This window comes from Mauremys reevesii, linkage group 6 (genome assembly GCF_016161935.1).
Source record: "Mauremys reevesii isolate NIE-2019 linkage group 6, ASM1616193v1, whole genome shotgun sequence".
Classification (NCBI taxonomy): domain Eukaryota; kingdom Metazoa; phylum Chordata; order Testudines; family Geoemydidae; genus Mauremys; species Mauremys reevesii.
Genome location: NC_052628.1, coordinates 44003680 through 45123660, shown reverse-complemented (window position 1 = coordinate 45123660; position 1119981 = coordinate 44003680). Strand labels below are relative to the sequence as shown.

The 1119981-nt window shown below is 42.5% G+C and overlaps 9 protein-coding genes and 5 long non-coding RNA genes across 35 annotated transcripts; 8 read left to right on the top strand and 6 right to left on the bottom strand.

Moving 5' to 3' along the window:
• The first annotated feature begins 13602 nt into the window (after positions 1-13602).
• MED18 (mediator complex subunit 18) lies at positions 13603-16712 on the top strand. Its single transcript, XM_039543023.1, has 3 exons — positions 13603-13829; positions 15003-15088; positions 16016-16712. The coding sequence occupies exons 2-3, from the start codon at positions 15016-15018 to the stop codon at positions 16567-16569; spliced, it is 627 nt and encodes a 208-aa protein (XP_039398957.1). The 5' UTR covers positions 13603-13829; positions 15003-15015; the 3' UTR covers positions 16570-16712.
• Positions 16713-20411: 3699 nt separating this feature from the next.
• Positions 20412-173805, bottom strand: CERT1 (ceramide transporter 1). 3 transcript variants are annotated; one of them, XM_039543018.1, is made up of 18 exons: positions 173673-173805; positions 168609-168743; positions 139299-139415; positions 85648-85755; positions 81038-81176; positions 78981-79064; positions 71335-71492; positions 65442-65534; positions 62365-62451; positions 44010-44102; positions 43312-43389; positions 35120-35215; positions 30141-30273; positions 29953-30023; positions 28311-28439; positions 27700-27829; positions 24872-25008; positions 20412-23433 (listed from the first exon to the last, which is right to left on the bottom strand). In XM_039543018.1, exons 1-17 carry the CDS (start codon positions 173766-173768, stop codon positions 24881-24883), a joined length of 1875 nt encoding a protein of 624 aa, XP_039398952.1. In that variant the 5' UTR covers positions 173769-173805; the 3' UTR covers positions 20412-23433; positions 24872-24880. The 3 variants fall into 3 exon arrangements, with proteins under 3 accessions (XP_039398952.1, XP_039398951.1, XP_039398953.1); XM_039543017.1 differs by having other exon boundaries at positions 20412-23390; XM_039543019.1 differs by lacking the exon at positions 43312-43389 and having other exon boundaries at positions 20412-23390.
• A 380-nt stretch (positions 173806-174185) lies between these two features.
• POLK (DNA polymerase kappa) lies at positions 174186-287921 on the top strand. Of its 11 annotated transcripts, XM_039543014.1 has the most exons (27): positions 174469-174632; positions 192539-192714; positions 195024-195143; positions 207196-207348; positions 210051-210182; positions 212927-213080; positions 216817-217068; positions 220517-220641; positions 220864-221030; positions 224153-224185; positions 229490-229586; positions 230937-231108; positions 232700-233653; positions 255301-255404; positions 257071-257169; positions 265737-265835; positions 265930-266034; positions 267097-267195; positions 268614-268712; positions 270358-270456; positions 271710-271808; positions 275005-275100; positions 279002-279100; positions 281664-281759; positions 285298-285496; positions 286138-286269; positions 286564-287921. In XM_039543014.1, the coding sequence occupies exons 2-27, from the start codon at positions 192577-192579 to the stop codon at positions 286620-286622; spliced, it is 3981 nt and encodes a 1326-aa protein (XP_039398948.1). In that variant the 5' UTR covers positions 174469-174632; positions 192539-192576; the 3' UTR covers positions 286623-287921. The 11 variants fall into 11 exon arrangements, with proteins under 11 accessions (XP_039398939.1, XP_039398937.1, XP_039398948.1 ...); XM_039543006.1 differs by lacking the exons at positions 174469-174632; positions 255301-255404; positions 257071-257169; ... (10 more) ...; positions 286138-286269; positions 286564-287921 and adding exons at positions 189703-189720; positions 191696-191744; positions 234516-234567; positions 234731-236244; XM_039543008.1 differs by lacking the exons at positions 174469-174632; positions 255301-255404; positions 257071-257169; ... (10 more) ...; positions 286138-286269; positions 286564-287921 and adding exons at positions 189784-189870; positions 191696-191744; positions 234516-234567; positions 234731-236244.
• Positions 287922-288475: 554 nt separating this feature from the next.
• POC5 (POC5 centriolar protein) lies at positions 288476-328190 on the bottom strand. Of its 4 annotated transcripts, XM_039545603.1 has the most exons (13): positions 327917-327982; positions 325249-325371; positions 323851-323935; positions 316530-316680; positions 305060-305256; positions 303937-304113; positions 299659-299763; positions 298142-298321; positions 296622-296784; positions 293148-293272; positions 292091-292204; positions 290924-291100; positions 288476-288937 (listed from the first exon to the last, which is right to left on the bottom strand). In XM_039545603.1, the coding sequence occupies exons 3-13, from the start codon at positions 323932-323934 to the stop codon at positions 288788-288790; spliced, it is 1623 nt and encodes a 540-aa protein (XP_039401537.1). In that variant the 5' UTR covers position 323935; positions 325249-325371; positions 327917-327982; the 3' UTR covers positions 288476-288787. The 4 variants fall into 4 exon arrangements, with proteins under 4 accessions (XP_039401537.1, XP_039401534.1, XP_039401536.1 ...); XM_039545600.1 differs by lacking the exon at positions 325249-325371 and having other exon boundaries at positions 323851-323951; positions 327917-328183; XM_039545602.1 differs by lacking the exon at positions 325249-325371 and having other exon boundaries at positions 327917-328050.
• Positions 328191-346126: 17936 nt separating this feature from the next.
• LOC120408064 lies at positions 346127-362160 on the top strand. Its single transcript, XR_005600398.1, has 3 exons — positions 346127-346427; positions 358243-358303; positions 360454-362160. It is a non-coding gene; the product is annotated as an uncharacterized LOC120408064 (long non-coding RNA).
• A 114249-nt stretch (positions 362161-476409) lies between these two features.
• On the bottom strand, positions 476410-481534 carry LOC120408063. Its single transcript, XR_005600397.1, has 3 exons — positions 481522-481534; positions 480832-480887; positions 476410-476715 (listed from the first exon to the last, which is right to left on the bottom strand). It is a non-coding gene; the product is annotated as an uncharacterized LOC120408063 (long non-coding RNA).
• A 780-nt stretch (positions 481535-482314) lies between these two features.
• On the top strand, positions 482315-777569 carry SV2C (synaptic vesicle glycoprotein 2C). The gene is made up of 17 exons (XM_039544576.1): positions 482315-482472; positions 483445-483691; positions 484805-484974; positions 590194-590245; positions 620682-621381; positions 690424-690604; positions 708401-708552; positions 739926-740059; positions 740210-740299; positions 748424-748534; positions 749483-749571; positions 751158-751322; positions 754560-754693; positions 757079-757282; positions 758108-758267; positions 767101-767272; positions 775214-777569. The coding sequence occupies exons 5-17, from the start codon at positions 620802-620804 to the stop codon at positions 775322-775324; spliced, it is 2283 nt and encodes a 760-aa protein (XP_039400510.1). The 5' UTR covers positions 482315-482472; positions 483445-483691; positions 484805-484974; positions 590194-590245; positions 620682-620801; the 3' UTR covers positions 775325-777569.
• LOC120408065 lies at positions 759424-841374 on the bottom strand. 2 transcript variants are annotated; one of them, XR_005600399.1, is made up of 6 exons: positions 841153-841374; positions 828793-828843; positions 826826-826882; positions 823822-823908; positions 760653-760769; positions 759424-759520 (listed from the first exon to the last, which is right to left on the bottom strand). It is a non-coding gene; the product is annotated as an uncharacterized LOC120408065 (long non-coding RNA). The 2 variants fall into 2 exon arrangements; XR_005600400.1 differs by lacking the exons at positions 759424-759520; positions 760653-760769 and adding an exon at positions 814560-814655.
• On the top strand, positions 786581-797835 carry LOC120408067. The gene is made up of 3 exons (XR_005600402.1): positions 786581-786669; positions 795654-795919; positions 796731-797835. It is a non-coding gene; the product is annotated as an uncharacterized LOC120408067 (long non-coding RNA).
• On the top strand, positions 804689-1030237 carry IQGAP2 (IQ motif containing GTPase activating protein 2). Of its 3 annotated transcripts, XM_039544573.1 has the most exons (38): positions 804689-804971; positions 868947-869046; positions 925127-925283; positions 929395-929472; positions 930678-930754; positions 937625-937692; positions 938069-938182; positions 949240-949418; positions 950099-950186; positions 950784-950947; positions 951501-951588; positions 956298-956461; positions 957413-957573; positions 960796-960920; positions 963449-963612; positions 972400-972490; positions 979266-979430; positions 981453-981595; positions 982959-983129; positions 984967-985050; positions 985837-985908; positions 986168-986237; positions 986633-986841; positions 987901-988050; positions 989237-989400; positions 991100-991324; positions 994237-994377; positions 994730-994814; positions 997093-997325; positions 999023-999155; positions 1001807-1001909; positions 1004099-1004240; positions 1016891-1016978; positions 1018812-1019024; positions 1024911-1025071; positions 1026096-1026239; positions 1029100-1029208; positions 1029570-1030237. In XM_039544573.1, the coding sequence occupies exons 1-38, from the start codon at positions 804935-804937 to the stop codon at positions 1029681-1029683; spliced, it is 4974 nt and encodes a 1657-aa protein (XP_039400507.1). In that variant the 5' UTR covers positions 804689-804934; the 3' UTR covers positions 1029684-1030237. The 3 variants fall into 3 exon arrangements, with proteins under 3 accessions (XP_039400507.1, XP_039400508.1, XP_039400509.1); XM_039544574.1 differs by lacking the exons at positions 950784-950947; positions 951501-951588 and having other exon boundaries at positions 804692-804971; positions 1029570-1029710; XM_039544575.1 differs by lacking the exons at positions 804689-804971; positions 868947-869046; positions 925127-925283; ... (9 more) ...; positions 957413-957573; positions 960796-960920 and adding an exon at positions 962535-962581 and having other exon boundaries at positions 1029570-1029710.
• On the bottom strand, positions 965159-972428 carry F2RL2 (coagulation factor II thrombin receptor like 2). Of its 3 annotated transcripts, XM_039544581.1 has the most exons (3): positions 972359-972428; positions 970819-970922; positions 965159-967138 (listed from the first exon to the last, which is right to left on the bottom strand). In XM_039544581.1, the coding sequence occupies exon 3, from the start codon at positions 967071-967073 to the stop codon at positions 966048-966050; it is 1026 nt and encodes a 341-aa protein (XP_039400515.1). In that variant the 5' UTR covers positions 967074-967138; positions 970819-970922; positions 972359-972428; the 3' UTR covers positions 965159-966047. The 3 variants fall into 3 exon arrangements, with proteins under 3 accessions (XP_039400515.1, XP_039400516.1, XP_039400514.1); XM_039544582.1 differs by lacking the exons at positions 970819-970922; positions 972359-972428 and adding an exon at positions 970110-970185; XM_039544580.1 differs by lacking the exons at positions 970819-970922; positions 972359-972428 and adding an exon at positions 969184-969446.
• Positions 991322-1048614, bottom strand: LOC120408066. The gene is made up of 3 exons (XR_005600401.1): positions 1048545-1048614; positions 1009503-1009598; positions 991322-991481 (listed from the first exon to the last, which is right to left on the bottom strand). It is a non-coding gene; the product is annotated as an uncharacterized LOC120408066 (long non-coding RNA).
• Positions 1041174-1059701, top strand: F2R (coagulation factor II thrombin receptor). Of its 2 annotated transcripts, XM_039544577.1 has the most exons (3): positions 1041174-1041640; positions 1043082-1043120; positions 1056256-1059701. In XM_039544577.1, exons 1-3 carry the CDS (start codon positions 1041559-1041561, stop codon positions 1057473-1057475), a joined length of 1341 nt encoding a protein of 446 aa, XP_039400511.1. In that variant the 5' UTR covers positions 1041174-1041558; the 3' UTR covers positions 1057476-1059701. The 2 variants fall into 2 exon arrangements, with proteins under 2 accessions (XP_039400511.1, XP_039400512.1); XM_039544578.1 differs by lacking the exon at positions 1043082-1043120 and having other exon boundaries at positions 1041183-1041640.
• A 49383-nt stretch (positions 1059702-1109084) lies between these two features.
• F2RL1 (F2R like trypsin receptor 1) lies at positions 1109085-1114501 on the top strand. Its single transcript, XM_039545920.1, has 2 exons — positions 1109085-1109275; positions 1112878-1114501. Exons 1-2 carry the CDS (start codon positions 1109215-1109217, stop codon positions 1113975-1113977), a joined length of 1161 nt encoding a protein of 386 aa, XP_039401854.1. The 5' UTR covers positions 1109085-1109214; the 3' UTR covers positions 1113978-1114501.
• Positions 1114502-1119981: the final 5480 nt, after the last annotated feature.

Sequence of the window (1119981 nt, the reverse complement as noted above, 5' to 3'; positions counted from 1 at the left end):
AGGAGCCAAAAATCCTACTATCACAAAGAAATCTATCGTCCACACCTTTCCATTTAGAAGCTAAAGTACTGATCAGAGCCTCTCCTCCCCTTGTGTTTCAGGTTCTAGTCCATAATATACTTTCCATGTCTGGCCCCTCCCAATATCCAGCATTAGTCCACTAATTCCCTACAACCGGATACTCTTTCAGCTTCCTCTCTACATCTCATGCTCTAGACCAGGGGTCTCAAACATGCAGCCCGTGGAGTTATTAGCTGCAGCCCGGCAAGCTCCCCGCATGCCCCTCCGCTCCGAGTTATTTCCTGTGGTCGCCAAGTTCCCCTCCCCCGCCGCCCCTTCTCCCCCCCAGCACGCCGCCTCCCCGCTCCTCTGCCTACCTCAAGGCACTTCCTTTCCATGGTGGGGAGGGGGAGAGCAGAGAGCTGTGCACTCAGGGGAGGGGGCAGAGATGGGGCGGGGATTTGGGGAAGGGGTTGGAATAGGGGTGGGGGGGCCTTATGGAAGGGGTGGATTGGGGGTGGGGCCGGGGGCAAAGGGAGGCGGGTTGCAGTAATGCGGCCCTCGGGCCAATGCACTAGTCCTCATGTGGCCCTTGTGGTCATTTGAGTTTGAGATCCCTGCTCTAGACCAGGGGTAGAGATCAACTTTATATATGGCACAAATAATTATTGATTCTCTATGAAGCCCCTTTTATTGTACGCAAAACACAGCAGTGGAACCTCTTACCACAAATGCAAAGTTTGGGGACTGAGGTGGGTCCAAGACGGAAGATACATGCTTACAACAAACCACCCTCAGAAACAAAAAACACCCTGAAACCAACATAGAGCACTTGTAATTGGATGGCTGAGGTCAGGCTCTTAGAGCTGCAGCTGTCTAACGGCTACAGTAGGGTAACAGATATATTTTTAAAAACATGTTGGCTAACGTTAAATCTCAGCATAGATGGAGTAAATTGTATTTGAACATGTTAGCTGATTGAGGTGAACCCTAGGCTGGCTTTCCTCCTCAACCCTGAGCATCGGGGGCTGATTCACTTTCCTCCTCCGGAGTGGCTCTGCCACCCTACCACACACACAGACTTGGTCCAGGGCTATACTTAGACTTTGCCAGTGTGGAGGCAGAGTATACAGGCAAAACTGCTCTTTTGCAGGTGTAGCCTTTTCCAGCCATCTTGAGCAAAATAAGCTACCCAGCAAGAGCTCAGTTTTGCTGAAATAACTGCATCAAAAGCAGGGGCTTTTGGTGGCTCAGCTATGTCAGTCATAAATCACAGCTATGGCAGCAAAAGTCTGTGGTGTAGACCTGGCCTTGGCTATAGTAGTTCTGTGCCCTCCTGCAGGACCCTCCAGTATAGGAGTTGTTCAGGCATCACAGTGGAGTGTTATTGGTCAGTCAGTTCCCAGAGAGGACCAGGCTTTAGAAATTCTGGCAGATAGATCTGCAGATTTGACATTACATCCGCCTGTCAATTTCATAGACAAACCACAATACCAGATACATGCCCTGATATTTGCATGGGTGATGTTGCAGGTGATATTCTAGATGTCCTACCACTCAAGGGTGTGGGGGGAAAACATTAGATGACAGTGGTCCATCCCCATTTCATAGGGGTACAATATTATACAATGGAAGGGCAAATTTAAATGGTGGTTCCAGGAATAAGCCTCCAGCTCAGGCTTTTACAACTGCAATTCTGTCTTGCTGAACAAATATAGGACCTTAAAAAGAATAAGAGACAGGATAGTTGAAAATATAAAGGATGCCAAGTTGTCAGAACAGTGTCTGTTCGCCTTAGATCTCTCACTAATGAAAATAAAGGATTGCAAGAAACCATAAAGAAGCAGTAATGTGATACATGTTATCAACAAAGGGGCAAGCACATCAGATAACACTGACACTGTGAGGATGATGAAACATTTGAGAGGCCCAAGGTCTATGAAAACAGTGCACAACTAGATACGGAGACCAAAACAACCTGTAGAAGAGGGAAGAACAGAAAATCTGTGGAAGATGTAAAAGCCTGAGCTGAAAAATCTGTCCAGCAAAAAAAAAAAAAGGGGGGGGGGGGGAGGAAGGGAGGAGAGAGAAGCTACAAAAATTGCCATTTTGAAATAGCATGCAAGCCATCAAAAACAATCCAGGATGGCGTACGCTCATTAAATTGTACTGAATCCATACGCCTAAGAGAGAGAGATCCTCAAGCCTCATAAAATGAAATATGCCATCAGCTTTTCAACCAAATAATATTCTCTGTGTAACAAAGTGGAGCTGGAAACCAGACTTCCCTCTTCCCTTCTTCTGTCTTCCAATAAAAAGGACTAGGCAGCATGCCCACTCTCTTCCACCATCCTCTTCTGTGTCCACTTGCCATTCCATGTTCAGGCTCATGGACCAAACTACAAATCTATTATAAGGGCCTGGTGTATACAGAGATTTTGTACTGATTTAACTACGTTGATTAGGGGCTGGTTTGTTTTTTTCAGCCAAAATAGTTACACTACTCCAATCCCTACTGTGGATGCAGTTATACAGGCATAAAAAGTGCTTTATAGCAATTCTTGTGCAGAAAGGGGACTAAGCTGTATCAGTAGAAATACATCTGTACTAGTACCAGTGCATCCGCTCTAGGGGGGAAACCTCTTTGGCCTCGTCTACACTGGGGGGGGGGGGGAGGAGGAAATCGATCTAAGATATGCAACTTCAGCTACGAGAATAGCGTAGCTGAAGTTGACGTATCTTAGATTGCCTTAGATTGCCTTACTTCGCGTCCTCGTGGCACGGGATCGATGGCCACTGCTCCCCCGTCGACTCCGCTTCCGCCTCTTGCCCTGGTGGAGTTCTGGAGTCAATGGGGAGTGTGTTTGGGGATCGATGTATCGCGTCTAGACGAGACGCGCTACATTGATCCCCGATAGATTGATCATTACTCGCCGATCCGGCGGGTAGTGTAGACATACCGTTTAAAAATAGTTAAAATAATATTTTTTTAAAAATAATAATTAAAGCTGTATAACCCTTAAACTGCTCCAATGATAAGGAAGCAGGGTGGGCCTACTAGAAACATAAAGAGGTATTACTGTTATGGGAGTTTCAGACTATACAGAGTCATCACGCTTCTCCCAAACTAGCTTCTGCAGAAGCTATTTTGTGTTCTATTGAGAATGTCATGTGTAAGCTCCTGCCCTAACCTGGTCTGAAGGCTAAGCTTTCCCAGGTAGCCCAAAGACAAGAAGGCTCAAGCTGCTTGCAATGGGCCCCTTGGTGCAGACATCTGCTTTGGTGAGAGATGAACTGGGGTCAAGTAGCCTGTTTCTCCCCTTCTCTCCTTGGCAGAGACCCGTGGCACCATCACTCCCTGGCACTGAAGACGGCGGGACCGGCCTGGCACTGATCCCATTCACCAGCGCAGAAGCATCACCGGAAGCAAGGGAGGAGTGGCTCCCCCACTTCAGGACCCACCCCAACGGAGCCGGCCAACGAGGCACGTCCCAGGGAAGAACCCCAGCACCAAAACTTTTGGAGCCTGCACCGCTGACTTCAGCCCCACAAGGGGGACTGTTGAGTCTGGTACAGTTGGACTCCCCGGGTTTGGTGGTGGAGGAGGTAGAACTGCCTTCCACCCCGGACAACTGTGAGGCCGCCAGGGACCTCATTGCGATGATGACACCAAGGTCCCCAGCCCTTTGCATTAAGCCTCTGATACCGCCATGGGCGGCACTGTCCCAGGGAAAGCCAGCGATGATCCGCCCTTCGACTCAGCCTGTGGAGGGGAAGTACTGCTCGGAGTCCCAGCACCACTTGGAGTCCTGGTGCAAGTCCCACCCACGGTGCCGGTTGCACTCATAGTGCCGGTTTGACTCGCGGCATTGATCCAGATCCTGCCAGCGCTCCCACTCACAGCGCAGATCACCTTCACGCAGTAAGTCCCAATCTCAGCACCCCTGGTATTGGCACCGATCCGGCTCTCTGCGCAGACCACGCTCATGGGACCACTCCAGATCACAGCACCGCTTCCCAGCCTCGCAGCACCGCTCCCCAGCTCAGCTATGCTTGGCACCGCCATGGCCATCATGGTACTGGGCACCATCTTCAGACTCGGAGACAGGGTCCAAATATTAGCAGCGATCCTGGCAAAAGTTGGCACGGGACATACCTATCGTCGGTGCAGGGCCATAGCCTACGCAGTGGCATGGGCCAGTCCAGTGGCCATTTTGGACCCATAGGGGTACCACCAGGCCCAGAGTTCCAAGTCCAAGGCCTCACACTCAGTGGATCTGAGCCTAGGGTGCCTGAGGCAGTGGCCAGTCTCCCCACTCCTAGGGGTGCAGAGGAGTCGGCGGTTGCACCATCTCCTCCGGTACCCACCCCAGGTCCTGAGTCAGACCCTGGAGTGGCTGGCATGGAACTAGAGGTGGAGGAGGAGATCCCCGAGGACCAAGAGGGTCCAGAGGACCCAGTTCTCCCACTAGCGTCCTTGTCAACTTGCCCAGACAAGGTGGTGATGGGCACCTCCATCTCAGGGCTGCCACTTATAGGTAGCCATGTCCACCAGGAACCCCTGCGCAGGGTGGCACGGAATATGAACCTGCAGGCTGAGGAAGTGGTAGAATCGGAGGACCTATAGTGCACATTCTGGCACCAGAAGGGCCATCCAGGGACACTCTACCCCTCATCAAAACTATACAAGACAATGCAAAGACCATTTGGCAGACCCCAGCATCCATCCCTTCCACCGCTAAGGGTGTGGAGAGGAAGTACTTTGTACCCTTCAAGGAGTTTGACTACCTGTTCACACACCCACAGCCTTGCTTGTTGGTAGTGTCAGCAGTAAATGAGAGGGAGAGGTAGGGTCAGCAAGCTCCAGCGCCTAAATCTAAGGACACCAAGTGCCTGGATTTATTCGGAGCTCAACCAGCAGGCAATCCTGAGCAGGTACAGTTTTAACTCCTGAAACTCTATGCAGAAGTTTAGGAAGCTTGTATCAGCAGAGTCCAGGGAGGAGTTTGGGGCAATTGTTGAGGAGGGCAAGGCTGTGGCATGGACCTCTTAACAGGCCTCACTGGACGCTGCGGACTCGGCAGTGCGCCCCTTGTCCTCAGGGATAGCTATGCGGTGTAGTTCATGCTACAAGCCTTGGGGCTCCCGCCTGAGGTTCAGGAAACTATGTAAGACCTACCCTTTGACGGGGTGGGCCTGTTTGCTGAACAGACTGACTCCAGACTGCATAGCCTCAAAGACTCCAGGGCAACAATTAAATCTTTGGGTATGCACAGCCCGGCAACCCAACGAAAGCCCTTTAAGCCCCAACTGCCGCAAACAGTGTTCATATCCTCCTCGGCCAAGGCAGGATTTTTACAGGCGCAGGGGTAGGAATGGCAGGCATAAGCCTTCTCATCCCCTGTCCGCACAGGGCCAGGGCCAGGGCCCGACTAAGCTTCATCGGGCTCAAAACAGACATTTTGAAGGTGCGCCTGAGGACGGAGCACCTGTCTCAACGCTGGATCCTTCCCCGTGTTTTTTGAACTGCCTATCCCACTTCTTCCAACGTGAAATCAGTCCTACTGTATGGAGCTGAAACCTGGAGGACAACCAAAACAACCACCAGGAAGATCCAGACCTTCATTAATAGCTGCCTCAGAAGGATTCTCCAGATCCGCTGGCCAGACACCATCAGTAACATCCACCTCTTGGAGAGGACCCGTCAACTCCCAGCAGAGGAAGAAATTAGAAGGAGAAGGTGGGGCTGGATAGGACATACACTACGCAAGCAGCCAACCAACATCACCAGACAGGCACTGCGGTGGAACCCCCAAGGCAAGCGGAAAAGAGGCCGCCCAAGAAATACCTGGCGACGCGACCTTCAGGTTGATAGCAAAAAAATGGGCTATACCTGGAACCTGCTAGAGCGAATGGCCCAGGATAGAAGACTCTGGAGATCTGTGGTTGGCGGCCCATACCCCGGTTGGGGTGACGGGCATGAATGAATGATCCCACTTCTACTGTGCGTGGTCCCTAATAACGTTGGACCACTGGGTTCTTCGCACGGTGGAAGTGGGATATTCTCTCCAATTCTGCTCCTGCACGCCCTCCCACCCCACTTCCCTCTTCAGGGACTCTTTTCATGAGCAACTCCTTATCCAGGAGGTGCAGGTGCTCCTCGACATAGAAGCAGTGGAGGAGGTTCCTCAGGAGATATGGGGCAAGGGATTCTATTCCCGCTACTTCTTAATCCCCAAAGCCAGGGGTGGGTCTCAGACCGATTTTAGACCTGTGAGGACTCAACAAGTTCATGGTAAAGTTGAAGTTCCACATGGTTTCCCTCAATACAATTATCCCTTCTCTGGATCCAGGAGATTGGTTCGCCGTCCTCAACATGAAAGATGTGTACTTTCACATAGCGATTCGCCCTGCTTTTTAAGGTTCATGATTGAGCAAAAACATTATTAGTTCACGGTCCTTCCCTTCAGCCTGTCGACAGCCCCACCAAGTGCATGTCGGTGGTAGCAGCCTTCCTCCGAAGGAGGCAGGTGCAGGTATACCCTTACCTCGATGATTGGCTACTCAGGGGGCACACCAGAGAACAGGTGGAGTCACAGGTCTGTCTGGCCACATCCACGTTCAAGAGACTGTATCTCCTCCTCAACGTGAATGAGTACACCTTGTCTCTGACCCAGAGGATAGACTTTATTGGGGGTGGTGTTGGACTCAGTCCAGGCAAGAGCAAGCCTGCCGGAGTCCCAATTCCAAGCCATGGCAAGCATCATTCAATGCATGAGAGAGTACCTGACCACTACAGCAAGGAATTTCCTCAGTCTCCTCAGTTACATGGTGGCCTACACGTACGTGGTCCGACATGTCAGGCTGAGACTCAGGCCTTTACAGACGTGGCTCACTTCGACATACCGGCTGGCGTGCCATAGCCTGGGACTAGGGGTCTTGGTGCTACAGCAGGTGCTAGAGTCACTCCAGTGTTGGCTCGATGCTTGAATAGTCTGCGGAGTCCCCTTCAGCATCCCTCAGCTGTCCTTGCCTCTAGCTACGGATGCGTCAGCTCTAGTTTGGGGCGCACATCTAGGAGATCTCCAAACGCAGGGCTGGTCACAGGACGAGCTCTCTCTATATCAATATCAAGGAGCTCAGAGCGGTGCGACTCGCATGTCAGACCTTTCAGTCTTGTCTGAAAGGCCAGCACATGGCAGTCATGATGGACAACACCACTGCAGTTTTACATCAACAAGCAGGGTGGTACCCGGTCCTCGCTCTGTCAGGAGGCTCTCACGCTCTGGGAATTCTGTATAGCCCACTCCATTCACCTGGAAGCATCATATCTGCCAGGAGTCCAGAACATACTGGTGGACCACCTCAGCAGGTCCTTCCACAGCCACGAGTGGTCCATCCGGCTGGACGTCATTCACTTCATCTTCCAGAGGTGGGGGTCGACCTGTCCGCCACTCAGAGCAACAGGAAGTGCCCAGTGTTTTGCTCCTTCCAGGAAAGCAGCCCAGGCTCAATCGCAGACATGTTCCTGCTTCCCTGGGGAGGCCGTCTGCTCTACACCTTTCCCCCATTCCCTCTAATGCACAAGGTCTTACTCAAGGTCCACAGAGACGGGGCAGAGATAATTCTGGTGGCACCAGTGTGAGCTCTACAACACTGGTACACCACGCTTCTGGATCTGTCGGTTGACACTCTGATCACGTTGCCGTTCCTCCCCAACTTGATCACTCAGGATCATGATCATCTTCATCACCCAGACCTCCAGTCCCTCCACCTCATGGCCTGGAAGCTTCATGGCTGAACCCTGTGCTCAGAGCAGATAAGGGAGCTCTTACTCAGCAGCAGAAAGCCCTTCATGAGGGCCACATATCTAGTGAAGTGGAAGAGATTCACTTGCTGGGGTGACCAGTGTCACACGCCCCCACTTCAGGCGCCATTACCCTTTATTCTGGAGTACCTTCTGCATCTGAAACAGCAAGGCCTGGCAGTGTCATCCATAAAGGTACACCTAGCAGCTATCTTGGCTTTCCACTCCGGAGTCTCTGGACGTTCCATCTTCACCAACCCCATGGTTGGACGGTCTGAACCGGCTACATCCCCAGATCAGACAGCCTGTTGCTGTATGGGACCTTAATTTGGTCCTCTCTACCTATCGTGGAAGGTAGCCTTCCTAATTGCCATCACATCAGCAAGAACAAGGAAAAGGTGCAGCTCAGACCTCACGCAGCCTTTCTGCTAAGGTGATATCACATTTCCTTACCAGCCAAGACATTTTCCTACCTGTTTTTTATCCAAAGCCTCATACCAGTAGCCGTGAGCAGAGGCTGCACTCTTTGGATGTTCGGTGAGCGTTGGCCTTCTATATCGAATGCACCAAGCCATTCAGGAAATCGAACCAGTTGTTCATAGCGATGGTTGACTGCATGAAAGGACTACCAGTCTCATCTGAAAGAATATCTTCCTGGATCATGTCCTGCATACGCACATGCTACGAGCTGGCCAAGACACCAGCCCTGTCACTTACGACACACTCCACAAAGGCACAGGCCTCATCGGCGGCATTCCTGGCCAAGGTCCTGATACAAGAGATCTGCAGGGCAGCAAGTGGTCCTTGGTGCATATGTTCACCTCTCATTATGCCATTGTGTAGCATGCCAGAGATAATGCAGCTTTCAGCAGAGCGGTGCTCCAATCTGCGATTCCACAACTCCGACCCCACTGCCTAGGTAAGGCTTGGGAGTCACCTAATTGGAATCGATATGAGAAATCACTTGAAGAAAAACAGTTACTCACCTTCTTGTAACTGTTGTTCTTCAAGATGTGTTGTTCATATCCACTGCCACGCTTGCACGGCTCCACTAATTTGGTGGGTGGCACTTCATTCTCTCCTTTGCGGCCACCCAGGCGCGCACCTTAGAGGGAACTATCTGCAGACCACCTGAATGGAGTGCTCCATGGACCACAGTTTGAGAACCTCTGGTACAGAACATTTACATTAGTGGGAAATTAATTAATTACTGGGAATGCTCAAGCAACTTTCCTACCCAAATCAGGAAGATGAAGAATCATCACTCTAAAAATTGGGTTGTTTCTTTTTAGAAAAAAATTCTTTAATAACTATTTAAGCTAACAACTTCCTCCAGGTTATTTAGTTTAAAAAGAATATCTTAAGAACAGTTTATATAAAGAATAGGAGTGTTTGGACTTTTTGAAATCAGAATGTCATTTCCTGTTCATTTATGCCAATAAAAACGGAGTATCTCTAAAGATGGGCTGAATAAAAAAAAAAGTTAAAACTAACTTAAAAAGTTATCTGATGTTTTCCTGCCAGAAGAAGAATAAAGGCAATTAAAGAAATGTTACATATTCATTAAGCATACTGCTTATTCAGGAACTGAAGGTGAGACTTAAGTCAATCCTGAAGGCATGAAGCCAAAGGAAGAGTGATTGCACGAACTCTGAATTTAAATAAGCCTGAAAGAGGTCTGTTATCCTATAATTTCATGGAAATAAGGAGTGTATACAAATCTTTCAAGTAAACATTCCTTCCCCTCCCCACACACACCCTGCTATCCTGCTTAAACAGCAAGCACTCCACAACTCATCCTATCAATCTCTACAAGCAAGCAGCTACAAAAAATAGGGACAACTCAAGAAACAAAACCAATCTAAGGAAAACTTCCCCAAGACTTCGACATGGATTGGTGAGACAAAGTTAACAGAGACACCGCCAAGGGATTAGATTTAAGAATCTTGTAATAATTTTTGAAATACGGAAATGATGTTGTAACTTAATATTTGAACAGTTCTCCTGTTAATCATGAAATGGTTAGACCACGTATTCGTGGAGAAGAGACGGGGCTAAACAGTGGGATTTAATTGGAGTTAACATTCCTAATATTTGTAATTGGCCTGTCTTAAAACAGATCCTTAAATGGCTTATTTTAAGTAACTGATTTAAATATTTTCTTCAGTTTCATAGGATTTAGTTACAATTGATTACTTTGCCCAATTATAAACTAGTTATTACGAACAACCAACAGGATCCACCTTTCCTTAAATAAAGTTATATTGCCCCTTAATTATCTAAGAATATAAGATTGGTTTCACAACCATTTTTGGAAATAAGCCCTGAGTCTCAACTTGCCAAAAGAAGAGTCCCCCATCAAAGGCAGGCCCACTCTCAGAGGGACATACAGAAGCAATTATAACCATTTTTCACTTCTGTTATCTTCCTGTACTGTAACTGTGGTTCTTCGAAATGTGGGCGCAGACATGTATTCTGCTCAGGTGTGCGTGTGCCTAGTGCACTGAAGCTGGAGAACTTTGCTTAGCAGTACCCACTGGGGCAGCACTCGTACCATCTAGCTCTCGTACCCCTTCCCATAGCCCCAACTCCCCTCAGTTTCTTCACACTGGAATCTAAGACTGGGGACCCCGATGCAGGATGTGGAGAGTCTAAGAAGAAAGTAGCTGACAATGTTGCTGATTTAAATATTCCAAAGCCTCTCAAGTTGAGACCTGAAATAAACATTTGCATTTAACACCTAAGAAGCAAGCCAAATATTTTCAAGCTCCTGAAGAGCAGCTGCAAAAAACAAAATGTTATTTGTCCGGTCGTCCTTGGAGTGGCCAAACTGAAGAAATGAAAGGTGATATTCACCAACATATGCACAACTGATAATTAACTGTTAATCATTCATATGCTTATTAAAAATATCAGGCAGTAAAAACTGAGACTGAACTATTTCAAAATAGATATGAAATGCTGCAAAGGCTACTTGAAGTGAGTGAGACATGTAATAACTGGAATACAAGGAAATTGCAATGGCTTATAAAATTGCAAAAATTTAAAGGAAAGAGTGTGTGGAATTGCTGTGGAAATGAAGAAGATATGGTGTCTTCCCCCCTCTCCTATTTAAGAACATAAGAACGGCCATACTGGGTCAGACTGTAGCCCGTATCCTGTCTTCCGACAGTGGCCAATTCCAGGTGCCCCAGAGGGAATGAACAGACAGGTAATCACGAAGTGATCCATCCCCTGTTGCCCATTCCCATCTTCTGGCAAACAGAGGCTAGGGACACCATCCATGTCCATCCTGGCTAATAGCCATTGATGGACCTATCCTCCATGTTTTCAGTGAAGGATCTCTCATTTCTGTGCATATTGTGTTACGTCTCTTATTAAGTTCCTGTACTGCCTGATAAGCTGTGCTGATCTGAAAATCATGCTGAGTCTCACTCATTTCAGTGCATTGTTTTCCCCATTTTGCAATAATCCAAAAGCATAAAATAAAACCTTCTTGATAACAGTGGAAACCTTTCACATTAGCTACATAGCACATATACATTATTTTTATCTTATGTGCTGCACAAATGTGTAATATTGTAAACTTGCCTCCTTCATTAGATCCTTCAAAACAAGCATTGAGATAACTTCTGGCGTCATCTGGCTGCAAACCTCTGTAGTAATAAATGAAATAAAGTGCAACTGAAGTCACATTCCCCTTTGCATGGTCTGAGCTGATGACCAGCTGTTCTAAGAGTATCTAGGGAAAGTAATGCCAGCCAACATGAAATTGTTGGAGTGCTTTGGTATGTTAATAGCATCTCCGCCAATGGTAATATGTATGTTGAGTCCAAAAGGCATTTAGTACACAAAAAATAAGATTTTATGTTTACATGATGTTGGTCTCTTGACAACTGATGCTATGGCATCCATGTGTAAAGTCACATACCCTCATGCTCTGAAGAGTCAACCCTAGGTACAACTGAGTGTACATGTGCAGAGTGAAAGGTGAAACAGTAGTGTACTGCAAACAGCAATGGATTGTTTAACATATTATTTCTGAGGCATCTTGTTTTCCTGGATGATGCAATCCTGGTAGAGGTTTCCATCAGCTCTTCTTCTAAGGTTACCTTCGCTTAGGGTGACCTTAGACTTGTTTTATCATCAACAAAGAATCCTGTGGCACCTTATAGACTAACAGACGTTTTGCAGCATGAGCTTTCGTGGGTGAATACCCACTTCTTCGGATGCAACTCGTATTCACCCACGAAAGCTCATGCTGCAAAACGTCTGTTAGTCTATAAGGTGCCACAGGATTCTTTGTTGCTTTTACAGATCCAGACTAACACGGCTACCCCTCTGATACTTGTTTTATCATGTACAGTGAGTCAAATTCACCGCCGTATTCAAGCACCATATATACTATGGAAGTGGTGTGGGTGTGTGACGTGTGGCAGAGTATTACTCAAGAATGAAACATCAGGGGCCAGGGAGTGACATGTCCCAACTCCTTCAAAACAGTCTGATGGGGACATGTCACTTGGGGTGACTTGAGACTTGTTTTGTCATGTACAGTCAGTCAAAACCCAGCTCCTTATTCAAGTACTAGCTACAATATGGAAGTGACATCTGGCACCATACTATGCAAGATGAAATCTTTGGGTCATGTAGTGAAGAGTCTGAAGGTTCCAGGAATATGTCACTCAGGGTGACCGGAGACTTCTTTTGCCATTTAGTTAATCAAAGCCCAGTTCCTTATTCAAGCACCATATGCACTATAAAAGTGGTATGGGGGTGACATGTGGTAGCATATTGTACAAGAACAAAGCTTCAGGTCGGGAAGTGACTTCTCTCAACTCCTTTAGATGAGGTTGATGGTCAAGGGAACCTGCCACTTAGGATGACCAGAGAAACATTTTGTCACATACAGTAAAAACCCAGTTCCTTATTCAAGCCCTATGTACAATATAGAAGTGGTGTGGAAGCATGACATGTGGCAGCATGCTGAGCTGGGTCAGGGAGTGGCATATCCCAGCCCCTTCAGAAGAGTCTGAGGGCAGTGGGGAGGTGTCAGTTGGGGTGACCCAAGACACATTTTGTCACGTACAACCAGTGAAATCCCAGCGCCTTAATCAAGCCCCATGTACAAAAGGGAAATGGGGTGAGGGAGTGCCATGGCAGCACACTGCACAAAATGACACTTTGGGTGCAATTTCTACCAGCTCCTTTGAAACAGTATCATGGGGACGTGTCACAGACTCACCTGGGGCTCAGGTGATCCAAGCCTTGTTTGGGCACATAGTCAGCTAAACCCCAGTTTATTTGATGCTCTAATTAATAACTAATTACTTATTTACATGTTTCTCACAATAGTTTTGATAAAAAGCAACAAAGTCCCGTGGCACCTTAAAAACTAACAAATGTATTGGAGCATAAGCTTTCGTGGGTGAATACCCACTTCGTCAGACGCAATTAGTTTTGATGCCATTTCTAAAAATTTAACCTTACCGAAAACTTAATTTTCGCCTTTGAATAAAGAACTGGAGGCCACCAATAAGGAGCTGAGAATAAGGAACCAACTTCAGCCTCTTCCTGTGTGCCCCTGGCTGGGCAAGAGCTGGGGGGTGGAGGGAAGAGAATGTCTGCCCCCGGCTCGCCGGGCGGGGGGAGGAGCTGAGAAGCGCGTGCTCCGGGCTCGCCGGGCGGGGGGGGGAGGGGCGCGTGCTCCGGGCTCGCCGGGCGGGGGGAGGAGCTGAGAAGCGCGTGCTCCGGGCTCGCCGGGCGGGGGGGGCGGGGCGCCAAGGCCACGCGCACACCTTTCTCCGTACCCAACAACGCGCAGACGACGCCCTCGCCGGCCTCGGCGCGCGCAGGAAACCCCGCCCCGCTCCCTCAGCCCGCTTGCTGCCTGGAGAGGGGGTGGTGCGACGCATGCGCGCTCGGGCGAGGGAGCTGGTCGGCGGAAGTGGGGCTGTGCTGGGCCCGAGCTTTGGAACAGCCCGTAAAGCCGGGACCCCCGTCCCGCCCCGCCGCCCTACAGGTGAAGGGCGGAGCGTTCGCCCTGCTCATGGGGCTCCTGGACCGGCTCCCCCGCCCCGATCCTCGTGCCCTGCCCGGGGCCGGCTGCTGCCCTCCCCGCTCCTTTGCTCTCTTCCCCGGGGTGGCTCCTCTGCCCGCCTCCCCGCGGCAGGGTCCCCCAACCCCGCCATCCATCCATCCATTCATCCATCCTCCCCCCCCCCGCGGCAGGGTCCCCCCCAACCCCGCCATCCATCCTCCCCTCGCCCCCCCCGCGGCAGGGTCCCCCCCAACCCCGCCATCCATCCTCCCCTCTCCCCCCCGCGGCAGGGTCCCCCCAACCCCGCCAACCATCCTCCCCTCTCCCGCGGCAGGGTCTCCCCAACCCCGCCATCCATCCTCCTCTCCCCCGCGGCAGGGTCCCCCCAACCCCGCCATCCATCCTCCCCTCTCCCCCGCGGCAGGGTCCCCCACCCCCGCCATCCATCCTCCCCTCCCCCGCGGCAGCGTCCCCCAACCCCGCCATCCATCCTCCCCTCTCCTCCCCGCGGCAGGGTCCCCCAACCCCGCCATCCATCCTCCCTCTCCCCCTGCGGCAGGGTCCCCCAACCCCGCCATCCATCCTCCCCCTCTCCCCGCGGCAGGGTCCCCCAACCCCGCCATCCATCCTCCCCTCCCCGCGGCAGGGTCCCCAACCCCGCCATCCATCCATCCATCCTTCCCCAACCCCGCCATCCATCCTCCCCTCTCCCCTTGGCAGGGTCCCCCAACCTCGCCATCCATCCTCCCCTCTCCCCGGCGCAGGGTCCCCCAACCCCGCCATCCATCCCCGCAGCAGGGTCCCCAACCCCGCCATCCATCCATCCTCCCCTCCCCACGGCAGGGTCCCCAACCCCGCCATCCATTCATCCTCCCTCCCCGCGGCAGGGTCCCCAACCCCACCAACCATTCTCCCCCCCCCCCCGCGGCGCACCTGCACCCGGCGCCTCCGAGGTGGTTGTAGCCAAGCCGCACCCGGTTGCCCTACTCGCTCTGCAAGTTGTACCCATGGGGCGCCCCTCATTGGGACGTCGGTTCCCGTACAAGGAAGGGCAGGTGTCTGTCCCCCCCCACCCACACACACTCTGGGGGGGGGTCTCCCTGCGCCTCAATACCTGCTGTAGTCATGGACCTGATTTCTTTGTGCTTCATCTAGGGAAATCAAAACCATGGAGGCCCCACCTGTTACCATGATGCCTGTCACTGGTGGCACCATTAACATGATGGAGTATTTACTCCAAGGTAAGGCTGGTGAGAAGATGGGTTTGATTTCACGTCATAGTGGCATGCTGTCAGGTTCTTCTGAAAACGCGCAGCTTGCCTGTCCCGAAGTCATTCCTGTTTTTAACGTTGTGAGATGAAGGGGAGAGGGGGAATAGGAAAGAGAAGAAAAGACTTTACCTCAATCAGATCCTAAACTAGGGAGGTCAGACTTCTCTTGTGAAAGACATTGACCTTTAGGGCTAAAACTCTCCAGAAACAGGCCATCTGTCTCTGACAGTGCACTGACTCCCTGCCTCCAAAAGGAACTCATGTGAACACCCGCTCCTTCACACCGTTTCAAAACTCCTTTTTGGTGCAGAATATTTGGTTACTTAATATTTGTTTTGGGCTTTGCGGTTTCCCTTGAACTTTTTGGTTCTGCTGCAAATCTCTCTGAAAGCTTTTGTGACCTTCTCCTGTGTAATTATTAACGTTATTGGTATCTCTGGGCTGCTGTTGTAGCTACAGTCTGGAGTATAGACACTGGAAAACAGCACTAATGTACCTGCAACTCCCAGTTGTTGTGTAGGGAGAGTGGTCCAGAAATTAGGACTAGTAATTAGGTTTTTTTCTTGACTGCCATTGACTGACTGATCTTGGGCAAAGTCATTCAACTGTTATACTCCTCAGTTTCCCTTTCTATAAAAAATAAAATGGGGAATAATACTTTTGTAAATACTTTGATTCCTAGCTGAAGAGCACTGGGTATGGTGGTTCCTGCAGCTTTTGCATCCTCTGCTACTTTTTGAAAAATGAGTTTGGATGACCATTTGTTTTTTTTTGTTGTTTTTTTTTAAATGGTGAAATGATTGGGGTATCCCATGCACTGGTGGATGAAACCATGCAGTCGTAAGGGCAATAGTAGACTACTCATTGGTGAAATAATGAACTTGTTCTCCTCCCCAGGAAGTGTTTTGGATCAAAGCCTGGAGAGCCTCCTTCACCGGTTGCGTGGTCTGTGTGACAATATGGAACCTGAGACATTTCTGGACCATGAGATGGTGTTCCTCCTGAAAGGTCAGCAAGCCAGTCCCTTTGTCCTGAGGGCACGGTGCTCCATGGACAAAACTGGCGCACCTTGGCACTTGCGCTATTTGGGACAGCCAGAAATGGGAGACAAAAACCGCCATGCTCTGGTGCGCAACTGTGTTGACATTGCTACCTCAGAGAACCTTACTGACTTTCTGATGGAGATGGGCTTCCGGATGGACCATGAGTTTGTTGCCAAGGGCCATGTGTTCCGCAAGGGCATCATGAAGATTGTAGTGTACAAGATCTTCCGCATCCTGGTTCCAGGAAACACTGATAGCATTGAGCCCTTGTCTCTCTCCTACCTCGTGGAGCTGAGTGTTGTAGCTCCGGCAGGACAAGACATAGTTTCTGATGACATGCGAAACTTTGCTGAGCAGCTAAAGCCCTTAGTTCACCTGGAGAAAATTGACCCCAAAAGGCTCATGTGAGTGAAAAGGACTTAGCAAGTATGTCTAGTGCCTCTTTCTCAGTGGTCCTGGTGACCAGCATGTAGACCCACTACTTCCAAAATGACTCTTGCAAGAACTGAGGAGATTAAAAGGTTTTGTTCTGGTTTTTTGGGGATAGTGCAGAGGTTGTCTCTGGTGTGTTTTGTCACTGCTGTAATTGACAATTGGATCACTTTTTCCCCACTTAATGTTCCTCTTTATACAGATCTACCATCAGGGTTGTCATTTTTGAAATGTACTAATTTGGAATTTTCTTATTAAGAATCCTTTTAAACAGCATGGATAGAAACATTTCTTAATGTCCTTTTACTTCATATTAGTGTTTCTACTTCCATATTAATATTAATAAGGGTCTTACTCGTAAAGAGTGAACAGACCTGAGATCCAAAGTATTAAACATGCTTAGGTTCAGTCCTCTTTCTCACTGCACATCTCTGGCTGCTGCCTCTTCAGTTGCAGCATGGCTACTTCTATTTTAATAGCCTCATCTTGCAAAGACTGTAAAAGAGCATGTTCATGAGCTTCATCCCTCAAGTGATGTCCTAATGTTACTGCATGAGACAGGAAATACAACTAACTGTCTGCACAGTGTTGTCAAAGAGGAGCACATCTTTTCCTGCACTATTTTTTTTCCCCCCCAATCAGCACTCTTAGTTTTGTATCTGCTAGTGTTACAAGTAACGCCTAAGATGAGAATGAGTTTTTCAAGTAAAGGTATACCCCTTTAAAAAGTATAGATTTTAAAAGCCAATTTCCTTAGCTATGTCACGACCTGAGGTTTTCAAAACTGAGAACTCTCAAAACATAACTTACTTTTAATAGTGTTTGTTCTATGTACATCACTGTGCTCCAGGGATGAAAATAATCTGGTCAATTTCTCTTGTTTCTAGTCAATTTCTGTTTCTGCCTCTTACATATTTGTAAAATGCTAGTAACAGCTTGTAGATAATATTTAAAACAATGTTTTCAGTGGAATTTAAATAATTCTGTACATCTAAGGTTTTTCAGAAAGTCAGTTTTAGGAAAACCAAAATTTTTGGCCCCAAATTTACCTCAAAGTATTGCCAGTTGCAGTTTTTTTTTTTTTTAAAGTCATACACCCTGGTGCCTGACCCCTCTGACTGTGTTAAATGATAGTGAAACAACACCTGGGGTTTGTGTACTCTTTACTACTAGAGCAATTGTTGCCTCCAGTTTTCTGCTGTGGTAAAATTGGGGGCATTAAAAGACTTATGACCAGTAGGTGCCCAACACTCTTAATTGAGTATCTTGGTGGTTTTAATAGGTGATCTGAGCTGTTCAATTAAATAATTCCTTATTCTATGCCTCTGAGGTCTATAGTCAAACAATACAATAATTGTCAGTACAAATATGTAATTTCAGAAAGGTCTTAACCACCCTCTCCCAGGGCTAATATTTATGATAAAGTACAGTAAATCACTTACAATTGTCATTAATGCTAGTAAAGATATAGGTTACATGTAAATGTTTCCTAACATTCTACAAACCTGCACAGAGTAATTATTTCACTATTAACCTGCAACCACCCTTGCCCTAGAACTCCGTTGTAGTGGAATGGTGTACAGCAGGGGTTCTCAAACTGTGCTGGTGGAAGAATAACAGGACACTGCTCGGTGCACCAGGGTGTGGATAACGAGGCAGTGCCTGGCCTGATCCTCCAAGCTTTGAGTGTAGAAATCCAATCATAGGGAAACCAAGAACTCTGTGCCAGATGGAATTTCAGGATTTAAGCAGTGTTGCCTGCCTGCCCACACCCTGCTTTGCTGAAGGTATCCTGTTTTCTTTTCTAAATCACACACAGGCAAATAGATCTGGGCAGTGAAACTAGTGACCCATAAAACTAGTACAAAAATGAACAAGCAAAAGGCATCTTATTCCATTATCAGAACATATTTGTTTAGGAATTAGTTACCAGCTCCCTTGTGACTGGCATGACATCCATTCTGCACCAGCCAAGACTTGTCTGTTGAATACTTAGTTACAAAAGAAAACTACTACCCACTCCACTAGGCAGTGTTAGCAAATGAGCATAAGGGGGCTTATTTTCATAAGTCAGAATGTTGCTGGAGGCATCATCTGTTTTATGGCAATTGGATGTGTAATTAATTTGTGCTGTTAAAATGTTGCCTCCACCTCCAGTGCTGCCCTGCACACCATGTTGTCACCATGTCTCAAAGAGGAAGTTCAACATACAATGTATGTAGCGAACTAAGGAGTAAAGGAACCTGTCAGGATACCAACCGTAAAACAGAAGTTTATTGGGGGGGGGGGGGGGAGAGGAGAGGAGAGCAACTTTGTAAAGTAACAGCTTACATAACACCACCTCCCACATCCTTGACTAGCCATTTTCCCAGCTTTTAGGGCTTCAGAACGACCTAGCAGTGTTCTTTCTTTGAGCCAGTGCTCTCAGATGGGTGTGGCTAGAACAGAGGTGGGCAAACTACAGCCCGCAGGCCCCTCCTGCCCAGCCCCTCAGCTCCTGGGCCAGGAGGTTAGCCCCGGGCTCCTCCCCTGCTGTTCCCCCTCCCCCACAGCCTCAGCTTGCTCCGCCACCAGCGCAATGCTCTGGGCCGGGGGGCTGCGAGCTTCTGGGGCAGCGCAGCTGCAGAGCCTGGTCTGATCTGGTGCTCTGTGCTGCGCAGTAGCAACAGCATGGCTGGCTCCAGCCAGGCAGCACGGCTGTAGAACCGCCAGCCATCAGTGCTCCAGGCAGCGCGGTACAGGGGCAGGGAGTTGGATAGAGGGCAGGAGAGTTCCAGGGGTGATGGTCGGGGGAAGGGGTGTGGATAGGGGTCAGGGCAGTCAGAGGGCAGGGAACAGAGGGGTTGAATGGGGGCAGGAGTCCTGGGGTGGGCACTCAGGAAGGAGGAGGGGTTGGATGGGGTGGTGGGGAGCAGGCAGGGGTTCTGGGGGCAATCAGGGGATAGGGAGAAGGGGTGGTTGGATGGGGCTGTCAGGAATGAGAGGTGGTGTTGGATGGGGGGGCAGTCAGGGGTCCGGGGGGGGGGAATCAAGGGGGTTGGATGGAGCAGGAGTCCCAGGGCAGGGAGTGGATAGGGGGCAGTGGCTGGGCCATGACCCCCTCCCCTAACTGGCCCCCCATACAATTTCCGAAACTCAATGCGGCCCTCAGGCCAAAAAGTTTGCCCGCCCATGGGCTAGAAGGTGCAATTGATGGGAAAAACAGTTAAACAATCACAGAAATCCAAACAAAATGGTAACCAACAAGCAAAGTGCTTTATGTAAAACAGTTGAACAGATCTTGGGTCTCATTCTTGGGATTGAGAGAGTTGCACTTGGCATAGGACCAAGGAGAGGGCAAAGAAAGGTAGGTTTAAGCCTGTAGTCCCCAAACTGCGGGGCATGCTCCGCTAGGGGGACACAGAGGAACATTTAGGGGGGGATGGCTGGGCCAGGATCATCTTGGCACAACTATAATATAAATAGAACTCTCTAGTTAAATACAAATTCAAAATAAGTTATTTAAAAATGTCAGATTTAAGTATTTTAAAATTCTTCCCCCACTGAGAGTTTAAGTTATCAGTAAAGAGAAAAAGTAAACCAATATCCTTTAACATGCCTCAGAGGAAGATTTATTTTACAAATCAATCCAATTTATCTTTGGATGTTTCCACTAGGTGGCCACAGTAAATGAAAAATAGCTACTGTCCTACAACAAGCTAATTTCTTAGACCCAGGAATGAGAAATATGCAAAGGTTTGGTTGTTTTATTAAAATGCTATGTATGACATTTTACTTCTTCAAAGCACTAAATGTTAAAAATAACTACAAACCAGAACTATTTTTCATAATATTTTAATACTTTTCACTTTTAAATACTGGTTTTAAATTTGTGATTGTAACATGGAAGAGCCAACTTTTAATTTTTAAAACTTATCAGTATTATAAAGCTATCACAGAACAAACAGCCACACTCTACACACTCAAGGTACTCAAAAGTATGATTCATGTTTTGAGTCTGTGGATGAACAGTGGCAATTCAAATACAGCTTAATCTGTAAAACTGACAAGAATTCTGGTGAAAGATTTTTACTGGACAATTTGATTAGTTTAAAGAAAATCAACAACTTCAGATAAACCAGCACATCCCAATTAGGTAAAAGGTGATTTCCTCTCAAAAAGTGCAACGGCATTTTTTCCTAGAGAAACTTATGAGAAATTATTCAGATTCAGAAAACTGTTGAACCACCTCTTTTCCTGATCCCCTCATCACCAATAAAAACTGTATCTAGTCATGGAGAAGATCTAATTTGGTGACAGATCCAGGTTCCCAAGATAACAGAAGTTAAGGGACACTAACACATTTGAAGGTGAAGATTGCTGCATTCTCTGAATAGGCTGAATTAAGAAGAACTGATTTAACTTACAAAAATGACAATCTAGAGTCAGAGGCTAGTGCTCATCAACAGTACCACACACATATGGTTAAGGTGACATTAACTGGCAGAAAAAAGGCCAAGTGTTGGAGGAGGAAGGAGAGAGACAACATAAATGCAAAAAAGGTTTGGAGATCTCTTCTGGAAGAAAGGGCATAATGGATATGCAACATACATTTACACAGCATGAGAAGAAGCCTAAGCTTTTATTTGAAGGGTCAGTACTTATGACTCTTGAACCCGCAACTCTTTTCATATTCAGTAAGGAGCTTCTTTTACTTCTGATTGGGCAGGGCTGGCTGTAGTGAAAGACCAGTGCTTTATCTAAGAGTAAAATGTATTCTTTACAAATAGTATCTTTAGTGTAATTTTATTTACAGAATAAATTGCAAAAGTACATCACATTTAGTGCAAATGCAACTAATGATATTAAGATTTATGTACTGCTTTGTAAACTTTCCATACCTTTGTAAAATAAAGCTATCCAATTAAATTAAGAAACAGTTACTTGCCTGTGTTCGATGATAGTTACCAGAAATGGCAAATAAGGAGTTAAACATTTGTATTTTGGGCATAAGACTTTTTGTAAAGTTCCCATTAGTGGCTATGGTCAAGGAATCATTTTTTAGTTGATTGCAAAAAGATGAAACATTTGAGGTATAAGAATTTTTTTTTAACATCGTTATATAAAATGCTTACTGGTGATGTAGTAAACATGTACAATTTTAATCTTATTTGCCTTACTAGCATTACCATATAGGCACTTTTCTACATATTCAAATCATGAACAGAATTATTCTGTAATAAGGCATATTCCATGCACACCATTTAGAGAGAGGCAAATAAAAGAGGAGAAAAGTTTTATAGAGCATGAAATCTACATGTATATGTGTAACCATATGTTATGTGTTTGTACCTCTTTATACAGAATAAAGACTAACAGACACAAGGAGTAATTCACTTACAACATTGTGCAGATATCAGACATTTATCAGCCAACTCTTCATTAAATTACTCTTTTGTAGTTATATCCAGGCACCTGCAACACTATATTAAATAAGACTTTCAGCTTTCTTTTGAAAAAAATATATCTGAATCTTATGTTTGACATATACAAGTTAGTGAAGTGCCCAAGAAATGCCTCTGAATAATCTCCACCTAAAAGGCTGCCAGGCGAGATATCTGCTCAAGTGAGTACTACTCTCTGCCCCCACAGTCCACTCCTCATGGCTATTTCCAGAGATCAAAGGCAGGCAGATATTTGCATTCAAGTTCTCACAGCAACTAAGGGGAACTTTTCATTTAGAATCTGTGGATTCTTATAGCTCTGTTAAGTTTCTGATCAAGTAGTAAATATTAACGCAACTCACATTTTCTACACATATCTCATAGTGTGGCTTTAATGAAGAGGAGTACAAAAATGTGCAGGACCAGGAAATAATGTACTCGCTTTTACTTGCAGACTGGGAATGTTGTTCTATGTAGTCCAATTTGCTTTAATAAATATTACAGGGTACCTTCTTGCACTTTCACAAAATCCACATGTAACATAGCATGGACAGACTACTGTTGTAGTTTTCAGGCACAATCTCGCCCTCTCATATAGAATCTACCTAGAAATTTCTGAATCATGTTCAATAAATTCTGTAGCACATATTACATAACTAAAAAATACAATAGAAATATAAAGATATCTGGGAAAAAAATAAAGCTTTTCACAGTCTTCCTCCATCAGAGCCAAAGGTCTTCACAGGAGTAAGATAACAGAAAAGGCAAAGTCATGTGGATATTGACAGCCCTCAATTAAGAGACATTTTACATAACAAGATGATTCAGCAGCAATGAACTATGATTATACAAAGCAAAACAAAACCCCTGCCCAAAGGTCACCTAGACTTTACTGCAAACCTGAAAAAATACCACCCACAGGTTTTTGTGCATATAAAGCACATACAGTATGCTATATGTGCATTTGTCTTTTGTGCTTTTTAGACATGCACAAAAACAGAAAACCGTATGTGTGTCTTGAAGGGCCACAGTAAACAAAAGCTTTGCAAATTGTTTAAAATTGAAGCAGTAACCCAAGTTGGTGATTCAAAGTTGTATTTTTTTCTCCTCTAAAGCAAGCAAATAAAAATATATCCATATACATGTATCAATACATGTATTTATAATTACACACTGATTCAGCAAGGAGAGCTAGCAGAAGACAGCTAGTGTTAGATGTTCAGCCTCACGGTGCTGCAGTATTTCTTCACTTCAGAACACAAAGCCTAGGACTTGGGCCACAAAAAGACTGTAGATCCTACGTTCCAGCTTGGAGCCTTCAATTTGGTTTATTTCTCCAACATGGAATGTTCACACACAGTCTTGTTTCAATCACTGTAGAAGCATGGAAAGGACATAGCATAATACATTTAGAACTCTAGTAAGAAAATGAGAAATAGTTATGAAACATTCCAAAAGCACAATTTAGAAACAATGTCTTGCCTCCAAATTTTGCTTGTTTGATCATGACAAACACTTGAGTTTTTAATGATTCACATTTTCAGACAGGCCTTCTGTAACTAAATGCAACTGAAGTAAGTTTTGAGCTAGAAACTATAGGGACAAACTACCACTACCAAAGAGGATCAAATGACCCAGACTTCCAGAATTTTGTACACTGAATGAAACCTACTCAACACAGGCAACCATGAGAGATTGGGACAGCAAATAGGCAAAAACCCTCTGTCAACCCTCCATAATATCAGAACTGCCAAATTCTGCATAAACTGCTGGCACCGGATTGTTTTGACATGATTTACACATAATGAAGAATACTGAAGCGTACTGTATAATCTAAATCAAATACCATAAGAGTACATACTAAGATCTTCCAGTCAATGAAGGCCCAAGTCTGCTAGTAATATTGCCAGGGCTACCCTGAGAATGACTGAAACTGGGTTAGCACATAGTTTTGTTTTTGCTGATGTTTAACACATGCCATTTTTTAATAAATAAACTATATCTATGACTGAATTATGTCCATAGAGACACCATCCCTATACGGATACATATATGTTATAAAAAAGACAGTAAAAACCCAAAACTATACCCACCAGAACCCTTGAGTAGTAACAACAATTCAGATTGCATTGGAACCATTATAATACATCCTAAAACATGGCTATCCTGCCAACTAGGCAACGTAAAAACGAGATTGTTCAGTCAAATCCTGTGATGGACATATATCAACTATTATGTTATCTCAAAGTTCCTGCTTTAACTATTAGGTGGCCAACACCCCAAAAAACACCCGGATAAACTCCTACAGTTTGAATGACTACATTCTGTTTTTACAAAAATTTAACATAATTTTTACTACTCATTACACTGCATTATCTTATTCTAAAAGACCAAATACTAAACAGTTTGATTTTGGCAACTATTTGAGGAAAGGCCAGTGCTTGATCCTTTCTACCTGCATTTCTAGTTTGCTAAAAATATAAAATATACATTTTTATAATATGTCAAACTGTTCAGTCCAATATATCCTACGCTAAACCAAGATTTTCACTTAACTCAGAAAATCACCTATAATGCAAAAATACATTTTTAAAATGTACACAAAGACTTTATATTTTTTGTAGGAACTCAACTAATTGTATTAACCTTATTATTTCTTTATGCATGTAGAAAATACATTGGTTTATTAACAACTTCGCTTTAGCTTGTAGATCAAAATATAGATTACACTCACAATAGCTGTGATAATTACAGTAATAAACATCTCTCTAGATTGTCTAGCTTTTTTGTTTGGATTTTAATATGTAGAGCAATGTATACAGAAGCCAAAACTCAACAAGAAGTTGAGCAAGTACCTGTCAATACTAGAAGAAAATAGGCTTTCCTGCTGTTTTGTCTTGCACGTATGATGTAAAACGCTTCAGGAATTTGGGATACTCTCGTTTTGCCACTGCTCGTAACACGGAGGCTGGTGCCCATCCCCCAGGATTCACTAAAAATAAAGAAAGAACTAGATAAAAGCTATACTCTATAACACACATACGGCTGGACTAGTAAATGCTTAACACTAATTTGTAGACAAAACAAATTACTGGTTTAACATTGACTATCCATCCCTTTGCATCCAGAGTCAACATTTCTTGATAACTACTAGTTCAACAGCTATGAGCATCAGAAAATCTGTACTATAACTCAAACATTCAACATTTGTAATTTAATATTGATTGAAAGAATTATTTCAGTTTACTGGTTATACAGAACCACAATGTGTCACTTAATAGCACTCTTGCTTCTGAACTAGGTCAGGCTCAAATTCCAGATCAGGATTTGGGATCACACCTAACACTGAGACTGTAGATGCAGTATATAATTGACACTGTTTACAGCTTATCAGGAATGCAGTACAATATTAGGGCTGTTGCTTCATTAAGTGACACGCAGAGGGGAAAATACAACTCCTCAGCTTTGACCAATTTTGCTTCTTTTTGGAGGGTGATGAAGGCATGAAACGTTTTTTTGTCTTGTTTTTTAAATTATATACAATTCTGCTTGTTTTTTATGTGAGAAAATCATGTCCTGTCTAGCCTGGAAGGATGTAGTGCTGATCCTGCAATAGGATCCACATGGGCTGACCACTGAATCCATGCAGGGCTCAATGAAGTCAATGGGACTATGCATAGATGCAGGGGTCCACCTGCATGAATCTTCTTATAGGATCAGGTCGTACAGCAATAGGAGTCTACAAAGTGAAAGCTGAGCAACTGGGAATTTTAGTCAGATTGTTTAGCGTTTGCTTTTAACAACACTAATATCACTTCTTCTAAACTTTTCATATTAAAACTCAACATTCCCTCACCCTCCTGTTAGGATGAATGCTAACAAAACACATCCTCAGACATTCATGAGGTCCTCTAGCAAAGCTGAGAAAAAACAATTAGCATTCCTGATATTTTTAAGGTAAAACAAAATGGGGAAAAGTATCTTTCAGACCCTCTTTGTACGTCATAAAGCAGCAGAAAAGGGCATGAGCCCAGATTTTAAGACAATTTGCAGTCCATTTTTAATCGTATCATCCCTTAGGAGAAGCTGTTAAAACAGTTTCTTTTTCCCATCTTTGGTAGATGTCCAAATGGAAGACTATAATCTCAAGGCATTTTTCAGAAAGAACAGGAGATAACTCCAGTGTCCTTGTCAACATTTTCCGTTTCAGAAATGTATTATACAAAAGGCTATTTGATTTATTGCTGAGCACTCAATGGCTGTTGTATTTGCCTGCACAACCACTGCACTCTCAATGTTTTACTGATGACTTTATGAATACTTTATAATAAACAGAGTCCAAATAGATCTCTTTGGTCCTATGTACTTCTTTTCTGGAGCCATACAACTTGTCAGTGTCTGCCACTTTCTGCACAACTGTGCTTCAGAAACTAAGCTCTCGTTACAAAAAAGTTTCTAGCCCTTGTGGTTGCAAAAACCTTCCAAACATGAAACAATGCAGCCCCAAATATCCCCTACCCAGCTGTCAAAATCTCCAGCTTCCCCCAACATCTTCCAATAAAGAAGTTACAGTATTTTAAATACAATATCCCACAGCACAATGACAAATAAATATGTAGGGTCAGCACAAAATTAAGTTCAGCATCACACTAACACAAGGAATACTGATTTAATTATTTTCATATTTCATTAGATTTATAAATGGAGGTAGTTATTGATGCTTCAAACTTGAAGTTTCTACAATACTGAAGTTTCTGCTGCAAAATTCAGATCAAATTTGCCACAAAATACTTGGGTGGGAGGGGTGTCTTCATTTATGAAACCCAATTATAAAGAATTTAATACTAGATTTACCTTTTCTTATTATTAGTACTGTAATATATTTAATATTCAGATGTGCAGGTAACTATTGAGTCTTCACTATGCTATTAAATAGTGGGGGTAAGAATGTTGAAAACATGAAAGATATATATGCTAGTTAGAAATGTTCTGCACGTCCATAAAAGTGGCAGACTGTTACACGGTTCCCATATTACTCTTTTCAAGCAGGCCTCTGAATGTGTGTATTTGTATAGGGATTTTAGTTTACTGATGATGTTAATCTTATATCTGGCTGTTGAGGATTTTGGTCAGCATGGGCATAAGTGGTCACTCTCAATTTCTACTGAAATCTATAGCCTAGCTGCTTGGGAATGTTTACCAGCTAAACACAATATATTTCCACTGTTTTAGCTAATTACTTTGAAAGAAAGAAGATTTTACACCTTTATTACCAGCAGCTTCTCCTCAGCCTAGCCAATAGGTTGTTTACGGAAATAACAGACTTGATATCAAAAGATTAATAAACGTACACTGCTAAAGAAAGTATGATGTATGCCAATCAACCCAAATAGGGCAGCTGAAACGGCTTTTTGCCAACATTCGCTTTTTCTTTTTCTATATTTACGATTGTGTGATGCAACACATTTGACGTTTCTACTGTTCTCCCAACCAATCACACAGTGACTGTTGGAATTTATTGGTGACTGTGGCACCTGTATTACATCTTTTTGATTTAGACTAACAGCTGGTTCATAGATGTTGATCTAAAAATAAGTTTAGCAGAAAACACTGAACTTTATTTTTGCCAGCAATCACAACCCCTAGATGTAAAAAAATGCTGTATTGAAAAATGTGTACGTACCATTAGCTACATATGTAATCTTGCATAGGATATTGTCTCTGCTTATTTCCTTGTTCCCTTCGGGTGGGCTCACCAACGTCTGACAGATCATAGCAATGTTTATTTTGGCACGAACACATCGATTGTTCAGCTGCCAAGAAATTAAACATTTAATAAGCATTAAGCAAAGTTTATTTCCTCTATCAGCATTTCTAACATCTGAAAGTCAAAATATTAATTATTTACATTACAGTAATGCTTGGGAGCTGCAATCAAGATTTGTGCTAGGCACTGCACAAACAAGTAATAAAGATGACAGTCTCTGCCACCAAGAGCTTACAGTCTAGGTGTCAGACAGGATATGACGTTTGGATGAAACAGAAAAAATGTAGTAAGGGTGAATGGGAAGGGAAATAATAAAAAAACAGAGTTGAACTGAAAAGCACAGCTCTCCACTTGTCTAACCAATACTAGAAAGTGATGATTTGCAGGCATCACGGCAAAGGTGGATTTTTAAGGAAGCATTTAGAAGAGAATAAGGTGACAGCTTTATGAATTGTGATGCATTTAAGATTTTGGATTAAAAAAACTTCTGAAAGCACAGTTTGATAATATTCAGAGGAATTACTTACAGGGGCACTATCATGTTCCACAGAGAAGTTACAGACAATCCAAGTTTCAGGATCATTTTCACTGAACGCCGGTATCTTTCTAATAGCAGACAGATATAGCACATCCCGCTGAGAAGCTGGCCACACTCTCTACAGGGAGAGAGTAGTTGATCGTTAAAAAAAAAAGTTAAAATATTTACTGCCCAGATATCAGCCTAAAGTCATCAATTATAAATCTGGCAAATTATATGGCCATAGCCCTATTATTGTAGAGAAATTCAAGTTTGACAAAATCAAGTGGAAAGTTTCTTCAAGCTAGGTAACAGTTGATAATTCATTTCTTTTTTCAAAATATTTGAAATGGGATATAAGCTATTTCCAGCATTCTTATGTTTGGTTCCAGTGCTAAATTTATTCTGCTCATGTCCATCTCTGTTGGTCTGATTTTAAAAAATGGATAACGTTTTTTCGGGTTCTATGAAAAGAGATGATGTGCCAGCTCACACAACAGGTGAGTTACCCTATAACAATAAAAAGTATAGGCAGCTGCTTCAGGGTTTTCCAACATCAGATCTAGGTTTTGTATGGTTTGGTGTCTGAGTCACCAAACCGAACTCCATGGTATATGTATACATAAACTTGTCCACCATTAGTAGGACTCCATAGTTTTTAAATGTTACTTACTGTTCATCGCAAGAACCATTGACTCAGTAATGTATTATGTAGGAACTGTAAGAAGAGTATGACAAACTATGCCACTTTCCAAGAAAAAAAAAGTTTTAGAAGCAGAAAAACAACAACAAGATAGAACGTGGCATTACAGAAGTCACTTTCCTGATATTTTGTAGAAATACTGGCAATCAACCTCTTTAGAGGGCTTCATAATACCATACAGCTAGACTTGCAACACAACCCCATAAATAGTATATTATTCTCTCATGGCAGCTTTCAGGCAAAGTGTATTATTGGTAAAGTTGGATCCAAGAAAAAGAATTGTTCTGGATCTCAGCCATCTTAAAGTTTGTTCAGGATTTTGATTCAGACTCATCTCCAGTAATCAGAAGCTATTAATGTTAAAATGTTCAGACCAGACTCTGTGGGTAGCGTGTAGTACGAACAAGCATCCTGACAAATGTTTGCATAGGAACTAGTTAAACAAGATTTCAAAGTGAATATTGTACTTGTAACACATCAGTTCAGAACGTAACCTCGTCAGTTCTCTCAAACTGTGTGAGGTCAGCTATGGTCAGGACTACCTCAAATAAAAAAAGTGTTACAAGAAGTGGTCTTAATGACTCAGGACTCTTCCTTGGGGTCAGTAGCATCCAGTGCTCTAACATGGCATTAGGAGACACACTAATGATGGAGGTGCTATTATTTTAAAGAGATGTAAAAGAAGGCTTGGACCCTAAAGTCTTCATGACATACATGCAAGTCTAAGAGTGATAATTCTGCCATCTTTGTTAAATTCCAAATTGAGGAAACTGCAATTGGGTACAGAATTCTTCACTTCCTGTCCTAAACTTTTGTATAGTGCTGTTAAACAGCTGCAATGTTTCACGATAGAGGTGACTATATTTAGTGACTGGTATAGCAGTTTATATATAAGTGCTTTGGGATCCTTCTGGATATCAGGTGCTATATAAATGTAAGATATTATTACCTTGTGTGTCTGGTAAATGATGATTGCGTTATCTGCTAAAGTTTCCACAACATGGAAATTTTCAATGGTTGCTAAAAATAAAAGAACAAGATCAGTGTACAAGCACAAACATACATAAATTAGGTAAAGGTTTTAAACAACATTCAAACCAACAGCCATGACTTTAAAAAAAAAAAGTGATTTCTTACTTTCCCAATCATTACGAACATCAACATTCCAGAAGTACTGGCAGACCTCGTGTCCCGTAACGCCTTTGACTGCATGTGTGGCTTTCAAAGGATCTAGGACTATCCCATTTTCTTCTACCTCTCTTCTGTACACCTTTGGGCAAATACAAAATAGCACAAAAGAAATGCACAGTGGAAAAAGCCAAAACTGCTTTGAATTTTTGTTGTGCTTCATCTTGAGAATCTAATTTGACAATCCATTTAACATAAAGTTACATCAAACAGCAGTAACAATGACTGAACAATCCTAGGCAAAGTGGATTTTTTTTAAACCATGCAATTTGAACGGTTTAATATTTTATACAAAGGCTATGTTTAGGAAGGAAATATTTCAGTCATTAAAATAGATAATCAAAGAATTTTAGTATGGATACACAAATTCGACTTCTTAAGGTCGAATCCACAAATTCGACTTAAGTAGATTGGAAATAGTCCTGTAGTGTAGACAAGCCCAAAGAAGCTAAACATTAATATCATCCAGTACTTAAATGGGTAAGAGAAAAATTCTGCAAGATTGCTTTTTCATGCTAATGTGCTGGATGCAGTACTAAGATTAAAAGAAATAGTTAAAGGCTTCCCTAACAGCAGAGGGAAATCCATAGTTACTGCAGATCTGACTACAACTTGGTGAATTGAAGGGAGTAAGAGAGGGAGAGAAAGGGACAAGAAAAATGTTATTTCAAAATATATCATGAAATACTCAGGTGACCTGCAGAAAAAGAAAGCCAGAGTGAGCCCTGTCTTATACTACACTCAGTGTTACCTGAGGACCTGACAAGGATGTCCCCACTAACCAGGTTTTCTAGGATATTCACCAGAGAGATGTTTTTCTTTAATCTTTAAAAGTTGATAGTATAGGATTTGAATTACTGTAGTATCTATGTGCTCCAATCTGGATCACACTGGGCTAGACACTATACAGGAAGTGCCATGAAGTCATCTGGCTGATTCCAGGTTTCCAGAATTTTGTGGAAGTCATTGATACAGGAATATTTCGCTGTATTACTGAGCCAGTCCATTATAATTTTTTGTACATGGTATGTTTTTCTAACCTTTAATTATTAGAACAAGTATTTCATCTAATAAGAGGCACCTTCAGAGCTAAAGAAATATTGCCCTCCAATTTTGTGGTATTTGTGACCTTTCAGAATGGAGCATTCTAGGATATCAGCTGACTTGAACTTTTGAGGACTTTGAGCACTTAAACAGAAATTTGTCCATTCAAATCCTGTTATTGATATCCGCTCCACCATAGTATCTGAGCACCAACCAAGTACCTAAAGATAAAGTATCCCTTTTGTAACAGGTAGGAGTAAATTATTGATGAAAATTAAAGTTTTCGATGTTTTTCCCCCAGAAAAGACAGGGGCCAATGGGTGAGTGAAGTCAAAAATAAATTTTACATTTATTTAAATGTGTTGAGGTTAGTGGCCATTTTTACCTCTGGCAGAAAGTTCAAAGCCTTGGCTCCATTCCTGTGAGAGTTCTATTTCTTATGCTCAAGAGTTTCCCCCTAATGAAGAACACTTTCACTCTTCAAGTGGAATAAGATCCCAATGAAAGGTCATGGATATGTATGGGGAAATGACCTCCAGAAGTCAAGGCCAATTTCATGGACTTTAAGTATCAAGACAGTGACCTTAAACTAGATTCTGTTTTCAATAAGAAGCTAACAAGCCCAATGGTGTTTTGCTCACAGCAACTTGTGTTGCTTAGAACAGGTGCTGCATTTTGTACTAGTTTAGAGTTTTTTTCGGGGAATCTGGCTTCATTCATAGTAAGAGAGACATTAATTAAGCCTGGAGGTCATGAATCTATGGATCACATAGCCAGGTCTGGTGACTCACAGGATAGGGTGAAATCTTCTGGTCATCTACAGATGAAAATGGGTGTGTCCCCCCACCCCCCACCAGGGCTATCTGCATATCCGCTACCAGTGAGGAGTCCAAGAGGACCTGAAGGCTGCAAACTGCCTTAATCTGAGAGCAAGTGCCCTAGACAAGAAGGAAACGTCAGAGGAAAGCCTCCTTCTGGAAACTAACATTTAATAAGCAACGGTGAATGTCCCAACCCTGAGCATGGTTACAGGAGGGCATTTAGTACACATTAATAGAGTTAACTCAATTTTCATTTCCTTTTTGAGGTTCACCATTAAAAACAGTTGTTTTCAAACAGTAAAAGCTGATGCAGTGACAAGACATAGAATAGCATGCCATTCAGTTTACACATTTTAGCCAGCTCTGAATTGACTGTACATTTTGTGCAAATACTCATTAAAATCCTTAGCTTTTTATAGAGCTTTGAGGACAAATGTTTAAAGCTCAGCACATGAAACAAACATTTGGTTTATCTGGTTGTATGTGCATACCCTTTTCAAACTATTTTTTTTGTTAATGGCACACAGTGTGAAGGCCTATGATAAAGTATTCTTTATTTAACTAACATTCTGATACATATACTTGAACAGCAATAATTATATTTCCTAAAGCTTTAGAAAGGAAAAAAAGTTGCAATTTTGGAGTTATGAAATGGGAATGTCATATATGTCTATTTTTCACTATACAATTACACCTCTATCCCGATATAACGCTGTCCTCGGGACCCAAAAAATCTTACTTGCGTTATAGGTGAAACTGCGTTATACCAAACTTGCTTTGAGCCACCGGAGTGCGCAGGCCCCCCCGGAGCGCTGCTTTACCACATTATGTCCGAATTCACATTCTATCGGGCTGCGTTATATCGGGGTAGCAGTGTACCACAAAAAAAGCAGGAATTATGTTTATTAAAATAAATCCAGCGTTTGTATATTCCTAAACTGTTTGAAAAACAATGCCAATTGACTATCTACTGGTAGTCTAACAGGGAGTTCAGGTTTCTCACTTTGAGCCATAAAGAGGTCAAACGTATGACTGAGACAGAACTGATTAGCCTTAATGAGGAACAAGTACCCTCTCAAACGATCTTATTCAGTTGGTGTAGAAATATTATTAACAGGACTGTTGCATGTAAGACACTGGAGGTAAATGTCTGACTCTACTCAGGACTGGTGAGGCTCCAGCTGGAGTACTGTGTCCAGATCTGGGCACAGCACTTTAAGGACAAACTGGAAAAAGTCCAGAGGAGAGCAACAAAAATGATAAAGGTTTTAGAAAACCTGACCTATGAGGAAAGGTTAAAAAACTGGGCATGCTTAGTTTTGAGGAAAGGAGGAGGGGACAGGACTGGATAACAGTCTTCCAGGATGTTAAGGGCTATTATAAAGAAGACACTGATTAATTGTTCCCCATGTCCACTGAAGATAGGACAAGAAGTAATGGGCTTAATCTGCAGCAAGGGAGATTTAGGTTAGATATTAGGAAAAACTTTCTAACTTTAAGGGTAGTTAACCTTTGGAATAGGCTTCCAAGGGAGGTTGTGGAATCCCCATCATTGAAAGCTTTTAAAAACAAGTTGGACACACACCTGTCAAGGATGGTCTAGGTTTACTTGGTCCTGCCCCAGCGCAGGGGCTCGACTCAATGACTTCTCGAGCTCCCTACCAGCTCTAAATTTCTCTGATTCTATGACACCAGAGGTAAATATATCCAGATCCCTACATCTAGAAGAGGGGCTTGTACACGTGAACATTTTGTAGCAAGCTGGGGTGTGAACTAGCACTAGCCTGCTGCAGACTAACTGTCCATGTGGACCCTATGTACATGGGTCTTAGGAAGGAGAGGAGGCCAAAGCCACCCCACACGTTCATCCAGTGATAAATTGCATTCACAAGCTGTTTCCAAATGGTCCTGCTCTAAGAGGGAGCTACTTCCTTGTCTTCTTCCTCCTGATAGCATTTCAGGCATCACTGTACATCATTTTGATGGATCCAGATGGGCCAGATCTGAGGATCTCTGGACTGTCAGATCTATTGCAGATGAAAAATTACCTCTCCATCCACACAGAGGCTAACTGAGAAATTCCTGAGGTGTCCCACAATAAGGCACCAGGACTTCCAGTTTTCCCAGCAATGGGGGTTTGGGAACATGCCTGAAGGTGGCAGACCACAGGGTGGAACAAACAGAGCCACAGGTCTCTGCATTCTTTTTCTATCTTCCTCCTGGGAAAGATGAAGGTCTGGATCCAAGACAGAATGCACTGGGGATAACTGGATCCAGAGGGAAGTATGGAGATCCAGTTCTTTGTGGGGACCTTATAGGGATCCTAGGAGAAGGAAGCATAATGTATTCTGGCCTCTTTTTCCTAACAAGAGAAGGCAAAAATGATTTTGAAACTGGGGCCATCCGAAATGTTCACATCCTTCCAGGCATGTGCTTGGAAGGAACTGAGCTCCCTATGTAGAATTGCCTTCAGAACGTCAGTGCTGCTGAGGAGAGGGGTGTGTGACAGAGCTCTAGCTGACACTGCTAGAAAAAGGTTCTACTGCAAGGCACCATGAAGCATAAGTATGTATATGCAAAGCAATTTGAAGAAAAATAATTTGTTAATGCCCTTTGAGATAGTTCCATTTCAATGAGGACTAGATTAAAAAGCAATAACAAAACTGTTAATGCGTGTCAGCACAGTCCACACAGTTTGTCCATGACAGGCTAGTGTGGGGTAGATTCTCACTCCAGCTAGCCCAAGCCAGTCTAATATGGGACCTTCAAGACGAGAGGGTGATAAAGGAAAGTGACCTCCCTCTGCAAAGGAACGAAATGTCTGGTATAAAGTTATAAAGAATACTGTGTGTACTTAAAGATATAAAATGGTTATCCTTGTATATCTCATCGATAGTACCTTACTCCATTAGTCATGTTTTAAATCAATGTGACTACGTGTGGAGTAAAGGTATCAGAATATGGGTCTGTATCAGTATGAACATGATAGAGACAGATTTCAGTGTAACATTTTATATAAATTCAAAAATGTTATAAAATATTGTGCAACACAATTTTATTTACCTTCATTTCACCTTCTTCTACTACCAACTGCCAATTGGCATCTCCTCCTACATCCTGCAAAGAGTAAGTCATGTGATTCTGCACCATCTCTTCCACCTTTAGAGAAAAAAAATGCAACATTTATAAAGGTTCCTGCTACCTCCTTGCTTGCACATTCAGGGCACTGTACAATTATATCAGAAGCCACTATAAAATACTAGCAATAGATTAGTACATGAGCTGGACATAGACAATGGAACACAAAACCAGTGAAGGTTAAATTAGTAGAGGCCTTGCAGCATTCAGAACCAAAAGCAAAAGTCATCCCTAATAAAATGAATTCTTCGCACAAGCACTTCCCACCCATCTCCATCTCTCTCTCCCACCTGCAACAGTTGAATAATTGTACTAACTATTCAAATTTTTACTTCTACCTATGGGGAAGGAAGAGAGATTACCTCTATTACAATATTTAAGAAGTGCTCTAATCCTACAGAGATAGTGGCCATTATAAGTACCTAGATAAACAGAATCACACTGAAGTGCAGGACTTTTTTTTGATCATTTACACTTAATGAAGAACAGCATTTAGGAACCTGAGCAATAAAGAAAACAGCTCAAAGCCACTAGTTTTCCACTCTAAAAGTTAATCCATATTGTAAGCATTCAGATGTCCCAAAAGCTTTATGGGCTGCAGTGAAGGAAAACCAAGTATGAGTGAGATGTTGAACATCTACTATTCTGCATTTGCACAAGCTGCTATGGTCTTTTGATTGCATTCTGGGGTGATGATTGATTTAAAGGGATACTGTCAAGTAGTTTAATCGCCAATGGGTTTGCATTCCATAAAATTAAAAGATGAATTAATGAAGTTTTTGCATCATCTTTTAAAAATATTTTAAACTTTAAAAATCACTGTTTGCTGTATGTGAATTACTGTAGTCTTTAGAAAAATGTATTTGATAGACATCAATCTATTCTTTAAACTACACAAATACTACCATATTTGTACTCCATCTGTCTGAATGAAAGGCATCCTTTAGGTATACAGCTGTGGGGTATGAACAGGGTTTAAAGGGTCCCTAAGTTTTCTATACACATTTATAGTGTCTGCCCTGGAATGTAGGTGCCAAATCCTTTCAGATCACATTTCCAAACCTGCTGTTTTTCAATTGAAATTATAATCTGCGATAATTATGGAGGAAAGAAGGAATATTTCAAGTTACTTCACAGATATGTTTTATAACATGGCAGACAAGTTTGCTTCAGTTTGTGTGTAACTTAACAACAAGTGAATACTCAAAATAGATGTTTCAACACCTGCAGATTACTGTGTAATTTGCGATGTCTGCCTGAATCCTACAGAGGTAGTGACTAAAGGATGTTTATTTAAAAATATATATCTTGAATAAAAATTAAACAAGGTATTACATTGTATACTGCTTAAAATACCAGACATACAATAATGAATAAAATTAGCAACACTGAGGCACAAATACCTTGTGTATGATGTAGAAAGATATTTCTTTATACACAAACATATGCCACTTTATCAAATGAAGTATATTGTAACAAGTTTAAGTGGAGGAACGAGCAAAGGAATATATATTAATGTGTTTTTCTAATTTGCTTGAGATGGAAACAAATATTGTGTTTATATTTCTATTTTAAAATAATGAAGCCTTTTTTGTACTATGTACTTTCTGGGCTGTACATTCAAGATTAGGAAAGGAGGTAATTCTACCCTGAATCACACTTTAAAAGTTAATCCCCTCAAACAAATAATGAAACACTAAATGCAATGAAGACTATATTTCATGGAAGTTCAGTGCTGGTTTATAGATGTTCTGTGGAAGCAAAATAAGTGATATGGGAAGGATGAGAGACCAGTCCAAAGTTTTTGTTAAAACTGACAAAGAAAAGTTTGTCTTCCTTTCACTTTATAATTCAGGCAGGAAGGCCACCCTCTCTTAGACCGGGGCAACATGTTTCCTAGACATGATTCCTCCCGCTCTCTTCTTTCCAGGACACCGTTTACAACCTTCAAGTGGGCAGATTTTCTAAGTAAAGGATCTCTAAAACATCTGGACACAAAGAGACTGCTAGGTGATTGATAATTAGTGAAAATAATTGATGAAATCCTTCTAGAGTAATGGAAACCTTACTGGCTTAAAGAAAATAATTAAGCTAGGCCAAATTAGATTTTTTTAAAAATAATTTTGATGGATAACATTGATGTTATTTTTAGCATTTTTATTTTTTTTTATCCATTTAACTTTTCACAGTTGTGGGAAATTGGGGGGCTAGTGTCAAACTATTATTTAATGACAGTAGATGTTGAGATTCAAAAACTTAAAACTTTATAACTCTTAAAACACACTGTATATTTTGACATGTGATATTGACAAAATAAATATCCTTAACTAGTAATCAAACTAATATCAAACTAATAAGTTGTCAAGCAGAATTTTTCTTACTTTCCCTATCTGTAAATTTCAATCAATGGAAATATTTATCGTTCTGTGTGTGCATGGTGAAACTGACATTTACCAATATTAGCAATAAAAATCTAATCCTTCCAAGGTTAAACAATCTACAAATTTCAAATACTCTATCAAATCCAATCAAAATTTAGAGCATGGAGCACAATTAAAATTATCTAAGATCAGCAAAGGTCCCCTGAAAGGGAGCCATAAAACTAACATACTCAGAAAGCATTCTTTTATCTACTTCTTCAATAGCATATATTAACTAGCATATATATGGATTGTGTCTCATCCATAACCCCAGTGATTTCTGAGGGCAGGGCCTTTGGTTAATTCTCTGAGAATTCTGAATATCCCTTCAAGATTTAAATCTAGTCTTGGGTGCAAATACCAGACCACTGTTTGAACTGTTTATTTTGGTTTTTCTGTTCTTAACTATCAAAGCAGCCTTTCTAGTAATCATCACTTCTGCACGCAATGTCTGACCTGGGCGCATTATTGCTAGAATCTCAGTACTGTACCTTCCTCAGTAAAAGGAATCAACTCAAATCAGGCTTCGCTCCCAGAAGTAACACAGCATTCCACAGAACTCAGAAAACAGAGGTCTAGTAGTGCCAACTGGCTCAAGGTTCACTGTTCTTTACAAGCTACTCCTGTCTTAGCCCTGACAAACTCACTACACCTAATACAATATTTTCATGATATTTATTTGTGAAGGGTAGCATGTGAGGTCTGTACTGAAAGCACATAACTTATCTAGATTCATAATCATTGAGATTTTTGTACAGATAATATTTAAGGAAAAATTTAACAGATTGGCTAAGTGAGGTAGGCTTTAAACTAAGTTCAATGGGTGCAGAAGACAAAAGTCCACAGGTAAGTCCAGAACATGGAGACCTGGGTGAAGGGTTGGAATCTGAGGGGGAAATTGGCAATTAAAGCAGGGGCAAAGGAGAGAAGAGGAAATATAGATGGGAAATCTAACAAACATCTTAGATTTCTGCATACTAATGCAAGGAGGACAGAGAATAGTCTAGAAGAACTAGAAGCAACAGTAAATAATCACAATTACAATATAATTGGCATCACAGAGACCTGGTGGGATGATTCACGTGACTGGAATATTGCTACAGAAGGGTATAGCTTGCTCAGGAAGGACAGGAAGGGGGGAAAACGGAGGAAGTGTTGTTTTGTATATCAACACTTTCACTGAGGTAGAGATAGAAGTGGGAGGCAGACCTATTGAAAGTCTCCAAGTAAGGATAAAAAGGGTAAAAAATAAGGATGATGTCACCGTAGGGGTCTATTATAGACTACCTAACCAGGAAGAAGGGGTGGATGAAGCTTTTCTTAAATAACTAACAAAATCATTCAAAGTACAGGACTTGGTGGTGATGGGGGACTTCGACTACCCAGACATCCATTGGGAAATGCTTATAGCACAAGACAGATTATCCAACAAGTTTCTGGAGGCAACTTTTTATTATAGCAAGTGGAGAAAGTAACTAGGGGAGAGGCTGTTCTAGATTTTTTTATTATTATTATTATTTGATTCTGACAAATAGGAAAGAAATGCTTGTGAATTTGAAGGTGGAAGGCAGTTTGAGAGAAAGTAATCATGCAAAGATACAGTTCATGATTCTAAGGAATGATAGGAGGGAGAACAGCAGAATGAAGAAAATGGACTTCAGCAAACTCAGAATTGATAAGTAAGATTGTGTGGGGGAAAAAGTGAAAAGAAAAGAAAAGAAGTTCGAGAGTTGGCTTTTTTTGAGAGAGACATTATTAAGGGCACAAGAGCAAAACTATTCCAGTGCATAGGAAAGATAGGAAGTATGGAAACGGATCACCCTGGCTTAAAAAACAATTACTAACTTTTTGTAACTGTTGTTCTTCGAGATGTGTTTCTCATGTCCATTCCAAAGTAGGTGTGTGCTCACCCCAAGCACCATCGCCAGAAAGTTTTTCCCTCAGTGGTATCTGTTGGCTCAGCTCCAATGACCCCTGGTATCACACGCTAATAGTGCCAGCATAAAGAGTCCTGCCACCCCGCTGACCCCTCAGTTCCTTCTTGCTAGCTAACTCCGACAGAGGGACAGGCAAGGGGGGTGGTAATGGTTTGGAATGGACATGAGCAACATATCGCGAAGAATAGTTATGAAAGGTTAACAACCATTTTTTCTTCGAGTGCTTGCTCATGTCCATTCCAAAGTAGGTGACCCCTAAGCAGTTGTGCAGGTGGACGGTTCGGAGTTCTTTGGCATGCTGACTGTAATACCACTTGGCTGAAACCCACATCTCTAGTCTGTTGGGTGATGCCATAGCAAGACGCAAAAGTGTGAACTGATGACTACATTGCCGCTATACAGATGTCCTGGATAGGAACTTGAGCTACAAATGCTGCCAAAGATGTTTGAGCCCTGGTAGAATGCACCATCAGGGCAGGAGAGGGGACTTTTGCGTAGCATGTGCGGATACATGAAGTGATCCACAATGAAATTCTCTGTGCCGAGACTGGAAGGCTTTTCATTCTGTCTGCAATGGCTCCAAAAAGCTGAGTATATTTTTTTAAATGATCTAGTCCTTTCTATGCAGAATGCTAGTGCATGCCTCACATCCAGCGAGTGGTGTGCAGTTTCAGATAGAAGACCAGTAGGAAGACATCCTGGTTACTATGGAATTGGAAGGAAGGCTGGATGTAGCCCCAATTGAATCTTGTCCTTGAAGAAGACCATGTAAGGTGGTTCCGAAGTAAGGGCTTGGATCTCCAAGACTCTTCTGGCAGAAGTAATGGCCTCCTGGAAGGCCACCGTCCAGGACAAGTAGAGCAGAGTACGTTGCCAGCAGTTCAAATGGAGGCCTTGTTAGTCTTGCCAACACCAAGTTGAGGTCCCAGAGAGGGAGTGGCTACTGTACCTTTGGGTATAATCTCTCCAGGCCCTTAAGAAACAGACTACAGATGAAGTTTGAGAAAACAGAATGGCCGTTCACCGATGGCTGAAAGGCCGAGATTGCAGCTAGATGGATCCTAATAGATGACATGGTTAGGCTTTGTTGTTTCAAGTGGTATAAGTAATTTAAAATGAACGGAAGTGTTGACTGTGTAGGTGATGGGCAGATTGAGAATCTTTTCCACTTTGCCAGGTAAGTGGCTCTAGCAGACAGTTTTCTGTTCCGTAAAAGCACCTTGTGACCAGTCCCAGAGCATGCTACATCTGCAGGGTTCAGCCATGGAGCTTCCAGGCCACGAGATGAAGAGACCCAAGGTTTGGATGATGTAGACAGCTGTGGTCTTGGGAGATCAGGTCTGGAAACGGAGACAGGCAGATTGGCATTTTCACCGAGAGTTCTAGAAGGGTGATGAACCAGTGCTTATATGGCCAGGCTGAGGCTATCAGGATGAGACCTTGTCCCTTCTAACTCTTAGGAAGACCTTGTGTATGAGCGAGATGGGAGGGAATGCATAGAAGAGATGATCCATTCAAGGGAGGAGAAAGGTGTCAGAGCAACCCCAGGCTGTGACCCAGGAAGGAGCAAAACTGAAGACACTTCCTGTTGTCCTTCACTGCCAATAGATCTATCCGGGGAGCCCCCCACTTCTAGAAGACGCCTTTCATGACATCTGGAATGGATGGACCACTCCTGGTGGTTGGAGAAGGATCTGCTGAGGTGATCCACTAGCTTGTACTGTGACTGCTAGAGATAGGAGGCTTTGAGGTGGATTGAGTGGGCTATGCAGAATTCCCACAAGTGAAGAACTTCCTGGCACAGGTGAAAGGAACGCGCTGCTACACCTTGCCTGTTTATATAAAATATCGCTCTCGTGTTGTCTGTAAGAACTGACATGCACTTGGCCTCCATGTGGGGTTGGAATGCACTGCAGACTAGGAAAACCACCCTCAACTCCCTGATATTGATGTGTAGCAAGAACTCTTCTGGAGACCAAAGACTGAGTTCTGAGAGACCCGAAGTGAGTTCCTCAGTCTATTGCCGAAGCGTCTGTGATGACAGACATTGATGGTGGGGTCTTGAGAATGGGACTCCTACACCAACCACCAAAGAAGGGAAATGATCACAGATGGGGGAAGTGTGACAACTATGCCCACGTGGTGTTGCCCCGGTGCGTATACTGACACCAGCCAGGCCTGAAGAAGTAGGAATAGGGAGCCTGGAAATGAGTGAGAAATCTGATGCCTGATGGTGATCTCTCTTCACTGAATATCCAGATTGGTCATTCCAATCTGTCTATTAATTAGATGAACAAGTTTAGTTTAATGAAAACTATTACAATGCTCTAGAGACACATTTATTCAAGGAAAGTTTATTACATACACACATATAATATGCTGTTTTTCAGTTTTGGAAGTATTTTCACTGGCTTGCACATTCTGAAGAAGAGCCAAGTTGTCTTCCTGATGATCAACAGGTTTGGTTCTGCGTCTAGTCATGGAGAGCAGAGGGAAAACCCAGTTGTAGGAATGGCAAGTTTGGGAATTCAGTAAGTTCTTCACTATTTTAATCTTTCAAAATTCTTAAGCTTCTGGACACTAGTAATTTTCTTCCAAAATTTACAGCCTCCTATTCCTCTAGACACTCATCAAAATGGGTCCACAGCCGATCCTTCAATCTTTGCTGTTTAAAAATATCTGGGCCTTAGCCCTTATATTGTTAAGGTATTTAGGCATTGACTGTTAAAGGGATTTTGGTTCTGAAGTGCCTAAACCCCTTTTGGAAATGAAACTTGGGCTTCTAAATCAATTAGGCTTTTCAATGCTGAGCACAGCAATTCCTAAATACGGTTAAAAATTTGGCCTGGAGGCTCTTGGTAGGGTTTATTAAAACAGGTGTATTGAGCAATTGTACAGTGGCCATGGTTAAAAGCTGTAGACTAGCCTATCTGACAGAGCAATTTGTCACCTTTTTATGAAGTCCTACAGTCCCCCTTCTGGTTGCTTAATTGTCAGAAAGGTATGTTATCATCATCTTGGGATTGCTTTTTCCATTGCTTCTTTGAATAGCTTGTCCGTTGAACACTTCCAGGAGGCCATTAAAATGTTTGGCTTGCTTATGCAGATCTACAAGTATATTTAGCTTTGGTATTACGTGCCTTGTTGAATTTGCCACAAATAGGTATAATAGAATATTTTTTTTTTAAAAAAGTTTCCAAACTCAAACTGTGCATGCCCAATAAAGTCTAGAATAAGCTTTTAGTGCTGAATTACAAACAGAAAGTCTCAGAGGTGCAAACAGTGCTGTTGGAATGTAGAGAGATTTAGTTTCTTAATGGTAATTGTAACAGATATATGAACTAAAATATGTGAAAAAGACTGGGAAATTAAACACTTTTTAGAATAAATGATTTACATTCATTTTAAAGTCAAATTTATCTCCATCCCACACAGACCAGGTGTTATTTCACTTTTATTATTTTAAGTTATTACATCAGAAATGTGGGATCTTGAAGTTGCACACATTTTTATTTTTTCTGCAGACATTAATCCTCCTTATTTTCCAGATTCAGGACCTTGCAAGAGTGATATGAATGAAAGCAGAATGTAAAAAGACAATCTTTCAGTAACAGGAATAGAGAATTCGTTGGTATGTGTTTATCTGAACTCATCTAAAAACAAGCACAAGTGATTTATGGAACAACGAGAACCCAGGTTAAAGAGAAGATGAAATACAGCAAAAAGACATACAAAGCCACTCTATATATTCTTACGATACCTGGGTGCTGAATCTGTGAACATCATCAGAGGCACTGACTAGATCAATGGAAGACATGGAGGAAGAGCGACTATAGGGCTACCAGAGACAGACAAGAAAAAATCAAGTAATCAGAACAAAGGCACAACAGAGCTTTCAGTACCAACTTCCAAGCACAAGATAATGAAGAAAAGGAAAACAAAAGCACCATAAGCAGCAAGCACAGCAGCAAAAGCTAATTTCATGCAACTATTATATATTATACTCCAACATGGCCCGGGGGGGGGGGGGGGAAGGGAAGTATTTTTTCCAGTAACATTGAAAAAGGTCAAAATCAACCATGATTAAAAAAACAAAACAAAAACAACAACAAAAACCTAGCTTTTTTTCTTTTAACTAGTTTAATGATTTTATATTTAAGAAAAAGCATATTTAAGAATATTAAGTTTCTGGCATGATTTTTTCTTAATCTCATAAAATATGACAAGCTTGCTACATATCAGGAATATTCTAAAGTAGACACTCAAAATAAAAGATTTTTTTCAAGGAAAAAGTCTTCTCCAATCCTGGATATGTCAATTCTAATGAGTGATGTGTTCAAAGTTACTAGAAACATCTACAAATTAGATCTCACCAATCTGTATGACTAATGTATCAGAATAGAAATAGTGATTTTATTTATAAAGTACTCTCTGAAAAGATCCTGGGAAACATCTCACCTTTTGGACGAATCTGTGAGTCCCCACAGCAGAGTATCCCTCACCAGAAGGTAATGATGTTGGCCAGTGTGATCTGACCTTTTCACTCTGAGACTAAGAGAAACAGGTTAAAAGTATTAGTACATAACAGCTGTTTGGTGGAGTATTTAGTAGGTGGCGGTACAACTAACAGAACCTATATAAGAGGAACAAGTAAATGGTCTCCACTGTTTCACAGGTCACAAATGGTAACAGACACTTCAGGTGGCAACAACAATTAGATTTAAGAAATATTTATCGTGTATTGGATATACTTATTTGTGTAGATTATTCACATAAGTACAGTAAAGGTGAGTTTTATATAGGATTTTTTAATTACTTGTGTCTATTAAGAATTGCTTTAAAGATGATAGGGGAGACAAATTGACCCATGTTATTAACACTATTTATGCTGTCATGTTCTGTGGATAATGGACTTCTGTTTCCACTGTGCCCAAATTTCTCAAATTAATTTAGTTTTAAAAATAAAAAAAATTAAAAAGAACAAAATGTTATATAAAAGGAAGTGTTGCTCACCCTATGCACTAACTGTAGTTCTTCGAGATGTGTCCCAGTATGTGTGCTGCATTTCATTTCATGCACCTCTCAAGCCTTCAATAGGAGATTTCTAGCTAGTAGTGTCTATTCGACTCACACATGCACCCTATCTCCTCGTGGCAGACACTGAGGCTATATAAAGGTGTGTGGACAGATTGCCCTCAGGTCCTTTTCTATTCAGTCATCCCCTAGGGAACAACTGAAGCAGAGGGGAATGGGAGCGGATAGTGAAGCACCCATAGGGACAGACATTTCCTCCTCCTCTGAGTAGTGTGCCTGTGGGTAACTCCACTTCAGGTGACTTCTGAGCACTATTCCTAGGAGGAGGAAAGAGTTTCAGAACAGGATCCAGAACTGAAGACTGTACTGTGGAGCCAAGTGTCACATCAGATCTGACGTCATGAAGCAGGGTCTACAACTTTAAAAACATATGGTCTGAAATCCAAGTAGTGGCTCTGTGTATCTCAGATAATGGAACGTTCTTCAGAAATGTAGCAAACGTTGCCCGCAATCTGGTTGAATGTGTTCTAACCCCTGAGGGGGCTGAGCACCTGCAGACTCACAACAGGTAGAGTTACAGCCCGATATCCATTTCAAAAGTCTGAGCAGAAATAGGAGCCCCCTCAGATCTATCTGCGAAGGATGCAGAGAGTCTAGGCACTCTCCTAAACTGCTTAGTCCTATCCAGGTAGAAGACAAAAGCCTTTCTAATGTCCAGAATATGAAAACAAGATACTTGCTGAGAACTACGAGGTTTCAGAAAATATACTGGTAGATGGATAGATTGGTTAAGATGAAAATCTGATTGAAACCTTTGGTAGGAACTTAGGATGCAGATCTAAAAAGACTATTAAAAAAAAAAGTAAAGGAGGTAATCGGCCATGAAGGCTCCAATCTCCCTGACCTTACGGGCCGACGTGATGCAACTAAGGCGGCCATCTTCATAGATAAATGAAGTAGGGAGCAGGTTGCCATTGGTACAAATGGATGTCTTGTGAAATGGTTGAGAAACGGTGTGGAGTGTCTAATGTGGGGGAAGAAATTATTCAGACCCTTAATAAATCTGGATTATATCCAGGAAGCAAAAATGGAAAGTCCCTGGACAGGAAGATGAAAGGCTGATATGGCGGGCAGGTGTGTCTTGATCAAAATGATCGATAAGATGGGTGTCTTCAGATCCAGCAGGTAATCTAGGATGAGGGAAACATGAATGGATTCCAGCCAGGGGTATTAACAACTGTCCCAACAGATGAATCGCTTCCATATTTGCAGGTAAGTAGTGCGGAATGCTGTTTTTCTACTGTTTAACAGCACCTGGTGTACTTCCGTAGAGCTGGAAACCTGTATTTGTGAGAACCATCCAGGCAACATGCCCTGGAACTACTAGACTGGGGGGAAGCATGTGACCAGCATCCTGAGGCAGGAGATGTGGAATGTTTGGGAGCTCGACTGATGGTTGGACACAAGCAGTTAAGGGTACCAAGCTTGTCTCGGCCAGGTAGGATGACTATGGCCTTGTCCTGCCTGATCTTGTTCAATACCCTTAGAATTATGGCCATGGGGGAAAGGCACAGAACAGGCTCTTCCTCTACAGGAGACGGAAGGCATCCTCCAGGGAGTGGTGACCCAGACCTGTCTTGAACAGAAAAGAGGACACTTCCTGTTCTTGGAGGAGGGGAAAAGATTGATCTCTGGCAGTCTCATCTCTAGAATAAGCCATAGAGAAAAGACGGTTACTCACCTTTGTAACTGTTGTTCTTCAAGATGTGTTGCTCATATCCATTCCAATTAGGTGTGTGCGCGCCGCATGCATGCTCGTCGGAAGATTTTTACCCTAGCAACACTTGGTGGGTCGGCTGGGCGGCCCCTGGAGTGGCGCCGGATATATACTCCTGCCGACCCAACCGCCCCTCAGTTCCTTCTTGCCGGTTACTCCGACAGTGAGGAAGGAGGGCGGGTTTGGAATGGATATGAGCAACACATCTTGAAGAACAACAGTTACAAAGGTGAGTAACCGTCTTTTCTTCTTCTTCGAGTGCTTGCTCATATCGATTCCAATTAGGTGACTCCCAAGCCTTACCTAGGCGGTGGGGTCGGAGTGAGATGTTGCAGAATGCAAGACTGCTGAGCCAAATGCTGCATCATCTCTGGACTGTTGAACCAGTGCGTAATGCGAGGCAAAGGTGTGAACCGATGACCAAGTAGCTGCTCGACATATATCCTGGATGGGAACATGGGCCAGGAAGGTGGCAGATGAAGCCTGAGCCCGAGTAGAATGGGCGGTGAGTTGGCTAGCCGGAACATGAGCCAAATCATAGCATGTACGGATGCAGGACGTCACCCAAGATGAAATTCATTGGGATGAGACTGGTAGGCCTTTCATCCGATCTGCCACAGCTACAAAAAGCTGAGGTGACCTTCGGAAGGGTTTTGTTCTCTTGATATAGAAGGCGAGAGCCCTGCGAACGTCTAGGGTGTGCAGCTGTTGTTCCCGTCACAATGTGTGCAGCTTCGGGAAAAAGACTGGGAGGAAGATGTCTTGATTGACATGAAAGGCAGACACCACCTTAGGGAGGAAGGAGGGGTGTGGTCGCAGCTGTACCTTATCCTTATGGAATACCGTATACGGGGGATTAGCTGTCAAGGCCCGAAGCTCAGATACTCGTCGCGCCGAAGTAATAGCAACGAGGAAGGCTGTTTTCCAGGAAAGGTACAGTAGCGAGCAGGTGGCCAGCGGTTCGAAAGGGGCACCCATAAGCCTGGCTAAGACCAGGTTAAGATCCCAGGTAGGAGTCGGTCGTCTGATTTGAGGATACAAACGTTCTAAGCCCTTGAGAAACCTTGAGACTATGGGGCGAGAGAAGATCGATTGGCCATTTTCCCCTGGGTGGAAGGCGGAGATGGCTGCCAGATGGACCTTTATAGATGAGACCGCTAGGCTCTGTTCTTTCAGGGACCAGAGGCAGTCCAGAATAGCAGGAACAGGCACCTGCGTGGGCACTAAGTTACGCTGGGTGCACCAGCAGGAGAAACGCTTCCACTTGGCCAGATATGTCATCCTAGTGGAAGGCTTCGTACTGGCCAAGAGCATCTGCTGCACCGAGGCAGAACAACGCAACTCAGATTGGCTCAACCATGCAGCAGCCACGCTGTCAGATGAATAGACTGCAGGTCCGGATGGTGAAGCCTGCCGAAGTTCTGTGTTATCAGATCGGGCCACAGTGGCAGAGGAATCGGGTCTGCCACTGCAAGGTCCAACAACATGGTGTGCCAGTGCTGCCTCGGCCACGCTGGAGCAATCAGGATCATGCGGGCGCTGTCCCTGCGGAGCTTGAGAAGGACTCTGTGGACGAGCAGGAACGGTGGGAAGACATAGAATAGGTGCCTCTTCCATGGAATCAGGAATGCATCCGAGAGGGAGCCCGGGGAGCGTCCCTGGAATGAGCAGAACACCTGGCATTTCCTGTTCTCTCGGGAGGCAAAGATGTCGACGTGGGGAAACCCCCACTTCCAGAAAACTGAATGGATGACGTCCGGGCGGATCAGCCACTCGTGAGACAGGAAGGATCTGCTGAGGTGATCCGCCAGAGTGTTCTGGACTCCAGGGAGAAAGGACACTACCAAGTCGATCGAGTGGGCTATACAAAAGTCCCAGAGGCGAACAGCTTCTCGACAAAGGCGGGAGGAGCGTGCTCTGCCCTGCTTGTTTATGTAAAACATGGCCGTTGTGTTGTCCGTAAATACTGATACACAACGGCCTTGGAGATGGTCTCGAAACACTTGGCATGCTAGACTGACCGCCCTCAGCTCCCGCACCCAGAGATGATGCGTCCGTGGTTAGAGCCATCGAGGGTTGCGGTGGGTGGAATGGCATCCCCGTGCAAACTATAGTGGGGTTCAACCACCAGGTTAGGGAGTCCAGGACCTCCTGGGGAAGGGTGAGTACGGAGCCCAGGCTGTCTCTGCGCGGCCTGTATATTGAAGCTAGCCAAATTTGAATGGGGCGGAGGTGTAGCCTCCCGTGCTTGGTTACGAAGGTGCAGGAGGCCATGTGCCCTACCAGGCTGAGGCAGTTGCATACCGACGCTGTCGGGAAGGTTTGGAGACCTCGAATAATGGAAGCCATCACTTGAAAACGCGACTGTGGGAGGCAGGCTCTGGCCAGACTGGAGTCCAGAGTCACTCCGATGAAGTCTAGTCTCTGTGTGGGTGTTAAGAGTAGACTTCTCTGCATTGATCATGAGGCCGAGGCTCCCGAAGAGGTCTTTGACTATGCGCAGGTGCTGCGACACTTGCAACTGGGAAGTCCCTTGAATGAGCCAATCATCGAGGTACGGGTACACATGTACCCGACGACGGCGGAGGGAGGCGGCGACTACGGCCATGCATTTCGTGAACACACATGGAGCTGTAGAAAGGCCAAACGGGAGTGCAGTAAACTGAAAGTGTTGAAGGCCAACCACAAAACGGAGATACCGTCTGTGCGGTGGGTAAATTGCGACGTGGAAATATGCGTCCTTCATATCGAGGGCGGCATACCAGTCTCCCGGATCCAGGGAGGGAATAATGGTCCCCAGGGTTACCATGCGGAACTTCAGCTTTATCATGAACTTGTTGAGTTCTCGCAGGTCTAAGATTGGTCGCAGACTTCCCTTTGCCTTGGGGATTAGGAAGTAACAGGAGTAAACCCCTTGCCCCTCATGTATTTTGGTACCTCCTCTATGGCTCGTAGAGCTAGGAGCGACTGGACCTCTTGCAAGAGGAATTGCTCGTGAGAGGGGTCCCTGAAGAGGGACGGGAGGGGAGGGTGGGAAGGTGGGGTTGAAACAAACTGGAGGTGGTATCCCAATTCCACTGTGCGCAGGACCCAGCGGTCGGAAGTGAGCTGGGACCAGGCAGGGAGGAAATGAGAAAGACGGTTGAGAAACGGAGGAAAAGGATCCGGGAAAGTAACTGGTGGGTTGCCCTCGGGTGTCCCATCAAAAGTTTTGCTTGGGCCCTGCTGGTGGTTTAGGGGGCGCCTGATTTTGGCCTCCTTGAGGGCCAGACTGCCTTCGATGATTGCCTTCTGCTAAAGTCCTGACGTGGTCTAGACGGGGCGTAAGGCCGGTGTGGCTGTGGCCGGAAGGTCCTGCGTTGGGTCACTGGTGTGTGCATACCCAACGAGCGCATTATAACACGATTATCTTTTAGACTTTGCAGTCTGGGGTCAGTCTTATCTGAAAACAGGCCTTGGCCTTTGAAGGGCAAATCCTGAATGGTTTGCTGCAATTCAGGGGGAAGGCCTGATACTTGTAGCCAGGAGATGCGCCTCATCGTCACTCCTGACACCAAGGTTCTGGTTGCTGAGTCCGCTGCATCCAGAGAAGCCTGGAGGGAGGTTCTCACCATCTTTTTACCCTCCTCGAGGAGAGCAGTAAACTCCTGGCGGGACTCCTGCAGAAGAAGCTCTGTGAACTTCCCCACGGAGACCCACGTGTTAAAGTTATACCGACTTAGGAGGGCTTGTTGGTTTGCCACCCTAAGTTGGAGGCCCACGGCAGAATATATTTTACGGCCTAGGAGGTCCATGCGCCTAGCCTCCTTTGACTTAGGAGCCGGGGCGTGTTGGCCATGACGTTCCCGTTCATTCACCGATTGGACCACTAAAGAGCAAGGAGGTGGATGAACGTAGAGGTATTCGTACCCCTTTGAGGGGACCATATATTTCCTCTCACCCACCCTTGCTGTAGGTGGAATTGAGGCTGGGGACTGCCAGATGGTATCCGATTGGATTGTATGGTGCGGATAAATGGCAGGGCCACTCTAGTGGGTGCATCAGCTGAGAGGATATCCACAACAGGGTCCTCTACTTCAGGGACCTCCTCCACTTGTAGGTTCATATTCAGAGCCACTCGTCGCAGGAGGTCCTGATGGGCTCTGAGATCAATCGGTGGAGGGCCTGAGGAGGATGTTCCCGCCACTGCCTCATCAGGTGAGGAGGAAGAGGAGAGGCCCGTGACCAAGGGGTCCTGTGGGGGTTCCTGTACTTACGGAACGTCCTCTGTGTCAGGTGGAGTCTGGGCGTCCGCAGTTGGGATTGGAGCCTCATCCGTGTCCGTAGGTGGAGGATGGCTTAGCGTCGCCTCTGGTGCCCGGTGTTCTGACGGGACCGACCGTGGAGCCACTGGTGGAGCTCCTTGGGATTGGTGGTATGCCCACGGTGTCCAGAAGGACCAGTGATGAGGTCCTTGGCTGGGGATGTCAGAGTCACGTTCCTGCTGGCAGGATGCACTACCAGCCTGAGAGGACACCAATGTGTGTCTGGAAGGCCACGGCGGTGCCGAGAGATCCTGGGGGGGGCGCCACAGATCTGGATGTGTGCTCCTGGGTCAGCAGCGGAGAGCGGTACCGTGAGCCATAACAGTACCGCGAGCAAGACCGGGACCTTCTACCATAGCAGTGCCGGGAGGTCGACCGGTATCTCGAGTCCCCTTGTCTAGAGCGACTGCGGGAAACACGGTGCCGAGGGTCGGATTGGTACCGGGAGTACCTGGTCGGTGACCGAGATGTCAACCAATGCCGCGAGTGCGACTGGTACCGCGATGGAGAGCGGTACTGGGACTGTGAGCGGCGCCAGGAGCAGTATGATCAAGAGCGTCTGCGAGATCGTGATCTTGAACGACAACTCTCTGTTGGGGCAACGGAAGGTGGCCTTACCAGGGCCGGTTTCCTGACAGATTGAATAACCCGCACCGGCGGTGCCGGGGGTTGAGGCCGTGATGACTCCATCATGGCAATGAGCTCCTGTGCCGTGGAGAAGGTCTCCGGTGTAGAAGGCAGGGCAAGCTCAACCACAGCATGAGCCGGGGAGCTGTCAGGCACTGGACTCAATGGCCCTTGTGGGACCGGAATAGACGGTGCTGAGCTCAGTGGAGTCGCAACTGGCGGTGCCACGACTGACGGTGCCGTGGCAGAGGACAGTGCTGGGCGAGCCGTCTTCGAAGAGCACTCCTTCTGTTGAGCTGCAGCAGTTGGAGCGCTATGTTGCTTCCTGGGTCTCGGGGACAGGGAGCGGTGCCGAGCAGATGTCGGTGCCGGTAAAGGTCGGTGCTGGGGCTCCTTCTCGGTACTGGAGTGGTCCAGGGCCGAAGGGGCGCTCCTTACCGAAGCAGTCTGTTGGGCACTCGGTACCGACGCTGCAGGACTAAGTGCCGACTCCATGAGGAGCTGCTTCAATCTAAAGTCCCGCTCCTTCTTCGTCCTTGGTTTAAAGGACTTGCAAATGCGGCACTTATCTGTAAGGTGGGATTCCCCTAGGCACTTGAGGCAGGAGTCGTGGGGATCCCCTATTGGCATCGGCTCTTGGCATGCCGAGCACGGTTTGAACCCCGGTGCCTTGGGCATGGGCCCATACCGGGGTGGGGGAAAGAGGCTAATCCCCGATCCCCCCTTTTAACTATATACACTAACTATAAATACAACAACTAATACTAACTATAACTACCAAACTCGAACTATGACACAATTAGCAGTATAGAACTACGAGTAGCTAGGGATGTGGAGATCAGCAAAGCCGCGCTCCACAGTTCCAACGACCGTCACGGGCGGTAAGAAGGAACTGAGGGGCGGTTGGGTCGGCAGGGGTATTTATCCGGCGCCATGGCGTCGCCACTCCAGGGGGCGCCCAGCCGACCCACCGAGTGTTGCTAGGGTAAAAATCTTCCGACAAGCGTGCACACAGCGCACGCATACCTAATTGGAATCGATATGAGCAAGCACTCGAAGAAGAACCTGAGTGTCCAGCTACCACTCATAGTTGTGGGAAAAGTATCTGCTGAGAGCATTGGCTGTGGTGTTCTGGATGCCTGAGAGGTGCACCACTGAAATATGGATATGGTGGGCTATGCACCAGTTCCAGTATATATAGCTATATAATTATAGCTTCAGTGCACAAAGAGGATATTGTTCCTTCCTGCTTGTTGATGTAAAACCATGAAGGACATACTGTCCATCATGACCCTGATCGCTCTGCCCCTGATGAGGGGCAAGAAATGGAAACAAGAATTCCTGACTGCTCTGAGCTTCAACAAGTGGATATCAAAACTGATTTCATGGGCTGTCCATCTGCCCTGAACTGAGAGGGTGTTGATGTGGGCAATTATAGTTGCTAGAGTCACCATCCTCAACTTTTGAGGCTTCACGAATTTGTTTAACTGTTCTAACTGTCTCAGATCTAAGAGGGCCTCCAACCTATATCCTCCAGTGGCACTAGAAAGTATTTTGAGTAGAACTCCCTGACCCTGGTAAAGGGAAGGGATTGGTTCTATTGCTCCTAGTTGGAGGAGAGAGTCCAACTCTTGCCTTAGAAGCAGCTCAGGAGAGGGGTCCCTGAAGAGGAAAGGAGAACGGGGGTGGAAGAGAGAGAGAGACAAACTGGATGGTATAGCCTGGTGTTATGACCTCCAAGACCCACTGATCCATGGTGATCTGCTCCCAAGCTGAGTGGAAATGGACATGGTCCCCAAAGGGAGGGAGGTGGGCTAAAGGGTGCAATTGTAAATCCGAGGGACGGGGGCGCGAAGGAGGAGGGGAGAATTTCACTTCTTGACCAGTCCATCAAAACTGACACGTGGGTGGTTGTGGAGGGCCGCTGAATAGCCCTCTTGCCCTGCGACCTCTCTCTTTCTGGGGAGTTCCACGGGTCTATGGTATCCTAAGAACTGAGCAGGGCATGACCTCTGGACAGCCTGACCTACTAAAAAGCTTCTTGCTTGTTGATGTGTAAATGCCTAAGAAAGGTAGGGTAGCCATGGAGTCCTTCAAAATGTGCAGGGAGTCATTCGTGGTCTTGGAGAAAAGCCTATGACCAGTAGGGAGGTCACCTAATAAACCCAAATAAATCCGTTTTACCCTGTATAAACCCACAAGAGAGCTATGGAGGCAGAGAAAACTGCCCACAAGAGGGCTATGGAGGCCCAGAGGGAGGCCCAGAAACATGAACTGGCTGTAATGGAGTCGAAGAGACAAAACCCTCCACCTGCTGGCTCCACTTTCCCAAAAATCCGTAAATGGGAGTGACTGTGTCCACAGGATGAAGAATCCCCTAGCTACCACCTGATCTGGAACAAGAGCTGTACCAGGGGAAAGAATTGTGCCCAGGCCTGGAAGGTGTCCAGTCTGAGGAAAAAACTTACTGAAGCATCTCTGAGAGTGAGATTATCTGTATTCAGTTTGATTAGACATAGATTTGCGCGTTTTATTTTATTTTGCTTTGTGACTTACTTTGTTCTGTCTGTTACTACTTGGAACCACTTACATCCTACTTTCTGTATTTAATAAAATCACTTTTTACTTATTAATTAACTCAGAGTATGTATTAATACCTGGGAGAGAAAACAACTGGGTACATCTCTCTATCAGTGTTATAGAGGGCGAACAATTTATGAGTTTACCCTGTATAAGCTTTATACACGGTAAAATGGATTTATTTGTGTTTAGACCCCACTGGGAGTTGGGCATCTGAGTGTTAAAGACAGGAACACTTCTGTTAGCTGCTTTCAGGTAAACCTGCAGCTTTGGGGCAAGTAATTCAGACCCTGGGTCTGTGTTGGAGCAGACGGGAGTGTCTGGCTCAGCAAGACAGGGTACTGGGGCCCTGAGCTGGCAGGGACGGCAGAGGTAGAAGTAGTCTTGGCACATCGGGTGGCAGCTCCCATGGGGGGTTCTGTGATTCAACCCCTCACACTCATCTAAAACTAACTATACTAAATACTGACCTACAACTATAAATTAACTGAGAAAAAGAGAAGTCCAAGTATGCTCTAGGCTGACACACTAGAGTTCTGTCTCAGGCAGAGGTGGGAGAGAAGGAACTGCAGGCAGGTTGCCCACATACCCCTAGATAGCCTCGGTGTGTGCTACAAGGAGGCATAGGGTGCGTGTGTGGGCTGAATGGACACTGCTAGCTAGAAATCATCCAATCTTTACGTGCGCCTGAAGTGGAGCATCAAAAGGGACACTATTCGAAGAATTAGTAAGTTACTACTTAGACTGCAGACTCTTTGGAGTAGGAAAAAATGGTTACCTACCTTTTGTAACTGTTGTTCTTCGAGATCATAAAATCATAGAAGATTAGGGTTGGAAGAGACCTCAGGAGGTCATCTAGCCTAACCCCCATTGCAAAGCAGGACCAACCCCAACTAAATCATCCCAGCCAGGGCTTTGTCAAGCTGGGCCTTAAAAACCTCTAAGGATGGAGATTCCACCACCCCGCTACATAACCCATTCCAGTGATTCACCACCCTCCTAGTGAAATAAGTTTTCCTAATATACAACCTAGACCTCTCCATGGCAATTTGAGACCATTGGTCCTTGTTCTGTCATCTGCCACCGCTGAGAACAGCCTAGCTCCATCCTCTTTGGAATCCCTCTTCAAGTAGTTGAATACTGCTATCAAATCCCCCCAACTCTCTTCTCTTCTGCAGACTAAATAAGACCAGTTCCCTCAGCCTCTCTTCATAAGTCATGTGCCCCAACCCCCTGATCATTTTCGTTGCCCTCCGCTGGACTCTCTCCAATTTGTCCACATACTTTCTGTAGTGGGGGGGGGGGGGGGTTTCCAAACACTCAGTACTCCAGATGTAGCTTCATCAGTGCCAAATAGAGGGGAATAATCACTTCCCTCAATTTACTGGCAATACTCCTAGTAATGCAGCCCAATATGCCATTAGCCTTTTTGGCAACAAGGGCACACTATTAACTTATATCCAGCTTCTCGTCCACTGTAATCCCCAGTTCCTTTTCTGGAAAACTGCTGCTTAGCCAGTTGGTCCCCAGCCTGTAGCTGTGCATAGGATTCTTCCATCCTAAGTGCAGGACTCTGCACTTGTCATTATGTAGGGATATTAAAGAAGGTACTAACAGTGATTCCCCCAAGTGACAGTGACCCCCCAGTTTCACCAAGTACAAAAATCTTTTAGTTCTTCTGTTAAAACTTGTAAGCTCCTGTCTGCAGAAAACATTGATTGTATCTGTCCTGTGAAAGATACTCTATTACTATGTAAAACTTACAACCAAGTTAATTGACTCTGTTCTTGAAGTGGACACTATGTTACCACCCCTGCTGTGAGCCTTAAGCTGTTAATTGACTCTGCCTAAGATATGAAATGTATGTTGATGAATGCTTAAAGTACGTGAATGGTTAGGGAGGTGCCAGGCTAGAAAGGATCCATCGGCCGAAGAATGCGTCAAGTGGACCACCAGACAACCCCCGGAAGGGTAAACTGGGATCCACCCCAAACACCTGGAAGGAATGTGCCACTTTAGACAGTGTGGAGCCACCAGGAATGTGCCGTCTGCTGATTGAGCCAGCAACAGCAGGATGAAACGGTTCCCATAGACTAACATAGGAATTAATTCCTATAAGAATAAACTCCAAAAACTGAGGACTTTGAGTCTATGGTTCTGCTGCCTGACTCCAGGAGCATCAGGTGCATCTGACACAGACTCGGCTCCATCCTCATGACCAAGATACCTGGCCAGTAACTTGGCATGAGCAACGTCTACGCTGGTAACTATAACACCTATACAGAACCTGAATGAATGATTGTGTGAATGAAATTTATATATGTGTCCTTCAAAATGTGTGTGTGTAAGGAATAAGTAGTGATAGAAATAAGTAGTAAAACAACGTTGTTGGCTTTTATCTTTTGCTTTACTATTATATTTACAATAAATGTGGCATCTTTGCCTTATCCCTCTTAATAAGATCCTGCTGGTTTTTATTATATTGGTATAACACTTGTTGAACCTCAGATTTTTTTGTCTAGAAAAAACGGTTACCTACCTTTCGTAACAAGCAGGTGTCTTGTTACGAAAGGTAGGCGTCTGTTGTTCTTCAAGATGTGTTGGTTCATGTCCATGCCATTCTAGGTGTGCACGCGCCCATGTGCGCGGCCGGAGATTTTTGCTTTAGCAGTACCTATAGTGCCGGCTGTAGCTCATGCCGCAGTATATCAGGTGCCGCCAGCCCACGCCCTCTTAGTTCCTTCTTTCTGACAACTCCGAAAGAGGGGCAGGAGGAAGGGTAATGGAATGGACATGAGTAACATCGCAAAGAACAGTTACAAAAAGTAGGTAGCAGTTTTTAGTTCTCTGAGTGCTTGCTCATGTCGATTCCATTCTAGATGACTCGCACGCAGTATCAGTGGATGTGGCTCGGAGTTCACCGTTATGCAGTCTGTAGTACAGCTCTGCCAAAGCCAGTGTCGTCTTGCATCTGCTGAGTCAGTGCATAGTGTGATGTGAATGTATGGACGGACAACCAGGTAATGGCCTGACAGATTTCTTGGATCAGCACCTGTGCCAGGAAGGCCGATGAAAATGCCTGCACTCTAGTGGAATGAGCCATCAGAGTCACTGGCAGGGGCACTTTCCCCAGCCCGTAGCAGTAGTGGATGCATGCCGTGATCCAAGATGAAATTCTCTGGGCTGACACAGGGCAGCCCTTCATCCTGTCTGTGACAGCAAACAAAAAACTGCGTTGACTTACAGAACGGCCACATTCTATTGATGTAGAGGGTCAACATCCGTCTGATGTCCAGCATATGCAACCTGCACTCCTCATCTGATGCAAGGCTTCGGACAGAGGACTGGTAAGTAAATATCCTGGCCCGTGTGGAACTGGGAAACAACCTTGGGCAGAAAAGCCGGATGTAGGCACAGCTTGTAGAAGACCATATAGGGCAGCTCCGACTCGAGCACCCTGATCTCGGACACTCGCTGTGCTGATGTTATAGCAACCAAAAAGGATATCTTCTAGGAAAGGAGCGGGAAGCTAGGGGTTCAAAAGGAGGGCCAATAAGCTTCGACAGCATCAAATTCAGGTCCCACGGGGAGACCAGGTCTTGGACGCATGGGTAAAGGCACTCTAGACCTCTAAAGAACCACACTGTCATGGTATGGGCGAATGACCTGCCCTGAAGCGGAGGGTGGATTGCAGAAATGGCCACCAGGTGCATCTTGACCAAAGACAGAGACAAGCCCTGGAGCTTTAGATGCAGCAAGTAGTCCAGGATGTCTTGCAACGAGGCCTCCTCAGAATGAATGCACTTGTCTAAGGCCCAACATGCGAAGCGCTTCCACTTGGCCATATAGGTAGCCCTGGTGGAAGGCTTCCTGCTGCCCAGCAGGACCTGTTGGACCACCACGGAGCACTCTGGTTCGTCCGTGCACAGCCATGGAGCAGCCACATCGTCAGGTGCAGCGACGCCAGGTTCAGTTGCAGCAGATTGCCATGGTTCTGGGATAGATCCAGACAGAGAGGTAACTGCAGTGGGTGGGCCACCGAAAGACTCAGCAGCATGCTAAACGAGTGCTGGCGAGGCCACACCAGAGCAATGAGAATGAGCACTTCCTGTTCTGCCTGGACGCAAACACGTCTATCTGGGGAGTCCCCCACCATTGGAAGATCAGATTGACCACCTCCGGATGGAGGGACCACTCATGGCGAGAGGAGAGGGCCTTGCTGAGGTGATCTGTCAGGATGTTCCTGGTTCTAGGTGACTGTGTGGCCATCAGGTGGATGGCATTCTGCATGCAAAGGTCCCAGAGGCTGAGCGCTTCCTGACACACGGCCAATGACCTGATGTAATGTTGATGTAATACATCACAGCCATGTTGTCCATGAGGACCTGTACATCCTTGCCTTCTAGGTGGGGCAAAAATGCCTGACAGGCCAGGTGCACTGCCCTGACGCTGATATGAAGAGCTAAGTTGTGCTGCATCCAGTGACCTTGGGTGCTGCGCTCACCCAGGTGGGCTCCCCAGACCAGGTCTGATGCATCCGAGACCAGGGTGATCGACCGTCATGGGGACACAAACTGAACTCCCCGCAGCACTGACTTGGGGTCTAGCCAATAGTTCAAGGATGAGAGGACGCGGTCCAGCACTGTGACCACTTGGTCCCAGGGGTGCCTGCTGGGAACGTAGACCATTGTTAGCCATGGTCACAGATGAAGCCGGGTGTGCCTGACCACGTACGTGCACACTGCCATGTGGCCCATCAGCCGCAGGCAAATGTGGGCCATGGTGATCTAATGTCTCCTCATGTGGACAATGAGATCCACCATGGCCTGAAAGTGTGCTTTTGGAATGAAGGCCCTGTTTCGTGTGGAAACGAGAACCACTCCTATAAACTATGTGCTGGACTGGCGTTAATGTGGACTTTTCTGTGTTTATTAACAGGCCCAGGTCGTTGCAGGTGGAGTGTACCAGATTGAAGCTTCTCTGCACCTGATCCAGAGACCCGCTCTTGATGAGCCAGTCATCAAGATACAGAAAGATCTGGACCACACCCCAACATCTGAGGTAAGCCGCTACTGGTGCAATGCATTTTGTGAACACCCTAAGGGCTGAGGACAGGCCAAAGGCCAGTGCTGTGAACTGGAAGTGGTGCCCAGTCACTGTGAAAGGCAGGAACCATCTGTGTCATGGGAATATGGAGACATGGAAGTAAGTGTCCTTTAAGCTGAGAGCAGCATACCAGTTCTCTGGATCCAGAGAGGGAAAATGGAGGCCAGGAAGACCATGCGGAACTTCAACTTCTTGAGAGACTTGTTGAGGCCATGCAGTTCCAGGATCAGTCTGAGGCCCTCCCTTGGCCTTCAGGATTAGGAAGTATCGGGAGTAGAATCCTCTTCCTTCCATGTCCCTTGGAACCACTTCCACAGCCCCCAACTGCAGGAGCTTGTCCACCTCCTGAACCAGAGTTTCTCATGAGAGGGGTCCCTGAAGAGGGATGAGGAAGCAGGGGGGAGGGGAGGTGGGGGATCCACAAACTGCAGGGTATAATCCCAAGCTACTATGTCTAGGACCGAGGTAACCCACAACCAGGCCAAGTGGTAGGGAGAAAGGTGGTTGAGGAAAGGATGGGCAGGATCTGGCTGGCTGACTGGGGTATCGCTCTCGAGTGCACGCTCAAAACAATCACTTTTGTCGTTTCCCCCCCCCGTGTGCTTAGTAGGTCTAGGCTGGCGAGCAAGAGGAGGAAGGGTGGCAAGGGCTAAACCTGGTAACCTTTTTCTTTGTAGATTCCTGCCAGGCTTGCCAAGGCCTCAATGGTGGTGGAGGCCAGAATGGCTTTCTGGCAGACTGCGGGGTATGCATGCCCAGTGAGTGAAGGGTAGCCTTCACGTCCTTCAACCTGTGTAGTCTGGCATCTGTTTTTTTTTTTGATCAGAGAAGAGCCCAACTTCATCAAAGAGGAGGTCCTGAATTGAGCATCTCCTGGGAAAAGTTTGCGTTTGGAGCCAGAGGCTGCGTTGCATAACCACTGCCGATGTGACCACCCTCACTGCTGAGTCCGCCACGTCCCATGCCATTTACAGGGAGCATCTGGCTGCCGCAGTCCCTTCCTTTACCGGGATACCAAACTCCTGAGCCTGACCCTGAGGAAGAGAGTCCTGGAACTTCTGGAGGCTGTCCAAGAGATGAAAATTGTATCGGCCTATCAGGGCCTGATGGTTTGCCACCCAGAATTGTAAGCTGGCTGTTGAATAATTTTTTTAAACAAATAAATCAAGTTTCTTGGCTTCTTTGTTCTTGGGGGTAGAAGCGGTGGGGACCTGCTTGTCCTTCTTGTTGGCTGCCGACACCACCTGCGAGCCTGGGGGAGGATGGGTATACAAGTACTCAAAACTTTTGGCTGGCACAAAGTACTTTTTCTCGGCCCATCTCAAGGTGGGTGGGATGGAGAATGGGGATTTCCAAAGAGGACACCATCGTGTACAGGTAGGGCAATCCGGGTTGGCGTGGAACCCGAAGGACATTGAAAAGTGTCCCCTCCAGCTCCAAGTTCTTGGCCACCCGCCTGAGAAGGGCTTGGTGTTTTTTAAAGGGCTCAGCAGCCACTGGAGAGGGAGGTTTGGAGGTGGGCACTGGATCCTCCACCCTGACCTCAGAGCCAGCTTCCAGTACTGGGCCTGGTGCCGGTGAGGCCATCGAACTTTGCTCTGGCACGGCCACTGATACGTGCTGCGAAGGGGGCATCATCATCACCGGAATGCTCCATGCTCCTCAGTATAGCCTTCTGTTGGCCACTGGCCTTGCTGCCACTGCGGTGCTGTGGATGGCAGAGCAGTTTCTAGTGTCCAAACCCATTGCAGAGACCAGGGCGATGGGCTGAGCTGGGCCTCCGCGCAAGAGGAACCCTCCCTGGTCACCAGGGAGGAGCTGACGACACCTGCATTTGCTTGCTGGTCATGGCTACTGGTGAGCGTTGACCAGGTGTAAGTGATGGGTGGCTATTCCAGGGAGGACGGTCTTGGTGCCGGGAAAATCTTCATTGGGGGGAACGGGTGTCAGGGAGACTGGTAACATGAGGGGGTGTGGTCCCATGGTGCCAGCGACCAAGACAGACGTCTAGATGAGGATCAGTGAGGGGGCGAACAGAGTTCATCATAATATGCGGAGCGCTGACCCCGCATTGGGAAATAATGTCTCGACGACCAGAGAGAGAGTTTGGGCAATTGGCGGCGTGGCTGCGACCTGCCACAGGATTGCTTGTCCGGCAACCTACGGTGCTCTCCCGCCCCCGGAAGGGTCTTAACGGCTGGCTTGCCCTCTGTGGGAGCCTTAGCCTGGTCCTGTGGCACCTGAGATGTCATAGGAGCAGGTGAAGAACTGTGCCCTCTCTGTGCCTGGCGTGACGATGGTGCAGGCAGGGGGGGTGGGTTCTGTACCGCTCACTAGAGTCAGTGACAGACCTTTAAGAGGGCTAAGAGCCCCAGCCACAGAGGCATGCTCGCGTTGCTCTGGAGAAGGCTGGTACACAGGCCTGGTCCTTCTGCCGGATGATCCTGGGGCCTTCTTGCTCAGCGCTGGTGAGTGCTTCTTTGCCGCCTTCTTCAGCGCAGGCCCACTGACACGGAAGCCCAAGTACTTGGTGCAGCCTGCATAGAGGGCTCAGAAGTCAGGGGGAGAGGGGACTCCATCAGGAGGACCCTGAGGCAAATGTCCCTCTCCTTCCGAGTGCGAGGCTGAAAGTTCTTACAACGCTCCTTGATGTGCGATTCCCCCAAGCACTTAAGGCAACTGTCGTGGGGGTCACTCACAGGCATAGGCCTGTCACAGACCGAGCAGGGCTTAAACCCAGGAGGTAGGGCATGCCCCGTTTTAGGCAAAGTCCCCACTGGGACCTCAACTATAAGCTAACTATGCTCTTAACAACCCCTTAACACTAACTACAATCAAACAAAGGCCCAAAGTCCAATGGAAGAAATCGCTAGCTCTTGACAAGCAAGAGAGGCACTCTGACTGACCACTACAAACAGTAAGAAGGAACTCAGAGGGCACTGGTCAGCAGCACCTGATATACCACAGCATGAACGTGGCACTCTAGAGAGCACTACAGCCAGCCCTACAGGTACTGCTAAGGCAAAAATCTCTGACAGCCACACACGTAGGTGCACACACACCTAGAATGGAATCGACATGAGCAAGCACTTGAACTCTCTTTTTGTTCTGTTTGTACAATGCCCAACACAATGGGGTCCTTGTCCATAACAAGGACTCCCAGGTGCTATAAATACATAAATATTTTACTATACAAATTCTAACGGTCAGACTTCTGTGCACATACCTGTGAGCAAATTCCTACCAAAGTTAACATGAGTTCTGTGAATGTATCCCAGGAGAGAATTTGGACCATAAAAGACAGACAAAGATCCTAGATTGAAGTATGGTATTTTTTAAAGGTAGGAACATAATTGCCTCTTAAAACATTTTGTACTATCAATACCTGTTCTTCTATTTTATCTTGTCTGTCAAGAGCAGCTTCAACAGCATCAAAAAATTCCTCTTCATTAATCAGACTATTAGGACCCTCCTAAACCAAAACATAGAAAAACAAACAGTTAAAGAAAATGGAGCAAACGTGAATGCTACACTTCAGAAAACGGAGTTTAATTTAAAAAATGAAAGTTAGCCAATTTGATAAATTACATTTCTTTATCAGAGTAAAAAAGTCCTAATTCATTTGCAGATGAAACACGTAACAAATATAAAGTTATAAACCTATTACACAAAAGCCATTTTTCATAACAGAGAGTCTTTTCACCATTAGTTGAGTTTAACAAAATTAAGAGTAAAATTCAAAATAAAGCACTACTTGGTAAAATAAGATAATACTCCACTCAATGCATTTAAAGACCTATAATTTAAGAGTTGTAACACAAGTCAACAAAAGCCAGAAAATTCACACTTGAAAAACAAATCAGGTGAAATTTGGCCTAAAATTTAGGTTTTACATACCACACACACACACTTTATTATCTGAGAACTCTTTTACAAAGTTTGTGACAAAAATGTTTCCATAAATTCTTTTGCAAAGCCCAGCATAAAATGTAATTTAAATTATCATTTCATTACTGGGACTGAAATATTAAGCTGTGTTGTCAGCCTTTCGTGCCTGAAATACAACTAAAATATGTTCATTGTCCATGCAGAGAAAAATACAAAAAGTAAAGAACAGCATGATAAAGCTTAAGTTTGATCTTAAAGTTCCTCTAAGCTTGATCACTTAAAGGTAAAAAAGGTAATAATTGGAGATATACCAATCTCCTAGAACTGGAAAGGACCTTGAAAGGTCATTGAGTCCAGCCCCCTGCCTTCACTAGCAGGACCAATTTTTGCCCCAGATCCCTAAGTGGCCCCCCTCAAGGATTATTGAACTCACAACCCTGGGTTTAGCAGGCCAATGCTCAAACCACTGAGCTATTCCTCCCCCCACTTAAAGTGTTGTTACAAATAAATGTACATATTTAAAAAAAAAACAACATGATCGTAACACTGGCCTTTTAAGACTAGTCTGTTCTTCCTTAATTCACCCCATTATAAACACATACAATATGATGTGTAAAATCTTGGACCCCTGCTATAGGTAGACTCTTGAAAGAACAGATGGCCTATCAACTCTAAAAGTTCTTTTATTAGTTTGTCAGTTTTAACATTACACAATAAAAAGCAGTTTTATTTTTTTAAAGGCAGTTCACGAAGACTCCAACTTTACTTTGTTTTTGCATGAATCCATGTAATGGACTCTGTGGTTTAACATATGAATTTTTATTTTACAGACTTACTATAGAGAAACCATTCCCCTCTAAAATATGGATTATTATGATGTTGAAGCTAATTCTGTTATAATCATAGTTTTCAAGGCATCTCCAGCTAATTTAGTATCAGGAACATCTTGATATTGTGTGTGCTACTTCTCATCCCAGTGAAGAGTCTTTGTGGGCAGTCTGATTTTTTTTTTTTAAATCTATTTGTACACAATCATTTTTCTAAAATGGCCTGGGTCAGAAATTCAAAATTCATTTTTGTTTGTAAGTCTTGCTAAGAAGTGACAGCCACTATTTTTGGAAGTGGTTAGAAGTGTAAAGAAATAAAGAGGTATTTAAAAAAAATATATAAAGAGCACTGTTTATAAATATAAATATTTAGAAACAACCTCACCTTTTAACTCCAGCTGCTGGGCTGAGATGGGGGGAGGGGAGCAAAGAGATTGGGGACACAGTGATAATGGCCCAGGAGATGATGGATTGGGGGACACATAGGAGAGGATCATGGAATCATGCTAACCAGTCTCAAAATGAGGGAGTTCTGGGACAGGACAAGGTACTAATCGGAGGGTCAGAAGACATCAGGAGCAGAGTGGAAATAAATTCAAAACTGTGAACTGAACACAAACACAAAATCATGCCTGCTGAACATGCAGATGGCCTGTTGCTGCTTTTTGCTCTCCAGCTTTTCCTTCAAGGGGAATTAACTGGATTATCTTCCTGCCCTATTCAACGGAGTAGGATGGCTCCATCCACCCACCCTTTCTTCCTTTTTCTATGGATTGGCCACTTGCAGCCTGACTTTTCTCTCTGACAAACTTAGACCAAAATGTATACAGAATGCTTGCCAGCCACCCTGATACTTCAAAGGAGTTGAAGGAAACTAGCAAAGGATTTTTGGACATGCATACAGTCATTAAGAGGTGGGCCATTTGGAGATCAACCATCCATCTTGAAGAAAGAAACTCATTGAATTTAAGCAAAAAGTTACCAGTTTACAAAATCAGAAGACTGTTTCATATAGTAATGCTGTAAACACAAAAGCCCTTTGAGCGCCATTATTTGGTGTCACTGGATAGTAAAAGCCACCATGGCTCACAAATACAGAAACAACAATATTTGAGACAAAGTTCAACCAATGTTGTGCTGGAATCTGCTGCAGCTTGTTAAGTTAAAAGTAATTTCCCTTTCCTGTGATTCAGTCAGCTGACATGGCTGGAGATATTTGGCAAACTGCTGTTTAGAAGAACTCAAGAAAACTAATTCTAATTGGATGAAACTATGGTATATTATTCTGCGCAACTTAATAGTTGTCCAATATGAACAGGAAAAACTGATTATGGGAGGGTGGGGTGAGAGTGTCAAACTAACTATACACAAAGTGCTTTGAAATGTATGAAGCAAACTTACAAAAACTCAAAAATCTTATCTTAGGTGTTGCTCGTAACAAGTAGAATCTTTCAGACAGAAAAATGTTTGACAGTCTCACTAAGTATACTCAGATACATCTTATTATCTCCTTTCCCTCATTTGCTACAAATGTCTGGATTGAAACCCTTCCTACAAGTTTCCCTGTTGCAGAGTATGTATTTAATAAATATTGACAAAAGCAGATATCAATTACAAGGAAAATCACCTGGTTTAATGTTTTGATACTTGCACAAAAAATCACTTGAGTGAAGGATACAAGTTAAGTCAGGAAAGGATTTAATCTGTGAAAATACTAAGCAAGAAAAGAAATAAGCTTAATTCATACCTCATAGTCTGGCCCTCCAAAATGGCACTTTTTCTTAAGTTCCGTCATGGCATTTTTGTATGCTTCTTCTATTCGTCTCCTTTTCTCAATTTCCTGTAAGAACATAATCAGATTTTGAAGCTATTAAACAGACTCAAACGTTATGAGAAAGTATGACAAAAAGATGGATAACCACATTAAAAAAAATGTTGTGGGGTTCTTCCTCACCATGTTTTAATTTCACTTTTTTGCACATTTGTGGCAGTGTGGACATTTATTAACATTATGTATATATAGATGTATATACACTATGGCTATGGCTACACTAAAGAGCTTACAAGTGCAGACGCTGTAAGCCAACAGGAGAGAGCTCTCGTGTCAACTTAATTACTCCGGTCCTTGCAAGAAGTGGTAGTTATGTCCGCGGGAGATATAGCGCTGTCCACACCAGCACTTAGGTTGGTGTAATTTACGTTGCACAGCGGGGTGGCTTACTCACACATCTGAGCGACATAACTTAAACCAACATAAGCTGTAGTGTGTACCTAGCCTATGTTTGTGGTTCATTATTCTAGCCTTTAAAATGATGGTGTACAAAAAGTTTGTACATTCCACCATCTTTGTATTGAAAATGGTCCTGCCCTAGAGAGAACTGAAAGTATCTTCTGATGGCTGTATCAAAAATATGGAAATAAACATCCTTGAGATTGAGAGAGGTCTCTCTCTCTCTGATTATATATATATATATATAAATAAATCTCAATATATCTCAATATATCTCAATATCAAAGAAGTGATGATGGATTCAGGAGTCAACATTTTGAACCGAAACTTCCAGATGTACATCCGATCTTGGATCTAAGAAAATTAAACAGGTACAACTCCATTCGTCTTTGGGGCTAGTAAATAATGAGAGACAAAGCCAAGATTTGAGATTTACTAAGACCTCCTCTATTGCTTCCTTTAGTAAAAGAGAGTGAATTTCTGTTCTAAATAGCTTCTCAAGAGAGGGAACCAAGAAAAGGAGGGGCATCCTCAAACTAAATGGTATAACGTTTTTTATTATGTTCAAAACCCATCTGTGGTCATGTTTTGCAACATATTAAAATGAGACAGATGGTCCCCAAAAGGGGAGGGAGGATCCAAGATTGGTTTGCATCTCTCAATCTTGATGTCAAACTTGAGGTCTAGCATCATGCAGCAAAGTGGAAGAAGAATTCTCTGGTCTCACCCTGATTTGGAGGATCACTTTCAACATATTGTGGTTGAGAAGCAGTAGAATGCTGCTGTAGATACTGAAATTTTCAGAGTATAATTTGAAGACAACAAAGAAAGGTGGATAGTATTGTCTGATATCTAAAGGCAGGTGCAAGATTTCTCATTTTAAAGGATTGCAAAAGACCCCAAATCCTAACCATTGATCTCATCTTTCATTTTCTCTAACACTTTGTCCATTTTAGAACTGAAGAGACCATTTCCCACAAACAGGGCTGCCCAGAAGATTCAGGGGGCCTGGGGTCTTTGGCAGCAGGGGGCCCCTGCTTCGGCAGTAATTCGGCGGTGGGGGGTCCTTCCGCTCTGGGACCCGCCGAAGTGCCCTGAAGACCCGCGGCAGGGCCTCCCCTCCACCGAATTACTGCTGAAGCGGGACCTGCCGCCGAAGTGCCGGGTCTTTGGCAGTAATTTGGCGGCGGGGGGTCCTTCCGCCCCGGAGTGGAAGGACCCCACACCGGCGAAGACCTGGAGCAGAAAAAGCTCCGGGGGCCTCAACCCCGTGAGAGTTTTCTGGGGCCCCCGGAGTGAGTGAAGGACCCTGCTCCAGGGCCCCTGAAAAACTCTCGTGGGGGCCCCACAGAGGTCCGGGGCAAATTGCCCCACTTGCCCCCTGCCCCCGCCGGCCCTGCTCACAAATGGAAGAGCCTCAATTTTTGATTTTGTTTCAAAGGGAAGAAAGGAAGAACATAACCATGTGTGTCTGCAAAGAGTTATGGCAGTAGCTGCTGATCTTGAAACCGAGACTTCAAAGAATTCCATCAGAGTGTACTTCGCCACATTCTGTCCTTTGACAGGGGTACTGACTAATTTTTGATGCACTTCAGGAATATTCTTTTTTAAAAAGTGCAATTATGTCCAAATGATGAAATTGGTACCTAGCCATGATAGCCTGATAGATAATGATCCTTATGATCAGAGAAGTGGAAGAAAAGAGTTTTCTTCCTAAAGAATCTAGTCTTTTCCCTTCTCTGTCATTAAAAGTACAATGTAAATATCCTTTGTTCTGGCTGCAACAATGCAGAGTGTTTTTTGTTTGTTTGTTTTTTTCAAAGATAGTGGTTGAGAGGATAATAGATTATTCCATACTGATATCCCTGGTTGCCAGAGACCTTCCAAGATGGGGCAAGAATATACCTTGTTAGAAGATGTAGTACCAAGGATATCGGAGACAGGATGGGGAGCTTCCTCTACTGCCACAGATGGTATGTTTAAAATATTAACCATTCTATTGACTAGTTCCTGAAATTGACTAGCATCTTCAGAAAGAGATGAAGCTGAAAGGACACCAACATTTTCATCAAGAGAGGAGTCCCCAGCTAACTCCTGTTCATGATGCTGAATGTTCATTTGACCAGGTGAATCTCCCTCCTCCTCTCCTATTTATAGTGTATCAGGAACAACAGTGAGTGACTTATCTTTCACTTAAGGATCCCACTGTCTAGGATCCAATTTTTTCATATCTGTAGAGGCACCACCACCCTGACATGAAAATTAAGATGTAGATCTTAAAAAGGATTGATAGGGAAACTCTGGAGTCAGCCAGCATAACCATGGCATCCTGCCAACTGTTCTAGTCTGGTATCATGTCATAATCAGGATGATAAGGACGTTTGTGATCGTCTACCTCAGAAAAATGTTTCTTAGAAAGTAAAGGTAATGACTCAGTTTCTGGATAGACAGACTGATCCAGCTCTTCTGAATGCAGAACCCATCCTGGACTGACAGAGAAATTACAGGAGATACAACTGAAGGAAGGATCTGCTACAAAGACAAAGGAAACAATTTATTCTCAGACCACCCAACAGGGGTCCTGGGTGATGGTAAAATGTCTGCAGATCCATGTGATAAAATGTCTCCTTTCTGTCACTTATCTGGTGGAAGGAGCTGAGCAGAGTTCTTGTACAATTCCCCAAAATTGGTGAGGAATTGAAAGGATCCAAGGGACATGGTTCTGAATGAACTTGTGCAGTAACAATAGAGGGAACTGGAAATGATGAGATACTCTGATCCAACTGTCTTCCTGGACCCATTGCACGGGAACAGTCTCATGATATAGAGTCCTTAATGTTTGGATCCCTAAGTCCATAATCTGAAGGATCCAATGACTCACCTGAATGGTAAATCTTCAGAGGCACCAAAAGGTGTTTAATCTTGGCCTTCTTTTTCTTCAGAACCAAGGGTCCCAGATCCATAGGAGCCTCAAGCATAGTTTCATACAAAAAAGAAACCTGTTTCAGTCATAAACTGTACCTTCTTGGAACTGGGTCCAAAGAGTTAGCTAATGAGAGCTCAGTCATCTTAGAACCAGAGCTCAGTGCAGAGGAGGACAGTTTCAGCACTGTTGTCTTTCTGGAATTGGAAGTGCCCTGTTCCAATTCAGGCCTCTAGTCTTTTTTTCCCCAGAAGCTTAAGAAATTTCTGATCCATAAGATAAGATTTGACAGATAATGCTTCTTGTAGTAAGAGGGCTTGGAATCTATTCTGCCTCTCTTTTCTGGCATGTGGGGTAAAGGTACCACATAAGGAGAATGGTCCTCTCTTAAACACTTCAAACTCTGAGTGTAGGCATCCAATGCAGGAAAGACCATGGGGTGTGATGTGCATCTCGAGAGTCTGTGTGTCTGTCTTCAGATCTGCCATCAATGCCCATGTTGACACTAACTATACTAACAATTAACACTAATTGTATATACAAAAGGAACAAGGCTCTTATCTAAAACTCTATGGATCGAGGAAATCCAAAGAAGGTTCATGTCCATTTGAGTCAGCTGCTGTAAAGAACAGAGGCAGCAACCGCTGCTGCACCCCCTTTTATAGCCCTGCCCCCAGAACATGCTCAAATGCTGGAGGAGGGGCAAAAGGGGTAGCATGAGTGATCTAACATTGTTACAGGCACTGATAACGGTAGGTTCCACCATGCAGCTGTAGCAGTCTACCCATATCCCCAGGAATGAACATGCAGAAAACGCTTGAAGAATTAAGGCATCAACACGACGGTTTAGCATGGTGCAGACAAAAGATTAGATGCTGGCGACTATGTAGATATTTCCTTGCTTACTCCTTTTTCTTTTCCTTATATAATTCAATTTTAATAAAATGAAATTCAGCTTTTGTAGTCTATATATTAAACTTAGAGGCTAAATCAAACCAAATTAATTAAAAGCTATTTTCCGTTCACTCATAGGTTAATTACATTTTCATTGCTTTCAGTATGAAACATTTCAAATTCATGTAAGGCAGAGGGATGGGGAGACTGAAGTTAATTACAGGATTGTAAGGATTACAGGACATTTAACTAATCAGAGGTCCTAATCAAGCTAATAAACTACAAGTTGACAGTGCTTTTTACCAGCAGCAACAGCAAAATTATCTTCACAAAAGTTATATCAGTGTTAATATATGCACACAAGTTGGACATTATATCCATGCTAAACAACATCCAGTTTCTTTTACAAAATGTCATTTGTAAAGCTATGTTATATAAAAAACACCTTATTTTTTAAAATCCATATTCTACACTAAGCTTGGACTGGCCTAAGAAGAAATTTCCCAGAAGATCCCAGGACTCAGACTACTCCAACTATGGTCCAAGCAGTGGCAGATAATGTATCAAAATCCCAGTGGATTTGAAGATCTGAGTTGTGGCTGGCAGTGGGCTGGGGCTTAGATCTGCTGCGTGGGAAGAGTGGAGTGAGGAGATCAGAATTAAGGTCTGGACATGGTCTGCCTCCTTTATGGGGTCCTCTTGTATATGAAATATGAATTTAATATGTCAGCATGCTATACAAACTGAGGTAAGACCTGAGATACCACATGATGCACAGTATGGTTACATACTAAATTCAAACAAGAGGTGGCAAATGACTAGAGGACTGCACATAAGGCAGGTCAATCACAGTGAAGGCTGGGCCCTGGGAAACAACGCATTAAATGGTAGCAACAGACACACTTCCAGCAACCTCATCTAAAAGGAGAAGAGATTATCCCTGTCTCTTCTAGACTTTGGTGGTATTCATGGTCATTGAACAGATTCATCATGAACCACTACTGCCATTAGTGTATATCTCCAGGGAGGGTGGTGCTGTTTTCTCTCTTTAAAGTTGCTTCCCTAATTACTGTAAGATTTGATTCATTAGCATTTAGAAATTAATATACCTGTTGAAAACAAAGTAATCACACCATATATTTAGATAGTATTTTAAAATAGTAAAAGAGCACCCCACAAAATGCCACCATCCTTTATCACTACAATTAACACAGTACTACAGGATTTGTAGAGAACTTTATAAAGAAAAGCAACTGATCTTTCTTTTAGGAAGTTGCACAAAATATGCCTATTGTTATGGAGACCTGCTAGCTCATCTCTACATTTAAAAACAATTAAATTCAGGAACAGTCTGTGGAACAAAGTGTGGGTAGAAGACTAGCACAGGATGTATGACATGCTATACGATCTGCACAACAAGGATGAACCTTTGGCATTTGCCTAGTTTCATCTAGTTAATTTACATCCTTAATGTTTCTATTTAACTTCATGGAATAGGAACGCAGGTTAACATCCTCATCACAACTGAAGTTTAAGGTTAAATGAAAGCAATTTGATCTACTGTAGTAGCAAAATAAAAGAGAAATCTCTTACCTTATCCAATCTTTTTTGCCAGCTCTCCTCACGTTTTACCATGAGTTCAATACAATGAGAAAGTGTAGCTAGGATTCCAGCAGTAGTTGCCTTGAAAGTTATAGCTTCCCCTTTAAAGTCTATGCCATTAATTCCTTTGGGTGTTACATGTGGAAATACTAAAACAAACAGATAAGATTCATTCACTCTCATACCCACCTTAGTGACTCAAATGAATACTATACCACATAAGCCTTAGATTACAGCCAGATGTCTAAAGAGGTTTTTAAGCTAATCAGTGTGAAGTTCATTTAAAAAAAATAAAAATAAAGGAGACCAATAATTCCCAGCTATCCATAGGAGCAGGAAAGAGGCTCAAAGGCAGGAATGCATTCCTTCAGCTTCATCTTACTGTAGTGTATTTTCCCAAGTCTACTTGCTATGCTATATTACTCAGCAAATCATGTGGGTGTAGGGAGGGGTAATACTTTTTAACAATAGCACTTTGACAGCTTGAAGTGGGGTCTAATTAAAACAGAACAACCTTAAAATTTAACCAATAATATATTGAAAAAAGCAACAATTTTAAAATGCAATCATACCCAAAATGGAATATTAAAGTGGCTTTAAATAGATGATTGAGTTTTTTAAAAATAGTAATAATAAAGTAAAATATATGATCTTGCAAAGGTAACCATTATAGCAAATGTGTTGAATTCTCCTTAAGTACAGTGGGTTCTGTAGTTTCAAATACTTCATGCTGCCAGCCAAGCCATCTGTTGCTAAGACTATTTAAACAAATCACTTAAAAATGTGACAGAAAAAAAAAGTACTTAACACATCAAGCTCATACAAAGGGTGACAAAATAGTGCATTAAATACAGCACATGTAATGCCACAAAATACTAGAAAGCACAAGCAACTCCCCTTTTAAAACTAATACAGTTAGATGAAAAAGTAACTCATAATTGAACAAGCTAAAGACCTACTGTCCAGCAACAACATTCATCTTCTGGTCTTTGTCAGTTTGTCACAATATTATTTACTTTGCATCCAAGTTAGATTTTATGAATTTTTTAAATAGAAGAATGTTTGTATAAACCTATGTAACACGTATTTGCCTGACAGACTGAGCTAATGCTTTAAACTGGGTAAGCTGTTCAAGTAAAAAATACAAATTATCACTGTTCTCTAATCATGTAATCACTGTTCTCTAATGGTAAAAAACTGCAAACACAGTCAGGGGGAATGGACGGACAGTGTCACGTGGTCTCAATGAGTGGTCTAATGCTCGAGAGACACTTAGGACTCCCTCCTTTAACAACATGAAAAAGCTTTTTGAAGGGAGGGTTAAAGATTATATATAGCTTCAAGTCCTCCAATCATTAAGTATAAATCAAAGGCTTCAAATACCCTAATCTACACAAATTGTGATGTGAAAATAAATTTTATTCTCATACAGATGATAAAACATACTCCATGTTGAATAATATAGAGAATTATCATTTAATTTGTAGGAGATACAGGGGAAAAGAAAGTTGTGGAAGGAGAAAATATTGTTCCACAGGGACAGTGAAGCTTTGTCTACAAGATGGGGTAATGCCCACTATGGGGCTGTGATTTCTAAAGCCCACAAAAGTACTGTGCATTAATTGACTTGTGTAGACCCTGTGGGTGCATACTAAATGTCCCCTAGTGCGCTTTAACATAATAGTACTATGTTAAAACACACTAAATGTTCCCTAGTAGTGCTGTTACATTAAAGTGCACTAGGGAACATTTTGTGCACACCAGCAGGGTCTACATGGACAAATTAATGCACAGCACTTTTACGCACTTTAGAAATCAAAACAGCCTAGGGCACTTTATCATATGGTGTAGATAAGCTCTGAGCAAAAGCCAGAACCTCCCTCATTCTCTCCCGCCACCTATGGAGAATACTGGTGAAAGAACGAAAAGGAGGTCAAGACTGGAAGAGCAGTGTGAGCAAGCAAGGGAATGGTGCAGTGGGTTCACTGAGAGCAATGAAAATCAATAGCAATTTAGAATTGAATTCAGAGATCGATAGGAAGTATTGAAAAAGAGGGATTAAGGGAGGAAGCCGTACTGCCTTGTTTTCTAGAAAAATTGAGTCTGACTATTATGGACTTCCTGATTTTTAGGCCATATCAACAATATAAAATCATAATAGGAATGCAACAAATTCTGCAAAGACCCAAAATCATGATAATCTACTACTTCTCCTGCTCTTTATGTTCAGTTCTGAACAGTGGTGGTAAGAGATTGGGTCTATTTTCAATTAGCACTTGCAGTCTTCCTGATGAAAACTATCCCAACTGCTTGTCTCTGCCAAAGATGCCTGATTAGGTCAGGAAGGGAAAATGCTTGTAGTAATGTCAGATGGAGGGTAGAGGCCTCATTAGGCTCTTAGATATTCACTTGCTCAAAAATGATTTTTCCACTTCATATTTTAATACTGTCCCTAAAACCAAATGAAGGTACTAGTCCACAATGAGGACAACATCCATATTAATTTTCAAATCTTCAGCTGTTTTTATTGGAGCCCCATTAAAAATTGTGATTAGAGAAATCATGGTTAAGGCACAGGACTGAGACTCGGGAACTCTGGGTTATTGTCGTAGTTCTGCCACAGATCCTTGTGTGACCTTAGACAAGTCACTTAATCTTTCTGTGCCACAGTTCCCAATCTGTTAAAAGGGGATAATACTTCCTCTTTCCCACCCTTTGCCTGTCTAATTAAATAAGCTCTTCAGAGCAGGGATAGTTTCTTATGAGTCTGTGCAGCACCTAGCATAAAAGGGCCCTAATCTCTGTTAAGGCCTCTAGGTGTTAATACAATACACTAATAAAGCCCTCATTTTTGTTTTTAAATACACAATGGGAAAAGTACTTTCCCACTTGCCCATAAGAGGCAGATGAATAATTTTCACTCAGACTACCCCATCTTTGGGCAGTGTCCAAGCATGGAAAATTTCAGTCACACAAGGTGACCATTTTGGAAAGTTACAAGCATACAAAAGCAAAGGGTTATAGCAGTAACTGCTTTGTGACCTAAACTACAGCCAATATATCAGGTACCAATAATATACTGCATGTAATTTCATAGATTCATACATTCCAAGGCCAGAAGGGACCATTGCGATCATCCAGTCTGAGCTCCTGTATAACAATCAACAGAACTTTCCCCAAAATAATTTCTAGACCATATCTTTTAGAAAAACACTCAATCTTGATTTAAAAAATGCTAGTGATGGATAAGCCACTAAGACTGTTGGTAAATTGTTTTGAAGGCTAATTACAGCACTTAAAAACATGCCTTATTTCCAGTCCGAATTTGTCTAGCTTCGACTTCCAGCTATTGGATCATGTTATACCTTTCTCAGTTAGATGACAGAGCCCACTATTAAATATCTGTTCCCCATGTAGTTACAGATTATAATCAAGTCACCCCTTAACCTTCTCTTTGTTAAGCTAACTAGATTGAGTTCTGAGTTTACCAAGAGCCATGTTTTCTAATTTTTTAATCATTCTCATGGCTCTTCTTAGAATCCTCTCCAATTTATCAACATCCTTTTGAACTGTGGATGCCAGAACTGGACACACTATTCCAGCAGTGGTCACACCAGTGCTAAATAAAGAGGTAAAAACCTCTCCACTCCTATTCAAGATTCCTGTTTATGTACCCATGGATCACATTAGCTCATTTGGCCAGAATGTCACACTGGGAGCTCACATTCAGCTGATTATCCACCTCCGCCCCCCCCAAATCTTTTCCAGAATCACAGCTTCCTAGGATACCTATTTATGGTTTACATTCTTTGTTCCTAGATGCAGACATTTACATTTAGCCATACTAAAACACATATTGTTAAGCTTGTGCCCAGCTTAACAAGCAATCCAGATTGCTCTTTATCATTGATCTGTCCTCTTCATTATTTATTACTCCCTCAATTTTTGTGCCATCTGCAAACTTCATCAGTGATGATTCCCTGCCCCCCCCGCCCAGGTCTTCGATAAAAATGTTAAACAACATTAGGCCAAGAACCAATCCCTGTGGGACCCCACTAGAAATACAACGGGTCAGTGACTCCCCATTTACAATTATACTTTGAGACCTATCAATTACAACTGTTCTTAAAGAAGAGTTAAAATTGGCTATTTTGGTAAACTTTTATAAAGGAACATGATTTAACATGAATTTCAAGTGATATCAACATAAAAAACAAGAAATGCAGAAAGAATCATTTCTACATTTTTCAGTCCCAGTATGACCAGATGCACACATTAAAACACAAACAAAATGTGGGGTGGATTTCATAATAGGCTGTCCCATACATCACAATCTAGTTTATATAGCAAATATCTCCCTGAAATGCAGATACAAAGAAACAGAAACACTAATTAAGGTGCAACTCCTACATCATCCCACAACATTATACAATTTGACAACGCCACATCATCCTTTTAAAATGTATAATGCAGTTACATTAGTTAGAGTTTGTATCTCCCTGAGTTTAGTTTTAATAGCTAACATTACAGCTTACACTTTCATGTAAGAAACATCAGCTTGCAAGCAACGGCACCATATCAGAAAAATTCTGGGGTGGCAAAGTTGCATCAACATATAGAACATTATATGTTATATTATATCCTGCAAAGTTGGGGAGGAGGGGAGGGGAAAAAAAAGGAAGACAATGGAGCATACAGACCTATGAAAAGTCAGGGGGGACAAAACATGGCAAAGTGGGCAACTGCCCCACTTGTCCCATTGCAAATGACTCCTCTGCATTCAAGTGGCACTGGAGAAGGCTTTTTCCAATATTGTGGGATCCACTCTAAATCTCTCTCTTTGGTCTCAACAGCAAGGTTTTTCTCTATTTGATGAGAGGGATAGGGACAGTAGGCTTGGTCTATTTACACTTAAAAGTTTTGCCAGCATAACTATGTCAGTTTTGAATGTGTGGGGGGACAACCATACCCTTAACCAACACAGCTATGTCGGTAAAAGCCCTAGCATAGATGCAGATTATTCTATTCGGGGAACTATTTTAAACTATACTGGCAAAAGAACTCTTGCTAGTATAAGCTGTGTCTTTACTGGGGATGTAGGTGTTAGCATAATTCTGCCGGAATATCGATACTAGCAAACACGTAAGTGCAGACAGGGCCTAAAAATGCAGTTGATGAATGTTAATTCCATGATGATAGTTTCTACTGATAGAAGTGAGATGGAAAGAAAACTACTTTCTTTAGTAAAACAGAATAGTTAAATCCTAGCACACCTCCTTGATTAGATTATTGTTTTCAATCAATCGACCTTTTAATAAATAGCTATTGTGTTCAGTAACAATTGTTTCAGATAATTAAAAATGCATTTGCCACCATACAAGAGCTTCCAAGCACACCTTCATACAGCTTTATAGCAGTCGTTCTCAAATGTTTGTACTGGTGACCCTTTTCACATAGCGAGCCTCTGAGTGTGACCCCCCATATAAATATAGAAAAAAGTATTTTTAATTTAACACCATTATAGATGCTGGAGGCAAAGCGGGGGTTGTGGTGGAGGCTGACAGCTCATGACCCCCCAGGTCCTGACCCCCAGTTTGAGAACCCCTGCTTTAGAGTAACAAAACATTAACATAAAGGTCATCTACGATCAAAATTCTACCTTGATTTTTTTTCTTTCCACCCAAATATAAGCAAACAGAACCTGAAGCTAAAACATTTTACATCTCAGATAAAAATTATTCAAGCATTTTGTTATGAAATAGTGAAAAACTTCTACACTGTGGAAGGCTTAAGCATGCATATATATATTCCTCCTCCATTTCCTCTTACAGAGCGTATCCATTGTTTCCCCCAGTTTAGAGTTACACCACAACTACACTAGGATTTATTAAAAAGCATAACATTCATTTGCTTGCCAGATTAGTAGTGCAATCTACTCAGTAGAGGAAGCACTTTATATTGCTTTATCTTGCTCGATGACTCCTATGGCTGATAAATTTGTGTTGACAGGTTCCTTCTTCCATTTTTCCCCAAAAGAGGTTCCACCTAGCCCACTAAAAAGAACATTTGTAATTAAACAGATCTTGATAACAGAGACTGTAAAAAAGCAGAAACATGGGAATATCAAAATTTTCTGATACCTCCCAGGCAAATAAATTATTTGGGTCAAATTAATCTTTTCTAGTATAATGTTGCAAAGGTGTATATATAAAAACTATTTTGATAAATGAAATTTTCTGGAGACTCCACCATGTTCAATGGGAGCCTCTAAACAGCCTTCATATTTTCTTTCCCTGCTTTACTTCAAACAGTCTTAAGATTCATTGTTGCAACCACCAATCTATTAGCCAAGGAGTACTACATGGAACCCCTTGAGAATCAATCAATGCCAACTCAGTTGGTCTGAGGTAGCAGCTGGACAATGTTAAAAAAAGACGCCCACAAATGAAGGGGCTGAGTACATTGCAATTTCAGACCAGTGAGCAAAAGAAAAGCACTGGAAATTACAGACATAAATTTTTGGCATTTACTTGCATAAGTAGCAGAAGCAGGGCAGACTTTTGAAAGTTTCTAGAACAGCAAGACTCAAATGCTTATTCAAATTTCCTGCACGTATACAGTAGGTGCTGTGATCATAAAAATAGAAAGTAGAAGAAATCTGACTCAGAATTTATCAACTTTAATTTAGGGTATTATAGGAAGATTCATTAAGTGGTTAAGAATTATTACACCACAGGAAATCCAGAAGATAAGACTGATACTTTAACTGGCCTCATTGTGTCTCCCATCAGCAAGCCCCTTACAGAACGGTGATTTAGGGAAACAGCATCACTATTAGACCAGGTCTATGACAACAGCGCTTTACTGGTATGCTCTACCAGCAAATCGCTCCTAGTATGAATGCATCTTATATGGAATAGCTTATTCCAGTGTCTCCCCCACTCCCTCCCTCCTCCTAAGTGAAATAAGCTATACTGGCAAAAGCACAGTTTTGCCCATAAGCTGCATCCACATTAGGGGTTTTGCAGGCACAGCTATTTCAGTCATAAATCACACCTGATCATACTCCAGCCAACATCATATTGCCAGCAAGAGTTTGCAGTGCAGACCTGCAGTTAGGCACAACAGGAAATTTGAAGCTGTCAGACTCACAACATTAACATTTATGTGCAGCCTTTAGTATTCAATATTCCAGAGTGAGAATCACAAAAGCAGCTGGTGAATGTTAGCAGAATACTGACATGTGACTCAGAGAGCCTTGACCCTGTAATTGACTAGTGAAGTTACAGATTTAAAATGGTTTCATCAGTGTGTATGAACAGTTACCATTCCTATGCACATCATTAAGCTGTTCATTTGCAAAGCAAGCAGAAAGTTATAACTATCTATAACAGTGGTTCTCAACCTATTTACCACCGTGGGCTACATCAACACAATATATATACTACCCATATGGTCCTGAGGATGTCACATCATCTGCAGCTGTGTGTTGACTAGGCTGCAAGTGGCCCACATTGAGAACCACTGTTCTAGATTTATATACCAGGCTTGTCACTATACTTTCTATAAGATCGGAATAATTGGAATAACCTATATCTAGAGGAAACTTGAGTTAATGCAAATTTAGACGTACTTACATTTTTCCTTACTGCCATTACTATTATGCAAGAAATCCCCATCAGAACGCATTGTAGGAAAATCATCTTCATCATCTTCAACCACTAAATTTGAGAGAGAGATTATTTGCATCTAGCTAAGATACACAATGACAGAAAAGGGTTCTTTTCAAATTCTTATTGAGCAGGAAAGTATTACCGTAGCATTTGGATGGTTGATCAGTATTTCCTTATTAATAAATACTTCTAAAGTTACTTTAATTTTGCATAGGAAACTTTTAGACTCTGTTGTCTGGGGCCATAATTTGCTCAACAGTGATAGAAATGTAAGTTGGAGTCCAGTGTAAAATACTGAATTGTTTTCCTTCTCTCTCTATTCTTATGAGTCTCAGAGTTATGAGCACCAGAATCATGAACTGACCAGTCAACCACACACCTCATTTGGAATCTGATGTACACAATCAGGCAGCAGACACACCAAAAAGAAACCAAAAAAACCCCCTAAACAAATAAAAAATCCCAAATACTATACAGTATAGTACTGAGTTAAACATAAATTACTAAAACAATAAAGGGTAAGTTTTTAAAAAAAGATTTGGCAAGGCAACTGTTTCTGTGCTTATTTCATTTAAATTAAGATATTAAAAGCAACATTTTTCTTCTGCATAGTAAAGTCTCAAAGCTGTATTAAGTCAAATGTTCACTTCTAAACTTCTTTTAAAAGAACAACCATAACATTTTGTTCTGAGTTACAAACAGCCTTCATTCCCCAAGTATTTGTAACCTTGAGTTTCTACTATACTAAATAAGCAACAAGGTACTGTTCCAAGGTAGATCTTGCTGGGGCCTCCATCAGCAGAAAGTCTGCTAAACGTGGGGTTGCACACACACACACACCCACACACACACACCCTTGTCCCACTCTGCTAGGAACTGAAGACAGTCAGCACAGCCATAAAACTAGTGGGCGTTTCAGAAGAGGGCACTCCCAGCACAATCAAGGATGCTCTGAAACCCCAATTAAGCAGAGCACTTAAGCACGTGCTTAAATGCTTTACTTATTTGGGATAGCAGAGCACCCTTAATTGTGCTCTAAGTGCCCTCTGCGAGTGTTTTGCTGAACTGGAGCCTGAGTCAATAGATTTCAGAAGTCTCTACCATGGGAGCAACTTTGGACCATGCCCTCTCCATGGAGCTAAAAGCTGTCCTCATCTGACAGAGCCTCACCACACAAACATTATCACATTTTATTTAATATGGCAAACAGTTTGTCTTCTGACAAAAAAACCTAATATTAAAGCAAGATTGAAACTCAAAATATATATTGGAATTTCAATATCGCTGAAATGTTATCATTTTTCAGTAGAATTTCTGCCATCAGAAGGCTCATACTTCAAATTTAAACTAAAATTACACAAACACACTTTCTGAAAATTTAATGAGAAAGCCCTACCATACTTTGTGAACTTTCAGAATGCTGAAGTGAGAAGAAAGGTAGTTTTCTTTTGAGTGATTTGTTAACTTCTTGGCCTTTATGGGTTTAAGACAAATTGTCTTAGTTAAACTAACCAAATACTGCCTAAGTATGGCAGCTCAGATATGAGAAATAATCCATTATTCCAAGCATCATTTCAATTTGTCACAATAAAGGATGCAATATCAAATATAAGCTTGACTGCCATCTTTTGTGGATTTAAGCTAATCTTTTTAAAGTGAACTACCAACAGTTCAATGCTACAGACTCAGATGATATCTTAACACTTCAGTGACGTTGAAAGCTACCAGCTCAAGATATGTTTAAAAGCTTTGGGGTTATGGGCAGTGAGGTCAAAATCCACCTTTTGAAAAGGACATTACAATATGCACCCAACATGGTTAACAATGCTCTCATCATATAATTCCGTCTGGCTGACTACACACTATGGTGAATAATACATTAAAATACCTAGATAGTGCAGACAGAATCAAACACTGTTTTAATTGTTATGGATGCCACTATTTTGAAACTGGATTCCACAACATGGTAGATTTCTGTAGTGAGGACAATACTGTAAGTAAATTTTATTTAGTGTATTTACCTTTATCCCTCTGAAGTTCATCCTTGGAGACTGCATCTGCACAGGCATCAAAATATTTCTGTAAAGTATCAACCTGTCTACAGAGGATATCTCTGAAGGTTTCCATTTCAGCAAGCTTCTCACGCAAGCTATGACCTTTCTGGAAATACAGAAGAAAAGCCTCAAGTAACACTACAGTTTATAGTGGAAAATATAGTCATAAATATTAAAAATAAAAATAGCATATGAGTTATATTTCAAGCACTCACTGCTACCTATAAACACTTCAGATAACATTCCATAAATGTTAAAGTAATTACAGCATTTTATAGCAACTAGTTATTGTGTCATAGGTGTTAGACCCAATGCACTTACAGTAGAATCTCAGAGTTATGAACTGACCAGTCAACCACAGCTCTCATTTGGTATGCAATCAGGCAGCAGCAGAGACGGGAAAAAAAAAAGAGCCAATACGGTACAGTACTGTTAAATGTAAACTACTAAAAAAAATAAAAGGGAAAGCAGCATTTTTCTTCTGCATAGTAAAGTTTCCAAGCTGTATTAAGTTAATGGTCAGTTGTAAACTTTTGAAAGAACCACCATAATGTTTTGTTCAGAGCCACAAACATTTCAGAGTTATGAACAACCTCCATTCCCACGGTGTTCAAAACTCTGAGGTTCTACTGTATTAGTTTACGCAGTCCATTTCCTTGTCTGTGGATATTCCCTATAGTATATTTTCTAATGTTTTGTTCACTCTACCTTGCACAGTCCCAAATGAAGAGACTATTGCCTCCTATACCTTGGGTAAACAGGTTCCTACTTTCAAATGCTGGACATTTTTATAGCTCTGAGATATAGAAATCCAGAAAATGAACAGTACTAAAAGATATTGCACTGTTTCAAGAGAATTAAAATGTTAGTTGAATTATAATATGCAATTGCCTTTTAGAGTTAGTGTTCCCGGAATTCCACAATAAAGGCTGTTATGTGCATGAAATATAGACACTAGGCCAGTAGTTCTCAACCAGGTGTCTAGGACCCCCCAGATGGGCCGTGGAGTTTTTATAGCATGTGGGGAGAACCTCAAAAAGAAAAAAAGATTGAGAATCCCTTCACTAGACAGTTGAGGTTTCCTGGCTCCCACTCCAGTGCACTTTCCTCTAAGCTCTAAGGCATCTTGTGGGACAATCTCTGGAAACAATGGAGGTGCCCTTCAGTGACAACGTCACTGCTAAATATGATGGGTTACTCTTGGCAAGCTTTAATAATGTTTAAACAGGTAAAATGTTAGTTACACCAGCAAACTTTCCATGTATAACTGATATTGGAGTAATTGGTACATGTGAAGCAAAGTCTGGAGTACTTCAGATTTCTCACAGAAGGGTTCCAAAAGAGGTGAGACAAGAACAAGTTTCAATGAGTGGTTATTTTGGAATTCTTATTTTCTCTGTATTAACCATTTTTCATCAAGCCATCATGAACTCAAATGATCTTCAAAGTTTATATCTGTGTTCTGTTTATTGCCACTTAGAAGACTTTAACAAAATAAGTGTTTAAGTCATCTGTTAAACTGAAATCTCAGCTGCTACCAGCTCCACCGCAACTTAAATAAATACTTGATCAAAAACACTGATAGTTTCAGCATAAGAGCTCTTCACTCTATACTAGGGCTGTCAAACAATTAAAAATAAATCACAATAAATCACAGTTTTAATTGCACTGTTAAACAATAAGAATGCCATTTATTTAAATATTTGTGGATATTTTCTACATTTTCAAATATATTGATTTCAATTACAACACAGAATACAAAGTATACAGTGCTCATTTTGCAAATATGTATAATAAAAATATACTGTAAAAAGATAAAAAGTATTTTTCAATTCACATAATGCAAGTACTGTAGTGCAATCTGTTTATCGTGAAAGTGCAACTTACAAATGTAGAATTAGGTTTTTTTACATAACTGCACTCAATAAAACAATGCAATACTTTAGAGCCCACAAGTCCACTCGTTCCTATTTCTTGTTCAGCCCTGCGCTAAGACAAACAAGTTTGTTTGCATTTACAGGCGATAACGCTGCCCGCTTCTTATTTACGTCACCTGAAAGTGAGAACAGGTGTTCACATGGTACTGTTGTAGCCAGGATTGCGAAGTGTTTATGTGCCAAGTATGCTAAACATTCATATGCCTCATAATGCTTAGACCACTATTCCAGAGGACATGCTTCCATGCTGATGATACTAGTTACAAAAACATGTTTTAATTAAATTTGTTACTGAATTCCTTGGGGCAGAATTGTATGTCTCCTGCTCCAAGGTTTTACTCACATTCTGCCATATATTTCATGTTATGGCAGTCTCTGATAATGACCCAGCATGTGTTGTTCGATTTAACACTTTCATTGCAGATTTGATAAAATGAAAAGAAGGCACCAATATCAGATTTCTAAAGGTAGCTATAGCACTTGACCCAAGGTTTAAGAATCTGAAGTGTATTCCAAAATCTGAGAGGAATGAGGTGTGGAACATGCTGTCAGAAGTCTTAAGAGCAACACTCTGATGTGGAAACTACAGAAACCGAACCCCAAAAAAGAAAATCAACCTTCTGCTGGTGGCATCTGACTCAGATGAACATGCATCAGTTCGCACTGCTTTGGATCATTATCAGGCAGAACCCATCAACAGCATAGAAGCATAAAATCATAGAATCTCAGGGTTGGAAGGGACCTCAGGAGGTCATCTAGTCCAACCCCCTGCTCAAAGCAGGACCAAACCCAACTAAATCATCCCAGCCTGGGCTTTGTCAAGTCTGACCTTAAAAACCTCTAAGGAAGGAGATTCCACTACCTCCCTAGGTAACCCATTCCAGTTCTTCACCACCCTACTAGTGAAAAAGTTTTTCCTAATGTCCAACCTAAACCTCCCACTCTGCAACTTGAGACCATTACTCCTTCTTCTGTCATCTTCTACCACTGAGAACAGTCTAGATCCATCCTCTTTGGAACCCCCTTTCAGGTAGTTGAAAGCAGCTATCAAATCCCCCCTCATTCTTCTCTTCTGCACACTAAACAATCCCAGTTCCCTCAGCCTCTCCTCATAAGTCATGTGCTCCAGCCCCCTAATCATTTTGGTTGCCCTCCGCTGGACTCTCTCCAATTTATCCACATCCTTCTTGTAGTGTGGGGCCCAAAACTGGACACAGTACTCCAAATGAGGCCTCACCAGTGCTGAGTAGAGGGGAATGATCACATCCCTCGATCTGCTGGAAATGCCCCTACTTATACAACCCAAAATGCCATTAGCCTTCTTGGCAACAAGAGCACACTGTTGACTCATATTCAGCTTTTCGTCCACCGTAACCCCTAGGTCCTTTTCTGCAGAACTGCTGCCCAGCCATTCGGTCCCTAGTCTGTAACAGTGCATGGGATTCTTCCGTCCTAAGTGCAGGACTCTGCACTTGTCCTTGTTGAACCTCATCATATTTCTTTTGGCCCAATCCTCTAATTTGTCTAGGTCCCTCTGTATCCTATCCCTACCCTCCAGCGTATCAACCACTCCTCCCAGTTTAGTGTCATCTGCAAACTTACTAAGGGTGCAGTCCACACCATCCTCCAGATCGTTAATGAGATGCCCTCTGGAATGGTGGTCGAAGCATTAAAGGGCATACAAGCAAATGTAAATGCAAACAAACATACTTGTTTGTCTTAGCGATTAGCTGAACAAGAAGTAGGACTGTGTAGACTTGGGGGCTCTAAAATTTTACATTGTTTTATTGTTGAGTGCAGTTATGTAAAAAAACCTAATTCTACATGTGTAAGTTGCACTTTCACAATAAAGAGATTGCACTAAAGTACTGTAAGAGGTGAAATGAAAATACTATCTTTTATTTTTTACAGTGCAAATATTTGTAATAAAAATAATATAAACTGAGCACTGTTCACTTTGTGCTGTGAAATCAAAAAATATTTGAAAATGTAGAAAAACATCCAAAAAATAAATTATAGATTTCAATTGGTATTCTGTTATTGTTTAACAGCGTGATTAAAAAAGGGTGTTCACCATTAATTTTTTTAATTAACTCAAGTAATTAACTCAAAACAAATGAACTGCAATTAATTGACAGCCCTACTTTATACGGATTAATTTCTAACCCTTTTCTTTCTGTGATGCTCTTCTCATGTGTTGTGTCCTCATCAAAAACTATTGTCCAGCAAGGCTAAAATGGTAAACATTTATAATAGTAATATGCCTCTTTTCTTCATTTCTTTCTGATTCATTTAAGCCAAATTTGTTCCTATCAAGGGAACTGCATTCCCCTTCAATTAGAGTCCTGCTGTTCAGTGTCATGCCAGAAGAGACAAGTAAAGTGTTCCTGCAGGTTTTGACTGCTTCCTATTGGAGAAAAATACCTGTTTAAAACACTTACTGTATCATCCCTCTATTACCACATACAGTATTGAACTAAGCAACACTTACCTTCAAAATGATAAGTAATCAAAAGTATCTTCATTGATGTTTCATTTTATATTGCTAAAGATAAACAGAGTTAGTCATTCACATGTAAGTTCCTTTCCAAAGTGTCTCCTCCGTTCACAAATCATGTGTATAACATGTCACTCACTAACCTTGAACGATGAGGTGGATGTAGCAGAATATCCACTTGCTCCAGACACCAGAGACACCATGGAGCCATGGCGCCGTAAACTTGACTCTGATCCATAGCCAGATTCAGTCTAAAAAACAAGTGTAATAAGCCTTTTAATAATGAAGAAACCATGACAGCAAATCAATGATATTTCCTCTAAAACTGGCCAAATAATTACTTACTGGGAAGTAGCATGGGATTAGTGACTCAAGCTATTTTTGAAATTGAAGCATTGCATAAGGCATGCAACTAGGATAACTGTTAAGGAAGGAATTTTTTGATGTTCTAGTTTGACACCACTGTTTACCCAACATCACGTTACACACTGATTGAGGAAAATTTACAGCTCACTCATGTTACATTATTCCCCAAAAGTGCTCAGTATTTCTGGATACATAAAATATTTGTAAAAATTTGGAGGGGCTTCACAAATTCAGTAAGAGCAATGTACGAAATACAACCCTGCTGTTCAATATCTGAACTGTGGTAAGCCAAATATAATTTTGTCATCAGGAAAAAAGATTCACAGTTTTTTGGACATTTAAATTGTAACACAAGCAATTTACATAATATTCCACAAGGAAACTACAGTAACCTATGATTATTTACAGGCGCTAACACACAGCTTCATACTGTGAAGAGGAAAGCAGCCTCAGAGTCAACCCTTCCAACAGTTTGAATACTGCCACTTCATTCTTGTGAAGGTATTATTTATCCCTGTAATTCTGGAGGAGTCAGTGGAAAAAAAGTAAAAGGTTTGTCTGCAGATTTTTGTTAGTGCCCAAAAATCTCACTCAGGTTCAAGACCCCATTGTGCTAGGTGCTATACACTACCCACACACCTGGGAAGATACAACTCCTGCACTGAAGAATTACAATCTTATTTACGAGATGAGATACATGATAAATAGGAAGAAAAAGGGAGGGAGGAAAAGGGTAATAGTAACAAGTTCACATGATTACATATCTTTAAATTCAAGCCCGGTCTACACTACACGTTTATACCGAATTTAGCAGCGTTAAACCAATTTAACCCTGCACCCGTCCACACAACGAAGCCCTTTATATTGATATAAAGGGCTCTTAAAACCGATTTCTGTACTCCTCCCCGACGAGGGGAGTAGCACTGAAATCGGTATTGCCATGTCGGATTAGGGTTAGTGTGGCCGCAATTAGACGGTATTGGCCTCTGGGCGGTATCCCACAGTGCACCATTGTGACCGCTCTGGAAAGCAATCTGAACTTGGATGCACTGGCCAGGTAGACAGGAAAAGCCCCGCGAACTTTTGAATTTCATTTCCTGCTTGCCCAGCGTGGAGCGCTGATCAGCACGGGTGGCCATGCAGTCCCAAATCCAAAGAGCTCCAGCATGGACCTTACGGGAGATACTGTATCTGATCGCTGTATGGGGAGACAAATCTGTTCTATCAGAGCTCCGTTCCAGAAGACGAAATGCCAAAGCATTTGAAAAAATCTCCAGGCTATGATAGACAGAGGCCACAGCAGGGACTCAACACAGTGCTGTGTGACAAGCGTAACGGAAAGCCAAAGAATCAAATGGACGCTCATGGAGGGAGGGAGGGAGGGAAGGAGAGGGGACTGAGGACTCGAGCTATCCCACAGTTCCTGCAGTCTCCGAAAAGCATTTGCATTCTTGGCTGAGCTCCCAATGCCTGAAGGGTCAAAAACATTGTCGCCAGTGGTTCAGGGAATATGTCGTCAATTTACCCCCCTCCCCACCTCAAAGAAAAGGGGAAAAAATCATTTCTCGCCTCTTTTCAATGTCACGGTATGTCTACTGGATGCTGCTGGTAGACGGGGTGCTGCAGTGCTAAATAGCAGCATCCTCTCCCCTCCCCTCCCCGGTGGCAGACGGTACGGTACAAAATGACTGATAGCCGTCCTCGTCATCATCCTGTGAGTGCTCCTGGCTGGCCTTGTTGAGGTCGGCCGGGGGCGCCTGGGCAAAAATGGGAATGACTCCCGGTCATTCCCTTCTTTAAGCTTTGTGTCCTGGAGATTCAGTCCTGGCAGATGGTGCAATAGGGCTGGTAATCGTCCTCATCATAGCAGCTGGAGGCTGTGCTTCTCTCCCCCCTCACCCTTTAATGAGTAATGGAGATGTCCTGCCTGGAATATCATAGCAGCTGGAGGATGCCTCCCCCTCATTTTATCTCACTAAAAAGTCAGTGTTTCTTATTCCTGCATTCTTTATTACTTCATCACACAAATGGGGGGAATAACTGCCATGGTAGCCCAGGAGGGGTGTGGGAGGAGGGAAGCAACGGGTGGGGTTGTTGCAGGGGCACCCCTAGAATGGCATGCAGCTCATCATTTCTGCGGGATATCTGAGGCTCTGACCCGGAGCGGCTGTGCTCTCTGGTTCTCTAGTAGACTTGCCCCATATTCTAGGCAGGACTGACTATTTTTAGACAAAACAAAGAAGGGAATAACCTGGGAAGTCATTCCCATTTTCGTCCATGCGTCCCCGTCCGACCTCAGCTAAGCCAGCCAGGAGCACCCAGGACAGCAGCAGACGGTACAATATGACTGGTAACCGTCATTGCCAATTTCCAAAGCTGCAGACAGTGCAATAGGGCTGGTAACTGTCTCTGCTACCTTGCAAAGGCAAATGAATGCTGCTGTGTAGCACTGCAGTACCGCGTCTGTCAGCAGCATCCAGTACACATATGGTGACAGTGAAAAAAGGCTAAACAGGCTCCATGGTTACCATGCTATGGCGTCTGCCAGGGCAATCCAGAGAAAAGGGGCGCGAAATGAAGAATTGAGTGACGACATTTACCCAGAATCACCCGCGACACTGTTTTTGCTCCATCATGCATTGTGATCTCAACCCAGAATTCCAATGGGCGGGGGAGACTGCGGGAACTATGGGATAGCTACCCACAATGCAATGCTCTGGAAATCGACGCACACCACCGAATTAATGTGCTTAGTGTGGCCGCGTGCACTCTACTTTATACAATCTGTTTTAAAAAACCGGTTTATGTAAAAATCGGAATAATCCCGTAGTGTAGACATACCCTCAGATGCACCAGGTCATGTAAAAGGCTAAAGTGATTTGTCTTGACCTATCATTATTTCACTGATTTCTCATACGTGTAACTGCAGAAGCAGGTCTTGAAAAGGGAACTGACGTTAGACAATAGGCCTTAAGTACTAGTTCAAGGGCAATGTTCCATACATAAGGAGTGGCATGAGAGTAAACAGTGAGATGGTTGCGTGAAGCAGACAAATAGGTGGTCGAAGACGATGTCTAATGTGACAAGAGAACCTCGAAACAAGTAGATAGAGACAGCATTGAAAAGGGCTTTGGAGATGAAGGCAAGAAGCTTGAATTTGAGGTGATGGAAAATGAACAGACTCTAGAAATGTTGGTGGAAATATCTGCCATCTTGCAGTTTTCTTATAATTATATACTGTATACCACTGTATGGTATGAAATCAGAGAAGAAAAATGTTATTTCAGTTGAGAGATCCCCTCCTCCCGCCTCATAGACTTTAAAGTCAGAAGGGACCATTGTGATCATCTAGTCTGACCTCCTGCACATTGCAGGCCACAGAACTTCACCCACCCATTCCTGCAATAGACCCTTAATCTCTGACTGAGTTACTGAAGACTTCAAATCATGGTTTAAAGACGTCAAGTTATAGAGAATTCACCATTTACACTAGTTTAAACCTGACAATGACCCGTGACTCATGATGCAGAGGAAGATGAAAAAAAACCTCTGGGTCTCTGCCAATCTGACCCGGGGAAAAAATCCTTCCTCACTCCAAATATGGAGATCAGTTAGACCCTGAGCATGTCAAGTAAGACCCACCAGCCAGACACCTGGGAAAGAATTCTCTGTAGTAACTTAGTGCTCTCCCCATCCAGTGGCCTGTCTCTAGCCATTGGGGATTTTAGCTACTGCCATTCCCCGCTCTGAGCCACATACCATTGTAGACAGTCCCGTCATACTACCCACTCCATAAATTTATCAAGCTCAGTCTTGAAACCAGTTAGGTTCTCTCCCACTTCCACTGCTCCCCTTGGAAGGCTGTTCCAGAACTTCCCTCCTCTGATGGTTAGAAAATCTCATCTAATTTCAAGCCTAAACTTGTTGATGGACAGTTTATATTCATTTGTTCTTATGCCCACATTGGGGCTAACTCCTCTCTCTCCCTGGTATTTATCCCTCTGGTGTATTTTAGAAAGTAATCATATCTCCCCTCAGCCTTCTTTTGGTTAGGCTAAACAAGCCAAACTCTTTGAGTCTCCACTCATAAGGCAGATTTTTCCATTCTTCGGATCATTCTAGTAGCTCTTCCCTGCACCTATTCCAATTTGAATTCATCTTTCTTAAACATGGGAGACCAGAATTGCACACAGTATTCCAGACGAGGTCTCACCAGTACCCTGTACAACGGCACTAACACTTCCCTGTGTCTACTGGAAATACTCAGCTGATGCATCCTAGGACTGCATTAGCCTTTTACACAGCTGTATCACATTGAGGGCTCATAGTCAACTTGTGATCAACCAATACACAAAGGTCTGTGTCCTTCGCTGTCACTTCCAACTGATAAGTCCCCAGATTATAGCAAAAATTCTTGTTGTTACCAGGCTTCTTGCACTGATGCACACACATTTTGTTTCTGCTTGGCTTCATCCAGATTTCTCAGTCATTTTACCCCCAGTATCACCTTTCTGACGGTTATTTTCAGTGGCATTAGCAGTATCTTTCGTTTTGTTGTCCATCTCTCTACTCTCTGTTGTTCCTTTCTCAATTGCTGTATCCTTTTACCTGATTTTCCTTCCACTCAATATTATAATCAGGTGTGAAAATTACATGAGCCTCTCCCAACATTCTCCCCAAAATTCCTAGTTTAAAGCTTTTAATCAGCTTCCACCCCAGAAACCTATTATCCTCACTACTCAGGTGCAACTCATACAAACAGACCTCTGTCCACGAATGCCTCCTAGTGGTCAGACATCCCATTACTTGAGCCATCTGTTGAGCATCATAATCTTGTCTTGCCTTCATTCTCCTCCTCTAGGGACAGGTAGGATCCCACTGAATATGAACTGGCCCTCCATTTCTTTAAGCATTTTCCCCAGCCTGGCATAGTGTTCTTTGATGCCTCCCATTAAGAATCTAGCAGTATAATTTGTTCCCACATGAAGGACAAACTGTATTCTTTCCTGCTCCCATTAGGATCTATGTCAGTCTCAGGTTCACATCCCATAGCTCAGCTCACAGGGGACCACACACCCTTCTGTTCTGTGGATCAACACTGGTGAAGAGGCCTGTCTGTTCTTCTTAGTAGGGAATACACACTTATCTAGACCTGCCTCTTCCTGATATGGGTGCAATTCTCTGGCCTTCCCATTTCTGTCTGCAGTTGTCTTTTCTTCTGTTCTCCCTTGCAATCTGTGAGTCACCCTCTATCCTCCCGGGGCTCCAAACTCTGGCTATCCTCATTGTCTCTTTCCCACTTCTTGTGGGACTTGCCACTCTTCTCTTCTTCCTTGCTCTTCCATCTTGGAACAAGGGAGAGGAAAAGCCACATGTCTCCATGGGCCACTTTCTTCATCCAGAAGTCTACCCTCACAGCACTGCTGTCCAGCATGCACCTGCAAGTCTACAGTTTTTCCTTCAGCTGCCTCTTTCCTTTCCTCCATCACTCGATCGAATCCCCTTCTAAAACTTAACCATTGTTTCTAGCTGCATCTCCAAACATTGGATCTTCTCTTCCATCAGATCTATCAGCCAGCACTTCATAGAAATGAAGCACCTTTCAGGTACCCTCTCCGGAATAATATACCTCCCACTATTTCCACATCCAGTCATCTTCATTCCCTTTTCCATTCTTTGCATCTCTGTAGCAGTCATAGCCTCCCCTTCTAAACCCCTGTCAAAAAGAAGAACACACACATGCACACCCTCCCTCAAACAGTTCTTACAACTCCATCCTCACCCCACCCATATTCATCTCTGTTTGATGGCTTCTGTGCTAGTGCTGCTGGTTGGCTATCTTTATAAACCTGCTGCCTAAGGAAGCCCCACCCCATAATCAAGGTTCAGATGTGATCAAAGGCTCTTTCAGTCACAATGCACTGCCCCCTACCAGACTCTGCTTGCTGATTTGATTTCTGTTTCCAGCCACACACACACACACACGAACTCACTCACTGCCCCTAAGGAACAAGGGCTTGCCCCCTTCTCTTCCAACAGATCTCCACTCAAACTCCCTTGTTTGCTGGCTCCTGTGCCGCTGCTCCTCATAGGGTAGGAGCATCTTCATGAAATGTTGCTTTTAAAATTTCACCTAAAATGCTGTAAACCTAAACAACATAGCATTGGTTCTATTGCAGACCAGCTTCACTGCCCAGGCAAATTACATATAAAGTAAATTAAATATTATATTTATTTATCTTCATCTCTAGAATTAGACAATTACTAACAAAAAGTTTTTTAAATGATTTTAACATGGGTCATTTTGAAAATGGTCACTCATTTTGTTTCTTTTTATCTGGCAGTAAATTCTGTAAGGATCTGATTTCAAAACTGAGCTATCTTTAAATGCTACTAGTAAACAAGGTGCCAAAAACACACATCCACTTTGAACTACTGAAATTTAGTTTAAAAAGGGACAGCTGGTTTCAAATTTTGTTTTAGAATCCAATGACACACACAGGCATATTTTGTCTATGCAAAAATTGGATCCAAACTGTTTACAGATGAATGAAGCACAAGTGTAAGGAGAGTTTCAGCTTTGCTTCCTAAGTCCATGTTTTTGAAGATTCAACCAAGGTTACTAAATATTTGAGTATTGTTTTGTTGCTTAATCTAATATATGTTTAAAGATGGTAACATCACTGAATAATAAACACAATTCAATTAAAGTAACTCATTAAGTCTTAATTTGCTTTGATAGAAAGCAAAACATTTTGACAGGGAATTTAGTGCCATATTTCTGACTTTCCCTTATTCTTTTCTGTTCAAGTTACCATTATGTTTTAGAGCCAGTTTAATTAAATCTGCAGAATAAAAGCTCACGATGAAAAAACTCCTTTATCCACAAACACAAAAATATTTTAATTTAGGAGGAAATGCAAAAAAGATACCTTTATAGCAGTGTACAATGTCAAATCAATCAGCTGTGCTTGTACTGTACCGGATAGCTCCATTACAACAGTTTTCCAGACTTCAAAATGGTGTACAAGCAAGTGACCTAGTAACTCATAAATCTAACGAAAAGCTGCTACATAAAAAGCAAGTATCTAATTTTACCTATATTTACAACCAATAAGGAGAAAGCTCAGCAGACTAAGCTGCACACAACTAAAAATATGAATCACGGAAGTGTGTACATTTACAGATGGCATTGACATAATTATCTTGCATTAGAATTATGTTTTAGTAACTATTGTAGGGAAAAAATAAAATTAGGGCAAGGAAACTTGGCTAAAAGGAGAAAGGTAAAAACCAAGTATTGCTTTTTAACTGGTGCACATGCAATTGTGCAGCAAGTTACAAGTACACACAAGAAACTAGAACAGAACAAAAAATAATGAAAGCATGCATCATGCAAAGCCCCACCATTCCACTACTGCAACATCTAAACAAGCGCAGATCACTGCTGCACTTATGTCTTGCCAAGCAGATCATTGTTAGCTATTCACTGAAGATGATACTCAATTATATTGAGGTGAAGAATGTCAATACAAGCCAGATAATTCTTAATTTCCCAGGATGAAAACTGAACAAGCAGCAGCAGTCCGCATGATGGATAAGTTAACAGTCACAGCTCAAAAATGAACAAATTGCATGGAAGTTGTATCATCAATCAATATGCAGCATTAAACACTAATGTCAAATTAAAATGCTGAAAATCCAGACACAATTTCATTAGAGTTCCATGTATATACAGTAGCCTCACAGTTGCACTCAAAATTGACATTGTTAGTATACTGCGACATCATCTCCAGTTTTCTATATCTCTGCATGGAATCCATTATCCCTTTCAGAATGCTTTTTCATAACGATAGATGCGAAATGAGAATAAGCACATCATCAAAAACCTCATGTGATTCTTCTTTGCTTGTCTAGGATTGGTGACAGCAGCAAAACAGACCAGGAAAGCAGCTTTCAGTAGTACAGCAGTAAATGTATTCAGACAATCATATTGCAGACCTTCATCACAGCACATAATGATTTGTCAGTTAAGCATCTCCTAAAGTGGGTCAATAATACTCCAGAGTAAAGCATACACTTATGGGTAACGCCTCTACTTAAATAAAGCATGTTCTTTCTTTCCTGGGTTTCCTCAATTGCTTTTGATGGTGTCTTGGCAGACTTGTTTAACTATATCATGTGTTTCAATACTTGCTTGTCCACCAAAGGAGATAATTTATAATGTAGCCTAATAAAAATATCTATAATTTTACATAACAAAACAACAAGCAGGAGGCAACTCCTCACCTCTGAATATAGCCCCAGGAGTTGTCAAAACAGAAATTGAGGAGGATACTGTGATCCTAGAATGTTTTTTATGTAAAATACTACTGTTGTTGACTTCAGACTAAAAAACGAAGTATTAAAATACGATCAAGAAAAAACAGCAAAAAGGCAAAAAAGAAAATCTGGGGTGAAGGGAGATGTGGTAAAGAATGAACAAAAAGAAAAAGCAAAGAAAATAGTAAAATGGGGAAGAGCAAACAAAAAATAATAATAAAAGGGAAATAGATGGAAGGAAGGTAGGAAAGACTGTTGGTGGAGGTGAGTAGGAAGAGGTGTGTGTGTGTGTGAATTCCTGTGGTCCAGTGCTTTTTCTGAAACACTGAAAAGGATTCCAGGTATGCTTGCAAACAAAGGGGAGAGAAAAGGTCAAATCTTTTAAATACAGGAGATCCAAAGACCTGATGCCAGATGTTACAGTTGAGAGAAGTGTGCGCCCAGAGATGGAGAAGCAACTGAGCAATTTAGAAAAACCCAAAGGAAAAAAAAAAAACAGGAAAGAAAGAAAGGACAGAAAACAATCAGGTGCAAAATAAGAAATGGGAATAGCCATTTACTGGGGGGAAGTTGTGAGGGACCTGGTAGCCCCAAAATGAGTGGACAGTATGCACAGAGGAAAGACTAGATTGATGGAATGGGACAATCAATAAAGGGATGGGACAGTGGATAAGTGTAATGGAGACCAAGAGAAGAATAGTGCATGCTTTAAGGATATCAACAGACAGTGTCAAGTTACAGAACCAGTGGGGGTTGTTTTTTATTTTAATAACATTATTTTAAATTATTTGGAACCATAAGGTTATGGAATAGCTAACCTATGCAAATGTGTTTTACCATTAACTTTAAGCTCCCTCCCAATCTTTATTACATTTACTTGCTTTGCACTGAATACAAAGTTATTAGTTTCCTCACAGACTTTTCTGATGCTCTCATCACAATATCCAAGTGTTTTAAAAAGTTAATGAATCTTCACACCACCAATGTGAGGTAGGGAGATATCCCTGTTTTCCAGATGGGGGAACAGAGAGACAGAGATTAAGGCCATAAATATCAACATATCCAGTAATTTTGTGTTTCTAACTTGATACACCTAGGGTACAATTTTCCAGTATACCTAGCATTTTTATACCACTTTAAATGTTCAAAGCATGACTCCAATATATCGTGGTTTCACCTATAACACGGTAAGATTTTTTGGCTCCAGAGGACAGTGTTATATCGAGATAGAGGTGTATAACGAAATCTGAAAAAAAACCCAACAACGGTTACCTACCTTTAGTAACTGTTGTCCTTTGAGATGTGTTGCTCATGTGCATTCCATTCTAGGTATGCATGCGCCCACATGCACCAGTGTCAAAAATTTGTGTGTTAGTGGTATCCGTAAGGCCAGCTGTGGCACCCTCCAGAGTGCTGCACTCATGTGCCGGTATATGAGGCACTGCTAGCCCTACACCCTCAGTTCCTTCTTGCTGGCAGTTCCAACAGAGGGGTAGGAGGGTGGGTAATGGAATGGATATGAGCAACACATCTCCAAGAACTATTATGAAAGGTAGGTAACTTCTTCTTTGAGTACTTGCTCATGTTGATTCCATTCTAGGTGACTCACAAGTGAAGCATCCTTGGAGGTGGGGTTTGGAGGTCATAGTCGTGTGGCTTGCAATACTGTTCTACTGAAACCAGCATCGTCCTGTGCTTGCTGGGTGATCACGTAATGGGACAGAAACATATGGATGGACAACCAGGTAGTGGTGCTGCAGATCCCCTGAATCGGCATGTGGGCCAGGAAGGCAGCTGACAAGGCAGTTACGATCACCGGTGGTGGCATTTTTGCCTGTTCATAGCAAAACCAGATATAGGCAGTGATCCACAACAAAATTCTCTGAACAGACACAGAAAGGGCTTTCATTCTGTCCGCCACCGCGATGAAGAGGTGGTTGGCTTATGGCTTGGTCCTTTCGATATAAAAGGCTAGCGCTCTCCTGACATGCAGACAGAGTAGTATGCGTTCCTCATCTGACTTATGAGGCTCTGGGGAAAAAAAAGTAAATGTCCTGGTTAGTATGAAACTGCAAAATTAACTTGGGGCAGGAATGCTGGGTGTAGCCGCAGCTGAACCTTGTACCTTGAACACTGAGGAGGGCGGCTCCGAGGGCAGCGCTCTAATCTCAGAGACCTCATGGGCTGAAGTTATCGCCACCAGAAATGAGACCTTCCATGACAGCAGGAGGAGGGAACAAGCAGCCAATGGCTCAGAGGACCCGTGAGCTTGACAGTACAAGGTTCAGGTCCCAAGGAGGGACGGGGTCACGGAGTTGAGAATAGAGCCACTCCAGACCTTTTAAAAACCAGACCGTCATGTCATGAACAAAGACTGACCTGCCCTGGAACAGAGGGTGGAAGGCTAAAATAGCGGCCAAGTGGACCTTGATGGACAAAAGAGGCCCTGGAGCTTGAGATGCAGACGTAAGTCCAGGATCAACTGTAGTGAGGCCTGTTCAGGACAAAGACCTTGGTCCAAGGCCCAACGTGTGAACTGTTTCCATTTGGCCAGGTAGGTCACTCTGGTGGAGGGCTTCCTGCTGCCCAACAAGACCTGTTAAACACTGGCCAAGCACTCCTGCTCCTCCACATTCAAGCATGCAGCAGCCAAGCCGTTGGGTGCAGAGCAGCCAGATTCGGGTGCAGTAGCCGGACGTGTTTCTGGGAAAGCAGGCCCAGCCAGAGCAGCAGCTGTAGCAGAGCCGCTACTGAGAGGTCCAGCAGTGTGCTGAACCACTGTTAGCGAGTCCAACCCAGAGATATCAGGATTACCCTCGCCTTGTCCTGCTTGATCTTCCTGAGGACTCTGTGGATTAATAATGCTAGTGGGAAGGTGTAGAGCAGAGACCACGGGAGCAAGAAGGCATTGGACACGGAGCCTCTGTTGATCCTGCGAATCGAGCAGAATACATGGCACTTCCTATTCTGTCTGGACGTGAATAAGTCCACCTGGGGAGTTGCCCACCTCTGGAAGATCATACTGACCACTTCTAGATGCAGTGACCACCTGTGGTTAGACGAGAAAGTCCTACTGAGGTGATCTGCTAACATGTCACTGGCCCTCAAAAGATGTGCAGCCATGAGATGAATGGCATGCCGCACACAAAGTCCCACAACCGGAGAACTTCTCAGCAAAGGGCTGACAACTGGGCTTCATCTTGCTTGTTGATATAAAACATAGTGGTAGTATTGTCCGTCAGGACCTGGACCACCTGGCCCCTCAGGTGAGGCAAGAAAGCTCTGAGGTCTCTGACATTTATGTGGAGAGATTGATCGTCTTGTGATCAATGACCTTGCATACTGAGATCGTTGAGGTGGGCTCCGCAACCCAGGTCCAAGACATCGGAGACTAGGGTTACAGATGGGGCCGGGACCGGTAAGGGAACTCCCTCCAACACAGAGTTGGGATCCAACCACCATTCCAGGGACGGCTGTTTGTGATCCAGCACTCTGACTACGCAGTCCAGATCGCGCCTGGTGCCATACACTTGTAAACACTCTCAGGGCAAACGAGAGGCTGAAAGATAGTGCCGTGAACTGGAAATGGCATTGGCCCACCACAAAACAGAGGAACCACCTCTGGAAAATGGAAATATGAAAGTAGGCGTCCTTCAAATTGAGGGCAGCGTACCCATCTCCTGGATTCAAAGAGGGGATAATGGAGACTAGAGAGGCCATGTGAACCTTCATCTTATAGAGATTTTTTTTTTTGAAGTGTCACATGTCCAGAATGGGTCTGAAGCCCCCTTTTGCTTTTGGGATTAGGAAATATTGGGAGTAGAACCCTTTCCCCTTCATGTCTCGAGGGACCTCCTTTACTGCCCCCAGCCGCAGGGGATTTCCACCTCCTGAAGGAGTAGTTGACGATCCGCACCTTGTTAGCGGGGACCGCAACCGCAGTGCTGGTGACCTGGGATGTGTGGCCGGGGACCGTGGTTGAGGAGCCAGGGATATGGCCTCAGAGTTGGGGACCGACCCCTTTGCTCCAGAGACTGACGACGCTCCACCGCCCTCTGAGGTGGGCCCACAGCTGGCTTGCCCTTTGTTTGGGGAGCCTTAGCCAAATCAGACATCGCATGTGGCATAGGTGGTGCTGGAAGGACCAGAAAGTTCCTAGCCGCCTGGAAGGCCTTGGGCATCGAAGGCACTAAAGTGACGGGGTCCCCTACCGCTGCCAGGAGTCGGAGGTGGATCCCTGGGCAGGCTGAAGGGTCCAGTCAGGGAGATACCCCCACGGTTCTCAGGGGTGGGCAGGCAGCCTGAACAGGGTCCTTTGCCAGACACCCTCTTTTCCCGCTGTATTTGGAGCCAGGGAGGGGCTGTGCTGCTTCTTTTGGTGCTTCTTGGACACCAGCGGGGGGAAAGCTGTGCTGGGAGGAACTCGGTGCTGGCAGGGCACTCTGCACCAATGCCAATGTACTAGGCATTGACTCTGAGCAGGAAGACTGACACTGGGCGAAGTGTGTGCCTCAGTGAAGAGAACTTTAAGTGTCCTGCTCTTTTTGGGTCTTTGGCTTAAAGTTCTTGCAGATTCTGCACTTCTCTTTCGCATACAACTCCCCCAAACACTTTAGGCAACTGCTGTGGGGGCCACTAACCAGCATAGGCTTACTGCATGCGGAGTACCATTTGAAGTCTGGAACCAGGGCATGCCCCATCACGGGACAAAGTCCCTGCTGGAACTCTAAACAAAACACTTAATGACTAACTATCTGACACCTATGTACAAAAGAAACAGTCCAATAGGCTGCAAGAACCATTATCACACTTGCAAAGAAAGAGGAAGGTGCTCTGACCAATCATCAAGGGCGGTAAGAAGGAACTGAGAGGGCATAGGGCCGGCTGTGCCTCATATACCAGTGAATGAGCGCAGCACTCCAGAGGGTGCCACAGCCAGCTCCTACGGATACCACTAAGGCAAAATATTCTGACAACGGTGCACATGAGCAAGCACACACCTAGAATGGAATCAACGTGAGCAAGCACTCGAACATGGGAACAGTGTAAAATAAATGGAATTTGAAATACAAAATGAATACCTCAAAAGACATTGCAGTATCATCCATTAAGCAAACAGACTACAAACTTTTAATTTATCGAAGCAGCTGCAGACTTTCCAGTTTTCTGCATTAATGCTGAGAAAACCAGCAAGTGTCACAGATTTGGGGAGTTCAATTTGCACTGTGTATACTAAACCCTGGTCTACACTACGAGTTTAGGTCGAATTTAGCAGCTTTACATCGATTTAATCCTGCACCCGTCCACACGACGAAGCCGTTTCTCTCTACTCAAAGCGCTCTTAACATTGATTTCTGTACTCCTCCCCCGACGAGGGGATTAGCGCTGAAATCAACCTTGCCGGGTCGAATATGGGGTAGTGTGGTTGCAATTCGACAATACTGGCCTCCGGGAGCTATCCCAGAGTGCTCCATTGTGACTGCTCTGGACAGCACTCTCAACTCAGATGCACCGGCCAGGTAGACAGGGAAAGGCCCGCGAACTTTTGAATCTCATTTCCTGTTTGGCCAGTGTGGCAATCGGCAGGTGAGTGCAGACCTCATCAGCAGAGGTGACCATGATGGAGTCCCAGAATCGCAAAAGAGCTCCAGCATGGACTGAACGGGAGGTACGGGATCTGATCGCTGTATGAGGAGAGGAATCCGTGTTATCAGAACTCCGTTCCAAAAGATAAAATGCCCAAATATTTGAAAAAAATCTCCAAAGGCATGAAGGACAGAGGCTATAACAGAGACCCGCAGCAGTGGTGAGGGAGGGTCGACCGACAACATGGCTTACAGGGTTGGCTTACAGGGAATTAAAATCAACAAAGGGGGTGGGTTTGCATCAAGGAGAAACACACACAACTGTCACACAGAATGGCCCCCTCAAGGATTGAACTCAAAGCCCTGGGTTTAGCAGGCCAATGCTCAAAACAATGAGCTATCACTCCCCCCACTATTCCAGGCAGGACCGAATCTCCATTAAACTTTTCAAGGTACCCCTGACAGACCTCACTGAAATGATTGTCAGCTGTTGATTTCACAGAGGGAGTGGGGGAGCAAATGAATACAAATGAATACAAAACAACTCTGATCTCTTTCTTGTTTTGATCCACTCCATCTCTCTTATACATCTTAGGCTGGCAGCAGACGGTGCAATATGATGGCTAGCCATCGTCGTCTCCTGGCTGCTCACCAGAAGACGGTGCAGTACGACTGCAGGCAGGACTGAATCTCCAGGAGACAAAACTTAAAAAGAGAATGACTTGGAGTCACTCCCATTTATGTCCAGGCACCCTGACAGACGTCACCAAGGTCTGCCAGGAGCACCCAGGCCTGCCCAGGAGCCCCTGACCGACCTCATCGAGGTCGGCTAAAAGAGCACCCAGGAGACAATGACGATGGCTACTAATCGTAATGCACCATCTGCTGCCAAAAGGCAATGAGCTGCTGCTATGTAGCAATGCAGTACCAGGTCTGCCGGCACCCAGGAGACGTACGATGACGGTGAGCTGAGCGGGCTCCATGCTTGCTGTGGTATGGCGTCTGCATGGGTAACCCAGGAAAAAAGGCTGAAAAGGATTGCCTGCCGTTGCTTTCATGGAGGGAGGGAGGACCTGACGACATGTACCCAGAACCACCCGCGACAATGTTTTTGACCCATCAGGCACTGGGATCTCAGCCCAGAATTCCAATGGGCGGCGGAGACTGCGGGAACTGTGGGATAGCTACCACAGTGCAACACTCCGGAAGTCGACTCTAGTCTCGGTACTGTGGACGCACTCCACCAAGTTAATGGTCTTAATAGTCTTAAGTAGGGACACACAATCGACTGTATAAAATGGATTTCTTAAAAACTGACGTATAAATTTGACCTAATTTCGTAGTGTAGACATACCGGAAGCTTTGCTTATGGTTAAGGACAGTAAATGGGAAAAGCTACTTCTGACTAACAAGAATATATTCTGCACATTGAACATAAACGTTAATGTTAACATTAACTGTTTTGACTGTGGTCTTTGGATAACTTGTGGGTCCATGGATAGGGTCGGAAAGCTTTTTTTTTTTTGCAGTTGATAAGCCATATTAAAAACTGAACATACATTAAATATCTGACACACATGGCCAGAAACAGTTAAGCAGCTCGCAGGCTAAATGACCCAGATTCAACCATTAGAGAGAATTAGAAAAGTATATAAATGGTAATTAGGACCATTCTGTGTTAGGTAGGATAGAACTTTGCAATTCAAACCTGTAGTGTGAGAGAATTAGAGGTGATACTAATTGTATGTGTTTGTTTATATCTTGTTAGATGTTTGCCAGGTAAACAAACAGTTCCTGTCCATTACTATAGCTATTGATTCAGAAATCAAAAGGAAATCTTAACATTTAGAGGGCACATGAGTGAAATAATATCGTATATATGTCTTTTTAGAGTCTGTGGTAAACTGAATATGAACTGCTTAATGGATAAATTACCTTATGTTAATCCATGCAGTTAATTACTGGTGATGTTTGGGAAACAGAAGGTTACATCAAAGGCCTATTGTTCAGTCAAGGATCCTATGCTGCCCAGGAACTCCATAAAAAAAAAACAACCTCTTGGGACCCGATCCTTTTTCTCTCAAATATACTTATGCTTTATCTGGGGAAGCACTGAGGTGCAAGATTGGGATCTCCAATTTAATTTGGATTACTCTGGTATGGAACATTGGACTGAATCTATGGATTAATTCTAAGAACTCTTTGCAACTCTAAAGCTCACCATCTCTCTGATATCAGAACTATACTCATGTCTGTATGCATAATCATTTAACCAATATCATTTTTTCTTTTAAAATAAATCTTAGTTTAGTTAATAAGAATTGGCTGCAAGCATGTATTTGGGTAAGCTCTGAAATATTCATTAACCTGGGAGGTAATGCGCCTGGTCCTTTGGGATTAGAAGAACTTTCATATTTGACTTGGAGGTGTGGGAGGGAGCCCAAGGCTGGGTTGCTATAAGGGAACTGTGTTTTTGGCTTCTGTGCAACCAGTAAGGTATTATTGAAGCTGTTTTCTGCTGGCTTGGTAAATCTAAGTATTGAAATATCTACCAGCTTTGGGGATTGTCTGCCCCATTCTTTGCAGTTGCCCTAATTGAGTAACCTCAGTGTCCTGTTCCCCCCCGCCCACAGGGACCGTGGTCACAATATCAAAAGCAGTTGGTTACATGGAAATGTGCTGTAGGTATGATATGCAATTACAAATAGCATTGAAGGCTATTTGTGATCATCAAGAATAGGCATGGAAGTCCCAAAGACAGTCTTAAAATGTGTCAGCTGAACCTGTTTTAAAGGACAGTTTCTATGAAGTGTCCACTAGATGGCATCAAAACATTTAGTGTGTCAGACAGGGTGTATAGTATAAAAACAAGCTAGATATTAGCCAGTCCTATCCATATCAAGTCAGCAATACAGAGAAAGACTTGAAGTGGAACACAGTTCCTTAAAACACTAGCTGGAAATGGAACGCTGAAACTAACAGATCGGGGAGTAAGTTATAAAATACATTTTTAGATATTCAGCTACTGCTACATTTCCACTTCAAGTCTTTCGCTGTGTTGCTCCCTTGATATGGATAGTCCCGGCTAATATTCAACTTGTTCTTATACTTCAGAAGAAGTACAACATTTCATCTTGACACACTGAACATTTTGATGCCATCTAGTGGACACCTCTTAGAAATGGTCTTCTAAAATGAGTTCACTAATTGACACATTTGAATGTATGCAAGATAGTTGTAGCCGTGTTGGTCCCAGGATATTAGAGACAAAATGGATGAGGTAATATCTTTTATTGGACCAACTTCTGCTGGTGAGAGAGAGAAGCTTTCGAGAGAGAGAGAGTTCTTCTGCAGCTCTCACCATCAGAAGTTGGTCCAATAAAAGATATATTACCTCACTCACCTTGTCTCTGACACATTTTAAGACTGTCTACAGGTCCTCCATGCCTATTCTTGATTATCCCAACAGCCTTCAGCCCTTTTTGTAATTGCCTATAATCCCTGTAGCACTTTCCCATGTAATCAACTGCTGTTATTTATTTTTTTTAAGCTTTTAATGTGGTTTAGCAGCCAGAAACCAACCAACAAACAAAAAGCACCTTTCGACCAGCCAGCTAGCCACAGACTAACACTCAGAACAATTGCTCTGAAATATTAATGTTTATGTGAAGTGGATGGTAATGAATCCCCACAAACTGTTTCATCACTATTTTAAATATGGATTTTTTGTAAGTATTCACCCTAATAGTTGTCTGGGCAAAGATGACAAAAAGTAAAAAAGCAAATATGCAATAATCAAGTGTTACGATAGGCAGTCTTAAATTAGATGGATTTTACAAGCAGTAACACTCTCTCAATAGGAGAGGTCACACTTAACAAAGTGGCTCTTTCCTCTACAAATGGGCAGACCTAGGAGGTTTGCGTGTTTAGCCTTTGAACTAAGAAACCTGGTTCTTCAGCTCATGTAGGAGAAACATGCTTTCAGATCCAGAAGTACTGGAAGATAATTAGATGTCATTTCTGTTTAAAAACTGTTAAGGATACCTCAGTGAAGCACCCTCCCCCACCACCACGCAATATAAAGCATCGTGGAACAAAGGGACTGGTATATCCTTAAGTCTTAGGGCTGGTCTACACTAAAAAAAAAATAGAATATATACTTCAGCCTTCAGAAACGTGGAGCTGATGGCAAGTATCTTATATTATATCGATAACCCACCCGCTCGAGCCGGATCGGATGGTCGCGTGGAGGAGTTCGAAATCGAGAAGCGCGTAGGATCGATATATATATCGAGATGAGATGATATCGCGATATAATGAAAAAATCGCTACTTACGATATACGGCGGTAGTGTAGACGTAGCTTGAGTAAGAGAAACGAATAGGCAGAAAAAGCAATTGAAATATCAACACATTTGAAGAGCTAAAAAGAGACAAATAAGAGCATTTAAATGATCTTAAATTAAAGCTAGTAGCTGAGAACTTAAACTGGATGGTAACAGACTGTGAATCCCAGTGACAATTGCACCTGGTGAAATTCTTAACAAAAGAGCTTGCAACTGTTTCCATTGCTTCACAGACAACAGATATTCTAAGCTTCAGAGTGATGTTTGAGTTTATTGTGTCCACTAGTGGTGCTGATTTGTGTGTGGGTTGAGTTGTGCTGAGAGAGTTGTGTGGATTTGTGCAGATGGCGAATGAGCCTTCTGTGCTGCAGTGAAGGGCTGTGTGTTTGGTATCATTATGTATGGCGGTTGCGTCATCCTTTGGGGGAAAACAGGCAGTATTTGGGTGTTTGTGATGCGAACTGGATGTTGATTTGTGTGAGTGGCAACTGAGGGTGTGTGCTGCAGTGAGGGGCTAAGTTTCAGGTTGTGTGTGTTGGTTGTGTTCTACGTGGGTTGTTTTGTGCTGGAAGAGATGTCTGTATGGCAAATGAGGTGTGTGCACTGTGGTAAGGGACAGTGTTCGAGGTTAATATGGATGCTAGTTCTGTGGGTGTGAGACCCTACACCCCATATGCTTCATAGAGATACGATATGAATATGGCATAACTAAGCTATGTTTTATGCAAAATGGGTCATGTGAGATGATATTGGAAAGTTTATCCTATTTGTATGCATGTATCATTTCTGTATCTGAAGTTAGGAATATGGATTATATATCTATTACAAAAATGCTTGCACCTGGGGAACGCTCCAAGATGCCCCGAAGAAGGAGCAAAGCGTAAATGATGGAAGTCTTATTACTAAGGAATTAGCAGATTTACCTGAAGATAAGGAATGGAAATAGGAGGGAAGTGATGGAGAATCACCCAGTTTTCCTGGCAGTGTAAAGGAGAGTGATGACGAAGAAAAATCTGGTTTTGCACAGTAAGGAGAGAAAAGATAAAGAATCAGCCTTGCATGAAGACAGAAACAGCAGTGAGAAAAATTGCACACCACAAATCGATACATCAGATCCTGCTTTATGGCCAGCGATCCTAAACTCTGCCAATATTGATCGCACAATTTTGAACGGGCCAGGCAAATAAATCAATCAATCAAGGATAGGACGTTTCCAGTAAATGAGCAGAAGCGACGCACTGCAAAAGAGTGCCCAAGAATGGTGAGAAACTGAATTGGCATTGGCTAGTTTAATCAAAATCAACTGACAAAGTGTTCTGTTTTTGTTGCAAAATATTTACAAGAATGCCAAATTGTTGCTTTTGCTTTCTGGGTACAATTACTGTCATAACTTAGCTGATGCTCTGAAGCAACATGAAAAGTCACCCGACAATTTTATGGCCAACTCTAAATGGATGGAGGTCGAGTCCAGGCTCAAGCTGAATAAATGCAGAGACACAGAAAACCAGCACATTATTGCTGGGTTTCTGCATTATTGGAGGAGTGTGCTCAAGAGTCTGTCATAAACATACAGCTAAGGGTAGCATAAAATCCGTCCTTACCCTGTAAAGGGTTAAGAAGCTCAAATAACCTGGTTGGCACCTGACCAAAAGAACCAATAAGGGGAGAAGATACTTTCAAATCTGTGGGGGAAGGTTTTTGTTTTGTGTTCCTTTGTGTTCTCTCCAGATCAGTGAGGAACCAGGGCAGGGAAAATACATCTCCCTAAGCCATATCTGAACTAAGCATCTAATATTACAGAAATAGTAAGTAATAGCAAGGAAATGCGTTAGATTATCTTTTGTTTTAGCTTGTGAATTTCCCCCGTGCTAAGAAGGAGGTTTATCCCTATTTTTGTAAATTTAAAGCAGTGGTCCACAATGCGGTGCCCGCGGGGGCATCTTAATGCACCCATGTCCTGGCCCCCGGGAGAGCACCCGCCAAAATGCCGCCGAATTTCAGCGGCATTTCGGTGGGGACGCCTCTCGATGATGCCGCTTGCCGCCAACAAGTGGCGTCATCGAGAGGTGCCGCTGCCGAAATGCCGCCGAAATTTGGTGGCATTTCAGCGGGTGCTCCACCGCCGCAGTGGTCCTTCGTCTGGTGACCGCCAGATGAAAAGGTTGGGGATCACTGATTTAAAGTTTTTCCTAGAGGGGAAATCCTCTGTATTTTGAGTAAATTACCTTCCATCCTGATTTTACAAAAGGTACTTTTACCTTTCTTTATAATAAAGTTCTGTTTTTTAAGAATCTGACCGGGGTTTTTCTAGTGTCCTAAAAACCCAAGGGTCTGGACTGTGCTCACCTTAGTTACTCTCAAGCCTTCCCAGGAAAGGGGATGAAGGGACTTAGGAGGATATTTTGGGGAAACAGGAACTCCAAGTGGTCCTTTTCCTGAATCTGTGTCTAACTCACTTGGTGATGGCAGCATACCATCCAAGGGCAAAGAAGAATTTGTGCCTTGGGGAAGTTTTTATCCTAAGCTGGTAGAAATAAGCTTACGGGGTCTTTCATACAGGACCCCACATCTGTACCCTAGAGTTTAGAGTGGGGAGGGAATCCTGACAAGGTCTGATCTCAATTACCCTTCTCCTTGCAAACAATAATTTGGCTTTTTGGGGCTCGTCAGATAAGTTGTTCACTGAACATAACAGCAATTTCCTTGGTTTGGTAAGAGCTCCTTAGGAAACATGACAACGTCATGCATGAGCACCTGCATCAAGAGTAGTTTGTAAAGAAGCTATGTGTCATGGTGCACCCCATAAGGCTTTATGGAAATATGCTTATGAATGTATATATGACAACTGGAATATTTTATGTTACATATGCCATGTAACATCTCTGTACAAGTTATGACCTACTGAATCTATTCCTATTTGTATGCATGTATCATTTTTGTATTTGATGTTATGAATATTGGCTGTGTACTTGCTTGATTTTAATTAGTCTAGTAGAGCATTTGGTCAGCTTCTTGAGAAAGTAATGTGTAAATTAAGTGCCCAGTCAAGAACCACTTAAGCCAACAATGAACTTGAAGATGCCAATCCACATCTGAGTTTCCCAGGAATGTGGCTTGGCTGGTAAGAAACTCCGTCATGCATGGACATGTGACTTGCCCATGTGACTCCAAAACTCCATTTTGTAGCTGGATTCTACACGGGGGGAGGGAGGGATGTCCACCCACAAGAGAAAGTCTATTTAAACCCCTGGGAGACCCCTCCATTTTGTCTTCAGCTGGCTCAAAAGATAGTCTCTCCACCCACAACAATACCGGAAAGAAACTGGAACAAAGGACAGTAACTACAGGGGGTGTGAGTGATTGCTGGTCCCAGACTAGAAGGAGACTAGTCTGTAAGAGGAAGCTTACTGGAACACCTCTGAGGATGAGGTTTTATCTGTATTCAGTTTTCTTACTGTATTAAGCACAGTTTTATTTTTATTTTGCTTGGTAATTCACTTTGTTCTGTCCATTACTACTTGGAACCACTTAAATCCTACTTTCTGTATTTAATAAAATCACTTTTTACTTATTATTAACGCAGAGTATGTATTAATACCTCGGGGGGGAGGGGGCAAACATCTATCAGCGCTATAGAGGGCAAACAATTTATGAGTTTACTCTGTATAAGCTTGATACTGGGTAAAACGGATTTATTTGGGGTTTGGACCCTATTGGGAGTTGGGCATCCGAGTGTGAAAGACAGGAATACTTCTTAAGCTGCTTTCAGTTAAGCCTGCATTTTGTGATTCAGACCTGGGTCTGTGTTTGTGGCCGGCAAGCAGGTCTGGCACAACCAGTCAGAGCTCTGGAGTCTGAAGCTGGCAGGGAAAGCAGGGGCAGAAGTCGTCTTGGCACATCAGTTGGCAGCCCCAAGGGGGTTTCTGTGATCCAACCCATCACACTATCAACCATTACTACTGCAAAACAATTCAAAACTAATTGATCGACCTTATGGCAAGGAAGGCGCTTGATAACATATTGATGTGGCTCGGCAAAGCCAAGTACTATGCAGTAATAATAGATTGCACTCCCAACAATAGTTACAGTGAAAAAATATCCTTCACGGTAAGATTTGTTGACGACGAGGATGGCTGCATCCAAGTAAAGGAACATTATCTATTTCTGGTCTATAGGTGAGACTCTACTGGCAAAAGCCTAACAGAACTGTTTAAGAATGTTTTGAACGAGAATAAAATATAACTTCAGTACTGCAAAGACAATGACAACGGCGCAAACATGAATGGAGGAAACAGTGGCATTTAAGCAAGGATCTTTTTGCTGAATCCAAGAGCTTTCTTCATGCCTTGTGGCTGCCTTTCCCTCAACCTGGTTGTGTCAGATCCAGCATAATCTTCTTTAGATTCAGTATCTCTTCAAAGTACTAGAAAGGACATACATCCTGTTTTCAAGACATAACTATCAAGTAGAAGATCCTCATGGACAATGAGCCACATTGACAGTGTAAGGCTCGTGAAGTACCAAGTGACTGAGGTTTACAATGCCCTGATTGAACTAGTGCAGTCAAGTAAAGCTGAGGCCAGAATCTGACACAAGGCGCAAAGCCTAGCAAACCAGATCACTGACTTCAAATTTCTGGTCTCAATTGTCGTTTGGCAAGAAATCTTGTTCCAAGTAAATGTTGTAAGCGAGGCATTACAAACTCAGTCAATGGACATCGCGACCGCTACTACTTTGATGAGAAGTTGCCTTGATTTCATTGTAGCCTACAGAGACAACAGATTTGAAGATTCCATCCTGTTGCCAAAGAAATGACGGAAAACTTAGGAATTGAGCCCGTCTTCAAGGAAACTCATATTGATCAGAAGAAGGCAATTTGGTTACCAGGGCAGAAATATGGTGATGGGAAGCTCAGAAATAAAATTCAGGAGGGAGGCTTTTTGCTCACTTGTTGACACTGCTCGAGTGTCCATCGAAGAAAATTTTGGATAGTTGAAGCACCATGAAAAGACCTGGGTTTTTTTTGGTATGACCTTAGTAAGCTGTCAGTGGAGAGGAAAACACTCTTGAATGATTTACGGACCTCTATGTTGAATTGGACAACATCCGTCACATTTTGCCACATGGGGTGCACTCTCCACTCCAAGTTCTTCAATTCATTCATGATGCAGAGCTGAAGGACATTTTTCCTAATGTGTGGATAGCTTTGAGGATTCTGCTCATGCTGTCATTCACAGTCATAGCTTTTCAAAAAGCTCATCAAAACATATCTTCAGTCGACGAAGGCCAATGAGAGACCGACATCGTTTTCTATTTTATCACTTGAAAATGCCTTTGGCCAGTGTTTGGATCTCTCTGACACTGTGCTTCAGGTCACAACGGCAAAGGTGAGAAGAGTGACCTTTGGAACTAAAGGACTGGAGTTAACATTCAAGATTATCACCTACTGTAACACTATTTAATACTGGTCCCCCCCAATGTTAGTGCGCAGTTCAATTTCTTGATGTTAGTACATTTCAGTTATTCTTAAAACTAAAAAGTTTCTATATGCTTAGAGAAAAATAATTTTGTTTTATTTGCTTATCTATGGCATGAATAAATACAGATTTACACATCCTAGCGTGCAAATTTATAGTTCTATATGACGGGGATACTTCATGCATGCACATCGTGCATCAAAGTCATGAAATGGGCTACAAATGCAATAAAAGATAAGGTATTCAAAAGTTTAACAAACAGAGGGTGGGGGTGCTGCAGACGCTCCTCGTCTGTGACGCCATTTGATCTAGGGCTAGCCTTGCCATGTCCCACCAGGGACACTCACCATTGTACAGAAAACATGGCACCCAGCCAGGGGCACTGGAACGGGAGAAGCCAAGGCCCTCCCATCTTTTGAAAGTGGACAGGCCTGGCCTGTCCACTTTTCGCCATGTGCCCGCCCCGTCTCTCCCCTCCCCCGGAAGCTCTGCCCCTTGGCCAGGCTGGAAACTGGAGCCTGGAGATCCGCAGACCCTCCACCTGCCCGGGGTGGAGGGTATCCAAGAACAGCCCCTGGCCTATGTCCCTGCCCTCTGAATCCCCCACCCAGGGAAGATGGAGGATCCCTGGCTCCCCATAATTGCCTGGGAGGCTCTTATCATGGCTGGGCTGCGGCTCTGAAGTTCCACACCCCAGCCACAGCTGGGTCGGGGTAAGAGCCGTGTGGGCAGCTGTGTGGAGCCACAGACCCTCCGCCTGCCCTGGGCCGGGGGGCGGGGGCAGGGGAGGGTGTCTGGAGAGAGGGAACATCAGACTGGGGATTGCTCTCGGCGGGGCCTGGGCCGGAAGAGGAGGGACAGGGTGAGCCATGGAGGGGGCATGAGCCCCTCCCACCCACACTTTTGGGAAGGCTCCGCTGCCCCTGCACCTAGCAGGGGAAGACAACTGGCACTAGGACCCAGGAGGTGGCGTCCAGCTGCAGAGTCTGCTAACCAGAGCTGACAAACTACTCCCAGTGGCATCCCCAGCCGTGCTTCCCATCCTGTGGTGATTTACCTCTCCACTGCCTACTCCAGGCACCAGAAACGAGGCACCCACACTACTGAGGAGGGGCACGATTGCTCTTGCAGCTTTCTTTTGCTTCCCCATCATTTTCTGCGGGGAAGTAAATAAATCTGGGGGGAGAAGGGGGACACATGGATTTTTGCGTGCATGCAGTGGCACAGAATTCCCCCAGGAGTAGAACTTCTCAGGCAGACAGTACACTCAGTTAATTGAGGGAAGAAATATCTATTTGTTAAGTGTTCAGTGTACTTTTAAGAAAACACAAGCAGCGAACACTTCCTGCCAACTCACGGAGCAGCAACGGAAAAGGGAGGGAGTTGGATCTAAACACTTCTGAGACGGATGACTGCCATGATATTATGGCTGCGAAGGGGTCTGGGAATAATTTAAGATACACATTGAAAAGGTGAAGGAGAGAGAACTCTAGTAGTTTTTGTTCAGAGTTTAAATATTTATAAACTTAAAAAACAATGGTGGTATGGTGAAACTACTTTAGCTTACTACTTGTTCCACATTTTAAAATGTGCCAAATCTCGCATCTCTTAATCGGAATTAACTAAAGCTAAACAAAAACCCCTTCTTTCCTCTTTAACATGGCCTTCATTTTTAATCACAATAGATATTTTACTCTTTTTAAATTCTTACTTTGCTCAAGCCTCCCCCCATGCACTTTTACATGTTTAACTTTTTAGACTTCCCTGGTCTAAGCATTAATTTTTATTTTAGATCATGAAATTAGGAAATACGGCATTTCTTGTTAGTCACTGCAAACACCTCAGTTTCATCTACATTCTTGCACAATTTTCCAGGATTTTACTATTAAGTAGTATATTTAATCAAATTTATTTTTACATGTAATTTTTTTTAATGACAATTTCGTTTCAGGAGGGAGTTCGACTGTTTGCCAGAAGCTGAGAATGGGTGACAGGAGACAGGTCAATTGACTATTACCTGCTCTGTTCATTCACTCTGGGGCACCTGGCATTGGCCACTGTCAGAAGACAGGATACTGGGCTAGATGGACATTTGGTCTGACCCAGTATGGCCATTCTTATGTTCTTAACTTTGGGCATAATCCCAAATTCCTTGCGCACACACAAGTCTCACTGAAGTCAGGATTCAAGATGGGACCCAGTCAAACACCAAATTCAAGCTACATCTCTACCCCAATATAACACGAATTCGAATACAACACAGAAAAGCAGTGCTTGGGGGAGGCGGGGCAGGGGCTGCGCCCTCCAGCGGATCAAAGCAAGTTCGATATAACGCGGTAAGATTTTTTGGCTCCCGAGGATAGTGTTATATTGGGGTAGAGGTGTATTTAGCTAGACCCTACTCCAGCTCAGTGGTAATGTATGTTAAAGAATATTAACATATAAAGATGGTAAAAAAATTCTGAAGACTTTTTCCTATCATGGAGTAGTTGTAATTAAATGGCCAAACAATCCCGAAGGATGGCAGAGACAAAAATGGTGTGCAATTTATATAAGCAGACCTGTGCTCCTAGGATATCCTCCACTGCCCTGCTGACCAGTCCACTCAGCCCACTGACAACCAGACTGTTAAGTGATGAATTTTGTGGAGCTGTTCCCCTCCATAGGTGAGGGACGAAAGCTCTTGCCTATTCCATTTTACTATGGTAACAACAATTTCCTTAGAAGATTCTGAGATGGGTAGTGTTGTGAAAATTGAGCCTACAAATAAATGTATCCTAATTGCAAGCTCTACTGTGAAAAGTGAACGCAAGTTCATAAAGTATCACAATAACCTATAGAAAATATTGATGAAAAAAGGTGTAAGAGGGAGACAGACTGAATTAATCCAAATAAAAAGGCCTACTGATATAATTCAAGGATTGTGTTAAGATTGTGTCTGGTAAACAAGAAAAGTGTGGGACTGGAAATCAATGAACCAAAACTGGTGTATCAAAAAAGAAGCCTAATCAGTGGACAAAATAAGATTATTCTGACCATCACTCCCTTTTGGGTGGGGAGAAGGGAATCCCAAGAAATGCCTTTGAGAGGAAAAGCAGGCTACCACAACAATGGCTGGCTGAAAGAAGAGGAAGGAAGAACTTCACTAAGATGGCTGCCACCCTCAGTGTCTCCTGGGATCCTAGACCTTCTTCATGCTAATCCTGAGAGATGTCCTGACCAGACTGGGCCAGAGAGGGAGCCAGATGACACTGCCACCTCCAGATAAATCCCAAACATCACCTACGATGAGAGAGATATCCCCAAACTCTCTCCAGTGCATCCTTTCCCACCTTATTTCTTCTCTTCTTTTGCCTTCTAATAAGCATTTGGCTTAGCCATCCAAGACTGTATATTTTTAACACTGCTGTAAGCCTGTGACCAGAAAGGCAGCTAAATGCAATGCCCTAAATAGCCTGATGCTGGTACAAGTTTGCCAGGTCTTGGAGTGGCTGGTAAGACGTACACTGTGCCTGTGTTCTTCCACCAGCAAAGTTGCAAGTTAGAGTCAACACCAGAGACAGAAAATGAAGTGTCTATCTTCACTGTTCTTCCCCTTTTGTCTGTATGCGCCTTGTTTTTCTTGTAGGAAATGGGATCGAATTTTAACAGCAACAGTGACAGATCCAGCCCATCTCCACTCACTTCTCTTTTCCTTCAGAAGTACAGTCTTTACCCTCCTTAATGCCATTTAAAAGACTATCAGACAAGGGAAGGGGGTTCTTTTTAAAATCTTTCTTCAGCTAAAGGGAACAAGGGATGTTAAAATGAATGCCTTACTCAATAACTTTACATTTCAAATACTTCAACTATTTTTCCTTCTTTCTCTGTATCTTTAATAAAAGGCTAACAGGCTTTTTAACAGTGTGCTTGCCATGATACTTAAGCAGATTGAGATCTCTGTATATCAAACCCTGAACTCTATTTAAGGTTGGTCAGAGGCAAGGTCATGTTAATTTAACTTTAGACCCTTTATTCCATATACATTAAAACAACAGCACGTCAAGTGTTCAGCCATCCAACTAGCTAGGCGAGGAGGACTCTCCTAAATGGGTCTTGTTAAAAGATCTGCCTTTCTTGTGTAAACCCTCACCCAGCTATTCAGAATTAAATGAGCTCTCTCAGCTGTCACATCAGAGGAACTTACTATTATTGGGGAAGAAAAAATGGATGACTTAATCGAAACTCACTCCTCTACTAATACCCCTGGCACCAAGTTCATGATTCACACCCATATGACTAAGCTCTATTGTTAAAGGCTAATCTTTGATCTTTGTTCCCTTAAGTCAGCTCAGCAGTGGGTTTCTGTTCTTGTAAATCCTCCCTGCACACTGAAGGAAAATACCAATTCCAGAAACCTTCTGAAAACTAAAGCAGATGGGGCTTTTAAGCTTGCAGCTGGCTGGCTTACTATTTCTATTTGCTCTCTGCTGCAGAGCCCCTAGTTGAGTGGGTTGGTGTAATTTTTCAGCTTTTCTAAATGCAGATCTGCTTGACAGGAGTCCACTTTTTGCAGTTTAACCTCTCACTACTTTCATGCTGCAGCTTCACAACTGCTGCTTCTTTCAATATTGATATCCTTAATGTAGCAAGGAGAACCCTCTTGTCATCCTGGATCGGAGAGGATTTCTCCAATAAATTGAAGCATAACATATCTGTTCAGGGAACTACGTCAAGCTTTGGAAGACCTTACAAAGAGACGTGTCAGAGTCATAGACTTTAAGGTCAGAAGGGACCATTATGATCATCAAGTCTCACCCACCCACTCTTGTAATAAACCCCTAACCTATATCTGAGCTACTGAAGTCCTCAAATCATGGTTTAAAGACTTCAAGGTGCAGAGAATCCTCCAGCAAGTGACGCGTGTCCCACGCTGCGGAGGAAGGTGAAAAACCCCTAGGGCCTTTGCCAATCTGCCCTGAAGGAAAATTCCTTCCCTACTCCAAATATGGCAATCAGCTAAACCCTGAGCATGTGGGCTAGACTCACCAGCCAGATGCCCAGAAAAGAATTCTCTGTAGTAATTCAGATCCCACCCATCTAACATCTCATCACAGGCCATTGGACATATTTACCGCTAATAGTCAAAGATCAATTAATTGCCAAAATTAGGCTATCCCATCATACCATCCCCTCCATAAACTTATCAAGCTGAGTCTTGAAGCCAGATATGTCTTTTGCCCCCACTGCTCCCATTGGAAGGCTGTTCCAGAACTTCACTCCTCTGATGAGGAGAAACCTTCATCTAATTTCAAGTCTAAACTTCCTGATGGCCAGTTTATATCCATTTGTTCTTGTGTCCACATTGGTACTGAACTTAAATAACTCCTCTCCCTCCCTGGTATTTGTCCCTCTGATATATTTATAAAGAGCAATCATATCTCACCTCAGCCTTCTTTTGGTTAGACTACACAAACCACGCTCTTTGAGGTTTTCCATTCCTCGGATCATCCTAGTGGCCCTTCTCTGTACCTGTTCCAGTTTGAATTCATCCTTCTTAAACATGGGAGACCAGAACTGCACATGGTATTCCAGATGAAGTCTCACCAGTGCCTTGTATAACGGTACTAACACCTCCTTATCTCTACTGGAAATACCTCACCGGTTTAGGTATTTACCATACCATCCCAAGACCGCATTAGCTTTTTCACAGCCATATCACATTGGTGGCTCATAGTCATCCTGTGATCAATACTCCGAGGTCCTTCTCCTCCTCTGTTACTTCCAACTGATGCATCCCTAGCTTATAACAAAAATTCTTGTTATTAATCCCTAAACACATGACCTTGCACTTTTCACTATTAAATTTCATCCTATTACTATTACTCCAATTTACAAGGTCATCCAGATCTTCCTGTATGATACCCTGCATCAGTGGTCCCCAACATTTTTTGGCTGGCGGGCGCCAGCCAAAGGATCACTGTGGCAGTGAAGCACCTGCCGAAATTGCCATTGACAAGCGATGTCATCAAGAGGCGTCCCCGCTGAAATTCGGGAGCGACGCCTCTCGATGATGTCGCTTGTCGGCGACAAGCGTCGTCATCAAGAGGCGTCCCCGCCAAAATGCCACTGCGGCATTTCGGCGGGTGCTCTCCCGGGGGCCAGGACGTGGGCGCATTAAGATGCCTCCGTGGGCACCCCTGCCCTGTATGATATCCTGGTCCTTCTCTGTATTTCCCTCCCTACTCAGGTGAAGTCCATCCCGAGAACACAGCCTCTGTCCATGAATGCCTCTCAGTGGCCATATATCCCAAAGCCCTCCTTATAGTACCACTGCCTGAGCCATATGTTGATCATCATAATCTTCACAACTTTGTTGCCCTTCTCTAGGAACAGGCAGAATCCCACTGAACATCACCTGAGCCTCGATTTCCTTAAGTGCCTTCCCCAACCTAACATAGTCTCCCTTGATATAGTCCAACGAGAATCTAGCCGTATAATTTGTTCCCACATTATGGACAATCAGCAGATTCTTTCCCGCTCCCGTTAGGATCCTCTTCAGCCTCAGGTCCACATCCCGTATCTTAGCACACGGCAGACAGCACACCCTTCTGTTCTCTAGATCAGCTCTGGTTACAGGCCTGTCTATTCTTCTCAGTAAGGAGTCTCCAATCATGTAGACCTGCCTTTTCCTGGTGACGGTGCGATTCTCCGGTCCATCCCCTGTTCCCTCTGCCTGCAAGTCCTCTTGATTCCTATTCTCCCTTGCAATCCTCTGCAATCCATCCTGTATCCTCCTCGGGCTCATATTTGGTGGTGTTATTTCCATTAACTCTTCATCTCTTCTCATAGGACTAGCTGTTCTTTTCTTTTGTCCTTCCACCTTCAGTGACCACTTGCTGTGCCCCTTCTTCATTTTCCAACTCCACAAACCTATTCCTGAGCTCTATTTCTCCTTCACTAGCCTGCCTTCTCCTCTGCCTGGTTCTCTTAGTCACATGCTTCCACTGTCCACTTTCCTCACCCAGCAGTCTCCCCTCCATGTTCTTTGGTCCTGCTTCCATCTGTAAGTTTGAGCTTTTCCCTTCAGCCTCATGTCTTTGCTCCATCATCTGCTTGAACCCCCTTCTAAACTCAACCAGAGTGCCCACCTGCATCTCCAATCCTCAGATCTTTTCTTCCATCATCTCTATAAGGTGGCACTTCATGCAGACAAAACTCTTCAGGTACCCCCTCCAGGATCATGTACATACCGCAGCTTCCACATCCAGCCATCTTCAATGTGTCTTCCACTGCTTGGGTCACTACCACGGCTGCCTCTGTATCTGTCATAGCCTTCCCACCTAAGTCTTGTTAGTCCAGGAAACCCAAACCAAACCACCACCCACAGCAAAACAAACCAGCAACGAGCACCACAACACTGCCAGAACATCACACACTCCCTTCACTAGTTTGTCTGTTCCTCTGCCTGGTTCTCCTAGTCTTCCCCAACAAACTCCCCTTGCAAACTCCCACTCAAACTCCCCTGTTTACAAAGGTATTTGTTTATTTCCCATTAATTTGTGCAACTTCATGGGTCTGAGAAGTTTTAATCAGGTTTTAGAACTCAGCACTGAGAATACTTAAAGGATGCAGGCTCTTGTCTTCTTAGCATCAGTAGATACTGTGTAATTTAGTACAGCGAGTTTGTGGCTCTCTCAATGGTTCATCAGTTTCTTGTCCATCAAGCATACTCCAAAATGTTTAAGTAGTATCTATCACGCCATGCAGTAATAGTCTCATTGAGTAATTTTCAAAACGTCTCTTTTATATGGTATCCCTTAGGAATCTGTTTTGCAGACTTGTGTTGTGGCCTATAATTTTAGGGTCTTTAAAAATTCTGCCACATGTATTAAAAGCCTTGTTTAACCATAGGGGGAAGAAGGCATCTATACGTTAAACTGACCTTTCAATCATCATCTGTACTTTCAGTAATTTTACATAACTGATTCAAAGGAATGGTGCACAATGAGTTTGAACAGTTAATTAGGGAGTGTCAAAGCTCCCGGTGAGATTACAGAATTGTTATAGCAACAGACCAAAATGATTTTAAAATGAAAAAGAAAGCATGTATGTATATGGACCACTAGTTACTTATTTTAGCTGGTTAATTTTGATAGGATGGGTGCATCATCATCATGACTGTCATCACCCTATGCTTGTGTCGAGTACCAGGTAAGAAGCCACAACAAGAATTCTAAGCAACCTCTGGGATACAAGCTTTAAGATTACTGCTATCCATCCCCTCTAGTGTCATTTTATTCCTATTCTATTTTCTCCATCTATCCTTTTTTAGTCTTCTAATTAATTTTAACTTAGACCATCTTTGGCATTTACTACACTTCATGACACCATAATCAGCAGGATATCTGAAAACAGTATAAAAAGCATGGCTCTAGCATGAAGGAGGACTAGTGATGGGAAGAGACCAAAGAATGGTAGCCAAATGACACTTGACTAGTCAAGTGCCATCTCTTGGTCACTCACCAGTCACTCACAGGAACTACTTCACTGGGCCTCATGCACTTTAAGTTTCAGGAATCTGAAAAAAGTCCGGGCACTGCCCCAGGTTTGGGGTCCGTAGACAAAAGCTCAGGATGCAGATCCTCTGTGTAGAACCTCATCCTGAAAGCTGAGACCTCACAGTCCAACTGTTTAGTCTGTTACCAATGATGACCCCTCAGACTCCCACACAGCTTCAACGCACCTTCTGCAGAACTCCAGCTGTGTGTGTTTTTCCTAGGTTCACAGATTAACTCTCCAAGGGCACATGATAAATGTAACTGACAGACTTTTCACATGATTCTAAGCCACCACTGCTCTCTTCAATGGCATGAGAAATGCACAAACTTATACAAAAATAAACCATACATGCATTTCCATGCTTCAGTATCCTCACCACTCCAGAACATTAAGGCTGGGATCAGACCCCCCTGGGGCCATTCAAGGTCCTTCTGCTGCAGCCCATGGCTTGTCTTCTCAATCATGAAGCTTCTCTCTCCAGGTCAGCTTCCTGTCTCTGAGCTTTGTTGGTCACACAGCTAAAATGCACCCCTAGCTACAAATGCATGCTGTTCACTTCCCTTTTGGCCCAAAGCTTCCTCCAAATCCCTCAGATTTATATATTCCACTACTTGTTTCCTCTGGCCTACCACTGGTAGTTTTCCACTCTCCAAACCCCAGCCTCCAACAGAGAAGCTGGAGGAAGTGGCTTCCCCCAAATTTAGCCAACCTTCTTATCATATCACTTGATCAAAGTGCAGTCATTAAGGTTAACTAATCTGGGAGAGATATGCTTACAGGTTTGTCAGCAATGGTGGATATACAGAGGCATTCCATGATACAACAATTTCTATATGAACAACTTCACAATATGAACCAGCATTCATAAGTAAGGCTATGATTTTGTCATGGATATTTTTAGTAAAATTCATGGACAGGTCACAGGCAATGAACAAAAATTCACAAAAGCCATGACCTGTCCGACTTTTACTAAAAACATCCCCGACAAAATGGGGAGGGACGAGAGCCCAGCACCCTGCCCCACTGCATGCAGTGGCAGGGAGCTGCGGCCCCTCACCCCCGCCAGCGGAGGCGGCTGGGGAACTCTGGAGCCACAGGGGGGCTGAAACTCGGGTGTATCCCCCGCGGGCAGCAGCAGCTGGGGAGCTTTGGGATATTCCCCCACTGCGTGTGGGATTGGGAGCTGCAGGGGATACCCCGCCACCCTGCAGGGCTGAGAGCTGCGAAGGGCCGACTGGGAGCTGTGGGGGATCCCGCGCTGCCCGTGGGGGCTGGGGAGCTCCAGGGAATCCCCCATCACCCTACAGGGCTTGGAGCTGGGGGGAATCCCCCGTTGGCGTGCATGGCTGGGAGCTGGGGGCGAGCTGGGAGAGGTCTCCCTCTACCGCGGCGGCTGAACTACTGCAGGGCCCCAATGTCACGAAGGTCGCAGAAAGTCACAGAATCCGTGACTTTCGCAGCCTCCATGACATACTTGTAGCCTTATTCATAAATTGTACAGACAGATTTCCCCCAATCACCACAAGATGTCATCCTAGATCAGGGAAAAAGCCAAGGTTCATAGGCTGAAGTTCACCAATTTGTTAGTCATCTATGCACCATAACTCGCCTGGAGCGCACAAGTGAAACCACAATCAATGAAACAAGTTTTCACTTTTCTATCCTCCTCCCACCTGGTATGCATTTGTCATGTCTGTCTTAAAAGCAGAATTGGTTAAGCCAAAAACAATAAACTTATTCTTTCCCCCCTGAAGCCAACTTCTGGTACCAGTCAGAAGCTTTTTAACTAACATCCCCTCTGAGGTACTATACTGAATATAGAAATAAGAGGAACTTTTCCAAAATTGATAACCATTTCACTTTTGAATTCCAAGCGTTTTTAATATTCCCTTTTTTGTAGATGCATAATTTGAAATGATTACTATAGTGTGATTGCTGCAATAAAAGCAGATCAGAATTTTTACACAAAACCCTGAACCACAAAGTTAGTTGTTCTAGTTTCAAAACTAGGGATTCTAATAACATCCTTAAACCCCATATACCTTCATCACTACAGACTAGCCTATACATTTCCATCCCTTACAAAGAAGTAATAACTGGATTTCTATACCTTGACAAATTTTACTCTTACCTGAGCATCCTATTGCAACAGCCTCTCAAATCAGTTAATGGTACTTTTGGCAATGGATGTTCCATAGCTTTATGAACAGAACAGAGTCAAGCACTAATTATAATTCAAGAGTTGCTGCTGAGTGATATTCCAACTCTTGAGATTTTGTTCAATAATTTACCTTCAAGTATGGATATCATATTATCCTTAGATTTAACCAATGGAGTACATCTTTGGTCCTTAGTAAAACATTACCATCACTACTAGTAGTGATCACCACTAAGCCAACGATCATTTTCCAAAACAGATTTTGGAGCCATTAGTACTTGTGTGTTTTCAAGGCTAGATCACTGCTATTCTTTATTCTCAGAAGCTACTGCTTGTAGGATGCAGCTAACTCTAAATGCAGCCTCTCATCTTTACAGGCACATTAGCATATTACTCCTGTTTTAAGACTTTAGCTACTCCCTGGCAGCTCATATACGATGCAAGTTTTTGCTTCCATTCAAGAGCCTTAATATATGTTGCAGTTTGAGGCCAGCGTTCATAACAAATTATTAATGTCAGAAGGAGTTGAGGCATATTGCAACTCCACCACCGTAACAGCCTAATGCAACTAGAGATGCTCCATCTAGTTCTTCAAGGCAAGGCTAAAGAGATGTTTCCTGTAGCTTACAACTATATGAGTGCTCAACTTCATTAGTTAATTGTACAATTTTGAATGACTAAACCCAAATTAAAAGAATTCTATGAAAATAAAAATGAGGTCTTGTGTAGACATATTGAAGGATGGAAAGTTTACAGTAGCCTTCATGTTAATAAGGTTCTCTTGTTCTGTTCTGAAGTAGCTCTCAGGGAAATCTTATAAGGCAGTGAATACAGAACTTGGAACAAATTATTTCAAGTGTCTAGTTGAAGAGGAAGATAGTGATTGTGATTAATTAGTTAAATTAGTTGTCAACTCAAGATAGTAGAAGTTTAGCAAGGTTTTCTAGGAAATCTGCCAAACATATGATTATAAACTGGAGCCTAAGTATAGATCTACTTCTTTTAGAAATGCATCAATTTTTTTTTAGTATCAATAAGTTATAAAGGTTAATAATTTCACAGTATGGTCTTTTTAGGTGTTATTTTATAAACTACAGAAACTAGATAACTGTACATATGTTTTGCTGACTGCTTTCTATTCATAATAAAAGCACAAATATAGTTGCTATACAGAATTTATTCTGAAGCATATATTATGCTTAAATAGTGTCAGAAGACAAACAGTATCTTGGATAGTTTGGGTTCACTGAGATTGGTATTCCAAAAGCCAAAAAACTCAAGTCTTGCTAGTGCAGTTTGAGACATCAATTCTGAATGTTCGCCTCAATCACAGGGCTGACACACAAATAAGGCTACGATTTTGTCACGGAGGTCACAGAATCCGTGATTTCCAAAGATCTCTGACTTCAGCCTCAGTGGCTGGCAGCTGCAATGTCCCACTGCCTCCTGCAGCACCAGCGAGCTGTGAGGTTTGCCCGTCGCTTGAGGCAGTGGGCCCCCAAGCTCCGAGCTGCCATGGGCAGTGGGGGTACCTGGCAGTTCCCTGCCAGCCGCAGCAGCCACAGAGGGATCCCTGGCAGCTCCCAGGCCATCAGGGGGAGGGGAAGGGACCCTGGAGCTCTAAGCCCCCATGGGTGGTGGGGGCCCTGGAGCTGGGAAGCGGGAATGGTCATGTAAGTGAATGGCCCATGGGACATAGCAGGGCATAAAGAACCACAGAAATGACCAGGCCCACTCTGCAGCGGGCTGTGTGCCATTTTGATTTTACCACACTGGTGCAGAAGCAGATCCTTTATGATCATGAAAATAAACAGAAAACTTGAGTTGAGACCTGCTGAAAGGAGGCACTATCCTGGACACCAAAGCCTAGCAACCATGTAGGAGATTGAGCTTCTTGGTGACAGTGTAGCAATGAACAGCAGTTCATTTTTTCCAGATTGGGAGGCTCCAGAGACGAACAGTATCACACACATCTAGCTTAATAAACTATACTCAGAACTTTTCCATTAGAGAAAATTTGTTATAAGTATAATATGGAAGCCTAGAATGTTAATCAATAGGATTGATTTCAATAGCAATGGTTTGCATTCAATTGCCAACATCAAGACATTAACAGTACAACTGATTGTTCACTATTAATGACTTTTTACATCAGTGCCCAAATATAAACAAACCCAGAAAGTAACAAACTGCTGCACCAATTAAAATGTGTGCAAGACACTGTGAATCAGCATTATAATCAAAATAATTCCCAATGGACTGACAAAATTAAGTAATATATCAACAGTAATGGAGTCAAATCATGTTTGCCAAAAAAAACTATTATACATTTCTATTAGCCAGAAGTCTTAGTCAGAAGTCTACACACGAATGCCTGAAGAAATTAAGGTGTTTTAGAACACACACAAGCACTAATATTTAATTAAAATATCAATTCCCTTGAAGGGAATATAGATCAAGTTAATCAGGATTATGTAATCATTTGAGAAGGATTTCCTCTAAAATACAAGCACCCTTCTTAGACGTAATTTTTAAGAGTGCAAGAGAAAAGACTGCCACAGAATAAAAACAAAAAAACCTTAAGCATAGCTAAGTTAATTTGTGTCAGAAGTTAGACTAGAGATACAAACCTATTTCAATCTCCTTTACCTAATAGGCGAAAACTGTTCTTTTGAACCAAATATTTCTACAATCTTACTAAATTCCATTATGTTTCCTTGCCCATGTTGAAATCAAAGTTCTTATTTTACCCTTATCTATGTGAATAAATTGTAACTAAACTTTGTTAATATTACTTAAATGTTTCAGCTTTATCCATGTAACAGAGATGGTTTGCTTACGAGTTTTGAAACTACTTTTGGATAAGGGCTTTGTCATGCCATTGTTCTATAGCCAGTCTTTGGTAACTATAGGGAAAAAAAAGTGTTTCACTTGGTCAAGAAGTTATTCTTCAAATAATTACTTTTAATGTTGATAGGCTACGTTTAGTGTTGTGTAAAGAGTACGAATGTATTTAAGCATTCCTTCAACATTATTTTGTTTTTAAAATACTGTTTGCTCAGTTTGTAAAGAAAGGTTTTACTGATCATTCATCAATAATGTATGCTTTGGTATCTCTCAAAAACCAAACCCCCAGGGTACTGTGATAGATAGATTGGATAGATTAGATGGGATAGATAGATCTCTCTCTCTCACACACACACACACACACACAATGGACACAAGCTCATCAAGAGAGAGTCCTACAGACTGGTGAATTCCGAAAGAATCATGCCTAAGAGTCCTGAATAACTTTTTTCCACCTTTTTTGTAAATTAGGTTATAGAATAGCTTTGCCAGATCTCTAGAAACAATACCAAGTACTATAATTTAATGTTTACCATTTAATTTGTGTTTTCTTATAACCAACTTGCTATTAAAAGCACAATTTATTCAAGTAAACCATGCAAGAAAACCAAAAGTGACTGCTACAGATAGTTTTAGGACAAAACACTGTCTGATACTGCGAACATTATCTCCATCTTGCTGGAGGCAGGTAAAACTGACACAATAACCTGAAAGCAAGACTTCTTTTGAACCATGGATTACCAGATAAAATTGTGTATCAATTGGAAGGCATGAAGGGTGAAACAATCTAAAAGTAACAGGTAGTATCACAAGGTATCTTCTATAATCTTTATCCACAGATCATTTTTAAATATTTTACAAAGGACTGTAAATAAAGTAAAATAAATTATTCCATGTAACAGAGCAATTTATTTATAAAGGTATAAACTAAAAAGATTTACAAACATCAGTCAACATTAGGGCTGTCAAGCAACAAACAAATTAATCATGATTAATCACGTGAATAAAAAATTAATCATGATTAATCACACTGTTAAACAATAAAAATACCATTTAAATGTTGGATGTTTTCTACATTTTAAAATATATTTCAATTATAACAGAATACAAAGTGTACAGTACTCTATATTTATTTTTTGATTAAATATTTGCACTGTACAAAAAGAAATAGTATTTTTCAATTCACCTAATACAAGTAATGTAGTGCAATCTCTATCATGAAAGTTGAACTTACAAATGTAGAATTGTGTACAAAAAATAACTGCATTCAAAAATCAAAACAAACTATGTAAAACTTTAGAACCTACAAGTCCAATCAATCTTATTTCTTTTTCAACCAATCGCTCAAATGAACAAGTTTGTTTACATTTGCAGGAGATAATGCTGCCCGTTTCTTGTTCACAATGTCACCTGAAAGTGAGAACAGGTGTTGTAGACGGTGTCGCAAGATACTTACATGCCAGATGCGCTAAAGATTCATATGTCCCTTCATGCTTCAACTACCATTCTAGAGGACATGTGCCCATGCTGATGAGGGGTTCTGCTCGATAACAATCGAGAGCAGTGCAGAGCGACATGTTCATTTTCATCATCTGACTCAGATGACACCACCAGAAGGTTGATTTTCTTTTTTGGTGGTTCAAGTTCTGTAGTTTCCACATCAGAGTCGCTCTTTTAAGACTTCTGAAAACATGCTCCACACCTCATCCTTCTCAGATTTTGGAAGGCACTTCAGATTCTTAAATGTTGGGTCAAGTGTTATAGCTATCTTTAGAAATCTCACATTGATACCTTCTTCACTTTTTTGCTGCAGATTTGATAAAACGTATTCTTAAAATGAACATGTGCTGAGTCATCATCCAAGACTACTATAACATGAAATATATGGCAGAACGTGGGTAAAATAGAGCTGGAGACATAGAATTCTCCCCCAAGGAGTTCAGTCACAAATTTAATTAAAGCATTATTATTTTTTTAACAAGCGTCATCAGCATGGAAGCATGTCCTCTGGAATGGTAGCTGAAGAATGAAGGGGCATACGAATGTTTAGTATATCTGGCATATAAATACCTTGCAATGCCGTCTACAAAAGTCCCATGCCAACACCTGTTCCTCACTTTCTGGCGACACTGTAAATAAGAAGTGGGCAGCATTATCTTCTGTAAATATATACAAACTTGTTTGTCTTAGCAACTGGCTGAACAAGAAGTAGGACTGAGTAGACTTCTAGGCTCTAAAGTTTTGCATTGTTTTGTTTTTGAGTGCAGTTATCTAACAAAAAAAATCTACATTTGTAAATTGCACTTTCACAATAAAGAGATTGCACTACAGTACTTGTATGAGGTGAATTAAAAATACTGTTTCTTTTGTTTATCATTTGTACAGTGTAAGTATTTGTAATAAAAAGTAATATTAAGTCAACACTGTATACTTTGTATTGTGTTGTAATTGAAATCAATATATTTGAAAATGTAGAAAAATATCCAAAAATATTTAATACATTTCTATTGGTATTCTATTGTTTAACAATGTGATTAAAACTGCAATTAATTGTGATATTAATTTTTTGAGTTAATCGTGTAAGTTAACTGTGATTAACTGACAGCCCTAGTCAACATGAAAGTTCTTTATGAGAAACCTCCCAAGTGGCAAGTTAGTTGGGTATTCTAAAGTCACAAAAGATTAAATACTTCAACAAGTACAGTATAACAGAACAGTACTGCTCAAAAATTGCATATAGAATACTTTTAAAACCAAAACACACAGAGGATGAGGTCTGAGGATATTCTCAAAGGCTGTAAATCAAGCTGGCAATAAAATTTCCCACTTCTCTAAGTAGGGCAACGACAGACATGCTTCTCCCTCTAGAGCAGTGATTTTCAACCTGTGGTCTGCGGAACCTGGGGGGTCCACAGACTATATTTAAGACTTCCAAAGGGGTCCGCACTTCTACTGGAAATTTTTTAGGGGTCTGCAAATGAAAAAAGGTTGAAAACTACTGCTCTACATCCTACACCCCAGTTCATTTTGGGGATTAGAGAAAGGTAGAACACCTGAATTTAATTATTTTCAAACACAATAAAGTAATGTTGCCTCTAAAGTCTTTTATACTGTTTGCACAAAAGAAGCTGAATAAGTCAGGGGCTCCCAGAAATAAAGAAAATCACACTGGCAACTTGAATTTTTAAAAATTGGTCAATTTAAAAAAAGTGTTCAAATAGAGCTCCCATTAAACAGTGCTCCCAGGATTTATTTATTTTTTTTTAAAGAATGTATTAGGGGTTTTCTGCTCCTTTGTCAATGATTTTTAAGGTCTTCCTGGTAGGGTAGAAGGCAGGCCTAGGAGAAAACCAAACAGGCCCTCTTTTCTTTTTGCACATGCCTGCCACTACCTCTTCCATTTCAACACTGCTGTTTTTGTTAATGCAAATGCCCTTTTGCAGGGCCTTGGGTTTATGTGAGCTCCTCCAGATCACTGCATGAGTGGGGCAAAGTACAGCTGACCTTCAACAGAATAGCGAAACTGATTATATACAGCATGCTGTCAAATGGATAAACTAAAAACGTATAAAGATAAGAGAAAAAACACTTATCTTCCAGCTAAAGTAATCTTAGTGGTTGCCTAACAATTGTAGATAGCTTTTCAGATGGAAATGTGATTTCTAACTTGACAGTGTCCCTTTAGCAATGACATTTTCTTAAATAAAAAGTTGTTTAATCCTTAATCAGATTCAACAGTCCACATTGTCTGAAGCCTACTCCATTTGATCACATTTTACTGTTACTCTGCTCTTTCGATATCACAAAAGCAGAGAAGATAAAAAGGAAGAAAATAGACCTACCTGTGTACAACCCTGTATCAATGCTGTAAGTAAGGACTTGTCTACACTTTGCATAGATATACACACCATTATAGATATTCCTGTGCTGGAAGGGGAATAAGTTGTACTAGAACAAGACATCTTTATATCAGTATAATTACATCTACACTAGGGGTTGTACCAGTATAACGTTTCAGTAAAAAAATCCACCCCTTTAACCAAAACAGTTATACCAGTGTAAAAAACAAACAAAAAACAATAGTGTACAACAGGCCTAAGACACAATCATAGCTTAACAATGCTTTACAATCTGATTCCAGAAAAAAAACAAAAAAACCTAGCAGTGACAGAATCAAGAATATTTCTGGAGTCTGAGAATTCTCAAATAGTAATTATCCATAGTACCTTGCTACTTTGAAGATTTTATGGTAAAGAGCTGCTATCAGTATAGGGTAGTGTATTTCTAGACTTAATGGTGTTTAACAAGCAAACTTACTATAGGGTTGAACCAATGTACTGGGATCCTAAGGTAGTGGGGAGTCATTTCAAAATTAAGTCAGTTTAACTCTTCTTGGAAACATGAGCATCAATGTTCACCAAAAGGATAAAGCTTTAAGATGTTTAAATGTACATATTTGTACTAGGATGTATAACAAGCCTTTAGATTTCACTTTTAAAGATATTTGATCATTTCTTTATTCACTAGCCTGCCAAAACCCAAGTTTGAGGGTTCTCTACTCTACAAGTATTGTACCATAAACAACAGTAAACACCAAGGTAAAATAAATGTGTAAGGGTCTTACAGGATTTACATTTTGGCAGATATTTACATTTCCAAAACAAGTTAACTGAATTTCTATAAGAAGTCTCCATATGTGTATATTCTATTCTACAATTGATGTTGACAGGATTAAAGTTTCTTTAAAAATTACCTTTACCTTTATTCCCCCATCAATTCTGTTTCTGGTTCCCAAAAATATATTTCCCCACTCAGCTTGAAAACTACCACAATAGAGCTTTAATGTCAATTTACTCAATCTTATCTTTTCCATTCAATGCTGCCACTGAGTGGTTCATTTTTTTAAATAAAACTATGATCAAAATAGTCTCTTCATAATGATAGACCTTGAAGGAAGCCACCAGATACCGCTCACTATCATTAAAGTGAGGTATGGCGGCTACCATATGAGGAGAGATTAAGAAGACTGGGACTTCTCATCTTGGAAAAGAGATAAATAAGGGGGGATATGACACAGGTCTATGAAATCATGACTGTGGAGAAAGTAAATAAGGAAGCGTTATTTACTTCTTCTCATAACACAAGAACTAGGGGTCACCAAATGAAATGAATAAGCAGCAGGTTTAAAACGAACAAAAGGAAGTATTTTTTCATACAATGCAGAGTCAACCTTTGGAACTCCTTCACAGAAGATGTTGTGAAGGTCAAGACCATAACAGGATTCAAAAAAGAACTCCATAAATTCATGGAGGATAGGCCCAACAATGGCTATTAGCCAGGATGTGTAGGGATGGGAATGGGAGACAGGGAATGGATCACTTGATGATTACCTATTCTGTTCATTCCCTCTGGGGCACCTGGCATTGGCCACTGTCCAAAGACAGGATACTGGGCTAGATGGACCATTGGTCTGATCCAATATGGCCATTCTTATGTTCTTATTGTGAATTCTTGGGCCTACAAACTTAATCTAATTGTAAGCTCAGCTGTAAAAAGTATGTGAAAGTTCATAAGATGTCAAAATAACCTATAACAACAAATGTTGACAGGGAAAAGTACAAAATGGAGACAAAGACCAAATTAGTCCAGTCACTAAGGCCTACTGATATAACTCAAGGACTGTGTTAAGATCATGGTTAGTAAACAAGAAAACATGGGTCCAGAAATTAAACTAAAACTGATGTGTTGCATATTAGGCCTAACTGGTGAACAAAATAATGATGAGACAGGCTATTCATCACTCCCTTTTTGGGTCCTTAAAGAAAGAGACTTTGAAGGTGGTGGTGGTGGTGGGAAAATATGGAGAAAGAACAGACTCAGGCAACTGGCACAATCTTCACCATCATAGCTGCCACCCCCACCATCTTCTGAATCCCAGGCCTTCATCGTCCTAATCCTGAGAGATGTCCTGATCACACCGAACCAGAGAGAGGGACCGAGACAACATCGCCAAATCTATCAGCTCTAGCTGAGATAAGATAGGATCTGATGTCAACAATCACCGCTCCAGCTCATCTCAACTAACTTCTCTTTTCCCCAAAAGAACAGTTACCACCATCTTTAATACCACTTAAGACTATTAAACCAAAATCTCTCCAGCTAAAGAGAAAGGGAACAAAGAATGTTGTCAAATTGAAAGACTTATTTAATACTTCACACTTCAAATACTTCAACTGTTTTTCCTTCTTTTCTTTATCTTTAATGGTGTTTGTGCCATGGTACCAAGCTGGCTAAGGTCTCTGTGTACCAAACCCCAAACCTTGTTTAACACCATTTAATGTTGATCAGTGACCAGGTTGTTAACATCTCTGGCACATTTAATCCATCTAAATTAATATAGCAAGGGTCACATCTTCCATGCCAATCATAAATGGAATATAAATCATATTTCATGGTGCAGTATCTTTAGGTGACTGTCCTGAACTGTAAAAATCCAGTGAATCCTCTCTCTTCCACATACCTAATATGTACACATGGATTATCAGGTACAGGAGTAATCCAGTTTGACACACTGTTGCCTCCAGAATTTGGAGGAACTTTAAAAAGTTCAATAAAACTTAAGATGATTTTCTTGATTGCAAAACCTTGAAAAGCAAGGATCAACCAGAGTCTCCCTTCTCAGATTTGCAGAGATTTAGGCGGTGCGCAAGTACTTTACAAGCTGCATCTGGGAAGCTTTTGATTTGGCCAAGGCTCAGGACCCTCGGAATGCATACAAAGGCCAAGAAAATGACAAATACATGGAGTAGCAAACTCTAATCTAGTTCTAATGCATGAACCTGAAACAGTTTAAATTTCTCCTCTGCTACTAGCTACCTATCCATGTTGCTAGGCCATAGTCTTTTCTAAGTATGCTCATACTCAAAATGAAATTTAAAGTTCAGCTTAAATCAACAGTGTTTTCTGTTCAGAGTACAATGGAATGCAGTTGCAAAACTCGTACAGCCTTGGCTTTCATACTTTGAAGATAAACACCCTCCTTGTGACATGCTACCGTAAGTCTTACAAATATAGTTTTGTTAACAAGGAACTTCAGCAACCTACTTGGAGCTACCTACCCACTTAGTAACCAAAGAATTTCACACTTAAAAAGAAACAGTAAATAGTCCATAAAATGCTGGATTAACTAATCCAAGGGAATTTTTAAACTAGAAGACAAAATATCCACTTCGAAATAGTTACAGTAAACAAGGTAAACAACGTAATTTTTCCCAACTTTAATTATAGTATTATGGGACCAGGGTAGCCAATTAATTTAAAACAGTGTAATCTGGAAGACCAATTTTGACCTGCTACCCACAAGCTTTTAAAAGCCCTTTCTACCTGAAATTTTACACTTGTGACATTTCAATCAGGGAGATTTATTTGCAAAGTTTCAGGTTAACTAGGCAAGCCACATAACATGTACAATTTGGGGGGAAAATGTAGCCTTTCACTTTCTGAAAGTCTAACCTTTTTCCCTTCCTCCTCTCAAAAAAGGTTTGGATTAAAAGCTTCAACAAGAATTACAATACAAGATAATATTTTTCAAGGATGGGTAGCAGGGGCGGCTCTAGCAATTTCGCCGCCCCAAGCACGGCGGCACGCCGCGGGGAGCACTCTGGTGGTCCCGCAGCTCCGGCGGACCCTCCGCAGGCACGCCTGCGGGAGGTCCACCGGAGCCGCCTGCCGCCCTCCCAGCGACAGGCAGAGTGCCCCCCGTGGCATGCCGCCCCAAGCACACACTTGGCGCGCTGGGGTCTGGAGCCGGCCCTGATGGGTAGAAAGTATCAATATTACTCCATGAAAAATCCTTCAAGCTGTTATCTTTGATTATCCTAAGTTTAATGAAGGAAACTGAGGAATTTGCTGCCTCTACAGACACCATCTCTTCAGACCTTGTAAATTTGCTGTTACAATAGTAAAATTTACTGCCTTTAAGATACAGATTTGTAACTGTGTTGGAGAGTTCTACTTAGAGAAACCAGTGAAAATAAATTTTAAATACCACATTTGGATAAAAGGAAATGCGATCTCAAAGTACACTCTTAGCTGGGTCAGATGAATATATGGGTTCTCTCAGTGAGGATCACTAAAGATAATGAAAAAAATTCATTTGGGCTTTTTCTGCTTCCTTTATGGTGCATAAAAAGAAGGCCTGTGAAAGCCTCCCCACCTATTTATGTTTAAGCACAGCTATCAGAAACATAAAGCCGAGTTTTGTACAAGGATTCGTCAGGTTGCCAGAAAAGTAGATTGGGAGTTTTAAGCCCTTAACTGAAAGAGGTGTTAGTTAACCAAGGGAGTGTTTTAGATACTCCTAAAAACAAAGAACAGGCTTAGAATGGCCTGACAGTCACTCACCACTTCCAGAAAGCTACAAAATTTCATAATTAAGGTTGTTTGAGCATTCTTAAATCAGCCCAGCTGAGTGTAGGTATTATGATACAATCTAATTACATGGTCACATACTATTTTTCCCCAAGACACATGCCTCATTCACTGCACAGGGTAGATGATGTTCACTGAATAGGCAGCTTTTTAATATATTAACCTGAGGCCTTAGTTACTGCAAACAATCCAAACCCTGCATTAAATACTGAATTGGTTCTCATGGGATTTTCTAGGAAATTCTGTCATGTGGAGCCATGCTGACTCCCACATGGGTTATCAGCAGCACTGGAACCAAAAGATCCACAGTACTTACCTCTGCCACTTGAGCAAAAAGAATTACAAATAGCAGCAAAGGAACAGTGAGATTTAGAAATCCTAGATCAATATTATATTCTGGAGGGAAGTGTGAGCTTCTGGTTACACAACTGCCCCGGTTCCCCTTAACCTGATCCTTTCTGTCCATGAGACTGACCTCCTTTTGTTCTTGTTTCCACCTTCATTATATATTTCACACCACCACTTCCAACCTGTTTTAGCCCCCCAATCATCTCCTATGCCCTCCTTAACTTTCTCAGTCTCCCTTTTGCTGCTCACCCATGTAAGTCCAGTCAAGTTCCTTCTCCATGATGTGTGAGCACCAGCAGGAAGAGCACTGAGAACACAGGTCACAGTCTACCTGCTCTGCTCCTGTGCCAGTGCCATTGCAGCTAGGAGGTACAATTGCAGGAAGAGTTCTGCTTGGCTCCTACAGATCCTGCAGTCCCAGGATGGACCCCAGTACAATGTTTGGAATAATGTGACCAAACTAACAAAGCTCTACTAAATATTTGCAAATGGCAATTTTCAGATACTTATAATAGCCAAATTTGGGTGGATTTCCTCTCTCCCTATATGGCTAAGAACCAGGGACAGCTCTCAGGAGTTTGAAGTCAATCTGCACAGCGTAGTTATAAGCCAGGCTTGACTTACAGATGCCACCACTGGCTTCATATGGATGCTCTATTCAGTATTTTGTTTGTCTACGCGCGCGCGCACACAAAAATTGGAAAAAACCCAACTCCACTCTGGGTCCCTCCACCAACTGCTGCACTGGAATGCCTATTTTAAGCCAATCTGACAATACACGTGAATTTTAAAAAGGTTTGAAGACTGGAACATGAACAGAATTCCTAACTACAATAGGTGTTCCATAAGTTCCATAAGATAAACTGCCTGAAGTGCTTGTTTTGCAGAACTGAAACTACGATATTCAGTGGGAGGATTAGAAGCCTTCAAGGAAATTAATGCATGGGGATAAAGGGTTGCCAGGACCACTGTACTGTCCCTCTCCCACTCCAAATTCAAGTGACAGCAAGAGACAAGAGTTATAAGACTAGCTGGTGGTTTCATCATCGGTGAGGCAGATAGTCAGTATCTACAGTTTTTCTAAATCCAGTATGTAACAGCTATTGACAAAACAGCAATGCGTTATACAGCTACGAAAGCGCAGTTACTGCTTACTACGTAATAAGCCTGTTGTTACACTATCATGTAATAACAAGTACAAAATATGTTCTATTAAGGCCAAAAAAGTATTGCTGAATTAAGTGCACATATCTGTAATATGGAAAATAACACATTTTCTTCAATGAAACAGTTCCATCCCTGAAGTTTTATCTATATAAGCCAATCTTGACAACAAACAGTGAAAGTTGGTATGGTATTGTTACACTCTAAAATCTAAAACATTTCACAAGAACTAGAATAAGAGAATTTATAAATTGAAACTTGCAAGGAGCATGTGGAAGTACCTGGTAAATAATAAATTTTCAGACTTCTCTTGCTATCTAAATAGCAGATGTATTAACACACTTATTAAGATACTGCACGAATAGATATCTGGAAGTACATGCGTCTCTTGACTTATTTTTAAAGTCTTAAATTAGCTTATAATAAGATCTATGCACTAGGCCATTGTCCTACAAGATTATTTGTCTTATTTTAAAAAGTAAATGTTAAATACTACATGCTTTACTGTGTCTACTAAAACTGCTATCAGGAAAAAAATATTGTGTAAGAACAAAATTATGTTTTACAAAAATATTGATTTCTTGTCAAACTTGTGCCCCATTCCCTTGAAAGATTTTACAAAGCCATGACATGGTAAAGGAGCTTGTCTTGGTCTCTGATGTAATCAATGGATAATCATTAGTTCAACTCTCCTTCCAAATACATAGGTGCTATGGGGAAAGACTATATTTAAGTTAACTATTTGGGAGACAGAGGAGAGAATTGCTTTTGGAAGATAGGGCTCCATACCCAGAGTCACAGGTTTAGGCTGAACCCAAAGTTTTGAAATTCACACCCTCACCTCCATTTCTTTTTCAGCTCATCTTTTCCTCTGCTTTCTGTTATAAACTTTCAAAGACATCATGCTTTTTTCCAGCTAATACATGCTTTTGGTGTTGAACTAGATGAGCAGTTCTCAAATTGTGGGTCAGAACCCACAAGTGGGTCATGGGGTCGCCAGGGCTGCCATTGGACTTGCTGGGGCCCGGGGCTGAACCCGAAGCCCCATCACCAGTGTTGAAAGCCTGAGCCCACTGCCTGGGGCCAAAGCCGAAGTCCGAGGGCTTCAGGCCTGGGCTGCGGGGCTCAGATTAGTCTCCCCGCCCCCAATCTGCAGGGCTCAGGTTACAGACACTCCCCACACATCTGGGGCTGAAGCCCTTGGACTTCTCCCTCCCCCCACACCTGGGGCAGTGGGACTCAGGCTTTGGTCCCCAGCCTGGGGCGGCGGGGCTTGGGTGGGCTCAGGCTTCAGTCCTCCACTTCTGGGCATGTGTAGTAATTTGTCAGAAAGGGGTCATGATGCAATCAAGTTTGAGAGTCCCTGAACTAGATGGTCATGGTCTACTACCCTAAAAAGGAAGATTATCTGGAAATGCGAACATTTAGCTGAAAACTAAGGGCAGAAATTACACAGGATCTGACCATATAAACCATAATCTAGTTCAAAAGTTACATATGGTACTGGTTCAGAATGTAAGAGTATGGAAGCAGGTAGTATATCTGGCATGCTTATTTTTCTGTTGAAAATCAGAATACCTAAAAGGTATTTTAGAGGTGTGCTTATATTGAAGACATGGAAAGAAACAAAGATGTAGGGTGTTCTTAAAGTACACATATTCCTTTATGTGATAAAAGGGTTTATTCTGGCATTTTAAAATGCTAAAGTAAGAGAGACGAGACATGATTCTAAAGTCATATCTGCTTACTTTTCTGAAGAGATTAATTTCTTAACAAAATTGTCATTACTGTAGAGACAGTACACTCGGGGAATGTGAGCTGATTCTACTCTGCCTCTCACAACAGCACTGTTAACTAAGGTCCAAAGGCAGACCTTTAACAATGGTGTGGAAACAAGAAAGCCAGACTTTCAGATCCCAAGATGAGTTTGCAACAATGACACACACAACTTGCAAATCAAGTCTGATGTCAAAGTCACAGAGGAAATGTGGAACACTCCACTGTCAACTTTATCATCTTTCAGAGTGTAACTGCAGTTTAAATCAAAAGTAGGGGCAAAGACATTTAGAAAAAGAAATGTACAATGGAGCTGTCCTAATTTTAGAACACCATCTTCAATTCCTAAAGTTCACAGCTGCCTTAACGAATCTGATTAGTCTGCAGCTCTAGAAAGAGCAAGACTCATGAAACAATAAGAGGATCCCCTCAATAAGATATGAATATATCTTTGTGCTTACTAACTCTGATATTGTCCTTCAAAGGTAACCTGCAAATAAAAAATTGGAACTGTTCCATTTTTGCTCCTCTATGATAGCGATGTTCAGGTATCATGGTCATGAATGTGGTATATATACGCCACAGAAAGCCTAAAAGGGTTCCTCCCCCACCCGCCTCCCCCCGGACGCAAAAAAGCTTGTTTTTGAAGTTAATATGGAAACTAGGCTTCAGTTTTTGTTGGTGGTTTCCTGGGAGGACCAGAATATACGCATGGGAGCTCTCTGGCTGCTGTTGCTGCAGAGTTTGGCAGGTGCCTGAATTAACAGGATTTAAAGTTTTTGACTATGACTAAAAATCATTACCATACACTCAGTGTGGGATGTAAACGTTGGACAAAGAACTAAAGCTTAAAACCAATCAAGGGTCTTCAGACAGCAGTCATTAATTATGAGCAAGTTAGAGACATTCAACACAGGTTTGAGCATGCCAGGTATAAATCAGTTGTATGTACCTGATCCATGCTAAATGGGTGTGGTTATTGCGGAGACATTTAAGGCACATTTAGAGCAGCTGTATAAATGCTACCTGGCTTTTAGGTTTAATAAAGGAATTTCTGGTTGAATTAGTGTCATAGTTATGCCCTTTATTTTATTATTATTAATAATTCCAACACCATAATATAAGAATAAATAAAAATAAAATTTTCAGGTAGAGAAAGAAGGTACTAACCCCACTTCTTTCCCCTCACATTGCAGGTTACTTTAAATGACATCATACTCTAAGTCAGAGTTATTGGTAAATATAGTGGTCTCTTGAAATATCTTCACATCTTGAGAAACCAAGTGTGTCACCAACTTGTTTAATGTCCATTATTTTAAGAGAAGAGGCCTGCCAAGGACAGAGAATTAACCAGGTATGCTATACAGAAGCACAGTGCAAGCCTGGTCTTGGTCAGAGTATTTGGTTTCTTGTATTACATATTCAATGTTTTTAGTAAACAATTTGTTGCTTTATTATAGTAATTGATTTGCTCTGATAACTGTTGTATTGACATGAGTTTGGTTTTTGTATTTTAAAATAGTTGTTACTTTTCCTGAACATACACATAGTTGTATGGAATGAGAAAGGTCAAAGGAAGACAATCAAAAGCAATAAGCGTAAAGGACTTTCCCTCTCCTCACGCCCTAAAAAAAAAAATCTAGGCTTAAAAATTTGGGTTATACAGAAAGTGGATCACCGAAAACAACTTCAGATTCAGAACAATGTGGTCTGATAGCGTAACACTAACAACCAACAAAGTAATAAAAAACTGAACTATTGTCTGTGGGTTCAGCTATATACATAGATAGTTTCTACTCCCCACTTGTGGCTGACACACCCTTCCTTCAATTGGTACACTTTCCATCAGAATTTACACTTTGCCATCTTCCAATATCAAAGTACTAAGCAGAAATCTACCTCTATATTAAAAGTACAAAAAAATCCATCCAGTGGACTTCAATTTAGAGGAGAAGCTAGAAGTTCAATTATCTGGTTTTGCAGCACTAAGAAACTCATCCACAGATTGAATACCCATTAAACCAGAGGTAATGCTAAGGACATTGGAGTAAGCACTAAAGAAAGTCACTGCATTATGCCATTAGAGGCCAAAACTGTTTTTCTTGTACCTAAAGCAAACACTGACAGCCAATTTCTTATGTGGAAAATTATTTATAGGCAAACTTTCACTGACAACTCTTCAAATTTGGAGGTTCAAAATGATAAACTAATACAACTATGACACTTGCATATACTGAAATAGAGTGGACATGATTTCCTTGCTCCCACTAACAACTCAAGACATCTTCAAGGAAAAACGTTTAAGAGCAGTTAAACTTATTTCTATGCTTAATCTTTCCCAGAGTCTGGCTGGGGAAAACTGGTGTGCAGAATTTTCTGCTCAATTCAACTTTTGTTTTTAAACTTTGCAGTTCACCTTCAACTTTATGTTATAAACCACATTTCATCAGAATTTAATGTATGATTATCTACAGAAAACTGACAAACACCAATTCATTTGTTCAGATCTGATCAAAAGTAGCTTACCACACTGAGTTTATAAGAATTTAACATTATATACAATAAATCTCTGGTGCTTCCTAGATCAGAACTAAAATTTCAGTATCTCCTTTTCCCTCTCAACTTTGAGGATGACAGGGGAAGAGAAACTAGCAAACTACCCAGTTTGAGAGGCTCCTAGATTCTAGTCACTAAAGAGTCTCCAAGGACTTAATCCTTCAGTGCAACTCCTTCCCTTAAACTGGCCTTTTCCAGGAGATTCTACACAATTCTCAGGAATAGTAGTGAAGATCCTGGAGCTCTAACGCCTAAGCCTTCATATGGAAAGGTGACAATTCTTTCACTTTACCAACTCCTCTTCCCACAGTCAAGGGTAATCTTGTCTATTACGGTGTGTCTATCAAGGTGTTCCAGCCCTCCAATAGAATTTCAAATGTAATCTCCTACAGCCCATGAAGCTGGTGGACAAAATGCTCTTCAGAACGCCATTTCTGTTCCAGAATGCAAATGGCAGGAAATCACTCATTTAGCAGAACAAAACTTGCAAAGGAGTTAGGAAATGTTGCCACAGGAAACCCTGCTGGCCTGGAATCAAAGGATTGGGAGAGTATTGAAGAGGGAACTCCTGTATTACTCATATCACGGTATTGTCAGAGGCCCCAGTTTGCTAGGTATTATACCAAACAAGAGACAGTCCCAGCTGTGAAGAGCTAACAATCTAAAAAGACAAAGGGGATGGTGAATGGGACAATACAAGCAAGGTCAAGGTGTAAGCACATCTTGTTAGTTCCATCTTTTCCCTCATCCATTCCTGAAGAGGACCAACATATAATGGGGTAATAGAGAAGGGATTTGGTCAAAATATGTTCAACTCCAGATATATTTTCAAAAAGAATCATCTACACCTAACACCTTGCTCGATCTATCCATTATTAGTTGAGAGCTCTCCTTAGGTATTGCAGAAGAAGCAATGCAAAGTGGACTGCCAAACTGACATGGTTTCAAGTTGTACATCACTTCCTCTCACCACCTCTAGAACAGACTGCACAAAAGGAATTCTGGTTTGGGACTAATGCTATACACTCAAAAATGTGCCGGCTACACCTTAAAGTGAAGACATAAAAGGCACAATACAGGTAAAAGATATTCAGAAACTTATCTACTAGTAGAAAAGTATTTTTAATCAAGTCAGTATATTTGCTAAGAGCACATTCTATGCAACCAAATGCAATTTAACACACAAGATTTCAGAATGGAAATGCATATGTGCTGTTAACTATACCTGATAAAAGGAGAAACTTAAGAGTCTCAGATAAGGAAAGTATATCCCGGTGAAAACACTGCTGGAAGTTCATAAAGATAAACACTTAGGTTTACCTATTTGGTTTTTTTTTTATTACCATAGCATCTGAGGACACCAGAGATTGGGGCCCTATTGTGTTAGACACTGCACAAATAAAGAGACAAAAAACTTCAGAACAGGGATTGTCTCTCACTCCATGGCTGTACAGAATAAAGTTTTCAACAGTGCCTAAGTGCTGACTTAAGTGATTTGGGTGACATCGAGGTCAGAGGGAGAACAGAATGCAGTAGTCATAAGTGTGAGATGAGAGACTGAACAACAGCCTTAACAGACAGAAAAGGCTGAATCTTTGAAATGTATGGATGTACCTATGGTAAAATCAGGTATTGGCTAAAAGATACTAAAGAAAAGAACGTTTTTAGTTTTTGCTTTATTTTTGCTCTGTTATTTTTGAAGTATGCTTCTAAAATCTCTAGTTGCCCTTTTAAATAAATTATATTCAAGAACATATATTTTTAAATCATGTGTACCTTTATAAGTATTTTAATGACTGCAGATCCAGATGTATGACTCTCCATAAGCACATATAGAAATCAATTTTGAAAACAAACAAAAAAAAATCAGAAGCCATACCTTGTGTTGTTCTATCGCATCTATCCATTGTTGTCTATGATCAGGATCCTGAGCTCGTAGGTACCAAACACTATCATTTACGCTAATGTCAAATCTGCATTCATCAAAATCATGAGGCTGTAGAGGGAAACAAAAAGGGGGATATGATAAGCACAGCTAGAATTAAGCATAATAAAGATTAGCTATATCTCAAGCATAGAATGCTGAGAGTCTAGCTATAAGGTACTGTAGACCACACTATTTGCTTTTTTAACTACAGAGTTAATTAAATTCCTATTACAGTATTAAATCCATTTTGTTTGTTGGGCCTAAATACGAATTAGATAAAATTTAAGTTTAAAAAAAATGTTAAACCAACAAGTTACACCTTACACCAACCCAGAAAACTGCCAGCAGAAGTTTACAGTGTGACATATTGTATATAGTTAAGAGCTGATGAAACAGTATAGCAACTGCCACAAGATCCATTTAAAAACACTGAAGGATTCTTGGGATTCTACCCAAGCATAGACCAAACACTCCTTCCCCCATCCAAATAAAACAAACAAACCTTATAGCAGACTAAAAAAGCAAAACTAATAAATACCTCAAGCTAAGTTTTAACTTCAGAAAAAAGAGGCAGACACTCCACGAAGTCCACTATGGCTACTACTACTGACTTTAGATACTGTTCAGGTACTTTAGTAATGGGCAGTAGTATAAAATCATAAGCTAGATCATCAACAAACATTTGTGTTCATGTAGAATGATACAAATGCAATGCTAGTTGACAGACAAAAGAATGGTTGACAGATCACAAACAAAGACCCTTCAAAATTCCTAGATAATCACATTTAATCAAAAGGCTAACAGAAAATTTAAAAGAAAACAAAATAATGGGACATTACAGTATACAGATACTCTGAACACCAGTGACAAAAAGTTATTCAAAAACTTGCCTTAAAATGTTACATACAAAAACCATGATCATCCTCCGTCACCATACTATTAAAAGTTGACTGTTATGGGGTAACAGGTACTATATCTTAGTGCAAGGACTAGCTCCCAACCTCTAATATGGAACCCAAATATGTAACTAGTCTCTGAAATTACATACATTCAACTTTCACATATGAAATGAAAACTGGCCACACACACTGGGTGACTATCTTGTTTACAAGTGCACAGAGACTTTGCATGCAGTTTGCCTACAGAATTTCAGAGGCTGATTTGAAATGTGGCCTGTCGTGTGTCTTCAAATATCTAAACCAAGGGTCGGCAACCTTTCAGAAGTGGTGTGCAGAGTCTTCATTTATACACTCTAATTTAAGGCTTCGCGTGCCAGTAATACATTAACTTTTTTTTTTAGAAGGTCTCTCTATAATTCTATATTATATAATCAAACTAATATTATATGTAGAGTAAACAAGGTTTTCAAAATGTTTCAGAAGCTTTATTTAAAATTAAATTAAAATGCAGATCTTATCAGTTTAGTGTGATCCTTTGCCCTTGCTTTTCCTTGCTGAGTTTTCCAATGTCTGGTGGGATGTATTTGGATACTTTAAGCTGCACACAGGCTTCTGAGTGATCAGTTGTTAACCGGCTGGCAGGAGGTCAGCGGCTGGAACCCGAGATCGGCAGCTGAGGTGAATGGAGCTGGCAGGGCAGAGCAGGGCCAGAGGCCTGGACCCTGTCTGGCAGGGGGCCTCTGATGGAACTCCAACTGGAAGCAAGGTGAGTGGGGCTGCGGTGGGGACCCTGGCTGACAAGGGGCCAGTAGCCAGAACCCCAGAGCAGCAACTGAGTGGCTCAGCCCGCCAGTGCTCTAGGGTTCTGGACGCCGGCTCCTGCCAGCCAGGGTCTCAACCCGCTGCCAGCCTGGGGTTCCTTCATCCAGGCCAGCAGCAGGCACTGAGTGGGGCCGGTGGTGGGACCTCAACTGGCAGGAGCCGATGGCGGAAACCCCAGAGTGGCGGCGGGCTGAGTGGCCCAGCCCGCTGCCGCATGCCATCAAAAATTGGCTCATGTGCCACCTTTGGCACACGTGCCGTAGATTGCCAACCCCTGATCTAAACATTACTATGCATTCATGATGCATGGTAGCAAATACTTTGGGACAGTGGTTCTCAACTGGGGGCCCAGGGCCCCCTGGGGGGCTGTGAGGCTTCAGGCAGTCCACCAAGCAGGGCCAGCATTACACTAGCTGGGGCCCAGGGCAGAAAGCTGAAACCCTACCGTATGGGTGGAAGCCCAAGGCCCTGATCCTGCCACCTGGGGCTGAAGCTGAGGCTTGAGCAATGTAGCTTTGCAGGGCCCCAAGCAATTGTCCTGCTTGCTACCCCATAACACCAGCCCTGGCTTTTATATGCAGAAAACCAGTTATTGTGGCACGGGTGGGCTATGGAGTTTTTATAGCATATTGGGGGCATCAGAAAGAAAGGTTGAGAACCCCTGCTTTGGGCTATGCCACATGAACTATTTTAGAACAATACACAAAAATCTCAATATTACATCATTCTCTCATTTAATGGAGACTTCATAGGTAAGGTTGACATCTAGGTAATTTACTTAACCTCCCATCTCCCAAATGTAACTTAATATGTAGACAGAATTGAAATAAAAGAATGGGTGATCATTTTAGGTTAAAGTGTTGTTGATTTTTTAAACCACAACATTTCAGAAATCAGGAATACTTAGAAATAACAATACTAAAAAATAATAGTTTAAAGATGTCTTAAGTGCCTCATTTTCAGTCCTTCTACCTTTCAAACAGAATATTAGAAGTCACCAAATCACATGTGCCGACATCTGCAATCACTCATGGGGTAGAATAGCTCTGATTAAAATTGATTTTAACATAAAACATTAACAGTATGTTTATTTCTGGTGCAGCAGGGAATTAGTGATTAGGAACTTGGCTGCCTCTGTCTGACAGTACCATGGTTAGATATACTGGTAACAAGCTCTGTAAAAAGGGAACAGCAGCAAGAGACAGATGAAGGAGCTGAACAAAGGAGTGCAGTTAGACTGTGGAGGGCGACAGGAAAAGAGGCTTAGTTGGTAAATTACTTGCCTCTCTCCACAAACAAAACAAACTGCCAATACTGTTTCCCTAGCTAGCCAACTCAAGATTCCTGCCTCCCTCTGAAGAATAGTATAGGATCAAGTAAGTATAGGCTATCATAATACATATGCACAAGGGAACTGAATTAAGATTGCACAGGGAACCTTAATTCTGACATTTCCTAACTGGAGTGCTTTGCTTCACAAAGTTTAATACTATTTTAACAGTTCTTTTTATAGGCAATATTTATATACTAAAAACAGCAGTTTATCTAGTGAATTGGGCATAGGGCTGAGAATCAGGCACTCGTGATTTCAACCCCTGGCTGTGCCAGCAATTAACTGTATAGCTTTGGGCAAATGATAGCTTTTATGTTCCCTATTCAAAATGAGAAAGACAGCTTACCTCTCACAGGGCTGTTAAGATACAAGTGCTTTGAAAATATGAAATACTGTCATAATATTTATATAAAAGCACAGAGCCATGACATTCCATTAATGCCAAGTCAGGAGATGCCATTCTGAAGGGTTGTGGGTAATATATTCAAGGCCGATAGAAATCCATTCTCTCTCAGATACCACAGCATGTGATCCAGGAATGCCTCCCTCTTCAGGTGCAGAAATAGGAAGGAGGTGGTAAATGAAGGCTGTGCCTCATCCAGTGGTTAGAGACTGAAACAAGAGGGTGAACTCTCACCACACCAGCCAAGGAGGCGGAAGTTGTTAGGACACATGGCTTAAACCCTTCCTCTTTCTAGTTTGGGTAACATAAGTGCAACTGTACTGTCTCCCCTCACATCTTTAACCTCTGGCCTCATCCTCTTTTTACCTGCCTTAGATTCTATGACATAGAACTCATGGTTCCAAGGATATCAGTGATGTGTATATAATGTTTCATTTAGTATTTCCTTCACAGTGTGAGGACTAGCCTAAGACACTGTATGTATGAGAAGACAACATGCTTTTCAGAGTTCTCGATTCTTTCTCTACTCTATCAGTTTAAGAAGGAAAACAAAGTTTCAAGAAGATAAACACAAACAAAAAAACACTATTAGGTTACTTAACATAACTAAGCAACAATATTACCATGAAATGGCAAATGCTTTTTTGGCCATGAGCCTGAGAACCTGTGTTCAGTCCAGAAGCGACTGCACACACAACTAATCAATTGACTGGTACTAGTAACAAACTATTTAATACCCAGCCATTATGACTTTCTATACAGAGTTAATAAAGAGGAAATAAACCATGGAACTGGTTTCATACTGCTTTACTTTCCAATCAATATGGAGAAAAAAATATTAAAGTTGCAGTCTCTCTTCATAAGCCATAGGAAAATTATTTTGCTAAAGCAGCCACAACCTGCCCCCCAAAACATAAAAAACAAAACATTTTTTCCATGAGATCTTTAACAGGCCAAATGGGCAAAAAGAAAATGGCAGTTCTAGACAGGGGGATGGTACTGCAATGTTCCCAATTCCTTTTTGGAATCCCTAAAGGGGGAAAGTTAAGGTTGCATGGCTGTATTGGGTGCAAAGTGTCATCTTAATTATTTCCTGTTTTTCTAACGTTTATCTTCTTCTAGTGCTAGCTTTCTTTGAAGGGATATGTGAAAAGGACCTTAATATGACAAAAAAAATTCCCTAATGTTACAAGGGAACTAAGAAATATTCATTCTGGAGGGCTTCGAGAGCCTGCAGTCTTCCACATTGATGAAGCTTTTGAATGTAAACTTTCCTTAAAAAAGGGGGGGGGGGGACCTGAGGGTAAGTGAAGGGGAAATCAGTGTGACATCTGCTGAGGGAGCAGGCTTCCTAGGTGCTCATCATAGCTCTCAGCTATCAGCTCTACCTCTCCTCCTTCTGGGTCCCTCTCTGCCCTTGGTAGGTTTTGAAAGGCCAGAAGAGGAAGGGATCATTTAGCCAAGGAGTAGGGAGTGAGTAGGAGTCACTATCCACCATCAAGACCTAGAGCAGAAGAAGTGGAACTCTGGCTCCCCTTTCAACTTACTTCACCAGTAACCTCAGAAAATGCATAGCTGCACATGCAGGCGTCCAGAGAGCATTAAGGCAGATAGGAGAGCAGCTGTGGCTGGAGTTGGCCAGGGTGGAGAAAGAAGAGACTGTTCACATGAATGTTTTGGCTATGGATCTTATATAGACTGCAAAACAGTTTTTAAAAGTGTAACATGTCAGAGCCACCCTCTCAAGAGAGGGCCCAATTACCGCTGACAATCTAAAAATACATTATATGAAGCACAATGTTAGAATTATTATTATTTGTCCAGGGTATTTCACAGCACTAATTTAACCATAAATTCCTTTATTAAACCCAAGAGTTAATGGTATTTGCTCTAAACATGCCTAAAAAATAAGCAATTTACTGCACCCAAACAGTAATAAAATATTTATAATTGTTTGATCAAGATACTTATAAAATGGGCTAAACCCCAAAGTGCTAGACCCATACTGCTCAGCTCCAACTTGGTCAGGCAGGTATTAGCAATGGACCCTTTAAGAGTTAACTTTTTATACCCCTTTACAGGTCCATTGCAAACCAGTTTGGTGTTCGAAAGTTGACTGTGGTAAAGTGTTATTGGAGCTTTCTGAGGCAATCAGGCTTGTAGTTTATCCCCATGGTGGTGGGCATGAAAGAAAGATTCCTGAAGTAATTGCTGGCTTGAGAGAATGAGGCTTCCAAACTATGCTGGGGCCGCTGATGGAACTTGTGCCCACAGTTTGCCCTCCTGAAGGAGAACAAGTACATAAACCACGAAAAGGTACTAAATATCCAGGCCCACATGGGGGTGATTCATGAATGTCAACATGGACTGCACTTGGTTTTTTTGCTGATTGGGAGTCTACATTCATGGACAAGCTCGGCTACTATTTCCACCAAATGATATTGTCATAAATGGAGTTATTGACCCCACTGGTATTCTGGGGGACCCTGCATACTCACTTTTACCTTGGCAAATGAAACCAGACCCTAATTTAACAGGACCCAGCAAAAGACAGTTTAATTACTCTCAGCACATGACGAATGGCTACTGAATGTGCTTTTGGCAGGCTGAAATCCCACTGGAGATGTCTAGAGATCCATCATCAATGCTGTCCACATTACTGTGGCTTGCTGTGCTCCTCACAATTTTTGTGAAGCCATTTCCCCCTGAATAGACCTATGACTGCTAGGGGCTGCTGAATAAGTACACTCAGCCAGAAAGTGCACCTATCACAGATAGAGCTGGATGCACCCAGGCAAGTCAGGGATGCTTTGTGCTCCCACCTTATAGACTTACATTGTCCAGTGGAAGAGGGTGAAATAGTACTATTATGAATGTGTTTGTGAGAGGGTCTCATCGATTGTGGTGGGTTTCAGTACTATGCCATATACTTATGAATGACATGGCCACTTCTGAATGGGGGGAGGTAGTCACAGTATGGACTGATGTAAGGAAAAGACTGAAGTATGTATTGCTATAGACAACTGTATTGCAGGATAGTCTTTGCATACAAATTCATAATTGTTCCTGATCGTGTGTTTACCTTTATTTTAAATATACATTGTATGATGTGAAGCAGTGATAGCAATAAACTTTCTTGATGAAATAAAAAAAATATATAAACAATGCATTAGAAAAGTACAACATTCATCAATTCCCAGACAGGCCAGCTGCCATCATCACATCAAAACACCAGTAAAAGAATGTTACAGAAAAAACAAAGTGCATGAACCAGTGCAAATAGTGAAACCATGTACAGGACAGAAACTTCCTACCATGGGCATGTCCTCTGGCCATCTGTTCGCCTTTCCCTTCTCTCCCAATTTGCCATGCACTTGGCCGTGTGGGAGGGGGTTGGAGGCATACACAGTGGAGGGAGTTAATATGGAGGGCTGCATGGGGCAAGGCTGTCCTGCCCAACCACTCATGGAGCCCGACTGCCTGTGCCACCCAGTCCTGGAGTCTTCTAAGCTGCTTTTGGACTGCAGCACTGTATAGCAGGCAAAGGACTCAGGCTATGATGTGGGTGATGCAGCAGTAGCCTCTACTCCTGCAATCATTAGTGATATCAGCCACAGAAAGTTTTCTGCTGAGCTCTGTCCTATTCCCTTATCCTGTTCCAGGAACTGCAGTGCAAATGCATGCTTCCGCACTGAAACCCTGGCCTCAATCTGTGCAGCCAGCCTGAGCCTTTCCTTTAGCCACAAGTCCCTCTGTTTTTGGTACAGGACCTGTTGGTCTTGTCCAAAACCTCAACCCTAAGTTCATCAGGGAAAGACTTCCTCCTCGAATGGTCCATGAAGGTACACTGGCCCAGGTTTCTGATGCACTGTGTACAAAAGATGGAGGTACTGCAGCCAGTAGAGGTCAAGGGGCCTGGAACAGAACAAGACATGGAGTGTTACTCTCTCAAATAGCTCAGTGCAAGAGCACAGAAAAATTCCTTTTGGAATTTCAAGGACAAAGTCACAGGCGCCAACTTTTTGTGCTCTGCTCAGCACCCACCTTTTTTCCCCGCGGGTGCTCCAGCCCCGGAGCACCCACGGAATCGCCTATGGACAAAGTGATACTTCTCCAAACTGTACTTCTACATATTGTGAGAAGGATGCTTCAGACCACAGAATGTCACTGGACACAGCTTGATTAATTGCAGCAGAAGTAGTGCACACACAATGGTGAGTTAAAAATGCAAAGCTGTTTGTTTGGTTTTAGAAAATTGCAGAATTACTTGAGTTGGGGGTATGTGTGCCATCAGTGGCTGTGCTACAAATCTTTTTTTTAATCATTTCAGGCCTTCCATATTTTCAAGGACATAACAGCTCTTGTGGTGCCCAGCTGGCAATGGGAGATGTTATTCCAAGCTGTGGGTAGGAAACTGCAGTTTATGCAACCAAGGTATTCAAACTGTGATTGAATGGCACATCTGAATGGAGTGGGCTGGTCAGCTACAAAGATGGCCCTGGAAAATACACCCTTCCCCAGAATATGACTGACTGGAGTTCCTGCTTTAGGAAAAGTTTGCAGCTATCAGCACCTGGGAATAGGTCAGAATTCATGAGGGAATCAACAGGATGCTACATTAACTTCCACATGACTTACTCTGTTATGGATGCACACACACACACACACACACACACACCTCTCCACAGCCTCTCTGCTCTCCTTTTCCCCTGGCATATTTCTGGGTAAAATTTCAAACCCAGTAGTATTTAGGACTAGATTTGTAAATAAAAAAAAATTTCCACATCCCTCACCCCCAAATAGTTCACTGTTTCCAGACAACTCAATAGACTGCAAAGTACCATACTTAAAGGCATAGCATTGCAAGTTTTTTATTTTTTAAGGAACAGGAATAATGGTCCTAGCAAAAAAATCTGTCTTTCCAGTAAAAACACACTTTAAAGCAGGGGTAGGCAACCTATGGCACAGGTGCTGATGGCGGCACGCAAGCTGATTTTCAGTGGCACTCACACTTCCTGGGTCCTGGCCACTGGTCCTGGGGGCTCTGCATTTTATTTCATTTTAAATGAAGCTTCTTAAACATTTAAAAAACCTTATTTACTTTACATACGACAATAGTTTAGTTATATATATTATAGACTTTTAGAAAGAGACCTTCTAAGAACCTTAAAATGTATTACTGGCATGTGAAACCTTAAATTAGAGTGAATAAATGAAGACTCAGCACACCATTTCTGAAAGTTGCCGACCCCTGCTTTAAAGGTTTTCACCATTTGTATTTCCTGTTTGCAAATTTTAACTCCACAGAGTGGTGGGAGGGAGGAGGGTGCCAAGATGCTGGCATACAATTTGCTATTAGTATAGACTAACAGATGTTTTGCAGCAGCTTTAGCTTTGTGAATACCCACTTCTCTTCTCGGCAAAAGGTGCCACAGGATTCTTTGCTGCTTCTACAGAACCAGACTAACACGGCTACCCCTCTGAAATTTGCTATTAGTGGGTACACACTGCTAGCTGACAATTTTCAGAACTTTTGCATCAATTCATAGAGCAGAAATCCCTCGCATCAGTGTATTAATAAACATTAAAATGGAGCCAGAAACTTACCAGGCTCGGGCAGCTTCTGTCCATCTGCATCTGCTGCAGACTCTGTGGTGGATTGTTCCTCAGGGGGCATCAAACAGCTACTCCAAGTATGGACCCAAAATGTGCTGCTGCTCCTGCTCTAGAACTAGTTTCAGCAACAGAGTAACTTCATTGTCCTCACTTGACATGATGGTGATCTGCCCGAGGTGCGGTACTAATCCCTGGTTTTCCAGTATTCACTCTTGAGACACTTCATCTGCTCTCTGCATTGGTCACCAGCCTGGTAAATTGCAAAGCTGCCAGCTTCTTTGCTATTATGCGTGGTCATTCCTGGTTCTCTTACTAAAGTCCACTGTTTTGCTGGCTTTGCACCAAGGATTTACCAAAAATCTGGCTGTGTTTCCATGACCATGAAGCAGTAGTCTTTGCAAAAGGCTTCTTCTGTTCAGTCTCTATTGTAAACACAGAATGGTGCATTTGCAGCGCAGTGGTCAGAAGATAATGGAAGGTTTAATGCTGACTCACCGAGTTGCTACTGCACACCGGGGAGGGGGGGGGGGGTTGCTTCCATTTTCACTGGAGTTGGAAATTGTTGGGAGAGAAAGGACAAAGGAAGTTGGTCCATGGGACTGTGATATACTTTTGGCAGAGTCCCAGGACCTGAGTCAGGAATGGGGAGAGGAGAAGATGGGGCTGCATCTACACTGCAAAGCAATATGGCTTGAACCCTGGGTCACAGCTTTACTCTGGCCTCCATATCCGCAGGGTCCTGGGAGGCTAGATCTGAACCAGAGTTGGAGAGATGTGTGTAGATGGAAGGGGGTGACTGGGTTCCAGTCCAAGTCTAAACCCAGGCATACATTGCAGTGTAGGCATACCCTAGGATACTGTTTCTCAAATGCGGCCACTCCGGGGTTTCTATGCAGCCACAGCAGTTTCCTGGGCAGTGGGGGGGAAAGCATCAGCCCCCTCTTCCTCCCTGTTGCTCCTGCATGCACCACCTCTCTGAAGACACAGGTGGGACACACAATGCTTAAGGAGCAAAGTGAGGTGGCAAGGAGGGGAAGAGAAGGCGAACAGCAGGTGGAAGGAGTAAGGAGGCGAGTGGCGAGCCAGCACAGGGTGAGGCGGGCAGGGGGGGCTGACTGCACGTGGGAGAGTGAGGAGGTAAGCGGGGAGTGGTGGTGGGGAGAAGGCAAGCAGCGAGACATGTAGTGGCAGGGGCCCTGGCAGAGGAATAAGGAGGCAAGCGTTGAGCAGGCAGCAGGGTGAGAGTGGCTGCGAGTGAGGAGATGAGCGGTGAGCCACCAGTGAGCTGGAGTTCTTGCAGCAGGCAGGGAGGGTGTCGGTGGCAGGGGAGTGAGGAGGCAAGCAGCAGGTGGAGCATGAAGAGGAACACAGAAAGCAAACGCCAGGCAGGGGGGTGAGGAGGTGAGCGATGGGTGCATGGGCAGCAGGTGGAGCCCCCCTTTGGGAAGGCTAGCCCCTTTCTGACTGTATTCCCTGGAGCCACAAGTCCCATCCCCCACATCCCCCCCACACACACCCCTGCCCAGAGGAGCCCCAGGCTGGCTGGAGCCCAGAGCGCTCTTCCCCTCGTCCAGAGGAGCTTCAGGCTGGTCAAAGCCCCATGCTCACCCCCTTTCCCCCACATCTGCCCAGAGGAGCCCCGGGCCAGCCGCAGCCGTGCCTCCTCTCCCCTCCCCAGACCCAAGCCAGCCAGATGTTTTTCATTATTATTTGGACTTCTATTATGTCAAAGCATTTTTAAATTTACTTCAGAATTGTTATACAGACAACCACTTTTAGCAAAAAAGCGAAAGAAACAGTAACGACAAGAACATGCAAAGTACCTTATTTGTGTTTCTATTCTGTTAGGTCCAGTAAAGAATAGAGATAACTGTGCATGATTTTTATTACTGAGTCTGCAAAAAAACCCCAAAACCTTACATAAATAAATTACAATGATTTGGATGTATACATGTGCATATTACTTTATTAACTTTAGAAAAAATAAATAATTTTAGGAAAAAGTGGCATTGCAGCCACCAGCAAAAGTTGGTGGTCGCACTCTGAGGCCACTAAAAACTGTTGTGAGAATCCCTGTCCTAGGAGACTTGTGGAGTGAGTAAATGGATTTCTCAAAGACAAAGGACAAGTGACACCTCTAGTCAGGTGTCAAAGCTGACTGGCAATCACCTGTCCAATGGCCTTCTTTGGCATTAAAGCGAGGCAGGAACAGATCAATCTGCATTTTAGCAAACATGGAACCTCTTACCACAAGACTCCACATATCCTTCCTCAGAGCAGGAAGGAACTTTATCTAGGGCTAACTCTCAAGAAAATGCAGCGCAAAAACACCCCATCATCTCCTGCTCTTTCACTTAAGACAACAAAGGAACCGTCCCTTTCACTTTGCAGGAGATTCTGACCTGAGAATTTGGTCAGCCATGTTGCTGGGAACCTGTGGTAAGGATTTTACCTTGAACCAAGTCTAGCTTGTTAAGTTTTTGCTACTACTAATCTTTATTTTTTCCTGTAACCATTTCTGACTAATACCATATACTTGTACTCACTTAAAACATCTCTTTGTAATTAAATAATTTTTTAAAAATTTAAAATAATCCAGTGTTGTGTTTAAACTGAACTGCCTGGTAACTAGTCCTCAATAGGTAAATTCCATATGGATACTATGTTCCCCATTTTGTTTCTGTATGCAAACACCAAAAGAATTGAAATTCAAAAAAGTAGTCTTTTTGGCGGGTTGGGAGGCACATGAACCTCTTGATCAAAAGAGCATATATCTTCACACAAACGCTATCCTGAGCCTCTCCACCGAGTGCTGAACTGGCATCCCAATTTAACAATGCATGTGAATTTTAGAAAGCACTGAAAAATAGAATTTGAATAGAATTCCTGCTGCAATTTTAATTCTCTAATTACAATAGGTGTTTCATAAACCATACCCTGCTTGTTGTACTTATTTTGCAGTACTTAAACTAAGGGACTGAGTGGGAGGATTAGAAGCCTGCAGGGAAATTAACACATGGGGGATAAAGTGTTGCCTGGACCACTGTACTGTCCCTCTCTCACTCCAAACTCAAGTGACAGCAGCTATGAGACTAGCTGGTGGTGTAACTAGGAACGAGGCAGGAAGTCTGTGTGTACAGTTTTCCAGCATATAACAGATATTGATAAAAAAGCAATGCATTATTCAGCTATGAAGGCACAATTACAGCTTGACACTTTTACACTATAATACAATAGCAAGTTTAAATAATGTCCTATTAACGCCAGAAAAGCATTGTTGAATTAAGTGTACACAATATGATCCATGATGGGGGGGTGAAGAGAAACCACGTTTTCTTCAATGAAAAGGTTCCATCCCTGCAGTTTTATCTATATAGGCAGTCTTGACAAGAGTGAAAGTTAGTATAATATAAATATTTCACAAGAACTAGAATTAGAGAACTTAATATATTTGAATTGACAAGGAGAGTGTGGGTGGAACTGGTGGAAGCCTTGCTATGGAGTTTTATTGTAACTGACTGTATAAAACTATTTAACTGCTGATTGTCATCTTTTTTCAATTTCTAAATCAAATATATATAACACTATAGAATATTTAAATAAAGTGTCCCCAAGCTAGAACCTTTTCATAAAATACTCAATTTTCATACTTTTCATCTCACTGTCTCAAAAGCCCAAGTATTAACATTCTTATTCCGACACAGCATGAATAGGTATCTGGAAGTTGTGAGTGTATGTATCTATCTATCTCCATGGACTCATTTACCAAAGCCTTCCACTAGCTTATAGTAAGAGATCTATGCACTAGACCGTTATTCATCTTATTTTAAAAAAAAAATGTTCAATACTACATGATTTAGTGCATCTAATAAAACATCAGGAAAAATATTGTGAAAGAACAAAATTATGTTTTACAAAAACGTTGATTTCTTGTCAAACTCGTGCCCTTCTCCTTTAAAAGATTTTACAAAGTCATGACATGGTAAAGAAGCTTATCTTGGTCTCTTGATGTAATCAATGGGTAACTATTAGTTCTTTTTCCACTCCCAATACACAGGTGCCATAGGGAAAGACTATATCTAAGTTAACTACTTGGGAGACAGAGGAAAAAATTGCTTTTGGAAGATAGGACTCCACACCCAGAGTCGCAGGTCTAGACTGAACCCAAAGTTTAGAAATTCACACCCGCTCTTCCATTTCCTTTTCAGCTCATATTTTCTTCTGCGTTCTGCTATAAACATTCCTCAAGGACATCATGCTTGAACTTCCAGCTTATTCATGTTTTTGGTGTTGAACTAAATGGTCAAAATCCAGATATCTGGAAATGTGAACATTTAGCTGAAAACTATGGACAGAAATTACACAGGATCTGACAACATAAACTGTAATTCACTTCAAAGTCACGTTCTGAATCAGTACCACATGCAAGAGTATAGAAGCAGGTAGTATATCTGGCATGCTTATTTGCCTGTTGCAAACCAGAATACCTAAAGGTATTTTAGAGGTGTGCTTATATCCAAGACATGGAAAGAAACAAAGATGTAGGGTGTTCTTAAAGTACACATTTCTTTATGTGGTACAAGGGTTTATTCTGGCATTTAAAAATGCTAAAGTGCAGTAAGAGAGACTAGATATGATTCTAAAGTCATATCTGCTTACTTTTCTGAAGAGATTAATTTCTTTAAATTGTCATCACTGTAGAGACAGTACACTCGGAGAACATGAACTGATTCTACTCCGCCTCACACAACAGCACTGTTAACTAAGGTCCAAAGGCAGACCTTTAACAATGATGTGGAAGCAAGAAAGCCAGTTAGACTTTCAGATCCCAAGTTGAGTTTGCAATGACGACACACAACTTGCAAGTTGAGTTTGATTTCAAAGTCACTGAGAGAAATGTGGAACACTCCACTGTCAACTTTGTCATCTTCCAGGGCATAACTACAGCTTAAAATCAAAAGTGGGGGCAAGGGGACATTTAAAAAAAGAAATGTACAATGGAGCTGTCCTAATGTTAGACCACCATCTTCAATTCCTAAAGTTCACAGCTGCCTTAATGAATTTGATTAATCTGCAGCTCTAGAAAGAGCAAGACTCATGAAACAATAGGAGGATCCACTCAATAAGATATGAATACATCTTTGTGCTTACTAACTTTCATATTGTCCTCCAGTAATAATCTGGCAAAGACAAATCTGGAATTGTGCCCTTTTTGCTCCTCTATGATGGAAGTGTTCAGATAGCATGGTCATGAATATAGTATATACACACCCCACAGAATGTTTGAAAGGGTTCCACTTCTCTCCTCCCATACAAAAAAAAAAAAGCTACTTTTTAAAGTTAATATGGAGACTGGGCTTCCGCTTTTGCTTGAGATATCCCGGGATGACCAGAATACACATATGGGGTCTCTTTGGCAGTTGCCTGAATTAACAAGGTATTAAACTTTCAGACAATGACTACAAATCATTTCCATTCTTAATTACTCAGTGTGGACAGGTGGGGGAAGATTGGTTTTAAGCTAACTAACCCTAAACAATTTCTTCTGCCCTTTTAAAGGAGAGCCAACAGACAAACCAAGTTCCCCAACAAGGGATATACAAAAATGGGGAGGGGTCACAATCCTACACTTTCCTCTGTCTGTTTAGCAGCACTATGGTTTGTTCCATTTCAGGACGCCTAGTCCAGGAATATATTTTACATCTCCAAAGATCATCTCTCTGTTCCTGCTTGAAGGAGACTGGAAAGAATCACTGTTTTTCATAACAGTTTAAAACTTCCCACACACACACTCTCCTTTTCAGATCCCAGCAGTAAAAGCAAGCATTTGTCCTTTCACTGAGAAGGTTAATTCTTTCCTCAGGTCTCCAAGGATGTGGTGTACACGTCCTACACAGATCCCCCAGGAGTCTGGATGAAGGTACACTTGACAGAACATAAACGCCCCACCTCTATCCAGGAAAGAGTCTGCACAGGAGTGGTGTTTGCCCAGCTGATGAGGCACTCGCAAGGAAAATGTCTAAATAGAAGTGGGTGATGCAGGGGCACATATCCACCACATGCAACCATTAGAACAGTATCTGGTCAATGACAAGGTAAAGGAGAACCTGAAGAGGTAACAGAGGGAGTATCACAAACCTACTTGGTAGCTAGACATTACCTCCGATGACAACTTCTCCATGAAAAAAATGAAAAAGGACCGGGCTCTCCATCCCTTTCCACGCTTGGGACAGGACGGCTGTTAGACCCACCAGTGCACCAGGAGGCAAAATAAATGTTTTTAGTAAGGTCTGGACTCCACAGGATGGGTTAGCTTAAGGAACATCCTTAAACTGGGTAACCACACCGCCACAAGCATTTGAAGAATTAACCTGGGGTAGAGTATTCTTCCACACAAAATACATTGGTGGGATGGGAGCACAAGACAATATAGAGAAATTAACATCCAGGCAGCCCAAACACTGACAGCACCTATTCTTTTGGTGGTGATTCAGCAAGACTCACTATGTGTTCAAACTGATTTTTCTCAGCAAGATTCACTGAGGGTTTAAACTGATTTTTCCTGCGTACATAACCCAACCCACATACTCAGTTTCTTTTTTTCCCAGGGTACACTTAGTTGGATTGGCCATGAGTTCTGCTCAGTGAGACTCAGAGGCCAAAATATGGAATTCACAATCAAATGAAGACAACCATATAATATAAATAAGTTGCTCTGTATTGCAGGTGGTCACAGAACAGTGTTCAACAATCCTTGGAACATCACAGGGGCCCCATGGAAGGGTCAGGAAGTGAAGTAATCAAAAACGGGGTTAAACACATTTTTTTCTCCTAGATCCAGGAGAAGATTCTAGCAATCTCTTTTCATCAACTGCAGGGTCTGGAGGTATTTGAATTTTCTTAGATTATCCATCAGCTAATTGACTGGGGCATAGATTAAGCATCAAATTTGTACTCATTGTTCACTTTCCAGAAGATGATACGAAAATCTGATAAACCAGTCTGGTCTGAGGAGAAATGCTATCAAGATGCCCCCATTCAACTGAGAGGGTTCCCCCACCTTCTGCCAGAGCATTTGCCTGTTTTGATGTTATGTTTAGGGCAGCTGATCATGCTTGAGGGGGAAAAAATTCTAGGGATCATCTGGGATGGGAAGCAAAATAGGTTTTCTTGAGGAACTGTGGAATGCATCTCTAGCTGCAATTTCTAGATCTATTTCTATTAAGCAGAAGTAAGGTGACTCCACATTTGAACTTGCCCTTTCTGAGTGGCATGAGCCACAAACGAACTGCACATTACCTGTTCCTTGGCAGACAGTAAACTCTAGATTCCTCAGGTAGGAAATTTCACTTCTCATGGGCTATCTTGCCAACAACTTCAAAAGGCCATTTACTACTAAGAAATATACCCAGTCTGTAGAGTTATAGTGTTGCTCTCATGCTCTTTGATTTCATGTTTATTCTTGTTGGTGCTGAGTTTTCAGAAGACCTTCCAGAGCAAGCCTCCTTACAAGGGATAAACAGTCCCTAATTTTGAGAACAACTGACATTCTTCATTTTGTGTCTTTTTTGCCTATATTATTTTTACTGGTCCCAAGATTGCCAGGGACTGCCAACATAATAGCAGCTTGAATGGAAATAAACCTGTGGAAGACAGAGGAACTTCTTAAACTGCAAACAGAAGTTAATGGAGCAGTATGTTCCACCTATGACTGTCTGTACCTATCAACGAGGAGCACGCTCTTGATGTTTAGTTATGTACTCCAAAAGATCAGCAGTCTTTGGGTGATTTACAGATTTCCAAAAGGACTAAATTTTAGGAGAGTGCATGCTTCCTGACTCAACCAGGCCCTAACATTAGTCCCTTGATCTATTAAAAAATCATTTGGGACCTAAATGACTGAAACTTAACCAGCTCAATAGGTACCACTTTAGCTGATGTCAACCTCACAGGGAAAAAAAAAATCAAGGTATTATGAGGCATATTCTGTAACAACCTAAGTGTATTGTTAGCCTGCAATGCTTTTATCTAGCAGTCCTATTCTCTCAAAGGATCCACCTAAAACTAATAAGATTACAAACAGGACCTCTTTGGATTCCTATTCAGACTGTCAATTGGCATTCAGGATGGAACGTGCAACAATGATTAGCTTCTTGGTATATGACAGGCCAAAAGAATCTGGGGAAGCACCAAACTGAAGGTTTTTTGTTTTTGTTTTTTTGTTTTTAATGCCAACGTGCACAGCAAAGAATAACGTGCACTAGATGGAGCAACTCCTCAAGATACATGAAGGAACAACAGCCATTTCCTTAACAGTCCAGTCTGAGGTTCCTTCTAAAGCAAATATATCACTTTGCAGTGCAAAATAAGGGTACTGTGATACTTAGTTTGCATTCACTATCTCCCTTATATGGCGGACAGCTGTGTATACCCCCAGCTAAGGGAGTCATCTCTTGGCTTCTTCAAGAAGCTGGGAGAGCTACTGAATGGGTCTAATTCAACACTGATAAGGGAACCTAAAAGGTGAAAAACAACTGTGGAAAATAAGATTAATAATAAATGCTTAAATTGTACAAAAGGAACTAATGGGCTCCCAATGATGGTATAGGTCTATTACTAGATAGACTACTGTTAACTAGATTAACTGCTGTTAATGCAGAAAAGGCAGCAGATTTCTTCAATCAATATTTGTTCTATATTTGGAAAAAAGCTGGAGGATGTTTTTATATCAGAATAAAATATTTTCTATTCCAGCAGTAACTAGTGAGGCCTTAAATCAGTAGGTTCCCCATATAATTTGCATTCCAGAATTTTAAAAGAACAGTCATGGAACACTTTGGATCTTTTCTTTTTTTAATCTTGGAAAATGAGGGAAGTTTCTGAGTACTATAACAAAGAATATTGTGCCAATATTTTAAAAAGGTAAACTGGATGACCGAAGTAGTTATAGGGCACACAGACTAACATCAAACTGAACCATGTTTTAGAATAGCTGACATAAAACATGAAAATACAGGTCCTGCCAATGATTTTTGCTGATTAAGGTAATATTACATTAACAGTTTAGACTCCTGTAACATTTTTGCCTTTGTACTGTCTGACATTTTGATTAAACAGTTAGCACTCTACAAAAAATCAATATGGCCTACATTATATGGGTTAAAAACAGAATCTCTATCTTCAATAAGTAGGACTTTTTCTAAGTGTTGCAGAGATCAATTCTCTACCTAGCATTAATATTTTTATCAATCTGGAAGAAAATATAAAATCACTGTCATCTATAATCTTTATCAGCAAAGACTGTTGGAATGATAAATAATGAAGACATTTCACTTATAGAGCACAATCTGGATTGCCTGGGTGCAATCAAACAAGGGTTTTAATACCAAAGTGGATTAAAATTGACGACTTAATTTTTTTTCATTTAAAATCAGATTTAAAAGAAAAATGTATTTAAAATTAAATTTGAAATTATGACAACCTGTGAAGGCCTAAATTTAATATAATCTATTACAATTTATAATTTAAATAAATGTGTTGCAGTAAGCCTTCCTCAGATTTTCATGAGTTTAAGTGCGCTGCTATTTTCATTGTATCAGAATAAGAGGGATCACCTAACTTCCGACCTTAACTCAAGCTTTACAGATATATTACAATGCCAGGTTCTGCATTATCTACATAATTTTCAGTCCTTACAATAGAGTGAATGCTGGTATTTACCTTTTTTCAGGTAAAAGTACTTCCTTTGTTAAGAAAAGCTTCCGTCCCTTAATTAATTTTAGTTTCAGTTTAGCTAGCAGGTGCAAAGAGAATATTTTTATTTGGATTAGTTAATTTAAAGTTGAAAAACCAACTGGGAATTGAAAAAAAGGGGAAAACTTGCTTTCCTCTTCCAAATGAGGAATAAAAAACAGGTGAGGATGTGATTACTAGTTCTAAAAACCTGAAGGGCCTGGGACCAGATTTGCAAAGCTATCTGGGCGTCTAAAAATGTAGATAGGTTCCTAGTGGGCAGGGGTGAAAGTAGCACAGTTGACTTACCAGTATGGAGGCCCAGCTCTAGGCCCACAGAAGGGGCGGGGGCGGAGGATCAGCCTCCCCCAGCCAACCCACCTGTGCTGCCTGGCCCATGCCACCTGGGGCTCCGGCACTGATTTAAAAGGGCCCAGGGCTCTGGCCGCTGCAGTGGTGGCTGGGAGCCGGGGGCCCCTTTTAAATCACCGGGTACCAGGGAGCTGCCCATTTTACACCCCCACCCCTGTTGGCAGCCCTGCCAGTAGGGTCCCTACCAGCAGGGCCGCCGACGGGTGGGGAGGCAAAAGGGGCAGTGACATTACTTCTTACTGGTACTCTGTACTGGCCCACTTTCACCCCTGCTATTGGGATTTTCAGAAGCACCTAAGAAGGTTACACAGCTAACTCCCATTGATTTTAATGGGCAGTAGTATTGCCGAAAAGGATCTGGGTGTTATAGTCGATCTGGATCACAAACTGAATATGAGAAAACAATTTGATGCAGCTGCAAAAAAGGAAATATTCTGGGATATATTAACTAGAGTGTCATATTTAAGAAAGAAGGTAATTGTCCTGCTCTACTTGGCATGGGTGAGGCCTCAGCTGGAGTACTGTGTCCAATTTCAGGTGCCACATCAAGAAAGATGTCAACAAACTTGAAGAGTCCAGAGGAGAGCAATAAAAACAATAAAAGGTTTAGAAAGCCTGACCTATGAGGAAAGGTCAAAAAAACTGGGCATATCCACCCTGACAAAAAGATGACGGGGGGGGGGAACCCAGTGACAGTCTTCAAACATATTAAGGGCTATTATAAAGAGGACAGTAATTAATTGTTCACCATATCCACTGAAGGCAGAACAAGAAGTAATGGGTTTCGGCTGCAGCAAGTGAGATTTAAGTTAGATATTAGGAAAAGCTTTCTAATTTGAAGGATAGAACCCTATTTCAGTGCTTAACTAAGGGAGATAGTGAAATTCCTGTCATTGGAGTCTTTTAAGAACAGGTTACACAAACCTACCTGTTAGGTATAACTTTATCCTGCCTCAATGCAGGGGACTGGACTAGGTGACCTCTCAAGGTCCAGTCCTACGTTTCTATGATTCTGTACTTCCTTTGCTTAATAAATCAATTAGTTTTAAGATCAAAACAACATGTTCTAATTAATTTTTTTTCCTCTTGTGTATCCAACACATTTAAGGTAGTTTTATTTAACTAAAAATATTTAAATGCTGGTTTTGTATATTTAACTGAAATCTCATTTCCATCCCGATGCAGCTTCCCATAAATCACGTTACAAAAAACTCTGAGAAATATATCATGCACCATTTCCTAAATGGACTATAAAAATTAAGAATCTGAATACATGCGTGTTAAGATATATAATTATTTAAATTACTTGAGTATCCCCCTAGTTGACTAAGTGTACCAAATTTAGTGTAAAGGTTATATTAGGTTGTCAATCAACATGTTAATGATTATAAAACCAATGAGAATGAACCTTTCTTTAGGAGAACAACTAAAGTAAAATCAAGAGTTTAAATCAAATTTTCCCACTTGCCAATCTAAAATCACTTGGATTTAAATCAATCCACCCTGTTTAATATTGCCAACGGAAAGTACTGCTAGCAGCAAAGAATGGAAGACAGAATTATATCCTAGAAAGCAGCAATTCTAAAGAGGTCTCAGGGGTCTCCGTTAGAAAACTGAACATGAGCTCCTATTGGGACGCTGTTACTCTGGCCTGGTCTACACTAGAATTTGAACCCTAAGCAGCATAGTTAAGACGACCTAAGTCCCAGTGCAGACAATGCTAGGTTGACAGAAGAATTTTTCTGTCAACCTAGCTACCACCTCTCAGGGAGGTCAGTTACCTCTGATGATAGGAGAATCCTTCCTGTTGGCACAGGTCATGTCTACACTGAAGTGCTAGAACAGCACAACTACAGTGACATATCTGTGCCACTGTAGTATTTTAAATGTAGACATACCCTAAACAGGCTAATGCAGTTCTTGGATGTGTAGATGAGGAATATTGACTAATAGCACAAAAGTGATTACTACTACTATTATTTGTATTGCCATACCACCAAGGAGCCCTAGCCCTGGACAAGATCCCCACTGCGCTAGGTACTAAACAAACAAAATGACCGTCCCTACCCCAGAACTTACAATCTAAGTATAAAACAAGAGAAAAAGATGGATACAAACAAAATCACTGGAGGAGTACAAGAAAACAATAAGAATATTGGTCAATACACCAACTGCCCAACCGTTGTCGAGTTTTTTGTAGCCATCGTGTCAAAGCAGACTTTTAAAGAGGATGAGGTAGCTTTGCAGATGTTTATGGGAGTTTCTCACAAGTGAGAGGGGCAGTACTGGAGAAAGCACAAAGGTGTTTGCCTGGAAATTTAACAAGTGGTGATGGAAACAAGTATTCTCCATACCTCCTGAACATGCCTTAAAGTTGGTTGATTTGAGAGAGCTGCATTTTAACAATGAAGCTGCAATATTTAAATTACATATTTTACTAGTCAAGATTTTCTTGTAATACGTCCCCAGCCACAAGAGTACAGAATCTCTTGTCCTGCTGATGCTGGGGAAAGTGATTTCTGCCAAGTTAGTGTAATGTTCGTTTGTTGGCACCAGGCTCAAACCTGGAACCTCTGGAGCTTAATGCAGGAGTCTCTATTACATAAGCTAAAAGAGACATCTCTCTTAGCCTGTCTTATTGGGGACCTCAACGTGCATGGTTGCAACACACACACTTCGGAAAAACTTTCTGTATTTGTAATAGTTTTATTAAGACAGTAAAGTTATCAACTCTCCAACCCAGTAAGGTAGGAAGAGAGAAAACAGAATGAACTGAGCATCCATTTACTCGCAGCAACTCTTGCAGAACAACCTGAAGTATTAGTTATCTTCCCCCACACAATCATCACCATCACCAGGGGTCATTATCCAAACATCTCCCAAGGCGTGCAAGGCTGGGATACAGCTTTTATATTGTGTTACACTGACACCACTATACCCAATGCATATTCAATACGAATTTCAGCCCCTTTTCCCTGTTTCCTACTAACCTTAGGATACCCTTCTCCCATAGGCTATTAATCTTTTACATATACACATCCATTAGTTACCATGGCAGTCTCATGATCTGTTGATGTCCCTAATTTAAAACATCCTAAATTCGTATAGACTAGAATCTTGGGGTTACCTGTCAGCAGTTTGGTCATTACAGCATTCTATCTTGTGATATCTTATGGGCAGTACTGAAGGATAGCTCAGTGGTTTGAGGATTGGCCTGCTAAACCCAGGGTTGAGAGTTCAATCCTTAAGGGGGTCATTTAGGGATCTGGGTTTAAAAATCTGTCTGGGGATTGGTCCTGCTTTGAGCAGGGGGTTGGACTAGATGACCTCCTGAGGTCCCTTCCAACCCTGAGATTCTATGAAATTCTATTCTATTCTATGTTTACTTTGGATTCACTACTTATGCTAGGGCTTTTGGGCCTTATGCCTTTATTAGTTTAGCTAAGCTATTGTTTTGTAGGCCTTGTGAACTATAGGGCCTTAACTTATACCTATGCATACACCTATAGGCTACAAATTTAATACAGTAACACCAATTTTGTAAACTGCTCCCCAGATTTTACCAACCAAGTGCCTAATTTCTTTAGTAGACATAAGACATTTATAACTTAATGGGAAAATTTCACATGGAGTTTAGCTTGCAAAATGACTTGAAAGTTTCTGCAAAAAAATTAACTTCCTTGCAAGTATTTTTGTATTGTTTGCTATTAAATATACCTGTATATTTTAGATTGTTAGCTTCTTGGGCACAACTATTTGTTTTGGACACCCCAGAGCAAACTGTCAGCACTTCAACAACAGTTAATAGTTTGTCCTTCCCAGTCCAGCTTCTGCCGCATCTTACAAGTAATAATTTCTAGTATTTAGCAAACCATAATTTTTTATGAAAATGAATGCGAATTCACAGATTCAGCAGAATGAAGGAGTACAAGTGTGTGTGAGGAGCAAGCCTTGTTTAATCACAAACAGCTGTAATAGTTATGCAATGATCAGGATGTTAAGTGTATATTTGAGGCTGATAGAGCATGGGTGAAGAGTGTTCCATAACAAAAATCCTTTGGCCTACAGCAACCAGGAGGAGGACGTATATTTCTGATGTGTAACATATCTGGCCTGTACGTCATGTGTTCTGACAAAGATTGCTGTTACCAAAAATATTCTGATTCTGAACATTCAGTCAAATTTAATATTCAAATCTTTCAATAAAAAGCTAATGTGAAAATAAAAAGCAACACTGATAGCATAAATTTCTTGCGTAGTGGTCCAGGAGTGGGACTCCTAAGTGCTATGATAATACATATATTTATTGTATGTAAGTAGTGGTCATAAACAATTTTAGCCCATTTTGTACTAAACTATATCCCTCACTTTAGAAGAAGTTTTAACACATGGATGAACTCAAAACAACGCAATATTGAGAGAAATGGCTTTTTTCTTGAAGGATACTAACTGCAGTCAGTCCAGAATATATATATATTTTTTACACTATACAATTTATCATTAATTCCATGTCTGAATGTAGAGTAACTGTTTATTACAGTAATGTGTTTGTAATTAAAAACATTCTAAAAAAGAATGATTCTGTAAATACTTGTGGATTGGGACAACTTGTCCAACATAATCTGGATCAGTGTCAGTTTTTTTCACTCCTTACTTAGGAATTAGTTTAATTACTACTATTGAAAGGAATCCCTCTCCATATCAATGCTAACCCGAGAAAGCAGATGCAATTTTTGCTTTCCAAGCACACCATCCAAAAATGTAGTTAACTAATTAAAAGACCATAATCAATTTAAAATTCAGTTCTCCAAACATCTACCTACCGTAGCTATTAGTAACACTTACGCACAGTAATTCAAAGATGAAAACAAAATTTCTCATTTTCAGATTTTGTGCATAACAGCACTTTGCCCGTTTCCCTGTTGCTGTGTGAAAGACTCAAATAGGAAAGAGAAACATTTTTAAAATAGGAAAATGTGATTGTTAAACAAAAATTGTCCGGGGCAGGAGCTCATGTAGAAAGCTCCACTTGCGCCAGTAACTCAGCCCATCCTATCCCCAGATCTCCCTTGCTCCACACTCTCATCCCTTCCCTTACTTTTCTCCTTAACCTCTCATTCTCCTTTGTCTCTTTCCCCTGATAATACAAGCATGTTTTATTGTCTCATCTTCAGAACCTACCCCGACCCTCACTTGCCTCTCCAACTACTGTCCCATCTTCCTCTTATCTCTAAGGTCACTGTCTACAGTCACTTCTCCAATTCTACCCTACACCCACTCGAATCCGGAAATATCCATTTGGTTATTTAAGATATGCCTTAAAACCCAGACATCCTCATCACCTTCTACTTCAAATAAGCCTCAGAATCTAGTTAGTGATTTCACAGCCCATATATTCTCCATTTCTAAATTAGTTCAGGGCTTCTTTTTAGTAAAGAGGAGGCTAAATAAATGCTCTGCCAAACCAGGAAAAAATGAATTGTTTACTTAAATGCTAAATATTTGGTAAACAGGCTTTTTATATATATAAAAGTTTATTTTTACAAATTAAGGAGTTGGAAAGGAGTTACTATTCTTTAGTGTAAATAGTATTTTTTTGTATACAAATCCACTGCTTTGGTATCTGAGCACACGGCATTGCTCTATTCAAGATTTTTCTATAAAACGCACCACTGTAGTAACTAATTGCTAAATGATGGTTGCATTTAATTTAACTGGCTGACTGCACAAACTTAATCAAATCTACCAGTGGACAATCATAAGTGTATATTTATCTTTTAACTGGAATTTCTTTATTAGTAATATTGCTCGTTCAGGGTGTACAGGTTGGAGAAAATTAGCCCCCAGATTCACTTAATGGGCTACCTGGAAAGTTTATCCTTATGCATCCTTTAAATGCACTTATAAAATTGCTTAATTTCATCCTGGATAAATTCAAGAGACCATTTTGAATTTCCCATTGTATACATTTTAAAATAAAATACAAGAGACAACTTTAAGGAGATTAGAACTACTGATAAAGTCAAGTTTCCCTTTAAAGTTTCAAACTTCAATTAATCCAAGTCCTGAAATTGTATTTTATAAACAAGAGTGCTTAAAAAGAAAATGCAAGGCAATCTAATTGTTGTTCTGAGCATATTTTTTGTTTAACAGTAATTTTGACACCCCAAGTTCTTATATTCACTAGTAAGAAAGTAGAAATCATTCAAGAGTTAAATTATATTTTCAAGTTGTAAAACATGGAGACTGTGAAAGGAATTTATTTCTCACAGGAAACTCATCTGTATGTGTTCAAATTGACAAATGTAGGATATCCTTTCTTACTATTTAAAAAGACAGTCTATTTAAAGAAGAATTTCACTGTGTCTTCCTATATTTCCTTTTAGCTTTCACCATTAGTTCCCAACAAACAGTAGCAACCAAGATCATACTGTAAATAATCCAGAAATAAATCTGGTCATGAAAAGGAAATCAGAAATGTAAGCTTGCTGAAAAATGTGAGTATTTACCAAGTCTGTAGAAAAAGTTGCTTTTGATAAGCATTAACAAGCTAGACTTTAATGAAGAGGACATTGTCACCTATTCCAATCTCTTGATATCCTTTGCAATATGAAATTATGCTGATTACTCATGTCCCAAGTGCCCTCACTACAAGTGTCTAAATCTAAAACATCTCTCTTTACAATACAGAAATATGACAACGAAATGTTATGAAAATCTCAAGAATGGTCCTTGGTACTTATTCATTAACTTCAGTGTACATTTCACAATTTTCGTATTGTTTGGTCACAATAATCTCAGTGTAAATATAAGCAAAAATTAAGAAAAATCTATACAACTGCATGAAAATTTACAAGTCTTGTTTGGTCTTCCAAATGGAAAATAAAAACAGTTTTGCTACAGTAGAATATAGGGATCATTGGTGATTAAAACAGCATGATTAATAAAGAAGCCCATTTGCAGTGAAGTTATAGATTTGGAGCAATGATACGGGGGGGCAGGTCTTCCATGCATCAGTTACTTCTTGTAATAAAGTTTAGTAGTATATGGCCATTAGAGTTTAAGATTCACTGAGGATTTCTCAAACATGACATTTTTCCAAATGTTTAGTCAAAGCTCCATGCTGAAGGGCTGTTCTGACCATGTACACATCTTATAAAATGGGCATATTTTAACTCTGAAGGTTTTCAAAGTATTTTACAAGCTATATTATATGAAAATAACTGCAATTTTAGTAGTAATGCAATCCTTGCTATTAGAGCTAGGACTATAGTAATAACATACAGATCCTGCTGAGCCATATGACCATTGAGAGCTGGTACTGTGGAAATCTAACAGCAATTTGTCCTTCTTTTGCACATCAGCAGTGATGGCACGAAGCACAAAAACAAGAGAGGCCAACTGCAGAACAGAAGTCGCCTGGTCAGTGTTCGAAGCAATAATGAGACACGATATCTAATCTGTAACCTACAGTTTTTTTTTGTTTTTTTTAATTAGACCTCAGCAGGGAGAGGGGGGTCAGCAGCTAGACAGGACAGCTCAGTCTCCCCAGTCAGCAAGCAATGCTGGTTTGAGGAGGGCTGTTTCCCCACTACAAAGAGAACTAATACCAGCTAAAGCGCTAGTAAGCTCTATTCTATATACTAGCATTGCTAGCATCTAGAAGAGATCAGAAGAGGGGATTTGGGGGAAGAAGGGGCTCCCTTAAAACCATGTTATCAGGTCTCATGGCTGGTATTGTGGCTCTGTAAGCAACATGCACAACATTATTGTTGTCCTAATACTGAAAGCTACAATGGAAGTACTGCCATAATTCTGGATAGTTACTTTCTATCCTTAAAAGCTTACTGAGCAACGAAATGCAGTCATTCTGAACCAGAAACACCAAATAATCCTTTATAAGAAAGTAGTAAAACAAATAAGTCTCCAGTTGAAACTGCAGGCAAGTTCTGAATATGCACGATTACCTAAATGTGAATTTAACCATCACATACGAGAACTTGTACCTTTTATTTCAAAAAAGCACCATGGAAGTTGTCCTTTAACAACAAATGTTTTACGTCTCATACCAAAGATATAACCTATTAGTATAGTGCCATCTAGCATCATGCTGAGGCAGTTCTTTCAATATCAATTCCAAGGAACAATTGCCACACACTCCACTTCCTGCATTGTTGTTTGCCATTAAGGACTTGTACACAACTATTAACTTTGCCTGACTTATGAGATCTGTCAAGATCATGACACACTAAAGATAGGCTAAATTTAAAGCCTAGAGATCTGTACAAGTAGATATTCCTAATAAAGATTCTGACTGCGTCAATTCAGTATCATCACCAAACACTCATTGATAGTGAGAAGTCAAGACTTCCACTTTCCATTGATGCAATCATAGACCAGACACAGTACAGAACAATTTTTGCTGATACAAAAAGTCTCCTGCTCTTCTTCAGCTAATATTTATCTTATCAGTTACTAATGTTTTTATATAGAATTTGAGTATAAATACATAAGCCAACTAGCTCTTTTGTGTCCATTAAAAGGAAATATGAAGGCCAACAAAGATTTCCTTGCAGGTAGCTATTTATAGCTGATGCACATTTTAGATTTCTTAATTTGATCGACATTCAGTTGCATTTTCTACCCTTATTGTCTTAAGAAGCTCGTGATTGAAACAATTATAAATGTAAGTTATTGTCACCCACGTGCAACCTCAGTCTACTTTTTATGTAACAAGAATCCCTTAAGAATCCAAACATTATTGTGCTCATCCAGTTCTAAAAAGCCTAAACATACTCTGATTACATTCTTTGCATTATTTTATATTGATGAAACAAAAATTAGCCACACTAAATTATAATCAGTGTCATATTTTGCTCAAGATCCATGTCATCGATGCTTAATCCACATAAGTGGGAACTCTTAAAATATTACTCAGTATCCAAAATGAGAACCTACCAGCCCACTGCTTGGCCACTTGCATTTTAGATTATGGATGTTCATAACTGCCAAACATCCAAATAGCAAAGTCTTACTTTCTCAATCTATCTTTCAAAATTAGTACTTTCTATAGTTAATCCAATCAAATACATTTAAACTGCAGCTTTTGTGACAGGAATATTTATAAGTAGTAAAATTCTCACCTCACCCCCACTTTACAACTGTAAAAACCAAACAAACATTCTGTTTTTTGGGCTTGCAGAAAGATTAAAAACACTGCTGCTTTTGTCCAATTATATACTACAAAACACTATCTGGTATTTTCCATATCACATAACACACTCAAAGGATGACAAATATTTAACTGAACCCATCTAACATTACACTGCAAAGTTGCTTCACATTTTGTAGCTCTCTATAGTATTAAACCACATGAAATCATACAATAATATTCCTAAAGCTAAAAGAACCCACAAGGTTTCCGGGCTTGCTGGAGCTGCTTCACTTTTTTGAATTCTATTCTATTAGATTCTAATAACCCATCACTGTAGTATCCGAGTTCCTTCCAAGAGTGCAATTAAGCAATGTGACTAACATTCATCATACGTTTTCTCATCCTCTCGACAGGGGAGAAGTGTGCACAGTGAAGTGTTTTGGATTCTTTAATATTTCTACATTTACATGAATGGACATGGGCATGCGCACGCACACACACACAGAGCTATGTTTATGTTAGAGAAGGCAAGGTCACAGAAACATCTTGCACCTGGAGCAGAAGGTGATTAGGTTTGTGATGGGCCCTACTCCCCATGGGAGTTCATTCCACAGGCTTGAGTCAACTCCCAAGAAAACTGTCTAGTGCACAGACGATCTTTACTTTTATTGTAGAATATTCTGTTGTGTCAGAGGAGTGAAGAAGTCAATCATGATCTCCATCCTAGATTGCATATTTATTCTTTATTATCTTACATATGTTCCCTATTTGGTTGCAAACATATTGCTTTTAAACCACTGACAAAAGATGACATACCACCAAAAAATTCATTTTCCTTGGCCATTTACACCAAGCATTTTGTCCATAAATGTAATCTATCTATAATGCTCTAGTGAAACATGAAAGACATCAACTTTGAGATAGTGCTTACCGTAATAACAGCCTTGCTCAGACAAATCGAGCCCCTGCAGCCATACTCCGTTTCATCTTCAGATTTGTAGTAACTTAGAGTGTTGTTTTTCAAAACTACCCATCGGTCCTGCCACCCATGAATGTAGTTGGTCCACTGTAGAGAACAAAGAAATAAACCTCAAAAAGCTGAGCAAGGTCTGAAAATAGTAAAAATACTGATGAGAAGACACCTTCTATTAAATTTCATGACCATTTAAAAACTACAAAAAGTTTTCCGAAGTTCTCTCCAAATGATGGATTTGCTATCCCCTTGATCGGAACTCTCATCATTTTCATCAATCATTTGTGTTGCACAGTACCTTAAGACAATTTTGCTTCATTAACAATAAGTCTAACATTATGTCTTGTCTGTAGAAGCGGTAGCTCATCCAACTAAAACAGAATGTTCATTACAATTAAGTGCACTGATGCAGAAAGAAGTTTAGTGAAAAATTAGAAACATGAATTTGTAAAACAGTTAGGTTTTATCTTTTTTAGGCTTAGAAGTTAATCTTTTGGGTTTAATGTTGCTAAACTTTCCATTTAAGTAGAACAAAAGGTGAGCTTTCATAAGAACTGTTTCCATAAGATAAAGATACTGTTTAAAAAAAAAAGTCTCATTCTCTAGATCATATAATGATTCATTTATACATTTATTCCCCCTTCACAGCAAATTAAATACAGTTCTGTAGATTAAAAATCACCATTTTTACACCAGTAACTTAACATTTGCCAAAGTCTCAAAGTCACTTTTGGGTACTAACAGCGTACACCCTGACTCATCAGCTGCAGATTACCAAGATACTTAATATCCTCCTCTTAACCAGATTTGTCCAATGATGCCACAACTGTTTACGACATTGCATTCACATATTTACATGACAATGGAATTCTGTATTTAATATATTAATGACAATCTATCATAATTGGTCATACTTCCAAACAAAAAAAACCTAACAAATTCACTGAATGAAGATTTGATCCTCAATGTATCTTGTATGTCTGATATCTATCATCATGTCTGGACTGTAATATCTGGGTAAGTCTTACATGGTAACAACCTGTAAGACCCATGTCTGTTACATACAGCATTGGGCACACACTTTGGCAAACAAGTTCTCTCTAAATTATTCGGCTCAAAAGCAATAACCAGTTAGAAGAGGATATACTATTTAGTGAGCAATAATGGGAAAGTGAGTACAAAAATGATCATAAACTTTGGCAAAATTGTTCTTAAATGTTCACTAGATCATGACAGTGGTTCTAAAATGAAAATTCTCACTGAAACAAGATGAGAAAACAATGAAAAATATTTTATGTTTCTGTCATTATAACAAAGGCAGGAGAATGGGAAAAGGGAAGAGACTCTTTCCTCCACTAACACAGCTTTGAACAGCTTTTGTTAATCAGAATCATGTGCTTATGACATTGGTCTGTTGCTAGGAAAAATGTCCCAAATTCATCCATTATGTCTTCAACGTAGTATTGGACAGAAGAAAAGATCTCTGGTAAAGAAAATTCTAACTGTTTAAACAAGTGAATTTATTTATATGTGACACAAACTAAAAAGTCTGATATATCTTAAAATTGTTCTTAGTTTGTATCCACCTTTAAGTGATAAACAATACACACATTGTAAAAAGTGCTTTTCAAATGATTAAAATTTCTAATCAGTAGGACAACACATGGGGAAATTTAGGCATTCAATACATTTAAAAATCAAAAAGCTTAAAATTTAGCTTTTTTTCCCCTTACTTGTGGAATAATGAGGGCTTATCTAGACTGAGAAAAGACCTCAAAATAGCTATTCTGCACTAGCTCCTCACGTGGACACTCTTCTTCCACGCTAAAAGTGCTTTTGTGCTGCTGAGATATAGAGCGCTGAGAGTTAAACCCGCCTTCATAGAGCACAGTAGGGAAAACGCTGTAGTCTGTCCACATTGAGAGCTTCAAGCGCACTGGCATGGCCACATTTGTGGCACTTGCAGCAGCATTGGGAGCAGCGCATTATGGGCAGCTATCCCAGAATGCAAGTGATTGCAAAGTGCTTTTCAAATGGGGTGGGATAGAGTGTGACAGGGAGTGTGCTGTGTGTATGTGGGGGGAGAGAGAGTGGGTTTTTGAGGTGCTGAGAGTGTGTGACTATAACAGTGTTTAAAAGAGAACTGGATAAATCCATGGAGGTTAAGTCCATTAATGGCTATTAGCCACGATGGGTAAGGAATGGTGTCCCTAGCCTCTGTCTGTCAGAGGTTGGGGATGGATGGTTTGATCATTACCTGTTAGGTTCACTCCCTCTGGGGCACCTGGCATTGGCCACTGTTGGTAGACAGGATATTGGGCTAGATGAACCATTGGTCTGATCCAGTACGGCCGTTCTTATGTCAGCATTCTGTTTTGTAAGTTCAGACCGCCCTCCCCACCTCCCCCAACCTCTCTCTCATTCACTCAAAGCAAACAGTAAATGTTTGCTTCTTCTTGGCAGCCAGCTTCTCCTAACTCCGGAGCTCTGAAAGGGCATTTCTGCATTCCTGCAGCCAATTTCACAACAATGACAAGAGTTGCCACTTGACTTAAGGGGATTATGGGATGTTTCCGGGGGCTGATCACAGCGCAGTAACGCAACACCTCGTTCACACTGGGACTGAGGCGCTCCAGTGGGGGCGCAGCAAATGTTATTCCACTCACCAAGGTGGAGTACCAGCAGCGCTGTAGCTGTGGAATCAGAGCACTCTACATGCCTTGCCAGTGTGGATGGGGAATAAGCTAGGGCACCCGGGGCTGCTTTATTGAGCTATAACTCACAAGTGTAGCCAAGGCTCTAGCTATTTTGCACTAACTTCCTATAAACTTCCTCTATAGACAAGTCATAAGCTCCGGCTTTTCCCTCCTGCAAAAATGATGAAATCCTGAGCACCTAAGACACTGCAGGGAAATACAACCTTTTACTGCTAGTTTGGAGTCTTGTTTTGTTTTTTAAAGGCTTTTTTTATATTTAATTTCTATATACCAACTAAACATGTTATTATGCAATAATTTCAGTTAAACTCATTTTCCTCTCAGGTATTACAGAAGACATTAATTAAACTAGCAAAGAAATTAAAGTTAGCCAGTCACTCATACAATACCTTCCAGCAGGTTCACTGCAACAGGTTTTATCATATTTCATAATTCAGAATATTTCTCATTATGTGTTTTCACTTGGAGGTTTACAAGAAAGGCAGTAGCTGTAATATAAGCATAAGCACTACAAACAACTCTCTAAAAAAAGGAACACAGTGCATATATAATAATACACAGATGTTTGGAAAACACCTTGGGACTTAGCATACAGGATAACCAACCATTAAGACCTAGAATGCAATTTTTAGACTCCATTTCATTTTCCAATATTAAAATGGGTGGCATACTACAAACAAATACCAGATTTTTACTTAATGATCTGGATTGCCTAATAAGGAGGTAACATTGCAGAAATCTCGGGCAATAAGCCACATTTCCGAACCAAATCATCATGTAAAAAACCCACTGTACCTCCTGTCCCCTCCCCAGCATCAGACATGAGATCCTACATACCAGTGTGCCAAGGCCAGCCTCCTCTCCTCAACATTGCTCCCCTCTTTGAGCTCAGAAACATTTTTCAATTGGAAAGAGTTCATAAACAGAGCCCTACTCACTCAAACACAGTACCATAGGTTTTTAAGTATATAGGGGAGGTTCACAGGTCATGGGATACTGAGATCATGCATTCAGTTCTGGCTTAAACCCCTCCTTACAGTGTAGAGTGACAGAGAGATGCAAAAACAACATTTTAATTCTCTGGACATTTGGATATATATTGAGAAGTTACTTTCTGCTACTGAAATTGGTCATTCAGAATATTTAGTCTTTAAAATACTCCTTAAAACTGAATTCCCTAACCTCATCTCACACATGTCATAAGCTGTTTTATTAAATTTACAGTAATAAAAAGGCAGGACTAGGATTAATCCTCTCCACCCAACCCCATCATAAACATAAGCAACATAATTTTTTTGTTTTTAAAAAAGCAAGCATCCATGCAATTTTCCCTTCTTCTCCACCCCTCCACCCAGATCTCCTGGTACCAGGGTATTTAATTGCACTGTTTTGATGCTGGGACTAAAGGCCATGCCACTCCTCTTTGACGTATCCCTATTGATTAGAAGTGATTTGTATGTGCACATCACATGCTGCTACTTCCTGCAAAAAAGTCTTGGCAAGAAAACAAACAAGCTTTTCCTTTGCAACCCCAAGAACTCTTCCTCTTCCCCACACAGGCTCAGTGTGAAGTCCAACACCAGTCACCACAGGTATCATTACAATCTAGCCCGCAACGCACACTACCTAGGAGAGGATTGCCAGGCTCCAGTCAAAAACCTGATGAATGGAGATGCCCTCGCTGCCAGCACTCACATTCTGCGGGAGAATTATTCTAGTTACAGACCCTGCGGTCCCAAAATTTACACTTGGAATCAAGGGGTGCGGATCGAGAAAGAAGGGAAAAGGGGACGCTCATTCATGACGAGGATGCCTCCTCATTTAGGAAGGGAAGGAGGCGAGACTCCCACATCCGTTTGGAAGATGGATTTTAAGAGTCTCCACAGCCTCTCCGCGAGGAAGGGCTCCCCGCCCCGCCTGGTTTACAGGAAGGAGAGCACTGAAAGCGGCGCTCAGCTTCTTCCCGAGAGAAGGGGGGGAGCTGGGAGTAGTGCGGGGGTTCCCCTCGCAGCAGGGCGGGCTGGAGGGGACGGCCTCGCGGTGTGTGCGGGCCGTTACAGCCCCTCCCGCGGGCTGGGGGTGGATGTTTTGCTGCGTGTGACTCACTGCCAGGCTCCCCTCGGTCAGGCGGCCGCTGCCCCAGCCAAGCCAGAGCCCTGTCTCCGCGGGGGAAAGGGGGTGCGAGGCTGCCCCTCAGAGGGGTAACCCCGGCGAGACAGGGGATCCTAGCCCGAGTCTGCCGGGCAGAGCGGGGGTGCGCACGGTCCCCACCCTCCCGGGTGGCGCGGCGGAAGGGGCTGCTCACCTTGCTGAGGACCCCGCAGAGCTCAACAGGCGGCCCGGACTCGGTCTCGGGATCCTCCTCGGAGCCGGAGGAATTCCAGCTCTGGTTGTCCGACATGGAGACACCGCCCGCAGCCACCACCGAGCAGGGAAACAGCGAGCGGCCCCCGCCCACAGCAGCCTCTTCCTGCCTTGGGATCGGGAGCGACGGCCGGGGGGGCACTACCTGGGCGACACCTCTCGGCTCCCGGGGGGGCGCCAGCCGCGCCTGCCCTCTCTGCAGCTGCCGGGGCCGCGGCTCCGTGACTCGACTCTCCACCTCTGCCCTCGCTGCAGAGCCGCGGCCCCGACCCACAGCGAGAGCCACAGTGCAACGGACGAGTGACTATCTCCGCTCAGAGCGCCACCGCAGCTGCTGCCGCCATCTTACTCTAGGCAGGAGCTTGCTCTGCTGCCACTATTTACCAACTCCCCCCAGCCCCACTTTGGAGGGGCGCATTGCTTGCTGGGAATTGTAGTCTGGAGGGAGGGGCCCGGAGTCTGATGGCGCGATGCATTATGGGAATGCCCTCATGGTGCACTGCATCCTGGGAGTTGTAGTCTAGGGCGGGAGAAGACCTCCGATCTTGATTTAAAAGTTAAGGACAGCCATTTTGGTTCGGTTGCGTGTTTTCTCATTACGGCCTCCCCTCTTCCCTCCCCCAGTTCTCTAGCTGACGCCTGCTCAGGTGCGTAGCTGCAGCTTCACTTCGGCTGTCAGTTGGGGCTGGCCTCCCTCCCCTCCCCCCAGGCGTGGTCCTTCGGGGAACAGGCTCTGTTTCCTCCAGTTACAAACGTTTCCCTTAACCAATATGGAGGCGGGGGGAGGGAGGCACTGAGAACACAGGAAGCGGGGGGGCAGCGGGCAAGTTAGGTGCCGCCGGCTCTGAGCTGAGAGACAGAGCAGGGGAAGCTCGGAAGTGATGCTTCTTCCCATCCACAGGTAAAAGCAGCGTCCTCCCGTCCTGGGCACGCTGGGCTCTGCCCACTTTTCGTGGGGTCGGTACAGAAAGGGCTGGGACTCACGCGGGTCACTGAGGAGCTGGGACAGAAAGAGGGAAACCAGCAGCAGCCAAATCACCCTCTGCCCAGTTCCCGCCTCTGCTCCAGACTGAGAGAGAGAGAGAGAGACTTGGGGGCGGGGGGGGGGGAGGGAATAGGCCATTCACAGCACTGTCCCCTGCCCTACTCAAAAGAAATGTGTTAACCTCTGAGCGGCGGTTTTGAAAGAAATCCTTTCTGCACCTGTGTGTGACTCTGACAGTCTGCTCTTCTGGCATGACAGGGCATGTCTGCACTGCACACTAGAGCTATGTCTACACTAGCACTTTTGTCCATATAACTTATGTCACTGGGGCGGGTGAGACAACACACCCCTGAGTGACAAGTACACTGACAGAAGCACTGGTGTGAGCAGAGCTCTGTGGACAGGAGATGCTCTCCTGCCAACATAGTTATCATCACTCATAGAGTGGTTTAATTATGTCAACAGGAGAGCTCTCTCCCATCAGCATAGAGCAGTTATATGGGAGATCTTATAGCAGTGCAGCTGCATCAGTACAGCTGTGCCTCTGTAAACTCTCTAGTGTAGACATGGCCTTAGCCTAGGCTCTGGCTCTGATTTGAGCCCAACCCATGCCCCCCTTCCATCCACACACACATCAGTCAGATTCAAGTCAGCAAGCACTCAGGACCTAGGTCCTAGGATCCTTTTGGGGTGGGGAGTAGGTCAGAACCCAAGTCCTGCTGTGAGACTGGTCCAAGTCCTATTATTTTGCAGTATGGATGAAGGTCAAGGTGCGGCCCCTAGTCAGAAGGTCTGCATAGTGCAGTATGGTCCTGTGAAAGCTGGTTCCAGGAATTGTAAACCAAGTTGTACGATACAGTGTGGAAGCTCAGGGAACACCAAGTCCAAAAGTCCAGGTCCAACAAACCCATTTTTAGTATGTAGTGTAGAGATACCTTCAAGGTTTAATTACATATAGTGCAGTGGGCCCCAAACTTTTTATGTCATGCCCCCCTTTACCTATAATGTAATCTGTCCATGCCCCACAGGAGCTGTGGCTGGGGCTGCATCCAGGAACCAGGCCGCAGTCAAGGGCCGGAGCAGGGGCTGGGGCTGCAGCTGGGAGCTGCCACATGGGGCCAGGGCTGGGCGGTGTTTGGGGCTGTAGCTGCGGGTGGGCAGGAGCAGAGCTGGGGGTAGACAGGGCTTGGTCGTGCTCCCTTCCCACCCCCTGTGGGGACTGGCCCGGGCCCCACTGTGCCCTGCCCCAAACGTTCCTCTGTGCTCCCACAGTTTGGGGATCACTGATATAGTGGTTTAGTTTAATTTTGATTATCTTGCTACAAGAAGAGGAGGCAAATTGTATGTTGGTGGAACATTATTACAAACTTGGCACTCAAAAAAGAAAGTCATGCTTTATATTTGTGTAATCAATGTAGTAAATTTTAGCTACATAATATTGTACAGTTCAGAGAACAAAATGACAAATATTTGTGATTTTTTTGTTGTTGTTTTTCAAAATCACTTATGAATGAGTAGTGTAATGGCAGGCCTACACTACAAATTTACATTGACACAGCTGCACCCCGGTAGCAGGTGTGGTGAAGACGCTCTAAGATGATAGAAGAGAGCTCTTCCATCAGCTTAATAACTCCACCTCCGTGAGAGGCGGTAGCTATGTCTGCACGAGTAACTCTCCCATTGATGTAGTGTTGCCTACACGGGTGGGTGGGTGTTAAGGTCAGTATAACTGCTTTGCTTAAGCGTGAGGATTTTTCACACCCCAAAGTGAGGTAGTTATACTGATATAAGTTTATAGTGTAGACCTGGCTTAAATATAAACAAGAAAAGGGTTAACAAAACATACTTGTGTATATTTACAAGGTGAACAATACCAGTAGGGAAAAATTGCCAAAATAGTGACTTACAACTTTACTGTTTTACAAGTGGATGTAGGAAATTGTCAGTGTATTTAAGGCTTATGTATAATCAGTTTTCTATTTCATCAGTGTGTACAATAATCTGTGTTAAAGATCAAATTTTGAATAAGGCAATCCATTTCACTTTTCAGACATGTAAGTTGCTGATGTTCATGAGTCATTGAAATGCTATTGTAAAACTGCATTTCCTCTAAACTGGGGAACTTATGACATAGCTTGTGACTTTGTAACAAAGGCTGTATTTAAAATGTGGCCTCCTAGCATTGGTTATATAGTTCACGGTGTGCATTTTGCTCATTTGAGACCATGAGAACTAATGCCCACTCATAATAAGTAGTGTAAGGGCAGGCCTACACTACAAATTTACATTGGCGCAGCTGCGCCGCTGTAGTACATGTGGTGAAGACGCTCTAGGACGATAGAAGAGAGCTCTCCCATCAGCTTAGTAACTCCACCTCCATGAGAGGCGGTAGCTATGTTGGCAGGAGAAGCTCTCCCATTGATGTAGTACTGCCTACACAGGAGGGTTGGTGGGTGGGTGGTATAACTGCTTCGCTCAGGCGTGAGGATTGTTCACACGCTGGAGTGACGTAGTTATACCGATACAAGTTTATAGTGCAGACCTGGCCTAAATATAAAGAAGAAAAGAGTTAACAAAACATATACTATAAACAGAAACTGAGTACCAAAATAGAAATACTTCCAGGTTGCCAAAACTGCCAGAAAAACATATCCTCATTCAAGCAAGTTTTACATCTAACGTAAATTTGTGCATTTAATGAATCATACTGGCAAACATTTTAACACCTTACAGGCAGGGACCCAAATAAACAACGTTTAAAAAAGAGTTAAGATTGAAAGTGTTTGATTTGAGTCCAGCTTTTTTTTACATTGGCTTTTTTTTTTCTTTTTTAAAGTCCACCTTCAAAAACACCCCAATGGTACAATGTCTGGCCTTTCCACAGCCATATAACCCTTCATCCTTTCAGACTAAAAAATTGTAAACATTTAAAGCTTTTATTCACACTTTTACCTGTAACTCACGCCCTTGATGATTAGCCTGGTCCTCTGCATTCTTCTTTGTGCCTTTTCCTGATTCTTTGTAACTGTCTCCATGCTCTACTCTAGTCCCTATCACATCTCTTTAATGTCTCATGTTCTGCTATCTCCAGGTCCTGTGCCCCTATGTGTCTCCCAGTGCTTTACGCTCCTTTCCAGACACTCCCATACCTTTCTTTTCTTCCATGCATCTTTTTATTTTTCTTGGTACCCTTATCCTCTTTTCCATGCTCCATCTTAGTCCCCTGTGCAGCCTTGTTCATGCCACCCTCAGTGCGCTACACTCTCTCATGACCTTTCTGGTCCCCAGCACTCACTTTCCATGTCTGTCTTCCCTTTGTCCCCCACCTCTGTTCCATGCCTCTTCTGTGCTCCTCCTCCAGAACCCCCATTTTCAGACCAGGGTCCATGTGACCTCTTGGTTCCCTACCCCAATCCCTGTTCCTTCTGGTCTCCGAGATAGAAGTTGTGGGGAGTTTAAAAACTAATGGGAAACTAGCATCAATCATGGAGTAGCTACTATTGCTCCATATTTATGATGTACTGGATAAAATACAAGAAAATTAAATACAAAAATAGCTTTTTATAGTTCTATTAAATAAAGCATGACATTTGTAATAGATAATCATTAGAGCCCTGCAAATCTGCAGATATCTGCTTTATATCCACAGATCATTTCTGCAGATCATGGATCAGATGCAGATACAAATTTTGTATCCACACAGGACTCTAGTGATCATGATTTATCTTTAAAAAGAGTCAGCTTTAAATGTATGAATGTATGAATGATTGGTTCACTCACTTTTTCTCCAGTGCTTCTGTCTTTTCCTTATTTTCCGATACTGTCCCCAGTTTCCCTATATGACTCTTGAACTTCTTTTTCCAAATCCTGCATAAACACAGGTTGACCTGGAGCCTTCAGGATCCTGTGTTCTTTCAGAGAGATCAACTTATAATTGTTCTGACATAACTTATAATTGTTCTGACATTTAAAACCATTTTAAAAGGCTGTCCTTTAAGCAGTTTTGTTTAAAAAGCTTTTAATATTTTTGAAAATGTGATTTCTTTCCAGAAAAGAGAACACAATTTAGGAATGTTTTAAAGTGAAAAATGAAATATTTTAGAAGTTCTGTTGCTGAAAGAATATACAGAATATAAATGTACGCTTTTCTGTACGAACGAGATTGAAAGTGGCTGTACACCTTTTGGCATGCCCTTTGCTAGTGAATTTTGATCATGGCAATTTTTAAAGTAACCTTTTCTGGCTATATTACAAATTGTTCAACATTTGTTTTCTGTGGTTCAGCTATATTAAATAATATTGATAAGCATATCTGTATACTGCAAACCAAGACAAGTGGATTTCATTTGAAGAAGTATTGTAATGCTATATAAAAATTGAGACAGAAGGAGAAACTGCAGATAACAAAACAATTCTTTGTCCTCAAAGTAAATTTGGAAATCTTCAAGCCAAACCAATTTTTCTAGCCAAAGTTATAAAGGAGCTAAAAACTGAGCTTATAATGGGACCTGATTACAGCCTTATCTTGGGAGTATTGATATGTATGTGGACAGCACTTAGTGGAGTTCAAATAATTTAATTATAGATGATAGCATAATCATTGACATTTTTTCTTTATTTTTGTTTGTTTTCAAATACTAAGTTTCAGAAGAGACATGATTTCAGACATCTCTGAGGGGGCCTGATTATCAGAAAATACTGAGCCAACTGCTCTTTTAATCAGGTCTCATTAAGATGTTTCAACTTCAGCACCCAAAATCACTAGTCTTGTCTGAAAATCTTGGCCCAGTTTTATATTCATATATTCAGCTGTATCAGCACATCACATCCTTAACAATTTACAATTTTGCAATACAAAATTGGGATAAAATATTTAAATTTCTTCTTTAGATTTTTCATTACTACCTCTCTAAAACACAGGCTACAAACATGTAACAATCTCAGCTCTTCATCTGAATGAGTCAACAGCAAACCGAGGATGTTAAGTTTGTGTACGCATACAAGCTACTGTCTGTCACTATCCATCAGTTCTTCCTGCCAGTTCTATTCTTGTAAATCAACAGGAGATTGAAACTGACAAGAATCCTGTTTTCCAGGTTCTTCAGAAACCAGAGCTGTTGTAAATTTCAAACCCCTGTGGATCAAAAGAATGGAGCTTGTGACCCTGTGACCTGCATATTGGCATGTGTCTTTGTTTGTTTGTGGTTTAACACAGCTAATAGATGTTCCCCTTATAATGATTAAACTATTTTTAGAGGGCTTAAAGAGGAGGTTACATTTGAGCCTGTCAACCAGTGTTTTTGTACAGGAATCCTCAATAGCAAAGGGAGAGATACATTAGGCACATAGGCATAAATCAGAGAGAAATCTGGACTACAATGTTATTATTTTAGGTTAAAACAGTGGTCTCCAATCTTTTTATGCACAAGATCACTTTTTGAATTTAAGTGCAACCCAGGAGCTACCTCGCCCCTTCCCAGAAGCCCTACCCCACTCACTCCATCCCTCGCTCTCCCCCACCCTCACTCACTTTCACCGGACTGGGGCAGGAGATTGGGGTTTGGGAGGGGGTGCAGGCTCTGGGCTGGGGCCAAGAGTTTTGGGGTGTGGGAGGAGGCTTCAGGCTGAGCCTGGGGCAGGGGGTTGGGCTGAAGGAGGTGGTGAGGGATGCAAGCTCTGGGAGGAAGTTTGGGTGCAGGAGGGGGCTTTGGGATGGGACAGAGTGTTGAGGTGCAGGAGGGGGGTGTGGGCTCTGGGAGAGATTTGGAGTGCAGAAGGGGGCTCCAGGATGGGCAGAGTGTTGGGGCGTAGGAGGGGGTATGGGGTGCTGGCTCCAGGAGGGAGGTCAGGGCTGGGGCAAGGGTTCGAGGTGCAGGAGGGGTTCGGGGTGCTGGCTCTGGGAGGGGGCTCAGTGGGGGCAGGGGCTTGAAGTGCAGAAGGGGATTTGGGGTACAGGAAGGGGCATGGAGTGCTGGCTTCAGGAGGGGGCTCAGGGCTGTGGGTTGGGGTGCGGGCTCCCGCCGGGCAGCACTTACCTTGGTCGGCTCCTAGTCGGCAGTGTAGTGGAACTAAGGCAGGCTCCCTGCCTGCCCTAGCCCCACGCCACTCCCGGAAGGGGCCAATGCGCCCCTATAGCCCCTGCGGGGGCACACGGCACGTGGCTCCATGCGCTGTCCTTCTCTGCAGGCACCACCCCCCACCTCCTATTGGCCACAGTTTCCTGTTTCCAGCCAGTGGGAGTTGCAGGGGCGGTGCTTGCATGCGGGCGCAAGTGCAGAGACCCCTGCCCCTTCCCCCCCTGCCAGGGCCGCGCAGGGGCATGGGGCAGGCTGGGAGCCTGCCTTAGCAGCAGCCCCACTAAACTTTTAGTGACCACTGGGTTAAAATATGTATACATCCAAATAAAGGATAAATCAAATACGGTAGTTTGAATTCAACAAAATGCTGGACTTGGCAGAATAACTTTCCAATACGTAAATTCTTAATAAATATTTTAATAGTATTGAACTTCTCTAACTCTAACAGAAACAGATGGACATATCTCTTCTGTTGCTGCCCTAGAGATTCAGCAGGTAATCAAAACTATGCATTTGGGGAACCCACATGGGTCTATTGGCTTATCTTTTGTATTTTATGTACATTTATCAAGATCAGCTTATTCCTGTACTAGGATGGTTGTAATTTAATTATGTAATGGTGGGAAGTGTACCTACATGGCCGCCAAATCCCTCCTGTTCAGCAATAGGAATAAAGCCAATAAATGGATCACATAGTTAAGATCTTAATTCATTAATAATAATACTTAGCTTTTGTGTACTGCTTGTCATCTGTGGATCCCAAAGTGCTTTACAAAAGAGATGGGTCTTAAAGTAGAACTCATAGGCCCCAACCAAAATAAGGGACCCATTGTTCTAGGGCTCTGATCATACAAGACATGGTCCTTGCCTCAGATAGTTTGTAATCTAAGTAAAGTGACATATGAAGGATGGTGGCTGAGAATTACCCTTAAACAATCTCCTTAGACCTTTGCCTGTTCTCCATCCATACTTCATTTTTATTATATCCTGCAGAAAGTAAGGAAGCAGGTGCATGAGGTGTGTGGGACTCACTCGTGGAGGATTGTACCTAGTACTTAACCTTACTTTTGCCCAAGAATATGCTCTCCTCACGTATGTGATGGAGCTTAATTTTATACCCTTTTCTGAACTTGGTTCAAGTATGTTTAACACCAAAGCTCTGATCTCTATTCTCCGGTCCAGGATGTATGTGCCACATAGTTTCTTTACTTTTATAAAACACACTCTAAGCAAATGGACTAGTAGGAACCTACCTATCAGAGATCCAAAATAATATCTGTTAATGTTTTAGCATATTGTATTTTTAGTAGTGAAAAGTTGTTCAATGTGGTAAGATTGAATTACATCTCCACCACACACAAAAAACCAAAAAGTTGGGCTTTTGACAGCTTGCAGTCTGATCGATCTGTTAAGTTAAAGGAGAAGCTATGATTATCAATTACTTCCTTTCAGAACGTTATGTTGAGGCACTTAGCTTATTTGCCTGCTATCCTTGTTATTTGCCTTGGCTCTTGAGTCCTTTGCCTGCCCCAGGAGTGTAGCAAAGTGGGGAGGAGGCACAGTAAAGTTGTCATGACAAATATATTTATTGGGATAATTCACTGCTTTCTGAATCCCAAAAGAACACTGAATTATCCCCACACCCTTATGGTTGAGCATTGTAATCGGTGTGGTGTTTAATTCTTTTCTGATGTTTGATTGAGCTAAGCATGAATGCAGTTTTAGTGTTTAACTAAAAATGAATTATTTTATTGTGGGATTTTTTTTTAAAAGGTAAATATTCTTGTCTGATTTTTAATCTCTGGTACTGGTAGCTGGGGATTTCTTTAGGATAATGTTTCACCTGCCTATTCATGTAAAGGCCTTAATGTTATGTACGTTCTTCATCTGAGAAATTCCAGTATATTTCTGAACTCATGCCTGTTAATTATAGGTGGAGCTGACATTGCCTAATACTTTCCATTAGAAGACTCTCTTCAGTTGCTTGTAAATTTGCAAAACTTTAACCATTTGGGCTGAAATTTCCTATTCCAGGTGTCAATCTGAGTCTGAACTCCCACCCCCACCACACCCCCATAAATTTCAGTTAAAATGGTTCATCTATTGCCATGAAGGATGTGAAAGAAAAATATGTTATTTTCCCAATGTTGAAAAATTCTTACAAGTGTTTTACTAAAAGGTCTAGTGCCTCCAAGCTTTGGAGCAGAGACTTGAAATTCAGCAGGGGCATTGTCCTGGGCCAGGAGGTGCCTTTTGCTGTCCTTGTGAAAATCCATACAATTAGCAGAATTATAAGACACTGAAAATCACCATTTGGGTATGCTCAATAGAATTTAAAGTAAAATTCTCCAAACAGGTTCCATTCAGTGCACACGATGGATGTTGCTCAAGAAGTGAAGCAGGACTGAATAGCAAACTAAGCTTTTTTTAATAAGATGCTTCAAGTTGGGTACGCAAAATCAGTGAACAGTTTTGACAATTTAATCTCTGTGCCTTAATTCCCCAACTGTAAAATGCAGATGATAATAGAGATGAACAGAAATTCACTAAATCAGATATTACTATGAGCACCATAAAAAAGCCCACAAAGAGACTGATAGCTCAGTATTCAATATAGAGTTGGGATTGTGTGCAGTAAATAAGGCATGACATCACACATTCACTGATGATGATAAAAATAAATATTGAATAGCTACACATTCATTGAGCTTCATCCACCCTGTGGAAAAAAAATAGCGTGTGATCAAGGAATTAAAGACTGTATCTAATGCATTTGCCGAAGGGGAGGTGGGTGAATTAAGGCTGCGTGAGCAACTTCAGTGCTGCATTTTCTAACTTTTGAGTGCTTGACTTTGCAAACTTAATACTCCTAACACAGTTTTTGTATGTAATATATTAATATTGATAAACTAATTGTGAGGTTGGGCACATTTTCACACTTCTGGCTGCAGTCCTAGCCCTATTGAAGTCAAATGGGAGTTTTGCCATTGACTTTAAGGGGAGGGGAGCGCAATATTACACTCCAGGTGTCTGTGATAAATATGTAGGAAAAAACTGAAAAGATTCTGCTATTGAAGGATTCTGTGTAATCAGGTACCTAAGAAAACCATAATGTGACAAATTACTGTGTGAATTGTACCAGATTTTTAAAATAACTATTCTGTAAATTATCAGAGGGGTAGCCTTGTTAGTCTGGATCTGTAAAAGCAGCAAAGAGTCCTGTGGCACCTTATAGACTAACAGACATTTTGGAGCATGAGCTTTCGTGGGTGAATACCCACTTCGTCAGATGCATGTAGTGGAAATTTCCAAGGGCAGATATATATATGCAAGCAAGAAGCAGGCTAGAGATAACGAGGTTAGTAAGCCTGAGTTAAGTGGTCCTCTAGCAACTTAATTTGCAGCCAATCCATAGATGTGATTATTGCCAAATGTATCCCAGAAGTTTATAATCTGCTAAGGAATCAACAATTCTTTTAAACACAAATGTAAGAGATTTTTCCACCATATAGAGCCCTTTGGATTTTAACAGTACTTCACAGTAGGCTATTTATAATGTTCATTTTTTATTTAAAAAAAAAAATTGGGTAGCTATGTAGTACACTCTGTCACTAGGGAAAGGAGAGCTCAATTCCTGGTTTTAGCCTCTTGATCCCTGGGCTGCATGACTGTAAAACACTTAGATCCCAATTGTAAGTGGTATCTTGTATTGATCAATAGCCGTCCCTGATTAGGTGCTGCATTGATGGGAAGCCAGGGTAAATTTCCATCTTTTATTCTGTTTCTCTTTGATAATCTCATTTGTACTATTAACTTCAGAGTTCCCTATCCCTTTTGTATCTCTTGTTCTGTACGCACAATGATCCCTTGCAGTCAAAATTGAATGAAATTAAATCCTTTTCCTTCTGACTTAGTTAATTGTGGTGTGTCTCTTGTCCCTTTGGTGTATCTGTAGAATTCTTTTTTAACATTAATAAGAGTTGCACTCATTGCTGCATGTTGGCTTTTTTTCACTAGGATCAAAGGTAATATTAGTTTTACATTGATATGCCCTCTGTGGATTAAATCCTGCAGTAATAGGGGAATGTGTACAATTATCCAGTCTTTTTTTTCATTCCCAGCATTTGTGTGTTGAGTTAACTCTTATACTTTTGCCTTGTTCTCATTTGAAAATAAACATATTCTACAAAAGGTAAAACCAGAGGTAAAAGAATAGTTAAATCTATTTTTACTTGTGAAGATCTCAGAAGCTTACTCTATGGACATGCAGTAATGATGCCAAGTGTCAAGTTTTAATTATATGTTTTTGTTGTCATTTAATAGTCTTATTGGAATTGTGAAGAAATCATGAAATGGGGCTCCTGACTTTAGTCCTTCTAAAACTGAGCAGGTTTTTCTTTTTTCCAAGAAAGAATGACTGCAAAAATCCTATTTGCTATTTCCACCATTACGTGTTTGTTTGTTTTTTGTTTAGGTTTTTGTTTGTTTATTTGGTACATAGATGAGTCCTTGTTCACAATATGCAATTTCAGGACAGTTTTTGGGGTGGGTTTTTTGTACGTACGAATTAACAGTAGGGTTTTTTGGGTAGTTTTTTCAACTCACTCCAAATTTTTTCTTTTGGTCTCAAGTCCGATTACTGTGATGGTTAAAATGCAACACATTTGCTTTTCTTGACAGAAGTGTATGCAAAATATGATGTGTGCTTTGAGTCATCTTGTTTGGAAATAGATTCTCTCCAAAGCTTTCTCCCTACTTGGATTAATTTCGAGTCCTAATATTCCTTCATAACTGTCCATTACACGATGAGTGAAACGCAACTTGCCAACAAACTTCAATACAGCCCTGCACCATGACACAGTCTCCATCAAGCTTACTAGTTTTGGCAGTATTATTTTAGGGTTTCTTTTTCCTGTTTATACAGTAGAATCTCAGAGTTAAGAACACCTTGGAAATGGAGGTTTGTTGATAACTCTGAAATATTCGTAACTGAACAAAACATTATGGTTGTTCTTTCAAAAGTTTACAACTGACCACTGACTTAATATAGCTTTGAAACTTTATTATGCAAAAGAAAAATGTTACTTTCCCTTTATTTTTTTAGTAGGGCTGTCAAGCGATTACAAAATTAATCACGATTAATTGCACTGCTAAACATTAATAGAATACCATTTATTTAAATATTTTTGGATGTTTTCTACATTTTCAAATATATTGATTTCAGTTACAACACAGAATACAAAGTGTACAGTGCTCACTTTATATTTTTTTATTACAAGTATTTGCACTGTAAAAAAACAAAAGAAAGTATTTTTCAATTCACCTAATACAAGTACTGTAGTACAATCGCTTTATCGTGAAAGTTGAACTTACAAATGTTCAATAGAATTAGGTACAAAAAAACTGCATTCTGAAATAAAACTGTAAAATTTTAGAGGCTGCAGGTCCACTCAGCCCTACTTCTTGTTCAGCCAATCACTCAAACAGGTTTGTTTAAATTTGGAGGAGATAATGCTGCCCGCTTCTTGTTTACAATGTCACCTGAAAGTGAGAACAGGTGTTTGCATGCACTGTTGTAGCTGGCATTGCAAGGTATTTATTTGCTAGATGCACTAAAGATTCATATGTTCCTCTGATGATGGGTTGTGCTTGATGATAAGCCAAAGCAGTACAGACCGATGCATGTTCATTTTCATTATCTGAGTCAGATGCCACCAGCAGAAAGTTGTTTTTCTATTTTGGTGATTCGGGTTTACCTGTAGTTTCCGCATCAGAGTGTTGCTCTTTTAAGACTTCTGTTTAGCATATCTGGCATGTAAATACCTTGCAATGCCAGCTACAGAAGTGCCAAGCAAATGCCTGTTCTCACTTTCTGGTGACATTGTAAATAAGAAGAGGGCAGCATTATCTCCTGTAAATGTAAACAAACTAAGGTGACCAGATAGCAAGTGTGAAAAATCATGACACAGGGTGGGGGGTAATAGATGCCTATATAAGACAAAGCCCCAAATGCCAGGACTATAAAATCGGAACATCAGGTCACCCTACTCCCAAATAATTGGAGTAATAGGTTGGTGCTCAAGTGCAGGCTGACTGTCTTCATGGGTTTCTCTGATCCCACACTCTACACAGTAGGACACTAAGAAGAGATAGGTTTCAGAGTAGCAGCCGTGTTAGTCTGTATCCGCAAAAAGAACAGGAGTACTTGTGGCACCTTAAAGACTAACAAATTTCGACCCCCGAGCATGCTAAAATAAATTTGTTAGTCCCAAGTACTCCTGTTCTTTTTAAGAAGAGATATTTAGCATCCCTTGCATCGAATGCTATAAGGGAAACAGTGCAAACAGGTTTCTTGCGGTGGCAGCACCCCCGAAATACATTGTTCTGTGTAGCCATCTACTCTGCCGCCTGTTCTGAGTAGAATATGTTCATTTATGTTTCTTCAAACCATAAAACTTTGCACCCTTTTTCAAGTTGTCATAAACTTTAATCTCACTGTGCTTTAAAGTCAGACAAGGATTTTTATAGTTAATTTTCATAGGTCCATTTAAACCTTTACTCCTTATCAGTTTCTGCATTGATATCAGCAACATTTTGTTCCTTCAACTTTGTTTTTGCAATGTCATATGTTCTCCCCCTCCTGTGTTTCTTTTGATGTTTAAATTTGTTCTTTTCACTCTGTTTACACTGGTAGATCTCCCACTACTTTGATTTGACAATGCTGTGCCTGTTGGTTTATTATTGCTTCCACAGTTATTTGAGTGCATTGTCTTTTTGTCTTTGAGTGCATTGAGCTGATGGCTTTTTTTCCTAAGGACATGCCTTTCTGTAAACAAAATGGTCTTCGGTTTCTGTTTGTCCCACTAGACAGCTGAAAGGCATTTTACCTATGACTCACCTTTTCTGTTTTGTGGGTCTGTAAATCCTGTGGAGAACTAAATTCATGTCTCCAATAAATAATTTTTCTGAATTCTAATTAAGCTGTTGATTTATATTTATGTACTTTATTATTTAAATACATCTCTACCCCGATATAACGCGACCCGATATAATGCGGGTTCGTATACAACGTGGTAAAGCTCTGACAGCGTGTTAAGGGTGCCTGGCGAGGCCGGGGCTGAGGGGATCAATAAGGGGCAGAGGGTCTCGGGGGCGGTCAGGGGATCCCCCCCAGGGTCTGTGGGGCAGGAGCTGTGGGAGGGCACTTTTGGGGGCCCTGCAGTCCCAGAATGGCCTGGGGGATTAGCGGGGTGCCGGGAGCAGCCCTCTCTGCTTCCTTCGCCCCGGCCCCAGCCATGTCACTCGGGGGAAGGGGCTTGGGGGAAGGGATCCCCCCGCACTCACCAGCAGCAGCAGAAGCAAAACAGCCCGGCCCCCAGCCTGCTCCACTCCGCCAGCTCCCAGCCACAGTGCTCTGCTTCCCACCTCAGGTGAGTACAGGGGATGTCCTTTCCCCAACCTCCCCGCACCCACCTGTGGCGGGAAGCGGAGTGCCGCGGCTGGGAGGTGGCAGAGTGGAACGGGCTGGGGCTGAGCTGCTCCGCTTCCCGCCGCCGGTGAGTGCAGGGAGGTTGGGGAAAGAACGGCCCCCCCCCGCACTCACTGGTGGCAGGAAGCAGAGCATGGAAGAAGCCACAAAGACTGGAGTGGGCAAAGGAAGGAGTTAAAGAGAGAGAGAAATTATCTAAAATATAGGCCTGATGAGGCATCTCCTGTGGGGAAAAGTCATTACATCTATTGGTATTTATAATGTCTATTATCTGTGTGGCTTCTAAATTGCTTTTCTTTCCCACACATTCTCACAACCAGGCATTGCCAGTACCAGTATGACTACTGTTGGACTGACTGAAATGCAAGTGATAGTTAACCTTCCACAGACTTTAGTGTGATCATTGAAACGTGAGGAACACTGTTTTTGGCTTGAGCTGGGAAGACCAGCTACTCTGTTGCAGTTGCAGGGCCAGTGGTTCCCAACAGTGTGATTGATTGCACCAACGGGTGGAGAGAGTATGAAAATGTGCTTCAAAGTCATTCAGCACTACTGAGCTGGTCTCAGGTCTGCCTGGTACTCCCCACTCCCAGCTGGCCTTAGAGCACCCAAGGTGTTCCTGTGACGTCTGCTTTGTCTCAGTAACTCCTGTTCTGTGCTCTGACAGGCTAGAGCCAAAATACACACAGATTGTTACTCAGCTGGTCTTGGCTCTTCTGAAAAAATGTCACAAATAATAAACCAAATGCACTGAATATAATTAAAACTTAAGATTTTTTTAAACAGATAGAACTTTTATATTTAAAAAATATAACTTGCTCTACTACAGAAATGCAGTTGTTCTGTTCCAAGGGGAAAAAATCAGCAAAAATGAACACCACCATCATTATAGAAAATAAGGGAAAAAATGCATGTGCTTAAAAATTTGATAAATCCATTTACTCACAATGAATAAAGAAGCACCTTGATTAGGGTTACTCATAAATTTTTGCAGAAACTTTCAGCTTTCATTTCTAATACAATTGGAAACATAACCTTCTAAATGCAAACAGAATGCTATACTGCCAAGAGCTCAAGAATCCTAAGAATGAGTTAAAAACCACAAGATAAAAAATTAATTAATTAGTGATGCTTTTGGGTCAGTCTTCTCAGTATTTAACATAGAGAAGGAATCCTTCTGCTCCATGAACCGAATGTGATCATTTCAGGTGGAAAATTCAACCATAAATGCCTAAACACAAATGTGGGCTGCCTCCAGATCTTTGGCAGGGGATCTTGCTTCTTCTTTCTTAACCCCTCAGCTGGAGAAGCAACAGTTTTTAAATATGCATCTTACTTGAAAAGTTCCAGCATAGTTTTGTTTCCATTGTTGTGCAATAGAGTTACTGTGGTAACTGGGTCTGGGTGTGCAGCACATCCAGAGACATCTCTTGAAAGGGTGTGGCTCCTATCAGATTTATTGAGCTCATGCTGAGCTGTCATTCAGAGAACTCTGCTTTCTTGTGCTAACCCACTGAAAAGGAGATTTTATCATGTGACAGTTGCTGGGGCAGCATTTCATTTACATTTTATTGAAGAATGACTTGAGGTCTGGAAAACCTGGAGAGTGAGAGATTTAAGAGGCTCAATCAACTTACTGTATCCAAGTAAAGGTTATGGGTGACTTGTTTATGATCTGCAAATACCTACATGGATAAGAAACATTATAGTAGCGGGCTGTTTAATACTAGCAGAAATAAACATAATGAGATCCAATGGTTAGATGCTGAAGCTGTACGAATTCAGACAAGAAAAAAATATTTATTTTTAACAATGAGGTTAATGAACAAATAGAACAACTTTCCTAGGGACATGGTAGATTCTCCATCACTTCAAGTCTTTATATCAAGACTGTATGTCTTTCTAAAAGATATGCTCTAGCTCAAACAGAAGTTATGGTTTGATGTAGAAATTACTAGTTTAGGTTCTGTGGCCTGTGTCATGCAGGAAGTCAGGCTGCTAGATGATCATAATTGTCCCTTCTGGCCTTAAAATCAATTAATTTACATTTAAAAATAAATTTAACATGATGATGGGTAGTGCCAGTTTGATTTTTATTTTTACAATGAGTCTGGAATGATAGCCTGTCACAAGAAAAGCCACTGTACTGCTGTAAGTCTAATGCAGTACGCTTTGCACATAGGAATGTTCTTTACTTTAAATTGGTAGTGTAATTTTTTTTTTTTTTTTGTAAACAAAAACCTGCCTCTTGGAAAGGACTATTGTGATTGTTTAGTCAGACCTCCTGTAGCAAACAGGCCATGGGGCTTTAGGGTTGCCAGGCGTCTGGATTTCAACCACTAAAAGTCCGGCTGGTGGCGCAGCTGGGCTAAGGCTGGCTCTGTGTGGTTCCCAGAAGTGGCTTGCATGTCCGGCTCCTAGCGCAGGGGCAGCCACAGGGGCTCTGCATGCTGCTCCCACCCTGAGCGCTGGCTTCGCAGCTCCCATTGGCCAGAAACCGTGGCCAATGGGAGCTGCACGGGTGGCACTTGAAGGTGCGGGCAGTGCGCAGAGTCCTCTGGCCCTCTGCCTAGGAGCTGCCGGAAGTAAGCGCCACCTGGATAGAGCCTGCATCCCAAACCTCCTCCCACACCCTGCCCCAGCCCTGAGCCCCCTCCAGCACCGCAACTCCTTGCACCACCCCAAGGCCCAAACTCCCAGTTGGAGCCCTCACCCCTTCTCGCACCCTGACCTTCTGTCCCAGCCTGGAGACCCTCCCACGCCTTGAACCCCTCTTTTCTGGTCCCACCCCAGAGCCAGCATCCCCAGTCGGAGCCCTCAACCCTTCCTGCACACCAACCCTCTGCCCCAACTCCGTGAAAGTGAGTGAGGGTGGGGGAGAGTAAGCAATGGAGGGAGGGGGGATGGAGTGAGCAGGAGCGGGGCCTCCGGGAAGAGGGCGGGGCAAGGGCATTTGGTTTTGTGCATTCAGAAAGTTGGCAACCGTATGGGGCTTCCCTGAATTAATTCCTGTTCGAGTGACAACAAATCTTTTAGAGAAATAACCAAATTTGGTTTAAAAATTGCTAGTGTTGAATAGTCCACCACAAACCTTAGGAAGTTGTTCCAATAGTTAATTACCCCCACTGTCAAGAATTGTTCACCTTATTTCTAGTCTGAATTTGACTTGCTTCAACTTCCAGCCATTCCATCTTGTTGTTATACCTTTGTCTGCTAGATTGAAGAACCCATTCCCGTATAGGTTCTTAAACACTGTGATCAAGTCTCCCCTTAACCTTCTCTTTGTTAAGCTAGACTGAGCTCCTTTAATCTATCACTGTAAGGTGTTTTCCAATCCTTTCATCATTTATCATGGCTCTTCTCTGAACTCCCTCTCCATTTTATCGACATCCTTTTTGAACTCTGGATACTAGAACTGTACGCAGTATTGTAGTGGCGGTCACACCCTGGCCAAATACAGAGGTAAAATAACCTCTCTACTTCTACTTGAAATTCCCCTGTTTATGCATTCAAGAGTTGCATTGGTCCTTTTGGCTACAGTATTGTTCAGGAAACTCATATTTGTCCACTGTGACCCCCAAGTCTTTTTCAGAATCACAGCTTCCCAGAATCGAGTCCTCCATTCTGCAAGAATGTCCTATGTTCTTTGTTCCTTGATGTGTAACTTGACATTTGGCCATATTAAAATGCTTATCATTTGCTTGAGCCCAAGTTACCAAGCGAACAGATATAAAGCTAGTTGGAAATTTTTCAAAGAAACAGTTTTTTTGGTTGGAAAATGCCAGTTTGTTGGAACCAAAACTTTTTATGGGAATGTATCAGTTTAGACAAAACTTTTGTTGTGAAGGTTTCTCAAATCCAGGATGGAATTTTTGGTCAGAACAAGAGAGAGAGGAATCACCCAGAATAGCTAATAGCCCAGTGGTTAGAGCACTCACCTGGGGTGTGGAAGACCCAGGCTCATGTTCCTGTCTCTCTCTGATTTTCTTTTGCCCCAAAGTAGAATGAGGAAAATTACTGAATCTTGAACATTTTCACAGGATGATACATCATTTTCCATGCAGCTCTACTTCAGACACTAATACAGTTGAGGTTTTTTCTTTGTTTGGTGACTGTGTGTAGTTGAGCTACTTTTGAAGAATTACATATTAAACCTCAGTATTTGGTGTGTCTAATAAAATTGAAAGTGATTATGGAATTGTATTATTCATCAACTGGAGTTTTGAAAGAAGTATGTAACTTATATTCTCTTTTAGGTTATTAAAGTTTGAAAAAACACTCACTGCGTTGCGCTATGGACAGCACAAAGAAAATTGTTAACACGTCTGATGATGATGGATTTCTGCTTAGAATGGGCCTCAATGATAACAAGGCTGGAATGCAAGGACTGGATAAAGAGAAAATCAATAAAATCATAATGGAGGCCACCAAGGTTCGTTTGTGTAACCCTTTTCACTAGTGCTTTGGTTTTTACTTTTTTATTTCTTAGTTTTGCATGCATAAATGGGGGCAGCCTCCTCTGTTCTGTATGTGAGTGATACAGGAAAGATTGCTTTTCATCACCCTCACCACAACCAATGCAGTACGCTTTGCTGGAAAAGTTAATATGGTTTCCGGTTGTATAAACTTGTTCAGTAGAACTCCTTAGGGCTGACTTTTTAGGGTGTGTTCGAAGGAGAAGCAGCCAATGGTGCAGTCCCCGTTAGCACCTCTCCTTTGGAGCTTGGGAGGAGGCCCCAAATCTATGAGATTTTCAGAGTCCTCCTATCAGACAATCTAGAGATAACTGAGCAAGGGTAACCTCTCAGAGTTCCCCCCCCCCTTCCACAATAGTCTGTTACAAGAGGGATCAATCTGGACCTAGATTATTTGTTAAACAATTATGGTAAAATAATGAATGCTGTACTGTTGCTTTATGGAAAAGCTAATACTTTAGGGAGAACTTTGAAAAATATAGCATTAAAAACAATTCTGCTAGACTGCTTTTGTATTGTCCATTTTTTCACTGTGCTAAGGATATTTGCATGAAACAAAGGGTTTAGTTTTTCATATATTTCACCTGATCTTACTGTTCAGCACTTCCTCAAACTGTAATCCTTTGTAAGAGACATCCCATTTGGTATTTTTTTAAATAATTCCTTCAAAACTGCTACTGCTGCTGCCATTATATTGAGAGAGAGATGGAGCCAAATGAATGATAGATTTTGAAAACTGTAAAATGAGGAGAACAAGTCTCATGCCCTTTTAAAATCTGCATTTATTGGGGAAAAAATAAACTGTACAGTATCAAGTGTATTATAGCTGTAGATTCTTGTATGGAACTCTCCCAAATCTCTCTTTCCTTTCAGCTGCTCCAAAAAACAAACAAAAAAGCCCTTGTAAGGAACACAATCTTATTATTGCATCACTACTGTATAAGGGAACCCAAATTTCGTAGTTGCTTGCCAGCAATTACCAACATCTTAAAAACCTGAAAAAAATGTACTACTAGCACCAAAGAGAAAAAGTATGGGACTTTCCTTCCAATAGACACAATCACTAATGTTTGCTTATAGAGGGAAGAGAAGATTACATGCATACCTGATACTGAAGGAAAGTTCATCCTAATATCTATTAGTTAGAGATTGGTTGAAACCTTGATGCATGAGGTTTTAATCTCTTCCAATACTTTTTTTTTTTTTTTTAGCATTAACTGTTATAAAAGTGGATCACATAAATATCCAATCCCTTTCTGAATCTTCTTAAATTCTTGGCCTCAATGGCATCCTGTGGTAATAAGTGCTGTACTCTTAACTACACATTCTGTGAAAAAATATTTAATATGTTTTGAATCTGCCCCCTTTTATTTTCATTGATTATCACCTTGTTCCTGTGTTATGAGACAGGGAGAACCGAAGTTCCTGATCTACCTTCTCTATATCATTTATTATTTTCCATACCTTCATCATATCCCCTCTTATTCATTTTCTTTCCAAGATAAGTAATCTCAATCTTTTCCATCTCTCTTCATATGGAGATTTTGCATACCCCTGAACATTTCCATCATCCTCTTTTAAACTCTTTCTAATTCTGCAATATCCTTCTGAAATTGGGTGACAGGTACTGCACATAGTATTCCAGATGAGGTTGTACCATTGACTTACATAATGGCATTAGTTTTCTCCAGATGAGTTCATATGGACCAATGCTGCACATAAAAAGTAAAAATGCCTGAGGCCAATTTTCAATTTTTGCATTCAGTATCTTTCAAGATATAACAGAAAATAGCCTAGAGAGTACAAGTAACTTATTTCTTTTGAGTTATTTTGACATCTCTCTGATCTAGCTAATGTTTTTAGAATTGCATCATCACACATCAGGACATGTCCCTGCCTTTCTGGAGCCTAGCCGGTTTCCTCAGAATTATATTAAATTCTGAATAGTGGAGGGAAGGAAGAACATGAACTTCATGTAATCTGAAGTTGTCTTTTGTGTGTATACCTCAATTATGTGAATATCCAAAATATATATAATATGCGAAAGAAATCCTTAAAATATACAGAACCCAACATATCGTAAAGCTGTATCTGCTTCTCTGATAGGATTGGAAACAACGGTCTATTTTATTTCAGTGCTGTATTTTTCCATTTAAATGAGTTGTTAGCAGACAAATTGCATCATCTTTTACTGTTCAGTTATTGTAAGATTATAAGGAAAACAATGAACTTTCAAATGTATCTTAACTATTTATTTTTCTGATAGGGTTCTAGATTTTATGAAAATGAGCTTAAGAAAGATCAACAAGTTAACCAACGAATTGAAAAAATGATGCAGCTAAAAGATAAAATTACCAGCCAACAGCTTCTGAAAGCACAACTACAGGTACTAACGAATTTGGGAAGTTTTTTGAGTGGAGGGAGAATAACAGTTTTTAGGAGTATATTATTGATGCCAGTCCTAAAATTTCAAAGTGTTGCACAAGTTGTTAGTTGCCTGGTTCCATTTGATGTTAGCAACAATTATGCAGCTAAAGCCTGCATAATATTTTGATGGTGTAAATTTATATTCAGCTAACAGAAGAACATTTAAATAGATAATAAGACTCTTCATTTGAAGTATTTCTTGTATGAACAAAATGGAATTAAAACAAGAACTCCTTTCCCCCAACGCTGAAAACACCTAATCAACTAATAAATAAAATCCATTGCTCATGATGCACTCCTGTGAAACTCATTAATGGGATGTTAGATGGGGTGGGATCTGAGTTACTACAGAGAATTCTTTCCTGGGTGCTGGCTGGTGAGTCTTGCCCACATGCTCAGGGTTTAACTGATCGCCATATTTTGTGTCGGGAAGGAATTTTCCTCCAGGGCAGATTGGCAGAGGCCCTGGAGGTTTTTTGCTTTCCTGTGCAGTGTGGGGCACAGGTCACTTGCTGGAGAATTCTCTGCACCTTGAGGTCTTTAAACCACCATTTGAGAACTTCAGTAACTCAAGTATAGGTTAGGGATTTGTTGCAGGAGTGGGTGGGTGAGATTCTGTGGCCTGCATTGTGCAAGAGGTCGGACTAGATGATCATAATGGTCCTTTCTGACCTTAAAGTCTATGAGATTAATTTTCTTTACAAATACCAGAGCAGTCTTTGGTTTAAACATTTTGAAAAGACTTTTAAAAAGTCTTGGCTTATGCACGTGTTATGTTAGATGGTTTATAGTGATAGGGAAAAATGTCACTAGGATTATCCTATTACTTCAGCTTGTGATTTATCTATCTTTGCGTGCTAACTACTATGTCATTGAAGTCTTCAACTTTTTATAAACAAAAAATCTGGCCAAAGGTGCATATTGCCTACAATAGAAAAATCAGTTTCCTTTATTATTAGGGCCTTAGTTATGAACATCCATGTACAGTGGAAGGAAATAAAGGGTCTGAGAAAACTATGGATCTAAGAAATGGAGCTGTGTATGAAAATGTTTCTGTGGTCCAAAAGAAGCACTTTTGCGTAGGTATTCAGATACTGCCGTGATGGACAATGTTATCAGAAACTAGATAGTATTGCATACAAAAATCACATTAAAAGAACATTAAAGTTGCTATGTCAAGCACCTTAATTTGTCTCTGTTTACATACAGTGTGATTCAATCTTTAATGACATGATCGCATACTATATTTTTCAATGTGACCCCTGCCTCAGTCTGTGCACAGGATAGATAGTGTTCATTGAGCAGCTGTTCAATATTTTGTTTTATCTTCATTGTTCAATATGTAGTCCCAAGACTTGTTTACCATATGTTAGTCTAATTCTGATCTGGATACAGAATTATTAATTTCCTCATATTTTTTTCTGTGATGCTCATCACTATAGTATGTGAGTACTTGACAAACATTGATGAATTTATTTTCACAACACCCATCGGGTCAGGTCATATTATTATGCCTATTTTACATGTGGGAAATGAAGGCACGGAGAGATTAAGGTTAAAAGAGTCCACTAATTTTGGGTTCCCAATTTGACCACCGAGTGCCTAGGACTTGATTTTTCAGAATACTTAGAATTATATCATACTGTATATGTTTAACACACAACTCCCAGTGATTTCATTTGCAGATGTGAGTGCTCAACACTTCTGCAGACCAGACCACAGGGTATCAAGTTGGGTACCCAGAAAATGAGGAACACGCAATCAGTGACCACCCATGATAAGCTTTTTTTTTTTTTTTTTGGGTGGGGGAGGGGGTAATTGACTTGCCTAGCATCACATAGGAACTCTCTGAAAGAGGCAGTAATAGAATCCAGTTCTCCAAGGCAACATTCAACTGTATTACCTATGAAACCATGCTTTCTTTTATTTTCAGATATTACCTCCTTATGCTCTGTAATCAGATGCTCTAGTCCAGCTGTTCTCAAACTGTGGGTTGGGACCCCAAAGTGGGTTGCGACCCTGTTTTAATGGATTCGCCAGGGCTGGCATTAGACTTTCTGGGGCCTGGGGCTGAAGCCAAGGTCCAAGCCCCACTGCCCAGGGTGTAAGCTGAAGCCAGAAGGATTCAGCCCTGTGCAGCAGGGCTCAGGCTTCTGCTTTAGCCCTGGATGGCAGGGCTTAGGTTACAGCCCCCCTGCCCAGCGCTGAAGCCCTCAAGCTTTGCCTCCCTCCCCTACAGGGCGATGGGGGTCAGGCTTCAGCCCCGCTGTCCAGGGTGGTGGGGCTCAGAATTCAGTCTCCTTTCCTGGGGTCATGCAGTCATTTTTGTTGTCAGAAGTGGGTTGTGGTGGAATGAAGTGTGAGAAATCCTGCTCTAGTATTCACCTCAGCTTGGTAAGGGGGGAGACAACTTGTGCAGAGTTACAGAAGTATGAAAAGCTCTATGCTTCTGTGTAACACTGTACATTTTTATCTTCAGATCAAGTCTTATCAGTTTGTAGGATGGTAGAGGGCGGGAAACTGGGCTCTTTTAGGGTGCTCACTAACATGACATTTCTTTTCAGGTTGGCAGTCAGTACTGATATTGTAATATACAAGATTTCTAAAAAGCTATTCCTTTTGCTAGACAGTATCCCAGTGATGCTGGACATGGCAGCAACATAAATCCTTAACGTCAACAACATAATAACCCCTTTTCTAGTGTTTTGTTGATATAACAGAACCTGCACATGCTGTGAGACTCTGTGTGTCAGAAATGAAAAATAAAGGTGTTTTAGTTTTCTTTATTTTAGACAGCCTCCTCTGCAGCCGGGTAGGGGCAAAGGAGCACTTATAATCACAAATGTCCCAAAGTCATCTCTAACATTTTCAGTGTTCTTGGGCAGTAAGTAACCCCTTCAAAACTTACCATTAGCATTTTAAAATATTTTATTTGGCTTTATAAATAAAATAAAATTGTAAATGCCAAAGGTGGAGTTTCATATGCACTAAATGTCATTGGTTTATTAGTCAGGCCAAGTTTTTCTATACAATACTGAATGCAGTAAGTTCCCACTTCTGATAAATTGGTCATGCCTGATTGAGACTCATCTACTACACAACCCAGAAATGTCTGAAGTTCTCCAATAATCCATAATGTGAAGGATCAAAGCTATATTTTTATATTCATTTATTCAATACTATGATTAATTTCAAACTTTCAGAAGTATCCAGCTTCTGAATTGTATAAACTATTGCCAACAGCCATTGTTGCCATTTTTATGGATGTTGGTTTCTAGCTCAGTTTTTAACTCTGAATGACATTGCTGTCCCCTTGTAACAGAGTATTACTAGTCACTCCTACTTTCTCTCCATTCTGTCAGATAGTTTTACAAACATAAACAGGCACAAAACTAAGTTTTTTAATTCTTATTTCATATATACTACTTAAGAAAGTTAGTTTTTTGGTATCTATATCACATCTTTGGTCAAGAACAAATCACAATAACTTCTTCAATCCATTTGTCTAAAAATAAATACAAAAATTTACAAATTTTAAAAGTCTAATGGCCCAAATTTTCAGCTCTTTTCCCCTATAAAATATATAGAAACTCCCCTAAGTCTTCCATAGCAGAATTTTCTTTCAAAAAAGAATGCTACATAATTTTTCAACTTGTGCACCTGGTTTACCTCTGAGAAATTCGTCTTTAACTGTCTTCAGATTTAGTAGGGAAATATGGTTATAGACAAACATGATTCTCAGAAGTAAGTCTACAAAGCTTTTGTTTTACTGTGTTTCCTTTAATGAGCTGCTGTTGCTATTTTAAATAATCATCGTTTTAATTCGTGACTAGCTTAAAAGGGTTTCCATCTCTGTTTTTATATGTGCATAAGATACTAGTGAATCATTAGATATGACATTATGCTAGTAATTCAGGTGGGGGGGGAAACAAAAGTTTTGTATTAAGACAGTATCTGGAAATGCAGATTAAATTGTGTGACTTGGGGTGTAGGAGGCAACATAAATTCAAGTAATTAAAGGTCATTTGAGTTTGAGAATAACCTACCTATAGTTTGTAGAATATGAGATCATCAGAATTAACAAAGAAGAAAAAAATTCATTAGAATGAAGAGAAATGCCTTTTGATAATTTTACATGGATTTTAGACCTTGCTTAATTGATATTCCAATGAAAATAACTAAGTCTGCTCTTGGAGCTTTTAAAAGTAATGACTTGTTTTTCTCCTATATATTGTATCATGCTGTTTTCATTATTTTTTCAAATATTTCTTCTGTTGTATTTGAACTCCTCACCTTCTACCTTTCCCACTGGTGCCTTACATTTTATACAAACCAGTTTGTCCAGCCCAACTCACTGAACTAGGATATCTGCTATGCATTGCTATGTGGAAGAGCTAATTTGATTCCACATCGTGGTCTTTCAGTCTTCAAACAAATTGGCTGGGAGCAAACCAGAAGGAAGGGGGAAAATCTCATATTACTCAGTAGTAGTCTTTTTAGCAAATAAGTTGCAGCATGAGAGCTCAACTAGGTGAGAGGGGACAGACTTTTAGTTTTTTTCAAAAAGTAGTTCTGTAAACAATAAATACAACTTGTATATTTGTGGAATATTATATGTACTTGCATTTATATGTATAAATATAACAGACTTTTTCCACTTTCATTTTTTTGCCATCTGTTACTTACCTCTTTTCCCCCACAGAACAGGTTAGGGCAAAAACAAGCTTTCTTCATTGAGTGCTTGCTCATATTGATTCCAATTAGGTATGCGCGTGCCACATGCACAGTCGTCGGAAAGTTTTCCCCTAGCAGCACCCATCAGGTCGGCTGTCGAGCCCCCTGGAGTGGCGCCTCTATGGCGCTCAATATATGACCCTACTGACCCGGCCCCTCCTCAGTTCCTTCTTACCACCAGTGATGGTTGTTGGAACTGTGGTGATTTGCTTAGCAAGTTCTCCTAGCTTTCAGTTTGTTGTAGTTTTAGTGTTAGTAGTTTTAGCTGTTGGTTGTATGTCACCACGGCACCAGTCGAGGTCTCAGCACCACCAGTCATCACTCCCGATCCCGGCATCGATCCCGATCTGGGCACTGCTCCCCATCCTCACGGCACCACTCACCAGCCAAGCTCTGCTCGGCACTGCCATGGGCATCGAGATCCTGGTCCTTGTCTTCGGGCTTGGAGACGGAGTCAAGATACTCATGCTGGAGCTGGCACCCGTCGGCACATAGATGTCCCAATATGGGCACAATGCCATGGCCGGTGCAATGGCAGGGGCCAGCACAGTGGCCCTTTTGGACCCCCTGGGTGTATCAGCAGGCCCAGGATACTTTGTCCAAGGGCTCCCGGTCAGTGCTATCCAAGCCCAGATTGCCAGTGGCTTCGGACAGCCGCCCTGCCCCCAGGGGTGCTGAGGGGACTCCGGCCTCAGTGCTTCCCCTGGAGCTGACTCCCGCTCCTTCAATGGACCCAGTGATAGTTGACCTCGAACAGGAGGCTGGGCAGGATGTCCTGATGGACTAAGAGGTCCAGGATGACCCTGTTCCCCCGCTTGCGTCCTCGTCGTCCTTTCCAGATGAGGCGGTGGCGGAGACTTCTACTTCAGGGCCGCCAACCATAGACAGTCGTGCCCACTAGGACGTGCTGCACAGGGTGGCGTGCAGTATGAGCCTAGAGGCCGAGGAGGTGGCGAAACAAGAGAAACCCTATGGTGGACATACTGGCCCTTGAAGGTCCATCTAGAGTAGCCCTGCCACTTATCAAGGCCATCCAGGTCAACTTGAAGATCTTGTGGCAGACCCCGGCCTCCATTCCCCCAACAGCCAAGGGTGTAGAAAGGAGATACTTCATCCCCTCTAAGTGGTACGGTTATTTGTATACCCACCCATAGCCCTGCTCCCTGGTGGTGTTGACGGTGAATGAACGCGAGAGGCCGGGGCAGCAAGATCTCACTCCAAAGTCCAAGGACTCTAAAAGACTCAACCTTTTTGTCAGGAAGGTCTATTCCATAGGGGGCTTACAGCTCAGGATTGCTAATCAGCAGGCAATCCTGAGCAGATATAGCTTCAACTCCTGGAACTCCATGCTGGAACTTAGGGAATTTTTGCCCTTGGAGTTCAGGGGGGAGTTTGGGGCTATTGTTGAGGAGGGCAAAGCAGGAGAACAGACCTCTTTGCAGGCCTCCCTTGACACTGCGGACTTTGCAACCTGCACCCTTTCCTCAGGGATAGCCATGAGGAGGAGTTCATGGCTACAGGCATCTGGCTTACCCCTGGAAGTGCAGCAAACTCTGCAGGACCTGCTGTTCAACGGGGCAGGCCTGTTCGCGGAGCAAACAGACTCCAGGCTGCACAGCCTAAAAGACTCCTGGGCTGCGATGAAGTAGTTGTGTTTGCGTTGGGTTGCCGGTATGTGCATACCCTGCAGGCTGCAACAATGCCCTTATCCTCCTCAGCCAATGCAGGATTTCTCTAGAAGGAGGGGCAGAAATGGCAGGCGCAAGCTTTCGATCCTCTGCCCGGGCAGGGCCACGGCCCAACAAAGCCATCATCGGGCTCAAAGCAGGCCTTTTGAAGGTGTGCCCGAGGACGGTCCACCCGCCACGATGCCAGATCCTTCCCCTTGTTTCTTGAATCATCTGTCCCACTTCTACTGTGCTTGGTCCCAAATAACATCGGACTGCTGGGTTTTTCGCACGGTAGAAGTGGGATATTCTCTCCAATTCTGCTCCTCCCCTCCCTCTTACCCCCCCTTCCCCATCTCTCTTCAGGGACCCTTCTCACAAGCAACTCCTTATCCAGGAGGTACAGGCACTCCTCGCTGCAGGGGCAGTGGAGGAGGTTCCTCAGGAGCTAAGGGGCAAGGGATTCTGTTCTCAATATTTCCTAATCCCCAAAGCCAAAGGGGGTCTCAGACCCATTCTAGACCTGCGGGCCTCAACAGATTCATGGTGAAGCTGAAGTTCTCCATGGTCTCCCTGAACTCCATAGTTCCTTCTCTGGATCCGGGAGATTAGTATGACGCCCTCAATCTCAAGGATGTGTATTTTCATATATCCATACATCCTGCTCACAGATGATACCTCAGGTTTGTGGTCAATCACAACCACTTCCAGTTTAAGTTTATCCCCTTCAGCCTGTCCACAGCCCCTCAGGTGTTCACCAAGTGCATGTTGGTCGTTGCCGCCTTCCTTTGGTGAAGACAGGTGCAGGTGTATCCATACCTCAACGACTGGCTGCTCCAGGGGCACTCCAGGGACCAGGTAGAAGTGCAGATATGCATTATGAGGTCCACGTTCAACAGGTTGGGCCACCTTCTCAACGAGAGCAAGTCGACCCTGATATCCTGATAGATTTTATCGGGGCAATACTGGACTCGGGTCGTACCAGAGCATTCCTGCCAGAGGCCCATTTTCTAACGATCTCGGACTTCATACAAGGACTCAAATGGTACCCTACCACCACAGCAAGGACCTGCTTGAGACTACTTGGTCACATGGCATCTTGTATGTACGTGGTACAGCATGCCAGGATGTGTCTCAGATCTCTCCAGATTTGGCCCAAGTCAACGTTCCGTCCGGGATGTGACAGTCTGGACTCGGTAGTGACTCTTCCGGGTCACGTCCTCCAGTTCCTGGGCTGGTGGCTCAACCAACCAGATGTGTGCAAAGGAGTCCCCTTCCACAGACCTCAGCCCTCCCTGTCCCTGGTAATGGATGCGTCAGCACTGGGGTGGGGAGCACACTTGGGGGACCTTCAGACTCAGGGCCTCTGGTCTCAAGACGAGCTCTCACTCCACATCAACATCAAGGAGTTGAGAGCGGTTCGGCTAGCATGCCAAACCTTCCAGGCCCACTTGATGTGTCAGTGTGTGTGAGTCTTGACAGACAACACAACTCCAGCTGTCGGAATTCTGCATAGCCCACTCTATCCACTTGGAGGCGACATATATCTCAAGATTACAGAATGAGCTGGTGGACTACCTCAGCAGATTGTTGCGCAACCACAAATGGTCCATCTGGCCGGATGTCATTCTCACCATCTTCCAGAGGTGGGGAACTCCCCATATCAATCTCTTTGTCACTTGGAGCAACAGGAAGTGCCCACGGTTCTGCTCCTTCTGGAACCACAGCCAGGGCTCCCTTGTGGACACCTTCCTCCTCCATAGTCGGATCATCTCATGTATGTGTTCCCACTGCTTCTTCTCGTGCACAAGGTCCTACTCAAAGTCCACAGGGATAAGGCGGCAGTCATCCTGGTGGTTCCAACGTGGCCATGACAACACTGGTACACCACGCTCCCGGACCTCTCGGAAGACATCCTGATAACGCTGCCGCTGATCCCGGACCTGATTAGCCAAGACCACGGTCGCCTTTGTCACCCAGACCTCCAGTCTCTCCACCTCACGGCCTGGAAGTTTCATGGCTAACCCCCATGGAGCTCCTGTGCTAGGAGATGGTCAGGGAAATTCTGCTCGGTAGCAGGAAACCCTCCAGTAGAGCCACCTATTGGGCAAAATGGAAGCGGTTTGCGAACTGGTGCTCCCAGGGCCATTCTCCACTGTTGCAGGCCCCCATTCCTGTCCTCCTGGACCTGCTGAAGCTCAAGCAGCAAAGTTTGGCTGCTTTGTCCATCAAGGTGCACCTGGCAGCCATCTCTGCATTCCACTCAGGAACAGCCGGGCGCTCCGTCTTCGCCAACCCCATGGTAGGCTGCTTCCTCAAGGGCCTGGAGCACCTGTATCCAATCCCTGCATGGGACCTCAACTAATGGAGGCCCCCGTTTGAACCGTTGGCAACTTGCTCACTTCTGTATCTCTCATGGAAGGTTGTTTTTATGGTTGCCATTACTTCAGCAAGGAGGGTCTCGGATCTCAAGGCCCTCACCTCTGACCCTCCATATGCTGTTTCCTTTAAGGATAAGGTGCAGCTCAGGCCTCATCCGGCTTCCCATCCCAAGGTGGTGTCCCAGTTTCACTCTAACCAGGACATTTTCCTGCCTGTGTTTTACTCTAAACCCCATGCGAACAGCCAAAAGCAATGCCTACACTCTCTGGACATTCGATAGGCACTCGCCTTTTATATAGACCGCACAAGGCCGTTCCGGAAGTCGAACCAATTATTCATGGTGGTAGAACAGGAGTGAGCAAACTACGGCCTGCGGGCTGGACCCGGCCCCTCAGGGCTTTGGATCTGGCCCGAGGGATTGCCACCCCCTCTGGCGCCATGGGCCCCACTCCGCTCCAGGAAGTGGCTAGCACCACGTCCCTGCAGCCTCTGGGGGGCGGGGGGGGAAGTATGAGTCAGAAGGCTCCACACACTGCTCTTGCCTGTGGGTACCTCCCCCGAAGCTCCCATTGGCCGGGAATGGGGAACCGAGGCCAATGGGAGCTTTCTGGGAGGTACCCACAGGCAAGGGCAGCGCACTCAGCACTCTGCCCCCCAATTACCGAGAGGCGGCAGGGACGTGGTGCCAGCCGCTTCCCGGAGCGGCGCGGGGCCGGGACAGGTCAGGCAGGCAGGGAGCCTGTTCTGGCCCTGGTGTGCACTGCTGCCACCCTGGAGCCGCTCCAGGTAAGTGGTGCTGGGCTGGAGATCTCACCCCTCCTGCACCCCACACCCCAGCTCCCTGCCCTGAGCCCCCTAGCTGCACCCCAACCCCTGCCTGCACCCCACCTGCACCCCAACTCCCTGCCCTGAGCCCCCTAGCTGCACCCCAACCCCTGCCTGCACCCCACCTGCATCCAAACCCCTGCCCTGAGCCCCCTCACGCACTCCGCACCCCTCCCTGCACCACTGCCCTGAGCCCCCTCCCACACTGTGCACCCCCTCCTGCACCTCAACCCCCTTCCCTGAGCCCCCTTGTATACCCCATGCCCCTCCTCTGCCCTAACCCCTTGCCCTGAGCCTCTTCCTGCACCCTGCACTCCCTCCCACACCCCACGCTCCCTCCCACACCCCAACCCCCTGCCCCAGCCCTACATTCATGGCCCTGAATGCAATTTCCCCACCCAGATTTGGCCCTCAGGCCAAAAAGTTTGCCCACCTCTGTGGTAGAATCATAGAAGATTAGGGTTGGAAGAGACCTCGAGATCATCTAGTCCAACCTCCTGCTCAAAGCAGAACCAACACCAACTAAATCATCCTAGCCAAGGCTTTGTCAAGCCAGGCCTTAAAAACCTCTAAGGATGGAGATTCCACCATCCGTAGGTAACCTAATCCACTGCTTCACCACCCTCCCAGTGAAATAGTTTTACCTAATATCCAACCTAGACCTCCCCCACTGCAACTTGAGACCATTACTTTTTGTTCTGTCATCTGCCACCACTGAGAACAGCCTAGCTCCATCCTCTATGAAACCCCCCTTCTGGTAGTTGAAGGCTGCTATCAAATCCCCCCTCACTCTTCTCTTCTGCAGACTAAATAAGGCCAGTTCCTTCACCCTCTCCTCGTAAGTCATGTGTCCCAGCCCCCTAATTGTTTTCTTTGCCCTCCACTGGATTCTTTCCAATTTGTCCACATCCCTTCTGTAGTGGAGGGGACCAAAACTGGACGCAATACTCCAGGTGTGGCCTCACCAGTGTCGAATAGAGGGGAATAATCACTTCCCTCAATCTGCTTGCAGTGCTCCTAGTAATACAGCCCAATATACCGTTGGCCTTCTTGGCAACAAGGGCACACTGCTGATTCATATCCATCTTCTCGTTCACTGTAATCCCCAGGTTCTTTTCTGCAGAACTGCCGTTTAGCCAGTCGGTCCCCAGCCTGTAGCGGTGTATGGGATTCTTCCTTCCTAAGTGTAGGACTCTGCACTTGTTCTTGTTGAACCTCATTAGATTTCTTTTGGCCCAATCCTCCAATTTGTCTAGGTCACTCTGGACCCTATCCCTACCCTCCAGCATATCTACCTCTCCCCTCAGTTTAGTGTCATCTGCGAACTTGCTGAGGGTGCAATTAATGCCATCATCCAGATAATTAATAAAGATGTTGAACAAAACCGTCCTGTAGCAGAAAGGTCTCCTGGTCTTGTTGCAGAGGATCTCATCGTGAATTACCTCCCGCATCTGCATCGGCACCTGCTACGAATTGGCCAGCGTTCCAGCCCCGGCTCTCACGGCCCATTTCACAAGGGAGCAGGCCTCATCAACAGTGTTCCTGGCCCAAGTGCCAATCCAAGAAATCTCTAGGGCCGCAACATGGTCATCGGTGCACACATTTGCCATTCACTACGCTATAACCCAGCATGCTAGAGACGATGCAGCCTTCGGCAGAGCAGTGCTCCAGTCTGTCATTCCATAACTCTCACCCCACCTCCGAGGTAGGGCTTGGAGTCACCTAACTGGAATCGATATGAGCAAGCACTCGAAGAAGAAAAAAACGTTACTCACTTTCTCGCAACTATTGTTCTTCAAGAGGTGTTGCTCATATACATTCCAGACCCACTCGCCTTCCCCTCTGTCGGCGTAACTGTCAAGAAGGAACTGCAGAGGCAATGGGTCAGCAGGGTCATATATTGAGTGCCATAGAGGTGCCACTCCAGGGGGCTCCACAGTCGACCCAATGGGTGCTGCTAAGGGAAATCTTTCCAACGACTGTGCACATGGCATGCGCACACCTAACTGGAATGGATATGAGCAACACATCTCAAAGAACAGCAGTTACGAGAAGCAGCGAAGAGTCCTGTGGCACTTTATAGACTAACAGACGTATTGGAGCATGAGCTTTCGTGGGTGAATACATCCGACCAAGTGGGTATTCACCCACGAAAGCTCATGCTCCAATACGTCTGTTAGTCTATAAGGTGCCACGGGACTCTTTGCTGCTTTTACAGATCCAGATTAACACGGCTACCCCTCTGATACTTGATAAGTTACGAGAAGGTGAGTAAACATTTTTTCTCCTCTTAATATGTGACAAGGGTTTTCTTTTATGATTGTTTGGCCTGTGGCACCTTGGCCAATTTAATAAATTATTGTAATTTCTGTGTTTGTGTACATTTTATACACTTTTGTACAGGCTGACAAACTTGCGCTGGAGCTAGAGCAGAGCCGTGATCTCAGCTGTACTATTGTACACATTGACATGGATGCCTTTTATGCAGCAGTAGAAATGAGAGACAATCCAGAGCTGAAGGAAAAACCCATAGCAGTGGGATCGATGAGTATGCTGGTACGGTCAAATGTCAAGTTGATACAAAGACCAAATTACATAAAGATTCAGTTACAGGAACATTAGAAATGCATACAATAATAACACAGATGGCGAAAATATTTATTGTCTTACTGTGTAAATTTGGATTTCACATTTCAAAGAACCAGGTAGTTTGCAAAATTTTAAGTTATGAAGAGGTAACAGAAAGGCGAAAGTTGTCTATTAAGCATATAACTCTTGGTCTGGTCATTCAATTAAAGGTGGAGAATTGTGTGTTGGGCCTGTAGTATCTTTGTGCTGTATCTTTATTTTGATATTTAGAGCCACCCTAGGCTTGATTGTAGAGCTCTGTGGGGCACACTTTGGTTGGCAAAATTAGAAGGCCTCATGCCAATCTAATATTTAGCTCCTACATGAAATCAAATATATTAATTTGTTATTGATTAAAATATGAAAAGATATACTAATTGTGAGAGATCCTTAGCACTTAAACTACTTAGATTCAAATTATTTTAAATACATAAAATGAGACCTGCATTTTGAAGTCTTTTTTTCCTCGACTGTTCATTATTAGCTAGGGTTGCCAACTTTCTAATGGTAGAAAACCAAACACCCTTGTCACGCCCCTTCTCTGAGGCCCCATCCCCGCTCGCTTCATCCAACCTCCCTCTCTCGCTCACTCTCCCCCACCCTTGCTCATTAGCTCATTTTCACCAGGCTGAAGCAGGGGAGTTGGGGTGCAGGAGGTGGTGAGGGCTCTGGGGTGGGGCTGAGGATGAGGGGTTTGGGGTGGAGGAGGGGATATGGGCTGTGGGCCGGAAATGAGGGGTTCAGGTGCAGGAGAGGGCTCCAGGCTGGGGCAGTAAGGGGTGCGGGCTTCCAGAGGGAGTTTGGGTGCGGGAGGGGGCTAAGGGCTGGGGCAAGGGGGTTGAGGTGCGGGAGGTGGTGTGGGCTCCGGGAGAGAGTTTCGGTGCAGGAGGGGGCTCAGGGATGGGGCAGGGGATTGGGGTGCAGGCTCCGGGCAGTGTTTACTTCCGGCAACTGCTGGGAAGCAGCTGGCATGTCCCTCTGGCTCCTAGGCACAGGGATGGCCAGGGATCTCAGCGTGCTCCCCCTGTCTGCAGGCGCCACCCCTGCAGCTCCCATTTGCTGTGGTTCCTGGCCAGTGGGAGCTGGAGAGTCAGTGCTTGGGGTGAGGACAGTGCACAGAGCCCCCATGGCCAGCCCTAAGCCTAGGAGCAGGATGGACATGTTGCCACTTCAGGGAGGTGCTCGGAGACAGGTAGGGAGCATGCCAGCCCCAAGCCAACTGGACTTTTAACGGCCCAGTCAGCAGTGGTGACCGGAGCCACCAAGGTCCCTTTTTGACTGGGCATTCCGGTTGGAAACAGGACACCTGGCAACCCCATTATTAGCAGATTACCATCAATTTAGGCGTGAAATGAAAATTACATTAAAGCATCCAAGAAAGCCTTTAGAATATATTTATATACCGGTGGATGTATTTTGTCTGATTCTAAAAATGATGCTGATGTGGATTATGATTAGTTTGATTGGCACATATTGGGCCAAGATTTGTGCTGGTTTACATCAAATTCAGTCAATGGAGTTGCATGGGGAATAAATCAACCTAGAATTTGATCCATTGTATATAGTATGCTATAGAAGCGAAAAAGGTGTAGAATTATCATTACGTTAGAGATATTATCCATTTTAACAGATTTTTTGGTGGCATTTTTATTTTTTCTGCTCTAATAGAGTTGAGGGTGCTCAGCACCTTGCAAGATTAAGCCTACAGGCTCTGAATAGAGCAGAAGTGGTAGTAACTTAACCTTTCTTTAGTTTGTTTATTTCTTCCTCTGAAACTAGTCCTGGGAAATAATTCAGTCTCCAGATATGTTTCTCCCACATAGCCTCACAATATGTCATGTCTCAGTCTGTTTCACATATTTCAGTGAGCCCTAGTGCTCCTCAGACTAAAGGTGTGGGCATTCAGTTAATAAAAAATCAAGCATACTGGAATTTTGTCTTTTAACTTTTAAAAATTAATATTGTCTTGGATGACCAGATATACAAGCATGTCTTTAATTTCAATTTTTTTTGTTATTAATATTGGAATTAGCCTCCAAAGCAAGAAAGAGGAGTATAGTTTAAACGGCATGTGAAAGGTACTGAATTGCCAGGAGACTGATATCCTTTAGCCCTGCAGCGAGAATGGCATAGACAACAGCCATACAAGCTTCCACAAGCTGTTCAGCCAATGTGACTTGCCCCTCTTCTAGAGAGACCACCTTTTGGGGGGCAAATGGGAACAATGTCTATGACCTACTCAATACTGTGCCCTTTGCTAACGTTTCTAACAAATGCCGGTTAGTGCCTCTCTAAGCAGATCTGCAAAAACTGAAAACACTTCAGTTAAATAAGTTTATCAATTAACAAATTGACTTAATTTGAACTTGCAAACTAGAGATGAAAACTGTCCAGTTACCAGTCCCTAAAATCATGTAATTCTCATAATGCAAATAAATTACAAGCTATGGAACATAACATACTGAATCTAGAATGGAACTGGTTACTGCAGTTTGATAGATGCTCTGTGACAAGAGCATTGTTTCTATGTCTTTTTACTTCAGTCTTTAAAATTGCTGCATGTATTAAAACTCACAAGTATGCTGTAGGACATGGCTATTTAACTCTATATCTATTTTTTCCCTGTTAAGTCCACTTCAAATTATCATGCTAGGAGATTTGGGGTACGTGCAGCCATGCCTGGATTTATTGCTAAGAAACTATGCCCACATCTTACTATAGTGCCATTAAACTTCAAAAAGTATGAAGAAGTGAGTAAAGAGGTAAGTAATAAACGAGAACATCTCTCAAACCAATAGCAGTGCATACTTTTGTTTTAGATTTTAAGACAATAATAAATCAAAACTTGTATATACATTTAAAAAAGATAATTTAAAGATTAAATTTTCAAGACATGGCTTTGAATGTAAATTAAATACAGCATTTAAATTAACATTCTGTGGCAGTAGGGACAAATTCATCCCTAATCTGGTTCCATATAGAGTTAAGATAATCGAGGTTTTCAAAATTATGTAATGAACAGATGATGATGTTATATTGGTAAATTCAAAACCATAGCACATAATCTAATAATTAGGAGACTAGGAGTAAATAGGGAGAGCAAAGAGAATTTCTTCATACCATAATAACCATATGGAATACTAATTACCTGGGAGAGCTATTGAATCAAAGAGCATTAATGAGCTCAAAAGACATCTACATTTGTTTCCAGAGAATGAATGGACTGAGGAGTAAAGTGGAAAAAAATTAAGGAGGGAGGAAAGGTGATTGCTGTTTCTTGTCCCTAGAAAAGTATGGTACATTCCTTTCCATTAAGGGGAAAAAAAGCTATGCATGTAATTAATACATTATGATGAATAACTGTATATATGTAAATACTTTGTGTTCTCTTAAGATTTAAATACATTGGTTTAGATTATAATCTTAAAGCTTCACATGAGAGAGTTGCAAAAGATCAGTTTGAATTAACATCCATTATCCATAGTAATATTTAGAATACATATAACTTTGTATGAAGAAAGATGAAATATATTCTGTAGCTGTTGAGGCAAATCAATTGTTGGTGTAAATCCATTAATTTCAGCTGAGTTACAACAGGGATGAATTTTACCCAAGGTCTACAAAAAATAGTGGTGGTTTTTTTTTCACTTTACAAGATTACTGGTAAACTAAACATGTTAATTCCATTTGACGTTCTTCAGTTCCATTTTATGAACAGAATGTATATTATATAAATATGTGGTTTTGAGAACAAATCAGACTTGTTTATGATGTAATCAGGACCTCAGGATATGGATGTAGTCTTGTATTACAGTTTGTCTTGTGGATAAGAGTAAAATAGTTGAAGATTTGTATATGTTTTTATGTTCCTTTTATTATTGGTTCTTCAGATATTATTTCCATTAAGGGAGCATTTGATAAAATGAGGCCAGACTTTCCCATATACAAATTGTTGCACCTTCCATTGATTCCAAAGAGTAGGAGGAAGGAGGCAGCGTTGTTCCCATTTTACAGATGAAGAACTGAAGTACATCAAGATTAATTAGCTTGCCCATGGTCTCAGTGGCAGAGCCAGGAACTTAATCTAGATCTCCTGAGTCCCAGTCCAGAGCCTGAAATCTGGTGTGGAAGGATCACTCTAGTGGTAATAGGATGGGTCAGTCTCCAGACCCATTTAGGGGCTGATGTTGTATCCACTGAAGTCAATGGCAAATCTTCCATTGACTTCAGTGGTGCAGGATTAGATCCTTAGGCCTTGGCCCCTTCCTGAAAATTTCCATTTCCTCTCATTTATTGTGGTTGATCTCATTATATTTATACCATTTTTACTCAGACCTGGATTGAAAATAGCAAACTGATTTCACATTAGCAATCAAAACTTGCTGGGAAGGCTAAGTTTGAGTCACTTTCAAGAAGAGGAAGAACCCATGACTGTCCTTGAAGATTTAAATCACAAAATGTTACTAAAAGTTCTCAAGTATTTTATAGTGAAAATTAAGCATTTAAAACTACAAAAATAGGTGTCAGAATTTTATTTTGAGCATTTACTCTAAGATTTGCATATCATAAGACCTTCAAAAGAATATTTAAACAAGAGATGACCACTGTGAGTGGTTTGGGGAGATGAAGATCTGATAGACATAAATGGGTTTTAAGGTCCATTAATATCCATTAGGTAAATGTCTTTAATACAAAGAAATGTCACTATAAGTTTGAAAAAGTAGTACTTTTACACACCACTTGTGTAAGAAGCGGCTTATTTTACATGTTAGTGTGGTCAGAGCAATGAATTATAACTTCTTAGGTGTAAGAAACCACACAACTTTTCTGTATTTTATCAAAAGAATTGCAGTATGTAAATTAACTAAAATGAGCTGTATGATTATTGGTAGGGCTATAATGAGCACTAAGCATTGCCCATTGTCTTCATCAGCTACACTAAAATATTCTCAAGCTGTCAGCTACATTAATTTATTTTTCCTATGGTTAAAGCTTTCTTCTATTAGGCAACCAGTTTTCCGTACATTAAATTAAATGTATTATATCCTTCAGATATCAATGCAAATCACAGCACAGCATGAAAAACTGAATCAGACCACATACACATCCCAAGTGTCTAATAAACTTACAAGCCTCTTGAACTTTTTTCACATGGTTACCACAGTGTCATGGGATCCTAATGATGTGAGAGTGTATAGCCACTTAAACATATATCTCACAACTACCTCTGCAGTAAAATGCACATTGCTCAGAGAGCCTGATCTTTGTTTTGGTGTGTAATACTGACTTATTGCTGCTTTTAAATGAGAAACAGAAGTTTTATAAATTTGCCATATCAATACATTATTTATTTAATAAATACTTAGAGTAATGGTACTGATTGTCTGATCAGAATGGATGTGCAAAGTATGTGTGTTATTGCAAAAGTATTAACTTCATTTTAATACACACCAACATGTTTTGCTATTGCAGCACAACTTTAAACTTTCTTTACATGTTTATCAAGGTTAGAGAAATACTGGCTGAATATGATCCTAGTTTTATGCCCATTGGCCTAGATGAAGCCTACTTGAACATAACAGAGTACTTAGAGGAAAGACAGAACTGGCCTGAAGATAAAAGAAGTTACTTCATCAAAAGAGAAAACACTGCAAAAAATGGTAACCAAATTACTAAATATTATAGCTATTACCATAGTAAATTGGAAATTATTATATATGAAAATAATGATGTATGGCTCCGTAATCAGTTCTGAAATGTAAACAAATCTCTTCCCTATTAGAGAGGATCTTGACTCTTTGAATAGGTATTTTATAGCATACTGCAATCAGCACCATGGTATGTAAGCCCTAACTTTACTTTAGAAGTGTCAGAAATCATGTTACAAGGCAATGCACCTGAGCTCCATTAAAGTGCATTACAAGAATAAAAATACATAAGAAATGAACTCTTCAAAAATAAAGAATGATTAAAACATGATTACATCAGTTCTTGCTATTGGAATGTGGAAAGGCAGAAATTTCCGCAGCGGGATCCACCATTGGGGATATTAAAAAGTTTTGTAGGCAAAGTCTTGTGCCAGTTATTGACTTTATGCACAAACAGCATCATTTTAATCTCTCACATTTGAAAACTACCAAGAAGGCCATTGAGGAGATAAACAAGAATACACCTTTCAATTCTACTAAAAAACACTGGCCCATCCTCTATCAGAACAGAGATGTAACAAAATAAGCATTATAAACATGTCGCATATTGGCAAGTATGCAGTTAGGCATGTGTATCTTCAAAATAACACAGTTTGTGCTTAAATGAACAGGCTTTTTTTTTTTTTTTTTTTTTTTTTTACTACTACTTGCAAACCCTCAGGACATGTAATTCTCATTGAAGTCAATGGTGGCTCTGTATGTTGAAGGCTTGTAGAGTCAGACCCCGAGAATCATAAAAATGTAGGACTGGAAGGGACCCCAGGAAGTCATTTAGTCCAGTCTCCTGCACTGAGGCAGGACTAAGCATTATCTAAACCATCCTGACAAGGTATTTGTCTAACCTGTTCTTAAGAACCTCCAATGACAGAGACTCCACAACCTTCCTAGGTAATTTGTTCCAGTGCTTAACTACCCTTACAGTTAGTTTTTTCTATGTCTAATCTAAATCTCGATTGCTGCAATTTAACCCCATTACTTCTTGTCCTGTCCTCAGTGGATAACAGTTTATCACCGGAAAGAGGTGGGGCAGGGGCTTGGGGGAAGGGGTAGAATGTGGATAGGGAGGCGGTGGAGTGGGGGGGGCTGGGGCCAGGTCACTTGCTGCTGCCAGTGCCAGGCCCCCCGCTAGTCCCCCCAGGCCACCTTGGGCCCTGCATCCCACTGAAGTGCAGGGCTGCACAAAGTGCAGGGCCCGGGGTGGTTGCCCCAGTCCATCCTATGGACAGGATGGCTCTGCTTGGACCTGTTCTGGGCACCACCAAAAATTATACAAACCTGGCGCCCATGTTTGTAACACCTCACAGCTTGGTATCATCTGCAAACTTTGTAGGTATACTCTCTGTGCCATTATCCAAATCATTTATGAAGATACTGAATAGAACTGGACCCAGTGCAGGAGCCCACTCTATGCTTTGCCAGCTTGATTGTGAACCATTGATAACTACTCTCTGAGTACGTTTTTCCAGCCAGTATAAGATGAACTTATAGCAGGTTTGTCTGGGCTTTATTTCTTTAGTTTCTTTATGAGAAGGTCATGTGAGGTGGTATCAGAAGCCTTAATAGAGTCAATATATATGACTTTTACTGCTGCCCCCCTATCTATAAGGCTTGTCACCTTGTCAAAGAAGGATATTAGATTGGTTTGACATGATTTGTTTTTGACAAATTCATGTTGACTGTTACTTATTACCTTATTTTCTTCTAGATGCTTACGAATTGATTGATTATTTGCTCCATTATCTTTCCAGGTGTCAAAGTTAAGCTGACTGATGTATAATTCCCTGGGTTGTCTTTATTCCTCTTTTTATAGATACGTACTATATTTGCCATTTTCCAGTCCTCTGGTATCTCTCCCTGGGGCCGCCCAGAGGGCGGGGCAAGTGGGGCAATTTGCCCTGGGCCCCGCAGGGGCGGCAGTCCGGGTCTTTGGCGGCATTTCAGCGGCAAGGGGCCCTTCAGTGCTGCCGAAGACACAGAGCAACTAAAGGGCCCCCCACCGCCGAAATGCCACCAAAGACCCAGACCACCGCCAGGTGAGTACAAGTGCCGCAGCTCACCCGCTTTGCCCGAGGCCCCCTCTGGGCAGCCCTGTCTCTCCCATCCTCCATGAGTTTTCAGAGATAATCGCTTATGTCTCAGAGATCCCTTCAGATAATTTCTTAAGTAGTCAACTATGTATTTCATCAGGCTCTGCGGACTTGAAGACATTGAACTCGTCTAAGTAATTTGTTCTTTGTTGATTTTAGCCTCAGATCCTACCCCATTTACTCTGATTTTCACTATGGTAGCCATCCAAACATGTTCCCCAATCCTCAGGGGCCAAATGCATCTGGGATTGCCATTTTGCTCCTGCCATGGGCCATAATAAGCATAAAAAGTATCTTTCTCTCTCTCTCTCCCTCAAGGACACAGAGGGCCTGAATATTCCCCAAGATATTATGTAATTTACACATGATCTCACAAACACATCTACTCCCATTTGTTCTTTCCATTTATTTTCTCATTACAGTTTTCTTTTCAACAAATCTCTTAGCTGTTGTAAATATGTGCAAACCTTGGTAATATTTTCCATATTATCTAAGTACTATAATCTTTTTCAGTTTGTTACCTTCCCTGCTTTGATACGTTTGCAAGCTGCACTGCAGAGCCCCACACTGGACTTCACCTGGTTGGGTATACCTAGAAGATATTGGATAGAGCTGGTCAGAAATTTTCAGTAGAATGTTTTTCCATTAGAAAATGCAGATTCATCAAAAGTAGGGTGACCAGATGTCCCGATTTTATAGGGACAGTCCCGATTTTTGGGTCTTTTTCTTATATAGGCTCCTATTACCCCCCACCCATGTCCCGATTTTTCACATTTGCTGTCTGGTCACCCTAATCAAAAGCTACGTGTTCTGCATAAATATGTGTTTTCTGATGAATCTTTCAGTGGCAACCCCTCAGCAGCTCAGGTAACCAAGGCTTCCAGACTCCAGGTTCCTCAGCAGCCCATATGGCAAGGAGTTTGGGAACCTGGGCTCACAATCTCCCTGGCTTTCCTGCAACCTGCCTGGCACTAGGAATGGGGGCTCCCTGGTAGCTCAGCAGGTGAGCTGCCCCTAAGGCTGGGAAGCTCTGGCTGCTGGGAGCCTGGGAGCCTGAATTCTGCTGCAGCCTACCAGGTGAGCTGCAAAGGAACCAGAGAACTTGGGATTCTCAGTATCCTGCTTGGGGGGGGCCACCTGGCAGGCTGCAGCAGAGCCAGAGCTTCTAGGCACTCTTGTTTCACAAACACCAGAATATTCCCACAGAGAGAATAATGTTTCTGAAAGAAAATATTGCAAAATTTCACTTCCACAAAAAAATTATAATGTTTTAACTTTTTATCTCAATTTGGGACAAAAACATTTCCAAAATTTCAATTTTTTCCCCCGCCAAAGTGAAATTCAGTTTCCTGGCCAAATCTAATCCTGGGCCAAGCTCAAATCGCATATACAATGAGTTGGCTATGACCTTTCTTTTTTTTAAAATGTACCAGTAATTGAAATTATTTCAGCTACATAACAACTTGAACTTTGCAAACAGAAAAAAATGAAATAGCTAAATCAGCTTTTTTCAGGAGCTGTGCAGGGGAATCAATTCACAAAATATATGTTGCTTATTAAGAAGGATGAGTTACACATATGTGTACCCTTTTGTAATGTAGGTAAACAAGATGTAACTGCATCTGATGAACTAAAGTTGAATGAAGATGCACACTCATCCTCACCAATATTGTTTGAAGATAATACTTCTCTAACAGAGGAACAGCCTGTTGCTACTTCCCACCTGTACACCGAAGAAGAGAGAGATCAAGAACTGTTGCTAAATTCAGTGGTCTTTGGAACTTCAGCTGAAGAAGTTGTGAAGGAAATTCGCTTTCGGATTGAGCAAAAAACTGGATTGACTGCCAGTGCAGGTACACACATGTACATAAATAATAATATTTTGCATATTTGTAGTGCCTTCCACGCAGTGATTGCAAAGTGCATTGCAAGCATTAAAAAATTAGCCTTGCATCAACTCTTTGATGTAAGGAAGTAGACCCCATTTACAGATGTGTAAACTGAAGCACCAAGATTGTGACTTGCTCAAGGCCACATCACACAAGAAATCTCAGAGTCAAGAATAGAACCCAGTCTTGTACTTTATTTAACCACAAGAAATTTTTTTTCTTTAATTGCTATTGCTGGCATTGTATACGTTTGGTTAATGAGAGCAGTCATATCATCCTTTTTCTTCCTGGTTTCCTTTTCAATCATAACTCCTCCACTAATGTGGAAAAGTGACCCAGTTGGTTCAGGCATTCGTCTTACACCTCTGGACAGCTGCATTTAAATCTTAACTTGCACTACTGATTTTGTAAGCCTTTGATCAAAGATAGATTTAACATTGGAATGCTATAGTTGCTATTAGTTAGGATAAAGGCACATTAGCAGAGCTGTGTGGAGAAACATGTTCAACACTTGCCCATCCTGTGCCTTGCTTGAGCTAGTTTTTAATCACTTTCTTAAGCACTAAATACACTGACATGTTAAAAATACAATAAACTGTTTACTAGACAGGTTAGTATTTACTTTTCAAGGCAGTGGCAGTTTTAGATCTATGCAGCTTGTACTTGCCCAACTGATCTTCCAACTGGAACTCGATTTATGATATCCTGTCTGAATTGCCCCTGTTAGGCTGCATCAGAGATCAAATCCCCGAACTGCATTCAGTCCATTAGTTCAGATAGTTGCTCTTCAGGACTCTTAGGGCTAGTCTGTAGCGCTGGTGCACTGTCTACACTGGTGCTTTACAGCGCTGAAACTTGCTGTGCTCAGAGGGGCATTTTTTCACACCCCTGAGCAAGAAAGTTGCAGTGCTGTAAATTGTCAGTGTAGACAGGCCCTCAATGACTTGCTGATCTGTGTAAAGGAGTTATCAGGGCCTGCGGAGCTTGAAGCACAGGGGTGGAGTGGAGGGGCGCAGGCAGGCAGGAAGTAGTCAGGGGAAATGTCATGTGAAAACACGGGTAGAGGAGAAAGTAATAGGATGGGACAAAGCTGGATGACACCCAACATGTTACTTCATATAGGGCCCTGCAAAACTCAGAAGCAGTACCACTTGACTGTCCAAAAAAAATTTAGTTTCATTTCTCTAAAATTCCATCCTCTTCTGGATGACTCACTGTTTAGAAAAGGGGAGTGGACCTCTTAAGAATGCCGGGGATTTGATGAACGAAAATGAAAAGTGATTACTGTTTAATAATCTGACAATCTAGAAGGCTAATTGGACAATATTAGTAAGCAGCGATATTCAGAATGGTTCCTAGCATCACCAGGAATAAATTATAATCACTGTAAACAGCAGTCAGTCTTTAAATCATTGAGGCTATAGAGAAGAATCAATCTATTTGTCACCTGCTATTCACCTCTTAGTACCAACAGGGTTCATCTGTAAAAACTCAGTTATTTTGTGTGATGATTTGGGGCTCTGTCAGTATAATTTATGATTTCTAGTTGATATTATGAAGTTGTATTATGAAAAACTACTGTATTGTGAGTGCCTTTGAGTATGTGGAGCCACCATTACTGATAGGTCCTGTAGAATTCCCCATTGTCCCTGCTAAAGTTTAACAACGGTACTTTAACCACTCCAAAGTTATGCTAAAGCAGCTGCATCCTTAGAAAAATCAGTGTTATCTCTGGACAGTGTGGGGGGGGTGGGGGAAGGTAGGAGCAATGGAAAGTTACTCAAAAGACAAAACAAAGGAAGTTGGAGATAGGGGGACTTAAATAGCAAGACACACAAGGAACAGAGGAAGAGCGAGACAGGAAAAGGAAGTGTGGGACAGGTGAAAGTAAGATATCACAAGCTGGGGAAGGGACTCTATGACAGAGAGAAATCACCCAGCATGTAACAGCCTGCATGAGGCCTGGCCTGCCTGCCTGCTTTTCTGGACACAGATGGTTCCTAAGGGATCACAAGGGAATTGTGAGCTGGGAAGTGATGTTGCGGTTAAATGTTTGTTGTTCTGTAGGATCTATGCTCTTCTGTGCTTTACATGACTAAGTAAAAGAGCATTAAGATAATAGACTCTATGCAGAGTGTGTGAGCATATGTCATATGCTTTACAATTATTGTGAGCTCCAGAGAGCTCTAAACTGTAACCAGAAGCTTCATGCCTTTGGGGTGTAGTTTTGAGGGTGAGTATGTTAAGTAACTGGGGTACCTTGGGGATCAGTGCTGGCCCTGGGATCTAAGGTGCAAGTGGGCTGAGAAGCTCTATAACTGAGATAATGTGCCAGAGAGACCAAGGGAAGAAACAGGGCTGCAGCCTGCTGAAACTCTGGAAGCTTAAAACATCCAGGGAGCCAGAGGCTTGGGTTCCCCTCACACCAGTCCAGTGGATGGCTGGAAGGGAGTGCCCAGCTGGATCTATGGCACTCTATTTACTAAAATGAGCAAAATAGACACACACAAATCAATAAAAATGATAAATCACTCTTAATTCTCAAGAACAGATAGATATTCCATCTATCCTAGATACTTACATGATACCCATTACCATAGTACTTGAACACCTCACAGTTTTTAATGTAATTATTTTCACAACATCCCTGTGAGGTAGGGGAGCATTATTATCCCTTTTTTACAGATGGGAGAACTAAGGCACACAGAAGCTAAATAATTTGCCCAGGGTACCACAGGAGGTCGGTGGTGCAGCAGGGACTTGAGCCCAGGTCTCTCAAGTTCTAGATTAGTACCCTAACCCCACTGGACTATCTTTCCTCATCCTTGGTAAAGCTCTACTACAATGTTTAGGTTATTAAATGTGTCTCAACTATTTGCCATATCTCTGAACCATAATTGATTGAGATACCTCATTCATATTTAGACTAAACATAACTTCTCTTCCACACCAAGCTTTCTCTGTTACTGTAAATTACTGTCATACTAATGTGTAATCATGTACCAAGTTGCAGAAAACTTTGCGTTTAAAGAAACGTATCCCCTCATCACTTAATTATATATGTTGCATTTATAAATAGTCCCTTTCAGCCTGCATATCTCAGAGTATTTTATACATCTAACCTGATGTACAAACTATACACAAGTGCTTTAGCCACTATTGCATAGCTAAAATGAAACATAGCAGTTCTCATGTCCCTATTCTTTCAAAAAGTGCCAGAGGACTGTAATGACCAAAATGGGTGAGAATCTCTGTTTTATATCAGTCTTCTCCTTTCTGTTCTCGTTTGGTCTTTGCCACGCATAGGATGACTAATTTTACACCTTTAAATCTAGGAAGATTGAAATGGAAGATTGAGTCTTGTGGTTAAAAAGTCTGTTGTGTTTCTTCCTTTGTTTTGTTTGTTTCTAAGGAATTGCTCCAAATATGATGTTAGCAAAAATGTGCAGTGATCAGAATAAGCCTAATGGACAGTACAGAATCTCCCCTGATAGGCAATCTGTAATGGACTTCATCAAAGATTTGCCCATTAGAAAGGTGAGAATATTATCAAATTTACTATACATTCATGTCCTCCTTATATGAATGCTAGTGTTCTAAAACAAATAATTTACTTAAAGATAATTTCATTTCTTCAGTGCCAACCTAGTTCAAAAATTGTGTTTGAGTTGAATTATACAAAATGTTAAACATTAAGCATTTATCGAAAGATTTCAAAAATTCCAACTTCATTGAGACACATTTATTCTTGTTCTTCAGGTGCCTGGTATAGGAAAAGTAACAGAGAAAATGTTAAAAGCTCTTGGAATTCTGACTTGCACTGAACTTTACCAGCAGAGGGCACTGCTTTCTCTTCTTTTTTCAGAAACATCTTGGCATAATTTCTTAGATGTCTCACTTGGTTTGGGTTCAACGGATTTGGAAAAGTATGTCTTGGTATATGTTTTACTGTGTGTACTTTACATTTTGTTAAATATTTCCCCAAGTGTGTTACACATCTTACACATTGTGAATGTTATAAGCTAGATTTGCTGGGTTTGACATTAAAAATATCTGTCAGGTAAGTTTGGATAGTATCATATATAAAAATTGTGGCTGTTAGTAATATCTTACACATAACACCTGCTTTATTGCTGTACCAAATGTTAATTTACAAAGCAACCACTTTTTAAAAAGTGTAGGATTTGTTAATGTATGGCCCTTTGGAGTACACAGAATAGGTAGAGAGCTTATAGAACCAAAATCCCTGTCTGGTTTATGAATCTAAATGGTCTGCCAAACAGAGCTCTGGCCATACATGCACACTAAGAAATGAATAGCGCCTAGTTTGAGACAGCTATACGGCAAGCACGTGTTGTTTAGAACAGGGGTTCTCAACCTTTTTCTTTCTGAGGCCCCCCCCCACAACTTGCTATAAAAGCTCCACAACCCATCTGTAGCACAACAACTGATTTTCTGCATATAAAAGCCAGGGTCAGCATTAGAGAGTAGGAAGCAGGCCAATTGCCTGGGGCCTTATGCCATAGGGGCCCCTGTGAAGCTAAGCTGCTCAGGCTTTAGCTTCATCCCCCGGTGGTGGGGCTCAAGGCCTCCAGATTCAGCCCCATGCAGTGGGGATTCAGCTTTCTGACCTGGGCCCCAGCAAATCTAATGCTGGCCCTGCTTGGTGGACCCCCTGAAACCTGCTCACAGCCTCCCCGCCCTCCGGGGGCCCCAAACCACTGGTTTAGAATAACCTTATCAATACTAAAATAGATTACGAGATATGTCATATGTATAACTAACCTAAACAGGGTTTATTTTATTATAGTTATTTAGCCTTATCATAGAAGTTCACAAGTATTTCTTCCATGTAGTTAATACACCTTTGCTATTCGTAATTATTCCTATATGATCTTAAAACAAACACACAGTGTCAAATCTTCAGTTGGTGCAAATTATCACAGCTCCATTGACTTCAATTGACTACATCAGTTGAGGATCTGTCCCTAGTTTCCATGTCTCCTACTGTGTTTAGATATAATTTTTTAAAATTGATAATATGATTGACTTTGAATTTGTTGGGGGTAGAACCCAACATTCGTGTTTCATTCTTCATATCTAATCTAATCCATGGTCTTTTTGAAGCTCCTGTCATCGTCGTATCTAAATGCTGCCCTAATGGAGAAAAAAGAGGGGCCAATATCTGCTCAAAAACTTATCACCCTCCCACACGCCTGCCTTGAATGCAAATACACATCCTCCCGTCACTCTAAAACCACAACTGAACATTTTGCCATGCTGCTCATGTTTAGTAACCCTACTTACAGATTCTGAAACCCTTTCTATTTAATCCTGTCATGCTGTTGCTTTTGGGTAACATTTTCAAAAGCACCTGAGGGTATGTCTACACTGAAAGTGTGGGGTTGGGGGGCGGGGAGGGGAGGTAAGCCTGTGACAGCGAGTCTCAGGCTCACGGCGCTCATGCTACCAGGTTAAAAATAGCAGTGTAGAAATTCCCTCCTGGGCTTGAGCCCAGACTCTGAAACCGTCCTCTCTTGCTGGGTTTCAAAGTCCAGGCTCCAGACCAAACAGGAACATCTGCATTGCTATTTTTGGCTTGTAGTGCAAGCCCCACTAGCCTGAGTCAGTTGACTTGGGCTCTGAGACTCATTGCTGTGGGTGGTTTTTTTGTTTTTTGTTTTTTTTTGCAGTGTAGATGTACCCAAAGAGAATTTGGAGCCTAAGAACATTTTCAAAAGTGCTTTGGCACTTAGGCTAAATCTCACTGAAAGTCACTGGGACTTAGGCTCCAAAGGCTCTTAAGCACTTTTGAAAATATTACCTCTTGTTCTTACCATCGCTTCTCTGGTATTAGCAGAATGAGAAATCCTTCCTTTAAGACTGCAAAATAATTTCATAAATAGTCAAAAGAAAAACAGCTGTTTAACAGCACACATTTTGAAAAAGAGTTTGGGGACCCTTTAGGTTTGAAAAGCACAGTATAAATGTAAGCTATCATTTATTTAAAAAAATAAATAAAAATAAAAAAGTCTTCACACCACAAAAGCTTAGATCAATATATATCACCACAAATCTTTGTATTTTTTTCTGAAGTACATAGTAAATTTTTATCTTTAAAGGTGACTTGTGAAAGATAACATGGCTTGTCCAGTTTTTCTGTATGATGGATAAATAAAGCCTGAAAGTTTTTGTTTTTAATTACAAAAATAATCAGCTTGGTTTTATTTACGTTAGAAATCAAAGTCCTGTCTGGTCTTGAGTACTTCATAGTGACTGTGAAAACTTAAAGCAAAACTTATAAGAACCAAGAACAAAAACATTAAGTCATCAGAAAGGCAAGATATTTTTTGTCAGACTGTTTTAAAGCTTTGTTTTTTCTTTGATCTTGTTAATACCTATTTTAACTTCAGTGATGAACATTTTGGAGAAAGCAAGTCTTTGTTAAAGTTTCAACCCTTGCTCCTTCAAAAGATGTTTGAGTACACGGTAAATATCCCCGAGACTTCCCAAATGATCGTCCCTAATTTTTTTGGAGAACAAACTTGATATTCCTGATCCAGGCAAAAACAAGCCAAAAATTTTTTTTAAAAAAGCCTAGAGAGGATTTTCCTCTTTTAAAAAAATAAAAATAAGACTAGTATAATCATGATTTTAGTAGAAGCATGTTGCGAGAGATAGTGAGCCAAGAAAGTGAAAGAATTGTATGTAATATATTAATTTGTTTTTAAAGTCTCAACGCCCTTCTGGTCATTAATGGGTATGGCTGACTCATAGTGCAAATGGTTAATTGTATTAACAGCCATTACTGATGTACAGTTTCTTACTTCATCTGTAATATACACAATTTTAAGAGGAAGAAAAACCTCCATATCCTTGCAATGTTGATTTATGCAAGGTTCTTGGAAATGTTAACATTCAAATCCCATAAAAAAGATTACAATTATCTACTGAAATCTTCTCGGTTAACTATGAAGGGCTTATTAAAAAAATTAAAATTCTCTGTGAAAATGACTGTAGTTCATAAAAACATTTTTCTTTTTTAAAGGTACGGAGAAAGAAAAAGTATGAGCACTGAAAGGTATGTATGGTAATGTTAGTATCTAAAAAACGATACTATTAATCACTAAATTAATAAAACCAATCAATGTAAAATAATGTAGTTGAGTCATCACATTTATTTGACTTGTTTCCTGATCTACTGATTGTGTATTATTTATATTGATTACTTACTAATTCCCCATTAACATTCTGAGGCTTGATAGGTTCTTGTCCCAAAGTCAGGCCCAGTAGTATTAGAATTACTGTTCAGTTGAAAACCCCATTGTGCACAGTTGCAACACGCACACTTAGGAAAAGCCTTTTGAATTTGAAATAGTTTTATTAACACAATTTTGTAAAGTCACAAACACTCCAACCCAGCAAGGTAGATAAAGATAATACAACCACATACTCACAACGTCCCTTACAAAAGGACCCAAAATATTAGTTGTCATTCTCACCATCACCATCATTACCAGTAGTCATCATCCTGGCATCTCCCAAAAGTTGCATCTTCCAAGGCACACCGACTGAGATACAATTTTATAATGTGTTACACTGACTCCACTATGCCTAACGCATATTCAGTAGGGATTACTCCCCTTTTTCTTATTTGTATTTCCTCACCCTATTAATGTTGGGGGGTGCCCTTCTTCCATATGTTACTAGTCTGTTTACCTCAAGCTTATTAGCATATATGTCAGTTAGTTACCATGGCACTTCTGTGGTCAGACATCTGCTGATGTTCCTAATTTAAAATATCCCAAGCTGGTATAAACTAGCATCTTGTGGTTATCTGTCAGCAGTTCAGTCATTACAGCATTCTTTCTTGTGATATCTTATGATCTAGGGTTACTCCTGGTTAGCTGCTTATGCTAAGGCTTTTGGACCTTGTGTCTTGTTTAGCTAAGCTATTAGACCTTGTAGGCTCATGTAACGATGCTGGTTCTGGCGTGACCCAACTGAGAGTGCCAATCCAGGACAAATTGCTTAAAGCAGGGCATTTATAGCCCAAGGCTCAAGTTTCTATGCACACCATGGTAAACCAAACCAGCCAAACAGAGAGGACTTAGATTTTACCCCACTGGCTAGCCACAAGTGACACAAGCAATTCCTTTAGACACTCCAGTTTCCCAGTGTCACCACCAGTGCCACTCATTATGGGGACAAATGGTTATGAAAACCAACAACCCACTAAAAGAAAAAGGTTCTCTCGATATCAAAGGACCAAGCCCCAGACCCAGGTCAATATAAAGTTAGATCTTACCCACAAATCATGCTGTTGCCAATCCTTTAGAATCTAAAATCTAGAGGTTTATTCATAAAAGGAAAAAGATATAGATGAGAGCTAGAATTGGTTAAATGGAATCAATTACATACAGTAATGGAAAAGTTCTTGTTTTAGGCTTGTAGCTGTGATGAAATAAACTGCAGGTTTAAATCAAGTCTCTGGAGTACATCCACAGCTGGGATGGGTCATTCAGTCCTTTTTTCAAAGCTTCACTTTGTAGCAAAGTCCCTCCAGAGGTCAGAAGCAGGATTGAAGACAAAATGGAGGAAATGCAGCAGTCTTTTATAGTCTCTTCTCATGTGGCCTTTCTTTCTTTGTTCCAAAGACAAGCATTTGTGCACATGGCAAGAAAAAACCTTAGAGTTCTGTCCATAGGCATGTTCCTGCATACCTTGCTGAGTCACAAGGTGTATCTGCCTTCTTTCAATGGGTCAGTTGTATAGCCGATGGTCCTTAATGGGCCATCAAGCAGGCTAGGCAGTGCTGACACCAAATTGTCTGGGGTGTCACCCAGAAGCATAGCACAAGTTTGAAATACAGACAGTATAGAGTCAATACTTATAACTTTAAATGCAAAAATGATACATGCATACAGATAGCATAATAATAACCAGCAAACCATAACCTTGTCTTAGACACCTTATTTGACTCCCTTTATGCAAGATTTGGTGCCACTACAGGACCTTGGTTGCAACAATGATCTATATAGTCCCAGTTCATGTCAGTAATGTCACAGCTCATTACTTATTACTTAACTTATACCAAGACCTTATCTAGAAAATACCTATACCTATAGGGTACATAGACTAACCACTAGTGGCTAAGACATCAGATAGTACAATCCTATGAGTGTAAGTTGATATTTTATGTATATTAGGACAGCTAGTTTTATGTTTAGTAACTTCACTACATAAGAGTCAAGCTTCCTGTCCTTGCCTTCAGGGTCCTGCATAAGTTTTCTCCTACCAGTTTTCTACCGGATTGCTTTAAATGAGAAGAAAGCATCAGGTTTCTTTTCTTAAACCCTCATCTAGGGACAGGGGCGGCTCTAGCCATTTCACCGCCCCAAGCACGGCAGCATGCCGCGGGGGGCGCTCTGCCGGTCACCAGTCCCGCGGCTCCGGTGGACCTCCCGCAGACGTGCCTGCGGAGGGTCCGCTGGTCCCGCGGCTCCTGCGGGAGGTCCACCAGACCTTGGCGTGCTGGGGTCTGGAGCCGCCCCTGCCTAGGGAGAAAGTGTGGGGCTTCTGACATTACCTAAGAAGTAATGGGGAGAGAGTTATGTAAACATCAGTGTAAGTAGCTCTATGTATTTATAGATATGGAGATATATACGGATTGGTCTTGTGCACCAGTGGATCATCTATCTTATTTACTTTTCTGCTGAATTGTTCTGACTATACTCTAAAGGAATGTTTATCTTTTGCCCCATAAAATGTATACCATCAGCAGTAACTTGTTTTTCTCTTGATGCTGATATAACTTCTCCAGATGTACGTTATAGGTTTGGTGAACTCCAACAGCAGTTCACAAAGTATCTGTGTATAGTGACAAAAATTCTAAAAGTGTCTTAGGCCTGGGATTCACTAGGGTATTGTGCACCAGTGTAGATATGCTGTTATAGACACCGCCCGGGACAATAAATTGTGCAGCTTCCCCAGGTATCTCCTGAGTCCCAGACCAGTGACTTGTTCTCTTCTCTTCTCCTTAAATTCTGCTAGTCTCCAAGCAAATCAATTTGACTTTTCCACCCCGATATAATCCCATATCTGAAATCTCAGCCATGTGTTCACAACCTTTGACACCTTTCTTAAACCTTCCCTTTTCATGCCCCCAATTTACCTTCTGCTCAGGATCTCACTGATTTTTTTCAAAGAGAAAACTGAGACAATCTGACATGACCTCATCTTTTCCTTCTTCCATTATGTCCTCTTCCCCAGTTATCCACACCAAGATTTTCTGTCTGTTTTTCTCCATCAGTTCCCCTGCCTGCCCTAGAAACCTTTCACCCCTTGTGCGTCCAACCTGTGCACTGAATGAGGCGGGTCCTGCAGAAAAAATTTGTGATCATGTAATTAAAGACTGTATCACAATACATACACACAAGGTGGAAAGCTTAAGCTTGCACCAGCTACTGTAAATGTGGCATTTCCTAACTCTCATGTGCTTAATTTTACAACGTAAAGTTCTTTAAACATAGTTTGGGGTTTTTTTGTGTGTGTCTTCCTGGGGTTCATTTTTTTTAAAGGAAAATAACTAAAAAAATCTATTTTGTACAACTGATACAAACACCCTGTTGTGCAACAACAGCCGTGGTTGAATACTGAAACTCCTACACAGTTTGAGGTACAGGATTAACCATGTTAGCTATCAGCAGGAGAAGATGGTTATCCCACAGGGAGGATGGGCTACTGGCAGCCACATGCTGGATCTGTGTAGTTGTGGAGAGCCTGGCCCAGACTCGGGAGGTGTGGGGAGACTCTTTTCTGTGTGGAAAGAGTGAGGAATGGGCTAAAGTGGCCATGTGCTGTCTGGGGCAGGGTGAGACAGGCAACGTAGTTCAACTCACATGACCCCCTCTTTCTCTCTGAGAGAGAGGAGTTTAGCTCCTGCTCTATGGTGCTCCCAAAGTTGGGGGAGGGATGGGCTACTGGGAGCATGTGCTTGATTGGATTAGGGAAGAGAGTGGTGCGGGGCCCAGCATTCTCCCTGCCCATCCCCCTCATTGCTACAGCTCTAGCAGCAACTTGTTGTTCCCAGTGCAGTGTGTGGTGCCGCTGCTGCTTTAGCAGCATTGTAGGCCCAACTTTAGAATGTTCATGTTCAGTTATTATTTTGGCAGCATGCCATCATTTTTCTGAGGAATGTAAGTTACAACAGGGAAATGGCAATTTTAACAATTTATATATCAGCCAAACATGAACACAAATTGGACAAGAAAGAGGCACATCTCTAGCGCAAGGGCTTTCTCACTGCCAAATAGCAAAAGCCTATTGCAAACAGTGGAGGTGTGAGAGTTTCTCAATGGAAAGAATCTTTTACAACTGAAAGCATTAGACAGCCATGAGTGTCATGATCAATTCCCTCTATAATCACAAAACCAGCCTTCCTTTCACATTATCACTGAGGTAAGGTAAGGTTTCCCTTTCCCTGGAAAGGTGTAGCAAAGACAGAATTAATTAAATTTTTGGCAGAAAGCTAGTTTTTCCTTCTCTGGTTCTAGCCATAATTACCATAACATTTGTTTCTTAGCACCCGTGTTACAGTATTTACATCTGATACTTGGCTCTTGGATTAATTTCCTAATCCTCTCTTCCTTCCAGTGTTACATAACACTATGCAGAGAAGCTTATATACAAATGTTTTGGCTGGCTCTATGATTTCAGTTGGTATTAGCATTCTCTCTTGTAAATATTTAAGCATTTATCAACCTAAATCTCATGTGTTTTCAAACACTGCATGAGAAGTGTGACTACAACACCCCATTTCTTTGTTTGGTGGGATTTGCAAATCTCTTTTGTGCAGTTATTGAATGTGCATATATCAGGGATCGTCAACCTTTGACACGCGGCCTGCCAGAGTAAGCACCCTGGTGGGCCGGGACAGTTTGCTTACCTGCTGCGTCTGCAGGTTCGGTCGATCGTGGCTCCCACTGGCTGCGGTTCACCACTCCAGGCCAATGGGGGCTGCGGGAAGGCATGGCCAGCACATCCCTCAGCCCACGCCATTTCCCACAGCCCCCATTGGCCTGGGACGGCAAACCGGGGCCACTGGGAGCCACAATCGGCCAAACCTGCAGACGCAGCAGATAAACAAACCGTCCCGGCCCACCAGGGTGCTTACCCTGGCGGGCCGCATGCCAAAGGTTGCCGATCCCTGGCATATATGTTTCTGTTTAATATAAATATACATCCTGACTTCAAAAAAAACAACCCTCAAATCCACACAAAATTTTTCTTGTTAAACTGTTCATGAAAAATTTTAAATCTTAAGGATGCATCATTCCAAAATACATATTGGGGGAAAAAATGACTAATCTTTATGTTCATTTAGGACATTCAGTGAAATTAACACAGCAGAAGAACAATACAGCTTATGTCAAGAACTTTGCAGAGATCTTGCTCAGGATCTGCAGAAAGAAGGACTTAAGGTATTTAAATCATTCTTTTCTTAGTTAAAAAAAATCAACCCCTTTTCACTCTCAGGTCCCAAATCCGCAGTGCCCTCTGTTAGCAGTAATGCTTTCTGCATTATCATGCCCTACCTTCTGGCTTCAAAGGATTCTGTTATTTTGTTCATTGATGATTAGAATAATTTAGACCGAAATTGCATTTAGCTTCAGGGGGCTATCTTGTGAGCTCCTTTAAGAAATGAAACCAATTCACCAAGTTATTTTGCATATCGTACATGTTGTTCTAAAAGCTATGTTAATTAACAGAAGGAGTAGTAGAGCTGCATTAAAAATGGATTGCCTGGAGCCTTACTGTGGCCAAGCATGTAAACTGTAAAGCACTGAAAGGATGTATTCCTCCTTGTCTTATTATTAGTAAATATACAGATCCTATAGCTTTACTGAGCACAATATACTGTATACACTGAATTTTTACTTATTTTTTGGGAGGAACTCCTCACATTATTCAACAGGGATCTTTATTGGTAAAGCAAAGAGTAGTATTCAAAGATTCCTAAAGGTACCAATCAGTCCTCTTCAGGCACAGAAGGTTGTTGTGACACAAGGATATGGGATGACAGCATGGAGAAAAAGCCTCTGTATTGACAAATAACAAAGGGTAAACTTGTCTAAAGCGTTGAAGTGACTTGGCCTATATCCCATTGTTTGCAGTGCTCCTAAGTCTTTAAGTGCTTTTGAAAGAGTTACCCAAACTCTTTGAGTTGGAAGAGAGATATGGTAACTACTTTGAGCTTATCACTTTACAAACACATTTTCAAGTGATTGGGATTTATGGTGCACTTATTGAATTGCATGTACACACTTGCCTGTACAAATATTAGGGCAGATTTTCTGCCCTGTTCTGCTCCCTTTGCACCACTCAAGTGATATAAAGGGAGCAGAGACATTGGAGATCCTTAACTGGGCATTCCCGAAGCACACAAGAGTTCCTAGTAGATGTAGACTGGACATAGCTGGCATCTGCCCCGCAATTCCCAGTCCAGGAGATACATGGGAGGTGGGTAGAGACTGGGAAAGTGGCCAAAGTACATTAGCAATATGCATCTTACAGATACAGATAGCCAGATGGTGCAGGTTAGAGCAGCCCCCAGCTACTCCGCTCTGGCAGCAGGCTATAGGCAGGCAGAAAATCGTATGATAACAGGCTCCATTACAGGCCACCTTCCATGCTGTGTCCAGCAGTGAATCTAGCCCCCTGCTTTAAAGTCATTGTTTAGACACTGAAGTAGAGTTCAGCTAGGTGAAAAAATACTTCACTGTAAAAATTCTTCCATACCATGTATGTTAAGTGTTTTATTTTTTTTCTAGGGTAAAACCGTTACCCTGAAACTGAAGAATGTGAATTTTGAAGTAAAAACAAGAGCTTCCACAGTGCTCGCTGCTGTTTCTACTGAAGAAGAAATATTTGCTGTTGCTAAAGATATGCTAAGGACAGAAATTGATGGTGTTTCCCCTCACCCTTTGCGGCTAAGGCTTATGGGTAAAATATTTATAACTTTTTTGTTTTCCTTTTTAGGGCAAGATCCCCAAGTCCCTCAGATCAGGCATGCTGCACTCCTGGGAATGGGTGGCATAGTTGGATTTACTCTCCCCCCAGTAATCTTGAGAGCTGCTGGGGACAAAGCCCCTGGTGCAAATTAGAGCAGGTTCAGTGTTGCTCTAACTTGTCCTGGTGGATCGTGGCTCCCAGGGAGTTGCTCCACTGGCTGAGATTGCCGCCTCCTCCCCAACCCTTGCCTGCCCTGGAACACCCTTATGCCAATGTTGGGGTGCCATCTTGTGACATGGGAATCCTCAGCTTTGCCTCGTTAAAGCAGCTTTAAGTCTCCTTTGCACGGCAGCAGGGAAGAGTTGAGTAGATGGCTCTATCATTTTTGTCTGAGGAATGACCTAAATGATAGTGTTATAACTTGATAGTGCTATATTTTGTCTGAAGTTAAGGTTTCTTGCTGAAATGAATAGTATTTTTTATTCTAAGTGTAAATAGTTCACTATTCCTTTTAAAAAAGTAATATCCCAGTTTTAAGAAAAAGTTCAAAGAATAAATATTTTATGGAAAATGTCATGCCAGAAACTCCAGCCAATAGGAACAGAAGCAGACAAATGAGGGTAAAATAGGGCCCAATTGGGGCCATGCTGCTCCCCAGCTAGACCCAAATTTTTGAAGGGGACACTCCACACTCATTCGGAGACAACTGGGATCCATGCGGTGCCACCCGTTCTCTCCTCCCACACTACGTGGTCTTTGGGAAGAATTGTAGAGAGGAGCTAGCAAGAGACTTCAGCCTCTAGGAGCAGAAGCAGCCGAAGCAGGGACCTCTGAACATTCAGAGACCTGTCTACAGTTTTGACTGGACTTGCTCTGCCCTTTGTTGATCGGTCTGCTCTTTGCTCCAGCGCATCCTCTCAGTCGCAGTCTCTTCACCTCAGCTTCACTTCTCCCCTGCCCCCCTCAACCTCCTTCCCTTCCCATTTAGCTGATCCCCCTCCAAACTAAATTCATTCCCCCCAACCCCACCAAAAGCTGTGGAACTAACATGACATCTTCTGTCATCACATTGATCACTCTGCTTCTGTGTTAAGCCTCTTCACTGTGTCTGTCTTGTCTATTTAGATTGTAAACTTTTGGAGGCAGGGACTGTCTACTACTGTTTGTACAGTCCCTAGTGCAATAGGGCCTCGTTCTCGGTTGGCCTTTAAGGCACTGCTGCAATAAACATGATTATTAATTACTGGCATCCAGAAATGAACAACTTTAGAATTTAACTTTCCACATGACTACGTGACGTTTATGGCATCACATGATGTTGCCATGTGGTGTTTTTAAGGGCACTGAAATTCCCAGTAAAATCGAAGTAGCTGGCAAATCTTCAGGACTGGTAGTAAAATTGTGATTGCTTTGTGATCAGCTGCTAACACACATTCATAATACAGTTTCTATTATAAGATACCTATTTATATTGAGTGGCTTTGTTTCTCAAAACTTTTTAATGCCCATTAATGTTCATTAAGTTTTAGTTTTATTTATCAGTTACAATTACATTTTTATCTGTCTCGTTTGTCATGTTCAGGTATACGAGTATCAGGGTTTCTAAATGAAGAAGAAAAGAAATACCAACAGAGGACCATTATCAATTTCTTAAAGCCAGGAAAACAAGCAAATGCTTCTCTGCTTCAGCCAGGGAAATTCAGCCATGAACATTTTACAAAAGCGTCAGAAACATCTCACCGAGAGAGTTTTTTTGATAAAAAGCGAGCTGCAAGGCAACAAAGCAACCAGGAACTTCTTATAAACAAACCTGCAAACAAGCAGAACTCGCATGATATAAAGTCATCAGTAAATCCTGTGGACGAAACAAATGACACCATCGGCTCAGCAAATTTGAATGAGTGTCATAGCCTCACTTGCCCTGTTTGCTTTGAGGAGCAAAGAGACAGCGATTTAGAGGCACTTAACAGACATATTGACAAGTGCCTCAATGGGACATTGGTAAAGGATAATGCAGAAATATCAACGAGTGAGAATTCATGGGAGAATGCACATCATTTTTCTCCAGATAGTAAAAAGAAAACATTTGAAATGTGTCAAAAAAATAAAATGAACAAATCAGTGGATACAGCACAGTCAACACAAGTATCTGATAACTCTACTAGCAGTAGCACAGAAGCATTCCCTAAAGTAGTAGCTAATACTAGCAAGGAAAGAGAGCATAGTCTGCTTAGTGAAACTGCTAGCAACATGTACTTAGGACAGAATTTTTCTTCCAAAATCATTTCATTGGGAAATGCAGAACACTTTGAAAAGTCTGAATGTACACAAGAAACTCAGCCTTCCTACTCCTCTGGAGCCACCAGAGACAATGTTCTGGTTTGTCCAGTTTGTAACTTGGAACAAAAAACAACTGACCTTTCATTATTCAACAGGCATGTGGATGTTTGCTTAAATAAAGGCATTATCCAGGAGCTGACAGAGCAAATAGTTTGTCCAGTTAAGAGTCAAATTATGGAAAATTCAAAATCAGTTGGTGAGTATTTAAGTTAAGAATGTCACCTTTTTAAATTGCCCCATCCAATATAAAATAGGGTTTTAAGGAATGTGGTGTACATTTTAAGGTTCTGAGTCTGGTATAGCTACTGAATTTTAAGACCACCTGTCTAAAGGGGTTGGCTATTTCCATTTGTATGACATGAACCAGTTTGGTGTATAAGTTTGCCACTAATTGGCTTGCTTTAGTACTTTGTCTTTTTGATTATGGAGAGTTAACTTTGGAATTGGGTTGATAAATAGGACAGGATTAGAGACCTATGACTAGTATTTAAGAAACTGTTCAAAGTGCTTCCGTTCTGATCCAACATGAGAGAGTTTCCAAGCATATTTATAAAGCTACAATAGCAGCATTATACTATATGTGACTGTTTTTACAAAGATGATTTCCTAAAATACTGCTGTAGATCTTCCTAGCTATGCAGACAAGTTGTGGTATAGAAGAAATGCTGCATATTAGTGAAGATTTTTTAATAGTTTTATTCCCAGAAAGACAAACAGTGTAAAACAAACATGAATTTCAGTAGGCCATCTTGGAAATCAACAGCATTACATTTCCGTTACAGAAATCTGTGATCACATTCAAATTTATTCCTTAATTTGTTATTGGGCGAAAGGGCTTTTTTGTTTTTACTTATTTTGAATATAATTGACAGTACTAAGGAAATGATCAAATATTATCTGCTTGGTAAGAGATTCAATCCAACTGCTTCAGAAAATAATAGGAAGGAAATTCTTCATCTAGAACTTTTCTCCTAAAATTTCTGCTAATCATGCAGCTCCCTGTTGTGCTCATTGTGTGTTTAAATAATTCATTTTGGATGTTCACAATTGTTCTTTAGGAAGCATGGGCAGAGGACCTCAATATATGAATCCCACATCAGGAACAAAAAGGTATGATAGATCTCCTCAAGTGTGTATGTACTTGTATTTGAAAGTCAAGCTAGCAAACTATTCAGTGTTGTAAAAGTTACTTTAGGTGGTTTAATATTTGTTTGGTTTTGGCGGGTTTTTTTGTTTGTTTGTTGGTTCCTAATGTGTTCTTTTTTTATTTTAGGCCTGGACTAATGACACCACAGTCAACATCAAAGAAAGCCAAACCGAGCAATTCCAAACAAACGATTGAAACATTTTTAAAATGATGGTGTAACACTTTATCGTATATGAAGAATTTCATAATCAATGTTTTATTATTCAGATTCGTTTGGTGCAGGTGAAGGATTGGACTCTGATACTTGTCACTTTGGACCCCCTGTAAACCTCCATTGGAGGAATACAACATTTGAGACAAAAAAAATAAGTGATCTAGCAGGGACTAGAGCACTGAATTAATTTTCCATTCAAATCATTTTTTCATAATAGTTTTTGTCTAAATTATATCTGTGGAAAAAAGAGCATGCTAAGAGCAGGCTTTGTTTTATCTTGACATAGTGTAAACTCAGGGTATGGAAGTCACCAGCAATTCAACTTAGGTTGCTAGTGACCGACAGTTAATATGTGATGACTGTTTGTTAGCCAGTGGTGTGAAATGGATTGGATTGAATTCAGTTTCTAGTGGCCAGATATCCACAGCACAAAACAATTGGTACTTATTTATATCCACGTTGATATTCTCCGTAGGATTGGGCCCCAAATCCAACTCTCATTAAAGTCAGTGGAAAGCCTGCCACTGACTTCTGTAGGAACTGATGGGCCAGATTTGTAGGGCTCAGTCCTGAACAGTGCTTGGCATGCTTGTGGTATGTTGAGTGACCTCAACACTCACTGACTACAAACACTTTGCAAGATCAACCCCTTAAATGAGCATGGGAGTGTGAGATCCCCCCAGAATAGGTATGGGATATACAGACTGTGCCTCACTGGTTCTATGGAGATAGAAGGAGCTTCAGATTCCTATGCAGTTGTTAAACCAGCACCTTTCAAAAGCACTAAATTCACTTTAAGAAAAGTTAAGGATAAACTAGCACAACGGTAGTGTGACTGATGTGCAAATGTGCATGACATTGAAATAATAGTCCTGAATATATTGAGAGGAAATAACCCTCCTTCCTTTGCTCACATATTTTTTCTCTTTGAAGAGACGTAGTTTATGAAAAATTCTTTTTGTAGTTTGTTATAAACCATGTTTTTATGAATATATGTATGGGGGAAAAGCTGTAAAGTACACTTATTTATTTAAAATACTCTATTTACATTCTTTACTTCCCAAAAATTAAATTGTTTAACTATTTAGTGTCAGTTTATAATCAAATATGCCTATAATGTAATATTTTTTCAAGCATGTCATTTTTGTAATAATGAGAAAATTCTTAATTTATTTTTTTAAAAAGTCATTAAAATATGAAGTAAAATGGCATCTCAAAAGAAAATATCCACACCAAATAATGCATTGGTGAACATTAGCTATGTGAGGACTTTTTTCGTTTTAAAAAAAATACAGCTACTCTGGTTTTATGAATCTGACTGTGTCTCAATTTACATCTGGTTAAATACAATGTAATAAACCTTTATCTAGATTGCTTGATTACTTCTTTATCTTGTGCTAACATGGGGCCTAAGTCAATAAAAAGTATAGAAGCCAAGTGTATTTTGTTTTTCTGAGAATAGCTTATAGAAATAAGTTTTACATATGCAGAATGTTGTTAAAGGAGAAGGAAACAACCACAATTATTTGAACAGATGAAATAAGTTTGTTTTGGCACTGGCAGTTATTTAATCATCCATACAAAAGTGTCATTACAGTGGACATAGAAGCATTTTGTAAGCATTATTTCTATAGAAAGAATAAAATACTAGTGCAAAATTAGTGTTTCCTTCACACCTGAAAACTTGGTGAGTTATTCTTTGGTACAAGTATAAAATGTAACTGCCTTTAGAAAAGAGATTATATATTTAAAGGAGAAACTTGGCTTGATTGTTTAATGCTTTTCATACTCATAATATATTGCTGAATATATAGTCTGAAATAGAACATATTTTCCATTTTATTTTAATTAGGTTCATGTAGTATAATAGAGCAATAAGCAATGTGACAAACATCTGTCATGTTTGTTTTCTTGTCCTTTCCCCAGAAAAAGAAATATGTGCAGGAGAGTATTTTTGTTTAGTATTTTTAATTTATACACACACAATTTGCTATGTGTTTGCTAGAGAAGGCGCAGTCACTTTTTTTTTAAAATGGAAGTCATTTGCAAGATTGTAGCATCTTACAGATGCACATCTTTTTTAAAAATTCAGTGTGGTGACACTGTGAAGAAGAGATAAATTTCATTTTTCCACTTCTAATCTCTCTCTTTTATAAATAATACACACAGATTTCTATGTATAGCTAAGTATTGAACTAATTGGTTTTAAATTAAATATTCCTGGTATACAGGTAGTGACTGAAGATCTTGACCTGAAATTTGCTCTTGTTAACATCCAGGAAGCCCTTTTTAGACAAGTTAGCTTTCATGGGTCTAAGCGATGGTAGAGATCATAGAAATGTAGGGCTGGAAGGGACAGTGAGAGGTCATCAAGTCCAGCCTCTGTGCTAAGGTAAGACCAAGTATACCCCTTCCCTGACAGATGTTTGTCCAACCTGTTCTTAAAAACCTCCAATGATGGGGATTCCACATCCTCCCTTGGAAGCCAGAGCATAGCTACACTGATATCTAACCCTTCCTACAGATTGAGCCCATTACTTCTTGTCCTTCCCTCAGTGAACATGGAGAACTAATGATCACCATCCTCTTTATAACAGCCCTTAGCATATTTGAAGACTATTGTCAGGTCTTCCCTTAGTCTTCCTTTCTCAGGACTAAACCTGCCTCGTTTTTGTTTTTTTTACCCTTTCCTCATAGGTCAAGTTTTCTAAACCTTTTATCATTTTTGTTGCTCTCTGGACTTTCTGTAGTATCACCACATCTTTCTTAAAGTGTGGCTCCCAGAACTGAACACAGAACTACACCTGAGGCCTCACCACTGCCGAGTAGAGTGGGACAGTTAACGCTCCTGCTAATATACTCCAGAATATTAGCCCTTTTTGGAACCGTATTGTTGACTCATATTCAATCTGTGATCCACTATACCCCCCAGATCCTTTTCAGCAGTGCTACTGCCTAGCCAGTTATTCCCCATTTTGCAGTTGGGGATATGATTTTATTTTCTTCTTAAGTGAAGTAATTTGCACTTGTCTTTATCCAATTTCATCTTGTTGATTTCAGCTCAGTTCTCTAATTTGTCAAGATCATTTTGAATTCTAATCTCATCCTCCACAGTGCTTGCAGTTCCTCCCAGCTTGGTGTCATCCACAAATTTTATCAGTATAAACCACTCAATTTTCCAAGTCATTGACAAAAATATTGCCAGACCCAGAAATGACCTCTGAGAGACCCCACTAGATACACCATCACAGTTTAACAGTGAACCATTGGTAACTACTCTGAGTACAGTCTTTCAACCAGTTGTGTACCCACCTTATAGTAATTTCATCTGTACCACATTGTTCCCTTGTGTTGATACCACCAAATATCCATGTAAGAGGAAAGGCTTGGAGAGGGTTAATCTTGGTGTAGAATTGAAATCTTGAATGCTTCTCAATTCTCAATATGCCTTACTTTTAGTTCTGTGTCTCTTTCACTCAGCTTTTGTACAATATGAGTTTCTTTCTTTTAATTTAAAATGATAAAAAGAACATTTCTTCTTCTTGAATTTCCTTTTCTTTTAGTTGCAAGTGACTGAGTGAAGGGTGAATATTTCATGGCCCTAGCCGTGAAAGGCATGAAGAGTTTATACTTTGCACTGCTACTTCTGAAGAAGAGAAACATATACTTAGTATGGCTAGCACAAACATAAGGGGAGGTCCTCTGAAGCACAAAGCAGGTTTCAATTATCATGTAAATTAACAGAGCCAAATAATGCAGTTGAGTGTAATAGCATTATAACAGCATTGAGTCAATTTAACACATATCTATCTACAGTAAGTCTGTCATTTGCTTTTTACTTCTAAGTTCTGAAGTGTCATCCTAATCTTACCTACAGAATAGCTCACCATCATTTGATAATACTATGACTAACTTTGTGTAGTTTCTTTTAATTGTCCAGAGTCCATTACACTAGAATCCCTTTTATCCGACCCTCCATTATCTGACTCTCTGTATTAACCGAACAACCAGCGCACACAGATCCAGAAGCAGGTGATCTCTCCTGTGACCACTAGATGGCACTACAGCTTTGCACTTTCCCATTCTTCAGTTTATCCAATTTTGACTATCCGATCTGGCCCAGATCCCAATTCGATCCAATAAACAGGGTTTTGCTGTAGTTGGATTCCTGAATATGCTAGGGGTCCATTCAGTCACCTTCCTTCTGCACCCACCCACATACCTGATCAGATTGGAGATTTGGAAAGCATTTGATTCTTCCAAAATTGAGATGATAGGGTTTATTCCAACCACTGTTTTGCTTTTCCCCCAAGTTCCAAAAGCCACTCAAATTTGATGGTAGCTCCAAAGGTGTGGACAGCAGAGGATGAGTGTGGGCAGCAGTTCCACTCCTGAACTACTGGCAGACTCATACATTGAAATTATTGCTGTATTTACAAATCAACTGAAATCCTTCTGTCTTCTATCCCAAAGGAGGCAAATGTAGGGGATGTCTGTCAAGAGTCATGCTGCCGGGAGAGAGGTCTGGGGAGCAGCCCAGAGGGGGCTCAATACAGATGCCCTGGGGCTGGGAACAGATTTCCTCTTGCATGCTTGTGTTCTGAGGGATCTTGCAGCCATGCCCCCATTTCACATCGTTCTTCTTCGAGTGATTGCTCCAATGCATTCCAGTTAGGTGTGCGCGCTGCGCGTGCACGGCTTCTCCGGAACTTTTTCCCCTAGCAACTCCGGCGGGCCGGCTGGGCGCCCCCTGGAGTGGCGCCGCTATGGCGCTAAATATATACCCCAGCCGGCCCGTCCGCTCCTCAGTTCCTTCTTACCGCCCGTGATGGCCGGTCGGAACTGTGGAGTGCTCTCTGCCCTCCACCACCCTAGCCTTTACTCTTCGTTTTTTGTATATATATAGTTAGTTGTATAGTTAGTGTTCACAGTTGTTATAGTTATCTTAGTGTAGTTGTTCTAGGTAGTAGACGGTTAAGGGGGGTTTCCCCCCCCTTTTCCTTCCCCGGTGCGGGCTCATGCCCAGGGCACCGGGCTTCAAGCCCTGCGCTGTGTGCCAAAGACCTATGCCCGTTGGCGATCCACACGACGCTTGCCTCCGTTGCCTCGGAGAAGGACATCGCACCGACAAGTGCGTTATCTGTTCTGCTTTTAAGCCGCGGACACGCAAAGAACGGGACCACAGGCTTAAGCAGATCCTTATGGAAGCGTCGCTCCAACCGGCGGCACCAGCGACGCCGGCACCGAGAACCTCCTCGGTGCAGAGCGCACCAGCGGCACCGGCCCGCCCTGGTACCGAGGTCCCGCAGGCCCCGCCCCCGGCGCCGAAGACCCGGCACCGCTCGCTCTCGCCGGCAAGGAAGCGCAAACTCGCTAAAGCCGTAGCTAAGTCCCGTGCTGAGGACTCAGCTAAAGTGCTCGTGCCGCCTGCGCCCCCAGTGGTGACTGCGCGCAAGGCAGACACTGTGCCGTTGACTCCGCAAGGTCCGTCGAGTCCGGCACCGCCGCGCTCCCCGGTGCCGTCCGGAGTTGAGCCAAGGCTGCCGACGACGCCGGAGACGTACTCTGCCGCGCGAGAGCTGATTCAGCTCGTAGAGGCACCGAGCCTCCGGCCCCCGGCACCGCCGGTGCGGGCTGTTCCGTCGGCTGGAAAACCGGCGATGATGGTCCGACCACCATCTGCGGACCACCGGCACGGTCGGCGCTCTCGGTCCCGCTCACGCTCCAGGACCCGTCGCCGCTCACCGTCCAGCCGATCGAGATCTCGGCACCGCTCTCCATCGCGGTACCGCTCGCCATCTCGCCGCCGGTCGCAGTCCCGGTACCGATCGTCATCTCGGTACCGGTCGCACTCCCGGCACCGGTCAAGGTCCCGATCACCGTCGCGTCGGCACAGCCGGAGGTCCCCGTCCCGGCACCGTTCCCGACACCGGAACTCCCGCAGCCGCTCCCGGCACCGCAGGTCCGGCTCCCGGTCGAGCTCCCGGCGCCGGTCGAGCTCCCGGCACCGCGGGGACCGATGGTCGAGGTCACCCTCTCGGTACCGGACGGACGGACATCGGGCCTCCAGACCATCTGGTAGTATCCCGCAAGCCTCGGTTTCGGGCTCCGCCCCGCCCTGGCCGTCTCGTCCGGCATCTGTCGCCTCTGGCGCGGACGGCACCGGCTCATTGCCGCCAACCCCACACGACCACCCTCAAGGGGCTCAGCAGTGGGGATTCTGGGTGCCCTGGGGTCACCACGAAGCGCAAGGCATTCCGCTCCCCCCACGAGACGTCGCCGCGGAGCGCAGGGTTCCCGAAACGTCGATCAGTCGCCCTCCGGGGTCACCTCCCCGCGAGCCCTCGATGCCGCGGGACCACCAGGCCCCAGTCCAGCCTGACCTGACCGAGGCGCCTCTAACGGCCCCTCCCATGGAGGCCATCGGACAGACCATGTCCTCATCATCGTCCCCGGACGAAGCGGTGGCTGGGACTTCTGCTAAAGACCCGCCCCCCATTGACCTCAAGGCCCACCAGGAATTACTCCGTCGGGTAGCGACGGCCATGGGCCTTCCGGTGGCAGAGGTCCAAGAGGATGAGGACCCCATTACTAATGTGGTCGGTTCGGACACTCCTGTGCGCGTGGCATTGCCTTTTGTGAAGACCATACAAAAGAACGCGGCCACGCTCTGGCAAACACCCGCGTCCATCCCTCCCACAGCGCGGGGGGTAGAACGGAAGTACTCAGCCCCCCCCACGGGCTATGAGTACTTATACTCGCACCCAACCCCGGACTCGCTTGTCGTGCAGTCTGTGAACGGCCGTGAACGGAACGGTCAACCGGCCCCGGCGCCCAAATCTAAGGACGCTCGGAGGATGGACCTGCTAGGCCGTAAGGTCTATGCCGCTGGCGGCCTGCAGATGCGTATAGCCAACCAAATGGTCCTCCTGGCCAGGTATGTTTTTGACATCATGGCATCCCTGGCAAAATACACCGAACTCCTGCCGACGACTGCCCGCCAGGAGTTCTCGGCGATGCTCGAGGAAGGGAAGACGTCCTCACGTTCGTCCATTACGGCGGCCCTCGACGCGGCGGACTCGGGGGCGCGGACAATAGCGACAGGGGTGACGATGCGTCGCATCTCATGGCTGCAATCCTCTACGCTCCCACAGGAGGTGCAGTACACGCTGCAGGACCTGCCGTTTGACACGAAAGGGCTATTCTCCGAAAAGACCGATTCGCGGATACAGACCTTAAAGGATGGGCGTATTGCCATACGAACCCTTGGCATGCACACGCCGGCTCCGCAACGCAGGTCTTTCCGGCAGCAGCCCCCTCGGTCCTTCCCGCAGCAGCGTTACCGTCCGTATACGTCCAGACGTCAGGGCCAGAATCACCGGCGGCCTTCGGGTAACCGTCGGAACCAGTCCCAGGCCTCTTCCAAGGGCCCTCAGGGGTCCAAGCAGGCCTTTTGATGGGACGCCCGAGGACGGCCCATCACTCTCCACCTCGGATCCTCCCCGTTTGTTTTCCAACCGCCTCTCCTATTTTCTTCCTGCGTGGTCCCGAATAACATCGGACAGCTGGGTTCTTCAGACTGTCCAGTCGGGATACCGTCTACAATTTGTTTCGCCCCCTCCTTCCCACCCACCCTCCCTGTCCCTCTTCAGGGACCCATCTCACGAGCAAGTCCTCCTACAAGAGGTCCGGACTCTACTGAGCGTGGGTGCCATAGAGGTAGTGCCTCCAGACAGGCGGGGCAGGGGATTCTATTCCCGTTATTTCCTCATCCCCAAGGCGAAAGGCGGGCTACGTCCTATCCTGGACCTTCGCGAGCTGAACAAATACCTGCTCAAGCCCAAGTTTCGCATGGTCACCTTGGGGACCATCATTCCCTCTCTGGATCCGGGAGATTGGTTTGCCGCCCTCGACATGAAGGACGCTTACTTCCATGTCGCAATTTACCCCCCTCACCGGCGTTTCCTTCGGTTTGTCATCAACAAAGACCACTACCAGTTCGCCGTGTTACCTTTCGGACTTGCCACGGCACCGAGGGTGTTTACAAAGTGCATGGCGGTGGTAGCAGCAGCCCTCCGCAGGCGTCGGATCCACGTCTACCCCTATCTAGACGACTGGTTGATTCGTGGGCAGTCGCAGGGGCTAGTACAGCGACAGGTGGCGGAAATCCTGTCCCTCTTTCAACACCTCGGGCTGCTTGTCAATGCCGAGAAGTCTACCTTGCTCCCAGCACAGCGGGTGGAGTTCATCGGCGCGGTTCTCGACTCCTCGGTGGGCCGCGCCTGCTTGCCGCGGTCTCGGCACCTGACAATGGTCTCCCTCATCCGGGAGCTTGTCGACTTTCCGACCACGACGGTGCGGTCATGCCTCCGCCTCCTGGGTCACATGGCATCGTGTACATATGTCACCGCGTACGCGCGACTCCACCTCCGTCCGTTCCAGTCGTGGCTGGCGTCGGTGTACCGCCCGCACCGCGACCACATCGACATGGTGGTCACGGTCACGAGACCGACCCTCGAGTCCCTCCGCTGGTGGCTCGACCCGGAGATCGTCTGCGCCGGAGTGCCGTTCCATCTTCCTCGTCCGTCCGCGACGCTGACCACGGACGCCTCGGCACTCGGTTGGGGGGCCCACCTGGGAGGCCTTCACACTCAAGGCCTCTGGTCGCCCCAGGAGCTCGCTCTCCACATCAATGTCCGCGAGCTCCGAGCGATCCGCTTTGCATGTCACGCCTTTCGGACCAACCTGCAAGGCCGCTGGGTGACAGTATTCACGGACAACACAACAGCACTAGCCTACGTGAACAAGCAGGGCGGAGCTCGCTCGTCCCCCCTCTGCAAGGAGGCGATCCTCCTCTGGGACTTCTGCGTGACCCACTCCATTCACCTGGAAGCGTCCTTTCTTCCGGGAGTGCAGAACACGCTAGCCGACCGCCTCAGCAGGTCGTTTCTCTCCCACGAGTGGTCCCTCCGTCCCGACGTTGCACACACGATTTTCCAGAGGTGGGGGTTTCCCCGGGTCGACCTCTTCGCCTCCAAGGCGAACAGGAAGTGTCTCCAGTTCTGCTCGTTCCGAGGACACTCGCCGGGATCTCTGTCCGACGCCTTCCTCTATCCGTGGCAGACTCACCTCCTCTATGCCTTCCCTCCGTTTCCACTAGTGCACAGAGTGCTACAGAAGCTTCGGGGGGATCGAGCCACCATGATACTCGTGGCTCCGGCCTGGCCGCGGCAGCATTGGTACACCCTGCTGCTCGAGCTCTCCGTTCGGGAGCCCATCACCCTCCCATTGTGGCCGGACCTCATCACACAGGACTTCGGCAGACTCCACCATCCCAATCTGCAATCTCTCCATCTTACAGCCTGGTTCCTGCGTGGTTGACCCACGCAGAGAGGGGCTGTTCGGCAGCCGTACAACAGGTCCTGCTTGAAAGTAGAAAGCCTTCCACCCGTACTGCATACATGGCAAAATGGAAGAGGTTCGCGCTCTGGTGTGACCAGCAGGGGCTCAACCCATTCGTGGTGCCCATCACTACCATCCTGGACTACCTATGGTACCTTAAGGAGCAGGGTCTGGCGGTTTCCTCTTTGAGAGTCCACCTCGCCGCGGTGTCCGCCTTTCGTCCGTCGGTGGAGGGTCGGACCATCTTTGCCAATCCGATGGTCTCCCGCTTCCTGAAGGGCCTCGACCGCTTATACCCGCCGGTGCGTCGCCCCGCCCCGACCTGGGACTTGAACCTCGTCCTGGCCAGACTCACGGGTCCTCCATTCGAGCCTATGGCCACGTGTTCTCTCCTCTACCTCTCCTATAAGACGGCCTTCCTGGTTGCCATAACATCGGCAAGGAGAGTCTCGGAGCTACGAGCGTTGACGGTGGGCCCTCCCTACACCGTCTTCCACGCGGATAAGGTGCAGCTTCGTCCTCACCCGGCCTTCCTACCAAAGGTGGTCTCGGCCTTCCACCTTAATCAGGACATCTTCCTCCCGGTCTTCTTCCGAAGCCCCACGCCGCCCGGGAGCAACAGCTCCACACCCTCGACGTCCGTAGGGCGCTGGCGTTTTACATCGACCGGACAAGGCCTTTTCGGCGTTCCACCCAGCTCTTCATCGCAGTCGCTGATCGCATGAAAGGCGAGCCAGTCTCTACCCAACGCATTGCCTCCTGGGTGACCCAATGCATCCGGTCATGCTACGAGCTAGCTCACGTGACTCCATGCCGACTCACCGCTCACTCCACGAGAGCGCAGGCCTCGTCTGCCGCCTTCCTGAGCCATGTCCCCATCCAGGACATCTGCAGAGCGGCTACCTGGTCTTCGGTCCACACCTTCGCCTCCCACTACGCGTTGGTGCAGCAATCTAGAGACGACGCAGCCTTCGGCTCTGCGGTTCTACACTCCGCCACGTCTCACTCCGACCCCACCGCCTAAGGTAAGGCTTGGGATTCACCTAACTGGAATGCATTGGAGCAATCACTCGAAGAAGAAAAGACGGTTACTCACCTGTAGTAACTGGTGTTCTTCGAGATGTGTTGCTCCAATCCATTCCAGACCCGCCCTCCTTCCCCACTGTCGGAGTAGCCGGCAAGAAGGAACTGAGGAGCGGACGGGCCGGCTGGGGTATATATTTAGCGCCATAGCGGCGCCACTCCAGGGGGCGCCCAGCCGGCCCGCCGGAGTTGCTAGGGGAAAAAGTTCCGGAGAAGCCGTGCACGCGCGGCGCGCACACCTAACTGGAATGGATTGGAGCAACACATCTCGAAGAACACCAGTTACTACAGGTGAGTAACCGTCTTTTATTTATATTACTGCAGCACCAGTTGGGATCAGGCTCCTTTGTGCTAAACTCTGTTTAAGCACCTTTGTTGAGATTTGCCCTGCTCCAAGGAGCTTGTACTCTGATTAAAGACAAGACACAACAAATGGGTATAAGAAATCATAGGAGACGGGGTGAGGAGGAAGAGAAGGATACCAATAACCAGGATAACAAGGCCCTGTCGTTACACAGGCTAATAGTGTGTGCATGATTTGATGGTTCTGAATCATGTACGCTTAAATGTTTTTATTTCCCTATCAAAATCTAATAATCTGTGCTCCTGCAACATTTGCTCCCGTCCCCTAATCCTTGTGAAAAGTGACCCAAGGTTCACTTAGCTTTCTATTATTTGTTTGTGTTTGTTCCTTTTCCTTTTTAATAGCCTATCCTCAACCACCACTCTGCCTAATATTACTAGCTTGGCCACAATTTTTTAAATATAAACTAATGCCTTCAACTCTCATAGATAGACCCTGGTGCTTCTGAGAGAGAAGGGGCTTCTGGGGCTATGAGATGCAAAGTCCTGGCTCTAGTCTAGGGGCATAGTATGAGGGAGATTTATAGCTATCCCTTTGCCTTGGTACTGTTGGGAGCTACTCACTCAGTCTTCTGGAAGATGCTGAAGCCTTCTGAAATGGTCACCAGCCTGGTGAATTCCATGGTGAGTTCACCTCATTTGGTGCTCTGGTTCATCTTCAAAGTTCGAGCACTTATGACATGGCTGTAATGGAAGCATTAATTCAGATGACAGAGAGGTGCTGTAGGTACTGATTAGAACCTTGGACTAGTAGCCAGCACTCCTGGATTCTATACTCAGCTCTATCCCTGGTTCTTTATGAAGCTGCAAATCCCTACCCTCAGTGGTGCCAATTTCACAAGGTAAACCTTATTGTTTAAGTAGTTACTCTTCTTTGGGTTTTACTCTGGAAAAGGAATAAGACCTATATTAAATTACCAGTGCCAGGTACAATACAAAGATAAGTCTCCTACTCAAAAGAAATTATTCTGGAACACCTGACTCATAGGAATTTTAAGCAACTGAAAGTAGAATCTCTGTGATTCAGCTGTGACATGGTAAGTCATGCATTCTCATCTTTAGATGTTTACTTTCACACTGATTCATTTTTTTTATTATCTCTGACGTGTAGGTCGATGCTGTTGCCTCTTATAATTAGGCCTAGGTTTATCATATTTAAAGATTATGTATGCACTTCAGCATGATTGTATTGAAAAGATTTAAGCCAGCTGACTGAAAAAAAATGTAAAATAGTGCATTGCATAGTGATTAGAACATGAGACTAGTAGCCAAGACTTCTGGATTCTATACTCCACTCTACTTAATTTGTAAACCACTGTGAGAGTCAGATGAAACATGCTATGTAAATTCATGTTAATATTTTTTAAATAAAAAGACAATTAATCTTTTGAAATGTTAGCACTTAATTCAATAGCCAGAGGCAAAAATATTTAATCTTAAGTGCCTTCAACCACACAAGATAGATTAATTATATTTTTGCACAGCTTGAGGTAGTTTTTCCAATACCAAGTTAACAATATTAATATTACAGAATGCTATATTCATGTTTTTAGAAGGTCACATTAAAAGAAAATTTCTATATTCTTGTCACGAAGTATGGGGGAGACAAGGCCCTGCACCCCCAGCTTCCTGCGATTCACCAGGATTCTCAGCCAGCCAGTAAAACAGAAGGTTTATTTAGACGACTGGAACAGTCCAAGACAGGTCTTGCAGGTACAGACAACAGGTCCCCCCTCAGTTAGGTCCATCTTGGGGGGGCAGGGAGGCCAGAGACCTGTTGGGAGGCCAGAGGCCCATCTGGGCTCCCCTCCATTTTCCCCACCAGCTCCAAACTGAAACTCCCTCCAGCCATCTCACTCACCCTCTCCCTGGCCTTTGTGCAGTTTCCTGGGCAAAGGTGCTACCTGGCTCCAACCCCCCTCCTGAGTTCTCATGTTACGTGCTCAGGTATCCTCCCTCAAGGCACGTCTACCATCCCTACTGCAGACAGTCCCAGCCAAACTCCCCTGCAACCTTCTCAGGTCAATACTCCCCACTCAGGGCAGGTCTACACTAGAGGGGGGGATCGATCTAAGATACGCAACTTCAGCTACGTGAATAGCATAGCTGAAGTCGAAGTACCTTAGATCGAATTACTTACCATCCTCACGGCGCGGGATCGATGTCCGCGGCTCCCCATGTCGACTCCACTACCGCCGTTCACGTTGGTGGAGTTCCGGAGTCGACAGGAGCGCGTTCGGGAATCGATATATCGCGTCTAGATGAGATGCAATATATCGATCCCCGAGAAATCGATTGCTACCCGCCGATCTGGCCGGTAGTGAAGACGTACCCTCAGTATTCAAAGAACACATTAAGAACAGTCCCACTTTGTCACAATTCTATAACAAAAGGGTATTCACCTCTAGAATAATATATGAAGAATGACTAAAGTAGATCAAAGTAGGAGTGGGGAGTAGACCTAGTTTGGTGGTACTGCCATGTCTTGACTTTGTAGAAGCACAGCAGTTTGCATGTGCAAAGCCGGTATTTTCACACACAGTTATTACTTATTTGTACTGTAGCACTTAAGGTATGTCTTCAGTGCAATAAAATGTTTGTGGCTGGCCCAGATCAGCTTACTCAGATGGTGGGATTGTAAAATTGCAGTGTGTTCCTGCTCAGGCTGGAGCCCAGGTGGAATGGCTACACTGCAATTTTACTGCCTTGTGAGCCTGAGTCAACCAACATGGGCCAGCTGTGGGTGTTTTATTGCAGTGTAGGCATACCCTCAGGATCCATTATATTAGACATTGAATGTACATTATTGATTTATTTGTATTCTTGTAGCTGTGTGTAAAAGTCTGTGCTGGCTCCAGTTTGCAATCTAAATGTATGAAAAGAGACTAATATGGGGAGGTGACACCATCATACTTTGCACAGTGAGCAGCAATTAGATGGACGCTGTTGCCTGGGCAATAGCCAGTGTTTGGTTATTTACTGCTTCTACTTGCCTTATTGAAGGTGATTTAAATATTTTCCTTTTGTCAAGGAGGCAGTAAGGCTGGTGCGTGAGAGGTGGGCGATAGGAGTTGTGCTTTGATGGTGCCTGGCACGGTCTGGGCAGCTCGCTAGTACTATTGTGTGCCCCACAGCCTGGGCTGGGAGGGCAGGGTGGCCCTTTCTTTCTGGCTGCCTCTGGGTTATAGCCCTCATCGTAACAACCTACAACCCTAACCAACCGGTTTTTCTATGCACTTAAAACAAGTCAAAGTCAAATGCTTCTCCTGCGCACACAGGGCGCTGCTGCCAGCGGGCACCTCCCTCCTCGCACCTTGCTGAGTAGCTCGCCCCAGAGCCCTGCCTGGAGGGCAAAGGAGAGGACGTGGGGCCGCACTATGAAGGCGCTGAGCGAGTTCCTGGGCGCGCTGAGCCCCAGACAGGATGGAACGCAGCCGGCGGCGGAGGCACCCGCAGCCGACGACGAGACGCGTGAGTGAGCGCGTGGCTGGGGCTCGGCGCTGCGCGGGATCGCGCCGCGGGCAAACCACAGAAGGGCAACGTGGCCCGGCTGCTGCGGGGCGGGCGTGAGGCGGGAGAGCTGAGAAAGAGCAGCCCCGCTGCAGGGGGAGGAAGGACCTGCTTTTAGACAGCTAGACTAGGCAGAGGCTGTCCCTCGGCTCTGCACCGGGCCGTTTGCTTCTCTCGGGGACATGTTTTACAGTCCCCGTCAGATCCGTTGCAGGAGGTGTTTTGCTGAGCCTGGACTGAGAGAAACCGGAGCAAGCTGACCGAAGTTCCCTCCCTGATCCGCTTTAGACGCGGGCTCACGCTGCACAGTTAAGATCCAGACTTTCCCAAGGGCCTGGGGCGTTTGGCTCTGCAGTTCTGGGTTGGCCCACTGTGGAAATTGGAGGGGAGCTACAAAGTTTGGCTACAAGTCTGAATTCCCTCCCCTCCCAACATTTTTGGGGGGATTATTATTAATTTGTGTTATAGGTATAGTAGCATCTAATCAGGAGACTCTGAGTGTATGACACACACCTTGTCCCAGAGAGCTTACCTTCTGAACTAGAGGAGGAGCAGACAAAGGGTGTGGGAACAAGATACAACATGCAAGTGAAGTGGTCAGGTTATTAGGTCCATTCTTTTGTTTTCCTTTTTGCCCCAAAGCAAGGAACATACCAAGGGTGGCAGAGAAGGAAGTAATCAAACTATGTACAATTTTATGTACATTAAAAATAAGGCACACTGAGTATCTATCAGAGCCCCTCGGGTCTTTACAAGTCTGGTATAATGAGAATCAGGGGCGCTGGTTTTGACCCATCTACAATCCAAGTCCCTGGACCTGCAAACACTTGTGCACACGCTTAACTTGAAACATAAGAAATCCCACTGATTTCAGTGAGACTGCTCACATGCTTGAAGCACATATATACATTTTGCAGAATCAGGGCCCAAATCAACTATGAAAGGGTGAATGTCTGGCCTCATTGCAGTCAATGGTAAAACTTTTGCTGTCTCCAGGGGTGTAATATCCTACTTCCTGTCTGCAGACCATACAGAGAGCGCTTTTGAGGTTAGGTGGGAAAGGGTGCTATAGAAAAAGGTATAGTTGATAAGTCAAGTAATATCACTATAAGCTGGCAGAAATTTGTCAAGTGAATCATTTTTTAATAGGAAAATGGCCCTTTTTTAGACATTGGAAATGTTCTTAATTTTAAAATGTCTTTTTCATTTTTTCTCTCCTTTCCTGAAGTTCAATGCCAAGTAGGAAAAAAGTGGAGAGGGTTTGGAGGAAAAGACAAAAATCTCTCATTACCCTGCAGAAAATACAGTATGTTTTGCAGGCTGAACAGAGTTTAGCTGGTTGAATAGTGGAGGAAGAGGGTTCCAAGAAGCTATGCTTTTTCATTTACTCAATTTTTTGGTGAAATTTTTCATTTTTGAATTTTAATTTTTTCAGGTTTTATCTTTGTGGATAACATGGCAGGAAACTAAAAGTGAGACAAGCATGGAAAGATTCATTATTCAAACTCTAAACCAGGGTAGTCAATATGTGGACCCTGGGCCAAATCCGGACCGCCAGATACTTCTGAACAGACCCTGAAATCTTTATTTAATTATTATCATTTTTGTTGGTTTCTTCTTCTTATTTTCTCTAGAGTCTGGACCTTGATTAAGATATTTGGACCTTGACACAAAATAACTGACTACCCCTGCTCTAAACCATTCCAAGAGAGAATGCTGAGGCAATGCGGACCTCACGCTTAGCGAGGGATGTGTTTTGGTGGCTCCTGCAGTGGAAGAGGGTAAAAGGACAAGATGGGCTGGGTCCTGGGAGATTTCCAGCTCCAACAGAACTTCACAATAGGCTGCAGTCTCCTGTGATTTTGCCAATGATTTGGAGCCAGGAGATTTGGACTTAATAAAACCCAAGTGCTCAGAGCCACATCCCGTTTGCTGGTTTCCAGTAGTCCACCCACCCTTCCTCCGCTACCTATGTCGTTGTGGGCTATGCTGGTTGCCACTTTGGGGCCAGGAAGGAATTTTTCCCCGTACCACCAGACTGAGTGAAGCTGGTTGGGTTTTTTGTTTTTGTTTGCCTTCCTCCCAGTGAAACCTAGGGGTTGGATGTTGGACAGCCAGAAGGCTGGAATTCTCCCCCTCCCAAAGGTCACAGCTTGGACCTGCATGGGAGTCATTTAATTGTTCCAACTTTTGGCAGGTGCTCAGTGTAGGAACTGGCTGATTTAGTCTCCAGATCCAGGTAACGCTGTAGGCATCCCAAGGGCATCTTCTTATGAGATGGGGGCATTGTGTCTAACCCACTAGGAGCAAATGCAAACCAGGGGCTGGGGCATTACCTTGGTGGGCCGCCCTGCCAACGCACTTGGCAGCGATGCTGGCTGGGGGTTGAGCTCCCTTATTGCCTCTTCCCCCAAAAGTGGGAGGGAGCTAGCAGGCAAGTGGAGCTCACAGAGACCCTCCTTGTGTGATGATTGGCTCCCCCTGCAGTGGAAGCCTCCACAAACTGACAAATGATCAAAGGGGAGTGAGTGACTACTCTGGGCTGTCCCCTGATGAGAACCTTGGATGTAATTTGACAAAGATGTGGCCTGGTTAAAAACCCATACCACATGTCCTTGCCTTCTTCCACACAGTGAGCATACCAAAGGACCTCTCTTTCAACTCTTGATTTCAATAGAATTATTCCTTGTTTGCAGCAATGTAGGTAAAGGAGAATCATGTCCATTAGTGCTGAAATAATGATTGAATGTAGCAATGGAAGAAGTATAGGGATTTGTAGGCTTGGCCTTCCAAACAAGATTTTTTTTCTTGTTTCTGTGCAGGTTATTGCTTCCTGTACTGTTTCTCTCATCAGTCTTACTCCTCTTTATCCCAGGCACAGTGTGAACAGAGTGGAATGTTTTTTTACATTAAGATCTCTTGAAAATTCATTAATGTGACACTGAGAAATTCAGACTTCAGGACTCCAGGTGAGAGGGAGAATTAGACTGTCTACACTACAGGTTATGTTGATATAATGTATATCACTCAGAGGTGTGAATAAACCAGCCCCCTGAGCGATATAAGTTATACCGACATAAGCAGTCATGTGCACAGCGCATCATCGGCAGGAGGGCTTCTCCTGCTGACATAGCTTCTGCCGTTCACCGAGGTGGTTTTATTATGCTGACGTGACAGTGTCTTCACCAGATGCACTGCAGCGGCACAGCTGCATCAGTACAGCTGTACTGCTGCAGCACTGTATGTGTAGACATGCACTTAGCATGGAGGGGAACTCCACATTACAGTAATATCACTGCTTTGGTGAAGCATGGCTGGATAACTTCTTAGGCTGAAATGCACTTTTGTTTGCATCTTGCTGATTTTCATGGTCTTTGTCCCCATCTGTTAGATAATATTTCTTTGCCTCGTAGGGATATTGTGTGGAAAAATATATTCATTGTGTGGTACTTCGATACTGCTGTGACATTGCCATAGAAAAGCCTATAATAAATACATTGCTTTGGAACTGTCCTGCTGAATGTCTGTTTTGTCCACTGTGGCTGTGGATTATTCCCAGAAAGATAATTCTGGGATAAAAGATAAGATACAGTTAAGTGGGTGCTGCTTTCCTTGAAGGTAGCCTGAAATCATTCTACCTCAAGCTGTGATCTCACTAGACTTCAAGCTAAGCAAGAATGCAGTGGGTCAGGGCTTGGATAGAAGATCTCTAGGAAACGAGTAGTTGCTGCAGAAAGTGGTGCTGGTGGTTCAGTAGATAGCACTGTCCTCTCTGTGACAGTAACAAACTGGTTCCCTGTTAGATATCTGGTCTCTATGATATTTAGTCTAACAGCTGAAGGTTAGTTATCGATATCTATTGCGCTAGGAAAGAGGTGTGCTGACAGAGAAGTGTATAGGGCCATGTCCACACTAGCACTTCTGTCAGCAAAACTTTTGTCACTCAAGGGGGTGAAATAAATATCCCCTGAGCGACAAAAGTTTTGCTGCCATAACTGCTTGTGTGCACAGTGCTATGTTGGTGAGAGATGCGTTCAAACTGACATAGCTACCGCTGCTCGTTGACCTGGTTTTATTATGTTGACAGGAGAGCTCTCTCCTGTCGGCATAACACGGTTACATGGGAGACCTTACAGTGGCACAGCTCTATCGGTACAGTTGTGCCACTGTAAGCTTGTGAGTGTAGACATGGCCTTAGACTTCTATTTTAGCTAGACTGATGTTTAATGCTCACTCTTTGAAATCTCTTTTCTGAGTTTATTAAATATTAATAGTTTTGTCACAGCCAACCAAGTGGGTGCCTAGTGGTTTTGTTAATACTGTATCCAAAAACCCCTGCTTCCCGAGGTTTCTTTGCTGCTAGAGGTTCTCTCTTTTGGGGTGAGGCATAAAACCAAGGTCTTAAGCTCCAGTAAATCTCATGAATTTTCCAAGAATCGGAATACTGTATTCTCTCAGGTGTCCCAGTCAAATTCCAATGTAGGTAATCACCTTCTTTCTACTTAAACTCCTCTGTCAGTTTTACTTGGATGTATGCATGCATCAGTTCCTGCCCCACAGTGTTATGGAGATTGGTGGTGTATTCTGTTAAATAGCTGTGTATGCAGTGCTGTTGTAGCTGTGTCAGTCTCAGGGTATTAGAGAGACAAGATGAGTGAGGTAATATTTTTATTGAACCAACTTCTGCTGGTGAGAGAGACAAGCATTTGAGCTTACAAAAGCGTGTCTCTCTCTCACCAACAGAAGTTGGTGCAATAAAAGATATTACCTCATGCACCTTGTCTCTCAAACAATTGCTGTGTTTCACTCCCAAGGTGGCTATATTTAAAAGAATGAGTGAAATAGTTCCCATAATTTTGTAATTTTGGTTGTTAAATTTGTAAAGCACCTTGGGACCCATTTGGGTGATGGGAACTATATAAATGATGGGAAGTGTAACTAATGATATTTTTGTGCTGTGAAAATTATATTTCTATTTGTTCTTAAAGAATTGGAACTAGAGAGATCAACCAGATGCCTGGGGTGGGGGAGGGGAATGTAATGTTGTAACAATAATTCCATGATAAAAAGCAAATAATTCACATAGAATATTGAAACAAGATGTGCATATCACAACAGGAGGTAAGGGGAGTAGAATCATAGAAGATTAGGGTTGGAAGAGACCTCTTGAGGGTCATCTAGTCCAACACCCTGCTCAAAGCCGGACCAACCCCAACTAAATCATCGCAGCCAGGGCTTTGTCAAACTGGGCCTTAAAAACGTCTAAGGATGGAGATTCTACCATCTCCCTAGGTAGTCCATTCCAGTGCTTCGCCACCCTCCTAGTGAAATAGTTTTTCCTAATATCTAAACTAGATTTCCCCCACTGCAACTTGAGACTATTGCTTCTTGTTCTGTCATCTGCCACCACTGAGAACAGCCTAGCTCCATCGTGTTTGGAACCCCCCTTCAGGTAGTTGAAGGTTGCTATCAAATCCCACCTCACTCTTCTTTTCTGCTGACTAAATAGGCCCAGTTCCCTCAGCCTCTCCTCATAAGTCATGTGCCCCAGCCCTCTAATCATTTTTGTTGCCCTCTGCTGGACTGTCTGTAGTGGGGGGCCCAAAACTGGACACAATACCCCAGATATGGCCTCACCAGTGCTGAATAGAGGGGAATAATCACTTCCCTCCATCTGCTGGCAATGCTCCTACTAAAGCAGCCCAATATGCCATTAGACTTCTTGGCAACAAAGGCACACAGCTGTTTCATATCCAGCTTCTCATCCACTGTAATCCCCAGGTCCTTTTCTGCAGAACTGTTGCTTAGCCAGACAGTCCCCAGCCTGTAGCAATACATGGGATCCCCATCCTAAGAGCAGGGCTCTGCACTTGTCCTTGTTGAACCTCATCAGATTTCTTTTGGCCCAGTCCTCCAATTTGTCTAGGTCACTCTAGACTCTATCCTTACCCTCCACTTATCTACCTCTCCCCCCATCTTAGTGTCATCTGCAAACTTGCTGAGGGTGCAATCCATCCCATCATCCAAATCATTAATGAAGATGTTGAACAAAGTAGAGTTGTCATTTAAGTTTTTTATGGCTATTTCTTAAATACCATAAACTACTTTGTCACATTTTCTACAGTGTTACCACATGAGAGAGAATTTCAGCATGCTGCTAAAATGAACAATTTGGAAACCATGGAGAAGTTACTTAGGAAGAATGTTAACATTAATGCTGTAAATACAGTGAGTATAAAATACTGTATGACATTTTAATTACCAGAAATATGCCTTGTGTATGGTCACTAAGTGAAATCTCAAAAGTACTAGTGTATTTGACTGCAAGAGGAGGAGGATAAAGATACCCTTGTAGAAAATTCTCTGAACAAAGGTGTCCAGCTGAGTGCCCAAATCTTGTGAAGTGAAGAGTGCCCTCCACTTGCACTTAACAAGAGTGCAGGGTGATCAGTAATTCACAGGTCTAGTGGTCAGTGTATAAGAGTTGGACCAGGAACTTCTGAGTTATAATCTTGATACTCTGTGACCTTGGGCAATTAGTTTAATCTCTGCCTCAATATCCCCATCTGTAAAATGGGTATACTTAACCTCACAGGCATTTTTGGTTCTTGTGAAATGCTTTGCAGATTAAAATGCACATAAAGAATTGTGTTGTTCAATGTGTGCTGAAACATGATTGCACTTGTATTCTGTGGCTACAAGGTGAGGTCAGAATTCAGACCTGGTGCAAGCAGATAGAACTCCATTGGCATCAAGAAGAGTTGTAGCCTTTTGGTGTAGATCTAAATTTGGACTAGAAAATTCTACACAAAGTGTTGCAGCATTTCATGGAGAAGAATGTTAGTCCAGGGCATCCTGCAGTAACAAAGAGTGTCCCCCTGTAGTGCCTGTCCATGGCAGTTCACTCCCCTTGGGCAGCCCATCAAGGGGGTTGGTACAAATGGTCACCAGCCTGCATCAAACTTTTAGGTGTAAACTGTCTAACTTAGTGCGTCCTAATACTTAATCATAAGTTCTGAAAAAAATGTGCCTCCTTTTCCACATCGTTGGTTTGAAACTGGGGAAGTAAGAGTACCTGCAGCTGGATTCCTGAGTCCTCCTTCAGAAAAGAAAGAGAAAAGGGATCTTTTTAAAATTACATTCTTTTGAATAAGAATATTGTTTCCATCAATACATACTGATATTAATGGTACTCCAGGCATGAAATTTTTGACAGCCCTGAGTAAGTGCAGACCAAGCCTATTTCATATGGTTAGACCCATTGAACTCCTTCAGATTATTTGCATGTGTAAAGTTATTTATTGAGGGTTGAAGGATGGAAACCTTTGTTTGCATAAACAGCAGACCAAACTGAAATGGTGACTAATACCAAGTAAGAGGAGCATTCGAGTCATGCTTTACAGAGATAAAATCAAAAACAAATATGTAGCAACCAGGATATCACCAAGAAACAAATCGAATTATGTAAATTTTAGGCCTGATCTACAGCTATTGCATAGCACTCATAGTATAGATATCACCTAAATCTTTGCTTTTAAAAGCAAACAGTAAAATAGAAATTGTGAAAATGAATGTTTTCTGCACAGCATATCTCCTCTCTCTAAGCAATGTGTGTTTACTTAAGCCCTGTTTATGACACATTAGTGAGTTTCAGGGAAGGGATTAGAATGGCACATAAATACCTAATGTACTCTGGTTCTACTAGTTTTCATTAAACACAATATTTAATTTAGATACAAGGGAATAGAAATACAGATAATGGCAAATTTTGGCTAGAGAGTGTGCAAATGAATGTGTTGGGGAGCTTTGATCAAAGGATTCAGAAATCCTGATTATTTATGTAATAAAAATAACTATGTTACGTACCTATTCACCAAAGCTTGTTTTATTTCAGCTGCAGCGCACAGCTCTCCATTTTGCTGTTGCAGGAAATCATATATCTACTGTGGATTTTCTTCTCCATCACAAAGCGAGAGTGGATGTTGCAGATAAGGTAAGCAAACCACTACTGTCAGATCAAAAACATGGTCTGAAACCTTGGCTGCTACAGTTGCAACAGTACAGCACAGGAGGGGTATCTGTGTGTGTGTGTAAAAGTGATTTAACACCATCAGTGCAGTTCCCCAATCCTGGGGTAGGTGTGTTACACAAGGATCCAAACTGGTAATTAGAGCAGCTGTTAGACTGCTCTAATTCACGCCACCAATAGCCCCAATGGGCTGACAAAGCAACCAGGGATCACTGGAGAACAGATAACCACTGGCCATGGCCCCTTCCCTCCAGCACACACCCCTACTCTGGCAGCTGAGAGGGGAGTAGTATAGTAGCCACTATGCTGTCTCTATGCCATCAAAGGACTCCCTGCACTGGGGTGGGTGGCTAGACTGTCAGTTTTAGAGCCACTTTGGCCGGCAGTATGAGGCAGAGTGGCTGCAGCACAGTGGGAGGTCCGGCCCATATATTAATGAAGCAAAACTCCTTATGTGTTACTAAGAATGAACAGATTTCAAATGGAAAGAGTTTTTAACATGCAATTCACTTTTCACCAGATATCTGTTTGTTTACTTTTTGTACTTCATTCTGCTTGGCTATGGTGAAAATAGATTAGCCATTTTTAATTTTGTTTCGGTTTGTTTCACTGTCTTCCCATATACTAACACAGTGCTGCAATGTTTGACTTACAAACACTGAAGGGAAATGTATACACCCAAACAGCTGGGTTACAAGTTATGACTTGTAATTCATGACAATATTTCTATGAATAATTGGATGTTGTAATTTTTAAAAAATGAAACCTACATTTTAAGCCCCTGTCTCTGTCCTGTCTTCTAGAATTTCTCATTCCTGTTTAAGGGCCCAACAGAGTGGTTTTGGAGTTCTTAAAACGTTATATTAGAGATGTTTTTGTGAAAATTCTAGAAATATTTATACCCTTTTCATGCAAGACTTCTCCTGTTTTATACTTTTTTTTTCTAAACTAAAACTAAACCATCTCTAAGAGTGCAAATCTTGATTACGGGCGAGAGTAGCAGAGTGGCTGGGCCATTAAGAGGAACGGGGATCAGAAACCCTGTTCCTGTCCCGATGCTCCCAGTTGGGCCACTTAAGAGGGTGGGGCAGCATCTAGGATACTCTAAGAGGTCTGGTGAGATCCAGTGCATCAGAGCGGACAGGATAAGTCAGGAGACAGAGCAGGAGATGAGAGCTACCAGAGAAAGAAGGTTCTCCCTGGGAGAGGATGAAGGCAGGAGATCCGCAAGGGGATTGCTGGCTGGTGTTCCCAAGCCAGAGAGCCCAGGCTGGAGAGCGCTAAAGGTAGGAGAAACAGCAGAGTGACATCCTGCTTGCTCTAAGACAGAGGGCTGGAGCCAAGGGCCAAAGAGGGCTGAAGGAAGGGAGAGAAGTAGAGGAAATGACCCACTGATATCTCCTTACTGGAGAGCTGGGGCCCAGAGAAACAATGAGAGGCCCCCAGTACAGAGGCTGTGGAAGTTCCCACTGAGAAGAGTGGGGTTGTACCCCAGAAGGAGGGTTGGGGTGGCTGTGTCGATAGAGGGACAGAGGAGGACTAACAGAGAGTCTGGGTGAGGCAGAGGGCACTGGAAAGTGCTACGTGTTATGTGAATGGCCAAGAGGATATATGATTTTTAACGCCTACTTGCACTGGGGTGATATAGACTATTCTTGGAGACTTTTGTATTATGTTTGGTTAATAAATTATGTTATGGACTTGAGTGTGTGCTTCTTTGGAATTACTGAGAACCCAAAGGGAAAATGAAGCAAGGGGCTACTTGCAAGGCTGCCCTGAGGCCACAATGAGGCACCTGGGAGGAGGCTACTCATTACAGCTGGTTATGAGCTGGGGTGGGGGGGATAGCTCAGTGGTTTGAGCATTGGCCTGCTAATCCCAGGGTTGTGAGTTCAGTCCTTGAGGGGGCCACTTAGGGATCTGGGGCAAAATCAGTACTTGCTCCCACTAGTGAAGGCAGGGGGCTGGACTTGATGACCTTTCAAGGTCCCTTCCAGTTCTAGGAGATTGGTATATCTCCAATTATTACCTTTTAGGAGGAAAAATAATTATCTGTGAAATATGTGAGTGCTTCTTTGTGTGACCCATCTTCTCTTCCACAACATGTGATATTCATAGGCTTCAAAAAAATGCCATAGCAGGATATGTTCCAGAAGTTAGGAATTCTAGAACACTTTAAAGGCAGTGAAGTGTCCCAGAGGGAGAAAGGAGGCTGCCTGGCATATGAGCTATCATGTTACATCACACAAATCCTGGCTCTGTGTTGCAAATGGGAATCCAGATTGAGGTTGCGAGGGGAAGAATGGAGTGATTAGTTTGATCAGGAAAAAGTGCCAAGACGTCACTCTTAACTTTTCACTAGCCCCATTTCACCTGGGGTTTTTGTTACTGTTGGAGACATTGGCAATACAACTTCTTTTTGTTCTGCAGAGCGTTCTGCTCCATTGAAGTCTATGGGAGTTTTGGCCTTGATTTCAACTGAGGCAGGATTGGGTTTCTAGAGTCCTAGATTAAAAATGTATGTGCAGTCTACACAGTGGATTTGTCACAACTATCCTCATAGCTTTAGTCACTAGTGGCATTTAAGAGCAGCTATATTTAATTAAAGTGATATATAAAGAACACTAGCAACACTTGGAAGTGAACAAAAAACCAGCACAATCTTTGGTGCTTCCCATCGCTAATATCGCACTGTGCTCCAGCTATGGCTTCATAAGAACATAAGAAAGGCCGTACCAGGTCAGACCAAAGGTCCATCTAGCCCAGTATCTGTCTACCGACAGTGGCCAATGCCAGGTGTCCCTGAGGTAGTGAACCTAACAGGCAATGATCAAGTGATCTCTCTCCTGCCATCCATCTCCATCCTCTGACGAACAGAGGCTAGGGACACCATTCTTACCCATCCTGGCTAATAGCCATTTATGGACTTAGCCACCATGAATTTATCCAGTCCCCTTTTAAACATTGTTATAGTCCTAGCCTTCACAACCTCCTCAGGTAAGGAGTTCCACAAGTTGACTGTGTGCTGCGTGAAGAAGAACTTCCTTTTATTTGTTTTAAACCTGCTGCCTATTAATTTCATTTGGTGACCCCTAGTTCTTGTATTATGGGAATAAGTAAATAACTTTTTCTTATCCACTTTCTCAACATCACTCATGATTTTATATACCTCAATCATGTCCCCCCTTAGTCTTCTCTTTTCCAAACTGAAGAGTCCTAGCCTCTTTAATCTTTCCTCATATGGGACCCTCTCTAAACCCCTAATCATTTTAGTTGCTCTTTTCTGAACCTTTTCTAGTGCTAGAATATCTTTTTTGAGGTGAGGAGACCACATCTGTACACAGTATTCGAGATGTGGGCGTACCATGGATTTATATAAGGGCAATAATATATTCTCAGTCTTATTCTCTATCCCCTTTTTAATGATTCCTAACATCCTGTTTGCTTTTTTGGCCGCCTCTGCACACTGCGTGGACATCTTCAGAGAACTATCCACGATAACTCCAAGATCTTTTTCCTGACTCGTTGTAGCTAAATTAGCCCCCATCATGTTGTATGTATAGTTGGGGTTATTTTTTCCAATGTGCATTACTTTACATTTATTCACATTAAATTTCATTTGCCATTTTGTTGCCCAATCACTTAGTTTTGTGAGATCTTTTTGAAGTTCTTCACAATCTGCTTTGGTCTTAACTATCTTGAGCAGTTTAGTATCATCTGCAAACTTTGCCACCTCACTGTTTACCCCTTTCTCCAGATCATTTATGAATAAATTGAATAGGATTGGTCCTAGGACTGACCCTTGGGGAACACCACTAGTTACCCCTCTCCATTCTGAGAATTTACCATTAATTCCTACCCTTTGTTCCCTGTCCTTTAACCAGTTCTCAATCCATGAAAGGACCTTTCCTTTTATCCCATGACAGCTTAATTTACGTAAGAGCCTTTGGTGAGGTCTTTAAAGAGTAGCCCCATGTGCAGTGTTATACAATATTCCAATGCAGGTCAAAAGGCACAAATAACTGTTACAAGATCCACATTCAAGAGAACTGGTGTAAGATGTTGATGGAAAAAGTCACTTGGGCCACCAAGACCACCTGGGACTCCAAGGCAAATGAGGCTTCAGAAGGACCACTAAATTGTGTACCTCTTTGACAAAGGCTTGGATAAACACCACCTCAGTCAAGGAGGCAGACGCTATCCCTGCCGTGCCCTTCAGATGCTTTCCTCCAATCAACCAATATCGCTTCCGTCCTGCCTGGTTTGAGTTTTGGCCATTTCGCTCTACTCCAAACCCCCTACCTTGGCCTGGTACTGGAAAAATAAAGATAATGTACTCTTTGGGCTCAGTGAGAGAGAGACCTGGTGCTCAGTGTCATCTGCATACTGATATCTGCGCCTTCCAAACTGTCTACCCCCTCTCCCCAGTTGGCATATGTACAGTACAGAAGAGGTGAGACAGAATAGAATCCTGCAGCGCCCCATGTGAACGAGACTCTAGCATGGAGGAGCAATTAACCTAGAGCATCTGCAGGGATCTTTTTGAAAGGTAGAGATAAAATCACCTGAGCAATATTGTCCACTGCTGCCAGGGTCTGCAACTGAGTTAACTTCTGTATATCCCATAGACTTCGACTTCTATTACAGCTCAGAGATTTCCTTATTGTGAATCACTTGCAAGCAGGGATGAGAAACTGAACAGAGTTGCCATTTAGAAACTTACCATCAGGAAAGACAATTAAGTCTTATCATTCTGAACCCAAAACGTTCATAGCGAATTAGCCATGTGATTGTACCTTTTTTGTCTGACAAGTTGAAACCCATGTGTATGATTAATATGAAAAGTTCTAAAATGACTACAGCTATAATATAATAACCTTAACAGATCAATTTTATAAGTGGTGGACAGCTGGCTTTGGACAATAGTCCTCCATACCAATGACTAAGGGTCTGCCTACACTGCAATTATGAGGTGTTATTGCAGCACATGTAGATTTGCTTAAGTCAGTTTTGAACTAGATAGATCACAGCTAGCTTGAGTAACAATTGCAGAGTATCTGCAGTGGCACAGACTAGCCGCTTAAGGGTGTACCCTGGGTCTTGGGCAGGATTGTACGTGGGAGGCTAGACCGTGCCACCACCCTTGCTGCTGCAGCTGTACTCGAGCTAGGTATGATCTAGGGTATTAGGGTTATGTGGATAATGCTGGACCCAGGATATACATTTGCAGGACCCAACTAGATACATTCTCCCAGTTTGACAGTGAGCCATTAATAAATACTCATTGAGAATAGTCTTTCAACCAGTTGTGCACCTTCCTTATAGTAATTTCAACTGAACCACATTTCCCTAGTTTGTTTATGAGAATGTCATGTGGGACTGTGTCAAAAGCCTTAGTAAATCAGATATACCACATCTACAACTCTGTCTGCCATTCACTAGGCCAAACCTGACAAAGAAGGAAATTAGGTTGGTTTGGCATGATTTGTCCTTCCTTAATCCTTATAATCCTATAATCCTCTAGGTGTTTACAGGCTGATTGTTTAATAATTGGTTCCAATATCTTCCCAGGTGTTGGAGTTAGGCTGACTGGTCTATATTTTCCCAGATCCTCTTTGTTCCCCTTTTTAAAGATAGGTGCTATGTTTGTTCTTCTCCAGTCTTCTGGGACCTCACATGTCACATATGAGTTCTTGGAGATAATCCCTAATATATATAATTGTAATGTAGATTAATTCCAAGTGTTTATCTTCTATATTTCTATAACTTGTATCTAAACTGTATTAAGCTATCGTCAGTGGTAAACTGTTTTCCAATATCTCTCTCCGAGCTTTGTTTTAAGTATATTTAAGCAATAAAATAATTTAAAAAATTTTATGGGATCATTAACATTTTTGGGTGCATCATAAGGCTGTGGACTTACAAAGGTGTATGCTAGTGGCCTCATTAAACATGCCCCTCAGCGTCTTGTTCTGATTATAATTAGGCTTGGAAGGATTAGTTTTTAATTAATTTAATTAGTAAATGTTGGTAATCCCCTAGTTCTCCCTCCACCAAAAACCCCATGGAAATATTTTCCCCATCGTTATTAATTGAACTTTACAGATAGAAATTTAAAATCCATACAATGTAATGCACTTGCAGATAACTCATGCACTCTTTGGCAGTCAGTTGTAGCTTGCAATTAATAAGAAATTCTATGCGATATCAAATGTTCTGACTTTGTTTCTGAATCTGGTATGAATTTCATCTTCATTCCCAAGTAAATAACATTCCAAATAAATAACAGTAAGGTCCAAGGTGTTCTTAAAAATCATTGTTTGTGTAAAATTTAAGTTGAAAAAAAAATTAAAACCTTGGAAATAAACATAATATTGTTCTTCATTTTTCAGCTTACCTGTTAAAAATTATATATTTAAAAGCATTTTTCCTTTTTATTCTACTTACTCGTCCACTATGGAAATAATGTCTAATACTATGTCGGTGGAGATGACACAGTGTGTTCTGGCCTTATTCCTGGAATTACAACATCTAGAAAGTATTATTGCAGGTGTGGGGAATAATGCCACAGGCAGTTTAACATTTCTGACATTACACCAGCCACCTCTAAAGTACAGCTGTGTTCAGAGAGGTAGATTCCAGCAATGATTAAAGGCACACTTTAATGACCCCATCTTGCAAATGTTTAATCACATGTTTAACTCTGAGCATGTAGCTAATCCTGCTGAAGTCAAGCACATGCACACAGGTTGCAAGGATGGGGACTTTTATGATTAAAGTGACTATTTTTTTTAAAGCAGGAATGGTGTCTCTAGCCTCTGTTTGCCAGAAGCTGGGAATGGGCAGTAGGGGATGGATCACTTGATGATTCCCTGTTCTGTTCATTCCTTCTGGGGCACCTGGCATTGGCCACTGTCGGAAGACAGGATACTGGGCTAGATGGACCTTTGGTCTGACACCGTATGGCCATTCTTAGTTCTTATGTAAGCCTGTATCCTAACTGAGCTCCTTGTGAATAGTATGGTGGGAAATTGTGGGGTTTGTAAAACTCCTTTTTAAAAAAAATTAAGCTTTTTTCTGCTCCCATGTTTGCTTAGAAAGGTCTTTGTGAGTCACAATCCCAGCCGTCTACTCCCTTTCTTTACGTGTGCACAGTGGGTGATGCTTGTTCCACATTCACTTTCAGCTCTGTTGCTGCTGTTCGTTGTTTAATATTTATATAACAGTAGCACCCCTAGGCCACAGTCTCAATCAAAGACCTATTATGCTGAATGCTGTACTAACACATATGACATAGTCCCTGCATCCTGTTGTAGACTCTGGGGAAGATGGTGTACCATCAACAATACAGTGAAACTAACTGTGCACAAATATACAAAGTTGACAAGCTGGGAAAAAATAGAGTAAAATAATTACTTTTCTCTAACTTCTACACTAGCCTTTTTAAGTATCGACTGTAACAAAGGCAGGTCCAACATTTTTAGTCAGAAATGTGATTTTCAATTTGGCAGTGATCCTTCATACAACATGATTATATCTCTATGGCAGGGGAAGCATAAGCATAATAGCAAATCACTACACACATCTGTTCAAAGTTCTGAGTCCAGAGATCTCCACAGCAGACCCCTTGATTCTGATGGTTTTTTCCCTATGCAGTCCCGGAGATATGTCCCTGTGTCATATTCACCTGTACTGCTGAAACAGGCTTGTTTAATCTCTTAGTTCTTTGGCTGTATGGCTCCGGAGGACTTTAACAATCCTCTTGTGTAGCCTGCTTGTCTCTATTCTCACTGACTTCAGAGAACTAGGATCACAGATTGAGGAACAAGTAGCCTGGTTTGCTTTGCAGAGGGGAGATGGAGTGGGATTGTGACAGGGAACAAGGGGTAGGACTGAACAGAGAAAGGTTGGTGGCAGGACATAGCCATTAGGTGATTGCCTTATTGTTTCTCCATACTCCCCCCGTCTGTTTGTATCCATCGATTGTGTCTTGTCTTATACTTAGATTACCAACTTTTTGTGGCAGGGGCTGTCTTTTTGTTGTGTGTTTGTCCAGAACCTAGAACAATGGGGTCCTGGTCTATGACTGAGGCTCCGGTATAAATAATAATAATGCTAATAAAGGAAGAGAGATCGGGGACTCAAGGAGGACAAAAGACAGAATACCTATGAGAATGGTGCCAGGAAAGAGAGATTAGAAGCTCCTGATATGTATTCCTTTGGTGGGAGTGAGGGAGAAGGGGGAGGCACAAAGAGAGAGCGAGAGCCCAAAAAGGTTTATCAGAGATGAAGAAATGCAGGACAAAGGAATGAAAATTAAAAGAGGTAACTTTTATTCACTTGTAAAAATTATGGCTATATTATCCACAGTTAGTCCTTCAGTGTCTGGGAATAGTGTTAACAGGGGTGCCCTAGAGCCTGTGTCACAGAGTCAGCTCAGCACATTAATCATATAAGATCATATAGTGCAGTTTGAATGGTAGTCTGGGGTATTTTAATGGTAATTTCTGCCTTTTTAATTTTATTTGAAGCACGGGTTGATGGCGATTCATCTTGCAGCTTGGTCTGGAAACCTAGACATAATGCGAATGTTAGTTAAAGCAGGTGCTGACCAAAAGGCTACGGACCAGGTTTGTTGATGACAAATTTTAACCAACACTAAACATATTCATCTTGAGAAGAAGTGTAATATAATCTTACAGAACTGGCTTGTGTTTTCCTTAGAAGAGAATGAATGTCCTGCACTTTGCAGCTCTGAACAATAACGTTGACATAGTGGATTATCTTCTCCAGGAACTTCAGCTGAAGGACCTAAACAAGCCAGATGAGGTACAGTATGTGTCTAGTTACCTACAAAATATAGGGGCTTGTTTCCTTCACATTGTGAGGTGAAGTACAATATGACTTGCATCACACAGAGACTCCTTGGATTTTCTGGCGTTTCAGGGACAGACCTGAGCTTTTTCCGATTAGCCCTTTGCCTTCCTTTGTCAGGATCCCACACTGACGGCTTACCTAGCCAAGTGGTGTATTTTTATCTTTGCACATGGGAATGTAGTCATATAGGATCTGATCATATTGGGTGCTGAGCTCCTATATCTTCCTTTGAAACCAGTGGGCCATGATAATCTGATTGTGCAAGGTTCTAAGCACCCTCTGTTTGCACTGAGGTATCTTTGGGCAGGTTATTCCATAATTGTCGGTTGTGGAGTTTCATGCATCTCTCTCTGAAGCATCTAGCTATCCCATTGGTGGCTGGCTAGATGGCCTGATCTGGAAAGGCAATTCCCACAGTATTGTTTCAGGAGAGTTTCCTAGGACACAGTTGTAAATACTATGGCGGGTTAAGATGAATAAAAATGCTCTAATTCCCTCCCCACCTTCCCCACCCCTCTTGATTTCAGTGGTATCTAGAGCTGGCTTTGTTTTCAAAATTCTGGTCACATACAGCATATAACAAAAATAATACTTTTTTGGACTTTTAAAGTGCCTCTTTCTGAGGAGCTCAAAAATGATTTACAAACATTAGTGAAATAATCTTTCCAACCAATATTTGCATCTCGGGAAGATATAATGGCTAAATATTAAATATTTGAAGAACAGCTTCTGTTTCTAGTGTTGTTGTTTCAGGATTTCTGGTCAGTTTACAATTTTTTTTAAACTATTTAATCCAGATTTTACACTGAAGACATTTTACTTCTTTTTTCCCCTTCATGGGTGGATCTAGACTCCAGTTTTTTGTTTACTTGTGCATATGACATGTAAATATTTATTCACAATATATGTGCACCTACGTATGACATGGCTCTTCTAATAATTGGTGAAATTTCTGCAACAGGGTGACTTTTTATTTTTAGTAACAAAACCTTTCCAATGACTGTTTCCTATTAGAAAGGTAAAAGGGCATTTCTTCTGGCAGCTGAAAAAGGCCATGTTGAAATGATCAACAGTCTGATTTCTCTCAAGCTGTTCACCTCTGAAAAAGACAAGGTAAGCCTCCCCTTTCCAGACAAATCCAGATAAAGGGTGCTGAAGAGTCATAACTGACCCCAGTGTAATTACTTGTGTAACTGAAGGTCATACACAGTGTTCAGATACCATGGTACTGGATGTGGTATACAGAATGTAGACAGACAAGCACAGCCATTTTCAGTAATCCAGAGAGAATAGTGGAGCTGTCAGTGATTATTGCCAGTAAGGTTTTGTATGCGTATTAATAGGAGACGTGATGCAATCTGAAGTTAAGCTTTCTAATGCTTGGAGAGGAAGGATGGTCTAGTGCATAGCCTAGGACTCGGGAAACTTGGGTTCAGTTCCCTGCTCTGCTGCAGACTTCCTGTGTGACCTTGGGCACGTCCCAAAGGGCCAGATTTTCAAGACATTTTAGTACCTAATGATGCAGAGAGGTGTCTAGGAGCATAACTCCCATTGATGTAACTTCTGGAAACCTCACTGGTTGACTGCATTTTTTAGGTGCCCAAGCAACTTTAAATATCTGGCTCTTAGTCACCTTGTGCCTCAGTTGCCCATCTGTAAAATGTAAAAATCTGTAAAATCTGTAAAAACAACACTCCCCTACCTCAGATACTATGGAAGTGGGGGCTCTATGAATACTTTGGATAGATAAGCATCCATTAGCTTACATTCCAAACAGAAAATACCATAATGGTGGGGGAGGAGAAGGCTGTATATAATATGCAAGCTGGGCAAGCAAGGTGATGGGTGGCCAATGCCATGTTAGTTCTGTGAGCTGCTTTTAGTTGTTTTCCTTTTTTAAATTTTATATAGTAGGGATGGTGTCGGCAGGGGGAAGATGGCTACACTGACTTCAATGGAGCTATGCCTAATTTCACAAGATCAGGTTTTGGCCCTTAATCTTTACATTGTTTTTCAAGGGACCGTGGGCTAGGCCCAGTCCCCTTCCATGGAGAAACCTATGGAAAAAACTCACTGGAAGTTCCAAGATTTACTTCATGGATTTTCTTCTGAATTGTTCATGCAGGGACTGTGGTTTTGTACCCTTGCAGAATAGGTAGGAATTTCAGGCCTTTACATCAGTGGAAGTCCTGAGAACTGGAGGGAAATTGAAGAGATATTGAGACATCCATTAAATCCTCAGAGCTCCTTTCCCCCTTGTTAGCATGGCTTCCTCTGTGTACACATGGAAGGACTTCCTTAGAATTAGGGCTACGTCAGAACATTCTATAAAGCTGCTGCTTTTCTGTCTGTCGCATGAGGAGGTGGATTCACTAGGTTTGCATCCCTTCTGTGCATGCTGGAGGAAGAGACCATAGGACCTTGTATTAAAGTACTTGTCCACAGTCCATAGGTGGTTGTTTTTATTAATTGCAGCATGTTCTACTTAATTTTGGGCTTTACAGTATGTTTCTGGCTGTTTTCATTTACAGGAGGGAAACACAGCAGTGCATCTAGCTGCTAAAAATGGTCACTGTGAGGTGCTGGAAGTTCTGTTAAATCAATGGGAAGAAATAAATGAACTCAATCAGGTAAGGACACAGAAGCTGCTGAGGGAGATCAAGAATGAAGGTGGAAGGTGTGCAAGACAAAGCGAAAACAAAGTATTAAAAAAAAATACCCAGAATCTACAAATATCTGTAAAAGTAATCTCATTTCTGTGGTGGTCAAGCTAATTAGCACAAACCTTGAATTCACGGAGTTCCCTTTAGACCTAGAGCTCCATTGTTGAAGAGGTATGACTAGTAAGCAATAGTCTTTCTCAAGGTCACTGATTGGAATCCAACTCACGTCAGTAGTGTCTGAAAGATGTTATCTGTTGGCCAATCTGTGGTGCATCTGAAATGAATTGGTTGGATCAGTCCAATTCCTAATGGAATGTGCATCACAAAAATCTTTCTAACAGCTTGAACTCCATGTTGTAGTCTCAGAGGTCATAGACTAAACAGACCCAGAGACTTCACTCCTAGAAGTGGTCTCTTCTGATGTGGAATACCACCTCCCCAAACCACAGTAGGTAGGTTGATGGAAGCTTTCTTCTAGCAGCAGAGCTACACTTGGGGTTAGGTCAACATAGCTAAGTTGGCCGGAAAGGGGTGGGGTAGGGGGAAGGGGTTCACACTCCTGACCAACATATCTATGTCAACCTAACTTTGAAGCGTAGTGTGAGGGAGTGCTGCTGCCTGGGTTTTATTTACCTGTTCTCTTCTATGGATGGATAGAGAACTTCCGCTTCCACAGTTGTCAGGGTGGTGCCTTTCACAAACACTAAATTTACTAAAACAACAACAACAAAATCACCCAGAGTTCAAGTGCAGCAGAGTTAGAAATTTTTAATACTGCGTAATGTTTTACTCTAGGAGTCAGTCATTGCAAGCTGTTGTAACTCTGTATTAGCGTGGGGTGTTTTTTTAACACAAGAACTCATTAAAAATGTTAAATAGTAGCTTGTTTGTGTTAGAAATGTTTGTTGTTAATCACCATTGCATCTGAATGCTAATATTGAAAAATTCAGATTACAGTAAAAGCTGTGTTATCCGGCATTTTACCAACTGGAAAGCTCTATAAACCAATATTTCTGATCTTCAATAGGGTTTGGTTGGCACAGGGCCAGCAGGCTCTCTACCTGGCTCCGTATGGCTCCCCGGAAGTGGCGACATGTCCCTGCTGCTCCTAGGTGGAGGAACGGCCAAGGAGGCTCTGTGCGCTGCCTCCACCCCGCGCTGCTCCAAGCCCTGGCTCCACAGCTCCCATTGCCAAGGAACCACGGCCAATGGGAGCTGTGGAGGTGGCGCCTGCGGGCGGAGGCAGTGTGGAGAGCTGCCTGGCCACGCCTCCGCCTAAGAGCATTAGGGACATGTCGTCGCTTGTGGGGAACCACCTCAGGTAAGCGCTGTCCGGATCCGGCACCCTGCACTGCCTCCCACACCCCAATCCCCTGCACCCAAACTCCCTCCCTCTTTGTTAACTAGAAGTTTTGACTTACTGGCACCACCCCAGCATGCTGGATAACAATATTGACATTTGTGACCAAATCTTATTTTCCCTCTACACTGTATCAGTCTGTCTAAGCTTGCATACTGTCTGTACCAAATATCATGGTGTAATAAGTCAGCTTCACAATTGCACAGTTTGAATTTGAACAAAACATTTTTCTCTTCCATTGTGTTGGGCCAGAATGGAGAAACACCATTTTATTTGGCTGTTGAAGGAGGTCATGAAAAATGTGCGGAGCTATTACTGGAAGCAGGAAGTGACATCAACATTTCAAATAAAGTATGAACTTAATATTCCCTCTGGCATATTATCGGGACATCATAGACTCTACAAAGATCCACATCCTGTCTGTTCTCTATGTATTGAAGGCAAATGTGACTTACATTGTTTAATAAGTAAAAAGCGACAAAGAGTCCTGTGGCACATTATAGACTAACAGTCTGACGAAGTGGGTATTCACCCACGAAAGCTTATGCTCCAATACGTCTGTTAGCCTATAAGGTGCCACAGGACTCTTTACAGATCCAGACTAACACAGCTACCTCTCTGATTGTTTAATAAGGGCATTACTCAAAAATATGGAGAACTTTAATATTTTTAAAACTGTATGGAAAAAGAAAAGGAAAAATAGATTTATTTTACATAGTATTGTGTTGGAGCTTTTTTATTTAATGTATGTGCAATAATACAACATACGGCTTGGAAATGTGGCAAAGAGAAATAATTGAAAAATCTGCATTTTTGGCAGGATATATAACTAAGCTAATAATAAGCCTGTTTTCCACGTTTGATTCCTGGACTTAGGTCCAAGTTTGATTTGTTTTATGGCTCACATGCTGTAGGAATTTGAGGTGAACCTTTTGGTCCCTAGCAAATTGAGAACAGAAGCATGTGCTGATAACAAGCAGGACAGTGACTGTTGCTCATATTAAAATATGAAAGAATTTCTGATATGTTTTGACTTGGAAACCATTAATAATTACAGTGTTTGATAATTCATCAGCAGGGTGAAGTCTCGTCTGCAGCAGAAATGACTAGTTTTGATCCTCAGTAAAATTAATCTTTGCTGCCTTTAGCAGAAGTATTAAAGGAAAGTTTTTCAGTGATTTTCAAAGTGTGTAAATGTGAATGTAATTACTTGTTAAAGGTCATACCAAGCTACAGGATTGGGAGATAAATTGAAATCCTAATATTCAGTGGCATAGGGTGGCTGATAAAACTGATTTTTCTCTTTTTTTATGGTAGATTAAAAAGGAGTAGTAAATTATTAGCATTGCTGGATACGTATTTTGCCAACTACCTGTGTTGTAGTCTAGTAATGATTTATAGTACCTTTGACAGTCATAAAAATGTTGTGTGAATTTATATCCTACTTCATCATTTAACTAAAGGGACTAGTTTTGACAGTAACACAAATTTAAACTGAAGCTTCATCTGTTTCAATAGATGTTTTAAGAACAGTTTTTCTAAATTCTCTGAATTCTTTCCAGTGGTAAAAAGTCTTTTTCCCTTTCCCAATGTGTCTCTTTCAGCACAATAGTAATGCTTTGCACATTTCAACACAGAATGGGCATACATCCTTGGTCACGTTTCTTATCAGTAAAAATTTCGATCTGGTTCCTAAACCTGAGGTGAGTCTATTACAGTTACTGTTTTAGTGTTACTTCCATTGTTGTCAAGCGTGTTTTATGTTTCTTGACTGCCTTTTCTGAGATTTGTGGTTGTTTACCTATTACTGTTAGTCATAGAGTTTAAGGCCAGAAGGGACCTTCAGATCACCTAGCCCAGGGGTGAGCAAACTATGGCCTGGGGGCCACATCCGGCCCTTCAGATGTTTTAATCTAGCCCTAAAGCTCCCGCCCGGGGAGCAGGGTCTGGGCTTGCCCATCTCCGTGTCATGGCTCCCCACAGCTCCCGGAAGCAGCGACATGTCTCCTCTGGCTCCTATGCATAGGGCAGTCAGGGGGCTCCGCACACTGCCCCTGCCCCAAGTGCCACCCCCACAGCTCCCATTGGCCAGAAACCATGGCCAATGGGAGCTGCAGGGGCGGCACCTGAAGATGGGGCAGTGTACAGAGCCCCTGGGTGCCTCTATGCATAGGAGCTGGAAGGGGGGACATGCTGCTGCTTCTGGGAGCTGATTGAGGTAAGTGCCACCTGGAGCCTGCACCCCTGACCCCTTCCTGTGCCCCAACCCCCTGCCCTAGCCCTGATCCCCCTCCTGCCCTCTGAGCCCCTCGGTCCCAGCCCAGAGCACCCTCCTACACCCCCAATCCCTCATTTCCAGCCCCACCCCAGAGCCTGCGCCCCCAGCTGGAGCCCTCACACACACACCCCATACCCCAACCCTCTGCCCCTGTCCAGAGCCCCTTCCCTCACCCTGAACTCCTAATTTCTGGCCCCACCCCCAGAGCCCTCACCCTCTCCACACCCCAACCCCCAATTTCATGAGCATTCATGGCCCATACAATTTCCATACCCAGATGTGGCCCGTGGGCCAAAAAGTTTGTCCACCCCTGACCTAGCCTGACCTCCTGTGTATCACAGGCCAACAGGAGTTGGTCCAATAAAAAATATTCTCTCATCCACCTTGTCTCTCTAATATCCTGGGACTGACCTGGTTACAGCTATGCTGCCTACTGACCATTTGCTGTTTGTTTGTTTGTTTGTTTATCACTGTGGAGGAGGTGAAATTATATAAATAATATTAAAGTCTTTGAAACAGTTTATTTTATTAGTTTAAAAACCAGTCAACCATAGTAGCTCTGCTTATTTACACTGCCTTTCTACGGCTGCAGTAACTTATCAAATGTTAATATCAGTGGTTTTTTCTTTGAAATGTTTTCAGTAAAAAGCTGGGTAAGAGCTTTATTTTTCTACAGCCTGGAAGAAATGGGTATTGTTTATAATGAGATTAATGAACTGGAACTGGTGCTGATTTTTCTAAAAGATATTTAACAAGAAACCTTCCTGGTTTACAGTTTCAACATACAAACGGATGTGATCAGTCTCATGGTTCCATGGTGACTAGAGTTGGGCAAATGCCTCATAATTTTTTCCACTAATAATCACTTGAATAATAAAACTGAACTCACTTCCAGCTGTGTTCACTTTCCACAGATATTGTAGCAAACAAGTTTACTGGCAAGCGTGCTCAGCAAAGCAGCAATATTTAAGTGAATGTTAGAGAATATTCTTGGAAAGTGGATTTTGAATGTGTATTCTTGAGTATTTCCCCAGAAACCTGATTCACTGCTAAGCACAGTTCATTCAGTTTAATTGAATGGGTGCAACCTCAAGTCATGTTGCTAGAGCAAACAGAGATAATGCCATGTGACCTATGTATTCAAGCAAAATATACCAGCACTTCTTTGATATGAAATACTTATTATGAACTGCTTACAGACAATCCAAGGCTAAGAATTATTCATAGACATTATGCAGTGAATAATTACATTTTTCTCTATTCTGTTTGTTCTTTGTAAGCTGCTTTTGGGTCATTTGTAAGTGGGAAGGGGCTAGGAACTGAGCCCTGTGACTAGATCTACCCCAGAACCCTGCACCTCTGTGGTGGCCTGCATCCTGGTGGGGACCAGGGCCCAAATGTGTCAGATACCTTCTCTAACACAGTATAGTCACTCAGCTCTAAGTGCAGATGATTTTGAATAGCTGCTTAATTTCTTTCCTGGCAACCCTAAAAGGACTTTTCAGTATTACAAGGGTGAGAAGGTATCCCTAAATCACAGCTTAATTAAATGTGGGGAAAACAATAATTATTTAGAAAAAAAGTTGTTTGGTCTTTTTTCAATATATAACAGGGAATACGTAATCCCTGAGGCAGAAGTCAAGTAGTTCTCTTTTGCATGGGCCCTTCCCATGTACAGTACCACTTTGTGTAAAGTAGTGGTTCTTAACCTTTCCAGACTACTCTACCCCTTTCAGGAGTCCGATTTCTCTTGCATACCCCAAGTTTCACCTCACTTAAAAACTACTTGCTTTGCAAAATCAGACTTAAAAATACAAGTGTCACAGCACGCTGTTACTGAAAAATTGCTTCCTTTCTCATTTTTACCATATAATTATGAAATAAATCAATTGGAATATAAATATTGTACTTACATTTCAGTGTATTGTATACAGAGCAATATAAACCAGTCATTGTATGAAATTTTAGTTTGTACTGACTTAGCTAGTGCTTTTTATGCAGCCTGTTGTAAAACTAGGCAAATATGTAGATGAACGCATTAGACTTGCTGGGGCCCAGGGCAGAAAGCCGAAGTCCCACGGCCTGGGGCTGAAGCCAAAGCCTGAGCAACTTAGCTTCACAGTGTCCCCTGTGGCGTGGGGCCCCAGGCAATTGCTATCCCCTAACGCTGGCCCTGGCTTTTATATACAGAAAAACAGTTGTTGTGGCAGAGACGGGATGTAGAATTTCTATAGTATGTTGAGGGGGCCTTGGAAAGAAAAAGTTTGAGAACCCCTGCCCTGGTAGACCTCTGTGTACCCCCAGGGGTACATGTACCCTTGGTTGAGAACCACTGGTGTAAAGCAATTGGCTGCCAAGGAGATATGGTTTGACTGAAAAAGTAATTCACAAATATAGGTTTATTAGCAACTAAAAGCTCCTTAGTGAATCTGACTTTCTTCTAGGGCTGAGAGAGCAGATAGATCTTCAAAATGCAGGTACAATCAGGGGAAAATGTTACAGGATCATGGCATGCATTTCAAATCAGAGCAGAAGGTTTTAATGGGACTCTCCTGTATTATCTGAATGCTGTTGTCAATGAAATTGTACTAGTCTTACAGTTCATTTGTTTCTCTCTACAGCAGAATTCCCCTCTCCATTTGGCTGTCCTCAATAATCACCTTCCTATAGTAATTAGCCTCTTGGATGCTAATCATGATATAAACGCCTTGAATCAGGTAAGCAAACTGAATCAGAGACCGAAAGAAGAGATTGTATTTTCTTCACTTTAAATACAAGTGTGTGTTTATCTTACATATCTCTTTAAGAGGTCAAAGTACAAAAAGGGGGAAGAAAAGGCAGTTGCCTCCGACTTATTCATGAGTGTATGATTCATTCCACACATTCTGCTGGTATTGTTTTAGAGTTGGATAGCAATGGGATACATATTCAGAAAATGCTTTCATTAATTTCTATTTGAATATTATATTTTATATTTAATACATTGCTAAAGCATATCGCTCTTCTTGAGCCTAAAGACAAACCCGCTGCAGTATGTCAGTTAACTGGAAGAACATTTTATTTCCTCAAGAAAAAACTCTAAATCCGCCCCCCCTTTTTTCCTTTCAAAGTGATCTTCTAAGGTGTATGTTAAATGAGGCAGAGGCTTGTAGGATCCCAGCCTCAGTCAAGCTCCAGTTAACTCACACAGTTGAAAACTTGATGTGATGCATAAAGTTTTGATCTGCACAGAAGCCCTTCTCTTGGTTAATGGGAACCTTGTGGAGACCCAGTCAGATAGTTCCAGATTAGGTGTTTATTTGTGCTGGACAAAAAAAAACAACAAAAAAAGCAATGAAGGAATTCCATCAAAACAACTACATCAAGAGAAAATTAAAATTGCCCAATTAGACATTCAAGAGTCAGAAAATACCAGACTTAAGATTGCTCTGCCTCCTTGTGCATATGTTGTTTTCTGAAGAAGAACTGGGTTTTGTGAGATCTGCTGCTTTTTCTCTGTTGTATCTCTTGGATTGTATTTGTAATATTGTTACAAGTCACCTGGAACCTGAGAGAGGCAGCATTTTGCATATTTTTAAATTTAAACATTAAAAATAATATACAGTTTAACTACAGTAACTCCTCACTTAACATCCTCCCGCAGCCAGCGGCCGGAGAGAAGCGGCGCTTTCCCCTTCAAAGCTGGCCGGAGAGAAGTGGCGCTTTGAAGGGGAAAGTGCCGCTTCTCTCCGGCCGCGGCTGCCCCTGCTCCTCCTGAGTCCTCCAGCCCGTGCTCACAGGGCCGCGTTCTGAAAGGGGCTTTAGAGCTGCAGACCAGGGCCCCAGGGCCCCCTTAGCCCAGGGCTCTGCAGACCCTAAAGCCCATGCGTTCCGGGTGGCCCTGCCTGCCGATGGGGGCGGGGGGAGGGAAGCTCCCAGAATCGTGGCTCCCAGAATCACAGCCATGGGAGTGGTACCGTGCAGCACAGAGCCACCTGCACACCCCCTGCACCAAACAGGAGCTGCCCCAGGTAAGTGCTCTGCACCTCCTGCCTGCCCCAGCCCTGAGCCTCCTCCCCCCCACACACGAGTGCCCTCCTGCACCCTAACTCCCTCCCAGACCCCTGCACCCCCAGCCCTGAGCCCCAGGAGGAGAATGGAGAAAAAAAGAATGAAAAACAAGGGTGGGGGGAGATAAAAGAGAATGCTCCCCCCATGGGGGCCCCCAAAAATGAAGCTGAGCACAGGGCCCCACTAACTCTAAATCCGCCACTGGTGGGAGGGGGAGAAGCTCCCCCTCCCTCCCAGAAAGTGGTAAGTGCTGCCAAACAGCTGTTTGGCGGCAGGGAGGTGCTGGGAGGAAGGGGGAGGAGCAGGGACGCGGCATGCTCCAGGGAGGAGGTAGAGTGGGGGTAGGAAGAAGTGGGCCTGGAGTGGAGTGGGGACGGGAAGAGGCAGGTAGTTCTCCAGGAGCATCCCTGGCAAAGTCAGCACCTGTTCTTCTGGGGGGTGGGAGGGAAGCTGCTGCTGCGCAAGGTGCTTCCTAGCGTCCTTGCCTGCCTCGTTGTCTGCAGCAGACTGTGCCTGTGTGGGATAAGCCAGGGACACCTCCCCACCTCAGTACAGTATAGCACTGTACAGTATATAATGCCTTTTGTCTGCCCCCAAAAAATTTCCTTGGAACCTAACACCCCACATTTACATTAAATCTTATGGGAAAATTGGATTCGTTTAACATCGTTTCACTAAAGTTGCATTTTTTCAGGAACATAACTACAATGTTAAGTGAGGAGTTACTGTACATAATCCATGCTATTTCTCAAGTAATACAAGAGATAAACACTTCTGCAAACTTTTCTGGCCCATCTTATATATAAATTACTTTTATTGTCTCTGGCACACTCAGATAAATACATGCTAGTAAGAGAAACTATACTTGTATTTTTAAGATTGTAGAAAAAGTTGTGACATTTTATGAAGAAGAGTAAGTGATCATGAAAACAAAGACTGTATCATGGTGCATAAGCACAAGAAGGCAGAGTGAAGGTTGCATATGGAAACGTAACTCCAGCATTTCCTGATTCATGAGCATTTAGCCATGCAATCTTAACAATCTTTTATGCTAGATTTATAATGGATATATAAAGACATAAAAATCACTCTAAACAGACCTATAGACTTCATAAATTAGACAGGAGCATAGAATCAAAAAATATTCAACTTACAAGGACCCTGTGGACAACATGAGATGTTTCAATCCAAAGGTCGGTATCAGAATATATTGATTCTTATATGGCACTCCCATAAATAACATACCTCATCTGCAGTGAAGTGGCACTCATAGAAGTGTTAAATACTTTCCTATACTTCCAAATAACAAAGAAAAGCAAAGAATTACTTTTCAGTCTGATATAAGCAAGGGGCAAATGGTTCCTCATGAAAAGAAAGTGGGAAATTCAGTTTGATTGTTAGTGGAGTGATTACTAGAACTGAATTCCAGTGTATATTAAGTGTATAAAATTTTGTTTGGAATGTAATGCTCCGGAAAGGCCACGTAATTAGGCTTTATGTGGGTGAAGTGAAGAGCATTGGGGGGTTGTGGGGAACGACAACAAGATTCCCATCTTCAGGTTCAGGAATGAAGCTGAAGTGTAGCACCCATGGGGCCACTGCTCCAGCCTGTATGCCTTTGTTCACAGTTTGAAGGCCACTAGACCTGCATGATTACAGATTCTGTGGCTCCTCCTCTGGCTTTCCTCCAACACCAATTTCAATGCCAGGGCTGGTTGGGAGACTTCTCTCCATAGAGTGTATGCTAATTTACTTAGGGAGACAGTGGATTCTCCATCCCTTTAAATCAAGACTGGATGCCATTCTAAAATATATGCTCTAGCTCAAACAGAAGTTATGGGCTCAATACAAGAATCACTTGGTGAAATTCTGTGTCCTGTGTTATACAGGAGGTCAGACTGGATGACCATAACCGTCCCTTCTGGCCTTAAAATCAATGAATATATGAGAATTCCACCAAGACTGTCCCACTGCTTTCCCTCCGCATAGCTTCACTACACGGTTTAAGTAGTGTGCAGGGCCTTGAACAAAGTTTCCTCACAGGGTGAATTTCACCCATATTTACTGTTTGATGGTACTTAACTTATGCAAGCTGGATTCTCATTCTGTCTAAACAGTCAGTAAACAAAATATAAAGTCCTGCTAATCTGCTTTTAATTCTCTCTCTCAGAAAATGTACCCTCCATCAAGCTGGTCAATTAAACAGGCAAAGAAAGGGTAACATGGGTAGTAATCATGATCTATAGCTGGGCTTGCTGTTACTTTGAAACAAACATTTCTCATGGGAGAAATTTTAGGCTTTTCTCCTTTGCCAGTTCTCATGTATGTAAACACAAGTCATGTATGCAAAAATTTCTGCATATGTGACATGCATTGCTTTAGAGACTCAGTCACTCTCTTGTTTGTTTGAAAGAAAATTGACAGTTTGATCATTCAGCTGTTACATGCCTTCATTCTGTTCAGGGTTTTCCAGTGAAGTGCATGTTCTCATCTTTGGATTTTAATCACGTGTGTTTTATTTCTAAAGGGACACTGGTTTATTTCACTGTTTTGTATTAATCTCTGCAGAAGCAACAAACCTCTCTCCACCTGGCAGCTGATCTTGGCAATGTGGAACTAGTGGAACTGCTGCTAAAGGCAGGCTGTGATCTCAAGATTGCCGACAAGGTATACAGTACTGCATTATTCACTTTGCAATGCAGTTATGTGATCATTTTGATGCCCCTCTCGCTGAAGATATGGAGGTCACTGTTTCCAAACATTCTTCCTAAAACGAGCATGACTAGAATGTAGCTGTTATGAAGAGAGTTTCCCTTTAATACTGTCATGGGGCTACAACTCACAGAGATCTGAATGTTTCAGTGAATAGCTAGTTGTGAGGCCAAATGTGATGAAATCCAATGTACTTCAAAACTAAATCCACTGAGAAACATGCAGCAAAGGCCTACTCTGTTATGGGGTTTGTGTTACAGACCTTGCTATCAAAGAGCACTGATGGAAAAAACATAACACTAACAGGACAGAGTAAGAGTTTGCAGATGCGATAGCTACATGTCTGGAGACAGGTTCACTGCCAGTAGAGGCATGTGCTTCTCTAATTAATTTCAGTGGAGTTGTGCCTGTTTACACTGCGCTGGTGCCCCAAGCCATGTCTTCATTAGAGACTGCTTTGGAAAAACAGAGCCATAATTTGTAAGTGTTTTCTTGCCCTGTTATTAATTTGGTGATTGAGCTGGATACACTGACGGCTCTAGGGCCCTGAAGCGTCTGGCAAGCAAATGTAGCTCTTTAGTAGCTTTTTTAAAAATTAAGAATAAACCGAATTGTTGACAATACAAGTTATTTCCTTATGCAAAGCTGCCCTGACTGAGTTTGAAACTGATGTAGATTGGCAGAAAAATAAAAAGCCAATACTGATTCTACGAAAGCCACTTGTTCCCCATGTGAGCAACGACCCATGACTCAGAGGGAGGATTACGTGGCTGATGTGTTCTGTGAGGCTGCGGTAAGATACTGGTATGAGATGTAGTCTTCATGCTCGATCAGCCTGTGGTCTGTCTACCCTGAGCCAAGAATTGTGGTTCCCATATCAGGCTTAAACCAAGATTAAACCCTGTTTGGGTAACACAATCCCTGGCCCATTGCAGACAAGCCCTTCGCCACCTGAGAGATCACAGTGCTTTAAACGTCTAGGTGAGAAGACGAACAATGAAAATAAATATTTTGTGCCTTATCCTTCTGGGCCAGGTTACACCCAGACTAGAAGTGCTTCTTGGCTATGAGCTGCAGAGTAGCGTAGAAGGAGCATCACAAATGCTCTCCCCAGCTGCCTTACTGTTAGTTCTTGGGCTAGAAGCTTCCCTGTCTGTGGGCTGGACAGGTTAAGTGGTTGGGGACATTGGCAGCTATGGGGGCTTGGGGACTGGATTGGTTTGGAACGGGGTGAGTGGGTCATGGGTACTCTCATCCCTATGTTAGGGAAAAGGCAGCCTGCTTGGATTGACAGTGTGTTGTTGCCAGGCCCCTTTTCCCTCCCGCATCTTGAGTCTTCAGTTTTTCCGGCTAGAAAGGAGGTGATGGGATGGCCTTAGATGCGTGTTGTTGCTTCTTAGTGCACAGAGGATGCTCCGTTCAAACCTGTTTCTTTCTCCAGAGTCTACCTTGGTTATTGGACTCTTCAGTGGCCAGGAAAGAACCCCTCATTTGTCAGAATGTCATGTAACAGGTGTCCTAATGGCATTAACATATATTAGAGAAGGCAGGATTGCTCTCCTGTGAATGGGGAGTGACCAGGCAGATGTGAGTTCCAGGAAGTTCTTAAGGCCCTTTGTCTTTTCTCTTATGTAGAATGTTCTCTATCTGATGAGGATTTTGTGAAATGTAAATTCCTGGGCTCCCAAATGGGCTAATTATAATGATCTTGAATGGAGCTGGGAGCTAGTATTCAGAAGGTATATATTAGCGAACTTTATAATAGCTGGAGTGTAAAAGTGCTTTGTAATTTAATTTCTGAGCCCTCTAATTAGAGGCTGATTTCTTTCAGTCCTAATGTGAAAGATCACCTCCTACACCTTAACAGGTAGAAAACATCTAGAATACTTATATGTAGGGCAGCTGAGCTAAGTGCAAATCCAATGCCATAAAAGGATTACAGAGATAAACCAGTAAAGTCACAGAAGCATTTACATGGGCTTTGAACTGTTAGTAGCAGAAATGTATTCAGATAGATTAAACAGTGCTCTGTGGCTGGAATGAAAGCAGTGGTTCTTATGCGTTTTGGTGGCTGTACCAGACATTGAGCACCACCTCCTAGTCAGGTATGTATGCTTCAACCTGCCAAGAAGTTGCTCCACCCTGTCATCAAACAGCCCATGTCCTTTACAGGCTAGAGTACACAATAGAGAATGAGAGGTGAGCGGCAGCAATATACCAGAGTCTGGGACATAAGCTTGTTCTTATGCTAGGGGCTTCTCATCCCTACCTTAGCACCACAAATATCTGAAATGCTCTACTGGTCCATTTGCAGGCGTCTGGAATGAACTGAACTAAAGGGCTCCAGTTCACCCAGAGCAGCGAGGAGATTTACTTACTGTTACTCTGGAGACATAAAATTATATTGAAACATTTCCTTTGCAAATGCAGATGTCGGGGCTTAGTAAACAGACTCTAGATTCCTGTTATTCTGCCCGTCACCTGGACACATGCTGTAACTCACTGTCTCTGTTTTCAGCAAGGAAAAACTGCGCTGGCTGTCGCATCCAGGAGCAACCATGCCCTCATTGTTGATATGATTATTAAAGCAGAAAGGCATTACACCTTGAAACAGGTACAAAACAGCTCTGTCTTTCTAAAGGGGATGGTAGCTGAAGAAGCAAATTCTAACCAGATTTAAAGCCTCTTCTGCCTCAGATGGTTCCCTTCTTGCCCATCACCAAGTGTCACCCACTGTTTAAAAATTCAGAAGAGTGAGTGCAGGATTGGAGAGTGCAGATTTCTAGTCCAGGTTTTGCCCCTGACATGAGGCCTTGGGCACATCCCGTCCCTTCTCTGCCACATGGAAAAAATTGCAGAGGTGACAACATTAACCAAACTTCAAATTGTGGCCACGAAGTCCCAGGAGCCAGGATGTTCCAGATCCAGGCTGCTTCTCTGAAAATCAAGCCCCATCTATTTAAAAAAAACCAACCAGCCAAAAGCATTAACTAGTGCAGGCCTGCACAACTCATAAAGCGGCGAGGGCTTTATTACTCCAAAGAAAACAGCTGAGGGCCGAACCCACCGGCCCTGCCAACCCCCCCCCCCAGTGCTGCCACGCCCCCCTGAAATACTCTCCCCCCAGCACCACCCATCCTGCGGAAACAAACCCTCCTTCCCCAGCGCTGCCCCACTGAAACAGCGGTATTGAACCTTGGTAATATGTTATGGCGGGCCCCTAAGGTAGTATAATTAAGGTAAAAGAAAAATGTCTTTTTGCTAGAAGTAGAATAAGATCTTCCCCCAACTTTGTAATCAATTGCCCTGTTGAATGAATGAGGTGTGGATGAGGAAGGCATGGAAGGCAGCACCTCCAGACAGCTGGAACCCTTGGAGAGGGGATGGGAGCCAGACCAGATCAGTAGAACAGGTCAGCCACTGACTCCTCAGCCCCCGCCACTGCCCACCCACTCGCCTCCTCAGCCCCCCAACCCCCTGGCTTGCCTACTCAGTCCCCACCACTGCCCGCCCGCCGCCACTGTCTGCCCACTCGCCTCCTCAGCCCCCCACTGCCCTGCTCGCCTCCTCACCCCCCGCCACTGCCCGCCCGCCCGCCTCTTCAGCCCCCCTCCCTCACCCACCGCTTGCCTACTCACCCCCCACGGGCCGCACAATGAGCCCACCTACTCATCCCCCGCGGGCCACACAGTGAGCCCACACGGGCCGCATGTTGTGCAGGCCTGAACTGTCTACATTGGAAACTTCAAAGCGCTGCTGCGGGAATGCTCCCACGGCAGCGCTGTGAAGTGGTCATGCGTAAACTCCTGGTAATCCACCTCCACAAGGGGATTAGCTCCGAGCTGGGAGCCTGGCTCCCAGCGCTCGCAGCCTGTCTACACTAGCGCTTTAAAGCGCTCAGGCTTGCTGCACTCAGGGGGGTGATTTTTCACACCCCTGAGCCAGCAAGTTAGAACGCTATAAAAAGTAAGTGTAGACAGGCTCTAAGCTTCAGTTCAGTTAATGTGCCTCTCACTGCATTCTCACCTGACCTGCCTCCCTTTCTTGGCATCCAGCGAAACATTTTCCCTTGCTGAGAGGCCCCACCCTCAGATAAGTATCAGGAAGTGGATTTATATCACTACTTCCAATACACACACCTAATCAGACAATGGAACCACCTGCCTTTTGACAATGTTTGCTGGTTCTTACTAGTTCCTTGGAAATATAAATAGACTGAGAAAGAAATTCAGTTGCCTGCCTCCTTGTTACACTTCAGGGTGTAACTCTGCAATTTTTTCTCTGCTTTACTTCTGCCTATCATTGCTAAGCTATTACACAAATAAATTACTTGTCATTCCTTCATACTTCCTGATAATTAATGCTGCAGGGAACTAGTGCAGGTAAAGTAGAGTTCTTGGGGATAACAAGTCCCCGGACTACACAGCTTGTGTGTGTCTGATTGGGTTTGATTCAGCTGGAATCGTTGTCAGTTACACTATTATTCCTTTCAGCTTAAAAGGGAATTGGAGGTCAAGCTATTCATTCCTGGAGAAAATATGACAACTGAGATAGCACTAAAGAATACTCCTTTTGATACATTTACTTAACTGTCTGAGGAAAAGGAAAGATGTTTAAGCAGGTGTTTTTGTGAAACAGTTGAACAGATGTTAGGAAATAAAACCATAGTGCTTCTACCACATTATCTGTAGCCAAGTATCTCAGTACAGATGGGCAAGGGCGTTGGAGTAGCAAAAATATTACTAGTATGGAACATAAGCTGCTAGGAACTAAACAAGTGGTGGTGTTACAATATTTTAACGGTCAGAGGGGTAGCCGTGATAGTCTGGATCTGTAAAAAGCAACACAGAGGCCTGTGGCACCTTATAGACTAACAGAAGTATTGGAGCATGAGCTTTCGTGGGTGAATACCCACTTCGTCAGACACAGGTCTGCACCTGCGTCTGACGAAGTGGGTATTCACCCATGAAAGCTCATGCTCCAATACTTCTGTTTGTCTATAAGGTGCCACAGGACTCTGTCAATATTTTAACTATTTTTTTAATCATTATTTTAGAGTAACACTTTTATTAAATTAAAATGTCCTACAACCCTAAGCCATACTTTAGATGCTTTAGACAGCTATATCTTATAGACTCATAGACTTTAAGGTCAGATCATGATCATCTCGTCTGACCTCCTGCACAATGCAGGCCACAGAATCTCACCCATCCACTTCTCTCCTGGCACACTGTTCTGGGGTTTAAAATATTCATCCCACTCCATTATGAGCAGAGTTAAGCACATACTTTAGTCCCATTGAATTCACAGGCTTAGATGCTTTGCTGAACTGAGGCCTTACTGGATGTCTGCAATAGAGGTTCAGTTCTGGCCCTTTGATGTCAATGACAAAACTTCCTTGTTTTCCACCCACCCTTCCAAGATTTCCCACTGGTGCTGCTCCATTAGGAAGGGCTCCAAGGGTCCAGTGTGTTCTGTTTCTAACCATGTAATCTAACTCTGAGAGACAGTCTATACATTGCTATGGTTAACTTGCCAGCAGCCAGCGCATTGTCTACGCTAGTGCCCTCACTAAGGAAGTTGAGCCAGTGGTAGCAATGGTGGGAAACTTGACAAAAAAGCCTAATATAGACAGACCATAAAACATGGCTTAAACTTGTTTTTTCTGTCCACAGAGGCAAGAGAAAACATCTTATATGGCTTAGTCACAATTATGTTTAAGAATTATCATTTTTGTAGCAGACAGGGCCCACCTACAAAAGCATATTAATAGTAAATCTATAGCAAGATTACTGGTGAAAGCAGCATTTAATTTTACAAGTATGTTAATATATTACATTTTAACTCATATAACAACAGGCCTTAGGTCCTGTCCACACTACAGTTAATTTTGCTCAGCCGTGTTTTGAGATTAGTAGCAGTTGCCCTAAACAGTGAGGAAAAGGGATTTACTCCCCCCAGAGCTCTGCTAGCCAAACTACTCTTTAGTTTGTCTATACTAAGAAAATTACCTGTTGCTAACAATGGATGTCAAAGTACACAGCTGAACGTGGTTTAACTGCCAGGGTAGCCAAGTACAAATGTTCACTATTGTTTCTGAATCTGCAGTTAAAATTTGTGCAGCTTATTTAACATCTTTGTTTTCTTTCTAGGAACATCTAGAAAACCATGTTGATGCACCAGATTTTATTCTATCCTTCAAACAGGATCACAGTGCACAGACTAAGCAAATCCGTTCCTGCCTCTGGAATTTGGCTTACAATCAGTTAAAACCCCAAGAATGGAAAAAGCTGGCCCTGTTCTGGAAGTTTACAGAGGAGCAAATTAAAGCGATTGAAGAACAGTGGACAGGTAATGAAATGCACTGATCAGGTACACTAGTATAGAAATAGCTTAGGTGAAGACATGGCTGCTGGGAGTTATAGTCAACTCTGATCTAGTTTTTGACATGGGTTCACAGCTACACATGATTTCCTTGGTCAAATGGGGACATTTCACTCAAATCAAATTCACGATATTTTATCTGATTTTTTTAAAATTAACTAATTGTGAATTAAATAAATTTCATGTTAACACATTCTGAGAGACCTCACTCATGCACCTGCTTCAGAATCCTCAGGGAATGTTGGCAATATCTCCATTTTTTTTGGAAAGAACCACATAGTGTTGACAGTTCACAATTTTGGCAGCACCTACTGCATTCTTTGCTAGTACACGATGGTGTATTTCCATACATTAAAACAAGTTAAAGGAATACATTTATTTTAAGAACCATTAACCTTGATTTTTTCCATTTGCTTTAGAGTGAAAACTAGTCTTTCACCTTTGGAAGTCTTAGTTTCCATCTTGCTTATAGGTCAGAAAGGAAATGAGTGCATGAGTAGAGTTGGAGGAATGCCATACAACCTGGGAGCTTTTACAAAAGCAGCTGGGACATCAGGATATTTTACTCCAAGCATATGACACAGACATATATGTTGTATATTGCATAGGGAAAAAAAGCTATAAGGAACATGGACACCGAATGTTGCTCATCTGGTTACATGGTATATTGCTGGCTCACCAGAATCCAGTCAAACATATATATGAAGATTTGGTGCATGTAGGATTTCAACAAGTAGCTGGTAAGCTATTGTTTAATATGTAAGACAAAGCTATGTGCGGGAGATGCTCCATAAGTGCAGTCCTGTAAAAGAACAAGGCTTTTTATTAGATATGTAGTTATGGGGATTTTTGGCTTGACTAGGCAGAAGAAACCATTAAAATTACTTTGGGATTTGGAGGTGGGGGGATGGACAGACTTGTTTTACAACACACCCAGTTCCAATTGTAGTGGCATGCCTGACATGGGCAAAACTGTCTATCTAGGAAGGAGCAATGCCTGTCTAATAAGAGCATTTTTCCATCTTGCTTTACAGAGAAAATCAGAGCTGAAAGGAGCACTGAGATGGATTCGAGGAAATGTGCAGTTTCATGAACTTTAACAGAAGCTGTCATAGGCTGTAGACTATGTTCCAGATGGAAAGTCATTTGTAAATACTCTTTCCAGAAAAGATCTTACAATAGAACCTCAGAGTTACAAACACCTTGGGAATGGAGGTTGTTTGTAACTCTGAAATGTTTGCAATTCTGAACAAAACATTATGGTTGGTCTTTCAAAAGTTAACAATTAAACATGGACTTAATACAGCTTTGAAACTTTACTGTGCAGAAGAAAGATACTGCTTTCCCTTTATTTTTAGTAGCTTACACATTTAACAGTACTGTACTTTTTTTTTTTTTTCCCTTCCTCCTCTGTTCCTGCCTGATTGTCTACTTCCGGTTCCAAATGAGGTGTGTGGTTGAGTGGTCAGTTCATAACTGTGAGGTTCTACTGTATTTGCAAAATGTAGCTCACCACCTATGAAGCTTTTCAAAGCTTCATTTACAGGTTATTAGTGCTACAACACAAACTTCTATACCTGAGTTATTAATTTGGCTAGTTCCATACTCTGCCTTTTTCTGACATTTCACCTTTGAAAGAAATTACACTGCCATAAAAAAAATCAGTTAAAATTAACGTTCATGTAATTGTAGTGGTCATTCTCAGTAATTTGTGACTATCCTGCCAAATGAGAGAACATGCTACAATGTTTTTGTATGTGTCTTACACTAATACAATAATTCCATATTGGAACTGCACTTAAACCAGTTTGTGCTTGATACTGTATGTAGTTCCTGTCAGCTAGAAAGCAAATCACTTGTATTTCATAAGTGAGGATTATGTGGATAAGTAATCAACACCTTCTCCAGAAATAGGCCAGCATCCAGCCTAATTTGAGATTTAGCTCATTTTAAAGTAAATTGCAAAGAGAGAACACTTTCCTGTTTTGACTGGCTTTGTCTTGTTTAATGACATGATTTGGGTGGATGTTTATTCTTAAACTTTTTTTTGATTATACAGGAAAAAAATACAAGATACAATGTCAATATAACATGGGCAGGTGCCTCAGGTTAGGAATAAACTTAACCAACTAAAGGACACGTAACATTATATAGTGATTACTCACTCTTGCTGTAAATCGAAAACAGCTAGTGGATGCAACTGTACTGTTCCTTTTTCTAAAAAACCAAGCTTTGTTACTTGGGAATGAATATTTTACTGTAATACTTGATGGTAGCTTCTCTCTGTAATGAGAGCACTGAACATTTGTCGTGAGTGCCATTTGGCTATTTTAACAAACAACTTACATTTGGTTCTGCAGAAGATGCTTGACTTGTCCATTTAAAGTATCTGTTCATCTGGTAATTTTTTCATATATTAAATTCTAATAACAAAATTGAAACATTCTTTTCTAGTTGCACTCACCTGGAAAAAAAAAATCTCCAACAAGCCTGACTGTAGCTTTGGTAAAGGTGGCGATAAAACAAATTCTGAATTAACAGCATTCTGCAGTCTTGGGCATTGCACCTGTGCAAGAGAGTAGGACCAGGTTCCCTTTCACTAATATGTTAAATGAATAGTGACTGTGTTGTAACATGAGCTTAAACAATCAGTTGGTTTGGTCTTAAAAATGGGAAGAATCCTAATACTGATTATGGAAACAGCTAGGAGGCTGCTATGTTGAATATTTTTTTTCCTTGTAAGATCTTGGATCTATGTTTGCTAAAGTTACCTTCATACGCTTTCCCTAGCATTAATCCGTCCACCTAATTTCATATGTTACGGTACTACAAAGAATCGTAAGTCTTTCATTATATGACTGAATCCGATTCAGTTTAAAAAAAACAAAACAAAAAACTTTCATCTACTTGTAATTAACATTTTATATAAAAGACCCTGGACAAACATCTATTTTAATCCTTTATTAAAAACCGTATTCAACAGCTTCCTTAAATAAAGTATACATGTAATAAAATAGGTTCTCTCAAATAGCCATTGCTTGCACTTACAGAGAACTACATTGGAAAGTCAAATTGCTATTCCCCCACACCCGCCTCTCAACATTTGAGTAGGTCTACAATTTGATTTTTAAAAGGTAAAAACATGATGTATCCTTGAGCCTTGCTACATCAGTCTGGAAACATTGGGAAGAGCTTTACTCTGCAACTTGGTAAAACTCTTCACCTGGAAGGAAAAATTCAAGCATTTCAAAATATTCCTTAGTCCACAACTTTTATTGACTGAATGTTAGTATGGGACTGGCTATGAGGTGTTCGTCCACTATGTCCAGTAGGCCTCACACTGGTGGCACTAGAAGCATGGTGCACAGTTCGAGGGTATTTAGCAGCAGTGGCTTGGGATATAGTTTGCTGAAAAATAAAACAAGATACATCTATGAACATTTAAAAAAATACTCCTAGAAACTGAATTCCTTATTAAGTTAGCTGGAATGCAGTGAACCTGAACCTAAAACCGAGAAGAAACAACCAGTGATGGATAGAGAGTAATATGAGTCACTGACCTCACTTTCTCTTAGCTCTTGGCCATTCATCACCATCTGTGCTTTAACTCTTTTCAAAATAAAAAAGTTCTTATTTGTGTAGATGGGAGCTTTTAATAAACAGTGCTGACAATAGTGCTAAGCTTCTGTAATTAGCTTAGAAAAAGATCAGCCTGTTTAATTCAAGACCCTTGGTTAAGTTATTCTGTTGTGGTTCCATTTAGTTACAGCAACATTCCTTTAAAGTTAGGATAGTTTCTGAATAAATCAAGATGGCTTCCTCCTACAGAAATACTGAGATGTCAGTTACCCTTAGATAAAAACACAATTACATTTCCATCACAGGAGTTTCCTTACAAGGCTTAAGGCTGTTTTGCTACCAGGCAGATGGCCTCCCTGTTGCAGTAACTATGGTCATTCTCTTTTTAATCACATTAACGACTCTCCAGCCAGAATCTTTCCATTGCCAAAGATTAATTCAATCAGAAAAGCACTTCACTACAGCTGATGCTGCATTATGTATTTATTGCCAAATGTACATGACAAGTGCTAAGGTATATGGTACATCCCCTGGTTCAGAGGGTTTCAAGGGGGGCTAGTTGTTTCCTTTTCTAGTTTGAGACTGACCAGAGGGGGCACATGCCTTCCAGATTTACTCTCTTCCCCTGCCCCTTTTAAAATTCCTTTTCCAAGCTCCAGCCAGCTCATATTTAACACATCTACAAAAATTAGTCTAACAGTTCAAGTGTCTGTCTAGTCATACACTCTGCATCCAGTCCTCACCTTCAGAAAACTAAAGCTAACAGCACACCTCTGGAGCCCCAGGGCATAGACCACCACTGCTTACGAACTTGTATCTTTCCCAGAAGCCCATGGAAAAGAGGTCTTGCCACATGCTAGAAGGTTAAATCCAGGCTCTGGTGGGCCAAAGGAGCTGGAAAACCAATGCAGAGTTGAGGAAGTGTTTTGTTGGCAACCCCAGCTGCTTATATCAAGGAAGCTCAAGTACATCACCCCAGGAGGCAGGTGATCTTTCATGTAACCAGACCCAAACCACTTAGGACTTCACAGGTTAAAGCTAACATCTTCAGCCAGATTTCTCCTTCATACACATCCAAGTGATCAAAGGCTCTTGCTCTGATGGCGGTCAGCCTATTACACTGTACAAATGACCTTTTTTATGCTAATAAAGCCACTGCTCAAAACCCTCTTTCCTTGGTGTATATTGGCTATTCAATATCCTATTACTATAGTCACACAATATACTGCATAGGAAAGGGATGTGCGCGTGGTGGGGAAGGGGGTAGTAAGAATCAAGTACAGCAAAAAGCGGGAGTGCTTTGTTGCCATCCACACAGTTGTTTGGTTAGGGGCATGACATTAAAAAAAGTGATACATGCTTTAAGCTTGTCAGTCCATCCTGTCACTACTGCTTTTGGCCCAGCCACATTTCTCACTCATTAAATCATGTTCATACACAAGTTCTAGCTCCGCAATGACTGAGGAAGCATTGCTTCCAAAAAGCTATTTAACCTCAGTTGTGCAGAGGGCACCAACAGCAGTAGATGTACAGCAAACCAACAAAAGCTTCAAAACCTATCAGAACTATTACTGCAATCGGAAGGGGCAAATGGGGGTAGAGTTTGAGTGGGATTATTCATTTCCAGCCCTCATCATTTTGACATGAATCTTTGTTGCTAGAACACACACCCAACGGAAAAAAAACTATTGCTTATTTACTCTAATAGCGCTCACACGCTATTGAAAGCTGAGACCCCTCCCTGATGAGCTTTTAAACTACTAGCAGACATGGTGTAACAAGGCAAGTTATTAAACTAATATCAGTTGGACTTACTTGAGTGACTGGATGATGCTTTTCTATAATGACTGAACTCATGGGTGGTGAGACTCCCATTACAGCTAAACTACTACAAATTCTGTTCTTTTGTCCCAAATCAGATCGGCCTGTGATTCGAGCAGTGATTGTTCTTCCTGCCTTCTGCTGAGCAGATGTCACTACTCTTGCCACAGGCTACAAATAAACAAGACACATTAGTAGAGATGCCTACACACAGTATGTACAATGCAACCAGGCAACTGTTTTGGTTTATTAGCTACATGTATGAATAGAACGTATGGGTACTGTAGGTAAACTAGAGTCCATAATGGTATAGAACAGATTCCATACAGTGGGCACAATTAAAAATTGGGTATTTATTACCAGCTGTTACATTTACCATGGTATTTCCCATTCTAAATAAAGGCAATACTACATTTACCATGATAATAGTAAGTACTGTGATGTGGTTAATGAATATTGTGCTGAAGCATAGCAAACCTCAATCATGAAAGGGCCCTCTGTCAGCTATTTTGACAAATCTAGCAGTGTGGAACAATTGTAGCTTTGCTTTCTGGCTGCAAGCTAGTGACAGCTGTAGGCACCCACATCAGCCCAGCAGGGTCCTTGAATCAATAATATGCCAGGCACCAAAAAGGTTACACATAATGAAACTGAGGCACTGCAATTTTTCAATCTTCCATCCTTCCCCAGAGAAGTACTGACAGCAAACTGCCAGATAGGTATGAGCTTAGCAACAAAAAAGATGGAGGAGGAAGAGAAACAAAAAAGAGTAGGTTAGATGCAAGAGCAGAGGAGGGAACGGGGAACAGATTTCAACTAGTAAGCTAAAAGCGAAGCAGATTTGTTTAAAAAACCCAACCCAACCTTTCAGCTGTTGAAATGTTAATTGCTCACGATGTGCTGTATATAATTTCGCACAAACTTCTCCTCTCTCATCATCCCCATTTTTAACTTCATTTAATATACAACAAATAATCCATTTAAAATGAACTGATGCATTTTCAAGTTTCTCTCCAGGCCTTTACTTAAACTCTTGAACAAACGCCTCTACTTCATACTTTTGTATGTTATCCCAAATTCTCACAGTAAGAAAGGATCCCAGACAGATTTTAATACCTACAGTGACTTCAAATATTAAATCAATTAATTCTAGTTTGTTACCAGTTTTTGAGCTGATGTAATGCCAGATCCTACAGCTGCACTAGCGACTATTACTGGAGAATTTGATTCTAATCTGGTCTGAGAAGTACTTGCGTGGCCCAGATGGGATGAAAACTGTAAATAAATCAAAGGGTTTTATAGAGGAATGAGAACTGTAGTTTGGATCATACTTAACTCTTTACTGAAAATGCAGTTTTATTATTTAATTAGTCTGACACTTCAACTGGCTGCTGAATTTTATTCTTTAAAGATTCTATACTCAAAGCTAAATAGAGTCACAGTCAACTTAAAAACCATCACGTTGTCAGAAAGTTGGGTACCTATAGAGATCTGAGTAATATCCAAGGAAAAAAATGTTGACATTTTTTCAGTCTGGCTATTTTGTGTGTAGTCAATTTCACTGTTTCCCCTGCTTGGGTGGGTCTTTAATAAAATGGAAAAATTTAACTGTAAACATCACAAATTCTCAGTGGGATCTAAGGGCAGATGTAGTACCTGAAACTATTTTTAACTCAGGTTTTGAAAGTGACTAGATTCCAAGTTGGCACTGTCCCTTGTAAATAATACATTTCTGAAAACTGGCCTTTAAGTTAAGGTAAAATTTTATTTTCTCAAACTAAATCAAGTTCAGATTTTTTTTTCAAACAAGTCTCAGCAACTGTTTTCCACAAAGGTACCTTAGAAAGCAGATTCTGCTTAAGATTGTGACCTTCTTTGTCTTAAGTAATTAGCTTGCAAATTTTCTACTTACAAAATTAGAACTTTCTGAAAAAACAACATAGCAACCATAACCCAACAACCATGTGCATATAGTGTTTTATACTATAGTACATGCTGTTATATCTAAGTATTTATGTCTCCAAAGTAACCAAGTTCTGACATTAAAAAGAAACTATTTGTAAATTATCCAAGTGCAAAAACATTAGTGAAAGTTCTCTCAATGCATGAGTTATTCAGTTTGTTCAATGAAACAAACAAAAAAAAAACCTGATGCCTAAATAGCTTAATGAATGAACTTCTTCTAATTTTTCAATCCTATTCCTGCTATAATACTTACAATTTCCTCTTGTGGAACCGTGGCTGCTGTTGGAGGTGGTGGTGAGGGAGGATCAAACTGGGAGGGAGGGAGCCTTCCAGTGGCATTAGTTCCAGGATCTTCTCTCCTATTTACTGGATCTATTACTAGAAACACAGATTAAAGCAATCACCACAGAACCTGGTAAACCCAATGAACACTAGAAAGCCTTAAGGAGAGAAGATGAGTCACAGTAAAACCTTTCTGTTCCTTTGGGATTTGTGTATAATCTTATTAAAAGGATCAGTCTATTACATACGGTTTTATTTAGCTCTCCTGTACTTGAATCCCTCCCTCAGAAGCTTGCAAATACCATAGGCCAGATCCTCTGTTACATCCCAACCTCTTGGTGCTGGTCAGGTGATGCAAATAGGTAGGATTCTGGACATAACTTGCCAATGGAGAATTCCCTAGGCAGAGGGGCTCCAATATTAGGTATCCCATCCCAACCTTGGTGTAGGGAGCATGGCAACGAAAGAAGGTGGCATGTTGGAGCCCTGCTGCACTGGTGTAAGATCACTTAGGGACACTGCATCAGTAGGGTAAGTAACTAACTCACATGAGAACTGGCCTGCCACAGATTCAGGGAGCCATAACCAGCTCCCAACACTGCACAAAGCAGAGGTCAGGGAGAACCGAGTCCTGTACCTTTTCCAAACAGGTTTGGTTCTTTTTTTTCAGAACACACAGTTTCTTTAATACAGCAAGCAGGAATATGTTTTTTTTATTTATTGACTTCCTTGCCCTCTCTAAAAGCAGATTCACAAAGCTGAAATCCCTCTATTGGTAGTGCTACGATAGAGATTTTGATCATTCCATAGACTACAGTGCCCCCATGTGGCAGATAAATTTCCATCACTCCAAGTTTTAGAACAACCTAACATTACTACTTATGTATTCATTTAATATTTGCTTTTATGATGCATTAGTTTAATATATTTTTCTAGGAAAAACAAGTAAATAAGCAGGACATTTCCATTAATACAATAATCACTACTCATGTCAAAAGAAGGAATGAAAATATACAAGGATTACTTTTTGCTTTTAGTTTACGATATGAAAGGGCCAGTGTATGACCATAGGACGAGTCTATACTAGTTACAAAAATAATCTAAGTGTTTTTTGTAATGACATGCATGAGTTCAGATGCTTTGGTTTCTTTTTCTTCAAATATAGAGAGAAAGTATAAAACTTGGATTATCAGATTTATCTCCATCAGACCTGAGTGCCATACATCCATGGCAAGGGGAAGGGGAGGAGTTTGAATTAAACATTTTAAAAGTCATTTCCGCACTGATACTTGTCTTCGGATGGGAGTGGTGCATAAATAACTGATCACTGATTTTTGGCTTACAGTCTTTGAAGCTTTCAAATTCATAGATTATAAGGCCAGAAGGGACACTTATCATCTAGTCTGCCCTCCTAAAAGAGTATGGTCATCCCTAATGCTATTCTGCCACTCCCTGCTTCACTATAGAACTTCTGCCTAGAACCTTCTCCAGCCCTTTCCTGCCTGGCCTCCTGCTATAGCTTTAGAGAAATTCTCTCTCTTTCTATCTCACAGGTAAATACCCTCTCACTAATGACTGGAAGACCCAATGAACTACAAAATTGTGTAAAACAAGAAGTAAACAAATGTTAATGCATCACAGAAGTTTAGTTTTGTCATTTGTGACAATTAATTTGGTTTTAATCATGAGAATAGTAAATAAAGAATACATTCAAGTGTAAGAGCATGAAGCATTAATGCTGGGAAGTGAGAGCAAGTAATTTTTTTCTTTCTTTTTGGGGAATTGTGGATTAGAGATGCCCTACTATTATCTCAGATATTTAAAATAATGTGAAGTAGTTTAAGTCTCCAAATTCTAAACCTAGGGCTTGTCTACACAACTGTCACTGACTGGTCCTTGTAGATTCTGCTGGTGCACGCCAAAGGTTCCCCACTGCGCTTTAACTTAGTACTAAAAAAACAATTTAAAAAATGCTGCTATGTTAAAACAAACACTAAGACCCTGCTGGTGTGCACTAAAAGTTCATTAATGCATTTTAATGTAGTAGCATTTTTTTTAGTACTACATTAAAGCCCACTAAGGAACTTTTAGTGTGCACCAGCAGTGTCTACACAGACCAATTAGTGCACAACACATCAGTGCACTTTAAAAATTCTTCCCCTTTCCCTCCCCCCCCCAATAGTGCACATTGCTGTACCATGTAGGCAAGCCCTTATTTTAGCAGGGAATGTTCTCTAGCTTCACATATTTAGGTTTTTTGGTTTTTTTAAGTAAATGCACTACTCTGTTGCTAACTAATTAATACACACAGTTTGAGTATGAATAGCCCCAACATTTTCTTGGTTCTGTTGCTGCAGAAGCAGCAATCCAAGTTGGGATCCCAAGTTAAACTCTATTACAAGAATTCTGTTTACAGCTGTGAAGGTAATGAAGACAGTCAGTGGTGGAAAGGCGATGCTCCAATAGGTAAAAAAAATTGCTTGCTGAATAGAAGGAGAAGAGAAGTGTTATAGTCAAGTAAGTTTTCAAGAGATAGTCCCTTTCTACTGTTCTGGAACAAAGCTAAAAGTTGAAGTACCCAGCATGGCCCTTAAACTTTTATTTTCAAGTTCCACAACTGCAAAAAAACAACTTTGTTAAAATATAACCCAGCTAAGAAGATTTAAAAAAATACTTAAATGTCTGTGGTTCCAATTAGTACTCATTCGGAGTAATCAGTTACTTAAACTGTGCTTTAATAAATCTAACAAGAGTATAGACTATTTTTGTACCAATACAGAGCATTCATGTTGACCACCCGCTACACGGTAATCTCTGATTAGTTCCCTGAGATTCTGAAAACCTAGTATAGTGGGTATTACTATGCACTACATACACCTCAGATCAGGTGGTATATGAGGCAGAAATCATATTCTACCACCCTGCTCTTTGCTTTTTTCGTCTTTTCCTAATTTGTTGCATCACATCTCTATTTAGAACTGTTTGGTGCATTGACTAGGTCTTTGCTAATTTCTACAAAGGGACCTAGCACACTTTTGGATGCTCAAAAATAAAAATTAATAATTATTAGCTTCTATAAGTGACACTACATGTCTAAGACTTTAGCAGCCTGAAGCACAAATGAGTAAGATTAGAAGGAAGGGGAAAAAGAGCTGGCTGGAGAGCATATATCCCCCACACGATCACTACAGACTTGCTGTCTTTTCAAAGCCTGCAATATTTTGCTGAAGAATCAGCCAGCCACAGGGGTATTTGTTACTTACACAGCTTATTTACATATTCAGTGCATTTTTTAAGCATGTAACAAAGCTGATCCCATGATAAGCCTGGTGTTGTCATACTCCTATTTAAATACCCAAATTAAAAATAAAGAGTAAACTAATCTGAATGGCACTGCGAACAAGGCCATGCAGTGATATATTTTTACTTTACTTTTAATACTAACCATGGTCTGTCCTATTTTCTTTGCCCTGAAACATGGTCATTGCTTCTAGATTCAGTGCACACACGCCACGCATAAAGGCTTTTTTCATGGTGCCTTCATACTGTTCCCTTTCACTATGCAGTCTCAGGATATCAGCTTTTGCCTCTTCCAGAGCAACATTTAACTACAATAAAGAGATAAAAACCAAAGAATTATTTTTATACACCTGTGAATACACAAAACCACCATATTATTCGTTCAGCTTTAAAAAGCCACTTTACTAATTTCTCAGTGTAGTATTTTCCCTCCATGTCTTCGTTGTTTTAGAAATAAGATTAAATATAGATCTTTCAAACACCATTCTTTGGATACCTCAGACTAGAGTGTGTACATGGCAAGGATGGAAACCACAGGTGCTACCATACCCAAACAGACTAACAGTCTGTGCAGTCCAGTATTCTGTCCCAACCATGATTAAAACCAGGAACTTCCAGGTCAAATCCTTGTAATGCATTTAACTGTGTTATACAATATTGTGGTGTGGCGGGGGAAAAACACAGCAAACACTTCTTCCTGACCCCACCTAGAGATGAGCCTAACTGTATCTTAGAATTTTATCTTTGCTCCTGTAATGTAACTCCAGCTGTTATTCTTATTAGCATGAAAGGCCATACTTCTATGAACTTCCTTAACTGCATCCACAAATACATCTATCATTTTTACAACCATTTGCAAAACACGAGGTCTGTGGTGGTTAAGGACAGATTAAGTTACACATGCACAAAGCAAGGGATTCTGATATTTTTCCTTAAGTTACATTTTCAAAATTAACTGTGTTTTCGGGCAGGATTTTCAAAAGCATCCAAGTGTCTTAGGAGCACAAGTCCTCTTTCACTGTGATTTTTAATTCCTTTAAATTGTAACAATCTTGAAAAGTAATATCACAGTGATCTGATGTGTGATGGCTACCTTAGCTTAAATTTTCACACATCTTCATTAGGATGAAGTTGAGAGTTGTAGGGAAAATATTTTTTATCAACTTAACAGAAAAGCAGTTATTATACAAAGATTTCTGTTTATACAAATATGATAGATGTGCTCATTCACAATCATAATCTTGCATTTCTATAGGACCTTCCATGAGAGGATCCAAAAGACTTTACAAACATTAATGAATTAAGACTTACAAATACCACTGTTAAGTGGGTATGTGTCATCCCCTTTTTGTGGGCAGACAAAAGGAGCCAACAGATAAGTTAAGTGACTCATCTAATTTCAAACATAGGTTCTGATTTTCCTCTCTGGCATAAGTGCTGAGTAACTTCACTTATATTGGTATACAGCTAGCTTAAGTGACAGGTGACTCAGGCCTAGAAAGTTGGAATCTATAGCAGAGCTACCTACATAACCCAGATCTCCTGATTCCCAGTCCTGCAATTGGGAAAGGTTTCCTGGCACTCTGAAGAAAAGCAATGCATTTATTTAAAAGTTTGTTTAGTAAGAGACACTTTAAAAAAAAAAAAAAGACAGCAAACCCTTACCTCTGCAATTTTAGCTTCATAATCCTTGGAAAGCTGAACACAGACTTCCTCAGCCCTTAACTGACAGGCTTTTGCTACTTTCTCTTTCCATCTTGCTTCACTAAGAGAGCGCCAGGCTGCCCAAACCCTCTTCATCAAAGCTATCTGGAACTGTCTGTCTGCCAGTCTATTTGCATATGCCTTAAATAGTAAAATATTACCAAATTATATGTTTCCTATTTCTTTAATGAGCACTATCATTATTAAAGAGAATATAGTCAATTGTTTTGTAACATTACATGGATTATAGCATACAGATTATATGAAATATTGTAGCTTATACTTTCTCTTTAAATATACTTTAGCTGACACCACCACACATACTGCTGCCACTTTAGAAGTGCAAGGTATTTGTATGGAGTTATTGTAGGAACCGCACAGCATCTGCAGGCACAATGGTAGCTAGAGAGTCACAAGTACCAGATATTTTTAAAATTATATATATATATATATATATATATATATACACACACACACACACACACACACACACACACACACACACTGAATGCTTAAAAGATTTGTACCTTTTTTTTAAAAAAAAGGTAATTATATTTTCAAGTACCCAACACTCAAAATATTTTCTAAAATGGTAACAGTAGATCCACTTATCCAGTCCATCAGTGAGATTAAAACAAAAGGAACAAGCTGAAGAAGGGCTGAGTAGCCAAAAGATGTCCACACCAGCCTCACAGCTACCAGCAAACTCTAGGTGGGAAGAGAGGAGAGAGAAAATGCTCCTCCCTTCCAGCAGCCAGAGGGGTTTTGTGTGATGAGGAGCTTCAGACTTCTCAGACACCATTCAAAACCTTAATGAAAAATGGAGCCCAGTAAGTCCTTACTGACAGCTTGGGGTGAGAGGGGTTTGGGAATTGACCCTGGACAGTGGGGCCCTTCATCTTTCACATCAGTAATTGGCTAGTAGGTTTAGTTAGCTGACTATCAGACCTTCCAAGATCTGTGAGAGAGCGGCTGACAGATGTTTTAGGGCTGAGGAAGAAGTGTGGAGACACAAAATATAGGGGAGGGGAGGACAACAACACAGACCTTAATTGCAAAACCAGCACCAAAATCAAATGGTGATAAGTAATGTATTTTTCACATTTCACATAAAAGCAATGGCTTCTGTGACAGGATTTTAGACTGAACACTTTTATTCATGCTGCTGCAGGCACTGGGAAGATAACATCCTTACTAACATAGGTGGTAATTGACACTGATCAGCTATCAGCATATCCTTCTAATTAGTGATAAAAAGGGCATAATTTTGATTCACTTGCCCTACCATAATTATTTCTCTAAGTACAGTGTAATATTCTCTTTTGAACTGAGGCTCTTGAACTTATTCAATATTTTGTCACATACATCAAAATAGAAAAGTTGTCATTTCTTCTGATTGTAACAAGAGCTGCAGTAACTCTAACCCTTTTCAGTTCAGAGGCTTACCTACTATCACATCTTCTGTTTTCCACACATACCTCTTGTCTGGCCTCCACGTGCTGAATCCGCCACCGTGTAAATTTTTTCATTAGCTCTATCCTCTCCTTTTGCTTGTCTATCGCATGGGACAAGTTAGTGATTACCTGCCAAAATATTTATTAAACAGACAGTTTAGATAGATATTTTTATGCTCTTTGGGGAATGAATGGAAGTTTGCTACCTGGACAGGGCCACCCGGGAGGGGGGAGGGGGGGAAGTGGGGCAATTTGCTCCAGGCCCCGCAGGACGGTCCGGGTCTTCAGTGGCATTTTGACGGGGGGTGGCCCTTCAGTGCTGGCAAAGACGTGAAGTGACTGAAGGGCCCCCCCACCGCCAAAATGCCCTGCGAGCCCTGGCCCGGCGGCAGTCTGGGTCTTTGGCAGCGGGGGGCCCTTCAGTTGCTCCGCGTCTTTGGCAGCATTTCAGCTGCGGGGGCCCTTCAGTGCTGCCAAAGACATGGAGCGACTGAAGAGCCCCCCGCCGCCAAAGACCCGGACTGCCGCCGGGTGAGTACAAGCTCTGCAGCTCCCCCGCTTTGCCCCAGGCCCCTTGAATCCTCTGGGCGGCCCTGTACCTGGATGAGTTATTTATCATTTAAAAAAATACTTCTAACAAGCTTTCTACTGTGTCTTTTCCTTAAAAGAAGAACAATAATTTAAAGTTCAAATCAGGACTAAAATTAACTCGACTTCATCTTTCAATGACATTGCTACACTCAAGGAAGGTTTTACACTGTGTAACTTATCAGAATTAAACTGCAGATGTAGTAGAAAATAAACTTATGTCATGAATGCTGCACTGTGGCATCACTGAATTAAGAGGAAGCAAAGACTTGGAAGAATACACAAACTTTTAATTACTCACAAAAACACAACTCAGCAAATCAGAAACAATGATGATTTGTATTATTGAAAGTTTGACAGAGATAATATACTTGCCTACCTCACAGAAGAATTATGGAAATTAGTATTAGAAAAGATATACTAAAAGTGTAAATATATGTAGTAACTCAGTGGTTCCCAAATTTTTACTTAGGTGACACACCAACTGCATTTGATCTTTTTTTGTTTTGCAATCCACCCAGGGTCCAAATTCAGGGCCAAACCTCATTAGTGCTGCAACCACATGCACCAGGTCGTAACGCTCAGAGTGGGGAGCCAGAGCAAGTCCCACAGGATAGGAGCGTCTACTGTGGGGTGAGAGTGCAATGTGGGATTGCTTTCCACGGCACCAGACCGCGTGACCCATCTTGGAACTGTTTAATAATTGGGCTGATAAATTTACCCTAATTGTGAGCTTAATTATGAGGAGATATGAAAGTTCATAAGAGGTTACAATAACCTACAACAACAAATGTTTATTGAAAGCACCCTGACCTACTTTCTATCATGATTATAATAAACAGGTGCAATAGAACCAGACAAACTCCCCCACACCCCAAGTTAGTCCAAATAGAAAGCCCAAGTTGATATGATTCATGGACTATGCTGAAATCATGCTTGGTTAAAAACAAAAGATGTGGAACTGGAAAGTAATAAACCAAAATTGGGATGTCAAATATTAGGCCTAAGTGGCGGACAAAATAATGAGGGAATGGGCTATTCCATCCCTCACTATCTTTTTGGATCCTTAAAGGAAAGAGTTGGAGGAAAAAGGAAGAACAGATAGATAGAGGCTACATAAGCAAGCTTCACCATCATGGCTGCTACCCCGCACCATCTCCTCAGACCATGAGTCTTCATCATCCTAGTCTTGAGGGATGTCCCAACCAGAACAAGCCAGAGAGAGAGAGAGAGAGAGAGAGAGATCCAAATGACCTCGCCACCTCTGCCAGCTCCAGCTTAATCCCAACCACCACCTGAGATGAAATGGGAACAGACTTTAACAACAGCAACAGCTCCAGCCCATCTCAACTAACTTCTTCTCTTTTCCCCAAAAGGACCACTGATACCATCTTTGATACCATTTAAGAGACAGTCAAACAAAGGGGGTTTTCCTTCTAAAACTCTCTCCAGCTAAAGGGAAAGGGAACAACAACTGTTAATTGGAAGCCTCATTTAATACTTCACATTTCAAAAGCTTTAATTGTTTTTCCTTCTTTTCTGTATCTGTAATAAAGATTAAAAGGTACTAAGCAGGTAAAGGTCTCTATATACCAAAACCCAGACCTTGTTTAACACTATTTAATGCTGGACAGTAACTGTTATGTTAACACCTTTGGCCCATTTATTTCATCTAAATAATACAGCAGGACCCACCACTTGGGAAACACTGTGCTATTAAAAATTTGCTACATAAGTACCACTTTGGAGGAGAGGATTAGAATTCAAAATGACCTTGATAAGTTGGAAACTTGTTGGAAACCAACAAGATGAAATTCAGTAAAGACATACAAAGTACTACACTTAGGAAGGAAAAATAAAATGCACAATTACAAAATGGGGATAACTGGTTAGGCAGAAAAAGATTTGAGGTGTTAGTGGATCATAAATTAAATATGAGCCAAAAATGTGATGCAGTTGCAAAAAATAAAAATAAAAATAAAATAAAATAAAAAAAAGCCGTCCCAGTGATACATCTTTGTAAGATTTCTAAGACTAGAGCAAAAACCTAAATTATGAACAATTTTTATTTATGAAATTGGTAGGTGATTACTACTTGAAGTCTAAGACTCTGTCAATCTTGTTAGGGGAAAGGTTAAAGCAGTGAACAATTTAGGTCAATTTCTAAAAAGGCCTATGGACCAATATTTTAGAATTCATTCCACCAAATCATGCACTGAAGTGAGGAAGCAGAAGAAAACTCATCTACAGCTAAATCAAAATATGTCATTGTCATTAAACAATTAGCTCCATAAAGGATAGTGATAGACGTGATTTGGTGAGGAAGAGTTTGTCTTGTAGGGGATAGAGGTGTTAATATTGTAAATGCATCACCAGCAATTATAATACATTCATATTAGTGCTATACAAGTATAATTTTTGCACTGAATTACTCCATCTGGAACTAAATATATCAAAATGGAATACACTGGAAACATTGTGGGCCTGACTGCAAGCAAGTGAAATTCCATTGGCAAATATGGGATTTGTATGCAGTTGCAGCAACTGAATGTGCATGGTCTGCGTAACTGGACTCTGTGTATGTCCAGTGAATAGGGGGAGTGTACTTTTACTCTATGTAATGTCTTTCAATGGGTGTTTGTGAATATAGCTTGGACAGTATTTTCAAAATAAACTGTTAAAATTCAAAATTTAGCTGAAGTGTTCTCAAGTGAAGGTTTTAAATGCTATTATGTAGAAGAGGGGATTAAAGTGGCTTATGATTGCAAGGTTCCCATGATTCCTACTCTTTTATACCTATTTGTGTAATACTAGTTGAATTCAAGACAATTGGTGTAGGTGCTGCATGGAAAATATTACTCTAAGAGCACAGAACCATAGTGCTCATTTTATATCACATTATGCTAAAATAAAAAAACCTCTCTCTAAATATGTAAGAGTTTTCTTCCCATTTGAAAGATTATATGGAAACCCATCCAATCAATACAAAAAATTAATTAAAGCCTTTAAACCAACTTTGTTGTAAGAGATGAGGTAAGTGGAAGTGATCTGTAATTACTAATCCAAAACAGTGTGAATTTCATGAAAGAAAAACCATAAATTAGGGACAAAACAGTAAAATTTCCCTATTAGTATTGGAAAATGCACAGCAATTATGTGGTTTACTAATAATGTAGTTCAGGGGTCAGCAACCTCTAGCACGCGGCTCGCCAGGGTAAGCATCCTGGCGGGCTGGGCCGGTTTGTTTATTTGCTGCGTCGGCAGGTTCAGTGGACCGCGGCTCCCATTGGTTGCGGTTTGCTGTCCCAGGCCAATGGGGGCAGTGGGAAGCGGCGTGAGCCGAGGGATGTGCTGGCCGCGGCTTCCTGCCTCCCGCATTAGCCTGGGACCGCGAACCGCGGCCAGTGGGAGCCACGATTGGCCAAACTTGCCGACGCGGCAGATAAACAAACTGGGCCGGCCTGCCAGGGTGCTTACCCTGGCAAGCCGCGTGCCAGAGGTTGCCGACCCCTGATGTAGTTTGATTCTACAATTGCTAAAGTTCATCCTGAGTGGCTTGAAATACTCTGATGCTTCTTTTCTGACTAAGCAAGTAAGTTAGTTTAGAGTGTATATATTACATTACCTGTTGCGAAAGTACAATTAAGAGAGAAAAAGATTCAATCTCAGAGTTCTAAAAATAGAAGACAAAACAGAATAAGAAAAAACTGTTACCTCATCCTTTCTGCCAATGGAGATTTCATAAGTATGTAGCAGCTCTCTCAGGTTCTCCATCTGATTGTTCAGCTGTCTCACATGTGCAGCATGTTTCTCCTTCTCTTGTCTCATTTCCAGCTTGTGATGTTCAATAAAAGTCATTTTCCATTTTCTGAGTTCAGTCAGAACATTTGTCTGAAAAAGGTAGCACTAATGAAACTAGGAAAATTATCCTCTCCAAGTCTTTTAATCCTAGAATGTATGGCAGCTAATCAGACATCAAAATTTACACTGAACCTTGCATGTACAACTTTGTCCAGTTACCAGACACACTGAGACATCTAATTATGATAACTTAAATGTATTTAATTATTAGACTAAAAGCATGTAAGAGAGGAGGAGGAGAATCAAACCATGATCAATCATTTTGGTGCTACAACCAGTGACACTTGGAAAAGTACCTGTACCATTTTAATCTAGCCAGTGGAGCCAACAAGAGAGAGGAGAGGAGCAAAGCCTGGGGGTTGGGTAACTGAGCACTACCAAGAGGAAGCCACTCCTACAGGGCATCCAGCTCCACTCTGAACCAAAGTCAAAGGAGTCCAGCAGAGCCCACTGATGTTACAAATTCCACTGAAAATGAGCCGCTCCTGAGAAATCCAAAAGAACACGAATGTGCAGATGTTCAAAATATGACCCATTCTACTGTGACTGGAGTCTCATTCTGGTGTCAAGTGGGTGGAGCTTGCTTGCAGGTGGGAGCTGGAAGAATACAACTATTGCTCCACCAATTCCCATCTGATCTGTTTTTGATAGGCAGTTTTGATCCTGCCTGTGCACATCCACAGAGCTTGAAATTTAAGGAGCTTTCTGGGATCACAGATACAGACACACTTATAGCTGCCACTCCATGAACAGAACTGATTCTTGGAGTATTTAGTGTTCACTAGTCAAAGGCAAGTAGATTATTAGTCCATCTCTGTGCCAGTCCAGTAGGTTTTCAACTGTTTAGCTATCAAGCAACATAAGTTACATCAATTTCCCAATGTAGTTAGATTATATTTTCTCCTGTACTTCTACCAATGCCACAATAGTAATCTGCTCAATATAAGGATATTACATTTAGCACAAAATTTAATACCTTAAGACTTCCACTCCAGAGATCAAGTATGCTTTCTATCTGGGTCACTTTTTCATCTGAAACACTTAACTCAGTCACTATAGTCTCATCGATCTCTCTTGGACCAGATGAGGACCCTTGTGAAGAAGTCTCTCCCGAACGAACAGGGCAAAGTCCTTCCATGTCTGCCTGCGAAGGTCCCTTTACTGGTGTTAAAACTAAAAATAAAATAAAAAGGTTAAAAGTTGAATCTTTGAAGGGCATAGCTGTTGTATATTCAGGAGGCAAGTCAGAAGTTGGGTATACAAAAGGCCTATGTCGCCAGAAGTCTTCCTTCTCTATGCACGTAAACCCTATTCAAAAGTATGCCTCTAAGGGTATTTCCACACTGCATCTGGGAGCATGCTTCCCAGCACAGGCAGATAGACATACTAACTCTGCTCAGACCAGCGCCGAAAATAGCAGCGTAGCAGGGGGCAGCTTTGGTCAAGCCCCCCCGAGTATACACTCTTGCTCGGACATCCTAGGTACATGCTCAGGCACCAAGCTACCTCCTTGCTACACTGCTATTTTTAGCATGCTAGGTCCACTCAAGCTGGGAAGCACACTCCCAGCTGCAGTGTAGACATATCCTAAGGGATGAACATCTGTAAAATAGCAACTGGCTGATAAGTTTTACTCTCAGAAAGAATGAACTATGCTTCCCAAGTCAAAGTATTGTTCCCTTTATAACCAGAAAATTTCAAGGTCATTTGTGCCAAAACACAGCACTGTTTATGGACCAAGTGAATTTTCTAGTGTTGAGAAACTAGCTTTACAAGGAAGCAGAAAGTGTCCCTCTACTTGAGAGACTTCTTTCAGGAAATCATGTCAAGTGGAGTCCATTTAAACATTACCCCCTCACCATTTTCTGAATTGTTTCCCCAGGTTTCATAATACAGCAGAACCCCGTTTATGCAATCCAATTGGGACTGGGGCCAGATTGGATAATATACAATCGGGATAAACCAGAGAATGGCAAAGTGTAATGCTGCAGTGCCATCTAGCACCATAGGAGAGACACCACCACCCCACCCCACCCCGCCTTCTGGACCTGTGTGCACTGGTTTTCCATGTGGAGCCAGATAATGGAGGGTCAGATAAATGGGGTTCTACTGTATCTACATTAGACTGTAAGCGCCTCAGGGTGGGGAGCATTGTATGTTTGCAATGTACAGTGTACCTTTATTTATACATTCAGGTATGTATATGGCCCTCCTCACCCCGGTATCAACATAAACAGCATTTCATAAATAAATGAAACATTACACTGGATTCTCTGTGCCTCAATTCCCCAGCTGTAAATGGAAGAAGTAATGCTACCTTTCCGACACCCTTTGACTTGATCGCCTATTATGATTTTTAACTCTTTGGGGCAGGCAGTATCTTACTATGTGTTTCTACTGTGCCTTAACACAATAGGTCCTAACTGAGAGTTGGGGCTACAGGTGCCACTGCAATACAGATAAATACATGCCAAGAAACTATTGGAGACAGACTGAAGATGAAGCAGGACTGGACTTTACTTAATTCAGGAAAGGCAAATATGCTTATACACAAAGAACAACTAAAATATGCAACAAGTTCCCCAAGTTGACAATATGAAGATGAACAATATTTTTAAGAGCAATTGGAAAGCATATCCATTGGAAAATTTCTGCTGTTCGTGTTATATTTAGAACTGTGATAGGGGAGATCCTCACACTAGCCCTGCAAGAACAGAATAGGGCCAGGTGGGCCCAATCAGCTAATTGACTGCAAAGAGGGGAGCTTTAGACTGGAGGCAGTTAGAGAAAGGCTCACCTGTGCAGGAACAGGGAAGGCCTATAAAGACAGGTAGCAGGCTACAGACTGGGCTGCTAAGGAAATCAGGCAGCAGTCGCTCCCTGGGGAGGGGAGGAGGGAAGAGATGGGGAACCAGAGTGTAGGAATCAGTCCAGGGAAAGGAGCAGTGAGGGCAAAAAGAGGAAACCCAGAATCACTGAGCTGAGGGTCCCTGGATTGGAACCCGGAGAAGAGGGCAGGCCTGGGTTTCCCTACTGGACACTGCATAGCATAGACCTGAGGCAGTGAATGGGAAAACCGCCTAGGACTGCTGATGGACTGTACCCTGGAAAGGGGAATGCTGAGGGACCTAGCTGGAGGGCTAAGTCACAGAGGAGACACTGAGGATCCTGGAGCAAAAGAGGAGCTGCAGACCAGAGGGTGTCTACCTCAAGTGCTAATCCCCAGAGTGACCAAGGGGAGGCATCAGTGTAGCAATGGTGGAGCACCCCCTGACAAGAACAAATTCTAATTTTTAAAAAGGTATTAAAAAGCAGCCCTGGATAGAACGTCTCTTTTCTTGTACACAGGGAAAGGAGAAGTCTCACACAGGTGTGTTTTATTTTAGTATTCAACCTTTCTGAGAATGTGTATGTGTGTGTAGATAAAATTGCAAGATAATGTTGATTTTTGAAACTTAACATATAAAGGACGTCATGTAATTTAAAGGTTGAGATGTTATAATTACAATCTGGCTGGGCAATATCATTTGGATTCAAAATATTTAGTGTACTGGAAGAGTTTTTGCTAACTCTGAAAGTCAGCATGGACAAGTAAAAGGTAACGTACACTGAACAGAAATATTTCATGGGGAGGAGAACACACAGTGACTATTATCAGTGCAATGATCCATTTAAGTTGCATCTGCAGTGGGGGTGGGGAATGCAAATAAGACAGCCAGGCTCTATTAAGGGAATAGAAAAAAGAATTACAGCAGAACCTCAGACTTAGGAACACCAGAGTTACAAACTAACCAGACAACCACATACCTCATTTGGAACCAGAAGTATGCAATCAGGCAGCAACAGAGACAGAAAAAAAACCCAAAAAACAAGTACAATACTGTTAAATGTAAACTACTAAAAAAAGGAAGGGAAAGCAACATTTTAATTCTGCACAGTAAAGTTTCAAAGCTGTATTAAGTAAATATTCAGTTGTAAACTTCTGAAGAACAACCATAACGTTTTGTTCAGAGTTATGAACATTTCAGAGTTACAAACAACTTCCATTCCCAAGGTGTTTGTGTGACAAAGTGGGAATGTTCTTGATGTGTTCTTTGAATGTTGAGTGGGGAGTGTTGACCTGGGAAGGTTGCAGGGGAGTTTTGAGGGGACTGTCTACATTGGGGAAGGGAGGATACCTGAGCATGTAACATGAGAACCAAGGACGGGGGTTGGAGGCCAGGTAACACCTCTGCTGGGGAAACTGGACAAAGGACACAAAGGCTGGGGGAGACAGCTGGAGGGAGTTTCAGTTTGGAGCTGACTGGGAACTGGAGAGGAGCGCCCCGACAGGGCTTGGGCTTCCCAAGGGGGCTGTGGCCTCCCTGGGGCCCCCAGATGGACCTAACTAAAGGGGGTCCTGTTGTCTGTACCGGCAAGACCTGTTTTGGACTGTGTTCCTGTTGTCTAAATAAACCCTCTGTTTTACTGGCTGGCTGAGAGTCACGGTGAATCGCAGGAATGGAGCCACCTGCACACTTACCCCTCAAACAAGGCAGTGTTCTGTATGATATGCAAGAGCTGCAATTCCAACTGCCCTCAAGTTCAAAATCTAGTGGGGAAAAAAACTCTCCAAAAATGAGGTGAGGTTGGGTAAACAAGAATACCAAGAACTCCAGCCATTTAATATTATATACAGCATAGGTGTACACTTCCCCCCTTTGCAGGCAGTTAAAAAAAGTTAGTAAAATTCTCAAGACAGGGTTTTATGTCATAACACAGCAATAGATAAAGACCAAATGGGAGCAGAGCAGCGCAAGAATTTTTGTTGAAGATCCCCCTTGCTATTTGCTCACCTTTAGTCTTCTGAAACGCCACTGGTGCTCAGAATGATAAGCTCTCTAGGGTAAACCAGGCACAGGCATTTTCAGAACTGGGTTAAGATGACACTGGAGTAAAACCCTCTGACTGGGCTACACACCACTAGCATTCCTAGCACTGGTAGTTTCACTGGTGCTAAATCAACAGTGGGAGAACATCTGAAAATACCTAACATATAGACAAAGGCTACGAACAAGTAGGATAATTTCCAAAAGAGTTTGGCCCTATTCAAGGTATTGAAATATGTCTTAAGTCTCTTAGCTTATGATAAAGAAAAACTGATAGAGAACTAAAAAATTAATAGTAGCTTAGGTACAAGTGATCATAACTTGATCATATTTATAATATGCAAGCAGAATAAAGCCCAGACCAGTAATATACCGGTATATATACACACTTGTTCATAAAGCTGAAAACAATTATGAGCCAAATCCTCTGAAGAATTTAAATTTGAAAAAATGTGAGTAAGTGGGAATCACTTAACACTCTATTAGATGCATGCCCTCTCACCCCCGCCTCCCCAAATAAATCACAAACCACAATCAAGGGAGAAGGCTGTAGTCATTTAAAAAAAAAAAACAACCTGGTTCAGAGGGGAAGTGAAGGCAGCTGTAAAATAAATATATATAAAAATACATGAAAGAAAGAGGAAGCTGATAGTGATGAATATAAATCAGAAGTTAGGAACTGTAGAAAATTAAAAAAGGAAGCCTAGCAGATAAAGACAAAAGAAGTTTTTGAAATATATTAGGAACAAAAAGAACCCCCAACAATGGTATTGGTCCATTACTATATGGAAATGGTAGAATCATAATAATAATGCAGAAAAGTCAGAAGGGTTTAATAAAAAATTGTCATACATTTTTTGGGGGGAAAACAGATGATATATTCTCACCATATGGTGATGATGATACTCTTCCCATTCCACTAGTATATCTGCAGGATGGTAAACAGATGCTAGTAGAGTTAGACATTTTAAAGTCAGCCAGTCTGGATAACTTGCATTCAAGAGTTTTTAGAGAGCTGGCTGAGGAGCTCAGACTGTTAATTTGATTTTCAGTAAGCCTTGGAGCACTGGGGAAGTTCCAGAAGACTGGAAGAAAGCTAATGTTGTGCGAATTTTTTTAAAAGGTTAAAAGGATGACCCAGGTAATTATAGGTCTGTCAGTCCGACATCGATTCTGGACAAGATAATGGAGCAGCTGATACCAGACTCGATTAATACAGAACTAAAGGAGGGTAATGTAATTAATGCAAATTGTCACAGGTTCATGGAAAACTGATCCTGTCAAACTAACTTGATTTTTTTTTGGGATGGGATGACCAGTTTGGCTGATAGAAATAATAGTTTTCATATAATATATTTAGACTTCTGTAAGGCATTTGACTTGGTACTGCATGACATTTTGATTTAAAAAAACTAGAATATATAATGAATGTGTGGGCACCTTTAATGGATTAAACCTGGCTAACTGATTTGTCTCAACGTAACTGTAAATGGGGAACCATCTTTGAGCAGGTCTATTTCCAATGGGGTCCAGCAGAGATCTGTTCTTGGTCCTACCCTATTTAACAATTTTATCAAATGATGTGGAGGAAAACAAAAATCACTGATAAAGTTTACAGATGACACAAAAATTGGGGGAGTGGTAAATAATGAACAGGACAGGTCCCTGACTCAGAGCAATCTGGATTGCCTGGTAAACTGAACACAAGCAAACTATGTTTTATAACATGGTGAAATGTAAATCTGTACATCTAGGAACAAAGAACGTAGGCCATACTTACAGGATGGACGACTCTATTTTGGGAAGCAGTGACCCTGAAAAAGATTTGGAGTGATGGAGGATAAAGCAGCTGAACATGAACGCTCACTGTGATGCTGTGGCCAGAAGGGCTGATGCGATCCTTGGATGTATAAACAGGGGAATTTTGAGTAGGAATGAGGTTATTTTTACCTCTATATTTGGCACTGGTGTAACTGCTGCTGGAATATTGTTTCTAGTTCCGGTGTCAAAAATTCAAGAAGAATGTTGAAAAACTGGAGAGGATTCAGAAAAGACCCATGAGAATGATTAAAGAATTAGAAAACATGTCTTACAGTGATAAGCTAAATAGATTGAGCTCGTTGAGTCTAACAAAGAGATGGTTAAGGAGTGACGATTAGCCTATAAGTACCTCCCGGGAACAAATATTTAATAATGAGTTCTTCAAGCTAGCTGAGAAATTTATAACACAATCAATGGCTAGAAGCTGAACCTACACAAATTCAGACAGGAAATAAGGCATACATTTTTGATGGTGTGAGTAATTGACTTGGAACAATTTACCAAAGGTCGTGGTGGATTCTCTATCACTGAATTTTTAAATCAAAATTGGATGTTTTTCCAAGAGACGTTCTAGAAATTTTTTTAGGAAAGTTCTATGGCCTGTGTTATACGGGGTCAGACTACATGATCCTAATGGTTCCTTCTGGCCTTGGAATCTATATAGTCTTGCTTCTCCACATAAACTGCATGGGAATAGAAAGATTGTCAGGTTAATAAATCATAAGGCTTTCCAGGGGAAGGATATAATGTCAGCTTATGCTTGTGGGTTTTTGTTTTTTTTTTTTTTTAAAAAGACCTATGAAAGGAGGATCAACAAGCACCAAAAATAAGTGAAATTTATCAGTTGAATAATCACAAACTTTAGAGATGGTATAAGGAATAGTCCCCAGCAGACTCTAATAGTGGAAAGTTGAGTCTAGTAATAGTTATGCTTGAGTCTGCTGAGGTGCAGGAATTCCATACCCAAGCGTAAAGATAAATCACCCCCTTAAGGAATCATTTAACTGTAGAATGTACAGAAACTGAAGATCTTTTAATTGGGTGGGGGTGATGGGTGAACTGCTACTCACCAAATGAGCCTATATCATTGCAACAGATAAACCATACATCTTTAGAGGTATTAAATGATCTAGGATAAACTGAATGGAGCATAGCTGAAAGGCTACATTTTGCATACAGAAAAATGTTTCCATTTTAAGTTCAGAACAAATTACTATCAAATTATGAACTCAAAGTTTTTTAAATGACAAAAAAAAAATGTTAGTTCACTACAAATGAGGACTGAAGAGAAGTAAAGGTGAATCTTTTTTCTCTAAAGAACCTAAAGTTTCTTTAGTTCCCTTTTCAATTTGTCAGTTTTAATTGCCATGAAAGAAAACATTGTTTATCTGGAAATATTTAGTCTAAAGTCAGTTTTTCCTTTCTTACCTGACAATTTAGTAGCTCAGGTTCTATGTTTAGACAACAAGAATACCCACTCAAACTAAAGCAGAGCTTTCAATTCAATTCTACACTGTTAAGCACAGATACAGAGTTGATGAGTACAGTATAAAAAAAACTTTAAAAAGTCAGGTCATAAATCGTGACAAGAGAAACACAGAATCCTGAGCGCTGACCTTGGATGTAAGATTATATTTAACTTATGAACATTTTTAGAAGGATCGCTTGCAAGGAGAAAACATCTCTCAGTTTCTTATTTGGTTATTAAGCTTGTCCTTCACAAGGTTTTGGCTGTTTTATACTAGAAATACCAGTGTAACCAGTGTTTTGCATGACTGAAAATAAATGCGTATTTGTGGTGTATACAGTAGTTTTAAAGATTCTCAGTATTCTTTTCAGACAGACAGCCTGTTGAGCTTCCTATAATACACTCTGCAAGAAAGTAGGAGAAATCATCAAACAAACTGCTGCTGTCTATGGGCCCCGATTCTGTTACCTTTACTTATACCAAGTATTATCATACTCCATAAATAATCCTGTTAAGAGCAAGGTACTGAACTTGAATAGGATGTCTGCATCGAGCACTACATTTGTTCAATTCTGAAGAAAATCATATGATGAACCAGAAAACTGTATCCATGGAGACTGATTTCAATGTAGTTGGAATTGAAATCTCTAGTCAACACCAGCAGTATTTTTTGGACTGGGATTTGCGATGTAATATTGTTCCAGACTGGTACAAAATTGTGACTTTTCCCATTTACCTTCACAGGCTCAGCAACTCGGGGGTTTCCAGCAACTTGTTCTAGAACTGTTCTAGAATTCTAGAGTTTTACAATTGTGTTTGAATCCTATTGACCCACATCATCATGTTAATACCACCTGGCACTTTCTTAGTGCTTTTTATCCATAAATATCAAAATGCTTTCCAATGGGGATGAGTCTCATTATCCCCATTTTACAGAAGGAGAAACTGAAAGATACATAAAACTAACCAATTGTAATTAATGTTTCCCCCACCATCTGCATTCTTTGTGCTGGGAGATTTGAAGCCCCGAGGAAAATTCTTCTGAATTCAAATAATTTGTACCATAGTGGATTGTATTCCCAGATGTATCTGCTCTCACTTCAGGAGTTGGAGGACAACGTGGAACTCTATGACTAAGGATACAAATTGGTCACAGAGGTCATGTATTCTGTGACTTTAACAGATCTGTGACTTCTTTGGCTCCAGTTGTCAGCATTGGGCATGTTACTGCTTATTACACAGCACTGACACACTTCCCATACAGGACACACAGGCTATGTCTACACTACTGCAGTAAGTCGACCTATGCTACACAACTCCAGCTACATGAATAACATAGCTGGAGTCGACATACCTTAGGTCGAATTACCAAGGGGGGTCAACTGAAGAGCAATCTGCTGACAATTTGGCGGGTCTTCACTAGACCCGCTAAATCGACCACTGGTGGATCGATCTCAGAGCGTCGATCCCGGCTGTAGTGTAGATGTAGCCACAAACATTCTCATCAACTCTTCTCATCCCAGAGAGGTCATTTCATGTTCACGCACATAAGCTTCATAAGCACAGAATTACAGAGACTGCATTTGAACCTTTCCATGACAGCATTAATTTTTCTCAAATATGAGTTTTCAAATTCCTTGTGTGTCTGCATTTCAGTATCACTTGCCACTCTTGTGCTCTTATCAGGGTAAAAAGCTGCCGTCTACCCCTTCCCACAGAGGTTCTTATGTTCAGAGAATCCACTGTGGTTGTGCTGCACTGGGGAGAAGTTTTGGAGATAATGGCTCAGCTCAGAAGATGACTCAGCTCCTCTTATAAATGAACAAGCATTTCTTTAAGTGGTATTTGTGTATTTGGAAGGGAGGGGGAGAGTAGGAGCAAGGATGTTGCTGGCCAGAGTGCATGAATGTGGCTTTCACTACACAGATTAACTGGCCAAACCTCTGTGGAAGGAGAAGTACAAGGGACACAGCTGCTACTGCTGCCCTGAAAACACTGACTTATGGCTTGAAACATCCAAAAAACTGTTAAACTGTTAATACTTGAAAATTAAAAAAAAAAACAAAAAAGCCATTTTAAAAATTAAACCAGTCAAACATTGTGTACACCCAGCAGATTCCTATTGATAAAAAATGCATCTTACTAAATGCTCTCCATGTTGGAGCATCTTTTCACATTAGACAAGACTCAATGCTTTGCTTTATCTTATGATGCTTATCATTCTTCCTCAAACTGCTCTCACAACAGCTCTCTAACATGAAAAGCTATGTTCTTAGGAAAAGTTAGCACTGTATGTTATTAATAAGATGAAAGGGAAATTATCCAAGGTACTTTGAAGTAACACAGAACACTGGTTTCTTAGGTTTAAAGTTGTCAGTTCAAAGACATCAGTGGAAGGGTATTACCAAGTGGCAATACTTGGTCATTGGCATCAGAGAAAATCATATATTCTCATGGATGTAAGTAAAAAGGAGACTATTTTATTTTGCCGCCATTTGCTAGTATCTTCATTTCTTAAGAGAAGAACATAGTGTCTCATAGTATGTGTGATGTTGCAGTCTATATGATTTTATAAAAATATGATAATGAGTGAATATAATGTAACTGGAATATGCTTCATGCAAAAGGTTTCTTGTAAGGTATTATTACAAAGCTTATTGTCTACTGAGTGTGGTCATCTATTTGTATAAAGGTATCACTCTTGTATCTGAAACTAGAAATATGAAATATAACAGAGGGCCTATTGTAATTATGCAAAGTGTGGGCCATTAATGGTGGTTTGAAATCTTAATGGCTCCCATCAACCAGGACAATTGACTGGATGGCCCTGTTTGCAGGCAAGCCTTCCTGTGCGTCAGGCTGGGAGGAATGAAGGCTTGGGGTTTTACAGTGACATGTGATCATGTCACATGAACTGGAATCCATCTTTAACCTGGTGCTTTTCCAGTGGGGGGGGGGGGGGGTGGAAACCCAGAGGGACAAAGTATTCCCACCTTATGCAAAAGATATATAAATGGGTGGAACAGAACAGAGAAAGGGCCATCATGAAGAATCCTCTAGCTACCACCTGAGCTGGAACAAGAGCTGTACCAGGGGAAAGAATTGTGCCCAGGCCTGGAAGGTGTCCAGTCTGAGGAAAAAACTTACTGAAGCATCTCTGAGGGTGAGATTATCTGTATTCAGTTTGATTAGACATAGATTTGAGTGTTTTATTTTGCTTGGTGACTTACTTTGTTTTGTCTGTTACTACTTGGAACCACTTAAATCCTACTTTCTGTATTTAATAAAACCACTTTTTACTTATTAATTAACTCAGAGTATGTATTAATACCTGCGGGAGCAAATAACTGTGCATATCTCTCTATCAGTGTTATAGAGGGTGAACAATTTATGAGTTTATCCTGTATAAGCTTTATACACGGTAAAACGGATTTATTTAGGTTTAGACCCCATTGGGAGTTGGGCATCTGAGTGTTAAAGACAGGAACACTTCTGTTAGCTGCTTTCAGGTAAACCTCCAGCTTTGGGGCAAGTAATTCAGACCCTGGGTCTTTGTTGGAGCAGATGGGAATGTCTAGCTCAGCAAGACAGGGTGCTGGAGTCCTGAGCTGGCAGGAAAGGCAGGGTAGAAGTAGTCTTGTACTTAATGTGGACCACGTCTTAATAGAGTGCGCTTTGTGGACCACCTCCCCTCCCATTCCATATTGCAAAATAGCCCTATGGAAACTATGGCAATCACTTACAGGAAAATGAAAACTGTTTATGTATTTTTAGTTCTTTGTTGTGATTTAGCAACTAGAAATTAAGAGAACCACCAGCACCATGTAACCAGCCAGCTTTCCACAAACCATCAAGAGTGCTCCACAGACAGTGGTTTTGGGATCCCCTGTTAGTAGAACTCCCTCCTTAGCTTATTTTCTATTACACAAGGTAGATTTAAGCTAAAGTAAGATATAAAGCTGACAGTTTCTTTAAAAATGTAAAAATTCCCTACAAAACTTAAGACTAGACAAACAATGCTACAAGGCTTTAACTACATCACAACATTTATGTTTTGAACTCCAGAATAGCAGATATTTAAAAGAACCCTTTATCACAAAGTTTTTTTCTTAAAGTAACCAAGTTTGCATATTGTATCAGCTAGTAAAGTTCAAATTATGCAGATACTATCACCAGTATCACCAGATACTCAGATAATAGTATCTATTTATGTTATGAAAATTCTCTTTATACTCAAACATATAAACACATTTCCCCCCACACCACCACCACCACTCCCCACACACTACCTGGAGTCTTAGGGGGATTGATGACTTCATCCATTAAACTCGAAAATCTGTCATGTGCTGTCAGTTCTGCAGCAGGCTCAGACTGCCTCAGGACACACGGTTCAAACTTTGGAGTCACTACGGCATAACGAAGCAGCTCTTCATATTCATCCTGTCACAACAGGATGATAAATAATTATACAGCTACTGTCATCGTTTTTAAATGCAAACACAGGAAGAAAGGAATGAAAATGGATATGTTAGCTTTTAAATGAGAGTTTTGTATCACATGGCAGAATAATAATTTTACTTATGTTTTCATGGCTCAGCCGTTTCCCTTCAATTTAATAGGGAGAGTTAATGATTTAGCTCCCTTTTATTTCCTATTTTAGAAAGCCCATACTATATTCTAGTTAATGCATTATAACGACCACACAGTACACATTCTAAATAATTCTTTGCTAGCTGAACTAAAATTACAGATCTTATAGGAAGCACTCTAAATTCCTTTAAAAAGCAGCATAAGAGTTGGACAAATATTTCTTCAAATCACTTGCGGTAAGTTATCAGATGGCCTACTACTGCTTTTTGCACATCATTCTTATTGTATATGAAGAAATATAGTTTTATTCCTTTCACAGAGATGCCAATGAGGAGTAAACCAGGTTTCAATGTTTGTACAATTAATATATTTGGGAGAAATTACAAATATGAGATTTGGTTGTTTAATGTTTAATGTCTTCCCGTCTAAATTTGATTTGACTATTCTCACCTACTTTAAAATATTTAACTTTTGTTGCATGTTACATTTATACCTTATTAGAATAACAAAGACCAATCTAGCTTCTCACCACCATCATAAAATCCAGAACTTGGATTGTATAATTTTCAATGTGTGTTATTGTAGCATACTGGAAATGGGTTGTATCACTTTACATAGTATGCAAGCACCTCTAGTGAAACTGTGTTCAGAAATCTGCTATGTATTATAAGCAACCCTGCGACACCACTATAGTTGAGGTTGCATCACAACTCCTATTTAAAGGTTGAGCTTTCTAAGTCCTCTAACAATGAAATGCTAAATTGGATTCCCTTGAAATTTGCTGTGACCAGAGTACAGTGAGATGTCAAGGAAATGAAAGCCCAACCAACAGCTCAAAGCTGTTAGTGAACTAACATAATCACTATTTACTCCTATTATTCCTTCTATTTTCAAGGCACTACACAATACAAATGATAAATCAAGTTTCATAGCAACCCTGCATGGTGAGTTGGGCAAGGATTAATTATTTGAGCAAGGTTAATGCATCTGCTCAAAATCAGACAGCAAGAAGGTAGCAAGACACACAGATGCAACATAGATGTTTTTATTTCGAGTCACATGGTTTGGTCACACTCTTCTTCTCACTGTAATGCTGCTTAATATGTACATCCCGAGCACTCAAAATATTCATACCAAACCCAAGGGAAAAGTAGAGTATGTAGACAGTCCTCTGAAGTTCTCATTTCTCTCAGTAGGACCCCATTAATTACTTGCAAGAACACATATGACGGTATATCCAATCCGATTCAACATGTAATATCACAGAAGTATTGCTCATGTATCTAAAACAGTCACCAAATTTATGGCATGGAACTTTGCCATAGAAAGTTACAGGGCAATGCTGACAGAAAGGAAGTTTGTATTTTTTTTTTTATTGAATCAAGCAAAGAGCAAACCATGAGATTTAATGTGGACTATGAACATTTTAAGTGATTAACAAAAAGGCGATGCCTCTATCCTATTAAAAAAATCAAAACAAAAAAATCCAACCCTGTCACTGAAGTGCAGAGGTGGCCAACAAATGTGAAGTATAAAAAAAACCCAAATGGTTTAATGTTCACATAGATACAAAACGTTAATCCCTCCCTCCCCCCATGCTCTAAATATCACTCCAAAGCTATTTCAGTGCTGCACATCAACTACAAAATCCCACTGGAGCATAAAATTGGCTTCTAGAGGTAAAGTGCTGGAAACTGGAGGTCAGACAGGTTGGGATTATTTAGCCTAGTTTTGCAATATTATATCTGAGAACACAATAGGCCCATTATTCTATGAGATGGGGAAAACCTATAACAGAAAACTCAGCAATAGCTAAATATTAAATGATTTTTTTTTCAGCTTTTACCAAAAAGGTTAGCGTGATCGGATGACAAACGTAGTGAACATCAGTGTAAATGGGTAGGATCTAAGACTAAAATAGGGAAAGAATGAGTTAATAATTACTTAGATAAGCTAGATGTTTTCAAGTCAGCAAGGCCTGATGGAATACATCCTAGAATACTTAAGAAACTGGCTGAAGAGATCTGAGCCATTAGCAATTATCTTTGAGAACTCGTGGAGGATGGGAGAGATACCAGAGGACTGAAAAAGGGCAAATATAGTACCTATCTATTAAATAAAGTGGCATATAAACAACCCAGGGAATTATCAACCCATCATCTTACCTTTGGTACCCAGAAAGAAATTTGAGCAAATAATTAAACAATCAACTTGTAAGCACCTAGACATAAGGTGATAAGTAACAATTAGCACGGATTCATCAAGAACAAATCAAGTCAAACCAATCTAATAGCCTTATTTCACAGGGTAAGAAGCCCTGTGGATGGAGGGAAGCAGTAGATGTGATATATCTCAACTTTAGTGAGGCTTTGATACTGTTTCACATGATCTTCTCACAAGCAAACTAGGGAACTATAGCCTAGATGAACCTACTATAAGGTGGGTGCATAACTGGATGGAAAACCAAACTCAAAATAGTTATCAGTGCTTCACTGTCAAGCTGGAAGGGCATATCAAGCGGGGCCCTGCAGGGATCTGTCCAGGGCCTGGTTCTATTAAATATCTGCACGTAGAGAGTACACTTATAAAGTTTGCAGAAAAAAAACAAGCTGGGAGGGAGTACAAGCACTTTGGAGGGCAGGATTAGAATTCAAAATGATCTTTACAAACTGGAGAAGTGGTCTGAAATAAATAAGATGAAATTCAATACAGACAAATGCAAAGTACTACACTCAGGAAGGAATAATCAATTGCATAAATACAAAATGGGAAATGACTGCATAGGAAGGAGTACTGTAGAAAAGGATCTGGAGATTATAGTGTGTCACAAACTAAATATGAGTCAACAATGTAATACTGTTGCAAAAAAAAGCAAACATCATTATTGGGATGTATTAGCAGGAGTGTTGTAAGTAAGACAAAAATTAATTCTTCCATTCTACTCAGCACTGATAAGGCCTCAACTGGACTAGTGTGTCTAGTTTTGGGCACTACACTTCAGGAAAGATTTGGACAAATTGTAGAAAATCCAGAGGAGAGCAACAAAAATGATTATAGGTCTAGAAAACATGACCTACAAGGAAAGCTAGAAAAAAATAGGTTTGTGTAATCTGGAGAAGAGAAGACAGAGGAAGTACATGGTAACAGTCTTCAAGTATGTAAAAAGCTGTTATAAAGAGAAGAGTGATAAACTATTCTCGTTATCCATTGAAGACAGAACAATAAGTAGTGGCTTTAAATTTCAGCAAGGGATATTTAGGTCAGATATTAGGAAAATCTTCCTGTCAGGGTACTTAATCACTGGAACAAATTACTTACAGAGACTGTGGATCTCCATCATTGGAGATTTTTAAGAGCAGGTTAGACAAACACCTGTCAGGGATGGTCTAGATAATACTTAGTTCTGCCTCAGTGCAGAGGACTGAACTAGATGACCTATCCAGATCCCTACCAGTCCTGTTTCTAGGATTCTATGATTTCAAGATTAAAAAAATAATCAGACTAATAGTTCTAAGAAAAGCAGCATCAGTCTATAGATGTTAAGTATCTCTGTAAAATCTGACCCATAGTGACTATGTCATACTAGACTAGACTTTGAACCAACCATAAGGATGATTATTATCTGCACGCTGACCTTAGGACCTGCCTGATATTCAGTAACAATTTAATACAGACACAGTCCTGTCTATTTTCAGAACTTGTTATATGGCAATGCCTTTGTCTTATCCTCTGACTTAAGTGTTGGAAATATGGATGAATTGTCCTTGCTGATAGGCTTTCTGATGGTGGATTCAACAAGAGGCATAGCCATATATATACACTATACTTGAGGAAGAAGCACATGCCTTGCAAAGATGAATCACTTCTAAACCTATAGTTCAAACGGACAAATGTATAGATGCCCGACAGGTAGAAACCAAATCAGCTCAACCTGAGAAAAGGGCTTCAACATTGTACACTTGTTCCACTGAGTGACTGAAAGCTAGGATGCCTCTCTACCAACTGGCAAAACTTTCTTTTGTTGCCAAAATTAGCCTATTTTGGCTACATTCCTATAAGAGGAAATATCTGTTCAAACGCCATAAAACAATTGTGGTTTACAGTGGCTTTAAGAAGCAAGAGCTACATTAAGGACCAAGCTTATATTGTAGTGCGATTTCTGATCAGGGAAGGAGGTGCCACTAGGTTGCGTTTACTAATGTTTAAAACTTAAACAGCACCTTTCACCTTTAAAGTGCTTTACAAACATCTTCAGTAGCACACTGTATCAACTGTAAAGCCAGGGGAGCTCTCTAACTTACCTGTTTTAAGGTTTCAGAACAATACAGACTCAGCCAAGCAGGAATTTAAGTCTACAAATATTTGAAAATGTTAACGCTGGAGATGGAGCAATACACAGATATATAACTAGAAATAATGGGATTACATTAAGAAGAAGAAAATTTCCTTTATCAGGCTCAACTCCCCTGTATTGAGATGTAGCTGACTGTGGAATAGATTCTCAAGGGATGTGATAGAAGGTTCATTGTTTGGGACAATTAAAGACAAGTTCGGATATACGGTTTCTGGAACTTAAGGTTTCTGACAGAACACTTGTATTGTAAAATCCGTGTGTGAACAAACTGAAGGAAAGGTTAGAGGGGATGAAACCATGTGCCAACTACAATAGACATAAAATACGGTAGTTCTGGTTTTGGGTGGGTACTGAAATCTCCCAAAAGCCAGTCATTTTCAACCTCCTTTTCTATTCTGAGAGGGTGGACATGCTTCCTCCCAGATACCACATCAATGAGCAGTCACAAAAAAAGGTGGGGGGAGGAAGAATAGCAACACCTGAATGGGCTGACATTTTTAGACCACAGACCTCTGGAGTGAAATACCGACCCAACAGACATTAACAGCAGTTCTGCTAGACTTCAATGTGCCACAATTTCACCCCTGGTTAGCAGTGATGCATGCTCATGCTATCCTGTCCCACAGAAGGTACAGCAGAAAAAGGAGAGAGATTGTAATTTATTTTGTGGTTGAAGGTACATGTTTTGAATATATCTCTATACTAAATAAAGGAGAAAGTTGAATCTTTGTTAGTATTGGACTCAAGTTATAGTCGCTGAAAATATGGAAAGATTAAGAATACAAAAAAACCCAACCCATTCAAAACAGACAAGTTCTTTAATGAAACTAATTCTTGTGGATGAAAAAGACTGGAGATACTGCAAATCCAGGTGAGAGCTCAAAACCATTCTCTTCTAAGCTTTCCAAATAATGTTGATCCATCCTCAACTATGGGTATAACCTATGATGATTTGAGATTTTTTGCACAGCTTATTAGTTTTGTGAGATTTTTAACTCTCTCTATATCTTTAACTAGCTGCAAACTACATATTGAATGTAGCAGCTTCTCTGCACATTTGCCTCCATGTTGGCCTACAATTCAAAAGGTAGGTGGCAAATGGCTAACAAAATAGGGCCACTGACTCAAGTACTTGACCACTCAAATGTAATTGCTCTACCAAAAGACAGGCTCTCAACCTGGAGAACTAGTTTGTCAAGGGAGAGATCCTCCTAGCAACAAGATCAACAGTTAGCACTGGCCAGGAGGTCACATGACAGAGTGGCTAGAAGGTTATAAAAAGACAGGAGCTGATCCCGTAACTCTTCAATCATTTTTCACCAGCTCAGGCTGAAAAGATTTGCATGTAGGAGCCTAGTAAGGTATGGAGAACCCTGCCTTCCTGAACACAGATGGACCCCAAAGACTTCCAAGGGAAGGATGAGCTAGTGAGCAGCATTGTGTTTAGGATGTTAGTAGTTTTCTAAATGGTATGTGCTCTTGTGCATTATTTGTTAACCACAGTGCAATGGTGTTAGAATCTCGAGCAAAGTGTCTGTTACATGCCACACCTGCCATTTGGTCTGTTGAAGAAGGAAACTGGAAGGCTCAATGATTCGGGCAGAGTTCTGGAAGAGGGTATACTGAGTTACTAAGGTATCGTATGGGTCAGTGCTGGTCCTTGGGGCCTCAGGCAAGTAGGCAGCAGGGCTCCATTTCCATGAAGGAGTAGCAGAAAGTGCACAGGAAGTGTGTCAGAGAGACTAACGGAGGAAATAGTGTTCCAGTTGCCTCAGACCTAGGAAAGCATATAGCTGAAATAATAAAAACTACCATCCAAAAGACATGCCAGAGGCAAGGCTAGTCACGAGCTGAGCTATGTGGGCAGAGAGGCTTCACTGGGGGAAGAATGCAAATGCAGAAGACTGGCTATTTTGGGGGGCATGGGAGCTGGGCAGACACAGATAAATATCAAAGAAGGATAAGGCAGCAGAAAGGGAAGGACAGCCAGAGAAGTACTTGCAGCATGACACTGGAAAATAAAGCAAAGAGAGAACTTTCTGGGTAGAGTGCTGGCTGGAAAAAGAGGCTTGGAATACTGAGCAAAGAAACTGCCTTCTGTTTGATTCCTATTGTGTTCAAGGAAACGGGACTATGTACATTCTTTGTAAATAAACAGGATTGCACCAAAGAAACTACTAGCATCGTTTTTTCCTCCTAACGGAAACAACATTCAAGATCTTGAATATCATTTAGCCACTAGAGTCAAAAGGCAGAATGATGCTTTCTATCCTTAATAGCAGTTTTATTGTTTTAATTTGGTAATTCACGCCTGTAAGAACAGCTGTAAGAAAGCAGGACTTTTCTACTTTGGGGATTAATGTTTTGTCTCTTAAGCTTAAGTAGACACATGCTCCATATATTAAATTTTTTGTGTGCAGTTACATCAAGTTTGAATCTTTACTAAGCACAAATTAGCAATGTGGTTATTTGCTTATTAAAAACTCAAATTTTGCTTGTATTCTCTATTTTGCTTCCTTCCATTAACATTTTTATTTCTCTATTGTATGCCTAAAATAAATAAAAATTAAAAAAGATGAAAAGTTATCCACAGCATTTCTTCACAGTTACACTTTGTCAAATAAAATGCCATAAAAGAGGTTCAAATGCAGTTGCTTCTGTCCTACCTGAAGATCTGAAGAGACAGAACTGCCTCGATCTGAGTCTTTTGGCAAAACTGGACTTGAGCTTTTCTCCTCATCTGATGACATTCTGCACAAAGACAATTCTATAAAATAGCAGAAGCTGGACTTCATTTTCTATTTACAACAAATGATTGTGGCCCTTCCCTAAACAAGGGAGTTTGGTAGGATAGACTCTATGTAGGGACCCGGTACGTGGAGCAGTCAAAGGACTTGAGGACTAACGGGAAGAAAGGTGCTGACGTCCCTGCTGAAAGGCAGTAGATTTTGTGGGGCACAGAAGAAAACTGATTAATTTTAGGGTATGCAAAAGAGAATGGGTGAACAAACAAATGATTACTGAGTCAAGTATGTGAGCTAGGACGACTGATTAGAGAGTATATGACAGGGTGCTGTGGTTATCTGGTGTGCAGGCGAGGAACAGGTAGCTGTGTCTGAGCAAGAGAGAACAGGAAAGTTTTGTCTACACAGTACATTCATGCAAATTGTTTTATAGGCAGGGGAAAGGGTTGTGTATAAAAAGACCTACACAGACAACAGGAAAAACTGGCTGTCTACACAAGTGAAAAGGTACGAAAAGAAAACTGAAAAAATATTTTCTAATTTTTAAATAGATATTTTCTGACAGAAGAATAATTTTTAATTTGCTAGTATTCCTTTAAATTTTATCATTAAATTAGCAGAAAGTAACCACCTTTAAATATCTATATATCCATTGCTGTTTTCAAAATGACGAGCAATAGGTAAAAGCAGCAAAGAGTCTTGCATCTGACGAAGTGGGTGTTCACCCACGAAAGCTCATGCTCCAATACGTGTTAGTCTATAAGGTGCCACAGGACTCTTTGCTGCTTTTACAGATCCAGACTAACACGGCTACCCCTCTGATACTTAAAAAATAGGTAGTGTCTTATTCTCCTCGTTGTGTAGTAATGTGGATGGAAGTTATGTTTGCACTTTAAAGAGTGGGGAGACACCATTACTGAGGCTAATTGATCATCCAGTATCACTTAAACAGTTTTGGGGTTTATTTGGGGGGTGTGTGTGTGGGGGGTGTGTGTCTGTCTGTGAGGGGGGAGGAAACAAAAAACAAAACAAAAAAAACCCCAGAAGAGGCTCTTCTTGCACTACATAAACTTTTTGCCTCTAGTATATTTGTTTTTTACTTTAAATACTTGCAGAATTTAAGAAAATTAACTTTACTAATTTTCTGGTGTGCAGAAGAAAACTTTGTAGGCATGTATGCAAAGATTTCACCAGACTGAACTTTTACACAGCCAAATATAAATCGTCACTTGATGTAAATGTTGTCAGGGCTTTACACATTGCAGAGAGCAATGCTACAATAGTTTGCTTTATAAAATGGATTTAAAAATGGGAGCACACCTTAATTAATAATTCCAGGCCCCAATCCTGCAACTGACTGTAGAAGGGCACACCCTTGCACTCACATAGAGCTCCACTAAATTCAGTGATGCGCAGGCATGCTGTCAGGGCCCAAACTCATATCTGTGGAGGATAGCACACACAGACATCAGAACAAGTTAGCTACAATAGCCTCCAAGATCAATACAGTCATGTAAAAAGATAAAGAAAAGCTTTAAGCTACTTTCCCCACTATGATTTTGAATTTGTTTTAACTCATTTAAAATCTGCTAGAGAGACTGGAAGCCCTAGGATGCTTAATCCCTTGCTGAAATTCACAACTTTTGGTTTCTTAGTGCTCAGGGTGACTGTTGTAGATACTTCAAAGACAGGAGATGCAGCATGTCCTGCCTTTGAATTATCCATGACTGGGGGAATGGAAAGTTACTCTCAGAACAGAGAAATTGACATTTTAAAAATGCTTCAAAGGCAATTTAAAGGCTGTGATTGTTTCTGGTCCAAACTCAAAGAGACAGGACTGCTGAGTCTCCAATTAATGCTAGTGCCCAATGTGCCACAAGCTATATAATAACTGTTATAGAATATCAGGGTTGGAAGGAGATCATCTAGTCCAACCTGCTGCTCAAAGCAGGACAAATCCCCATTTTTTTTAAAACCCCTAATTCCCTAAATGGCCCCCTCAAGTATTGAGCTCACAACCCTGGGTTCAGCAGGCCAATGCTCAAGCCACTGAGCTATCCCCACACACACACACACACACACACACAGAGAGTGAAATTTAAAGTATTTGCTAAAACACTTAATATTTCTTCACTGTGCATTTGTTGTACAACTAAAACAATTGCAAGATTTGTCGGTTTCAGGTTTGAGTCATTTATTTGAAAGAAAAAAATCCAGTATGTCTTAAATTTTGGAATTCTCTCAGTTTATATCCAGAAAAATAGATGTCACAAAAGAAACCCACACTAAAACAAAACAGGAACACCTGCTTACTGCACTGAGATCACTATTTTCAGAAATCAAGGTCCAATTAGGGCAGGGAGTAACTGATTTATTTTGATTTCAGTGGGCAAAGGACTTGACTTTAAGAGACGATCTGAGATCAGTTCAATGTTTACTTTTCTTTGGTAAGCGTAGTATGTTGCAAATAACCTGGTATTGACAACTCTTAGCAGGGGCATCTTTCTGTAGGTTAGAAAAGAAAATCTGTTCCCTCTCTAACGGCCCTGGCTGCCTGGGGTTCCAGGGTTCACCTCATCTTCCCCCCACCCCCCTTACCTCACCTGAGTTTGCAAACACAGGTGATATCTATACTATTAAGTTTTGTATTTGGATTTTCCAAGTAATGGTCACTCTACAGCTTCCACCATTAGTACCACCAGCAGAGTTGCTCCAATGGTGGGTGAACAACTGCTACAAAGGGCACTAGTGAGAGCAAGGTCAGACTGAACAATAATACTGCTGAGATGTGCAGATTGGGAGGAGCAGTTGAGTCTTCAAAAGTCTCTGGGGAATAGGGAAGACCAGGGCCGGCTCCAGACCCCAGCGCGCCAAGCGTGCGCTTGCGGCGGCGTCCCAGCGGGAGGGCGGCAGGCGGCTCCGGTGGACCTCCTGCAGACGTGCCTGCGGGAGGTCCACCGGAGCCACGGGACCAGCGGACCCTCCACAGGCACGTCTGCGGGAGGTCCACCGCGGCCTCGGGACCGGCAACCGCTAGAGCGCCCCCCGCGGCGTGCCACCCTGCTTGGGGCGGCGGAAATCCTAGAGCCGCCCCTGGGGAAGATAGGAACATACAACTGAGAAAACAGGTTACTGACTCCCACGGGGAAGGGGATTATTACTGTATTGAAATATGCGGTGGAAGGTCACATCTTCTGTGAGGGCTGTGGATAACTTCACAAGTAGTCATGTTAAGGGCACTGCTAATAATTGCAAGTGCTACCCACAAAGCTAACTGTATAAGGTCATAGATAATAATGTGGGAGATTTGACATAACTGAAGGAGTGATAGGAGTGTGGACTCCAGGGGGAGACTCATCGATGCACAGGTGTGCAGGGGGGAGAGTCAGGATTTCAGTGAAAATCTCCAAGTCACAAATGGACATAGAAGTTCAGATAAAATTACAAATATGCTAATGGTATTCATGTATAACCACACATGGGGCTGGGTTCAGTGGGGGTTGTGAATAATGGGCGGGTGGGGAAGTTCAGCAAGGACTGTAGATATTGGAGCAGAGGGCTCACAAAGGTTATGAGGCAGGATGGTTAGTGGGGGCTGCAATTATGGGGGACGGAAGGGGATCAGTAGGAGCTATGGGTTAGTGGGGACCAGGTTGCGGGGGGAGGCAGAGGGGCACTGGCAGCTGTGGTTATGGGGCAGGGAGACACAGGGCCAGGGGCTATGGGTCGGGGAGGCAGAGGAGCAGTTGGGGGAGGGGCGAGGTAGAAGGAGCCGTGGCTATGGGGCGGGAGGCCGAAAGGACGGGAGAGGCCGTGGCTATGGGGCGGGCTGGGCATTAGGGGCCGTGGCTAGGAGGGGAATGCTGGGGGGTGGGGGCTGCGGGCTCACAGAACTATGGAAACTCTCCACTGTATGAGGCGCACCCTCCCCCAGGGAGGCTGGCAGGGACTCGGTCTCCCCCGCAGGACCCCCGCGAGCTCCCCCTACCTGCACAGCCCCCTGCCTCCGGGCTCAGCCTCCCCCGGTGCGGCCCCCGCTGACTCGGGAGCTTGACAGTTTCAAACTGCCGTCGGTAAAAGCCAAAGCCCCTGAGATTGGTTCTGAGTACTTTTGTAAAGCATCCTCTCATTGGACAGCCGTTTCGTGGCGCAGCCAATCACTATGTGCACAATTAACGCGGGGCGGGGCTCGGAGGTAACTGCCTCCCCTATCGGCGAGCAGCCGCTGCCGGGGTGCCTCAGGTCTGGGAGTGGAGCGCTCTGCCCGGCTCTGATGGGCATCGTGTGCCCGTAGGACTGCTTCCGCCCGCTGATTGGCCAGCGATGCTGCCCGGGCCGGGAAGGCGGGTAGTGAACGGGCAGTTGGCGTGAGGGTGTCACGTGAGCAGGGCCGGTTTTCTGTTGCCGTCAGTGGGTTCAGGCACGTATTGTGCGTGGCTGACGCTAGGGCCCGGCCTAACGGCCCCGGCTGCCTGGGGTGTTCCTGCCAATGGCGGAAATCCGTGCTAAAGCCACCAGGCACATCAGGGCTGCCCGCCTGGTGCTCTGGCCTGACCCAGCAAAACACATACAGGTCACCCCACTGTCCACTGGTTGTTTTAAACCCTCAGAACGGACAGCTGGGGAGGAGAGACTGGTGCCCCTCTGGCTCTTACTGGCAGTGTCGCTCAGCATGTTGGGCAAAAGCTACGTCTTTGGCATTTGGAGCAAAATCACTCCGTTGCATGTGACCATTGGGTAGCCAATAGCAATAAGTCCTGGGCTATAATTAATGGAAAGTCAAACTTCGATTTTAAGGCTGTACTTGCATCTAGTAGGGAATATAGAGAGGCCCTTTGCCCATTAGTCTCTTTGTTGATCCTGATACCATTTAAATCATGCTTTTTGTAGAACAGGTGGTGGGGTGTAAAACCGCTTCACACTAAATTATAGCCTCCAGTTATGCTGGTGACAGATACACCATCTGGTGTACAACAGACACATGTTCAACAGCTCTGATAACTTATGAAATAGACATGACATTTAGCCTGATACTAGCCTGGTGACAGAAGAAACATAGCATCTAAATGTATAAACTTAGAGCAAATGTACACAAAAATATAATATACTGTATTTTATTTTAGATTTTTATAAATATATCTTAAAACCTTTCTGTTTCTGTTACTTCTAGATGCTTTTAACACCCACTAAAATACACTTAATCAAAATAAAAGCAGCCAAACCACCACAAAACATCATCCCAAGCAATAGTCAAGCCCCATCCCGGGGTGAAAGTAATTTAAAGGATTTACCAATACTCTGGAATCCTTAGGAGGGGGCGGGGCCTCTACCAGAAAGGCTGGGGCCTTTAAATACCCAGGTGCTTTAAATCAGGATTTAAAGGGCTGGGGCTGTGTTAGCAGCAGCGGCAGCCGGGGGCTCGGGTGGTGATTTAAAGGGCCCGGGGCTCCGGTTGCCACTACCACCCTGGGCCCTTTAAAACATCCCCGGAGCCCTGCTGCCGGAGCCCTGGGGTAGCGGCGATGGTGCTCCGGCAGCAAGTTAAAGGGCCCGGGGCTGTAGCGGTGGCCGAGTCCCTGGCCCTTTAAATAGCCACCGGAGCCCTGCCGCCACTACCCCAGGGCTCTGGCAGGCTCTAGGGATGATTTTAAAGTGCCTGGGGCGGTAGCAGCTACCGGAGCCCTGGACCCTTTAAATCATCCCCGGAGCCCTGGGGAGGAGGCGGTGGGGCTCCGGCAACTATTTTAAGGGCTGGTGCGGTAGCTGCTGTAAGAGTGAGGGGTGCAGGCTCTAGGAGGGAGTTTGGGTGCAGGAGGGGGGTATGGTCTGGGGCAGAGTGTTGGGGTGGAGGAGGGGGTATGGCGTGCTGGCTCCAGGAGGGGACTTGGGGCTGGAGTGCAGGAAGAGGCCTGGGGTGCTGGCTCTGGGAAGGGGCTCAGGGTGGGACTTGGGGTGCAGGAGGGAGTATGGGGTTCTGGCTCCAGGAGGGGCCTCAGGGATGAGGATTGGGGTGCACCCTCCCACTGGGCAGCACTTACCTCCAGCAGCTTCTGGTCAGTGGCAGGCACAGAGAGGCTAAGGCAGGCTCCCTGCCTACCCCAGCCCCACACCACTCCTGGAAGGAGCCAATGTGCACCTGTGGTCCCTGGAGGAAGTCAGGGGGCAAGTGGCTCCCTGCACTGCCCCTCTCTGCAAGCACCGCCTCTGCAGCTCTCCTGGCCAGTGGGAGCAGGAGCAGCACACAGAGGGAGACCCCTGCCCCTGGGGCTGTGCTGGCCGCTTCCAGGAGTGGTGTGGGGCTAGGGTAGGCAGGAAGTCTGCCCTAGCTGCACCCACACTCCACTGCTGTAGATTACGATCAACTGAGAGAGCCTCTAGGATGGACCAGTCGATCGCAATCGACTGGCTGGTGACCACTGGTTTAGATTCAACTAGATCACCTTTGTGATCCTAACTTTATGGTTCTATGATTCAACTTTTTTTCTTATTGAAACTGGCTCTAGTGATTCCTCTGACCTCTGCTCACTGGCTACTGTTCCTCACTTGTGGACTTCAGCCCAGCTGTGATCTCTAGGCCAGACCACTTATGCCCTGGTCCCTTATAATGGCTTCATTTCTACCTCATCGTACCACTAATATGGGGTAAAATATACTTCTAGTTCTACCCAATTGGCAAATTTCTGTGAAAGAAATGTTGCAATGCCATATGGGCATTTAAAAGACTGCTCCAGCACGCATTCCACTTGAGCGGAATGCATCAATTAAAGGATTGATTAGTGTTTCCACATAAGAGGTACATGTACATTGTGAACTTCTAAAAAGAAAATATCTTTCAAACGTTATCTGATATTCCTAAAAAGTAACCAAGATGTGAAGTTACATTATATAGGGGCAAATACTGCCTGTACTGCATGGGAACAGTTGTGGGCAAAGGAAATAAAAGGCTTTTCACCATCCACTCTCTCAACAGTGCCTTCACTGCACAGTAGGATACCTGTTTAGTATTTGAATGTTAAGAGGGGGTCAAGCTATCTTGCCTCAGGCCAGACTACCTATGGGGCACACTCTTCTGACTAGAAACATGGTTAAGCTCCCAAACAGCTATTGTATATGCAGTGTTGTGCAGCACAAGCTAGTTTAGGGTGCACATTGCTCCTTCTTTAATAAAACAACAGTGTATGCCCCACAGAACAGTTTGTAAACATATGGTCCATAATAAATAAATAATAAATTGTAATATGATTCTCACCAGTCAGAACAATATTTGGCCTTTAAGAAAATATGAGTGTGTCAATTTTTCAACCTGATACTGCCTTTGGTTGAGGAGATCCAAGCATTTGAAAATTGGGGGGGGGGTTCACAATGATTACTCCAACCAATCTTTATTGTGCAAACCTTTACCAGCACTTTGTAATTAGGTGGATAAAAGGCAAAGGAGATCAAAGGGTATGAAGCTGATTACTACAATGAAAAGGATAATTGTAGATGCCTAGAGAGTGGGGAAATGACAATAATTATTCTCCTCCCACACTTTGGGTTTTGTCGACTGATGAAATCTATTGAAACTTTTTGATTCCTACTATGCATCAAAAATACTAATCATCTTCACTGTTTGCTTCTATTGCAGTGCAGTATGTACAGATATTTTCACTGAGGGAAGATAATTATTGTAGGCCTTTCCAGCTACTTATACTCATTTGCTTTTCTAGTCAAACGAATCACAGTAGTGGTTTGAAGCCAGAAAAAGTATTCTCTGTACAGACTGAACCATGTAGGAAAAGTTAACAAGTCTAAATACTATAGCTCTTGTTTTTTTCCTCTGTGTTTTTGTTTGTGTTTTTTGCACAAATTTAATTTTAATATCACCTACAAAAAAACCCCCTTGTTCTTCAAAACACTTATCGAAGGATTCAAAAGATAAAGTGAACTTAGTCTCATCTGCATGAAATTTTCGTGCTTGTCAACCTTGGCCTGAACTATGTTACACACACTAGTTCTTATAATACTCAATAAGTTTCCCGTGAATTTGGGAACTAATATGTGAGTCCTCCATGGTGCAAGAGAGGCTGCTTTGTAATTTATGAATACTGTATTTGACCTGGTTATTGGAATGTTTACTGTATGACAATACAGGCTAAATACTGGGATGTTTACATATGAATGTTTTGGTTTAAAAGCAGGATGTTGGAAAAATAATCAGGAAGCAGAACAATGGCTTGAGATAGCTGACTACTAACTCTTAGAGACAATACAATAGCCACTGACTTTGGTGTTTTACCTTTGACCCCCTGATGAGTTCACTGGATTAGACTGTCAAGGTGGGGTCCAAGGAGAACAAGAGAAGAAAGGTCCCGACTAGATTTAAAGTGACATACTTCTGCAAGCCAAGGGAGAGACAGTGATATAGACTGATACCCTGACCCCAGAGGTTAGGGGGTGTCTGGGAAAGTAAGGGCCCATTGGGGGTGCTACTAAAGGATGACAGGACTCTAGGTAAGAGATGTGTGTAGACCTTTCGCTGATTTAAAATCCTTTTTCTCTTGTGTTATAGTTTTATCTTAACAGTAGGAATAAAGCATACTTGGGTTTAAGACAGCTGTCTGGTCACTTGGTTCATCACTAGTCAGACTCCCACAGGGGAGAATTGCAGGGTCCGAACCCAATCAGACTTGTTAGGTAAGCATGGTAGATACACAGGGTACTATAGACCAGGACTTGATCTAAAAGGAGAAGAATCACATGATTCCACCCCAGGAGAGGTAAGGGGACAAGGCCTGAGGGGGTGAACTCAGAGACCAGAAGGGAAAGGGAGGTGCATTTAACCCTGTAACTATGATACCCTCCTGTAGTGAATTAACAAACATTGATTGCTATGGTCGTAAACAAAGTCTCTGTATCCTAGGGAAAAAGTGCTTTATACCTCAGGAGTTGTGACTTTAAAATTGTTTTATGAAGCGCTCACCATAAGTATACCCCCAATAGAAAAGTTTAATTACTCATAGCTGAGCCTGCAGCCTTCTTTATGCTTCAGGAACATCAATGACCAGGGTGCTTCTAACAGTGCCCTGTCACAGCCCTCCTGTGCTTATTTCACCCAAGGTCTTCTCTTGCCTCCAGAAGAGTTCTTCTTTTCTGCCTGTGCCCTACTGTCTTTACAGGGTGGGATTCTACTGGGGGATCCCATTCCCTTTGGAGCTAGCCTCCATGGAACACTGGTGAAGGTCTCCCCCCTTCCACTCACAAAAGGTACAATTAGAGGGTGAAGGTTTTCCCCACAGTTCCATCTCTTCCCACTGATCATACCAATCACATCCCAACCATCTTTCCTCTAGTTTACTTGGCTCCAGGCTCACATCAACCCCCATGAATTGTCCCCCTCGAGCTAGAATCTTGGGATCCCTCTCTTCCTGACTTATCTTGCCCCTAGTTGGGGACTAGTAGGGTAGGTTTGTGAACCATGGCTTCTTTGTCAGAACCCTTCCCTCTCCTGTGTTTTCGGTATCCCGTGCCTGTCCAGAGCTTGTACCTCCTGGGAGTTGGTGAAGCCTCTGCCCTCCTTATCTAGGTGTCCCTGATCTAGCACTCCCTGGTTCACTGCCCCCTTCTCACGTTTTCCTTCTCAAGTCTTCCAATGTATTGCATCTTTCTGAGCTTGTTACTGTATGTCTAGGGTTATCACACACTAGACCTAGAGGACTCACTGGAGAGTCTACGCTTGTGAGCTTTTTACATGGATCCACCAGTTGGGTTCTCTTCCTCCACAGTCTACACATTTTACATAAGGGGAATGGGGTCCAGTCAGTTCCTAGGATTACTGAGTAAGGCAATGACTTCACTGTCCCTACTTGCTGCCATCTAAACTTCCCAGTGGATAATTGCCACTGGATAAGTGCTCTTCTCCTCCCCTCCCGAGCCCGCATACAATAAATAGTTATTGTCACCCCCTCCTGTCACCACTGTGACTTAACCAGGGTGCTCTATACAAAGGAACATGGTGCTGCCGAATCCACAACACTGTGTCATTCTTCAGCCTGCTGTGACAGGAATCCTCCTTATCCCAGGTTCCCCTTTTACTAGGGTGACCAGATGAGAGAGAAAATATTGGGAGACATGGGAGGGTGGGCACAAGAGTGCTGGTGGTGGAGCAGTGAGAGGTGGGGGAGGAGGGAAGAAAAAAGAAAAGAAAAAAAGCTGTGTGGTGCCGGCAGAGCAGCGGGGGGAGGAGAAGAGCCAAGTGCTGCCGGCTGAACAAAATATCGGGACAAATTGCGTCCTGACTAAAGATCAGTCGGGAGGCGGGACAAAGACCTAAATATCGAGACATCTTGTCACCCTATCTTTTACACCTGTCCACCCATAGAATTCTACCATCCTGCAATCCATGAAAGTAAAGTTTCTCTTTATGTGCCCTCTGCCCTGCACTAGTAACAAACTACTGCACAGGCAGCTGGGGCCCCTTGTTTGCCCCTTGCATTGCCTTCCTGAGCTTCCCTACATGAGTTTCTTAAACCTTATTTCCCCCCCATCCTTGGTCACAGCAGGACAGAGCTCTTTCCATGGAAAGTCCATCTCCACATACACCTCTGTTAATTTTACTGCTGCCTCTAATGAGTCTGGCTGGTGCCTCTGAACCCTGACCCTTGTAGTCTCAGGGAGGCCCTCTGTAAACTGTTCCAGAATAATGGGGAGTCCATTAGAGCCCCAATGTCTTGTCTATCTGGACACAACCACTGAGGGGTCCAATCTAACAATTTCTGTGCAAAGGCCCTGGGATGTATCCTGCCATTTCAACTGGCTGCCCTGAATTTTTGGCAGGATTTTTCTGATAGGGTATCAATTTTTGGCCTGGTGTTCGCTCAGGGCCATATAGGCCGCCTGAGCCTCACCAGCCAGATAAGGGGCTAGCTGAAGTGCCCACACACCCTTTTCCCATCTGGCGCTAGTAACCAGCCATTAAAAGGTTAGTAAAAAGGCATCAGTCATCCGTCAGGGATATTTTGCATTTCCCCAGGTTTACTGTTCAATTATTCCTTCCTTGCAAAGTAACACAGTGTAGTGCAGGTTTACAGCAAGGGAAGGTGTCACTCCTCAGCCCTCTGAGCTCCCTCTTACTTCCTGTTCCTTCCACTTGTACCCTCCCAAATAAAATTTTAACCCAGTGATTACCATGCAGGTGCTTGGTTCCCCCACTGCAGAAAGCATATAATTGTTCATTGCTGAGCCTGAAGCTTTCTTCATGCTGCAGCAACTTCAGTGACTAGAGTGCTACAAATAGTGCCATGTCACACAATCCCAATTCACTGACATATTCCTCCTGCAGGAAATAGTCTTCAGTGTAGTCAAAACATCATCCATCAAGAATTTTGCTAAACAACCACTTGAGTATTTCTGGGGTAAAGATACTTTATAGTTTTTTTTAAACTATAAAGAACAGATGATCAATTAAATCACTTCTGATATGAGATCAAAAAGATAACATTTCCCAAGACCTCAGTGGTAATATGCATATGTGCAACATATTTATGGCGACATTTTCCTTCAGGAGTTATAGAATTCTACTATAACGATATAGTACTGGATGACTATAAAATGCACAATATCAACATCTTTCAGAAAAGACTGCAGTTTCTTCTGAAATCTGTTATTCAAATCCAGAAATTTTTATTTTGTAATTCTTGTTTGCAGTAGTATGCAATATTTAAAGAAAGGCAGAAAAGTCTTACTTGCTGGACTCCACAAAGAACTGCTGGCAACAATTAAACTGTTTTTGTGAACATAAGTAAAGAGCTTTTAAACTTCAATTATATTAACTTTGTTCACCAATAAAAAACCCTTTAGAAATAACAATAGCTTCCATCATTATTGTCTGCTTTAATTATATTCATACTACTTATATTATTGCTTTTAAGAGTTTCTTTGTGCAAAGGAATACTAGGTAGAACCTTTGAATAGAATTATAAGTATAGAACTGTTTGGAAACTGATGTGTAAGAAAAATGGAAATGATTAATTTAAAACAAACAGTCTTTCATCCTTCCTTTAACAGTATCCCATTTATATGAGCAATTGTGTGACACTCAATGTTTGTGGCAGGATCGTAGTGTTAGTGATTGACAACTGTAGAGCTGTATGTTTTTCCTTTCAGTTTGAGTGCTGTAATTCCCTTGCCTGCCACCCTAACTTTTCCCCTTGTCAAATCCTCTAGCTGTGGGGATTAAACACAGGACTAGATCACAAGTTGGAGTACAGTCTTTTCCACCAGAACTAACTTGAGTCCACTGCATGAGTCAGCAGGCTGGTCACATTGCTGAGATTTTTCTTTTTCTGAGAGATTTGCCTTTGCAATTATGCAGGCTTTGCTCACATAGAAGTGAAAGTTGTTTTTTTTTTGTTTACACCACATCTACACCAGGTGGCAACACAACATGCTGCTCGGTCATGAAGCTGCATTTGAAAATAAATTCTTCCAGTACACAGGAGTTACTCGAATTTACACAGCATAGGAGGAGAGACAGTTTTAGTCTGGGTTTTATTGATGGTAGTGGCAAAAGACATTTCTTGCTGAAGTCTGCACTAGGGTCAGACAGGCAAAGAGTGCTCTGTCTTCTCAATTTCCTGGAATAAGTAATTGGGGTCAAATCCTGGTAATGTTAGCAAACCGAAGGTACAACAATTTTGCTCTATACAGAAAAATGTTGCAGAGTTCAGGGATGAAACCCCCAGACCCAACTAACCATGGTATTATTACAGATGGGTCATGGCCTCCTAATAGATGTATATGCAGGAGGAACAGTTCTTGTGGTCTACTGCTCCCATCCCTCATGGGTTTTGGCCTAGTGGAAATACACTGTGTATGGATTGACCACCATAACCCTTGACCCATCTGCAGTACTCTTTACAGTGAGAAGCTGATGACCACAGAGCAAAACTATGTAGGATAAGCAGGGGCATTCCACACACCTCTGTGAATACATTCTTTGCTGCCCGTCCTTTCCCCCACATGTACCTCTCTGGCTTCTTTGTGCTTCATAAAAGGGCTGCAGTGGCTTAAAAGGGCCCCAAAAGCTTTGTATCTAGACAGGGAATGATTTCCCCAGCTCAGGCACTGTGGTATACAGCTGTAAGACTACTTTTCCAGGATACCTTCACAATGGGAGTGGGTTTGAGGTTGCAGTACACCCAAGACTACTGAATCTGACCCATGCCCTTCCTGGCTTGTGAAAGAGTCATGAACAACTAGTGCCACTCCTAACCAAAATAGCCAACATCTCATTCAGAGAGGGATGTTTCCCTTCCCCCTCCAACCATGCAAAAGACTGACCAACACTGAAGAAACCCACCCTGGATACTTCAGTCCAAGCCAATCACTGCCTAGCTCATAGAAAAGCTAAGAAAGAGGCCAACAACAAGATCATCTAACTGAAGATACATTCTAGACACAACACAATCTGAATTCAGGCCAGGACATGGAATTTTTCCAATTCCACTTTAATGGCACTGATGGATTATCTTCTCATGTCAGTGGATAAAGGACAGATGTCTGTTCTTACCCTGTGTGACGGAGCGATTCTGGCGGGACCCAACTGAGAGTGCCAAATCAGGACCAATTGCTCAAACAGGGCAGTCACAGCCCTAGGCTGGGGTTTTTCCAGCTCTAAGGCAAACCAAACCAGCCAGACAAAAGGACTTTGGTCTCACCCCACTGGCTAACCACAAGTCACACAAGCAATTTCCTTAGACACTCCAGTCTCCCAGTATCACCACCAGTGCACTCGTCCTGGGGATAAATGGTTATGAAAACCAACACCCCAATAAAAGAAAAAGGTTCTCTCAATCCCAAAGGACCAAGCCCCAGACCCAGGTCAATATACACATCAAATCTTACCCACAAATCACGCTGTTGCCAATCCTTTAGAATCTAAAATCTAAAGGTTTATTTACAAAGGGAAAAAGGTAGAGATGAGAGGTAGAATTGGTTAAATGGAATCAATTACATACAGTAATGGCAAAGTTCTTAGTTCAGACTTGCAGCAGTGCTGGAGTAAACTGCAGGTTTAGATTAAGTCTCTGGAACATCCCCCGCTGGGATGGGTCCTCAGTCCCTGGTGTAGAGCTTCAGTTTGTGGCAAAGTCCCTCCAGAGGTCAGAAGCAGGATTGAAGACCAGATGGAGATGAGGCATTAGCCTTATATAGACTTTTCCAGGTGTAAGAATCCCTTTGTCCTCACGGTGGAAACTTACAGCAAAAATATGGAGTCTGGAGTCACATGGGCCAGTCCCTGCATACTTTGCTGAGTCACAAGGCGTGTCTGCCTTCTCTCCATGGGTCAGTTGTGCAGCTGATGGCCCTTTAATGGGCCATCAAGCCAGCTATACCGGGCTAACATCAGCTTTGTCTGGGACACTTCCCAGAGGCAGAGCATAATACAGAATATAGACATTACAGAGCCAATACTTATAACTTCAACTACAAAATGATACACAGACATACAGACCGCATAATCATAACCAGCAACCCAGAACCTGGTCTTAGACACCTTATATGACCCCCTTTACTTAGGATTTGGTGCCACTACAGGACCTTGGTTGCAACCCATGTTCTATATGGTCCCCATTTATATCAATAACGTCACACCCCGCCAGACCTCTCTGCAGCATTCAGCACTGTTGACCATGAGATTCTGCTGTTTTGCCTGAAAAAGGTGGCAGGAGTCCAGGGCAATGCAATAAAATGGCTGAGTCCTTCCTAGATTGACATTCCCAATATGTAGTGATGGGAAACTGAACCTCCACCTCTATACCTCTCACTTGTAAAGTCCCATAAGGATCAGTTCCTCTCTGGTCCTTTTCAACATCTACATGCAACCACTAGGGGAACTGGTCAGACAACACAGACTCAAGTGCCAACAATATGCAGACAATACACAGTTCTACCTATCCTTCATCACATATGACCACACCATATATGACCCCACTACTACCACCAAGGTGGCCCAGTGTTTGGATGAAGAACAGCTATCTGAAGCTGAACCCAAGCAAGACAGAGCCGATGCTTGTGGGCAGAGGGAAGTATTTTGAAGAGCTTGCAGCCACAATATCTCCCCATTGGTTGAAGATACAAACCCACAATTGGTCAGTTCAGGCCCTTGTGGGCCTGTCTAACCCTATGATTCTATAATTCCCTGCTGACACTGAGCTCTTATACAGCAGCATCTACAAGTAACTCTTTCTACTATCTCCAGTTAACTAGGAAACTCTGTCCCTTGCTGGTGGATGAAGACCTGGTCTCAGTTACAATTGCCTTTGTCACCTCTTCGCTGGATTACATCAATGAAATATACTTGGGCATGAAGTCTTCAGCAGTTAGACAACTCCAACTAGTGCAGAATCCTGAGGAGATGTGCTGCAGCAATGCAGGCTACCGGGAACATATCAAACCTGTCCTCCACTCTCTACACTGGCTTCCCATAGAATCATAGAACTGGGAGAGACCTCAAGAGATCATCTAGTCCAGTCCCCTCTAATCAAGTTCTAGATCTCAGTCCTTATCTTCAAAGTGCTCACTGGCCTGGGCCCAGGAGCCTTTAAAGACCTTTTAAAACTCTAGGACAAAGACCATGGTCAACAACTCTGCTCCTCTGGCAAAATGGAACTCTCAACAATAAAAGTAAATCTCATCTGTGCAGGAGACAGAATTTTCTCTAGAGACAGTCCAAGACTGTAGAACTAAGGACGATCATAAATCTCACCACTTTCTGGTCCAAGTGCAAGGTGCACTTTTCTCTATAAGACTAATAACCAGATTTCTGATTGTGAATACAAGAGTTGCTAGAATTTATATAAAAATGACCTGGAGGCAAATCAAAAGCAACCATTGATTTTGTATCCCTCTGTTTTGGGGTGACAAGATAGGTGAGGTAATCTCTCTTACTGGGCCAATTGTTGTTGGTGAGAGGCAAGCTTTCAAGCTTACACAGAGCTCTTCTTCAGCTCATTCTGTTTTGGCAGGTGAAGCTGGAGCCATTTTGAGCTTAACTTCTCTTGACTTCAACTGGAGTTAGGGGTCCTCAGAGCTTCTGGTAATCAAGCCCAATCTTTCTCAGTCTGGGGGCCCCAAATCAACAGCCACTTGTGAAAACATTGATATGAATGGACCAAATTTATTTCTGGACTAAGCTGGCACAATTCCAATTATATTAAATGGGGACTGTGTCTGCTTATGCCAGGCTGAGCTGGATCCAATGTGTTATGGACCCAACAGAAAAGCACAGAGAATTGTAAAGCTGAGAGGGAAGATCTTTTATTAAAAAAAGGTGAATAACTTGTACTGTGCTGTACATACAATGGACATAAAAATGGCATTGTAGGTGGTTAAATAGAAAGCTTTTGAACTATTCGAAAAGTCAAAGAAAAACAATTTAACTGGTATATGAGCCAAATTTAGGAAGGACATTATTATGAGACATAGCTAAAAAGAGGAATAATATATGTAATCTGATGACTGGGGGGAGAAGAGTTTTTATTAAAATAAAATAGAATAAAGTGATTATAGGAAATTGTTACAGACCTACAAGACAGGAGAGGAAGGAGGAAGATAAAGGTGTGTTTATGTAGATAAGATGTACAGAGCACAACAACATTGATTATGGCAGAATTTCAATTGTCTTGACATTGATTGGAATAAAGTAAATAGAATCAGTAATAATGGAGTGGGAGGCATGTTTGTATTGGGTTGTTTTAGACAATTTGTGGATTAACCAACACACTCGGAAGCTACTGTTATGAGAATTCCTAGGAAAAGAACTGGCGTTGATTATTTCTTGATTAAGCTACTAGTTGAAGAGTCTTGGCAAAGTTGTCTTCTCTCAGGATGTGACACTAGCCAATTAGCAACACAATTTGAAAACAGCTATTATCAGCACATGTATTTTGATTTTTTAAATATACATCAGCTCAATCTCTTGTTATGACACTTAAGAACTGGCCTTACTGTAGTAATGCAATCATATTTTAAAAGGTAGTAGAGCAGTTAGAATGTATCAGTCCTACAGACATATTGAGAAGACCATGATCAAAATAGTAAAATATTGGAGGGACATGTCCCCTTCAACTCTGCAGGAGTTACCTGTATTCCTTATTCATACAAATATTTCACTCTCTGGTCCAGTTTCTTCACCATGTTCAGCTTCTAGCAAGCACTAAATACAGTTATACCAAACACAAAAACATTTACTTGCCGTCATTCATTTTTTAGCAGTTTCCCTTTCATTAATCGGAGCGCATCCTCAGTCAATGGCACCAACACCAGCACTGCAACACCTTACATTTAGTTCTCTGCTTCCATTTTTCAGGACCCTGAACAATTTCATAACTACTAGTATGTTTCACACCAGATTTATTTAACACAGAAGAGACCAGCTATACATTTATGCTTGCTTATTTTTATGTGCTGGGTTGGAGTAGCAGGAGCAGCCATACTGCTAACTGCCACAGCAACAATGACCCAATATGGCCCAGGAAAAGGAGGAGTAAGGAAAAGTGCATCTGTTTGCTAGGATAGTGGCAAAGGAAAGAGGCAGGGAGGAGAACTGTAAGCATTTCATGTGCTTTTACTTTGAATGGACTCTTAAAAGCTGTGAAAATAAATGTAGTGAATATTTCTAATTCTAAAGTAAGTGTCTGCTAAGATGCAAGAAGGAAATAAAATATGAAAGCTAGCATTCAGTTGAAGGTGAACTATTTTCTATTAACTATAAAGAGTACAATTTTAAACTCCTATGACAGTCTTAAATTCTCCTCTCTCAGCACATATTCACAAAAGCCCAATGCAACATTAACGTGTGAGAATTCCCTTTGAAGCATGCATAAACATATCATCCATCTGGAGATAGGCATGAATGTGCTCCCCAGCTCCCTTTACCTCTTACATAATTAATGATCATTCGCAATTAAGTCAAAACAAATATTTTTTCCCCAGGCAAAGTTATAAAAACATTTCTTTTAGACTATGAATGCAGAGCCTTGTTCAAATGTAAGGATTTCCCCTAGGGGTGTTTGTAATGAAATAAAAGTCCCAGAAAGTTAAATGTAGATATATTTCCCCCCCATGTCACAATCCTACCTGATCCAAGAGGTAGCATTTCTCAGTTCTGTCTTGATCATGATTTCCTGGCAAGAATAAATTGATAAAATACAGTTTAAAGGGATGAGTTCTTTTGATATCCCTTCCAGAGCCTGCTGTTATGGAATTCCAGTGCTAAGGGGTCTTCACAGTCATTCGTAGAAAAGCTTCCGCCCTAGAACTATGCACAGTTTTTCCTCCATAAAGGGAGCTCCTTTCACTTGTAGAAACAGCTTCCTTAGTAAGTATTATCAGTTCTCAGTAGCAGCTGTAATTACAATCGCTTCCTAAATGGCATTTTGTTTTTGGACTGCAGGACTGTGGCCCTCACTCTCTGGAACCTTTTCTTCTCTCACCCCTCACTGATTATAGAGCTTTAACATCTAGTCTTAAGAAAACCTGATAATTACAGGACTATTTGTGGCTAAACTCTCTCATGTTTCTATTCTGTTTTCAGTTCAAGCCTCTAAATTAACTAGCAACTAGATTTTCTCTGTGGCCTTTTATTTACTGCCTAGATTACTTATTGATAGTCTATTCACTGAAAGATGCAACTGTGTACTAACGACATCTCCAGTGTGCTAGCAGAAAATGCAGAGTGAAATCATCCATTTTTAATAAGTATGGAGCTTGTGTTTGCAATGAAGTTACACAAGCAATTAAAGTTCTACATTTTAAAAAACAATTTGAGATTTTAGACAGATCATTACGCTTTAAAAATGTGTGACTTTATTCAAAATAAAAAAAAGTCTACCTCTTCAAAAACATTAGCAAATGGATAAAGGTGTTTGAAAAAACAAGAACTTGATATTGAACAATATCGTGCAAGTATATTGTGAATTGTGCAAGTACACCTCTACCTTGATATAACACTGTCCTCGGGAGCCAAAAAAAAAATCTTACTGTGTTATAGGTGAAACCGCACTATATCAAACTTGCTTTAATCCAGAGTGCACAGCCCCGCCCCCCCAGAGCGCTGCTTTACCACGTTATATCCAAATTCGTCTTATATCGGGTAGCGTTATATTGAGGTAGAAGTATTGGGCAAAACCGGGAATTATTTTTTGAGAGAACAAAAAAAAAAGTGTAATTCTGTGACACCACCTTGTGACGGATGTACTGTTAGACCTGCAATAGAGGTTTTCCTACGGAATGGGGAGTAGGCAGATACCGGACACAGTATTGATATATAATACTATACCAGAGTCCAAAGGTCAGACTGGTCCCGATGGCCACTCGAGATTTCTTCCAATCATAAAATAAGATGCGGGGAGCTGGCAAAAACCACATCTATATCCACATGGGGCTCTAAATCAATAAACAATTCCAATTTGCAAAACTCATAGGCAACCATTTATAGTCCATTCTGTCACGTCATTGGTTCTTTGCCTTTGTTTACTAAGCTTTCTACCCACACAGTTCCAAAGAAACAATCCTAGGCGGGCTGCCATAATTCAAGGCGTGCCATTCCCCCCCCCACCCCCAATTCTTACACAATTTTATATCAGTCCAGCTGGTGTTGTTTCCTTTTCTGCTAATTTTCCATATTTTCCCTAAAACATAGAATTGTTTTTGCACAAATAGTTCTTAATCTTAAGTTCTTGCTTCGGTTGCCAACGTGCAACACATATTCATGTCAAGCACATGTCATTCATAGGCCTCAATAACCTATAACATTACATGAATATATGAATCACACACACACACCCCTACCTATTTCCCCAACAGTACCAGGTCTTCCTGGTTCCTGCTGGAGGTATTGCTGCCCCAAGAAGCGGAGAGGTGAGAGGAAAAGAGTAGCAAAGGTGGTCCTCCAGACCAGCGTACAGAAGCCTCACTGGAACACCCATCTTGGAAGCTAAAGAGATCTTTCTTTTCCTCTTGTTTTATGGCACAGCAGCCTCAGCTGTTACCCTGAAAAATGGATGTTTGGGTGCCCCAAAATGACCTGCCTGTTGCTTCCTTAATCTGTCCTTACTGAGATATAAGTTTCCGGGGTTGTTAAGGAAAACAATAAAGGACACAGATATAGCCTTCTGAAAGTAATTGACATAGGCAGTATTCTTTTTATACTAAAACAAAGAATCTTTTTATTAAGATAACTAATGATCCCTAGTACAGTATATTCTAGAAATCCTAAGTAAGGCACAAAATCCCTTACACAAATCTCTTATTGCACGTTTAAAGAGCATTCAAGCTACAATAGCATATATGCTAAATGGTTCTAAGTGGAGTGCTTTGTTACAACTGGCCAGTTTGCAACAAACCCCTGACAGCAGTTCTTAAAAGTGCATGCCACCCCACCCCCTTGCTGTAGGCAGCCCTCCCCGTGCCCTCCTGCCCCAGCTCCCTCCGCCTAAATGCCGGCAGTGACCGGGGTGGTCGAAGATCCGGCTGCCACGGTCGCTGCCAAAGAAAATGGCGCCCCCCAAATCCTAGCGCCCTAGGCAACCGCCTAGGTCACTAAATGGTTGCACTGGTCCTGGGTTCTTCTTAGCATATATGCAATGTGATCACGATTCATCACTGAATTTGGTCTGCTGGTTGGATCATTAGCTTCCCCGGCCCAGGAACTGATGGGGAGTGTGACATGAACACTGATCCATGTCCCCCCCATGAGTGCACTGTGACTAGTCAGCTAGCTAACCTCTCTCTTACCCTGTACTGCACATGCTCAGTAGCTATTAACTTTTCACATACTCACTGTTATTGTTTACCTCAGAGTGATTCTGCTGACTCCTACACACACAGCTGGCCTTTTGCCAAGTCACCATCTTGGGAATTCTGGGTTTTCTACCAATTGACTAAACTTTTCAGAACTGAGCATGCTTAAGATCAGCAGCTCCCATCTTAGGATGGATTAGTTCCTCCTTGTTCAGAAAAGAGATCTGGCAGACAAAAATGGAGGCTGGAAAATTTCTTCAGTAACAGCACGTGAAGCTGTGACTGCCATTTACAGCAGTTTTCACATTAGTAAAAATCTATATCTTCTCACTCAGTCAAATATCCTTAAAAGAGCGAAGAAATGCTTTTTAAATGCTACCTCACTTTCCCAGAACTCTCACCTGTCCTTTCAGACTCTTCTTTCACTTTGAGGCATCTCAGTTCTTCATAGAGAATCTTTCCATCTGTGTAATTCTCCCTGCATTGCTATAGCAAATATTCAACTGTTTCTTGGAGTTTACATGTGTTGCACAATCCACTTTTGTGCTTGTTTAGTAAATATAAATTAAAATTCAGGCCATAATGACTGGTTATCACTAACTATAGTTACTTCACTTTTTCTATCATTGCAATTAAAGATACCTTTATCCTCAGGTTTAGGAGATATTTAAAAAAAAAGGGGGGGATCCTCTCTGGAGAAAGGAACTTGAGGGATAGCCAGAGTTTGTTTTCTGCCTGCATTTTGCATAGCAGGGTTTTCAGGGAAGAGAGATGACCTAAAAACCTTAACTCTGAGATAAAGGTGAAGATGAAGGGACAATATAGGAAGAGGCCCAGGGAAGAAGCAGCAACTAACCACATTGAGAAGTGTGGTTTTAATAGGGTTCTTGCATTGGAAGCTAGAATATTGGGTAACCCTAGGTTTGTTTACCAGCCACAGATAAACTTACATAAATCCTGTAGCTGAGTGGGCTGCACCCATGTATCCTCTTGTGGCCAAAGTGCCTCTACCCTACCTTTTATTCTCCCTGTTCCAGGCTCTTTTACAAGGACTCTACACACTTGCTTGTCCAATTACCACCCTTATAGGGACATAAGTTTACTCAGACAATAATATAAAAGCAAAATTCAGAGTCCCAAAATCTGTCCTAAGGCATGGCTCTTACTTCAAGAGCCAGGGTGAGCAAAAAGTTTCTTTCATCAAGTCATTTTCCCTATTTATGAGTTCTTACTGGGTGACTTACCTCAGGGTTCAGCTTGCATCTATCATGCTCACAGCTGACTTTCCAGAGTCAGCATCCTCAAACAACTGCTTCAGCTTTCTTATAAGGAACCAGCTGCTTGCAGTTCCCTTCCTACACCAGGTGTCTCTGGTTAGGTCATTTAGCAAGCTTGCTCCAGGCATCAAGTCTCCTACAGGCAGTTCTTTCACTCCTTTTGTGCTCTCACAAACCCCAAAAGCTTACCTGGGAGCTTGAACAAAGGGCTGAATTAAAAGGACCCAGAACTGAGGCTGAAGACCCTTGGGAGGGCAGATAAAGAATCTAGTAAATAAACAGTCTAATACCCCAGAAGGGGTTCATTTGGACTTTGTGAGTTGGCCGGAGGCCCAAGCCACTGAAGACCCACCAAAGTTGGCCAGAAACCTACAGAAGGCACTACATGCAAGAAAAAGACTGTCATACCGTACCTTGCCACTCAGAGACGTGTCAGAGGTGAGTACCTGATTACATGCCTGTAATCATTATAAACCTCTCAATATCTGATTTCTCCAGTCTTTGTCACACTGTACATAACAGTTAATGTCAAAAGGCTAAAGATTAGTATTGCTGATTGTAGTAGGAAACCTAGCTTAAAGCATCCTCAGACTGATGAGTTATTGAGTCAAATAGTATTCCTCTGTGTTGAAATAAAGAAATTAGTGACATTAACAGACTTAAGAGGAAGGTCAGCACAGGTCTTCTCAGGGGAAAGCGTGTATCTGTGATGTATAGTGTTTGGGAATAGAGGAGAAAAAGTATGACAGATGGAATAGAGAGCCCTGGAAATCCCTGAAAAAATAAGTAGTTTGGATAGAGATACAGGTAGATGCAGAGAGGAGAGAAGGAAAATGCCCATTGCTCAGAATTTACTGTTATAGCCACTGGGTAATGATTTTGGGTATAGAACTGCTCTGTGCTGTCCAATTGTAGTTGGGGGAAGAGGTCATGGGGAGGTTTCGTCTTTTGCTCGGCAGCCCATGTTCATGCCTGCAAGGCACAACACAGTAGAACCTCAGAGTTATGACCACGTTGGGAATGGAGGTTGTTCATAACTCTGAACAAAATTTTATGGTTGTTCTTTAAAAAGTTTACCACTGAACATTGACTTAATACTAGAGCTTTGAAACATTACATATGCAGAAGAAATATGTGACTTTCCCTTTATTTTTTTAGTAGCTTACGTTTAACACATACCATACTGTATTTGCTTTGCTTTTTTTTTTTTTTTTTTTTTTTTTGGTCTCTGATGCTGCCTGATTGCCTACTTCTGGTTCCAAATGAGGTGAGTGGTTGACTGGTCAGTTCATAACTCTGGTGTTTATAACTCTGAGGTTCTACAGTATTCCAAACTTACTACTCAAGAGCATTACATTGGGAGATCAGCCACCACCACAGCTGGTACCCTCTGGCCTAAAGAAGGCATAGTTTGTTAGTTAGGGGTCATGGTGAGAACTGTTCTGCTTTGTGTGTGGTATTGTCAGTTGTATACATGAGAAGGGATTACATGCTGCTTCAAGTTATGTAAATTGCACCCAACTATATGTTTTCTTATCCATACTGGCTGTAGTCGGGCATCATATCCTCTGCTGTTAGAATGGTTGAGTGCCCACCACGCAGCTAGTTCTGCTATACTCTGCCCACTACTATGGAGAGTAGCGGCCTACAACAGATAGTACACTGTTATGCCTCATGTAATAGTAAGGTAAGTTTTTAGAGATGCTTTATTAGAATTCTCAGAAATCTATTTATTTCTGGTGAGACTCTTGTAGCCTGTGACATGGTTAGTATGGCGGCATCATTATTTAAAATAGAGCCTAAGGATACAACAAAATATTAAAGAGCACTTAGTTTCACATCAGCTAAAACTTGGTAACTGTTAAGGGATCCAGATGTGAACGTGTCTAAAAATAGCAGCTTGATTAAAGACAGCAAACATGATTTCAGGAAAGAAAGATCATGGTTCATTAATGCTGACTTTTGGGACTTCCTTGGCATATTGCTATTCTGTAAGGGCAGACAAGAAAAATGCAAAAGACATTATGGACAATAATTTAGTAAACAGCAAGAGAATTTTCTGTGTGAAGCAAGTAAGGTGCGGCGTTGTGGAGGTCTAACAGGAGCAGATTCTATGGAGACAGAAAGTGTCAACTGATTAAAGAGCTGGACACAATAGTGTTTTTATCTGAAAAGAGGTCATTGTGAGGTATAGCAGGAATCAGTTTTGTATCATTATCTTTTTATTCTAACTATGTCATTTAGGCCTTCAAGACCTGTTATTGTTTCTATTTATGTGTATGGGTTTATAAGATTTTCATAAACTTTATTTTTCAGATACATTTGGGCACTTTAAAGCCACAAGCCTGCCATAAAACTTTGAGCCTTCTCACTCATTCTAACATTGAAAGCAGTTTCATTTAAAAAGTGGAACTGTGTGAACAGTAAACAAAGATCATAATCTGTATTGAACTCCTTGATTATTTTTTTGATTAAATAAGATAAGATCTAGAGGACTGTAATAATTTTCTGTGCATAGTCAATGTGTTTTCCCACCACAACACGGGTCCTAAACACCTAACAGTCATTTTCATTTACTTGGTACATAATATTTGTTGTCAAAGACTGCCTATTTACTGAGTTTTGTTTGCAAACGTGGAAGCATAAAGCTGTGTTTTTGGTAAAAGAAAAGTATTTTTGGCCCGATTGATTTAAAATATTGTTATAATTGTTTATCCAAGATACCTAGACAATTAAGTAAACAATATACTGTAAATTGAAGTCTGATTATGTTTCAATATAGATAATATATGTAGTGACTAATTTAAAAAAAAATCACACAGATTTTATATTTTAAGGGATGTGGGCGGGAGGTCAGGGGTGCAGGCTCTGGGTAGTGCTTACCTCAAGCAGCTCCCAGAAGCAGTGGCATGTCCTCTCTCCAGCTCCTATGTCCTTGGTTCCCGGCCAATGGGAGCTGCAGAGCTGGCGCTTGTGGCGGGGGCAGCATGTGGAGGCCCCTGGCTGCCCCTATGCCTAGGAGCTGGAGCGGGGATGTGCTGCTGCTTCTGGGAGCCTTGCAGAGCCACAGCAGGCAGGGAGCCTGCCATAGCCCCACTGCACTGCCAACTGGACTTTTAACAGTCCGGTCAGCAGTGCTGACTGGAGCCACCAGGGTCCCTTTTTGACCGGGCATTCCGGTCGAAAACTGGACACCTGGCAACTCTATTCCTCCTCTTACAATACATTCCTGAAGAAAGGGAGATGTGTCCTGTTCCTTCGGTAAGTCTGATCTTCAGGAGTGACTATTTCATCTGCCCTAGGAGCCACTGCACAGGTAACTATTGCCTTTTCTTCCCAACAATTTCCATCATATGCATACACAACATCCTGAGGCTGCAAAGGGTCTAGTTCTCGTGACCCTCAGTCATAGTGCATTTTTTGTTTTTCTTATCAGCTTTCTTCAACCCTTTTACATCACGGTCATTGTTAACATAATTTCCTACAAAATTAGGCAGTCTCATTTTAGTTTTCTGTTAAATAGAATTTCTGTAGGAGACAACCCACGTCTCAAAGGTGCTACCATATAGTTAAGCAATGCCAAGAAAGGATCTGAATTAGATGCTTTCACTTTTTAATAGCCTCTTTATTATTTGTATACCCTTCTATACTAGACCATTTGGCTGTGAGTATGTAGGACTCTCTGTAGTATTCTTAAACTCACAGTCTCTTGCAAATTTCTTGAGTTCATATCCTGCAAGCTGTAAAATGTTGTCTGACATTACCCCTACAGGAATACCATGTCTAGCAAATATTGATTTAATGCATGTTAATACATGCTTTGCTGTGGTGTGTCCAGTAAAGCAATCTGTGGAAAGTGTGAGTAATAATTTAAAATCAAAACAATCTTTGTCAGCAGAATAGAATATATGAACACCAACTTTATTCCAAGCTTTTAAAGCATAGGCTCTTTCCCAGGTGTAGACTGTAAATTTTAACATTTCTTAACTGCTTTTTCTATATTCTCATTCATTTGATGCCAATACAACACATCTCTGACCCTTCTGCATTTTTCAGTTCCTAAGTGTCTTTCATAAATTCTAATAAGCATGTCAGGCTGTAACACTTTGGGAACAAATTAATTGGTTGCCTCTAAACAAAATACCATCAGTCATTGAAAGTTCTTCTTTGAAGTGAAAATATGGACTAAGTGTATGGTGTCCAGGCCAACCTACTGTTATAACTTTGATCAATCTTTGCAAGGTTTCATCCTGTGCTGTGACTTCTGCAAACACAGTCCACATTTTGTCAGAGACTGGGTAGTTGTTTTTTTAAAAAAGGTTCACATGCACTATATCAGATTCTGAATAATTTTCTGCTACAGTATTGCCAAAAGCTCTAGACAGAGTGTCCGCTACCACTAAACCCCTTCCTGGTTTATATTCTATTTCCATATCATAAAACTGCAACTGAAAAAACAGTCTCTGTATTCTGGGAGGAGTGTCAGCCAGTCCCTTCTTTGCAACAGATATTAAAGGCATATGGTCTGTTTTAGCAATGACCCATAGATGAACACATGAAATTTCTTTCAACTGCACACCAAAGCTAAAGCCTTCTTCTCAATTTGTGCATATTGACATACAGTTTTAGTGAGGGCCCCAGAAGCATATGCCACTCGTCTCCAGTGTTCTTCATACTTTTGTAGTAACGTTGCCCTTATGCCTGCTTTTGAGACATTTGTGGACACCTTAATCTGTCCCTTGCAATCATAAAATCTAAGGACCCGAGCCTTCTTAATTAGCTGTTTCAAGTTTTCAAATTCCTTGTCTAGACTGGCATCCTATCTCTATTGATTATTTTTGTGCAAGAGCGCTCTAAGGTTGCTGGTCTTAGCAGCCAAATTAGGTACAAACTTTCCCACAGAGTTAACCATCCCTAAAAATTGTTACACTCCTTTGTCTACTGGGGATGGCATATTTGTAATTGCCTGAACTCTGTTAGGATATATTTGAACTTCCTATGCCAGTACTCTTCTCCAAGGTATGTGATATCTCAGACCTGAAATTTACATTTTGGCTTGTTTAATTTTAATCTTACTGCCCTAACCCTTTCCAGTGGTCGCTGTAACCTGTCGTCATATTCTTTTATTGTTCTTCCCCATATTAAAATGTCATCAATGTATACCTTAGCACCTTCTATACCTTCAAATATTTGTTGCACAGTCCTCTGAAATCCCTCTGGTGCAGATCTTAACCCGGATGGCAGTCTACAAAAGCAGTATTTTCCATATGTTGTATTAAAAAGTACATAAACATATGCTACTCTCATCTAAGGGGATTTGTCAAAATCCTACTCATATGCAGCCAATGTGGAAAAATATCTAGCACCAGCTATTTTTCCAAAAATGTGTTCCCCAGTGGGTATGGGAATGTGTGGTTTTTTTTTTTTTTTTTTTTTTTACATATCTGTTAAGTTCTTTAGGGTCTAAGCAAAACCTTAGGGTTCCAGCTTTCTTTTCCACAATTACTAATGAATGTACCCATTCTGTAGACTTCTCTATTTTCTTGATTATTTTTAGTGCCCCTGATTTTCTTAGGGTTAGAGGAACATTTCTAGGGGAATATGTGGTGGGGCAATTAGGCTCTATCAATTCAATTTGGTATTCCATTGGTAGTTCTCCTATGTCCTTAAAGACATCTTGAAACTGCTTCTCAATGCCTGATCTCCTTGCCCCTCTAATGAGTATAGTCTCTGTGCTATACCTAGAACTTGAAATGTTTTCATGCCCAGCATAAGCACATTTTTTTCCTGCCACAATTACAATTTTTGTTATTTCAATCTTATTTCTAACTTAACTCTAGTTTACATGTGCCCAGAGTAGGAATGAAGTCTTCACCGTAAGCGTTTAACTATACCTGTTTATTATACCAATTTTTTTCTTTTAACCCTTTCACATATATTCCGATACCACGTTTGCTTGAGCACCAGTGTCTAGTTTAAAACTCACAAAAGATCAATTCATTGCCAGGAAAATATCCAATCATTTGGTGTAGGTGCTTCAAAGATCCTAAAAAAAACCTCTTTGTCTGTACTGCTAGCTCTGTTGTCCTCCTGGTACCCAGTGTGTTTCTTTTTGTGCACCTGCTGTTCCTGCTTGCACACTCTTGCAAAATATTTACAATTTTTGCACTTTGTCCAAAGGTGGGACATTGCTGAGGTCTGTGTTTGCTTCTACACCTTGTGCCATTCTTTATGTTGTCCTCAACAAACTCCTTTCTTGAAAACTCACTTTTTGCAGGCTTGTTGTACATTTCTGCTGTGCACTGCTCTTGGGTTTCCTTTTACATTGAGGATTTGTGATTCTGTCAATCAAGACAGTGTCTTGATTTCCCTCCAAAAGAATCAGTCTGCTCTGGGTAACCCCTGCTACTCTGCATATTCTTTCTGCCTTGTCTGAGTTCAAATCTGCATTGTCCGAAGTCCTTTTCTAATCTTTGGATCTTGAAAGCCCATCACTATTTGAGCTCCGATTATGGACAGCGGAGAGATAAAATAATTAAATATTTGGCTCAACAGTTTGAAATCCAACATATATTCTTGAAACGACTCTCCTTCTCTCTGAGTTCTCCTAATTTATATCTTTCAAAAGTTTCATTTGTTTTGGGTGTGCAGTAGTCTTCAAACTCCTTCATAACTTTCTCATAACATGCTTTCTCTGCCTGACTTTCCTGCATACTATTATAAACAGCTAGCACTATCTGCTCTGGAATATTTAAAAAAACAGCTACCTTCTGCTTATCATCTTTTTCAGTGAAGCCACTCACATGTACAGGCTGAATCTCTCTTGAAATCTTTTCCAGTTATGTGCTGCATTGCTAGATAATTTCAACTCTAGCGGAGCTCTCAGCTGCTCCATTTTCTTTACCCATTTTGTCCTGTGTACTCTTCTCCAATTACTCTTATCTGTCCACTTCTGGTACCATGCCGTGTTTATGGGTTCTGCATAAAGAGACTCAGTCAGGATTTTAGGAAGCTCAGAATATATTGTTTATTATAGATTAAGCTCAGCAATTTAGAAGGTACTGTTACTGCTTACATGGCTGTGTCAGAACTGCTTACAGGTCCACCTAATGTATCTATTCAGCTAAGCTGGCTACAGCCCTTAAAGGAACATGTCCTCACAGTTACTCCAGGTTTTGCTGCTAGAATATATCCCGCATCCCAAATATATATATATATATATATAAACCAGAATATAAATCCTAGAATCCTGTTCTGCTCATGTGTTGTACCCAGCCTTCACCACACCATGAGGACAGAGATCAGCGGTGCACCTCTTGCTATCATATTCTCGAAGAGACCATTTTAGGATTAGCGGCTGGGTAGTGCTCTGTGTAGAGCATCTTCACCAGGGGAACTTGCTCCCCCTTGTAGTTCACCATAACCTGAGCTTTGTGGTTTTCAGAGTGTGATCCAAGGGACCACTTACATTTATCAGACATTTTGCTAACTAAGTAATTTTATGTTGGCAAGTGGATGCAGCAATTTAGCTTGGTTATCTGATCATGTTAGCAGCTTTAATGTTTGCTTAATTTTTAATTACTGTAAGGTGCCATGATGCTAAAGCACCTAAAATGACTAAATAAATAAGCAAGCCAAAGGGAGAAAGAACAGAACAAAACACACACCGCTGCAGACATTATAAATGAACCACGTCTGATAAGGTGCTATGTGGTTCCTAAGAGGTGCTAGGCTCTCTCAGTTCCAATTTACTTCAACAGGAAAATTTTCACTGCTGTCCCAATGGAAAACAGAAGTGCACTGGACTATGTATGGTCATCTAGACAGTGGTGATAGTTTTTTGGTTGGCTTTCAGATAAAATGGCAAAGAGGGTGGCGTAAGAGGAATATTTAGGATTAAATAAGGCTCAGGACCTCTCAGGATCAGGCCTAATATTTATGGATATGCCAGACAAAAAGCAGGTTGATATCCAAATGTTTCTGTTCAAAAGACCTATGCTTCTGGTAATGAATTTCTTTTGGAATCTCAAATAAAAAAAAGCAGTTTTCATTCACAGTTAATGAGAAAACCATAAGAAGTGTTCTGTTCAATAAGGAGAATGAAAAACTACTTTTAGATACTGCAGCACCTTTTCCTTTGTGGACTGGAGTGAAACTATTTAAACACCATATAGCAATGCTATGCAACAGTTTAGAACAAGGGGATCAAAAGAGCAGGCCTGATCCTCAACTGGTATAAATGGGTGCAGTTCCACTGATTTCTACACAGCTATGCTGATTTACACTTGCAGAGGATCTAGCTCACAGTCTCCATATCTAACGGAAGCTATTGAAAGAACATAGGTAGGTTGAATGTCATTAACTACATTGGGTTAATGAGGCTAGCGACCCTACTCTCGTGAAAGTGGTTGACTACAGTTGGTTGGGTTCTGTAAGCTATGGTACCTCCATATCTTGTGCCTACTACTAACCTCAGTACTAATTCAGAAAGGAATGCCACTTAAAGCATCAATGACATTTCTTGCAGCACCTGCTTACTTCATGATTTACAGTCTCTATTGAGTAACTCATTCTTTCATATCTATGTACAGATCTCACCCGGCTCATATAGATGCAACGTTTGGCACTGTCCTTCCTACTTCAAACCCTACAGAGCACTCTGCATGACCAGGTTTTCAATTGGCCAGGGAGGTGATGTGGGGGTGCACATCTCTACCTCCAGAACTCAGAAAAACCAGGCTGATTACCTATTCCACCATGCTTTTTCCACATATGGGAATCTTCCTGGAAGTTGGGGATAGCTACAGGGGGTCCCTGAGATCATGTAGAGATGCAGACCATCTATGTATAGATCCCTGTATGTCCAGGGGATGCCTCAAGATCTGCACAGATCTCAAGAGGACCCAGTGGAGCCAAACCTGCTGGATGATCTAGTGGGTAGCACATAAGACTGGAAATCATAAGAGCTGGGTTCTAATCTTGCTTAGACAACTTGCCTAGACAAACCTCATCAGCCAAAACAATCATAAACTTAAGTTTGTAAGTATAGCCTGGCCTATAACAAGGGCCACTGTTATTCAAAGGCCAGAAGGGAGCTCTTCTCTGAACTGTCTCCAATTTATCAACATCTGTCCTGAACTGTTTGACACCAGAACTATACACTGTATTCCAGCAGCAGTCACACCAGTGCCACAGAGGTAACATAACTGTTAACTCTACTCAAGATTTATGCATCCAAAGATCACATGAGCCCTTTTGGCCACAGAGTTGTATTGGGAACTCTTGTTCAGCTGATTACCTACCACAACCTCCAAATCTTTTTCAGAGTCACTACTTCCTAGGATAGAGTTCCCAATCCTGTAAGTATGGCCTATATTCTTTGTTCCTGGATGTATATATTTTCATTTAGCTATATTAGAACACATAGTTTACTTGTGCCCAGCTTATCAAGCAATCCAGATCTCTCTGAATCAGTGACATGTCCTCTTCATTATTGACCAGTCCCCCAATATGTGTCATCTGCAAACTTTGTCAGTAGGGCTGTTGATTAATCAGTTAACTCATATGATCAACTCAAAAAAAGTAATCAGAATTAAAAAAATTAATTGAGATTAATCACCGTTTTAATCATACTGTTAAACAATAGACTACCAACTGAAATTTATTAAGTATTTTTGGATGTATTTCTACATTTTCAAATATATTGATCAATTACAACACAGAATACAAAGTGTACAGTGCTCACTTTATATTACTTTTTATTACAAATATTTGCATTGTAAAAATGATAAAAGAAATCGTATTTTTCAATTCACCTCATACAAGTACTGTAGTGCAATCTCTTTATCATGAAAGTGCAACTTACAAATGTCGATTTTTTTTTTTGTTACATAACTGCACCCAAAACAATGCAAAACTTTAGAGCCTACAAGTTGACTGAATCCTACTTCTTGGTCAGCCTATTGCTAAGAGAAACAAGTTTGTTTATTTTTAGGGAGCTAATGCTGCCTGCTTCTTATTTACTATGTCACCTGAAAGTGAGAAAAGGCATTCACATGGCACTTTTGTAGCTGGCATTGCAAGGTATTTATGTGCCAGACATGCTAAACATTCATATGCGTCTTCATGCTTTAACTACCATTCCAGAGGACATGCTTCCATGCTGATGATGCTTATTTAAAAAAAATGTGTTGGAGGAGAATTGTATGTCTCCTGCTCCATGGTTTTACCCACATTCTGCCATATATTTTGTGTTATGGTAGTCTAGGATGATGACCCAGCATATGTTGTTTGATTTAAGAACACTTTCACTTCAGATTTGACAAAACACGAAAAAGGTTCCAATATCAGATTTCTAAAGATAGCTACGTATCAGAGGTATAGCCGTGTTAGTCTGGATCTGTAAAAGCAGCAAAGAGTCTTGTGGCACCTTATAGACTAACAGACATTTTGGAGCATGAGCTTTCGTGGGTGAATACCCACTTCATCAGATGCATGTCATTGTCATGTATTAGGTGAATTGAAAAATACTATTTCTTTTGTTTTTTGCAGTGCAAATATTTGTAATAAAAATAAATTAAAACAAGCTCTGTACACTTTGTATTCTGTGTTGTAATTGAAATCAGTATATTTGAAAATGTAGAAAATATCCAAAAATATTTAAATAAAAGATATTCTATTGTTTAACAGCGTGATTAATCATGCGATTAATCACAATTTTTTAAATTGTTTGACAGCCCTATTTATCAGTAATTATTTTATATCCTCTTCCAGGTAATTGATAAAAATGGAAACCCACATGGTTGATGATGATTCCACTTTTACAACTATATTTTGAGATCTGTTAGCCATCTTTTAAAATTAACTTAATATGTATCCCATGTTGATTTTATATTCTAGTTTTTTATCTAAATGTCATACAGTACCAAGTGAAACGCCTTACAGAAGTGTAAATCAACCTCATTACCCTGTATCAACCAAACTTGTGATTTCATCAAAACAAAGATATCTGCTTAGTTTGGCAAGATCTATTTTCCATAAGTCCATGTTGATTGGCATTAATTTTATTACCCTTCTTTAACATTTTATTAATAGAGTCCCATATTAGAAACTCCATTATCTTGTTCAGAATTGATGTAAGCCTGACAGGCCTATAATTACCTGGATCATCCCATTTACCCTTTTAAAATATTGGCACCACATTAGTTTTCTTTGACTCTTCCCATGTGTTCCAAAACGTATTGAAAAATCAACATTAATTGTCCAACATGCTTCTCAGCAGCTCTTTTAAAACTCTTGGATGCAAGTTATCCAAACCTGCTGATTTAAAAATGTCTCACTTTAGTAGCTGCTTTTTAACAGCCTCCTGAGATACTAGTGGAATGGAAAGAGTGCGTTCATATGATATCGCTACATCATCTGTTTTTCCCAAATACAGAATGAAAACATTCTTTGAACACTTCTTGCTTTTCTGCATTGTTATTGATAATTCTACCATTTCTATCTAATAATCAATGAATACCATTGTTAGGATTTTTTTTTCCTACTATATTTTAAAAGCTCCTTATTGTCCTTAATTCTGCTGGCCATAGATTTCTCCTTCTGTCCCTTTGCTTCCCTCATCCTAACTTCTGATTTATATTTATTACATAGTCTTTCCCTTTCTTGCACACACCTGTGTTCACTTCACCTCTAAACCATGTTACTATTTAAACTTTCTTCCTCAGTTGTGGCTTTTGGGGGTTTCTAGTAAACTGTTCTTAAACAATTCCTAGTTATCATTCACATTTTTCTGATTAAGTTCTTCCTTCAAGCTGAATTGGCTCATAATTGTTTTCAGCTTTGTGAAATTGACCCTTTGAGAACACCAAATATATATCTGTCTCTGGTCTGGACTTGATTTGATTACATTTATTGTGTGCAAACTGAATAATGACCACTTGTACCTAAACTACCATTATTTTTAAGCCTCTATGATCAGTCCTCTTTATCTGTCAAGATGAAGTCTAACAGAATTTCCATGTGCTGGATGCTACCCTTTCAGTTAGGAAATTGTCATCTATAACATTTAGAATTTCCAAGGATGTTTTAGTACTGGCAGCATGAGACCTCCAGCATATCACTCAAATTGAAGTTCATGCAGCTTCCCCGCCCCCTTATAAATAAGTGCATAAGGGTCAACCTGTTCCCTAGTGTCATTTGATGATCTGTAGTAAACACCAGGTAATCACCCATCTTGCATTTTATCTCTTAGGTCACTGATCCGTAAGCATTCAAGATCATTTTCTTCCAAGATATCAGTGACTCTGTAACAGGTAATACCACTTTTTGACAGAGTGCCACTTTCCCTCCTTTTTTCCTTCTTGATCCTTTCTAATAGATTATAACTGATTTTAACATTCCAATTGTGCAAATCATCCCCTCGTGTTTCAGTAATACCCACTAAATGCAATTGCACATTTATGAACATAATTCAAATGCCTCTTGTTTGTGACCCATGCTCCTACCATTTGGTGTATAGGCGATTAAAGAATTTCTCCTTATAACCTTTGGGTCCTTAATTTTGTTCTCAGCATCTCTATTTTGTGGTAAACGAGTGCTCATACCTTTAACATAAGAACATAAGAATGGCCGTACCGGGTCAGACCAAAGGTACATCTAGCCCTGTATCCTGTCTACCAACAGTGGCCACTGCCAGGTGCCCCAGAGGGAGTGAACCTAAGAACATAAGAATGGCCGTACCGGGTCAGACCAAAGGTACATCTAGCCCTGTATCCTGTCTACCAACAGTGGCCACTGCCAGGTGCCCCAGAGGGAGTGAACCTAACAGGCAATGATCAAGTGATCACTCTCCTGACATCCGTCTCCATCCTCTGACAAACAGAGGCTAGGGACACCATTCCTTACCCATCCTGGCTAATAGCCATTTATGGACTTAACCACCATGAATTTATCCAGTTCTCTTTTAAACGCTGTTATAGTCCCGGATTGCGAGTCATCTTGTTACCCCTGCCTCCAGTGTACACATTAACAATTTTATATGAACTATGGGCTTCATGCTTCTTTACCAGGGAAAACCAACTGGAGAAAAGTATGCATGAAACTCCAGGAAGGGATCCTTGGAGATTTCTTCAATAGCATTCTTTCAAGGAATGAGTTATGGTGATTCATACAGTGTGGAAGACCTGGAAACATTAGGGCTTCATCCTGTGGGGTGTCAGGTGGTTATGTGGGGAGCTGACCCTTCCGTAATGAACTTTTTTTTTCTCTCTCATACTCACACACAGGATCCCTTAGCTCTCATAGCTTTGTCCCCCAAGAATTCCCTCAACAGTTGAGGGACAGAGGGGAGTTAATACTGGTTACAACTAACTATTGCCTGTACTCAAGAGGGAGGGCTGTGCCGTGCAGAGTGGCTGTCTCCTGGCCTCCCCCGTTACTGCTAGGGCACTACTATTATCTTCTGTATGTATGCGAAACCCTGTCAGCACAGAGTTTATACAGAGGGTTCTCTGGTCTGTCTCTGGAAATGCTGCAAAACCACTGCCTTTCCTATTACTTTACAGAGTTGCTAGATGAGAGGTCATCTAGACCCGTAATCTGGCCACACTTTTCATTGTTGTTGAAAGACAAATTATCCACTGCTTCAGCAGATGAGAAAGTTAGGCAGTGCTTTCTACAGGAAAATGTGGGTGGAAATATGCTTTGTTTTCAATTTTATTTTTTTAATTTGTAAATGGTATATAATATGGCAGCATCAATCTTGTTGATGCCTATGCAGAAATAATTCTATCTGGCACACTTTTGTGGAAGTGTTGGGGATAATTCTCTACTGATGTGTTCTGAATTGAAGGATTTCCTGTTGTAATGTCTATTGTCATCCCATTTCATACGACAATGTTACTTAGTTTTCTGCTTTATCCTTTGTTTTGCCTTTTTTAATTTTTTTAAAACAGAAAAATGTAGGGTAGGACCTTCCTGCTGCTTCTGTGAATTTGTAGGTAAACTCCTATCCATGTGAGTCTGTTTTTATTTTTGAGGTATATTTGTGCCAATAATCATTGTAACTAATAGACTGTACATCTTGCAGGATTGAGAATCAATGAAATATAATTAAACAGGTTCACGGAAGAAGTTGCTGCTGCAGCTCATGTTTGCTGCTCTGTTCCTGGATTCGGCTGGCTCACCCATTCATAAGGCAGCATATCCTGTCAATGAGTTGCAAGATGTGCCATTTAAGTAAAACTAATTGTATTAGTGCATATGGTTTTATTGCCAAGTTAGCATACTGGAAATTAGAGTAAACTATAATACATAATTTTAAATCTTATTAAACTCTTAATGCTGGAGTACAGGAAGAGAGAGGAAAGATTGAGAATTGGATTGGAAGTTTTACATAGCCACTGTCCAGCTTGGTTCAGGTTTCTGCCTAATTGGTTATTCCTCTCTATCTGTCCTTTGCAAGTTCAACAGGACACCAGTACACTAGTTTACATGAAGAAAGAGATCTTCTGCCTTGATCCTGAGAGATATTGATTTCCTGCGAGGTTCTGCATTTTGTTGTGACCCACTGAATCACCTTTAATTTGACTCAGGTGGGAGTTGAAACTTCCCAGCGCTGTGCAGGATTGGACATTTTATTACCAAAAAGACCAGGGAAGTAATTTTGTTTTAAAACCATGAATGCTGGATAATGGAGCAATATTTCTGTTTTTTCTGTGCCTATGGATTTTTGAAAAGCCATGTGATGTGTTCACTTATGAATGCAGAAAAGTTAGTGAGGGAAATCTCTTTGATTATGCTTTAAGATTTGATACGGTAGAAGTAGAACTGCAGTTGATGGACTGGCAACTCAGCACTGGAACTTGCGATATCTTCCTGGAAAAATAACCTCTCTAAAGTTGTGCTTTAGCATATTATGAAAATCAGTTGATAGAAAGTTCAGTTTCTTGTTATAATCAAAACCCCTTTATTTAATACTTTCTATTGAAATGGAGTAAGGATATCTGCTCTGTTCAGTGACTAAAGGTATCCATTGATCTTTCTACTCAGCAGGAAGTTGTAATCTTGACTGATGATACAGTTAGGCAGCCAGTTCTTAAAGTCACAGTACTAAAGTCTTATTGATTATACAGAACACTGCTTTTTAAAATAGAACTTCTATGTATTTACAGAGACCTAGTATTCAAACATGTTTTAAATACATTCATGTCTTCCTAGTTTTCTCATGGTGTTTTTCAAAATAGCATCACCTGAATTGAAGCTGTGTATAAAGGCCGCCCTCGGGCAGGGCTTTGGAGTGGAGCCCGGAGCTGGAGCGCAGAGCAGCTCCGGAGCAGTGGAGCTGCAGGTTTTTGCCTGGAGCTGGAGCGGAGCTGGAGCACAGCTCTAAAGCCCTGCCCTCAGGGGCTGGAGCTTCATTGTGCACTTAGACTCTGTTCATTCACATATTGGAAAGCCTGTCCCAGTGCCGGAGAGCTTACCGTCTCATTAGATCCTCTTTGAAATCAGGTGAATTTTTAGCTGGTGTTCTCCCACATCCTTCTGTAGTTATCATGGACCCTTTCCTTCCATGTTACCCATAGTCAGACAGGGTTAAATGGGTAATCTTCTTAGTGGGTGAAATTCACTCCCGTAGAAGTCACCATTAGGCCTACGCACCACTTAAGCACCACTTAAAATAAATCTTAAATGGAACCTGAGAGGCACATAGGCCTTGTGCTGGCCCTTTGCACAGGTGTGTATTTCACCCAGTATGAAGAGATTGTTTTACCTATACTAGGGATGCAATCCTGGGCCCATTAATGTCAATGGAACCTTTGCTGTCGACCTCAATAGAGCCAGGATTTCATCCCATGTGTCTCAGATACAAAAGTGAATGTACTGCCTGCCTCTTAAGATCTGCATTTTGCTTGACTTTTTTTTAATCATTTTTCTAAATTTGAGGATCAATGAATGGTATATTTCTTAAGATTTCAGGATGTGTATTATCACCAGTTTGTTAATAACCAACTTTAAAGCAGTTTCACCTGTGAACTAAAGTTTTTCAATATCTTAGAGGTATTTAATGCTTTTCCTGTTTGAATTCTTTGGATAGATGGCAGCAGTCTTGATCTTGTTGACTTAAGTCTTCCTCCATTCAATTTCCTGTAGAGTGTGTGATGGTGTCTTTCTGTGCGCAAACTATATTTAATTTGCAAAATAAACAAAGCCTTGAACATTAAAAGGTGGATCACTGTCTGATTTAACTATTGGATGAATTGTTTACACTGTGAATAAACAATCTCATAAAGATGAGGATGACACCACTGCTATTGCAGGAAATCTGGAATACTTGTCCATTATTACAAATGGGTAAAGACTACTCTGCAGTGTTTCATAAAATCTATGGTCATTTTGAGCTGTGGCCAGTACGTCCCTCAGTCCGTGTCACTTCCAGCAGCTCCCATTGGCCTGGAGCAGCAAACCCTGGCCACTGGGAGCCGTGATTGGCCGAACCTGCGGACATGGCAGGTAAACAAACTGGTCCGGCCCACTAAGGGCTTTCCCTGCACAAGCAGCAGAACAAGTTTGGGAACCACTGGTCTAGGCTCTCATTTGTGAGTTAACCACAGGGTATAATGTACAATATTTCTGTTTTCTCTATTTATCTGGATGGCTTTCTAAAGCAAGTGTAATAGTTCAAACAGAAGTGATGGGTTTGATACAGGAAATATTGGGGTAAGTTCTATAGCGTGCATTATGCAGGAGGTCTGAGTAGATGATTGTAATGCTCCATTCTGGCCCTAAAATCTATTAATTTCTTTGTCCATTTGGGGAAAAGACCTCTCCTCTTAACAGGTATTTAGTCTTCACTAAACATCAGTGTTTTGAGTGTGCTATAGTCAGTATTTATTATTGTCCTCCTTTTTAATAGGATCTTCTACAAATGGCAACTCTTTAATATTTCTCAACATAGTAAATTCTTTTAAATGACCCACTGACTTCCTTTTGAGGGTCCAAGTCTCTTCTCTGTCACAGACTTCTGGTGTGATCCATAACAAGCACATTGTCTTTCTGTGCCTGAGTTTCCCCACTTGTAAAACAAGGAAAATAATACTTCCCTACCTCACAGAGGTTTTGAGAGGATAAGTACATTAAAGGTGGTGAGATGCTCACATGCTACAGAAATGAGCCTTATACGTAAGGCTACCTTGATGTCACAGAAGTCACGGAATCCATGACTTCCAGAGATCCCCGTGACATTTTCTGCTTCAGCCCCTGGAGCCGTGGGACTGGAGCTAGCAGCCAGTGGGGCCCTGGCTGAGTTCCAGCAATGGGTGACAGCCTCCTCAGGGTCCTCCTGCAGGTTCCAGTGACCGGTGACAGCCTTGTGCGCATGTGGGTGGGGAGGAGACCCAGCAGCTCCCAGCCATCATGGTGGCAGGAGAAACCATGGACCTGCAGCAGCAAAAGTCAGATAGGTCACAGCTTCTGTGAATTTTTGTTTATCGCCCATGACCTGTCCATGACTTTTACTAAAAATAATCATGACAAAATCTTACTTATAAGTACCTAAGATAGGAGACATGATCTGCTTAATTTTGTCTCTATAATCACCTTTAAATGTTGGTCCACACTCTGTTCTCTGTTGTACCAGTGTAAATTCCGAATAATTCCACTGAAGTCAAGGGAGTTATTCCAGGTTTGTACGAATGTAACTGAACAAAATCTCACCCCTAGTATTCTAGATGGGAACTTTGCAACAACATAATTAAGGTATTTCTTTGCTGGTGGAAGTTTTAAATGTGGTGCACAGCAAATGTCTAGATAAATAATCTCCAGGATATTGTTTTGGCAGGCTTGTGTGCTAGCTACATCTTTCTAGTCTTGATGGCTGTTTTAGCTCTAGTTTTCCAAAAAGTAAAACCAAAGATTCACTGGTCTGTAACTATTTGACAAGGAGATTCATAAAGGTAAAAAAAGAGAAAATGTTTGTGTCCCCCAAACTATAACTAGGGTTCATTTCTGCTCTGCCTCAGTTAATCTGTGTACCAGCAGAGTTAACAGTGTGATGGTTTGTAAATGTCATACTAGTTACATGATTTTTTTTGTTTAATTTTGGGGTGGGGGATTGTGAGGAAGGGGGATATTTGTTTCAGGAGTCTTCTGTTTCTGTGTAAGTAACTAGTTAATATCTAGGGTGCCAGTAGATGGCACTTAAGAATAAGTAGCATAGTTCCTGGGATCTGTAGGACCAATACTGCACCATAAATAGCTTCCTCTGGCTGCTCTTTACCTGAAGCTCTTTATTAACTTCCCCTCAACATTATTCTGAGGATAAGGAAGAAGAAGTAGTGAAGGAAGGGAAGAGGGCAGAAGGAGTGAGGCTGAACTGAAGTGATTGTGGAAGATGGAGCCAGTCAGCCGGGGAAGGAAAGACCAGTGTAAAAACTTGGGAGGGGGGAAACAAACAAACACCACCTAGTCTCCCAAAAAATCCAAGTTTCCTGCTGCCCTGTTGCTGTCTGCTCCTGCTGGCTGGCTCTGCCTAGGAGTTTCTCCTTCCTCTGGCCAAGGTAGCGGTAGCACTACCTGGCACCTGGTGCCCTTGGAGGTATGGGAGGTTCTGGCCCTGGGTAGTGCTGGGGATGGGGAAGTGTAAGTTAGGTGGAGGCTCATCACTTCCATGTGCCCCCCCCCTCCCAATGCAACTGCTTCTGTGTCTGCTCCAGCCAACTGTGTTCCTGCCTCAGGGCTAGCTCCTCCTGGTCTTTCTCCCTTCCCCAAACCTACATGTTTGGGGGATGATTGGTGCTGCATGGGGCCTGGTGTGCTCAGATCAGAGGGGCTGGATAGGGGGAGTGTCTTATGCAGAGTTCTGGGGCGGGGTAGCAAGTTCTAACCTCTCTCGTAACCACCCCCTTTCTGCCCTTAGTCCTGCTGCAAGATGGGGCCTCATGCACCCAGAAGGGAGGACTGGTGAGGGAAAGTTGGAAGAAAAAAGTAGTAGGGTAAAACCAGAGTTTCTGAAGACTCCGAGTTTGCTGTTCTGGCATGATCCTTTCTGTCTTTCCCCTCTCCCCATGTGAAAATGACTTTGAGGTTAGTGATCTGGGGCAGGAGGAAGCCTCTGAATAACTTAGTCTCTTGACAGATTCTGGAGCTCCTGTTTCAGGTGAAGCATAGCAGCCGAATAAGAAAGGAAAGCCCAGCAGTCATCCTTGAAGAAACAGAGTGGATCAAGAAACTGGGAAACAAAAAGGAGCTGTAGCAGCTGATTGCTGAGGAATCTATCTGTTCTTTACAATCAATTTCATCTCCCTTTAGTGGTAAGAAAATGATGAAATAGAATTGGCAAAAGCAGCCTTGTGCTCTTTCTTCTGCCTCGCAGAGCAGAACTCAAACCTTTTCTAGGGAAGCCCTTCTGGAACAGAGGCTATCCCAGCCCGGGGAGGTGAAATGTTGGCATTTACCATGTGTAACAAACTGAAAAAACAAATAAAAATGTTCTTGATTGAAAATGTGCAGCTGCAATGGTCCAGAGTTACTGTCCCCAGGGAACATGTCCCTCTATAGAAGCATTAGTAAGTACTGCATTAACTTTAATGCTTTTTAAAAGATGCAGTTGGCCGTGAGATGATGCAGTGTAGGACATCTCAAGGATTTTTTGTTATGTGCAATGATTTAGGAGATTGAACTTCTTCCTAGTAGTGAAAGAACAGATTTTTAATGCTGACCTTATTGAGATTAATTATCCTTTCACTATGGATTGCTAAAATTTGATCCACATAAACCCTTTATTGTGACAAAAATATAGGAAAACAAGAGGACATAATGCAAAAATGGGAGTATATAAGAGTAGAGCTTAATAGAAATGCATGAAAGAAGTTGGGAAAATAGTCACTGAAATAAGAAGCATCAGTATATGCAAGAGGACTAGATTTAGAAAAACAAGCCAGAAAATAGATACTGGAGGTTTAGAGGGGGTAAGAGCCTGATACATGAATGTAATAATTATATTATTGCTTTGTAATATCCAAGATAATGTTTTCTTTTCTAATCTGAAAGAACTGTCTGATAAAATTTTAATAAAGGACTATTATATTTTTTAAAAAAATATCTAGCTGAAGTGAGACGGAAGAAGAGAGGTCAGGGATGGGAATTTTCTGACTGAACATTACTGCTACAAAATCTGTGCTTAAAGGGCCAGAGCTGGGCTCTGAGCAGTGCTTTGTGCTGGAGAAGAACTGGGAGAGGAGCATGTCAGCAGAAGGAATTCTGGCTGAGTCAGCCAAAATTCTTCTTGGGGCCCCAGAGGAGCATGTGCTGGAGTGACAGGCTTGCTAACCTTCCAAAAGGTGTAGTGTGCACTCAGGTCTTTGTCAGGTGGACTCTGCAGACCACTCTGAAGAGTATGGGTCCATGGCCATGCTTCCTTTTGGGAACCTGCAATCCACAGCCCAGTCATGCCTGGCTGTTGTGCATGGTTTGAGGATTTTAGTAACTCAGCTAGAGGTTAGGAGTCTATTACAGAAGTGGGTGGGAGACGTTCTGTAGCCTGCAATGTGCAGGTCAGAGTGCATAATCATGATGGTCCCTTCTGACCTTAAAGTCCATGAGTCTAAAGAGTCTAAGGTCCTTGTGACCTCTCCCAAGTGATGCACTCCCATGCAGAGCCAAAGTGTTGGCCGGGGAATGGATTTCTTGATATCTCTCACTATTTTATTTTGATAATGCACCTAACAAAATCAAATTATGATTGATTTAAAGGGCATTTATTTTATTACAAGCATGATCATGCGTATGCATGTATATCTTATTAGGCATACAATATGCAATGCAATTAGGTGATGGGCAATGATTAGGCAGTGTACTCTCTTTGCTCCAAATTGTAACTGTCATTATTTCTGAGGCTGCAGTTCTGTTTCTTCAGTCTGATTCATTCTGAGTCATACAGAACACATCCTCATTGAAATGGGGGGCACAGCACAGAGGGCTGTCGTGCTTGTTCTGCACCATTAGGTAATTGTTTGAGTCTTTCTGCTGGAGATGTGTGTTGTGCAGGCAGTACAAAAAGACTAGAAGAGTGTGGGCGTCTGGTGGGAGGATTCAGACTTAGAGGGGGGGAACTACTCAGTCATATTCTACTGCAAAAACTTTGACTTGAGCTCGATTCTGACAAACTCACCAGTATTTCTAGTGTCACAGTTTGTGAATAATAATTCAAGATGTGAAAACTGTTGTTGGTACACAGAACAGACCTGCCACAATTCAGTGAAAAAGTTGAGTGTTATCTGTAGAGACTTGGGGCCTGATTCTGATCTCTCATCACTTTTTATGCCAGTGTAACCCTATTGACATTAGTGAAATTGCTCCTGAATACCACTGGTGTGAGAGAAATCGCAATTGAGTTAACCCATAAAAAAAACACCAAAATGACTAGAACCCATCTACCCTTTCATTCCCACAAAGAGCAACTTTTATCTGGCAGTCTCTATTGGTAAGAAATGGGATCATGCATGTTCTGGTTTATGAGAGGGGAATCTGCATCAGGATGGCATGGCAAGGTGAGGCAGCTGCTTCCATGCTGTAGTTTTAGTTAATTTGCTCATTCTCTTACTAAAATGAAGGAGTCATTTACCTATGAAATAGTGGAGTCTCATGTTCCTCTCCTACCTGGGGATATAACAGATACAAATGAATAAACCAAGGCTGGGTGCATCATAGAGCTGAATATTTTGCCACAAAGGGAGGTACCTACATAGTGATGGCGTGTCTCCCCTCCCCCATGCCACCAGCTACACAGGAACATTATGGATAGCTGAGAAAACATCTCTTCCCTTACCCCACTGATTATAGGGGAGAAAAATGCCTGAATGCTTGATTTGGAGTAAAGAGGGGAACAAAACAGAATTGCTGACACAGACTATGCTTCATTTTGAAGCATTGGCTGAAGTACAATTGATCTGGTTCAGCAGCAGCAAGGACTTGTGCTGGACAGAGACATGAATAGCAGCTTCAGTGAGCAACAAGAAATGAAAGTTACTATGTTAGTGCAAAACAACCAGAACATAACAATAGTAATGATAAGTTAAAATAAAAATAAGAATGTTATTGGTATTGCTTTCAGGGGAGGTAGCCTGTTGTATCAGGGGAAAATAAATAAGTTTGTGGGTTTCCAGATATGTCTTATTTATTTTAAATCTTTTTTACCTTTGAAATATTGTCCATAGTTGTACATTATAAGAGATTCTTTTTTAACCGTGTAGCTTGCAGTAAAACCCATTATCAGTTCTTTGTTTGAATTCAGTTCACATTGTCTTCTCATAGGCTATAAAGAGTTTCAATCTGTTCCAGAACAGTAATCACAATCCATTAAACTCTGTTCCCTGTAGTCTTTGTTCCCAGTTACATCCAATACTGTGTGTGTGTGGTGTGTGTGTGTGTGTGTGTGGTGTGGGTGTGTGTGACACACTCTCTCTCTCTCTCTCTCTCTCTCTGCTTGTCTGCCCTTCAATAGAATGAAAATTACATGGAGAAAAAAAACACTGAAGATATTTTACGTGCCTCTTTAAAAAAAATCCCTACCTGGGTGAATAGAATTTTGCAAGGCTGTATTTACAGAATTATTAACACTATAATCCGTTTAGTCTTCTCAGTTGCCAGGTTAATCTGCGTGCAGTATTTAAATTGTATGCTGATGCCAAAAAAATTATTGTTTTCTCTGTAACAGACACTGACTAACCATATTCCTATGTGTTAAACTCCAAGTTAACTGAGCTCATAATGTAAAATGTTGCCTCTAAAATTTTGGGCCTGATATTCCTCACTTAAGCAAGTTTTACACTGCTGTAATGCCACTGATTTCAGTGGAGCAGCTCCTGACTTACACTGGTGGGAGATCAGAATCGGGCACTTATTAAACTTATTGGCAGTGGTCATTGTATTCATTGTTAATGACTAAATGAACAAGGGGTTGTTAGATTAAAGCTGCTGTCACCCATTTTCTTTTTGGAATTTATTGTTTAAGATCAGTGGTTTTTGAATGTGGAAATACAGCTGCCCAAAGACAAGAGAAGAGGAAGGAAGTTGAGCAAGCAGCCTGCCCTGGCTCAGGACTGCAGGTAGGGTGACCAGATGTCCCAATTTTATAGGGACAGTCCCGATTTTGGGGTCTTTTTCTTCTATAGGTGCCTATTACCCCCCCACCCCATCCCGATTTTTCACACCTGCTGTCTGGTCACCCTAACTGCAGGGAGCTCCAGGAGAAATAACCCACATTCCTTTGATTATATGCCAAGCTCTGAAAATGGTGGAGCATTCTATATGCCTTTGAGAGCTCCAGATAAGTTTTTTTTAAGCCATGCTGAAAGAATTATAGTGGGCCCAAAATTTAGCTGTGCCCTTTTAAACTGTATCTCTTTGAAAAGTCCATGTAACTCCTAGATGTTGATGGAGGAGAGCAATATCAAGTGGAAATAAGGCACAGAGGAGGGAGAGCAGCTCCCTGGCCTGCTGCCCCATGCCCAAGTCTACAGAAGAACCTCTGTTGGGGCAAAGCCCTGCAAGGGCTCTGGCCCTGATCCCCAAAATGCTTAAACATGTGCTTAAGCTGAAGCATATGCATTGTCCCTTTGGGCTACTCACATGCTTAAAGTTGAAGTGCTTATGTATTTTGTTGAACTGGGGCCAGAGTGCGCTACAGTTTGTAGGATCAACCTTTATGCTCTGTTGTCTGGTATCTGAGGATCAGTGTTGTACCGTGTTGGGGGCAGTGCCTTGGAACAGCTGCTTTTACATGTCTTAGACCCTTCTGACCTTAGCAGATTTTAATAGTAAACACATACAGGAGTTAATGTTGCACTAGGCAGCCTTAACTCTCTCTATGTCCTCTCTACTCCTCTCGGAGGAAAAGTGATTGCAAGTGCAGGGGAAAAACTTCTGCAGCATGGTTCCTGAGGGAGCCATGCTGCCAGATGGAAGGGGAGTGGCCAGGGAGCATCATGGAAGGGTCTACCCTTTTCACCACTGACCTGAGAATCCTTGGGAATGGAGTCTCCTTTTTTAAAGAATTGTAGGGCTCCATGTAGTTTCTATGTCCTAACCTCTCCCTTTGCACAAGATCAGAACCACCCTCCCTCTCACACTCCATTATAAGGAAATGGAGAGGAAACTCTGAAAAGTGAATCTCATAGATTACAAGGCCAGAAGGGACCATTTTGATCATCTTGTCTGACCCTCTTTATAACACAGGCCATAGAACTTCTCCAAAATAATTCATGGAGTATATCTTTTAGGAAAACATCCAATCTTGATTTAAAAAAATGTCAGTGATGGAGAATCCACCATGACCCTTTATAAATTGTTCCAATGGTTAATTACTCTCATTCTTAAAAATGTACACCTTATTTCTATTCTGAATTTGTCTAGCTGCAACTTCTATCCTTGGATCATGTTATTGCTTTCTCCAATAGATTCAATGGCCCAAATATTTGTTCCCCATGTGGTTATTTCCAGGTTGTGATCATGACCCCTTAATCTTCTCTTTGTAAATATGCTAAGTTCCTTCAGTCTATCACTATAAGGCATGTTTTCTAATCCTGTAATAATTCTTGTGGCTCTTCTCTGAACCCTCTCCAATTTATCAACATCTGTCCTGAATTATGGACAACAGAACTAGACACAATATTCTAGTAGCAGTTGCACCAGTGCCAAGTAAATGGAGCTTGGGCAAAGGTCACATTAGTGGTAAGTGCAAAATTTGCAAGTCCTTCAAGCCCAGGATGAAGAAGGTTCGTGACATTCATTTGAGGGCGCTCCTGATGGAGTCTGACCTTACCCTGATGCTGGAGCAGTGCTCTGATTTGGCACTGAGCACTGTGACCTCGGTGCGCAGCGCCCAGCTGGTACCGTCTACAAACCGGCACTGGTCTCCTTCCGTGGCTCTAGCCAAGAAGCCCAGGAAGACGGGGCGAGGAAGGTCTCCAGCTTCCCACAAGGGAAAGGACAAGTCTGGGATAGACCAAGGCCCTGTCTTGGGCACCTTTTCATCCCCTTTGGGATCCATGGCCTCAGCTCAGGTAGAACAGTGTAGCCCAGCCCACTCCCTGCTGGCTACCCCAGATAGCAGCAGAGGTCCTTGTCAGCTCTGGGTGCCATCCTCGCTGGAGACCCTGCAAGTGGTGCGAGATATTATGTCTCTCCTGGTGCTGCCCACTCCAGCCCCTGTGGGGTCCCGGGGTAAACCTGCATTGGGTCCACCACAGTCTCCACCTATCTGGCAGTGCTCCCCGGCCAGGGTAGCTTTGCCCCTACATGATGGGGTCACTAAAATAACAAATGCCCTCTGGCAAACCTCCTCCTCCTTGCCTCCAGTCTCCAAGAGAGAAGAGCACAAGTACTTTGTGCCAGCCAAGGGCCACAAGTACCTTTATACCCACTCTGGTCCCAATTCCCTAGTGGTAGAGGGGGTCAACCACAGGGAGAGACAGGGTCAACTGGGGGCTACCTCTAAGAATAAAGACTAAGGAGACTGGACTTGTTTGGGTGTAAAGTTTATTTGTCCTCCAGTCTATAGTTGTGGGTGGCCAACCATCATGTTTTACTAGGCCGCAATGATTTTAATATGTGGCAGGCCAAGACCAAGTTCGAGAGCGCCCTTCCTGAGGCTTCTAGGTGATCCTGGATGAGGGCTGAACTGCAGCCAGAGCAGCTCTGCAGGTGGCTTTGGACGCAACGGACACTGCTGCCCATACCATGGTATTGGCCATCTCATATTGGGGAGGGATAGCTCAGTGGTTTGAGCATTGGCCTGCTAAACCCAGGGTTGTGAGTTCAATCCTTGAGGGGGCCATTTAGGGAACTGGGGTAAAAATCTGTCTGGGGAATGGTTCTGCTTTGAGCAGGGATTTGGACTAGATGACCTCCTAAGGTTCCTTCCAACCCTGATATTCTATGATTCTATAGCACAGGGCTTCCTGGCTGCTCATTGCTGGTCTTTCCTCAGAGGCTCAGCAGTCAATGCAAGACCTCCCTTTCGATGGGCATGCCCTGTTTGCAGAACAGACTTCCATGGTCTGAAAGATTCCCACATGACCCTAAAAACACTGGACATCCTTGGCCCTGCCTGCAAGTGATTTAAGACCTCCCCAGCCTCAGAGCCAGGGGAGCCACCCTCATCAGAAGCCTCCCACAAAAGATCCAGGGGCTACAAGAGGCGTCCTGGCCACCAACCCCCATCTACATCCCAGGCGGGCTCAGTACACAGATGGGCAAATGCCTGTTTTGAGGGTATGCCTGAGGGTGACCTACTGGACTGTTTCCCAGATCCTTCCTCTCATCTGTTTGCCAACCACCTTTCTTCCTTCCTCCCTGTGTGGGTGTCTATAACATCAGACCGATGGGTCCTCAATATGGTGGCATAGGGTTACATCCTTCGGTTACTTTCTACCCCCCCTTCAAAATTCCCCATCTCTCTTCAGGGACCCCTCTCACGAGAATCTTCTCATACAGGAGGTAGAGGTTCTACTACAGCTGGGTGCGGTGGAGGTAGTTACTGTGGAGTGCAGGAACAAGGGGTTCTATTCCTGATACTTTTTAATCCCCAAAGCCAAGAGTGGTCTGCGGCCCATAAGAGACCTGCAGGGCTTGAACTGCTACTTAACGAAACTGAAGTTCTGCATGGTCTCCCTGGCTTCCATCATCCCCTGCCTTGATCTGGGAGACTGATATGCCACCCTCGATCTGAAAGATGCATACTTCCACATCACCATCTGCGAGGGACACAAATGGTTCCTCCAGTTCAAGGTAGGTCCTGACCACTATCAGTTTGCGGTCCTAGCGATAGCACCACAGGTATTTACCAAGTTCATGTTGGTGGTAGCGGCTTACCTCAGACATCAGTGTATCCAGATCTGCCAGAACCTCAATGATTGGCTCGTCAAGGGCAACTCCAGGTCCAAGGGGACGTTGTGGTACTTCTAGTCATGTGCTATCACCTCGGCCAGTTGGTGAATGACACAAAATCCACATTAGTTCCTGTACAGAGGATAGAGTTCATTGGAGCGGTGCTCGACTTGACCTGTACCAGGGCGTTCCTGCCACTGGAGAGATTTAGGGCACTGACAGACCTCATCATGGAAGTCCCTGTGTTTCCCCTGACCATGGCCAAGGTTTGCCTACACATAGTAGGTCACATGGCAGCATGTACATAAGTGGTGTGCCATACCAGGCTCTGGGTGTGACCCCTGTAGCAATGGCTGGCGACAGTCTACTCCTAGTCTCTGGACCACCTGGAGAAGGTCATCACCATCCCCACAATAGTATATACCTTACTGCGATGGTGGACCGACCCCGGAAAAGTCCTGGAAGGAGTTCCCTTTGTCAGCATTCCTCACTCAGTTGAGTTGGTTTTGGATGCCTCAGACCTCAGCTCGGGGGTGGGGTACGCATGTTGGCACCTTCCAGACCCAAGGTATGTAGTCCCCAGAGGAATTGACATGACATATAAATGTCAAAGAGCTCAGGGTGGTGCCTTCGGGCAGAGTGGTCAGAGTCCTTACGGACAACACAGCCTCAATGTTCTACATCAACAGGCAAGGTGGAGCGTGATCCTCGACCCTTTGCCAAGAGGTACTCCATCTCTGGGACTTCTGCATTGACCATGGAATCCATCTAGAAGTGTGTCACCTTCCAGGTGCCAGGAACACGCTAGCAGATCACCTAAGCAGGGACTTCTCCTCTCACCACGAATGGGCGCACCACCCAGAGGTAGCCGGCATGATCTTCCAGAGGTGGGGAATTCCCCAAGTGGATTTGTTTGCCACCAGGCAGAACAGGAGGTGCCACAGGTTTTGCTCCAGACAGTGTCTGACCAAGGACTCCCTCTCCAATGTCTTCCTCCTGCCATGGGCAGGAAGTCTGATGTATGCGTCCCCTTTGATTCCACTCATCAGCAAGGTCCTAGCAAAATCAAGAGGGATAAGGCACAGGTTAACATGATCGCCCTGGTGTGGCCTCACTAGCACTGGTTCGGGACGCTATCAGGATCACGGCCAACTCTTGCACCCCAACCTCGCGTCCCTCCACCTCACAGCGTGGATGTTGCGTGGCTGGACCTGGATGAACAGGCCTGTTTGGATGGGGTCCAGAAGGTCCTCCTCAAGAGTAGAAAGCCCTTGACTATGCAGACCTACCTGGCAAAGTGGACGAGGTTCTCCTACTGGGTGGCCAAACAGGGCATCTCCCCTTCTCATTCTTCAGTGCAGTTGATCTTGGATTAGCTGCTTCATTTTAGGAACCAGGGCCTGGCACATTCCTCTATCAGGATGCACCTGGCAGCCATTTTGGCCTTTCATCTGCCAATCCAGGGGCAGACTGTGTTCTCCCATAACATGACGGTCGGGTTCCTTAGAGGCTTTGAGAGGATCTTTCCTCAAGTCCAGTCGCCGGCCCCTCAGTGGGATCTCAACTTGATTCTGTCCAGGCTCACGGGCCCACCCTTTGAGCCTTTGGCCTTGTGCTCCCTATCTCACTTATCATGGAAGGTAGCTTTCCTGGTAGTGGTGACGTTGGCAAGGTGAGTCTCCGAGTTGCAAGCCCTGATCTCAGAACTTCCGTACATGGCCTTCTATAAGGACAAGGTCCAGCTCTGGCCTCACCCAGCCTTCTTCCCCAAGGTGGTGTCCGCTTTCCACATGAGACAGGACATCTTTCTTCCGGTCTTCTGCCCTAAGCCCCATGAGACTAGTGAAGAGAGGTGCCTTCACGCTTTGGGCACAAGAAGGGCTCTGGCTTTCTACCTAGATTGGGCAAAACCTTTCTGTAAGTCGACTCTGCTTTTCATCTCTACAGCTGATAGGATGAAAGGCTTCTCAGCATCCATGCAAATGATTTCTAACTGGATCCCCTCTTGCATTCGGACCTGCTATGAGTTAGTGGGAGTCCCTCCCCCGCCGATCATCAGAGCCCACTCGACTAGAGCACAGGCATCCTTGGCAGCCTTCCTGGCACACATTCTGATCCATCTGTAAAGCTGCGACGTGGTCCTCAATACATACATTCATGGCTCACTATGCCATCACACAGCAGGGGCAATGCTGGGTTCGGCAGAGCTGTATTGCAATCTACATATCTGTGAACTTCTTACCTGCCTCCAGGGATACTGCTGGGAGTCACCTAAGTTGACTGGACATGAGCAATCACTCAAAGAAGAAAAGACCATTACCTTTTTCCATAAATAGTGTTCTTTGAGATGTGTTGCTCAGGTCCATTCCACAACCTGCCCTCCTTCCCCACTGTTGGTGTTTCCAGCAAGAAGGAACTGAGGGTGGAGGGGACTGGTGGTGCCTTATATGCTGCAGCATATGCATGCCACTCCAGGGGGCGCCAGAGCTGGTCCCCTATGGATACTGCTGATGGAAAAATTTCAGGCACCAGTGCATGTGGCGAGCACAAACACCTAATATGGAATGGACATGAGCAACATATGTCAAAGAACACCAGTTATGGAAAAAGATAACTGTCTTTTCTCCAGGGCAGCATTCAAACTGTCCTAGCCTGAAACTATCCTTTCTCTTTCTGCCTCATTTACAACCCACAGAGGCTGCTCTAGCTATAGGCAAGTAAGGCAGCTACTTGGAGTGCCAGTTTTCTGGGCAGATGCCTAGGATGGCAGATTTGGCCTGGCTGCTTCTCTGTCATGACAGAATTTGAGTGGTGTGGAGGCAACACACTGAAGTGTTGCCTAAGGTGGCAGATTGCCTTGAACTGGCTTCACAGTTGGGTTCATTGGCTTCACAGTTAACTTGCTCAGCTCCTGAACTGCACCTAAGAGAGTCTGTGCTGCATATCTGTTTGCAGCTAAGTTAGCTGTGTAGTTCATTGCCTTATCAACTGGATTGCACCAAAGGAAGGAAAACTATGCTTCTGGTTGAAATGTGGGTGGTGACAATTATTAAATACATCCTTAAACAGAAGAGAACCTACATCCCAAAGCTTTAGTCAATAAAGATGTATTGGACCGTTTAGATAATTAAATAGTTGTAAATATGAGAAAAAATGACAGATAATATATGCCCATCTAAGTTTGTAGGAAAAACTGCAGTTTGCTGACATAGTATAGTATTTGGGCAAGAGTCTATCATCAGGAAATGAAATATTGTATCATAATATTTGTGCGCAAGGGGGCAGATTTAAGGTTAAGATTATAGGCTTAGATTCTCAGCTGCAATGGTGTTGCATCCACAGCAGCTGTTAGGTGGCTTGATGTCATCTCTTGTGTCCCCCCCCATCCCAAGTCTGAGACTGGACCTGTACCCATTTGGCCTCCAGCACAACTTAGTGGCCTCAGGACTGCTCTAAGTTGTGTGCAGCTGCCACAAGCCCTTTGGGGACATTGGAACAGCTAGAGGTCACTGGAGTACAGCAGCACTCCAGCCACATCCTCTTTCTCCCAGCTATGACCAACATGCCCTCTGTGCCTGGACTGGGGTGATGTAGTGGCAGCTGTCTCAGCTCTATATGGCCCAGGGACTTCCCTTAACCTAGTGGAATTCCCAGGTAGGCAGTATGACTTGAGCCTCCAGCACAGTTTAAAACAGCCAGAGGGGAAGACTTTAGGATCTGGCCCATAGTCAGAGCAGATAGGCACTATTTTATTTTCATGGGCAACATGGCACCATTGTTTTCAAATTATTATAAAGATAAAAACAATTGAATGTAAATTGAAAATAAAACATTAATCTCAGTTTCCTTCCCCCCTTCTCCTCTTTATTTTTCTGTTCCTTGATCATTTCCAGTTGGGAATCAAAAGGAGGGACCAGAATGCTAAAAGCTTTTCTCACAGCAGTGTATGTGTATGAGAGTGTGTGTTATGAATGCCAGCACTGATTGCAACAGCATGAGCCAGCTTCAGGGAACAAAGGCTGTTTTCTCCTCCCTGCCATTCTCTGTTCCAGAAATTAATCTTGTGTGTGCATGCACACGCCCCACAAAACATCCTCTGAGTACAACGTTCTCAATATGCTGCTGGAATCTTCACTCACATGTTATTGAAACTAGTCTCTGAGCTGTAATATGGAATAATTTTACTACTACAATTACAATTACTTTTTTTAAGACTGTATGACTGCAAGATGCAACAGAGTTCAAACAGCCTTGATAAAATATGACCTGCATTATTCGAACACAGCAGTTGCTTGGATCCCTTCCAGACATGGAGATGTGACATACGTCCTTTTTAAAAATGAGATGTATCAGAGATTGGAACTTCTGTTAGGTATTTGACTGCTGGCTATCAGAGATGGGTGTATTCTTGAGGCAGCTCAGTTGCTGGAGGAAAATGGAGGAAGGGTACCCCAATGGGATTTTACATGTGTAAATTCTGTCATTCATGTGCTCCAGTGGCAATGCCCAATTTCACATTAAATGATTGAATATGCAAAATTGCCTACACACACATTAAAGCCATGTTTTGAAAATGTGAACATTACTGATCAGGTCAGATTTAACCTCTTTTAAGCCTGAACTTCTTAGGTCAAAGTGTTTTAATGTGTGTTGGAGAGTTGGGAGGGGAAATGGTACATTTGCAGAAAACATTGCAATTCATAGAGGACTGGAGTGAATGGATAATTCTGTTTCCTGGGGGACAGGAATCCTGTCTGAATAATTACATTCAGCTTGAAGTTCCCTTTCCCTGGCATTTTTCTGGATGATCAGTCTTTGTCCTTTGGAAACAAGGCAGGCCTTCTCAGCGTTGGTGCTGAAGAGGAGCACCAAGGGATCTGTATTCTTCTTACTTTGCCTGTTCCAAAGACGAGGCAGGAAGGACAAAAGTGTTGCGTTGCAGGCGGGCCGGATAAAGCACAACAACCAATATGATTGCAAGCTGAATCCTTTATTATTTACAATGCCTCATATTATATAGGCTTCTCCATATTAGCAAACGTCAGACACACCAACATTACATTGCTGCTGATTGGTTCTTTGTCTGATACACACACTTTTCACATGCATGGCCCTTTGCTTACTGGTTTCCCATTTCCCATGCAACTTATCTGATCCCAGTTAGGCCACCTGGCATTTGCCTCGCTCTGGCAGTTCCCTACTTTCTCATAACAACTTTATCTAACTCCTCTATTCTTGTTGTGCTGCTGCTGTAACTTTCCACCAAGGCAGCATAGGAATGATGTAACCCGACATCTCCCCCTCTTTTCTTTAAAAAAAAAGAAAAACATCCAATAAACCTCTTCAAACTTCATTGCAAAGGGCGTACAAAACAGGGAAATCACTTCATCAATTAAATCATTTACAGTAATACAATTGCATCCTGGCTTACTTCTAAATTCAAAGCTATACACAGCTTAAGGGTTCTTACTATTAACTTCTGCTTTTAAACACTAAAAAAAAATCACCACTTATATGCCCTTAAGCCTAATACAATTACAATTACATAGCACTATATACATTCTTCAATTAATGCAACAAAATTATTTATGGCCAAACAATTACAAACTAATTTCTTTGCCTACATGTATTTACAAAAATTTCAAAACACCAAAAACTTTTCTCTCTCAGCATTTTTACAAAATTCAGCTATTATTCCCTTTAGCAACCACAGAGTTAACTTTTTACTCTGCCTAACATTACTCGCTTGTAGTTAATTACCTTTTCTATCAACTACACCCTCAAGGTTATCAACCAGTTTTCCAAGCTTGTTGTCTGTTGCCCGCCGCCTGGGCCCAATCCTTTTTTCCTCTTGCCAAACCGTTCCTACATAAACACCAACTTATTTCACTATCAATTTAGCTAGGAGGGTGTACTTCTTAACTAGCCCCCACCCTTCTAATCTCTACTGCAAGCAATTATCTATACTTTCCCACCATGGGGGCTACATTTTCATGCATAACTTTAATTACAACATCTGCTTTCAACCTATCTATTATAATATAGACTACATCTAGTATCAAGCAATCTACAACAACCAATAATCAGCACATAACACAAAATTAACAAAATCTAATAAGGCTAACAAAAGCACTTTACATAAAAGTACTTTGGATCACATAAATTCAAAGCCATTCTCCCAAATTACCTAAATTTATGCCTAATAACACCATAAACTCCCCCCCCCCCTTGAGAATACTCAACAAACCTTTTGGCTGAGTTTTCTCAAACTTTAAAAACAAAAAACAATTAAACTCTAAAAAAAACCGGGGTTAGTAATGGGGGGTGGGTAATATCATTACAATCCAATTAGGGAGGGCAATATATGCTAAAAATTTTATCCAAAACACAGGGCGCAGCCTGTAGAATAAGTCCCAAAATCCAATTAATACCACATTTTTCAGCAGGAGTCCCAAATTTCTTCCTGCCAGTGTACAATTCTTCGTTTCTTCACCAGGGTCAGTTCTCAATGTCTTTTTAGTCAGGAATTTCTGGACTTTGGCAATATCAACAACGTGAGTGTTTTTTCTTCTTTTCCACCACCGTCGTGGTTCAGCTTCTACGGGGGAAATAATCAGGACGTGGGGGCTGCAGCGGACAAGGGAAAAATTAGCCAGCACGTTACCTTGTCCTTTTTTCCTGCTATTTAAAAGCACGATGGAACTAAAAAATAATTAGGCCAATCATCAGTAGGAAAATTCTCCTGATGTGAAGGGGTCTTTTGCAATAAAATCATGGGTCCCAGCAGTCAGTCTCCTGGTTGCAAAAATGGCAGGGCTGCTAGGATCTTTGGGCAGCTCTTCCATACCTGTAAAAGGAGACAGCTAACACAGTCCGTTAGTGCCTGGCAGGATTTTGCAGCTCTCATTAGCTTTTTTGGGCCCAGTCAAGCTCTCTTTAGTCTGGGCTGTTTGCCAAGTCTTAGTGTCCTTGACTGGGGCGAGAAAAGAATGAGCTTTTCTTCGGTTAAATCATCCTGTTCCTTTTCTTTCCCTGCTTGGCTTCTTTTAAACTGTAAATCCTGTGTCAGAACACCCAGCTGTTGCTGCTCATACCGGAGAAGCATAACGGTTTTCCCGGCACTGTCCCCGCCTCAGACCAGCCAGCGTGGGACGCCTTCTCCGGGCTGCGGCCAAAACAACTTACTTGCTTGTAGGTCCGAACGACCTCCGGGGCCACGGCATGAGCCTCTGCCTGCGCCGTGCACTCCAAAGTTTTCCCGTCCAGGGCTCGCTTCCAGCGGAGCACCTCCTCACGTGCCTCTGCCTGCTCACGAGCCTCTGCCTGTGCCATGCACTCCAAAGTTTTCCCGTCCAGGGCTCGCTTCCAGCGGAGCACCTCCTCGTCCTGTGCCCGAAGGCCGGTCAGGAGGAGCCTCCCCAACTCCCCCTCTCTTCTTAATAAGTAAATCAGTGCAGCAGGGGAAATCTTTTCCCCCTGTCGGTTCATAATGTGCAAATAAAGCTTCTGTGTTATCTTTTCTTCAGCTGATACAGCGGTACTCACGTTAGCTGCTCTGCCCTTCTCCACCGCAGCTTATAGCCGCCGCTTTCCTCCGCGACTTATAGCCGCCGCTCGACACTGAACTCAGGTGCGCCTCCTTTTCGGATGCCCTGCGGCTCCTAGCCGCTCGACACTGAGCTCAGGTGCGCCTCCTTTTCTTCCTGCCTCTGGGCTCAGGCTCTTGGCCGTTCGCCTCTGGGCTCAGGCTCCCGACACTATCATCACTCGATACGAGTCACGTCGGATAAGCACTCCCCGCCTCTGGGCTCAGGCTTCTCCGCCTGGGTCAGGCCACCGACACTTTCATTCGATACGAATCACGTCGGGGTCACCATTTGTTGCGTTGCAGGCGGGCCGGATAAAGCACAACAACCAATATGATTGCAAGCTGAATCCTTTATTATTTACAATGCCTCATATTATATAGGCTTCTCCATATTAGCAAACGTCAGACACACCAACATTACATTGCTGCTGATTGGTTCTTTGTCTGATACACACACTTTTCACATGCATGGCCCTTTGCTTACTGGTTTCCCATTTCCCATGCAACTTATCTGATCCCAGTTAGGCCACCTGGCATTTGCCTCGCTCTGGCAGTTCCCTACTTTCTCATAACAACTTTATCTAACTCCTCTATTCTTGTTGTGCTGCTGCTGTAACTTTCCACCAAGGCAGCATAGGAATGATGTAACCCGACACAAAAGGAGCCCAGATTAGTTCTCCTGCTTTGTCTTTCAGATCCCCAGTAGCAGTGCAGAAGTGCCATTGCAGTTATCCACTATTTAATATGGAAAATAAGAAATATTCATTAGAAGTACCTGTTAAAATGTAAAAGTGGGTGGGACTTGAGTAGTACAATGGTGGCAGCTGAACGGCATTGCCGTCAGCATGCAGGGCAATATGGAGGCATGTTGGTGAGGCATATTGTGGTCTCTCTGACCATACTGTACATGTCTCTGTATCTTAGTAACATGTTTGTGGTGTTCCTCAGTGACTATGTAATAACAACACTTAGCACTCGTATAGCGCATCACAAGTTCAAAGTGTTGTACAAGCGGGTAAGGGCTAAGTTCTGAGTTTAGACACAGCCCTGAATAAGGATGGTTTATAAACTGCACAACCCAAGAGTAGCCCTGGGAAGCATTATGACTCAGACACCACCTCTGACTGTGGGAATAGTTTACTGATCCCTATATCATAACTAAATAACTGACCATCCCATGCTGGTTCAGCTACTATGGCCAGCGAATGGGGTGGAGTGCAAGCTGTGCTCATTCCCCACTGCTACCTGAGGGAATGTTAAAATCAATGGTTATAACCTATTTAAGAAGGATTGAGTGGGCACAAGGGGAGGGACAGTAGCAAAAATGGCATCACCTATTTCAGAGTCACTGGTAAGTTGGAAGAAAATGATCTTGAATGCTTATGGGTTGATGTCCTAACAGTTAAAACACAAGATGGGGTTGTGATGCTGGTAAACCAAGTGCCAGCTCTGACCAAGGCTGTAGGTGTTAGCTAAGAATTGACAAACTTATAGCTGGAAACCAAACCAGTTCACCTATATGTTTGTTTTGTTCAAAATAGGTATTAGTCTTATAAGAATGTATTTAGTATTTAGACTATGAAATGCTTGTAAATTGCTGCATGCATTAATCTCACTTGTAATGTCGGTATTCCATGCTATAAGAAAATATGTAAGTTTTACTTTATAAATTTGAAAATGTTTGCTCTGAACTTGTGAATTCAGGCATGGGAATTGTTCCTCTGCCCATCTAGGAGGACTACCGAAAACTAAGTTGATTCAGAGGAGTTTTCAGCTGCTCTCTGTGTGCTGAAAATGCTGTTCAGTACTAGGCACTGTCCAGCATTAATGGTGCTGATCTGTCACTGTTAGCTGAAGCAGGGAAAAGATTGAGATTTGGGTTTATGTAAATTAGTGAAATTGGAGTGGTGACAGTGAAACACAATGATAAGGTGTATATAAATATGTAATTTGTTTAGTAATTATAAGAGTTTAAATAGTTAATAAAGATAGTTTTAAGCAGTCACAGTGAGGGAAAACAAAATGGCAATCTCAAGGAATTAGAGCTGTGAATACCAAAATAGTGGCATTAGAATGGTCTGACCAATGGCGAGCAGGTAAACTGGGGTGAAATAAAGGTCACTTCCACACATGAAGGGAGGGGTCAGTCAGGTAGAACAAAAGGCTTCAAACAGGTCCAGCTCTAAAGGCACAAGTTTTCAATCAGGTCCACATTCTAAAGGGCTTGATGCTGAATGGTGGGTCAACTTTATATAAGGCAGACTGCTGGCAGGCTTTAGTCAGTCTGTGTCAGTCCGTGTTCGAGGTCATCCACCTGAGTGAAAGACACCGGCGTGAGGGAGCAGTAGTGAAACCATTAAGAATATCAAGACCAAGAAGGAGAACATCATAAGAGCTGAAATCACAGAAGAAAGAAGATAGAAGCAGAGCTTGGAGCAATATCAGGAGACAGAGCAGAAGGACCTCTCAGAGGGAATAGAAGACATTGGAGAAAGTAAGCATCATGATTTTAATAAAAGACTCCCATTGAAGTGTGTATGTGTATGCTTGAGTTAATAAAGCTGGATGTCTGTGTATGTGTGTCCATGTGTTAATGCTGTGCTGTCAGCATTTTGCATGTGACTGGCTATTGCATGCAGAATGTAACCACCTAAAACTCTGTTAATTGTATGGTATTGGGTATTTGAATATACATACATGTTGATTGTTTGTTTGTATTCTAATTTATGCCTGTTATGTTTATGGTTTATTCCTTTGGTATATGCATTAGACTTATTGTATTAGAGAATATTATATGTTAAATTAAGGATATTTTATTTTCAAAGAAATTTACAGCCTGAGTGTTAATCCTTTTGAGCAGAAGGTTGTATCCGTGTCCTCCCAAGGGTTAAAAAAAATAGTCTGTTCTCGGGAGTCCTCTGCTGGTCACAGACATACTCCCTGGTAAAACCTGGGCAATTCCTCTAGGGTGGGCCACGACCCGTTAACTAGGTTAATAGGGTAGAAAGGCCATTGTGGGGTGCCTTATGTCTGAATTTTGGGATAACAAAGTGGCCATTATAAAGTGGCTTAGGTACAAGTGATCATGACTTGAACACATTTATAATGTGCGGACAGAATAAAGTCCTGACCAATAATATGTATTTGGTGCTTTAAAAGGGCCAGTTTCACAAAGCTAAAAACAATTATGAGTAAGGATAAGATTATGTCACGGAAGTCATGGATTTCATGACTTTCAGAGAGCTCCGTGACCTCTTCCGCTTCAGCTCACGGGTGGATCTGTCTGCTGGCTGGGGGGCCCTGGATCTCCCAGCTGCTGCAGGTGGTGGTGATGGGGGAGTCCCCAGCTGCCATGGGGCTCTGTTCAGTCTCTCTCCTCCCCCCGGCTCAGGCTTCAGTCATCCTCTCTCTCTCTCCCCACAATCACTCTCCCCCATTATTTTTAGTAAGACACAGACAGGTCCTGGCTTCTGCGAATTTCTGTTTTTCCCGCAACTGTCTGTGACTTTTACTAAAAATAACTGTGAAAAAATCTAAACCTTAACTATGAGGCCAAAAAAATGTGAATGGTAAGTGGGACTTGATTAAGAACACTTTACTAGATGCTCAAAGAGCCACAATTGAGGAAGAAGTTCGTATTGGTTAAAAAACTGACCTGGTTTAGCATGGAAGTGAAGACCACTATAAAAAAAAACAATTGGAAGAAAGGGGAAGTTGAAAGTAATGAATATAAATCAAAAGTTAGGACAAAAGAAAATTGATAAGGGAAGTAAAGGGACACAAGGAGGAGTCCCTGGCCAGCAACTAAAGGACAATACATTTTTAAAGTATATTAGAAATAAAAGGAATCCTAACAATGTTATTGGTGGAATAACAGATGGAAATGGATAATAACAGATGGAAATGGTAGAATTTATCAATAATAAGGCAGAAAAGGAAAAAGTGTTCAATAAATATCTCTGTTCTGTATTTAGGGAAAAACAGATTATGTAGTCATATCATATGATGATGATCATAGTTTTTCCATTCCACGAGTATCTCAGAAGGATGTTAAAAAGCAGCTACTAAAGTTAGACATTTGAAATCAGCAGGTATGGATAACTTGCATCCAACAGCTTTAAAAATGTTTGCTGAGGAGCTCTGTGGACCATTAATGTTGATTTTCAATGAGCCTTGGAACACTGGGGAAATTCCAGAAGACTGAAAGAAATTTACTGTTGTGCCAGTATTAAAAAAAGTTAAATGGGATGACCCAGATAATTATAGGCCTGTCGGTTTGACATTGATCCCAGGCAAGATAATAGAGTAGCTGATACTGAACTCGATTAATAAAGGAGGATAACGCAATTAATGCCAATCAACCTGCGTTTATTAAATATAGATCCTGTCAAACTAACTTTATATTTTTTGAGTAAATTAAGTTTTGTTTATAAAAGTAATAGTGTAGATGTAATAAGACTTCCATAAGGTTTTTCACTTGGTATTGCATGACAATTTTGTATCTCCTACTTTTTTAATAAAAATAACATGACATACATTAAATAGATTAAAAGCTGACTCACTGATAGATCTCAAAATCTAATTATAAATGGGAAATCATCATCAACCAGGTGTGTTTCTAGTGGGGCCTTGCAGGGATTGGTTCTTTGTACTGTGCTAGTTAACCTACCTAAGATGGTTATTTGAGCTGTATGTAAAAATGTTATCTTTGTTTTAATATGTTCTTTTAGGAACTATACAGTAGTTGAGAATTTATGGGAGAAATCCAAGACTCCAGTTTATTCTGTGATGGAAAATGAAGGCATTGTACTACAGTGCCATATAATTTTAGTCTTGTAGAGACTCCTGGAGCAGCCTGGAAGGGAGATGGTGACTCAGCCACAATCTCCCTCTTACTTCTCCTACTCCTCTGAGGAGGGAGAAAATGTATTGGATGCTCTAGCTCAACCAGAAGATATGCCATTGATGCAGGAGTTAAAGCAAGGTTTTGTGGCCTGTGTCATGCAGGAAGACAGATTAAATGGTCACAATGGTCCCTTCTACACTTTAATGTATTAAGATGAAAAATTTGGTTGATAAAGGTAATAGTGCTGATCTAATATACTTAGATTTCTGTTTGACTTGGTACCACAAGACATTTTGATTAAAAAACCTAGAAAGATATAACATTAACATGTCACAAATTAAAGGGATTAAAAACTGGCTAACAGAGAGAACTCAAAATGGAATTGTTAATGGGGAATCATCAAGTGGGTGTGTTTCTAGTGGGGTCCCACAGAGGTCTGTCTTAACAATGTTAAATAGCATAGGGTCATGAATGACCTGGAAGAAAACATAAAACCATCACTGATAAAGATTGCAGATGACCCAAAAATAGGAGGTGTGGTAAACAATGAGGTCACTAATACAGAGCAGTCCGGATTGCTTGGTAAGATGGCCACAAGGAAACAATGTGTTCTAATATGGCTAAATGTAAATGCATACATCTAGGAACAAAGAATGCAGGCCATGCTCACAGGATGGGGGGCTCTATCGTGGGAAGCAGTGACTCTGAAAAAGATTTGGGGGGTGATGGTGGATAATCAGCAGAACATGAGCTCCCAGTCCAATGCTGTAGCCAAAAGGGCTAATAAGATCCTTGATGCATAAACAGGGGAATCTGAAGTAGAAGTGAAGAGGCTATTTTACATCTGTAATTGGCACTGATGTGACTGCTGCTGGAATTATGTATCCACAATTCAGGAAGGCTGTTGAGAAAATGGAGAGAGTTTAGAGAAGAGCCACAAAAATTAAGACATGGCTTATTCTATTCAGCTTAACGAAGGGAAGGTTAAGGAGTGAGTTGATTGTAGTCTAGAAGTAGCTACATGGAGAACAAATATTTGATAATGGGCTCTTCTATCTAGCAGACAAAGATGAAATACAATCCAGTGGCTGGAAGCTGAGGCTAATAAATCTGAACTGGAAATAAGGCGAGGGTAATTAACCATTTGAACAACTTATCAAGAGTCAGGATCAATTCTCCATCACTGATAATTTTTAAATCAAGATTGTATGTTTTTTTCCAAAGACATGCTTTAGGAACTATTTTGGGGAAGTTCTAGGGCAGGGGCTGGCAACCTTTCAGAAGCAGTGTCTTCATTTATTCACTCTAATTTAAGGTTTTGCATGCCAGTAATACATTTTAATGTTTTTAGAAGGTCTCTTTCCATAAGTCTATAATATATAACTAAACTATTGTTGTATGTAAAGTAAATAAGGTTTTTAAAATGTTTAAGAAGCTTCATTTAAAATTAAATTAAAATGCAGAGCCCCCCGGACCGGTGGCCAGGATCCCAGCAGTGTGAGTGCCACTGAAAATCAGCTTGTGTGCCGCCTTCGGCATGCGTGCCATAGGTTGCCTACCCCTGTTCTAGGGTCTAGGTACATGTGAGATCAGATTAGATGATCACAGTGGTCCCTTCTTGCCTTGGAATCTATGAACCTACTCTAGTAGGCCCACTTACTCTTACATGACAGGACCTAAAGGCCAGGTAACCCACACAGGTGTGTAAGGGAGTTCTTTCTCTTGCTCCCTTGTGCAGGCAGAAGGGAGAGTCAGAATGTAGCCTTAATTAATTAAGCAGAGAACTTTTTATTATCAAGCAATGAACAATTCTTTCAACAGTGTCAATTCTTTCACAAGCACATCAAATAAAATGGGGGAAAAATAATCCAAAGTAAATAATTAATGCACAAGAAGGCCATTTATTTTTAAACCCATACTGGAGTAAACATAGTTACCCGTTATCATTTTTTGGGGAAGCCCCAACCAGCTTTCCTCATCAGCATCCAGCCATTTGAAGTTTATTTATTAAATCTCTGAACCCTGATAGCCAGTATTTCTAACAACTTTTTTTCTTGTGATGGACAGCATCTCTTTTGAGTTCCTGACAGGGGCGGCTCTATGTTTTTTGCCACCCCAAGCCTGTGGGCGGTCCACTGGTCATGCGGATTTGGCAGCATTTCTGCGGGTGATCTGCCGGTCCCGCCCCTTCGGCGTACCCGCGGCTGAAGCCTTGGGACCGGTGGACCTCCTGCAGGCATGCCGCCGAAGGCTGCCTGATTGCCGCCCTCACAGCGACTGGCAGGCCGCCCCCCGCAGCTTGCTGCGCCAGGCACCAGCGCAGCAAGCCGCCTCTGGTTTCTGATAGGGCAGAAGGAAGGCGAGGAGGGGGAAAAATCCATAAATATGCCAAAATGAATCTTGCTGCTTTGAATAAAAGGGAAAAGTGTATGGTGAAGTTATGATACCCAACGTGCAGCTGCCTTCATTCCCTCACAGGATATTATTGGTGTTTGAAATTCTGCCCCCAGTCGGATTTTACACTCCGTAAATGTATGTACAATCCTAGCATGTAGCAAGCTATTTTTTATTTTATTTTATTTTATTTTATTAAGGATGGACCAGAATGACTGAATGTTAACTAAGGGGAAACCTGGTATTAGAGTCAAGAAATGAAGCTTCAGTATGAGATCGAGTAGGCACTAATTTGTCAGTTTACTGCTGAGTTCTTGATGGAGCTGTCATGGGCTCCTCAGTCGAATTGGCATTTACACACCAGGTTCTAATTTCTCTTTGAAGAAGCAGCTGTTGGAGTCAGCAAGAAAGCGTCAACTTGACTTGAGCTTAGGTTACCCTCTCAAAATTGGCTTTCTCAGTTTTGCACAGTGTGGGAAACAAGTGAGGATATTCTGGATAAGGAGATTAATTATTCATGTTACAATTTGTTTTGGAAGGTGTGAGTTTGTTTGATTAAGGTTTTTACTAGTTGGCCATGTATGCTAATCCAGCATCAGTCTTCCCTCTGATTAAAATAAGAAAAAAAGAATAAGAAAATTATAAAGAAATACAAACTGAAGTTTTGATCCTGCAAAGACTTTGGCATTACTATCCTCCCAGGGTCCAGGATCTAGCTTTCATAGTTACAAAATGTGCTCATTCCTCTTTTTGCTTCCTCAATGATGGATAACCAAGGGGCTCCCTTTCCTCCTGCTTTTAGTCCAGAAAACCTTTCTCATTCTCCTGTTAACTTGCTTTTCCTGTTGAAGTAATATGCAAATGAAGCTTCCTTCATGTTGACTTACACATTGCTTGATTTACATTTGTTGAGCTAGGAGGATAGGTAAACTGACATTCCTTTGTTTGGGAACAACCTGTTTCACAACCCCGCCTGGTTACTTAGTTTAAACATATTTTGAGTACATACAAACAACTTCTAGTATGACAGCCATACATACACCTCACCACGCTTATGATGACCAGTATGATACAGTATAAGCTTTTATTTGATACCTTACACAACATTTTTCTAGATAAATGCTACGATAGCAATGTGTTAGGTGGAGTAAGTTTGTCAGACCTGATAGGAGTTGCTGTTACATCACAGTAAACCCTTTGCCAGTTGGCACTGAGGGACTTTTAGGGTCACAGCTTATTCAGATCCAATGCAGATACAGTAGACAGTATCTGTATAACCCACAGTATTTCTACTCTGTACATTTCTTATATTTGATAAGAACATCAAAAAAACTAGCCCTGAGGTGTTTTTTTTTTTTTTGGATAGTCCTAATACTGCGTTAGCTGGCTTCCAGTACAGTGATTTTCTGGGGGAAAGAAAATCTGTAACTTTAAAGGGACTCTGTCAAGATTCAGTTTATATATATATATATATATATATATATATATATATATATAATTTTAAAAGTCTCACCTCTTTCACTAAGCATACTTGGGCAAGTTACTTAGCCTCTCTGTGCCTCAGTTATCTATCTGTAAAATGGAGATATGAAACTTTCCTATCTCTCAGGGGTATTGTGAGGACAAATACATTAAAGATTGTGAAGAAATTTGAGATCTGCTGATGAAAAAATGCTATATAATAGCTAGGTATTCATATTATTTATTAAAATGGGACATTTTAAAATGTCAGTTTTCACAATTTATGCAAATTACTTTTTGTATTTGGGTAGTGAAAATGTGGATAATAAAACTGGTTTAGTCAAATTTATTTACTCTTATGGTTAGTTTATAGGTCTCATATGCTATCACAATATTGTTTTGTTTAGTCTTCCCACACTTTGAGCGGACTGTTTAAATCACCTACACACACCTGTTGCCTGTTTTAATTGAAAACTTAAAAAATGCTAATAATGAGAACTATTCACAGCTCTGACTCAGGAAAGCATTAAACACATGCTTACGTCTAACTGAAGACAACGGGACTTAAGCACATAATCATGATTAAGTGCTTTCCTGAACAGGGATGGATTTCAGCACTTGCTTAAGTGCTTTCCTGAATCAGGACCCATTTTAGAGTTCATAACGCTTCTTTCCCCCAGCACCTCCACTATTTTTTTTAAGCAAAACCAATTTGGGACCTAAACTACAGATTTTTAAGAAGACATCAGTCTAAAGCAAAATGCAGCTGAAGAATAAGATGATGCATCCAGAGAGAAGGGAGTATATGATAATGTCTGAAATTGGAGACCTGGATCGTGACTAAAAAAAAAACAACCAAAGGCACAAAATTGGACTTAGAATGAGAGTACGATGAGAAATTTTAGAGCTGGGCTACAGCTGAAAGAGTTTTGTAGATTCTGCCTTTTCTTATATTTAAAGATAATTATTCTTCCTTTGCAGTTTAAGGGAGAGTAGGAGGAAATGTAGTTGAGAGACTACTTTGATTATACCTTTTGAAGAGAACTATTTGAAGATATTACTTTCCAGGTGTTTGGGAGTGTATGGATGTTTGTGGAAGAAATATTTCCTTCTGAAAAACTGAGTAATTTCTTCTTCATAATCTTTTTCATGAATTTACAAGGCTGCAGAGATGAGAAATAATAGTGGTTTGTCTCTCTGCAAGCCCCAAGTTACTTTGCATTGGCTTAAAAAGCATGTCAATGTATAAATGTGATTCAAGATCAAAGACTAAGGGCATGCCTGGATGGTGCTGCAATGCTCATTATGTGGGTGTGATTTTTAAAGTGCACTAATGTGTTGTGCACTAATTGGTCTGTGTGGACTCTGATAGTATGCACTAAAAGTTCACTAGTATAGAAAGTTCACTGGGGAACTTTTTGGGTGCACCAGCAGGACCTACACAGACCAATTAGTGTGCAGCACATTAGTCCGCTTTCACACCTTTGTGGTGCGCATTGTAGTGCAATGTAGACATGCCCTAAAGTGACCCTCAGGCAATGCCAGGGTGGTATCTTTCTCTATTCAATTACTTATAAAAGGCTGAAGAGGGACTGGTGACAGCAACAGTGAAATGCTTTAAAAGGATATTTTTCAGGAGTTTGTTTTAACTGTATCCCCACATTCCAAGTGAATGTCTGTCTCTATTCAAGTCAATGGGAAGTTTTCATTGACTTCAGCGGGACCAGGATCTCACCCGCTGTACCATATGACCCTGATTCAAAAAGCACTTAAGTACCTGCTGAAATCCATCTCTATTCTAAGTGGTGGGTTTTATTATTTATTTATTTATTATCTAGTCCGCAAAACACTTAGCAAGTGCATTGCTGAATTGGGGCCTATATCTGCATGCATATTAGAAGTTTGAATATAATTATTTTCCTGTGTAAATTTTGTATTCATTTTCATTTAGAAAACATGTATCTCCACTCCAGGGGTGCACTTCTAGTGGAGCTTGAAGCCAACATGACATGTTTTGTTTATTCCCTTACTTAAGCACTGGAGTGATATCTTTTGGTGCAATATTTTTCAGCTTTTTTATTTAAATTCAGGTTTTAAAAATCAGACGGATAACACAATAACAATTTTGTAGTTTTGGGCAAGTGGGGATTTCAAAACCTTGGGTGAGATTTTTTTCAAATCATTCTAGGGGATTCAGCCACACATCTTTATTAATCTTCCATTAATTGACAGGAAGGGTAACTGAAGGGTCTTGTATTTAACAGAACCAACCCTGATTAAAAAGATCTAGAAAAATAGTTTAGATTGAATGCACATGTGATAACTAAGCTTAATCTTACATTTATATCCAGAAAAAGTAGTGTGGCCCTAAAAACTGTCTCACTGAGATCTTAATTAGTATTTTTGCTGATGTGCTATAAAGTCTTTGCAGGTTAATATTTTTTCACTGTAGTTTGATTTTAGATCTTTTAAATCTGAAAGTATACATGCTTTGAAAGGCACTTTTAAAGCTACTTTTTAACTTAGCCTTGTGTTGCTGATTGCATTTTGTAATAGTACAGTGCTTTGAAATGGCAGGGAATGTGATTGTTAGAAAGATATAACTCCTATATACGAAGCTGAAAACTGGTACCTCAAGAAGCATATAAACAATTGTACAAATAAAAATGCACAAATCTCTAAAGATGGCCAAATTTTCAAAGATAAATACCTTCCCTCTGATTGTCCCTATCTGCAATCCTCTGCCAAAGGTTTCTAGAGAGGGCAGCCTTATTTCTTCCTCTGCGGTAGGAGACTTTCCTATGTCAGTCAGTGATAACTTTGACAGGCATCATTTCAGTACACGGGCTAGCAGCATATGGGCCCAAGTGGCTTTGGGATGCCAGCAGCAGTTCTGCTTTCTGTGCATTTGTTTCCCTCAGGAGTGAGATATCATCTAAAATCACTATCGCTTGTGGAAAATGGTGCTAGCATTCAGTGCCAATCCCCTATGCTACTAGTTTCATGCAACCAAGCAATTCCCTCCTCATTTTTCTAACCCCTAGGAGACCATACTCACCATGTCTGCTATGACTGGTGCCGTGCACAAGCATTCCCAAACAGCAGTGAGAATGAGCATGTTTCTCACTCTAACCCACGCACCGGAGTAAACTCCAAAGGGTATAGGAGTTTCAAGCAGTATTTCTTGCATTTCCTGTGTAAGACCCAGCTCTAAAGGATAGAGGATTGTGGGCAAATAGTGGTACATAAAGCAATAGTATATAAGGTGGCACCTTTTGTAAGAATGTTGAAAAGGAAGCAATCCAAAGATGATGCCTCCAAGGGAGGAGAACAAGGATCACTGTCTTTTGTTCAAGAGATTACTCCTTTTAAACAAATCCTGCAAAAAGATGGACATAGTCCATGGACCAAACAGCTACTGGCAGATGTCCACACCATCTCAGATTTAGAAGACAAGTTTGCTAAATACATGCTGGTTATAAACTTTTCCACCCTGGCTAAAAGAGATTCGGCAGTAATCATGCTATTATGGTAAGGATGCAATGAGTCATATCTCTGTCTGGCTGCTTGCCAAGAGGAGAATGCCTCTCTGCATAAGAAGCTTTCCCAAGCGGAAAAAGAAATTGAAAATTGAAGGTACCGGGAATGGGAATACAAAGTCAGTTAGATTCCCTTTGGGATGCACTTAGAGAAGAGAAACAGAGAGTGAGAGAGAGTTAGTGGAGCTGGTTGGGAGAAGGATAAGATAGATAAAGAAAATCAAGTGTTACAAGGGAATGGTTAAGAAATTAACTTTAGAACAAGGCAGAGCCCCTGCCAATCATAATCGCTGTGAATCCTTTATTAAACACCTTAAGCAAAAATTGGGATTTGCAACCCACCAGATGGCAGTGGTAACAGCAGGAGAATGGGGTGACAACCAGCAAAGCACCACTGCTAATTGGAATGATGAACCATGGGATCCCAGTAAAGCACGGGATGGAGATATTTGGGATTATGATTCTAAAAACAAGGAACATGAAATCCCTTTGGCAGCCATAAGACACACTGTCAAGTATCAGAGGGGTAGCCGTGTTAGTCTGGATCTGTAAAAGCAGCAAAGAGTCCTGTGGCACCTTATAGACTAACAGACATTTTGGAGCATGAGCTTTCGTGGGTGCTTCTGCCTCCGATCTCCAAGCTATGTCAAAATGGTTAGGACCCTTAAATCGAGAGAATTTTTCTAAATGTAGTTTAAATGTCCTCCAACTTGCAGGCCGAGAAACTCTAGGTGCCACACTTCATTTGCATTTAATGAGCATCTGTGCCGCATCCGAAATTTGGGGGCATATTGATAGAATAATTTGTGAGCCCAACACAAATATTGTAGAATTGTTAACAACTTTTGGGGAACTGATGGGCTGCAGGCATTTAATGGCACAAGTGGTGATAATGGCCCAAGAACCCAATGAGGATCCTGAGAATTATTTAACCCATTGGGGCCTAATGCAGGTAATGGCGGGTTTGACCAGACCCATAACTGCACAGAACTAACCAGCCACCTCAATGGATACTGTAGCATTCAGCACTGACTCCTTAAGAGACTGTGCCACTACCTTAACCCCTTATTACTCTGATAAACTGGGAATCTGGCCACAGAAACACCCAGAAAGTTTAGCAGAATTAAGGAATTAACTAATTAATTAGAATAAGAATTAACTAATTCAACAAATAACCACTCACTCTGGTCCACAACTTAATAAAAAGAAAGAAAGAACTCCCTTTGTGGCGGCACTAGAAACGCCTGACCCAGATAACGAGGATAAAGAAGAAGACTCGGGAGGACATGTTCAATGAGATCCTGCAAGGCCGTGCTGCATCGGACCATGAGCACAGGGCCTGGAGGATGAACACTGGGGATAGCCTGGAGAAGGAAAAAGTGGAGAGGAGAAAGGTGTAGGAAAAAAAGAGGGAGATGAATCAGGACATAATGGAGCTTCTCAGGCAGCAAACACAGATGTTGGTGGACCTGCAGAGTCAACATTCTCAGGTTCGCCTCCCTCTACAGCTCATTGAGAACTCAACATTCCACATACATCAGGGGCCACTGCACTACCCCTGCCACTCCAGCCCGGTGGGATGTTAAAGACAATCACAGCTTCACATACACTAACTTGTGAAAGCCACACAGTTGAGGTACATGTAGGTGAAATGGACATGAATCAGAGAGGTAGCCATGTAAAAAGCGACAAAGAGTCCTGTGGCACCTTATAGACTAACAGACGTATTGGAGCATAAGCTTTCGTGTGTGAATACCCACTTCGTCAGACGCATGCGGTGGAAATTTCCAGAGGCAGATATAAATATGCAGGCAAGAATCAGGCTAGAGATAACGAGGTTAGTTCAATCAGGGAGGACGACGCCCTCTTCTAGCAGTTGAGGTGTGAACACCAAAGAAGGAGAAACTGCTTTTGTAGTTGGCTAGCCATTCACAGTCTTTGTTTAATCCTGAGCTGATGGTGTCAAATTTGCAAATGAACTGAAGTTCAGCAAAAAAACCAGGAGTACTTGTGGCACCTTAAAGACTAACAAATTTATTTAAGCATGAGCTTTCGTGAGCTACAGCTCACTTCTTCAGATGCATAGAATGGAAGAAGTGAGCTGTAGCTCATGAAAGCTCATGCTTAAATAAATTTGTTAGTCTTTAAGGTGCCACAAGTACTCCTGGTTTTTTTGCGGATACAGACTAACACGGCTGCTACTCTGAAACCTGAAGTTCAGCAGTTTCTCTTTGGAGTCTGGTCCTGAAGTTTTTTTGCTGCAGGATGGCTACCTTTAAATCTGCTATTGTGTGTCCAGGGAGGTTGAAGTGTTCTCCTACAGGTTTTTGTATATTCCCATTCCTAATATCTGACTTGTGTGTGTTTCTTTTAGGGCTGTCAAACAATCAAAAAAATTAATCATGATTAATTGCAAGATTAAAAAAATTAATGCGATTAATCACCATCTAATCACACTATTAAACAATAATAGAATACCTATTTAAATGTATTATACATCTTTTTGGATGTTTTTCTACATTTTCAAGTATATTGATTTAAATTGCAACACAGAATAGAAAGTGTACAATGTTCACTTAATTTTTTTATTGCAAATATTTGCACTGTAAAAAAGAAAAACAAGAGAGTGCAATCTACAAGTTGAAGCATGAAAGGACATATGTGGCATATAAATACCTTGCAACATCGGCTACATCAGTGCCATACAAATGCCTGTTCTCACTTCAGGTGATGTAAATAAAAAGCAGGCAGCATTATCTCCCATAAATATAAACAAACTTGTTTGTCATAGCGATTGGCTGAACAAGAAGTAGGACCGTGAGTGAACTTGTAGGCTCTAAAGTTTTACATTGTTTGTTTGATTTTTTTTGAGTGCAGTTATGTAAAAAATAATTCTACATTTGTAAGTTGCACTTTTATGATAAAGAGATTGCACTACAGTACTTGTTTGAGGTAAATTGAAAAATACTATTTCTTTTATCTTTTTTACTGTTCAAATATTTGTAATAAAAATAACAATATAAATTGAGCAGTGTACACTTTGTATTCTGTGTTGCAATTGAAATCAACATACTTGAAAATGTAGAAAAATATCCAAAAATATGTATAATACATTTAAATTGGTATTCTATTATTGAATAATCGGTCACACAGGATCACTATTGGCATTTCAACATTTCCAATGGTTATCCCTGGTTGTGAAAGAAAGTTCCTGCTTGCAGCTTTCTGAAAAATCCTATGTTTTTAAATGTGTGTGTGTCATGCACCTTCCCTGACCAGCCCACATTGATGTCAGTGAAGCATCTCTGGTGATCCACCAATGCTTGCATACTCATAGAAAAGTAGCTTTTTCTGTTGAGGTACTCTTTGGCAAGGTGGGCTTGTGCCAAAATAGGGATATGCATGCAGTTTATCTCTCCATTGCTGTTTGGGAACCCCATTGCTGTAAATCCATCCACTATATCCTGCACATTGCTGAGGGTCACAGTCTTGCATAGCAGGAGGTGATTAGTGACTTTGCATATGTACATGACAACAGCCCCCACAGTGGAGTTCTTGACTCCAAATTGATTTCCAACTGACCAGTAGTAATCTGGCATTGCAAGTTTCCTCAGTGCAATTACCAGTTGCTTCTCCACTGTCCAGGGGCGGCTCTAGGAATTTGGCCGCCCCAAGCATGGCGGCATGCCGCAGGGGGCGCGCTGCTGGTCCCGCGGCTCTGGGGGACCTCTTGCAGACGTGTCTACGGAGGGTGCGCTGGGAGGGCGGCAGGCGGCTCCGGCGGACCTTCCGCAGTCATGCCTGCAGGAGGTCCACCCGAGCCGCGGGACCAGCGAATCCTCCGCAGTCATGCCTGCGGGAGGTCCGCTGGTCCACAGCTCCAGTGGACCTCCCACAGGCATGACTGTGGAAGGTCCGCCGGAGCCGCCTGCCGCCCTGCCGGCAAAATGCTGCCCCAAGCGCGCGCTTGGCGCGCTGGGGTCTGGAGCCGGCCCTGCCACTGTCAGTGCACCCCTCATTTTGGTGTCCCTGTGCTGGAGGTCTGGAGCGAGCTCGGCACACAGATCCAGGAATGTGGCCTTGCACACCTAAAAGTTCTGCAGCCACTGCTTATCATCCCAAGTCTGCATTACAGTATAGTACCATCAGTCAGTGCTCATTCCTTGGGCTCAGAAGCAGCATTCCACTGTCTGAAGCTGCTCCATGAATGCCACCAAGAACCATGAATTGGTTCTTGCTGTGTCCCACAGCAGTCTGTCCTCCAAGAAATTGTAATGTTCCCCACTGAATTGTTGGTTCTTCTTGCGGATCTGCAAATACTGCAGGATTGTGTGCCCTGTGCTTGCAATGCTCATGACAATAGTGCAGAGCTGTGCAGGTTCCACACTTCTGGTGAAGATGGTGGACAGCAAGGGAGGGCTGCATAGATTTGTGGGATTTTGAAAAAAGGTGCAAAAATTATGGGCTGTAGATGACATTATGGGATGAAGACAGCTGCACACTGGAAAGTTGATCTCTTGCTCCCAGTCACCCCGGCACAACTAATTTTCTGCCCCATCATGCATTGCCAAAACTTCTGAAAAGACAGTGCACTGGATGGTGATAATACTTCCCTGTGGTGCACCACTTTTGTGTATCAATACAAGCACTTCTGGGGAGTACACACACCCGCAATAAAAGGATCCAAGTATGCATGCACACAAGTGATGTGCTAACCGCGGCAGCTTTATGCCAACATAATTTATGTCAAAATAATTTTGTAGAGTAGGGCATGGCCTAACAGAAGTTGGTCCAATAAAAGATATTACCTCACCCACATTGTCTCTGTACAAACAGTCAGCTATTCGTAGACTGGCCTTTGTACCTTTTAAATTCCATTATTCCTAAATTGTCCAATACATAAAACTTGCATTAAGCCCATATGCGCAAGAAAGCGTATGTCAAGAGGCACTTTGCAGCTTAAGGGTTATGCAACCTGTTCAAAATAATAAATCTACCTTAAAAGGTATAATATTAATTCTGCAGGAAAGTGGGACAATAGCATTTCACATAATATCATGAGTAGCCATAAGGAGATGGAGGTATGTTTTAGAGAAAGATTCTACCTACTTATACCTAATTTTTCCACACATTTACCTGTACAAGAAGGTGGGATGTAACATGTTTGTTCCCATCCTTCCTGCTATTGAAGAATTGATGTAATAGTCTCAGCAGCACTGATATGTTACTGCTGCCAGTTAATACCAGAAAATCCCATTCTGGAGGTAGTGCTGTAGTGTGCTTAGTTGTAGGCTGACCTGGCTGCATGGAAAGAAGATGGAGACCTCTTCAGATATTATCCATAGCTATCCATTAAAGAAAGGCAAACAGTTTCTGAGAGCAAATGCTGTATAGGCCTGATTCTCCACTCACCAGTGTAAATCAGGAGTAGCTCTCATGGAGTCAATGGAATTTCAGTAGTGTAAAACCTGTATAAGAGTGGAGAAAATCAGGCTGTGTATACTTCAATCAGCTCTATTTTTTAATGGTGTATAGGCATTATATACCTCTCCTCTCATTGTTTACCTATGTGTGAGAGACTCAATTTTTTTTACTTGAAAAAATCTTTCTTAGTGGTAAAAATTAACTAATTTCTATTTTATTGGGCCATCTGCCACAAGCTGCTTTCTGGATTTTTCAGGCTGATGCATATAGTAGTCCATGTATGGGTACTTTACATATGTGGACAGTTTAATATTCTAATGTGATTTATGTTAACAATATAGCTGCTGACTAAAGGAAGAATGGTGTTAATTTCTATAGCCCAGAAAAAAATCAAATTCTAAGTGCCTTTCGCTCTGATGGCAATACCATCAGGCCTCCTACCAAATAAATCATTTGGGATGTTGACATGGGAGCATAGATAGCTTGTGCACGGTGTTTGCTGCAGAATCTTTCTGTGAAGCTACAGGCTTTTTTCCCCTCAGATTTATTATGTGTTCTCTTTGCCTGGGTTTCCAATTTTAGACAGCTGTATCAAGCAGTACGCAGTCCATTTTACAGTGCCACCTCTGCAGTACCAACCAGGGTCTGGATGGATTACAGAATAAGCAGCAGAATGGAAATTAGAGCGCAAACGAGTGGTTCCATAAAAGAAATGAACCGTTTCACTTTTTCCAGAGATCTCCTCCAAGCTGTGTAGCCATTTTAATCTTTCTTTTCATCATGCTCATTGGCATGCTCTGCTGTTATGGTAGGAATAGCAAGCTGTTTATAATGATGTTGGCAGTCTCACTCACCAGGTAATTAGAGCTGGTGCTACAGATGGGGGAAGCTGCCATAACAAGCAATTTAAATAAAGCTAACTTCTTGACTTGCTAGCTGCGCCATAAACATTAGTGCGCATAGTGGGGATTAGGCACCTTAATTTACTTTTTGAGTATGTGTTCTTCAGAAAAAGAAAGCCACATGACCAAAAGGGGGAAAAAAATCTGGCTCCTCGTCATCATGCAGAAATTAAAAAACAAAGATAGCCCTGAGGTTTACTCGAGTCATCTTCAAATGCTTCTAAAAAGAACCATGATGACTTGTTCAGATAAAGTTGCTCATCCAAGATTGTTACCTCACATGGGAGCACTTAGATCTGCTCTATAAATATTATCGTTTAGTAACTGCTTTTCCTTTAGACAGTTTCATTTCTTCAGTCTACTTTGTTTGGGCTCCATATCTGTTGTTAACTTGTTCACAGTTCTAATTTTAGTCCGTCACTGTTTGGCTCTCTGTCTTTTTTTATTTCAGTGCCATAAATCCCATTATATATCCCTATTGTGATCCAAGCTCTGTTTTCTCATCACACTTAGCTGCAAATGCAACAGAAGCATAACATGACGTTTCTTTTTTTAACTGGATTTCTAACTTATTGCTTGATACTACTTTCCCAACTGCTTCCTCTTGTCAAATGAATTGTTTTTCATGAACAGTGACTTCCTCTAGGACTGAGGAATACACAGAAGAGAGAATAAATGTATACTGTGGGTGACATTCTGTTCAGAAAAGGTATGAATCATCCAAGTATCATTTTTTAAATATACTAGGCTTATTGTCTGTTTCAGCAGGAGGCAATTTTTGCAAGGTGAAAATCATTGAACAGAACATAAAATATGAAATCTGTCTGTCTGATGAGTGAACATGGGTCAGAAAATGATAAATCAGTCCTTATTACTTACAGTATGCCTGCCTGGTGGGTATTTGGCTCACATCTATGACTAAGGGATAGATACTCTGAGGCACTGTGGTCAAGAATTCTCCACACTAGAGCCTGACCCTGCAAGAAACTGAATGTTTCCCAGGTTTGGGGTCCTAGATGTGTCGTTTAGATACCAGGATAAACACACTACTACTACTTCATAGCTCTTATTTAGCACTTTTCATCCACAGATCTCAAAGCACTTTGCAAAGGAAGTTGTCTAATTATCCCCATTTTACTGATGTGTTTTATTTCCATTCACACAATCCCCCAAAACACATGCATGATAATGGGTATCAGGGTGGAAAATAATAAATATTGATACTCTCCCAGGCTCTACCCATTGAAGACACCAAAGGAAGATGATTCTTAGAGTAACCTGTGGAAATCTTCATGTGATTATCCTACTTCTTTCTTGTAGGACCATAGGAACATAGGAATTGTCATCTGACTGAGGTCCAGCTAGTCCAGTATTCTGTCTGCAACGATGGCCAGAACCATAGATGCCAATTCCATGGGTGCTCCGGGGCTGGAGCACCCACGGAAAAAAATTGGTGGCTGCTCTGCACCCACTAACAGCTTCCCGCCCCAGCTCACTTCTGCCTCTGCTCTGCCTCCACCTCCTCCCCTGAGCATGCCGCAGCCTGCTTCTCCCACTAGCTCCCAGCGCTTGCTGCCGCGAAACAGCTGGGAGGGAGGGGGAAGGAGGAGGAACGCGGCGTACTCGGGGAAGAGGTGGGGCCGGAGCGGGGATTTGGGGAAGGAGTCCAATAGGGGCAGGGAGTGGGCAGAGTTGGGGCGGGGACTTTGGAGAAGGGGTTGGAATGGGGGTGGGACGGGGTGGGAGGGGGAGAGGCAGGGGTGGAGTCGGGCCGGGGCTGGGAGCAGGGGGGGTTGAGCACCTATCGGCACCGGGAAAAGTTGGCGCCTATGGCCAGAACCAGATGCTGCAAAGGAAGGTGCAAGAACTCTTCAATAGCAGATGTGGGATAACCTGGCCCCACATTAGGTCTTATCCTGCTCTCTTATAGTTAGAGATTGGCTTAGGCCTTGAAGCATGAGGTTTAATATCTCTTCCATGAAGTTTTTGTTATATTTATCTAGAGTATCTAGAATTCTTAATTATCTATATAATTAGCCTATGCCTTTATGAATCTTATTAAATTCTTGGTCTTTAGCCTTACTGCATCAATGAGTATGAGACTTTGTTTAGACATTTGTTGAAAATATTTTTCCTCTTATTGGTTTTGAATTTGCTATTTTATAATTTCATTGAATGTCATCTTATCCTTGTGTTATGGGACAGGGAGAACAGGAGTCCCCGATCTACCTTCTTTAGACTATTCTTAATTTTATATACTTTATCATGTCCCCACTTGTTTCTCTCCTTTTCCAGGTAAACAATCCCAATCTTTGCAGTCCTTCCTTATATGAGAGTTTTTTCCCCAGGTCCTTCTCTGAATTCCCATGAGTTTTGTAATAACCATTTGGATAGGGTGAAAACTGCACACAGTATTCCAGATGAGGCTGCATCATTGATTATAAGATATAATTAATCAAGTCACATATTAAAATATAAAGACATTATAATAATCTCCATATTATTCACTATCCCAATCCTTATGCATTCTATTATCTTATTTGCCTTTTTAACTGCAGCTCCACATTGTGCAGTTTTCAATGAGCTGTCTACAGTGTCACCCAGGTCTCTTTCTTGAGCTGATACTATTAATTAAGAACCCTCTATGGTGCATGAGTAGTTTACATTTCCCCCTGTATTCTGTGATCATTGTGAAATAGTTAACAGTGCAGGTATTTAAACTACTATAATTAGATGTCATAGTGAACACACCAGTTAGATGAATGGCAGTTTACACCTCTTAGAACAGCGGCTCTCAACCTTTCCAGGCTACTGTACCCCTTTCAGTAGGCTGATTTGTCTTGTGTACCCACAAGTTTCAGCTCACTAAAAACTACTAGCTTACAAAATCAGACATAAAAATACAAAAGTGTCACGGCACACTGTTACTAAAAAATTGCTTCCTTTCTCATTTTTACCATATAATTATAAAATAAATCAATTGGAATATAAATATTGTACTTACATTTCAGCGTATAGTATATAGAGCGATATAAACAAATCAGTGTCTGTAAGAAATTTTAGTTTGTACTGTAATTGCAAGTGCTTTTTATGTAGCCTGATGTAAAACTAGTCAGTTATCTGGGTGAGTTGATGTACCCCCCTGGAAGATGTCTGTGTACCCCCAGGGGTATGTGTACTCCTGGTTAAGACCACTATCTTAGAATGATTGTTCCAGACTGAGGCAGACATTACTGCATTGTTTTATATGCAGTTCACATCTGAAGCTTTTATTCACAACTTTGAAGATTAAAAAAATAATTTTAGAAAAAAAGAAAGTTTTGATTCCAGAGCACAAGGTGGCAGGCACCATGAGAAAATACTGGTCACTTCCTGATAATGGTGTTTTAATTAGAATATAAGTAATTGAGTTTTTTATAATTCTTTTTACGCATAGTGGAAGGTGAGAATTCTACATACAGTTTCTTTCAAAACACTTTTGTGAGAATGTGGAGCTAGTCACTTATGTTGCTGAGTAATCTTGACGAGTGATGAGTCTTGCACAAACATGAGATGAGAGTGTTTATCACTTTTAAGGATCAGGCCTTTCCTGTGCATATATCCAGGGACAAATGTTGCCCTCAGATGCTCACAACGTATTCCTCTGTGGGAGATGAATACCAATAATTGTGGGTGGATAGAGAAGTCTTCTGTAATTTTTTTATTAGAAATTTCAGGAGAGAATGCTATAATAGTGTTTACACATGTAGATTTCCATTTAGCTAAAAGACAGTCTACATTCTTGTATAAATGCTAAAATTACAGCTACTAATGTTTTGGATTTAAGTTTTGCAAATTGATATATTGGATTGTCTTTATTCCTTTCTTTTTGTAAAATGCACAGCTTTTTAAACGACATCTTAGATTTCCTTCCCCCATCCCTTCTAGAATATGTGATATAACACCATCATCTTTATTGTAGATCAATATGTACTGTTGAAATAGTAGTTGGAACAAGGAGGGCATGGTTGGGCCCATCTTGATGGGGAGCATTAATGGCTCTTTGAAGAAGGGCAAGCAGCTTTGCAAGCTTTTAATCTGCAGTGCTCTGGTGCCTGTGGGGAAAATACTGTCTATTGACATTAACAAATTCCCCAACTGCTGCTGATCAAGTTTCTTCTCTCTCCTCCTTGGAGAGGGTCACTGAGGTGAGCCAAATTCAGCAGGATATGATATCACCTCAGTTTTCATACCCCAGTCAGGCTTCATACCCGGATACAGAATGGAGAGATAGGGATACAGCATGGAGATAGCAGTAAAGTGGGTGATCAAGGGTCTTCTGAGGCCAATGGAATGAGGTTAAATATATATGTTGATTATATTAGATCAACCAGCAACCTTCAGTACTGTTGATCATGAAGTGTTGTTGACTTGAATGTAGGCTAAAACAGGAGATGGCAGATTTCCCTGGCTGAACTGTGCATTGCCTTGCTTTTAGAGTCCCAGAGAGAACTGGTGGACTCAAACACCTTCTTTCATTTGTGACTGGCCAAGAGAATGCAATCTCTTTTCTTTCCAATGTGGACCTTGCCATGGTTATCTCTGCCTTTGTTGCCCTGAGTGCCTCAAAATGCTGTGCTACAGCAGCTCTTTTGTCTGGATGCTTCCATCTAACATACAAGGATGCACTGAGTGTCTGTATGTTAAGCAGCTCTGGTTCAGTAGCTCTGATTTCAGCAGCCTGTTTGTTACACCACTGCCACACTCTGGCCTCCACCAGCCATGGTCAAATCTCTCAAGATGACCCCCAATATCTCCCAGTCCTGAATTTTCCCCAAACCATGTGTTCTGCAATGTGTAGCCCTATTCTGGACTATTCAGAAAGACATTAAGGTTCATTTGTTCCTTTAAAGATACAGTACCCAGCTGTTTGTCACATTAACTGGAGTTAACATCCACTTTAAATCAGACATAATACTGGATTGGTTTAGATTAAAAGTAAAAGAAGTTTATTAACAAAAGGAGATAGGATAGATTTAGAGATGGTTACAAGCAAATAAAAGTGAAAAATGCTTTCTAGAGGTTATGACTCAACAAACAAGCTATAGCCTTTGTTCAAGGTAGTTTCCTTACCATTCTACCTTCCAGCAAGATGGCTGACCAACCCCTCTGGTCAGGATGCCCCACAAAGTGCAAAGTGCTTGGTTCAGTGGTCTTTTTAGGTGAAAGGTAAGTTGGGGTTCTTTGCCCTTCTGTTTATAGTCCAGTGAACCTTTGAAAAGGACTCTTCTGATGGTTACACCCCAAAGTAGAGTTCATTCAAGTTGTGAGGAAGGTGATAGGGAGTCTCCTGGCGAAGGGAGTTTCATGCTGGTTTCTTGCCCTGTTGGTGTTTGCTAAAATGCAAATTGATCCTGCAATCTCCTCCCTTTGCTGTAATGCTGAGTGGTTATCTCCTCCCCTTGTTGGCTTGATGGTCCTGTTTAGCTTCTGGATAAATTGCATTCCCTTTGTCTCATAATGTACCTTGGAAATACCATCAGGTAGCAGAACCACATTCCTTTGTCTGAGGGGTTTTGGGGTGGAGGGGCAATGTTAGCCTTGCCTCCAAGATATACTTTGATAATGTTGTAACATTACACCCCATATTCTTCATAGAAATATTGTTATGATATGAATATGGCATAACTAAGGTATGTTTTATGCCAGATGGGTCATGTGAGATGTCATTGGAAAGGTTATGTATTATTTCTGTATCTGAAGTTAGGAGTATGGACTATGTATCAATTACAAAAGTGCTTGCACCTGGGGAATGCTCACTCTATTAGGAAGGACAATAGGACTTTGACCATACTAATCTCCTTCCATCCTGAGAAGTTTCCTGGGATGCTGCTTTAACACTGCAGGGTCAGGTGATCATGTCACCTTCTATTGGACATCGTTTTGAACTTCTGGTATTTTTCTACTGGAAAGGAGTGGGGGTCAAACTAGGAAACAAAGGATTCCTGCTATATGTAAATCCTATTTAAGGCTGGGGAGTGAGTTAATCTGGGCTTTTCTCCACCGCCTCCCTGCCCAGGAAGCAAGGCTGCTGAAAACACCTCAAGAAACAAAGGAACTAAACTGGGGGTGGGGGGAGGCAGGGGCTGAGCCCAGGCAAGAAAGGTCCGCCTGTGTAGGGTATACCTAGAGATTTAAGCTGCAGGGAGTGCAGTTTACCATCAAGAAACTCTGCAACCTGCATAAAGCAACTTTTAGGGTGAGAAATTACTATTTGTAGCCAATTTCTTTAATGTATTCAGTCTAGTTTGCGTGTTTGTTTTATTTGCTCAGTAATCTGCTTTAATCTGTTTGCTATCCTTTATAATCACTTACAATTTACCTTTTTGCAGTTAATAAACTTGTTTTTTGTTCATTCTAGAACCCAGTTTGCGCAATTCATAACTCAGTGGGCAAAAAGCTGTGAATATCTTCCTCTGCATTGAGGGAGAGAGCTAACTTCATGAGCTTGCACGGTATAAGTATCTATAAGTGCAAGACAATATCATTTTGGGTTTACACTCCAGAGGGTGTGTGCACTTGAGTGCTGGGCAATCCCAGAGCTGAGACTTCCGACACAGAGCTGATTGCAGACTCTGTGTGTGTGTGTGTGTGTGTGTGTGTGTGTCTGGCACAGCAGGACAGAGTGAGGGATCTAGGCTGGTGGAATGGGTGGGCTCAGTGGAACCCCAGGACATCAGGTGGCACCCCGGAAGGGGGGGGTCCAACCTGTCACAAACATAATTTCCAATATGTTAGTTATTTTGAATTTGACCTCCATATTTACACCATGCAATAAGAGTAATCAATATGTTATTAGCTTTCAATTAATACCTTACATGAGATTAATGAGTTGGAGTACAATCAACTGGTCAGGCCAGCTGAAACTCACTACTAGATCCCAGTGAGCCCCCTGCCCTCTTGCACTGGGAGGCTGTCAGTGTCCCACCATTTCTCCATCCACAACCCTCAAAGACAACTAAACTCCATGTGGTTGCTGCTGCTCAGAGAACCCTAGGTAAACTTCTTTGGCATTGGGAGCAGAGTGTTCTGGTCTCAGCAGTATGTCCTGGCTGTGAAACTTTTAGTGGAATTGATGCATCTGAGCCCTAACCTAACCATGCCTCTTCATACCCCACTAATGGTGTCATTATTTATCACTCCTCCACAGTTGGAACAAAGAGAGACTAAGGAGAGGAAAGAGAATAAAGATGGGAAATGTGGAGAGATGGGGAGATAGAATCTCTTTGGATGCTGAGTGATATCTAAATTGTGTGAGGTTTAACCACTGAGGAAGAAACAACTTATGATATGTAGAGAGTAAGATCCATCTGCCAGTTTTAAGGGTGGGAGGGCTTGGATATATTTAGTGAAGCCTGCTAGGTGTATTAGCAATAAAACCGGTTATGCTTAAGTATAATAAGCTTTTTAGCCTTAACACATTACTAAATATGTGCTTTTTAGCAAGCAAGCAAGAATTAATGCTTATGCCCTTTTTGCTACGGACAGTTTCAGACCATTTTGCTTTGTTTTTGAGGGCTTGTAGCAGGTGCTGCTTTAGCGTGTGGAATTTTGAGGCACCTACAAGGCCAGGGTCCGCAGGTGAGACTGTTTAAAGCAATTTTTATAGCTGCTTTTAATTATTACTTTTTTTTAAGGGGTGTTATATTTACCCACAAGCAGGCTTTGGTGGGAAACACTGCTGTTTTTTATTCCCATCCTTCAGAGTTTCAGGCCTTTTTTATTTTTTTATTTAGCCAAGTGGCTGCAAGCCAGCTCGGCTGATCAAAGTCAGTTCACTACTAGTTCCCCACAAACCATTCTGTAAGATTAGCCTAAGGTAACTCGTGGTCAGCCCTAACACCATCTTACAGGGCCAATGGATCCCTGGCTAATATTAACCCTTGAAGAAATCTGAAATTATCCCAGACCTATCACTAAGCCAGGGAAGACCAACAAAATACATTCCCTTGCACTGACTGGAGCAAAAGGGAGCCCTGACTCCAAGCTGGAAGAGGTAATTCTCTGACCATGATCAGGCTGTGATCATCCTAAGTACACCTCTGCAGTTCCCGTACATGTGTGGAACATGGTAAGTGCTTAATGTCAATGACAAACAATAGCAAAAAACATATTGCTTTTTCTCAAATATGGTTCGAAAGATATGAGTCAAGTTCAGAGACAGAAAAGGAAAACATGGAAGCCCTTTCTGGGAAGCTGTTTTTTTCACAATGCAAATGTGGCTAGTAACTAATAGCAAAAAAATCTCTGTGCAGCAGCTGCTACTGATGCACACCACTAACTTGTTCTAATTAGAACAAAAAGCTTTCTCAGCAGCAGTAAATCTGCAACAACGTTAAAAATAATGAGAGCACTGAATGAACAAATGTCCTGCTATCTGCTCGTGCATTGATTCCTTTGTCAAGGTTCAGCATGTACCTCCTGGATTCTTCCACTCTGTAAAGAAATCCTTGAAAATATTACTCTAGTAGCTGTGTCATCACTAGGAGACTATCCCATGCCTTTGTTCTTCCCAGAAGCAGTTGATCAGCAGCTACTGCCCCATACTGGGGGTCCTATTTCTAGGGAAGGTGGGACAGCTGAATGGGGTGGAGTGCTTGGAATAGAGATTGGGGGTAGTGGTTGCCTGAATCAGCTGGGTTCCCAAGTCAGCTGGAGATGTGCACACCTTGCAATCTGGTGCTGTTTAAAACTTGCTAGTGGGCAAAACCCTGAATGTTAATTTTCAGTCACAAGCAAATATTTATGACCACGCTAGTGAGAGGGCCACTAAAGATCTATATCATAGAGCTGCTATAACACAGTGTTTCATTCTACTTCAGTAAATGAACACTGTAATCTGTTGGATTAAGGTTCACTTACTCAGCAGATGGGTCTAACAAATATTTATTAAGGCAAAACACTCAGAGTAGTGACCACTTACAAGTGGGAAGCCCATCAGATTTCATCATGTTTCTCCATAGGCAATTATGCCAGGATTGAAAGGAATGAGTTTATTCAACAAGACACAAAAGACAGTGCATTTCTGGACCAATTATAATATGCCTTGAATGGTGTTAAAAAGCACAAGTCCAATAGTCAAAAGACTTTAACTCTGTGAAAAGTACAGTAAACCTCCGGCCTAGTTTCTTACTGCTATTGTGAAATGGGATTTACCAATAAAAATGAAGAAATCACTCAGATCTGCGCAAAGCTTTAACAACTAACAATTTAATTTTAATGTGTTGGAATCTCTGGTCTGCCAGTTTGCAGGGGAAAGTGAACCTAAAGCAGCTGGAGATTTGCATAAGAGAATTCCACCTTTGGAGGAGGGAAACTACACAAGTGAGGAGGTGACCCTGCCACCTGCTTCTGATGCCTTCCATACCAGCTCTGCCATTGGTTTCATCACCTCCTGTGCTGCAGGGAACTCCCACCCAGCAGGGGCAGCTCTAGGAATTTCACTGCCCCAAGCACGGCGGCACACTGCGGGGGGCGCTCTGGCAGTCACCGGTCCCGCGGCTCTGGTGGACCTCCTGCAGACGTGCCTGCGGGAGGTCCACCGGAGCCGCCTGCCGCCCTCCCGGCGACAGGCAGAGCGCCCCCCACGGCGTGCCGCCCCAAGCGCGTGCTTGGCGCACTGGGGTCTGGAGCCGGCCCTGCCACCCAGAGTAAGGCATATTTGGGGGATGGAGTTGGGAAAGACAGGGACAGAGGAGGGTGCATGGGCAGAGTGAGAGAGTCTGCTAAGCCCAATTTCCCACTGATCTAAAGTCCCTTTATAAGTAGGTTTGGAAGGATTTGATTTTTTTTGGTAAATATCAATTTCACCATAGACACAAACTGACAAAAAATATTTCCATCAATAATTGAAATGTACAGATAGGAAAGTAAGAAAAATGCTTTTTGAGAACTTATTAGACTTTAATTTAAGGATATTTACTATTATATTTTGACAAGTGAGGTTGATGATTTGTATTTTAACAGCAGCAAAGAGTCCTGTGGCACCTTATAGACGAAGCATCCGACGAAGTGGGTATTCACCCACGAAAGCTCATGCTCCAAAACGTCTGTTAGTCTATAAGGTGCCACAGGACTCTTTGCTGCTTTTACAGATCCAGACTAACACGGCTACCCCCTGATACTTGTATTTTAACAGTTATAAAACTTTTAACTTTTTGAATCTCAACCTCTGCTATCATTAAATAATGATGTCCGGTCCCGACAACAAGATTCCCACAACGGTGAAAAATTAAATCATAAATAGCATGCACAATGTTATCTCAAATGAGGGTATTCTTAATAAAACAAAACTGCATTATCTTGCTGGGTAGCTTGTGACTTGAAGTTGCTGGAGAAACTCTACAGAAACTCTACAGAAAGTTAGTGCAGCCAATCTTTTTGAAATAGTAGCACTGAAATGTCAGAGCTGCATGTGGTCTTTATGTTGTAGGTGAGTTGCCCATTCAAGTGTGTTAACAGACTAAGTCCTACTTGCTTTCTTCCATACAAACTGGACTTAATATAGGTAATGGAATAGCTTTAAAATTAAGAACTTTTGGCATGATCACCTGTGCAGGTGTCCGGCCCTGAAGTAAGTTACATTGCAGGAGGGCAGCTATAACTTATAAGTAGGCTTGGCAGAAATCAATTTTTTTATTTATTTACAATTTCAACAACTAATGATGTTTATTTTTAAGCGTTTTTTTCCATTTTTATCTATTTAATTTTTCACCATTGTGGGAATCTTGTTGTCGGGACCAGACATCACTCTAGATTTGGGGCTAAAACAGCCTCTGTGGTTCCCCTACGTAGATCTAATACGCTCCCCCCAGATCATCCCACTTTACATCACATACTGATGTGCAGGCAGCCCTGTGACAGGATGTACACCAGGCAAGAAGGGCTGCCTTGGGCTTAGGTAGCCCTGCTCTGGGGCACTTGTGAAGCATGTCAGTCTTGGATTGAGTCTTAAAATGAGGAGGCCCAGTTCAAAAGGGCCCAGCCCTGGGAGATGGACTGATCACTCCCTCCGTCTCCCAGGCAAAAGCATTGCAGAGCATGAGGCTGGCAGAGGGTTCCTGTGAACACTTCATGATAGCCCTCAGGACACTGAGCTGCCCTATGGCTCGGCAGGTACTTCCCAAAGGAGGGAGGCCAGGAACACGTTTGGACTATTTTTGTGTTGGGCCTTTCCTTTGTTACCTTCCCTTCGAGAGCTGGGGAAGAAGGCCTAGAGGCAGGCCACAGCAGGAAGAAGTCCATGAGGAAGCAGGGTCATAAGGCCTAATGGGCTTAGGGTTGGGCTGAAGCTCTGTCACAGGGCTGCTGGGTTGTTATTTGACTGGACTCTGACTTACGCCAAAGGTGTCAGACTAAAAAGTGACCTGGCTGGAGGATCAAGTGGCAGGACAAAGGGTGGCCACCAGCAGACCTGAAATGCTGGTCAGTGAGATGATGGTGAGGAACAAAGCTGACAATGCTGTACCCAGCCACAACGCAGTGCATTGGCTGGCAAGACACTTTGTCACAAGTCTTGAATCCTATGTAGGATCTCTGCACTTGCAGAGGAGGTGGCATAAAGCTAGTGTAATGAAAATGGAAAATAGGGCCCTTATGACTTTAAAACAAGCCAATTTTGAAGTTTTTATGTTCAGACTTTTTTGTGTTATCTAATCACACCGTCCTTTACTGGGACATATGGGAAAAGTGTATGTTTTATTTTTGCAACACTTATACTTTTTAAACTCAAACATGACACAACAAATCTTGCTCAAAGTTGTGCAATGATTCACCATGGGCATAAGACAAATTTTGGAAAAACAGCCCGAAGGGACTGTATTTGGGAAAATGCTGAGGGACTGAAACAGGCAGAAAGTAGAATTTTTATTATATATATATTATATATATATTTTATAAAAAAATAAACAGGCAGAATGGAGACGTTCAAGTCAAGTGTAACATTTGCTGGCAACCTTAACATTTATTATACGTTACCTACTTGTGGGAGGCAGTGACGTAAGTGCTCAATGTTTATGGGTTCAGGCACTTACTCATTGTTACTACTGCAAAACAGTAACTGACTGGTTCTCATATTCCTGCCTGTCTGTTGAACATGCAGACACATCAGTTTTCAGCTTTCTATACTTTTTCAAAGATAATTTTATAAGTAAATACACCTGTGATAGGGCCCTCAGGGGCCAGGCAGCCTAGTGGCTAGATCGGTGGTTAGGGGGGCCTTTAGGGGGACCTGACCCCTCCTTCTCCCTCAGGTCCTGGCCCAAGTCCTATGTTGCTAAACCCCTAAACAGGGGAGATGGATCTTTCTCCCAGCCGTGTGGGTAGGGGGAGTGTTCAGGGCCTGTTTTTGTGGCCTGCTCCTTATACAAGACCTTTTGGTTTGGGGCGTGGCCCCACTAGTGCAGTTGCCCTGCAGTCGGGGCTTCTCTGTAGGGGAAGACTTACTTGCCTCCAGTGGCTGCGTTGGCAGGCAGGTTGCTGGTCTGTGTCTTCAAGCAGGCATCCAGAAAGCTCCTGCCCCTGACTGATCCAGGCTCCCTTCTTTTCTCCCCCTTCCATACCTGGCCTTGGCTGCAGGTATAATGGGGCAGGGCTAAATGAACCCACAGGTGTTCTTTAACCCCTGCTGTGCCTGGCTGCAGTCTCTGCTTCTTCACACATCCCCCCCACATGACCCCATTTGGGGTCTGCCCTCTCCCCTGCCAACTGTTCACCACCATCCCATGAAAAGAAGTCTGCATTCAGATGGGCTCTCCCAGCCTGGTGCTGGATGTGGAAGGAGAAGGGCTGGAGGGAAAGGTACAATCTCATGATTCGGGGATTTGTGTCCTTCATGGCGTGGAGCCAACAGAGGGGGCATGGTTGGTAACTAGGGTGAAATGCATGCCCAGAAGATAATAACGTAGCAAGTACATGGCCCACTTTACTGCCAGGGCTTCTTTCTCAATTACAGAATAGGTCTTTCTCTCACAGGAACAGCTTCCTGATAATATATAAGATGGGGTGTACGTCGCCCCCTACTACCTGTGATAGAACTGCTCTTAGGCCTATGTCTGAAGCATCTGTTCGTAACAGAAACTCCTTGGTGAAATCAGGGCTGTACAAGATGGGTTCCTGCGAGAGCCAGGCCTTCAGAGTTTGAAACGCTTCTCATAGGCTCTGGATCACTGGATCTTTTTAGGACTCATTCTTGAGGAGATCAGAAAGGGGGACCGCAATGGAGGAAAACCCTGGGATAAAGCGGTGGTAATATCTGGTCAGTCCTAGGAATCAGCATACATGCTTCTTTGAGGATGATGTGGGGCACAGCAGGAGGGCCTGGACTTTGCTAATCAAGGGTCAGATTATGCCCTTTCCCAATGTATACCTGGGGTACGAGGTCTCATTCTTCCCAAGGTGACATTTGGTGGGGTTCGCCATCAAGCCAGCCTCCTTGAGGTACTGCAGGACCACAGTCACATGTTTCAAATAGTGTTGCCAGTTGCAACTATAAATCACCACATCATCTAGGTATGCGGCTGCATATCTGCTATGGAGAAAGAGAATTCAGTCCATCAGCTGCTGAAATGTGGCCGGGATCCCATGCAAACTGAAGGGCATGGTCTGGAACTGGAAGAGCCTGAAGGGGGTGGAGAAAGTATTTTTTCCCCTGAACTAAGGTGTGAGGGTGATCTGCCAATAGCCCTTCGTTAAGTCTAAAGTCGTGATATATTCCACCTTTCCCAGCCGGTCAAACAGTTTATCTAGTCGTGGCATTGGGTAGGTATCAAACTTCAGTACTGCATTGACCTTGTGGAAGTCGATGCAGAAACAGGTGCTTCCATTGGGCTTAAAGACCAGTACCAAAGGGCTTTTCCAGTTGCTAAACAACTCCTCAATCACCCCCAATGCTAACATTGAGCGGAGTTCCTCTTTAAGCTTCTGGGGGAGGGGATGGGGGTTTTCTCTGACCTTAACGCCTGGGTCCATCTGAATATGATGAGTCATCAGGTGAGTCTGCCCTGGTCAGGTCAAGAAAACTGAAGAGAAGATGGTGATCAGTTTTTGTGCCTGCCCTCTCTGCTCTGGGATAAGATTGTCCCCAATCTTGACCACCCCTAGAGTTGAGGCCTCAGCAGCTTGTGGGCCTAGTTCAGGTTCTGGTGGATATGGTGCTATTAGTAAGCCTTCCTGGGCTTTCCACGGTTTTAACAAGTTCACATGGTACATTTGTCATACCTTCCATTTATCTGGTTGCTTGATTTCATAGTTCACCTCCCCTACATGCTGGATCACCTCATATGATCCTTGCCAGCGGGCCAGGAGCTTTGACTCCGAACTGGGCAACAATAGCAGCACCTGGTCACCAGGCTGAAACTCCAGGAGATGCACCTGTTTGTTGTAGGCTGCTTCTTGGATATCCTGGGCATGTAGGACATTCTCCCTGGCAAACGAGCCTAGGCCTCAAGCCTCTCCCACAGATTTAAATCATACTGTAAGATGTTGTTGGCTCAATATGGTTGCTCTTCCCAATTTTCTCGCACAAGGTCTAAAATCCCCTAGGGTTGCCTCCCATATAAAAGCTCAAACAGTGAGAAGCCAGTGGAAGACTGGGGTACTTCTCAGACCACGAACAAGAGAGGTGGGAGCAGCTGGTCCCAATGTGGGACATCCATCAGGATGAACCTTCGGAGCATTGTTTTTAGGGTTCGGTTAAAGCGCTCTACCAGGCCGTCCATTTGGGGGTGGTATACAGATGTTCTTAAGGTCTTGATTTTGAATAACTGGCAGAGCTGCTTGATCATCTGGGACATAAAGTTTGTCCCTTGATCTGTCAGGATTTACTGGGGCTCCCCGTCTTGGGCGAAGATGTTCATAAGTTCCGTAGCCACCTCCTTGGTGTTCATGGAGTGCAGCGGCACTGCTTCAGGGTACGGGTCGCATAGTCCACTACAACAAGAGTGAACAGGTATCCGCCAGCGCTCTTCTCCAGTGGGCCAACTATGTTGACTCCAATTTGCTCAAAGGGTACACTTACAAGTGGGTGGGGGATCAATAGGGCTCTCTCAGCTGGACGAGGTGTGGTGAGTTGGCATTCTGGGCATGAGGCACAGAAGTCTGCCATGTCTTGGTAGACCTCTGGCCAAAAGAACTGGGATAAAATATGGGCTAGCGTCTTTTCCCTTCCAAGGTGCCCAGCTGCGGGTATGGCATGGATGAATCGCATAAGTTCCCTCCGGTATAATCAGGGCACCAAGAGCTGATGTCAGACCTCTTCGGTCAGTTGGTCTCTCTCTATGCAGTACAGATGGTCACCTTGAATCTCAAAGTGTGGGAACTGTCCCACTTGGTGGGGTTTGACAGTCTCCCCCTTCACCGCTGTCACCTGGGCGTATGCTCGACTCAGGGTGTTGTCAGGCCACTGCTCCTCCACAAACAGGTGGAGAGGCGAGTCAGGATCTCAGATTCGGGTAATGGGGGAAGCTCCCATCCTGACTGGGAGGGGAGCCTGGTTGGTCTGGATTGACACTGAGGACTGGGAGGTCCCTTCACCAAGGTCAGCAAGCTCCCACACTCCCGCAAGGGTCACATCTTCAGACTGTCTTTTGTACCAGGGTTTGGGCACACCCTGGATCAACTAGTCCTATCACTTCTCTCCCATTTACCCACAGCAGGATGGTCAGTTTTGTTGGGTCCCCAGGGCATCTTGTGGAGCTCAGATCTTCCCAAAGCTACATTCCATGTATGTACAGCCTCTGGACCGGTGTCCAGAATGGCCACACTGAAACACTGGTCCTGATCTTGTGTGGCGCATGGGGTTTCCTTCTTGGGTACCCGGGCAGTCTGATCACAACGGGTCTCCCCAAGTTCTGGGCTGGGTACAGGCCTGGGCTGGGCCTCCAGAGGACCTGTGGTTTCCCGAGCTGGAGTGCAGGTGAATGGCTCTGGACCTCTGGGATGGGGAGCCCTGGTACCCATGGATCTTGAGGCCTCCAAATCTCTGGTAGGGAGGAGGCCAATGTTCCTCATGATCTTGGGATCCATGGGTGGTTCCCTCCTTTAGGGGCATAGGGCTCTCAGTTACAGCTGACCCCAAAGGGGGACTCATCATGGGGGACCCACCAGCTAGGTAGTTCTCCATGAGTTGTATTGCATCCGTCATGGTGTCAGGGTGATGTCGCACCACCCACTCTCTTCCCCCAAGGGGCAGAAACTGGACAAACTGCTCTAGCAGGACCCACTCAGCAACCTGTGCCCCCATCTTTGCTTCTGGTTTGAACCATCTCCAGCATGAGTTGTGCAGCTTCCGTGCAACCAGGCAGGGTCAGGCTCCTGGCGGGAAGCACTCCCCCCAGAGGCATTGCCAGAATGTTTCCTTCAAGATATCTAGGGCATCAAGGATTGCTGCCTTAACTTGGGCATAATTCTGGTCGGCGGTGGGGTCTAAAGCATGATATGTGGCCTGTGCTACCCTGGTTAAGTATGGGACCACTACTGCAGTCCACTGGTCTCGGGGCCACCGTGGCCACCCCTCGCAAGTCTCTAAGAAGGCCTGGGGTGAAGTTAGGCACCTCTGCTGGAGCAGCAGGTCGCAAAATGTACACCACCTGTTAGACCAGCTGCTTCTGCTGCTGTTGGTCTGCCAGTTAGTGAATTAGCTGCAGCATGGCCATCTGCTGCAGGAGTAGTTGTTGTTGCTGTTGATGATAGGTGTTTTACTCGGCCATCCATTTCAACAGCTGTTCCATCTCCATTCAAGGGTTTGTCCTCCAGACTCTCTCTCTCCTTTTTAAAATTTTTTTAATTCCCTTCAGCAGGGACTAGGGTGATGCCCACATTCTTCATCATTTGTGATAGGGCCCTCAGTGGCCAGGCAGCCTAGTGGCTAGATCATTGGTTGGGGGGCTGTAGGGAGACCTGACCCCTCCTTCTCCCTCAGGTCCTGGCCCAGGGTCCTGTGCTGCTCCATCCCTAAACCGGGGAGATGGAACTTTCTCCCAGATGGAGTGGGGGGTTCAGGGCCTCTTTTCCTGGCCTGTTCCTTATGCAAGTCCTTTTGGTTTGGGGCGTGGCCCAGGGCCGCATTAACTTTGTGGGCCTGGCGCCAAACATATTTGTGGGACCTCTGGGGAATGGAGGAGCCAGGGGCAAGAGCACAGTGGGCAGGGTGGATTTGATTTAAATCACTAGTCAGGAAGACTCAATTTAATCATGGTTTTCTACATAAAAGTGCATTTTTGTTGGTTGTTAAAACCTTAATACATATTCTTCCCAACTCAGAGGTAGATGTAGATTTCATTTTTAGAAGGTACACACTATACATTTTTAAACAGTGATTTATTTTGAAAACTTTTCAGATGAGTTTTATTGCTATATCAGAAAATGAATGATTGTTTGGTTATTTCATTTACCAAAGATAATTGAAGCAGATATTTATGAAGTCATTGAGAGGTGAACTATCTCCCATTCAACAGGTTAATCATTAATATTTGGAGGTTTTCTTGCCATGCTGTATTAGGAGGAGAATATCACCAGACAGACATTTAAATTGTTTTATTTAACTAAAACAATGTTAAGTACCATATTCTGGATTTTTTTCTTCAACAGCAAACATAATATTTTAACAAAAAAGCATATGTCCCTTACTTCTCACATTTATCTCCAGACTTTTTCTCCTTGTCTATTCCACCCCTAACAATCTTCTATTCATTGAAATTTTTGAAACTTTTCACTTTTAAAGAGAGGTAAGGGATTGACCATGTGTACACAAATTTGCAGAGGGACAATAGAGTTGAGGTGTGTTATTTCTCACCTCTATTATTTTATTTATTTAAAACATTTTTGCTGTTAACAAGCATGTTACCTCTGGAGATACAAATCCACAGTTTGAGAACTGCAAAACTAAGCATCTCTGATGGTATCTTCTAGACTGAGCCCTGAGTCCCATTGGGTAGATAGAAAGATTAACATAAATAATCTATACAGAAGTCCCTGAAACCCCATAAAAATGGGTCCCTAATCCATGAACTATTGGAACTAATTTACAAAACTTTTCTTAAACATTTCATGAATGTATTGTCTCGTACTATAGAATTAGAATTTATAATCCCCACTCCATGATGAGATATAATCTTTAGGTTTTCCTCAAAAACCCAATTTAAATAATTTTTTTAAAAAAGTCATTGATTTTTATCCACCCTGACAGCAGGGCATGGTGGGGGAAGGATTGGTCCCCAGCTGGAGCAAGGCAGGGGCCGGGGCAAGATGAGCACAGTGAGGTATGGAGGGAGGATTAGTCCCTGCTGACTGGAGCAAGATAGGGGCCGGGGGCAAAAGCACAGCGGGGAGGGAGCTAGGTTTGGTCCCTGGAGCAAGGGAGGGGCTGGGGGTAAACTGCAAGTGCAGCAGGGCTGGGGAGGTGGTAAACAGGATCCCCCCCACCCCTGCCTACATAGAGTGGGTACCTACCTTCTCCCTGGTTCTAGCCCATTCTCTTCATCTCTCTCTGCACTAAGCTGAGGGTGGGGGTGTACTGAGCACAGGGCTAGGAGTGCAGGGTCTGGGAAGGAGTTAGGGTGCAGCATCTGGCCAGGAGCTAGAGTGAGGGAAGGGGCTCAGAGTTGGGGCAGGAAGTTGGGGTGTGGAGTGCTTACCTGGGGCAGCTCCCATTTGGTGTGAAGGGTACAGGTAGGAATGGGGTGTGTGTGTGTGTGTGGGCAGGAGCTCGTTTGGTGCTCAGGGTGGGGATGTGGGGGGTACAGGAGTCAGGGCAGGGGTCATGGGGGTGCTCCCAGCCCCCTGCCCCGAGCAGCTCATAGCAAGAGGCTACAGGGGAATGCCCTGATTCCACCCCCTTCCCCAAGGCCCCACCCCCACCTCTTCTCTGCCTCCTCCCTCATGCTGGCAAACAGCTGTTCAGCAGTGAGGGAACTGCTGGGAGGGGGAGGAACATGGCATGTTTGGGGGAAGAGGTGGGGTTGGGGAAGCTTGGCTGCTGGCAGAGTCTGCCCTGCTGCAGCAGAAGCTGGCAGGACCAAGATTTTGCCGGCTACCCCCATAGGAGAGGGTGGGGGGTGGAGAAGAGCAGACCGGTCCTGGGCCCCTTTGGAACGTGGGCCCGGCGCCATGGTAAATCCAGTACTGCATGGCTCTGCTAGCCTAGTTGCCCCACAGTTGAGGCTTCTCTGTAGGCTCCCCTTGGCTAGGGAAGACTTACTTACCTCCAGGGGCTGCATTGGCAGGCAGATTGCTGGTCTGTGACTTCAGGGAGGCATCCAGAAAGCTCCTGCCCCTGACTGAGCCAGGATCCCTTCTTTTCTCCCTCCTCCAGGCTTGGCATTGGCTGCAGGTATAATGTGGCACGGCTAGCTGAACCCACAGGTGTTCTTTAACCCCTGCTGTGCCCAGCTGCAGTCTCTCTGCTCCTTCACAACACCCCTTTAAAAATGTTTCAGACAGGAATGCCTATTCATCAGGCTCTCGCCTTTCAACAACTATCACCCTTTTAGACATAAAGAGCAGAAGTGAGACTATGGCTCCACTGAAGTCATTTGCAAAACCCCCATTGACTTCAGTTAAATCCAGGGCCTAGATTTCATCAAGTATTTGAAACGTAACCAAGGATGGACTTTCAGGAGAGCACATTAACAAAGAATGTTGTTGGCTTGTTTGTCTGTTTGTTTTAAGCCCAGGCTCAGTCCTGCAATTTACATCACATGGGCAGATCACTACACCCAGGGGAGTCCCACTAAAGTTAATGAGGGTGCAACAGCCAACCTGAGTGTTGTACATTGCAAGATCAGGGCCATGATTTGTAAATGACAAACAGCCATGAAGCCAGTCAGGAACACATGGTCATCCTCCAAAACTCTGGGAAAGCTCAAGCCCCATCTCTACCTAGACAGGTTTGTTTGGGACACTTCTCCAGAAAGTATGATAGACAGTAGAATTGCTTTAGATGTGGGGACTATTTTCTTGAAGCTTCTCTCTGCCTTTCATGTTCCTTCTGAGACATCCTAGCATTTTATACTTATTGCAGTTATTTAAACTCATCATTGTATGTAGGATATAATTGAACTTTCTCCTGTAGGAAGAACACAGAGTAAGAATGCTATAATTCTCTGTGTCCCTGTTCTTTAGTGACAGCCTGTCATTTTCTGTACTTTGCTAGAGATTATGAATAGACAATATATGTAGGCTGAATGTAGTTGCTTGGTAACTGGCTTTTTTAACTTTCTTAAATGTAATTGCTTCTCTGCCAGAAAAGCACACATCAGTTTAATTTCTTTTGATGTGAAGGCAACAAATTTGCATTTAATCTCCCTGAGCATCTCAATAAATAAAATGGAGAATGATTCAAATTTAAAGTTAGTTAATTTTCAGGGCATTCTGAGGCAACTTACCTAATTGTAACTAGGGCAGAGAGGAAGTGGGATGTTCCCCCACTCCCTACTTGTTGAAAGTACTTGTGTAAGGAACTGGTATGTTCATCACAAATAAGTTAAATTTCCAAAATGAGTGAGTTTTACAGTTTGAATTTACCCATACACAGGAATAAAATTCTTTCAAATCTACATTTCCTCCTTCCTGCCAAAGTCATACTTGTTTATCTATATGCTACCTATTTGCACATTATTATGGACATCAAAGTCAAAGGTAAAATCTGAGACCTTATTGTAAATGTAGGGGAAATTACCGTGTTGAGTAAAACGTAGATGAATTCGGAAGAGACCAAGGAAAACTGATTAAGAAGCTGGAGGAACTAAGAAAAAGTTAACAGTGCTCCAACTAGTGTAGCTATGGGACTCACTGTGGAGACAACTTCTTTGTTGGTCAATGAGTTGTAATGTCCAAGTTTAGAATAAATGTAATGGATCCCAATGGAGCTCCACCAATTGAATCATTTGCGTATTATAGATTAGCTAAATGATGGGTAGAGGGACATGATACAGGAGGAATTTTTGAAGGAAGAGGAGGCGAAATTGTGCCCAACCCTGTGAAATGTTGAGCACTCTTAACTCCCTCTGAATTGCTTCATTTTGGCATATTACTAATCAGATTGGGTATAATGGATATGTTGATTTTGAAAAATATTGGCATCTGGGTGGAGTTTTAGCTGATTGCACTCTTAGCTGATAACATTGAAATAGTGGATAAAATGCAACAGGTAAGGCAGTAATATTATTTGCATGAGCACTCTCTCAAAGATCAGCATAACTGCAAACACTTTATGCAGTTTCAAATACAGGCAGAAAGAATCCTTTTCTTTTCACTGGATAGGTGATTTGTAAAACAAGTCACACCTCATTAACCAACAAGAAAACTGTCTCCAATGTGTTCTGATCTGGAGCAGGTTAGTTCCATGGCCTGGAAAACTACCTCTGTGCATCCGAAGAAGTGGGTATTCACCCACGAAAGCTCATGCTGCAAAACGTCTGTTAGTCTATAAGGTGCCACAGGATTCTTTGCTGCTTCTACAGAACCAGACTAACAGGGCTACCCCTCTGATACTTGATACCTCTATGCAGTCTGCTTCTGGATGCTGATGGTCTGGATACTTCTCTTTGGAGATTTCTGATGTCATAAGTCTGTTACCTTATTATCCTCTACTGTTAGCGCTACTGCACACTAACAAGTAATGGGGCGCAGAAAAGCACATTTACATACAAAGTAAACCAAACCATCAGGAGAGTGAGTAAGGAAAGATGAATACCTAATCTTGAGGGGGGACAGAGACTGCACCCCCAGGAAACCTTCCTGCCTCTTGAAGCAGCGTCAATGAACTTTGGGAAAACAACATGGCATCTACACCCCCGCAGACACGAGAAGCTTTGTGTGGGCTTACTTTCCAAAGAATACATATCAAAGTTTGTAGAGGACTATAGAAAGCTAGGGGAGAGAACCCCACGGTTATCCATTACTTGGGGGCTTAAAGATGATAGAGATCTTGAAATTACAGAATGTTGAATCCTTCAACCAAGGGGGTTGAAGTCTCTGAGAGCTGAGTTTAGGTGAGAAACCTGCTTAGGCAAAGAGTGTAACTTGCTGAAATTAAGTTTTAGTCTTAGAAGCGTATTTTTACTTTTGTTTGCTTGTACCCGTTCTATCTTTATACTTGCTATCACTTAATTCTATGTCCTTTTGTTAAATAAACTTGTTTTTACTATAAACCAATTCAGTGTTGTGACCGAAATGAGTGTTTGTCAAGCCCCAGTTAAATTAATGAGCTGCAGCATACCATTTCTTTAAAGGAACATGGACTTAACTTCTGGACACTGTGGGGGACTCGGGAGTTGGGGTTCACTGGTTGTTACCTGCAAGGCAAGGTTTTTCCTGGCAGAGTCCTGAATAGTTTGCTGGCAGGGCAGACAAGCTGGGGTGTCAGGGAGCTGTCACACAGCTTAGCAGTAGCAAAACTCTCCCTTGCTGAGGCTGAGAGGGGCAACCCAGGAACTCTCAGTTCTGGGAACTTCAGCAGATTGTCACACTGATAAACAGCTTTGGGGAAATTTGGAACAGGGAGAGTATTGGGGGTCACTGTGCAAAAAGTAACTAGGTGATAGAAGCCAGGCTGTGAAGCCAGATTTGTAGGCTGGCTGCATGTGTCACTGATGTGAGCCATAGCAGCATCGCATATAAGACTCCCAGAGTCGCAGGGCAGGTTCTGACACAAACCTTTGCTGGTCCGGGTTGAACCTCAAAGCATCACATATACATTAACTGATTAAACCTCTCCACTCCCATGTGAGATGGGTAATTAAGTTTTACTAGATTTAATTGAGTTTAATAATTAAAGGACTTTACAAATATAAATTGCTGTAAAATGCTAAGTATTAACTATCCGAAACAACTCAATCCCAGCATTCTGATTTTAATAAACTTTTATACGAAAAGCATTTTAAAATACAGTCTGTGCAAAGCTTTGTAAGGTGAGTGCCAAGAGATACAAATATGCACCAGCATAGGTATATGGAGTAGGGGACACCATAACTTCCCCTTCCTTACACATCTTGAGCAAGGGCCAGACACAGGAGCACAGGGACTGCTCAGATGTAGTGACTGGGGGTTTAAGTAGCCCCAAAGGGGACAAGGAGGATATAAGATCATAGCTTACTTCCTCCTCTGCACAAGCCCATAGGGTTGGCCAACAGCTCTGGGGTGTGCAGGTTGCACCTTCACGCAGAGGCCCTAAGCTGGAACATTTTGTTCCCCCCCAACACATACCAATAATGAATAGAGGGTCCATTGAGCTGCTCCGGGCCCTAAGCAATTGCTTTGTCTACTTATGCCTAGTGCTGGCTCTGCCTTCTAGACACATTCAGGGTTCATGCTTATGGGGGAGATTTTCAAAGGCACAGCTGATCCCATTGCAGTGAGTGGGACTTAAGTAGGTGCTTAATTAGGTGCTTAATTGTAACTTCACATAAGAGTTTAAATCCTTGCTGGATCATGGCCATGCTGCAGTGTGCACACTCTATCTGCACACCTTCTGAAGCACACTCCTTCCTGCAGCTACCCCTGAGTGGAGGCTCTGCCCTTTTCTCAAGGGAGGCCCAGGTTTAAAGGCTGCCAGGAATGCCAAATGGTGCAAAGACCTAAATAATGTAACAACATTGGGTGACTTTAGCTACCTTCTGATTGGGCAAATATAACAAATTGTGAAGTGTTCACGTGCAGCGTTTGTTTTCAAGTTCAACAACACATTCAGATGCTGCATGTGGACTACTGATTTATAAATTCAGCTTAAGTTATGTTGCATGGTCTCTAACTAGAACAATTTTTTTCATATTTTTACTTCTGTCACACAGTACTTTCATCTAATGTAACTAGATTCCTGCCTTCTGGATGAGTATAGTAACCATAGTCTTGTTTGGAAAAAGAAATTGATCCTACTGTATTTTACTAGTTTAGTTTTCATATTTCTGAAACGTTTGTCAATATCTGTAGATAGTGTGTGTTTATACACAGTATACACACTTTTGCATATAGCTTTAAAAAAGATCTAATAAACTTTAGACATTTCTCAGTTATGAATCAGTCACTGCTAGACAAGCTGTATTGTTGCATGTAGTATTGTAATAACATAATGAAACAAAACTAACCCTATTCAGCACTGATTTATTTCCACCACAGTGCCCTACCAATGCTAAATGCACATAATTATTTTTCCAGTTTCTTGTCTGATAACGCAGTGCGTAGTGCTTGCATCAATGACTTATTCCCTGATAAAGCTGACAATATGATGGATGCTTTTTCCTCATTGATTGTATTTTTAGCATCCACCAGGCCTTTGACTTATTTTTTTTAAATGAAGATCTAGACTGGTGTGCTTTTATCAAGAGTCCTGGGATGCTATGACTCAAAATGTAGTTAAATGAGATTTCATAGTTCCCCATGTCTTACTAACACAGGCTCAAAGTATTCTTTGTGCATTCATACCATAGACCATTTCTCGCTGTTCTCTCTCTCTTTTTTTTTTTTTAATTGGTCCTGCAGTACTTACATATGCCCCACATTGCTTTAGCCCTAAGGCTGCCATAGCTAGACACAGCGGGATCACCCCAGTGTAGAGGGCTCCTCTGTGATGCAGAGGCTGGGGGATGGCCAGGGGCATAGCTGTTGCTCTTCTATGTAGGTTGTGCTAACAGCATAGGGCCAGTAGAATGAGTGCAGCTGTGTGACCTTTGCCGATCTGCACATGTGCACAAGAGACTCCTGGCCTGAGGCTTGCAGGTCTGCAGGTCCTGTTGTGGTTGTGATCCAGCTGAAGGTTACTAGTCCAACTCTGCCTAGCAACAGTTTCTGACCTTACCCAGCAACAGTTTCTCTGTATTTGTTGACCCTGTTTCTCTGTATTGATTGGTCAATTGTTAATATACAGATATTGTCCATTGTTGCCAATTCTTTGGGAATCTGCAAGCAGAAAATCTGAAGTGTGTGTTTGCCCCACTGTGACTCTGCCTGACCAACAGAGCTCTGGTGTTTATGGTTTTACTTTCATTTCTTTAATAAAGTTTATTATTTTAAAATACTCACTGAGGATTCCAGAATTTGGATATTGGACCAGGCAGCTAGCAGGAGGAATTCACAAAGGGACACTAGTGCCTGGGAAGGGAAAGGTGCAGCAGAGTGCTTACACCTTACGCCCTGCCATCTTCCGGCTGCCGTATTGGTCCTTTGGGGCCACCAGCAGCCTGTGCTGTGTAAAGTGGCCTGAAAGCTGCTTTAACTTGTGATGGGAGATCAATGTGGCACACAGCTGGCCCAAGTTTATGCCATCTTTTCAGCCCCTGTCCTGCGCTGCCCTGTGGGCTTTTTGGCCACTGCTGAGGATCTAGTCCAACAGGCTTGTCTACCAGAGAGACTTTGCCCAGTTATATTGGTATCATTTTACTGGCATAGCTAAATTGCTATGTTATAACTCCCCTGTGTGGGCATTCTTATTCCAGAATAAGTGGCTTTTTTCATTCTAGCTTAAACCTCTTCACAAGTAACACAAACTATTCTGAAAAGCTGCTCTTATGCTGGAATAAGAGTATCCACGTGGGAAGTTATACCAGTATAACCATTGTGTTTTAAATTCATACCCTACCTTACACTGCTGTAATTTCCCCATGTACATAAGCCATAAGTCTCTGTTTTCTAGTCTTGTATAAATCAGACTCATGAACTTTAAGCCCAGAAGGGCCAATCCTGATCATCTAGTCTGACCTTCTGCACATCACAGGCCATAGATCCTCACCCACCCACTCCTGTAATAGAGCCATAACCTCTGGCTGAGTTACTGAAGTCCTCAAATCATGATTTAAAGTGACCCAATCTGACCTGGGAGAAAATTCCTTCCTGACCTCAAATATGGAGATCAGTTAGACCATAAGCAGGTGATGAGATCCACCAGCCAGACACCTGGGAAAGAATTCACTGTAGTAACTCAGAGCTTTCCCCATCTAGTGTCCCATCTACAGCTATTGGAGATATTTGCTACTAGCAGTGGCAGATGGGCCACATGCCATTGTAGGCAATCTCATTTTATCATCCCCTCCATATGCTTCTCAAGCTCAGTCTTCAATTCAGTTTGGTTTTTTCGCTCCCACTATTTCCCTTGGGAGGCTGTTCCAGAACTTCACTTCTCTGGTGGCTAGAAATCTTTGTCGAACTTCAAGTCTAAACTTGTTGATGGCCAATTTATATCCATGTGTTCTAATGCCAACATTGGCTGTTAACTTAAATAACTCCTCTCCCTCCCTGGTGTTTATCCCACTGATGTACTTATATAGAGCAATCACATCTCCCCTCAGCCTTCATTTAGTTAGGCTAAACAAGCTAAGCTCCTTAAGTCTTTTCTCCAAGGTAGTTTCTCCATTCCTCTGAGCATATTAGTAGCCCTTCTTTGCACCTCTTCCAGTTTGCATTCATGTTTCTTAAGCCTGGGAGGCCAAAACTGCTCACAGTACTCCCAGACAAGGTCTCACCAGTGCCTTGTATAATTGTAATAACATTTCCCTATTGCTACTGGAAATACCTCGCCTGATGCATTCTAGGATTAAATTAGTTTTTTTCATGGCCACATCACATTGGCAGCTCATAGATTCATAGATTCTAGGACTGGAAGGGACCTCGAGAGATCATCAAGTCCAGTCCTCTGCCCTCATGGCAGGACCAAATACTGTCTAGACCATCCCGGATAGACATGTATCTAACCTGCTCTTAAATATCTCCAGGGATGGAGATTCCACAACCTCCCTAGGCAGTTTATTCCAGTGTTTAACCACCCTGACAGTTAGGAACTTTTTCCTAATGTCCAACCTAAACCTCCCTTGCTGCAGTTTAAGCCCATTGCTTCTTGTTCTATCCTTAGAGGCTAAGGTGAACAAGTTTTCTCTCTCCTCCTTATGACACCCTCTCAGTCTTCTCTTTTCCAAACTAAACAAACCCAATTCTTTCAGCCTTCCTTCATAGGTCATGTTCTCTAGACCTTTAATCATTCTTGTTGTTCTTCTCTGGACCCTCTCCAATTTCTCCACATCTTTCTTGAAATGCGGTGCCCAGAACTGGACACAATACTCCAGCTGAGGCCTAACCAGCGCAGAGTAGAGTGGAAGAATGACTTCTCATGTCTTGCTCACAACACACCTGTTAATGCATCCCAGAATCATGTTTGCTTTTTTTTGCCACAGCATCACACTGTTGACTCATATTTAGCTTGTGGTCCACTATAACCCCTAAATCCCTTTCTGCCATACTCCTTCCTAGACAGTCTCTTCCCATTCTGTATGTGTGAAACTGATTGTTCCTTCCTAAGTGGAGCACTTTGCATTTGTCTTTGTTAAACTTCATCCTGTTTACCTCAGACCATTTCTCCAATTTGTCCAGATCATTTTGAATTATGACCCTATCCTCCAAAGCAGTTGCAGTCCCTCCCAGTTTGATATCATCTGCAAACTTTCTATGCCAATATCTAAGTCGTTGATGAAGATATTGAACAGAGCCGGTCCCAAAACAGACCCCTGTGGAACCCCAGTTGTTATACCTTTCCAGTAGAATTGGGAACCATTAATAACTACTCTCTGAGTACAGTTATCCAGCCAGTTATGCAACCACCTTATAGTAGCTCCATCTAAGTTGTATTTGCCTAGTTTATCGATAAGAATATCATGCAAGACTGTATCAAATGCCTTACTAAAATTTAGGTATACCACATCCACCGCTTTTCCCTTATCCACAAGACTCGTTATCCTATCAAAGAAAGCTATCAGATTTGTTTGACATGATTTGTTCTTTACAAATCCATGCTGGCTATTCCCTGTCACCTTACCACTTTCCAAGTGTTTGCAGATGATTTCCTTAATTACTTGCTCCATTATCTTCCCTGTCACAGAAGTTAAACTAACTGGTCTGTAGTTTCCTGGGTTGTTTTTATTGCCCTTTTTATAGATGGGCACTATATTTGCCCTTTTCCAGTCTTCTGGAATCTCTCGTGTCTTCCATGATTTTCCAAAGATAATAGCTAGAGGCTCAGATACCTCCTCTGTTAGCTCCTCGAGTATTCTAGGATGCATTTCATCAGGCCCTGGTGACTTGCAGGCATCTAACTTTTCTAAGTGATTTTTAACTTGTTCTTTTTTTATTTTATTTTCTAAACCTACCCCCTTCCCATTAGCATTCACTACGTTAGGCATTCCTTCAGACTTCTCGGTGAAGGTGGAAACAAAATAAGTCATTAAGCATCTCTGCCATTTCCAAGTTTCCTGTTACTGTTTCTCCCGCCTCACTGAGCAGTGGGCCTACCCTGTCCTTGGCCTTCCTCTTGCTTCTAATGTATTGATAAAAAGTCTTCTTGTTTCCCTTTATTCCTGTAGCTAGTTTGAGCTCATTTTGTGCCTTTGCCTTTCTAATCTTGCCCCTGCATTCCTGTGTTGTTTGCCTATATTCATCCTTTGTAATCTGTCCTAGTTTCCATTTTTTATATGACTCTCTTTATTTTTTAGATCACACAAGATCTCGTGGTTAAGCCAAGCTGGTCTTTTGCCACATTTTCTATCTTTCCTACCCAGCGGAATAGCTTGCTTTTGAGCCCTTAGTAGTGTCCCTTTGAAAAACTGCCAACTCTCCTCAGTTTTGATTCCCATGGGACCTTAATTATCAGCTCTCTGAGCTTACCAAAATCCACCTTCCTGAAATCCATTGTTTCTATTTTGCTGTACTCCCTTCTACCCTTCCTTAGAATTGTGAACTCTTATGATTTCTTGATCACTTTCTCCCAAGCTGCCTTCTACTTTCAAATTCTCAACGAGTTCCTCCCTATTTGTTAAAATCAAGTCTAGAACAGCTTCCCCCCGGTAGCTTTTTCAACCTTCTGAAATAAAAAGTTGTCTGCAATGCAGTCCAAGAACTTATTGGATGGTCTGTGCCCCGCCGTGTTAAGCTCATAGTCATCTTGTGATTGACTAACACATCCAGGTCTCTCTTCTGTCGCTTCCAACTCATATGTCCCCAGAAATTCTTGTTAGTCCCTAAGTACAAGACCTTGCACTTTGCACTATTAAATTTCATCCCATTTTTATTTCTCTGGTTTTCAAAGTCACCCAGATCTTTTGTATGCTATTCTGGTCCTCTTTTCACAAAACAAAAAAATGTTACTGTTTGCTTTGAGTGAATAAGACAGAGGCGGGGGAGAGCGGGGAGTCTGAACTTACAAGACAGCATGCTGACACACTCTCAGCACCCCAAAAACCCACCCTCTCTCACCACATACACACAACACACTCCATGTCACACTCCACCCGACTCCACCCCCATTTGAAAAGCATGTTGCAGTCACTTGCATGCTGGGATAGCTGCCCATAATGCACTGCTCCCAATGCCGCTGCAAGTGCCGCAAATGTGGCCACTCCAGTGCGCTGTCAGTGTGGACAGACTGCAGCGCTTTCCCTACTGCACTCTACAAAAGTGGGTTTAACTCACAGCACTCTACATCTGCAAGTGTAGCCAGGCCCTTAGAGTTTTGTCAGACTTACTTTTGAGAGATTGATGTGGAGTGATGTGGTGAGAAGATATTAAATGAGAAGCAAAACAAAAGAGACAATGACCTCACAATGGCATATTTTCAAAGGGTGGGATCCACAAAGGGACTTAGGTGTTACAATACTCAGTGTCATGGCACCTAACTTTCAGGAGCCTAGAAAATTACAGGAACAACAGTGCAATCCCCAACGTCTGAGTTATGCACTTAGGTTCCCTATAGAACAAATCAGAAGAGATAAACACCTTCAAATGTAATCCACAAAAGTTGTGGGACATTCTGATGTGGGGCTCCCTCAGGCTCTCCTGTTGAAGCTGCTCCACTGTGGGTAAATGAAAGAGTGATTGGAACAACAGGACCGGACCTGGGGTCTCTCACCTCCCAGGTGGCTGCCCTTACCAGCGGATTCTGCAGTCATTTTCATGCTCTTTTTCTCTCTGGCCCCACATCAGAATATCCCATAACTCAGTTATTAGACCATTCTCCTGAGAGATGGGAGACTCTTACTCATATCCTTCCCCCCCTTCAGGCAGAGAGAAGAATTGAACCTAGGTGTCTCACATCCCAGGTGAGTGCTCTAACCTCTGGGCTAAATGTTATAAAATGGACAGTGGGAGCACCACTTCCTCCTTCCTCCCCCACATGCAAGAGAGGTGGGAAACTCCTATTTTCCCTCAGTTTTGTGGATTGCTTTGTGGCTTAGGTGGAAGAAAAGTGTCCAGATGCCTAGAGAGAGGCAGCTGTGCATATGCTTGGAGGCGAGAACATAGGCCCCTAGGGAATTTGTTCCCTAAAAAAGAGTGAGTTTAGGCACTTGTAGTGTTCATTGGGAATTTTGTGGATTGCAATGGAGCCTAAACCCAAGATTTAGACACCTAAACTCCAAACTTAAATGCATACGTACCTTTGTGGATCCCATCCAAAGGGTCTTGATTGTACATAATTGGATATCTACTATTGGCCATGGGTTGGCTGCAGGGTCTAATCGCACACAGGTTCTAAGGAGTCTGGTGTCCCGTATAGCACAGGCTGCTGGACTCACGTGTGTCCCTGCCCTCCACTGAATGTGTTTGTCTGCTTCATATGAGACTCATGTAAATGTTGGCATTGTGAATCACTATGCAATTTGGACAGGGCACATTAAAGGATGCCATCCTTCTTAAAACTGGTCCTTTCTGAGACCAGCTGTGTGCACTATTCTGAAACCAAAGCAGGCAGCTGCACTACCTTATCTCTAGCCTATAGTGGATATCATCTGTATGAACAAAGTCTTTTAAACTGGTGATGCAATAGTCCTCCAGAATTCATATTGCATATCATCTGCTGCCTTCTCTCTCCAGGGATTTGTAGAATTCCTCTGGATCATTTAGAAGTCTATTCCCACCGTCCTGGTCTGTTCGAACAGTGTCTTTGAGAATGACTCTGGTGATTTCTATCTTAGGGCCTGATCCAGAGCCTATTGAAATCAATGGGGAACTCTGACTTCAGCAGGTTTTGGATTAGGTCCTTAGTTTGTAGAAGGTAATATTCCATAGTGTAGTTCCATTTGGTATTAGGCTCTAGATTTCAGGTAAGTGAACTAAGTGTCGTTTATCTCCTCCTTTCTTTCGCTGTAAAAGGCAATACAAAGAATTTTTGAACTCTGTTGAACACTTCTATTTTTAGGGTGTCATCATTAAAGAACCACTTTTATAAATCACATATAAGTTCAAAGAAAAATTCTCTCTCAGCCCCAGAGCAGACCTACCAATTTTGAGGCAGCTATCACATTTTTTTGTGAAGCTCAGAGACAGGGAAATAATTTTGTAACTGAATTTCTATTATAAATACAATCTTAACTCTAGAGTGACTGTTCCATAATAAGCCATTTCCCTTGGCGGAAAGCCAGATACAGCTTCTTAATCTCTAAAATCAGTGATGATTTTTAGCTTTAATAGTGTTCTTAAAAGCAGTCACACACTGAGTAGACAATGACACTACTAGTACTAATCTCAAAAGAACAAAAAGAGGAATACTTCAGCAACTCCTCCTTTCTTCCTCCACATCCCTTACCATTGCTTCTGGGCTCTTTGTGCTGCTAATAGACAATATACATACACCGAACTTGCAAAAAGCAGAAGAAAAGCATTGCAGATATTCTGCGGTGCCTGTCAAGATTACATTTGTACAGAGCAGAAGACTAGTACATATAATTAAACCCTCCTGTCTTTATGATTACTAATTCCGCCTACAAAAGAACTCTAGGGGAATCACATTTTTTTATTATCACAAATATAATCAGTTTCCAACAGGGCCTTCTTGCTGAAAGTGTCCACCCACCCCCAACAATCGCTGCAGCATTTCCACACCAAAACCAGGAATTCTAAAAAGCCACTTTGTGGAGAACAAGAAACTCTTCAGCTACTTGGGGATAGTTTATTTAAAGATGATCACTGCAAATGGAAGAGTAAAGGAATTTGACTAGATTTGATATATCAGCTACACCTCCAGAGTTTAAGTCTTGCTAAATATAAGTCTCCACTATCCTCACTGTCCAGAAGTTTTGAAGTTTGCTCTCTCCTTTGCATGCCGATGCAGGGAGAGGGAAAATGGAAGGACTATAATGAATTCATGTTCTTGTACATACAGAGGGTTAGAAATAAAATCAGTCATCTAAACTCTGGACATGTGATTTGCAGACTAGAAGTCTTTTCGGTCAGAAATACAGGCCTCTGTCAGTTAAAGGAGTGTTTCCATTCAAGATAGTTCGTATACTCTGTAAGCCTGCCACTAGAAGGTAACTTAGGGTGCATTTTTAAACTGACAATTAGCACCTCTTGTGAGATGCTGCATGTTCTCAACTTTCAACTTACTTCAGTTGGAGGTGCTGGCCATCTCAGAGGATTACAATTTTTAAGTAGTTCTAGTTCCATCCAGTCCAGGAGGGACCACTGTACATACTAGGCTGTACATTACATGACACAAAGCTATGTTTTTTCCCATAATTCATGAAAGTACCACTATGACAGTTGTTTTTGTAGCAGCAAAATGGTGTTAAGTTGGTGAAAGGTAGTGCATATGAACATCAAGTTTACTCATAGTGAGTCAGATTTTTTGATAGTACTCCTGAGTACGAGAGTGTGGCAGGTATATAAATACCCATCCATCTCAAGATGAGTCATGAACAGACCTTAAAATCTAAAACAGAATGAATGAAATCAGGAGATCATGCAAATGAGAATCTTAGGGGCAGATGCTCTGCCTTGTTCTCCTTTTGTGCTCATCAGATGGCCCAAGAAGAATGGAAAACACCTACAAATCCCCTGCTTGGGGTTCCCCCAGTTTGGGAGATTCTTAAGGGGGCATAGAGCCAGCATAGCTAGCTCCTACACCCTTCTCCTTGTCACCACAAGCACAGGGGGATATCTGAGGCAGAGGGGTATGACCAGACCACTGTGTGCTCCAGCTATCCCCAGTTGGCTATGGTTCCTTGGGAAGTCATAGCCAGCTGGCTCAAGTTAGAGCAGCCCCCAAGATGGGGCTAGGAGAGAGCAACAGGGAGTTGTAACCGGCAGCTGCCCCCATCCTGCTGTAACTGGCATCTGTCCCTTAGTTTCTGGTTGTGAAGGGCCAACCACTCTCCTGGCAGGTCAACATAATATTGGCATTGGTGGCTAAGCTTCTAGGCTGCAAATTGCCAGTGAAATAAGAGAAGAATTAAAGCAGAACAGAGGCTTATGAGGAAAAGGATACTCAGACAATGACAGCTGTGAGAAATAATCTGCACTAATTGTAAGATCTTTAGACCACTCATAACTGACCCTCCTGGTCTTCAGCCCATTCACTCATTGGTGAATGCTACAATTTGTCTAAATTTAATCATTATAACTACATACTTGAAACTTTTCCCTTTTGTGGTTTTTTTTAACTAAATTGTGTGGTTGTTTTTTGGTTTTGTTTTCTGCAGTGATTTTTTGTTGAAAAGTCTGACTCTGCCAACATATTCATTCCTCTGCTTTTTGTTCTTGCCCTAAGTGAAAATATGTAAATGGTAGACATTATTATTTTGCTTTGGATCATTTTTTCCCCAGCTGGTGTGCTGGATAGGTCTTTCTTCTATCCACACCCCCTCTCCTTCTTTATAACTCTTCTGATAAGCACATCTGGCTTTTCTATTTCTAGCACCCTTAATTTTGTTACTTATCCCATAATTGAGTTTAACATTCATCTGGCACTTCTTAGAATGTGCAAAGATCACCATTATTTTACTGGAAGTTTTAAACTCAGTAAAGAACAGAATTGAGGCTTTTTCTCTTCAAGAAGTTTCACTGTAATGTTGTAAAAGTTCTAAAGTAGTAAATCTGAAACATACCATAGTTTTATTGGGCCAAATGCTCCTCTCTACATCGATGAATGGAAGGGACCAAAAAAACAGGGGGTCCTAGTAGGAAGAGGTCATGGAAGGAGAAGTATCTGCTTTGCACCAGCTTTGATCCTCACCTCTCCATGGGTAATTCGTGGACTTGGAGGAGGCAAACCAGGGACTGGAAAAGGCAGAGCTAAGGGAACCTTATGTAATATTTCCCTTTATCCCCAAGAGGTAAGTTCTACCTTTCACACAGAGTTTCTCACTTTACAGCAAGCCCAAGAGCAGCAGCCAGCTAGGATGTGCATAGGAGCATGACTTCTGCAGGAACCATGCTACTAAGGAGGCCAGGAGGCAGTGCAGAGGCATGGAGACTCTCAACAGTTTTACAAGTTTTTGGTTCAATATTCCCTGCCTGTTCTGCTGGGGAAGAGGCACCCTTGCCCCCCATGAAGGAAGGATCAAACTCACTGAGCTCCATGTCCTCTATAGAGGAGCAACCCATGATTTGGCTCAAAGGCAGTGTGGGATAAAGACATTTAGGCCACGTCTACATTGTAACCAGCTACTGTCCTCATTGGCTGTAAACATGATTTACAGCCAATGTGACATTTCTGTAAATGTCTCTCTAATATCCTGGCACCAACACTGCTACACTGCATGCAATAACCATGGTGACTAGAAGAGCTTTGCTCCTGCAAGAAGCCTAGGCTGGCACATGGTTGTCTGTGTGACATGTATATCTATGTTCCCATTCACTTCTAAATAAAATCATGACTCATTTCACTGAGGCTTTACATTATGTTTGTTTTTCTGCTTATACATAATTATTCAGAACAAGTGATACATTATCCTTCTAGTTACAATGTTACAATCAGCTTTATCAGCCTGCAGACCTCATAGGTATAACTGGGACAGAGAAGGAACAGTTTTAAGGGAAGAAAAAGATTAAACTGTTCCTTGAGAGGTCTAGAAGTCAGTCAAGACTGATAAAATCTGGATCTAAATTGAGAAGGACCCTCCTAAATGAGAAAGGTAAAGGTGGAGATTACTGTTTGTGTCAGGCTGGACTGATTGAAGTTGAAAGGTATTATGGTTACAAGGAATACATTAGCTCCTGAACATTCACTGTCTGTGAATTCCATCATGGAAAACCAATTAGTTTGTAGGCAGAAAAGAAGAGAAAAAGTTACAGATGTCAGTGATTGATTTGCAATGGAGAAATCAGGAATACATTTTCGGCTTTAGTCTGTTTTGGAATTTTATCACTTCCAAGCCTTTTCCATTTCAGGTTTTACTGACGACTTTCTGAAGGCTTAATACTCTGCATGTATTATGCCCTTTCAGGTCCTGTGCCCACACAGGGATGCTTACAGGATCAGGGCCTTAGACGCTTGGAAATATTTCTTCATTATGTATTTTCACCTAAAAAACATTGTATTTTTCTTGTATTTTAACTTTTTTTTATTTTATAATACCAAATAAAGCAATGGATCAAAGTCATTTCAAAACAAAAGTTCAAAACATTTGTTCCCAAAAATGTCAAAATGGGATGTTTCAACATTATTGGAACTCTTTTCTGATTTTTCTCCAAAATGAATTTTTGGCAAAACCAACATGATTTTTGGTTTTGCTGGTTGGCAAAACCAACCAGCATTTCAATGTTTGCTAAACTGGATTCTGTCAGAAACTGGGATGGAGATGGTCAGGCCTAATTCTCAGAGCTAGAATCAGGCATCTAGGATAGGGTTGGAGCTGGACTAGGAGCAGGGCAGCAGCAAGAACAGGGCTGGAGCAGGACTAGGAGCAAATATGTCTATGCAGGAGTAATATGTACTTGGTTCAAGTTTCTCAGTGTGAAAATACCTTCACTGAGGTTCTCCCAGACTTTTAGACCCATATTACAGGCTGGCTGCTGAGCCTTGCCTGTAACCTAGTAGCTAGGGTATGGTAACTTAATGATAATTAGTGTCCTCAGCTGCAGGGAATCAGGACTACTTAAACAGAGGTTGGAACTGAGTCTAAAGAAAGAGATTGCAGAGAAGACATGACTCTCCTGTAGGTGGGAGAACCCATAGGTGCCAACATTGCTTAGGCTCCTGTGAAAGAAGCCCTGAGCTAGGGCCAACAAGGAGCAGAGAGATCCATAAAGGAAGCTGCCATAGTCCCTGGGAAAGGGAGACAGTGAAAGCCTGCTATGGAGAAATGAAGAATTGGGTTCCTGTAGGAGAGGCCCTGAGGTAGGGTCAGGAAAAGCACTTTTGTGGAACCCAAGAGGGATAGAAGACGTATGAGTCAGTAGAGGAGGAAGAATCCAGAGGCCTAAGCTCCAAAGGGAGGCTATATTATGTACAGACTGTAGGGAAGCAGCACAAGGGAGTTTACTGGTAGAAAGTGGCCCAGGGAAAGAGCATCATGTCTGAAGAAGCAGATTTAGCTGCTTAATACAGGGTTCCTGGGCCAGAACCCAGAGCAGAGGGTGTGTCTGGGCTCCCCTACCAGCCCCTGAGGAAGAGCCATGCAAGTCCAACTACAGGAGTAGATTAGGTTCCTGTGAGGGAAGGCCTGAGGGATGACCAGTAAAAAAAGGGGTAGAAGAATTATAATTATTATTTGGATGTTTAATCTGGCTTTACATTTGAACCTTTTGTTACCCTGGAAGGTGACTCAACTTTATGTGACTTGGCCAGAGGGCTGAGCCAGGAAGACCTAGTGGGAGGCAAATAGCCAGACAGAGGCACCAGAGACAAGGTCCCCTTGCAGCATCACACTCTGACACAAGGGGGCACTATGGGTAGCGAGTACCCTACCTTACAATCCACGTACTAATGTGTAATTTTGTCCCCAAGTCTTTATCGAGGTTCTGAACACAGTTTACAACTAAGCTATGGCTCATTTACTCATTACCCATTCCCACACCCCACAGATATTGTCACATCCCAATTATGGGTGAACCAATACCTCCACTTACTTGCTTTCACATACCACTGATGTGAACTTACAAATCCTGACATATTATCTTTCCGTTTGGCCCAGTGATTGAAAACATATGTTCAGGTATCTGATTTTTGTATAAATCACTGTTTGCTTAAATTATGCCTGAAGTATGCAGCGCTGTAAATGAGACACAGGATTTCTTTGTGGATAGCACATCATATCACTGAGGTGTGTGTATAGATAGATAGATTAAAAAGAGAGCCAGCAAGCCACAAATGCTGCCCAGCCTAACTGAAATAAATAGAGTAAAAAGAAAAGGTTGAAAGTGCATTTCAGTGGAGATCAGAGATGCCCCAAATTACACTTTCTTAACAAAAATGTTACCCCTTCAAAAATGCAGATGTTGGACACAGAGAGGATCCAGTCAGTTCCCCCACAGAATCCTTGGTCACACACGGTTGCCTTATATCACTGACACTGCCCACCCAGGCTCCTGCCCCACTGCATATCCTTCCCACCTAGCCTGCCTCTCTTGTAATCCTTATCTCCTCCATCCTTTGTTCACTGTAGCAGCGCTTGGAGTCAGCAGAAGGTCAGTCTATATCAATGGATGTTTATAGTTACAGATTCATAGACATCAAGGCCAGATGAGACCATTCTGATAATCTAGTCTGACTTTTTGTATGTAACACAGACATAGAATTTGACCAAATGATTGTTGTACTCAGGGCCAATTGGCGGGGAGGGGTCAGGAGGCCATTTGGCCTGGGCCTCAAGCTCAAAGGGGGCCTCAAATTTAGGCACTTGTTAATATTTTGGCATTTGATAAGTTTCGCAACTTCTTTTTATGCACATCCCTGTTGGACCAAAATGTGGCACATTCTCTCAACTTAGAGCAGCAAATTTAAGCAAATAAGAGATGGGATTTGGTAAAAGACATAATTTTTTTGTTAACTGATATAGATTTTATCATATTAAAGAGTTAAAAATGTTCATAAATATTAATAAAAATATATTGGTTCTGATGGTACAAGATTAGACTGTGATTAACGTGTCCTCTCAGATCAGCTGATGATATAAACAAACCACTACTAGTGGCTGGTGCTGGATCAAGTGCATGTTGAAAGGAAGAGAATTGTTACATTTTAGTGTCTTTATAGTTTTACGTCTAGTTGACTAAGGAATTATTTATGTGTGAGAATCCCTCATCATTATCTGCAGATGGGAGCTAAAAGAGGTGACTGGCTGGTTGGTTAAGCCCTAGCTTGGTAGTTTGGCCATCATCATAGGCTTTCATAGTCTATAGGCCCAGATTCAAGGTGAAAATTTGTGAGGACAGTCTCGTACAGTGAGTTTTGTGAGGACACACATTTGAAATTTTTCTACATTATTCCTCTATCTATATTTACTGTATATATGTCATCCCTTTGTCTTCAGGTCAGCCTGTTATATTATATCTTGCATGCTTGAGTTTTGATTCAGTGATAAGGATAATAACCTGTCTGACTGTTTCATTTTGTGTTCTTAATTAGTATTCCTTCGTTTTAAGTTTTTTCAGCACTTGTGTACCATTCACCATTCATGTACATGTTTACAGTAGAAGATTTCCAGTGTAGATAAGCTACTTATTTACAGCAGAATATTTCAAGTGTGGATAGGCTACATATTGACCAGATAGATCACTATGAAGGGGAGATTTGAAAGTGGTGCAAGCAAGAGACAGTGAAAATAACTGAGTGAAGCAGCAGCTAAGAGCTCAAAGCCAATAACTTCATTTCTCAAACCACTGGAAAACACACCTTACCCAACAAACAATGCTACAGATAATGAAAACTCCGCAACTGCAACAGGTGATATTTCAGTGCCAATACCTGAATGTGAGGACAGTAATAAAGAAGGAGATGTGCCAAGCAGGGGCGGCTCTACAAAGTAGGCTGCCAGTGCAGCGCGGCGCCAGCGCCGCGCCGCGCGCCGGCCGGTCCCTTCCCTCCCCTCCAGCCTCTCCAGTGGGGAGGGGCATCCTTGGGTGCGGCCTCCCCCGCGCCTGCATCCGGGCAGGCCCGCCGGGAGCCGGGACGCCGGACCAGCCGTGCGCCGCGCGCCGCGCCCGCGGAGCTCAACGGAGCCGGGGGGCGGGACCCGCGCAGGTCATGCTCGCGGGGTCCGCCCCGGCCCGGCGTGGACCCCGCCGGCCGCATGCCGGCTCCAGCACCCGAGCCAAATGACGCCCAGGATGCCGCCCGCCGGGCGCGGCGCCGCTGGTGCCTAGAGCCGCCCCTGGTGCCAAGAGTAACAGATGCAGCAGAAGATCCTGTGTATGATCAAGAAACTCAACAGCAACAGGAAGATATAGATCTTATGCAGCAACAGCAATTCATGAGTACTACAAGTTTGACTGTGACTGACACTGGAATTATTGACAAGAGCAATGCTGCACAAATGCAATCTTTTCTTCAAATTAGCTGTTTTGAAATTCCAAGTAACATTCCACAAGATGCTGATAATCATGCTTTCCCTATTCGTCTGCTGACAAAAACTCTTCCAAATGGTGAGACCTGCAGAAACAGCTGTTTATGCTGAAGTATGGAAAATAATCTCTGCACTGTGCATCCTGCTTCATTTTGAACAAAAGTGCTGCAAATGCATCAGTTCTCTTTGAGCAATCAGAATGGAGCATCAACAGAGGTTGGAGGAAGTTGAAAGACCGAATACCATCACACAAGAGATCAACATCACACAAAGACAATTATGTTGCCTGAAAATCAGCCAGTAGGGCAGCATCAGCTGAAAGTTCAGTTGAGAATTTACTCTTGACTGAACTCTCTACAGAAACTAATAACTGCAAAAACTTCTTGAGCGCATCCAGAATGTCATCCTTTTTCTTTCTGAGCGGGGATTGGCTTTCTTTGGTTCCAGTCAACGTATTGGCGATCATGCAAATGGAAGCTTTCTAGGCATAGTTGAGCTCCTCAGCAAATATGACCCACTTTTATCAGAGTGTGTTAAACATGTTCAGGAATCGCAAGAGAGTCAAAAGCGCATGCAAGTCCATTATCTCTCCACACATATACAAAATGAGTTTATTGAGCTGTGTGGGTCATTTGTACAAACAACAATTATTGATGAGATTCGAAATGCCAAGTCTTTTTCAATCAATCATTGTTGATGCCACTCCAGATTGTTCTCACAAGGAACAGACTACTATGGTTATTCGATATGTTAAGACTGTAGCCAGCTCAAAATTTTCAATAGAAGAAAGGTTTATTTTGTTTGATAATTTCACAAGAAAAACTGGAAAAGAAATTGCTGCTCAAAGTACTAGGAATCTAGAAGGTTTTAAGTTAGATTTTCAAGTCTGCATTGGTCAAGCCTATGACAATGGAACTAATATGGCTGGGAAGTACAAACGTGTACAAGCAGTTCTGCTTGAGCATAATTCAGACTGTATTTTCTCCAGCTGTGGAAACCACACACTAAATCTTGTAGGTGTTGATTGTGCTGAATCAAGCAAGGAGGCAATTACTTACTTTGGAACTGTTCAGCAAATGTACAATCTCTTCAGTAGCAGTCCACAAAGGTGGGAAATTCTGAAGCAATATCGTCCCGTTTCACTGCATGGGATGTCCAAAACTAGATGGTATGCACGGATTGATGGTGTTCAACCAGTTGCACAGCATTTGAATTCAATGAGAAAGTCTTTAAATTAGCTTGACTCTCTCAATCACACTGCACAGGCTTGAACTGGACTTCAGTCTGTTCAGAAGCACATGTCCAAATTTGAATGCATTCTGATGTCATCTCTGTGGTTGAAGCTACTTACATTGATCCACCAAATTAACCTGGTAATTGAAGCACACAATGCTACACTTGATGTTGAGAGGGATAACATTGAAAGTGTTATCAATGACATTCAACAGATTTGTGAAGAATGGGATGCGATCCTGACTGAGTCCAAATTAGTCGCACAGAATATTGGCATTTCATCTGAGTTCTCCACCAAACGCAACTTACCTCCTGAATCCGATGCCGAGCAGCATTATAGAGTCAGTGTTTTCCTTGTCATCATTAACTCTATTCAATCAGGTCTTACACGTCGATTTGAGTCACTGCAACTAATTTGTACCCTTTTTGGGTTTCTTTGGCAGTTCAACAGACTGAGTAATGAAGATCTACTTTCTTCAGCTGAACAATTTCAGCAACAGTACAACAAAGAAATCTCAAAAGATCTCACTTCCTCAAACAAATGTATTCATGAACTTTAAATTGGATTGCAAGCCAAAGGAATTGCTTCAAGAAATATGCAAACTTGGACTCTCTGGGGTGTTTGCCTGCATCAGTGGCTTCAGGTGAATGCACCTTCGACATGTTGAAGCAGTTTAAGAACTATCACCATTCAACTATGGGGCGAAAGCTTTTGAATGGGCTCGCCATGCTTAATAGCAACTGTGACATTGCGTGAAAGCTAGATTTTTCCTCAATAATTAGTGCATTTGCACAGAAAAAGGCTAGAAAAGCATTTGTTAAAAAAATTCAAATTATGTCTCACTCTTTTTTTGGTGCCTTATTTTGTTTTCATGTGTCATTATTTTTTGTTTTTATTATGGCTAGTGGCCTCAAAAGCTGAAAGTGGCCTGGGCCTCTCTGGACCTCTGAGAGGGCCTGGTTGTACTAAGCCTATAATGTTTATTTGAGATACAGCATGTCTTTTAGGAAGGCATCTAATCTTCATTTAAAGACCTCCAGTGCTGGAGAATTCACCACATCCCTAGCTAAGTTTTTTCCAGTGGTTAATTATCCACACAGTTAAAACTTAGCACCTTGTTTCTTATGCCTCTTAATATTATTATAAACATTGCTCTCTAAGTAATTTACAAATTCATAAACAGTTATTTTAGACTCCCACTATTTTCCCCCCTCCCTGCCAATAATTGCCAAAAGGTAACTCAGTAGGGCCAAAAAAATGAATTCAGAATTTGCAGGCCAAATCACTTTGCATATACTGGCACTGTGAGCCAAAATCAGAGTTAAGAACATGTTTGAATAGTAAATGAGAGGGAATTTTTGGAAATACCATAACTTTTCTGAATTTTACTAGACTTCCAAGAGAAATTCTATCTTGTAATGAAAAGTTGCATGGAAATTTTAGGGAAACTGATTTATTTTTTTTAGGGGGGAAGGTAGGTTTTTTAAAACATAAATAGCTTATAATGGGACACGAACGTCAGCTTTAACTATAGAGCAGCTTTCACTTCTCCATAATTGCTGTTAATGAAGATTTATGGTTAATTGTAACCAGACCCAATGATGGTAGTCTTGTACAGTGTTTTAGCAATACAAAAATGCATTATTTGTCATTAGAATTAAAATAGCCTTTAATCATGCACAGCTTGATTCAATGACATAAAATAATTACAGTGCAATCATGCAAAATAACATTGTTGGCAGTCTCCACTTATCATTTCCTAAACTACCACTTTTCCAAGAGTCGTGCATTTATTAATGCTACCATAAGACCAATCAAACTACACTTGCACTATTCCCTTTAGTGCACCTGAAAGACTTTTTGTTTAAAAATGATGTGCATGATCAATTCACAGCCAGTTCCTTAAGTGTCTTTTTAACCTAATAACTATAACGAACAGTTAACTTTTGTGGATCCTAACTGCTATTTTTGTCTTTGATCTAATTTTATATAGTTAAATCCAATGAACTCCCCTCTAAAAAGGTAACTTCTATTGTAGGGTAAAAACTTTATTGTATCTCTAAACACCAAAAAAATTGTCAATACACATTTGAAGTTGAAGATCATGATCTATTCTATATCTATATGAGAGAAAAGGAAAATGAGAAGATTTTAGAATGAGCAATAACTGGATGAATAGGTAAAAGTTAGCTCCTAATTTTCCAGGATTTCTATAGGCTATGTTTGATCCAATATGTTCTTTAAAGAAGATACATTTTAAGAATAAATAATGAATAGTGCATTCCTAGCCTACCTTAATATGAAACCTGTGTTCCTGCATATGTGGTGCAAAGAGAATTAAAGGTGGCAGCAGATCTGCGGTGGACAACTTCCCCTGTGTAGGGTAAGAGTCTGCCAGTTTAAAGATGGAAGAGGTTACTCCATTGCCTCCTTGCTAGAACCTCCTCTCCAGGCACCATGGGAAGGAAAGGACAGAGCAAGACCCCACTATGTCCAATTTTTCATTGGCATAATTTATGGTCCCTCAGGTTCCTTACATCACAGGTATAAATTAAACTCCCCACCCATCCCCCAACTTTAAATTATACTAGGTCCAGGAAGCTGAGAATCAGGGAGCAGCAACTTGCTTCCTGACAGTGTCTGCTGCACCTGAGTGGAGTTCAAACACAGTAGAGAATCGTTCTAACTATGCTTAGACCATAAAATGCTAGCTCTCTTGACCTACCGAGGACGGTTGTTTGAGCTGTATACAAAATGTGTTATCTTTGTTTTAATATGTTTTTTGAAACTGAAGTAGTTGGGAACTTCTGGGAGAAATCCAAGACTCTAGTTTATTCTGTGATGGAAAATGAGGGCATTGTACTACAGTGCCATGTAATTTTAGTCTTGTAGAGACTCCTGGTGCAGCTCTGGGGAGAGAGAAAATGTAAGTGCTGCTCTAGCTCAACCAGAAGATATGGGATTGATGCTGGAGTTAGTAAGGTTTTGTGGCCTGTGTTCTGCAGGAAGACAAACTCAGTGGTCCCTTCTACCCTTTAATGTATTAAGATGAAAAATTTCCTTGATAAGGATAATATTGCTGATCTAATATACTTAGACTTCTGTAAGGTGTTGACTAAGTACTACAAGACATTTCGATTACCGCTTCTTTGGTGGGCTGTAGATATTTGTTCTAAACATATCCGTTCTTGCATCAGGCCTTTCTTTTGCAAATGCTCAGTGGTGTTATACTACATCTAGTAATAGCAGACTGAATTTTAGGTGGAAGGTTTTTCATTTGGTGCAGCTGCTGAAGTGACATAATTGAAAGAAGAGACAAGGTAATGTCTTTTACTGTACCAACTTCTGTTGGGGAGAGAGAGAGAAGCTTTTGAGATTAGCTGTGTAAACTCAAAAGCTTGTCTTTCTCCATCACCAACAGAACTTGGTCCAATAAAAGACATTACCTCACCCAGTCTCTCGAATATCCTGGGACCAGCGCAGCTATTACATTGCATACACTATTGAAACAAAACATTCTGATCTTATAGAAATGATGTGTTTTGATAAGCGCCCTTAGAAAATGTCACAAGTTGTTTCTGCAAAGCGTTTTGATGTTGTGGAACCAATATTTCCCGATGGGAAAACCTGTTCCATCAGAAAATTTTCTCCCAGCTCCACTCCAAGCCACTTGCAATGGGAGCAGTGGTTGAGTGGGTAGGGGCTCTGCCTGAACAGGTGCTAGTGCTTCTCATCATTTTTATTTCCTGCAGCAGTCTTCTGAGTGACAAGACTTCAGGATAAATGTGTGACTGAAGTAAACCCTCAGACAGTATTAAATTGACTTGTCTCCATTGATACATAAAACAGATGCTCTGTCAAAACCAAACAATACAGTGTTTATTGCCTCCATCTCTCTTGGGAGAAAGAGAGGCAGGTTCAAGTCTTATTTCACACTAAATGAGCCAGGACGAAGAGCTGGTTAGAATGGGTACTGGGGTGCCTGAAAGATACTTTGTGAAGATATCAATAGAATTGGAGAGAATTTTCATTCTTTGTATCCAAATGAGGCTCTGTCACTAACTTATTGTGGTACTTCAAAAACAAATAGTAAGGAAGGGAAAGGTGAAACATTATTAAATGTCACAAGATCCTGTTTTCAGGTGGGCTTATGTATCTTTCATTCAGCTTCCTCATTAATAAAACACTATTACTATTTATTTGCTATAAATAGAAGTGAACTTTGTGGTGAGTGTAAATCATAGAATCATAGGATTGTAAGGGACCTTGAGAAGTCGTGGCAGGACTAAATATTATCCATTCCTGACAGGTGTTTGTCTAACCTGCTCTTAAAAGTCTCCAGTGATGGAGATTCCACAACTTCCCTAGGCAATTTATTCCAGTGCTTTTAACCACTCTGACAGTTAGGAAGTTTTTCCTGATGTCCAACCTAAACCTCCCTTGCTGCAATTTAAGCCCATTGCTTCTTGTCCAATCCTCAGAGATTAAAAAGAACAATTCTTCTCCCTCCTCCTTGTAACAATCTTTTATGTACTTGAAAACTATTATGTCCCATCTCAGTCTCCTCTTTTCCATATTAAATAAACCCATTTTTTTTTCAATCTTTCCTCATAGGTCATGTTTTCTAGATCTTTAATAATTTTATTGCTTTTCTCTGGACTTTCTCCAATTTGTCCACATCTTTCCTGAAATGTGGCACCCAGAACTGGATACAATACTCCAGTTGAGGCCTAATCAGCATGAAGTAGAGCGGAATAATTACTTCTCGTGTCTTGCTTACAACACTCCTCCTAATACGTCCCAGAATGACGTTCGCTTTTTTTGCAACAGTGTTACACTGTTGATTCATATTGAGCTTGTGGTCAACTATGAGCCCCAGATCCCTTTCTGCAGTACTCCTTCCTAGGCAGCCATTTCCCAAATGTACAAGGTGCTTTAAAAACCTATTGTTAGACTTACTCCTTGCCATAACGAGCCTACAAGCTAAGCTTTAAAAAGGCCAGTTTCTACTCAGTTACACTTGTTATAGCCAGGCCTTAAGGTCAGAAGTTAACTTTCTAATCTCCAAGGTGCCTGGTAACTCCAATAGTCACCACGTCCGATTCTAGTTATTTAAAATAACGCTTCTTTGGCATAAGGAAAAAAATCAAGAAAATCATAAACCATAAACATATGTTAAACAAAACATGAGCACAGCCAGCCTAAACACTGTGGGGAGCATAGCTAGTGTGTCCCTATGCTTCATTAGTTACAGAGAATTCTGATTAAGCTATCTATGGACCTCACACATTACCAACTTTTCTCTCTTTGCCAGCTGGCCAGGCTGTCAGCTAGGCACTCTAGATACCTGGAAATCTCTTGTTTCAGGTACTATGTTTTCCTAGAAACAAATGTCACTTGAAGAGCTTCTTGCAGTGGCAAGTATGGCCAGCTGAAGTGTTGCTCTTCTTGGAGCAACCAGGTGTTCTGGTCTCCTTGAATGAAGCAGGTCGTGTGTTTTCCAGCACAGTGTGTTAAGTTCCATTCTTCCTCACTTTTCTTACAGTCCTGTGCAGCTTTGAGAGTTTGGGTATTAAAAGGCTTACTTCACGTGATGTATATTGTCTCATCCTTTAGTCCAGGCACCCATCAACAAGTACAACTACATTTCAAAGTTCCAATAAATTTGATAAAGCACATTATTCCTTTATCCACATGCAAAATCTTGTAATTTCCTTCTAGTTTGCATTGGTGCATGGGGTAATCTCAAGAATCTTTGATCCATTTCAAAAGAACTCTTTGAGCCTATCCGGGGGATAAGTTGGATATAAAGTCCTTTTGAATTTAAACTCACATCCTTCATGGAGCAGTTTTTGTTAGGGTTTGAAGTATTCATTAGCATGCTAAGGTATATCTCTATTTGTTTTGGCTGAAAACAGGGTTCATAGACTTTAAAACAAATATTCATAGACAATATAAAATCAAATGTAGCACTGTAGCAAGTGAAACTTGTATCAGAAAGCAAGTCAGGCAGTGCCCTGGACTTGCACTGATATAATCCCCTTGAACTGAGGACACAATTTGGCCCACAACCTCTAGTACACTTCATGCCTTTGCATCCTATATCACTTCATAATGCAATGCTAGATAATGAGTAATCCAAATGATGATACAACTTTATTTCCTACCTAGCTCTGCATTTCTAGTGCATCCCTCCATGATATCTAAGCATCACTATGTCCTATCAACTGCAACCCAAAATGCTGTATAACATTAAAAATTAAGCCATCAGAAAGTAATGTGCTATATAAATTACAAGAATATGTCTTTATAAAGCCATTCAATAGTGGAAATAATTGACTAGTATCTGTGGATGAAAATGTAGAGGCAAAGACAAATATTTTCAATATGGATTTGAAGGGAGATAGAAGGGTATTCCAGATGGCAAAAGTTGTAGAGGAGAAGATTCCAGTGACTGCGGAAAGCAGTCCAGAGGAAGCAGGTGCTGGATGAGTGAAGGGAGAAGGAAACAAACAAGAAGATATGGTCTGTGAGGTAAATTGGAGCAGGGAAATGCTGCCTAGAATACTCTGAGGTGGTGAATGTAAATGGCTACAGATCAAAAATACAACTAGGTCAGCATGTGCTGACTTTGTGAAGCCATTGAAACACAAACTCAAATTGTAGTTAACCCCCCACTTCAGTGCACAGATGAGCATTAATTAAACAGCAAGATCAAAGAGAACCAATTCTTAGAACTCCAGCAAGGTGGCAAAATAATCCCTTGTGAGGTGGTTGCATCACAGAATAACTTGCCAAGTATATTCCAGGATAAATGACCTGGATAACTTGCCAAGTATATTCCAGGATAAATGAAATGACATTGAGAAAAGAAAGAAGAATGAGTCAGCCAAAGGCAAGAATGATATGGAAAGTTTTGAAAATACTGCTAGAAATAAATCTCTTGGCAAGAAACAAGACTGTGCTATTCCTGACTTTGTCATAGACTTCCTGTGTGACTTGGACAAGTCAATTAACTGCTCTGTCACTTAGTTTCCCCCTCTATAAAATGAGTATAATACTAATTTGTACATTCTGGAGATATTGAGACTTAATTCATTAATGTTTGCAAAGAGGTGTGCTTTGAGATCCCTAGATGGAATCCTCTAGATCAGTTGTTCTCAACCAGAGTCATCCAGGGGGTACTCTACTCATCTAGCTAACGTTTCTCAACCTGGGGGTTACAGCCACTGGAGAGCGAGGGATGGGTTGGGGGGGTTACAAATGCAGGACCTGCATTAGGGAGTGGCAGGCTGGACAGTTACCCAGGACTTCATGCCACCGGGGGCCTGGCAAAGCTAAGTTACATGCTTCATCTGGGCTGCCTGGGTCTCAGGCTTCAGACAAGGCTCACAAGTGAAAAACGGGCTCAAGTATCACACTGAAATGTAAGTAAAATATTCATATTTAAATCACTTTATTTTATAATTATATGGTAAAAATTAGAAAGTAAGCTATTTTTTAGTAATAGTGTGCTCTGACACTTGTATTTTTATGTCTATTGTAAGCAAGTAGTTTAAGTGAGATGAAACTTGGGGTAGACAAGACAAATCAACCTAGTGAAAGAAATACAGTAGTCTGGAAATTAAAAGGAAATCAAATTAAATTAAATAAAAGGTACAGTGACTAGAATGAAATCCCTGCAAGCTGCATGGACACTTTTCAAAGACACTGTAATAGAGGCCCAACTTAAATGTATACTCCAAATTAAAAAACACAGTAAAAGAACTAAAAAAGAGCCACCATGGTTTAACAGCCATGTAAAAGAAGCAGTGAGAGATAAAAAGGCATCTTTTAAAAAGTGAAGGTCAAATCCTAGTGAGGTAAATAGAAAGGAGCATAAACACTTCCAAATTGAGTGTAAAAATGTAAAAAGAAAAGCCAAAAAGGAGTTTGAAGAACAGCCAGCCAAAAACTCCAAAGATAATAACAAAATGTTTTTAAATACATCAGAAGCAGAAAGCCTGCTAAACAATCATTGGGGCCCCTGGATGATCGCGATACAAAAGGAGCACTTAAAGACGATAAAGTCATTGCGGAGAAACTGAATGAATTCTTTGCTTCAGTCATGGCTGAGGATGTTAGGGAGATTCCCAAACCTGAGCCATCCAGAGAAATCTGAGGAATTGTCACAGATTGAAGTGTTACTAGAGGAGGTTTGGGAATTAATTGATAAACTTCACAGTAAAAAGTCACCGGGACCAGATGGCATTCACCCAAGAGTTCTGAAAGAACTCAAATGTGAAATTGCGGAACTACTAACTATGTCCTTTAAATCAGCTTCTGTACCCAATGACTGGAAGATAGCTAACGTAACACCAATATTTAAAAAGGGCTCTAGAGGTGATCCCGGCAATTACAGACCGGTAAGTCTAATGTCAGTACTGGGCAAATTAGTTGAAACAATAGTAAAGAATAAAATTCTCAGCCATATAGAACATAAATTGTTGGGCAAAAGTCAATATGGTTTCTGTAAAGAGAAATCATGTCTTACTAATCTATTAGAGTTCTTTGAAGGGGTCAACAAACATGTGGACAAGGGAGGTCCAATGGACATAGTGTACTTAGATTTCCAGAAAGCCTTTGACAAGGTCCCTCACCTAAGGCTCTTATGTAAATTAAGTTGTCATGGGATAAGAGGGAAGATCCTTTCATGGATTGAGAACTGGTTAAAAGACAGGGAACATAGGGTAGGAATAAATGGTAAATTTTCAGAATGGAGAGGGGTAACTAGTGGTGTTCCTCAAGGATCAGTCCTAGGACTGTTCCTCAAGGATCAGTCCTATTCAACTTATTCATAAATGATCTGGAGACAGGGGTAAACAGTGAGGTGGCAAAGTTTGCAGATGATACTAAGCTGCTCAAGATAGTTAAGACCAAAGCAGACTGTGAAGAACTTCAAAAAGATCTCAAAAAACTAAGTGATTGGGCAACAAAATGGCAAATGTAATGTAATGTGGATAAATGTAAAGTAATGCACATTGGAAAAAATAACCCCAACTATACATACAATATGATGGGGGGTAATTTAGCTACAACGAATCAGGAAAGAGATCTTGGAGTCATCGTGGATAGTTCTCTGAAGATGTCCATGCAGTGTGCAGTGGCAGTCAAAAAAGCAAACAGGATGTTAGGAATCATTAAAAAAGGGAGAGAGAATAAGATGGAGAAAATATTGTTGCCCTTATATAAATCCATGGCACGTCCACATCTTGAATACTGCATACCGATGTGGTCTCCTCATCTCAAAAAAGATATACTGGCACTAGAAAAGGTTCAGAGAAGGGCAACTAAAATGATTAGGGGTTTGGAATAGGTCCCATATGAGGAGAAATTAGAGGTTAGGACTTTTCAGCTTGGAAAAGAGGAGACTAAGGGGAGGATATGATAGAGGTATATAAAATCATGGTGGAGAAAGTGAATAAGGAGAAGTTATTTACTTGTTCCCATAATATAAGAACTAGGGGCCACCAAATGAAATTAATGGGCAGCAGGTTTAAAACAAATAAAAGGAAGTTCTTCTTCACACAATGCACAGTCAACCTGTGGAACTCCTTGCCTGAGGATGTTGTGAGGGCTAGGACTATAATAGGGTTTAAAAGAGAATTGGATAAATTAATGGAGGTTAAGTCCATAAATGGCTATTAGCCAGGATGGGTAAGGAATGGTGTCCCTAGCCTCTGTCAGAGGGTAGAGATGGATTGCAGGAGAGAGATCACTTGATCATTACCTGTTAGGTTCACTCCCTCTGGGACACCTGGCATTAGTCACTGTTGGTAGTCAGGATACTGGGCTGGATGGACCTTTGGTCTGACCCAGTATGGCCATTCTTATGTTCTTATGGAAAGGTTGAGAACCACTGCACAAAATGTTATTAATTTGTCTATTGACATGTTGAATAAAATATTTCTACATTGAGACCATAGTTGACAGAAGTCCATTGTTGAACAATATTCATTATCTAAAGTTGAAAATTTGGGATTTAAAGACTAGGCGTTCCAATATCTTAATAATTTGTTTATTTTAACTTCATATATGTATATTTGCAGACTTTATTTAGTAACATTAAATATTGGTGTGTGATAATGGTCCATGAAGGACACTATGATTGTAGGGAACTGACTGGATCTCTTAATGCTTCCCTTTCAGATTTTTCAAGGAATCACACTTTTTTGTTTTTGTTTGTGTGGTGGTGGTGTTTTTTATTTGTTGAAAGGATGCAAAACTTCTGTTTAAAAAAATATACATAATACTGGTTTTGGGTGCATTGCACTCCACTGAAACATGCTTTCAGCCTTACTGAAAACTTTATTAAAGCAGAGTTATGTTCTTTTGTAATTAATTCCTTCACAAAAATTAAAAGGGAAGCAAATCAAAGCAGATAAGAAAAGGTAACAGTAATGTTTCATCAGCATCTACCTTCAACATCCCAGTTCTGTGAAAACAGATTTACTTTGAAATCTGCCACTAGCTGACAGTCACTGTCCTGTTTTCAATACAATGGTTATTATTTTTGTATTACTGTAATGCCAATGGGTTCCAGCTGAGACTGGGGCCCTATTGTATTAGCTGTTGTTCAAACACATCCCTGATCTGAGGAGTTTACATGCTATGTGGGCAAGACAGACAAAGGGTAGGAGGGGAAACAGAGGGCCAGAGGGGTAAAGTGATTTGCTCAAGGTCACTTAGTGGGTCAGTAAGACTGGCAATAGAAACCAGGAGTGAATACAGGCATAAGTGAATTCAGTAGGAGTTCTGCCATTGATTTCAATGGTACCAGGACTTTACACCAGGTCTTCTGACACCTAGTCTAGTGTCCTATCCACCAAACCATCCTGCTTTAACATGCAATTAAGTGTCAGTGGTGGTTGAGCACCTGGAAGCACATTTTGTTAAACTATATAAATTGTTAAATATTATGGGCTTCCTATTGGAACCGATTGGGAATTCTGCATTAAAATCTGTATCTGAGTATGACCTTACTATAGCTAGGCTCTTAATCCTGGGATAGCTGAGTGTGACTGACAACAATAGAAAAAGGACCCAGATCCACCCTTTTAGTCTAGGGAGTGTAGCCTCATCTAACATTTGGAATTTCACTTTAGTTTAGCATGCAGTGGACTGAGGGGGGTCACTTCCCCAGGTCAGCTACTATAGAAAGATTGTAATGAGAATGAGTACCCCGAGGGGCACACAAGAAGCAATATAACACCTTTACTTCTAGAAATTTTATTTAACAAGCACAACGGGATTTCACATGCTGCACTATAGCTAAAATGAGGGAGAGATAATACAGAATTGTCCTTGCATTATTCACATTATCCCTTGCTGGGAAACTCAAAGTGTCGGTCATTATCCTCATCATTGCTATCATCAGTGGTTGTCATCCTGGTTTCCCCCAGGCGGGGTAACATCTCTGTAATATGTTATGCTGACACCCATGGTATCTTATGCCCCTTATCCTTCAGCCCCTTTTCCTTATCTTAACTTCCACTCTCCAGTTCTGTTGAGGTCCCCCAATTATTATAGGTTAATTAAGTATTTACATCAAACTCATTACTATTTGTCAATTAATTACCATGATATTTCTGTGGTTAATACATAAAAGTTTCAGTTTTTTTGTTCCTTAAACTTATCCTAAAATATCAATAACTTTTGTTTTGAGGTTTTCACTTCCCACTATACTCAGTCATGATACTGTCACTTGTCTGTTAGTTCATTTATCAAGCTATTCATGTAAAGCTACACCTTAGTTATTCTAAACAACCTTGTCATACAGGATTTGAGCCTGCTATTTGCATTGCAGCATTAATCAATACTTCTCATCTATATCTCTATATGACAGGCTACGGGGGTTATTGTATACAGGGGGTCCCCAGTATACATCTCCCCCTTATCTGTTGTTTCACATATCCATTGCTCATCAATAGGGGAACGTGTTCCAATTCACATTGGTCCTGATCCACATATCCATCGCTTCACCTTTTGCGTAGTTTTTCTTAGGGTGCTTCCCCTGACGTTCAGGAGGTGCTGGGAGGAGCGGAGATGGGGTGTACTCGGAGGAGGGGGCAGAACTCGGTGGGAAGAGGTGGGGCCAGGGTGGAGGGGGGGCAGGAAGAGGCAGGGCAGACCATTATTTCTTTTGGGGAAAAATTCCCCGGTATCCGTCCTTTCAGTATCCATCCCCCTTTTCAAGGATGCAACCCCGCCGTATACTGGGGACCCCCTGTATTAATAATCAATACAATTATTTATTCTACAACTGATAGAATCACCTTATAACAGGAACCACAAGAGTGATTCTCTTTCTCCAGAATATAGCTCTGGATTCAAACTTGCTATTACAAATGTTTCCTTAATCCTGCACCACAAGCTGCTGAATGCCATGTCACATTACAGGAGGCTAGATTGATTATACCTTTAATGCCCAAAGTACAGCATGTGCTGGCTGTAGCCCTCTCTTTTTTTTTCTTTTTTTTTTTGTATTTGTGTATGCAATGTTTAGGTATTACTTTTACTTGGATGGCCAAATTAATCCCTGGTGTAACTCAGTTGACTTCAGGGATCAGTTTGGTACATTGTGGAAATATGCTTTTAACTCTAAAATTTAGCCAAAACAAGTGAGGAAAAGCTTTCAGTTATGAAACTAATTTCCTTCATTTTAGACCAGTGCCACTTGCTGCTGATGTCAGAGGTAACATATGCAGGGGAGAGGGATAGCTCAGTGGTTTGAGCATTGGCCTGCTAAACTCAGGGTTGTGAGTTCAATTCTTGAGGAGACCACTTAGGGAACTGGGGCAAAATCAGTATTTGGTCCTGCTAGTGAAGGCAGGGGGCTGGACTCAATGACCTTTCAAGGTCCCTTCCAGCTCTAGGAGATAGGTATATCTCCATTAAAAAAAGGAGATGAGACATTGATCTCAGTTGAACTAGTATAAATTAGGGTATTTTTGCAACAATGTGATGCTGTTGCAAAAAAAAAAAAAAAGCAAATGCAATTTTAGGTTGCATTAACAGAGACATAGCATGTAAGTCAGGGGAGGTGATAGTACCACTCTACTTGGCACTGGTTAGGCCTCAACTGGAGTACTGTGTGCAATTTTGGTCACCAATATATAGCAAGGATGCAAAGAAACTGCATATATAGAAAGGATGCAGAAGCAAATGACAAAGATGATCAAAGGGATGGAATGCAAGCTATCTGAGCAAAGGCTATAGGAACTGGGCATGTTTAATTTGGAAAAAAGGAGATTATGGAGGGAAATGATAGTGGTCTTCAAATACTGTACTGCCATAAAAAAGATAGAGAAAAGTTGTTCTCTCTTTCCACAGAGGGCAGGACAAGAGGCAATGGGTTCAAACTACAGGATAGCAGATTTAGATTAAATCTCAGGAAAAACTTCCTAACTGTAAGAACAGTAGGACAATAGAACAGACTAGGGGGGAGGGGAGGCGGGATCGTCACAGAAGGTCCTTCATTGGTGGTTTTCAGAAGGAGGCTGGATAGCCATCTGTCTTGGTTGATTTAGACCCAACAATTCCTGCATCTTGGCAGGGGTTAGTCTAGATGACCCTTGTGGTCCCTTCTAACCCATTCTGTGTTCACTGAAGATATTGGAGTTATCTGGGTGAAAACCTGAATCCAATGAAATCTATGGGAGTTTACCATTGACTTAATGGATCCAGGAATTCACCCTCTGGATTTACACTAGCACAACTAGGATTAGGATCTCCCTTTATCCTTAGATCCAATACAAGTAATGCTCAACGTAAGTAAAAATATTTCTCTCCTATTTTGATCTTTGGCTTAATTCTTCACAAACTCTGTAGTCATGCAATTGATGGAATTACATTATATTTATTATTCGTGGACTGTAATTAATCAAAACTATGCGGTAGTCAACTGACTTTATTTTACTGATCCCTTCTTTTAAAATGAGGAACAACTGCAAAAGCCACTGCCCAGGTACCCCATGAAAATGCATCTTTTGTGTCTGGATTGCTAATGCCATTTAGAAACTGCAGCTAATTCTCACTGATTTATCCTTAGATAGGTGTATTGGTGCACTTATAAATGTACTGATGGTTCAATATTGTATTTTACTGTTATCTTATTCCTTGATGTTTTATTCATCTGTTCCAACTGAGACCTAATCAATTGTTCAATAGCAAGTAAGTGTGGGGAAGTTATTTTTTATCCTTTATTGTTCATCTATTCAAAAAGGTAAATTGACCTGGATAGCTGGTTTCTGGAAATTATGGTGAATATTTACAAAGAATAATAGATTTATAAAGGCCAACTGTTTACAATAGCATATAACGGAAAACACAAAAAATGAAGAATAGTGGTCTGTGCAAACAGGAGATCAAAACAAATGTATAACTAATAAACTCCCACGAAGAGTAACTGGCATAGATAAAAATAGGAGGTGACCTGAACTATCCACCAAAACTAGAAACACACTTATCCTGAAGTTTGAAAAAGCTGATTTTTAAGAAAATTGTAAGGTTTAAAACATTTGTCTTAGCTGAATCACAAATAATATTTATTAATAAAATTACAATTGACTTTTTATTTCTCTGAGCTTGGCCAATGACAATATGGGTCAATTTCACTTATTCCACTCAAATTCACTTTCATACACTATTACAATGATTCAGTGTTTGGTTTGCAACTGCTGTAGGGAATGTTTCTGTTTTTTAAAATACTTCTGTTTTAAATATTTGAATAAAATTACAGTTAGGCACCAAAACAGACCAGTGTCCACAAAAAATTGTGTAAATCTCCACGAATATTCACAACTATAATTTTGTTATTGCAGTATTGCCAACTCCACCCATTCAGTATCATGAGAGAGGCTTAGAAATTGAGATAAAAAAATAATAAAGTGAACTAAAGACTTATCTTCTGGATTCTGAGCCTTTAGTTTGCATGTGGATTCCATTGGTCCCCACCCCCCCAAGCTTTTCTCCATAACCATTACAGAGAGTAAGTTGCTAACTCTCAAGTGTGAAAGCTGACCTTCTCACATAATCAAATAAATTCAGGAGCTAGGGCTTTAAGAAAAACACAAAATATCCCAAGAGTTAAAAACACTGTGTAACTTCACATTCCACAATCCCCAAATATCTGGAGACTATTCTGTGGTCTTTGAGTACTTTAAAGATCCATTTTCAGATTACTGCAGGAAGAAGAATCAGCGCAAAACAATCTAGTCAGGCATATCACAAAACCATGGGACAATTAAAGCAAATATTCATAATTCAATCTTCTTGTCTAGCAATATAAATTCTTGCAGACTGAAGCTCAAGTTTTAACTCTAAACCCTCTTCATCAGCTTCTGATGTATTTTCTTTCCTAATTTTTGTTGACAGATGCTTAGCTGATTTTGATCCTCCAATTCAAAAATACTCTCTGTTATTTGCAGAGTGTATACCTACAGCTCCTGTAATTTCATTGTGGAAAATACAGTTCTCCTCCAAGTTCTTTCTTGTGTGATTGCTAGTGATCAGCACTACTAGAATTATTTCCTTCAGTTATCATGTTTCTCCCCCCAGCCCAAGATTACAAAATTGTCTTTGTTCCTTTGATCTGGATTTGTTGTAACTGTGCTTCCAGCTTTCTTCATCTTTGAGTTTTATCCTATACACAAATCAAGCCATGTATATTTAGAGTACATGGCTTATTTCAGTTTGTTTTCCTTAAACAGGTCCCAACTCTGCTTTTCAATATTTGAGCCAAATTCTACACTGATATGCTGGTGCAAAATGGGGACTTCAGATGGGTGTAAATGAGTGGAATTTAGCCGAGGATCTTCATTATTTTTTTCCAATGCATACAGCAATTCCAGGTTTAGGTTTTTGTTTTAGGTGCACGACAGATGGATCAACTGCATTTTATTTTATTTTTATCTTGTCATTTATCTAGCAGTTGCAGAGCAAAATGTTCTTCAGGCTTTTGAAGATACTTTCCTTAGTTGTCTCCATTATCACCTTTGCTTCCAGTATTGGGCATTTCTTTTATAGCCATACCTGCAGGGGGAATCATAGACTTTAAGGTCAGAAGGGACCATTATGATCATATAGTCTGACCTCCTGTACAACGCAGGCCACAGAATCTCACTCACCCACTCCTGTATCAAACCTGTGTCTGAGCCACTGAAGTCCTCAAATCATGGTTTAAAGACTTCAAGATGCAGAGAATCTTCCAGCAAATGACCCGTGCCCCACGCTGCAGAGGAAGTCGAAAAACCCCCAGGGCCTCTGCCAATCTGCCCTGGAGGAAAATTCCTTCCCCGCCCCAAATATGGCGATCAGCTAAACCCTGAGCATGTGGGCAAGACTCACCAGCCAGATACCCAGGAAAGAATTCTTTGTAGTAACTCAGATCCCACCCCATCTAACATCCCATCACAGGCCATTGGGCATATTTTGCCGCTAATAGCCAAAGGCCAATTAATTGCCAAAATTAGGCTACCCCATTATTCCATCCCCTCTTTAAACTTATCAAGCTTAGTCTTGAAGCCAGATATGTCTTTTGCCCCAACTACTACCCTTGGAAGGCTGTTCCAGAGCTTCACTCCTCTGATGATTAGAAACCTTTGTCTAATTTCAAGTCTAAACTTCCTGATGGTCAATTTATATCTATTTGTTCTTGTGTCCACATTGGTACTGAGCTTAAATAATTCCTCTCCCTCCCTGGTATTTATCCCTCTGATATATTTATAGAGAGCAATCACATGTCCCCATAGCCTTCTTTTGGTTAGGCTAAACAAGTCAAGCTCTTTGAGTCTCCTTTCATAAGACAGGTTTTCCATTCCTCGGATCATCCTAGTAGCCCTTCTCTGTACTTGTTCCAGTTTGAATTCATCCTTCTTAAACATGAGAGACCAGAACCGCACACAGTAATACTGCATGCATCCTTGCTTCAGCTGTGATTCCTTTGACTGTTATAGTTGCTATGCTTGGTTTATTTTATTATTTTCTTCAGACTGGAAGTGTTAATCTGCCTTTACAACTGACTAGGAGGTTTGGCACTGAGATTTGACCTGATATTTGTGGAAGGACTGTGGTGCTGACCCACTGAAGTAAGCAACATTCTCTGAATAAAAATGCTTCTATTGTAGTTTGTTCTTTTGTGGCTGTCTTGCATACCTACTCTACAAACTCTGGCTGATGTAAATTACGGCAGCATAAAGCTACCACAGTTAGTGTATGACTTGTGCGCATGCATACTTAGCTCTTTGTGTTGCTGCTGAGCGTAATCACGAGGAGTGCTTGTCAATGTGCAGTGCACCATGGGTAGGTATCCCAGTGTGCAACCCCCACCAGCCAGTACGTTATCTTTTGGGGAGTTTTGACAATGCATGGTGGGGCAGAAAGAAGTTGTGCAGGGATCACTGGGAGGAAGTGGTCAACTTCCCAGTGTGCAGCTATCTCCATCTCATAATGTCATCTATATCCCATAATTTTTAAAAAAATCCTATGAATTTGTGTGGCTGTCCTCACTGTCCGCCATCTCTGACAGAAGCATGGAGCCTGCACAGCTCTGCACTGTAGTCATAAGCATTGCAAGCACAGGGCAACCCACTGGTATTTGCAGAGTCACAAGAAGAACCGGACCAGTGGGGAACATGATGATCTCATGGAGGACAGATGGCTGTGGGACATAATGAGAACTAATTCAAGGTTGCTGGTGGTGTTCACAAAGCAGCTGCAGATGGTGGAGTGCTGCTTCTGGGCCTGAGAAATAAGCACTCACTGGTGGGACTGCATTGTAATGCAGGCTTGGGGTGGCTGCAGAACTTTCAGATGCACAAGGTCATGTTCCTAGATCTGTGTGTCAAGATCGATCTAGCACTCCAGCACAGAGACACCAAAATGAGACTGACAGTGGAGAAGTGAATGGCGATCTCACTGTGGAAATCTGCAACACTGGATTGCTACTGCTAAGTGGAAAATCACTTTGGAGTTGGAAAATCCACTATGGGGGCAGTTATCTTGTAAGTATGCAAGGCCATCAATCATCTCCTGCTATGCAGGACTGTGATTCTTAGCAGTGTGCAGAACATAGTGGATGGATTTGCAGCAGTGGTGTTCTTGAACTGCAGTGGAACAAGAGATGGCACATACATCTCAATTTTGGCACTGGGCTACTTTTCTATGGCTATGCAAGTGCTGGTGGATCACTGGGAACGCTTCACTGACGTCAGTGTTGGCTGGACAGGGAAGGTGCATGATCCTCACATCTTTAAAAACATAGGACTGTTCAGAAAGCTACGAGCAGAGACCTTCTTTCCTGACTGGCTGATTACCATTGGCAGTGTTGAAATGTCAGTAGTGATCCTGGGGGACCCATCCTACCCCTTGCTCCCTGGCTCATGAATCCATACACCAGCCACTTTCATGTCCACGTTGCTATGGTCAATGTGGAGCTATACAGCTCAGGGAGGCTTGGAAAGAGCACTTTAACAGTGAGCCACAGTAATGCATTGTGGTGTATGGTGCTCTACTTGGCCCTACTGTTCTGGGGCTTGTTAGGAATTGTATGGTTGTTGGTGCACATTTATGAATATGACAGTTGAGCTCTTTCAATAGCCCTTGTGTCTGGCTGTTCAAACTCAGCAGACAGCTGCTCCACCCTCAGGGCCGGTGCAAGGATGTTTCGCGCCCTAGGCGAAACTTCCACCTTGCGTGTCCCCCCCGTGCCCTGGCCCTGAGGCGTCCCCTCCCCCCGCGGCAGCTCCCCCCTTCTACCCTGAGGCGCCGCAATCAGCTTAGGCCACAAGCCTGGGAAGCGGGAGAAGTGAAGCAGCGATGGTGTGCTTGGGGTGCTCGTGTGTGAAGCATGGGTGAGCTGGGGCGGGGAGTTCCCCTGTGTGCCGCCCCCCCCCTTACTTGCTGCAGACGGCCCTCCCCGCACTCCCCTGCCCCAACTCCCTCCGCCTAAATGCCAGCGGCGACTGGGGCGGCCGAAAATCCGGCTGCCATGGTCGCTGCCGAAGAAAATGGCGCCCCTCAAATCCCAGCGCCCTAGGCAACTGCCTACATCACCTAAATGGTTGCACCGGCCCTGTCCACCCTCCATCCCTGCGGTGACTTCCTCCTCAGCTGCCCACTGTGTCCTGCATAGTATCTGTGAAGCTATAACTATTGGAATGTTTAGTCACAAGATTGGACCTCGGTGGGGAAAAAAACACCAGTGTCCCTTCAATCTATCCAAAGGGCACTAAAGTGTCATTCTGCACCTGCTGAGCTAGCAGTTAAATCTTTCCTTGGTGCTGTCAGCGGAATTTAAATGTGTAGGTTGCAGGGAGTCTGGTATGGCTCCAGGAGGCTTTGAGATTGGGCCTCTGAGGCCAGGGTCGGCTCTAGCAATTTCGCCACCCCAAGCACGGCGGCACGCCGCGGGGGGCGCTCTGCTGGTCGCCGGTCCCGTGGCTCCCGTGGACCTCCCGCAGACGTGCCTGCGGAGGGTCTGCTGGTCCCGCGGCTCCGGTGGACCTCCCGCAGGCACGCCTGCGGATGCTCCACCCCAGCCATGGGACCAGCGGACCCGCTGCAGGCATGCCTGCGGGAGGTCCACCGGAGCTGCCTGCCGCCCTCCCGGCGACCGGCAGAGCGCCCCCCGCGGCATGCCGCCCCAAGCACACGCTTGGCGTGCTGGGGCCTGGAGCCGCCCCTGTCTGAAGCACAGTTCCTCCCCTACCGTTCTGTGGGGTGCAGCTCACTTCCTCCTCATGTCAGCTGAGTTTTACTGGCTGGTGCATTGCAAACTGGAGCTGTGGTTTCACGTACTGTAACCTCCCCTATCCACTTGTTCAAAGGCAGAATATATGGTTGTGCAGTCCCTGCTCTCCTCCTGCCCAGACCCTACCATGCAGGGGAATGGGAGGAAGTCTTGCTCCCCTGCACAGCCATATCAGGGCTAATCACAACCTAGCTCTTAACTTATAAACTCTTTGGCTTAGGGACCTTGCTTGCTTGGCTTTGCCTGTGAAGTGCCTAATACACATAGGGTCAAACTCCTATTGGTGAGCAGTTATTCATAGAACTAGTGCCGTTAACTTCAAAAGCTTGAAGAATTTACATTCTGGGGACTTGATCTTGCCATCCTTCCCTCATGCAGCTAGTCCCATATTTCAAATGTGAAATCTCTTGGCACTACTCACACGAGTAAGGTTTGTAGGATTAAGCCCTACTTATGATTAAACAAACACGGGAACATTTCTGAATTAGGATGGTGGAGAGAAAAGGAATGTTTGCCCTGATTAGGCAGGTGGAGGGATTGCTTGAAGATGTGGGCTTTAAGGAAGGATTTCAAAGACAAAGATTTGGGGTCTTGTTGGGGAGGCTGGATGGGAATTGGGCATTTTGCCAGCTTCTGAGCTATGGGCACAGTCTTATCCAGCTGTCACTGAACTATCAAAAGTATGGGTTGAACTACAGAGACAAGGGCGTGGAGATGCAAATATCTTGTAAGCTCTATATTCAGGGTGACTCAATGTGTTTAAAAAATTCCAACTTTTGATTCCTTTAAAATGTTCAACAGAAAAACAGAATATTTTTTTCAGATCCAAAGATGTCTTGTAATAGTAAAGCAAATATTCTGACCTGTCACAAAAGACTAGCACAGAGCTGCTTCTTGTTTGTTTCTTTATTCAAGGCAGGAAGGGCAGCAAATGGAACATCATAGCTGTTTTATTAATTGAATTTGCTGCTAGAGATTCTCAGAAATGTCCTTATTATCAAATATATCCTAGAGAAACTTGCTCCTAGACCTGCTAGCATAGTAGTAATTTCTCTGAGCCAATACGGCCCGCCTGAATGTATTAAGCTGTGCCGTATACTACTCTCTTCCTTTTGTCTCCCCCAGAAGGAGCATTGCAGTGGCTGTTGGCTTAAGATTTAACTCTGGTGAGGACACTACTTGTGACTCTGTTGGTCTCACTCTGAGTAGGCTAGATTTGCATTATAATGAAGAATAGGGCTGGGGTAGGATGGGGACCATTTTCTCCCGGGCACAACAATCCAAAGAAAGCTGTCTCTTCCTCCTCGGGTGACAGAAGGAATAAGACCTTATGGTGGCTACTCAATGTTATAATTACAGGTGTGAGCGGTACACCCACTACTCAGTTTTGTTCATGGGGACCCCAGTATCACCAATTCTTAAGAGTCTTCCTTTCCACATAGCTCCCAGTGGTTTTGCCTGTTGGGGTCGATGCTTGTAAAAATTCCAGTTCAGTGATCCAAAAATCTTCATCTCTCCTCCTGAATTAGTACTTCTAGAAATGCTCTAATGCATCTAGTGGGCACCAATAAATGGTGATAGACTCAGTTAGAGACTTGGCAGCCTATTCACCAAGCAAGAGGGGTAAATTCCCACACCACACAGTTGTGGTCAGGTATAGTCTATTGATACTATGTCCTGCACTTTCAGAGGCATGGACTCTCTGATCTAACATTTCTTTTCCATCTCTAACTTTCATGAACTTATTAACATGTTGGGAGGACTCATGAAATCTTATTGGAATTGCAGGTAGTAAGGAAAGTCTCTGTTGTCCCATTTGTAGGTACATTTATAATGCCAGTGTGTCTAGCTGGCAGAACAGAAGGGATACACATAATCTGTCTGACTGGCTAATTGTAGGAGTACAGAACAAGCACTTATTTCTGATGAGTAGTTGTGGATGTGCTTGGAAAACAAAACATATGTCTGCAGGAGTTTACATAAAGAATGGCTTCAGCAGTAGTGTGATCAACAAGTTGCTATATTTGGGCTGGGTTAGGGTTATTTCATTATAGCATTGTGCCGGCAGTGCTGTAGTTCTGGGTCAGATGATGCTTTCATTCTAAGACCTTACTTCCAGTGATTTATGACTTCCCCCTCAATTACTTTTTTCATCTGACATTTCTCATGCTTGTTCTTGGTCTATTTCTAATGGAAATTTTGAAAAGAACCTGTTCAGATGATTTTGAGTTATTTGAGTATGAAAAAGCAATGTTCCTTCAACCGTAAACTTCAGGCAATTTTTTATACTTGGATACTTATAGCCATAACTTTATTTAATATCAGGGTTTGGGGACTTTCCCTCCTCCCGCATTTAATATACTTACTGTAGATGGTTTTTGCAGTATTTCCATCTTTTGTACTAGGCTTGCATTCAAGATTTACACTATGTATAAGATTAAGAAAATTGTGATTGGCATAATTGGAACAACTTAGTACTTCCCATCCCTTAACTTGTGATCCAAATGCACACCTACAAATTAGGGACCAGATCATGTGAGGACGTGAGTACCGCTGGAAGATGCTAAATGTCCTCAACTCCTATTAAAGTCCATGGTAGTTTCATGGACTATAACGTCAAACGGATCATGATGACCATCTAGCCTGACATCCTGCATAACACAGGACTTCTTTGAATTAGTTCCCATTTGAACTAGAGCATATCTTTCAGAAAAGCACACTCTTGCTTTACAAATGTCCAGTAATAGATTCCATTACAATACTTGGTAATTTTTCCAATGGTTAATTACTCACTGTTAAAAATTTACACCTTATTTCTGATCTAAATTTGCTTAGAGTCAACTTCCAGCCACTGGATTTTGTTATAACTTTGTCTACTAGATTGTAGTGCTGTATTATCAAATTTCTGTTTCCCAGGTAGGTACTTAGACTGTGACCAAATCACTCCTTAACCTTCTCTTTAAGTTAAATTCAATCTATTTATCACTGTAAGGCATGTTCTCTAATCCTTAAATCACTCTCGTGGCTCTCCTCTGAACCCTCTCCAATTTAGCTACATCCTTCTTGAACTGTCGGCACCAGAACTGGGCACAGTATTCTAGCAGCAGTCACACCTGTGCCAAATACAGTAGTAATATAACCTCCCTACTATTACTCAATATTCCCCCATTTATACATCCAAGGACTGCGTTAGCCCTTTTGGCCGCTGCCTGGCACTGGGAGCTCATGTTGAGCTGATTATCCACCATGACCCCCAAATCTTTTTTCAGAATCGTTGCTTCCCAGGATAGAGTTCCCCACATCCTGTAAGTATGGTCTTTGTTCTTGGTTCCTAGAGGCATGACTTTACATTTAGCCCTGTGGAAACACAGACTTTTTGCTTGGCCCAGCTCACCAGGCCCTACCTTGTAGTAGGTACAGTACTCAACACCTTGCGGGACTGGGCTTTTCATGAGCAGCCCTGACAATAATTACACAAGCTGTAGGAGTGATTGCTACACTTTCTACGGAAACAGAAACTTCCTGCCCACTACACTGTTATAGTGGCCCCTTGAAATGGCACCTAACTCACTTAAAGCTTTGAAAGTCCCCTTAGGCACCTATCTGCAACTTTAGGCACCTGATTACCTTTGAAAATCTGTTCCAAAAGAGCTAACTCCCTCAAATGGGGCATGATCGTGGAACTGCTTATGTGCTTAAAGTTAAGCACGTGCTTTGTTGGATCAGGGCCAGATTTCTCAGCGTTTTGCAGTAGTAAGCCCATTAGGAGTTCCAAAACAACTCCTACATGCCTTATTTTTTAGAGGCATCTCAACAGTCTGGTCAGAATTTTTATCTGCACATGAACTCTACCACTTGTAAAAATATTTTTTGTTGCATTGTATTACATTTTGTTTGTGGCACACTTTCATCCGAAACACTGGTCAAGGGTACCAGACGGGCACAACAGGACAACATAAAGTATAATAGTAATTAACTATAAAATATATGGAGCTGGTCTAAAATTATGAATTTCAACATCTTTCAGTGGGGGGCAGGGCGGGACAAATTTTTGTGGGAAATTTCCCCAATATAGCAATTCTGCAGTGACCTGCACATGGGCTGTCCTTGAAGGCTCCTGCTGGCCCCTGCTTCACTGTGCTGGGAAAATGACCTCTTATTCCTTAGAGGCCTTAAAAGGACCTGAACACTCTTAGGACTTTTTCAGAATCCCCCAGCTGCAACCCCAAATATTTGATAATGTCCCATTGAAATCAATGGGGTTCTGAGCTTACACTGCGGGTCTTCCCCTGTGGAGCTCATTGTAGGACTGGGCCCAGAATGAGAAAACGATAGGAGGAATGGAGGAGACATCAGATCATTAGAGGTAGAATGCCCCTTAACATGTCAGCTTTCAACAAGCTTCAATAAGATTTTAATAAAACTGTGAAAGTTATTTTAAAATAGCTGAGAATGATTAAACATTTATGATAAGAAACACAGTGCCTGTGAATTAACTCAGTTTAAAAATTGAATCTCTTGGCTTTTCAGCTGGTATAAATTATTACAAGCTCTACAATGTTGTTACATTAAATTGGGCCTTGGGGAAACGAGTCGGTTAACAGGCTGGTGGTCACAGTAGTTGTGCAAACTTTTGTAGCATGTTCATCAAAATAACCACAGCGGTGGTGGTCTCTTTTTGTTTTGTTTGTTTTTTAAATAAAGGATGTTATCTGAATTCTGTAGCTTCGGTGGGACATAAGCATGTGCTTAAGTGCTTTACTGAATTGGGTTTCAATTCCTGATGGAGAGTCTCATTGCTGGATCACCCATGGCTAGGCTCCATTCAGATTCCATACATATCTTCAGAAAATCATCAGCAAAAGGTAATTATCCTGTAACATAAGCCAGCCACACCTTTTGTAGTACAACCAAAATACCTTCCAGAAACCATCTAGATGTATTAAAATGGATATTTAACATCTTTAAGAAAAGAAACTGAGCTTTTCTGCTGAAATCTGGAATTTTCTTAAGGCAATTTAGCAAAATGACACTGTCATATTTATTGCTGTCTTATTTACAATACAAACACTTTATTTTATTTGACTTTTTAATTAAGCAAAAGATCTCCTCAGTCTTGGATCCTGTTCCTATTTCCCTGGGCTTCTTCCTACCCTACCTCTCTATCTTCTCACCTATCTCCAGGTTTACCACTGGAGCTTCCTCCACTCCCTGTGGCTACTTCACCCCTCTCAGCCTCTTGTTAAATTCCCTAACCTAGGTCAGGTCCCCAGGGCTTACTCTCCATCTGGATCTCTGCCTTGTCCCTAGCCAACTCTTTCCCCTTAGAGAATTACTGTAGACCTCCCCGCTGCAGCATTTTCCTGCTCTTGCTTCCTGGCTTTATATTCCTAGCCTAGCTCCTCCCTCAGCTGGGTTTCATCTGCCATTAGGCACCATCAATCCCTGGCTCCCCTACAGACACAGAGTCAAAGATAATTGACCACTACTGGCCCACACTATCCCACTCAGGGCTTGTGTGGAGTGGACACACCATCACAGGGACTATTCATGTACATGCATGTTTGTATGCAGCATCAGAGCCCTGAGCACCAATTGTGCAATTTACCATGGGGAAAGCAGACTGCTTTGCCTGCATGCAGCTGCACTGACTTCAGTCTGCTCATGCGGTGTAAATAGAACTCCTGAGGACATTCGGTGCCAAAAAATTAAAAATTCTTCACACAATATTTTAAAATTCTGCAAAATTCTGCAGAATTTTATCTGTCAAAAAATAAATGCAGAGTCTCCAGCATGGCAGTGGTGAGCACAGGCCCCTGGTTGCATGAAGGTGGGAGATCACCCTGCAGCCTCTCCACCTCCCATCCCAGGGACACAGACTCAGTGGTGAGGCTGCACCCAACCCTGACACAGCACAAGGCCTAGGCCTGCCCCAGAAACACCCTGGGTCCCTGCCGCTCTGCACCAGGCACCCCAGGTGTGGGGCAGGCAGGCTCAACCAGGAAGGATCCAAGTGTGGAGAGGCTCAGTGTGGGGGGATCCAGCTGTGGGGTGAGAGGATTCTGTGTGGGACAATCTGGGTGCAGGCAGCTCAGTGGGGAGTGTAGGTATGGGGGGATCTGGATGCACAGAGGCTTGAGGTGGGTTTCCAGGTGGTGGGGCAATGGGACTCTGAATGGGATTCCAGGCGGGCTTCAGGTTGCCCACCATTGGTTTATACAATGTCTAGTAAAATGGATCCCCAATCCTGACTGGGTGTCTGGATACTGCTGTATTATAAATAATGTAGTATAGGGGAATGCTGTTTTTCTCTGTGGATGTACTGTGAAGCATTGCTGGTGTTTTTCTAGCTGTGCATACTACTTGTTTCTTTGCTTATTAAATATAAAACCCTCTTATGCATTTAAATTGAGCAATAAATACTGTAAGTATCTTGGAAAATAAAACCTGTGAAGAAAGCTTAAAGAACTGGTCTTATTCGGTTTAGAGAATAGAAAACTGAGGGGAGACATTAATCAGTACAAATATATAAAAAGGGAGTATTAAAATGGGGACAGTGGCTAATTATTTTAATCAGTCAATGAGGACAGATCAAGAGGTAAGAGGCTTAATCTGCAAACAGGGAAAACTTTGCTTACGTATTTAGACAAACTAATAAGAACAATAGTGCCAGATAAACTTATTCATAGTGAATAAATTACCCAATTAATTTAGCCCTTGTCTTGCTTGTAAATTTGGAACTCATTCCCAGCCCCCGGTACAAAATAGCCTGAATGTGTTGACCAAAGCTGGTCTCTTTAGTGGGGTCCTTGGGATGGGGATGTTCCTGAAGGGCATGGTTTAGGGAAGTAGGGTCATATGTCTTTGCTATAAGATCTGACTAGTTATTGACAAATGTGGAGGAGGCTGCTGTTGGTTTTGTCGTGTTTCATTGTATTTTTAAGTAATTGTCAAGCACCTAGCACGTGGGCTAGGCGCTTTTTTGTGTATGAGGTTTTATAAATCTAAATAAAAAGAATTAATAACTAAGGGGAATGAGTACACACCAATGTCCTTAAATCAGAAATAAAAGCAAAAAATGAAACGAGACTGTTTCTTTGGGGTTGGGGGGAAGTGGGTAAGTCGCACAATAACTAGGAAGGTGCCAGAGAAGCAAAAAAAAAAGTAAAGTACACAAAAATTGGTACACACCACAAGGCACTCCCATAGCAGCCTGTAGGCTGAAACTGTTGATATTGGGGCTGATCCATCAGCTACTGAAGACAATGAGAGATTTTCCACTAAATTTAATTAGCACCGGATTAGGTCCAAGTATCTGTTTTGCATCCTCTTTACACATCAGCAGAGGATTCCCCCAAATCTACATGCTGGCTGTCATAAAAACAAACCGCCAAGTGTTTGATACATTTTGCGCAACTATATGTGTCACTGCTGCTCCATGTGAAATACAACCAAGATAGGTCTTATATAAGCACCCGCTTTATTCAGTGTGGCTTAGGGAAGAAAATAATCTATTGGGACAGAAGGAAAACTCACACAATTAAAATGCTTGTTTCTTATCATGACTCTGTTTTATCAATTCTCCTTTTCACCCAGACGAAATTGCTGTAGTACCTGTCACTGAAATTACCAGATATTGCTTTCATTTATTGCCATATTGGGTAAGAAGCAGAGCACTCATTTGTCATGTAAATGTGTACATATCTGTATAAAGTATTACACATACACATTCCATATTAGGTTTATATTGATACAGGACAAAGAATAGTGGTGATGTTACTGTGTAGTACAGCTTTAAAGATAATGGGGTCGAATTGCTTTTCATTTTTCTTATATGTCATACTAAAACAAAAACTTCCCAGGTTAAAGCCAAAGGTACAATACTGGAACCTATAAAAATAGAGATGGACCTGAGCCACAAAGGATGGATTCAGAGCTGAACTTTCCCAAAGTTTGGGATGTTCAGATCTAGGGTTTTGGTTTGGGCCCATCTCAAGCAAAAATATTTGAGCAGTAGATTAATAAATTGCCAATGATCTGAAATGTGAAAAATTGAAACCTTAGGCAGGTCTTTAATCAAACAAATATAAAAATGTTTTTTGACCAGATGTATAAATTTAAGGACAAATTTCAATGGCTTCTGAGCTGTGTGAAGTACAAGATCATTCTTACTACTCTAAATAACCCAAATGGTGGCCTAGCTGCGTTTTGCTTTATAAAGAGTTGGAGCTGCAGGGTTCTGAAAGAAGGGAATCCCACCAGGGAGAGTATATTTGAAAGGTACTTTTAAAAGGAGAGTTTATTATGCCCCTGTGATCCTTCTAATCATATCTCATTGTTGTTCACTGTTCTTGCAGTTCACATGACATAAAAAATTAACATTTTATGCACTGAACTGGGCTAGATTCCGAAGCCATGCTGTTCATATGGCCTTGGTGACACCTGATGCAAATGTCAGTGGCATGAAGCAGAAGATGTTTTTTAAGTGACGCATATGCCTCATTTTGCTGACAGCTTCCTTAATTAAAGATGATTATGAGACTGGCAGAAAATGACAATCCTGTACCAGAAAAGAAATGTAAAATTGGTTGTCCTAAGGATTTCAGAAGTCTCATTCTGGTTGGACTTTATTAATAATTAGTTCTGTGAAGTAGATATATACTTGTTGACTGTCCTATATAAAATGCTTAAGTATCTTTTATACAAGAAATAGGTTAATTTGCAATTTGCCATTCATTGTTCTGTGATTATTTCATTTTCCATTTCTTAGAATGAGGACTGCATAGAGTTTGAGTGTTCTGCATCACAATGAGATCTTCATCTTGCACGAGAGAGTTCATGCATTTTTTAAATAAGAGATTGAAAACTCAATCTGTGGCTTATATCTGATCTTCTGGGATCTTTCCCTTTTCCCTTCATTTACTCCCTGGCCAACCAATGCCTCTCTTTTACAGTTTCATTCCTTCCAGCTGCCGATTGTTGCAGATGGCTCTTGCTGGAGCTCTTCAATACCAAGTGGGGAGTTCTTGAGGACAGTCTGAGGCTCTCTTCCTACCCAGGGACTGAATCCATTGCTCAGGGGGATCAGGAGCCCAGGGCCTGAACTTGGAGTTCAATTTCACTAGACTGCCAAGCCAGCAAGAAAATCCTTTGAGGCACTTTTTTTCTTTGGAAGATTGGCATCTTGGTCTTGATCAGCCACAAAACAGAGACATAACCTTTTTTATCCCTAAGAAATTATTAAGAGGCTAATGACTATATGTCCAGCTCAAGGGAACTATCCATTCATTCTAATAATAAGGGAGGCTGAAGGTACAGGGGGAAAAAACAGAACGCAAACTTAGGTTGGCTGGAGAGTAAGAGCTTATTTCTGCATACTGTACTCTATGCCCCTGATTCGGGTACCAACATTTCTAACAAACTGGATGTGGGAAAGTGGTGGGGGGAACTGAACCAAAGAAAGTGACACATGCCACTAAGTTCTTCTTTTGTTATTTTGAAATTTTACTCATCTTTATTTTTTCCTTTATATAAGTTTTTCTTTTACTGTTGTTTCTCATCTGTATGAAGGTTTTGTCTCATTCATTATTATTTGTGCTACTACAGTGGCAATTACAATAAAATATATTGTGAATTTACAAAAGACAAAGATGTGGGGCGGGGGGGGCGTTAAATTGCCATAGCTCCACTGACTGCCATGGACCTGAGCTGATTTACATCACATGAAGGTCTAGCCCATTTCTTAGAGAGCATGACAAAGTTATACCTCTCCTCTCATAGGTGAATGTGAAGTGCTCAGTTCTTTTCTCTAGTTTTGCATTTTGACTAGGGATGTTAATGCAAGGAAAGGAAAGTTGACATATAACAGACAACTATCACTAATAAACAGTGGTTAAAATAGATTGAAACAGGTGGAGAATTCTTACTATGCCAACCAAGGAGGAGATGGAGCTGTGGGAGAATGCTGCTCCCCCAAGCCATGGCGTGGACCCCCTTACTTGTAGTGAGCCCTCCTGTTTCCGCCTTACTTTAGCTCCTGATAATAGTTATTCTTTAAGATCTCAAGAACAATGGGAAATTTGATTATGCAAGGGATGCAGGATTCAAACCCTAAAAACACAGAACATATGATGCTATGTTTCATAGAAACTTTGTTTCAGAGCTGAACAGCAAGTAAATGGGCATAAGCACGACAATACATATGGAGAAAACAAGAGCTAAATTAAAGAGCAGAAACAGGACAGAGAGGAGCAGACAAAGACTCATTTTACCACAGCCTGGGTTCCCTGAAAGGTATGTTCTTGTTTCCCTGGTCAGGCAGGCTTCTCTCTGCTTTCCTGCTTTTTCCCAAAGTCCTGCTAAAGATCAGATTGGACCACGCCTGAGTCATTCTTATAGCCCCAGCATGGCCCTGCCACCACTGGTTCTCCACTCTTCTGATTCTGTAATTGAAACCTGATTTCCTTCCCAGTACTCTCAGATCTAATTTCCCGAGATCATGGTCAGATGCTCCACCTGAACCACCAAGCTCTTCATCTAACTGCATGGATGCTCAAGGGTTGTAGAGAACAATCTTGTTCAAAAGAGGTACAGAATGTCGTGCTAAACAGTAAAAAGCATCCATGAGAGCTACTTACCTTTCTAAGAACAGCAAAGAGTCCTGTGGCACCTTATAGACTAACAGACGTATTGGAGCATGAGCTTTCGTGGGTGAATACCCACTTCATCGGATGCTCTAAGTAGAGCTTTTTTTCCCATCTAGTCACATCATTCTGGAGTTTTGCCATCCTGCTCCTCAATCCAGCACATGCTAGAATATCTACTATACGTGAAAGGTCAAGGTTTGGCTGCTAGTTCTATCAGGGTACATTTACTGGCTATTTCTATGTATCCTCAGGTGGATAATTGATCTGCATTTTCTAATGACACGTCCATAAGATTTCTGAAAGGCCTAGACAAATTATATCCTCAAGTGCATAATCCTGTTTCCCCACGGGACCGCAACTTAGTGTTATTAAGACTTATGGCTCTGCTGCTTGAGCCTCTGTCTGCTTGCTTGCTGTTACATCTATCCGTTAAGGTGGCACTGTCGGTAGCCATTGCTTTCTGCTAGAAGAGTAGGCGAGCTGCATGTGCTAATGTCTGGGCCTCCCTATACAATCTTCTTAAAGGACAAGGTTTACCTACCCCCTCATCTAAAGTTTATCCCAAAGGTGGTCTCTGTTCCTTGTCAACAAGCCAATTTTCTTATCTTTGTTCTTCCTGAAACCACACTCAAACAGGAAAAAACAGCGTTTGTACTCCCATGATGTTAGAGGGCGGGCATTCTTCTTTGATAGAACTAATCCTCTCATCTGTTCGTGGCGACAGTAGACAGAATGAAAGGACAACCAGTTGCTGCTCAAAGAATCTCTTCTTGGATAGCCTCATGCATTTGCATGTGCTACAACCTCGCTACTCTCACCCTGCTAATTAAGATCACAGCTCATTCAATAAGATCTCAAGTGGCCTCCACAGCATTTCTAGTGCAAGTTTGAATTCTAGACAATTGTAGAGCAGCAACTTGGTCCTCAGTGCACGTGTTTGCTTCACATTATGCCATGCGCTAAGGACTTGAGAGGCGATGCTAGAGTTGGATGGGTTGTCCTCCAGCCTTTGTTAAATTAGACGCCAAACCCACCTCCTGTTTCATGGCTTACGAGTCACCAAGAGTGTAATGCACATGTGCAATCACGCAAAGAAAAAATGGTTACTAACATGTTCTGTAACTGTTGTTCTTCAAGATGTGGTGCACATGTTCATTCCTCAACCCATCCTCCTGCCCATCTGCATTGGAGTTCTGTGAAGAAGGAACTGGAAAGTGGTGGGGGTGGGGCTAGGGCTCTGCTCTTTGTACCTGCATGCTCTGTGCATGACAGCAGCAGGCGCTTGAGACGCCTGGCTGGGAACTGCTGAGGGGGAAATGTTTCCCATGGCCATGTGCTTGGGTGCACAGGCACCAAGAGTGGAATGCACACGTGCAACACATCTCAAAGAACAATAGTTATGGAACAGGTTAGTAACTGTTTGTTTTTTCCTGTTTAGGAGGAGAATTTTCCTGGCTAATAAGGCTTATTTAGATAGACTGTTTCATCCTCAGTAATTTATGGGAAAGGGCACCTTGGTTTTAAGTTTCTAAAGCCAAATCACCAATACTGTAAACAAGGGATGAAATATCAATGATGAAATGTGGAAAACGGAATGATGTAATACTGAGCAGCCCACTGAAGAAATGTTGCTGGTTCACGGAGCTGTGTTAGTCTGGCTTCATAGATTAGAAACTATGTCAGAAGACCTTTTCTGATATATATCAGATTTACACCAGAGAAGCTGCACATCAATTATTCCAAAAGTTATTTTTCGACATGAGCATTATTGTTTCAAACAATGGCAACAAATTACTCAAAAAAACCCCACACTTTTTTTCTTCGTTAGGCTCTAATCTATACTTCAAAAGCTGAGGCAGTGACAGCTTTGTAGGTGAGTCAGTCATAACGCAAGCAGCAGGATTTTAGGTTTCACCACACAGTTCTGCAGAAGTACATAAATCTTAGGATCAGAGTTACAAATATGCTTGGAGCACCTTCACAGTCTTCTGCCAACCTGTTCTGCTTTGGAGCTGCCCCTTCACCCAAGTGGTACTTGGTCTGCACAGTAGGTTCATCGGAGTTGCTACCAAACCATAAAGCATTGCACATTGTCACAAATGTGGTACCATATGCCAATCCAGTGACAAGGAAACTGAATTTACAGAACCCTGGCCTCCAGCTTTGAATTTACTTTCCCAGAAATTTGCCTCTGGTTTCCCAGATAAAAGAGCACTTTGAATGTGCACTCTAAAGTGTTTCATACCCTATCCTTGGGTGCCCTTAACTCCCACTGAAATCAGTTTTCTAAGATTATCTACTAGCATCACATGACAATGGACGGGGAACACTTTCTTGGGGCACTCAGGATTGTGGGGCACCTTGTTACCCCCCTGCCTCCAGCATGAGGGATTTTTAACTTGTGATAGCTGGGTGTCAACTTTTGTACACTGTCAGCCTTTCAAGCACTCAAACACAGTGTATTTTGCTTTGCAGGTTAATGGTAGGGGCACTCCAATCCTTGAGCTCCCTTTGAAGAGTGTTCCCCTGTAGCATCCAGACATTGTCACTGGACACTCACAGAAATTACATGGCAAGTTGCCTCCCAAAGAAACAGTATACACACAGATGGAAAGTTACAACTCAGGTTTTGGACCCTTTATACCAATACAGCTCTGTAATTTATTTATAGTGAAAACAAATATAAGTTTATCAACAACGAACAGAGATTCACAGATTCAAGTGAGTATCGAGTAAGAAAATGAAACAGAAATGGCTACAAATAAAACAAAAGTGTATGCTTTCTAGATTTAAGGCTGACTAATTTAAGTTACAATCCTTGTCTAAAGCAGTTTCTCACCCTCCAAGACTTTCTGCAGAGCTTTCTGGTTTTCACTCAGTCCAGTTCCTTCACTAACCACCTCCCTCTCCCAAGAGTGTTCCTCACTGAAATGGATAATGGGGGCAGCGGGGAGGGGAGGGAGGATTTGTCCTTGCATGCTGTTATCGACCAATAGACCTTTCGAAATTTATTCCTGCTGTTTGTTCCCTGGAGTGCTGGTGCCACATTGAGTTCACATCCTGCCTCCCCCCCCACCCCAGGTCAACCTGTTTTTCCTATTGACTTTACAGCAAATGTAGCTCCCATTGTTTTTTGGCTCACAATGCTTAATCTACAGCTGCAGTGAGATAGCTACCTTCCTTCGGATCTAGAAGAAAGCTTCTTCTCCCTTTGTTTGGTTACAAACTTTAAAGCCTAATATTAGTAGGCAGGGCTTAAATTCTTATAGAGTATTTCCCAGAGACCCCCACGCCTCTCCCCAAAAATGCTATAAAATCTCCAGGGGGATTATATTTACCGGAGCTCCGCTTCAGACAGCTCCAGTTGAATTTAAGCCCTGTTAGTAGGTATACATAATTCCTCATAGTGTTAATACATACACTCCACAATGGTATCAATGAATAGTGTTGCCACCTTTCATTTGATACCTCACATGAAAGTCTTTTTAAATAAATACTAAGACAGCAATGTGTTAGGTGTAATGAGTTTGCCAGGCCTGATGGGTAAGGCCCTACCAAATTCACGGTACATTTTGTTCAATTTAATAGATATAGGGTTTTAAAAATAATAAATTTAATGATTTCAGCTATTTAAATCTGAAATGTCATTGTGTTGTAATTGTAGTGGTCCTGACCGAAAAAGGAGTTGTGTGTGTGTGTGTTGGGGGAAGGGAGGTTGCAAAGTTATTGTGTGTGTGGGGGGGGAGTGGTACTGCTACCCCTATTTCTGCACTGCTGCTGATGGTGACACTGCCTTCAGAGCTGAGTGCTCGGCCTACAGCTGCTGCTCTCTGGCTACCCAGCTCTGAAGGCAGTGCAGAAGTAAGAGTGGCAATACCATGACCCACCTAAAATAACCTTGCAACCCCCCTGCAACTCCCTTTTGGGTAAGGATGCTCAATTTGAGAAACACTGGTCTCCCCCTGTGAAATCTGTATAGTATAGGGTAAAAGTACAAAAAAGACCAGATTTCACAGGTGGAGACCAGAATTCATGGTCTGTGATGCGTTTTTCATGGCTGTGAATTTGATAGGGCCCTACTTATGGGAATTGCTGACAGAACAGTGAACCCTTTGCCAGTTGGCAATGAGGGGTTCTTAGGGTCACAAGGTAGTGGGGAGGGTTAAGAATTCCCTTAATATTTGTCAGTTATGAGATGAAGCTGCTAATGATCATGCCCTTCATCTGAATAAGTTAGGAAAAGATAACTTTAATGCATTGTGTTTGTGTTCACGTATTTAAGCAGAAGAACGTAGAGAAGTCTCTCTAATCTAATGTCATTATGAAATGAGAAAGGCAAATGTGATTCCCTCCCCCTAAAAAACCCCATCTCTTTACACTTATTGCTGTCTTGTAGTCTCAGCCATCTTTAGGTATTAATGTTATATTTTGGTTCTAAATGTGTCTGTGGTGGAAGGGAGGAGGAATAGGGGCTCAAATTTGCTGAGAGCAATTTTGCAGCAAAGAGAAATGTCGTGTTACTACTGCTCTGACTCAGAGAAAATTGGATGCAACTGTAAGGAAACTGTAGCAAACTGTCAACTTCATGTGATTTTCCCCCCCCCACCCACAAATGCATCATTTTCTATGAGGCCACAGAGAGCTAAAGGGAAGAAAGAGAATGAGGATGGGAAAGAACTACAGAGCTGGTCCTGGAGAGTCATTTCCATGAGAAGAAGGTGCTCTAGAGCAGCAGGGTAGCTGCAGCTCTGTGATCTCTGAACTGTTCCCAAAGTACTAAAAGGTAAAGTGTAAAGTTTGAGGAAAGAGCACAAAATGTTAGGGTTTATGAATATTCATTGCGGGGGACTGATCCTGCTGCCAGGAAAGAACCCAACAAACTTCAGACCACACATCCATTACAGTTTTTCCCCAGCTGGCTGATAGACAATCAACCATGAGAGAGTTATTAGATCATTACTCTCTCATGTCAATGAGAAGACAGGAGACTCCCTATGCTATTTTTAATAGTCTTTGTGTGACTGTGTCAAAAGTGCCTAAGTGATTTAGGAGCACAAGTCTCATTTTTTTCAAACGTAATAGGCAATCTTTTTTGAAAATTGTAGTTAGGCTCCTAAGTCCATTAGGAATTGAAAATGTTACCATAGGCTGCATTTGGTCTGAATATCTAGAAGTGATAATACTTAAATTGGGGATTTTTGTGACACATTTAATCTTCAGAGTGTTTTACAAAAAAATAACTAACTAATCCTCACAGTACACCAGTCAGCTAAGTAGGTATTTAGCAGATGGGAAAACCAAAGCACAGAGAGGTTATGTAAATTGCCCAAGGCTGCCAAGGGAAAGAATTAAAGAGCCATGATTACAATTTCCTGTCTCTCCATCCTGTGCTCAGACCACTAGGCCTTTCCTGAATCCATCAGTATTTTAAATAGCTTAACCATTTTATGACATGGTGCAAAAATGTTGTTAGTGAAGGCACACAATGTCAGTGGAACAATGACACACGAAGTCTAATTTTTCCAGTATCTGATTAAACCACACAGGGATGCATATATTTTTTAAAGACTTTTAATTCACAGAAAAGTCATAGCTTTTGAAATCCATGCAGTCTCTCTTCTCTTCTTTCCCCTACCCAGTCAGCTATAGCTCACTTCAGAATCCGAGGCTCTCCAAGGTTGTTTTATCTGTACACTAGTTTTATTAAAAATTTAATTCTGATCTTTGATTCCTGTTTGTTCCCAGCTAACTCTATATAGTATATGCTGTGATACAGAGCCCTCCTATCTATATTTCCATGCTTATGCCTACTTTAGAAAGTACTTTATGATACTTTATTTTATATATTTTTTCCTCTGTCCATGGTCACATAAAATATAGACATTTTGTGAAAGACTTTTCAGCATCCTCATGCATAAGTTTCTAAGATTGGATATGAAGCTCATAGGTGCCTCATCAATACCTGAGATAGATACATCAAAGGTATTAGTATTAAGGCATTATTTTGGATATTTTGCTGTAATGTCTATCTTTTGTGCTTAATGTAGTCTAGTTATTTTTGGCTGGAATTTTCAAAGGAGCGATGTCCAACTCCCATTAAAATGCAATGGGAGTTGGGAGCCAAAGGGAACTCCTTTAGACTCTGTTGAAAATCCCAGCAGTACATATTTTGTAACCAGAAACAATATATACTGTATTTGTAAAAGTTATTTGCAAGTGGTAGAACACATCTATTTTCCTAAGCAATAAGTTACCTTTCAGCTCATTTTCCCTTCAACAGAGAACAGAGCTGAGGGTCAGGCTTGTGTGGCCTGATTTCCCACCGAAGAAGAGACTAATGAAAGATCAAGAAGGAAAAGTTTCTTGGGCGTGGCTTGTGGTTTCCTGAGACGGACAATTTTTTGAGAGAGGTCTGCAAACCTTGTTTTAAACTGAGCCTTTGTAATCAAGTAACTTCCTTCAGAGGAATGAGGATTGGGCTACGAAGGCTACCCCCATCCCTCCCAACACATACGCATGTGTTTCTTCTCTTCCTCCTTTGTAGAGAAGCAGACCCTCCCATTTCTTTCACAGAGTGGGTAGGATGGACTGGGCTGTGAGAAACTGCCTTCTGTCACCTGCCTTCTAACTCTTCTGGGAGGCTCACTCCTCTCATCTGTGTACTATGTGGAGGTACGGTAGCAACTCTCTTCCCCCCTCCTCCTGTATGTGTAGATAGTTTTCACCACTGGGAGAGAGGGGGACAGAAACGGGGCAGTTTATTATGAATGGAAAGGTAAGTATGTAATGGGAGGATTTATTTTACTGCAGGGGTGCTGTCTCTATGGGGAGATAGTGGGCTACTAGAAACACACCCACCCCTTTCCTGTCCTTCCCCCAAGCAACCAGGCCTCATTCTCTGCCTCCTCCCACTACCGTCATCATCAGCATCCTCCCAAAATATACCCCAGAGGCCAGCCTTGTAGCAGAAATTGCCTCTTCTTTCCCTTGAACTGAACCACTGAGGGGACATTTGATGTCCCCTTTTTCACCCAACTGTATGTTACTTTAACATCCATAGTTTAGTATCCACATGATTTACAAAGGTCACCTACATAATTATTTGGCTTTTGATGCAGTAAATCATGGTGAGTCATGTCTTAAAGTGTGGTGCTTTGCCAGAAAATATTCACCACCAGCAATGAAGTGTTGGGGCCTCATCTGTCATAGCTAAATAGTAGTATATCTGACAAACCGTTTTTTACAAATCCATTCCAAATGGAGTAATAAAACCCATGTCTGAATCTGCCAGAAACATCTTGAACAGCTTATAGATGTTGCAAACTATATTGTGGCCTTGTCTTCGGTCCCGACCTTGCAGATATTTATGTATATACTTGGCTTTACACATGGGTTGTCCCATTGTGCATAAAGTTAATTGTGTGTATGTGTTCGAAGGATCAGGGCTTAATAAATGGGAATCGTTGGTACTCTTTGAATGGTTTTCTTTTTCTCATGGAGAATACTAGGCAATGGGACAGGAATTATGCTGCAAATTTAGCAAGCTCACTTATGGCTCTTTAATCATCAGTTTTGTCTCATTCACTTTTCCCTTTATCATATCTTTAAGTAAATTGTAGAAGCATATCCATGTATGGTCATTTCCTGGGTAAGGTAAAGGTGATTTGTATGACTTATTTATTTTAAAGGCATATTGTCAAGGCTTCTAGCCTTAACTTAGATCGACCAGACTTTATTCTTATTGGCAGTGCCTACGGCCCCCATTGGGATCGGGGCCCATTTGTGCTGGGTGCTGTACTAATGCAATACGTGGCTCAAAGGGCTTACAATATAATTTAAAACCAGATGGAATAAGGAGGTGTGGGAGGGCAACATGTTAGCATAGACCAGCTGTGTGCATAACTACATGCTTTGGAGCTTATTGATTGATTAAAATGCACACATAAATTATAATCTATAATTTTGGCCTGCTACCAGCCCTGTTTTTGGGGTGTAGGAATGAATACATATGTCCCTCTACTTTGCCTGTTTTCTTCCTATACCCTATATAAATCCAGGGTATTTACATGTTCAGAATTCCCTGTTCTGTGAGTGTTCGCCATGGATTTATTTTAAATGTTAGCAAGAGATTGGCCAATGCCTCAAAGGATGGGCCACGTCAGAACCTTCCAGAAGTCTGGGGCTGTATCAATGCTGCATGGTGCTTCAGGCTGTAATGTTAGTCAGCTCACACAACTTTATTTTCTCCATTTTGTTTTCACAGCTCTATTCAATTGATTAGTGAAATCTAATCCCTGTGATGGAACCTTTCCCCCAGCTAGCTGCCAATGTGGCCATTCTGTTTATTATGAACTATTTATAAAAGCCTGGCTTATTCTTGCAGTATATTTTAGTTTAATAAAAAGACCTTCAGCAATTTATTTTGGTTTAGCCTTTTTCCTATATAAGCAATTGGCCTCCATGTTGCATTTAAATTTCAGCGTAGAATTTCTGATCCAGCAGCTGCTTAGGGCATTGGAGACACCATTAAACATTTTTTTACCCTAACACAAATAAAAAATCTGGAGAGTGACTCCAAGGTGAGAGAGGAAAGACCCCAGATGTATTGGAGCTTTGAAAATTATATGTTACCTTCTCTTCCAACTGAGGAAATTCTAGAATAGTTTATCACTGCATGAAGGCTAATCTCTTGGAAGGCAGTGACAAAACACAACATTTCATAGAATCTCAGGGTTGGAAGGGACCTCAGGAGGTCATCTAGTCCAACCCCCTGCTCAAAGCAGGACCAAACCCAACTAGTAACATTGTCACTTTAAGATGAAAATCCAGCATTTTACTAACTGGAGGCTAAAGTAAGTAGTACAGCAGCAATTGCTTAGAAATAGAACTTTGTTATAGTGCTATTTCAGTATGAAATACTACTATATTATATATAAAAAAAAATTTCAAGGATTTAAATCATGAGACCCAAGCAGTAATAAGGAGAATATCTGGAAGATTGATTTCAAATCTAGTGCACATTGCTTACTCATGACACTTAAAAATACCCCAGTACAGCAATAACAGAGCAGACAAGTTTTACTTAAAATGGGAGAGCATTCATGCAGCCATTACTAGTCTGTGATTATGGGACCATTACATAGGAGACAGCTTTTCCTTATCTTAGCTTCATCTTGATGTAACTAAATACCCTGATTCATTTCATCTTTCCCTGTTTGGATTCCATCATATGTTATCCTTTTTCCAGACACAAACAGCCGCCTTATACTTTCAGTCTGACTGATTTTTTTTTCCATTTTAGACTAAGAGAAAACTAGGAAAAGAGAGAACCAAAAAGGTCTCTGAGAAAAGAGAGTGGGTTTCTCCTCTGTAATGGGCTGCATCTCAGCTGAACACAAAATGCTGCTGCTTCCAACAAAGGGATGATTTCTAGAATATAAGGTCCAGTATATTAAAACTAAGTTATGACAACTGTATTGCACTGTACACCACAAAATGCAAAACATAATAGTGTAGTGGAAGCTGAGAGAGTGTCACTGCTGTGATTAGTGCAAACCAAGGTGTTTAGACCTCTAACAAAAAAAAGGAGTAGATCAAAACAAAAAAATATTTGGCTTTCTTGCCAGCAGTATTTCTCACTGCCATTTTAACTAACTGTCAAATGATGGGCTAAGGCTCTGATTCAGCAATATACGTATGCACATGGCTAGGGATAGGATTGCACACTTAGTGTTAAGAATATGTTTGGGGCAAATCTCTCTTCATTTTGTGTTTGTATACTACCTAGCTTGGTCCATGACTAGGGCTCCAAGGTGCTACAGTAATACAAATTAATAATAATAATAATAATTAATAATATACTTTGCTGAATCAGGACCTAGAATGTCTTGAATAGAAAATATAAGTGAGTGCCATTCAGCTCAAAAGGGATTGTAAATGTTCCCTTTCCCCACATTTTAGGCTGCTACGAAATCACAGGTCACTAGCTTTCATCGCAAAGTGATGGCTAGCAGTTGTCATTCCCCTGTTGGATTCCACAGAGGCCTGGCAGCATTCTGTATGGTGGGATGTCACTTTGGGGAGAAAGCAGGCAGGTCATTTTTCATCTGACAAAGAAACAAAACAATAAAAACCGTGTTTGAACAGGTTGAACAGTCCAACCGCTTTATAGACACAGAGAGAACTTCGCTTTTCAGATCTGTATATCTGGCCCCTTTCAAGCGCTAAGTTCACCTTCCAAGTTCATTATATTTATTCTCCTCTTAAAAGGAAAAATCTTTTTTTCTTTTACAAATATTTTTATCCCAGAGATGTATCTTGCAGAGCTGGAACCAAACTCTAATCTCAGAAGAGAATGAGATGGATGGGTTTTTTGTCACTTTGGCCTGTGTCAGAAAGATGCAGCTATTTCAGTACATAAACCTCTGCCTTTGGGAGCTGCTATAATGTATATTGATTTAGGAGACAGAATAGCATTGATTTCTGGAGCACTCTGTGCAGTACCAAATATACTTTTTATATCAATGCATTTAAGTAGACTCTTTTCTTTTTTTTAGAAGTATTTACATTCACATTTTTAAATGCTAGGAGGGATTTTGTTACATTCTTTTGGGCCTCAGTCAAGGCTTTAGCATGTCATTACATTTTGGATTTGGGCATAAATTGATTTTCTGATTTACAACTCACTGAGATTTGGGGGCTTCACATCCATTTGAACAGAATTCTAGCTAGCGTTCCAAGCTACATACATCATTTTAAAAACATTGATATTTTTCCTTCTATTTGTTTTCAGAAACATTAATATCCAGAACTAACATGGTAGATATTAAAAATGCTCACTCACCTGAAGATTATGCTTCTTGATTTGGGACATTTCCAATCCTAACCATGATCCATCTGCTTTTGAAAAATTAAATCAGTTATTACTTGTAAGTCTTTGTTTAAGTGGATTTTATTCAATATCTACAATATTTTCCAAGGCTCTATGGGAAGTACTGGCATTGTTAGTTGCAGGGAAGTGGCCCTGACCTTTTTGAATGGTGTGTGGTTGACGTTCACAGTATTACCTCTTATAAAGTATTGCATGCAAGGAGAAACTGCCACAATGACTGTTATCTTTGGAATTAAGATCTGGAAGTGGAAACTAAGACCCAGATCCTCAAAGGTATTTAGGATCCTAATTTCCATTGATTCCAACATCACGTTTTTTTACTTTTCCATAAGGCTCTCTATACACTATCAACCAAATGGCAGCTTATCACTTTGCAATAAACTTAGCAGTTTTATTTCTTCAATCATTGATGATTGTCATGGGTATTAAACATCTCAAAGCTAATAAAGCACTTAGCCCAGATGGGTGTCACATAAAAACGGCTCTACACATTATTAACACTCTGGGCAATGCTTGCTTCTAAACAGGAGGCCTTTCCTGGTGCTCGGTTCAGTAGAACCTTCAGTTTTATCACATGGCTGGTGGCCCTGGAACATTCCTTCACCACCCAGTTGAGCTGAGTCAGTCTAGAGGCTAGTTTACCTGTTCTCATAGTCAGCTAGAAATCGGAGCGCCCCAGCAAGCAGCGCGCGCGCGCGCGCGCCGCGTCCCTTCCGGGTCCCCCTCTTCCTTCTCGCGCAGCTCTGCCCCCGGCATGCGCAGGTGCGGCGCAGCCGGGCCGGCCGACCCGCTGCTGCACTGCTGCGCTCGCGGGAGCGGAGCGAGCCCGCGGGAAAGCGCGGGCACCCCCGCGGTCATGCGCGCGCAGGTCCGCGTCCTCCGTCGGACGGGCCGCGGGGCGCATGCATGCGGAGCTCCACCGAGCCAAAAATGCCGCCCCCGGGAGCCGCCGCGCCGCGCTGCGGGCGGCGTGGTGTCTAGAGCCGCCCCTGCTCATAGTGCTGCCTACAAGTACTCCTCCAGCTCCATACCCCTCCCAGATGGTAGCCTGTCTTGCTGCAGCAGCTCAGCCACTCCATTCTTCTTCCAGCTGAAGCTCTGCCATCACCTGATTGCACTGAGGCCACAGCACCTGTGTACACACAAACCTCACTGTGGTGTCAAGCAGAAAGAGCAGATGAAGCATACAGGCCTGGATCCTCAAAAATATTTATGTGCCCAACTTGCTCTGGGCCCAAAAGACTGTGCTTGGCTGGCACTGCAGCAAGTAACACCTCCCCCTTCCTCCTGTATTTTCCTAATACAGCCTAACATCACACTGTGTCTATTCTGCATGTGTTGTAACGTCACAATGTACCCACCATGGAGCTGCAGTGGCCCCACGGTGACTGGGCCAGAGGCTCCAAACCACAGATTAGGTAGCTCTGCTCCAAAGCCCTCTAATCACTGATGAATTTAAATGCATACCATTTAAGGCACAGGGCCAAATGCAGCCTGGATTTAGGGGAGGCAACTCCAGTGGAAGTCTCTGTTCCAAATTCACTCAGTGCTGGTGTAAGATGGTGAGGTAAATTAGACGTCAGGATTAAATTGGTAAGAAAACTGGTACTTGACAAAGTAGTGTAGCTTCCACTCATTCTTGGCACCCACTGAATGCCAAATTTCTCCAGCACAATCGCATCCCAAACTTCCCTTAGGATGGTGAAGCTTAGTCCTCTGGGGCTGGCAGATGGCAATCTGCTAGCCAGGAATAGCCAGAGAATGCTCTGGCTGCACCTGATCAGCCCTGACACATACCCTATGCCAGGTGCTGGAGGGGGTAGATGTGAGCCAGATATGCAAGGAATTTGTCCACTGGCACTTACCTCACAATGGAGAAATCTCTGCCTGGGTTGACCTAAGCAGTTTCCAGCCCCTTTGCATCACCAAGGGGCATAAAGAAAACTAAAGAATCTAGGCCCCAAGGTGAGGAAGGTCCCTGGCGATTAGTAAAGTGTGAGTTTGAATCACATGAACACCATGATGTTGCTGAGATGAGAATCAGAGGGAGCCTCTTTGCCAATGTCACAAATAGGAAATTAAAGAAAAATATAACTTTCAGAAAATCAGCCCACAGTGCATTTTATATGTATATCTATATCAATATAGATATAAATATATAATGTTGTCTTCTGTGTGTCCCATTGCCACAGAAATACATAATGAATATTAAATCATAGATGTCAAGAATGCCACCTCCTTGTTTTCTTTAGGCTAGAATGGTCATTTCTGAACTAAATGATCTGTTTTGCCATTGGCTCTGTGAATCACCTACTATTTTGTTCTCCTCAAGTTAATTTGTTCGTTCAAATAACTAACTACAAATTAGATTCCTTGAAAAAATAATTAAACTTCTTCCTGGTCTGAAAACATTCTCCAAGATAATTTTACAGAAAAAGGCACAAGGAGGAATACTTACAAATATAAAACAAATGCACAGTGAATCTATTTAACTTTCAGTTTTTAAATTGCTTGTCACTTCTCAAACTGCTTAGTTTTAAGCTAAGGTTTTTCTCCCCCACACAGCCAGCCTTCCTCTGATTCATCAATGAAGTCATAATGCTGGAACTCTGAGATCACAATCATCTCTATGGCAACAGATTATGAATTCAAAAATAGCCGAAGGGCCAGAGCCAAAGCCCCTTGAAGTCAATTGAAAACCTCCCATCAAACTTCAATGGGCTCAGAAGAAACAGAGCAGGGTAGGGGAAAAGCCTTTAATAAAATACAAATACCTTTAATAACAGCAACAGAAACAGAAGATATTGATGAAGTAAATTCCTTTGTAAAAACATTTTTATTTATCAAATTTGTTCTACTGTACAAGTCCCTGTTTAGCCAGTTACCACTGATACAGTGTTCCATCACAGTGAGTTTGGGGTGCTTTTGTATTGTACTTAAATATGTTCAGGGTTTGTAGTTTTATTTTTTAAAGTAAAGTGCAGTGTATGCTTTCATAAGCTGCACAGAAGTTATAGCTATGAAAGGAGCTATCTTCGTGTGTTAAGTGCTTTTGCACAAAACCTACACTATGAAGAATAGCATCAGCTCTTAATATTGCTTTTCTATAGATAAAAACTGCTTCAGCCTTTTTCTCTCCCCTAAAATAAAGTCTGAAACCAGATTTTAAATATCAGAGTTTTGTCAGGATTTTTCAAGGACCCTAATGGCATAAAGCACTCAAATGCCAGGGAAAGTCAATGGGAATTAGGCACCTATTTCTCTTAGGTAGCATCAGCCCCCTCCCAGGCAGGGCTGACGAGAGGGAGGGAAAAGGGGGACAATTGTACCAGCCCCCTGAGCTCTGGGGCAGGGGGGCCTAACCCATCTGTGTAAATAAAGTGAAATGGCAGGGTGTGAGAACCCAGAAAACAGGATGTTCCAGGGCCCTCAATTTCTTTCAACACACCTGCTTCCATGCAACCCCACATGACCAGGGGTGCCTCTGCAATGCTAACAGTTCCTCCCTTCTCATTGCAGTCCCACCAGACAGGGTCACAAGCCCTTCTGGCCAGGCTTTTATTCTCATTTTCCCAAAACAGCAAACCACAACATAACAATTACCATGGTGGTCTCCAGCTGTATCCTCACCTGGGCGGGGCATTTCCTTTTCCCCAGCTTACTACCAAGATACCTCACTCACTCATTGCTGCTTTCAGTAGCTCTAACAGTGGAACCACCTGATCCAAGCCGGGTATGGCTCCTTCCTAATCAGGATTAGCTGGCCCTTCAGGGCAAGCTGCCTTGTTACAATCCCTTGGAAAATCCCACCCTAAGGCATTAGTTATAGACCGACCATCTTTGTTACATGTTTTTATAGTGCCTAGATAACCATTAAAAACCAAATCCCTTGCCAGCTCTGTTTTTTTTTTTAAATTGGACCCAGAAAATCTGCTTACAGAATTTATCAGCAGGACCGTGTGCATGAAAGAGTGACCACCCTTTGATCTCTTGGCTGATAAGCACATGAAATACTAGAGCATACTGAAATCCGTAGCCCTATTCATGTACACAGGTCTCTGAATCTGCTGCACAGGATTCATTACAGCATTTCAGGTGAGCCGCCCAAGTGTTCCTTTTTTAACTCTTACCCTCTGGCCTGTGGAGTCTTGCAAAGTGGATATGTCTTTTAATCCAAGTGACGGAGGCATGTACTTCTAATAGAAGGTCACCAATTCTATTCCCCATGTGACAGCCAAGGGTTTTGTATTTATGTAGCCAGCAGACTAGGATCTGACCATTTGATTTTGATGAGAACCCCAGAAGTCCCTGGGTGAGCTCTACCTTAACAAATGAGTGTGTGGATGGTGATAGGGTTATGAAAACAAGGCAGGGGATGTGCTGAGACTGTTGTATATTGTACCTGGTAGAGTGATTTTCACAGTTACTGTGTCCCCCAGCCCCATTTGTTTGTTTTCTCCCCCTGTTGCCTGGCATGAGATGCTAAAATTGTAAGTGCTTGGGGACAGGGATTGTCTTGTTATTAACAGTGTGTATAGTGCTTGGTACCTTACATTTCTGATCCCTGATGGGGGCCCTTAGGTGGGACTGCAATACAAATAATAAATAATAATACTAAATGAAAGGGATTTCTTATTTGTGTCTGCTTGAATATATGAAACCTGCTCCTACACAACTATATGCTGAGCTAATGAATCTACTGTATTGACTGGAATACATCAGATCATGCTCAAGTGTTCAGTTTTCAGTTGTCTCATTCTTTGGTCACTGCTATAAAAAGATGATTATAATTTATATTAGAGTACCACCTAGAGACCCCAGCTGAGATTGGGGCCTTTTTGTTCTAGATGTCGCACAAATACATGCTAAGAGACAATCCCTGCCCTGCAGAGTTTATGTTCAAAATACTACGAGACACTAGACAAAAGGTGAGAGGGAAAAGATGCACAGGGGACTAGATTCACAAATGGATTTAGGCACCTAACTGGCACTATAGACACCTAAATCCCAGATTCAGGCTCTACTGGGATTCACAAAGCCCCCGCACAGCTGCCGCCAAACCCTGCAGGGGCCTAAACTCACTCAGAGCCTAAATTTTTGCAGTAAATTTTTGCAGTAAATTTTCCCTAGGCATTTATGTTTCTGCCCCTGAGCATGCGCACTGCAGCCCCATGCCTGGCATCTGGACTCCTAAGCCCCAGAGCTATGCATGAACCCAGGGCTGTAACCAGGGTGTGGCGAGTGGGCCAGCCACTCAGGGTGCAAAGTCACAGGGGAAAAATCAGGGGAATGGAAAAAAAGGTAGGGGGTACAAATATGCTTGAGCACCCTAGGCTCTAAAATGCCTACTTACGTCACTGCGTGAACCAGAAAAAGAGAGGTGTTCCTCTACCTGATTTCTCTGCACGACCTGATCCAGTAACTGTGCTCAGACCTCGCCTACCAGAGTGGGCCTCCATAGATGAGCTTACACAAAATGGCCCAGGGTGGGAAGAACTTCCCTCCTAAATTTTAGCTCAGTGGTTGGAGCACTCATCTGAGATGTGAGAAACCCCCGGTTCAAGTCCCCCTCCAGCTGAGGGAGAGAAGGGATTTGAACAAGGATCTACCACCTCTCAGGTGCAAGCCCGAGCCACTGAATGATGGAATATTCCACTGGGGGGGGGGGTCCCCCAGTCTCTCCTGTTGAAGTTGTTCCTCTAAGGATATATAATTTAAGAAGTCATTGGAGCAGCATGACTGGGTCCTGGTTGAAGCTAGTCTCCTGTGGATAAATAATGAAAAAATCATTGGCCAGAGAGAGAGAGAGAGTGCAAGCATTAGAATGACTCTGTTGCTTAGTCGTTAGACACTCACCTGGGAGGTGGGAGTGAGTACCCTAACCATGGGGCTAAAAATTATGAGGGAAGTCCTTCTTCCAGCCCCCAGCTTCTTGCTAAAAGAATGTAGGAACCATACACCAAGAAAGGGTTTGAATCTGAGAATCCCAAGCAGAGAGTGAAATCTCCCCACAGCCTGGACTTAGGCACCTATGCCCAAAAGATGGACAAGGCATAGCAAACCCCTCTGGACTTGACATCTCCCATTGGCTAGCTTATGCAAGGAGCCACCTAAGGTGCTGGCTTTTGTGAATCCCATTCTAAGGCACCTATCTCCCCATGCCTTGTCTAGGGAGCCTAGGTGCCAAACTCAGCCTTTGTGAATCCCATTGATTTTTTGAGGTGCAGCAGGGCTCAGTGTTACCACACCTAACTCCTTTTGTGAATTCAGTCCAAAGAGGTGAAGTGACTTGCCCAAGGTTACAGAGTGTTATCTGTGTCACAGTTGGGAGTAGAACCCTAGTCCAACACCTTATCCACCACATCACACTGCCTTCAAAGCGCACTGTGACAGCCCACAGAGCCCCAGTGCCTCCAACAGATGAAGAGCACTGAGATTTTGGAGCTGACTGCTATGAGCTCTATGGCTCTGACATGTACATATTTTAGTGTACAACCCTGGTGTCAGTATATGTTGTCTGAGACTAATGTCTAGCTGCTCTTCTGCTCTGTCTGTAACTGAGAAGCTTCAGCACTTTATCCTATTATTTTTCCTTCCTGTATGCATTATATGTTTTAATTCTGTTTTATATGAAGCATCCCCAGAGCCATGCATGAAAATGTACATATTAGTGATCATCTATCATGAACTGTTGTATTATAAATTACAATAAAGCAAGTTTTTCAGCTTTCCGATAGATGTATGTTCTCAGTATAATTGACAATAAAAGTGCAAAACCAGGGACAAAAGACATAATTCACCACCAGCAGGGTGAAATAGTTAATCAGTATTTTCCCTCTCTCTTTCTAATTATTTTTCCTGAAATTCCAATGCTTCATTGACACAGACTCCCTTTTGGATATCTCATTATTGTATCTTTTCAGTGCTTGGCCAGGCTGTCCCAGACAGCCTCTGAAACACCAGCATGTGCGCCCCTGTGCTACTGCCACTATGGCTTGTCTTGGAATAAAACAATGCCATGGGGTTTGCTTTTCAAACACTCCTCTTACTGCCCAGCTATTGAGGTCAAAACATCTCTGTCCATAATGGACCAGTCCTCTGCTGAGTAATGAGTCTGAGATGATACTTCTTTTTATATGAACCCAAAAGAATTGTAATTGTAATATTAATGCACATTCTTTATAAAAACAAAATCATGTAGCAAACAAAACAACATAAAAATGGTCTCCTACAGGACATGAACTACATTTCCAGAAGCTACTCAGTAGGTTTATTCATGCTATCAGAAATCTTTACTATGGAGAAAGATAAAGAAAAGCTTCAGAAAACTGACAAACATCCACTCTTAGATATCATGGCCTGACTTGTGTCGTAGGAGCTGAGAGGCATGTTCATCCACTGCAAGAAACAGATTCAGAGGAACCATCTGTGGCTCTCCTTTGCTCTCAGTCTTAATTCTACCCCCCCCCCCCTCTGCCCCTGCCCCTGCCCCTGCCCCTGCCCCAACCTACACCAGGAAGAGAGAGAGAGAGAGAGAGAGGCTGGCTGTACCTCTGTCCAGCCATCACAAGCCCTTCATTAAATGTACTTGACCCCTTTTGCATAGACAAGTTAGATGAAGGCCCAACAGCTCTGACCATGTGGTCCTGAGGTGATAGACTGGTCCTTCACTTCTGCTCTGGTGGAAGAAGTGTTATTATTTCCTATTTCTTCATCATGCATACTGCTATGTTCAGCAATCTCACAATCTAGCTAAACTGGGCCAACTAATTCCTCCACCCCCTTGAGTCAACGCAATTACGGAGGTGTTGCCCCTTATACCTTCTTCAACCTAAATGGCCCAGCATAGTTACACCATGTATCTGTCTCAGAATAATAGTTTATTCTCAAGGGCAGTTAACTTTTACTCACAGATTCAGTGTAAATTGGGTCTGCTTACTTCTCATTCAAAGAAATATTAAAAATTTCAAATATTTCACAGGAAAGTCCTATTGTTTCAGACCTATGATACAAACTAGAGCAGCGGTTCTCAAACTTCACTGCACAGCAACCCTCTTCTGAGAACAAAAATTACTACGTGACCCCCCAGGATGGGGGACCAAAACCTGAGCCCCGCCGCCCCAAGTGAGGGGGGCCAAAGCTGAAGCCCAAGTGCTTCAAGCCCAGATGGGGGGCCTGTAACCTGAGCTCCCTCACCCAGGGTTGAAGCCCTCAGGCTTCAGCTTCAGTCCCGAGCGGTGGGGCTTAGACTTGCTTGGCCCTGGGCCAAAGCCCAACACCAGCCCTGGAAACCCCATTAAAATGGGGTTGTGACCCACTTTGGGGTCCTGATCCACAGTTTGAGAATCGCTGAACTAGAGAGTTCTCTGGCCTTTTTCTTTCTCATCAGTTTTGTACATGACATACATTTTCATTTATTTCTATTTGCACACTAAAGATTCTGTAAGTGAAATTATTTGTCCTGGAATATAGAGAAGAAGAATTTTGATTATGTTTTTTTATTAATCTTGAGCACCAGGTCATTAGCCAACTGGTCAGAAACCAGCTTTTCAGTGCATGCTAATTTTAGAGTATTTCACTCTATGCATCTTTAAAAAAATACATACATTAATTTTAACGGTAATATCTGCTGGTTTTAAATTCTATTTAGACTGTTTAGAAATGTTTCTACAAGCTGAAAGATTTTCTGTTCTGTTCCTCTTTAATAAGGGAAATGAAATAAATGTAAACATATCACAGATAGCATGTTCAGCCTCTGCAGGAGATGTGCATCATGTCACTTTCCAGCTGTCCCTATAGCAGTCATACGTGACTTCAAAGGGGCCCTCGCACCTTTCTTGTCCTGGAAGATGGGTTGGATTGATAGGGATCTTTGATGGAAGGGGTGGGGTACAACAAGGTATAATGATGAAAAGTATGAGGATCCTAGAGGATCTCTCCCTGCCCGCCAAAGGCCATATCTCCAAATGACAGTCACATCTAGTACAGAGAGATTATTTTGTTTTGAGACTGACTTCTGACATGTACAGTGGCTGTCATGCAACCTATCAGGGTGGGGGGAGAGGTAGAAGAATGGACTAAATACTTTAAGAAACAGATTATGATTAAAGGAGGACAGCCTGATGGTAGCCTTAATATTTAATAGTTGTACAGCTGAATTTAATCTCTTTTCTCTTTCCTTGAATAGTTTTCTATATAAGAGGAAACAAAAGTTACCAAGAGTCAGTAGGCTGAGCTAGGTGAAATTTAGCATTTTCATGTGCTGATATTTACACAAACTAAAATATGGTTTTCACTCTGTCTTTATGTGGGGGTTAGATGGGGTAATTTCCCTCTATGAGGTTGTCCTGAAAACTTTTTATTCCATGAAACTTATTTAGGAATATTGCTGCTTTTATCTTATATAAAATTAACAACACATGAGCTGTTGTTTCATGTACTGATATGATGGTGTGATTTCCTTATTGAAAACAGCATCCCGGTGGATTAAAAGTAATATAAAATTCCAATATCTTATGTGATTTTTACCACCCATGCTCTCCTGCCTCCCACTCTGGATATTTGTATGAAATCAACATGAATGGGGCAATAGACCTGCGTATTTGACAGCACGTTGACGCTAGTGTTATCCTGTTGATCATCTCAGAGCTCACCTTGCTGTCAATCAGACCTCTCAGTCACTGACTCCTATAATATTCAGAATGACCCAGTCCTGAACAGAAACAACTGGTGGTTTTAATTTGTCTAGTGTTTTACTATGAACATAGTAATCAGTCATCAATAACGGAGATGAGACCATCAAATTAATTTTACTATGAATTTGACTTTGATTGAACCCTGACTCCAAAGCGGATAGGCCCAGGTCCACAATTATTACACCACATAGCCTCTCAAATGATATGCATTTCTAATGACCTGCTAAACTCCTTCAACTCCTAGTTGTATTTGCATAATGGGGAAAATGCCTTGATTCATGTCCCTTCAGGAAGGATGTGACACATTTCTATTAGCCTGAACTCTTTGATTAAGGGAACTGGAGTTGTGTTGCTAGGGATACAAGAAAGAGCAGAATACTGTAGCCACCGCTGTGCTAGAAGATTACCTCTATGATTATAAAGCGAAAACAAGAATAATCAATTTTGTTGCACAGATTCAGGCAACTGTCAAACTGTTCACTGCAAAAGAATGACACAAGATTGATATTTCCATATTAAATCCATTGTAGTCAATAAGCTTCCACACATCAGGCTAGAAGAGATGCAAAATTGCCACAATGTTGAGCATTATAATTGAACAAAATGCAGTTAATAGCATTGAACAACACAGCAATTGTTTTCTAACCGTCAAAAAGCAAACGTTTTAACTCTCCCAAATTCAGTGTTTCAAAAAGCTCCAGATTTGGGATTTTTAAAAAACCAGTAGCTACTGCTGATCTTTTCTGGTTCCTTTGCCTAGCATAAGAAATATAAATAAGTACATCTCTACCTCGATATAACGCAACCTGATATAACACAAACTTGGATATAACGTGGTAAAGCAGTGCTCCAGGAGGGTGGGGCTGCGCGCTTCGGCGGATCAAAGCAAGTTCGATATAACGCGGTTTCACCTATAACGCGGTAAGATTTTTTGGGTCCTGAGGGCAGCGTTATGTCAAGATAGAGGTGTATCATCTTTTGTTAGTAAGGCTGATATACTAGGGAATAATTTAAATTATAGGATGTACCCCACAATGCTGCATAGTCTTGCCCCAGTTCTAGATTTCATATCAGCAATCCTAGACTGAGCCATGCTTGCAATTGTGGGTGGTTAGAAACAAATTAAAATCAGATCTATGGGTGAAATCCTGGCCCCACTGAGATTAATGTGTGGGCCCTGCTTAAAGTTGGAGTATGAGCATAATAGCCAGTGGCTGCCAGCAATACACCTGTGTTGATTTGACATTATTGGAGCGCATGTAGTAATTTGTCACAGGATCTGAAATGACTTGATTGCTTGAACAAGGGGATCACCAGGCTACATCAGACACTAGTGAACCTGCAGACTAAAAAATTAAAATAAATGGCAATCTACCTATTAGATCACTCTATGCAGGCAAGGAGTGAGAAGACGACAACTGCCCTACATCACTGTTTGCCTCTCAATATGCGCTAAGGCCTTAGCAACACACAAAAGTTGCATTAGCTCACATAAAAGCAGCTTTAAAATGAACCCATGAAAACCCCATTGTGGACACACTTGTATTTAAAACTGGTTATATCATCTTAATTTGTGCTTGTACACTTACCAACGTGAGCTAAACTGCTATAAATCTTAAAGTGATTTAAGAGTGTCTATCTGCATTTTACATTGGTTTAAGTAAACTGTATTGTAGGACCATACCTTCAGTTAAACTGGTGCAACTTTGTGTGTAGAGCAGGCCTTAACGACCATGAACTCCACAATGAATGATAGGGCACAGGGTTTTTGCCTTAGGAAATACTTGCAGTAATAGAATATAACTGATAAACTTAAAACAAGTTAATGCAGTGTATGTAGTAAAGCCCACTCCAGGATTTTTTTTGCAGATATGAGGGAATGGCCAGACACAAAACATATGCATAGACATTACCACAGGGGGCAGTAACTAATAATGCTAGTGAAGGTGTAGTCAACTGCTGTTCTGTATGGTCAGACCTAGATTTCCAGCCATATGGACATGATTATATCTGTATTATTTAGTTATTCAAATTTATTTTGAATTAGCAAAAAACTGTGAGCTAGTCTTGGCTTTGGCTCACACTCTCTGACTTGTGGTGCCAAAATTTACATTAAAGGGCCAGCTAAACATAAAACACCAAGTGCAAGTCAGACAGATGAAAAACAAGAGGACAGAACTGAAAGCCCTGGGCACAGTACTCCATAATGGATTGAGCAGAATGCAGAGAAATGCCTTTAGCCAGTCGCAACAACCACAGTATTTTCTTTTAATCTACCTGAGAGTATGAGACCTGAGCTTGAAAATTAGAATAACGATGTTTTCTTGTTGAGCAATCTCAGCTGCCCAGGGGCAAGTGATCAGAACACTTCTTTTTCCCCCTTCCATTTGCTTCATTGGTCAAGAGATGCTGGACTTCGTCTAGCCAGAGCTGAATATTGCCCACGCTGCTCCTCATCTTTACCTCAGATTATGTAGGTTTAGTTTGGGGGAGAAGATGGAATTCCCCATTTGGGGAAAAGAAGGCAACATTTCTCTGGCAGGCTGAATTAGAAAACAATGGCTGCTCTTTGAAGTGAGGTGGTGGTGAGGCTGTCCTGTAAATGGTACGGGGGCAGCAATCACCTTTGGTTGCCTTGCTGGCAGTTTGTTCACTGATCCATCTACCTACCTCTATCAGAAATATTAACAACATTGCAAATCACTGAGGCCTGGTCTACACTGGGGGGGGGGGTCCATTTAAGGTACGCAACTTCAGCTACGTGAATAGCATAGCTGAAGTCAAAGTTCCTTAGCTCAAATTACTTACCTGTCCTCACGGCGTGGGATCGACGTCCACGGCTCCCCCGTCGACTCCGCTACTGCCACTCGCTCCAGTGGAGTTCCGGAGTCGACGGGAGCGTGTTCGGGGTTCAATGTATCGTGTCTAGATGAGACGCGATATATCGAACTCCGAGAAATCGATTGCTACCCGCCGATCCGGCGGGTAGTGAAGACGTACCCTGAGCAACTTTCAAAGAGTTGTCATTTTTTTAAATCATGACAATCACAAAAATGTCCCCCATCTCACAACCAAATGTAGAGTTTTGTCTCCCTCCCCCCGCGCACATCCCCCTCCACACACACACACACTCAAGCTAACAACAGCAATAAAACCACCATGATCTGAAATGCAGGATTGGTTCTGGACTGTTTGCAGATTTAAGAATCACTAGCTTGTTAGTCTTCAGGGCTAGGAATGGATACTTTAAACCACTGGGACACTAGGAATCCCCTCCTTTTTAACAAGGTGCGTCACTTGTTTCTAGTCCTAGGAGAGCAAAGATATCAGACCTTACAAATCACATTGAGTTATAGAAAAGCTACTTTGGATCATTTCTAGAGGTTTCTACTTTTTTAATTAATATTTTACTTCCTCCAACACTTCTACACTTGGACTCTTGGTACTAAAGCTACCAGGCTTACCGGATGGAGTGCTATGAAGAAATATATCCATGCTTTTTTTTTTTCAAAGCATTTCTAAAATAGCTGTTCCATACACAATTCGGCACAAACAAATCCTTCTTCATACAGTGCCGCATAAAACTTTTATTGGTGCTCTTTTGCAATGACCAACATAATCCATTTGTGCCTTTATATACCTGAAATAACATGTTCACAAATTCATGCAGTAAAACCTGGGTACCACACCATCACATCACATTCCTCACTCCTGAAATAAATCTATAGAAATATATCTAGGGTATGATACCTATTGGCCTGTAAGGGGAAACTCTCCCAAGGGAAATGGTGTAAGAGCTATCACTTAGCACTTTAAAATTAGACTAGACAGAATACTAGTAAATCTGAAGTGTGCATATCCCTACTAGCAGGAAGATGTATAGTGTGTGTGGATGCACACAATATATTTTATTATCATTTGTCATGTATATAATATATTACAGTTGCATAAGAAGCATGGTACCTTGCAGAGCTGTTTGAAAAAGTGAATTTCCATCCTGTGGGAAATGCCGATATTTTAACTTTTGCTTTCATCCCAAAACAGGACAAAAAGTTAAAATAGCAAAAATTTTCAGAGAAAGAAAAGTTCTGAAATACTTCCTTGGAAATGACAATGTAAAATTTGGATATTTTCAATGGAAATCAAACAGTTCATTTAGAATGTCAACATTTTATACACGTTCCACATTTTTAAAATATCAACATTTTCGACATTTTGAAACATTGACATATTGATTCAAAACAAAGTATTTTGGTTTTAATTTTTCCACCAAAAATTGAAAAGTTTGTCAAAATTAACATTTCCCTGGAAAAAATTCGATTTTAATGAACTGCTGTATTTTGTTGGGAAAATTTGTTGGTCAAAAAATGTCTACCAGCTCAAGTACCTTGCAATCTAAGGAAATTCCCATGAAAGTCAATGGGAGTTTTCCTGTGGATTTTAGTGGGTGCAGGATTTGGCTCTAATACAGATAGGCAAATGAGATGGGGAAACAATTCAAACAGAAAAGGGTGTGGAGACCATATCACTGTGAGCATCAGTGCTAACAGATTTTGTCAAAGCCTGATATGTTTTATAGGTATTGGTATCTTACATAGCAATAGTGTTTTATTGTTTATAATGCATCCTATGTGTGAGAGAACAGTGCTCACAGAAACAAAAAACAAAACAGTACATAGCAGTATAATACTATTTTTAACAACATGACTGAAACAAAACTGGAAAAACTTCCCTTCTTTTAATTCCATTGTTTTGTGCATAGAAGTCCTTAGCAGTCAACACTGAAGTCTCCTCTTAAATAAATCTTAGCGCTTTCATGTCTCATTATTGTGCAGGAAGCCTGCCAGGTCTGAGGGTTAAAATTTCCATTAGCTGCTAATTCACAGTTGAGAAAAATTTTTTAGCTATGAAACTGATAGCAGTGAATTGACTTTTGAGAGGCTTAAAAGTGAAATACCTGTAGTTTTACATAATGTTGCTTTGCTAAAGAAAGCTTTGGAGGCAAAAAAATAACTCCTAGGTTCTCTGATTCATGTAGTCTGTGGGGACTTCAGATCTAAGGAAAATGATAAAAGACTAGTAACGTTGTTGTTTTGTTCTGAGAGTTGCAAGGTGATATTGCAGGTTCAAAATGAATGTCATCCGGTCATGTATGCATTAGCGTTAGTTGGATGGACTCCTCAAACAGTAATAATTCTTCATGACTTTGACAAATTTATGGGTTGTTCTAATTTGCTCTGAGTGATTCAAGCTGGAGTTGGCTGGGTACAGCTGTAGTTTGCATATACCACCTTATTACATGTTACTGGAAATCCATAAAAGTGCCACAATCCTGATTGTTTGGGAATACCAATCCTGATTACTGGCATGTGAAAGGGAAGTGGTGGCGATGTTTTCTCAGAGACGAGATTAATTAGTCCGATAGTCACTACTCTTTTACTAAGTGTTTTGTCTGCCTCAGACAGATGAACTAACCATGTAAGCAGCAGTTGTGAGGAGACTCATGAATTCTTCATTTCCTCCATTCTTTCTTACCTTGCAATTTCTGCCTCTGATTTCTCCTTCTTTCCCTTTCTTTTTAATGTTTTTGCTTTGGGCCAGTTTCAGGTGAGTCTTAAATCAGGTAACAAAATCCCATTTATATCATATAGTACTTAAAAATATAGGAGCACATAATGCTGTCCTGGATAGTAAAGAGAGGAGGGATGGTCTTGTGGCTGAAGTCCTGGACTGGGAGTCAGACCTAGGTACTATTTCTGTCTCTGCCATGGATATCTTGTGTCACCTTGGGAAAGTCACTTTACCTCTCTGCACCTCAGTTTTCCCTTCTGTGTAATGGAGCTGTTACTACTTCATTGGCTCACAGAAATTTGTATTGCATATTTTTAATAAAGAGCTTTGAGATAATACTTTGCATGCATATAGTGTTATTCTAGCCCGAATCTCATCAAACTTTCACCAGTTTAATATCGGTGTAATTCCATTGACTTCATTAAAAATATTCCTGGTTTACAACAAAGTAATCAAGATCAGACTCTGACTTTTCATTGATAGATCACAAATGTTTTACCAAGATGGATAAGCATTTTTAATCCCATTTTACAGACAAGTAACTAGAGGCCCAGAAAGGTTGAGATCAGCATTTCCAAGAGTGACTTGTCATTTTTTTGTGCTTCAGTTTTTGGGGTGCCCAACCTGAAATACACAAGACCTGACTTTTAGAAGTGCTGGGCATCCACAGCTCCCATTAAAATCAATGAGAGCTGTAGACATTCAACAGCTATGAAAGTCAGGCCTGTGATACCTCAAGGTAGGTACCTTTTTGGACTGATGGAATCAACATTTTTGGGGCCATACTCAATGCTTCTGTAAACTAGGATGGCTTCATTAAAAAACAACAAGGGCTCAAGTGTCTGGTATTCAAAGTCCATCAAATTCAAAGGCCTTTAAAATAAAACAAAAAAACCCCAAAACAAAAATATCTGCCAGGCTTTTCATAGGTCTATATGCTCTGTTATGTCTTCCACTCCCATAATATCACATACGGTGTTCTATTTGCTGACACAACTTTGCTGACACAACTTTGCTGCCCCCCCCACTGCATTTTACTGAAATGATGCCTCTGCAGTTAAGTCCTTTTGTGGGGTTCCATCTCACTTACTTATTTAAGTAAAGCTATTCATTGCATATATTCAGCACTGTGATCACATAATGTTGGGCTGCCAAATCTCACAAAGAGGAACACAGAGATCCCAAGTCAATGGGTATGCATCCCATGTGACTTCCTGGATTTTCTGTAGCTGTGAATATGTCTGAGACAAGGAGAATTCTGCCTCCTTCCCCTGATTTGACCTTGCATCCATCTGAGGACCCCAAATGGTAATGAATTCAATAGCACACATGTTAATTCAAAGTCATTCTATCCCACATGCTGTAACTTTGGCTCTGTTTCAGCTGCATTGGCTGTCAGTTGCAGCAAGAATTGATTTTAAGATCTAGCTGGCACATCAAATTCATCATTGTCTTGTTCCTGTGGTTGAGGTTGAATATAAAATTATTGGTTCTTTGTGTTCTTTAGATGCATGTCAGTTAAGTGTTGCTAGAATTCATCCTGCTAGTAAAGATTTTGGCTAAACAGCTCAGCATCTAGATGCCGATGGCTCTGGTATTAAGGACTGCCGATAAAAGGATATTTTCATTTTTAAAGGCTTATTCAATGTAATGGTTGTTTTAATTATGTTGGGATGCATACATAATAGATGCTATAAAATAAAGATTGGATTGGAGTGGCAGAACGGTGGCAGAAGCCCCATACGGCAGCTGTCTTGAATCAGACCATTATAGCAAATGGTCTGAGCATTGCAGTTTTCAATAGTGTCAGCCCCTTCATCTGTTTGAGCACAATGATTAACTCAAATGCATATTAAAAAATCACGAGCAATACTATCTTTTTTCTTTCATGAGTGAGAATTCGGTAAACATGGTTGTCAATGAACCATTTGTGACCCCTCACTTAAATAGTGCAAAAATAAGAGGAATCTTTTTATTTATTTATTTATTCGTTCATTCATTTATTTTCTAAAAAAAAGCTCATTTCAATAACCCTTCTGAAGATCAGACTTTTTGTGGGAGGAGAAAATTCCTTTGGAGTCCACTTTGGCTGTGGAATTCACTTGAGTGCAGCAGAGGCTGGATTTGTTGACCCTGGGAATAAGCTGCAAGACTCACTTGTTTTCCCAGATGATTGATGGGGGAAGTTTGTTTTGGTGCTTGGGAGATTTTTCAGGAAGACTGGATATTTTATGGTTGCCTTAAAATGATTTGGTTGAAGTATGTATTTAGAATTGTACTGTGCCTATTAAATCTGAGAGTTGCAACTGAAAAAAAAAAATCTTTGCAAAGCAATGACTTGGTGCCAGATTGTGCTGCTTAATTTTTGTATCTTTTATCTCTTGTATTTCATTTAAAGGGACAGTCAGACTTTTAAGGCCCCCAAATTTCCTTCTAACAGCAACACTAGCCATATAGTGAAACAATGCATAGGGAGTGTGTAGTCATGTTTCTTATCTATGAATACTGGGGCTTACACTGTATAGAGCAGGGGTCAGCAACCTTTCAGAAGTGGTGTGCCGAGACTTCATTTATTCACTCTAATTTAAGGTTTTGTGTGCCAGTAATACATGTTTACATTTTTATAAATCTATAATATATAACTAATCTATTGTTGTATGTAAAGTAAATAAGGTTTTTTAAAATGTTTAAGAAGCTTCATTTAAAATTAAATTAAAATGCAGAGCCCCCCCCGGACCGGTGGCCAGGACCAGGGCAGTGTGAGTGCCACTGAAAATCAGCTCGCGTGCCACCTTTGGCACCCGTGCCATAGGTTGCCTACCCCTGGTATAGAGCTATGGCACTGCACAGTTGTATGAGGATAGTTGTTTTGACAGTCAGAAAATTAAACTGATTGATTACAAGGGAAATAAAGGATTTTGATTTCACAGGAAAAAAGGAGGGAAGCGTTCAAGCTATTTATCTGCTGTATCGTTAATTTCCAAATTTCCTTTATAATGAGATGGGGGTATTATATGCAATTCAGTAGCAATGCAGCCTGTATTGCAACAGAATGTTTTCACTGAGTGGATTTCACTAATGTTTTCAGTGGGGCTTGCTTTTGTAGGATTTTTTTCTAGTGATCTACAAAATCTGATGTAGGAAAAACTCCCCTGTGCCTCCCTTTATTTTGGCTCCAATCCTGCAGCTGCATCTGTGCAGACAACTGCCTATCCAAAACTTGCAGGATCAAATCCTTGGCTGGTTTTGCATCTTCTAATGGCATTTTAACATGAAGAGGGCAGCACATCTGTATTACATAGATTTCTGTGGTGCCGTGCTTAAATTCTCTTTCACTAAGCTGGATATGGGAGACAGATAGGGTTCCTCTATAAGGAAAAAATATCTTGATTTGCTAGTGAAATCGAGGGCAAACTCATCTCAGAGAGACCTGCCCACTTAGCTCCTCATTCCCGGCAGTACAGCAGATCCTATTGTGAAACTCCAATACCAGTCCTTCTGGGCTGGTAGTGCATGGGGCGTAGATACCCCCAAGGATCAATACAGATCCCAAGGAGAGGAAGGAAATGAGCCAGCTGGACTCAGATGTGGTTGCTGCTATAAAAAGGATCTGATTTCAAAGGCCTCAGATCAGGTGTTAGGGGAAGGAAGCTCCCCTTGAGGGAAGAGCGTTGTGATCTGAAGGAGCCTGTGAGTTGGTAGGGTCAATAACCTTGGCAAGCAAAAGGTACCCTTGATCTTTGCCGGTGATGGAGCAAGTCAGACTGTAATCTTCATTTAGGTGTGACTGCAGTAAGCTACAGAGGGTATATTTCTTCTTTGGGGGACCTCTGAGCGTTGAAACTCATTGGGGTGAATTACTCAGGCAAACAAAGAGAATAAACTTTCTTATTAACCTTACCCAAAGGGTCAAGTGCACCCACTTAAAGGGAGAGGTGGCTGCTTTGTGAGATAAGCAAACCCTCAAACTTGAAATGTCTGTGTGTGTCTCTTGGAGATTTATACTATTCCTGTTCTCTTTTCAGCTAATAGTTAAGCTGGCACTGAGTGTTTGCTTATATGTGTGTTCTTGGTTTAGAATTCTCTACTTCAGCTTACTGGACTGGCCTCCATAGAGGATCATCCTACCTTAGACAGAGATGAGTGCCACAGTCACCTGTGTCTTTCAGTAACAGCAATATTGCCACTCTGGAGTGGTCAAAAATCATGTCAGCCCTCCCCTCCCCAAACACCCTGCCAAAAAAAGAGACTTAAAAAAATGTGTGATTCTTTTTATTTGCTTCTGGTTTCTGGGTCTTTAGGGTACACATGAGTCATGTTTTCAAACAAGGAGCTTACTTTTTTTAATGAAAATGGAGATTCTCTCCTAATCCAATGTCTCCAAAAGCTGGGGCTTTAAGACCAAATGTTGCAAAACATGTGACAAAATGTGAGAATTAACAACACTGTGGACCATACAAAATCTATTCAATAAGATTCCAGGATTGTCACTCTGAAGCCTAGAATATCTGAGTCAATGAGAGAGGATGGAAACAGCTACATGCATGGCTGAGACAGAATATCACCAGGATCAATTATCATTGGGATTCGCAGTCTGTCATTGTCCAGTTTTAAAGATCTCAGCTATTTTGACTTTATGAATTATACCCATGTGGTATACAGCTACAATAAGACATGTATCTATGCCATGCCAAGAGTCTTAGACCACTGTGATATTTGAGGTAACTCACCCAATCACCATCTGTACTCTACAGCTAATTTGCATGCAACAATTTCATTGGTTGTATGAGGTAGACTGCACAGATGGTGGATTACTTGACCAAACTGCCACATCTGTGCAACAGCACGGGCTTTCAGCTAACTAATATGATGATTTTTTTCCATATCAAGCCTATCTAATAATTAACCAGAATTGGCAAATACCATACAATAGTGCAAGACTGTCCATCAGTTAAGACCCAATGCTATTAGTCTACAGAATAACAGTAATGTATTGGCTTTATTAAAACAAAGGTGGGAATGGCAGCCATGATACAAAATCCATCCCAATCTTCACACAGTCCTAGAGCCTTTAACAAATTCCCATCAGTTCTGCAGTGGGTTTCCACAGAATAGGACTGACTTCCTCTTTGGGGTTTAATGTTTCTTTTAAAAAGTCACTGTGTTGTCCTACAAGACAGGAGGTGTTTCACAGTTCCAGGACTTTAGATATCGTAAGCTAAATAACATTTTTTATGTCAAACATGGCACAAGGGTCAAACCTCTCTCTTTATACAAATATGCAAGCCAGGACAATTTGCCAACTAGCCTGCCACAAAACTCTCATGTTGTGAATGGCATTTGCCATGGTGTGGAGTTCCCTCACGCATGGTGTATGGTGACTGTCTCATTCACGATGTCCCCATCTGGCTCCTCACTGAGGCATGAATATTTCATTGATGACTCAGTCATGTTCTTCTGCTGCATTTAAGTGTCTTCCTGCTGAGAGATGACTTTTTTTGACATTTTTGCCTACTGATATGAACACTTTGGGCCTTTTTCCCCCTGTGGTCTTGTGTACAATATATAGGATCTGAACTGTACCTGTCACAAGCTGCCAAATAATTCATAAAGTGTAGGGGACATAACCTCTGAAGAGTATTTATTTGGTGTTCTTGCGTGCTGATGTTTTCTTGCAACTCTTCCATTAGCAGATTGTCAGTGTGGCTTAACAATTGGGGGATAAGCCTGTCCAGCTCTTCAGCAGTCTCATTTCTGCGTGGTAATTGCACACCACTTAATCATCTGTAGGAGTGGACTATTTCTTATGTCCAATACAGCCTTCATTTTAATTGTATTTGGGACTGCAGGACTTGGAGCAGGGACATACTGAGTCATCTCTTGGCTCAAACCAAGCCTATTTTGCCCTTCACCCCTTAATAACTACTGTAGCAAACTGTGTATTGTGAATAGCAGTAGTGTTCCAGCACACTGTGCCAAATACAGAGGTAAAATAACCTGTCTGCTCCTACTCTTTTATGCATCCAAGGATCACATTAGCCCTTTTGGCCACAGCATCACAGTGGGAGCTCATGTTCAGCTCATTCTCCACCATCACCCCAAATCTTTTTCAAAGTCACTGCTTTGCAGGATAGAGTCCCCCACATTCTACCCACACCATGACCTACATTCTTTGTTCCTAACTGCATACCCTTACATTTAGCCATACTAAAATGCATATCGTTTGCTTGCGCCCAGCCTACCAAGCAATCCAGATCGCTCTGTATCAGTGCAGGGGACATAACCTCTGACAATGTGCTCACCATTTACCACTCCCCTGATTTTTGTGTCATCTGCAGACTTTATCAGCGATGATTTTATATTTTCTTCTAGGTTATTAATAAATATTTTATTTAGCCTAAGACCAAGAACTGATCCCTTGGAACTCCACTAGAAACACACCCATACATTGATGATTCCCCATTTACAATTACATTTTGAGATCTATCAGTTAGCCAGCTTTTAATCCATTTAATGTGTGCCATATTAATTTTACCTTTCTAGTTTTTTAATCAAAATGTCACATGCGTTTCAGTTGTATTTGATGTCCTGTTCTGGCAAAGGATAATTAGAAGGGCCAGGACAAACTGGTCTGTACCATTCATTATTCTGAATGCTGTCTATGCCCCTTCTGCAAACTGACCGGTCATAATTCCTGCATGCATGGAGGTCTTAATTTTTTGTCTCTCTCCAAGCCCCTGTGTAAAAAGAATGGACTTTGGATGAATGGAGTCAAACTCCTTTGCATGTCCATGCCAGACCATTGCTTTTCACCATTCTCCATATCTTTCTCCCCTACCTCCCGCCCCCCATGCCATAGCTAGGAAGAGACGAGAGAATACATGCTATAGTGCCAGCAAAAAGAAACAGCCAATTACATGAAGAATTGGAGCGATTTAGGATTGTCAGGTTTTGTCCAGGTAAACTGAGATACTATGGGCAGAGAATATCCTTTTTGTAAATTGCCATTGGAAAATCAAAACTTGTTTTTGTTCTAATCTAATTCAAATGTGCAGATTTTTATCTTTAAATCCAGTTCTCTGGTCATTGGCCTGTTGAGTCACCTTTACATCAGGGCAGGATATAGCTCTGGCCTGTGAAATACAATCTGCAGCTTGTTGTTTGTCACTTATATCAAAGAACATCATAATTCTAATTCAGGTTCTTTAGTCTGAAGTCAGCTAGGCTACTTAATCTTATAGCAGAGCTACACAATGAAACCCTTTCAGCCTAATGGGTTCAGGCATATCTTTCTTTGGCTGATCTCCAGAAATTGATTGGCGAGTTGTTGGGTTTTTTTCTGCCTTTAACAAAGAGAATTTACTTAAAGCAAAAGATTTCTTTCCGTCTACAGGGAAGGAGAATTTTATCCAGAATGCTCCCTCTGCCCAACCCCACTGTGCACCCTTGTGTGCGGTCAGTCCTGCCCCACTCTTGCAGGAACACCCTCTCCTTACACAACTCATCCCCACTGCAGGGAAGCCACCTCCATTGCTGCTGGTTCCCCCAAATGACTGTCAGGCTAGGAACTGGTTGTAGGGGAAAGAGGAGAGTTTGTCAAGGGTGAGGAAAAAGCTGGTTTTGTATAATACTTGGTTTGAGCTAATGTATTAAGTCTTGGCTTGTTTGCTGTCATTTCAAACTGCATCAGGGAGTTTGGATTCTGCAGTAAAATAGGACTCTATCAAAGGAAATGGAGGAGAGGGGAAAGGAAAGGTAGAAAATGGGGGTACAGGGGTTCTAGGAAAAATTTTCTTAGCCCTTAAAGCAGTAAAGACAAGTACATTGGAGTTCCATGCTGAGAAACTGTGCATTAGAACTCCGGCCACCTCTCCCCAGCTCCCTTGCTCCACCCAAGGGGAATCATGCTTTTTTCTGCATTGAGATAAAGAATGTCCTCACATGCCCATTCTCAACAGTTTGTGTCATTTTTAACATTACAAATAATAAAACTTGTCATTGTTGAATTTTCACACAAGGCTACAATTTGTTTTACACACACTTACATATCAGTGTAAGAACCAGATAGGGAGACCAGATGTCAACAAAATCTACAACACAAGAAACAAGCTCAAGTGCCAAAACAGCAAAAGAGCAATGTTACCAAATGACATGGCCAACCATTCTTGAGAGTCCCCTGTCCCTCTGTTCTGCTTTGGCCTTTCTGGTGCATTTTACACTTACAGGCCATGGCTAGACTGGAATGGATGAGTGTGCAGGCAACATTTGTCCATTCCAAGTGCTACTGCTCCTTGCCTGTAACATGGTCCAGCCAGCCCCTGAATTGTTCAAAGTCTGCAGAGGCTGGAGCATGAGCCAAAGGTGGCAGTGCAGCCTGAAGTCTGGTAGCCACAAGCACAAGCAATCACTCAAACAGCTCCTTCTGCTGCACACTGTCTTCCTCCCTCAACCTGCAGTCACGCTCCATTAATCTGTCAGCCAATCCCTTCCCCCTCTGTGCAACCTCTGTGTTTCCACACTTCTTGCATCCTTGTCCTTCTGGAACTTTATCCGCTGATTTTCTCTCATCAGCTTATCTTGGACTTGTTCTCCTTGCCCACGGTAGGTGGCTCTGCTCCCCCAGGCTCCTGGTGCCACGTGTTTGCCCTGCAGAGGTAGAAGGGCCTTGAAAGGAAAATGATAGCACATTATTGTCTGACCATGATAAAAAGTTACACTTGCCACTCTGTCAAAGGGGCTGCTTATATTCAAGGTCAAAGATACTTTTTATCAATGGGCTTTATTTTAGTCACACAAACACTGGCCACTTTAGGCATCCTTTGGAGCAGCACTGAAAGCCGTCACACATCAGGGTAAGATACACGTGAAAAATTCTATTGAAATTGAAATGATTTATATATCTGTCAGTAGCTACCGGTGTGGTGCTCTGCTCTTGTCTGACGATGATAACAGTCGGCTGCCTGCGTGTTCCCTCTGTGTGCTGCCCTGGCCCTGCACAGATAGCTGACACAGCAAACCCCGAGAGAACCCCCAAAGACCACAGACTCTAGTAAGGTACGAAGGAACCCGAGCCAGGTTTATTGTCAAACGAAGCACAGTAATAGTTTCCTATAGACTCTACAGGATATACTACGAATATGTGCCCCCTGGCAATGGACACAGCTCAGTCAGTGGTGGGACACTCCACTGCCCCCTAGGCTGGACAAAGATGCGGACTCCAGGACCAACTTTTATACAGTTACAGGACAGATTACTCATCCCTACTGACGTATTAGGTACAGTCCCTTGGCTTATTAGGGTGCTGTCTCCCCTTTGATCATGTTGTTCCAGACAAACAGATCTATCCATCATGCTGTCCTGTCTTTAAGATTCACCTGCCTGTTCCTTGTTATGTCTGTGGAGTGTCCTGATGTCATCTTGGCACAAGTTCCTCTTCTCGCCACTTCTGTGAGTGAGGCCCAGCTTTTGCTTAGCAATGCCTGGAAGTATTTTGCTTCAGGCTTCAGGCCTCAGATGAGGCCTCTGACCCACAAGAGTTTATGTTTCAGGGCCTCATCTTACTACAATATCCTCTTCATTTTTTTCTGGGGATGGGGGGAATTATGAGTGGTCTAGTCACTAGCTATGGTTTTTCCATCCTTTCAGGCAGGGCAAGCTGTGGAGAACATTGATATTCTGGAGGTCCCCAAGCAGAAGTAGGAATCTCTGTTCCAGGCCAGTGAAGGACAGTTATTTGTGTGTACTAATCTTCTAGTGAGTGATCAGCACATTTTGGAATGGACGGGGCCCATGAGTTAGAGGCGGGCCTAATAAATATGTCCTCATGGAACAGGAACTCCAGATGTTTGATTACTTTCCAGGGTAGAAGTTTGCCTTCATCACCAGCCAGCAATGGGTGAAATGTCATATTTCTTATGTGATGGTAAACAACAAGATGCTGATTTAGTATGGAGATGCAGTATAGGCTTCTTAAAAGCACCCTGAGTTCATGCACAGACCCAACTTTCTGACTGCCAAATGGACTCCTAATATAGACAGCCACCCTCCATTGGCCTTTGGACTCTGGGTTTTTTTGGGGGAGAGGAGACTCCATTTACAGGTGCTCCAGGATAGTGTGGGCATGGCCCATTTATTATAAGATGTGCTGTGTTAGACAGGATGGGTATGTGAAGTTGGTAATTGTGGATACCCAACCTGTACATATACCAGCAGAGAGTAACTAGTAAAAAATTCATAACTAGTTGTTTAGCTTTCTTCCTCACTTCACAGGGTCCATTCTGAATCCTACATGGAATCAGGGGGCAGCAGGGAGTGTTAGGGGCATGGCATAGGTTCTGCCCTGAATGGAAGCACACCAAAATCCAGGCATTACAAACAAACATGGTGGCAGAAACTTACCAGGCTCTGGCTTTAGCACTTGCTCTGTAGCTGGTTCTGCAGTGGACTGCTCCCCAGGACTGTATCCAAACAGCTCCTTTGAGTACAGACCCAGGATGCTGTAGTAGCCTCTTCAGTTACTGGTCTCAGCACCAGGGTCAACTCTTGCTCTTCATTTGGAGGCGGTCTCTCCTCTGGTGGTGCCTGTGACTAGGGGGGTCATAAGAGTGTCATCCCCCTGCTCAGTAGGTTGTCATGCACCACTGTGGTCTCAGTGCTACCACAGTTCTCACTACCTGGTCTAATTTCTTACAAAAGAGGCAGGAAGTTGGGGAGTTCCCAGAGGTACTGTTAGAATCTTTGACTTTGCAGTAATCTGTTTACAGCTGCTTTATTCATTCTCTGCATTGTTCTGCTGTCCCGTCGATCTCCAGTGCTGCCAGCCACTTGCATATAGGTATGCAGATATGATAATTTCATGTGCTCTTGCTGAAGGCAAGCGTCTTCCTTGCCTCGCATCAGAGGTTAATCAGAATCTGGCTGTGTGTGCACTTGGTGCACCACTTCTTAGAGCTGACCACAGTAAAGACACATGAGGGTTAACGGTGTTTTCAATTGAGTCCATATGGAAATGGGGGGTTAAACACCAAGAAGCTGCATTTGAAGTTGCTTCTGGTTCCTGGGAAGTGAATAGAAAGCTTTGGGATGGAAGGGCTGGGCAGAGGGCTGTACAGCCCACAGGGATTGTGCAACAGTAGTGGTGGACTCTCTACTGTCTGGACTTGAGCTGGATCCACCCTGCAAAATGTCTGGGCTTTGACCCACTCACAGCAGGACTCAGGCTTTGATATGCCCTCCTAGCAGAGTTTGTGGGCTGGAGTCCAGAGGAATTCTTTCCCAAGTCAGACTGATTTCTGTATGGACAGAAGAGGGGCTTGGGCCTAAACCGAAGTCAGAGCCCAGATTTAATATGCAAAACACTACTGGCCAGAAACACTCCCTGCTATGTTGTCAATTATCAGCACTACTAAAAACTAGTCAGTCCTTAAGTACTAAACTGGGAACTAGGTATTTTCCAGAAGACTTACTGGCATTCTGCCATGACAGAAGTGCAGAAATGCAGTAATGGGTTGTACTAGGCTGACTAGAAGCAAGGAATACAAGAAAACTAGAAAAGGCCAGTACTGTGAGATTGCCAGCCCCCTTCTGAAGACTAAGGGCTTCAAATAAACATCCAAAGTTTTGTCTGTTCATCTAAACTGAAACCAGCTTCCATAGTTCACTCATCACCGCTACCCACCTATCTAAACTCTACCCACAAACTTTAACTCCTGCAGCAGAATATAGCACAGAAGAAGACACATGTGCATGTCAGACTCCTTCTGAGTTAATTTCAAGGAACATGAATCATATTCCCAGTGTTGCGGGGAGGAACCAAGTTGCTTTGTCCTGATCGTCAGCTGACAGCTCTGGAAAGAAAAATCCAAACGCAAATTTTTATGCAAAAATCACTATTTTTTGTGCATGAAGTAACTGGAGTAAGTTTAAACAAACAAAAGTAAATGAAATGGAAATAACAGTCTAAAATCTAATATGGTACAAGAATAACATGCCACTCTGTCTAGGGAACTGACACCACAATGACTCTTGTCTTCATGTAATGTGTAAGCGGGGAATGGTCCCGCTATTGTGGGGAACTTGCCTGGCTTCTGCACTACCCCGGTAAAGTGGGCTAGCGAAAGGATCTGAGTACCACTCCGGGGTACTCTCTGCACTGGGCACCATTGAAAAGTACCCCTTGCAGTTTATATACTGGGTGCCCTGGTGCTCCGGTGCCAAGATAGAGATATGGGTTTCATCTATCGCCGCACCACAGTTAGGGAATCCTATTGCAGCAAAGCCATCCACTATGACCTGCACATTTCCCAGAGTCACTACCTTTCCTAGCAGCAGCTTAGTGATTGCTTTGGCTACTTGCATCAAAGCAGTCCCCACAGTAGATTTGCCCACTCCAAATTGATTCCTGACTGACCGGTAGCTGTCTGGCGTTGCAAGCTTCCAGAGGGCTATCGCCACTCACTTCTAAACTGTGAGGGCTGCTCTCATCTTGGTATTCTGGCGTTTCAGGGCCGGGGAAAGCAAGTCACAAAGTTCCATGAAAGTGCCCTTATGCATGTGAAAGTTTTGCAGCCACTGGGAATCGTCCCACACCTGCAACACTATGCGGTCCTACCAGTCTGTGCTTGTTTCCCGGGCCCAAAATCGGCATTCAATGGCTAGAACCTCCCCCATTACCAGCATGATCTCCAATGCACCAGGGTCCATGGTTTGAGAGAATTCTGTGTCCATGTCCTCATCACTCTCGTCGCTGCTCTGCCATAGCCTCCACCTCCTCACCTGGTTTTGCAGGTCCTGGTTCAGCATAGACTGCATGAGAATGCACGAGGTGTTTACAACATCCATGATTGCTGTCTTGAGCTGAGCAGGCTCCATGCTTGCTGTGGTATGGCATCTGCACAGTTCGCCCAGGAAAAAAGGCACGAAACTGTTGTCTGCTGCTGCTTTCATGGAGGGAGGGGTGAGGCTGTACCCAGAACCACCAGTGACAATGTTTTTTGCCCCATCAGGCACTGGGATCTCAACCCAGAATTCCAATGGGCGGGGGAGACTGCGGGAACTATGGGATAGCTACCCACAGTGCAAACGCTCCGGAAATCGACGCTAGCCTCGGTACATGGACGCACACCGCCAAATTAATGTGCTTAGGGTGACCGCGTGCACTCGACTTTATACAATCTGTTTCCAAATACCAGTTTCTGTAAAATCGGAATAATCCCGTAGTGTAGACACACCCTGAGTACTCGCTCCCACTTCCTTTACCCAGAGGCCTCCCTGCCCTCAAGGACTCCCCTTCCACTCTCCTGTCTGGCAGAATCCTCGTAACCCCAACAAGGCTGGGCCCAGGATTCCTGCGGGGCTCAACCCCCAACCCTGCTGTGGTCTCCTGGGACAGGGGCTAGGGTGTCCCCACTCTGGGGTACTCTCTGCACTGGGCACCTCCCTGACCCACTGATCATTTCATACAATTTAAAACAAATACAACTTGTTTAATTAACAATTAATTTAAAAAAAGAATAAGGAAAAATGGGAAAGGTTAAAGGAAAACACATCACCCTGCTCTGTGGCAGGGAACATCACAAACAGTGTCTCTGGACATCAGGGCACTTCACAGTCTGTTCCTTGTAGGTCCCAGGTCTCCTTCTCAGGCCCTGGCTGTGCTGCAGGGATGCTGCGGGTTGGACACTGGCAATGGTGGTGGCCACACACCTCCAGGCTTTGGGTGGTGGGACCCTTCTTCCCAGCATCAGCCCCCCGTCAGGTTAAGATCCCCCTCCCAGCCTGGCCTGCAAGGACCCTGGGCTGGGGATGTCTTTCTGTGCTGGGCCCTTTGCCCAAGGTCCCCCCTTGGCTGGCCCCAGTTGCTCACCACACCTGGCTCTGGGGCTGCAGCTCTGCTCCCAGCACAGGATCTGCTCTCTCCCTGGGATGTTTCTCTGGCTCTATGACTCTGCTCCCAACTCTGATCTGCTTCCTGGGCTGCTTTTCTGGCCCCTCTGGGTCTGGCACATCTCTGCTCCCCAGCTCAGCTTGGGCCCCTGCTTTCTCCTTAGCTCGGCCCCACTCTGTCTGACCCAGGCAATTCCAGCTCACAGGGAGGACGGGACCTACCTGGCCTCCTGACTCCCTGATTAGCCTGCCCGCCCTGTTAATCAGGCTCAGAGGCTGAAGCTGACCTGGAGCATTGGCCTCTCCCCATTCTTTTAGTGCTGGGAGCTAGCCAACCAAAACACCCCCACTGAATGTTAGTAAGGGGGCAACAGTCCCCTTACAAATGCAACAGAGTTATCATTCCCAATAGTACTCACCAGCATGTGATTTCAGTGACCTCTCTGAGGGGCTAGTTTATCTTACAGCAGCATGTCTTTATAAAGTTAATGATGCTTTGTTAAGTCTGTGACCTGTGCTAAATGCTTTCTTGTAATCTCTTCTCTAACAGTACAACTCAATATCTTTCAACTCTTTTTCGTATGGAAGCATACATACAGTACTTTTGGTCATCATACTGTGTGGTGGGGTGGGGGCTGTTCTCAAATTGGGGAAAATAAAACTAAAGGTGCACTACTCCCAAGAGCTCTAAGGCTCATCTCTTGTCTCTCCACCTTCCCACCCCTTCCAAATCCCAATTAGGTTCCAAAAAAGCCAACAGAGTCCTTCCCACTCCATGCCCTCCTATATGCCCTGATTTTTTTTGTTCCAGTCAAAATTCCTCACTTGTATCTTTGACTCCCTCCTGCCTCTGATTTACCTCAGAAGTCCCAAACAACCACGTGTTCCTCCAGTCCCCTCCCTGAAAACAAGACCCAGTTTCCCTTCCTAGCTTGCTTCTGCCCCTGGCTCAGGTCCAATTCACTATAACAAAACTTGGGCTGACACTCAGCAACTGTTACTACAATGGTATGTCTCTAAAGCCCCAGTTCAGCAACACACTTAAAGGTACACTCAAGTCATATTGGAGACAATGGGAATTCAGCACTTGTTTAATTTTAAGCATAGAATCATAGAAATATAGGGCTGAAAGGGACCTTGAAGAGGTCATCAGGTCCAGTCCTGTGCAGTGAAGCAGGACCAAATAAACTTAGACTGTCCATCACAGGTGTTTGTCCAATCGGTTCTTAAAAACTTCCAATGATGAGGATTCCACACCCTTCTTTATAACAGCCCTTTTCTCAAGACTAAACATGTCCATTTTCTTTAAACTATCCTAATAGGTCAGGTTTTCTAAGCCTTTTATCATTTGTGTTGCTCTCCTCTGGACTTTCTCCAATTTGTTCACATCTTTCTCCAAGTGTGGCACCCAGAACTGAACTCCAGCTGAGACCTCACCAGTGCTGGGTAGACTGGGACAATTACATACGACATTCCTGTTAATACATCCCAGAATGGCATGAGCCTTTTTTGCAACTGTATCACATTGATGCATTAAATTTGTGATCCACTATGACCCCCAGATCTTTTTCAGCAGTACTACTTCCTAGCCAGTTATTTCTCATTTTGTAGCTGTGTATTTGATTTTTTTCTCCCCAAGTCTAGTACTTTGCACTTTGGTTATTGAATTTCATCTTGTTAATTTCCGACTAATTCTCTAATTTGTCAAGGTCATTTTGAATTCTAATCCTGTCCTCTAAAGTGCTTGCAACCCCTCCCAGCTTGCTGTCATCTGCAAATTTTATAAGCATACTCTCCCCTCCATTATACAAATCACTAATGAAAATATTGAATAGTAGGACCCAGGACTGACCACTACAGGACCCCACTAGATATGCCTTCTCTGTTTGACTGCAAACCATTGATAGCTAACTACTCTTTGAGTATGGTCTTGCAACCAGTTGTACACCCACCTGGAAATAATTTCCTCTAGATCACATTTTTCTGGTTTGCTTATGAAAATGTCATGTGGAACTGTGTCAAAAGCCTTACTAAAAGCAAGATCTGCCATATCTTCTGCTTCCCCATCTACTAGGCCAGTAATCCTGTCAAAAAGAGGAAATCAGGTTGGTTTTGCATAATTTGTTCTTGATAAATCCATGCTGTCTGTTGCAACCTTATTCTCTTCTAGGTGCTTACAAACCAATTGTTTAATTTATTGTAGTATCTTTCCAGGTATTCGAGTTAGGCTGACTGGTCTGTAATTCCCTGGGTTGTCTTTCTTTCACTTTTTAAAGGTAAGTACTGTGTTTGCCCTTCTCCAGTCCTTTGGGACCTCACCTGTCCTCCATGAGTTCTCAAAGATAATTACTAACGGTTCTGAGATTGCTTCAGCTAGTTCCTTAAGTACCGTAGGATGAATTTCATTAGGCCCTGACAACTTGAATACATATAATTTACATAAAAATTCTTTATTCTGTTCTTTCCCTGTTTTGACTTGTGTTCCTTCTTCCTTGTTGTTAATGTTAATTTTGCTGAGTATTTGGTCACCAATAACCTTTTCAGTGAAGACTGAAGCAAAATAGGTATGACTCACTTCAGTCATCAGCTCTCCTTCCCCACTTCGTAGAGAACCTATACTTTCCTTCATCTTTCTGTTGTGCCTAATGTGCGCTAAAGTAGGGCTGTCAAGTGATTAAAAAAATTAATTGTGATTAATCAGTTTTAATTGCACTGTTAAATGGTATTCTAATATTGTTTGTTTAAATATTTTGGGGTTTTCTGTGTTTTCAAATGTAAGGTCAAAGCTGGGGTCTCTCAGATTCTGTCCTGCTCGGGGCTCCAGCCCCTCTAGGGGCTTGGGGCTGTGGACTGGGGCTGCTTCAACCCCCTGCCACTGATGTCTCCCATCTCACCCACAGGTATGGGATTAACGTGTTAAAAAATTAACGCGCTAATTTTGTTTTCAGTTAATTGCAAGTGTTCATTGCCATTAATTAACAGATCTGGTTTAAAGAGCCTCTTCTTATTGCCTTTCATGTCCCTTGCTAGGTGTAACTCATTTTGTGCCTCAGCCTTTCTGATCTTGCCCCTATTCGTGTGTGCTATTTTTCTGTACTCCTCCTTAGCAATTCATCCATGTTTCCACTTTTTGTAGGATTCCTTCTTGATTTTCAGGTAATTAAAGAGCTCCAGATGGAGCCATTGTGATGCTTTGGGGTTTGACCTAGACCGGTAAGGGGTTTTGTCACCGCCTGCTCTGTAACCCGGGTGCTTCTGTGCTGTGCAGCTTTGGCTCAGAGCCCTGACATGAGCAGCCTGCTCACAGCACAGTGGCCTCACCCTGGCTTCTACCAGCCTGGTTACTGCTTGCCAGGTGACCCAACAGCCCTTCCAGTCTCCCCTATAGTGTTCAGTTCTTCTCACTGGACCCTCACAGAAGTTCTCAAGTTCACTGCCTCCAAAGAGGCAGAATATACACCAGCCTGCTAGATAAGCAGAGGCTATTACTCTTTAGTTTAATATACACAGAGAAGCTTCTTTAAAAGTAAAACAAGTTTATTAACAATAGAACTTAGATTTAAGTGATACCAAGTAGAGAAGGAACAGGCATATAAATGATTACAAACAAACAAAAGTCAAAATATGCTTCTATCACTAAAATCTAACTTGTGTGTATACTGCATGTCTTCCCAGCTTTCACATAGTGATGCCAATGGCTAAGGTGATAACTTATTTAGAGTGTAAGCTCATCAGGGTGGGGAAGCTCTGTGTGTCTGCATTGACTGGCACAATAGGATACCAATCTTGGTATGTAGGCTCTGTTGTAATATTCATAATAACTTGACTTTCATTATTATAGCCTCCTGCTTTCACTTGCTCAGAACTTTCTCAAAAATTCTCCTTTGGGGCTGAAACTTTCCATGCTGAGCCTCAGCCTTTAGCTTAAAATGTAAAACTGATCTCTTTGATTCCCACTATAACAAACCTTCCCAAAAAACAATACCTGCTGCAAGAGTATATCCAGACAAAAGAAGATCCTTTATTGTAAGGCATTAAGACCTATATGTTAGGCATAGTATACAGCCCATTAATGGGTATTATGTGCACAATATGTATATAATATACAGTATACATTTATATATGAGTGTTGGAAGGTTATGTTAACTGAATGCATTATGCTTTTCCCACAATTCTGTTAAGTATCTGCAAAGCTGAAGGCAGCTTTGGATTAGAAAATAGAAAGCCTGTCAGAGCCAAAATATGTGAATGGTGTGTCTTAGCACAGGTTGGGATCTTCCCTCTATCCCCAGGCGGTTTGAAATATAGTATCCAAAACAGAGATAAGACAAGTACAGAACAACCAAGTTAATGAACAGTTATGAACTGGTGGGTTGTATTGTAGTAAAGTGTCAAGAGTTGTGTAACTTGTAAAAATAATACTAAAATGCTACTGGCTGAAATGTGCATCTTTGAAGCGCACCTGTATAAGGTGAACATGCTACTAGATAAGAATTGCTTCCCGAAAGGAGGGTAGGTAGGTCTCCTTTTCATATTGTACTGCTTTATCTTTAGACAATACATGTAGCTAAGTTTGGCTATTTGGTCTCTTAAACATTTTTAAGACTGAACTGCAGCTGTAGTCAAACACTTGGCTACACCTTTTAGGCAATATGATGATCATGGTATATATTGCAAGAGAGGCAATGTGGAGAATTTATTTTGAGCCTGTAAGAACTGTTTGTATCTCCCTTTCTTTGTGGGAATAGCTGTGAATACTTCTAAACACCTATGGCAAGGAGATTATTTGTATTCATATTTATTATTTTTATTGCAGTAGTGCTTGGGAGTCTCAATGACGGGACAGAACCCAATTGTGCTAGGAGCTGTACAATCACAGAACCACTAGACAATCCATGCCCCGAAGAGTTTACAATCTTACATTGATAAATTCCCCATTCAGATGTCTCCCAACCAGGTTAGCAGGTGAGCTGCACAAGCCACATGCACTTCATGAAGCAGCAAAGGTGGCCCAAACGAGTGAGTGAGAGCCCTAACACCTCTCATGCACCCAGATGAGACCAAATTCCCTGAGTCATATTAGGTTGTGGGCATATGCGTTGGCCATAGATAGTTCAGAAGATGGCAAGGTGATTTCAATGCCTCATAAATCTATTTGCTCACAATAGAAAACTTAAAAAGAGAAAAACCCTGAAATGTAAATAAAAGTTAACCATCAAACCTACTTGCTGTGGTGTGATGGGGTGTCCCAGATCTTCATCTTGTTGCCTTTACAGCACCCAGTCATTACAGACTGAGGCCGGCTGAGTTGCCACTGGCCCCGGACTGCTGAGCCGTATCACTGACACATCCCACAGCCTCAGGCAACTGATGATTTGCTTGCTCACTTCTTGTTTTCTGCCATGCCCTCTTTGGTGTGAAAATCTCCTTTATTCCTGTATTAATGGTATGTCTCAGGTCGTGGGTTAATATGGACAAAGACAGCAGGAGGGAAATGAAAGCAGGTGATTGTCAGCTCAGCTGCTCCAGTGTGGAATGACTGCTGTGCAGAGAGTGGCATGGTGTTTAGTGGAAATGCTATGCTGAGACTGCATTCGAGTCACCACTTTGCCTCCACTCCTGTACAGTGATGTGTGCTGTATGAAAATGGAAATCCATAGCTTCTAAACGCTGAGAGAAAAAGCATGGACGCTATTTACATAGAGCATTGGTGTAAGCTTTTTATGTGTGAGAAATCACTGCAGGCCATGGCTTAATCCATATCTTTTTGTTTTGTGGGGCCCTTCAATCACATACTATAGTCTGTTCACAGACAGACTTATGACAGATGATAGACCAGTAAGCAAAGAAAAATGTATGGTCCGGATTCTGCACCCAATTGCGAGATTTGTTTTAGATCTTAATTCCTTTTGGGATGAAGTTGTCCATACTTGTTCTCAGCCCAAGTGTGATTAATTTTGGAAAGCCTTGAGCCTTAGGGGTTTAGACATTTTTGCATAGTGTGGAAGGGGAAAAAAAAGTCCGCACCCCCCACATTCCTATTAGAATTGTTGTGCTCATACCATTGAAAAAATTGTGCTGCAAACTTCCCATTTTACTGTATTTCCCCATGTGCTGCCAAGTATGCTAGGTGCATGGCGGACAGAATAAAGAGAAGTCTCTGCCTTGACAAGCTTATCTAAAAGGATAAAACGCGGGGGGAGGCCTATGTTCTAAAAGCAAATTGCAGTGAGGTTTGGTACACGTCTCCTTCTAACTTGATTTTTTTTTACTTCTGTCCCATTACCTGATGCCTTTTGCTTTGCAGTCTTCCCTTTATCTAGCCCTCAGCCTCTGAAGGCTGCCCTCCTTGTAAGCCTCCTGGCAACCTACCCTGTACCCCCTTTTAGACTTCATGAAATTCTTAAATCATTAAGAGACTGATGCATAAAAGCATTTCCGAGTTTCTTCAGGTGCCAACATAGAGGCTTCCATGGCCTCTCCTGTTTCCTTTCTGGTTGACTCCAACTGCTTCCCCTGCAGGGTTGTGGGAAGGGATCTTCAGTTCTGGTGGAGAGTTTTCTGGAAATCTCTCTGCTCGGTAGTGGTCTCACTATCTAAGGTTGAGGTCTAATTTCAAGAAAATCTGTGAAGTTTTACTATGAGTGTTTAACATATCCAGTTCCACATACATTCAGTGCACCTTGCTTTGCTATTAAGATCATCCCAGTTTGGGATTCATTTGCCAAATATAAACATTCATGATTTTTGAACTACGGAGCATGGCTTGATTGATTGTTTTCAAAAGTCAACAAAAGAAGCCAATTTTAAAGGTAATCAGTTCTGTAGGATTAAAGTTGACCTTTTTAATTTTGCATTTTACATACTCAGTTGTGAAAACCTTAACAATGCAGTTAAGTTTTTTTTAATTGAGAAAACAAGATCAGTGTGAGACACCTGAAATTTTGAAGGGCCCAAGAAGACTCCATGTCTAATTCAGTAGGCTATAGTTACAGATGACAAAATGAAGAAGAATATTGAATTAAAATTGCTGGTGAAATTAAAATAGGCGGAATAGAGTATTGGAATTTAGCTAAGACACTGGGGCTAACTGTCCTACTCCTTTTGGTACAACTATTTTAGTGATAAAATAATTGAAAACCTTTCCATTTGGTAGGAAATTTTTCATTCTTCTAAAGGCTTCTCAGCTTTCTGTATAACATTCAATGAAATATGTTTGTAAGTTGATTTACCAGATTTTTATCTTCCTTCCACATGAAGCAAACTGACCAAACTAGTAGTTTTGTGGAAAGATAACCGGATTCACACCATGACATGATTTCTTGGGCTGTACTAGTGAGTGTCAATAAGACAGCTAAAGAAATGCAGCAATGAAAGTTTAAATGAAAAGAAGATGTGAGGAAGAAACTACAGAGGTTTTATATTAATGCACCTGAACATTGGCATCAATCAGAATTGATACTGATCGTGCTGTGTAAAGGCAATAACTTTTTTAAGAATAGGAAGAATGATGCAGATGGGAGTTCGGGTTCCTCTAAAGCTGACTCAGAGAGTAGATTCTGACATGAAGATTTGAAGTACAAAAAAAAATTTCTGTGGAAGATTCAGTAAGGAAGGCAGGTCATGTGTTTAAAGCACATGATTGGGAGGCAGTAACCTGGATTCTATTTCCAGCTCTATCAGAGATTTCCTTTGTCTGTCTGTCTTAAGGTAAGTTATCTAGCCTTTCCATGCCTCAGTTTCTCCATTTGTAAAATGATTATAATTAATTATATCAGTGTGGGAGTTCAGGCATAATTAGTGTTTATAAAGTACTTTGAGATGCTCTGACAGAAGAGCTCTGCAAGCATATGATTAAGTTTAATTTAGAAAATGGATTTCCCAAGGGAGAATCTATTACTTGTGTGTGCAAGTATTTGAAGTATGATGTGTGAGCAGATGACACACGTATCAAATTGCCAGGGCCGGCTCCAGGCACCAGCATTCCAAGCAGGTGCTTGGGGCGGCAATCTGCAAGGGGCGGCAGACTGTGTGTTTTTGCCCCCAAGCAGTGCGTCGAATTGCCGCTGCGGATGGCGGGGGCAGTCCGTGTGCCGTTAGGGCAGCACGCACGTTTCCGCGGTGGCGGCAATTAGGCGGCAGCTTCTATATTCAGTTGTCTGCAGCAGCACAGCTTCTGTCTTCCGGCTGAAGTCAGAAGCTACCGCCAAATTGCTGCCACCGCAGAAACGCACGTGCCGCCCTAATGGCACACGGACTGCACCCGTCGTCTGCAGCGGCAATTCGGCGCGCTGCTTGGGGCGTCAAAAACAGTAGAGCCGACCCTGCAAATTGCACATATACTGGTGGCAGTCAGGTGCTAGATATCAGGCCCAGGACACCTGTTTGGATTCTTCTATATATGGTTTACATGGTTTTGCAAAGAGCATCTTCCTTCCACTGTCTTGGCTACTGGAAAAAATGATCTGGGGGAAGCTCAAAACAGCTATTCACAGCTCCAGTGTTTTTTTCTGTAGAAGATCAGGAGGAACGTATTTAAGCCATCTAAAACTCCAGAAGATCGACTTCTCTAACTTCAGTCCACATATTAGTCATAGATACTGTATGCTCATCATTCATTCTATACAAGGCTAAGCATAGAGGAAGACTTTCTTTCCCCTCCATTCTCTGGTGCTCTGCTAAAGTTTCAAGATCTAGATGAAGTAGTGTCAGATTGGCTTCTTGTTGCTATATTTCAGCTCATGCAAGTGTCCTGGAGGGAGTGTTAAATCTAGTGCAAGGAAACACCAGTGAAGAAATATACAATGGAATATTGTGGGGTGGCAAGCAAAAGACCCAAGAACAAGCTGAAGCAGTTCCAGGAAGACATCAAACATACACATCCTGATCTGTTCGATGCTGGGCCTGCAAGCCAAACTGACAACACAAGTGTGACTTTGTGAACACCCCAGTGGCAAAGGGCAAGGGGCTCCCTGGTATGTAGCAGTGAGTTTCAGTTAACCTGATCAGCTCAGCTCACCTTACACACTGTTATCAGGATATTTATCTAAAAGGAGTTTCATAAAAGAACATTGGAAAACTAGTAAATCACTGATCATTAATATTCTTATGTTAATATTCTTATTCTACATTTAACATGCAAAAACCTATACAGATGTGCTGGAAATATGTCCCTCAAATGTGCTTGGCAGACAGTGCCTAAGCTCAGCTGGTCCTATACAATGGAATGTTGTTTTGCAGGCTTGATTGTCTCTCTGATGTAAATTAGCAAGATGTGACCTAAGATAATGAAAGGCACATTTACATGCAAGGTAAACAGAGCCATCAGGCAAGCAAGTGGGAGAAGATGACCAATTAACACTCTCAAGGCGGGAGCCTTTCTGCTTTTTCAAATAGGTTCAATGAATTTTGGGATGATATAAGCAAAGAAAAGAAGCCATATTATTATCCTTCACCTGGGGAAAGGAAACAAAGTGCTTTGGGCTCTGTGTTGGATGCTGGCTGAAGATTGGCCAGCCATGCAGGAAGAATGACTGTAGTGAAAAAACTACTTTGAACAAGACTCTAAATTAGACTTTAGCCTTAGAAGCTAAACTCAGTGCTATCTATTAAAGTGGAGGGTTTGTTAACCCCACTTAAGCTAACAGGCTACTGTGTACTGGCTATTTAAAAGAGCAGTAAACTAGATAAGCTTGTGTGAGTGCTACAGTGGGAGTTGCTGAGCACTGAAGAGCTATGCTTTTGGGGAGAATTCAAGGGTGGAAGGGTTGTTGAGGTGGGTGGTGGAAGTCAGGTTGAGACCTTCTTGCTTTTATGCTGGCTGTTGGTGTCAAGGCTGGAGCCACATCAGCATAGCATTTAAGGCACAGAGAGTTGACTGCAACCCTTACTGGCATGTGTGAACACGCAAGTATCACAGCAATCGTAGGCCAACAAGTCTGTGCAGACATTAGGCCTCTGTTTTTAAAATAAAAAATGGTCTTTCCATGCAAAAATAGTATTGTGCAGTGTACATTGTAGTATTCATCTGCATATGAGGAATTTTTTGTAGTTTCTTTTAAAACTATTTTAGTATTGGTGGATGTGCAAAACATATATTTGAACAGTTTGTCATTTGGGGTCAGGGAAGTACGTACTGCTCCACATATGAAAATGCAAGCTAAGTCTATCTGCTGTATTCTTAATAGTCCAGTAATGTACATGGTATTCATTTGTCTCCAAATAAGCCCTTGTCAGGGATTGTTTCAGAAGAAATCTGCTCTAAGATTGTTCCAATGCAAATTTAGTTTGTATTGTAGGAATGTAATCTGTAGTCCAGTAGCTTTAATACACATTCTGAAGGCTATCACAAATCAATGACATCTTAAGGCATGTTTTTAGGGGGCAGGGTTGCTCAGGTTGACATCCAGCAAGCACACAAGTGTCTCACATGGATCAGTAACAGGTTAAAACACAGGAAACAAAGGGTAGAAATAAATGGTCAGTTTTCACAATGGAGAAGTAAGTAGTAGGGTCCCTCAAGGGTCTGTAATGGGACCTGAACTCTTCAGCATACTCTGAAGTGTTCTGGAAAAGGCGGGGAATAGTGAGGCGGTGAAGTTTGCAGATATAAAATTACTCTAGATAAGTCCAAAGATGGCTGCAAAAAGTTACAAAAGGGATCTCTCAAAGCTGGGTTACTGGGCAACAAAATGGCAGCTGAAATTCAGTGTTGATAAGTGCAAAGCAATGAACATTGGAACACATAATCCCACCTATACATACAAAATGATGAGGTCTAAATTATTTGTTACCACTCAAGAAAGATCTCAGTGGATAGTTTTGCAATTCATATTTTAATTCCTTCAGAACTCGTGGGTGAATACCACCTGGTCCTGGTGACTTACTACTGTTCAATTTATCCATTTGTTCCAAAGTCTCCTTTATTGACACCTCCTCTATTGATACCTCATTAAAGTCCAGGCCTTCATATTTGGTCAAGTTTAGCTTGTCATCAGATAATAACCTTGTTTTTATAAGCTAAGAATTTGGGTACACAATGATTTGGAAAAGACACTTTATGCAGATGATCTATTGAAACTTTCCCCTTCCCACTTTACTTCTGATTTTTATGAGAGGCTGGGTGGTTTGTTGCTATTACCATACTCTGTTAATGTCCAGCTCCGCTCCTTCCAGTTTTTAAAGGTCTCTGAGTTGTGTTGTCAAACAGACACTTAGGCCCACATCCTCAAGCTGTTGAAGTGCCAAACTCTGCCTAAGTAGCTTTTTGAGGATCTGGGCCTCATTGTATTAAGGTCCCTATTCAGCAAGGTACTTAAGCAGATGCGCAAGTTTAAGCACATGAGCAATTCCATTGTCTTGATTGGCATTAATGGGACTATTCACCTGCTCAAAGTTACACATCTGATTAACTACCTAATTCAGTACCCATGACATGATTCAGGTATAACTACAAGTAGGTGGTATTCCAAATACCTTCACGGTAATTACTGCTATACATTACACACTACAGGAGACAGTTCTCATTATGCAGTTGCAATGTTTGAATCTCTTTTAGATTTGCTATTAAAAATATGTTCTCAAGGCTTGTAGCCTAAAGTGAAACATGCCAGCTCACTTGTTTTCTATGGAGCATGCATATGTGAACCATAACCTCTCTCAAATCTTCCTTCCCGTTCCATTCTTTGAGAAGTCACGCTATTGAGTGTTATGAGAATCACATTCTGGAAAGAAGTCTCAACTTTCTCTCTAACAGCAAAATTCATTCTTCACTTTTGTGTCACTTCCTCACTGATGAATTTAATAGGTCCACTGTTAGAAGATCAGGATCAAATAATAAATATTAAGGCTGAATCTTCAGAAAATGGGTAAACTTCCACTTTATTCATGTCATGTAGTTTCTCTGGATTTGTCAGCTGTGCTTCATAGGCACAATATGCTAATCTAATCTATTCTCTGTAAAATAAATGTATTCAGTGGAGTGGCCAAACAGTTGCACAAATCTTTTGGAGACCATTTTTCACTATCTTCCAACGGAGAAGCAATACTAAGGTTTCCCAAACTCTTTTCTCAACTATTCCTGGAGATGTTTCATGAGGTGTGGGGAGTCCACCTCATTCTGGGATATAACCAAACCCTTAAATCTAGTTTTCATTTAAATTATGGATTTAGTCATCCTATCTTTTTTAGTAATTTTGCATCTATATCAATCAAATATTCTCTCCTCAAGTATTTGAATACCCAGCACTGTGACAAAGTTCCTCCTCTACCTTGGTGGGTCCTGCACTTATTGGCAGATTTGCTCACCTCAGTGATCTTCCCCACAGTCTGGGTCAACTTCTCTTGTGTCTGATCAGGAGTTGGGAGAAACCCAGGCCCGCCCTCTACTCCGGGTTCCAGCCCAGGGCCGTGTGGATTGCAGCTGTCTATAGTGCTCCTGTAACAGATGCATGACAGCTACAACTCCCTGGGCCACTTCCCCATGGCCTCCTCCAAACACCTTCTTTATCCTCACCACAGGATCTTCCTCCTGGTGTCTGATAATGCTTGTACTCCTCAGTCCTCCAGCAGCACACCCACACCCCTCCTTGCGCCTCTTGCTCCCAACTCCTCACACACACTTCGTCTCCTCTGGCTCTGCCCTCCCTGATTGGAGTGAGCTCCTTTTTAAACCCAGGTGCCCTGATTAGCCTGCCTTGATTGGTTGCAGGTGTTCTAATCAGCCTGGCTGCCTTAATGGTTCTAGCAGGTTCCTGATTACTCTAGTGCAGCCCCTGCTCTGGTCACTCGGGGAACAGAAAACTACTCATCCAGTGACCAGTATATTTTCCCTCTACCAGACTCCTGTACCACACTGGTCTGAGTCTGTCACAGCACATACAAATCAGAAGTATTTAGTTAATAAATTAAACTCTCCTAAAACAAGGTGCAGTTCTAATGGATCTCTGGATGGGATCAGTAAAGAATTGAGATGAGAATAACTGGGGTTGCTCTTGTAGCAAAGTTTGAAAACAAAGCTTTCCTTTTCCATCAGTTGGTTCCTATATTTAGCCACATTCAATGTTTCTGTGTAAGAGACAGTAATGAGTTTAATCTGCATTAAATCTAAATTTAACAACATACATCCAGTTACCATTGAAGCAGCTGTGTCTATTATCATAATTCCCTTACCAATCTACACTAATTTATCTCTCTTTAGATTGGAAAACAAAAATTAGGAGAGGAGGAGAGTTGCATTTTGCTTAATTATAAATATGGGCTCAATCCTGTCAGAAAAATGAACTAACAGTGGCATCACAGCTGTTCAATTATCTGCCATTCACCTCTGACTCACACCCAGACACCATTGCTGTCACAACTTTAGAGTATGTTGCTATAAAAGCAGTGGAACTACTAGGAATTTCAGTGATCTTTCTCATGTAAAATGGAAACCTTTTACTAGTCTTAATATTAAAGTATTCTTTTAAAAATGTAAACTACATTACTTCCTTGTGTGACACACAGTTCAAGGGGAGGCACATTGGTTACCACAGCACAGAACTGTAGGTACATTGGATCCTATCAAGTAGACATCCCAATTCAGAGCACCATCTGTTTGATGGTAAGCAAATTGGGCTAGTGCATCTGGATGATTTTAGGGCAAAAACTGACCACTCTAGGTTGTCAATTTAATTCCAGCTTGATAGTTACCAAGTGATCCTCTGATGGCTGTTGGTAGATATATGTGAAATTGATTAGTGGCCTCTGTCTAGGTCAGGGGTGGCCAACCTGAGAAGGAGCCAACCTGAGAATGTACATTGCCAAAGAGCCATAGTAATACGTCAGCAGCTCCTCATCAGCTCTCTCCCCACCCCACTCCCAGTACCTCCCACTCACTGGCAGCCCTGCCGATTAGCTGTTTCATGGCATGCAGGAGGCTCTGCAGGGGAGGGGTAGGAGTGAGGGCATGCAGCTCAGGGGAGGGGGCAGGAAGGGGTGGAATGGGGACAGGGCTTGTGGCAGAGCCAGAGTTTGAGCAATGATCACCTCCGGCACATTAGAAAGTTGGCGCCTGTAGCTCCAGCCCTGGAGTCGGTGCCTATACAAGGAGCCTCATATTAACTTCTGAAGAGCCGCATTTGGCTCTGGAGTCACAGGTTGGCCACCCCTGGTCTAGGTACTAGTGGGCATGTGTGTCACAAAAACCATCGCAACAAAGGGGCATTGTCAACAAATGTGTCATAACTCCATAAATGGCACTCTTGTTGACAGCGCCATAAGAGAGACCATGGACTGGATGGGCATGAGAGACTGTACTTAAAATTAAGACCTCTATGTGGTCATGTACTGAGATCAGGTTTGAGGCACATTGGCAAGGGTAGGTGGGCAAACTTTACCTGGCATTGCCACGTTGTGTGGATAAGACCAGCAGGCACCTCTAGACTCTGATTCAGCAAAGCACTTAAGTACATGCTTAAATCTCATTGTGTTTACTTTTATGTTTGAAACTCTGTATACTTTCAAGAAACTGTCCCAAATGATTTTTGCCAGAAGCTGGGATTGGGTGACAGGGCATGGATCACTTGATGATAACCTGTCTGTTCATTCCCTTTGGGGCACCTGCTATTGGCCACTGTTAGAGGACAGGATACTGGGCTTGAGGTACCTTTGGTCTGACCCAATATGGCCGTTCTTATGTTCTTATCATTATAATGAAATGGTCATTTTTGATGAACAGTTGCAAAAGCTTTTCATTTTATTTTTCTAGTGACTTGTGCATGATTTTGAAGGCAGAAAAAGGTTGTTGTGGGCAAGGTATGGTGCCCTTCCATTCAAATACTATGCTAGTTACAGTCAGTATATCAACTAGAGAAAGGTAGTTGAGTTAGATCACATCCCCATTTTTTGAATCCCTGATCTGACTATAGGCAGCACAAGTAGTACTGCCTATAGTTAGGGTTGCCCAACACTTTCCACTATACGACCCTGTTTTAAGGTGCTTATAATTTTGCCAGACTTTAAACGCTCAGGCTGAACTTTTCCATACCAGGCATCTGACTCGAGCTTTTTTTTTAAGTTTTGGCTAAAATTGTTCATCCATTTCCAAGAATGAGATTAGAGAAAAATAAGTTGTTTTTCCCATGTTCAAAAATATTTTACAACCATTTTGTTGAGACCCTGTAGTGTCCCCATGCTTTGGAGCAGGGTATTGAAATTTGTCAGGGAGAGGGATGTGCCTTTTGCCATCCCTGTGAAAAGTCACCCAAATTTGGCCAAGTTCTACCCCTCTGAAAAATTGCAGTTTGCACATATTCAGTAGAGACTTGTTCGAATTTGGCAGCTAAATTCTTGGAAGAGTCCATCTGCACTGAACATGCTCCATCCTCTCACCGCTCCCATGTGTGATTGTCCTTCCTCTCCCACCATGTGCATGCATTCTGATACAGTTTTTAACAACATGATTGCATGCTATTTTTTGTCCCCACAGGACCCCAGTGCACATGCTGGACCTGCTGTAGGGCTGAATCAGGGTTGTGTAGTTGGTCTGTAGTGAATCAGGTAGGGGACTGCAGCAAGAGAAAGGACAGTCTCATGGTTAAGGCAGTGGAGTGCTCTCCATGAGAACTGGATTCTATCCCTGCCTCTGCCACAGAGTTCCAGTGTGATGCTAGGAAACTTGTTTAGACTTTTCAGGGCTGGTTGCTAATTGTGTTTTTCTTAATTTCTGAGTGCCCAACTTGACCCTGGTGTCTGATTTTCAGAAGTGTTTTGTACTCATAACTGCAGCTGAAGTCTAAGGGAGCAGTGCTTTGAACATATCATGTGCTCTATGATGCTACGTACTCTGAAAAATCAGGTCCTAAGTATCTCAAACTAGGCACCTAAAATTAGCAGACACTTTTGATCCTAATCAATTTGTGCCTTCTCTCCCCATCTATATAATATGGATAATAGCACCCCTTCAGCTCACAGGGGTGTTATGAAGATAAATTCATGTTTGGGGAGCCCTGAGATGCCATAGTGAGGAAATTAATAATTCTGTCTTCAGAGCAGGGTTTGAATAATGTGGAGTAAATAAGGCATTGAACAATGAGGATAAAATCTTGCCCAACTGCTCATTCAGTGAGCACTGTCCCACCCATGCACTGAATGGGTATGGGACAATGCTGCTCTTGCAGTCAGGGGCGGCTCTAGCCATTTCGCCGCCCCAAGCATGGCGGCACGCCGTGGAGGGCGCTCTGCCGGTCACCGGTCCCGCGGCTCCGGTGGACCTCCCGCAGACGTGCCTGCAGATGCTCCACCAAAGTCGCGCGGGACCAGCGGACCTTCTGCAGGCATGCCTGCGGGAGGTCCACCGGAGCCGCCTGCCACCCTCCCGGCGACCGGCAGAGCACCCCCCGCAGCATGCAGCCCCAAGCATGCGCTTGGCGTGCTGGGGCCTGGAGCCGCCCCTGCTTGCAGTTTCCCTGGAGTCTCTCCCAAAGAAGTGTTCCACAGTGCAGAGGATGAAGCAGTTCAAGATAATACAGTCCTAGCTGTATGAACTTCCTGTATGTTCCTCTATCTGCTTAGGGCCCCTATCCCTAGCAGCTGAGCACATCACAGTCATTAATGTATTTATCCTGACTACACCTCTGTGGAGCAGAGAACTATTATCATCCCCAGTTTTACAGCTGGAGAACTGAAGTCCAAAGTCACGCAGGAAGCCTGTAGCAGAGCAGGGACTTCAGCCAGGTCTTATGGATCCCAGGCTAGTTCCTTAACCACTTCCAGTCTGGTGGAGATTGTATGGGATAATCTTTAGGTGCTTACTTGCATCTTACAACTCCACAGAGCTAGAACGTCACAGATAAGCTTTTGGAGGGTTATGGAGAAAGGGAGCATGATTCAGAGGTGTAACTCCCTCTTTCCATGGGAGAGTGCAATATACAGAGTGGAGTAGGGGGTCTTAAAAGCTTTCTTCCTCATGCAGCGTGTTAGGTTCCAGGGGAGCTGTAGGCCCTCCCAGGGTGCTCTGTAAGAACGAGGCCCACACACACTGTGAGTTATTGGCTTTAATGAAGGTAAAGTGACACATCCACAACGGGGACTCCAAGCGTTGCTGTCACGGAGGTGGGGAACCCAGCGCCCTGGAGCTCGGCCTGGTACGGAGTCCAAAAGCAAACACAAAGCATGCTCATATTTATATAAACAGCAGCAAACCAGCTCATACATAATGCAATAGGGACTCTCCACCCTCCGGGGCCGCCCCCTTGGCCAACAGCCTAGGGGCTTGCCACGCAGCAATTCCAGCCGGTTACGGCAGGTTGAAACTAGCATGCCGTGTCCTACAATAACCGGAGGCTGAGAAAGCGGAACTGCCTAAGCTAGGCCGTAACAAAATCTTCCGTGGTTCCCTATCCTCCTACACAGCGTATAGAATTTGGGCATTCTGAATATATGAAATACTGGATGCCTCTTAGGTAAATAGGTACTGCAAGCTGTGTCATATTGTCACTTGAAAGGTTGTTTTGCTTAGGCTTGTAGTAAAGTCTTGGGTTTGACCCCTAGCTGCAAGGTATTAATGCTCTCCAAACAGGTAACATGTAGGGAAACCTTATAGTCCTTTGATGGATTTGCTAGTGTAAAATGGTCTACTACTCAGCAGCACTTCCTTTTGGCTCATCTGGGGAATTAGTTCACCACTGTCTGCACGCTGTCTGGCAGTCAGTCAACCCACTGAGTGACTGCGGCCCCTCTCTTGCTCATCAGGAGCTGCAATGCCTCTCCTTCATGGCTTAGCCCTCTGGCCAGGTCACAAGAGTCCTCCCCTTTCAGAGTATTAACCGTCTCCTTCCTCAAAGTCTCAGGCAGTTGCCATCTCCACTGTGCCACTCCTGCACTGGCTGGTAGGGGAACCTGGGCCTGCCCACTACACTGGGTTCCAATCTAGGGACCCTTGAACCAGCAGTTCAGATCTATCCCTCTCACATCTTACTGATCCCTCCCTGGACTGCTTCCTACCCTGCCTTTTTCAGGCTCCGCATTTCCCCCTTGTATCAGGGAGCATGACTGCAGGCCCACCTCACTGTAGCCCCCTACATCCTCGACTCCTTTATAGAAGTCCTGCCTGTTCCTGCCCAGATGAACTTTGTTCTCCATCTCATTGCTCTTCAGCTCCCCAGCAGGTGCAGCCTAAGGCTCATTGGCCTCTCTTGCCACTTTAACCCCATCCATTCAGGTGTGGGATGAACGCCCCATCACAGCTAGAATATAATGAATGTACAAAGATAAACCCAATTAGCAGAACTCAATTTCTAACTTTTAACTTAGTTACAGTCAGGGCCGGCTCCAGGCACCAGCTTATCAAGCAGATGCTTGGAGCAGCAACTCCGGAGCGGGGTGGCACTTTCAGGTATTCGGCGGCAATTCGGCGGAGGGTCCCTCACTCCCACTTGGAGCGAAGGACCTCCTGCTGAATTGCCGCAGATCGCGATCGCGGCTTTTTTGTTTGTTTGTTTTAGCTGCTTGGGGTGGCAAAACCCCTGGAGCTGGCCCTGGTTACAGTACTCTTCTAATTAAGTAGTTTCATCAGCTCTTCGTAAACATTTAGGGCCAAATTCTTCTCTCATTAACACTATTTGAAAATAGAGTTGCTGAACTTCATTAATTAAAGTTAAATAATGAAATACTTCTAAATAGATATTCATGACAAATGAATACTAGAGCTACCGGTATCTGCCCTTCTTTCATTAGCCAGATAACAGAATGTGCTGTTCTTAGACAATGCAACAAAGTAATTATTCTCTGAAAAGTCTCTGCAGATAGATACCCTGTAACTTCCAGTCTAATGGTTAGCAGAATACTGAGAATTGGAAAGGATAGCTCTGCTTAAAGTGCAGTAGAATCATGGAAAAGTGGTAGGCCATCCCCTTGCCAGCGCAAAGTGTATTCTAGTGCAGTGGTTCTCAACCAGGGGCATGTGTACCCCTGGGAGTACGCAGAGGTGTTCCAGGGGGTGTCAGCTCATCTAGATACTTGCCTAGTTTTACTATAGGCGACATAAAAAGCACTAGTGAAGTCAGCACAAACTAAAATTTCTTAGACAATGACTTGTTTATACTGCTCTGTCCACTATAGATTGAACCGTAAGTACAATATTTATATTCTAATTGATTTATTTTATAATTATATGGTAAAAATGAGAAAGTCATCAGTTTGTCAGTAATGGTGTGCCATGACACTTTTGTATTTTTGTCTGATTTTTTTGCAAGCAAGTAGTTTTTAAGTGAGGTGAGACTTAGGGTACGCAAGACAAATCAGACTCCTTAAAGGGGTACAGTAGTCTGGAAAGGCTGAGAGCCACTGCGCTAATGCTTTGTCCAATCCATTTAAAAATGACTCGAGCAATGGGACTTGATGAAATATTCTTCAGTAGAGCAGCTCTCACAGTGAGGACACTTTCATTGCAATTTTTCATTTATTATCTTAAATTTATCCTTTACTTTTAGATGTACCCCCTTTATTAGCTAATAAAGCAGAGCTTTATGTTGTAAAAATGTAAGGGCTTCAAACATATGTCTCCACCATGCTGAATTATAGTCAGAAGCAGAGAACCAGCAGGTGAATGGAAGCCATCTTGTGAGGATGCCAGGCTCTGTTACCTGGTGGCTGTCTTATGAAAAAATCAGAGGGAAAACTCCATTGTAATACTTCTCTCCCTTGTACTCCTTTATACAGAGCTTCCACGCCCCCTACAGACTAGCACATCTGATGGATACTTGTGCCGTATCTGTAATTTTTGAATTCACTGTAAACAAGCAGTAGATTAGTTCCAGAATATTCCCCTAATTGCAGGTATATTCCCATAGAACAGATGGCTCTTTGGACACTCCAGGCTGGGAATTCTGACATCACTCAACACAGACTTGAAGCTCATGGATGATCTCTTGGCTACCTATGCTCATCCCAATATGTTTGGATGGCACTGTGCCCTCTCACCGGCTGATTGGGGTGTCTTTCTGTCATATAGGTGTCTAGTGTCCATAGTTTCAGAGGCAGCCAACATAACACCAAGAAGCTCTCTGTGGAAGCACTTATGTATTGCTAACCCATATTTTGTAAATTGATGATGCCTGCTGAAATTAAATTATATGCATTAACAGAACAACTCATGGCCTTCCGGGTTATTCATTTCTCTAGGTGGGTCTTCAGTACATGGAGACAGAGAGATAAGGCATCTTATAAAGCCTGGTGATTGGTGAAGTTCTTTACAAGATATTTGCTGCTGGATGTAAAGGGCAACATAAGGAAGCCTTCAGTGTAGCTTGTGGGATTTTTTGCTGTTTTCTCTGTGCCATGGACCCCTGCCCAGGATAAAATTCTCTAGTGCTGTCTCTGCATTAAAAAATCAAACTGTTGGTAGCTGAACCAATGGGACAGCACTGTAGGGTGTAGTGTATCAGTGTTAGCTATACTGTTTTGGTTCTGCTCCACATATACATTTGTGCTGTTCTACACCCCTGTATTTACACGGCTCTCTAGGTACCTGGCAATGGCATCAGGCAGATTTCAAAATTGGATTGACAACACCACAAGTCCTATGTTTAGCCAACTTAGACCTTCCAAGCTATTCAGCTTACCATAAGCCGTGAAAGGACAAAAAAGCCAATGGAATTGCTTTCATCTTCTCCTTGAACTTCAGAGCCAAAAAAATCACATTGGGTTAGATAGGGTCCTTTGAGTTTACCTGTGTAATACTATAAACCAGAGCCAAAACTAACAGATTTCATGTGCACCCATAGAACACCGAGGTGTTCGTAAGGACCTGACTAAACTGATTGGTGGTGAGGACTGGAGTCAACAGCTTCCCCTCCTCAGGCATAATGGAATGGTGCACTACAAATGTAAAACATGTCTGTGCAGGAGACTGAAGCTTTCTTGGGGGCTGGTCCAAGATCCAACAAACACCCACACAATCTAAGAACTACCAAAAACTTCTGTCTGGTGTGCTCCAAGTGCCAAGCCTTGTAATTGCTAATGTATGCACTCCACAGAGTGTACATAGATTAAATTTAAAAATCCTCACAATTTCCCATGGGCAGAGGAAATGTGAAAGAATGACACATAACATTCATCATATAGCTTAATGCTCTATTGGAAGGTGCTCAGATAGGGTGGTGGTGACAGGTATATGAAAACCTGAAAGGATAGAAAAGGCTGACAGGAATTGTGAAAGAAGTCTCATTTTTGCTCAGCAATAAATGTTTCTGCAGGAGCTTTTTAAAAAGCAGTTGTGTGATATCTGAAGTAAGCTGGTGAAGGTGTTCTGGCAATACTGTAGATAGCCAGATACAGAGACCAGCAGTTCACAAAGATTTTGTGGCAATTACTGTGCACACTCACCCTCAGAGAAACTGGCTTTATATGATGCTGAAGGTTAATTTGATGAAGTGCTGCTTTTGAGTCTGGATCATGACCACAGGCTGTTGGGGACTGTGTTCTTAAAATGCAGGACAAGCAGCAATAGCTACATAACTATAGAATGAAGAAAGACTTTTTTCTATACCTTTGTGGTTAGCTCATCCTGATATTGCAGTGCAGCCCCAGGAAGATGAGAGCTTTGATCACCATGAATATCTGTTGCCCTGAGGTGGCTAGCTACCCTGGAGACGTACGGGTCAGTTGGGTACTATTTTGGTGTCAGGAAATCCGAGGGTGGGTGGTGGTGTCTTGAAGGTTTGCCTGGCACTATGTAGAATGTTGCAAGGTTTGTGTGTATAAGGTGGCCAGGCAAAGCACATAAGCCCAAACTTTAAAACTGTGGACCTTTTAAAAAATGGACAGGGTGTAGGAATCTGTTCCCAACAAGTTAAATTGATGCTAATGATGTCTCCATCCCCACAAATGGAGGTGACTCTACATGTGGGTGAGTGACCCTACTTTATCTGTGGCTAATGAACCCTGATTACAGAAAGCTAGTGAGATCCAGTTCATCTATGCACTCAGCAGGTGCAGGATGATGATGACAGTGTGTGCCTTCAGAAAACTAAAAGCAAGGTGGAGATGTCAGATCAACAATAACAGTTCAATGACAAATGTAACCATTTTATAGTAACTGCCTGCTGCATTTTGCATAACATGAAACCAATGTGATGACTTAGGCTTCTTACATGCCATATTTCCAGGCATAACCAAGTGGAGCATAAAAATAACCTGATAGAGAAGTGGAAGAGAGATGTCTTTATCCATCTCTCTTTAGTCATTGGGTCATGCAGGCACTGCCTTAATCAATGACACTCAATTTTGTTAGGTATATGAGTGCCATGAAATGTAAACAGATCTCAGTCTATTAACAGAGAATAACACAGCTGGAAACTAGACAATATCCATATGATCCAGTGTGATGGTATGCAAAGCTTTGAGAGCCCTGGCAAGTCTGATGTCCAAGTTCTGTAATCACAATGGAGACTAAATTAAGTTTCTGAAGTACTACACTTAGGATTTGCTGCAATCACTTCCTTCCAGACATCTTGATGATTAGAGTCCTTTAATTCTGAAGGGAATTTTAGGCATGGATGACCTATGAACTCTGTTTCCATGGTGATATACCATGGTGAAGGCCATAAAAATAAAAGAATAGTGATAAACTGAGAGATTTTCTAAGTGGTTTCATTTCCTCTAGCTTCTGTACATAGAAAGGATGTTTTTACCATCTTGTGGGATTGTTAGGTTAGATTAGCATATTTATCATATATATAAAGATTAAGCCAAATCCAAGCAAAATCTAAGCTCTCTGAATATGTTTAACTGATAGTTCTGAAAGGATTAACATTAATATAAAAATGTGCTGCTAATTTGCAAAAAAGAAAAGAATGCAAAATATTGCTTTTAATTATATCTACACATTTGTTGTCTAATGAAAATCAGAAAGTACTGGGGGTGGCAACTTACTGTCAGTGCGCAAGTGCCTTTTATTTCAAAGAACTGTTAAAGCTATTTCAATATTCATAGCAAGACATAGGGAACATACAGTGTATATTTGATATTGTTGGCAGGAAGAGAATTTGGAATTAAATCCTTTTGCATTTTGTACAGCACTCTAATAGCTTGTGAAATGGCTCTGAGAAGATTAAATGTTTTCTGCAAGTAAACTCGAGCTATTTACATATATCATTGCCTTTTTCATTATCAAGGAGTTCTGTAAAGGAACACCCAGGAAAGACATAATGGAGTTAATATTCAACTGTGCTTTGTGTCTGACTGTACAGAAAAGCACATTTGAAATTTCAATTAGATATTTTTACCCCAAAAAAGTAACAATAGCAGAAAACTAGGAAAATACAGGGCTTTGCTCATTGTGACTTTCTAGCTTTTTTGTTCTGCATTTTGATATTAGCAGCAAGGTCTTTAAAACCGTAGATGTTTGAAGTAACCAGCCGTGGTATATATAGTGAATAATTGGAGTGCAAAGTATTTGGGTTACAATTTTTTTCCTGTTAACTTGACTTTTGAGTGGCTATCTGTCACTCTTCTCTTCACACAGCATTTGTATTCTACCACAATTCTGTGTAACTGACAGAAGGTCTAGACTGTTTCATTTACTGCCAGTAAAGCTGAATAACATGCAAATTTCTGGCAATATTTGTTTTAATAAATCCAGTTTATTAACTCCCCTGATGTTCTTAAAATATTTTTGATCACGGTTTGTGCATCTGTTAAAGCTTTACGCACAAGCTAATTCTACACCTGGTAAAGGGCTTCTAGATTGCAACTATTCTCATCACTTGTTCACAGATGTCACAATCCAATATTATATTATGAAATTATTTTTGTTAGATTTGTTTACCAAGAAAATTAACTGACCTCTTCACAGTGCAACTAGATCCTATGCATAAACTATAGCTAAGTGTGAGCAGCTTTTGTGGTCTTTTGGCTCAAGGAAGTGGGGGCAGAATTGGGTGAAAGGGAAGAATATTGATCTGAGAAGTAGTAAAGCAGGCCAGCCATTGGGAGGAGGTGGAGTGAGTAGGTCCCATCCTCTTGTAGGAGGGATCCAGATGGTTCAGGACATAGGCGCCAACCCATGGGAAAAAATGAGTGAGTTCTTAGGACCCACTGGAAGTCAGTTCCCCCCACCCTTCCCCAGCACCTCCTGCCTGCCGGCAGCCCCGCTGATCAACTCCTCTCCCTCCCAGCGCCTACCACCCGCTGCAATCAACTGTTCGCGGTGTGAAGGAGGCTCTGGGAGGAAGGGGGAGGAGTGGAGATGGGGCAGAACTGGGCAGGAAGAGGCAGGGTGGAGGCGGGCATAGGGACTTGGGAGAAGAGGTGTGGTGGGGGCAGGGCCGGGGCAGAGTGGGGGGTTGACTACCACCACCACCCCTGGGCCCAGAGGAAGCCAGCGCCTATGGTTCAGGAACGGAAGTGTTGTATTACTTGAGGTGGAATAAAGGGCCCAAAGAGAGAAACTGATCCCAAAACTGTCCAACAATAAACAGTTTTAAAGAAGGGTTGGGATTTGATATAAAGAGACCTCAGCCCACTGAGTATCATGGTGAACACACCATTAAAATCTATGTAACCTTTTTTTTTAAAAGATACAGAAAAGAGAGGGAAAAACAGCTAAAGTGTTTGAAATATAAAGAATTTCATAAGGCTTTCATTTAACAACATCCCTTGTTCCCTTTCTGTTTATTTGAAGAGAGTTTTTAGAAATAACCCCCACTGATTAACAGTCTTTTAGATGGTAATAACTCTCCTTTTTTAGGGGGTAAGAAACAGTTAATTGAGATGGGCTGGAGCTGTGGTAGTTGCTGCTGTTGCCAAAGTCCAGTCCCATTTCCTAAAAGACCAAACAAAATGAACTTTCAAAAAAGAGGGTGAGGAAAAGAATAGAAAGATGGAAAATGCAGCTTCTGTCTTTGATGTTGACTATAAGGCTACAGCTACACTATGAGTTAGGACTGTGATTCTTAGCTTGAGTACACATACTAGCACGAATATAAATAGTCGTGTAGCCATGGTAGAACAGGCAGCGACAGCATGGCTATGCTGAGGACAAACCTGCCTGAACCCCATGAATACTTACCCTGTATGGCTGCTACCACTGCCTGTGCTTTCATGTATACACTGCTATTTCTACTCACAATAGCTCTCATTGAGCTAGCATGTACCAGCACCACGCAGTTTAGGGCGTCACATTTGCCTGCCTCCTTCTGGTCACCAGCTTCCAGCAGTGTTGCAAAATACATAGTACTGACTGGCTAACCCAGACTTATTACACAGCAGGAAATGGAGAATGATAGGAAACAGAAGAACTCAGATGGGGAAGGAAAGAACACATGAGGAAGTGGGGGAGAGGTGTGAGACAAAGGCTTCTATCCCGGGTGGTGGTTGGGATTTAGCAGGAGCCGATGGCAGTGAAGATGTCATTTGGCTCCCCCTCTCTGGGCTAGTCTGGTCAGGACATCTGTCAGGACAGGAGTAGGATGAAGAAGGTCTGAGGTAACAGCCCTGATAGTGAAGCTTGCTCCTTAACCTTCTTTCAGTCAGCAAACATTGTGGAAACCAGCCTTTCCCCCCCCAAAGTTTCTTTCTGGTGGGAGAAATGGACTGTCCCCTCATTTTTTGGGCCTCACTAAGGGCACCTCACCTTCTGCAGCTGTATTTGCCACTGAGGGCTGTTGTGCAGCTAGAGCCTCACAGAGCATTGTTATCCTAGGCTCTGGGGGGTTGACAAAAGTAGTTAAATCCCAGTCATCAGATTCATCACCAGAGATGCTCTCATCTTCATGTCCCTGTTCAGTCATGGCCAGACCATCAAAGTTATGTGGAACAGCCTGACTTCTAGTAATAGGCTTAGTTGCCATCTCTCTCCCAGGCTCACTTTCAGGAATGGGTACCAATTGCCCAATAGGCAAAAAGTGCTTCCTGTGAAGAGTTCTGACATTTCTTCTTCCAGTCATCCATCTGGAGCCGATATATGGGAATCCCAAGTAATTTCTGAATGACCTGAGGGAAAATTCCAGTTTGGTCTTCCCTTTTACTCCCAAGTTCTTTATCAAAACCTGGTTACCCTCAAGTTTATCTTGCTCCCTTATGTGCCGGTCATGTCTGATCTTATTCTGAGTTGCTATCTTCACTGTTGAGTCTGTAGCCAGTCAACAAGTGTTCTCCAGTTGTTGCTTTAATTTCTTTATATGTTGGAGCTACATCTCAAGGCCACCTCCATCTTGGTGACACTCCAAAAGAAATATCCACAGATAGTCTCGCTTCCCTTTCAAACTTTAGATAATAAAGGGAGTATACAGTAGCGTTGTTCTTGGTACAATTATTAGCGTGTACTAGCTGTGAAGTGTGTTGGCTCTGTTTGTGCTTTTGTATCAGACTGAAAGTCCAAGCATTTTCAAAAGCATCCTATTGAAATGTTCTGGCTGTGGGTCTCCTTGTGGGTCAGAGAGGTCCAGGATTTCTTTATCCCAATTACTTGTATTAGTTCTATAAGTCTCCTGATCTGAGTGATTCTGGCAGGCCAACCATAGTGTACAAAGTACTTGTCCCATAATATCTTGGTTATCGTAGTAGTCTGCTGATCTTTCATGGGCAATGCATGAGAGTAGTGAGTGAAATGATCTGTTACCACTAATATATTAGTGTTCTTTTTGTTGTCAGGTTCTAAGGACAGAAAGTCAATACATGAAAGATCCATGGGTTCCTAGCTTTGCATGTTAACTAATTGGGCAGATGCTCTGGGTAACATCTTCCAAGCTAAACATCTGGTGTGAGTCTTATAATATTCATCTATATCTCTCTAATCTGGGCTAATAGAACTTTACCATTTGAAGTGCCTGCTCTGCCCCAGAATGCCCTCTTTCATCATGCCAGGACTTCAGCACCAGGTCCCTGCATTCTCCTGGCAACACCAGCTGATGATGATGGTGATTTAGAGTCCCTAGTGTCTTGATATAACAGGTCTCATTTCAATGTCAACCAGTCTCATTGTCTCAAAATCTGTTTGATATCTGGATGGATATTCTGTATGGTATTCATAGGTCTCCCCAGTCTTTTGGCAGTCAGGATAACTTCCAGGCTAGGATCCCTAATCTGGTCATGGCGGATAGCTTGCCAATGCCATCTGGATAATGAAGTAAGGTCCAGATGGGTGGTATTTGTTTACACCTCAGGTAGAGCATAGAGAGGAACTCCAAGCATCTTCACGGCTCTGATCTAGTTCACAGTGACATCAGTAGGCTGGGCTCTCATCCTTCTTGCACAAAGCTCTCATTCCAGGAATTGGGTTGTCAATCCATTCCTAGTCAGGTGACCTCTCTCTGTCTGGCTTTTGGGATAGTGTATTGGCATCCAAGTTCACATGTCCTGGACAATTCTGTATTTGGAAATCATAGGTGGCCAATGCTGCTAACTACCTACATTCTATGGCGTCCAAATGGGCTGATTTCAGGATGTAAGTTAAGGGATTGTTATCAGTATAGACTGTGAATTTTGCTCCATTGAGCTAATCATGGAATTTCTCAGTCACATCCCACTTTAATGTTAAAGACTCTAGTTTGTCAACAGGATAGTTTTTCTCCAATGATGCTAGACCTCTTCTGGTATAGGCAGCTGCTCTCCATCCACCTTGATATTCTTGGTAGAAGACTCCTCTAAGGCCTTCCATACTAACATAATGTGTAGTAGATACATATTTTTATTATCTGCAAAAGCTAACACAGGAGTATGCATCAGTGCATCTATTCACATCTGAAAAGCATTCTCACAATCTGGAGTCCACTAGTTTCCCAAGGGTTCTCTGGCTCTAATAGTTGATATATGGATGCAGACCCTGACCTCCTCTTGTGGGGGCAGAAAATCCCTCTACAGATTGCCTATAGTAATTGCAGAATCCCAAGAAGCTCTGCAAGTCTTTCAAGGTTTTGGGTCTTGGCCATGTCTTCAGGGCTTCCAGGTTGTCTGGATGTGCAGCAACTTCATCTTGAGAGATGATATGCCCTACTTACTTTACTTTTTTCTTGAGAAAACTAGCATTTGTGTAGGGATAGTTCAGCCCTTGTTCCTGCAGGTAGTCCAATATCTTCAACAAGCATTCTTCATGCTCTTCCAAAGTGTGACAAAAAGCTATCAAGTCATCCAGATACACTAGGCCTTCCAGAAGGTTCATGTCACCAACTGTCTGCTCCATGAATTTCTGGAATGTGGCTCTGGCCCCAGATGTTACTTGGAGCAGTCGCTGAAATTTGTAGAATCTGCGTGGACAAATGAAAGCAGTTTTTTTCCATATCAGCTGTATGGGTACCTGATAGTATCCACTTCTCAGATCCAAAATGGAAAACCAGCAGCTTCTGGTTAAACAGTCTAACACATAATCTGCTCTAGGGGTGGTATATTGGTTAGATTGTATATCTATTCAATGCACAATAATCTATTCACATATGTACATCCCCATTCTTTTACTGGTCACAACACTTGGGGCAGCCTAAGGACTTCTAGAATTCCTGATGATTCCTGAAAATGTTCTTCGTCTCTGATAACTGCCAGTTCCAGCTTCCAGGCCTACCACTTGTCCCATGGCAGAAGTGAACCTTCTGACAGAGGGTGAGAAGATGGGGCAGCAGCACTATACAGTGCCCTCAAATCTTTCCTCTTTCCCATTCTCTGGAGTAAACTGTGAATTTCTCCCTGAAAATCAGATGTCTCATCCTGTGGAGTAGGGGGCATAATTGGCATATGCCTATGGCTTGTAGAGTCCAATGCATCCCATCTTCATCAGCAATTATTTTGTGGATACCATCTTCCCATCAGATCTCTTGGACCCATAACATAAGGCCTACCATCTCTGTTCTTCCTCCTGATAGGTTCTGCCACAGGAGGTGACCTTCCCTAAGGCCTTTACTGTAGCCACAGCCTCTGGAGGCAGGGCTGGCTCCAGGCACCAGCGCAGGTGCTTGAGGCGGCCCATGGAAGGGGGTGGCACGTCTTGGTCTTCGGCGGCAATTCAGTGGCGGGTCCCTCAGTCCCTCTCGGAGAGAAGGACTGGCTGCCGAATTGTCACCAAAGAATGAAGTGGCACGGTAGAGCTGCCGCCAAAGTGCCGCCAATCACGGCTTTTGTTTTTTCCTCCGCCGCTTGGGGCGGCAAAAAATCTGGAGTCAGCCCTGTCTGGAGGTACTTTTGCCAAACCCACCCACCACCACAGCCTATTGTGGACCTACTTCATTCTCTTCACACAGAGGGGATAATAAGGAGGGTTTTGTTTTCTCTTCCCAATCCCAGTGTTGCCTCCAAGAATGTAAGTAGGTTTTATGGGTTGCCATATACCTAGGAGCTGCTAACCATCAATAGGAGCTGTTACACAGTGTCCCTCTGCTTTGGCCACAGTGGGTTTCAATGGCCTGGGTTCTTAAATGGTAACTGGTGGTGCCACCACCTGACTCTTTAAGGTATTGAGTACCCTAGTTTACCTCCCTATGTGGCTTTGACTATCCTTGACTCAGTACTTATCCTTATAACAAGTCTGGTATCTTGTACATATACTCTTCTGACACCTCTATAATGGATGAACCAACAATCAAAGTACGCTTTATTTACATGAGGCAATATAGAGAAAGCATATAAAGGGAAGGAAAAGATTGATTTGGTGTGGGTACCTCAGTAACACCAAACACCTGCAAGTAACACTACCCACTGGGAGAATTTCCCTGGATTCGCAAGTCCAGTTTATTCCACACTAGTGGGCTTTGTAATGTGGAGGAACCCACTTGCTTGATGAGTTGTTGCAGACCTGAAGGTGCTTGAGGTGCTGATTTGCCATGGGGACTAACCTCTCTGAGGCAGAAATAGATGTTACTCACAGTGGGGAAAAGTCCCCATGGCATAGAGGGCTTGCTCTGTGTTTTTAAGTCCAGTTGCTCTCTCCAAGAGTAGTTTGGCAAACCCCTTTCAGGGCAAAATAGGCAACCCCTCAGGCAGGGAGAGACAGGAGATTGCCCACGCTCTCTAAGGCAGGGCTGTTCTCCTCTCATTCTCCCTCCTATTGGCTGAGTCATCCTTCCATCCCCTAGAGTTCACCCAGTCACAAGGCTCAACACCATCCATTCCTTTATTGGCAAGGTGAGCACTGCAGCTTCCCCCATCTCTCATCTATCCAGCAAAAAGCTTGGCTCCCTTTTTCTTCAGACCCATTAACATGGGTTACATATTTAATCCTGCTTTCTCATTGGTGTTAGTCCTGCTTTGAGCAGGAGATTGAACTAGATGACCTCCTGAGGTATCTTCCAACCCTAATATTCTATGTTTCTATGATCCATCATGCTTCCCCCCTCAACCTTCAGTATACCTATTATCACCTTATAAAACAATGAAAACCTGTAAGAGATACTGATATTTTCCTGTAGCCTCTGAGAAACTCTTGCTTACAGACTAACACAATTATAAACTAAACCCTCACCTGACTGAATGTAACTTTTAAGATGCCACTTCAGCAAATTATGGTTATAAAAGTCTAAACTAGCAATGGCATGTATGATAGTTCTATGGTAAGCAGATAGCAAACTTGACTAGAGCTTTCAGTGGCTTACATTTTAGAGTTTAGAACCTATTTTACTTATGTATTAAAGCCACCAGACCACTGTGAAACATAGCACCTGGTTTGACAAAGCCTCATCACTATTAATCAGGTGTTTGGGGTTGTTTTTTAGGGACCATCAAGATCAGGGGTAGGCAAACTTTTTGGCCCAAGGGTCACATCTGGGAATAGAAATTGTATGGTGGGCCATGAATGCTCACAAAATTGGGGTTGGGGTGTGGGAGGGGGGGAGAGCTCTTGTTGGGGGTGCGGGCTCCGGGGTGGGGCTAGAAATGAGGAGTTCAGGGTGGGGAGGGAGCTGCAGGGTGGGGTGGGGGAGCAGGGTGCGGTGGGGGAGATCTCTGGCTGGGGGCTGCGGGCTCTGGGGTGGGGCTGACAATGAGGAGTTTTGGGTGTAGGAGGAGGATGCTCTGTGCTGGGACCAAGGTGTTCGGAGGGCAGGAGGGGAATTAGGGCTGGGGCGGGGGGTTGGGGTATGGAAAGGGTGCAGGATCCAGCTGGGGGTGTGGGCTCTGGGGTGGGGCTGGGGATGAGAGGTTTGGAGTGCAGGAGGGTGCTCCAAGCTGGGATCGAGGGGTTTGGAGGGCAGGAAGAGGATCAGGGCTTGGGCAGAGGGTTGGGGCATGGGGAGAGGCTCAGGGATGCAGGCTCCGAGCAGTGCTTACCTCAAGTGGCTCCCAGAAGCAGGGGCATATCCCTTCTCTGGCTCCTATGGGGAGGTGCGGCCAGGCAGCTCTGCTCGCTGCCCCATCCGCAGGCACTGCCCGTGAAGCTCCTATTAGAGTGTTAGAGGGGGCATTGGAGCGGGGCCATTGGAGCTGGAGTGGTGCCATTCTGCGGCTTCTGGGAGCTGCGTGGTGCAGCCCCAAACCCTGCCCCCCGGCTAGAGCGGGACAAGCCCCAGACCCTGCTCCTCAGCGGGAGCTCACGGGCTGGATCCAGCCCACAGGACGTAGTTTGCCCACCCTGATCAAGGCTGTCTTACAATCTGTGGTTCTAAGCTATATATAAGGTGTAAGAGTGACTGTATAAGAGCACTCTGGGAAGGATAGCTGCCCTATTTATTCATTGATTATTGTAATACTTGTGGAAATAACTGTAATTAATAGTAAAAAGGGGAGTTTCAGATATAGAAAGTCTGTTTGTGTGTGTGGCGGGGGGGGGGAACAGGCTTTAAAAATTAGTTTGCCTGATGTCTTCTGAAAATCAGCCCGTTTTACAATATTATTGAGAGCTAAAAAAAAAAACGAAAGCATTGCAAAAAGTTATCCTTCTAGTGTGCGTCAATGTACAGTTGCTTTAAATACAAAAATGTTATAACAAGATTGGCGTGTAGAGAACATGATGTTTATTTCATTCTGTAAATCTGCTCCGGCAATTTGATCTTTTAAACAAATTAGGAAAGTGTGACTCTTCCTTGGATATATATTAATCTCTTAAAATAATTCCTATGACTTTTCCCATTACTGAAATTAAAAAAAAATAGTAAGATGTATTTTTAGATCCACCTTTAATAATACGCTGGCTGCATTCCATTCCTCAGGGTTCTCCTTGGAACTGAGCACGCTTCTTAAAATTCATTTTGAAACTGCTTCTGTATCTAAGCATTTAGACCAAAGTTTTAGAAAGTGTCTAGTGATTTTTTTGGGTTGTTCAATTTTTTTGGCTTCTAATTTGAGGCACAGTAAAGGGCCATGATTTTCAGAAGGTGGGTGCTCAGCACTTTCTGAAAATCAGGCCCCTGATGGTAAATCACTACAGAAGTATTACACGTAGTATGAGGTAACTCTATTTTGAACTCCATTATGATAGATAAAAATGAAGTAATCACTGGGGCTGGAAGTTGGTGGTTGCCTAGGGATCAGTGATTGTAACCTGATTACATTCAATATGGGTAAACAGAAGACAGTCCCAATTAGTAATATATATACTTGGTGCATTGAAAGGGCTAATTTCCCCAGACTGAGGAAAATTATAAATTTGAAAAATGTCACAATTTCACAATGAAGAAAGAGGACAACTTTGGGTAAAAGGGAAAGTAGATGGGAATCAATACAAATCAGAAGTTATGAAGTGTAGAAACTAATAAGAGAGACTAAAGACATCAAGGAAACTTTCCTGGTTGGCAGGGCTAATGGACAATAAAAAGGAGTTTAGATCTTTGAAGAACAAAAGAAATCCTAACATAATATAGGCCCATTCTTAGATGGAGATAGTAAAATTAACTGTGATGCAGGAAAGGCAGAAATACTCAATAAATATTTTTATTCTGCATTTGGAAAAAAGTAGACGGATGCACTCATATCACATGAGGATGATGAAATATTTTCCAGCTCATTGTAATTAATGAGGATCATAACATCTACGAGGGATAAACACTTTTAAATGAGCAGGCTTGGGTAACTTGCACCCAAGAGTCCTAAAAGAGTTAAATGAAGAGAGATCTGGCCTGCTGACATGAATTTTTAGTACATTTGGAATACTAGTGAAATTCAAAAAAACTGGAAGAGAGCTAATGTTGTGTCAATTCAAAAAGGACAAGTTGGTTGACCGGGGTAAATGTAGACTGATTATACCGACACTGACGTTAGGCAAAGATGATACAGGATTCAGTCAATACAGAATTAAAGGTTGGGAATATAATTAATGCCTCTCAATATAGCAGGGGTGGCCAAACTTACTGACCCTCCAAGCTGCATACGAAAATCTTCAGACGTTCAAGACCTGAGCGTTCCTGCTGGGGCTTGGGGCTTCAGCCCTGTGGGATGCGCCTACCGGAGCTCCTGCCCTGTGGTGGGGCTAGGGAATTCTGAGCACTTGCCATGGCGTGGGGCTGAAGTCCCAGCAGGCACCTCTGGCAGGGCAGAAGCTCCAAGATGCCCTCTCCCCGCAGAGCAGAAGCCCCTAGTCCCACCACCCTGCCACAGGGCAGAAACCCCAAGCTCCTCCCCATCCCCAGTCTGGTAGGCAGAGAATGGTGGGGAGTGGCAGGGGGGGCGGCTCTGTGAGCTGCACTTTAGCTGCAAAAGAGCCGCATGCAGCTTGTGAGCTGAGGTTTGGTCACCCCTGCAATATAGTTATATGAAAAATAAGTTTAACCCTAAACCCCAAACCTGATTTTGTTCTTTGAGGAGTTTACAAGTTTGCTTGATAAAGGTAACTGAATGTAATATACTCAGCCTTTTGCAAGGCATTTGACTTAGTACTACACAGCTTTCTAGTTTAAAAATTAGCACTATACAATATTAATAAAGCAAATGTTAAACGGATTAAGAGCTGACAGATCTCAGAGTAGTTGTCAATGGAGAATCATCATCAAATGTGGTGTCATGGGGTGTATGTACCCCATGCCAGGCCTGCAACCAAAGGGTTAACACAGGCACTGCCAGCCATTGCTGATTGGCAGCTTCACAGCAGCTGGGAGGATAAAAGGACTGGGAAGCAGAGGGGCATGGTGGCTACCAGAGGAATGAGCTGGCTGGAGAAGGGAATTCTTGAGAGCAAGCTGCTGGAGAACCACTCAGGGGCAATACCCTAGAAGGAGACAGCCAGACCAGCAGGCTCAAGAGCCTACAGAAATGGGGGGAGGTTGGAAGAGCTCAGAGCAGTGGGAGGCAAGCTTATCTAGCTTGAAGGCCCTGAGCTGGAACTCAGTGGAGTGGGTGGGCTGGGTTCCCCTACCAGCCTCCTTGTGGACTCTAAGGGTATGTCTACACTACAAGAGTAGTTCGATTTAACTTAGGTCGAATTTGTGGATTCAACCTTATGAATTCGAATTTGTGTATCCACACTAAGGACACTAATTCGACTTTGTGAGTCCACAGTAACGGGGCAAGCGTCGACATTGGAAGTGGTGCATTCTGGGCAGCTATCCCACAGTTCCCGCAGTCCCCGCTTCCCATTGGAATGCTGGGTAGAGCCCCTAATGCCTGCTGGGGGAAAAATGTGTCGAGGGTGGTTTTGGGTAACTGTTGTCATTCAACCGTCACTCCCGCCCTCTCTCCCTGAAAGCGCCGGCGGGAAATCTGTTACCGCACTTTTCTGGTCAGTGACAGCGCGGACGCCACAGCACTGCGAGCATGGAGCCCGCTTCGATCATTGCTTCACTTATGGCCGTTGTCAACTCCTCGCACCTTATCGTCCACCTCTTCCACAGTCAGCTGCTGAGAAATTGGGCGAGGAGGCTCCGGCAGCGCGGTGAGGACATGAAGTGTCAGAGTGGCACAGACCTCTCAGAAAGCACGGAATCCCGCGCCGCGGAGATCATGGTGGCAATGGGTCACGTTCATGCTATGGGACGGCGATTCTGTGCCCGGGAAACAAGCACGGACTGGTGGGACCGCATTGTGCTGCAGGTCTGGGATGAATCACAATGGCTGCGAAACTTCAGGATGCGTAAGGGCACTTTCCTTGAACTGTGTGAGTTGCTGGCCCCTGCCCTGAAGCGCCAGGACACCCGGATGCGAGCAGCCCTGAGTGTGCAGAAGCGAGTGGCCATAGCCCTCTGGAAACTTGCCACGCCAGACAGCTACCGGTCAGTAGCGAACCACTTTGGCGTGGGCAAATCTACTGTGGGGGTTGCTGTGATGCAAGTAGCCCACGCAATCGTTGACCTACTGCTCTCAAAGGTAGTGACCCTGGGAAACGTCCAGGTCGTCATAGATGGCTTCGCCGCGATGGGATTCCCAAACTGCGGTGGGGCTATAGATGGCACTCACATCCCTATCCTGGGACCGGCCCACCAGGCCAGCCAGTATATTAACCGAAAGGGCTACTTTTCAATGGTGCTGCAAGCACTGGTGGACCATAGGGGACATTTTACCAACATCTACATCAGGTGGCCGGGCAAGGTTCATGACGCGCGTGTTTTCAGGAACTCTGGTCTGTTTAGACGCCTGCAGGAAGGTAGTTTCTTCCCGGACCACAAAATAAGTGTTGGGGATGTGGAGATGCCTACAGTGATCCTCGGGGACCCAACCTACTCGCTAATGCCCTGGCTCATGAAGCCCTATACAGGCGCCCTGGACAGTGACAAGGAGCTCTTCAACTACCGGCTGAGCAAGTGCAGAATGGTGGTGCAGTGTGCTTTCGGACATCTCAAGGGGAGATGGAGGAGCTTACTGACTCGCTCGGATCTCAGCAAAACCAATATCCCCATTGTTATTGCAGCTTGCTGTGTGCTCCACAATCTCTGTGAGAGCAAGGGGGAGACCTTTATGGCGGGATGGGAGGTTGAGGCAAATCGCCTGGCTGCTGATTACGCTCAGCCAGACACCCGTGCGATTAGAAGGGCCCAGCGGGAAGCGCTGTGCATCCGGGAGGCTTTGAAAGCTAGGTTCCTCAGAGAGCAGGGTAACCTATGACTGTCCAGTCTCTTTACAGAGAAGCTGAACCTGCCCCTGTTTCAGTTACTATTGCCTTTTTTCAGCGGTTACATACCCCGTTCACCAGGTTTCCCCCCTTCCAACAGACTTTAAAAATAAAGTTATTGGAACATTTTTAATTCACAAAGTTTTCTTTACTAACGAATTCGCGTTCAAGGGTTCAAACAGGGACGCAGACTGTGGTGGGTACGGTGTGCAGTGATGTACAGACCGCTTCTACACTCGAGGACTGACAGGCTCCTGCTCCTACAGCAGTGTCTTGGAGGACGGTTACAGGAGGGTGTGCAGGAAGGGGGTGGGTTTGCAGGAAGGGGTGAGGGGTGTGTGGGAAGGGTGAGTAGGTGTAGGGGGATGATGGCTCTGGCTGGGGCTCAGGGCATCGGAGAGGTTCATGGCTAGGGTGGAAGGGCATGGTAAGGGCAGCCTGCCTTGCCATTTGTGGATGCCAGGCGCTCGGACCCTGGGGCAGCATACACCTCCCAGACTGACCTGGGGCAGCAGACACCTCCCAGAGTGACCCGGGTGCCTAGTGACTGCACTCTGTGTGTGACCTTCTGTTGATCCTGCCCCCATGTCTGTACCCTGGTAATGGTGGCTGTCCTATGCAATTAACAAACCCCTATCTCTCCTTCACACAAAGTCTTCTGCAAAGAAACATGACGGAAACAGTAATGAACAGCAAACTATTTTTAATACTCAACTACACAGTTGGGGGATGAAACTGGGATTTTGGATTGGGTGAGCCAGGAAGGGAAGCAATTCTCATACTTTAGGGAATGAGAGCTGTTTGGTACATGAGCGGTCTGCTGGGGCGGAGTGACAGTTTTCACGGCCCCAGCGCCCCTCCTTCTTGTGATTTTGGGTGAGGGGGGGACAGGACTTTGTGGCGGGGGAGGGTAGTTGCAGATACAGTTCAGGGGAGCTCTCTGCTCCTGCCTGCGGTCCTGCAGAACATCCACAAGGCTCTGGAGCGTGTCCGTTTGCTCCCTCATCAGTCCAAGCAGCGTTTGAGTCGCCTGCTGGTCTTCCTGCCGCCACCTGTCCTCCCGTTCGCTGTGTGAGCACTGCTGCTGAGAGAGTGTCTCCCTCCACTGGCTCTGCTGGGCCGCCTCGGCTCTGGAGCAGGCCATCAGTTCAGCAAACATCTCGTCCCGAGTCTTTTTCTTTCGCCGCCCAATGTGCGCCAACCTCTGTGAGGGGGATGCCGGGGCAGTTCGGGAAAGAGCCGCAGCTGTGTGATGGGGAAAAAGGAAGTGATTTCCTTGCAAAGATACATGTTTGCGAACAGTGAACACAGTCTACTCAGTTTCTGTGAACAAGACCATACAGGGCACCTATCTCATGTGCTCTCAGGACAAGTTCGAATTTTCGGCATTCGCTTTCATTGCCTGGGGTCTTGCACTGGAGATCGGACAAGCGGGGCAGGACAGCAGAATCCGTGTAGCAGCCAGGCCTGGTAAGCCGTAAACTTTAGGCTGCTTAACAGTTAATGGATAGCAGTGCCCTCCTGCTGCAGGCAATCTGGAAAGCATAAAGTCTGACCCTGTTCCAGCCCCTCGCGGCTGTCCCCAGGAAAGATCCCTGTATGCTTTCCCTCTGCAGCCTCCACCACGTGGCTGTTAAACGATGGTCATTGTTATGCAAAGGAAAAGTCAAGCATTCACAATAGTAACATTACAGTAATTCCCCTAATTAGATGCAGCAGTCTCCGAGCGAGATCACCCTGAGGCGGGTCACCAGGAGAGACAGAGAGCGCATGCTGTGTGAATCCCTGCACAGACCACGGCCCTATGCTGCCATGCTGGTCGAGGCAATGCTCCCACTGTACCTCAGGATGGCCTGGCGCGGAAGAGTGTGCTTCCACGGAGCACCCAATAAGGCACCTCTCCCCAGGAACCTCCTGCGGAGGCTTTTCGAGTACCTCTACGAGAGCTTCGTGGAACTGTCCCAAGAGGATTTCTGTTCGATCCCTATATGTATTGACCTTCTTTTCATATAGTTTTTATTCCTGTTTTTAAAAAAATAAATGTTTACATGTTTATAGCACTTACCGACTGATCCTTCCCCTGATTCAGAGTCCGGGTTAACGGCCGGGGAGGGTTGGTAGGGGATCTCTGTGAGGCTGATGAAGAGATCCTGGCTGTCGGGGAAAGCAGTATTGTAAGCGCTGTCGCCTGCCTCGTCCTCCAGAAACCCTTCCTCATCTTCCCCATCCACGAACATCGCCGAGAAACTGCCCGTCGACACTATCCCATCCTCAGAGTCCACGGTCACTGGTGGGGCAGTGGTGGCAGACCCACCGAGAATGGCATGCAGTGCCTCGTAGAAGCGGCATGTCTGGGGCTGGGCTCTGGAGCGTCCGTTTGCCGCTTTGATTTTTTGGTAGCCTTGTCTCAGGTCCTTGATTTTCACGTGGCACTGCATTGCATCCCAGCTGTATCCTCTGAGTGCGATGGCTTTGGAGACCTTCTCGTAGGTCTTTGCATTCTGTTTTTTGGAGCGCAGCTCCGAAAGCAGAGACTCATCGCCCCACACAGCGATCAGATCCAAGACTTCCCAGTCAGTCCATGCTGGAGCCCTCTTTCTATTCTGAGATTGCATGGACTCCTCTGCTGGAGAGCTCTGCATCGCTGCCAGTGCTGCTGAGCTCGCCACGATGTCCAACCAGGAATTGAGATTCAAAATGGCCAGACAGGAAAAGGAATTCAAATTTTCCCGGGGCTTTTCCTGTATGGCTGATCAGAACATCTGAGCTCGGACTGCTGTCCAGAGCGTCAACACAGTGGTGCACTGTGGGATAGCTCCCGGAGCTACTAAGGTCGATTTCCGTCCACACATAGGCTAACTCGACATAGCCATGTCGAATTTAGCGCTACTCCCCTCGTCGGGGTGGAGTACCGAATTCGAACTAAAGAGCCCTCTAGGTCGAACTAATTAGCTTCCTGGTGTGGACGGTTGCACGGTTAAATCGAATTAACGCTGCTAAATTCGACGTAAACTCCTAGTGTAGACCAGGCCTAAGAGTGGAGAGGGCTTTCAGACCCCTGGGCACCAGGAATAGACTGACAACCCCACCAGACTGAGTGAGCTCAGGGACCTCAACCCAGCTGGCCAGAAGGGACACAGTTGCACCAATGCAAAAGGGGGTTTCTAATGAGGGTGAGTTCTAGCCCCAATGCTATTCAACCTTTTCATCAGTGGTCTGGTGGTTAACATAAAATCACTGCTGTGGATGACACAACGATAGGCGGATGGGTAAATGATGTTGACAGGGCAGTCACACAGAGCGATCTGAATCACTTTGTAAAGTGGGCCCATTCAAACAATGTTTTTTTTAAATAGCCAAATGCAAGAGCAAAAGAAACTACATACCTACAGAATGGGAGTATTATATCCTGAGAAGTATCTTGTCTGTCTTTTCGCATGTCTGGAAAAAAGGGCTAACGGATGTATAAACAGAGGAGGAGTAGGTAGAGTAGTGAGGTGATTTTTTTACCTCTATATGCAGCATTGGTGAGATGGATACTGGAATAATGCATCCAGTCCTGGTGCCCACATTTTAAAAAGAATGTTGAAAGATTGGCGAGGGTGCAGAAAAGAGCCACAACAATGCATCATTTCAAAAATGCCTCGCAGTGAGAGATTTAAAGAGTTCAATCTGTTTAGCTTATGAAAAAGATTGAGAGGTGATGTGATTATAGTGTAGAAATACCTTTTTGGGGAGAAAATACTGGGTACTAAAGAGCTCTTTAATCTAGCAGAGAAAGGCATAATAACTAAGGGCTGGAAGCTTAAGTCAAATTCAAATTAGAAATAAGGTGCACAGTTTTAACAGAGAGTGATTAACCACTGGAAAGATCTGCCAAGGGAAGTGGTGGATTTTTCATTTCTTGAAGTCTTCATGTCAAGACTAGGTACCTTCCTTTTTGGTGGATGCTTTAGCTAACCGCAAGTGAGTGGGCTCAATATGTCCAGGCCACATCTGGCAAAATCATTCTCCATCTGTTTCTGTTTTGTTAAGATACAGCTCACGCCTCCTGAACCACTTTATTCCATAATCAGTTTGATATACCCACAAACGTACAGCTTTTATCATGTAATGTAATACTACTCAGAATTTACAGTCTCCACCCTATATTACCCACACTAATATATGTTTTGTGTTTGGCTGTGGATGAGATGCCATGACTATCTTTGTGGAATTATTCAAATACTGTCTTACTCTCTATGTCAGCAAAAGTGGAAATGAGGAACTGGGTTCATTACTGTACTTTGAACCAGGGCCGGCTCCAGGCACCAGATTAGCAAGCAGGTGCTTGGGGCGGCCACTCCGGAGAGGGATGGCACGTCCAGGTATTTGGCGGCAATTCGGCGGAGGGTCCCTCGCTCCTGGTCGGAGCGAAGGACCTCCCGCTGAATTGCCGCAGATCGCAATTGCGAGATATATATATATATATATATATATATTTTGGCTGCTTGGAGCAGCAAAACCCCTGGAGCTGGCCCTGCTTTGAACACAGCATGATCTGATTTTAAAAAAAGAGAAATTCTCAAAAGGGAGTTATGCATAGGTTTATGTTTTTAACCTTTTAGTGATAAATTGTAATTGTGACAGTGATTCTGGAAAATGTAATTAAGATAAAGATATGTGTAAAATAGGTCAGCGTTCTGAATTACATTCTTACCCCAGGAATATCAAAACTGTTAATATGGACAGTAAGAGTTTTCACTGTGCATTTATTTGGGGCATTGTCTTGTGATGTCTGTAAGCTCTTTGAGATGGCGACAGTGTCTTACTATGTGTTGTAAAATGCTGTACATATTTATGGAGCACCTTACAATCTTTAATGTATTTATTCTCACAACACCCTTGAGATAGGGAAGTGCTATATCCCCACTTTATAGATGGGAAACTGAAGTGCGGAGAGACTAAGGCTTGTCTACACTTAATGCTACAGTGGCACACCCACACCGTTGCAGTTGCACGGCTGTAGCACTTCAGTATAGACACAATCTATGCTGATGGAAGGGATTCTCCCATCGGCATAGGTAATCTGCTTCTCTGAGAGGCAAGAATTCTTCCATTGACCTAGCACTGTCTACACTGTCTTAACTATGCTGTTCAGAGGTGTGAAAATTCACACACCCCTGAGCGACATACACTCTATTGGCTCAGTCTTCCATCCTCTCATTTTAGTTTCTACCTCCTCTCCCAAGGATTTTTCTGCCTTAATTCATTCTCTTTTCAACCTTACAATCCCAGTGTGTATCCTAAGAAGTCAAATAACTGCTTTCTCCTGACTGCTTTTTGTTTTTGCTGACCATACTACAAGGAATGAGAAGTTAGGGGCAACAGAAGGGTTCTTCCAGATGAGTCAGAAGGGATCCTCCTCCTTATCAAGCTAAACCAATAAGAACTCTACTAAGCTAATTTCAGCCGGAAATTTCTTTGCAGGGATCACATCATGCCTGAACTTGCTTGCACTCCTTGAAGTCTAAGGAAGTTCTGGGAGCACAGGAAATGCCAGATCTGGTCCTTAACAAGTATCTGTGTTCTTTTAAGGTGTGTGTGTGTATATATATATAATATATATTTTAAATCACACAAAAAAGGCCTAGTGGTTATTTTACAAGTATCAAATCCATTTCAGCTCGATGCTGCACAAAGTTAGATAGATTTACTCATGTGAATAGTTCCAATGATCATTTTTACTTGTGTGAGTAGGGTCCTGTAAGTATAATACTTTTTGCCTTTCCTGATTTTGCAAGGATATGCTTAACTTCACATGCGGGAATAGTCCCATTTACTTCAATGGGATCAGTCATGGGCATAAATTTAAGCATTTATGTATGTTTTGGCAGGCTAGGGGGGCTAAATCTGGAGTTGAGGAAAACAAAAAGAAACCTAGGAAGTTCAGAGGTGCATATAGTTTACACACACAATACCATCGTAGTAGTACTGTATAGAAATCTGTATAGAATAGAATTCCAGCTGGTTGTGGATTTTTCTTAATTCAATATTACACACTTTTTATTTTGTTAGCCCATCAAAAGTGCATGATGCTGTTAGTCACAAACAGAATTTTTCACAGCTGTTTTCATATCTCCTCTAGGTTTTTTTTTTTTTCTGGTCTCTTCCCCCACTCCTCCTTCCCTCCTCCACCCCCCCCACCCCACCGCGAGCTCAGGCTTACATTGCAAATCTTAGAAAACATGGATACAAAAGTAGAAGTGTGCAAAGGATTGATTGTTTAATATAAGAAAATATTTTAAATATGTTTAATCATTTTCAATTATATGTACTTTTGCGTGTTGAGCTTTTGAATTTTAAAGTACTTTGAAAGCCATTAATGAGGCTTTTTCTGTTTTTGTTCCCTTTCCTTTAATTTCTCAAGAGAATGTGGTATAAAAAGGGAGAGAGAATCACATACAGAGGAAACAGTTGGGTTACTTCCATCATTACTGAGCTAATGTTGTGCTTACAATGATATAATTCCCCCTCTTTCACAATGCCTTACTAATTAGGCTTAAAGGGTAGTTTTTCCCATTGTGCTTGTATATTGATTGTTTCTTCTCTGCTCTATGCTCTTCTGCAAGTACTGCCAGCTGCTCCTTCATGCTTTTACTACATGAAGAACTCATATTTTCTCCGAAATGTCAAGAAATGCAATTAACCTTGTTTTGACCTATTCGCCCCTTTAAGTGTACTGATTTAAGTTGTTGCGTACAACACCTTTCATACATCTTTGTAAACAACACATCTTTCATACTATAAAAGTATTAACTTGAAATACTACATGAATCCTCCTAAATCCTAATATCTATTTCTCCTATTGTGTGTGTATAAAAAATACGAGCACTACCATTAAATTCATATCTGTGTACAGCACTCAGCTACTACAATGACTGCTTTTGACATTTTTCCCTCTCTGTAACAATTGTATATATTTATTTTTGTAGTGCTTTACACACATTGATTAAACCACAGAACACCTTTCCACCACTCAGATGGGTATACATTACTGTATTCGCTTTACAGATGGGTAAAGTGTGGCATATATATAAATAAGGCATACATACCTGTATATATGCATATATACACACACAGACACACACACATACACCACCTATATGGCGGTGGTAATCATATGCTTCTTGGGGCATAACTGGCAGCCATTTTATGCCTTAGATTGGATTTCCTACAATGACTGGTCTGACATCTGGTCTACATGTCTCTTTTGAAGTGAATTATTTTTCTCACACATCTACTTACCGGTAAGTCAACAAAAGAGCTCTCTTTGCATTAAGAAAGAGAGCCATGGGGTGGGTAGGTTGTTAGATGAGTATTAATTCCATTTTACTGATAAGACATTGTGAGGTGTGTACAAAGAAACAGAAAGACACAGGGACGAAGTGATTTGCCTACGAGGCACTGTGGTCCAGTGGATTAAGTCAGTGTCAGGCAAATGCAAGTTCTGTTACTGACTTGCTGTGTGGCTCAATGTTGGTTGCCCAACATGGGTGTGAATTTGGAGATTCTAGCCACCCACAGCTCCAACTGACTTTACCTGAATTCGTAGGTGCTCAGCTCTTTTGAAAATCTGCCCCTACAAACATTTTTGTCAGGCATCCAAATTTGAGGTACCCAATATTAGGCACCTCTTTAGAAAGTTCTAGCCTTTTAGCATGTCTGAGACTCAATTGTCCTAGCTCTAAAATGTGGGTAATTATTTCTTACCTACTTCATAGACGTGTTGTGAGGACTAACTAAAAATATTAAGTAGGCACAAATTGGGTAGCTAAAAGTGCAAGTATTCAGATGCAAGCACAGATTTTGTGGGTACATGGTGCACACACAGAGGTTGGCCTCAGCCCAAACTGACTGACAAAAGGTTAAGTGACACCTTTGCTGTCAGACAGTGAGTCTGTCAATCCACAATCCTCATTTACAAGATTATAATAATTTACCTTCTTTTTAAAGAATGTAATGAAATTGCAGCAGTTAATCCATAAAAGACAGCTACTTCTTCCAAGAGTCACAATATTTTTGTAAGATGTTTTGGTAAAGAGATGGGTTTTTTTCAAAATATGAACAGCAAACTGCTCTTGATCAGGCACTGGCATTTTCATATATACTGGAAAACATAATTAAATTAAACTCATGAGGCCAAAAAGGAAATGAGAAAAAAAACTCCTGGGGATACTGGAATAGCACTGATTTTTAATTTTTTCCCATTTACATTGGTGCATGTGTCTCTGCAGAATAACCTGTTAATTACATTTTGCCTCACTCAAGCAAAACTGACATTGAATTCAGAGATTTGGCCCTCAGTTGAATGAGATACAACTTTTACCACTTTTTACCTTTGATTTTTTGGGTTTTTTTTATTCAGCAAAACAAAATCTGAGCTCCTGTATTAACTTGAACACTATTAAAATCCATTAATCAATGTTGGGTCCTTCTTACATATTGAAAAAGCTTTTCTTGAGCCAGTAAGATGTTGCCTTTTTTATTATAATTTTTATGAAACAAACCCAGTGGATCTCCTTGATAATTCATAGTAGGCCTAATTATCAAACCAGCTCCTCCACTTGTACCACCTAATTTTAAGCTTGCACCCCCTTTTCAAAATCTACATTTTGCACTCACTTTTGTATTAATAAAACTAAGTAATTGCAAATCTACAGTGGTTGCCATTAAAAGGTAGATATTGGCTAAGTTACATGACAATACATGTAATACTGCAGTTACTTCCTAGTCTATGGTGACTGTAGGCAAATGTTTACCCGGATCGGCAGGTAGCGATCAATCTATTGGGGATCGATTTTATCACTTGTAGTGTAGACATGATAAATTGATCCCCGATTGCTCTCCCAACGACTGCTGAACTCCAGCTCAGTGAGAGGTGAAAGCAAAGTCGACGGGGGAGCTGTGGCAATCGACCTCACGCTGTGAGGACACAAGGTAAGTTGAACTAAGATACGTCGACTTCAGCTACGCTATTCTTGTAGCTGAAGTTGCGTATCTTAGGTCGATCCTCCCCTTCCCCCTCCCTGTGTAGACCAGGCCTAAATGTCTTCCAACTCTGGAAGTTAAAGAAAAATTTGCCCTAATGTTGGGAACTTTGCCACCAAATTTGAGTACTTTTCAGGCTTATTATAAACAGGCACAGATAGTGATGTTTTGTTTGTTGTTTTTTTAAACCTATGTATTTCAAATCAACACATTGCCTTATCTAGTTAACAATTAACATCTTACATTATTAAGATGAGAGTTATAAAATCCAACATACTTTTTGCTCTTTATGCTGGTTTTACATTTTGCATTTTACATTGAAGTTGATTTCTCTTTCAGGTCCTAGTGCTGCAGTGTTTTGGTAGCAGACACAGCAGGATGATGTTAGTTTAATAATTGTTTTGGTTGCGATTTTAAAAAGAAATATGAAAACATTTCTATTAGTCTTAGTGAAAGTTTATTTTGACAAAAAACTAAATGCTGGCTCCCATTTTAGCTGACAGTTTTGATCTCATCTTTGCTGGGACAGATCCTGGCACTTTTGGGGGTGGGATCCATCTTCTCCTAAGCTACACTGGAGCTGCTTTACAGCCACTGTTGCATCTGCTTTAAGGCCTGGTCCAATGTCCACTGAAGTCAGTGGGAGCCTTTTCATTGATTTCAGTGGGTGTTGGATCAGGCCCTTAATCTCTCTGTCTCAGTTTCCCATGTGTAAAATGAGAAGAATAATTCTCCACTTCACATGCATGCTGTGAGGAGAGATTCATCAGAGTTGGAATGTACTTGAACTATCATGATGAGTACTTTAGATAAGTTAGTAAATAAAAAGGTTTCCGTCTAGCAAAGCACTTAAGCATGTGCTTAGGTGCTTTGTTGGAGCACAACCTAGATAAATAAAATAGTGGTAGCCAGTGTTTTCCCCAGGAATTGAAAGGTGGGGATTGAATTTACAGGGGGTTGTCAGGGCTGATGAGGGGTGAGACCATAAGGGTGAAGGTGGGCTGTATGGCACCATAGTAAAAACTGAAAAATGTTTCATGACCATTTTATTAGATTTAATTCATGTTTTAAAATCATCACACAAATTAAAGTTGACTACTCAAGCCTTCTATGAAGCACTACATCTATATCCTTCTTAGTTTCTTGTTATAATTTTGCACAACTCTGTTAATAAACTTCTTGAATGCAATGCATTGATCTTTGGTGGCTTCTTGTGTGTCCGGTACTTCCATTCCTTCAGTTGATAGGCTCATCAGTTCATTCACCTGATCAGGCAGAAGGTGACTTCTTTCAGACCACAAAATTCTATTCAATGATGAAAAAGAATGCTCAACAGTAGCTGTTGTGACTGGGAGTAGCAAGAGATGACTTCCTATTTCTTTCATCCCAGGAAACAGCATAAAGATTGGGTCAAGCCACTAGTGATGATAAAAAAGAAGTTGAAGTCAAATAGTCATTCATTCATCATATGATATTCCACTCTGTGTTCAAATTCTCTATTCTATCCTGAGCACATGGTAGCCCCATTGCCTCACTCCACTCAACTGTCAGTGTTTTATAGGACAAGGATCTGTAAAAGCTATGTAACGGTTGAGTAGAATCTAGTAGTTGCTGTTGTAGATTTTTTAAGAATCAAGTCTGTGTACTTTTTTTCAGTTGTCTTAACAAACACTTCTTGTCGTCTTCACTTAAGGAGTGAGTCAACTTCATTAGTCAACTTCTGGACTAAAGTCTTTGCTTCTTCCAGTACATTTTCAATGGATAGCTCTCTGATCCAAATGTAGCTTCTATTGCTGGACAAAGATCTACTACTGTTGTAGCAGGTGCCTGGATGGTATTGTTTAATGACCCAAGTGGTTTCAACAGTAGACTTACAAGAGAGAGAATGGCAATAGTCTTCTCTGAACGTAGTAGCAAAAGTAATCCACCAGCCTCACTACTTAAATCCATTCCATCTTGGTAGATACTTTCCAAAGCCAGTAATAATGGCTGGAGTAATTTTAAGACAACAGCCAAGAATTGCTCATGAGAAAGCCAGAGGGTTTTCCCAGGTTAATTTCAGTTGAACTTCATATTAGTATTTCCTTCTATATTTTTATATATTCTTCTTTCTTTCTCTTTTTGAAAAAAGAAAAAGAATACATTATAATTATTTAATTTTTTTTGTCTTCTTTTGAAGATACTGCTGCTGTGCTAATGCTAATAGTATAGTGGCAGTAGAGATGTAGAGAAGAGATTAGAATTAGAGATTAGCTTGAGAAAAGCTTGTACTCCACCATGTGTCCAGAGAGGAGTTTAGCTCCCATCAATGCAGCATCCATCATCTTTTGGTCCAATTGACAAGTATTTAACTCTTCTCCTCCTGGCCTGGGCTGGGGCGGGGGATAAGACAAGATACGCCTTCAGCATGAATAAGTAGTGCTGAAGTCGAGTATCTTAGTTCACAACCCTCCTCTCCTCCCTCCCTCCGCCCCCCCATCGACTTGCTTCTGCCTCTCGCCGAGCTGGAGTTCAGCAGTCAACGGGAGAGTGATCAGGGATTGATTTATCGCATCTACACTACATGCGATAAATTGATCCTCGATAGATCGATCGCTACCTGCCGATCCAGCAGGTAGTGTAGATGTATCCTGAGATGTGGGTTGTCACAGATGCAAACAATGTGTCTTTTATAACTTGAACATCTAAAAATGCATCTACTGGCCTACCACTGACATCAAGATAACATACACAATGACTTAATACTTGATGGCTATTTGCATCAGTGCATTCATCAGCCATGTATGCAAATTTTTTGAATGTGGTAAGAAAGTTTTTTTTTCACTTTTTCAACTGTTAAGTCTTTCACTGTTTCACCACATGCTTCTAGCCAGTCAGTTGAGTTTCTTGCAGAAAGATAGTGAGCATTTGCTGGTCTTGTTCGGGACCAGTGTTCAACTTCAAGATAAACATGTGACAATGCACTTAACATTGGCCTCCAGTTTGTAGCATGTGGTATCTCTTGCTTAAATAGAAAGTATGATGCCACAGCCATGTTTGCTCGCATGAACTGTGTTGTGTCTCCAGCATTCTTAACAGCCTCACTAAGACTTACCGGTGTTGTCTTTGGTCAGTGGAGATTCAGAGTTCAGAGGTGCTTTCACATGAGTTCACCTCCCAGGTGGGGGGCAAAAAGGCACCTGCTCAGGCAGACCATCAAGCAAAACAGCAGTCCCCACCCTCTCTCTTGATACCCTCAATCAGCACAGGCTAAGTACAGTTCTACTGCCCTTTACTCGTACAATAAGAACAACAACATTTCATTCCCCCACCACCACCACATTCAAGTGATTTGTAACCCAACCCCAGCGAAAATCTACCACTTGGGCAACACAGCTCTATTTGCTGGATACCTAGGTAGATTAGGTGTGAATGTAAATACAATCTGGTCCTGAAGCCTTTTCCCTCAGCCCCCAACTCATCATTAGCTGTCAGGGACAGCTCATTTAGACTTTGCTTACAAATCATAATTTGAAATTATGAAGTTGGCCAACATCACCAAAATGAATGCACTGACATTGTCATAAAAAACAACAGATGTATAAGGAAGCTAGGCTATGTTCGTACTTTTCAAATTTATTATACTTTTTCAGATACACGTATTTTATCATACTTTATATGCTTTTAAAGTGTGTATTCATGTTTCAATTTCAATTCAAATTTCCAAACAATTGCTAAATTGGCAACACTTCATGTAACTAGTTTACAAAACTGGGGAGGGTGTTGGGGAAATTCAGGGGGGGTGTAGGGAAATCCCTGGTGATAATGTCTGCATTGTTATAGAAATAGCTATCTTATGAATGTCTGGAAAAACAATCTTGTTAGAATGAGGTGATGCCTCACTCTGTGTAAGAAAGGCAGGGTATAAAACAAACCTTGGTTAAGCAGCTGTTTAACTGATTACACTTATAACCTTTCTTAGTTTTTTTATTATTTTGATTGCTTAACTTAAAAAAAAAAGGACTTCATAGTTCAGATTAGTTTTATAGAGTTCGTTAAATATCTTTAATAGCAAATAATAAATAGGATATAAGAAGGCAAAAATGATATTGGACTATGATTTGGCTATGTAAATTGAAAAATTGGTTGATACAACCACTTAGATTTTCAGAGTCAAACTACACAACCACAACAAAAAAAGAACATACTCAATTGCTATCTTGGAAAGGTGACCTTGTGTAGAGTATTTGACTGAGTCCCTCGGAATAGGGCTCACTTGTGCCAATTGTTTATCAACTCCAGTATTGCTAATGCAACAGAAGAAACTCAATCAAAGCTAGATCTTAAAAAAAAATGATTTTTTTTGGTCAATTACTTACATTCCAATTCACCAAGGTCTCATTCCCAATAGATCTATAGTAGTCAACCCTTTTAACCTATTTCTCAAGGAATGATATTAGCCACTGGATCTGACTAACACTTCTAACTACCTAAAATAAACTCTTACATTTATGACTGACTGAATGCAGTTCAAAAAGCGTGCACACCTGGTCTTATTTTATGTCTCTATATACCTAGAACGTGAAACTATTAACTAGGGTAGACATGTACAGTGTTCTATAATCCTAGTTAACAATAGTAAGTTCAGTTCAAAAGCTACTTTTCAGTAATCTTGACTGGATCCTGTTACAAGGCACACACACACACACACACACACACACACACACAGTCTGTGACAATCTTTAAAATGCTCATGTACACTTCCTTGCTAATTAGGAACTTAGTTTCAGGAAGTGGTCAATTGACTGATTTGGGTCATCACCCAAGAAAACGTCTGTTAGTTATCACCAGATTTTTACTCAGCCATAAACTTTCCTCAGTTATCCTTCACTGCAGCTGACACTGCAAATATAGGTAGAATGAAGGAGGCACATGACTAGTCTTTTTCCAGTGTGCTAGCGGCAACCTGAATTGCTGGAAAATAGGAGACCGCTATGTGAAAGAGGTACTTGATATCACCAGGAGGATTCAGTTCTTGCAGCTGGGACTAAAATTTTCCAGTCTTTGTGTAACATGTCTTATCACACTAGCTTATGCAAGACAAACTAGCCATAAGTGTTGGTACAAGCTGTCCTGCAGTGGCTCAAGAGCATGGGTACCAACCTTAGGGCACTCTGTTAAGAACCAGAGTACAAAGCCCAAACTGGTTGTGAGTTCTATTTAGATTTCACAAACCAATTATCAAGTGTAAACTCCATAGCCTTAAACATGGAGTTACAGCCAGTCCCCCTGGGTACTCCAATCTCTTGCCATGCACATAGATCTATTTTTGTGATAGACAGATACTCTTACACCAAAGATCACAGCAATATTCAGGTTACTCCCAGTCCCAAAGGACTAGTTACTTACCCCAGCTCAACTGCACTTTAGATCTCACATCAAAGACAATGTTTGTAGCCAATCCTATAGGAAACTATCTACACATTTATTATACGGAAAAGGAAATAGAGAGCTATTCACAAGGTTAAAACAGGTTCACATATAACACAAATGAGTTCCAGTGTTAAGTTTTAAAAAGTAATAGAATCTTCTATGATAAGTAAGCTCTATATGTAGGGTCCTACCAAAATGGTAGCCATGAAAAATGCATCACAGACCATGAAATCTGGTCTTTGTGTGCTTTTACCCTATTCTATTAAGATTTCAGGGAGGAGAGCAGTTTCTCAAATGGGGGTCCTGACCCAAAATGGAGTTGCAGAGGGGGTCACAGGGTTATTGTAGGGGGGTTGCCGTATTGCCATCCTTACTTCTGTGCTGACTTCAGAGCTGGGTGGCCAGAGAGTGGCAGCTGTTGGCCAGACAACCAGCTCTGAAGGCAGTACTCCAACAGCAGCGAAGAAAGTGTGACAATACCCTACCATGTCATCCTTACTTCTCCACTGCTGCTGGCGACAGCTCTGCCTTCAGAGCTGGACTCCCAGCCAGCAGCCGCCACTCTCCAGCTGCCCAGCTCTGAAGGCAGTGCCACTGCCAGCAGCAGCACAGAAGTAAAGGTAGCAGTACTGCAAACCTCCCCTAAAATAACCTTGCGACCCTCCCCCACAACTTCATAAAATTTCAGATTTAAATAGCTGAAATCATTAAATTTACAACTTTTAAAATCCTGACTGTGAAATTGACCAAAATGGACCGTGAATTTGGTAAGGCCCTATCTATATGTCTTTTGCACTAACACAGGCTAAGCACTGGGATCTTTTGCTTATGCTCAGTTATCTTTACCCCTCAGAGTCCAAGCAGCATAATGATCCAATTCCTCCTTGTTAGGGGGTTTTATTTCCTTCCCCCCCTTCTGCTTTGAGTTCCAAACTCACCTAATGAGGGGACTTCATTTACACTCTCCTTCTCATGGGGGGAAGGGGATGGAAAGCAATCAAGAAGTCTCTTGTCTTCTGATGTTCCACAATAGTTTGTCTGGTGTCAATAGGCCTTCTTTGTCAGGCAGGACCTAACACCTGTTGAAGACTAATACTTCACACTAGTCAATGCTTGTCTTCTATCTAGCGATACACAGTTATAGAGATTTACAATGCAAATACTCAAATATTATCTTACAAGATGGGATATGGATATTATAAATAAGATTTAAAAACATTCTGCTTATGAAAGGAAGTAAAAACAGCAAGTATATAATTTTAAATATGGGGGAGAAGGGGAAGTTGATAACAATGGCTGTTAATTAGAAGTTATGAATGCAGACAATTGATAAGGGAAGCTAAATAGATCAATGAAAAATCAGTGGCCAGTAGAATTAAGAATAGGAATGATTTTTGTAAATACCTCTGGTGCACTAGGTACCTAGCAATGGTATAGGCTTTGTCATTGTGGCCCCCCCTCCCTGCCATCTGTTTGTCATATCCATTTTTGTCTTTTGATTTATAATTAGATTGTGAGTTCCTCTGGGCAGAGACTGTATTATGTTTATACAGTGCTTACTAGACTGGGATCCTGGTCTCTGACTGGGTCCCTAGGTGTTGCCATAAAAGCAATACTACTATTATTACTACTACTAAATAATATCTGTTACTAGGTTGAGATGTTAAAATTGTCAATGATGATGCAGAAGACAGAAGTGTTTGATAAATATTTTGGTTCCATGTTTGGAAAGATGTAGGACAATCATGAAGGAGACAGAGCTTTCTCAGGGGCTAGCCCAAGATACTGGAATGAACTCTCACAGGAACTAAAGACCATCACAAACCTCACCACCTTTTGCTCCAAGTATCTGAGGCATGACTTTCACGTGCCTCCTTTAACATAATCATATGGCAACATGTATGTATTTATATAAATTCCAATGGAATAAAAACTGGCATGGATCTCAAAAAGCAATTGTAAATAAGGAATCATCATCTAAAGGGGTTCTGCATGCATCTGATCTTGGCCCGATGTTGTTCAATATCTTTACTAGTGATCTAGAAGAAAAAATCATTACAGATGACACACAAATTGGTGGAGTGATAAATAATGACACGTGAGTTCTACAGCAACGTTTTGGATAGCTTAGTAAGTACATGCATTTTAATACAGCAAAATATAAGGTCATACATCTAGGAATTAAGAATATAGATTTCACACACAAGATGTGTACTGTATTTAGGAAGTAGTGATCAGGGTGGATAACCAACTGACCATGAGCTTCTAGTGTTATGGAGTAGCCTAAAAAAGCCAATTCAATCCTTGGATGTATAAGGGTATGTCTACACTACAAGAGTAGTTCGATTTAACTTAGGTCGAATTTGTGGATTCGACCTTATGAATTCGAATTTGTGTATCCACACTAAGGACACTAATTCGACTTTGTGAGTCCACACTAACGGGGCCAGCGTCGACATTGGAAGCGGTGCATTCTGGGCAGCTATCCCACAGTTCCCGCAGTCCCTGCTTCCCATTGGAATGCTGGGTAGAGCCCCCAATGCCTGCTGGGGGAAAAATGTGTCGAGGGTGGTTTTGGGTAACTGTCGTCATTCAACCGTCACTCCCACCCTCTCTCCCTGAAAGCGTCGGCGGGAAATCTGTTACCGCACTTTTCTGGTCAGTGACAGCGTGGACGCCACAGCACTGCGAGCATGGAGCCCGCTGCAATCATTGCTGCACTTATGGCCGTTGTCAACTCCTCGCACCTTATCGTCCACCTCTTCCACAGTCAGCTGCTGAGAAATCGGGCGAGGAGGCTCCGGCAGCATGGTGAGGACATGAAGTGTCAGAGTGGCACAGACCTCTCACAAAGCACGGGATCCCGCGCCGCGGAGATCATGGTGGCAATGGGTCACGTTCATGCTATGGGACGGCGATTCTGGGCCCGGGAAACAAGCACGGACTGGTGGGACCGCATAGTTTTGCAGGTCTGGGATGAATCACAGTGGCTGAACTTTCAGGGATGAGGGCGGCACTTTTGAACTGTGTGAGTTGTTGGCCCCTGCCCTGCCGCGCCAGGACACCCGGATGCAGCAGCCCCTGAGGTGCAGAAGCGAGTGGCCATAGCCCTCTGGAAACTTGCCACGCCAGACAGCTACCGGTCAGTAGCGAACCACTTTGGCGTGGGCAAATCTACCGTGGGGGTTGCTGTGATGCAAGTAGCCCACGCAATCGTTGAGCTCCTGCTCTCAAAGGTAGTGACCCTGGGAAACGTCCAGGTCATCATAGATGGCTTCGCCGCGATGGGATTCCCAAACTGCGGTGGGGCTATAGATGGCACTCACATCCCTATCCTGGGACCGGCCCACCAGGCCAGCCAGTATATTAACCGAAAGGGCTACTTTTCAATGGTGCTGCAAGCACTGGTGGACTATAGGGGACGTTTTACCAACATCTACGTCGGGTGGCCGGGCAAGGTTCATGACGCGCATGTTTTCAGGAACTCTGGTCTGTTTAGACGCCTGCAGGAAGGTAGTTTCTTCCCGGACCACAAAATAACTGTTGGGGATGTGGAGATGCCTACAGTGATCCTCGGGGACCCAGCCTACCCACTAATGCCCTGGCTCATGAAGCCCTATACAGGCGCCCTGGACAGTGACAAGGAGCTCTTCAACTACCGGCTGAGCAAGTGCAGAATGGTGGTGGAGTGTGCTTTCGGACGTCTCAAGGGGAGATGGAGGAGCTTACTGACTCGCTCGGATCTCAGCGAAACCAATATCCCCATTGTTATTGCAGCTTGCTGTGTGCTCCACAATCTCTGTGAGAGCAAGGGGGAGACCTTTATGGCAGGATGGGAGGTTGAGGCAAATCGCCTGGCTGCTGATTATGCTCAGCCAGACACCCGTGCGATTAGAAGAGCCCAGCGGGAAGCGCTGTGCATCCGGGAGGCTTTGAAAGCTAGGTTCCTCAGAGAGCAGGGTAACCTATGACTGTCCAGTCTCTTTACAGAGAAGCTGAACCTGCCCCTGTTTCAGTTACTATTGACTTTTTTCAGCGGTTACATACCCCGTTCACCAGGTTTCCCCCCTTCCAACAGACGTTAAAAATAAAGTTATTGGAACATTTTTAATTCACAAAGTTTTCTTTACTAACGAATTCGAGTTAAAGGGTTCAAACAGGGACGCAGACTGTGGTGGGTACGGTGTGCAGTGATGTACAGACCGCTTCTACACTCGAGGACTGACAGGCTCCTGCTCCTACAGCGGTCTCTGGGGGGAGGACGGTTACAGGAGGGTGTGCAGGAAGGGGTGGGTTTGCAGGAAGGGGTGAGGGGTGTGTGGGAAGGGTGAGTAGGTGTAGGGGGATGATGGCTCTGGCTGGGGCTCAGGGCATCGGAGAGGTTCATGGCTAGGGTGGAAGGGCATGGTAAGGGCAGCCTGCCTTGCCATTTGTGGATGCCAGGCGCTCAGACCCTGGGGCAGCATACACCTCCCAGACTGACCTGGGACAGCAGACACCTCCCAGAGTGACCCGGGTGCCTAGTGACTGCACTCTGTGTGTGACCTGCTGTTGATCCTGCCCCCATGTCTGTACCCTGGTAATGGTGGCTGTCCTATGCAATTAACAAACCCCTATCTCCCCTTCACACAAAGTCTTCTGCAAAGAAACATGACGGAAACAGTAATGAACAGCAAACTATTTTTAATACTCAACTACACAGTTGGGGGATGAAACTGGGATTTTGGATTGGGTGAGCCAGGAAGGGAAGCAATTCTCATAATTTAGGGAATGAGAGCTGTTTGGTACATGAGCGCTCTGCTGGGGTGGAGTGACAGTTTTCACGGCCCCTAGCACCCCTCCTTCTTGTGATTTTGGGTGAGGGTGGGACAGGACTTTGTGGCGGGGGAGGGCGGTTGCAGATACAGTTCCGGGGGGCTCTCTGCTCCTGCCTGCGGTCCTGCAGAACATCCACAAGGCGCCGGAGCGTGTCCGTTTGCTCCCTCATTAGTCCAAGCAGTGTTTGAGTCACCTGCTGGTCTTCCTGCCGCCACCTGTCCTCCCGTTCGCTGTGTGAGCACTGCTGCTGAGAGAGGGTCTCCCTCCACTGGCTCTGCTGGGCCGCCTCGGCTCTGGAGCAGGCCATCAGTTCAGCGAACATCTCGTCCCGAGTCTTTTTCTTTCGCCGCCTAATGTGCGCCAGCCTCTGTGAGGGGGATGCCGGGGCAGTTTGGGAAAGAGCCGCAGCTGTGTGATGGGAAAAAGGAAGTGATTTCCTTGCAAAGATACATGTTTGCGAACACTGAACACAGTCTACTCAGTTTCTGTGAACAAGACCATACAGGGCACCTATCTCATGTGCTCTCAGGACAAGTTCGAATTTTCGGCATTCGCTTTCATTGCCTGGGGTCTTGCACTGGAGATTGGACAATTGGGCAGGACAGCAGAATCCGTGTAGCAGCCAGGCCTGGTAAGCCGTAAACTTTAGGCTGCTTAACAGTTAATGGATAGCAGTGCCCCCCTGCTGCAGGCAATCTGGAAAGCATAAAGTCTGACCCTGTTCCAGCCCCTCGCGGCTGTCCCCGGGAAAGATCCCTGTATGCTTTTCCTCTGCAGCCTCCACCACGTGGCTGTTAAACAACGGTCATTGTTATGCAAAGGAAAAGTCAAGCATTCACAATAGTAACATTACAGTAATTCCCCTAATTAGATGCAGCAGTCGCCGAGCGAGATCACCCTGAGGCGGGTCACTAGGAGAGACAGAGAGCGCATGCTGCGTGAATCCCTGCACAGACCAGGGCCCTATGCTGCCATGCTGGTCGAGGCAATGCTCCCACTGTACTTCAGGATGGCCTGGCGCGGAAGAGTGTGCTTCCACGGAGCACCCAATAAGGCACCTCTCCCCAGGAACCTCCTGCGGAGGCTTTTCGAGTACCTCTCCGAGAGCTTCGTGGAACTGTCCCAAGAGGATTTCTGTTCGATCCCTATATGTATTGACTTTCTTTTCATATAGTTTTTATTCCTGTTTTTTAAAAAATAAATGTTTACATGTTTATAGCACTTACCGACTGATCCTTCCCCTGATTCAGAGTCCGGGTTAACTGCCGGGGGAGGGAGGGTGAGTGAGATGAAGAGGATGAAGCTGTCGGGGGAAAGCAGTAAGCAAGCTGCTGTCTGCCTTGTCCTCCACAAACCCTTCCTCATCTTCCCCATCCGCGAACATCGCCGAGAAACTGCCCGTCGACACTATCCCATCCTCAGAGTCCACGGTCACTGGTGGGGCAGTGGTGGCAGATCCACCGAGAATGGCATGGCAGTGCCTCGTAGAAGCGGCATGTCTGGGGCTGGGCTCCGGAGCATCCGTTTGCCGCTTTGATTTTTTGGTAGCCTTGTCTCAGGTCCTTGATTTTCACGCGGCACTGCGTTGCATCCCGGCTGTATCCTCTGAGTGCCATGGCTTTGGAGACCTTCTCATAGGTCTTTGCATTCCGTTTTTTGGAGCGCAGCTCTGAAAGCAGAGACTCATCGCCCCACACAGCGATCAGATCCAAGACTTCCCGGTCAGTCCATGCTGGGGCCCTCTTTCTACTCTGAGATTGCATAGACTCCTCTGCTGGAGAGCTCTGCATCGCTGCCAGTGCTGCTGAGCTCACCCCGATGTCCAACCAGGAATTGAGATTCAAACTGGCCAGACAGGAAAAGGAATTCAAATTTTCCCGGGGCTTTTCCTGTATGGCTGATCAGAACATCTGAGCTCGGACTGCTGTCCAGAGCGTCAACACAGTGGTGCACTGTGGGATAGCTCCCGGAGCTACTAAGGTTGATTTCCGTCCACACATAGGCTAACTCGACATAGCCATGTCGAATTTAGCGCTACTCCCCTCGTCGGGGTGGAGTACCGAATTCGAACTAAAGAGCCCTCTAGGTCGAACTAATTAGCTTCCTGGTGTGGACGGTTGCACGGTTAAATCGAATTAACGCTGCTAAATTCGACATAAACTCCTAGTGTAGACCAGGCCTAAGTAGGGAAATATCAAGTAGAAGTAGAGAGAGATTCTTACTTCTGTGTATAGCCATTACTGGAATACTGTGTCCAATTCTAGCATCCGTATTTTAAAAAGGATGTTGGAAAGAATTTAGAAAAGAGCTATGAGAATCATTCATACCTGCCTTACAGTGAGAAACTTAAGAAGCTCAGTGTATTAATTTATCCAAGGGAAGGTTAGGAGGTGAGTTGATCAGAGCCTGTAAGTACCTACCGGGGGAGAAGATTTCTGATAGTAGACCACTCTTTAATCTGCAGACAAAGGCATAACATGATCCAATGCCTAGAAGCTGAAACGATATAAATTCTGACTGGAAATAAGGTGTAATTTTTAACAGTGAGGTTAATTAAACATTGTAACAACTTGCTAAGGGATGTCGTGGATTCTCCATCACTTGAAGTCTATAAATCAAGATTGGATGTCTTGTTAAAAGATATGCTCTGGTTCAAGCACAAGATGTGGGCTTGATGCAGGAAATACTTGGTGAAATATTATGGCTTGTGTTATGCAGGAGGTCAAAGTAAAGTATCATAATGTGGCCTTAAAATCTAAACTTATAAACAGGCAATTTGAAGAGTTCTGTCCATCAGAATGCAAAGGTTTCTGAAGTCCCCTTTTATTCCTTGAAAGAAATAAGAAAAAAGATAATGGAATGGGAAGAAAGAGAAGGGAAAATTACAAGATGAACCAAGGAGATGAGATGAAATAGAGACAGCAGAGAGTAAATAGAAAACTTTAAAGAAGTAGAAAGTGCTTCTGTATGCAGGAATTTACAGGTTGCTGGACTGGATCAGACCCAATGGTCCATCCAATTCAGTATCCTTTCTGACAGTGGCTGTCTGTACTGGCTGTTTCAGAGTAAGGTGGAAGAACACTGCAGATGGTTTGATGGGATAACCTGCTCACAAAGAGACTGTCTTCTTAACCTCTATTAGTTAGAGGTTGGTATATGCCATAAAGCATGAGTGTAAAGGATGCTCTTGGGGTTTTGTTGGTTTTTACTCCTTACTGTTATAACTCTATATGCTCTTGTTATCCATCTGAGTGTACAGCCCTTTTCTAAATACTGCTAAGCTCTTGGCTTCAATGATATCTTTTGGCAGTGGGTTCCACTGATTAATGGTGTGAAATAGTATTTCCTTTCATAAGCTTTACATTTGCCACCTTTCTGTTTCATTGAATGCCCCCTTGGTCTTGTATTAGAAGAGAGTGAACAGAAGTTCCCAGTTCACCTTCTCTGTACCCATTCGCTATTCTTTAAACCTTTAGCATGTCCTACCCTCCTCCTTTACGTTTCAGAGGAAACAAACAGTCCCAGTCTCTTCAGTCTCTCTTTCTGGTGCAGCCTGTTCTTCCCCATTGTACTCAGCCTCTTCTTTGGGCTAGTGGTGGTGGGGCAAGCATGGGTCAGGGCCTGCAATTCTGACTAGCCCTAACCAGTGGGGTAGGTGGATATGCAAGAGCATGGCTCCTTGCACTCCTTCCCACTCATCCACAGAAAGACAGTCACAGGCTGGCCTAAACTTTTCTTTCAGATGTTATCTATAGAAGATTGGGCTCACTTTTGCTTTCTTCTCTCCTATTTCCAATTTCTTTTTCATTTTATATTAAATGAGGGTCGGGTTCAGGGATGACACAGTAGGACAGGTGGCCCATGCCTGGGCCCACAGTCCCATTAACGCAGCAACTAATCCTTCCCAGGGTTAATTACATGTGTTTTTGTAAGATATTTAAAGGACTAGTTTGTCTGTCTTATTTTACACTGCTTGATTAAAAACAATAAGGAACCAAGAGCTACCTCACACAACCTCTGCATGCAATTTCTCCAGTTTTCTTTAAAATTTTCTGAAAGAAAATGAGCCTAAACCCTGCATCAAAACATCTATAGTTTCCATGTGGCCCTGCTTATGCCACTGTTAATTACTAAGTGTGGGGTTTTCAAAAATGCCTAAGTATCTGAGGTGCCTAGGTTACAGAAAAAGAATGAGACTTGCATTCCTCAGTTACTTGGATACTTTTTAAAATTGCACTCTAAGTGCCTACATTGTGCTCAGCTCTGTATGTGGCATAAACAAAGATAGCACTTGTCCTGAGGCACTTGCAGTCTATGATACCCGGAAAAGCAAGATGCCCAGGGAGACAAGAGATATAGTGATAACTAAGACAGATGTGGCAATTTCCTGCAATATCCTGGACACACCATATTGCATTAAGTATCTTAGGAGTTTATTGTATTATAAATGCAGATGTTTATGTATTATTGTGGGACTATGTAATCTCTCTGGGGGGAGAGACATGACTAAGGTAAACCCCAAGAAGTATTATGAGCTCCACAGGACTATTTGAAACAATGTTCCTCACAAGAGTGAACTTTTAAAGTTAAGTGGATTTCCCAGGAAATCTCTAGGAGAAGGTGCAAGCAAATGTATCACCTTGACTTATGCAAGAACTCAGCCTTTTGAAGCTTGGCCCTGAGGAGGGGACCTTTGTCTGTGGATCACCTGTTACATGCAGACAATATAAGAGGCCCAAACTGTACAAAGGAGTGTTCTTGTTCTGAGAAAAAGGCATTATGAACTTGTAACCGCAGAAAAAACCCTGTGTGGGGCTTGAAGGACTGACTCCTACCAGACCCCTTGGAGTTGGGGTGATCTCTGGTAAGCTTATTAGCATGCCTGCAGGTTTCTTAATTGTTTTAACATGTTTTCTATGTAACGCTTTCACCTCAAGAATATGTGTTTGCATAGAAAGAGCTGTGTTATAGGGTTGCTAGGTGTCTAGTTTTCAACCAAACACCCAGTTGAAAAGGGACCCTCACCACCCGGTGAAAATGAGCGAGTGAGGGAGGATGGGGGAGAGCGAGCGATGGAGGGAGCAGGGCGGAGCCTCAGAGAAGGGGCGGGGCAAGGGTGTTTGGTTTTGTTCAGCCAGAAAGTTGTGGTACCTTATAACTGTGGGCAATTATGCTGTTTATTGCCTCTGAGAGAAAAAGCAAAGCAGGCCTGCTTAGGCAGCATATCTTGCTGGGGAACTCACAATGTAGGCAGGGAACTGTGCAGCCAGGAAAAACCCAAAAAAGGGAGAAACCTGTGTCTCCACCAAAGAGAGGTGGCTGCTGGGGGACTAGAAACCTAAGAGTGGGTGCCCTTGGTGGACCATAAAGTGGGAATACAGGTGCAGTTACCCTGAACTGTGACATAAACTTAAGACGGTTACTATTTTTCTTTTCTCTCTCTCCCCTCCCGTCATGGCCCCACCCCCTGCTTTTCTCCAGTTATATAAGGTTGAGGTGCAGAGGGCATTTGGCTGACCTGGGTTACTGTTTGTGGGCTTTGTGGAAAAAAAATTGATTAAAGTGTGGTATACAGTAAATTAATTACTAGTTGTATCTGCAGTACATATGCAATAAGAATATTGCATCTCAGTTTGGAGGTTGTGGTAATTATATATAATCAAAGAAACACTATTAGATGAAGAAAACCTGAATCCTGTGGTCAGGGGCGGCTCTACCTTTTTGGCCGCCCCAAGCCAAGCAGTCGCGGGCGGGAGAGAGCAGCGAGCAGGAGACCTCGGACCTCCCGCTGGCATGACAGCTGAGTCGCCGCTGGCGCTGCTGGCTGGGACCTCCGCGCGCGGCGCGGCGGGTTCGCGCTCGTCGGCGGCTGCTGGAGCTGCGCGTCATGTGAGCGCGGCAGCCCAGCGAGCGGCGGCCCCGAGCCCCCCCCCAGCCCCCTCGTGTCCTCCCCCCCCTCTCCCTCCCCCAGGCATGACTGCAGCGCTGGGTCCGCCGCTCGCTGCTGGCTGCCCCTCCCTGCTGCTGGCTGCGCCGCGCCGCAGCGCAGCAGGAGCTGGGGCCCCAGCCTTTTTGCCCCGCCCTTTTTTTTTTGCGCCCACCAGCTTGTTTTGCTGGTGCCTAGAGCCGCCCCTGCCTGTGGTACCCTTATATGCCACCATACTTTGGGCATTTGCTCGAAGGAGGCTGACAAAAGAAAAAAAAATATAGTGACAGTAAAATAACCTTTGATATGTGCAGCTTATTCTAAGTCAAACTCTTATTTCTTTCAGAAAACCTAAATCTGTGCTGTGATTATGTTACAACAGAGTTCGTAAATATATGTGCAGCTGATACATATAAACAATATTTCAATTAAATATATGTTTTATTAATTTTGCTTATGAAACCGAAGCTAGAAATGTGTCAGGACAATGTTTCCTGTCCAATATTTTTGTCTATGATTTTACTTTCATACTTACATTCATTGCATTGATGCCCCTTTTAATAAAAAACTATGTAAAACTCTAAAGCCCCATTACAAGTTGATCAGTTTGATTCTAAAAGCTATGCCACACTAAAAATAGAAATAAACTTGACTTCCTATGAGCTTTCTATAGCCATTTTAAAATCCATGTCATCTTGGAGAAGTTGGCATGCTTAATATTAAAAATGTAAGGTTAGGAAAAGAATATTAATTGAAGATGAACTGCAAAATATAGTGGGGAAAATTATTCAAGACAAACATGTTGAAAGGCTAATGTTCCCCAGAACATAAGCTGATAATATTTAGTGTATTATGAAACCGCAGATACCGCATTAAAATTAATGACATGACAAATGTTATTGGAGAAGGCCCAGTGAGCATTTTTTAGATTTGATTTGCAAATTATTTGACTCAGGAAAGACTTCAAGATATCTAATATAGAAATGACAGAACAATCAAATGACAGTGCAGACCAAAAGCAAGAGAGGAAGCAGGGTGAAAATAAACCTCATTCAGAGCCACAATATGAAATACCTAGTCACATTGTTGAGCAGTTACTCACATGAATAATTCAGTGGGACTACTCAAGATCTCCAGTGTGAGTAGGGATTTCACAGTCTGCCCCTGAATGAGTATGTAGTATGGGGTAGTGGGTTGTGACCATTTATAAACTCCTAAGGTTGTATCTCTCTAAATGCAGATGTCCATATAGCTGATTTACAAAATCCTGTAATGGAAGAAGAAAATAACACACGTTTTCCTGCTCCGCAGATGATTGCTGTACTTTCTGCACACCAAAGAGGATATTTTAGTATTTTCGATTTATGTCAGTGACTCATCAGTTCAGTATAAATCTCTACAGTCATTTTACTGTGTGAATCAAAAGCAACTTAATGGATGGTATCACCCCTGTATTTCCAAGATGTTTAAAGGTTATATTTTTTAAATTAGCCAACCATTGGGGGCATTTGCAGGCATACTTGAACAATTTTTATGGTAGGGGTGCTGATGATGGAAACCAGGGAAGCCATGTATTTGGTGTTTGTTATTACTACTTCAAGTCATGGGGTGCAGCAGCACCCCTAGTTCCAGCAGCACTGGGCATTTGTGCACAACACTCCATGCTATAGAAAAGTTAGGGCCCAATCTGCACCCACTAACGTGGCAAATCTTCCATTGACTTCAGGGGGAGCAGGATTAGGCTCCTAAAGTTTAAGATAATGCCCTTCCACTGGCATGCTGCCAAGCAGCTGGAGCCAGGGCTGAGGACTGAGCCTAAGGGTATCTGGATCGGCAGGTAGCGATCGATCCAGCGTGGATCGATTTATCACGTCTAGTCTAGACGCGATAAATTGACACCCCCCCTCCGGAGCGCTCTCCCATCGACTCCTGTACTCCAGCTCGGCAAGAGGCACAGGCAGAGTTGACAGGGGAGCGGCATCAGTCGACTCACCACAGAGAAGACACCACAGTAAGTCGATCTAAGGATGTTAACTTCAGCTACGTTATTCACATAGCTGAAGTTGCATAACTGAGATCGATTCCCTCCTACCCTCCCCAGTGTAGACCAGGACTAAGAAGTGTGCAAAATGAGTGTAATTTAGGTGCCAAGGCAATGAAAAAGGATGTAGCAGGAAAAGCAACTACTAGGAAGGATCAAAAGAGGGTATGGGAGAGGCCTGCTTTATTTCACACCTTCCTGTTAGCTGTAGTTCCTGTTCATCCACTTCAACCCACAAAGTGTGTGAGCTATACTTTGCAACCTACAATGTACTCCCATTACTATCCTCATCAGCTTTCTGACCAATCTAATTTGATGTGTAACTTACATCGCCAGTTAAGTTGCTGTTTACCATTTATATTGCAATAGTAGCTAGAGGCCAATCAGGTGAAGGTATCATTGTGTTAGGTGCTGTACAAATGTAATAAATGAAAGCCCTACCCCAAAGAGTTTACAGTCTCATGCAGAATTTAGCCAAGATTTTTATGGGATTTGTGGCCACTTGCTAGGGTTGCCATCTCCGGGGTACCAAAAAAGGGACAGCCACAATGATCCTGAGTCCATTCAACTGGACATCTTACAGAGTCTACTGACACCCTTACAGATTTCCAAGGACAGCTACCTTGAAAAAGTGATGATTGTGGGAAAACCTAGATAAGTGGCAATCCTGCCACTTACACCAGGTCTTGATTTTGCCCATTCAAGTGCTGCTGAAAAGGTTCTAACTTAATTTTTAGGTTCAGTTTCATAAACATCTCTGCTCTCAGTTAAGAGGATTGTGAGCTGCTATTTCTAGAACTCACCTTACATTTGTGCATGTTCCCCTGCTGTTCTTGAGACTTATCCTGCACCCATTCAAGTCAGTGGGAGTTCTGCCTTACCACTTACTCAAGAAAGTGACAGTCTGAACAGAAGTGTTAGGAGGATTTAGCCCAGTAAACTATAATTCTACATCAAAGTAGCATCCCATGGGCCATTTCACCAGCGCAATATGTTCCTAGCACTTGCTAGAATAAACAATGCAGATGATCCTCTTCAGATGCATAGATAGATAACAGAGAGCTTTCTGAACTTTATCTCAACCTGTGGATTACACATTTCCCAAATGCAAAATTCAGCACTCAGGGTCGCCATAGGTATAATTTGTATCCAGGACTGTGGATGCATAATCCAAAGAATGGATTATTTACAGAAATCCATCTGCTGTATGTAGGCTGTGAGAGATACTGTTGATAATACTCTTCACTTTTAAAGGTAGCCGTGGTATAATTCAGTGCTAGTTATTCATCTATTAGTTAAAAGAAATGAAGACAATTTCTATCTCTAAACACCACATGTTAGATAATTCACTTATATGTGAATAGTTTATAAAAATGTGAGCTGGGTCTGCAACATTGTGTGACACTTTGGCATGCCTGTCTGTAAAGTTAAAGGCTTGTTACAATTTTTAATTTGACTGAAACATGCTGTAGCCTAGGTGGCATGTGACAGCTGAAAAGCCAGAGTTAAGGTCTTGTGCTGATCAGTTATTTCAAAGGAGGGGTGGGGCTTGTTTCTTATTTGAAAAAAAACCCTGAATTAAAGTGTTTTTAAGCTATTCCATATTTAATATCTTACGTATACTAATGAAGTTGTTTTATAGTGGAATAATGCTGCAGAATTCTCTACCCTTCCAGTTCAGGTATTTCACCATGTGAATCCTTAAGTGAGTAGTCCCACTGAAGTGAATGAGACATTGAAGTGAATGACACTGCTCTTCTGAGGATGGGGGCTTGGGAGGAAGGAAATCTCCATGACCCTCCCTTAACACACATCTGTCTATATCTTCTAGGCCAGAGATGAGATTTGCCTCCCCTGTGGGAAAGGCTGCTCCTAGAGTTTGAAGAGCTCCTCCATTATGTATGGTCACATACATGCTACAATATGATTACTGCACTTACATAATTATATATTACCTAGTCATCTAGAAATCGCTGAGATATGTCAAATCGAGACCCACAGGTCTGGATGAGAGGATGTTATCCAATGTGTGAAGTCATCTCTGATGGGGTAGATATTAAAACCTAGTCAATAGAAACTTGTGGGAATTTGGTCCTGATATCTCCACAGTACGCTTGGGAATTTGCCCATGTTGTCTGCACAGGACCTCTGCCAAAAGCTTCTAGGGGAAAAACATACCTGTTCATCTCTGTAGACTTCCCTCCACCATGTCCTAAGTAACAGCATCCATCTCATGGAAGAAGGCTTTGTCAGACATGTACCTTACATATGACAGGGGAACACCTGTCCATAGTGAGCTTCTTGGCACTGCAGTATGACTTTTAGGCACAGAACGCAGAGTCATGACAGCATATACCCCAAGGCACAGAACACGGAGACGCAAGGAATTGAAGTGACATGCCCAAGGTCACACAGCCAGACAGCAGAAATGCCTACACTAGAGTCTCCTGCGTCTAAGTCCAGTTCTCTATCTGCCAGGATCCCACTGCCTCTCCTTAATAATCTTTTGAGATTACTCAGGCTACGTCTACACTACCGCAGTAAATCGACCTATGCTATGCAACTCCGGCTACGTGAACAACGTAGCTTGAGTTGACGTACCTGAGGTTGAGTTACTGCAGGGTCTATACTGCGGGGGGTCGATGGGAGAAAATCTCCCGTCGACTTACCTTACTCTTCTCGTTGGCGGTACAGTACAGGGGTTGACTGGAGAGTGATTTGCAGTCGATTTGGCGGGTCTTTACTAGATCCGCTAAATCAACCGCTAAATCAGAGCGTCGATCCCGGCTGTAGTGTAGATCTGCCCTCAGACAGCAACGGCACAGAAACAGAAGTGCCACTGTCCAGAGGGAGAAATAGCTATTGCTTCATATATTTACAATGTCCAACAGAATTCAAATGCCAATAGATCTTCTCTTGGTACGGTACCTGAGCCAATGGATAATGTTGCTCACAATAATATCGCTTGAGGATTTACTTGATTTCACCTTTGGTTGTAGAGTAGAGAGTTCCTCTGCTCCTTTTCACTTATGACTGGACTCCTTTGTGACTTATAAATCCATGGGAAACCCATAATTACTGATCACTAGCATAAGCCAGGGCGGATTTATCAATTCTATACAGATCTATTTAAAAGGTTAATTTTATTAGACTGCCCAATATTAGATTTTTCTTCTGGTCATTCTTTTTTATTGTTATTTTAATATATCAATGCATGTGTGGCTAACAATCATTACACAAATTAGTGAGAGTCTAACTTGGCTAAGGACCATACATCTGCAGAGTGGGGAGCACCTCTTGTGGGGAGCTTTATGAAACCAAAGTATGAAACCAAAATATCAAACAAACAAAGCAAATTGTTTAAGTGCTCCTATTTTCTAATCTAGCACTCTTCTGATAAGCAACTCTCTTCATCAAGCTCCAGCTTCTGTGCCTGCAAATTACCTTCCTCCCCTCTTCTCCCCAGATTTCTTTGGAAACGGGAACAGTATGGATTATAAGCCCCCAGCCCGATATCAGTCCAGGTCTAGAACACATTCTATTGCCCTGATCTGAAGACTTTGGTAGATTTGCCTGAGCATAATTTTCTTCTTGGATGGGTTGAGGGAGGGGAGTGTGACAAAGCGGGAATTTTCTGTAATATTTTTCTGATGCCTATGAGTGCTCCTATATTTTGCTTAGCTACCCAGCGAGGGGGAAAAAACTCTAAATTTGTTCTCAAGGCAGGCTAAGAGACTTAGGCCATCTCTACACTTACAAGCTTACAGCAGCAGAGCTGTACTGATACAGCTGTGCCACTGTAAGAGAGCTTGTGTAGCTGCATAATGCCGACAGGAGAGAGCTGTCCTGTTGACATAATACAATCAGCTCAATGAGTGGCAGTACTGTGTACATGAGCACTTATGCTGGCAAAATTTATGTCATTCAGGGTGTGTGTGTTTTTTTCACACTCCTGAGTGACAAGTTTTGCTGACATGAGTGCTAGTGTAGACATGGTCATAGGTATGTTTATGTGTCACCTCACTGTCTGAGCCAGACAAAAGTACTGAACATAAGAACGGCCATACTGGGTCAGACCAAAGGTCAGTCTAGACCAATATCCTATCTTCCAACAGTAGCCAATGCCAGGTGCTGCAGAAGGAATGAACAGAACAGGTAATCATCAAGTGATCCATCCCCTGACACCAATTCCCAGCTTCTGACAAACAGAAGCTAGGGAGACCATCCCTGCCCATCCTAATAGCCACTGATGGACCTATCCTTCATGAACTTACCTAGTTCCTTTTTTAACCCTGTTATAGTCTTGGCCTTCACAACATTCTCTGGCAAAGAGTTCCACAGGTTGGTTGTGTGTTGTGTGAAGAAATACTTCCCTTTGTTTGTTTTAAACTTGCTGCCTGTTAATTTAATTGGGTGACCCTTAGTTCTTGTGTTATGAGAAGGAGTAAATAACACTTCCTTATTTACTTTCTCCATACCAGTCATGATTTTATAAGTCTCTATCATATCCCCCCTTACTTGTCTCTTTTCTAAGATTAAAAGTCCCAGTCTTATTAATCTCTCCTCATATGGAAGCTGTTCCATATCTCTAATCATTTTTGTTGTCCTTCTCTGAACCTTTTCCAAGTCCAATATATGTTTTTTGAGATGGGGTGACCAGACTTGCATGCAGTATTAAAAATGTGGGCATATCATAGATTTAGATAGAGGCAATATGATATTTTCTGTCTTGTTTATCTATCCCTTTCCTAATGATTCCCAACATTCTGTTAGCTTTTTTGACTGCCGCTGTGCACTGAGTGGATGTTTTCTGAGAACTATCCACAATGACTCCAAGATCTTTCTTGAATGGTAACAGCTAATTTAGACCCCATCATTTTATATGTATAGTTTGGATTATGTTTTCCAATGTGCATTACTTTGCCTTTATCAACATTGAATTTCATCTGCCATTTTGTTGCCCAGGCACCCAGTTTTGTGAGATCCTTTTGTAACTCTTCACGGTCTTCTTTTAGACTTAATACAAAACTACTCAAGATAGTTATCTGCAAATGTTGCCAGCTCACTTTTTACCTCTTTTTCCAGATCATTAATGAATATGTTGAACAGTACTGGTCCCAATATACACCCCTGGGGGACACAACTATTTACCTCTCTATTCTGAAAACTAACCATTTATCCTACCCTTTGTTTCCTATCTTTTTAACTGATCCAGGAGATGGACCTTCCCTCTTATCCCATGACAGCTTACTTTGCTTAAAAGATTTTGGTCAGGGACCTTGTCACAGACTTTCTGAAAATCTAAGTATACTATATCCACTGGATCACCCTTATCTTCATGTTTGTTGACCCCTTCAAAGAATTCTAGTAGATTGGTGAGACATGATTTCCATTTACAAAAACCATGTTGACTCTTCCCCCAACAAATAATTTTCATCTGTGTGTCTGATAATTCTGTTATTTACTATAGTTTCAATCAATTTTCCCCATACTGAAGTTAGGCTTACCAGCCTGAAATTGCCAGGATCGCCTCTGGAGCCTTTTTAAAAAATTGGCATCACATTTGCTATCCTCCAGTCATCTGGTAGGACACCATATCATTGGAAAATCCAAAAAGATAATAGAAAACCCAATCACCAGGATATTGATATCTAGCAGCCAATGACCCAGAGGCAGAGGGATTTCCCCCATCTTTTGGCAGGGAAGCTGAGCAAAGGTCCCAGCTCAAGAACAAAGGACTGGAAGGTGTAAAGTGGGGGATAAAATGTTGGCTTCTGTAGAAAACTGGGAGCTTTCTCACCTGGGAACTGACTGAGGAGGTCAGACTGAGAGACACACAGGGCCTGAACAAGGGTTTCACTACAGCTTGGGGGTTGGGCCTCAGGACATCCAGATTCTGTGTGCCATGTGACTAATAAATGGTTATCTTGTTTTGAAAAGGTCAGTGGTGTCACTGTAGATATTCCATGAGAGCATTGTGCCCTGAAGGGCTACAGTACAAGCCTCTCCAGGAGTCTGGCTTGGCAGGTTTTCACTGCAGGAAGCTACATAGGGAGGATTGGGTGGTTCTGAAGTTTTGGAGGCCTGCCTCTATGGAACTGTGTGGTCCTTGGGACTCAGAACACTAAAGGGGTTGCTCCCAGGAGACTGGTTACAGGCTGGGGCATAGACCAGACTCTGTGACTCCGTGACAGAGGGTTGGGAGCCCTTTTGAATTCTATGATGTAACCGCTGGAAATTATGTGTCTCAACCGTTCATCTGTGATGGTCACAAACCAGGTAGGAACAAAAAGAGACAAGTGCCCTTCCCTCCACCCCAGGAATGTGGGAGGGAGAGAGGTTGTCACTGATTGTTCTTAGGGGCATTCCTGGAGAATGAGTCACCTCTGGGTTTAACGGCCCTGGTTTTCTCCCATCTATTTTTAGAGACCCTGTTGTCTCTCCTACTACATCTATATGAAGCTCCATAACCTTGGAAGGGCTGCCTAAAATAGAAAAACGGCTTAAAAACTCTATACTGATTTTTCTTATTACCATCATTGTTTTTGTCCTGTACTTTGAAGGTGGCTTTTTTTGATTGGCTCCCTGAGAAGATGTCTCAAGAGTATGGGTTTGCTACTGAAAACCCATCTTGCAGAAATATCTCTGCCCTTAGCCATGATGCTGTCTTGCCACTGCGCTGGACACCATGGATCTGGTGGAGGACCTGAAAGCATCAAGTGAGGCATCTGAAACTAGAGCAGGTTTTATGGAAATTCTCTTTAAAGAAGATCCCAGTCCCTTGGCACTTTTCAGCATTGTGGTAATGTCAAACAGTGGGGATTCAGTAGAACCAAAGAATGCTCTGGTGCAAAAAATGGCCTTTGCTGAGGCTCCAAGTACTGCTGAGACTGCATCATTATCTCTGTGGTGAGCTGATTCCACCCTTCTCTCAGTGAAAACTTTGGATAGGAAGCCCCCTTCATTGGGGTTGATATTGTCCTTGACAAGGGTTGACAAAGCTGCACATATTTTGGGTGAAGCAACCAAGAATGCCTTTGACTAATGGGCACTAGAATTTTTTAAACATTTTTTTTGGGGGGGAAGGGGGGAATTGGATTGGATACTTCGTCTTTGCTGTGTTTACCATTCTGCCTTCATGGCCTTAAGCAGGGTGGCTGGGATACGAGTGTAAGTGTCAGTTTTTACCTTCTCCTCCTCCTCCTCCTCCCCTTCTTAATTCTTTTTTGGTGAATGCTCGGGAAATACCAAGAACCACAACAGAACAGACTTGAAAAACTGTGCAGGGAACAGCAATTGCTGAGGATCTTCTAGGATTTCTTTGCTTTATGTCTGCATTTGTGACCGTGAGCCTACTTACAGGGAGGACTACCAGGAGACATGGGTGAGGATTTGGAGTCATAAGGGAAGAGGAGGCAAAGGTGGGAAACTGATTACTCTGTGCCCCTAGCAGTTCTTGGGACCTCTGAGGAATGGGGGGTGGGGGAGTCCTGATCACAGCATCCCAATGGAAGGGACGGGAGTCCTGGAAACATACTGGCCCCATTGTGATGCCTTGGTTGGTGAAGGAGAGGAGGGAAAGTGATTGGGGCCTCAATGTTTTACTTTGTGCCAGTTCTGTTGACTGGAGATCCTGGGACCTCTGAGGTTCACCCTCCTGAGGTGTGACACCTGGCAATGCGGCCCAGTTCACATCAGTGGCCAGGGATTGGGCTGTTGTGTCTTGCTTCAACACTTTGCCTTACTGGGCCCCTCACTTGTCTGTGGCCACCACTACTCTGTCCTGTGGGATAGCTTGGTGGTCTGTTTTGTAACTACAGTAGCACTGAGATTTTGGGAGCAAAAGGAACACTTTTCCCCTTTGATACACTCGGCCAAAGGTGCTGAGCATGGGGTACAGATCCTGTCCTCACCCTACTTTTTCAGGCATTATCAGGGGCTATTTTGAGGGGAGAGCTCAATAAAAGTCCCCGCAAATGCCCAGGGGGTCCTTAAAAAGCAAGTAACCCTTTGCACTAAGAAGGTGGAGATCTGAGGAAAAACTGTAGGAAAAAATAAGAAAAAATTAATGAGGGTGTGGTCAATCTACTGAGGCCCTGAGTCATAGCCTGCTGCACCTTTGGAATGGTGAGAATTCTGGAGGGGCTGTTCACTAGACAGAAAAGTTCTCTCGAGACTCATACTAGCCAATCAATACATCTCACTTTGCCTGCTGTAGTATGGCGACTGAAGAACCCATCACTGCTGAATATATGGACCCATCCCTGCAAGTGAGAACACAATCTTTTCAATCTCTCTCCATATGGGAATTTTTCCAGGCCCTTGATCATTCTCATCTCTCTTCTCTGAACCCCCTTTAGTTCTGCAATATCCTTTTTGAGATGGGGTAGCCAGTTCTGCATGTAGTATTACTCCAGATGAGGCCACATCATTGAATTACATAAACGGCATTTTTTGGTATTATTTTCCATCCCATTCCTTATACATCCGAACCTCGTTTGCTTTTTTTGATCACAGCTGCACACTGAGCAGAGGTCTTCCTTGAGCTGTCTTGTAGGTCCCTTTCTTGAGCTGATACAGGTAATTTAGAACCTTGTTAAGGTATGTGAGTAGTTCAGTTTTTCCCCTGCAATGTGCATTACTTTGCATTTATCAATATTGATCTTCATTTGCCATCATCTTGCCTCCATGCTGCTCCACCTTGCTCATGTGTCTATCCAGAGGTTTTAATTTTGTAGATAAAGTCTCACCTTTTCAGAAAATTTTTTTTTTGTATGAAGTCAGTCTGTTATGGCAGGGTGTGTCTCAACGCTCTCAAATAGAGCTCTCCCTGTCTGATGGGGTAGGAGAGGAACAAGATGGCTGCTGCAATGACCTGCACTATTGGTTATAAAGGCCTTTTGGGCCTCTTTTTGCTCTTTGGTCTGAGCATGATTTCTTGTCCTTAGGACTTAGATATGACCTACAAAACCGCTGTACAGTTCCAAAACTTATTCTAATGAAATTTATCATGAATTTTTCCTTTATTGGCTCACAAGAAACATGTCTTTCTTCTTGGTCACTCTACTTAAGCAAAAGATTTTCTTTTGAGGTACTTTGTAAAATCAAATAAAATACAAGGTGCATTTTGTATTCAGAAATATAACAACTTTAATTAGACCATAATGAATTGAATGGGAGACCTTTGCTGCATTTCTTGCTTATGCAGTGATAATGACTTTGCAATACCTCCTTTTGTTGCTGATGAGAAAACTTGGCAATCTGTTTTGTTTCCCTTTGAATATTATTGTATATTCTAAATTGCATTTTCATGGTGTTTTTTTTTTAGATGATCAGAGTTATTTTAACTCACACTTCTGACTGAAATTGTTACTGTCCTTGCAAGTAATACCTAAGAAGGACTAGAGGAAAAAGGATTTTTTTCTCTGTTTTTTCTGTTTGTTTGCTTTGTGCATTTGACAGCACTCTGTATATAGTCCCATTCACTGTTTCCCCTGGGTAGTCATCCAATTAGTCAATTTCCCTTGCTGTTTGTGTGAGTCTTTCACACCGCAACAGAGGAGAGAAGAGACACACTGCAACAGAGGACAGAAGAGCATTTTTAAAAGTAAGAAAACATGAATGAAAACCCAAAAATATAGGCAGGAAGGCTCAGGGGAGGCTGCTGTGCTTGAAATTACTTTTAATTGTCTAGAAGACTTGGTATATGTGAAAGCCTGCTGGGGTTCCCCAAATTGTGAGTTACTGGGTCACCCCTCTTAGCCTCAGCGAGTGAGAGCTTTGCTATTGCTATGCTATGTCTCAGCTCCCTGACACATCAGTTTGGCAGTCCCTGCCAGCATACTCTTCAGGACACTGTTAGTCCAAACCTTGCCTACCAGGTAACAATCAGGAAACCCCAATTCCTGAGTCCCTCAGAGAAGTCTTTCTGAAGCTCCTTCTTATGGTCATATTCATAAAACCTTATCAAATTAATTGTTCCATTAAAGAGACAGTACTCAGCAACTTGTTATCTTAACTGAGGTTAACAAACACTCTGTTTCAATCAAAGCAACAAGATAGTTTGTAGTAAAGTAAGTTTATTAATAAAAGGACAAAGGTGGAAGTGCTATCAAATATAAGGAATAAAGATAGAAATGGTTACAAACAAAAGTAAGAATATACTTCTAAAACTTGAATCTAATGTAGCAAACTACAGTCTTTTGTTCAAAGAAGTTTCTCACCAGTCTTTCTGCTAGTATGACCGACCAGTTTTTTTAGCCAGGACACTTCACAGACCTCAAAATACTCAGTTCCTTTGTCTCCTCAGGTGATGGATACTTTAGGAATTTTCTCCCTCTCTCTTTATAGTCCAGTAAACCTTTGAAGTGTGTTCTTCTGAAATATATTCCCAGATAAGTAGGGCCCTACCAAATTCACAGTCCATTTTGGTCAATTTCATGGGCATAGGATTTTAAAAATAGTAAATTTCATGATTACAGCTATTTAAATCTCAAATTTCACAGTGTTGTAACTAGGCGGGTCCTGACCCAAAAGGGGGCTGTGGGGAGAGTTGCAAGATTATTGTAGGGGGAATTCGGTATTGCCACCCTTATTTCTGTGCCACCACCAACAGCAACACAGATGTAAGGATGGCATGGTATGGTATGGTCACCCATACGTCCGTGGTGCTGCCTTCAGAGCTGGGACCTCAGCCAGCAGCCGTCACTCTCTGACTGCCCAACTCTGAAGTAATTTGGTATTGCCACCCTTCTGTGCTGCTGCTGACAGGGTGCTGCCTTCAGAGCTGGTCACCTCTCCAGCAGCCGCTGCTCTCTGGCCACCCAGCTCTGAAGGCAGTGCAGAAGCAACACTGCAACCCCCCTACAATAACCTGGCATCCCCCTACTGTGACCCCCTTTTGGGTCAGGAACCCCAGTTTGAGAAACGCTGGTCTCCCCCAAGAAAACTGTATGCTAGGGTAAAAGCACACAAAAGACAGATTTCATGGTTCGTGATGCATTTTTCATGGCTATGAATTTGGTAGAGCCCTATAGATAATGTTCGTGTCCCCTGCTGGATGTGGACACCATGCTCATTCCTCCCCTGCTAGTAATTTCTAAAATGCAAATGATCATTTCCTGCAAGCTCTGATACAAATGAATTGCCCATTGAATATGGCCACACCAGTTTGAGGCCCTGGCCTCTTTTCTTTGTCTGGAGAAAAACCTGTTTATGCCTCGTTTAAACCTATTTTAGCCACATATTTCCAGAACATCTGTAAAATTCTTTGTGGGTTAACTATACATAATTCACACAGGAAGATTAATGATCAGTGTTGTTAGTTTTTCAGTGATATATTACATGCCATCTTTTGGGTAAAGATCATGACAACAGTGTGCCATCTGTCACGGGGGTGCTCTTAAGGTCACAGTATACTTAGCCAGTATTGCCAAGAGACCAGAGGGTATTTGGTATTGGTGTCTGTCTTTATTGTCTCTAGCCCCTTGCTATGGATCTTATTTGTAGCTGAGCCATTTTCTTTTCGGGTAATCAAATGAAGGGTCTGTTGAACTACCTGTGGGTTGTCTATCTATTGAAAAGATTCCTTATTGAAGGAACTTCTATCTGCTCTCTTCACTGTTTCCTCCCCTTCACTGTGGTGATGCTATATGCAGATCAGGTGTCAATTATAGCCTAGTTCTCAGTGTGGGACAGGATGGGTCTGATTCTCCATCATTTACAGCTGGTGTAGTCATTGGCACCTTTGAGAGGTGAGTGTAAAATGCAGATACCCATTCTGCACAAGTGTAAATGACTACACAAGCTGCAAAGCAATGGACAATCAAGCCCAATATGTGGAGAGAAAAAAAAATCTGAGCACCATAACTTTATTTAAACCGACTAAAGACAAGGGGATTTCGTTAGGGATTTTCTGTTAGTAAATCTTTTTTGCAACATTTTAGTATTAAATCAGCCATCGCTTAAAAAAAACGGTAATGAGTCTATAGGATGGAATGGCTTTCGAGAGCTTCTGGTTTCCTCTGGGAAGCAAGTTCTGACACTTGTAAGGCTTGTCTACCTTAAAACACGTGGAAAGTTTTTGAGGTGAGGACTGTCTTTTTGTGTAATTTGTTGTACAGTTCTTAGCACCACAGAGCTCTAATGCTGGTTTGGAGCCCTTAAATGATTCTGTATTAGAAACAATTAGTACTAATCATCCAAACAAGGACTGATCCTACAAACCCTTATTCATGGGAGGGGTCATCCTGACTCATAGAATATCAGGGTTGGAAGAGACCTCAAGAGGTCAGCTAGTCCAGTCTCCTGCTCAAAGCAGGACCAATCACCAACTAAATCATCCCAGCCAGGGCTTTGTCAAGCTGGGCCTTAAAAACCTCTAAGGAAGAAGATTCCATAACCTCCCTAGGTAACCCATTCCAGTGCTTCACCCTACTAGTGGAAAAAGTTTTTCCTCATATCCAATCTAAACCTCCCCTACTGCAACTTGAGATCATTTCTCCTTGTTCTGTCATGTGCTACCACTGAAAACAGTCTAGATCCATCCTCTTTGGAACCCCCTTTCAGGTAGTTGAAAGCAGCTATCAAATCCCCCTCATTCTTCTCTTCTGCAGACTAAATAATCCCAGTTCCCTCAACCTCTCCTCATAAGTCATGTGCTTCAGCCCCCTAATCATTTTTGTTGCCCTCCACTGGGCTCTTTCCAATTTTTCCACATCCTTCTTGTAGGGTGGGGCCCAAAACTGGATACATTACTCCAGATGAGGCCTCACCAATGCTGAATAGAGGGGAATGATCACGTCCCTCGATCTGCTGGCAATGCTCCTACTTATACAGCCCAAAATGTCATTAGCCTTCTTGGCAACAAGGGCACACTGTTGACTCATATCCAGCTTTTCGTCCACTGTAACCCCTAGGTCCTTTTCTGCAGAACCGCTGCCTAGCCCCTCAGGCCCTAGTTTGTAGCAGTGCATGGGATTCTTCTGTCCTAAGACTAGTATAAGAAGTCTAAAGTCACTGGACTGCAAAGAGAATGGGGGTTAGAGCATGGGGGGGGGGGGTGTCCCTAAACTGTAATGTCTTTTGGGGGACATGTCTGTACAGCACCTTGCACACCAATAGCATTGTGATATAATAAAAGGAGCAGCCACTCAGAAACGCTTGGATTGTTAAGAGTCTGCTCCTGGCAGCTCCTAGGCAAACAGCCTTTCACACAGGCTTCTCTGCTGTTACCTTTACTGAAATATTAACTTCGGGAGGAAGTGCATGTGTGTGTAGCTGGGTGTGTATTCCCCCCCCCCAGAAAAAGGGGGCGCAGTTTAAGGGGGGTTTCCCGCACAGCCCATGTGCTGGCTTGCAATGCCCCAATCGCGTCCCGGAGGAGTCTGTCTGCATGCGTGAGCCGAGATTGCCCACTCCCACGCCTTCAATTATTGTTCGTGCGCTGCCTCCCCCCCCGCGGTCTCTGTGACTCCGCTTTCCCCGCCTTTACCTCCCTCGCGCTCTCCCGCTCCAGCACTGCAGCAGAGGGAGGACTGCAACGTGCAGCCCACACAGCCCCTTGTCCGCCCCTCCGCTGGCTCTGTCACGCCTGGCGACTCCTCCCGGAGACGCCGCCGCCAGCAGCAGCGCCGAGCCGAGCCGGGGAGGCAGGAGAAAGTGACAAGCTCCGTCCGCACGCGGGAGGCGGCTGCCGCTGCTCCGTGCGGGCACCCCCGGGCGTCGGTGTGTCCTCGCGGGTAAGTGGCGCGCCCGAGAGTTCATGGGCGGCGGCTGGTCCTGCCTCCGGGGCAACTTTCCCTACGAGCCTGCGTGTCTGAGAAGCTGCAACTTTTCCCCGGCGCCCTGCGGGAGCCGCGAGCGGCTTTGCTCGCCGGGGCAGGCAGCGGGTGGGCTGCGGCGGGGGATGGTTTCCCGGGGCGATCTGACTTTGGCTGGGGGGCGTTAAACAGTCTGGGGCGGCTGCCGGGCTACAGGGCGCTTCTCGGTACCGACGCCAGGTTGCCTTTCCCCGGGGTGGGAATTGCCTTGCAACTCGCGTGCCTTTGAAACCGACTCGCTTATAAGCCTGGCACAACTTTTGCGTAGCGGAGGGAAGCGATTGCAGGCTCCGTGCTCAGGAGGCTTTAGGGACGCAGTGGGAAGCTGCAGAGGTGCTGGGGGCAAAGATGGTCCGGAAGATGCATGAAAGGATGCGGAGGAGACAGAGGCTTTCAGATGCGCGGGGGAGCATGTTGTGTTTCACCCTAAGCGAATAGATCAATGATAACCGTCAGATCGTGCCTTTGAAACCCGCCCTGCCTTCCACCTTCCTAGGCTGCATGCAAGGAGCGGGGCTCAGATTGGCTAGGATGTTTTGTAGTGGGGCCTCTCCCAAACTGCCTCTTTTGCGGCTTCGAGGCGAGGATTGGAGTTTCCCGAAGCGTGCAAAGTTGTTGGTCTCCAGTTGCTTTGGGGACAGATCCTGAAGTCCCTTAATTAAGTTGTTGTGGGGGGGGGAGTGGAGGAGGCTAAGCCCTGGCACAAGTCCCAGTGAAATCCCTGGGGAGTTCCAACCAGAGGGCAGACTGATGCCTCCACCCGGGTTGGTTTGCGGGACTGCAGCAAGGGAGGGGTGGTGTCCGGAGTGAGGAGCGGTAAAAAAGAGAGAGGGACCGAAACAACGTGCTGCGTAGCCTGGGGCGCAGGCAGAACTCCCCCGGGAAATCCGCGCGCGCAACGCCCCCTTGAAGTCCCCTGGGGAGCTCTGCGCCTGCCTGGGGATGCAGGACTCGCTTGGTGCCCATGGAGTAGGAAGCTGGAGGGCTGAGTCATGCTGGCCGGGGCGGCCACGTAACATCTGTGCGCAAAGTGAGGGGCCAGATTGGGGGGAAAGGGGAAGGATGCAAATGAGGTGGCAGGGTGGAGGTGGTCGTCTCCTCAAAAGATGCTGAGCGCGCCCAGAGGCTCTCGGGGATGGACAGCCTCCAGCGCTCCTTCCCGCAGAGAGTTAGGAGGCTGAGACATGATGAGCGTGTACGAGGAGCAGGGGATTGCAGGGGGTTAGCACAGCACGGGGAACCCTACACAGACAAACAGATGGGGGCTGTGGCCCGCCTAGCCTGGCTTGGGCTGCACTGCACTGCAGTGCCGCGAGCTAACAGCAACTTGTGCTTGGAGAGGAGGAGGGAAAGGGAGCTGTTCCTGTGTCTGTAGGGTGCCACGCTCTACTCACCATCAAAAGGATTTTGCTCCATACGATGATTACACATGGATTCGGAAATTGACAGGTTCCTATTGAGGGATCTTTACAAGCAACTCCCTGTTTAATTCACAGTTGAGGACAGAGGATTTATGGAAAGGATTAGCTAGCACAAACAGGACATAAAGTTGTAGCCATAGACTCTGTGAAAGGAGTATAGTTCTGTGGAATCGCTGTTATTTTCCTGTATTGCCTTGGGAATTCCCTGTCTTTCATGAAAACATGCATTATTTAAGTTTTGTGATGAATTTTCTTTGCTTGGAAGTGTGGCGCTTATGGGAACTGGAACTTCCATTATGCTGTTATGTAAAATATTCATTGTTCTTTCTGTAGTTACGCATTTATTTCCCATTTCCATTGAAAACAAAACACCATCAGACACATACTCCAGCCCTCTATTCCCTGCTGTTTATTGAATTTTAACATTTACTGAATCTTGCTAGTTGCTTTTTTGTCTGTATCATACCATTTGAAGACAGGCAGACTTCCTCTTTATAAATTCCAGGGAAGCACAGAACCCTATTCAAGTACAACCATAATATATTTCAAGTGGATTTTTGTATAGATTTCTAGGAAAGCTTGCCATAGGCCATATATTGACAAAGAGACAGTTTGCCAATTAACTTTATTGACAGAGCTAGTGCCGACAAGCATCTTTAAAATAAACCTGTACAAGAAAAAGGAAGAAAAAAAGCTTTAAGGTCTTTATTTTGGAAGCTTTTTTGATATTATTAAAAGATGACCCTGAAGATCAATAACCGCAGACAAGGCACTGACTTTCTCAAACATCAGCCAGATGTAAAATCACATATCATTGGCTTCTGAAAAAATACATTTTTTTTGTTTATTATTTTATCACAAATGAGGCCAGAACCAAGCATTTTCTGATTATATACTGTATTCGAGAAATCTAATTATTTTTTTATGATGCAGTGAAATGAAAAAGTTGTTTTTTCTCAGTTCTCAGCAACATGGAATAAACATGCCACATAGTAAGATCATCCATAAAGCTTGTAGTTATACTCTTAAAATGTGATTTATTGCAGATGCAATAAATGATGTCATAACATGCTATATGCGTGACCAAGACCACTATAAAATTGTCAGTTCAAAATACTGTATATAGGCTTGCTCGGTCCACAAATTATTATACAGTAATGCCTGATTTTAAATGAGTTTAAAAGACAATGCTTTCCAAAGCACCATAAGTAAGCATTTATTCTCAAGGGCCCAGAGCTCCCATTGAAGTTGGTGGGAGTTTTGCCATTGACTTCCATGGGATCGGAATCGGGCCAAATATGGTGGAAGTGTCTTTTAAAAAATAAAACTTTTTGCATAATTAATACTGAATTAGTGAAAAAAAATTTCTGAATCCTGTAAAAACTGTTTTTATCTAGTAGCCTAATCACTTGGGCTATATGTTGCTGAGAATTTCTTGTGACCACATGCATCACAACATGCATATCAATGCTTGTTTAAACAAAAGCTCATCAATTGGATGAAATATCTTTTCAAACCTGTGATGGAGAACCTGCTGCTGCCATGGTATTATATAGCACACAATGTTTTCATCTTTAAACAGATCAGGAATAATTTTTAAAATGTTGCAATGGATTGAATTTGGGGCTTGATTTCTTTAAGTGTTTATCCGTAATTTGCTAAACTAGAAATTTCTGTTTAGATCATTTTTATTAGTGTGTCTGAAATGTTGAGGGTAATAGTGCTAAGAAAACATTAAATCAGATTTTTAAATTTCTGTTTTAGATTAGAAAACAGCTTCAATTACTGAAGAAAATATCACTTCTGCTTTAAAACTGTAAGTTAAAAGATATGAGTAGCATTTTTACTTGATGAAATATTTATTTACTATAAAGTTATAAAAATAGGATTTAGTAACCTCTTAATTTAGTGGATCAGTACTCTTTTACAGGAGTTATAAAGATTAAAAATATCTATTTTTGTGGAAATGCATGCACTGCCAGACTTTATTACGCCATTTGTGCTCTGTATACAATTTAAATTGTTTGAAAAAGATAAATATCTGTTCATTAAATACAATCAAGCAAATATTTTTACAGGGTTGGTAAGATTAGTTCTTTAACGGGAGGACAACAGTGACAATTATAAAAGGTAAATTAAGCAAAGTATCTTTATCTCTTCTGAATCATGTTTGAATTCTCACTTCTCCTCCCAATCTGTCCCCCAGGCAAAGAAATGTTTACATAACTCAGGCATAACCATAAAATTGCAGAAGATTCTATCCAGTGTTCATCATGATATCACAGTGTCGTTTGATCTTAAGACTGAAATCCTATCAAAGTCTGACTGCATTTCTGCCAGCCAGCAGTTCGCATTAAGGCTTTAACACAAAACAGCAAAAGCCAGAAAATAAAAAGCTAAGATGGCCATTCCATCCCTAACTTCTAACTGAGCTAGGAATTTATAATGATGATTAATAATACCAGCACTTACAGCACATTTTGCATGTAACATTGCACAGATCAGAGATCCCTGCAAAATATATGCACACAGTGCTTCTATATCCTGGGAAATTTCCCGGGATCTGGGAATTTGTGAGTAAAATGTTTCAACTTGGGAAACTGGGAATTTTCATTCAAAACATTTTACTCACAAATTCCCAGATCCCGGGAAATTTCCCAGGATATAGAAGCACTGGAAAAAACTTTATCTGGGAATTTTTCAGCAGATTTGGGAAATTTTTAGCACTAGGTTGGGAAAAGTTGGCATCATGATATAGAAGCACTGTATGCACAATGGGGTAAGTTAAGGACTTATATCCGTTTGTGCCATAAATTAAGGTAAAGCAGCATCTCTTCCCCTCCTCTACAGAAGCTCCCCTTTGTGGTCAGGTCTCTGCAGGTCTCAGTGTGTGTGCTAGGCCGGAAGAGCGATCTGCTCCCCACAACTCTACCTGTAGGTTTCTGATTGGAAATCTGTACAGTAATTAATGCTGTTGGTACCAGTATTGACTACTTCCTTAGGCTTTTGTTTCTATAGGTGCTCAGCCCAAGGTAACGAGCCTATTTCTGGAGGAGGGATATCTGGGGAGCACCAGAGAGGGAGCTGGCTACACAAAACATCCCAGGATCCATTGGATCTGGACATGACATCCTCTACAGATTGTTAGCCCTTGTGGGTCTTGAGACGCCATCTTCTCTCTCTGTGATGCTCTAGTGTAAACCTTTCATTTCGATAGGAGAAAGTAAGTACTTATTCCACAAAGTAACTGGGCTCGGCACTGTGGAAACTTGCAAGGAAGACTCTTTCCTCAAGCTATGGAGAGACAGTGCTGCTGCTCCACCACCACTGCTGCAGCCTCCCAGCTGAAGTAGTGCTCATGGTTGCTGTGCATCCGCTCTTGAGGTGGGAAAATGGTGAGTGGCTCTCTGGATCTGTCCTTGCTACTCCCCCAGCCTATGGAGTGTAAGGTGCTAGCGAGCACAGCTTTACAGCACACAGGTTGCAACTCTTTGACCTCTGGAATCCTGTATTTCCTGGTAGTTGGTTCTATGTCCCTGGCCCTTCATGCTAGAATCACAAAGAGGACTTAAGTGTTGTAATGCTGAAAATAGCAACCACCTAGGCTCCTTGCTGCCCAGTGGAATTCACGGCCTCAAGATAGGCTTCCCATACAACATATGGGAAGAGTTAGGCACCTAAAAAAGGGATTCTCAGAAGCCAGCAGGCTGAGCAGGGAGCCCCTAAGCTAGCCAGGAGTGAAATGAGGAGGAAAGGGGCAGGGGATTGGGGCCCAGATCTATGAAGGGAGCTAGGTACCTAATTCCCACTGTTTGGGCTGTAAGTGCCTGACTGTGGGTACGTCTACACTACGGGATTATTCCGAATTTGCATAAACCGGTTTTGTAAAACAGAATTTATAAAATCGGGTGGAGCGCGGCCATACTAAGCACATTAAATCGGTGGTGTGCGTCCATGGTCCGTGGCTAGCGTCGATTTCTGGAGCATTGCACTGTGGGTAGCTATTCCCTAGCTATCCCATAGTTCCCGCAGCCTCCCCCGCCCCTTGGAACTTCCGGGTTGAGATCCCAGTGCCTGATGGGGCAAAAATCATTGTCGCGGGTGGTTCTGGGTAAATGTCGTCAGTCACTCCTTCGTCTGGGAAAGCAACGGCAGACAAGCATTTTGTGCCTTTTTCCCCTGGATTGCCCTGGCAGATGCCATAGCATGGCAATCATGGAGCTTGTTTTGCCATTTGTGACTCTCACCGTATGTGTACTAGATGCCGCTCACAGAGGTGATTCAGCAGCGCTACACAGAAGCATGCTTTTGCTTTTGCATGACAGCAGAGATGGTTACTAGCCATATTGCACCATCCAAACCCTTCCATAAATTGGAACTGAGGATGATCATGGCTACCAGTCCTTTTGTACCATTTGCTGCTAGTGCCCCTGGCCGATCAGCCAGGGGCGCAAAAGCCAAGATTGGTTACTAGCCATATTGCACCTTCCATCGTTTTGTACCATTAACTGCTGTCATAAGTGCCCCTGGCCGATCAGCCAGGGGCGCAAAAGCAAAAATTGGGAATGACTCCCTGAGTCAATCCCTCCTTTTTGGTATCTAAAAATAGAATCAGTGCTGCCTAATATAGGCAAGTGTACTAGAGAACCACCGTATCATATAACCAGAGAGCACAGCTGCTCTGTGTCAGAGCCTGCAGAAATTATGATCTGTATGCTATTCACAGGGGGTGCTCCTGTAACAACCCCACCTGTTGATTCCGTTCTTCCCCCAGCCTTTCTTGGCTACCGTAGCATTGTCCCCCCACTTGTGTGATGAATTAATAAAGAATGCAGGAATAAGACACACTGACTTGTTAGTGAGAAATGAGTGGAAGGCAGCCTCCAGCTGCTATGATAGTCCAGACAGGACATTAAGCAGTGTGTAGGAGAGAAGCCCAGCATCCCACTGCTAGTCCAGGGGCAACTGAATCTTTTCTTTACACATGAAGGGTGGGGGCTGATGGAGCTCAGCCCCCTGTTGCTATGATGAGGATGGTTACCAGCCATATTGCACCATCCATCCACCAGAAAAAATTAGGGCCAATAGGCTGATGATGAGGATGGATTTCCAGCTTATTGTACCATCAGCTGAGGCTGATGATGAGGATGGATTTCCATCATATTGTACCATCAGCCGCCCATGGCGGGCGGGGGGAGCAAGGATGTTGGTGTTGAGTGCTGCACTATTGCGTCTATCTGCAGCATTCAGTAAAGATAGGGTGACATGTAAAAGAGTCAGAGGATTGTTTTACCTTTCGCTTCTGGGGGTGGGTGGGGGGTGGGTGAGTAGATTGCCAAGCTATGCCCTGACCCGCGGACACTGTGTTTGACCCTAGAAGCATTTGGAGCTCAGCCAAGAATGCAAATACTTTTCGGAGGCTGCAGGAACTGTGGGATAGCTTCAGTCCTCCAGTCCATGAGCATCCATTTGATTCTTTGGCTTTCCGTTACGCTTGTCACGCTGCAGTGCGCTGAGTCCCTGCTATGGCGTCTGTCTGGAGATTTTTAAAAAAGGATTCTAACGGAGCGCTGATAGAACGGATTTGCCTGCCCTTACAGCGATCACATCCGCATGGTCCATGCGGGAGCTCTTTTTTTATTTTGATTTCGGACTGCATCGCCACCCGTGCTGATCGGAGCTCCACGCTGGGCAAACAGGAAATATTCAAAAGTTCGCGGGGCTTTTCCTGTTTACCTGACCACTGCATCCGAGTTCAGATTGCGGTCCAGAGCGGTCACTGGTGCACTGTGGGATAGCTCCCGGAGGCCAATACCGTCGATCAGCGTCCACACTAACCCTAATCCGATATGTTAATACCGATACTAGCGTTACTCCTCTCGTTAGGGAGGAGTACAGAAACCGGTTTAAAGAGCCATTAAAATCGATATAAGGTGCCTCCTAGTGTGGACGGTTTTGGCGTTAAATCGGTTTTACGCTCCTAAAACCGATTTAAACGCCTAGTGTAGACCAGGCCTGAGGAAGGAAAGGCAGGTGCCTCTTCTGCTCAGGATTCTCTGCCATGACCCCTCTCCTGGAGTTAGGTGCTTAAGGCAAGTTAGCCCTGTCTCACAAAAAAGACAGGGAAAGAGAAACACACCCCACCTCACCCCATTATAGCCAATAGCCCAGTGGATAGGGCACTCAGCTGGGATGTGGAAGAGCTGTTTTCAAATCCCCACTCTGCCTGATCCTGAGCAGGAATTTGACCCTAACTCTCCTACCTCTTAGAAGAGTGCCCTCACCACCAGGCTATTGGAGTGGTCAATCTCTCCCATTGGAGCTGTTCCACTTTGTATTAAATGATATTTTATTGGGAGAGAGAGAGATTGATTCTCTGGTTCAGTGGTTAGGGCACTCATCGGGGATGTGGGAGAGTTTGGTTCAAATCCCTACTCCAATATTACTCCAGTATTGTCCATTGCTATGGGACTGTCCCCTCAACATGCACACACAACTACCTGAAGTCAGACATTCAGAAGGCTGAAGTATGCTCAGAGAGTACACATTGTGCAAGTCAGGTCGTGATTTGCCTCAGTGATTTCTGTTCTCCATTGCATTGAAGGTTAACATGGTACACTTCCATATCCCATTTGACATCTTACCGCACATACTAGCATTTTAAAAAATATTCTTTTCTTTTCTCACTTACCAAAAGTGATTATGCTGTAAGGAGCAGCATTTGGTTCTTAATTTGACATGGATGTAGCCAAGTTATACAATTAACTAGAGTAATATTACATGCATAATTTTTATGTCCATAGGTGGACTATGCAGTTTAAGGGATACTGTCAATTTGAAAACTATTCCATTGCATAAAATTAATTAAAGTGTTTTCAGATACTATCCTGCTCCCCAAGCCTTCCTGTAAATTTTTGAGGTTTTAAAATCACATGTTCTTGTTTTTGTTTTTTTAAATCTTTTTCTCTTTCCTGTTTGTATATAAAGATTGGTGGGAACTATCTAACTGAGTTTGTGAGGGAAACTGTGAAATGGATTATACACAAAGGGCCGGGTCTTAAATATATTTAGGTGCCTAAATCCCATTGATTTCAACAGGAGTTAGATGCTCGAATACTTTTTTAAAGATCTGTCCCGAAGTGCAGCCAAATGTATAAAATAAACAGAAAAAGAAAAAGATACTTTCCCCTTTAATCCCTTTCAGTTACAGTAAGCTTAGGTATTAGCTTGCAAACTTGGAAGTGAGTAGTCCCATTGAAATCAATGAAAGAGGCCAGCAGGGGAGGGGTGTGTCCCGAGGGCTCAAGACACGTTGATTTAAACTCCTACGAGTGCTGGATTGACTTAAAAGCTGCCCTTTCCTGATGGGGATGAATACCCTGCCCTGCTGGAGCTTACCCTGTGGATGCATATTTGTCCTGAATCAGGTCCACTGTATGGGGAGACTTTGGCAAACCAGCAGAGTGCTTGAAACCACTATGGCTTATTGTTAAGGGTGGCCTAGTCAGCAGGCTGTAAAGTGGCCATGCAGCTTGACCAAGGCAGGAGGGGAGGGGAGTTTTGGGGTGCCACAGAAAGGGCAGCTTGACCCCACGTCCTTCCTGATAAGAATTGTGTTGAAGTTGCTGATATGTCCCAGGAATGTCTATTGGGGTCTCAAGGCTGCAGACTGTGGAAAAGGCCACACCTGGTTAATCAATAATCAAAAGGAACTTCTTGCTTGATCATTGAAATGCTTACTTAACAAGGTTTCTTTAAGGGACATGTCATTCTATTACTAATGTATAAATAAGGGGGAAAAGCTTGAGATAGTGGGACTCGTTTGGGGACTCTTCAGGACTGGTCTCTCCCTCTGGATGCATCTTGTGTTCCCCACCGGCAGACGGGCTGCCGCTGTGCCACTCGAGAGCCACACTCAGCTTCGGTAGTTATCGAGGGTTGGGGGTGTTTTACTAACCTGTTGCGGATGTGTGTAAGTGCTTGAGACTAAGTAAAGGTTAGCTTTAAGTGAAAGCATTCTTGTGTTGTCCTGTTTGTGCCAGCCATCTATTGGTCGGACGGCCGTGTCTCCCCTGATTCATTTTCTGACACCTCCTCGCACAGAGTAAAAGTTACCAAGAGCTTTGGGTTGAAAGAACCCTGGGTAACACCACAACCTATAAAGGACTTTTTGGAATCTTTTTGGATAGTTGCCATATACGTTCACTGTATTGTTAGCACTTCATCAGTGCTCTAAATTGTCTGAGGCCACCATAATATGAAACTCTTATAAAGATATAAGTGTGCTAGAATCAAGAACACCGATTCACCGGTGAGGCAGAAACTTATTTATTAAATTGCGTGGCCTACTGAGTTTGAATGTTCTAGACATTGGATTATTCTTTTGGAAAATAACTGCTAGAAGTAGGCCACTGTGTGTTACCTAGACTTAATTAATTGTTTGTTTTTCTTTTATGAATTGGAACCTCCATGCTCCCAAGAATGAGCTGTTCCTTTTAGGGCTGTCAAGCAATTAAAAAAAATTAATCACGCGATTAAAAAAATTCATCGATTAATCGTGCTGGTAAATAATAATAGAATACCATTTATTTAAATATTTTTGGATATTTAAAATATTTTCTACATTTTCAAATATATTGATTTCAGTTACAACACAGAATACAATGTACAGTGCTCACTTTATATTTCTTTTTGATTAAATATATTTGCACTATAAAAAACAAAATAAATAGTATTTTTCAATTCATCTAATGCAAGTACGGCAGTGCAATCTCTTTATCATGAAAGTTGAACTTACAAATGTAGAACTATGTACAAAAAAACCCTGCATTCAAAAATAAAACAATGTAAAACTTTAGCGCCTACAAGTCCACTCAGACCTACTTCAGCCAATTACTCAGACAAACAAGTTTGGTTACAATTTGCAGGTGACAGTGCTGCCTGCTTCTTGTTTACAATGTCACCTGAAAGTGAGAACAGGCATTAGTTCGCATGGCACCGTTGTACCTGGAGGCTCAAGATATTTACGTGCCAGATGCGCTAATGATTAATATGTCCATTCATGCTTCAACCACCATTCCAGGGGACACGTGTCCATGCTGATGATGGGTTCTACTCGATAATCATCCAAAGCAGTGCGAATTGACGCATGTTCATTTTCATCATCTGATTCAGATGCCACCAGCAGAAGGTTGATTTTTTTTTTTTTGGTGGTTCAGGTTCTGTAGTTTCTACATTGGAGTGTTGCTCTTTTAAGTCTTCTGAAAGCATGCTCCACACCTCATCCCTCGCAGATTTTGGAAGGCACTTCAGATTCTTAAACCCTGGGTCGAGTGCAGTAGGTATCTTCAGAAATCTCACATTGGTACTTTCTTTGCGTTTTGTGAAATCTACAGTGAAAGTGTTCTTAAAATGAACAACATGTGCTGGGTCATCATCTGAGACTGCTATAACATGAAATATATGGCAGAATGTAGGTAAAACACATCAGGGGACATACAGCTCTTCCCCAAAGAGTTCAGTCACAAATTTAATTAACACATTATTTTTAACGAGCATCATCAGCATGGAAGCATGTCCTCTGGCATGGTGGCCGAAGCATGAAGGGACATGCAAATGTTTAGCATATCTGGCATGTAAATACCTTGCAACGCTGGCTACAAAAGTGCCATACAAACACCTGTTCTCACTTTCAGGTAATATTGTAAATAAGAAGCGGGCAGCATTATCTCCCCCCTAAATGTAAACAAACTTGTTTCTCTTAGCGATTGGCTGAACAAGAAGGAGGACTGAGTGGACTTGCAGGCTCTAAAGTTTTTTATTGTATTGTTTTTTGAGTGTAGTTATGTAACAAACATCTATATTTGTAAGTTACACTTTCATGAAAAACAGATTGCACTTCAGTACTTGTATGAGGTGAATTGAAAAATACTATTTATTTTGTTTATCATTTTTACAATGCAAATATTTGTAATAAAAAATTACATAAAGTGAGCACTATACTCTTTGTATTCTATGTTGTAATATAAATCAATATATTTTCAAATGTAGAAAAACATCCAAAATATGTAATACATTTCAGTTGGTATTCTATTGTTTAACAGTGCAATTATTTGCGATTAATTTTTTGAGTTAATTGCATGAGTTAACTGTGATTAATCGACAGCCCTAGTTCCTATTTCTTTCTGGCCCAAAATTGGCACATAACCCTGCAGCTTCTTACAGCTATCTGGGAGGGCAGACAATATGTCATCTCTGTGACTAGGTGAGTGATCAGTACCGCTGCTCACATGGAGCTGGAGTTTTCAAGGTTGTTCCCAAATAAGAAAAGTGGTGGTACAGGGTGGTGGCAGAGGTGGGGAGGGGAACGGACAGAGGAAATTCATATTCATATTCTGTATTAATATGGAACACTTAAGAAGTTTGTTACCAAAGCAACAGAATAATAGAATAAAGTTCAGGGTAACATGTTATAAAGAATAAATGAGAAAATATTTGAAGAGCCAGCCAAAAGTGAATGGTAAAAGCTTGTATGTGCTTTGTAAGCATGTATAATTAAGGTGTTGATCAGGGCACCATGCACCTTATCTGTGGCACACAGGGGATGTTATTGATGTGGCAGTGCTTCCTTGATTTACTGATAATCGCGATGTCTTTAGTTACACACAAAGCTAATTGTTTTCCAAAACATTCATTGTGATGAACGTGAATATGCTATGACTGTGCAGCCTTTTTGGATTCAAGGGACTGCTGAGGAGCAGGATTGATTTTTATGCAAGGACAATATCAGTAAAAAGTCAGTGCGCGAAAGATTAATATCAAATCATCGAGGGGGAGAAGTGAAAGAGCTAATAAATTAAAAGGAAATGATTCCAGACGGCAGCTTGGCTTGACTGACACCTCAGTTTCCCTTGCAGCCTTATGGAGAGATAATATTGTTGCTTTAAAGCTGACAAAGGCAACAATAAGTGTTGGTGAAAAGTTTGGAACAGTCTGAATCTTTCACAAAATTGCCTGTTCATGGGGAACTGAGCAAGGTTTGGTAATGTCCAGAAACCTGAACTTAAACTCTTCCTTTTGTTTTCTAATATGCAGTACACCTCTACCTCGATATAATGCGACCCGATATAACACGAATTCAGATATAAAGTGGTAAAGCAGTGCTCCGGAGTGGGGGCGGGGCTGCGCACTCCGGTGGATCAAAGCAAGTTCGATATAACGCAGTTTCACCTATAACTCAGTAAGATTTTTTGGCTCCTGAGGACAGCATTATATCGAGGTAGAGGTGTATTACAACATATCCTTCTTTGCCACATTAGACTGTGAGTGTAATGATGGTGTTCCGTCTAAGAAAGCTTGGAGGTAACATGGGAAGGTAATTAAACATGCTATGTACTCTCTGCTAGCTAAGTGTTTGATTTATCAAACAAAATTGCAACTCAAGGTTGGAAGGGAACGGTTGGGGTTGTCATTCCTTAATAAATCTATCCCTCTATCTACAGAGGTCCTTACATGGCCCCCGTTGCTGTAGTATCGAGCACTTTGTTTAGAAGGAGGATGTAGATATGTTTGTGTGAGATGATAGTTTATAGACACTCCCTCCTAAGGGACAGGATTATGAATACAGGCATTTTGAGATGTTTTGTAAGCAGGGGTGGGAAACACAGTGTAGCTGTGTGCTGCGGTTCACCACAGAAGCTCTCTAGTTTGTTTTATTCAAAATTTCATTCCTTTCTCATTCACTGGTTTGTTGTTTAATGAACCCCAAGATCATTTCCTGGTGTCAGAAGTGCTGAATGAGAAGGAGACTGCACTCATTTTGAGGTCAACTCCTGTGTGTGAAACTGCTGCTCCACCTGCTCCCCTTTCCTCTGCTTTCAAACAGAGAAGAGCAGAGGCTCTTGTATGTATTTTGTGAGCACAATAGTAACTCGATTATCTTGAGAAGGGAAGATCATTGCAGAGGAAATGCAATAGGAAACATTTTTATTTAGTTATTGGGCAATTAAGACTCAATTTTTAATAACTATGCAGAATCCTCATGTCCTCTACATGTTTCCTTTTATGACAGTTCCTTTTTATAGTCTTTTCCCTTCCCCACCCCTTCTAGCTTCTAGGTTTATACCTTCAATCCCACTGCTTGACAGGTATGGGTCATGACAACATCACGTAGGAGCCATATTGTTCCTATTGTGCTCCAATTTCATGATACAATTCCACTCTCAGGGTTTCTTGACTTCCCCCCAGAAGGTAACTGCGCTCATTCCTTCTGCCTTGTGTATGACAGCACAGCACTTGCTTTGACAGCACTTCTAATATGCTGTTTGACTGGCAGCACTGACAATCAAATCTGTGGTCCCCAATATACAACAGTTTCAAAATCAAAACACCAGACTAGTCCTAAACCTTCCTTTTTTTAAGTGTATTGTTTGTTATTGCTTTGTTTGTTTTACTCATGATGCCAGAAATGTGGATTGTTACAAATCCGCAATCACAGTTAATAATATTACCAGAGCTGCATGGTTTTGTTTGTTCTTTGTATATTTTAAATATTCCTTGTTAGCAGACTACTGAAGCTACCCATTCCACATGCTGGTGTTTAGACATCAGAGCCCTCTCCCCTTGTCCTCAGGGAAAGAACTTCCATTGACTAAGTGGGAATTTGATCAAGTGGAGAAGTTTTGTTCCTTTTTGTTGATGTCCTTATGTAAACAGCTACTTTAGGCTTGTAGGTTTGTTACTGCTTCTTGTGTTATAACTGGATGAATGGAATACAAGGAAGGAACTGCAGATATGCAACATAAGCCAGATATTTGAATCTGCAGCTGAGTAGCTGAAATTGCTGTATACGTTTCCTGTGTGTTACCACAGAGGAGACTCAAACCAAGACCTGTCTCTAAGGTAACATCTACCAATGAACAGAGGGAGCCTCCCACCAGTGAAGCAGGGAAGAGTTGTGATAGACTGGTCTCTATTGGAAGCTGATGTTGACATATTTTTCTAGTATCTAGAAACATGACAGATTTTTCTTTGGCTGCTGTCAGAACATCTCCATATACTGTACCAGGTTGTGGGGAGAAATGAGTCAATTGTTTTGGATATATATTTGAGTAGTCACTTTTTTGAAAGCTGATCATTTAAAAATTCTTTTAAAGGGGAGAGAGAGAGTAGAATGGCTTGCTCATGTTCCAGGAATTTGAGGCTAGCAGGTAATAAATTAAGACCACCAAGAGTTTAGTGGAAATAATGATAATCTGGGCAGCCTCTATGTCTGGGTTGAGTAAAAATAGCGTGTGTCTTGCTGTTTTTAAAAATAAATTAATGGTGTTAAATGGCAGAATGTTTTCTGGAATGAAATGTGTGGCTCTCATCTCACCTATACCATATTGCAATATGGACTTAGACCTTGGGGAGCAGAACACTTTTCAGGTTGGCAACTAGCCTGTTTTCAAAACAAACCATTTTAAGAGGTTCCTCTAGGCCACTTCTGAAAGGTTGCTGACCCCTGCTCTAGATTGAAAAGTGGTTTCATTTTAGTTCTGCTGCTTTAGAGCCTGTATGACTCTAGATATCCGAGTACTGACTGTGTGTAAGGCTACGATTTTGTCACAGAGGTCGCGGAAGTCATGGAATCCGTGACTTCCAAAGATCTCTGTGACTTCAGCCCCAGTGGCCTGGGGTTGCAGGGTCCTGCCACCTCCTGCAGCGGCAGGGAGCTGTGAGGTACCCCCGCAGCCTGAGGCAGTGGGCCCCCAAGCTCTGAACTGCCATGGGCAGTGGGGGTATCCTGCAGCTCTCTGGCTGCTGTGGCGGGGCAAGGCGACCCCGGAGCTCTGAGCCTCCAGGGGTGAGAGTCCCAGAGCTCCCAGCCACTCTGCAGCTGCCCAGTCCCTTCCCATTTTATCATGGATATTTTTAGTAAAAGTCAAGGACAGGTCACGGTTTCTGAGAGTTTTTTCTTTATTGCCCGTGACCTGTCTGTGACTTTTTTACTAAAAATATCCATGACAAAATCTTAGCCTTAAGCATATGTAACCCATGCTTACTCATTGTGGCTCTCTGTCGCCCTCTATGTGGTCCAGCCACTAGGGGTATGTCCACACTGCAGCTGGGAGAGTGCTTCCCAGCTAGGGTAGACAGACATGCACTAGCTCTGCTTTACCTAGTGCGCTAAAAATAGCGGTGTAGCAGGGAGCAGCACAAGCACAGCTTGGGCTAGCTACCTGAATACATATCCAGGGGTGTGGGTGGGTTTATACTTAGGAGGCTAGTCCAAGCTGCCACCCATGTAACCCCCCAGCTACACTGCTATTCTTAGCTCAGCTCGAACTAGTATGCTAATGTGTGTCTGTCTACCCGAGCTGGGAAGCATGCTGCCAGCTGCAGTGTAGACATAACCTAACAGGAGACAAAAATCTACAAAGTGATGGCTTATGGAATTTAGTGAACCAGGTAGGAGTGTATAATTTAAACTGTTAAAATACTGAGTTTGTGATTTAATGGAAGCTGTGCATCTGCAGCCACTTTGATTTATTATTTACTATACTTCATTTAGCCTCTGTGCTTTCTTTGACTTATTGAAAAGCTAAATGTGCTTTTGTGATATTAAGAACAGCCCAAGGACAGTGGGCAAAAGGCACCCAGATGTCTGGTAATGAACTGCAACTGGCTTACCCACTTCTAGTGCACCTCATTTCTTTAATATCATAAATATATCTGAAAAGTGTTGTGCAAAGTGTCAGTGAAAAGCTCATGACTCACTGGTTATTAATACTGTATCATCATGTAATGTACGTGCAAGCAACTGGCGTAAAGTTGTGGAAATAAACTGAAATTCTAATTCTTAAGGTGTGTTAGCCAATTTACCTCACTGGAGGATTACCCCACCCCAGGAATGTGGTCTGCTCACCTGGGGCATTACTTCCAAAATACTTTGAAAGACAGTGGGAATGGATGCACATATTGTGTAAACAGACCTATCAAGCTAACAAGGGGTAGAGGCAAACCTCACACTACCACAGTGGCAGAGGAGATTGACAGTTGCATGTCTAATGGTCATTCAGTTGCTCCAGAGGAGACAGGAACTAAAAAATTTGCATTTTAGCAGACACAACTCCAGCAAGGTAGGAAGCAGCAGGACATTTCCTTCAAGACAGACTCCATGTTGCCTACCTCTCAGCTGGAAATAGATGTTGATCTGGAATGATTCTTCAGAAGAATCCATTTCAAAGATTCATCGGACTATAAAAGAGAGGGGCCAAGAAACCCTAAGTTATCAGCCTTTCACCTAAGAAGACAGAGGTACCAGCCTTTTGACTTTGGGGGATAGATCCTGACCCAGGATTTTGGTCAGCCATCTTGATGGCAACATGTGATGGGTATTTTACCTTGGACCATATCTAGCTTTTTTTGTTAAGTTTTAGTTTCTAGAAAATATTTTCTCTGTTTCTCTTGTAACCATTTCTGACTTTAATCCTTATACTTTACTCACTTAAAACCTATCTCTTAGTAGTTAAATATATCTGTTTTATTTTCAGTCTAAACCAATCCAGTGCTATGTTTAAACTGAACTGTTTGGGAATGCCAGTTAAAGTAACAAACTGTTGAATATTAACTTCTTAAAGGGGCAAAAAAACTTAATATTCCTCTGATTGTTCTATGACGGACTGGACATTTCAGAACACATGTTTTGGGGAAAACTTGGGGTTGGGGAGAGTGTAGAGTCACCTTACTAGTTGGTATCCAAGGCTGGTGGATGTATTACAGGCAGGCTCCAGGAACCAAAGCATCTGACCAGGGCTGCCCAATACAGAGACAGAGTGCATTCTTGTTGCTGACTCTGGGTGTCCCTAGCCATTGAGAGACACTTTGGGTTATAGGATAAGAGATGACACAACTCTTCACTGGTCTGGATTTCACCCCAGAATGTGACAGCTTTTTACAGTGCAACTTGCTGTATAACTCAGTTCTGTTTAATCTGTTTAGGATCATATTAAACAGGTTTGCAGTGAATAACACATTTATAACATGGCTGAAAGACTGGATTTATCTATCTTTGTAAGAATCTACATAGAGGGGTCTTTGACTTAGGGTTGAAAACAGATGTATGACATTTTAAAAAAGTGGTTTTCTGGTACAAACTGAAATGACTGTAAATAATAGCTGCATTATAGCAACACACCAGCACAATTATCGAAGAGGTGGATCTGGATTTTCAATAACTGGATTTTTGGATGGCTTAAAATATTTATAGTTTGATAGCCTTTTAAGCTAAGAGTGCGTATTCAAGGAGTCAGACGCCACCATCATTTTTTCCATCTAAAATTGTTAAAGTTTCATTCTTAGATGAGTGGTAGGACTTTCAAATAAATAGTGTTCAAACTGCTTTTTTGAGCAGTGCTGTGAAGTAGCCCTCTATTAAGGCAAGGCATTGGATGATATTGAGTACTATGTGAGCTGCAGTTTTTAGGATAAAGGGGTGAGTTATAGTGATCAGCACCATTAACACAGAATGTTCTTGTTTTCATGGGCTCTTACCTTCACTCTGTTACCTTAAGGTGCTTTGTGTGAATCAAGATGTTTTGTATTAATGTTGTGATGCTGGCAGACTAGGTGCCAACTCATGCCAAGATCCCCATGTCTCCTCTGAACATTGACAGATATATAGCTAGAACCAGTCTGGCTCACGTCTGTGTTAGTATTGTTATAATAAGTATTAAAATTATAAGCATGCGTTCAGTGTTTAGACTTTATTGAACGCTTATGAGGTTCTGCATGCATTAATCTCACTCATAACATCTGTGTCCCATATTGAAAGGTAATATTTGAGCATTTGTACTGTAAGCCTTTGTAACTGTAAATCACCAGACAGGAGAGAAACATTAACTAATGTGAAATGCTAGTCTCCAATAGAAGGGGTTATGTCCTGCCCGACAAGGAAGGCCTCTTGATGCTAGACAGACTATAGTGGAACATTAAAGCCTTTGCTGATTACTCTTCTCCACCTCCCCCCACATGAAGATGAGACTTACAGGTGAATTCCTCCCATTAGCTGAGTTTGCAGCTCTAAGCAGAAGAGGAGAAGGAAATAAAAGCCTGCAATAAGGAGTATCTGGATCTTTATATTGCTTGGACTCGGGGTGGGGTGGGAGAGGGAGGTGGTGGTCAAGATTGGAACTCATTTGTGTGTACACATTTTTACCTGCTTTAACCTTATGAATAAGTCTCATTTCCTTTTCCTGTATAATGAATCTTTAGATAGTTTAATGTAGTAATGGCTACAGGTATTGTCTGTAGTGTGAGATCTAAGCTACAGTTGACCAGGGTAAATGACTGATACTTTGGGACTGGGACCTGAATATTTCTGTGATCCTTGGTGTAAGAGTATCTGTCTATCACAAAGGTAAGCATACCTAGGTGGTAAAACAGATTGAAGTACCCAAGGGGACTGTCTGTGATTCCATGTTAAAGCTGTTATAGTGCCTGAGGAGTTCACACTTCATGATTGGTTGGTGAAGTCTAAGTATAGAACTCTGAGACAGTTTGGGGTTTGTATCCTGGTTGGTACTCATGCTCTTGAGTCACTGCAGGACAGATTGACACTATTTTAGCAAGAAATAACCCAGCTCTCAATTTCAAAGTTTGAGGGAAAAAAACTTCTAGAATTACCCTTTACCTCCTCCACCGCCTTCTGTATATTTGCCTCCAGAAATTATTACATTTTGAAGAAGAAAGACATTAATTACTGGATAGTACAAAGATCAGTACCCTGTAATTTATTTGAGTAAAAACAATCAGATTAATCACCTGTCCTGTGATGATTTATCAGCATGCATTCTTCTTTCTTGGTTCCATTTTATTTGTTTCATTCATGGACATTTCCAGTGAGGGATGGTATGAAGTTTATTAGGATATATTACATCATGAGTTAATACTAATAACGTCTGTGTAACAACATATTTTCTTGATGGTTTAGGAGCGTATAGTTGGTGTAGACGTTTGGCCGTAGATGTGTAACTTCTGATAATTTATAAATGGTATTTTCTAATGTCAGTTCAATAGAACATGCAGACACTTTCCTGAAAACACAGAAAATGCAGCCAACACACAGGTTTTAGAATGAACTCTGAAGATGACAAAATGCTTTCCCTTTTGAATGTACTTTTCTAAATATACAAGTCACATCCAATTTTGTTATCATCTATCTTTGACTGTGGTTTTCATCTCATGAACTATTTAATTAGCATTTTGTATCCAGGATGTTGGGATTTTTTTCTCACAGTTGGGGTATTTTTGTGGGATTTACAATATTTTTGATATCTGAATAACAAACCAGCAAGTTGCAGTAACAGTAGTGCATCCTAATATAGTAGCTGGCTAGCGTGCTGAGAATACAGTACTAGGAAAGCCCTGCAGGAAACAGGATGAAATGGAAACGATATCATCTGGCATATACTTGATATAGAATTTCAAACTGAATAATTTATAAAGCACCCTATGTTTGGCAATTAAGAAAGCAGAAGAAAACTGGGGTGGATAAGAATCAAATTTAATTTGTTCACAACAGGGATTAAGCTGTCTTGTTTGTTCTTGTTAAACAGATGCTTGAGGAGAATTTAGCTTTTTAGGTTAGTGTTAAAATACAATAAACTCCTTATTAAAGTCCCCCCCTGTCCATCTCAGATGTACCTGCTCTTTCAGAAGCAAACAAAACTATCTCCCTCATTTATAATGTGAACATGAACAGTTTGCTTCAATCTTTAAGGCAATATGCAGCATGTTACATTTTTTTTAAATGGCAAGAAAGTTCTACATGCGATACTGAGCTGTTGTAAGGTAGGTCACCAACCATAATTATTTCTTAAGGAAAAAAGGACTCATATGTTTATATTTCAATAAAATTATACAGAGCCTTCAAACTGTGCATTATTATTAAGCATGCAGAAGCAACATTTCTGGGAAAAGGTTAACCATATATAGTTTTTACACATTTTTCACATATATGTTCAGAAAAACAGTTGTCACAAGTGGGCTGTGGAGTTTTTATGGCATGTTGGGGGGGGAGGCTCAGAAAGAAAACGGTTGAGAAACCCTGGTTTTAAAGGATTAAGTACAGTGCTCAGAGTCAGGGAGGAAGCACGTGCCTGGGGCGGCATATGCTAAGGGGTGGCATTCTGTCCATTCTTGGGGCGGCACAGTCCGGGCGGCTTTTTTTTTCTTTTTGCTTTGGCAGTTTGGGCAGCAGTCTGAGCGGTTTTTTTCCCCCTCGCTTTGTAGGTAAATATCATTGTCCTAATTTACAATGGGAGAACTGAGGCACAGAGAGAGTGACTTCTGTAGATCAGTGTCAGATCAGGAATAGAATTAGGCCTTCTAACTCTCAGTACATGCCTAGCCCAACAGACTAGAAAACTCTCCCAGGCAAATCACTTAAGCCGAATTTTTCAAAGTTGGATGCTTATAATTCGACACTTACACATGTATTTAAGCACTTAAATAATTGATCTGATTTTCAGAGATGCTGAGCATCCACAGTTCCCTGGTGACTTCAGTTGGAGCTGGGAGTGCTCAGCATTTTTAGAAATCAGTCTCTTAAGGCATCCAAATTCAAAATAGTGGCCTCAGTGTTTCTGAGCCTCAGTTTCTGTGTTGTAAAATATGGATGATAATAGTTCAAGCCATGGGCAGTTTGTGAATAATGCCATACTAGATTGCCATTTTAGGATCAGACTAATAGCATTTCTACTCTGCGACTGTTTGAAATCGGGTATTTTCTTCTCTCCCTTTGACAGAATATTTCATCTAATTTTCTCAATATTGAAAACGTGAGATACTTTCATTCCTCAATGAGCTCAACCCTAAGCATACTCAGCTGCATAGGAACCTGTTCATTCTTTAATCCCTTCTGAATAATCAGTTGTAAATGCAGGGCCGGTGCAAGGATGTTTCGTGCCCTAGGCGAAACTTCCACCTTGCGCCCCCCCCCCCCCGAGCCCTGCGGCAGCTCCCTGCCCCCCCCCCACGGCAGCTCTCCCCCTCCGCCCTGAGGCGCCCCCCCGTGGCAGCTCCCCACCCCCACCCCCCCGCCCTGAGGCGCCCCCCCACGGCAGCTTCTCCCCTCCCCCGGGGAGCCATGCGGCAGCTCCCCACCCCAGCTCACCTCTGCTCCGCCCCTGCCCGAGCCCTGCGGCAGTTCCCCCGCCCTGCGGCACCTCCCCCGCGGCAGCTCCCCACCCCCTTTCCGCCCTGAGGCGCCCCCCCCCCTTCCCCGTGGCAGCTCTCCTCCCCGGCCCGGGGAGCCATGCGGCAGCTCTCTGCCCCAGCTCACCCCTGCTCCGCCTCCTCCTCGAGCACGCTTTTGCTGCTTCACTTCTCTTGCCTCCCAGGCTTGTGGCACCAATCAGGTTAGGCGCTGCAAGCCTGGGAGGTGGGAGAAGTGAAGCAGCGACAGCGTACTTGGGTGAGGGGGCGGAGCAGGGGTGAGCTGGGGCGGGGAGTTCCCCTGCATACCCCCTCCCTTACTTGCTGCAGGTGGCCCTCCCCGCACCCCCTTGCCCCAGCTCCCTCTGCCTAAATGCCGGCGGCGACCAGGGCGACCAAAGAAAATGCCGCCCCCCAAATCCTAGCGCCCTAGGTGACCTCCTAGGTTGCCTAATAGGTTGCACCAGCCCTGTGTAAATGACACTTTCTCCCTGTTGATATGCTGCTTGCCTCTGGCTGGACAGTGCAGAGTTAAATGAATGTGACTCCTTCCGTTGCAGATTCATAGTGAAGAAAATTCTCTTGTGAAGGTGAAGGTGGTAGAAGTATGAGTTGTATGTCTGGAGGCAGCAAATATAGCCAGACATGAATCTTGCTGTCTCATGATAGGATACAGCGTGATACTAACTGGAAGAGGAGGCATAGGCTCTGCTATCATTCAGGAAGATAAATCTAGCAATACTTCTTGTTACCCGCTCAAAAATCTAATTTCAGCTGCAGCTAAATAAGACAGGCAAGCAGCATCTATTTAAAGGATTTCTGTTAACATGCATCAACTTTAAATGTTACCTACCTAAATGTTAATTTTAAGTCAGTGGGAATAGTCTCCACAGTTTACATCTCCATTTTTTAGGTCAACAGTTCAATGAGATGTTCAAAAAAAACAAACAAACCCAAAAACTCTTTTGAACAAAATACAGAGTGTGCACTGCCTGCAGAGCTCCACTAACTGCTTTCTAGACCAGTTAAATAACAAGCTACACATGAACTGGCTTATGCCACCAAGCTCTGATGCACCTTTCTTGTACTGACAGTTTCTTCCCCTTCAAATCCCAAGAGCTGCTTTTACTCATTACCTGTTTCTACTGAAGCATTTATTTCATCTCTCTTATGCAGACTCATTGATGCACACACTGCTCCTTTCTTCCTATGACACACCATGTGACTTCTCTCCAATGGGGTAGACTTGGTGGCTCTGTTCAGTTCCTCCTCCCCTCCTGGCAGTGAGACAGTCTCTCACCAGAGGGGCTTTGAATGATGTTAGTAGTGTTCTTTTTATTGATGTATTAATTTGTGAAAGACTCTTTGCATGGGATGCTGGATGAATACCAATGAGGAAGCAGGCTTTAGTCACAAATGCCTGGTCTACACTGGCCTCTCGCCTTGGTGGAGTTCTGGAATCGACGGGGAGCGCGTTAGGGGATCGATTTTATTGCATCTATTGCATTTATTGCATCTGCATTTATTGCACCCGATCCGGCGGGTAGTGTGGACGTACCCAAAGATCTGTAGCACTACTGAGAGCCTAGTAAAGGCTCTGTTATTTTTTTGCCCAGCAATGGCAACAAGAACTTATTTCATTCAAGGAAGAAAGGGTTAGTGTGGAGTAATGCTGGATTCTTAGAGCTAGCATCATCCCTTATGTCAAGCTTGAGGTACACAAGTGCAAAAATGTGCAAAATGAAGTGTTTGAAAATGGAGAGAGTGAACTGGGAAGGGTTTTTATTTTCAACCTGTTTATAGGCTGTCGCAAACAATGAAAAGTAAAAAGTGTTACAATTTAAAAAAAAAAGGAAGAAGAAGAAGAATGCTATGGATGTGTGGCACAGCCTTGCTCAGAGCCTGGAAAGCAAGGGGTTAAAAATACCAGGGAGTTAAAACTATTTTTCAGGCAACTAGATGTTCTCTAGCTGCTGCCAGCATTTATACATAACATTGTGCCAAAACTCCTGCTCTCGTATCAAGGTTTATTGGCAGCAAGTAGCTGATTCCCCAAGAAGATAAGGACATATATACCAGCAGCAAAGAGCATGCGAGAGCTGGCAGACTATATTCGTTTAGGACTGAGAACAGTCTTGGAGTTGTCATTCTCTGATCACAAAGATGATGCGTACCACCAGAAAAGGGATATTGTATGTGCTTGCTCTCTCTCTCTCGCTCTCTCTCCCCTCCACAGTATGTATTTTTCCAGCAGGAGCTAAACACCTGTATTTCTTCTGATATATAGAAAGCCTTTACTCTTAATTCCAAGGTCTTGCACAACCTGCTCTGCAAGGCCCTCTCTGACCTTAACACTGATCTCAGCTCTCTGATCTGAGGTGTGCTGTGGCATCTGTCTGTCTGGATACATATACAGCCCCCATCTCCATAATACTTAAGCATCATAGATGTTTTGAAAGTAAGAAAAGACCACTCAACTCATCCAGTCTGATTCTGCTGTATTTTGCAGGACTTACTCTCTATATAATTTCTAACATCTTATTTAATGAATTTTTGATACCTCAGGACAGGGTGCCTTGCCCACTGCTCTTAGAACTCAATTTCAATGTCTAGTTATTACAAAACTTAAGGTTGTTTTTTTCCTGTTATCTAATCCAAGCTTTTCCTTCCTTATTTTTGGAGCATATCCCCTCCTTTCTTAAGGAAGTTCCTTCTCTTTCTTCTCCCCAGATTGAGCACGTCACACCAGCTCCTGCCAGGTGACCTGCCTGTGCCAAGGTATGGGTCTCACAGGTGGCTGTTTTCCCTCTGTCTATGCAGGAGACAAGGAACAGAATCATGGTAGATATTAAAAAGATGGTGTGTGCTAGAAAATATACAAAAATAAAACAGCACTGACAGGATTTTTTGTATTGACTGACAGAGTTCAAGCGATCAGAACAGAGCTTGTCCCATTGCTTTGTGCCAGTTCCTCTCTGTTCTGTATTAAATGCAGTACAGTTGTTTTCACTTTGATGCTGACAGATGAAAATGACAGTATACATTGGATCTGGATACCTCTGATGGACACGCAATGAATTTTAAAGAGAGGAAAGTATGAGACTGGAGCATAGCTCTTTTTCTTGGAGGAAACAGGCTTTTTGTTTACCAATAACCATTTGAAAAATATGGTGGGAAATGAGTTAGTCAAAAATATTTTAGTTAAAGAAAAATATTTTAGAAAAATAATGCTAATTCTGCTTACATTCATGTAACGCTTTCTTTTACAGTGGGACAAACTGGCTGGTAAATTAGTTCAATATTTTTTCATTTGGTTTTTGCATCCAGTTTAGGCTTACAATATTCCTTGCGGGATATTTGTCTGCTTCACAAAACCACTGCACCATTTGATGCAATTTAGTATTCTTTACCCAAGAGAGCACCTGTAAATGCTCACTCAAGGCTTTCAACAGGAGTAGGAAGGGTGGCCTAGCTCAGGATTGAGGTGGATTGGCAAAACTATATAGGAGAAGCTTTTAAAATGCCTGCCTGAAACTTGCTGTAGTATTAGTCACCCAGGTCTAAGTCACCATGGTTAATGAGCACCAAATATTCTTGAACGGTTTCTTGCATGTACACACACCCATATAAAAAAGAAAAGAAAAGAAGTAACTCTTCAGCAAAACTAGATTGTAATAACACTGATGGTAAAACCTACAAAAGCAATTAAATGGATCATTTGGGATGAAATCTCCAATACTTAATTACAATGGGGCAAATATGGAAATGATGGAGATTGGGCTCCATCGTGACTTGTATCAGAGATTTAAATAACTCTTAACAGTAAATGTAATTTTTTTTTATATTTTATCCTGTCAGCTTCACAAAAGGTGTATGGGGTATTTAATTGTGACCAGGCCATATTTCTATTGTCAGTTATTGTTTCCTAGACAAGAAATGGTCTTGATTTCAGAAAAAAGGAAAAATGCATGTGTCAAGGCTGATTCCCCATTCTGGCACTTCGAGTGCAGAAGGTGAAGGGCCCACAAGGATTTTAAAAATTAATACTGGCCACTCCAGGCTGGTATTAAACTCCCAAGGTCACAGTTTCTCTCTGACCTTGGATGGGTAGATGCTGCCACCACCCAAGTGCAAAAGAACGCCCCCTTTTGAGAACCCAGGAAGGAACACTTGGGAATTCCTTCCTGTGGGGTACCCTCAAGGCCTTTCACCACCTCCTTTCCCAGGAAGAGCTCAGAGAAAAACAAAGGAAATCAGCTGTTGCCACCAGCTAATTAAACAACATGCACAAACCTCTTAGGGACGCAAAAATCCAATTCTGTTCTTAAAAAAGGTAAATGTTATTAAACCCAAAAAGAAAGGAAATACATTTGGAACTTAGGCTTTTTGCTAGATCTTAAAAGAAACAATTATAAAAATTAAGCGTCAAGATAGCTCTCTTGTAGTTCAGTTTAAAGGTTACAAGCAAAACAAAAGCATCTGAGGTTAGCGCAGAGGAGTCCACAAGCCAATAAGAAATAACCCTAATCGTGTCTTCGTAGACATTCCCTGATTACTTATATATTTGGAGTTTCAGATAAGTAGGGTTGAGTATGATTTGATGCTTTTTCAGAACTGGTTTTAAAGTTTTTTACAGCATAACTGCATCCTGTTCCCCTCTTTCCCGGAGAAAAACCACACCAGACAAAGGGAAGGTTTTTTTTCCAAATTTTAAGAAGTTCTAGCCTTCCCATTGGCTCTTTTGGTCAGGTGCCCACTCCTTTTCTTTTACCTAGCCAGGGAGACTATTTAACCCTTTACAGGTAAAGCAAGCAGAGAACAGCCACCAAGAGGGACTTTATAGCTAACTGGCTGGCTGGGTGTCCATAAAAGGGAGCTACCACCTCCCCACTTTATTTGTCACAGCATGTGTGTTGTACAGTGCCACATACAGTGGTTGCCCTTAAAGTCTAGCCACTAAAACCTTAACTTAATAGTTATAGTTACCTCAGTATTTGTAATGTTCACTATTCTTACTATAGGGAAGAGTGAAGTAATGTTATTTGCAATGGCAAATATGAAACCTGTTAAAGGCAAGATATATTTGTTCTATGTCTTGGTACAGGTAGGGAGTGCCTTCAAAGCCCCTAAGATTTGGGATGTAGTATCAACAACAAAAGATAAGGAACCCCCAGACACATGAAAAACAAGATTGAAATCTGATTGGTGAATATTAATCTTGGGTGACCTACAGAGTGATTTTTAGCTCATAAACAAACATATGATAAATAGGGCTAGTTTGGAGTATAGAAGGGGAACTGAATGCTGTGAAAAAACTATTTCCTAAATCAGAGGTGGGAAAACTACGGTCCGTGGGCCACATTCAGCCCAAGGGACCATTCTGCCCGACCCTTGAGCTCCCGGCCGGGGAGGCTAGCCCCCAGCCCCTCCCCCGCTGTTCTCCCTCCCCTGCAGACTGCCCTGGCCTGCTGCTCCTGCCAGGCAGTGCGAATGGGGCTGAGGTTCGGGGGGGACGGTACTGGACGGTGAGCAGAGGGCAGTTGGATGGGATGGAGGTTCGGAGGGGGCAGTCAGGGGACAGGGAGCGGGGGATTGGATGAGGGTGGGGTCCTGGATGGTGGTTAGGGGCCGGGGTCCCAGGAGGGGGCAGGGGCAAGGAGCAGGGGGAGGGGTTGGATGGGTCGGGGATTCTGAGGGGGGCTGTCAGGGGCAGGTGGGGGCAAGGGCCAGGCTGTTTGGGGAGGCACAGCCTTCCCTACCAGGTCCTACATACAGTTTTGCACCCCTGATGTGGCTCTTGGGCCAAAAAGTTTGCCCACCCCTGTCCTAGATGGATTGGTAATGCAGTAACACTTTCCTTTCTGCATTGTATTGCCTTGTCTTTAGACAATACATTGGCTAAGCTTGGTTATTTGGTCTCTTGAACGTTTTTAATACTGAACCATAAGTATAGTCAAGCAATTGGCTATATTTTACACAATAAGTGTAAAGGGTGATCAGTCTAGCAACTCCACAAAGTTGCACATGTAGCATTTTCTATTTCTGCTTCCCTTGTTAAATATAGTGTTCAACTTTAATGTGGTACTCTTCATATTGTTAAATCTTTATCAATAAAAGACACAGGCCCGGAGAAGGTTTCTAGATTCTTTTCTAGAACATTGGTTCACTTTAGCATTTCCTGTCTCTTATATGCTTTATTTCTAAGTTATAATGTGGCAGTAATGTTGCTGGGTTACTTATTTATTTGTTTATTTATACTAAGTGCAGTTTCCAGATTCTCCTCTTTAGTACACCAGTGTAACTGAGAAGTAAATCGGTTGAAGTCAGTGGAGTTACACTGTATAAACAGTGTGCGAGCAGAGAACTAGTTTCCCTGTCTCTTGCCAGGTGGATTTGAGTGACCTTAAGCAGGAAAAACATTACCAGGGCCTGAGTCTCATTTACACTAAGGCCCTTTTGCATTGTTCTGGCAGTTTAAAGGGATCATAAAGTAGGTGGGAGTTACCTTTTACATTCACTGTAGGGCCCTTTAAAGAGAGACTTAATGTAAATGAGGATTGGGCCCTGAGTTGTTGTTTTATAAAACTGAGTTTTGGATATAACAGCGTATAGGGTTTCAGAAGGAATAATCAAACACTCAGATATTCCCCTTCTTGCAGCTATGTAATATAGATGAATTTATTCATTACAAGCATGTCTCAAAACCTAGTAAGCCAACATATTACCCCAGCTTCCCTCTCCCTAGAGTGCTATTGCATACCATGCTGCCACAATATGATCTTCATTATGGTTATTTCCTTGTTTTTAAAAATAATGTATGTTGGATTATTATTTTTAATATAATTACTGTAATTTCATCAGCTGTTATCTTGATATGGCATGTAATTGTGAAGGGAGCAACAGAGTATGTGAATTTTTATGAAGACATAATTATGATGTATATTGGTGTAGAGTATACAGATCCAATTATGTGCAGTGATACCGAATAATCAAAAATAAGTGAACTGTGGCATGTGTGTGCAGTATTTCATTTGGAAGATTCAGTGTAGTGGCTGCTTTGTTGTTTAAAAAGGCAAAAGTAGTCTGGGTTGTAGAATATCCACCTACCGAAACCATTTGAATTATTGGATATTATAGTGTTTTTTTTAAATCCCAATTTTAAAAAAATGCGTAGCTTCAGAAATACTGATTTTTTTTTCATCAATTTTTACATGAAGAAAATCAATTCTCTTAGTTTGGGATGTGTATTCTAAGTTTCAATCTGATGTTATAGAACCTTGACAGAAGGCTTTTTAAATACCCTTCAGTCTGATTTCTGTATTCATTTGAAATCCTTTTCTGCTTCTGACTTCCAGTGGTTTCCCTGAAAGGAAAAGCCATAATTTTCTCAGCAATCATTACTGTACAAGGCAAATGATATAAATTAGGCTTACACATGAAACGTCTATCTTTGATTTACAACTAGGTAGAATACTATTCAGATTCCACCTTTGGACATGAGGTGTGGTGACTTAGAAACATTGGTACCTCCTCTTCCTTAAATTAATGTATTTATCCTTTAATTGGATTTACCTGCCCTATGAAGCAAATACCACCCCTGTGACTGCAGAGGCTCCTTTAACAGCAATACCAGCACAGTTCCTCTGTGAAGGGGAGGGTAGCATTCCAGTTGATGTGAGCTCTGCAGGGGCCCCATAGGCACAAATAAATAAAGGTGGGCTGGGGATGAGACTGGAGGATCCATTGTTCCACGACTCCTCTTTTCTCTCTCCCTAGGAGGAGGCAGCATGTAATGGTCCTAGGGACTCCTGCTGCCTCAGGGGTTTCCCCACATCCCCCTTGTGGAGCTACCTAGCATGCAGATAGTCAAGCTTTGTGCTACATAAGATCCTATTCCAGCTACACGCACAAGCACACGTGTAACTAAGTATAGAGGGACTACTCACATGCTTAAAGTAGCATGTGGTTTTCTGGATACAGGCCTTTGTCTCGTGAATTGTGTCACATATAAAATGTTAAAGAACTTGAATAAAATTTTGAAAAGCATTATATTTTGATATATGATATGATATTTCTCCTTAGTCATTTTTCACATCTGAGACAACTTGCAAGAAAACAGTAGCTTTTCTCTCTAAAGCCTTGTCGACAAAACAGTGGAGGTGTACACACTGAAATGCTCCCCTGCTGATGTAATTCCCCTGCTATGCCGACATAATAAAAACACCACCATGAGACTAATAGAGCTTATGTTAGTGTAGTTAGGGCAACACAGTGTCTGTGTAGACACTGTGTTCCTTACATTGGCTGTTGGCTGTCATTCTTGTCACTTTCACGGCTCTGCTGGAGCCATGAAATTGACAAGAAAACTGGCTCTCCGACTGCTGCCTGGTCTCTGCTCTCAGCCAGGCTGCCACCCAGGCTCTGGGCTTGGGCTGGGACTGGGAGCCCTGCTTCCCCCGGGGTCCTGACTCCCTGCTTCCCGCCAGGAGCAGCCGATTGGACTCGAGGCTCAGATCTTCCCGCCAGAGGAGAGAAGCTCTGAGCGGTTTTCCCCCTGTTCCTGGTGGGAAGCGTGGAGGCGAGAAGCTCCATGACACTGCCCCCCTGCCCCCGGTGGCTTCCCCCCCCCCCAGCTCCCGGCTGGAAGCATGGAGACGAGAAGACCCCGGGAGCTGCTGGGCCCCTAGTAGGGAGCTGTATGGAGCTGAGAGCCCTGACTCTTGGCCCCAACACTGTCCCTCTTCAGTCAGTGGAAGCACTCCTAATGAGGGGACACACCACTGACAGAAGAAGGGTAGTGTGGACATCAGCCACCGCAGTGTCCTGCTTTTAAAGGGAGAGTCCCGTATTTAAGCCCTTCTGCAGGTGTCCCGTCTTTTTCTTAAAAACGGGCAGATTGACTGGCATTTTCTGTCCTCCTCCCACCCATCAGTAGTGTTGGCCGGATCTCCATTCGCCAGCCAGCCAGCCGCCCGCCAGCGGTGAGTGGTGGGGGTCCAGTGGCTGACAATGGGGGGTGGGTGTGCAAGGCTGGTGGTGGGGCAAAGGTGCAGCATGAGGCCGGCTCTCGGTCAGCAGGGCCCCGTTCCATTTCCGGCTGGCATTGGCTGCACGCTGCGGTGGCTGGTGAGTGTGGGCAGGTGCCAGGCGGTGGCCGATTTATGTGTCACCTCTGCTGTCCACTCATCCGCCTTTTATGTGCTTCCCCTCTTGCTGTTCTCTCCCTGCTTTGCCCCTTGACCCCCACCCTGCTGTTCCTCCATATCCCCTACGGCAGGTCGCGTCCCACTCCCAGTGCTGTGTGGAGAACCAGCTTCTGGCGGGAGCGCTCAGCTCATCAACAGCCTGGCTGTCAGGCACCTTCCTTCCCCACTGCCTCTGGCTGGGCTGGCGCTCTGGAAAAGCCCAAGGCCCTCCGGGTCGGGACACTGGCCTGGAGGAGCTGAGCCCTGCATGTGCCAAAGCCCAGCACAGCGCTTGCATGGGAGAGCCTCTCCTCTCCTCAGCTAAGCTCTGGAGTTGCGGGGAGGAAGCAATTTCAACCTGCAGGCTACACAGCAGCCCCTTTCACCCACCCACCCACCCACCCACTCTTTGGGTCTGTCCCAGGGGCCCAGCCAGGCATGGAGGGCGGAGAGCGCTGGGCAGGGAGGGTTAGGTCCGTCAGTCACCCTATGTAAGAGAGGTGTATGGGAGTGTGTGTGTGTGTGTGTGTGATCTCTCCGTGTGTGTGTGGCGTGGGGGAGGTAGGGGTGCCTGTCACCCATCCCCATGTGAACCCTAAAGCCTTAAAGATAAAAAGGTAAATAAAAAGAATCCAGCTCTGCAGTATTTCTTTTTAACAGGGGCTTTGTCAGCTTGATAATTTGAATGTTTGTACTGGATAGTTTTGATTGATTGCCGTTGAACTCGCTTGAATATGAGTAATTATACCAGGTGTCCCATATTCTGCATAGGTGAATATGGTCATCCTACCAATAATGTCTTTTGAGGGAGACTTTCAAAGCTAAAGAACTTTAATGACAGCAGTGGCCTTGGCCCAATAGACCTACTTAGGAGGAACAATATGAGTCTAAAATTAGGCTATAGTTTTCCATCATAAATATTGCACTCTCATTTTTTTAAGTGCTCAGTTTTTCTGCTGGTGACTGCTTTGGTTTGCATAAAACATTTGAAAGTTACTCTGACCTTTGATTGATATGAGGAACATTCAAAATGTGTAAAATTAATGTAGACTGAGGGAATAAAAAATAGAGAACTGTGGTGACTTTTGGTAATATTTATTAAGAAAGTCCTAACATTTCTTTTAGTTTTATTAAAATATACTGATTTTTAAGGTTAGATGCACATTATATGACTTCAGTTTTTTCTGTTAAAATTACTGTGTCCTATCTTTCATAATGCATTTTATAATTCTGCCTATGCCCCAGAACAATGCCAATCTAAAAATGGATTTCTACACTTTTAAGGATAAATATTTAGTACAACACATTACTTTAAGGGTGGATTTTAGAAAGTAATCAGCATTCGTTCAGATCTACTCCTACAGAGCTCAGTTGCAAAACTGTCATTGACTTTAGTGCAAGGAGCAGAGTTAAGCCGATGCTGAGCACTTTTGAAAATTCCACCTTACATGTAAAATACTCTTTATTTTTAAAAGGCCAATTAGTAAAACGTTGATTGGGGGGAAAGTTTAAACCTGTTATTAATGTAAATGGTTTAATTAATCAAATTGTTTTCAACAAAAACAGTAGTTATCTTGGTTTTAAACATTCCTGTGCATTGTTTGTACTCCAATCACTGCATGCTGAGGCATGAGAACCACTGCATGAACTACTTGTTTATGCAAACAGCAAAAATGGTGGATAACTATTAAAATGGGGGGAAAAAATTGAATGCATTAGAGATGAGGAAGGGAATTTGATTTAAAAAAACCCAACCAAACATTGGCTTTTAATCTGACCCCAGGTTCAGTTTTTAATTTATATCAGTTTGAGTACTTTTTCGGTCATAATATATTTCTTAAAGCAAAACTTCTTCAAAATAACTTTCTTTAGCCCCTTCCTGTTTATAGTATATTCTAATTTTAACGGGAAGGAGGCACGCTTTAAAATCAACTTAACATAAGAACCTGTGGAATTCCTTGCCTGAGGAGGTTGTGAAGACTAGGAGTATAACATGGTTTAAAAGAGTACTAGATAAATTCATGGCGGTTAAGTCCATTAATGGCTATTAGCTAGCATGGGTAAGGAATGGTGTGAAAGGAAAGTATGGCTGTTCTTATGTACTAAATCACTTAGCTGCTTTGAAAATACCACCCAAGGTGACTAAAGGCATTAACCACAAAATGTTTCATGGCCTGTGTGCAATTAACTAATGTTCTCAGTCCATTTCCTTAGTTCAGGTGTCAACATCATTACAGTTTAAAACTGGCACTAAGGATTGAGGGCATGATTTAATGTCTTATTGAAGTCAGTGGAAGTCTTTCCATTGATTTCAACATACTTTGGAACAGTCTTTGAATCTTTATGAAGACTGGACTACCACTAGATGTGGCTCCTCCGGGTCAAAGTTGAAGCACATTGATGGGCTAATATGGGGAACCTTGCACAGCTGATATTTGTAAATAGACTTATGTGTCCATAGCTGTTTATCTGTTCACTTTTCACAAGCATAAATTAACTTATTAAAAAATGACATTGTAGTGTGATGTTCATCCCTAACATTTTTTTCATAAATTGGAAACACGCAATTTTTTTTAAAGTACTAGTCTAGAGATTTTTTTCTTTCAGACTGAAAATTAATGTTGGATGAGACACCAGCAGACAATAAATTCCATAGTGCAAATGTGTCGGGAAACAGGGATTTTCTTAATAACATTAAAAGAAAATGTATGTACACCATCTTTGGAGCCCTTTGCTATAGTTGTGGAAATGCAGCCACTGAAAGCTGTAGCTCCCAAACAATTATTAATATGGTACTATACCAGTGTGAAGGAGCATCTAGGAGGGAACAAAATATAAATAAGAATATTGTCTTTTTATATTTTGCAGATATCTTGTTGAAGCTGAACATGTTCTCGCATCTCCACTATTGATGTCTAGCGCAGAATAGATATTCCAGACAGAATCAACAGATCCATTTGCAGTAGGACCATCGTACATTAATACAAGATGGAAGACACATACAAAGACAGGACTTCATTAGTGAAAGGGGCTAAGGACATTGCCAAGGAGGTGAAGAGACAAACTGTAAAGAAGGTGAATAAAACGGTAGACAAAGTTCAGGATGGGTATACGCAGAGATCCTACAAACAATTCAAGGATGAGGAAGATGATGATGACTACTATACACAAGGAAGAAATTATGATGGAGAAGCCAATGATGATGAAGGGTCAAGTGAAGCAACTGAAGGGCATGATGAAGATGATGAGATTTACGAGGGGGAATATCAGGGAATCCCAAACATAGGGCAAGGCAAGGATGGCATAGTGGCCCTACAGCAGCCCATCCATGATGAATATAAGGACCGTCATGAACTGGAAACAGAGAGGAAAGCTGATGAAGAGGAGCTAGCGCAGCAGTATGAGCTGATTATACAAGAGTGTGGACATGGCCGTTTTCAGTGGGCCCTCTTCTTTGTTCTTGGAATGGCACTAATGGCTGATGGGGTAGAGGTTTTTGTGGTTGGATTTGTGTTGCCCAGTGCTGAGACAGACATGTGCATACCCAATTCTGGATCAGGATGGCTAGGTGAGTCAAATCTATGTTTCTACGCTATGACAAATTACATTTGTAGTCTGCTTATTATTTTGCCAACACTAATGCTTGTTAAGAAAAATATTTTTCCCTCTATTAAATGTGATTTTGCAAGTCACTAAATGTATTAGATGGCTGAAATGCATTTAATGAAAACTAATTTTAAAAAAAAATGTTTGTTTTTTACAGTCAGTCAACAAAAGTAGCTACACAAATACCATTGAGATAGTCATGGGTGTTTTCTTTTTCTCTGTAGTCTAAGGGCTTGTCTTCAGGATTTTCTGCATGGCAAGTGGGGTGTAAATCTATAGTCCACTAGCTTGCCGCACAGTAACTGGGCATGTGGACCTTTCGTCAGCACAGTAAAATGCGCTTTGACCTACTGTTGTTTGAAATTTTGCTTTCAATTACAGCAATAGACATCCAGAAGAACTATATTAAAAATGTGATCTGATGAGTGAAGCTATTCTGGATTTATCCTGGCATAAATGAGTAGATTGTGACCCTACAGCGTTAAAATTATTTGTTTCTTTATCTTTATAGTGCATGGTTTTGTTGGAACGCTCTCATTTTCACGTTAGCTCAGTTTTGCTACTGTTTTAATTCTTGTCCCTTTGTTCCTGACTGTTTTGGAACTATCTGAATTTCCTAAATGCTCAGTATGTAAAAATTAGACTGTCCTACAAAATTTATGTTATGACAGAAGCTGTCTTACTAAGGTAGTAAGCCTATTTCAGATGGAATTCTCAACATTGATGCCAATAGTTTACTTGCTAGGTTTTAATAAAGTGAATCAGATTCTGTTTTCATTTACACCCATGCACCCTGACTGGCTTCTTTAGGGATGCAGGGGTATAACTGAGGGCAGAATTTGCACCAATAAGCACCCTTTAAGACAGTCTTTGCTTTTATATTAGTTGAAGGCTCATATACTTTGTTGCTAGAGACAAAATACGTTAGTTGTTTGTGTGGGGTGCAAAGATTAGTCTTTCATTAAAATTAATGAAGACATCTAACTGAGACCGAGATAGATGGCTGAACTCATACAACAGAGCAAGCTACCTGGCTTCTTCCATAGCAGCTAATTCCCGCTGGTACTTCTCCACCAGGGAGGTCATGCTGCCTATATCGTCTCCTCCTGGGGCTCTGTTTCACTTCTTGGCAGGAGGTGCTGCCATGACTGGAAGGTCCACTTTTATTGCAGCCTCAGTCTTCGTCCCCTTCTCCCAAATGCTAATACAACCCTGCTGTTCCCTAGGGGTTCCTACATTTTGAGCATGTTGCCCAGCAGCCAGTTCTGGCTTTATTTCTTCCCTCCACTCAATCACAGTAGAGGTTGCTGTGACCATCATCACCCCCACGTGTTTCCCTGACTACCGGTACTTGGGGCTGACGTATCTCTGTAACATACAGACTGTCTCCCCTCATGACTGCCCATCTCTTTGAGTCTCTCTCTTGGTCTTCATAGATTTTCCCTTCCCACCGACCTCATTATGGAAGGACATACCCTTTTACTGTATCCTGTCTCTCCGCTCTAAAATGTTTGGGTGGACCCTTACTCCGGGACCTTACCCTCCCATGCTTCTATTTTTTCTTATATGTCCCCCCACAGTATTCATACTGCCTCCTGCGGCACTGAAATCTTCTGTGCCCTGTTCTGCCAAATCAGAAACACGCACAGAGATTACTCTCATGTAGGAGGCAGTGGTCTCCGTGCCAGCACTGCTGGGCCCCAAACCCCACCATCTGTACCTTCTGCTGTCACCGTTCCTGCAGAAGAACTGCCTATGTCCATTGCAGCTGTTCAGACATCAGATGAACAGCTTCCTCCAATTGCTGCACTGTTGCCACTTCCCTCCTTAATAGTAGATGACTCTGTAAAATCCTACCAACTATGCCAGTTTTAGTGGACTGGCCACCTCTTGTGTGACCCTGCATGGCCTAGGGTCGTGCTGCAGGCAGCCTGCCTCAGTTCCCCCTCTTGGACTGTTCAAGAAACATATACTCTTTTGTTCATTCCCTTCCCTTCTTGAGTTGTGCACTATTAACTTTATTTTGAATGTTTGTTAAATTTTCAAGTCCAGCCAAATGTTCACACAAACAAAAGCTTCTCTTTCTCCTCCCAGGACTTCCTGCCTGGGGCCTTTCCAGCTTTGGCAGGCCACTTTCAGGCCTTACCTGGCTGAAGTTTGAGTCCTAACTGTCAGGACTCTTTGCTAGAGCCTGCTCACTCTTAGCAGTCTCTAATCCCTGAGCATTGCCTTCTTCTGCTGCTCTTCATAGGGCAATCATCCTGATCTCTGCCAGGTGTGGCTCATTCTGTAGTCAAGGTTGGCTACACTGTTACAGTGATATTAAAATGATTTCTGTCAAATCTTAACTAAGATTAATTACAGAAATATGTATGAATTTATTCCTCAGAAATTATGTAAATAGAAACCTTGCTTGTAAAGTTAAGAAAAGAGAACACACTTAGTACTCAGATAGTTATATAGTAGTCTCATGCCTCAAATATGGAAATTATAATAAATGTTCCTGTATCTTTTTGTAGTAACAATATTATATTCTGTGTTATATAATTATTTATTTGGTAATACCGCTTTAAAAGATTAACACACACAAGCTTGGAAAATCAGAATTAAACCTGCCATTGAAGCCTTATCTTCCCCTAATATGTACCGATGGCACTGTGACCCCTTGGGTCATCATAGCAATAGGGCCCACAAAAACATAGTGATATTACCTGCCCCCTAACAAAATGCAAGTGCTGTATATTACAATACTACAGTACAAGTGGTGAACATAATATTTATATCCATTATATACACAGCCTGCATAGATGGAATAACTATATCCCCAGTGATATGTAGTATTCTTCAATATCATGAGACTCTGTGGCAGAAGCATTCTAATGGCATCATAACTTGACCTTCACAGACATGCATTTCCATTATTTTGCTGTTATAAATTCACATCATAATCACATCCTAACTGGGTCTTTTTAGACAGACCTTAAAATTGTTTTAATATTATAATTTCATAACTTAATGGGATTGTTAATGTTGTTAGGATTCTAAAGTTATGGCACCAGGGCTAAAAGTTGATGCAATTATTAGGAAGAAGATCTAAGAAATCCAACGTATTAGACTCTAATTTCTGTAGAAATATTTTCAATGATTTTCTTTCCATTGCCCAGTAGGTAGAAACTTATGTTTCTTGGAATTGCACTCAGTGCGGCAGGCTGCAGCAGATACACTTAAGCTGATGTACTAAAAATATTTTCCCTTGAGGCAAAGCCTTCTCCTGGGAGTTCAGAAAGACAAGAAAAATACAATGTTTTCTACTGACACTAAGGATAAAAAGATGTCAATCTCTTTCCCACTGAATGCTTCCTGACTACTTTAGCAAAATCACAATGGAATTGCCTTCCTTGTAGATTCAAACAGAGCATCTTAGCCTCAGTTTATCAGATCACTCAAAGGGAGAAAGTATACTAGCCTGCCTTATGGGCAGTCTTATTGTGATTTTGCTAAATTCAGGCTGGTGGACTGAGAACAACATAGTGAGGGGCAGAGAGAAGGAGGGGCCATGATATCACCTCAGGATGATGTATAAAGCCCAAGTATGACACACAATATCATGTAGTCAGTCTATGTGAGATCTCATGCTTTTCATTGTAAGGAGGAGAATAGAAAGAGATGACTCATGAAGGACGAAACTATTTGGTTTAGTTACACATACTGTGATTCATTGATTATAATTTATTATCAAAGGCGCTGATGGCAACCATTTATGTTTATGGTGCCTAACACTTTCTGTTATAAAAAATTCTTATGACCTTTTTTGAGAAGCTCTCACACCTTCAGTGTTTGCATCAGTTCTTTGTAATTTGGCAGGGAGAAAGCCTTTGGGCTAGAGAAGTGCCTTCTCTTGTTCCAGGAAATTCCATTCAGGTTCAGCTGTTATAAACTGTTGACAATTGCCATTTCCAAGTGCATGCTTCCTTTGTCAGCAAAAATGTTGGCAGCTTGCCAAAATAATAATTAAACATGAACATTCTAAAGAAATGGGCCCATGCTGCCACCTCCACAGCCACAGCCACTGCACTGAAAATCCTGAAAACAGACAACTTGCTGCTGTCAGAGGAACTGGAAGAGGAGAGGTGTGGAAGAGGAGAGAGCCAGGTCATGCACCCCTTAGCCCCATCAAGTGGCACTACATGGGGCAGGAGTCCACTATCTCCTTCAGCAGGGAAAAGAGGGAGCCAGTCTGAGCGCCCCCTGACCAAATGCTGGATCCAGTACCTGGTGCTGACAGTCCATTTTCCCCTGCTAGGGTTCACCTTTCTCTTGCTACAAGCTAATGTCTGTAGCTCAAGCTAAGTTGCAGTGCTGAAGGCCTAGAATTCAAATGTTACTCATGTACATAATAGAATTAGTGTTTACCTTTTTCCTTAAAAGCCCTATAAACTACTTACAACCCCCCATATTAAAAGAGTGTTACATAGATTGCAAAGTCAAGCACATGAATGTTAGAAAATGCAAGAATTTATGTTGCCCATCTGACCTTAACATGGCCCCCTTGTGCCTATAAATTATGATAGTCTTTAATTATACATTATTTTTTCTACAGAGTCTAGCTCCCCGCCGTCTCATTCAATGTCTAGGTAGTTCTTCAATTTTTTTTATCTTCATCACTCAATGTGTGGCCACTTCCTTATTTACTGCACACCATCCAAAGCAAATAATACAGAATTATTAATTTCTCATGGGTGTCCATCAGGCTAGTATGTAAGTGCCTTACAAATGCTAATGAATTTATGTCCACATCTCCCCAATGAGAAAGGAGGTTTTGTGAGGGGTGTATTTTTTGTTTTCTTTTACTGCTGAGGCCATTCAATGGATCAGGCAGAGCTAAGATTAACACTAGGGGTATGTCTACACTACGGGATTATTCCGATTTTACAGAAACTGGTATTTGGAAACAGATTGTAAAATAAAGTCGAGTGCACGCGGCCACACTAAGCACATTAATTCGGCGGTGTGCGTCCATGTACTGAGGCTAGCGTCGATTTCCGGAGTGTTGCATGGTGGGTAGCTATCCCATAGTTCCCGCAGTCTCCCCCGCCCATTGGAATTCTGGGTTGAGATCCCAATGCATGATGGGGCAAAAACAGTGTCACGGGTGATTCTGGGTAAATGTCGTCACTCAATCCTCCCTCCGTGAAAGCAACAGCAGACAATCATTTTGCGCCCTTTTCCCTGGATTGCCCTGGCAGATGCCATAGCATGGTAACCATGGAGCCCGTTTAGCCTTTTTTCATTCTCACTGTATGTCTACTGGATGCTGCTGACAGACGCGGTACTGCAGTGCTACACAGCAGCATTCACTTGCCTTTGCAAGGTAGCAGAGACAGTTACCAGCCCTATTGCACCGTCTGCTGCTTTGGAAATTGGCAATGACGGTTACCAGTCCTATTGTACCGTCTGCTGCTGTCATGGGTGCTCCTGGCTCGCCTCGCTGAGGTCGGCTGGGGGCGCATGGACAAAAATGGGAATGACTCCCCAGGTCATTCCCTTCTTTACGTTTTGTTTAAAAGTAGAGTCAGTCCTGCCTAGAGTATGGGGCAAGTCTACTAGAGAACCAGAGAGCACAGCCGCTCTGGGTCCGAGCCCCAGACATCCCGCAGAAATGATGAGCTGCATGCCATTCTAGGGGGTACCCCTGCAACAACCCCACCCATTGCTTCCCTCCTCCCACACCCCTCCTGGGCTACCGTGGCAGTTATCCCCCCATTTGTGTGATGAAGTAATAAAGAATGCATGAATAAGAAACACTGACTTTACTGAGATAAAATGAGGGGAAGGCAGTCAGTCCTGCCTGGAATATCATAGCAGCTGGAGAATCTCCAGGAGACAAAGCTTAAAGAAGGGAATGACCGGGAGTCATTCCCATTTTTGCCCAGGCACCCCCTGCTGACCGCACTGAGGCCAGCTAGGAGCACTCACGGGATGATGATGACGGTTATCGGTCCTATTGCACCGTCTGCCATCAGGGAGAGGAGAGGAGGGGATGCTGCTGTTTAGCACTGCAGCACCGTGTCTACCAGCAGCATCCAGTAGAGATACGGTGACATTGAAAAAAGACGAGAAATGATTTTTTTCCCTTTTCTTTCACCGGGGGAGGGGGAGAATTGACGACATATACCCTGAACCACCCGCGACAATGTTTTTGACCCTTCAGGCATTGGGAGCTCAGCCAAGAATGCAAATGGTTTTCAGAGACTGCGGGAACTGTGCGATAGCTCGAGTCTCCCTCCCTCCATGAGCATCCGTTTGATTCTTTGGCTTTCCATTACGGTTGTCACACAGCACTGTGTTGCGTCCCTGCTGTGGCCTCTGTCTATCATAGCCTTGGAGATTTTTTCAAATACTTTGGCATTTCGTCTTTTGGAACGGAGCTCTGATAGAACAGATTTGTCTCCTCATACAGCGATCAGATCCAGTATCTCCCGTATGGTCCATGCTGGAGCTCTTTTTGGATTCTGGGACTGCATGGTCACCTGTGCTGATCAGCGCTCCATGCTGGGCAAACAGGAAACGAAATTCAAAAGTTCGCGGGGCTTTTCCTGTCTACCTGGCCAGTGCATCCAAGTTCAGATTGCGGTCCAGAGCAGTCACAATGGTGCACTGTGGGATACCGCCCGGAGGCCAATACCGTTGAATTGCGGCCACACTAACCCTAATCCAACATGGCAATACCGATTTCAGTGCTACTCCCCTGGTCGGGGAGGATTAGAGATACCGGTATTAAGAGCTCTTTATATCGATATAAAGGGCTTCGTTGTGTGGACGGATGCAGGGTTAATTCATTTTAACGCTGCTAAATTCAGTATAAACTCATAGTGTAGACCAGGCCTGTATATCTCCTGACTCTCAACACTGTGTTCATTTCCCCCATACCATGCTGTCTTACTGCCAGAGGAACTTACCATCTACCACTATTAATAACTGAATTGAAATGTATGCTCATCATTTAAATCAAGCCCCATGTATATCAAGTTGGACAGCAAAAATATGAGGAACACAAAACTAGTGGCTATCTGCCAAAATATGAGTTAAGTGGGTAGCTCAGTAGCACACAGGAAGTCCATGTCAGAGGCAGGAATAGAATTAAGTTCTCCTGAGTGGTATTCATCTATCTTACCACAAATGCATCATATCTCTTCATGTGGTGCCCTGCTTCTTTCACTACACACCTTCAGATTTTTAGACAAATGAGACTGAATCCTAGAAACAGCCTCCTTCACTCCACAGCCATGATTCCTCCCAAGAGCAGGTTCATCCTATGCACTGACAGAAGCAGGGCTCCTGTGGAAAAAATAGCATGTGATCATGTAATTAAAGACTGTATCATAATGCATATACACAAGGGGACAGTTTAAGGCTACATGGACAATCTAAACTCTGGTATTTTCTAATTTTTGAATGCTTGACTTTGCAAACTTAATGTTTTTAATGTAGTTTTTGTATGTATATTAATGTAGATGCAGATGTATTTTCAATGGATCACATTCACAGTTCAGTGGTAAGTCAGTGCCTTTAATGCATAAAGTGTAAATGTGCCAAATAAAATGAGTCTTTGCCCCAAAGAGATTAGAGGAACAATTCTATACAATACAAAGCAATATATGGGACAACAAACACTCGGTTTCAAGTAGAGTTTCATGGAACAGTTATGTTTTCAGGACATTTGTTTTTTTTAAAAGGAGGAGAATACCAGATTTCAGGCATTTCAGAGTCGCGGGGCAGGGTGAAAAAGAGGATAAAGTTGCAAGTGAGTAAAAGAACCAAAAGTGAGTGGTGAAGAGACAAGTTAGGTTGGAGGGAAGAGAATGGTAGGGGATATATTACAGATGGGAGTAAGTGTTATGCAGAGCCTTGAAGTCAGGATCAGTAGCTTAGCATTGATGTGGAAGAAAAGGAGAAACCAGAAAAGGGACAGAGTGGTAGGAAAGGAATAATCTTGATACCTTCTTTTGGGATAGGCTGGAAATCTTTCCATACAAGCCTTACTTTCAAGTTAGTCTTTTTTTTAAGAAAAAAATATTTTGTAAAATGTTTAAAAAAATCTTATAGTTCCAGCTATTCTATAATAGTAAGAAGTTTTCAGTGTTAGTCAGTTCCATACTCTTATTATATTGCTAGAATTGGAAAGTTTTAAAAAAACAACTACCTCAACTTGTAATATACGTATATAAGATGGCTGAGTTTACTAGTTTAGATAAAAGAATTGACGTGATCATTCACTCATAGGAAATGTTTTTGCAGTTCTGCACCCTTAAGAGGCTTGGATAAGCACCCAGAAGTTTACTTGCTTAATTAAATGAGATATCCAAACCCTCTAGGAAGCCATTGCTAATGATTTGTTTATGGACAAGGCAGATCTCATAGTTGATTGTCCACAAGAAAATATGACTGGCCCAATTTTTCTGTAGCCAAAAGGAGTGTGTGTGTATTTTTTTAAGTTAAATCTGTTTTGGAAGCTGATCTTGTGGTTAAGGAACAAGAGTGAGACTTAACGAGATCTGAGATCTGTTCCTCGTTCTGCCACAGACTATTCTTATGATCTTGCACAAGTCACTTCATCGCTGTGTGCTCTGATCTGAAATAAAAACATGAACACTGGCCTGTCACCTCAGTTTCTTTGTAAATGGCACAGAATAATAGCAGCACTTCTTATTGCCTGTGGGCAGATCCATTCAATAGCATGTACCCTGAAACAGGTGTCAGACCAGTTGTCATGTTTAGTTTCTGGTAAGATGTGCTGCTCAGTGAATTCACAAGAGTTTGGTCAGCAGCTCATCCAATAAGCAGTAAATAGTTCCATTTGCTTGACCAGCTTTGGTTTTTGTTTGTCCAAGGTTGCTGTCTGACAACTGGGATTTTTCCTAACTTGCCTCTGAACTTTTTTACAACTGCCTAATATATTTTCCTTTTTTTTTTCTCCTGGAGATATTGTTTTTTTTTCTTCCTTGATGGTCTGAAGAATCATTGCTGTTATCACCAGTATCCGCATAAATCTAAGAATACGGTTTGTTTAGTTGTATCCCTTTTACTGACTGTATTGCAGCAGCACATTGAAAAACATTAAGGGCTAGATTATCCCTGGCCCTTGTGAGGGTGAGCAGCAGAAGAGGGCTCAAGGAGCTTTCTACGCATAAGGGGCCCCTCACAAGGACTAAGGGCAAATCATAGTCTTTGTGCTCAGAATAACAGTAGAGACTGAGGAAGAAAAAGATATGGTGAAGTTCCAGAAAGATATTCCCCACCACATAAGAATTTGTAAGGTAGTTCATTGCGTGTTACTTTCCACTGCAGTAACTGACTGATTTATATAAAAGCACACGTGCAAGTGTGAGAAATGATCAAACATTTCCTTGCTTTTAAATTTTCAATTTTTTAATCTTTAAACGAGGCAACAATGTGTGGGGAAGATGGGTCTGCACTATGGCAGTGTCTTCAAGGCTTTTGATGACAGTGGATCACCAGAGAGAAATTATTTACTTTTTCTTTGCATGACAGATATCTAACTGAATTCCATAGAGACTGAAAAAAGTCACCAAAAATGTCTTCACTGACAGTAATTTATGGAAATAAAACAAACAGCCCCAAAATGCTGTAGAAGGATATTATGCATCTCAGAGGATTCAGCGGTTCAAATTGCACTATAGGTCTGCATCCAAAATCAATTTTCCAAGCATAATAAGTTTAGCTTCATTGTGCTCTATTGCCCAATTGTTGTTTTCACTGTGTTGAAAGGTTAATGCTATTCAGAATGAATCCTGGTGTTGTTTAAAGGTTAATTACACTTCAGCTGATGTAGTAGTAGTAGAATTTCTGATTTTTTCCAAGGAACACAAAATTGTGGTTAAATGTTTTCTTTCAATCTGTAATCACAGAGAATACTTTATATTTAAAGAATAAGGTGAAGAGTTATATAAGTGTAAATGATGTAGGGTTGACTAAGTCACAGCATCTTTCTCTTTCTCTGAGCGGGTGTCTCATTATTTATATTTGTCCACATATATTCTGTTCCCACATCCACAGTTGCAAACTAGTAGCCTGCTTTGCAAGGCATTGAAACATGTGACCTGTCTTTTGCAGATTCTGTTTAATTCCTACTGTTACCTGTTGAGATGAAGTGTGGTCTGTTGAAAGATTTTTCTGTGAGCATCTTAAGATTTCTTTGCAGCATCTGCTGTGATCAAAAATCTAAGATAAAATACCATTCAGCTGCTCATGGAAGGGCTTTTTTCTTTTTGGTTTTAAAGTATTCTGAGTTATTTGATGAGGGTGACATGCTATAACCAACATGATCACTTATTTTCATTGACATCTGTTACTATGATTTTTAATTCTGTAGTTCTGTACTAGAATTCAGAATGGTAAAGTGGAGAACTCTCTCACTCAACTTGTGCCAAGCTTCTATCATCTTTGGATGACTTGTAGGCATCCTTATGATTCAGACATGATGGTAAAGACAACCATAAGGAGATAATAGTGCTGGGACTGGGAAGGTGAACATCCAAGGAGAGTTTATTTGAGTCATCAAGATGTTTACTGAAACCTCACAAATTCAGTATCAGAAATTACCCTGACTTAATGTTTTTCCCAAAGCTCATCAGACTGGTACTTGAATTAAACAGGATATTCTCAAGAGTGAGGTTCATAAGTGTGTGAGAAGGTTCGAAACAGATCTTGGAGGTCAGAGACACTCTGACTCCATTTTGCGACCAACAGGACAAGATGTCAGAGACTTTCCTTAGATTAGGCTTTAAAGATGTGATGTTAGTATGTGTTAGCTAGCTCAATATAACTAATACCTTCAGGGGCGGCCCGTCCATATAGACGAACTAGGCGGTCACCTAGGGTGCCAAGTTAAATGGTGCACCAAATTCAAGGGGAGGGGGGGAAATCAAATTTTAAATAAATAAAATAACGCAGATGTCATTATTTCAATTCCCGTGCACATACGGAGGGAATATGAATTATAATTAACTTCTCTACATTTCTGAGAATTTATTAATGTCAAATCTTTTATTTACGGCAAAAAAAATAATATTTTAGCAAAAAAAAAAATTCAATTTGTGATGTAGGGTCAAGATGACCCACTCCGCAATTTTGATAAGCAATAACTCAGCCACAATGACACACATCTGCCAGCGGCAAGAGCTGCAATGCTAGTGACACCTAACTTGAATATACATCAAGGTCGCATAGCCAGAAATTCATGTAGAGCGGAGATATCACAAGTTGATACATGTCAAACAATCATTTTAACATGTCGCAGGTAGATGTTTAAGAATCGAGCAAATACTGTGGAAATTTGTGGGTTTTGGTGCCAAAGAATAAAGAATAACATCTTCTTCTTCGAGTGATTGCTCCTATGCATTCCAGTTAGGTGTGCGCGCCGTGCGTGCACGGCTCTTCGGAAGATTTTTACCCTAGCAACTCCGGCGGGCTGGCTGGGCGCCCCCTGGAGTGGCGCCGCTATAGCACTAGATATATACCCCAGCCGGCCCCGTCCGCTCCTCAGTTCCTTCTTCCCGCCCGTGACGGCCGTTGGAACAGTGGAGTGCTCCTTTGACCTCCACATCCCTAGCTTATCTCTGGTTCTCGTTGTATATAGTTAGTTTAAAATAGTTAGTTAAGTTAGTTTATTAAGTAGATTAAGGGGAATTAGGGGGGCTTAACCCCTCTTTTCCTGACCGGTGCGGGCTTATGCCCAAGGCACCGGGGTTTAAGCCCTGTGCGGCTTGCCAGCGGCACATGCCGATTGGGGACCCTCACGACTCCTGCCTGCGCTGCTTAGGAGAGGCCCATCGCGCAGATAAGTGCCCAATTTGCAAATCATTTAAACCAAGAACGAAGAAAGAGCGGGACATTAGATTGAAGCAGCTCTTAATGGAGTCGGCGCTTACCCTTGCGGTGCCGACACCATCAGCCCCGCAGTCGTCTTCGGCGCGGAGCGCCCCAGCGGTTCCCGACCGGTCCGGTACCGAGACTCTTAAAAAGAAGCAGCCGGCACCGACGCCTCGGCACCGTTCCCTCTCGCCATCGGGGAAATGCAAGCTGCAGCAGAAGTCTACCAAGACACCTGCGTCAGGACCGCTCGTCCAGCCGCCAGTGCCTGCTCCCTCGGCACCGGCTACGACAGCGCATAGACTGTTGAGTCCGGTACCTCCGTGCTCCCCGGTGCAAACCGTGGTCGAGCTGCCTCTCCCGTCGACGCCCGAGACTTTCTCGACGGCAAGAGAGCTCATAGAGCTCACAGAGGCACCGAGCCTCCGGCGCCCGGCACCGCTGGTGCGGGCTGTGCAGTCAGTGGGCAAACCGGCCATCATGAGGCCGCCTTCCCCTGACAGACGGGATAGAAGGCGTTCCAGGTCACGCTCCTGATCCCGATCCCGGAGACGGTCGCCTTCACGCCGGTCTAGATCCCGGCACCGGTCACCATCCTGGTACCGTTCTCCTTCTCAGCGCCAGTCACAGTCCCGGTACCGCTCCACATCGCGGTACCGGTCGCACTCCCGGAGACCATCCCGGTCCCGATCTCCCGACCGTTGGTACCGTAGAAGGTCCGGATCCCGGTATCGCTCCCGCTACCGATCATCACGAAGCCGCTCCCGCCGACGTCGGTCGAGATCGCGGTCGACCTCCCGGTACTCGCACGGTCGATGGTCCCGCTCTCGCTCCCGGCACCGCGACGACCGGCACCGATCCCCGGCACCGTCCAGGGACAGACCGGCGGCATCGATGGCGCAGTCCGTGAGCGCCTCTGCCCCCCCATGGCCTTCCCGCCAACCTTCGGTCGCCTCTCAAGCGGGCAGCGGTGGTGATCTCCGGGTCGATCCCCAAGGGTAGGACCACGGTCCGCAGCAGTGGGGTTTCTGGACCCCCTGGGCCTATCACGAGGCTCAAGGGGTCCCCTCCCTTCAGCGACCCAGGACCTCCGACCACAGGGTGCCAGACGCCACGGTCAGCAGGCCCCCTCCATCACCGCTGGTTGAGGCTCCACCGCCACCTGTAGCGGCAGAGCATCCCGTAGACACGGAGGCTTCGCACCCCATGGACGAACCACCTCTACAAGCCATGGGCCAGGGCCTATCCTCGTCTTCCTCGCCGGATGAGGCGGTGGCGGGGACGTCAACATCGGACCCCCCACCGATTGACTTGTGGGCACACCAGGACCTACTTCGACGGGTGGCACAGGCCATTGACCTCCCGGTCGAAGAAGTCGCTGAAGACGAGGACCTGGTGACCAGGGTGCTTGGAGCTGAGGCCCCGCTGCGGGTGGCCCTGCCCTTTATCAGGACTATCCAAAAGAATGCCACTACGATCTGGCAGTCGCCGGCATCCATCCCTCCCACCGCTCGAGGGGTGGAACGGAAATACTCGGTTCCCCCCAGCGGGTACGAGTATCTTTACATGCACCCAACTCCGGACTCCCTCGTAGTACAGTCCGTGAATGACTGGGAGCAACATGGCCAACCCGCTCCGGCGCCAAAATCCAAAGAGGCTCGGAGAATGGATCTGTTGGGCCGGAAGGTCTATTCGGCCGATGGCCTCCAGCTACGGATTGCAAATCAGCTGGCTCTCCTTGGTCGCTATACCTATGACACTTTGGTGTCCCTCTCTAAATTTACGGAGCTGATCCCAGCAGCCTCCCGACCGGAATTCTCGGCCCTTCTTGAGGAGGGCAAGAAAGCCTCCCGGTCCTCCCTCCAGGCCTCTCTGGACTCAGCAGACTCAGGAGCCAGAACCCTGGCCTCGGGAGTCACCATGCGGAGAATTTCCTGGCTGCAAGCCTCCACCTTGCCGCCCGAGGTCCAGTATACTCTGCAAGACCTCCCTTTCGACACTAAGGGCCTCTTTTCAGAGAAAACGGACTCGAGGATTCAGACCCTCAAAGATGGTCGAATCGCCATCCGCACCCTGGGTATGCACACACCAGCTACCCAGCGGAGGTCCTTCCGGCAGCAGCCGTACCGGCCATTTAATCAGGCCAGGTCGTGGCCTGATAATGGGTGCAGAGGCAGGCTGAACCACCATAGACCATCGGGCAACCGGCGTAACCAGTCCCAGGCGCCCTCCAAAGCCCCTCAAGGGCCTAAGCAGGCGTTTTGATGGGACACCTGAGGACGGTCCATCGGTCTCTTCACCGGATCCTTCCCCGTTATTTTTCAACAGTCTTTCCCACTTTCTCCCGGCGTGGTCCCAGATAACAACGGACAACTGGGTACTGTGCACGGTAGAGTCTGGTTACCGCCCTTAGTTTGTTTCGCCCCCTCCCTCCCCGTCCCTCTTCAGGGACCCCTCTCACGAGCAATTCCTCTCGCAAGAGGTCGAGACTCTGCTGAGTTTGGGTGCCATAGAGGAGGTGCCGAGCGACATGCGAGGCCGGGGATTCTATTCCCGATATTTCCTTATCCCCAAAGCGAAAGGAGGTCTACGACCTATACTAGATCTCCGAGAGCTCAACAGATACCTGCTCAAGCTCAAGTTTTGCATGGTAACCCTGGGGACCATCATTCCCTCCCTGGATCCGGGAGACTGGTTTGCCGCCCTCGACATGAAGGACACGTATTTCCATATCGCAATTTACCCTCCTCATCGATGCTACCTGCGTTTCGTCGTCAACAGCATGCACTACCAGTTTGTGGTGCTACCCTTCGGCCTCTCCACTGCGCCGAGAGTCTTCACCAAGTGCATGGCAGTGGTTGCCGCAGCCCTCCGCCGTCGTCGTATACATGTCTACCCGTATCTCGACGACTGGCTGGTCCACGGACCATCCTGCCAGCTGGTAGCAAGTCAAATGGCCACGATCCTAGCCCTGTTTCAGCGCCTACGGCTTATGATAAACGCAGAGAAGTCCACATTAGCTCCATCACATCACAGAGAGTGGAGTTCATCGGAGCGGTCCTGGATTCCAATTTGGCCAGGGCCTGCCTCCCTCGACCTCGGCATCAGACTATGGTTTCCTTAGTTCGGGACCTACAATCCTTTCCCACAACAACGGTGTGATCCTGCCTCCACCTCCTGGGCCACATGGCATCGTGCACGTTCGTGACTACGTGCGCGAGGCTGCGCCTTCGCCCGTATCAAACTTGGCTTGCGTCGGTGTACCGGCCGCACCGCGACCCCATAGACTTGGTAGTCACAGTCACGAAACCGACCCTCGCTTCACTCAACTGGTGGCTGGACCCAGAGGTCGTGTGTGCCGGAGTCCCATTCCGCCCTCCTCGCCCGACCGTCACCCTGACCACGGATGCCTCGGAGTTGGGGTGGGAGGCACACCTCGGCAACCTACACACCCAGGGTCTCTGGTCGCCGCAAGAGCTCTCCCTACATATCAATGTCAGGGAGCTGCGGGCGATCCGCTTGGCGTGTCAAGCTTTCCACGCCCATCTCCAAGGGCGCTGTGTGGCGGTGTTTACGGACAACACAACGGCGATGTTTTATGTCAACAAGCAGGGCGGGGCCCGCTCCTCCCTGCTTTGCACGGAAGCGATGCTCCTGTGGGACTTCTGCATAACCCACTCGATTCACCTGGTAGCGTCCTTTCTTCCAGGAGTGCAGAACATGCTGGCCGACCGTCTCAGCAGGTCGTTCCTCTCCCACGAGTGGTCCCTTCGTCCAGATGCGGTGCACACAATTTTCCGACGGTGGGGGTTTCCCCAGATAGACCTGTTTGCCTCCAAAGAGAACAGGAAGTGCCACCAGTTCTGTTCTTACCAGGGTCGCTCCCGAGGCTCCCTGTCAGACGCATTCCTCTGCTCCTGGACGGATCACCTCCTATATGCCTTCCCTCCGTTCCCACTTGTACATCGGGTGCTACTCAAGCTTCGGAGGGACAGGGCCCGCCTCATACTCGTCGCTCCAGCCTGGCCGAGACAGCACTGGTACACTCTACTGATCGAGCTCTCCGTACGGGATCCCATTCCCCTCTCGCTGTGGCCGGACCTGATAATGCAGGACTTCGGCAGGCTCCGCCACCCGGACCTACAGTCCCTCCATCTTACAGCTTGGTACCCGCGTGGTTGACCCACGCGGAGCGTGACTGTTCGGTGGCGGTGCAGCAAGTCCTGATGGAAAGCAGGAACCCTTCCACTCGCTCAACCTACCTCGCGAAATGGAAGCGTTTCGCACTCTGGTGCGATCAGAGAGGCCTTAATCCGTTCGTTGTCCCTATTCCAACGATCCTGGACTACCTCTGGTCCCTTAAGGAGCACGGTCTCGTGGTTTTGTCTTTGAAAGTACACCTAGCGGCCATTTCCGCCTTTCGGCCGCCTGTAGGTCACCGGTCCATCTTTTCCGATCCGATGGTTTCCCGCTTCCTTAAGGGCCTAGATCGCTTGTTCCCGCCAGTACGACGCCCGGCCTCGTCCTGGGATCTGAACCTAGTTCTAGCCAAGCTCATGGGAGCCCCCTTCGAGCCCTTGGCCACGTGTTCCCTGCTTTATCTATCATGGAAAACGGCCTTTCTCGTCACTATAACTTCAGCGTGACGAGTTTCCGAGCTTCATGCCCTGACGGCTGGTGCGCCGTATACCGTCTTCCATGGCGACAAAGTGCAGCTTCAGCCACACCCGGCCTTCCTCCCTAAGGTGGTGTCAGCCTTCCATTTGAACCAGGACATTTTTCTCCCGGTCTTTTTCCCGAAGCCGCACGCCTCGATTCGTGAACAACAGCTTCACACCCTGGACGTCCGCAGGGCCCTCGCATTTTACATAGAGCGGACGAAGCCCTTCCGGCGTTCGCCCCAGCTATTCGTAGCGGTTGCTGATCGCATGAAAGGCAAGCCGGTCTCCTCTCAGAGGATTTCCTCCTGGGTAACATCTTGTATCCGGACATGTTACGAGCTTGCTCAAGTGCCACCTAGCCACCTCACCGCTCACTCTACGAGAGCGCAAGCCTCGTCTGCCACCTTCCTGGCCCCTGTTCCCATCCAGGACATCTGTAGAGCGGCCACCTGGTCTTCTGTCCACACCTTCGCTTCCCACTACGCGTTGGTGCAACAATCCAGGGACGAAGCAGCCTTCGGCTTATCAGTCTTGCACTCTGCCATGTCTCACTCCGACCCCACCGCCTAGGTAAGGCTTGGGAATCACCTAACTGGAATGCATAGGAGCAATCACTTGAAGAAGAAAAGACGGTTACTCACCGTTGTAACTGTTGTTCTTCGAGATGTGTTGCTCCTATCCATTCCAGACCCGCCCTCCTTCCCCACTGTCGGAGTAGCCGGCAAGAAGGAACTGAGGAGCGGACGGGCCGGCTGGGGTATATATCTAGCGCTATAGCGGCGCCACTCCAGGGGGCGCCCAGCCGGCCCACCGGAGTTGCTAGGGTGAAAATCTTCCAAAGAGCCGCGCACGCGCGGCGCGCACACCTAACTGGAATGGATAGGAGCAACACATCTCGAAGAACAACAGTTACAACGGTGAGTAACCGTCTTTTTCAGCGTTATAAATCCACAATATGAGTATCTTTAAGCGTTCTTAAACCTTAGCATTATTATCGGGCTGTATAATTATGAACTTTTCTTTGTTATAACTGGTTCACATATAATAAATAAGGTCCATAAAAGAAAAGTAACAGCATTAACACTTAATAGACTAGGAAAATGATGATGTCACATTATATGCGGGTAACCATGAGGAAGGTGATTGTTTTCCAAACCACCAGTGTCCGGTTATAATGTCAAAAAATGTCATTTTGTTTCCATGTAAACGCTGTAACTAACTGTTTTAATAGGTTAGTGAGTGTATGTTACCAATCATTGAACCTTTAAGCCGTGAAAAGACATGTTGGGATGGCTGCAATGTGGTTTAAATCGCCAGCCATGTGACATGTCAGCCATCCTTAACACTATAATGCTTGCAGTTGGGAGCACAGTACATAACAATATTCAAATACCCCATGGCAGAAAGAGGAAAAAGAAAAACCCTCAGGAGCTGAGTATTGTAAATGAAAGGCTGAGAAGGAAAAGGACCAAACAAAACAGCAGGGATCCTTCCTGAAATATCTTCTCTTTTAATCCAAATAAAGATGGAAGCAGTTCACAGCATCCAGATGAAGGAATTTTACTAGGAGAGGTTAGCTCACATCCACAAAAAAGCAGTTTGGAAACTCAAGATGATGGAAACTTACTTCTAGGTGAAGGTAGCTCACAGCATCAGACTGATACGGAAGTGGAAAAAATTATTCACCTTCAGAGAGACATGCAGAAATTGAAGTAAATGAAGTAGAAGGAAGAAAGGATGAGGAAGTTACAAACAAATTACAGTATGGGAACCCAGCTTCATGGCCCAGATGTGATGACAGTGTGTGGCAAATTCTTGTGGAACATGGACCCGAACAAGTTCATGAATTTCCCTTCCCTAAGGATGGAAATAAAAGAAAATTCTCTGCTCAGCAAGAGGAAACTCATTAATGGGAAGAAATTCATCGAAACTGGTTACAATATTCAGTGTCGAAGGACTCTGTGTTTTTCTTTTGCTGCAGCTTGTTTAGAAATCAAGCAATTGGTACATCACTTACTGAAAATGCTTTGAAGGACTGGAAAAACATATTTTCAATTCTCTCTTCACATGAAAGAAATACAGAACATTTGGAATGTTTTCAGAATTGGAAAGAACTTGAATTACGAATGAAAAAAGGAAAAACTATCGATGAAGAAAATGTACGTGTGATCAAGGAAAAAGAAGAATATTGGCAACAAATATTAGAGCATCTGATTACTTTAGTGAGAGTTCTTGGTGGGCAAAATTTAGCATTCTGTGGCCGCGGTAGAAATAAAAAATTACACACTCCAGGTTATGGAAACTTTTTAAAATTTGTTGAATACCTCGCTTTGTTTGATCCAGTCATGAAGGAGCATCTACGTAAAATAACTGATCATGAAACACAAGTTCATTACTTAGGAATAAATAGGCAGAATGAATTGATTCAAATCCTAGCAAATGCCATTTTAAAAAAAATTGTAAAAGCTGCCCATTCTGCAAAATGCTTTTCAATAATACTGGACAGTACACCAGATGTGAGTCATGTTGAACAAATGATGACGATCATTCGTTTTGTGGGTATGAAGAAGTCTGCAGATGAACATAATGTTGAAATGCTCATAAAAGAACATTTTTTTGGGTTTCGTACCACTGAAGGAGACAGCTGGAGCATTTATGACTGAAACTATTCTACAAGAGCTTGAAACAATGTCATTATCTGTTGAAAACTTACGTGGCCAAGGCTATGATAATGGGAGTAATATGAAGGGTAAAGACAATGGTGTGCAAAGAAGAATGATGGAAATCAATCCTAGGGCCTTTTTCGTTCCTTGCAGTGCGCATTCTCTGAATTTGGTTGTCAATGAGGCTGCTAGATTCTGTTTGGAGGCAAGCAGTTTCTTTGACCTGGTGCAAAGTGTTTGTGTTTTTTCTCAGGGTCAACACGTTGGTGGGAGATTCTGACTCGCCATGTGAATTCTCTAACTGTGAAACCATTTAGTCAGAGAAGATAGGAGAGTTGCATTGATGCTTTGAAGTCTCTTTGCTATAAACTTGGAAACATTTATGATGCCCTAATTGAAATTTCTGATACTACCTTTACTTGTCATCTGGCAATATGGCATGTTCAGATGCAGAAGCTCTTGCAAATTTGCGATTTCACTCATTTTGTGGTATAATATCATTTTTGAGATTAACCTCACTAGTAAGCAGCTTCAGGAAAAGAACTTGAACATACATTTTGCTATTCAAAAACTGAAGCAAACTAAAAATATCCTGGAGGAATTAAAAAATGATGAAGGGTTCAAAAGAACACTGGTAGATTCTCTCGAGATTGCTGAAGAAGTAGACTTTCCAACAGAATTTGAACCAGAGCCAGTTTGCATTCAGCAAAAGAAACAGCAGTTTTTGTATGAAGGACAAGACACACCCATTCAGAACCCAAAACAAAGGTTCAAAGTGAATTTCTACTTCGCAGTCCTTGATACTGCTATTCACTCGGTTGACGAAAGATTTCAAAAGATGCAGCAGCTAGAGTCAGTATTTGGCTTTCAGTATGATATCCACTGCTTGCAAAAGAAAACAGCAAAACAGATAAGAGAATTTTCTATAAAACTAGAGTCTGCATTGACTCATGAAAATTCAAAAGACATTGATGCTACAGATTTGTGTAGTGAGCTTCATGCTTTTTCAAGATGACTTAAGAAACATTCCACTCCTGAAGAAGTACTGAAGTTTTTGAAATAGTTTGTGAAAATAAACTCAGTTTTCAAAACATTTTTATAGCTCTACGCATTCTTTTAACTTTGCCAGTTTCCGTAGCTAGTAGAGAACGTAGCTTCTCAAAGTTAAAATTGATAAAAACATATCTGCGTTCAACGATGGTGCAAGAGAGACTTGTTCGATTTGCCACAATGTCAATAGAGCATGAAATATCTGGAAAACTGGATCTAAAAGAACTAGTGACTGAATTTTCAAAACTTAAAGCAAGAAAGTCATGTTTTAAGAGCACAGAGTGTTCAGAGTGTTTTGTAAATACAGGTTAAAGTTCACTGAAGAGTTTTCTTATTTCTTTCTATATTGGATGTGGTGGTAATGGCAGTTAAAGCAGGATAGTGTAATGGATGATTTTGGATTTGTAATAATAAAAATTATAATTAACATTTTAATGTTTTTTTTAAATCAGACTGAAATATCATCTAGCCATCATGTACAAATCTATTGTGAAAACGTCGTGTCTCTATTTTATCTGATCTCAGAAACATTGATTGGACAGACGGATGGACGGACAAACCGAATAATTAAGCCTCTGTTTAAAAAAAACGCTTAAAAAACATGAAAAGGAAAAAAGGGGCAAAATGTTTCCCAGTTTACCAAAAACCTAAGCCTAGATTCCTCCTTGGGGGTGGGAGCACCGATTGCATGGTTTGCCTGAGGCGCCAATTGCTGGCAGCTAGTCTAAGGCCACCCCTGAATACCTTCTAAAACTCTAGTCAGGACAAGTTGTACTTTAGCACATGTTAAACATGATCTAACATAATTCTAGTCTAGAGAAATCCTGGCTTCATTGTGAAAGGATAGACTGCCCAGGAGACAAAGTGGCAGGTCAGAAGTGGCTACGATCTCTGCTAAAATAACAGATAATTAGGTTTATCGAGAATCTTCTGTACTTTTTCTATAATTTAAAGTGTTAGCATCACAGCCCTTAGTTACTTAACAATCTAACCTAATTTTATTTTTTGTGTTTACTGAATAAAATAAAATTTTCTTTGGTTATTTAAGGAAACAATTGACTGTGACCTTTAGAAGAATTCATTATTTATTACTTATATACAACCATAGATATGCATGGTGCTTTGAGAGGAAAAATAAAATAAGCCAAGAACATCAAGGGGAGACAACTACATAGAATTGTGATGGGGAAAGACGACATAAAAATCAGGTCAGTTCAGCTCTTACTGCATACATCTTGATGGTTGCACAGTTTCTTAGTTACTTGTCTTCATTTCAAAAGGTATTGACTTTGAACTGACTGGCCTGACAGAAAAAGACTGACTTAATGAAGATCTACCACATAAAATTGTGCTGCCAGCTGCAGGGACACAGCCCAAGAGAGTTAGACTAATTGAACCTTTGACACTTGCATTGGGTCTAATTAATACAAAGATGCTGCTAATGAGGTCACACAGTTTTTCTTGCTCCCATCACTAGTAATATTAAATTTAATCCAGCTGAAAAAGTTGCTTTTAAAAAGGTTGCTATGCTGCCATGCAGATTTCAATGTTAACGTTATGGTGCATATTTAAGATTTTTTTTTTAAAGGGCTTTGGTTTTGCTATAAACATGTCAGCCACCAGGAAAACATTCCTTGTACATTCTATCAGCAAAGGAGGCCTGAATGTGACTATATTTGTGGCAAGCATTATTACTTTTAATATTTTATCGTGTACAGAAATGCTTCTCAGCATTCTAGGCCCCAGTCCTGCAAAGCTGCTCCATGTGATTGAACCTCACCATCCACCCCGAGCTGCACTGAATTCAGTGGGGCTACATACAAGCTCATTAGTTTGCCTATGTGGATTGAGGCTTACTGCCAAGTCCATATTCATTTATCCATCTAAGGTCCTGATCCTGCACTCAGACTTAACGCTGAGCCCCCATGCAGTCTTATTGGCTTCTCTGAGGCTCTCTCTGGATGCAGCAAAGTGCCAGTGTGCAGTGACTTGAAGAATTGGGATCTCAAGGTATTTAGGTATCTAAAGATGCAGATAGGCCCCTAGTGGGATTTTCAAAGGTGCCTAGTCACCTAACTCCTATTGAAATCAGTGGGATTATCTTGTACTTAATCAATTTAGCCCCTGCATTTCAATTTATTTCCCGAAACAGGCTTCATGGATGCAGAGGAAGGAGGCTAAACTACATTTCTCTTGATCTGGTGGATCAGTTAGGAAGATCTTAAACAAAATCTCATTTCAAGTTTTCCTTTGATTTTTTTCAATATGTTTGATGCCATACGTGTTTTCTAGTAATTAAGTAATTTTTGATTCTTGAAACTTGAAATATGTTGAGCCACATTGAACAGTTTTTTTTAAAGAGACTAATTTACTATGGAAGCTAAACTTTAAGAGTCATAGAATCATAGAATATCAGGGTTGGAAGGGACCTCAGGAGGTCATCTAGTCCAACCCCCTGCTCAAAGCAGGACCAATTGTATCTTTGTTGATTGCTGGCTACGTCACAGCATTTTACCAGTTTTAAAGAAATGTGATTGTAAGTCTGAGCAGAGATAATTTTAAACTAAGTTTACTGGTTTGGATTTTTTTTTTCATAAATCCACAGGAACTTGTTCTACTAACCTTACACTGAATAGTAACATACTCCATGAGTAGCTTCGCTGAAACCAATCAGTCAAAAAGAGGCCCAGAATTTAATATCCAAAGTAGTTTCTGCTAGTTTGAACTTTTGTTTTCATTTTAAGAGTGCAGTTTGGGAAGCTATGATATAGTCTAATTGTTTTTTAATTTAAAAAAAAAGTGGGAAGTGTAAATTGCCCAGATATTAGTATTTAATAATTATCTACTGGAAGTGAGCATGTGGTTGTCTCCCAATTCAATTTCAGTGATATTTACTTTGGACCGCACATATCGTCCACATGTGATTGTACGACTGACTGGAACACCTGAGTAAATATTCAGCATTTCTTTTTAAATAGGTCTGAATAGTAACTGATAATCACATAACCATTCCTGTGTAGTAGATGACGAGATTTCTTTCTGCTAATAAAACTAGTGCTTGGCACGCCCACTTTTTTTTTTTAAATACCACATTACGCCGTTATATAGAAGTGTGAGGTTTGTTATGTATAGCTATGTATAGATACTGGATTCCAAATACCTGAGAATTGGCTTTGACTACTGTGATTTGGTAACATTTTACAAACACTTGCATCTGCTTTGCACTGATATAACTGGCTGCACAAGGTGCAAGGCAATGGGGAATCACAGCCAATTTGTACTTTTACTGCTAGACCCTGCTGGTGACAACTGTGTTCAGGGAGCGTTTTAGCTGCAGAAGCACTGTTTTGCTCCCAACATGGATAGAATCTTAGTTCTCTCTGTCACTAAGGTGTATGTGATAATTCTGCATTGGAATAATATTAAAACTCTCATTTTTTTCTGATGGCTGAAATTTGGTTCTTAGTGTAAATGATAGTTTTCCCTGAGGTAAGCATAGTTCTTGAAAAGACTGATATATAGGAGTGGTTTTAAAAATCATTATATTCTCTGGAAATGTGTCTAGGTTAAGAATGGGTAGTGAAATTGTGGCAACCCTTAGGATGTGAGGAATCTCATTGAAATAACAGTGGGAGTTCATTGTGCTTGTGCTTAATGGTAGTAATAATTATTGGGGTGGTAATAGAAATTTCTAGAAATATGCCAGGGATATTCCCAAGCAAGATGATAATTTGCTACAAGTAGAATTAATACTTTATTTCTTCAGATGAAGGTGATAAAAATACAAACATTATCATGTGTATTGTTTGTCTTTGTCACAGCCCACTTGCTTTCCAGTTTCACATTCTTCTTGCGATGTATGCTCAGTTTGGCCTTCAACTTTAATGATGTGAGAATTCTGCGTGGGAGGAAAAAATTAAGATAGATCCTCAGCTGATGTAAATCAGCCTTATGTCATTGAAATCAATGGACAAGGTGGTTTTTGTGAAGTGGTTCTTGTCTGCTATGAACTGGACTGAGACTAAATATATGTCACATGGAACAGTGGACCTGTCCCGAGGTAGTTATTATGGTCAGATTTGAACCAGTAATGAAAAGCGGTATATCCAATTCTCTGAGCCATGGGTTCTCAACATGAATATCCACCTTCTCTCTCTGTGTGGTGAAATGAGAATGGGGACCCAGAACTATGAGTAGACGGCGTTCCAAAGCTCCTTTCTATTGTAATTTGGGTCATACTATGGGAAAAGTTGAGAACTATTTGAAAACCATTGATATGAGCCATGAACCTTATTTCAGATTTTCTAATCTGTAGCTTTATCATTGACTTCTACAAATGGAAAACTGTTAGCATGTGTCATTCATTCTTCACATCTATCAGGTTAATAACTTGTAATGGTGTCAGCAGAGTGGAGTAAATAGACTAGAACTAGAGAACAAGTACAAAGTGCAGCATATATTTGAGAAGCAGTTCTACAGGAAAAAAGTGCACACCACAAGTAGTGCACGATTATATTAAACATGTGACAATCACCATATTTTACTTCATTGTTGAGGAGTGCAACATTTGTATGATAGTCTGAGTATGTCTCCTCTGGCTAATTTCTTTTTTTTAGTTTACATGGACATAACTATGTTTGTATACATTGGGACGAGTTCAATATGTGTGTAACCCCTCTGCCAGGCTGAATTGATAGCAGCAAGGGCCGGGTTCAATACATAGGGGTCCCTTCCCCACAACGTAATGCAAACCAGCTCGAGCCCCCACCCAGTGACCTGGGAAAATCTTACACACACCCCTGGGTGCCTCAAGGAAGCAATACTTCCCCTCTCGCAAGCACAGACTCTTGGTGTAACAGAAAAGGTTTAATTACATGAGATAAACAACAAGCATTAAATTGGGAAAATACCTCAACTAGAGTTCATAGGTCAAACTGTGAGCAAAGACCCACCCCAGCAAATTGGGCTGTGTCCTTCTGTCTGGGCCCTTGAGTCCAGCAACCCCCAAATCACCCACAGTCCCAAAAGTCCCACAATCCAAAAGTCTCTGTCCCGGGTCAGTGCAGCCCCAGAGTTCAAGAGTCTCTCTGCAGAGGTCCCCATCCCCAGCCTGGGTAGAAAGGGGCACCTTACGTGGTTTGGGGCCAACTGCCCTGCCTCTTCGTGGGGTTCTGCTTCCACCAGCCATCCCCGCAAACAGCTCAGCTCCGCTGGCTCTGTGGGCTGCTCTGCTCTGCCAGCTGCTCTGGTCCACCAGCTGTCCTGTGATCTGCTCCAGCCGTCCTCGCGAGCTGCTTGGCTCCACTCACCCAGGGCTGCACAAACTGCTCCACTCCACTCTGCCAGCTGCTCTGCTCCACGGTATTGCTTCAGGCTCCCCCACTCATTAGCACAGTACTCAGTGCTCTCAGCTCAGCAAGTCCAGCTCTTCAGTGATTTCAGCTTTTAGTGATTCCAGCTCATAGTAGGGGAACCCAGTGCCCATGAGTTCAGCTCAGTAACCTGTATCTAGATTCTTAAGGGAATCAAAAATTAACTCTGACATTCCACAGTGGAGAGAGACATAGGTGGAACTGGTGCTTCTGGCTCACACAAGGAGCTTATAGCACCAAGTACAGATATCTGTCCCCAGCCTCTCTCTTTTCAATGGGTTTTGGAACCCATGTCCCTTGTCTAGCAAGTGCTATTTAGTTGATAATGAAACCCTCTATCATAAGACAGTTTTGTAGTTCCTCATTTACTTAACCAGGGTGACAACATTTCGTTCCTCCTGCCCCAATAACAACGAAATTGGGGGTCCCACAGCTGTGAAAATAACCATCCCATGCTGCTTTGCGGTATGCTAAGTGGGGTGGGAGTGCCAATGCAAATAACTGAAATGCCAATGCAAACACTTGAATTGAAACTTCTTTCCGCACTCCCCATAATTTACCACCAGATGTCAGGGTGGGGCTCATCCTGACTCTGCTTACATGTGCATGAATACAGCTGTGTGTACCTAAGCTGACATTTTTCAAACGTGGGAGCCTAAAGTGAGACACCAAAATCCATATTTAGACCTCTAAATTAAAAATGGCCTGATTTTTTTAAGAGGTGGTGAGCACCCTACTCTCCTATTGAGATCAGTGAGCGCTGTGGGTGCTGAGAACCTCTGAAAATCATTTTTACTTAGGTGACTAAAATTAGGCCTTGAAATTTGGGATTTGGGGCCCTAATGTATGTACACAAATACCTGATGTTCACACCCACATTCAGGTATTTGCATGTTCATGTGGCCAGTTACAAGTCTACTTGGCAGCATGTTCAGATAACTAATGTGCATGCATACGTTATGTATTTGCACATATAAATTAGCTGCATTGCCAACTCTCATGATTTTATTGCGACTCTAGTGATTGTGGGATGTCTTATGTACCTGTCTCATGAAAACATGATGAAAGGCTGACAACTCATGAATTTTCCCTTATTCTTAATGGCCACCATCTCCTATTGCTGTCATTTTGGCTGACGTCAACAAAGAGTAGGGTGGCCACCTTGAAGGTAAAAATACCTAGGACAGGGATCGGCAACCTTTGGCACATGGCCCTCCAGGGTAAGCACCCTGGCGGGCCGGGCTGGTTTGTTCACCAGCCACGTCCGCAGGTTCGGCTGATCGCGACTCCCACTGGCCGTGGTTCACCGCTCCAGGCCAATGGGGGCTGCGGGAAGGGCGGCCAGCACATCCCTCGGCCCGTGCCGCTTCCAGCAGCCCCCATTGGCCTTCAGCGGCAAACCGCAGCCAGTGGGAGCCGCAATTGGCCGAAACCGCAGACGCGGCTGGTGAACAAACTGGCCTGGCCCACCAGGAGGGCCGTGTGCCAAAGGTTGCTGATCCCTGACCTAAGACATCTGGCATGAATGCTTCTGAGCCCATACAAATATTTGTAATCAAAAATATAAACTTGGATTTCAGTTACAACACAGAATACAATATATATGAAAATGTATAAAAACATCAAAAATATTTAATAAATTTCAATTGCTATTCTGTTGTTTAACAGTGCAATTCTTTTTATCGCAATTAATTTTTTTTAGTTAATCACATAAGTTAACTGTGATTAATTGACAGCCCTAGTTAAAAGACAATCTAAAAACATGATTTTTGATCTGTTGTGGTTGGCAATACTGAATTAGGTTAATTCAAACACCATAAGGTGTTTCTCCTCCCCACACTTGTGTCTAAAGTAGTTAGAAATTGCTGTGCTCCTTTTTCAGACAGAGTTGGTTATTTTCTGGCTCTATTTATTCCACCACAAATCAGGACTCTACCATTCACATCACATAGAAATTTACAATCTGTACAAGAATGGTGGAAAGAAAGAATTGCCTCCCAAAGGAAAAGCCTTAGGGCCTTGGTGATTTTACACATTTAATTTGGCTTTCTCCTCCACTTTTTTTTTAATCTCTGCTGTCTGGGCTCCTCTGGCTGAAGATATCTGACTGTTTAATGCATTAGATGTCAAATCTAGTTTTTAAACCAAACTGAACATTTTTAACACAACATTGAACTCTCCCCAAAGTCCATTATTTAGTTAATTTTTCAGTGTAGATAAATCATGGTCTGCAAGTCGCCACTTATTAAGATGGTGATCTTTATTATCTGATTCTTCTCAGCTCCTGAACATCACATCTTATATCAAAATTTAAGTTTTGAAAAGAGAGGACATAAGAACTCCTTTGCAGGAAGTATAAAAGTATACGTGAGGGATATTAATGAACTTTATTAAAGAGTGGAATGAACATAAGCCATAAGCTCCAAGTCCACTGTTGAATAAATTCTTCCTTCTGTTCCACCTATGTTTTTTATATGGGGACCTAATGAACCTAAGGACATTTCAAAGCCCTGGGCTATTAATTGTATCTTTGTACCTTCAAGTCAGCCAAGAAGTGGTAGCCAATTAAAATACAGTATATTCCAAAGCTTTTACTTGTTTATTCAAATGATTATATTTAAAAGCAAGAAAATGCAGTTATATTTTTTTATCTAACCCTGATAGCATTTAAGTGGGAGAAAAATCTGCCTCAGAAGTGGGAACAGCTGCTCTGAGTATACTAGGCCTGATTCTTTACCCACTAATACAAGTTTACACTGATGTAACTTCACTGAATTGTAAAGCTCTTGGCAACAGAGTGGAAAATCAAGCCCAGTGGTGTTTTTTTTTTTGTTTTGTTTTGTTTTGTTTTGTTTTTTTTTACAACGATAAAGTACTTTGATAGTGGAATGCCATTGAAGTTACTTAGCAAAATGCCTAAGTAAATAATATGAAACAATACATTTCAGTTTTATAATGCATGATTTGTGTAAACATTTCACAGGCACAGCAATTACAGCGGTGAATAACAATTCCACAAAGGCACCTTTATTTATCCAGCTGTATAACTTTGCTTTTTCATTTGTATTTGGCCCTTATTTCACCATTTTTATATCACCCACATAAAGAATTGAAAGACTTGTTTGTGTAGTGAGGAGAGATAAAGATACAAATCTACGTATGAACCTGGGAATCTCCCATGCTGAGTACAGCTGAATGATAAGGCACAAGTGTGCAGCACAGAGAATAGCTGGAATGGGATGATAAGAGGTTTATTGGAAGTTTTCTGGCCATAGTTTATTCATTCCACAATCCCAATTCTGTACCCAGCCCAAGTAACTCTGCTAAATTCTGGGAACTTCCGAGTAGTGGGACAGATGTCAAGGCCTGTCCAAAACTAAAGGCCGCCCCTCAACTAAGGGGGAGGGACCACTAAGCCCAGGTCACAATTGAGTACTTGGGGCAACGAAAGAGAACACAGGATCAGAAGTGAAGTTAAAGGTTAAAAATGAGGGATCCAGAGGGGGATAATGAGCAGAGAACCCCAGATAGCAGCCTCTGCTCCTCAAAGGCATCTAGGAAATCAGTCAGCACCACCCAGAGGAACTCTGCCTAAAGACATGATTGAACATGGGAATGGAAATAGACCCCACAGTTGCAGAGCAACCCACCCTCCCTTCTTGGTCCAGCTTCCTCCTCCTCCTGGAGTGATGAATGGCCATTTTGGCCAGAGCCAGGAGGAGGTTGACGAGGAGAGCCCACGACTTTGTGGGGCCCTGGATGAAGTCCACATAAATGAGGAGGTGTGGGAAACCGTGTAGCCAGAACCCTCCATAAGAGGTTCTGGAGGAGCTGGAAAAGAAGTTGCAACCTGATGCCCCCTACTTAGGATGTGTGCCAGGGGCAGGTATCGGGGGAGTTTGTGAACTGTGCCAAGTACACGTGCTCATGGCTCCATGGAAGAGCTGCCACCAGCTAATATCCCCCGGTGGGCTGTGGAACCAGAGTGGAGTACAGGTTCGCTCACTGGGGTTCCTTGTCTTCTTCAGGTGACAGCAAGTCCCACCACTGTGGTGTCAGGGTGGAACAGGAGGGTGAAGAAGAAGATGGTATGAAGCACGAGTAAGTGCAGATGTTCTCTGGGCATGGTTTGGAGGCAGATCAGGTGGATGTCGTGCACCTCAGGTGGCATGTCGGGGGGTCCCGGGAAGGCTCGCAGGGCAGGGTCCCAATGACAAGTTCTGGAGGGCCAGGGATGAGGGTTGGGCAAGGAGCACCTTTCCACATTATCCACTCAAGGAAAGCAAGAGAAGCTGGAGGCAAGGCTGCCCTCACCTCCTGGAGCACAGGACAGGGGACACGCAGGTTGGGCAGCTCCATGCACTTGCTGAGTGCCACAGGGTCCACTGGTCCCTCTGATCATAGTCCAGGAGGTCTCAGAGTCTGGAGGTGCCAGCCAGGACCAACCTCTGGTGCACCCGCGGGGACTCCACCATCTACATGTGGAGATGGGGGTAGTGTATCAGAGGCTCTGCAAGGAAGTTCTCCCCTTCAGCAGCTGCTAGGGAAAACTAGCTTCCAGGTCCTGAGGAGGGACTGGTCAAAGACCAGCTGATCAGAGAGGTCTCTGGGAAGATGTATTGGGCGGAGATAAAGGAGCTGCGGGTCATATCAGAGTCCTTGGAGGCAGTGGAGGAAGATGTGTGCCAGCGCGCTCCATGCTAGGCTGCATGCACTGAAAAGCAGTCTGCTGGGCCTGAAGGCAGAAGGGATGGATGTGGCTGTGGATGCAGACCAGGCCCTGTCCATCCTCCCACAAGGGGAGTCTTAGAACACTCGCAGAGACCAAGTGCAGCCCTGGAGGTTGGTCTGGGTTCCTTGGGGCAGGCTCAGGACCAGTGCCAGAACATGGACAGGATGAGCTGGTTGAGCGGCAGTGCCCTCCACAAAAGGAACAGCACTGGAGCAGCCCTGTCCATTTCCGCAATCAGTCCGATACCCTGGTTTCTAGATTGATTCAGTTCTTCCATGGGGAGGGATCAGTGGCAGAAAGGTAGATGCCCAGGTAAAACAGTAGACCTGTGCCCCTCTGGATGGCAGAGTGATGGTGGAAGGGTTTCCACCTGCTACCCATCCCTGAGCATCATGCCAGAGCTCTTGACCTAGTTGACCCAGACAGAGGAGACCACCAAATAGATGGCATTACAAGCCTCCATCCATGCCAACTCTCCTGTGTCCTGGGCAATGAGGACATATGCTGACAGGATAACGCACAGGTCTGGCTCCTGAAGCCCCAACCCCATCATCCTCTTATGGAGGAAACAGAGGAAGGGCTTGATTGCGATGGTATAGAGCTGTCTGGGCAGCGGGCAGTTCTGAAGCAACTCTCAATCCAAGGTGATGGGCTTGGTCAAGGCTCAATTGAGCTTGACCAGACACTCCACAGGGGCATACGGCACCTGGAGAAGCCCCACAAAGCAGGCCCTGAAACTGAACACCTATAAATTGCCTGTGAGATACCTGAGATCCACCCTGTCAAATCATAGAATCATAGACCTGGAAGGGACCTCAGGAGTCATCTAGTACAATCCCCTGCCTCACAGCAGGACTAAGTATTATCTAGACCATTCCTGACAGGTGTTTGTCTAACCTGCTCTTAAAAATCTCCAATGATGGAGATTCCACAACCTTCCTAGGCAATTTATTCCAGAGCATAATCACTCTGACAGGAAGTTTTTCCTGATGTCCAGCCTAAACTGCCCTTGCTGCAATTTAAGCCCATTGCTTCTTGTCCTATCCACAGAGGTTAAGAAGAACAATTTTTCTCCCTCCTCCTTCTAACAACCTTTTATGTATTTGAAAACTGTTATCATGTCCCATCTGTCTTCTTTTCTCCAGACTAAACAAACCTAATGTTTTCAGTCTTCCCTCATAGGTCATGTTTTCTAGACTTTTAATCATTTTTGTTGCTCTTCTCTGGACTTTCTCCAATTTGTCCATATCTTTCCTGAAATGTGACACCCAGAACTGGACACAATACTCCAGTTGAGGCCTAACCAGCACGGAGTAGAGCGGAAGACTTACTTCTCATGTTTTGCTTACAACACTCCTGCTAATATATCCCAGAATGATGTTCACTCTTTTTGCAACAGCGTTACACTGTTGACTCATATTTAGCTTTTGATCCACTATGACCCCCAGATCCCTTTCTGCAGTACTCCTTCCTAGGCAGTCATTTCTCATTTTGTATGTGAACTGATTGTTCTTCTTTGAGTGATTGCTCATATCCATTCCAGTTAGGTGTGTACGCGCCGCGTGCACGTTCGCTGGAAGACTTTTACCCTAGCAACCCCAGTGGGTCGGCTGAGTGCCCCCTGGAGTGGCGCCATAACGGCACCGCATATATACCTCAGCCGACCCACCCGACCCTCAGTTCCTTCTTACTGCCCGTGTCGGTCATTGGAACAGTGGAGTGCAGCTTGTCTGACCTCCGCTTCCCTAGCTTCCTCATAGTTTTTCTCTGTAAAAATTTGTACATAGTTAATATCTTAGCTTAGGTTTTCTTGTTTTTGATAGTTAAATCAGTTTAGTGTTAGATAGTTAGCGGGTTCGGGGGTTAGCCCCACCCGCACCCGGGACCGGAGCATATGCCCGGCTCCCCGGGTTTCAAGCCGTGCTCGGCCTGCCGCAGGCCTATGCCTACAGGAGATCCTCATAGCTCCTGTTTGAAGTGTTTAGGAGAGTCGCACTTATCTACTAAGTGCCCAATTTGCAAGGCTTTCAAGCCTCGCACTAAGAGGGAAAGAGACATTAGGCTGAAACAGCTCCTAATGGAGGCAGCCTTAACCCCTCCGGCCGCGGCACCCCCCGCTGTCCCTCTGGACTCTCGCAGCGCCGCCACGGCGCCGGGCCACTCTGCTGTGCCACCGACAGCGCCATCGGCTCCGAAACCGGCCCAAAGACGCTCTCTCTCGCCAAAGGCGAAGAAGGGAAAGGCCGCTGCCTCTACGGCACCGCCGGCTCCGAAGCACCAGAGTGCGCCCCGTCCGGACCGCCCGGCACCGAAACCTGCTGCGGCACCGGTTCCTCCGCCGCAGACGATTCTGCCGGCACCGGCAACTCCGGCCCCTCAAAGGCCGTCGAGCCCGGCACCTGTGACCTCCCCGGCTCCGGCCGCGGTAGAGATGCCACTGCCGTTAACTCCGGAGACCTTCGTGGCGGCACGGGACCTTATCGCCTTGACAGACCCAGCTGTGCCACCACCCCCGGCGCCGCCGGTGCGGGCGCCCCGCTCCATGGGCAAGCCGTCAATGTTTAAGCCACCTGCTGGCACCCGACTCTGACCGGCACCGCTCCCGTTCCTGGCACCGCTCACACTCTCGACGCCGATCTCAATCTGGGCGCCGATCGCAACGCCACTCGCAGTCCCGGCACCGCTCCACTATGCGGCTCCCGTCAGACTCGCGGCACCGGTCATTCTCCAGGTCTCCTACTCGTCATTCCCGGCACCGCTCAAGCTCTCGGTACCGATATGGCCGCCGCTACTCGCGGAATCGCTCCCGGCACTGGTCATGGAGATCCCGGTTGACCTCCCGGCACCGTACCGGTCACAGGTCCCATTCTCGCTCCTGCTCACGATATCGAGATGCCTCCCGGCACCGGTCACCTCATAGGCAGGAAATGCGCTCCGTGGGCACTTCGGCGCAAGGGTTATCTGCCCCACCCTGGCCCTCTCGACACGCCTCGGCCTCTTCACACGCCGATAGCTACTACGTCGACGACCATGACCCTCAGGTCCCTTCGGGAGCTTTACATCAGTCCCATTACGCTGACCAGGACCCTCATCAGTGGGGTTATTGGACCTCTTGGGCCTACCACCAAGCCCAGGGTGCTCCTCTACCCACCGCGTGTACCGTGCCACACGAGTCACGCATCCCGGAGGCTACAGTAAGCTGCCCCCTGGTTGACACTGAGGCATCATTGGGCGCAGAGGAAGGTATTCAGCCTGTTCAGGAACATCTGGAGCAGGATGCACTGCAGGTTCCAGACGCTGACCGGGACACCATCATGCCCGGAATTTCTTCTTCCTCGTCTTCCCCCGATGAGGCGGTGGCGGGGTTGTCATCGATAGGTCCCCCGCCAGTTGATTTACGGGCGCACCAAGAGCTCTTTCGCAGGGTGGCACTGCGCATGGATCTCCAGGCTGAGGAGGTATCGGAAGTGAACGATCCGATAGTGACCATTTTGTCCGCGGACGCTCCGAACCGCATAGCTCTCCCCTTCATAAGGACTATCCAGGCGAATGCTGATACCATATGGCAGACTCCGTCCTCTATTGCGCCCACAGCCCGAGGGGTGGAACGCAAGTACATGGTCCCTTCCAAGGGATATGAGCATTTGTATGTGCACCCGGTCCCCTCGTTGTTGGTGGTGCAGTCTGTCAACGACAAAGAGCGACACGGCCAGCAAGGCCCGGCTCCTAAGTTGAAGGAAGCCAGGTGAATGGACTTGCTGGGTCGCAAAGTCTACTCTGCAGGTGCCCTGCAGATCCGAGTGGCTAACCAGCAGGCCTTGCTGAGCCGGTATGGGCATGACACTTGGGCTGAGGTAGAGAAATACAAAGAGCTCCTGCCTCAGGATTCCCGACAGGAGTTTGCAGCCTTCGTAGAGGAAGGTAAAAAGGTAGCGCGCACCTCGTTACAGGCCGCCTTAGACGCAGCTGACTCGGCGGCGCGTACTGTAGCCTCGGGCGTTACCATGCGCCGGATCTCTTGGCTCCAGAGTTCGACGCTCCCTCCTGAGGTTCAATACACCATTCAGGACCTTCCTTTTGATTCAAAGGCGCTCTTCTCGGAGAAGACGGACTCCAGTCTTCAAAATCTAAAGGACAACAGGGTTATCATCCGTACTTCGGGGATGCATACCCCGGCTACGCAGAGGCGTCCGTTCCGCCCCCAGTTTAACCGCCCTTACTATATGTCTCGCTACAGGCAAGACTCTGGTCGGCGACGGGGTCGCGGGGGACGTAGGTGACAGCCTGGCAACCAACTGTCCCAAGGGCGAACCCCCTCGAAACCACCGGGGCCTAAACCATCTTTTTGAAGATGCGCCCGGGGACGGCATACCAGCTCTTTCTCCAAATTCCTCCTCCCTGCCTTTTTCCAACCGCCTTTCCTATTTCCTCCCAGCGTGGGCCCGGCTGACCACCGATGTCTGGGTCCTGCGCACTGTGGAACGTGGTTACCAACTCCAATTCGTTTCACCCCCGCCTTCCCACCCTCCTTCCCGGTCCCTCTTCAGGGACCCCTTTCACGAGCAACTCCTCTTACAAGAGGTGCACTCGCTCCTAGCCATTGGAGCGGTCAAGAAGGTTCCGGACGCGGAACGGGGCAAAGGGTTTTATTCCCGTTATTTCTTGATCCCCAAGTCCAAAGAAGGCCTTCGACCCATCCTCGACCTGCGAAACCTCAACGCATACATGCTGAAGGTGAAGTTCCGCATGGTATCCCTCGGGACCATTATCCCTTCTTTGGATCTGGGAGACTGGTATGCCGCCCTCGATATGAAGGACGCTTATTTTCATATCGCTATCTTCCCACCACACAGACGCTTTCTCCGCTTCATAATCGCTCACCTACACTTCCAGTTTGCGGTACTCCCCTTCGGCCTCTCCACGGCCCCAAGGGTGTTCACGAAATGCATGGCCGTTGTCGCCGCCCACCTCCGTCGGCGCGGCATCTCCATTTTTCCCTACCTAGACGACTGGCTCATCAGGGGGGACTCGCAGGCAGCGGTCCAGCAACATGTTGCAGAGATCAAGGACTTATTCACGCGCCTAGGCCTAGTTCTCAACATAGAGAAGTCCACCTTAGTTCCAACTCAGAGGTTGGATTTTATTGGCGCGACCCTGGACTCATCTCTAGCCAGAGCCTACCTTCCGCAGCTCCGGTTCCAGGCCCTTACGCAGCTAATCCGCGCCCTTCAGGCCTCTCGGATGACCTCGGCCCGTGCTTGTCTCCGCCTCCTCGGTCATATGGCGGCTTGCACGCACGTCACTCCGTTTGCCAGGCTCCGCCTCCACCTGCTTCAGCTGTGGCTCCACTCCAGATACCGCCCACACAGGGACCCTCTGGATACCCTACTCACCATTCCAGCGGGGGTCCTTCAATCCCTGGATTGGTGGCTGACCCCTTCCCACGTATGTGCGGGGGTCCCATTCCAGGCTCCTCAACCTTCGCTGTCCCTGACAACGGACGCCTCGTCCCTTGGATGGGGAGCCCATCTCGGCGATCTTTGTACTCAAGGCCTTTGGTCGCTGCAGGAATTGAACATGCACATCAACGTCAGGGAGCTCCGGGCAGTGCGCCTGGCATGCCAGGCGTTCCGAACTCGCCTCCACGGCCGTTGTCTCAATCTTTACAGACAACACAACGGCCATGTACTATATCAACAAGCAAGGCGGGACCCGGTCTTCCCCCCTCTGCGACAAGGCGATGCTACTGTGGGAATTCTGCATAGCCCACTCGATACATCTAGTGGCGTCGTTCCTTCCTGGCGTCCAGAACACCATCGCGGATCGCCTGAGCAGGTCCTTTCTCTGCCACAAGTGATTGCTGAGAGCAGACATCGCTCATGCCATTTTCCAACAGTGGGGATTTCCCCAGGTAGACCTGTTTGCATCCCGATTGAACCGCAAATGCCAGGAGTTTTGCTCCTTTCAAGGCCTGGCACCGGGCTCTCTGTCGGACGCGTTTCTCCTTCCATGGACTCGTCATCTGTTCTACGCCTTTCCTCCGTTTCCCCTCATACACAAGGTCCTGCTGAAGCTCCGACGGGACAAGGCACGTCTCATCTTAATTGCGCCAGCGTGGCCCAGGCAACACTGGTTCACCACGCTGCTCCATCTGTCGGTAGCCAGCCCACTTCCTCTGCCGCTTCACCCAGATCTTATCACACAAGATCACGGCACTCTCCGTCACCCAGACCTGCCGGCCCTCCACCTCACGGTGTGGCTCCTGAGTGGCTAGACCAGACGGAATTGCGCTGCTCTGCTCCCGTGCAGCACGTTTTATTGAGCAGCAGGAAGCCTTCCACTCGATCTACCTACCTGGCCAAGTGGAAGCGCTTCGCTTGCTGGGCTCAAGCGCACAACGCTATTCCTTCGGAGCTCCCGCTTCCAATGGTCCTTGACTATCTCTGGTCGCTGAAACAGCAAGGTCTTGCACTGTCCTCTGTCAAAGTGCACTTAGCGGCCATCTCCGCTTTCCACCCCGGTGAGGGAGGGTTTACGCTGTTCTCTCACCTGCTGACTACTCGTTTCAGGAAGGGCCTTGATCATCTCTACCCCCAGGTGCGCCACCCAATTCCCACCTGGGATCTCAATCTCGTCCTCAGCAGGCTCATGTCCCCGCCATTTGAGCCGCTGGTCACCTGCTCCTTGCTGTACCTGTCTTGGAAAACGGTTTTTCTAGTGGCTATCACATCAGCCAGATGGGTCTCTGAGCTCAAGGCGCTCATGGTGGACCCACCGTACACCGTTTTTCATAAGGACAAGGTGCAGCTACGACCACATCCGGCATTTCTCCCGAAGGTAGTGTCCGTGTTCCACAATAACCAGGACATCTTCCTTCCAGTTTTCTTTCCAAAGCCTCACGCATCCCCGCGAGAGCAACGACTTCACTCCCTCGATGTTCGCAGGGCGTTGGCTTTCTATGTTGATCGGACAAGACCATTCTGCAAATCCCCGCAACTGTTTGTGGCGATTGCTGACCAGATGCGAGGTCTTCCTGTCTCGTCGCAGCGAATCTCCTCGTGGCTCACAGAGTGCATATGCACCTGCTATAACTTGGCTAATGTCCCCTTGGGCCATCTCACCGCCCACTCTACCAGGGCGAAAGTATGGACGGACGACCAGGTCGCCGCTCGGCATATCTCTTGTATAGGTACTTGCACCAGAAAGGCAGCGGAGGACGTCCTCCGCTGCCTTTCTGGTGCAAGTACCTATACAAGAGATATGCCGAGCGGCGACCTGGTCGTCCGTCCATACTTTCGCCTCGCACTACGCCCTGGTCCAACAGTCGAGAGACGACGCAGCCTTTGGCTCTGCGGTCCTGCATACCGCCACGTCTCACTCCGACCCCACCGCCTAGGTAAGGCTTGGGAATCACCTAACTGGAATGGATATGAGCAATCACTCGAAGAAGAAAAAACGGTTACTTACCTTTGTAACTGTTGTTCTTTGAGATGTGTTGCTCATATCCATTCCACAACCACCCTCCTTCCCCACTGTCGGAGTAGCCGGCAAGAATGAACTGAGGGTCGGGTGGGTCAGCTGAGGTATATATGCGGTGCCATTATGGCGCCACTCCAGCTGACCCACTGGGGTTGCTAGGGTAAAAGTCTTCCGGCGAACGTGCACGCGGCGCGCACACACCTAACTGGAATGGATATGAGCAACACATCTCGAAGAACAACAGTTACAAAGGTAAGTAACAGTTTTTTCCTTCCTAAGTGAAGTACTTTGCATTTGTCCTTATTGAATTTCATACTCTTTACTTCAGACCATTTGTCCAGATCATTTTGAATTTTAATCCTATCTTCCAAAGCTCTTGCAACCCCTCCCAGTGTGGTTTCATCCGCAGACTTTATACGTGTACTCTCTATGCCATTATCTAGATCATTGATGAAAATATTGACCAGAACCAGACCCAGAACCAGTTCCTGCAGGACCCCACTTGTTATGCTCTTCCAGCATGACTGTGAACCACTGTTAACTACTCTCTGGGAACAATTTTCCAATCAGTTATGCACCCACCTTATAGTAGCTCCATATAGGTTGTATTTCCATAGTTTGTTCATGAGAAGGTCATGTGAGACGGTATCAAAAGCGTTACTAAAGTCAAGATATACCATATCTACTGCTTCTCCACTATCCACAAGGCTTGTTACCCTGTCAAAGAAAGCTATCAGATTGGTTTGACATGATTTGTTCTTGACAAATCCATGCTGACTGTTATTTATTACCTTATTATCTTCTAAGGGTACGTCTATACTTACCGTCCGGGTCGGCGGCTAGCGTTCGACTTCTCGGAGTTCGATATATCGCGTCTAATCTAGACACGATATATCGAACTCCGAACGCGCTCCCGTCGACTCCGGAACTCCACCACCGCGAACGGCGGTGGCGGAGTCGACGGGGGAGCCGCGGACTTCGATCCCGCGGCGTCTGGACGGGTGAATACTTCGAACTAAGGTAGTTCGAGTTCAGCTACGCTATTCGCGTAGCTGAACTTGCGTACCTTAGTTCGACCCCCCCCCTTAGTGTAGACCAGGCCTAAGTGTTTGCAAATTGATTGCTTAATTATTTGCTCCATTATCTTTCTGGGTACAGAAGTTAAGCTGACTGGTCTGTAATTCCCCAGGTTGTCCTTATTTCCCTTTTTATAGATGGGCACTATATTTGCCCTTTCCCAGTCTTCTGGAATGTCTCCTGTCTTCCAGTGACTTTTCAAAGATAATTGCTAATGGCTCTGATAGCTCCTCAGTCAGCTCCTTAAGTATTCTAGGATGCATTTCATCAGGCCCTGGTGATTTGAAGACATCCAACTTGTCTAAGTAATTTTTGACTTGTTCTTTCCCTATTTTAGACTCTGATCCTACCTAGACTCTGATCCTACCTCATTTTCCCTGGCATTCACTATGTTAGACATCAAGTCACCACCAACCTTCTTGGTGAAAACCTCATCCAGAAACAGGAGGGCGAGTGACAGACCATCTGTACATACTAGATGAAGTAGGTCCTGGATGAGATAGAGGTTATTGAAGATGGTCTGGCCTGGAACAGTGTAGGTCTGGTTAGGATGGATCATGTCTGCCAGAACGGACCACAGCTGCAGTGAGATTGCTTTGGCTACAACTTTTAGTCCATGCTCAGGAACATATCTGGGCCCAACTCCTGAAGTTGCAGAGTCCCCCAGTTTAGGATGAGCACAGCCTGCTTGCATGACAGGGGGAGCACCTTGCTCCCTAAGGACTTGGCCCAGACGGTAGTGAGGTCCAGGTTGAGCACATCCCAGAATGCAAGGTAGAACACCACAGTCAGCCTGTCAATGACCAGAGATTTGTTGGTGTATATCAGATGGTGGACTCCCAAGAAGGATGCCAGAGTGAGAGATTGCGCTAAATTAGTTAAGGAAGTGGATTGGACTGAAGAACTTGTGGATCTAAAGGTGGAGGAGGCCTGGAATTACTTCAAGTCAAACTTGCAGAAACTATCAGAAGCCTACAACCCAAGAAAGGGGAAAAAATTCATAGGCAGGAGTTGTAGACCAAGCTGGATGAGCAAGCATCTCAGAGCGGTGATTAAGAAAAAGCAGAAAGCCTACAAGGAGTGGAAGATGGGAGGGATTAGCAAGGAAAGCTACCTTATTGAGGTCAGAACATGTAGGGATAAAGTGAGAAAGGCCAAAAGCCATGTAGAGTCGGACCTTGAAGGGAATTAAAACCAATAGTAAAAGGTTCTATAGCCATATAAATAAGAAGAAAATAAAGAAAGAAGAAGTGGGACCGCTAAACACTGAGGATGGAGTGGAGGTTAAGGATAATCTAGTCATGGCCCAATATCTAAACAAATACTTTGCCACAGTCTTTAATGAGGCCAATAAGGAGCTTAAGGATAATGGTAGGATGACAAATGGGAATGAGAATATGGAGGTAGATATTACCACATCCGAGGTAGAAGCCAAATTTGAACAGCTTAATGGGATGAAATCGGGGGGCCCAGAAAATCTTCATCCAAGAATATTAAAGGAACTAGCACATGAAATTGCAAGCCTATTAGCAAGAATTATTAATGAATCTGTACACTCAGGGGTTGTACCGTATGACTGGAGAATTGCTAACATAGTTCCTATTTTTAAAGGGAAAAAACATGATCCGAGTAACTATAGGCCTGTTAGTTTGACATCTGTGGCATGCAAAGTCTTGGAAAAAAATTTGAAGGGTCAGTGGTAATTGGGACAAAATACAACATGGTTTTACAAAAGGTAGATCATGCCAAACCAACCTGATCTCCTTCTTTGAGAAAGTAACAGATTTTTTAGACAAAGGAAACACAGTGGATCTAATTTACCTCGATTTCAGTGAGGCATTTGATACGGTTCCGCGTGGGGAATTATTAGTTAAATTGGAAAGGATGGGGATCAATATGAACATTGAAAGGTGGATAAGGAACTGGTTAAAGGGAAGACTACAACAGGTCATACTGAAAGGTGAACTGTGAGGCTGGAAGGAGGTTACTAGTGGAGTTCCTCAAGAATCGGTTTTGGGACCAATCTTATTTAATCTTTTTATTACTGACCTTGGCACAAAAAGTGGGAATGTACTAATAAAGTTTGCGGATGACACAAATCTGGGAGGTATTGCTAACACAGAGAAGGACCGGGATATCATACAGGAAGATCTGGATGACCTTGTAAACTGGAGTAATAGTAATAGGATGAAATTTAATAGTGAAAAGTGCAAGGTCATGCATTTAGGGATTAATAACAAGAATTTTGGTTATAAATTGGGGACACATCAGTTGGAAGTAACAGAGGAGGAGAAGGACCTTGGAATATTGGTTGATCACAGAATGACTATGAGCTGCCAATGTGATATGGCCGTTAAAAAAGCTAATGTGGTTTTAGGATGCATCAGGTGAGGTATTTCCAGTAAAGATAAGGAGGTGTTAGTACCGTTATACAAGGCACTGGTGAGACCTCATCTGGAATACTGTGTGCAGTTCTGGTCTCCCATGTTTAAGAAGGATGAATTCAAACTGGAACAGGTACAGAGAAGGGCTACTAGGATGATCCGAGGAATGGAAAACCTGTCTTATGAAAGAAGACTCAAAGAGCTTGGCTTGTTTAGCCTAACCAAAAGAAGGCTGAGGGGAGATATGATTGCTCTTTATAAATATATCAGAGGGATAAATATCAGGGAGGGAGAGGAATTATTTAAGCTTAGTACCAATGTGGACACAAGAACAAATGGATATAAACTGGACACTAGGAATTTTAGACTTGAAATTAGATAAAGGTTTCTAACCATCAGAGGAGTGAAGTTCAGGAACAGCCTTCCAAGGGTAGTAGTGGGGGCAAAAGACATATCTGGCTTCAGGACTAAGCTTGATAAGTTTATGGAGGGGATGGTATGATGGGATAGCCTAATTTTGGCAATTAATTGATCTTTGATTATCAGCAGGTAAGTATGCCGAGTGGTCTGTGATGGGATGTTAGGTGGGGTGGGATCTGAGTTACTACAGAGAATTCTTTCCTGGTGCTGGCTGGTGAGTCTTGCCCACATGCTCAGGGTTTAGCTGATCGCCATATTTGGGGTCAGGAAGGAATTTTCCTCAGGGCAGATTGGCAGAGGCCCTGGGGGGTTTTTCGCCTTCCTCTGCAGCGTAGGGCACAGGTCACTTGCTGGAGGATTCTCTGCACCTTGAGGTCTTTAAACCACGATTTGAGGACTTCAGTAACTCAGACATAGGTTGGGGGTTTGTTACAGGAGTGGGTGGGTGAGATTCTATGGCCTGCGTTGTGCAGGAGGTCAGACTAGATGACCATAATGGTCCCTTCTGACCTGAAATCTATGAACTAGTCCCAGTCGCCAGTGCTGACCATAGGACTCCGCAGGCCATGGTGTCCTACAGGACTTCACAGACCGTGGTCTCAGTTGGATCTGAGAAGAGGCTGGCATAGAAGGCCCTGGCCTTTCCCTGCATCTCCGCCAGATCAATGAGAGAAGTTTTGTCCTCCACAAGAAGATGGATTATATGCTTTTTGGCACCCCTCTTTTTCTCCAGGGCATAGAAGAAGTGGAAGCAACAATCCATCTCCTGAAGGAGCTGGATGTGGGATCAAGCAAAGGTGCCCCTAGCCCGATGGTTGTCCAGGGCCCATCCCACTTCTGACACGCTGCAGAGAGATGGATCCCCAGGGTGAGTAGCCAGGAGCCTCTCCAGGAGCTCTATCATTATCCCTCCTCTGGCTGGTCTCCTGGGTGTAAATGCATCAGAAGAGCTGATACAGAGGATTTTTCAGCTGCTCTTTGTGCTGAAAAAACGCTGTCCAGCACTAGGCGCTGTCCAGCATTAATGGTGCTGATTGTCACCATTAGCTGAAGTAGGGAAAAGATCAAGATTTGGGCTTATGTAAATTAGTGAAATTGGAGTAGTGACAGTGAAACATAATAAGGTGCATATAAATATGTAATTTTTGGTAATTGTAAAGATAGATAGTTTTAAGCAGTCACAGTGAGGGAAAACAAAATGCCGGCCACAAGGAATCAGAGCTGTGAAAATCAAAATGGCAGTCTTAAAATGGTCTGACTAATGGCAAGTAGGTAAACTAGGGTGAAATAAAGGTCACTCCAACACCTAAAGGAAGGGGTCAGTCAGCTAGAACACTGGTCTTCAAACATGTCCAGCTCTAAAGGTGTACATTTTCAATCTTGTCCAGATTCTAAAGGGTTTGAAGCTGATTGGTGGGCCAACTGTATATAAGGAGGAGAGCTGACAGGCCATAGTCAATCCATCTCATGTGAGTGGAAGGCACCTTTATGAGAAGAGCAGCAGAGAAGATTAAGAAGAAGAACATCTAAAGGAGCTGAAACACTTGAAGAAACAGAGCTGATACCAACTGCAGGAGACAGAACAGAAGGACCCAGACAGAGCAGAGGGAAAGAAGACAGCAGAGAAAGCAAGCATTGTGATTTTTAGTAAAGGACTCCAATTGAAGCATGTTATGTGTATGCCTGAGTTAATAAGTCTGGATGTCTGTGTATGTGTGTGTGTGTTGTTTATTATGTTTTAATCTTTTGCTGTCAGCATTCTGCATGTAACTGGCCATTGCATGCAGAATGTAACCACTTAAAAGTGTGTTTAGTCATGTAATAGCAGAAGTATTGGGTATTTGAATATGAATATGTGCTGATAGAGTTTGTATTCGAATATATGACTGTTATGTTAAGAAGGTTTATGGCTTATTCTTTTGGTATATGTATTAGATGTATTGTATTAGGGAATATTATGTATTAAATAAAGGTTATTTTGTTTTAGAAGAAACTACTGCCTCACTGTTAATCCTTTGAGCGGAAGGCTGTATCCTCCCAAGGGTTAACAGAGCTAATCTGTTCTGGGGAGTCCTCCATAAGTCAGAGACAAACTCCCTGGTAAAAGCCGAGTAATTCCTCTAGGGTGGACCACCTCCTGTTACTTACCCAAACAGACCAAATGGACAATTGAGTTGTTAGGGTATAAAGGTCATTGTGGGGTGCCTTAGGTTTGAATTGTGGGGTAACATATCTTCCCCACATCCCACTTTACTTCTGTGCTAAGTGAAAGACATGCCTCTGCCTTTACCAGGCCAGCCAGAACTCCCGGAAGGATGCTGCAAAGCCCACATCCTCCAACAAGCTGCTACTGAAGAGCTAGTAGGCTGGTCCTGGCCTCTCGAGTGTCAGTGAGGCTATCACAACCACCAGGAGGTGGTCCAAGAATGCGGCCAGCCTGATGCTGGAGTAGTGAGCCACCAAGATGTGAAATCAAAACACAAAAATGTGATCCAACCAGGAGTGCTAAAACCAAGTGTCCTCCACCTGGACAAAAGTCAAGGTGATAGAGTTGTCTGGGTGGTGGTCAAGCTCTATGTCCATCAGGGAATGATGGTTGACAATTTCCCTGAGGACATCCATGGCACTCCCTCTCCTTCTCCCATTCCCCAGTCTACTGCCTGGGATGCAGCGCCTGTTCTTGCTTCTGGGGCACCCCTTGCCCTTTCCATCTGCCTGGCTGCAATATGGCACCCTGCTTGAGGCCACCAAAGAAATGTACTACAGTAACCATGGGGAAAATGTCTGTCTAATAGAAACACTTGGAAAAAATGAGAATGTCTGGTCACACATTAAACTACTGCATACTTTGCAGTTTAGCATATATTAGTCCCTAATACTCATAGATTATGTTCTCACTTATTTATCTATTTAGTCACTATAAAAATTGATGTCCTACATGACCAGTATGGGTTCTTGGTTTTTTTTACAAATAATGAACACTGAATTTTGTTGTTTATATGGTATTTCCATCTTGTGCATGCATTTTTTGTTTTGTTATGTGTTTATATTTGATATAAATAAAATAAAGGTTTTCTTTTTAAATAAGTACAGGGATTTGAACTTGTGACAATCAGAGATCTACTTTCACGTAGGCTCATACTGGGTATTATATTGACAACTATATTAAACTTTTAGTTGTACTACATAACCAATTGTTTCAGCATCCACAATGTGGAGCCAGTAAGAAAAACTGATAATTACTGTAGCTGTAGGTTCACACAATGTCTTTGGTTCAATGATATGATACAACTCTCAAAGACATTTGGCCTCCAGTCTGCAATTCCTTCTTTATGGTGTTTTCCCAGTCTCAGTCACACTGACTTCTATAAAATTACAGGAAACTGTATTGAGATCCAACCCACAGATTCAGTTTGGATTATTCTTGGCAGCTCTGTCTTCTCCCTACATGACTGGGCTAGCTCTGACTGGTGCTCAGAATGGCTGCTGACTTCGTACCCCTGATAGAACTCTCTACTGATAGGTTAGAAGCTGGAAGCCCCTGATCAAAGTGGTATGTATGTACATGCAAGAATGTCTGCCCCTAATGAAGCCTTCCACACCAGCTTCAAAACAGCTACTGATCGTGGTTAACAACTTCCTGCTCTCCCTCTAGTCTAGTGTGCTGAAATAGCAAATACTTGACTGAAGTCCCTCCAGCCTCTATCCTGCCACCTGGCCTGGGAATGTTTCCATATCAGCTCAGAGCAAGTAGAAACAGCAGCTGTAATTACAGCAACAGGTTTTTAACTGAACGCCAGAAAAAAAGAAAAGGGGGTTTACATTACTATACCTTAATTGGCCCTACCTGGAGGCTTTCCTGGGAAATGAAGAGGAAACCTATGCAGGGGGTGGGCGTTCTGTTTCCTCTCTTTGGGGCAGGAAGTGTGTGTGTGTGTGTGTGTGTGTGTGTAAGGGAACATATAGCAAGTATGGTGCAAATAACAGTAGTGAACAACATTGTAGGAAACCTATGAATGTGTAACGCGTTGTGTTTTTAAATGCACTCTTTCTTCACCATTGTACTCTTCCTTTCGCCTCTGGTTGGGTCTGCATTCACACTGAACGTAGCATTCAAATGCACAGATCTGTGGCCAGTTAGTGACTTTTTTGCTGCTTTTGAAGCTAGCCAGCAATGATGTGTGACATAATGGTAAATAGACGAGCTGATGACCTCTTGTGAACTTGCAGGAGTATGGATGAACATAGCCTGTGTGATGACGTGCCACATTCTGCTGTGCTGTGTATTGATCTTGTATGGAGCTTGCCAGAGTTTCTCATTTTTTAAAAAGCAGAAGGATTTTTCCAGTCTGCTAGAATCCATAGCAATTTTCCAGGTCAGTTCTGAAGTTGCCACAGGCCAGGGTCTTAAATGGAGATCAGGAACTGGTAGATACAGTCATCTGAATAATCTTTCCTTTAGAAATGAAAACACTGCCTGTTGGCACTATTGTGAATAAATAATTAAAAAGCTTATTTAGCCCGGAGTTTTGTAATTTGGCCTTGCCAGCAGCTGTAGGTGTACTGGCACCGTTAAAGAGTAATTATTATTTTTGGTACATCTTTCTTGAGACTGATATTGGATCAGTGTATTCCATTGGCTCTGTGTGTGTAGGAGTGGGGATAGGGACCATAGAAAGGACAAGGTACTTGCTACTACTGTTAACAAAGGGAATTCTCCTTTCAGTTCAAGTGGTAGAGTCCTGTGTTTTTGGAGATGAAAGACCATAGTTCTAATTAGGGCTGTCAATTAATTGCAGTGAACTCACATGATTAACTCAAAAAAATTAATCGCAATTAAAAAATTAATCACGATTAATTGCAGTTCTAATCGCACTGTTAATCAATAGAATACCAACTAAAATTTATTAAATATTTTTGATGTTGTCCTACATTTTCAAATATATTGATTTCAATTACAACACAGAATACAAAGTGTACATTGCTCATTTTATATTACTATTTTTATTATAAATATTTGCACTGATATTTGCAATGATAAAAGAAACAGTATTTTTCAAGTCACTTTTTTTTGTTACGTAACTGCACTCAAAAACAAAACAATGTAAAACTTTAGAGCCTACAAGTCCACTCAGTCCTACTTCTTGTTCAGCCAATCACTAAGATAAACAATTTTGTTTATATTTATGGGAGATAGTGCTGCCAGCTTCTTATTTACAATGTCACCTGAAAGTGAGAACAGGCGTTTGTGTGGCACTTTTGTAGCCAGCATTGCTAGGTATTTATTTGCCAGATATGCTAAGCATTCATATGCCCCTTCATGCTTTGGCCACCATTCCAGAGGACATGCTTCCATGCTGATGCCGCTTGTTAAATAAAATAATGTGAGAATTATTTTGTGACTGAACTCCTTGTGGGGAGAATTGTACGTCTCCTGCTCTGTTTTACCTGCAATCTGCCATGTATTTCATGTTCTAGCAGTCTCGGATGATGACCCAACACGTGTTCATTTTAAGAACAATTTTCACTGCAGATTTGACAAAACGCAAAGAAGGTACCAACCAATGTGAGATTTCTAAAGATAGCTACAGCACTCGACCCAAGGTTTATGAATCTGAAGTGCCTTCCAGAATCTGAGAGGTGGATGAAGGGAGCATGCTTTCAGAAGTCTTAAAAGAACAACACTGCAATGCAGAAACTACAGAATCTGAACCACCAAAAAATAAAAGCAACCTTCTGCTGGTGGCATCTGACTCAAAAGATGAAAATAAACATGTGTCTGTCTGCACTGCTTTGGATTGTTATTGATCAGAACTGTCATCAGCATGGACATGTCCTCTGGAATGGTGGTTGAAGCATGAAGGGACATATGAATCTTTAATACATCTGGCATGTAAATATCTTGCAATGCCAGCTACAGAGCAGGTGGTAGTAAGGTTCCTCCCACATTGTGCAGCCCCTGGAAGCATCACACACTTAACTCATCAAAAATGGAAATGTAATATCTTAGTACAACAAAGTACCATTTGGGGGAAATACCAACTATGTAAAGATATTGAAAAGAGGATTTCCAAGTCACCTCCTGGTAACCTGCCTTAACTTCAAGACCTTGAGAGCATCATTTTCAGTATAGTTACATAACTCCTTGAATATTATCCATCCATACATTTCACAATTATCATCATCAGTGGGCTTCTGGCTCTAAGCAGAGACCTTACATGCCACCCTTCCGTGAACTGTTATGCAGATATCTAACCTCAGGGATCCCTGTAAAACTCTGTGCAGTCCTTGTACCCTCTGCTAGTTGGCACCAAGGGGTCCCTGAATCACAAACTGGAATTTCACTCTGGCCCCTACTTAATAAAGAGCATGGAAAGAATCCATAAAAGTCAATCAGATTTGACCTAAATACTATTGACATGTTCGATACATATCTTCTCTTAATGTTAAGCAGTTAGTTACTGTAACCATGAATAAAATATATAGTATAATTCAGAGATGCTAATGTATGAGCATTTGATAAAGGAAATAAAATATTCCAGGTGTGGGAACTTTAGGAACAGAAATGACAAGGAAAGAGAATTTACAGGATTAAACAATAAAATTTGAAAAGAAAAAAAAAGGCTGATCATTGTTCTGCAATTGAGAGCATTTTCAGTCAATCCAGTCACACTAATACTGATATTTTTTGAGTCCGTTCCTCTGTTTCACACACATCCATACATCTGAACATTTATTCACTTTAGGGACACACTCTAGATCAGTTAGGTCCTGATCCAAAGCTATATTGAAAAATCAGTGAGAGTCAAAGGCTTAAATTCAGGTCCGTTTTTTCTCTCACTGGTTTCTCTCCCTTTGCCACCAATTCAGTTATTAAGTTAGGGCCCTATTGTCTGTTACTGAAAAGAGCTGCAAAGGTGGCAGCAACCACAATTTGGTTCCAAACCATTACACAAAGGAAGCAAAAAATCTTTGTGTAAAGAGATAATGACTGAAAATGCTATTTCCTCGTATACCAGGAAAGCAGTGCGTACACCACCGGAGCATAATTGCAATAAGCAACTTTTGGAGCCAATTAAATGATGAAGTAAAAATTAGCTGTTAGCTGTTTATTAGTGTGCAAACACCAGCACCGGAGATATAATGTATTAACTTAATTTCCTTAATGTCACTAATTGTGTTGGGTTCGTTTGGTATTAATGTAGATGTATGTACTTTGATAGGATTTTCATGTCTAATGCAGCATTAATTTAACAGGACCATATTTTACAGCATTACTCAGCTGTGCCTGAATTCAGAAATAGCATCAAGCAAGGAAAAAATAATATAGTGTTCAGAAAATAAACAAGTGACCAAAATGGTGAGTTTTGATATGAAACGAGACTAGGCATATAAATGATTGTGTGGTCAATTAAAAGCTTTGGGGGATTTTTTTTTCTGCTGTGAGATTGAATTAATCTTGGAACATTGCATAGGAAGTGCTTTGTGCTGGTCAATCAAATACACTGTTCATAATCATTCTGATTCTGAGTACTGTCGGGGAAGTGCATCTCAAATTGCAAAGTCACACCAATTTGCTAGCATGACAGGGTCAATTCAGAGCCAGGTGACTAGTGCACTGTAAGTAGCATTAAAATCTCAGAGTAAAAAAATTCTGAGGACTTTCCTCAGCAGCAAAGGGAAGAGAAACCAGGAATTAGGGGTATTAGGAAGGCTTAACTAGGTGTGTTTTATCTCAGGCTTGTCAGTTAGGATTTTCTCTAATGCCAGAAGGAACTGTTGGATCAAAGGAGGAGATAGCATAAAAATTATATGTTCAGTCATAGTAACTAGAGAATCCATCAATGGCTTCACATCATTATCTGGGATTAACTGGGGTTTTGATAAATCTAGTGCCGTATATGCTACATATTGGTAACAGTATCTTTTAAAAAATGTTGTTTACCTGGGAGGCAAGATAGCTGGATATAACTGATTCTTACAGCACTGTATTTATGCTACTTTGAATAATGATAGCAGGGATTATTTGTAGGTATTAGGGAACTGTTGCACTGGTCTCCGACAGCCTGTGAGAGGTTGTTAATTTGGCTTAGTCAAGCAATAGTGGTATAATAGTGCTGTGTGGTACCATTTGTTGCAATAATCACAAGCAGTGTCCAGTTTGTGCATGCGTGTAGCATGATTGCAGCTACCCAATAAGGATAAACCAAATGAATAATTAAGGGTGCTAAACATCTGGCTGTGGCATGGGTTTTCTGTAAGGCTTCTCTGATCTCAGATGTACTTATTAAAAAGATAACATTCTTAAAGCACAAATGATGAAGCTCATATACTGCAAAGTCATTGGTTTATTGTATTCCTGATTTTGCTGTCTTATCAGAGAATACAGCTGTGAGGAGGCAAGTCTCCTTCCTAGTGAGCAATCTATTACTTGTGACATCCTTCTGCAGTTACCCTGCTTCCCACTCTGCAGTTAAGAGTTTATCTGTTTTTGATCTCACTGGAAGAAGGAGTAAATCGGTTATTCTTTTGTTATTAAAATGTCTTTTACTTTAAATAATCCTAGGTTCAGAGTATCCATAAATCACATTCTGTAAACACATAGATCCTCATTAATTAATTAAAAGAAAGGCATATGAGATTAGCACACCTGTTGTTTGCATGTATTATAATGTAGATATCTTCTGGTGTGTGGGAAGAGCTAACTGCATGTAGAATTTGAAGGCATTGAAAAATATTTTGTTTTCATAATCAACAAGTAATATAAAGATAGCTTGTGCATATCCACAGACCCAGTGCTAGATCACCTGGTTTACTAAGACTATTCTATACACTGCCGATGCAGACCCACATCCAGTCAGGACAAACGTGGAGGTGGTATAGCCATTCTTTTCACTTCAGAGTTCAAATCCAGGAAAGGCTCACTTGCCACAAACCTCAGAGTGTACCACTTAATCTGTGAGACCAGAGACAAATCAGACACAAGCATTTTGCTAATCTGTATACTTCTGGACATTAAAGGCTTCCCAGAAGATCTGATCAAGATGCTGTCTGACATAATAATGAAGTTTACAGAATTGATTGCCTTGGGGGTCTGCAACATTTGATGACTCCTCTGATATGGCATCATACCAACCTTTCCATATTTGGTTTCTCAGAAGTAATCTCTAGAACCACTTTTATTATTTATTATTATTTGGTGTATGCAATCTGGTCAAGCCAAACCACAGCATTCTTATCTATGGTGTTCAAGGAACAAAGACTTCCAGGAAGTTGTCATTTTGGAGTCCTCAACAGTGTGTGTCATGGTTTGTGGCTGCCCACATTGACATAGTGGACTGTCTCTGAAACACCACCAAAATTCCGCTGGAGCTCAAATTCCATGTCCAGTACAAAACCAGCTCCATTGCTTTCACGGTAAATCATACCGGGGTTGACACTGAGTGGGGTCCAAGACAAAATAATTATTTGTCACTTTGTCTGTGGACCACAAAGCTTGCCACATGTCCTCTACCAGAAATCCCTCACCTGGTAAACTTATCCATAACCGGCGCTGTGAGGGCAGACAATCATATATGGTGGATTAAATGAGTCTTTAATTAATGGTAGATGTGGCATGTCACACAATTTTGTCACAAGCTTTGCTACGCTTTTCTCTCTGGAAACATGGCGGGGGGGAATACTGCAGAAAACCAGTAACCAGGGTACAGAAATAGATGTAAGTGTACAGGAAATAATATGCATGGTGCAATTAAGTTGTATGTTGATCATCTTTGTGTGAGATGAGCAAGCCCATTTTGGAGCGCAGTACTCCGCTGCTGAATAACAGAGTGTCAAGGCTGAAGTGCATAACATTTGGGCATTGGCGCCATGTCGTTCCAGCCAGTTTTCTGAGCAGGTTGCTGCGCATTTTGACCTTAGTCACTGTCTTTGTAAGATGGTCACGATATTTGAGAGTTCTGTCTAACGTGATGCCTAGATAGACCAGGTGTGAATCATACTTTATTTGCTGACCGTTGAGAACTATATTCAGCTCTCTACCCGCTTGCGCATAATGTAAGCAGAAGACACTTGACTCCGTCTTACTTCCACTTGGTATCACATACCACTGACAACAATAATCAGTCATATCTGCATTCAGAACAGTGCTGAGGCATATGTCATCTGCATAAACAAACTTGCGAGACCCAGTATATGGTAGGTCATTTGAATGTAAATTGAATAATGTTGGAGATAATACTGATCCTTGTGGGAGGCCGTTCTTCTGGTGCCTCCATGTATTTGTTATATCACCAATATGCACGTGGAAATGGCGATTTCTCAGAAACGGAGTCATTGCACATATTAACCAACTTGGCATAGTTCTAGATAATTTCACCAAGAGGCCCATGCGCCAAACTGTATTGTATGCTGCAGTCAGGCCAAGGAAAACTGAACCAGTCTTCAGCTTATGTTGGAATCCAATTTTGATGAAAGTTGTAAGTGCCAGCACTTGATCATATGTACTATGACCACGGAGAAAACAAGATTGCTCTGATGACAGCATGCCTTCCACAGGTGGTGAAATTCTTTGTGAAATCAGACACTTAAGCACATTAAAGCACACATTTAAAAGTGAAATTTGTCTGTAGCTCAAAGGCAAGTGTAAATCTTTCATAGGTTTCAGCAAGGCAATGACCTTTGCTTGGTGCCAGATTCTAGAGAGTCTGGATTCCCACAGAGTTCTGTTGAAAAACCAAATGAGCCATTCCCGAACATGAGGACTCAGATGTTTCATGAATTCAGGTGTAATCTGATCGTATCCAGGAACTGTAGATGTTTTTAAATCATTCAGCACTTTATTCAGTTCCAGACTAGTGAATGGCTCCATCTTACTATTGGCTGAATTGCTCCTTAAGAAACACCACCACTCATCATGTACCTGTCATTTGACAACTCTGTTAACAGGAGCTTCGGTGACCTTCACCAATGACTGGCAATCTGATTTGGAGTAACTGCCAGCCTGCTTTGTGCACAGAGACATTGAGCCACACCTAGTCGAGGAATTAAGCTCCAGCTTTTCCTGCTTGATGGGGTAAAGTCAAGCACCACTATCGCTTCCTCCCATTGAGCCCAGCGAATGGCATCCAATGATTCTATAAGATGGTCCACAATCTCCAGATCACACGACTGCTCATACTGCCTCAGAAAGTCTGCACAATCCTCATTCAGATATGGAATGTACACTGGTAGAAAACTGCATGGAATTGCTTTAAAAATGGCACAACAGAAATAATGATTTGCATCTTCCATGGAGATACTGTTTAATTGGGTGGTTACCATGTCTGTTCTAAGTACTCTGTAAAGAACCCCCAATCTGCCTTCTAGAAGTTCTGTCTAAGCTTCGGTACACTCCTTATAATCAGAAGATGCATTCCCATCTGAATTGATGGATGATATTGGCTATGTAGAAAATCATTAAGTACAGTACATGCCACTGGCTGTGGGTGATTGGCAAATGACGTGACCCAGCACAGGTTTGGGCAATAGTCCTATTCCAACATCCTGAATGGAAGGTACCACGGTGCTTAGTCTCATGGACCAGGGTGAGATCATTACTTGTTCCCACTCCAACAGTTGTTCACAGCAATCACATGATCCCACTCGCTATGATGACTATTAAAGTCACCAATGTATGCTGTCAGATGCGTAAGCCTTGGGGAGACTTGTGGACCCCATGTTTCACTTGGTGGCTTATATACATTTGTGATTTGAAACCCACCAACTTCATGTCACAAAAGGGTGAAAATTCAATAAGGACAGCATCCGATATATCACTACGGATATATGTGGCTCATCCATGTTTAACTTAAAGATTGTAACTTAACAGATCAAAACCAATGATCTTAAACCAACATGCTTCATTCAGAGTGATGTGAGTTTCTTGTAGACAAATGACATCTGCTAGAGCTTCCTTTGACAGAAAACCAATAAATTCCAGCTTGACAGCAGATAACCCTTCAACATTCAGCTGGAGGACCTTAACTAGAGGACGTATTACTAGAAAACTATCATCCGGAACCAGTTGGTTGGTTGAGATTCATAGTAATCCTCAAATTTGATCTGCTAGTTGGATCATCCATTTTTCCAGAATGCAGACAAGGTGCAGCTGGGTACTTACAGGGGATATGTCATGAACGCCGATCCATTGCCCACCTCTAGAACCGCTTGTAAGGATGGACACACTCTAGGATGGATAAATACATTGAAAATGCAATTCCTTACCATCTTGGGTGAACACCTTCTCCTGTCAGGGTAGATAAGAACTCCCCACTACTCCCCACTCCATCAGAAGACAAGAAGAAGCCTGCTTCATCCCTGAAAATTCCTAGACTCTACCAAATTCTAAAATATGTATAGAAAATTCTACTCAACAAGAGACTGAGAAGTAGAAGTATTGGTAAAACTCTATAACATTCCCTGACTATCACTAAAGGTGCTGTAGTACAAAAGCACCCCCTCTCACCTTGCCATCCGCCATATTCCTTTGGTTCTCAGATAACCTGCAACATAAGAAGCAGGAAGAAAGAAAACTTGATCAGAACTGGAGGAAAATGCAGACTTGTTCAGACAAACTCCTACACTAAGAATTCCTTTGAACTTACGCAACTGCATTGATGGGGGCTAAAATAACCTAATTCTGATCACCCACGGAGGCAGCAAAGTCCTGCCTTTCAGAAGTCTTCTGGATGGTACTCACTTTGTAAATCCAGACTTCTTTGCACTCATACCCAAAACTGAATGTCTCTCATTGGGGGGAATTACCATCCTTTTTTGTCAGAAAAGAAGACCTGCATCTGAAGTGACCTTGCTAATTTCCAGAAACAACAAACCAGACCCAAGACTGGAAATACAGTGCTCCATTCTCAAAATTTGGACTATTCACACAACTAGTGATAGAAGCAATTACAGCAATCAGGGCCACCACCTGGAGTGCTGTTCCTTGCACTTAGGCAATATCTAGGGCTTCTGCAGACAGTTGTGTGCAATTGCCTCCTTTCCACTCTCTTGCAGTTTTATAACAGTGACAGAAACTTAGCATCATTCTGAGACTTGTAACACAAGCTAATTGAGATGCTAGCTAAAAATAGCCTTCAACACCACTTTCTATGCCTACAACAGCCTAGTGCCATGCCAACGAATTTTAGGCCAGGACTAAGACTGCACAGGCTACTCTCATGAATGACCTCCTCCTGTCTAAAGACAGGGGATGTACATTGTACTCAACCTTCTGAACCTCTTGGAAATATGTGATGCTGTTAAATACCAACTACTTCTATCCTAGCTCTAAGAGGTTGCAAGATTGAATGTAAATGAATGAATGTATCTCAGGCAGAACTCAACTGAGAGCATCTACCCTGTGTCTTAAAAGCAGTAACATTGTCGATCAGTGATAGGAGGCCTAAATGGCAATGCAGTTCTTCATAAAAACACAAATAATAGAGGTTGCTACTTACTTTCCTAACCTATCAGCAGCTTCCTAAGATGTTAACAATCAAGCAGAGCTAGAGATATTTGTAGTGCCCTTTGATGTCCCATGTTCATTATATTCAGTCTTCTCTGAGGGTATAGCTACACTTCAAGCTGAAGGTGTAATTTCCAGCTTGAGAAGACACAACCATGCTGGCTTTGATCAAGGCAGGGCACAAAAAACAGAAGTCTACCTGTCACGGTGTGAGCAGCAGGAGTGGCAAGCTGTCCCAAGTATGTGCCTAGGGTGTCAGACGGGATTGTGTTTGCTCCCCTCCCACTGCTCATGGCATGGCAGCTTCACTTCTATTTTTAGTCTGCTAGCTTGAACAGAGCTAGTGCAAGTATGTCTCCTTGAGCTGGAAATTAACCTCCAGCTTGAAGTCTTAGCTGTGTTAGCTTAGTTGCTGTATTAGCTAAGATAAAAAAGTGTAAAGGCTATTAGCCTTTGTGCTTCTGAATGTAAAGCCAACCACTAACTACCAGGGGTTAGGAAGAAATTCCTTCCATATATATGTTATTGCATAATTATAGGCTGTGTTTTACACCTTCCTCTAAAACATCTGGTATTGATTCGTTATGACAATAACTGTGTTCCTGTTTTGGGGCATGAAGGATGGCTCTAGCCCTACCATACATCCCTGTCTTGCAGCTATAGTCAGCTGAGCCAATTCTTTCTATAGCTGCAAGACAAGGATGTATGGTAGGGCTAGAGCCATCCTCCATGCCCCAAAACAGGAACACAGTTATTGTCATAACGAATCAATACTAGGCTCAATCAAGACCAACCTACGGTAGAGTTCCTTTGTTGTGGAACTCTTTTGGGAGTCCTTTGCTGGTTGCCCTTAGAGCACACTGTGAGTCCCATTTACTTTGTTTCAGTTGGCCTGTGACTATTCTCTGTTCTCTCGATTTTGCATCTGCACCCCACATTTGTTTCTTCCAATTCCTATAACAAGTTAGGACTTGATCCTCTTGGGGATGGCGTGGGTATTGGTCTCTTTCTTCTGCCTGACCCCGTAATATTTTTTTATTTTTACTGGGCACCATCTTAGCTTGCTGTTTATGTGTTTAGCTGGCTTTTCTTTAGATGTACAGTGCTTGGCTGCATCACAATAGCAATTCTGTAAATGGATTACATGTATCAATAAAGTGTCTGTGTTAAGCCACCAGCAGAAGGATGGAATACTATAGGTATAGACTTCTATTTACCTGAACGTGATCCAGGCCAGTCTGTTTCTGATCATGGTTCCTTTTAGCCGATTTCTAAAAGACCTAAACAGCTTAGCAAGATAGATCTGTCAAGTTACTTGCACTCTCAATTTCCTATCTACACTGATCAACTGAGCATGATCTTTCTTTTGCTTAGATTCATTTTTAATCTTATTTTCCTGACTTTCATGGTTGAGCTCCTCTATCACCTATTATAGTTCATCAGTATTTTCTGAGAACACAGTGCTTTTGCCTGTGAATCTGATGCGGTTTTCACCTGCTTTCCATTTATGTGAAGTCCCTATTTTGGTCCCAACTAAGCGTCTACAGCTGTTTTGAGGACATGCCTGAAAGCCGTTGAAAGAGGTGGTGTGGGTTTTTTTGTTTTTTTGTTTTGCTTTTCTTTCTGTCACTAAACTAGAAGTCTTTCTAGTTAAGTGTCTGGTATTCTTCACTTTTTATTTAGCATGGGAAAGAAGTCTGTTTTGAAAAATGTTTTCTGAAAGCCATCTTCTCTTTAATGGTTGAAATCCAGTGCTACAATGAATCAGTTACAGTATTTGGTAAAGAGGCATTAGGTTAAATAAATTCCTCAAGAGCCAGATGCAGCTCCATTGAGCTGACTATAATTGATTCACCGAGCTCCAAGGATTTACTCTAGGGATGAGTTTGTCCCTTTGTCTGCATTCTTGTGTTTTACTGGTATGTCAGTTCTCTGCTCCTCAGGCCTTGCATCCTTCGTGCTGGTAATAAGTGACTTCTCCACTTACCCCTCTGTTCATTTTCTTCACAGCTTGCTTGTTTTTCGTTTAACTCTTTTTATACTTTTAGAAGTACGCTATATGTCCTGAAAATGGCATTCTCTTGCTGGTAGAAGTAAGATTTGAACTGTAGAGCCCTTTACAGTTAAATCATTCCCTTTGTGAATTAGACAGAGCTGTGAGGCACATAGGTTTATTTATGGTGGCAGCCTCAGGCTTCAGAGCCTAGACTCTCCCTGGCTCGCTAAGTGTGTTCTGTATAAAGGTACTAGGGAAATGGACTTCAGAAGAGTTGAATCAGATGGAGAGCATTATAGCACCTTGAAAGACTTGTTACAGAGCCCATTAATGTTGCTGTTTAGTGCTGTTAGTGAGATGTTTGTACTTCCTTAAAGCTTTTCTTTGGTAGCATTCTGATACTGACAGCATAAAGCTCAAAAACATTACTAAAATAAATGAAACACAATAACAAAAAGATTTGAAAATACTTACAGCAATGTTCTGTGAGAATAATATTTAAAAATAGCAGTGATTTGACTGTGTAATGTCTCCTAGTCCAGGGTAACCAAGACTTTCTTGGTTAGGCTTACGCCCATTTTTTTCTTCTTTATACCTTATGAAAACATTTTGAATTTTCATATATATGTTCATATTTATTTTAAGGCCCACTCCTTGAAATTTAGTTCATGATTTATCATAATTTTGTATTAATTTTTCCGGTATCAATATAGTAAACAATATGAAGCATGACAAACTATACTTCAAAGACTGTGAGATCCATAAAGGGCTCATTAAATGTTACCTGGGAAAAATGACCCTCAAGATCATGTGGACAATCCTGCTAGAAAAGTATATTTAACCTGTGATGAAAATGCAGTTTAATCCTGAAAAATGATTGTGAGAATTCTGTTCTATACAAGGTCTTATACAGCGTTCATCAGTATAGTACAGGGGTCGGCAGCCTTTCAGAAGTGGTGTGCCGAGTCTTCATTTATTCACTCTAATTTAAGGTTTCGCGTGCCAGTAATACAGTTAAATGTTTTTAGAAGGTCTCTTTCTATAAATCTATAATATATAACTAAACTACTGTTGTATGTAAAGTAAATAAGGTTTTTAAAATGTTGAAGAAGCTTCATTTAAAACTAAATTAAAATGCAGAGCCCTCGGATCGGTGGCCAGGACCTGGGCAGTGTGTGTGCCTTCGGCACACGTGCCATAGGTTGCCTACCCCTGGTATAGTATCTGAGCACCTTCCAGCAGAGCTTTAAGCAATATGACTAAAATCTGTCATGTGATTCATTCTTTCTGTCCTCAGGGGAAAAATTGTATGTGCAGTGAAATGTTTTAGTTTTGGTTCATTCTTTTAAATTATATGTATGCCGTGTTATGTGTGCATATTAGCAAAGTCAAAGTGCGTCCTGCACTTGGAGCCAAAGGTGGTGAGGTTTGTGGTGCTTTTTAGGGCTTGTCCACATGGAGAAGTTTGTGCACAGCAAGCCAGGGTGTGAATTTAGAGTCCCTTAGCTGCACCACACTACCTCCCCATCTGGACATTTTTACTGCACACTAGAAGTATCTTTGGGTGGTTTAGCTTGGTACACTTCAAGGCATATTACGCTAAAGCGCACAAATAATAAGAGAATTAAGTAGAAATTTCTTTTCCTCACTACAGAATTCTGTAGGTTTGCTCAAAAATTCTGTAGAAAGATTATTATTGTCTGTTTAAATCCTGTTTGACCTACCTGGATAGAACATATCATTGAGTTTCCTTTTTATGTTATAATTAGTATAAAAATAAGCAATTTTTCATGCTTTGAAAATATTATTTATTATTGTAGCACCTACGAGCCCCAGCTATGGACCAGGACCCAATATAAATTTATCAAGATTTCAAAAAGTACATACCAGTTAATTCAAGAATGTTTGCAGTATTCTGTGCATTGCACTGTAGTTTTGAGTTTGTTTGGAATTTCTTCTGTGTTATTGTAGAACTCTTTTCCTACTGGGAAATGGTTACCAGTGAATTATCAAAGACCTCCATCAGCTACAACTCTGAAAAAACTGATTATCGTTGCAGTTTTACAGGGCAAATGCCTGAGAAACTGAATTGATACACAGAGCCAAGAGACACCAACAGATGTACTGTGTATTTTCTTTGAAGAATCTTTACATTCTTTAACAAATGGCAAATATTTATAGTGTTATTGTGTTGTAATGGGCTTTAAAATTCACATTCTTGTCTCTTTTAGTATAATAATGATGATGTGCAACCTCCGAGACAGAGCTTTATTATCCCAAATCCTTCAACCATTGGAGTCAGCAGCAAAATTCAATCTTACTCCATTGGGAGCTAGAGCAGGTCCTTAATTAATAAGAAGGTTTTGCGCTGTGTAATGCAGAAGCATTAACAATTTTTTAAGTTACCAAGTGTCTCCATACTTTTAAAAAACAGGGTTTTGAAGCCCTAATTCACTTTCAAAAAATAAAACAGTTTCCTTGATGTTTTTATTCTCTAGCTGTATAGAAGTACAGTACTAACATCAGGTTGTTCTCTTTTATCTACAGGGTCCACAGATCCATTAACCAACAGGCTCTCAATCTGCATGTGGGTTTATAGGTAGAACCAGACCTGTTAGTCACTGATAGGGGAGGGTGAAGAGCCTGCAAGGTTTTAGTTCTGCCTTCATAGCTACCAGAAGTTTTACCTGACCTCCTGCTGCAGAGTAAAAACATTATTTAAAATAATAATAATTAATTAATTAATTAATTGCTATAAATATGACCCCTTGTGGGGGCATGACCAGGTTTCCAGGAGTCTGCCAAAATAAACCAGATTTGGGCTGGTGTAGACTTGCTAGGGCCCAGGGCAGAAAGCCAAAGCCCGAGCCCCACCACCCAGGGCTGAAGCTGAAGCCGAAGCCCGAGCAACTTAGTGTCATGGGGCCCCCTGTGGCATGGGGCCCTGGGCAATTGCCCTGCTTGCTAACCCATGATGCTGGCCTTGGCTTTTAATATGCTCGTTATGCAGAAAAACAGTTGTTGTGGCACAGACGGGATGTGGAATTTTTATAGCTTGTTGGGGGGGCCTCAGAAAGAAAAAGCTTGGATCCCTGCTCTTTAGTTGTGTTTCTGGTTCTCCCTCATGTTAGGAATTTAAGGGTACATGTCTTCTCTACTGCTGAGAAACCATTAGTAACTTAGAGAAGAAATTTTCTGAAAGTGAAAATACATTTTCATATTGCCCTGGAATGAATTACTTAAACGCCAGTTTCCAAATGTAAGATCTTCATGTATCAGGCAACGTATCTACAGTACTTTAGAGTCAAGGCTGAAATTACTCTTTTGTTCAAGACTTTTTCTGTTGTAACCTGGAAAAACAGAACTTCTTGATCCTCTCTAGGTGCATTTTTTTCTAAAATAAAACTGCTTAATTTGAGCTTACTTTGTACTGTGGTGGTGGCGAAATGCACATGCATGCATGAATGACCATGGGTCTATAGTCATTAAAATCATAAACAGAAAAAAAGATGAAGCCTAAAATCACTAGCTAAATAAAAGCTTATGTACAGTAGCACTTGTACAACGGATATTATAGAGACAGATTTAGCCCCCCCCCCCCCACGCGCGCACACACACACACTCTTAGGCCACCAGTTTTTAGTCCAACTGCTGTATCATAGAAAAATAACATCTTTGCTCAACAATATTAGCTGTAAACCAACTTCTCTGAAATAAATTGTTCCAGTGATGCTAATGCCAGCCTTAGCTTTAGTAATCTAAAAGAGTAGGCAACATGGGTATTGAAAATATTTTGACATTATTTATTATGAAAGTACAGCTGCCCTTGTATTACAGTAGTGAGAATGTGAAATGCACTTAAGTGCTAAAACTATATTACAAAAAGTTAAAAACTCTGCATAACTAAGAGCTGCCATTAATTCTGTGTTTATTAGGGCAGTACTAGATCAATGGCTCTCAACCTTTTCAGACTTACTGTACCCCTTTCAGGAGTCTGGTTTGTCTTGTGTACCCTCAAGTTTCACCTTTTAAAACTACTTAAAAACTTTAGTTTCACTTAAAAACTACTTGCTTACAAAATCAGACATAAAAAGACAAAGGTTTCACAGCACACTATTACTGAAAAAATGCTGACTTTCTCATTTTTACCATACAATTATAAAATAAATTAATTGGAATATAAACATTGTCATTGCATTTCAGAGTATAGTATATAGAGCAGTATAAACAGGTCATTGTCTGTATGAAATTTTAGTTTGTGCCGACTTCGCTAGTGCTTTGCATGTAGCCTGTTGTAAAACTAAGCAAATACCTAGATGAGTTGATGTACCCCTGGAAGACCTCTGTGTACCCTCAGGGGTAGGCGTACCCCTGGTTGAGAACCACTGTACTGGAGGACAGGGCTCCAATGTGGCAGACACTGTACTAACAGAAAACATTTTTACATGCATTTGTGTTTGGATTGAAAAATTGCTGCGCATCTTTTAAAACATTTTTATAATCCTAATTTCATGAAGATTTGTGGCTAATAAACATTACTGTTAGAATTATTTTCACAATTGTCAAGTGCATGTGAAAGCAGGGAAAAACCTGGATATTTGTAAATATGTAACATATTTAGCAAGATAAAACAAAACCCTCAAAGTGACTGTGTAATTAAATATTAGCATTAGACAGTTCCAAATTGCCGACCTAAGGCTATAATTAATTGTCCTCCTCTGCAGATGTCATAAAAGGGAATGCAGAAGAAGTAGATTAGATTAGAGAATGGTAATAGAGGAAAAGAGTGATGTTCAGTACTGCTTTGGGATTTGCATATATTGTAAGTTAGATAGGAGCAATCATTTAGTGTGTAAGTGTATGAGACAAAATGAATACAGATGGGGACATGGCCAGATTTTGATTAGAGGGAAGCTGTTGCCCCTCTCTAAGGACCCAGTCCTCCAACACAGGCATATGCCTTACTTGACTAGTGAGAGGAGTCTCACTGACTTCAAGGATTGTTGGGGAGAGCCATATATCATCTTGAGGGGAAGAAGAATGAGGAAGGGAAGTTTTATTCCTTCCATCCATATCCCAAATTACCTGTCAGCAACTGACTTCCCCTCACTTTGCCACACGAAAAAAGCCTTTTGCAGTGTTTGCATGAAAAAGTGTTTTGAGGAAGGAGGAAACTAGATCACAGATGGTTTGTGTCTGCAGGAGGGTGAGGTTGTGGCAAGAGGGTCAGACACTGGACTTTAAGAGTTCTGACATCCTTCTCCCTCCGTTTAAGATTCTTTGAATGCAGCTCATACGAGAAGGTGAGCAGTGCAACATGATGAGTAATCCTGAAGATCTAGTATTCTGAATACACAGGGAAATGGGGAGTAGCATGGGTTTTGAATATGAAGGTCTTGTTTTACTATTTCTAGAGTAATTACAGTTATTCTTATATTTGTTCTTTCCTTAGAGGTGTAAAACCTTTCATTTTAATTAGATCATGTTCTGAGCAATTAGAAGCTATGTTTGTCTCAGGGAAACTGCTGTGTGGGTTATAATTCTCTCCATGGTCTCTCTGATCAGGTAGACTAGCTACAGGCAAGAATCAAATATAGGAGTGAAAGATTATAATCTTTAAATTCTATGTACACTTTTAATCAGGGTTAAACCAAAGATAGATCTGGGTATTACTATTCATTATGCTACGCTTGGCACTTACATTCTTTGCTATTAATATTTATATTTCCATAATGGTAGCTTGCAAGAAGTCCCTTGTATGAATAAATACAACCAATAAGTAAAGTATTGTGTGTTTCTAGATAACAGCTAACTTTCTCTTATTTGAAACCATTTTAGGATTTTGTGTCTAGGATCTTATTTTCCAGAGTACAAATAATCTTATTTTAAAGAAAGGGGTCACTTTTTACTAAGAGGCTGTTTCTAATTTTTTGAAATACTTTCCTCACTCAGTCTAATGACCAGAACAATAAAAAAGGGGAAATTGGTGAAATCTGCTCACGTTTAGGGGGAGCTGCAATACGCTAGGTATACTAAAGCACACGCTGGTTTAGCAGCAGGACATAGCACCATTGATTAACTATATTATTCTACGGCATGCTAGTCCTGTTTTACTTTTATACCACTTAATGAAAAGTGTATTTAGGCCCAGATTTTCAAAAGCGTTCAAAGCTCACTTAGGCACCAAAATAAGTGGTCAGATTCTGAGTGCTAAAATCTTTGGAAAATCTGGCCGTAAGTGTCACAATGGGAGCTGCTGAGCCCCGAGCACTTTTGAACATCTAGCCCGGGGTGTCCAAATGTGTGCGCATGATGTAGATGCTCTCTAGACCAGTGGTTCTCAACTTGTGGTCTGCAGATTCCTGGGGCTCTGCAGACTATGTCTAAGATTTCCAAAGGGGTCTGCACCTCCATTTGAAATTTCTTTTGGGTCCGCAAATGAAAAAGGATTGAGAACCACTGGTCTAGACTAAATGTCCCTTTTGATGCCAATCATCAACTGAATTATACAAGGTAAAATGGATTTATTTGGGGTTTAGACCCCATTGGGAATTGGGCATCTGAGTGTTAAAGACAAGAACACTTCTGTAAGCTGCTTTCAGTTAAGTCTGCAGCTTTGGGGCAAGTAATTCTTGGGTCTGTGTTGGAGAAGACGGGCATGTCTGGCTCAGCAAGACAGGGTGCTGGAGTTCTGAGCTGGCAGAGAAAGCAGGGGCAGAAGCAGTCTTGGCACTTGGCAGTTCTCAGGGGGGTTTCTGAGATTCAACCCGTCACAACAGCACTGTATACTGGGCACACAAGCGGCGCTTCTCAGCTAGGCCTAGGTGGTCAGGCAATCCTGAGCTGTCATGGAAACAGGGGCATGCTATGGGTCCAGCTGATGCCCCTTGTCCACACTCTGGCAGCCTGCGAGGAGACACTTGATGCCATTATTGTTCACCTTGGTGAAAGGGTTTGGGAAGATGTAAGAGGGTCAAATTGCTACTCAGAGCTACATGGGCTTTTGGGCAGATCCAGGAATTGTTCTGTGAGGTGACAATTCTTTGGGCCTGACATGTTGCAGCACAGTGTGTGTGTGGCTGAGGGGGGATGAAGATTTGATGGGTCAATAAGTCCAGGGGGTCTGTGAATAGCGAGGTGGCTATATTCATATATACCCAAGGGGGGTTGGTAATTCTCCATTGGGACCTCTTACTGGGCATCTGAGTTATTCAGGGAGGATGGGGTACGCCTATCTGCTGGGGGAATGCATATAATTATGTCTGATATTAACCTAGTGGGGGTAGGAGGAGGCAGCCAGGCATCATTGCTGATGTCTCCTTGTGGCAGATGTGGCAGGTATTGTTATGGAAGGGATACAGTTGTCAGATAAAACAGTTTAAAAAGGATTTGAAGGAAAGCATCCCTGAAGGGAGCTGAGTAAGGGGGGAGTTGAGGCTCCTATGACTAGAACAGCGAGGAGCCAGTCCCCCTCCTTTTATAATCCCCTTAATCTCAGATGAGGGAAGGGCAGCGGGGTCCCATAACACTGCATAACACTTCATTGAGGAAATCATTATTCAGGGTGCAACACTTGTATCCTTTGTACACCTCCGATATAACGTGACCCGATATAACATGGGTTTGCATACAGTGCAATAAAGCAGCGCTCCCACGAATCAGTGCACCAGCTCCCAGCCCCAGGGCGCTCCACTTCCCGCCGCCAGTGAGAGTGGGGAGGTTGGGGAAAAGATGCTGTCTTCCACATGAAATGTTAGGTCTTGAGGTGTAAATTTATCTAAGGTGGTGGCCTGTGCTTTTAAAGTTCCTGAGAAAGGGAGCATGGGTTGTCCAAAAGAAGGGTGTTTTACACATTTTTTAGACATCTAAAATTATATATGAAATGTATCAAGTGTGCTAAGTGATTTATAAAGTAAATAAAAGAGACATGATCTGCCCTAAGCCATTTACACTGTTGTTATTGACATGAAGTGACAAACAAGAGCAATGAACTCTTGGATATATGTGGAATGGGAAAAAGGGAGGCTGGAGGTTATATGACAATTCTGCTACCTCCATTGTTCGGTAGAATTTTGTATCTTTGTTGCTTTCACTGCTTATTGTGGACATTGCAGAAAAAAGTTAGTCTTGAGCAGTGATTTGAAAGAAGAGAGGAGGCGGACTTGGTTGTCTGGGGTTGGAAGTGTGTTCAGTGTAAAGGGGGCCACACAGAAGGAGATGCAAAGAAGAGAAAGGAGGGGAAGACAGGAAGATGCTTTGAAACTGAGTATCATTGACGGAAATAGAAATGAAAGCTGACTAGGGAGGAGTTATGTAGGACCTTGAAGGCAATTATGAGATGGCCAAATAGGAACTAGGGGAGGGATTCAGAGGGGAGTGACATGGGCTGAATGGCAGCTGAGAAAGATGATTTTCGCAGCTGTATTTTGAATGCAGTTCAGGGAAGCAATGTGGGTAAGAGACAGACTAAAGCAGAGTTCATGGCCAGGGTATGGGCAATGGTCTTAGCTATTGAAACAAAGAGGATGGTTTACATTTTTGGAATTGCAAGACTTGGAAACTGTGTGTCTGCATGAGGAGAAGAGGGATGAGTCCATCATGAGATCCCAAGTTTGTGATCCTGAGTGATGGGGATCATGGTGATATTATCCACGGCAATAAAAAATGATAGTCAGAGGAGCGTTGGAGAAGAAGAATAAGCTCTGCTTAGGGCTGCCCTATTGTGCCTTTTTATGCACTACAAAGGAAGATGTATCTTTAATAAAGCACACACTATTTGCCTGAGAAGCAAAGGAAAAAAGAGATTTCCAAAAAACCCACACCCAATCCATCCTACCATCCTCAAGAATAAATCTGGGAAAAGAGGTGAATTGTGCATCATGGGCCTTCAAACACTTGAAATACTACAGCAACTAACCTCAACAAGCATGGAAAGACATGGTCTCTGACAGCCTGGACTCAAATCATTTAGGGCTTCAAGTATAAAATTCAACCAATTGAGCTGCCCCCTGAAATGGATATACACCTCTACCCTGCTATAATGCGACCCGATATAACATGGGTTTGCATATAGTGCGGTAGCAGCGGCGCTCCGGTGGCGCTTTAAAAGTTCCGGGGCTCCAGCTGCTGCGGGGAGCCCAAGGCCCTTTAAATCACCACCAGAGCCCTGTCGCCACTACCCTGGGGCTGTGGCAGCGGGGCTCTGCCAGCAATTTAAAGGGCCTGTGGCTCCCCGCAGCGGCGGGAGCCCAGAGCTCTTTAAATCACCGCCGGAGCCCTGCCGCCCCTACCCCGATATAACATGATTTCAGCTATAATGCAGAAGGGATTTTTGATTCCCCACGACTGTATTTTAGCGGGGTAGAGGTGTAGTGACAAAGCAGTTGTCAAAATAGGTCTAATATGTTTCCTGCAGCTAATGCTATTAAGCAGGAAAACCATCACATTTTCCTCCATTTGTGATTTCCAAGTAAGCTTCAAGAGCGCGCCCATCTAAAGAGTAATGCAATAATTCCCTATATGCAAGAGAGAACTCAGGTAATTGTTCCAAATCATCCACAGAGATTTCTTAGAGACCAGAAATACTTGAGCCATACCATCTTACCCCCACTATGAACTGTGTATATGCTAGTTAAGAAAACCCTATCTTTATAGTATAAAAAGATGCTAACAGATGTAATAAAATCACTGGGTGTGGACTCCTTGTCCATCACTAGGAAATCATCAGCCAGTGAGAGCAGTGCAGGCCCTAAGCCATTCCTCAGCCAAACTCTAAATCAAAAAGGATCAAGTTTCTAACAGTCAAACTCTAGATCTTTTTAATCAGTGTCACAGGATAATATACGTATCTTGCATGAAATGGTAATGTCAGTATTGAGAGAGTTTTTCTAAATGTGTGTGACTGAAATGTCATTTGTCTGATCCACGTTTGTGAAATAATGGGCACTGTAAGGTCACATTTGGCCAAAAATTTGTATATCATATCTGTGTGTATTTTACAAAACCGGAGACTAAGAAGTGTTGATGTGAAATGTAACAAACAAACTAAACTAAAATACCCTTGTAGCATTGTCCCAGTGCATTAGAATCTGAAAATGAAATTGACTAGAAATGAAGTAGGCTATTTTCATTGTCCAAATAGAGAGAAGTGCAAGAAGTGAAAAAAACAACCTACATTTCTGAAAGCTATTTACATTAACTTATCAATTTTTATACTCTAAGATGATGACAGTAATGTAGCTAAAGATTTTTTTAAATATGATTTTTATCCTGACAGTTCTCCTTTTCTTTAGTTTGAAGTGAATTTACTGGCGAGTTTGAAGGCTCCAATTTTTTTATCGATATCATGCACTTCATTGTAAATTTAAAACAGCATCACTTTATTATAATATCCACAACGAATTTTTCCCTGTGTTCTTTCAATGTGCTTGGCCATGTTTAAAAAGTTTGTTTAAAACAGTGTTGTTCAAGTGTTGTCTTTTGTTCAGGACAATACTATTTGAGTAAAGCACAGACCAGGAGGGCCAAACTTACTGACCGTCTGAGCCGCATACAATAATCTTTAGAAGTTCAAGAGCTGCAAGATACACACAACCTGCCCTACGGGGCGATGCCTGCCAGGGTGTGGAGCTTTTGCCCTGATGACCCCCACTGGGCTAAAGCCCTTAGACCAGGGGTCGGCAACCTTTCAGAAGTGGTGTGCCGAGTCTTCATTTATTCACTCTAATTTAAGGTTTCGCGTGCCGGTAATACATTTTAACATTTTTAGAAGGTCTCTTTCTATAAGTCTATAATATATAACTAAACTATTGTTGTATGTAAAGTAAATAAGGTTTTTAAAATGTTTAAGAAGCTTCATTTAAAATTAAATTAAAATGCAGAGCCTCCCCCCCAGACCAGTGGCCAGGACCCAGGCAGTGTGAGTGCTACTGAAAATCAGCTCATGTGCTGCCTTCGGCACGTGTCCCATAGATTGCCTACCCCTGCCTTAGACTCACCTCCCTGCAGGGCAGAAGCCCCTCGTCCCACCACCCCGCTGTAGGGCAGAAACCCCTCATTGCACAACACTGCCGCAGTGTAGAAGCACCAAGCTCCCCTCCTTCCCAGTCTTGTAGGCAGAGAATGGAGGGGGTATGCGTAGGCGGCTCTGGGAGCTGCATTTTAACTGTAGAAGAGCTGCATACAGCTCACAAACCACTGTTTGGCCATGCCTGGCACAGACATAGAAAAAGAGACCAACAACAAAGTAGTGGTTCTTTGCTACTGCTGCACTCTGATAACTACCATTCATTTGTTTCTTAATTCTTAGACTAAGCACAACTTGTTTTTAATAACTACTGGTGGCTAATGATCCCACACATAACTGCTTGTTTTTATTAGGTTTCCAGCGATGCATTTCTGTAGGGCAGATTTCAATTTTTGCAGTGTTATCGTGCATGCAGTGTGCTGCTGTGGGATATCTGGAACTTTTTCTCCACTTCTTACTCATCTGCGTATAGCTAGAGGCACCTAATTTAATAATATATTAAGGCTCAATGTGTCTCTAACAAAAGAGTCAGCCACAATAGGGAGTCTGTTCTTCCACAGATGCATTTGCAATTTATACACCTAACTCACTCATAAGCAGATAGGGGACAAAATTACTTCCTGTTCTGTAATTTCACAAGTTAAAAAGTTTGCTGGAAAAATACTCTGGTATGTTATGATTGATTTTTGGTCAATTGACATCAGTTGTGTAGCTCACAAAGTAACATCTTGTTTTCTGTGTGTTGCAGGTAGCATAGTGTACCTTGGGATGATGTTGGGGGCATTCTTCTGGGGAGGCTTGGCAGACAAGGTGGGAAGGAGGCAGTCTCTCCTGATATGCATGTCTGTCAATGGATTCTTTGCCTTCCTGTCATCATTTGTCCAGGGCTATGGCCTCTTTCTCCTCTGTCGCTTATTTTCTGGATTTGGGTAAGCTCTTCTGCTTTCTATCATTTCTTTAATTTTTCTGTGTTTATGAAACTTGCCATATGTTTAATCATATATGGAAATGCACATTATGTAATGTAGGGTTATAGTCTTGTTTCAGTGGCTGGAGAATTACACAGTGCACATATGTGACTAGCCCTAAAAGACCTATCAAAGGGGAGGAAGGATTGTCTTTTGGCTATGACATGGGACTGAGAACTGGAAGATGGGAGTTCAGTTCCTGTTTATGCCAAAGACATCTTGTGTGAACTCGGACAGCTAACAATTTCCGTGCCTCACTTTTCCTATCTCAAAATAAAATATTACGTATCTCAAAGGTGTGTGTTAAGACTTCATTAATGTTTGTAATGCATTTTGAGAACTTCATATATATGGTGCTATACAAGCACAAAATATTACTAGCAGTTGATTGCTAAATGTAAAAACTGACCTTTCGTGACACTTGCCCCATATTGTGGGTGTTACCTTGAGGGTATATTTGGGGCTCTGTTTGTTTCAATTTCTTTTCTTTTGGTCTAAATAATTTTTGATGGGGGTGGGATGATTTAAGAGATTGGTAGTAGGACCTTTTCGGTTGCAGTTTTAAACCCTGCCTTGGTCAGAGTTGGGGTAATATGGGGAAGCTTCTGCAGTCTGCCTGTATTCTTCCTCTGCTTTTGTGGATAAACAAGGACTTAGTCTCCGGCACTAACAATTTGGCACCCCCTAATAAGCTTTAGATTCACAAAGGGTGAAATTCCCCCATGATATCACTTACATTTTCACTTCAGGCCACTTGCATCCCTGCACAGAGTCTGCAGCCTTAGGGTGGTCCAGTGGGGATCTCCAGCTTCCTCCCTCAGTTCTGACTTCTGCTTCTGGAATGATGGTGGAGACGGAGGTTTTTGGATACAGACTGACTTCCCTTTGGTTCTTCTAGAGTCTAAGGCAGGGGTCTGCAACCCGCGGCTCCGGAGCCACATGCGGCTCTTCAGCCTCTTTGTTGTGGCTCCCTTCGGCCTTGACAAAAGAAAAAAAAAGAAAAAAAAAAGAATAACGGTTATTTATTAATTTAATTTTTATTTATATATTATTTTATTTTTGTTTATTTTGTTTCACAGTTATCTTGGAGTTCGAGGTGACACTTTAACATCGAATTTTTAAAAAGTTTTTATAATTTGTCAATTAAAATATGCGTCACATCCACGTCTATAGCCCTTGCCTTTACCTGCAGGCGGGTTCTTGAGTGTGCGACCCCCGCAGTAAGCTAACCATGAATACATCCCAAAAAAGAAAAATCTCAGAAGAAAATAGAGAGTTTAATTCTGCATGGACAGATTCCTTTGCCTTCACTGCCAACAATGCTGGCTTACCTGTGTGCTTGATATGTGGCGAGAAATTAGCAAACAACAAAAAATGTCACGTTGAAAGACATTTTCAAAACAAGCACTCAGCATTTTCTGAAAAGTATCCAACTGAAGATGGGCGAAAGAGCGATTTCGGAACTACTACGGAAAGTTGAGCAGAGCAAACATACTTTCAAGAAGTGGATCAACTCTCCAAACTCAACTACAGCTGCTAGTTTTGTGGCAGCTCATGAGATCGTAAGGAGGGGGAAGCTGTTCACAGATGGAGAATACATGAAAGAATCGTTCATAAAAATATCAGAGCATCTATTCTCCGAATTCAAAAACAAACAGGAAATTATTCAGAAAATTAAAGAAATGCCTCTCTCTGCAAAGACTGTCAAGGATGGGACCATTAAAATGGCAACAAACATCACCAGTAAGCAAATTGATGACATCAATTCAGCTCAAGCATATTCAATTGCCTGTGATGAGTCAAGTGATGTAAACGATATTGAGCAGACAGCACTGTTATGCAGATATGTGAACTCTGATGGGCTGCAGGAAGAACTGATTGAACTCATACCGCTACAGGGCCAAACGCGGGGACAGGACATTTGTGAGGCTGTTTTGAGTTGTCTAAAAGCCAAAGGAATAAACACCACTCACCTGGTGTCAGTGTCTACTGATAGTGCACCCAGTATGAGAGGAGCACAGAAGGGTTTTGTGAATTTACTTCAAAAGTCGCTGGATCGAGAGCTGATGACGTTTCACTGCATCTTGCACCAAGAAGCACTGTGCGCTCAAACATTCCCCCCTGCATGTGTGGAAATGATGAACCTCGTTATTAAGATGTGAACAAAATAATTGCAAACGGGTTAAACCACCGACAGTTTTGTTCATGGTTAGATGAAGTCGAGAGCGCATTTTTGGATCTCCTGCTGCACAACAGAGTTCGGTGGCTGTCAAGGGGAGACATGCTGAAACGCTTCGCTGCTTGTCTGGAACATGTGAAAACCTTCTTGGAAAGCAAAGGCCTCAGCTATCCCAAACTGGGAGACCTCAATTGGCTGGAAAAGTTTTATTTCATGGTGGATATGACAAGTCACTTAAACACGCTGAATAAAAATCTCCAGGGAAAGGGAAGCATGGCCCTGCAGTTGCTGGAAGATGTTCTGGCGTTTGAGCGCAAGATGACAGTGTTTGCCAGAGATGTACAGAGAGGTACGCTCTCTCACTTCCCCTCCCTGAGAGAGTTCAAAGAAGAGAACAATCACATAAATTGTGATTATTTACACCGTGCAATTATGGCAATGCAAGCTGCATTTGGAGAAAGATTCAGCAAGTTCAGAAAGGAAAAAAAACACTCTGTCCTTCCCTGTCACACCGCTGGACATCGACCCATCCCTGCTGAACATATCCGCATTCACAGGGATAAGTCAGCCCGATCTTGAAATTGAACTGGCCGACATAGCGGATAAAGACTTATGGGTGTCCAAGTTCAAAAGCCTGACAGCGGATCTTGAAGAAGTCGCCCGTCAGAAGGCCACTCTCGCTAAAGAGCACAAATGGAATGATATTTAAAACCTCCCCAAACCCAATAAATTTGTTTTTGAAACATGGAGTGCCATTCCCGACACGTATATGAACATGAAAAAGTATGCATTTGGAGTCCTGTCCATCTTTGGCTCAACATACTTATGCGAGCAAGTTTTCTCGAGCATGAACTTCATAAAGTCCAAATATCGCTCCCGCCTCACAAATGAGAGCCTACAGTCCTGTGTGAAGATCAAAGTCACATCTTACAGCCCCGAGATAGGGAAGATCAGCATCGAGCTTTAGAAACAGAAGTCACATTAAACAGGTGAGAACACATAGCATTTAATAGGCTATTATTATTCAGAAAAAAACATTTATTTCAGACCCGGAGCTGATGTAGTTTTTTATTGTATGTTCAGGTGCTTCGGTTGATTGCTGGCCGAGAAAGAAACCCGAAGAGGATGAGAGCACACTGAAATGGACTTGTCAAAAAACATTCCTAATTTTATGTTTACTTTTTAAAAACTGCTAAGCTGCAACTATATGTTTTTTTATATTAAAGTGGGCTACGTTTTATTTTAATTTTACACAAATACGGGAAGGACTCAAAAAGGCCTGCATAGTTCAATGTTTAATTTATTTCAAAGTAGGCCTACACATGCACACTGCACTTCTGTTTGTTGTATTCTGTTGTTGTAACAGGTAAAATTTAAAAAAGATTAAAACTTTTAAAAGTTTATAAGCAGTGTTATGTTTTGCGGCTCCAGACTATTTTTCTTTAGTGGAAGAGGGGGCAAAATGGCTCTTTTGATAGTAAAGGTTGCCGACCCCTGGTCTAAGGTTTAATGGGATCTTAACAATTTTGTTACCTGTGCTCCATAGACAGTGTAGCCATTGTGAGCTGGTCAGCCTAGGACACTAACACTTAGCAAAAGGCTCTGTCAAGACCAAGGACTATCTTGCCACAAAATATACGTCTCCTCCATTCACTTCTGAGGCACCACAAAAGAAAGTCTCATCTGCCTTCAGATCTAAATCTATGGAACCTCAGAAGAGGAAGATTTTGAAGACGAACCTGTTCGTTAGAGTTCCTCTAGAGAGAGTCTTCATCCTCTCCTGAGGATACAGTATCATAGAATATCAGGGTTGGAAGGGACTTCAGGAGGTCATCTAATCCAACCCCCTGCTCAAAGCAGGACCAATCCCCAACTAAATCATCCCAGCCAAGGCTTTGAAAACCTCTGAGGAAGGAGATTCCACCACCTCCCTAGGTAACCCATTCCAGTGCTTCACCACCCTCATAGTGAAAAGGTTTTTCCTAATATCCAACCTAAACCTCCCCCACTGCAACTTGAGACCATTACTCCTTGTTCTGTCATCAGGTACCACTGAAAACAGTCTAGATCCATCCTCTTTGGAACCCCCTTTCAGGTAGTTGAAAGCAGCTATCAAATCCCCCCTCATTCTTCTCTTCTGCAGACTAAATAATCCCAGTTCCCTCAGCCTCTCCTCATAAGTCACGTGTTGCAGCCCCCTAATAATTTTTGTTGCCCTCCACTGGACTCTTTCCAATTTTTCCACATCCTTCTTGTAGTGTGGGGCCCAGAACTGGACACAGCACTCCAGATGATGCCTCACCAGTGCCTAATAGTGGGGAATGATTACATCCCTCTATCTGCTGGCAATGCTCCTACTTATACAGCCCAAAATGCTGTTAGCCTTCTTGGCAACAAGAGCACACTGTTGACTCGTATCCAGCTTCTTGTCCACTGTAACCCCCTAGGTCCTTTTCTGCAGAACTGTTGCCTAGCCACTCGGTCCCTAGTCTGTAGCAGCACATGGGAGTCTTCCATCTTAAGTGCAGGACTCTGCACTTGTCCTTGTTGAACCTCATGAGATTTCTTTTGGCCCAATCCTTTAATTTGTCTAGGTTCCTCTGTATCCTATCCCTACCCTCCAGCATATCTACCACTCCTCCCAGTTTAGTGTTATCTGAAAAGTTGCTGAGGGTGCAATCCATGCCATTCTCCAGATCTTTAATGAAGATATTGAACAAAACCGGCCCCAGGACTGACCCTTGGGGCACTCCACTTGATACTGGCTGCCAACTAGACATGGAGCCATTGATCACTACCCACTGAGCCCGATGATCTAGCCAGCTTTCTATCCACCTTATAGTCCATTCATCCAGCCAATACTTCTTTAACTTGCTGGCAAGAATTCTGTGGGAGACCGTATCAAAAGCTTTACTAAAGTCAAGGAATAACACGTCCACTGCTTTCCCCTCATCCACAGTCAGTTATCTCATCATAGAAGGCAATTAGGTTAGTCAGGCATGACTTGCCCTTGGTGAATCCATGCTGACTGTTCCTGATCACTTTCTCCTCCTCAAAGTGCTTCAAAATTGATTCCTTGAGGACCTGCTTCATGATTTTTCCAGGGATTGAGGTGAGGCTGACTGGCCTATAGTTCCCCAGATCCTCCTCCTTCCCTTTTTTAAAGATGGGCACTACATTAGCCTTTTCCCAGTCATCCGGGACCTCCCCCAATCACCATGAATTTTCAAAGATAATGGCCAACGGCTCTGCAATCAGCCGACTCCTTTAGCACCCTCAGATACAGTGCATCTGGCCCCATGGATTTGTGCTCGTCCAGCTTTTCTAAATAATCCTGAACCACTTCTTTCTCCACAGAGGGCTGGTCATGTCCTCCCCATACTGTGCTGCCCAGTACAATAGTCTGGGAGCTGACCTTGTTTGTGAAGACAGAGGCAAAAAAAGCATTGAGTACTTTAGCTTTTTCCACATCCTCTGTCACTAGGTTGCCTCCCCCTTTTAGTAAGGGGCCCACAGTTTCCTTGATCTTCTTCTTGTTGCTAACATACCTGTAGAAACCCTTCTTGTTACTCTTAACATCCCTTGCTAGCTGCAACTCCAGTTGTGATTTGGCCTTCCTGATTTCACTCCTGCATGCCTGAGAAATATTTTTATACTCCTCCCTGGTCATTTGTCCAAGTTTCCACTTCTTGTAAGCTTCTTTTTTGTGTTTAAGATCAGCAAGGATTTCACTGTTAAGCCAAGGTAGTTGCCTGCCATATTTACTATTCTTTCTACACATTGGGATGGTTTGTTCCTGCAACCTCAATAAGGATTCTTTAAAATACAGCCAGCTCTCCTGGTCTTCTTTCCCCCTCATGTTATTCTCCCTGTCCATCAGTTCCCTGAGGGAGTCAAAGTCTACTTTTCTGAAGTCCAGGGTCCGTATTCTGCTGCTCTGCTTTCTTCCTTTTGTCAGGATCCTGAACTCTACCATCTCATGGTCACTGCCTCCCAGGTTCCCATCCATTTTTGCTTCCCCTACTAATTCCTCCCTGTTTGTGAGCAGCAGGTCAAGAAGAGCTCTGCCCCTAGTTGGTTCCTCCAGCACTTGCACCAGGAAATTGTCCCCTACACTTTCCAAAAACTTCCTGGATTGTCTGTGCACCGCTGTATTGCTCTCCCAGCAGATATCGGGGTTATTGAAGTCCGCCATGAGAACCAGGGCCTGTGATCTAGTAACTTCTGTTAGTTGCCTGAAGAAAGCCTCGTCCACCTCATCCCCCTGGTCTGGTGGTCTATAGCAGATTCCCACCATGACATCACCCTTGTTGCTCACACTTCTAAACTTAATCCAGAGACTCTCAGGTTTTTCTGCAGTTTCATACTGGAGCTCTGAGCAGTCATGCTGCTCTCTTACATACAACGCAACTCCCCCACCTTTTCTGCCCTGCCTGCCCTTCCTGAACAGTTTATATCCATCCATGACAGTACTCCAGTCATGTGAGTTATCCGACCAAGTCTCGGTTATTCCAATCACATCATAATTTCTTGACTGTGCCAGGACTTCCAGTTCTCCCTGTTTGTTTTCCAGGCTTCTTGCATTTGTGTATAGACACTTAAGATAACTCACTGATTATCCTGCTTTCTTAGTATGAGGCAGGAGTCCTCCCCTCTTACGCTCTTCTGCTCATGCTTCCTCCTGGTATCCCACTTCTCCACATCTTCTCCATTACTAGTTCCCTGCTTCTTCGAACACTTGATAATCCTTAAAGCTACAGTCTTAGACTTGGAACTGACAGCTGTCCAAAAGAAGTCTCATATATTAAAATCATGACATCTTGTAGAGTAGCTGTACCAACCAATGAAGGGTTGACTGGACTGGTCAATGACCTCTAGATGACCCTTCACTAACTTCCAGAAAGGCCCTGGTTCCACCATTACTTCTACTGAAGCCCTGCTCTGAAGTCTTCAATAGTGGCTGTGGCTTGTGAGCCAGTGCAAGTCAAAACCACAAATCCATTCCTCATTATAAGGATGTGAGAAGTTGGCTTATTTGACTAGATGTAGAGATCAGTAGGACTTGAACCCAAACCTGGAGTGCTGTGAGGCAACTAACAGGCTGTAACAGGGTCGGTACTCACCCCTGCCGCGCCTCCTGTTGGTCGGTCCCGGAATGTCCCTCGGTCCGGCCCTGGAGCGCCCTCGGCAGGCTGGTGACCCGCCTGCTCTCTGGCCCCGGCGTCCCTCCCTGGACCCGGTGCCCGCTATCTATAATTGGGTCTCCCCCTCCCAGGGGAACCCCACGCTACTATCCCCGCCTTGCCTCAGTAGTGGCTACTGTCAGTCATGGTCTAGCCCCACACCCTGGGACAGACTGCAGTATCAGCCCACTCATCACAGGCAAAGGGGGTTTGGACCTGCTGCTTCGTCCTACCCCTAGGTTGCCCTCTGCAACCCCCAGTACCTATAGGCCCTTTGCTAGGCCGCAGCCTGGGGCTTTCCTGGCTGGAGCCTCCCTAGCTCCTCAGCCTGTTCCCCAGCCCTGCTTCACTCAGGTATCTGCGCTCAAGCCCTAAGCAGCCAGGCCCATCTCTCTCTGGAGGCAGAGAGAGACTCTCTCTGGGCTCTGGCTTCCCTGCTTCTTATAAGCCCCAGGGCTTCAGTTTGGGGTGTGGCCTCCAGCTGCAGCCACTTTCCCAATCAGCCCAGCTCTGTCAGGCCACTTCCTAAGCCCTCAGGGCCGGAGCAGGGTCCACCCCGCTACACAGGCCCACACTGCCACCCAGTAGCGGCTGTAAGCTGGCTTCTACCTCTGACTCATAATCTACAGAGAGAGGTTCACCACCACAGGAAGTTCCACCTCAAGTGATCTGACTGACAGTAGTCTTAGTGATCCCTAATTGGCTACTTGTCCCTATATAAACCCACGGAATGTACCGGGTAGTGTCCAGGCAACAAGGTGCATCCCTAGCTAGCTGCCATGACTGCCCTGCTTCTCTGTTCATGAACCTCTGGTCTTGAGCTTGGGTCTGACTCCCAGCTGATCACTAGAGCACCAACATGGACCTCGATACCTGGTATTGACCCTCAGCCTGATTCCTGACTCTGGGTCTGACCCTTGGCTTAATTTCTGACTCTGACTCCAGCTGGAGCCTCAGCTTGACTCTTGACCCTAATACTGGCTTTGACCCCTAGCTTCGGTTCTGGAATCCCAAGCTCCTGCCACTAGTTCTGACTACTTTCCCCTAGTATCCTGACAATAGGAAGGCTTATTTATCTGCAACTCTACAAATGAGAGTGGCTAATTATCAGGATCCTCTTGCTAGATATGACTACGCCAAGTGGAACAAGCTGTCATCTTTCATGGATCATCTGCTTGAAGATGTAAGAGGCCACAACCATCTAATCAAGGCTGCTTACAGTGCCTCAAATGTCGCAGCTGTTTCAGTAGCAATGATAGTAACTGTGAGAAGGCTGCTTTCTAAAAGTTCTAGATTATTTCAGCATGTGCAAACCAAGGTGAAACATTTACTTTCTAAGGGACCGGAACTTTTCAGTTGGGGTGGAGGGAAAGACTGAAGGGGGGGAAGGGTGAAATCTTGGCTTTCTTAGGACTGTCTCAACCATCATACAGTTTCCTTACCTAGTCAAACCTTTTTTTAAACTTTCCCTTTATTTTTTTAGTAGTTTGTTTAACACAGTACTGTACCGTATTTACTTTTTTTTCTCTGCTGCTGCCTGATTACATACTTCTGGCTCCAAATGAGGTATGTGATTGACCGGTTAGTTCATATCTTTGAGGTTCTATGGTAGCTTAAATGTGAGAAGAACAATCACCTACTAAATTAATAGACCAAAAGCCACAGATACGTCCCCTTGACTTTGTAGTTTATGGGGACATATCCAAGGGTCGGGCTTTATACACCTGCTGAGAGGATAACAGTTTATTTCAAGACATGTTATGATCTAGAGAGAGTTTCCATCCTGCAGACCTTGGTGCACATTTAACTGGAGTCAATGCTCAGCTGCCACTGCTTTTCTAAGAAGCTTTTCAATAGAGCCTATTTGCAAAGCTGCTGCCTGGTGCTCTGAACACACTTTTGCATAACATTGCTCCCTAGATTTAGCCTGAAGAGCTGGTACTTAATTGAATAGTGTTACAATCATTATTTTGATCCTGCTCAGACCACCTTTATGAGGATCACAGTTACCAAACTTCCAGGACCAGAATCAGGTTGTGTGCAATGGCAGTCCTTTGAGATGAGTGCCTTCACGGATCCATACAAACCACCTTCTGTCACCACTTCTTCAGAGTCTATGCGCTGACCTTTGAGATACTAGAAGGAACTCTGAGGAAGGGTAAGGACATAGCTCCATATATCTAGCTTGCGCCTAGAGGTTTGTATTGTGTAGTCCCAGAAGCAGTCACATGAGCCCCAGTCACCTAACCCCATAGTCATGGGCTTCTCTTAGTGATTAAAATTCCTAAACCTCCAATCTGAAAGTAGCTATTTCTCTCTAATAGACATTCAGGCTGCACATGTATGCGAATAACCTGCATCCTAGTGTACATGGTCCAGAAGCACTTGAATTTAAAACACAGTTACAATGAACTGCATTGTACTGATCTTCATTAAATTACAATTTTTTTAAGGCATCATTCAGCAGTTATTCCTCAAGGGAAACTGTTATGATTGCCTGCTCACTTTCAGATATTACCAGTTTCCTGAAGGCTCTGAAGGGAAAAAGTCTTTTATGAGACTGGGTGGCAGTGGGAGTCTGTCACCAGGCTATAAAAACCAGGCAGAAAAAAGAGGAGCTGATAGGAAGGGGAAGTAACAGTTGCAATCGGACAGTGGAGCAGGAAAAGCAGGACAGTAGTTGGGTTGATCCAAACCAAGAAGCAACTTAATAGCAGTTGTATGTTTCAAACTCTCTCATGTAGCATCTTAGCTGACCACAGGTAACAGGATGGATGAATATTGCAAATGCCATCACAGACCAACATAATCTCTACTGTACTTTCACTGTCTGGCTCTGGTTCATTTTATAAGCAGAAGGTGACTAGATATTTCAGTCAAAGAGCATATTACTGCCTTATGCATTTTAATCTTGTGTGTTTTTCCTATTTATCTTTTTATTCCTGACATGCCTCTGCATTTCAAGCCCCTTTCATGAGTAAATCTGCAAACAAACACCAGATACTTTCTAAAGCCAGGTTCCTGATTGCTCTGCATAAGTGTTGCATGCATCCCAGCCGTCACAGTGTGTGTTGCCCAAATCTATTGCGACAAATTACAGCCCTGCAGGTAGATTAGCAGACGCTTATAATTTCTTTGATGTGACAAATAGAGAGATGCATCTTAGTTTATTGTTTATTTTCAGAAATCCATCTCTCCTGCCATATATTGGCTAAATTCTTTTTTGTTCTTCACTCTTGTAATTCCACAGAACAAATGATAACTACTGATTAGTTCAAACATAAAAATGTAAATCCCTGTTCCTTTAAACTTGTATTCAGTATGATGAATTTTCTTTTGAGGTCAACAATTGCACCTTCTTTTGCTGAAAACTAAGACATAATACATTATTTTGAGTGATTTTTATCCAGGAAGTAATAGTTCTCTTCTTTAAATGTTGCTGTCTAAAATAGAAAGATCGAAAATTGATATGAAAACACAGTTATGATGGAGGTTGAGTGAAACTTCACTGAAGTTGGATGACAGATGGGCATGATAGATGTAGATAGGATAAATGTAAGAAGCAGTTAAGGTCCTTTTTGGAATAAGATAGGTAAAACAACAGGATACCTTTTTTAAAAAAACAACCCTCACATTTTGGACACTTTCATATTTGGTGTAAGCCCATTGAATGAATTTAACCCATTATGTCTAGCACTTATCCAAATGGTATAAATTTTGTAACACTCTTAGTGAATGAATTCATGAGGCAGTGCTCAGAAGTGCATGTAATATTTTTAGGAAGGACATATCTACTGTAATGAAAATCCCCAGGAGCAGGACTCCAACTGGCTAGAAGACTGTCTCATTCTTGCAGATGATGACCTTGTCTTGATAAAACATGCCTTCATTACTGCCCAACTGGACTACAGCAGTGCATGCCTTCATTACCTCCCAGCTGGACTTGTAAGCACTACGCCTGGGAATATTACAAAATACAGCTATGTGCTTCCTCAGCAATCTGGGGTGTCACCACCCCACTCCCACAGAATACTGCATCAACTTCAAAGTCTCAGTCCTTTTTTTAGGGCAATATATTGAACTTCCACTAGTCAAGAAAGCTTAGGGCAAGGTATTGAAAGTTCACAGTAACTTTGTTTATGTAGTGAAAATGTAAATAATTGTCCACTATTAAAACTGAAGCAATTTTGTGTTGAAGTGATAAAGATTTTATGCCACCAAGAGAAAAGTTTTTAACAAAAATACAGATTTAGGCTTTAGCTCCTGATGCTGTGAACACTTATGCACTTTGAAGTCAATGGAACTATTCATGTGTGTAAAGTTATGAACCTCCTTAAGTGTTTGTAGGATCACAGCCTTACTTTTTGATATGTTGTTCTTTGCCTATAGATATTTTATAATATTCAGATAAGATACCCTAATAGTAGAGACTTTTTAGAAAGCATTTATAATTTAATTCATTATAAATTTCAATCTAAAATTGCAATAAATTGCACAATTTTTCAAACTGGTTTTATGAAGCCTCAGATGTATTTAAATCAATGTTGTTGTTTTTAAAAAATCAGGTGATTTCAATCATGATTTAAATCAGTCCACCCTGCTGTCAGAATAACCAGCATTTTTAAGCTAGGGCCAAGTCTTTTCAGTTCAGTATAGAAAAAAATAGAAGGGTGTGTGTATGTGTGTGTGTGTGAAGAGATATACATTTTGGTGCCTGATGTTTATTTTACAAATGAGGATTAACAACATAATTCATAAATTTAACAAGGGCACATAGCATACTTTGTTTAGCTAATTAATTGTCTGAAGCAGATTTAATATTGTGTCCTGTGGGAAATGGTGTTTGTATTCCCTGTAAAATGCAGGGTGAAATCCTGGTCACATTTAATTCAATGGCAAAACTTCCATTGACTTCATGGTAGTCAAAATTTCACGCCTGTTTATAATTTCACCAAGGGGCTAATGGTGACTCAAAGCAGACTGCTTTAATACGTCATTTTCAATTTTATTATAAAAATACAGTGGATCAAATTTTTTTCTGTTATGCCAGCAAAGATCTCGAATAACTCAGCTGAAGTCATTGGAGAGTTATCATATATTACCAAGGCAAATTCAAATAATGTTTCCAAACCTTCAGCTATACAGGGTTTTTAAGTCATAGGGTGCAATCCAGCCTGCTAAAAGCAGGTTGACATGTCAAAGTGATGTTAGCTGCCCATGCTCCAGTGTGGTGTTCTCAGTGGTGATGGTCACTGCTTTGTGCAAAACCCCAGTTTGAGTGGCCTGGGTCATTCATTGATCTGGGCAACATTGGTTTAAATCAAAGCAACTAGAAAAAGGTAGAGTCCATAGACATAACATAAATAAGACAAAAAGCCCTTGGCCCTCAGGGCTTCCATCTCCATCTAAGTCTCTTGTACTTCCAGTCTCCCGGTTGGCCACAGGAGAAACAAATAACTGCACCCTGCCCTGGCCCGTGACTTTGGTTATTGTCTTCCTGTGAAGGTTCAAGGCGACCCTGTGCCTGTGTAAGCAGGTGGGGAAGGTCTTGTTGAATATTTCGGGGTGTCTGTTTGTCATCCTGGGGGACTTTTGCTGAGGTACCCTTGTGGGCTCTTTCTGACACCCAGCTGGGTGTTAGGGCCTTCCTGGGCCTTATCTGGCCTAGTTCCCATCTCTCCCTCATGGTGTGGTTCTCTTCCTTGTTGCTCGTAGTGGCCCATGTTGCCTCTTTGGTGGGAGGCTCCCAGGCAGCTTGAGCAGTCAGGTAGTCTTCCATGAGGTGGATTGCTTCCATCAGTGTTTCCAGCCAGTGTCTGCAGTCCGAGTCTTGGCCTGCCAATGGGAGAATCTGTATGAACTGTTCAACAACAATCAGCTCCACTGCCTGAGGTCCCATCTGAGTTTCTGACCAGCACCACCAGAAGTCCTTCAGTTTCTGGGCAACCGCTCATTGCCTGGCCTTTGGGGGTATCTCTCGTTGCAGAAGAGCTGATGGTAGGTCTCTTCATTGATGCCTTATCAGGCTCAATATGGCTGTCTTCACGAGTTCATAATCTTGTGCAGCCAACCAATCAAGGTCCTGGTACACTGTCTGAGCTCCGCCTGCCAAAATGGGGCACACTGGATAGCCTACTGCTCTGAGGGCCATTGGGATGACAACGCTACTCTCTCAAAGATTATCAGGAAGGACTTGGGATCATCTGCCATCATCTTGGGAAATGTTAGGTCTAGGGACGTTCCCCAAATTTTGGTAGGCACAGCTCCTGCCATGGTGTGGTTCAAGCAGCTTTGTAAAGGCAGCAGGTCAGTTGCTGTTGTCACTTCTGCTGTCATGCTTGTGAATTGACTAGCCACTGTAGGAGCTGATTCACCTTCATTTGGGACTTTTTTGTTGTAAATTTTTTGTTTTGTTTTTAATGAGTTATCCACTTTTCAGTGGTAGCGATATCCCACTTTTGGTACCACCCATCAGTAGTAATGGACACCGTCTTTTTCAAAACCTCAGTTGAAGTGACCTGGGTTGGGCCTTGACCTGAGCAGCAGTGGCTTAAATCAAATCAACTAAGTAAAGGCATAGTCCATAAACGAGTCAAAAAGTCCTTGGCTCTCAGGGCTTCTGTCCCCATCCTTTTGTACTTCCAGGGGCTACTAGCTCCCTTGCAAGACTGGCAGAGAGTTGTTGCTCCCTTGAAGTCCCACACTCTTCTGCCCCCTTCTTATCCTGTTCCTCCCTCTTTATTCCTCATAGGTATGCCAGGGTGGGACTGGTTTGGGTGTCTGCAGGCAGGGAGAGCTCTTAACCTCTTTCTGCCTGTGTGTTATGTTGGGTTTGTAAACTTCATCACAGGAGTTTGAGCTGCTTTATGCTGACAGAGAGCATCCTGGTGATATCTTAAGCTGCTTGTCGGGGATCAGGATCTCTCTCCTTTTATCATGACACTAGGATATGGAACATTACAAGTTCCTCCCTCCTTCTGTTTACTAGGAAACATCCAGCCATTCCCCCCTAAACCTCCACAGACACTTGTATGAATTCTAGACTCAAGACACATTCCCTTGTCTTGAGCTCTGCTAAGCTCCGAGCCCCACAGCTTGCATGGCCTTGGAGATTTGGGAATAAGATTACATGCTGAATCTTGAATTTCATAGTCATGGGCCTCAGATTTGCCTGAACTGTCCCTGTGTACTAGATAATTTTTGTAAAATGATTTGAACATGCAAAGCTCTATATAAATACTTAAATATGACTATTTATTATTAATACAACATTGCATAGGCTACCTGAATTTGTAACTACTACCATAGTAACTGCAATATGTGGATATAGACTAGGTTCTCTACTACGTGACAAGAACTTAGAAGTGACTATTTTCCTTTTTGCTTCAATCTGGACCCTCATTTAATCAAATTTAGAAGCAAGAATATGGTGATAAGACTAGTAGAAGAGTGACCAGAATATGTAAATACCAGTTAAATATACCCAGAGGCCACCACAAACTTCTTTAATGGATAGAATCAATTATAGGGAAAAAATCACTGCCATGCCAAGAACTCGTTTTCAAAGCAAATATGGTGTTAAAAAAACAGGCTAAAGCAAGCCCCAAGTGAAAGTGTTGCTTCTAAGAGATGAGCACTTTGATCGCTAAGTCAACACAAGTTCATGTTCCATATCCCTGCCTAATCCTACGAGGTGTTGAACACTTGTTTCTGCCAGTGATTCTCCAACATAATATAAGAAACTTAATTTGAACAGCGAGTACTATACTCAGGGTATTTTTGTAGGGGTGAGGGTCAGTGCTCCACCTCAGACTAGGAGGGGAGGTTATGGCAGCTTTAAGACACCTTTGTACATGTCCAGTCTTGGGCTGTTCTGGAGACTAGACCCCAGCCTGATTGAGGCAACTCTGAGGGCCTGTCTAAACTAACAACATCCTCCACAGGCTCAGAATCTCAGTAGCACTGTGGGCTGCAGCCTCATCCCTGACTTGCTTTCCACAAGCTTACATCCAGCAGTTCCCTACTCCAGGACTTAAAGTGGCTCCTTGGAGAACAGCCTTATGATTGTCTTCTGTGTCTATACCAGGGGGATTCTCACCCAGATTGGTATGAGGCTGTAAGGTCTCCTTTACACCATTCTGGCCCTGTTATCCACCATAAAAGGATGGGAGTGGGGATGAAGATTTCACACTACATTTCTAGCTCTGTAGCAAGAGTTGTATTTTATGGGGCTATGAATCTGTGTAGCAGGACTTTTGCAGAGAATTTAAGAACTAGCATGCTTCAGTCTATCTCAGGAGCTATTTATAATATATGTAAGTCTATTATGGATCCTTTGCAAATTGATGCCTAGAAGGAAGCAACAAAAGAACAACCCCCTTGAGACATGTAACCACTTAGTGAAGTTCCTTAACATCTTCTAAAATAAACTGTATTGGAACGCATTGAATGTTCATAGGGCAGAAGTTTATTTTTGTATTACTCTTTTCCTCTATAATATTTGTTTTAACCTGTTGGTAAACTTGCTTCTTTCTCCCAATCAGTTTTAGCAGCCTGTGTGAGAGCAGCATAAATGTGCATTTATCTTTATCTTGAAATTCAGTTGCAACTTCACCAGGTGTGAATTGCAGCTGTTTTACAGAGTATATCCCACGTCCTCTGAGAGATTCACTGATATGAAAATACTCCTTGAAGCCCCATAGACATTGTCTTGAACACTGAAAAATGACAGCACAATTCTTGAGTCCTGGAACATGAATATAACTGCATAACACTTTTTAAGCATACTGCAAACATTTTGCAGTTTTAAGAAGGTTAACTGTCTTTTTGGCCTGTAGCAAAGAGCTAAAGACCAATAATGAAAGGCCTGAATCTAATGCTGAAAATTATGCATATCTTGAATTTTATTAGGTTTTATAGAAGAAAGCTGAACCATTTTTCTCACTGTAGCCTTTTGAGGGGTCCATATTTTCACCATAGATGAACTGTAAAATTTATGTAAAATTGTGTTTTAAATAGACATTTCTAAGCTGTCTGCAGGCAGTGGCCACATTGCAGAAAAGGGGCTTGATTTGTGTCATTGGCGCTGGACCCCCAGAACAACCCAAGCTTAGTATCAGATGTAATAAACCAATTTACATTGTTTTAAATCTAAGCTGGCAATCATAATGGGTAAACATTTTGCTTAAATATTAAACAACAAAGTTCCTCCTTCTCATTGGTAAATTGGTATTGATGGTGGTTTATTGATCCCAATTTTAATACTGCTGGTGTCACAGATGACATCATTTTTTAGCAGTATGGCCCTTGGTAGCACAAGCTTCAGAAATGCTCATTGTAATAAAAAAACATTCATTTCATACTCTAAAACAACTAGATAGGGTAGGAGATGCTTCTAGTCTCCTAGCTACTGTGAAGATGGGCACCTTAGAAATGCTTAACTAGGGTAGAACTGCCAGGATGCTACAATGAAGAAAAGGCCTTTAGTTCTCATTTCAAACTGTTCAGTTCTAATCATGGGTATTTTCTTAAACTTTGTTTTTTATTAGCATTTGTTCATTCAGTAAAAATACTGTATAGGAGTCTAACATTGTGGGTAACAATGAAATATTTATTGCTGTGTAATGTCAAAGAGTTACCAGCACGTACAGTATTGCTCAGTAGGGAGAAATAAAATAACAACTCTCTAGTCATTGCATCCAAAATTAAAATTCAATACTCAAAGACCAAAAAGAGAAAAATCAGCATAAGTTACTAGCAAATCAGACAAAATATAACTGCATAACACTTTTTAAGCATACATGCAATCATCAGGGATATTGCAAATTTCAACATCCTTTTTGCCTATCCTCTATTAAAGGAAGGAAGTCAAGACTTGGGGAGTTGGGGTGGCAAGGAGTAAATGGAGGGAGAGCAGCTATTACTTATACCATGACTCCAGAAAATTTTACTAAAAATTTAATTTTAAAAAATTCTCTATACTACATGAGAATTTTGTCATCAGGTTGGTAGACTACCAATCCTACCATAATAATCATATGGATTTTCATATAAATTAAGTCAAATACACAACGTTATGCTGGTTACAATTCTGCAAGCTCTATAACACAGCTCACTGACAATTAATTTAATCTGGCACTTCTTCATTGACCATACTGTTTCCATGAAAATCTATGCATTTAATTGTGTCAAAAGTGTGGGGCTTCCCCGAAAGTTTTCAAATGCACTGCAGTCAGGCTTTTGGCACATAGAAGACCTTTATTAAAGTGGCAATGTACTGAAGAAAAACAAACAAAGATAAGAACACTAGTTCAGGTTCTAAGCAGGTACAGTAGTGATGTTTGTTCAGGCTTGCTATTGCTCTGTCTTTAACACATGGATTGTGTCTCCCTTTAGGATTGGCGGAGCTGTTCCAACAGTGTTCTCGTATTTTTCTGAAGTTCTTGCTCGAGAGAAGCGTGGTGAACACTTAAGTTGGCTGTGCATGTTTTGGATGATTGGAGGCATCTATGCTTCTGCCATGGCTTGGGCAATAATTCCTCACTATGGTAAGAAACAAGTCTTTCCCACGTGTGTATTACTCCTATCGTACATAATCAGTAAACCACTTTACAATCAGAAAAAGAGAGTACTCTGAGTTTGTATTCAAAATATTGACCCACTTACTACAAAGGGCTAATTGATTGTTTTTAGGCAAGTTAACACATTATATCAGACCATAAATTACAAAATATTGAAACATGCAAAAATCAGCCATTGATCATTCTTCAGCCAGTTGTCCCTGAACCTCATGAGACTGGAACTTAATACACTGGAATCTCTTGTAATTTAATTAATGTTATCACTGAAACTGAAGAAATGTATTTGCAGTAAACAGATATTATAATAACTTGCAGCATACAGAAAAAGTTTGAAACAATGGTGTTGTATTTGTGCCATTGCTGCTGAAATAGATTTAAGGGAAAAGTTATCCCCTTTGTTTAAAAAAAAAAAAAAGAGTAAGGCATTAGATCATAAAATCTTCGGAAAGGAGAGCAAGGAAGGTGGTTCTTATTAATGTTTGCAACTCCAGCTCAGAAGACAATGCTGCAGTGGCTGGTTGGCCATAAATTATTCTTGTACTTCAGAAATGTAGAAATAGAATGGACTGCAATCTAATGTAACAACTTTTAGATTGAAAAAGGTACAAAACGTCCAGCTATACAATGCACACTAATATAATGAAAGAGCTCCTGAAAGTCATAGCACAGTGAAAAGGTAACATTGAGATACAGTTTTGATTCCTGGGCACTTGGGCCTGATTTTGAGGTATTGACTACTCTCAGACTTCAGTGGGCACAGAGATTGCTCAGCGCCCTTTAAAAATAAGCTCTTGTGGATAGGCAGGATGTAAAAACGTTGCTCATTGCACCTTTCCAAACAATTAAATGAGATGTAATGGAAATCCTAACCAATTTTCTTCAGCCAGAACGATGGTGACCATAAGAGTTGGAGTGTAAAGGGAAGAAAACAGGATTCCTGAGGCTTTCATAAAGGAGATGAGGACAGGTGATGGGAAGAAAAAGGAGGAATGGGTCATAACTATACAGACTAAATCTGCTTAATCGGATAGCAAAGAATCTTGGATTAAAATTAATCAGGGAATCTCACAGAAAAGCTGAATCTGAGTTCCTGACCCGGCCTCTCAGTCCTTGAGTTGCCAAAATTCAAAAACAATTACTGGCAAGAGTATATGAATTGATTTTACTTTTCAATTAGTAAAGTACTCTGGATACCAAGTAACTTTTCATTCTAGTATACATTATTCTTTCACTTACACTTACCTTGAAGCAGAAATGCAAACATTATGATAAATTGATTTTTAAAAGGTTGTCTAGTTTTACTGCAGATTCTGGAAATACCTCAGTAACCTTTCCTGAGATGGTGTTTTGTAACTTTATATGAAAACAAATCTCAAATAATAATGCATACCCCTGTGCCAAAGTAATGACACTCGGGGATTAATTCCCCTCATCCTCCAACAGTGGAAGAACACCAGTAATAGAAAGCCATACTAAATCAGGCCTTTCTGCCCTGTTATTGGGAGGTATCACTTCAGCTGGAGACCTAAAAAGAAATGTAAAAGGAAATTCTGAGGGATGATATTCTTCAGATTCAGCCACACAACGCTTAGACCTTGCAGTGCGTTTTTTCCCCCTCCATAAAAGGGGGATCCTAACAGCAAAGGGGAAAAATTGCCAGCAAAAATGTCTCTTCATCACAGTGAAAAAGCACAAACATTTCTGTTCAAACACCAGTTTTGCAAAATTGGTAAAACCATTTGTATGGGTTTTAGTGGGGATACTTACAAGGGTCATCACTCTCAGATGGACTTACTTAACCCCACTGGCTAATTTAAAAACAATGGGACAGATCCTCAGCTGCTGCAAAAGTGGGATCATATTGGTGAAATCAAATGAGCTATGGCAATTTACACCAGCTAAGGATGTGGCCCACTGTTTCTAGAAGATCCTGTTTGTCACCTAGATTACATTTAAAACCCATGAGGTCCATATCATCTGCACATGCTGCATAACTCTTCTTGCCATTAACAAGGGCTATGCAGCTACACTGTGAAAGGTTAAGATTCAAATGTTTAAAATGAAATTCTACTCAAAAAGTATTTTGCTGAATTCTAGCCCTCCATTATCACTCACTGAGCCAGATTCTCTGCCACTTCCAGCGTCTGCAGAGTGCAGTAGAGATGTGGAACCATCGGAAAGCTGGCTACACTTCCCTGGTTTTCAGCCTGGCTTGCCACATGTTAGGGCAGTCTGGGGTTTGCTTTAATATGCTCCACCTTGCAGTGGTCTCTGGGAAAGCATCTGCCAGTTGGGGATTGCCAGAGTGCAGTGCTCTCCAAATACCTCCTTGTTCCTAGTATATCCCCTTCACACATGTGCATGATAAATACATTTATCACATGTAGGTGTAATGTTAAAAAAAAACTTGAACCACTAAGATGTGCATTTGGGTGAGTAATAACATGATCATATTGCTGCAAATCTTGGTCTTCCTGTTTCATCAGAGTCATACTATTCATTGCTCCCACTTGTATGACACCTTTGATTCAGGCTTCAGGGACCATGCCTTCTGTGAAGCATTTAGCACCATTACAGGTGCTATAAAATAATAGCTATCAATGAGAGAGAAAATAATATAGTGGGCAGTGAGACTGAAGACAGGGAGGGTATTTCAGAGGACTAGGAAAGAACAGAATGGCAACACAAACACACACAAATCTGCTGAACAACATTATTCCCCCCCGCTCCTCTTTCCAAAATGGCACCCAAGGAGGAGGAAAGAGAAAGAAAAGAAACAAGGAAAGAGAAGTGCTTTGTGTTTCAAGATTTCCTCCCTTTTTATTTTGAAACAAGTTTGATAAATTAAATTCTAAATGATTTACCCTTTTGACATTGGTTTGGGTCAAACAGACGACATGTATTGGTATTTTCTCTTTTATAAATTCTACATTTCCCCCAGAAGTGGTCCAAAATCTTCAGTTGTCCCCCAAAATACTTTCCAGACATCCTCAACATTATATCTTCACCTACCAGGAAACAAATCAGAATTCTAAATAGCCCAATCCACCCACTTCAGTAATCTATTTATTTAGACTGGAGGCTTTTCTCTGCTTTTTGCTTTTCATGTGGACCTTGTCTAAGCTAGGAAGGGTTTGTTAGCATTTGGGGTGAGGGGAGTGAGAACAGGATAAAAAAGAGTGTCATTGTGGGTAAGGAAAGCTATAGCACCCTAAAGCGGATATTTTAGGTATGGGAAAATATTATTTTGGACTTCAATGATATTTTAGCTTTGTTATGCTCGAATCTACATTTGCCATGAAACCCGTGTAATACAAAACAAATGGAATAAGACATAAAAGCATCTACTGTATAATGAAACATCTTTTGATCTATTTTCTATTCCACTAAAGGGCATAATGATCCCAAAGTGTTGACTTTTTGCTGACATTCAGTGCATTTCCATTCATTTTGTCTCCTGCAAGCTAATACTGCATTTTCTAAATCTTAGTCAATTACAGTGGGAACAAGATAGTTTTAGTGACAGCTTGAGTGGTCAACTCCCACTCCTGAATTGTTTTTTGTTTTTGAAAATTCTGTCTAATTAGTTTATACTCAAGGTGTACACTTATAAATATTATCTTTATCTTAGCAACAACAAGAATGACAACACAGCAGAATATAGAAAGGATGCTTATGCAAATCAGGATAGTCAAGCAAAACAAATTCTTTTGTTTATCACTTTGCACTATTTTCTGTACCTTGCTGCAGGGTTTTTTATGGTCATTTAAAAGTTTATAATCACAACTGTTAGAAGCTTTAAGTAGCTTTTAACACATCTACTTAATGAATAGTAAAGATGTTCATTAAGTGAGCTTCAGAAAGAACCTTCTCCCGTGGCTCTGTGAATTGATTGAAAAAGAGAAAAAGGATTTGTTTTCCCAGAGGTTTAGGGAAAACTAAAAATGCAAGCCAGTAACTTTATGGCAGTATCAGAGCAGCGACTCCTTTTCTGTGTTTGCTTGAAAGACTCATTTTACACAGCAGGCCTGATTCTCAACTCACACTGATGTAAATAAGGAATATCTCAATTGAAATCAATGGAGCTGCACCAGGATCTGGCCCAGGATCTTTTAGAAGTGCCTGGTGCATTGGGGATTATAATATTTCCAAACTGGAAGAAGGAGCAGGCATAATCTTTGCCTGTCATTGCCCGTAATGAATAAAGTGAGATTAGTTTGTTTGTTCTGGTGAAATTTGTTCCTGGATCTGCTTTTTATTTTTTTAGAGACCAAAGCCTTTTTTCCATAAAACAGAGAAATGATCAGTGCTGTATGGTCTACCTACAGTAAATCATAGAAAAGTGCAGCTGATATGTGCTAATGAACAGTCATTTAGATATCAGAGCTGGTTACTAGTCCTCTTGTACGAGAATTTAGATGCATACAATTCTATGTCCATTTTGTTTAGAATAAAATACAAGTCTCTTAACCCATCCTTGTTTACTGTACTCTCAGGCTGACAAGAGCCAGCAGTTTCCCTTGCAGTTGCAATTTACTGTGATTTCCGTAACAGATTCAGCCCATAGAGCTTTTGTACAACTGGAATCTCACTACTTCAATTTGTAATGCTATTGCCTATAAAATAAGATGAACAGAATTAATTACAGAATGTGCACTTTATTTTTTTAGCAAACTTAGTTCTCCTCTCCCTCAAAAAAAAATAACCTGTTATTTCTAGTAGTCACACCTAGATACTGAGTAAATTACTTCACCGAAGCTTTTGTACTCATGGACAGTATCTGAAGAGGTGCTATGATCATATACCTTGCTGTGTGTATTCATTGCTACAGATGGATATTGAGCATAGATGAGGGGAAATAGGCATTACTTCCCTTCCCCAATATGTTCTTTCCCTTCCCCACCTCATTTCTTCTCTTTCCTATCCTTCTGCTTTTCCCTCTATCTAATAAGAGTCTGGTTTAGCTGGCCAAAATTGTATATTTTGCACCACTGCTGCAAGCCTGAAACCAAAAGGACAGCTACAATCAATGCCCTAAGTAACCCTGTGCTTTGCAGGTCTCAGAGGTTATGTCTAAACAGTAACTAGACACCCATGGCTGGCCCATGCCAGTTGACCCGAGGTCACAGGGCTCAGGCTGTGTTGTGGTTTCATTGCTGCCTAGGTTTTTGGACTTGGACTGGAGCCCTAGCTCTAAGACCCTGCAGGGTGGGAGGTTTACACTGCAATGAAATAGCCCCACAGCCCAAGCCCCACAAGCCTGAGCTGCATTTTCTGTCTTTGCTGTTGTCTTCTTTCCCCTTTTGTGTGCATTTGCCTTGTCTTCTAAGAAACAAAATTAAATTTAACAACTGCGACAACAACAGGTTGAGCCTATCTCAACTAACTTTCTCTTTTCCCCCCCAAAAAACCCAGTTATTGCCATCTTTCATATCAGGTAAAAAACTGTCCAACAGAAAGGTTTTCCTTCGAAAAGCTTTCTACAACTAACCATCCCCCCCAAAAAACAACAAAAAACCACACACCTACGGTTATAGTTAAAATAAAAGTTTTATTTAATACTTTAAATTTTAAATGCTTTAACTTTTTTTCCTTCTTTTCAATAAAAAAATAAAAAAATGTTTGTTATGGTACTAACCAAGCTAAGGTCTTTGTATACCAAACCTTTTTTAAAATTAACGTTAAACGGTAACAGGGTCCTGTTAACACCTTTAACTCTTTAAGCCCATATAGTCTATCAAAATTAATACAACATTCCTAATCTATAGGTTCATGTTTCTCTGTTTTACAGAGTGCACTAGCAGGAAAGACCGTGAAATGTGAACAGAGCGGCAGTATGAGAGTACAGAGAAGCTAGACACTGCACAAAGTGCGGTGCTGTAAGTCCCCCGTAGGGACACTGCAGATGCAAACTAAAAGGTTCCTACTTTATGTTAACGCAGTCCTTTTTGAATTCACAGCCCTGTAGTCTGAAGTGCACAACAGTGTACACATGTCCTAGGACTTGCGAGATCTGTGTTCTATTCCCAGCTTTACTACTGACCTGCTATGTAAGACTAGGCAAGACACTTCATCTCACCTCTCTGTTTTCCCTTCTGTCCTATTTGTTTTGTAAGCTCTCTGGGGGCACCGATTGTGTTTTACTATATGTTTGGGCCTCAATCTTGGTTAGATCCTCTTGGTGCTACTAGAATACATAAAAACAACAATGATGAATACTAGTAGATGAGATCAGTATAGGGCTCTTAGGTTGCTATTTTCAAAGGAATCTATGAGTTTCAGTGGACTTTAGGCACCTAACTTCCTTACAGTCCTTTGAAAATCCTAGATTCAGCTAGGGAAATTGTGAGGATTTTTGAAAAGAGAAAAAAGTATTATAATCTGTTTATATTACCAGATGTAGCCGGGTAGTTACCCGCTCCTGCCCTGAGGGGCTTGAAACAGCTCAGGAGGGGGCTGTGGCTGGGGCAAGAAGCCTGGGCTGATTGGGGAAAGTCGGCTCAGCTGTGGCCATGCCCCAATCAGGCCCAGCTGACCCCTATAAGAGGCTGTGAGCCAGAAACCCAGTAAGTTTCCCTCTGCTTGGAGAGGGAGAAGGGCCTGGCTGCAGGGACCTAGCAAGACACCTAGATTGGGAGCAGGGCTGGGGAAGGGCCAGAGGAGCTGGGAGCGCTGGCCTGGAAAGCCCCAGGCTGCAGGCCTCGCTATAGGCCGAATAGGTGCAGGGTTGCAACGGGGCAGCCCAAGGGTAGGCAGAGGCAGCAGGTCCGAATCCCTTTGCCTGTGATGAGTGCCTTATACTGCAGTCTGCCCCTGTGAATGGGGGCTAGATGGAGACTGGGCAGTAGCAAAGACTGAGGTGAAGTGGGGATAGTGGAGATTAGGGATAATCTTGGAATGGCACAATATCTGAACGAATATTTTGCGTCGGTCTTTAATGAGGCTAATGAAGGGCTAAGGAATAGTGATAGAGGGACTGATGGGAATGAAGATATGGGGGTAGACATTACGGTATCTGAGGTAGAAGCCAAACTTGAACAGCTAAACGGAAGTAAATCGGGGGGCCCGGACAATCTTCATCCTAGAATATTAAGGGAATTGGCGAGTGAAATTGCAAGCCCATTAGCGATGATTTTTAATAAATCTCTAAACTCGGGGGTTGTACCGTTTGACTGGAGATTAGCTAATATAGTTCCTATATTCAAGAAGGGGAAAAAAAGTGACCCGGGTAACTATAGGCCTGTCAGTTTAACATCTGTAGTATGCAAAGTCATGGAAAAAATTTTAAAGGAGAGAGTGGTTACGGACCTTGAGGCCGATGGCAACTGGGACAAATTACAGCATGGATTTACGAAAGGTAGATCGTGCCAAACCAACCTGATCTCCTTCTTTGAGAAAGTAACAGATTTTTTAGACAAGGGAAATGCGGTGGATCTAATATATCTTGATTTCAGTAAGGCGTTTGATACGGTACCGCATGAGGAATTACTGGTTAAATTGGAAAAGATGGGGATCAAAATGAAAATCCAGAGGTGGATAAGGAGCTGGTTAAAGGAGACTGCAGAGGGTCGTATTGAAGGGGGCACTGTCGGGTTGGAGGGGGGTTACCAGTGGAGTTCCTCAAGGTTCGGTTTTGGGTCCGATTTTATTCAATCTATTTATCGCTGACCTGGGAACCAAGAGTAGGAGTGGGCTGATAAAGTTTGCTGATGACACCAAGTTGGGAGGTATTGCAAATTCGGAAAAGGATCGGGATATCCTCCAGTTGAGATTTGGATGACCTTGTAAACTGGAGTATTAGTAATAGGATGAAATTCAATAGAGAGAAGTGTAAGGTTATGCAATTAGGGATGACTAACAAGAACTTTAGTTATAAGCTGGGACGCACCAGTTGGAAGTAACGGAGGAGGAGAAGGACCTAGGAGTCCTGGTTGATCGTAGGATGACTATGAGTAGGCAATGTGATGTGGCCGTTAAAAAAGCTAATGCGGTCTTGGGATGCATTAGGCGAGGTATTTCTAGTAGGGATAAGGAGGTGCTAGTCCCGTTATATAAGGCGTTGGTAAGACCTCATTTGGAGTATTGTGTGCAGTTTTGGTCTCCCATGTTTAAGAAGGATGAATTCAAACTGGAACGGGTACAAAGAAGGGCCACTAGAATGATCCGAGGAATGGAAAGCCTGTCGTATGAAAGGAGACTTGAGGAGCTCGGTTTGTTTTCCTTAACCAAAAGAAGGATAAGAGGAGATATGATTGCACTCTTTAAATATATCAGAGGGATAAATACCAGGGAAGGAGAAGAATTATTTCAGCTCAGTGCTAATGTGGACACGAGGACAAACGGATATAAATTGTCAGTCAGGAAATTTAGGCTTGAAATTAGACGAAGGTTTCTAACCATCAGAGGAGTGCAATTCTGGAACAGCCTACCGAGGGAAACAGTGGGGGCGAAGGACCTCCATGACTTTAAGATTAAGCTAGATAAGTTTATGGAGGGGATGGTCTGATAGGATAACTGGCTTAGTCAATAGGTCAATAAAGTGCCACACTGGTAATTAGTACAATGGGTCAATGATAGGATATTGTTAGCCTTTTTCCAGAGGGTCTGGCTGGAGAGTCTTGCCCGCATGCTCGGGGTTCAGCTGACCGCCATATTTGGGGTCGGGAAGGAATTTTCCTCCAGGGTAGATTGGCAGTGGCCCTGGAGGTTTTTCGCCTTCCTCCGAAGCATGGGGCAGCGGTCGCTTGCTTAAGGAGTGGGTGGATCGGCTTATGTGGCCTGCATCTTGCAGGAGGTCAGACTAGATGATCATAATGGTCCCTTCTGATCTTGAATTCTATGATTCTATGATTCTATGATAGTGGGTGGGGGGTTCCCCTGGGAGGAGGAGATCCAGAACTGTGGGGTTACTGCCAGGGGGCAGCACCCAGTTAAAGGGGCACCGGGGTCCTGGGAGGGACATGGGGGCCAGCGGTAAGGCGAATCACCGGCCAGCAGAGGGCGCTCTGGACGCTGGAAGCTAATTCCCGAAGATAACCAGCAGGAAGCACTGCCGGGTGAGTCTGCACAAGCTTACACCATATAATATTTTCTTCCTTGTCTTTGTTAGTTATTGTGACAGGATCTCCAGGGTACAACCTGGAACTGTGGGACTGTTTGTGCCCTGTTAACTGTCCAGCCTGGGTTGTCTCTCACAAAGTTATGCCAGTGACAGACAGTGAACTCCTCCAGGCACTGTGTTCGCTCAGCCATCAGCATGTGGATCCCCAAGCCCAGATTAATGGCGTGAAGCTCACCAAGCCACTCATGGATTATACCGAGAGAGATGCCAGCCAATCACCCCAACCTTGCACCCCAGAAATACTCCATCTTATGCTGCTCAAGATTCCCTTGGACTGTGCAAGCTCATTAATTAGTTCACCAGTTTGATAAAAGAATAGTGGACATGCAAGAGCCCTTGTTAACCTCAGCTGAGATTCCCCAAGCACTTCAACCAAAACCACACTGTTTTAGGTAAAATATAAAACAGATTTATTATCTACTAAACGATAGATTTTAAGTGATAGGCATAGAGATCAAAGTTGATTACATAAGAAAAAAATAAGACTGCAGTCTGAAGTCTAACTGTAACAGACTAAGCAATATTTGAATCAAATGGCTTTTCTTACCCTATAGGCAGATCACAATTCTTAATACACAGGCTGTATTCACTTTCAGCTGGGGATCAATCTCCCCAGTTCAAAGTCTTTGTTTTCCAGACAATCTTCCAGGTATTAAGATGGGGGAGGAGAGAGGCCAAGTGGTGATGTCACTGTCCCTCTTTTATACTTTCCTCCAGCTGCTAGAAGGATCCTTGCTGCGTTACATGAGTTAGATAGCCCTCATTGCCTCCGTGCCCTCTCTGAGGATTCCCCTTAATGAGCCATCAACAGATGTCTGGCTGGTCCTGATGAAAATCTCTCTCAATAGGTGCTCCTTTGTTGCCACTGAAAGGCTGGCTGTGGGCATCTCCCAGCCTCACAACATATTTCAGTAACACACACATAGCAATACTTCATAACTCCAGATGCAATGGTAACACGCATAATTCAACAAGATAGTAATGTTCAGTAGCTTGGCACTTCTCAAATTATACCTCACAAGGCATACTTTGTACAAAACACATAATCATATTACAGTGGTGAATATGGGGGTCCCAGGGTGCTATTTTGAGGTATAGAGTGTCACAGTTATATAGTCAAATTTCAATCACTTTAACTTGCATTCCCCAGACAAAAGACCGAATCTATTTAATGAGTAATAGATAAACTTGCAAGCAGAAACATGCATTAAAATCTTGAAAATATTTTGCAGGGGGGTTCTAAAGGCCATATCCCAACCTAAGTGTTAGATGTGGTATGGCCTTTCAGATTGTTGTAATCATATCTAATAGCAGCAATTAAATCTGGATGTTAATTGAAAATGTAAGTGTTTCAGTACTGGTTTGGATTTAACTGATTTATGGGCATCTGGATCTACGGATATTTAAAAGATGGGCTTCTTGTGACCAAGAACAGAGAAGTGATTAATCAAAGAAAGCAATCAGTAAGTGGCATATTAAAATGCTGCAGTTTACCAAAGGGAAATAGAGCTGTTTACCTAGTTTAACTTTTACATGCAAATCATTCACTAAAACTCTACAGTACATTTTCACTATGGTGTACAAAGAGTGAGCAGTATAACGACCAGTGACATCCATTTTAATTCTTTCATGTTTTGGTGCAATATAACAATAAAACATCAGTGAAATTCAGTTAGCTCTTTTTAGAATTTGTTTGGTTATATTTTAGAGTTGTTTTGGAAGGTGGTGCAAAGCAAAATCCTTCCCTCTCATGTAAGTTTTAATGCCACAGTTTGAGACTTGTTCTTTTTATTTACTCAAGTATTTACTTTTATTGCTTGTCTTTTTGTCTTTTACCAAAAAAAAAAATTTAAAAGAAGTAATGTTAGGAGCCAGAGTCAAAATTACCTCAGAGGAAAATTGTGAGGATGAATTAGTTCATGTACATACAACACTTTTGAAGACGTATGCATTCTAAGCATTGCCATCACAGTCCTAAAATAGTCAATTGAGTTGTCTTTTTCAGCAGTCCATTATTCTGTGTATTATATAGGTATCTTATGAACCACATTTTCAAAGGGCATTAATCCAGCCTTTAAATAGATGCCTGCAATACATTCTCTCATCTTTGTAGGTACATACATAATTTTGATGAAGATTCACTACCTGATTTTGGGGGACAAACGTGGTTTGTACCCACAGATCAAGTAGCTATTGAAATCATAATATTTGTGTCCACCAACTTATGGTGATACACACACTAAACCATACAAAAAATCCCTACAAAGACAAGATGCTCCACTGCACGCTCTCCTCCTCCAGAAGAGCGGATGAGAAAACAAACACAACAGATGTTAGCCGTGTTGCTTAATGCACCGCTGTCAGGTGCTCAGATACTACAGTGATGAGCGCAGTATGAGAATCTATACAGGCTAGAATAGAAAACTGTAAACTTCAAAACTGTGGGCTCAGTTGTAGAGGACCAATATATAGATATAGAGCTATCTTTCTATCAGTATAGATTGTGTATTTTGTAGGCTAGAAGTCATTATTTCCAAAATTATATAATCAGATCCTGTTTCAGGCAGTGTTTTCTTTTCAGCTTAGCCTATAGTTCAATACTGCCCTGGGCAGTGATGTTTGGAAATGTTACATTTACTGTTGATGAATAAATATTATTATACTCTTTAGTGCTATCCAAACAGAGATGTCCAACTCCATATGCAAACCATTGGGTCGGTTTTTTAATTCACCAAATGCAGCAGAAGGAAGTCGAGGAAAATTCCGAATAGACAGAAGAGTTATCTTATTGCTAAAAGTCTAACAAGAAGTCTGAAATGAGGCAGTTTAAAGCCTAATTTCAAGGGTGTTTTTAATGCCGTTTGACTACATAGCCCAAAATCTGATTATATTAACCACAGAGTCTTTAATTTTGTCAGCAGAGCAGCAGCTTTTAAAATAACAAGTTTTGTTAACAAATTGAAGCTGCTTGATCAGCAATCTCTCTAAAGTAAGAGGTGATTTTTTTTTTTGTCCTGGATTCTTTTAGTCTGATGAGCCCACTAATGCTGAGGGTATCCCTTAAGTTACTTGCCTGTTGTCAGAGTGATCTCTAGTATGTTTGCTGCTGATTCATAGGTTTTTATCTACTTTTGCACACTGTAAAATGCTCTAACTGAATAGCACTGTGGAGTCAGACCCAATCAAGGACTCTGCAGAGCTGTGTGGGTATATAAATCTCTGGGGCCACTGACTCAGTCAGCCATACTGTCAGCTCAATTATGTGCCACAATCCTTGTAATGAGATTTTCAATGGTATCAGTTTAACATTAACCCTCGGTGGCCTGCTCTGGCTTTTATACATAATTAGAGCATTATCTTCCCAAGTTCTTCATGTTGTTTTTGATCTGCCCTGAGCTGTAACATACACAGTGTTGTTGAGCTGTGTTGATCCCAGGATATTAGAGAAACAAGGTGGGTGAGGTAATATCTTTTATTGGACCAACTTCTGTTGGGGGCGAGAGAGACAAGCTTTCAAGATTACACAGAGCTCTTTTTCAGAAGCTATAATGGAAAGTTCCCTGGAAATTCTTCAATGGAAATTCTTCCTTGGGAGCTATAATGGAAATTTTGATGTAAATATTTAAGTGAATCCCACTTGCTTTTCAAAAAAAAATTATCATTTTTATGCTTATTTTTTACCTATTTGTTAGATTAAGGCAACATTCCAGTATGCCATTCTTTCCTTTACCATCCCTTCAAGATGCTCTTAGCAATTGCATCACAGCATTGCCTTTTGCTTTCCTTTCTCCCCACACCCTCAAATTTTATCAGAACATTAGGAAAATTGCAATTGAGAACAGTATTTAAATCTGGAGAGAGACCTGAAATTGTACTTCACATCCAAACACCTACTCCCACCCCAGTTCATGTAGACTTGAGGAAGCAGAAGTTAGAATCCCAGTATCCTAAACTCACCTTCAGTTTTGGGTCTGCATCAGATCCAAAACTGGAAGATGCCTGTTTTCCAAATCTGGTTTTGATGCACCCCAAGGCAGCTGAAATCTCACAAAAACAACCATTGTTGTGTGATGTGCATTAAAAAATAGATTTTAAAAAATAGAGAAAATAACTATTGAGATTTCTGTTCTGTTGTGAGCTATAGCTCTTGTTCAGTTTTGAACCTGAACACTGAACTCTAACCTAAACTTAACCTGGATCCAGATATTAACTCTTCACTCCAGTTCCATTTACAATAGCATTGGGTATACTGTTGGTTTTGGGGTTTTTTACTACAGATCTGTCTTACAACAGATCATTTTTTTCAGTTAGCCTAGAATCTACAGAATCTAGTTTCTACCAGAAACAGAGCAAAATCCTTGTTTGGCATGGAAGGTTTACCCCATTTTCCAGTGGTTCTAAATATAATGGTGTTTGCATTCAGCATGGGGGACTGCAGTGGCTGTGCAGGTTTAAATCCTGGTTACAAGTGTTCTGAATATGGAAAAATGACTCCGGACAGAGTGGGAACTCCTCAATGCTGTCCTTAGCCTACCCATTCGAGTGTGGCGTTAAAGTGCTTTGACAAAATTCCAGCTATTCAAAGCAGACGTGTTGTGTCTGTATTCAGCACAGAACTGCACAAGGTAATATTAACATAGCTTTCAAATGCAAAATTGGATTCTGCATGGTGATAGCCAGGTGGGGAGATAATTTTATCACTAGGCAATCTCAAGAAAATGTTTTATTGTTAGAACTTTGTCCACCTCTTTCCCCAGCCTCTGGAAAATTCCAGACAACCAGTGTTACAGTGCCATAAAGCAAGGAGGCAAAGAGGATTTAAGGACAGTCTTCACTGTTTAGTTCTGGTATCCTTTACCTCCTCTCTGGAAGCATAGAGCTTTGCTCTCAGCTCTTTGAATCTAACTCCTTCTTTCCCTCTAGGAATGCCTGGATGGCATTAGAAGATCCGAGGAAGAGGATTCCAAGAAGTGAGACAAGGAAAAGAGGGACACGAACAGGAAGGGTACAACCAGAAAAAGCCAAAACTGAGCACTGTATGGTGACCCTACACCTGTTGTGCAAGGTCCCAGTTCCTAAAGGGAGAGCACCTTCAATCGACTGTACAGGCCCTGGCAGCAAGACTGTTGGTGAAAACCCTGCAGGGGGCCTCCACTTGCTATGCAGTCTTTCTCCACAGGGATAATGGCTCTGCCTCTCAAGCCACTTACTCGCTTTTCCCCAGGGATTCAGCTACACTCAGTCTCCTCTCTTTGGCCATTTGTTTCGGAAGCTAGTTTTGCTCTTATTTAATGTCTTCTAAGTTCTCAGAGAATTTACAAACTTTAATGAATTAGTCCTTAACTGAAGTATTATTGTCCCCATTTTATAGATAGGGAGGCTGAGTCACCAACAGTGTCTATGGCTACAACTTGCCCAGGCTATCTCCAAAGATATTTTGCAGAACCACAGAGAATTTGTGTGAAGAATCAGAGGTGGTATCACGTATGTTGCTAGTCTAAGCTGAAATACTCTTCTTCAAAGAAGAATTGAAGGCAGCCCTATGCCATCAGCTCTATTTTTATCTATTTTTCTCTTTTATTTCCAGGACAAGAAGAAAAATAAGAGATTGAATTCCCCAATTAAAACTTAGGTTCCCTTATCCTGGAGCAATGGGACTTGCATTAAAAGATGTCCTCTACCTTTCTCTTTGTTAGGGAAGTCTCTCGGTGGGTTGGTTTGCCTTCAGATCCTGTGCCAAGGTCCTCACACTATGCTCCTGGAACTGAGGGAAAGCATTTAAATATCTTTTCCCCTCTCTCCATCCACTCTACTTTGCTCCCTTTGATCCCCTGGACTTCAAATAAGATCACAGACAAAGCAGTCACTGTTCTCTATGACTTTATGCAAGTCACTTCACCTCTCTTTCAAAGTTTCATACATGTTGGCTAAATAGCCACAAGCCCTTGAGCAAGAAGCTTAATCGTACATCTGGATGACGTATTTCTCATGGATGTGTGTGCAGGCTCTCACGGCCTTGAGTTGTTCCTTATAGTATGTCTGAGTTTATTTTAGCCAGGTTAGATGGGGGTCTGCAGCTTCCTGGTCTCGGAGTTTGGGTTTCAGCCATCTCTGCCTTGTTCTGAAGTCTGATGGACTTTCACTTCCAATCCTTTCATCTCCATGTTTTTCAGTCATGGTACTTTTCAGAAACGTGACCCCTCAGTAGGACTGCAAGGGTCTGTGGGTACAGAAAGGAAAATTTCCCCCAGTCACTCTTTTAGTTGCTAACCCCAGGATGGTGTGTTTGAGAATCAAGCTTTTTAGTTTTTTGACCAACAAACTGGTGTCAGTTGCCTCGGGAGTTACTTCCTAAATGTTCCATGTGAATGAGCTCATGGTCCTGCCAATCCTCTACCCAACTCTCTTCTCCCCCTTTAATAAGAAACTGCCCTCTCTGGATATAGAGCTATCCATTAAGATGTATTTGCTTCACACTCACTACTGTACATAAGCAAAGAGATTTTGTCCTTTTCCATGACCCACACTAGGGCCTCTTGCAGTCTTGCCCATATCTGTCATTGGTTAAAGTTGTACATTAACTTGACTTGTGGGCAGATAGACAAGACTGCACCTCTTCCAGTAAAGGGTTAATCTATCATAGATATTTCCACCTTTTGGGTTGAGATGGCTGAGGTTACCACATTGAAATTCTGCAGTGCTACTTATATCCTTGCCTTACTCTTGCTCTCCCTTGTGCATATAGACAGAATAAAGTTAGCTCCCAACATTTCATAAGCTGCCTCTTTACTAAGCCCATCTCCTCTTATAGGACTGCTCACTATATCTGCTGAGTCTCTGGAATTATCCACAGGATAGTAGAAGAGGGGGACACAGGACAAGAAGAAATTACACACTGGTAATTCAGTTTGTCAGAGTCCCTTTTCTTCTCTTCTGTCTCCCTCCCTTCTCCCCTTGTGTTATGAGATCCTATCAATTATTGGCTGTAGAACTCAGTGAAGAGCTTGAAGGGATGAAGTCTGCCCTTATAGCCTCTGTCTTTCATTATTTCTTGCTTCCTGGCGTAGATGGTACCATCATGTTGGTCGTTTGGAATTTTCCACAGTGTGAAAAGAGAAGGTTTTTTTTCTGAAAACCAGAAAAAAATGAATTATCAGTAAGTTTTTTCCTTATCCATGTCTTTGTTTTGTATAGTGAGTCCTACCTCCTTCCCCAGTGAAGGAAAACTGTATATAGGAATATGGCACTAAAAGCAAGGATACAAAGTTGCCTGTCAGCTCATCATTTACAACAATCTGGTTCAACTCTCCATGGTTTTCCTACATGAATTCAATTCCCTTTAGCCAGAAAGGCAAAAGACACTTGTGTTTTATAGTCATTAACAACCAACTGATTAGCCATGCTTTGCCACCTTTAACAGCTGCCAAATGGCAGTACCAGTCTATTAGGGATCCAGCAATATACTCAGGTTTCTCCTGTTAGGGGTCATTCTTTAATTTTGTAACATGATCACATCCATCCATCACCTCTACAATTTAAAAAATTAATTTATTTCATAAATCTGAGGCTTGTGAATCACAGCAACTTGCTCAATCTGTAGTGTTGGGCCAACTGAATCTCAGATTTAAAACCAACAATTACAGTCTGCACACAGTATAACTTGAACTCTCCTCCCTGTTCCTCATTTCCTAAGCCTTCTGTAACATTCTGGACTTCCTGCTGATTTTTATAGCTCTTGGAGCAAGCTTGTCACAGCTATTATATTAGCATTTCCGTAGCAGACTAACAGAAACCTTCCAATCCATCCATATATATACAACATTAGAGAGCGGCTGATCTTATGCTGTGTCCGTATTTGGATGAATTTAGGTTTTCAACAGTTTATCCAAAGTAAAACAGCAGAAATCTCATGAGAATCGATGTTTCCTCCTCTACCCACACCACTTTTCCTTCCTGAGGCCCCCAGGAACTATTGCTGTCTAACGAGGATGGGGTGTGCCAGCTAAGTCGGGCCACTACCTTGTACTGAAATCTTCTGAGAATAGCAGGTACCTACCTAGCCCCGGGACAGCAGGAAGTGTCAGTCTGCTCTGCACTGTCAGTGCTGCCTGCTAGAATTAAAACTCCTAAAAGGTCTTGTGTGGCAACTGCAGGGCTTCTGTAGAAATGCTGAGACAAGAACATACACTTTTTTTTTCTGGGTTTAACTGTATCTCAGACAGCAACAGGTGACCTACATACGTTTATTTGCTAACAGCAGAAGGGTTGAAAGCAGATCCGAACAAGGCCCAGGCATTCAGAGAGATACCAGCCCCAATGGATGTACCTGGGGTGCAGCACTTCCTATGAATTATAAACTTCCAGTCCAGATTCTGTCTTCATTTGGTAGCAGTAGCACTACCCATATGCTGGTTTACAAGGCAGAATGTGAAATGGGGCTGAGCAGTGCCACATCAACAAGTATTTGAAACATTTAAAAAGCTGATTACTTCAGCACAAGGGCATCAGTACTACCAACTAGGGGATTCAGAGAAAGGTGCATCGGAGAAAGGATTTGTAGGTGGTTGACATACAGGGACAGCCAATTTTGTATGCCAGCAGAACTCTACTGGAAACTGACCAAAATAGAAGAGATCAAGACTCCGTAGTGTTTGGAGTGGATTGGTTCTACCACTATATCTATGGTCGCTTTGTAATAATACAATCAGACCCAAAACCACTAGAAACAATAATGGCTAAACCCCTCCTTAGCACCCCAAATGTTAGTGCCCCCACAATCATCATAATCATCAAGGCAAATCCCAAAGGGATGTAGCATCCTTGCAGCTGAAGCGCCATCCAGGCCGATCTCTAGCTAGGTCCTTAAGACAGGCTGGCTGGATGTTCATACTATGTCTCTCACTGGCGATCTTATTGGGCCACCAGAGCTTTTAGCACCTGAGTAATCACCAACCTTGTAACAGCATTCCTTGATAAACACAATTCCTAATTCATAGGTCTTTCATCCTAATATGTCCGTACTAAGAAAGCCACAGAAACTAAGCTATTATTGACAGAGGGAGTTGCTGGATTTGGCTATGAATATCCTCATTGCTGATCTTGTCCAGTCACTTAATATAAAGCAGCTGGCAAAGGCAAGGAGAATTGAAAACATCAATCTGCTGCTCTTCAGCCTTCCTCAGCACTCTCATTTCACAGCTGTACGGTCGAGTTGATCTAACTGTGGTTCTGTCAATCTGTAGATCCGTGGTAAGCTTGATGTCACGATGCCTCCAAAATATTGCAGTGACTGCTGCAATACAAGCATCCACATCTTTCAAGCATCCTCCAGTGCACCTGCAACGCTGTTCAGAAAAGGTAGATACTACTTTTCTAATGTTGGCCGACACCTTGAGAACTTTCCGTTGCAGAGCTGTCAAGTGCAAGTTCTGATGGTGTGAGGGGCAAAAACCTCGCTGCCAATGAAGAGGGACTTGCTACAGTGAAAAGTAGTGAGAAACTACCAAATGGAAAATGGCCGGCCAAAGATAGCAGCTCTGCAATATAGATCAAGCCTTTAGGAAGGTACAAGAACTGGTGGACTAAAGAAATCATGAGTAGTGCAGAGTCACCCAAATTATACAAGGTGATCACTCAGGAGGGACAAATATTACAACAAATGCCTTCTCTAGAGTCACCGCTGCCATAATGCACACAGGAAACTGTAACCTGGTAACAGCTAGGCAGATGACAGATTGTGATCACTGCTTTTGACTGAAAATTGTCTACACCCTACTATTGTTATACCCTCCCACCAGTCTTCAGCCTGAACCCCTGGTTTGTTTCATCCACCTATGTCTTGTCTTTTAGACTGTAAGTTCTTTGGGCCAGGGATTGTCATTTTCTCTGTTTGTGCAGTTTGTAGCACAATGGGATCCAAACTGGTTGAGTCCTCTAGGCATTACTGCAATATAAATATTAAATAATAAAACAAAACTACAGACATCTGTAAGTCAGATACAGTAGGAACAATGGGAAACCACCCAACATGCAGCCATAGAGACCAAGAATACTAGAGAGTGCAGAGATGGAGAACAAATTTGGCCAATGCTGCAGTGTTGGAAGAGAATCTAGAGACAGATAGGTCCAGTTATCTGCTCAGGGAACCACACTCTTTCAGAGGCTATCCATCCACCTGAGACTGTGGCAACAATGTGACTGACTAGTGTCAGTGTTAGTAATCTCTGGCCTAGGGTGTTTTGTGGAATAGAAGTTCATTTGTTTAATGTGTTTGTAAAAATGGGAAAGATGTCATATGATGAGCGGAATCGAAGAAAGAGAATGAGGGTTAAGGTGGAACTTTTAATGCTGTGCGATTTAGAGGCTTGGGGGGGGGGGGTTGAGGAGGTTGCTCCTGTGTGGGACGTGGAGAGAATCAACTGAGCCTGAGCATGTATTGCTGGCCTCACAGTATGTTTAATGAACACTGTTCCTTATGTCTCTGCTGATGTTTTACATCATCTATTGCTAATGAAGAAGCCAATGGTAATAGTAAAGAATAGATTGTTCCACTCCCTGCTACCCCGTGTGTTTGTAGCTTTGGCCAGTTACCTTATTCCAGAATAATCTTATTGGATATGGGGGAGAGGGTAAGCCATCATGATCGTTTGGTTTAAATGCTTTGAGCTCCATTGATTAACACCTCTTCACCAACCCTGCACACACAGAACTAGATCCTCAGTTGGTGTAACTCGGCATAGCTCCAGCTACACAAGCTTACACCATCTGCAGTTCTGGCTCTTGGAGCTCAAAACTTTAAAAGACCCCGTTAAATTTCTGAGGCTGACTCTAAAATACCTCATTGCTTTTAATCAAAGATTTAAATGTCCTCAGAGCAGGCCTGAGCTAGGAATTTAATACAGTTATAAAAGATACAATGTAAGGATGTCTGCTTAACAGTATTACTTTCATCTTGTATTAAATTGCTCCTCCTTGTGAATGTCAGGGACTAATAGCATTGGCTAGAGATCCAGACATAATGCAGCCAGACATTATGCAAGCTTCTACATGCAGCTTTGATAATGTACCTCAGTCATGACCTGCAGCACTCCAGCTATTTCAGCTCTGGGCTCTCTTCTGCAAAAATTGCCAGTAGCTGATTTATTGTGCCAGGTTGCATGCTGGTTTTTGTGATGTGGAGTGAGATCCATTGGTGATTAGTCTCAGACCATCAAACTACTCTTCATGTGTGATTTTAGCAAGATTTATCTTTATGTATATGCAAGACTAGTGTGGTAACCAGCTCCCCGACACTATAGCCCCCCATCAAGAACATGTTTTCAGTGTAATCCCAAAATAGTACCTACGTTTGTCAGAAAACATTTATTTCAATTGACCCTGTGAAAATATCTAACTTGATCCTATAGGAGTATGATTTAGCTTAATATGGTCAAAATCCATTGTTCCAATCTCAGGACCTCAAAGCGTGGATGTTCTAGCTGCAGTCCTTTTTTAACTCCACTGATATTGCTGACATTTAAATTGGGAAACGCTATGGGCAGATTTACTACCAATTGAAACCTAGTAACAGTGTGTCTCAACTTCTGCCCAGTGTAAAATATTTCTAGCCTTATCCTTTAGATTTAGCTTATATCTAGGGTTTTCTAAATTACCCAGCAATGTTTACTGTAGAGTTGAATTATCTACTGGCTATTTTATATCTGAGTGCAGTAACAGTGCCATCAAGCGGCAATTTAGGTTAATCACAGGTTCTATTTAGTGAGCACATTGCCAGATTTAAAAGTAAACATAAGAGAGTAGAGAACGGCTTTTGAGTTGTGACCAGTGTAGGTGCTCAGGTCCCAGGGTGATAAGCACTGTTGAAGGGCATAGAAGGGAAGCTGCTGATGACATACATTGAATCAATGAATTCCCTTGGCTTCCCTGGCCATTTCCCTTCCACCTACATTTTGGGCTGCTCTCCCGCCCCCCTTCTCCTCCCCTCCACCCCCACCCCACACCGAGTCCCAGTAGGTGAGACATTGTGACTTTACTGTAGATCTGAAGGCTTCCCCATGAGAAGAATACCTAGGTCTGGAAAGTGCCTCGCTCACTGCCACCTTTAGAAAACTGCATTGTTAAGAAGGGGTCATTTCTACCAAAGATATGAGATTCTCATGTCTAGAAGTTTGGGGATAAAAATCCCCTAACTGTACCTACTGTGTTGATATGGGATGTTGGACCATAACCTCCCTTCTTTCTGCAGTGAGTGCTATTTATTTTTAAATGAAGATAGGAAGCATCTCTTTTACAAGAATCTTGTACCATGAAAACACCACAGAAAAAGGCCTTAAATTCCTATTAGAAACAAATTCCAAGGTATGCTGTGCATCACTTCCATTAGCATGTGTACAACTGAAATGTCCTTTCTTTCCTCAGATCAGAAACTTAGGCAAGGTCTACACTGGGGGGGAAGTCAACCTAAGATCAGCTACGCTATTCATGTAGCTGAAGTTGCTTAAGTCAGCGTATTTTAGGTTGATTTACCTAGCCGTGAGGACGGCAGCAAGTCAATCACTGCTGCTCCCCCGTTGACTCTGCTTCCGCCTCTTGCATGCAATGGAGTTCCGGAGTCGACGGCAGAGCAATTGGGGATCGATTTTATCGCGTCTACACTAGGCATGATAAATCGACTTTCCCCAATAGATGAATCACTACCTGCCAATCTGGTGGGTAGTGTAGACATACCCTTTGTTTAAAGATATTCTTTCAGTTTAATAATTCCGTGTAGGAGATACAGTGCCATAATAGAAAACAAATCTGACAAGGGCTGGAATTTGACATTTAAATAAGTGGTTATGTAAATTATCATCGTTGTACATTTTGCCATTGATTTGCTCTGTTCTGTAATCTGTTGCTGCAGGCTCAGTGATTCATCTGGTCATTTCTGGTAATCAGAGTGAGAAGCTGCTACAGAGCTTCCAGCTTAGTCAGTGAAGGTTTTATTTTGTACCATGGCCTATGAAAACTATTCCCAGGATACACTGGGACCAATTATTTTAACAATGCATAGCACCTTGGAACTTGCTACTGGCTTCAGATTAATGATTTTGGGATACAGCATTTCCAAGGAGCCAGGGTGATATTTAACTCTGGATAGCTGCTGCACAACACCCAGAATAAAACAGAGTAAAAGCACTTACATCTTTCGTGTTGTTGTACCATATCTCAGGGATGGGAGAGGCAAATTGAGTTAGCTCCAAGAACATGCTTACATTTGGCTCCAAAGCTTATCTTCAAACAATCAGAATGACAGATATCTTGGGGACCAACTCCAAAATTATCATAATAGTCGTTCCAAGTTCCCCAGCCTAGTTCATGATCTAAGAAAATTGGTGCAGTTTCTGAATGTGTTAAACATAATAATAAGCAGATAGTCGCTATGCTTTTAATTTTGTTTTGCTACTCATGTGATTTTTAGAATGGGTATTACAACAGGCAACCCAAGGCTAAGAAAAATGTGTTGCCACTGAGTTTTTCTTCTCTCCCCCCCTTCCCCTATATTTCTTTTAATATTTTTGCCATGAATAATAATTCATAATAATGGAAATGTGAGTAAAACAAGAGATAAATTGCAGCAGCTGAAAAACAGAGAAGAGGGAGGAAAAAAGGGTAAGAGCAATAAAATCTTTAATGAACCTACCCGTTGACAGGGTGCCAGGAATCTTAAGGAGTTATACAATGAAAAAGGTTTTGATGTTGTCAGAGTGACAGCAGAAGGTAAAGTGTGTGTCCATAGCTGTGAATGGGTGTCATTCATTAAATGTATCACTGTTAAATATTGGTTCACTAAACTTAATAGCTGGGAAGTGACTTATTGCCTAGGATTTTCCAGAATTAAATAGGAGGCACCGCACTAGTAAAACAGTGGAGAAACATGCCTAATGTTTTACACCAGTTTTCATGCCAGTGTAACTCAGTTTACTTCAGTGGAACTACTGGTAGAATTAGACTCCTGAACAAAAGTAAGGATGGATGAACTTGTCTGAAAATTAAGAGGTGGAGTGGGGATTGTGTAATCCTAGCTGCATATGTTACTGTGACTAATTCTAGTGACAACATCAGCTATTGCTTTGATTGTGTTGATAGGTCTTTTTTACTAATTGAAATTGCATGGGTAACAATCTTTTTACTGTGGCTGTCATAGGAGTTTCATAGGAATTTGTCTGGAGGACTGTAACACTGATTATATGTCTGAGAGTAAAACAGCATACACTCGCTTTGGAAGCTTGCAGATGGGATTGCTGTCAGAGAAACACAAGCAATAACCTGTTTCTTGAAAATGAGATGACTTGACTTTGAGTATGATCCTCTATTAAATAAATACAAAGGTAAAAATCAGTCATACAAGATGTTGACTTCGGAGGTTTATAACATGAGCTGATTTTGTTCGTACTGTATCTGTATTTCATTGAGATTTGGCTTTATTTTATTTATAACCTCTTTTCCAGAGTATCCGTTTTGATGTGGTCCCTGCTCTATTATATGGTATTTGGTTGACATTGGAAACAGAACTTTATAATCTGTTTTGTGCAAACCTGAAATGTGGGGTTTGGGACTGAGTTTATTGGATAAGAGTCTCTAAGCTGAAATGCATATGTAGAATAAGGTGTGTGTGTGTGTAAATTATTCTCATTCCCAAAAATAAGGAGTGGCAAGTGCACAACAATTTCAGTTTTGTGGCATCTGACTTTAAACAAAGATGGTGGTTAAAAAACAAACATTGTTACTTAGCCCAGACTGGAGCTTGATCTACAGCAAGTGATTGTTGAATTGACTGAAAATCGATCTGAGGATCATTTGCACAGGAACATACTCTGTGCAATATGCGATGTAATGTTTTTCAATAAGTGATGACACATTGAGTCTAAGAGAAGAACAAGTTCAAACCAAATCAGGGAAACCAGATAAACAGATTATATGCCAAGGATTATTTTTGCCCTATCACTGGAATAATGTAAAGTATTACTGTGGAGTTTATAAATGAACCATCAAGAATAGTGACCTTTTTTTAGAGGGGTGGAATTGTGTAGAATAGGGCGCTTTGGATGGCTGAAAAGGGAGGATGCCAAGAATATTGGGTTTTGTAAATATGGATGTAATTTCTCCACATAAAAATATATCAACAAATATGTTACTGTCCACTAAAATTGGATTTTGCTACACAATTGACTTACGGTAATAACATTTTTGCTGGTATATACAGCACCAACTTCCATTACCTTTGCTTGAGGGTATGTCTACACTGTAGAGACTCTACTGGCATTGCTACATCAACATAGTTATGCTGCTGGCATAAACCCATAGAATAAATGCAGCCTATGCTGACAAAGGGAGTTTTTCTGCTAGTGTAGAAACACCACATCCCCATACAACAGTTGCTACATCGACAGAGGCACTCTGCCGTTGCCATAGCTGCATATACACTGGGAGCGATATCAGCGCATAGCTGCATCAGTCAGAGGTGTGGATTTTTCACACCCCTCACAAACATAGCTATGTTGACCTAACTTAAATGTAGACCAGACCTTCTGTTTCTGCTTTAAATGAGTCGCTCCTTCCCTACCTATCAGCATAGTGTATGCACACCCCATAAGAAGCTCTTTTTACTAGATATGTTTGTAATTACCTCCCTTGCCACCTCTCCTTCTTTACATCCTCCCTCTCCCGAAAAAATAGGCCAATCAAATATAAAACTTTAGATTTTGTAGCCCGGGCCATTTGGAGATCCACTGAATGAAAAAAAAAAGGGGGGGGTGAGGGTGTTAAAGTCAGTGAAAAATACATTTTAAATAACACTAAAATCCCATTTCTGCTTTTTTCCCAAACTTCCAAGTAGAATACTATAGGATGAAATGAGGAACATGATATTTCAGGGGGATTGGTTTCTTTTATGGGAAGTTTTCAAGGGGAAGGTTAAAAATTGAGCTTATAAAGTGAGGCAAGCTTCAATCTTAATTATGAAGGAGCCATTGCTACTCAAGAATATAACATAGGATACGAAGACAGCAACAGACACTGCCACTATTTCTAGCTCATCTTGACTGTATATTAGGAAGCAGTTTATGTTAGGAAAGTAGCCTCCAATTTGTTTGTTATAAAAAATTAATGTATCAAATCAAAGTACATCTTTACTTGCTCAAATTAATTGATTCACCTGCATTGTCACATGTTCCTCAGTCAATCAACCTGAAATACAAATAAATCCTTTTTTAATAAACAATTTTCTGCAGAATTTTATGTAAAAATCTGTGTGTTTGCTAAGCGTCTCAGTTTTTTCAAAGCCAGCAAGGGCTCAAGAAACTTTCCATGCCTAGATGTCTGTCTCTCTCTCAGGCACTGAATGTAATAAACAACCCTTGAAGGGTTATCAGTCACTTTGTTTTCTTTCTCATTGGTTCTTGAGAAAGAGGCAGCAGCACTAAATGATCCTGTGATGTAATCTTATGCAGTTTCTGAATTACAAAACCTAGTCAAAAAGCCAGAAAAACAGGTTCACAAGCCTGAAAATCCTGTACTTTATAATATCAAAATAGTACACTGTACATTTATGTATTTTGCTTCCAGAAGGTGCTAGGCACTTAACAGATGGGTGCCTGCACCAAAGAATTTACAGTCTAAGATGCTAATCTTGCAATTTACAATACATGGAGTATCAAGATAGAGGCGGCTGCTATTTCCAGCTCTGCTTGATTGTTCATATATTAGGAGGCAGTTTATTATAGCAGTGTGTATCGCTTTCTTGGTATCCCATGCATTGTAAATTGCAGGATGAGGACCATAGTTTGTAAGCTCTTTGTCACAGGCACCAACTATTAATTGCCTAACACATTATGGAATTAAAATAAATAATGATTACAGTTTCACACCATGGGATAATTTTTACTGGTTTTTATTAAATCAGTGTTGATATTATTTGTGTATACACTAAATTGCAGGATCAGAGACTATATGGGCATCATATAGACAAAATAAAGATAAATGAGTGGGTGGTGGGAAGGAGTAACTCCTGCCATAGAAAGTATATTATCTATAGACTAGTTTTACGCCAGGCCCTGTTTGTGAATACCATGAGTTACTGATCTATTGCACTATGTCCTGATGTATTAAAAAATGTGCCAAAGGAATAACTCATTTTTCCCAAGGAAACATGATTCAGGGCTATGATGGCAGTAACAAGTCTGTCCTCTTCAAATAGTGCTTTGGTGTGTTACTGGCTTTTCCATTCCTAGTAGCATCTTTCCTGACACAAATTGCTACTATTGATGCTTCCATCCCTGGGCAATGGTGATCCAGAAATGAGCCATATCACCAGCTAATGTCTCTCTGGTGATGCTGTTCAAGCATCACCTGGATCTGCCATAATGTATCTCCTATGTGCTGCCAGTGGCTGTGTAAGATATTGTGTTGTTGTCACCAGTCCTTGATGTGGTCTTTCAGAGGGTCTCTATTGTCCCCCGATTGGCTTTCTTTGGTTAGCACCTGGACAGGACAACTATTGGCCCCTGGCCTCTACTTAGGCCTAGTGGTCTCCTTCAGTCCCTTTGGGCCATGTTTCTGGAGGAAACCTGGTGCAGGGGTGTTATCCCTTCACTGTCCCAAGCCTTTCTGCCTCTCTTCCTTCTCTGAGCACTTTCCTTTTATAGCAGGCCTTGTTTCCTGTATTGATTGCAGCTGTGAGTGCCTGCCTCCACGATTGGCAGTTCTGGCAGCTGTGTAGGGATGTGGTCAGGCTGCTTGCCTGTAGGCAGGAGAGGCTCCCCTCCCCTTTCTACCTCTGCTCAGTATGGGGTTTGTAGATCCCACTACAGTTATGTTCTCTTCCATGTCCATCAAACCCCTACAACTAGTTGTTACACAGTGTCATCTTAATGGTTTATTTTTTTTAAAAGAAACCACTATGTAGCCTTCTCTGTCTCAGCACTTGCCTCTCCTAGAACAAGGTCCTTGGCTGCGTTCCATTAATTGTAGCACAGAAGCCACATTCCTCCATGCAACTATCAGGGGGTAGCCCTGCTAGTCTGTATCCACAAAAACAACATGGAATCGGGTGGCACCTTAAAGACTAACAGATTTATTTGGGCAGAAGTGAGGTTTTTACCCACAAAAGCTTGTGCCCAAATAAATGTTAGTCTTTAAGGTGCCACCGGACTCTTGTTGTTCCTCCATGCAGTTAATAACTGATTCTCTCGACTGCTGGTGACTCCTCCTCCTTTATTGTGTGGTCCACCCTATGGACCACTCCATCTTCTTAGTCCACTTCCATAATTATACAGACATCTCTTGTTCCTTCTTGTTGTGGTTCCTCTCCCACCTGTCAAACTGTCTTTTCCCTCACCTGCTTTGACTAAGCAAATTGTGGCTTTGATTTAAGTTCTTTCAGCTCATCGTCTCTTAAACAGAAGTTCTGCTTTTGGGTATAAGGAACATCCTCCCTCCCTCTCTCTCTTTGTCTTGAACAATTTATTGCCTCCACTGGACCAAATTCTATTTAATTGTGCCATTGCAAATGTGTCTGCCAGTGTGATAGTATATGTGTAACAATTTCAGGAATCTGTCTATATACAGCTTATGAATTGTGTTTGATATCATATGTACATCTGTTTCAAAGGGAAAACTCCGTTTTGAATGTGGGGCTTCTCTGTCTTTTCACCTCGGCCTTGGACTGAAATTCCAGGGTGGGTGGCACAGAGTGAACAATGCAGGTTAAAAACTGGATGGTCCTCTATTCCCATGGAAGTCCCCTAGGACAAAGAGTTGGCTACCACCCAGAACCAGCCTGCCTAGATGGTCTGATGACTAAGCAGTGGTTCAGCCGGTAGGTGACTTTAATCACTTGATGAGGCTGATCATGGGGGTCACCTGACATAGAGGACTGGGGAGGGGGGGGTAAAAGAAAGGGTCTCTCAGTCCTTTGGGGAGAGAGTAGAATGAAGCTGGCTGGAGGGGGTTAGGGGAGAGAAGGGAGACACGCACACACACTCAGTGATTTGGAGGAGAAGCCATGGGCAAGAGGGAGGTCTTGAACACCCTAGATGACTCTGACCTAAGAACGTTCAAGTATGATGAGGAAACTGAGGCAGGAAAATGCATACAAAGGTTTTGTTGTTTTGTCTAGCTCTGTATATTGCTTGTGCTGTCTAAGGTGGAGTGATTGTGTTAGAAACCTTTACAAAGCCTGCATGTTATGTCCTTCAACTGTGATACATCCCTAAAGAGGTGAACTGTAAACCAGAGTGCCCATGAGGCTGGAATGCTGGAAAAGGGTGTTCTTAATCTACTGAGGAGTCTGGGGGGATCAACACTGGGGTCCAAGGCAGCTGGACCGTGAGATCACTCTTACATAACGGGGTAACAGCCAGAGAGCCTGTGCTCAGAAAGTGTGACCAAGAGGACAAAGAAAAAGTGCTGCAGCTGACTCAGACCAAAGGAAGCTTAAGAATGTGTTGGTCTGGCATAGTGGGACCCAAACACAGCAGCCTACGGGTGCTTTATTGGGGCTGGAACAACAGAATATTTTTGGTTTATAGTCCATAATTTGATGTAATTCTTGAATTTTAAATTCTCGTTGCTTACACATGTCCTTTGTCTGTGAATCTGCTGTTAGCATCTCTGTAACATTGCCAAGGTACATTACTGTGTCAACTCTATCTCTGCTGAAAATTCGCATCCAAACCATCAGCTTCTTTCACCTTGTTAGTCCATTCCCTATAGGCTCTAATGTTTCCAACCTGTGCAGAATACTGCTGCCCGTCTTCTCTCATGTTTCCATACCTAGAACTGCAATGCATTCATTTACTCCTCAAATAATTCTCCTGGTTCCACGCCCACTTCAGGATCCAGGTCACAATTGTCCTTGGCCAGATCCTCAACTGATGTAAATCAACATAACTTAATTGACTTCAATGGAGCTACTTTGATTTATGACCCCTCTTTGTCCCTTCACACAATCTCGCTAGTGTTGGTGCAAGAACCTTCTCCTTTGCAGCAGCTGTCACTTGTAGCAGCTTTACTGTAACTCTTTGCCTCATTAATTCAATCTCCTTTTAACTCTTATTTGAAAACATCTTTTTTCTCTTACCTCAATTTCTTTCTCCTGCTATTATTTACACTCTAACTGTATTATTTCTCTCTCTCTTGTTTAATTCAGATTCTGTTATTTAACTCTGTAAAGTGCTTTCAGGTAAAGTTTTTATGAAAGCTACTCTACAAAACAAAGCTGTATTTCATTGTATTATGGCAAATGCATAACAAACCATATTCTGACACACTCTGTGGAACAAAAATAGCTTACAAAAAAAAAAGCTTAATGTCAAACACATTTGTGTCATTATGTAAAAGGGAGAATTACAGTGTTTTCATTGAGCATCAGGGGACATGTTACCAGTTTCAATCATGCTTCTGTAATCGTGCTGTACACAAATGATGCAAAGGAAATCTTCAACAGAATATATGTGTATCTATTACACAGAGAATATACAATATGATGTGTATCCACATACCTGTATCTTTTAAGCACACTTGCATTTTCAGAGTTTTGACTGTTCTATAAATGATCAAGGCTTGACTAATAAACTTTTTGCCAAAGGGAAGCCCTTCTTTCCCTTTGTCTTCTTTGAAGCATTTTAGCTAGGAAAACTTATTCTTAACTCAACTCAGTTTCTGTTAGGGTTCCTTCACAAGATCTATCCTTTGGAGGAAGGGGACAGTTATTTTCGGTTTTTTTCTTCTCACCGCTCCTGTTTTGCCTCAAATCTAGCCTTAACTGCTTCAGGATTAAGGACTTTAAACTCTCATCTGAGATTCAACACTGAATGCTCTTCTTAGTACTTCCAACTGAAGGCATTTGATGTTGATGATAATAGGTTTTAGATAGCTCTTGGTACAGTGTTCTGGAACTAGATGTGAAGAGTTATGCCCTGTAACTGTCTGTGCATTGCCTTGTATTGCATTCTGGGACTCTGTTTCCATACTGAGTTTATTGACATTAGCATATTCTTCTTTTTTGTAGAAACAATAAATAAAAAACAGACTTTGGAATCTTAAATCAAAATAACTGTTGTTCTTCTATCTTTCAGTCCTATAAAAATTAGTGGGGTGAAAACCACCACCAAAAAAATTCCTTAGCTGTTCACCCAAACCTAAAAAGGAATTCACTCTGGCCATATTCACTTTTCTAAATGAGAGGTAATGCAATTTCAGAAACTCTTGATCCTATACCAAAAAATTAATTAATTCAGTTAAAAACAAAACAAAATTCCAGTGCTTTACCAGAAAAATAAAAACATGCCTGCTCAGTTTAAAGCAGATAACTGAGCAAATAATTCACAATGAAAAGTTTACTCTGATTTTAACCTCTTTTTACATATTGCTATTGACTCAAATGTATTTGTTATATGAATATACTTGTCACTTTTTTTTTTCAATTTTCTACTGTTTGGATTGATTAGTAATAGTTTGAGAATTCGACACTTGTTATCCAAAAGTCCCATGGCATCATTACAGTTCCCTAATGGGATAGATGTAAATCCTATCAGCAATCAATAGGAAAGTCTGAAGAAGCCACTCGGACTTGACTCTCTCAGGGAATGGTAGTAATAGAGCCAGATGTAGCAGATAAGCAGGATGATGGAATTTTATAAAATACTAAGCTCGTCCTTTCAGGCTCACACAGGTCCTGTCAGAGGCATCATTCCTAGAAAAAATAGACTATTGTAAAACATATTGGGTGGGTGTAGCATTTAAATTGAATTTTCCTGTCATATTCACACATGTGTATCTGTGAGATCCTATTTGCGAAGGTTGCAGTGATGTCCTTCTTTGGTTCATTTTGTTATCTCTGGATGAGTTTTCTGGCAGGGGGTTGGGAAACTTTTTCCCCCAGCTGTGTTGAGCAGCCTCCCATCCCACATAAGGTATTACCATTTCCAGTGTGAATAATCACAGAGAAGTTTAAAATTTCATCCTGTGAGCATTTGTGTAAGTAAAGCTTGATCCCTTGAACGTCTGTGGAACAAGAATAGAATAAATGCTGGGGATAATTCCCTTCCCTCCCTCTCAAAATAAATATTTGCTGGGCCAAATTTGGTGTAGGTTTATATCCAACTATTGAAAAGTCGCCAGACGTCAACATGTGAAGTGCTCCTTGTTTCTTTTCATGTTTGTTTTTTCTCTCCCATAGGGTGGAGTTTTAGTATGGGGTCTGCCTACCAGTTTCACAGCTGGAGAGTATTTGTAGTCGTCTGTGCACTGCCCTGTGTCTCCTCAGTAGTAGCACTCACTTTCATGCCAGAAAGTCCAAGGTTTCTGCTGGAGGTAAAACTTTCAACATGTTCTTTATAATTCCCTGTTCCTGTCAATCTTGTGTCTGGAGCATTCATTCCCATAGTATCACAGCACGAGGTACTAATATTATTTAAGAAGTATTAACATAAATCTTTTCCGTAATTTGGTCAAATTTTATAGGTTGGAAAACACGATGAAGCTTGGATGATTCTCAAGCAAATTCATGACACTAACATGCGAGCTCGTGGGCAGCCTGAAAAAGTCTTCACAGTGAGTATTAATCACCAAGCTGATCTCCCTAATGGCGGACAGAGCTGTCTCTAGGGACCCCAGGCAGTATGGGGCCAGCAGCCTGGAGCCCCTGGACTTCCAGGAGCTAAGCAGATCAAACCAAGCCTATCACACTGAGGAGATTTAAACTTCAAGACTCCTTATAAGAAATAGAAAGGGAGGTGAATATTTTTTGCTGTTTTTTAAATTAAATAGGCAGCTAGTATTGTTCATAATAATTTTAAGAATAAGTTTAAGCTTTCTTGTAACATCCGTTGTTTGCCTGGACTGCCCGAGACCTGAATGCTTGTGTACGAGGAACTCTTTGAGTTGGCTTCTTAAATACCTTCATGCTGTTTCACATCTGATACTCCTGGATGAAACATAGGAGCCTTGTCTTATATAACAGGCTTATTCAAAAAGATACAAGCTACAAAAGTGAGATCTTGGAAGAGCGTTACTGTTTTCATAATGTAATAAAATACTGTAAGGCTAAATAATTAATAATTTAAGTGTGTAATAAGCATGTCATAAAAACATTTTTGTTATTTCTAAGATCACTGCTTTTATAATTTATGCTCAGGTAAAGGAGAAAATCCCTGGAAATATTCATTTTTAGAAGGGGGTTTGCGAGACTTGACATTTTAGTGAAAGCGGTTCACAGGTTCTTAGTTTGGGAACCACTGTTCTACATTAATTATTGAAATAAAATACTGGAAAAAATTATTAAAACTAAACTCTGTGTTTTTAAATTTTGTAAATATTTTGTCAACTTTTAATATGATTAAACCTCCACTTTCCCATTGCATGGATAAGAGGCAAAACACCAGGGCGTTGGGATTTTTCAGTGCTGCTGCTGTTAGTGATGAGAAAACTTGACTCCAATACCAAAGTATTAAAGGATTAGAACCATTGTATTGTACATCAAGGTTATGCATCAAAGTGGTTCCCTAATGTAGGTTTGTGTTTTCCTAATACAATATTAACCGAATAGGATGCTAACACTATTAGAATGTTAGTTTATTACAGTTTCCTCATTGGACTATGTTAGCATCTTATCATATTAGGCACACATGCAAATAATTTTTGTGTAATTTGCTTTTTTGTCTTTAATTTTTTTCAATTTAAATTAGACTTGGCTATTATGAATTGTTATCCAACTATTTACTCAGCTGGTATTCTTAAACTTCATAGCTTCATCCAGTCATCCAGCCTTGATAATTTGTCATCTTTTGTTTGACGTCTGTGTTAATGATTATATCAAAAAGATATAGATCCTTTGGTAGTTAGCATGTTTTCTGATCCTGCAGCAGATGTAACTTCTATTAAATTCAGGTGATTTTCCTTTTTCTTAATTATTTAATTTGAGTGGTTTTTTATACATTTTCCTAATTATATGATGTCATATTGTCCAGAAGCCACTTGTCATCTGCCAGTAATATTTACACTTGTTTCCAGTATGATTAAGGCTTCACCTTTAGATATGGTTATCAAACCAAAATGAGAAGGAGACAAATTGAACTGGGATGGGAATACACTTAGGCTATGTCTACACTAGGAGCTGGGTAGGGTGGCCACTCACACATTCCCAGAATAGCAGACATGTTGGTACTTCCAGGAATAACACGGCTGTGACCCTGCCAGTGTAACCTCACACTCGCAGTGCGTGCAAGCTCACACCAGCAGGGGCAGAACAGCATGACTCTTCAGAACGGTGTCCCTTGTCTAATACTGGACAAAACCACATCCGGTTTTATCTGAGTACGGACACTCAAAAAGAGGACTGTCTGGCTTTAAACCAAACAAATGGCCTGTCTAGAGCTGAGTTGTGATCACTCTGCTTGTGTACACATACTCATGCTAGCTAGCAGAGGTGTAAATAGCAGTGTAGCCATGGTAGCATGAATAGCAGCAGCAGAGGCTTGGCCAGGCTGAGTAAGTACGCACCAGTTTCAGGTGGGTGTGTATTTAACATGGCTAAGACCAGGCCTTAGCTGCCGCTACTCATGCTACCCTGGCTACACTGCTATTTATACTCGTGCTAACTTGTTGAGAGCTATCACACCCCAGCTTGTAGTGTAGACAAAGCCTTGACGTCCATTCTTAAAATCTGTCCCAATTAAAACTATGAAAGACACCATGTAATATTATTGGGAAATTGCACTGACTGGGATAAACAGCAGACCATAATGCTTTGGACAGAAAACCCCTTAATTTTAACATGGAAGGGACAAACCAATCAGTCCTTACTATCACTGACTTCAAAATAGAAGCCAGTGATTAAACTAAAGAGCAACATGTAGAATGGTCTGTCCTCACTGATTGGATCCCACTGTTCTCTGTGACCCGTGTTAGAAAGCAAGAATGGGTCAGTGATTAGGGCACTCACTTGGGACCTAAGAAACCTGGGTTGAGTCCTTGTGTGACCTTGAGGAAGTCACTTTTAGTCTCTCTGTGCCCCAATCCCCCATCTTTAAAATGGGGATAATAATCCTTCCCTACATCACAGAGTGTTGTGAGGATAAAAGGCCATGAGATATTTTGGTAATGGAGGCCATAGTAAAACCTAAAAAAGAGTACCTAGATATCATGGAGATAAGCACTTTAGAAGCAGATTAAATTATGGATAAAGAATAGTCTTTCCATCGTTAAAGCTACTAGCAGGTTCTGTTTTATTTTTAAGCACCCAGAGTTCTGGTGAGCAAAACTGATATGGCCTGAATGTTGGAAGGCTAAAGAACTTTTCTGCACAGATTCAAGAAAATCAGTTCAACTATTTTTAAATTACAGGTCATTAAAAATTACCCAGGTTTGACATTTTGGCTTGTCTAACATTTCTCTGTATTCCTCTAATTCAAAAAATGACTAATTAATACAGTATTGTTCCTGTTGCACAGGCAAGAAAAAACTTGTTGCTGTCCACTAACAAATGTATTGCTACAACAGCCTATGCTATCAGTAGAACTCAGTGGAGTTACACTGGTGTAAAACTGATATCAATGAGTGGAGAATCAAGCCCATAATTTTCGTAGGCAATTTTTGCAGGTGCAATTTGAGTCCTCTTTTGGAAATAGGTGTGTGGTGCTTAGCACATTTTAGTTACTACCACATTATTTATTTATTTAGAGGTATCAGGAAGTGCCTATTTATACCTCTAGAACGGTTGTCTCCAAACTTTTTCGGTCGCACACCCCTATCAGTAAAAAAAAATTGAGCACGCACCCTGTGCTGCGCCGGCTCTACCATTTTTGATGAAGCAAAAAAAAAAAAAAACGCTCAGACTCCCGCACAAACTGACGAAGCAAAGCGCAAAAAAAAAAAAAAAAAAAAAGCTGCTCAGACTTCCATCTGAACTGCCAAAGCGCAAAAAAAAAAAAAACGCTCCTCCTGCCGCACACCCCCCAAGAATCCTCTTGCGCACCCCACTGCTCTAGAAGACATGAAGAAGAGCTCTGTGAAGCTTGAAAGTTTGTCCTTTCCTCCAATAGAAGTTTGTCCAATAAAGGATACTACTTCACCCACCTTTTCCCTGTCAAATCCTGGGACAAACACGGCTACAACACTGCAAATATTTATACCTCTAGGCAGTTACGTTCTTAGGCCATGATTCACAATTAGTCACATGCCTAACTTCAAGTATATGAGTAAGTCTCATTGAAGGCCCCAGGACTACTCACATGCTTAAAATTTAAGTACGTGTTTACCTTCCTGAACTAGGGCTTTTAAAAAAGCATACATTAAGTTGCCTTGGATCGATATCCATGTAAAAAAATCTTCCAATCCACTACAACCAAAATTCTTCCCCCTCAGTCAATTCATATGGCATTTATGTTAATTGAGCATTTTTTCTTGGTGAATTTTCCTTTACAGTGTTTCATTAGTTTGTAAAATTTGAGGCACTATGTACTTCTAGTCATCTGTGGAATACAGAAGTTGCCTTTTCACTCAAATATGCAGCTATTCTTGGCATGTTTTTTTTGTCTTTCCCATATTTCATACCCTGGAAACTAGACTTGCTTCAAAATATTTTTTTCTACACCTACCCAACAGAAAATCTCCCACTTAGAATAACTCCAGTCTTGCAGCTCTCTCATTATAGTCACAAATTTTTACAGATAAAAGACATAAAATTGGATAACTTAGTATTCTTGTTTCTTCAAATCTTTTTATTTATTCAGCTGAGCATTTTAATAATTTTAGTCAGAAAGGGATTTTGTTATTTCTTTCAGTATATTATCAAATTGTATTTTGTTGTCATTGTTGAGGAGCATCTTGTATATTCTATTAGGTGTAGAGTTAATTCTGCAAAAACAAGTTCTCCAGCTCTAACCAAAATCATAGTTATCTATATTAGGAACATTTCTATTTTGCTACCAGAATCTGATTTAAAAGGATGAGATTTTGGGCTGTATCCAATGCAGATTAGTAGCTAAAAAGAGCTCTGTGACAGGGTCTACCAGGCCCTGAGGCCCCCTCCTTGGAGGCCTCATGATCCTACCACACCTCATCCCAGAAAGAAGAAGTAGAGGTGAGTCCTCCAAGTGGCCTAGAGAGGTTGCATGGGACGCAGCCAATCAGAGAGAGGCTGCAGGGAGCAGCCAGTCTGGACACAGCAGGCCCATATAAAAGGAGCTGCAGGACAGAGGTGAGGGCAGTTGTAGTCTGGAGCTGAAGGAGTAAGGGTGGTGTTCCTGGCTGGCTGAGGGAGCTACAGGATCATGGACCGAGCAGCTGCTGAAGGGAGCAGGGGAGTAGAGAAGCTCAAAGACTTCAGCCTGACAGTGAGAGCAAAAGTGCTGGGGCCAAGGGGAAATGGCCCAGGAAATCGTACCAGCAGCGCAGTTTAGTTAAAGGGACATGGCGAGTGGTTGCTATTTGTAGGGCTGGGACCTGGAGTAGTGGGCAGGTCTGGTTTCTCCCATTTGCTGCTGGGGAAGTGGCATGGATGTTGAACTGGGAATACAACTCTCCAGAAGGAGACCTGAACTGTTTAGTAACCAAGCTGGCCCAGAGGTGGCAAAGACATTGCCTCCAAGGAGGGATCCCTGGAGGTATGGCTCGATACCAGGGCCAGGACCTGAGCCTGGGAGGGCTACAGGAAGCGAGAGGCCAACCGAGGGGTACTGGGATAGGCCCCCATTACAACTGCTTGCCCCGGAAGGGAGTTGTGTTTCATGTTCAGACTGTGTGACTCGACCGGAGGGGTGAGTTACTGAAGACTTAACCACAATATTAGAGAGGGCATGCACATGCACTCGGCCAAGAGGGCACTCGCAAGAGGTGGGTGCCATCCTGTTACAGGCTCTAAACAAGAAACATTTCAACAGTGCTGGTAAAGAGTGCAGATAAAGTCATACTGAATAAAACAATGAGCTACTACTTTGAAGCCTATGATGAGCTATGTTTGGGCAGGTTATCTTCCATTCCTCTATTTTAAGGGAGGTGTGGGGGGAGAACAAACTTTCTTTACTGTAAGCCCTGCACATTGGCTGTTGATCAGAAATGAATCTATCCAGCAGTCTGCCAGTTTGTGTCTATCAGTTACAGCTATTTTATGCAAGTGTTGTGGTGCAGAGGCCTGTACACTAAGTTGTCCAAGGTTAAAAAAAAAATAATGGCCTGTTCCACAAAATTCTTTATGAAGGTCAGGAAAAGTTGGAGACAAGTAGATGGGTCCAAATTGGATTGTTTAGATTAGATTAAAAGACCTGTGACATTAGACTCTTCAAAGTTCCTGGTAAAGTCACTGGTTGGCATGGCAATGAATTGAAAGTAAAAATCACTGAAGTGTGCTTTGATTAGTTAATGGAATGAGGCTGCTGCCTCTTCCAGGACATTGTATATCTCCAAGCCCCAAGTAAAAGGGGGGAAATGGATACACTTTACCAGGGCCAAAACTGGTCCAAGGAACCCAGCCAGAGGGCCACAAGCCCATCACCAAAAAAAAAAATTCAGGCTAAATTGTGGATCTTTGAGTTTGACTAAATAATATTTAGTCAGTTTCGGTGAGCATGGTTCGTACCTAGATATCATCAAAAACTGCAGATCTACAATGGCACAGGAACGCTTAAGTCATCTTGCTGTTTTGCCTATTGAGTGTGAACTCATAGGAAAACATTGACTTTAGTGAGGTCCTTTGTGCTTTTGCACTGGAAAAGTAGAGTCGTAAAGTGATGAGGCCTAGCTATGCCATTTCAGAACAAATATAAATTTTTCTTTCATTAGTGTCAGTGTGGGGTGAGATGGGGACCCGTGTTAGGAATTTACCTTGAGCCCAGCAAAATGGTGCTCAGGGCCTGTATATCTGGGGTTGTGGGGGTGGACTGAAAGGAGCAAGCTTTATCATCATTGGCCACCACCCTCTCTGTTTCTGGAGACATTATGTATCATGACACCATTGGGCCTTTGTTCTCCTGATCCTGACCAAACTGGGCAAATGAAAAGGAAACAGATGATGTTGCCACCTCCACTGCTTTCAGCTAAATCCCATATAATATCTGGAGTGTGATCCTTGAGTTCCTGCTGTTATCCCTCCTCCCATGGCATTTTTCTTCCATACCTTATTTCTTATCTTTCTATTTGTCTTTTGTCTAAAAAAAGTCTGGCTGAGCTGGCCAAGACAACTCCACCTTTTGCCACATTGCTGTGAGCCTGTCTCCAGACAGGCCAGTGGTCCCCAACCTTTTTCATCTGGCAGGTCAACGAGCCACCATAGCTGGCGGACGATCATCCGCTGAAATGCTGCTGAGAAGCAGCAGTGTCAATAGGCGTCACCGCCGAAATGCCATCGACAAGCAGCAGCATCCAGAGGCATCACTGCCGAAAAACAGCGGCATTTCAGCGGCGACACCTCTGGATGATGATGCTTCTCGGTGGCATTTTGGTGGATGCTTGTCTGCCGGACAGTACGCAGGCTCACATAGATGCCCCGGCGAGTGCCATGGCGCCCGCGGGCACCACATTGGGGACCACTGAGACAGGCAGTTAAAATCACAACTTTAAACAGCCCAGCACTGGTACAAATTTGCCAGGTGTCAGAGTAGCTGATAAGGCCATGTACTATGTCTGTGTTTCTCTGGTGGCAAGGCTGCAAGTGAGAGTCAGCACCAGACACACAAGCTGCATTTTCTGTCTTTGCTGTTGTTTTGCTTCCCTTTTGTGCGTTTGGTTTTGTCTTAAAGAAAACGGGACTGGACTTCAACAACAGCTTCAGCCCATTTCAACTAACGTTCTCTTTTCCTAAAAAGGACATTTAATAAACATTTTTAATACCATCTAAAGATGGTGAAGCAGCAGGAGAGAAAGGTGGGGAATCCCTATAAAAGCTCCTCACAGCTAAAGGGAAAAGGAGTAAAGGATATTGTTAAAATCAAAGCTGTACCTAATACTTTATATTTCAAAAGCTTTAACTATTTTCCTTCTTTTTTGGTATCTCTAATAAATAATTTAAAAGACTTTTAATGGCGTTTGTCACAGTGAAAGTAACCCAGCAATAACTGAACACATAACCCTGGACCACACTCACCTCTTTAATGCTATAATAGTGAAGAAGGGTTTCATTAACATTTTATCCCTGATGGGCCCAAGGCATGCCCTTCTCAGCACCAAAGTGTTATTGTGCAGTTTGTTTGTTGATTAGCAACATATTCCTCCCCGTTGTTTTCCCCCAAATACGTACCTTAGATATATTTCAAATAGGACAGCATGGCATATATGGCAAATTATCTCATACTTCATTCAGTTTGTAAGAAATTGGGTATTTCTGCTTGTTATGCTCTTACCTACAATAGCACCTTAAGGCCCACATTTTTGGCAACTCTCTGTTAAAGCAGCTGCAAAGTTGACCTAGTTTGTTTGCACGGAAACTAGTGTTTGAATATGCAGGTCCAAGAGCAAAAGTGTGTGCAATAGCACACCTGATTTGGGCATGTAAACTATATTGCATTTGCAAATAGGATATTTGTAGTTGTTAATTTCCAGTGAAGACTTTACACTTCTATCTTTTTGACAATCTGCCCCTAACTGTCTGCCCATCTTTAACTTATGGAGCTTATTTAAACTTTCAAGTCCTCTTTAATTGCATTTTAACAGTTCAAGACAATGCTGCCCTGTTTCCATTTACAGGTTAACAGAATCAAAACTCCCAAACAGATAGATGAGCTCATAGAAATTCAGAGCGACACAGGAACCTGGTACAGAAGGTGTTTTGTTAGAATCCACACAGAGCTATATGGGGTAAGTAATAAAATCCAAGCTGTAGTTTGTGTATATGGTAACAAGAGAGCCATCATTAGTGCCCAGAAATGGGAGTGATTGGATGACCTGATGTGGACAGCTGGTGTGCTGTACACTGAATATGACACCTGGCTTCAGGAACAATCACAAGATTTCAGTTTCGCAGGACAGTGGGAGAGAACTGAGCATCATAGAGATGATGGGTCCATCCTCCATAAGGAAAAGGGCAGTCCAGACCCTTATGAGTCATTCCTAACAATAATATGGGACTATGTCTCAAGCACTGTTTAATATATACTGGAAAAACAAGTGTGATATTGGGTCAGGGGAACATATGATGATGAAAAGGTTCTATACATTTAAGGTTTGGGATGGCCACATTATTAACAGTTTGTGAAGCCTCTCCAGGAAGGGAGACGGTGGTGTATCGTGGGAGATGTCGTGGAAAACCCCATTTTCCAACCAGCTCTGCTGTAAACCTTCTGAGATAAAGGCAGTCCCAGCTCCTTCCCATTTGTGTAAAGCACCAAGTTCTAGATGTGATGGGTCATGACATATCAGACCTTGAAAGTGTCAGTATTTCAGGGCAGAATATTGCCTGTCATCCACTCAGAACAGTATAATTTTGGCGGGAAAGATGGAAATATTTCTGATCGTTTTGTTTTTAAACAGTGATTGTTTGAAGCTATATAGGGATTAAGAATGTTAGAAGTAACCACAGTGGATTCAGTGCAGGGGAGACCATCAAAGGTGAGTGATAAATGGAGTTTGGCAATACCTGCTTTTACCTACACCAGCGTTCAGGTCTGGCCTGAGAATCAAAGAGCTGTAATGTGATGCCCCTTGCTTGCTGCTGCACTGATGAAGCAGAGAACAGAAGTCAGGCCTCTATAACTTAATTGTCTAAAACACTGTTTATTTTTAAATGTATTTTCCCATATTTTACAGATTTGGTTAACATTTATGAGATGTTTCAACTATCCAGTCAAGGACAATACAATCAAACTTACAGCTGTATGGTTCACACTGTCTTTTGGGTATGATTGACTTGGATTCTTTATGAATTTTCCGTGGTTAGCCTGTAAATCTTGAAATACAGATGAATTTTAATGCTGCCAGTCATGCAGAATGCAAATCTGTTTTGCCATTGTGATTTTCTTTTCTTATTGACAATACTTACTACATTACCTTTTAAATAAAACATCATATTTTGGGGTTACTCCATTTTTGGTTTCCCAGCTGGCACCTTAAAGGGTTCTGACTTTCAGGACTCTTCAAGGTGTTGAGTTGTGTGACCAAAAACTGAGGAACTCCAGATCACTTGTCACTTCTGAATATATAGGCCCAGCACACTATCTTCTTGAATAAAAAGAGATTTCCCGTGAGAAAAAAACGGATTAAGGGTCAGAGTTTGTAAGCACTTGGAAGATGTAAAGCATTATATAAATCCTCAATATTATTATTATTATTATTATTATTATGGCTTATTGTTCCATGCACATGTTTTATAGGTGAACAGATGCTACAGTAATTCACTTATTTGCTTCCTTCTTAACCTAATGACTGTCGTTCTATATAGATTTAAATTGAACTGTCAGAAAATGAACTTTTCTTGTATTTTTTAATCATAATTAATTATTGTTGTGCTAAATTTATCCTCATTGAAGTACACTGAGGAACTGAAGGAGAGTAAAACTCATTTTTAGTTCCTTAGCTTTCCTCCACCTTCAAAAAGTGCTCTCTGCCGCCTCTATTTCAGGATCCCTTCCACAACAACATCTCCTTATCTCCTTTGCAACTTCCCACTATACAGAGTGCCCCAACCCGCACTCCACTCTGACCCACTCCAGCTTCCAGCCAGTTGTCCCCTGATTCCAGATAACATTTTTTGAGACCTTAACACTAGAGTAAGTGATACACCAGCTTACTTTGGTTTGGGAATTTCTATAGCAATCGTGTCCCTCTCAGGGCTAAGGATAATTCTCAGACCATTGTAATCATTATGCAGTGTAAATTTGCTGGGGCCCAATCCCTAACTAAAGAGTTTAAACTTCACAGTGACATTCACTGTAGTGAAGAGAGCTTGGGCAAGATTCTCCAGCCACTTAAACTCTGTGTTGGGACTGCACAGCATGAGCAGAACATCTGAACCGAGGGTCTCCACTCTCCCTGCATCCCACTGTTGGTGTTTCTGCTGGCCCTGCATAGTCTGGCATAGGGAACGATTACAGTGTGAATCAAATAATGGATAGGTGACCACACAGTTCCAGTGGCCCTAACAACCTTGAAAGCACAACAGGTTAAACGAGCAGTTGTAGGAGGTCTATGGTGCACCCCTGAGCTCTGATCCTGATTGGAGGATGGATTTATTCCTCCCATCTCACACAGATGAAGAGTGTGAGAGACCCCAGTATTCTGACTTTATGCAAGCAAAATGCATTTCATCCTAAAAGCATTCTTATGCTTGATGCTTAAAAATCTAAAATTCAGGTAGAAGTAGAAGTGTTTCTGCAGATCTAGTTATCTGCTTTAAGTAGTTGGATGCTGTAGGTTGTCTCTCTAGTCTGTACATACTTCTGACATTAAGGTGAGCTTTGTGACTGAATGCTTCTGCTTTTCACAGCTACTATGGGTTGTCCGTCTGGTTCCCTGATGTCATTAAATATCTGCAATCGGACGAATATGCATCCAAAGTGAAACGTTTTAACGGAGAGAGACTTGTAGATTTCAACTTCAACTTCACATTGGAAAATCAGATTCACATCAATGGATCATACATCAATGACAGGTCTAGAAAGATTTTGGTTAAGAAAATATCATTAATTTCACTAACATTTTAAGTTTCTGCCTAAGGGCTTGTCTATATGGTAAAATGGTAGAGGGACATGATTTGTAAAGCATTCTGATTCTCACTGCCCCCTTTTAGAGTGCTTTCTGAGCTCTCACTGCCCCCTTTTAGAGTACTTTGCTTCACTGTGTAGACAAGCTCTTAATACACTAATGTTTTTCAGTGTTGACCGTGAATAGGTTGGTTGGGTTGGGTTTGTTTACATTTAATTTTTGGAAGAGTCATTTTGTTCTTATCTCCTTGGTGCTTGATCCTGCACTCTAGTGGAAGTAGATGGGGACTGTACATGGGTTATGGGTCCATGTAGCTAGATCCCTTTTGCTGGATTACACATTATTGGTACTTACTTTCACCAGGGGACTCAGATTTTCAGACCCAATGTGTGTGGCATGTGAGGATGCAGGAGATGTATCTCTAATGGTGGGAGACAGGGTGGTTTTTCTTCTGTTCCTTTTTACTTTTTTTTTCCTTTCTTGGTACTCACTTAGGGTCTCTTCTGGCAAAATGCTGAGCTTCAGAAACACTGAGCTCCTTACAGGATGACATCTTAAAAGGGGAAAAAATAGTTGAAAAGATCAATACAAGAGGCATTTGATAGAAAGTATGAACTGTTGTAAAAAGTAAAAATCCAGATGAGCAATGTCCTTTTATTTTTAAATTGGGTCCAGAAGTCTAAAGGCACTAGCTAGAATTTTACAGAGCACAATTCTAAATGACTTACTTATATAAAGACATCAAAGCAACCCAATTGTGTTTAATCACTCTATGGTCACAGAGTTGTTCTAAGTGTCTGGTCTCTGTCTACAATACATATGTATATAATATAAAGTATATTAAGGTCTAAGCCCTGTGGTACTAAATAGTTGTTAATTATATAATAAAATTACATTTAAGTGTATTATATTAATGGTTTTGGTAATATAAGAAGGCTTCTTTTTTCAATAAGAATTTGAATTTGGAAACAATTTAAAGTTTTGTTCAATGCAGAGCAATTGAAAATTATGACTAGCCTATTTCATTTTAAATTAGCATCTGCCTTCCAAATTTAGTTCCATTTCAGGAGATGGATGCTGTCTAAAAAAGTGGAGCCCTTTATTATCATTCAGTAAATTTCAGTTGCTGTGCACTCTGCCAGACCAGGTACTGCAGATCACGTCCAAATAAAAATGCTTGTAAAAATACTGTGGCTTCCAAATCTGCCCTGAATCTATCAAGTATGCAAACTTTGACACTGGTGAACTGCTTGAGCCATTTTTCCCCAGGAGTGTAAACTTTTGCGTTCGTTCCCTCCAAAAAGAGATTCACTATTTTCATGGGGGCAGTTAGTAGATTTTTTTTGTGTGTGTGGATTTTTTTCTCTTTGCCACCTCTGCTCCTTTTTTCATAATCTCTCTTAATCAGAACATGTTTCCAACACTATTCAGCGTTCTAACTTTCTAAATCTGGTTGGATCTGAATTCAAACCATCTCAACAATCTACACCAGTTTTATAGCAGCTGGATTTTCTTTTTCATTTTGTTTCAAAACATGTTTCCTGTCCAAAGTGCAAAAGACACATCTGGCAGTATGCATGCAGGGGACACAGTCTGGCTCTTCTGTTTCAATTGGTTAGTCCTGTTGCTCTTTGTTTCCCTTTTCAACAATTGAGACAATATTTTGAACAGGAAGACCAAGCATGGTGGTGTTGTGAAAAAGGATAATGGGTTGACACTGAATTTGACAGATTTTAATCCAAGTCTGTCACAGATGAGAAAAGGTACAGTTGTTAATTAATGAATAGACCGAAGGCATCATTTTCCTGTCCAATACTAGCAGCGAAGTCATTAGCCAGTAACCTATGAAAATCAAAATAGAATTTTGGGTCCCCTCTTCCTGCAAAAAATGTGATTCTAGCAATTTTATCTGTGAGAGAGTTTAATTCCCACCATTTTTATCTACCTCACAATAAACTTGTTTGATGTTCTTCCACCCCCCAACTCCTACTCCTACTTTCTACCCCAAGAAGAAAATTGCTCTTTGGCCTAAAACTTAAATAAGTTGTTTAGTATAAGACATGAGAAGTTTGTTTAGTAGAAATTTTAGCTAGACTAAGATTTAGAAGGCTTTGCTGGTATAACTATACTGGCAAAGTGATCCTAGGGTGGATGCAGCTTATGCTTGCAAAACTGTTTTTGCCAGTATAGCTTATTCCACCACCTCCCATTCCCCCCAAAAAAATCTAAACTGCCAGAAGTGCAGTTTTGCTGGTATAAATGATTCTACACAAAGGGCTTTTGCCGACCCAGCTATGTTGGTCACAAATCACACCTCATCACACCCCTGACCAACATAGCTATGTTGGCAAAAAGTTTGTTGTGTAGACTTGGCCTAAGAATATTGAGTCTAATGTTTTTATATTATGTATGGTTTCCTTTACTTTTTAAAATTAATTAAATAGGTCAAAAGGCTATGGTATTAGTTATCTGAGAGTCAGTAAGAAGGAGGGGCCAGAAAGTAAGAAGAGCTAGGAACTAGAAAGAGGCAATTTTAGAATCGTGTGCACAAAAATGCATGTGCATAATTTCTGTGCACAATAATTACAATTGTACACAGTAGCAGCATAAACATATTTCCATTTAGACATCTAGCAGATTATCTGCACATGCAATATTTGTGACTGTGTTCCAGCATTTTTGTGTAAACATTTTTTAAAATTCTGGACCAAAATGTTGAGCCTGACCTGATGGAGAGGGTTTTGTCTGGCTGTAGAAATAAAGGTTCTTTAAAATCTGTTAGCATCTCCACTAATCAATTATTCCAAGAAGCCAGATTTCTGGAGCCTTAGCGAAGAATACAGTGGCACTTGTGAAATGCTATTTAACATTGCTTTTAAAAGTATATTACACCAGAGTCCTGAGGTTCTTTACATTTTGATTAGAGATTGGTGATAACTATTTTATCCTTGTATTAACTATGAAAAGGGTATGCCCAGCAGCTGTGAGGGAATGTCATTTTGTGAAATCAATGTATTCAACAATGGTTGCACAGCATCAGGCAATCAGCCATTCTGACTCTGCAAGAAGCATTATGTTTGTGGGCGTGGGACGTCTGAGAATGGCATCCATGTAAGACTGCACAGCTGAATCTCTAATCATGATGCATGAAGGCAGACTGATGGAAATTATTTGTATTGGGCAGGTTTATTATGATGAAGTTTAAATCAGTAACCTTTGAAGATTCCCTTTTTAAGAATTGCTTATTTGAGGACATTACTTCTGTGAGCACATACTTCAGGAACTGTACTTTTGTGGAAACCAACTTCTCCAGCACAGGTATGCTGAAAGGAAAATCATATCACTGTCCAACTACCATGGTCTTATTTCACAAAGCTGCTTGTCAGGAATGCAATAGCTGTAAAAGCAACAGATATAAATACAAGACAGAGACTCCAGCGCCAGGGTGAGGCAGGAACCTTTGGACGTTCAGAAAGTTTTCCATAGTTTTGACTAGATTTTTCTCTGCCCTGTGCTGATTGGCTGTTTGCTGCAGCCCTCTTCCTTCCCTTGTCACATAGTCTCTTCACCTCAGTTTCACTCCACAGCTGCCAGTTACCCTCTTCTCTCCTGCCCTGTCCCCCTCACCTCCCTTCCCTTCAATGTATCCTTTCCCCATCCCTTTTCTTTCCATTTAGCTGATCCTTTCCTAACTAAATCTGTCTTTTAACAAACAAACAAACAAAAGTGGAAATAACAAGGCATTTGCGTTGCATTGGCACACATTGTGCTGCTGTGTTTAAACCCCTTCTCCCACCCTGTGTCTGTCTTGTCTATTTAGACTGCAAGCTCTTCTGGGAAGGGGCTGTTTACTACTGTGATTGTCCAGTGCCTAGCACAATTGGACCTCACCCTTGGTTGGTCCTTAGGCACTACTGTAATAAACATGCGCAATAGTAATAATAAAAATAAATGTAAAGGAACACACCCATTTAAAAGATCGCATGCCCACTATTAATTCAGGGAGTGAATTTTAAATCTCTCCAATTTAAGTCTCTGTGGAGTTTCAGAACGCATAAGAGAAAGTTTGTTTACTTGTATAGTGATTGCTCTAATTAGGCTTATATCTGACTTGGCTGAATGGGAGTTTTAAAAAGATCAGTGCCGGAGCTGGCATACCTGTCTAGTAGTGATATGCAATATGCTACCATGTTTAGGGGAGGGGATCTGAGTTCACAATTCATACCCTTTCTTTCTCTCTTTCGTTCTCTCTCCCCCTCCCTCCCTTCCTCCATTACCTAGGCCAATAAGAGGTGGGAATATTGCAGAGACAATGGGGCAGGGCCTGATCTTATTTACACAGTAGTAAATCCAGAGTAGCTCCATTTTGTCCAATTGAATCCCATGTAAATGAGATGAGAATCTGGTTCACTGGGCTTAACATTTGGGGGATGTAGCAGCTCTTATTGCTCTCCCACATGGCTATCTTGCAAGCTGTGTTGGTAGGTGTCTGAGGTAAAAATGCCCAGCACTCTTTGCCTGAAGGGAAAGTCTGTGTGACTCAGGACCTCAAGGCTGACAGCAGTAAGAGAAACAAAGGGGGAAATGCAGGGTCTGATCTTCCAGAGCGAGTTTGGAGGACACTGGGGGAAAACTGTCTGCATTTAATAGCTTGTTCACTTCCTGGTTCAAAACGTAACAAATGGAAATGCCAGTGAGCGAGCACACTAGCTTTATACCTCTGGAGAACTATGTTCAAATCCCTAACATGGTCCAGGGCTACTATGGAGGGCCCTTGAAGTAAATGGCCATGTGGGACAACAAGGTGGAAACTGGAGCAGTCACTGATGCTCTGGCCTCATTTGTGTCTCACTAAAAAGGAAACAAACAAAACCCACACCTCAGGCTGTGTTTGCAGAGCTGGCACTTAAGGCTTCTCTACATGAGGGGCAATGTGCACCAGGTGTCAATTGGTAAGTGCAGTAACTGCCCTGTGTAGACCCCGCTGACATGCTCTAAAAGGTTCCTAGTCCATCAGCAGGGTCTACATGGGGTCTTACAGCACCCTCAAATTTACACCCCTTTGGAGGGCATAGACAAGCCCTTAGAAAAACCTAATTGCCTCTCAGTGATTCCAGAGCATTCTTGCAGTCACTTTTTTAGAATAGAACTGCAATTGAAAACTAATACATTCGATCCCAAAAGAAAATGAGTCTCATCTGAGTTTCCAGTGGACATTCATCCTCACCACAAACCCACCAAAAGGTGACATGATTGACAGTCTCTGTTCAAGTGAGACCCAGGTCTGTAGCTGAACAAGACTGAGGAACATTGACAATGCTATGTGGTGGAAGTTTGTAAATCTTTAGTATGCCGGGTGGTAGGCTGTATTATCAGCCTCCAGCCGAGCAAAGCACATATGGAACTTTAAGCACCAATTTATGTGCTTCGCTGGATCAAGGCCGTAGTCCCTTATTTTCATGAGCTCTGAATTCATCTGGGGAGAGTGTGTGTGTGTGTGTGTGTGTGTGTGTGTATAAAATATATATATATACACCAACAAGTAACAGCAGTTACTAGCCATATTATACTAAGCAAAGCAGCATGAAAGCTCCTATTTGTCAATCAGAGTGTCTAATCTTGGGATGTTTTAAATCGTATGCTTCTCATAGAGTTAAGAGTTATCTGATATTGTTTTTGCTGACACTTCCCTTGTTTCTACAGATCTCGAGCAATATAAGTTCATTGACACTGAATTTATAAACTGCATATTTAAGCACAACAAGACAGGATGTCAGATTACCTTTGATGATGACTACAGTGCTTATTGGATTTACTTTGTTAATTTCCTGGGAACTTTGGCTGTGTTACCAGGGAATATTGTATCTGCTCTTCTGATGGACAGAATTGGACGTTTAACGATGTTAGGTATGGGCTTTGCCAAAATCCCCCCAAAAACCTAAAGCAGTCTAGATAAAATAAAGTTTTCTCTCTTAGGGTTTGCTGTTCATAAAGGCAAGAAAAAATCCCTTCCAGCGACTTTTTCATTAGTGTATAATCCTAAACACCTATTCAAAAACACCCAAATGTTAGAAAGTTTGGAAATTAACAGCTAAGGAGCTCAGCCAATTCTCAACTGCCATATATTTGTTCATCACTCAGTATTACCATAAAATAAAAGAAGTATACTATTTTAAGCACTTGTGATTGTGGGATTTTAAAAAGTGTTCATTATTGGCTTGCTCCATTAAAGAGAGAGGGAGCTGTGTACAGGTAATCCTCAGATGGTGGACCAGACCATTTAGTGAGTGTAGGGAACCATCTAGCTGGTATAATTTAGAGGAGCCCGTAGACAAGTTTCTATTTTGGGACATTAGTGGAGGTTGAAAATCAGATGTCAACTCTTCATAATGACAAATTTATGCTCATTTTACTTAAATAACTAAGTAATTTATTATGTTGATTTTCTATGAGCAACATCCTACATAAAGACTGAGTCCTACTAAATTATTCGTTAGTTTAGTTTACTATGGTATGTAAATGCATTCCTTGTCATTGCAAGAGCTGTGGTCCCAACTGACAGTTGCCAGAGAAATGGGTTCTATTTTAGAATTTAGTTTTAAATTCAAATATCAGTTTAGTGATTTAAACTGTCCAATGTGGAAAGTCCATTGTTATGCAAAACAAACAAGATTATAAATATTATTATTCTGTAAAAACAATGATTTTTTTTTTGGTCTGCCTTTAATATAGGTGGTTCTATGGTACTCTCTGGAATTAGCTGTTTTTTCTTGTGGTTTGGTACCAGTGAATCCATGATGATAGGCATGCTGTGTTTGTACAATGGTCTCACCATCTCAGCATGGAACTCCCTTGATGTCATTACTGTGGAACTGTATCCTACAGACAGAAGGTACATTGAAATATAACTGTGTTAGTCCTGCTGGCTCCATTGCAAAACATACATTATAAGACTTTGAGTATTAGTGTGCTAGTCTTCCACTCCTCATTTCTCTTGCAAACAGAGCAAAAAAGAATCTGGTTTCTGAGCAGTTTGTTTGATAATGATTTGAGACATATTTTGCATCAGGTACCTGCTCTTTTGAATTAATACCATAAGAAGTATAGTTGATGTGAAACGCGTAGGTTCAAATTCTGCTCTCATTTAGACTGTGCTAATATGCAGTGATTCTGCTGACTTCAGTGGACTGATTCTGGATTTACAATAGTATACCTAAAGGGCAGAATTTGAACCAAAGTATAATTGTGTATCGACTTTGAAATGATGTGGAGATTGTAATATCAAGTCCCTGTGCCAGTGATTATAGCATATTTTGGGAGGGCTAATGTGTTTGGCCCAAGTATGAACTATTAATCAGTCCTGTGAGGATTTGTATGAAGGGTCAGCAGGTATCTCTGTGGTCTCTTCATTAACCAGCTACAAAGAAGCCTCTGGAGCTCTGCTTCTGACCTTTCCAGGCTCTTGAAGGGCCCCCAGGCCACTCCCAATTTCTGCAAGAAAGTTTCTCATCTCACACTAAGATTGGAGCTCTAGATCATTGGTCTAATGTCAGTGAAGGGATTAAAAGGACAAGGATGTATAAGATGATGTAGTTCATAAAGAGTAAAACTAGTAGATCTGAAAACTGAGAGAGTTTATTTTCTTTTATTCTTTAAAAAATGCTTCTGTTGTAATTGTTCAGATTCCTGTCAGTGAAGCCGGGGGGGCATCTTTTCTCACATTATTGTACATCGTGTCATGAAGGCATTAGACATTTCTAACACTGGACATAAAAATACCCAGAGGCTACTTATTGCCTAATGCCTTACATGCTATTCCAAGCTTTTGGGGTGAATATATGCATAGACATTTCCTCGGGAAAGGAGAAATTATAGATACAAGTATAAGTACAACACTCACCTCTAGTTCCTCTTTGGCAGAAAAGCTTCAAAGACACTTTCTTTTTTTTTTTTTACCCTGGAAGTTCATCTCCATTGTTGTAGCTATCTCAAGATAACCATACCAGATGACTTATGAATCCAAAGCATTCTATTTTTATGTCACTGTGTTTTTATTACACCTCAAGAAGTGCTCTTCCGGTAATAATCATCCCATCAACCAAGCATTATAAACCTTCTTTACAGATAGCTATTTTCTTGGCATTCCTGAATGTAATAGAAGTAAATATTTTATTAAAGCCAAGTAGAGGGAAATTACTGTAATAAAACTCATTAATTTTAGTGGAAGGAAAAAATATTTTTTCCTAATAATAAAAAGTTACTACAGGTAACTATTCCATCTACTTTTTTACATTTCAGTATATATCCTAGTGAGTCTGCATTACATCTTTACTTAATAGTTGCTCTTTAGCAGTTTCTGCTAATACCACTACTACAACAAAGTGTTTTCCTATTTATCCCTTTAAAACAATTTACACACAATAACAGCTGCCCACAGTTCCACCACAAAAGATGACTTCCAGCTGAAATTTCTTCTACAAGGGCTCAACCAGAGAGCAAATATTTTTATATTGCATAAAAAGGCTGGTTGGTAGAATCTGCTGATCTTTGACTGGCCATTGGTAATATATATACCAGTTTTTCACAAGGGCCAGATTTTCACAAGAGCTCAGCTCCCAGCACCACTTGTTGTTGTCAGTGGAAGCTGTTGAATAGGAACTCTGGCCTAACAGTGGCCTTCTGGGTTATTTATATGCAGGGCTGGCCCTATGTTTTGCAGAGTTATGTGAAGAGTACTGCACACCATCGAAACCCTGCACTGACTACCGAATTATTAATTACCCTGTGTTTTTTTTCCCTTAAGGTGCTCTTATTCCAGTTTCTTAGTTCTTCGCAATCATAAATTAATTAATCTTCACAACATCCCAGTGAGGAAAGGTGGTATTATTGTTCCCTTTTCACACAGGGGAAACTGAGGCACAGTATGGTCAGAAGTGTCGACTAGTTTTGGGTTTCCAATTTGAGACACCTAAGATCTAACTTCTCAGAATACTTAGCATCGTATAACAGTTTATATGTTCGAAGCAGAGCTCCCATTGACTTCAGTTGCAGCTATGAGCTGCAGCACTTCTGCAAATCAAATTCCGGAGTCTCGAGTTGGATACCCAGAAAATGAGGAACACACAATTAGAGAAGTGTGGTGCAACTTGCCCGGCATCACACAGAGACTCTGTAGTAGAGGTAGGGATAGAATCCAGTTCTGCAGGCCAGCATTCAACTACCTTAAGAGGAGACTGTCCTTTCTCCTCGGCATTCCCATGATTCATTCAGTACACACCTTCCAGCTTCTCCAACAAATGAGGCAGGGGTCCTACAGACAACAGTCTCCTTCATTGTACAGCCCTGATTTATCCCCAGAGCAGGTCCATGCCATGCACTGAATCAGGCGAGGGACCTGTGGGGGAAAATATAGTGTGCAGTCAAGTAATTAAAGACACTACTATAATGCATATGCATGAGGAGGTAGAATTAAGGTTGCACAGGCAACCAGCTCTAACTGTAATACACATTTGAATGGAATAGGGCTAAAATTCTCTAGAGAAGAGATGTTTAGGAAGATTTTCTTTCTTTAACATTCAATTGCTACATTCATGTAAATGACAACAGCTTGTTGTGAACTGGTTTGGGAAGCACCACGATTAGAAGTTAGAACTCTGACCCAGGAGTAGCTGTGACCAGATAAATAAGCCAAACCTAAGTGGACTTTGGAATAAGACTGAAAAGTATAGTCATCTCATTGTATCTCCTCACGGTCACATTAGATCAAGTAATCCAACAGTTCATTAACTTCACTAGGTCTGCCAGACATCTGGATTTTGATTTTGGCCAGCTAATTTAGAGTTCACAATGTACTGTAAAATGCAATCATCATATCCTGCCTTTTCCCAGAGCATTTGAAAAGAGTGCATAGAGTTTGGTCAAAAATGAAAAATTACAGATCTACCTACCGCTCAGTGCACCCATCCTTCATTTCCCTTTCTGAGCCTGGAGAACTCCCCCAGAGTGATAAACATTATCCACAGGATATTTTAAACCTTAGGTTGTATTGTTGTTGCTGTCAGAAGAGAAATTTTATATTCATCTCAGACATAGCTTTGCAGTCACTGACTCACAGTACACTTCCTGGCAGTTATTTTCTACTGCCATCCTGTGGATGTGGTTCAACTGCACTCTGTGGAAACTCAGGTTTCTATTCTTATGACATAAAATGCCTCACAAATCTTTCTTTGCTGTCTTTATTTTTAGGCTACTGCTGTATGTTTTGTTTCAGATATTATCTCAAGGAGGATTCATATGTAATATAATCCTGATCATTCCCATTTGCTGACTTGCACTTGTCCTGTCCAGCAGATGACTTCAGATAAACTCAGCTGGAAAAATTTTTTGTAAAAAGCAGATGGGTTTTATTAACTCACTTGATCTAGTTCTCTAGGTACTTGTCAAAGTGTCTATCTCCTTCCTCCCTCCCTCTCACTCTTCAGCATCAAGGATGCAAAAATCTAGGACCCCTAATTCTCTGACTGTAGTTCTTTTTCTTATATCTCCAATTGTATACTTCTATGTGTGGTGGTGAAATGATCCCATTTCAGAGATTTATAACCAGACTATACAATTGTCCTTGATGAACCATTAATCAGATGCAGAAAGGCAAATTCTGTGGTCCTACTTGTGGGTAAACTTTTGCACCTTCTTAGTCTAGGATATGAAACTGCCCTAATGTGAAAGGGATTAAAAACTGGACATGCTTGGGTTGTCAACATTAGAAGATTGGCCATAACATATTGAGGAAAAACTGCTAACTTCCATTATATCTTCTCACATATATTTCAGGGAGCCATGATAATGTTATTCATAGTCTTGTGTGAAGATGTGGATGGAACCTGGCACTGGGTCTGGAAACTTAAGTGTCAAACCCCTGGGCTGCACAGACAGGTCCCCCTGCAAGTGCTGCTGGGATTTCAGGAAGATAGTCACTGGGTGGTACGGCTGCAAGGCCAGACCATTAAGTTTAGTAGTAGAAGTACCTGGCCCACAGAAGAATACACATGGCATTCAGGGAAAGAGCTCTGGTGAGCTATATGCTTGGGTCACTAACCTCCCATTTTTAGTCACTTTTTTTCATTTGGGACTTTGGCTAAAGAAAGCCATTTCTCTTTGTCATGTCTTAACTAAACCAGGTCTCCCTTACCTACCTTCTCACTGCCACCACACTGGCAGACCTGTCACACCCCCATATTTCTGGAGGATTTTGCATATGGTTCTAGTATTACTAAAAGATATAAAATAAATAATTTTTGAGAGTTGAATAAACCCACCCCACTGCACTACCAGTATTGATGTGATGTGTTCCTGTCAATTTTCTAAGCTGTGCACAGGATTATGACTACATAACTCCCCTGGTCCCTAATGGGGATCACACAGCTAAGTCAGAAAACAGGAATTTGTGCCAACGATTTGCCCATTAACTGATCAATGTAGTGCAGATTGGTACAATGTTTGGTAATGACTTCACGCCTTCAGGCATCTGCATTTCAGTCCACACTGAGTGCATTTGATGATTCACCAGGTTTCCTTGATGATTCTTAGAATGTCAGTACACTTCATCTCTTCTTCGAAGCACAGCAGCAAGGATTGCAGCAGAGATAGAGAGGGAGACTGGGCCCTGTTGTGCTTGGGGATTGGGGCAGATACATACAACATTTCTCTGTCCTGCCGTTGTACTAGAATGAGTTATGGGTGCACTGAAGGGAAGTATTAATATGGGATTTAATTGATTTGAATCACAAATATTTTAACAAATACGTTTGTATTTTAAAGCTGTAGAGCCTGATTCTGCTTTCCTTGAGCATCGAAACTCTTGTTCGTGTTTACTGGGGCACAGGGCATGCACAGTCGGGCCCATAGTTTCAAGATTCAAGAGAGCGATCAGAGATGATTGAAAATAGAGAGAACACTGTTCAGATGCACCAAGAAAGGACTACATTATTCAGACATTTTTCTTCATTTTTTGAACATCTTATTTTTATTCCTGGTCACAATTAACAACATAGTATTTTATGCAACATTTTATGTGTGGAGACTGCGTAAAGATCAAAAGATGAGATTTACTACAGGGTTGTTCGTTTTAAAACCTTGGAACAGTCAAGGCCAAAGAAAAATGGGCTTATTTTAACAGTCTTATTCATCTCTTTATGATCATTTGACAATGTTCATGAGATCAGAAAATTAGCAGCACCATCCAGTTGCAAAAGTTTGACTATGCCAATTATATTTTGCAAAAGAGCTGGGTTTTTTCAGTACCTGAATACTGCACCAATTTAGTTCAAATATATTACAGACCATCTTTAAAAAGTACCTTCATATTTGAGTTAAAATACAGAGACATCCACCTGATAACAGTCCCGGAATATACTGCAGGTTCTGAATGTGCTAGTTGTAGAGCACAGGATATGAAAATAAATATTCCAAATGCTCAGGAAATTATATGCAGTATAACTAGATGATGTAAGCAGATAGCACCTGTGAAGCAATTTACCGCTACAGAGTAATATAAAAAGTATCTCCATATGTTCCCTAGCATTGCCCTTCCAAAGATTTCATGTCTAGATCTGTGTCTAAATTTGCATTAGCTAGATCTATATTCTTTTGTTAGTTCTGTTAACTCTTATTCTGTTAAAAGCAACAAAGAATCCTGTGGCACCTTATAGACTAACAGACGTTCTGCAGCATGAGCTTTCGTGGGTGAATACCCACTTCTTCAGATGCAAGACTTATTCTTATTCTTATTCTGTTAGCTTTTACTGCATTTAGGCTGAGACCTGTGGACAGAAAACGATTACATTATCGCTACATAAACATTGTTTTTCTCAGTGTTCATAATCTTTTGGGCAAATTTTGGCTTTAGGGCACTAGTGGAAGCTACAATAAGTGTGTGTGTGTGTGTGTGTATAATATTTAAAAAACAGGGCTGTCAATCACAGTTAACTCATGTGATTAACCGCACTTATAACACTAGAATACCAATTGAAATATATTAAATATTTTTGGAGGTTTTTCCACATTTCCAATATTGATTTCAATTACAACACAGAATATAAAATTCACAGTGCTCACTTTATATTATTATTTTTTATTACAAATATATGCACTGTAAAAATGATAAAAAATATTATTTCTTTAGTTTAATTCATCTCATACAAGATACAAGTACTGAAGTGCAATCCTCTTTATGGTGAAAGTGTAACTAGCAAATGCAGATTTATTTTTGGTTACATAACTGCACTCAAAACCAAAAAGGTGTAAAACTTTAGAGCCTACAAGTCCACTCAGTGCTACTTCTTGATGAGCCAATCACTCAGACAAACAAGGTTGGTTACAATTTGCAGAAGATAATGCTGCTTGCTTCTTATTTACGTCACCAGAAAGTGAGAACAGGTGTTCACATGGCAGTTTTGTAGCCAGAGTTGGTAGATATTTACATGCCAGATGCACTGAAGATTCATATGTCCCTTCATGCTTCAACCATCATTCCAGAGGACAGCCATCCATGCTGATGATGGCTTCTGCTTGATAACAATCCAAAGCAGTGTGGACTGACACACGTTTATTTTCATCATCTGAGTCTGATGCCACCAGCAGAAGGTTGATTTTCTTTTTTGGTGGTTTGGGTTCTGTAGTTTCTGCATCAGTGTGTTGCTCTTTTAAGACTTCTACAAGCATGCTCTACACCTCGTCCCTCTCTGATTTTTGGACGGCACTTCAGATTCTTAAACTCTGGGTTGAGTGCTTTAGCTATTTTTAGAAATCTCACATTGGTTCCTTCTTTGTGTTTTGTGAAATCTGCTGTGAAAGTGTTCTTAACACGAACATGTGCTGGGTCATCATCCGAGACTGCTAGAACATGAAATATATGCAGAATGCGGGTAAAAACTAGAGTAGGCTCTAAAGTTTACATTGTTTTATTTTTGAATGCAGGTTTTTTTGTACATAATTCTATATTTGTACGTTCATCTTTCACAATAAAAAGATTGCACTATAGTACTTGTATGAGGTGAATTGAAAAATATAATTTTGGGGTTTTTTGTTTTGTTTTTTACAGTGCAAATATTTGTAATAAAAAATAAAGTGAGCACTGTACACTTTGTATTCTGTGTTATAATTTAAATTAATATATTTGAAAATGTAGTAAACATCTGAAAATATTTAAAGTAAATGGTATTCTATTGTTTAACAGCGCAATTAATCATGATTAATTTTTTAATCACTTGATAGCTCCCAGACATATCACTGAGGTTTTTTTCCTAGTGTGGTATGTTAAAGGGGCACCGTGTGGTATAAAAAAGAATAATCAATACTTTAATCAAAAGGAACAATATTTTGCTAAAGTCCAAGTATTTTAAAAGTTGCAAGGGAATCATAAAACACAGCTGTTGGCTGCAAGTGACCTGTGGGCACCAGAGTATATGCCAAGGGTCTAACATAGCAGTGATGGTTATAATCACACAGCAAGACTGACCATGTGTCATGAGTTCAGAAAGTACATAATTCACAGAGCTAATGTGGAAACAATAGATATCAACACTTATGATTTTTCTTCCATAAGAATTCTTGGAAAAGAAGAATGTTGGCTTCAGCATTTGTACAACATCCCACTACAGTGTCTTCTTGGTCATCAGGCTTCACCCTTGTGTTCCTCTGACTGAAGCCCCTGATGACACAAGATACCTCTCTCCAAACCCATATTGACTAACACTTCTGATACCCTTTGCCTTTTTTTGTTTCTATTAGAGGTTTTGTTCTCTTTGGGACATCCTGTGCAAAATTACCTAAGCAACAGTCTCCATATGATATAGTCCTGATTAAACAAGGTTTTTTAAAATCAAAGTGGTTTGCAGAACATATCTAGTTTTAACCTTGTCATCAGCTAAGCAGATGAGTTACTCTTCGGCTTTGATACAGAATATTAATAGGATCATATATTATGTTTCCATAAAGCAATGTCCACTCAGAAGTGTTTTTATTAGATTCTCAGCTAGCAAACCATCTCCCTTCCCTATCCTGCAGAATCTCTTAGGGCACGTCTACACTTCAAATTAAAACCTGTGGCACCAAATTTCAGAGCCTGGGTCAATTGACTCAGACTCATGGGGCTTGGGCTGCGGGGCTGAAAATAGCAGTGTAGATGTTCAGGCTGGGGCTGGAGCCTGTACTTCGAGGCCCTCCCTACTTGCAAGTTTTCAGAGCTGAGCCTGAATGTCTACGCTGCAATTTTATAGCCCCACAGCCCAACCCCACGAGCCTGAGTCAGTTGACCCGGGCTCTGAGACTCGGGGCTGTGGGGTTTTCTTTGCAGTGTAGTTATACCCTTACATCTCACCTCCATCCCAAGACCCATTTTTTAAGGCCCCCATTCGGTTCATGTCCAAAGTTTTAATGTTCATTATTATATGAGGATAAGATCTCATCAGCATTTCCACCAACTGTTTGATCAGGTGTGCCAGCTGGAGGAAATTAAAACTTTCTGTTCCCCCATACAAAGATGATTGTCCCCTTGTTTTGTTGGCACACTGTACAATCAAGAGGCCAGATCCTCAGCTAGTGTAAATTGGGATGGCTCCACTGAAGTCAACGGGGCTACCCTGATTTACCCCAGCTGAGGATCTGTCCCAAAGGCTTTAATTTTTCAAGCATGTTTAATGTTGTTCTTTTTTTTTTCCCCCTTTTAGGGCAACAGGCTTCGGCTTTTTGAATGCACTATGCAAAGCAGCAGCTGTACTTGGAAACTTAATATTTGGTTCCCTTGTTGGCATCACCAAAGCAATCCCCATTCTTCTAGCTTCAACTGTTCTCGTGTGTGGAGGTCTGGTGGGACTTCGACTTCCTGACACAAGAACCCAGGTGTTGATGTAAAACTGGAAAAAAGCCATTTATGATTTATTTCCCTCTCCTTTCAAGTGTCAACTCTCGTAACTGAATGGTGCAAAGGCTTCAGATTTTCAGTTCTTAGAATGGTGATCAGATAGCAGAAATCTAACTCAAAATGAGATTTTTTCTGTGACAGAGGTTTAGAAACTTCCATAAGAAAGTTTTAAAGTTTCACCTTCTTTTGCATACTTCTGCTGTTTAATACTTTTTATCTTTCAAATTGCAAAGCTACCTCTTGAAACATTTTCAAAGACATATTCAGGAAGAGAAAACCATGCTCATAGCTAGGTGTTTAATCCAAGCGGATTGTCACATCTTGGACATGAAAAAATAGGTTCTAGATTTTTGCCATGACACCATTAGCTTCCACAGTGATACAGACATGGAAGTCAATTATTTAACAGTATTGGTGCAGTAAATGTCAATCTTACACAGATCAATGCATGTAGCATTAAACAGGAAACTGCATATTCTACATCCGTACTGAGAATATTAACGTTGTGTGACTATATTTAAGCAGTAGAGACTTCCTGCTTTCTTAGAAAAGGGCACGGCAGGCTTTGGCAGTGGCAATGCCTCTTTCAGAGGAAACCATCTTATGTAGATTCAATCATGGTTAAAGATTAACAATTGCAATCATAACAGTAAAACTGTCTGTGCTGAGGAGAAACAACTCCTGTTATAGAGGCCAGCAAAGCTCATAATGGGTGAGGGAAGTAAGAGAATAGGAAAAGCAGCACTTTCACTGCTTGCTGATCCTCCAGAGTGTATTTAGAGATACCAACATTTGGATGTCTGGAAATTTCTGAGCATTTTAGAAAACAAGGGCTTTGTCTGAACTTATCCCAGTGTAAACCATGAGTAGTTCTAATCTAGTCAATAGTTCACTAATGTAAAACTAGTGTGAGTGAAGGCAGAATAAAGCCCAATGCCTGTATGAAAAGTAAACAGCTTTAAGAAAAGTGCTTTTGCTATTTAACCTACTAACTTTTACTCCCTTGATGACATACAATATTTAGAAAAAATATTTTATATTAGAGTGCCTCCTACATGTTAACTTCGGCCTCTGTTTAACATGATCACAATCTCCGGAACTAAATCATTTACCTACAGCTGCTAAACTTAAAAAACAAATTAAAAAAAAGTAACATTTCTTAGTATATCAGTTTATACAATTGGCATAAATTTGCAAATATTAATCTTAACAGTATCTCATCATTTAACACTTCCTAGTCCTCCCAGCCCTGCACACCTCTCAAAAAAAAAAAAAACCAGAATGTTAGCCTTGAGTCTCGTGGATTTTATCTATGTGTCACAGCCTTAGCAATAGTGAAAAGCCGTTTCCTGTAATTAGGATAGTATCTAATTCTGGCCATTGTGTGCGTCTCACTCTCATTTTTCAGGGCACTCCCTTGTGTCACCCCTTAGTCAGATGACTGCCTTACTTATTGCACATCTTGTTTCGAAATCTGAAGCCTCTGTACAGATTTAGAGTGATGATCAACAACCAGTGGTAAATAACATTTTTGTGCCACACACTGTCTATTTAAAGTGATATGTTGTGTTCAGTTCTGTATGTTACTTTAAAGAATTATGAAATTCAGTATGTGTAGGGCTATGACCAGTGTGGAGAAAAGGGGACGTAGGAAAGTGAGGATCAGTTACTGAGGGCTCCAATTCAGGGCTAACATGCTAAAATCTCATTGTTTAAAAACATGCTCATTTACTATTAAATCCTCACCACTATTTCACCGTCATCCACAACAATGCTGGTGATTTTGCTAAATCTAGGCTACATCTTAGATTCTTGCTTATAGCCACCTCAGTCTATGACTCAGCCTAGATACAGTGTAGCCAACAGCATTAGAGCACATAGCAGGGGGGGGGGGGGGGGGGGGGCCCCGGGGGGAGGGCCCGGGGCCCCAGAGAAGAGCCCCCCAAGCTCCTGGAGCCCTCTCTCTGAGCCGCAGCGCATCGCCTCAGCCCCTGAGCCGAGCCCTCCCGCGCCCCCCGCCTGAGAGCCGGGGCTGGGAGGTGGTGGGGGGGGGGGCTGAGAGCCCGCGGGCCCGGGGCGGGCCCGAGGGGCGGGGCGGGGGAGAGAGGGGAGGCGGGGCTGAGGCTGAGTTCCCAGCCTGCCCCCTCCGCCCGGCACGCTGGCGGCGGAGCTCAGGGCCCGGCCGGCGGGCGCGGGCAAGGGGGGGGGCGGGGCGGCGCCGGGCGCAGCGCGGCGGGCGGGGTTGGCGGCGCTTCTTGCCAGCGGCCCTGGACCCCGCCGGAAGCGCCCGAGGGCGCGGACCCCCCCCACCACCGGCCACCCCGGCCGCGCGGCGCGCGCGCGGCGCCGGTAATTCGGCGGGGGCGGCCCGCGGGGCCTCTTGGGCGCCGGCGGCGGTCCCCCGGAACGGAAGGGCCCCCCGCCGCCAAAGACCCCGGGCCCCCGGAATCCTCTGGGCGGCCCTGGCACATAGTGTGATTTTCTGTAGGCTAGTGATATAAACTGGCCTACAGAAAAAGAAAATACCTGAGTGCCTGGATGCAGCTCCAGGCTACCAATGAATGTTATAAGACCCTTCCCCCGCACACACTTAAAGTGAGGTGGGAGTGGGAAAAGAAGGGAGAGAAGGAGGAAGGGGGAAAAGAAAAGGAAGAATAGAAGGGGAGAGGAACAAAGAGAATATAAATGCAAGCCCTCCCTCCTCCATATTCCCAACATGTTATGCTGTGAGGGCCAGAGCAGAGAATATAATTGCAGCTGTGGACATACAATCAGGGGCTTGGTAGTATAGCCGCTTGGAGCACCAGTATTTGACCTTTGGAGGCTTAGGTCCAGATGTTACTCTACTTCATTGAAGAAGATAAATCACATGCAACTTCATAGGAGAATGCCATGTACTGTGTGTGTACATATTAGAGAGAACAAACCAAACTGGCTTAGGTTAATGTACCAGAGCCCTCTAATGGATGAAATCCTAACTACTTATCTGTGTGTCATAGTCCTTATCCTGCTGTGAGGTAACAGAGATTCTCTTTCAGTTCAAATGTTGGGGGCCCTTGTTATTTGTGGAGGAAGATGCAAGTTCTAGCCTTTTTTCTGCTTTGAAATGAAGAGGGTTCAACATAGCGCTAATGCTTGCTCCAGGTAGTCAGAGATTTATAACTATAGAAAGAGAGGGCTAGGACTAGAATGGTCCTAGTGCATGGTTCCTGCAGGGTGGGATTGAAGTAGGCTGGCAGAGAGATGCATGGAAGCCTGCCTTCATAGTGCCTGGTTCTAGCCAGTGCCTTCACTGAGGGCAATCATGCAGCCTTTAATCACAGAAGAAAAGATGCCAGAGCTCCTTGCCTGATAGCTCCAGCCCAGCTGTCCTCCTCTTGCCCAGCCTCATGTTCCCTGTTATTCCCAAGATTTCCAAACAGGCTATTACATTTATCAAGTCTCCCGTCTCACTTTTTCCTTTCTTCTCCCTGATCCTACCATTGTACTGATTCCAAATTAACTTGCCTTCCAAAAATCCTCTTCTAAATTCCCTCACTTATTCCTCTCAATTGCCTTTAATTTCCTTATATCCTCCAGTAATAAGACAATGCTCCACCCTTTGGGTTTGAGGTCAACACTTCTTTAACCCAGGTTGGAAAACAAGCTAAAGCAAAACAGCCCTTCAAGTTGTCCCCATCATAGGAAGTAGATAGTCTCTGAAAGTTCATTTAATGTCCAGGTGGCCTAACTAACACACATAATCAAGGAATAAAGATCATCCTGTCAGAAGCTCCACTTATCCCTTTAGATGTGGTGAATGAAGATCAAGGAAAGTACCCTGGTATTGTCACCACACTCAGCTCCATTTGGGAGGAAGTTTCATTCTTTTTTTCCCAGAAGCTTCACCCTTTTTCTTTCTTGGCACTCCTGGAAACCTCACTTTTATATAGCTGCTGGCCATGCTATTGAGGCATATCTGTCAGCGCCACTTTCCAGTAGCCTAATGGAGCCATAGCTGTCAGCTCCTTTCTCCAGGCCTGACAGCTCAGGCAGTCTCTATTGGCTAGGCTTTAGCTCTTTCCCCAGTGAAGGGTTTTAAAACACTTCTTCATTCAGCCAGGGACAGTTACATACATCCTATCATAGCTCACTTATCCAACCAAGGCAGCGCTATGTTAGCATAACTTGTCTGACACACTTTATTTTTTTATATTTAGCTGGAAATGGAACTACAGTTCAAACACAAGGTTAAAAGTGAATCCTCAATACTGTACACTCAGTGGGTCACATATACAGGAAGTGAAGCAGAGCTGCTCCACTTCCTCCAGAATGTGGGGGAAAAATGCTCAGCAGTCAAATTCCAGAAGAAAACAAGTCAGATGGACTACTTTTCCTCAGCGTTTCCTGCCTTCCTGTTCACCAAACTCACTGTCAGATGTCAGCCCTTGTTAATAAGATCCTTTACTATCAGTTCAGGAAACACAGCATGAAGAGAGACCAGGTGGGTGAGGTAATATCTTTTATTGGCTCAACTTCTGTGGGTGAAAGAGACAAGCTTTTGAGATATAGAGAGAGCTTCTTCAGGTCCTGAAATCTGAAAGCTCGTCTTTCTCACCAACAGAAGATGGTCCAATAAAAGATATTATCTCACCCATCTGGTCTCTCTAATATCCTGGGACCAACAGGATTTTTGCCATGATATGGCAAACATGTGTCAGACATGTGAGTTTGTAACACAAAAGCAGAATCACAAACTAATTAGAAAGCATTAGTTTGTAGTAGATCTTCTCAAGCTCTGTAGAACAGAATGATTAAATTATAGTCCTCGGGTTGACATCATCCTGCTGGCATCTGCTACGTGGCCCAATTGATCTTTCTGAAAACTTTCAAGCATTGTGCGTGTGTGTGGTGCAGTTTAACCAGGGTATAGAAAACATGTATGGGCCTGTCACTGTTTTTTATTCTTTATTTTTCCTATAGTGATCTGTTTTCCTCCATTTCTTTTCTTGGATTTAGGAGGATCCTTCAACATTTAACTCTGCTCTAGAATCTTAAAATTACTGGAGAGGACTCCAGGCCACTTCAGGTCTTCTCTTTGATCCAGAAGTTCAGTGTGCTTGGTTGATTCTTCTCTTGGGTACACCAGTTTTACACTAGTGTTATTTCCACCTTTACCAGCTTATGCAGGGCTGCATCCAACCCAAATAAAATAAATTAAAAGGAATTAGAATTTGTCTGCAGTCTTTTTTTCACCTAAATTTGTATAAATTCGGGTGAAATTATCTGCTGCGCTGAGACTCCTTAGTGCAGCAAAAATGTGACTTTGGGGAGCCTATCATGCCTCCTTGATTTTCAAGGCTGAGTAGATTTGTGGGACAAATCACAAATTCAATTGCTTTCTAGGACTGGGGCTTTAATGATCTTCTCTTTAGTACAATGCTCTAGTACATGCTACTTTCTCCTCACCCTCTCAGGAGGGGAAAGGGATTGCTTAGCCACAATGGTCACTGGATAAGAGTAACTCAACACAAAATAGAACTGTCCCTCCCACCCACCTTCTCCATTGATATACATTTAATAGGACAGACATCCTAGCGGGCATGTTGGGAGTAGCTGAACTATGCATCTTGTCAGCTACTCCAGCTTTCAGTTCCTCCTTTCATCTGAGCTGCAGGCTATAACCCAGGACATCAATCTAGTAATGAAAGGGAGGATCAACTTGGGGGACTGCAGTTTCCCTTGGTCTCTCCATGGCCAGTCAGCTCTGCTACTTTCTTCTTGGATCCTAAAGATCCCCACATCTTTTTACTTCTAAGGTTGGCCACCTACCATAGCCTGGGCATCCAGGATCCCTAGATCTGAACCATGAGCCCCCGCAGTGCAACCCTAAACTGCAATGCCATGAATGGACACTGTACATCACTTCATATAAACTGCTGAGAGCAAACCACTCTGCTAGGTGCTCGTATAGATCTGTGTTCTGTAGCCCTGCTCCCATTTCATGGGTGTCTCCAGCTAGAACTGCCATCTAGTACTTTTCTCTTCCCATCACTGCACACACTTTCAAACTCACTCCCATTATACTTGTCTGGCATCCCACTGGTAAATTCAGGCCTATCTCCAGCTGAAGCAATGTGGCAGGATCAGTTTCTCATTCTCAACAGGAGCATATTTGCTCAATAAAAAAAAAAGATGGGGGAGGTGGAGAGAGAAAGTGAGAGATTATGAAATAGAATAAAACAAAACAAAATAAAGTCAGGAGTAGTAGGTTAGAGGCCTATGATTCAGGTCCTAGGTTTTTTCTGCAGTAAATTTTCTTTGAGTTCTAATCACTGCCCTGATATAATGCAGCTATGTGAGTATTGTTTATTGTAAAAGAGATGTACTGTACAGTTTGGGTGAAAATGCATACACACACACACACACACGCATTCCTCTGTGTGTGTGTGTGTGTATGACAAGTGTAGACTTTTATACATTATAAAACTTAATTTGGAATGTTGTTTTTAAAATGCAATTTCATTCTCAGTGCCATTGATTGCCATTTGCTGCATTATGCTTTGAATACAAAATACACTATTTATTTCCTTGTGCAAAATTCTTTTCTTAATCATCCATAAAATTGCTGTGGTGCCAAGTGCTTTCTTAGTTTGCCCTTCATTTGATGTCACTGAAAGGGAACGCCTGTAATTGTTTTAGGAGTAAGCTTTGATTTAACTGCATCCTTCCCTCACCATGCTGTGCCAAACAATGAAGCAACAAACCATATAGAAGTATCAGTCACATATGTTCCAGTGACTCAGCATTCTAGAATATTCAAAATCAAATATAAATTCTTGGGTTTTTTTTCCTTTTTGGAAGCAAAGTATGTTCTGAATAATGTTCCATATGGATCTCAACGTATTAACTTCTGTGTAATATATGGGAATATGTCTGTCTTCTTTCTGTACTGTATGTTTTTCATTGTTCCTGCAGACATAGCTGCTGCTGTTCTAATAATGTTCTTATGGCTGAATTGTTTGCCACTGCTCTTATCAGCATTCTTTGACCAGCTAGAAACAGAGCCATTGTCAGGATGTCTTTCAGTTAATCATTAACGTTGACAAAGATCTAGCTCTGTAATGAGCAGTGTATAGTACCGTATTTTCCGGCGTATAAGACAACTTTTTATACTAAAAATCAACCCCCAAAAATCGGGGGTCGTCTTATACGCCGGGTATAAACAGCGGGCAGCCCAGAGCCCTCTGATTCCCGGCCGCGGCTGGGATTTAAAAGGCTCTGGGCTCCCCGCCGCAGCGGGCAGCCCAGAGCCCTCTGATTCTCGGCCACGGCTGGGATTTAAAAGGCTCTGGGCTCCCCGCCGCAGCGGGCAGCCCAGAGCCCTCTGATTCCAGGCCGCGGCTGGGATTTAAAAGGCTCTGGGCTCCCCGCCGCAGCGGGCAGCCCAGAGCCCTCTGATTCCCGGCCGCAGCTGGGATTTAAAAGGCTCTGTGCTCCCCGCCGCAGTGGGCAGCCCAGAGCCCTCTGATTCCCAGCCGCAGCTGGGATTCAAAGGGCTCTGGGCTCCCCGCGGTTTCAGGCAGCCCAGAGCCCTCTGACTCCCTGCCGCGGCTGGGATTTAAAAGGCTCTGGGCTCCCCACCGCCGCGGGCAGCCCAGAGCCCTCTGACTCCCCGCCGCAGCTGGGATTTAAAAGGCTCTGGGCTCCCCCCCTCGGAAGGGGGGGTAGTCTTATACGGCGAGTATAGGCCAAAACCTATGTTTTAACTGTAAAATTAGGGGGTCGTCTTATACGCCCAGTCGCCTTATACGCCGGAAAATACAGTACCATTCCCGCTATTATTCAAGTGAAGCCAGTCTGAAAAAGCGCACACACAAGGAAGGAGGGTGGAGAGAGTTATTTCTAGAGCTCCGGCACTCATTATGCTTCTTCCCTAGATGCAAACAACTTCATTCTTTCCAATGTGTTTCCGGGGAGTCTGTGTGCCTGTGCATTGCAGAATTAAGGAGTCAGCAGAAAAAAAGGGCGTTCTAGGCTCACAAGAATGAACAAAGCATATTTGGTACAGGAAAACTAAGACTTTTTACAAGAAATTAAAACAGACAACACCGCACTGTCCATAGCTGGGAATCATGCGTATTGCCTGATTTACTTGAGAGTGAAATTCATTCTGAGCCATTTAGTTAAGTAATAACACACAACAGTGCAGCAATGCTGATACAACATCATCACTGGTGGATGGTGGATATTCTAATGGAAAGAAAAAAAATGTCAGTGGTGGGACACTGTAGCCTGCAGTTCACAGTCTTTCTTTAAAAAAAATGAAAATGAGTCTTTAGGTTTCCAATGAATGTTGCTGACTTTATCATCATCATTGGAACTATGTAACAAACATTAAAATGAAATAATTTAGAAGAAAAAGTAATAGAATGTTAAACATTCACTTTAAATAGTTATATTTAACAATACAATGTTTTTGTAAGAAACTTAGAGCTCTCTCGTCCCTCCCCCTGTGTGGATCCCAGCCAGTGTGATGGCCGGTTTCTGTAACACTTCACCTATGATCATGAAGAATATACTTTCATTTAAAAAAATCCCTCAGAACTAGAGCAGCATATACCTACTGATTTAGGCCTTGATCCAGCAAGTTGGTCTATACAGGCAAGCCCCTATGCCTATATAGACAATGGAAGTCAATGGAGCAGTTTATGGTATTAAGACCTGAGCTTTCTTATAAGTTAACTTAAAAGAAAAACAACAGTTAAATGCATGATCTTGTGTTATGCAGTATTGGAAGCAACTTCTTTACTGAGTCCTGGGGTGAGAGGAATTCTCTATAACATGTTGGTTTAATCTACCAATGTATGGATTGTAACGTAATAATTTTAACCTTTGATGTCCTCATACAAGTGACTGGAGTTCCAACCAATACACTGCATTGTAATATCATCCCAGGTCAGAAACCACATGAATCAACTGATCACTTTATTTTCCAGCCATTTTATATATGTAAAAAATGCTATCATCTGTCTTGAGTTAAAATTCTAATAAATTAAATTGTAACTTATATGTGGCCACAAATATATTTGATGTGTGAAGGCGTGTAAACAGACAAAAAATGGATGTTTTTTTCTTCTCACTTCACTGGGTTAATTTCAGTCCTGTGTATACAAAAATAACCATCCAGCTGAAAATATAATTCCATGCCTTCAATATCAGTTACTGATATAGTCAAGGTACTGATTCTTGGTAACTAGTTTGTGCCTCCTAAATCCCCAAAAATAGCAAACACAAAAGAAAAAATGTATGTGCTTTCTTTATGCTGAGCCAAATTCTGCTCTTAATTTTCCCCAGTAGAGCTCAAGTAAAAGTAAGGGCGTTGAAACAAGGCAACTGGGAGCAGAATTTGGCACACTGTCTTTAACATACAAAACATGGTGTGTCTGTATGTCCTGGTATCCTGTGTTTTGTAACATGACAATGTGTATATATTGTATATAAAGTACTAAGATTTTTAAGTTAAATTTACATTCTTCACATTCATTTTCAGATCCACAATTTTGTACTGAGATCTTGGCAATGGCCCTGACCTTTTTCTTTTTTTACTGCTCTGTATGATCTCCTGTAATGTGGGTTACAGTTATCACTCCTGTATATATGTGCTTGCATGTGTGTGCATTGATAAATTCTCACTTTCAGGTTTCTGGATTTTTCATTCCAAGTACAGCTGGTACAATTGTGAACTCATCTTTCTGGCATGCTCCTCTGTGTCAGATTGCTGATTGCCAAAATGCTTGACCAAGTGTATAAAGTCCCCTGAGAAAAGCTGTCTGTCTAACTGTGAAAGGGCATGCTCTGTGTAGGATGACTATATACAGTATAAATCTATAAAATGTGGAAGTGTGTATAAATTTATCTGTCAAATACCTATCATACACGTAACAAATGCAAAGATATTTAATGTACATCAAATTAATAAAGGGGCATTTTTTGCTCCACTATATTCCAATAAAGAGTTATTCTTTGCAATGAATGTATACCAGGTGTGCTGACCGTTAAAGATGCATTCTTTATTGTAGCCACAAAATACTGAAAACAATTGCTTTGATTTAATCAGTATGGTACTTTTAACGTATTTTTAGTGCTCTCTTATTATGGCTATGAATGTATTTCATCTTCAGTGCCCATTATATATATCCGGTGATAGAGATCCAAGACAGTGTTAAAAGAAAACCTGGAACAAGTTACTAACGTGAAAGAAATGTAAGTCAATATAACAACAATACAAAATAAAAGTTACGTTTGTAGGAGGTGAAGATCCTCTGTATTCAGCCATCTGGGACCCATATTTTTATACTATATAATGGCACAAAAGGAAGTCTGGTCTTGTCACTACATAAACTGCACAATAGGGGTATGTGTTAAAGTGCTCTTCATTGTAATGAATGCCTTGTCTACACTTGAAAGGGTTTGCTGCTATAGATATACCAGGATAGTTATACTGGCCAACCAGTCTATGGGAGAGTGGGCTTATATCACCAACAGACTGCTTAAATCAGTTCCCCAAACAGAGTAAGATGTACAGCAAAAGCACTTTTTTGCCAGTATAACTGTGTCTGCCCTAAGGCTTGTGCTAGCATAGCTGTGTCAGTTAGCAGTAGGGAAAAAATCACTCCCCTGGACTGGTACGCCTATGCCAGTAAAACTTTTAAATGTAGAGCAGCCTACCTTTCAGTACAAACTATACAATATGTAAGAGGAGGCTGCAGCATTTTGTGGCTTGGGATATAAAGTATTTCACACCGAACTGTAAGATATGGCATGGGCCATCCTCAGCATGCCTTTCACTCCACTGCTCTGCTAGTAATATTATTTATTTTTGTTATTTTGTCACTTGGATTGTATGCATACACCAAGGGTGTGCATGGAGCCCTACAGAAACAATAAAGGATCCACGGTCAGATTCTGAGCTTACTCCAGCCTAATGTGGCGTAACCCATTCGGTTACTGACATTAAGATGGTTATAAGTGGTCCCTGCCTCATGTTGCTCATATTCTGCAGCTCTTGCTGCTTTCTTTGGAATCTAACTTCCTGGTAACAACACTGAAAAAGAAGATTTGCTTAAGGGTCCCACATAGGAGATACAAGAGATTCACAACCCATATTGTGAATTGTAATAAATTGCAACTTATCCAGCAGAATCCTCGTCTTCTCACAAAAACCTACTTGGGCTTGAGATCATGCTATTTCCTGTTGTTGACGTGAACCAAGTTAGGAGTCAAGTGAGCCAAGAAGTTATATGTGCAAAAAGACTAGGGGAGATTCCTAAGAGTATATGACAGACAGATCACTAATTATACTGAATTGGGATGGGCAACAGAGCACAGGGAAGGAACCCATTGTCATAAACAGATAGTTAAGGGTTAAAGTCTCTTTTACCTGTAAAGGGTTAACAAGCTCAGTAACCTGACGGACACCTGACCAGAGGACCAATCAAGGGACAAGATAATTTCAAATCTCTGTGGAGGGAAGTCTTTGTTTGTGTTCTTTGTTTGGGGGGTTGTTCTCTCTTTGGATCTGAGAGGGGCTAGATGTATATCCAGGCTCTCCAAGTTTCCTGAAGTATTTTCTTCTATTCAGTATAGTGAGTATTAGAAAGGCGGATTAGTCTTATAATTAATTTCTGTATTTGCAAATGTGTGTTTGCTGGAGAAATCTCTTTATTTCTGTTTGCTGTTACTTTGATTATTCTGAGAAAGGAGGGGGGGAAGTCCCTCTTGGTTTATAAGTTAGACCCTGTAATATTTTTCATCCTGGTGTTACAGAGATAGTATTACTTTCTTTCTTTCAATAAAATCTTTTCTTTTTATAACCTGATTGATTTCTTCCCTTGTTTGGAATCTCAGGGGAAGAGGAGGAGGAGGGGGGAAAAGGGAATCCCTCTTTGATTCAAGAAGTTTGAATCAAGGTGATCTCTCCCGACGGCTAAGGGAGGGGGAGGTGGGGGAATGGGCTATTTCCCTTTGTGTTAAGATCCAAGGAGTTTGAATCTGTGTTCCCCAGGGAAAGTTTTGGGAGAACAGGGAGTGTGCTAGACACTGGAATTTCTAGCTGGTGGCAGCATAACCAGATCTAAACTAGGATTTAAGTTTAGAGGAGTCCATGCAGGTCCTCATCTTGTGGACGCTAAAGTTCAAAGTGGGGAATAAACCTATGACATGGTAGGCAGCGGTGGAGATTGTTTTTAAAACCAAAGCAAGAAAGAAAGTAATACTATCTCTGTAAGACCAGGATGAAAAATATTACAGGGTCTAACTTATACACTAAGAGGGACTTCCCCCCCTCCTTTCTCAGAATAATCAAAGTAACAGCAAACAGAAATAAAGAGATTTCTCCAGCAAACACACATTTGCAAATTCAGAAATTAATTATAAGACTAATCCGCCTTTCTAATACTCACTATACTGAATAGAAGAAAATACTTCAGGAAACTTGGAGAGCCTGGATATACATCTGGCCCCTCTCAGATCCAAAGAGAGAACAACCCCCCAAACAAAGACTTCATCCACAGAGATTTGAAATTATCTTGTCCCTTGATTGGTCCTCTGGTCAGGTGTCCGTCAGGTTACTGAGCTTGTTAACCCTTTACAGGTAAAAGAGACCTTAACCCTTAACTATCTGTTTATGACACCCATCTACATCCATATCCGCAGTAGCTGAAACACTAAAACACCCAGGTGAGGGGACAACATTTGCAGCCCTGACAATGCTCAGATTTACCAGTAATCCCAGTTTTTCATGAATGTGCATGTCCTTCTCTTCAAAAAGGCAGGATTCAGCACTTAGCTAATGATTTTCATATATTCATAATGGAACATTGATATAAAATATTTATTACATCATTAAATACTGCTAAAACAAGAATAGTTTTTAAGGATGTTTGCGCTGAGTTTGGATTGAAATTAATATTACTCCTATAGTCACTTAAAATGTTAAATACCTCATTAGTTTGGCTATATTATTCTGATTATATATGTTGATCTGACCTCAGCTCATCCACTAGACTATAAAGGCTAATGGCTTTTCTGTCTCAGAGTTTGGATTACAGGAAGGCAGTAGCTGGATTGTAATAATCCACAAGCCTGTGAATCATGAGTTTTGCAGTGACCAGCATTGCACCGTATTTACATACCTTTTTCTATATTAACTATTCAGCATTCAAACTTCATTGAACAAGAGAGAAAGAAAGGCCCCTATCAAAGAACATGTCCTTGACACACACAAACGAGACAAAAGCCAATAAGGAGGCAACAGGCCAACTCAGTCTCAGTGTTCTCTCTCTCTCTCCTGCTGCTGCTTCTTGCATAGGGGACAGGAAATAGAGTTTGGCATCATGGAATGTACCCTGGACTGCAGTGGCAAGTAAGGCTTGTTCTCTCAGCCGATCCTGGAACAGAAACAGCTCTGGCCCCTGAAATCTGCACACCTCCTGAAATCCAAACCACTTAGCACACTTTTTTGGCTGCAGTATAAATAATAATCCATATAGGCCAGGGCCATCGATATAGAGGCCCAGTTCTTCCAGGCCACATCCGAGGAAGCAAATGCTCTTCTGATCACTGCCCCTAAACTTGGAGGGCCCTCCCAGAGCAGCGGGTGAAACAATACAATCACTATGAGTGTTCACAAGGATACCATGGGGGCAGGGTGTGGAGAGGGCACTCCAATAGCAAATGGCCACTCTCCACTTTCTGTCTCTCTGGCCTGCCCAGGCCCCATCCATGGATCCTGATCTCCTCAGGTTACCCCTGGAGAGGCTGCTCTGGGATTCGGAAAAAGGGATTCCTCTTTTGCTTTCCTCTGTGCATAGAAACAGAGGGGAACACTTAGGCTGGGATTGTCAAAGCAAGTTAGGCAGCTAATTCCAATAGAAATTCAATAGGAGCTGGGCAGCTAACACTCTTAGCCCCCTTTGAAAAGCCCAGCCTTATTCGTTTTATTTTATTTAACCTATGTGAAAGAAAAACTAAACATTCTTACAGAGAATAAAAATGTATCCCATCCCCCCCGAGGTCCTGATTTCAAGCACATTCATGCAGCTTTCAAATCCCCTTGCCAGTGTCAGGTGGTTCAGAATTTAAAAGGCAAACAAACAGCTTTACAATCCACCCTAGCTGGTGGACTTTATACAGAGTAGAAATCTGATAATGCTGTGAGTGATTCACCCGCAGCTGAGTGGAGCCAATAGGAGACGCTTAGAGTGACTGATGCTCTTTTACCACTTGGTGACTCTACTGCAATAGGTTCCAACCCTGTGCTAAGTTTGTAACACTGGAAGAGGGTGTCATTGTTTAGCTTGCTCACAGAGCATTTTAAAGGAAGTAATATTTATGCAGTTCTAGGGAATTTTATTTTAGGTTGTTGTGTTTTAATATAGATGTATTTGCTGTTCGGTAGCTTAGTGGAGTTTTTTCTTTCTTTCCTGGTAACAGGAGTTACAGATAACAGAATCTAAAAAAAATGAGGATAACTTTAAATGGAAAAAGTAATATAACTGTCAAAAAAATGCAAGCTCACAGTAGCATAGACTCACCACCCTGTCTCCTGAGACCCCCAAATGCATGAGAAACTTGTTTATTGCTGAGACATCACTGATATCAGACTTTTTTATTGGAATTTCAATGGGATTCCATTATGCCAAAAAAGACACAAAGAGTACAATGGCCTATTGCCTATTGTTTGTAAAGATATAGAAAAGGGCCCAAGTAACAATACAATCCTGTTACTTACTATTCTTTAGCTGGAAAGGTACATGTAGTAATGGTGAGTGTAAACCATAATTTGCTCAGCCATCCCTTTTCTGTCTGGGGGACCCAGGGCAGGTTGCAGTTCCAAGATCAGGCAATGAAGTTTTATGGTGCTAATATTAGATGACTGAATGCATCCACATAATAGTTCAGCGCTGGACTCTTAGGATTTGTGGCACTTTACTCCCAGTAGCAAACTCTTGGATTTGAATGGCAAAGCCAACCCAGGACCATTGATTAACCAGAAATCACATCATCATTAGCACCAGGGTGGGGAATGAAGGAGTTGTGGGAAGCAAGTGGTGTTCTCGACCATTCTCCCAGTTTAGGCTAAGGATCCAGGCAGGGCCACATGCATTCAGGCAATGAATTTATGGCTGCACAGATGGTGTCAACATGCGGGCTTTGGCTTCTTCAACTATGGGATGCTGTTCTGGGAAGGAGGGCTTCTGGGAAGAGATTGGGTCCACCTGACCAATCTAGTAAGGAAGAGTTTAACTTAATTCAAAGGCGGCAATTGACAAAAATACATAGGTAAGTATAAAACCTGGTGACCTTAACAGAGGGATAAATGTTGGGAGGGAAGTGGAAAATTACAGTAGCATCACAGGAATAACAAGAGGGATACACTAAACATCTTAGATGTACCTATTGGGTTCCGGGAAGTGGGTGGGCAGAAGCCCGCCCACTGCTAAAGGATCCCCCCACCCCCCAAAGCCTAAGAGGAGGATCTACAGGACCTGAAACCCAACTGATTTTGGGGGACAACTAAGGAAATAACAGGGACAGGAGTGTGGTCAAAGGGTCATAAGAAGGGAGCCTGACGGGGACACCGAGCAGAGAACCCCGGACAGCGCCCACTGCTCCTCGAAGGCGTCAAGGGAGCCAGCGGACGCTGCCCAGAGGAACTCCGCCCGGAGACGTGAGCGGATGAGGGACCGGAAACAAGCCCCACAGTCGCAGGAGTCTCCGTCGGCCAACCTCCTCTCCCTGGTCGCGTGGATGGCCTTTTTAGCCAGGGCGAGGAGGAGGTTGACCAGGAGGTCCCGCGACTTTGTGGGGCCACGGATAGGGAGTGCATGGATAAGGAGGTGAGGGGAAAAGTGCAGCCAGAAACGTAACAGAATGTCGGTGAGGAGCCGGTATAGGGGCTGCAACCTGGCGCACTCTAGGTAAACATGTGCCAGGGTCTCCCTCACGCCGCAGAAGGGGCAGGTGTCCGGGACAGGGGTGAACCGCGCCAAGTACACGCCCGTGCTCACGGCCCCATGAAGGAGCCGCCAGCTGATATCCCCGGCGGGCCTCGGGACCAGGGTGGAGTACAGGCTGGCCCACCGGGGCTCCTCACCCGCCACAGGTGGCAAGAGGTCCCGCCACTTGGTGTCGGGGCGGGACACGAGGGTGAGGAAGTGAACGGTATGGAGCACGAGCGCGTAGAGTTGGTTCCTTGGCACGGTTTGAAAACGGACCGGCTGCAGATCGTGCAGCCGGCTTGCGGAGAAGGGGCGGGGGGCCGGTCAGGTCCACGGGGCAGGGGCCCGATGAAGAGGTCCAGAGGGCTCGGGGTAGGGGGTGGGCGGGGCGTGCCCTCATGCAGGACCTGGTCAAGGTAGGCCTGAGCAGCAGGCAGCTCTTAGATGTTGTATCTATTGGGTTTCCAGGAAATGGGGCGGGCAAGCCCGCTCCATGCTAACAGAACCCCCCCCAGCCTAAGGGGAGGTGCCACAGAGCCTCAGAAACCCACTAATTGCGGGGGACAACTAATAAAAGAACAGGGACAGGAGTGCGGTCAAAGGGTCATAAGAAGGGAGCCTGACGGTGACACCGAGCAGAGAACCCCGGACAGCGCCCACTGCTCCTCGAAGGCGTCAAGGGAGCCAGCGGATGTCGCCCAGAGGAACTCCGCCCGGAGACGTGAACGGACTAAGGATCGGAAACAAGCCCCACAGTCGCAGGAGTCTCCATTGGCCAACCGCCTCTCCCTGGTCGCGTAGATGGCCATTTTTGCCAGGGCGAGGAGGAGGTTGACCAGGAGGTCCCGCGACTTCGTGGGGCCACGGATAGGGAGTGCATGGAGAAGGAGGTGGGGGGAAAAGTGCAGCCAGAAACGCAAGAGGAGATTAGTGAGGAGCCGGTAGAGGGGCTGCAGCCTGGCGCACTCTATGTAAATGTGCGCCAGGGTCTCCCTCACGCCGCAGAAGGGGCAGGTGTCTGGGACAGGGGTAAACCGCGCCAAGTACACGCCCGTACTCACGGCCCCGTGGAGGAGCCGCCAACTGATATCCCCGACGGGCCTCGGGACCAGGGTGGAGTACAGGCTGGCCCACCGGGGCTCCTCACCCTCCAGAGGTGGCAGGAGGTCCCGCCACTTGGTGTCGGGGCGGGACACGAGGGTGAGGAAGTGAAGGGTGTGGAGCACGAGCGCATAGAGTTGGTTCCTTGGCGCGGTTTGAAAACGGACCGGCTGCAGATCGTGCAGCCGGCTTGCGGAGAAGGGGCAGGGGGGCCAGTCAGGTCCACGGGGCAGGGGCCCGATGAAGAGGTCCAGAGGGCTCGGGGTAGGGGGTGGGCGGGGCGTGCCCTCATGCAGGACCTGGTCAAGGTAGGCCTGAGCAGCAGGCAGCTCTTAAATGTTGTAGCTGGGCAGTTAGCCTGCTCTGGTGGAGGAAGGCTGGGCTGAGTGGGGAGGCAGCCACAACTGGGGGCCACACCCCAATCAGGCCAAACCTGGCCCTGTTATAAGGACTCAGGGAGGGGCTAGGTTAGTCTCTCTAGCTGTGAAGCCAGAGAAGGACCTAGCTGCCTGGGAATAGGGTACTTGGAGCAGAGCAGAGCAGGGCTGGGGAAGGACAAGGGCAAGGGCAAGAGGAGCTGGGGAGCTCCAGCCTGGCAACCCCCCCTGGCTGAGGCTATGATAAAAGGCCTATGTGAGTACTAGGGCTGGGAGGTGCAGCCTGGGGTTAGGCAGAGGCTGCTGGTCCAACCTGCTTGCTAATGATGAGTGGCCATGACCCACTACAGTTTGCCCCAGTGAGTCGGGGGCTAGATGATGACTGGCAGTAGCCACTGAGGCCAGGTGGGTGTAGAGGGTTGCGGGGGGTTCCCTGGGAGGGGACCAGAGTGTGGGGGTACTGCAGGGGCAGAATCCTGAGGTAAAGGGCACCAGGGGCTGGGAGGGACATGGAGGGGGGGTGCCTCTGGCAGGTGAGTTGCTCGCCACCAGGAGGTGCTCAGAGTGCTGGATGAGCTAATTCCCAGGTTGACCAGTGGGAAGGGCTGTACTGGTGAGTCTGTGCTTTGCTACAGATGTCTATACATAAACGCAGTAAGTTCTTGGAATGTACTAGGAGCAACTTTTTGTTTCAGAAGGTGGAGGAAGTAACCAGGGGGAAGCCATTTCAGACTTGATTCTGATAACAGGGAGGAGTAGGTTATGAATCTGAAGGCTGAAGACAATTTGGATGCCAGTGATCATGAAATGATAGATTTCATTATTCCTAAGGAAAGGAAGGAGTGAGAGCAGCAGAATGAGGAAAGTGGACTTCTAAAAACCTGACTTTAACAAACTCAGAGAACTGATAGCTATGGTCTCATGAGAAAAAAAATCTAAAGGAAATAAGAGTTCAGGAGAGCTGGAAGTTTCTCATAGAGACAATATTAAAGATATACCTGCAAACTATCCCAATCAGAAGGCAAGCTAGGAGGAACAGAAAGCAGCTGCTATAGCACCATCTGTTCTTTAATGATCTGAGAATCTAAAAGGAATCCTACAAAATGTGGACACATGGACAAATTGCTAAGGAGGAGCACAAAAGAACAGCACAAACGTGTAAGGTCATAATCAGAAAAGCTAAGGCACAAAATAAATCCCACATACCAAGGGACATAAAAGGCAACAAGAATTCTATTAATACATTAAGAGCAAGAGAAGGAAGGTGTAGGTTCTCTCAGAGGCGCTGACTTCCCCTTTACCCATGAGGTGCTCAACCTCCCCCCACCCCGGCTCTGCTCCACCCCTTCCCCCAAACTCCCACCCTGCCTCTTTCTGCCCTCTCCCTCAAGTGTGCCCCATCCCTGCTCCTCCCCCTCCCTCCTGGAGCCAACCTGCATGCTGTGAAACAGCTGTTCACAGTGGGCAGGAGGTGCTGGGAGGGAGAGAGGGATGAGAGGAGTGATCAGTGCAGTTGCCTGCAGGAGAGAGGCGAGGGGGGGACCATGGGTGCTGAGCACCCACTGATTTTTCTCCATGGATGCTCCAGGCCTGGAGGCCCCATGGATTCGGTGCTTATGGGTCCTCTATTTAGCAGGAAAGGACTGCTAATAATGGACAACATCAAGAAAGCTATTTAAAGTCTATTTTGCTTTTTTTGTCACTAAAAAGGTAAATTGTAACCAAATAATACAATTTAATATTAACAACAACGGGGAAGGAATGCAAATTAAAATTGGGGAAGACCAGGTTAAAGAATATTTAGCTACGTTTGATGTATCAGCAGGGCCTGATGAACTTCATCCAAGGGTATTTAAAGACCTATCTGAAGCAATTTCGGAATTATTGGCGAATATCTTCAAGAACTCAAGGAAGGTGGGTGAGGTCCCAGAGGACTGGAAAAGGGTAAACATAGTACCTGTCTTTAAACTGGGGAACAAAGAAGATCTGGGGAATTATAGACCAGACAGCCTAACTTTGATACCTGGAGAGTTACAGAAATAAATGATTAAATAGTCGGTTTGTAAGCACCTTGAGGATAACAGGGTTATAAGGAACGCCCAGCATAGGTTTGTCAAGAACAAATCATGCCAAACCAACCTAATTTCCTTCTGTGGCAGGGTTTCTGGATGGGGGGAAGCTATGGACATGACAATCTTAATTTTAATAAGGCTTTTGACACCGTCCCATATGACAGTCTTATAAGCGAGCTAGGGAAATGTGGTCTAGGTGAAATTACTGAGGTGGGTGCAAAAATGGTTGAAAGACAGAGTAGTTATCAAAGGTTTGCTGTCAAACTGGGAGGGCCTATCTAGTGGGGTCCACAAATGGCTATCCTAGATCCAGTACTAGTCAATATTTCCATAAATGACTTGGCTAATGAAGTTCAGAGTATGCTTTTAAAGGTTGCAGATGCAACCAAGCTGGGAGAGGTTGCTAAAAGTTTGGAGGACAGGATTAGAATTCAAAATGACCTTTACAAATTGGAGAAGTAGTCAGAAATCAAGATGAAATTTAATAGAGGCAATAGTGAAGTACTACTCTTAGGAAGTAAAAATCAACTACAAAATGGAGAATAACTCACTAGGCAGAAGTACTGTGGAAAAGGATCTGGGGGTTATAGCAGAGCACAAATTGATAATGAATCAGCAATGTGATAAAGCTGCAAAAAAGGGTGATAACATTCTAGGATGTATTAAGAGGAATGTTGTTTGTAAGGCATGGGAGGTAACTGTCCTGCTCTACTCAGCACTGGTGAAGCCTCAGCTGGAGGCCTCTGTCTAGTTCTGGGCATCACACTTTAAGAAAGATGGGGACAAATTGGAGAAAGTCCACAGGAGAGCAACAAAAATAATAAAGGGTTTAGAAAACCTGTTTGTGAGAGAGGTTAAAAAAACTTGGCGTATTTAGTCTTGAGCAAAGAAGACTGAGAGGGGGTCTGCTAACAGTCTGCATATATATTAAGGGCTCTTATAAAGAAGACCGTGATCAATTGTTCTCCATGTCTACTTAAGATAAGACAAGAAGTAAAGGGCTTAATCTGCAGCAAGAGAAATTTAGGTTAGATATTAGGAAAAACTTTCTAACTATAAGAATACTTAAGCTCTGAAACAGGCTTCCAAGAGAGGTTGTGGAATCTCCATCATTGGAGGTTTTTAATGACAGGTTAGACAAACACCTGTCGGATGGTCTAGATTTACTTGGTCTTGCCTCAACACAGGGGACTAGACTTGAGGACACTGTAAGATCCCTTCCAGCCTACAATTCTATGGTTCTATAGTCAACATGAAGGTGAATCCCAAAGGGACATAGCTTCCTTGTATATTGACAGCTACCCAGATCTATCTCTGGCTAGGTCCTTAACATGGTCTGGTTGGATATTGTCTGTTTCAGTCAATGGTGATCTTATCACACCATTGAAGTTTTGGCAACCATGGGATCCATGTAGCAGCAGTCCTTGATAAAAGTGCTTCCTAGTTGCTAGTCTCCCACCATAATAACATGTCTGCACCAAGGAAGCTGCCCAAACCAAAGCTGTGCTGATGGAGACAGTGTCAGGAATATGTTACAAATATTCTCAATGCTGATCTTGTCCTGCCATTTAATATAGAGCTGCTGACAAAGATGAGAATTGAGAACATCAATATGCCACTCTTCAACCTTCCTCAGGGTCCACATCTCACTGCTCTATGATAGAGTTGGCCTAACCATGGTTCTGTCAATCCACAGTTTCGTGGTAAGCTCGATAACACAGCATTTTCATAAAGCCCCCTGTGATGGGGTGAACGCCCAACACACTAGCACAGATGGGGTTAAAGTGGCAAGAAAGGCCAATTAGCCTTAGGCTGCACCTGCTGGGTAGCTAAGGAGCAATGAGACTGACTGAGAATGAAGCTCACCTGGGCAGAAACAGGCAGAGCCTCTCTAAAGCCCAGAAGTCAAGGCTAGAGTAGGGGGCTGCAGTGAGGTGGGGTTGCAGTCATGCTCCCTGATACAAGGGAGAGAGTAGGAGCCTGAGCAAGGCATAGTAGGAAGCAGTCCAGGGAGGGAGCAGTAAGGTCTGAGAGGGATAGACCTGAACTGCAGGTTCAAGGGTCCCCAGATTGGAACCCGATGTAGAGAGAGGTCCTGGGTTCCCCCCCAACCAGTGCAGTAGTGCCACAGTCAGCACAGAGGAGATGGCAACTGCCTGAGACTCTGAGGATGCAGACTCTGATTATAACCCAGCAGGGCTGGAGGACTAAGTCACAAAGGAGAGGCACTGCAGCTCCTGATGAGTAATAGAGGGGCCTGGTGCGAGTGACAGAGGAAACAGGCTGAGTGATTTCCGGATGGGGTGTGGAAGCGGCAAGTTAATTCCCCAGATGACCCATGAGAAGGCACTGCCAAGTGGTAAGTAGCAGACCCCATGACAGGCCCAGAACATGGCCATGGTTGCTGCTATAGAAAACCAGGTGCAAGAGAACATAACACTAGAGCTGAAGGATTGAACTAATTTCAAAGATTTTTCTCCTGTACACAGGGGCGGCTCTATGTTTTTTGCTGCCCCAAGCACGGCAGTCAGGCAACCTACAGCAGCGTTTCTGCAGGTAATCTGCCGATCCCGCCCCTTCGGCACAGCCGCTGCCGAATTGCCGCCGAAGCTGCGGGACCAGCGGACCTCCCGCAGAAACGCTGCCAAAGGCTGCCTTCCTGTCACCCTCACGGAGACTGGCATGCTACCACCACCACCACCCCGGTTTGCCGCCCCAGGCACACACTTGCTGCACTGGTGCCTGGAGCTGCCCCTGCCTGCACAGTAGGAGGAGCAAGTTGTCCATCAAATTGAACTTATTGGGAGTAATCTGTATCTTATCCACCAGTTTGATTTGTGTATCTTAATTAGATTAACCATTTAATTTCTTGTAACAAATTACATCAGAGCCTTTCCAGGGTAATCCCCTGATCCTGCAAACAGTTAAACGTGTGTAACTTTACTTACATGAGGAGCTCCATAGAAGTCAGTGGTATTAATTACAAGTGCAACATTACTCACGTGCATAAGTGTTTGCAGGATCAGGGCCTATTGTAGCAAGTTGGTAGACTCAGGCCAGATCTAATATCTTTTAAAGTCAATGCAAGGCCTGAGTTCTGGATGGAACTCTTGGTGTGCTTATGGTAACTATGTAGATTATGGTTATTATATAGAAATTCAAACAGTGATTGTACGTCACTGTAATCAATTTTCAAAACAAAAGGTCCTAACCCACATTTTAAAGGCAAATCAGTGGCAAATTGCCAGGTTTAAAAAAAGAAATCAGAGCAACTACTGAATTACAGCAGCACAAAATATGTTTTTAAAAATCCTCAGTAAAACTAGCAATGCCAAATAAGAAGTTTGTCTATGTGCCTGTTGTATCTGAAACCTAAGAAAATGTATTAGTTTATTCCACGTTAGTTTACAAAATGTACCTCATGGACACCCTCTCGTTGGAGCACTAACAAAATTCCAAATACTAACCATGGCACAAGTGTTTTGTTTTTTTATTACACCAGGTCATTATTACACATTGCGTTGGGTCTCCGGCAATATCAGATTATTGAAATAAACAGATTCACTTACGTATAGCGTAGTGCAATTTGCTGTCTGATCACCAGGGGGCATAGGGAAATACAGAAAAAAGTCTATCAGAGAAAAGAATACTTGCATTCAGCTTCCAGGAATCACTGAAAGTTCCAATGATCATTCAGTTGTGCACTAGGGCAGGCTGTGATCCTTCCATAGAAATATGGGCATTTTTCAGCTCAGGTAACCACATAGGCTTTGTGAAACCTGCACACTAGTATTCCTTATAGGATGTGCCAACAGAAAGAACTCTCTGCCAGCAAGTCAGCAGCCATCACTACTGCTGTACAATGAACCATCAGTTACTGCCAGGAAGTGTACTATGCATAGAACCAAATTGGCTACTTCAACACACTTATTTTCAAAGGATTTATAGCTGCCAGAAAGATTTACTGTTGAATGAAACTTTGCAAACATCTCTCAGCTAGTAGGAAAATCTTTAAAATATTCACCTTGAATCATTTATTTATTAAAGTTCTGGTGGGCAGTCAAGCTTTTCCACTCTGCATCATGAACAAAGGGCTAGACCAACCACTTTGGGAGGACACTGAATCTGGGATAAGGGTGGTTGGACTTGGACTCACCTAATGCAGTGTAGACACTAGACCCCCGGGCTGGGTCACACAGTTCAACAATCCCTAATATGGGGTTACAAATAAGTGTAGACACTCAAGCCGTAGGGCTAACAAACCCAGAGTCTGCAACTCTACTTCAACTAATCCTGGTTTTACATTGCAGTGTAGACAAACCCATAGCCAATTTGTGATCCACTATAGCCCTCAGATCCTTTTCAGCAGTACTACTGCCTACCTAGTTATATCCCATTTTGTATCACTACAGCTGATTTTTTTCCATCCTAAATGAAGTACTTTAACTTGTCTCTATTGAATTTCATCGTGTTGATTTCAAACCAATTCTCTAAATTTCAAGGTTGTTTAGAATTATAATCTGGTCCTCCAAAGTGCTTGCAACCCCTTCCAGATTTGTGCCATGTGCAAATTGTATAAGTGTAATCTCTATTCCATTAGCCACGTAATTAATTAAAATATTAAATAGTACCAGACCCAAGACAGACTCCTATGGGATCCCACTAGATCCATCCTCTCAGTTTGATAGTGAACCATCGATAATTACTCTCTGAGTACGATCTGTCAACCAGTTCTGCACCTACATAAAAGTAATTTAATCTAGACCATATTGCCCTAGTTTGCTTATGAGAATGTCATGTAGGACCGTATCAAAACCCTTTCTAAAATCAAGATACATCACCTCTACAGCTTCCCCTCTATCCGCTAGGTCAGTAACGCTGTCAAAGAAGGAAATTACGTTGGTTTGGCATGATTTGTTGCTAGCTATTCCTTATAACCCTGTTATCCTCTAGGTGCTTACAAATTGAATGTTTAATAATTTGTTTCAGTATCTTTCCAGGTATGGATTTTAGGCTGATTGGTCTATAATTCCCTGGGTCCTCTTTCTTCCCCTTTTTAAAGATAGGTACTATATTTGCCCTTCTCCAGTCCTCTATGAGATATCAAAGATAATTGCTAACAGTTCCACGATTGCTTCAGCTAGTTCTTTAAATATCCTAGGATGAATTTCATCAGGCCCTGACAACTTGAATACATCTAACTTATTTAAATATTCTTTCTCTATTTTGGTTTACATTTCTTCCCTCTTGTTGTTAATATTATTTGAACTGGAGAGTGTTCAAGATGAAGAGATGTATCTCAAAACACAGTTCTGGGGAGTAACTTTTCAGGAGGTATCCATTATCATTAATCCTCCTGCCTACTTCTAACCAAAAGGATCATAGCCTGGGACAGTCTCAAAGCATGTGAGCCAGTACAGCTCTGGGAGATCCATCTCTAGCAGCAGCCTGTTTTGCAAAGCCCAGGCCTGTAACTTATGTGGGGACCAGCATGGATGAGATATAGTTTTCTGATGAGTCAGCCTCAACAATAGATCAATAGTAGAATTTTTAATGTTTTGTAACATGCTTCCCCATTGGCTGGTGTTCCAGGATACACACAAATCCTTGTCTGCACCAGGTCTGGAACCATCTAAATTAAGAAGGTTCATTTGGCTATGAAGTTATCACAGGCTGCAACCTATGGAGCTCTCTCTGCGTAGAACCATTGTGTTAGAAGGAACTGCAAGGGTCATCTAGTCTAACCCTATGCCAAGACACAGAATTTGCTGGGTCTAAGCTATCCAAGACAGATAGCTATCCAGCCTCCTTTTGGAAACCTCTAGTGAAGGAGCTTCCACAATCCCCCTGGGCAGGGTGTTCCACTGTCCTACTGTTCTTTACAGTTAGGAAGTTTTTCCTGAGATTTAATCTAAACCTGCTATGCTGGAGTTTGAACCCATTACCCCTTGTCTGCCCTCTGTGGCAAGAGAGAACAACTTTTCTCCATCTTTTTTATGGCAGCCTTTCAAGTATTTGAAGACCGCTATCATGTCCCCCCATGCCCCTTAATCTCCACTTTTCCAAACTAAACATACCCAATTCCTTCTGCCTTTGCTCATATAGCTTGCATTCCATCCCTTTGATCATCTGTGTCACTTTCCTCTGGATCCTTTCCAGTTTCATTACATCCTTTCTATACATTGGTGACCAAAATTGGACACAGTCCAATCAGACTACAGCTGAGGCCTAACCAGTGCCAAATAGTGCACTAGTCTCACCTCCTGTGACTTGCATGCTATGTCTCTGTTAAAGAAACCTAAAATTGCATTTGCTTTTTTGGAAACACATCAGATTGTTGATTCATGTTGAGGTTGTGATCCACCACAACTCTTGGATCCTTCTCAGCAGTGCCGTATTTGTGCATTTGTTTTTTCCTCCCTAAGTGTAACACCTTATATTTGTTTTAGTTGAATTTCATTTGGTTGTCTATAGCCCAGTTCTCAAATGTATCAATATCCCTTTGAATTCCAGCTCTATCCTCTAAAGTGTTGGCAGCTCCCCCCAGCTGTGTCTCATCTGCAAATCTGATCACTGCTCTGTATTCCTACATCCAGGTCATTAATAAAGATGTTAAATAACACTGGACCCAAAACAGATTCCTGTGGAACCCCACTTGACCTCCCTCCAATCTGACATCATTCCTTTAATAGATATTCTTTATTTGCAGCTGTTTAATCAATTATGTATCAACTTAATGGTAGTTCTGCCAATCCTGCATTTCTCCAGCTTACTTATCAGAATGTCATTTGGGACTGTGTCAAAAACCTTGCTGAAACCCAGGTATATTTTGTCCACTGCATTCCCCCTATCCACCAAACCAGTTATCCTGTCAAAGAAGGAAGTCAAGCTGGTTTGACATAATTTGTTCTTAGTAAATCCATGCTTGCTGCTAGTGATTACCCCTTCATCGTCCAGGTATTCACAAACTTAATGTTTTATACACTGCTTTACTAGCTTTCCAGGTATTGAGGTCAGGCTGACTGGTCTATAGCTCCCTTGTTGTTGCCAGTGACGCCAAGATTTCTTCAGCTATTTTCTTCAGCACCCGGGGGGGAATAGCATCACCAACAATTCTGGAGACTCTGGTGCTTCCAGTACGTCAGAATCAAACATGTTATTCAAGAGAAGCTTAAACTGCAGGTAATGCCATGCAGCTGGATCAGGTAGATTATATCATTTTTGGGGCACTTAGAATGGCAGAAACTGATCATCTGAGATCAATTGAGAGACACAAATTATTTTCTTATCTATCCACTCTCTCCACATTAATGGCTTTTTGTGGATTTTCAACAATAGGTTACCCCAAAATACAGCATCAATGTGTGAGAGGAGAGTGTATTATATTTCTTGGGCATTTTCTGGTGTGCAGCAATGCATGCGATGACTGTTTGGAACTGAAAGGTGTGTTTGTTCATTTGTTTTTGTTTACGAGTTTTTGGTTTACCACTTCCAACGAGCTCATATACCGCCACGTACACGTACCACAGTTTAGAAACCCCTGGCCTAGAGTTGTCCATAGGCACTAATATAAGTCCAAATAAATAAATATGTAAATATTGCGTGTGGAGGAAACACACGTACATCATTAGACACATGCAATTGAAGACGCATGCAGATCCTAAGACATCCAGGTACCACAGAAAAAAAGAAACACTAACAAGACAGTGCCTAATCCCCAGATAATGTGTAAGGAAACAATCTAAATCTCACCAAATCCACATGCTACTTGGTAAAGGGTGGTTCTTACTGACTGTGCTGGCAGCTGCAGAGCACAAATGTTCCCTCATTATGAGTAGCTCCAGATCTCAGTATTCAGTCATTCATTATATCTTGAGCTGAAGGTTCTTTCAAGTAAAAATATACTTTTAAATAAATAAATACATATTTAATCAAGGTGACAAATGCTTTCAGAATTCTCTGAAAAACACCATCAACTCCTTCTTATAAAACACTGCCACTATTGCAGGATTCAGGGCATTTGTCCAAGACATTTTGAACAAAAACTTTTTAAAAGCTTGTTCAAGCAGAGAAGTTGGTTGTTAGGGGCCCTGGCAGACAGGATTTGTCAGACCCTGCTGGGATTCCAACTTTGTTAAGGGGAAAAACTGAAGACAGTGGATATCTGGGTATCTTTAAAAAAATTACTGTAGGTGTCTTAGTGTTGTGTAACAGCTGATGTTGAGCTATCTAAATAATATGAGCGTATAGTGTAAAAGTTACAGATTTAAAAATAAGAGTATAATAAATGTAGTGCTCCTTTTTTTTTTCCAGCTGATCCCACCTTATAAAAATAACATAGCATTCCATTCTAATGTCTAGGGAACGTCAGCTTTCTAACTAGCAGAACATAAATGCCACTTGAAGTTAGCCTTTCCACACAAGTTCCCTCCCCTCCACCTTCTAATGTGCAGTACAGTACAATGCCTGGGCTGAATCTGGAGGGAGTCATTTAGCCACCATCACAGTATTGCCATGTGTTCAATACTCATGAATTGGGTCCTCCCAAACCATGAGAGTGGATTACAAATCATGAGATTTTTAAAATGCTGGGTTCCTTTTATTTGTCATTTGGTGTTGGAGATATGATAGCACTTCCCTACCTCATAGGGCTGTTATGAGGATGAATACATTAAAGACTGTGGGGTGCTCAGATACTACAGTGATGGCGGCCATAAAAGTACCTAAGCTAGATTGGCTTATTTAACTAATGACAAAAGATAATGTATAAAATAAATGCCATATTGATGCTGCTGCAATCTAACTTGGCTGTATTCTCTATGCTAGTCTCTGCAGTTGATGCCTATCTCTTTATATGAGAGAGTCCATGAGAAGCAACAGGGAGTGTGGTACTGCTGTGTCCTGCAGGATGTGCGGCAGCTTTAACCTTCCTACTGATGGTTAACCCTTCATTGTACTCTAAAAATCCTGGAGAGTGGAGTGAAGATGATGCATGGCCATGGCTTACCCCTTTCTGTACCAGCTGGGAAAAGGCTGGCAGGGGATAGCAAACCATACTCTTTTATGGTGTGTAGCAGTTGCTGTTCCTCCAGGTAACAAAATGAGATTTGACTTGGAAAAATATATATGAGCAAAATAATCCAAACCACAGATATTTGATGGGAGGGAGAACCCTGGGAAGAAGGAAGGTTGAAAGGGACGTAGGAGTATAATAGGCAGCAAATTAAACAGGAGTTTGATTTTTTTTTAAAGTTCATATTTTTTCATATGCATCCCAAAACTGGATCACTTCACTGGAAAGGGAAGTCAGATTCTCTTTCTATGGCCCAGATCCAACTCCCATTGAAATCAAGGGTAAAACTCCTCTTGATTTACTAGTGCAGCATCGAGGCTACTGTGCCTGGAACATCTTGTTCTGCTGAAGTGGCTGCCTTGATTATCCATGGGCTTGTCTTCACTGCAGTGTCAACTTGAGATATAACTTAAGTGTTGACCCAAACCTGACTCCTGTTGATACACAAATGGTGCCTTTAACTCAAGTTAGCTGGAGAGACAAGGTGGGTGAGGTAATATCTTTTATTGCACCAACTTCTGTTGGCAAGAGAGACAAGCTTTAGAGCCACACAGAGCCCTTCCACAGGTTTTATGGGTTGAAGCTTGAGTGCTGCTGATGCAGCTACACACTAGACCAGAGTTAGCACAATCAGATGCTAATCCAATCACTCTGTGAAACTGAAGTATTGTTCAGTTGGGCTGCTCTCACCAGGCTAGTCTGAGTGGAGAAATTTGAGCTATAACTGTTGCAGTGAAGACAAGCCCTAGGTAATGCTAAAACAGCTTTGATGGGGGTGGGGGAGGAGGAAAGTTCAAATTTTGTTCTTCCTGCTGTTGCTTTACCTGCAGATTTCCAGACAGATCAACAGAAGCTGTAGATGCTCAACAGGGCCCAACCCTGACTCGTGTGAGAAATCCACAAACACAACTGGACTACTCGTATGAGTAAGGGTTACTGGATCAGGCCCTAATGCTCAGCATGTCTCAGAATGTAGCCGTATTCCAGTTCTTATGCGTGTTACTGTATTGCAATTTGTTTTTTTGTAGCTATAGGCGTAGAAATGCTGCTAATGTTGTTTTTGTTCAAATGCATTGTAATTTAGTCTGCATCAGGGCCAGCATGGGAAGAATAACTTCATCTTGCTACACTTTAATTAGCTGCATGAAGAAAACAATCTAAAAGTTCTCTGAGAACTGAAAGCTTGAATTATATTAATTACATTCCTTATTGTTTTGCACAGAATAAAACTGGCCACACCTATAGAGCAATTCTACAGCTCTGTTTACCAAATAAAATTACTGTATCTTTCTGCCTCGGGGTCTGTCTACTCTAGCACTATTGCTGGTAAAACTTTTGTTGGTCAGGGGTGTCAAACCTCCCCCGCCCCCCCCCCCCAGGACCGACATAAGTTTCACTGACAAAAGTGCCAGTGTGGACAGTACTATGTTGGCGGAAGATACTCTCCTGCCGACATAGCTACTGCTGCTCATTGGGGGTGGCTTCATTATGCCAGCAGGAGAGCACTCTCCTGCTGGCAGAGAGCAGCTACAGGGGAGACCTTACAGCAGTGCAGCCACTGCAAAGTTTGTAGTGTAGACATAGCCTCAGTCCCAGTGTCTTTCCCTCTTTCTCTCATGTACAAGTTAAAGCATAACCAGTTGCTCTCTAACATTTTGGACAGAGCTCATTTAAAGTAGCAAATGGAGTTTCCCTTTCTGTAGGACAAATGCAACTAATCACAGCACATAATTTACAAATAAAAGAAATGTATTGTCACAGGAAAAGTGACATCAAAGCAGCTATTTCCAACAGAAAGCCTAGTCTCTCTAATTACCTGCACGCATTTGCATCACTCCTACTTAAGCCACCCAAGAATTTCAACTATCAATATCCTCTTTGTGTAAAATCCCTTTGTACACAGTAGGACTGTCAAGAAATACAAAGTAGCATAGAAGACTACTCTGTTTTTAGACCTATGTGCCTACAATGGGATGCTTGACACTGATACTTGTATTTTTCCTCATCAATTTTCTGTTTCATATTTCTTCTGTTTTAACTCTTATCAGCTGCAGCTGAATAAATAAATAAATGGTGAACCTGTTACAATTTGTTAGCTGTAGTTAAGTGTTGCTTCATATACTGCCATTTCTGAGCTGGAACATGAATTAGAAAGCAGTGAGAAATATATGATCTGCAATATTATATTATAGTAATACAACTTTTACATTAATCTGATTCTCATAGTCCTGAGTTGTGAAACATTTACACTAGATTACTGACCAAATTGATATCTAAAGTGTGTGCTTATTAGACATCTAGGCCCAGATCCTCAAACATATTTTAGGTGCCTAATTGCGTAAATAGTTTTGAGGAACTGGGCCATAGTCCTCTGTATCAGGCAGAATAAGTCTGACTTATTTTATTTATTGTAATATGTTCTCTGTAGTACATTGGTATGATGTATATACTGCTGCCCTCTGTTGGATTAATCTATGTGTAGACTCTGTAGTGATGTCCCCCTCTAGTGGCTGGTTTCCAAAAATATGTAAACCTTACTATGACATACAGTTAAAACGGTTTTTCACTTCTCTGAAATCACAAACTATTCAATAGGCAAATCAAATATCAAATTTAATGAACAGAACAAATATTGATGAAATAAACTGCATCAACATTTGTTCTGTTAATTAAATCTGATATTCACTTCACCTGTCTAATCTACCACTGAGCCTAGCAATGCCTGGTCCATGCCTCACTCTCACACATTTCTCCCCCTCCTTCACACTATGGGACATCTGCCTGTCCCCCACACCTGACCACATACACCCTGGGTACTGCCTGTCTCCACCCAAAGCATTGTTTCCCCATCCCATTCCTGGGAGAGGGTACCAGCACATGCTAGCTCTCTGAAATCCTAGCTTAAGTAGGAGTGACACAAATGCGTGCAGGTAATTAGAGAGACTAGGCTTTCTGTTGGAAATAGCTGCTTTGATGTCACTTTTCCTGTGACAATACATTTCTTTTATTTGTAAATTATGTGCTGTGATTAGTTGCATTTGTCCTACAGAAAGGGAAACTCCATTTGCTACTTTAAATGAGCTCATGTGGCTCTGAGACACTCTGGAGCTAGAACTCACTCTGTGCAGGTGCCAGCCATGTGCAACTAGAGGAGCCAGCAATGGCATGACTGACACAAACTGGAACTTACAATATCCTGACTAGACTCTCAGATTTTCCAGGATAGCTACCCAGGGCTGCCCAGAGGGGGGGCGGGGGGCAAGTCAGGCAATTTGCCCCAGGGCCCCATGAGAATATAGTATTCTATAGTATTGCAACTTTTTTTTATGGAAGGGGCCCCAAAATTGCTTTGCCCCAGGCCCCCTGAATCCTCTGGGTGGCCCTGTAGCTACCTAAAAATAGGGGCGATCCTGGAAAAACTGGGAAAGTGGCAAACCTAAACCCTGCTTGTGGGTCTGCACAGTGTGGTAGTAGTGTCTCACTGCAGCATATGTCTCTGCCAAATACATGTGTAGAGGATGGAATGCTAATTAGGGCTTGCATTGTAGGAGCAGCATGTGGTAGGAAACTTTCCAGTCCCTAGCTTGGTGCACCCACAGGATCTTTGACAGGGGAATGGATCATTGGTCATTTAAAAAAAAATATAATTTGTTGACTGCACCACTACCATAGTCTAGGATTGTAACTCAAAAGAGCCATAAAAAATGTGTGTGGCATTTACAAACCAGATTGTAACAGCAGGGTTTTAAGGTCCTGATTTCTAAATCAATCACATGAATCCAAAGTGCAAAGTAAGAATATGAGGTCAAATTCTGCTTTCACTTACATTGGCATACAGCCAGTGGAGTTATTCTGGATTTACACTGGTGTTACTGAAAGCAGACTTTGACCTGTGGAAATTAAAACCTTATTGGAATTTATTGCCACAATTTCCAAACCGCTTTAGGATTTTAAATCTGTTTATTACCTTATAAATTAATATAGTATTTGAAAATTAGGAGTGACGTCATTTTAAAGCAAAAAGATTGCCCATTTAACCCACTCCCATTAACACCACAGGAAGAACGTGACAAAGTCATACTCCTGAGGTGCTGACTCAGGTTTTACTTTGTCCTTTACCTTTAGTCATGCAAGTTCCCATTAATTAGACTGTTAGTTTACGTGAGTATTAGAAGGGCCTGTTAGAAAGATGGCATCTTGCAACCTCCTCCATCTCTTTACTTTTTTACTATTGTTATTATTTTCCCAAAATGTATAAAACAACGAGATTTTAAACATTAATAAATAAATTGTTTGAATTAAAGTGTAAGTAAGTAGTCGCTTAAGAAATTTTGACCATAGTTTTCTAGTGTGCTTTGTGATTAAGGGCCAGATCCAAAGCTCATTTAAGTCAATAGAAATCTTGTTATCATAGCCTTGGACTTTGGTTCAAGCTTTAATGTCCCAGTTCAATACAGCCCTTAAGTACATGCTTAACTTTAAGCACAAGAGTAGTGCTTAAAGTTTTAAACATAGGCTTAAGTGCTTTGCAGAATAGGAATGGGGCTAGTCACATGTTTAAAGCCAATCACATGCTTAAATATTTTGCTAATTGAGGCCTATGGGACAAGTTCTGCTGTCTATTCTCAGGCAAAAACTTACTGAACTCACTGACTTTTATTCCTGAATAAAAAACAGAGGATTGCAGAGTATCATGCATCTATAACTGAAGTGACAAATATTTTAGCAAATTGTGTCCAATCCTGCAATGTGTTTGATGCATAGACCCCCATTGCAGTCAATGGAGTTTTGTAATAACACTTTTAAAAACTGTGTTTAGCTTGTCTAGAATTTTTCTAGTGTCATCCCTTTCCTACAAACAAACAAACAAAAAACCACCAACCCTTTTTAATGCTCCATTAAAAACATTTCTTGCTTGTTGGTCTCACTTTTTACTTTAATACTCTCCTGGCACAGTTTCAAATGGAGGAAATGAAACTGGCACTTTGCCTGGTATTTATTGGTAGTTGTTTTCCACTGTCAAGCAGTAAAAGAAAAATAGAATAGATCTGTCTTTCCACATCCTTCTTCCATGACAATATGACACCTGGAATTTAAACTATTGCATGATACTTACAACTTATACTGGGCTCCTGGGGATAAAATCCTTGGAGCCAAACAGGATGAATTCCTCCATCTATCATGAAATATGGCATATTTCTCGATGGTCTTTTGCATTTTTTCACACTGCTTATGAGCAACTTGCAGTGGAAAGCACAAATAAATCACATTCTTTTAGGTTAAACTTTTTAAATTAAAGTAACCAGTTTCTTTCTTCTGTCAAAATGTTGCATTTAAAATAAGTTGAATATATATATTTAAAATAACATTTAGTCATAAAATGAAACTTCAATCAGACATGTTAAAGTACAGTGAGTCTTCATGATTACAATCAAAACCAGCAATTACCTATAATACACATTCCATATTTGTATTTCCAATGACAGGGTAGTGTAGGTGAAAGCTTGACCCCCTTGAAGTCAATGGAACCAGGATTTCACTTTGTGTGTCAAATAGTTTCTAGTGGTGTGTACTCCCCAAATCTTGTCCTTTATGCATATTTGTAGATGCAGAATAGAAGACCACGAAAATTCTGAAAGGTTCGCCTAACAGTTCCCTTATGCTCCCCTGAGGTTATGCCTATCCTGCACAGTTAACCTGGGTGCTTGACGCCTAGATCTGAGCACAAGGGTTAGTCTAGCATGGGGGTGAGCATCCCCATTGCTAAGAGCTAACTGCATTACTGCATCCTCATTGTTTCTGCATCACATATGTGTGTCTGGGGGCATATCCCATGATTCTTTTTGCTGAGACACTCTAGGATTCTTTCCCAGTCAATTGTTAACTGCTGTAACTGTCTATCCTTTGGAGGGGGTGGGAATGGGAAGGCATTGGAAGACTGGCAGCACTTGTTAGCCTGAATCCTTACTACAAAGTGGGTGGGTTCCAACCCAAGTTACAGTGGAGCTCTTCCTCTAACCTACACCCCCCAGCTGGATAAGCTAGCTCAGGCTTAACACACTTCCAGTTCCGGGTCAGGAGAGAGAGAGAGAGAGTGTGTGTGTGTGTGTGTATATATAGATACCCTCAGAAGTGAGAGATTTGGGGTGGGAGGCTGCAGAGAAGCAGTGTTGCCTTTAAACTGTGGGGATTCTAGAGATCTGTGGGGAGAGGAAACTGTGGGTGTGTCTACACTGCAAAAAATCACCCACTGCTGCAAGTCTCAGAGCCCAAGTCTACAGACTTGGGCTTGCAGGCCTTGTGCTTCAGCGCTAAACTAAAAACAGCCATGAAGATGTTCCCATTGGGCTGTGAACTTGCCCTCTGAAACCTGGCAAAGGGGATGGGTCTCAGAGCCCGAGTGGGAATGTCTACAATGCTATTTTTAGCTGTAGCATGAGCCCGAGTCTGTAAACCCAAGTTCTGAGGTATGCTGCTGCAGGATTTTATTTTTTTTTTGGTCATGTAGATGTACCCTGTGGGTCTATGGGGAGTCATCTTCTCACTGGTGATGGCTGGCTCTTCTTCCTGTGCAAACTGTGCTGCCATTTGCTCTTTTCACAGCACTTTGTGCCTGTGCAAACAAGGTTGCAAGCATGAAGCTGGTATTAATATTGCTTGCAGCAGCTTAAGACTTATATAGATCTCTGCTGGTCTGATAAGGAAATACTATAGAATGATGCTACCCTGGCTTGCTATTCTTCAGAGCTTCAACCCTAGCTGCTGCTGACTCACCCCATCCTTCCCCTCTTCTGTAGGCCCCACCCAGTTCTGCCACTTTCTGCTCCCTCTGGTTGCCTTAATGAAGGGGAAAACATAGGCCCTAAATAGGTCAATGGAACTGCTTTGATATTCATGAAAGCATATGTATCTTCCCCCTACCCCCTTTTATATTCTCTCCATAGGGAAAACACAAGCAGATAGGACAAATCAGTTACACACTGAACTAAATAAGTGGTTTCCAGCAGCAAGGCCTGGCCTCAACGCAGACAGGTAAGAGAGGGTATACATTCCTCAGGGCCATTTCATACTCCCAAACAGTGCCAAAGAGAATACAAACTTCCTAATGAATAATAAACAAAACCTAAATCTCCCTCTTAAAAATGAAAGTTTCTTTACTCGTTTAACAGAACTGATGGTGTTGGAAGGAGCTTACTGATTTTTTTTTATTTGTTAAAGTGTGTTTTAGTTTTCATTTGGATTCTCCTGACTTTTGAAATAACAAAGTCTTTATATTTATTTATATAAACACCCACAAGCAAAAATACACCTACTAGATACATTAAATCTGAAACAAAGTCCAGCTCCCCAACTGCAGATCCTCATTGCAACCCCAACCACACTGTGCATACTGGCAAATGGGAACACTGGAAATGTAAATGGTGATCATTACACTCATCCAAACAGGAAGGACTTATGATGAGTTCTGGCAACAGTTACAGAGATGCAGTGACTGGACACATTCTACAGGTGGATCCCACTGCTGAGAGTCTAAATCTAACATTCTGAGGACTCTGATAAAGGACAACCCAACTCACCCGAGTTACCTTGGTGGGATGAAATATATTCCTGCAAGAACCCTGTTGTTAGTACCTGTATTCTCCAGAGATATCCAGGACTGATTGTCAGTTACACTAAGGCTACCATTCTGGCAGAATAAAGGGACTTTAACATGAGCACACATGTAATTTCCATCTACTTTAAGATTCCTATGCACTGTCAGAGCGGTGCTGAGTATAAATGAGAACCAGGCCCATCCATGGGGCAAAACACATTATAATATGGTTTATAATATATTACTTATGTGGATGGAAAATGTTATAAACATTTCAGAGAGCCATGCTTTATCCTACATTTCTGCCATGGCTAAAACACAGCTCTCTACTATGTTTTACCATGTTGTGGGTATTTTTTTGTCCATGCAGCCAAGGATAAATAGTATTATAACATGGGTTGTCCACCAACATGTTTAAACATGGTTATTTACACATAAGATGACAACTCAGTAATGATTGTTTCAGTTGAGGTTTTTTTTTTATTTAAATATAACTAGAGAAGCCTGGTGTTTAATATTTATAAGCAAACAGACGGTTACTTATGCTGCTAGTTTGCCCCTCCTCTCTGGGCCTGCAACGTCAGCTCTTTATTTTGTGCTTCTTTCTAGTAAGAAGCACTCAGGTGCAAGAAATGGCTTTGGAGGGAAGGGCCCCAAACGGAGAAGCAGGGTGTTTGCCTCTTTGTATCGGAGCAACAAGCTGGGACAGAAACAGGCTGCACGTTCCTTTGCTCTTCTGTTTCCTCTCTAGTGCTTTTCCTGGGTGCTGGAAACCGCATAAGCCACAGGTTTGTCACCAGCAGGCTGACAGATCACTCAGGGGCTGGTTTCAGTGCGCGGGCTGCTGCTTCTGCTGCAGCTGGGGATGGCTGGTTCCTGCCGCCTCCCTCAGGACTCGGCGGCTGAAGTGATTGTGGGCGGACTGGAGGGGGGGACCAGAGGGTTGGAGCAGGGGTGCGCTGGCCGGCTGTGGGCGGCAGGGGTCGCTGCCTGACGGCTCTTCCCCTCGGGTGAATAACGGGGCTGGCTGGAGAGAAAGGAAAGGGGCTGGGAGTGGGGGAGGAGAGCGCTGAGTAAGCGCACAGAGCAGCCTGGGCAGGAGGGAGGGTGCACCCAGGTGAAGGGCCGGCCCCCTCCGCAGAGAGAGAGCAAATCAGAGAGGGGGAGGGAGCGGATAAGACAGCGGCGGCCAGGCACCAGGAAGGGCTTAAGTTGCACCGAGCAGCCCGCGCGCCCGAAGTTTGGGAGGCTGTGGCGGGACTAGACGCAAGCCCAGCCTAAGTTTGTGGGGGAGCGGGGCTAGGGCCGCTGTGGGGCAGCTCCCCCCCCCGGGCTGTGGGCGCGGAGCGGCGGGTTGCGTGCCAGCACCGCGCGCCCTGGGGCAGCGCGGCAGAAGCGCCCCCGTAGGCTCCCCCGGCGTGTGTGGGAGCAGCCTCCAGGATGTACCATGAGGAGCTGCAGAGACCCCGCTATGGCTGTAAGTGCCTGCACGCCGATCCCGGCTGCGGCCGCTGGGTTACGCGGGGGGCTGCGGGGATCCTGGCGTGCGCGGTGGGGGCTGAGGCCGGCTGGGGTTTAATAGCCTCCCCGGGGCTGAGCCAGCAGCTCCAAGCCCAGCGCTGGGAGGCAGGTGAGTGGCGGCCCCCTAGAGACAGACACGTGTGCGGGGGAAACGCAGCTCCCTGCGCGCGGGCGGGGCAGGGCCGGGCTAGCTGCTTGGCTGCCGCCGAGGTACGCACCTGCTGGGCGAGGCGAGTTACCTGCGTGTCGGAAATAGCGCGCCCCCCTACCCGGGCTGCAGCAGGGGGTTTAGTCCGCCCTGTGGGTCAGGGAGTCCCGGGCGGATTGCACAGGTGTCCGCCTCTAGCCCGGCCCCAGCCAGCTGCAGTGCGCTCAGCTCTCGCTGCAGGCAGCAAGCGCAGCCCAGCCATGCCCCAGGGCGCTCTGGTTTCGGTGGTGTGGCCGAGGAGTCCGGCGCTGGCAGGAGCTCTGACAATGAGTGACTGGTGGGATTACCCAGTGAAGCACGTGGCCCCGGGCAGGGGTTCAGAGTCCTTCCAGGAAGTGGCTCGCAAGGGGGAAGAGCAGAGCACCTTTCAAACTGACAGTAACCCAGAGCGGCCGAGGGAGGAAACAGCAGGGCGAGAGTTAACGACGAGTAAAGAGGGCGAATCTGTTAAACTTGCTGCTAGGGCGGTGGTCACATGTGCGTGAGGCTTGGTATTGGCAGTGGTGGAAAAGTGATGTGGAAGGGCCATAGAGTGAGTGGGGAACTACTGAAAGGGACATGAAATCTAGGCAGTTAAAAGAACAATGTTAAAACTGGTTTCGATACTGTCCCGGCATTATCCTGCCAGCTCTTCTGGGTTTACACCACATTTTCCTGTATCTTTTTTTTTTTCTGGGGGAGGGGAGGAAGTTCTTCACACCCAAACAGGTGTGTGAAGAGGGTGGGAAGAACTGACTATGCACAGAGTAAACAAACTGGACAATTTCATATACATGTCGTCTTACCTTTGTTTCAGTAATCTTAGGTGTTCTAGCAATGGTAGGTAAAATAATTACATAGACTTCTCTGAATTTTTGTTATCATTGGCCCTATACTTGAAAGTACTATTATGCTTCTTGTATTGATGTTCTAGATGTTACTCAAATATGAGTGCTAGAATTATATATCTTTATACATCTTTCTTGACTAACAATTGGAGAGATTTCTCCTCTGCATTGAAGAGTGATCCTATAAAAACCACTGAACCTCTTAAGGTTAGTTTCATAGTCCAATTTAGCCATATGAAATGGTAGCACTAGTGCTATCCCCTTTCCAGCATTAAATAACATCTGCAAAAACAAAAGACTTCAAACCTCTGAATGTTCTAGGAATTTTGTTTTGTTTCAGTTGCCACATATAGAAATAGTTCAGTTATTTCGTGCTCTTTCAGAGCTGGGTGGTTAGTGTTAATATTTAACAAAAGAAAATAATGCTATAAGATAGATTTTCATTTCTGTATTAATCAGTTTAATATTCAAGTGTGGGTTTTAAAAATATAGCACAGCAGCATTAACCATAAACTGGAAGAATTACAATTCTTTATGGGTATTATTTTATAATTAACTATTACATGTTTTGAATGCTTTTTAATAGTTGCTTTTTGAAACTTTCCGGTTTGATGGCTAGTTTTGGCCACAAGAAGAGTGTAATGTAGCTTGCAAAGAATTATTTTAGGCTCCCAATTGCATACTTTAATGTACATAATGGTTCTGATTTTTGTTTCAAAGGGAACTGCTGGTGTTTCAGCGCTTTTGGAAATCAGATCACTTATTTACTGCCTAAATAAGGATTTGGGAGGCTAACGTTAGACAACCATTTAAAAAAAAAAAAAAAGAAAAAACTTTGGCATAATATAATATCACTCTTCTGTATTCAGATTTTGTGTTCTGCTCTACTCTCTCCCCTGCCCTTTGAGTCAGATATTACTGTTTTCTTTTGCATCCTTTCAGAAATCTCTCATATTTCAGACAAATACATGCTAATGTGCAAATTTGCACAACTCAAAACACTAATCAATCCTAGCTTTATGGTCTGATACAGCTTTCCAGATTTTAGCATGGCAGCTCTGATTTGTTCTGTGGTCTGCAACATCTTGAGGTTTTTCATGTCCCTATGAAGTTATCGGACACAGACGTCAAAAGACCTCTAGCCAGAGGCTAATGGAAAAGATGGGGTGGGGTGATGACATCCTGCCAAAGATGTTATTTGGCAGTGTCCTACTGAGAGCTGAGCCAGCTAAGCCATCATGATTTCTACCTGGGAGCTGTCATTGGATCATTTTTGAGAGCTTCATCTTTCTCTTGCATTAGCCTCTAGTTAATAGGTGTATGGTAAACATTTTAAGCCTTTTCACTGTTGCTGATACTGATGACGTGTTTTGGAGTGATTGCCAAACATATATGAATAGGGGTTGGGGTGCAGGTGGGGTTTGGGTTCCAGCTCGGCGCCGCTTACCTAAAGTGACTCCGGAGTGGCAGCAGTGCTCACCAGGGGCCAGGGTAGGCTCCCTGCATGGCTGCCCCGGCCCCGGCCCCCTGCTGCTCCAGGAAGTGCTGTGGCCCCTGGGGAGGGAGGTAGTGGGCAAGCCCCAATGGTAGTGGGCAAGCCTGGTACTTGGGGATGTAGGTTCAAGTCTCTACTCTGCCGCCGGCTTCCTATGTGACCTTGGACAAGTTGCTTATCCTTAGCCTCAGTTTCCCATCTGTAAAATGGGAACGGGTACCTCTGAGGGGTGTGAGGATAAATATTTTAAAAATTGTGAGGTGCTCAGTTACTGTGGCGATGGGGGAGGGGGCATATAAGTACCTTGGATATAGATAAGAAATGAAACTAGTCCTACTTTCTTCTGTAAATTACTTTCCTGGGACAGCTAAGCACCCTATACTGGGCAATGGATATATTTACTCTGATGGGGAGCAAGTGGTGGTTCATTGCTATGCTTCCTGCTTGTTTTCACTCATATGGCCACTCACTTTAACTCTCCCAGGGGACTATAGTGGCTGTGCAAATGTGAAAAATAAGAGTATTATAGCAGGTCTGGGGAACCTGTCACCTTGTCTCCTTCCTGGCCAGTATTGCCTATTTCTTTGGGGTTTTCTGGCCCCTTAGAGCTCACCCCCTCTCCACGCCGAGTGTAAGGGGGTGTTGTGGCTGCTTTACAGAGCTGCAGCTTTCTCTCCCAGGGGATTTTCACCAATGAGTACAGTCAATGTAGATCCTTAAAGATTATAAATGGGACAGATTCTCTTAAGTATGTGAGTGAAGGTTAATGATGGTGAAAGGTACCAGACTGATAGCCATGGTAGACTACCTTTTAGACCGGGATGGGCAAACTTTTTGGGCCGAGGGCCACATCTGGGTGGGCAAATTGTATGCAGGGCTGGGGCAGGGGGTGCGGTGTGCAGGAAAGAGCTCAGGGCAAGGGATTGGGGCAAAGGAGGGGTGCAGAGTGTATGAGGGGGCACAGGGCAGAGGTGCAGGAGGGGTGTGGGAGGGGGCTCAGGGCAGGAGTGCGGGAGGTGTGTGGACTGCGGGAGGGGGCTCAGGGCAGGGGGTTGGGGTGCAGGTGGGGTTTGGGTTCCAGCCCGGCGCCGCTTACCTAAAGTGACTCTGGAGTGGTAGCGGTGCGCACTGGGGGCCAGGGCAGGCTCCCTGCATGGCGGCCCCAGCCCCCTGCTGCTCCAGGAAGTGCTGTGGCCCCTGGGGAGGGAGGGCAGAGGGCTACGTACGCTGCACTTGCCTGCGGGTACCTCCCTGAAGCTCCCATTGGCTTGGTTCCCCATTCCCAGCCAATGGGAGCTGCAGGGGAGGGTGCCTGGAGGTAAGGGCAACACACGGAGCCCTCTGCCCTCTTTCAGAGGGGCTGCAGGGAAGTGGTGCCGGCCGCTTCTGAGAGCAGGGCGGGCCCATGGCACCACAGTGGGCAATCCCGTGGGCCGGCTCCAAAGCCTAGAAAAAGTAGGTACGGCAGACAAACAGAGCAAGCCCTTTGAAGTCAACAGGAGTTACGGATGCTCAGCACATTTGAAAACGATGCTATTTATTAAATATCAGTAAAATTTTAGTAATTTAACAGATTTTCATATATCATTAATCTTAACTAAGATTGCACCTTTCAAAAGCATACTTATGTGTAACCTATATCTATATTGGCATATGTCTGAGTTGCATGTTTTAGCTATAGCTATTACATCAAAAAGCAGAAAACCAAAATTTTCCGTTTTAGAGCTGATTTGTCTGGGGGAGCAAGGGGGAGAATAACTTTTAAAAGATCCCACTAATCAGAAAAAATGGTCTGGCCTTAGCAGAACTCTAGATACCTCCATTGTAACTCATGGGCTGCCTATATATAAATAAAAATACACACACTATGCTGATGGGTTTTTGCCAAGCACAGATGACTACAGTAAAAACAAATCAGACTGACACATCTGCACATGCCCGCTGACAGCAATTCTGAGCCCCAGGGCTGTTCTCCTGCATTGGTGGACCTGCACCTGCAGTTAAGACTGCAACAGAGGCTAGAGTTAACTTATAATTTATTAGGCAAGCAAATTGACAAGACTTTTCTTTCTGCTAGTGACCTTCTGGTGCTTAAGCATTTGGCCTAACTAAGGCTAGGTCTGCATTAGCACTTTTGCTGGTAAAGCTTATGTCACTCAGGGTGTGAAAAAAGCCCCCCTTCCCCTCCCAGTGACACTGATGGAAGTGTTCTGGTGTAGACAGCACTTTCAGTGGGAGATGCTCTCCTGCTGGTCTAGCTATCACTGCTTGGTGGGGGATGGTTTAATTAGGCTGATGAGAGCTCTCTCCTGTCTGCATAGAGCAGCTACACAGAGGAGACCTTACAGCAGTGCAACTGTATCTGTACAGCTGTGCCACTGTAAGGTCTCTAGTATAGACATAACCTTAGACTTCTGACTTCAGGGTTTTGACAGAGATTGTTGTAATCTTACATTTTGCTGTCCTCCAGCATGTGAGTTCAGGAGGCAAGTTTGCTGCTTTCAACAAGCTCAGTTTTAATGGAGATGATAGTTCTCTTGTCTCGTATGCATGGGCGGCAGGTGAATGAGCTGTTGGGGGAGGCTAGCCCCTGGCCCTTCCTCCTCTGCCTAAGGCCCCACTCTTCCCTCTCCCCTGCTGGTGCCAGAGCATCCCCACTGCAGCTGAGGGTACCCCCCCTCCCAGCCCAGAGCACCCCCAGGTCTTGCGAGCACTGGCCCCAGCCTGCCTGCCCCAGCCTCTGGGCCATGGAAGAGCAGGAAGGGAACTGGAGGCAGGCAGGAGGCGGTCTAGGGGTGGAGTGTGAGTGGGGCCACACCAGGCTGTTTGGGAAGGCTCAGCCTCCCCCACCTATGATATCCACTGCTCATGCTCATATGCAGTTTAGAATAGATGGATCTCTTCCTGCATATTGTTAGCAAGGCAGTTCCACAGCTAAAAGAAAGGCATGTAAAAATACAGGTAGTCTATTGTAGCCTGACAGATATTGTGAGGGGAATCCTGCCCTTGAACATTTAAGTGCTAATGAATTTCTTGCTAGTATTGTGAATCTCAGGTTGGTTTGAGAGGGTAAGTTATGTCCCTAACTTGCTAAATAACTAGCTTTATTTTACAATTCATGCTGCAGTGCCAATAACTTGGTCTGCGCTGATAAGAGAACCTTTTCTAGATAATTATCTGATATTTTAATCTTTGATGTCACAGTGGAAAGAATTAAACAAAGCAGAAGAAAAATGCACTCCAAAGGGAATATTTTTCTAATGCCAAGTAAGGAAATACATTGTACAGCTGAAGGCAAAGGAGCTATAGCTGGAAGTTTTGAGTCCTCCTTTCCACAAGATGTTTTGGGAGGGGCGGGGGGAAGAGGGAGAGAGAGTGAAATACCTTCTGATCGATGACTTCAACTCTGCATGCTACCAGCAGTTTAAAAAGAAATAGGAAAGACTTCAGTTGCCATTTCATTGGCTTGCATAAAACAATCCTGAAACTTCTAATCCATAAACTAATTTGAGTAGATACGTTAAGATGTTTCTATCAGTGTAAAGCATAGTCCATAACCTACACTTTAACAGCCTCATGGCAGCTGCATGTACAGTAACTGTTTTTAGTATAAATATTTCTGCCATTTAACTTTTTTTTTCTAAATCTCAAACAGATGCAATCTGTAGTGAAGAATGGCAGTAAACTTTTAAAAAAAACAGGAGTACTTTTAGTTCACGAGAATTACACAGGACCAATTCCTGAGAGTTAAACTCCCTTTAAAAAAAAAAAAGTGATTAGTTTACAGTAAAAATGCTGATTTATTGGTTACTAAATTGTGAATGGAGGGCTATAATTTTGGATGTGCTGAACTTGCCTTTCATATTAAATGAAGTCGTGATGAAGACAGCCAACCTGGTAAATTATGCAGCTGTTTTTCTTTGAAAAACCTTCTTCTGAAATCTTGATCTTGACAGAACGTATGTACAGAAAAGAATGATAGCCAGGTTTTCTAAAAGATTGCTACTAACAAGTTCCTACTGCAATTGTGGGTTGTAAGATTTTAAAATACTGTACCATGTTATTTTATGTAATTATAGAGAAATCATGAAGTTCTTACTTCTGCTAAAAGCCACTGGCTTAACTTTATGCACCTTGCAGAAATAGCTGCCATTTCTCAGTTTTAATTTCAGAACCTATAATCTTGTCTGCATATACTTGTTGTGGTGGATGTTGGGGAACAAACCGCTGTTTCTCAAGTGCAACTAGTAAAATAAATTCTTTGTAAAATTTTAAAGGGTCTACTATGTGAAAACAGATGGGTAAATACACTCCTTCAAAAATATTCTGTTAACTGTATCCTATGTATGTATATTTTATGGGTGTACACTTTGCCTAGTGCTTGTGATTATTGTGGGTTTGTGCAAACACTTTTCTGCTAGGCCATTTTTATTGATGGGTGCAATTTGGCAACCAAATACAATGTTTATCTCAACCAGTCTTTTGTACATTGTTAATCATTAACTGTTGAACAAGGACTTGAAAAGTTAAATGCTTTGTTTAATCAAGTACACACAATCTGTGTTCGGTTGTAGGAGCTCTTACCTGCATTTTATTTTGTATGAAATGGGCTTGTTTTCCTAAAATCTTGTGTGCGTGGAAGACTGAATAGTTAGAGCATATCTAAATGCTACTTGGAATGTGATTGAAACAGGAAGTGCTGATATTGCACTGGAAATATTACTTCAGTTATGCAATACTCATTTTTGGTGTACAAATGAGTTATGCAAATGTGTGCATTTCCTGTTCTGTGCCACACATACTGGATTTTTTCTAGATATCACAGTGGTGTGTGTGCAATATAAATAACTACAGTGCATCCCAATATTGAGTTATGCATTTGGTGACTTAAATTGGCTCTGATCTGCCGGATTTATTGTAGTGCTCTTAAATTTGTTTGCAAGAGATTTAAAAAATTGGTTATTCAGTCATGAGTGATAGGCAGATCTTGAGGGGTCATGTTTCATTTGAATTATAAGCAAGTAGAATTTTCAAATGTGGTGGTGCTTTGCAGCGCGTTGTTAGTTTTCTGTGGGTATGTCTGCACGGACACAGTTACGGCACTGCTCGGAGAGCGCTGAAGGGAAACCACTGTTGTGTGTTCACACTGTCAGCTGCCCGCGCAATTGCGTGTTCACACTTGCAGCAGTATTCGGAGTGGTTGCTCTGTGGGATAGCTACCCAGAGTGCACCTCTTTCTCTTTTGCCGCTAAGACTTGTAGGAAGGCGTAGAGGGTCACGGGGCATCCTGGGTCCTGTCCCAATGCCCTGTGATGCATTGGTTCGCATCCCAGCAATCCCTATGCTTCTGTCCTTATTTGGCACCATCTTTCAACAGTTTGTGTACTGTGCGCTCTGCCTCTTCAGTCTGCAGGAATGGATTCCAAACTATTGACCAGTATGCTGCTCGTTCTGACTAACATGTCACAAGTGGCAGTGGAGTTATTCCTTAAGCTAAAAAGGCAAGAGGAGTGTGACATTGATCTCGCCACACACAATAGCTACGACACGAGATTGTCTGTCTGTCTGTCTGTCTGTCTGTCTGTCTGTTAGTTACACTGACAGAGGTGCTGATCACAGCAGAACACCACCTTTGGGCTCAGAAAACAAGCACTGAGTGGTGGGATCACCTTGTCATGCACATCTGGGTTGATGAGCTGTGGCTGCAGAACTTTCAGATGAGGAAAGCCAAATTCATGGGACTATATGGTGAGCTTGCCCCAGCCTGTGGCGCAAGGACACAAGAATGAGAGCTGCCCTTCTGTTGGAGAAGCATATGGCAATGGAAGCTGGCTACTCCAGACTGCTACCAGCTATTCACTAACCAGTTTGAAGTAGGAAAGTCATCAACACAAATCCAACTGTTGAAAGTGTGCAGGGCCATTAATCGCATATGTTTACCAGTATAATATCCAGCAAAGATTTGATAAATAAGTTAGCAGATATTTTCTTCTTGATCATGATAGCAAATAGTATTGGGCTGAGAACAAATTCCTGCAGGACCTCATTAGAAGTATCCCCGTTTTATAGGGTGTTTGATAAAACTTAAAAATTTAGACCTTGATCCAATAATTTCATCTGCGTAGTTGGATCCTTACACTTAGGTGGAGTCCCACTGAAATGAAAGAGGCTGCGCATGGACACAGGGATCCTCACTCAGAGATCTGATTGCAGAATCAGGGTCTTGCATCTGCACCCTAGCTAGCCTAAAGTTTAAGTTTGCATGACTAGGCGTGTGTGTTTGTACATTGCTTAGCACAGTTAGCACCAGTCCTGATCGTGGCTTCTGGGAATTACTACAATATAAATGTGTTGGTAGAGGTTGAAATATTGAAGTTTTCTATAAAAATTCAGGCCATTCTAAAGAACTTGCACATTTACTGAAAAATTAATGGGTTTGTATAAAATTTAAATCTTTAATCAGGTCACTTGACAGACTTTTGGTAAATCATTTGATCGGACTGCTTACTTGATACAATATAAAGATTTCTTTGGTATTGCCACTACCTATTTATGAATTTACATTATATGAACATAAGCGTGTATAGTTGCTGCATAAATCCGTGTGTTACTGTAGAAAGCATATAGTGAACTTGTAGGGAGTGTGTGTGTTGGGGAGGTGTTTATTTTTTCTTTCCAGCTTCATTAGCAGTAAACCCAGTGCACTGAGAACAGGTTTTTGATGGGAATGCTGAGTGACTTAAGCAGTGACTCAGATCACAGTAAGCCTATCCTTTTTTTTTTTTTTTTAAAGGCTCATGAGTTGAAAGCACTCTAAAGTCTTTAGAATATATATCTATATCTATATATCTTGATATGCAAATTGGATTATGTATCTCAACTGAAATTCACTCTTCACAAAACTGCAATACAAACGCACAATCCTTAGTGGTATTTCATTTTTTCCCCCTCTTTTTGTATCCTCTCACTTAAAAGTATTTCTCAAGTTTTTAGGACTGGACTTACCTTAAGGAAAGGAGTATTTGGGCTGGAACAAATAGGCACTGGAACAAACTCTGCCAGCAGCTCACACAGAAAAGAGCACTCATTATATGCAGGCTAGTGCCTTGCCTGAAAAGTTGGAGAATGTGTATTTAGTTCACTTCTTGACTCAGAAGTGATATAGTATGTGATGGAGCAAGGTGTGTTCTTTGTGAGAATTCTCTAGGAAGACTGGAATAAAGGCCTGTTTGTTGCCAATATCCGTTCTGTGCCTTGCTGTGTGATATCTGCAGACCAAGATGATTCATCTGGGACTGCCACAGCTACCCATTGCAAATTACTGAATTTTTTGAAAACCAAGTGTGTAAATGCTATGAAAGGAGCTAATTTATATTTTATTTTAATAATTTGTAGGATATTTACTAAAGTTCTAGCAAATGTTTATAAATGTGCACACATGCATAGTACATCTTAGTAATAGATCTTTCTACCTTCTCTGGTGTTACTTTTCATGCAAAGACTAATGTTATCTGTAACATGGGCATAATGCCTTATTTAAGTGGGATGGTAAAAGCTTTCACAAATATTAAGACTTATGAGATCTCTGGGAAGGTGCTCTATAAATGCAAATGTCTTAAGAGCTGCGCTGATATCAGTGGTACATTTCCAATAAGGTTATTTTAATACTTTTAAAACTCTTAACAATACTACCAAGGCACATAAAAGATGGGAAATCCAACTCAAATAAATAAATAATGAAATCTACAAATATGAAGCCAAAATGTTGACTCTTTCCTGATTCCAAAGTTGGGAGTCGGGGCTTGTAAAGATTTCCTGATGTTTACTAGCCATGGCCGCCAGAGGCCAGGCTCACTGCAATTTAAGGCACTAATCCAGTGGGGAAACACGTGCTTAATTTTACAGATTTCAAATCAGCAGAATTATTTGTGAATATAGTTGAGCCTGAAGGTTTTTTGTTTTTTGGGGTGTGGGGAGAATCAGGATTTAAACAGTTATAGTAGTGTTGTCAGCAGAGTGTGTAAGAACACTGAAGGAGCTTAAATATGAAGTGGCTGAGCTGCTAACAAAATATGCACTCATTAAGAACAGCCACTGTTCCAGAGGACTGGAGTGTAACAAATATTTTACTTATATTTTAAAGGCGTTGAGTGATCAGTAAGCCTTTAGTCTTTCCCTGGCGAACTGGTGAAACAATATCAGAATAACAAAACACTAAGAAGATCATAATATGATAGGGTCTAAAGTACAATTTCTGTAAAGGAAAATTGTCTCTCTAATTTCGTGTAGTACATCTTTAGGGATAAAGTTATTCTTGAGATGAAAATCCTAGTGCAGACAAGGCAATATGTAGCTCTAACGTGAGTTAGGCAGAGGTAAAGACTACAGGGAAGCCCTGGGTTTACCTAAAGCCTGCTAAACAGTGTTAAAACTACAAACTTCCTTGTCTTTGCTAGGGTTTGATCTCATGTTAGTTACTGTGTGTTTGCTAGTATGAGTTAAGAACATGATTTTCCTAGTGAAGAGGAGGCCTTAGAATTCTTTGAACATGTTGATAAAATAGCAGGTAGAAAAATGGTTGATGTGATTGTTGGAGTCTCTTGGAAGGCTTGGTTTTCACACCTCAGCTGCTAGAAGAAGGCCTCATCCTCCCTGATTGAACTAACCTCATTATCTCTCGCCTGCTGCTTGCTTGCATATATATACCTGCCCCTGGAAACTTCCACTACATGCATCCGATGAAGTGGGTATTCACCCACGAAAGCTCATGCTCCAAAACGTCTGTTAGTCTATAAGGTGCCACAGAACTCTTAGCCTCTACTTTGATTTAGACTTCCAAGCAGCAATCAGATAAGCTAAGTATTCCTGGAGTGAGGAAATGCATGATCATACATCAGAAACTGACAAGGAGACAGAGCAAAGAGTAGGATTACTGGTCAATTGTCATAGTGGCAAAAGGATAACAGTGGGATGCCTCAAGGTTCTGTACTCAGTTCCATTGTGTTTAGTTATGTAGATGTAGTTAATGACGCAAAGAAACTTAGTTTAGCCTGGACCAAGGAAGACTGTGGGCTTGGCTACACTGGAGAGTTGCAGCGCTGGTGGAGGCTTTACAGCGCTGCATCTTAGTAGCTGTCCACACCTGCAAGGCACATCCAGTGCTGCAACTCCCTGGCTGCAAGCGCTGGCTGTACACCTGGTCTGCTTGGGGTATAACAAGTGCAGCGCTGGTGATGCAGCACTGCTCGTCAAGTGTGGCCACACACGAGCGCTGTTACTGGCCTCCAGGGTATTAGGAGATATCCCAGAATGCTTTTAACTAAAGAACTCTGTTTTGTTATGATGCCTCTCTTTGTTTTTTTAGATAAGCAGCTCCTGGAGCCCCAAGTTCACAACAAAGCAAACACAGCTCTTGTTTGCTGTGATCAATCTGTAACTGACTGTGAACAATCAATTGAGATAACCCACTACCTTGCTGTGAATGAGGCAGGCAGGGGGATGAGTGTTTGCTTGAGGAGAGAAACAGTGGGGGGAGGGGGAGAAAGGGAGTCGGTTGGAGCAGCTGCTTATCTGGTCTGCAGGCTATTTGCAGTTAAGAGTAAATGAGGGGTCAAGGAAATTTTCAGATTTTTGCAAGGCAGGGAGCTGAAGTGTCGGCTCCAAAAATCCCCCCTCTCTCTCCCCCGCTCCCTGTCACACTCCACCCCACCCCCCTCTTTTGAAAAGCATGTTGCTGCCACTTGAATGCTGGGATAGCTGCCCATAATTCACTACTCCCAACAGCGCTGCAAATGTGGCCACACTGCAGCGCTGGTAGCTGTGAGTGTGGCCACACACCAGCGCTTTTCCTACACAGCTGTACGAACACAGCTGTAACTCCCAGCGCTGCACATCTGCAAGCGTAGCCAAGCCCTATGAAGGTTCAGAGGGCCCTACACAAGTTAGGAAATTAGGCAACACAATAGCAAATAAGCTTTGGTGTTGATGAACATGCATCCTCTTTTTTTCATCCTTGTTCTTGATCATTCTTGTCAGTCTTCTCCAAAACCCTTCTGGTTCTGCAGCGTCCTTTTTGAGATGAGGTGACCAGTATTCCATGTGAGGCTGCACCATTGATTATATAAAGGCATGGTTTCTATTATTCATAATCCCATCCCTGGTGTTGGGAAGCATATTGTTTGTTTGTTTTTTTAACAGTAGCTGTACATTGAGCAGAGATGTTCAGTGAACTGCCTACTATGATGTCAACATTGCTTTCTTTAGCTGCTACAGTTAACTTAAAACTCTCTCAGGTGTACAAGCTTAATATTTTTTCCCTCTAATGTCCATTACTTTTATATGAAGAGAGATTGAAAAGATTAGAGTTGTTTACCTTGAAAAGGAGACGGGACATGATAAAAGTATATAAAATGAATGGAGTAGAAAAAGTAGATTAAAAGTCCCCAATCAAGAATATCCAGAGTTCATAATAAAGAGAAAAAAGGTGACAGGATATTAAACATCATGCTTTAAAGTATAAGCCAATATCTGTTAGAGTTGAATGAGACCTGATTTTGGAGGAGCTGAGGTGGTGGGGGAGGAGGGCGATTGAGACTGCCTTATGTGGTGATCTTGCACCTTCTTCTGAAGCATCTGGTGTCCTGGCCACTGTCTGAAATAGTGTATGGGACCACATGGATTCTGGTCTGATGCAGTATAGCAATTCCTGCTTATAGTCTGTTGGATACTGTAGTTAGTTATAACATTATGTATCAACACTTTCTCATTTAAAAGTAACTTCCCATCTTCATTTGCCTTTTTTCTTTATATTATAGAAAATGCTTTGTGTATTTGTTTTCTTTGTTTCCTTTTCAGTCTCTCCTGTCACCTTTTTTTGTCCTCCATAACTACATTTGTTAAAACCCCATTGTATTTCTCTTTACTTCTTTCCCTTTCAAAATGTATCTAAATCCATCTCTGGTAGCATGTAGAAGTTCTTACTGGACTTCTAAACTTAGTCCTCTGTCTATCATGAGCCATAAACATAGTATAAAATGTGACAGATTGGGGATATGTCTGTCAAATGGTGAACTTCTTTGTCTTGTGAATGACATTTTTGGTTATAACATTCATTGTGACCTTCACTTTGTATTGTAACCTCCATGTTGGATTAAGACATCCAATTTGTGTAGGAAAACCAGCCTTGTCTTGACAAGGCCAGTCTATTCTAGACATTGTCCTCTTGCTGCTTGGGTGTGGAACACCTCAGAGATATCTAACAATGAAAGCCATCAGTATTAAATGGCTCTCCCCTAATGTAATAATGGATCATCCATGGGTAGTGCCACTGACTTTGAATGCCTTTCTAAAAGCTTGACTGGGGAAAGAGGCTTGATCCTTGAATTCCCCCTGCTGAAGCATAAGGGCAAAAAAGGGATGGACTGTTTCAAAGATAGGCACACCTTCTGAGCAAGGGGCCAGACTGCTGCTGTGTCCAAGATGACCAGGCTTTGGAGAAAGCAAGAAGTGCTGCCTAGCCTCAGAACACTGGCCAAGCCCAGGACTCCGAGGAGGGGTGAAATCAGGCTTGTGGGGGCTGCATTCAGGATTGTTGTTTCAAGGATCTGTAGCTCTCTGATGCACATCATTAAGAAGGAAGCATCTGTGTTTAAAAAAAACTTCTTTGCTAAGCCTGTGTTCTTTTCCTGTCAAGTTTTCCCTGAAGGGTTTAACTAGAAACCAGATATCCACAGCCAGGTGGACTCTGGGAATAATGTGTCTAAGCAACTGGGGGTTTGGGATCTAAGGTGACTAGATTGCAGTATCAAGTAGGTGTTCCATTAAAACTTGAAGCCTCTCTTCCTTTCCCCTTTGTGTGCTAGAAAGGAGAGAGAACTTCTGGCTGCTGCCTTAGAGCTATGGTTCTGCTCTTCTACCCTGCCTCAAATTTCTGGCTGCTAGATTGGTGTGTCTGCTACTCTACCCTTTCTGTTTTTAGGTTGTCCTCTTTCCAATGAATAACTCTAGTGACTTCATCTGCTGCTGGTAGCTATCCCAAGCAACCACAGAGTGAAACTGATAAGATTATTGTGGGTTTCCCTGCTGCCCACTGAGTTTTGAATTCTAGATGTGACAGTTGCCAGGAGTTGGTCACTTTTAGCTCTGCTGTTGTAAGGCAGCAGCAGAGACACTGGGGTGTTCTGTCTACAGACTCTGGCAGACATCACTGTATGGGTTTGCACTTGTTTAACATTGTGAAGACTTTCTTTACAACCTTAAGGGCAAAAATATTAAGGTAGTAGGCTTCTTCAATGTGGGCTTAGATCCTGCAGAAGGTGACAAGTCTCAACTTACTCACAATGAGTAGGTTTCCTCAAGTATCTTATAAGCTGTTTACAATGAATAAACAGTAATATTAACTGGAAAGGGAAAACTTGCCAAGTCATGGGATTGTCAACCATAAGACTTTCCTTTTAGAATAAAAATATAGTTCTAGCTGTTTAAAGATATCTTTACAATATTCCTCTTGTCTCTAGCCTTATTGATTAGTCTCAGAAGTGTACACAAAACAAACTGGGGATAGAATGGTTAGAAATTGCTAGAGCATGTTACCACTGAAAAGACTAAAGGACTTCCCTTGGCAGATTCTGCAACAGGTAGGCATAATACCTGTTGACTGTGACATAACCTTAAATTGCACAGCATGCTAAAATTTTCTCAAAATAATGAACTGTTTTGAGTACTAGATTGCTTGAAGACATGAAACATTTCTAATCTACAAGCCAGATTTAGTACAGGTTTTTTCTGTACTGTTGTCAATGACCTCACTCTCGACTTGGAAGGCTCGTAACATATTTTGTAAGGGTGAGATCAGATTTGATGTGCATGCTAGCTTAGCTGTGGGCTTTTTCATCAGAGGCCAACTGTTTTACAAATTATTATTTTAATAGCTGGCTGGGCTCTGTCCAATAGCAAATTATCTTGAACAGCATGTAGTCCGAATAGTATTAGACCATGGTTTTTTTATATAATCTCTATATAGCCACATATCTATATATATCCATGTGTGTAGATATGTGTGGATGAAGATAAGAGAGGGAAGCCCAGTGTTTTATTTTCCAGTGACTATCAGTGTGGATTTGTATATAGTGGTACAGCTTCAAAAAGAACAAGGTGCTCCACAGGATGGAACATGAAGATGCAGAGACCCTGGATGAGATGTGAGAGGAATTCAGGGTTAGAGCTTCAAGAAAATATGGCTATCTTGAGAATTAATTACAAATTGAGAGAGGCTCATAATATGCTCTAACTAAATCGGGCTTAATCTTTTCTGATATGGTTGACTCTTCTGTGGTGTGTGTGTGTGGGTTTTTTTTTTATATATAATAAAAATTATAAATACTGTGCTTTGCTGCCTGGTAACTTCTTAAGTAACATTAGATAACTAAACTGTTGGAGTCTCAACTTTCTGGGTGGCCTTGAGTGTAAGGTTATAGGTATGTAATAGCCTACTGCACCTCATAAGGGTGTGGTGAGGATGGATGGATTGATTGATTGATGACTGTATAGCACTTTGAAATCCATAGATGAAAGTTATGCTTAATTGCACCTATCATAAACATGAAGAATTGTATTTCTCCCGAAGTTTCACTCACATTGCAATTTGCATGTTTGTTGTGCATTGAAACAAAACACCTGAATTAGAAATATCTGGGCTAACAAGTAGGTTTAATCATAATTTGAAAAACAAGTTTATAAACAGTCAGTGGCTCAAAATGTTGCAAGTCCAACACTGAGCCACAGGCCCATACTGCTCTTGCCACTCTGGACAAATTTTGTCATAGTTCTGTTTTCCCCATGGAAACAACTAATGCTTCTAATTAGCTAGGAAATATCCCTGAATCTGTATAAAACCACTTTCCTGAAACAGGAGATTAACAGATTTTTGGACCAGTCTTAGGGTATGGCTACACTTACGGTTTGCAGCGCTGGTCATCCAGCTGTGCAGGGCCAGCGCTGGTGTGTGGCCACACTCACAGCTACCAGCGCTGGTGTGTGGCCACATTTGCAGTATTTGCAGCGCTGTTAGGAGTGATGCATTATGGGCAGCTATCCCAGCATTCAAGTGGCCGCAACGTGCTTTTCAAAAGAGGGGGGTGGAGTGGGGTCTAGTGTGACAGGGAGCGGGGGGAGAGAGAGGGGATTTTTGGAGCCAACACTGTGTGTTTAGCTTCCTGCCTTGAAAAATCAGAACATGTTTCCGACCCCTTAGTCTTAACTCTTAATTGCAAACAGCCTGCCGCCAACACGACTCCCCGCTGTTTCATTCGCTCCCTGCCTGCCTCTCATTTGATTGTTTACAGCCAGGTACAGATGATCACAGCAAACAGGAGCTCTATTTGTTTTTTAGATAAGCAGCAGCGGCAATGGAGCTCCGCGCGGAGCTCGTTCATAACAAAACAAAGAGAGGCTGCATAACAAAACAAAGAGTAATTTATAAAAGCATTCTGGGATACATCCTTATACCCTGGAGGCCAATCACAGCGCTGGTGTGTGGCCACACTTGATGACCAGCGCTGCAGCACCAGCGCTGGAATCCTTATTCCCCATGCTGAGTGAGGTGTATGGCCAGTGCTGCAGCCAGGGAGTTGCAGCGCTGGAAGTGCCCTGCAGGTGTGGCCACTTACTAATTGCAGCGCTGGTGGAGGCTTTCCAGCGCTGCAACTCGCCAGTGTAGCCATACCCTCAGTAGCAAATTTCAGCCTCTTACCATCTGGGACACCATTTAAATATGGAACAAAATAAACAAGTTGCTCCCTCCTGAAGCAGTCATGTTGACCTGCCCACCTTTGCAACAGTGAAACTGAATGCATAGAGGAATAGAAATATATTAAGCAAAATCAGGTTTTTGTTTATGGTTTTTAGGATGCTTTGGTGTAGAGCAGTGATTGTCAAAGCCGGTCTACCACTTGTTCAAGGAAAGCCCTTTGGGGGCCAGGCCGGTTTGTTTACCTGCTGCGTCCACAGGTTCGGCTGATCGCGGCTCCCACTGGCTGTGGTTCGCTGCTCCAGGCCAATGGGGGCTGCGGCAAGGGCGGCCAGCACATCCCTCGGCCTGCGCCGCTTCCTGCAGTCCCCATAACCCTGGAGCAGCGAACCACGGCCAGTGGGAGCCGCGATCAGCCGAACCTGCGAACGCGGCAGGTAAACAAACCGGCCTGGCCCCCGAAGGGCTTTCCTTGAACAAGTGGCGGACCGGCTTTGACAATCACTGGTGTAGAGTTCTTTAGTTTTGCCCATTTAAAAAGTCTAGGGAGTAGATTTGTAGGGGTCAGACACGATTTGAATGCCTCTTTGAATTCACACCACTTTTAGAAAGGCAATTCCAATTGATATGATAAAAGTAATAAGCTGATTAGAATGCCTGCCTGGAAAGTGTCCAACTTCAGACTTAAAAGTAGATTTCTCAGTTACCCTCAGAATCCCAGCTTGATATGCATCTTAAGATTCCACATGGAACATGACCATAGAGCATCAATTGTATCCTAGATGTCTATAAGAAAATATAGGCATCATTAAGATGAACTATTAGCGAAAGTTAGAAAATCTGTACTGTTAGGGTTGATAACAAGGAAAAAATCCAAGAGCTGGAGTTAAAAGTTGTGTTTAAACTCCTTATTCTAACTGTGGTAAAGAAGAGGGAAGAACCATTGATTCTCTTTCTGTAGCTCCATAGATGTACATAGCTGTCCAATACAAATACAGACAGACTTTCTGATCTTGGTATGTTTTTCTCTCCCCTCTGTTCTGAAGCCTATGGGAGAGGACTGCTGATTAAAGAACTACTGGCTCTATTACACATGTGACTGCTCCTCACTTTCACAATTTAAGGCAGCTCTGGGAGTTATGATTGGACTAAAAAGTGAGTAGTTGGGATGACTGCTTTCCCATGCCATCAGCAGAATTAGGCTAGGTAAACTTATTACTGGTGATTAAGAGCTTTAAATTAGATGTGCACACTTAAGACTTGTCTACATGGTAAATTAAACTAAAATAACTGAGTTGCAACACTAAGTTATATGAAATAGGCCACTGTTTATGAAACAAACATGGACTTGCACCAGAACAACTAAAGATGTCACTTAAAACAAATTGAGTTGTTTCTCTCCCAGCTACTGTGTAGACAAACCCTTATTTTTCCTGCTATTGCTGGCATATAAGCTTTTAGTGTTGAGAGAATGAGCCATGTGGTGGCATTTGGTTGATACCGAAAGAAGTACCATATAAGCATACTTACAAGGCAGGATGTATTTATCTGCAAAAGAGAGACTGAAGCAGTAGTTTGAAATCCTCCCACCAGTTGTTGTAGCTGTTCCGAAGTGCACTAGCACAGAGAATGAGAAGTGGAGTTTATATACATCTTTCAGAGGAAAATGTGCTTAAAAGTTGTAGCAAATGGTTTAGCTGCATAAAACATAGATTTCTTCTAGTGAAACTAAGGAATTTAACTTCCTTGTGCTGCAAAAATCACTGACTGACAACTGCCATACACCTGAAGCTTTGAATCCACTCACTAGAAGTGGCTTTAAAAATACCTCCACATTAATAGTTTGTTAAATCTATATGCATAGCATGCCCTGCAGTTGCCATAGCAATGTCTGAAATCTGATCTTGCTTCCTGTATTTTAGTGGTCTTGGTAATGCTGTTTCAAGCAGACAGTTTTTGTTTAAATTTTAAATGGCTTCAAAATCTTCAGACATCTGTCTCAATTTTTTTTGCTGAAACTTCAGTCATGGTAAATAAACCATATTTAAGTTTTTTTTTAAAAAGGAAATTGGTGTCACTAGTGGTAATAAATTTGGAGTAGAAGAGTCTATCTAATCATTATTACACTAATCTTGAATTTCAGTTTATAAAGTGGATCGTGGAGGTAGACACTAGGGATGACTCACATATCTGACTAGAAATATTTAAATACACAATAAACAAGAACTTGTCCCCTAGTTGGTGATATTAATTTAATGGAAACTGTACACTAATGAATTCTTAAACATGAGTGTATAACGTGAGTGAAAACAGCATTCCTTGGTAGGATATGCAGGTGCAAATGACTGGTACTACAACTGGAAACCTATTAACTCTACAGTTGCACAAGTAGGAATAAAATCTGAATCGCTCCCATATCTCTGTTGGCACTGCAGGGTGGATTAGGTTGTAAAATCTTATTTTTGTCACTCAAGTCAGGGGTGGCCAACCTGAGCCTGAGAAGGAGCCAGAATTTACCAATGTACATTGCTAAAGAGCCACAGTAATACGTCAGCAGCCCCTAAGCAGCTCCCCTTGGGTCTCAGCACCTCCTGCTCACCGGCAGCCCCTCCTACTCCTTCCCTTCACCTCTCGATCACCTGTTTTGTGGTGTGCAGGAGGCTTGGGGGGGGGGGGAAAGCAATGGCATGGCAGCCTCTGGGGAAGGGGTGGAGTCGGGGCAGGGCCTATGGCAGAGCCAGGGGTTGAGCAGTGAGCACCCCCTGGCACATTGTGAAGTTGGCGCCTGTAGCTCCAGCCCCAGTGTTGGTGCCTATACAAGGAGCCACATATTAACTTCTGAAGAGCAGCATGTGGCTCTGGAGCCATAGGTTGGCCACCCCTGCTCTACGTAGATAGGATTGTGAATACATGAGGGCTATTTTTGAATAGCCATACTCCTAAAATAAGGTCAAGTATAAATTCTAAATTCAGATTGCTAAATTGCTACCGATGGCTGTAGTTCTCTAATGTGGTTTTAACTATTTCCGATTTGGAAAAATGAATCGGCTCCTCCTCCTCCTCTATATCCCTTCCCTTGTTTATGTATGGGTGATAAAAAGGGGGAGGAAGAGTACTTCTCTGAACTTTAAATTCAGTGAGAGGTGCTACTTTCACTGGGAGATGGGTAGTGCCATGTCCATTCGAGCTGCAAGGAATGGGCTCTTTTGCAGCAACTTGGATGATCCCAGCCAGTAACACAACACCTGGTAGAGGTGACGGCAAATACTGTCACCTCTCATTTTCTTTCTAACAGCAAGTTGCCAAGAGACAAGATTACACACTAGGAGGTTCAATGGGAATTCCTCTCAAACCTTCACTGGTGCCTGGAGAATCTCCACTCTCCTCTCCGTACTCTGAGGAGATTAGTGTTGCACTGTTGGAGACCAAAAGCCAGAAAGCTGCAGGGGTTGATAGCATTCCTCCAGACTCTCAAGAACCTGGGCAGACTGGGACGGGAATGGCTAGCAGCGCTTTTTACTGCTGTGCATAAAACCAGAGAAGTGCCAACAAGCTGGCGACAGGCAACAATGGTTGCCCTACTGAAGCCTGGGAAATCTGCATTAGCCTCGTGGCTGAAGCACTCACTGCAGAACTGCACAGAGTTTGTGCATCCCAGAGGATGCAGCTACTACCCCATCTCTCCTCTCAAGGAACCGGTGCTGCTCTGCTGTCTGTCTGACATTATTGAAGACCTCATCCTCCCAGCAGAGCAGGCAGGATTTTGCACAGAGGAACTGCTGTGACCAAGTACCTGCACTCACCGGCCACATTGAGGTAGGACTGCGCTTGTTGACTTGTCCTCAGTATACGACACTGTCTGGAGACAGGGTCTCCTCCTCAAGATCTCCTATGTCATTCACTGTTGGTGAACAATCCGTCTCTTGGCGGTGATGACTGGGGACCGCTACTTAAGGTACACCTTAATGGCCTGATCTGTAGACCAAGAATTCTTAACTCTGGCATCCCTGAGGGCTCCACCTTGATCCTGTACTTTTTTTAAAATCTATATACCAGTGACAGAGTCAAGGAAATTCACGTATGCAGGTGACATTGCCCTAGCTATGCAGCACATAAGCCTCCATATCATCAGCTTCAACCATTGTATTAAGATCTCAGGTTAGAGTGATTATTTCCAACACTGGAAACTTAGGCCTAACCTGAAAAAAAAATCCATGGTGATCACTTTAATCTGAACAATAAAATGGCTAATAACAAACTCTGTGCAGTTCTGCAGTGAGTGCTTCAGCCACGAGGCTAATGCAAAGTATCTCTCCATAACACCGGACCGGAGTTTGACCTTTCAACAACACCTCAAACATCCATAATAAGGTCAGGTCTTGTGTTGCGCTTATCAGGAAATTGTCTGGAACATCATGGGGGTTCCAGTCCATGGACCTTACAACTGCAACAATTTCCTCGGTATATTCTGCGGTTGAATACTGTGCACCAGTGTGGTCCCATGGCAGTCACGCTAAACTCCTTGATACTCAACTCCATAACACCATGCACGTAATGTCTGTTGCTCCTGGTCTTATTGCACATCCAGCCTCTACAGATTAGAAGAATGATACAGACATCTTGCTTTATCAGTCATGTTAATGCAAATATGACGTGCACAATGACCTGCAGAACCCACCAAAAACAAGATTAAAATCCCACAACCCTTTATGGAACTGCATCAAGATCCTTGCACTCAACTTCAACGCTCAGGCTCAATGGAGAGTCACACAGAGCATTTTGACTGCTCAAAATAAACAGCTTGTTGATGACCCTGATGAAGAACCACCAGATTTTGATTTGTCAGAAAGACTGGTGCAGATTGAATTGCATCAGGACATCTCGTGGGAGATGTGGACAAACCCTCTTTTAAATGGAAAATGAGGCAAACACCAGTATGTGAATGTGGTTATCAGACACAAACGATGGAGCACATCATATCTGAATGTCCCCTTCGTTCTTTTACCGGGGGCATAAAGGACATTCACCAGCTCACTGCTGTGGCAATATGCTGGCTATAGAATCTAGATACATGTTTTGGAATTGTTGTTACCTACCCAAGCCATATGAAAGAAGTGGTAGCACAGGCAGCTGCAGTGCAAGGCTTATCCATGCAGCCTTGTACTTAGCTATCTTCTGGAAATGACTGCTAGTAGAGATTAAGAGGGCAAAGTCTCTGACTTGAGTGTCAATTTTTGCTGGTAGGTCTGTGAACACTTGGCAACTAAACATTGAACTGAAGCCTCTCACTGGCATCAGGTAACAATTTCTGTCACTACTGATATGATTGCCTATGAGGCTCTGTAACGGTCACCGTCCCTTTTGCCATTCCCTTGCTGAGAAAAGTATTAAGACCCCAATAGTGCAAATAAATGCAGATAGCATGTTCCTGGCCCCATTGTACCTTTCCGCACTAGTTTATGTGGGCCAGGACAGAGTGTGTCACCTCTTCATGGCTGCTCTGCCTGCACTTCCCCACTGTATTGCCTATGCAAGGTTGGTGGTGCAGTGTTCTGGGTACAAAGAGGAGAATTTGACTGAATACATAGCAATGCTGAATAAGATGCAAGAGGATTTACTTCTGCAGAATAGATTAAAAGTTCTGTTCTGCACTTGCACTGTGCAGGTGTTTTGTTTAAGTTACCAATATGGAATTGTTTCTATTTTAACTCTTTCCATTGACTTTCTCAAACAATCATTTTGAACAAAAACTCTTCCTGTTTTGTCTTGTCCTGCAAGTGAACTTACTTGGTGGGCTGGAACTGAACTGTTTCAGCTGTTTTATGAAGGATTTAATTTAAACTTTCCAGTTAGGATTTTAAAAAATCCACTTCTCTTGTGTCCAAAACTCAAACAGCTGAAAATAGGAACTTCAAAGCTGCCATGATAGCAGTGCTCACTGCGGAAGGAGAAATGAGCCAAGTTTGGGGAGGAAATGTGTTTAAGTTGTAACGAAGCAAGTCACTGTGTACATACAATTGATTTTTTTTTTCCATTCAGTTGGTGATGTTTATCTTATATATATTTTTAAATTCTGTTAAACTGCTCAAGAAAACTGGGTGGATGCTGAAGCTCCTTTCAGCATATCAAGGCAGGGAAGGTAGAGCGGGTCGGCGGGTAGCGATCGATCTATTGGGGATCGATTTATTGCATGTAGTGTAGACGCAATAAATTGATCCCCAGTCGCTCTCCTGTCAACTGCTGAACTCCAGCAGTGCAACAGGTGGAAGCAAAGTCGACTGGGGAGCCGCAAAATAAGTAATTTTTAATTCGATCTAAGATGCGCAACTTCAGCTACAAGAATAGCGTAGCTGATCTTAGATTGATTTTTCCCCCTTCCTCCCCTCCCCGCCCCTCCCAGTGTAGACCTGGAGCAATTTTTCACCTAAGGGGGAAAAAGTGATCTGCAAAGCAAAAAACAAAAACTTAAGACCAGACATAGCTGCTGAATGTCATACTTACCAGCCTGGCGCAAAGACACTGTGGTTTGCTGCCATGAGGATCTCTCTCCGTCTAGGATGTGAAAAGTAGCAGACAAATTCAAAAAGTCGGGCTGTGCTACAGACTTTGTTCACTGCTAAGTATATTCCCTTACTAAAAGCAGCTAGCAGCTTTGCTAAGGATTTCCTACAGGGACAGTGTATTAGGCTGTCCCATGTGGGGAAAAGACGCACTTCAACAAAGATTCTGGAAGCATCCTAAAACAAATCCTGCTGTTGTGTGAGGGGTTTCCATACTTCTAATTTTACTTGCATTTACTCTGGCTTAGCTGACAATTTGTCTCTTTACAAGGAAAAATGTAAAGGTACCTACCGTTCATGATCATCCTCTAAATGTAATGTGGCTAAGTGTCTTAAATATTTTATGGCTCAAAAAAAAATCCAACAAGACCCTGTTTTAGCTAAAAACGTTATGCTGTGGGGGGTTATTCTAGTAATATATTCTTGCTCTTTGGTTACCTCTTAAGAGAACAGCGTTCTGAAACATTACCAAAAACTAAATAGCAAACCTCTAGAAGAATGTTTCTGGTGAAAAGGAACTTTTCTGGCTTGTCATTCAAGAGCTGTCAGATGATTCATGAAAACATGCTTATCTTCTTGCATGTTTAGAGGCCCTTCTTTACTACTAAACTATGTTAAAGCACAGGGTTCAACATAACTTGGTCCTATCTTTGTGGGCTAAGACACGATAAACAACCTAGTTTTAATAAAGTCAGTTTATTAGTATACAGAGAAATCCTAAGTTCTGTTGTTCTTTGAGCTTAAATTTTAGTACTTAGACACATATACAGTACAAATTGACATCACTGTAACCAAAGCTCCATCCAGGATCTTCATTATTAACATAAATACATCAATGGGAATGTGGAACTAGGTTTAGTTAATATCCTTGTCTGTCAAAAAAAAAACAAAAACAAAAACCTGTGTGAGGGGGTGGGTGGCTTTTTTTTTTTTTTTTTTTACTTGAGGCTCTATCTCCAAAGGGAAGCTTAAGTACAGCTTAGTCACACACTTAGGCCTGCTCTACACTACGACTTTAGGTTGAATTTTTAGCAGTGATTTAAGCCTGGACCCATCCACATGATGAAGCCCTTTTTTTCGACTTAAGGGACGCTTTAAATTGGTTTCTTTACTCCACCTCTGACAAGGGGATTAGCGCTGAAATCGGCCTTGCCGGGTCAAATTTGGGGTAGGGTGGACACAATTCGATGGTATTGGCCTCTGGGAGCTATCCCAAAGTGCTCCATTGTGACCGCTCTGGACAGCGCTCTCAACTCAGATGCACTGGCCAGGTAGACAGGAAAAGGCCCGCAAACTTTTGAATCTCACTTCCTGTTTGGCCAGCGTGGCAAGGTGCAGGTGAGTGCAGACCTCATCAGCAGAGATGACCATGATGGAGTCCCAGGATCGCAAAAGAGCTCCAACATGGACCAAACGGGAGATGGCAAGCAGATCCCCTATATGGGGAGATGACTCCGTGCTGGCTGAACTCCGTTCTGGTAAACGAAATGCCAGAACATTAGAAAGTCTCAAAGGGCATGAAGGACAGAGGCCGTAACAGGGATGCACAGCAGTGTGGTGTGAAAATTAAGGAGCTCAGGCAAGCCTTCCCAAAAAACCAGAGAGGCAAATGGCCGCTCCAGATCAGAGCCCCAAACATGCCACTTCTATGATGAGCTGCATGCCATGCTGGGGGTGCAGCCACCACTACCCCAACCCTGTGCTTTGACTCAGTCAATGGAGAATCATGCAACATGGAAGCAGGTTTTGGGGACAAGGAAGATAGCTGACAGCAAGGAAGCGGTTTCCTCAACAGCCAAGATATATTTTTCACCCTGGACCTGGAGCCAGTACCCCCCAAACCCACCCAAGGCGTGCTCCCAGATCCTGAAGGTGGAGAAGGGACCTCTGGTGAGTGTAGCTTTGTAAATATTACACATGGTTTAAATGCAAGCATGTTTAATGATTAATTTGCCCTGGCATTTGCGGTCAGTACAGCTACTGGAAAAATCTGTTAACGTGTCTGGGGATGGAGCAGAAATCCTCCAGGGACATCTCCTCCTCCATAAAGCTCTCCTAGATGTACTCCCAAAGCCTTTACAAATGTTTTTTGAGGAGGACGGCCTTATTCCATACGCCATAGTAGGACACTTTTTACCACGCCAGGCCAGTAGCACATAGTTGGGGAATCATTGTATAACAAAGCATGGCAGCATATGGTCCTGGTGTTTGATGACATTCAAGCAACATCTGTTCTTTATCTCGCTGTGTTATCCTCAGGAGAGTGATATCATTCATAGTCACCTGGTTGAAATAGGGTGCTTTTATTAAGGGGGCATTCAGAGGTGCCCATTCCTGCTGGGCTGTTTGGCTGTGGCTGAACAGAAACGTTAACAGCTGTTAGCCACGCGGTGGCGGGGAGAGGTGAAGCATGAGTGATCTCACACCAAACCAGCAGGCCCCTCAATACAAGAGGCAAAATGTGACCTTGTAACAAAAGCACATGTGCTGTGTAATGTGAACAGCAAGGTTTAATGTGAAAGAGTGTACCCATTTTTCTCTAAAATGCCTTTTTAACTACCACTCTCCCTTTTCCTCCACCAGCTACAAATGTTTCTCCTTTGCAGAGGCTAGTGAAGATTAGAAGGCGAAAAAAACGCACTTGGGATGAAATGTTCTCTGAGCTCCTGCTGTCCTCCCACACTGACAGAGCACAGCCAGACAATGAAGGCCGACAATGTCAGTGCAGGAAAGCACAATATGAACACGAGGAGAGGTGGTGGGCTTAAGAGAGTAAGTGGTGGGCTGAAGATGATAGGTGGCGTCAGCTTGCTGACAGAAAGCAGGAGTCAATGCTCAGGCTGCTGCAGGAGCCTGCAATATGCAGTATGAGTATGCAATACTCATATGCTCCAGCGTATGGTTGAGCTGCAGGAAAGGCAGCAGGAGCACAGACTGCTGCTACAGCCCCTGTGTAACCAACCACCCTCCTCCCCAAGTGCCATAGCCTCCTCACCCAGATGCCCAAGAACGTGGTGGCTGGGGCCTCTGGCCACCCAGCCACTCCACCCCAGAGGATTGCCCAAGCAACAGAAGGTTGGCCTTCAATACGTTTGTTGGTTGGTTGGTTTTGGTGGTGGTGGTTGGTGGTGGTGGTTGTTTGTTTGTTTTTTAAGTGCAGAGTGTCCTTATCCTTCCCTCCTCCTCCCACCCCACCCGGTGCTTCCTTCATCCCCCCCACCCCTCCTAGGCTACCTTGGCAGTTATCCCCCTATTTGTGTGATGAATTAATAAAGAATGTCTGAATGTGAAGCAACAATGACTTTATTGCCTCTGCAAGCGGTGATCGGAGGGGGAGTGTGACTAGCTTACAGGGAAGTAGAGTGAACCAAAGGGGGGGTGGGTCCATCAAGGAGAAACAAACAGAACTTTCACACCGTAGCCTGGCCAGTCATGAAACTGGTTTTCAAAGCTTCTCTGATGCGCAGCGCCCCCTCCTGTACTCTACACGCAGCCGGACACCAAGGCGGTTAGAAATCAGTGGCTAGGCAATTTGTCTCAACTTCCCACCTTGCCATAAACATCTCCCCTTTACTCTCTCAGATATTGTGGAGCGCACAGCAAGCAGTAATAACAATGGGAATATTGGTTTCGCTGAGGTCTGTCTGAGTCAGTAAACTACACCAGCGTGCTTTTAAATGTCCAAATGCACATTCTGCCACCATTCTGCACTTGTTCAGCTTATAGTTGAACAGCTCCTGACTACTGTCCAGGCTGCCTGTGTATGGCTTCATGAGCATGGCATTAAGGTGTAGGCTGGGTCCTCAAGGATAACTATAGGCATTGCAACATCCCCAACGGTTATTTTCTGGTCTGGGAAGAAAGTCCCTTCCTGTAGCTTTTGAAACAGACCAGAGTTCCTGAAGATGTGAGCGTCATGTACCTTTCCCGACCCTCCCACGTTGATGTTGGTGAAACGTCCCTTGTGATCCACGAGTGCTTGCAGCAGCATTGAAAAGTACCCATTTCAGTTTATGTACTCGCTGGCTTGGTGCTCCACTGCCAAGATAGGGATATGGGTTCTGTCTATCGCCTCACCACAGTTAGGGAATCCCATTGCAGCAAAGCCATCCACTATGGCCTGCACATTTCCCAGAATCACTACCCTTGATATCAGCAGCTCTTTGATTGCATTGGCTACTTGGATCACAGCAGCCCCACAGTTGATTTGCCCACTCCAAATTGATGCCTGACTGACCGGTAGCTGTCGGGTGTTGCAAGCTTCCACAGGGCTGTCGCCAATCGCTTCTCAACTGTGAGGGCTGCGCTCATCTTGGTATTCTGGCACTTCAGGGCAGGGGAAAGCAAGTCACAAAGTTCCATGAAAGTGCCCTTATGCATCTGAAAGTTTCGCAGCCACTGGGAGTCGTCCCAGACCTGCAACACTATGCGATCCCACCAGTCTGTGCTTGTTTTCCAGGCCCAGAATAGGCGTTCCACAGCATGAATCTGCCCCATTAACACCATGATGTGCACACTGCGGGGGCCCATACTTTGTGAGAAGTCTATGTCCATGTCTATGTTCTCATCACCGCGATGCCGTCGCCTCCTCGCTTGGTTTCGCTTTAGCAGGTTCTGGTTCTGCATATACTCCAGGATAATGTGCGTAGTGTTTACAGTGCTCATAATTGTGGCGGTGATCTGAGCGGGCTCCATGATCCCAGTGCTATGATGTCTGGGCTGAAAAAAGGTGTGAAATGATTGTCTGCTCTGACAGAGGGAGAGGTGACTGACGACATGGCTTACAGGGAATTAAAGTCCACAATGGGAGTGGCTTTGCATTAAGGAGAAACCCAAACAACTGTCTCAGAGAATGGCCCTCTCAAGGATTGGACTCAAAACCCTGGGTTTAGCAGGCTGTTGATTTGAGGGAGGAAGCAAATGAATACAAAACAGAGTCTATTTCTTGTTTTGAGCCACGCCATCTATTTATTTTTTTATATCTTTAGGCTGGCAGCAGACAGTGCAGTTTGACTACTAGCCATCATCATCTCCTGGGTGCTCGGCAGAAGATGGGAATGACCTGGCTGAGTCACTCCCATGTCTACCCAGGTGCCCCTGACTGACCTCACTGAGGTAGGCTAAAAGAGCACCCAGGAATACTACAACAATGGCTACTAGTCATAATGCACCGTCTGCTGCCAAAAGGCAGTGAGCTGCTGCTGTGTAGCAATGCAGTCTGACATCTGCCAGCACCCAGGAGACTTACGGTGGCGGTCAGCTGTGCAGGCTCCATGCTTGCTGTGCTATGGCATCTGCACAGGTAACCCAGGAAAAAAGGTGCAAAATGATTGTCTGCTATTGCTTTCACGGAGGGGGGGGGGCTGATGACGTACCCAGAATCACCCACAACACTGTGTTTGCCCCATCAGGCATTGGGATCTCAACCCAGAATTCCAATGGGTGGCGGAGACTGCGTGAACTGTGGGATAGCTACCCACAGTGCAACACTCCGTAAGTCTATGCTAGCCTCAGTACTGTGGAAGCAGTCCGCCGACTTAATGCACTTAGAGCATTTTTTGTGGGGAGAGACACAATCGACTATAAAAATGATTTCTGAAAAAATGACTTCTATAAATTTGACCTAATTTCATAGTGTAGACATACCCTTAAATGTCTTCCTTCTACTTTTTATTTCCTCACTGTGATGTGTTCACAATCTACCTAGTGATTTAGTGGTTTTTAAAAAGTGGGTAACCTAACCTAAATGCCATATGCCTCAACTGAGAAGTGAGTAAACTCTGTTTACACTCTGCTACACTTCTGGTACCTTTCCTACTAACTTGCTGCCTCTTGGTGGTGTCCTTTCTTCCTATAGCACTACTGTCCTTTCCCCAACTTCAGTACCTTTGTAGCATTTTACCTCCCTTACTCACTGAGCCACTGCTGTTTGATGGAGTTTTGCCTATATGTGGGCTAGCTTTTTGGGGTTCCCTGTAATCAAAAATTGTGTGTAGAGTTCAGGAGAAAGTGGTAATGGGCATGTTTCCTATTGCATGTTGCTCTCCTCTTTTCCCCTACCCTCACCCTCCTTGGTGCATGGGTGATTACTTTTCAGATGAGCTCTTCATGAAACTGTTATTGGAAAAATCCTAGTACCACTTTTATTCTTCATATAGAATTATTTTCATACATGTGTAATTTGTGTGTGCTAGATTGGAGGTTCTGCTTCAGATAAAGGGTTTGATACAAACATACAGGATATAAGAAGTTGTCTAACAATTTAGAAAGAAACTAGATGACATTTGTAGTGTGACTTAAAATTTTTTGTCTTGTGAATAAAACATAGCATACTAGTCAGTACTAACTCCATGCTGAAGTGGAGTTACATTTTACTGTAGTTGGTTGATGGCTTGAATTCTTTTGTGACTTAAGGTGAAACTAGTGTGTGTGTGTTCAGCTGACATACTGGCTATACTGTTACGGTGAATGAAGGTTACATCTAGATAAAATGTAAACAAGTGTGATTCCCTATGGGAAAATCATGAACACTGCTAAAGATAGAAAAATAAAATCCTACTTTTTGTTTTCCTGGTAAGCACGGTAGCACTTACAGTAATTCCAGAGAAAGAAGTAAAGAACACATGGTGAATGAGTTTAAAATAACAAGATCAAATTGCTAGCTTCTTCAGGAAAACAATGTTGATAGAGGGCACATTGACTAAAGAACCAGTACTTAGCCTCTCGAGGCTAAGTACTGGTTAACTTCAGAGGAAACAGATAACAAAGTCTCATTCAGAATTCCTGCTGGAATACACTATGCTATTTTGAATGTCTAGACTCTGCTGTGATGTGTTCATCTGAGACAAATTTTCCACAAAAATTGCTGTCTATGTAAAACCAACATGAACAAAAGTCATTGTAGTTTTTCAAGTGTATGAAACTAGAACACCCTCCAAATTACTGCTAAGCATTTTTCTCACTTGGCCTAAAGTTTGACTGCATTATGGCTGGTACAGATTTCTAGGCTGCCTGGTATAGACGGTAGACTATGAGGGAAAGAATTAAGATAACTAACAGCTGCAGTTCACTTCCTTATCTGTATCCAGCTTATTCAGTGTCAGGTCAGGACTGTAATCAGGGCTGGCCTTAGCATGAGGCGAACTAAGGTGGCTGCCTCAGGTGCTAGACTGGGGGTGGAGGTGCCACTAGGACCCAGGGTGTAGAAAATTTGTGTCTGCTGCTGGTGCATATGTATTCTCTCTGCTCTAGATGCACGAGGATGGTGGAGTGCTGTGCTGGAGGAAGGAAGGCACAAGAGACATAACAGACAGGCAGGAGAAAAGGTGAGGGAATAACAGAAAGCAGCAGGAGCTGCAGGGAGAGAGAGGAGGAGGAGCCTCTTTAGCACCCCCAGGAGCCTGGACTGATTAACACCAGCTTCTCGGGGAGCTTCCTGTTTCCTGCTGCTTCCCTGAACCCACTTGAGGAGAACAGGCAGTCAACTGAAATAGTAGAAGCCAGTTAGGCCCACAAGACACTGATATCTTCCCTCACTCAGGCCCTGCTACCAGCCTGCTTATTTGTCCCCTTCAACTGAGTGTTGAGAGCCACTATAGCTGGCACAGAACAGCAGTCATGAGTGAAAGAAGACAACGTCCCTCTGGGGCAGCATTCAGAAAAAGAAAGGAAGCTTTTCTATTTAAGTAAGAAGGAGCTCTCCTGAGATACATAGACACAAATGTTCACGGTGAGCCTTCTGGCCCCAGTGAGGATGTGAGCGGTGAGGAGATGCCTGATCTTCCAGTTAGAGTGCAGGTGACCTGGCAGCTACTGCAGCATCCATATCTCCATCTTAAATGGATGTAACCATGCACATTCCTGAAGAAAAGTGTAGATCAGCGAAGAGTGTGGTGGAGGCGCAAGAAACAGCTGCTGCTGAGTTTAGTTCCTTAAATCTAGATGATCCAGGACTGTGGACCCACTTGAGCAGTAGCCTGAGGGACTTTCTTGTACTGCATGGGCCACAGCAAGTGAAAAACTTCATATTCCCCAAAGACAATGATAATAGAAGTTTCCATCTGACACATTACTGGCATGAAATCCCCAATGGTGACAAAGAGAGGCCATGGGTTATATACTAAAAAAAACCAGAATCCTGCATACTGTTTTGTTGCAAACTCTTCCAGTCTAATGTTCCAGCCACATTGGGTTCTACAGGAACAAAGGACTGGGAAAATCTGACATGCCATGAGAAGGCAGCAAATCACCAGAGAGCATTCCACAGGTGGAAAGAGCTTGAGATGAGACTAAGGTAAAAGGCCACCATAGATGATCAGCATTGAGAAGATTGTGTCAGAATTTCTTTACTGGCAAAATGTTCTGAAAAGGCTTATTGCCATTGTGAGAATGCTTTCTACCTAAAACCTAGCACTGTGTGGCACTTCAGATCAGCTGTATGTGCCAAACAATGGAAACTTCCTTAAAATTGTGGGGCTGATGGCTGAGTTTAATGCTGTACTCCAGGAGCATCTAAGAGTCACCACCCAAGAAATGTACACACACCACTGTCTTGGAAAAACATATCTCAAAATGAGATCATACAGTTACTGGCAACAAAAGTCAAACAGAAGATTTCAGAGTAGCAGTCGTGTTAATCTGTATCTGCAAAAAGAACAGGAGTACTTGTGGCACCTTAGAGACTAACAAATTTATTTGAGCATAAGCTTTTGTGGGCTACAGCCTACTTCATCAGATGCATAGACTGGAACATACAGCAAGAAGTTATTTATACATACAGAGAACATGAAAAGGTGGAAGTAGCCATACCAACTGTAAGAGGCCAATCAATTGAGATGAGCTATCATCGGGGGGTGGGGGGACTTTTGAAGTGATAATTGAGATGACCCATAGACACTGTGAGGATACTTAACATGGGGAAATAGATTCAATTAGTGCAATGGCCCAACCATTTCCAGTCTCTGTTCAAACCTAAGTTAATTATGTCTAATTTGCATATTAATTCAAGTTCAGCAGTCTCTCTTTGGAGTCATTTTTTGTTGTAAAATTGCCACCTTCAAGTCTGTCACTGAGTGGTTAGAGAGGTTGAAGTGTTCTCCCACTGGTTTTTGAATGTTATGATTCCTGATGTCAGATTTGTGTCCATTTATTCTTTTGCGTAGAGACTGTCTGGTTTGACGAGTGTATATGGTAGAGGGGCATTGCTGGCAGATGATGGCATATATCACGTTGGTAGATGTGCAGGTGAACGAGCCCCTGATGGTGATTTAGGTCCTATGATGGTGTCACTTGAATAGATATGTGAACAGAGTTGGTATCGGGCTTTGTTGCAAGGATAGGTTCCTGGGTTAGTGTTTATGTTGTATGGTGTGCTGTTGCTGGTGAGTATTTGCTTCAGGTTGGGGGGCTGTCTGTAAGCAAGGACTGGTCTGGCCCCCAAGATCTGTGAGAGGTGAGGGATCATCTTTCAGGATAGGTGGTAGATCTTTGATGATGCGCTGGAGAGGTTTTAGTTGGGGGCTGAAGGTGACAGCTAACAGTGTTCTGTTTTCTTTGTTGGGCCTGTCCTGTAATAGGTGACTTCTGGGTTACTCTTGTGGCACTGTCAATCTGTTTTTTCACTTCAGCAGGTGGGTATTGTAATTTTAAGAATGTTTGAGAGAGATCTTGTAGGTGTTTGTCTCTGTCTGAGGGCTTGGAGCAAATGCGGTTGTATCTTAGAGCTTGGCTGTAGACAATGGATTGTGTGGTGTGTTCTGGATGGATGCTGGAGGCATGTAGGTAATTATAACAGTCAGTAGGTTTCCGGTATAGGGTGGTGGTTATGTGACCATCGCTTATTAGTACAGTAGTGTCTAGGACATAGACCGCTTGTGTGGATTGGTCTAGGCTGAGGTTGATGGTGGGATGGAAATTGTTAAAATCATGGTGGAATTCTTCGAGGGCTTCTTTTCCATGGATCCAGATGACGTCATCAATGTAGCGCAGGTAGAGTAGGGGCGTTAGATTGTGGCAGATCTGACGTCAGCAAGATATTACTCTGTTGTTCTGGACCGCACACCTGACATCAGCCATACGGAACAAATTACTTTAATGGTGCGTTTTTTGTAACAACAGAACCTAGTGGAAAATGTCCCTGCAATGGTGACTGTCAGAAAGCATTTTCTATAATTTATTGACATTGATGATACTACAGGAGCTGGTATGACACATGTGCTTCTTAAAAAGCTGGCAGATACGGGAATTGCGATAGCTGACATGAAAGGTCAGGGCTACGATAATGGTGCCAACATGAGAGGAAAAAACAGAGGAGTGCAGACATGGATCCAAGAGTTAAACTTTCAAGCGTGGTTTTTTTTTTTTTTTTTTTTTTTTTTTTGTCCCATGCAGTTCTCATTCATTGAACTCGGTCAGTGGTGCTGCACCAGCTTCTAGTGAGGCCGATGAATTTTTTAATGCAATTCAAAGCCTCTATGTAGTTTTCTCTGCATCAACTCATCGGTGGCAAATTTTGAAGCAACATCTGGGAACATCCCCTCTGACACTGAAACCACTGAGTGCTATCCCATCGCGAGTGGAGGCAATAAAGCCTATCAAACACCAAATTGGGAAGATAGATGATGCCATAGTTGCCATTATGGAGGATAATGCTATGACAGGAACTGTTTGTGGGAGAACAGTGGCAGAGGGAAATGGAATCACCAGAAACATGCATAACTTCAAATTTCTGTGTGGCTTAGTGTTGTGGCATGACATACTGTTTGAATTAAATGTCGTAAGCAAGAGACTTCAAGGTGTTGACTTTGATATATCTGGAGTAATGGAACAACTGGACAAAGCAAAATCTTACCTACAGTCTTACCGGTCAGATGAGGGATTTCAAAATGTTCTGAAGAGTGCACAAGTTGGCAGAGGAACTTCACACTGAAGCTATTTTCCCACCCATTCAAGAATACAAGAGTCACCGAAGAAGACGACATTTTGATTACAAGGCATGGGATAATCCCATAAGAGACCCAAATAACAATTCGAAGTTGAATTCTTTAACCAGGTGCTAGATTGTGGAATACAGTCAAAGAACGTTTCATGCAGCTGAAGGAACAGAGCAGTATATTTGGGATATTGTATGATATTCAAAACTCCTCACTATACCTGAAGACCTACACCAGCAATGCAGGGCACGAGACGGTGTTGACATACCATGCCATGCGTGATATTGATGCGAGTGATTTTAGGTGATGAACTGAAAGCTCTTTCAAGATACGTTTCAGCAGGATCAACTCTAAAGGCTGTTCTGGAATATATGTGCACAAATAAGATGACCACCCTCTTTCCAAATGCTTTTGTTGGTCTGCGCGTACTTCTTACACTTCCTGTAACAGTTGCCAGTGGAGAACACAGCTTCTCCAAGCTGAAGTTAATAATAACACACTTGCACTCCATAGTGACACAGGAGAGGCTGGTCGTCCTTGCAACCATCTCAGTAGAGCATGAGCTGGCCCAGACTGTGGACCTTCAGGAAGCAGTTCAAATCTTTGCAACCAAGAAGGCATGGAAAGGACCACTTTGATTATTCAAATAGATAAAAATGCTAGTGTTTACTATGCAGATGACAAAAGTAACATTTTGCTGTTCAGGCATTTGAAAGTTAAGTGTTACTTAAAATTTTTGAACAAGGCATTTTAAGTTCTTCTTTATTGGGGTAGGTAGCCGAGCAGTACCATGAGAGGAGTAGAACAGGAAGAAGGCAGAATTGAGACCTTTCAAAGTTTTGGCCCAAGCGAGGGGGATGGGGGCATCGTTTGAGCTCCCCGCCTCAGGTGCCAAAATGTTGGCCGGTCCTGACTGTAATTGTGTAATTGGCATAGGTGCCTAGTGATAGTATGATGCAAACACAGCATTAACACCGGGGAACAGTTTGCGGAGAGGAAGTGCGGTTTTAGGGCACAAGTCTTTAGCACATGTACATGTGAGTATCCCAAAATGTGATTTAAGAGCAAGTATCAGTGTGCAATGGCGAAGAGCGGTAACCTTACTGAGGCTTTGCTGAAGATGTTTGCCAAGGCAGTCAGCCACTGCGCCTCTTGCTCTTCATATTAGTGTCTTAAAGTTAAAACAAAATAAATATCCTAGATCTTCTGTGTAGGATTAAGAACTCTACTGAAGATCTCCTGAATGAGAGCCATACTGTCTCTCTTTCTTTGCCTATTTAAAATAATATAATAATAATTAATAAAAATATTAATGCCAGAACACTTTCTAGTATAGGTAAATTTGTTTTAAGGGACATAAAACTACTCACTTTGTGGGGAGGCAGGAAGTCTCAGGTTAAGGGTAGAATCTTCCCCTTCCAAGGGAGGTCTAACATAGTATATAAAAAAATAGAATGTTAAAGGCTCTGGTAATATTTGTGATTCTGTGTTGAATCTCAAAGCCAGCTTGTCTGTAGGGCTAAATATGACTTTTTTAACTTTGTGAGAATTCCAGAATTAGGCCAAGTAAATTGAGACTTGTTCCAGAATCCCAGCACTTTCCTGCCAATGTTGACACTTGACAGACTCCGTAAAATATGAGAGTGTTGACGCTTGGCTCCAGAACCACAGGCTGTGGCCATTGTTGCATCACACTTCTCTGGTATAATAGCCCTAATGTTTATGTATTAGAAGCAATGCTAAATCTCTGAAAATGGTTGTGGTTGAACATGTGGTAGCAGATATACAGCAAGCTGCAAAGTCTGGTTTTATTCTTCTGGTGTGGGAGAAGGATTTTTCTGGGATTTAAAGTACTAGTGCTTACAATAAGATAAAGGAGGGTTTTGGGGGGGGGGAAGGGGAGTGTCTACCCTTTCCTCTGCCCCTCCCCCATGAAAAAGTCCAAGGAAGAGGTGGCTTACAAAACCTCTCTAATTTTACATCCAGATAACTTTTTTTATTTTTTTTTTCAGTTAATAAATACGCACTTAAATTCAGGTGCAACACACAGTCTTTGTTCTCTTTTTGTATAGTGCCTAGCGCAGGGGGTCCAGGGTCATGACTGGGTACTACTGCAGTAAAAATAATAGACTAGACTTCATCTTCTGATCAGAAGAGAAATGTTGTGCTAGTCTTCCAAGAGCTCTCAAGCTGACAGTCAGACATACAGTTACTTGACGAGGGCAACTTATTTCTTTGCATATATATGTATGTGTATTTATTTATTTTTTAGAACAAGATTTGGAAAGAGCAGGCTTAGATATGTTAGTTACTTATTCAAATCACACTTAAAAAAAATTCCAGTGTCTGTCTTTTGGCCTGTATTTTCTCAGCAATGATAAGTTTTGAAAGCTTGCTGTGCGTCAGCTGGTGTAGGGAACTTTTGGGGCATGGATTGGAGCCATTTAAAAAAAACAAAACAAAACAAAACCCCTGCTGGGCTAGCCACTTTTTTATTATCCAGGGACATGTCCTACTTATTTGCCGCTGTGCTCTTTGAGTATAGAATTCTGTAGAAGGCCTACAGGATCAGAGAATGAGAACTTTGGGAGAAAGTAGCTTTTTTTTTTTTTTTTTTTTTTTTTTTGGCAGCAAAATATATACATCAATACAAATCATTTTACAGAAGAGAGTGGTCCAGAACAGCTTCTAATAACTTTTCATGCAAGCTCATGAATTCACTGACATGAATTAAAATAACTTGGTTCTATCTAGGTAATAATTAAACCTAAACCATCCCTGACAGGCTTTCGTCCCAGCTGTCCTTAACCTCCAGTGATGGGGATTCTACAACCTGCCTTGGAGGCCTATTCCAGAATTCAACTACCCTTGTAGCTAGAAAGTTTTTCTTACTATCTAACCTTGATTAAGCCCTTTACTGCTTGTTCTCCCTTCAGTGGACATGGAGAACAAGTGATCACTATCCTCTTTCTATAACGGCCCTTAATATATTTTAAAAAATTGTTCTCTGATCTTTCTTCCCCTCGTACCCCCTAGTCTTTTTTCCTCAAAACTAAACATACCCAGGTTTTTTTAACCTTTCCTCATAGGTCAGATTTTCTAAACCTTTTGTCACTTTTGCTGCTCTTCTCTGGATTCTCTCCAATTTGTCCATACCTTTCCTAAAGTGTGGCATGCAGAATTGGTATCACAGCTGAGGCCTCACCAATGCCAAACCATTACTTCCTGTGTCTTATGTACAACACTCCTGTTAATACACCCAGGAATAATAGTTGCCTTTTTTGCGCAACTGCAGCACACTGATTCATTCTGTTTGTGATCCACTGTAACACCCAGACCCTTTTTGGCAGTACTACTGCCTAGCTAGTTATTCCTCTTTTTTTTTTTTTTTTTTTTAAATTGTGTTTTCCTTCTTAAGTGAAATGCTTTGCACTTGTCTCTACTGAATTTCATCATGTTAACTTTTTTTCAGACAAATTCTCTAATTTTTCAGTCATTTTGAATTCTAGTCTTGTCCTCCAAAGTGCTTGCAGTCCTCCCAGCTTGGTGTTGTGTGTAGATTATAAGCATACTCTCCACTCCACTATCCAAGTTGTAAATGAAAATATTGAATACTTTTTAGAATGCTTGCTCATGTCCATTCCATATTAGGTGTATGTGCTCACCACATGCACCGGTGCCAGAAGTTTTTTTCCTCAGTGGTATTTGTAGAGGATTGGCTCTGCTGCCCCCTGGGCACATGCTGTGGTATACAGGGCGCCAACAGCTCCCTCCACCCTCAGTTCCTTCTTGCCACCAGTGACGGTGCTGGAACGTTTCCTGCTTCCGATACTTTCCCTTTTGTTCACTGTGTTTCACGAACGAGTCTTCCTGTAAAATAGTTGTATATAGTTAGTGTTAGTTCTAGTTAGTTGGTCTCAGACGGGACTCAGCCTAGGGACAGGGAATGCCCCAGTCCCCAGGCTTTAAGCCATGCGATTGTTGAAAGCGGCCTGTGCCCATCAGTGACCCGCACATTAGTTGTTTAAGGTGTCTAGGTGAAGGACACATAAGCAAAAGGTGTCACATCTATAAATCATTCAAACCCCAAACAAAAAAGGAGAGACACATCTGTCTCAGAGCATTCCTGATGGAGTCAGCACTGACCGGAGCAGAGGTCTGACTTGGCCCCAATCCACCGGCCAAGAAGCCCAAGAGGACCATGAGGGGAAGATCTCCCACTCTCTGTAAGGGAAAGGAGAGGGCCAGAGGAGAGACAAGACCCATGCTGGATGGCTCAACACTCTGTAAGGGAGTCGGGCCCCAGCTCAAATCTAGCAGACTAACTCCTCCCATACTATGCCCGCCACACAGGACAGCCGTGAGGGCTTCCAATGACTAGAAGTCCCGTCGATACCTAAGGCCCTGTAGGCAGCACAGGAGATCCTGACACTACCAGTGCCGCCCATACTGGCTCCGGCGGAACCCAAGTCCAGGAGTAAACCCACCTTGGGACTGTAACGCATGTCCCCGCCTCAGTGGTGGTACTCCCCATCACGGGGGACATCCCGCCAGTGCTTGCCTGCATGGAGCCACCCTGCCTCAGAAGTAGGGAGGCAGGCTCAGAGAAGCCTTCTTCAGTCTCTGAACCCTGGGCAACAACAGCTGGATTCGAGGCACGGCTTGCCGGGTAAACTGGTGCAGATCTGTGGAGGCACGAGCCCCCGGCATGACTGCAGAGACCGACCCTTCGTGTGTCCATTGGTCATGGGATCGGTGCCGAGGCAATCAGTTGAATGAAGTCACCACTGGCACCTGTGGCCGAGACATAAGTCCCCACGGTTGGGGAGTTCCTCCCAATGACTGGCCCACTCAAGCTCCTGGTCCCGCTCTAGGTCCCAGTACTGGTAGAGCAGTGTGAGGCGTAGATCGCTGGTCTACTGACACCAATCCGCCAAATCCCAAAGATCCCAGAGGTCCTGCACGAGGGACTTGTCTCGATCAGACAGGTTGACATCAAGGCATGGCGGCTGGCACCACACAGAGGAGGTCTGCGGGTACAACTGGTAATGGTCACTCTGCAGCGACCACTCCATTTACAACTCTGGCTGAGTAGGAGTCCTTGTCAGCGGGACAAACCCTGGCACTGGCGGTACCATTGACATTGGTACCACAACCGACCTCCCTGGCCAATGGCTGATGGTGTGGTACCCCTGGAACCTTTAGGGGTTTACCCAGCCTTTGCAGGTTGCCCGGTCAGTGGTGGGGACCTCAGATAGGCCATCAGCCACAGCATCCCACCCTTCTCTGGAGGTGGAGGAGGCCCCACAGGGGAAGATACTCCCACCCCAGGCCCATGAGGACCCAGGGGAGCAGTCAGCTGGATCACCAGGGGATGTGGTAGATCCCTTGGCATTGGCTCCGTCCTCATTGTCACCAGACGAAGCTATTATGGGTCCCCCTCACCTGGTTCCACAAGATGGTGTCAAGGCTCATTAAGAGCTTTTGAAGAGGGTCGCCTCTAACCTGGGGCTCCAGGTAGGGGCACTTGAGGAGCCATTGGACTTGCTGTTTGATGTTCTTTGCTCCACAGTGCCTGGCAGGGTGGCTTTACCCCTATATGAGGGGGTATCGAAAATTATTAATGCCCTATGGCAAACCCTCTCTTCCCTGCCACCCATTTCAAAAAGGGCTGAGCACAAATACTGTCTCAGCTAAAGGCCATGAGTATCTTTATAATCACCTGGCCCCAATCTCCCTCATAGCTGAGACTGTTAATCAGAGGGAGAGGCAGGGTCAACCCAGGGCTACACCTGAGAATAAAGACTCAGAGACTGGATCTGTTTGGGTGAAAATTTATTAATCTTCCAGCCTTCAGTTGAGAGTGGCCAATCACCAAGCCCTCGTTGGCTGCTACGACTACATGTGGCAGACTATGGCCAAATTTGAGGTCTCGCTGCCCGAAGGGTCCAGTAAGGAATTCTGGGCAATCCTCGAAGAGGGCACGGCAGCGGCCAGAGTGGCCCTCCAAGCAGCTTTGGACACGGCAGACTCTGCAGCTCCCATCATGGCCTCGGCCATTTCCATGAGGAGCAGCTAGGATGTCCTCCGCTTGGGTCTGTCGACTGAGGCTCAGCAGTCAATGCAGGACCTCCCCTTCAATGGCCAGGCCCCGTTTGCAGAACAGATGGACAGTAAGCTGCATGGACTGAGACTCTTGCATTGCCCTGAAAATTTTAGGGTGGTACGTCCCAGATCCAGCCCATAAGCAGTTCAAACTGCAGCCATCTCCGGGTCAAGGGAGCCAATCCTGGCAGGAGCCGCAACATAAAAAGAGTAGGGGCTACAAGCGCCGCCCAAGCCACCCACTTTCACCCTCTGCCCGATTGGGCTTGACCTGCAATAAGCAGAGGGGTAAGTGAGCGTTTTGAGGGTGCGCTCAAGGGTGACCTACTAGACTATACCACAGATCCATCTTTCCTGTTTTCCAACCACCTTTCTCTTTTTTTCCTCCCTGCATGGGCCACTATCTCTTCGGATCGCTGGATCCTCAATACTGTGGCATGGAGTTACACCTTCCAGTTCCTTTCTACCCTCCTCTCATCCCCCTTCTTGTTCCTCTTCAGGGACCTTGTAACATGTCATTCCATATTCTTCATGAAAATTTGCTTATGATATGAATGACATAACTGAGAGATACTTTATGCAAGATGGCTCATTTGAAATAATTAGGAAGGTTGTGATATAATGAAGGCGATTATCCAATTTGTATGGCTGTATCATTTTTGTATCTGTATTTTAACTATGCTACTTTGTGTGACGCCCACTGCTAACACTTCAGGTTCAACAATGGAAAAGCCAGACAGGGCGGATGGCCCATCAGCGAGGATAATGGACTGTGAAAAGCTTGGCCTTCCTGTGGACACTCCATACTGCAACTGACTCATGGATGCTGTGAGCCTACAGAGTCAGGTGGTCTTGTCACCTGATACTAAAACGTTACCTGGGACTTCTCGTAACTTTTTCTACTGGAAGGGAAGGGGGGGGTCAAGGTTGGGAAACAAAAGGATTCCAGCCTTATGTAAATCCTATTTAAGGGTGGGGAGAGAGGCAAACAGGATGACTCCTCTCCATGGCCAGTCTGCCCAAGAAAGACTGGAATCCCCTCTTGCTTTCAGACTGAGACCGGGGTCCAGTCTGAAAAGGAATATAATTGGAACTCTGAACCACAGAAACTTTGCAAACTGCTGGCAACAATATCTAGGGTAAGAAATATGATTTGTAACCAATTTCTTTAGTGAAACTAGCCTAGTTTGCGTGTTTGGTTTCATTTGTTTAGTAATCTGATTTGTTCCGTTTGTTACCCCTTTTACCACTTAAAATCTGCCTTTTTTATAATTAATAAAATGTGTTTAGTTTATTATTAAACCCAATTTCTATAATTTCTAACTCAGGGAAGAGGGGAGAGTAGTGTGCACACCTCTCTCCACATTGAGGGAGGGGGCAAATTTCATAATATATCTTTGGGTCTGCACTCTAAGGGAGGTGGACATCTGAGTGCTGGAGCAAGTCCCTTGAACTGAGTCTTCCCAGCAGATATTCAACTGGGTGTGGCCGTGTGTGTGTGTGTTTAGAGAAGGCTTTAATAGCCTGCCTCAGCAGGACAGGTTAAAGGGGGCCCATGCTACAGAACAGGTAGACTCAGTGGTATCTCAGCGCATCAGGTGGCTTCCCAAGGGGTCCAGCCCGTCACAGACCCCTCTCATGAGAATCTCTTTGCACAGGAGGTAGAAAGGTTGCTGCAGCTGGGTGCGGTGAAAAAGGTTCCTTGTGAGTTCAGGAACAAGGGGTTCTATTCCCGGTACTTTTTAATCCCAAAGGCCAAGGGTGGTCTATAGCCCATCCTGGATCTGTGAGACCTCAACAAATACCTAAAGAAGTTGGTCTCCCTGGCCTCCATTATCCTCTTCCTGGATCCGAGAGACTGGTATGTTGCCCTTGACTTGAAGGACTTTTATTTCCACATAGTGATCTTTCAAGGTCATAGACGCTTCCTACATTTCACAGTGGGTCCCGACCACTTTAAGTTCACAGTCCTCCCATTCGGCCTCACGACAGCACCGAGGGTGTTCACCAAGTGTATATTGGTAGTAGCTGCTTACCTCAGATGTCCCGGTATCCAAATCTACCTGTACCTGGTTCATCAAAGGCCGCTCCAGGTCCCAAGTTCAGAGGGATGTCGCGGTGCTGCAGTCCCATGTGCTGATCCCTGGGCCTGCTGGTAAACGACAAAGTGGACGTTAGTTCCGGTGCAGAGGATAGAGTTCATCGAAGCAGTGCTTGTCTCCTCTTGCTCCAGAGTGGTTTCTACCACAGGAGAGGTTCCAGATAAGTCTCCGTGTACCTCCTGACCATGGCCAGGGATTGCCTGCACCTGCTGGGCCTCATGGCAGCATGTACATATGTTGTCCGCCATGCCAGGTTCAGGATGCGGCCCTTACAGCAGTGGCTGGCAATGGTCTATCACAGTCCAGAGATCACCTGGAAAAGGTGGTTACCATCCCGCTGATGATACTTACCTCGCTACAATGGTGGACCGACCTCAGAGCAATTGTGACATCGGAAGCCTTGGACCTCGGCTTGGGGATGCATCTTGGCGGCCTCCAGACCCAGGGCATGTGGTCCCTTGAGGAGATGACGTTGCACATAAATGTCAAGGAGCTCAGAGTGGTATGCTTGCCTGCGGAGTCTTTGTACTGCAACTGGCAGGCAAGGTGGTGAGAGTGACTGACAATACTGCCTCAATGTTCTACATCAACAGGTGAGGGGGGCCATACTCGTTGGCCCTCTGCCAAGAGGCAGTCCGACTGTGGGATTTCTACATCGACCACATGATCCACCTGGAGGCCTGTCACCTCCCTGGCATCAGGAACACTATGGCAGATCTCCTCAGCAGATCCTTTTCCTCTCACCACAAGTGGCTGCTACATCCAGAGGTAGCCTGGCCCCTCTTCCAGAGGTGGAGAACTCCCCAAGTGGACCTGGTCACCACTAGACAGAAGAGGAAATATCATTGCTTCTGTTCCCTATGAGGTCTGGGCAAAGACTCTCTTTCTGACACTTTTTTTTTCCCCTGTCATGGTTGGGGGGCTGATGTATGTGTTCCCACTGATCCCACTCATCAGCAGAGTTCTGTCAAAGGTCAAAAGTGACAAAGCCCAAGTCGTCATGGTCACCCTGGCGTGGCTGTGCCAAAATTGTTTCAGCACACTGATGGACCTGGCTGTGGCTGCTCCCTGGCCCCTTTCCAACCAACTGGTTCTGCCCTCACAGGATCAAGGGGGTCGTCTCCTACACCCCAATCTCACCCCCTCCAGCTCATGGTGTGGATGTTGCATGGTTGAATTTGGAGGAGCAGGCCTGCTCTAATGAGATCCAGCAAATCCTATTGGAAAGCAGGAAGCCTTCCACTAGAGCAACCTACCTGGCCAAATGGACAAGGTTCTCCCACTGGGCCTCTGAGCGTAGCGTCTCTCCAACATGCTCCTCTTTACAGTCTTGCTTTTGATTACCTGCTCCATCTTAAGAACCAGGGGTTGGCCCCCTCTCTCTTCCATCAAAGTACACCTTGCAGCTATCTCCACTTTCCACCTGCTGATCCAAGGTCAGACAGTGTTTTCACATGACATGTCGGTCCAATTCCTGAGAGACCTTGAGAGGCTCAGCCCGCTGGCCTGGGCTCCTGTCCCACAGTGGGACCTTAACTTGGTTCTTTCTAGGCTCATGGGCCCACCCTTTGAGCCTATGGGCTCCTGCTCCCTCTCCCACCTGTCACAGAAGGTCACATTCCTTGTGGCAATAGCTTCAACGCTCATCTCGTGGATGTTTAAAGTCCTGACATCGGAGCCACCGTATACGGTGTTCTAAAAGGACGAAGTTCAACTATTACCCCATCCAGCTTTTCTGCCAAAGGTGGTGTCTTCCTTCCATGTTAACCAGGACATCATCTTCCCTGTGTTTTGTCCCAAGCTGCACACCACTGATGAGAGGAGGCTGGATGTCAGATGCACCCTGGCATTTTACCTGGAGCTTACCAAGCCCTTCCCAGATCTTCACCATGACTGTAGACGGGATAAAGGGCCTTCTGGTGTCCTCGCAGAGGATTTCCAATTGGATCACCTCCTGCATCCAGACCCATTACAAGCTGGTGCAGGTCCCGCTGATCGTGAGGGCCCACTCAACTACAGCTCAGGTGTCCTTGGCAGCCTTCCTGGTGCACATCCCTATCCAGGACATTTGCAGAGCCACAATGTGGTCTTCAGTTCACATGTGCACGGTGCTTTCACTCAGCATGCCAGAGACGATGCTGGGTTCGACAGAACTGTGTTGCAATATGCATGTCTGAACTCCTACCCACCTCCAAGGGTACTGCTTGGGAGTCACCTAATATAGAATGGACATGAGCAAGCACTCAAAGAAGAAAAGACAGTTAGTTAGCTTTTCCGTAACTGGTGTTCAAGATGTGTTGCTCATGTCCATTCCATAACCCACCATCCCTCCCCAGTGTCGGAGTTTCCAGCAAGAAGGAACGGAGGGTGGGGGAAGCCAGTGATGCACCTTATACTGCAGATTGTATGTGCTGCTCCAGGGGGTGCCAGATCCAGTCCCCTACGGATACTGCTGAGGGAAAAACTTCCAGCACCGGTGCATGTGGTGAGCGCACACACCTAATATGGAATGGACATGAGCAACATAACTCGAACACCAGTTATGGGAAAGGTGACTGACTTCTGCAGGGCCCCACTAAATATCCACCCTCAATTTGACAGTGAACCATTGATTACTAGTCTTTGAAAGACTGTACTCAATCAGTTTTGCACCCACCTTATAATTTCCTCTAGATCACATTTCCGTAGCTTGCTTTATGTGAATGTAATGTGGGACTGTCTTAGTAAAATCAAGATGTATATCTCTATTTATAGATATCTATATATAATGTCTGTTGCTTCCCCCCTCTACTTGGCCGGTAACCATGTCAAAGAGAAATGTAGGTTGGTTTGGCATGATTTATTTTTGACAAATCCATGCTGGCTAGTCCTTATAACCCTGTACTCCTTTAGTTGCTTACAAATTAATTGTCTAATAGCTTGTTCCAGTATATATCCAGGTATCGAAGTTGGGCTGAGTTGTGTATAATTCCCCAGATCCTCTGTTCCCCTTTTTAAAGATAGGTACTATGTTTGTTCTTTTCTAGTCTCCTGGGACCTCACCCATCCTCTGAGTTCTCAAAGATAATTGCTAACTGTTCCAAGATTGCTTCAGCTAGTTCCTGAGGTATACTAGGATGAATTTCTTCAGAGCCTGCCAAGTTGAATACATCCATCTATTTCAAAATATTCTTTAACTTGTTCTTTCCCTATTTTGGCTTTTGTGTTCCTCCCTCTTTGTTGATATTAATTGTATTGAGTACCTGGTCATCATTAACCTATTTTAGTGAAAATTGTAGCAACATAGGCATTAAACACCTCAGCCTTGTTAATGTCCTCCGTTATTAGCTCACCTTCCCCACTAAGTAGAGGACCAACACTTTCCTTCATCTTTCTGTTGCTCCTATTGTATTTAAATAACCTCTTCATATTGCCTTTAATGTTCATTGTTAGGTTTAACTTCTTTTATACCTTTTTGGGGGCGGGGGTTGGTCTTTCCATGTTTGTGCTATTCTTTTGTACTTCTCCTTACCCATTTCTTCATGTTTCTCCTTTTTTTTCATAGGATTTTGTTTTTTAAATTTTCAGGTAATTAAAGAGCTCCTGCTGGAGCTATATTGGCCTCTTAATATTCTTCCTATATTTCCTTCACATTGGATAGTTTGTTGTTGTGCCTTTTTAATATTGTCTCCTTGAGAAACTGCCATCTCTCCTAGTTCGGATTATCCTTTACTGCTTTGATTTTCTTTCCAAGGGACCATACCTACCTGTTTTCTGGGTTTGTTAGTCTGCATTTTTGAAGTCCATTTTCCTTATTCTGTTGCCATCACTCCTTCCTTTCCTTAGAATCATGACATCATTTCATGATCCCTTTCACCCAAATTGCCTTCCACTTTCAGATTCACAACCAGTTCCTCCCTGTTAAGCAGAATCAAGTTTAAAATGGCTGTCCTCCTAGTTACTCCCTCCACTTTCTGAAACAAATTGTCCCCAAAACATTCCAAGAATTATTGGAAATGTTGTGCTCTGCTATATTACTTTTCCAACTGATGTCTGGGTAGTTTAAGTCCCTCATTGCTACCAGTTCTCATGGTTTGGATAGTTGTGTGTTCTAGAAATGCCTCATCCACCGCCTCTTCCTGATTTGGTGGATGTCACCCCTATTTTTTTCCCCTTCTGTGTTCATCCAAAAACTATCAACTGGTCTGCCTCTCACCACCTTCTAGGTCGCAAAATGAGTGTATATATAGTCTTGATGTACATAGTGCAATATCTTCTTCCTTTCTCCCCTGTGACAATGCGGTTCTGGCGGGACCCAACTGAGGGTGCCAGTTCAGGGCTAATTGCTTAAACAGGGCAGCTACAGCCCAAGGCTGGGATTTTTCCACCTCTAAGGCAAACCAAACCAGCCAGACAAAGAGGACTTTGGTTTCACCCCACTGGCTAACCACAAGTCACACAAGCAATTTCCTTAGACACTCTAGTCTCCCAGTATCACCACCAGTGCCACTCGTCCTGGGGATGAATGTTTATGAAAACCAACACCCCAATAAAAGAAAAAGGTTCTCTCAATCCCAACGAATCAAGCCCCAGACCCAGGTCAATATACAAATCAGATCTTACCCACAAATCACGCTGTTGCCAATCCTTTAGAACCTAAAATCTAAAGGTTTATTCATAAAAGGAAAAAGATAGAGATGAGAGCTAGAATTGGTTAAATGAAATCAATTACATACAGTAATGGCAAAGTTCATAGTTCAGGTTTGTAGCAGTGATGGAGTAAACTGCAGGTTCAAGTCAAGTCTCTAGAGTACATCCCCCGCTGGGATGGGTAAGTCAGTCCTTTGTGTAGAGCTTCAGTTTGTAGCAAAGTCCCTCCAGAGGTAAGAAGCAGGATTGAAGACCAGATGGAGATGAGGCATCAGCCTTTTATAGTATTTTCCAGGTGTAAGAACCTCTTTGTCCTTACTGTGGAAAATTACAGCAAAATGGAGTCTGGAGTCACATGGGCAAGTCCCTGCATACTTTGCTGAGCTACAAGGCATATCTGCCTTCTCTCAATGGGTCAGTTGTGTAGCTGATGGTCCATAATGGGCCATCAAGCAGGCTAGGCAAAGCTAACACCAACTTGTCTGGGAGGTTTCCCAGAAGCATAGCATAAGTTTGAAATACAGACAGGATAGAGCCAATATTCATAACTTCAACTAAAAAATGATACATACATATAGACAGCATAATCATAACCAGCAACTCATAACCTGGTCTTATACACCTTATATGACCCCCTTTACATAAGATTTGGTGCCACTACAGGACCTTGATTGCAACCATGTTCTATATGGTCCCAGATTATATCAATAACGTCACACACCCCAATCCCTGTTCTTCTTGAACAAGCTATACCCCTCTATACAAATAATCCAGTCTGAGATTTATCTCCCCATATCTCAGTGCCAATTAAGTCATAATTTAGTTTAGTACCAATACTCCCAGATTTTCCTGTTTATTCCCCATATTAGTTATGTTGATAACAGCTTGCGCTTGTTGTGAGAAAAAAATCATAAACCGACACCTCTCTATGTAGAATTCATTGACCTACAAAATGGCTTCAACATGGTTAGCAGGAATGGCATCTGTAAGATCCTGTTGAGAATTGGCTGTCCACAAAAGGTGCCACTGGACTCATTGTTGTCCACAAAAGATGCTCTCCCTAATCAAGGAGTTCCACAAGCAGTGGATCCAGTATGAAAATGAAACATCACCCGAGGTTCGTATTGATACTGGTATGAAGGAACGCTGCATATTTGCGCCCACCAGCTTTCATAATTTCCAAAGGCGTACTTGAGAAGAAGCTAATCTGGCCTAGTAATTGAATCGAGGCTGGATAGCAGCTTGTTTAACATCCAGATGATTCTAGAGCAGAAGGCATGTCACCCAGCTTGCTATTCAGGATCTGCTTTTCCCACATGCTGCTGCATTCGTCTCTAGTTCACCTGATGAATTATCTGATGCATGCACCAAATTTGGCATGGCAATCACTATCAAGAAAACAGTTGTTACATCACAAGGTACCAACATTCCACCTAAAATCTATATCAATAATGAAGAAGCTGTGGATAATGTGGATCATTTTTACTATTTTGGTTCAATTCTTAGCAGCTCACTTAACTTTGATAGGGAACTTGATGCTAGAATCTGCAAACTTACCTCACGTTTTTGGAATAACAAGTTGCTAACCCTGAACACACAGGTTTCTGTCTATCAGGTTTATGTCTTTAGCACCTTCCTTTATGATCATGAGAGCTGGGTTATGTATTCCAATTAGTATCAGAGATTGAACAGTTTCCATCTTTGCTGTCTTAGAAAAATGTTTGGAATTACTTGGGACCAGTGGATCACCAATAATGAGATCCTTGAGATAACCAGTCTACAGTCTATGCAGACTATGCTGGATGTTCACACTTAACCGCCCGCAGTGCAGAGGAAGGCCAAAGCTCCAATACAGTGACAAGGGTCAAACAATCTCTTGCTCAAGAAATTCAGCATTCCCACTGTCAACTGGGAGAATCCTGTCCACAATCACTCAGTTTGGAGAAGCCAGGTTAAGGCTGGGGGAGTCACCATGAAGCACCATCAGAGAGCCCAGGCTGAGGCCTGCAGTCGAGTCAGGAAGCAAAGTATGTCTCAACCTCCATCTGGCGAGTGCACCTATAGCCACTGTGGGAAGGTTTGCTGCTCGTGCATCAGGCTCTCTTTTTTTCCTCATACCATTGCGATGCATCACTGACTGACTGACTTTGTCACATCTCCTTTCATCTGTCAAGATGTTGGAGGGCCAATGACACCTTGGCCATACTGTCTGTGCCTTCCCCCGGTTCCCCTCCTCCCCAAATCACTAGCTGCCAAGTTTTCACTTTCCCACTGAAGCACTAGCATTACAGCTCATCATTCTCCTCCTTCCCAAACACACCACCTGGATCCAGATTCATACATATTAAGGTGTAAGTTCCCTAAAAACCTCTTCTCTTCCTCCTCCACCCTCTCCTCAGTGCCAGACAAAAATCTTCAACAACAGAAGGAGCTGCGAGGGAAGGTGCTCTGCCAAATGGTCACTTGCTCTCTTCCCCTTCTTTGCCCTACCCAGCTCTCAACACAACCGGGTAGCTGCCAGAAGAGTTCAAGACCTGAAATTCAGTATAAGCTGCTTCCAGCAGGCAGAGGCTCAGTTCTTTCAATCACATGTAATCATGTGCCTGTGCACACATCAGGATTGTAAGAAGGCTTTCATTACTGTATGTGCTGCAGTAGGTTTTAAGGTATAAATGTTTTTAAATTGTATGCAGGCTGTATTGTGAATTTTGTTTTATACCAGATGACTTGACACTGTACCTTCTTAAATAGTCCCATAAAACCTGAAACACACATGAAATAAACTTGACTTAATTTTTCATGCAGTCCTCTAGTTATTTCTCATTGTAGAAATTTAGGTTTAATTGCACTGAAAATAACTACAAAAACAGGGCCATGGGGTTCTGTGTTTTGAAAGTCACTGCTTCTATATCAAATTCACTCTTTCAAGTAAAAAGACTTTTTTTCTTCACTGCTATCCCCACAAAGTCAACCTGGGCACTGAGCAGCTTACTGCACATTCCCACCAGTAATAAAGATTCTGCACATCTAGTAATGCTGTCAGTTACCCATGTGCAATATCACTTGACTTGAAGAATCTCTGTGGTGATATGTGATAGTTCAGTGGTTTGAGCATTGGCCTGCTAAACCCAGGGTTGTGAGCTCAGCCCTTGAGGGGGCCACTTAGGGATCTGTGGCAAAAATCAGTACTTGGTCCTGCTAGTGAAGGCAGGGGGCTGGACTCGATGACCTTTCAAGGTCCCTTCCAGCTCTAGGAGATTGGTATATCTCCAATTATTATAAAGAATTGGCTTAACTCTGGGCCTAGGCTGAGTTTACAGGTCTGGTACTTAAATTGATTTATATCTTTAATTATTTAAGTCATGTAACATGGTATTCCATATCAAAATGTGTTCAAGTTGGTGGTGGTTTTTTGTTTTTTAGAATCACTTTTCAGAGTAGAAACCGATACTTCACATACTTTGTTACTAAGTTCCTGTTTATCATCAGGTATGTTTCCTGTACTGTTAACTTCCCTCTGTCCCCCATGCTATATAGTGGGGTTGGGACAGCTATTTTAAAAGGCTATTAATATAAATTCAGTCAAGCAGATTTCAAATATCAAATTAAAATTGACTTTTGTCTTGATAGGAGGACCACAGCTTGGGGAAAATGACTTTTATGTGAACTAATGAAGAATTTAAGATTCTCTAAATCTGATATTTTATAGCAGATATAAAATATGCATGGAGTCTTCTTTCGGGGTCAGATTCTTATGTTATACTAGTGTTAATCCAGAGGATTGATCATAATCTTCTACATAGTTTGTGATTCTTACTATGTAACTGTGCTCTAAAGAAGTATTAAATCAAGTACTACTTTGGTTGCAGATTTCTGTTTTTTACAAACCCCTGAAAATCTTTGTTCGGACAAGGTGTTTTTATTCTACCTAATCTTACTGCAATTTTGTGACCGTCAATATTGTTTCTCCATCTTCTTCTAGGGTTAAATGATTGTTTTCCTCCAGGTTAGACTCATACTTGAACTCTCAACCACATTGTAGGCTCTCTACTCTATGGTTCTGATGAAGGTTCCATTAGTTCAGTTGTATGCGTTGTAGTGATGGTCAGAGTGCTAATGTAGACAAAGCTGAGGCAACTGCCAGTGTTTGGAGTGCAGATCTTTGCAGTGAGCATCTCTTAAATTAACTAGTGGCTTTAAACTCTCCCTGTACCATCTTGTCTGTACTAGTGCTCTTGTAGTTGCTATCACAAGTGCCATGGCCAGAGTGTGTGTGGTTTTTTTTTGTTTTTGGTTTTTTTGTCTCCCCTCCCCCCCTTCCAGAAAAGAGACAAGGGTAGTCTGGAGTCTTTCTGTTTCAGCTGAGACATGATGCTTTAAACTTTGTTACAATTCACAAAAGCCCACTTTCAGGGGAGAATTTAGGTCACAAGAAGTGTGTGTGTGTGTGTGTAAAAATAGTTAGATTGTACTTGGCTTTTGTTTTCTTTGGTCTTTAAACTAAACTCTCTTCGACTTGACAGGGAATTTTGCTTACAGACTGCAGGAGAAGGCCTATAGAGTTTAATATAACAAAAAATCAGAGGGTGCAATTGTTTGTTTTTTTGATAGAAGATCAAGCATATGGTGGATTTAGGTAGGCTATTGTTCTGACATACATGATGCAACAAGTAATTTAGCATATTGGCGTGTTGAAATTTCAGTATAGGATTTTAAACTTTGAAATTTTAATGCCACTTCTAGTTCACTTCATGTTTTGTTACTTTGTGCAGATTTTACTACTACTTATAAATTCCATTGTCTCCAACCCCTTCACCATAAAGTTAGTATATGTAACTACACCTCTACCCCGATATAACGCTGTCCTTGGGAGCCAAACAATCTTACCGCGTTATAGGTGAAACCGGGTTATATCGAACTCGCTTTGATCCGCTGGCATCCGCAGCCCTGCCCACCCTCCCCTCCCCACCCCACCCCCTGAGCACTGCTTTACCGTGTTAACACGAATTTGGACATATCTCAGGTCGCGTTATATTGGAGTAGAGGTGTATATAATTGATGGAGTGAGTAACTTTATGGTATAATCTATAGAACACTCCAACTTTTTTTACTTGGATTACTTGTCAACGCTCTTTAGAACAGTTCTTCATTTACAAGTAGTGTTTGTACAGTTCTATTCATAGCATTTTGGGATATCTTTTAGAATCCTAACAAAACCCATAATAATGGAATAATGGGCAGAGCTGCCCCAAACCTGTCTGTTCCCCCTTACCATTCCATGGCCGTGAGAAGGAGCTGTAGGGTGCTTGCCTGCCACCTCAAATGGCCCTTTCATGAATCCAGTTTGTGAATGTTTAGATTAGATCAGCTCAATGAGAAATTTCTGCCCTGTTAGCAGCCCCATATGTCGTCTTTAAGTATTCTTTCTTCTGACTACTGCTTGGTAGTCCTGACTACTGCACAGTGCCTAAGAACTAAGCTTAGCCACTCTGGCTTCAAGCTGTGTCCATTGTGATGTGGACTTTTTCCTTAAATTGATGGAAATAGCTGGTGTCTATTTTTGTTTTCATTTTGTGACCGTCACAAAACGCACACACATTCTGGGCCTATGCTTTGTACGTCAGCCCTTCTCCACCTGAACTTACTGCTCCAGAGAGATACTCTGCTAAAACTACCTACTGGAACAGCCTGTGAGGGAAACATCTGACCTGGATAGTGGTTCCTTCAACTCCAAAAAGGGATGTTCCTTCCAGCAATTTCTCCTCTCTTCTCTTTCTCTTCTCTCCCCCTCTCTCTCCTTCCCCTCCCCACTGCTTGCTGCGCCAGTGCTGTGAGGGAGGATTCTATATACAAAACCTTTTTTTTTTTTTTTTTTTTTTTACCCGGAGAGCAAAGAAATTGAGTCATGGGCCCTCTGAATATGGAGTCCAGAGGCCTGATGGACCTGGACAGGCTAGCAGGGCCAAATCCGTACCTCACCTGGCTGTGAGTGGAACTGAAGTCCATTACTGGCAGACTCTTCCCTGGCATCAGCACCCACAGTACCAGACCTACTTGTACAGGGAGACCTGTCCTTGACTTCCCAGCACCAAGTCCTTGGCACTGGCCTTGGTATTGTTGGCCTAGGTGCCAATGTCCCTGGTTCCAGAAAGGAATTAAACCCTCAGTACTGATAGAATACTATCACTGAGGGCAGCACCAACTCTAGAATAGATTTGCTGCTGCTCCCCTTTGCTCGATTCTAGGGAGAGACTGGGTGAGCAGAGAGCCTCCTCTAGGCATCCATCCATCCTCCTTCCTACGGATTCCCCAAGCAGTGCAACTCTTGTAATTACAGGACAACTCCCATGGCCCTTCACCTATGGAGAAAATACAGTATGACAGGTTATCTCTGCAGGCAGCACTCAGCCAATCACAAGTGGTTGCTGAAGGACTCTTTCTCAAGTCTTTCTTCCTCAGATGGGGTGGGGGTTGGAGAGGACCTGTAGCAGACCTATTTGCCACCAAGATAAGCAAAGGCCCTCTCTTCTGCTCTAGAGTAGATATTAGCCCAGATGCTTTAATCATTCCTGATCTGAAGATCTCACTGCTTTTTCCTCCCATCCCCCTGAAACCCTAGGTCCATAAGGAAGGTCAGGCAGGATGCAACCGCAGTGTTACTTGTGTAACCCAGTAAAGGGTGACAGAGTATTGGCTCACAGACCTACTCAGTCTGTCCACAGAACAGCTGATCTCTCCTCTGTCTGCCAGGCTTACTCTTGGAGTTAAGGACCTATTTTCTACCCAGATCCCACCTCTATACCTGATTTCTTGAAAGTTGTCTGGCTGAATAAAGCAGGCCTGGATTGTGCCACAGAAATCAGAGATCCCAATACAGAACAGGAAACCCTCTCTACAAGGTCAGTTTGCAGATCAAAGTGGAAGAGATTTTTCCATCTGGGCTTCACAAGATCTTGACAAGCCTGTGTTTCCCAGATTGTGAATTACATCCTGCAGGTCATCAGCTTTATTCGGTTCCATTTAGCTACCATTTCAGCTTGCCACCTTCTCGATCAATGGTATACAGCAGTGTCTCTCATCCCATTATTTTAAAACTACTAAAAGGACTGGTTCATGCCTGTTCTCCCAATTGGAAGAATCTTGGGATGTTAATGTAGTTCTTATGGGCCTTGTGGAACCCTCTTTGAGCTCTTGGTCACGATTCAGCTAGAATCTCAGGAGGCAGTTCAGCAGCAGCAGCTACTAAAGTTAGACATCTTTAAATCAGCAGGTCTGGATAATTGGATACTGGATAAGAGTTAAAAAAAAATCTGACCAAGGAGCTCACTGGACTATTAATGTTGATTTTCAATAAGTCTTGGGACACTGCTGAAGTTCCAGAAGACTGAAAGAAAGCTAATGTTGTGCCAGTATGTGAAAAGGGCAAATGGGTTGACGTGGGTTATAGGCCTGTCAATCTCTCATAAATACTGGGCAAGATAGCAGCAGATACAGGACTCAATTAATAAAGAATTAAATGAGGATAATGTAATTAATGTAAATCAACATAGATTTATGGAAAATAGATCCTGTCAAACTTGTCCCTGCCTGCAGGTATATGGGATCTTGGGGAGCAATTACCACACGGGTGGGGTACAAAACAAACTTTAAGCAAATGCAAAAACAGGGAAAATTCAATAGTGAGGGGTATGGGGTTGTTAAGGTAGACAATTGGGGAGGGGTTTCTTTTTGGTGAACAGTAAGGGGGGTTCAATAGTGGGGTACAACACAGTAGGATACAATACAGTGTGTAACACTGAGGTATAAATGTAACAGGTAGCTAGCAATTTCTATGTAAAAAGGTGTGTCACAGCAGCATATAACCAACTAACAGTTATGGATAAAATGTGTTAAATAACAAACAATTTTAGGTAAAAATGTGTCACAGTGGTGTAAATGTAGAATGTGAGGGGTATCAGAGAGGAAGAAAGTAACCAATGGGGTTTTATGCTAGAGATTTAAACCTAGTGAGACAGAACAAACAGGCTGCAAGCGTAAGCAGCAGAGAGAGTGTAACAAGGTAGAAGGACACAGAAAACCTGGGGGGGGGGGGGGTTTGCAGTGGGAAGACAGACAATTACAATTATACAGAACACAGCAAAATCTTATCTATAATCTAACTTAACCAAGACTACACAAATTAAAACACAATGCAACAATTCTCTAAGCCTAACTTACAAAGTATAATGCTAAACTTAACTTAATGGGTGCACCTTATGCTAAGGGTAGTTTCAGAGGGCTGAGTGGTGTGTGTCCAGGACACAGCTCCAAAGAGGGGGGGGGGGTGACTGCAGCAGTGGGGTGGCTGCAAGCAGGCTTATTTCTAGTAGCAAAGGCACTGCAGAACTAGAAACAGATTACAGATACAGACCAAGGAGTTAGCTTGGGTCTGTCTGTTGGGGAAACAGAACCAGCAGCCAGGACAGGGGTGTGTGTGTGTGTAAGAGAGGTTTTAAGACACAGACCAAGGTTTAGCTTGAGTCTGTGCCCTGGAGAGACAGAGCCAGCAGCTAAAATAATAAAATAAAAGTATAGAAAGTTTCACAGAGGGATTCTTACCATCCCACAAGGCAGCAGCAGAGGCAGAAGCAGCAAGAACATCAGAAGGCTTGGTACAGTCTTGATAATCAGGAGATCTCTCAGGCAGCAATTCGTTCTTCATGGGTTTTTTTTTCCAAAAACGGGGTACGCTCAAAAATAAAACGAGAGCGGAGAAAGGACCCCCAGAACCCCTGGTTGATCAGACCAGGCAGCAATGCAAGAACCTTTCTGAAGTCTGTTCAGAAAATGTCTGTTTATAAAGGCAAACCTGGGCAACTTCCCGCCAGTAACTCTGATTGGCTCCCCTTCTTACAGGGAGGAGAGCAGGCAGGGAAAAACTGCAGGCAGCCACCAAGACATGTCTGGACTAGCCCTGAGCCCAGAGGTATGACTCATGCCCAGGATCTTAAAAACACAATAGGTCTTGCAGCTCTGGACAGTGCCCACCCTACACCAAGCCCAGGTTTTAACAAGGTGATAACAGGACTAACCCTTTGAACAGGGCAGTGGTCCCACTTAGCATAAGTGGCCATCCCTTTGAGAAGGGCAATGGCTCTGGTTAAACAACTTAACAGCCAGGGAGGGGCGGCCACAAGAGGAAAACAAGAACAAAAGGGAGTAAGGGGACAGCTGTAAGAACAAAATGGAGCTGTAACAGACAAAACTAACTTGATATATATTTTAAATGAGACTACAAGTTTGGTTTGTAAAGGCAGTAGTGTTGATCTAATCTACTTGGACTTCTGTAAGGCATTTGACTTGGTATTACATAACATTTTGATTAAAAAGCTAGACAGATATAAAACGAACGTGATATACACAAAATGGATTAAAAGCTGGCTAACTGGTAGGTCAAAAGGCAACTGTAAATGGGGAATCATTGAATAGGTGTATTTCTAGTGGGGTCCTGCTGGGATAGGTTCTTGACCATATGCTATTGAACACTTAGCACTGACCTGGAAGAAAAATAAAATCACTGAGAATTTGCAGATGACCCAAAAATTGGGGGAAATGGTAAATAAGAGGGCAAGTGAGATATCTGATGGAGTGATCTGGGTTGCTTGGTAAACTGGGTGTAATCATACAATGCGTTTAATATGGCTAAATGTAAATGTTGGCATCTAGTAACAACGCAGGCCATACTTACATGATGGGGGAGGGGGGCGACTCTCCTGAGAAGCAGTGACTCTGAAAAACATTTGGGTGTCATGGTGGATACTCAGGTGAACATGAACTCCCAGTGTGACGCTGTGGCTAAAAGGGCTAATGCAATCCTTAGGTCCCCCTGTTTATGCATCTCTAGTAGGAGTAGAAAGGTTATTTTACCTCTGCATTTTGCACTGGTGCGACAGTTGCCAGAATACAATGTGCAGTTTTTGTGCCCACAATTCAAGAAGGATGTTGATAAATTGGAGAGGACTCGGAGAAGAACCACGAGAAAGATTAAAGGGTTAGAAAACGTGCCTTACAGTGATGGGCTCAAAGAGCTCAATCTGCTTATCTTAACAAAGAGAAGGTTAAGGGGTGACTTGATTAGTCTATTAGAGAAAGGTATACCACAATCCAAGGGCTGGAAGTTGAAGCTAAGCAAATTCAGACTGGAAATAAGACAAACTTTTTTTTTTTAATAGTGAGACTAACTGACCATTGGAACAATTTACCAAGGACTTGTAGTAGATTCTACGTTTAAAATTAAAAATTGGATGTTTTTCTAAAGGATCTGCTCTAAGAAATATCTTGAGGAAGCTTTATACCCTGTCACAGAGGAGGTTGGACTAGATGATCACAATGGTCCCTTCTGGCCTTGTAACCTATGAATCTCTCAGAATTACTTTTCCTGTTGTCCTGCAGTGGCTCAAGAGTATTAGCACTAATCTCAGGGCAGACTGTTAAGATCATTTAAGAATTGCATAAATTATAAACTTGTGTGTCTTCTCAGTGGAGCCGACAAGCTTTCTGGAGCCCTAAAATGAGGATTTGGCACTTGTTAAATATCCACACCCTATGGAACTTGTCCATTCTTTGACTTCAATAGCTCATAAAGACAACTCCACCAGCTCACTTAGAGAATTTAAACACTTAAATTCCTTCCACTTCAGGGATTCATATTATAAGAGACATTATAGATGCTTCTTTTTGGATGCTGTAGTAGCTGGTCTGTGCCTGGAGAAAATATCAGGCTTATAATGGAAACTTTACCAACCTGAACTAGAGAATCAATACCGTGTCATCCACAGTTAGTCTGGGATACTGATATTGCACTGGCTGGCTCGTGGTGAGCAATTTTAACAAGCGACTTGCTTTGTGCTAATAACCCTCTCAAACATCTAGTTTTCTCTTAGTAATACTCTGGAGCTGTCAGTGCTTCAAACTAACAGTCCCTTTCTTCAGCTCAATAGACATCAGACAATAGAAAATGTCTCAGTATAGAGAAAGCACAAACTATTTATATTGACAAATGGAAGGAATCCTAAAACAGTATAAACCTACTTATAATATTCCATACCATTAGGTTTAGCAACAGACTACATAATCTTTTTTTTTTTTTTTTTTTTGCAGTCTGTAAATTAGTGTCATGCTTGCTGGAGTTAATGGACTGAAAAAAGTCAGAATAAAGCATGAATTTGATTTATCATGGATGAAACTTTTAGTGGTGGCTAAAGGTGCTATCTTAAAAGTTGCAAGAAGAGGAGAAATGCTGAGAAGGATAGATGCACAGAGGTGACTGAAACTGCTAAGCTTGAAGTTTCAGTGTAATGTAGTTGAATGTATCATACAAAGTAGCAACTCTAGATCAGAATTTTAGGCAAGGGACTTCAGCTTGTTTTAACTGCACATGTGCTTAGTAAGGACATTCTTTAAGAGTTCTATGATTCATCAGGGAAATGCTGCTGTATAGTGCATGTTGCTATCCATTGTGGGCACAGAAGCATCTGTCCCACATATATCTTTCATTTGGAGGAGCCAGCCTGGTTCGTTTATTTTAACAGTTGTAAATGGCATATCATAGAATTGGGATGGTGTGAAATTTATTTACTATTAAGGCTGTTGATTAATCACAGTTAACTCACGTGATTAATCATGATTAATCACACTATTAAACATAGACTACTAACTATGGTTTGTAACCTGTCCTTAAATCAGCTTCTGTACCCAATGACTGGAAAATAGCTAATGTAATGCCAATATTTAAAAAGGGCTCTAGAGGTGATCCCGGCAATTACAAAGTCTAACATCCCTACCGGGCAAATTAGTTGAAACAATAGTAAAGAATAAAATGATTAGACACATAGAAGAATCTAAATTGTTGGGCAAAAGTCAACATGGTTTCTGTAAAGGGAAATTGTATTTCTAATCTATTAGAGTTCTTTGAAGGGGTCAACAAACATGTGGACAAGGGGGATCCAGTGGACATAGTGTACTTAGATTTCCAGAAAGCCTTTGACAAGGTCCCTCACCTAAGGCTCTTACGTAAATTAAGCTGTCATGGGATAAAAGGTAAGGTCCTTTCATGGATTGAGAACTGGTTAAAAAACAGGGAACAAAGGGTAGGAATAAATTGTAAATTTTCAGAATGGAGAGGGGTAACTAGTGGTGTTCCCCAAGGGTCAGTCCTAGGACCAATCCTATTCAACTTATTCATAAACGATCTGGAGAAATGGATAAACAGTGAGGTGGCAAAGTTTACAGATGATACTAAACTGCTCAAGATAGTTAAGACCAAAGCAGACTGTGAAGAACTTCAAAAAGTTCTCTCAAAACTAAGTGACTGGGAAACAAAATGGCAAATGAAATTTAATGTGGATAAATGTAAAGTAATGCACATTGGGGGAAAAATAACCCCAACTATACATACAATATGATGGGGGCTAATTTAGCTACAACTAATCAGGAAAAAGATCTTGGAGTCATTGTGGATAGTTCTCTGAAGACATCCACGCAGTGTGCAGTGGCAGTCAAAAAAAGCAAACAGGATGTTAGGAATCATTTTTAAAAAAAATCGAGAATAAGACTGAGAATATATTGTTGCCCTTATATAAATCCATGGTACGCCCACATCTTGAATACTGCATACAGATGTGGTCTCATATCAAAAAAGAGATACTGGCATTAGAAAAGGTTCAGAGAAGGGCAACTAAAATGATTAGGTATTTGGAACGGGCCCCATATGGGGAGAGATGAAAGAGGCTAGGACTCTTCAGCTTGGAAAAGAGGAGACTAAGGGGGGATATGATAGAGGTATATAAAATCATGAGTGAGGTGTAGAAAGTGAATAAGGAAGTTATTTAGTTGTTCCCATAATATAAGAACTAGGGGCCACCAAATAAAATTAATGGGCAGCAGGTTTAAAACAAATAAAAGGAAGTTCTTCTTCATGCAGCGCACAGTCAATTTTGGAACTCCTTACCTGAGGAGGTTGTGAAGGCTAGGACTATAACAGGGTTTAAAAGAGAACCTCCATGAATTTATCCGGTTAAGTCTGTTAATGGCTGTTAGCCATGATGGGTAAGAGAAGGTGTCCCTAGTCTGTTTTGTCAGAGGGTGGAGATGGACGGCAGGAGAGAGATCACTTAATCATTACCTGTTAGGTTCACTCCCTCTGGGGCACCTGACATTGGCCACTGTCAGTAGACACAACAAAGAATCCTGTGGCACCTTATAGACTAACAGACGTTTTGCAGCATGAGCTTTCGTGGGTTAATACCCACTTCTTCAGATGCAAGAAGAAGAAGTGCATCTGAAGAAGTGGGTATTCACCCACGAAAGCTCATGCTGCAAAACGTCTGTTAGTCTATAAGGTGCCACAGGATTCTTTGTTGCTTTTACAGATCCAGACTAACACGGCTACCCCTCTGATACTTGTCAGTAGACAGGATACTGGGCTGGCTGGACCTTTGGTCTGACCCAGTATGGCCATTCTTATTAGACTATCAATTGAAATTTATTAAATATTTTTGATGTTTTTGTGTTTTAAAATATATTGATTTCTATTACAACACAAAATATGAAGTGTACAGTACTCACTTTATATTTCTGATTACAAATATTTGCACTGTAAAAAACAAATATTTTTCAATTAATCTCATACAAGTACTGTAGTGTAATCTCTTTATCGTGAAAGTGTAATTTACAAATAGATTTTTTTTGTTACATAACTGCACTCAAAAACAAAGCAATGTAAAACTTTAGAGCCTACAAGTGCGTTCACTCCTACTTCTTGTTCAGCCAATCGCTAAGACAAACAAGTTTGTCTACGTTTACAGGGGATCCTGCTTCTTATTTACAACGTCACCTGAAAGTGAGAACAGGCATTCACATAACACTTTTGTAGCCAGCATTGCAAGGTATTTACGTGCCAGACAGGGCCGGCTTCAGACCCCAGCGCGCCAAGCCCGTGCTTGGGGCGGCGTGCTGTGGGAGGGCGGCAGGCGGCTCCGGTGGACCTCCCGCAGACATGCCTGCGGAGGGTCCGCTGGTCCCATGGCTTCGGTGGAGCATCCGCAGGCACGTCTGTGGGAGGTCCACTGGAGCCGCGGGACCAGCAGACCCTCCGCAGGCACGTCTGCAGGAGGTTCACCGGAGCCGCGGGATCGGCGACCTCCAGAGCGCCCCCCGCGGCGTGCCGCCCTGCTTGGGGCGGCGCAATTCCTAGAGCCGCCCCTGGTGCCAGATATGCTAAATATTCATATGCCCCTTCATGCTTCGGCCACCATTCCAGATGACATACTTCCATGCTGATGATGATGATTTAAAAAAAGTGTCAATCAGATTTGTGACTGAACTCCTTGGAGGAGAATTGTATGTTTCCTGTTCTGTTTTACCCGCATTCTGCCATATATTTCATGTTCTAGCAGTCTCGGATGATGACCCAGCACATGTTCGTTTTAAGAACACTTTCACAGCAGATTTGAAAAAATGCAAAGAAATGTGACATTGCTAAAAATAGCTACAGAACTTGACCCAAGGTTTAAGAATCTTAAGTGCCATCCAAAATCTGAGTGGGACGAGGTGTGGAGCATGCTTTCAGAAGTCTTAAAAGAGAAACACTCTGATGCGGAAACTACAGAACTCGAACCACCAAAAAAGAAAATCAGCCTTCTGCTGGGGGCATCTGACTCAGATAATGAAAATGAACATGCGTCTGTCTGCTCTGCTTTGGATCGTTATCGAGCAGAACCAGTCATCAGCATGGATACATGTCCTCTGGAATGGTGATTGAAGCATGAAGGGACATATGAGTGTTTAGCGCATTTGGCACGTAAATACCTTGCAATGCCTGTTCTCACTTTCAGGTGACATTGAAAACAAAATGCGAGCAGCAGTATCCCCCATAAATGTGAACAAACTTGTTTGTCTGAGCAACTGTCTGAACAAGAAATAGGACTGAGTGGACTTGTAGGCTCTAAACTTTGACACGGTTTTATTTTTGAGTGTAGTTATATAATTCTACATTTGTAAGTTCAACTTTCACAATAAAGAGATTGCACTACAGTACTTGTATCAGGTGAATTGAAAAATACTATTCTGTGTTTTGCAAATATTTGTAATAAATATAAATTGAGCACTGTACACTTTGTATTCTGTGTTGTAATTAAAATATATTTGAAAATGTAGAAAACATCCTAAAATATTTAAAATAAAGGGTATTCTATTGTTTAACAGCGCGATTAATTGCGCAATTAATCATGATTCTTTTTTTTTTTTAAATTGCTTGTCAGCCCTCATCCTAAGTGCTCTTGCAAACTATAGAGATAATTTTACCCACACAGAAATGCAACCATCTCTGGGGTGCAACCTAACTTCTTGACAGCACATAGCAATACTACCCCCACAACAGTTTTTAGAACTGAAAATAGAGGTTACTTTATCCAGTGGAGACTGCACAGGGGGAATTAATTACTTATGCCAGGGTAATGGAGACATGTTATGCTGGGTGCTGTATAAACGCAAGTCCTCACCCTAGCAGCCTCACAATCCAAAAGATACAAATAGATCAAAGGCTGGTGATGAGGAATAACGTGCAAACAGATAAGCATGGTGACTGGCACAGTTTTGTTAGTTACGGGTGGTGGTGTTTGGTTTTTTTGTTTTTAGTAGGCCAAATGTAATTGCAGGGCTTACAGTTTGGCCAAGTTAGTGCCATAGAAGCTGTAGGCCTACATTTTCAGAAGACTATGCAGGAAATTATTTGTGCAATCTTGATAACTGTACCCACATGTACTGGAGAAGTTATCCTTTGAGGGTAAGGACTTGAATTTTTACATAAGAGGGAGGTTGGTGATGGGAATTGTATATAATGGAGTAAGAAGAATTCCAGTTAGAAGGCCTACTACCTGATATCTTAGTATTTGCCTGAAAAAGTGGTTGCTGGGGAGTTTGTCTTCCCTCCACGTATTAAAAAAGGTGGGGGGAAAACAATTGAACTCTGCATGCCCCCTCAGATAAATAGTATGAAGAATCTAAAATCAAAGAGGGGGAAGTGTGAATGTTAAGATATTGAATGTGGTGGAAATTTCCCCAATACTTTTATAAAACTTAAATCTTAAATGTTGTGGTTTTAACACTGTGTTAATCTTTTTTTTTACTTGGTGTGGTAAGAGTACTTCTGTATTTGGCAAATGTTTCTCAGTGAAGTCCTATAAAGAGCATTTTCTCAGCTGCAGCAGTTTTGTTTTGTTTTTTTAGTAAAATTGCTTTGAGGGTCACCTCTAATCACATGTAATTTGACATAGTTTTTCTGTTTACAGCTATTGTGGATGATGAAAGGCTTTCAGCAGAAGAAATGGATGAGCGGAGGCGTCAGAACATTGCTTATGAGTATTTATGCCATCTAGAGGAAGCAAAAAGGTAAATAAATAAAAATATACTCTAAAAAAATCTAATACTAAATTTTAATGTGTTGCAATCTCAAGACTATAGCTTTGAAAAAATTTCCTGAGTGACTCAGTCTTTATGAAATTTTATAGAATCTTAAATAATACCAAGAATCTTGTGGTGAAGGGCTTTGGCTTTTATAATTCAGCCAGATAATAGTAGCTTTTTATGAAGTAGAGAGAGAATAATCTTCAGAAACTAGTGGTCATTTTAAATTAACACAAGCAATGGGCACTAAAGTCTAACCATGGAGTACTGTCTGCATAGGGCAAAGGGTTTTATGAACTACGTGCAAACATAGTGCAGTATGTGCTGGTTTCTTAAAGCTCTTTCATCATTATTGGACTTGGTGGTGGGGGAGGTGGCAAAATCACCCGCTGACGGAGTAGCATGATGTGGTACTTAATGTCACATATACCAAGCATTTTTACACCTAATGACTACTCTTCATGTAAAAAATGATATCTGAGAGGCTCATTCTGCTTCTGTGTTGCCTTTCCAATAACTCCCTAAGGGCCTCTTTCCTCTTTGTGCTTTTCCGAGGATAGAATCATCTGTGTGTGAGGAAAGGAGAGTTCTCTTGGATGTTTTTATTTAAATACCACTCCTTCTCCTGTATACAAAAAAGATTTCTAGATGACTTAAACTTTTTTGTCTGATTTTTTTTTTTCCAAGATTTTTAAAATAATATTATACGCATACGGCAGATTGAGACTAAGATTCAGTGTTTCTCCCTGGAAACTATTTTTAAAACTTTAATCTTTTTAAGAAGTTTGTCTCCTGAAATGTCCCCCTCCCTCTAACCTTAACTCACACTTATACTTGTATGTATCTCTCTTTTTTTGCCAACGGTCACTATGCACAGGAGTCAACTGCCAATTAGAGAGACAAGGTGGGTGGGGCAATCTCTTTATTGGACCAACTGCTGGGGAGGGAGAAGTTTGGTTTTACACAGAACTATTCCTCAGGTTGGTCTAATAAGAGATCTTTCTTAATCACCTTGTCTCTCCAATATCCTAGTACCAACAAGGCTATGACATTGCATATAGTTGCCGATTTATCTTGCACCAGAGACATTATCATGATGACTTACATTGACCTAAAGGCTCCTGCCCTTCCTCATTCAATGTCCCATTTGTTACGCTGCTGCACTTACTGTAGTGCACTCTACCTGTCTCATTCCTCACTTCCCTCTTTGAGCCAGAGTTGTTTCTTTTCTATTTTTAGCTTAAAATGAGTAATGAAATAGTGGTGATGTGTCTGCATCTGTTGATGCTCAGCTCACGTTTTTTGAGATTCTCCTTGCAAGAATAAGGCTGAAATGGAACCTTAGATTCTGGAGCACAAGATAGCAGCATCTAACAGAAAATAAGAGTATGATGAACCACAGCAAACAGGACAGTGTGACCTCTGCCTCACAGGATACAGGACAGCAGTCTCTGGCCTTTTCTAACCTTGCTGTGCATACCCTGCACACCACTGCTACATACTGCAGTGAAAGGCAGGCTGTGCTCACGCTGCAGTGTATAGCTACAGATGGCAGTGAGAGGCTGTGGCTGGAGGAGACAGTGAGGAAAGGCTCCAGCAGTGGGGAGCCTTTCCCTTCCGTCACTCCCTGCTGGAGTCTTTCACTGCTGCCCAAGTCATTCACTGCAGTGGGGAAGGGTTCTGGCAGCAGAACATTGCACTGCTACTTTTAGCAGTGTAGATGTAGAAAGCACTGCTTGGGCATGTAGCGAGCCATATGGGGTACATACTAGGGTTCTGGCATGTCTGTACTTTATTCACCACAGCTGTGCCTCACCAGCTACACTCTTGTCTATACCTGTGTTAGCTGGACGTGCAGTGTTTGTAGGCTGTACGCTGCTGTAAGTGTAGAGCTACCTTTTGAAATGCCTGTGACAGCTCATTACCAGAGAGACTGGTAAGGCTCCAGCCCTCTAACAACAAAACAGTGGAAGAGCAGCAGATGCAGTGGCAACAGAATTCAAGTCTTAACTCAAACAGGGTGTTTCCAGTCTGGGCTGTATGCTTGCATGCACCCATCACATCCTCAGTAAAGTCTTTGCTGATGTTATGGAGCCCAGAGCCAGTTCTCAAAGTCCTGCAAAGTAAATGATCCAGAAATTACCATAAAAGCAGGGGGAAATTGCTCTTTTTCCCTTACCTAATGTGTGAGATCTCTCTGCTCTGGATCTTTAGTCCATGTTTTCCGTTACAAACTTTGCTTTTATTTTCATGGCAGGGGAAAAAACTTGAATGCTAGTATTTTTCAGCTCCAGAAACAATAGCAAATACTGTGCTGCAATTAAGGAGTGGTATTGTGCAAATACAACTTAGACTATTTTGGCCTGATCTGAAAGGCTTAGTAAAAGTGTCAAGTGCCTATAAGATTTGGGCCACAATATGGATTTTGATATATTGAGGAGTTATACAGTACTGTAGCAGTGGTTTTTTTTTTTTCTTTACTAGCAATGTGGGCCAGTCTTTTTTTTTGCACTGTTTATAATCAAAATATTATCATAACAGCTGTGTGTTTCAAAATGCCAGAGTTAATTAAAAGGTGAAGAATGTGTACTGTCAGACACTTTTTTTTAAAAATAATGGTTTGCACAATTACTTTCTCTACCGCAGCTTTATGAGAAATCCTCCTGTGTTGAACCTGAAAGAGGAATCTCTTGTTGGTGGTTTCTGTACTTCTGTAAATAGGGCCTTCTGTATTGGGTACAGTGTCCCTATGCTACATGAGTAACAAAATAGGAAATTGATTTTTAAATATAATCAGCAAACTTGGAATATCTACAGAGATCAGCAGTGTTTGTATAGGGTATCATATTTGATATACAAACATGTTTGTTCCATTGTGTTATACTACTAAAAAAAGCTACCACCTGCTGATGGCAAATGTAAATCATAAAAGTTGTGAATTGAACCATTTGTCCTCAAAATGTCAACAGTTTGGAAATGATCTAAGGAAAATGTTTTTCCACCCTGTTGAAAAATTAATATTCTCAAGTGTCTAAAATTTATCAAAGCAATAAAATTGAGATTAAAGCTGCCAGATTTTCATCTTCATTTTTCTCTTCCTCCTCTAAGCAGTATAGCATGGGTGCGTAGAATGGAAGCACACGCGAGAGGAAGCAGAAAGGTTTCCTTAGTGAGTTTTACAAATCCTACAGTAAAATACTGCAGGCTTCTTAAGATTAGTATTAAGTTACTATAAATAAAAAGAGCAGTATCTGTACCATAAGATTTATCAGTAAACATGCTAGTCTTGTCCTGCAAAGTTTCTTAAGAAATTGTGCTGTACACTTTTTATTGGGTGAAGTTAATTGAAATAGTGAAAGGAACTCTTCCAAACAGGTTTAAATGGTATTATCCTTGTAATACCTAGAATTTCATAGACACCCCCATCAACTTGGCTTTCATTTTTGCTTGTCTTTCCACAGAGCTGTGTGCAGTAACTGTCTCATTCTGGACAGTAACATAGATTTGAGTTCTGGTAGCTGTCACTTGGAATTGTGGTGTGCTAGTTGCATACATTGAGTTTGTAATCTAGCATGGTTGGCTGTGGAAATGAACTCGTCCATGGAATAAACTGGCACAGTTCCAATTGACTTGATGGAAGTTACACCCACTTATGCTAGGGCTGAATTTAATCCACATATCTCTATTTCATTACCATTTCTCCTTCCCTGTCAAACTGATGTACTTCATTTATAGAGGTATCTGTTGTAATTACGTAGTAAAAATGTATCTCTGGTTGCAACTTTAAGCCTTGTTTTTGCCGCCTCCTTCTCTTCCCATTTTAATAGGAACAAGATATTCCTATGAGATATTGTCCACTATGGGATAGGCAGACTTCCCCCCCCCCCCCCCCGGAGTTTTGCAAATGTAGGAAAATAGTTAGGTTTTTTTTGGAAGTGTTTCTATTCAAGATAAATAAGGCTTTAGGGTTTTTGCCTCCTCTCCTGTTTGAAGGAACCCAGATTCACAAGTGTAACTCTGCAAACTCTCATGCATAGTGTAACTTTAAGTTGGGTATGAAATGGTCATTTATGACATTGGCTGGATCACAGTCAGCAAAGCAGCACTGTAAAAATGTACACCGCTTAATATGCTTAAAAGGTCAAGCACTGAAGTGCTTAACTGGTTCTGGTGTAAGCTAATGGTGTGATTATCTGGCTTGTTATGCAGAACCTCAGACTATAGAATTTCCCTGAACTAATTTCGGTCTTTAGGGAGGAAAAAAACAAAACAAAGATATCCTTTAATTAAATCTTGATTTTAAATATTGCAAATGATAGAGAATCCATCACAACTTCTTGCTGGTATGTCACTTCCACTTGCTCTTAATTTTTTTTATATGCCTTATTTACCATCCAAATTTGTCTAGCTTCATCTTCTAGCCATTGTATTGTGTTATGCCTTTACCTGCTCGATTGAAGAGCCCATTATGAAATATTTGTTCCCCACATATATACAAACTGATCATCACCTCTTCATCTTCTGTTTGTTGGGGTTATGGGGCTTAATCTGTTCAATTTATCACTATAAAGCATCCTTTCCTAATCCTTTTAATCGGTCTCATGGCTCTTCTCTGAACCCTCTCCAGTTTATCAACATCCTTAATTTCCCTATTTTAGCCTCTTCTGATCCTACCTCATTTTCACTGGTATTCACCATGTTAAATGTCCAATCACCACCAACCTTCTTGGTGAAAACTGAAAGCAAGAAGTCATTAAGCACCTCTGCAATTTACACATTTTCTGTTATTGTTTCTCTCTCCCCCCCCCCCCTTGAGTAACGGGCCTACCCTGTCCTTGGTGTTCCTCATTCCACAAATACATTAGAAGCAAATTTCCTTGTTATCCTTTGTGTCTAGCTAGTTTGATCTCATTTTGTGCCTTGGCCTTCCTAATTTTGTCCCTGCATATTTTTTGTTTATATTCATCCTTTGTAATTTGACCTAGTTTCCACTTTTTGTAGGACTTTTTTTTAAAATTTAGATCATTGAAGGTCTCCTAGTTAAGCCAGCGTGGTCTCTTGCCATACTTCCTATCTTTGCTACGCAGTGGGATAGTTTGCTCTTGTGCCCTTAATAATGTCTGTTTGAAAAACTGCCAACTGTCTTCAGTTGTTTTTTCCCTTAGACTGGCTTCCCAGAGGAACTTGCGTACCAACTCCCTGAGTTTGCTAAAGTCTGCCACCTTGAAATCCATTGTCTCTGTTTTTCTGTTCTCCCTCCTACCATCCCTTAGAATCATGAAATGATGAGTTCATGATCACTTTCACCCAAGCTGCCTTCTACTTTCAAATTCTCAACCAGTTCCTCCCTATTTGTCAAAATCAAATCTAGAACAGCCTCCCCCCCAATAGCTTTCTCCACCTTCTGAAATAAAAGTCTTCAATACATTCCAAGAACTTGTTGGATAATCTGTTCCCTGCTGTGTTATTTTCCAAAAAGATGTCTGAGTAATTGAAGTCCCCCATGACCACCAAGTCCTGTGCTTTTGGATGATGTTGTTTTTAAAAAAAAAAAAAAAAAAGCCTCATCCCCTTCCTCCTGGGTAGGTGGTCTGTAGTAGACCCCTAGCATGACATCACCCTTGTTTTTTACCCCTTTTATCCTTACCTGGAGACTTTCAACGAGTGTGTCTCCTATTTCCATCTCAACATCAGTCCAAGTGTATATATTTTTAATATATAAGGCAACACCTCCTCACTTTTTTTCCCCTGCTTGTCCTTCCTGAGCAAGCTGTACCCTTCTATACCAATATTCCAGTCATGTGTATTATCCCACCAGGTCTCTGTGATGCAAACTGTCATAGTTGTGTTTATTTACTAGCATTTCAAGTTCTTCTTGCGTATTCCCCATACTTCTCGCATTAGTATACAGACATCTAAGATACCGATTTGATTCTCCCACCCAGTTCTGTCTTGTCTCTCCTTTATCCCTGCTTTAACAGCCCATGCTCCCCCCATCTTCTAAATCAGACCTAGAGATAGCTATTCTATTGTTCCACAACTAACATTAAGTATCTCAACTGCATATAGTACTTTTAAAGGACCCTTTTTTATTCCAAATACTTATTGTACCTTTTATTGATGGATTGATTTTTTTTTAAGGGCTTACACACATTCTGTAATAGCAGATTGTTCCTGGTTTGGTGGCAAAAACTTCCTCCTATTTATAGTAATGTATCTGTAACAAGTTGGAGGAGTGACTCTTCCTACTTTAGCCCATTTGAAACTAGGAGGGCTGACAAATGAGTCTTTCTATGGAATCACTTACAGATTCATCTCACAGTTTATGGAGAATTATATTGTTAAACTACTTCTGCTTCTACAATAACATCCAAAAATAGCTATCATGCCCTTCAGTATGAAGTATTAGATTTTTATTATGTGGCTTAGAGATTGAAGGCTACAGTAGGTACAAAGTAGTATGTATTAGCGTGCCTCAATGACCCAGTTGTACTGTAACTTGGAAGACCTGGCTTCAGATATTTGCGCTCTTGTAACCCTTTTGGTTACAAGGCCTTGCTAGGTAAATGGAGTGTGTGTCCTCTGGTCTGAGGGGGGGGGAACCTCTGAGCAATGAGGGTGTATTATTTGATCCTATCCCGTTCTTGACTAGAAGTAAGGTGCTCTGATGAGGATGGAAGAGTACAGTGTGAAGTTCAGTGCAGATACTTTTCAAACCCTGGTTGAGAATTAATTCTTGTAGTGAGTATTTTGGGTTGCCAGCTTATAATCACACAAAACCAAACATCTCTGCCCTGCCCCTTGTCCGAGGCCCTACCTCCTGCTCACTCCATTCCCTCACACTCGCTCATTTTCATTTGGCTGGGGCAGGGAGTTGGGGTGTGGGCTCTGTCTGGGGATGCAGGCTGCAGAGTGGGGCCAGAAAGGAGGGGTTCAAGGTGTGGGAAGGGGCTTAGGGATGGGCAGGGACTTGGGGTGTGCGAGTGGGTCTGATCTGGGATAGAAGGTTAGAGTGTGGGGGGGGGTGTGGGTTGCAGGCTCTGGCCAGGCAGCGCTTACCTCAGGCGGCTCCTGGAAGTGGCTGGCATATGCTAGGTGTGGGGGTGGATACAGGAGCTCTGCGCGCTCCCCGTGCCTGCAGGCACCACCCCTGTAGCTCCATTGGCCATGGTTCCTGGCCAATGGCAGCTGCGGAGCTGGCACTTGGGGCAGGGGCAGTGCAAGGAGCCCCCATAGCTGCCCCTGCACCTAGGAGCTGGACATGCCGTCCACATCTGGGAGTCCCTGGGAGCCAGGGCAGGCAGGAAGCCTGCCTTAGCCCTGCTGCGCTGCTGACCGGGCTGCCAGGGACCCTTTTTGACTGGATGTTCTGGTCCAAGACTGGATGCCTGGCAACCCTGGTGAGTTCAGGCACCAACTGCAGCATCTAAGCTTCTGTCCTCTTTTTAAAAACAATAATCCAAATGTGAAGTAAGTATAAACCAAAGCAGTGACGTTTGCAGACTGCTCCAGTGCGGCTGCTGTTGCATGTTGTTTTGTCAAGCTGCAGCTGTCTGAAATTACTGTGATACATGTCAGTTTTCATTGGAGCGTTTCGGAAACTTGGAGCACTAGTGAAACTGATACTCCAGTATCACTCACCTGCTGTTGATGCTTGATAAGTAGGGTTGGAAGCATGCATGGGCTCTCTTTGCTTGAAAGAAAGAGAACCAAATGCAGAGACTGAGCAAGAGGTAGAATAACAGATCTTATTATTTGCCTTCTCCATCTCCATAGGTGCCGACTTCCCCTCTACCCAGGGGGTGCTCAACACCTCTCCTCTGCCCTGGGCCCTGCCCCCTCCACTCCTTTCCCCAAGCCCCCTCACTGCCTCTTCCTGCCCCTGTCCCTGCTTGTCCAACCTGCATGCTGGGAAACAGCTGTTGGTGGTGGGCGGGAGGTGCTGGGAGGGAGGGGGAGGAATGATCAGCGGAGCTGCCGACAGGGGAGAGGCGGTGTGGAGAGGGGGGAGCTTGGCTGCTGGGGGGTGCTAAGCACTGCTAATTTTTCTCCGTGGGTGCTCCGGTCCTGGAGCACCTAGGGAGTGGAAGCTTATCTCCACCTCCACCCTTCTGAGCAGTAAGGAAGGTGTGGGTGCAGTGTCGAAAGGGAAGAGATATAATTCTCACAGAAGGAGGAAGGGAGAAGGTGTGCCTCAGATCTCAACCACCAGTTAGTCAGAGGCTAATAGAAAAGGAGCAAGGTCTATGGGCATTGCCTTGGTATTTAGCGTCTCACATCAAGGTGACTAAACTTAATACCTGTTGGGTAAAATTTACCAGCCCTATCTGTGAGATGTGAATGGCCTGCTTTGTAGAAGGGAGTAGGAGGAAGAGTATGATGAGTTAAAAGTATACAGGGATCAGATTTTTCTGGGGAGGAGAAGTGAGAGTATGTATGGGAGAGAGCAGAGAATACGGGAAAAGAGACCGTTTAAATAGGAGGAAGAGAAGGAGGATGACAAGTGATAAAACAGCAAATCTAACAAAGGCCCTCTTGTTTTCATTTCATTTTGTTTAAAATTTCCCTGTAATTTATCAGTGTTTTTATTGCAAAAATTACACAAGTGAAAATCAGTGCAAAAACTAGCACCAGTTTTCTGGATAAACATCAGGATTAATAATGGGGAATGGTAGGACAGGAAGAAAGCAACTAATAAAGAAAACTAAGAGTATTGAAATTAGAAGCAGTTTAATGCAATTAGTTTCATGAAAGTGTACACTAACAGTCGATACATGCAGGTGTGTAGATTCCACTACATGATTTTACTTTGAGACCGTGTAAATGCAAAGCAACTTATTATTAACATAAACACATCTACCTGATGTATTGGATTTTCTTAACATAATCTGTGTTTTCTTGTATTTGAGAGATGCCCAAATTTTGGGCCAATTCAGTTTTTACTGAGTTCCAGCTTTTATAAAATGTAGGAGTTTTTAAATTAAAAATCAATAAACTGAAAACAAGGGGCCTTAAATATAACCTAAGGAAAGAGAACTCATCTGTGGTAGGGGAATATCTTTCTCTACAAGGCAGCCCAATCATCTCCAACTAATTTCCATTTAAGAAAGGTGAGGAGAATGCTGACTGTACCAGATGCCTACTAGACATAGTAAAAAATGGTGATGTCAGATATCCCCTCCTACAGCCACATCCCCTGCAAGCTTAAGGAGTAGATCAATGGAGTATTGTTTAATGCAGGGGTGGGCAAACTTTTTGGCCCGAGGGCCATATCTGGGTGGGGAAATTGCATGCAGGACCATGAATGTAGGTCTGGGGCAGGGGGTTGGGGTGCGGGAGGGAGGGAGTGCAGAGTGTGGGAGGGTGTGCAGTGTGCAGGAAGGGGCTCAGGGCAGGGGGTTGGGGTGCAGGAGGGGTTTGGGATGCAGGCTCCAGCCCGGCACTGCTCACCTTGAGTGGCTCTGGGATGGCAGCGGTGCACAGTGGTGCTAAGGCAGGCTCCCTGCCTGGCCTGGCCCCATGTCACTCCTGGAAGCGGCCCGCACTGTGTCCCTGTGGCCCCTGGGGAAGGGGGGGGCAAGAGGGCTCGATGCGCTGCCCTCGCCTGCAGGCACCGCCCCCTGCAGCTCCCATTGGCCGGGAATGGGGAACCGTGGCCAATGGGAGCTTTGGGGGAGGTACCTGCAGGCGAGGGCAATGTGCGGAGCCCTCTGCCCGCCCACCCTCCCCCCAAGGGCCTCTGGGAGGAGCTGGGCAAGGGCATGCAGGGAGCCTGCCTTCACCCTTGCGGCACCACAGGGGTGGCAATCCCGCAGGCAGAATCCAAAGCCCTGATAGGCTGGATCCTGCCCGTGGGCTGTAGTTTGTCCACTCCTAGTTTAATGGGCACTGTAGTTAAGTGAAAAACTGTCGACTTTCTAAGTGTAAATTGCTGCATCTCTTGCTTGTTGTACATCTCCCTCCCCCTGGCCTTCCTGGCTTAACTCATTTTCCCTCCCCTCTTCATGGTGGAGATCTTAGTTCTGAAATTTTAAACTTATTTAAATAAATTTGCTTGTGATTTACATGGTGTAAAGATTCTATGGTATTAATGTATTTTTATTTGGAGCATGTTTGGTGGGAAAAAACTTCAGTTGTCAGTCTCTACTGTGTTCTTCCTAGCTGACAACTGTGTCTCTAGATAAATGTGACTAGATTCATGACTGGGGTTTGTGGATTTTAGCCATATACCTGAAAATAGGAAGTCCCTAGTATAAGGAAGCATTTTCATGCAGCCATTAATCTGATGAGTTTTGCCCTTGTTTCAGCTTTGTCCACTTCTAACGCAGAGAATGTGAAGAGATGTGAAACTTTATATTTTCTGAAATTCTGCAGTTGGATAAGAAAAATACGTATGACATCTCATGGGAGAAAATGGTGGGCTTTTTTAAAAAAAAATATAATTTGTATGTTTTTGATCCTAATTTTAAGTAATGAAACTTTTTTTTTATGGCACTTACACTTCTCCTGTTTCCTCTGCTGCTGAGATGAAACTGCAGTAGTATTCAGTCTCAACTTTCTTATTAGTCTGATATTTAGCACTGAAATGAAAAGGTAATGACACTTATCTGGGAGACCTACAGATTTTGCTGCAGCTTTGATGATCTGAAGTAAAATGTTGTGTAGTGTCTGTGTGTTTCTGATATGTTCAGTAGTATCTCATTACCAAATTGATTTTGGGGGGAAAAAAACCAACAAACTTGTTGCTTTTCATCCTCAGAAAACTGACTTTGATCTGCTGTCACTAAATAAATATACCTGTGTGTGACATTTCATTTCAATATTTATTCCCAACTCCTCGAGGTCAAAGTGGTATCAGATGATGTTTGGTTTTTTTTGTTTTTCGTTTTTGTTTTTTTTATTTTTATTTTTTACTTTTTTTATCAAAGTATTGATTGGTTAAGAGGTAAGAACTAGAAAAGAAAATAAGTTGCACACTAACTAGTACAGGGGCCGGCAATCTTTCACAAGTGGTGTGCCAAGTCTTCATTTATTCACTCTGATTTAAGGTTTCGCGTGCCAGTAATACATCTGAACATTTTTAGAAGGTCTCTTTCTATAATATATAGTCTATATTGTATGTAAAGTAAATAAGGTTTTTAAAATGTTTAAGAAGCTTCATTTAAAATTAAATTAAAATGCAGAGCCCCCGGACTGGTGGCCAGGACCCCGGCAGTGTGAGTGCCACTGAAAATCAGCTTGTGTGCCGCCTTGGGCATGCGTGCCATAGGTTGCCTACCCCTGAACTAGTACACACTTTCTTTTTTTTTTTTTTTTTTTTAAAGAACAGGAGTACTTGTGGCACCTTAGAGACTAACAAATTTTATTTCAGCATGAACGTTCGTGAGTTACAGCTCACTTCAGATGCATAGAATGGAACACACAGACAGGAGATATTTATACATACAGAGAACATGAAAAGGTGGAAGTATGCATACCAACAGGAAGAGTCTAATCAATTGAGATGAGCTATCATCAGCAGGAGAAAAAAAACTTTTGAAGCGATAATTAAGATGACCCATAGAAGGTGTGAGGAGAACTTAACATAGGGAAATAGATTCAATTAGTGTAATGACCCAACCATTCCCAGTCTCTGTTTAAGCCTGAGTTAATTGTATCTAATTTGCATATTAATTCGAGTTCAGCAGTCTCTTTGGAGTCTGTTTTTTGAAGTTTTTTTTGTTGTAAAATTGCCACCTTCAAGTCTGTCACTGAGTGCTTAGAGAAGCTGAAGTGTTCTCCCACTGGTTTTTGAATGTTATGATTCCTGATGTCAGATTTGTGTCCATTTATTCTTTTGTGTAGAAACTGTCCGGTTTGGCCAATGTACATTGCAGAGGGGCATTGCTGGCACATGGCATATATCATGTTGGTAGATGTGCAGGTGAACGAGCCCCTGATGGTGTGGCTGATGTGATTAGGTCCTATGATGGTGTCACTTGAATAGATATTTGAACAGAGCTGGCATCGGGCTTTGTTGCAAGGATAGGTTCCTGGGTTAGTGTTTGTTGTATGGTGTGCACATACTCACCAGCAACCGCACACCAGGAATGTACTATTACAGATATCTACCGCAGTTTCCTGAAGTCTGGGGTGTGCTCCCTTGGTTGCATGGAAGACGAGAGTTGGGAGGATGTGGAAGATATATAAATTAAGATGTATAGGTGTTTAATAGTGAGTATTGCAGAGTGACATGACTGGTTTTGATTTCATGAATGAGGACTTGCTTACATATAGGAGTAGTCCCATAGACTGCGGTGAGACTACTCACATGTTTAAAAACTTTGCTGAATTGGGGTGAAAATCTAGATATTTAACTGTTAGGTTTTTTTGGTGGTGGTAAATCTATTATCTCCAGTAACTAAAAGTTTTTCCACTTAATGCAGTGTTTGATCAGGGATGAGTTGTCAAGCTCCAGGGATGATCCTATATTTTGAAGTCTCACTCCAGCAACCATATATTCAAAAGAATGCAGAGGGCTGCCATTGCTCAAAGGCATTGCTTTAAAGTGTCTCCAAGAAATTTTGATAGACTTTAAACAAAAAATCCTAAATCCCAGTGCAGTTTTTCCATTGATGACAGTTGGTTTCTGACAAGTTAGGGATAAGTTTATAATTTTTTTTAAAGGCATACCTCTAAACTTCAAAGCCATTAATATTTAACTGCTAGACAAACGGCATTCAATACTTCCCACCCTTGTTAATGTCAAAAAGATATAGCCAAGTTTCATTTGAAACAGAATTTTCTGAAGGTGGCACATGTATGCCTTACTCTGAACTTACTTCAAGGCTGTACAGGAACAGTCTCTCTCCAGAAGAACCTTAAAGCTTTTATGATGGCATTGCATAGCTGATGCTTTTGTAACCTGATTACTAGAAGACTGTTAATTATTAATAGCTGGTTAGGTGCATGCCATTTACGTAACTCAGAAGGCTGTTAACAAGTAGATAATTGATGATTACAAAGTCATCTCACATGCTACTTATAAGAACCTTTCAGTTATAATAGACCAGTTTAGGGAGGAAGATGTGTATCAAGAACCTTTTTAGGGTTGGTAGATCTGCCTTCATATTTTGGACTTCCAGATAACTTTTCAGTAGGTAGGTATGTGTGTATGCATGAGCCACATTGGCTCAAGTTTCTTACCAGCCTCTCACGTGGCTGCTGAGTTTCTTTCTGATCATTTGGAATCTTCTCCCTCAGCAGTTAAAATTGGCATGACATTTCTGCATTTGCAGTAGAATTAGTTAATAGCTCATCTGGATGGGTACAACGGGCTAGAAAAAATGAAGCTTGTTGTACAGTAACATCAGCCCTTCCCAAGAGAGCCAAGGAGTAGGAAAAGCCAAACATAATTTTTCAGCTCCTATGGGAGAAACAAAAGTAGAGATGTTGGAATAGGAAATGTAGGAATTGTCAGACTGTTGGCCCGTTTAGTCCAGTATCCTGTTGCTGACAGTTGCTAGTACTAGATGCTTCAGCAGAAAAGGGGTGGGGAGGGGAGGGAATTATTTTCCTGTGGGGAAAGATCCCCCCCCCCCCCGAATTGCCAGAAATTAGAGGGAAACCAGCACTTTATACTTCTGTGGAAGGTCCTGAGTGAGAACATCAGCCATGGTTGGAAAGAAAAAGATTGGTAAGAAATCTATCCTGAACCAAGGCTGTAGCTTGTTAAGTCTTAGGCCTGGCCTACACTAAGGGGCGGGGCGGGTTGAACTAAGGTACGTGACTTCAGGTACGCGAATAGCGTAGCTGAAGTCGAAGTACCTTAGTTCGGGCTACTCACCAGTCCAGATGCCGCAGGAACGAAGTCCGCGGCTCCAAGGTCGACTCCACCACCGCCGTTCGCAGTGGTGGAGTTCCGGAGTCGTCTGGAGTGCGTGGGGAGTTCGAACTATCGCATCTTGATTAGACGCGATAGTTCGAACTCCGAGAAGTCGAACTGTCCGCGTCGACCCGCGCGGTAAATATAGACCTACCCTCAGAGTATTTTACTTTTATTTGCTTCTATCCATTTGGTCTTTATCCTTCTATTTTAAGTGAGTTCAAATGCAGTCTTTTTTGTTTTTAATTTAAACCATCCCGGTGCAGTGTATGAATTGAAGTGATTGTTAATGCCAGTTAAAGCAGCAAGCTGCTGTTTGTCTCTTTAAAGTAGCAACACACCTTATTACTCCTCTGAATTTCCAGGAGAGGGCTGGACACTCCAGGGCAGACAGTTTTGTGGATGTTCAGGTCTGGGGATGTGTTGGAGTCACCTTGTGAGTAGTAACCCAGGCTGGTGGAAGCCATGGTGGGGCTGTTAGGTTGTAGGCAGGCTACTGAGGTCAGAACACTGAACTAGTGTGTGCTGTGCATCCCACTCATGGAATTGCATACTTCTCTGTGGGCTGTTGGTGTCTAGGCTGTAGGCCACAGCAGCAGAGCATTAAAGGTACCTAGGATTGCAGAGCAGGCAGTGGCACTACCTCTTACTGGGCTGGGTTGCATCCCAGAACATGACAGGAAGGCAGCTGGGAGGCCCAGAGCAGGTAAGCAGTAAGCTGTGGTGGTTGAGTTTCTGAGCTGGCTTGCCAGCCGTTATTTGGCAGATGTTAGTTGGCCAAAGAGAACTTCAGCTCTGCTGCCCAATATATATTGATAGTGAGAGGCAGCTGGGTGCTGCCAGTGCTTTGGAAGGATGTGAAGAGTTTGACAAGTGAGGGAGGTGGAGATGTGAGCAGGAGTAACTGCAAAGCCAGCTGTAAGTAGTCTGAGAGTTTCTGTGCTCTGGAGAGGCTATAATGTTTTGAGCAGTAGATGGTAATTAATGGTGCATTGGAATTAAGGGTTTAACTGTCATGTTAAGCTTCCAATCTATGGTATGGTTTTTCCAGGGACACCGGAGGGGGGGGGGCAAGTGGGGCAATTTGCCCCGGGCCCCGCAGGGCCCCCGCGAGCCCTGGCTCGGTGGTGGTCCGGGACTTCGACTGGCATTTTGATGGCAGGGGGCCCTTCAGTGCTGCCAAAGATGCGGAGCGACTGAAGGGCCCCCCATCGCCGAAATGCCGCCGAAGACCCGGATCGCCACCGGGTGAGTACAAGTGCCGCAGCTCACCTGCTTTGCCCCATGCCCCCTGAATTCTCTGAGTGGCCCTGGGTTTTTCTAGTTTGTGTATTTCTGGCTTTAATTAGCATGTAATTTGGTGGTTTTTTATTTAATTAAAAATCTGGTATTTGCAGCCCAGTGGGAAGTATGTTCAGACCCAGGCAGTACATTGTTTACCCCACAAATGTGCTCATTGCAGGAGTGCTTCTGGTCTCCTTTGTGCATTAATAAATGGGCTGCATCTGTAGGGGTGAGGAGAAGGGAGAGTTGCAGCTGGGCTTTCCCTTCTCCCGTGGTGGAAGGGGAGCTTCTGCTGATTTCAAGATGGGTGAGCATGGATCTCCAGAAATGTAGGGTGCTTCAGTGGTTAGTTATCCTCTGACCAAATGCTGTGTCCAAAACATTCAGGAAAGCAGATGGCAAAGTTTGAAAATGACCTTCAGCTTAAACTGAATTCTTATACCTTGGGTTTCTCCTCTTTTTTGACCTGGAGTATATTAAAACATGCAAGTAAATATACTAAAACTGCTTCATTGTTTAGCAGAACAACTTTGGTAATTTCTGATAAAGCATGTATAAAATCATTGTTTTCTACACAATACTGCCTTTATTCTAGTCTGTCACTTACGTTAAAATACCATTGAGTCAGTCTTCGTAGAATATTTTCAAGATGAACATATTACTGAGTCTCTGACCAAGGAGCCAAATAATCTACTAATCTTGGGCATTTATTCCTCCAGTGCATTAGTTAAAATGTTTAATTGTGCTTTCACAGCATGCATAGGATTTTATGTAGCATCCTAATTTTGTGCCTTCTCTTAAAATGGTTAAAGCTTAAAAAACAAAACTTGTGACTCAGTAGAGAAGCAAAAGCATCTCTTCACTCAACAGATCTGTTGCATATGTGTACAGTCTCAAATACTAGTGCTAATGATAAAAAAAAATTGCTGCATTTCATTGCTATTAACACAGCAGAGCCAGCACACCTAAGAAGACACAGAGACTCCGGCTCACTATCAGGCAGTTTTATACTATATTTTAATAATTATGCCTGTACAAACACATCAAGGGCAGTGGAGTTACACAGATATCACTAGGGCCTTATTAAATTCATGATCTGTGTTGGTCAATTTCATGGTCATAGGATTTTAAAAATAGTAAATTTAATATTTCAGCTATTTGAATCTGAAATTTCATGGTTGTAATTGTAGGGGTCCTGACCCAAAAAGGAGTTGTGGGGGGATCAAAAGGTTATTGTAGAGGGGATTGCGGTGCTGCTACTCTTACTTCTGCGCTGCTGCTGGTGGCGGCACTGCCTTCAGAGCGGCAGCTGTTGGTCGGGAGTCCAGCTCTGAAGGCAGAGACCCTGCCAGCAACAGTGCAGAAGTAAGAAATGGTATGGTATTGCCACCCTTACTTCTGTGCTGCTGCTGGTAGGGCGCTGCCTTCAGAGCTGGGCACCCAGTCAGCAGTCTCCGCTCTCCAGCTGCCGATCTCTGAAGGCAGTGCAGAAGTAAGGGTGGCCATACCCTCCGCCCCCAAATAACCTTGTGACACCTCCCCTCCCCCGCAACTCCTTTGGCCAGGACCCTCAACTTTTCATGGTGGTGAATTTGGTAGGGCCCTAGATATCACTAAGGGTCTAACTTAGTCTGCGGAGCCTTTTGACAATTGGCAGTGATGGGTAAAAAGGAAAGATCCCATCTTGATTCTGAGAACCTAGTCTGAGATCTCAAGCTTGGTTTATAAGTAAAGATGCATTTGATATGGAATTGGACACTGACATGGAATCCCAGAGTGCTATTTTTAGTCAATTCAGAGAGCTGCACTTGAAACATTTTCTGATCTGTAGGGATTATCATATACACATTTTTACCTTTTATTAAACTTCATGGTGTTCGTTGTAGAATACCTGCTGAATGTAAATTATATAATGTATTCCCTGCATGCTCCATACTTTTATGGGGAGGGACAAAGGCGGAGAAGCCTGCTAAATAACCAGTGGGGCCCCTTGATGATCAAAATACAAAAGGAGCGCTTAAAGACGATAAAGTCATTGCAGAGAAACTAAATGGATTCTTTGCTTCAGTCTTCACGGCTGAGGATGTTAGGGAGATTCCCAAACCTGAGCTGGCTTTTGTAGGTGACAAATCTGAGGAACTGTCACAGATTGAAGTGTCACTAGAGGAGGTTTTGGAATTAATTGATAAACTCAACATTAACAAGTCACCGGGACCAGATGGCATTCACCCAAGAGTTCTGAAAGAACTCAAATGTGAAGTTGCAGAACTATTAACGAAGGTTTGTAACCTGTCCTTTAAATCGTCTTCGGTACCCAATGACTGGAAGTTAGCTAACGTAACGCCAATATTTAAAAAGGGCTCTAGGGGTGATCCCGGAAATTACAGACCGGTAAGTCTAACGTCGGTACCGGGCAAATTAGTTGAAACAATAGTAAAGAATAAAATTGTCAGACACATAGAAAAACATAAACTGTTGAGCAATAGTCAACATGGTTTCTGTAAAGGGAAATCGTGTCTTACTAATCTATTAGAGTTCTTTGAAGGGGTCAACAAACATGTGGACAAGGGGGATCCGGTGGACATAGTGTACTTAAATTTCCAGAAAGCCTTTGACAAGGTCCCTCACCAAAGGCTCTTACGTAAATTAAGCTGTCATGAGATAAAAGGGAAGGTCCTTTCATGGATTGAGAACTGGTTAAAGGACAGGGAACAAAGGTTAGGAATTAATGGTAAATTCTCAGAATGGAGAGGGGTAACTAGTGGTGTTCCCCAAGGGTCAGTCCTCGGATCAATCCTATTCAATTTATTCATAAATGATCTGGAGAAAGGGGTAAACAGTGAGGTGGCAAAGTTTGCAGATGATACTAAACTACTCAAGATAGTTAAGACCAAAGCAGATTGTGATGAACTTCAAAAAGATCTCACAAAACTAAGTGATTGGGCAACAAAATGGCAAATGAAATTTAATGTGGATAAACGTAAAGTAATGCACATTGGAAAAAATAACCCCAACTATACATACAACATGATGGGGGCTAATTTAGCTACAACGAGTCAGGAAAAAGATCTTGGCGTTATCGTGGATAGTTCTCTGAAGATGTCCACGCAGTGTGCAGAGGCGGTCAAAAAAGCAAACAGGATGTTAGGAATCATTAAAAAGGGGATAGAGAATAAGACTGAGAATATATTATTGCCCTTATATAAATCCATGGTATGCCCACATCTTGAATACTGTGTACAGATGTGGTCTCCTAACCTCAAAAAAGATATTCTAGCACTAGAAAAGGTTCAGAGAAGGGCAACTAAAATGATTAGGGGTTTAGAGAGGGTCCCATACAAGGAAAGATTAAAGAGGCTAGGACTCTTCAGCTTGGAAAAGAGAAGACTAAGGGGGGACATGATAGAGGTATATAAAATCATGAGTGATGTTGAGAAAGTGGATAAGGAAAAGTTATTTACTTATTCCCATAATACAAGAACTAGGGGTCACCAAATGAAATTAATAGGCAGCAGGTTTAAAACAAATAAAAGGAAGTTCTTCTTCACGCAGCGCACAGTCAACTTGTGGAACTCCTTACCTGAGGAGGTTGTGAAGGCTAGGACTATAACAATATTTAAAAGGGGACTGGATGAATTCATGGTGACTAAGTCCATAAATGGCTATTAGCCAGGATGGGTAAGAATGGTGTCCCTAGCCTCTGTTCGTCAGAGGATGGAGATGGATGGCAGGAGAGAGATCACTTGATCATTGCCTGTTAGGTGCCCCAGAGGGAGTGAACCTGGCATTGGCCACTGTCGGTGGACAGATACTGGGCTGGATGGACCTTTTGGTCTGACCCGGTACGGCCTTTCTTATGTTCTTATGAGAAGGGGTCAGGTAACTTAGCTGTATGGGTTTCTCATGAAGTTAATGGAATCCAAGCGTGGTCCTTTTCCAGGATGTGAATGGTGAATGAAATGCACTCTAATTCATAAGTCTCACTTTAAAATTCCATTACCTCAATGTTGAGGCTGAGACCATAAGCCCACATGTTAAGCTTGTGACAGTGGTGGCCACTGAAGAGGTTGCTTTTTACCTACAGTGCACGTAGTGAGTTCTGGCATTATCATGTTTATTTCCTGTTCTAAACATTGGACAATGTGGAGTATTCCAGCCACCACTGTGTAGTGACTATAGTGTATGCCAGCTTCTTAATGGTGACTGTAGAGCATGTAGCATTTTGAGTTTAAGACTGGCATAATAGAATAAATCAGTGATTAATCTAATAAAGTATCCTGTCTCTTGCCAATGCAAGACGCTTCAGAAGAAGTTGAAGAACCATAATAATGCATGTAACATACTATACGGAGGGGAAATGAGGTATTTTTCCTTACCCTTGCTGGTGACTGTTCATGCCCTCGTACATGTGAATTGCTGTCTCTCTCTACATAAAAGTTTAGAGGAAGAAACAAACATTTTTTGGGAGGGAAGGGGCATGATGGCATTTGGTAAGATACATAGGTTCTAATATTAAGTGACTACAGCATGATGGGGAAGATGAGCATTGTTTTGGACATATGATGATCATGTCTCAGGGATTTGTACTGCCACCCATCACCATAGTAGTAGAGCACCTTTCACTTAAAAATCAGTTAGCAATAGGAAAGTCCCCAGTGGCCTTCATGTAGTTGATGGCAGAAGCTACACAAGGAGATGTTAAATGGGGTGATATATGGGGTTGAGTGGGAGTAAACTGGTCAAGAATAACAGTAAATTCTTAAATCTTTGTCATAAAGATAGTAGCTGAAGTTCAGTATAGATAAAATCACCTTTGGAGAGAAGGTCAAGGATGGAGCCATGTGAGACCCACAATGGAAGTGAAGGGGACTTGAGAACAGCCTTTCAGCAGAGAGGGAGGAAGCTGGATTGGAGATGGTGCTGATCTTGGTGACACTTTAAAAAAAGAGGGGGGAAAAATTGACCTGATCCTGTATGCAGAGGGAAGGGAGAGCATGGGTGGTGGTTGGGGATGAGAGGAAGGATTTGATGATAGTCAAAAGTGGTGAGACAGTACTGATGGCAGTCCCAGCCAGAGCAGGAGTAATAGCAGGTAATCAGTAAGGGAGGGGAGAGTAATACTACCTGAAGAAGGTGGCAGAAGCAAAGGAGGACAGAACTAGCTTTGTGCTGAAGGAAGTCAATGTGGTCATGAGACTTTCCCCAGAGGCATCTGGCACCATGGGAGCATTGCAGTGAAGTCTTATCTGGAATCTTAGTTTTATTCATGCTATTTTTCTACTTGACAGCAGTTTGTGGATAAACATAAATTATAAGATATGAGGAATAACAGTTATCACTCATTACTGATAAGAACTTTTATTCACAGTTTATCAGCTTCTGAATTGCTAGATTATTGCAGTTCTGAACATCAAACTCCTCCCTCAGTACTTGTGCTAATGAGTGTTCATTTCAGTATAGATAAGTAGCTCTTTGTTATGTTCTGTCAAAATGTGATTGCAGATTCAAGATGATGGCACTAGGGTGACTAGATATCCCGATTTTTATAGGGACAGTCCAGATTTTTGGGTCTTTTTCTTATATAAGCTCCTATTTACCGCCCCCTCCCCCACCCCTTGTCCTGATTTTTCACATTTGCTGTCTGGTCACCCAAGATGGCACTATGTTGGTTTATGCTTGATTCGTGTTTGGAAGGGTATCTTTGCAACCCTACGGCCTAGAAATATCTTTTTTGTTTTGTTTTTTGTTTAAATTCTGTTTAAATTAATGTTGGTCAACTACCCACTTGCCAGGGATTCATAGATGCCAGTAAGCAGGTCTTGACGAATCACCATTCAGTGCTTGTCTCCAAGACACCCCACCTACACCTCAGCTACAGGATGAGGACATTTTAGAGAACATAAAAGAGCCATAAAAAGGAACAAGTAATCTACCTATATTTATTTGAGTCTATTCTCACTGCTAAGTGCAACTTCAACTTGAAGTTACTGTGTTTCTTGTGCATTGAACACAAGTAAGTTGCAAAATGTACTTGTATGAATGATCCAGACTTTCAGATTAACATCACTCTAACAGCCCTGACACCTTCTCCTAGGTTTTTGCATGTGGTCTTTTTTTTTATGCAAATCTGAGGATACTGTCTAAGCCTCTCTGTCATGAATAGCTTCCTTCCCTTTCAAAGTTGTACTTCCACAGTTGTGATGTAACCTGGGAGAAACTTTCTTTTCCCAAGCCCCTTACTGAAACTTTGCACTACGAGATCCTGTGGAATTAAATGGTTTCTATGGCATTGCTGCAGCGCGGGTGCTATGCTCACAGCTGACTGACATTGTTTACCCCTGAAAAGGAAGAGAATCAATTTGGCATCAGTACAGTTGTTCATTATTTTCTGTAGAGCAGATACTATTGCTGCTGTTGCAATTGATTCAGGCAAATGAATCAATTGTTAACCAAGAAATAAAGGTATGTGTCCTACATTTGCTTCTGGCAGAGATTCATTAGCTCATGGATGCCGTTTATATCTTATCCCCTCATTTCTAGTGCTTTTCTACTCAACATGAATCACTCTTTGAGGTGGGCTTAGGAATCTGTCATTAGCTACCCGGAACTGGCTTTTAATTTTTTGAAATTGTCCCTGCATGAGACTCCAGTGACAGAGAAGAAGTGCTCTTTCCTCCCTTCTGTTGATTAGAAACTCTTTCAAAAGGGAAGATCTGGAGACTGTAGCCTGTGGATTATTACTCCTTGTGCGCAAGCTTCGTCCTATTAGAGGGGAAAAATTTAGCTAGTGCTGCTTTGATCACTGAGTTCCAAGGGAGAAATATCAAATCCTTTTTGGTTCCTTTAATGTTCTGTTGTGATTCCTACATGACAACTTGATGGCAGACAGATGTTGGGTATTGTTCATCTTCATCCCACACTTTTCAGGTGTTAGAACAGTGAATGTGTGTTTGAAGCTATTTCAGTTCACTTGGTATTTTCTGCTTCGCATCTGAAGTAAGAGCGATGGGTGATCTCTAGTGTATCCACTCTCTAATATAGCTCTACTCGTGACTTGCATGCCTCATCAAGATCAACTTGATTTCTGAAAATGAATTGCTTTTTAGGGTCTTATTTCCCCTTCTTCTTCCCAGAACATATTGTATGCAAGCAAAGCACCACTTTGCCAATAAATCGTTAGAGCTCAGTAACACAGAAGAAAATATTAAGAATTCTTCAGACATTTGCTGGCTTCCAGGTTTTACCCTGGCCTGTTCTCGGATTATAATAAGAGTTGTTTAGCTTCCCCCCTTAGGGGAACCCTCCTCTCCTTTTCCTCTAATCCTGTGCAATGGGGATTAAACTGGAATTACTAATACTAGGCTGAAGAGTGGTGCAATATGTGAAGGACTGATCATAAAACATAAACGGCAATAAAGATGACTTTAGGTAAGCCTTCATTTTTGGATCTAGTCCAGAAACTGTACTTCAGTTTTTACTGCCATTGTGACAGACTATTTATGGAGAGTAAGGATAGCTCAGTAATCTTCAGGTTTACCTCCAACCATAATCGGTTAGATCTATTGAAGGAACTAGTTTGAGGCATAACTGGTTTTGGTGTGACACATGGCTAGTACTCTGTCTTCGGTGGAGGATTCATTCCCTCTTGCGGAAGGGAGAAGCTTCTATAGCATATCCATGAGAGCCCCAAGTATCTTAAAAAAAAATAATAGGGGAGAACCTTTCACAACTCAAGTGGCAAAAAAATCTACTCTTCCACCCTTCAGTCCTAGAAATTTAGCTCAAAAAATACCCAGGGCCTGAAAATGCTTCTTATTCCATATGCAATGCACCATCATTTTAGTTAATGTGAGGAAACTCCTGTCTTAAGTATCATTTTTCAAATGTGTAGTGTCTCCAAGAGAAGTAATCTCTAATGGGCAACTTCTCTGAAAGCTTATCTAGCAAACCCTGCAAATCCTTTTTACCAGTAATGAGTTACTACTACCTTGAAATGCCTTTGATAAAGTGGAATGAGAGCTCAAAGGCTTAGATTACACAGGTGCACAGCTGGTGGTGTCTGTCCACTATGTATAATTTGAGAGCACTCTTTGCACAAGTAAAGAAATGTCAGAAGATTCTATCACCACTACTTTATTTTCATCTACCAGACCCAGTCACTTCCACAGACTTTTGAGCATATGCTAATCACTCTTTCCAAAACAGTAGCAGTCAAATAAAGTCACCCCCCCGCAACACCCTTAGAATATTTTTCTGTTGGAATATGTTGTCCTTATCAAGGCTTCAGGAGCAAATACATCTCCATTTGCCTCTTTTGACTAACTTTGAGAGAAGTTGGGACAACATGGTCTCAGAATCAGATAACTAGGTAAGCTCAGGATCCCTCCTTAGGTGAGAATCCAATTTTTATGGCTATGGACAAATGGACTTTGGTAGTAAAATGAGTAGTAGTAAAATTCATGAACATTTCTGCAAACCCCAGGTTGAATAGATTTTTCTTTTCCTACTTCTTTTTCCAGCCTCCATCACTCACTCACTCTACAGTCCTGCAGGAATGAGTCTATCTAAACGTATCAGAGTTCCAGTATTAACTAACTTTGGATGTGAAGTGATAAATAGGTTTTGTATTTCAGTGCCATTGCGAGATGAAATACTTTTGAGCCATCAGCTGTGAAGGCAAGTTGAATTTGTTTTTCAAATTCTGAGTGAGGGTCAGATTTGGGTGCCTTTGTTCATGTTGAGTAGCACCTTATTCCACAGATAGTCTTAATGACTTCATGGGGACTGCTAATGTATTAATCAATCTGAGGAAGATCAGACTCTAGCCCTAAATATAGTATAGTAGTTGATGCAATTAGACATTGTTTATCTCATTTAGTCTGAGTGTGTCCATTGGCGTTGCCGCAGCAGACCAATGATCTGGCTAGTCTGGTAAGATACTACCAAAGGCAGAAACTTTCTCATGAAGCTTGAGCAAAATAACCATATTTACCAAACTGGACACTGCTTTATCCTGGGCCATAAAACTTTATTCAGGATTGCTGCAGGTCACCAACTTGAAACATGAAGTTATTTCTAGATTAAGACATGTTTGTTCTAACTTTGTAGTTTATTGTTGTTGATTATTACCCTTCCTCATGCTCATTACATAGTTCCCTCTAATATCACTTAAGTGTCTTTTAACCATGATTGAGTAGATTTCCTTCTGCCAATGAGCATTATCCAGGACATATGGGAAGAATTCAGGTACCAAATAAATTTCCTAAATGATTCATGCATCTTCTGGCCTTATCAACCCATGGAGGCTTGGTGACTCTCTCCTCTGCTGCAGCATTTTTGTCCAGCTTAGTCAACCCGGGAAAAGGTCCTGGATAAGCTCAAATTCTCTTCAGCCCCCTTACAAAATCCCAGATGTTTTCATCCAGGTGTACAATAACTTCAGGTAGCTGTTTCCTGGCTGCCAAAGATTTAGGTGGCACCAGCTGGTCCTAGTTCATGCCCCTGGCCAAACCAACTGAGAATCATCTCACCAGTGAGACTGAGCTGTGAACCTCCAGGGAAACTGTGGTCCCAGTGCAAAATACAGTGCCCATAGATCAAATACCAGCTCTCATGATCCATTCCCTAGTTCCTGAAAATTGGATTAAACAGCAAAATTATCACATTGGCACATTGTAGACTCTCTCTGAACCGTGACCCTCACATCTGGTATGCATTTGAATGTCAGTGACTAATTGCCTCTCTGCTCCAAGCCCTGTGCAGTTTCATGATGGACACTCACTTAATTCAGCCACCATCTGATTTACTCATCTTGTGTCCATGTCCACCTGTTAATCTGTGCAGGAGAGCGGGGGTCAGGCTAACATGTCAGGGTTTATAGACCCTCAATCAGATGTGCAGACTACAGTGGCTTACTGAACCCCAACCAGCTCAGGTGATGAGAGCAGGGAGGGAAGGCATCGAACACTTTGAGTGGGGGGGGGCTGATCTTCAGTTGCAGAAGCTCTCATCAAAGACCTAATCTGTTAGGCATTGAAACCAATTGATTGCATCATCCAGGCCCAATGAAACAGACTGTGGAGACAGACTTCCCCATTTGCCTGCTAGGGACCATATGCTATCCTCTGCTGCTTGTCTGACTTACAGAAATGGAGTGGGGGCTCTTCTTCTCTCCTATTCTCTCCCTCCCCCACCCACCCACCATCCAGTACTGCTGCAGGTTATATTAGAATATATAGAATTAACTTCAGTGAATGAATTACATGGCCAAGTGAAGGCTGTGTAGCAATAGGCAGGAGTATCCAGCCCATATATGGAAAGTAGGCAGAAGTGCACATCAAAATTAAGGTTGATATTGGAACATAAGTTCTGAATTTCCTGCTTTTTTGCCCAGAAGGCATTAGAAGGAAAGTAAATACTTTATGTGCAAGGGTTGGTGGCACTAAAATAGCTCAAGTTTCATTTTAAGAGGCTTGCTTAACTCTGTTGTAATAATTGAAGGTGTTACTCGTTACCCAAGCAAGGAATGTTCAGGCTAGATTCTGTTGTGATCCGACAGCTTTGCACCTCTCCAGGACATAGTCATAATCAGCATGATAGATCTTCATATAAGGAGAATCTCTGGGTGGCACAGCTGCTGTAGCAGCTCTGCAGTCCTAGTGTGAAGGGCGTTCCCATGTGTCACGGAGTCCCTGGGCAATGCTCTGGAACTGCTCCCACAAAGCCAGTCAGGACTTTGGGGAGCCTCCTCTCCCTTGGAGCAGACTGTCCCCAGGGCAAGAAGCTCACACGGCTTCACCTCCTGGGTCTCTCCTTGGAGCATTCAGCATCCTCTGCCCCTCCGTGCGCTTCCCACAGCGAGCCTGCCCCGGCGGGGTCCTGGGGAAGCTACAGGGTCCTGCACCCCCACTTTGCAGTCAGACGTGACTCTCAGCCAGCCAGTAAAACAGAGGTTTATTCGATGACAGGAACACAGTCTAAAACGGAGCTTGTAGATACAGCGAACTGGACCCCTCGGCCGGGTCCATTCTGGGGGGCAGTGAGCCAAATCCCCACGTCTGCACTTCACTGCTCGTCCCCAGCCAGCTCCAGACTAACAACCCCTCCAGCCCCCCCTCCTCTGTTCAGCTCCTTTCCTGGGCCAGGAGGTCACCTGACCTCTTTGTCTCCAACACCTTCAGTTGGCACCTTTGCAGAGGAGGGGCCCAGGCCATCAGTTGCTAGGAGACAGAGTGTCAGGCATTTAGGTGCAGCAATCACACACCTTTCTCCCACCACCTAGATACTTAAGAACTGCATAGGGGACACTGAGTCACCAACACAGTATTCAGAGAAAACATTAAGAACATTCCCAGTTCGTCACACCATGGGAGAGGGGGCCATGGCTGAGGCATTTCTTCTACTCCAGCAATTCCTTGCTACCAAAGTAGCCCCTAGCAGCTGTGAGTGGATGGGTATAAATTGGTGTCTTTTTCAGGTTGCTCCAACTTAAACCACAGCAGAGATGGCACAGGATTGATGGGGCAGTGAGCATATACAGTGGCTTAAAGCCACCATTGTCCTGTTCCAGATCTGTACTGAATGCATCACAGACAGACACAGAATCTGGCCAATGTATCTTAAAAACTGACTATTTCTAACCTAATGTTTCTGCTTGGGAGACTTTCTGCTTGGGAGAAATCCAGATGCTGTGTGGCTGTAGTCCAAAACACTTTAGCATGCTGTGCAGTGTTCTGGAGTTGAAAGGATGGAGTAGTTTTTGTCTGGTCTTGTTTTGACTAAAGGTCAGAAACATGACGCAGCAGGTAAGTGTATTGTAAGTATAAAGAAATCTGTAGAATACTATAATAAAGGGAGTTCTTGCTTTTAATGGTCAACGTATTCATTTTTCTTTGTTTTACCAGGTTAATATGTCCTTGTAAGAATGAGACATAAATCACCAGATCTGAGTGGTTTTTTTAACATTTTTCTCACTGCCTTGGTAACAGTGGACTACGGCTTCTGTAGATAGAAGAAACTCTTAGTTTATTGTTGCTGTAGCATAGCAGAGCGGCTTACTTCAGCAGTAAACTGGTGATCTGAAAATACAAGTGGAATAGAAGTTGGGCTGGGGTGCCAAGAGTGGGAAAGACTTCAGTATAAATACCTTACCAGGAAAAGTAGCGAGTTGGTTGAATGAATAGTTAGTTATTGCTTTCTCTCACCACTGAAACTCATGCTATGGTGGCCATGAATTGAACCATTGCATGTTCTCTGCTTCTTATTTTGAGGGAAAGAACTCTTTTCAGTTGAAAAATTTTCCTCTTACCAATTTCACTAGAACTAGAAAACCGAACGAGAGTTTTCTTCAAGAATGTCTGTGAAACCTTGACAACTGATAAATCCCACGGGTAATATAGTATGTATAAAGATGGCTGTTTGACTGACTGACTGTATGTGGCTAGCTCTTCCGGGCCAGCTATAAGGAAATAAGGGCTGTGTATCATTGCAGGATTAGGTAGTTCTATCATCTCTGGACAAGCATTAGTACTGTGTCTTATGTAAACTACCAAGTAAAAATGAAAAGAAAGCAAGCTTGAGTAAAGTCTCCACCCCATTTTGCATGTGGAAAGTCTGACATAAAAATAGTCTTTTAAACCACCTATCCAGTGCTTTGTCTCCATCCATGGACCAATCAACAGTGCTCAGAGTCCCCCAGTGTGTAGGAGGCTCTGTTTCACAATCAAGCTCTACTTCATATACAAGTGGATTCTCATCCAAGGTGTAGGCCCTGATTTAACTAGGGAATGTTCTTTGTCCAGACTTCTTTGGCTCAGAGATGGCTAGGAAACAGTTGAGACACTTTAATAATATTCCCAAAACAATTTCTCCTGAGGGCATTCTGCGCCAAAAATAATAATTCTGTGCACAATATTTTAAAATTGTGCAAACTTTGGCAAATGTTATTTCTCAAATAAGTATGGAGGCTCCAGGATGGCATTGGGGAGCACAGGCCACTGGCTGCACAGAGGTGGGAGATCACTGTGCAGCTCCCCCCGGGACACAGACTCAGAGGTGAGGCTGCCTCCAACCCTGATACAGCTCAAGGACAGGGCCTGCCCCAGAAACCCCCCAGGGCCCTGGCCCTCCATGCCAGGTGCATCAGGTGTGGGCAGGCAGACTCGGCAAGGCAGAATCCAAGCATGGAGGGACTTAGTGTGGGGATCCAGGTGTGGGTTGAGAGGGTTCTGTGTGGGGCAGTCTGGGTGTGGGCAGCTCAGTGGGGGATCTGGATGCACAGGGGCTTGTTGAGGGGAGGGTCTGGGTGCAATGGTAATGGGACTCTGCAGGGGGTCCAGGTGAAGGTGATTAGGGCTGTGGGATGTGGGGGGAATAGAGCTTGGCAGGGGGGGCTGGGTATTGAAGGGGTCTGGATACACAGCAATTGGGAAGATGAGGGAGCAGCTCCCTGCACAGGGTTTCCTCCCCCGCAGGTGAGGAGCGATGGGTGCAGGAAGCTGGGGGGCGGGGGGAGGAAAGAGTTTGCAGAGCTTCCCTCAGCTGGGGGGGAAATCTGGGAGTGGATCTGACACCAGCCAGGTCTTCCCCAGTCCCGCCTCCTAGCCCACAGTGATTTACCTCTCTGCTGGCTGCCCTGGGCCCCTGAAAAATACTACTTGGGAGGGTCGCAGGACCACTTTTGTGGCTTCCCTTTGCTTCCCAGCAGAAAAATGACTTTCTGACAGGGACACACATTCTGTGCATGCACAGTGTTTACTCCTGGAGGAATTCTGCTCCAATCTGTAACGAGCGGTTGCTTCTGTTGTCTTTGCCAGCTAGATGCCCCCAATATCTCTAAAGCACTGGAAAGGGACTGTATAAAGACTGCTTGTAGCAATATAATGGTGTACGGTCCTGGCTTGTGCACCAGATTAAAGGAACTACTTTCAATACGTAGACTTCCAGTCTACTCAGATAACAAATGCAGTTGAAATAGTTGATATTAATGGTGGTAGCAATTAATTAGGCTGTTGTCATGAGTCAAAAATACCAGTTTCATCATAGTGGCCTGTCTTTACAATGTCATAATCTGTGACTTCATCTTATCTCATTAGCTTCTGCTTGCTGCTCTGTAACCCCCTCCTTTTTTATAAGTTGCTATTGACATTTTAGTAACTCTTCTGTACAGAGAAGCAGACTGAAATTTAGAGGACCCAGTTGTCCATTTGAACAATAGAAATCTTTGAGTCACACATTCTTTCTTGGTGTAATTATATTCTCCCTAGTTTTGGAAAGTGACTCACAGGCTATGCCGGTCATATAGTTAGTTGCCAGAAAATGATCTAATTTGGATAAGTGTGATACTTTTGTCCTCAGTTTTGTACATGGTTTATATAGCAATCAGGCTGACATGGACAAAAGGCAAAGTTGTTACATCAGATAAAATTGAAGTATATATTATTTTGAACAGCCTTATAACCACATTTCTCAATCTGTATATTTAGTGGATGGTAGTGGTTTGTGTTAGGAAAATACAAAGGTATATTTTGTAACCTAGTCATGTGTACAGTTGGTGTTGTACAATATAACAAATGCTTTCAAATGTGGGTGACCAAAGTAAGGCACTGCAAGAAAAGTAGCTTGACTTCTGCCCCTGGAGATGTAGATCACTCTCAGCTATAACTCACTCGATGCTTACTTAGGGAGGGCCTAAAAGCTTTTAGAGACTTTGCTCTTCTTCACTTACTCAAATGCCTTCCTTCACCAACATGGACGTGTGGCTCTAGTTCTGGCTGAGCATCCGTAACTCTAGTCCTGTGATTCACTGGATGCTGATGCAATAGCGTACCTATGCACAGTAAATGGCAAGGCTGGGGTGTAAATCTTAATGATGAGCTGGTTGTAATATTCCCAGAACTGAAACTCTATTGATATTGCCTTTTTGTTTTTAGAGCTTTCAGTCCTAACAAGCCTTCAAATTATTGCACATAGGTATGGTTAGATATTGGGATTAAAAACACGACTGGTTGGATTTATTCATACAGAATACTGGAGGCAGAGGTTTTACTAATCAAAAGTTGGTAGGCAAGTAAGCAGAAAACCAACAAATCATCATTTGTTCTCAGACTTTCTTTTCTTTTTGTTCATATCCTGTTTTTGCTTCCTCTGGAATAGACATGGACATAGAGTTTCGCTAGCTACCTAGTTTTCAGTTGTCTGCTCCTTACTTGGAAACACGGTGTACAATGTATTCCCAAAGTAACAAATGAATTAAATAGTCCGCACCTCTGTTCCTTCAGTTCTGTCATGTGTTCTGCATAAAAATCATACTTTTGGTCATATCCGTGTGTACACACTAGCTCACCTGGAATAAAGACAAATAAACAACCAATTGGTATCTGAGAGGAAGTTAACAAACTTAAATGAAAATATCCACCCTGGTCTAGACCTATCTCTGTATTCTCAGGCACTGGTGGAATTACTTTGCTTTCTGAAGGTGCCTCCCACCCACCCTTCTGTTGCAGTACAAATAATTCAGCATGCTATTTGCACCCTGGGTAAGATAGTTAACGTGTGTGTGTTGTTTTTTTTTACTAGCCAAAATTACTTTATTTGGCATGCTATATAATAGGCATTTGAAATGGCAGAGACATCTGTATGAAGAAAATGGTCTATTTACAGATCTCTGAATTGAGCATCAGACAAAATCCGCTAAAACATCTTGACCGTACTTATTTAAAAAAACCTGTGTATACAAATTGTAGAAGTGTCTTGGAGTCTTTGTCATTGAATGTCCCTAATGCAGGTCACATATGTGACACTTGTTTAGCCAACGTTAATAGTAGCTGAAGATCATTTGCCATCTGTTTTAGCTTTTAGAAGTGAGCCGTTCCTGGTGCTTCCTAGCAGACAAACATCCACATGACTGAAAACATCTCACCAACTGCTTCTTGGGGACAGGTGAGGAGCAGGTTCCAGTAGTTGAACCCCAGTCTCCCAAGTCATAGGCTAGTCCAATTCCCTGCTCCACAACATACTTCCTGTCTGACCTCGGGCAAGTCACTCAGTCTCTGTGTCTGTTCCCCATCTCTAAAATGAGAGTACTTCCCTACTTCACAGGGTGGTGGTGGTTGTGAGAAGAAATGCACTAAAGATTGTGAAGCGCTTTGAGATCTACGGATGAAAAAGCATTTTATATGGGAGTTAGTAGTATTAGGTGGTGGTGAGGAATAATTCAGCATCCAGTACGTGTCCTCTCCCAGTCAGAATGGTAATGTCTATGGGAACTATATTAATTCTGTTTTGAATTTTAATATTCAGAATCATTGGTGCAAACACACACATGAAGTATATAAGTAAGAGCATTTGAGGAGGTTCAAGTCAGTTGTATGGGAGTGAACTCTAGCCGTCTGACCTGGTCTTTGACAAATGTGTTGAATTAAAATATATGTCCTCATTCTATTGTGGGACCTTTTTTTGCTCCAAATCCTGTCCCACATTACCTGTATGTTCTGTTTAATTTTTGAAAACTTTTTCTGACTTGTTTTGGGATAGTCGATAAATTTTGAGACTCATGACCTTTGGACTGATCCCCTTCCTTCTGCTGCTGTGGGAGAGGCTCTTTTGCTGTTAAAGCCAACCCCCCAGCACAAAACAATATTCCTTTCCTTTGACCCACATAGTCTGCATGCTAAAGAATGACCTATTTATCCCTACAACCTCTGAAATCCCCAGCAATATTATTCCATGTATGTGAGCAAAACTGAAATAATGTGTCGTCATCATTAATACTGTCCTATTGGAGTCTGACAAGATCAACAGGCAGACTGCAAAACCAAATAAAATAATCACTATGTAGCTCTACACATGTGCTTTATAGAAGAGGGGGGTCTCATATGTTGGGGTAGGGACTAGAACAGGAGTAGGCAACCTATGGCACGTGTGCCGAAGGCAGCGCCCGAGTTGATTTTCATTGGCACTCACAGTGGGTCCTGGGCCGCTGGTCCGGGGAGCTCTGCGTTTTAATTTAATTTTAAATTAAGCTTCTTAAACATTTAAAAAACCTTATTTACTTTATATACAACAATAGCTTAGTTATAAATTATAGACTTATAGAACGAGACCTTCTAAAAACGTTAAAATGTATTACTGGCACGCGAAACCTTAAATTAGAGTGAATAAATGAAGACTCGGCACACCAGTTCTGAAAGGTTGCTGACCCCTGGACTAGAATTACTTGTTTAACTTTTATTTCAAGGGCCTGAAGAGCCTGGTGTTGCAACACAAAGATCCAGCTGAAAATTTTTTTAAAGGCAAATGAAAAATGAAGACTGTGCTGATTGTTTCCTATTGCATGATTTCTGTAGTAATGAAGCTCACTTCTGTCATAAACTACAACAAAGTGGCTTCCTGTGGGGAACTAGAAGAAAAATATGAAGGAAAACTCAAACTAATGTAACTATGCTCTCCTGTTATATCGACTCCAAAAGTTTAGTTTCACTACAACATATAAAATGGCTATTAAGTATAAATGGTTGAGATAGTTATCACAATTCTATCAGCGTAAAGGCAGCACCTGAGCTGCTGCTGAGATGTCTGCCATTATTCTGAGGTTTCTGCATTATAACAGTTTTAATAGATTATACTAATGCATGATGCTGCCCAATGGGTTCAGCAGGCAGCTGTCTCTTCCTAATTTTAATTCAGAAGAAATAGCATTTATGTTCCTTATACATTCCTGAAGCCTAATGTGTTCATTCAGGAGCAGTCCCATGAGGTTCCGAACAACATCTGGATCTAGTTGACCATACTGTATTACCAGACACTTAAATAATTCTTGAGTAGAGGTTTATATTGCATTATTGCCTGAAAATTATGCCAGCAAACTATTTTTATTATACAAAGGATAGTGTCTCAGGATGAAATACACATACACAGCAGTGAATTTAAACATGCTTTGCAGTCATTGAACTAACTGAAAGCTTGTAAATGCAGTGCTTGAACTTCAGTGTGAATGTGTTCACTGCCACCTGCAGTTACCAGACTTGTTTGTTACACTGCAGTATTTGGAATGATTTCCCATAGTTTTGTATGTAGGGTGCTATTTATACAGTGTTTGATTGGATAGGAATGGAGGGCTCTGTAGGATCAGAGAGGAAGTAGTTACTTACATTTTTTGTTAGTGTCTGAAAATGCCCACAATATGCTAGTTGCTGATGATACATATTTGAAAGTACAGATCCTACCCTGAAAAGCCAATAAGCTAAGCGAAGGGAGAATGCCACAGTAGAATATACATATTTCATATTCATATACACAAGAAGTGTCAGGATTTCCCTGGACAAATTCAGCTTTTCTGTTTATTTTTAAGATTAGATTCAGTTACTGCAGTACTCTTAAGTTAAAGATAAGCTGTTTTCTGCAAAAAGATCAATGAGGGTGGGGTGGGAGGGGAAGGAGTAACTGATTTTGTGTAGAATAAGTACTTGAGCTCTCTCCTGCCACCCATCAACAATACACAAAGCACTTCTGTGCAGACATTCAGAAAAGAATATTTCAGGCTCTTCATGCCTGTGTGAGAGGGTATCTTTGTGTAAGGGTATTAGGCATCTATAGGATACATTCTTATACTGGAACTGGAAGAAATAATGGCGATGATATTCTTGTAGCAAGCGGTTGACAGACAAAAGGCTTTGCTGTCTGGGAATTCTTTTGATGTAGGTCTGCTGTATTACTGCATATAAACTTGATTACATTTGTTGAATAGTGACAGAAGCTTAGAACTACTGATGGAAAAAATAAGTGTTATTAAATGCTATGACTTTAGCATTTCCAGTAGCTATCAAGCCAGTTCATTAAACACTGAATGATTTACTGGTCTTTTATGTTATCCAGTTACCCCATCCCAATCCACTTGTTTAGCTCATACACCTGTTAAGTTTTTGACTATTTTGACTATCTAAGCTCTGTGGGCCAGAGACTATTGTTTTTTTGTTGGTATAGTGCTTAGTGCAGTGAGGCCCAACTTGGTTGTGGGTTTTAGGCATTACTACAATATGAATATTAAATTACAGCTAAAATTTAAGGCTTGCTTGTAGCTATTCAACCAGTACCCAAGGATTTGCTACAGGAAATGGCCCTGGGGGAGACTCTCCATGATGTTTGTCTTACACATTGAGGCATTTTGAATATCAAATTATTTTTCACATTTCAGATTTTTAGGTTGACTTAAGAAATGTATCTAACTTCGCATGATTTTCTTTGGTTTAAGGGGAGAATGCCTTGTGTGCCCTATGTATACATTAAATAGGGCTATCTGTACGTGAGTTTATTCCTGTCATAAAGAGCCTAATGCAGACACATGTACAAATGAAATATTTCATGTACTTTCAAAGTACATACCTCTTAGTATACCACTATACTCTGAGCCCCATGTATGGTAGCAAATAAGGTTTAAAATCTGTGGTAAGATGGATGGATTGCTGCAGTGCACCAGTGTTAAATTTCTGTAGCAGTGTATGATTAACGGGGGAAATTATTTTGATTGTAGTAACTATCAAAAAAATGTACCACTTAAATGTTTGTTTAAAAACTGCCTTGTTTTTTACACTGCTGCAGAAGCTTCAGTTGGCTCATGAACTTAAATACTGATGTCACCTGCCTGTGGTAGTTGTTGTGGGAGGCTTGGTGATCTGGATGGCTTTTTGGGTAAGGGCTGGGTCTACAAGCAGATGAGTATCTTAATTTCTTCTGCACAGGAGAAAGCTCACTGATCCATTTCAGTAAGTTTCCTCTCCTTATCCCTATTGAATTCTGGGAAGCCCACCCATATCCGAAGGCCCTTCACCCAGCCTAAGGGGAGGAGCCACTAAAGCCAGAGTGCAACTAATTTTGGGGGACAACAAATGATTAAACAGGAGTGAGGGTTACAGGGCCATAAGCAGGGATTCTGAGAGGGACACAGAGCAGAGAACCCCAGACAGCGCCCACTGCTCCTCAAAGGTGTCTAGAGAGCCAGCAGATGCTGCCCAGAGGAACTCTGATGGGATACTTAATGGAAATAGGCACCACAGTCACAGAGCATCTCCCCTTCCCCTCCTTACAGCTTACTGGAGGCAGAAACGAGACCTCTGAGGCAACCTGGGAATGGCCATACCCTTACACCATCTGTTTGTGCTGCCTCCAGTAGTTGCAGACAGGATCCAGTGCTTTGGAGACCACTGTTGCTCTGACTCTGAGTTGTAGCAGAGCCAGTGGAAGAATAGTCATTTAATGTTCCCTTTTCTCTGCGTGGAGTAGGGAAATTTTTTTGTGTGTTTGGGCTCTCTGTGAAAAGGTTAAAGTAATTGGTAATGGATTATGTTAAGCCCTTTCTGTATTGGACACGTGTACCTTTTGAAGACACGGACTTTGAACAGGCATGCTCTTCCCTTGCGATGCTCCTTCCCACTCTCCCCCCCCATTTGAATAGTTTCTTTCATAGTATAGAAAACAGCATAAAGTAACCACAACAAGATCATGATTATTACAGTGCAGTACTCCTAAAATCTACCGTAGTTGGATCTAAATATAAAAAATGTCTTGTGTGCTCAAAATTAGGAGAAACTGAATTATTACAACTAAGATTGGATATATATGGCTTCGGCAGCACATATACTAAAATTGTGATGGAGCAAGGCCGGATGGCTACAGGAAAGTACTCAGGAACAGGTATATTAGCCCCAGGCTAAGCAAATCCCTAGTACCATGGGAACCAAAATGGCAGTTGCTCCAGGGTAATTAAGGCACCTGGGGCCAATTAAGAACTTTCTAGAAGGCACTGGAGAGAGCTACATTGATTGGAGCACCTGCAGCCAATCAGGGCAGGCTAATCAGGGCATCTGGTATAAAAAAGGGAGATCACTCCAGTCAAGCAGGAGGAGCCAGAGGAGAGAAGTGCGTGTGAGGAGCTGGGAGCGAGAGGCACAAGGAGCTGAGACTGAGAGGGTGTGCTGCTGGAGGATTGAGGAATTATCATACAATCAAGCATTATCAGACACCAGGAGGAAGGACCTGTGGTGAGGATAAAGAAGGTGTTTGGAGGAGGCTATGGGGAAGTAGCCCAGGGAATTGTAGCTGTCATGCAGCTGTTATAAGAGGCACTATAGACAGGTGCATTCCACAGGGCCCTGGGCTGGAACCCGGAGTAGAGGGTGGCCCCGGGTTCCCCCCAAACCTCCCAACTCCTGATCAGACACAGGAGGAGTTGATCCAAACTGTGGGTTCCACCAGAGGGGAAGATCACTGAGGTGAGTAAATCCGCCAAGAAGCGCAGGACCCACCAAGATAGAAGAGGGACTTTGTCACTATATATATATATATATATATATATATATCCAAACAAAGCTATTAAAGAAAGCAACCCATTTTGATTGTTTCAGTTTGCCATATGAACAGAATGTAAGATTTTTTTTTAAATAAAAGATCATCTGATGTGGCCTATAAAGAAATGGGTGATCAAGTTGCATCTGAAGTGTGTGAGGCTTACTTTTTTAACCTTTCAAACAAGGCAAATGTTGAACAATCCAGGCAACTTATGAAAGCATTAACAATGTATTCTTCAGCTTTTGAGTTAATTGTTGACTTGGTATAGCTGTGTGCGCTCTACTAAAGGGTGCTCTGATTTCAGCTTCTTGCCTCTTTTTAAAGATCTTGTTCTACTTTCCAAAACTACTTCAGAAAAATCTGCTTGGACTTAAGACAAATAGTCTGTTTAGATATGCAAGCTGAGACTATTGTCAGTAATTACAGCCACTCCTTGCTAGCTGGCATTGCTGAGGCTCTTTTAGTAAAGAGGCTGTGCTTCCATGCCAGTGGTACAAGGATCCCTCCCTCCCTTCCTCTCAAGTCCTGCACAGTGGCCCACCTTGCTCCTGTCCTCTGCTGAGGCCCCCTTGAAACTCCTGAGGGTAGTGGTAAGGCTTCACATTGCCCAATATAATTCATATCCTTCTGACAGTTCATCTCCTGGTTTCCCCTTATCTATCTGCTGCTGTGGTTGGCTTTTCCTGCTTCCTCCCCCCCCCCCCCTTTGTTGACAGGAGTGGTGGTAGTTAGACTCCTCTTCCTTTTGGCAATAACGGATGGTTCTTGCAGCCTGTGACTTCTCCCCAGCACCAGTGGAGGTGTGGGCACCCCCAGGCTACCTCTGTCATCACTTTGCATATAATGTTTCACACTCTTTGAAATTGATTGGATTGCTTTAGCGTCTAGCAGGTCACTTGTAACAAAGCTAGCAACTCTGGTTCCAGCAGAGGCTCCCTTCCCTTTTAGGTATGTCTACACTGCAGTGTAAGCCTAGGGTTCAAATTCAGGCTAGAGCCTAACCCTTCTTTTGTCGACACACAAATCATGCTAACCCAGGACTCAGATGCAGGCTCACAGGGATGGAGGTTCTGAGCCTGAATCAAGCTAGGACCCAGGGTTCAAGCCCTGTTGGTTTGCAGCGTAGACACAATCGTACTGGACTCATGTTCTGGGAGTCCATCAAAAGTATCCCACAAGCAGGCTGACTTTGTCCTCTGGACAGTCAGTTTTCCACCATGAACAAAAGGCTAGAGCAACCATGTTTTGGGAAGTCTATGATATGAGCTGTTGGACTCGTACCTTCATAATGCAGTTTAGATATAGAAGCCCCATGTTAAGACCCAGGGTTCAACATTTCCTAACCTGTGTTACAAGTGAGTGCAGATGCTCAAGCCATAGATTAACAAACTCAGGGTCTGCTAACTTGAGTTCTACTGACCCTGGGATTACGCTGCTGCGTAGATGTACCCTCATTACTATCTCTCATGTTTTGAGACAGCCAGATGGTGCTCTCAACCTCTCTCCTACAAAGCTCTAAAGCTGATTGGGTAACAGTCAGTTTCCTCAGGCTGCAATTATATTGATGAGGGTCTGTTTGAGATAGATAGATAGATATAGATATATAAAAAATATTCTGACTCATGAAAAATAAAGGAAGTGGATTACAGCTTTTGTGGTGTTTTTAAAGTTGTATCTTATTAGTATTATGGTAGCAGATTGCAGCTTCATTCTGCTAGATCCCATACAGACGTATAATAAGAAACAACCCCTGTCACCAAAGACCTCACCATTTAAATGGAAAAGAGATGATGGGGGGGGGGGAAATATGATAAAGGTCTATAAAATCATGACTGTGTGGAGAAAGTAAATAAGGAAGTGTTATTTCCTGCTCATAACACAAGAACTAGGGGCCACCAAATGAAATCAATAGGCAGCAGGTTTAAAACAAACAAAAGGAAGAGTTTTTTTCACACAGTGCACAATCAACCTGTGGAACTCTTTGCCAGAGGATATTGTGAAGGCCAAGACCATAACAGGGTTAAAAAAAGAACTAGATAAATTCATGGAGGATAGGTCCATCAATGGCTGTTAGCCAGGATGGGCAGGGATGGTGTCCCTGGCCTCTGTTTGCCAGAAGCTGGGAATGGGTGACAGGATGAATCACTTGATGATTACCTGTTCTGTTCATTCCCTCTGGGGCACTCAGCATTGGCCACTGTTGAAAGACAGGATACTGAGCTAGATGGACATTTGGTCTGACCCAGTATGGCCATTCTTAAGTTCTTATGTTCTTAAGTGAACTGATGTGGAGACAGGGAAGAGCAGATTCTCACATCAAAATAGCAACTTAAGTCACTTAGCCCTTTGTATAGTGATAGACGTTAACAAGCTCTGATGTTTCACTAATTAACACAATCAACGTGTCTAGGTGGTTAATGGGGTTGGCTGTGATATAAATTGACTTAGTAGAATATTTTTGCTTTAAGTTCACAGAAGTAGATTTTTTGGGGGTTATTTTTGTTTTTGAGAGCACTTCAAATGAAGTCAGACTGGTGATGTTCTACACTCTAATTAGTTAATTGACTACTTGGGGTGTGTGCAGGAATTTAAATTTGACTGCTTTTGAAGGGCCATGTTAAACACATGATGTTATGAGGATTTACAGTAAACCCTTGCTATAACACACCCCTGGAGAGCCAAGTCATTTGGCCATTATAGTCAGGGGTTCGTTATAGCAAAAGACAGGGCGGGAGACAGCTTCTGGCGTTGGGAGATGTCAGTGACACTCCTGATTATTGAGGGGCTCGTGCCCCTGTTTGCCCCCCTTTGTGCACACCCCTTTTGACTGTTTTTTGCAAAATAGCAGTGGGAAAACCAACAATTTAAAATACTCTAATTTTGTTTTTTCCACTTACAATATACTAGTAAAATGTGACTTTTTTTGGTAACTTATTATTGGAGCATCTTCAATATTATTGGTGGAGAGTGACTTTGTGTGGATTATAATGAGGTTTATTAAACTGCCAAATACTGAGTCTATTCTTCTAAAGAAGGAGGTTGATCTTATGATTAAAATGCGGCACTGGTAGTTGGGATATCTAAGTTCCAGTCTTGGATCTGCCACAGGTTTGCTGTGTGACCTCAGGTAAGGCAATTTACCTGTGTGCTTCCATCTCTCCATTATAAAATGAGGAGAAATAATATTTGCCTATTTCTAATGGACACTGTGAAATTAACTTTCGTGTTTGTAAAGTGCTTTGAGATCCTAAGGAGAAACTGTAGGAGTATCATTCCTTAGCATGCCACTAAGATGGACTGTATTGGTTGAAACAATTGGCAGCAGTTTTGTTTTTAATGTTAACTTCTTTCTTTGCGGCGCCTAACCTCTGAGAATTGGCAGCTCTGAAAGTTTTTTATGAAAGCTTTTGGACCTTTCTGGAATCCAGGACTGCAATTTTGATTTTTATGCATGTAGATGCATAGGCTACAAAGCAGTTCAGATATTTTCCCCATAAAAATGCTTGTTACTAATGTGTCATTCATAAAAATATGACAGACAAAATATATAGTCACTGATTGGGAAGAGAGCTTCTTTTTTCAAGTTTAAATTGCTTTCAATTTAATTAGATGTTCTCTTGCTCTTGAATTATGAGAAGGGGGGCAGAGAGCTTGACTTTGACTTTATCACAGTATTCATTACTTTATGTATACCACTAACATGTCTCTTTCCTCCATGCAGTCTTAATCTCTTCAAACTTCACTGGTAGTGTTTTCATGCCTATAACTTTTGTTGAGACTCTTTGGACCTGTTGGGTGTTTTTTCATTTGTTTCTGCTGTACCTTTTTTTTACCAGATCAGATGACCATAAATGAATATGTGCCGTTACATAAAGCAATTGTGTATCTGTATTGTTCTTTTACATATCCCAACCTTTTGTTTACTGCTGTGGTACACTAACAGAGTGTTTCCATTGAGCTATCCACAATAACGCTTGGATATTTTCCCCTAAGTGGCTACTGTTAATTTTAGAATGCAGCAGAGTATGAGTAGCTCAAATTGGTGTTTTTTTCCCCCATGTGAGCTACTTTGTATTTGTAAACACTGAAGTTCTAGCCTGGCAGTGTCCTGTTGGTTTAAGTCCTTCTGGAATTCCTTGAGTAACCTAAATAATACTGTGAACTCAGCAGCTTTTACCACCTCCTTATTCACCCACTAATATTGACAAATATTTGAATTTAGATCGCAGTCTCTCCCTGGGGCAGAATTTTCTTTTGTTGTGTGTACAGTATTTAGCACCATGGGCCTGGAGGCCTCAAATAAGAGATTGAGGTGCTATCCTAAAACAAATGTATTAACCGCTGGCACCATTAGGAATTATTGGGTACTACACTGTTAGCCTGTGACATATTGAAAACTGGCCATTTATTTCTGCTTTTTTAAAAAAATTTTGTATTTTAACCTAGCTTCTGAACCATGACAGTGTTTTCAAACATCGCTCCATGACTACTCTAGTTTCTTTAATAACCTCTTATGAGGGACTTTGACGGGGGCCTTTTTCAAAGCCTAAATAAATCTGTTCTCCATACTTTTTGTTAACACTTGAGAGAATTCTGGTAGGCTGGCCAGCTTTGATTTCCTTTTATAAAAGAGATGTTTGTGTAGGTGTCTTATAACCCTCTTCACAACCTTATTTTCACAATCTGTTTACCTGGTAACAAAACAGGGTTCCCCAGTCTGTAAGTTCCAGGATTTAGAAGTACATTATATTTGCTTCCTTCCAGTTGTTTGGCACAGTAAGTGATTTTGAGACTTGCATGGTATGTATCTGATGTATGTCATTCCTATGTTCTAATTTGGTTTTCTGTATTTTTTTTCCTTAGCTGAATTGGGGTGTTTCTATTATTCCAAACTTTTAAATGTGTTCTGTAAAATTATATAAAATCTACCTAGGATTAGCAGTTATTCAGGACTTCTAACTATATTGAAGCACAGACTAAATTTGTGCTAGCAAAGAGATTTTCAGGCCACCATGAAGATTTATATAGAACATGAGAAACTACTAATGCAACTCAATAAGAATGTTATCTGGCTACTTCAAAACATTATATACAGCAATATTTAAATAATTCATGAAAATTGGAATGACAAAGCTGCTTCTGCAGATCAAAAATTTTGTAAAGGGTCTTTAAAACATCAAATGGCTACCAGAGTTTTTTCTCTTGTGGATCATTTTAAGAATACAGCCTGTCTGGTCTACCATGAACAGTAGGAGATAGATACAATTTCTCTTCTGAGCAGTAATATATAAATTCTGATCCCTCATTGCCAAATTTCCCCAGAAGGTGATGCCATCTGAAGGAAAGTTAAACTTGTAAATTTATGGAGGGGAGGTATGATGAGACTGCCTACAGTGGCACATAGAGGATCTGTGACGACTAGCAGCAAATATCTCCAGAGGCTGGTGATGAGACACTAGATGGGAGGGCTCTGAAGTTACTACAGAGAATTCTTTCCCAGGTGTCTGGCTGGTGGGTCTTGCTGACATGCTCAGGGTCTAATTGATCACCATATTTGGGTTTGGGAAGGAATTGGCAGAGACCTTTTTTGGATTTCGGACAGATTGGCAGAGACCTTTTTTTTCCCCCTTCACTTTCCTCTGCAGCATGGGGAACAGGTCACTTGCAGGTTTAAATTAGCGTAAATGGTAGATTCTCTGTAACTTTAAGTCTTTGAGTCATGGTTTGAGGACTTCAGTAACTCAGCCAGAGGTTAGAGGTCTATTACAGGAGTGGGTGGGTGAGGTTCTGTGGACTGCAATGTGCAGGAGGTCAGACTGGAAGATGACCATGATGGTCCCTTGTGATCTTAAAGTCTTAGTCTGAGTCTTACTATAACTTAAACAATATTTCTCAACAGTAGTTGTACATGCTTATGGGTATATTAAGACAGGCTGCAGGCCAAACACCTTCAGCAACCTGAGAAATACGGACAACTAGTAATGCATTAAACATGTACCTCTTTACTTTATACCTGCATACATAGATCTTTTAAGTAATTCTTTTGAAATTAAAACAAAAACCTTGTCAATAAACACTTTAGTCCCCCATGTCTGGTTATAATGTTTCAGCTCAAACAGCTCTGCTTCTTCTATGTAGACTGTACACTCCAAGTGCTAGTACACTCCAAGTGCAAAAAGCTATTTTGGGTTTTCTGAATAGCACGTTTCCTGATTGGAAGGTTTGGTTTCTCCAGTGGGTTTCATCAAAATACATGTTGTTTGGTACCTTCTAGCAGCCTTCTCTAAAACCTTATTTTTCAGCAGATTCTGTTAGTAATTATTTATTACCTATAGAGTGTCCAATGCAATTGGGTACTCTGCAGAACAAAAAGACACAAACAAACCATTTAACTTTAGGTGTGATGTGAGTGTTAACAATAAGGGAACTTGAGTGAGAGCGGCATAAGGGTTAGTTATAAGCTCAGTTTCCATTTATGGTATATGGACATGTTAATGGCTTGTTAAAAATAACTTTTTTTTCTACTACTTAGTTGACACTGAAGAAGCTGGTGTGTGTTTGTGTTTTTTTTTTTTTTTTTTTTTTTTTTAGAAGGCAAAAAGATTGTGGCCTGGCAAATGTACCTAGTGTAGATTAATATGAAATGCTAACTCATTTTTCCTGGGGGTGTGAACCACATTATACATGCCGAGCTTGTAGCTGCAGAAGTCAGTTTTATAAAAATTCAAACTGCAGTAGCACTATAAAAGGGCCATAAGACACAGACCAGAGTGCTGTGGTACTGGATTCTTTGCCCACACTGGATCTGTCTCTTAAGCCAGGTCTGTGCAAGAAACTTTTTACCCATATAGCCAAATGCAACATTTCTATACTGGTGAAAGCACTGGTACAGATGCATTTATACCAGCATTAAAGTGCTTTTTTTTGGTATAGTTTGTTTTTGCTCGTTGACCTAGTATAGCTACACCAACAAAACTTTTAAAATATAGACTAAGACAAAGCTTCTCTCCAATAAAAATTTAAGATGGCTTTTTCCCTTTCAGATTAAGCTAACGTTCAAATTTTCACATGAGGATGCTATGTGATTTATGTGGGTGCTGCTGGTTAATTAGAAAGCTATTAGATTAAATTTTGATGCTGTCAGTCATCTTGCACATAAGGCCTTCTGGAGATCACTCACCATCCAGTGCCAACACAATGAAGGAAAGGCTTGAGCTTCTGCTGCCACTCTTTGGCTTCAATCCGTGTGGTTTGAAAATACTCCTTAAAAACAAACCTAGACCTTGAATGAAGAAGCATGATAAAACATGCATTGCAACCACTGAGCCTTGTTAACTCTGTTACATGCACCCTATCTTTCTAGCTGCTTGGGATATGATCAACTTGGCTCTGTCCTTGGTCCCCTTCTTGTTTCGGTCTACACCTTATGTCTGGGTAATCTTATGTGCAAACAAAATTCAACTACCATCTGTGTGCTGAACACTCAGATCTGCCTGTCTACTCCATATCTTTCTTCTGTCCAAATTAAAATCTCCACCCCCCTCTGACATCATCTGGATGTCTAGCTGTCAGCTCAAACTGAAAATGACTAAAACAGAACTCTTAATCTTCCAGGCCCAAGCCCTCCCTGCTACCTCCTTTCTTGGTTACTGTGACATCACCACCATCTTTCCTGTTGTTCGAGCCCAGAGCTTGGGATCACTTTTTGCCTTGGGCCTCTCTATATCAAGTCTATATATAAATCTTGCAGATTCTTTCTGCATAAGAAAAATAAGATATGGGCTTTCTTACCCATCCCCATACCTAAAACTAGTATCCAAGGTTTCATGATTACACATCTATGTTACTGCAAATACTCTTCTTTGGCCTTGATAATTACAATCTTGTTTCACTCTAATCCATTCAGAGTCTTGCTGCAGAGATCACTTTCCCAGCCCATTGCTTTGACCATGTCACCCTTCTCTTTGCATCCCTCCACAGGTTCTTCCTTTTTTTATTGTATCAAACAAAAACTGTTTGTCACTCTCAAGGCCCTTCTTTGGCTTGATCTCATTTGTATGTATAGTCTCTTGCTATCAAAATGTCAACTCCCCACTGTGACTAACTCATGCCTCCCACCTCTAGCAAACAGGCATCTTCATGCTTTCTTCCATGCTGACCTTCAGTAGGTCCTGTTTCTCTCCCTCGCTCCAAACCATCCTCCTCACATCCCTTCTTGAAACTCTCCCATGATGCCTATAAAGAACTTGACACCAGTTAGGCCAGTGGTGTGCTGATACCACTGCCTATCATGCTGACCAATGCTGTCTCACTGTTTTCATTGTACTCCCCTGTCTGTATCCATCTACTGTCTTATACTTTTGATTCTCAGCTCTTTGACACAGGAACCATCTTCGTTGTTGTTTCTATAAGTGCTTAGCACAGTGAGGTTCTGGTCCTTAACGAGGGCTCCTACTCACTACAGTAATACAAACAAGAAATTATAACAATCTCCCAAGTTGCCCCCAAGAAACCACCCCAGATTTTTAAGATCTTGAAAATAAGTTGCCTAACTCCCCTCCCAAAATGTTGCTGTGGCATCTTAACATTTAATTTAACATAATTTCATTGATACTCCTAACTCCATCATGCCTAATCAGCTGGCCTGCTGACTGCCATTCTTGCAGCTAGGAAGAACTAGATAAGGCTTCCTCTGGAGCTACTCATTGTGGTCTCTTTATCTACTACTGCACTGCAAACTCTACTCCAGTCCCCCTCCCTCCTTCCTTTGCTTCCTCCCCATGGTCTTTGCTGCCTTGCCAGAATTTTTTCCCAGCCCTTGGCAGCTTGGAGTCAAGCCAAGAACAGGAAAGTAAAAGGGGCCTCCCTCATGATGATGCAGACTCATGGTTTGTTAGTGTTGAACCCTGTTCAATATATTATCTTCAAGAACTGTTGCTGAATTTGATGGGCGTGATGTGAAACACTAAATTTTAACGTCACTACATCTCTGAAAAGGTAGCAAAATGAAACCTTTTACAAGAGTTGCATGAAAGTACTTGTTTAATTGTAGAGATTAGAGAATGATGTCCAAGTGCAGTGAAATGTGCAAGTGCATATTGCTATAAACTGGAATGGTGACTGCAGATGCTAGAAGGCTGTGTACATTTTAGCTATTAGAAGTGCAGAGTAAACAAGGCTTGGTGCTGACTGAGACTGCAAACAGAGGCCTGGATGGGCCATCCTGAACTTTAGAACAGTATTCTGAGTGGCAGTTTACATTCTGAACTCTAATCACTAATTAACCCACAAAGAAGCACAGTGGGATAAAACAGATTAAAATAGCAAATAGTTTCTGTGCTGCCACCTTGTGAACTTGGATTTTGTAACAGTATCCTCAAGATTCAATTTGTAGATGTGGCAGCAAAAGCCTGGCATGAAAATATAATGTATATAAATTGTCACTTTATAATATACTGCACACAGGACCTAATTCTCCACTGTCTTGCATCTTATCTAGTCACTTATACCTGTGCAAGGTGAACACAGCATTTTTTATGCACTATCTCAAGAGAACCATACTGTTATGCTAATATTGCATAGGTGTGATTGGCTAAACAAGATGCCAGGTAATGGAGAATACAGCCCATAATAGTCAATGCTTTCACGTGCACAATGTGTATATATGCACTACTAATAGATTCCTTAAATATAGTTTTAAACTATTGTATCAAGGTTGAAATGCAAAGCATTCTTACTAGTACAAGTTAGGGTATTTCAGCAAGAGTAAAATTATAAGTATTATAATTTTTCTTAGGAACACTCAGGTGTTGTAGAGATTAAAGTTCTAAACTTGCCCTGTATTAAAATAAGATTTTTGGGAGTGTAATAAGTCATAGCATTCTCTGCTCCACTGCCTAGGCATGAAATATCAACTGTGCCTTGCATAAGGCCCTATTCTATGTCCTGTGTTGAAGAACTGAGTTAAGGAGTTCTGATAGATTCGGTAATGCTGAAAATGCAGCACAGTTGTGCCCTTGTCTTAAAGCCATGTCTTCAGATGTACTAGCCAGTATGGGGATGCAATAGGAATTAAATTCTGAAGGGTTAGGTACTTTTGGTTATGTTTCTGGAATAGTGGGAGGACAGGTATAATGAAGAGGTGAAGTGTCATCTGCATACCCTGTATTAGTCACTTCCTTCCTCTTCTCCTTATTAATAGAACAACATTCAGTTGCCAGATATGCAACTGATTGGAGTCCAAACTGTGAATACCCAGTCTGTGTATAGTTGACACATGTCTGTGGAAATCCATATGCATTTTAAAAAGGGAAAACAACAAAATAGCTTTGCATGCTAACCTCTGCTACTGTTTGTTGTCTTCTAAAAGGAGGATTTTTAAATAGACTGTGAACTCCAAATAAAATAGCGAGGGACTCTTTTCATCCTTGATTTAGAGCGAGATCACTAAGTTTATCTCCAGGTCAGACACATTTCACTTCATCACAGTATGTGTGCTGGCCTCATCAGAAAACAGACCAAAAAGATGATGGTGGTCAGCTATGAACATTCTAAAAAGGAACAGGGGTGGTAATTAATCTTTTATATTATTTTAGTAACTCTTCTAAGTAACAACTTGGTATCTATTTAGCTACTGATGTTTGTGCTTCATTGAAGCTGCCTACTAAAACACATGAAAATATTTATGGTCTTGGTTACACATACTGAAGGAATAACTCAAAATACATTTTGTTTTTAAAGTACAAGGCAGTTCAGATAATGTAGCAATATTTAGTATTTGCCACAAACATGTTTATTGCTTTGAGCTTGCATCCAGCACTTGTCTTGGTGCTGTGACAAAGTTCCTCCTCTACCTTGGTGGGTCCTGCACTTATTGGCAGATTTGCTCACCTCAGTGATCTTCCCCACAGTCCGGGTCAACTCCCCTCCTGTGTCTGATCAGGAGTGGGGAGGTTTGGGGGGAATCCGGGCCTGCCCTCTACTCCAGGTTCCAGCCCAGGGCCCTGTGGATTGCAGCTGTCTATAGTGCCTCCTGTAACAGCTGTGCGACAGCTACAACTCCCTGGGCTATTTCCCCATGGCCTCCTCCAAACACCTTCTTTATCCTCACGGCAGGACCTTCCTCCTGGTGTCTGATAACGCTTGTACTCCTCAATCCTCCAGCAGCACACCCTCTCACTCTCAGCTCCTTGCGCCTCTTGCTCCCAACTCCTCACATGCACTTGCTCTCCTCTGGCTCCCCCTCACCTGACTGGAGTGAGCTCCTTTTTAAACCCAGGTGCCCTGATTAGCCTGCCTTGATTGGCTGCAGGTGTTCTAATCAGCCTGGCTGCCTTAATGGTTCTAGCAGGTTCCTGATTACTCTAGTGCAGCCCCTGCTCTGGTCACTCGGGGAACAGAAAACTACTCATCCAGTGACCAGTATATTTGCCCTCTACCAGACTCCTGTACCACACTGGTTTGGGTCTGTCACAGTGCCCAGTGCTGACCATTAGATGTAACAATTCAAATGCAGTTATGCCTTTGCAGTGCCCTTTTTATTTACCAGAGCACAAATTAAGAACAGTATATTTTTGTAATCCAGTTAAGTTTATGGTGATGTCTTAGTGCTTCTAGTTACTCCACCAACTCTCCTCTTGTCTGTTATGACTTTCTTTAAAAAAGAACATGCCTTTTCCATGTGTAAGCATGACCCCTCATGTTAGTTCTGTGTTGCACAGTAAAACCTAGAAACTGGAATCTTTTGCTGTGTGGCACTCATAAGGTCTGGCATAGAGGTAATCACTGTAACTATGGCAGGAATTCACTAACTTTTTGATGTCTTCTGATTTATGGTGCCAAGAATAAAAAGCATTGTACTGTAGATAGCCAGGACTGAGTGCTGAGCTTCTAAGTTCAAAGTTACCTACAAAAATTGGCACTGTCAAATGTGTATCTCATCTCTATATACTACAACTCTCTTGCATTTAATGACAATCAAATCTGCATACAACTATGCACTCTAGTAGCTACATAAAGGGCAGGGTAAGCAGCCGCTTTAGAATGATCATACGGGGAATAAGAATGCAAGGCTGAACTCTGAACATTAGAGTTTCCTACCATGCAGCTCACTGCACTCTGACAAGGCTACAAATGTGCCACCATGTACACGGGCAGCATAGCTTTGATGGGTCTCACCCACAACATGTTCTTTCCCAAGTGCCCTGATTATGCGTACTCGGTCTTTAACACTACCATTATTTTAAAAACGTTTATGCATCTAACTTTATTTGGAAGACCATAACAAAGGAGAGAGGAAAAGATGGTGGTTGAATAAGCACATGGCCTCAAAGCAGGATTTTCAGGTCCTTGGATTTGGTGTAGAAGCAAGCATCCAATAAACCTTAATGGTCTCCAGGATTGCAAGAGAGACTGACATCTGGAAGCAAATAGCCAAAGGTCTGTTCAGTTTACAGCAATGGGTAAAGAGTACTAAAGTAGTAAGGTGTAGGGCACTTGTGTCCTCAGGAAACTTACTGAGATGACATGAAAATGCCATTGTAGATTAGTCTTTGGCTTTGAGGGGGAACACCTCAAAAACTATATATCTGGTATTTCCTTCCATTATATCACATAATTCCTCTGTAACTAAATCTGTTACATTCAGTACATTCAAATATAATAATTTATTTTGTTGAGAAATGTTACAATTATTTACATAGGTATCAGACAAGATACTAACGATGAGCAGAGATATAGGTACCTAGATGGACCAAAAACTCTTGCATGCATATCAGTTCATGCTTTTTGCTTTCAGACAAATTGAGAACATGTTAAGATACTATAAAATGCCAGGCTGACATTTCTGTGGCAGAACTAGCTACAGATAAGACTCTAAATATGTCTAGATATTGTATATGTATTTCTGCATATGTGGTTGAACAAATAAAAAAAACTCTTGGAATCCACCTTGAAACTGGCACAGATCATGAGCTGCAACTATTGTTGAAACTCTGTGATGGAGCTGTGACCACTTTAAACCAGCTGAGGCCTGCCCCCTGGTTCTCTTCTTGTGCTACTTTTTTCCATTTTACAAATACTTTAAAATAAGAAATACCAAGACACATGCAGTCATATTTGTATCCTCTTCCCTATTGATCCTGTGACCTATTTCTTCTCCCTCCCCCCCACCACCAATTTCCTTCTTTTCACTGATATTGTAAGTTCTTCTGAGCAACTGCCATGCCCATTTTATTGATCTGAGACACCTTGCACACTTTTTGGCTGCCTGTCAGATTACAATGACAGTTTTGTTTGTTGTTCAAATTTTACCTTTCTCAGTGTGTTCCCTCTGTTGCCCTGTTACTCTTTGTTCTAAAGATCTTTTCCATTTATCCTCAGCCCCTTTCTGCCCCATTATCATTGCTAGGGGGACTCCCCAGAAACAACAGGATGGCTCCCAGATCACTGTGGGCAGTAGATGAGAGCCAAAAATATTTGGTCCTTGTTGAACAGTGGGAACTAAGTAAAGGACGGGAAGAGCATGTGGGGAGGGGGAGGAGTTAAACACTACTTTCCTGATGTCCCTGGTTTAGCAAGTCTTGGGATGTCCAGGCTTACCCACTCTCCACCCATTGATAACTTCTAGCCCCATTACCCATGGCTGCTATTACCCCTAAGTTAGAAGAGCAGAGTCTTCATGAAGAATATAAATAATTACCTATTCCTACTCAAAGGCTGGCTTTATTTCTATAGAAGTGGCTCCAGACCCAGTTAACCAATGTGTACTTGCACAGCTCTCAGGGTGAGTCCCTCAACCACGGAAAGAAAAGAAAAGGAATGGGCAGCTGGTGGCTTGGGGACCGCACCAGCCCATCAGATCAGCCCACATGCTGGAAGGTGCGCAGGGAAAAGTTTGCTCCCCCCACTGTTTTACTCCTGCATTCTTTGTGTGGACCTACTGCTGGCCATAACAGGTATGCTGCTGCTGAGTGTGGGCTCTATTGCTCTGGTAGGGGATGGCGTTGCATAGCTGCCCCAGGAGCTGTTTCCTTAGAAGCAAGCATGCTCGGGCTACTGCTGCTGACTAACCACCTTGAGAGCCGGCGCTGCTTGTTGTTACCCCATGGATGAGTATGTAGCCATTTTGGGGTGGAGAGAATAGAAAGGCCTTTGGCCCTCCAAAGGGTTTTAGTGGATTTTGTGGCCCTCAATTACCGCTGTCACGTGCTCTAAGTTTATGGGAGGTGGTAGGTTCCCAATTTCCATAGTGCCCAGGGCCCCAAAATTCTTTAATCTGGCTTGGGTGGTGCAGTCTTTAATATTCTATTCAAATTCTTATGCTGCACCCGTAGCAGAGTCCCTTCCACTAGTGCATTAAGTAACGTGTATTGCAACCTACTCAGGTGAGCTTTTCCTCTTGCATGCCGTTTTTGACCTGATGGTGGTGTCCCCTTTATTTATGTATTAATGAAGGGAAGCTGAAAGTGCATCTTGCCCTTGGAATGGAAAGTGGTGAGGTTTGTGGCAATTCTTGAATCCTGTAGGAGTTTTCTCCAGTTTCGAGCCACTCCCCCAAGAAAGCTCTGCTGCGCACACAAATAACTGTTATTAACTTTGAATAGACAATTCTGTTGTGCCTGAGGAGGGGAGTTGTCACATGTGGTCCTTGTGTTAAAAATCCAGGTTGATCTTTTCAGTATCCTGGGTCCCGATCATTAAATGACCTGAAGAGAATGTTTGAGTCCTAGAACTTGATGTGATATTATATAGGGACTCAGAATAAGGAACAGAGGATACATTTGATGAACTCCTGGTAACCCATATTTAGACTTTGCAGAATTCCACTTTTGTTCTATAATTTCAACGGCTATCAATGTTTATTCTTAAGCATTTTTTATTTTTATTGATTTTTAATTTCCAGTTTCACAGGAAATTGAGTGTGGGGGGTTAGACAATAATTATTTAATGACTGTGTAGATATTGAGATTCAAAAAGTTAAAGCTTTATAACTGTTAAAACACCAATTGTCCACGTCACATGTCAAAATATACAAAATAATTATCCTTAAATCAAACTCCAAGTTCTCAAGCAGCATTTTTCTTTTCCTGACTCTAAACTGATTGTCTACAGAAACACTTTTTTTTGTGTGTGTGTGCATGGTAAAATGATGGACAGACACTTACTGATGAAAATCGAATTCTTCCAACCTTACCCATACTGCTGAGGAAGCATGCTATGTTTTGGACTAATCACTTCCTGAGTGCTGGCTTACTAGAGTAAAAGTTCAAATTTGACCCTTCGTTAACTCCCATTCATCAGTTGGCCAGCTCTAGCTGCTGCTTATACAAGTGTTTTAGAAGCCATAAGTCAGGAATAGCAAAAATGATCCATGGAAATAATTGGCCTCAGCAGAGTCTGAATTCACACTAACTCTGAGGCAAATGTAGCTTTTCTTATTGTCTTCTCATGCTTTGGAGAAGACAAATAGTATGACACTTTGCTCTTGCATGTATATTTTTTTTATGGTAATTAAAAAGTGATAACTCAAAAAACCTTGGCATGTATCCATACACTATAAATATATTGGGTGGAACAGGGGGAAACATGTCAGTGAGACCATACTTTCCACTCAGTTTCGGCACTGCAGGCTGCAGTGCTTCTTAATGACACTGGTTCCGTACGGTTTTGTCTGATACTGTCCAAGATCTATTGCTGGTTGTTTCCTGAAGAACTATTTGGATAGTCTTTGCCTCAGTGAAACCACTTTCATCTATCCTGTAATGAATCAAAATGCAACAGAATACGTCATCGTCTCATGAGTCTTTCTAACCTAAGACATAATGACGAAGTCTGCTTTTTCCATTCTCGGGTGAGAAATTGGCTGATTGTTTTTGACTCTTGGATTCCAACCTCAGTTTTCGGAACATATAAACCTCTGGTGTACAGGCTGTTGTACAGTATGTGTGAACTGCTCTGACTGCCTTAGTGATCAGAAAGTGAGACAAACCAATGTCTAAAGTATCCTCTCCTCCCATCTGTAATCATGTTAACATCCCTATGGCAACAGGAATTGCTTAGGTGGAAAAATAATATTGGAGAAAGTACTGAATGTATTTGTAGCTCATTTTAATGTGGCTTAACAGGGAACCCAGGATCACAGGGCCGGCCAGCTTGCTGCAGACCAACAGTGCTGTATGGAACACTGTTTTGAGAACCTCTGGTCTAATCTGAGTACTGACTTTCAAGACTCTATGATAAGTTGTTCTTTTTAGTGTTTCAGTATAAATGTTCGGAGGGGTACTACATGTCAACCATAACTTGTATATTTTAATTATTCTAGTAGAAATTAGCTAAAAGATTAGTTTGAAAACTTCATGAAGTTTTCATTCTTCTAACATTTTAGATTTAATATAAACTAGATGTAGAGCAATAACTGATTAGGGCAAAAATTGATTTTTATATACTTTTTGATTATATCCATGTTTTTGTTTTTTCACATTTTCTACTATTGATTTTTACATTTTCACACGAAATTGAGGGGTGTCAGATAATAGCTATTTAATAGCAGTAGACATTGAGATTCAGAGTGAAAGCTTCATAACTTAAAACACAAATTGTCAAATATCACACCAAAATATACAAAGTAAATATTCTTAAACTCTAGCATCATTTTTCTTTTCTTTATCTTCTCACATCCTCAGTTGCATAAGGCATTTACCAGTTTCCATCATTTATTCTGGTCTTCAACTGGTCTGTTCAGGCTTCTGCGTGTCATGTTAATAGATTTGGCTTCTTTGTGTGTTGTTCTACATAATGTTTCTCTTGGTCTTCCTCTTTTTCTCTTTCCAAGTGATGTCCGTATTATAACTTGCCACAGAAGTCATTTTGGTGACGTCCTTAAAGCATGGCTTAAATAGGTCCATTGTTCTCTTTCCATATTTGCCGTAGGTTGGTTTGCTCTCCTTTTTGAATTTCTAATATTGCAAGAAGTTCTTTCCAGTGGACTGTGAAGAGCTTCCTCAGGCATTTACTTTGGAATGAGTTGATCTTCTTCTCAATTTCTTTCATCTATTTCCATGACTCTGCTCCATAAACTGCTAATAATTTTTTTAAAAGGTTTTTGTGTCAATGCCAGTTTTGAAATCTTTTCAGGTTTATGAAAGTTGTTTGCTGCTTTTGATATTTGTTGTTTGACATCTAGCATGGCATCACCAGCATTGCACTTATCACTTCTCTAGAAATGACTTACTATGTCTAGTGTTTCTTCATCCACTCTAATGGTTACTTTTGGGACATTGATAGCAATATAGTTTCTTCCCCCTTGTTGATGAACAAACCAACTTGTTCTGCTGTCTGCCAAAAGCCGTCTTGTTTTCCATTAAACAGTAAGTTAGATCAGTGGTTCTCACTTTTTTTTTTGCGGACCACTTGAAAATTGCTGAGGGGCTTGGCGGACCACTTAGTGATCTATCCAAATGTTGTTTGTACCATTAATCGAAAGCACTTTACAATAGTTAGCTAAAGAGCTATATTTATTAAAAAAACAAAACTTAATTTTCTTTATTCTACAAATAAAAGCACACAACTCGTATTGTAATATCAGAGGGCTTGCCTTTCTAATGCGATGGACGTGCCCTCTCCCCCCGCAGTGGCAGACCTCAAGCTGGGGCTGGGAAGGAGGGGGGTCTCTCCCCAGCAGCTGCAGCCCTGGAATTGTGGGAAAGTCACCTCTTTCTCTGGCCACCGCAGCCCTGCATGTCCCAATTCCCCCTCGCCCCCTCTTCTCACCCCATTGCCCCCTCCCACCTACCTCCTATTCCCCCAAGGCTGCCACCTCACCTTACATGTGCGTCTTCTCAGGTGCCAGGCACCTAATTAGTGGAGCCACACCTGTGTAGCTCTGCTATTTAGGTGAGTGGCCCTTAATTCTCTCATGTGTGGTCCCCTGTGCGTGCACCTTAGAGAGAACTATCCATTGACCACCTGAATGGAGCTCGCAGACCACAGGTGGTCCATGGACCACAGTTTGAGAACCTCCAAGTTAGACTAAACAGGACAATATCAACAACAAAAATGAGGCCATCCAGTTGTGCTTCATTTGTCCATAAAATTTCCTGATTGCCTTCTGCGATTACTTTCCTCATGACAGTGCAAAACAATAGTGGGGACATACTACATCCTTGCCTTACTCTAGTTGTCACTGCAAACCATTAGCTGATATTGTCACAGTTTCTGACTGCACATTCAGCATTATCCTATACATCCTTGATTACTTTAATTGTTTTTGGTGGTGTTCCATCGAGTGCTATAATTTTCCAGAGACTGCCTGGGTATGCTGTCAAAAGCCTTCATAAAATCTATAAAATTTATCACGAGTTTCTTTCTGCTTTGTTTTATAGTATTTCTAACAACAATATGGTCTGCCTGTGATCTCAGTGGTCTAAAACTGCTTGTTCTTCTCTAAGTTGATTGTTTCCTGATACATACCAGGATGATGTTGCACGTGATTTTCTTACTTAGTCTATCTGTAAACTTTTATTTTTTATCAATGGAAGTATTTGTCAGTTTGCAGGAGTGTTGAAACTGACAGATAAACATATACGGATTAAAAAATCAAATCCTTCCAAGTCTACTAATTTAATATTATCATCTCCTTTAGAGGAAGGACTTTCACACTGTTTACCACTGAACTATTTAGCCACTACAGTTGAGGTTCTTTGGGAACATGACATTTACATGGCTGTCTGTGTGTGTCTCTGTGTGTATTTGTCAGGCATAATGTTATAACTTGAGTGGAAACAGCAAGAAAATACTTGCTGTTTAGTCAATAATGGCTTTACTGTAATGAGTGGTACCAAATATTTGATTAGCATTAATAAAGAACTGCAGTACTATAGTAGGTGGAGGATAAAAGCTGCATAACTGTTTCATGGTGATAGTGGATGTGAATTACCTTGATTTTTTTCCCAAACTCCTTATTTTTGTACTGTTAGACTCTGATTCAGGAAAGCATCCCTATTCAGAACAGCACTTAATCACTTGCTTACGTCCCATTGAAGGCCATGAGATGTAACTATGTGCTTAAGTGCATTCCTGAATTGGGGTCTTAATGACTTGTGCACTCCTCTTTCTATTTTAGAAACAGGAGTGCACAAGTCTGAATGGGACTAATCTGTTTTAAATGTCTGACATTGCTCAAGATCTGAGGATACGTTGAAGTGCACTGAGACCCATTGTAACTTGGTACAACATTTAAAGTATCTTCTTCTGAGTCAGAAGGCATAGTTTAGAAACTTTGACTCCATTACCAAAGTATCCCTGACGCAAAAGCTGTCGTGGCTCCTTTTTGTAGTAGTTTTGATCTGTCGTGCCAATGAGCACATGGGGAGCTCTTCTTCTGTTGCTCTGTGCGTGCGACGGTGCTTTTACTAACACCTAAGGGGTGTGGAGTTGTTTGGTGGTGGTGGTAGTTGGTGGTTGTTATGGTTGTAACTAAGTGTGCGAGCACATAATGGGGTCACAGTTCTAATATACTGTACCGTGTTAAAATTGCAACCAACAGAAATATGTAATTCTTGGCCGTGTGTTTTGTAGATGGATGGAGGTCTGTTTGGCTGAAGAACTGCCACCCACTACTGAATTGGAAGAAGGGTTAAGAAATGGAGTTTACCTGGCCAAACTAGCAAAGTTCTTTGCCCCTAAAATGGTCTCTGAGAAGAAAATCTATGATGTGGAACAGACACGATATAAGGTAACAGGTTTTGTTGGCTGTTGATTAAAACCAAGAGTTAAATATTTGTTGCTCCATCTTTCCCACTCGTTGTTTTAGCACTGGGCTTTGCAGAAAGCTAATGAGTACTTGTTTCTATCATGTTAATATTTTCTGCATCAGTAGACTGTGTTGTGTCCTAATACATATGGAATTTTACTCTTCGTTTCACTTTTTTAAGATCTGTTGTATCTTTAGTTAGGAACATTACTCTTACCTTTCTTTCTCTCACCAGTTGCGCGCACACACATTACTGTATAACGCCCCGTAGACCAATGAAGGACTGACTGTGGTCACCAGCTGGGACATGAACTTGTAGCACTGAAGAGCAGGGAGGCAATATGATAAAATAGGAATAACTATTATACAGAAAAACCATGATAGCTGTACTTAAGGTTTTTTAAGACCAAAAAAAGTGCTTTCAGCTCCAGGGAAAACTTTTTGGTAAGGACACAAAGCATTACCATTTGTAAAATTACAATCCATTAGGAAATAGGGTCCTAAAGCACTATGAGACTATTTATTTTTTAAAAAGTTACCGAGTTCTTACATGAACTGCTGTATAATTTGTTAGCAAATATCCTCCTTGTGAGATCTGCATGTTTTAGTTTTAGTATCAAACTCTTTATCATGGAGGAACAAAAATCAGCCAAACAAATCAAGCTCTGCTGTTACAATCACAAGCTGCATAGTTACTTGGTGGTGATGGAGAATGCATGTATATGCATTAGTTTATATTTGGGGACCTCCTTTAAGAGCTGCTTTACTTCAGTTTGCATAAGATGACAGCTGGAGAATGCAAATTTTAAAAGTACATCTGTTTTTGGGGTGTTTTCTGTGCAGGGCCAAAATCTGTTCAGGATCTCATGTGATTAAAAAAATGTGTATGCAACTTTAAAAATTATGCGTATGCTTTTAAAAGATTAAAATTTTTCTCTTGCTTACCTGCCACATCTGCAGTTCAGGCTTCTGTCTCTCAAGTGGCCCCTAAAACAGGAGCATTTTTCTTCCCTTTTTTTTGTTCTGTTTTTTAAGTGATGGTCTTGTCAACTGTTAGGGGGAAATGGCCCTTGAGTCCTGAATTTGAGGCTTGAAATGTAGTGGTGATCAAACTGATTTTATAGTCCATATATTTTAGATTGTAAATATTTGTGACTTACAAGCTTGTCTACATGAACACGTATGGTGTGACGAGCTGTGGTGTAAATTTATAGCTTTCTAGTGTGCTCTGTGGACCTTGTTGCTGCACAATTTAAAAAAAAAATGACACTGGGAACTTTTAGTGCATAGCAGCCCGCTCCACACAGTCAGTCAATGTGAAGCCTGCAGGAATGCTGTAGATGTACACCACAGCGCGCTGCGATGTACGTGCTTTGTGTAGATGTGCCCCAAGTTATACGCATGCCCTGTTACTGAGTTGGGATCTTGAACAGTTTATCATGCAGCATTGCAAATCGTATATGGATTTCGGAAGACGTACCAAAATACTTTAATTTATGAAAAACTGTAATCTTTCAAAAGAAGTCTATAGAAGTTTAGACATGATGTTTTTTGTCTTAGTTTTTGAGATGAAACTAAAGTAATACTGCCAAATATGAAGTCCACTAGAAAATTTGTCATTGCTATTGATCTTAAGGTGGAAAGAACTCCAGATACCACTACGACAGGCAATAGTATATAACCTTAATGTCGATTGACCTTTAGAAATGCCTCATCTTAAATTTTGATGGTTAGTACAGAGAGTCTACAGTACAAATATTCTCATGTGTCCTATCGTCTCTGTACAAAGATACACTGTTGTGTGGTAATTGAAGTGACATATTCAAAGCCAAAAATGTTGAAAACTGCCAGTTCAAGCTCTCTTATCAAACAAAAAAGTCTCATTTTCAGCAGTTGTGTGGCTGAAATTAGAAGGATAACTGTTCACTAGTATAATTCACAAACTGGCATGTTCGTGCCTATTTTCATCATCTTAACTTTAATATGAATTTAGTGTGAATTTTTTTTACATGAATTGACAGGCCCTGAGGGTGAAATCCTCTTGCCACATGAGTAGAGAATTGCAATCTTTTTGGGAAGCCCCAGAACAACAAGAAAGCAAAATTCTCCGTACTGCTTCAGCACTGAGTCAACTCTGACCTAAAGGGGCCTCTCCCATGAAGGAGAAAGTAGTTCATTCCCTATGCTTACAATCATGCTTTCCTTAGTGCCACTGCTGAGACTACAAAACCAGTGCCAGTTGGTGCCAAAATTTTTGTGATGTGGCCATGTGCCTACTAGGAAACTAAGACAACCATACTCAACTTGCATAGGTCATTGGACAACAATCAAATGGTATTTTTTAGTCACAGTTGACCTAGACTGGATCTGAAAAGCTTTTATTCCAAGCCATTATGACTCATAAGACCTTTCATTCAAAGGAATGTGCTAGTGGGGAGTTACCTTCAGACTGAAGCTCGAAGCAGCCAGCACACCTCCAGCTTTACATAGGAAGTAGATTCCGATTGATGTAATCTACAGAGGGGTGGACAGGCCGAACCTGAGTGGTTCTGACACTCCACCATGGCGTGTCCCTGCTTGGTTTTGGGGACGTAGGTTTCAAATTCACAATTTCTGTGAACTAATTTTGGAATAGTTGGTTTCTTACTTGCGTGCAGAATAGGTTCTCAGATGTTGCCTGTTGAAATTGGGTGGAGGGATGAATGGTGCTTAGGGAGGCTTTTTTCTGTTGCTTTTTAAGTGAGCTATGAGAAGAGGATATGAGTTTTGCACATTCATATTTTCATTTGAAGCCTTCACTGGGAAATTATACCTCAGAAGATTTGATTCTAGGACTGTCAATTTTGGAAACTGCTTTTTTCAAAATGAGAACTTGTACTGAAAAAAAGCTTTTTTTTTTTTAATTCCAGCTTTTTATGGGAAATTTCTTTTTAAATGGTCTGCTTTAATCATGTGAAATTAAATAACTTAATTTTTCTGTGAATTTTTGACCAGCTGTGATTAAATGGCACTTTATAGAATAGATATAAACATGTTCACAGCTCTCAAGTGCTTTTCTGGTCTCTTTTCAAGGTACCTCCACCTTTTTTCCCAGCCTCCTTTTCTGGAGATGGTTTAGAAAAAATATAGAACCAAGAGCCCCGAAAGACCTAGGTCAAACTCAAAAGACAGCAGAGATTTGTCCATAGTCTTGTCCCATGAAAAGGGAGGGATTTCTGAATCCACACCTGGCAAGCTGGCCAAATACTGAAATGATTCTTCCAATCCTCTTGAAAACTGTTTGCATCTGAAATGCTTAATTTTTATATAGAAAGCTGTGAAAAACTGGTGGAAGAACTTCCACAATTTCATGCAGAATTTTTCAACATTTCAGGAAATTCTGCCTTCTTCAAATATTGCTTTTCTACAAAACTTAAATGTTTTGCATTAAAATAATGGATACTTCAAATTTCCAACTTAAAATTTTAAGACTGTGCTCAGAATGGACTTGGAAAAAAAACAACCAGAAATGAGTGAATTTTCAGTGGAAAAAAGCTTGTTCTTTTAGTGGAAAAATTAGTGTGATATTTCAGTTAAGTGGGCCCACTTCTCAAATTCTTTGCAAAAATGATTTTTCATGTGCTCTTTTCTACGTTGCACACACCTCTAATTACAAATCACTTGAACTCCCTAGATCTCCAGGAGACTTTAACGACTAAACATCTCTTTTCTGTAACAGCCCTGTCTCTCTCATATTTGTATTCAGGCTTGCCTTGCCCAACCAGAACAGTAGCCTAATAAGCAAGAAGCCGTCTATAGAATGCTTCTTCGCCTCTTAACAATGGGACTCTTTGAACAAACTTGTTTGGAAACAGGATTTGGGGCACAGGCATTGGGATTACAAAGTCCACCTAAGAGGATGAGTTACATGGCATGCAACTGCCTTATGATTTGGCGTGCAGTTGAAACATTCTGTCTTTAGGGTCACATACCTAGAATTTTATTCACAGGAGAAGTGTAAAATTGTTAAGCAAAGGAAGGTAATTGGCAAAAGAAGATAATCATTCAAAATAATAATCTCTTGTCTTCCCCCTTCCTCCCTCTTCCATATTAGAGATCAGGCCTTCATTTTCGGCACACGGATAATACTGTGCAGTGGCTAAGGGCAATGGAATCCATTGGTCTACCTAAGGTAAGTATTTAAATGACATGACACAATAACTGCCCATGGACAAAGTTGACTAAAACAGTGAGATTATTTCTCCTTAATTTGCTTAAATAAAATATTGTTGAAAGCTTCAGTACTGGGAAAACCTAGTTCAGGAAATAAATATAAAGCTTAGGAATGTTTGTTTGCTTTTAGTGTCTTTTGTCTCTTGTCACCTTCCACCTGCTATTCCATAGTTCCATTATTTTGTCCTATTCTCTTCCGTTTTATTTCCAGTGACTTTTTGTTTTTAGTCTAACCTGAATCTTCCCAGTAGATCCCATGCTGTCCTTCCATCTGATTCCCTCGTAATGATTTCTCTGGGTTTCGTTTCATGTTATTTCCTGTCCTCCTGCCCTTCTCTCTTTGCCCCCATCTTACACATTCCCTTTGCTTTTCTCTCCCTCTCTGTGTTGCCCATCAACAGTTTCTCCTGATCAAAGATATTTAATACAAAGCTGGGTGGAAGCCTTTGCTGTGGCTACTCTCTGAACAGTGCTTGGTGCCTCTCAGTCACAGAACCAATGGCACTTCTGCGCCTTTATGCATTTGCTGAGGCAGCTTGTTAGCCAGCAGTGTTTCTTAAAAAGCTGTTTTACTTCTTCATATCTGTAGAACATTAACTCTTATTTCAGACTCTATTGCTTGCTTTAGGCTTGTTCAGTTTATTTGGTGGCTGGCTATGTCAGTTCAACAGATAGATATATAACTTCTCTTACTTCCACTCTGTCTCCCTCTTCTCTGGGCCAGGGAGGGTCATGTAATAGAAGGGCCAAGAGCTTGCTGAATCTGCCACAAGTGTTGTGATACAATGATATGGAGTGTTGCCTATGACTCTTCCTGTGGGTACTCTGGGTTGTGAGGCACCTCGTTATCACCTGCCCTTAGCATGAGGAAGCTTTGTCTGTATCTGATGGGGAGGACAGCTCCGCAACTCCACTGAACATGGGCAACATAAGCACTCCACTCTAGGCCTTGCAGGCCTGCTGCTCTCTACAGGTTATTAGGCACACCCCAACCCTCTAGTACAGCACCTTGACAGTGCTTGCAGTTCTAGATAGCTAATTTGTCTAGTAATGACCATTTAAAGCTATTGTAATGCAGCATCGCTGTTCTCTAGAGGGTCCAGTTGGACTAATGAGAGTATATATTACTAGTCAGAATAACAATTCTATTCTTTATTTTTTTAGATCTTTTATCCAGAGACTACAGATGTCTATGATAGGAAAAACATACCTAAAATGATATACTGCATTCATGCACTAAGGTAACTAGTGATGGGGTGGGAGGAAGTTTAGATTTGGTGACCAACTTTCAGGCCTGTAGTTTCAAACTGGCTTCAAGTAACTGGTGTTCTTAACAAAAGGTCGTACTTTAAAACTTTAGTGTGTCATTGTCTGTTAAGTTTATTGACTTTGTTCTGGGCCATGGGTTTTTGAATACAACATAAGCCTAAATGAATTTTTATTACAGCACTATCGGGCAAATACTTCTGAAGTAGAAGTTTTAAAAAAAAAAACTACTGAAATACATAGGAGGGCTGTTTGCATGAATCTCCCACAAACACACCATTAGGAAAGTCGAAGCATTTGTGTAAAATATAAAGCTTTTTTAGACACCTCTCAATCTTGAGACACTAAGCAAAAATCACCTTTTTAGAGTGATGGTAACTTCCTCCAGAACCTGATTAAAATTATAGCCTATGCGAAACCACTTGAAACTGTCTCACTGTATTGATTTCCCATTTCTACAAATAAGTGCTGGTACACTTAATTAAGCTTCCACGTTAATACAATGCCAGTAGAAATGTGTTGACCAGAGGAATGAAAATGAGGCTGTGCCTTGACACCAAATTAGAACTATTGCCTTCCAAAGTGAAGACTGACCAGTATATACATTCTTAATCATTCATCCCCCCCCAAATTATTTTGCCTCAGGTTTTTAAATGTGTTGGGCAAATTTCTTATAGATATCTAGCTAGTTTAGTTGTAATGCAGTACAAAGCCAGGGAAGTTTTGGTTGCACCACTATAGTGGAACTAAAAGCATTTTCTGCCTTAAAAATTCTTCCTCTTGAGATTTAAAGTGTAAAAGTCTAGAACGGGTCGGCAGCCTTTCAGAAGTGGTGTGCCGAGTCTTCACTTATTCACTCTAATTTAAGGTTTCACGTGCCAGTAATACATTTTAATGTTTTTAGAAGGTCTCTTTCTATAAGTCTATAATATATAACTAAATTATTGTTTTATGTAAAGTAAATAAGGTTTTAAAAATGTTTTTAAGAAGTTTTATTTAAAATTAAATTAAAATGCAGAGCCCCCCAGACTGGTGGCCAGGACCCAGGCAATGTGAGTGCCACTGAAAATCAGCTCGCGTGCCGCTTTCGGCACCCGTGCCATAGGTTGCCTACCCCTGGTCTAGAACCTCTGTCTCTGATATTCTGTTCCTGGTGGTGGTATTTGCAGACCTAGACTCCTTCCTGGTTCTGTTAAGCTCTCTTGCCATATACGGAAGCCTTTTCCTTTAATAACTTTTGTGGCAGTGTCAGGATTGTAAAGATGAGTTTGGGGCATAATTTAACTATTCTGTTTTGTCAGCACTCATAGCTGAGCCATTGGCCATGTCAGTAGCCCTAGGAACTACTAAATGTGCCATAGGTGAAATGTTTTACTTGTAGCATAATCGTTGAAATGCTGCTGCTGCTCCTGCAGTCTTGTGTAAGAAGTGTACCTAATACCAGTAAATAAGGTATACATTCAAAGTTTAATATTTTTCTTTCAAAATGCTGGGAGTTTGGCCTTAGCAGTCATATCAATTCTTTTGCAATAAGTGTTGCTATTTAAATTATTGCATTTGGTGTAATATTAACTGGACAGCATCGCAATGATTACATAAATACAGGAGGGTAGTCAAAAACTATGTAGCTGGTCTTTCTGTCAGTGAGTGTCTTGTGTAAGCTTGAAATGATTTCCTGAAGTGGACACATGAGGCTCTTAATATTAAGCAGCTTATAAAGAAATGGTGGGCTAAGTTCCATTCCAGTGATGTCACACTCTTTATTCAGATGTCAGATGTTCTCCAGAAAGGGGAATAGAACCAGGCTTTGAAATGGTTATATTTGCTGAAACTGAAGACTTAATCGATTGGTGGGATTGACTAATACTCTTTACCCATATTTACTGTCTTTTTTAAAATATATTTGCTTCAGCTTTGCATGTTTGCAATAACAGTGTATCAATTAGTATCTTCCTTCTTGAACTGTTTTGCACTGGTTTAGTTCTTGAGGTATTCATTTTCCCTTCTGCAGCCTGACCTTGGTCAGGACGCATGCCAAGCCATCAGAGCTGATCTGCGTAGTTTCTTCTTAATTTGTTTTCATTTTACTTAAATTCTTCTTGCTATGGTACATATCAGCACAAAGTTACAACACTCAAATCTTAAAAACAAACAAAAATCAAAACGGTACTATCGACGGGTGAGTCTGTGCCATGAATTGCCCACCCTTCCTTTTGACAGCATTTAACCCTGTGCTGCTTTGACTTTGTGTAAGACACAGGCATACAGTCACTGCACTCTGCCAACATTTTCTCCAACCTCTTCTAAAATGCACCATGACCATGTGATACATTTCTCAGCTGTGATTGTCTTGCAGCTTAAGCCCCAATGTCTGTCTTGCATTACACACACAGCTGCATTAAAATAACATTTAAATGCTTGAATTTGCAACACTAAAGTTAAGAAATGCCAGAATTAAGATTGGCTATGTACTCTTAATTCATCCTCCTTGTGTATGTGCATTATGATAGTCTTTAATTACATGGTCATATATTTTTTCTGCAGGACCCCTGAAGGATTCAATAGAAAAGGTGGATGGTGCTCTGGGGGTAAATCATGGTTAAGGTTAAGATTTTGTCACTGTGACTTCTACTAAAAATAACCAGCAGGTTGCAAGCAATAAACAAAAAATCATGGGACCCTGTGACTTGTCTGTCTTGTAGTGTTTTTTTAAAACTGGGGGAGGGTGGACTTGGGGGCAGAGATAGAAATGTCAACTGGAGCCCCATGGTGGGGGACTGACAGCTTGAGCCCCACTGGAAGGGTGGGTGTGCGCATGCATGCATGGCACAGGCCGAAATCTGTGATTAAATTGTATCCTTACTCATGGTTGTACAGTGAAAGAGGCTATGTTCTGTAGGACCCTATAGCCATTTGTTTCAGAAGTTGGAAGGCATGTTGTGTATGAGGCAGGGGATTACAGAAGAGGATGAACTTCTGCCTAAGGCAACTGAACATTGCTCTGGAGTAGAACTGCATTGTATCCCTGCCTGTACTACAGTCCTCCTATGTGATGCTAGTCAAGTTGCTTAAACTAAACATTTCAGACGTGGCCACTAACTGTGGATTCTCACAAAACAAGCAACAGTGTGAGATCCTGGTGTTGGATTTGCAGAAATACTGAGCACTCTCAGCTGCTCCTGAAGTCAATGGGAGCTGTGCTTTAAAAGAATAATGCTAAGTAAATCAGGCTGTAGTCACTTCAAATTGAGCACCCAAATAAATAGTGTGCCTCAGTACCCCATCTGTAAAATGGGATTAATACTGCCTCACAAAATGTTGTGAAAATAAAATATTTGTGGCACAGTCATACTATAATGATGAGCACTACGAAAAAGCCCACGAGGGAACTCTGAATTCCCAGGGTTTGAATGGTGCCCAGTGGATAAGGTCTGTGGCCACATTTTGAACAATAAGGAGAGAACAAAATATTGACCAGCTGCTCATCAAGTGCATCCAATTAGTGCATAGAATAAGGAAGGCATTCTGGGGGTGGGATGTGAGCATGTAATTAAAGACTGTACCATAGGCACAAGAAGGCTGAATTAAGGATGCTTGTGCAGTCTTAATCTGGCACTTCTTAACTTTTGAGCAGTTGACTTTGCAACCTTAATAATGTTCTTTTAACATAACTTTTAGTCTCTCTAAATTCCTAGCTTTAAAAATTAAAGAAGTCCAGTGATGGAATTTTTTTTTTCAGGTTTGTTTTTTATGTTGATACTCTCATGGCTAATGAGCTGGGTTTGAACCTTTAGATCCATAGCACATGCCTCTGCCACTTGAGGTAATGGAGTAACTGATAGCAGTAGTTGGTTGTGACCACTTCAAGTTCCAAACTGCCTCACTTGAATTAAATGCTATGAGTATCGATTCCTGATGCTTGGTAGGAGTACTCACTAATAATGTTCCCAGTAAACGTTTGCCCCATGAGTAATCTATTAAACTGAGTCACTCCCACACAGTAAAATGTTCTTTTAAAGCCAGTTAGTTTAAATCAGAGTGTCCAGATGCAAGTTTGTTAATATTCACATTAAAAATTAAGTCTTATTACAAAGAACATGCATTAGATATGCATGTTTTCCAGTGAATATATTCCTTAATACAAAAGAAGGCAGTTGCATTCCTGACTACCCTTACATTTTTATGTTAAAAAAAAAAAAAAAACAAATGAAAAGCAAGCTCCCAGCACCACCTTGTGGTAAACTCCTCCACACCAAGGAGAATAGAACAGACCACATTACTCAACCATGTACAGTATAACTGTAGTTTACACAAGAGAGTGAAATCTTACATTTATTGGCCACATTCCAAACCACTTCTGCTCTTTTTCAGTATTAAATATTATACAGTGGTGACTGTTAAACAGGGCTGGGGGGGGGGGGGGGGAAGGAAGTGGGCATTTTGCCCCGGGCCCTGCAGGGGCCCCATGAGCCGCTCCAGGTTTTTGGTGGCACTTCAGTGGCAGGCCCTTCACTCGCTCCAGGTCTTCAGCGGCGGGTCCTTCCGTGCAACTGAAGACTTGGAGCGAGTGAAGGACCTGCCACTGAAGTGCTGCCCAAGCCTCGGAGTGCAGCCCAGTGAATATAAGCGCTGCGAGCGGCGGGGGCAGGGAACCGCGATTGGTGGCACTTAGGCTGCTCTACTGCCGCCGCTTCATTCTTCGGCGGCAGTTCAGCAGCGGGTCCTTCCCTCCGAGAGGGACCCCGCTGAATTGCTGCCGAAGACCCGGCCCTGCCCCAGGCCCTCTGAATCCTCTGGGTGGCCCTGCTGCTAAAAAGCCAGCATTTCCCAGGCTAACATCGATGCCATTTTTTTTATTGGGCACTTCAGACAAGACTGAGGGCTAGTCTATACCAGGATTGCTACAGCGGTGCAGCTATAGTGATGTAGCTGCACTGTTGTAATACTGCTAGTGCAGGCGCTCAATGCCGATGGGGGGAGAACGTCTCCCATTGGTGTAGGGCTGTCCACACGGGTGCTTAGATCACTTTCACTTATGTCACTTGGCTTTTCCACACACCAAGCAACTTAAATGATACCTAAGTAAGTGATAGCATGTACAAACCCATAGTCCTGGCCTTAAAGAGGTTACAGTAAAAGCCTTTCAAAACATTGCAAGGGAAGACTAACAAAGAAGCAGTTTGGGAGGACTGCTAATGCAAAGAGACTTCGTAGTTTGGGGCTTGTTTTTAGGTGAATTTTAACTTTTTTTTTTTCATTAATTGTTCTGTTAATTTATTTAATGCCTTCTTGTAAGTTGAGGATGGCAGATGGAATGATTCAGAGTGTTGAAGGAATCTGAAGACTTTCATGTGATGAGATATGATGGGATTGGATGCTGCAGTGACCTACTGCCTGCAGAATAATCTGCTTCCTCTGTCCCCGTGGTGGTGGAAAAGAGGGGAGCTGTGCTTTAAAAGAATGGAGATGGAACCAGTGGTGCCAGGTGCCCCTCGTAATTAGAACAGAAAATGTCTGTGGCAACTATTAACAAATACACTTAGTAATGTCTCCTACTGCAATTAATAGGCAACTGAAAAAAGACAGAATATACTTGCTGCAATGTGTAGAGATGACGTGGGGGTTGGGGCGGAGGTTTGTTGTTTTTTTTAAAAAGCAAGGCAAAATAGCCTCCCCCTGTTATAAATATTTAGAATTAAAGTGCCTTGTTTGAAATTTGAGATTCACCCCCACAAAAAAATCACTTCTTCCATTAATTCTGTTGCCAAAATAAATTCCGGAAACTCCTGACTTTTTACAATTAAAGGCCTTGCACATGGTCAGAAGATGTGAATTTACTCAGCTGTTATCCAGATGGCACTATATAGCTTTAAGAATAATTAGTATGGGTTTTCTTGCTACACCAAAATGAAAATAATGGTTCCCGGAGAGCACTCAATTGCACTGAACTCATTTTAGTTCTCTAAAAGCATGAGAGCACTGAGTAAGCTGAAGAGTTTGGTTGGGCTTTTTGAGGGGCTGTTTGAGGTTGAAATACTGAACGTGCGCTCTCAACATTAAATGGGCTTAGTCTTAGGAAAATTGAGATGAAACTTTTTCTTTAACTAAAAACATGTGGATTCTGCCAACAGTATTCCTAAGTTTGAATAGTGCATGTGAAAAGGACTACTATGTCTTCAGTACAGTGTGTCCAGACTTGGATTTGAAGCTGAATGTTGGAATACCATCCAATATTTGCTAGTTCCAGCTTATCTGGAACATTCCCTTCACCTGTTACTATTTATATGGATCCAATAATATCTAAATTTCCTATTGCAATACATAAACCAGACAATAGACTGATCCCAAATTGTAATTATTAGTTATAAAAACTTTCACTTAATTTTCATGTCATGGGATTCCTGATAGACCAGCTTTTGAGTTTCACTTTACTAATTCTGTATTTTAAAGGGCTGTTTTGTATGAATCTAGCTTCAAGGATTTATCTTTGTGTGCACCTTTCCCTTTCCATATACTGAAATATTTCAGCACAGGCAGCAAGTCTTGCATTCCATCTGTGTCCTGTCCCCATCTAAGAGAGCACCTTGGAATATCTTCATCTTTTGAAGATTACTTCTCCCTTTCTACGCTCAGACAGTTTACGATGCACCATAGAAAATAGTCTGATAGTAAAATTTATCCTATATCTGTCCACAGAAGTCAATAGTTAAAGAGGAGTTTAATGTAGTAACATTCTAATTACGTTGATCATCATATAAGCTTTGATTTGGTTCTTCTACAAGCAGGCATTTTATTGAACATGCAAGTCTCTGGCATTGTGACTTCAGTATTTTTCTTCTTTGCAGTCTATATCTGTTCAAACTCGGTATAGCACCACAGATCCAGGATTTACTGGGAAAAGTGGACTTTACAGGTAAGTCTGTTTTTTAATTAGTCATATTGTAGATAATCTATTGCATCAATGAAACCTGCTAATATTACTGTTTCTAACAACCTACTCTCTATAATGTGTGTTTCCCTCTCCTCTCCCAACATTCTGCACATATCCTAATTGAAGTGATTGGGAGACTGCTATTTTTAATGAATGTCAGCCTTTGAAAAATGGTGGGAAGGGAATATACATGGCACCTTTGTTATGGCTTAGAAACTCAGTTTCTAGCAAAATGAAAAAACTACTAAGTTAACCAAGCCTTAGCTTTTTAAATTATATAAATTTTAGCTGAGCGTGCTCAAAGTCCTGAGAACTTCATTCTGTTAATCGTCTCCAACTTTCCTTTTTTAATATATAGAGGAGGAAATCAGTAACATGCGAAAGGAGTTGGAGAAGTATGGTATACAGATGCCGGCTTTTAGCAAAATTGGTGGTATTCTGGCCAGTGAGTTATCAGTGGATGAAGCTGCATGTAAGTCATCTTTACCATGTTTTCCACCTAATATCTGAATTGACTGTTTTTGCATAAGCTGTTTATGATTTTGAGTCATTTCATTTAAAATATTACTTGGAAGTAACTGTTGTAGTTAGTAATATTTTTTTATTCCTTGTCTAAATTACCACATTTCCCATATTTTCTACCTTTAATAACTGTCAAGACGTGCACGTCTTGACTGAGTAACTGTTAGGTTATTGTCACGAGGGTTTTTTGCTTTTTGTCTTAGAGCTCTTTGGAGCAGGGAATTATACCTTTTTATGTCTGGCAAAAATAAGTTTATAACTCTTTTATTAACGATACAGATATCTAGCCTTGGGCAAATTGGTTAACCTCTCTGCATTTCAGTTTTTGTGTGAAACGGTATAGGCCAAAATCTTCTAACAAATTCCTAAAGGTAAAATGTGGACTATAACATAAGCCTATATTTAACTTCAGGCACTTGTTAGAAGAATTTGGCCTATACCATTTCACAGATACAAAACGGAGAACAGAGAAGTTAATTGTCTTGCTCAAGCCATAGAAGTGAACCAATGACAGAATGAATAATAGAGCTAGAGGTTTTTCAAATGGCTCTGCATAATTCTATATCTGGGTGCTGCTCTGCCTTATGCTGCCTTGCGATGGAACTGTCTTCTAGCTGTGTCAGCTGAAGTGCTGCTCCTCCCCTCCAGCATTGCATTGTTCTGAAAGTGAGGCTGTATAGGGGACAGAGCGCCTTCATCCTGCAGTTCCTTCCTACTGAGTGCCATGACCAGATGACAACCTCTAGTTTCTTTGGAACCAGAGCCTCTTTCTTCTTAGATAGTTGTCATTAGCTGTTAGTGATTTCTTTTCAGGCCTGTGTTATGGTGGAACTTCAAAAGCAGAAAAGGCTGAATTTTAAGAGGTGCATTTTCTGCCCGGGCAGTGCATCAAATGCCCAGGAGAGAGATGTTTGCCTTCTGGTCATTTGATCTGTAGGACCTGTACTCCCAGATCCAGAAAGGACATAGAGACTCCTTTACAGCTCCATCTCCTGAAGGAAGCCCTTGAGCCTAGGCCAGACCCTCTGATTCTGAGCAACTCTCCAGCAACGTGCCAACAGGTTGTAAGAGGCCACATCCACATCCAGGACTGGATCTGATCCTTCAGTTAAGCCTCTGAGGCTACACATGGCTGAACCAAGGGCCACAGGGTCAGAGACCACTGCCCCAGTTCCGGAAGAGAGACTATTCAGCTATCTTCACTGGTGCTGTGCCTCATGCCTCACAGTTCTCTGATCCTGGTGGAACCCCTGAAGCGTCAGGACCAGGATGAGCTTCAGCATCCCCTTCCAGATCTAGGAAGATAGACTCCATCGATGCACCAGAACTGAGGTCATCAGTGCCTTTGGTGTTGTGACAGTTGGCATTGAAAAGAGAGGCATAAGGACAAAGGGCCTGTTAGTAGTGCTAGTTCCCGTGCATTAGAGCTATCTGATTCAGACAAGGTGTCTACAGTACTGAAATACAGACTTGGTCTCTGTGATGGGTTGGATCACAGAAACCCCCTTGGGGCTGCTAACTGATGTGCCAAGACTACTTCTGCCCCTGCTTTCCCTGCCAGCCTGGGACTCCAGCACCCTGTCTTGTTCAGCCAGACACACCCGTCTGCTCCAACACAGACCCAGGGTCTGAACCACATGCCCCAAAGCTGCAGACTAAAAGCAATTTAAGAAGTGATCCTGTCTGTCTTTATCACACAGATGCCCAACTTCCAATGGGGTCCAAACCCCAAATAAATCCATTTTACCCTGTATAAAGCTTATACAGGGTAAACTCATAAATTGTTCATCCTCTATAACACTGATAGAGATGCACAGCTGTTTGCCCCCCCCCAAGGTATTAATATGTACTCTTGGTTAATTAATAAGTAAAAAGTGATTTTTATTAAATACAGAAAGTAGGGTTTAAGTGGTTCCAAGTAACAGCAGACAGACCAAAGTGAATTACTAAGTAAAATAAAATAAAACATGCAAGTCTGAGCCTAATTCAGTAAGAAAACTGAGTACAGATGAAAACCTCACCCTTGGAGGAATTCCAGTAAGCTTCCTTTTACAGGCTAGTCTCCTTCTAGTCTGGGTCCAGCAATCACTCAGACCCCTGTAATTACTGGTTGGTTTTTTTTTTTGTTCCAGTTTCTTTCAAGTATCCTTGGGGGTGGAGAGGCTATCTCTTTAGTCAGCTGAAGACCAAGTGGAGGGGTTTCCCAGGGGTTTAAGTAGACTTTCTCTTTTGGGTGGAGACCTCTTTCCTATGCAAAGTCCTGCTCCAAGATAGAGTTTTGAAGTCACATGGGCAAGTCACATGTCCATGCATGACTGAGTTTCTTACCAGCCAAGCCACATTCCTGGGAAAGCTCCGATGTGGATTAGTGTCTTCAAGTTCATTGTTGGCTTAAGTGATTCTTGATTGGGCACTTAATTTGCACATTCCTTTCGCAAGAAGCTGACCAAATGCTTTACTAAGGATACTTAGAAATACAAGCAAGTATACAGCCAGTATTCCTAATGTCAAGTAACAAAATGATACATGCATACAAATAGGAGAAGTGTATTCAGTAGATCATAACCTTTACATAGATATGTTGCATGGCATATGTAGCATAAAACATATTCCAATTATATCATATATGCCTTCATAAGCATATTCATAAGCCTTATGGGGGGCACTGTCACAGTCTGCCCTTAGCATCAGTAGTGAGGGAGCTTGACTTGCATATAACACTGGATCCAGTATCATCTCAGTTGTCAGTTCCACTGTTGGTTCCTGCTTCGGCTTCCATTTCAGATCCAGCTACATCATTGGTTCCAGAAAGTTCTAGCACCATGGCAGCCCAGGTTTACCTCCCGACATATTGGAGCAGAGTGTGAAACGCAAGAGCTCTAAGAGGTGGCATGTTTCTCTGATTCCAAGATCCTCTTTTTCATCTGCTAGGAAGAAGAGGCTAGAAGATATCAAGTCTTTTTTTTTATGGATCCTTCTATGATCTCTCCTCTTAGGACCCCTGCAGGGTTTCCACAAAGAGCTGGTTTTCCCCATATCTCCCACTGAGCCTCTTGTTCCTGGTCTGTTCTATCTCTGATCTGGATTTCTATCAAGAAAAATAGAGGAAGAATGCAGAGACTGATAGCACACTTTGGATATCCCTTTGGCCCTCCTATGCCCAACATTTTCCCAAATTCTAGTTATTGGAGAGACTGGCAGTCCTGGGGCCTGTGATCTTATTGGGGGCCACCTCAGGAACTTTTCAGCAAACTTTTGCATAGATAGAGGAGTAATGTCTCAACTACTAAGGATTTGGCAGCCCAGAGTTCCTTGAAATTGATTCTTCCTGATCCGCTGACTTTTCAGGCAATTCTGCCTAAAGTTTTGTCCGAGGGAGAAGATGGAGTAGCTCTGCTTTTTGAACAGGAGCAGATGGGTATGGATTATGAGCCAGATCTGTCACCCAAAGAACATGTGGCTTCAGCATCCCCCTCCACCTGAGGACACTATGTAGTTCCACAGTCTGGGGTACCACATACTTTCCACCTTAAATCTGCTTGAAGTGCCTGTGAAAGAGACTTCCCATTTAGTATTCAATTATCCTTGATGCTACAGTTAAGAGTAGGATATCCTTACCCATCTTGGATGTACTGTTACAGCCTGCTAGATCAGTTTGTGCCCTTCTGCATCTGGTCAACTCCAGAGAAGGTGGACAAACTGTACCAGATACCCTCTTACATTTTTTCTTGCTTTCAAACCATCCTGTGCCTAATTCCCTGGTGATGGCTGCTACAGTAATAGGGCAAAACCTGGACAAAAACACTTCACACCAGCTGACAAAGAAGGCAAAAATCAACTTGCTGGGGAGAAAGGTGTTCTTTTCATCCCTTGGTATTATGGGGGCAAATTATCAAGTGTCTGGATGACAGGAGAAGGTTGGCTAAACATCCCTCTGAGCCTCGTGTGATGCTTCAAACTCCTATGCAAGAGCATTGGCATCTACTATGCCCTTAGGAGACATGCATGAGTAGTTGAGGTTCATGAATTCTTGAGGGGTCAGGGTTTTTATTCCCTTGGTTTTCTGGTATGGAAGAAAGATGGGTGGTTTCAGCAAATACTAGACTTAAAGGCATTAAACAAGTACATTTGGAAATATTGGTTCCATAGATTGGCTCCAGCTACCATAATCCCTTTGTTGTTGGTCATGAATTGATTCTTGGCTCTCTAAGACATATATTTTTTTTATACTTAAATTCATCAAAATCATCGTAAGTGCCTTTGATTTGTGGTTGGCCAGATGCTGCTTCCAGTATCAGGTGTTCCTGTTTGGCCTTTCCATGGCTCCCAGAAATTTTACAGAATGCCTCTTTGCAGTAGCGGCTCATCTGAGGAATCAGGTTATTTTTGTTTACACCTAGTTAGACGATGGGCTACTGAAGGCTTCTGTGCACGAGGGGCTGTTAAACCATATTGTGTTCGCGACCAACCTCTCTTCAGAGCTAGGGCTCTTTCTCAATTGTCCAAAGTTGAACTTCTGCCCTTCACAGAGGTTTCCTTTTATAGGTGAAACTTAGTTATTTGTAAGGCACTAAAAAGATTTCCAGGTATTTAACTGCAAAGTAACATCATGACAAGTTGTTCTATAGTTAACTTAGTATTTTAAAATTAGGGTCTGAGAATTTTAAAGTTTGAGTTAAATTCTTTTTGGTGTCTTATGGTAGCCTACGTGACCCCATTTGCCTATCTGAGAATGAGATGTATGTAGCACTGGATGTCTCAGTTCTACAGAACAAGTCAGTTGTTGATCACCATGCCTTAGACTATCATAATGTCCATAGATTGTGGTGAGTCAAAGTGACTGTTCAGGGGCATACAGTTAAATCCTCTGGGACCATCCCAGTCAGTGACTTCAGATGCATCAACCAAGGGCTGGGGGGTGGGCTCAGTGCACTGGAATTATATGACCACTCGAGGGCACCGCTCTGCTTAGGAGAAACACTGAGGTGCAGGGTTATTGGAATTAAGAGATGTTCATCTGGCTCTCAAGTTGTTACTCCCCCACCTGCAGAGGAGGGTTGTGCAAGTGATTACAGACAATACATCAGTAATGCATTCTACTGACAAGCTGCCGGGGGTTTGCAGTATTCGCTCCATCACTCCACCCTACTGTGTGGAGAGATACAAGGCTGTGGAATTGGTGTATTTTATAATGTCATTTACCTTTGGCTCTGCATCTAGCATTGGTGCAGCTGTGCAGATGTAAATTTGTAGTGTAGACCTGCCCTGAGAGTGCTCTAGCTGACCTCGCTAGAAGATTATTCTACCTCAAGGCACCACAAGGTGGTGCAGTTACCCATAAGTGTGAATATGCAGGGCCGTCTCTAAGAACTCTGCTTACAAGTAACCTTCATTTAAGTTCACACACACAAGGTAGAAAATTTTGGCTAACGTAGCTAAGGTGAAGCTTAGTTATTTGTAAAGCACTAAAAAGATTTTAGATTATTTAAGTGCAATGTAATATGACAAGCTTAAATTTTAAAACTTTCAGACCCTAATTTAAAACACCCTTTCCTACATTCATATTGGCTTGTACTGTGATTTTGATACATGTTGTGACTACAGTTTGCACACAACTCTGGAAATGTAGCTTTTAAAATATAATCTATAGGGAAGAAGAAAAATCTGGGTATGTCAGTCTATCAGCCTTACACATTTTCTGAGGTTTAGTTACTGTCAAACCTGTTCGGTTTTTTTGTTTTTTGTTTTTTTGTTTTTTTGTAGTAACAGTAAATTTCCTCCCTTCCCTGGAGATAAAAGGGTCATAACTTCCTTTCCCAAAAGCTTTTTATAAAGTGTATTCTTTTTCCTCTTAATTCTGAGGCATGTTCCTTAAATTCTATGAAGTAATCTTTCCTGATGCTGGCTTCTGTTCCCTACGCTGGGAATGGGCTGCAGAGCAGCACATTCTGGCCAAGAAGAGGAAGTAGTTGCTGTTCAGTGGAAACCTCTGACAAATTAAGTCTATTAACAAAGTTAAGTGTCAAGTATCAGAGGGGTAGCCGTGTTAGTCTGGATCTGTAAAAAGCGACAGAGTCCTGTGGCACCTTATAGACTAACAGACATATTGGAGCATCTGTTAGTCTGTAAGGTGCCACAGAACTCTTTCTTGCAAAGTTGAGTGTGGAATTTAGTTGCGTTCTCAGGAGGAGGAGAGTGGCTAATGTGCTCCAAGGTTTTGTATGCAAAAGAGGGGGGGAAATGGAAAGATATTCAGGGCTCAGACATGGATGGTGAGGGCTCTTATGCTATTGGAAGATCATAAATGTTAGAGACTGAAAAGACCATTTAAGTCTCTTTCCTGTTAATGCTGGATTATTTCACTGAAGAAGATTTTTCTAGTATTTCTTTTATCCAGGCTATTTTAAAGTTAAGTGGGGCTTCTACTTCTTTGCTTGGGAACTAGTTCACAAGTGAACACATACACACTCTCTTGCTAATATTGAGCCTAGCTTTTTCTGTAATTTCTTATTAATGCTAACTTGTATGCAATTGAACGACCTTAAATCTTCCGCTTTGTGTATACGTCCTTCAAATACATGTTTTCCCTCCTATCCTCTCAAACGAATGATGCATTTAGCTCTTTCCTTTCCTCATGAGTCCCAATCTCTCCTTGACAACTTCTAAAGTTGGTTGAGGTGGTCTGAGAGGTAGGGACTGTCATGAGCATCTAATCAGACTGCACAACACTGCCCATAGAACTTTGTCCTGGGCTTCCCACGTTCTGCCCATAATGTCTGGTTGAGCTAGAGCATATTTTTTTCAGAAAGACATCCAATCTGCGTTTAAAGATTTCAAGTGATGGAGAATCCACTATGTCCCTAGGTAAGCTGTGTTCAGGGAAACTGCACATGTATCCTCTTTCTTCCAGCCTCCATGGCCCATTCCAGTTGTCCTAGTCAGGTCTCGGGTCTCTAGCTGTCACCTGTCTCCGAGTTGGGACCCTTGTCCCGCTTTCTTCTGACCAAAGCTTTTTAAGGCTGCACAGGTCCCTGCTTTATTCTGCAATATCCCCAGCCAGCTAATTTGCCTCAAGGCCCAAGTCTGTGCTTTGCTTTCTCTCTGAGGGCTATGAGCAGTGCACTGCCAGCAATTACAAATTACCACATAGCTCTTTCTAAGCACCTTTATTCTTAAGGTACAAGCGTTCCAGAGAAAACCTATTAAAAATAATAGTTCCTGTACTCATGCTAAAAGCTTACCAGAGGTCACCCATCAGTCCTATGGTGCCCTACTAGGTCAAAGTCCATCCAACCCTTCCACAAGGGTTGGGACCTCCTCTTGGACAGAAGGTCCTGTTTGTTTGCTGAATCAGAAAGAAAGCCTGGTGCCAGTTCAAGCTCCTCCTTTTATACCAAAAGCCCTTTCCTTTGTCTCCTAGTCTCTGGGAAACCCAGCTTGAACCAGTATATGCAAGCTACCCCAGGGGGTGAAACCACTCTAGAGTTGTTTGTTTCATGGTACTTGTATACAGCAATTTAAATTTAAAAAAAAAAAAAAAATCTGCAGCCTGACTGCTGCAGCTGACCTGGGCTTTGAGACTCCATGCTAGCAGGTCTTTAACTGCTGTGTAGATGTGCCCTCAGTGATTCACCTTAATCACCTCCCACTATTGTTAGTGTCTGTATGAACTGTGTTAACCCTTCCCTGTGAAGTAGTACAAAACTGTACATAAGCCATTCATAGATTTAATCCAATATGGTCACCAAAAATATTGCAAGCAATTGCAGTATCTGTCAGAAGTTGTTCAGTGCATGGTTAACCTCACTGTTAAAAGTTTTGTGCCTTGTTTCAAGTCTGAATTTGCCTATGTTCAGTGTCCAGTAGTCTAATCGTGCTGTCCTTTGCCTTAGATTATAGAGCCCTCTGTCATCAGAAAACTTCTCCCTATATAGGTACTTACAGATCAGGGTCAAGCCTCCTATTTGCCTTTGCTTTAATAAGCTAAATAGATTGAGAATCCTGAATATCAGTGTAAGGCCCTGAATTTGTGTGTGGATGTGGCACAAAACCCCTCCCTAGGAGCTCAAAGGTCCAGTGTAGCCCATAGAAATAGGAACTCTGGAGGACATTTCTTCTCTTCCTTTTCCCCCTCCCCCCAAAAAAACCAAAACAAAACCCTAAGATTTTCCCAAATGAACCTTTTTGCTATTGTGCAAGGAGGATTGTGGGGAGGGGTGTGAAGTTTCCTTAACTGAGTTTCCTTGGCTTAAGTTTTTGGTCACACCTATTTATTTTAGTAAATATAGCTTTTTGGTATGTAAGATGCAACAGAAATTTGATTATACTTGTATCGTTCCCAAACAATGAGATTAATGTTTAACAGACTTCTATACTGTACGTTTTCAGTTTGCTTCTTACCAAATATTTATTCAAGAAAATAATGGAAGAGTAAAAAAGGAATGCTCACACTACAGTGATGCACTTCTGGACTACTGTAGTTTGGGGCTGAACTTTTTTCTTTTTCTCCCATTGGGAGCCCCGAAGAATATTTCTCTGCCTTTTCATCCTAACCCAAGTTCTAGGCTTGCCTTTTGTGAATGCCTGGGCTGATGGCCATTATAGACATATCCGCATATAGGCATATTATAGACATAGTCACACTTCTCAGTTTCCTGGAGTGGGGGTTGCAGTTTGTCCCGTGTCCTGAGAGCCGGAGCTTGCTGTCTATAACGGTGCTTTCCTGTGCTGGCTGGGTGTTTTCCATATGAGTGCAATTCTGTTCAGGAGAGAGAGTGTGCGCGCTCGTACGTCCTTATTTCATGCTTGTATGGTGTATTTCTGAAAAATACAGTAGTATAAGGGAGCTGTCACTTATGACTATAACAGATGCCCCAACTGTTAACAGAATAAAAAACTGCTAAAAACAGGTATGTGCTCAGGGTACAGTCCAGACTAATGAGTAGCTGTCACCCCTGCCTTCTACCCTGGGGTGCCTTCTATACTGCTTTGCTGCTGTAGCCTCCAGTCTGGACTGCTCACACACCACAGCCACGAGCATACAAGTCACTCCCAGTTATGTCTGGGTGTGCACTGAAGCCAGCCAGCCACACACCTGGGCTCTTACCAGACTTGGTTGTGGGGTGACCCCAATACCTCCACCCACCCGCCACCGTCCTATATTCCCCCTCCCCCCCCCCCCCCCAGAAACATGTCATGCCCAACCCTCTCCTGGACAATACAAGCGTATATAAAGTCCATCCTTTTATTAGTAGAAATGATATGAACATGTCTTGTTACCCCAAATGGAGTTCCCCAAACGCTTCAATTCAAACACACTGGATTAGATCAAACAAGTTTATTAACTACAAAGAGAGGTTTTAAGAGAGGCATAGAAGCCAAATGGTTGTAAGAAAAATAGAAGATAAAATGTAGCTTGTGCCTAACTTAAACTTTCCTTTGAATTTACCACAGTTTTTCTCACCAAATGCTCTCAGCAGTCTGACCAAACTTCTCCAGTTCAATGGTTATTTCCTTTGTTCCTTCTGGTGCAGTGAACCGATAGGCAGGGAGGGGTGGGGGGAAGAGAGACAGGTGCCTTGGAGTGTCTTCCCCTTTTTTTGTATAGTCCTGTCTCCCCTTCAAGGAGCATTTCCAGCTGGGAGCAAAGCAACAGGCAGCTGTGTGGAAGGGAACTCCATGCTGTTTCTTTGCTAAGATGTAGATTTTTTGCTCCTGCCAAAGAATGGCCATGTAGCAGGTAATGGTTCATCAGAGGAGTTTACACCTGGCTGAGGCATCTGCTTGCCCTTTGTCTCTGAGGAACTGGTTTGGCCACTCCCCAGACTTCTCTGGAAAATATACTTTTTTTTGTCATGATCTGTTCTGTTTATAACTTCACATATAATGCTGCTATGTGCATTTTGCCATATTGTTGATTAGCAAATTGTTTTTAAATATCTCACAAGGCATAGTTTGTACAAGTATTATTACAATAGTGTGTAAGGTGTGGACATGGGTACATTCTGTCACAGTTCTGCCGCCCCCCCCCCCCGCCCATCCCACCCCATGACATCTTATGCACAGAGCTAGCTTTGTTCAGTATGTTTGTATTACACCCTTGCTTTACCTAAATAGAAGTAGTATTGGTGGGTGCTGGTGGGGAGATAGATGGATGTAATCAATCCATGATGCAGGAGGCATCGTACCTTAGTATTTGTTGGTATAGGTTTAATTTCATAATAATTTGGGTTGGGAGGAACTTCTAGTGGATCATATGGCATACTGAGTGACTTTCACCACTCATACCAAGAGTAGCTCTGCTGAAGTCAATGGTTACACCACTGTAAAACAAGTGTGAGAGGAGAATTAGGAATGATTTTATTTTGGTCTTTCTTCTTTGAACTAGTTTTAGTTATGACTATTCTGTAACTTTTTTTTCCCAATCTCTTACTTGTTTATCTTTCTGCTATCTTGAACAGTCTGTGGCCACAAAACAAAAGATGAGCACTGGAACTTCTACACAAACTTTTTTCACAAGGTTATGTAATTTGAGGAAAGTTTAAATCCAGGACTTCCATCATGACCAGAGAACTTTTTTAAGTGCTGTTTCTATTGAAATAAGATGACAAAATACTCTTCAAACCTCTGCAAATTTAGACACTATCCTGCCCTATACTGGTGATTACAGCTACATTCTGACTTTTCTGTACATTGGAGAGTCCCAAAAAGTTAAACTATGGTGAAGCATGATCAAATACAGTGGAACCCTGATTATCCAATCTAGTTGGGACTGGGGCCAGATTGAGTAACCAAAAATCCAAATAAACTGGAGAATTGGGTGGGGGGGCTCCAGACCCACCACCTGGGGCTCACATTCTAAACGGAGTTCTACTGTATAATATTCTTAAAAACAATAAATGAAGCCTTGAGAACAGACAATTGGTAACACTAATTTTTGTGTGATCCAGAAGTACTTTCTCATTGGCTCTCCTTTTTAAAGTTTTGTATCTGATCCATCTCTTTCAGTGCATGCTGCAGTCATTGCAATTAATGAAGCTATTGAGAAAGGAGTAGCAGATCAAACACTTACAACTCTGAGAAACCCAAATGCAATGCTGATGAATGTGGATGAGGACCTTGCACAGGAATATCAGAAAGAACTCCTGGAAGCTAAAAGGAGAAAAGAGGAGAATGCAAGACTGAAGGTACTGAAACATATTTGGATTTTATTAACATTCTTAGGAAGTTTGGTATTGTATAAAAAGTGTACGTGCAAACTTTTAAAAAGGATTCTTCTAGGGTTGTGTTAATAAGCTAGTGCAGTAAAGATAAACTAAGTGAATGATTGTCACTATAGAAAATTAATCACAATGATCCCTTTGGTCTTGGAATCTGAAATAAACAGGCTGGAGGCAAATGTGTACAGATATTTTGTGTTTGTACACATAACACATGAATGTATTTGAGACGTGTAAGGATTATAAAATTCTATTTTAGAATCCAAAAGATGCTCATTTTTCTCCTTTACATACTGTGTAGAAACAGTTTGTTAACCAAAAGCTTATATAAAAACATAATGTTTTAAGGTACCTTTTTCTGGGAGTAAAACATAATTAAGTATAACATTCTATTGATAGAATTTCCCATTAATACAAAATTGCACTTGCATCATTCGTTTCAATTTGAGAAGACCGGCTTTGATCAAAATATACACAATGCTTTACAATCAGCAGAGGATGCTTTAAATATAACTCTTGTCCTAGGGAGTGCAAATCTTCCTATTATAGTTGATAAAGTTTTAACCGCTCATACTTCCATGGCTATTCTACCATCTGAAAGTATCTTTGTGTTCAACTTTGTGAACCAGTAAAGATTTTGTTTTTAGAATGGCTCAATTTCAGAAGAGGAAAGAGATGTGTATGAAGAATTGCTGACACAAGCCGAGATCCAAGGCAATATCAATAAGATCAACAGTAAGTAATTCCAGTTTCTTACAGAAGTGGGCACATCGTACCTACCAGTTATGTATGTATTTGTGTCAAATTCCAGGCAAAGACATAAAATTACTTCTTTTATAGAAATAGCTTTTAAAGGTGGCAAATGTTTGTCAGTGTTACAATGGTTACTTTCAGTCTTGTGGGGCATCTTGCTGCTTTTTTCCCATTATTAATCTTTTGGGATAATATCTTTTTTTGTTCTTGTTGCTGATATCAGACTCCTCGGTTCAGAAACCAGTTGGTTTCACCTGCTTTATTTCCTTATGTTTCTGTCAGTTCCCACTAGCTGCAGAATACTGTAAATTTTGACCCCTCTTTTTAGATAGACTTGAGATTCAGACTTAGGCCCTGACCCTGCAAATGGATGAGTGTGGAAGAACCCTTATGCCTGCATGGAGTCCCTGTGGACTCTGTTTGAGGCTCTTGTAGGATTGGAGCCTTAAAATGTAACCCTCTGTTGGATAAAAACTGTAACTGACTGGCTTGTAGAAAGAGAGGTAGATACAAGCAGCAACTCAATTTTTTTTGCGCAAAACATGTTTTTGCAGTTTGTAAGCGTTGTTTTCCTTTCAGTTCACATAGCTTTAGTCCAAGTGAATGAGGCTATTGACAGGCAAGATGAAGTGGCATTGATGGCAGGTTTGAACCGTCCTGCTTTGAGCTTGTCTGGAGTTCTGCAGCAAAATTCCTCATGGTACCTAGCACAATTGTGTGACTGTAAAGAGCAGAGAATGCAGGTAATTTAATGGAATGTATGCTAGTATGACACTTGAGTTTGCATTTTTCTTTGCTTAAAATAGAAGTGACATCATCCTGAAGTCTGTAGTCTGAACTCTTCTGTTTTATGAAACAGTGAAGAATTTTGTAAAGTATTTTAAATGAATATTTTCCTAAACAATACAAAACTAGATGCGTTTGCTGTAAAAAGCATGATGCATGGGTAAAAAGCTGCTAAATGACAGATAAAGGGAATATATATGTATATATAAATCCCTTAATACAAAGCTCATTTTGGGAACTAAACTTCTTACGAGTTTAGTATAGCAGAAAGGTAATGTTGACATAAACAATGGTGAATAAATACCATTATAGAGAACATCTGGATTAAGGCGAAAATCTGTAATTTTAAAAGTGAGTCGGAAGTTTATGGAAAAACAAACACTATTCTTCAGTATGCCATTGTATTTAGTATTCAGCCAACATCATGGTCAATTTATAGTGGAATATTTTCCCTTCCCCTGCAAATTTAAAAAGCACAATGACGTCTTTTTTTTTTGTCTGATCTGTTAGCTAGCAGGGGTTCCAATTTTGCTCGACAAAAGTGAGATACAGAAAGAAGTTAGTGTTGCCAATGAGGAAGCTGAGGCTCTCAAGTTTAGTGAGTAAATGTTTTAATACTTATTTTCATAGTCACCATTTCATTATTCTTAATCAAACTGAAGAACTAAATCCACCTTTTTTGCATGTAAACAAGGTTTCTTTATAAATTGAAACCACATTGCATTTTATTTTTGCTACTGCTCTTTTCAATGTCACAATTGCCAAGTCACCAATCTGTGCCACTTTAGAGACATGTTATTTTATCTGAAGTAGCTAACACTTTTCTTGGCTGAATATTTTCAGCTACTAGTGGACATACATGGCTAAAACGGAACATAATTCATGGCTTGTATAAATAGACTTTTTTTGAATAGTCTTAATCTCTATCAAAAGGAAATTTATTTACATCTTCTCTGAGTTAAAAATAAAATGATCAAATTGAAGAATAGCTTGCAGTCATATGCAGCAGAGGAAACTAGATTATTTCTCATCTTAAAATATTTACACTTTTTAAAAATCTAGTCTGTCAGCCTGCTTAATGTTTTAGTATAGTTTATATATGGCACAATGGATCTACAATATGTTGACTAAATTTTTCAAAAATAAAACGTATAGTTAAGGGGGTTCTAAATTTTCAGCAGCACATCTATTGGCAATTGCTTCTCTGGCATCTTTTATCTGCTAGGAGCTTCAGCTTCGAATAAACTGCTGTCATATGTTGTCTGTGGCATGTGCTAGGGGCTGTTTTGTCTTCTGTGTCATTTAATATTTTTAATTCAGTCCATCTAATTGTTCTTCTGATGCTATGCAAAAAGGTCGTTATAAGCCTAGTTTGCTATGCTATAATATGTAGACATGCATATTTTGTACAGCATCCAAGTCTCTTGTATAGCTAGTGATTTGGATTTTAGAATGATCCAGACATGGTGAATAGTATTTCTTTTTAGAGGACGATTGCTCTTGGGTAATGGAAAAACTCTGAGGAGGTTAGTACTATTTATTAGTATAGCTCCATCAGTGTCTTAGAGTAGGAAAAATGGGTTTGTTTCCTCTGCGTGACTTTAAAAAATAAATAAATTTAAAAGCCACGATATTGTGCTACCCACACGACGTCATGTGGCATGGAGAATTTCAATTCAGTTTTACTTCTAACCCATATCGATCAGTTTTCATTAGGGGAAGGCAGGTAAACAAAAAAACTAGGATCTTCAAGAGGAGCCAGTTGAGGGTACCTATTAAAGAACTCGGTTTGTACCTTGGTCAGCTTGCCTCGACTCTAAGGGCTTGGCTACACTTGCAGCTTTGGGTTAAACCAGCCTTCGGAGAGCACACTAGGGAAAGCATTGCAGTCTGTCCACACTGACAGCTGCAAGCGCACTGGCATGGCCACATTTGCAGCAGCATTGGGAGCGGTGGATTATGGGCAGCTATCCCAGCATTCAAGTGGCTGCAACATGCTTTTCAAATGAGGGAGGTGGGGTAGAGTGTGTTTGTATGTGGGGGGGGGGAGAGAGAGAGTGGGTTTTTTGGAGTGCTGAGAGTGTGTCAACTTACAAGATAGCGTGCTCAGATCCCCCTAGCCCCCCTGCTGCTCTCTCTCTCACTCAGTAAACGTTTGCTTTGCCTGCTGCAGATAAGCAGCCGGCTGTCTGAAATGGAGCTCTGAAAAGGCACTTCTACATTCCTCAGACAATTTCACAACAAAGATGAGAGAGGCCACTTGACTTAAGGGGATTATGGGACGTTTCTGGAGGTCAATCAGACCGCGGTAATGTAAATCCTCGTTCACACTGGCCCTGGGGCGTCTCAGCCAATACCCAACAGCCATTATCCCTCTCGTGGAGGTGGAGTACCAAGAGCGCTCTATGTGCCTTGCCAGTGTAGACGGGGAGTAAGGTAGAGTGCTCTGGGAGGCTTTATTGCAGTATAAAATGCCAGTGTAGCCAAGCCCTAAAACTAAATGTGACAGTACCACTGAAGCTACCATATGCATGATAAATACCCAAGAACTTGGTAAATGCATTTGTGCACTGTGGACATAGATTCATAATATCAGAGTTGCATGCGCCATTCCTAAGCATGGAAGTCGTAGAAGACAATTGATGGCTGCAGATTATGACGCTATTTTGTTGCTGGCTCCTGAAACTTTCTTGTCTTGAAGCTGCTGTATGCTGTCTGAAAGGCAAGCGCCTTTATTTTTTTTTACCTCAAGAACGGCTAAAATATTTATCATAGAGAACAAAATGCCCAATAGGACGACTCCTCATTTATTTCTAGTGTCCTAGGGCCAATGTACTCAGGCTCTGTGGGTTTGAACTGCTCTGAGTCTTACAATCAGTCAGGTTCTCCCTATTGTGCAACTGGAGATCCCCACTATGAGCTTTCTGCCTGAACAGGGTGGACAGAGCCCATCGCTAACATAGATCAGAGTTGGTGGTGGTGGAAGCAGGCCCTGATTAGACACACATCCAGGTGGAGGGTGGGCCTGAAGAGTAGCAGGGTTGGGGAGGACATGTGACTAATTTTAAACTGCATCTGACATTGCCTGTCCCAGCATGACTGCTTTCATCATAGGGTTGGTGAATGATGAGATCTACAGAGAATTCATAGTTAAATCCCGTCTGTCCCTGTTACTCACAGACTAAACTAAGAGAAATAAGTCACTCCATTGAGAAGCACTCAAAGGGGATAAGCCCCTTAAATATAAAGATCATTACTGTAAGGTTGATAGCCTGCCACCTGTGAAGGACACTGCTGAATCGGAAGTCGAGCTGCCACTTACAGCTCTGCCCTCCTAAGATCATATAGTTGTAGTACCTAAAATAGTAAGAAAAACTTTAAGATCAAGAACCTGGCATCTCACCTTTCCTCCTCCTGGCTCTAATTCAGCAAGGACCTTAAGTAACATCTAATTTTAAGTGTAAGAGGAGTCCCACTGAAACCAGTGGGATTACTGTGTTTATATTTAGGTATGTGTGTAAGGTCCGTGCTGAAGCTGTGCCTAAAGTTCCAATGTCTATCATGTTGGAAAGAGTCCTAAGATGCAGAGAGAAATCCCCGGAAGTCTCAACCTTTCAAATCTCTGGGTGACCATCTGTCAGTGAAATGTCCTTTTTGGCTCTGCCCTGGTGTCTCTGGTTTTTGTTCTTCAAGTGGTCCTTTTTTGTAAGGACTTGTAGACTGGCTACTTGAAGAACTCACAAGCCAAACTGAAAGCTGGTGGAAAGCATAGGCAAAATCTGAATCCTCCTCCTACTATTCTGGAAGCTGCCATTGCCACTATCCAAAAAGCCTAGAGAAGCTCCAGTATTTGGGGTGTGTACTCACTCACTTGAAAAGCCATATAATAGAAATTGACTGTTGCTACCCTATTCTCTGACATCACAGCCTCCCCTGCCAGTTTCTTTTCCAGCCCTCTCAGCCAAAGTAAGCAGGGGATGAGTCAGAAGAGTGTGGCTTGGTTGAAGATGGAAGAATGGCTGTGATTTTCTCTTACCCCATCCCTCCCACCAGCAGCACAACCCAAGTGCACTGTCTTGCCTTCCTTGGAATAGGCATCCTATTTTTTTTTTTAATATATAAACCAGAGCTGGTTATCCTACTCAAACAATGACTTCACAAGTTTTTTTCCTCTCTGGGTTTTTGGCTTTTTTTTTATTTTATATATATATAAATTTTTTTTTTTTTAATTCAAGACCTGAAGTCAGAGTGCTTAACTCTTCCCTGGAGGATATGTTAAGTTTCCTTCAGGATAGCCTCAGTCAGGTTTGTGACCATCAACTCCTTCAAAGTCATAACTGGTGCAGTTAGGGGGACTGTAAGTTACAGTAATTGCAATTTCTTTGGCCTACAAGATGAGATCTAGCACTCTTGGGCATCATCTGTTGTGTTGTCCTCGGTGTGTGTTTTAACCCACAGGTTTTTTTATTTTAGAGGCCAGTTCTGAGCTCACTCAGGGATATACTTCACCTGTATTGAAGGAGGAGGAATACAGTAAATGTCACTAACAGTTTTCCTTATTTAACAGTCTTTTAGATTGGCTTTCCCCAAAGTAATTTAATACCATTTTAGTTAGCAGTGCTTGCAATGGCATTGAAATTGTCATGTTTCCTTATGAAAAAAATTAGACAAGTGCATGTAAAAGGGGAGAGAATAGCAGAAGATAAGATGCAGCTTCTGTTTCTGTTTTACTCACAGTTTGGCTGATGGAAAATTCCAGTCACAACAAGTGAGTCACTATGGAACTTGGCAAACTTTTTACCAGGCTATTAAGGCATTGCTTTGAGCTTATCTTGTTGGTCACATTGGTGCTGCAAGTGTAGACTTGTCCTTCCTAGCTGTGTTGGACTCTTACTAGAAGGGGAAAAATGGGACGACAACGGAGATAGAAGAAATAAAACAGAGAGAGAAAGTAACATAGGTTGACGTTCTGAGGTCAGCCTATTGGTCAAACTCAACAGAAAGGACATGGCAGTCCCTGGACTAGTGAAGACGTCTTTCAGGATAAGAAAGTCTAATGCATTGATCATTGACTTATGTTAAGCTGTTGACCACCACGTGCTTTTTTTAACAGAAATCATTTTTGCAAGAATGTGAAGTAGTTTCAGTGTGTTTAAAAGTGCATCTCTTGCAGGTATACAGCTAGAGCTTTCTTGAGCAATGACAGCATATGATGTAATGTTGGGATATCGTTTGCCTACACAACATTTAAAAAAAAAAAAGGCAGATAAAAAAAATTGATAGGATTTTTTCCTACTTTTCCCCCAGAACTTGTAGCAGTTGACCATATCAATACTGCAATTCGTAACTGTGATGCTAATAAAACACTGGTTGCACTGATGAAACCAGAGGCCCAGTTGCCTGTCGTTCACCCATTTGCTGCTGCTGTCTATCAGACTGAACTGTTCAACCTTCAGCAACAGAATGCTGTGGTAAGAGTGAAAAACGTATGAAATGCTGTTCTAGTGTGCAGTCAAGCCATAAAGGATCAGGAATTACTGATACATTGTCATTTGATGCAGTTTTGTTACTTAGAACTATCAGACCATTTATCATACCAGATTCTTCTAATTCCTGCCTTGAGGTGTATTGCATGAATATTCCTGGATTTTAATATAAGTGCTTGCCTATTCAGATTATATTTTCTTGACTGATTTAGCTCGTGCTAACTCTTCTACTGCAACAAGGTGACTGACCTTCACTTTTTTTTGTTGTTGCATACGCTATCTCTCATTTTAAGGTTGACTGACTGTGCTTTATGGAAAGTGATCAGCCGAACTGGGGGAGTCCACATTCTGATTAAAGTTAGACTAGGCTTGATTGGAAGGACTGTATTATGTGGGACAAGCAAAGAAAAGGCTGAAGAAAGGAGACTATGGGTACGTCTTCACTACCCGCCATATCGGCGGGTAGCAATCAATTTCTCGGAGTTCGATATATCGCGTCTCATCTAGACACGATATATCGAACTCCGAACGCGCTCCCGTCAACTCCGGAACTCCACCACCGCGAACGGTGGTGGCGGAGTCAACGGGGGGAGCCACAGACGTCGATCCCGTGCCATGAGGACGGGGAAGTAATTCGAACTAAGGTACTTCGACTTCAGCTACGCTATTCACGTAGCTGAAGTTGCATACCTTAGATCGAACCCCCCCTCCCACCCAGTGTAGACCAGGCCTATGTAACGAAAGCCTAGTGATTTAGTTCTACTGCTCACAATACAATAAGCTGACATTTCTATAGCTATGACATTTTCCTCCTCCTATTTTTAATATTTTTTTAAATCAAATCCATGCCTCCCTCCTTTTGGCATCTAGACTTTAATTAAACTGGCTACCCCTACTTGTTTAGCTTCATGACGGATGTATTCTATGTTCCTATAGACATATTTGGCACATGATGAACTATCTATTGCTGTGGAAATGTTGTCAGCTGTTGTGTTACTAAACCAGGCTTTGGGAAGCAAAGACATCCTGGCAATAAAGAGTCATCTCAGAAATCCATCCGTTGGCTTCAATAATCTGGAAGACGAAAACTTTCAACGGTAAAAGTTTATTTTGTCTTGTCCAAATGAGCAACAAAGATTTCTGCAAAGGGATGAGTGGGCAATTATCAGCTATTTTCCAGTGTTGTGAGATGAAGTTAAGAAGTCTACAAGCTAAACATTTGCACAATATTAACAGGAAAGAATATTAGGGATGCTCAGCTGTAATTCCCCATCTGCAAAAATCATTGAATGTTTGACGATACAGAGGTCGGGGGAGTGGGATGTTCTTGGAAGCTAAACATCATGAGCTGAGAGGAGTTGCTGTTGTGGCAATGGATATCTGGACTTAGTTGGAAGCCGCTAGTCACTAGTGTCTTACTGAATTTTTGAGAGAGGACCCGAGAATGAATATTGTGTGTGTAATGTAAAGTAAGGCTATCCTAATGAACCTGTCTTGCTTAAGAATGGTAGAAGCCTATGTGGTAAAAACCTTATTTGCTAAATAGCTGGGCACAACATGGTAGTGTAGATACATGTTCCATTCAAGTTGTAAATTCAAATTCAAGATTAGTAGCTTTTGTTTGGTGTTTGATTTTTGTCAGCGCTGTATACCACCTTGTGTTCTGAACCTGTCATATCTCACATGCAAAGGACATTCAGGCTGAATCAGTACTTGTATGGGAGACCTCTAATGAATCCTAACAGTGCTACAGTAAGGAGTGTTGGTGAGGCATTAGGTAATACTTTTTTCACCACAGTTGTGCTTGATGGAATTCCCTGGGCACTGCAGCTGGACATGCTGCTGCTAGATGAGATGAAAGAGGAGATCCTGACCATTGAAGATAGCTCAAACAATTACTGGATGAAATTCTGTGGCCTCTGTTTTGCAGATCAGACTAGAGGATCCTAATGGTCCCTTTTGGTGCTAAAAATCTATAATTTCATGGCATTTTTTAACAAGAATGGAGTATAGGTTCTGTAGCCTGGAAGAACCATACTTGCAAGGGGCCCTGAGTTGAAAGGGGTACCTCAGGGTAGCAAAAAAATTCATGCATAAATCCTAGTAGAAATGAGTAGAGCACTGCTCTCTCCTTCATGGACAGGGCTTCTGCCAGTGTTTAGATAGAAATTTTGTCCTGGACTTGGTGTGTTGCAGAGCAGCCTAAGGGGTCTTTCTGTTGCATGACGCTACAGGCAGAAATTTTGAAGGTGTCCCTGAATCTCTCAACTGCCTCCCCCTCCTTGGTATTTTATTGGCTGTTAGGGATGACCCAAAGGAGAGAGGTATGGAGTCTGCGTTGAATGTCCTCCCTCGCAGCCCACTAAGCCCCCAGGATCTTTTTTCTCGTTGGCACAGGTAGGAGAGAATAGGGCTCCCTCTCCCTGTGGCTAAAAGCAAGACATTAATGTTTTGAGGGCAGGGGAGGAGAATTACATAAGTGGATGCTGCAGAATAGGGAAGAGAAATTAAGGGCCCCACATGAGTAGGTTACTGGAGAAGCATTAGATGCTTCTCCAGATATGCTCAGAACAGCCTTGGCAAAACTTAATGCGTTATCTCTGAACTCCTTGCCAAATTCCACTTCTGATAATTACACTCTACCTTATATATACCCCTTGCAGTCTTAGTTGGATGAGGTGTTCTTAACTTCCAGTTCTAAGATGCGTAGCACTGCTACAAGCTGTTAAAACACTCAACAAGTGGAAGAATTTCACTGATGGACTGTCAGTGATGGGCAACCTGTGGCCCGTCAGGGTAACCCGGTGGCAGGCCCCGAGACAGTTTGTTTACATTGACCATCTGCAGGCCCGGCCGCCTGCAGCTCCCAGTAGCCGTGGTTTGCTTTTCCCAGCCAATGGGAGCTGCGGGAAGCGGTGGCCAGCACGTCCCTGCAGCCCGTGCTGCTTGCCACAGCTCCCATTGGCCAGGAATGGCAAACCACAGCCACTGGGAGCTGCGGGCAGCCGGGCCTGCGGACGGTCAATGTAAACAAACTGTCTCGGGGCCTGCCACCGGGTTACCCTGACAGGCCGCAGGTTGCCCACCCCTGGACTAAGTGCTTTGGGATGAGTAACTATGAAAATGTTAAATTGTACATATCTGATATTTAACTCTATGATGCGATTTTTTTTTAAAGACTATACATCCTTAGTATATTTGACTATAGTGTAGTTAAAAAAAAAAAAAAAAAAGCAAACAAAAGGAAATGTGGCTGTTGCCATGAATTAATATAAACTTTTAATGTCAAAGAACATCTCTGTAATTTCTTGAAAGATGTTTCGGTCTTCTTTTAAAATCATTATTTACTTGACACGCTGCATCTCCTTGAAATGTTTTTATATCTATTAGTAGCGTGGAGCTGCTGTAAGGAAAGTGCTTTGGGGTGACATGATATTGAATTATTTCAGATCACAATATGAGCTCGCAAGGTGGTGCTATGGCCAAAAGAGCTAATGCAATCTTTGGCTGTATAAACAAGAGAATGTCAAGCAGGGGTTAAGAGGTTGTTTTACTTCTGTATTTGGCACTGGTTCAACCACTGCTGGAATATTGTCTAGTTTTGGTGCCCATGATTCAAGGGTTTGGAGAGGGTTCAGAGAGAACCTGGAGAGGGGTCAGAGAAGAGACTGGACAATGATTAAAGGATTAGAGAACATGCTTTGTAGTGATAGACTTAAAGAGCTCAGTCTATTTAGTTAAACAAAGAGATTATGGAGAGACTTTTTTTACAGTCTAAAAGTATCTACGTAGGGAACAAATATTTAATAATGAGCTCTTCAACCTAGCAGAAAGAGGTATACCACAATCCAGTGGTTGAAAGTTGAAGCTAAGCAAATTCAAAATGCAAATAAGGCATAAAATTTTGACAGGGAGGGTAATTAACTATTGGAACAACTTACCAAGGGTTGTGATGGATTTTCCATCATTGACGGTTTTTACATCAAGATTGGGTGTTTTTAGAAAAGCTCTGCTCTAGGAATTATTGTGGAGACGCTTTGTTGCCTCTGATATACAGGAGGTCAGACCAATGATCACAGTGGTCCTCTTTGCCCTTGGAATCTGAGTCTATGAAATGCATGTGTAGAGCCAAGTAAGGCAGCTTGCATGCTGCCTGCTTACATGGTGCCTGGCTGCAAACACTGACAATCAAGTTTTTCACTTTCGTGTGCACTAGATTCATTCAGGAAGGAAAGAAAATAATGCAATACATACAGTAAATGATGGACAATACATTTAATGACTCTTTATGATGATTTATATTTTATATCTTTCTACAGTTATGCTGACACACTCTTGTCTATTAAATCAGAGGCTTCATCTCAAGGACAAGATTATTTAAGCTGGAATGATGTCCAGAATTGTATTGACATGGTTAATATGCAAATTCAAGAAGAAAATGACAGTAAGTAATTTTAACTTTGTCTGAGGCAGAGGTTACTGTGGTCCCTGGAGCACTTGCTGGAGGTTTATGGAGTGCTGGCTTGCCACATAGTGATGCTTTTTATTTTTAGCGGTAAAATTGCAATTAGACAGCCAAAAACAAAAACCACTAATTGCTTTCCTAATGTTTTCAGTATGAAATTGTGGTAGCTGCAATTAAAAATGAGAACAGATGTGTATCAGACACCATAATATGTGGTGCTATAAAAATTGTTTCTATTTTGTAGTAGGCAATAGACATTTGTATTTTGTCCTATAACAAAGATTTTTGCTTTTTTTCCTAAGTAGATTTGGAAATTAGTAATTCCTGTTCCCCAGCATAGCATCTTGATGATAATTCTAGAGAGGCAGACTAAAACGGTTATCATTTTAAACAAAATTGAGCAAAGACTTGTGAATGCCCCTGCTAAGTGTTGACTGGAGAGAAGGGAGCATTCAGTGCAGTAGTTACTGGCATTACTCCTTCTGTCTTTGAATCCTTTTTCACCTCTCTAAAATCCTCTTGGTATTTCCTGATTCACTGGAGGGGACCCTGACTATATCACTTCTCTGACATCACAAATGCCATAGTTCTAGCGGAGGCAATAAGACTTCTATCCATCTGTATTCATATTGGGCCAATAATTCTGGTACTTAATCTCATTTTGGGACTACACTGATTAAGTTTAAGTACAAGAAGATTTTCAGATGGGAGGGGGAAAGGTGGTAGCGGGTGGCATTTTACACACTTTCTGTGTTGACTGTCCCTCACATAATCCTTACTGGGGGCACTCAGTACATAACTGTGTCAAAAGCAATTCTTTTCCTGCTCTCCTTTAAAAAATAAAATGGGGTTTGTAATATAGAGAGCAGATCACTGTGCTTATTTTTTCTTACACTGCTAGATAATAATTTAGGATATGCCTTAAAACATTTCCAGGTTGAAAAATAGTGCATGTTTCTTCAGTGGGTTTCAAACGTTTGGGCTTTAAAAATGTTAGGGAATTGAGTTTTGGTTGGTGTAACCCTTTTGCTGCTAGACAAATGCTCTTTTCAGCATGGTCTTTTTGACAAAACATCAAGCTGTGATGTGTACACTTCAGCAAAGAAGGGTAGTATTCAGCAAACAGAGCAGTTGTCAATAACTAAAATAGTCTGCCTTTTTACATAATTAGCTCGATTTGGGGGAGGGGGGCGGGGAGGCTGTTAAGCACATGCAGTGCTGCTTTAAGTCCATAAAACTTGAGGTGCTCAGTGTCTCAAACTTGGGCCTCATGTTAGCAACTTTAGTCCTAATGAATAGTAGCTGTTTTCAGATTGCATTAGTCTACTACTGCCCACTGGCAGGGGGTAGCTCTGCTTGGAACTGGTACATAGTACCAACAGAGCGTTCTGAAACTTGCTGCATCTAAATCAGGCCTGGCTTCCCAGTGTGCAGAAATTCCCTTTCCTCACTGATGGTGCCCCCATGGTTGTCATAAAAAACCCAGCTTACATCCACCTGAGGAATAGCCAGTCTCCTAAGAGATTATGGCCTTGTGAGGTCACATAACTATGACCTCACCAGTTCAGTTTTATATACACACTATGGAAAAACCTCAACAGATCCCAGGCAGCCACCAACTGGCATGCACACTGTCACAGGTGATGGCAAAGCAATCTGCAAGAATTTATACTCACTCACAGACTTGGTGTAGCGGAGTTCTATGAAAAGCCCTCAGGGCAGTGTGTTTCAGTGCTTTCTATTAACTAGAGTAATAATTTCTAAACTGAGTTGTCTAAAGATAGCTACCTAAATACACTTTTAAAACAGACCACTTTTTTCAGAACTGCTGCAGACCCCATAGTTCAGTGAATTCAGTGGGAGCTATGAATGTGCAGCAGTTTTCAAAATTAAGTTACTTTTCCTTTAGGCAGCTAAGTTTGAGAACTTTGACTTAGATGCATGTTCCAGTTAAATTGTTCCGTGATGTTAAAGTGGTGATGTTGATGACTTGAAAAGATATGATGATCTCCATAAGTTCAGAGGTCAGAATATGTATGTGTATTAGGAAAACTAATATGTTAAATTATTTGGAATAGTCCAGATATGAAAATCACTTCAGAATGATTACTTGAGCACTGCAACGTAAACAAGCCCAAACCTTTACACTAAGGTGTTGAGTCTTTGTTTGAAGAGAGATACATGGATCATCCTACTGTAGAACAAAACGGGGAAATTTTTCCTTTTTAGAAAAGGATATGGGTTTTTTTGTTTTGTTCTTAAATCAGATTCAGTTAAACAATTGGCTGACAGAGGAGGAAAAATCTGGTCTCACTGGCTGGCTTGGCATGAACTGCCAATATCTGAGAAGAAAAACTTTAGAATTTGCTGCTGCTGCTGCTGCTTACCATAACTTGATGTTCACACTTACTCATTTATGACACTATCCTTTTTTTGAATAAACTTGATATGTGGCTGGGCTTTTTCTATTATTACCTCTTTAATTGTTAATTTCCCTTTTTTCTTAGGAATTGTTGCAGTTAGCTACATTAATGAAGCTATTGACCAAGGCAATCCTGGGAAAACTCTAGAAACACTGCTCTTGCCTACAGTCAAATTGCACGATGTGAACCCAACAAATGCAAGGCATTATCAAGATGTTCTGCATGATGCCAAAGTGCAGAAATGCAAGGTAGAACCTCAATTGGCTCATTGATACTTGTCAGTTTATTAAATGCCAAACCTGAATGTATGTTTGTCCCGTCCCTCCACAGCCACCATATTTTGTATGTTGGTCCACCACCATATTTGCAGTGGTTGTGGTGTCTGTCTCTCCTGTGCCAATTAAAATGTTAGATGAGCACTAAGTAATTCCACCTCCCTCTGAAACTTTGAGTGTGAATGGGAGCTGGGGAGGATAAAATCAGTTGTGCATGCTTGTCATTGTGCATGTGATGTTTCTTAGTTTATCTAATCCTGTCATGGTCACTTCAAATATTTAAGAATGTGGTATTTATGCCATAATTGTGCTGAAGCGGTTATCTGAACTGAGCGGGAGATCTGGCCTCTTGTTTCTGGGATTAGGGATGGATGGGTATTTCACAGCTAGAAGGAAAGCTGGGGCTTTTGTCACCAATGGGAGGGTTGAAGCATTGACAGTTTTCAAAAGAAATTCCTGGAAATTACTCTTTCCTGAACCCTCACATAGCTTAAAAGTAAACTTGTTTGTCTGTCTGTCTTCCTGATATGCTACTTAGGGTAAACCATCTGAGCAGGATACAATGTCAGCTTCCACATAAAGCTGTGCCTTGGCTAGCATCAGAGTTTTAGGAATTGTAAACAGATCAGCATAACTGCTTTCAGAATGTAATTGAACACAAGATTAACTATAGCTTTTGGCAAAGTGTTTAAAATGTATTCTCAAGTATTCTATGTCTAACAATCATGCTGTACATTCCTAAGCTAAATTATGGGAGCTTTTGCAGCATGGTACTTAGAGTATTTATATATGCTGCTATAAACTATCTGGTAATCTGCAGTAACTACAGTGAGGGGAGGTCTTAACGTTTTATGGAAGCTGTATTGGCTTTTGAAGTAAACCTTCACTTTTCCCAATTCTTATAAATTATGGGGGTACTCTGATTAGAAACAAACTTCATTGTAGTTCAAGTCAAGAAATTTTAAAGAGTTTTCAGCAGCTTAAAAAGGCACTGAATGTAGTTTTCACGTAGTTACAGTTGCCCTACTGTCCCCCTTCTATGGGCAGGTCTACACTGGGGGTTAAGTTGACCTAAGTTACACAACTCTAGCTACATGAATAACATATCTGGAGTCAACGTAGCTTAGGTCAACTTACTGCAGTGTCTACACGAGAAACTCTCCTGTCAACTTACCTTATGCTTCTCGTTCTGGTGGACTACCAGAGTCGATGGGAGAGCGATCGGTGGTCAATTTAGCAGGTCTTCACTGGACCTGCTAAATCAACCCCCCGATGGATCGATTGCTGCAGCATCGATCCACGGTAAGTGTAGACAAGCCTTATCTTCTTTTGTTGCTTTTTGCAGTCCTTTCTTTGCTACTTTAAATATGCTTTTTTCTCTCCTTTTGCTCTGTGAAAAACTCTCAAAAAGCAACCCAAATAACTGATTACTGCAAAGGAAGGAGTGAAACTTTTTTTAAAAAGTACATATTTGAGAACACAATATATTCAGTCTCATAAATTACAGTAATTTGGGGTGTTACTTGTAACAGTGGCAGGTAAACATTTTTAGACATATGATTTTAAGTTGTCTCCTTTTTAAACAGCAAAGACTGTATTCAGTTTCTTCAGCCACTTTTTATTTTAGTTGGCCTTTTACTGGCAAAACCAAAGTTCAATAAAATCCAGCATACTCACCATCCCTGCCCCCCAGAAGAGCTCCTGTTCATATAAGCAGATGTTACCTCCAATTTAATTGTCATAGTTTTAAGGATGAGGTGTGGAGGTTAAAAGCAAGTGTCTGATTTGCAAGTATTAGGTTGGACTGTACCTGATTTTTTCATTACTCCAGTGCGGTGGTTCTCAACCTGCAGGCCACCTGCAGCCCAGTTAGCACACAGCTGCAACCTGTAAATGGCTTTTCTTACTGCACTTCAAAAGAGGGCAAAACAGAAATCCACATTGATCATAAGTTAGTGGTATTAGGTATTTTCAGGGTAGCCAAGCCAAAGTTTTCAAAAATAGTGATATTGGCTTAAAAATACTGCTTGAGTCTTATTTGTCCTCTGTTGTTGGAGCTTTTAGGATTCACATTTTTGGACCTTTCTCCATAGAAGTGAGGGCTAGAAACTTTATTTTTTTTAAATGAAAACAGATTCTCACCTGAATCAGGAGTAGTGGCTTCAAGAACAGCATCAAAACTTGTGGTAAAATTGCAAGACTGTATTTTTAGACATCCTTAAGATTTACTTGCTTCCAAACTTTATGTTAAAAAGATACTTTTGAACTTCTGCTTTCTTTTTCATTAAAAAAGACCAATTAGAATTTATAAAACAATAGTCAATTAAGTAGTGTGGCTTTTTTTTTTTGGATGAATTATCAGACATTTATATATGTCACAATAATAAATGTTGGATATTTAATTTAACTCATTGTTCCCTGGATATTTTTACCATTGTGAGATAAACATTGGATTGCTCTCTGATTTTGGACATCAGATAGTAAAGGAATGGGTCAAGGCAACTGTTTAAACTGCTTAGAGACAAAGCAATAAGATAAAAAAAATACAAGCCATCTGTTTTGTTGTAATAGTAATTAACGTGATGGACAATAAGTATGATGTTGCTTGGTGTGAAGCAGATGGCAAAAATCATAAGGATCAAGAGACTTATTTTAACATAGCAAAAGCACTTCTGCTCATAAGTATTGAGTGTTTGGATAATTGAGATGTAACAAAAAATAATAATGGTCAGTGGTATTACAAATCCAAAGATTGCTAAAGAGATAAAGTAGTAGAATTGGAATGGTGATAAAGTTTCACAGGCATTATGTACATCGTGGCAGGTAAAGATATTTAATTGTTCCAAGTAGTAGCTTTGCTTCATTATGCAGAATGGCAGCATGTACAGGAAAACAATTGTCCACACAATTCCACATGCTAGTGTTGAATAGGTACGCTTTGGCAGACTTCTGTAGGTGAACGGATGAACAATAGCCACGTAACGACTGATGCTGATGCACATGAGGAGAAGAATGGAGCAATACATATTGCCATAGAAAATGGCAGTCGTAGTTCGGCACATTATTTCTCCAAATATCCAGTTGTTTCCATTGAGATGGTATGTTATCTTGAATGGCAGTATGATACAGAATAGAAAATCTGAAATGGCTAAATTTGTATAGAAGATGGCAGTACAAACAGATCTGATTCTGAAAAACAGCATCCACAGAGTGATGGCATTTGATGGCACACCTAATAAAACTACAAGAATATATGTTGCAGGTACTAGTTTGGTGCTCAAAGAACTACTAAGGTACTCCATTGTGGTATTGTTAACTTTCAGTATTGAGCCATTTGACTTTCCTGAAGAGCATTTGTGTTCTTTGTTGTGAACAGTCTTTGTCCAGCCTTCTATATCAGAATGGGGAATACAATCATAAGTGCCTTGAGGCATTCCACGAAAGGTCTTAATATCAGGCACATCTTGACTTGCGGAGCTGTTATCACCATGTTTAGAATCTAAGATTAAAAAAAAGAAAATAGCTAAAATATAAGAGAGATACATCATGACTCTGTCCAGAGTACACCTTTTTTCTGAGATGAAGTAGGGCAGCTCCAATCTGAAGAATGAGTCTATAAAAATGGCATTGTGGTGTACTGTGTTGTCTCTGATTTCTGTATCACAGGTGGTATGGTATACCCCTCATAATTTTATTTATAAATCTACTCTCAGCCCTGAATACTCAGCTGGACTTGATCAAGCTGTATTCTTTCTGTTTTAAGAATAATCAGTTTTTTATGGCAGAACTATGCTTATGACATCTGTGCAACATCATTATCTTTAGTGGATTTTCACAGGTGTAACTTCTTGAAATTGATAAACCGTGCTAATGCACAAAGAGAGAATATAATTGTTGACTCACAAGCCCTCAACTGTTGGCTCAGCAGTGCAAACAGGAATAATAAGCAGTAAAACTTTTGTCGCTTAAGCAAGCACATATGACTGTGTAAAAGGCAAATACATTGAATAAGATGGTGCCATTTTTACATACCCATTTTTCAAATTAGAACTATATGTAGAAATGTTTGCCCTTTATCTCTACATATAAAAATCTTCCTTATATGGTATTCAAACACCCAAGAGTCTTGTCCCCACCCTCTCTTTTTTTTTTTTTTAAATAAATAAATAAATAAAGGCTAGCCACTCTGGCTCTTTACCTCTTGGCTCAGAAGGCAAACCAGATTCCCTCCTGTTAGCATGAAGAAGCAATGATATAGCTACTACTCTCCGTAGTTTTGGGGCAGGGCAGCTATAGTCTTAAATACTGAGCATGGGGCTGATCATGAGAGTTTTTTATTTCTGATTCTACACCTGGCAAATCTATCTGCTTCAGTTCCACCATGTGGTTATCCTTATTTTGCAAAGTGCTTTGAAAAAATATTCTGTATGTGAAAGATGCTATGATGGTAGCTATTAATTTACTTGCCTGCAATTCATTACACTTTTGCAGATAACTCAGAAAACATCACAAAAGTAAACATTCTCTTACTATGTAGACAAAGATTAATGAGCATATTTAGCCTCTTCTCCTAATGTCAACAATCCTGATAAGGCTTAGCATACAATTTTGTAAAGATGTGCTAGTACCAAAAGTGTGCAAAACAATAATAATCCTACTTTGCACCTATACAATGTCTTTCACTTGAATCTTATAGCCATAATAAAGTTTTTGCTATTTGTATAATATATAATTAGAATCCTAGCTCCAGAATTCTGAACAAACTGTAGATGTAGAGCAGTCCTGTTTGAATCTTTGAATCCTAGTCTTTTTGTCCGAACGTGACATAACTAATTTCTTCTGGATAAAAAAATACAAGAAATAACAATTAGATCCAGGCATTGCAGCCATGATAGAGTACGCATAGGAAGCAGATTTGAGTAAGACTGTACTATTTTTAGTCACATCTCTGGGCATGACTGCCCTTTAAAGAGACTGGTGTATCAGAGCATTTTTTAAATAAATACAAAACCAATAAATCTTCATAGAAAATTCCTAGTTCTGCGCCCACTGAAATCATTGTGTTTTTCTCACAAACCCCAGTCAGACTATGGGCCCAATGTTTTGGAATGGTGACTTTCCCCAGGTATTTATGATACAAATTTACCCCCATCAACCGAGTTTTCCTTCCAGTGGTACCTTCTGTGAAGTGTTAATTCTGTATTCATGATGCCCTCTTTCTACACAGAAGGTGTGATCCCACAAATTCAGTACTGTCACATCACTGTAGGAACAAGTACTGTAGGGGAAGTGGGTTATGAGGGAAATCACATTTTAGTAAACACAAAAACAATTGCATTTTGTTTGTCAATTAGCAAAGCTATCAAGGGCCATTGTGGGGAGAAATTCAAGATAACTGAAATAGAGCAATCAAAATCTGCCTCCGCTGAGACTTTGCAGGGTATCAGCTTGCTGACAAAAGCATCTAAAAGATAAGCACAATGCTCATGGTACCAGCTGAAATATACAGATAATATAAAATACACCTAGAACCAGAGGGCTTACCTCTTTGCCGTAGACTTGAGGACAGAGACAGCAATCCAGTTATAATTAAGAACAATGTTTTCATTGTTGAAAGTTAAATCCAGTTGGAAAAATAATGCCTCTTTAATTCAGTTGAAAAGGTTTTTAAATCCACATTTTTGTGTAAAAGACCTTGGAGTTTTAGGTCTGCCATCCAGAAGTATTCTGTGTGTACGGGACTTATAGAAACTAACTAGTTTTGTTCTTTCTCTAGTACAGCAATAGGGTGTGACATCTGAATATGTACATACACATGACTCAGTTTCAACCTCTGGCTGATACGGAAGAGATTAAATTGCTTTAACTTCTGTAATTTAACTCCTAATTTACCATGAACATGAAGAGTTTTTTAGTCTTTCTGTACTTTGTTGGAATTTGTACATAAAAATATTCAAAAGAAAATATTTCTGCTTAGAATATTCACAGAAAGTATTTGACACCTGGAGTTCCCAATCAAAGATCAGAGCCCCATTGTGCTAATATGTACAAATATGTAGTAAAAAGAAAGTCCATGTCCTAAAGGCTTACAAACTTGATTAAATTACAAGAGGAAACAAATGCATGGTGTTGGTGGGGACGGGGAAGGGAGGATGAGGTAACAATGATTCAAGCATGTTTCACACAGACTAGCTGGGCTCTGCTCTAGCTTGTCACCTGCCTATCAGTTATCAATTGACAGTGGTCTGTAGGCTGTCCTGTCTGCTTTGTTTAAACAGTTCCTATCCCTAAACAGCTTACATCTTTAGGAAATGTTACACAAATTATTTTTAAAGCTTCCTACGTGTCACATGATGAATGACTAGCTTCCAGCAGGCAACTTCAAAATGCTGGACAACACCACTGGCTTCCAATTTACTGATAAGGTTAGAATAACAAATTATTACCTGGCCCAGGAGCCGTATGCTTACCAGCACTATAATAATTCTGAAAAAATCTGAGATCCTGGGGAGTTAAAATATTTCATGCCTCACTCCCCGATCCCAGGGTTCCAGCTGAAGTTTAGTGACTCACCCTTTAATGATACTCTGAACAATGAAATTTTGTTTTGTAATAGCTGCAACATACATCTCACAATGAGTCTGAGGTATAGTTGATTCTGATCATGCTTGTAAGGCATTTCTGTTTTGAAATCTTTGTCCTCATGCATAGCTTGTGCATAACTTGACAGTTTGGTAGGAAGTGAAGTGTATTTTGAGTTTTAATTAAAAGTTCTTTGAACCGAATGCCAGAATTAAAATATTCTGAGACTAATGTGAGACTTTTGTATTGTAGTTTTATAAGAAAATAAGCAAACAGTAATGCATTCTACAAGCTTACAGTTGTTTCCTCAGTAAATCCTCATAGCAAACTTGGGGAGGAAAGGGCGAGAGAAAAATTACACTAAGTTAAAAATAGGAGGTGACTTTTTGTTCCTGCTGTTTAAGGCTCAAAAGTGTGGGGAAAGTGACCTGAAATGCAAATTTGTGTTCACAAATGCTTTTTCTGCATCAATTTGTACTCTTCCCCACTGTTCTAACTGAGATCAAATGCAATTTACTATAAGAAAATACATGTGTAAATGCTGATCAAAAACATACATGTGTTGTGCATGGATAGATACATTCTTGTCACACTTACCACACAAATATCTGTTCCATTTTTCTAATGAAAGAGCTTTTACACATCCTCTCTCCTCTCATTACCGTTACCTCTGCAAAGTACAGACTCATTTGGGTTTTGGCCTGAAATAAAATAAGTTAAAACACTGAGATCCACCATCAAGCTGGTTCACCACACACCAGGCTATCTTAGCATTCCACCCCTATGTGACATCTTCCTAAATTTCATTTTTTGTAGGCATGTATTTGTACAATTTTGTATCTTTGCTAAAGTACATTTATGGGTTTCCTAATCTAATGTAACTCTTGTACTTTTTTGTCTTTTTCTCTATAGAAAAATGTAAGAAATTGAGAACATTTCATGTTATTAGCAATTACCATTTGTATCTTCATTAAGCAATGGAAGCAATTTACTTCTGCAGTGAGAGGTTGACTGTCCTCCCAACCAACTGCTGACACTGTAACATTGCTTTCCAGCTAGTTGTTAATGGGTGTGGACTTCGATTCCTGAGCACTGAATGAGACCATTTAAGTACCTCCTAAATCAGTCTTCTCTCCAATAGCATCTAGCATTTTTTAAGTTGGTTTTTGGCAGCAGTGTCCTCTGGCTTTACTACTTCTCTGATATCCCAGGCATTAATTTAAGATTTACATGCTAGAAATTGTGCCATTCTTTGAGATTGGGGGTGGAAAACAAAACCCCAGATTTCTGGTGCACAGTTATTTCAGTTATGAATGCACTAGAAACACCTTAATTGAGTTTAACTTCAGTCTGACCTTGCTAGGGTCTCTTCTTTTGTGCTCACAATTCTGTGTATTAAATCATGCCTGCAGTTATTTACTTCAGTTTGTCTGTATATTTAGGCACTTAAAACTCCAAATGAGTTATTTTGGACTGCAAATTGGGGGCACAGAAAAGAAGCTGTTTTTGAAAATTTGGCTTGTATTGCCTATGAGGTAAAATTCGATAGTTGGTAGTTATCCAATTAAAAATAACACCTGCCCAGGTATGTACTTCATGATTCAAAAAATTCAGGAATTAAAGCAATCTTTGCATTACTAAATCTGAGCTATCTTTCTGTGTGAAAGTTCATACTGATATTTTTGATGTCTTTTTACTTGTCTGTACATATGCATGATTTCCAATGAAGAGCTTTGAAAGAAAACTTAACTGTTTGTAACCTTCTGTTGGATTTATGCTATGTCCTTGAGGAATCATATTGCTATCTGAATGCTCCTTTTCCTCTGTTCACTGGTGAATTATGGAGATTGAATTGTTGCTAAATTAACTCTGTTCAGAAATCTATATCTGTCTTCGGTAGAATAAACCTACTATCCAAGCTTTCACATGTTAAATGGAATTTTGCATTTTGGTGAACATAACATACTTTTCTTCAGCACAGTAAGTGTATCTAAACATTAGCTTTTATCTGTGATTTTTATTTGTTCATTGCTAGGTTCATAAAGTCAAATGAGGTTTAGTGTCCTCAGGCTTTCAGAAGGGCTTTCTATCTACTGAAGCTTTAATAATGTGTGTTTTCAGACTGAGTTTGACTTACTGTATTTTATGTATAAATATTTCTCCATCCCTCTCTCCCAGGAATCTCATGATGAGTCAGCAGTTCTCTGGCTAGATGAGATACAAAAAGGAATCAATGATGCTAATAGTAATATAGAAAAAGCAGCAAATTGTAAGTATTAACCTGAATCTACATTGAAATACCATTTTTTCAGGGTAAAGAAAGATGAGATTTTGAACTTTTTTTTATTCATGTACACTTCAATATGTTGGCTAGATTAAGTTACAGTTAATTATTTTTAGGAAACAAATATATTTTTTCATTACAGTAAGATTAAGTATGATTAAAATAAGAATTAAATGTAAAATGTAATTACATCTACCTAAAACAGTTGTCCTTGTGTCTGTCTTAGTAATTTTGGAAATCAGTATTACCCTAAGTAATAGAAGAGCAAAGATTTCAAATGCTAATACATTTTCACAGAGCTGATGAAATAAATATATTAATAAATCTCCCTTGCATAGATTTGAAAATAGATTTAAGGAGGGAATGAGACAAGTGAAGCATTTCATATAAGAGATTTTGCTTGTTTGACAAGTTTCTATGTGGTAATAGAAAACATTTGAAAGGAGTCCTGTGTACAAGTCTAAGTCCTGACCTGTGTTGCAAGACTGAATTCCTACATGGTTACAGCCTTGGTTAGTCAGATTTCTTATTTCATAACAACACCTCTTAACAAATGCCAGTAAATACTCCAACTTAGTCACATGCCCTTAATTTTTCAAAGTACTAAAAAAATAAGCTTTTTTTTGTGGCAAAATGATGATTATTCCAATTCATAATGCAACAGTTTGCTTTGAATCTGTAGGAAGATAGTAGCATAAGAGAAGTGGGTTATCCTATTGAACCCAGGGTATGTATAATGTCAAAACTTTTTAGAAGACAGAGTACAAACAAATCTGAAGGATTTATAACTACAGTAACTCCTCACTTAATGTTGTAGTTATGTTCCTGAAAAAATGCAACTTTAAGTGAAACTATGTTAAGCGAATCCAATTTCCCCATAAGAATGAATGGGGGGTGGGGAGGAGGGAAGGTTAGGTTCCAGGGGAAAAATTTTTTGCCATACAATACAATACAGTACTATAGTTGGGAGGTGCCCCCGCCTTACCCCACACAGGCACAGCCCACTGGCACTGCAGACAATGATGGGGAAAGGAGGCTGAAGGTTCTGGAGGCTCGGAGAAGCACGTTGTACAGCGGCAGCTTCCCCTACTCTGCAAGCACCAGTGAAGGGGGACTCAACCCTCAGCCCGCCCACACCACCTCTTTTTCTCCCTTCCTTCCCACTTTACTCGGCACGCGGCAGTTGACAGAGCTCTTCATTGCGGTGGCAGACAGGATGAAGGGCCTTCCTGTGTCCACCAGAGAATTTCATCATGGATCACTGCTTTTATCCATTTTTGCTATGAATAGGCGAAAGTGCAACTGCCAGCAATTGTAACCACCCATTCAACCAGGGCACAACCCTCGTCGGCTGCCTTCCTGGCCCATGTGCCAATTCAAGATATCTGCAGGGCCATGACCTGGTCGTCCATCCATAAGTTCACGTTCCATTACACAATCACCCAGCAAGCCCGGGACGATGCTGCCTTCGGTAGAGCAGTACTGCAAGTCACACAACCAGGAACTCCAAGCCCACCTCCAGGAATACTGCTTGTGAGTCACTTAGAATGGAATTGACACGAACAAGCACTTGTTACCTACCTTTTCGTAACTGTTGTTCTGCAAGATGTGTTGCTCATGTCCATTCCATTACCTGCCCTCCTACCCCTCTATTGAAATTGCCAGCCCTACGGATACTGCTGAGGCAAAAAATTCCAACAACTGTGCTGTGGGTGTGCACACACCTAAAATGGAATGAACGTGAGCAACACATCTCGAAGAACAACAGTTACGAAAAGATAGGTAACTGTTTTTCCTCTACCTCTTGTATATTGTTACTTATTCAAATAAAGTAGCCCTCCCCAGGCATCAGAAAAGATCAAACCATATACAATGCTGATCAACTATATATAATAATGAGAATGAAGCATTGAGCCGAGCGAGAAAGAAGAACAGATTACTAAACTCTTATATACAGGAATTTACAAACTAAAATTGTAAATTACCCTGTCCTTATCTGAAATGCTAAAGTAGCTTGCTTTTCCAGGCCTCAGACAGGGTGAAGGTAAATGATATCACCAGGGGCTGGTCTACACTGGAGGGGAGGAATCAATCTAAGATATACAATTTCAGCTACGCGAAGTCGAAGTATCTTAGTTCAACTTACCTGGCCATCCTCACGGCGGCAAGTCAACTTCCGCGGCGTTCCCATCGACTCCACTTACTACTCCTGCCGAGGTGGAGGACGGGCGTCGATTCGGGGATCGATTTATCGCGTCTAGATGAGACGCGATAAATCAATCCCTGATAGATCGATTACTACCCGCCGATCTGGATCGGTGGGTAGTGTAGACATGGCCTAGCAGTCAAAGCCCCCAGCTTGACCTGCTGTTCCTTACTTGAGAGGGAAAAAATGAGCTTTAAACTAGTCCTTCAGGCCATTGCTGTACATGCCTGGGAATTTGCTCCCAGTCCAAGCAGAGGATCAACCAGCAAAAGTTTTAGAATAAGAATCCTGTAAATTTAATTGGCAACAATATATGGTAAAAGCTGTTTTATCCAACACGTCACCAACCAGAAAGCTCTATAAATCGACATTTCTGATCTTCATTGAAATTCCGGTTTATAGTCCAGTTGGTGCAGGACAGGCAGGGGGTTGGGGTGCAGGAGGGAATGTGGCACATGGGTTCTTGGAGGGAGTTTCGGTGCAGGAGGAGGGTGGGGGCATCAGGTTGGGGTGCAGGGTGCTGGATCTGGGGGGCACTCACCTCGGGCGGCTCCTAGGTGGAGGCTCGGCAGGTGGCTCTGTATGCTGTCTGCACCTGCAGGCACCACTCCCAAAGCTTCCATTGGCCATGGTTCCCAGCCAGTGGGAGCTGTGGAGCTAGCGGGCAGGGCAGTGCGCGGCGCCACCTGCCAAGCCTCTGCCTAGGAGCAGCTGGGATAGGTTGCCGCTTGCAGGGAGCCACCAAGGTGAGCACCCACTGGATCCGGCACTTTGCAACCCAGCCTGCTGCCCTGAGGCCGCCCCCACCCCACACACACCCCTCCCATGTGCCAGCCCTGCATCCCCACCCACACTCCCACCCTTTTAGTTAAATGGTATTTTTCACTTAATGGCACCCCCCCCATTCTCCCAACATGCCAGATAAAACAGTTTTTACTGTAATTACTGCTTATATGTGGTCATCAAATGTTTTGCCATTACTAAATTTTTTCGATTCCACTTTCAGTAGTTGTATTTTGTTTGCTAAAGATCAACCTACTGTGTTAAATTAAAATGTTCCTTGGATGTTGATAGCGTAGAATAAAACAAACCTTTGTAGTATTGAACATATATGGCTAGCTACTGAAGATGCGTAGCTCTTTAATGTTGCTGAATTTGATGCTGCTATTGGTTTTTAAGATTAACTGAACCTAGTGCCTTGATATAATCAATCAGATGTGCTTAAAACCTTTGGAGGAAACCTTAACAGATCAAATATCTGTGAAAAGCATCTGGCTTTTATCATTTGAGAATGGCTCAAATGCATGTATTTACCCACATTCAACATTTTTGCACTTGGGAATTCTAATGTCTCCTTTGATGGGGATAAGTGCTTTTAATGAAGCTGTGAGGCAAAGGCATGAGAAACATGAAGGAAAATCTGTGCACAAAGAAAAACGGATCTTTTAAAATTGTAAACAAAGATAAGCAAAAATTAGAGAATGAGACTGGAATAGACAAGATTGTGTTTACTCATTTAGGAGCAATATAAATATTGACATTCTAAAGGCTATATAGTTAGTTCCCTGCTAATTTCCACACAAACATTGTATCAGGTTGCTAGATAATACAGGAGGTATTACCATGCAATAAGAAATCTGACTAAGAAAGGCTGGGACTATGTGGGAACCAGTAAAAAGATGCAATAATGGACTTTTTCATAGTCTGTTTTGTTTTATGGCACCATGTTTGTATTATATACATACCATGAATATTCATAAGCTTTAGCATTCAAAAAAGCAGGATTTTCAAGCCATACAATTTTTTTAAAGCAAGTCACAAACAAATGCAACTTTTTTTTTTTAAAGTCATTAAGGCCACTGCTCAGCATGGAACAAAAGAAGTCAGTGGAACAAATAATATCCATATCCTGCCAAGGCAACTCAGTGTCATCAATTTTCAGATGAGAAATGTTGGGTTTACAAATTTCCCACAAGGAATATGCAAGTGTGCTTTGTTTGAAGATGCTAACACACACTAAGATCAAATGGTCTAGACTTGAACTCTGTTTTCTTATTATTACGTTGAGGATTTCATTTTGACCCATAAACCTCAGGGAGGCTTTCTTAAGAAGGCAAACAAATTAAAGAACAGTGCATGCAAAAATACAGGCAAACTACAAGTGTAATGTTAGCCATTGTTTTGAACAAAAATTAACTGAAGTGTTTGACACAATTTCAGTAAAAGGGATTTATGTAGAAGAAGAATCTATTTTTGAAGAGGGAATGAACTGAGTGACGTGATGAACTAAAAAGTGCCTGTTTCATTAGGAAGTCTTGAGCTTCCTGTAAGCTTATTTTTGTGATTTGTTTAAAGATTTCCACATAGATGAGAGTAGTAGTAGTAAAAATATTTTGATTTCATGGTGTAATTTTGACAAACATGACATCTCACGTGAAACTTTCCACATTCACAAAAAACTTTGTGGAACTTTTATGTATTCTCTTTTTAAAAATCTGTATAGCCATAAAAATTGACACATTTGCAGAATGTTGGAATGGGCTTTAGTATTCACACCACACTTTTTCAGGTGCTTGGATTGACTTGTGTTTAAGCCATTTTATTCTATTTTTATGAGTGGGAGAGTCACAGGGCAAGCTTGCGTCACAGTTTACTTTGCTCCTATGACATGAACTAGCAAAGCAGGTCTTTTATACCTTGCATGCATTGCTAGCAGCCACAGAAATCCTGTGTTTTGGGAGAGTCCACATCACAGGAGTGAGCTGATCTTTGGCCCTCTTAAAGGTTCAGTTTCATTCTGTGACAGGACTGCTGCATTTTGTGTATCTGAGCAGTTGAAGGGTCAGGGGAAAACACTGGTGGTGGCTAGTCCAGTATTTGAGATTCTAAATATTACAAAAACTGAGGGGTATACCTGGGAATCTACTTTTTTTGCTGTCCTTGAATTGGTAAGTTTTGCTATTTAGCATAGTCTTGCCATGAGAAAACAGTCCCCGAGAGGAGAACTCTTGAGAACCAAAAAAAAAAGAGTTGGAGGAGCAGCAGCAGCTTTATGTTTAGAGTCATTTCTTCAGAAGAAGCCCCACTGTCAATGTGCTAGAGCTAGGTGCAGGAGGGCCAGTCGCAAAGTATGGTATAACTGCCTCAGCTACCTGTCATACCACGGCACTCCTAATGGACAATGTTAATGTACCGAACCTAACCTTCTGTACCAAGCTACTGCTGTTGCTGTTTGGATTTCTGTCTTCTCGTTGCTGATATTCTAATGCCAGTCAGTGACAGCATGGCAGACTAGGCATGATCATCTCTAGCCTTGGAAGAGTCTGTGTGCCATGCATAGGTTAGTTTCTTTTAAGTTCAGACAAACAGTGGGATCCTACTTGGTGAAAAGGTTGAGTGTCTAATCTTGCTGTGGGTTTCTGTGTTGTCTTGCATACAGTTTGCCTGCTCTCAACTGAATGCTTGCTTGTTTTCAGAGTGACAATGAAGCTCTGTCTCCTTCCTAGCCTAAATTTGTTTATACCCACCTCTTTCGTTAGTTAGTTAGTATCAAGCTTACAAAAAAGCTGTCTTTCAGTTTACCAGATTTTCACTTGCTGACTTGGGGAGATGTCTTGTTGGGGGATTATCTTCTCCATCCTGTAGGCTGTTGTTGCTTGGACACTGCAAGTCCCTCCTGCATCCGCTTTATTGGGGATAGCAATATGTATGCGGAAAGAAGTCAGGGGAGGGGAATATCCTACTTCAGCTTTGAGCAGCACACATGTGCAAGTTAAGAAAATTACATATGCCACTTCAGTCTAATGCACAAATTGTGGAAGACAACAGCGGAGTTGGTGTCAATCACTCATTTCTCCTCTAGATTATGTTGACCCAAATTTCAGAGGCCGTTAATGTACGTGGCAGCACAGGAATAGATTTGCTCGCGCATGCTGCTTTGCATATATCTTAAATTTAACTATGTAGGAATGCCATGATAAACATTGAAGCATGAACTGCTATGTCTGTAACTGTCACAAACTTGAAAGCTTGAGTGAATCTACCTCTTCCCATCTTTATAGGCTTTGCTATAGCTGAAATTCAATGAAAAATGACACTTTATGGGGTATAAATTTTTTATTTTATTTCAGATGACAAATTTTGCAAAAAGTCACTTGCATACAGCTGCTAGGCTTATATAGTGCTGCATGACTATCTTCACCAAAGCAGCCAGACTTTGTCCCCAGATTCCGCAATCAATATTAACTTATTCCTAACTATACTTCCAGTGCTGTGCAAGGTATTTTTGCAGCATTGTGGTGTACATTGTACAGACTACAAGGTGCACTGGCATTGTACATGGTGAGTTTATTATCTGAAATAGTTGCATTTACAAATATCTCACTTAAGAGAGTAGATAGTAAAAAGATACAAGAGATGGTGGTACATCCTGTATATAATATCCAAGAACGCCAACATGAAAGTGCATTCTCTAGATCACTGAAATGTACAACTGTATCTGTGTGTATGTAAAATATAAAATGCCTGACGTTGAAATGCAATTTTGTTGTTTAGTGGCTCTTGGAACCTCAATGATTAACAAGTGTTTGGAAAAGCACGATTCACAACCAGTCCTGGATATATTGCAGTCTCCTAAGTTTGGTTTAAGAGTTGTTCCAGAATGTGCTGAAGCCTATTACAAGAATCTTTTAGAAGCCAAGAATTTAAAAACCAAAGAAGGTAAAACCAAATCTCTGCAGTACTGTAAAGGCATTGAAGGATTAGTGCAAAATGTTTATATATGGTGCAAATGTATATAAATGTTTGTGTTTATATACTGTAACTTTAATTCTCTCTGTAAATTAAGGGAGAGTTGGAGGAAACTTTGAGGTTATTTCCCCACCTCTGCTTTGTCAAAGGCTGTCTCAATCTCCAGTTTTGAATGTCTCTGTAGCTGCCTATAGGCTACTCCACAGCCCAGAATGGCCACAGTATGGAGCCCAACAGCTCTACTCCTTTTCCCACCCCCAGCACAACCTTACACCGTCAACTGCGAGGTCAGCTCTATGCTGCTCCTGTTTGGGTGAACTCCTAAGGCCATTGCAACCCATTTTATGGCCCCTATGCAATACCAGATCACTGTACAGGAGCTGTAGCTGGGGTCAGAATCTGGTCCTCAGTGTAAAGGAGGACTAACATTTAAAGTAGTGTCAGCTAGTCCTGGGTATTCATGTTAAGCATGACCAGCTGATGGTTTTAAATGAGAAACAGTCTTTTATTCCGAACAGTAAGTCTAGTTTAACATGTTGTGTAACAATGCCTTTTTCCAGCACAGACATGCTTATTTTAGCATATAAGACAATTTATGGGTCGTATTTTGTACAGTTGTCTTCCTCATCATGTTTCCCTTGTACTCCTGAGAGAATTTTATGCCAAAAAAAATAAAATTCTGCACACACTATTTTCAAATTCTTCAAATTTTATTTATCAATAAATAAACATGGAGGCTCTAGGATGGCAGTGGGGAGCACAGGCTGTGCGGAGGTGAGAGATCACCCGGCAGCCCCCCACCATCCGTCCAGGTCATGGATGCAGTGGTGAGGCTGCACCCAACCCTGACACAGCCTAACCCATAAATACCCTGGGGCCCTGCCCCTCTGTGCCAGACACACCAGGTGGGAGCAGGCAGGCTCAATCTGGCAGGATCCAAGTGTGGAGGGACTTTGTGTGGGGTGGATCCTGGTGTGTGGTGAGAGGGTTCTGTGTGGGACAATCTGGGTGTGGGCAACTCAGTGGGAGATCTGGATGCACGTGTGTAGGGGCAATGGGACTCTGCAGGGGGGTCTAGGTGAAGGGTTGGTGGGCAGGTCTTGATGTGAGGGGGCTGAGTAGGGGTGTCTGGGTGCTGGGGGAGTGGAGTTTGGTGGGGTGGGTGTCTGAGTACAGCTGGTTGGGGTGCCATGGGGCAGGGGTGCTAAAATAATTTGTATAGAGGAGGTGCTAAGAGCCAATGAAGCAAACTCTAAACCCCTGTATATGATGGAAACCGCTTCAAGCCAGGGAGTGCAGCAGCAATCCCAGCACCCCTAGTTCCAGCACCTATACCGTGGGGTGGGATTCCGGGTGTTGGGAGTTCATTGGTGTGGCACAGAATTTCCCCGGGAGTAACCTTAGCACAGTCCATAGAGAAACTTACTCAAGGCTCTCCCTGTCTCTCTCAGCATGTAGTCTTATTTTTCTGTTTACCAAAACTGATGGTGCTCAGAAGAATGATAACCTGCGTGCCCTGTGTCATATATTATGAGCCTATAAGGTCCAACCTATACCTGAGATGCTGCAAAAGCTTCCAGTCATTGCTAACACTGCTTCATATCCACCAGTGTTAGCAATGGTAGAAGCCTTAGTATATAGACTGACTGCTGCCAGCATTTTAAATACCATGTTGACTAGGTCAATTCTGAGTAGAGATGGATAACACCGTTCTTGAAAATGTCCATTCCAGCTGGTAGCCAGTCTCTACTATGTTCCTCACTGTTGTCCACACCATTGGAACTGAGCCATTGTTAATATAGCAGGATATTTTTGCAAAATTTTCCTAGTTTAGGGTAGATCAATAATTGTGCTGTCTTTTTTTCATATATGTAAAATAATTGAAAACATTCTTTGGCAGGGAGGAGAGGTGGAGGGGAAGGGGAGACAATCTTTTATAAATGTATTAAGGCTCCTAAATGTAAACTAACAGTATACATATATTGCTTTTAGATTCTAGTGAAGGTCCATGGCTCAAACTTCTAATGAAGAATAGATATGATTATTATTATAATGTGGAAACTGGAGAGAGTACCTTTGTTCCGCCTGAAGGGTTTATACCAAAAACTTCTTGGCTAACCAGTGAAGAAATACAGGTAGAGTGCTAACATGCTCAAAATGACTGCATGCAACTGCTAGAAGAGGGCCTCATCCTCCCTGATTGAACTAACCTCGTTATCTCTAGCCTGCTTCTTGCTTGCATCTATATACACCTGCCCCTGGAAATTTCCACTACACGCATCCGACAAAGTGGGTATTCACCCACAAAAGCTCATGCTCCAAAACGTCTGTTAGTCTATAAGGTGCCACAGGACTCCTTGTTGCTGCAACTGCAACATAAACGCAGAAGTGAGTGGTTTAACACTGTTGGATACAAAGGAAGTGGTTATGTCAAGATTTTTAGGGCCTTAAAAGTACAAAGGAAAAGAGAGAGAATTATCTAATTGGACTTTGGTTTAGGCTGTTCATTTCCCCAAATACAGTAGAACTTAATCTTAGTTTATTCAAACCCTTAGAAGGGGGCTGACAACTCAGAAGCACCTCACTTTGGACAATATCATACAATCATAAGTACCCTTAAATCTGCTTTTGAATAATCTTCCAAGTCTATGTAATCATGCTTGGTCAGTTATAGTACTGTGTAGCATATTGTACTCTACATGGGCCCCCAAATAAGGAAAGCCCTTAACCACATCCATAAAGGCTTTCTTGAATCAGAGGCCACTTTTAAGCAGGCCTATGCTGTGGGTTCAGTCACTGATGTTGCTACACTGATATGTGCTATTACATGTTACTAGACTGCATTTAGCTGTACCTATGCAAACCACTACTGTACATGTGCTACTCCAGTGCAAAAAGTGACTTGCTCCAATGCGGCTTACCCAGTAAAAAGTGGCTTGCACTGAAACACTGATGTAGTGAATCCATGGTAACGGTTTGCACTGGTTCAGCTAGATCAGTGGTTAAAATCCCAATGTAGATAAACTTGTAGGCCATTCCAAAATTGTGCAGTAGGATTCTTCACATCCTGACTGGTTTCAGAAGAATTTTTTTTTCACGTCATTCTGAAACTTAGAAATCCTAAAATAAGCATTTTCACACAGATGTATGGGTTCCATTTTTAGACTCCGGGCTTCTCGCTCTTGAGTTAATAGGGATTGGTAGTATTGCAAAAGCAAAGACCTCTGCCCCCTGGTTTGAAAAGCTTTGTAATGGCTAAAACCTGTCCTTTCAGCTTATTGATGATGTGGTCTGAAGGGAGTTCAGTCCTCCTTTAAACAAATGATAGTAATAACATTGTGGTTCTCAGTTCTGTGAGTGGTTAAAAATGTGGGGAGTAAATTGAAGGGGTTTTCATAATAGGGATGGATGGAGAGAATGGAATCCAAATTCTGAAATGGTTTGCCTTCCGCTTTGCTTCATTGCTTATTAAACACTTTTTACATGATCTCTTACCAGACTATTGTTGGGCAAGTTACAGCAGATTACAATCGAGAGCAGCTGTGGTTCACTAATGAAAACCTGATTCTTCAGCTGCAAGCCCTAGCAAGGGGATTCCTAGTCAGAAAAAGTTATGAGGAGAGAAAAGGATTCCTCCAAAAACAGGAACCATCTGTGATCAAAATACAGGTATTGCTGTGTAATATAAAGACACAGTCACTTCTTCTGGGTGTTGGTAGCTTTTTACATGTGACACTGTATGACCTTTTGGGTGTATATCATCTTCCTACCTTCTTTTGCAGAAAGGACTTCTTGTGGCATTTGTTATTTACAGAACTGAATTGTTGTACAAACACAGGTCCATGCGCTCAGTGAAAGAAATGCTTTGTGTTTAAACTGACAAAACTCCAGTTTACAATGGCTATAGATAATGTATAACTGTAGTTATATAACAGGCCAATTGGAGAAGCCCAGTGATTCTTACCACTAGCTTCTTCCTGAGCATGTTCAAATGGGAGTGCGAGAAAAGAGTAGGAGGATGGAAGGTAATTTGAAGCTCTAGTTCTCTGCCAAGGCATGGTTCACTCAGGAAATGCATTCCTTTCTCTGCCCTCCCCCAGTCAGAAGCAGTTTGCTTCCGCTTTACGAAGCGAATGCTCGTATAATTGAATAGGGACAGGCAACGTTAACAACTTTGCCTGATTCCAAGAGTATTACTTGGATTTGCTTAATGCGCAGTACTCTGAAAGGGGTACAAAGGAAACTTACTTTTGGTTTTTACAGATCATAAGTATCACGCACATCTTGATAGGCCAGCAATGATGCTTTTGTGTACACTTCGTGGTTTTACATATTTTTACACTATTCCTGCATATACTATAATAGTAGACTTGCTCAATAAGCTTGAATTTTTTAGCATTAAAGTTCAGTTTTTAAAAAATTGTTTTTTCTAGAATGGGTACATACTGCAATGAATTAAAACTTATTTTTGCTACTACTTCAGATTATTAGTAAAATATGTTATGGTGATGTCAAAGGCTTTATTAAGATACTTTACAGACCCAGTACAAAAAATTGCGAGCTCTTTGGGAAGGAATCCTCCAAGACCAGATTCAGCAAGTATGTGTAGCTATCCTTAGAAACTGGATGGAGGAAGTGGTAATAAAACATGTGTTTACACAAGCAACATAAGATAAATGTTGCAAGTCTCCACTGGCTATATCCCTAGCCAGATGTCAACTTCCTGTGGGCATCCCAATAAAAATGGCTATTTTGGAGTGTTAGGAGAAGTGAAGTCCAAATGGCTTGTGAGAAGCAGATAGGCGGATGAGAGAGGTTGGCATCATTGGTAAAACGGGCAACACAATAAGATGAGTGGGTAAGGAGGGAGGAACTAGATTGGCAGGGTCTTTAAAGGCAGGGACCAGCACTGGTGTTTGATGGGATAGAGAACTGGGAGCCAGATGAAAAAATTTGAGGGTGGTGTGATCAGAAAAGGCAAGAAGGTCTTAACTGGGTTTTGAATGGGCCTGAGAGTCTGACAATGGATGCCAGGAAGGCCAGAAAGGGAAGGAGGTTACAGTAGTCAAGACTGGTGATGAAGGGGGCCAGGACAAAGTTATACTAGTATAGACAGAGGATAGGGCAGCTCTGTGACACCATGGAACAAGAGGAGACAAGATTTGGAAACTGCTTTGAGGTGCAGGCTTAGAGTCTGAAATCAAAAATGGCATGCAGAGCACTGGACTGAGAGGTTTCAGGCCTGAGTGACACCGAGGCTGACGTCCTGGGTCAGGAATGGAGTGGTAGATTTACGAGTCATCAGCACAGAGGTGACTGTTGATGCCACAGGAGTGGATGAGGGCTTGTAAAAGGATGTAAAGTACAGATGTGCCTCAGTCACGTTTTCTCATCACCTTTAAATTAAACAGCAATTTCTCTGTGGAACAAGATCTATAAACTTGATTTTCCAAGTATATGCATAGTGAAACTAATGGTCACACTACTAACCTGCTTTTTAAAATAGGCTTCCTGGAAGGGATATAAACAAAGGAAAAGCTACACTGACAGGTTGCGGGTGCTTCAAGGCAATGTTGCTGCTATCGTCAAGGTAAACTTCCATCTATGATGAGCGGAATTAGGGTTTGCTCTATGGATAATGATGTTTCCTGCTTGTTGGGGGAATCCAAACACTTGAAAGCCCAAGGAATCTAGGGAGAGGGGCTGCTGCAGTAAAACTGCAAGTGTTCGTATTCCGCTGGGCGTTACATGGCAGGCTCAAAGTTCTGACAAAGTAATTCAAGAAAACTGCTCTTCGATTAATACCATGAGTCTTCCATTAAAAGCCAGAGGCTGTCAAGTATGATTATTTGCAAAAAGGAGGTCATGTCATTATCTCAGTGGTTTGAGCATTGGCCTACTAAACCCAGGGTTGTGAGTTCAATCCTTGAGGGGGCCACTTAGGGATCTGGGGCAAAAATTGGTCCTGCTAGTGAAGGCAGGGGGCTGGACTCAATGACCTTTCAAGGTCCCTTCCAGTTCTAGGAGATTGGTATATCTCCAATTATTATGTATTTATTTATTTTATTAAACAAAGGCTCAGAGAGATGAATGTGACTTGGCCAAGGGCACCCAACAGACTGGTGGCAAAGCCAGGAATCAAACCCAGGTCTCCTGAGTCCCAGTCCCACTGGCTAGTCCAGTGTTCTGGCCATTAGATCACAGAGCCCAATCATCTCGTCAGCTGTGCATGTGACTCCATTGACTTTGCTGAAGTTGTGTGCTATGCAACTGGTGGGTCAGTCAAGCATCTAACCTCATTTTTTAAAAGAGCCAAATAAAATTAGTTTTTCTTAGTTCTCCTACAATTCCTCTTAAGTTTTTATTTGACTTTTAGATTCAGTCATGGGTCAAAATGTGGCTAGCGAGGAAGGCATACAAGAAACGGCTGCAGTATTTCAAGGATCACGTAAGGCATTTCTTCACCCCATCCCCTTTTGAGAAGAGAACTAATGTAGCAGTAATGCATGTATTTCTTGAAATTACAGATACTGTAGGTTCTCCCAGAGTACATTATAACTGTAAAGACATTAAAACTTTTTCTAATTATACCAGTGTTTGGTAGATGTCTATAGTATTCTTCATTATCTCTCTTCATAGAACATGACCTGTTAGTTGAGGTTTCCTGTTCAATGCCTTCTAAAGTGTTTAGTCTTGGTCTTTTTCAGAATGAAGAAATTGTGAAAATACAAGCATTTCTTAGGGCAAACAAAGCTAGGGATGACTACAGAACATTAAGTAAGTGCTGGTGATAAACATTTGAGTGTAAACTGGTGGGGAAACAATTTTTAGAATAAGAGTGTTCAGTTGTGATTTCAAATACCTGAGTCTTGCATTTTGGCTCTTCAGAAGCAGTTAAGTGAAATCGTGATACTAACATTTGTTAAACGGTTAATACATTTATATAGATCTACTACACATAGTTCTGGTTACACAAAATATTCTACTCTTGCTCTCAATGACAAACTCCTTTCTGCAGTTTGGCATTCTGACCATAGATGTCACTATATGTACAAAAGGTACAAAAGAATTTTAAACATTGATATTTATAAATGTAAAGGTATTCTGTGTCTGTGCATGTCAGACCAAGCAAATAAAATATCTAATATGAGCTCATTTACCTTTAACTGCAGTTGGTGCTGAAAATCCACCCTTGAACGTCTTGCGCAAATTTGCTTACCTCCTGGACCAAAGTGACTTAGACTTTCAGGAAGAACTAGAAGTAACAAGGTTAAGGGAGGAGGTGGTTACAAAAATCCGATCCAATCAACAGCTGGAGAAAGACTTGAACTTGATGGATATAAAGATTGGGCTGCTAGTGAAGAACAGGATCTCTCTACAGGTGAGCAGGCTTTGTTCAAACTCTTTCTGTAGAATGCACTAAAGGCAGTGGAGGTTTGTGTGCTGAAGGAATGCAGGATCAGTTAGGATGTTCCTGGGGAGTGAAACAGTTGCCTTTTTTCTTGTTTAGCGTATGCCAAGATGAACCACGGTCAATAAAACCTATGTAAGAAGTAGCTGTACTGTAGAAAGAGTTTTTGGTGAGAATTGACCTAGGAGTGGTCTTAAATCATTGAGCACTGCTGTTCTTTGGAATAGTTAATGGCACACGTTTGCTTCTTTCTGTTCTTCCACTTTATTGCCTGCCAGTTAGCTTTTCTTAAAGTATCAGTGCTGCAATGGGAAGCAAAAGTAGGAGTCGTTTAGTTCCTGTACCATGTTACTTCACATCTCACTGAATACCAGGTGTTTTTATGATGATAGACATGGGCAGCAGTATTACCCAAAAGCATGAGGTCATTCTTTATGGTTTTTAAGCAGCTTTCTAACAATAGAACAAATATGACTTCCAATTTTAAAACTCATTGTAAAGAGTTTGCTCTTGTTAGTTGTCAAAAGCCTGTATGTGAGCTTGAGGTACCCTGACAATTATCATTTAATCCACACTGAAATTCTATCCAGCAGTAAATTTTTCCCACTGCTTGGGAAGGGGATGCGATGATAGGATTACACTGGGTTGTTGCTGACATGCCAAAACTTATGTTTTGGAGCCAGATTTGATTGAGCATGGGAGTTAAGGGTAGGGACTGTGTGTTTAGACAGTCTAATATACTTTTCTTTTGAATTTTAACTGATGTGAGATGGCACTCAGAGCTTGATGTTTTGCCTTTTTATAAATCTAAATAAAACTCTCATCATGAGTAAAGTGATGTAGTCATGAACAATATTGTCTAGTTAATGTGCTATATTGGGCCTCAATATAAAAAAGGGGTTGACATTAACATCTTTTAATAAATAGACCAATGTAGAAACATCCTATTTAAGATGATGGAGAAATGGCAGTGTACCATATTGCTTTGTTTCTGTGTGAATATATATAATGGCTCACTTGTGTCTGTAGGATGTGGTACTGCACAGCAAGAAGCTAAACAAAAAAAGCAAAAATCAGGTGGAAGAGATGGTGACTGGTGACAAACAGGGCATCAAAGGCTTGAGCAAAGAGAGGAGAAAACAGCTGGAAGCCTATCAACACTTGTTTTACCTTTTGCAGGTAAGTCCTAATGTGGGGATTAATTTGCCCCCAAATGGCTTGTGTTAAGAAAAACTTTAAAGTGTTCATTTCTTGTTCTAATGAGAATGAGGAGAGATTTCTTTGCAGATGTAGTGTACAGTAAATACAGTTACTACAGACCACAGCTGAGCACAGCCAGCAAGTTTTGTTCACTGGATGCTTGATTTTAAACAGGCTTGACAATTAATACTGCATAGTTTACATTTGTTTCCCCAATAGAAAACAGCTCTATTGGCCTTAAATTGTGCAAGAGATAACTCGTTGCTGTTCCCTTCCTTGAAATTATTTTAAATTCCCAACTCTTTTAGGCCTGCTTGGTTTTATGTCTTTTCCTTTTCTCCCTCCACCTCCATCCTGTCAAGTCAGTTTGGATGCATAGTTCAAATCTGAGTAGGAAAAATCATTTTCTTCCACATTATCTTTCAAGTTTAAAAATACTGAAATTACTTTCTGTGTATTGTGTGTAGGGGAAAAAAGCTACTGCATGATTGACCTTTTATTATGTAATGTCTGTTTTTGTGTATTTGTCTTCTATCAGTTTGACTTTGGATAAGTTTCTTTAAAGGCTTATTTGTATAGGGAAAGATGGTTTCCCTACCCCACTTTCATTTGTGGGGGGAGGGGGAGAGATGTATGTCTAACACCTCCCCCCCCAAGTGACCTTTTAACTCAAAGGAAGTTAAGTTTAGGGTATATTTCAGGTAGGTTGTTTTGTATTTTTTTTAAAAAATACAAGTATCATAATAAGGACTGGAGTGATAAATATTTAGTACTGGCTTCACTTGGCTTTCCATTTGTGGAGGTAGTGCATGGAGTACAGAACTTAGGGAGGTAGCCATTAAAATACTTACAATTGTCATTTGCAAGTACCAACTACCACTGGCATTCACATTATTCCCCAGGTTTAGTGTTACAATAGCCTAATGCTCAGTATAGTGAATGCTGCATTAAAGTTAGGCCAAAAGCGTAAATGTGAAGCTTTTAATAGTGACAGCTATGAGAAGGTATAGCCTTAACCATGCAAACATAACTTTCATTAGTGTTAATGAAAGTTTTATACGTGTCCATTCAAAGGTGAGAAGGCTCCTTAAGGCTTGTGCAGGTAGTGGGACAACTTATCATTTTAGCAATATACAAATCACCCTCCATAATGTTTCTTTCCTAGACTAATCCCATGTATCTGGCTAAGCTGATTTTCCAGATGCCTCAGAACAAGTCAACAAAGTTCATGGATACAGTCATTTTTACTCTGTACAACTATGCTTCCAATCAGCGAGAAGAATACCTGCTTCTCAAGCTCTTTAAAACTGCTCTAGAAGAGGAGATAAAGTATGTACATTGAATAGAACCCTCCATTCCTCTGAAGATATCCTATCTGTTAGACTTTGACATTTTCTTTGAACTGCATTCTTAAACTTGCTTTTCATTTGATGTCGAATCATATTTTTATTTGTCAGTGGGGAAATTAAAGTCTTATATCAGTGGAACTTAATAAATTGACTGAGAAGGTTATAAATGTTTTATACCTTAGATTCAGGGAGGCTGTCTCTCTCTGGTAGAGAAGCAAAGTCTGCGTAATCTTAAATTTTTACTTAATCTTGAAGGTAAATACTTGCATGTACACCTCTATCCCAATATAACACTGTCCTCGGGAGCCAAAAAAATCTTACCATGTTACAGGTGAAACTGCGTTATATCGAACTTGCTTTGATCCGCTGGAGTGCGCAGCCCTGCCCCACCCCCCCCACCCCCGCCCGGAGTGCTGCTTTACCACGTTATGTCCGAATTCGTGTTATATCGGGTCACGTTGTATCGGGGTAGAGGGGTACTAAAAGTACAACTATTTTGGCTTCTTTGTTCCTACTTTTTGTTTGAATATGCAGTTGAGTTTCAGAGCTTTTATTTTTCTTCACAAATGTAATTTGTAAATGTGTCGTAAGCAGAGGGATCATCCTGTGATAGATTGTAATCAGTAAGGCCCATATTAGCAAAATACTGAAGGCATGTGCTTAAATTGTTCCCAGAACTGGACTTACCGTATGTACTCCTTCATAAGCTGAATTTTTTTAGTAAAAAAGGGAAGCATCAGAGAAGGGGGTCGGCTTATGAACAGGTATAGAGCGGGAGAGGTGGGACACAGCCCCTCCCCCGGAGGGAACAAGGAGAGGCAGCACAACCAGCAGAGCCAGAAGTAAAGAAGCGGGGTCAGTGTGTCTCTGCTTCTTGCCACACAGCTCTCCTCACAGCCTCCAAAGCTGCTGCAGCTCCGGGGCTGGCAGGCAGCCTGCCGGAGCAGCTCCATCCAGGCCAGAGGCATCCTCCCCTGGCCTGCCCCAGCTAAGGTGGGAAGGGATGGGATGGGGAGAGTCTGGGGGTCCTGGGCTAGGGATGGGGTCATGTGGGGGGTGGTCACAGCGGTTACTCCCTTGACCCCTAGCTTCTCCTCCCAACCCCAAATTTCCCCACCAGTTGCTGTCCCAGCCCATCAGGGTAAGCCTCTGGCAGGCCGGGACACTTTATTTACTTAGGTTTACCTCCATGCCTGCGGATGCTCGAGGTAAACAAATCGTCTCAGCCCACCAGTGGCTTATCCTGATGGCCTGGGAGCCAAAGTTTGCTGACCCCTGAGTTACAGGGTTGGTTTATGAACGGGTCATAAAAAATTTCCGTTTTTACTTATCCATCTTGAGCGGGGCGGGGGGTTGGCTTATAAACAAAACGGCTTATGATCAAGTATATACAGTAAATATGGTACTAATTGGAATTATTATGAATTCCTGTCAGTCATTATTGTCAGGGCCACTTCTATATTTTAATCTTTATTATGTTTCATGGATTAGTGATTTATCTATAAAAGCTATTTCTGTGTTGATATAAAAATCCATAAATTGGAGGGCTACATTGATTTTAATCAATACAGAACCAGTTAGGAACTTGTCGATTTTTTCTAACCTTTCAAACTTGTATATTAAAAAAAACAACTGAAAATTGGTTAAAGTACAGTTAGACTGTTTTGTTTTTAATGCAGTTCCAAAGTAGACCAGATACAGGATATAGTCACTGGAAACCCTACTGTCATTAAGATGGTTGTCAGCTTTAATCGAGGTGCTCGTGGACAGAACACGCTGCGTCAGCTGTTGGCCCCAGTGGTGAAGGAAATCATGGATGACAAATCCCTCCTCATCAACACCAGCGCTGTGGAAGTGTACAAGGCATGGGTAAACCAGTTGGAAATGCAGACTGGAGAGGCCAGGTAAGTGGGAAAAAAATAGAATAGTTCATCTTCATTCGGTTAATATTTGAGTGATTCCTCATGTCAGATCCTTTTGTCATTGGGTGAAGCTTTTTCTTCTCTTCCACAAGCAACCATGAAGATGCATCTGGGTGTATGCTTGTGATACTCCAGTTCACTGTAATATAATGAGACTTAATGTATCTTTTTGCTGAGGTGTAATTCTTATTAGTACTGTTATTTTATAGCATAGTAGATTCCTCCATGAAGTAGCTTATAAATTTACGCCCAGAACCTGCGATCAGATCTGCTAGCATGGACCTCAGCACCATTACAGAGCCTCATTGACTTCAACGGAGCTTTGCAATGGCACAGAGAGCCAGTGCTTGCCGTTCTGACTGAAGGATTGGAACCCCAATGACGGACTAACTTAAACACTTCTCTATCTTAAGTACCCCATCACTTTAATATATGAGCCCCTCACAACACCCCGTGAGGATTTTACACATGGGGAACTGAGGCACAGAGAGACTGACTTGCCCAAGGTCACAAGGGAAGTCTGTGACTGAGCAGGGAACTGAACCAGGTCTCCCAACTTCTAAGCTAATGCCCTGACCTCTGGACTATCCTTCCTCTCAGCACACAACCTAGTACAGGGGTTGGCAACCTGCGGCACACGAGCCGATTTTTAATGGCACGCTGCTGCCTGCCGGGGTCCCGGCCCCACTCAGCCCCTCCGCCCACTGCTCTCTCCTGCGGGGGCAGAAGGCAGAAGCTTGGTCCTGCCAGCAGCCAAGCTCCACCCTCCCCCAGTGTGGTGCTTTCCTGCCCCTCCTTCCCTGCGCCAATCAGCTGATTGCCCTTGGGAGGGGGAGGGGGAGCGGAGCCACAGCGTGCTCGCTGCTCCAGGAAGGAGGCAGAGAAGAGGTGGGGACAGACGGGGCCCTGGGGAAAGGGGGGTGAAATCGGGCATATCCTCTCCAGCCCTCTGCTGTGAGCCGCTCATAGCAGGGTGCTGGGAGCACCCCAGCCCTTGCTGAGCACCCCAACCCTCTGATCTGACCCCTGAGGCCCCCCCCACACACACAACCCTCTGCCCTGACCCCCTGCACCTCTTCCACACACCCAGCCCTGACTTCTGCACCCCCACACATACCCAGCCATCCCGCACCCTGACTCCTGCACCCCCTCACACACCTCCAGCCCCTGTTCTGACTCTTGCGCCCCCCACCCCATGCCCTGACTCTTGCACCTTCCCACATCCCCACTCCCACCCTGAGCACCAAACGGGAGTTCCTGCACCCCCTCTTCACATTCCCACCTGCACCCCTGGTCCCAGCCGCCAGCCCCTTACCAGCTGGGGTCCCACAAGCCCCACTCAGCCCGCTGCCAAACTAGGTGAACGGAACCCCAGGCTGGCAGTGGGATGAGTGGGCCGGTGGCGTAAGATTAGTACCGGTATTTTAATTTTAAATTACATTTTTTAAATATTTTGAAAACCTTGTTTACTTTACATACAACAATAGTTTAGTTATATAATATAGACTTAGAGAGAGACCTTCTAAAAAACATTAAAATATATTACCGGCATACGAAACCTTAAGCTAAAGTGAATAAGTGAAAACTCGGCACACCACTTCTGAAAGGTTGCCGACCCCTGAACTAGTACATAAGAACCCTCACACTAGAATAATAATACAGTAACTCCTCACTTAACCACATTGTCCCAGTTAACATTGTTTTGTTGTTAAGTTGCTGATCTATTAGGGAACAAGCGCGTTTAAAGTTGCGCAGTGCTCCCTTATAACATTGTTTGGCAGCTGCCTGCTTTGTCAACGGCTTGCAGGATTCTCTGGGAGACCAGCCCCTCCTTGTGGGGATTAGAACCGGGGGGAGGCGGCAGCCCTCCCCATCAGCTCCCCTAAATTCCCCCTGCTCCTGCTCCCCCCGCTGTGCCCCCTTTCCACAAAGCGGAGGAGAGGGACAGAAAGGAGGGAGCTGGCTGGAAGCTGTTGCATCCTGTCTGAAGTGGCTGATCCGCTTAAAAGGGCAACGTACTTAAAGGGGTAATGCACGTACATACGTCCCCCTCTCTATCTGTCATGCACTTCAGAAAGTCAGCACCTGTGCAGCCATGCATGTGCTGTCAGGAGGAGGGAGTGGTGCGCTCCATCTGGATAGCGTGGGTTCATCATGTTCAGTTTTCGCAGGGAAGAGTTTGCAGCTCTTGCATCCATTGTTTTTCCTCCCTCCTGCCTCAGTCCATGCTGCCTTGTAGAGTGTGAGGCTACATTAACCACAGCGTATTATCCCTTGAGGGCTCAGCCGATTGCTAGTTCATCATTTAGCTGCAAGGCATTCCCTGGGAAATACTCCACCCACCTCAACCAAGCTTCACAATTATTCATTGCTGTGTACAATATTAAACTGCTTAAAATTCTTTAAAATTTATACTGTATATGTAAATAATGTCTCTTGTCTGGCAAAAAAAAATTCCCTGGAACCTAACCACCCAACCCCATTTACATTGATTCTTATGGGGAAATTGGATTCACTTAACATTGTTTTGCATAAAGTTGCATTTTTCAGGAACACAACTACAACGTTAAGTGAGGATTACTGTAGATGTTTTCCTCTTTGTATCTGGAAGAAGACAGTTCATATCACTTCCATGGTTTTTTGTTTGTTTTTTGTTTTTCATTTTAAAAAAAATGAACTGATGATAATGGTGGGGTTTTTGTTTCTGTTAAAAACCAATTCTTCAAATGATTTTTTTTATTAAGTCACTTGATTTTGTGTTCTCTGAAATATACATGAAATAAGTAGTTGAGACTGTATAGCATTAAACAAATTTAGTTTTTAATTAATGTTGTTTGTAATTTCATAGTACACAGTTTAGTTTAGCCCAGTAAATACCTCTCTTGCGTTTGCAGTAAATTGCCATACGATGTAACAACAGAACAAGCATTAGAACATCCGGAAGTGGTAAATAGACTGGAGTCCTCAATTCAAAGCTTGAGAACAGTAACTGATAAAGTCCTTGTGTCCATATTCTCATCGCTCAGTATGATGCCGTAAGTGTCAAATTATAAGTCTCATAACTTCAGTTCATTTGTACAATAACATTTGATGCAGGATTCAGTATAAACAGCCATCTGTACTGCCTTGATATTATAAAAGGCATGTACCACAGATAATAGCAATTCTCCAACAGAGGGAAGAGTTCTTCCATATCACATATTCAAAATATGATATAAAACCTAGTGAGCATCTGTAATATAAATCCTTATTTTTTTTTCATTATCATCTTGTTTTGTGTGTAAGTGGTTAGTCTGTGAAAATGCAGTATCTTGATTGAATGGAATGATTTGTTTGTTTCATCCAAGTCTTTCCATTATTTTCCTTTTTCATCTGTTCTATATGTAGTTATGGAATGAGGTATATAGCCAAAGTTCTGAAGAATTCGCTCCATGAGAAATTCCCAGATGCAACAGAAGATGAACTATTAAAGGTAGATTTGTGAGGTGATCTGTTAGCAGCTTGTTCTTTCTGCTTATGCCAAAAGCAAGATTTATTGCATATAAGCTTTCTACAGAATTGTTAACACTTGTATTTACAGAAACTTCTGGGGGTGAAGATGAAAGGAATTCCATGTGTTAATATGGCCTGACTTGGAAAATATAGTCAATGTTGCAGAGCATCTGTAGCACGTATAGAAGTCAGTGGGCCAGCACCATTGAAAATCAGCTCACTGGTGCTTTGCAGGAAGCTAGGAATAATTGATTGCATGATTTTGCTTCAATACTGATCTTCCGTGAAGAATATGACTCTGGTTTTGCAATTTTAACTCTGCTAAGGTGAAATTAGAACACTTAACACAAATTACTTCAAAAGTTTTTTAATACTATAAATACAATTGGGCAGAGTTAAAAGAGCAAACGATGAATTAATCCATCCACTACACTTGTTTAAGATGCTTATAAATGTTGTGAGAATGTGACATTTGTCTAGACTGGAGCGTGTGTGCTGTCAAATGATGCAGAATGTTCCTGGCACAGTGCCCTTCCCTTAATCTATCAGAACCATTGTATTCTGCAGAAGGCAATGTGAAGTCATTCTGTGTGCCTGCCACATAACTTCAGGTCTTACATCTTGCTTTAATTAGATATATTTACATCTCAGTACAGTTGCCAATATCTGTGTTGCATTTTAAAAAATTGAATTGTAATGGATCCAGAATTACTTTGAGGATTTTTTTAGTATCCTTCAAAAGACATTATTTTTGTGTTACAATTCTTGTCTGGAGCCATTTTGGGAATTTAAATCTCCGCAGTGAAGTTTATTCTGCTTTTACGTAATAATAAACAATACAGCTAATATTGTTTACAATAAACATTGTTTACAAGAATTTCTTTGGTGCCCATCACCATAGTGCCTGGGGGTCACTATAAATTTACATCATTTTAAAACTTCTCTGACAACTACGCTTAAATGGGTAGTGAACTGATTCCACCACAAGGCACCTCTACCCTGCCGGCTGACCAGCACAGCTCACCATTTGAAAACCCTTAAATTCAAAAGCCAAACATTTCATTGAGTGACTTGGCATGAGCTATGGCAAACTAGCAAAGGAAGTAAGTACTAGAGGTCAGGAGTCCTTCACTTCACTTCTCACCCACAGAAATTCAACTCTTGGGTCAGCTTAGTACCTGGTACTCTTATATAACAGAAGAGGCAGTTTCTGAAAACCAGCCAATAGCCCAGTGTCTAAGGCCTTCACCTGGGTTTTGGGAGACCCTGGTTCAAGTCCCTGTTCTAGATTGGGCAGAGTAGGAACATGAATCCAGATTTCCCACATCCCATGTGAGTGACCTGATCCTTGGGTCATTGACTGGTCTTGGCCTGGTTGGTCTCTCTCTACTGCCCATCCTGTTTTTTTCCTCGGAAAAAAAACTGCAAAAGTTCTCAGTTTCATCACAGTGCTGAATGGGCAAATCTTCTGAATTCCCAAATATTCACAGGACAGGAAAACTGTTTCCTGCCCAGTTCTAATGGATAAACGTAGAATTTATCAGGTAGGCCACTTTAATTAAAAAAAAAATCGTTACTAAAATATTTGGGATGGGCTAGAAGTTTGGGATAAACATTACAGCCAGCTCAAAGAGAATGGAACCTCTTATTTATGAAGTTAAATAATATGTAAACTTTAAAAAAAAAAAAAAAAAATCTCTGCACTTCCTGCTTTTAGGTTGGATAGAAGTACAAATTTTACAAATGTCTATCCTCAGTATTTCTGATTCAGCTGAAATAGGATAGTAATGGAAATTTCATTTGAATGAGTACAGGATTTATTATAACTTGATATATGCATCCAAAATTTCAGATATTTAAACATTTTTTTTTAAAATGTGATTTTTAAAAATTAGACCTGGCCAAAATTCTGATGAAATGAGAAATCTTGGTGGGAGATGGCACTCTTTTCCTGTATGGGGGGGTGGGGGTTGGTTTGTTTTTGTCTTTTAAACGAGTTGTTATAAATATACTCCTGGTGTAAGTGCCCATTACTAAATAACATCTTTTTTTTATCTCTGTGGGATCACTAGACTTTTCCAGTTAGCTAACTAGATAATACTTACTCAGAAGTTGTTTGTACAGATTGCTCTCTACCACCTCTTAGTTAATGATTTATTAAAATCTAAACCAGGAAATGTGTAGTCTTTGAGCTTTCTAAGAATGTAATAAAGTGTACATCAGGGAAGAAAAAAATTCTCAAAGTATTTCTCCTATAGATTGTTGGAAACCTCCTATACTATCGCTACATGAACCCGGCCATTGTTGCTCCTGATGGTTTTGATATAATTGACATGACAGCTGGAGGCCAGATACACTCTGACCAGAGGAGGAATTTAGGGTGTGTGGCAAAAGTCCTTCAGCACGCTGCTTCTAACAAACTCTTTGAAGGAGAGAGTGCGCATCTTTCATCTATGAACACTTACCTGTCACAGACGTATCAGAAGTTCAGGTGTGAAAACCTCATGCAAATGTTTATTCAATGTAAACTGTTTGGGGGTGGATAAGGTAGACCTACTCTATTTACCTGACTATAATTCAATGAATAATCCTTCGTATAGAAATCACTCTGCCTTGTTCTGTAATGGGAAAAAAATGTGCTGTATTTCCAGTTCAGTACTATTGTTTAGCAAGTAATTTTAGTATTGCTCAGCAGTATTCAGTCATCCAAATACTTCATTTTGCAATAAAAATTCCTATGAGAGTCTAATGGAGCATTTCATTGTATAACACGCACTAATGCTTGCTTTAAGTAAGTAGAACAGCTGATCGTTTTTCAGTCTGGTGGCTGAGATTACTCCTTTGTAAATGTAAACTATTTCCCAGCCAGGAAGAGCTGTCTTTTAACTTTAGCCATCTCAGCTGAGAGAAACAATTGTAGGAAATTACAATTTAAATATTTTGCTAAAAAGTGTCTCGGGAAAATCCAGACCTTCTGTGTTGCAAGGAAGTTGTTTGAAATTTATGCTCTTTACCTTGTAGCTCTTTTGGGTGGTTATGATGAGACAGCAGAACATTTCAAATGTACATTAATTATTCCTTTTAGAAGCGTCTCTTCTGTATGAAAAAGAAAACATCTTTTTATTGAGGACTACTCTTATAACCTTCATTTAGAAGCCATACGTGAGCAAGGATACTAAAGCAGTTTAGTCATTTTATTAATTAATAACAAAAACAAAGAGGAGGAAGACCTGCTCATTGTGTTTAATTTGGCTCTGATCTTTACAAAAAGAAGAATCCCATGTCTCATTAAATTAACTTTTTGCTGAAAATTGGTGATATGTCTCCAAGGAGGATGATAACCTGAGAGGGTTAGAATCTGCTCTGTTACTAAGTGTGAGATGAGAGATTTTTCCATTATCTCTGCAATACTTTTCTTAGTTATCAATAAAAATGCTGAGAAACTGTTTCCTGCTTCTGAAACACTGGATGGCTTCTGTCTGTCTAGATATAGATAGTGGTATAGGCATAGTAACACTTTGTGTTAACATCTTTTGTGTATTTTCCCATAGTGTTCTTACACTGTAACATAATCTTGCCAGATGTCCTTATATTTTGCACAGTGTTCCTGAGCACCAAACAGTTAAACATTGCAGTGGAGTGATGCAGGGATTTTAAATGTTTTAAATTTAATATATCTGACTGCCCTGTATCATTCAGCCCTGTATCATTCAGACAGCCTGTATTAGTGTGCATGAGATTTAATTACTGCTCTTAAACTTTGTCAAAATTATGAGCTGCTTTCGTACAATGAGGGTAACCATTTATGCAAAGCATCTTTCCTTTATATCTTGTGGAGGATTATTTTTAATCCCAGATTCTAGACTAGATCCCTCAGAACAACTTAAAAAAAGGTGCCAAATAATTCTTGCTTACAACTTTGTAGCTGAAAGGGAAAAATCTTATTTTGAAGAAATAAACCTGCTTGTCTCTGTAGAGACAGGTAAGCACTCCTATTTACATTGTGACATGCTACTTACGATTTGTACCTTGGCATTCCTATGCAGCATTAATAGATTGTAGCAGAAATCTTCATATAGCTTGCATTTCAAACAAGAAGCTTATTCCAATTCTCTACAGTTAGCTAAAACATGTTTTTCTTATTGTATAATTATTTAACCTATCTTTCTCATCTTACTACTTTCTTAGGAATTTTTTTCAGACAGCATGTGATGTTCCTGAGCCAGAGGAGAAATTCAATATTGATGAGTACTCTGATATGGTAACCCTCAGCAAACCTGTCATATACATCTCCATTGAAGAAATCATCAATACCCATTCAGTAAGTGAACGGAAAGAAATTTTAGCTAAACTACTACTGTTTAATCTGTTCGTGAGAAATTTCTCAAACTACTTTTTGGAAGAAGGGTAACTTTTCCACAAAATCACAGAATAACTGTGATGTTCTGTATTGACTTTCCTAAAATGCCATGAAGGAATTCCTTTACTCTTCCTTTCTGATCATCTCAATGTCCAAGTGTATGAAATAACCTTAGAACCAAACTTTTCTTAACATTTATTGTAACTTGTACTGTATGGTGCAGGAGAGAATTGCATTTCCACCCCATTAGCCCCAATGGGAATGGTAGAGACAATAATAGTTTGGAAACAGTGTTAACCAAAATAAGAATCTGACAATAAAATTTAAAGTATTTTTCTTTCAGAGCATTTAACTGAAAAGAAAAAAAATTGCAGAACTTCTTATTGGTATATAGTAGTCATGAACCATTTGTAGTTTATTTGAATTACAAACTTCCTCTTGGTAAGAAAGGGGACTTGTTTTTTTAGAGTTAGTGTGACTTTGAGATGAAAGTAAAATCTTGTACATTTTATGACTTTGGTATTCCATCATGTGTTTGGCTGGAAGCAGATGTAAGAGTGTGATTTAGGGGGCAGTGGTATCCTGCAAGTATGTTTATTCTGGATAAGGAACAGATGAAATGCAGAAACTGTAGTTTATAGTGTGATTCAGTAGGACATAATTTAGATGTATACCATATGGTCCTTCCACAGCTAGTAGACTACCAGTCATCCACTAATGTGCAAAACCCAGAAATGTTAAATCATGGATTTTTTTTTTTTTAAATATGGAATACTTCACTCCCAAGACAGTGAGTTAAAAATTAGCCTTACTCATGCAAGAACTAATGGCTAAGCCTGCCAGGAAACATAGTGTTTGCTAGATTAAAGACAACTGCCACTTCAAGTTTGAATTGAGGATGTATTTGTTTCATTTCCTGTCTGTTTGTCAACACTTAACTTGTTTCATTTAGGTGTCTGGCATGATATTCAACTCCTGCTATGCTATTGTCAAGTTTGTGACTTAGAGGCTGAATCTCACATGGTGCAAATGATTATGGGGAACCTCTCATTTGTCACTTTGTGTGTAATCTGGTTTAGTGTGTTCTGTACTTTATCAGGATTAACTGAACACTTTTGATATACATTACTTGTCATGCAGTAGAACACTAGTCAAGGGGGACAGTCTTTTCTTCCAAGATTTCATGTAGTTCATATGTGTATGGAGGACGTAGTTAAGGCTTGAAACAAGGCAGCTTTATATCTAAAGATCATAAATTTCTGTGTGTCTTAAATTTGCAATTTCAGTGTACGCATGAATACATGCACAGCATACACTATATAAAATATAATGTCAGGGCACTCATGTAGATGAGACTGAGGGAAATTTTCAAAAGCAAAATGTTAGTTATGCACCAAACTGTCATTGTTTTCTTTGTCTCCCCCAGAATCTTTAATGTGCCTTTGATTTCCCGGATACGAAGTTTTTTAGCTGCCTCTATATTTCAGTGAACACAGCTTTTGATTTGAATAGGCTTTTCACTCTCTAAACGATCAGAGTTCTGAAATCTGTAAATATAGCATATGTTTTACTCCACTTGTATTTAAATTCAGTTTAAACTGGTGGCCATGGGCACCATAACCTTAAAACAGACTTCCATCGTAAGAATCCTGTTTATGTGGAAAACAGACCTTGAGAACTAGCAAACACAAACTGTTATCAAACTCTGCACAGTGCCACTTGCTTCCTCAAGTAAATGCTAGTGATAGGTACAGAAACGAGCAGTCTAATTACAGGAAACTCATTCTTCAGGCCCATACCATTTATGCTTTTTTTTAATAATGCAACATATACAAGTTTGTTCTCAGAGGCTTTTTATGGACTGCGAAACTGTTCCTCCTTGGAGGTGTGCACAGCTGCAATACAAGTTGTATTATTAATAGTTTGTACTTCCTGTTATCTTAGTGCCAATAAAATCACTGATACTGGCACTAGGAGCATATTGGAAAAGTAGCAAATTGATCACAGGAGTAGGAAATCCTGTATTTAAAAAAAAATACAGCAATAAGCATCAGCAGTGTGAGCCTCCTCATTCTGCATAGCATGGTGTGAATCAACCCTGCTCTGATGAGGTCACCAGTATGAAGAAGACAGTTCAGTCCCCTTGTCCATTAAGGTCCTGATCCAACAAAGCACTTCAGCATATGCTGATCAGAGGCCTTATTCTTTGGTGTCTAAGACTGTCAAGTGAAGTGCCAATTCTGATTCTGTTTAGTGGTGATGTTTTGTTAATTGTTTAAGCAGCTGCTAAATTGGAGCTTTTACCCACATGTTTTAATATTTTGAGGACTCACTCCCTTCAGTTTGTATATATTTGCTGGCATTCTAATATTGATCCAAGGGTGAGCCAACCATCAGACTGGGAAATAGAACCATCAGTCTTGAAACCACAGCCTGTAAGCAAGCACTTTCTTTCCTTTGGTCCTCCATAGTCCTTATTCATGTTGTAAGCCCACTGTGGCTCTGAAGACTTTATTTTGAGCATTCTATTTGTGAGTATATTGCACCATTTGGAGAAATTGAGTATTTTCATTAGTTTCGCTGATAATCATTTTGTTTGCACTTGTTTATAGCTGCTGTTAGAACACCAGGATGCCATTGCTCCTGAGCAGAATGACCTACTGAATGAATTGCTGAAGGGGCTAGGGGCTGTTCCTGATGTAGAGTCTTTCCTTGGTAAGTTTTCTTTCTCTCTGTCTTCCCCTCCTCTCCCCCCACACCCCGTTTGGTCTGTTCGTTATAGTAATCCAGGGACTGGCCCTAAACTGCCATATGTGGGGGGTACTTGTTTGGCCTCTTCAGCGTCTGCAGAATTTAAAACTTGTTCCTAAAATGATTTTTGCAGCTATTATAACTGAAAAGATATTCTAAAATGAGAATCAAAGGAGAGCTGTCTCCCAGAGTGCACAGTAGCTCTGAGAGGTATGAACTACTCACAATGGGTATTTATTCTGAAGCATAATGATATCTTTTAACTCTCCAACATCAATAATTTCAACAGAAACATCTAGCTCTCTGTAATTGAATAGTCCTATCACATATTTAAATAACCTTACTGAATGTATGGAAGGGGCTGTGCAAACCAAATTTCCATAAAAGTAGACCGACTTTAATTTTGAGAAGTAGTCCTCTATAGAATAGTGAAACAGGCAAATTCAGTCTGATTATTGATAAGAGGCTATGAAGAGAAGTAAGTCAGCAACAATGAGTTTGGATTTGTGCCAGACAAATCAATGATGGATGCTATCTTTACATTATGATTGCTAGTGGAAAAATAAAGAGAAGAGGTCTTGAAGGCTTAAGAGCATGTTCTGAAAAAAGTCATATAGTTGTTTGAGGATGGAACAGATATCTGAAAGCGATCAGACTCATCCAGGACATGTATGTGGGTGCTGCTACCGCAGTTAAAAAGTCATGTGAAGTAATTGAACCATTTCAGTTAAGAATCAGAGTGCATTGAGACTCTGCACCGAGCCTCGTTTTGTTCACCATGGTGCTTGATGCGGTTACAGAAAACATTGAGTGTGTCATGCTGATGCATGCTTTTTGTAGATGATAATGTACTTGTGGGAGAGAGCAGAGAGGAAGTGGAAAATTTAGTGAGATGACGTGCATACTTGAAACAAATGGCATGAAAATCAGCAGAAAGTCTGTAGATTCAATGATAAGTTTCAGGAAGGCAACGAGACTGTAAGTCTGGGGGGCCAGCCACTAGCAAAGGTATAGAAGTTCGAGTTCCTAGGTTCAGTAGTACAGGGTAATGGTGAACTCAGTGACAAAGCAGAATAGGAATGTCATGGACTACATGGAGAGAAGCGATTGAAGTGATCTGCAGTAGGAGTTAGGAGAAACTTTTCTATTTGATAGGCAAAGAGCTATACAATAATTATTAGGCCTGTGCTTTTTGTATAGCTCTGAATGCTCAGCACCAAAGAAGAGAGAGGAGTGGATCTTGAATACAATGGAAATTAAAATGTTAAAATTGTTGCTTGGAGTTACAAGGGTGGACCATCAGAACCAAACACATTAGGGAAAGTGTGAAGGTGAGACCAATTATAGGAAAGCTGAGGGAATCCAGGCTTAGATGGTTTGATCACATGAAAAGATGATCAGACAAATATACAGGAAACAGGGTGTTAAACTTAAAAATAAAGGATAAGAAAAGGGTTGGGATGCTAGATGGATGGATGCTATATAAAAAGGATTTGATCAGCTGTGGAGTTTCCAAGGAACTGCCTCAAGGCAGACTGGAATGGAGGAGACACAGAGCTGACCCAACATAGATGGGACTAAGACTACAAGAAGATGAATAGAACTATTAGTGCAGGGATCACATCACCTTTGTTTAAAAAATGTCTAGCATATTTTGGGTGCCTCAGAAGCAAGTTAATAATAGGAACACTATCAGTAATGATTAGTTCTATTTTTATTATTTTATTTTTTTTCCTGATTATGGAAGTTAAATAACTGCACAACTTCTTTGGTAAAGAGACACACATATTTGAGCCCTATCTGGATAACTGTCTTGAAAGAAAAATCCAATTCAAGGTGGCAAAAATCTCAGGTTTTAGTATTTAAAAAAATCTTTGCCTAGATATATAGATAGGTAACTTCTATTGGATATTTTCCGAAAATACGAAATGCTACAATTTTCCTGTTTCTAAATGGAGGGAAGGTATTGATTGTTTTATGGCCGAAGAAAAATTTTGAATTAAACAGTTATTTGTCTAGATATAGTACATTTGGATAGATCTTTGAATAGTTTTCTGCTTCCTTTAACATGTTTCCCAGTATTCTGGTTCATGCTCCAGTTCTTGTCACATGTCAGTGAACTGGCAGAATAAGAGCCATATTTTTTCCTACAGGGGAAGGAGCTGTTGATCCCAATGATCCTAACAAGGAAAATACGTTGAGTCAACTTGCAAAGACAGAGATTTCACTCTCTTTGACCAGCAAATATGAGTTACAGGAAGGTGAAGATCAAGATCTCAAAGGGTTGATGATAAAGTACGGTTTGTTCATTAAATATATATCTCTTGGGCAATGTTTTTGTTAAAACAAGCAATACCAGTAATGTAAACTAACTTTCTAACTTTATTCAGGTTTGTAATTACTATAGTGTTCTAATTGGAAATTTTTTAAAGAAAGGTTTTTCAGACTGCATGTCCTCCACAACCATTCATTTGACTAGCGGTCTACAAATAGTTAAGTCCATAGCTTGGGCCTTTTGGTTGATGTAAAGACAGTCCGATGCTTTGCCAGCCACTAGCCAAATCCTGTGCTGACTCGTACCTTGTGCAACCTCCTTGGCAATGCAGCATGAGGTCAAAGATAGTTTTATAATCAAAACTTAAGGCCAGATTCAGCATGAAATTTGCCCCCTAAGGGTATGTCTACACTACGAAATTAGGTCGAATTTATAGAAGTCAGTTTTTTAGACATCATTTTTATACAGTCGATTGTGTGTGTCCCCACACAAAATGCTCTAAGTGCATTAACTCGGCGGACTGCGTCCACAGTACCGAGGCTGGCGCCAACTTCCGGAGTGTTGCACTGTGGGTAGCTATCCCACAGTTCCCGCAGTCTCCACTGCCCACTGGAATTCTGGCTTGAGATCTCAATGCCTGATGGGGCAAAATCCGTGTCGCAAGTTGTTCTGGGTACATGCCGTCAGGCCCCTCTCTCCTTCCCTCCCTCCCTCCATGAAAGCAACGGCAGACAATCGTTTCACGCCTTTTTTCCTGGGTTACCTGTGCAGACGCCATACCACGGCAAGCTCAGCTCACCATCACCGTACGTCTTCTGGGTGCTGGCAGACGGGGGACTGCATTGCTACACAGCAGCAGCTCATTGCCTTTTGGCAGCAGACAGTGCATTACGACTGGTAGCCATTGTCGTCGTAATCCTGGTGCTCTTTTAGCCGACCTCGGTGGGGTCAGTCGGGGCACCTGGGCAGACATGGGAGTGATTCTGCCAGGTCATTCCTCAGTCGTACTGCACCGTCTTCTGGCGAGCACCCAGGAGATGAGTTGGCTAGCAGTTGTACTGCACTGTCTGTGTGCTGCCAGCCTAAGATGTATAAGATAGATGGAGTGGATCAAAATGAGAAATAGACCAGATTTGTTTTGTACTCATTTGCGTCCCCCCCCCCCCCCCCCGTGAAATCAAAGGCCTGCTAAACCCAGGGTTTTGAGTTCAATCCTTGAGGGGGCCATTCTGTGTGACAGTTGTTTGTGTTTCTCCTTGATGCAAAGCCACCCCCTTTGTTGATTTTAATTCCCTGTAAGCCATGTTGTCAGTGCCCCTCCCTCCGTCAGAGCAGACAATTGTTTTGCGCCTTTTTTCAGCGCAGATGCCATAGCACTGGGAACATGGAGCCTGCTCAGATCACCGCCGCAATTATGAGCACTGTAAACATCACATGCATTATCCTGCAGTATATGCAGAACCAGAACCTGCAAAACACGAAACCAGACGAGGAGGCGATGGCAGCGCGGTGATGAGAACATAGACATGGACATAGACTTCTCACAAAGTACGGGCCCCAGCAGTGTGCACATCATGGTGTTAATGGGGCAGGCTCATGCTGTGGAACGCCGATTCTGGGCCTGGGAAACAAGCACAGACTGGTGGGACCGCATAGTGTTGCAGGTCTGGGACGATTCCCAGTGGCTGCGAAATTTTCGGATGCGTAAGGGCACTTTCATGGAACTATGTGACTTGCTTTCCCCTGCCCTGAAGCACCAGAATACCAAGATGAGAGCAGCCCTCACAGTTGAGAAGCAAGTGGCGATAGCCCTGTGGAAGCTTGCAACACCCGACAGCTACCGGTCAGTCAGGCATCAATTTGGAGTGGGCAAATCTACTGTGGGGCTGCTGTGATCCAAGTAGCCAATGCAATCAAAGAGCTGCTGATATCAAGGGTAGTGACTTTGGGAGATGTGCAGGCCATAGTGGATGGCTTTGCTGCAATAGGATTCCCTAACTGTGGTGGGGCTATAGATGGAACCCATATCCCTATCTTGGCACCGGAGCACCAAGCCAGCGAGTACATAAACTGAAATGGGTACTTTTCAATGCTGCTGCAAGCACTCATGGATCACAAGGGACGTTACACCAACATCAACGTGGGATGGCCGGGAAAGGTACATGACATCCCGTCTTCAGGAACTCTGGTCTGTTTCAAAAGCTACAGGAAGGGACTTTCTTCCCAGACCAGAAAATAACCGTTGGGGATGTTGAAATGCCTATAGTTATCTTTGGGGACCCAGCCTACACCTTAATGCCATGGATCATGAAGCCATACACAGGCAGCCTGGACAGTAGTCAGGAGCTGTTCAACTATAGGCTGAGCAAGTGCAGAATGGTGATAGAATGTGCATTTGGACATTTGAAAGTTCGCTGGTGCTGTTTACTGACTCAGATAGACCTCAGCGAAACCAATATTCCCATTGTTATTACTGCTTGCTGTGCGCTCCACAATATCTGTGAGAGTTAGGGGGAGACGTTTATGGCGGGGTGGGAAGTTGAGGCAAATCGCCTGGCTGCTGATTACGTGCAGCCAGACACCAGGGCAGTGAGCAGAGTACAGGAGAGCGCGGTGCGCATCAGAGAAGCTTTGAAAACCAGTTTCATGACTGGCCAGGCTACGGTGTGAAAGTTCTGTTTGTTTCTTCTTGATGACCCCCTCCCCTTGGTTCACTCTACTTCCCTGTAAGCTAACCACCCTCCCCTCCCCCCTTCGATCACCACTTGCAGAGGCAATAAAGTCATTGTTGCTTCACATTCATGCATTCTTTATTAATTCATCACAAATAGGGGGATAACTGCCAAGATAGCCCGGGAGGGATGGGGGAGGAGGGAAGCACCGGGTGGGGTGGGGGAGGAGGGAAGGACAAGGACACACTGTACTTTAAAACTTATTGAATGCTAGCTTTCTGTTGCTTGGGCAATCCTCTGGGTTGGAGTGGCTGGGTGGCCGGAGGCCCCCCCCACCACCGCGTTCTTGGGCATCTGGGTGAGGAGGCTATGGCACTTGAGGAGGAGGGCGGTTGGTTACACAGGGGCTGTAGCGGTGGTCTGTGCTCCTGCTGCCTTTCCTGAGTTTGATGCTCCAGCAGCCTGAGCATTGACTCCTGCCTTCTGTCAGGAAGCTGACACCACCTGTCATCTTCAACCTGCCACTTACTCTGTTCAGCCCGCCACCTCTCCTCGCGTTCATATTGTGCTTTCCTGCACTCTGACATTGTCTGCCTCCACGCATTCTGCTATGCTCTGTCAGTGTGCGAGGACAGCATGAGCCCAGAGAACATTTCATCCCAAGTGCATTTTTTTTCGCCTTCTAATCTTCGCTAGCCTCTGGGAAGGAGAAACATATGCAGCTGGTGGAGGGGGAAAAAAAGGGAGAAACATTTTATAGAACAATGGGTACACTCTTACGGTAAACCTTGCTGTTAACATTACATAGCACATGTGCTTTCGTTACAAGGTTGCATTTTGATGGCTTCACCCTTCCCCCCCCACCACGTGGCTAACAGCGGGGAACATTTCTGTTCAGCCACAGGCAAACAGCCCAGCAGGAACAGGCACCTCTGAATGTCCACTTAATAAAAGCACCCTATTTCAACCAGGTGACCATGAATGATATCACTCTCCTGAGGATAACACAGAGAGATAAAGAACAGGTGTTGTTTGAATGTCAGCAAACACCGGGACCATACGCTGCAATGCTTTGTTCTGCAATGATTCCAGCATACATGCTACTGGCCTGGCATGGTAAAGTGTCCTACCATGGAGGACGGAATAAGGCTGACCTCCCCAGAAACCTTTTGCAAAGGCTTTGGGAGTACATTCAGGAGAGCTTTATGGAGATGTCCCTGGAGGATTTCTGCTCCATCCCCAGACACGCTAACACTTTTCCAGTAGCTGTACTGACCGCAAATGCCAGGGCAAATTAATCATTAAACACGCTTGCTTTTAAACCATGTATATTTACAAAGGTACACTCACCAGAGGTCCCTTCTCTGCCTTCAGGGTCCGGGAGCCCGCCTTGGGTGGGTTCGGGGAGTACTGGCTCCAGGTCCCAGGTGAGAAACAGATCCAGGATGTTGGGGAAACCAGTTTCTCCGCTTCCTTGCTGTGAGCTATCTTCAACCTCATCATTATCATCTTCCTCATCCCCAAAACCTGCTTCCGTGTTGCATCCTACTCCATTGACAGAGTCAAAACACAGGGTTGGGGTACTGGTGGCTGCACCCCCTAGAATGGCATGCAGCTCATCATAGAAGCGGCATGTTTGGGGCTGTGACCCGGAGCGGCTGTTTGCCTCTCTGGTTTTTTGGTAGGCTTGCCTGAGCGCCTTAATTTTCACGTGGCACTGCCACAAGTCCCTGCTATAGCTTCTGTCCTTCATGCCTTTGGAGATTTTTTTTCAAATGTTTTGGCATTTCGTTTACTGGAACGGAGTTCAGCTAGCACGGATTCGTCTCCCCATACAGCAATCAGGTCCCGTACCTCCCGTTTGGTCCATGCTGGAGCTCTTTTGCAATTCTAGGACTCCATGGTCACCTCTGCTGATGAGCTCTGCATCGTCACCTGTGCTGATCAGCTCGCAACAGTGTCCAAACAAGAAATGAAATTCAAATGTTCACGGGACTTTTCCTGTCTACCTGGCCAGTGCATCTGAGTTGAGAGCGCTGTCCAGAGCGGTCACAATGGAGCACTCTGGGATAGCTTCTGGAGGCCAATACCATCAAATTGCATCCACACTACCCCAATTCGACCCAGCAAGGCCAATTTCAGCGCTAATCCCCTCGTCGGAGGTGGAGTAAAGAAATCAATTTTAAGAGCCCTTTAAGTCGAAAAAGGGGCTTCGTCGTGTGGACAGATGCAGGGTTCAATCGAGGTAATGCTGCTAAATTTGACCTAAAATCGTAGTGTAGACCAGGCCTAAGAGTTTAGGATGTAATTCTGGCAAAACTCAAAGGTTAGTTAAGACTTAAACCGCTGATTTCAAACTTCAGTGCTTTTGAAAAATCTATTTTAGACACCCAAGTGACTTAAGACCACAAATCCTCTTGGAAGTGAATGAGATTGGTGCTTCTGAGTCACGTAGGCGCATACGAAAATCCCAACTCTAAATCTTTATTTGGGCACCTAGATAAGTTTCTTGATTTTTCAGACGTGCTAAGCCTCTATTAATGTTAATAGGAATAGTGGTGCTCTGAAAAACACAACACACTTGTTTAGATCAGGGAATTACAAACTCACTTAGTGTGGACCACATCTGGACTGTCTCTCCTCCCTTTGCCATTGGCTGCAGAGGTTGCTCATGACATAATAGCCAAGCCTTCAGTGAAGTATGACCTGGCAAGAGGGAAACAGTGAGAAAACAATTTAAAGCGTGAATACAACAGTAAGATGTGTATATAGTTAGATTGTACCTCCAATTCATTATGATTTTTACCTCCTTTTTTTTTTTTTAGGGAGGGGAGGTGATGAAATGCCTTTTGATGCTTAAAGATTTGATATTGTTGGATTTCATTACATGAAAAGTAACATTTGAAAGCTTTAATGTTCTTTTGAAGTTTGACATGTTAGGACAGATTTTCCTCATTCATTAGAATTTAGTTTGTTCTGTGTACGTTGTTTTCTTGTATTAAGAAGGATCTGTTTTATAATATTGCTGATGTGCGTCACACAAAGATTAACTTGTTTTTCAGGAGTAACGTAAGCCTTTTGTCATCAGTGATTTGGGCTCTTTTCCAGTTTGTAATATCCTTAGCATTGTAACAGATAATTAAACTTCTTATTTCTTAATTAAAAGTTAGTTTAACTCCTATCAATTAGAAATGTAGAAATGAGCATGTTTCTGATGTATTAAATTTCCTTAGCAAGCTCATTATATGGGTGTCAGAAAAACTACCAGCACATTTCACATAGGCCATCAAATGGTTATTAGTTGAGGTCATATGGACCTAGCTCAGATTCAGACTATTGACCTGAAACGAGAAGGATCTGTATCAAATAGACCAGTCAAGTCGCCACCCCATCCAAAATCTTTTGAAATCTGAAACAAACTTTGTAAAACATCAATAGTTTAGCTCTTATGAAGTTATGGCTACTTGCATTATTGCACACTGTGAAACAGATACTGTCCTAACACGTGATCTTTTCCCATAATTCAGGATGAGTTGCTGTCTAGACTGGAAGGCAAATCCAACTCTGCCCTCCTTCCTCTAAATTGAAAACACTTGGAAATGTTTGTCTGACCAGTATTTGTACAGGATGTTACTGTCCTCTCAGCTCAAAAACACTGGATGACTTACGCAGGGGGGGAGAATAATATTCACTGGCTTCCTTTTTCTTCAGATGGTTGAAAAATACTATTGGTAAAACCTGTAGGCAAGTGCATTATATCAAAAGTTCTGTATAGCTATTTTTATTTTTAAATTAACCTCATCCCTATTTCATTGGATATATTCACATTTAACCTACCTGCAAATTATGCGTTGTTCAATATCTCTTTTCACTATTGAAAATGGATGCAAGTGCTAACCTTCTAAAACTGCTATTTTTACACTTTTTTTTTTTTTAACAACCTGTGGGCTGGCTAGACAGTCTTTAAATTAAACCTCGTTCTGTGCAGGCCTATAGTGCAGCTACAGTCTCACTCAGCAGTGCTCATACTAAACACCAATATTTTTAATGTACTTACTGAATCTGAAAAGTAATTTAGCTTTATTAACTGGCAACTAAAGCTTTACTTTGGAGGAAAGTCATTTTACCACAGTGTTTACAATTGCAAGCACACACTCTACAATTCTTAACCTTAAGGGTGTTTTCCCTAAACAAATCTTACAATTTAGCTGGTAGAGAGAACTTCCTCTAGAATTTCCCACACATTGATCATACAGTTTTATGGTCCAGGAGTTAAAGGAAAGGGATTGGTTTGCTATCAGTACAGCAGTTGTTCATGCTCATTGATCTGAAACGTAACTTTCAAACACTTTGGGGTCCTTTTTGGTAACTTTGCATATGTAGTTTGATGTAAAGCTGCTTGCATGACTTCTGTAGTTTCTAAAACAAAACACTAGGCAAGAGTATAGGAACATCTCAACACGTTTGTATTATTTATATGAGATCAGTGTCTAGGCAACTTACAGACAGAATGACAAGGTCTCAGCCCTGAGCAACTTAAAGCTTACATCGACAATGTAGAGATGAAGGATGAGGAAAGGGATTGGAGTGAGTGGTGATATTTACTATATGGCTTAGTAGTGCCACCATTTTATTTCAGTTTGTCTTTTTTTCTTTGTTTGCTCATTGCCTTGGGTGTATTGTACAACTAGTTTCTTCTGTAATTGGGATCGATGGCATGAAACTATTGTTTAAATTAAAGCTTAAGTTTTTCTCTCCCTGCAATCTCTCATTATATTTCATGCTCTTTGTTAGAAAGTGTTTTTCTCAGTTTCTGCTAATCTGATTTTTAAAGAGATTTTTCAAATTGATTTATGCAGAGTTAAACTACAGTTTCAATTGTAAATAATCACAGCTGACTTAGCTGTTCAATAACTCTTGCACCTTTTAGAATAGACATAATTATAAAAACTGGCCATCCAGTTGGTGTGTCAGTTGAAACTCCCCATAAGGGTATCAGTCAGTGCTAAGAACAGTTTTTTGCCTCATTCCCATTCAAACATCTCACTAAATGTGGCTCCTGCAAAACAGGATTTTTGTACATTTGTTGGGCAGTGTAGAGAAACTTTCATGCTGTATCTGCTCTATATCTAAATAGCGAATATGAGTTTAGATAGCTGGCAGTTTGCAAGCTGTTATGAATATTAAATCATCACTCTTTAAAAGTATGTTTTATTAATCATATTGGGAGATAATCAATATAAATTTTGAAACTGTTTGGTGCTTTTGTAAAATAGTTATGCATGTGTATAGTATCTGTAATAACCACAGATATTAACCCACCAGTTTATGTGCATAACTGGACAGTGTTTACAGGAACATCTAGTTTGGAATATGTGTTTTTTAAATGACTCCTCAGGCATGCACACTTCTCATAACAGTACTGCAATGGTGGAAATACACTGCGCTTCTCACAAGTGAAAAGATGAGCTGCTAAAATGCTCAGAATCCTCTTACCTACACCAATCTGGGCTAGGGGGTCTTATATTCCAATATTCATGCACTAATTAGGGCATGAATATTGGAATATTAGGGCATATATTTCCCAAAAGATCTAATTTATTTCTCTAGAAGTAGCTTCTTTTGGAGTTAGTGAACTGTAGCTTTTTAAAACTAAGATAAAGGTCATGAATGTGTGAAATATGATACATTTGTATAGTCTCTTTAAGAAGTTCTGATTACTAAAGCTCTGCTTGAACAAGACTAGTTTCTCCATTGCATTGAGGGAGTGTCACCTAGTGGATAAGGCACAGAGCTGAAGGCCTGGGTTCTAGCCCTAGCTTTGCCATTCACCTGCTGTGACCTTGGCCAAACCATTTTCTTTGGCTGTTTCCCTTCTCACCCGGTCTGTTTTTTCTATCTGTTTGTACAGTGCCTAGCACAATGGGGCCCCAAGCTGGTTGTGCCCTCTAGTAGCTACCATAATAAATAACACTTCCAAGTTTATGTCCACTAAAAATGGGTGCATTAAAAACCGTCAGGACGAAGTTAGCAGCTGCATTCTATGCTGTATGTTTTTAATTGCAATAATCCAATCAGGAGGTTGCAAAGTCATGGATCACTTTTTTGCCAGATGCAACTGTGTCCAAACCAAGACTGAATATGCCACTTGGTGACGTCAGTGATCTACAGTGACTCCCAGACCAACTTCTGTAACGGGGGAGGACATCACACCTGCCATGGTGACCATTGACTTCTCCCTCCCTACCAGCATCCTTTCTCTTACCTGGTCTAATCCTCAACTAACTCGAAATACAAAAGGACTTTATGGTCAATAAAAGCAAAACTCATTAGTTGTAACTGAAGCAGAGGAAAGAAAGTAAACTAGCTGTAAAAATAAGTATCTATATTGATCAGCATTAACTTAGTCTTTTAGTGATTTGAAGAACATATTTTTTAATATTTCCACAACTAAAAATTACATGAAAATTAGAGAAGACTGGATCCCCCAGTCTTGTACTTTCAGCCTTATGCTCTTAAATCTGTTCTTATAAGTAGCTTAAAACTTATGTACAGTTTTATAAAAAATACCCTGTACACCTGGAATTCAGTTTCTTATCCAATGCTGAAAGAGAGCCTGGTTCTCAGAAAGTACTAATCATTTCTAACTGTAACTTCAACTCAGTTAAGATTAACTTGCCTCTTGTCCTGTTTCCTTTGTGAAGTATACTGGAATTTCATGAGCATGGAATGCTTAAGTATTTCTAGAAACTAGGTCAAAAGAAAACTCACATTTTTAAATATCTGACAGATTAGCAATGTGGGTGTGTAAATGACAGATTTTCTTGCTAATTCTCATACTGACTTGCACATTCCATTTAGTTTAATATATGTATATGTTGTTAATTTCCCTTCAGAAACTTAAAGAATCTGAGGAACCTATTGTGGTTTTAAAGCTTATCTGGCATGACACATGAGGGTTTTGTTAATAGTTTCTAAGGAGGGGGTCAGGTTTCCAAAAGTAGAATTAAACTTCCAGTGTATTTTTGTTCAAGAGATGAAAATACACTTACCTTAGCTGACAATTAGCTTTCCTGCCTTAAGAGGAACATCCATAGAAACTTTCTACTGCCATAGAATCATAGGACTGGAAGAAACCTCACAAGGTCATCTAGTCCAGTTTCCTGCACTCATGGCAGGATTAAGTATTATCTAGACTGTCCCCGACAGGTATTTGTCTAACCTACTCTTAAAAATCTCCAACGACGGAGATTCCACAAACTCCCTAGGCAATTTATTCCAGTGCTTAACCACCCCAGACAGTCAGGAAGTTTTTCCTGATGTCTAACCTAAACCGCTGTTACTGCAATTTAAGCCCATTGCTTCTTGTCCTATCCTCAGAGCTTAACAAGAATATTTTTTCTCCCTCCACCTTGTAGCAGCTTTTTATGTACTTTAAAACTATCATCATGTCCTCTCTATCTTCTCCTCTCCAGACTAAACAAACTCAATTTTTTCAATCTTCCCTCATAGGTCATGTTTGTTAGACCTTTAATAATTTTTTTGCTCTTCTCTAGACTTCCTTCAATTTGTCCACATTTTCCAGAAATGTGGTGCCCAGAATTGAACACAATACTCCAGTTGAGGCCTAATCAGCATGGAGTAGAGCAGAATTACTACTTCTTGTGTCTTGTTACAACACTCCTGCTAATTATATCCCAGAATAAATTTTTGCAACAGTGTTACACAGTTGACTCATATTTAGCTTGTGGTCCACTATGACCCCAAGAGCTCTTTCTGCAGTACTCCTTCCTAGGCAGTCATTTCCCATTTTGTATGTGTGAAATTGATAGTTTCTTCTTAAGTGGAGTACTTTGCATTTGTCCTTATTGAATTACACCCTATTTTACTTCAGACCATTTCTGTAGTTTGTCCAGATCATTTTGAATTTTAATTCTATCCTCCAAAGCACTTGCATCCCCTCCCAGGTTGGTATCTGCAAACTTTATAGGTGTACCTTGTGCCATTATTTAAATAATTAATTGATGTTGAAATGGTATGCATCTAGGTATACAACCAGATATACTGTATATGAATAACTGTTCCTAGATATTCTACAAATTCAATGATGCATCTCTTCTATAAAACTCATTAGAATATTTTAGGTTTTTAAAAATATCTTTAGAATATTCAAATTCAAGGAAACCTTTGGGACTTTCAAGCTTAAAAATTGCAAATATATTTCTTCAAAGGACGATATTTAGTGCTGTCTTGTACCAGTGTTTTGTATGCATATCTTTTTGCATGAAAAAGCAGTACATAAGGAGAACTTCATCAGTGGGTTGTTTTGCCCAATTCTGGTTGCAGTACAGCACCTCTGCTTGTGACTGAGGAGAAGAATATATGTTCTGTATACAGCTGTACCCTGTGTGCACCTCATTCTCCTCCTAAACAGCACTTGGAGTCCATTAACTGTGGCCCCAGTGCAGAAAAGCATTTGTATTCAGAAAAGAACTTAAGCACATACCCAAGAGTCATTGAGTCAATGTTAAGCATGTACTTAAGTCCTTTTTTGAATGAGTGCATAAAATAGCTGTAATAAATTTCTGTCTGCTGAAATAAGTTCTAGGGAGATAACCAAAGGTTGGAGAAGGCAGCTATAGAAGGAGACAAATTTGAATTGAGTATAGCTAGGACAAACTCATTTTGAGAGAGCTTCTGCTTCACTGGCATATTGGAGTGAATTCAGGAGCACTAGCTGACAGAATGAATCCCTCTAAAGCTATTCTGTGTGTCTGAGAAGTCACATGCAGTAAAGAGAAGCTATGTACAGAGGGAATAGAACATTGCTACCATGCCTCCAGTAGGTTGAGCAGACTTCCTACTCCAGCTATGTATGCATCAGAATATGGTAATTCGATTTACTGACATTTCTGGAGTTATTGCCACTGCTGCCTTTTTCCTTATGTAAGAATTTCTAATACCTCAATAAGAAATTGATCCAAACTCAAATGTTTTGTGTCAAGAAAGAATGAAAGGAATAGAATAGAAGACCGTAAAATCTCTTTTCTCACCATTTCTTGTTGGATATAAATGTTTAGTCTTGAAAATTAAGACAGTGGTTTACATAGATAAAAACAGTTATTTGAGGACTTAACATAGACATTTCACTGCTCATACTTCAAAATGATATTTTTTCAAAAACCCTGTTACACTTTCTTTCTTTGAAGCCTGGCATATACTATACATTACTCTTTATCCATTAATCTCTATGTATTACTTATACTATTAGCCTGTAAAGAGATGTACCTAGTTTGTGTAACAATGTATTGTGTTGTAGTAGAGCTGTGTAACAGGATGTTCTTGGAATAACTGTGGAATGAAAAGACAGCAGGAATTCTGATAACTTCTTACCACAACCACAAAAAACCACCACTTTAAATATCAGGACATAGCAATTTCCTTTTTGTTTAGAATTTTTTTTTTTTTGCTAGTAAGAAAATGTTGCATGTTCTCTGCTCCTAGAGATGCCTCTTTCTTTAAGCAGTACACAGTAATACACATTAATTTGTATGTTGCTTCTGAAGTTCAGCAAATGTCTTTCTTTCTAAATATTCAGTATAAATCCCGAGGTGGCTCAGAAAAGATTTATGCATATGTCAGACTTTGGAAAGATCTGTGTTTCCATCTCTCACTTTGTCAGTCCTAAGTTAAGTGATACAAATGCACCTGTATTTAGCTATCTAGATTCTTATTATAGCATCTATCACCATGATCATTGAATCTCCCAAATAATAAAGGGAACAGAAGCATATAAACTTTGATACAAAAATGTGCCTATATCAAAAATCCATTATTTAGTTTAATACTCCTGTTAGTAGAAGCTCTGAAATCTAAAATACCTTTGACAAAATACCAACATTTTGTGTGTGTGATTTTTAATTGAGTCACAAATGAGGAAGCTAAATGCTTCCTATGACAGCGGTCTTATAATATCCATTGTTTATTTCTCTGAAAAGGACAAAAAGACTTGTAGTTGATGTGATACAAACGCAACCGGGAGATACACTCTTAGAAATCTTAGAAACACCAGCTTCTGCACAACAGGTAAATGTCCGGTTATTTTTGCTCTCCTCTTCATATAATCTTAATACCTTGTCCTATATTTAAAATAGATAATCGTAACAAATTTCTCTGACCATTAACAATAGAGAAAAATATTATTTTTTGACATAACAAATCATTAAATTTACATATATATTTTTTTAAATTATTCAGATCTATCAGGAAATCAGTTTTTTTATTTTGGTTCTTTTGTTTCTTTCATGTGGATAACTTGGAATTAAAATCAGAAATTAATAGCAGTTTTAAAAACTACTTGAGAGAGCTATTTTATTTTAGGAGTCTTACTAAAAAGTCCCATTGAGATCACAGGGCTTATTCCTACTTGAAAATGTTGATCTTTTATACTAAAACACCTAGAATAAGACTGAAGTTGTACTGTCATGTGTCCATGAAATTTTTTAACATAGTTTGTGAAAGCGTCTGTAGTCTTTGATTTTTATACCATCAAATGCACCAATGTAAGTTATCTTATTACATATTTCATGAGAAAAATCTAGGATCTTAATTTCAAGCATTTTCCCATTTAGCTTCTTTGTTTATGCAATATAAACAAACAACCGTGTGGGGAAACTGCCTGTTGCCTTCCTTGGTATGGGAATTGAGTGGGAATCTCTTGTCTTCTGCAGATGTCTCTCAGCTGTTGCAGCCTGAAATATATAGTGGATGCACAAGCTATATCAGTGATGTCAAGAAAAGCCAAAGTGTTAGCTTTTAAAACAAAACAAAAAATGGGGGGGGCGCTTTTAAGGACAGTGGGCCCTGATACAGAGCCTATTGAAGTCCATAAAAGTCTTTCTACTGATTTTTGAATGGGTTCAAACACATTTCCTATTTCCCAGCTAACAAATGTACTAATTCATTAATAATGGATAATGCACTGTGTCCGTCACAGATTCCATGACTTTCCGTGACTTCTGCAGCAACTGGTGTGGCTGGTTCCGGGGCTGCCCCAGCAGATCAGGCAGTACCTGGGCCAGCAGCACTGGCCACTGCTGGGGCAGCATAGGTGTGGGAAGGGGCTCAGGGCATTGGGGTGCTGGGAGGTGCTTACCGGAGGGGAGGCTCCCCAGAAGCGGCTGGCATGTCTCTGCAACTCCTAGGCAGAGGGGTCAGGGTCTCTGCCCATGTTTGCAGGTGCTACCCTCGCAGTTCCTATTGGCTGTGGTTCCTGGCCAATGGGAGCTGCAGAGCCAGAGCTTGTGGCAGGGGCAGTGTGGGAAGCCACCTTGGCCTTCACTTCCCCTAGGATCTGCAGGGACATGCAGACCTGAGTAGGGAGCCTGTCAGCCCTGCCAATCCTCTTTCTCCCTCACCACCCACACCAGCGGGGGTCCTGAGCCATGAGCTGCCACCCGGCACCCCTTCCTCACCACCAGTGGGGGTCCTGGGCTGCGCACTTCCACCCAGCCCTCCTCCCCCCCAGAACCAGTGGGGGGGTCCCGGTCCACTCTCATGGCACCCCTGGACAACGCGCCCTGCTCACGTTTTAGTTAGGGGTATATAGTACAAGTCATGGGCAGGTCACCGGCTATGAATTTTTGTTTACTGCCTATGACCTATCCATGACTTTTTTTAAATTAAAAATACCTGTGATTAAAATGTAGCCTTAATAATGGACCTACTTTAAGGTGCCTTCAAGAGGCATGGTAAGAGTTTAGTCAATATGGATATAAACATAGCATTTATTTTACACAGTCTTGTTCTGACCGCTATGTAAAAGAGATAACGGAGAACTGAGAGCATCTGTACACTTTTTTTATAGATATATATTCGTTATGAACAAGTAAGCAACTGTGTTTTCCATATTTTGTCCAGGAATCCGAGCACTTAAAAGTGGTAGAGAAACGTGCCATCTTAGATTCCAAAACTCCTGAGAAAATGAAGCACAGTCAGTCTATGCTTGAAGATGGGCAGCTACCAATAGAACAAAAGAAAAGGAAAATACAAAGAAATCTTCGCACATTGGAACAGGCTGGATTAGTGTCTTCAGCAAATAAGTACCAAGAAATCATTAATGAGATTGCTAAGGTAATTGGAATGTGCTGTTTTCTTTTAAGTTTTCTAAAGATGCACCTACCCTTTCACCATATGCACATGTACGTGTGATAAACATCCTCATACAGAATACCGAACTGAGTCACCTAAAGTATGCAAATAATGATTCCATCTCAGTTTGAAAGAAAAATTTAGACCCTCAAGATAAGTGAGGAAATAAATTTAGTTGCTAAAATACTCAAATACATGATTGCTTGAACTGAATAACATGCAAGGTTGTGCACTTTTCCTCTATTATCCACACTACACAAGTGATGAAGAGTAACTGACAATCTCCAATACTATGGATATTTTTACGTAGTTCTTTTATTGGTATCGATAAACATACACTGCAAATGGCAGATGCTAATGCGAGAGGGTAAGCTACGTTTTTTCCATTTAAAATTAAATAAATGTTTCAAAGCACAATGTTTTGAGTAATCATTGGTTTTCATCTTTACAGAGCTTAAAAGTTAAGAAACCAAATAAAAATAGCAGTCAGAAAAAGGATTTCCTTACATACCTTTGACATAAGACAAAATAGCTGCAGCAATGATGAAAAACCATAAAGGAGGGTGTCCCTCGTGTGCAGTTGGAGTCTTTGAATAGCAGCATCCTTCAAGCTCTGTGTTGGCCCTGTACTACCTTGAGCTCTCATGGCTGTCGCACCCTCCCGGAGTTCCCTCTTACCGCCTGTGGTAGGAAGACTGAAACCAGTGAGTTCCTCAGAAGGAAGGACCAAAATACTAGCCATCTAGAGACAAATCCTCCAAGTTCTCTGTTGCTTCAAGCATGGGAGGTGCTAGTGTAGCACAGGGAAGGAGTGGCCTGGTACTGACCTTGGCAGAGGTGGCATTGTGTGCCGTACAGACACACTGTTGAACTCGTCATAGTGCTGACGTACATAGTGGTAGAGGAGTAGATAGTCACATCTGAGATCCTCCACACAGACAGCTATTGACACCACCTCCCTGGGCACCGATGTCACGTACACTACAGCACCCCCACTAGAGGAAATGTACTCCTTGTTGCTGTCCTTGAGCCATTGATTCACAATGTCAAGAAGGGGGAGAGCCTCACAGAAGGTACTGGAGGCTCCCGGTGACTCCCCATCATACACAAAACATGAGTGGCACTGTGTTTATCAACCTCAGCCCAGCCAACACCTGTACAGCATGCCTGTCTCAGAGCAGATCCCCTTCTCATGTATCACTAAAGAAGAGATCTCACTTCCCAGTGGCAGCAGTGTCCAGGCCTTCCATGCCAGAGACACACAACCTCCACAAACAGGTTGAGGCTACACAGGAAGAAACCCCATCAACCTCCTTCTCCATCAGAAGTCGTCATTGTCACTAGATGAAGCAGTAACACTAGCCACAACATTAGCAATGGGCTACTTTAAAGTGTTGTAGGACCTTTCAACCCCAATCCCACAGACCCTGGACATCACAACCTCAGTAATCTGGGGAAAGTCCCATAAACTCTGACATCCTGAACTTCTCAACCTCTACCAGGATTGCCCTCCTCATTAACAATAATATACACTAGCTGGTGAGGGGACTTTGGCAGACCTTGGCTGCTCTTCCTGCTACATTCAAGAGGATTGAGAAAAGGTATCAAGCATCATGCCAAGGCTGTGAATTTCTTATGGCTAACATAACCCAGGGTTCCTGGTGAAACTGGTATTATAGACAAATCCAGAACTGCAAAGGGCACCCCAGAAGAGGAAGACTCTAAGAAATGGAATCTCTTCAGGTGCAAGTCTTATTCCTTTGCTTCAGTACAGCTCCATATCATGAACTACCAGGCCTTATTCACAAAATATAACTGTTACATGAAGGATGAAGTTCTTCCTAACCAAGCTTCTACAGGACAGTAGGGAAGAACTGAAAGATGACATAAAGGAAGTTGCAGGGGACCCTTGTCACATTAACATTGCAACCAAATGGCCTTGTTGCTTCATCTAGAACCCATAGAAGAGGTATCACAAGAGTTCAGGAGAAAAGGCTTCAGCTCCCCATATGTTGTTCTTCTGCAGAGGAAAGGTGGTCTTTGTCCTATCCTAGATCTGAGTAAACAGAACAAATACATACACTACCTCAGTTTCAGGATGGTGATGCTTGCCACAGATCTCAGGGCTATGGTCCCTCAGATTTTGGGTCTGTTCAATGTCCTAGGCCTGAAATTGAACAATAAAAAGTAAACTTTATTGTTTCTGCATTCATCAGGGCAGTCTTGGATTTGACCTCAGCCAGGCTTTCCTGCCTTATTTTAGATTTCATACTATATGGGAACTCTGTGCGCTCCTCAGTGACCATCCTCAGACCAATGTGAGGAATTCCCACAGACTTAAGTGATATGGCAGCATTCACATAGGTCCACCCCAATGCCAGGCTGTACCTGAGATTTTCAGGCATGGCTCAAGTCAGTTTATTGCCCTCAGATTCATCATCCAGACAAGCTGGTGTATCCGTGACAAAGTACTGCCATGAGCCAAGACTCCTTGTGCAGGAGAGTTCTTTTCTTTCTCCCTATCCCTATCATGACTTTGGTAATGGATGGCTCAGCTGTGGGTTGGAGAGTGCATCTGGGTGACCTTGGAGCTCAGGTTACACATAAATGTCCTCAAATTGCATGCAGTATTCTGTGAATATTGGCAGTTCCTGCTGCACATTTAGGGCAAGACTATTCAACGCCACCACAGCAGTGTTCTATGTGAACAAGCATGGGAGTGCCATGTCATACAGTCTCTGTTAGGAGGCAGTCAAGTTATGGAACAGGTGCATTCAGAACTTTGTCAATCTCAACGCATCACACCTGCCACGCTTTCAGGTGGCCTGGCAACTAGCCTGGGCAAGTCCTTCAATTTGGAACACTAATGGTCGCTCAACACAAGCATTTTAACTGGTGTGTTCTGTCCGTACATCTGTTTGCAACTCGAAGGAACAGGAAGTATTCCTGCTTCTGTTCTAGGGTGGATCACTGCCCAGGATCAATATCAGACACTTTCCTGTTTCTGAGAAACAAAGAGCTCCTCTGTGCATACCTGCCAATACCCCTTATTGCCAGGGTCATTCTCAAGCTCAATCAAGCTCAGGGCAGAATTATCCTTAAAGCTCCAGCCTGGCTGAGACAAACGTGGTATTCAAACCTCTGCAAACTGTTCACTCATAAACCTTTGTTACCAGTAACTTGAGACCTCCTGACGCAAAGCCATGGGTGGGTGCTGCATCTTACGGCATGGATGAATGCAGAAAAGGTACATTGCTCAGTTGCAGTCTAGAAATGAGCTCCTTAATAGCGGAAAGCCATCCAGAAGAGCTATTTAGTTGAGTTAATGAAAATGTTTTTTCCATCTCAGCAGCCTCCGGTAATGTGGCCCTGACTCAGATGAAGATTTAATCAATTCTGAACCATCTTTTGCTCCTTAAGGAGTCAGTGCTAGCTCTTAGCTCTATTAGGGTGACTCTAGTGGTCATCTCAGCATTTCACCCTCACATAGATGGAAAGACGGTCTTTGCTCACCCAATCACTACTAGGTTCCTGAATGGTGTGAATGTTTGTTTGTCAGAGACGCAACGTTTTCCTGGCTTTAAATCTGGTGGCGTCTGTGCTTATGGACCCTCCTTTTGAGCTTTTACCATTGTGCTTGTTTCTACACCTGACAGCAAAGGAAACCACCTTAGCAGCCATTATCTCTTCCAGGAGGGTGGGAGAGCTGAGTGCATTAGTCATGAATCCACCTACAGTGTTCTACAAAGACAAGGTTCAGCTAAGACCACACCACAGATTCCTCTTGAAGATGGTGTCCAATTTCAAGTTAAATTAGTCTACCTGCCTACGAAGTTTCTTCCCAAAATTGCGTATCCATGAGGAGGAGGAGGAGCTCCATACCATGGACATTCGCGCATTGGTGTTTTTAGCTAGGTAGGACAAAGCCTTTTGGAGGTGTCTTCCCAGTTTTTCATCTTATGTGGAACGTATGAGAGGCCACTCGATGACAACTCACAGGCTCTCAAAATGGATCACCAGCTGCATTACAATGTGTTGTGCTGCCAAAGGAGTAATGTCTCCTGACAAACTATCAGTGCACTAGACCAGAGCTCATTCAACCTCAGCAGCATTTGTGGCACATGTCCCAGTTACGGACCTCTGTAGAGAAGTGAAGTGGTCTTTGGCAGTCCTAAATTTGCCAGGCATAACTCACTGTCTGCTGCATCACAGGAGACTGCAAATGTTGGGAAAGTGATCCTACAATCCCTCTTCCAATGCGACTTTGTGCCATGCCTCCTGGAGCATCAGCTTGAGAATCGTCAATAGTGTAATGGACATATGTAAGCAATCAGACAAAATGGTTACTCACCTTCTCATCACTGTTGTTCTTTGAGATGTGTTGCATATGTCCATTATGCAACCCACCTTCCTTCCCTGATGCTTCAGCCATTATCTTGGCTTTGGAGCATGAGAAGTTTAGCAGTGGGTGGAGCCTTTATGGATACTGCTGGGGAAAACACTCCAGCACCAGTGCGCAGACATCTACAGCATAATGGACCTATGCAATATATATATTGAAGAACAGTTATGAGAAATCCTGCATGTTGTTAGGGGAGTAAATTAGATCAGTGGTTCTCACTCAGCTTGTGGTCCATGGACCCCTCAAGGTCTGCAGGCTGTCTCTAAGGAATCAACAGAAAGTTGTCATTACCATAGAACAGGGTTTTTCAACCTGTGGTCCATGGGCACCAGAGGTCTGCAGACTGTCTAAAATTTCCAAAGGGGTCTGGCCCACAAATGAAAAAATGCTGAGAACCACTGGACTAGATGACCCTTGTGGTCCCTTCTAACCCTGTGATTCTATGCAAAGGTGAGTAACAGTCTTTTTTTTTTCAAGATGTTGTCAGTGTGGGTCCTATGACCAGCTCTCAAACTCCACTTTGAGTCCTTAGCAACTCAGGCTTTTGATTGTGGGGCCCTGAGGAAGATTGTGGCTGTTCTCCCCTTTATGCCCTTGCATGGGAGCATGAGGAAGCACAGAACATGTGTGGCCACAGGTGCTGCTAATCAAGACTCCAATTGTACACACAAGGGACATGCGCATCTACAGTGGGATCCACACTAACTACAACATCTTGAAGAACCACAGTTATAAGTAAGCTTTTATGGTGTGTTAAAGAACTAAAAATAATCATCAGATGAATAGATAAGTCCTTTATATTCTGCAGTGTCCTAGAAATGAGTCAGAATTGTCAATGGTTTTTCACCCTATCCCAAATATTTGTCTGGCTCTTAAAATCTGACCTATTTACTCTCTTGGTTCTCACCACTGTTTGTAAATTGTATACACTGGAGTGGAAAAGCTGACTAAGTCTCTACCTGTAGCATCAATGTATTGGAAGAAATAACATATCAAGAAAATCTATAAAACCTTCATTTTTATAACTAGTTTTTTACTTCTTTGGGTTCTCAAATAAGTCAGTGGTCATCGAATAATGGTTTATTTGGTGAAACATGGACTCTCTTCAGCATAATAGGCAGAAATAATTATAAATGATAAAAGAAATATGCTTTTATAAGCAGCTGACTAAATTGCACATAAATGGGTTAGGGATGTCATTATCCATTTTGCAAAACTAAATGCTATTCTTTGTACACAGAGGATTTGTATCTACACTTTAAAAAAACACTTCTGGAAAATATGACCAAGTGCAATATTCTAATTCATGTTTTTCCCCAGTAAATGAGTGAGCAATAAGTTACTATTCAGTCATAAAAGTATTGAACAGATTTTGGTGGTGGTTTGTGAGGAAATAATTTTATTTAAAAAATTCAAATCAATTTATTATTCAATAAAACAATTCAATTCAAAACTGTTTACCTTAGGACATCCGGAATCAAAGAAGATATCGACATCATCGAAAAGCTGAATTAGTGAAACTCCAACAGACTCTGTCTGCACTTCAATCCAAGACAGCATTTTATGAAGATCAAGTAAATTATTACAACACCTATATAAAAACCTGCTTAGACAACTTAACAAGAAAGTGAGTTGAAAGATTTCTTTTTAATGTCTGAAGAGAGTTCCAAATGCCATTGATGTAAGTGGAGGGCTTCATCTTTAGTTGCAAATTTGAGTATAATTCACATGTAAAAAGTGAACCGGAGTTGTCACTAACTGTTGAATAAACTACACAGCGAAAAGGAAACAGTGATAATAAATTTATTTGAAGCCTCCTTTTAAAAAGCCTTTTTAAAAAAAAAATTAGTCTGACAGGTATATTTTCAATGTATTGGTCTTAAATTGGAAAGTTTAATTAGAGTTTACCAGTTGGAATACACATGTGCAAGCTCCATGTGCAACATTGCATTGGGGCATCACTATTATTTTCCTCCTCACTCTGAGGCAACTTGCTTGAAGGTAGAGGAATATAGAATAGTACGTACTTTTTTAAATATTTCTTTGCTAAAATATGCTTTGTGATGCAAGTATTTGACACTTGTCTGGGATGATCTGCATAACTCACTCCTGGATTACTGCATTACCCATGAGATAAAGCCACAACTAAGACTGCATAATGTAAAGTTTTATTGACATAAGTTGTGAGTTCTTTAAGGGAGAAGGACTTTGGTGTTTTTTGGTTTGTTTGGGTTTTTTTGTTTTTTATAAAGAGAGAAAATCTGTTGTCACTTCTATCACTTTACATCTTACTACAAGTTAAATATAACCAGCTGCTAAAATTTAAGTTTTCAGCAGCTGAAAATCTTTACAGAAATATGTAGATTATTCAGACAAAATGTCTCCTATTTTTTCTTTCTAATAGTAATTCCAGTAATGCTCAGATCTGTTCCTTTTCTTTTCTTCCTCCATTTTGTTTTTCTAGTGTTAATTTTTTTTATGTGAAAGTTGGTTACAGTTAACAAGAGCCTTCAGAAGAACACACAGGAGTGAAGGAAGAACTAAACTCTCTTTGTTAGCCGTTCCTTTGCAAAGAACTATGGAGAAGAGGAAAGAAATAAGTCTGAAGGAGAAATGTGTTTGGATTAACCACAAACTTTTCTCTTCTACAGAAATTCTCGGAGGTCAATTAAATTAGATGGAAAAGTAGAAGAGAAGGGAAGCAAAAAACTTAAGCAAACATCACTAAAGTACACAGCAGCAAGACTACATGAAAAAGGAGTCATTCTAGAAATTGAAGATCTTCAAACCAACCAGTGAGTATGATGTTAAACCTGCTCAGAGCGAAGGAAATTGACAACTCTTTAACTAGTCATTGTTTTGGTAAAAGCTCAGAAATGTCAGCATTCTTTTTTCCTCACATTACTGTAGAGATTTTTATACATTAGGAAGGGAAATTACAGTTGCGTATCCTAATAGACTTTCTCCTTGCTGTCTTTGTAGTTTGCTACTTAATAACTTTTTTTTTGAGAATAGGCACCATATTATTGCAACATTATAGCTAACTTCTAGATGTTCCATTTAAAATAATTTAATAAGCGCTGATACAGCTGACTTGCTGAGCAGCTATTGCCTTTTCATCCACTGAGTAATCATTTTAATAAACTTTTGAGTAAAGCAGGCATTATGCTGAAATTACCATTAGTGAAAATAATTCAGTTTTGAAGCTTCTGGATCCTGACCTCTCCCTCCTGGGCTTCAGTTCTCTTCCTGCAAATACCAGAGACAGGTCACATGTGACTTCTCTGTGCTTCCTTCTACCCTTGTCCCAGATTCTCTGCCTTTGGCAGTGCAAACAGAACTGGTTGTTGAAGTCTCCTGCATTATCCAATATCCTAGGTTTCATAGCTCTGTTTGGGACAGCTGCAAGCAAAATATCTCACTTTTTTCTCTCACCCTTTCTCCCTTAGAGGACCAAAACTTTTTCAGGGTGCTTTTTGTCATTCCTGCCCTCCAAAACAGGACAACCTGCGGAGCTCTATTATACTGAGAAAACCGAAGAGAACAAACTGAAAAACAAGGAGTGCTTCATTTGTGAGGAGACCTTTTTCAGAAGCTACAGAAAAGACAGCTCTGTCACACTTTTCAAAGGTCCACGGACCTTTGCTTTTCTAAAGAAAACAATGCAGCATTTCAGTGACATGTTGAGGTCTCTGCATTCTTCCTCACATACTAGTCTAGACTCCTGTAGAGACATTTCAGCAAGGATGGGTCAGTTCACTTTGGTGGTGAGACTTTTTAGAGACCCCATGGTACTAACCAGGGATTCTTTGAGGGAAACTTGGGCGGGGAGGGGACCTCGTTAATTTAACACCTCTCACAATCAACTGGTCGGTCTATTTAAAAAAAGAAATTCCAGAGTTCCTTCCCATTCACTTAAGTGTGTTGTCAAGAGCAAGGAGTTTGGCATATTTTCCAACTAGCCTTCTTTTAAAGAGGATAATCTAGTCCCTTAGGAGGATGCTTCTTTGCATTTCCTTTCCAATAATATATTCAAGGATGAGAAGCGCAAAAGCTCAACCCTCCCTCTTTCCCTTCACATGAGCCACACCTCAAAAGCCCCAAGTACAATGGGACAGTGGGCCCCCAATCGGAATGAAACTTCATTCCCAAAGGCAAAATGAATATATGTATTTTTAAAGAAGACAAACACCAGAAAATACAAAGGACAAAGTACCATAGATCTTCATCTTACATGAGCTCCAGTTTCTCTTCCAAAGAAGGAGCTTTGTTTGGAGAACTCCTGGTTTTGTGAAAAACCCAAACTTAAAGCAGCATGAGAAGTTCTTTCTTTCAGGCATGTTTGAAACTGTGGAGAGGAAGTTTGTGAGGACACCATCAAGATGTAGCCAGAGAAAGCCTTACTAAGCTAAAACTAAGGACCGCTACTACTCATCCAAAACAGAGAGCTTTCCAATGGAACTGCTCCATTGAAGTAATTGGGAAACATCCAACAAAAGGGGGAAAGACTATTTAAGTCCTGAAATTCTACCTGGTTCTAGCCAGGCTGATGTAGCAGTAACCATCCTTGGCAAAGAACACGGTGTCTTGGCATCTCTTCCTAAGGGAACGATATCTTATCAAATGCCCTGGTAGATGGAAAGATAGAGGCCACTCTCAGAAGGGACTTCAAAGACTCATGTGTCTTCAGAGCCTCACTGATAGCCACCTGATACGCCTGGTACATAAAGCTAAAAAGACCTTTCCCCTAAAGATGAAATGTGTTCTTGGCTCTACTTTATATTACACGTACTAAGTTAAAGATCAGCAGTGGTCCAAGCTGCTTTAGCTCTTAAAATGCTGAACAAATCAGAGAAGAGATCAGTTCAGGATGGAAACACTAACAGGGACAGAGGGAGGTAAAGGGCAGTGGGCACAATTTTGTTAAGCAGTTAGATTTGTGTGGGATCCTGGAGAGAGACAGGTGTGAGACAGTAGTTTCTGGGGACAGAGGAGCAGGACTCTAACTTTGGTATCTACAATACAGGGTGCTGCCTGTGTGCCAATTGTTACCTCTTCGCTTTAAGGAAACAGAACTTGTGTGTACATTTTGTAAATAAATTACCCTATAGCCATGTCTACACTGCAGACTTCTGCTGGCATAGCAGTGTTAGTCAGGGGTGTGATCCCTTACTGATGCAGCTATGCTAGCAGAAGCCCCTATTGTAGAATCAGTTATACTACCAAAACTGTGCCTTTACTGGTATGCTTGCTCTACTTATGGGAGGTGGTTTTAGTATACGAGTACAAAGCACAGCTTTGCCAGTGTTCCTGAATCCACACCAGGGGCACTCTGCTGGTATCGTGTGCTTGTATTCCTATACTGTAAAGCACTGAGAGTGTAAATATAGCCTAGGAAAATACCCAACTCTGCGCTACTGGTTTCTGTTCCAAACCAGAAACTGCCCTGCAGTCTCCCAGATTCTGCTGCTGATGGGCACAGGAGCAGTAGTAATAACTATAGTTTCAGATTATGTACTTGTCATGAGTGCGTACTGTGCTTAGGAAAATACTAGTGCTTTTAGTACAAAGTTTGTTTTCGTGGCTTTCTCTATTGTTTCTTGATCATGTGAAATTGTATGGCATACATTTTATACAGCCAATTTTTTTTTTAAGGTTTAAAAATGTTATGTTTGACATCACACCTGGTGAAGAAATGGGTGACTTTGAAATCAAAGCAAAATTCTTGGGTGTTCAGATGGAAAAAGTGGAACTCCATTTCCAGGTAAAGTTTAAATTTGCTCTATTGGACCTAAATAAACTTTGTATTTAAGCTAAAATTTACCCTTTCTGATTTTTCATAAACTATTGGAGCAGTATAAAGGGTGGGATGTTACAGTGTTAAAGGTAGGATATTAAGATCAGGCTGAGATTGGGTATGTAGAGGGGGATAATGTTAGTTTCTATCTATGACAATACAGTAAGTGTGTCAAAAATTAGTTACTAAATGTCACTTCAGCTGTGAAGTATCTAGAGCTTGAGGTTCTAGATGTATAAATAAATGTACCACAATTGTTTTTATTTTTCAAATTGGGAATCCTAGTGTGAACCCAAGCCAAGACTAACTTTTTTCCCCTTAATTGCAGGATTTGCTTCAGATGCAGTATGAAGGTGTAGCTGTAATGAAAATGTTTGATAAAGCTAAAGTGAACGTAAACCTGCTCATATTCCTGTTGAACAAGAAATTCTATGGAAAATGAAGATTGCAGATATTGTGGACTCTGCATCAAATCAGTAGGAATGTCTGTTCAGTATTTTTGCTTTTAAACATTTGTTTGCAGTTGCTATCATTGGACATTGTTTTTGATGTCAAAAAAAGACCAAACTGTTCAGAAGAATATACTTACGTGCCTTTTTCATCATTTGATACTGCAGTAGTAAATTAGAAAATAGATTAATTTAAACACTTCCAGATTTCACTGTGGTGTTGGAACTTTGATTGGAAAATATATCATTATTTAGTGACACTCAGCTATTTTGGGGGCAGAGGGGAGGGCTGGTTTTTAAAGTAGGCAGAAAATAAATTTAGTTCAATGGCATAAATATAGACACTTATTCCTGTGAAAACGTTATATTTTTAAATGATCCAAGTTACATAATATAGTTATTAAACTTTTGAAGTATTCTCTGAAAGAAATCTTAATTTGTTTCTAAGGGATATTTTTGGCAAATAGTTAAATGCTAAGCCTGTTTTCTGGCAGATGTCAATTGTAAACAAACTCCTGTGCAATTTGAAATAAAATTTTATAGGTAATTATAAAGTTACAATAACATTTACTTGTACAAAATATATTTTGTGATTTATTCCTACTAAATAAAAATGCACTACTGCCTCGGGTAAGTAAAACTTTCTACTCACAGCCTTTTAATTTAAGGGGCAAGCTGAATAGTGATCGGTAGGTTTGGGGGTTTTTTTAATTACTTGAGGTATTTGAATACTTAAATTGTGCCTGTCTGTCTTTTGTATGAAAATTAAATAAAATCCATAAATAAATGCAATAAAATCAGTTTTTAAATGTATTCTTTGGAGATTGTTCTATGTAAAATAAATGTTACTTAATTACACTGGTTTGGTTTCTAAATCATTTTCACCCTTTATTACTATAACAATCTACATGGTGAGAGGGAATTCTGTGGCCCAGCTTCTCACCCTATTCATTACTCGTCGGCTAATACCCTCCACCTGTGGAATTTGGAAGTTGTCCAGTGTTATTGCTGGAGCCTCTAGGACTAAACTCTGCCCTTCAGTTCAGGCCACCAGATCTTCTGCCTCTGGCAGTGGAACCAGTTTGACAGTTCAGTTTCTCCCAACCATTTTGTTTTAAAACCTTTTGTCGTTATTCATTTTTGTGCAGTGGCAACTTCGCCTCCTTCTCTCCTGGATCAGGTAAATAGCAGTGTTGTGGCTTCAACCACCTGGATCTGCCACTACAGCCACTCCCTGCGGGACTACTGTCTCCCACTCTGGTATAGCAGAGCTATCCTGCAAATACCTGGCTTAAATCTAGGCAATGTTCTCTAGGTGAAGCTCTACAGAGGGTGAATTATGCCCTGCCTGTTCCCAGCCAGCTAACCCTTGCAATGCCAGGATATGAAGCTCAGAGTCAAACCAGCATGTTGGGTCCCCAGCCCCCCCACCCAAGGAGCCTTAGTACCAATGCAGAAAAATCTGATCAGGAGTTCCTGAGCTTTCAAGGAAAGAGTCTAAGGATGAGGAGGAAGCTAACCAGCTTGCTCAGGGAGTAAGTCCTGTAACAGACCTGGGCTGGAGTGCGGGGGGACTCGGAAAGGATCCAGAGTTGTCATTCCTATCCCCATTTCCTCCTCCCACCAACATACTGAAGTGGATCCTCTGCTTGCTTGCTTAATGGCTTTGTTTACCTTCCATGTAAATATCCTTTTAATTGACTTTGGTCATCTTTAATTTTCACTGGAGACATAGTCAACCTGGCAAAATTGTCTAGGATAGGCTGGGCTTAGGCACTGCCTGCCAAACACATTTTAGGAACACATTTCCAGCACCTGTCTATAATCTTTATACACTGCCAGTACATACAGCACGCAAGAATATTAATACCGGCATCTTACCAATCTGTATACATCTTATATGACAACTTTTAGCTACAAATACTGACAACAGTGAGTCTGGGTGATGTGTGTCAGGCCTAATGAAAGGTATGGTATGATATGCCCTCTACCAATTAGCATTGATGGGCTTCCCATGTCACACAAGGGTACCCATGAAGGGATTATTACTCTGGCAGAGGGAAAAATGTGGAGCAGAAGCTTCCTAAGGAAATCAAGATGAATTTTCCTCAAAATCAACAAAATCCTCAGCATGACACAGACAAAAAGAGCATTTGTGTATGAAAGTTCACATCTGTACAAGACTTCTTCTGGTCTAGCCTCTGCACCTAGAACTGTAAGTGTCTGGTTGCATGTTGTGTACCTGTAACCATGGACATACAACATGCCAATCATTCCCTTCTGTAGAAACAGATCCATTCATAAATACAGGTGCTGGGAAAGATACATAGCCACCAGCTCTTCAAAATCAGGAGGTGCTTTTGATCTCAATGCAACCATAGCAGTAAAGATTTGCAAAGATCCAAAACTTCATTGCATCAATTATTTCCTGAGGGGTCATCAGTAACCAATTATTTACAATGGCTAGGATTGCTGGTGCTATGCATTAGATTCAGACCCTGAGTGGCTGAAATTTCTTCTGATGACATAAGATCATGCACTTGACACAATGCAAAATTAGGTGTCATTCTCATATAACATTCAACTGCCCCTTTGTGGGCAGGTAAGTACAAACATATTGAAAGCCAACCCAACTTTCATGCTAGACCCTTGCATGCTCACTATGGATGCAAGCATCTTTGGAAGACAAATTTCCAAAATCTCTCCATACGCATCCTTTTAGTTCATTTCAATACCTCTATCAGGGAAAACAAGCAAAACCCACAAACATGGTCAAAGGGGATTGAACTAGTTGTCCATGTAATCCAGTATCCTCTCTGTGACAGTGAATAGTACCAGTTGCAGCAGTGGAAGGTACAAGGAATCATGTAGTGGGCAGTTACAGTACTCATGGAGGAAGTCTTCTACCTCCTGTTAGAAGTTGGCTTATGATTGAGGCATGAGCGGTTTTTATATCCCTTCCAAAACCAGGGAGTAAGTACAGGTCAAAGTTTCCCTGAGACAATAGAAATAATGCCCTGGGTAGAAAAGACTCTGCTATCTTTCAATACAGTTCACTTAAAGGAAATAGAAAAGGAAGAGTTATGAGTCTCCTAGTTCCCCACTGGCCCACTCTGGACTTGTTATATGGCTAAGAAGCCCACATTACACCTGCAGAAAACACCAGACCTCTTGAGAGAGGAGGGACTCCTTCATTCAGACTGGGCACACTTACAGTTAACAGCCTGGATATCAGAAGAGAAGTGTAGTTCAGCATGAATTCTCCATAACTTCTGATACAGTTTGGTGTCCAGACAGAACTCAACCAGGATATTTTGTTCATTGATCTAGTCAAATTTACATTTTTGGTGTGAAGGAAAACCAAAAGCTCTTTGGGACAGGGACTGCCTCTTTTGTGTGTGTAGTGCCCAACATAATGGAGCCCTGACCTCCAGATGCTATTGTGACACAAATGTCATTATAATCCCAAAGGTCTGGTGATCTCCGTTGCATATGGGTTTCTCCAGGAGACATGGCTGAGTCCTACAACCAAAGACCCTAGAAAACATGGGTACCAGTCAGAACAGCTTTTTACAGACAGACATATTGGGTCCTCCAGTAGAGTATTGGGTGCCAAGTTTAATCACAATGACAAATTAGATAACCCTGTGGTTGGCCTTTCTAGTTGCCTTTACCTCCAACTGGCATGTTTTGGAAGTAGTTCCTATGGTCGTACAAGAACCACACTTCCTTTGTCAAACAGAAATGGTTATTCTTATAGCTCCAGAAACCTTTCTGTTCAAGGTAAGCTCCTCTTTCCACAGTTATTGGCAAATAGTTCTCCCATCATTTTGTTCTAATCCTTGGGAGGTTGTGGCATAAATGGGCATTCCTAGAGCTCTAAAGCTATATCTCAAGCATATCGAGTACTTACGTCAATTGTATTTTGTTCATCTCATTCTATTTGAAATGCCAAGGCCTTAGGACCTCAAGGTTGCTGCAGATCAGAGATGGAAAAATTCTGCATGCTAGGCATGTGGAAAACTATTCATAGAAGTCCCCAGAGGCATTGAGGGAGAAGTATTGGCCTTATCTGAGGAAGATTTGCAAAATCAATGTCCATCCCTCTTCAATGGTATCCTCTGGTAGGCAGGTGCTACTGGGTTGATGCCCACACTACTCCTTAGTTTATAAAGCTTTTACTCTAGATATGGGGGAACTTCCATTCCTGCCCATTATTCTACTATAATAATTAATCTCTGCTTATCCTTCCCCTCCCTAGTTTGAGGATTCACTGCTCACTTCCCATGAGTAATGAATGAAGAGAGAAGCTGCATAATAGAATGAGAAATTTCTTGATTGTTTAATTTCTGTTAGCAGCTTGTCTCAACCCACCCTAATAGTCTGGTAAATGACCAGAATATAAAATGAAAATGAAATTTTTCTGTCAAGGGACACTTAGACATAATGTCTTAAAGTTAATTTAATAGTAGTAAGTTATATCAAGTTGTCTTAATGCTAATGATTAGTTGCTGGAATGTTTCTACAGTTCTGGAAGGACTCTTCTAGTGGGTGGAAGTTAGTCCTGGAGCCTCTGGCAACAACACTGGACCACCTTTGAATGCCACAGGTGGGGGGCATTAGCCCATGAATGAGTGAGGAGAAAAGCTGCTAACAGAGAAAATTATCAGGTAGGAAACATCCCATTCTCTTCAATGGTTTTACAAAGCTGCTAAATCCAATTTGACCTGAAACCTCATTATCTTTCTCCCCAAAGCAACAGATGAACAGTGATAACTTTCATGTGATTACTATTTTACTGGTAAATGATGACATCTAAAGAGGGAGAGCATTCATCCAGTGGATAGTTATAAATACAGTGAGTAAAACCATTTTTAATAATACTTTTTTGAACATGACAAAGGTTTAAAAGGATGAATGGACAATGAAGTTCTGTGGAATTAATGGATCCAGCACATACTCATTTTTGAGAGTGAATAAAACTGTATAAAGCAGATGATATTGGGGTATCCTGACTGTGTCACTGTTTGGAGTGGCTCTTGACTGAGTGCGCCAACCTCCGGATAGACTGTCAAAAAGCAGGTCAGACCCCCCGAACTGGTGTTTTGCTCTAGAATTAGATTTCAGCAACCCAGTAACAAATGTGAACTCCTGTTGTGCAATAAAAGTCTTACCATGGAGTCACAGACAGACGGGAATGCCCCCGGGGACTATCTTGTCACCCAGACAAGCTGGACTTAGTGATATATGGTCACTTACACCAAAGATCACAAAATATTCAGGTTGCTCCTAGTCCCAAGGGACCAGACACTTATCCAAGGTCAATTTATACCTTAGATCTCAAACCAAAGACAATGCTTGTAGCCTATCCTGTAGTAAACTAAAGATGTCTAAATTAGGGAAAACAAGAGTTATTTACAGGTTAAAGCAGGTAACATATATACACAAATGAGTTACAGCCTATGGTTCCAAAAGGTGCCAGAGAGATGTAGTAGTCCATCAACCCTGAATGTCTTTTAGGGCTAACCTAGGTTGATCCTGGGGATCTCTGCTTTTATTTCCTAGCTCCAGCCCTGTGACAGTCCAAAAAGCAAAGAGAGGAAGAATATTCATGTTGAGTATCTTTACTTCCTTCTTCCACAATTCAAACTGATGGCACGCGCTTTCTTGTACGTAGCACCTTCAGGGGTGTAAGAGAACCATTAATCCCGTCTTTGCATCGTGATGTTTCACAATGTTCCACTTAGTCTTAACAGTCATCCTTGATGGGCAGGGGAACCAGACCTTCCTGGGTTAACAAGCAGGCATTTTTACAGTTATAAAGCAAAACTTTATAGCTTGGGATACAGGCTTTAAAAGTAACATTCATGCATGTGTAACACTGATAGACCCTGATCTTTGGGATCGAACCTGGGACCTCTGGAACTTAAAGCATGAGCCTCTACCGCATGAGCTAAAAGCCAACTGCCTGTTAGAAAGTCTGCTTTACATCCTTAGCTATCTCTCTCTGTGGTCTTGGTGCCACTAGATGGGGGGGAAAACACCACACCCAGAAGGTGGGTGGGTTACACATGCAGCAACTTAAAAGCAATTTTTAGAGTCTAAACACTTACATATAACACCTGCCTTGAGCAATACCTAACATACAGGTGACCTGGTCTGGTTTCCAGCTATGAATTTGTCAGTGCTCAGCTGATGCCTACAGCTTTGGCAAGAGCTGGCAGCTGGTCTACCAGTATCTCACTGACTACTTATATAATGAGTCTTGGTGGTGCAGTTGACGTACACCAGGGGTGGGGAACCTTTTTTCTATCAGGGGCCACTGACCTGCAGAAAAAATCAGTCATGTGCCCCACACAGCCCCGTGGGGAGGAGCAGAGGCTCAGGGCTTCCTCTAGGCTCTGGGGGGGGGGCAGAAACGAGGGGTTCAGGGTGCAGGAGCGGGCTCTGGGCTGGAGCAGGGGGTTGGGGTGTGGGAAAGGGTCAGGGTTGCAGCTGGGGGTGCAGGCTGTAGGATGGGTCTGGCGATGAGGAGTTTTGAGTGTGGGAGGGGGCTCAGGGCTGAGGCAGGGGTTTGGGGTCTGGGAGGGAGTTAGGGTGCAGGGGGGTTTGAACTGGGGCAGGTGGCTGTGGTGCAGGTAGGGGTGCAGAGTCTGGGAGGGAGTTAGGGTGCAGCAGGGGTTCTGACCTGGGACAGGGCGTTCGGGGTGTGGGCCCCAGCCAGGTGGCGCTTACCTGAGGCAGCTCCCAGTCAGCAGTGCAGCGGGGCTAAGGCAGGCTCCTTGCCTGTGCTGCTCCTGAAAGCGGCCAGCATGTCCGGCCCTGAGGCGGAGGGGCGGCCAGGGGGTACAGGTGCCACCCCCACAAGTCCCATTGGCCAAGATTCCCGGCCAATGGGAGCTGCGGAGCCAGTGCTGGGGGCAGGGGCAGCATGCAGAACTTCCTTGATCACCCCTCTCCCCGGGAACTGCAGGGGGAGGGGGCGTGGCGCCACACCACGCCCAGGCTTGGGTCTTCCGGCCCGCAGTGCAGAGACTTGCCACAGGCCGGATTACATTAAGCAGTGGGCTGGATCTGGCCCACGGGCTGGAGGTTCTCCATCCCTGACTTACACAGTTCTTACATACGATTAAAAATCAAATGGATAAATTTCAGTACTATGAAGTACACCACCATCACTTCTAGTTTTTCCTGTTAGTGTGTAAATGCCAGCTTTGACCTACCCAGTCTCTACAAACAAAATATATTTCGCAATATTTACTGTACACTTTTCATCTTTCATAAGATTGAAATGCTTTGTTATGACTTCCTGTTAACTTATTTACACCTGTAAGTTAGAACATTTACACTGTGGATTAAGTCAGCATTATATTAGCGTTCAGTAGAAACCACGTGATGGAGGTGAAATCCTGGCCTCTCTGAAGTCAATGGCAAAATTCCCATTGATTTAAATGGGGCTATGATTTTACCTAAAGACTATTCTACGTAAATGTCTAAATCTAACTTAAAATGACAGATTTAAAATCGCTATGAGATTCTTTATGTAACTTTCTTTTAATGTATAGATAATTCACACAAACCCTTGTTGCTTGGATCTCTGAAGGAGACTGGATGAATCACTACACAATTGACTACAAGGAACAACTTTGCACTGCCTGGTGGATGGCATTAGAGGTCCTAAAAATTGTCATGCACTTCTAATATCTAATTATATATTTAACAGTTTAGAGTTTCCTCATCCTTTAGGTAAAGCACTTAATTCAAACAGGATTTCTTAGTCATTGGAAAATTAAGTCAATTCAAGTTGAACACTCTGTTGTTTTTTAAATGGCCAGTTTCCCAAAGCTAAAAATAATTATAAAAATTGACTGAGAGCAAAAATGTTAACCAGAAGTGTGGGGGGGAAAGTGGAAGCTGTTTAGGAACACTTGATATTCAAAAGGCCATAATTCTTCAGTCACAAGAGTGCTCCTATGGCTATTTAAAAAAATAATAAATAATCTTGGCTAACAGGGAAGGTGAAAACAGTAATTATATATAAGTGAGGAAAGGGGAGGTTGATGGCATTGACTATATAATGTAGAAATTAAGCGTAGACAACTGAAAAGGGAAGCTAAAGATATAGATAAAATATCTATGGTCAGTCAGGTTAGGGAATTTCTTAATACATTGGGAACAAAAAGAAATCCCAACACTGGGATAAGTCAGTTACTAAATGGAGATGGTAAAATTGTCAGTGCAGAAGTCTTCAATACCTGTTCTGTATTTGGAACAAAGCTGGATGATATATCAGTCTCATGACAATGAAATACTTTTTATTAAAGCAATAATTAAGGACATTAAATAAACTACAGTAACAGGCTTTTAAAACGGCAGTCTGAATACTTGCACCAAGGAGTTCTAGAGGAGTTGACTAAAGATTTCTCTGGACAGTTAATGTATAATAAAATTTTGGAAAACTGGGGAACTTCCAGCGCACTGATGAGCCAATGTTTTAAAGGGAAAAGAAGGCTGACCTGGAAAATATATACACTAGTTAGCCTGCCATTGGTCCCAAGCAAAATAATGGATTGGCTGATATCGGACTCTATCAAAGAATTAGAGGACAGTATATAGTTAACACAAGTCAACATGGTTTTATAGAAAATGGCTCTTGTCAAACTAGGTATTTTTCAAGACTACAAATCTGGTTGATAAAGGTATCTTTACTTGGTACTTGGTTTTCTGTAAGGTATTTGACTTAATGCCACATTATATTATCACTTACATAGCATTATACAAAATCAGTATGATTCATTCAAGGGATTAAAAACAGACTGATAAATTCCAAAACATAAGTAATGGGAAATAATCAATGAAGGATCTTTCCAGTGAAGTCCTTCAAGGCCATTCAATATTTTTAATCTATGACCCAGAAAAAAATTATAAAATATTGCTGATAAAGTCTGACACACTGGTTGGTAGCATGGTAAGTAATTATGTGGATTGTTTTATAATGTTGATCCAATCAAACATTCATTTTAAGACGGTGAAATGCAAAGTTATGCATCTAGTTACAAAGAATGTAGGACATACTTATCAAATGGGGGGGTTGCCCCCATTAGTAGTGACTCTGAAAAGGACTTGGAGGTAATAGCTCTTTTTGCTACAGTGAAGTTGGTTAACACAATCTTTGGATGTATAAAACAGAGTATCAAATAGGAGGAGGAAAATATTCCCTCTCTAAGGCATAAGTGATACCTCTACTGGAGGACTGTGTTTATTTTTAATGCCAACACTTCAAATAATTTTGTAAATTCCTCCAACTTTTTTTTTTAATTAGGTTTGGAAAACTCCTAAACAGCCGTGGAGAGCTCAATTATCAAAAAGAAAATGTAAGAGGCTACCTGATCAGTCTATAAGTACATACATTGGCAGAAATTACCTGATTTCGGGTAATTCTTTGAATTTGCAGACTGACATCATGAGATCTTGTTGTTGGAAGATAAAGTTTTTAAAAAATTCAAATGGCAAACAAGATGTAACTTTTTGTCAGGAAGGGTAATTAACCATTGGAACAAATTACCAGGGGAAGTGGCTAATACATCACTAGGGAGTATTTAAGAGTGGATGTCTTTCTGAAAGATGCTGTAGCTCAGTCACAAGTTTTTGCATTTGATGTTGGTCATTTACATTGCAAAGACGAATAATTTTCTCAATTGCAGGAATTACTGGGTGAAATTCTATGGCCTGTGTTATGTAGGAGGTTAGAAGATTATCAAGGTAGATCCTTTTAGCCTTAAAATCAACAACTTCTTGTTTTCTGGAAGGACTGTGAGACTCAAAGGTAGGTGGCCAGCAACAGGAGCAGATTTCAACTGGGTTAGAGGCAGAGTAATTGTAGCTGCACTGGTATGGCACTGAGAATGCTTTTGGCACAGCTATTGCTGGTGGCTTGCCCAATGGAAAGTTGGCTGGATTACCCACACCTCTAGATATGTGCTTAGGTTGTATATGGCGAAGGACAGAGCTACACGTCCTCTGTAAATGGCTGACACTTGAGCCCATGTTGTCTTACTAGGTCACCTAGTGGCTGCATGTAACGCCTGGTCTACACTGGGGGGGGGGGGGTTCGGTCTAAGATATACAACTTCAGCTACGAGAATAGCGTAGCTGAAGTTGACGTATCTTAGATCGACTTACCTCCCGTCCTCACAGCGCGGGATCGACAGCCGCAGCTCCCCCATCGACTCCGCTTCCGCCTCTCGCCCTGGTGGAGTTCCGGAGTTGACGGGGAGCGCATTCGGGGATCGATTTATCGCGTCTAGACAAGACACAATAAATCAATTCCTGATAGATAGATCGCTACCCGCTGATCCGGTGGGTAGTGTGGACATATCCTAGATGTTGAATAGGACCAAAGAGATAATTGATCCTTTGTGTGTCTTCACAAGTGAGGGATCTAGCGGCAGATGTTCAGTTTCCCATCACTATTGCTTGGGTGCATCCTGCCCTGAGGCACTTAAACCATTTTAGCATGTTACCATGGACTCCTTCCACCTCTCTCAAGGTAGACAAATGTCAACTGCTGCAGAGAGTCCCAGGAGGATGAGAATGGGTGTCTGCTTCCTATTGATTGAAAGGCAGGCATCCCTGTAATACCTCAGCAGAGGCCTGGATAAATTCTTTGTTTCAAGATTTTGTTTTCCACTACCAATGCTCAAGTTTCCAACCCTGTCTCTTCATCTGATGCAGAGTGCTAGAAAAGCAAGGAGATCTGAGTGGGTAATGAGAGAGGGATATTTGGGGACAAGTGCATCAATGACCAAGGCTCGCATATGATTCACTAGATCCTCTCTTCCTTGTCCTGGGGGTAGAATGCTGCTGTCCTTTGGTGTGCTTTTTGGATGGAGTCCATGGGTCTTAGACCTATGGCCTTGATTTGACTACAGTCTAGTTGCTTGGCAGAGCTTTTATCAATGCTACAGTGATCTAATGCTCTGCTCTAGGCAGAGACTTGGGTTTACGGGGGAGGGATAGCTCAGTGGTTTGAGCATTGGCCTCCTAAACCTAGGGGTTGTGAGTTCAATCTTTGAGGGGGCCACTTAGTAAGCTGGGGCAAAAATTGGTCCTGCTAGTGAAGGCAGGGGGCTGGACTCGATGACCTTTCGAGGTCCCTTCCAGTTCTAGGAGATTGGTATATCTCCAATTATTATTACTGTTAACATCAAATCCGAAGCCCAGGTCCAGGCTGTGATTGGCTGAGTGGGTTGCACCAGAGGACCTGTGCAAGAGCGGTAAGTGAGAAGGTTCAGGGTTAACATGAATGTTGAAATCTCCCCAGTCAGGGGTATGTCGCCACCATTGCCAGCCAAGTACCCCAGAGCTGCACTGAGCATCCGATCACTTCGTTTTGGCTTTGCTGGGTGCTTGTGGGCACAGAAGGGCTCAGCTCTGGGCTGGGAGGGCCAGAAAATTCCCTTCCTTGAGCGGAGTTTCTATCCTGCTTCAGGCGTTTCCTTTCCCGCACTGAGGGACTCGAGGGAGCAGGGTGAGGACACGCAGGTGGCGCTTCCCTTCCTTCCCCCTCTCCCTGGGGCCCCGGGGTTGGCCGGCGGGGCAGCGTCAAGGGCTTCCCCAGGACGCCAGAGCAGGCAGCCGTGAAGCCTGTTACACGCACGTCCCGCTAGGGGGACGGAGGGGAGCGGGGCTCTGCCGTCTGCGGCTGTGACAGAGGGAGCGACCGTCGCCGCCTCAAAGCCGCTCTGCCTTCCCCCGCCTGCGGGGCCGCTTGTAACCCCCTCCCGCCGCCCGCCGCACTCTGCTTCCTACTGCGCTCGGGGAGAAGCGGGCGAGGCAGCAGAGCCCGGGCCCGGCGGCGAGGCAGCCATGGGGAGGCAGCTGCTGCTGCTGCTACTCGGCGGGCTCGCCCTGCTCGGCCCCCTGCTCGCCAGCTCCGCGCCGGCGAACGGTGAGTCCCGCTCCGCGCATCCCTCACCTTCCGGGTCGGGTCGGGCCCCAGCTGCGAGCGAGCCCGCGGGGCCAGGAGCGCGGCGCTGACCCCTGATGACGGGGGCGGCGGGACTGACCCGAGAGCTGCAGGGGCTCGCCGGGGGGGCTCCCCTGTAGTAACCAGCCCCCGGGCAGTAGGGAGCGGGATTTGCTGGGGCTGCAGTGATAGGAGCTGGGCAGGATTTCCCTGAGCGCCTGCAGCCCAGGGAGCTCTGCCCGCTCGTGCATCCGACACAGCTCCTCAGAGCCATGGCTTCCTTTCCTGGCTTCCCCCCATTTCTCCTAGCGCCTCCGGGACCAGCCCATTTGATAATGAATAGAATGAATCCCCGCTTCTCCCCACAGACATCGGGAGGGTTTGCTTATTTAAGGGACGATGAGGTTAGACTGTGCTTAGCTGCGTTACCCCACCAATTTGGAGAGAGAACGTGGGGGAGTTGAAATCTTTTAGGCGACCCACTGCTGTTGGTGAGAGAGAAGTCTGGAGCTACACAGAGCTCTTCTTCCTGTGTGGGAAAGTTACCAACAGAGGTTGGCCCAGTAACTCACCTTGTCTCCCTAATGTAGGGTGACCAGATAGCAAATGTGAAAAATCAGGACAGAGGGTGGTGGGTAATAGGAGCCTATATAAGAAAAAGACCCAAACATTGGGACTGTCCCTATAAAATCGGGACATCTGGTCACCCTACCCTAATGTCCTGGAGAAACACAAGACTGCAAAACCGCTGCAGACAATAAATATCTCCTTAACAGTGGACTGGGAAGTCAAAGTAGACCTGAATATTGTTCCTGGCTCTATTACTGACTATTTGTGTAATTTAAGTCTTTAATTTCCCTGAGCTTCAGTTTCTCTAAGGAAGAGGAGGATAGGATTAAAATTCAAAATGATCTGGAGAACTGGTCTGAAGTAAATAGGATGAAATTCAATAAGGACACATGCAAAATACTCCACTTAGAAAGGAACAATCAACTTCACACATACAAAATGGGAAATGACTGCCTAGGAAGGAGTATTGGGAAAAGGGATCTGGGGGTTATAGGGGATCAGAAGCTAAATATGAGTCAACAGTGTAAGGCTGTTGGGGAAAAAAAGCAAACTTCATTCTGGGCTGTATCAGCAGGAATGTTATAAGCAAAATGTGAGAAGTAATTCTTCCACTCTAATCTGCGTGGATGAGCCCTCAACTGGAAGTATTGTGTCCAGTTCTGGGCACCACATTTCAGGAAAGATGTGGACAGGGGAAAGCAGCAAAAATTATTGAAGATCTAGTAAACATGACCCATGTTGAAAGATTGAAAAAACTGGATTTGTTTAGTCTGGAGAAGAGAAGACTGGGGAGGAACGTAACAATGTCAGAGCTATGCTGTAAACAAAATTAATTACCCTTTGATTCAACTAGTGCTTCATCAGTATGTGAGAAACGGAAGCTGTACAACAGGTATTTACTGCATGACATTTTTTAAATTATATTTTCCCTGGAAGGTGTTTGTTATATTTTTATGACTAACTTTCCAGTGTAGGATCTTTAGATTGCCACTGGAAATCTAGATGGTATAAACCTAAAATAATTTTAATTAAAATCTATGCCAAGTAATGCCAGTATACTCGCAATTGCAGCCGTTTGACTGTTAAAGGGCATTCATGGAGCAGAAGAATGTATAATTCTTATTTATTGTATCATATAAAGAGAATTATTATGCTACAGTTTACAGAATAAAAAGGGTAGTTATCCAGTTACATGGAAAAACGTTAACCTTTTTGTGCCGCTAAACAGAAATCATTAAATGGTTACGATTTCTCAGAAGGAATGCTGTTTCCTGTTACAAAAGCAACCCTCTTTCTTCTGTCATACAGAACTATATTTCACCCAGACCTTTGAACTTTCTTATTTTGTTTGTGTATACTACTAAATTGCCAAAGAATTAGTTATGTACATATTGACTATGTTAATCAATGCAATAATACCGTGGGGGCTGGTAAAAGAGCATAGAGCCTTTCACCAAGAGGCCACAAGTATGAATTCAGCTGTGGGCAGTAGTGATCAAAAGTCACTCTTGAGGAGCTGACAATTGTTCAGTCACCTGTGTAAAATGAGGTAGTTAACTGCCACAGTGTTCAGGTTTCCACATCACAAAAATATTATTACAGTTAGCATAGATTGTGAATTCCTTAGGGTATGGAGTTTGTCTTTATCTATAAAGTGCCATGCACATTTATGGCACTATATAAATAGCCTACAAATTTGTTCTGAAAGTCACAAGGTAGGTGAGGTATTATCTTTTACTGGGCCAACTTCTGTGCTTTTGAGCTCCATGGAGCTCTTCTTCAGATTCTGGCAGTCAGGCCAAGACATTAATCTTGGAGATTGCATTACCCTTCCATCTTTGGAGAAGGATCTGTTCTGAGCAGGTTATAAGTCTACTAGTGTGGCAAAGTGAGGAAGTTTGTACTGCTTGTGATGTACTTGTTCTGTGGATGAACTGGATCGATTTCCAGTGCTGCAAATACAATGCTTTTCATAAAAAGGAAAGTTAACTTGAAAAAAATGCATAAATATACTTAAATGAAGTCAGTCCAGAGAATTGGTGGAAAGATTTCAAGAACTTAACTTTGATATAGCTGAAAAGGTAATTGTCAGATGTTTTCAACTGAAAACTTTCGTTCAAAGGATGATTTTAAGCAAGGATCGTAATTAGTAAGAAAAGTTTAAAAATGAGTTTTTACTATTTTATCAGATAAATGAAAAACTTAGAAAAATTAAAATGTTTTATACTTATTAGCTATATTCATCTGCTTCCCTCTAAAAACTTTGTCTGTTACAGAGTCTTGAAAATTCAACTTGCCGAGGGCAAGTAGCTTTTTCGGGTGTTTGATGGATGAGTAAAATATTAGTTTTTTTCATAATTAACTACTGTAATATAGGTTGAGCAAGTAGATCTTGTGTTTGGGGTAGTATATTTTCAAGATGGTTTGAAAAGCATTAGTGTCAGGTGTAGAAAGTCATCTTCCTTCCCTGCTGAGTGTCAATAATGATAGTGATTTTGAGTCTTCCAACTTTTGTCTCCTTTTTATGGTCTTTACTTTTTCTTGTCTTGTTCTTCTTCTCCTTCTCATATGGCCATACTCAAATAGTAGCACTTCAGACATGGAGATGGATTTAAAGGGAAAATCACAAAGATAGCACAGTCACAGTCAGTTTCTGTGTTGCAGACCACTCCGTGGGTAAAGAGCTGCTTTGGTGTGGCTTTTGTTTTTGTTGCCCACCCCCTCCCCCGGAATAAAATACTGAGGCTATGTCTGCACTATGCAGCTTTTAGTGACACGGGCCATGGCAGTGCCACTACAGCTTTGCCACTAAAATCTGTGCAGCGTAGCTGCTGTTTCTGCCGACAAAAAAATTCCACCCCCGCAGGAGAGTGCTTCTGCTGACAAAGCATCATTCACACGGGCACTTTCCATTGGTAAAACTTTTGTTGTTTGGGGTTGGGGGGGGGGGTAACACCCTTGAACGACAAAAGTTTTGCCGATAAAGTATTAGTGTAAACAAAGGCTGATATACTAATTGGGAGGGTCAGCAATGTTTGCTAGACCCATCATATTGTACTTTATGGAATACAGTGCAATGTGTTTGGGTTTTTTAAATAAATAATTAAAAAGGATTTTGAGTATACTCATTTGAGCTCTGTACATCACTTCAGCAGATCCCAATTTGAGAACCTGTGCCAAGATCACAGGCAACTTTTGGCAACTAGAAATATCATATTGATACTACTTAGCTGTATTTACTTACAAAAGTCCCTGTTAGAAGCTGAGGAATGACAGTATAAACCAATGTTTCAGCTGCACAGCAGCTAGAGCAAGATGTAATGTTTCATCCTACTCTTTCTCAGCTGCCACTAAACTTTTCTAATGCCATTGCCCAAGCATTTTATTATAGACTAGCAGTCCTGTATATTAGCAAAGATAATATCACAGACAGTCATGATAATCAAGGGATTGTGACCTCTTCCAAAGAGTTGGATAAGAGCCTAGAGAAAGCAGGGATAATTATTTCAGTGATATAATGCCATGACTGTAACTGTTGAAATATTTGAATTCTCAAAGATGATTTATGTTACTAAGAATAATAAAATAAAATATGATCAAATAAATTTTAGAGACAAATCATATAACTTTCCATTTTTCAAACTCATTGCCTAAGGCAGTGGTTCTCAAACATTTGTATTGGTGATCCATTTCACACAGCAAGCCTCTCAGTGCGACACCTCCCTTAAATATAAAAAAAAAAGTTTTTAATTTATCACTATTATAAATGCTGGAGGCAAAGCAAGGGTGGGGGTGGAGGCTGACACCCATGTAATAACCTTGTGACCCCCTGAGGGGCCCTGACCTCCCCAGCCTCAGATATGTGATAGGATAGGAAACAGTAGCATAGCTTTGGATATGTATAAGTAGTTTTCAAATGGTTTCAGTACAACCACTGTATTCCCGGTAGCTTTGCTGTGATATCCCATTGTGTCTGATATCCCACTGTATATGCAGAGTTCTTTGTTTCCTGGTGATCTTGCGAAGGCCTCATGCTTCAGATCAGGGTTCATTAGTCATTTTATTATTATTATTATTCTGACATCATGTAAGAGCTTTCATTCTCCTCTCCCCCTTTCCATTTGCTGACGCAAGCCTTGGAAATCTTCTGAATAGCCTCACTTTTCTGTGAAGGCCTCATGCTTCAGATCAGGGTTCATCAGAATAATTTTTTTTTATTCTGACATGTAAGAGCTTTCATCCTCCCCTTCCTTTTGCTGTCACAAGCCTCAGAAAGCTTCTGAATGTCCTCACTTTTCTGCTTGAGCACTACTGCTTTTAAAATAAATGCAGACATGAAACTTTTTCTGCCCTGAACTTCCAGTTTTTATTTTGTACAGCACCACGCACATTGTCAGGGCTTAACAAATGATCACTGTAAGCTTTTCGCTAGGTGATGTCAGCAGCAATAAAGGCAATGTTCAATATCTCTGAGGTCCTCTCAGCATTACAAAACAGAACCAACTAGAGCTCCCACCCCAGAAATTTGGGAAAACTAAACACACCCTTTGGTGCCTCGAAGAAGCAATACTTCCCCACTCACAAGCACTGAGTCTGTGTATAACAAAATACACCTTTTATTAAAATGGAGAGGGAATTCAGCACTAATTGGGAAAAATCCTGCAACAATAATTCAGAAGCATCCAAACCATAAGTAAACACCCACCCACAGTATCTTGGATGGTAGTCTTTTGCCTCCCACTCCCCTTTCCCTCTGCTGCACCCAACTCACAAAGGTTATCCAAAGTCAGCAAAGTCCCAGAATTCAGGGGTGTGTTCATATGAGTTCACCTCCCACCCCTGAAAGGGGGCATCAAGCAATACTTCTGCTGCTGTTGTTGCTGCTCCCACTGTTTGCTGTTGCTTCTACTGCTGTCACATTTGTTGCTGCTGCCACCTCTACCTCTAGCCACAATGGTATGCTCTGAGGTTCCATCACTTAGCCCAGTTCTCAGTGATTTCCCTAGATCAGGGGTCAGCAACCTTTCAGAAGTGGTGTGCCTAGTCTTCATTTATTCACTCTGATTTAAGGTTTCGCGTGCCAGTAATACATTTTAGCGTTTTTAGAAGGTCTCTTTCTATAAGTCTATAATATATAACTAAACTATTGTTGTATGTAAAGTAAATAAGGTTTTAAAAATGTTTAAGAAGCTTCATTTAAAATTAAATTAAAATGCAGAGCCCTCCAGACCAGTGGCCAGGACCTGGGCAGTGTGAGTGCCACTGAAAATCAGCTCGCGTGCTGCAGGTTGCCTACCCCTGCCCTAGATAGCGGGGAGCCTCGCCGCTGCTGCACTGTCTTTCACCAGGCCTATAGTTCAGACTCCTGGACCTACTTATCAGTGATTTCAGCTTTGGTAATCACTGAGCAGAAACAAGGACTCTAAATTAAGTCTGATCAGTTCAAGGGAGGGTCACTTGGTCTCTAGGACACTTTAAACAGAGTCCACACCACCAAGTAAGAATACCTGTTCCCATCTCCTCTAACTTTCACTTGGATTTGGCATCACTGCCCCCAGGTTAATGAGTGAGGTTAAATTTAGAGTGACCCCCCCCCGCCAACACACACACGTTGTGTACAGTTTTGCTGCCTTTTAGTCATACCATAAAGATAATAACATTTCATTACCTGTGCGCTCAAGACCAAAGTGTCTTCCCTATAACAGACTTCAGTGCAGAGATTCCCTAACTGTCATTTAAATTCAGGTTTGAGAGACAGGGTCGAAATTCTGTACTAAACACAGTAAAACACATTATGGAAATGCTATTCACTGCTTTGTTGATAAGGTTGAGTTGAGATTTGCACTTAAAGAAGGGATTAAACCTCTTTCTTTGTATGAAGAATACATTGTAGGTTCCCCCAAATTAGAGTTCTTTTTGAGTACAGAATTAATTTTCTGAGACTGAACAAGTAATTAGAGTTAAAATTAATTTTAAAATGGATACTTAAAGAAAAGGTGATCTGTCTGACCTTTTTTTGTCCTGAATGATACAGCCAATACAATCTGTTTTGTAGACTCTTAAAACTTTCCATGTAGTTTAAAATTTATTGAAATCTTGTACATACGCTACATACATTAGCTAAACTATTAACAATTGTATTTAATTGTAATGGTTATATAAATTATAGGCAAGGTCAACTGTTCAAGTCAGCTCTTAACTACAGACATCATGACATCAGAGGTAACTCAATCATTACCCATCCTCTACTGGTAATTTCCATGCTACAGTTCTGTTGGTTGTAATGAATCAGTAGTGTGAAAGAGATTGGACTCACGTCAAGACTGCTTATTGGTAGATGACCCAGCCCCAACTGTCAGTGCTTGTTAAAGGTTCTGCAGCCACATAGAATCATAGAATCATAGAATTCAAGATCAGAAGGGACCATTATGATCATCTAGTCTGACCTCCTGCTAGAAGCAGGCCACATAAGCCGATCCACCCACTCCTTTAGCAAGCGACCCCTGCCCCATGCTTCGGAGGAAGGCGAAAAACCTCCAGGGCCACTGCCAATCTTCCCTGGAGGAAAATTCCTTCCCGACCCCAAATATGGCGGTCAGCTGAACCCCGAGCATGCGGGCAAGACTCTCCAGCCATACCCTCTGGAAAAAGGTTATATCATATCATTGACCCATTGTACTATTTACCAGTGTGGCACTTAATTGACCTATTGACTAAGCCCGTTATCCTATCATACCATCTCCTCCATAAACTTATCTAGCTTAATCTTAAAGTCATGGAGGTCCTTCGCCCCCACTGTTTCCCTCGGTAGGCTGTTCCAGTATTGCACTCCCCTGATGGTTAGAAACCTTCGTCTAATTTCAAGCCTGAATTTCCTGACTGACAATTTATATCCGTTTGTCCTTGTGTCCACATTAGCACTGAGCTGAAATAATTCCTCTCCTTCCCTGGTATTTATCCCTCTGATATATTTAAAGAGTGCAATCATATCTCCTCTTATCCTTCTTTTGGTTAAGGAAAACAAACCGAGCTCCTCAAGTCTCCTTTCATACGACAGGCCTTCCATTCCTCGGATCATTCTAGTGGCCCTTCTTTGTACCCGTTCAGTTTGAATTCATCCTTCTTAAACATGGGAGACCAAAACTGCACACAATACTCCAAATGAGGTCTCACCAACGCCTTATATAACTGGACTAGCACCTCCTTATCCCTACTAGAAATACCTCGCCTAATGCATCCCAAGACCGCATTAGCTTTTAACGCCACATCACATTGCCTACTCATAGTCATCCTACAATCAACCAGGACTCCTAGGTCCTTCTCCTCCTCCATTACTTCCAACTGGTGCGTCCCCAGCTTATAACTAAAATTCTTGTTAGTCATCCCTAAATGCATAACCTTACACTTCTCACTATTGAATTTCATCCTGTTACTAATACTCCAGTTTACAAGGTCATCCAAATCTCCTGGAGGATATCCCGATCCTTTTCCGAATTGGCAATACCTCCCAACTTGGTGTCATCAGCAAACTTTATCAGCCCACTCCTACTCTTGGTTCCCAGGTCAGCAATAAATAGATTAAATAAAATCGGACCCAAAACCGAACCTTGAGGAACTCCACTGGTAACCCCCCTCCAACCTGACAGTTTCCCCTTCAATACTACCCTCTGAAGTCTCCCCTTTAACCAGCTCCTTATCCACCTCTGGATTTTCATTTCGATCCCCATCTTTTCCAATTTAACCAGTAATTCTTCATGCGGTACCGTATCAAACGCCTTACTGAAATCCAGATATATTAGATCCACCGCATTTCCCTTGTCTAAAAAATCTGTTACTTTCTCAAAGAAGGAGATCAGGTTGGTTTGGCACGATCTACCTTTCGTAAATCCATGCTGTAATCTATCCCAGTTGCCATCGGCCTCATGCTCCGAGAACCACTCTCTCTTTTAAGATTTTTTCCATGACTTTGCATACTACAGATGTTAAACTAACAGGCCTGTAGTTACCCGGGTCACTTTTTTTCCCCTTCTTGAATATAGGAACTACATTAGCTAATCTCCAGTCAAACGGTACAACCCCCGAATTTAGAGACTTATTAAAAATTATCGCTAACGGGCTAGCAATATCACTCGCCAATTCCCTTAATATTCTAGGATGAAGATTATCCGGCCCCCCCGATTTACTTCCGTTAAGTTGTTCAAGTTTGGCTTCTACCTCAGATACCGTAATGTCTATCCCCATATCTTCATTCCCATCGGTCCCTCTATCACTATTCCTTAGCCCTTCATTAGCCTCATTAAAGACCGAGGCAAAATATTCGTTCAGACATTGTGCCATTCCAAGATTATCCCTAATCTCCACTCCGTTTAAAGTTTTAAGCGGTCCCACTTCTTCTTTCTTGGTTTTCTTCCTATTTATATGGCTAAAAAACCGTTTGCTATTGGTTTTAATCCCCTTCGCTAGGTCCATCTCCACCCGTCGCTTTGCCTTTCTCACTGCTTCCCTACACCCTCTGACCTCAATAAGGTAGGTTTCTTTGCTGATCCCTCCCATTTTCCACTCCTGGTACGCTTTCTGTTTTTTCTTAATGACCCCTCTAAGACGCTTGCTCATCCAGCTCGGTCTAAAACTGCTACCTACGAGCCGTTTTCCCCTTCTCGGGATACATGCCTCTGACAACTCCTGCAACTTCAACCTGAAGTAACCCCAGGCGTCATCTGCCTTTAGATCCCTAAATATGTTAGTCCAGTCCACTTCCCTAACTAGTCGCCTTAATTTACTAAAGTTAGCCCTTTTGAAATCGTAAACCCTAGTCTCAGATGCACTATTGATTATCCTCCCATTTATTTTGAAACGAATTAGCTCATGATCACTTGAGCCAAGGTTGTCCCCTACAACAATTTCCTCAACAAGGTCCTCGTTACTCACCAGAATCAAATCTAAAATGGCATCCCCCCTCGTCGGTTCAGCAACCACTTGATGAAGGAATTCATTAGCTATCACGTCTAGGAAAAGCTGAGCCCTATTATTATTACTAGCATTTGTTTCCCAATCTATATCCAGGAAGTTAAAGTCCCCCATGATCAAGCAGTTCCTATTAGTATTTACCTCCTTAAAAACATTAAAGAGCTCTCTATCTGTGTCCAAGCTAGATCCTGGCGGTCTATAGCACACCCCAATCACTATCCCGGGTGAGGCTCTGGTAGTTTTTTTCCCCAATGTGACCATTGCCCAGACAGACTCTGTATTATCCATTGCATTGCTAGTTATCTCATTACATTTCACCTCATTATTGATATACAATGCTACTCCCCCACCTTTACCTTTGCATCGGTCTTTCCTAAACAGCACATACCCTTCCATACCTGTACTCCAGTCATGGCTACCGTTCCACCATGTTTCGGTTATTCCTACGACATCCGGTTTCAATTCTCGGACCAGGAGCTCCAGTTCCTCCATTTTGTTACCTAAGCTTCTTGCATTGGTGAACAAACATCCTAATTTTTCCTGTTGGGCTCCTCTCACTCTTTTCACCCAACTCGGTAGGGACACAGTACTTCCAGTATGACTTGTAGATCTAGTATCCGTCCACCCCCTCTTCCTTACACCTAACCATCCCCCTCTGGCTATATCTGTTGTTATCTTGTTGTTCTCACTCCCAATGTATAAATTTGGCGTGGAGAGCACCAGGACCTCTCCCAACCGTCTCCCCCCAGTGTCTAGTTTAAAGCTCTTTTAATCAGATGAGCCAGCCTCCCTCCTAGAAGTCTACTTCCTTCCCTACTTAGGTGGAGCCCATCCCGTGAGAACAGTTGTCTGTCCCCAAAAGCCTCCCAGTGCCCATGCATCCCAAAGCCCTCCTTGTAACACCACTCCCTCAGCCAACTATTAATCGTCACGATCCTGTCACCCCTTTGGCGCCCTTCCCTAGGGACAGGTAGGATCCCACTGAAGATCACCTGAGCCTCAATTTCCTCGAGCGTCTTAACCAACCTAGCATAGTCTCCCTTGATCCTTTCTAGCGAGAATCTAGCAGTGTCATTCGTTCCCACATGAAGGATGACCAAAGGGTACTTACCTGCTCCTCTTAGGATCCTTTTCAACCTCAGGTCCACATCCCGTATTTTAGCACCCGGTAGACAGCACACCCTTCTGTTCTCTGGATCGGCCCTGGTCACAGGCCTGTCCAACCTTCTCAGTATGGAATCCCCAATCACGTAGACCTGCCTTCGCCTGGGGACAGTGCGGTCCTCTAACCTATCCTCCGTCCCCCCTGGTTGCAAGCTCCTTCCATTCCTATCATCCCTTGTGGTTCCCCGTAAGCCATCCTGCATCCTCCCTGGGCCCAAACTTGGTGCTACTTCCATAGACTCCTCCCCTTTTTCTATGGGACTGGCCACTCGTCTCTTTTTTCTTGGCCTCCCACCGTCAGCGACCATCTGCTTTACCCCTGCTTCATTCTCCAAACCTTCAAACCTGTTCCTTAGCTCAATTTCCCCCTCACTGGCTCTCCTTTTCCTTGGCCTGCTTCTCATGGTCACATGCTTCCACCGCCCATCTTCCTCATCTGGTGGTCCCCCCTCAGTGACCTCAGCCCCTGCTCCCCCATGTGCCCCTGGGCGTTCCCCTTCAATTACTGCTTGCCATTGTTCCATCAGCTGCTCAAACCCCCTTCTATTCTCTATCAGGGTTTCTACCTGCAGCTCTAGGCCCTGGATCTTTTCCTCTAGCAGCTCTATTAGGCGGCACTTCATGCATACATAGTACTGTTCTGGGTCCCCCGCTAGGACCAGGTACATACCGCAGCTGCTGCATGCTCTCATCCTCGGTGTGTCCTCTGCTGCTTGGCTCATGGCTGCTGGCTGCTGCTGTCTCGGCCTCGCTTGGCGTTCTTACCTGGGGAGCACAGGGGACACGGTGCCGCCCCCTTCCACCTCCCCCTCCAAACTCCCACTCAAACTCCCCTGTTAGCCGCCCTGTTGGCCGGCTCCTGGGCCGCTGCGATCAGCTAGCTTGGACATCAATGGACGAAAAACTGTCCATAGCACTGTTTTCTTGGCTTGTTCATGCACTGCAAACTGAGACAGGGGCCACAGGAGGAGCCCTTTAAAGGGCAGAGACATTAGGACTTGAGTTTGTCCTCTAACCCAGGTTTCCACTTCGCATAGCATTGGTTTGGCTAACACAGCCCCCTTCCTCCAAAACAGCTCTTCTTTTCCCTCTTCCCTCCATCAAGCTCCCACACATTCCTTCTCCCCACACTCCCACTCACCTCACATACAGCCATAGCTCTCCTTCCCTGGGCTCTACATGCTGCTGTTTGCTGGTGTTGAGGGAGATGAGGAAGACAGTGAGGTGGGGTTTAAGGCCAGTACTCTGCTTTGTGCTACTCTGGTGTTGCAAAGCAGCTGTAAATCCAGTTTAACTGGCCAGTGTGCTCTGTTTGTGAAACAGAAAAGAAAGAATTCTTGTACTGATAATAGTGGAGTTGAAGTCCTCTATCTACAGAGCATGTGTGCAGTGCAGTCTTCACACTCTTTCACAATATGTCCCACAACCCTGACCTGGAAGAACAATCTCTAGGGATGAGAAGTTAATTTCTTTCCCATGCAAATATCATCCTTGTCCTGTCTATTGCGACCAGTACCCAAGGGTGTCATTTGTGACAGAGGTTAAGTACAGGACTGAAATCACCTGTATGTTTGACATGGGCCTCAGAACAGTTGTCAGATAGTTCAAACTTACCGGCCTGTGCTGATTGGAACTGGTGAATTTAGAGCAGTTATTTTTCAAAGCCATCCAGCCACCCTGACTAAGCTTTAAAAATAAAATGAAAAGATTGAAAGTTGTTGCACAGAAATGCTATTGGAATCTATGGTTCTGCCTTTACTTCAATGCCTTTTCTTCAATCCTCCTGACCCCCGACCCTAGTTGCTTACACAGCCTCCCCAGAACCCACTGAGGCTGTGGGTTATCTGGGCTTCTAGTTTTTAATCCCTTTGGGGACAACATGGCAGGAAAACAAGGAACACAGGCTTTGCAAAGGAATTTTTTAGCCACAGACACTATACTTCTGAAAGCAGTCACAAGATACCGGCATTTTAAAACAATAAAAGTCCTGAGATGTACCATCCCCAGCTCTGATCTCAACCTTCTGTGAGTCTAAAGTTGCCAGCATGTCAGGCTGAGGAGAGACTATTGGTCCTCTCTCCTGCATGTCCTGTTTACATGCACCCCACTTTTAAAGAGGCATGTCTGCTTGCCATGTGTTCTCCAAGGACACTTTAGCCCACTCCCCCAGGCCTCCTGGTACCACCTGCACAGACAGCCATTATTCCTTAGAGGTGGGACAGTAACTGAGTCATGCAAAATTTAGGGCTTGTCTACATGGGAAAATTGATTGGAATAGCTATTGTAGAATAGCTCCCTGTGTGGACACTCTTAGGCCAGGTCTATACTTAAGTTAGATCAACATAACTATGGGGCTTAAGGGTATGCAAAATTCACATCCCATGAGCACTGTAGCTATACCAATTTAATTCCCAGTGTAGGTGCAGCTAGGTCAATGGAAGAATGCTTCCATTGACCTAGCTACCACTGTTGAGAGGTGGATTACTTACAACGACAGAAAAACCCCTTCCGTCAGTGTAGGAAGCATATATGCTACAATGCTACAGTGGCACAGCTGCAGTGCTCTAGCTGTGCCACAGTAGCACCTGCAGTGTAGACATGGCCTTATTCCAAAAAGGATTAAGCTAAATCAGAAAAAGGCATGGGGGCTATTGCACAGTAGCAGTTTTGGTCCATTTCCCCCTGTAGACAAGCCCTTAGACGTGTTCAGCACAATACAAAATGGAATTAATAATTTGTTACAAATCTGTCCCATTCTGCCAAAGAACCGTCTCCTAATTCCCTGTGAGAGTCACTGAACCATGCTGCAGTATGCCTCCATTATGTTTCAAAAGTGCCACAGGATCCTCCCAAATGCACAAAAAGTCCGTGTAGGCCCCAGAGCCATTCCCTTCTGATAACAAATACAGTTGTAAAATTATTTAAATTGAATTTGTCGATCATATGATGAAAATAAGGGTAAAAGTTACTCCGTTGGGATGGGACTGTGCAAGGCATGACTCTTTGTCCCATATAAGTGACAAAGGGAGGGGAAACCTATATGAGATTCTTCCAGAGAAGGAAAAAGTATCCTGATCATTTGAAATGTTATAACTGTTTTGGTGGCAGGACCCTATTTAAACTAGGGTGACCAGACATCCCAATAAAATCAGGACCATCCTGATATTTAGGTGTTTGTCCTAAAGATCGGTCAGGATGCAGTTTGTCTCGATATTTTGCTCCGCCGGCAGCACTCGGCTTTTTTTGTTTATTTGGGTTTTTGCTCCTCTGGCAGCACTCGGATTTTTTTTTTTTTGCTCCGCCGGTGGACCGCCCCCCATGTGTTCTGATATTTTCTCCCTCTCATCTGGTCACCCTAATTTAAACTTAATATTTCAGTGGTAAATACTCTTCTGGCTATGTGCATGTCATTACTGTTGCTCCTAATGGGAGTTTTATGCATGAGTATCAAGGAAACACTAGACCCCTCTGACACAACTGTAGGAAGATTCTAGCAAAGCTAGTGAAAGGGTAACAGGATTTATTAATTGTATTACCATGGCACCTAGAGGCCCGAGCCAAGATCAGGGCCTCATTGAGCGCGCACACCCACCCATCCGACACTTCAGTCCCTTGCCCTAAAGAGCTTACAGTATAAACAGAGAACAGCTAAAGGGAGGAGAGAGAGGAAGTATCCAAATCTTATAGATGGGTTTCTGGGGCAAAGAGAGATTAAGCGACTTGTCAAATGTCATGTAGGCAATCTCTAGCAGCACCAGGAATTGAAAATGGATCTCCTGAGTCCTAGTGCAATGATGTAACCACAACACCATTCTTCCTTTTGGTAAATAGTTTTCTAGTTTGCAAATAGCATGCAAATATCTTGCCTACTAATCTTCATGTTCTTTATTTCTCAGACACCACTTCCTGGAATGGCACACACCGGATAAGAACCTTTGCATCTTATCACAAAGATGACACCTATGAACCTATACCTCTTCAAGACATCGACAGTGAAACTGAAAGTGATTCAGAAGTTGGATCAGGATTAAGCAGTCTAACTAAGCATAATCAGTCTAGAGCCAATCAAACTAAAGCACAAACAAGATTCATCTCTCATGATGCTAAAAGATACCTGACTAGTCAATGGTTGACTCGTTTTGTTCCTTCAGTTTACACTTTAGTGGTTATGCTGAGTCTCCCTCTGAACATTACAGCAATACTTGTGTTCCTGATCAAAATGAAAATTAAAAAGCCAGCTATAGTATACATGCTGAATCTGGCCTCTGCAGATGTATTGTTTGTAAGTGTGCTTCCTTTTAAGATCGCATACCATTTTTCTGGAAACAACTGGGTATTTGGACCTGAAATGTGTCGGCTCATCACCGCTGCCTTCTACTGTAACATGTACTGTTCGATACTGCTGATGACTGTTATAAGCGTTGATCGTTTCTTAGCCGTGGTGTATCCTATGCAATCTCTCTCATGGCGTACATCAATGCGTGCCTCGTTGATCTGCTTTACCATATGGCTTATAGCCATAGTTGGTGTTATACCCATTCTCATCACAGAGCAAACTATGAAAATATCTGAGTTAAACATTACAACCTGCCATGATGTGCTAAAAGAATCTGAACTTAAGAGCTATTACCGTAATTTCTTCTCCATTTTCTCTTCCATTTTCTTTTTTGTGCCATTAATAATTTCTGCTGTCTGTTATATGTGTATCATCCGATGTCTTATCTCTTCTAATATTGTTGCAAAACAAAGTAAGAAGACACGTGCTTTACTCTTATCTGCAGCTGTTTTCTCTATTTTTATTATTTGTTTTGGACCAACAAATGTCCTTTTATTAATTCATTACATATCTTTTCCTTACAACCACCAGTTAGAATACATCTATTTTGCCTATCTCCTCTGTGCTTGTATCAGCAGTGTAAGCTGCTGCATTGATCCTTTGATTTATTACTATGCTTCCTCTGAGTGTCAGAGACAGGTTGGCAATCTCTTGTGCTGTAAAGAGAGTCCTGAACCTACCAGTAGTAGCAGCAGTGGTCAGTTAATGGCTAGGACCAGTAGAAGGGATACCTGCTCCAGTAATGTGAGTAACAGTGTCTACAGGAAGTTGCTAACATAATGTTTTTGGATAAATGTACATCATACACTCTTTGAAGATTTTTATACAGCTTCAGTAAAAATACCCTATTATATCCAAGAATTGCACAATTTTGGGCAGATTTTAATTGAGACATATAGTAGGGTAGATTCATTACAGTGATACATAATTCTAAACACAGCATAGGAATCTGTGTATTTATATGTATATAGGTGAAGTGGGAGGAAGCAATATAAAGAACTTTTATAAAAGCTGTTGGAAATTATTTTCAGATAAATCCAGGCAAACCCTTTTAAGATTTGCAGTTCAGTCTATTGTGAAATTCTGTGAAATATTTCCTGTTTTTAGCATTTTAAACCCCCCAAAATTGTTTCTGTACTTATAAGTGAAATGTATCAAATCATCTCTCCATTATCTTATGAATGAAATGAAAATGGTTTACCAGCCAAGCTGTTTTTTCAATGTCATTATTTGTAGGTTTAGCTATACAATTAAGTTTTTGAGCATCATTCTTCATTTTTGGGGACCTCAAAGTGTGGATTCTGCATTTCTCCAAGTTTTACATAGAAGTTTATGAAGAGGATTTTAACAAACAAAAGCCAGTTTTGGCAGCCGAGCTTGTCCGATAAAAGAATTCACAGCAGCTAGGACTACCTTTTTTCTCATAGTTCTCACATACTATCACTGAACTTGCCATTGGAAAAAACTCGTGTAGGGTTCCTGGTTTAGACCATGCTACCATTAGAGCAAAATTTCCCCCAGGGTCAATGTTAATATGCATCCACAAAAATTGACACTTCAGAATCAGCATTTTCACATGTTATTGCTCTGTCTGTGTGCATTACCATGCATTTGTACTCTTTTTATATCACTTTGCACCCACTGTTTTGCAACTTACAAATGCATTTTTCATGTATGCAAGTAGGCCTTATCACTTAGATGTTTGTCCTCTGTCCCACATGAGAGCAAGTATGAGCAGTTTTAAAATAGTTCATTTTAAGTTTGTTATAAATGTTTAGCTCCAGAGCCAGCCTCATCCAGCATGTATAGCATCATTTTACTCTAAAGTGTTACTATGTGCTTATAGCACAAAAGTAACAGGACATCTGTTCTGAAAATGAACCGTATAGATAATAGGACTTAATTTGGTTTCTCTTTTCCAATACAGTGACAATGAGATTCATGTAAATTTTGTAACTGCAGATTGTCAAGAAACAGCATTAGCTTGCCATATTCAGAGTGAATAAAGTCCCCTGTCCTTTACAAAAGAGAGAGAAGAAATTTAATCTTCCCGCAGGTACTGTAAAATTGGCAAACTCCTGCCCAAACATAAATTATTTTACCTTTTTTTTTCTTTTTGTGATGGAGTTAAACTTGTTTGCTGCAAATATTGGGTGCTAGTCCTCGCCTGATTGTTGAGTCTTAAAAGATTTTACACACTTTGAATAAGTGTGTGAGGTCCTGGGAGCAATTACCCTATTTGTTCAATTACCCTATATTTTTAATGGATTATATGTTATGCTCAGATTCCTTTTCATTTGGGTTGAGTACTAAATGCACGCTTTTGCCACACAGCACAAGTTTAAAGCTTTATGGCATGTGGTAGAATGTTCAGGTTACTAAATATGTATAAGGAAGGAGAGGAAAAAAAAAACCACCACCACTATGAAATCACAGGAAGCAGCTTGTTGAAGCTGACACACTCGGAACAAGTATATGCTCTTCCTGTTTCCATGCTTGAGGATGGGGATGGCTTTTTCATTTTACCATGTGTTAACTGGACATTTGTTTCAGTATCCTAATATTTTGTTTGACGCTGGTTTATTTTTAGAAGTTCAGAAGTCTGTTTAGTCAGCTTCAGTAGGTGAAGAAGTAAATGCTGAAAGGGAAGGAAATGTATTTTGGAAATGGCTTGTCATCATAATGGGAATTCTGTTTTCTTCCTTTCAGTCTGTCTTTGGGTAAAATACACATGAAACTAGACATTTCCTTAAATAACACCAATTCAGTTGTATTTTACAAAGCTGCATGCTTTTCTAACAGTGTAGTTTTACAGACTTAAGTAAAATCTGTAAATATTTAGCATTTTTGTATGTTATTTTATAATTCCCTGGATTAATCAAATAGACTAATCCATATTTTATCACTTCATGGAAATCGTAATATAATACAGGACATAACTGTTTAATTTTTTTAATACTTTGGAACTTCAGTTACTTTGAACTAATAATAAACATGTAAACTTCATCTGATGTGTGTGATTGACTCTACAATGCAACTAAGATTTCTATACATGAGTCCAGCCATGCATTCTTTGAGCACCCAAAACGCCTTCTGACATCTGTGAGGATTTTGGGTGTGCAAGGAATGTGGGATTGGACCCTTTATGGGTTTCCCAAATATAAACATTACAGAACAATCCTTTGGAGTTTCCTCAGCCCAGAGGTGTCTTTGTATAATGGATCTACTACATGTATTGAAATTCTGTCCTTATAGGATGATACTGTACCTGCGATCACATTTTTTTTATTAGTGTTATATAATGTTATGGGTTCCAGTCCCAAACCAATTCCTGGATATTTTAACTAACACTAGCATGCTCAAGGATTTATTTTAACAAAACTGAAGTGCCCATCCCACACATGACATGCTCTTACATAGTTGTTTCAATATACAAACATCACAGGGTGGAATAAGTACACACCGGCAAATAAAATAAAACAGCTCCACAGCAGGCATAATAATTAGGGCTGTTGATTAATCGCAGTTAACTCAAAAACAAATTCAAAAAAATGTTTTTCAACATTTTCATGTATATTGTATTCCGTGTTGTAACTAAAATCAAAGTGTATATTATTTTTATTACAAATATTTGCACTGTAAAAATGATAAATAGTATTTTTCAATTCACCTCATACAAGTACTGTAGTACAATCTGTCGTTAAAATGCAATTTACAAATGTAGATTTATTTTGTTACATAACTGCACTCAAAAACAAATGAATGTACAACTTCAAAGCCTACAAGTCCACTCAGTCCTACTTCTTGTTCAGCCAATTGCTAAGACAAACAAGTTTGTTTACATTAACAGGAGATAATGCTGTCCTCTTCTTATTTACAATGTCACCAGAAAGTGAGAGCAGGCATTTGCATGGCATTTTTTTAGCTGGCATGGGAAGGTATTTACATGCCAGATATGCTAAATATTTGTATGCCCCTTCATGCTTCGGCCACCATTTCAGAGGACATGCTTCCATGCTGGTGATGATCATTTAAAAAAAATGTTAATTACATTTTTGACTGAACTCCTTGGGGGAGAATTTAATATCCCCTGCTCTGTTTTACCCGCAATCTGCCATATATTTCATGTTATAGCAGTCTTGGATGATGACCCAGCACGTGTTCATTTTAAGAACACTTTCACTACAGATTTGACAAAACGCAAAGAAGACACCAATGTGAGATTTCTAAAGATAGCTACAGCACTAGACCCAAGGTTTAAAAATCTGAAGGTGTGGAGCATGCCTTCAGAAGTCTTAAAAGAGCAACAATTCAATGTGGAAACTACAGAACCCAAACCACCAAAAAGAAAATCAACCTTATCTTGGTGACATCTGATTCAGATCATGAAAATGAACATGCATCGTTCTGCAATGCTTTGGATTGTTATCAAGCAGAACCCATTATCAGCCTGGATGCTGCATATCCCCTGGAATGGTGGTTGAAGCATGAAGGGACATATGAATCTTAAGCAGATCTGGCACGTAAATATCTTGTGATTCCGGCTACAACAGTGCTATGCGAACGCCTGTTCTCATTTTCAGGTGACATTGTAAACAAGAAGTGGGCAGCATTATCTCCTGCAAATGTAAACAAACTTGCTTGAGTGACTGGCTGAACAAGAAGTAGGACTGAGTGGACTTGCAGGCTCTAAAATTTTACATTTTTATTTTTAATGCATTTTTTTTGTACATAATTCTACATTTGTAAGTTCAGCTTTCTTGATAGAGATTGCACTACAGTACTTGTATTAAGTGAATTGAAAAATACTATTTCTTTTTTTTACAGTGCAAATATTTGTAATAAAAAATAAATATAAAGTGAGCACTGTAAACTTTGTATTCTGTGTTGTGATTGAAATCAATATATTTGAAAATATAGAAAACATCCAAAAATATTTAAATAAATAGTATTCTATTATTGTTTAACAGGGTGATTAATCGCGTAATTAATTTTTTTTCTATCGCTTGACATTCCTAAAATAATTAACCTTCCAACCACTTCTTCCTCAAATACTGGGGTTGGTGCTAAGGCACTTGCAGTCTGGAAAATAGTAAATCCAGGCTACAGCAGACCAAGTGTGGAACTGAATTCCAGTGAATTCATGGAGAATGGATGGGATGTCATACTTGTAGTAACTTCCACTCATCTTGGATAGGTGTCCAAATTAGCAACTTCTCTCAGCTCCCCATGGCAAAAGGGTGAGAAAGAGAAGGGAAAAAACAGCTGTTTGCTCCCCATAACCTATGAAAGGGAGCAATAACGAAGAGCCCACAACAGTCTGAACCTTGATTCTCTCTGTCGACATCCCCAAGAGATCTGCCTTCTCCCCATGACCAAGAAGAGCTGTGAAAAGGAACTTTTTGTGGTAGGGAGCTGTGGTGCTGGGCTCTACAAAAAAAAATCTTCAAATACACACAATGTTGGTGCTTGGCTCATAAGAGCCTGGTTGGGACATAGATACCAATAAAAAATGAACTGGCAAATGTAGGGTAAAATTTTCAAAAGTGCCTAAATCCCATTTTCAAAGAGACTTAGGAATCTGTCTCATTCCAACTCAGAGACTTGGTGTCTAAGTCACTTTTGAAAATGGGACTCGGGGGAAACATTTTCAATAGTGCCTGCAACTTTTCTTTACTGTTTCTTACTGAAACACTGCAGCTTCACAACTGATTCCAGCAAGCCCTTTAATGATAACCTCTTCTAAACATCAAGAGGTGGTTAGTTTATTCAGCTATCACATAGCACAATACAGAATAAAATGTATAGCAAATGATAATGCACTTGCATAGCAAATGTATATAAACTTTTGCACCAATACTGTAAATAACGCAGCCTGGCGTGACCTTTAATAATGTGTCTTAACTATCTTCATCCCTTACTTTTTCTCTTTCTATATGTATTTTGTCAGACTAATTTTTATTTGCTAAATATATTCCTATGGCAAATCCTATCTAGATCATAATATTAGGTCCAGTGGGGACTCTTTCCAGAAATCTGAGCGTTAATGGTGAGTCCTGTTGCCGATGCAGCTTCATATCAAGTCTCAGAACAGTTCATCACCCTTTTGGGGTAATGTTTTGTAATTATAGCTACGTTCATGAAACGCTCTCCCAGTTGCTATGTTTCATGCCACATGATCACATTTCAATGTGTGCTTAATCAAAAGCAAAGAATAAGTGACAACACCTCATTCATCTCCAATTTACCCTTATCCCCCCTTTTTCTTAAATGGGTTGTTTCTGACATAAGTCCCTAACAGACAAAGCTGTGTTTGATAGATTACTGTAAATCTAATTCCCAGTGCATGTAATAGAGTTTTAGGAGCAAAAGACTTGTGCAACAGTTTATATTTAAGGAATGGCCTATGGCAGTCTGTAGAGCTTTGATGTCATTAGATTTTACCAGCAGTGTAGGGATGAGCCTGGTTAGTATTTAGTTGGGAGATGACAAAGTAAAACCCAGGAGCTATTGGAAACGGTGGTGTCAGTGATTCCCTAACTCGTTTATGGAGCACATGCTGGTCACATGTTACTGGCTCGCCTCTTGCTTTTAAAGAAGCTGGAACTACTGTGAAGTCTTCCTTAATATTACTTTTCTGGTAAACAATTGCTGTGGCTGCCACAGAAATATTATTAAATTGCCATGTGTCTTTGTGATTAGGAAGGGAAATGGTCTGTGTCCAAGAGATACTCTCTTTCTCTCGATGTGGTCCACACTATGAAAACGTGAAGTAGGTGAGACTTTTCCTCTATGTCAGTATTTATCCAATGTCCAGCATGGTGAGAGTGGCTGAAGATATTGTCTTTCATTTGAGATGTAAAAATGAGGTTCTGTACATAAAGGGACACATACAATTTACCATGACTGGTGATAGTGATGTTGCTCCCCATAATGCTTTATAGAAATATGCTTATGAGTGTAAGTATAACACAACTGGAATGTGTTTTATGCTAGATATGCCGTCTAACATAACTCTGCAAAGGTAATGATCTACTGGATATATTCATCCTATTTGTATGCATGTATCATATTTGTAGTCAAAGTTATGAATATTGGCTATGTACTTGTTTAATTTTAAGTAGCTTCAGTGAAGCAGTTGGTCAGCTTCCTGAGAAAAGACAGGAAGGGGTCTCCACCCACTAGAGAAAGTCTAAATATTAAAGTCCTGGGAGACCCCTCCATTTTGTCTTCAGCTGGCTCAAGAGAGCCTCTCCACCCTCAAAGGATACCGGAAAGAAACTGGAACAAAGGACAGTAACCACAGGGGTGTGAGTGATTGCTGGACCCAGACTAGAAGGAGGCTAGTCTGTAAAGGAAGCTTACTGGAATACCTCTGAGGATGAGATTTCATCTGTAATCACTTTCTTCCTGTATTAGGTTTAGACTTGCGTGTTTTGTTTTATTTTATTTTATTTTGCTTGGTAATTCACTTTGTTCTATCTGTTATTACTTGGAACCACTTAAATCCTACTTTTTGTATTTAATAAAACCACTTTTTACTTATTAATTAACCCAGAGTATGTATTAATACCTGGGGGGGGGGGAACAACCGTGCATCTCTCTCTCTATCAACAGGGGCGGCTCTAGGTATTTTGCTGCCCCAAGCATGGCAGGAAGGCTGCCTTCGGCGGCTTGCCTGCAGGCAGGAGCGGCGCCAGGGTTTTTGGCGCTCTAGGCGGGGGTCCTTCTGCGCTCCCGGTCGTTGGCGGCAATTCTGCGGCGGGGGGGTCCTTCTGCACTTCCGGTCTTAGAGGCACTTCGGCGGCGGGTCCTGGAGTGAGTGAAGGACCTGCCGCAGAATTGCCGCCGAATACCCAGAGCGCGGAAGGACCCCCCGCCGCCGAATTGCCGCCCCCCCCCAAATCCTGGCGCCCTAGGTGACTGCCTAGATTGCCCAAATGGAAGCGCCGGCCCTGCCTGCGGGAGGTCCCCGGTCCCATGGATTTGGTGGCACGCAGGCATGCCGCCGAAGGCAACCTGCCGGCTGCCCTCGCGGTGACCGGCAGAGCGCCCCCCGTGGCTTGCCACCCCAGGCACATGCTTGGCATGCTGGTGCCTGGAGCCGCCCCTGTCTATCAGTGTTATATAGGGCGAACAATTTATGAGTTTACCCTGAACAAGCTTTATACAGGGTAAAACAGATTTATTGGGAGCTGGGCATCTGAGCACTGGAGACAGGAACACTTCTTAAGCTGTTTTCTGTTAAGACTGCAGCTTTTGGGGGATGTTCAGATCTGGGTCTGTGTTTGTAGCAGACTAGCGTGTCTGGCTCAAACCAGGCAGGGCATTAAATTCCCAAGCTGCCAAGGAAAATTGGCTCAGATGTAGTCTCAGCGCATCAGGTGGCAGTTCACGAAGGGGGGTTTTGTGATCCAATCCATCACAGCAATGTCAGCTCAGAACTTGAGGAATAGCAGGAGTATAACATGTCATGACGAGTTGCATTGGCAGAGCTGTGTATGAAAGCTTGTTCAGGATCTCTCATGCTTTTCCTGGCTCCAGCTAGTTACCTTGCTTCTGGAGACTTAATCTTAAACACTGACTTTTGAATGCCTTAATTATTATATGATGCAGTATATTAAAAAAGAAGCACTACTTAAGAATATGGCATAATTGGCTTTAAAAACCATAAATACTCAGTGTTGGCTAAATGCCCCATAATGCACTGTGCATTTTGCGGTGACATTTACAGAGGAAGTGCTTTACTGAGAATTGTACTTAACATTTGACAACAGATACAGCCAAGAACCAGCCTAACCACTTCTCAGTTACTGTAAAAGCAGCAAAGAATCCTGTGGCACCTTATAGACTAACAGACGTTTTGCAGCTGCTTTTACAGAACCAGACTAACATGGCTACCTCTCTGATACTTCTCAGTTACTATTATATGCTGTCATTTACACTGCCAATAAAGCTAGCTGGGCAAAGGAAATGAGTAAATCTGGCTTAGGGGGCTAGGTTGATAGAGGTAAGTTTTCAGGCTCAGGCAAAAAAAGGACTAGAACACACTCATATGTCCATCTACTGTTACCTCTTGCTTATTCTTGCCTTTTTAGCACAGTGTAAGATGCTTGTTTGCTTGTGTGGCTGATACTGCAGCTCATACTAAGTGAGTCAAAAGTTCTTATCCAAAAATTGTATTCAGGGATGGGTGGTGGGGGGGAAATTAGAATTGGTGGAATCCTTGTTAAGGCAGCAGGTAGGTGAAATTTCTTTGCAGACTGAGGCCAGGTCTGTGCTACAGAGTTCTACTGGCATAGCTGTATCAGTCAGGGTGTGATTAGTGACCAGCATAGCTGTATTGCCAAAAGCCCTAGTGTAGATGCAGTTATACTGGCAAAACTGTACTTCTGCCAGCATAGCTTGTTTGTCTTGGGAGGGCTGGAATAAGCTATTCTGGCAAGAGTGCCAGGAATAAGCTCTGTCCACGCTCAGTATTTTACCAGAATAGCTATACCAGTACAGCTACATCACCAAAGTCTCCTAACTGTAGACATGGCCATAGACTTGGCTCGGTGAGCCTGCCACATGAAACTTGGGTGTAGAAGGTAAAAAACTGGAGCTGAAGAAAAGATCTGAAACGCTTTGCTGACACCATTTTCTGTGCTCAGTAGTGGATAAGGTACAGATTATACTGTGAGAGTAAATTGTGACTATATCAATAGTGTTTAATATCAGTAGTTGTAAATCAGGATGCTCCACTGCACCTCTCTCCACTTATGGTGGAATTTCTTCTCACCCACCGCCCAGTAATAGAAAGAGAGTTAAAAGTGGTTGTTGGATCACAAATTGCTACTGAAAGCTAAGTTCCCACTAAGCTGTGTCACTGGGCGGCCACCCAGCAGGCTATCTTGTGCCGCGCACTTCAGGTGTCCCTCCCCGCACTGCCGTGCTGCTCCTGCCCTCTGCGTTGCAGCTCCTAGCCAGCTGCTCCCAGGAACCTCCTGCTTGCTGTGCAGAATGGGGAGTGAGGGAGGGGGCAAAGGAGACACAACGGAGCTCAGGACAGAGGGAGCTTGCAGGCAGACTTCAGACTGAATGCTGATCTACTTAAAAGGGCAGCATACTTAAAGAGGCAATGCCACCCACCATACACACACACTGTGTCTGTCTCTCTCATACACACCACACACGCTGTGTCGCTGTCTCTCTCTCATTCTCTCTCTCTCTCTCACACACACACAGTCTTTCACTTTCACCTCCCAACACATACTTGTGGTGGTGATATTGTTGGTTGTTACTTGATACTTCTTTCAAATTGTATTGTTTTAGTTTTTTGACTGGTCTATGCATTTCATAATTTTTATTTCTCTTTTATGACACTTAAATTTAATTCTTTAAGTAGTGAATTCTAAAATGCCTAACCTGTCCTGGCTGGAGTAATTATCCCTATGGTAACTTTTTAAAAATATATATTATATCTAGGTTTTTTGTTTCTACTGGTGGTGCACACCTGCACATTACCTCGAAATGGTGCACATAACAAAATTCATTCCGCACATGGATGGAAAAAATTAGAGAGAGACCACTGATTGAAAGAACAGCCAAGTTATTGGCGGCACCCCAGGGGTCAGGGGATGAAGGTGGGAGGGGATGTTGGAGGAGAAAGAAGGGGTCTGATATGTCCAGGGGAGTTGAAAATTTGCTTTTTAATGTCTTTGATGTTTGTTTTCATCTTTCACAATACATTTAGGGCTTGATCCTGCAAGGTGCTGAGCACTAGCCTGGATCCAGTAATGCACAAGTCAGTGGGACTTCTCACTGGCAATTAATCACATGCTTAAGTGTTTTGCTGGATGAGGGCCAGAGTGCTCTGCATCTTGCAAGACTGAGGCCCTAGAGCAGGGGTCGGCAACCTTGCAGAAGTGGTGTGCCGAGTCTTCATTTATTCACTCTGATTTAAGGTTTTGCGTGCCGGTAATACGTTTTAATTTTTTTAGAAGGTCTCTTTCTATAAAAGTCTACAACAATAATTTAGTTATATATTATATGTAAAGTAAATAAGGTTTTTAAAATGTTTAAGAAACTTCATTTAAAGTTAAATTAAAATGCAGAGCCCCCAGGCCCCGGCAGTGTGAGTGTCACTGAAAATCAGCTCGCGTGCCACCTTCGGCACGCGTGCTATAGGTTGCCTAGCCCTTCCCTAGAGTCTGTGTAGGTACAAATAAAAATACATCTAAATAAACAAATTGCCATAATCAGATTTACCACTAGAGAGCGTTGAAACACTGTGCACACTTCACAATACAATGAGATTGACTTTAGTGTATAGATCAGTAACGCTGTGGGTGAAATTCTGAAAAACTATTTGTCTTATAAAGAAAAAAACTATGGATCTGGGAAACCTGAACATCTATCTTCCTGCTGGTCTTTCTTTTAAAGCCCTATGAAGTAGAACTTCCCATCAACAAAATGTTTGGAGAAATACATTTTCTAGCACGCATGCTACTTAATGTGTGTAACAAAACTTCCATGTATATTTGGGAACTTCCCAAGCAGCCCCCCCCTTAAAGAATGAATCTTACAGTACTATACTAACCTTGAGTGTATCATGTGCCTCAGCACAGCTCCATGGAAGTCACAATTGTGCTGATTTACACTAGTTGAAGATCTGACCCTATGTTCCCTCACTAATATAAAAACAAAATAGATTGACCCAGATCCATAGTATAAACCCCATTAAATCACTGTCATCTATTTTTTGGTGGGTGTGTGGTGGGAACCACTCCCAGGAATTGCTCCTACACATTTTTTCTTCCTTCTGGAGTTTGAGAAGAGGAGAGTGGGAGGGCTGGGTCTGACCCCCAGTCTTTTGGAAGAAAAAAATGGCCACCACTCTGCCCTGTGTAAAATAAAATGGGCACAAAATTCTCCCACTTCTCTTCAAGTTGTTCCCACTATAAGATAATAGCATCAGATAAGGAAGAACCTCACTGGATCACTACCTCTCTTCCTTAAAAGACACCAGCGACTCAATCTGTTAATGCAACTTATTTTAGTTTGGATGTAAATAGGGTGACCAGATGTCCTGATGTTATAGGGACAGTTCAGATTTGGGGGTCAATATAGGCGCCTATTACCACCCACCCCATCGCGATTTTTCACATTTGCTGTCTGGTCACCCTAGATGTAAATCAACACAACCAGCACATACAATACCCTCCAAAACACCCCCCCTCATGGCAACACACACCTTTCATTTGTCAACTGCACAAATCTCCCAGAAGAATCTCCTGTGCCACTTCTCAGGGCACCCACAGCTGTGAGGCACCTTATTGCCCCCTGTCTCCAGCATGAGGGAGTGTTGCATATGCAACACCCAGGTGGGTGTTAGGCTGGTTGCATTAGGGAGCTATCAGACACTCGAGCACTGTCCTCTGGGCTATGCCAACCCTGCCTTTGACCTGCACAGATAATAGATTAACCCCGAGTCCCTTCAAAGTGGTATCCAGCCCCCGATCACAGGATATCCACAGACAATCCCAGAGCCTCTGTTCCCTGCTGTATTACACGGAGCACTTGAGTTCAATTGTCATAAACCCAAAGGAAATGTATTTAAGAAAGTATAAAGATTCAATAGAAATGAGTGTGAGAGATGGAAACAAATGGTTATAGACCAAACAAAATCGTAAAATGCGAACGGGGGCCTGCACTTATTAACAGCTTCCTTTCCTATCTAATAAAGTAGAATCTCACCCCAAAGTTCAGTCTTTTGCAGTGCCTGTTAGCCTCAAGGAACTAGGGTCCAGTATTTCATGAAGCACCCTCGCTTATCAAGTTACTTCCACAGTGACTGGCCCCAGAGTGTTCTCCACCCTGCGGTATACCGAATCAGTCTTTACTCCACCCTGAATCCCCTCACTGTCATAGCGTTCCTTTACACTTCCAAGCAGGGCCGCCCGGAGTGGGGCAAGTAGGGCAATTTGCCCCAGGCCCCACAGGGGCCCCCACGGGAGTTTTTTGGGGCCCTGGAAAACTCTTGCAGGGCCCGGGCCCCCAGAACTTCTTCTGCTCCGGGTCTTTGGCGGCAATTCAGCAGCGGGGGAGGGGGGTCCTTCCGCTCCGGGACCCGCCGCCGAAGTGCTGGGTCTTCGGCAGCCATTCGGCGGCGAAGACCCTAGGCCCTCTGAATCCTCTGGGAGGCCCTGCTTCCAAGTATTTATGGTTTGTGTCTGATGATTTTCCATTGACTTTTCTGGGTTGTTGCACAAGTGGACAATTGAGCAATAGATTACATAATCAGCTAGCAAGGGAGAGGTGACAACTTCCTCCCACTGGAATGAGCTATCACTGAGAAATATTATTCCTCGGAGACTCACTTTCCTTCAAGGACATAATTTTCCATATAGTTATTTTAGTCCTCAAATATTACCCATATACACATCTTGCAATGATTATGAATATTGATGAATTACAAGCTTTCAGCAGAGACCTCATATGCTACCCTTTATGGATAAATGCCATGAAAGTGGTGTATTAGGTGCAGTCATTTTGTCAGGTCTGAGACAGGAGTTGCTTGTAAATAGTGAACACTTTGCCAGTTGGCACCTATGAACCTCTGTGTCACAGCGCCCTAGACGCAAGTCAACACAACCACCCAAACATAAGAATGACTATACTGGGTTGGAACAAAGGTCCATCTAGCCCCAAATCCTGTCTTCCGACAGTGGCCAATGCCAGGTGCTTCAGAGGGAATGAACAGAACAGGTAATCATCAAGTGAGCCATCCCTATCACTCATTCCCAGCGTCTAGCACACCATAACACAACCAGCATATAGGCAGGGAGCGGGTGCCGTTGCTGCCCCTCCCCAGCCAGGCTGCAGGCTCTCTCACAGCCAGCATGCTCTGCGCAGCCATACATACATATGACATACAGATACTTAATCCTAGCTCAGTGCGGGGATATGAACAGATGACCTCTTGAGGTCCCTCCCAGCCTGACCTTTCTATGATTCTATGACATGCAATTTTCTGGAAACAACTGGACAGTTTGTGAATGTCGTTGTGTCACAACAGCAGATGACACGTGCAAAATGATAACTGAATTTGCCTATGTGTTTTTACGTTACCAGTATTAGCTACACAATAACCCCTTTATGACTCCTACTCATTGGTTGGATAATGGGGAAGGACTCAGATACCAAACTGTTCTTTCTCCACTTGTGGTATTTCTATGTCCCTACATAATACAGTAAAGTTCTCAATAGTGTGCAGTGCTTAAAATTATATGTTAACACTATTGTTTTCCTATCTAACATGGTGTATATGAAATAGTATTGTTATAGTCTATCATATGCATACATTTAATGTATAACTTGAGAAATGGTTGGCCCATGTGCTAAATGCTTTAGCAACTGTAAACTATAAATAGAGTTATATATATTCTGCAGCCATAGAACTTGACACAGTACCACCCCTTGACACAGAAATGTCCTCCTGAATCTAAGCTTTCTTTTTTTTTTTTAAAAAAAAGGCCTGTCTAACCCTGCTGGTGTGATGAAAACTTGCCAGATGTTAACAGAACCTATGTAGCACTGTCTTCCTGAGTCTGCAGGCAGCCTAAAACAACAGTTCTGAGAAAGAAGAGAAAGGCGCTGTGCCTCTAAAAGTGTTGTTATTATTCTAACGACATTAGGTTTCTGAGTTAACTTTTCTGCTCCTAATTATTTTATCAAAACACTCAGTTAATGTGTTTATTTCACAACTATTTCATTTAATTTTAGCAAAACTTCCAGCTAATGAGTTTATTGTCACAATTCTGTCTCCCTGGTCTTCCCAATCCTCAAAACTGCCTGTTCCAATAGTCTTCAGCACATTGCCAATAGTTCAGCAGTGTGAAACGAAGTGAATGAAATATCAAACACCACAAGGAGTGTATTATTCATTTATTCAGTAAAAACTCCATTTTAAAATCGACCTGAAGCTGCTGCAGGCAGCTACAGAGTGTTGCAGGAACCAGGAGGCCTTGCTGACAAATTTAAATCAAGTTTGCCACCAAATCCATGGGACTCTCAGGATAGCCACTATTGTGTCTTTTGCTCTTTACGCAACAAATGTAATATGAAGAAACCACACAAGCACAGTGGGGTCCAAACAACCTGCTTATAATAAGTATATGCAACTTGCAAGGACTGGCTGTACACACAAACTACTGTTCTGTCAAGTTTCTAAACAAAGAGCACAGAGAACACCAATGAAGGGCTCACAAACTACTGGCCACTCCCAAGGCTGTTTAGACATGTTTGCTGAAAGCTGTGGCATTTGCCATTTCCTTTATTTATGTCTCAATCCCTGGCCACCACACACAACTCCTGGCAAGGACTTCTGTTTTTACAATTCACAAATGATCTTCATTGATGCTTGGAGTACTTGTGATCTGAGCTTCACAGAAATAACCACACTGGTGCCACATGTTAGGCAATCTTCATATACACTGAACTGTTCTTGTCCAGCAAAGAAAACTGGAAACTGTGAGCACAAGTCCACCCGCTCATCATGTGTCTTACACTTTGTCCATCACTGGATTGTTTTTAGTTTCATGCTGTAGCCCGTATTCATCATAGGCAACGGTTCAATTTGTGCCATACCGAACATTTTGTCTCTGGTTCCACCTCAGTAGCCTCACCTGCTGTTTCTAATGGCAAGTGTGGCAAGCAGTCTGCATATATCACCTCTCTATAATCACACTACAGACATTACTGGCATTTGTTTCTTAAAAATTAAAATGACAAGTTGATGATCTATAACCAGATAAACCATTACCCAATACAGATATTGATGAAACATTTTAACTCTCCAGACTAAACTCAGAGCTATCAATCTGAGCCTAGTTCCATTCTGCAGAAGTAAGAGCTCTAGAAGCAAAGGCAATAGGCCCTTCAGTATCAGCTGCCAAATGTGAAATTTCTGCTCCTATGGGAAAGCATCACAAGCTAACTTCACAGACAGCTAAAGATGATTGTAATGTATGAGCATCCTTTTAAATGCTATGTGCTTTGTGACCTAATCAAATGCCTTGGTGCGCTGTGCGGACCAATACCATTTCTGGCCGTTGTGTAGTAGTTTAGAGAAAGTAGCACCATCACACTGTTAGTATTAAAAAGATAAGGATATTATTAAGAGGATATAATAAAAACAACACAAAACAAAAAAAAAATATAACAAAACAAAAACTTTCTACTACTTTGTTTATATACACACACATTACTTACACATACACATTCATACACATTCACATTCATATTCATTCTGTATCTGTGTTTAGATGTGTAGTATAGATGTTGCCTCATGCTGCCAATCTGGTTCATGATGATGGAGATCAAGGGATCTGTGATGCATGATGGGATGTGAGAGATGCTGCTGGTGGCTGGCAGGCGGCAGGAAGTTATTAGGAGAGTCCTTAGAGTCCAGTTTTTTTTTGTTTTTTCATATTTTAGTTGTCATGTTAGTGTTGCTATCTCAAGTTCATAAAGGTGTGTTCAGATGGCTGGTAGATGTTTTTTTTTTTTTTTTTTTTGAGGTGTGGTTTTGTGGTGGTGGCCCTTCGGGTGTCATCTCAGATTCCCACACACTGGGACTTTTCTTCACACACCACTGAATTTTTTCAGCTGGTGACTCCTAATCATTCATCATTCATTTAAACTAGGCATGCATCCACATACATTTCTCTATCTATCTAAATCCATCTCATTCACTCTCTTCTTTTTTTTGGGGTGTTACTTATTTATGAGAGACTCCTGTCTTTTAACTAAAAAAGATAAAGTGAGAAGAAAAAGAGAGGGGTGGGTCTCTCTCTACACTATAACAGCTTACTACACTATGTTTTAGCTTGTTTTTTTTTTGTTTAAGTTTTTATTTTTAGTATTTCTTTGAGCTTAAGTTTTTTTTTTATACCATGTATCTCTTTGAGCAGGCTTCACACACACACAGAGTGTGGCTTTGGCAGGTTAGAGCTAAAATGCTGGAATCACAAATTTACTTCTAACATAAATCTTAAGTTATAAAGTCAATTAACACAATAAATATTTTAACAATAAATCATTTTTCATATAAACCATGTTCATTTTTCATATAAACCATGTTCAATATAAACCTTCTTTAATATCCCTACAGCAAGACGTATGAAAATAGCTGACCATTCCCAGAAAGGAACATAATTGTGACACATTTTGAGGTGAAGTGGGGGTGGGAGGCGGGGAGGAGGCTTAAAGGTAGCTTCAACTTTGCCTTGTGATTTATGGACCCAGGTGGTGCCTGCCCAGGCTTCCACCATCATGTGATCTTGGGAGACATCTGCAGTGAGCAGCCATCCAGAGACTCCAGCCAGTAGGGGCAGAGTCAGCCAAAGCAGGGTCCGTAAGTCAGTTGGCCATTCAGAGCATTTTCTACAGTTTAGCCTGGACTTTCTTTGCCCTGAGCAGATTGACTGTTTGCACCAGCGCTCCCCTTGCATCACAGTCTCTTCACCTGAACTTAAGTCCATATGTGCCCCTCTTCTCCCCTGCCCATGCCATGCCCCTTCCTTTTTTCTTGCCATGTAACTGATCCCCCTCCAAACTAATCTCACCCCCCCAAAAAAGTGGAACATAACATGCTGCCATCATATTGTTTACACTGCTGGTATATTTGACTCTTTCCCCTCTTGTGTCTGCCATGTCTATTTAGAGTGTAAGCTCTACAGGACAGGGACCATCTGCTGCTCTGTTGTGCGTACAGTACCTAGCACAATGGGCTCCCCTGTGACTCTAAGAGCCCCTCCGTGCCCACTGGCAGAGGTCCCACTATACTGTAACTCAGATCAGGCCTGACACATTCACTACTCCAACACACTGTTATAATATTCATCCAAAATGTGTCTTGTAAGGTAGTGTATGTAAACTGGCGACACGCTGGTCAGGACTGTCATTGTCTGATGTATGTACAGGTGTGTGTGTGTGTGTGTAATGTGTGTGTAAAAAATGTGTTTCAAAAGGCAGTGCATAAATAGTGCATAAATAAAAAAAAAATCTAAAAAAATCTATGTGTGGACTGGCCTGTGTGACTGGACTGAACAAAAACAATATACAATGAACATAAAATACAAATAAAAAACAAAAAAAAGAAAAGAGAAAGAAATATGGAAAGCAAGCACACCAAGCACAACCTGTTTTAGGCAAAGATCTACCTTGGTATAATTAAGTTTTGTGGAAGTAGAGAAAGAACTGACAGGGATTTGTAGGGATCTTAATCCATGACAGTCTCTGTTAGCAAGAATTAGGTTAAATGTAACCCTACTAACACGAGATTTGAGGATGAGGATTGTGTGTGTGAGTGAAAAGAACTGTGGTGTGTTTTTTTTTGACCTTGTATAGAGATAATAAATATGTAGAGAGAGTCTCTTAAGTGAGAAAAACAAGATATCAGGATCACCTACGTATAAACAAAATGCAGCTGTTACTTATTATTGTCTGTAACAAAAGTATAAATGCTGGCTGTAATTGTTTACCTGTTGAGAGACCTGTCTAGGAAGGAGAGACTCTATGACCTAGTGCACTCTCTCCCTGCTGTAGCTGCTAAAGAGAATAAAGTATCTGACCCTGCTGCACCCAACCAAAAAGTGAGAACTAAGTTTTTCTCCGACAGTTTCTTTTATTCTTGGCTGATATCACTTAAACCTGTGGTCTTTATTAATAAACTTATTCTTGTTTTATTACAAAACCATCTCAGCCCTGTGTATTAAAGTAATGTGTGAGTCCCTCAGCTAATCTAACAAACTGGTGTTTACACTGTCTCCTTGGGGGCAATGACCATAATAATTTTTGTGTGCCCAGTGAAAGGGACTGGTCACTGCAGAGAGAGATTTTTGGGGAACTCGGGAACTGGGGTTCACTGGTTGTTACCTGCAAGCCAAGATTAAGACTGGAAGAGTCTTAAAAAAATTGCTGGTGAAGTGGACAGGCTGGTGTGGCAGGGAGCAGGACAGACTTGTGTGGCAGGGAGCTGACACAGGCTAATCTCCAGCAAAACGCCCTCTGGCTTAGGCAGAAGGGTTACACAGTGACATACGATTCTGGGCTGCTCTAAGAAGCATGTCACTCACAGCCCCATTCTTGGTTGGCCCCTGGGAACTTCTGCAATAAACACTATTAATAATTTTTGCAAACCAGCCTTTATCAATAGGATGGTCACAATATATAATTGAATATTTGAACATTTTCACATTTTTCTAAGGCCACATTCACCAATGCCTTTTGGACGTTCTCACAGTGATCATCACCACTCCCATGACTAATCTATTGTCCAAGAACATTGAGCATCAGGGATTCTCTGTAATCCCTGCTCCATGGCTCACTGCCAAATAGCAGGTGCAGATGCTTTCCCAAACAGTAGCCTGTTTTATTGCTATAAGTCCTTATGTGCATTAATAAGGATGTACCTGTTCTAGCTGTCATCAATCGCCATTTATAGGTAGACCTCGGCTAGGTTGAGCTTGGGGAAATGCTTACCACCAGCTAATGAGGCAACTCTACCCTCTGTTCTAGGTAAAGGATACCGAGCTGCATGCAATACTGGGTAACCTTGAAATCAGCACTAATATGGATAGTCCTATTCTTTTTCATTTCTGGCACTAGGTGTGCGCCATTTCATCTGTATACAGTTTCCATGCCCTATAAGGGCTGAAGTTCTGCCTCGGCTGTTGGCTGTATCACAAAAAGTACTGCATGACCTTTTCAAAAATTAGGAATTGCTGCGCTAGCAGGTTTTTTAAGCAATGCTACTAGAGGGCTTATAAACTATGTAAAGGGCTACTCCCCAATTTCAGTACGTCAGCCACCAAGGGGTGTTCAGCATCCTCCTCCTTGAAGTTCGGGCTGGGGGCAGGGGAGGGGGGGGAGAAGGTGTCTCTGCTATTTCCTGCTCACTCACTCCTGTGACAGTGGGGCTGCAGAGGATTCCTGGCACTACCACAGAGCTGGTGGCATCCGATCCCTGCAGGTGCAAGGTTCAGGGTGGTGGTGGTGTGGCTGTGGTTCAGGCAGAGCAGAGCAGAGACCCCCCAGCAAGGACCCTGCTCTGCCCCACCAGGATGGCAGCTTTCCCTGCACCTTGTGCATGCAGGGATCAAAGCCCTGCTCACTCACTCCCATGACAATAGAGCTGCAGAAGGTGCCCTGCGCAGCCACGGGAGACATTCAGCAAAAGGTGGCCTCCCCCATGGGCAAGGGCTCCTCCTCCTCCTCCTCACAGTCCTGGCCAGTGGGCTCGCTGCTCTATTATCTGAACATCCACATTATCTGAATCTCTCCTTATCCCCCAGCATGAGATACATGGAGGACAAGGAAGGGCATTGGATAATGTGGAGGTTTGGATAAACAGGCGTATACTGTATTCCCAATGTAGGACCTGCTCCTGCATTCCCTACACACCCATAAGTCTCAGTGCATGGAATGCAGGTGTGTACCCTTAATGAGCATGAGTCTAGTTACTCAGTTCTCATTTAAGTAGGTGTTGCACAGCTACAATCCTGCCAGCAAAGTAGGCTGAGAATAAACTTTGTCTTTAGCGCTTGTTAAACTGAACTTGTAAACATCTATTAAACCACACCTAGATCTGGTTCATGGTGCATGTGGCTGTGGGAGGCAGGGCAGCGAAGGATGTTTCTGCAATAATTTCAGTATGATTTCAAGAACTCCAGCAGTAGACCCTAGCTTCCTAGCGCTGTCCTTAATGTATTATATCATCTAGCAAACTAGAGGTAAGCATCTATGTTTTAATGGCGCTGTAGCTCTGAGTACTCATAAAATAAGAGGCTTAGCTGGACTACTATGCAATTGCATACTTTAAAATTAGTCCATCAGAGGTACAATCATGCACATGTGCAATACAACAGTAAAGCTGATACTAATTACATAAAATCTTTTCCTTTAATACTTAATCACCCAAATCCTGACCCTGCTGTTCCATGAGCAGGGAGCCATCCAATCCGCCAAGGCCTGGCTGGCCTCTGCATGCCTGGAGCAATAAAGAGGAAGGATGTACCCATGTTCAGCAGCCATCAAGCTGCTCTGGGATCACCCAACCCTGCCCTCTCTCCCTGGGACAGAGTATGGCCTTTAACACTCCATTTCCATGTATGGTAATAGGCGTCACAGGGGCGTGAATAGGGACAGAGCTAATGAAAACTCTAGAGTTAAGGTGACACTATTCATGGGTCTGTGTATCAGTAGTTGCAAAGGCGTCAGGCTGGGCCTGTTGCTTCACTAGGAATATTTCTTATTTGTATTACTGCAGTGCCGAGGAACCCTAGTCATGGACAAGGTCTATGACAGACAGGTAACCAGCTCTTAACCTCAATAAAGTTTTGAACTGAAGGTATCAGTACTGGAAATCCAGCTCTGAGATCCAGGCCCAAACTACATCGCATCCACTCAATTGTTCTTAGCCCATCAGCCTTAATTAATTCATACATACATACATCCAACCCTTTGAAGATACACAAAAGGATAGTTTTAATGATTGAATGGGCACCTAAATTATTCTCACCTCTCTTGGGGATTGTCTCCACTGGAAAAAACTGGACTCCTAATTCTCCACCATGATAGCAAGGGTGGAAGGTGTAGTATCATCAGGGCTTGGGCATTTTTACCACTGTTCACTATCTAAACCATGGCTTCCACTAATGCTGCCACCAATGGACATGCACTGCCTGAAAATTGTGACCAGTTTTTCTGAGTGCTGCCAACACTAACTTGGGAGGGAGGGCACGGGAAGTTTAAGACATACTGGTAACATGGTGAGGGGAAACTTGCACTGACTCTTCCCAGACTATGTATGCTCTGTGGGTAATTAAAAGACTTTAGTCTTTGGGACTTAATTCAACACCTTTCACAAGCATTAAATTAATTGGTTTCAAAATACTTATACATTTCCAGATATGTGTCTGTCTCATTGGACATCTAGGCAGGGCCGCTCAGAGGATTCAGGGGGCCTGGGGCAAAGCAATTTTGGGGGCCCCCTTCCATAAAAAAACTTGCAATACTATAGTATCATGTATTTGGAAATGTAAAAAGTAACCAGTGAAATATATTCAAAAATTAATTTTTAATAATTTGAAAATACACCTCTACCTCGATATAACACTGTCCTCGAGAGCCAAAAAATCTTACCACATTATAGGTGAAACAGCGTTATATTGAACTTGCTTTGATCCACTGGAGTGTGCAGCGCCCCCCGAGCACTGCTCAAATTCATGTTATATCAGGGTAGAGGTGTACACGAAATACATGATTTAAAAACATTAAATGCTTTAATGGTATGTATACATTTGCAATTACATAATGGGCTGTTGCTGGATGATGGTGATGGTTGGTGCCTATGGGCTGTCGCTGCCTGGGAGTGGCACTACTATTGCCCAAGGCTGGGTGGGGAGCTGGGCTCTGGGTAGTAGGGTGCCTGGTTCACAGGGGCTAGCCTCAGAGCTGTGGGGGTGATGGGTCGGGGGTGCCTGGCTCAGAGGGGCTGGGCTCAGAGCTGGGGTCCAGGGCTTGGTGGGAAATGGGGTTGGGGTTGCCTGGCTCAGATGGGCTAGGCACAGAGCTGGGGGTGTGTGTCCATCTCAGAGGGGCTGGGGGTCAGGACTGTTGGGGGGATGGAGTCGGGAGCTTGGGATCAGGGCTGTGGGGAGGTCTGGGGTGTTTGGCTCAGAGGCTGGGCTCAGAGCGGGGAGTCGGGGCGGGGTGTCCGGCTCAGAGGGGCTGGGCTCAGAGCTGGGGTCGGGGGTGTCAGGGTCAGAGGGGCTGGGCTCAGAGCTGGGGCAGAGCTGGGGGTCGGGGGTGTCCGGGTCAGAGGGCTGGGCTCAGAGCTGGGGTCAGGGGATGTCAGGGTCAGAGGGGCTGGGCTCAGAGCTGGGTGTCAGGGTCAGAGGGGCTGGGCTTAGAGCTGGGGGTCAGGGGGGGTGGCCGGCTCAGAGGGGCTGGGCTCAGAGCGGGGGGTCGGGGGGGTGTCAGGGTCAGAGGGGCTGGGCTTAGAGCTGGGGGTCAGGGGGGGTGGCCGGCTCAGAGGGGCTGGGCTCAGAGCTGGGGGTCAGGGGAGTGTCAGGGTCAGAGGTGCTTACCATGCTGCTTACTCCCACCTCCCCACTCTCCTGGAGCCTCAGCGCGCCGTGTCCAGGAGCTGCCCTGGCCCCTGGACAGCGCTGCAGCAGCCTGGCTCCATTGGGACCTGTGCTCGTAGCCCCGCCCCGTTATCATACAGCTCTGAGCGGGGAGGAGCTCAGCCCCGCTGGAGCCACGCCACTTTAGCTCTGTCCAGGGCCACTCCTGGACGCGGCGTGCTGAGGTGCCGGGGAATGGGGGAAGGTGGAGGTGGGGCTGGGGGGAGCCTCCGACATTCTCGTGGGGGCCCCTGCAGGGCCCAGGGCCTGGGGCAAATTGCCCCAATCCCCCCCCCCCCCGCCCCTGCCCCGGGCAGCCCTGCCTCTAGGAGGACAGAAGAATCTTGATGCAGCTGGAGTTTTGAGCAGAACCAGTCCATGCTTTTCCATTTTTGGTGCTTGGTGTGAGCAGATCTGAGATCAGAATTCAGCTTTAAGTTCTTCAGATTCACCAGTCTGCCTGCTGCCTAAGGAATTGTATCCCTGATGCAGCTGGCCATGTAGGCAATCACATAATAGAATTTGCTCCATTTAACCCTGAAAAATAACTTGCATCCCAGTTTTTAATCATCCAGTATCTCTCCAAGAGTTTTGGAAAAAGCTTTTTTATTTTGCAGGATATGGAAGTTAACCTTTTTATTTCATAAATCACTTTCCCATCAAGGTGGTTGGGGCACTGTTTAAAAATAAAAACATAATTAAAATGCAATGAGACATTTTTTCAGCATTTATTAGCGTGTGGGTCCCTCAGTCCCATATGCCTATACACCTCTACCCTGTTATAATGCCACCCGATATAACACGGTAAACCAGCGCTCAGGGGGAGGGAGGCTGCACGCTCTGACAGATCAAATCGAGTTCAATATAACACGGTTTCACCTATAACACAGTAAGATTTTTTAGCTCCCAAGGACAGCGTTATATTGGGGAAGAGGTGTATTTATTTCACTAGATACCAGTTTTTCTCACACTGGGGCTGATATTGCTACAATGCTGTCTATTGAAGTAGCATATATTTCAGATCTTGTGTGAAATTCTAGCCCAATGAACTCAATAGCAAAATTGCCGTTGACTTCAATGGAGCCAAGATTTCCCCTGTTTCTCTTATGGTTATGGTGACTTTAACGCATTTGAATTTCAGAACCTCACCAACTAGCTCCTGTAAACTAACTTCCATAGGACCTTTACTTTATTTAAGGGTTGAACAGTGTGATTGTAGACCTTTGTGGAGAATAATATGGATTATGTAAAATTAAGTCAGATGCTGAACATCTGGGAAGAGGCATATGAAAGAGGACTGCTGATCATATTTATTCTACTGCTGGAAGTGGTGAGCAGGGCCAAGCATTTGAATTATTAGGTAAAATAGTACATATTTTACTCAATAACAGAAAATATCTTTGTATGTATCCTGTATGGGGCTGGGGAACAAGAAGCAGAAAAGTGCACCCAGTAGCATATTTTTCACTGTCCTCCTGTGTACTATGAGCCATTTCTGCTTCTTGCCCTGGGCCAACAGGATGGTTCTAGTGTTAGAGAGATGCAGCTGGAAGCACCTCCCCTCTGTTTCCCTTGCTCTAGACAGGGTTTCTCCTTGTTTCACCCACCCAGTAACCCAGTCAGGATCAGGACCCCCCACTGTGCTATGCTCTGTAAAAATATCTGAATAGATGATCTCTCCCCTGAAGAACTTACAATCAATTCTATCTGCAGTGTTGCCAACTCTCCAGTGTTGTTATGGATTTTGCAATAATTGGTGCATTTCTTAAACCCCTACCTCCTGGCATCATGTAATTAGACAAGACTCTCAGCTTTCATTAAAACAACAAAAAAACCTTCTCTCGTGGCTCCAGAGAAAAGCTTGACAATGTGAGGTGAGAGTATTGTAAAGGCTCAAAAGCCAGAAGGTAAACAAAAATAATTTATTTGAAAACATAATTTGGGGAAGGGCTGACTTGTGCTTTTTGAATGCTTGGGACTGGAAAGGCTTTATCTGTGCGAGATTTAGATAAATACGAGATTTCTGATTGGTTGGGATTTGTTGTTTTGAGGAAGAGAAGATGTTTGCAAAAAAGGGAGCAAACATGAGACATGTAAATAGCCACTAAAGTTCTCAAGCCAAACAGTAAAAATTCTATTATAGCTACATTTAAACAAAACACTCTATTTAAGGAAGAGAACAAATAAACAAATATAAACAAAGAAAAGCACGTGAACTTATTTTCATTTACCTGCAACCCCACTAGGACCGGATATATTACTGACTTAGGCCTGATCTACACTTAAAATTTAGATCAACATAGGTATGTCGCTCAGGGGTGTGGAAAATTCAAACTCCGGAGAGCTGCAGCAATGCTGATCTGACTCCTAGTGTAGTTGTTGTTCAGATAACAGAAGAATGCTTCCATCGACCTATCTACCACAGCTTGGGGAGGTGGATTACCTACAGTGATGGAAAAACCCCTTCTGACACTACTGAAAGCATCTACACTAAGGTGCTACAGTGGTATAACTACACCACCATAGTTTGCCTGTAGTTTAGACAAGGCCTCAGGTTAAAAACGGAGAACTATTTGACTGTATCATGGGGCACATAGTGGTAAATGCTCCTTAATTAAGGCTGCTTTACAGAGTTCAATTCTAACAGGCGTGTCAAACCTTTATTTGGTATAAAAAAAACTCTCACTGAAATGGTTAAAAAACAAAATATAGCATATAAACTTTGAGCAGAATTGGAATTTTTCATAGTGGTTTGATGAAAAATGTCAATGCAGAAAGAATAATAAAATATCAAAAAATTCACCCTTTTTGACAACTTTTCAGTGGATTGTCTCACTTTTCTTTGCACACCTTTTGCAGTGTTGCTCCTCCTGTGCTGATTCCTAGAATTAATTTGCTAAATGGACACCAGTAAATTAGGCTTGAATAAAGACTGGGAGTGGATGGGTCATTACACAAAGTAAAACTATTTTCCCATGTTTATTCCCCTCCCCGCTACTGTTCCTCACAGCTTCTTGTCCACTGCTGCAAATGGACCATTTTGATTACCACTACAAAAAGTTTTTTTCTCTCCTGCTGGTAATAACTCACCTTAACTGATCAACATGGTAACACCCATTGTTTCATGTTCTCTGTGTATATATATATCTTCCTACTGTATCTTCCACTGCATGCATCCGATGAAGTGGGCTGTAGCCCACGAAAGCTTATGCTCAATAAATTTGTTAGTCTCTAAGGTGCCACAAGTACTCCTGTTCTTTTTCCTAGAATATCGGTTATACACAGGCAGTGTTTCTCTATAGAGTATTTTATAACTTTTTAGCTAGAACAGACAGTTATTGCATCCAGGCAAACTGGCAGAATTTTCATGTTGCTCTTTTTCAACCCCACCGGCAAGTTAAAGTTCAGAAGGAATAAAAAACAAAAGGAGCATTTTCTTTGCTTACCGCCCACAGGTCTCTTCGGCCAACACCAGACCCAAAAGCGCTCTTTCATTCCCTTGCTTTTTCTAGGGTCATACTCAGTGCCTGGGGCTCACTGCTGGAGCCCTGGGGGGCTCTGGGGGGGGGTAAAAGGGCAGCTCAAAAAAGTTGCTTCTCTGCTCCCTGGCTCTCTGCTCTAGCTGCTGCCCGCCCCTGCTTCTGCCGCGCTGGGCAAGGGGCTAGGGGGTGGTGGTAGAAGCAGGGAGTTCGGGGCCCTTAGCCCCCCCCCTGCCCCCCTGGGGGGGGGGGTGCCAGCTGCCTCTGCCGCGCGGGGTCTTAAATAGCCGCTGAGCCCTGGGCTGCTGCTGCTCCTGGTGGAGGGAGGGGCACTCACCATACAGGGTGGGCTGCCTGCAGCCAGCCCCTGCTGCACCCCTGCCCTGTCTCCAGCCAGCCCATCTCCAGCCAGCCCCTGCCGCACCTGCCCTGTCTCCAGCCAACCCCTACCCCCCCCTGAAGCCAGCCAGTCCCGCACTCCTCTGTCTCCAGCCCTGCCATTCCGCACCCCCCGTGGGCCCTTTCTGAAGCCAGCCATCCCAGCCCACACCACACTGTCTCCAAGCATCCCGGCATCCCTAGCACTGCCTCCAGTCAGCCCCTGCCCTGCCTCCATGTCCACTGGTGCCCTGCAGTTCCCAGGGCAGTAACCCTGCACACCTGCTTCAATGAGGTGACCAGACAGCAAGTGATCATATATAAGAAAACTGTCCCTATAAAATCGGGACATCTGGTCACACACATGTGAAACGGAGCTCATTTCTAGTTCAGGCCCATCTTTTGGTTCTTAAATCACCATCCGGGAGGAATTTTTAAAATTTAAAATACGGACATGTGGTAACCCTATTGGTACAAAAAATACATACTGTGGCACATCCCTTAAATCAGAACTTTCTAAGAAATTAAAGGCTTTTTTATATATATATGTGTGTGTGTATATATATATGTGTGTGTATATGTATATGTTTAGTCATCCCTGCTGGGGTCCCGCAGAAAATATTCGAATTGGGCCCCGCACTTCCTAAAGCCGGCCCTGATACTCACACTGTGCTTTTGAAGGCTCCTGCTGGGCTTTCTTGCCTGTCTCCTCTACTCTCAGTTTCTGTGTGATATCTGTTCCCGCCATCCCCCACGGCCTACCTAAAACAATACTGAGCCAAAAACCTCCTGGGAAGATTCACAAACATCTTTTGTTTTAGGTGGGGGCGTATGCTTACATTTATTATGTCTCACACCTAACAGTCTCAATGGGGTTTAACTCAATCTATATCAGTTTCACTCATACTTTGATGACAAATCTGCTGCCACTCACTTTCAGTGGAGGTTGACTGATGAGAGAGATTCCCTCAGCAAATACCACTATAGCCTAGTAAAAAGTTCCCTGAGGTGAGAAAGACACCAGGAGTTTAAAATCTCATCTTTGAATGCTATTTAAATTCCACAAGCAACTCACTTACCCTCCTTGGTATTGTGCAAACTCTTAACAGTGACCTCAACATTGTTAGCTTTCCAAGTGCATAGAATGGTGACAGAGAGATGTGCTGAACTATTGTTGATAAAACGGATAGAAAAGACACAGGGTCAATGTTAAGGGTCTGTATTAGGCTATGTATTCACTGCCAAAAGGTGTTTTTATTTTTACAACCATATGTGGGGAATGTAGTGTTAACCTGCCTACCTATGTTGCAGTAAAAACTGCAGAGGCTTGTCTCCACTAGGATTTTACAGTGAGATAGCTAATGCGCATTCATTAGCCTACAGTAAAAACATACCTTTTTTGGCAGTGAAGACAAAGCCTTAAAGGACAAGTTTGATGAAGATGGGGGACATATTGCCTTTGGGTATCTTGAAGATGGAAGTGAAAGCCTTATAGAGCAGTTGGAGTGTATTAGTGACAGTGTGGTAGGCAATAGGAATGTGGAAAGGAATGCACAAATCTTTCCCCTTGAACTTGTATTTCTATGCCTGTAAGATTTTCGGTAGATGAAGTGTGTCTTGCCACAGCCTTACCTGTTCCTAAATATAGTGTTTGTTTGCTAATATTATATATGAGAGACCTGGTTCCCTATTCTTTCACAGTCACCAGGGTAAACTGGTAACTCCCACTAAACTCCTTTGTTTCCTGCATGGAGACACTATAGCCCTAGGTTCTCAGTCCAGCCTCTTAGCTTTCAAGCTGTCTGTGTCACAGCCTGTTCTTTTCTCCTGTATCTGAGCCACTCCTTGTGCTCTCACTCAGGCCGAAGTTCAGCTAATACATGACTTGGAGTAAATCTCCTCTCCTTATAAGGAATTGGAAACCAGATACCGAACATTGTTAGCAGGGTAAAACATGTCATCGCCCCTAATCACATAATTACTTTCCTGCCAATACACTCTCTTTGGTGTTTTCTCCTGTGAGCTACCAAATATTTAAGAAACTTAATTACAAAGAGAAAGAGAACATCTATAAAATCTAGATGGTAGATTAGATCACCAATTCGATATAATTTTTTAGTGGAAGGACCTCAGGTCTGAACTAATTATTATAAAAAGCAGTGACCTTTCACCATGTCAGGAAAGATAATAATGGCTCTGTTGTAGACAAATGAGCTGCTCTGCCAAAATATAAACAAATCTAAACAAAAAGAAAACTCTCTTTGGGTACAAATCTCTGGTTTCATAGTAGAGCTAACAATACACATTGCAGGCAGATAATGTGGGGAGTTACTGATTAAGAAATGAGATGATCCATAGTCATAAGTACTTCAAGAAATGAGGAAGTGACATACGTAGCACTTGATAGTCTGTACCTCAATTTTATGCAACTTTTCAGCTGCAGGGACTGTTTGCTTTGATCAAATATTTGTTTGGAACATTTATATTTTCTTAGTTCTTATCCTAACACTTCTCATTCTTTTAACTTCAAAGCATCAACGATCACTAACACAGCCTTCTAAATGTGGATATTAGGTAAGAGCTATGCATACTGCTTAACCAATTAAGGTGTGAATGATTTATTCACTTTGCACAGTTTAGTTCTTCATGCAGAACATTGTGAATAAATTGTCAGAGTCAGAAGCTAAAGAAAGGCATGAGATTATACTCTGCAATGTAAAGGAAAAGGGCTAAATTCCAAGGTGATATGTAAGGAGGTGTAAATTACACATCAGAATTTCGATGTAAGGGTGTCTGTGCTGCTGTATAAGTTACTTTGGCTGGAAGAAGACAGAAGTGACACCAGTTTAGACACAGCTCTGAATTTGGTCTAGAGTGATAATAAGTGCCCAAACATGTCCCCTTCCTGGCTTAGTCACAGAGATCAGCACGATTGCCAGATATGAGCTGTCCTAATCAAGGCAAGCGTGGGCAGCTTCTTGCCTGGCTGACCAAAGCCTGTGAGCAAAGTCCCACTGCCTGGCTAACTGAACAAAATCAAAATTCAGCCAAAAAAGGTGGCGAGCTCAGTGCCTGAAAAGACAGTGTCCCTGCAAACATGTACAATTGAGGGGGAGAAGGACTATCTCTCACACACACACCCCTCCCCATCATGATGGAGCTCCATTGCACCCCTTTGAATGGTGCATAGGCCTGCCGGAGAGAGGCAGAGAGTGCACTGCTATAAATTAACAAATGTATTTGAGCATAAGCTTTTGTGGAGTACAGCCCACTTCCACGAAAGCTTATGCTCAAATACATTAGTTAGTCTCTAAGGTGCCACAAGCACTCCTGTTCTTTTTGCGGATACAGACTAACACAGCTGCTATTCTGAAACCTGCTATAAATTGTCATTCTCATTACCTTTCCCAAGCAGCTCTCTGTACCTGCCGCCCCCTGCAGCGTGGATGTGGGACCCTCCTACCTCGTCACCATTTTGCACTTGGATAAGCAGCTTCGCTGCCCTGTTGCACAGCTGGGTTACTTGGCTGTCTGACACTTTACTGCCTCATAAACCAAAGGCAGGATTTGGCCCTGTAGGTTTTTTCCCCCCAAGGAAAGGAAAAGGGGGAAATAACAAATACTCGTGGCTTGCACCGCAGATTGTATTATGTAACAGCATTCCTGTGAGCATGCAATGAAACCATTATGCATGTTCTCAACACATTAGTCTGCTGCTTGTTGCATACACAGCGGTACATAGTATATACTTTGCCTATCACCAGAAAGTTATTGCTTGCTCCTCTGGCAATGCTAGCACACTGAGCTAATCAGTGTGGTCAAAATCCTGCTCCCCGCAACAGCTGCTGAGGGTCACAGACACAGAGCAGTTCTCCTATGCAAAGGGAGGAGGGGAGAATGGGCTTCCTGAGCCCTTGAATGGTGTTTGTAGCCCCTGTGTGCCATGGAACACAGCTAGGTAGGAGGTTCCTGCATTCCTCTGTGCAGCAGTGTTTTGGCATCAGGGTGGGACACATGGATGCCCCTTGCCATTGCCAAGATTGTCTCTTAACAGTTATGGAGCATCAAGCTCTTCAAACCGAGCAGCTCTGCGCCCACCCTCCCCTGCAGCTGCTGTCACAGAACTCTTTCCTATAAGCCCCCACTGCCAACACACTCTTATCAACCTCCTGGCTCCTCTCTCTACCCGCAGCATTCCACTCCTCCCGCCTCACAGTCCAGCAGTGTGGACTCCCAATACCCACTGCACTCACAACCCACCCATCTGCAGTTTGGCCACTGCATCGTACTCCAAAGGAGAAGGTTGGGTATGATACCTGGACATACACAAATCTGTAGCCATCCTGGGACCACTCCTCCTCTTGAGACCTTCCATTCCCCAATCTGATGAATTTTTTCGTGTGAGTCTCTCCTCTGGTTGTTGCCTTTCAATAAAAGAATTGTGTTTGTTTGAAAGCAATCTTTATTCTATTAAGAAAAGCAAAAAGTGCACTGCAAAGCAACATACAATTATGTTAAGGCCCCTTCTTGCATCATGTGCACCAATCACCTCCTAGCATTACAAGCACTGCAATCATGAGCACAGCAACAAATATTACTGGCTTTCAGCTTGAAATTGCTGCCTCAAAGCATCTCTGATCCTTATGGCGGCTGTGCCCCTCTCGTAGCCCTGGTCTCTGGCTGTTCAACTCAGCCTCCAGGCGCTGAGCCTCTGCGGTCCAGCCCTGAGTGAAGCTTTCACCCTTCCTTTCACAAATATTATCGAGTGTACAGCACGCAGCTATAAGCATGGGAATAGTGTCATCGGCCATGTCCAGCTTCCCATACAGGCATTGCCAGCGGACTTTTAACCAGCTGAATGCACACTCCACAGTCTGCACTTGCTCAGCCTGTTGTCGAACCGCTCCTTGCTGCTGTCAAGTTGCCCTGTGTATGGCCTCATGAGCCACGTCATTAAGGGGCAGGTGGGGTCTCCCAGGATCACAATGGGCATTTTGACTTCCCCTACCGTGATCTTCTGGTCCGGGAAGAAAGTCCCTGCTTGCAGCTTCTTGAACAGGCCAGTGTTCTGAAAGATGTATGCGTCATACACCTTTCCAGCCCAGCCTGCATTAATGTCTGTGAAACGCCCACGGTGATCCACAAGCGCCTGGAGAACCATTGAGAAATATCCCTTATGATTAATGTACTTGATGGCTAGGTGGTCTGGTGCCAGAATTGGAATGGGCGTGCCATCTATCACCCCTCCGCAGTTAGGGAAGCCCATTTGTGCAAAGCCATCCACAATCTCATGCACGTTGCCCAGAGTCATGGTCTTTCGGAGCAGGATGCGATTAATGGCCCTGCACATTGCATCAACATGACTCCACTGGTCGACTTTCCCACTCCAAACTGGTTAGTGACCAATCGGGTAGCAGTCTGGAGTAGCCAGCTTCCACAGTGCAATCGCCATGTGCCTCTCCAGTGACAGGACTCATTCTCGTGTCCTTGTGCCACAGGGCTGGTGCAAGCTCATCACACATATGAATGTGGCTTTTCTCATGCGAAAGTTCTGCAGCCACTTCTCATCATCCCAGATGTACATCACAATGTGATCCCACCACTTGTTTCCCGAGCCCAAAAGTGGCATTTCACTGTGGTCAGCACCTCCGTGTATGTCACAAGCATTCTCGTGTCATAGCTACTACATGGGGCGAGATCAATGTCGCACTCCTCTTGCCGTTGTAGTTTAAGGAATAACTCCACTGCCATTCGTGACACGTTGATCAGTGCGAACAGCATTCTTGTCAACAGCTTGGGATCCATTCCTGCAGCCAGAAAGAGGCTGGGCAGGGCACGAGTACACAAACCACTGAAAGATGGCACCAAATGCGGATGGAAGCACAGGGATTGCTGGGATGTGAAGCAATGCATCATGGGGCATTGGGACAGGACCCAGGATGCCCCATGACCCCTTCCACCTTCCCACAACTCTCAGCAGCAGAAGAGGAAGAGATGCTCTATGGGATAGCCACTCAGAGTGCACCGCTCTGAATAGCGCCGCAAGTGCCACAAGTGTGAACATGCGATTGCACAGGCAGCTGTCAGTGTGAACACACAACAGCAGTTTTCTTTTGGCACTCGCTGAGCAGCGCTGTAACTGCTGGCGCTGTATCTTTGCCAATGTAGACGTGCCCTAAAACATTCAAGTAATAACTCAACACTGCAGTGAAGACAAGTCCTGTGTCATCTAGATGTGCTCTGAGAAGGGTTAGATAAGATGGTAGTAAATAAACATTGCAGTGGCTGGTCTATGCTAACACTTCTAGCAATATTATAGAAGCGGTGGGAGATTTTAGGAAAAAGATCAATATAGGGCTTATCTTCCCAGGGATACTTGGGAAAATTAATCTGAATTCACCAAAGGTGTAAATCTAAAGTGGATTAGTTAAAGCACATTAAACCTCTGGGTGGATATTTGCGGAGATAAAGGAAGAGGGAGGCATGCGTCAGAACCCTAATTGGGCCCTGGGTGATCACTACTTCCCAACACAGATGTAATGAGGTTGAGTAGTGCCCATATAAGAAAATTTAAAACTGCTGATTATTCCTCAAAAAAGGTTTTTAATGACTTTCGACTATAAAGGCAACACAGACAAGAAAAGCAAGATTAAAGACCAGCACTGAATAAGGATTAATATAAATGGGAAGTTATACTGAAGACAAGCACAAGTACATGTAAACTTATTATTCATTAGCTATTTACTACTATCTTAACACTATAGTATCGATACAACTTGAGATCAATTCTGCCCGAGCAACCAGACTTCTTTACTCCATAACCTTACCCTGCATTCGCCCGAAAATACATTACCCTTCGGTTGGCCGTTTTCCACACTGGCCAGGTACAGACGGTCGTGAAGTGCACGTCCCTTCGGTTCCGGGGGTGTGGGTCAGGTTTCCCTTATGACCAAAACAGACACACAGTCCCGTGCCTTCATACTTTTTATCTGATCTGTCCACCAAGTCTGAAAACAGACTGACCAATTAGGGTTAGCCAAATCTTTATTGTGGCTAGCGTTGTCGCCTTGGCTGTATAATTTATGCTTACTTATCTCCTTGTGTCACTTTGACCATAAAATTTATACTTATTTATTTTCTTGTAACCAATTGTTTTAATTGTGGGTTAGACAAGCTGTGCCTGGGGGCACAACTTATCTCCTTTTATAGGAGTTAGAATGTGTTATCTGACTGCAGTGCGTTTTGACCCCAAGTCTTAGTTTACCGCTGCAAAGTGGAAGTTTGAGTCCTAGCACTGACAATATCTTTGTTCATTTTAAGCTTGGCAATACTTTTGTTCAGAGATTAATCACAATATTCAGAACTAAAGTGGCCTTAATTCAGTTTACCTTAATTCAAATTTAATTTAGATTCATTTTCCTAAATGTTCCCATGTAGAGAAGCCCTATAGAGACAAAGCTGGTTTCTAGAATTTCAACTGCACCTTTTATTTGGCTGTATCCGCCTCAGCCTAAAGCACCAAGGTGATTGGATCAGGGACTTCACGGTCAATTGTCCTTGGCTCAAGGCATTAACCTGAATTCAATTTAGGCTATGGCTACACTACAAGGCTTATAGCGACACGGCTGTGCTGCTACAGCCGTGCTACTAAAAGGCAGGCAGAGTAGCTGCTGTTTGTTGGCAGGAGAGAGCTCTCCTGCTGACAAAAAACGTACACCCCCCCACAAGCGGCAGCAGCTTTGTGGGCAGGAGAGCGCTCCTGCCGACAAAGCGCTGTTCACACTGGTGCTTTTTGTTGGTAAACCTTTTGTCGTTCGGGAGTGTGTTTTTTTAACACCCCTGAACGACAAAAGTTTTGCCGACAAAGTGCCAGTGTAGACAAACCCTGAGTATGCCTTTAAAGAGACAGGTGGTTTTAAAAAATAAAAAATTTCCTTCAACTATATTTTACTCCATCAAATAAGAATAATTGACATATTAACAACAATCCATTACATCAATGCTCCTGAAAAAGCAACATTCATGAAAGAATGGGCAAAAATGTATGAAGCCCAGCTAAACAATGAGCTAAAATGCTTGGAACAAATTTATAGTCAGAGGTTAATAAGTAGCTTGTCTTGATTGTAATAGTCTCCAGGATTACTCAGGAAATGTGGTCATACTATAATAAATCAAGAATATAAAGATATAGAGCAACTTTAGTCACAACAACACCGCTGCTAATCTCCCGAGGAACATAGTATGGAAAGGGGAAACTGCTGTTGCGTAAAACTTGGCTTATGGCCAGTCTTATTAAGGTGAAAAAAGGGACACAACTAGGTAAACAGTATGATTCACCAAGTCGATTCTCATTCACTGTTACTTAAAAATATTTATGACACTGTTATGAGTCAGTCTAAAATCCAAAGTTTAAGGGGGAATAAACTGGTTGTATGGGGCTAGAACAAACTAAGCCTAACAACCAGAGCCAAACATCCCTGAATCCGTAGGGAATTTGGACCTAAACTTCAGGTCCTGAATCCAAACTTTGCACTCGAGCCCTTCTCTAATTAAAACACCTCTTACTGTAGCAAGAGTTAGACTTGACTGATGTTGTTGTTATTTATTATTTGTATTACGATAGCACCTAGAAGTCCCAGTCATAGACCAGGACCCCACTGCACTAAGGGCTGTACAAATACCTGCCCCAAAGAGCTAACAATCTGAGTAACAGAGAGACAGGGCAGGTCTCTTTCATTAGCAGAAGTTGGTCCAATAAAAGACCCACCTTGTCTCTCTAATATTCTGGGACCAATATGGCTACAACAACATGAAAACAATCTAAGTACCAGTCAGTTATAAATTAACATAGTTCTGAACAATTGTTGTGTGTATGTCTGATATTCTGAACTAAAGCTACAGTGAATTTAAAAACTTGACTTAGCGATCCTCTTCAAATCACTAGAAATGCAATTGTCAAATGCAGTTTAAAAGGACAGATAGATGAGACAGATTCAAGCATTTACTGGCTGTTAGTGATAGAGATATGACATCGGCAGCCAGTCAAATAACTTCTAGTACCCAGAATACTTGGCACAATTTCACAATTGATAATGATTCTTTGACATTCCTCTTTGGGCAAAATCTAGTTTCTTTTAATCTCTGTCCCATCAAATATTCACATTTCTCATTCATTGCTACAACTATCATAGGCTTTGTCTAGGCTAGAATTGAAAGGTATTATTAGAGCATGTTAGCTAGCTCTGTATAGCTGGAACTAACAAACACCTTAGACAAGGCAAGACGTACTTTTGCTCATGCTGGTCAAGGGAGGGATAGCTCAGTGGTTTGAGTATTGGCCTGGTAAACCCACGGTTATGAGTTCAATCCTTGAGGAGGCCACTTAGAGATCTGGGGCAAAAATTGGTCCTACTAGTAAAAGCAGGGGGCTGGACTTGATGGTCCCTTCCAGTTCTAGGAGATTGGTATATCTCCAATTATTACCTTAACCTAGGCCCTTCCCTTTCCTACTTGCTTCTCCTCCCCTCCCCACAGCTTTTTCACTTGATCAGTTTCCAGTTGTGACGGAGCTGTTCTGGCGGGACCCAACTGAGAGTGCCAGTTCAGGACCAATTGCTTAAACAGGGCAGTCACAGCCCTAGGCTGGGGTTTTTCCACCTCTAAGGCAAACCAAACCAGCCAGGCAAAAAGGACTTTGGTCTCACCCCACTGGCTAACCACAAGTCACACAAGCAATTTCCTTAGACACTCCAGTCTCCCAATATCACCACCAGTGCACTCGTCCTGGGGATGAATGGTTATGAAAACCAACACCCCAATAAAAGAAAAAGGTTCCCTCGATCCCAAAGGACCAAGCCCCAGACCCAGGTCAATATACACATCAGATCTTACCCACAAATCACGCTGTTGCCAATCCTTTAGAATCTAAAATCTAAAGGTTTATTTACAAAGGGAAAAAGGTAGAGATGAGAGGTAGAATTGGTTAAATGCAATCAATTACATACAGTAATGGCAAAGTTCTTAGTTCAGGCTTGCAGCAGTGCTGGAGTAAACTGCAGGTTTAGATTAAGTCTCTGGAACATCCCCCGCTGGGATGGGTCCTCAGTCCCTGGTGTAGAGCTTCAGTTTGTGGCAAAGTCCCTCCAGAGGTCAGAAGCAGGATTGAAGACAAGATGGAGACGAAGCATCAGGCTTATATAGACTTTTCCAGGTGTAAGAATCCCTTTGTCTTCACTGTGGAATTTTACAGCAAAATGGAGCCTTGAGTCACATGAGCCAGTCCCTGCATACTTTGCTGAGTCACAAGGCGTGTCTGCCTTCTCTCCATGGGTCCATTGTGTCCTTAATGGTCCTTAATGGGCCATCAAACAGGCTAGGCAGAGCTAACACCAGCTTGTCTGGGAGGCTTCCCCCAGAAGCACAGCACAAACTTGAAATATTGACAGCATAGAGCCAACATTCATAACTTCAACTAAAAATGATACAGACATACAGACAGCATAATTATAACCAGCAACCCGGAACCTGGTCTTAGACACCTTATATGACCCCCTTTACTTAGGATTTGGTGCCACTACAGGACCTTGGTTGCAACCCATGTTCTATATGGTCCCCATTTATATCAATAACGTCACACCAGTGTTCTGCAGTGTAGGTGAATTATTGTATTTCAACATAACAGGCCAGACTGGTCCCCACGCAAACCCAATGAAAGCAGTTAGGAAATGGTGATAAATTTAGCCCAAAGGCAACACCTGGAGTTTAACATAAGTCAGTTTAATGACACTGAAAACAAGAAAAGAAAACAGTTGGTTAGTTAATTTTACAAGCCTATTTGCATGATAAATGGACAGCTTTGGAGTGGAGAGAGCTGTGAGAGAAAGCTGTTAATGGCACCCATTTTATAAACCATGAGGAAATGAGGTCAGAAGGTTCAGCTTCTTTTATTTTAGGCTTTGTCTACACTGGCAAGTGAAAGACAAAACTTTTGTAATTCGAAGGTGTTAAAAAACACACATACCCCCAACACAAAAAGTTTTGCTGAAGACAAGCGCTGGTGTGAACATCACTTTGTCAGCAGAAGCACTCTCCTGCTGACAAGCTACCACTGCTCATTGGGGGGTGGAAGTTTTTTTGTTGGCTGACAAACAGCGGTTACACTGCACACGTTTTAGCAGCACGGCTGTAGTGGCAAAGCTGTGTTGCTAAAAGCTGCATAGTATAGCCATTAGAATCTTGTTCCATCCCATGAAGGCAACTGGATACCCCAAGTTTGCCTTTCCTTTGAGCGGTGATCCTATGAGACTATTCAAATCCAGGTTTTGTTTTAGAAAACAATCCCAAGTATTTTAATTATTACTTTTAACAATTATGTAAAGCTAGAAAAAATCCACAAGCTAATATTCCTAAGTTCCATCTTGTCCATCTCTACTTTCTCTATTTCTTTTACCACTAACCTGAGATAACATAGTCTCCTAGGGCTGTTTGACTTAAATTTTAGCACAAAACCTTACTGAGGTCAGAAGAGAGACATAAAGGCTTATGAAACTTGTAGGACACAGCTCATGGTGTCTGACACTATCAGGTGGTCCAGAGACGTATACGCAGAGCACATCATGGGACACCGTCAGTACCAGGTCAAGTAATCGAGAATGCTGGTAAAGGAAATAACCCACTTCTTTCCTTCCCTGACAAACCAAAGGACGCACCCCACCCATGTACCTATTCGCTACACCAATACTGACTTGGACTCTAAATACAGTCTAGAGGTGGCATACCCAAGGTCACTTATCCACTGATGTTTTAAAAACTCCCGTATCCCAATCCGGGCCTATGCTGTTTTTGTAGTATGTATATATCTTATGAACCTTGTAACTGATACTTGTAATCCCTCATAACCCAAGCCTGACCCCAGATGTACAGTACCTTCCGTCTTAACTTGTGTAAATTTAATTTTAAACATTAACTTTAATAAAAAAAATTGAATCTATTAAAGGTATCAAACTCAACCACTGAAAATGAGAGCCAATAGACTAATTCTTCAGTAATGAACCAAGTAGGAACATGGTTATCTGAATACCACTCTGGGGGTTCAGTTCTTTATGTTTCCAATTCAGCTAACCCAATACTCTTTGCAACAATTATTTTGTAAGATAAATACTCTGTTTTGATGGTTACTGAAAGGCAGGGTTTTGGGTTTTTTTTGACATTGCTCCTGTTTGAATGAAATGAAGTCATCTGTCATGATGAACAAATCTTTATGAACTCTATGGCCTTTCTTGACTAGGATTTAAAGGTGTGCTGTTAGATCATGTTAGTTCAGTCTAAGGGCATGTATACACTACAAAGTTAAGCTGATATTATGTAAGTTGACATCAAGCCTCCGATTTAAGCAAGACAATCTTGTGTGTCCCCACTATGCTGCTTGTGGGGACACTATCCCACAGTGCATGTTGCCGAGTGGAATTATGGGTTGGGCTTGCAATCCCTTATGGGACCAAAATATTTGCATGTATGTTTATGGGAACATGGCATTAGCCTCCCATGATAAACTTACCTCTCTCCCTCCCTCCCTCCCTGAAATCAACGGCGAAGAAACCAAGACTTTTTCACTCTTTTTTTCCTAAGTCTAGGTTACCTGCGCAGATGCCATAGCGCGATAAGCATGGACCTCCACTCAGCTGTACACTGTTGTAAGCATTACACCTCACACCTTATCCTGCAGTATTTACTCAGGTAAAAGAGGAGTCGCCGCGTGGAACAATGTGATACCATGCAAGCAGCCCTACTGGAAGCCATGGAGTGGAGCAATTCGCAGTTGCTGGTGACAGTCACACATCACCTTGACATGGTGAAGCGCTGCTTCTGGACCCAGGAAACAAGCACTGACTGGTAGGACCATGTCGTTATGCAGCTATGGGACGACAAGCAGTGGCTGCAGAACTTTTGAATGTGCAAGGCCACTTTCATGGACCTGTGTGAAGAGCTTTCCTCAGCCCTGAAGCACAGCAATACTAAAATGAGAGCTGCTCTGACAGCAGCTCTGTGGAAGCTTGTAATGCCAGACTGCTACTGGTCAGTGGGGAATCAATTTGGAGTGGGTAAATCTACTGTGGGGTCTGTTGTGATCCAAATTTGCAGGGCTATTAACAGACTTCTGTTAAGAAGGATAATGACTCTGGGCAATGTGCAGGACATAATGAATGGTTTTGCTGCAATGGGGTTCCCTAACTGTGGTGGGACTACAGACAGAATGCATATCCCTATGTTGGTACCAGACCCCTTGCCATAGAATATTAGGGTTGGAAGGGACCTCAGTAGATCATCTAGTCCAACCCCCTGCTCAAAGTAGGACCAATCCCTAAATGGCCCCCTCAAGGATTGAACTCACAGCCCTAAGTTTAGCAGGCCAATGCTCAAACCACTGAGCTATCCCTCCCACTCAAAGAGTACAAACTGAAAGGGGTACTTCTCAATGGTGTTGCAAGCACTGGCGAATCACAAGGGCCATTTCACCAACAGCAACATGGGATGGTCGGGAAAAGTGCATGATGTGCACATCTTTAGGAACTCCAGTCTGTTCAGAAAGCTGCAGGCAGGGTGGAGAATTGGGGCAGATTGCTTGGCAGCCAATTTTGAGGCAATAAGAAGAGCACATTGAAGGGCTCTGCGTCCCTCTGAAGCTTTGAAAACCAGTTTCAGCAACAACCCACAGCAGGGCCGGCTTTAGGAAGTGCGGGGCCCAATTCGAACAGTTTCAACGGAGCCCCAGCAGGGATGAATAAAAAACACACATGTAAAACAACACGTGGGGCTTGTACTCACCGGGTGGTGCTCCGAGTCTTCAGCGGCAGGTCTTCACTCACTCCAGGTCTTTGGCGGCACTGAAGGACCCGCCGCCGAAGTGCTGCCGAAGACCCAGAGCAAGCAAAGTGCCGCTGAAGACCCGGAGCGCCACCAGGTGAGTAAAAATTAAAAAGGCGCCTCTAGCCAGGGAAAGGATTCTCACTGGGCGTGGGGCCCGATTCGGGGGAATTGGTGGAATAGGCCTAAAGCCGGCCCTGACCCACAGTAATGTGACACTTATCTGCGTTGTTCCTTACCAAGCTGTCCCCTTCATTGCATTTTCTCCCCTGTAAACTCCACCCCCACTGACCACAGTGTGCTGAATGAATAAAGAGCCTTCTCCTCAATCTGTTAAATTTTATTATGCTCACAAACACACAGAGACAGCAAAGAAAAGTAAGATAACCTGGGGCAAAAATAAGATAACCTGGGGCTGATAACACTGGTGGGGTGAGGGTGGGGGGAGAGGAGGAACAAGGACAGCTTGCTTACAATTGCACAGCAATAACAATCAAAGGTGTGGGAATGGGCGCTTTCTGGTCCTTGTACCTCCCTTGGAGCTGAGTGCAAGGGATACTGGACTCCCGCCCTCTCCCCCATCATAGGTGCAGGAAGTAAGGGGGGGTGCTGCAGCACCCCCAGTTTTATGTGGGTCCACTGGCCCCATGCCCAGCACTCCACTACCCAGTTCATGTCCCGGTGGCTGGCCTCGCACCCTGCTCCCCAGCCGCTGGCTCCACGCCCAGGGCTCAGGTCCCAGCCACCAGCCCCACTCCCCAGCTGCTGGCCCCGTGCTCCTGCCCCGCACGTGGGATCCTAGCTGCCGAACTCTACCCGGGGCTCCGCTCCTAGCCCCACACCTGCCCCCAGCTGTAGCCACAGCCTCAGCTATCTTACCCCTCTCTGGGTCCCCCCATCCCAGAGACAGCTCGGCTCCCAGCCTCAGCTCAGGGGGGGAGGCGGACAGGGGTAAGAATGCTGGCTTTCGGCACCCCCACTACTAAAAATGTTCCAGCGCCACTGCCCCCCATCCTAGGATGTTTGGGAGAGGAGGATGTGGAACTTACAGACAATGGCAGCAGGTTCAGCATAGGCTGCAGAGGGACTCTGCCTTTCTTGAATTTCAGCCAGACGCCTCAACATGTCTGATTGCTACTTCATAATCCACAGCAACTTTTCCTGCATGGCATGCTCTTGTTACCTGCATATTCTCCTTTCCTCCCTGTCCTTATGCAAGTTGTTGGACAGTGTAATCCCCCATGCATGGAGCTCCGTCTTGTCACGTTCAGAGGCACGCATTAACTCATTGAACATGTCCTCCTGAGTCTTCTTTTTCTGCCTTCTAATCTGGGAAAGTCTCTGTCCTGGTGCGGAGGATGCGCCGACAGAGAAGGTTTCACCTGCAAAGAATGCAAAGCACAACGGTTGCATTGACAGTGCATACATTATTTCTGGTGCAAGGTTAATTCTTTTTATAAAAAATCCACCTCTCAATGCACTTCCCTGCAAGCCACAATGTAATCCCAACCGCTAGCTATTGCAAGAGTCGGTTTGCTGCTCCAGCCATGGTGATTAAGGCCACGAGGCATGGGCAAGAGGTCTTCTGCTACAGCTTCTGTGAAGACATCCTTGGAATCACTGGTTGCAACTTCAGAAAAAAACCCTTTCCCATAGCAACCTGGATGGTGCTTGAGGACAGGCACCAGTATAGAGCCCCCCAAATAGTTTGTTTTTTACAAAAGTGGCAGAGGGTTGGGGAAAAGGAGACAAACAGAAAGCCCCCCGTCCATTTTTTAAAAATGTGGCTGCAATACATGGTGACCCCTTCCAACCACAACCATGGCACGCTTGGGAAAGTGTGGTTGTGTGACCCAGATTTCACCAAAAAGGGGCAGATTATTTGTTGAATTGCTTGCAATTTAAGGGCTAACATTTAAAACTTCCCCCATTTCCCCTAGGTGACCATATGCGATATCATCACTCTCCTGAGAGTAACAGAGGCAGCAAGGGAGCAGATGCTGCAAGTGTCTGGGTACAGACCTGGTCCTTATGCTGCAATGCTGTGTGCCTCAATGATGCCAGAAGAGTTAATACTGGAGTGGCATGGGAAAGTGTCTTATCATGGTTGATGAAATAAGGCAGCCCTTCCCAGAAACCTTCTGCAAAGGACTGCAGAGTAGCTCCAGGAGAGCTTCCTAGAGATCTCCATGGAGGATGCCAGGGCCATCCCCATGCACATAAACAGTCTTTTTTGGAGAGCACCCTCTGCATAGCCACCCACTACACCTACTTTTTTTTTCAGATTAAACATTAAAAATAATAGCATGTTACCCCTACAGTTTGATTGGAAATGTGTACTCACCAGAGGTGCCGCCCCTGGCATCACACTGTGCCATCAATTGGTAATGTGAGGGGATGGGCTCCAGGGTTAAAAACAGTTCTTGGCTGTCAGGGAGAATGGATCCTCTGCTTGCCTGCCTTGCATTCTCCTCCCCCTCTTCTTCAACAATGTCCTCCTCGGAGTTGCTCAAGGTTGCCTGGAGCTCCTGGGAGGTATCCATGGAGCATTTTGTGTTAGTGGGGGGGGGTCACTGCTGAGAATCGCGTGCAGCTTCTCATAAGTACTACTGCCCTTCTCCTCCATGCCCTGCACGATTCTGGCATAGATGTCAGTGTTTCTTCTGCTGGATCAGAGCTCTGCCTCTTCTCCCCACTCAGCAATAACATCCAGTACCTCCTGTGTACTCCATGCTGGAGTGGGTTTGTGGCCTTATCTCCCTACTGATGATCTCTCCACGCTTGTGTACTCCATGCTGATGAGCTCTGCCCGCTGATCAAAGAGGAGGTGAAAATTCAAACATTCCTGGGGCTTTAACAGCAGAGCAGCTGTTTCCTGTGTACCTGGCTGACTTGCAGTGGAGTTGAAAGTGCTCTCCAGAGCGATCACAGCAGAACACTGTGAGACATCTACTGAAAGCCAATTGATTCGAATTACACAACGCAGTGTCTACACTATCCCATGTCGACTCGTGGGTGTCAAATCAAGCGCCATGCCTCTCGCGGAGGTGGAGTACAGAAGGTCGAGTTTACAGGCCACTTAGGTCGGCAGAAGGGACTTGGTAGTGTAGACACATACATTATTAAATTGACCTAATGCCGCTTATGTTGACCTAACTTTGTAGTGTAGACCAGGCCTAACTAACTATTCTGGTAACCTTTTCTTTGAAAAGCTCTGTTGAAATTTGGCTGTGACGCTGCTTTTGTGTCAAGGATGTGCTGTGCCTTTTGCCATTCTTGTGAAAATCTGCTCAAATTGTAAGCCTTTAAAAAAATCAGTTTGCACATGTTCAATAGAGGCGTTTTAGAACATCACAGCTATGCTTCTTGAAGATTTCATTTGCACAGGGCATGCTGTACCCTGTTGCTGAGCAGGACTCTCCTTGCAATTGCAGCTTTGGGCTACTGCAGGCTGTGCCAGGTCTGGGCACCTGAACTCAGTGCAGGGAGACTATTTTCCATGTGTTCTCAGTGAACCTACTGCTGGCACCCAGGCAGCTGACTGATTCAAATGCAGAGATAACAAGAGCCAGACTGTGGGGAGGACTGGAGGAGTAAACTGAGACAAGGCGCCCTGGGGGAGCAGGGTGACCATCCATCCCATTTTTAAAGGGACAATCCCGTTTTTGGGGACTTTTTCTTATATAGGTGCCTATTACTCCCCACCTCCGATCCTGTTTTTTCGCAGTTGCTATCTGGTAACCCTATGGGGGAGGAGACTGGGGCTGGAGAGTGTTGCAAGTGACAGGAAAGGGAAGTTAGAACTGGTAACTAGGAGAAACTGAGACTGTGTTGGCAAAGACACTAGAACTTGCTGGAGGATACAAGGACTGGAAGTCAGGGAGGGAATAGGAGGGTGGAATTAGACGCCAGTGAGTCAAGGGAGACTGAGATTAGATGAGGAGCTGCAGGAAAACTGGGATAGGTTGGGCAAGGAGACTGGGAACCAAGGGAGTAGGGAGAAAAAGATGGGAGGAGAGTAGACGTATCAGATTAGGAGCCAGGAAGGGGGAAACTGGGTTTGGAATGGATCTGATTATTCAAATAGAACATTTTTGAATAGCAAATTATACAAAAAATGTTTTTGTGGTCCAGCATCACATTTTTATCAGTAGACCCTAAAGACATACCTGATGGAAGGTATTCTTGGCCATTCTCTCATCTTCACATCCTCTTAGGTTAAGGGATTACCTTTTTAAAACACAGACCACCAGAACTGACAAAGTCTTTATGGTCACAGTTGCTCATCCCTGTACTTACCATAGCTTTCCAAAGTAGGAATTTTCAAAAGATCCACAAGCTAACAATGATCTTCCTAATTGATGGCTTTTGGGGACTAGAATATGGCTTTCTATGGCAAATGTTTGTTTCTCCTCCATTTCTCCTATCAAATGGGACAAACTTTCTCTTTCAGCGTATAAAGTACACTTTGTGCTTAGCTGAATGTGCATGATCCTTTCTCCTGTTGTTGCTTTTCAGTATTGCTGGGAAACAGTAATGACTCTGTAAACATTATTAAAATATGAGATTGAGTGCTATTTGTTAAAATGACTTTCTCTGAATTATATGGATCCTCCATTTGAGACTCCTGACCAAATTCAGCTGTGGGAATTTCATCATCTCTTCTTTTTTCTAAAGCCCAATATTTTATAAATTTTTATCTTACAAATGTTCTTGTATTATGACATAACATGGGACTCAGTAACAGAAAAGAGAGGGGTAGGAGATATTGCTCACCTTTGCACTGCTTAATTCTATATTTTTGGTTTCATTTGTCACTTATCATTTCTTCTTTTTTAAATATGCCTTTAAAAATATATATAAAAATAGTGATGTAGTGCAAATGACAAATACTCACATACAGCTGCCACAATCACTTTGTACACTGCAGTGTGGCTCTTCCAAACACACTAAGGATTTTATTCTATATGTCTCAGTAATGAAAAAAGGTTGGAAACCATTAGTCTGTAATAAAGAACCTACATTTAATAAGTCACTCATTCATTCTTTCTCTGGTACTTTCATTCATTGTAATTGTGCCTGTAATACCAGTTCTATGCTTATTTTCATGATGGATTTTCCACAAATAAAGAGTGGATTAGGGCACTAATTCTTTGTGTTTACTCAGTAATTCTCAACCTTTTTTTCCAAATATCTTGCTTAATTGCTTGATAAACAGCAGACAGGGCTGAGTCTAGGCTTGCTAGGATATTTTTATCATGAGTCACTGAATGAATGGAATTCTGAATAATGGAAGCTTTATGCTGCTCCCACTGAAGTCAGTAGGAAAAAACCTCAATGATTTCAATGGGACAAGATCAATGGGACAACTAATTTTAATGATGATCCAGGAACTAAACTGTGTAGGGTATAAAATGATAATATCTCCTAACAAATATTATACCAGATGAAGTTTTGTGTCAGCCCAGCCAATTGTTATAGTACTCTTATTTACTGAGAAAAAGTTAAATAACTAAATTAAACAGAAGCAGCTGATCAGAAACTAAAACCTGAAATATAGAACAACAGCTAACATTACCCTACTCAGAATGGAGTTTTTCTATAATGGTTAGCAAGCTTTAAATGGCCTGATTTAGGACTGATCTAGGGAGAGATATTACTTTTGGGAGCCAGAAGGTGTCTGCCCATGCAACCTTCATTGACCCTCATCTGGATATGCATTATGATTGTGTTCATGTAATTAAAGACTAACTATTTTTTTCCACAGGACCCCTGCCTTATTTAGTGCAAAGGATGGAGCTGTTCTGGGCATAAATCAAGATTGTGTAATAAAAAAGCAAAGAGTCCTGTGGCACCTTATAGACTAACAGACGTATTGGAGCATGAGAATACCCACGAAAGCTCATCCTCCATTACGTCTGTTAGTCTATAAGGTGCCACAGGACTCTTTGCTACTTTTATAGATCCAGACTAACACGGCTACCCCTCTGATACTTGTAGTAAAGAAGACTCTTAGCAGTAAGATCCCCTGCTTTTGTTGCAGAAGTTAGAAGGTATAGTAAAGGAGGCAGGGGACGGTCTCTTGGTTAAGGAGGTTAAATGATTCTACCCTTGCCTCTGACAGAGTCCCTGTGTGATGCTAAACAAATTACTTAAAACAAACTTTTCAAGTGTGGTCACTAATTTTTGTTCCTCATTTTTTGGGATCCTGACTTGAGACCCTGGGATCTGATTTGCAGCAGTGCTGAGTGCTCACAGCTGCAACTGAAGTCAATGAGAACTGTGCTAGAAACATATAAAGTGCTACATAATGCTCCTCCTCCTCTAGTATACAGATGTCAGAGTTCAATGTCCAGGTTCCATAACTACTGATGTTCCTCTGTCAGAATAAAGTTTTCAGCTCCCTGGAGGCGCTGATCATCTGTGCATGGTAATAAGTGAGCTGCAGTAACAAAGGGTTGTGGAAAGAATATCTCTGGTGTCAAACCTCGGTCTGCAGAGATTCCTCCCCTGAATATGAGTAGGCCTTTGAGTTGACGCTACATGTTGTTTCCTGTCTGAAAATGAGGCATCAGTCAACCGGAGCTGTAGTAGATTGGTTTCATCTATCACAACTCTCCAGGCAGACTTAACAGTAATGGCATCTCGGTGAAGGTCTGGCAGATTTATGTATGCCAGCACATACATACTGGTGGGTGGTGTATAATTCAAGTAGCCACTAATAACACGAACGGCCAAATTCAGCTCTGTGTGGCAGCTTAACCCTAGACCACAGAGCAGTATTCAGCAGGAGCAAACACCAGGGCCAAAACAGATCTCTGAAGGACTGATGGGTCTGCTCCCCAAGAGCTACCTGATAATTTTTGTATCAAGGCAGTCTGGGAACAGATCTTCATTTTCAGGTGTTCCAGGTGAGGCCAGGATGTCAGGCTATGGTCAAGTTTACTCCCAAGTATGTGACAACTGGATGGAATGACAGCTGGGCTGTCCTTAGGATTTATGCAGCCCTACGCAGTATTATTAAACCGGCGCCCTATGCCCGACGGCGGTGCACTTGGGGGAGGAGGCGGGGCTGGGACAGGGATTTGGGGAGAGGTCCAACAGGGGCAGAGAGGGGTGGAGTTAGGGCGGGGACTTTGGGGAAGGGGTGGAGTCGGGGCGGAGCCAGGAACACAAGCACCCACCGGTGCAGAAAAAAGTTGGCGCTGGTGGTTGTTAATATCTGGACCAATTAACATAATAGTTAATTGGATGGTATCATTTCCAGGAAGAATGTTCCCATTTACAGAAAGTTGTTATTAATAGGGTTGCTTCTCAGCTTGCTTTTCAGGAAGGTTATATGTGTATATACTGAGCCAAAACTGACCATTATGGAAGGCCATAATCAGTAGCAAAAAGTGATGCTAAAGTAGACTAAACACAAAACTGGATCTCAAGGTCTTTTTTATAATGCTAAGTACCTTGAAAAATAATGTCCTAGGTGTCTTATATTGGGCATCCAAATTAGTGGGTACTTTTTACCTTAATCTCTTTGTACATCAGTTCCCTCTCTGTAACATGGGGACCCCCTATCTCAGAGGATTTTGGAAAATAAATGAATCAATATTTGTGAAGCACTCAGCTACTATAGCGAGAGGCACCACAGAAAAGTTCATGAGGAAATTAACAATTCTGTCTTCAAAGTTGGGTTTGAATAGTTTGCAATAAATTAGATCTAGGACAGGGGTCGGCAACCTTTCAGAAGTGGTGTGCCAAGTCTTCATTTATTTATTCTGATTTAAGATTTCATGTGCCAGTAATACATTTTAACGTTTTTAGAAGGTCTCTTTCTATAGGTCTATAATATATAACTAAACTATTGTTGTATGTAAAGTAAACAAGGTTTTTAAAATATTTAAGAAGTTTTATTTAAAATTAAATTAAAATGCAGAGCCCCCCCAGACCGGTGGCCAGGACCCGGGCAGTGTGAGTGCCACTGAAAATCAGCTCGCATGCCGCCTTTGGCACATGTGCCATAGGTTGCCTACCCCTGATCTAGGACCACACATTTAATAGTGAAGATAAAACAAAATATTGAATAGTTGCTCATTAAGTGAACACTGACCATTCTGTTGACTTAATGAGGCAGGGGACCGGTTGACAAAATAGCTGATCTTATAAAATAGTTGATCTTATAAATTAAAGATTTATTATAGTTGATCTTATAATTAAAGACTGTATCATAATGCACACACACAAAGGGGCTAAATTAAGGTTGTATAAGCAACCTTCATTCTGGGATTTCCTAATTTTGTGTGCTTGAGTTTGCAATCTTAATAATGTTCTTTTAACATACATTTGTGTAATATTATATAATCCTTTAAGCTTATATCCAGGCACTATGTTTTATGTCACTGTTCCACTCCATTATAATTATCCTTGAATTAGTACTTACAGTACTTGAAATACTTACAACAAGTAGTTGATGGTGCCCATTAGATTAGAGACTAGCCAATCAGGGAAAATACCTATTTGTTACTGAATTAATAAATCATTTACGTAGTGCCATAAATACATACAGTGCTTAACAATCATAGATAAAAACACATTTCTCAACCCTAAAGCATAACTAAGATAAAAAAAAAACAAGCACAAGACAAACAAAAAGTAACACTTTATGAGTGGAAGCAGGAGAACCTTATGGCTCTAGTGGCTCAGGGTTTGGCTACACTTGCAGGTGTGCAGCGCTGGGAGGTACAGCTGTCTTCGTACAGCCGTGTAGGGAAAGCGCTGGAGTGTGGCCACACTGACAGCTACCAGCGCTGCAGTGTGGCCACATTTGCAGCGGTGTTGGGAGTGGTGCATTATGGGCAGCTATCCCAGCGTTCAAATGGCTGCAATGTGCTTTTCAAAAGAGGGGGGTGGGGTGGAGTGTGACAGGGAGCGTGGGGCAGAGAGAGAGAGAGAGAGAGAGCGCGGATTTTTGGAGCCGACACTGTGTCAGCTCCCTGCCTTGCAAATTCCGACCACTTCCCCCACACTCTTAAATGCAAATAGCCTTCAGACCAGATAAGCAGCTGCTCCGAGGGACTCCCTCCCTCCCTCCCCGCTGCTGTTTCTCTCCTCAAGCAAACACTAGCTGTGGACATTCATCCCCCTGCCTGCCTCATTCACAGCAAACAGTAGCTGTGTTTGTTTTTTAGATAAGCAGCTCCGGGAGCCCCAAGTTCACAACAAAACAAAGCGAGTTCTTTAGTTAAAAGCATTATGGGAAAATTCTGGAGGTCAGTTACAGCGTAGTAAGATTAATCACTGTTTACACTGGCGCACCAGCGCTACAGTCGTTATTCCCCAGGCAGACGTGGAGTACAGCCAGCGCTGTAGCCAGGGAGATACAGCACTGTATGTGCCTTGCAAGTGTGGACGGTAAGTGAGTTGCAGCACTGTAAAGCCACCACCAGTGCTGCAACTCTCCAGTGTAGCCAAGCCCTCAGTGAATATGACCACAGAGGGGTCACAGAGGCCCTTTCGTCACTAGTCTTACTGTCCCCAGGATTAGATGGCTTACTGTGAAACCAGGTGACTAAATTCAAATGACTGCACTATGCATTTTATTCCAGTGTCCAAATATACAATTACTCAAATAAATCAGTTTACTTGAGTGTGATCTCACACATTCAAATGGTATTTGAATATACAGTTAAACTAATTTTTTCTTATAAAAAGTCATGGTAATTAATTAAAAAAATTACATTAATGTTGTATGGTTGGGATTTTCTGGTTTTTGTGTATGTAAAATCTCAAATGCAATGCTATACCATAGTGTGTATATGCATTTAATCTAGCACCATACTAAAGCAGGGAACCAACTCAAAGCAGCATTGCCTAATGGACTAAGCATGGAACTGGGATGTATGAACTGCTAGTACACTCTTGAACAAGTCAACAAGGCCAAAATTTTCAAGAGTGGTCACTGATTTTGTTGAGTGTGATGTTTTCCAGCGGTGCAAGGCACTTGTGAGTCTTATCCGAGCTTGCTGTGGATCAGCTCCATGAAACCACCAGCTTCTGGAAACACAAGCAGTATCTTCTAGGCCTCCGCCGACTTTGCTCTCTTTGTACAAGTTAGCAATAGGCACACATCAACCCCAGTTCCACCAAGCGTCCTTCTGGATTATCCAGGCCTTTGAACCTTCACAGAACACTCAAATTTGCTATTCTCAAAGGAATACTTCACATACCAGTTTGTAAGATTCAAGTCAGGATCCCCACTCTACTTAACACACAATGTTTATATAGTGAAAACAAGAATAAGTTTATTAAAAAGTGAGAATACTGGAAACAAATGGTTACATATGAAACAAAAACATAACATGCTTTCTAGAGCCTAAACTTACCGCAAGGCATTCCCCATCTACAATCAGATAGTTCACCCCAAGTCATTTCCCCCCGTGTTTTCAATCAGTTTGGCTGACATTTATTCTCCTAAGATCAAGCCTGCTGTCAACTTGTACTCACAGACTAAAGAAATAACGGGGTTTATCTGCACCCCAGATATAGTTTCAAAATCCTGAATGTCTTAATCCTGAACAGGATAACCCCTGCTGTTTTTGTTTTTTCCTGCAACCGCTGCAATCTATTGATTAGCATTTTGCTCAGATTGTGAATGAGTGTCCATTGTGAACCCTACAATACTTAATTTGCACATGACCACCCAGAGTGAGATATGCGTCTTTTCACGGCTGCATGAGGGTATGCAGATCACCTTTTGGTGACTTGCCTTAACGCAAAGATCTAGAGACTATAATTATTATAGCTACTGAACTCCTCAGGTATTACCCTTACATATATCACACCATGATTATGACCAGCCGGGAGACTTCACATAACATTCTTTGGTGGACTAGTAGATGCCAGACCAAGGGGATCTCTGTAACCCAGTGCCCCCTGCCAGCTGGCACCAAGAGGCCCTTGGGTCACACTAGGCAAGGGCGGCTTTCACCCCACTGAGGCTTCTGTACTGGGCCAAGGGTATTGCCCTGGGGCTGACTCCCACCCACCGACTGGCCGTGACTCACCCTGGTATTGGCCCGGCATGTTGCCTGGGTGCGCAGCCAGCACCTGTCTACTGCTTTCCGGGGGTGGGTTAGTAACTGGCGTTAGCCAACACACCGCTGGGCACCTCGGGTAGACGTGACACCTAGCAACGGCGCCAGCCGCGCCGAAGCACCAGCTACTGTTCCGCGTGGCGGCGGCTGGGCCTGACGCCGCCCCAGCTCCGGGGACTCGGCGGGGCCCTGCGCACCGCGCCGGGGAGCTGCCTCGGGAGGCGGGACACAGAGCAGCCCCCGCCCGCGCTCCTTGGCCCCTAGATAACCGGCCGGAGCCGCCCGCACCCAGGTCCACGCCGCCGGTGACTCACTCACGTCACGTGCCCCCGCGGCGTTCGAAACCCAACGTCCGCCCTCGAGGGGGCGGGGCTAAGACACCTGCCCGACGGCAGCTCGGCCCCGCCCCCCGCAGGTATCAGCGAAACTGGCGGCCGGAGGAGCGCGAGCCATTGTAGCTGGCAGCGCCTCGCCGTGAGGAGTGTCCGCGCCGCAGCCCCAGTCCCGCCGAGCGCAGCCCGTCCCGTCCCGGCCAGAGATGCGGGGGCGCCGTTGGCTGCAGCTGCTGCTCCTGTGCGCGGCGCTTGTGGCCACCCCAGGTAAGACGAGAGCGGCCGGGGGACTCGTCCCCGCCAGCGCGGTGCGGGGCCGCGCCGCCATAGGGGCGGGGCCGGTGGCCGGGGCGCAGCGCTGGGACCGGGCTGCTGGTGTCTTGGCCCCGCCACCCCCGCGCACGGTGGGAGGAGCTGGAATTCGGCCCGATCGGTCCAGATTCCCCTTCCCCCGCCCGGAGCTGGGGTGACTCAGCCGAGACCCCCGGCCGGGAGCAGCGGGCGCGAGGGTCTGAGGCGCTCGAATGGACCCTCCCCCCAAGTAGCCGCCACCAGGCGTTAGCGCCACCCGGGTGCGGTTCCTAGCGCGCAGCTCGCCGCGCTGCGGCCGCGGGTCACGCCCCTTGCCCGGGGGTCGGCGGCCCCGACAGTAGCACGTGCGGCGTGATTCGCTTGCGCGGGGCGCAGGGCTGTTACTGGGGGCAGGGAAGCTGGCCCTCAAGGGCGGCGGGGGGCTGGTTCCTCCGTTAGGTGCTTTCCGGGCAGAGAAGGGCCGAGCTCCGCCCCAGGTTGCTCACAATCTAAAGCCAAGTCCCAGACACTTGAAGATCAATATTAACGCCGTAAATCGCACTTAGCTGCAAAGAGGAAGCCAGTGCGGTTTTGAAACTGGGACATAATGCGCTGTGCAAGCAAGCTGCCACGTTCTGCGTAAGCTGTAGCTTGAGTGGCCTTTGTGGGTAGGGTGACCAGACAGCAAGTGTGAAAAACCAGGACGGGAGTGGGGGTAATAGCAGCCCATGTGAAAAAAAAGCCTCAACAGTCAGGGCCTCTGGTCACCACCCACTGCAGTTATTTAATCTACAGGTAAGGGCCACTTTGGGCCCCTGTGGCAATTTAAGGGGTAAGAGGAAATATTGCAAAACGGGGGAGGGATAGCTCAGTGGCTTGAGCATTGGCCTGCTAAACCCAGGGTTGTGAGTTCAATCCTTGAGGGGGCCACTTAAGGATCTGGGGCAAAAATTGGTCCTACTAGTGTAGGCAGGGGGCTGGACTCAATGACCTTTCAAGGTCCCTTCCAGTTCTAGGAGATTGGTATATCTCCAATGATTACCTTTAGACTTGTGTTTTTATTTGGAGGGAAAGAGGTGGAAGCCAAACACTTCTGGTCACTGATGCCACAGCATTTGGGGATCTAGGAGGAGCTATTAATCAACAGCATTGGCAAGGGATGGGCCAACTCCATCAGTCATGGATAATGCACAATTATCATCAACTATTTTCTCTAAATGTCCCTTCCCCATTCACACATCATTTCTGAAATGAACTTTAGCCAACTTAAACTTGGTATGGACTCACTGTGCCTTTTGAAAGTTAAATGGCTTATCATAAATTGGATCAGATTCCCTTTTAACTTAATTAGATTCTTAGGTACAAATCAATGGAACAGACATAAAAAAAACCTTGAGGTTGAGTCTCTGTCATGACTGACATCATAAAGTTAGGTCTCTTGTAAGCAGATCCTTTCATTTTGCTACTTTTTATTTTAATAACAACCAGAATTTAACTGGTTTAAAAACAGTTTGTTTCACTATTTTCATTTGCATGCTTCAGTACTTTACACAGCGAAAATCTGGTGTGTCTTTTGGAGGAGGGTTAGTCTCAATTTTTATGAAAAGTTAAGATACAAAAGGCATAGTGTAATATGTAGAAAATACAATTAGCATCCTATCTCAGTGTGACAACTACTTTGTTAAGCAAAGGCATTGTTTCTCTCTGGATGCTGAATGGCCTCAGAAGTAATATACAACTACTGAGCTATTCTGAACCTACTGAAGACTATTCACTGACCTTTACTATTACTTTTTAATTTTCTTTGATAGTTAACATTTGGGTTCTGTGTTTCTGCATTAAATTAATGTTGAATATAAAATGTGTACTATTTGATTATTAACTTGTTTTAGTAATTTGTTACTTTTTTACTCATACATTAGCTTTTTGTTTTTATAGAGGATCTTTTTAAATGCTGTATCTCCTATAATATAAATCTGTATCTGATCCATTTGCTATTGAATCTTTACCACGTATACGGTTAGCACTGATGTATACTAGTGTTGGGTGCACACTTCTAAAATAGATATTAATTGGTTGGATTGGAAAACATGGGGGAGTTGTTTAAATTAATGTAGAAAACTGACATGAGAAACATGAACACTTTTCTAATTTCTGTTATATGGTAGCAGTTTTTAAAGCTCTGGACATGTACAATATAATTGTAATTTTATAATGCATCCAACTGGTTACTGATTGACAGACTTGACAGCTATGCACCTTGCATTGTTTGAAAACTGCTGAACTATGGTACAATTGACTCTTAAATGTACATTGTCAAGTAATTTGGGACTTGTCTAATGGTTAAAAAAAATAGTACTGCTTAAGTATACCTATAGTGTAATCAGAACAACCTCATTTCTGTGAATGCAGTTAGTTATCAGTACCATATGGGGGATAAGCAACAAACTGTACTGGTATTAACACTTATACCAGTGTAACTTATCAGTGCAACTACTTCAGTTAACGAATGACTTTTTTAGCCAAAATAGTTGCACCAGTAAAACTTGCTGTAACTAATGTCAGTTGACATTAATGGGTATGATTCTCTTTACACCCTAGCTGACATAGCTATACTAGCAAATGCCTTAGTGTAGATTCAGTTATTCAGTTAGCTTATTTTGTTCAGGGAAATGGCATAAGCTTATACCGGCAAAGGAGTTCTAAACAATATAAGCTTTACCAGCAAACTCTTCCCTAGTGTAGACAACGCCTCAGTATAAATGAAGGAAACATACTGGTAGAGTTACACTGTGGACATGCTGCAGGGCTTTCAGCAATGCAGTTTACTTTCATATGGATGGTTCAGTGATGTTAGGTAAGCTGCACTTGTGTTAAACTCAGATTTGCAATGGTGTATTCACATTTGTGTTTCTAACAAGTATTTATATAGTCCCCCTTCATTGTAGTTCTCCTCACAACACTCTTGGGAAGTATTTACAGATTGGGAACTGAAGCATAGAGAGAGGAAGTAACTCACACAAGAAGTTTGTGATGGAGTAGGGAATTGAACCCAGGTTTCCCCTGTCTCAGGCTAGCAACACCCTTACTGCTTGACCATCTTCCAGCAGTATTACAAATACTAACAGTCATGTTTTCTTTCCTGTCTTGCTCTGAAGACTGAGTGCAATTAGGGGCTTGTCTACATAGGGAAAACTGTTGATGTAGCTATGTTTTTTATTTTTCCTCATGTAGATGGCTCAAGCTTTGTTTACTTTGATCCAGATACTTGAAAGGGTTAGGTATTAGTAAATACCGGTATTACTAATATTTATTAATACCTAACCCTCCACCAAAAAAACCAAGAGAATTTGTGCATGGACATTGAATAATTTAACATTTATACATGGTGTAATAAAGGAATTGCATTGTTGTAGGGTAATAAGCTAAAAGAAGAGGGAGATAAAACTAAGGACAATCTGACTGGATTCAAGCATTGTTGCTAACTTTATTTTCTGTTAACGCCCTTTATAGTTGAGAATGGATTGGACTATCTATTTAATGACATTGTACTAATCTGCCTCTTTCTTCCTCTTTAGTGGAAAGTCAAACCAACCGTTCAAAAGGAAGAAGTTTTGCTGGCCAAGGGGTTGAAAATAAAAATGCCTCTGTAAAATCATATACTGTGGATGACTTTGCTACAAAAATCCTTACTGGAAAACTGACTACAGTTTTTCTCCCTGTAGTCTACATCACTGTGTTTCTTATTGGTTTACCAAGCAATGCCATGGCTTTATGGGTCTTTTTCTTCAGAACCAAGAAGAAACATCCAGCTGTGATTTATATGGCTAACCTGGCACTAGCAGATCTTCTGTTTGTCTTCTGGTTCCCTCTGAAGATTGCATACCATATAAATGGCAACAACTGGATCTATGGTGAAGGACTTTGCAAAATACTCGTTGGATTTTTTTATGGAAATATGTACTGCTCTATTCTTTTTATGACATGTCTCAGTGTCCAAAGGTACTGGGTCATAGTGAACCCCATACTACACTCAAGAAAGAAGTCTGAACTGGCACTAGGAGTTTCAATTGCAATATGGATACTGATTTTCCTGAGCACCATTCCATTGTACCTTGTTGATCAAACTGCATATATTTCAAATCTTAATATTACTACTTGTCACGATGTGTTGCCCCAGGATGTATTGGCTCGTGACATGTTTAATTATTTCCTTTCTCTAGCAATTGGAGTCTTCTTATTCCCAGCTGTTCTCACGGCTGTTGCCTACATACTAATGATTAAGACTTTGAATGCCTCCATTACAGATGTAGACATTGGAAAGAAACGGAAAAGAGCAATCAAGCTCATTATTGCAGTACTATCCATATATCTTATCTGTTTTATACCTAGTAATATTCTACTTGTCGTGCACTATTCTCTGATCAGGGACTATGGCCAAAGTCACGTGTATGCCTCATATATAATAGCGTTGTGTCTTTCCACTCTGAACAGTGCCATTGATCCATTCATCTATTATTTTGTTTCAAAAGACTTCAGAGACAATCTTAAAAATGCTTTCCTTTGCCGAAGTGTGCGAACTGTGAAGAGGATGCAAGTCTCTCTTTCATCGAGTAGATACCCTAAGAAATCCAACTCTTATTCTTCTAGTTCAAACACAACTAAGACAACTTACTAAATCTTCACTTGTAGTGAAAAAATGAACATTTATTAATAAGCAGTGAGCCTATTGTGTATAACGTGAATCTTTTATTTTTACAAGTGCATATGAAGCAAGCATCTGAATTAAACCACACTGAGACTTTAATTTCAAAACTGGCAACTGTTTACCTCTGTGAATTCCACATGGGAATATCGAATGGCATGGAAAAAGCAGCACAATCCCGAGTTTCAGATACTGTTTTAAAAAAAACCAGTATTTATTCTCTAAATGGCAGAGAACTTCTGTAATGCTTTTAATACCTATGGAATGTTGGATGGTGCCTTTATTTTAATCACTTCTGCATTTAACGCTTGATAATGTAGTGAAGGATGCTTTATTTTTATGACTTGGTAATTGTACTTTTGTTTTATATACTATTTTTGTATACTAGAAACAAACAATTTAAGTATCTTGTTTGTTTAAGGCTCTGTCCCTTTGTACATAACTCCATTAAGATCAATTAAAGTAATTTGGGTAAGTAAGAGTGCCCTCTTAAACCACAGGAAGTCAGTTTTTAATGCTTAGTAGAATCTATATTGTCGATTTCAGTATTTGCAATAGCAGGAAAATCTAAAACTGGGGAAGCCTGATAAAAATTATAACCTAGTCAGTTTGCTATCTCACTGGTATCAGTTAGTTTATCTCAGTGCTAACTTGTTATTTGATAGGAATATATGCTGAGGCAAACTGTTTTCTACGATTTTGGCCAATATGTGATCTTAATGGGGCATAATATGCTGTATTTGTAGAATTATGTCATGTAGCGGTTTCATTTTTACATACTACTTCATTTGTATTAAGATAGATATAGATATAGATATAAAATGTAAATTAAGTCACTTTTTATAACTTACTACATTTGGAAGTCATCATTTGTGTTCCTGTTTAACACTTTCATATGTCAGTGATCTGATTTGCATTACCAGATTTTAGGTTAAAAAAGGTTTATTTGGGTTTTTTTTGTTTTTTTTTCCTAAGTACAAAAGTAGAGTTTCTCACATCCAGCTGCAGTATTAAAAATTAAGTAAATTTGCCTAATGCTACAATTCATTAGTGCAAACTTTATTGATGGGAGGCGCATGTGTAGATGAGAGGAACAGCCAGACAAAGTAATAATTCAAAACAGCTGGCAAACAACCTGGTGTGCACAAACATATCTACTTTTACCTTTTTAGTTAAATTTGATTAATGACCTAAGGTTTTTTGGCGTTTTTTGTTTTTTTTTAAATTTGGTATCATTATGGATGCTACATAGCAGCACCCACCAGCTTTTCAGAGTAAAAGTGAGCTTATATTCAGTTGATGCCTTGGTGTGAGGATTAAATTTAAAATAATTTCTCCCTGAGTGCCTGAAAAGATCTATGTAGTACTGCCTGTTTAGGGCTGTTAAGTGCAACTGCAATATAATGGTGGACCCAGGATCTCATGCTGCTAACCACTGTACAAACAGAACAAAAGATGCCTGAAGGAGTTTAGTCTATATATGGGACAACCGCTGGATATGGACAAAAGGGGAGCACAAAGAAACCCTTCTGTTCAGCATGATAGGAAGTGGTCTTAGCAAACCAGCTGCCTAGCCTTGTGGGGGGCAGTGGAGAAACCCTGAATCAAAACCAAAACAAATTCTGTTTTGTTGAGTGTTGTTCTACAACAGTAGTGCCCAAACTTTTCAGATTCATTGCACCCCCCCACACACACACTCTTAACTTTGTTCATGTCCCCCTGCCCCCTTGGGGCCAGGACTGGGGCCTTGGCTCCAGGGGGGTGGGGGAGAAGAAGGGACGTGGACAGGGGCCCTGGGAACAGGGATATGGGCAGGGACAGGTGTGGAGCAGTGGTGGGGCCACACTCTCCTTGCTCCCTCATCCCAACATTCTTCCGCATCTCCCTAGAGAGGTGTGCCTCACAATTCCGGGACTTCTACAATATATGCTCACTTCATTTTTTAAAGTCCACTATGGTCTGTAATCCTCCTGGCTTACAGTGTTTCAAACGAAGTGTTAGTTTAAAACAGTAGCAGGATATTATTCATGCCACTGTTAAGTGTGAGCTCTCTAAAGCTACGTCTACACTAGGAACTGTGGCAGAAAAGGAGCATTTCCAGTAAGTTGGCTTTCATTATAACCTCCATGCAAAAAATGGAATAATCTCAAATATGGAGTGGACACTAAAGTTAATATTGTAAGCTATGGCACTGAACAGTTTAGTTGAGTTGGCTGAGTTCACTGCACACAGCAGAACTTCCTTGCATAGGGGTTCTTAAACAGGGTCAGGACCCCTCAGGGGGTTGAAAGCTGTCAACCTCCACCCCAAACCCTGCTTTGCCTCGAGCTTTATAATGGTGTTAAATATATAAAAAACTGTTTTTAATTTATAAGCGGGGGGTCACACCCAGAGGCTTGCTGTGAGAAAGGGGTCACCAGTAAAAAAAAAGTTTGAGAGCCACTGACCTTGCTTCTCTCCATTCTGTACCACCACCACCTCCCCATTCCCTTCTTCAGGGCATCCCTGCAACCCTACCTCCCCTCTTCATGCCAGAGGCTCTATGACCCTTTCCCCAAGTCTATTTCCTACTTTACTTCATTTCTTATACCCACCCCCATTTCAGAGGCTCTGGATAGTGCCTCCTTTTCACCTATGCCAGGGGCTAGATGTGTATCTCCCTCCCCTTTCATTGTTAGGCTTCTGCATGTGTCTTCCCTACAGCGTTAGCCTTGGCTAATCTAGCCTGGGTGGAGAGCATCCCCTGTGTGAACCCCTACCTTGTGTCAGATGCCTGAACTGCGTCCATAATGGTGCTGTGTGCTGGGATGAATTTCAGATACAATTTCCCATGGTCCGTAGGGATGCATTAAATTGGGCCACTCTAATGAATTCAGTGCTGCTTATGTTTCCTGGGGGTACCGAGGGTTGTGAGGCACCTTACTACCCCCTAAGCTTAGTGTGAGGAAGCCTTGTCTGTGCCTGCTGGGGGTCATCTTCCCCAACTCCACTGGCCCTAGGCAATACACGCACTGCCCTCTAGGCCTCGCAGTCCCCATGGTCACTTTATAGGTGAGTGATAGGCACACTCCAACTCTCAGAGCCTCTGTGCATTTCCCTGGAGTGCCTAACCCCTAGCGCACTGGCCACACAGCTTTCACCAATCTGCTGCTTCCAAAGAAGTATGCCCCAGCCTGGGCCGATGCAAGGATGTTTTGCACCCTAGGTGAAACTTCCACCTTGTGCCTTCCCTGATCCCCGAACCCCTGCCCTGAGGCACCCCCCCACCCCAGCTCACCACTGCCCCACCTCCTCCCCGAGCACGCTGTCGCTGCTTCACTTCTCCCGCCTCCCAGGCTTGAATCGCCTAAGCTGATTGGCGCTGCAAGCCTGGGAGGCGGGAGCAGCGCCTAAGCTGATTGGTGCCACAAGCCTGAGAGGTGGGAGAAGTGAAGCAGCCACGGCGTGCTCGGGGAGGAGGCGGGGCAGAGGTGAGCTAGGGTGGGGAGTTCTCCTGTGTGCCAACTCCCCCCCCTTACTTGCTGCAGGCGGCCCTCCCTGCACTCCCCTGCCCCAGCTCCCTCCGCCTAAATGCCGGCGGTGACCGGGGCAGCTGAAGATCTGGCTGCCGCGGTCGCTGCCGAAGAAAATGCTGCCCCCTAAATCCTAGCGCCCTAGGCAACCGCCTAGGTCGCCTAAATGGTTGCATTGGCCCTGGCCCCAGCACAGGGGTTCTCATGACATATTTTGGTGGCCTCAAAGTGGGGGGATGACAAGCCCTGAATGAGGGAAGACTGAGGGGGGCTAGGGGAAATGGGGGTGAGGGGATGGCTGTGGGAGTCTGGAGGTCCAAAGCCTGAGCCCCACCACCTCTGCAAAGGTAGAGAACTCACCGGCTGCCTGCTCCTGCAGCATTGTGCCGCAGTTATCTAGAGGGAGGCAGGGCCCAACCCCTACGGGCAGCCCCAGCAGCCAACACCAAGGCAGGGCATCCAGGAGCAAAAGGCAGGGGGAGGGGCCACTGCTTTGCCCTCCCACACAATCACAACCCAGGAGGATGCAGCTGCAAGAAAAGCCCCTGGTGGCTGCATGCGCCAACAGTGGACAGCATTTGAGAAACACTGCCCTAGCATACCAGTTTAACCTCAGATCACCGTTCTGCTTAACTCACACAGCCCTTAGACATGATTTTATTTTAAACAAGTCTTTTATTTAGCAAAGTGTCTTCAAGTAGAAGTATTGGAAACAAATGGTTACATATCAACTCATAACATGCATACTAGACTTAGGGTATGGCTACACTTGCAGCTATACAATGCTGGGAGTTAAACCTGTCTTCGTACAGCTGAGTAGGGAAAGCGCTGCAGTCTGGCCACACTGACAGCTACCAGCGCACTGTCGTGGCCACATTTGCAGCATCTGCAGCGACATTGGGAGCGGCGCATTATGGGCAGCTATCCCAGCGTTCAAGTGGTTGCAATGTGCTTTTCAAAAAGGTGGGGTGGGGTGGAGTGGAGTGTGACAGGCAGCGTGGGGGAGAGAGAGAGTGGATTTTTGAAGCCGACACTGTGTCAGCAGCTGCCTTGCAAGTTCTGACCCCCTCCCCCACCCCTCTCTCACTGAATCAAACAGCTTTTTGTCCTCACAGACCAGATAAGCAGCCGCTCGGAAACGGACGCCGCCCCCCCTCCCGCCTGCCACGCTGGTTCTCTCCTCAAGCAAACATTAGCTGTGGGCATTCCAAAGTTAAAATTTTCCTTATGCAAAAACCTTCTGTGGTAGAAGGCCATATAGTTGTGGCCAAGTGAGGGAAGAGCAGAAAAGGAAATGGGAGTCAAAACTGGCGTGATGAAGAGATGAGCCATAATATCTCCAGGCAAATGAAAGCTGTGAAGTTGCTTTCTCTGCCTTGCAGCAGTCAGCATATATCTTGGCAATAGTTAAATCCAGTCTTTATGCCAGGTTCCATCAGCAGTAAATTTGCTGGTGGGAGGTTGCCTTTGGGAGCTGGCTTGAATGTGGAAAATGACAGTGTTGTTGTGGGGCAGGGAAGTCTCTTCCGGCATATCTGTTTGATTGGTATTGCGGTACAAATTTACCACACAAATATAATTCGCAATTCTTCCCTACCATTGTTCTTATTGTTGTTTTTATTGTTCTTCAATTATAATCACCAATCATTGCTTTAGTTGTATCTGTAAATCATCAAAAAGGTTGCCTAGGTCCTTGAGTGGCTTTATTTGGGGATGTGGAGACAGAAACTAAACCTGGAAAAGCTAAGGCTGGGTGAAACTGCTTGAGAGGAAAGTGGCAGCTTAGCAAAATAAACGGTATGATGCATAAACTTCTTCATGTGTGAAAATGATTTTAACATGAGGCATTTATATTAAGGTTATTCTGTGCTACAATGTTTTTGTAAGCATAGCTATACCAATATATTAGTGGTTCCCAAACTGGGGTTCACTAAACGTTACAGGGGGTTCTTAGGAAAAAATTCCCTAATGGCGGACAGAGCTGTCTCTAGGGACCCCGCGCAGCATGGGGCCAGCAGCCCAGAGCCCCTGGACTTCCAAGAGCTAAGCAGATCAAAGCAAGCATATCTATCACACTGAGGAGATTTAAACTTCAAAACTCCTTATAAAAATGGAAAGGGAGGTGGATATTTTTTGCTGTTTTTTAAATTAAATAGGCAGCTGGTATTGTTTTTTAAATTATTATGAAGAACAAGTTTAAGCTTTGTTGTAATGTCTGTTGTTTGCCTGGACTGCTCAAGACCTGAATGCTTGCGTAGGAGGAACTCTTTGAGTTGGCTTCTTAAATATCTTCATGCTGTTTCACATCTGATACTCCTGGATGAAAAATAAGAGCCTTGTCTTATAACAGGCTTATTCAAAGTGATACAAGTTAGGAAAGAGAGATCTTGTAAGAGTGTTGCTGTTTTCATAATATAATAAAAATGCTGTAATGATAAATAATAATAATAAATAGTGTGTAATAA

What these genes read in the sequence shown, in the direction of transcription:
- POC5 (XM_039545600.1), bottom strand. Translation starts at nt 328,058, where the DNA reads ATGAGAGGATGCTTTACAAAAGTACTCAGAACCAATCTCAGGGGCTTT. An exon ending in ATGAAGCTAAAATTGCAGAG is followed by an intron (nt 296,785 to 298,141) that starts GTAAGGGTTTGC and finishes TCTTTATTGTAG; the next exon opens with TTAAATGTTGCTCTGGAAGA. An exon ending in AGCATCATCCAGTCACTCAA is followed by an intron (nt 288,938 to 290,923) that starts GTAAGTCCAACT and finishes TTTATTTTTCAG; the next exon opens with CAAACTATATCCCAAGCCAC.
- IQGAP2 (XM_039544573.1), top strand. Translation starts at nt 804,935, where the DNA reads ATGTACCATGAGGAGCTGCAGAGACCCCGCTATGGCT. An exon ending in ATCAGTGGATGAAGCTGCAT is followed by an intron (nt 938,183 to 949,239) that starts GTAAGTCATCTT and finishes CATCTCTTTCAG; the next exon opens with TGCATGCTGCAGTCATTGCA. An exon ending in CAGACGTATCAGAAGTTCAG is followed by an intron (nt 997,326 to 999,022) that starts GTGTGAAAACCT and finishes CTACTTTCTTAG; the next exon opens with GAATTTTTTTCAGACAGCAT.
- MED18 (XM_039543023.1), top strand. Translation starts at nt 15,016, where the DNA reads ATGGAGGCCCCACCTGTTACCATGATGCCTGTCACTGGTGGCACCATT. An exon ending in GATGGAGTATTTACTCCAAG is followed by an intron (nt 15,089 to 16,015) that starts GTAAGGCTGGTG and finishes TCTCCTCCCCAG; the next exon opens with GAAGTGTTTTGGATCAAAGC.
- SV2C (XM_039544576.1), top strand. Translation starts at nt 620,802, where the DNA reads ATGGAAGACACATACAAAGACAGGACTTCATTAGTGAAAGGGGCTAAG. An exon ending in GGCAATAATTCCTCACTATG is followed by an intron (nt 708,553 to 739,925) that starts GTAAGAAACAAG and finishes TCTCTCCCATAG; the next exon opens with GGTGGAGTTTTAGTATGGGG. An exon ending in TCCACACAGAGCTATATGGG is followed by an intron (nt 748,535 to 749,482) that starts GTAAGTAATAAA and finishes CATATTTTACAG; the next exon opens with ATTTGGTTAACATTTATGAG.
- CERT1 (XM_039543018.1), bottom strand. Translation starts at nt 173,768, where the DNA reads ATGTCGGACAACCAGAGCTGGAATTCCTCCGGCTCCGAGGAGGATCCC. An exon ending in TGGAACATGATAGTGCCCCT is followed by an intron (nt 27,830 to 28,310) that starts GTAAGTAATTCC and finishes ATTTCTTGGCAG; the next exon opens with CTGAACAATCGATGTGTTCG. An exon ending in GATTACATATGTAGCTAATG is followed by an intron (nt 25,009 to 27,699) that starts GTACGTACACAT and finishes CTTTATTTTTAG; the next exon opens with TGAATCCTGGGGGATGGGCA.
- POLK (XM_039543014.1), top strand. Translation starts at nt 192,577, where the DNA reads ATGGACAGCACAAAGAAAATTGTTAACACGTCTGATGATGATGGATTT. An exon ending in GGAAAATTCAAAATCAGTTG is followed by an intron (nt 233,654 to 255,300) that starts GTGAGTATTTAA and finishes CATTTTCTACAG; the next exon opens with TGTTACCACATGAGAGAGAA. An exon ending in GGCATTACACCTTGAAACAG is followed by an intron (nt 281,760 to 285,297) that starts GTACAAAACAGC and finishes TTTTCTTTCTAG; the next exon opens with GAACATCTAGAAAACCATGT.
- F2RL2 (XM_039544580.1), bottom strand. Translation starts at nt 969,247, where the DNA reads ATGAAAACATTGTTCTTAATTATAACTGGATTGCTGTCTCTGTCCTCA. An exon ending in CTCAAGTCTACGGCAAAGAG is followed by an intron (nt 967,139 to 969,183) that starts GTAAGCCCTCTG and finishes TTTTAATCTTAG; the next exon opens with ATTCTAAACATGGTGATAAC.
- F2R (XM_039544577.1), top strand. Translation starts at nt 1,041,559, where the DNA reads ATGGGGAGGCAGCTGCTGCTGCTGCTACTCGGCGGGCTCGCCCTGCTC. An exon ending in CAGCTCCGCGCCGGCGAACG is followed by an intron (nt 1,041,641 to 1,043,081) that starts GTGAGTCCCGCT and finishes TGATTCAACTAG; the next exon opens with TGCTTCATCAGTATGTGAGA. An exon ending in AAACGGAAGCTGTACAACAG is followed by an intron (nt 1,043,121 to 1,056,255) that starts GTATTTACTGCA and finishes TTTATTTCTCAG; the next exon opens with ACACCACTTCCTGGAATGGC.
- F2RL1 (XM_039545920.1), top strand. Translation starts at nt 1,109,215, where the DNA reads ATGCGGGGGCGCCGTTGGCTGCAGCTGCTGCTCCTGTGCGCGGCGCTT. An exon ending in GGCGCTTGTGGCCACCCCAG is followed by an intron (nt 1,109,276 to 1,112,877) that starts GTAAGACGAGAG and finishes CTTCCTCTTTAG; the next exon opens with TGGAAAGTCAAACCAACCGT.